The following is a 1,153,433-nucleotide window of genomic DNA, read 5'->3' as shown; positions in this document are numbered from 1 at the left end:
TCGAGGATTTGCGAATTCTCGGTAAATTCGCGGGAGTTCGCGGATCGCGAATTTACCGAAAATTCGCAAAATCTGCGAGTTGAACGGATTTTCCGCTCATACTTACCCGCCATTCACCCACTATGATGGACAGCTCACTCAAGAGACCCCTGCGCCCGTCGGGGCGATTGCATAGTAACACACACATGGTCGCTCGAACTAGTTGATGCTCAAATTCAGTGACTCATTCATTAGCCCAAAAACAATCGTGAGCGTCGTCGAGGCTGGACAGGTGTGCCTTCTTCCCAACTCTACCGTGGAAAATCAGCTGTGATGCTGGATAGAGGCCTCACAAGAGGCATGTGCACTCGCATGGAAGCCCCGCCCCCTCCCCAAATCCGCGGATCCGCAAATCCGCAAAATCCGCGGATTTTGCGGATCCACGATCCGCAAATCCACAAAATCCGCGGATCGTGGATCCGCAAAATCCGCCCATGCTTAGTCATATGTTGTTAGGAATTAGCATTTAAAAAACCATTTAAATTACTCCTATACAGCTATAAGAGACCCAGTTCTCGGCCTAACTCATGATACAAACGACATTAGGGATGCCTTTAGGAGATATTATGCAGAGCTTTATTCTGAAACAGATATTAAACAAGATAAAATCAATGAGTATCTAATTTAGGATATAAGGCCCTGCCTATCCAAAGCAGATGAGGGAATTCTCGCTGAAACTCCAGACTGGATAGAAATTTTACTATCCATACGCAGTCTTCCATCTGGCAAGGCATCAGGTCTAGACGGTATTCCCGTGGAATTTTATGTCAGATTTAGTAGCTCACTCAAAGACATCCTAACCCAGTTGTTTACCCAGGTCTTCATGAATGGAAATCCTCCGGCTTCTTGGGCATGTGCAAAAATTATAGTGTTCCCCAAAAAAAATAAAGATCCGACCGAACTAGGCACATACCGTCCTATTACCCTAATTAACAATGATTCTAAAATATATTCCAAACTGTTAGCAAGTAGATTGGCACCTTTAATTCCATACGGAGTCTTCCATCTGGCAAGGCATCAGGTCTAGACGGTATTCCCGTGGAATTTTATGTCAGATTTAGTAGCTCACTCAAAGACATCCTAACCCAGTTGTTTACCCAGGTCTTCATGAATGGAAATCCTCCGGCTTCTTGGGCATGTGCAAAAATTATAGTGTTCCCCAAAAAAAATAAATATCCGACCGAACTAGGCACATACCGTCCTATTACCCTAATTAACAATGATTCTAAAATATATTCCAAACTGTTAGCAAGTAGATTGGCACCTTTAATTCATAAAATTGTATCTGCTAGACAACATGGGTTCGTCCTTGGAAGATCAACCACAGATCAGATGCTGAAAAAGCATTCGACAGGGTCTCCTGGCAATATCTATGGTCGGTCATGGCAAAGAGTGGGATCGGGATCATTTTATTCAAGCAGTACAGAAAATGTATATTGCTCCTGAAGCGGTCGTTATGATCAATGGGGTCACATCGGACATCATCAAAGTGACTAGAGGTACAAGACAAGGGTGTCCCTGTTCTCCCCTACTCTTCGCCATTTACATTGATCCCTTTATCGCAAAGCTAGAAATGAATCCGTCCATACTACCCATTAAAACATCGAATGATGAAACTAAAACTCTAGCCTTCGCAGATGATATTGCGATTGTTACATCTGATCCAATTACAACAGCCATGATAATGGAGGAAGAAGCTAAAAAGTTCGGGGAGATTTCGGGATACAAATTAAATCACACTAAAACCCAGATTGTAATAAATAATAACATCAGTGTGGACGATGCAAGAGTTACTGATAATGCATTATATCTCGGCATTAAAATCACATCCAATCTGAATAAACTAGTGGCCCTGAACCTAGACCCTTTAGTGAAACAGACAAATAAAACCTTATTTAGACTTCACAACCTGCATTTAACAATAATCGGAAGATGCAATCTTATTAAAATGGTTTTTCTGCCCAAATTTTTGTACTTCTTCCGGGCAATCTGTCTTAACTTTGACCTATCACTCTTTAATGAAATAGACAATATGCGATCTTGCTTCGTTTGGGGCAATGGAAAAACACGAAGAGCCTATAAACATATCACACACTCAAGGGATAGAGGTGGCCTAGCCCTCCCTAATTTCAAATTCAATTGGTGGGCTACAACCATCAAATACAGTTGTTTACTGTTAATCCCCAAACGAGACTCAACGCCCATTTGTTCGACTCCAACTCCACAGGAACTAATTTTGGGTAATAACGCCAATAACCACCTTTGGAAACTACCCTACGAATGCCATCTAAAAAAAGAACGATTTAAAACACTCAAGGGTATCTATACAGTTTGGAACATGGTTCGGAAACATCTGGCGATAGGCAGGTTTTCATTTTATACTCCGATAGAAAACAATACCAATCTGCCTGAAATTTTTTGGGATTCCTGTATGCGGCGATGGGTCGCAACTTGGCTCATTTTACGATTCAACAGGTTTTTGTTCATTTGAATCGCTAAAAAATAAATATGGGCTGAATTCGCATGATTTTTTAAAGTTTTTACAATCAAGAGATTTTATTCTCAAAAAGGGGGGACCCAATGGTTGCTGTAAGAAAATCCCCACAATTAACACTGGTCAGTTCGGACAGGGTAAAAATTGGAGACATCTATAAAGACCTAATTGCCGTACTACCTGACGATGTTGATAAACATGTAAATATTTGGCAAAATAGGATCAATATCACAGAGGATCTAGCCCACAAAGCACTCGAACTATCCAGCTCTATTCTAATGTCCACCAAGCTACAAGCTCAGTTCTACAAAACTTTTTTGGACCTCTATTATACACCCGAAAAAATTTCAAAATGGGGGGAGGGGAAGGGGACCCCCTGCCCCAGATGCAATAGAACTAAAGCCTATCTGATACATATGTTGGCTACATGTCATACTTTAGATAATATTAAACGAGAAGTCTCTAACTTCCTATCTGAACTATTCGAAGTCAATATAGAGATCAGCACAGCAGAAATCATGTTAAGGGTAGATAAGGTTACCAGACCTATTGCCATGCAGGGACTCATCTACATTGCTATGGCAGTCTTAAGAATCTGTTTGACTTCCGCATGGCTGGATCAATATCCACCCACATTTCAACAGTGGCGGATGCACTTCTAAGCTACATATAATCTTGAAATTGCCATTAATAGCCGGAAAGGTTGCAGGAAAAAAATAAAGGGATTAAAAATTTGGGACCCAGTTAGATTATGGCTAGTGAGCCCAGCATAGATCAATTAGGCCGAGATGTATCGAGTGCTTTAGGAACGTAACAATGTATTTCTTTTTGTTTTTCGAAGCCTGTATTATCCTATTTTTCTTTATAATTTTTTATTCTTTTACTGCTAATTTTCAAATTTATAAATGTTACCTGTACCGGGAGGAGGGGTTTCGGGGGGGGGGGGGAGGGCGGGGTAACCGTGATGTAAAAAAAAAAGAGCTAAAAATCTCAATAAAGATTTGTTAAAAAAAATGGAATTACTCCTATACAGTTAGTTGTACTAACCATATTTCGCGCACCCGCAATCCACTGCTGATGATGTCACATATTACATCATTCATGACATGGTCAGTGACATCACTGATGACATCTCAAATAACATCACTGATGACATCACTGATGACATCATCCAGTGACTGTGTGTTTCTGTGAAGTTTTAATATGTTTTACATATTGAAGAATGAGTGAATGTATAAGTATCTGGATGAAAGATTTAGTAGGTACATGACTGAATGTATGAGTGGGTGATTAAATGTGTCTTACTGAATGCATGGGTTAGTGACTAAACTATCTTAATGTGTGCATCAGTATGTCTGTTGTTGTGTAAGCTACTGCATGTGTTGATCAGTAGCTATATGAGTGGCTATATGTGTTATTGATTGGTTGCCCAAGTATTTTGTATGGGAGACTGAGTGTGTGCGTGGGTAGCTGGCATATATAAATGACTATACATAAGAGCCACTGATTGTGCGAATGACTGTATGGATCATTGTGTACTTGTATCAGTAAATGTATAACAAAGTAAGTTTTTTGTTAGTATATGTTTGAATGAGTAAGGTTGTGTGTGTAACTGTATAGTTGAGGAAATGAAAGTGTGACTGGCTAGATGTGAGAGTAACTCCATGGATGAGTGGCAGAGTGTGAGTGTCTGTATAGGTGTTTCAGTGCAGATGATAGTGTTGTATTTATGAGTGACTGTATGTATGAGTGATTCTATGGGTAAATGATTGGATGTGTGTATAGACCTAGCAATCAGTGTGTGCGTATGTAGTAACTGCTATTGGTGTGTCAACAGTTTCAAGAATGGTACTCTGCGTATAACACTGGGTGTATCAAAGGATATATTAGAGTGTGAAGAGTTGCATTGTATTATTACATGAATGATATCATCAGTGATGTGATCAGTGATGTCAATTGAGATGTCATCAGTGATATCATCAGTGATGTCATTTGAGATGTCATCAGTGATGTCAGAGACCATGTCATGAATGATGTAATATGTGACATCATCAGCAGTGGATTGCGGGTGCGCGAAATATAAGTAGTACAACTAACTATATAGGAGCAATTTCAATGGTTTTTTTAAATGCTAATTCCCAACTATATATGACCTGAAACCTATGGTTTTTTCAGTGAATTTGCAAGGTTTTTTAAATGCTAATACCTAAATATATATGACCTGAAAAATATGTTTTTTTTAGTGAATTTGCAAGGTTTTTTTAAATAATAATACCTAACTATGTAAGGCTTGAAACCTATGTTTTTTTCAGTGAATATATATTTAATATATTATATATATAATTTTTATTTTCAAGTTTTTTTTTATATGATTACAGGGTCCGCGCACCGTGAATGCTCCGAGCTCTTACCCCAACACATTTTTTAAGTTTCTAAAACATAATATCTATGTTTTTAACGTAGATTTTAAAGGAAGACAATATCTGCTTTAATGTAGAAAATGTTTTTTTAAACTTTTAACAACAGTGTATTACTTTTTGAAGTAGTAAGAAATCTCGTGAGGGTACGTCGCACGTGCACGCACCGTAAAAGCTTCGAGCTCTTACCCCCAAAAGTTTTATAAACTTTAAATCGTTATATCTACGTATTCATTGCACAATGTAAAGGTACACATTATCTGGGATAATAAAGAACATGTTAATTTAAACTTTTAAAGACCATATATAACTTTATTTAAGCAATTATAAATCTCGCGAGGGTGCGTACTACGTAAACGCATTGTAAGATGACGTTAGCGCTCCGTAATTAGAGCGTAAATGCAACGTAAGCTTACGTAAGCGCTCCGTAAACGCAACGTAAGCGCTCTGCAAGCTTACGTCAACCATGTGACCTCAAAACAAAAGATTTAATTGGTTTATAATACTTCCTACTCCAATTGTTGAAAGACCCCTCCCATGTTCATCATTCTTCTTTGCCTTTCGAGGAAGAAACACCTTTTTTCATCAGCACTTTGTTCCTGAAAAATCTATTGAAATGTCTGAACAGCAGGAACCTGAGCATTCAGAACATGAGGAACCTTAGCATTCAGAACATGAGGAATCTGACCATTCTGAAGATGAGGAACCTGAGTTTGTTCCTGAAACCCCTAGATTACCTGAAGAGTCCATAGTTTGGACATTGTTTAAATTCCCAGAAGGACATAAAAAGGTAAATGCCCCTTTTGTCACATGCAAAATCTGTGACACTGTACTTTCCAGAGGGGATCCACAGAAGAAGTACAGCTTTGGAACTTTTAGCATGGAACGCCATGTCAAGAATATACACCCAAACAATTGGAGTAAAGCTGTAATGAAAAGATCATCAGAGGAGCAGGGCTCTACTCCCAGCACTTCTTCTCAACCAACAGCACCACCAATGCAAGCATCAATGGTTGCAAATATCCAACCAGAACTTAAGAATTTGATGATGCAATGCATTTGTTGCCAGAAAATGATAGCCTTTGGACAAGAGTCCATTCAAGTTATCCTGCAAAAAAACAGGAATCACGGGTGCACCCCATCATTTTTTTCTTTATTTTTCCTAGTTTGTTCTGGTTGAACAATTATCAGCCTCAAAAAATTTTTTTTTTTACATTGTTCTTCAAGCAAAACAAAAACAACAAAAAAACAGTTCTTTTTAGAACTACCTCTACTGGTTAAAAAAATAACTACATTTCTATGTTTGTATGTAAAAGTTTGCCATAGTGCATGTCAAAGTGCAAAACTATAAGGATGTGGTACAGCATAAACCTATAAGGTGTCTACCTATAGTATACTGTACTACTTCCAAAGTACTGAAATGTAACATATGTATATAAATATGTTACAACTCAATGGGCCAGATGTACATAATCTCGATTTACCTACTCATAAATACCGAGAGCCCAATGTAGGTAATCCCAGATTACCACTTCTTAAATACCGAATCATACCAATTCGGTATTTAAGAAATGGTAATGGGGATGTAAGTATTTTTACTAAGTTAATTACCGATTTGGTAAAATTCAGTAATTACAGATTCGGTAATTACCGAATCTGTATTTGCCATTGATTCCTATGGGACTTGAAGCCCATAGGAATCAATGGCAAATACCGATTAGGTCATTACAGAATCGGTAAATACCGAATCCTGCCAGGGGGAACAGGGTGTCACTTTGACACCCTGTAGCACCCCTGTTTTTGGCTTGTGTGCAATGTGACACACATACATGCCCTTAGGGCATGTATGTGTGCCACATGGCACAGGTGTACATGCACAGATGTGCATGTACACAGGAATTCCTTATTTACCACCCAATTGTATTGGGTGGTAAATAACGAATTTTTAGACGCCTCTAGCACTGTCAACAGTGCTACCTACATTAGAATTTACATATTTGATATTTTTACAGAGTCAAGAAAGATAGATGGCACATGCAGAGGGACACATGCCACAGGTAGAAAGTAAGATGGTGCAGGCAGAGTGAGATACAACAAGTAGTGGGTGAGATGGTGCAAGCAGAGGGTAATATGACACACGCACATGCATATATTGTGCAGACAGAGGGTAAGATGGCGAACACACAGAGAAACATGGAACAGGCAAAGGAAGACATAGCACAGTCAAAAGAGAGATGGCAAATGAGCTTGAGACAGGGGGAGTGAGGACACAGAGGGAGTGAAGGAAAGAGTGAGAGAAGGGGACTGAGTGAAGGAGCAAAGAAAGACAAGTGATGGAGTGTGGGTGAGTTAAAGAGAGTGAGTGTAAGGGAAGGGCAGTGAGACAGTGAAGGGACAGAGGAAGTAAGGCTAACAGAGAGATAGTGATGAAAGAGAATTGAGGATGTCAGAGTTCAAAGGGAGTGACAGAAGGAGTAAGTGAAGTGGAGTAAGGTGAGTGAGGGAAGGTTAATGAGTAAGGGAGCAAAAGAAGGAAAGAGAGGTGAAGGGGAGTAAATCAGATGAACTGAGAAAAGGTAAGTGAGGGAAACAAGAAAGGAGAAGGGGAGTGAAAGATAGGAATAAAGGGTACTGAGGGAAGCAGCATAACAGAACAAGGGTGACGTGAGTGAGAGAAGGACAGTGAAGTTGAAGAAAGACAAATGATAGAGGGTGGATAAAGTTGAGTGATCGTGAGACAATGGGAGCAAAAAAAGTCAGAGACAAAATGTGGATGAGTTAAAGGGAGTAAACATAAGAGAAAGGGAGTGAGAAACTGAGGGGATGAAAGCAGTGAGGTTAAGAGAGAGGCAGTAAGGGAAGGATAGAGAGAAACAGAAATAAAAATGTAATGAAAATGTATTTTTTTTTAGTCGAACTTACCTTATAAATGTAATATCTGTGGAAGAGAGTAAACAAATCAGTTATAATATATATTTCACAATACAAAATGCAAATTAACTTGTACAACATTTTATATGGTCTATTTTTGCTGTTCTCAGAATATATTGATTTTCACTAAAAACAGTGAGTTCAATACTATTCATCATATCACAGCGGGCAAAATTAAACACAATCAAAATGATTGTGTTTAAAAAACCCATAAAACTTAGAAAAAACATACCTTAAATGTTTTCTTCCAAACAGCAATCTCTAAGATACAGTATCTCATTATTATACTCTCAAACTAAAGTGATATAGAAACATATATTAACCACATTTACCCAAAATACGTATTCTTCATTTACATACCTTTCCACATGGCAAAATGGTATATAGAAAGTCCTTTTTTTGGAAATTACTTAATAGCAGTTTTAAACTTCCATTTACCCGACTTTCTGAATGAAAAGTCCAACATCTATTTCATCTATTTCATCATCAAACAATAATTAGATTTGCACCTCTGACTTACTCTTGATTAACATTTCTTATAATACTGATATCACTCACTATGTGATATACTTACACTACCTCTATGACAACTACCAGTTTACTAATTATCTTGATCACTTTCACTCACAAACTAATTTTGAACAACACACTTACTTTTATTAACTTCTCCAATCTTCATTGTCCAATTACTTTCACTAAAATTTCAGTTCTAAAAACACTAGGTAAGAACTAGTTAAATCAAAAGGCAAACATTGTTTGAAAAACCATTGAGTATCATTACAAACTTATATAAAAACATATATTATCAACATTTTCCCGAGAAACTCATTTTTCAATGATATACTTTCCCACATGGCCAAATAGTACGTAAAAATTCCTTGGTTTGGAAAATACTTAATAATACTCTTGACCTTCCATTTCCCAACCTTCTGCATGAAAAGCTCCAACGTCTTTCGTAACACCTAACAATATTTATATCTCCACCCAAGGATGTGTATCATGTCCATAAAACCTTAAACAACTAGTAAACAATCAGAATCTGAACATCATATAGTATCCTGATGACTAACTTTTATTAATTGCTCCAATCTTTCTAGGCCAATTACTTTTCCTAAAATTTAGGTTGTAAAAAAACTAGGTAAGAATTGTTTAAGTCAAAAGGCAAACGTTTTTGGCAAGTCAAAATAGTATCATTACAATGAGTCCAGCCTTTTAGACATTTTAAATAAGCTGTATAATGTCCAGATGTTGTTGAAGGACCATCATGGAAAATAATTGGTACTGTTACAAAGGTTCTTCCTGAAATTGATAATTGAGAAGCCACAACATTTATTATTAAAGTTGTTAATTTATTTCCATCAGGTCTACCACGTTGGAACATTAAAATTACGTACTGTCCATAACTTTGTATAAATAATGTTGATAGCATTGCAGAGTTACATTGGGTACAAACCATGTTTTGATCAGCTGCTCTAACTAGATTATTAAAAGACACTGATTTGCAGTCTGGTAAAGTCAAATATATAAATCTTTCACTATCTACTATTCTACTACCTGAAAAGGAACAGTTATCGCAGACATGTTCCCATCTATAAGAAAGGCCAAAAAGATTTTCAACATCTATACCTTCCTCTTGCAATACAACAAGCATGTACATTAGAAATTCCTGACAATCTTGCTGAATATCCTGAGAAAATTGAGTTATACCAGAACATATGTCTAAATCATTTCAAATATCAAAAACACTTTCTATATTTGTTCTATCACTGCTACATTTCTCAAACACAGTATTCAACAAACAACCAAAACTTTGATCCCGATTATCAACAATCTGTTCTTGCAAACATTGGAGAAAAAAAACAACAGTAACCACTACATTAGCATAGCAGTTGATACCAGAACTGTTCTCAAACTGAAATCCAACAATATCTTCAACAGAATCCTCTTTGTTTCTGCTCACAATTACTGGTTTATCTACTTTTCTTTTTTTTGCAACAGCCTTGCTACAATTTTTCTCATTTCTTCTTTTTCGGCCTACCAAACGCTTTTCAAATAGAGGATATTGAGGTAAATTTGGAGCATACTCTCTTCTTAACCTATTATATTCCTTTACACAATTTAGATCTGCACTAATCTTTGTCTCATCAAAATCAATCAAGTAAAATCCAGATAAAGTTCTGACTCGAGATAATGCAACATATGCCATACCCTCCTTGAAGACAGAACTTCCAATATTCATCAAAGCACTATCTACACTTAAACCTTGAGATTTATGAATAGTTACTGAATATGACAAAGAAACAGGAAACTGTTTTCGGTGGACATATAAATCTTTCATAAGCAAAAATCGAACAGAACAACGACTAAACTGTTGTACTTCTTCAATTCCATCAAATTTAATTTTCAAAAATTCAATTCCATCTCTATTTCGGTAATTCACAAAATCAACAACATGACCCATTGCTCCATTTACTAAACCTCTTTCCACATTTAAATTCCGTCATAAAATTATACGACAATTTAAACATACATATAGAGTCTTTTCAAAACCAGCAGTTTTAGAAATTGTCTTCTCTAAAGAATCCAACTTTGATTTCAACTTTTCTGACAAAACAATAGTAACTCCTTCGTGCTCTATTTTATCAACAGCTTCCAGTTTCACAATCTCTTGATTTTCTAACTCTAACATTTTGTTGTTGAAGACTGAACATTCTAGAAGAGTTGGCATCAAGCATATTACAGTTTTGTTTTCAGCAATTTTCTGATAAATAATCTCTGGGAGAATATTTTCCCTTGGAAACAAATTTGAAATTAATCGTGACTGTAAAGCTTCTTTGCCATGTTCAGTTACTTTTCCAATTCTTACATCTTGTAAAAAATATTTATAATCTTCATCCTTTGACTGTTGCATGTTTTGAAGCAGTTCTGCATATTTAAAATAAACCAGATATTCACATTTCCAATGCTTCCTAGGCACTTTCTTGTATCTTCATGCGTAAGCATCTTAAACACTGGTTGTCCTTTCACTGGAGTTAGCTGCAGTAGATCTCCAAAGACAATGATGTGTTTGCCTCCTAATAACACATCATACTCTGTTTTAAGAATTTGTTGCATTCTTAAATGCAGAAAAGCAAGCATCACATTTGAAACCATGCTTACCTCATCAATGATAAGAAGTTTCATTTTCTTCAGGACTCTACCAACTTCACAACAAGCTTTTCCAGATAGCTTGTGGTATTGAAATTTATTATCATGCTCTACTGGCAGCATCAATAAATTATGTAAAGTAATCCCTTTAATGTTATGTGCTGCCAACCCAGTTGGAGCAGTAACAACACAAGACAGTGATGACTCTGTTCTTTTCTGCAGATAAGTTGCAATTTATTTAATCAGAAAACTTTTCCCAGTTCCGGCTTCTCCACTCACATACAGTCGGACAGGTTCAAATGATGTACATGAGCACTCTTTTTTATCATGACGTAAACCATGCTCAATCTGTTCTGTGACTTCATCATATATTTTTTTCTGCTCCACGTTGATTTTCCAAATCTTCTAAATTAACTACATCCTCCTGAGCATGTCCCATGGCTCTTTCCACCTCTTCCATGGCAGTGGCAGCTTCATTTTGGATAATTGGTCCTGCTAGTGGATCCTGACTCAATGAAACAGAACTTTGATTGTCTTGAGAACTGTCTCTAGCAATCTCTGCTGCAATGGTAGCTTCTTGCTGTATTTCATCGTTGAACATTTGCAGATAATTTGAGAAAAAAGGACATTATATGGTATCCTTGGTTGCATTGAAAGAATCTTCAAAACTGAGAAAATCTCCAAGTAGTTCCTTTTCTGAATGCAATGGCTTACAGAGTTGCAAAAGAGCTAAATAGTAAAATTCCCTTTTATCAGGAGATTTGCAACTCAATTTACGATGATTAATCAAATGTCCTTTTCTTTGTTTCACCAGACATTCTTCACATCCAATTACAGCATATACTCCTTTATTTATATCTTCTGTCATATTTCTCTTAAAAGTATAGCTTTGCAGTACTTCATAGAGACAAACGTTCTCAAGTTGACTACTTCTATTTGGATAATATGTATCCAACATGTGTGTCTTCAAAATATCTGTACTGTTTGGTTGAAACTCTGCCAAATACTCAATTTCTTGTGCAGACTTCAAAACTCGGTTTCGTGTTGCAGCAAGACCTAGACTCACCCAAATGATGGATCTCGATTTGGCATACAGACTTGCTGATGATACCCGATCTGAACATTCCTATGCTCCAATTTCTTGATGCGACAACATCTTCAAACTGTAACCGTATAATTTGTTACTTAGGCTCTTTTCATGCGAAATATCCTCCCACATTTCCTTCAGTTCCGTCTTTTCTGATTTTGTGATGTAAGACGTTACATATAGAGCTTTAAATCTAAAGGCAAATAAACAACTCTTCCCTTTAATCCTCTCTGTAAATCTGAAGGAGGCAATTTCCCTGTCTTAGGCTCCATGCGAACAATAGCCTGAAAAGGATGCACACATTGAATCAAAATACACTCATAGGTATTTAAACACATCAATTCAAACGGAATCTTTACCAACTCAAGATTATTATGTACAGCTCTAGCATGCATTCTGTTTTCATTTAATTTATTATAACAATATTTACAAATACATAGATCAGAACCCAGATCAAAACAATTCTCAATCAACAAATAAGTTGCAAAATCCTTCCATTCATTATTCATTATTCATTATTCATTATTATTTTCCTTTTCACTTTTAACATATAAATCAACTAACCAAGTCTGATTCTTGTAATGAGTTCATTGACAACACACACAAGAAAAAATTGGCCTTTCACTTGAAATGACCTTAAACTTTGTAATTTCATGATCAAAATTTTGAGTACTTACAATCTGTACATTCTCTTCCACATTACTTTCTATTACTGTATCATTTTCTGTGGTGTCCTCTTTTTCACCAAAGTAACAAAACTCTATTTCTTCACAAATCTTCTTCACATCTAATTCAGATCCATGCAAAAGAGCACTGTTTAACTGTTTTAGCTTAAGTGCTGGACTTTTTGCATAAATCAACCTTCTCACTATTTTCCTCACTTTAGTTTGATGCACTCCTAACATCCTAAAATGTGTGAACTCGCATGGTAGCCCTGCCCGTTTGGCCCCGCCCACACACTCGCGGTTTGCACCGTCTTCCCGCCATTCACCCACTATGATGGACAGCTCACTCAAGGGACCCCTGCGCCCTTCGGGGCAATTGCATAGTAACACACACATGGTCGCTCGAACTAGTTGATGCTCAAGTTCAGTGACTCATTCATTAGCCCAAAAACAATCGTGAGCGTCGTCGAGGCAGGTGTGCCTTCTTCCAAGCTCTACCTATGAAAATCAGCTGTGATGCTGGATAGAGGCCTTTGCATCCTTGACTTTCACGAGCACAATACCCGTGCTGTTCTTGTGACCAGGGGTTTCTTTCTCTTCATCTGCTGAACTGATCTTTCTCAGACCTTTTATACACAGAAGAAGCATGTGTGAACTCGCATGGTAGCCCTGCCCGTTTGGCCCCGCCCACACACTCGCGATTTGCACCGTCTTCCCGCCATTAAGCATGGGCGGATTTTGCGGATCCACGATCCGCGGATTTTGCGGATTTGCGGATCGTGGATTTTGCGGATTTGCGGATCCGTGGATTTGGGGCGGGGCTTCCATGCGAGTGCACATGCTTCTTGTGTGTATAAAAGGTCAGAGAAAGATCAGTTCAGCAGATGAAGAGAAATACGCTCCTGGTCACAGAAACAGCACAGGTATTGCGCTCGTGAAAGTCAACGGATGCAAAAGCCTTTATCCAGCATCACAGCTGATTTTCCACTATAGAGTTGGGAAAAAGGCACACCTGTCCAGCCTCGACGACGCTCACGATTGTTTTTGGGCTAATGAATGAGTCACTGAATTTGAGCATCAACTAGTTCGAGCGACCATGTGTGTGTTACTATGCAATCGCCCCGAAGGACGCAGGGGTCCCTTGAGTGAGCTGTCCATCATAGTGGGTGAATTGCGGGAAGACGGTGCAAACCGCGAGTGTGTGGGCGGGGTCAAACGGGCAGGGCTACCATGCGAGTTCACACATGCTTCTAGTGTGTATAAAAGGTCAGAGAAAGATCAGTTCAGCAGATGAAGAGAAATAAGCTCCTGGTCACAGAAACAGCACGGGTATTGCGCTCGTGAAAGTCACGGATGCAAAAGTCTCTATCCAGCATCACAGCTGATTTTCCACGGTAGATTTGTGAAGAAGGCACACCTGCCTCGACGACGCTCACGATTGTTTTTGGGCTGATGAATGAGTCACAGGAAGGGCATGGTAAATATTTTAGGATGGCGCCGGCAAGCTGCCAGCGCCATCCTAAAATACTTACTAAATTAGCTTCAACAGGAAGCTCTAATAGATAAAATCGAGCACCTGCTTTATTTTATCTATTAGAGCTTCCTGTTGAAGCTAACTTAGTAACTATTTTAGGATGGCGCTGGCAGCTTGCCGGCGCCATCGTAAAATAGTTACAAGAGGCCAGGCTTCAACTTTTGCCCCCGGAAAAATCCGCCGCTCGAGGATTTGCGAATTCTCGGTAAATTCGCGGGAGTTCGCGGATCGCGAATTTACCGAAAATTCGCAAAATCTGCGAGTTGAACGGATTTTCCGCTCATACTTACCCGCCATTCACCCACTATGATGGACAGCTCACTCAAGAGACCCCTGCGCCCGTCGGGGCGATTGCATAGTAACACACACATGGTCGCTCGAACTAGTTGATGCTCAAATTCAGTGACTCATTCATTAGCCCAAAAACAATCGTGAGCGTCGTCGAGGCTGGACAGGTGTGCCTTCTTCCCAACTCTACCGTGGAAAATCAGCTGTGATGCTGGATAGAGGCCTCACAAGAGGCATGTGCACTCGCATGGAAGCCCCGCCCCCTCCCCAAATCCGCGGATCCGCAAATCCGCAAAATCCGCGGATTTTGCGGATCCACGATCCGCAAATCCACAAAATCCGCGGATCGTGGATCCGCAAAATCCGCCCATGCTTAGTCATATGTTGTTAGGAATTAGCATTTAAAAAACCATTTAAATTACTCCTATACAGCTATAAGAGACCCAGTTCTCGGCCTAACTCATGATACAAACGACATTAGGGATGCCTTTAGGAGATATTATGCAGAGCTTTATTCTGAAACAGATATTAAACAAGATAAAATCAATGAGTATCTAATTTAGGATATAAGGCCCTGCCTATCCAAAGCAGATGAGGGAATTCTCGCTGAAACTCCAGACTGGATAGAAATTTTACTATCCATACGCAGTCTTCCATCTGGCAAGGCATCAGGTCTAGACGGTATTCCCGTGGAATTTTATGTCAGATTTAGTAGCTCACTCAAAGACATCCTAACCCAGTTGTTTACCCAGGTCTTCATGAATGGAAATCCTCCGGCTTCTTGGGCATGTGCAAAAATTATAGTGTTCCCCAAAAAAAATAAAGATCCGACCGAACTAGGCACATACCGTCCTATTACCCTAATTAACAATGATTCTAAAATATATTCCAAACTGTTAGCAAGTAGATTGGCACCTTTAATTCCATACGGAGTCTTCCATCTGGCAAGGCATCAGGTCTAGACGGTATTCCCGTGGAATTTTATGTCAGATTTAGTAGCTCACTCAAAGACATCCTAACCCAGTTGTTTACCCAGGTCTTCATGAATGGAAATCCTCCGGCTTCTTGGGCATGTGCAAAAATTATAGTGTTCCCCAAAAAAAATAAAGATCCGACCGAACTAGGCACATACCGTCCTATTACCCTAATTAACAATGATTCTAAAATATATTCCAAACTGTTAGCAAGTAGATTGGCACCTTTAATTCATAAAATTGTATCTGCTAGACAACATGGGTTCGTCCTTGGAAGATCAACCACAGATCAGATGCTGAAAAAGCATTCGACAGGGTCTCCTGGCAATATCTATGGTCGGTCATGGCAAAGAGTGGGATCGGGATCATTTTATTCAAGCAGTACAGAAAATGTATATTGCTCCTGAAGCGGTCGTTATGATCAATGGGGTCACATCGGACATCATCAAAGTGACTAGAGGTACAAGACAAGGGTGTCCCTGTTCTCCCCTACTCTTCGCCATTTACATTGATCCCTTTATCGCAAAGCTAGAAATGAATCCGTCCATACTACCCATTAAAACATCGAATGATGAAACTAAAACTCTAGCCTTCGCAGATGATATTGCGATTGTTACATCTGATCCAATTACAACAGCCATGATAATGGAGGAAGAAGCTAAAACGTTCGGGGAGATTTCGGGATACAAATTAAATCACACTAAAACCCAGATTGTAATAAATAATAACATCAGTGTGGACGATGCAAGAGTTACTGATAATGCATTATATCTCGGCATTAAAATCACATCCAATCTGAATAAACTAGTGGCCCTGAACCTAGACCCTTTAGTGAAACAGACAAATAAAACCTTATTTAGACTTCACAACCTGCATTTAACAATAATCGGAAGATGCAATCTTATTAAAATGGTTTTTCTGCCCAAATTTTTGTACTTCTTCCGGGCAATCTGTCTTAACTTTGACCTATCACTCTTTAATGAAATAGACAATATGCGATCTTGCTTCGTTTGGGGCAATGGAAAAACACGAAGAGCCTATAAACATATCACACACTCAAGGGATAGAGGTGGCCTAGCCCTCCCTAATTTCAAATTCAATTGGTGGGCTACAACCATCAAATACAGTTGTTTACTGTTAATCCCCAAACGAGACTCAACGCCCATTTGTTCGACTCCAACTCCACAGGAACTAATTTTGGGTAATAACGCCAATAACCACCTTTGGAAACTACCCTACGAATGCCATCTAAAAAAAGAACGATTTAAAACACTCAAGGGTATCTATACAGTTTGGAACATGGTTCGGAAACATCTGGCGATAGGCAGGTTTTCATTTTATACTCCGATAGAAAACAATACCAATCTGCCTGAAATTTTTTGGGATTCCTGTATGCGCCGATGGGTCGCAACTTGGCTCATTTTACGATTCAACAGGTTTTTGTTCATTTGAATCGCTAAAAAATAAATATGGGCTGAATTCGCATGATTTTTTAAAGTTTTTACAATCAAGAGATTTTATTCTCAAAAAGGGGGGACCCAATGGTTGCTGTAAGAAAATCCCCACAATTAACACTGGTCAGTTCGGACAGGGTAAAAATTGGAGACATCTATAAAGACCTAATTACCGTACTACCTGACGATGTTGATAAACATGTAAATATTTGGCAAAATAGGATCAATATCACAGAAGATCTAGCCCACAAAGCACTCGAACTATCCAGCTCTATTCTAATGTCCACCAAGCTACAAGCTCAGTTCTACAAAACTTTTTTGGACCTCTATTATACACCCGAAAAAATTTCAAAATGGGGGGAGGGGAAGGGGACCCCCTGCCCCAGATGCAATAGAACTAAAGCCTATCTGATACATATGTTGGCTACATGTCATACTTTAGATAATATTAAACGAGAAGTCTCTAACTTCCTATCTGAAATATTCGAAGTCAATATAGAGATCAGCACAGAAGAAATCACGTTAAGGGTAGATAAGGTTACCAGACCTATTGCCATGCAGGGACTCATCTACATTGCTATGGCAATCTTAAGAATCTGTTTGACTTCCGCATGGCTGGATCAATATCCACCCACATTTCAACAGTGGCGGATGCACTTCTTAGCTACATATAATCTTGAAATTGCCATTTATAGCCGGAAAGGTTGCAGGAAAAAAATAAAGGGATTAAAAATTTGGGACCCAGTTAGATTATGGCTAGTGAGCCCAGCATAGATCAATTAGGCCGAGATGTATCGAGTGCTTTAGGAACGTAACAATGTATTTCTTTTTGTTTTTCGAAGCCTGTATTATCCTATTTTTCTTTATATTTTTTTATTCTTTTACTGCTAATTTTCAAATTGATAAATGTTACCTGTACCGGGAGGAGGGGTTTCGGGGAGGAGGAGGGGTTTTGGGGGGGGGGAGGGCAGGGTAACCGTGATGTAAAAAATAAGAGCTAAAAATCTCAATAAAGATTTGTTAAAAAAAAATGGAATTACTCCTATACAGTTAGTTGTACTAACCATATTTCGCGCACCCGCAATCCACTGCTGATGATGTCACATATTACATCAATCATGACATGGTCAGTGACATCACTGATGACATCTCAAATGACATCACTGATGACATCACTGATGACATCATCCAGTGACTGTGTGTTTCTGTGAAGTTTTAATATGTTTTACATATTGAAGAATGAGTGAATGTATAAGTATCTGGATGAAAGATTTAGTAGGTACATGACTGAATGTATGAGTGGGTGATTAAATGTGTCTTACTGAATGCATGGGTTAGTGACTAAACTATCTTAATGTGTGCATCAGTATGTCTGTTGTTGTGTAAGCTACTGCATGTGTTGATCAGTAGCTATATGAGAGGCTATATGTGTTATTGATTGGTTGCCCAAGTATTTTGTATGGGAGACTGAGTGTGTGCATGGGTAGCTGGCATATATAAATGACTATACATAAGAGCCACTGATTGTGTGAATGACTGTATGGATCATTGTGTACTTGTATCAGTAAATGTATAACAAAGTAAGTTTTTTGTTAGTATATGTTTGAATGAGTAAGGTTGTGTGTGTAACTGTATAGTTGAGGAAATGAAAGTGTGACTGGCTAGATGTGAGAGTAACTCCATGGATGAGTGGCAGAGTGTGAGTGTCTGTATAGGTGTTTCAGTGCAGATGATAGTGTTGTATTGATGAGTGACTGTATGTATGAGTGATTCTATGGGTAAATGATTGGATGTGTGTATATACCTAGCAATCAGTGTGTGCGTATGTAGTAACTGCTATTGGTGTGTCAACAGTTTCAAGAATGGTACTCTGCGTATAACACTGGGTGTATCAAAGGATATATTAGAGTGTGAAGAGTTGCATCGTATTATTACATGAATGATATCATCAGTGATGTGATCAGTGATGTCAATTGAGATGTCATCAGTGATATCATCAGTGATGTCATTTGAGATGTCATCAGTGATGTCAGAGACCATGTCATGAATGATGTAATATGTGACATCATCAGCAGTGGATTGCGGGTGCGCGAAATATAAGTAGTACAACTAACTATATAGGAGCAATTTCAATGGTTTTTTAAAATGCTAATTCCTAACTGTATATGACCTGAAACCTATGGATTTTTCAGTGAATTTGCAAGGTTTTTTAAATGCTAATACCTAAATATATATGACCTGAAAAATATGTTTTTTTTAGTGAATTTGCAAGGTTTTTTTTAAATAATAATACCTAACTATGTAAGGCTTGAAACCTATGGTTTTTTCAGTGAATATATATTTAATATATTATATATATAATTTTTATTTTCAAGTTTTTTTTTTATATGATTACAGGGTCCGCGCACCGTGAATGCTCTGAGCTCTTACCCCAACACATTTTTTAAGTTTCTAAAACATAATATCTATGTTTTTAACGTAGATTTTAAAGGAAGACAATATCTGCTTTAATGTAGTAAATGTTTTTTTAAACTTTTAACAACAGTGTATTACTTTTTGAAGTAGTAACAAATCTCGCGAGGGTACGTCGCACGTGCACGCACCGTAAAAGCTTCGAGCTCTTACCCCCGAAAGTTTTATAAACTTTAAATCGTTATATCTACGTATTCATTGCACAATGTAAAGGTACACATTATCTGGGATAATAAAGAACATGTTAATTTAAACTTTTAAAGACCATATATAACTTTATTTAAGCAATTATAAATCTCGCGAGGGTGCATACTACGTAAACGCATCGTAAGATGACGTTAGCGCTCCGTAATTAGAGCGTAAATGCAACGTAAGCTTACGTAAGCGCTCCGTAAACGCAACGTAAGCGCTCCGCAAGCTTACGTCCAACCATGTGACCTCAAAACAAAAGATTTAATTGGTTTATAATACTTCCTACTCCAATTGTTGAAAGACCCCTCCCATGTTCATCATTCTTCTTTGCCTTTCGAGGAAGAAACACCTTTTTTCATCAGCACTTTGTTCCTGAAAAATCTATTGAAATGTCTGAACAGCAGGAACCTGAGCATTCAGAACATGAGGAACCTTAGCATTCAGAACATGAGGAATCTGACCATTCTGAAGATGAGGAACCTGAGTTTGTTCCTGAAACCCCTAGATTACCTGAAGAGTCCATAGTTTGGACATTGTTTAAATTCCCAAAAGGACATAAAAAGGTAAATGCCCCTTTTGTCACATGCAAAATCTGTGACACTGTACTTTCCAGAGGGGATCCACAGAAGAAGTACAGCTTTGGAACTTTTAGCATGGAACGCCATGTCAAGAATATACACCCAAACAATTGGAGTAAAGCTGTAATGAAAAGATCATCAGAGGGGCAGGGCTCTACTCCCAGCACTTCTTCTCAACCAACAGCACCACCAATGCAAGCATCAATGGTTGCAAATATCCAACCAGAACTTAAGAAGTTGATGATGCAATGCATTTGTTGCCAGAAACTGATAGCCTTTGGACAAGAGTCCATTCAAGTTATCCTGCAAAAAAACAGGAATCACGGGTGCACCCCATCATTTTTTTCTTTATTTTTCATAGTTTGTTCTGGTTGAACAATTATCAGCCTTAAAAAGTTTTTTTTTTACATCGTTCTTCAAGCAAAACAAAAACAACAACTACCTCTATTGGTTAAAAAAAGAACTACATTTCTATGTTTGTATGTAAAAGTTTGCCATAGTGCATGTCAAAGTGCAAAACTATAAGGATGTGGTACAGCATAAACCTATAAGGTGTCTACCTATAGTATACTGTACTACTTCCAAAGTACTGAAATGTAACATATGTATATAAATATGTTACAACTCAATGGGCCAGATGTACATAATCTCGATTTACCTACTCATAAATACCGAGAGCCCAATGTAGGTAATCCCAGATTACCACTTCTTAAATACCGAATCATACCAATTCGGTATTTAAGAACTGGTAATGGGGATGTAAGTATTATTTTAAGTATTTTTACTGAATTAATTACCGATTTGGTAAAATTCGGTAATTACAGATTCGGTAATTACCGAATCTGTATTTGCCATTGATTCCTATGGGACTTGAAGCCCATAGGAATCAATGGCAAATACCGATTCGGTAATTACAGAATCGGTAAATACCGAATCCTGCCAGGGGGAACAGGGTGTCACTTTGACACCCTGTAGCACCCCTGTTTTTGGCTTGTGTGCAATGTGACACACATACATGCCCTTAGGGCATGTATGTGTGCCACATGGCACAGGTGTACATGCACAGATGTGCATGTACACAAGAATTCCTTATTTACCACCCAATTGTATTGGGTGGTAAATAACGAATTTTTAGACGCCTCTAGCACTGTCAACAGTGCTACCTACATTAGAATTTACAAATTTGATATTTTTACAGAGTCAAGAAAGATAGATGGCACATGCAGAGGGACACATGCCACAGGTAGAAAGTAAGATGGTGCAGGTAGAGTGAGATACAACAAGTAGTGGGTGAGATGGTGCAAGCAGAGGGTAATATGACACACGCACATGCATATATTGTGCAGACAGAGGGTAAGATGGCGAACACACAGAGAAACATGGAACAGGCAAAGGAAGACATAGCACAGTCAAAAGAGAGATGGCAAATGAGCTGGAGACAGGGGGAGTGAGGACACAGAGGGAGTGAAGAAAAGAGTGAGAGAAGGGGACTGAGTGAAGGAGCAAAGAAAGACAAGTGATGGAGTGTGGGTGAGTTAAAGAGAGTGGGTGTAAGGGAAGGCCAGTGAGACAGTGAAGGGACAGAGGAAGTAAGGCTAACAGAGAGACAGTGAAGAAAGAGAATTGAGGATGTCAGAGTTCAAAGGGAGTGACAGAAGGAGTAAGTGAAGTGGAGTAAGGTGAGTGAGGGAAGGTTAATGAGTAAGGGAGCAAAAGAAGGAAAGAGAGGTGAAGGGGAGTAAATCAGATGAACTGAGAAAAGGTAAGTGAGGGAAACAAGAAAGGAGAAGGGGAGTGAAAGATAGGAATAAAGGGTACTGAGGGAAGCAGCATAACAGAACAAGGGTGACGTGAGTGAGAGAAGGACAGTGAAGTTGAAGAAAGACAAATGATAGAGGGTGGATAAAGTTGAGTGATCGTGAGACAATGGGAGCAAAAAAAAGTCAGTGACAAAATGTGGATGAGTTAAAGGGAGTAAACATAAGAGAAAGGGAGTGAGAAACTGAAGGGATGAAAGCAGTGAGGTTAAGAGAGAGGCAGTAAGGGAAGGATAGAGAGAAACAGAAATAAAAATGTAATGAAAATGTATTTTTTTTTAGTCGAACTTACCTTATAAATGTAATATCTGTGGAAGAGAGTAAACAAATCAGTTATAATATATATTTCACAATACAAAATGCAAATTAACTTGTACAACATTTCATATGGTCTATTTTTGCTGTTCTCAGAATATATTGATTTTCACTAAAAACAGTGAGTTCAATACTATTCATCATATCACAGCGGGCAAAATTAAACACAATCAAAATGATTGTGTTTAAAAAACCCATAAAACTTAGAAAAAACATACCTTAAATGTTTTCTTCCAAACAGCAATCTCTAAGATACAGTATCTCATTATTATACTCTCAAACTAAAGTGATATAGAAACATATATTAACCACATTTACCCGAAATACGTATTCTTCATTTACATACCTTTCCACATGGCAAAATGGTATATAGACAGTCCTTTTTTTGGAAATTACTTAATAGCACTTTTAAACTTCCATTTACCCGACTTTCTGAATGAAAAGTCCAACATCTATTTCATCATCAAACAATAATTAGATTTGCACCTCTGACTTACTCTTGATTAACATTTCTTATAATACTGATATCACTCACTATGTGATATATTTACACTACCTCTATGACAACTACCAGTTTACTAATTATCTTGATCACTTTCACTCACAAACTAATTTTGAACAACACACTTACTTTTATTAACTTCTCCAATCTTCATTGTCCAATTACTTTCACTAAAATTTCAGTTCTAAAAACACTAGGTAAGAACTAGTTAAATCAAAAGGCAAACATTGTTTGAAATTCCATTGAGTATCATTACAAACTTAATTAAAACCATATATTATCAACATTTTCCCGAGAAACTCATTTTTCAATGATATATTTTCCCACATGGCCAAATAGTACGTAAAAATTCCTTGGTTTGGAAAATACTTAATAATACTCTTGACCTTCCATTTCCCAACCTTCTGCATGAAAAGCTCCAACGTCTTTCGTAACACCTAACAATATTTATATCTCCACCCAAGGATGTGTATCATGTCCATAAAACCTTAAACAACTAGTAAACAATCAGAATCTGAACATCATATAGTATCCTGATGACTAACTTTTATTAATTGCTCCAATCTTTCTAGGCCAATTACTTTTCCTAAAATTTAGGTTGTAAAAACACTAGGTAAGAATTTTTTAAGTCAAAAGGCAAACGTTTTTGGAAAGTCAAAATAGTATCATTACAATGAGTCCAGCCTTTTAGACATTTTAAATAAGCTGTATAATGTCCAGATGTTGTTGAAGGACCATCATGGAAAATAATTGGTACTGTTACAAAGGTTCTTCCTGAAATTGATAATTGAGAAGCCACAACATTTATTATTAAAGTTGTTAATTTAGTTCCATCAGGTCTACCACGTTGGAACATTAAAATTACGTACTGTCCATAACTTTGTATAAATAATGTTGATAGCATTGCAGAGTTACATTGGGTACAAACCATGTTTTGATCAGCTGCTCTAACTAGATTATTAAAAGACACTGATTTGCAGTCTGGTAAAGTCAAATATATAAATCTTTCACTATCTACTATTCTACTACCTGAAAAGGAACAGTTATCACAGACATGTTCCCATCTATAAGAAAGGCCAAAAAGATTTTCAACATCTATACCTTCCTCTTGCAATACAACAAGCATGTACATTAGAAATTCCTGACAATCTTGCTGAATATCCTGAGAAAATTGAGTTATACCAGAACATATGTCTAAATCATTTCAAATATCAAAAACACTTTCTATATTTGTTCTATCACTGCTACATTTCTCAAACACAGTATTCAACAAACAACCAAAACTTTGATCCCGATTATCAACAATCTGTTCTTGCAAACTTTGGAGAAAAAAAACAACAGTAACCACTACATTAGCATAGCAGTTGATACCAGAACTGTTCTCAAACTGAAATCCAACAATATCTTCAACAGAATCCTCTTTGTTTCTGCTTACAATTACTGGTTTATCTACTTTTCTTTTTTTTGCAACAGCCTTGCTACAATTTTTCTCATTTCTTCTTTTTCGGCCTACCAAACGCTTTTCAAATAGAGGATATTGAGGTAAATTTGGAGCATACTCTCTTCTTAACCTATTTTATTCCTTTACACAATTTAGATCTGCACTAATCTTTGTCTCATCAAAATCAATCAAGTGCAATCCAGATAAAGTTCTGACTCGAGATAATGCAACATATGCCATACCCTCCTTGAAGACAGAACTTCCAATATTCATCAAAGCACTATCTACACTTAAACCTTGAGATTTATGAATAGTTACTGAATATGACAAAGAAACAGGAAACTGTTTTCGGTGGACATATAAATATTTCATAAGCAAAAATCGAACAGAACAACGACTAAACTGTTGTACTTCTTCAATTCCATCAAATTTAATTTTCAAAAATTCAATTCCATCTCTATTTCGGTAATTCACAAAATCAACAACATAACCCATTGCTCCATTTACTAAACCTCTTTCCACATTTAAATTCCGTCATAAAATTATACGACAATTTAAACATACATATAGAGTCTTTTCAAAACCAGCAGTTTTAGAAATTGTCTTCTCTAAAGAATCCAACTTTGATTTCAACTTTTCTGACAAAACAATAGTAACTCCTTCGTGCTCTATTTTATCAACAGCTTCCAGTTTCACAATCTCTTGATTTTCTAACTCTAACATTTTGTTGTTGAAGACTGAACATTCTAGAAGAGTTGGCATCAAGCATATTACAGTTTTGTTTTCAGCAATTTTCTGATAAATAATCTCTGGGAGAATATTTTCCCTTGGAAACAAATTTGAAATTAATCGTGACTGTAAAGCTTCTTTGCCATATCAAGTTAATTTTCCAATTCTTACATCTTGTAAAAAATATTTATAATCTTCATCCTTTGACTAATGCATGTTTTGAAGCAGTTCTGCATATTTAAAATATAACCAGATATTCACATTTCCAATGCTTCCTAGGCACTTTCTTGTATCTTCATGCGTAAGCATCTTAAACACTGGTTGTCCTTTCACTGGAGTTAGCTGCAGTAGATCTCCAAAGACAATGATGTGTTTGCCTCCAAAAAACACATCATACTTTGTTTTAAGAATTTGTTGCATTCTTAAATGCAGAAAAGCAAGCATCACATTTGAAACCATGCTTACCTCATCAATGATAAGAAGTTTCATTTTCTTCAGGACTCTACCAACTTCACAACAAGCTTTTCCAGATAGCTTGTGGTATTGAAATTTATTATCATGCTCTACTGGCAGCATCAATAAATTATGTAAAGTAATCCCTTTAATGTTATGTGTTGCCAACCCAGTTGGAGCAGTAACAACACAAGACAGTGATGACTCTGTTATTTTCTGCAGATAAGTTGCAATTTATTTAATCAGAAAACTTTTCCCAGTTCCGGCTTCTCCACTCACATACAGTCGGACAGGTTCAAATGATGTACATGAGCACTCTTTTTTATCATGACGTAAACCATGCTCAATCTGTTCTGTGACTTCATCATATATTTTTTTCTGCTCCACGTTGATTTTCCAAATCTTCTAAATTAACTACATCCTCCTGAGCATGTTTCATGGCTCTTTCCACCTCTTCCATGGCAGTGGCAGCTTCATTTTGGATAATTGGTCCTGCTAGTGGATCCTGACTCAATGAAACAGAACTTTGATTGTCTTGAGAACTGTCTCTAGCAATCTCTGCTGCAATGGTAGCTTCTTGCTGTATTTCATCGTTGAACATTTGCAGATAATTTGAGAAAAAAGGACATTCTATGGTATCCTTGGTTGCATTGAAAGAATCTTCAAAACTGAGAAAATCTCCAAGTAGTTCCTTTTCTGAATGCAATGGCTTACAGAGTTGCAAAAGAGCTAAATAGTAAAATTCCCTTTTATCAGGAGATTTGCAACTCAATTTACGATGATTAATCAAATGTCCTTTTCTTTGTTTCACCAGACATTCTTCACATCCAATTACAGCATATACTCCTTTATTTATATCTTCTGTCATATTTCTCTTAAAAGTATAGCTTTGCAGTACTTCATAGAGACAAACGTTCTCAAGTTGACTACTTCTATTTGGATAATATGTATCCAACATGTGTGTCTTCAGAATATCTGTACTGTTTGGTTGAAACTCTGCCAAATACTCAATTTCTTGTGCAGACTTCAAAACACGGACCTAGACTCACCCAAATGATGGATCTTGATTTGGCATACAGACTTGCTGATGATACCCGATCTGAACATTCCTATGCTCCAATTTCTTGATGCGACAACATCTTCAAACTGTAACCGTATAATTTCTTACTTATGCTCTTTTCATTCAAAATATCCTCCCACATTTCCTTCAGTTCCGTCTTTTCTGATTTTGTGATGTAAGACGTTACAAATAGAGCTTTAAATCTAAAGGCAAATAAACAACTCTTCCCTTTAATCCTCTCTGTAAATCTGAAGGAGGCAATTTCCCTGTCTTAGGCTCCATGCGAACAATAGCCTGAAAAGGATGCACACATTGAATCAAAATACACTCATAGGTATTTAAACACATCAATTCAAACGGAATCTTTACCAACTCAAGATTATTATGTACAGCTCTAGCATGCATTCTGTTTTCATTTAATTTAGTATAACAATATTTACAAATACATAGATCAGAACCCAGATCAAAACAATTCTCAATCAACAAATAAGTTGCAAAATCCTTCCATTCATTATTCATTATTCATTATTATTTTCCTTTTCACTTTTAACATATAAATCAACTAACCAAGTCTGATTCTTGTAATGAGTTCATTGACAACACACACAAGAAAAAATTGGCCTTTCACTTGAAATGACCTTAAACTTTGTAATTTCATGATCAAAATTTTGAGTACTTACAATCTGTACATTCTCTTCCACATTACTTTCTATTACTGTATCATTTTCTGCGGTGTCCTCTTTTTCACCAAAGTAACAAAACTCTATTTCTTCACAAATCTTCTTCACATCTAATTCAGATCCATGCAAAAGATCACTGTTTAACTGTTTTAGCTTAAGTGCTGGACTTCTTGCATAATACAACCTTCTCACTATTTTCCTCACTTTAGTTTGATGCACTCCTAACATCCTAAAATGGTGAAAAGTACTCTGACATACTTTTCTAGTAAGACAAGCCAGTGAATGACCATGCAAACCTGTTTTTTCCCTCACTCTGCAAATATCTAAGTCTTGCAATATCTTAAACTTTTGTTTTAGACTTTTCTTACTATATGTACGTAAGAAATTGCAAAACAAATTAATAGAATCCTGTCGCAAACTACAAATACTACTACAATTCCAAGTATACACCGGAGCCTTAGAAAGTCTCCCTAAAACTTCATCAGCTAACACCTCATCTGCATTTCTAGGCACAATGTTTTCTTTTTCAACTGGACAACCATCCTTCACCTCATATGCTCGACCACTGGTGTCAACTGCATGCACCAAAACATTATCTTGAAAGTAACTCTCTTCATTAAAAAATGGCTCACAACTTGAACTATGCTTCCATTCTCCCGAAAAAACATCACAAAAATTAGTCCGATTAATTACTCTTTTCCACTTACATTTTGATTTCAAATCATTGATTTACTTATCTAGTGTACGAACTCTATTGGTTACTAAAATATACAGCTTTCTCTTCACTTTAAAAGCCTTATCAACAAACTTTTCTATTCTTTTCTTTTTCTTGTAAAAAGCTGTTTGCCTATTGTATTTCTTAAGATTTTTTAATAAATTCAAAACTACTCTGTTACGAAACATTCGTCTACGAATGTCAATAAACTGATTTGTCCTACGATTACCAGACACACTATGATCTCTTCGTACCGTTATACCTTTTTTCGATGACCTCTGCTTTTTCTTTGTATTTAGACTTTGGTTTTTTTCGAAAAAACTCTTTCTTGACTTTTTCTGCATTTTAACAATTTCCTTAAAAAATTCTTGGTTTGCTTACCAGGAGCATTTTTTCTTTTCTCTGAAGATTGTCCTTTGCATTAATCTTCTAATTGAGTCCTCTTGGTCGATAAAGCTTTTTTATAAACTCTTTTTTGGAGGTCTTTTGTAGGCATAATCTATTATGACTCTGTAGATATTTACAATCTGTTGAAAAGAAAAATTGGACATATTATAGACCACTACTAACATAGCACATAGCAATTACATTAACTAAACATTATACACACTAGTTCACATCTCTCTTTGTGTGTTTCACATCACTCTCTGCCTGCACCATCTCTCTCTTTGCATACCCCATCTCACTCTCTCCTTCCACCATCTCTCTGTTTGTATGTGTGTGTCATCTCAATCTCTGCCTACACCATCTGTCTGTTTGTGTGTATGTGTCATCTCACTCTCTGTGCCTAAAACGATTTACCATGCTAAATGTTTTTTTGCTGAAATGACTGGCTTTAAGATTTTTGACAAGCATCACACTGAGTGTGTATGTGAATGAAGGAATTATATTTTCATCTATTTCCATAATGTTAGCTGTGTGTCCTAATAGGGTAGACTTCTTTTTAAAGTGTTTCTCATGCTTGGATTCAATGCTGGTATAAAGATAGTGTTAATGGTTTCATTGGGCTTGTAAATATGCTCCTTTTTTACAAGCGCTTTGCGCTACCTTTAACATGGATGCAAGCAGTGAATGTATGGAGAGGGACAGGAATAGCAGATAGAAAACAATATGAAATGCTGTGAGAGATGCGTAAGGGATTTTACTAATGGCATCAATTGAGATACAATATACATAAAAGAGGGGCATATTTACAAGCCCCTTGCGCAATGTTTAACATGGATGCAAGTGGAAAATGCATGCAGAGTAATAAAATTGGCACACAGACAAGAATATGCATTGCACAAGGGGTTTGTAAATATGCCAATGAAACCATTACACTATCTCTATACCAGCATTAATGTTAAACATTGCATAAGGGTCTTGTAAATATGCCAATGAAACCATTACACTATCTCTATACCAGCATTAATGTCAAACATTGCGCAAGGGGCTTGTAAATATGCCTCTCTTTTTTGTATATTCTGTCTCAATTTATACCATTAGAAAAATCCTTTACACATCTCTCACAGCATTTCATTTTCTTATCAGTGTGACAATTTTATTACTCTGCATGCATTTTATGCTTGCACCCATGTCAAACATTGCGCAAGGGGCTGGTAAATATGCCTCTCTTTTTGTATATTCTATCTCAATTTATGCCATTAATAAAAACCTTTACGCATCTCTCATACCATTTCATATTCTTGTCTGTGTGCCAATGTTATCACTCTGCATGCATTTTCTGCTTGTACCCATGTTAAACATTGTGCAAGGGGCTTGTATATATGCCCCTCTTTATCTTATATTCTATCTCAATTTATGCCATTAGTAAAATTCTTTATGCATCTCTCAAGGCATTTCATATTCTTGTCCGTGTGCCAATTTTATTACTCTGCATGCATCTACTGCTTGTACCCATGTTAAACATTGTGCAAGGGGCTTGTAAATATGCCCCTCTTTATCTTATATTCTATCTCAATTTATGCCATTAGTAAAATCCTTTACGCATCTCTCAAGGAATTTCATATTCTTGTCTGTGTGCCAATTTTATCAGTCTGCATGCATTTACTGCTTGTACCCATGTCCAACATTGTGCAAGGGGCTTGTAAATATGTCTCTCTTTATCTTATATTCTATCTCAATGTATGCCATTAGTAAAATCCTTTACGCATCTCTCAAGGCATTTCATATTCTTGTCTGTGTGCCAATTTTATCACTCTGCATGCATTTACTGCTTGTACCCATGTCAATTGTGCAAGGGGCTTGTAAATATGCCCCTCTTTATCTTACATTCTATCTCAATTTATGCCATTAGTAAAATCCTTTACGCATCTCTCAAGGCATTTCATATTCTTGTCTGTGTGCCAATTTTATCACTCTGCGTGCATTTACTGCTTGTACCCATGTCAAACATTGTGCAAGGGGCTTGTAAATATGCCCCTCATTATCTTATATTCTTTCTCAATTTATGCCATTAGTAAAATCCTTTACGCATCTCTCAAGTCATTTCATATTCTTGTCTGCGTGCCAATTTTATTACTCTGCATGCATTTACTACTTGTACCCATGTCAAACATTGTGCAAGGGGCTTGTAAATATGCCCCTCTTTATCTTATATTCTATCTCAATTTATGCCATTAGTAAAATCCTTTAAGCATCTCTCAAGGCATTCATATTCTTGTCTGTGTGCCAATTTTATTAGCCTGCATGCATTTACTGCTTGTACCCATGTCAAACATTGTGCAAGGGGCTTGTAAATATATCCCTCTTTATCTTATATTCTATCTCAGTTTATGCCATTAGTAAAATCCTTTACGCATCTCTCACACCATTTCATATTCTTGTCTGTGTGCCAATTTCATTACTCAGCATGCATTTTCTGCTTGCACCCATGTCAAACATTGCGCAAGGGGCTTGTAAATATGCCCCTCTTTATCATATATTCCATCTCAATTGATGCCATTAGTGAAATCCTTTATGCATCTCCCACACCATTTCATATTGTTTTCTATCTGCTATTCCTATCCCTCTCCATACATTCACTGCTTGCACCCATGTTAAAGGTTGCGCAAGGCGCTTCTAAAAAAGGAGCATATTTACAAGTCCAAAGAAACCATTACACTATCTCTATACCAGCATTGAATCCAAGCATGAAAAACAATATAAAAAGTAGTCTACCCTATAAACGAAAAGATACAAACTGTAAGCACACAGAGCTAACATTATGGAAAAAGATGAAAATATAATTCCTTATTTCACATACACACACAGTGTGACCCTTGTGAAAAATAGTATAGCCACACATTTCAGCAAAAATAAATTAGCATGGTAAATCGATTTAGACACAGAACACAGCCCATTTTAATATGCACTACATTAAATTGCTGAAACCTAACTCATTTCAAAATGTCATTTCTAATATGCACCATTCAGTTAACCCCTTCAGCGCTGCGCGAATTCCGCGGTGGTGCTGAAGGTTCTAAAGAACCAATAGAACCATGACAGAACGGTTCCGTCATAAGCACAGGCCAACCGACGCTCATGACGGAACCGTTCTGTCATGAGCATGCAAAGGGTTAACATTATGGAAACAGGTGAACATATAATTCCTTAATTCACACAGACACTCACTGTGATCCTTGTCAAAAATCTTTAAGCCACACATTTTATCAAAAAAACATTTAGCATGGTAAATCATTTTACACACAGAGCACAACCCATTTAAATGAGCACTACACTACAATGCAGAAACCTGACTCATTTTCAAAATACAACAGTAATGAAGCCCAATATGCTTGTTATGCTTCCCAATACTGCAAACAGCACTCTCTCTTTATATTACTCACCTTTAAAATCGCTTAAGAAAATATAGAACAGAGTCAAACACACAGCAGATTTTCTTAGGCAGAATCTCTGAAATTCAGCTCAGACACTGGAACCAGAAATGGCACACTTTCCCACTCATTCTTCACACATATCTCAGGTCCTAACCAATGAATTGTCTTCCCACATTATTTCAAAACGAAACTAACATTTCAATTGGTTCTACATTCCCACACTATCAAACTCACAAAATATTCACCCACCCCCCTAGTGCTCATTCAACCTGTTACCATGGTAACTCCCACCTAAGAAGGACACAGGTAAAAAGTTCATCATACTATGTTGCAAATAAATCCAGCAAGATTCTTTGACCTTTCAATATAACAGCTAATCATGTGTAAAGTTCCTTTCAATGACCTTTTCTGAACCATTAGAATTACTTCTTTTAAAAAAACAAAACTATGCACCCTAATATGCTTTGCTGCATTTTCAAAAAGCACCAATCATTGCAGTGAAAGTCATCCTCTTTTTTTTCTAAACTGCAAGCTTTACAAATGCCATTTCATTTACAGCCCTCATCTGAGTACAACCAGATCTAGCTTAGTACTCCTTACAAATTAACAACTCACCTTCTAGAAAACTGTTGAGCAGTACATTCTGTGTCAATCTCACACCTCAGAAGTATACCTCAAACACTAGAATCTCAAAATGACTCTGTTTCCCTCTCATTTCTCATACATATTCACCTACCAAGCCAATCACATTTTATCACACACAAAATCAAAACCAAAGTAACATTTTAATTGGTTCAAATTATCAACACTTTCAAACTCACATAATGTTCAACCTACCCCCAATGATCTCTACCAATTACCATACTAACTCTCCACAAAACACTTACCTAAACCCAAAGGTAAAAGAGTCATCACTCAATATTGCACTCAACCAACATCTAAACTCTGAAAATTGTTATTTTAACGTATTTCTTTTTTGTCTTTTTTCCAGCCGAAGTCCGCGCATTGTGCGCTGACCCCGCAATTCTTTTAAACATTTTTTTCAACCTTCGGGGTCCTTTACAGACCCCATGACAAAACCTAGGGGGCTCAGGAATCTCTACCCTGGCTCCTTGTCAACTATTACACTTTTGTTTACAACCACTATCATCTGCCACAAAAACAAGATGGCAGTCACCACTTCCTCATTTTGACTGACTGGAATGTTGACAGACGTCCAACAGCCAATCAGAATTCCGCGCGCGCACGCTAAGGTCCGCGCACGTGCAAGGACAGTGCAGAGACGGAGCAAGCCTGTGCGCCCACCATGTCCCGCCCATAGATATATAATTTGAAAATAGTCAATTTTCTCAAACATTACTGAAGGGATTTTCAGCAAATATACAAAAGGCACCTCTGCATACCAGGCTCTACCATTTTGCCAAGTTTGGTGTAATTTCATTCAGCTGTTCGGGCTGTAGCTGTGTCTAAAGGTCCTATGGAAAATTGCATTGGCCTACATTTCACATTCAATTTTTTCAAGAACTACTGAAGGGATTTACACCAAACATACAAAAAGCAATGCTGCATACCAGTCCCTACCATTTTGCCAAATCTGGTGTAATTCCGTTCAACCGTTCGAGCTGTAGCCTTGTCAGAATGTCCCTATGGAAATTAACATGGGGAAAACACGTTTTGGGACCTCCCTTTTTTCTCGGCCCCCGCTTGACGAATCCCCACGAAACTTTCAGGGAAGGAGCGGAACGCAGCGAGGCAAAGTTAAGAAAAATTACAGGCAGATCCCTCGATTGGCGTCAAAGTTATTCCCAATATAATGTTCGGAATTTCCTATTGTAACTAGGTCCTAACTATATATACCTACTGGCGACCACCAGTAGGTAATATATATATATATATATATACACAAAGTGAACTCCTTCGCAAAAAAGAGTGTAGAAGCCACAACCGGGGAGTTTCCAGGAAGCGGCTTTTATTCACAAAGGGACATCTGGCAAATGCATTTTGGCCGTGAGGCCTTCTTCAGTGCCCAGTACCAATACAGTAGGCATGCCCCATCCCTGTTCTGCTGTGTATTTCCTGCTCAGTTCTTATAAGTCGAAACCCACTCCCTCCCACTCTCGTTAGAGTGGAATGCCCAACAAGGTGTCAGCGAAAGTTCAAAGTACTTCAAGCCCCAGAATGCAATGTTCCGGTGAAAGGGATCCATGGGGCAGGAAAAAAACAAAGATGAATATTTTCTGGCAGGTAAGACAGGGAAAGGAAAATGACGAAATTCCACTGTGTTTGTAGAACCAAAGCACTCCCTCGAGTCCCCAACACCGCATCAACCTCTTGTTCCAGGAATAATGTCAGCGAGGGCCTGAATAGCAGTGCACCAGACCCAGCGTGAGGCAGGATTACCTCAACATCGCGTATTCTCCTCCCGGAATGGCAAGGTGGGCTCCGGACATTTCCGCTGAATCAGAAACAAGGAACATATATATATATATTTGTTTTTGTCAAAGGGGAAGGTCCGTATGCCAATAAAATATGCATGGAGTGATCGGGATAAATGTATCAAAGAAATAGTGGATCTGGAGGACCTAATTGCAAAAGATAAACACACCAAGACAAGCGATGACCTAAGAAGTGCCATGGAAAAGAGAATAAAGGAATATGAACTGGGAATCAGCAAAAGAAAACAAACGAAGTTCCAAAAAGATGAGCAGGATATCAGGCAGAATATTAACTTTTGCTCGTAAATTCGATGCAACAAGGAAACAACTTGCCCAAGTCACTGTGGGGGCTAATGTCGTAGACACCAAAGAGTCGTAGGTGGAGGCGTCAGATGGAGAACAACCCACAGCTCCTATAACAAAAGGGAAGGCAACAGTTAAACCTTTTTTCGACGAATATCAGGTCATCAAGGAAACCCGCCAGCGACCACAACAAAGGAATCATCCCCACCAACCAAGCCAAAGAGGAGGACAAGGCGGGGGAAGAGGGCCAAGAGGAGGTACACAGCCAACCACCTCACCAATGATGACACAGAGTGCATCAAGCCGCAGGAGAAGATAAGCATGACGGAGGACAACAACATCATTAACCTGTCTAAAAGAACATTAACAGGGGATGAAATCAAGGACCTAAAGAAGGGATTAAGTTTCTGCCCTGCGAGTGAATTCGACCTGGTTCACACGAAAATAGATGTATTCAGATACATTTGTAAATTAAAGTTCAAGAAAATCTTTCTTCAGCATCCTAAAAATACGGCTGTGTGAACGTATTTGGAAAACGCCACGGAGGAATCTGTAGAAGAACATTCAAACACTCTTTTAAATTTGCTATTGACTCCAACACAAGAAATTCAGGAAAGGGGGTCCCAAATTGAAGAAAATGACACTGTATCTGAAACACAAGCACGAGATCCGAGCAATCTGAGAAATAAACCTAAAAAACTGCCTAATGCTTCTCACAATGCTATTGATGTTTTTAATGAAGCAGTACTTGCAGACTTGGAGAAATGGCAAAAGTTAAGATGGACATGAGAACCTCAAACATCACGAGAAGGGAATGGGATGCCATTAAGTCCCTTAAAAATTATAAAATGATTAAGATAAAGCCCTCGGAAAAGGGGGGAAATATTGTCATTTTCAGCAAGGAGAATTATGATCAGGAAGCACTAAGACAATTAAAAGACACGGAGTGTTACACTGTCATAAAGGGAGCCGAGTTTGTCAAGAGCACAACAGAATTCCAAACAATATTGATGAAATGGAAGGAAGAAGGCATGCTAAATATGGACACATTTTTATTTCTTCAGTGTGAATCACCAATATTGCCCACATTGTACCATTTGCCAAAATCCACAAAAATGACAACAGACCACCAGGGCGACCGATCGTGTCATCGATTGGCAGTCTTTTGGAAAATACATCCCGCTTCATTGACTCATATCTTGCCCCTATTGTGAAAGACTTACCCTCATATGTGAGGGACACACAAGATTTCCTCCGTATGATGGACAATATTTCTTGGGAACCAGACATGCTTTTAATAACGCTACATGTGGTTGATCTATATACCTGTATAGCCCATGAAAACGGCCTGACAGCTACTAAATGGTTCCTAGACAGGAAACCGGACAAATATCAGTCACACAATAGCATGTTATTAAGCATGATGCGATTCTGTTTATATAATAATATCTTCCTTTTCTCAGGCCAATTGTATAAACAAACCAGGGGTACCTCTATGGGCTCGTGCTTCTCCCCCAGCTACGCAAACTTGTTCGTAGGCTGGTGGGAGAAGCACGAGGCATTGGGAGGAACCAATGAGGTATGGAGTGACAAAATTTTAATGTGGACAAGGTATATAGATGACCTTTTTATTGTGTGGCGCGGCGATCAAACCTCGGCTGAGGATTACATTGCCGTCCTGAACAATAATGACTTGAACTGGAGATTCACCAGCACAATAAGTGCGACCAGCGTATGTTATTTAGATTTGGAGGTATTTGTATACAACAATACTCTCCAAAGGAGACTCTATAGAAAACCCACAGCGGGAAATGCTGTGTTGCACGTGGCAAGCTATCACCCGAAGAGTCTTATTAAGAATGAACCTTACGGAGAACTTCTACGCTTGAAGAGGAATTGTTCAGCAGATATAGATTTCCAACATGCTAAAGCTGATGCCAATAAGAGGTTCCAAAGTAGGGGCTACTCCACTAACATACTTAAACAAGCTGCTGAAAAAGTGTCAACAGGATCTCCTGGTGGTCAAAAACGTTCAAAAAGATGAGGATCAAGTAAGAATGATCACCAACTTTAACACTAAATCAGGTGATCTGGTCCAAAGCTTTAAGAAAAACTGGCACATCTTAAACACTAACAACGTCTTGAAAAAACATCTCCCAGATAGGCCTTTGATCACTTATCGGCGCTGTCAATCATTGTCGGACCACCTAGTCCAGAGTCATTTCTCCTCAAAAACTCAGCCCCCCAATTTAACTAACACAAAGGGGTTCTTTCCATGTCTTCGCTGTAAAGCGTGCAAACATAGCAAAAAAGTCTCTGAATACCCAGGTAGAACAGGAGAGGATAGACCAAACAGAAAAATAAAAAAACTCCTAACTGCAACTATGATTATACCATCTAAATCCTATCCAGTGGCTCGTAATTTTTCAGAATGTCACCAAAGCAATAGGGATCTCCTAAGTTTTTACTGTATAGATAAAGTGAACCGCCTAGAGCGAGGGGGAGATAGAGAAAAGGCACTCCGGATTCTTGAGTCCAGATACATCATTGACCTTAAAACTTTGACACCATGGGGTCTTAACAATGATGAAGAAATATGGGTACACCTGTAAACCAACACATGGGACTATGTGAAATATCAGCCCGTTCAACCTGATCACCAGCTGAGAGATAAATATTTAATATCAACTCTAATCTCCAAAAAACCCGTGGGTCTGACTTGAGACAACACAGCTCACTGAATTATAAAATAAGATCTCTGCCCATACAGGGCGACACGACCAACAAGAATGATGGATAGTGACCTAGTTCCTTGATAGAAATTATAAAAACTATACATGGGGGATACACCCCTTTACAGGCACATAAACTAGAATTTTGTGTTATCTTAATAATGCCATAAAGGATCCAGTCACGATTCCCCGTTAACTAAATTATTAGTATGTACTTAAATGATCAATTGTTTGTTGTTGCATTGTTTTTATTATTAAGCACTTGAGAACTTTATTATTCGCCAGGTTAAACAATTGTAATGTATGTGGATACATATATTTAAAGATGGCCACCGTTTTCATCATTTATACCATCTTCTATGTTGATGAACAGAGCAATGACTGGTGGGGTTTAAATGGCGATTGATTCTTAACACAACTGACACTGACGAAGCTTGTATAGCGAAACGTGTCTGTCTGGGGTGAGGGGGGTTTGCATTAAATAATTCATCAAATCGGATACCTGAGTGCTTGCCGTCCTTTCGACTTCATTAAGTTGAAACGTGTTGCAATATATATATATATATATATTTACATATTACCTACTGGAGTTCGCCAGTAGGTAGTTATAGTTAGGACCTAGTTTCTATAGGAAATCCGCAACATTCTATTGGGAATAACTTTGGTGCCCGTTGATGAATCTTCACAAATTTCTCAAAGAAGATGGCCCGCTCTGCTCCGCTTCTTTTCTGAAAGTTTTGGGGGGATTTGTCCAGTGGGGGCTGAGAAAAAGGGGGGTCCCAAAACGTGTATTCCCCATGTTATTTTCAATGGGACAATTAGACATGGCTACAGCCCGAACTGCTGAACGTAATTACAAGAAATTTGGCAAAATGGTAGAGTCTGATTCGCAGATCACGCTTTTGCTTAAATGGTGTAAATCCCTCCAGTAGTTCCTGAGAAAATCCAAATAAAAATATATATATATATCTAGGAGCATCGTGCGCGCACAGTGCGCGTATTGGGTGTGCGCGAGCAAAATTATGATTTGTAACCCTGGGCGTAGTTCGCGGAGTCGGACTCCGCGGAGCTACGCGAAGACGTAGTTGCACTCCGCGAACTACGCGTAGCTCCGCAACCATGCGGAGTTGCTTGCTGGGCCCGTTCGCGTGCCGTTTTTCGTCTTCGGGAGCGCGGTGCGCGTGTTCGGGGCGTTGCCTGCATGCTCGGGATGGCTAGCGCGCTAAATTACCCCAGAGGTTTGTCCCGCCTGCTTGCGTTCCCTTATTTCCTGTTCCGGGTCACAATTAACGTGGTCGCGTTGTGCAAGACATGTTCGGGAACTCATCTTCTCGTTCGCACTACAAAAGTGCGTGATCGCGCTAAATATCGCGCGAACCTACCCATGCGGTCGCGATGGGCGCAGCCATCTTGGATCACACACTCTGGCTATGGTTTTGGGCCTACTTTTGCATCCTGTTAAAATCTCTTTAATCCTTGTCTTTTTACCCACTTTTTCTAACTTTCTTTAGTTATTACCTATTTCTCTCTGTGCCTAGGTTTATATTTTTCATTTTATTTCTACTTTTACAACTTTTCTATTGCTTTTTACTTCCTTCTTGTTCTTTTACCTTGCTTCTTCTTTCCCCTACCTTTTTGTCTTGAACTTTTAGTTTTCTTCTACCCTCCACCCAGAACCATGGTCAAGGGCGCCAGCAGCAGCGGTGGCTCAAAGGGCAAGGCGCAAGTGCCCCAAAAAACTAGGCTGCCTTGCGGCAGAATGCGCCCCCTAGGGGTGAGGCCCCGCCAAATTTTTGGGGAGGAGGAGGTGGCTGCCCTGGTGTTTTTTATCCAGCGCTACCTCCCCTTGATGTTGGCAGCAGGTGGCAGGCCCGGCTCCGGCTACCAGCATATTAAGGAGCGTCTCCGGCGATGGGTGAAGGTGCGCCGGGCAGTCTTCCGCTGCTCCGGTATCCGGCGTACCCACCATCAGCTGACCCACCGTTGGGCAGACATTTTGGACCGGGAGCAGGACCTGTTGGACCTGCTTGGCGTCGAGGTCGTGGGTCTTGGTGAGTGGCTACCCAAAAAAAAAAGTGTGTGTATAATATATCTCTATAGTAGTATAAGTATTGTTATTGTATCTTTGTAAATCTTGGCTGAATAAGTAACGCGATGACTGGTGCTCCTAGTTACATTTCCGATGTATTCCGTTATTATATCTACTGTAATTGTATGACACTGGTCTATGCTGCGCTTCTTCATCTTCACTGACTCTTGCGTGTTCAATTTGGCGCTAGCTTTTGCTGTTTATTGGTGTGAGATTTTCTTTATTGTAGAGAACTGAAGTTAGTTAATGCTATTAATAGAGTCTTGTCCTTCCTTTGTCCGTCAGTGAAATAGCCGTTGATGGATAATTGTACGTGTTTGCAATGCATATTGTATCATTTTTTTTTCACGGCCTTCTCTTCTGCATGAATACTCCTCTGGCAATGAATGCAAAAGTTACTTTGTTCTTCTTACCTCAGCCAGGGCCGGATTTAGGCATGTTCAAGCTGTGCAACTGCACAGGGCCACCAAACGCCAGGGGCCACCCCACCAATATATATCCTTAATTTAATAATCCTCAGAGGATGGATACATATTTGCGTGGCGGCCCCTGGCAGGGATTTGGTGCCTCCGGCTCTGTTCCACTTCCAAACACCCTGACTCCCCCCTCTTCACTGGCCTCCGTGCTCCGCCCCGACCTCCTCTTCCGGGCCCCCCACCTACGCTCCCTGGCCAGGAGTCCAGGACCACCATGAGCCTAGAGCCGCCCCTGCCTCAGCCCTCCATAGAACTGATGTAGTTTGTTTATTGAGTGGGTAGGGCAGCAGTAGCATTCAGTCAGTAGCAAAACAAAATATGATGCCATGAACGTACAATTTCGTGTTAGTTAGTATGCACAAAGTTAAGCATGTCTCCTCCTTGTGATCTATGCATTTTGCTGGCAAAAAATGAAAAAGAAATGGCTACTTACAGATAATTGATTGATTACCCCATTCTTGAATCTGTGGTGTTGTTCAGGTCTTACTGCCTCTGTGTTACTTAGTAATCTGCAATCAGAATGTTTATGGAACATTTGATTTGTTTTCTCCAAGTACACTAGTCAGTGAATCATGCAAGGCAGTAGTCATTTGGTAGACCAATGTTTGTTTCTTTTAATGTTGTAGCAGTGGTTTTTGAAATGCTGTCTATGTTTCACAGCACTCAATGTTTTCCTCTTTCTTTATTATTATTTCTTACATGAACCACAGAACCCAGGGGCAAGCAGAAGACTGGGACCGAGTCGGCGGGTGAACGCGAAGAACCACAGGCACAGAGCTCCTCTACTGAGGATCCTGCTGCTGTTCCTAGTAAGTCCAACAGTGTTTTCTTTTGGAACAATGATATTTCCCTAACTTTCTAACGGAGCTTTTTTTCCAACCGATTAATGACATTTCACCTAACTAAATTTTGACAAATGCTTGTTTTTGTTTTATGTTTTCAAAATTTTGGGTATTACTATCTGTCCCTGCCTTTCTGTTCCTTGAAAGAGCCTCTCTTATGACTCTCTGTGCTACTACTAGACTGTCTGTAGGTAAGCTTGCCCTGTTGCCCACTCTTTAGTTAAGGTATCAATCTTTTCAAAAAATCTGTGATCGAATAGCGGAAGGCACAGGGTCCACTCCTGTCTTATGCTTTTTCCTCTGTAATGTCTCTTCTTTGCCAATTGACACCAACCAAGTATGCATCCAGATGTTGGTCTACTATTTTGTAAGCGTTACTAATGAATCCCACTACTACTCTTGCGGGTATTCTTCTATGCAGTCACATATATAACTATGTATGCACCCCAAAATTGGATGTTGTTGTTGATAGGCAGGTTGGACCTTACTTACTTACAGTCTTACACCTCAGTCACAGAACTCAGAGGAACCCACAATTCAATGAACGACAACCTATATGGGCTCAGTCATTGGTCAATTATTCAATTACCCCTTTCCTGAACCCCAATATGAAGATGCCAAATGCTTTTATTACACAATCCATAACCTAAGTAACCCCCTTTTGCTCACTCTCTCGTGTAAGTCTACAAGACAACAGACACTGAAAATATACTTCCGAGTCAATGTGGTACTTCAAAACCTTTATTTTGTTAGAAGTAACTAAGTAAGTAACATCAATGTTTTTAAGTTGTTCTGTGAAATACGTCAAGGGCAGGGCCACCAGAAAAAATCCAGAGTTAAAAAAGGCTGAATAAAAAGTAATCTACATTTGTACAGCTACCAGTGCACGATAGGTAAATGTGGGAAATGTCGGAGACCCCTCACCATTGAACGTATACTGGTTGCATATGCCTCTTTTTGGTAAGCTCTGGAAATCTTTGCTTCGTAGAAGGAAATCTTCTAATCTGCCGAAAGATAATGACAAAAGTGGTGCACGTTAGACAGTATGAAAACATTACATACATTTATTCAACTTTTTAGCTGTCATGCTAAAAAAAAGGTGTAACCTGAGGCTGTAAGGAAACTCGATTCCACAATCCACATTCAAAAAGTAAATACGGGCCTTTCTATTTTCCAAACTCTTCAGGTGTATGCTTTGAACTATCATGTGGCCTCAAAGGCGTCTTCTCGTACTGCGCAACAAGCTGTGAGGTAGCATGCGCAAAACTGTAGACATGTCATTGATGTACAAACTGGTTAGGTTACATGGTTCAGTCTAACTTTCCAAGGACTAGAGTAGCAGTATAGATGAGATGAGCTTGGGTACCATACCATACCAAATAAATGCTAATATGTGCACGGTGTTACTTACTCTGCTGTACTAGGCAATGTGGACTACTACTGATTACGTTGTACTTAACTGTTTTGCAGAACTCCGTTCTTGGTGAACAAGTACAATGGGGGCTGTGCATCCATCTAAAAAGGTGTACTTAATTACTTATTTTTATTTTTGCAGAACCGGTACCATCCACCAGTGCCGACGGGGGCAGCGGCGCTGCAACGGCGTCAGCAGAGGCGATCCCGGAGGGGAATGGAGGACCACCAGAGGCACCTACAGCAGCACCGGCAGCAGCGGGGAAGGAGACAACAACGGTGGGCGATGGTAAGTTACATTCAATAGTGATCCGCATTACTTGGTGGGTGGGGAAAACTTCCTCACTGTACTCTGATATTTATAATGAACTTGAAGTTCTACTGGACAATATATGACGCCACCGTTGTCATTACCAAGCTTAGCAAAAGCATTACCACGGGCGAGAATTGATAAAATAAGTTATACAGGCCTCTTCTATGTGACTACAACTCAGCTGTGAAAGGTTGGTGGCAGACTAAAAAAGTCTTATCCACAACATTACATGACCGCGATGGATTAACATGAGATTGATTTCAAGTATGATGAAAGGAGCAAGGAAAAAGCTCCAATCATATAATATAGAAGGATACTTTGGAATCAGCAATGCAGATGTTTGAGAGCAGTTGGATGCGTGGGTTGTTGTGGAAGCATAGAAAGGGGAAAACACAGCTGCCTGCGTCCGTGGGAGACACATCCAATATCGGTGGTTAGTGGATAGTGGATACTAGTGTTGGCAGCGGTGTTTTGGTTAAACCCAAAGGCAAGGGAAGGAGGGGACGACTGGATGCATTCCGGGTCGTTGCTGGCGAAACACAAACCACCTAACGTTTGTTGGCGATATAAAGAATGATAGTCTCTAGAGTAGACATTTACTAGTACTAGCTGGCCACTGTTAATTAATGTTAGTTTGAGACTGTCACTTTTCCCGGAAGCACAGAGTATATGATATAAAAAAACGAGATATGAAAAAGACAGGTGTTCGTATGTGACCGTTGAAGTACACCCATGCTATGTTACTAGGGCAGGCATAATGCCGTGCCAAAAAGTCAGACAAATGAAGTATATACGGCGTAGAATGTTCAAGATAGATAAAACAACATTTTAGGTACTCAACTTGCTTGCTATTGCTACTGTACTGTGCCGCCCACTATGTGTTGGATCCATTTTGTGTTCTTGATTTGCTGGGATTTTTGATTACAACAATTCTGTCTCTTTCTTTATAGTTACTCCTTCTAAACCAACGAGGAAGGAGCTGGCAGTCCGGGCCCGTCAGCGGAAACTGCAGGCCATCGTTGAGGCCTACCGCCGGCTGGTGGCTCAGGCCGAGGAGGAGGAGGAGGAGGCGGCGGCAGCAGCTGCTGCCTCTTCCAATGCCCCGGCCCCCAAGCCTGCAGGAGTACGTCGGCGTGGTCAGGCAGCCGCCCGCCGCCAGATTTTCCCCGCATCGTCCACCCCCCCACAACAACATGGCTGCCAATGTAGGTGCCGCCAGTTCCAGAGAAAAATTCTCCTCCGGGTAGCCAGGCTGGAGGCTCAAAGTAGTCAGACTAAAAGACAAATAGAGGAGCGTGTAAAGATCCTGGTGCATCAACACTTAAAAGCCCGCCGGCTATGAGATGGACCCTGTTTGCCCCTTTTTCAATCCTTTTGTTGGTGGGTGGGAATTGGGTGTTGGGTTTTTACTTTTTTTTTACATTACATTGAGCGTGGGAATTTGGTTGGGGTTAGGGGAGGCGGGTAGGGACAGCTGTGGTGTAGGATTTATATATATTTTATTTTTGTATCATCTTTAGTTATATATTACATTATGTTAAAAATAAACGAGACACAAAGTTATGTTCAAAAGAAAACATTTGAAGTTCATTTGCGTTTCTTGTGGGGTTGGAGGGGGGAGTGTTTCACCAAATAATGTACGTTGTGCAACCTCGCAAGGTTTAATTTGGCCATGCAGGTCGGCGGACAGTGCTTTTTAATAATAAAATATATTGCCCACATCTTTAACATGCAAACAGATAGATGCAGTAAACCCTCACCGAGTTATATTTGTAGTATTAGAAGAACGACCAGTCTGTCTTGCGTTATACCTCACTGCAAACTTATCTTACCTGTGATTGCTGATGAGATGATGATGATTTATCATGAAGTGTGGCACTGCAAGGGCTGCATTTGATTTCCAAGACAATGGCGAAGAATCTGTGGTTCAGAATCAGAACTTCGATGATAGTAGTAGACAGACCCTGCCAGTAGCATTTAGAGACAAAAAGAAAGAGGCAGTCATTTGCGTGACAGACAATGTGGGGGTAGTATAAGTAAGTACAGTACATTGCATGGGTGACCCAATATTGCAACTGCTAAACTGAAACAAAACAATGGTTTTGGGGACTGGAAACTAAGTGCAAGAGAAGATAAGAAGAAGTTCAACTTTACTTGTAGTACTCACGGCAACGTCAAACTTTTCTAAATCATAATGCTTTAAACTTTAAACCCAAAAAATTACGCCAATTCATTAGATGCATTCGTTGTTTGATGTTAATGGTAAATTATTTGGCGTTATACACAGAGCTTAAGTTGGGAAGCCGCAGAAGATCCTGGCCATGCCTTGTTGACATTTCTCTATTGTTGCTTTGACCACGTCTGCCCCAGCAAGCGCGTGATCAAATTGTTGGTGTATATTTAATGTAAGAAACATCACACCTCAATGTAACCACGCAGCCCGGGGGAAGAGGGTTAGGGTTTGTTTAATGGATGGGTACGGGGGTTTTGGGAAAGGTTTGAGATAGAAAAACAGTACGCATGGAGATTGGAGACAACAAAAGCAAAACAATGAAGACGATGATTTATGATGTTGATCCGCTAGCCAATGATTGTAAGCAATGGACGTAAGAAAAGGACACGCTGAATATCATTCTTGGTTTCCCGCAATCCAATTGCTTGATGATGAGGATTTGTGGTAAGGGTGAGAGTTGATGCTCATACTATAAAGCAGTGGGTGAAAGACGTCCAGCCTGAAAAAGAAAAGGCAAATACAAAAGAATGTGAATGACCTAAACAAATTGTAATACAGTGAAGATAAAAAAAACAATACAAGAGGAGTAGTCGTATGAGAGGACTTTCAGACTGAGGCGGCTTGGATACAATTTGTATAAGTCTACTAGTTGCATATCATTTTTAATCTAGAAGTACAAAAAAAGACAGGAGCCAGCACACAACAACAGGCCCACGACGACACAGGTTTGCCCGTTATACAAACTGCATTTCCCTAAAAATTTCAGAGCCACAGAAAGGTGAATGAAATTGAAAAAGCAACCTAGCATTTACAAAACTAATCAACAAAATCAATGCGTCATTCTCAGTCATCAATCATACCACTATTGTACTCTACCACAGCACAGTGCACAAACATGTAGTAGCCTGGGTCTACTGTGCTGTGCCTCTTATTTGTATTTATTTATTACCTTGTATTCCACTCCAAGAAACATCGTGCATCAATCAGCTCAGATCCAACTACCTGACAGCAAAGATATGGTGGTCACCATCATTATCATCAGCAACTCAGTCTGTAGTGAGTGACTACGATAAATTAAGTCCTGACTGCATCTGTAGTAGTAGGAACACAAGTGCGTAAATAATTTCTATTATTAGTAAATAACATGGAAAAATTGGCTATCACGTGAGTCTGAACTGAAGTTACTAGTATACTTCAACTCCATGCACATTAGCTCAGAGTCAGCAAAAAAATACATCCAATGCAATGCATGGCATCATTCATTTTTATACCTGTTTTGCTCTTCTCTTTCACTGTCAGAAGATTGATCACAGATGCTGCCGAGCCTTTGTAATGCGAGTCATCACAACATGTTGACTTCAGTTGTGGATGCCTGCTCAAGTTTCTTTTGACACAGAAGAGTCGTCTCTGAATGCCTGCAGACAGAGGTGGTAGCCTTAAGAGTAAGACTCAGCAAGGCAGTTATTATGAGTTGCAGATTTCAAATGAAATAGAGGATGGCTGTAGTCATGTACGGTTCACTTGTTATGGAGGGACTGTTAGAGGCTACATTATTGTTATTGTACTATACTCCATCTACAACATCAAATGTATGGCTGCCAAGATGGAATTGTATTGACTTGAGTGGGAGTCAAGAAGATGGAGCAAGACTCTGAGGAGTGCAGTCAACATGGAACATAAATGCACAGGCGTGCAACTCCAGGAGGTAACTAAAAAAGATACAGCGAAAATAAATGCACAGGTGTGCAACTCCAGTAGGTACATTAAAAGAATGAGTGGTGGGGATGGATTTGGTTGAGCTTTTTATTTTAAGATTAGCAGTTTTGCACCAGAAAGTCATTTTTAATAAGAAAATAAATAACACAAATAAAAGAAGGGAAAAAGTCACAATTTAACAGCCTATTGGTCAGGGAAGAGGTGCTCGTCCTCAAACTCTGTGGGTACGGACAGCAGTAGGTCATGTAACCCAGAAGTGATGAATTCTTCGGGCTCGCTTTCTTTATCCTGCTCTGATTCACGTACAGTATAGTCTGGTGGTATGAAGTGTTGATTCATTTTTATCATTGTCGGCCTCTCGACGCTTTTGGGGGAGAGACTGGTCCTTTTCGATGTCACAATGGCACCAGCAGCACTGAAAACCCGCTCAGAGGCGACACTGGCTACAGGACAAGCCAAATACTTTATCGCCAGCCTGCTCAGCACTGGCCACTGTCTCCTTCTTTCATACCAATAGACCAATGGGCTTTGCTCCATGAACACCTCTGTTGTGTCATCCAGATAGGCCTGAACCATCCGCTCAGTGTTCATTGGTGCTCGGCTTTGCTGCTCCTCTTTCCCCTTTGCAACAGCAATGGACTTACCCATCCCCTTCTGTAGAAAAAAAGCAGTTATGCTTTTGGTTGTGTCTGCTGAATCAGATCGTGTAGGTGCTGCTTTTGGTACTGTTGGTGCCTGCTGGGAAGCGGACGCACCGCTCTCATGCTCTGATGAACTTGCCTGAGTTGCCTCAGGAGGATGGCCTGGAGTACTTTGACTCTCCTGGGCTGGCACTGGCAGGCCTTTAAGTAACAGCCATTCAGTTTCGAAATCATTAGCTTCCACAGCTATGGAACTTTTGTAATTGGCCACATCCCCATCTGAAAAAGGAATGACTGCGCTACTGCTGACAAACAATTTGTACCGTGGATCCAAGATTGTTGCAGTTATGTAATTTGGATCTGACACAATCATTTTAAGCCTTGCATTTACAGATAAGCGGTTGCGTAAGGCCTTGGCCAAGGTACATGCATCAACGTTTTCTTCGTCACCTTCGTATGTTTCACAGACCTCCTTCAGCTGTTGCTCGAGCATGTACAACAATGGGATGGCTTGGCCCATAGTACAGTCCTCCCTGCTAACTGCACGTGTGAACACCTCAAAAGGTTGTAGCATCTCTGTCAAGCATTTAATGATGTCCCACTGCCACATCTCAACGGTCAGGCTTTTAAGATTAACAGTAGGATCCACTAATCTGCTTGACATTACATAAGCATTCAGTGGTATGTACTGCTCAAAGAGACGCTCAAGCATGAAATAAGTCGAGTTCCAACGTGTTGGGACCTCCTGGATCAGTGCTTTGACTGGCAAATTATGCTCCCGCTGAATGACGCGTAGCAGCTTCCGCGCTTTGAAAGAATAGTTAAAATGCGTGCATATTCTTCTGCAGATGGTCAGTATGGTGCTGACTTGGAGTTCATTTTTCAGAAAGTCTTGCACGACTAAGTTAATGCAGTGTGCCAAACAGGGTACCCTGAAATACTGTCCATCTTTCATTGCCCTCACTACATTACTGCCATTGTCGGTGGCAACAAAACCAATCTTAAGGCCTCTTGGTTTCAGCCATTCAAAGACCTTGCTGTTAAAGTCAGACAAAATGTTGTCAGCAGTATGATTTTTCTCCATACCAAACATGGCTACAGTTGCATGTTTGCGAGTGTCATTGAAAATCCCAGCAACGTCAAGAAGGCCTGAAGTTAACTTGTCTTTCACACCTGCAAAAGAGATCCAGTGTGCGGTGATGCACATGTAATCTGCTGTGGCTTCGCGACTGCTCCACATGTCGGTTGTCAGGTGGATACAATGGACAACACTCTGTTGTAAGGCTTTCCCAATCAATCCCAGCACGTCGTGGTGTAGTGCTGGAATAGCAACTCTTGCAAAATAGTAGCGACTGGGAACGTCCCATTTTGGGGCGAGTGTTGCCACTAATTGCCGAAATCCCACTGCCTCAACAAATGAAAATGGGAGAAGGTCGAGTGCCAACATTTTTGCAAGTTTCGCATTGTACAAACGTGCTGTTGGGTGGTTCCGCTCGTACTTTCCCTCCTGCCTAAACATGCCAGTAATGGTAAGCTGCTTGGTAATTCTTTCTGTTCTGCTAGACGGACCACCTTTCAACGCAGACTTTTCACTCCTTGTCCTTGGTGTCTCCGGCTGACTCTGGTGCCACTGAGAAGTTGCTGATGCTGAGGATTTGGACTGTGCCACTCCAGTGCTGGCGACAGGGCTCATTTGTGTAGCACTCCCAGATAGGTCATCGTCTCCCTCTTCTTCCATGAGTGGACCTTGTAGTACTGTATCCTCCCCACCAACACCAGTGCTTACATCTTTTAAGCTTGCAAGGTGGTTCTCCCATTGAATTGTGTGTGTTTTTTTCATATGGGTCGTTGGGTCTCCAGTACCATAGTTTGTACCAATCTTACCACGACTAACATTGGTATGACAAATGGAGCATATAGCAATGTTCTCCTGATGTGGGTGAACCGTAAAAAAATCCCAGACTGGGGAGCTAAACTTTTGTCTCCTGCCATAGGAAGAGGAGGACCCACTTCCAATGCCGGATGAACTGGAGCCTTTTTGTTGGATTTCCCTATGTGACAGTTCAGTACTAGTACTGCCACTACCTACTTCTGTTGAGGTGGCGCTTGCGCTGGATGTCGCACGCTGCCGGGCCTTCGCTGATGCAAAAATGGGAGCTGGTGTTACTTTGGGTGCTGAGTGTGTAGGAGTTACACGTGCTACCTGCTCATCACTAATCGCAGCCCTTCTGGATAGGGTGAAAATGCTGGTCTCTACATCCTCTGCACCAGGAATAACGCTTGTGATGATGACATTGTCAGTGTCAGACCCGTCTTTATCACCATCAGTATCCTGCTCACCTACATCGAACTCCGGAAGTTCAAGCCTTGACGGATCCTTCCTTTTTCCAAGCCTGGTCTTAGGATGTCTCTCCTTTGAATGCTCAGTTACTCGTGGTGGATGCCATTCGTTATCAAGGTCATCTGAAGGGATGCTATGCGAAGAACTCGATGCACTGCCACTAACCCTGCTTTCCTTTCGTAAATTTAAAGACAGTAGATCACCTCCAGAAGTGGCTTCCTCTTCTTCTTGCTCGGAATGAGGCTCTACTTCCTGAACTGCCCCGACATCGGGAGGAACAACTTCTACTATTGCGTGCGGAGACGGTGGTTGTTGTTCTTGAGGAAGTACTATGGCGTGCTGTGGTTCTTCAACAACTACTATTGTGGTATTTGGTTGTTGTAGTTGAACAACTATTGCGGGCGGTGGTTGTGGTTTTTCAACAACTATTGCGGGAAGTGGTTGTGGTTGTTGAACATCTACTGCTGGCGGCGGTTGTTTAGCACTTTCATCTTGCGTGGATTGTGTGCTACTTTGAGACAGCGATAAGTTAAGTTCAGGCTCAGTATCACTGCTTTGTAACACTAGGCTGGCTACCTCTTCGACCCTCATGTGCTTGGCCCTGGGTTGGTGGCTTGCCTCCGCTAATGCGGATGTGCTGGCCCCAGCTTGCACCACGGACACCGCTGCTGCAGGCGTACGTTTTGGGGGCCCAAAAAAGGTTTGGGGGTCCATACCAGCCTTAAGTGACACTTCCTTCTTCTGTACCTTCTTCTCAGCAACTTTCTTGGTGGTGGAGGACCTGGTACCTGCTCTCTTAGGGCCCATCTTCTTCTGATGTCAGCACACAGCAGCACTCAGTAGCACAAATTGCAGAGATGTGTGGTCAGATGAGTCACACACCACACGTGGCGTACAATTGAAGGACGTCCATCTGGCAGTTGAACGGGCGATGGATGAAAACAACCCGCACCTCCTCAGTCTTTTTCTGTGCACCTACAAGCAAAGAAGACAGAACACGTCAGTGAAACAAGCAGCAAGCCAGCACATGAACAATTGAAAGACACACAGGCCAATGTATAAAACACAAAAAAGAAGACTAATACTACCAGCACCACAGCTCCCAGCCACATGAAGTCCAGAAAGAACCAATATTAAAGTCAAGCAGGCCTATCATATACCAATATGGACAGAAAAAGGAGGATGCCTGCTACACATGAGTCATGACAGGTTAATGCAAGGAAAATCAAAATACCCCATGGCTAAGAGTTTGTAAAACTTCACTGCAAAAACACATACAAGCCATAAAATTATTACACACACAAAAAAGTTACCTACCCCCCTGCCCAGACAACAAACTTGGAAATGCAATGGCATACACACATGCCGTAATGATGGTAACTAAATAGACCAAATAGAAACAGCTACATAAAGCAGCCCCGCTAACTAGTAACTACCACCTCTGGGACTCTGGCCTACTATCAGATCAGACCAAAAGCAGGTAGGCCAATGATAAATGCACAAAGGAAGTACCTACAAAATGGCCGCCACCACATGGCCTGTCCAGGAAGACAAAACTACAACCAAATAACACATAAATGAGGACTTTTTTGTAGCACAGGGGACACATTAAACATTTTCGAGGAACTTTTATGCAACTCGGGACATATTGTTCGCGAGAATGCAAAATCGGCGTGTTCGGCAACGCGAATCGAGTGAAAAGTCGTTATCGCGTTCCCGAGCCAGTACATTGAGTGCGCGAACAAGACAAAAAAGGTAAGGTCGCGTTCTCACACGGTGCGACGTTACCAAAAGTACACGAGCAGTATTCCTAGGGTTACCCACTGGCAGGGAGTGCCATATTAGCTAAACACAAGCAACCAAAAGCTGAAAGTACCACCATTACAAAAAATGTGAAGCAATCCAAAGCCATACACGGTGTAATTAAAGTTACACCACAAAAATAGTTGATTAACTTGAATGCACCTATGGCTGTGAGTAGTAGTACCTACAAAAGCCTTGGATGGCTATGGCAAAAGAAGAGAACCAGGGAAGGACACAGAAAATGGCCGCCTCCATAGGGCCAGGAGGACAGGGACACCCAAAAACAACATGGAAAAAGGATGCACCCAAAATGGCCTCCACCACATGGCATGGCCACCAACAACATGGCAAAATCAGTCACAAAGGAAGCATACACAAAATGGCCGCCACCACATGGCCTGCCCACCAACAACAACATAGCAGAATCATCACAAAGGAAGTAAGTACACACAAAATGGCCCTCACCACTACATGAAAAGAAAGAGAAGACAGACAATAAATGCCTATGCCAAAGGGACAATGCTTAGTTTCACAAAATGGACACACCACCCCCCAAATTGGTCACCCCAACCATAAACAAGAAATCATTACATAGAGGACAGAAAGGAACTGGGAGTGGCCCATGCTCCAGGAAGACAAAACTACAACCAAATAACACATAAATGAGGACTTTTTGTAGCACAGGGGACACATTAAACATTTTCGAGGAACTTTTATGCAACTCGGGACATATTGTTCGCGAGAATGCAAAATCGGCGTGTTCGGCAACGCGAATCGAGGGAAAAGTCGTTATCGCGTTCCCGAGCCAGTACATTGAGCGCGCGAACAAGACAAAAAAGGTAAGGTCGCGTTCTCACACGGTGCGACGTTACCAAAAGTACGCGAGCAGTATTCCTAGGGTTACCTACTGGCAGGGAGTGCCATATTAGCTACACACAAGCAACCAAAAGCTGAAAGTACCACCATTACAAAAAATGTGAAGCAATCCAAAGCCATACACGGTGTAATTAAAGTTACACCACAAAAATAGTTGATTAACTTGAATGCACCTATGGCTGTGAGTAGTAGTACCTACAAAAGCCTTGGATGGCTATGGCAAAAGAAGAGAACCAGGGAAGGACACAGAAAATGGCCGCCTCCATAGGGCCAGGAGGACAGGGACACCCAAAAACAACATGGAAAAAGGATGCACCCAAAATGGCCTCCACCACATGGCATGGCCACCAACAACATGGCAAAATCAGTCACAAAGGAAGCATACACAAAATGGCCGCCAACACATGGCCTGCCCACCAACAACAACATAGCAGAATCATCACAAAGGAAGTAAGTACACACAAAATGGCCCTCACCACTACATGAAAAGAAAGAGAAGACAGACAATAAATGCCTATGCCAAAGGGACAATGCTTAGCTTCACAAAATGGACACACCACCCCCCAAATTGGTCACCCCAACCATAAACAAGAAATCATTACATAGAGGACAGAAAGGAACTGGGAGTGGCCCATGCTCCAGGAAGACAAAACTACAACCAAATAACACATAAATGAGGACTTTTTGTAGCACAGGGGACACATTAAACATTTTCGAGGAACTTTTATGCAACTCGGGACATATTGTTCGCGAGAATGCAAAATCGGCGTGTTCGGCAACGCGAATCGAGTGAAAAGTCGTTATCGCGTTCCCGAGCCAGTACATTGAGCGCGCGAACAAGACAAAAAAGGTAAGGTTGCGTTCTCACACGGTGCGACGTTACCAAAAGTACGCGAGCAGTATTCCTAGGGTTACCTACTGGCAGGGAGTGCCATATTAGCTACACACAAGCAACCAAAAGCTGAAAGTACCACCATTACAAAAAATGTGAAGCAATCCAAAGCCATACACGGTGTAATTAAAGTTACACCACAAAAATAGTTGATTAACTTGAATGCACCTATGGCTGTGAGTAGTAGTACCTACAAAAGCCTTGGATGGCTATGGCAAAAGAAGAGAACCAGGGAAGGACACAGAAAATGGCCGCCTCCATAGGGCCAGGAGGACAGGGACACCCAAAAACAACATGGAAAAAGGATGCACCCAAAATGGCCTCCACCACATGGCATGGCCACCAACAACATGGCAAAATCAGTCACAAAGGAAGCATACACAAAATGGCCGCCAACACATGGCCTGCCCACCAACAACAACATAGCAGAATCATCACAAAGGAAGTAAGTACACACAAAATGGCCCTCACCACTACATGAAAAGAAAGAGAAGACAGACAATAAATGCCTATGCCAAAGGGACAATGCTTAGCTTCACAAAATGGACACACCACCCCCCAAATTGGTCACCCCAACCATAAACAAGAAATCATTACATAGAGGACAGAAAGGAACTGGGAGTGGCCCATGCTCCAGGAAGACAAAACTACAACCAAATAACACATAAATGAGGACTTTTTGTAGCACAGGGGACACATTAAACATTTTCGAGGAACTTTTATGCAACTCGGGACATATTGTTCGCGAGAATGCAAAATCGGCGTGTTCGGCAACGCGAATCGAGTGAAAAGTCGTTATCGCGTTCCCGAGCCAGTACATTGAGCGCGCGAACAAGACAAAAAAGGTAAGGTCGCGTTCTCACACGGTGCGACGTTACCAAAAGTACGCGAGCAGTATTCCTAGGGTTACCTACTGGCAGGGAGTGCCATATTAGCTACACACAAGCAACCAAAAGCTGAAAGTACCACCATTACAAAAAATGTGAAGCAATCCAAAGCCATACACGGTGTAATTAAAGTTACACCACAAAAATAGTTGATTAACTTGAATGCACCTATGGCTGTGAGTAGTAGTACCTACAAAAGCCTTGGATGGCTATGGCAAAAGAAGAGAACCAGGGAAGGACACAGAAAATGGCTGCCTCCATAGGGCCAGGAGGACAGGGACACCCAAAAACAACATGGAAAAAGGATGCACCCAAAATGGCCTCCACCACATGGCATGGCCACCAACAACATGGCAAAATCAGTCACAAAGGAAGCATACACAAAATGGCCGCCAACACATGGCCTGCCCACCAACAACAACATAGCAGAATCATCACAAAGGAAGTAAGTACACACAAAATGGCCCTCACCACTACATGAAAAGAAAGAGAAGACAGACAATAAATGCCTATGCCAAAGGGACAATGCTTAGCTTCACAAAATGGACACACCACCCCCCAAATTGGTCACCCCAACCATAAACAAGAAATCATTACATAGAGGACAGAAAGGAACTGGGAGTGGCCCATGCTCCAGGAAGACACAACTACAACCAAATAACACATAAATGAGGACTTTTTGTAGCACAGGGGACACATTAAACATTTTCGAGGAACTTTTATGCAACTCGGGACATATTGTTCGCGAGAATGCAAAATCGGCGTGTTCGGCAACGCGAATCGAGTGAAAAGTCGTTATCGCGTTCCCGAGCCAGTACATTGAGCGCGCGAACAAGACAAAAAAGGTAAGGTCGCGTTCTCACACGGTGCGACGTTACCAAAACTACCCGAGCTGTATTCCTAGGGTTACCTAATGGCAGAAATTGACAGGCACCCAAAACCTGACATACCCCACACATAAACATAAGATTTTCTAAATCAAACCAGTCCATCCATTAATTTCTAATTAGAGGTACACCAGAAAAACAGTTGATTACCTTTCATGACCCTATGACTAGTACCTCTGGCCTACTGGCAGAGTAGGCCACAAGTTTGGAGGCCTATGGCAAGAGCAAAGTGGCTGGGAAACATAAAATGGCCGCCAACAACACATGGCCAGGCCAACCACAGAAACTTATTACAATGAACTCAAACATGCCTACACACTAACTACATGGAGTACTAGGGTCAGCTATTGGCTTAAAAAAATAAAAAACTTTTAAATTACACAAACAGAAATTCCACAGCAGACATTGCTATTGCATAATGATGACCATAATCCAATGCCAGCCATGATGTTTGTTTACAAACTTGAATAAAAATGTAAACACAGAATTTTGATTTTACCCATGGGTACCTCTCTATGTAGCCTGGATGAAATTTAAAAAGAAATACAAGTTGGGACCTCATAAAAGTATAGGCACCCATCAATAATTTAAATCAAGGAATGAATACTGTAGTTAAAAAATTTAAAATCAAACAAACACAAGTCTACAACATCATACTCACTCATACATTACTGAACTTACTTGAAAAAGAGAATTCAAAATCCAAAAGTCCTCAGTAAAATCCAAAAAAGCAGTAATGCAGCCAACACACACAGAAAGTGATCCTGCCAGCTCAAAATCCAAATGAAAGTGACCACCTCATGGACAAAGCACTGGGAGGAGCCTGGTGGACAGGAACAGGAAGTTGTAAACTCCAGAGCCCTTCCTCCTTAATATTCAAAAATAGAGTAGAAACAGAAAGAGGACTCCTTCCCCCCCAAAAATCCATCCAAAGGTACAACTTTGAGGGGTTTTTCACTTGTTTGCTAACCAAAATGGTAATTTATTATTATGGTTTAACTTTTTTACATGCTCGCGAGTTATTCTGTGCAAGATTGCAGGTTCTGTGTGTTCGGCAACTCGATCTTACCAACAAACATACTCGTGCGTCCTTATGGCTTTATCGCGCTTCCAATGACGTTATCGCGTTCGCACAGTCGCACGGGAGGGTTTACAAACATGGTGGCAGACGCGACCGGGAAAAAGCGAACGCAGAACCAAGGTAAGCCATTGCCGCGCACGCGATAATGTTATTTAGCGCGCGACAACTACGCTCCGCACCGGATAGCGGAGTTATCGGCAGCTACGCGAACTCCGCGGAACGCGGAGTTGCCAAAACTCCGCAAACTCCGCAAACGGAGCGTAGTTCTTCACCCAGGGTTAATGATTTGCTCTTAGACGTCTGTCAACATTCCAATCGGTCGAAACCAAGAAGTGTTGGCCGCCATTTTGTGTCTCAGAGGCAGAAGAGAGCCAAAAACAAAAGAGGAGAACGTGAAAAGGGGGCAGGGTAGAAACTCCCTGACCCCCGGAACCCCTAGGCCTTCTCAGGGGGTCCCTAAAAGACCCAAAGGCCCCAAAAAACTTTTTTTTTTAAAATAGCGGGGTACACGCACGGTGCGCATACGTCGGCAAAAAAAAGACAAACAAAATACATTTAAATAACAAGTTTGAGTGTTTAGATGTTAGTTGGATCTAAAAAGAGCCGTTGTGTTCATTGAGTGTTTTTTGTACCTACAAGTAAGTACTGATGCAGAGTCTAAAGTTCAAGAGGAAGACTCTGTTCACCTCATCTGTGAAATGTACACTGTCTCCTCTATATATGCCTTGCATGTTTTAACACAAGTTGTTGTGGTATATAGAACCCATACCATAGTCTCTGAGGAAAGCAGAAACATACTTATTCACATGTTTCCCTGCTTTCTCAATCTGCTGGCAATATTGTTGGACCAGTTCCATTTTTGCCTTTGGCATATATTAGAATATAAAAAGGCAGTTTGGGGAAAAAGTGACATCAATTGCCCAAAGGTGTCCTTTAAAAGCATTTCTAGACCTACCCCAGTCAGAGTGCCTAGGTCATTGCCACCACAGTGCACAATTATGAGGTCAGGGTGTGGGAGATGCAAAACAGATTTTACCAATGGCATCAATTGGTGACATCTCAATCCTCTATGGGCAATCCACATAATAATCAAATTAATGTGTTCTGAGCACACCGTATTTTTTCAAAAATTAAACGTACATCAACCAAATATTTTGATCTGTGTGCTGCACCTAATAGAGTATACCCAAATACTCATAAAATTAAACGTGAAAATGTGGCTGGTCAACACAACGGTTAACTCAGACTTAGCTGCGCACAACTAAAGTGATTTCTAATGATCTAACACTTTTTTACTTTCTACTAATGCAATTTATTAATGTTGATACACAATGAATACCATCAAAAACAATGTACTATGATTTTTCAGACATACTTTCATAAAAATCCGTTATTAGAACAATACAATACAACTTTTTTCATAAAGAAAACAATGAACTCTTTGTTTTTTGTTGTCATTCGCCCAATGCATTTCGGGACTACTGTGTCAGAGTGCGTAGGTCATTGCCACCACAGTGCACAATTATGAGGTCAGGGTGTGAGAGATGCAAAACAGATTTTACCAATGGCATCAATTGGTGACATCTCAATCCTCTATGGCCAATCCACATAATATCCACATTTGGTAAATCAAGGTTGAGAAAGCATCTATTTGCTGCATACCTTTCACTCCAGAAAATATAGCTGTGTCCCACAATCCACACTCTAAGCATCTTGAAGGGAGATCTGGTTGTACTCAGATGGGCTCTGGAAATGAAATGGTAGTTTGAAAAGAAGGAGTTTATAAAAAATGTGGATGAGATTCAGTGCACTTGAAAAAAAAGAAATGATTGGTGGTTTCTTAAAATTCAACATTGAAAACTAGGGTGCATGCTACTGTTTTTTAAAGGGAGTAATGCTAATGGTTGAGAAAAAGTCCTTCAAAGAAACATTGCACAGGATAAGTAGGTATATTGAGACGTCAAACACCCTTGCTGGTTTGGTTTGCAACATTGTGTGATGAACTTTTCACCTGTGTGTTCAGTTTGGTGTTCTATGGAGTGTTACCATGGTAACAGGCGGAGAGAGCACTGGGGGAAGGTTGAACATTATGTGAGTTTGAAAGTGTTGAAAGGTAGAACCAATAAAAATGTTACTTTGGTTTTGAATTCTTTTGGGAAGAAATTTAATTGGTTATCTACATGAATATGTGTGGAAAATGAGAGGAAAGCAATGCCATTCTATGGTTCCAGTGACTGGTGCACAATTCCGAGATTCTGCTTAAGAAAATCCGATGTGTGATTGACACTGTTCTAAATCTACAAAAGCATTTTTAAAGGTGAGTTCTTAATTTGTAAGGGGATCTATGTTGTGCACTTTAAGTTAATAAGAAAAATGTGTTCTAATGTGAAAGCAGGAGTTTATTTGTATAGAGTCTGATTCTGAATTCGACTGCTTTGGGAAAAACATTGTGATAGGAGCATTTGGTATGTTAATGTGTTTGAGGAGATATTTTTTGCAGTACAGTGCTGTTGTTAAAAATGTAGAGTGTGTACATGAAGTGGTCTAACCACTTACACACTTGTATATCAGGGTTAGAATTCTTAGATAGTCTCCTTGCAGTCTAGTAAACATTCAGGGTATGCTGCACAAATGCCATAAAAAATCTTTCAGTAAAAGATAGTAATAATATCAGTGGATTGCAAGGGATATTTTGATTTGTCTAGAATCACAATGTGAGTCAGTATTTATTTCAGAACATAGTAGCAGAATAATTTGCTTAGTTGATGCGTTTAAAAATATGGGAATACATGTACTCATGAAGTGAGTCGGGCTTTAGGACATGTAGTGCTAGAAAGTCCTATGCAGTATGTGTGTCAGGCCTCTTAATTCCCAAATAGTCCCCATGCTGTGTAAGAAAGATTCTGGGTGTGCTGTAGAAATGCCGTAGCAACTCTCTCTGTAGCATGTAGTAATCATTTCAGTGAATTGTAAGAGATATTTTTATTTGTCTAGAATCATAATGTGAGTCAGTGTGTATTTGGGAATATTTTGACATAATCACTTGCTCGATCCATGTGTTTGCAGACATGGGAATACATGTACTCATGGAGTGAGTTAGGCTTTAGGACATGGAGTGCTTTCTACTCTTAGCACCTGCATGATACCAAACACAACTGTATTGCTCTAAACTCAGAAATATCAGTCCCACCATGACCCCCTACACTGCCTGAACACCACTGCACTGTCCTAAACACCATCCCTAGCAAATCCTGCTGAACTCCTTAAACACTACTGCACTGCTCTAAACCCTGAAACACCATCCTCTACAAATACCCCGATAATGTTGAAACACCACTGCACTGCCCTAAACCCTGAAACAGCACTCCCTGCATGATCTCCTACACTGCCCGAACACTGCTGCTCTGCCTTAAACTTACTTATGGAGTGAACCACACTTTACAACATATAGTGCTTCTAATTGCTATGTAGTATGCTAGTAGTGGTCTATAATTGTAAAATAAAATTGTTAACATGTATTTTTTTCTTCACAACAGTTTTTAATTATCTACAGATAGAAAAACCATCATACCTTCAAAGAGTGAGAAAAGAAAAACATATAAACAAGCTTACTTTTCCAAGAAAAAACAAGTACAAGATTTATCTAAACAATAATGTGTGGAAAAAAAGAAGAAAGCTCCTGGTAAGACAACAAAGGATTTTATAAAGAAAATAACACAAACAAAAAAAAGTGTGGAGAATCTGGAAAATAAAATTATCTGTAACCACAAAGAAAAACCAGACAAACAAGAAAAATGATGGAAAACTATGTGGTAAAGAAATTGTGTATAGTAAAAGACGAAAATATCAGTTTGTTGAAATTGGCAAGCGAATGTTTTATAACAGAGTTGTTTTAAATTTATTAAAAAATAAGATTTTTTTTTTTTTAATTTTATTTATATATTCACAGCGAAAACACATATACAATACATAGAAATCCATTACAGTTCGCAACCTTAAAAAAGAATAAATCAGCACAGATCATCATGCTAACAAAAAAGAGAAAAGAAAAAAAAAGAAAATTCTTTCCATTGTTTCCCTGCACATTTCATCATTTTAACAATTATCATTCCTCATAATAATTGCGGAATGCGGCCCAAATTGTTAGGCCCAAGTGTCTCTTCCTAGAACCCCTAACCGAGAAAAGCCCCCATTCCAATTTGTATAGACTGTACATTTTAGCTCGCCATTGTTTAAATACAGGTGGGTTTTCCTGCAACCACTCTGTAGCTATACACAAACGTACTACCGTCATAGAGAAAAAAATAAAATGGCGATGTTGATATAATACTTCCGATGACCTATTTGTAGGAATTTTCCACAGTAGCATCATGGCAGGTGTGATGACTAAAGGCATTTTAATAACCAATGTCAACGCCTTTTCAATTCCTGAAATAAAGCTCTGAAGTTTAACACAACTAAAAAAAATATGAACACTATCTGCATCATCATCCCTACAACGAAAGCATTTGCCCTCATGCCCACTCCCCCATTTTGCCATTCGTACCGGAGTATATTATAGGTCAAACAAGGTCTTAAAAAATTGAGCTTTTAAATTTGCAGACATTGATGATTCTCTCGCCAACATAAGCATATGTTCTACTTCAATATCCGGATCCCCTAGAGCAGTAACCCACTTCAACCTGACTTTATCGAGGTCATCTGTTCTTCCGAAAAGTAACATTTGATATAAAACTCCTATTTTAACCTGTCTTCTAACCCCTTCAGCCTCCGTGTTTGTTTGCATATCCACCTTAAGGCGGGATAAAAAGTCACGTATTTGAAGAAATTTGAAGAAATAGGTTCTAGGAAAATCAAACTGGGCCATTACCTCATCAAATGATTCATAAATCCCATTTTCCATGTAAAAATCAACCACCCATCTCACACACTTCCTCTGCCACTTTTGTGACATATCATCTGAAAATATTCCTGGTAAAAGCCTATAGGCTTTGATGGGTGTGTAATAAGACATTTTCCCCATTGTAGTTATTTTAACAAGCCATTTCCACACTTTAAATGCGCTAAGCAGTAGTTTAATGCGCGTACGTTTATAGTAGCTACCATCTAGCTCAATAAATAAACATTGCTTCACAATTGGGCCTAATAGCATTTCAAAAATAGTAGGAGCAATAGCCATATTAGCAGCCATCTCCCCCGTGATCATTACCCTCGTTTTTAACAAAAAACAAGTGACATAATAAAAGAAAAAATCCGGCACCTCTAACCCCCCCTATCTAGGGGTAATGTCATAAATGTTGTTGCCTGTCTGGGTCTACCTGGGCTCCAAATAAATTTACCACACATTGATTGCAAGGCCTGTAATCTATTTTTAGATATTTCTAAAGGTATTGACCTGAACAAATAAAGAACCTTTGATAACACATTCATTTTAACAATATTAGACCGACCAATAATCGTAAAATATAATCGCTCCCACCTATCTAGCGAAGTCTTGATTTTAGCAATCAACGCATTCCAGTTAGCATCAACCAATTTAGTCATGTTTGCTCTAATCTGAATAAAGAGACTGTAACGCAACAATACATTTCTGGCCAAAACCCATTTGGCCCATAAGCCTCCACATATAGCCCCAATGAACCCGGTCGGACACTTTCTCAGCGTCGAGTAAGATAAGCGCGAGCTCGCTTTTCTTTACACCTGCAATATCAAATAAAGTAATTACTTTATTTACATGATCTACCGTGCTTCTTTTCAGTATAAAACCATGTTGATGTTGCAACACTAGAGACACAATAACTTTAGACTGTCGATTAGCCAGGATCTTGGAGTAAATTTTATTATCAGCATTTAATAAAGATATTGCCCGATAAGATCCGACTAAATCAGGAGCCTTGCCTTTCTTACAGAACACCGCGATCGTGGCATCCGACCAAGATCTAAGAGGATAACCCACCTGTGCCATCTGCATAACTCTCAACAGCTCGTCCTTGATGATATTAAAAAACTGCCTATAAATCTCACTGGGAATTCTATCAGGCCCTGCTGCCTTACCTAAGGAGGCAAGATGGCGTCCGTGATGAACGCGTGAGCAAGCTGCTCCTGCCGGACTTCGCGGGGCATTCTCTGTCGGAGTAAGCGGAGCAGAGAGGGGAAAGGTGGCTCATACTCACCTGCACTAGATTTGCTGAATTTTCCGAGGGCTGCACTGGTGTGCACAGATTACAGGAGTGAATGCTGCTGCTGCAGCTGGCAATTTCGGGAGCACGGTGCACACAGAGGAGCCGGTGGCGTTCCTGTTGAAGCGGCTCACCTGGCTCACCTGGGCGGCAGCTAGAAGCTCGGCGGAGGACTGCTCACAGCGAGGAGAACAGCGGGGAGAACAGCGGAGAGCGATGCCGCTGAAAAATCCTCGGGGGAGAGGTCGAGCGCAGGGGAATGCAGAGCTGCAGGATAGCGTGGAGGTGGCGAACAAGGTGAAAGGAGTCACGCAAATTGATACTCAAAGTAAGGCAATGGAGGCAGGGCCTGGGGCAGCTGCAACTCGGCTAAAGTGGCGGCGGCAGCAGCGAGCATAGGGAAGAAAATCCCAGAGTTGTTTCTTTCTGCAAAAAATAAGGAGCTGGATAGACAGCAGCAAAGGAGCAAAATCCAGGTGGAAGTTGCAGTGGATAGCCCTGGTGCCTTGGTTGAGGGGGGAGCAGCAGTGCTTGATCAGAATTCTGGCCAGAATGGTGAAGAGGCACAGGGGAGCTTGGCGGCTAATATCCAGGATGAAGTACAGGTGATTGAAATGATTGAGGAAATAACAGATGGAGCTGCTAGGGTAACTGTAGCCACTAATACTAGGAAAATGGTTGCAGAAGGAACTACCCCGGCCCCCTTGGTAAATGAGGAGAGCCATCTTAACTCTAGAGGAGGTATCCCAAGCAGTCAGGAGATGATATCACATGTTACTGAGTCCGATTCTGCTGATTTTTACTCCCTCTCAGAGCAGTCAATGTCCTCCTCAGAGGATCTTGTTCAACAGCATGCGACCCACATGAGTATGGAGGACGGAAGTATACATAGTAGTTTCGACCTTGAGGATCAGGCAGAGACTGACTCTCGAACAGTGAGGAAACTCCACTTGAGTGGGAATGGGAATGGGGAAGTGGATATGGGAAATGTTGCAGTGTAGGAAAATCAAATTGCTGTTGTCTCAGGGAGAGAGCTGGAAGAAATTTCACTTGGCCTGATTTATCAAACTATCATGCAGCATAGGGAAGAAAACCGAGAAGAGAGCTTGAGAGTGCAGAACTCTTGTCGAAAATTGCAGAACTCGGTCAGGAGGCTGGTTAAGTCAAATGCGGAATTTCTTTCAAGAGCAAATGAAGCGGAGGCACGTATATTGACCCTGGAGGATGAATTAGCGCAACAAAAGACCGTTATTGAGACACACTTGGCTACTAAGGAAGATATCAACTGGAATATAGCGGACATAGAAAATCGGTCCCGCAGAAATACCTTGAGGTTTTTGCAAATTCCTGAAGGGAAGGAGGGGTCGGATCCTCGAGGGTTTATAATTGAGCTATTAAATAAAGTGTTGCCAGAAGTCACAAAATGGGACTGGGATAGGGAGGTTGAGCGGGCACACCGATTCCCATTCTGTATCAGAAACAACCAGCGAGATCAGAAGCAGAGAGCCATCTTAGTGGCATTTAATAGCTTCCTTGCTCGTGAGGAGATATTTTTGAAAGCGCGAGCGGATAAGAAAAGAAATGGACTTGATTGTGAATTTTTTGTTCGCCCTGATTTATGTAAGCAGTCAGTTGAATTACGTTGGCAGTATCAACAGTTAATCCCGCAATTTCAAGTTAAAGGTTGCAAGACAATTTTAATGTTTCCTGCAAAAATGAAAGTAATTTACAAGGAGCAAACACGTTTCTTTACGACAGTTGTTTTTGCAAAAGAATTTCTGGGCTCAATGTAATATAGGCTGTATTTAATTAAGGGGCTTGAGCATACCGGGTAATGAAATTATTAGCTGAAGTTACTTAAGGATGGTTATCCTTCTTCTGCTTCTGCTCTTTTCTCTGATGGTATTTTCTTGATGGGCGGTTTGTTAGGTATTATGCTCCGCAGGCAAAGGCAGGGGGTTGTGGGCAAGCTCGCATCAAGAGGACCATAAGTCCTAAAGCCTTGTTAATGGGTGGGGGGCAGATAGAGGGGGGAGGGGTTCAGGGGGGGTAGGGGCACTGGGGACAGGGGGTGGTGGGCAGCACGTGGGGGGTTTAAAAAAGGGGAAAATATTTTTCACAGCGACTAACACTAGAATTAAATAACTCTTGCAAAAGTCAGTTCGTTTGTTGGTGCATTATAATCAGTGGATCTGAAAGGATAAGGGCCTCTGAGAATTGGTTCTTTGATTTAAAATGTCAATTAAAGGAATAAGAATTTGCTCAATGAATGTGTCTGGGCTGAATAATCCAATAAAGCGACAAAAAGTAGCAGTTGAACTGAGACATATTTGCCCAGACGTACAGTGTATTCAGGAAACTCACACCCCGTGGTCTAAAAGGGAGGTGTTAAAGGAATTGGGATATTCAATAATTGCTGCAACTGGCCAATCTATTATGATAAGGGGAATAGCCATCCTGGCTAAACAAAATTATCTTAAGGGTAATATAGGTTGGAAGTTAATGGATAAGAACGGGCGGTGGGTTATAGCAGAGTGTAATCTCGAAGGGCGAAAGGTAACGCTTTGTACGGTATATGGAGCTAATGTGGATGACGCAGGGGTCTTGAATGAAATAAATTCTGAATTGGCTACTTGGCCGCAACCTGTGGTGGTATGTGGAGATATCAATATAAATTTGACAAATAAAGCACTTCAGGGTGGCTTTGATAAATATAGTGGGCGGAAACCGAAAGTTTATAGGGCACTTTATAATTTAGTTAGGGATCAAGGGTTAGTGGACGTGTGGGGTAGTTTCAGGGGACAAGATAGTCGTTTTACATTCTACTCCTACCCCCACAAAAAGCTGGTTAGACGTGACTATTTTTTTGCCCCTGTTTCACTACTGGGTGGGACCACAATATGCGTTTATCCAAGGATTACATCAGATCATGCTCCTATTGTACTTGAACTACTGGGCTGCCTCAACAGACCTAAATGCCTAAACTTTACATATGACCGGAAATTAGGGTTAAATACGGAATTTAAGGAGCACATGGATAGATGGATGCAGATTTTTTTCCAGAATAATAAAGAGACGCCAAACTTAGTACAGTTTGGGACACTTTTAAAGCATGTTTTCTAGGTGAATGTATTAGCTTTACCTCTTAGCAGCAAAAGAAACGTAAAACAGAGTTGGCCACGCTTTATGAGCATTTAATTGAGGCCGAAACTTCATTAACTAAGGGGGTTGCCATTGGCCTGAATGATCTATCTGAATTGGAGAATGAGGTGGAAAAGGAGAAGGCTAACGTCTTGGGGTATTGGGGCGCAGAGAATGCTAGAAAGTTTTTAACATCTAGAATGCAAAGACATGAAACTGGTGAAACAATTGGAAAACGGCTTGCTGTACGATTACGGATGAAGGAGTCAGCTTCAAACATTCAGGCATTGAGAGATGTAAATGGGGTATCACACTCTGAACCTCAGCAGATTCTTAAGATCTTTCATTGTTCTACTCTGAATTATATACGCAGCAGTATGGGGGAGAGGTGGGAGCGGACTGGATAGAAATGCTGGAAGAGGGCTTGAAGGTACTTGATCCCACAAATTTACAGGAATTGGAATCCCAGATTACGATGCTGGAATTGGAAAGTGCAATAATCAATTGTTAAAGAAAAACAGCTTTTTATAAGAAAAATTAACATATTGAAAGTATTGTTGAGAAGGCTTTTGAATTAAAAAAGGAGTTGTTTATTTTAGTAATCGTAATAGAATTCGAACACTAGATAATCGTAATAGAATTCGAACACTAGATAAGCCAATTAATGTTATGAAGGTCAAAAGTAAGTGGAAAAGACTAAATAATAGAACTAATTTTTGTAATGTTTTTTCTGGAGAATAGAAACATAGTTCAAGTTGTGAGCTGTTTTTAATGAAGAAAGTTACCTTCAGAGTAATGATTTGTTGCATGCAGTTGACACCAGTGGTGGAGCTTGTGAGGTTAAGAATGGTTGTTCGATTGAAAAAGAGAAAATTGTCCCTAGAAATGTAGAAGAGGTGTTAGCTGATAAAGTTTTAGGGAGACGTCCTAAGGTTCCAGTGTTTCACTTGGAATTGTAGTAGTATACGACAGGATTCAATTGATTTTTTTCGCAATTTCTTACGTAAGTATACTAAGAAAAGTGTTAAACAAAAGATTAAGATGTTGCAAGAATTAGACCCTTGCAGAGTGAGAGAATAAACGGGTTTGCAAGGTGATTCTCTGGCTTGCCTTTCTAAAAAAAGTATTTCAGAGTGTTTTTCACCATTTCAGGGTGTTAGCAGTACATCATACTGAAAAGAGGAAATTAGTGTGAAGGTTGTATTATGCAAAAGTCCAGCACTAATGTTAAAAAAGTTAAACAGTGCCTGTCTGTATTAGATGTAATCAACATTTGTGAAGAAATTGAGGTTAGCTACTTTGGTCCTGAAGAAGACAGTGTAGAAACTGATACATTAATAGAAGGAAATGTGGAAGAAAATGTACAGAAGTTTAGTACAGAAAATGTTGAGCAAGAAATTACAAGGTTTAAGGTCATTTCAGGTGAAAGGCCAAACTTTTCTTGTATTTGTTGTAAACAAATTCATTATAAAAACCGGGCCAGGTTAGTTGATCTATATTTAAAAAGTGAAAAGGAGAATAATAGTCAGTGGAAGGAATTTGCAAATTATTTATTGGTAGAGAATTGTTTTGATTTGGGTTCTGATAAACATATTTGTAAATATTGTTATAATAAATTAAATGAAAACAAAATGCCTGCTAGAGCTGTACATAATAATCTTGAGTTGGTAAATATTCCTTCTGAACTGATGGATCAAAATACTTATCAGTCTATTCTTATTCAATGTGTGCGTCCATTTCAGGCTATTGCTCGTATGGAGCCTAAGACAGGGAAATTGCCTCCTTCAGATTTACAGAGAGGATTAAAGGGAAGAGTTGTATATTTGCGTCTAGATTTAAAGAAAAATATTGAAACAATTGGTGTAGAAAATGTGGAAGAGGAACCTTTAGTTATTCTATTTAATTGCGTTCCTACGAAGAGTAAGAAAATCTGGCAAGAATTAGTGAATGTTAGGAAAGTGAAAAAGGCAACGTTGTATTTGGTAAAAAATAATCAATACTATAAAAATTTATATGTAGGAGAAGAGGAAACAACTGTAGAAGAGGACAGTGATTTGTCAACTGGACAAATTGAAAAAGTGAATGTGTCCAGAACTGAACAAATGTATGAACATTATAGTGTGCATCCACTTCACTCTAAAGAAGTGATGGGGAATACTATTGAGTTATTCCGAATGAAAGAAGCAAAAGGAAGTCCCATTAGTGTATGGGAAGAAAGCTTGGAAGCTCGTTGTTTCCCTCAGTTATTTGCAACAGGCAAAGGTGGACGATATGATGAATGACCTGTGCAGATTCCTGCATCTGAATACCGGACATCAAGATTATATGCAGAAGATCCAAGGTTTTGCCAATGTATTCCATATTTGTTTAATCTTCTGTTTGAGAGTGACTTGTCTGGACTTTCTTTTGCAGTGAACTATATACTAAAAAATGGAGTACATCTGCAAAATGTTTCGGCAAAAGACTTTATGGATAAAGTCCAACAGAAATATACTGTTTTGGAATCTCAGCTAATTAATCTCATGGCTTGTCAGCGTGGTACTAATGAGTATTGGTACAGTCGTCATGGGGAACTGAAATGTATGCTAAGAAACTTAGGAACTCCTACATGGTTCCTTACTCTAAGCTGTGCTGAGTATGCTTGAGAAAATGTACTTCAATGTCTTAGAGAGTCAAATGCAAACATAGAAAATATAGAATACAAGACACCTGGAGAACTGTGCTCTTTTGATCCAGTTAATGTATGCAGGTATTTCAATCATAGATTTGAAGCTATGATGTCTTTTATCACAAACAAAAAAAATACTCCTCTTGGAGAGGCTCTGGATTTCTTTTGGAGAAAGGAGTATCAAGCAAGAGGTGCTCCTCACATACATATGCTGCTATGGATCAAAGATGCCCCCACATTTGGAACAGATTCAAATGATAAAGTGATGAGTTTTATTGAACAGTATTCTACATGTGCTGTACCAAAAAGTACAGAACAAAAGAATTTAAGACATCAAGTCTTACAGTTTCAAACCCATCGTTGTGGAAAATACTCTCGTCGAAAGTACAAATCTAAGGATAAGTTCTACACAAAATGCCATTTTGGATTTCAACGTCCAGTAATATCAAAAGGAAGAGTGAACAATTTTATGTCATCTTTGCAACATACTGTCACAAGAAAAATCACTGAGAAATACCTACAACTTAAGAAGAAATGAAGAGTCAAAATACATATATGACTATAACCCAGTCATTTTTCCATGTGGAATGCTAACATGGATATTCAATATGTTGCAGACAACTTCATTGCTGTGGCTCGATATGTAACGTCTTACATTACTAAATCTGAAAAGACGGAACTAAAGGAAATGTGGGAAGAAATTTCTCATGAAAAGAGCCTAAGTAAGAAATTGTACAGCTACAGTTTGAAGATGTGGTCTCACTGAGAAATCGGAGCATATGAATTTTCAGATTGCTTATCATCTGCAAGTCTATACTCCAAATCTAGAACAATCATTTGAGTGTGTTTAGGTCTTGCAAGAACAGGAAACCGAGTTTTGAAATCTGTACAAGAAATTGAGTATTTAGCAGAGAGAGAACCAGACAGTACAGATATTTTGAAGACAAATATGTTGGATACATACTATCCAAATAGAAGTAATAATCTTGAGAACGTTTGTCTCTATGAAGTACTGCAAAGCTATACTTTTAAGAGGAATATTACAGAAGATATCAATAAAGGAGTATATTGTGTGATTGGATCTGAAGGATGATTAGTGAAACAAAGAAAAGGACATTTGATTAATCACCGAAAACTAAGTTGCAAAACTCCTGACAAGAGGGAATTTTACTATTTAGCTCTTTTGCAACTCTTTAAGCCATGGTGTACAGAACTGGAACTGCTTGGAGATTTTTACAGTTATGAAGATTCATTCAACGCAACTAAAAATACTATAGAATGTCCTGTTTTTACAAATTATCTGAAAATGTTGAACGATGAAATACAGCAAGAAGCTACAATTGCAGCAGAGATTGCTAGAAACAGTTCTCAAGACAGTCAAAGTTCTGCGTCGTTGAGTCAGGATTCACTAGGAGAACCAATTATCCAAAATGAAGCAGCAACTGCCATGGATGAGGTGGAAAGAGCAATGCAACAAGCTCAAGAGGATGTAATAAACTTAGAAGAATTGGAAAAACAACTAAATGTTGAGCAAAAACAAATATATGATCAAGTGACAGAACAGATTGAGCATGGTTTATATCATGAGAAAAAAGAGTGCTCATGTACGTTATTTAAACCTGTCTGACTGTGCGTGAGTGGAGAAGCAGGAACTGGAAAAAGTTTTCTAATTAAAGGAATTGCAACTTATCTACAGAAAAGAACTGAGTCCTCACTCTCTTGTGTTGTTACTGCTCCAACTGGGTTTGCAGCGCATAACATTAAAGGGATTACTTTACATCGTTTATTGATGCTGCCAGTAGAGCATGAAAGAAAATTAGAATACCACAAGCTATCTGAAGAAGCTTGTTGTGAGGTTTCTAGAGTCTTGAAAAAATTAAACTTCTCATTATTGATGAGGTAAGCATGGTATCAAATGTAATGCTTGCCTTTGTGCATTTAAGAATGCAACAAATCCTTAAAACAGAGTATGATGTGTTATTTGGAGGCAAACACGTCATCGTTTTTGGCGATCTACTTCAACTAACTCCTGTGAAACGACAACCAGTATTTAAAACAGTTACACATGAAGACACCAGAAAGTGCCTGGGAAGCATTGGAAATGTTAATATTTGGTCATATTTCGAATATACAGAACTTTTTACAAATATGCGACAGGCAAAGGATGCTGATTATAAAAGTATTCCTGAAGATATAAGAATTGGAAAAGTGAGTGAACATGGCTAGGAAGCTTTACAGAACAATTGCCAATGCTGAGACTGACTACTCCTTTAATTGTTAAATAGTTTCATGAAACAAAGCATGACCTTCTGCTTTAAAGATTGCACCTTAGTCATAAACAAACTCTTCAATCTTCATTTATTTTTTTCAAAAGACAGCATAATTTGTTGTACATTTCAATACAAAACGAACATGAACACTACAATGAGACAAAATCAAAACAAACTGTGAATTATTTACAAAACTTTTTGACAATATGTATTCCATACACTTGGCCAATTTCACATTCATATCACATTCACACAAACATCCATCCTACAAACAAAAAGGTCCCTTTGCCACATTTAAATGTATATTTTGACACTTGAAGCAACACAAATCAAAGAATTTCAATTAATCAAGTATTTTCTAAAGGAAATAATTTTCCTATATATAATGTTAACTTCTGGGTGACCAGGGACCAGGTCGGTCGACGCGTTTCGAACCCCGATTGTTTAAGGGTTCTCCTCAGGACCAACAACTTTCTACAAAAAACAAACGACAAAAACAACATGTTTTAGACTGACTACACTTAAGCAAGACCTTTGGCCTTCGGTCTAAACTACAACCCTCATGACGCCTCCCTACCTTCAGTTCTCCAGAGCATGGTTGGGATCCATATATGCCACAATCCATACGTCACAAATAAAAATCACTGGAAAGGGAGAGTGGGTGACATTCAGATATAAACAAAAATATAACCATAACGAACTGATCCGATCTAGTTCTAACTAGAACGGATCAGTTCGTTATGGTTATATTTCTCCCTTTCCAGTGATTTGTATGTGTAGATAGTGCTTTGGTGAATATTGGAAATACTGTGTTGGACAGTATGTAATTTTAATGCTGCAAACATGCAGACCTGATGGAAGAAAACTGACAACTTTAATAAAAATGTTTTAGCTTCTCAACTATCAATATCAGGAAGAACTTTTGTTACTGTAGCAATTATTTTCCATGATGGTCCTTCTACAACATCAGGACATTACACAGCTTTTTAAAAATGTACAAAGGGCTGGACACATTGTAATGATACTCAATTGATTTTTAAACAATGTTTGCCTTATGACTTACCAAATTCTTACCTAGTGTTTTTTCAACCCAAATTTAAGTGAAAATAATTGGCCTGGGAAAATTACTGCTGTTAAGAAAGGGTAGTCTGGTGTTGAAAAGTACTTTGTGAGTAAGGTTGATCAGGTTCAAAATATTCTTGTAGTTGACGTAGAGGTAGTGTAAGTGTATCAGATAGTGGGTGATGTGGCTATCACAGGAGACGTTGATCAGTGAGGCAGAGGTGTTTTACATTTGTTGTAGTTGTTGTAGATGTTGGTGACATTTTTTAATCCCTTGAAGAGGTTTCTTTTAATGGTATACAGCTCCTTGCTAAGATAAAGGATGATCAGAGTGTCATCGGCATACCAGATGATGTTGAGATTCTGATAGCATGCTAGTTGTTTAAGGTTCTATGTACATGATAAATAGCATTCGTGGAGGTATAACCATTGTTAGATGGTGCAAAAGATGTTGGTGCTTTTGATTCAGAAGGTTGGGAAACGGACGCTTAAGAGTACTATTAAGTAATTTCCAAACTAAGGATTTCACACATACTATTTGGCCATGAGGAAAAGTATCTGAAACAAAAAAATGACTATTTCGGGTAAATGTTGTTAGCATATGTTTGTTACATAACTTTATTTAGAGTGTATAAAAAAGAAGTAATAATATTTTGTTACTTTGTGATTGTTGGAGATGTCCCATATTTACGTAAGAAATTGCTGTCTGAAAAAAAACATTTAAGACATGTTTTTTTTCTAATTTTTAGATTATTAATGAAAATGTTGAATGTTTTTTATTGATTGTCTTTTTTTTGCCCTTTGTTATATGATGACTACTATTGAACTCACTGTTTTCAGTGAAATTCAATATATTCTGAGAATAGAAAAATAAGATACATAACATATTGTACAAATTATTTTGTATTGTGAAATATATAATATAACTCAATTTTTTCTTCTCTTCCACAGACACTATGTTTATAAAAAATGTATTATTAACTTGTCATTACTTATAAGGTAAGTATGACAAACAAAAAATACTTTTTCATCACTCTCTTACTTCTCTTTCCCTTTCTTCACTCTCTCCCTTACTACCCTTCCTTTACTCATCTTACTCCCCTCCCCTCACTCTCCTTCATTCACCTTTACACTCCTTCTCTCACCATCAGTACCCTTCCCTTACCCCCACTCACCTTCTCCTGCTCCCTCTTTCCCCTCTCTGTCCCTCACTTCTCTTTCCTTTCTTCCCCCATCACTACCCTTGTCTTGCTCTATCCCTCACTCTCTTCTCACTCCTCCCTCACTCTCTTTCCTTCTCACCATCCCTCACTCACCTACACTCACTCCCCTTCTCTCACTCCCTCACTCCCTTTCGCTCACTCCCCTTCCTTTCTTTCCTCCCTCACTCCCCTTTCCTCCATCCGTCCCTAAGTCTCTTCCTCTGTCTCAGTCACTATAACTGCCTCACTCCCTCACAGTCCCTCACTCTCCCTCTCTTTCTCTCTCTCACTGTCTCCCTCTATCTCCACCACTCTTCCTTTTCTTTCCTCTCTCTTTCCATAAATCCTTTTCTCTCACTCACTCCTTGTTCCTCTCTCTTAATATGCTTCTTTTTCCCTCACTCCCCTTCCCTCACCCTAATATCCCTTCCATCACTGTCACTGCCCTTCACTCAATCTCACTCCTCTTCCCCCACTTCATGTTCTCCTCTCTGTGCCTCACTTCCATTCCCTTTCTCCTGCTCCCATTACCTCACTCCCCCTCACTCTCTTTCCCTCACTCCATCGGTCAGTCCCCTTCCCTCTCTCCCCTTTCCTCACTCCCTTTTGCTTACTCCCCTTCCTTTACTCCCTCACTCCCCTTCACTCCATTTCTCTCTCCCTCTGTCTCACTCAGACTAACTGCCTCATTCCCTCTCAGTTCCTCCAAAGTTCAATGGCGTGTCTGTGGACCGAGCGGGTGTTGAGCAGGATGCACTTCAGGTGGTTGTTGTCCGAGCTCTGTTTAGAGTTTGTGGATTTGGTGTGGGTCCTGATGCAGTCGAACTTGCAGGAGTGGCAGGTGAAGGGTCCATGGGTGTGTCCTGGGGCAGCTTGGTGGCAGTTTGTAGGTCGGCCGGGGTTAAGGGCTGTGAGGGTTGCGGCATCGTATGTTATGCGGGAGGAGTGGATTTTGCGGGGGCCAGGGGGTTTGGCGCTGGGCGCGGTCCAGGCGCGGACGGGCGTAGACGGGCTTACCTTTGGCGCACCTTCGGCGTGCATGGGCGCGCTCGCTGCGCGTGAACGCTGCGCCTCAGCTGTTCTGACATAAGTGGATAGTGGGGGGGCGGAGCGAGGGAGGGTCAGCTGGGAGGCGGGAGCGGAGTGGAGAGGCGGGCTGGGAGTCACAACAACAAAATGGCAGCAAAGCAAAAGTGAAACATGACGAGATAGGCACAAGCAGGGAATATCGCAAAGATGTGGGCAGAGGCACCGGCACAATCAGGCACAAATTGAATCAGCAGCAGGCAATTCGAACTTTGTAAATAGCGCAGCAGGCAATTCGAGCTTTGTAAATAGCGCTACAGGAATAAACAAGCACTCGCGCAATGTGGAATCAATGCAATATAGCGCTACGCTATTAATCAGGTGCTACAATAGTTACAGAGAATGAAATCAGAGCACAGGTAATGGCAGCAATTGGCAGTCAAGCGCTACGATACCCGGTGGCTAGGGAGTGTGGGGAGCGACCGCTTCTGCACGAGTCAGGACGGTCACAGCGTTGGTTCAGAAAGGTCAGGCCTTTACTTTCAGTGGGAGGGAGGGTCAGCTGGGAGGCGGGAGCGGGGTTGAGAGGCGGGCTGGGAGTCACAACAACAAAATGGCAGCAAAGCAAAAGTGAAACAGGACGAGATAGGCACAAGCAGGGAATATCGCAAAGATGTGGGCAGAGGCACCGGCACAATCAGGCACAAATTGAATCAGCAGCAGGCAATTCGAACTTTGTAAATAGCGCAGCAGGCAATTCGAGCTTTGTAAATAGCACTACAGGAATAAACAAGCACTCACGCAATGTGGAATCAATGCAATATAGCGCTACGCTATTAATCAGGCGCTACAATAGTTACAGTGAATGAAATCAGAGCACAGGTAATGGCAGCAATAGGCAGTCAAACGCCACGATACCCGGTGGCCAGGGAGCGTGGGGAGCGACCGCTTCTGCACGAGTCAGGACGGTCACAGCGTTGGCTCAGAAGGGTCAGGCCTTTACTTTCAGTGGGAGGGAGGGTCAGCTGGGAGGCGGGAGCGGGGTGGAGAGGCGGGCTGGGAGTCACAACAACAAAATGGCAGCAAAGCAAAAGTAAAACAGGACGAGATAGGCACAAGCAGGGAATATCGCAAAGATGTGGGCAGAGGCTCCGGCATAATCAGGCACAAATTGAATCAGCATCAGGCAATTCAAACTTTGTAAATAGCGCAGCAGGCAATTCGAGCTTTGTAAATAGCGCTACAGGAATAAACAAGCACTCGCGCAATGTGGAATCAATGCAATATAGCGCTACGCTATTAATCAGGCGCTACAATAGTTACAGAGAATGAAATCAGAGCACAGGTAATGGCAGCAATTGGCAGTCAAGCGCTACGATACCCGGTGGCCAGGGAGTGTGGGGAGCGACCGCTTCATTAAAAAGCATTGTAGTTAATAGAGGGTTTTAGTACTTTAGTTACATTATAAATCATTTGTTGATGGTACCATACTCATTTTAGGAATTGTGGTGTGTTCTAAGGTGATTTTACCATGTGAAAAAGACTTCTGCTGTGATATCATGAATCATGTTTGAAAGAAAACTAATATCTCATGATTTTCCCACAGTGGTTTGGAAGGGGATCTATAAGCTAAACTGAAAACATATTTTCTGTAAATTCACATTATCTTTCTCAGTCATGTGGGAATGAAGTCTGACATTCTCAGTAAAACATGTACATCCAACAAGGACAGAGACTGTCAGTTGATTCCTTTGTGCTCTACTGCAGCCTCCTAGAGTGTTCTAAAGAACAACTAGACTGCTAACAGTACTACTTAATACAAAGGTATAGCACACCTGAAGCCATCGTGATGGGAATAAAGTGGTAACTCTTCAAACATTTAATTTAAAAAGGAACAAAATGAGGGGGTATATTTTGCCATAGAAAGTATGATTAGTGCTCAGAATGAAAAATTAGGGCACATTTTGAGTGACTTCTCAAATCCTTTTCAATTTCATTAAAACAATTCTGACATGCAGACTGAAACGTGCACTTTGAATGGCAGCAGCAGACTTCCCTGGTGAGCAGTAGCTTTACTACAGTGATCTAACGAGCAACTAGAGTGCTAACATTCAGAATTTATGGCAAATGTGTGACACATCTGAATGCCTTCTTGATGGAACCAAAGTAAACAAGCATTGAAAATGCAATAGATCCCGCCCTCGTTTAAGTTAAAGCCATTCTGTTTGTAATGAGGTGGCTTTTTAGCTTTGCTTTTATTAGTGTTTTTTAAACTTTCATGTAAATAAAATGTATCTGAATGCATATATGTTTATGTATGCATGCATTTATATTTGTATTTATATAGATATACAGATTATATATGTTTATATATGTATCTATATATTTATATATATACATACACATACATATATATAAATGCATATGCATATATATGCATATATATATATGTGTATATGTGTGCGTGTAGAGAGAGGTAGAGAGGTAGAGGTGTAGAGGTAGAGAGGTAGAGGTAGAGAGGTAGCGGTAGAGACATGGAGACTAGTAGAGAGAGAAGTAGAGAGAGGTAGAGAGGTAGAGAGTAGAGAGTGAGTAATAGAGAGTAGAGAGTGAGTAGTAGAGAGTAGTAGAGAGCAGCAGAGAGAGTAGCGGAGAGTGAGTAGTAGAGAGTAGTAGAGTGTATAGTAGAGGGAGTAGTAGAGAGTAGTAGAGAGTGAGTAGTAGAGAGTGAATAGTAGAGAGTAGTAGAGAGTGAGTAGTAGAGTGAGTAGTAGAGACTAGTAGAGAGTGAGTAGTAGAGAGTAGTAAAGAGTGAGTAGTAGAGCATTAGTAGAGAGTAGTAGAGAGTGAGTAGTAGAGTGAGTAGTAGAAACTAGTAGAGAGAGAGTAGTAGAGAGTGAGTAGTAGAGTGAGCAGTAGAGTGAGTAGTAGAGAGTGAGTAGTAGAGAGAGAGTGGTAGAGAGTGAGTAGTAGAGAGTAGTAGAGAGTGAGAAGTAGAGAGTGAGTAGTAGAGAGTGAGTAGTAAAGAGTGAGTAGTAGAGAGAGAGTAGTAGAGAGTGAGTAGTAGATAGTGAGTAGTAGGGAGTGAGTAGTAGGGAGAGAGTAGTAGAGAGTAGTAGAGTAGTAGAGAATGAGTAGTAGAGAGTGAGTATTTGAGAGTAGTAGAGTAGGAGAGAGTAAGTAGTAGAGAGTAGTGGAGAATATTCCAAAGTTTGGCACAGCACCACATGCACAATAAGTTCAATCAAATCATATCACTTAGAGTCCTTAATGAAGCGCTGAATCTTGGTCTATATTCAAATGCTTTTATTTTCCTTAAGTTTAAGTACCACAGCCAGCCGAAACATTTTGTTCTGTACAACAGAACTTCTTCAGGGCGTTCTTATTTCCTTCAAGTTATGTCGTTATGCTGTTGTCATATAACTAGATATTTCTTCCAAATGTTAGACGAGACCTTAGTACATTCTTATTCAAAGTGACTAGGTATCAATTTTACCCACACAATTCGGGCACACTTGAGTAATTTATAGCATCCTCAAAGTCAGTCTTTCAAAAATTCCAAAGTATAGGACTTGATAATCCAAATCCGAATGTTTATCAAGAAAAGTCATTTTCAATCGTTCGGAATATCGGTGTTTGGGCATATATAACCCAGGGACCCCCAGTATGCAAGGGGAATTAGTCCCCCCTCTGCAAACGCGCCAGTGGCCTGCGTTGCAGAGAGGTGTAAAAAGGGACATAGCCTCATTACACCTTTGTGCAATGCAGCCCCCTGGCGCATACTGGAGGTTCCAGGTGGGCTAGTTGGCCCCCAGGGACCCCTAGTATGCAAGGGCGATTAGTTCCCCCTCTTCGAACATGCACGGGGGCTGTGTTGCAGAGAGGTGTAAAAAAGGGTGTGGCCTCATTACACCTCTCTGAAATGCAGCCCCCTGGCGCATACTGGAGGCTCCTGGTGGGCTAGTTGGACCCCAGGGGCCCCCAGTACCCAAGGGGAATTAGTTCCCCCTCTTCAAACATGCACAGGGGCTGCATTGCAGAGAGGTGTAAAAAGGGGCGTGGTTAATCAGTTTAATACTTTGCTCTCCATAGCAAATTGTCCTTCCACAACATTTGCAAATAATTTTGAATTCTCCAAACTGGGTTTGGATGTTTGGGACCATCTCACTTGTCTCTGGACCCGATGGAGTGGGTTGCTTACTTTGGGAGGTCCTGGGTGAAGATTGGGGATGGTTTCTGTCTCAGTTCTCGGACCTCTGCCGTAGCATAGTTGTTTGGGTGCCGGCGTTGCATGTGGCGAATCATGGTGTTGTTGCCAAAAGAATACTTTTTGGCAGAATTCCCCCTGGAAAGTACAGTGCCACAGATCAGACAAGTAACCTTTGGCGCATTAACTTTCTTGAGGACCCTTGGGATTTTAAAAAACTCCCAGACAATGTGCTCCTTTGGCTTATAGGTGGTAGTATCTTCAGGCAGGTACCGCCTCTCCTCCTCCTCCTCCTCCTCCTCCTCCTCCTCCTCCTCTTCTTCTTCTCCACCACTGTGGTGTTGTGGTGGTCCTTGTGGTGGTGGTGGTGGTTTTGAGATGCTCCTGCTGCTGCTGCTGCTGCTACTGTAGCCATTTCTCAGTACAAATAGGCACAAATAGGTCTGCAAACAGGTCTTCCTCAGTCAAAGTAAAAAGTGAGAATGAGGAAAAAAGGTGGGGGCTTTCATCTTTTGGAAAACAAAACTGTCCTGAACCAATGAAAAGTGTTATTTTCAGGTCACATGTTACTCGGCTTCATCATTTGGAAAACAAAACTGTCCTGAACCAATGAAAAGTGTTATTTTCAGGACACATGACCCGACGCGCTTACGCTATGTGCCCCGGGGCGCGCCCCAGTGCGCGCCCGGGGGCACTTACGTAGCGCAATCGTATGCGCTCGAGTGCTTCCGGGTGTGCTTAGGCCGTGTGTATCACGCGGACGCGGCTACGCGATTCGTCACGATGATGTTTTCATTGGCGGCAATAGCGCTAACGGGACGCTCACCGGTACGCGCACCGGGGTGCGCCGCATGACTGCGCTTACCGGTGCGCTCACCGGTACGTGCACCTGGAGCGCTCCAGGGCAAAAAAAAAATTAAAAATTGAAAGCCATGAACAATATACATAAAAAAAATAGTATTACATAAATATACAATATAGGATTCATTATAAAAAATATTACATTTCATAGCTATAGAAATTTGCTATTAAAAAACCTTTGAAATTCACTGAAAAAAACATAGGTTTGAGGCCCTATATATAGTTAGGAATTAGCATTTAAAAAACCTATGAAATTCACTGAAAAAAACATAGGTTTCACACCAGTTATAGTTAGGAATTAGCATTTAAAAAACCTATGAAATTCACTGAAAAAAACATAGGTTTCACACCAGTTATAGCTAGGAATTAGCATTTAAAAAACCTATTAAATTCACTGAAAACACCATAGGTTTGACACCAGTTATAGTTATCTGGAAATTTTACTGACATAAAACCATTGAAATTCCCAGGTTATAGTTAGTTGGACTCACTATAACTTGCGCACCTGCAATGCACTACTGATGACGTCACATATTACATCACTCATGACATCACTGATGACACCATCCTTGTGACAGAGTGACAGACCTCCTTTCAGTGTAATGTAACCCTTGAAACACCTATTCAAAAATAGAAACTAACATTTTCAAAAAAATGGAGATACCCATACCAGTTACAACAACCAATTCAGTAATTCCACCATCTATATACACATCCACTTATTCACCAACAGTTCTATATAGTCACTCATTTCTATTTAAAATTATTTATACAGCGCACGTACACCAGCGATTTCTTGGCGCTAAACTGACAGAGAACTGAGCAGAGGGGCAGGAGCTAAAATTGGAAAAGAAGATGAGCAACTAGTGTATTAATTAAAGAAAGTAGCAAAAAGATGTGCTTTGAGCTGTTTCCGAAACAGCAGGTATGAAGTTGAAGCTCTGAGCTCCAAGGGCAAAAAGTTCCAAAAGATCGGGGCGAGGGTCGCAAACTTCGAGCCTCCCCATTTCTTTCTCCCGAACCGAGGAACTGTAAGAAGAGATTGGGTAGACGAACGCAGCTCCGTGGAGGGAGCATAGGGGATAATCTCAGATGAGATGAAGGCCGGTGCCGTGCCCAGTCGTGCCTGAAAGGTGATAGTGGCAAGCTTGAACTGGACACGAGCACAGACAGGGAGCCAATGAAGGGACTGTAGGAGGGGAGTGGTGTGGTGGGACTTTGGGAGTTTGAACACCAGACGCGCCGCCTGGTTTTGTATGTGCTGCAAACGCCGAAGACTATAAGCAGGTATACCTGCATATAGGGCGTTGCCATAATCCAGGCGGGATACGACCATGGCAAGGGTAATCAGTTTTAGGGCATCAAATGAAAAAAAAACGGGACACCTTGCGGATGGTTCGGAGTGCCAGAAAAGAAGAAGAGACCACAGAGCTCACCTGGGAGTGAAGGGTGAGTTGGGAATTGAGCTTAATGCCTAGAGTTTTAACTGAGGTGGAGGGAGCAGGTGGGGGACCAAGGGAAGGGGGCCAAAAGATGGGGGACCACGGGCTGGATGAACCACCCGTCAACACCAGCTCAGTCTTGTCTGGGTTGAGTTTAAGATGGTTGTGGTTCATCCAGTCTCTGATGTGGATCATGATGGTTTGAAAATTAAGAGCAGAATCGGGAGAAGAGGAAAGATTGAAAACAAGCTGGAGGTCGTCCGCATAGTTAAATACGGCGACCTCCATTTGTTGCAGTGAAAAGATAAGAGGGGAGATATAGAGGTTGAATAAGAGGGGGGAGAGGGAGGAACCTTGGGGGACCCCGCACCGAACATCGCAGAAGTCCGCAGTAAAATCGCCCAGGCGAACTGTCTGGGTGCGGCCCCTCAGGAAGGAGGACAGCCAAACCAATGCAGTGCCTCTGATCCCCGCCGCCCTGACACGGGAAAGTAAGATGGAATGATCCACCGTGTCAAAAGCGGCTGAGAGATCGAGGAGGACCAAGGCCTGAGGTTGGTTGGTGTCCATTCCCTCCCTGAGGTTATCAAGGACCGAGAGCACTAAGGACTCCGTAGAGTGCCCGGGGCGGAACCCGGCCTGGCGGGGGGTGAGAGCCCCGTTCTTCTCCACGAAAGAGCTCAAGGCGCGGGTGACGTGGCGCTCGAGTACTTTCGCCAAGAACGGCAGGAGGGAGATGGGGCGGAAATTAGCAGGGACTGAGGGATCGGCGCCCGTTTTTTTCAGGATGGGGACGATGACAGCAGATTTAAGGGAGTTAGGTACCACGCCCTGAGAAAGAGAGCAGTTGAGAAGGTGAAGGTGGGGGTCTGGACAGCTAGAAAAAACATGGCGAAGAATATGGGCAGGGCAGGGGTCTAGCGGGGAACCAGATTTGACGAGTGGAATTATGGCAGTCAGAGCTTCCTTAGTTAGAGGTGGGAGGGCAGTAAGGTGTTCCTTGGGGGAGGACACTGGGGGTCCACAAAGGTAGGGAAAGGAGGTGGAATGTTAGCTTTAATAGTAACAATTTTTTGAATAAAAAAGTTATTGAGGGAGTGACAGAGTTCCTGGGAAGGAGTGGGTTTAAGGGAGGTTCTGTCCGAAAAAGCCAGGTTGTGTACGATTGAGAAGATTTCCTTGGATTTGTTTTTGGCTGCGAGGATTTTGGAGGAGAAATAGATGGTTTTTGCCTCCAGGATCTTTTTTTTATATAGATTCAGGATGTTAGTAAACTCCAAACGTGAGGAGGGGCAATAGTTTCTCCTCCAAGCCCGCTCCGCTCGGCGTACCGCCAGTTTAGTGTCTTTAAGATCTTGATTGAACCACTGATTGGCGTCCTTCTTTCGTTTGGTTGAGACCCTTTTCAGGGGGGCGATGGAGTCACAGCCTGAAGAGAGCCATTGTTCAATGGCCGTGACCTGGGAACGGGTAGTTAATCCTTGCAGGGAAGGAAGGGAAGTGGTAAGTAGGGAGGATAGACTGTCAGGGACTACTCGACCCCAAGCACGAACCCAGATGTTTTTGGGGAGTGGGGGCTTGACAGGGGGATAAATGGAAAGAGCAAAGCAAATCAGGTGGTGGTCAGACCAAGTACAGGGCGAGATAGAAGGGGACTCTACGGGGTAATTTAGGGACCAAATCTGGTCGAGGGTATGGCCCTTGATGTGAGTGGGAGAGTGAATGTGTGGTATGAAATTAAGAGAGTGAAGGGTGTCAGAGAATTCCTTAAAAGATGGGCATTCGGCTGGGTCCGAAGGCCAGAAATTAAAATCACCCAAAAGCAAAATGGAAGAGTTGTTAACGGAGATAGTGGCCAAGACTTCCAAAAAGTCCGGGAGAAACGAAGAGGGGGATTGAGGGGGACGATAGATGAGTATACAGGTGAGAGGGGGCGTGATGGAAGTAGTACGAATAGCTAAGTACTCCGAGGTAGCAATATCTGGCAGGGACAAGGTTTGAAAGGGAAGGTTGGTTCGGGCGATGACCGCCACCCCGCCCCCAGCTCTGCCATTAAGGCGGTCTACACGGATAGCGTAATATGGAGCTGGTAGTGTGGCCAATAAGGCGGGGAGAGAGTCATCGCAAAACCAGGTTTCCGTTAAGAAGAGGAGGTCGGGAGCGTGAAGGTCCAGTAGCACCGAAAGTTCATGAGCATGGGCTACTGCAGACCTGGTATTCAGATAAAATGCCGTGAGGGATCTGGGGGTAGCAGGGGAAACGCTACTTCTAGAGGGAAGAGGGGGGGCTGGTTGGGGAGGAGGAATTGTGAGAGGAGCAGGCGGAGATAGGCCAAGAGACGAGATACGAGAGCAAGTAGAGGCAGATAACGGCCATGGGCCCCGGAGGCAGCGTAATTGGGCGGGGGAATAGGTGGTAAGACGAGCAGAGTGACATGCCCCTTGCCCCGGACGGTCGCGGACGAGCGCAGACGAGCTTGTCTTAAGCGTGCCTTCGGCGCGCAATCGTCGCGCCCGCTGCGCTCGTCCGCTGCGCTTCCTGCCAAGGCACATAATTTATGTTGACTGATCGGGGCGTTGGAGGGGGTGTGGCCAACCGAGGTGGGCATGTCTCGTGGCGCACCTCGCCCTCGGGAATGGCGACCAGAATCTAAGATCGTTGCAGCGTAAGACCCGCTGTTCAGGAAGTGCAAGGAAGTGCAAGTATCTAGGTACTCACTCATCATATGTAGTGATACACCTATACATCCTGTTACACACCGACAGTCAACCAAAAGTTACTCACACACATACTCACACATGCAAATAAACTATTGAACATCCATTTATTTGCATATACAACTATACACACACTACCACTTTAATTCTAAGGAAACTTACACATACTTACTCTCTTAAACAATCACTTATAGAAACACATACAGGAACTCTTACAATCTCTCACTCTCACATATACTCACTTATATACATCAATACTCACATATACTAGAATAAAACATATGTCGTTACTGATAAAGACAATAGTGAGACAGTCATTCACTTACTAACACACACTTATACACACTCATCCACCCATACAGTCCTGCACATATTCTGTCTTCAAAACACATACAAACAGTGAGTTAGTCATTGATGCATCTATGTGCTTTGTAATACCCCCACCAAACCATACAGACACTCATACTGATACTGATACTAAAAAAACATCTAATAACCCATATACACACACATGTATCTACTCACCAACCCATGCAGCCACTTATATACAAAGTGAAACACTGATACATATATTTAAATATTTAAACATTACTCGCTAATATATGTATTCACTAAGATACACTTAATCAGCCAGTTAATCAAACATTTTTTTTTTTTAAAACATCCTTTTAGACACTTATTTAAACATTTATTCTGCCATCGACCTTTACATATACATACATAAAACATTTATTTTTCAGAAAGACACACATTCACTGGATGGTGTCATCAGTGATGTCATGAGTGATGTCACTGACCATGTCTTGAGTGATGTAATATGTGACGTCATCAGCAGTGCATTGCAGGCGCGCAAGTTATAGTGAGTCCAAATAACTATAACCTGGGAATTTCAATGGTTTTATGTCAGTAAAATTTCCAGCTAACTATAACTGGTGTCAAACCTATGTTTTTTTCAGTGAATTTAATAGGTTTTTTAAATGCTAATTCCTAACTATAACTGGTGTGAAACCTATGGTTTTTTCAGTGAATATATATACATATAGATTGACAAAGCCTGCTGTGCAGGTGAAATGCGTCTCTCGTGTCTCCGAGTTGAGGGTGACCTGATCCATTTAAGAAGCCATATTCTTACAGCCTCGTGTCCGTGCCTATTCTTCGTTGGTTGGTTCTGAGGAAGCAGGTCTGGTTGTTCATATTACCTACTGGCGATAGCCAGTAGGTATATATAGTTAGGATTTTTTCTCTATGGAACTTTTGAAAATTCTATGCCTAATAACTTTGGCGTTTGTGGACGGAATTGGCTGAAATTTTCAGGAAAATGGCATATTTTGTTTCTGAGCAGCTCCTTGAAATTTGGGGGGGTTCGTCAAGGGGGGGCCGAGAAAAAAGGGGGGTCCCAAAACGCGTTTTTCCCATGTTAATTTCCATAGGGCGGTTGGCCTCACTTTTAGCCCGAACGGCTGAATGGAATTCCACGAAACTTGGCAAAATTGTAGGGACTGTTAGCCCGATGTGCCTTTGCTAGGTCTCAATATATGTGCTTCAGTGAATTTTGAGAAATTAACATTTAAAACAAGATATATATCTGTAACAGCGCTCCGGGCAGCGCTCCGGTTCGCGAACTTTTCGCGTATCGGAACTTTGCGAAGCGAAGCTGATTGGCTCTCCGGTGTCTGTCAACATTCTAAACAGTCCGGAGCGGCCGCCATCTTGTCTCTCGGTAGGATCGAGAGACAAGAGGAGGCCAAAACAAAGGGGGAAATGAAGGAAAGGGGGCAAGGTAGACCCCTTCTGACCCCCTAGGATTGATGAGGGGGATATTATAGAGCCACGCCGGGCCCAAAAAAAAAAAAAAAAAATCCGATTTTTTCGCCGTAGAGACGCGTCTTGGTACGCGAACCGGGAGGCTAACCGGGCAGCTAACCGGGAAGCTAACCGGCAGTGTAACGGGAGTCTGAAGAGTAGCTGATTGGCTGACAACATTGTAAACAGTCCGGAGCGGCCGCCATCTTGTCTCTCGGTAGGATCGAGAGACAAGAGGAGGCCAAAACAAAGGGGAAAATGAAGGAAAGAGGGCAAGGTAGACCCCTTCTGACCCCCTAGGATTGATGAGGGGGATATTATAAAGCCACGCGGGGCCAAAAAAAAAAATAATCCGATTTTTTCGCCGTAGAGACGCGTCTTGGTACGCGAACCGGGAGGCTAACCGGGCAGCTAACCGGGAAGCTAACCGGCAGTGTAACGGGAGTCTGAAGAGTAGCTGATTGGCTGACAACATTGTAAACAGTCCAGAGCGGCCGCCATCTTGTCTCTCGGTAGGATCGAGAGACAAGAGGAGGCCAAAACAAAGGGGGAAATGAAGGAAAGAGGGCAAGGTAGACCCCTTCTGACCCCCTAGGATTGATGAGGGGGATATTATAAAGCCACGCGGGGCCCAAAAAAAAAAAATTCGATTTTTTTCGCCGTAGAGACGCGTCTTGGTACGCGAACCGGGCAGTTAACCGGGCAGATAACCGGGAAGCTAACCGGCAGTGTAACGGGAGTCTGAGGAGAAGCTGATTGGCTGTTATCATTGTAAACAGTCTGGAGCGGCCGCCATCTTGTCTCTCTGTGGGATCGAGAGACAAGAGGTGGAAAAAAAAAGGTGTAAATGCTTGAAAGGGGTAAGGCAGACCCCTCCTGAACCCCTAGGATTGATGAGGGGGCTATTAAAGTTCCCTGGGGGGTGAAAAAAAAATTGCGATTTTTCGCGGTAAAGGTGCTTCCTGGTACGTTAACCGGGCAGCTAACCGGCAGCGTAACGGGAGTCCGACATATTGTGTTTTTTGAACGTTTGTGATATGTGCACGTGTGGATTTTGTCTAATTAAGGTTAAAAAAATATATATATATCTTTAAGCGTGTTCTGGCGCGCTTACGTTTTGGGTTTGGTTTGCGCTGCAGAGACGATACGTCACGGTTATGTGATGCATCATGAGGCGTCTCACGGGCTACGTGATACGTCACTTAATAAAGAATATATTTTACAGCTATAGATATTAGCTTTTAAAAAACCAATGAAATTCACAGAAAAAACCATAGGTTATAGACCATATATAGTTAGGAATTTTCATTTACAAAACCTTGAAAATTCACTGAAAAAACCATAGGTTATAGACCATATATAGTTAGGGATTAGCATTTAAAAAACCTTATTTTATTTGCACAAAACCATTGAAATTCCATATATAGTTAGTTGCACTAACTATATATCGCGGACCCGCAATCCACTGCTAATGATGTCACATATTACATCATTCATGACATGGTCAGTGACATCACTGATGACATCACTTATGACATCTCAAATGACATCACTGATGACATCACTGATGACATCTCAAATGACATCACTGATGACATCACTGACATCTCATTTGACATTACTGATTACATCACTGATGATATCATTTATGTGATAATACATCTTCAGACTGTAATATAACCTTAGATACACTCAGTGTAAACAGGCACTCACAGACTGTCACACATCCTTGGAGTTACTCACACACCTAGTCAGTCATGCAAAGAATCAATCACATCTCCATTTCCTCAACTATACAGTTATACACACCTTACTTATTCAAACATATACTAACACATATTTACTCTCTTATACAATCCTTGAAACAAGTTCATAATGATTCATACAGCCACTCTCACATTCACTGGCTCTTATGTTCAGTTATTTATATATGTCAACTCTCACATGGAGTGTGTTTTACATATGTACTTACTTTGACATGTAGAACTGAGATATCCATTCACTCACCAATATACTCATGCACACAGTCAACTGTCCATACAGCTGTTTCTACATGCACTTTTCAACCCATACACCTAGGGAATCAACTGCTCACACATCTATGCACAGAGTTATACACCTCCCAGCCACCCACACACATACTCAGTCTCCCATACAAATACTTGGGCAACCATTCAATAACCCATATAGTTACTGATATAGCTACTGATTTAAACATGCAGCAGTTTACAGAAGAACATAAATAATGATTGCCAAATTAAGACACTTTAATCACTAACCCATGCACTCAGTGAGACACATTTAATCATTCTCTCATACAGTCAGTCATGCACCTACTAAATCCTTCATACAGACACTTATACATCCACTCATTCTTCAATATGTAAGACATATTTTAACTTTACAGAAACATACAGTCACTGGGTGTTGTCATCAGTGATGTCATCAGTGATGTCATTTGAGATGTCATCAGTGATGTCATCAGTGATGTCACTGACCATGTCATGAATGATGTAATATGTGACATCATTAGCAGTGGATTGCGGGTCCGCGATATATAGTTAGTGCAACTAACTATATATGGAATTTCAATGGTTTTGTGCAAATAAAATAAGGTTTTTTAAATGCTAATCCCTAACTATATATGGTCTATAACCTATGTTTTTTTCAGTGAATATATATATATATATATTCACTGAAAAAACCATAGGTTTTAGCCCATATAAAGTTAGGGATTAGCATTTACAAAACCTTAATTTACTCGCACAAAACCATAGAAATTCGCATATATAGTTAGATGCAATAACTATATATCGCGCACCCGCAACCCACTGCTGATGATGTCACATATTACATCATTCATGACATGGTCAGTGACATCACTGATGACATCACTGATGACATCTCAAATGACAACATCCAGTGACTGTATGTTTCTGTAAAGTTAAAATATGTCTTACATATTGAAGAATGAGTGGATGTATAAGTGTTTGGATGAAGGATTTAGTAGGTGCATGACTGACTGTATGAGAGAATGATTAAATGTGTCTCACTGAGTGCATAGGTTAGTGACTAAACTGTCTTAATTTGTGCATCATTATTACTGTAGTTCTGTAAACTGCTGCATGTGTTGATCAGTAGCTATATGAGTAACTATATGGGCTATTGATTGGTTGCCCAAATATTTGTATGGGAGACTGAGTGTGTGTGTGGGGGTGGCTGAGAGGTGTGTGACTCTGTGCATAGATGTGTGAGCAGTTGATTCAGTAGATGAATGGGTTCAAAAGTGCATGTGAAAACAGCTGTATGGGCGGTTGACTGTGTGCATGAGTGTATTGGTGAGTGAATGGATATCTCAGTGCTACATGTCAAAGTAACTACATATGTAAAACACAGTACATGTAAGAGTTGACATATATAAATAACTGTGCATAAGAGCCAGTGAATGTGTGAGTGGCTGTATGGATCATTGTGAACTTGTATCAGGGATTGTATAAGAGAGTAAGTATGTGTTAGTATATGTTTGATTAAGTAAGGTGTGTATAACTGTATAGTTGAGGAAATGGAGGTGTGATTGATTCTTTGCATGACTGACTAGGTGTGTGAGTAACTCCATGGATGAATGACAGTCTGTGAGAGTCTGTTTACACTGATTGTATCTAAGGTTATATTAGAGTCTGAAGAGGTTGATCGTATTATCACATGAATGATATAATCAGTGATGTGATCAGTAATGTCAAATGAAATGTTATCAGTGATTTTACAAGTGATGTCATTTGAAATATCATCAGTGATGTCATCAGTGATGTCACTGACCATGTCATGAATGATGTCATTTGAGATGTCATCAGTGATGTCATCAGTGATGTCACTGACCATGTCATGAATGATGTAATATGTGACATCATCAGCAGTGGGTTGCGGGTGCTCGATATATAGTTATTGCATCTAACTATATATGCGAATTTCTATGGTTTTGTGCGAGTAAATTAAGGTTTTGTAAATGCTAATCCCTAACTATATATGGGCTAAAACCTATGGTTTTTTCAGTGAATTTCAATGGTTTTTTAATAGCAAATATCAAAAGCTGTCAAATGTCAAGTACGTGATAGATAAAAACTTTTTCGTGTTTATGCACGCTGATGTGCTTTGAACACTGCCCCCCCTCTTTTCTCTTAGTAGTACTCTCTCTTTGCAGATAGTGAAGGGTAGTTAACGCAGGCCTTTGCCCCCGTTGTAATCTGTCGTGCCTGCTTGTCTCTCCATTTGATTGATTGTTATCCAAGCATTTACTGTTTTACAATTGATTCTCTTTGGTTCATTCTCTATTTACAAACAAGCACAAAGTCGCAATACTCTGTATAGTCTTTGCAGATAGTGAAAAATTGTGTAAAAAAACAAAAGTAATCGAGCAAAATCAGTAGGCCACTAATGGGATCTCTTTTTGACCTCGCTAAAATAGAAACATTAGGAACAACCCTTCACGAGAAATACGAAAATAGTGAGATGAACTGAGCTCCACACCATGAGGGCTGCAAGACAGCTCGGCTCCGCCACCCACCCCGCCCAAAATAACGATAAACTCTATGCAAATATTATAAATATATACAACACACCAGCAAAGTAACAGGGTAAAACATTTTATTAAATAACTATTTACATAACTATTTTATACTTTTTGTTGCCTGATCCGGCTAGCTCAATCGATCGAGTATGAAACTCATAAACTCTGATAGCAAGCGTTGCTGCTGATGCTATGCAGACAAAAACTGGTTTTCAGTTTGTACATTCATCAAGATTTTTCCATCCAAGGCTGGTTGAGAGTTTGTAGAACGATCGCTTCAGATTTTCAACATACGGTGTGGTGGCGCGGACTGGGAGGGGGCGCTTGGCTCCTGCCCCCTCCTCAAGTCGTGTTGCCCTAGCGTGGCCTAAGATCGCCCCCGAAATAGGCAGCCGGCTCCCGGGGTCCGGCGGAACTTTTTGCCTTTTGATGACTCTTCCATTCTGGACCTTGTCCCACAATCCGTTTGACCTGAAGACACGCTGTAGTGGGGCGCCCCTTTACCATTTCAGTTGCCATTCCGCCCGCTTTTGAAACACTGTGCCTCTTCCGCCATTCAGCTGTTTACCGCCCGCTCTTGCGACTACAGCGTCTCGCTCACCATGTAGTTGAGTTGCTCCCGCTCTTGCGATGCAGCGATAGGCGGCTGCCACAAGAGTCTCAAAATGGCGGCCGGCTCTTCAGATTTGGGGTGATCCACTAAAATGGCCCTGGGACACCTTGGAACTCGGACGCTTGTCTGCTAGGGCTTGGGCCCCATTCTCGAAAGCGTCCCCTGAGCCTTGAAGATTCTACAAAAGTCTTGGGGGCCCCCGACTCCCGCAGGCTTCTGGTGGGGAGCGGCTGCCATGATTGCTCGTGTAATGGCCACAACTGAGCTACGAGATGGTGGTGCTCTCATGCTGACGCCAGCTTCAGTCTGAAACATCCAGAAAGACTGTAGACTACCAATTCGATCAGTTTCGGTAGCGCCCCAACGTGACCCGGTAGGGAAGAACTTACCCTCCCCTCTTTGACTGATGGTTCTTGTTGCCTGTCCCTTCTGTTGTCATTTAACAGAACTTTTTAGACTACTGAAAGGGGTTGTGTTCCGACCGCTGGTTGGTGGAGACATTTTGACTATATTCTGGACCTACGTTGTCGCGTAATGCGTTATATGACACGCCGCGTTAGCGCACCCGGAAGTGCTCCGGTGCGCGAAGCGCAGCTTCCCGGAAGCGATCCGGGGCGCGGCGCGTAACGTAAGCATAACAGGTCATGTGACTTGTTTATAAAACTTTTCATTGGTTCATTTTACTTTTGTTATTCTAATGATGAAAGGCTTGGTCATATGACCTAAAAATTACGCTTTTTATTGCTTTTGAACATTATTTTTTCTTAAACATATATGTTATAATGTTCCAGGCTAATGTACTTTCCCGGAAAATTTACAACTGTCCTGCAAGTAAAATATATTCCTTTTCTAGCAAAAGGGCGTTTCTTCGTCCCATGACGGAGCCGTTGAGCAAAAGATGCTCGGCCTGCTGTCTTAGTCGCCGATACGCCTGAATATCAGATTCTTATCGATCACTTTATGTTGCAGGAGTAAAAAACACAACAGCCCTTGACCATTTATCTTAACTGCGTTCCTGCGTATTATACCTTTTATCCGTCATGTAATTGGACTGCTTTATTTCACTTGCCTTTTACTGATTCAAAAACAGTGACTAAAATTAAAAACTTTACCAATGTAATTACTACTACCATGTTTTGTTTTAAAAACCTTTATTGTGAAAATGTCAGTATACAAATACGGGCCTATAACCACGTGGGCCGGCCACGGAGCAAACTGGAATCGTATATGATGAGGAAACATTTACTCTGTAGAGGAACGTAACGAGCGGGCCATTAGGTTGCAAGAACTAAGGTGTCTAACAGTTGCGGAATCGGTGGACGTACATTTTGTAATTAAAATACGACAGGGCCACTTACAATAACATTTTCGAGATATACATTTGCGGGCAAGTACCATGGGTGACGTTAATTCGAACTTACAATAGTACAGTAATCAATAACACATCAGAACTTTATATCAATAAGGATGTCGAAATATTCAATCAATTCTCGTCCCCGCCCGCCATGTGCTTCAAAACTGCATACGTATCTCGTGATATCAAGGTTGTGCAACCAGTACACAACAAGGAGTTAAGAGTCCCATTTATACCGGCGCCATTTTGGGCGAGGCCGGGCAGGTCCAGGATATAGTCAAAATGTCTCCACCAACCAGCGGTCGGACCAGAACCCCTTTCGGCAGTCAAAAAAGGTTCAGTTAAATGACAACAGAAGAGATAGGCAACAAGAACCAACAGTCAAAAGAGGGGAGGGCAAGATCTAAAGCCATTGTTCTACAAACTCCCAACCAGCCTTGGATGGAAAAATCCTGAAGAATGTACAAACTGAAAACCATTTTTTGTCTGTATAGCATCACCAGCAACGCTTGAGTCAGCTTTGTGTGAAGCCGCCATTTTGATTCAATCAATAGCGTCCCCCTGCACACATTCAGGGACCTGGTCGTGTCTTCAGGTCAAACGGATTGTGGGACAAGATGCAGAAAGGAAAAGGAAAAAAGTTCCGCCAGACCCCGGGAGCCGGCCACCTATGTCATGGGCGATCTTTGGCACACCAGGGCAATAGTGAAGCTGCAGCAGGTGCAAATAAGTTTCAGACAGTGTTACAAGCACTGCTCAGAACTCTCAACTATGGCACCCAACATCCAGGACTTGCCATCCGGATCTTGGCGCCTTGTGCTGGTTCCGACCTATTCACACATCGGTCCGCTACTGACACCACCTCATAAGCTAACGGGGCACACCACGCCGACTTTCGGCGCAGCATTGTAGGATGGCCACACCAGTGCGGCAACTTGCTGGACACCACCTCGGTGCCATCCAGATCTCGGCGTGTTGTGCTGCCTTCGGCCTACTGTAGCCGCAAGTGCGGACGCAACTCAGCTGCATAGCGAGTGAAACACCAAGGGGCGCCCCACTGCAGCCGAGGAGCCTCCATCTTGGGGGCGACGAACAGCATCACATTGCTTTCTCAAACAGCCCCCACTGACTGACGCGACCTCACAGGCCAACGGGGCGCCCCACGCCGACTTTCGGCGCAGCATTGTAGGATGGCCACACCAGTGCGACAACTTGCTGAACACCACCTCGGTGCCATCCGGATCTTGGCGCGTTGTGCTGCCTTCGGCCTATTCGCACATCGGTCTGCTACTGACGCCGCCTCACGTGCCAACGGATTTTCTACGCTTTTTATACCAGCGCTTAATGTAAGCATAACAGGTCATGTGACTTGTTTATAAAACTTTTCATTGGTTCATTTTACTTTTGGTTTCCTAATGATAGAAGGCTTGATCATATGACCTAAAAATAACACTTTTCATTGGATTAAAACATATTTTTTTTCCCAAACGATGAAAGCCCCACCTTGTTTCTGGATGTTTCAGACTGAAGCTGGCGTCAGCATGAGAGCACCACCATCTCGTGGCTCCGTCGTGGTCATTCCGCGAGCAATCATGGCAGCCGCTCCCCACCGGAAGCCTGCAGGAGTCGGGGGCCCTCAAGACTTTTGTAAATTCTTCAAGGCTCAGGGGACATCCGAGTTCCAAGGTGTCCCAGGGCCATTTTACTGGACCAGGCCCAAATCCGAAGAGCCGTCCGCCATTTTAAGAGTCCTGTAGCAGCCGCCTATTGCTGCACCGCAGGAGTGGGCGCAACTCAACTACATGGTGAGCGAGACGCTGTAGCCGCAAGAGCGGGCGATAACCAGCTGAATGGAGGATGAGGCACAGTGTAGCAAAAGCGGGCGGAATGGCAACTGAAACGGTAAAGGGGCGCCCCAGTACAGCAGACGAGCCTCCACCTGGGGAGGCCCGTTCACGCCGCCCCCCCCCCCCCCCGGGGCGCCCCACGCCGTTTTTCAGAGCAGCATTGTAGGATGCCAAAACCAGTGCGGCAACTTACTGGATATCACCTGGTTGCCATCCACATCTCAGCGCGTTCTGCTGCCTTGGGACTATTCGCACAACAGACCGCTACTGACGAGGCTCCCCCCGCACCACCCGGGACGCCCCACGCCATTTTTCGGAGCTGCATTGTAGGATACCAAAAACCAGTGCGGCACCCAGGTAACATCACCTGGGTGCCGTCCAGAACCTTGGGACAATTCGCACAAAACAAAGCAACTGACCATTGTTGCTTCTTTTTAAAAAAAATGTTTAAATGTATTTACTGTTTTTGTTGCGTTGTATATATTTATAAGTTATTAAAATGTTATAATGCTACTACTTTGTTGGAGTGCTATATATTTTTAATGTGACACATAATTGTAAAAACTTTGATGTACAAAGAGGCATCCCTGGAATCTTCCGCTTCAGGCTCGGACCCACACACCCTCACAGTGAGAATCCCCTCCCCAAGCACAATACAGGATGGTTATCAGATAGTAGGAACGCGTGTGGTGTGACGGATCTCATAGGGTGGGGGCCTTGATCTACTGTAACTCCTTTGAAGAGGGGTGATTCTCTACAGCTGGGGCCATAAACTACACCTGCAAGACTAGGTGATAGCCTGGGACCGGCCTGGACAATCGGACACAGAGGAAGAGGAGTGTCAGAGGGTGCGGTAGTGAATAGGGTGAAAGGGAGGTGTCGGGCGGGCACAGGGTCTGATTCTCAGAGAAGAACAGCGCAGATGGGAGGAGGTTTCTGGCCCATGCATGAGAGAGAGAGCGGGGGTGACCAGTGCGTGGGGGAGATGCTTGCGAGGGTGGGAAGCCATGCTGAGGATCAGCGGCGTGCAGAGAGTGGGTCTGGTCAAGGCATCTAAAATGGCTGCCGTGCTCAACAAAAGTGTGGCATTGCAAAAAAGGCAAGATGGCGCAGACAATGTTTATCAATACGAATTAATTTATAACAATTATTTTTAACAAAATATTTAATCCCAGTGACAAAATGGCGGTCAACAGTTCCTGATTTCCATCGAATCGAACGTTAACAGACGTCACGCAGCAAAAAAAAAAAACGCTCACGAACAGCGCAGATGGGAGGAGGTTTCTGGCCCATGCATGAGAGAGAGAGCGGGGGTGCACGCAGCAAAAAAAAAAAAACGCTCACGAACAGCGCAGATGGGAGGAGGTTTCTGGCCCATGCATGAGAGAGAGCGGGGGTGACCAGTGCGTGGGGGAGATGCTTGCGAGGGTGGGGAGCCATGCTGAGGATCGGCGGCGTGCAGAGAGTAGGTCTGGTCAAGGCATCTAAAATGGCTGCCGTGCTCAACAAAATTGTGGCATTGCAAAAAAGGCAAGATGGCGCAGACAAGGTTTATCAATAAGGAATAATTTATAACAATTATTTTTAACAAAATATTTACTCGCAGTGACAAAATGGCGGTCAACACTTCCTGATTTCCTTCGAATCGAACGTTAACAGACGTCACGCAACAAAAAAAAAAAACGCTCACGCGCAGCGGCTGGAAGACATGTATCAACATATATGAGCATCCTCAGCCACCCTCAGAAAACATAGGGGGTCAGGATACGTCTCCCGTACCCCCTTATACCTAGTAATTTAATTAAATCGAAACACAAAATGGCGAATTCACGTTTCGCTACCAGTTTGCAACCCGGTTCGCAAACCGAGAAGCGCTTCTACCGCGAAAAATCTAATTTTTATTATTTGCCCCACGGGACCCTTTAATAACCCCAACATCATTCCTAGGGGGTCAAGAAGGATCTACCTTGCCCCCTTTCATTAAATTCCCCCTTCGTTTTTCTCCTCCTCTTGTCTCTCGATCCTACCGAGAGACAAGATGGCGGCCGCACCGGACTGTTTAGAATGTTGACAGACACCGGAGAGCCAATCAGCTTCGCTACGCAAAGCTCCGTTACACGAAAAGTACGCGATCTGGTGCGCTATCTGGGACGCTGTCACAGATATATCTGTTTTTTTAAACGTTAATTTCTCAAAATCCACTGGAGCACATATATTGGGACCCAGCAAAGGCACATCGGGCTAACAGTCCCTATAATTTTGCTAAGTTTCGTGTAAATCCATTCAGCCGTTCGAGCTAAAAGTGAGGCCAAAGGCCCTATGGAAAAATGAATAGGAAAAACGCGTTTTGGGGCCCCCCTTTTTTCTCGCCCCCCCCCCCTTGACGGAACCCCCCCAAATTTTCAGGGGCTGCTCAGAAACAAAATGTGCCATTTTCCTGAAAATTTCAGCCGATTCCGTCCACAAACGCCAAAGTTATTAGACATAGAATTTTCAAAAGTTCCATAGAGAACAACTCAAATGACATCACTGATGACATTATCCAATGACTGTATGTTTCTGTAAAGTTAAAATATGTCTTACATATTGAAGAATGAGTGGATGTATAAGTGTCTGGATGAAGAATTTAGTAGGTGCATGACTGACTGTATGAGAGAGTGATTAAATGTGTCTCACTGAGTGCATGGGTTAGTGACTTAACTGTCTAAATTTGTGCATCATTATGTCTGTTGTTCTGTAAACTGCTGAATGTGTTAATCAGTAGCTATATGAGTAACTATATGGGTTATTGATTGGTTGCCCAAGTATTTGTATGGGAGACTGAGTATGTGTGTGAGTGGCTGAGCGGTGTATGACTCTGTGCATAGATGTGTGAGCAGTTGATTCACTAGATGTATGGGTTCAAAAGTGCATGTGGAAACAGCTGCATGGGCAGTTGACTGTGTGCATGAGTGTATTGGTTAGTGACTAGATATCTCAGTGCTACATGTCAAAGTAAGTACATATGTAAAACACAGTACATGTGAGAGTTGACATATATAAATAACTGTGCATAAGAGCCAGTGAATGTGTGAGTGGCTGTATGGATCATTGTGAACTTATATCAGGGATTGTATAGGAGAGTAAATATGTGTTAGAATATGTTTGAATTAGTAAGGTGTGTATAACTGTATAGTTGAGGAAATGGAGGTGTGATTGATTCTTTGCATGACTGACTAGATGTATGAGTAACTCCATGGATGAGTGACAATCTGTGAGTGTCTGTTTACACTGATTGTATCTAAGGTTATATTAGAGTCTGAAGAGGTTCATCGTATTATCACATGAATGATATTATCAGTGATGTCATTTGAGTTGTCATCAGTGATGTCATAAGTGATGTCACTGACAATGTCATGAATAATGTAATAAGTGACATCATCAGCAGTGAATTGCGGGTGCGCAATATATAGTTAGTGCAACTAACTATATATGGAATTTCAATGGTTTTGTGTGAGTAAAATAAGGTTTTGTAAATGCTAATTCCTAACTATATATGGTCTATAACCCATGTTTTTTTCAGTGAATTTTCAAGGTTTTGTAAATGCTAATTCCTACCTTTATATGGTCTATAACCTATGGTTTTTTTAGTGAATTACAATGGTTTTTTAATAGCAAATATCAAAAGCTATAAAATGTCAAGTACGTGGTAGGTAAAAACATTTTCGTGTCTATGCACGCTGATGTGCTTTGAACGCTGCCCCCCCCCCTCTTTTCTTTTAGGAGCATTCTCTCTTTGCAGATAGTGAAGGGTAGGTAATGCAGGCCTTTGCCCCCTTTGTAATCCGTCGTGCCTGCTTCCCTCTCCATTTGATTGATTGTTATCCAAGCATTTACTGTTTGGGAATTGGTTCTCTTTTGGTTCATTCTCTATTTACAAACAAGCACAGAGTCGCAATACTATGTTTAGTCTTTACAGATAGTGAAAAATCGTTGGAAAAAACAAAAGGAATCAAGCAAAATCAATAGGCCACTAATGGGATCTCTTTTTGACCTCGCTTAAATAGAAACATTAGGAACAACCCCTCATGAGAAATATGAAACTAGTGAGAGGAACTGAGCTTGACGCCATGATGGCTGCAAGACAGCTCGGCTCCGCCGCCCACCCCGCCCAAAACAATGACAAACCCTATGCAAATATTATAAATATATACAACACACCAGCAAAGTAACAGGGTAAAACGTTTTATTAAATAACTATTTACATGGCAGCCTGCTGCAACATCGATCCAAATGCATGCCGCCGTTCCCGGGATTTCTCCCCGACTACTCTGCGGCCTACGAGATGGAGAGGCCGGGGCGTTGACTAGGCGGGGCCTCCGGCCGCAACCACAGCGCCAACGATCGCCGCTGACGGAGGGGAGCCTTGCCGGTGACAGCCACTGATCTGAAGAACCGATGCCTGCGGTGCCTCCCTGAGCCGCTTGACGGAGGCCCCCGAGGGGAGGTGTGCTGGCGCGGACTCGGAGGGGGCGCTTGACTCCTGCCCCCTCCCCAAGTCTTGTTGCCCTGGTGTGGCCTGAGATTGCCCCCGACATAGGCGGTCGGCTCCTGGGGTCAGGCAGAACTTGTTGCCTTTTGGTGACTCTTCCATTCTGGACCTTGTCCCACAATCCGTTTGACCTGAAGACACGTCCTGCGGTGCCCTGGTCCAAACATCACATATACCTGCGCCAGGAGACGGCGTGGGGTGCACTGGAAGGGAGAGGCGGCGCGAACGAGCCTCCCCTACCTCCCCAGGTGGAGGTTTCTCAGCTACACCCCAGCGCTTCACTCCGCCACCTGAGTTGCGCCCGCTCCTGTGGCACAGAGCCTCGCTCGGCCAGCTGAATTGCGCCTGCTCTTGTTATTACAGTGTCTCACCCGCCATCCGGATGAATTGCACCCACTCTTGCGGTACACCGACAGGCGGCTGCCACGGAGCTCAGGAAATGGTGGTCGGCTCCACAGACTTGGGCCTGGCCTGCAAGGATGGCTCTGGGCAACCCTGGAACTCGGACGCTTGACTGCTAGGGCATGGGCCCCATTCCCAAAAGCGTCCCCTCAGCCTTGAAGATTCTACAAGAGTCACCGGGGCCCCCGACTCCCGCAGACTTCCGGTGGGGAGCGACTGCCATGATTGCTCGCGGAATGGCCACGACGTAGCCACGGAATGCTCTCATGCTGACGCCAGCTTCAGTCTGAAACATCCAGAAACACTGTAGACTACCAATTCGATCAGTTCCGGTGGAGCCCCAACGTGACCCGGTAGAGAAGAACTTGCCCTCCCCTCTTTGACTGATGGTTCTTGTTGCCTGTCCCTTCTGTCATATGACGCGCCGCGTTAGCGCACCCGGAAGTGCTCCGGTGTGCGAGGCGCGAAGCGCAGCTTCCCGGAAGCAATCTGGGGCGCGGCGCGGAGCCTGTAACGTAAGCATAACAGGTCATGTAACTTGTTTATAAAACTTTTCATTGGTTCATTTCACTTTTGGGTTCCTAAGGATGTAAGACTAGGTCATGTGACCTAAAAATAACACTTTTCATTGGTTGAGAACTATTTTTTGTCCCAAATGATGAAAACCCCTCCTTGTTTCCTCACTCTGACTTTCATCTTTGTGAGAGGAAGACCTTTTTTCATCACTTAGCAATAGCAAGTGTTGTAGCTTCAGCTGGTGCATCCCCACCACCACCACCACCTCCTAGGAAGAGAGTACCACCTCCTCAGGTGGTGGTTGAGCAAGAGGCCCCCCCCCCACACCTTCTTGTTGCCTGATTCGGCCAGCTCAATCGATCGAGCATGAGACTCTGTTGTGATCTGAAGAACCGCTGCCTGCGGTGCCTCACTGAGCCGCTTGATGGAGGCCCCCGAGGGGCGGTGTGGTGGCGCGGACTAGGAGGGGGCGCTTGGCTCCTGCCTCCTCCCCAAGTCTCGCTCGGCCAGCTGAGTTGCGATTACTCTTGCGGCCTACGACATGGAGAGGCCGGGCGTTGACTAGGCGGGGCCTCCGGCCGCAACCACAGCGCCAACGATTGCTGCTGACGGAGGGGAGCCTTGCCGATGAGAGCCACTGATCTGAAGAACGGCTGCCTGCGGTGCCTCCCTGAACCGTTTGACGGAGGCCCCCCAGGGGCGGTGTGGTGGCCCAGACTGGGAGGGGGCGCTTAGCTCCTACCCCCTCCCCAAGTCTCGCTCGGCCAGCCGAGTTGCGCCCACTCTTGCGGCCTACAACATGGAGAGGCCGGGGCGTTGTCGGGGTCCAGCGGAACTTTTGCTCTTGCTATTACAGCGTCTCACCCACCATCCGGCTAAATTTCACCCACTCTTGCGATACAGCGACTCTTCCATTCTGGACCTTGTCCCACAATCCGTTTGACCTGAAGACACGTCCTGCGGTGCCCTCGCAATGCGGCCTGGTCCCTGAATGTGTGCAGGGGGACGGTATTTCTCGCTCGGCCAGCAGAGTTGCGCCCACTCTTGCGGCCTACGACATGGAGAGGCCGGGGCGTTGACTAGGCGGGGCCTCCAGCCGCAACCACAGTGCCAACGATCGCTGCTAACGGAGGGGAGCCTTGCCGGTGAGAGCCACTGATCTGAAGAACAGCTGCCTGCGGTGCCTCCCTGAACCACTTGATGGAGGCCCCCGAGGGGCGGTGTTGTAGCGCGGACTGGGAGGGGGCGCTTGGCTCCTGCCCCCTCCCCAAGTCTTGTTGCCCTGGTGTGGCCTGAGATCGCCCCCGACATAGGCGGCCGGCTCCCTGGGGCCGGCGGAACCTTTTGCCGACTCTTCCATTCTGGACCTTGTCCCACAATCCGTTTGATCTGAAGACACGTCCTGCGGCCTGGTCCCTGAATGTGTGCAAGGGGACGGTATTGATTGGATCAAGATGGCGGCTTCACACAAAGCTGACTCAAGTGTTGCTGCTGATGCTATGCAGACAAAAACTGGTTTTCAGTTTGTACATTCTTCAGGATTTTTCCATCCAAGGCTGGTTGAGAGTTTGTAGAACGATGTCTTCAGATTTTCAACATACTACTCTTCAACATTCTTCATAAATGTAATTCTGGTCCTGCTGCTACTTATTGGAGACATTGAACTATACTCTGAACCTGCCTGGCCTCGACCAAAATGGCGCCAGTATGGGAGCGACTTGCAACTCCTTATGACGTTCTAGTTACTTAGCCTTGACGTTATGGGGGATGTATGCAGTCTTTGTGCACTTGGCGGGCGGGGAAGGGTACTGACTGTGAATACGGACAACCCTATTGATGTCGATTTTTCATTATTGATTATTGTATTAATAAAGCTTCGAAGTAATGTAACCCATGATACTCGCCCATGGTGTGCGTATGGACGATTTTATTGTAACTGATCCTGTTATACTTTCAATTAAAAAATCAACCTTAACTGATCCTACAACCGTTTGTCACGTTTAGTTTTTTCAAATAAATGGCTCGCTTGTTACATACTCCTATACCCCTGGCTTTTGACCCTTTCCTACGCGCGGTCTGTACTACCGCGGGGCCCTTTTAAAGGCTGTACATCAAACCTAGGGGGTCAGGGAGGATCTACTATGCCCCCTTATGGTCATGTTGACAGACACCGGAGAGCCAATCAGCTTCGCTTCGCGAAGTTCCGTTACGCGTCAAGTACGCGAACCGGAGCGCTACCCGGAGCGCTGTCACAGATATATATATTTTTTTGAACGTTAATTTATAAAAATCCACTGGAGCACATATATTGAGACCTAGCAAAGGCACATCGGGCTAACAGTCCCTACAATTTTGACAAGTTTCATGCAAATCCATTCAGCCATTCGAGCTAAAAGTGAGGCCAACCGCCCTATGGAAATTAACATGGGAAAAACGCATTTTGGGACCCCCCTTTTTTCTCGGCCCCCCTTGACGAACCCCCCCCCCCCAAATTTTCAGGGGCTGCTCAGAAACAAAATGTGCCATTTTCCTGAAAATTTCAGCCAATTCCGTCCACAAACGCCAAAGTTATTAGACATAGAATTTTCAAAAATCCCATAGAGAAAAAATCCTAACTATATATACCTACTGGCGACCGCCAGTAGTTTATATATATATATATATATATATATATATATATATATATATATATATATATATATATATATATATATATCCAAACAAAGTTTACTGGAGGCCCCCTACTCTGCAGGGCGGGTTTTGTCTGCAGGAATGGAAATCCTGTCTAGTTAATAGCACACAAGTTCAAAGCCACTACGTCAACTTATTTGCAAAAGGTCTTTATTCGTCTCGAGACACAGCAAGAAAGTCCACTTTCATTCCTTACACGTTTCAGCGGTGTACCGCCTTGGTCACAGGTGAGTGAGATATATACCAAGTGGTCACAGGGTCATAGCTTACACTACGGGCCCCAGAATGCACGAGCACGGTCATTTCTTTAACGTGGCACCGTGATCAGTCCTTTATGCAACAATTGTGTTTCAGTACCAGTGTCACGCAGATGTAATAAAAACAGTGTCCCATTTTGTAGGGGCATGCTGTTTAAATCGTTAGCACGGGCTTTGTCTGCAGCAATGGAAATCCTGTTGAATTAATATCCCACAAGTTCAAAGCCACAACGTCAACTTATTTGCAAAATAACTTTATTAGTCTTGTGGCACAGCATATAATTACACTCTCATTCCTTACGTGTTTTGGTGGTGTACCGCCTTGGTCCCAGGTGAGTGAGATATATACCAAGTGGTCACATGGTCATAGCTTACACTACGGGCCCCAGAATGCACCGACACTGTCATTTATTTAACCTGACACCGTAATCTGTCCATTATGCCACAATTTTGTTTCAGTACCAGTGCCACGCAGATATAATAAAAACAGTGTCGCATTTTGTAGGTGCATGCTGCTTAAATTGTTAGCACAGTGCTGTTGCTTGTCACGCTTCAGTGTATGGTTTGCAATGCAGCATTCTCAGAGAGAGGAGAATCTCCCCTCTCATCTCCCTTTCTTAAACCAGCACTCAGTATCCATGGCAGTCCGGTAGCTGGTGCGTGGTTTCAGCGGGTCATGCCTCCTCAATTAACATCCAAACAAAGTTCCATTTTACCGGAGGCCCCCGACCCTGCCGGGTGGGCTTTGTCTGCCGGAATGGAATTCCTGTTGAGTTAATAGCTCACAGATTTCAAAGCCACAATGTCGACTTATTTGCAAAAGGACTTTACTCGTCACGTGACACAGCATGAAAGCCCACTCTCATTCCTTACGCCTTTCGGCTGTGTACCGCCTTGGTCACAGGTGAGTGTCACGAGACGAATAAAGTCCAATGAGAGTGGACTTTCATGCTGTGTCACAGGACAAATAAAGTCCTTTTGCAAATAAGTCAACAATGTGACTTTGAACTTTGTGTGCTGTAGAAATGACAAAAGACTTTGTCCTTTTCTGTCTTGGCGTGGATGACACTGTGCTAATCTTATTCTTAAAGACTTTGATAGAAAAGCAAACATTTGAAGTGAGCAGATCTAGAGTGTCACAGGTGTTGAGAGTGCTCTAACAGGAGTCGCTCTCCACCTAAACTTTACAACCACCCAGAGTTCTCTGCTTCTTCTTTTGCATAACGTATGCGTCACTCTATGCCTGAAAGGGTATTGTTTTGACTTATACTGGGTACTCCCTTGTGTCTGGACAAAGCTATACCTCTCTGAAGAGCTCTAATTAGAGCGAAAACCTGTGCCAGGGGTTGCTTTTACTCATTTCAGGTTGGCATTTTACCAATTCAAAGCTGTAATACTGTGCCTGGAGTGGTAAAGGGCTTCTGTCATTTTACAGCATGCAATGGACAGCTCTGTGCTAGTCCTATGCTGAAAGACTTTTCTGTAGAAATGGCAAAAGACTTTGTCCTTTTCTATCTCGGCATCGATGGCACTGTGATAATCCTATGCTTAAAGACTTTGATAGAGAAGCAGACATTTGAGGTGAGCAGATCTAGAGTGTTGCTGGTGTTGAGAGTGCTCAAACAGGAGCTGCTTTCCACCTAAACTTGAGAACTACCCAGAGTTCTCTGCTTCTTTTTTTACACACACATATACTTATATAAATATGGGATCACTGTATCTTCTTGTCACAGCCCGCTTTGAGATAAGAGCTTGGGGTTGAGGAGTTGGGGACTCAAGGCAGCCATGAACACCTTCATTACGGGATCCACTAAGCAAAGATTAGCCCCCTCCCTCCATTAATTGGCACATCAGTGCTCACAGAAGCACAACACGGCTCCGTAAATGACACTTACCGGAGAAATGCAAGCTGGCATTTAGAGTCCTTCAACATCAGACTGCAGCTGCAAGCAATAATGAACGGAGCCTGCTGCACTCCAATGGGAGTGCCTTGGAACATTCAATGGAGTGAGCGAATGTAACCCAGAGTAACTAGGCATCTCAAAAAGGCCCACACAGAAAATGCATCATGCCTGTTATGGTGAAAGAATGGTTGCCTAGAAATTCCCCGCTGTGTCCTCTGGTCTTTTCTATGGAAGGACTTTTCTGCATATATATATATTTATATATATATATATATCCAAACACAAGTTTGCCTGCAATGAGTGAACCCGCACAGGTAAGTTCCATCAGCCACAAATGTAATGGAGGAAGCAATAACAAACCAGCAGAGTTCCTATGCTCAAATTGAAAGTTCAGCCCAACGCGTTTCGTGCTATGAAGCACTTATTCATGGGCAACTGACTTCCTGGTGAATAAAACGCTCCGGCAGAAAGCACCCAATAAAGTTCTTAACACCCCGCCCATGTGGGCGTGGCCACCCCGTGGCCTCTTGGTAGTTGTAGTGCTTATAGTGTTACTCTTGTGAGTTGCCGTGCGATATCCCTGTCATCACAGTCTCATCCCAAGTGGGTTGCAAAGGAAACACATTGCCCCCTTGACATGCTCCTTCCTTCCCCCATCGGCATTACCTGTCCCCAAAGCTGCTCCGTCGTTTGGCGTCTCAGCAGGACTGTGAAGCAGCGGTGCTCAACTCGCGGCTCAGGCGGTGCCGCTTTAACATCCAAACATAAGTTTGCCTGCAATGAATGAACCCGCACAGGTAAGTTCCATCAGCTGCAAATGTAATGGAGGAAGCAATAACAAACCAGCAGAGTGCCTTGCTCGAATTGAAAGTTCAGCCCGACGCGTTTCGTGCTATGAAGCACTTCTTCATGGGCAACTGACTTCCTGGTGAATAAAACGCTCCGGCAGAAAGCACCCAATAAAGTTCTTAACACCCCGCCCATGTGGGCGTGGTCACCCCATGGCCTCTTGGTAGTTGTAGTGCTTATAGTGTTACTCTTGTGAGTTGCTGTGTGATATCCCCGTCATCACAGTCTCATCCCAAGTGGGTTGCAAAGGAAACATTTTGCCGCCTTGACATGCTCCTTCCTTCCCCCATCAGCATTACCTGTCCCCAAAGCTGCTAAAGAACGGTGATGGATTAAACCCAGATTTGTTGACTGGGTGTGAGTGTTTAATTGTTTCAGATGCTCCGTCCATCACCACCCCCTTTTGTACTGCTTTGTTCGCCATAAGTTGGCAATGTATGCTCAGACGTGAGTCCCTTGCTCACTATGCCACTGGATTCAAGAAAGCCTGGCTGAAGACGGCTGTAATGCCAGAAACCGGTCCTAGGAAGCTTGAATCCATTTCAGGGAAGGCATGGCTTGGCAGTTCCGGCTGGACTGTTCCCATGAGGCACAGGGTCAGACTGAATTGCATATATCCATGTCTGAACTGGGGTGGCAGAGTGGGCTAAAGAACGGTATTGGATTAAACCCACATCTGTTGACTGGGTGTGAGTGTTTGATTGGTTCAGATGCTCCGTCCATCACCACCCCCTTTTGTACCGCTTTGTTTGCCATATGTTGGCAGGGTATGCTCAGACGTGAGTCCCTTGCTCACTTTGCCACTGGATTCAAGCAAGCTGGGCTGAAGATGGCTGAAATGCCAGAAACCAGGCCTCGGTAGCTTGTGTCCGGTCCAGGGAAGGCATGGCTTGGCAGTTCGAGCTGGACTGTTCCCATGAGGCACAGGGTCAGACTGATTTGCATATGGCCGTGTCTGAACTGGGAAGGCAGAGTGGGCTAAAGAACGGTGATGGAATAAACCCAGATCAGTTGACTGGGGGTGAGTGCTTGTATTGTCAACGCTCCGTCCATCATTTCCTTTGGTTTTTCTTTGTTCGGTAAAGCTGACAGTGGCAGTGTATGCCGACCCCGCTTGATGCCAGGTAAAGTGGAAATATTCTGCTGATGCTGTGTTGCTGAAACGCTAAGCCCTATAGAAACATTTTAAAACGCTGATTTTAATAGCTGACAGAATTGTATAATTTTAATTGTGTTATAGTTGACCTATAATTATAATACATTCCTTTAGGGCTTAGACGCTCTCCCTAGGCGTTGCCAGGGGTTAAAACTTACGTGTACACACAGCGCTCTGTGTTACAGCCTGCCCGCCCTGGTCCGACTCGGTATCCAATACCGTTGAGCGGAGGGCGGGACAGGTACGAGCCTAAGTGACACACTTCCGCTTTCCCGCTGTAGCACTGAGCGGTTAGCGCTCTAGCCTTGCTGCAACTGGGGATATTTAGGCGGCGAGGAGGCGAGGCAAAGTGCGGTAAGGCTGACAGTGGCAGTGTCTGCCGACCCCGCTTGATGCCAGGTAAAGTGGAAATATTCTGCTGATGCTGTGTTGCTGAAACGCTAAGCCCTATAGAAACATTTTAAAACGCTGATTTTAATAGCTGACAGAATTGTATAATTTTAATTGTGTTATAGTTGACCTATAATTATAATACATTCCTTTAGGGCTTAGACGCTCTCCCTAGGCGTTGCCAGGGGTTAAAACTTACGTGTACACACAGCGCTCTATGTTACAGCCTGCCCGCCCTGGTCCGACTCGGTATCCAATACCGTTGAGCGGAGGGCGGGACAGGTACGAGCCTGAGTGACACACTTCCGCTTTCCCGCTGTAGCACTGAGCGGTTAGCGCTCTAGCCTTGCTGCAACTGGGGCTATTTAGGCGGCGAGGAGGCGAGGCAAAGTGCGGTAAGGCTGACAGTGGCAGTGTCTGCCGACCCCGCTTGATGCCAGGTAAAGTGGAAATATTCTGCTGATGCTGTGTTGCTGAAACGCTAAGCCCTATAGAAACATTTTAAAACGCTGATTTTAATAGCTGAAAGAATTGTATAATTTTAATTGTGTTATAGTTGACCTATAATTATAATACATTCCTTTAGGGCTTAGACGCTCTCCCTAGGCGTTGCCAGGGGTTAAAACTTACGTGTACACACAGCGCTCTGTGTTACAGCCTGCCCGCCCTGGTCCGACTCGGTATCCAATACCGTTGAGCGGAGGGCGGGACAGGTACGAGCCTGAGTGACACACTTCCGCTTTCCCGCTGTAGCACTGAGCGGTTAGCGCTCTAGCCTTGCTGCAACTGGGGCTATTTAGCCACTCGTCGGGAACAAGCGAGCAGCGATTGCGCGCAGGGAGGCAACTTGACGTGCCGAAGACAAGCCAAAGACCTGCCCGTCTGCGCCCATCCGTGCCAGGACGCGGCCAGGGGCCATGGCGGTCTCACCAACTCCCCTGCTTGTCCCGCTCCCTGCCAGGATTACCTATTCAGCTCAGGTAATAAGAGATCTACAGACAGTCGATTGTCATGGAGATTCTAATCTCGTAGTAGAAGGGCCTTTTACATGCCTATACTGCAAATCCCAGTTCACTACCCTGAAGGGAAAAAGTCCTGGAAATTGTGTGAAAACCCATACACACTCTTACAAAACATCCAAAATTGCTGGTCACAAAAACATCCTCTGCAATGTACGCTCTCTGCCTAAGCATACCTCTGAAATATGGGACCTGATCTCCACTAATGAGCCTGACTACTGTTTCATGACTGAAACGTGGCTTAAATCCTATTCCACACCCTCCATTACATTGGCTATTCCTTCGGGATATAAAATGATCAGATTAGACAGACCTAAGAAAATAGGTGGAGGAATTGCTATTGCTCATACAAATAATATCAACTGCTCTGTTTTGGCCGAACTCTGCACTCCAGACATTGAATTGCTGATTTTTAAAACTATTCATTCCATCAAACAAACCAGATTAGGTGCCCTGGTCTATCGTCCCCCTGGACCAAGCTCTAACTTTGTCAACATACTGCTGGAAAATCTTGCGCCTTATGTTCAAAAAGACAAAGAATTCCTGCTAATAGGTGACTTCAACCTCCACAGTGAACTCACAAATTGCAAAGAAGCACAAGCATTTCTCAATGATCTTTCTCTGCTAGGTCTCGAACCACACAATGTGGGCCCAACTCACGTGGCCGGACACACCCTAGACCTTATAATCACTAACTTCCCCAGTGTTACATGCCTTCCACCTACACAGGTCAGCTGGACTGACCATTTTATTCTTGAGTTCAATACTCCCTACCCAGTAACCACTATTCTCAAATCCACCAATATCCCTAAAGTACGGCGGCAATGGCACAAAGTTAATGAGACCTCCTTTGCAGAGAAATGTATTCAACCCTTCCATATGATTCCTGAAGATATCAACAAAGCTATTGATATATTCAGCAAAGTCACTAAAACTGTCATAGATGAGATAGCCCCTTTAAAACAATTTAGACCCCGACCAGCCAAAAAACAAGAGATCTGGTTCTCTGAAGAGCTTAGGAATCTAAAGAAAACAGCCAGGAAATTAGAAAAGATCTGGAGATCTACCCATCTTGTAACAGATAGGAGACATTACTGGGACGCTTTAAGTATATATCATAAAGCTATTAGAACGGCGCGAAAAACCCATATTACCACCCTTATTACGGCTGCAGATAACTCCCCCAGAGTATTATACCAGGTCCTGCACTCCTTTACTAATCCTACAGTATGTGAGAGTCCAGACACTTCTTCACAATTACTTTGTGATAATATATCTCAATTTTTCTCTAACAAAATAGATCTCATCTATGCGAAAATACTCAACTCCAACAACAAGTTGACTACCAATGCAGTCTCTATCTTTCAGGATTCAGAGCTTGACAGCGGCCCCCATACCTTAGACCTCTTCCCCCCTATTACTCCCAAAGAGGTGTCTCTGCTCACAATGCAGATTAAAAGTGGAAGTCCTGATGACATCATCCCGGCAAGACTCATGCCCACCATGCTCGGAATCTTATCTCCCACCATCGAGAAACTTGTCAACTTATCCCTCTGTACAGGCTCTGTCCCCAAACAGTGGAAACAGGCCTTAGTTAGGCCAATCAGGAAGAATACCACAACTCCGTGGACTGATCTATCAAATCTCAGACCTATCTCGTTGCTACCATTCCTGGGAAAGCTCACTGAGAAATATGTTAACCGTCATCTATCCTGCTACATTGAAAAAGCTGGCGGCCTAGACTACTCCCAATCTGGGTTTAGGCCGAAACACAGTACAGAGTCCACCCTCCTGTCTGTTATTGACGACCTGCATATGTTTCAGGACAAAGGCTACTCGGTAATTCTGGTGCTATTAGACCTGTCAGCAGCGTTCGACACCGTGTCACACAACATCCTTATTGACCGGTTGTCGAACGTAGGGATTAAGAACAAAGCCCTTGCTTGGCTAAGGAGTTTTCTTACTGATCGCACCCAGACTGTCACCATGGGTGAACATCGATCAACTGAGGTAGAGATCACGAAAGGGGTGCCACAGGGCTCCTGTTTGAGCCCAACACTCTTTAACATCTATGTGGCACCCCTGGCAAGAGTGATGCGCAAATTTGGTTTCATCCCCGTGTCATATGCGGATGACACGCAGCTCCTCTTTCCCTTTCAAAATCTCACCACAGAAATAAGAAACTCCTTCTCCGCTGGCATGGAAGCCGTCGCACAGTGGATGTCCACCAACTTCCTACAGTGCAATGTCAACAAGACGGAAGTATTGCTGTTTGGAGATGCCAAATTACTGTGGACCCCAGACTGGTGGCCATCTGATCTTGGTACTGTTCCGGAGCCCAAACAGATCGTCAAAAATCTGGGGATTCGCCTTGATCATGACCTTTCCCTCAAACAGCACAGTAACATGGTAGCCGGCTCATGCTTTCACACCATCAGCATGATGCGTAGAATGTTTCCCCTGTTACCGGATTCCTTCAGAAAAACCCTAGTGCAAGCCCTTATACTGAGTCGCATCGACTACTGTAACGGATTGCTCCTCTCTGCTAATGAAGGAGTTCTGGACAGACTCCAGGTGGTCCAGAATACGGCAGCTCGCCTTGTCCTAAACGCCCCCCCTAGAACAGCATCAAAACCTCTACTACAGAAACTACATTGGTTGAGCATTCGACAAAGGGCCAAGTTTAAGATATGTTGCATTATCCATAAATGCTTAAATAGACATGGCCCCACATACCTGGAGCAGAAATTCACCCCCTACACTCCCTCCAGATCCTTGAGATCTAGCGAAAATTTCTTGTTGACAGTACCTCGTGTAAAGAAAACCAGACACGGAGGGAAAGCTTTATCTGTTGCAGGGCCAACACTGTGGAACAAACTTCCTCTGGCCCTTAAGCTCTGCACTGATCACCTAAAATTCAGGAAACAACTAAAAACTCTGCTGTTCACTGACAAAATCTAGTCCCTGCCCCTTCATCTGCATAAATATTGAAATTCTATTTGGTATCACAGCGCAGAGATACTCCGATTGGAGTCGATTCCAGCGCTATAGAAACCCATAAATAAATAAATAAATAAATAAGTTGGCAGGGTATGCTCAGACGTGAATCCCTTTCTCACTTTGCCACTGGATTCAAGCAAGCCAGGCTGAAGACAGCTGAAATGCCAGAAACCGGTCCTCAGTAGCTTGTTTCCGGTCGAGGGAAGGAATGGCTTGGCAGTTCGGGCTGGACTGTTCCCATGAGGCACAGGGTCAGACTGATTTGCATATGGCCATGTCTGAACTGGGGTGGCAGAGTGGGCTAAAGAACAGTGATGGATTAAACCCAGATCAGTTGACTGGGGGTGAGTGCTTGTATTGTCAACGCTCCGGCCATCATTTCCTTTGCTTTTTCTTTGTTCGCCATTAGTCGGCAGGGTATGCTCAGACGTGAGTCCCTTGCTCACTTTGCCACTGGATTCAAGCAAGCCGGGCTGAAGACGGCTGAAATGCCAGAAACCGGTCCTCAGTAGCTTGTTTCCAGTCCAGGGAAGGCATGGCTTGACAGTTCGGGCTGGACTGTTCCCATAAGGCACAGGGTCAGACTGATTTTCATATGGCCATGTCTGAACTGGGGTGGCAGAGTGGGCTAAAGAACGTGATGGATTAAACCCAGATCAGTTGACTGGGGTGAGTGCTTGTATTGTCAACGCTCCGTCCATCATTTCCTTTGGTTTTTCTTTACTCACTTATATACACCAATACTCACATATAGTAGTTTAAAACATATGTACTTAGGCATAAAGACAGTATTGAGACATTCATTCACTCACTAACACACCTATACACACACTCATCCACCAATACAGTCCTGCACACATGCTGTTTTCAAAACACGTATAAACAGTAAGTCACTGATTAATGTATCTTTGTGTTAAGTAATATCCCCCACCAAACCATGTAAACACTCAGACACTCATACTGATACTCATAAAACCAACTAATAACCCATATAGACACTCATGTAGCTACTCATCAATCCATTCAGCCACTTATTCAAAAAATGTGTGAGACTGACACAGATATTTACATATTTAAGCATTACTCACTAACCCATGTATTCACTAACATACAATTAATCAGTCAGTTATACAATCAATTTTACAAAAATGTAATCCATGTAATCATGGTACGCGTACTACATGGTTTTTTGAAAAGAAAACAATTTGGGGGCCTTGGGGGGTCCTTGTGGGACCCCCTGAGCAGGCCTAGGGGGTCAGGGTGCTTCTACCCTGCCCCATTGTTGAGTTCTACATGTTTGTTTTTCAGCTTTCTTGTGCCTCAGTCTACCGAGGCACAAGATGGCTGCCAACAATTTCTGTTTTGGAGTGTTGACAAACAGCGGCAGCCAAATCAGCATGCAGCTCTCGCACGGGAAGGTACGCGTACCGTGCCCGTACCGTACGCATATAGGTACGTGCATGGTACGAGTACCGTGCGCGGATATATATATATATATTTTTCTTTCGATTTTCTCAGGAACTACTAGAGGGATTTAAACAATTTAAGCAAAAGCGTGATCTGCAAATCGGACTCTACCATTTTGCCAAATTTCTTGTAATTCCGTTCAGCCGTTCGGGCTGTAGCCATGTTTAATTGTCCCATAGAAAATAACATGGGGAAAACACGTTTTGGGACCCCCTTTTTTCTCAGCCCCACTTGACGAATCTTCCCAAAACTTTCAGGGAAGGAGCGGAGCGGGCCATCTTCTTTGAGAAATTCGCAAAGATTCATCAACCGGCGCCAAAGTTATTCCCAATAGAATGTTGCGGATTTCCTATGGAAACTAGGTCCTAACTATAACTATCTACTGGCGACCGCCAGAAGGTAATATATATATATGTTATATATGCGACAGCTAAAGGACACTGACTGTTACACCAAAATCAGTACAGAAGTATATAACATGAGTATCATCACGTATCATAAACTATTGGACAAATGGTCGTCCGAAGGCATGATTGACACAAATGAACTTAAATTTCTTACATGTCAGCAACCCACCACTCCGACATTCCACAACCTGCCTAAAATACACAAACATGCAACACTGCCTCCGGGGAGACCCATAATTTCATCTAAAGGCAGTTGAACACAAAAAATGTCACATTATCTTGATTTTTTCTTGGTGGAACATGTCAAAACTTTAGCATCATATATCAGAGACACTTTGGACTTCATACGCATCATTTCAGATATTGTCTGGGAACCTGATATTTTAATGATTGTGTTGGATGTAACAGGACTATATACCTGTATAGCGCATGACCATGGCATTCAAGCAGTCAAATATTTCTTAAAAACTCGGTCTTTACTGGTCATGAAGCATAACAGTATGTTAATCGAATTTTTACATTTTGGTTTACACAACAACATCTTTTTGTTCCAAAAGCAACATTACAGACAGAAGAGGGCGGCGATGGGCACCTGCTTCGCCCCCAGCTACGCGAACCTGTTCGTTGGCTGGTGGGAGAAGCAGGTGGCCTGGGCCGATGAGAACCTGAAATGGGTCGCGTCAGTAATCGGGTGGCACCAATATATTGACGACCTCTTTATCTTCTGGAAATGTCCTAAATCTGAGGCAGAACTATACATCAAATGTCTGAATAACAACAATGTGAATATGCATTTGAGTGGCACCATTAGCAATCAAGAGGTTGACTTCTTAGATTTAAAGCTGTTCATAAAAGAGGGTAAAATCTGTACCTCGCTCTTCCGGAAAGTCACGCAGGTATCTCCACCCTAGAAGCAAGAAGCTGCCATCCTAAACCTCTCAAAAGCAGTATCCCCTATGGGGAATTACTGCGTTTAAAAAGAAACTGTACACTAGAGACTGATTTTGAAAGAACTGCTCAAGAATCTATGATGAGGTTTAAAGCAAGACTGTACTCCGCTGACACTTTAAAGAAGGCATATGATAAAGTGCATCGAATTCAGAGAGAGAGCCTGTTCAGACAGCTAAAAGGAAATAGGAGCACTCATACTTATACCTCTCGTTTTATAACCACCTTTTCTAAGGATTCCCATCTGATCCATCAAATGATGGTCCGTCATTGGAATATCTTTAAGACAGATGGGGTAATAGGGAAAAATCTATCCAGTCACCTGAAAATTACTTATAGAAGAAACAGGTCTTTAAAGGATGTTCTGTTTCACAGTCACTTTGACTCTATACCAAGAACCCCAAGATTGGGAAACCTAACAGGGTTCTTCCCCAGTCAAAACTGTAAAGCATGTAAGTCTAGCTCTAAAGTGACAACAGATGAAATTCCAGGAACACACAGAGTCAGAAAAATCAATAAATTCCTAACCTGTACAAGCCCATTTGGATATATTGTTTAGAGTGTCCATGCAAATTATATTACATTGGCAGCTCGCTACACCCGGTCAAAAAGAGAATCTTCGAACATGCTAGAGCAATCCAACACAGTAACCCGAATTATCCATTTGCAAGACACTTTGCCTCAGTACACAATAGTGATCATAATCTTTTGAAATTTTTCTGCTTGGACCAAGTCCCCCTAAAAGATCAGGGAGGGGACAGAGAGATGCAGTTGCGGAGACTGGAGTCTAGGTTTATTTTAGATCTCCAAACTAAGTCTCCACGTGGGCTGAACACTGAAGAAGAATAAGCCAGTCATCTTGGTCAGTAATCTGACATCACAATGGATTTATCCTAAAGGGACTTATCTTTATCAATCATTATGATATTTCTCTCAATGAACTGTTATCTGTGGTCATTGTACATACTTCTGTTCATTTATATCCAGGTTTAAACAATGGATTGTATAGAATATCAACCTGAATGAATTACATGTATATATTTGCAAATGATTACAGCAATATGCTTGGCAAATCAATGCCCATCCAGGGCTTAATAACTTTTTATTTAATCAGGCGCTCATTGTAAAAAGTGTATGAAACTAACTAATGTGAAACACGTTATAAGATGGCCGCCGTTGCAACAAGAATGAATTGTTGTCCCTTTTCTATGTTAATTATTTGAGAGGACGTGACATCACTGTGCAACTTTATTTAAATGTGTGTGAAAATGACATTAGTAACAGTTGACAAAGGCGAGATGCCGAAACGCGTCCTGTTTCGTAACCTGACGATGAATTAAAATCGTGGATTTCAATTTATGAAAATACAACTGAGTTGCGTCCGTTCTTTACTGTGTAAGGGACTTACGAGCTTGGATATATATATGTCATCTACTGGCGTTCGCCTGTAGGTAGTTATAGTTAGGATCTATTTTCCATAGGAAATTCACAACATTCTATTTCCAATACCTTTGGGGTTGATTGACGAATCGTTGTGAAATTTTCAAACCTAGTGGGGAGCTCCGGTCTGCTCCTATCCTGAAAGTTTCGGGGTGATTTGGCAAGCGGGGATGATAAAAAAGGGGGTTCCAAAATGTGTTTTCCCCATGCAACTTGTCATAGGAAACTTTAGACACAGCTACAGCCCGAACTCTTCAACGGAATTACACCAAATTTGGCAAAGAGGTAGTTCTTGGTTCAGAAAGAACCCTTTTTGTTAAACAGTGTAAATCTATTCATTAGTTGCTGAGAAAATAAAAAGGAAAAACCTATATATATCTATGGCCTCGGAAGATCTGCGCACCCTACAGATTAGGATTTGCGCACCCTGCCGATCACGAGCTGCATTGTAATTGGTTGTGAACACTCTAACCCAGGAACTGTTGGCAGCCATCTTGTGCCTCTGTAGAGGTTAGGCACAATATGGCAGTAAAATTAAGGTGTTAAACAAGAAGAGGGGGCAGGGTTGAAAAACCCTGACCCCGTAGGTCTGCTTAGGGGGTCCTAGTAGGACTTCTAGGGCTAAAAAAAGCGTTTTCAAAAAAACACTGCAATACATGCAGGGGACGCGGATCCAGCCGTGAAAATGAAAAAAAGGAAACGCGGGCTACTGTGCTTCATTTAATTAAAGACCTCCGGTGGGCCAAGTCCCGGCAGCATGTGAAAAAAAACATGGGGGCCCTAATCCCCCCCACACTGCCCGGGGACCGCCACCCTCAGGGCAAAGTATGAATTTTGGCGTGGGGCACATGCCCCCCCACTGTCCCAGGGACCACCAACCCCTGGGCATGATAGTTTAAGTTCGGGGGGCCTCCAAGGCCCCCCCATGCCCAGGGGACCACCACCCCGGGGTTTAAAAAATTGACCTTTGTGGGGAGCTCGAGCCCCCCAAATGCCCCGTGGACCACCATCTCCCCGGGGCAATACATATTTAAAATAGGGGGTCCGTTATGGACCCCAAATCCCCGGGAACACCACCCCCGAGGCTTTGCATTAAGTGGGAGGGAGGCTACGTGGCCCCCCTCCAGGAGCCAATGATGGCCTTGGGGATCACAACACCCCAGGGCCGGCTCCTGCAGTGTCTCGGGGTGCCCACCCCTGGGACCCTGCTGTTTGCTAGGGCAGGGCAGTGAGCCTCGCGGCTCCTGCCCTACTGTAGCAAACTTGGTTTGGATTTTGGAAGAGAGAGCAGGGAAACCTGCTCTCTCTTCCAAAATGCAAACCAGATTGTTTTTCCACACGGGAGACTGCATGTTAGCAGCTCCCCATGTGGGAAATCAATGCTGGCTCCTGAAGGATGTGGGGAGTCGTTTGGGCATTAGGGCTTCCCCCACGGTCCCCAATATGTATATAGGCCCCGGGGGTGGGGTCCCCAGGGAGAGTATAAATAAGTGATAGGAGCTAAAAAAATGTTACTGTAAGATTTGGAGTTGCCACTCCAGCGCGGCGCTCAGAGCAGCCCCTAGTGTGAACGAGCTGGGTGCACGACTCCCAGCACAGCCCCCTGGTGTTAATGCGTTGGGGTTGGCGACTCCCAGCACGGCCCCTGGTATGAACACGTTGGGTGCGCGACTCCAAAACCCCCTTGATGCGTGACTCCAAACAAACAAAGTTATATTTTTTAAATATATATCAAGCTGTTGTGTTTAGATCTTGGGTGGCTCTAAAAAGAGTCCTTGTGTTTATTGGGAGATTTTGGCACTTACAAGTAAGTACCTATGCAGAATCTAAAGTTGATGAGAACGACTCTGCTACCATCATCTGTAAAATGTACACCATCTTTCCTATAGAAGCCATCCATATTAAAAAGCATATTGTTGTTGTAAATGGACCCCATCCTATAATCTCTGAGATAAGTAGAAACAGCTTTATTGACATCTCCTAGCTTTCTCAATCTGTGGACAAAATTGATTGGACAGTTCCATTTCTGTCCTTGGCATATGTTAGAATAGACAAAGGTAGTTTGGGGGGAAAGTGACATCAATTCTCCAAAGGTGTCCTTCATAAGAATTTCCAGACCTACCTCAGTCAAAGTGCATAGGTCATTGCTACCACAGTGCACAATTATGAGTTCAGAGTGTTGGAGATGCAAAAATGTGGTGCCAATTGGTGTCACTTTAATCCTCTTTGTCCAATCCATGTAATGTCTACATATGGCAAAGCAAAATCTTTGTCAATACCTCTGCTTTCAGCATACCTATTGCTCCGGAAAATATAGCTGTGTCCCACAATCCACAATCTAATCATCTTGAAGGGAGGTCTGGATGCACTCAGGAGATGTCTGTGTGTGAAATGGACAGTTTGAAAACTAAGATTTTTCTAAAATGGTGGATAAGATGCAGTTTTAAAAAAAGAAGAGAAATGATTGGCTGTTTGAGAACATTATAGACTGAGAAACAGACACGGAGGGAAAGCTTTATCTGTTGCAGGGCCAACACTGTGGAACAAACTTCCTCTGGCCCTTAAGCTCTGCACAGATCACCTAAAATTCAGGAAACAACTAAAAACTCTGCTGTTCACTGACAAAATCTAGTCCCTGCCCCTTCATCTGCATAAATATTGAAATTCTATTTGGTATCACAGCGCAGAGATACTCCGATTGGAGTCGATTCCAGCGCTATAGAAACCCATAAATAAATAAATAAATAAATAAGTTGGCAGGGTATGCTCAGACGTGAATCCCTTTCTCACTTTGCCACTGGATTCAAGCAAGCCAGGCTGAAGACAGCTGAAATGCCAGAAACCGGTCCTCAGTAGCTTGTTTCCGGTCGAGGGAAGGCATGGCTTGGCAGTTCGGGCTGGACTGTTCCCATGAGGCACAGGGTCAGACTGATTTGCATATGGCCATGTCTGAACTGGGGTGGCAGAGTGGGCTAAAGAACAGTGATGGATTAAACCCAGATCAGTTGACTGGGGGTGAGTGCTTGTATTGTCAACGCTCCGGCCATCATTTCCTTTGCTTTTTCTTTGTTCGCCATTAGTCGGCAGGGTATGCTCAGACGTGAGTCCCTTGCTCACTTTGCCACTGGATTCAAGCAAGCCGGGCTGAAGACGGCTGAAATGCCAGAAACCGGTCCTCAGTAGCTTGTTTCCAGTCCAGGGAAGGCATGGCTTGACAGTTCGGGCTGGACTGTTCCCATAAGGCACAGGGTCAGACTGATTTTCATATGGCCATGTCTGAACTGGGGTGGCAGAGTGGGCTAAAGAACGTGATGGATTAAACCCAGATCAGTTGACTGGGGTGAGTGCTTGTATTGTCAACGCTCCGTCCATCATTTCCTTTGGTTTTTCTTTACTCACTTATATACACCAATACTCACATATAGTAGTTTAAAACATATGTACTTAGGCATAAAGACAGTATTGAGACATTCATTCACTCACTAACACACCTATACACACACTCATCCACCAATACAGTCCTGCACACATGCTGTCTTCAAAACACGTATAAACAGTAAGTCACTGATTAATGTATCTTTGTGTTAAGTAATATCCCCCACCAAACCATGTAAACACTCAGACACTCATACTGATACTCATAAAACCAACTAATAACCCATATAGACACTCATGTAGCTACTCATCAATCCATTCAGCCACTTATTCAAAAAATGTGTGAGACTGACACAGATATTTACATATTTAAGCATTACTCACTAACCCATGTATTCACTAACATACAATTAATCAGTCAGTTATACAATCAATTTTACAAAAATGTAATCCATGTAATCATGGTACGCGTACTACATGGTTTTTTGAAAAGAAAACAATTGGGGGGCCTTGGGGGGTCCTTGTGGGACCCCCTGAGCAGGCCTAGGGGGTCAGGGTGCTTCTACCCTGCCCCATTGTTGAGTTCTACATGTTTGTTTTTCAGCTTTCTTGTGCCTCAGTCTACCGAGGCACAAGATGGCTGCCAACAATTTCTGTTTTGGAGTGTTGACAAACAGCGGCAGCCAAATCAGCATGCAGCTCTCGCACGGGAAGGTACGCGTACCGTGCCCGTACCGTACGCATATAGGTACGTGCATGGTACGAGTACCGTGCGCGGATATATATATATATATTTTTCTTTCGATTTTCTCAAGAACTACTAGAGGGATTTAAACAATTTAAGCAAAAGCGTGATCTGCAAATCGGACTCTACCATTTTGCCAAATTTCTTGTAATTCCGTTCAGCCGTTCGGGCTGTAGCCATGTTTAATTGTCCCATAGAAAATAACATGGGGAAAACACGTTTTGGGACCCCCTTTTTTCTCAGCCCCACTTGACGAATCTTCCCAAAACTTTCAGGGAAGGAGCGGAGCGGGCCATCTTCTTTGAGAAATTCGCAAAGATTCATCAACCGGCGCCAAAGTTATTCCCAATAGAATGTTGCGGATTTCCTATGGAAACTAGGTCCTAACTATAACTATCTACTGGCGACCGCCAGAAGGTAATATATATATATGTTATATATGCGACAGCTAAAGGACACTGACTGTTACACCAAAATCAGTACAGAAGTATATAACATGAGTATCATCACGTATCATAAACTATTGGACAAATGGTCGTCCGAAGGCATGATTGACACAAATGAACTTAAATTTCTTACATGTCAGCAACCCACCACTCCGACATTCCACAACCTGCCTAAAATACACAAACATGCAACACTGCCTCCGGGGAGACCCATAATTTCATCTAAAGGCAGTTGAACACAAAAATGTCACATTATCTTGATTTTTTCTTGGTGGAACATGTCAAAACTTTAGCATCATATATCAGAGACACTTTGGACTTCATACGCATCATTTCAGATATTGTCTGGGAACCTGATATTTTAATGATTGTGTTGGATGTAACAGGACTATATACCTGTATAGCGCATGACCATGGCATTCAAGCAGTCAAATATTTCTTAAAAACTCGGTCTTTACTGATCATGAAGCATAACAGTATGTTAATCGAATTTTTACATTTTGGTTTACACACAACATCTTTTTGTTCCAAAAGCAACATTACAGACAGAAGAGGGCGGCGATGGGCACCTGCTTCGCCCCCAGCTACGCGAACCTGTTCGTTGGCTGGTGGGAGAAGCAGGTGGCCTGGGCCGATGAGAACCTGAAATGGGTCGCGTCAGTAATCGGGTGGCACCAATATATTGACGACCTCTTTATCTTCTGGAAATGTCCTAAATCTGAGGCAGAACTATACATCAAATGTCTGAATAACAACAATGTGAATATGCATTTGAGTGGCACCATTAGCAATCAAGAGGTTGACTTCTTAGATTTAAAGCTGTTCATAAAAGAGGGTAAAATCTGTACCTCGCTCTTCCGGAAAGTCACGCAGGTATCTCCACCCTAGAAGCAAGCAGCTGCCATCCTAAACCTCTCAAAAGCAGTATCCCCTATGGGGAATTACTGCGTTTAAAAAGAAACTGTACACTAGAGACTGATTTTGAAAGAACTGCTCAAGAATCTATGATGAGGTTTAAAGCAAGACTGTACTCCGCTGACACTTTAAAGAAGGCATATGATAAAGTGCATCGAATTCAGAGAGAGCGCCTGTTCAGACAGCTAAAAGGAAATAGGAGCACTCATACTTATACCTCTCGTTTTATAACCACCTTTTCTAAGGATTCCCATCTGATCCATCAAATGATGGTCCGTCATTGGAATATCTTTAAGACAGATGGGGTAATAGGGAAAAATCTATCCAGTCACCTGAAAATTACTTATAGAAGAAACAGGTCTTTAAAGGATGTTCTGTTTCACAGTCACTTTGACTCTATACCAAGAACCCCAAGATTGGGAAACCTAACAGGGTTCTTCCCCAGTCAAAACTGTAAAGCATGTAAGTCTAGCTCTAAAGTGACAACAGATGAAATTCCAGGAACACACAGAGTCAGAAAAATCAATAAATTCCTAACCTGTACAAGCCCATTTGGATATATTGTTTAGAGTGTCCATGCAAATTATATTACATTGGCAGCTCGCTACACCCGGTCAAAAAGAGAATCTTCGAACATGCTAGAGCAATCCAACACAGTAACCCGAATTATCCATTTGCAAGACACTTTGCCTCAGTACACAATAGTGATCGTAATCTTTTGAAATTTTTCTGCTTGGACCAAGTCCCCCTAAAAGATCAGGGAGGGGACAGAGAGATGCAGTTGCGGAGACTGGAGTCTAGGTTTATTTTAGATCTCCAAACTAAGTCTCCACGTGGGCTGAACACTGAAGAAGAATAAGCCAGTCATCTTGGTCAGTAATCTGACATCACAATGGATTTATCCTAAAGGGACTTATCTTTATCAATCATTATGATATTTCTCTCAATGAACTGTTATCTGTAGTCATTGTACATACTTCTGTTCATTTATATCCAGGTTTAAACAATGGATTGTATAGAATATCAACCTGAATGAATTACATGTATATATTTGCAAATGATTACAGCAATATGCTTGGCAAATCAATGCCCATCCAGGGCTTAATAACTTTTTATTTAATCAGGCGCTCATTGTAAAAAGTGTATGAAACTAACTAATGTGAAACACGTTATAAGATGGCCGCCGTTGCAACAAGAATGAATTGTTGTCCCTTTTCTATGTTAATTATTTGAGAGGACGTGACATCACTGTGCAACTTTATTTAAATGTGTGTGAAAATGACATTAGTAACAGTTGACAAAGGCGAGATGCCGAAACGCGTCCTGTTTCGTAACCTGACGATGAATTAAAATCGTGGATTTCAATTTATGAAAATACAACTGAGTTGCGTCCGTTCTTTACTGTGTAAGGGACTTACGAGCTTGGATATATATATGTCATCTACTGGCGTTCGCCTGTAGGTAGTTATAGTTAGGATCTATTTTCCATAGGAAATTCACAACATTCTATTTCCAATACCTTTGGGGTTGATTGACGAATCGTTGTGAAATTTTCAAACCTAGTGGGGAGCTCCGGTCTGCTCCTATCCTGAAAGTTTCGGGGTGATTTGGCAAGCGGGGATGATAAAAAAGGGGGTTCCAAAATGTGTTTTCCCCATGCAACTTGTCATAGGAAACTTTAGACACAGCTACAGCCCGAACTCTTCACCGCAATTACACCAAATTTGGCAAAGAGGTAGTTCTTGGTTCAGAAAGAACCCTTTTTGTTAAACAGTGTAAATCTATTCATTAGTTGCTGAGAAAATAAAAAGGAAAAACCTATATATATCTATGGCCTCGGAAGATCTGCGCACCCTACAGATTAGGATCTGCGCACCCTGCCGATCACGAGCTGCATTGTAATTGGTTGTGAACACTCTAACCCAGGAACTGTTGGCAGCCATCTTGTGCCTCTGTAGAGGTTAGGCACAATATGGCAGTAAAATTAAGGTGTTAAACAAGAAGAGGGGGCAGGGTTGAAAAACCCTGACCCCGTAGGTCTGCTTAGGGGGTCCTAGTAGGACTTCTAGGCCTAAAAAAAGCGTTTTCAAAAAAACACTGCAATACATGCAGGGGACGCGGATCCAGCCGTGAAAATGAAAAAAAGGAAACGCGGGCTACTGTGCTTCATTTAATTAAAGACCTCCGGTGGGCCAAGTCCCGGCAGCATGTAAAAAAAAACATGGGGGCCCTAATCCCCCCCACACTGCCCGGGGACCGCCACCCTCAGGGCAAAGTATGAATTTTGCCGTGGGGCACATGCCCCCCCACTGTCCCAGGGACCACCAACCCTGGGCATGATAGTTTAAGTTCGGGGGGCCTCCAAGGCCCCCCCAAGCCCAGGGGACCACCACCCCGGGGTTTAAAAAATTGACCTTTGTGGGGAGCTCGAGCCCCCCAAATGCCCCGTGGACCACCATCTCCCCGGGGCAATACATATTTAAAATAGGGGGTCCGTTATGGACCCCAAATCCCCGGGAACACCACCCCGAGGCTTTGCATTAAGTGGGAGGGAGGCTGCGTGGCCCCCCTCCAGGAGCCAATGATGGCCTTGGGGATCACAACACCCCAGGGCCGGCTCCTGCAGTGTCTCGGGGTGCCCACCCCTGGGACCCTGCTGTTTGCTAGGGCAGGGCAGTGAGCCTCGCGGCTCCTGCCCTACTGTAGCAAACTTGGTTTGGATTTTGGAAGAGAGAGCAGGGAAACCTGCTCTCTCTTCCAAAATGCAAACCAGATTGTTTTTCCACACGGGAGACTGCATGTTAGCAGCTCCCCATGTGGGAAATCAATGCTGGCTCCTGAAGGATGTGGGGAGTCGTTTGGGCATTAGGGCTTCCCCCACGGTCCCCAATATGTATATAGGCCCCGGGGGTGGGGTCCCCAGGGAGAGTATAAATAAGTGATAGGAGCTAAAAAAATGTTACTGTAAGATTTGGAGTTGCCACTCCAGCGCGGCGCTCAGAGCGGCCCCTAGTGTGAACGAGCTGGGTGCACGACTCCCAGCACAGCCCCCTGGTGTTAATGCGTTGGGGTTGGCGACTCCCAGCACGGCCCCTGGTATGAACACGTTGGGTGCGCGACTCCAAAACCCCCTTGATGCGTGACTCCAAACAAACAAAGTTATATTTTTTAAATATATATCAAGCTGTTGTGTTTAGATCTTGGGTGGCTCTAAAAAGAGTCCTTGTGTTTATTGGGAGATTTTGGCACTTACAAGTAAGTACCTATGCAGAATCTAAAGTTGATGAGAACGACTCTGCTACCATCATCTGTAAAATGTACACCATCTTTCCTATAGAAGCCATCCATATTAAAAAGCATATTGTTGTTGTAAATGGACCCCATCCTATAATCTCTGAGATAAGTAGAAACAGCTTTATTGACATCTCCTAGCTTTCTCAATCTGTGGACAAAATTGATTGGACAGTTCCATTTCTGTCCTTGGCATATGTTAGAATAGACAAAGGTAGTTTGGGGGGAAAGTGACATCAATTCTCCAAAGGTGTCCTTCATAAGAATTTCCAGACCTACCTCAGTCAAAGTGCATAGGTCATTGCTACCACAGTGCACAATTATGAGTTCAGAGTGTTGGAGATGCAAAAATGTGGTGCCAATTGGTGCCACTTTAATCCTCTTTGTCCAATCCATGTAATGTCTACATATGGCAAAGCAAAATCTTTGTCAATACCTCTGCTTTCAGCATACCTTTTGCTCCGGAAAATATAGCTGTGTCCCACAATCCACAATCTAATCATCTTGAAGGGAGGTCTGGATGCACTCAGGAGATGTCTGTGTGTGAAATGGACAGTTTGAAAACTAAGATTTTTCTAAAATGGTGGATAAGATGCAGTTTTAAAAAAAGAAGAGAAATGATTGGCTGTTTGAGAACATTATAGACTGAGAAATAGGGTGCATGTTTCTGTTTTAAAAGCATATTTATTATTGGTTAGAAATAACTGTTTGTAAGGAACATTAGATAGGATAAGCTGATATTTTGAAAAGTCAAGCACACTTATTGTTTGGATTTGCAACATTGTGTGCTGAATTTGTGACCTGTGTGTTCAGTTGAGTGTTCCACGAACTGTTACTATGGTAACAGGCATTAAGCAGAATTGGGGTAGGGCTGAAAGTTATGTCAATTGGAAAGGGTTGAAATGTTTAACCAATAGAAATGTGAGCTAGCTTTTGAATTAATGTGGGAAGCAATCAGATGTGATATTTATGTGTATATGTGTGCAGAATGAGAGGGAAAGTTTGCCATTTTTTGGTTTTGCTGAGAGAAGTGCACTACAGACATGTTGGGCATAAGAAAATCTGGTGTCTGATTCAGATACTTCTTAATCTACAAAGCAATTTGAAAGGTGAGTTATTAATAGGTGAGGTATTGTATGGGGTGCCTTTGTTTTTAATTATACTACTGTGTTTCTCCTGCTAAAGTCCAAGGAATAGTCTTGCTTGTCTAGAATGACACTGTGAGTCTGTGTGCATTTGTGCAACCATTGAGACAGAAGCATGTGGTTACTTCATGTCTTTGCTGACACATGAGTGCTTGAAAACATATCCTGTTGTCAAGTTTCAGTTTTATTAGAACCCAGTCACGGCTTATAGATTCGCAGAATGATTCAGGCATTGACACTAGCAGTACTGTTGTGAAATGTGTAGAATGTATGCAGTCACCTAACCCTTTCCAGACAAGTGTGTCTCTTCTGCTAAAGTCCAGGGAATAGTCTTGCTTGTCTAGAATCACACTGTGAGTCTGTGTGCATTTGTGCAACCATTGTGACAGAAGCATGTGGTTACTTCATGACTTTGCTGACACATAAGTGCTTACAAACCTATCCTGTTGTCAAGTTTCAGTAGTATTAGAACCCAGTCACTCCTTATAGATTCACAGAATGATTCAGGCATTGACACTAGCAGTGCTGTTGTGAAATGTGTAGAATGTATGCAGTTACCTAGCCCCTTCCAGACTAGTGCGTATCTTGTGCTAAAGTCCAGGGAATAGTCTTGCTTGTCTAGAATCACACCGAGAGTCTGTGTCCACTTGTGCAACCATTGTGACTGAAGCATGTTGTTACTTCACCTCTTTCCTGTCATATAACTGCTTCAAAACCTATTCTGTTGTTAAATTTTAGTAGTATTAGAAGGCAGTCACTGTTTATGTATTCACAGAATGATTCAGGCATTGACACTAGCAGTGCTGTAGTGAAATGTATAGAATGTATGCAGTCAACACACCCCTTCCAGACTAGTGAGCCTCTTCTGCTAAAGTCGAGGAAATAGTCTTGCTTGTCTAGAATCACACTGTGAGTCTGTGTGTATTTGTGCAACCATTGTGATAGAAGCAAGTGGTTACTTCATGTCTTTGCTGACAGATAAGTGCCTAAAAACCTATTCTGTTGTCAGGTTTTAGTAGTATTAGAACCCAGTCATTGCTTATGGATTCACAGAATGATTCAGGCATTAACATTAGCAGTACTGTTGTGAAATATGTAGAATGTATGCAGTCACCTAACCCGTTTCAGACTAGTGCGTCTCTTTTGTTAAAACCCAGGGAATAGTCTTGCTTGTCTAGAATCACACTGTGAGTCTGTGTGCATCTGTGCAACCATTGTGACAGAAGCATGTGGTTACTTCATCTCTTTTCTGACACATGTACTAATCCATCACTGTGCCAAAACCCAACCACTTCTACATTCACCCAGGCACTCTCCTTGCAGTACTTTAATCATTCAACCAGTACCCAAGTACTCATGCAGTGACCCAGGCCTTAAAATGTGGACTACTACAAACCCCTCTCCACTATGCATGCAGTCCTTAAATCACCTTCATACTTGTCTTTCACACCTTCAATTCCCCAGTCAGTATCCATAGACTCCAGCAAACACCCTTTCATCCCCTTGCACTCCTCCAGTGACCCATTCAGCACCGTGTAGTAATCCATTCACTTCGCCAAAACCCAACCACTTATTAATTCCCCCAAGCACTCTCCTTGCAGTACTCTAATCATTCTTGCGGTACCCAAGTACTCACACAGTGAGCCAGCCCTTAACACATGCACTGCTACAAACTCCTGTCCACTACGCATGTAGTCCTCTAACCAGCTACATTTTTTGTTTAAATCTGATTTTATTATTTTCAAAGAGTTTACATGTGTAAAAAAGACAATATTCAACATATCATTACAACCACATTTAGAATCTTCAAACTACAACGCTCAGACCTCACGGAGGAGCTTGGAATGCCCACTGTGTGTATCTTGGTGACATTACAACTTCAGTTCCATATTGAACTACACCAGATGAGTCTTATCAGCAAAGATAAAGTCCATGATGCATTCGGAAGGTGATTCTGGTGGTACCATGTGCAAAGTGTTACAGGTCATACATCTCATGGGAGCACACAGATGTTATAAAGAAAACAAACAGTAACTCAAAACCAACTACAGCAGCTGACTCCAACTTCTGATTACATACTCTTCACTTAGTCCCCCTCATGCTCCCCTCCACTTTTTTTACTACTACTACTGTCCCCCCATCCCTCCCTGTCCCCCAGTTCCTGTCCGGCAGCTCTCCACAGAGCTGCAACGCCACCCACCGCACACAGCTGTATCTTTCCTAATTGATGGTCGGTGTAAATGTGCCTGCATGGTGGGATGAGGGTTCCCTTGACATGTTGCCCATCTCAGATTGTGGGAATGTTGCCCTCTTCATCCAGCAATTGCTCTAGGCTGTCCCCCTCCGAGCTCCTGAGGACTTGTAGCAGACCCTCCCATTGCGCTGCTATAGGTCCCGGATGATGGCAATTCACTCTGCTTTGGCCCATGCTAGGAAAGAATACTTCCATGCCCTTATGTGTGTTGGGGATTGCGCCTTCCATCTCTGTAAAAAAAAAAAAAATGTTTATTGGTATTTCAAAAACAAGAACAGCAGTTCAAGGCATCAGCATGTACATACATAGTGCAAAATCAAAGGCAGATGACTGTAATGACACATATCCATCAGTACATTGAAAGACTAAACCCCTGCATTGCGAATGCATCATACTAAATTAGTTAGTTTTGTGGTAGTGTCCCCCCCAGGCACCCCCCCACTCCACAGTCCGCGGGGCAATCCGTTCTAGAACCTATCCCTCTATGTCCCCGGTGCACTGTCTGACGGGCAGGTGTGTCAGTCAAGGGGATAGTGGCCCATAGTAGGGCATTTATATGGTAGCTTAGCTACAGAACAATCCCCCTCAGTCGTTGTGGCTGCAACCCCCACATCTGGCGTCTCGTGTGAGGACCTGCGAGTCAGAAAGAGGGACCAAAAGTTCTTAGGCCTGTTGCGTGGTGGCAGTAATTCACTATATAATTCTGTTTGAGTGCTACAATAGAGCATTCATTTAGTCTACTGCGCCAATGTCGGTGTTGGACCTTGCAGCCAGCAGAGGGCCACACATCTTCTGGATCCACCAGTCACCTAAGGTCATTGGGGAGAGGATTAGAATAGCCTAAAATAGCCAAGAGTAGGTCTGGAGTCAATGTTAGTTCAGTGATGAGGTTAACCTCTGCATATACCCCGCTCAAGAAGGTCGCAATCCCCGGACAGTCCCATGCCACATGGAGGAAATCAGCGACCATCACCCCACATCTCTCACATTGTGGGCTCTCTTGAAGACTGTATCTATGTAGTCGTTCAGGCATATAGTACACCCTAATCAGAAATATGAAATGGACTAACCTGTGGCGCCCGTTAAGTGATATTCGTTTAGTGCTCGAGCAACAGTACAGCCACTTGTCATCCATCATTTCCACCCCGTGGTCCCTCTGCCACTCCATTCGCGGTTTAGAGTATACTATGTCCCTCTCTGAAAGGGCTATGTGGTACAGTCTGGAAACCATTTTATAGGTTATAGGTCAAATTGCAACTGGGCACAATGCCCGCCTGTTCCGGAGCAACCAGGGTGGTGACCAAAGGGCTGAGACATTGGCTAGTAACTACAAGAAGATCTTCGCGTCGACATTCATGAGCGACAAAGGCCTGTAGGAAGCGCACTCTTCCGGCAATTTCCCAGGTTTGAGTATTGCAATCATTATCGCCTCACGCATTTTCAGTGGCATCACCCCAGAGGTACAAATATCCTTAAATAACACAAGTAACTGCGGGATCAAAAGTTCTGAGAACGCCTTGTAAAAGGCAACTGTAAGGCCTTCACTACCCGGCACGCTCCCAGCTTTCATCTCCGACAGTGCCCAAACTTTCTCCTTGCGCTCTAACGGCTGCATTCAAAACTCCCAGTGCAAGTTTGATAACCACGGTAATTCAATATGGCTTGGATAGTCCAGGATACGCTCCTCTGGAGCAGGCCCTCGAGAGGCATGCAAGGCTGCATAGTATTCTCGAAACCTCTCCGCCACCTGTGTCTAAGTAAGTGGCGGGTCCGTTGACAGAGCCCTCATATCTGGTATCGCAGTTCTATCTCTATGTTGTTTAGCAGTCTGTGCTAACACCGTCCCCGGGCGGTCCCCCTCACCGTAAGTTCTAGCAATGGCATACTTCCAGAGATGTTTTATTTCAGCATCAGCTTCCTCGTGATATTCACGTAGCTACTGCGCTAGTTCGCGGGTAAGCGCTTCACTTTGGTCGGTAATACGTTGCGCCTCCAACTCTTTCAGCTTTTTCTCCAAAGTCTCTAATCGGTCCCTGATCGATCTCAGTACCCCCGCGTATTTAGAGATAGTGATCCCCCAATATATGCCTTGAAGGCCTCCCACGCAGTCTGGAATGAATCAACCGATCGCACGTTAGCCTCGAAAAATATCTCAATGGACGTGGACAATTCTTCCCTAAAGACACTGTCAAGTAGAGAAAAGGGTGGAAAACGCCACATAAACGGGGGAATACGCTTACTGGGCAAGGCATGGTCAGTAGGAGTGGCGAGTGATCCAAATAAGTACGGGGAAATATCGTGCAAGCTCCGACATGTTGGATTAAATGTTTGGGGTGCCAGCCAGTAGTCAATACGAGTGTGTATTTTATGTGGCGCGGAGTACTGCGTGTAACTGCCATGGTGTGGGTGCCTGTGTCTCCGTACGTCACAGAGGTCAAGTCACAACATCGCCATCTCTAGTACTCTGGCAGAGGCTGAGGGGCATCTTCCAGGGCCGTCCGATCTGTCTTTATCAGGGTGTCTAATCAGATTGAAATCTCCTCCCCAGAGAACATAACCCTGTGAGTGTAACTGAGCCTTCGACATCAGACTGGCGTAAAAATCTGGGTGATCATAGTTGGGGCCATAAATGTACATTTTAAAAATCTCCAGTCCTTTCCTGCAGCATTTGGAAATAGTGAAGTGTCCCTCCCTATCCGTCTCTAGGGGCATCAATGTTATCGAGGGCTTTGGATTCACCCATGTTAGTACCCCCTACCGTTTGAGGTAAATCCTGCCGTGTGAACATTGCCCAGTAGGCCTTTAGTGTGCAGAACAGGGCTGTCCGGTTGGAGATGAGTCTCCTGAAGGAGGGCAATGTCGATGTTATGCCTGGTAAGGTAGTGCAGTACTTTCCGGGCTTTGCTGTGATCGCTAAGACCACGCACATTCCAAGTCAATAGGACAAGTGAGTCTAGGGGTCCTTCCGGTGAGGTCATTGAAGGGTCAGTCGCACGGAAATGAGTCATGGTGTGGTGTCAAGAGTATATCCCCTTCGATGCTCATGACGGAACGGTTCCGTCATGAGCATCAGTTGAGCTGTGCTGATGACGGAACCGTTCCGTCATTACCACACCCATTTTAAAGGATCCAGCACACCAGGAAAATCTCCGTAGCAGCGATGAGGTTAAGTATCCGTACCATGTAATGCCTTAGCCTTACCATACAGCAAACAATAACCAACAACATTAAACTTCGCCATCAAATGTTTCTCTCCTGAATGTATCATAGGAGCCGGGTGTGTGAGTGCGTCGCAGGACCGGAGTACCGGCGATCTAGCACATAAATACATCAATTGAAACCACAGGAGAATCATGGTTACATACTTCAAACCCCCCAGTACCCTCCCACGCCTGCCCAACCCCAACTTGGCTGCGATATTCATCCCTCCCTCTCAAACAGTGACCACCCCCCACCCCCCCCCCCCATATCCCTCAGCAACAAAAAAAAAATTCCACATGTGGTAGTCACGCTGGGGTGGATGTATCTCGCTAAAAACAAAAATGCTTTTGTGTTCAGTAACGATCATCCCCCTTGCTTCACTAAGGCTGGGTAGTGTGAGCTGCACAGTTATGCATGAGTATTCTTCAGTCTGTACCCACATCGCAACCCACCAGTGGGGCATCTTATTATGTAGGGCCCCCCTCTCCCCATCCACAACAACCTCGCAACTCTGAAGATCCAAAGGTAATAACCGTACTCCCCCAGGCCTCTCTCCGCAGAAGGCGCACATCAAAGCATTAATGGAACAAATGTACCAGGCAAAGGTTCAACAGCATTCGCATCCAATCCCCGTCCCCGACCACTCACCCGTCGAGTGATTCCATACGCGTCAAAGTATCCAAAGGGGATATACCCCCCAGGGACTATTAGGTCTCTCTCATTAACAGGTGCCAGTAACATCCCTCCAATCAACCAACATTCACAAAATAATACTCAGCCATTAGTGTTCATATGTGGTGTTCAGTCCTGTTCGTCTAGTGCTCCTCCAGCCACCTCGTCCAGGTGTGCCCTCTCAGGAGAGGACCGCTGCTCCTTCCGCCATTCTTTAAGGGCTTTCTGTAAAGCGTTAGGGTCAGTGAAGATCAAGGAACGCCCCTGTCGGTTGACATGCAGCTTTGCAGGGTACAGCAACGTGTAGTCGGCCCCCATTTCTCGTAATTGTCTTTTCATTGGTACAAACTGTTGTCTCACCTCCTGCACTTTGGCTGTGAAATCTGGGAATAGGGAAATCGTCGACCCTTTGAATTGTAGTGGCTGTTTCTCTCTTGGCAAGTCCGAGGGCGGTGTCCCAATCCCTGTAGTTTAACAATTTCGCAATTATAGGTCGGGGAGGCATACCCGGTTTCGGTTTGGGACCCAGGGAGCGATGCACCCTGTCGACAACAAACATTCTGGAAAAGACATGTCCCCTAACAAGGTCTTCAATAGATTTTCGATGAAGAGCTCCATATTTCCCGTGTGGGTAGTTTCCGGCAGTATGATAATGCGGAGAGTGCAGCACCGAGAGCGGGTCTCCAAGTCATCCGTCTTGTCCTGTATGACCTGAAGGACCTTCCCTAGCTGTTTGTGCTCTATGTCAAGAGCTGTGTGAGCCTCCTCCACCTCAGTCAACCTCCGCTCCAACATGTTGAGGCGTTCCGTGTGTTTATCCAGCCTCTCGGCCATGCGGTCCTTTTGGTAAGTGAGCGCATCCATCTTGGTCCCCTAGGAGACAATCCCGTCCGATAGGTTCTTCTCCATGGCTATCAGCAGACCACAAATGTCTTGCTGTTGTTCTTCTCCAGTCGGATCCTGGTCGCCGACCCCCTCTTCCAGGGTAAACTCATTGGACTTGGACCTCTTGGGGTCAAACGATAATTTTGTTTGTGTTCTGTCAACTCGCCCCATTGCGGTTCTGCAGGTTGTCCCTCTCCAAGGAGGAGACCGTTCAAACTGTGAGACGTCAGTGCGGGCAGGCTCCTCAAGATGAGGTAACTGGGCACAGGGTACACTATCAAGAGAGGTCGTGCCTGTCAGGGTAGCACTGCACCCCCACCGCGTGGTGCCTTCCCTGCCACAGCTCTACCGCACCTCAAGTCTGAGCAGGATTACCATTCCTGGGCGCAGCTGTGGGCCGCAACCCGCACTCTGAAATCACAGTGCGAGTCTCACACCCAAATCGCTGTGTGAAGCGTCCGCCCACTCACTTCCCTCTCCTCAGGGTCTCCAAAGTGCAGGCATCACTAGTGGGGGGAAAGAAACTCACTTCATGTGCGGGTAGGGGGGGCACAGAGCTACAGTATTTTCCAGTGTCTCAGGGTCAGCACTCAGCCGGCACATGTTTTAGGCAGAGATGCTTCAGGCCTTCCAAAGTATGACAGATCCTCAACTAGAATCCCCTCGGGACCCCAGACCCCGCTGCAGTCCCAGAAACAGAAGATAAAGAGTGCCCACTGCCAATTAAGCATTCAATCAGGCCTGCACAACTCACAGCCATTCGTAACCGCCATGAGGTGCTACCTGAATTGCTGCCAGCCGCATCTTTAAGGAGGGAGATGTGCCGCCTCGTGTAAGCCAAGCAGAGATAGGCTCACTGCAGGGTCTCAGCACGTCACTCACGGCAACGCCGAGGAGCCGCTCCAGTAGCGGTCAGCCCAGCGCCCTCTAAGCATTCCTTTCCTTGCGGGAGTAGCCCCCCTGGGCCTTGCCTCAGGTGTATGCCGCACTGCTCCACCCAGCCGAGATAGGCCCGCTTGCCACTGTTGCTTTCAGTCCCCCCACCTACCTCAATCATACCAGGCCAGGCGGACGCTCAGCGAGTTCCGAGGTGAGGGGGGCAGGTCTCTCCACTTACGCCCGTCATCGCGCCCTCCTCTGGAGTCCAGCTACGCCGTAGTCCAGCATCCGGAGCAGAGCCAGGGGGCCCTCTGGGCCGGGGCAGACCTCACATCCCTGCTGTCCCCTGCACTCGTAGCTGTCACAGCTCGGGCAGAAGATAGGGAGCAGGTAAGAAGCTCACATTTGTGGCGTTTTGTTCCACAACAGCCACAAAGTCCCACGGTGGTCACAGTAAAGGCTTCAGGGCTGCAGCTCACAGGATAATTGATGGACAGTTGCATGAAGCGGGGGAACTCTCGGCTCAAGCGGCCATCTTGGTCGCGAGCTAGCTCCACCCACTGCGCCTTCCATCTCTTTGTTAAGATGTGTTTGGCAACTACCAGCAGCTGGTCAAGAAAGTGAGAAGTGACTTTTGTGGCCATGGTCCTATGAAATTGTTGTAGTAAGTAAGTAGGCCATTCAAAAGGTATGTTGCGGCCCATGCACATGCTCAGTGTCTCGCTAATAGTCCGCCAATAGGTATGTAGTGTGTGGCAGCCCCATAGCATGTGCACTAGGCCAGCCTCCACCTCCGCACAACAGGGACAGGCCGCATCCACACAGTGAAAGTACCTATTGATCTTTTCTGGAGTGAGATATGCCCTGTGGACTATGAATAGTTGAATTTGACAGAACCACATGTTTCTGGGAATGCGTTTAGGGCTCTTCAATATCTTTTCCCACTCCTTATCCGCCAGCTGCCGCCCTAAGTCTTACTCCCACCTGCATCGGAGTGAGTTTAATTTATTGCCGCATGCGTTCGGAGGGATGTGGCAAACCATTAGATTAAGTGTTGGTCGCGTCCCATAACATGGAGGAACTGCATGGTGAGAACCTGACTTGGCTCTTCCCTCATGTCCCCCATCTAGAAGCTAGTGTAGTGATCATAGAACGGTGCCTTAAAAAGTGCCCCTGCGGGAGCCCCATTTCTTTGGTGAGGGACTCAAATGATAGAAGCGCGCCAACCCGATACAGATCTCCCAGGGTCTGTATGTTGGCTTCATGCCCCTCCAGAAGCTCAAGGGATGTGAGCACCCCAGGCCCGCTGTGGGAGCCCACTAGCTGTATGGCAGGCGGATAGGGAACTAGGTCCCTGGTGACATATAGGCAGCGGCGGAAGCATTTGTGAGCCACTGCTAAGAAGAGGGGAGCTGGTGCTGGTATCTTAGCAGCTGGGTGAAAGAGCCTAGTGATACAGTCCAAAGAGAGGGGGGTTCTCTGGTCGCTGTATCGTCTCTACCTCTGTCTGGGAGCCATCAGGCTATCCACTGCAGCTGCACAGCTAAATAGTAGTGTTCGAAGCAGGGTGCAGCTAGGCCCCCTGGTCCCTGGTCAAGTATAACTTTGCCAGCACTACCCTATGGTGCGCGTTACCCCAAAGGAAGTCTCTAAGGAGTGTAGCAAGTTTGTTAAAGAAGGCCACCGGGACATACAGTGGTAGGTTAGCAAAGTGATACAGGAGGCGCGGAAGAATCACCATCTTAGAAAATTCCACTCTTCCCTTGACTGTGAGTGAGAGCGTCTTCCAGAAATTAATTTGTGACTTAATGGCTGTCACCGCACGGCCCAAATTGCCACCGATAGGTCAGCTGATTGACGGTATATCTGGATTCCCAGATGGAGGAACGTGTCAGCCTTCCACTGCACCTGCATGCCAGCAAGACAATAGCCCGGGTCTCAAGTTTCCCCCCTGAACGTGCATAGACAGGATTTATTGGTGTTCACCCGAAGTCCAGAGAGAGCAGCAAAGTCATGCAAGATATGCTCTAGGTGAGTTGGAATAGCTCCATCTCTCATGAAGACTAGAATGTCGTCTGCGTACAACGAGACCTGGTGCATTGCATTCCCTAGGGGTATTCCATCTCCCAGTGTTGCTCGCAAAGCCGCTGCCAAAGGCTCGATTGCCAACGCGAACAGGAGGGGCGACAGCGGGCATCCATGCCTGATTCCCCTGCATATTGGGATGGCATCGGAGATGTATGGCCCTAGCCACACCCGGACTGTGGCATTTTTGTATAACTGGTCCACCATTTGTAGAAACTCCCAGCCCAGCTCGTAACGCAACAGCACTGCCACAAGATAGTTCCACTCTAAGCAATCGAAAGCTTTCTTGAGGTACAACACCAGGCACCCTGCTCTAGGCCATTCCCTCCGGCTTTCTGTCACCACTCGGAAGAACCTCCGCAAATTCAATGACGTACTGCGCTTGAATACAAATCCATTTTGGTTGGTATGGGCCAATTCGGGGACCACCGGCCCTAGGAGTTCTGCCAACAGCTTAGCAAATATTTTGTAATCAGCATTCAGGAGCGCCAAGGGTCTGTATGACCCTATGTTTTCAGGGTCCCTGTCTAGTTTGAGGAGGGACACCAGGTAGGCCTCTCGCATTGATGGTGGGAACGCATTGTCTGTCAGGGCTGTGGAGTAAAGAGTGTGTAGGCGCTGCATCGGAACTTCCTGATAAGCGTTGTAATACTCAGCAGGCAGGCCATCTGGACCCCGGCGTCTTCCCAGACGCCATGGACCCAATCGCCTCCCAGATTTCCTCCAGAGTAAGGGGACCATTAAGTGCCTCTTGATGTTCCCTGGAGGCTGTTGGTAGCTGAATAGATGCGAAAAATCTCTCTAGGTCGGGCTCAAAACAACGCTCCATGGATTGGTACAATTGTGTATAATGGTCCATCATCACTTTATGTATCTCTCTTTGTGTGTATACTAGAGAGCCCTCTGGTGTTCGTATTGCTCCGATTAGTGCATGCTTACTCTCTTGTTTCAACAGCCAGGCCAAAAGTCGGCCCACTCTGTCTGCTTTAGCGAGCTGTGTGGGCTGCATAATTATGGCATCACAGTCTCTCTATAAGGTCTGCATGTGGAGCCCTGAGGTCCTCCAATGGTCCTGACTGTACGCCCCACTCTCTCCTTCTTCTTCATGTTGCAGCAATTGCTTTTCTAGGCGAGTGAGCGCCAAGGACAGTTGTTTATGTAAATTCCACGTGGCCCAAGACAGTGCCCCTAATGGGTGTTTTGTGAGCGTCCCACTCTACTAGTGTGGAGCTCGCCGTCCCCTCATTATGCTCTAAATATTTCAGGACAGCTGACCCCAGGGTTTGCATGGAATTCAGGGTCCTCCAGTGCAGCAGGTTGGAGGTGCCAGGTGGGTATGGGGGGGCGGCCAGAGTCCCAATTCAGTCTGAGCCGTAAAGGATTATGGTCGGAGTGAGTCCTACCTAGGCATCCCACCACCTCGACCAGGGGGACCAGTGACTGTGAGCCCACTACCTGATCCAACCGCACATGTAAGCCATGAGCTGCAGAGTAATAGGAGTAATATTGGTCTTTGGGGTGCAAGACACGCCATATATCCAGTACTGCTGATTGTGAAAACCAGTCTGCAAGCGCCTGTGCATTGGAACCTGCCATCGTTGTCCGAAGTGGAGGGAAGGACCTGTCCATGTGTCCCAACAGCCGGGGTAGCCGAATGTAAGGGGACAGTGTTACGGACAATCGCGCCAGGAACGAGGATTGATCTGTGTTAAGGGCATATATGGAGCCTAAAAGTACCCGTTGAACATTAAGCGTCCCTTTCACTAAGGTGTATCTGCCATCGGGGTCTGTCACTGTGTCCTCGCAAATGAATGGGGTGCCTGCTCTTGCCCAGATCAACATGCCCTCGCATGTTGTGCCACATATGCGTCCTCTCCAGTGCCTACGCAGCCTGTAGAACCCCAGTGGAGTCATGTGTGTTACTTGTAACAGGGCAATTGCAGCTGATTATCACTGGAGATATGCAAAGATGGAATAATGGCGCACAAGTGTGTACATGCCGCGTATGTTCCATGTGATTATATCAGCTCGTGCCATTTCTGCTTGTGGTGATCAACAGGGGTACCAGGGGCGGGGTGTCTTGCGGGTCGTGGGTGCGTGGGGTCTATATAAGTGTGTCAGAATGCTGCATCATATACAACAACATAAAATGAACTATGAACATCTGAACATCTGGGGCGGTCATTTCACAATGGCCATCCAAACTTCTGTAACACTGAAAAATCCTGAACTAGGGCAATGTTTTGCCTATGGGGAGTGCATGCTAGTGATGTTATATTATAGCCTTCCCCTTTATTACCAGTGTGTTTAGTGTGCCAACTAACTAAGCTCCAGAAGTGTCCCACGGGGCCAGCTGCACATGAGCCCGTTAACCCAGATAGTCGTGTATGTACCCTTTAGTGGAGCCATATTTTGCCCGATGACGTGCATCCTACTAAGTCTCAATGTTAGTGTTGTGTGACGTGTAACCCAAGTGGGCCTCCACCCCCAAAGTATCAGCCAGTAAAATTATGCATTTATTTTATTTTATTTAACATTTGTATGGCGCATAGTATCATCCCCAGGGGATCTCACGGTGCCTAGGCATAACAACGGACAGAGACCTAAAGCAATGCAAACCCCTAAAACATCCAGGTTTTTAGGCTTATTTTTAAATGTCCCAGAGAGTTACCGCGACGTATCTCTTCTGGCAGCCTGTTCTAGTGGAAGGGGGCCAAATAGGAAAATGCACGGCCTCCCATTCTGGATTTATTCATTTTGCAAGGCACTAACAGGTTTTGATTACTTGACCTGAGGATACGACCAGGGACATAAGGCCTTGTCTTCTTCCTTAGGTATTCTGGCCCCAGATCTCGAATTGCATTACAGCTAACAGTGTTCTACTTGCGTGAGCTGCGCACATTAAAGTACATCATGGCATCACTTTGTCATATAATGCCATCAGCAGTTTGTGGGGTGATCACTGGCAGACTAAGTTCTTCCAAGATTTCTGTGGATGGTGATGAGGAGTTCTGGACTCAGCGGCGTGGGTAAGTCACAAGACACAACACAAGGCTACAAAGCCCAACATACATGGGAGTGAATGCCTGATGTGTTGACCGCCGGGTACTGTTAATGCCTGGATACTTAACACAATTAGGTAGGTCCAGCTCATTGCAGGTATATTGACACATTAGACACCCTTTTTATTTTGTTTTTGAAGAACCTTCTATATACAAACATATGTAATATATTTTTAGTGTAGATAGTTTCCTTCCTTATGGTCCTGAAGAATTGCGAGTTAATTGACACAAACGCGAGAAACATGTTGACCATTATCATTATTCTACACTAACTGACACACAAATAGGAGACATTACACTCCAATGAGTGCCAGTTATACTGCTTTTAATTAGGGTAGGAGACCCCTAGAATAAACTCAGTCTCAGGTACTCCCAGCCCCATTTTAAACTCACTACCACGTCTACACTTGTCTGTCCACAATACGGCTGTTGGATAAAAGATCTCCGATAAAGTGCCCCTCTTTGAGGAAAGCCTGTTGGGCATTGCACCGCCGACCCAGCGAGGAGCAGCCCATATGATGAAGCATAACACCTGAAAGGGTGTGTGAAGGCATTAAAATCCAACAAATGTATTTCCAAATGTAGCTCTCAGTGAGACCCAGTGATTTCCACCAGCCTTCGCGTGACTTCTATACATCCTACCTGAGGAACAGCACAACACTCCTTCTTTGACATGATGGTGACGAGGAGCCACTGGTCACCAGCATAGCTTGCATGTAGCAGTCTGACCGTTCATGGAGCTGTTGGGATCCAAGGTTCGCAACTGTTTTTAGCGCGTCTCGCCATTCCTTTCTCATTTTGTCAGGGGTTGGAGCCGAAGCCCCCGGGCTACCGGCCTTCAGGTGCCCCCTCCTTCACCATCACCTTGTTCTCCTGCTCGATATATTGTCTCTGTCCGGGCCTGAGGGCCGCACGCCTGTCCACATTCCGGACTCCTCTAGCCAGTCCCATACCTCCTCAGGAGAGTCAAAGAAGCGGGCCATATCCTTTGTGACATCTCAGCTAGCATCGAATCTATAGCAACCAGTGGCACAACAGCCGCGGCGTCCAAATGATGGAAGAGCGGGGCGTTACAACAGTCTCTCTCCATCAATGTATCTAGCATATGCCCATTTGGTTGTGCGCTGTCTGCTTATTTCCCAAACCCCAGTCGGGGGTCGTCATGGGGTCTTCGAGTACTACAGTTCCCGCCAGTACCAGCCAATAATCCCACCGGCTACCCACAGGGAGCACCGCCCGCACATATACTTCAACCTCCTCACTGGTGTGTCACAGCCGTCATTCTCTGGGGACTCCTGATCTCGCTGTCCATTCCCCGTATGTCACTGCAGGCCCCCCAGTAACAGTCTAGGCCATGGGAGTCTCAGCTACATCCATGGCCACACTGCCGCAGGGCTAGCAGCATTTCAGGTGTTCCCACCGGGACTGACCACTACGCCCGCCACACACCTCCACTCTCCAGCGCCCCTCAGAGGCCACAGCCTGGCCACCTATTCCTTCTCAAATTGTTTCCTCTGAGGCGGTCGCCACATCTTACAGTCTTCAGGGCCAAAGCTCCCATGTAGGGTTGTGTAGTACTGCTGGCCGAGCTCCTCCACACCTCATGGAGCCTCAGGAGTTTCCTGAACCTCACTCCCGGCAGCCGCCGCAGTTCTGGACTATTTATGTGCCACACAGTCCCCGGCCCCACGTAGTCCACAGTATCTGGGTCTACTGGCGGTTACTGTCCCGTGTGGCAGGTGGGCGTGAGCAAGGGTATCTAACAGACTCCACGGCGCCCGTACTCCTGGGTGCTCTGAGCTCTGACACAGAGGCCTTTTCCACTGCTGACATCCTCCAGCGCCCTCCAGTCACACGCCTTATCTTCCTTGTCTGTCCCAGCACACCATTGATAAACCCGGGGGACACCGCAGCTGGGCACCAGGTCTCTGATCACTGCAGGTCTCCAGTAACAGCCTGAGCCACGGGGGTCTCCACTTTGTCTCTTGCAGCACTCCTTCACACCTCACGGGGTCTCAGGAGATTCCTGATCCTTTCTCCCGGCGCAGCAGCTATAGTCAATTTCCGCACCACACAGCTACAGGCCCCGCACAGCCCACAGTACCTGGATTCACCGGCTGTACGCCCTCAGCACTTGTTGTCTCGTGTGGCAGGTGGGTGGGGGCGAGGGTATGCTGTAATCTCCACAGCGCCCGAACTTCTGGGCGCCCGAGATCTGACACCGGGGCCTGTCCACTGTGCTCAGCCTTTGCCGCTTCACGTGGGTGCCCTCAGTTAAACACCCTAGCCTCCTCGCCTGTCCCAGTAATCTTGAGGGACTCCGCAGCAGGGCACCTGTTCTCCAGATACAGGGGAGCGCTTCCACCGCCCAGGCCCTCAGACATTGCAATTACAGGGCAGACATTTCCTAGCAGGCGGCCATTTTCTTCCCCAAAACGTCTGCACGCGGCCCGACCGTTAGCAGGGCCGCGCGTCTGTCATCCGCAGCACCTCGCTCCCAATGGGCTGAACCGCTCAACACAGCTCCCCACAGGTGCAGCGCACCCTCCGACACCTAGACCTGGGCATCTGTGTCGCAGTTGGCACTTTCAGGAGAAATATCGCGGATAATAGGGGATCAATGGACGGAGCACTAAAGAGTTGCTGGCTGGCTGGCTATGCCCCCATCGTCTACCCACCTACATACTTGCGTTTCACATCTTCAATTACCCAGCCAGTACCGATACACTCCAGCAAACACCCTGTCATTCCCTATGCACTCCTCCAGTCAGCCATTCAGCACCATGTACTAATCCAAACACTGCGCCAAAACCCAATCACCTATAAATCCACCCAGGCACTCTCCTTGCAGTACTCTAATCATTCAGTCAGTACCTAAATACTCATACAATGTCCCAGGCCTTAATACGTGCACTGGTACAAACCCTTGTCCATTACACATGCAGTCCTCTAACCACCTACACACTTCTGTTTCCCATCTTCAATTACAATTTCAATTAGTGATTACAAAAGAAAGTGCTTAAATGGTTTTTATATACAATATGTTTGTTTAGTAAAAGAAAAGTATAATTTAAATATTTATTAAAATACATTTATATATATTTATTTTTTACAGATATTGTTTATCATCATTAAATGAAACTTATCATGCCTAAAAAATCAGCAAATCAGAAAAAGGACTATTATTTGAAGAAAATTCAACAACAAGTTTTGGATGACCAACATCATGTTGGGAGAAAGAATAAGTCTTCCAGTAAGAGAACAAAACAATTCCTCAACACACTTTCAAAGCCTACAAACAATGGGCACATTGATGAAAGTTCAAAGAATACTTCAACAACAAAAAAGTATAATAAGGAAAGAAACGTACATAAAAGGAAATCACATTCAAAATACACAAAAGGAGGAAAAGTCAATATGCAGAAGTTAGAAAAACATGTTTTACAATAGAGTTGTTTCTAATTTGTTGAAAGATGGGAAGAAATACAAAAAAGAACACTATTTTATAAAAAGAAGAAGGAAATAGAAATTATTGTATAGAAGACTTTTGAATTAAAAAGGAATTTTTTTGTTTTAGTTTTAAACAGAATTCGATCACTAGATAAACCAATCTATTTTATGAAGGCCAAAAGTAAGAAGAAAAGAGTAATTAACAGAACTAATTTTTGTGCAGTAGTATTTGTAGTATACAATAGGAATCTGTTGCTATTTTATGCAATTTCTTACGAGAATATAGTAAAAAAAGTGTTGAACAAAAGATTAAGATGTTGCAAGGACTAGATCCTTGCAGAGTGAAAAAAAAACTGGGTTGCAAGGTCATTCTCTGGCTTGTCTTTCTAGAAAAGTATGTCAAAGTGTTTGTCATCATTTAAGGATGTTAGCAGTACATCATTCTCAAATGCGGAAGAAAGTCAGAAGATTGTATTAGGCAAAAAGTCCAGCACTAATGTTAAATGAGTTGAACAGTGCTCTTTTGCGTGGGTCAGTATCAGAATTGAAGAAGGTTTGTGATGAAATTGAGTTTTGTTACTTTGCTCCTGGACAAAAGAGTGCAGAAACTGACACATTAATATAGGAAAATGTTGAGGAGAATGTGCAAGGTACCACTAAAAAAATTTGAAGAACAAATTAAAAAGTTTAAGGTGATTTCAGGTGAAAGGCCAAATTATTCTTGTATTTGTTGCAGGCGAACTCACTATAAAAATCAAAGTAGGACTGTTGATCTGTTTTTAAAAAGTAAAAGAGAAAATAATGATAAGTGGATGGAATTTACAACTTATTTGTTGGTAGAGAATTGTTTTGATTTGGGTTATGATCAGCGTATTTGTAAATATTGTTATAACAAATTAGATGAGAATAAAATGCCCACTAGAGCTGTCCATAATAATCTAGAGTTGGTAACTATTCCTCCAGAACTGATAGATTTAAATAAGTATGAGTCTATTCTGATTCAATGGGTGCACCCATTTCAAGCTATTGTTCATATGGCGACTAAAACATGTAAATTGCCTCCTACAGATTCACAGGGAGGAATAAAAGGAACAGTTGTATATTTACCTGTAGATTTAAAGAAAAATATTGAAACTATTGGTGTAGAGAATGTAGAAAGTTAGCCACTAGTTATTATAGTTATTATAGTTAATGGTGTTCCTACTAAGAGTAAGACAATCTGGCAAGAATTAGTGGATGTTATGAAAGTACAAAAGGCAACACTATCCGCCAGATTCATGAAAATCGGCATTTGCGATTCTGTAATAGCGAAAAAAGCGAATCGCTATTCAGAAATCGCAAATCCGAATTCATGAAGAATTGCGATAAAAAAAAGCGATTCGCACGCGATCGCAAAACCCGTTAGCGATGAACGATAATCGCAGAAAAATCGCTATTTTCGGCTAACCGCGCCGGGATTGCGACCTCGCAAATAGCGATATCGCTATTAGCGATATCGCTATTTGCGAGATCGCAAACTCGCGAGATCGGGAAAATGGGAAGTCGCATTTCGAGCCCAGTGATGACATCACAACCAGGAAGCTGCCGGTTCCCACCACCATTCTCCACAGTGAGGCTGACTGAGAGGGAGCAAGTTGGAGAGCTGCAGCTATTCAGGAGAGAACCACAGAACCACAACTCTGCTACAATGTCTGAGGAACCTGCACCTGGCACCAGCAGCTCGTCCGGGCGCAAAAGGAAATTAAAATTTTCGGAGCAGGAGCTAGAACACCTGATAGAGGGGGTGGTGGCAAACCATGAGAGACTGTTTGGGAAAGATTCCCGGAGGGTCCCTGAACAAGAGAAGCGCAGGATATGGCAGGGGATTGCCTCGACTGTGAACTCCGTGGGAGTGGCGGACAGGTCCCTCAAGGAGTTAAAGAAGCGCTGGTACGACCTCCGAGGCCGTGCCAAGGAGAAGGTGGCTTCTACAAAAAAGGGGGAAACCACACTACCAGTTTTTTCAAATAGTCTTATTCTATGAAAAGATAAACAAAACCTGATATGTTTATCACGGCAATTAATTGCGCCTTTTATTCATTTGTTTTTTAGAAAAAGAATACTATTTTTGACAAGAGAAGACAATGTTCTTCACATAGCCAAATGATCTTATTGTCCTAAATATACAAGAATATTCATCAAACATACATACAAAGTGGAAACAATCAATTTTTGCAAAAGTGAGTGAAAAAACAAATAACAACCTATTTCAAACATCAAAAACACATTATTATATGTTCAAAGATATATACATTTCTTGGAATATCATAAACGAATCTGAATACTCAGTGTAAGAATCAATATGAAAAGAGAGTTAATCTCCTTTGTTGAATAACACTTTCAAGGAATGGAATTTAATTCCCTTTGCCGACGCGTTTCGAGTTTGGGCGCGTTGTCCCCAGACTCTCATCAGGGCCAAGTTAATCCTTTTCTGTTTGTCCTCATGGGTGTAGAGGTGAAGGTCACTTTCTCAATCCTTGCATGTAACTGTGTGCACGCTTCTGTAGCTGGGTCCCAGCGAGACCGCGTTTGTAAGCTTTCAATTTAAAATTGCAGGAACACTCGTTTTTTTGGTGTATTTTGTGGGCTTCCTCACATTATTGACAGTATGCCGCACAGTCCGCTGTCCGATCACTGTAGAAGTGAATCGCTTTGTTTTGCTTGACCTCCTCTCACTGCATCTCTCAGTTGGTGATTCAGAAGGTGGCGGCGCGCCTTGGCGAGTCCTCGGGCACTTGAGGAGGAGGACCAACTGTCCCACCCAATACTGCCATGGAGGACCAGGTGGAGGACACCCTGGAGAAGGAGGCCTGTGTAGGATTTACACGACTGGACTCATCCCGCACCACCCAAGACACCCAAGGTAAGTGGCATGCGACTGCGACCCTGCCCCCTATGGATGTCCATGACCAAATAGGCTCCCCTAATGTCCCATAGGCATGCCATAGTTGCACATCAAGGAATGTCCTGAAGCATTGTGGGAGATGTAGTCTGGCCACAATGTTGTAGTACCACAATGCAGCCAGACAGGTCCCAAAGCACACAGAGCCACAGCCATTCAGGGAATGTCACCCAGCATGCATGTAGCAACTGCACGTCTGCCAGATACATGCAACTAATGATCCACCACTTATCCCCACAGGTGGCGAAAGCAGCGACAGCGAAAGGCTGCAAATCGAAGAGGAGGTCCAGGAGGAGGAGGTGTCACCACCAACCCAGGCACCAGCCCCTGCCGCTGCATCAACACCAGCAGCAAGATCCACCTGCAGTGTCCCCCCTGCGACTGGTGCAGCACCAACAGCCGCTGCCAGGCCAGCCACCATTGTGCCTCCTGCTACCGCTGCTCCACCTAGAGCCGCAGCCAGGGCAGTTACCATTGTGCCCCCTGCATCTTGTACACCAGCAACACCAGCAGTCACACCCCCTGCATCTGGCGCACCAGCAACACCTGCGGTCACAGCCCCAGCAGCTGTCGCCACAACATCCGGGGCTGCGACAGTTTCCACACAGCGGCCAGCCACAGACTCAGGCCAGCAGGGCAGGCGTGGCAGGTCACGCCAGCACTCCACTCCAGCAAGCAGGCGGGCCAATGAACAGGGACTGGCGCGGCTCAGCGTCGAAAGACGCATGCTGCAGATACACCAGCGCCAGGCACAACAGCAAGGAGCTATTCAGCTGCAGCTCCATATGATAGGGCGCAATGTGGCCACAGTTGCAGGCCACATAGACGGCATGAGGGCAGCCATGTCAGGTGTGGGGGAACGATTAGACAACATGACTGCAGCCATGGCAGGTGTGGGTGAGGGAATGGCCCGCATGGCTGCAGCCATGGAGGCCAACACCGCTGCCATGTCGACACAGTGCAGTGCAGCACGCCGCCGCCACCGCCAACTTATGAGCCGGCTGGCCTCTTACAGCAGGGCAAGTTATGTAGCAGCAAATGCTACTTCTCTGTTGGCGCGGCGCTCCCTGACCCAGCAGCACCAACTAATACAGTGCAGTGAGGACATGTTTAGGGTGCTGGAGCACCTCACCACGGCCGTCATTGCACTTCACCCTCCAGCAATACCATCCACTGTGGGGGGTGATGATGCTAGTGAGGGGGCGTCCAGCGTCAGCTCTCACTCTGCCTCACAGATCCCACCACATAGCCGCAGCACCAGGCCCACGCCAGGGCCTGAAGCCCCGGAGGAGGATGCCCCTCAGAGGCGCTTGGGCGCAACGCGCAGTAGGCGCACCTGAGAACTTCAGACTATCATTGGCACAGGCTGATGTTAAGCCTGCCATGTTGTGATACACAGCAGTATGCTGTAATACTGTTTGTTGTAGTTATTTGGACTGGAACCTTATTTTTATTTTTGTGAATTGAACAAATACATTTATTTTGCTACACACATTAGCGTTGTGTCATCATTACATTTTGCATGCATTGTTGATTTGTGGGGTGATGGAAGAGGTTGTACTAGAAACTGTTCACTGTGATGTGGTTGTGACGTCTGTGCCCTTCTGCTGGGTTCTCCCCATGTGCATGGCGCGCATGTGGAGGTGGCCGGTTGTCCCCCTCAGATTCACTGCCAGAGATGTCAACAGGTATCCGGCGCTTGGTTGCAATGTTATGTAGTATTGCGCAGACAGCCACAATGCGGCAGCACATTTCAGGACTGTAATACATGGCCCCACCTGTCTTGTGCAGTATGCGGAACCTGCTCTTGAGCAGGCCAAATGTCCTTTCTATGCAATTCCTTGTCCGTATGTGTGCAATATTGTAGCGCCGTTGCTGGGGTGTAGCAGGGTTGAGGTATGGGGTCAGGAGGTATTCACGGAGGGCGTAGCCACTGTCACCTGAATGAGAGGAGCAGATGGTGATTGCCTGTGCTGCCCTGTTACATCTTAGCAATGTGACATTTTCAACTAAGTGTACTTACCAAGTAGGTGTCCTTCCCCAAACTCTCCCCTGACCAGTCGTGTGTGGAGGCCGCTGTGCCGGAAAATGAAGGAGTCATGGGTACTCCCTGGGTACTGTGCGACAATGTCAGTGATGTATGTCTTAGCATTGCAGACCATCTGGATGTTGAGGGAGTGGTAGGACTTTCTATTGCGGAACATATACTCCATGGCAGCTGGTGGGCAGATGGCGACATGGGTACAGTCTATGCATCCAAGCACATGTGGAAAATGGGCTACATTGTAGAATTGTAGCTTGGTCATGTCCAATTCCTGTTGGGTTGCGGGGAATTTGATGTGACGGTGTAGCTGGGTGAGCATGGCGTCAACAAAAGTGTGGAGGCAGCGTGACATGGTGGGCTGGGATATCCCCCCAGCAGCCGCTACTATCCCCTGGAAACTCCCGGAGGCCAGGAGGTGCAGGCTACACAATACCTGCACATGTGTAGGCACCGCATTGGTACGGCTTGTTGGGTGCTGCATCAGGGGGTCAAGGTCCTGTATTAGCTGCATTATCATTTCCCCATTCAGCCTGTATTTAGCATATATCTGCTCTCTGGTTTGGCCCAGCAAGGTGACCCGCTGGCGGAATATCCTGTCCTGGATCCTGCGTCTCCTCCGTGCTAATCGCTCTAGCCTTCGACGCCTCACCACCATGTACATTCCTGGCATTGTGGGACTCCTAATGCTGCTGATGATGATGGTCCTTATGTGTGATTGGTCAGGCCAGAACCTGTTGGTGATAGGACAACAGTTTTTTGAAAGTTTTTTTTGCATGGTTTTTATGGTTACCACCTGCTTTGAGTTGTCCTTATTTTGCGCGGCGCAAATAGCGATTTTTGGGTTTTTCGCTAATAGCGATTTTTCTTGAATACCGATTGCGATTATATAGCGAATTCGCTATTATTTTCGCATAATCCGTGGTGTGTCGCAATTTCCGAATCGCTAATGCTCACCTGCCGGGATTCTGCGAATGTATTAGCGAATTCGCAATTCTGTGTTTGCGAATTCGCTATTTTGATGTTGAATGCCGATTACGGAAATTGCGCCCGCATTTGCATTTTCGCAGCGATTGCGGGCGCAATTTTACTTCATGAATCAGGCTGTATATCTGATAAAAAACAATCATTACTACAAAAATTTGTATGTGGAAGAAGAAGAAATACTTTTAGGAGATGATACTGAAATGTCAACTGGTCAAATTGAAAAAGTGGACATGTCCAAAAGTGAAGAAATCTATGAACATTATAGTGTACATCCACTTCATTCAAAAGAAGTGATGAGGAATACTATTGAATTATTCCAAATGAAAAAGCAAAGGGTACTCCCATGAGTGTATGAGAGAAAAGTTTGGAAGCTCATTGTTTTCCGCAGCTGATTCCAACTGGAAAAGGTCGAAGATATGATGAACGATCAGTGCAGATTCCTGCATCTGAATATCGAACAACAAGATTGTATGCAGAAGATCCAATATTTCGACAATGTATCCCATATATATTTCATCTTTTGTTTGAGAGTGACTTGTATGGACTTTCATATGCAGTCAACCACATATTGAAAACATGTGGTAAATCAGTTTTCAGTTTTTAACGTCTTTATTTCGAAGATTTCCTTCATAAAAGACAAGCATATAAAATACATTCACAAGACACATGACTAATATATACAAATTTATACAAACAGTTAGAAGTTTAAAAATCTTGCTTAAAAAACAATTAAATGACAAAGAAAGACGTTTATGACCATGTTAATACAAATAAAAAAGTCATTTCAGGAATGCTACCCTGCATTCAGCTATTGGCACTTAATGCAAGTAAAAACTTCACTACTCATACATTACAGTATTTATAAAATAAATCAAATCTGTGGTGGACTGGTAAGCTAATACCACCCCTTTCTAACAAATCTACTGTAGATCTCGGAAGAGGGAAGTGTGGGGTACATGGATAAAAATCATACAGATCCCAAATGGAAATGGGGCCGTCACCTTCGTGGGGCTGGAAGGATCGTAAAAAGGGGACAATGTTCCTATTCCTAAATTTAACAAGGACTAGGTCCCCGGGAATGTCCTTTGGTAGGGACCCAAGCCAGCCCACCCTTCTGACACTCAGAATACCTCCATCCTTGTTGGGTGGCAGGGGTCTATTTTTAGCTAACCAGAAGGTGACCTTGTGTAATAGGTCCTGGTAGCTCTCGGGTTTCCTACGTGATGGAGCTGGTACTCCTGAGAGAACCAGCACAAACGGGGCGGCTTCCGGGGGTAAGTCTATGCGTGCTGCTCTGTTTGGTTCTACTCTAGCAGCGGAGTGGTCCGTTACTAAGGAATTGGGGACAGTTTTGGTGACCAGTGGTGGTTGTCTCTTAGGAGGCTCTTTTGTAATCGTGACATTTTTTCTTATGTTATACAAAGGTTTGTGGGCAGTACTAGTATCTGTTGGAGGTAGCGTGCTGGGACGTTGTCTTTCAGCGGAAACAGTTTTAGTAATGTCCGTCAGCATAGGGCCTTCAGGTACATTTGGTGGCATGGAACAATTAGGTGTTGCCAGCTTTGTAACGGGAGAGGAGTTAGTTTTAATAGCCATCTCTATGCTTGTCAACCTATCCCCTAAAGAGGTAATTTGTTCTAGCAGGGGTGCTATAACAGAATTTAACAATTGTTCTAGTTGGGGTAGTAGTTGCAATTGAGGCAAAGATATATTATCATCCAAGTGTTCAGCGTCCCCACTGGATGTGATGGAGTTTATGGCAGGCGTTGGGGGATCGATACAATGTTTTTGTATCTTATGTTGGAGATCGTGATAATTTGTCCCGTCATGTCTCCTTTTCACACTCTGGCCCGGCAACCGCGCAGTGGCCTGCATGTTATCCTCATTGGGTGGTAGGGAAGGTTCACCAATTCTGTCAGAGGAAGTGTTAGTAATAAGGCCTTTTACGGGGGAGGGGGATGTTATTGGAATGAACTTGGTCCCGCACAGAGCATTTAGTTCCTCCCAGTAGGGCAGATTCAGCAAACTAATGGGGGTGTGAGACGGGGATAACAAATGGCAACGGTCATCAATAATAGGTGATGCATAGCTCTGAAGAAGATTTTCCATTCTCTGGCAGTAATATGGGAATTTGATATGCCCCCTTATGAGTCACTAACAATAAAGTATAATCCGTATAAGCAAAAAATGTCCGTGAATAGTCTTATCAATGGTATATATAACTATACCTTCTGTTGCTGTGGGGCCAAATAACGTGGCCCGTCCCGTCCTCCTCGTGCCTCTGAGGGCCACAGAGGGCCCGCCCTTTGCCCGGGCTTAGCCCCGGGCGCCGTCCCGCGCGCAGTCCCGCGACGCGGGAGGAGTCCCCTTCTCTTATGCGCCTCCGTGCGCTGTGGCCTGACGCTGCACCCGGCGTCCCCGGGAAGAAGCAGGGGACGCTGGGAAATGTGGTTTTTCAGCCACTCCTGCGGCGCTCAAAGCAGTAGTAAATACCGCGGGTCCCATGCCTCTGGACCTCCGCGATGGACAGCAGCAATCCCCGGCAGTGTGGTGAGACCCCCCGCTCCTCTGCAGGAGTCCCCTTCTCTTATGCGCCTCCGTGCGCTGTGGCCTGACGCTGCACCCGGCGTCCCCGGGAAGAAGCAGGGGACGCTGGGAAATGTGGTTTTTCAGCCGCTCCTGCGGCGCTCAAAGCAGTAGTAAATACCGCGGGTCCCGTGCCTCTGGACCTCCGCGATGGACAGCAGCAATCCCCGGCAGTGTGGTGAGACCCCCCGCTCCTCTGCAGGAGTCCCCTTCTCTTATGCGCCTCCGTGCGCTGTGGCCTGACGCTGCACCCGGCGCCCCCGGGAAGAAGCAGGGGACGCTGGGAAATGTGGTTTTTCAGCCGCTCCTGCGGCGCTCAAAGCAGTAGTAAATACCGCGGGTCCCGTGCCTCTGGACCTCCGCGGTGGACAGCAGCAATCCCCGGCAGTGTGGTGAGACCCCCCTGCCGGGTGAGAATTAGCGAATTCGCAATTCTGTGTTTGCGAATTTGCTATTTTGATGTTGAATGCCGATTACGGAAATTGCGCCCGCATTTGCATTTTCGCAGCGATTGCGGGCGCAATTTTACTTCATGAATCAGGCTGTATATCTGATAAAAAACAATCATTACTACAAAAATTTGTATGTGGAAGAAGAAGAAATACTTTTAGGAGATGATACTGAAATGTCAACTGGTCAAATTGAAAAAGTGGACATGTCCAAAAGTGAAGAAATCTATGAACATTATAGTGTACATCCACTTCATTCAAAAGAAGTGATGAGGAATACTATTGAATTATTCCAAATGAAAAAGCAAAGGGTACTCCCATGAGTGTATGAGAGAAAAGTTTGGAAGCTCATTGTTTTCCGCAGCTGATTCCAACTGGAAAAGGTCGAAGATATGATGAACGATCAGTGCAGATTCCTGCATCTGAATATCGAACAACAAGATTGTATGCAGAAGATCCAATATTTCGACAATGTATCCCATATATATTTCATCTTTTGTTTGAGAGTGACTTGTATGGACTTTCATATGCAGTCAACCACATATTGAAAACATGTGGTAAATCATCAAAATGTTTCAGCAAAGGATTTTATGGATAAAGTTAATCAGAGAGACGATCATTTAGAATCTCAGCTGATTAATTTGATGGTATGTCAGCGTGGTATTAATTAATATTGGTATCGTTGTCATGGAGAATTTAAACGTATGCTAAGGAACTTAGGAACTCCTACGTGGTTTCTTACTCTAAGCTGCGCTGAATATGCTTGGGATGATTTACTTGAATTTCTTTGAGAGGCAAATTCAAATCTAAAAAATATTGAATAGAAGATACCTGGAGAATTCTGCTCTTTGGATCCTGTTAATGTATGCAGATATTTCAATCATATGTTTGAAGCTATGATGTCTTTTATCTGCAAACAAAAGAATCCTTCTCTTTAAGAAGTTGTAGATTTTTTTGGGAGAAAGGAGTATCAAGCTAAAGGTGCTCCTCATATACATATGCTGTTATGGATTAAGCATGTACCTAAATTCGGAACTGATTCAGAACTGATTCGTCTAAAGAAAAGTTTTATACCAAATGCCGTTTTGGATCTCCACGTCCTGTAATATCCAAAGGAAAAGTAAACAGTTTTATGTCAGCAATGAGACATACCAACACTAGAATATCTCCCAAAAATACATACAATTTGAGAAGAAGTGAAGAATCAAAATATATCAATGATTATAATCCAGTTATTCTCTCAATGTGGAAAGCTAATATGGATATTCAGCATAGTGCGGATAATTCCATTGTTGTTGCCCGGTATGTAACATCTTATATAAGAAAATCTGAAAAGACGGAGTTAAAAGAAATGTGGGAGGAAATTTCTCATGAGAAGAGTCTTAGTAAGAAATTATACAGTTTCAGTTTGAAGATGTTATCCCATTGAGAAATTGTAGCGTATGAATGCTCAGATTGGTTATCATCTGCAAGTTTATACTCAAAATCTAGAACAATCATTTGGGTGAGTCTAGATCTTGCTGCGACGCGAAATCAAGTACTTAAATCTGTACAAGAAATCTAATATTTAGCAGAAACAAATCCAGAAAGTACAGATATTGTCAAAAAAAACATGGTGGACACATATTATGCAGATAGAAGTCATCATCCTGAGAACATATGTCTCTATGAAGTGCTGCAATACTACACTTTTGAACGGAATATACAGAAAACATAAATTATGGAAAATATGCAATGATTGTTTCCGAAAGATGTTTGGTGAAACAAAGGAAAGGAAATTTGATTAATCACTGAAAACTGAGTTGTGATACAAAAGACAAAAGGGAATTTTACTATTTAGCACTTTGGCTACTCTTCAAACTGTGGCGTACAGAATTGGATTACTTGGAGATTTTCAGAGCTATGAAGATTCCTTCAATGGTTGCAAAGATACCAATAAATATACAGTTTTTGCAAATTATCTAAAAATGTTGAACAATGAAATTGATCAAGAACTACTATTGCAGCTTAGATTGCTAGAAACAGTTCTCAAGAAAGTCAAAGTTCTGCTCCACTGAGTCAAGATCCACTAGGACAACCAGTTATTGAAAATGAAGCGGCAATCGCGATGAATGAAGTGGAAACAGCAATTTCTCAAGCTCAAGAAGATATTATGGACTTAGGAAAACTGGAAGAACAACTAAATGTTGAACAGAAAGAAATATAATAGCAAGCGAGACAACAGAATGACAATGGATTTCTTCATGAAAAGACAGAATGCACATGCACATCATTTCAACCTACCCGAATGTATGTCAGTGGTCAAGCTGGAATAGAAAAAGTTTCTTTAATTACAAAGATTTGGACAATATATAATTTTAATGATACAATGCTGAAGAGCAGATGGAAGAAAATTAAAACCTTTAATTATACAATTTGTAGCAAGTCAACCATCTATATCAAGAAGAACTTTTGTAGCAGTAGCAATTATTTTCCATGATGGTCCTTCTACAACATCTGGACATTACATTGTCTATTTAAAATGCAATAAAGGATGGACATATTGTAATGATGCTCAATTGGTTTTTAAACAATGTTTGCCTAGTGAATTACCAAATTCCTACCAAATATTTTTAAAGCCAAAGTTTTAAGAACATAATTCGACCTATTACGAATATGTTAAAAAGTATTAATGCAATTACTATTGGACAATTGCAGTATAAAGGATTTAAATTAAGGACTTTTTCTTGGACATTCTCACAGCATATGTTTTTAAAGAACATCTTTTAAAGTATATGGAAATGATAAAGAATTGTTCATTTGATTATTAATTCAGTTCTTTGAAATTGAAGTAAGAAAATGTTCTTAGAAGAAAGCATGTAATATATATGTGATTTGCATTATATGGCATGGTATTGAGGATGTTCTTTTTATGGAATGTTGAGAAATAGTTGAGTATATTGTAAATATTTTTTACACATATTTGTTTTTTTTAAACAATCTTATTGATTGTTTTTTTTACCGCTGTTATGTGATGAGTAACATTGAAATCCCTGTTTGTAGTGAAATTCAATATATTCTAAAATCAGCAAAAAAGGCCAACAAAATATTTTATATATATGTTCAAAATATATTATAACTGATTTTTTTTCTTTTCTTTCATGGATCCTAATTCTTAAATATGAAATTTTCAGAAATTTAAATTATAAAAAACAACTGAAAAAAAGTTTAGCATTTTTTCAAATCAACTACTCTCCAGGTAAGATTAACTAAGTATTAAAACACACAATGGGCTGTGTTTGCACACCGGTGAAGAAGGGGGGGAATGACTGAGTTGATATGTGTGCAAACATGCTCTGTGGGTGTTTTAAGTTAGGGGATAAGGTCCCCTTGAATCTTGAGGGTCCCTGGGGGCCAACTAACCCACCAGATATGGGCCAGAAGTGCCAGAGAGTTGCATTGCAGAGAGGTGTAAAATGGGGCATGGCCTCAAACCACCTCTCTGCAACGCAGCTCTGTGATGTTTAATGCAGGGACATGGTGGGCTAGTAGGACCCAGGGACTTTCACGATTAAAGGAGACTTAATTCCTCAACTTAAACCACACCACAGGGTGTGTTTGCACATGTCACATCAGGGCCCATCCCCTTCCTTCCCCACTGTGTAAACACCCCCTATAACCTTGTTATGTTGGGAGATTAAGTCACCTTGAATCCTAAGGGTTCTAAGAGTCCAATTAGCCCACTATGTATGTCCAGTAAGCACTACAGAACTGCGTTGCACAGAGATGTAAAAAGGGGCACCCTATGTAGCCTGTGTGGCTTTTCTTTCTCTTGTAAATACAACCTCCTCATACACACCACTTTGCATTGAAAGGGCGTTCGATAGGTGATGCTGGGGGTGTTTCCAAACAACACTCATAGAAGAAGATAAAATCTCCAGATTTATCAGAAATCATAAATCTGGAGATGTATGTGAATGCTACAGCATTCTCCAGTTGGTGTAGCACGGCACAACAAGGAAATTTGTTTTCATTTCTCCTCATTTTTACTCTTTCAATGTATGCTGCATTGCACAGCATATATTGAAAGAGGAAAATGCATTTATTGATTATTTTTGTGCAGGAAGGTGTCCCTTCCTGCAAAAAAAAATCTCTTCACGACACAGACATGCTTTCACCATGGTGCAAGGATGCCTGTGTCACTGTATGTCTGCAGTTTGTGCAACAGTGCAGAGGGTAGCATAGAGTTGCAACATATTTATGTACATATGTTGCATCCCTGTGCTTCCGAAGTACCACAGCACAGTGCAGCTAAAGTGCTTACATTGTCATGTTGCAGCACTTCCTTATAGTTTTGCACTTATACATTTATCAATCACTACTAATGCATTCTTTCAGTCAATTAAGCTGTACACATACATTCAACCAAACTTTCACACATTTTTTTCTTTTATTTTTTTTGTATTTTTCTGAACGATTTTGTTATTTTTTGGTGTTTTTTTAAAAAATTTAAAAAATAATGAAAAAAACAGGAAACTTCAGCAAGTAACTGGAATTCCCAAAAAAAGCAAACAAAAGTCTAGCAACGATTATTGCGTTGCGCAGCACACACTGCTTCCACAGACCACCGATACTGGCCTTTGTGGACGTGGAGCTTCTGGTAAAAATTCTTCCTCCGAAGAATGTTTTTACTCCTCCTGTGGCTGCTGTCCTGAAGCCATGGTGTTGTTTTTGTTTTCAAAAACACCTACAAAAAAATTATGGAAATAGGCTCTTCCAAGCACAGAGATGACTCTCCAAAGACTCTCCAAAGAAGCTCAAAGAAGAATGATTGAAATGGGTGAGGTTCTTCAACAGTTACAATGGGAAATGGTATGAACCAATCAAATCTTTTTTTTCAGGTCACATGGGATCCACGCACCGTGCACACATGCAGCACGCACCCTACGCGACTTCGCGAAATTACATTTAAAAGTAATATAAGTTTATTACAAGCAAAAATACATTATTTTTATGAATACCTTAGATAATGTCTTGCTGTAATATGTATATTAAAGACATATATATATCATTTTAAACATTAAAAAATTTAGGAGGAGTCGTGCACCCACCGTGCCCAACATGTATATGACGTCACGCGTAAGCGCGTAAGCATCGTGTACAGTAATGCGTATGTGTCTTGAATGCACGGGAGCTGGAGTCGCATACCAGTTGCATAGCAATCGTGCACATCTCAGAAAAAATACGCACCCGTCGCACACCATACATGGATCCTTCACAACATTTCTAAAATTGCGGCTAGAATCTGTGCACCAATCGTGAAAGGTACGCTTTGAGTGCACAACTCCCCCAAAAAATTGAAAAAAAATAACAAAGAAAATAATATAAATATATTAAAATAAAAATATAAAACCAAAAAAACAATATATCAATTTTAATATTTTTAAAAACATTTTTTGTCCATTATATTAAAAATATATAATGTCATTTAAATAATAAAATATGTAAAAATAAACAGTTAAAAAAACTGTAGAAAATCTGTGTCAAAAAGTACATATAACTATTATTACATTTAAAAATGATCATTTAAAAAACCTTTGAAATTCACTGAAAAAAACATAGATTTCAGGGCTGTTATAGTTAGCTGGACATTTCACTCGTACAAAACAATTGTAATTCCTCCGTTATAGTTAGTTCTGCTAACTATAACTCGCGCACCCGCAATACACTGCTGGTGATGTCACATATTACATCATTCATGACATGGTCAGTGATATCACTGATGATATCTTAAATGACATCACTGATGACGTCCCTGATAACATCATCCACTTGGCAATCTGATCCACCTCATCACACAGTAGAATAACTTTTGATCACTCACTATAAAATATAAACTACCATTTTTGAAACCATTGACACACCAATACAAATTTATAAAAACCCAACTCAGTGAATCCTAGATCTACACACACATCTAATAACTTACCTATATATTCACTCATACATGCTGTCAATGATCAATAGAACACTATCAAATGCACTTATTCACACATCCGACTCACTTATGCAGTCAACATACTCACTTATGCAAACAATTGATCATAATTACATTTATTCAGCTACACACTTATACAAACACCACTTCATTTATTCATACAGATATTGAGTCATACTTACTGTCTTATAAAATCACTATTACAAATATACAGTCATCCATACAGTCACTCATACAATCGCAGTCTTATGTATAGTCATTTACATACAACAACTATAACATACACTACCTTTTATTTTTCTAATTTGTTGGACTTGTAACACTGACAGATATATTTGCTTATCAACACACACATAAAGACACTCACTCACTCAAACAACTGTTTCCACATGCACTCTTAACCTCATATACCAACTGAATCAACTATTCACACATGTTTGCACAGTCACATAGCCCCCACCCAACCACACACACATCCACTCCCCATACAAATACTCATCTAACTAATCAATAACTAATATAGACTTTCATGTAGCTAGTAACCAAATGATGCAGCAGTTTACACAACAAGAGACAGAGTGATAAAGACATTCACACAGTTTAGTCACTTACCCATATATTTAGTGAGACACTTTAAATTAGTCACTTAAATAGTCAATCACACTGCTACTAAATCCTCCATCCAGACACTTATATATCCACTCATTCTTCAATGTAGATTACTATATATATAATGCATATTTAAATATCCAACCAAACCACATTAACTGGATGATGTCATCAGTGATGTAATTTGAGATGTCATCATTGATGTCATCAGGGATGTCATTTGAGATGTCATCAGTGATGTCACTGACCATGTTAGGAAAGATGTAATATGTGACATCATCAGCAGTGCATTGCGGGCGCGTGAGTTATAGTTAGCAGAACTAACTATAACGGAGGAATTTCAATGGTTTAGTGCGAGTGAAATGTCTAGCTAACGATAACAGCCCTGAAACCTATGTTTTTTCAGTGAATATAAATGTATATATATATATATATATATATATATATATATATATATATATATATATATATATATATATATATATATATATATATATATATATATATCCTTCTGGCAGTCGCCAGTAGGTATATATAGTTAGGATTTTTTCTCTATGGAACTTTTGAAAATTCTATGATGTCTAATAACTTTGGCGTTTGTGGACGGAATCGGCACATTTTGTTTTTGGGCAGACCCTGAAAATTTGGGGGGTTTTCGTCAAGGGGGGGCCGAGAAAAAAGGGGGTACCAAAACTCGTTTTTCCCATTCATTTTTCCATAGGGCGTTTGGCCTCACTTTTAGCTCGAACGGCTGAATGGATTTACACGAAACTTGGCAAAATTGTAGGGACTGTTAGCCCGATGTGCCTCTGCTGGGTCTCAATATATGTGCTCCAGTGGATTTTGAGAAATTAACGTTTTAAAAAACAGATATATCTGTGACAGCGTCCCGGATAGCGCTCCAGATCGCGTACTTTTCGCGGAACGAAGCTTTGCGAATCGAAGCTGATTGGCTCTCCGGTGTCTGTCAACATTCTAAACAGTCCGGTGCGGCCGCCATCTTGTCTCTCGGTAGGATCGAGACATAAGAGGAGGAGAAAAACGAAGGGGGAATTTAATGAAAGGGGGCAAGGTAGACCCCTCTTGACCCCCAGAAATGATGTTGGGGTTATTAAAGGGTTCCGTGGGGCAAATAAAAAAAAATTACTTTTTCGCGGTAGAAGCGCTTCCCGGTTCACAAATCGGGTCGCAAACTAGTAGCGAAACGGGAATTCGCCATTTTGTGTTTCGATTTAATTAAATTACAAGATGGAGGAAAAACAATGTGAGAAATGGGTATAAGGGGGTACGGGAGACGTATCCTGACCCCCTATGTTTTCTGAGGATGGTTGAGGAGGTTCATATATGTTGATACTTGTCTTCCACCGGCTGCGCATGAGCGTTTTTTTTCGAAGGAAATCAGGAAGTGTTGACCGCCATTTTGACACTTCGAGTAAATATATTGTTAAAAATAATTGTTATAAATTAATCCGTATTGATAAACATTGTCTGCGCCATCTTGCTTTTTTTCCAATGCCACACTTTTGTCGTGCACGGCAGCCATTTTAGATGCCTTGACCAGACCCACTCTCTGCACGCCGCCGATCCTCAGCATGGCTCCCCACCCTCGCAAGCATCTCCCCCATGCACTGGTCACCCACGCTCTCTCTCTCATGTATGGGTCATAAACCTCCTCCCATATGCGCTGCTCTTCCCTGAGAATCACACCCCGTGCTGAGGAAAATTCAGCCCAGATTACAACCAATGCCCAGGCTGCTGGCACAAGAGGCCACTTAGTTCCCATCTTGAACGGTTACCAAATAAAGAGACGGGCGCTGGAAGCAGGAACACAAGAACAGAGTTTTATTTCTCATGAGGAGAGCTTGTCATTTCACTCTACATATCATACAAGTACCACACAGCCCCCCGGCCCCCTAATCCTGAGGCAGAAGTGCCACTGCAACAAAGGACTTAAACTCCTGCAAAGAACACCATGTAACATTTAATATCATTTACCACCAATGTTTTCATATATCAGTGTTGCTGAACTCACTCAGTGAAATGTCGCTCATTTCATTAAATCACTTTTAAAGCATGCCTTATAACAATGCACCCAATCCTATGTGGAAGTGCTTATATTAAACATGACATTGCTTTAACCAGGATAGACAAAGAAATGACACAGTGATGTAAAAGTTTCTGAAAGAAATGGCAAGAACGTCCCATGTGAAAGTGAATTTTATCTGGCAATTTTTTTCTTTTCCTTCTCATGAAATGAAAGTTAATGCCATGTTCGTTACCTGCCTCATCTGCAAAAAAAAAAACTCTCGAGAGGGACCGAAAAAAAATATAGCTATGGTAATCATACCATGCATCGGCACATGGAGAGGTGGCACCCTCTTAATTATTCTAAAGCACAACTTCGAGATTTGGTGGATAACCCCCGACCGGCAAAAACATACACCAATGACTTAGCAATAAGTGAGTCAGAGGCAAGGAAACGGTCCCAAATCTGCAAAAGAACTTTGGGCAGATGAGATTGACTTGTGTAGCATGTGGAAATTAATTTCATGCGGAGAGATGAGTATTACTTTAATAAATACATCATATGAAAATCATCAATGTCCAAAACGTCCTAGAAAGTAATTTTTGTCATTTTTGAGGAAGAGAGATAACCTACAGTGGTACGGGGTCGTTTTCGTTCGTACTAGGGGGGCCAGGTGACATTCCTTCGGGGTGGCTTAGGGGCATTTAAAACAACTTCCCTGTTACAGGTAGCATATAAAGTAGAGGCTAAATACCAGGATCTTTATCGATTGCTTTATGCTGTACAAAAATGAAAAACACATACAACAAACCTGGACCATTCATATTTTCAATGTTTCTGCGTACTATACTTTTTAACCCTTAACTAATTGAGCTGCTTCATTTCACCTGCTTTTTTTTTTTTGTAAAAAATCGGAAACAGTGGCCATTTATTCGAAACTTACCAATCTACGCATTACAACTACGTTTGCTTTTTCAAAAACCTTTAATAAAAATGTTGGTGCCCAAATACGGGCCTACAACCCCGTGGGCCGGCCACGGAGCAGGCTGGAACTGTAAATGGGGGGGGGGTATTTATTTGTGGAAAACATAACAGAGTCAGTGGTCGTTGATTTTATAGTAAAAAGTGTGACAAGTGCAACAAAATCATATCGATAATTCATTGTGAGCAAGTACCAAAAGTGTCGACAATTCGTACCTTCAATAATAAATACAGTAATCAATGATGCATTAGAACTTAATATCAATTCATTGTTTGAACATGTAATCAGTACCCGTCCCATGTCAATTCCTTGTTCGAACATATAATCAATACCCATCCCGGATCAATTCATTGTCCGAACATATAATCAGTCTTATCCCATATCAATTCATGTGCTAAAAACTGCATACATATCTCATGATATCAAGGCTGAGCAATCGGGGCACAACAAGGAGTTGAGAGTTTCATTTGTACCGGCGCCATTTTGGGTGAGGTCAGGAAGGTCCAAGTATAGTCAAAATGTCTCCACCAACTCGTGGTTGGACCGGGACCTTTTTCGGCAGTCCAAAAGTTTTCGTTGAAGGGTAGCAGAGGGGACTGCCGACATGAACCATCAGTCAAAGTGGGGTGGAAGGCAACAATCTCTCCTACCGGGTCATACTGGTGTCCCACCGGAACTGATCAAGTTGATACTCTTGCAGGATTTTGGTCATTTCAAGACTGAGGCCGGCGCCGGCATGAGCGCGCCGACGTCCCGCGGCTACGTCGTGGTCGTTCCGTGGGTGATCATGGCAGTCATTCCCCATCGGGGGTGTCTGCGGGGGTCGGGGGCCCCCGTGGCTCTTATAGAATCTTCAAAGTTGAGGAGAACGTTTCTGGACGCAGGACTCATTTTCTAGTTGAACTCAGAAGCGCCGTTGCACCGCAACAGTGGACGAGACCCCCGCTGGGTGAGCGGAGCATCATTGCCTCGCAATAGTGGACAAGACCTTTTGTTGGGTGAGTGGAGCGTTGGGGGTGCAGCTGAGGGGCCCCCACCTGCGGGGGTGGGAGAGGCTCGTTCGCGCCGCCTCTCCCTCCCAGTGCACCCCACGCCGACACCTGGCGTTGATATCCGTGATGTCCGGACCAGGCGATAAGAGGGGGGGGTCGGAGGCAGAGGCAAGACATCCCCCCGTGGCCTGCAGGGCGCCGCTTCAGGACCGAACGGGGAGCTCATACCAAGCCGGGGCCAGACCAGGAGATACGAGGGGAGGGGGGGGTCGGTGGCATGTGCAAGACATCCCCCTCCAGTGTTGTCGCAGCCAAAGAAGATCCCGTCGGCCTCGGCTCCTCTCCTGGTGCACCTTACGCGACGACCCTTTTGTTGGGTGAGTGGAGCGTTGGGGGTGCAGCTGATGGGCCCCCACCTATGGGGTTGGGAGAGGCTCGTTCGCGCCACCTCTCCCTCCCAGCGCACCCCACGCCGACACCTGGCGTTGATATCCGTGATGTCCGGACCAGGCGATAAGAGGGGGGGGGTCGGAGGCAGAGGCAAGACATCCCCCCCGTGGCCTGCAAGGCGGCAGAAGAAGGGAATTGGAAGACCAGTACATTTCGGGCCATCCACCCCACGGCTGATGGCGGTTAGCCGAGCCCCGCCCTGCACGTGTCGAGGCCTCATCTTCCGGATGGGCGTAACTGTGGCCCTGTTGCATTTCAGGAGTTTCCGGAATGGGGGTAGGTATCTGCGGATTTGTATCTATTTCATGTTACCGTTAATGGGCGTGGCGGGCGGTGGGACAGACATGCTTGGAGCAGTGGGGGGGTGGCGGAGCCTTGCTACCTCGTGGCTGCCGTAAATCAAGTTGGTAGTCTTGCAGGATTTTGGTCATTTCAAGACTGAGGCCGGCGCCGGCATGAGCGCGCCGACGTCCCGCGGCTACGTCGTGGTCGTTCCGTGGGTGATCATGGCAGTCATTCCCCATCGGGGGTGTCTGCGGGGGTCGGGGGCCGCCGTGGCTCTTATAGAATCTTCAAAGTTGAGGAGAACGTTTCTGGACGCAGGACTCATTTTCTAGTTGAACTCAGAAGCGCCGTTGCACTGCAACAGTGGACGAGACCCCCGCTGGGTGAGCGGAGCATCATTGCCTCGCAATAGTGGACGAGACCTTTTGTTGGGTGAGTGGAGCGTTGGGGGTGCAGCTGATGGGCCCCCACCTATGGGGGTGGGAGAGGCTCGTTCGCGCCACCTCTCCCTCCCAGCGCACCCCACGCCGACACCTGGCGTTGATATCCGTGATGTCCGGACCAGGCGATAAGAGGGGGGGGGGCGGAGGCAGAGGCAAGACATCCCCCCCGTGGCCTGCAAGGCGGCAGAAGAAGGGAATTGGAAGACCAGTACATTTCGGGCCATCCACCCCACGGCTGATGGCGGTTAGCCGAGTCCCGCCCTGCACGTGTCGAGGCCTCATCTTCCGGATGGGCGTAACCGTGGCCCTGTTGCATTTCGGGAGTTTCCGGAATGGGGGTAGGTATCTGCTGATTTGTATCTATTTCATGTTACCGTTAATGGGCGTGGCGGGCGGTGGGACTGACATGCTTGGAGCAGTGGGGGGGTGGCGGAGCCTAGCTACCTCGTGGCTGCCGTAACGTCAAGCTGGGCTTCTCTCACCACTTTCATGTTTCTTATTTCTAGCGAAGTCAAAAACTCATCAGTGGCCTACTGATTTTGTTCGATTTCTTTCCCTTCCCTTTCAAGTGTGTTTCATGCTAAAGTTTCTGTTTAACAGGATACAGTGATTACTTCGTATTTTACACATGTCTTCTTTATTAGGGGTACTCTCCGGTTGAGCCAGATTATGTACCTCTAATAAATGGTCCGGGTGGAACTAGTTTCTCAATCAGTGGGGAGTAGATGGGCATGACAGATTACAACGGGGGACAAAGGTCCGCATTACCCACCCTTCACTACTTGCAAAGACTAGACAGAATATTTCTATTCCACGTTATTTGCAAACAGAGAATACCTCGAAAGAACTATTCCTTGAACAATAAATTTCCAGCCAATCAATCAATCAGTGGGGAGAAAAACAGGCATGACGGATTACAATGGGGGACAAAAGTCCGCATTACCTATCCTTCACTATCTGCAAAGGGAGACAGAATATTCCTATTCTTCTCTGTTTGTAGACAGGGAATATCTCAAAGAGCAATAATCGCTAAAAAATTAGTAGGATTATAACACTTTAATAACTTATAAATATATACATCGCAACAAAAACAGTAAACACCTTTAAACATTTTTTATTAAAACAGAAGCAACAATGACAACTAACAGTAGTGATATCCTGGGCGGGTGATGGAACTGGGATTGTTAATGGAAAAAGATCTACAGAGAAAGCTATTGGTGAATTATACTTCTCCAGAAATTTGAAACTCACAAATGTTTTATTTGTGTAATCGTTTCAGGTCAAACGGATTGTGGAAAAATGTTCGGAATGGAAGAGTCACCAAAAGGCAAAAAGTACACTCATGTATGAAAATCTTACTATTAATGCTTGACTGAGGCCAAGGAGATCAGAGTGCATGAGTCTCATGCTCGATCGATTGAGCTAGCCGGATCGGGCAACAAAAAGTATAAAATAGTTATGTAAATAGTTATTTAATAAAATGTTTTACCCTGTTACTTTGCTGGTGTGTTGTATATATTTATAATATTTGCATAGGGTTTGTCGTTATTTTGGGTGGGGTGGGTGGCGGAGCCGAGCTGTCTTGCAGCCATCATGGTGTGGAGCTCAGTTCATCTCACTAGTTTCGTATTTCTCATGAGGGGTTGTTCTTAATGTTTCTATTTTAGCGAGGTCAAAAAGAGATCCCATTAGTGGCCTACTGATTTTGCTCGATTCCTTTTGTTTTTTAAAAACAATTTTTCACTATCTGCCAAGACTAAACAGAGTATTGCGACTCTGTGTTTGTTTGTAAATAGAGAATGAACCAAAGAGAACCAATTCTAAAACAGTAAATGCTTGGATAACAATCAATCAAATAGAGAGAGAAGCAGGCACGACGGATTACAATGGGGGCAAAGGCCTGCGTTAACTACCCTTCACTATCTGCAAAGAGAGAGTACTCCTAAGAGAAAAGAGGGGAGGGGGGGCAGCATTCACAGCACATCAGCGTGCATAAACACGAAAATGTTTTTACCTATCACGTACTTGACATTTGACAGCTTTTGATATTTGCTATTAAAAAACCATTGAAATTCACTGAAAAAACCATAGGTTATAGACCATATATAGTTAGGAATTAGCATTTACAAAACCTTGAAAATTCACTGAAAAAACCATTGGTTATAGACCATATATAGTTAGGAATTAGCATTTACAAAACCTTAATTTACTCGTACAAAACCATAGAAATTCGCATATATAGTTAGTTGCAATAACTATATATCGCGCACCCGCAATCCACTGCTGATGATGTCAAATATTACATCATTCATGACATGGTCAGTGACATCACTGATGACATCATCCAGTGACTGTATGTTTCTGTAAAGTTAAAATATGTCTTACATATTGAAGAATGAGTGGATGTATAAGTGTCTGGATGAAGGATTTAGTAGGTGCATGACTGACTGTATGAGAGAGTGATTATATGTGTCTCACTGAGTGCATTGGTTAGTGACTAAACTGTCTGAATGTGTGCATCAGTATGTCTGTTGTTGTGTAAGATGCTGCACGTGTTAATCAGTACCTATATGAGTAACTATATGGGTTATTGATTGGTTGCCCAAGTATTTGTATGGGAGAACGAGTGTGTGTGTGTAGGTGTCTGGGAGGTGTGTGACTGTGCATAGATGTGTGAGCAGTTGATTCACTAGATGTATGGGTTCAAAACTGCATGTGGAAACAGCAGTCTGGGTGGTTGACTGTGTGCATGAGTGTATTGGTGAGTGAATGGATATCTCAGTGCTACATGTCAAAGTAAGTACATATGTAAAACACAGTACATGTGAGAGTTGACATATATAAATAACTGTATAAGAGCTAGTGAATGTGTCAGTGGCTGCATGGATCATTGAAAACTTGTATCAGTGATAGTATAAGAGAGTAAATATTTGTTAGAATATGTTTGAATAAGTAAGGTGTGTATAACTGTATAGTTGATGAAATGGAGGTGTGATTGATTCTTTGCATGACTGACTAGGTGTATGAGTAACTCCATGGATGAGTGACAATCTGTGAATGTCTGTTTACTATGAGTGTATCTAAGGTTATATTAGAGTCTGAAGAGGTTAATCGTATTATCACATGATTGATGTCATCAGTGATGTTGTCTGTGATGTCATTTGAGATATCACTGATGACATTTGAGATGTCAGTGATGTCATCAGTGATGTCACTGACCATGTCATGAATGATGTAATATGTGACATCATCAGCAGTGGATTGTGGGTGCGCGATATATAGTTATTGCAACTAACTATATATGCGAATTTCTATGGTTTTGTGCGAGTAAATTAAGGTTTTGTAAATGCTAATTCCTAACTATATATGGTCTATAACCAATAGGTTTTTCAGTGAATATATATATATATATGTATATATATATATATATATATATATATATATATATATATATATATATATATATATATATATATATATCAAAAAAAGCTCACGCGCTGCTTCTGCGACGCAAACCAAGCCACACCAGCAATTCTCTTCAAGATGCTTTTATTTAAAAACCTTCCAGGCATAACGCGTTTCGAGTCCCATGACTCTTTGTCAAATGCCAGTTGCTTCAGCATCAGAGGGTTCGTTAGAGATTTTAAAAAATGTAGCTTTTCAAACACTGAAGAGGGACCAAGTCCAAAATTACTCCAGATTAAAGGGACAGTTCAATCGCCACTCTTAGATGTTTCAAACATTTCATTACAGTTCGAAATGCAAAGATGAGTACTTGTAAGTGTTTTCATGGTTATTAGTAACCCACAAATTATACGTTTTCAGTGTTTTCTTTGCATTAATGTCTCGAGGTATTTCCTTTAAATGTAAAGGGACTTCAGTTCCCAGAGTGCTCTTTCTCTGTCCTCAATCCATATTCACTGGATTTCAGTGTCGATGATGGCAAAGCCCTACTTTTCACAGTGTGAGCCCAGTGCTATCAAGCATTAACACGGACATTTCCATACCTCGGCCACGATGTGTAGGTACAGCCTTACGACCGCTGATGCTGCTGTTATCTTTTCTGGGACATTGAGTATTGCCGTGCTTCAGACAATTCTTCCGCATACCCTGGCTGCTGCAAAATTCCATTCTCTTCATCGAGGTGGGCCACACACAGCGGCCTCTTCCATCAAGTTCACATCCTGTAATTTTCGCAGCCGGGGGGCACCCTTTAGATAAGCTCCACGCTTCTGTCACTCGATACTGACAAGAGAGCACCTCTCCCTCGTGGGTCGTGGGCCCGGTCCTGAAGTGTGTTAGACACTTCTGTAACACCAAAAAAAGCTCACGCGCTGCTTCTGCGACGCAAACCAAGCCACACCAGTAATTCTCTTCAAGATGCTTTTATTTAAAAAGATTCCAGGCATAACGCGTTTCGAGTCCCATGACTCTTTGTCAAATGCCAGTTGCTTCAGCATTAGAGGGTTCGTTAGAGATTTTAAAAAACGTAGCTTTTTAAACACTGAAGAGGGACCAAGTCCAAAATTACTCCAGATTAAAGGGACAGTTCAATCGCCACTCTTAGATGTTTCAAACATTTCATTACAGTTCGAAATGCAAAGATGAGTACTTGTAAGTGTTTTCATGGTTATTAGTAACCCACAAATTATACGTTTTCAGTGTTTTCTTTGCATTAATGTCTCGAGGTATTTCCTTTAAATGTAAAGGGACTTCAGTTCCCAGAGTGCTCTTTCTCTGTCCTCAATCCATATTCACTGGATTTCAGTGTCGATGATGGCAAAGCCCTACTTTTCACAGCGTGAGCCCAGTGCTATCAAGCATTAACACGGACATTTCCATACCTCGGCCACGATGTGTAGGTACAGCCTTATACATATATATATATTCACTGAAAAAAACCTAGGTTTAATACTCGTTATAGTTAGGAATTAGCATTTAAAAAACCTTTGAAATTCACTGAAAAAAACATAGGTTTCACACCAGTTATAGTTAGCTGAACATTTTACTCATACAAAACCATTGAAATTCCCACGTTATAGTTAGTTGGACTCACTATAACTCGGGCACACGCAATCCACTGCTGATGATGTCACATATTACATCATTCATGACATGGTCAGTGTCAGTCAGTCAGTCAAAAAACTTTATTCGGTTAATTAAAACCATAAAAGCAGTACATGATACAGAGGAAATTTTTTTTTTTTAAAAACAATTAAATAAGTAAAGAGAGTTGATTGCATTCCTACTTAAAACAAAGGAAAGGGGACATAATAAGAAGGGATTTGGTGGATACAGGGAACACCTAAGGATAACGGCATATAAATCTCACCAGAGTATATACTAACAATCAATTTTCATGAGTTAATAATGCGGCAGTTCTTACTTTTTTCTGTCTGGTGGCAGCTACTAAAAAACAGGCTACGCCATAAGCAACTGGCACTGAGTTCAACATCTGTAAATATAGTAATGCTGGCCGTACCTGAACGAAATTTAAAGGTTTTAAAATGGGCACAAGAAATTTTTTCCGCGGGGCCAGATAGTGCTCGCACAGCATAACCAGATGCAGAGTGTCCTGTGTTGAGAAACAGTCGCATGTACAAGGGGGAACATTTTCTGGGGTACCCCAATCTGTATGCGTACCAAGGATGAGATGGATCAAATTAAATCTAAACCTTATGAGCAGAAATCGATGGTAGGGCTTTGTAACATATTTTAAGTAGGGTTCCATCTCTGTAGTGGTGGAGAGTTGAAAAAGTAATCTGACTGTAGGTTTACTGATTTCAGCCGATTCTCTTTCGCATTCCAACAAAGATCGAAAATGTTGCTTCACCCACTTTGCATCCTCTTTTTTGAGATGTTGCGGAAGAGAGTACATTTCCGGACGCCCTAGCCTCGCACATGCTGCTCTAACATATGCCAGCCATGGGATAGTATGAGCTTTGTCAAGAGATATACAATCCTTAAGGATGCAGTGATTCAGGCTGATTTCTTCATTGGTCCAGGTTTTGATCCAGCAAAGTACTGGGGACATTTTTAGAAGATCAGTAACGTACCCCATACCTACTTCATTATGCGTTGAATGTGTAGGGGAAGATTTCGGGAGAGTCAACAGGGCCCGTATGAAGTTATTTTCGGCAATTTGTATTCCTGAGACTGGAACATAGCCCCAAATGTCTGCCCCGTAGGAAGCAATTGCCAAGCATTTGGCTCTATAAATCCTGGTCATTGCTTCCATAGGTTTCGAGCCCAATTTTTTTGAAAAGCTCAGGAGTGCTGTTGTTGATCTAATTACTCCATTTTCCTTGAGTTTCATTTGTGGCTTCCAGGTTCCTCTTTCGTCAAAAGTGACACCCAGATAGCAAAAGGAGGGCACCCTTGAAATTGGTGAATTGTTGGAGCTGAAAGATCTAATCTTCATATTTTTCTTTCGCGAGCCAACGACCATAACATGGGACTTGGCGGTATTAATTTTTAAGTCAAGCGCTTCCATGAACTGGTCGAAATGGTCCAAAAGTTTTTGAAGCCCTATGCCAGTCCGCGCTATGAGGACAGCGTCATCCGCGTATAGGAGGACCGGAATAGGTAGGCCCCCCATACGCGGAATATCCAAGGTGGCTGGGTTCAGAAATTTCCCCAAGGCGTTGATGTACAGTGTGAAGAGTAGAGGGGCCAGGATGCACCCTTGTCTGACCCCTCTCCCTGATCTAAACTTTGCTGTACACCTACCGTCCCTTGATGTCCTAACCGTCGCAAACAAATTAGAGTGAAGATCATGTAAAAAACTAACCAAAGTAGTGTCCAAACCTGAGTTGTGTAAGATGGTCCATAATTTTGAACGATTTACCAAATCAAACGCCGAGGATAAGTCCATAAATCCCAAATAAAGAAACCCCCCCTTCACCACAGTATATTTACTAATAATTAAATGAAGGTTCAGGCATTGGTCAATTGTCCCTCTGTGTGCCCTGAACCCGTACTGCAGGTCTGAAAGGATCCCGCTCTCCTCCAGCCAATCCTCCATTCTGTGCAAAATGACTCTGCCTAAGATCTTGACGGCAGAGTCCAGCAAGGAGATTGGTCTGTAGCAGGCCGGGTCCGCCCTGTTCCCTTTCTTAAATATAGGCACAATTATGGAGATAGACCAGGAGGATGGGAAGCCAGCTGTCGGGATAGCATTGAAAACGTTAGATAGAATTTTGGACCAGAATTGTGGGTACTGTAAATAGAGGTCTGCTGGTACCCCATCAGGGCCCGGGGCCTTATGTTTGTTGGTCTCTCTAATCGCCCTTTCAACTTCCATGGTGTTAAAGTCCATAACCAGATTGGTATGGTTGTTGGTTTTGTCAATTGAGGCAGGGGCTGTAGACTCATAGATTTTGCCAAAATGGGCTAGCCATCTGTTGTCTTCTATAACACAGTCTAAATCCGTTTGCCCATTGTCGGGAAAAAAAGGGCTGATTTACAATGGCCCAAAACTTTTTGCTGTCTCTCAGGACTTCCACAGATAGTAGGCTATTCCATGCTTCCTCCTTAATTTGACTTTTAGGATTTTGGGTTGTGGTTTTATAATCCCTCCTTAACTTGGCCACTAAGGACTTATCTCTGGGTTTTTGTTTAATGGCTTTCATCAGAGCACTATGGACCCTCGAACATTCCTTGTTGAACCATTTATGGGTCTTTGTATTCCCTTGCCCAACCAACCTTCATTCCAAGTTCTTACTAATCCTGGAGCAGATGTCTTCAAAGGCTATCAAGACCTTGGGGCCCTCTGCAGTTGGGTCCAAGCATACTGCCATGCTGTCCTCCGTCTCTTGAGCAATTGCTTGAAAGAAATCCTCTGGGACGATCATCTCCCATTTCAGGCGCCTTCCCTGCTCTTTAGATTTCAGATCCTTTATGGCTGCATGCTTGGCGAACCGCCAGTGCGAAAGCAATCTAAATCCAAGGACAAGAGAACAGGATGATGATCCGATGAGATAAAGTCAACTACGCTGTACTCATGTACCTTTGCCAAGACCCCATTTGAAACAAAAATATAGTCTATAACTGTATTGGCATCTCTTCCGACAAAAGTTGGGGCTCTCGGCTCGCTAATGCCCTGATCGAATTCGAAGAGATTTAGGTTCGCTAGAAGGAACTCTAGGTACTCGCCCTCTGCAGTGTGTTCAAAATGGGGAATGGCTTCGGGTGATATCCCCCCGTATCTATCATAAAAACAACCTCCCTCACAGGGGTGTATGTTAAAATCCCCCAGAATAACCAATTCCGAGGGGGTAGTGCAATCACTCCTATAGGCTGACAAGAAATTTAACAAAGCAATTAAATGTTCATTTACAGTGACGGACTCCTTTGAGTTATAAAAGTTAATCAACAGAACAATCTTTGAGTTAGGGAGAGTCCATTCTACCGCAAGAGCATTTGTTAAAGCGGTATCTATTTTTTTGAAAACCCCTACTAAATCCAGGGAACACAAGATGAGTAAACCACCCTTTGCTCTTCCTCTTATGCCTGGGACTGCCGGGGTGGAAAAGCTGCAAAAACCATCCAGGGAAAAAGTTTGTGTTGTGTCCCACGTTTCTTGAAGCCCTATAATATGATGTTGTTCAATAAAGCTTTGCCATATTGGGTCCAAAGCCTTCGCATTTAAACCTGCCACGTTCCAGGTAAGGACTTTACAAAGTGCTAAGTCTATTTTAGGGGCAATCGGTGTACCCGCACCCCGGCTCTCTCTCGTCGTCAGGCTAGTTCCGGGTATGGGGGATAAATTAGCTGTTATAGGTGCCACTATGGAGACATCCTTACAGTGACATCACTGATGACATCTCAAATGACATCACTGATGACATCATCCAGTGTCTGTGGGTTTCTGTAAAGTTTAAATATGTTTTACATATTGAAGAATGAGTGGATGTATAAGTGTCTGGATGAAGGATTTAAAAGGTGCGTGACTGACTGTATGAGTGAGTGATTAAATGTGTCTTACTGAATGCATGGGTTAGTGACTACACTGTCTGAATGTGTGCATCCTTATGTCTGTTGTTGTGTAAGCTGCTGCATGTGTTGATCAGTAGCTATATGAGTGGCTATATGGGTTATTGATTGGTTGCCCAAGTATTTGTATGTGAGGCTGAGTGTGTGTGTGGGTGCCTGGGAGGTGTGTGACTCTGTGCATAGATGTGTGAGTAATTGATTCACTTGGTGTATGAGTTCAAGAGTGCATGTGGAAACAGCTGTATGGGCGGTTGACCGTGTGCATGGGTGTGTTAATAAGTGAATGGATATCTCAGTGCTACATGTCCAAGTAAGTACATATGTAAAACATAGTGCTTAGGAGAGTTGGCATATGTAAATGACTATACATGGGAGTGTGTGATTGCGTAAGTGGCTGTATGGATCAATGTGTACTTGTATCAGTGATTGTAAAAGAGAGTAAGTATGTGTTAGTATATGTTTGTATAAGTAAGGTTTAGTGTGTATAACTGTGTAGATGAGGAAATAGAAGTGTGATTGATTCTTTGAATAACTGACTAGGTGTGTGAGTAACTCCGTGGATGAGTGGCAGTGTGTGAGTATCTGTATAGGTGTATGAGTGGATATGATAGTGTTGTATTGTAAGTGACTGTATGTATGAGTGATTGTATGGGTGAATGAGTGGATGTGTGTGTTGTCTTAGGAATCAGTGAGTGCGTATGTAGTAACTGATATTGGTGTGTCAGTGGTTTCAAGAATGGTAGTCTGCTGTCTTCAAAACACATACAAACAGTGAGTCAGTCATTGATGAATCTATGTGCTAAGTAATACCCCCACCAAACCATACAGACACTCATACTGATACTAAAAAAAATCTAAAAACCCATATACACGCACATGTAGCTACTCACCAACCCATGCAGCCACTTAAACACAAAGTGAAACACTGATACATATATTTAAATATATAAACATTACTCGCTAATATATGTATTCACTAAGATACACTTAATAAGCCAGTTAACCAATCAATTTTTTTTTTAAAACATCCTTTTAGACACTTATTTAAACATTTATTCTTCCATTGACCTTTACATATACATATATAAAACATATTTATTTTTCAGAAAGACACACATTCACTGGATGGTGTCATCAGTGATGTCATGAGTGATGTCACTGAACATATCATGAGTGATGTAATATGTGACGTCATCAGCAGTGCATTGCAGGCGCGCAAGTTATAGTGAGTCCAACTAACTATAACGTGGGAATTTCAATGGTTTTATGTTGTGATACGCACGTCGTCCGCGTGATACGCACGGCGTAAGCGCACCCGGACGCATTAGAGCGCATACGATCACGCTACGTAAGTGCCCCCTAGCACGCCCCCGGGCACACCCCGGGGCGCGCCCCAGGGCGTGCCCCAGGGCCCGTAGCGTAGTCGCGTCGGGTCATGTGACCTGAAAATAACACGTTTCATTGGTTCAGGACAGTTTTGATTTCCAAATGATAAAGCCAGTGTCATGTGACCTGAAAATAACACTTTTCATTTCTTTCAGGACAGTTTTGTTTTCCAAAAGATGAAAGCCCCCATCTTTTTTCCTCATTCTCACTTTTTACTTTGACAGAGGAAGACCTGTTTGCAGACCTATTTGTACCTATTTGTACTAAGAAATGGCTACAGTAGCAGCAGCAGCAGGAGCATCTCAACCACCACCACCACCACCACCACCACAAGGACCACCACAACACCACAGTCGAGGAGAAGAAGAAGAGGAGGAGGAGGAGGAGGAGGAGGAGAGGCGGTACTTGCCTGAAGATACTACCACCTATAAGCCAAAGGAGCACATTGTCTGGGAGTTTTTTAAAATCCCAAGGGGCCTCAAGAAAGTTAATGCGCCAAAGGTTACTTGTCTGATCTGTGGCACTGTACTTTCCAGGGGTAACCCTGCCAAAAAGTATTCTTTTGGCAACAACACCATGATTCGCCACATGCAACGCCGGCACCCAAACAACTATGCTGCGGCAGAGGTCAGAGAACTGACCAGAAACCCTCCCCAATCCTCACCCAGCACCTCCCAAAGTAAGCACCCCACTCCATCAGGTCCAGAGACAAGTGAGATGGTCCCAAACATCCAAACCCAGTTTGGAGATTTCAAAATTGTTCGCAAATTTTGTGGAAGGACAATTTGCTATGGAGAGCAAAGTATTAAACTGATTAACCACGCCCATTTTAACACCTCTCTGCAACGCAGCCCCCGTGCATGTTTAAAGAGGGGGAACTAATTCCCCTTGCATACTGGGGGGCCCTGGGGGCCACCTAGCCCACCTGGAGCCTCCAGTATGCACCAGGGGGCTGCATTGCAGAGAGGTGTAATGAGGCCACACCCTTTTTTACACCTCTCTGCAACGCAGCCCCCGTGCTTGTTTGAAGAGGGGGAACTAATTCCCCTTGCATACTAGGGGTCCTTGGGGGCCAACTAGCCCACCTGGAACCTCCAGTATGCACCAGGGGGCTGCATTGCACAAAGGTGTAATGAGGCTATGCCCCTTTTTACACCTCTCTGCAACGCAGGCCACTGGCGCGTTTGCAGAGGGGGGACTAATTCCCCTTGCATACTGGGGGTACCTGGGTCATATCTGCCCAAACACCGATATTCCGAACGATTGAAAATGACTTTTCTTGAGAAACATTCGGATTTGGATTATCAAGTCCTATACTTTGGAATTTTTGAAAGACTGACTTTGAGGATGCTATAAATTACTCAAGTGTGCCCGAATTGTGTGGGTAAAATTGATACCTAGTCACTTTGAATAAGAATGTACTTACGTCTCGTCTAACATTTGGAAGGAATATCTAGTTATATGACAACAGGATACCGACATAACTTGAAGGAAATAAGAACGCCCTGAAGAAGTTCTGTTGTACAGAATGAAAGGTTTCGGCTGGCTGAGGTACATAAACTTAAGGAAAATAAAAAGCATTTGAATATACACCAAGATTCAGCGCTTCAATAAGGACTCTAAGTGATATGATTTGATTGGACTTATTGTGCAAGTGGTGCTGTGCCAAACTTTGGAATATTCTCCACTACTCTCTACTACTTACTCTCTCCTACTCCGCTACTCTCAAATAATCACTCTCTACTACTCATTCTCTACTACTCTACTACTCTCTACTACTCTCTCTCTACTACTCACTCCCTACTACTCACTATCTACTACTCTCTACTACTCACTCTCTACTTCTCTCTCTCTACTACTCACTCTTTACTACTCACTCTGTACTACTCTCTACTTCTCACTCTCTACTACTCTCTACTACTCACTCTCTACTACTCTCTCTCTACTACCCACTCCCTACTACTCACTCTACAATTCACTCTCTACTACTCTCTCTCTCTCTACTAGTCTCTACTACTCACTCTACTACTCACTCTCTACTACTCTCTACTACTCACTCTCTACTATCTACTACTCACTCTTTACTACTCTCTACTACTCACTCTCTACTGCTCTCTACTACTCACTCTACTACTTACTCTCTACTACTCTCTACTACTCACTCTCTACTACTCACTCTCTACTACTCTCTACTACTCACTCTACTATTCAATCTACTACTCTCTACTACTCACTCTCTGCTACTCTCTCTACTGCTCTCTACTACTCTCTACTACTCACTCTCTACTCTCTATTACTCACTCTCTACTCTCTACCTCTCTACCTCTCTCTACTAGTCTCTGCCTCTCTACCGCGACCTCTCCACCGCTACCTCTCTACCTCTACACCTCTACCTCTATACCTCTCTCTACACGCACACATATACACATATATATATATATATATGCATATATATGCATATGCATTTATATATATGTATGTGTATGTATATATATATATACATACATATATAAACATATATAATCTGTATATCTATATAAATACAAATATAAATGCATGCATACATATACATATATGCATACAGATGCAAGTTATTTACATGAAAGTTTAAAAAACACTAATAAAAGCAAGGCAAAAAAGCCACCTCATTACAAACAGAATGGCTTTAATTTAAACGAGGGCGAGATTTATTGCATTTTCAATGCTTGTTTACTTTGGTTCCATCAAGAAGGCATTCAGATGTGTCACACATTTGCCATAAATTCTGAATGTTAGCACTCTATTTGCTCATTAGATCACTGTAGTAAAGCTACTGCTCACCAGGGAAGTCTGCTGCTGGTATTCAAAGTGCATGTTTCAGTCTGCATGTCAGAATTATTTTAATGAAATAGAAGAGGATTTGAGAAGTCACTCAAAATGATCCCTAATTTTTCTTTCTGAAGCACTAATCATACTTTCTATGGCAAAATGAACCCCCTCATTTTTTTCCTTTTTAAATTAAATGTTTTCAGACTTACCACTTCATTCCAATCAAGATGGCTTCTGGTGTGTCATACTTTTGTCATAAGTAAGACTGTTAGCGCTCTAGTTGTTCTTTAGAACACTCTGGGACATTCTGTCATTGGGCTATACTTGGGCTACATCTGGGTGATATTTGGGCTACATTTAGGCTCTTTTGTCTCTGGTGGCCATCTTGGGAGACTGCATGTCAGTTTTTTTTAATGAAATAGAAGAGGATTTGAGAAGTCACTCAAAATGTGCCCTAATTTTTCTTTCTGCAGCACTAATAATACTTTCTATGGCATAATATACCCCTCATTTTTTTCCTTTTTAAATTAAATGTTTTAAGAGTTACCACCTTATTCCCATCACGATGGCTTCAGGTGTGCTATACCTTTGTAATAAGTAGGACTGTTAGCGCTCATGTCATCACTCATGACATCACTGATGACACCATCCTTGTGACAGAGTGACAGACCTCCTTTCAGTGTAATGTAACCCTTGAAGCACATATTCAAAAATAGAAACTAACATTTTCAAAAAATGGAGATACCCATACCAGTTACAATAACCAATTCAGTAATTCCACCATCTATATACACATCCACTTATTCACCAACATTTCTATATTGTCACTCATACATATACTCACTCATCATATGTAGTGATACACCTATACATCCTGTTACACACCGACAGTCATCCAAAAGTTACTCACACACATACTCACACATGCAAATAAACTATTGAACATCCATTTATTTGCATATACAACTATACACACACTACCACCTTACTTCTAAGGAAACTTACACATACTTACTCTCTTAAACAATCACTTATAGAAACACATACTTATTTAAACAGGAACTCTTACAATCTCTCACTCTCACATATACTCACTTATATACATCAATACTCACATTTACTAGATTAAAACAAATGTCGTTACTGATAAAGACACTAGTGAGACAGTCATTCATTCACTAACACACACATATACACACTCATCCACCCATACAGTCCTGCACTTATGCTGTCTTCAAAACACATACAAACAGTGAGTCAGTCATTGATGCATCTATGTGCTTAGTAATACCCCCACCAAACCATACAGACACTCATGCTGATACTAAAAAAAATCTAATAACCCATATACACACACATGTAGCTACTCACCAACCCATGCAGCCACTTATACACAAAGTGAAACACTGATACATATATTTAAATATTTAAACATTACTCGCTAATATATGTATTCACTAAGATACACTTAATAAGCCAGTTAACCAATCAAATTTTTTTTTTAAAAACATCCTTTTAGACACTTATTTAAACATTTATTCTTCCATCGACCTTCACATATACATGCATAAAACATATTTATTTTTCAGAAAGACACACATTCACTGGATGGTGTCATCAGTGATGTCATGAGTGATGTCACTGACCATGTCATGAGTGATGTAATATGTGACGTCATCAGCAGTGCATTGCAGGCGCGCAAGTTATAGTGAGTCCAACTAACTATATTTAAATGGTTTTATGTCAGTAAAATTTCCAGCTAACTATAACTGGTGTCAAACCTATGGTTTTTTCAGTGAATTTAATAGGTTTTTTAAATGCTATTTCCTAACTATAACTGGTGTGAAACCTATGTTTTTTTCAGTGAATATATATATATACATATACATATATATATATATATATATATATATATATATATATATATATATATATATATATATATATATATATATATATATATATATATATATATATATCTCCCTGGCGCATACTGGAGGTTCTTGGTGGGCTAGTTGGCCCCCAGGTACCCCCAGTATTCAAGGGGAATTAGGTTCCCCTCTGCAAACGCACCAGGGGGCTGCTTTGCAGAGATGTGTAAAGAGGCCATGCCCCTTTTAACACCTCTCTGCAAGGCAGCCCTCTGGCACATACCGGAGGTTCCTGACCCCCTAGGCCTGCTCAGGGGGTCCCACAAGGACCCCCAAAGCCCACAAAAATGATTTTTATTTTAAAAATGGGAAAAGGGTAGGGTACGCATACCCTGTCGATCCCCCCAAAAAATTAAGGCACCACACTGGCGCGTTTGCAGAAGAGGAAATAATTCCCCTTGAATACTGGGGGTCCCTGGGGGCCGTGTAGCCCACCAGGAACCTCCAGTATGCTCCAGGGGCTGCCTTGTAGAGATGTATAAAGAGGCCACACCCCTTTTTACACCTCTCTGCAATGTAGCCCCTGGCGCATACTGAAGGTTCCTGGTGGGCTAGTTGGCCCCCAGGGACCCCCAGTATTCAAGAGGAATTAGTTCCCCCTCTGCAAACACGCCAGGGGGCTGTGTTTGAGAGTGGTACTGGATGATATCATCCAGTGAATGTGTGTCTTTCTGAAAAATAAATATTTTTTATATATGTATTCCTAAAGGTCGATGGAAGAATTAAAGGGTAAATAAGTGTCTAAATAGATTTTTTTTGTAAAATTGATTGTATAACTGACTTATTATGTGTATCTGAGTAAATACATGTATAAGCAAGTAATGTTTAAATATTTCAATATCTGTATCAGTGTCTCACTTTGTGCATAAGTGACTGCATGGGTTTGTGAGTAGCTACATGAGTGTGTACATGGGTTATTAGTTGGTTTTAAGACTATCAGTATGAGTGTCTGTATGGTTCGGTGTGGGATATTACTTAGCATATAGATGCATGAATGAGTGACTCACTGTTTGCATGTGTTTTGAAGACAGCATGTGTGCAGGACTGTATGGGTGGATGAGTGTGTGTATGGGTGTGTTAGTGAGTGAATGGCTGTCTCAATAGTGTCTTTATGAGTAAGTACATATGTTTTGAACTAGTATATGTGAGTATTGATGTATATAAGCGAGTATATATGAGAGTGAGAGATTTTAGGAGTTCCTGTATAAATAAGTATGTGTTTCAATAAGTGATTGTTTAAGAGAGTAAGTATGTGTGCGTTTCTGTAGAAGTAAGTGTAGTGGTGTGTGTATAGCTGTATATACAAGTAAATGGATGTTGGAAAGTTTATTTGCATGTGTGAGTAACTCTATGAATGAGTATAGGTGGGTAACAGGATGCATAGGTGTATGTGTACATATGAGTGAATACATGTATGAGTGACTATATTGAACTGTTGGTGAATGAGTGTATGTGTATGAGTGTATGTGTATGTAGATTTTGGAATTACTGAATAGGTTGTTCTAACTAGCATTGGTATCGCCATTGTTTTGAAAATTTTATTGTGCATCAAAGGTTATATTAAGGTGAGAGGAGGTCTGCCACTCTTTCACAAGGCTGATGTCATCAGTGATGTCATCAGTGATGTCATTTGAGATGTCATGAGTGATGTCACTGACCATGTCATGAGTGATGTAATATGTGACGTCATCAGCAGTGCATTGCGGGCGCGTGAATTATAGTTAGCTGAACTAACTATAACAGGGGAATTTCAATGGTTTTGTATGAGTGAAATGTCCAGCTAACTATTACATGTGTGAGACCTATGGTTTTTTCAATGAATTTCTAAGGTTTTTTAAATGCTAATTCCTAACTATAACATGTGTGAAACCTATGGTCTTTTCAGTGAATATATATATATATGTATATATATATATATATATATATATGTATATATATACTTCTCACCCCGCACAGCGGCTGCTGTGCGAATGCGCTTCCACTCCCGCCTCTTCACAAAATCCAACGAGGAAAGCGCGGGTGCTTGAATTCAATATATATTCATTTCGGTTCCAGCACGCTTGTTAAACGGAAATCATGGAGCAAAAAACCCAACGCGTTTCGGCGACCAAAACTCGCCTTGCTCACGGGTAACTCATGTAGCAGAAATGAAGTATTTAAATAAAGTTATATATATATCACCAGTAGGTAGTTATAGATAGGACCTACTTTCCATAGGAAATCCACAACATTCCATTTGGAATAACTTTGGTGCCGGTGGACGAATCTTCTTGAATTTTTCTAAGAAAATGGCCTGCTCAGTTCCGCTCCGTCCCTGAAAGTTTGGGGGTAATTCGTGAAGTGGGGGCCGAAAAAAAAGGGGGGTCTCAAAACGTGTTTTCCTATGCAATTTTCAATGGGGACCTTTAGCCAGGGCTACAGCCCGAACAGCTGAACAGAATTACACCAAATTTGGCAGAGAGGTAGCGTTCGGTTCGCAGATTGCGCTTTTTTTCCATGGTGTAAATCCGTTCAGTAGTTTCTGAGTAAGTTACAAGTAAAATCATAGCTATACATAGAGACAGTGCTCTACACGTGGACTGAGATCGGTTCAATTATGAGCGTGAGCAGCATGCTGATTGGCTGTCGTGTTTATGTCAACACTCGAAACCAGGAAGTGTTGGCGCCATCTCGTGCCTCGGTAAAACCGAGTCACAAGAAAACAGTAAGTCAAAGTTGAGAAATAAGGGGAGGGGCAGGCTAGAAACATTTTTGAAGAAAAATCGCGGCGTATGCGTACGGAAATCCGTACAATTACGAACATGAGCTGCATGGTGATTGGCTGTCAACACTCCAAACCAGGAAGTGTTGTCAACCATCTTATTTGTCGCGAGAACCGATTCACAAGAAAACAGTAAAACAAAGTTGAGAAATAAGGAAAGGGGGCAGGGTAGAAACATTCTGACCCTATTGGCTTGCTCAAGGGGTGGTACATGGATCTTTAGGCTCAATTTTTATGTTTTTTAAATAAAAAATCGCGGGGTACTCTTGAAGTACTCGTACGCAGTGGAAAAAGTGAAACATAACTAGAAGTCCGTATTATTCATTAGGTCCTGGGGGCGCAAATTACGGGGGCAATTTTTTTCCATAATGGGGGGCTTGTAAGGTGCCCCGAGCACTGGGGAACCCTACTCCTCTGATTTTATTTTGAAGTATGCAGGGGTTTACGGTTCTACTCCCCGCAGTCTCGGGAAGCAACACCCCTCTGGGCTTTAAAAAAATATATATGTTTTGAGCTCTCCCTCCCTATCTCCACGTCCATGCTGCGGGGAACACCACCTTTCTGGGGCAGTAATATGTAAAATGACTTTCCAGCTCCCGGTACCTGCACTGCCTGGAGTTTTTTATTACTGTTGGGAGGGCGTCACGCGGCCCCCTTACTGGAACCCTTGATGGTCCTGGGGAGCACCATTTCTCAGGGCAGGCTCTTGCAGTGTGTCGGGGTGCATACTCCCGGGACACTGCTGTTGGTATGGTAGGGCGGTACCGTCGCCGCTCCCACTTTACCACAGCAAACTGTTTTTCGATTTGAAAGAGAGAGCAAGTTAATCTGCTCTCTCTTTCAAGTAGGAAAGCATATTGGTAGGACGCGGGGAGCCGACTGGGATTGTGGCGGCATTGGGGCTAAAAGAAAAAACAAGAGTTCTTTTTGAGAACTAGGGGGCATATTATCAAGGACCGGTGATAAAATTATCGTAGTTGTATCGGCATGAAACTGCCGATAAAACGGCGATAATGGGCTTGATAATACCTCCTTGTTAATTCCCATAGAAGCCCGTGGTCTGGTATTAACAAGGGCTTCTATGGGAAATAACAAGGCCGTATTATCAAGCTCATTATCGCAGTTTTATCGGCAGTTTCCTGCCGATAAAACGGCGATAATTTTAACACCAATCCTTTGTATGATCGTATGTAAAACTTTCCATTTTTTTTGTGCAGCAGTTGTACTCTCTACGCATGTGCAGACTCGTTTTGAAGACCACATTTTTTTCTTTATCTTTAAGTTCAACAAGCAAACCTTTCTTTATTTCAGGTATTAAATTTGCCGCTTTCTTTTCTCGGGTCGTGTGTGTCATCCGCTGCTGTACTTTTGTAATATATTAAGAATCATATTTTATCTATATCTATGAAACGTAGTGCCGAGGCGCTAAACGTTGATTACGCACTCCGTCCACTGCTATTTTTGTAGTTTTTCACAGTTATTTTTATTATATCTGTTACTTTCATTTTACTGCCCTCCTATTTTCTCTGTGATCGATGTGATTTCCTGCCGCAGACACCACGGTGTTTGTCCTTGGCCTCTGATGTTATCAGACTTGGTCACACGTATACCTAAAAACTAATTTGAAGGACGTAAGCCACAGCCATTACAATGCGTGTTTATCAACACAAAGACATTATTAAGATTATGTGTTTATCATGCGTGGTAAATGCATACTAGTTGTAAAAGCATGAGTGGTTAAGGCATGCGTGGTAAAGCTAAATCCTTGCTAATGGCTTTGCGATGACGATCAATCGTGCTTATGACCGCATTGTAATGGCTGTTTCCCCCCCAGGACACTTCAGCAACCGGGTCTGGGCGTATTGGACTCCAGGGCAGTAGGCGGAGGGCATGCAGCTCCTCATACAATATATAAATCTTTGTGGGGTGATTGTTTCCATGGTTTGAGGGGCGTGATTGAGGTCCACACATTTAATTTTGTAGGGGGGTACGCTTGCACAGGAAAATGTTGCATGAGGTTTGTAAATGTGGTATACATTGTTTTGTATTATTTTGATTTCTTTTCTAAGTTGTAGTCTAACCAGAGGAAATATAACTCAGTAGTTTTCAATCCTAGTCTTGAACATCTTACTATAGTATTTCAACATTATTTTTATTGTGGACCGTCAAAACCCCCCCACAAAATAAAAGAAGTATGTCGTTTTTTTATGAACTTTTATTAAAACAATAACTGTAAACGAAACTTAATTATGACTATATTAGAAGCAACTAGAAAAATACCTTTAAAAAAGAACAATATTATAAACAAATTGTGAAACGGATTCCAAAAGATGTCCGATTGGTAATCTGCAAAACAAACAAAAAAATTAGAGTTTAGAATTATGTAGATGTGAGTAAATGAGCTGAAGCATTACAAGTCAAGGTAACTCTACGGTTTTATGTGTGCAGTGTGCCTGGTACATTTCAATTCTTTTATAGTGCCACGTTCAAGTGGTGTCTACATGAAAGTGTCTACTGCGTTACTGACACAAAAGTGGCACAACGGGATTGTAAATATGCGGACTCATTTCTAATGCATTGCTTTGAAGGATTTGTAGATCTAGGCCTCTGTGCTTACCGTTGTATAAACACTGCGGCCAAACACTTCAGACAGTGGAATTCACAACTTCAGTTGGGCTGTTCTTCTACACGTCCAAGTAGACAGCCGTGTCTATAAGTTTAAAAGAGAAAGAGAAATGATGTCACAGAGAGAGAGAGCGAGAAAGAGAGAGAAAAGAACATTACAACTGTCTCACAGAGTCTGGAGTTTAGATTTTTTCTTGAAAAGTCAGACGTAGATTTACAAGCTCCTTGGGTCACTTTCCCCATGTTAAAAGTGACAGAAAAGTTGCGTAATATGCTTATAAATCTGTTTTTCAGACTGTTGTAACCTATCTGTTGTGACTGCTCTGAGGTAATTATAAATTTTACGCAGTGAAGCTGCTGCACAGTACCCACTCTCTCCTTTCACAAATAAAGGTAACACTACAGTTTCACGTGTGCAGTGTGCCTAGTACATTTCAGTACTGTTATAGTCCTGCGTTCAAGTAGTATCTATATGGAAGTGCCTACTGCGTTATTGACACAACAGTGGCACAACGAGATTGTAAATATGCCAACTTATTTCTAATGCATTGCAATGAAGGCTTTGTATATCTAGGCCTCTGTGCTTACCGTTGTATAAACACTGCAGCCAAACACTTCGGGCCAGTGGAATTTACAACTTCTTTTGAGCAACTCTTCTACACGTCCAAGCAGACAGCAGCGTCTATAAGTTTAAGAGAGAAAGAGGAATGATGTCACAGAGAGTGAGAGAGAGAGAGAGAAAAGAACATTAAAACTGTCTCGCAGAGTCTGGAGTTGAGATTTTTTCTTGAAAAGTCAGACGTATATTTACAAGCTCCTTGTGTCACTTTACCCATTTTAAAAGTGACTCAAAAGTGGCGTAAAAAGCTTGTAGATCTGGTTGTCAGACTGTTGTAACCTATCTGTTGTCACTGCTCAGAGGTAATTATAGGTTTTACACAGAGAAGCTGCAGTACACTACGCGCTCTCTCCACTAGCAAATAAAGGTTACACTACAGTTTTACGAGTGCAGTGTGCCTGGTACATTTCACTTGTTATAGTGCCGCATTCAAGTGGTGTCCATATGGAAGTGCCTACTGCGTTACTGACACAAAAGTGGCACAACGGGATTATAAATATGCTGACTTATTTCTAATGCATTGCTATGAAGGCATTGTATATGTAGGCTGCTGTGCTTACCTTGTATAAACACTGCAGCCACTGGAGTTCACAACTTGACTTGAACTCTGCTTCTATACATCAAAGTATATTCAATACGTTGCAGAAAATTCCATTGCTGTTGCTCGATAGGCCGTGATTGCTTCTGAAGGATGTTTGGTGAAGGAAACAAAAGGACATTTTGATTAATCATCGTAAACTGAGTTGCAAAACTACTGTCAAAAGTGAATTTTAATGTGTGTTCTTATTATTCCATACTTAGACTGTTGCAGCCCATTGAGTCGCAGAGTTTGGAGATGAGAGTTTTTTTTTAAAAGTCTGACGCAGATTTACAAGCTCCTTGCGTCACTTTCCTCATGTTGAAAGTGACAGAAAAGTGGCTTAATAAGCTTGCAGATCTGTTTGTCAGACTGTTGTAACCTATCTGTTGTCACTGCTCACAGGTAATTATACATTTCTACACAGTGAAGCTGCTGCAGACTACCTAGTCTTTCCTTTCACAAATAATTTATTGTTGTTTCGGAAACAAAGGGCCATATTATCAAGCAATGGCGATACATTATTGCCGCTTTTATCGTCAGAAAACTGCTGATAAAGCGGCGATAATGGGCTTGGTAGTATGCCCTTGTGAATTTCCATAGCAGCCCAGGTTAACACAAGAACCTGGGGTGCTATGGGAATTCACAAGGGCATATTATCAAGCCCTTTATCGCCGCTTTATCAGCAGTTTCCTGTCGATAAAAGCGGCGATAATGTATCACCCTTGCTTGATATTATGGCCCTCAATTCTTTGTCACCTAGTGCCATCGGGGTGATTGAAAGATGGTGCTCTAGGTGTGGAAGAAGTATTCACTGTAATCAAGACAGTTAACTACTTCAATTCAGATAAGGTTGTATACAGTAGAGTAGAGATAGTAGCGTCCAAAAATTAAAAAAAGAAAGAGAAATGATGTGAGAGAGTAAGAAAGAGGCAGAGAAAAAAGGACATTAAAATGTGGGAGACACACACGACAGGGGGGGTGTCCGTGAAGCCAGAGGTGCAACCACTGTCAAAATTTTCAGGGGCGGGCTTAAGTTCAAGAAAAAAGAAGAGTGGAGCTGCAGGGGCTGTAAGCGGGGGGGACATCAAAGCCTCATTTACAAGCAAAATGTCTTTAAATGACCTGTGACGAACTCGGTGCGACTGTGTGTGGGCGCAGGAAGGTATGTCATCCTAGCTGAAGCCTCTTTAGCTTAATGTGTGTTTTGCGCACCTGCTGCATACTATAGATTCTCTCCTTTTACAGATAACTTGTTGTTTCAGAAACAAGCTTCTTTGCTCACCTTGTGCTATTGCCATCATCCTTGTTACATAATCCATCGTCAAGTTGTACATCTAAAAGAAATTAAACGAAAGATGTTATGATGGGTAATTGTTGCTATATTAATTTGGAGTTAGATAACATTGCGCTTTTATAGACGTTCATTGTCATATTTCTACGTACCAGGTGGCATATTATCAAGGACCGGTGATAAAATTATCACTGTTTTATCAGCAGAAAACTGCCGATAAAACGGCGATAATGGGCTTGATAATTCGCACTTGTTAATTCCCATAGAAGCCGATGTTCTGGTGTTAACATGGGCTTCTATGGGAAATAATAAGGCCGTATTATCAAGCACATTATCTCCGTTTTATCAGCAGTTTCCTGCCGATAAAACAGCGATAATTTTAACACCGGTCCTTGTTAATATGTCCCTGTTTGTATTGTGAATATATTCCGGACATTTCAGCAATTGTAAAAACGTTACTTCTATTGGGAAAAAAAATTAAACATGTAAATGAAAACATTATATAGGAGCGCGTTCGTCTAAAATATTACATCTCATTATTATCAGCTACAACCCTTTGACTCCTTCTGATGCGTACTCAAGTGTCACTGCTCACCTTTTGTGGAAACAACAGTTTCTTCATGATGTAGTCACGATCTCCAACAAAGAAGTCTCATATATGGTGTTGAGTCTTGATATCTCTATGACTAACAACATACTCGTGCTCCCATCATCATCATCTTCGCAGGTTCTTCACCCGCTCAGTGCTTCGGGCACCACTAACTCAGTGACCAAAGAGGCCACACATGTAGTAGTGGGCCCCTTGTTCGGTGCTTTGGGAACAACTCTAAAATGGCGTACAACACGTGCGCTCCGTCTTTTTTATAGATAGGGTCACATGTGTAGTGACGGATGGGCTGAATGGGTGTGGTGTGGGTGTATACCAGCCATGAGGGAGTGTGTGTGTCGATCTGACAACTAGACCTGCAACTAAGAAATCACTACAATGGAAGTTTGGGCCTTGTACTTTTGTTGTGTATTCCTAGTAGCTTAAGAGTTGCCTGCTTTTTTCTATGTGACAGTATAGGGTCAGCATGTATGTAGCCTATTTTGGAATGCATTTTATAGTACAATGCGTTTCAAAAACTAGTTGTGGTAGGGTGCTTTTAAATTAAACTGTGTACTCTGCTTACGCGTTTGTTGAGTGTAGAAGTATATATATATATATTTTTTCTATTTTGTATTCTATCATAATTGTGCTGACTTTTCTGCTTTAGCGTGCAGTACTATATTATTTTATAAAATGTATAATAAACTGTTGAAATCATGTTTGAAATTAGAATGTAAGAATGTAAGCTGCTCTCTGTGAGGAATAGCAATGCCGGCTCCTGCAGGAAGTGGGGAGGCTGCTGGCATCGTGGAGGCCGTAGGGCTGTTCCCAAGGTTCGCAATGTTAGTTTTGAGCCCCAGGGGATGGGGTCCTCAGGAATTATAGAAAATTTGTGATAAAGGCAATTTTTTTATGGTAGATTTATCGTACACGTACCAAGCATGTATGGACAACATACAGCTGGAATATTGGAAGTCGTCCCGTAAGCGTACCTAAGCAAGAAAGATAAAAATAATTTTAGATATTTATGAAGTGTATTTGTTTATGTGTTGTGTGGCTCTAAAAAGAGCCCTTGTGTTTATTGGGAGATTTTAGTACCTGCAAGTAAGTACCGATGCAGAGTCTTAAGTTTATGAGGTAGACTCTGTTCCCCTCATCTGTAAAATGTACACCATCTCTCCTATAGATGTCATGCATATTGAAACGCAGATTGTTGTGGTAGATGGACCCCATTTGATGGTCTCAGAGAAAGGCAGAAACAGATTTATTCACATGTTTCCTAGCTTTTTCAATCTGTTAACAATAGTGGTTGGACCTGATCCATTTCTGCCTTTGGCATATATTAGAATAGACAAAGGCAGTTTGGGGAAAAAGTGCCATCAATTCTCTAAAGGTGTCCTTCATAAGCATTTCCAGACCTACCCCAGTCAAAGTGCCTAGGTCATTGCCGCCAGAGTGCACAATTATGAGGTCAGGGTGTTGGAGATGTAAAAAGGATTTCACCAATGGCATCAATTGGTGCCACTTTAATCCTCTCTGTCTAATCCATTTAATGTCTACATTTGGTAAACCTAGGTCTTTGTGAATTCCTTTCTGTTATGCGTATCTTTGGCTCCAGAAAATATAGCTGTGCCCCACAATCCACACTGTAAGCATTTTGAAGAGAGGTCTGGATGCAATCTGATGGTCTCTGTAAATGAAATGGCAGTTTAAAAAGTAACATTTTTCTAAAATGGTGGACAACATGCAGTTTTGAAAAAAGAAAATAAATGAATAGTTGTTTGACAACATTTTACAGAAAACAAGGATGTATATTTCTGTTTTTTAAAAGCCTTATTTTTATTGGTTAAGGAAAACTGATAGAACAGAACGTTACATAAGATAAGCCGGTATATTCTCAAGTCAAGCATACTTGCTGTTTTAATTTGCAACAATGTATGATGAACTTTTCACCTGTGGGCTGAGTTAGGTGTTCCCTGAAGTGTTTCAATGGTAACTGGCAGATTGTGGAATGGGGAAGGGTTGAAAGTTTTGTCAGTTGGAAAGGGTGCAAAAGTTCAAGCAATCTAAAAGTGTATTTCATTTTGAATTTAATGTGGGAATAAATGGGATTTTTTGAGTGTTTAGATTGATCGGAAAAGTTTCCTATTTGCTATAGGATTTCCTGATCCCATAGAACTGCTTAGGGGGATTTACAATGATCCCCAAGGTCAAATCTATGATGACCTTTGTTGAGCCTTTGATGGCCCGGGGAGCACCATCTCCGAGGGTCGGCTCCTGTAGTGTTATAGGGTGCCTATTCCTGGGACTCTGCTGTTTGCTATGGTTGGGTGAAAGTTCTCTTTGAAGTAGGAAAGTAGATTGTTTTTCATCTGAGAGAGCAGTATGTAAGCTTGTTTCTCTGACCAAAAGCAATTCCGGCTGCCGAAGGACGCAGGGAGCCGGCTGGTAGCGTGGGGGATTTGGGGCTCTCCCCACGGTCATGAACGTTATATTTGAGCCCCGGTGGATGGGGTCTCCGCGGATTGTAAAAAATAAGTGATAGATGCTATTTATTTTATTTACGGTATATTTAGTGTGTGCCTACAGTGCGAATTCTGAAAGTTGTTCCATAAGCGTATGTAAGCAAGAAACATCAATTAAAAATAAATATTTTACAGATATCTATCAAGTTTATGTGTTTATATCTTGGTTGCTTTTAATGAGACCTTTTCGCTTTATTGGTACTTATAAGTAAGTGCTTATGCATAGTCTAAATTTGTTGAGGAGCAGTGTTTTATACAGTGCTTAATTTTTTTACCTCTGTTGACAGTTGACTTTTGCATGATTTGTTGGGGGTAGGGTTGAAAGTTATGTCCGTTGGAAAGGTTTGGAATGTTAAACCAATAGAAATGTGTGCTTTGTTTAGAATTAATGTGTATAGGATTTTTATTGGTTATTTTTATGTATGTATGTGTAGAATGAGAGGGAAAATGTTTCAGTTCACGGTTCTGCTGGAAACACTGAACTAGAGAGATTCTGCATAAGAATATTTACTGTGTGAGTGGTATTATTTTTAATATACAAATCAATTTGAAAGGTGAGTTGATAAGTTGTATGGGAATGTGTGCGGTGCATCTTTGTGTTATATGAAATATGGGGTATATCTAGACAGGCAATAATATTATCGGCGCTTTATGGATAGAAAACTGCAGCTAAAGCGGCGATAATATTGTCGACTGTCTTGATAATATGCCCCTATGTTCGTTCGTTGTTAAACCTTTTATAGTAGTAAATGTGTTTTGCTATAATGCATGCTGTTATTTTTTTTTTAATATCAGTTTGTGCGTCTGTGTACATTAAGGAATTATGGGCCATATTATCAATAAAGGGCGATACGTTATCGCCGCTTTTATCGGCAGGAAACTGCCGGTAAAGCGGTGACAATGGGCTTGATAATATGTCCTTGTGAATTCCCATAGAAGCCCAGGTTATGGTGTTAACCTAGGCTTCTATGGGAATTCACAAGGATATATTATCAAGATCATTATCGTCGCTTTAGTGGCAGTTTCCTGCCGATAAAAGCGGCGATAATGTATTGCCCTTTACTGATAATATGGCACTGCTGGGCATATTATCAAGGACCGGTGTTAAAATTATCGCTGTTTTATCAGCAGGAAACTGCTGATAAAACAGCGATAATGGGCTTGATAATACTCCATTGTTAATTTCCAATGAAGCCCATGTTCTGGGGTTAACATGGACTTCTATGGGAATTAACAAGGGCGTATTATCAAGCCCAGATGTGCCCGTGGAGGGAGTTGCGGTGGGACAGGCGGGGCAGGGCTGGGGCAGGGTGGGAGGTGATAAACAACATAATCTGGATGATTGCAGGTAAGTAAACAATTAAATTAATAAAACAAATTTTGTTCCATGCCCTGCATTGCATTTTGCGATGCAGGGCGTGCTACAAAAGTCATTTGGTGCCCTGCATTGCATTTTACAATGCAGGGCGCGCTACGAAATTAGTTTTATTAATTTAATTGTTTACTTACCAGTAATCATCCAGATTCTGTTGTTTATCATCCCCCACCCTGCCCCTCCCCCGCCCCACCTGCCTGCCCCACCGCAACTCCCTCCGCGGGCCGCGGCTTATCAAGCCCATTATCGCCGTTTTTTAAAGCTTTTTCCTGTTGATAAAACAGCAATAATTTTAACAGCGGTCCTTGATAATATGCCCCTAGGGGGCATATCATCAAGCCTGGGCGTTAAAATTATCGCCACTTTATCGACAGGAAACTGCAGATGAAGGTGCGATAATGGGCTTTATAATATGCTCTACGGAATTCCAATTGAAGCTCATGTTAGATGTTCTTCACATCTAACATGAGATTCGAAATATTGAAAGGAAGAGTGAATAGTTTTATGTCATCTTTGCGACATACTATCACAAGAAAGTCTCCAAAAAATACCTAGAACTTAAAAAAAAATGAAGAGTCAAAATACATAAATGACTATAACCCAATCATTTTGTCCATGTGGAATGCTAATATGGATATTCAATATGTTGCAGACAATTCCATTGCTGTTGCTCGATATGTGACATCGTACATGACAAAGTCAGAAAAGACGGAATTGAAGGAAATGTGGGAAGAGATTTCCCACGAGAAGAGTCTGTAAGAAATTATACAGTTATAGTTTGAAGATGTTATCTTATCGAGAAATTGGAGTGTATGAATGCTCGGATCGCTTATCATCTGCAAGTCTATACTCCAAATCTAGAAGAATCATTTGGGTTAGTCTAGGTCTTGCTGCAAAACGAAACTGAGTACTTAATTCTGTACAAGAAATTGAATATTAGCTGAAAAAGAGCCAGAAAGTACAGATATTGTGAAAACAAATGTGTTGGATACATATTATCCAAATAGAAGTCATCATCTTGAGAACATTTGTCTCCATGAAGTGCTGCAAAACTATATTTTTAAACGGAATATTACAGAAAACATCAATAATGGTATATATGCTGTGATTGGTTCTGAAAGATATCTGGTGAAAGAAAGAAAAGGACATTTGATTAATCACCATAAACTGAGTTGCGAAACACCTGACAAAGGGAATTTTACTATTTAGCTCTTTTGCAACTGTTCAAGCCATGCCGTTCAGAATTGGAATTACTTGGAGATTTTGAGAGCTATGAAGATTCCTTCAATGCAACTAAAGATACTATAGAATGTCCTGTTTTTGCTAATTATGTGTAAATGTTGAACGACGAAATTGAGCAAGAAGCTACAATTGCAGCTGAGATTGCTAGAGATAGTTCTCAAGACAGTCACACTTCTGCTCCGTTGAGTCAGGACCCACTAGGATAACCAATTGTTCAAAATGAAGCAGCAATTGCTATGGAAGAGGTGGAAACAGCAATGTATCAAGATCAAGAAGATGTAACAAACTTAGGAAACTTGAAGAACAACTAAATCTTGAGCAGAAAGAAATATATGAGCAAGTGAGAGAACAGATTCAGCATGGATTACTTCATGAGAAGAAAGAGTGCTCTTGCTCATCATTTGAACCTATCCGTATGTATACCAGCCTCAGTGCATGGACCCCATCAGCACTGAAGACATCACCCACGTCATGAACACCATCCACACCGGCTCCCCCTCCAACACATGCCTTCATCATATCTTCAACAAGCCGACACCATCATCGCACCCCACCTCCGGAACGTCATTAACAGCTCTTTCACGTCAGCCACCTTCCCTGAAAGCTGGAAACACACAGAAATCAACGCCCTTCTGAAGAAACCAACAGCGGACCCCAAAGACCTCAAGAACTTCCGCCCCATCTCTCTCCCCCCCTTCCCGGCTAAAGTTATTGAGAAGACCCTCAATAAACAGCTGACTGCATTCCTCGAAGAAAACAACTCGCTCGACCCATCCCAGTCCGGTTTTCGAGCCAACCACAGCACCGAGACCGCCCATATCACAGCCACCAATGACATCAGGACCCTGATGGACAACGGAGAGACGACCGCTCCTCTCATCCTCCTGGACCTCTCGGCAGCCTTTGATACCGTCTGCCATCGCACCCTAGAACCCGCCTCCACAACACTAGGATTCAAGGAAAGGCCGTTGGCTGGATCACATCGTTCCTCTCCGACTGAACCCAGAGAGTCCGCCTCCCTCCCTTCCTCTCCAAGGCCACAAAGATCATATGTGGCGTACCCCAGGGCTCCTCTCTCAGCCCAACCCTCTTCCATATCTACATGAGCCCCCTCGCCACCATCGCACGCAAACACAAAATCAACATCATCTCCTACGCCGACGACACCCAACTGATACTCTCCCTCACAAAAGACCCTCTCACCGCCAAAGCCAACTTCCAGGACGGAATGAAAGATGTCGCAGAATGGATGAAGCACAGCCGTCTGAAGCTCAACTCGGATAAGACGGAGGTCCTCATCCTAGGACAATCCGAATCCGCCTGGGCACCGCTCCGACACACACGGACCACGCACGCCACCTGGGATTCATCCTCGACTCCTCCCTCATGATGACCAAGCAAGTCAATTCAGTCCCGTCCTCATGTTTTAACACCCTGCGCATGCTCCGAAAGATCTTCCGGTGGATCCTCACCGAAACCAGAAAGACGGTCACCCAGGCCCTCGTCACCAGCCGACTGGACTACGGGAACGCCCTATATGCAGGTACTACACCCAAACTTCAGAAACGCCTCCAGCGCATAGAGAACGCTTCTGCACGACTCATCCTCGACATCCCTCGCCACAGCCACATATCCGCCCACCTGAGAAACCTGCACTGGCTCTCCGTCAGCAAGAGGATCACGTTCAGGCTGCTCACCCACACACACAAAGCACTCCACAACATGGGCCCCGAATACCTCAACAACCGCCTCTCGTTCTACACCCACACCTGCCAGCTCCGCTCCACCAGCCTCACCCTAGCCACCGTCCCAAGGATTCGCAGAACCACCACCGGAGGGAGATCGTTCTCCTACCTGGCAGTGAAGACATGGAACACCCTCCCCGCACACATACGACTGACCCAGGACCATCTCACCTCAGGAAACACCTCAAGACCTGGTTGTTCGAGCAGTAGCGGTACCCCCCTTCAGCGCCTTGAGACCCTCACGGGTGAGTAGCGCGCTATACAAATGTATTGATTGATTGATTGATTGATTGAGTGGACAAGCTGGAACAGGAAAAAGTTCTTTAATTAAAGTAATCACAAGTTTTCTACAGAAAAGAACTGAGTCGCATTTGTCTTGTGTTGTCACTGCTCCAACTGGATTAGCAGCCCACAATATTAAGGGAATTACTTTACATTGTTTATTAATGTTACCAGTAGAGCATGAAAACAAATTAGAATATCACAAGCTATCTGGAGAAGCTTCTTGTGAAGTTTCAAGAGTGTTGAGGAAAATGAAACTTCTCATCATTGATGAGGTAAGCATGGTATCAAACTTAATGCTTGCCTTTGTGCATTTAACAATGCTGCAAATTCTTAAACAAAGTATGACATATTATTCGGAGGAAAACACGTCATAGTTTTTGGAGATCTTCTACAACTTACTGCTGTAAAAGGACAACCAGTGTTTAAAACACTGGAGCATGAAGATACTAGAAAGTCTTTCGGGATCATTGGAAATGTAAACATTTGGTCATATTTTCAGTATAAGGAACTTATTACAAATATGCAACAGGCAAATGATGCTGATTATGGAACTATTCTTCAATATATATAAGAATTGGAAAAATGACCGAACAAGGCAAACAAGCTTTACAGAGACGATTACTTTCCGATTTGTTTCCAAATGAAAATATTGTCCCAGAGAAAATATACATGAGAATTGCAAAAAACAAATCTGTAATCTGCTTAATGCCAACACTGGGTGAATGTTCTATATTCAATGAAGAAATGTTAAAGTTGGAAAGTAAAGAAATGATAACATTGGAAGCAATTAATAAAATAGAACATGAAGGAATCACTATTATTTTGAGTGAAAAGTTGAAGAGGAAATTGGATTCTTTAGAGAAATCGATAAGTAAAACTGCTGGTTTAGAAAATAATTTGTATGCATGTGTAAACTGTAGGGTAATTTTACGATGTCATTTGAATGTGGAAAAAGGTTTAGTAAATGGAGCAATGGGTAAAATTGTTGATTTTGTTAATTATTTAAATAGAGATGGGATTGTATTTTTGAAAATCAAATTTGATGAAATTGCTGAATTACAACAACTTAGTCCTTGTCCAGCTCGATTTTTGCTTGTAAAAGATTTGGATGTCTGCAGAAACAGATTACTATTTCTTTGGCATATGCGGTGACCATTCATAAATCTCAAGGTTTAAGTGTAGATAGTGCTTTAGTAAATAATGGAAGTAACATGTTTAAAGTAGGTATGGCATATGTTGCTTTGTCTCGAGTCAGAACTTTATCTGGATTTTATTTGATTGATTTTGATGAGACAAAGGTTAGTGCAGATGCAAATTGTGTGAAAGAGTATAATAGGTTAAAAAAAGAATATGCACCCAATTTAGGTCAATATCCAGTATTTGAAGAGAATGTGGTATGTAGAAGAAGATTTGAGAATATCTGTAGTGAAACTGTAGAGAAAGAAAAAAAGCAAGATGAAGTTGCGCCTGCAAGCAAAAAGAGAAAGGACAGTGTTGAGGAGAAAGTTGGTTATCGGTTTGAAAATAGTTATGGTGTCAATTGCTGTGCTAATGTAGTTGTTAATGTTGTTTTTTTCTTGAAAGTTTGCAAAAGCAAATTGTAGAAAATCGGGACAAAAGATTCTGTTCATTGTTGACTTCTGTTGATGACAAATGTCGTAGTGATAAAAGTAAAATACAAAGTGTTCTGATATTCGGAATGTTTTGAACATATGTTCTGGTTCTACTCAATTTACGCAGAATATTCAGCAAGATTGTCAGGAATTTTTAATGTTTATGCTTGGTGTACTGGAAGATAAGGGTATAGATGTTGAAAACCTTTTTGGCCTTTCTTATAAATGGCAACATGACTGTCAAAATTGTTTGTTTACATGTAGCACTAACATATACACTGAAAGATTCATATATTTGACTTTACCTGACTGTGAATCAGTGTTTTTTAACAATCTAATTTGAGGAGCAAGTCAAAACATGGAGTGTAGCCAATGTAAATCAGAAATGTCATCAACATTACTTATACAAAGATATGGACAGTATGTTATTTTAATGCTGCAACGTTGTAGAGCTGATGGAAGAAAATTGGAAACTTTAATTAATATTTTTGTAGCTGGTCAATGTTCAATATCAGGAAGAACTTTTGTAGCTGTTGCAATTATTTTTCATGATGGACCTTCTACCACATCTGGACATTACATTGTTTATTTAAAATGTCTGAAAGGTTGGATACATTGTAATGATACTCAATTAGTTTTTAAGCAACGTTTGCCCAAAGAGTTACCAAATTCTTACCTAATATTTTTAAAGGCAAAACTTTAAGATTAAAATATGCCCTTTAGGTTTACTGCTGTTAAGGTAGATTAGTCTGGTGTTGTAGAGTATTTTGTAAGTGAGGTTGAGGAGCTTGAAGGTGATCCTTTTGTTGATATTGAGGCAGTGTAGGTGTATCAGGTGGTGGGTGATGTGGCTGCAGCAGGGGACATTGATGATAACTCAGATGGAGGTCTTTTGGATTTGTTGTAGTTTTTGTACGTGTTTGACTGGAATTCCTGTGTAGAGTGTTTTGCCACAGTGTAGTCTTCTGCTGATGAGGGCCTGTGTCACGGTTCTTCTTCTTTTGGTTAGGATCCACTTGTAAATGTTGCGGAGCATGTGGAGGGTATTATAGTAGTACGAGGAGATGGTGTAGACTTGGTTACTCATGGAGAGGGAGGAGTTGAGGTTGAATCCTAGGTTGTGGACATGGTTGGTAGGTGTTGGTACTGTTCACAGTGTAGTCAGGTAGCAGGAGTTGTCCGAGGCTAAGGGGGTGGGGCTGAGGATGAGTACCATCATCTTGTGCAAGTTTATGTTTAAAGTGCTTCTCTCTTTATGTAGTTGGTGACGTCCTTCATTGTGTTGTGGACATTGCTTTTGGTGGTATGTAGCTTCTTGGTGAGGAAGAGGATGAGCTGGGTGTTGTTTGTGTATGAGATGTTGTTGAAGTTGTGATGGTGGGCTACTTGTGTGAGGGGGTGGCCATGTAGATGTTGGACAGCGTCGGACTGATGGATGAGTCCTGGGGGACCCGTAGATAATGTCGGTGGTTTTGGATCAGAAGGCTGCGAGGCAGACTCTCAGGATTACTATTGAACAACTTCCAAACAAAGGATTTGATGCATACTATATTGCCATGAGGAAAAGTATGTGAAACCATTTAGGACTTTTTTGTGTATTTTGTCAGCATATATTTGTAAGTAATATGATTTACAGTGTATGAAAATTAATCATAATGTTTTGTTATTTTATGATTGTTTGAGATGTGTCATATTTACGTAAGAAATTGCTCTTAGAAAAAAATTTAAGATATGTTTAATTTCTATTTTTTAAATTGTTATTGAGAATGTTGAATGTTTTTTTTTAAGATAATCTTATTGATTGTCTAATTTTTCCCGCTGTTATGTGATGAGTACTATTGAACTCTGTGTTTCTAGTGAAATTTAATATATTCTGAGAACAGCAAAAAAGTCAAATGAAATGGTTTACAAAATATTTTGTGTTGTGAAATATATATTGAAACTGTATTTTTTGTGTCTTCCACAGGTGATAATTTTATAATATATAATGTTTTTATTATTTATTATGCTTAAGGTAAGTAGAAGTAACTGTCAGCCGCGGCCCGTGGAAGGAGTTGCAGTGAGGTAGGCAGGTGGGGCGGGGAAGAGGCAGGTGGTGGGTGATAAACAATGGAATCTGGATGATTGCAGGTAAGTAAACAATTAAATTAATAAGATGAATTGTGTAGCGCGCCCTGCATTGCAAAATGCGATGCAGGGCACAGATCGAAATTTGTTTAATTAATTTAATTCTTTTCTTACCTGCAATCATCCATATTTCGTTGTTTATCACCCACCACCCTGACCTTTCCCCCGCCCCGCCTGCCCGCCCCACCGCAACTCCCTCCACGGGCCATGGCTGAAAGACGCGGTAGCGATCTAGTCATTTACCACAGACTTGTGGGGAATCCTTGGTGAGGCGCGCACTCACTAACGAGTGCGCACTTCACCGAAGGCATTCTGGAGTTCAGACCCTCTTTAAATTGCTCCTTAGACATTCTTGAAGAGAAAGTACAAATATTTCTGAAAGAGTTAAAGAACGTTGTATGACAAGTTAGTGAGTTAGTAAACTTACCTGACATTATAGACAATATTGAATGTACTCAGTTGATGTTTTTTTCTCTAACTTAAAACAAGAAATATTAAAATTTGTGTTAAGCAAGATCTTAAGGGAAAAGAACACATTGAGTAAGGAATACTAGAAAGACTTTTGAATTAAGAAGGAACATTAGTGAAAAACACAAGATATTCAAGCATTGACAGAATAGATAACAAGCAACTACATAAAGAAAGGTTAGCAGAAGAACACAAGGAAATTACTAATATACAAATTAGACAATAAACTGAGAGGCCTTGGTTAATGAATGTTAGGTAATTATAGGTTATAAGCAGTGAGAAAAATAAAGAACCGCAAGCTACAAGGTTGCAGATAAATACTAGAGGAGAGGCTAGTTCGAAAGTCGAAGGGGTAGGTAATTAGTAGGGTTAGACTAAGTTATAGATGAGGAATTGAGACAGAGTAAACACATGAAGTATGCAAAAAGTAGTGTGATAATGATGTCTAAATATACACAGATACACAGTGTTATTCTGAACAATGAATAGTATATTTTGCATTTTAGTAAAACACATTTACTATTTTGGAATGGGTAAGGTGAATAGACATATTCTACATGTTTTAGTAATGTATTTTACTATAACAGCCTGAGTCTTTTCCTATAGTCATAAGGAGTGACTGGTTTCAAAGTTTAAGAAAAGCTAAGAACAGGATATCCTTATAAGTAAATATATTTATATAACTTTGCTAAGGACTAAAACTCCACTAATGGAATGTTATTAGATAATAGTATTTATATAGTATTTTTTGGAGGCCAAAATAGGTGAAAACTGTAGTTTTGGATTATCCATTACGAAAAGTGATAAAATTAACTATTTATATTTTTATACAAGGAGCAAGAACATAAAGGAAAAATTATGGAAAGAGAACAGCCTCATACTGAGGAGATTTTGGATATTACCTTGAGTATAATTTGGAGAAGTAATCATATCTGTCACAGGCAATGACAGTGAAAAAGGGAAAATTAGTGCTGCAGACGTGAGGTGTGATTTCGAAGACGAAAGCTTTGATGGAGATTTTCTGGAAGCATTAAATTAAGTTGAAAGTTTAGAACAAATTAATTCAGAAACTGCTAATGAGGTGATTGATCTGAATGACATATCTGATGAACTTCTTTTGGAATGTGTGTTAAATCATGAGATGTTAATAGAATACATTTATTGTTTAAAAATAATAAAGGTTTGAGCACTATCTACTAATGTATTTATTGTACTAAAAGTGAAGCACTTATAGATTCAGTTATATATTCTTTAAATATTTGTATTGATTTAAAATATGCAAAGTGGGTCTGAGGGTATGGATTGCTTAAAATCCGTATGGAGTATACATGCAGTCTTGTATGCACCTGCAAACTTGTGTTTTATGCCTTCAATTCCCCAGTCTGTATCCTTAGACTTCCACTGCAGTTTTAGTATTGTAGTGAGACAGTCAGCAGTGTGTTCTTTTCCATTGTACCATGGTAAAACTGAAGCTGTAATCAATTTAGTGAGGAACTTTCTTTGCAAAAAGGTAATGATCCAGTCAGTATCTAGATACTCATGGATTAAAAGAGGCCTTAGTCCTTAGGCTGTTTCAAACTTCTATACACTGTGCATGCACTGTTCTATGTACCAGCAAACTTATGTTTTATATGTTCAATTCCTCAATGTGTATCCTTATACTTCCAGCAAACATTCTCACACTACTGTTTCAATATTGTAGTGAGCCATTCAGCAGTATGTGTTTATCTGTATGCTGTGGTAAAACTGAGGCTGTTATACATTCAATCAGGTTCTTTCCTTGCAGAACTGTAATCATCCACTCACTACCTAAGTACTCATGCATTAAAATAGGCCTTTGGGCATAGCCTGCTTCAAACCCTATAGACGATGTATGCAGTCTTCTATGTACTTGCAAATTTGTCTTTTATACGTTCAATGTACCAGTTTGTATCATTACACTTCCACCAAACACTCTGTCACTGTTGTTTTAGTTTTGTAGTGACTGATTCATCGGTATGTAGTAATCCATTCACTACATTAAAACACTAATGGGCACATATACAATAACTGGCATATCCCCAGGAATATGTCAGTTATTGTGCTCCGTGACGCCACCACCATGGATGTGCTGTATTTACAATGCGGTGTACCATGGGACAAAAATGGCACATATATGTGATGTATCTGTGCTGTAAAGGTGGTGCATTGTTTGAGTTATGTTGCAAGTGCAACACATCTCCAGCAATGCTATGGTGGCCCTATGCTCAGACTGCTGTGTCAATCCATACACATGCTTTAAGGTAGTGCAAGGTTTGACACAGCATCAGCCAAAAAGTGACAAAGTGAAATCTTGTAGATTTCAGTCAGCCACTTTTAGGAGGTGTTCCTACGCCGGAACGCCCCCCTCCCCCCATGTAGGAAAGTCTCCTTCTGGTACAGGGATTTACAATATGACGCACCTCCCAGATACTTCACATTCTAAATACCACATACCATGGCGCACCTTTTGCATCACCGCTTCATCAGAAAAGTGAGGCAACGGCGGTGTAAAAGAGGCACAATGGTGTTGTAAATCTTCCTCTAACAAACACTTACAAATTCACCCAGGCAGTTTCACTAGCAGTGCATTCTTTTTGAATTTACTTTTGTTATTATTTCACATTACATATATGAAATATAAATTTAAAAATAAAATAAATATAAGTATTTATAATAAAAATGTAGGAAATTACTATAAAAAGAAAGAAATATAATAATTAGTACATTTTAAAATTATCATTTACAAAACCTTAGAAATTCACTGAAAAAACTATAGGTTTCAGGCATGTTATAGTTAGGAATTAGCATTTGAAAAGCCTTAGAAAATCACTGAAAAAACAGTAGGTTTCAGGCATTTTATAGTTAGGAATTAGCATTTAAAAAGCCTTAGAAATTCACTGAAAAAACCATAGGTTTCATACATGTTATAATTAACTAGACATTTCACTCATACAAAACCATCGAAATTCCCCCGCTATAGTTAGTTCAGCTAACTATAACTCACACGCCCGCAATGCTCTGCTGATGACGACACATATTACATCTTAATGTAAAATAATAACAAAACAATTTTTTAATAAATTTTTTTTCAATATTTCAATATGTTAAAATTAAATTCTAAATATATATATATATATTTTTTGGGGGGGTAATCGCACCGTACGCATACGGTAATCGCACCATACGTTGTACTGTAAATTATCCTCTGCACATATCAGCGTATACGTTACGCATACGCCTTTGCGCTTCCGTGTGACGTCATGTACGGCGTACCGTACTCATTCGCCACAAATGTTTCTAATTGTTATTATTATTATTATTAAGGGGCATTTATAGAGCGCCTGGTTACGCAGAATGCGTGTCCCCGCGCTGAACTGAAGCACTCTGAGAGAGAAGTAGTGGAGGAGCCCACTTATTTTGAAAAGAGGTAAGTTTTTAATTTCCTCCGGAAACTAGATTCGGAGGGGTCCAGACGGAGATTGAGAGGTAAATTATTCCAGCTTTTCGCCGCCAGGTATCGAAAGGACCTTCCTCCCATACGGGCCTTTTTCACCCTAGGGACCTTAAGTAAGCCTCCATGCGAGGAGCGCAATGCACGAGTTGGTGCGTACCTTGTAATAAGGTTCTGGAGTGGTGCTGGCGCCTTCTTGGCGAGGATACGGTGGCAGGTACAGAGGGACTTAAATTCAACTCTGCTCCTCACTGGCAGCCAATGGAGTGACTGGAGGGCGGCCTTGGAGTTCGATCTTTTTGGGAGGTTTAAGATGAGGCGAGCTGCAGCATTCTGTAACACCTGAAGTCGATTTATCGCTTTGCAGGTAGCTCCCAAATAGAGTAGGTTGCCAAAGTCCAAGCGTGAGGTGACTAGGGCGTGCACCAGCGTTCTGCGGGCGGCCGTAGGTAGGAGAATTAGGACTTTCCGCAGAGTTTTTAAAATGCTGAAGCAAATGCCCGTCACCCTGTTAATCTGTGGTCCGAAAGACAGGTCAGTATCTAGCCAGACCCCGAGATTTCTGACTTCTTTCCGAGGTGTGGGGGCCTCGCCTAGGCATGGTGGCCACCATGCCGACGTCCAGACAGATGGGCTGCCTCCCACCACGAGCACCTCGGTCTTGTTGCCATTTAATTTCAGGCAATTAGTGGACATCCAGGTTGCAAGATCTTGCATGCAAGCCCTGAAACTGTCCATAGCAAGACCGGGTGCACGCGAGAGGGAGACAACCAGCTGTGTGTCGTCGGCATAGGTAACAATTTGTAGTCCGTGTCCCACTACAATTGGAGCCACTGGGGAGACATAGAGATTGAAAAGAGTTGGGCTCAGGGACGATCCCTGAGGAACGCCCTGACCCAATTCTATGTCTCGGGAATAGTGGTCCCCTTGACGGACCTGGAAACTTCTCCCCGTTAGGAAGGATTGGATCCATTGGAGTGCGGCTCCAGTTATACCTCCATCATTCAGACACTGTAGCAAGGTGGAGTGAGCTACAGTGTCGAATGCCGCACTCAGGTCCAATAGGATAAGGGCCATAGTGTGACCTTCATCCACCCCCTGCCGTAGGGATTCCACAGCCGTCAGTAGTGCCGATTCCGTAGAATGGCGGGGGCGGAAGCCAAATTGGGTGTCATGGAGTAAGGCAGCTTTGTCTATGAAATCCATTAGTTGGAGATTGACCGTTTTTTCTGCTACCTTGGCCAGATATGGTAAAAGAGAGATGGGCCGCAAATTGTCTAATTTATCAAAGCTGATGGTAGGTTTTTTTCTGAGAGGAAGGACCACCGCTTTTTTCCATTCTTTAGGCACAGTCTTTGTCATAAAAGACACGTCCAATAGATGCCTAATGTAGGGCTCCAAGGCCCCCAGGCTGTCTTTTAGGCGTTTGGGAGTGGTAGGATCCCGTGGGGAACCTGATTTTACAGATCTGCAGATTTTTAGGAGAGTTTCTGTGGGTGGGGTGACAAAGTTGGTAAGGGTGGGTGAATTTCCCCTATCCCTAGGTTTTTCCACAAACTCTATCCCATTCGTGGGTTGAGTTGGGAAAGCCGAGTAAATTCTTGATATTTTCTCGGCAAAGAAATCTGCGATTCTGTCACAAGACTCAGGCGAACAGTCATCAGGGACAGTGACGGATTTTCCACTAGAGAGAGTTTTGTAAAGCAGAAATAACTCCTTCGTAGAGTTACCAGCTTCGTTGATCTTAGTCTCATAGTGTGTGGTTTTCGCCTTTCTAATCAGTCCGTGGTAGACTCGCCTCTCTGACAGGTAGACCTCTCTAGTGTCTTTAGAGAAAGCCCGACGCCATTGCCTTTCTGCTCTCTTCAATAAGGTTTTAGCATTTCGCAGTTCAGTACTGAACCAGGGTGCGGTTTTTTGAGCACGATCACTGGGTTTAGTTTTGGCTAGCGGGGCAGTAAGATCTAGTGCGTTGTTAATGCGTTTGCAGAGATTGGAGTTAGCCGTGTCTGCATCATCCCCCCCTGGATCGCCTCCTTTTGTTAGTTCCTCACAGAACTTAGACTGGGAGAAGGAGGCCCATTTTCGCCTTAGATGGTACAGTACAGTCGGATGACGGACTCTGCCTTCAGGAATTTGAATGGTAAACGGTACCAGGTGATGATCCGACCAGGGGATAGGGATGGGAGTCTTCGCTTCTACTTCCCCCCAGTTAACAAAAATGGGATCTAGTAAGTTCCCTAACTGGTGGGTGGGCCCGCTTACAATTTGAATTAATTGTAAAGCTTCTAATGCTTGGCAGAGGTTTTTGCTAGCGTTGTTGGACGGGTTATTGAAATGAAGGTTAAGGTCACCAAGTACCATGTAATTATTTTTGCATATCGAGGTCTCTATAATGCATTCAACCAGACTCTCCTCGAACCTAGCTGAGGGGCCGGGGGGTCTGTAGATTAACATTCCTTCCAGTTTATAGTTGTTATTCACTTTTATCGTGAAGCTCCCTGCCTCGCTGTCCAAGATAGGCACATGATTAAGCTGGCAGCGTAGACTTTCCTGTGCAACTATTGCAATGCCCCCTCCTCTGCCTATGGGTCTGTCCTGTCTGTATATTGTATATCCCTCTGGGAGTGCCTCTAGGGCGTCAGGCGTGGATTCCTCATCCAGCCATGTTTCGGTTAGAAATGCCAGGTCCCAATGTGTTTCAGTGAGTAGATCGTATAGATCTAACTTGTGTTTGCGCAAAGAGCGGACATTAATCAGCCCGCATTGTAAGGTATTGTCCGTAGTGACCATACTCCTACCAGGATCATAGGAGAAGTGACAATGTTCGCAGCCTATGTTATCCTCTACTTTTAGTTTGTGCTTGCACAGCTCTGTAATGCTAGGGCAAAGCGCTAGCAGTTCTAACTTACTCCACCGTGTATGGTTCACACGAGGGACATGGGGTATAGCCCTAGACCGCGTACGATCGCGGACGGGCGCAGACGGGCTTGCCTTAGGCGCGCCTTCGGCGCGCAAACGGCGCTCCCGCTGCGCTCGTCCGCTGCGCTCGTCCGCTGCGCTTGCGTGGGACACACATTTATGGAGAAAGAGGGTGGGCGTGGCCTATCGTGTGGGCGTGGCCTCGCGTTTCGTAGCGATGGCGTCCGTGTGCCGATTCCCTTCCCAACAGCGCTAAAATCCGCTGAAAGTGGGTGTCTGCTTGGCAGGGGAAATAGTTGGAGTGGCTGGGGGTAAGTGCACAAGTTTAAAACATACAAATAAGTCACAGTTTTCAATTTTAAAAAGCGAGCGTAGGGACACCTCCGGCTTCCGCCTCAGAGGTCAATCAATTCAATGACCGGCGCTTTTGCTCAGCGCTTACATAGAATGGGCGGTGGGCGTGGCCTATCGTGTGGCCTATCGTTGTTTAAAAACATATTTATGTATTTAATGTACATATTGAGTGAAGACATTGAGTAGGATAATAATGAAACAGTTTTTTTTTTAACTTTTAATAAGTGTATATTACTATTAAAAGCAAATATGCAAATTGCGGCGGTACATCGTACGTACTCGCACCATAAGAGCACCGGAAGCGCACTGTAAGCTTATGCAAAGCCATGTGACTTTAAAAGAAGACATTTGATTGGTTCATAATACTTTCTTTTCCAACTGTTGAAAGACCCTTAAATGCTTGCAAGATGGCTCCCGAACGCCGAGCCGTGTCGGACGTGTGAGCTCTGTACTCCACTGACTCACAGGTTTCCTTTATGTGAGCACCCAGTGAGATACCAGGAAAGAATTGCAAGCAGCGACAGGCAAAATGGGATAAAGCAAGTAATCAAATAAGCCTTAAGAAAACTGCGACCGGTATTTCTTTCTGTACCTGTTATTGTTGAAACGTTGAATGCTGAATGCTGAAAACTGGAAGTCAGAAGACTCTTAAAGATGCCGAAAATGCTGGGCGTTGAACGCTAAACGCTGATGCTGTAACTGATTACAGTGCTGATAGTCATGACGAGACTTCACCGAGCGTGTTGGGCGGTTTCCCACACAGGTGCCGTGAGTGCTGCGAGTCAGCTACGCTGCGAACGCTGCGAATATTGTGTCCTGAGAGTCAGGGAAGAGAAAGGAACTGCAAAAGGAGAACCGCTATGGCTCCCAAAGGAACATGCAAAAAACGAGATCCAGAGACCACCACAACTGTAAGTACGAGTGCTGTGGAGAAAGATGTGAGCGCGGCTGTACAGAAGAAAACGGGGGGAGTAGTACCGGTTGAAAATCCTAACGCAGCTAAACAAACGATTACTACTTTGTTCATGGCAGCTGAGGAAAAAAAACGGAAGGAAGTGCTGCGCAGCCCTCAGACAGCTTTACAAGTAGCTAATGATGTCAATGGAGAGCTTAATACACTCGCAATTGCAGGAGAAGGGATACAAGGTGAACATTCAACTAATGTGGTGCCTCAAATTGTTGTAACGCTAGCAACTGCTGTACCGGTAAATGAAGATCTAGCTATCACTCCCTCAGGAGGTGACTCCAGTTCCGGTCAACCGGGGGGGGCTATTGCAGATTCTGCGAAAGGGCTTAGTATGATAAATCTAAACCAGGATACAAAATCAATTAATGAGACATGGGGGGGCATTCCTTGACCGGCAGGCATCGCCGTGAGGGCAACGGCTCTGTACTTTACCCATTTGTTGACCAGCGAGCGCCGTGAGGGAAACGGCCGGTCCACCAGCAGTCCACTCCACCAGCAGACCACAGTTCCCAGGTGCCCCAGCGACAGAGGCGCACCCGGGACGTCAGAGGCGGCGCCCGGAGGCGCAAATAAAGACCGGAGCGCCGAGCGCTCTGTGGGGGGCATTCCTTGACCGGCAGGCATCGCCGTGAGGGCAACGGCTCTGTACTTTACCCATTTGTTGACCAGCGAGCGCCGTGAGGGAAACGGCCGGTCCACCAGCAGTCCACGCCACCAGCAGACCACAGTTCCCAGGTGCCCCAGCGACAGAGGCGCACCCAGGACGTCAGAGGCGGCGCCCGGAGGCGCAAATAATGACCGGAGCGCCGAGCGCTCTGTGGGGGGCATTCCTTGACCGGCAGGCATCGCCGTGAGGGCAACGGCTCTGTACTTTACCCATTTGTTGACCAGCGAGCGCCGTGAGGGAAACGGGCGGTCCACCAGCAGTCCACGCCACCAGCAGACCACAGTTCCCAGGTGCCCCAGCGACAGAGGCGCACCCAGGACGTCAGAGGCGGCGCCCGGAGGCGCAAATAAAGACTGGAGCGCCGAGCGCTCTGTGGGGGGCATTCCTTGACCGGCAGGCATCGCCGTGAGGGCAACGGCTCTGTACTTTACCCATTTGTTGACCAGCGAGCGCCATGAGGGAAACGGCCGGTCCACCAGCAGTCCACGCCACCAGCAGACCACAGTTCCCAGGTGCCCCAGCGACAGAGGCGCACCCGGGACGTCAGAGGCGGCGCCCGGAGGCGCAAATAAAGACCGGAGCGCCGAGCACTCTGTGGGGGGCATTCCTTGACCGGCAGGCATCGCCGTGAGGGCAACGGCTCTGTACTTTACCCATTTGTTGACCAGCGAGCGCCGTGAGGGAAACGGCCGGTCCACCAGCAGTCCACGCCACCAGCAGACCACAGTTCCCAGGTGCCCCAGCGACAGAGGCGCACCCGGGACGTCAGAGGCGGCGCCCGGAGGCGCAAATAAAGACCGGAACGCCTCCCGTCCCGCGGGACGCGCGCGGGCAGCGCCGGGCTAAGCTCGGGCTAAGCTCGGGACAAGGGCGGGGCCATCTGCGGCCATCAGAGGACCTGAGGAGGTCGGGGCGGGCCACCCCCCTTGGTTTTCACACCTGTTACTACATCACGAAGGTAAAGACCATTTCTCAGGCATCTGTTGGTAACCCCTTATTATCATGACTACTAAAGTGGATCACCCAGCTAGCGTAGCAGGATCTGGGCAAAAGTTTTCTTGGTTAGACGAGCTAAATCTCTTATGTCGAACCACCTATGCACCATCAGAAACCCCCCTTTCGCCCAAAAGCGACATCATACTATCAGTTAAGTCCACTCTATTGGAGCAGCCCCCATTACTCAACAAAACTTGTAGTCCACATATCGCACCGCCCCAGGTTTCATCGGTGAAAAGGACTCAAACACTGCCTCCAGGCCCACGCATTGCTAATTCTCCAACAATTCCATCGACTGCTGAGGCCAAAGATCCCTTAAGCCCTCTTATACACCCGCATATATTACCGCTCATTGAACAATTGCTTAGCTCTCTGATAGCCCCGTTGTTGGTAAAAATTAACATGTTAGGGGATAGGCTTACTGGATTAGAGTCAGCCATCAAGTCAAATTTGTCGGCCGACAAACACTGTGACACACTCAACCGTCCAAAGACACTTCCTACTCACGAAGGCTTTAAACGGGATAAAAGCTGCCAAATACAATTAACTGGCCCTAGTACAGTGGGGAAAAAAGTAACCAAACACTCTCCAAGTGTCTCCTTTCCCCAGTTGACCGCATCTAGAGCAGTTCATCATAAGACTAACTCAATCCATCTACCACCAGAAGCGGCCCCATTCGTGTGCATACTGGCTGGCGTCCTTCCTCTTCCACCCGAAAAAATTGAGAGCCAATATGACTTACTTAACAAAACCAAATTCTGGCTGTCAAAAAATAGGCCACTGCCTCGTCACCTATATGGAGCAATAAGGAGCGTCAGGAGGGTGGACTGGCTAGGTTCTCTTCATAAGGATCTTCCTGGGGACCTGGTACTCGTGAGATTCAGAGACACAAACATTGTCCCTTACTTGAAAACCTGGCCGCCACAAGAGACAGACGGCCCAATATCTATATGGGACTTATATGACTTTTATCCCTCAATCCCTGGTTTTCCCCCTTTTTTGAAATCATACCCTACATGATCGGTCTACATCATGATTCCTTGGGGAAATACTGGGAGTGGTAATAACTAATTCTAACCCCCATTTTTACCATCTCAACCCGGGGGTGGAAGGGAACTAATCAATCATGGAGTGATGTTGAACTTTGCAAGGTCTTACCTAAATTTACTCCTCTTCTTAGACTTTTTTTTAATCTTTTTAATCTTTTATTTAAGCTGACACTGGTTCCTTTTGATTTTTCCTTTCAAATGATGATCATCTTTTTCTTTCTTTCTTTCTTTACCTTTTATTGAAATGAAATTGGCTAAATGTACTGTATTATTATTTTTTCTGTTACTGCATGCTTATATGATATTCTTTGGTAATATCGAATAAAGCTTATTTGATTTGATTTGATTTGACAGAGTCACTGGACTTCTACTCAGTTTCTGAGAACTCTGCTTCTTCATGTGAGGATTTAGCCGCTCAGTACTCAAAACAAATGCGTTTGGAGGAAGGTGAGAGCGAAATTGATGACGAAGATGAAGCAGAGGATTATGTTGAAGACAGCCCTAATACAGTGAGAGGTGAGGTAGATGCCTCTATAACGGAGGGAGCTACAGGAGGTTGACAAGAAGATCTAATGAACAATATTACGTTAGCGACGATCTATCAGACAATCTTAAGCCATATGGAGAAAACGGAGCGAGACAGCCAAAAAATTCAAAATTCTTGTCGGAAGCTTCAAAGTTCTATACGCAGGCTGGCAAAGTCAAATTCGGACTTTGGGGAAAGATTCACTGAGGTTGAGACCAGAGTCTCCAATATTGAAGATGAATTAGTAAAACAAAAAACAGTTACTGAAAATTTAAATGCTAATAAAGAGGATCTACTTTGGAAAATGGCCGATTTTGAAAATCGCTCTCGACGTAATAATCTAAGGCTAATGCAAATTCCTGAGGGCAAAGAAGGACAAGACCCACGCAAGTTTATTGTTGAACTGTTTCAAAGGGCATTCCCTGATCTGAAGAGATGGGATTGGGAGCGAGAGGTTGAACGTGCCCATAGATACCCATTTAATATTCAACTAAGGCCTGGGGAAAACATCAGCAAACCCAGACCGATTTTGGTGGCCTTTAACAGTTTTCGGGCTAGAGAAGATGTAAATATGAATACCAGACCAAACAGTAAGAGCAGGGGTGAAGGGTTTACCTTCTTTGCAACACCGGACTAAAGTAAATATACGATGGACATCCGTTGGCAGCTAAGACAATTGGTGAACCAATTTTTAAAAAAAGGCACACAAGCTTAAATTATGAACCCGGCTAAGTTGAAAGTCATTTATAAAGAGAACACTCGATTTTTCACCAATGTGGCAGCAGCTAAAGGATACTTACATGATTTAAAAGACTCCTAGATTGTGGTTTTTAGGTCTCGCCTTTTCCATTCCGAAGGAATGGGAAATGACGAGAATTCAAGTGCTCAAAATACTCGTGAAACCACAGGTTTTTTCGTGCTGTTTTCTTCGAGTTCACATGGCCACAGGCACGCGCTTTTGGGCCATAAACTTTCACAGCCATCTGTTCCCCAGCTCCAGCACCTCCCCTCTCTCTCCCCACGCACAGCCTTACTTGGATTTCTCCTCCCCCTCCCCAGCCAGCTTCCCCCAGGCCGTGTTCCCTCCCACCTTTCCTCCGCTCTGTCCCTTCTTTCATTCACAACTTGTTTTTCTTCTTATTTCAGCACTGCATGGGAGACCATGTGTTTTCTTGCTCCCTCATTTGTATACCGCTTTCCACTCACAACCACCAGTATTGTATTTGATTTTTTTATTAACCATGCTTTCTTTGCATTTGTAGAAATCTCTACTTATAACCTTTCAAAAAAACTCCAATAATTATAGGGAGCCTTCTAGAAGCACATCACTGCTGATTTCACTGCGTGAGCCTGTGATCTTGTGCATGCTGTAGAATGCCAGTGTTCTCTTTTTTCATTATTAATTTCTGTATGGGGTGTTTTCCAAACAGCAGAGTAAATCATGGAAGAGCCCTGCTTATCTGGTGATTTCTCTCCTTTACTCCTTTGTGAGGTCTTTGAGGCCTTGCATCGTCTTCAAGGCGCTGTGTAAATTCACACTGCAGCTTCAAGAGGGTAGTGTTGTGCTATTACTAAACTCGTTATTTCGTTGTCCACTTTTGAGTAATGTATAACATTTACACAATAGTACACTGCACCGCGTTTCTTTGTCGTACACTATTTTTTTTAGTATATCCTGTTGTTGCTGAATTTATCACATAAAATCATGCATTTTCCCTATGTACAGGGGTTCCCAACAGGATGATTTTTAAACTTAACGAGTAACTGACCATCCGAACCTGTTGTACTCACTTGTAAGGAGAGTAGTGAAATTGCCCTGGTGCCTTAGATACATCTTGGAATCGAAGGAATGGCTGTGGAGAGCTGCAGGGGTTTGTGCAACAGGAAAGGGTCTTAAGGCTTAAAGCCCAATTGTGACTTGATTTCAGGGTGGCTTTGTTTTTTAAAAAAAAGGTAAAGTCATGGTGTAGCACCATTAATATTGCCAGGCTATCGGTCGGGGGTTGTGTACAATGATCAGTGCTGCAGCTACCCTGCACGCGTGTCCGTGTTCTGTCTCCGGCCGCATCTGTTTCACAGCTTAATATTGCCAGGCTATCGGTCGGGGTTGTGTACAATGATCAGTGCTGCAGCTACCCTGCACGCGTGTCCGTGTTCTGTCTCCGGCCGCATCTGTTTCACAGCTGGAATTTGGCAGGGCCGGGTGACTGTAACTGTAGAACGGTTTGTTTACTTTTTTTCTCTAATTTGAAGAGTAGCCCACCCTTTGAGCCTTTTTTTCTTTTGTAGCTTTTGAAACTATCTTAATGTGTAGCTGAATGAATAGAAAATATGACAGGTTAGTAGCCGTGCGAGTGCCTCGTTGGTGATGTTTGACACAAGGCGCTTAATAGATGGAAAGCTACCGTTTCTTTTTTTATTAGCAAAGACCGTAAAGTGCCATAGATTAAAAAATAAATAATTCAAATTACTGAGACTTCAAAGTCATATTCATGTTCATCAAACATATTTGCAATTCTCAAACCCTCCCCCTCCCGCCCCGCGGCTATCCAAGACACCCCATGTGTGAAACTTCTAGCCCACCTTCCAGCCCCACCCCCACGCCCTCGCCATCCCTTCCAAGGAAGGCAGGAACAAATGGCAGGGTTTAGAAAGAGAAGTATATGGCTTTACTGCCCTAGAAGGCACCTCTGGTCAAAGGTTCACCAGAGGCCAATGACAGCGAGGGGGGGTGGTGTGGAGAGGTTAGGGGGGTGCTGTGGAGTTCTTCCCGGGGTTTCATCTTCTGTAGATTCACACAAAAAAATCATAAAAACATGAACTCCGTACAGGCACTGGCAGAACTAAAACCCGACCCAAGACCAACGCTGCAGGTTTTTTTTGTGCCTGTCAGTGAAAAGGCACTGCCTGATTTAAAGGGAGACCTATTTTGGCTAAAATGCTTGTGTCTTTACACTGCTTTATGTCCTCCCTTCGTCCATATCACACGGTGATAAATGACGTCAAGGAATAAGTAGAGCACTCGGCGCTACTGATATATAAATTGTCCCTCCTAGAAGCTTCCACTTTGGGCATCTGGGAGCAGTACCGAATTTGCAATCCAGTTCAGCCTGCAAGCTGCTTAAACTTATTTGTTATTTCCCAGTGGAGTATTTAAGATACTACTTTCTACTGTAGGCGTGACCCCTGAGCCCTGATCTACACACATGCCTGCCTCATGTGGACTCAGCCATTCAGCTTTTTGAGGTTCATTTTCACATGAATGTCCCCCTTTGAAATGCATGGGGCGCCGGTGGCGAGCACACCTCTGCAGCTCTTTGTCCCCTTAATGAAGGGGCCCTGGTTATCATGCGCAGCGCTTTGAATCTTTAAGGCGCTTTGCCATGTGAATTGGTCGCATGCAGTTCAACTTGCATCAGGAAAGGAGGCTCTGTGGGCAAACAAAACATTCTTAAGCCCCATTGGTTACACCTAGGGACACAAAGGGACGCTGTGCAGGGAGGCTAGAGAGCCCCTCACTGCAGCTCCATTTTACCCTCACTTCACTTCTGCTCCTGCAAGAAGCAAAATGGACGGAGGGAGGATGTTGGGGGGCAGGGGCTGCCCACAGCACGAGCACTAATTAGCCAATAGCTGTGAATGGTCTCGTGACATCACACCCCCAGTCTCTCCTGGTTGTGCAGAGAGCAGCAATCTGAGTTTAAAGGTTTTAATTTACCTTTATAAGCATTGTGGAAAAAAAACTGCTAACCCCACACACAACCCCAAACACCCACACACACCCCCAAACACCCACACACACACAACCCCACACACAACCCCACCACCATACATGCATACAACCACTCACACATACAACCACTCACACATACAACCACTCACACATACAACCACCCACACATACAACCACTCACACATAAAACCACCCACACATACAACCACTCACACATACAACCACTCAAACAACTACACACACAACCACACACAACCGCACACACACAAACACACACATCTGTCGCCCTCACTCTAACCTATTGGCAACGCCAGTGCTTGTTTTTCTATTGGCTTAAGGATATAGTTTCTTTATATATGATTTAAAGGTACTTATGAAACTCAACAGATAGGAATACAGTTTAGTAGTATCCACTGGCATATGTCTAGAAAATAGGAAAGGTTGGATATAGTACTTATACAATGATGGATGAAATGCTAACCTGTGGGGCAAGTCAGGGGAGAGATAGAGCTCAGCACCATCACCAGGACCAGGAGTCCGAAAGCCTCGGTAATGGAGGGGGGGGGGCTACTGGGCAACGGGGTTGTTGGTGGAGGGGGGCACGGAGGTTAAAGGGGGAAAATGCCACGTAGAGGTCAAATGTTTGTTTTTAATCAATAAAAAAGAATAGATCCAGTATTAAGAGAGTTACAAAGAGTAAAATGGGATACTCTAACATTAAGTATGTAAATAGAGGTATGATCGGGAACGGTTGTAATGGCTAAGAACATTAAAATATGCTCTTTCAATGTTTCTGGCCTTAATAATATAAACAAAAGAAAGAGGATTGCATCAGAAATTCGATTTTTGAAACGAGAAAAGAGGTTTAGCATCTGACTTAGGATATACTTGCAACATCCCAACAAACAAGTATGAGTAGAGGGGTAATGATTTTGATCAGATCACGGTTAGGTATATTAGTAAATAGTTTAACTGATAAATGGGGCAGATGGGTGACTGTTACATTAAGTATAGGAGGCATGTATTTAACGATATGCTCAATCTATGGATCCAACTTGGATGAGGGGGAAATATTTGAATATTTAAATCTCGAACTGGCTAATTGTAGAAGCCCCCTAGTTTTATGTGGAGATCTTAATATCAACTTGAGAGTAGGCGAACTAGACGCCGGTATAGAGAACTATAAGGGGAGAAAGCCTCGAGTCTTTAAAGCATTATATAATCTAGTGAAGGACCATGCATTGGTCGATATTTGGTGTAAGAATCATCCTACTGCCCCAGGATATACATATTACTCCTTCCCGCATAAGAAACCAGTTCGTTTGGACTATTTCTTTACCCCAAGTAGCATACAATCTAATACAAAAATTTTGATATTTCCGAGAGTAACATCGGATCACTCCCCAATGATTATTGAGATTGCTCATATAGGAGAAATGAAACAGATTAGGAATTTTACGTTTGACCGTAAATTATGTCTGGATCCACAATATAGAGAGGCCATGGTTAAATGGATTATAGAATTTATACAGAACAATATGGGTTCAGCCAACATTGAGATGAAATGGGACACATGGAAAGCATGTTTTAGAGGGGAAACAACGAGCTTTGGTTTTCATCATCAAAACTTACAACGTGGAAAAATGCGAGATCTATATCACCAGCTTGCTAAAGCAGAAGAATTATTAACTATAGAAATTAAGAAGGGAGTTAACAACATAACTAAAATTCATGAGCTTGAGGGGTTAATTGCTAAACGTCGTGCGAACATTACAGGAATTTGGTCTGAGGAGATAGCACTGAAATATTTAATATACAGGAGGTATATGCATGAATATGGGGAAGCTATAGGTAGGGCTCTGGCCTTAAAATTGAAAATGAAAGAATCGACTCACCAAATTACTAGATTACAAGATAAAAACTGAGTAATATCTGATGACCCACAAAAAATTTTGGAAATACTTTAGCAATTCTACACAGAACTATATACTAAACAAGCTAACATAAATCCTGATATTTCTTTGCATGAAGCTACACTCAACAAACTAACAGAACTATAAAAAGAAGTGTTAGATCAACCCTTCTCAATGGAAGAACTGGAGAGCGCAGTAAAAAATATATCCAATGGGAAAGCAGCTGGCCCTGACCTTATCCCAGGGGAGGTGTACAAATGCTTTTTCAATCCTCTAAAGAACCTCATGCTGGAGACTTTTAGAAGGGCACAAATAGGGAAAGCCCCACAGTCTTGGGATGATGCCTCGATAGTAGTTTTTGCCAAAAAAGGGAAACCCCCAGAACAGCCTGCCTCATATAGACCTATATCCTTATTAAATTGCGATAGTAAGATTTACTAAAGATGTTAGCAAATCGCATTTCTAAGATTATAACACCTTTAGTATCATTAAATCAACATGTCTTTATCCCAAGAAGAAGAACTGTTTCCCATATTAATAAGGTGATCACTTTAATCGATATCGCAGAAACTGAGAAGAGAGATCTTGCGCTGATATTACTTGACGCTGAGAAAGCGTTTGATCGTGTAGAATGGGCTTATTTATGGGAAGCTATGGGTATGATAGGATTTGGTAAAAATTTCTTAACAGCCATTAAGGTACTATATCAATCGCCTAATGCGCGAATCGTAGCTATGGGGCAAAAATCTGACAGGATAATTATCACACGAGGTACTCGCCATGGATGCCCCTGTTCTCCACTCCTTTTTGCGTTATTTATTAATCCTTTTTTAATTAAATTACAGGAATCACCACATATTAAACCATTTTTTGTATCCAATATACCTTTTTCAATATTTGCATACGCGGATGATATAGCTATTATTACTACAGATCCCAGGCAGGCAATTATAGAGATTGAGCATTTAGCTGCTGACTTTGGATACAGTTCTGGCTACAAACCTAATGCTGCGAAAACGCAGGTATTATGTACAGATAGTCTTCAATTTCATGACAATAGGGTAATCTCAGAAGTGACATATCTAGGAATAACAATAAAATCTCATACACAAGACATAGTGGAAGCTAACTGGAGTAGGATAATACAACACATTCAACAATCTCTAGATAGGTGGGGAGACTTCAACTTTCTATAATTGGGAGAGGTAACAACACAAAATATTATATATATATATCGTAGCATTCCCTTAGTAATACCTCTAAATCATATACATAAACTTCAATTATTATGTACTACATTTTTTTGGGCACCCGGGAAAACCAGGCGAGCCATGAAATGGTTAACACTCCCGGAAGAGAGAGGAGGGCGGGGGATCCCGGATTTTTTGTTGTATTGTTATGTATGTTTTTTACAGAGATTGCGAATTCTCTTGACTGGAGAACAAATAGAGGCTCCGGCAGAGTCTCCCTCAATATTTTATTTATTACTGGGAGAACACTCAAAGGTATGCTTATTGAAAGAGCTGGAAGGGAATTACTATAAGCATACTCGATTTAAGGTGATTGATTCAGCATATAAAGTTTGGAGGAAAGTTAAAAATATAATGAAACTAGAGAAAATTATATTTCATACTCCGTTTTCAGCAGAGAAGATCCTCCCCTCAATTTTTTGGGATCATGTGGCTAAGGATTGGAGTAAAAAAGGGGTGGTAAGAATTGGAGACTTATATCAGATAGATGGAACTTTTAGAGCTTTTTCAGAAATGAATAGTAAATATCATATACCATACTCTAACTTTTTTAAGTATCTCCAACTTAGGGATTTCTGTTTAAAGAAACTAAGTAATCCTACATCCAACAGACTAATAGAGGCAATTCAAACAAAGAAAAAGATTGGCCTGATATACCGGCTATTGCTGGAGTATAAACCGGATGATTTGAACAAATATAATACGTATTGGCAGAATCCGTTGGAAGAAATCGATCTGAACATTGTAGATACTATTCTGGTGGCTAAAGATATATGTATGTCAGCCAACATGAAAGCACAAGTATATAAAACTCTATTTAGATTATATTATACACCCAAACGAATGTCTACATGGGGCCCACAATATGATGGAAAATGTTTTAGATGTGGAGGGGAGGAGGCAGATCTATTTCATATTTTTTATAATTTCTCTAAATTGATCCCTTTTATTTCAAGTATAGAAAAATTCATCTCCGAAGTCATTCACTTTCCTATAAAAATATTCCCAGCACTTATGCTAATGGGGTGGACCCAATCTATTAATGAAAATATGGAGTTGTGTAAATGTAAGTATTTTTTGTTTGTAGCAATGATTATAGCCCAGCTATGTATAGCTACTGAATGGCTACAACCTGAGGCACCTGCCTTCGAATTTTGGAGAAGAAAATTATTGAATGTATATGAACTAGAATGGAACTTATATGGTTTAAAAGGGATAAGGAGAAAAAAGATCGGTTTATTGACATGGGGGTTCTTCAGGAATATATAGAGGACTAGTTTTCTGATTTCGTATTTGTAATGAACTAATTTAATTTTTTAAGCTTGAATCAATCAATTACATGAAAAACTCTCTGGATGTATTTTATCGATGGACTTTATGACTGTACTTTGTTATTTTGACCCTATGTCGGCAATAAAAATAATTAAAAAAAAAAAAACAAGACCCTTCCCATTTTAATCATTCTTTCTTGACTTTCTCAGGAGAAGGATATCTGTTGTGAAGCTACAGTCAGAAGAACCTGCATCATGGCTGAATTTCTTGTTTCTTCTTCAGAGCATTCCTCAGGGGATGAATTTGTTCGAGAGGAGCCTCAACCAAGGAAAAAAGAGGCCATAATTTGGAAATTTTTCAGTTTCCCAGAAGGACAGAAAAAAGTCAACGCCCCTAAGGTCACATGCAAAATATGTGACAGTACTTTGTCCAGGGGTGATCCTAATAAAAAATATTCTTTTGGGACAGCGAGCATGGTCCACCATGTTAAAAATTTACATCCAAACAAGTGGGCAAGACAAGTAAGCAGAAGATTGGAGGAGGAGCAGGGCTCTGCTGTGCCAAGCACATCATGTGCACCACCACCATCACTACTACCAAACAGTATGATCCCTAATATTCAACCTAAATTTTGAGATCTTGCAATTCATTGTAAGATTTGTAACCAGCTAATAGCTTATGGAGAACAATCCATTGACCTAATTCTTTGGAAGAAGAGGAGCCACAACTGGTCATGTTAATTTCTTTTTTTTTTTAGTTGTTTGTTCCTGAACACAGTTTTTTTATTTAAAAAGTTCTCTTTTTCTGGTTAAAAAAAAAACTTCTTGAAAAAACTACAAAAAAATATAAACAAACAAAGGCAAAAAAACAGTTCTTTTTAGAACTACCTCTACTGGTCAAACAAAAGAACTATATTTCTATGTTAGTGAGTAAAGGTTTGTCAGAATGAATGTGTAGTTCATAAATGAAGGAATGAACACATTCGTAGTGTATGGTGAATGTGAAAGTGCAGAACTATAAGGAAGTGCAACAGCATATATCTATAAGGTGTTTACCTATAGTATACTGTAGTACAACCGAAGCACTTGAATGTAACATATGCATATAAATATGTTACAAGTCTATGCTTCAATTTGCACCATTGATGAAACTGCCTGGATGAATTTGTATGTATTAGGGGCGGTTTTACAACCCCCCTTGTGCCTCTTTTACACAACCGTTGCATCACATTTGTAATGCAGCAGTGGTGCAAAAGATGTACCATGATGTATAGTATTTACAATGTGACGTAATTGGAAGGTGTGCCACATTGTAAAGCCCTGCGCCCGAAGGAGGCTTTACTGCGCAGGTGGGGGGTGTTCTGGCGCAGGAGCGCTTCCTAAAAGTGACTAATTGAAATCTAAAAGATTTCATTCAGTCACTTTTGGGCTTATACTGGAACAAAACCCTGCACCTGTTTGAAGCAGGTGTAAGGATTGAAATAGCATTATGAACATAGAGCCCAAAGACCATTACTGGAGCTGCATTGCACTTCTAATGCAAGTCAAGCAAGGCACCATCTTCACAGCACAGATACATCACATATATGTGCCATTTTTTCCTCATAGTGCACCACGTTGTAAAAACAATGCATCCGTGGTGGTGTCACAATGTACAATACCTATCATATCTCTGGGGATATACCACTTATTGTACAACTACTAATTTCTGTTTTTAAAAAAGTGAATGCCTTAGTACACAGTGATCAATGAGTCACTAGAAAAGTATATCAACAGTTACAGAGTGTTTGGTGGAATTGAAAAGATAGAAACTACGAAATTCAACATAAATAAGGAAAATATGCAGGTGCATAGAATAATATATGCACAGTCTGTATAGGTTTGAAGCATTCTATGCCTTAAGGCCCAATTTGCACCATGAATACTTGACTACTGACATAGGTCTCATTTATGATATTTAGCCGTACAAAAGTGCAGCAGACCTTCCTCCTACGCCTCCCTATGGCAGAAGAAAAAGACAGGAATGCTCCATATCTATAAGATACAGAATATTCCTATCCTTTTCCTTTGCGCCCGCACACAATGCTCTGCCTGCACTAATGCAGCACCTTAGCACAATGGACCAATGGTGCCTGCGTTGCAAGGATGATTACTTTTGTACAGGTAGGGAAGCCTTTCTGTAGAAAAATATTCACAAGAGACGTTTCCTATTTCTACGTGTGCTGAAGAAAGCAGCACACATAGAAAAAGGAAAAACAAAGAGAAATAAAACTATTTTTCCCCATTGCACCATCCTTACGCCTATCCTGGGGAGGCATACATTTTTGGCAGTGCCTTAGATTTACAATTTCTTGTAAATGTGGGGCAGTGTCAAAAGGCCATGGGTGTTGCTGTAAACACCTCCAGCAACACCTATTGCACACCCCTTTGACGCAGAGCACTGCATAAAAGGGTCTGATATTTATCAGGCAACAGTCCTCCAAAAAAAGTGCCTTAGTGCTGCCTGATAAATATTATGCTGACAGCTGTGCTACAGAACATCACAAAAAGTGAAGTTCAAATGGCGCAAGAAGTCTCATAAATGAGGCCGTGAATGACTACAATTCTGCAAGGAGAGTGTCTAGGTGAACATACAGCAGCTTTACTTTTAGAACATTGTACAGATAAGCACATAGTACTGTATGGTTCACAGTAATAATTAGTTTGTGACAAATAAACAAACCCAGGCAAAACACAAAAACTGGCAAAGTTCAAATAAACAATAAAAAAGATTCTTTCAATACATATATGTGATGAACGAATTATATATATAAGAAGTGTTCCCAATGATGCAAAGAGGTGATGGCTTTTTTAATGAATGATTATGCCAATGAATATCTTCATGACATTTTTATCAAACTTATTAAATTAAATCCTTTATGCTATTCTAGTGCTTCATTTTTATCTTCATTTTTGTTTATTTGAACTTTGCCAGTTTTTGTGTTTTGCCTGGGTTGTTTATTTGTCACAAATTATTTGCCCTGACTCAGGAACCTTATCCTCTTCAGGGGGTCCTTGTTAAGTACACATTTACAATAATAATTAAACACTAGTGTGAGACTGGGGAATTGAAGGTGTGAAAGGGAAGTCATCCGGTGTATAGAATAAAGGATGTATAGTCTATAGGGATTTGTAGCAGTCCATGCCGTAAGGCCTACTTTGGTACATAAAAGACTGCATGCATAGTCTATAGGAGTTTTAAAGCACTCCATGGCCTAAGGCCTACTTTGCTCTATAATTACTTGGGTACTGACTGTATAATTACACAAGAGACTGCATGACTGAATTTATAAGAGCTTCATTTTTACCACAGTTCATACATAAGAACATTCCGATGAATACCTCAGTACAATACTAAATCAGCAATGACAGAGTATTTCCTGCAAGTGTAAGGAGAGAGACTGAGGAATTGAAGGTATGAAACACAAATTTGCCGGTACATAGAACAGTGCATGCATAGTCAAAAGGGGTGTGAAACAGTCCATATCCTAAGACCACTTTATCTCATAAGTACTTCGGTACTGGCTGAATGATTAGAAACCTGCAAGTAAACTGTCTGGTTAAATGTATAGCAGCTTCAATTTTAGAATATAGCCTTATAGCTCACCGTAGAGGGCTATACTGACTAATAAAGGCCCTCTCCAGCATTAAAGGCCTGAGTTGAAGGTGAGGGCCTTTAACAAGGGAGAGGGACTTTATTAGTCAGTATAGCCCAGCTACGAAGGGCTATAAGGCTATTAGAACATTCTGCCATTAGAGGCCAAAATGTTCTAGCAAAAAAGGACAAAACCCTCAGGGAGTGCGAGGGGATTGGAATCCCCTCAGGCTCCCTGAAGCCTTTATTCACAGCCAGAACAGTGAACAAAGTGATATTGGACTATTGGAGCCATTTTAACCCTTTCCGTGCGCATGACGAGCTCAGCTCATCATGAGGCACGGTGCTCATGTGCTCATGACAAGCTGAGCTCGTCATGACCACACCCATTTACATTATGGTCCAACACAGAAAAAGAATCTCCCAAGCAGCGATGGTGTTAATCCCAGAGCACTCCATTGTTATCAGTGGAGCTCCCAGCAATCCAATGTTCTAATAGTTTATAGATAAGCACATAGTGCTGTATGGCTCAATACAATTCTGAAACAATATAGTGACAGTGATTTCTGAAAGTTTAATAATACAGACTGGAGAATTCAATATAGAAAATACTAGTTTGTAGGTACATAGAAGACTGCAAGGATAGTCAATGCAGGTTTACAGCAGTCCACGGCCTAAGACGTACTGTCCTCCATGAATATTTGGGTACTAACTAGATAATTACAGTTCTGCAAGCAGAGTGCCTACTGAATTTTAAATAGCTTAATTTTTAGCACAGTGCATACATAAGGACATTCTGTTCAATAGCTCTGCACAATATGGAATCAGCAATCACAGAGACTTTGCTGGAAGTCAAAGGATATACACCTGGAAATAAAAACTATAAAACACAAGTTTGCTGGTGTATAGAAGAGTACATACATAATCTATAAACATTTGAAGCAGTCCATGCCCTAAGACCCAGTCTGTACCATGAGAACTTGGATACTAGCTGAATGATTACAATTCTGCAAGAAGAATCTCTCAAAACATTTTTAGTTTTTAATCATAAATGATTCTTGTAATATTTCATAATTTAATAGAACTTCCAACATCATTTCATCTGAAATTTCATTTTCTTTATTATGAATTTCAAAAATCACATCATGAAACTCGATCTCGTCTAATGCTTCAACAAAATCATCGTCCAAAGTTTCATCTAAAAATTTCAGGTAATATCTCCAGCACCAATACTTTCTTCTTCATTCTCGCTCCCCATGAAAGATATATTTAACTCTTCTATCAGAGTGTTACTAATTTCAAAACTCTCATCCACATTCTTCTGCTCTTCTTCCATAGTGAATTTTATTGTGTTGTTGTTCCTTGCAGAAAAACATAAACACTTAATTTTATCATTTTCCCTAATACATAATACAAAACTAGCTTTATGAACTATTGTGTCCTTTAAAAAATATTATGCAAACACCATTCTCAACTACTTTATATGATTATATCAATAACATTTGCTTTAAAAAAATGTTAGTTATACAATGTCCTTACATTTTCAAACCAGTCACTGTTTATCACTATTGAAAAAAACTAAGGCTATTATAATAAAATGCAGTACTAAAAAAAAAGTACAAAATATCTACTCAGCTTATCAGTTCCAAAGCAGTTGATGTGTTGTGGTAAACTACAAAGAATACAGGTACACTCAGTACATATATTTTTTAATTTCTTCTAATGTGTTTCATAGATACAAACCGTCTTTACAAACTTTTGTACACCATGGACATTCTGTTATTTCACCTCTGTAGAAGTACATCCCATCGATCATTTTTGACAGTTAGTTATACTTACCTTCAAAATAATAAATTAAAAAAAATAACAATTATTACAAATTTAGCATCTGTAGAAGACAAAAAAATACAGTTACAATTTATCTTTCACAACACAAAATCATTTGTAAAGTGTGTCATTTCCCTTTTTTACTATTCTCAGAACATATTGAATGTCACAAGAAACAGTGAGTTCAATAGTACTCATCACATAACAGCGGGCAAAAAAAATACAATCAACAAGATTATCTTAAAAAAAAAACTATCTCAATACCAATCTAAAAAACAGAAATAAAATATATGTTAAATGTTTTTTTCTAAGACCAATTTCTTACGTAACTATAAGGTACGTCAAACAATCCTGAAATAACAAAACACCATCATTAATTTTATTCCATTATAAATAATGTTACTTACAAATACATGCTGACACAATTTGGAACAAAAACGTATTAAAGGTTTCACATACTTCTCCTCATGGCCAAATAGCATGTTTGAAAATCTTTGTTTAAAAGTTTTTCAAAAGTAACTCTGAGCATCTGCTTTCCAGCCTTCTGATCCAAAACCACTGACATAATTTGCACCGTCCTCCACTGCTCAGCCCTCAGCCCAACGCTATTCAAAATCTCCGTGGCCACCCTCACACAACTGGCCCGCCATCTCAACCACAACATCAGCTCATCCTCTTCCTCACCAAGGATCCACATACCACAAAATACAACTTCCACAACACAATTAATGATGTCACCAAGTGGATAAAGAGCAGCTCTCTAAACATGAACTCGCACAACATAAAGATACTCATCCTCAGAGACACCACCTCAGCTTCAGCTAAGTCCAGCCGGTCAACTACACTGTGAACAGTACCAACACCTTTTGACCATGTACACAACCTATGATTCATATTCAACTCCTCCCTCTACAAGTGTAAACAAATCTACAGCATCTTCATCCTGCTGTAACACCCTCAACATGCTCCGCAACATTTACAAGTAGATCCTAACCAAAAGAAGAAAAACAGTAACACAGGCCCTCATCAGCAGCAAACTACACTATGGCAACACAATCTACACATGAATTCCAGCCAAACACTTACAACGACTACAACAAATCCAAAACACCTCCACTTGACTGATCTTCAATGTTCTCTGCTGCAGACTCATCACCCATGACCTGATAAAACTACACTGCCTTATAATCAACAACAGCATCATCAGTAAGCTCCTCAACCTCACTTACACCAAATTAATCTACCTTAACAGCAGTAATCCTAAAAAGCCAAATTTTGTTTTAAAAATGTTGGCTTTAAAAATATTAAGTAAGAATTTGGTAAGTCTTTAGTCAAACGTTGCCTAAAAAACAATTGACTATCATTACAATGTATCCAACCTTTCAGACATTTTAAATAAACAGTGTAATATTCAGATGTTGTAGAAGGTCCATCATGAAAAATAATTGCAACAGCTACAAAAGTTCTTCCTGATATTGATAGTTGAGTAGCTACAAACATTTTAATTAAAGTTTCCAATTTTCTACCATCAGCTCTACAACGTTGCAGCATTAAAATTACATACAGTCCATATCTTTGTATAAGTAATGTTGATGACATTTCTGATTTACATTGGCTACAGTCCATGTTTTGACTTGCTCCTCTAACTAGATAAGTAAAAGACACTGATTCACAGTCTGGTAAAGTCAAATATATCAATCTTTCAGTGTCTAAGTTAGTGCTATATGTAAACAAACAATTTCCACAGTCATGTTGCCATTTATAAGAAAGGCCAAAAAGGTTTTCAATATCTATACCTTCATCTTCCAATTCACCAAGCATAAACATTAAAAATTTGTGACAATCTTGCTGAATATTCCTCGTAAATTGAGTAGAACCAGAACATATGTCCAAAACATTTCGAATATCAGAAACACTATGTATTTTACTTTTATCACTACTACATTTGTCATAAACAGAATACAACAATGAACAGAATCTTTCATCACAATTTCAACAATTTGCTGTTGCAAACTTTCAAGAAAAAAAACAACATTAACAACTACATTAGCATAGCAGTTGACACCACAAGTATTTTTAAACCGATAACCAACATTTTCTTCAACACTGTCCTTTTTTTTTTTGCTTCCAGGTGCAACTTCATCTTGTTTTTTTTCCTTTCTCTACAGTTTCACTACAGATATGCTCAAATCTTCTTTTTCTTCCCACCACACGCTTTTCAAATACTGGATATTGACCTAAATTGGGTTCATATTTTCTTCTTAACCTATAATACTCTTTCTCACAATCTGCATCTTTGTCAATCAAGTACAATCCAGATAAAGTTCTGATTCGAGACAAAGCAACATATGCCATACCCTCTTTAAACACGGCACTTCCAGTATTAACTAAAGCACTATCTACACTTAAACCTTGAGATTTATGAATAGTCACCGCATACGCTAAACAAATAGGAAACTGTTTTCTGTGTACATATAAATCTTTTACAAGCAAAAACTGAGATGAACAATGACTAAATTGTTGTACTTCAGCAATTTCATCAAATTTGATTTTCAAAAATTCAATCCCATCTCTATTTACATAATTAACCAAATCAACAAGTTCACCCATTGCTCCATTTACTAAACCTTTTTCCACATTCAAATTACGTCATAAAATTACCCTACAGTTTAGACATGCATACAAATTCTTTTCTAAACCAGCAGTTTTACTTATAGATTTCTCTAAAGAATCCAATTTCCTCTTCAATTTTTCACTCGAAATAATAGTGATTCCTTCACATTCTATTTTATCAATAGCTCCAATTTTATAATTTCTTCATTTTCCAACTTTAACATTTCTTCATTAAATATAGAACATTTACGCAGAGTCGGCATTAAGCAGATTACAGATTTATTTTCTGCAATTCTCATATATATTTTCTCGGGAACAATATTTTCATTTGGAAACAAATTTGAAAGTAATCCTTTCTGTAAAGCTTGTTTACCATGTTCTGTCACTTTTCCAATTCTTATATCTTGAAGAATATTTCCATAATCTGCATCATTTGCCTGTCGCATATTTGTAATAAGTTCCTTATACTCAAAATATGACCAAATATTTATATTTCCAATGCTCCCCAAAGACTTTCCGGTATCTTCAAGCGCGAGTGTTTTAAACACTGGTTCTCCTTTTACAGGCGTAAGTTGTAGCAGATCTCCAAAAACTATGACATGTTTTCCTCCAAATAATATGTTGTACTCTGTTTTAAGAATTTGCTGCATTCTTAAATGCACAAAGGCAAGCATTAAGTTTGATACCATGCTAACCTCATCAATAATGAGAAGTTTAATTTTCTTCAAGACTCTTGACACTTCACAACAAGCTTCTCCAGATAGCTTTTGGTATTCCAATTTGTTTTCATGCTCTACTGGTAGCATTAATAAACGTTGTAAAGTAATTCCTTTAATATAGTGTGCCGCCAACCCCGTTGGAGCAGTGATAACACAAGACAAAAGCAACTCAGTTGTTTTGTGTAGATAAGTTGAAATTATTTTAATTAAAAAACGTTTTCATGTTTAAGCTTGTCCACTCACGTACATTCGGATAGGTTCAAACGATAAGAAACAGCACTCTTTCTTTTCATGAAGTAACCCATGGTTTATCTGTTCTTTCACTTGCTCATATATTTGTTTCTGCTCAACATTTAGTTGTTCTTCTACGTTTTCTAAGTTTGTAACATCTTCTTGAGCTTGATACATTTCTGTTTCCACCTCTTCCATAGCAGTTGCTGCTTCATTTTGAATAATTGGTTCTCCTAATGGATCCTGACTCAACGGAGCAGAAGTTTGACTGTCTTGAGAACTGTCTCTAGCAATCTCAGCTGCAATTGTAGCTTCTTGCTCAATTCCATCGTTCAACATTTTCACATAATTAGCAAAAACAGGACACTCTACAGTATCTTTACTTGCGTTAAAGGAATCTTCATAGCTCTCAAAAGCTCCAAGTAAATCCAATTCTGATCGCCAGGGCTTGAAAAGTTGCAAAAGAGGTAAATAGTAAAATTCCCTTTTGTCAGGTGTTTCACAACTCAGTTTACGATGATTAATCAAATGTCCTTTTCTTTGTTTGACCAAATATCCTTCAGAACCAATCACAGCATATATACGATTATTGATGTTTTCTGAAATATTCCGTTTAAAAAAATAGTTTTGCAGCACTTCATAGAGACAAATGTTCTCAAGATGATAACTTCTATTTGGACAATATGTGTCCAACATATTTGTTTTCAAAATATCTGTACATTCTGGCTCTTTTTCAGCTAAATATTCAATTTCTTGCACAGATTTAAGTACTCGGTTTCGTGTTGCAGCAAGACCTAGACTCACCCAAACGATTCTTCTAGATTTGGAGTATAGACTTGCAGATGATAAGCGATCCAAGCATTCATACGCTCCGATTTCTCGATGAGATAACATCTTCAAACTGTAAGTATACAAGTTCTTACTTAGACTCTTCTCATGGGAAATCTCTTCCCACATTTCCTTCAATACTGTCTTTTCTGATTTTGTTATGTATGATGTTACATATCGAGCAACAGCAATGGAATTGTCCGCAACGTATTGAATATCCATGTTAGCATTCCACATGGACAAAATGACTGGGTTGTAGTCATTTATATATTTTGACTCTTCATTTCTTCTTAAGTTGTACGTATTTTTTGGAGACTTTCTTGCAATCGTATATCGCAAAGATGACATAAAACTGCGGTGCTACACCACATGGGCTTCCCTAAAAGATTTGTCCAATGGGTGTCCCTACTTTACACTAACCCACGAGCCAAGGTGCGCATTAACGGGTACTTATCTGACAGCTTTGCTGTAGAACACGGTACCAGACAGGGATGCCCACTCTCCCCCCTGATATTCGCCCTGGCATTGGAACCTCTGGCCTGCATTGTCCGGTAGAACTATAAATCATCCGCCCTGCATTTTCCCGCCAGACCGCTCCACATATCATTGTACGTGGACGACATGGTGCTCTACGTGCGCGATCCAAATAAACACCTAAACCAGCTGCTGCGGGAATACATCAAATTCGGCGGACACTCGGGCCTAACAATAAACTGGTCAAAGTCCTTTATTATTCCCCTTACGGACACTACAACCCCCTTTGATATTGACTGCCCTCTGGAGTGGCAGACCGACCCAGTGCGATATTTGGGAGTGCTGTTCTATAGTGACCCTGACATCATACTCCGCGCAAATTATGGCGTAACAATAGCCAAACTGGAAGATAAAGTGAAGCACTGGATACAGCTACCGCTGTCTCTGGCAGACCGTATTGCAATAGTTAAAATGAATATATTGCCCAAACTGCTGTATTTATTCACTAACATCCCCATTGCTCCACCGGGAGAGGTATTTCGTCGCATCAAATTCTTGGTTTTACAGCTTATTTGGGCGGGTAAGCAGGCGAGGATCGATCTTCAGACATTGACGCTCCCCTATGCAAAAGGAGGATTTGGAGTGCCAGATTTTAAACTGTATTATCTATGCGCGCAGGCACAGTATGCAGCTTACTGGTTCCACAGGGTGCCGTATCCAACACACACAGCAATAGAAGAAGGCGATGCACATCCGGTTCCTCTCACCGCCATCCTCTCACACAAACGCCCACCATTACATGCCCATGACATAAATACAGTCGACACAACTGTCAAGGCGTGGCAAGAACTTGGAAGAATGGCGCACAAAACCCCGCTTTACGCACGACACATGCCGCTGCACGATCACTCAGCGCTATCCGTCACGCGCGAGAGGGTGGGAATGTTGCTATTGCAATAGGTGGGCATTACGCAGATGGGAGACTTATTTCACGAGGGCAGGTTTGTAGATATTGCGGAACTCCAGTACATACACAACAAATCACAGATGTTCCACTTCACACATTACAGACTAAAAAGGGCCATGATGGAACTCTACCCTACTTTTCCTGAAGAACCGGCCACCCTGGATACCTTACAACTCATCCTTGCAACACAAGACCTATCGCACCTCACATCACAATTATACTCTTCTGCACAAGCTGAACTCCCACAATCTACGGATAGGGTCAAGGCTAGATGGGACCTGGTATTAGATAGCCCATTGACAGAGAAAGAATGGGAACAGACATGCGCACTTACACAGATTCTGACCCCCAACGGTAATCTCAAACTCACACATTTCAAATATATACACCAGGCATACTACACCCCTGCGCGAATGTGTAGATACGGAATGCAGGATGACAACAGATGCAAGAGGTGCGGGGCAGAGGATGCTGATTTTGTCCACTTAGCCTGGTATTGCCCCAAAATTCAGGATTACTGGGGAGAGGTACTCACTAAACTGTCCACGATGGTGGGGGTTGAGGTGGGCTGTACAATTCGTTGCTGCTTGTTGGGAATTGTGCTGCATCTCAAGTCCTCTAAGCGTAAGTTCTGCGCGATCGCCTTGTTATTGGCCAAAAGACAGGTCTCGCGGTGCTGGCACTCTACTCAGGTACCCACCACCCTGAAATGGCTACAAGATATGTCCAGCTGTAGGGACAAACTACTGACCTACGAGGAGAGCCTACCACTGCGATCTAGACCGAAAGACTTTTGGCTGTATTTCACTGAATATTTGGCCATGGTGGACAGTGACACGGAGTGACGCTGGAGGTTGACAGTGCTATGAATCGAATGTAATGGCAGGGGTGAGTGGTGGGAGGCGAGGTGTTCAGGAAAGATGACATGATGTATCTGCAATTGTACTTCTGGCTGTGTACAGCTGACGGTGAAGGTCTCGTTGTTGGGGTTCATGGTTTGTTTTCTTTCTTTGAATTTTCCTTTTTGTGTATGTTTTAATACACCAACAAAATTTGTAAAAAACAAGGCCTAATTTATGTGCTTTACGCCGCCGGACAGATGTTGTCGGCTATATGGCTGTGTACTATCCGCATTGAAACGCTCATTCACAATAACGCAGCCGGCCTCAGGGTTGTAGGCTCCCGGCTGTGTATCCTCTTTCTTTGTTATGAATAAAGGTCTTACAAAAAAAAAAAAAGATGACATAAAACTGTTCACTATTCATTTTGATATTACAGCACGTGGAAATCCAAAACAGCATTTGGTGTAGAATTTATACTTAGATTTGTACTTTCGACGGCAGTGCTTTCCACAACGATGGCTTTGAAATCGTAAGACTTGTTGTCTTAAGTCCTTATCTTGCACACTTTTCGGTATATCACATGTAGCATATTCTTCAATGAAAGACAATACAGTATCGTCTGAGTCTGTTCCAAATTTGGCAGCATCTTTAATCTATATTAACATATGTATGTGAGGAGCACCTCTTGCTTGATACTCCTTTCACCAAAAAAAGTCCAAAACCTATCCAAGAGGAGTATTTTTTTATTAGTGAAAAAAGACATCATAGCTTCAAGTCTATGATTGAAATACCTGCATACATTAACAGGATCCAAAGAGCACAATTCTCCAGGAGTCTTATATTCAATATTTTGTATATTTGGATTTGCCTCATAAAGAAATTGAAGTAAATCATCCCAAGCATATTCTACACAGCTCAGAGTAAGGAACCACGTAGGAGTACCTAAGTTCCTTAGCATACATTTAAGCTCTCCATGACCACGGTACCAGTACTCATTAGTACCAGCTGACATGCCATGTGATTAATTAGCTGAGATTCCAAAACATTATCTTTCTGGTGCACTGTATCCATAAATTCCTTTGCTGAGACATTTTGCAAATGTACACCTGTTTTCAATATATGGTTTACAGCATAGGAAATCCAGAAAAATCACTCTCAAACAAAAGATGAAACAAATACGGAATAAATTGTCGAAATCTTGGATCCTCTGCATACAATCTTATTGTCCGGTATTCAGATGCAGGAATCTGCACAAGTCGGTCATCATATCGTCCTCCTTCTCCTGTAGGAAACAAATTAGGGAAACAACGAGCTTCCAAACTTTTTTCCCATGCACTAATGGGACTTCCCTTCGCTTCTTTCATTTGGAATACCTCTATAGTATTCCCCATCACTTCTTTACAATGAAGTGGATGAACACTGTAATGTTCATAGATTTCTTCAGTTCTGGACACATCCACTTTTTCAATTTGTCCAGATTGCGAATCACTATCTTCTTCTACACTTATTTCTTCTTCTGTCACAAACACATTTGTATACTATTCATTATTTTTCACCAGATACAATGTTGCTTTTTTCACTTCTCTAACATCCACTAATTCCTGTGACATTTTCTTACTCTTAGTAGGAATGCCATTAACAAGAATAACTAAAGGTTCATCTTCTACACATTCTACACCAATTGTATCAATATTTTTCTTTAAATCTAGAGGCAAATATACAACTCTTCCCTTTAATCCTCTCTGTAAATCTGAATTTCCCTGTCTTAGGCTCCATACAAAAAATAGCCTGAAAAGGATGCACACATTGAATAAGAATAGACTTATAAGTATTTAAATCCATCAGTTCAGGAGGAATATTTACCAACTCAAGATTATTATGCACAGCTCTAGCAGGCATTTTGTTCTCATCAAATTTTTTGTAACAATATTTACAAATACGCTGATCACAACCCAAATCAAAACAATTCTCTACCAACAAATAAGTTGCAAATTCCTTCCACTCATTATTATTTCCCTTTTCACTTTTTAAATACACATCAACAGTCCTGGTCTGATTTTTATAATGAGTACGTCGGCAACAAATACAAGATTAATTTGGTGTTTCACCTGAAATCACCTTGAACTTAGTAATTTCTTGCTCAAATTTTTCTGTACTACAATGTTGTACATTCTCTTCTATATTTCCTTCTTTTAGCGGATCTATTTCTACACTGTCTTCTTGAGGACCAAAATAACTAACCTGAATTTAAGCACAAACGTTCATTACATCTGATACAGATCCATGCAAAAGAGCACTGTTCAACTTTTTTAACATTAGTGCTGGACTTTTTACATAATACAACCTTCTCACTAATTTCCTCATTTCAGTATGAAGTACTGCTAACATCCTGAAATGGTGAAAAACACTTCAACAGACTTTTTTAGATAGACATGCCAGAGAATGACCTTACAAACCAGTATTTTCTCTCACTCTGCAAGGGTCTAATCCTTGCAACATCTTAATCTTTTGTTTAACACTTTTCTTAGTATAGTTACATAAAAAAATTGCGTAAAAAATCAATAGATTCCTGCTGTACACTACAAATACTACTGCAATTCCAAGTGTACACTGGAGCTTTTGGGACGTCTCCATAAAACATCATCAGCTAACACTTCCTCTACATTTCTAGGAACAATTTTCTCTTCCTCAATAGGACAACTCTTTTTAACCTCATAAGCACGACCAGTAGTGTCAACTGCATGCAACAAATCATTACTCTGAAAATAACTCTCTTCATTAAAAAAGGCCCAGAACTTGAACTATGTTTCCATTCACCCCAAAAAAATCTGAAAAGTTTGTTCTATTAATTAATCTTCTCCACTTACTTTTGTCCTTCATTAAAAAAATTGGCTTATCTACTAATCGAATTCTATTGTTTACTAAAACAAACAATTTTTTCTTTAATTCAAAAGCTTTTTCAACTACATTTTCAATATGTTTCTTCTTATAAAATGCTGTTTTTTTCTTACAATACTTGAATAACTTGGTCAAATTTGTAACGACTCTGTCACAGAACATTTGTTTTCGTATTTCTGTATAATGTTTTTTCCTCCTTTTACTATACACCATGTTTTCCCAAGATGATTTGCCATGGTTCTTCTCTTTTCTTTGAGCTGCAGATACACTAATACTATGTTATAGTTTATGCACACTACTCTTAGTGCTTAACAATCTTCGCAGAATTTTTTTAGTATTCTTACCAGGACTTTTTTTCTTTTTGTAAACACTTTCTTCTTGAGGTAAATTTTGTAGATTACTTCTCTTTAAATAAACTTTTTTCTTTCATTCTTTTTTTCTTTGCAGTTTTTGTATGCATGATGATTTATTTTCAGTGTGGAACAAAAGAATCTTTTATAAAAAAATATATAACTTTAGAAAAATAAATATAAGGAATACACTATTATCTTACTTATAAAAAGAGAGGGAATATTATGACAATAAATGTAGAGTATGAAAAGAGACAGTGACAAAAATAAGGAGAAAAGAAAAATATAACAGAACACTAAGGGCTCAATTCCGATTCGGTAAAATGCGCTCCGAATCATCGTACGGAGCAATTTTCCCCGTACGAATCGTACCCGTACACGTCCCCGTACGTACGACGAAGTACGATCCGTACCAGGAGCCAAAGACCGTACGAATTGTACAGGACTCCGTACGACTAAAATATCCATACGAGTCTCACTCGGAACCCGCTGTACGTGACATCGCTACGGTTCGCGGCTGGTTTTTACGACCCAGCAAGTACCATTCGTGTCGGGTACGCAACGTACAACCCTTTTTTTTACAGGAGCTGGAAACAGCCGTAAGCGCATAGTTCGCGCAGAAACAAGTACAGAATGCCCCCCCGGGGACACCGCGTACCCCCCATAATCACTGGGGTACGCGCCGTACCCATGCGATCATGTGGGGTACGCGGGGTACACCCAGCGTACATGGGGTAAGCACCGTACCCCATGTACGGTGGGTGTACGGTGCGCACCCCATGTACGCTGGGTGTATGCCGCGTACCCCACATTATCGCAGGGGTACGGCGCATACCCCGGCGATCATGGGGGGTACGCGGCGTACGGTGTGTATGTGATTGAGCGCTTTTCCGTACGGATCGCTCTTACCTGACGCGGACCGTACGAATAGCGTCCTGATCACCCGGTCCGGATCGTACTCGCCGGGTCGTACGGTGTGTTTACGAGTCGTACGGAAACAGCTACGAATACGAATCGTACGGGGGATTTTGTTTACCGGATCGGAATCGAGCCCTAAGTGTAAAAGAAGAGAGGGAATACCATGACACAAGACAAGAGAGAATATGAAGAATAGGGGTACTATGCAAAAAGAAAGGCAAGTATGAAGAGAAAACAAAAGTATAAGGAAAGAGGAGAATATAAGCAAAAGGAGTTAGTATAATCAAAAATGAAGGAGTAAGAGAATAGAAGAGGGAGTATGACAAGAGAGAGTGAAAAATATGGAAAAAGGAGCAAATATAATTCCTTAATGTACACAGAGACACAGTGTGATATTAGACAAACAAATATGACACCATGCATTTTATCAGAAAAAAAGGGACAGTATAACCAGAGAGAGGTATACTGTGAGGACAAACAGGAGAGAATATCGAAAAAGGGGCAAGTATAATTCCTTAAGGTACACAGACACTCAGTATGACTCTAGACAAAAAGTTTAAAAACCATAGATTTTACCAAAACACATTTACAACACTAAAACGTTTAAGTGACTGAAGACCTTCCATGTATATAACTACTACATTTCAGCGGACAGGCCTGACTCATTTTGCAAACACATTTCCAATTTGCTGCATTATTTTTTTGCCAAGATTACATCCAAAAATATAACACATTAGAACAAGAAAAAGGCCCAAGGTCCTTGTAAATCTGCCCAAGAGTGTATGCAGCAGTCTATGTATACTGACTAAACATTTTTAGATTTAGAATACAAGCAACTATTAAGTTTCTACAACTAAAAAAGTGACTGTACACACTGCACATTTTTTAATATTGCACTTTATTACACAAAAGCTGACTCGCTAAACATATTAACTTACCAAATGATTTTATCACAATAGTTATCTAAAAGCAGTCAAACTAAAAAAACTATTATACAAACTTTACAAGAATAAATACATTACTTTTACCAAAACTAAAATGTACCACATACATTCCCTTACATGTTATCAACTCACCTCTCAAACTGATTGGTAGATTAAGAAGAATGCCACTCACAAAGCAGATAGTCTTATACAGAATCTCTCTGCTTCAGTGCTTGCAACAGAACCAAGAAATGGCACATTTTCCCTCTCAATTTACACATATATACACATTAATAACAAATCAAATTCCTACACACAAAAATTCAAAATATTCACACATTTCTATTGGTTCAACATTTCAAACCTTTCGAACTGGCATAACTTTCCACCCTACCACCAACTAATCATGCAAAACTCAACTGTCAACAGAGGTCACAAGTTCAACACTCTATAAAACACTGCTCCTCACAACTTTAGACTATGCATAAGTACTTACTTATAAGTAGCAATAAAGAGAAAAGGTCTCATTAGAACCAAAGAACACATAAACACATAAACTTCAAAAATATCTGTTACAAATATTTTTTTTAAATTGATTTTTTTCTTGCTTAGGTACGCTTACGGGACGACTTACATACGTTGCACCGTACATCGTACGTACGAGCATGGTACGCATATGGTATATCTACCGTAAAAAAAATAGCCTCTATTACTGATTTTTAATAAACCCCGGGGACCCCATCCCCTGGGGCAAAAATATAACGTTGGGGACCGTAGGGGAATCCCCAAAGCCCCCACGGTCCCAGCTGGCTCCCCGTGTCCTTCGGGAGCCGGCATTGCTTTTCGTCAGAGAGAACAGCTAACATGCTGCTGTCTCTGATGAAAAGCAAAATGCTTTCAAATTTGAAAGAGAGAGCAGGAAACCTGCTCTCTCTTTCAAATAGAAAAGCAGTTTGCTATGGCAGGACGGGAGCCTCATGGCTCCCGTCCGACCATAGCAAACAGCAGTGTACCGGGGGTAGGCACCCTGGGACACTGCAGAAGCCGGCCCTGGGGGGTGGTGGTCCCTAGGGCCATCAAAGGCTCCAGGAGGGGATTGTCACGGCCCCCTCCTAATATTGAAAAGCCCCGGGGGTGATGGTCCCCAGGGCTGGGGGGTCCATCACAAACCCCCCTATATTCAACATTAGAGCCCCGGGGAGGTGGCGGTCCCCGGGGATTATTAAAAATCATTATTAGAGGCTATTTTTTTATGATAAATTTACAGTGCGCGTACCATGCTCATACATACGACGTACGGTACAAAGTCTGTAAGTCGTCCCGTGAGCGTACCTAACCAAGACATTTTTTTTTAATTAACATTGGGGATCATTATAAAACTCCCTAAACAACACTAATAGGCCAGGAAGTCCTATAACAATCAGCAATCATTTCCTCTCTACACAGTAAATCCACACACATATACTAATAAAAAACAAATCACATTTTTTCCCACATTAAATCAAAATGAAACACACTACTCTATTGCTTGAACTTTTGAACCCTTTCCAACTGAAAAACTTACAACCCTTCCCCATTCCGCCAGTTACCATAGAAACACTTCAGGGAACACCCAACTGAGAACACATCTGAAGCGTTCGTCATACATTGTTGCAAATCAAAACAGCAAGTGAGCTTGACTTGTCAATAGACCAGCTTAGCTTATCTACCACTTTTTCTTAACCAATAAATAACACGCTTCTAAAAAACTGAAAATTGCACCCTAGTTAATAACTTTTCAAACAACCAATCACTTCTTAGCTTTTTTCAAAAGTTCACTTATCCACCATTTTAGAAAAAAAATGTTTAACTGCCCTTTCATTTACAGAGACCATCTGAGTGCATCCAGACCTCTCTTCAACATGCTTAGATGTTTTGTGGGACAGAGCTATATTTTCTGGAGTGAAAGGTACGCAGAACAGAAAGGAATTCACAAAAACCTAAGTTTACCAAATGTAGACATTAAATGGAAAGGACAGAGAGGATTAAAGTTGCACCAATTGAAGCCATTGGATAAATCCTTTATGCATTTCCAACACCCTGACCTCATAATTGTGCACTGTGTTGGCAATGACCTAGGCACTTTGACTGGGGTAGGTCTGGAAATGCTTATGAAGGACACCTTTCAACAATTGATGTCACTTTTCCCCCAAACTGCCATAGTCTACTCTAACATATGCCAAAGGCAAAAATGGCACTGGTCCAATCAATTTTGTCCACAGATTGAGAAAGCTAGGAAGCATGTGAAAAAATCTGTTTCTGCATTTCTCGGAGAAATAGAATTGGGTCAATTTACCATAACAATCTGCGCTTCAATATACATGGCATCTATAGGAGAGATGGTGTACATTTTACAGTTGAGGGGAACAGAGTCTTCCTCTTGAACCTTAGACTCTGCATTGGTACTTACTTGTAGGTACTAAAATATCCCAATAAACACAAGGGCTCTTTTTAGAGCCACCCAAAATCTAAACACATGCACTTCATAAATATCTAAAAATATTTTAATTTTTCTTGCTTAGGTACGCTTACAGAACGACTTACAGATGTCGCACTGTAAGTGTACCACGTACGAGTAATGTTGGTGACCGTGGGATGAGCCCCAAAGCCCCCACGGTCCCAGCCGTCCTTCGCGAGCTGGAATTGCTTTTCGTCAGAGAGAGCAGCTAACATGCTGCTGTCTCTGACGAAAAGCAATACGCTTTCCTATTTGAAAGAGAGAGCAGGAAACCTGTTCTCTCTTTCAAATAGGAAAGTAGTTTGCTATGGTAGGATGGGAGCTGCGAGGCTCTCGCCCTACTATACCAAACAGCAGTGTCCCGAGGTAGACACCGTGGGACACTGCAGGAGACAGCCCTGGTGGGTGGCGGTCCACAGGGCCATCATAGGCTCTAGGAGGGGGGCCACACGGCCCCCTCCCAATATTGAAAAGCCCCAGGGGGTGGTGGTCCCCGGCCAGCGGGGGGTGGCCAAGAGTCCCCCCTGCATACAATTAAAAAAATCCCCGTAGGTGATGGTCCGCTGGGCCCCCAATTACAAAAATAAATGCCCCCGGGATTTGGCCCACCAGGGGGCTAATTAAGAGAAAAACAAATTGTGTATATTTTTCTCTTTTACACAGCGTATGCGTACCATACGCGCACCCCGCGATTAAAAAAAAAAAGCAGGCCTAAGGGGTCAGGGTGTGTCTACCCTGCCCCCTTTGAGTATTTTCCATGTTTGTTTTCAGCTTTCTTGTGCCTCAGTTCTACAGAGGCCCAAACTGGCTACCAACACCTCCTGGTTTAGAGTGTTGACAGACAGTTGACAGCCAATCAGCATGCAGCTTGTGCTCGTAATGGTGCGCTTTACCGTACGCTTACCGTACCCGTACGGTTAGCGCCTCAAGATATATCTATGATTTTACTTTTGATTTTCTCAGGAACTACTGAACGGATTTACACCATTTAACAAAAAGGGACATCTGCAAACAGAACTCTAGCTTTTTGCCAAATTTGGTGTAATTCCGTTCAGCCATTCGGGCTGTAGCCCTGGCTAAAGTATATATATTGTGGTGGAGGGAGGAGCAGCTGCTCAAAATGGAACATGTCATCTAATGGGGGGAAAAGGTTGTCATCTGAACAAGATTTATAGATGACTTATTTATCCTGTGGAAGGGTTCAAAAGATAAAACCAATAGGTTTATCTGAAGGCCAGCAATTATCAGAAACAGGCGAAACAGAGATCAGAAAATAACAGAATGAGGCAACATTGAAATCAGAAATGAGCAGAAAGAGGCAAAATAGAGTTCTGAAACAAGCAGAAAGTGGTCAAGTAAAGGTCAGAAATGAGGAGAAAGAGACAAAATAAAAGTCATCAATGGATAGAAAGAGGCAACATACAGGTCAGAAATAAGCAGAAAGAGACAAAATAAAGTTCATAAAAGAGCAGAAGAGATAAAGTAACGGTCCAATTACCAGAAAGAGGCAAAATAAAGGTAAGAAACAAGCAGAAAGAGGCAAAGGAAAGGTCCATAATGAGCCAAATGAGGTATAATAAAGGTCAAAAGTGAGCAGAAAAAGGCAGAAAATTAGCTGAGAAGGAGCAGAACCTCCCCAGGCAGTCATGCACCCACTCAGAGACCACGTTAGGCACTCTGACACCCACTCAAAGACCCAATCAGACACCACTGCAGCCCCTTAAAGAATCACTCATACTCTTTCACCCATGCATAGATTTATTCAGAGACACATCTCTGACTCACATACCCACTCACAGTCCTACTCAAAGTCTCTTGTACCAACTCACAGATCCATTCAAACTCTCATGAAGTCACTCACAAACTGACTGAGACACTTATGGAGATACTCGCAAACCCACTCATACACTCTTACACCTATGCACAGAGCAACTCAGACACTCACACACCTACTTATAGAACCACTCATAGACTCACTGACCCTCTCACAGACCCACTGAGATACTCTTGCTCCCACTCACTCGTCCAGTAAGACAATCACAGACCCATTTAGACACTCATGAACTCACAGATTGAATCATACACTCATGGAGGCTGTTGCAAATCCACTCAGACACTCTGACACTCACTCATGAACCCACTCAAATGGTCACTCAAAAACTCATGCACCCACTCAGACACTCATGCATCCACTGACAGATCTACTCAGATACTCATGCACCTACTTACACACCCAGTGAGACACCTATATAGCTACTCCCAGGCCTACTCATACACTCACACACCCATGTAGGCACATTAAGACACTCATACACTCATTCACACACCCAATAAGACACTCATGCTCTCAGTCACTCACTCAACCTAAAAGGTAACAGGTTACAGTTTAAAAATAAAAGTAAAAAACCTTAGAAATTTGTATAATAAAAACAAGTTACTGAGATGTGATAATTAGGAAATAGAATTTACAAAACCTTAGAAATTCACTTAAAACCAAAGTTTACTGGGACGTTATAGTTAGGAAATAGAACTTAGAAAACCTTAGTAATTCACCGAAAAACCCAAAGGTTGCAGGGACATTATAGTTAGAAAATAGAATTAAAAAACCTTAGAAATTGACTGAAACAAATCAAAGTTTACTGCATTGTTATAGTTAGACTCAGCAGTCATTTATACAAAAGGCAAACTTCTGCAGCTATAGTTACCTGGGCTATATATAACGTATGCACCTGCAATGCACTTCTTATGGCCTCAAATATTTAATCATTCATGACATGGTCAGTGACATCACTGATGACATCTCAAATGACATCACTGATAACATCATCTAGAAAATTACTAACTTACCTACTCACCACCCCACACCCCCATAGAATCTCTCACACACCCACTCCCACTGCCACACAAACCCCCCCACCCATTCAAAGACCCATACCAATACTAACACAACCAATCACTCATCTATAGACCCATTCACACATCCACTTACTCATACAGCCACTCACACATCCAGTCATACAGACAAATAGACACTTACACACTGACTCATATACCCTTACAGTCACTCACACATCTACTCAATCACTCATACAGAATCTTATTCAGCGACTCGCCCATACAGGTTTTCACACATCCACACACTCACCATAAAGTGAGTGAGTCACCAATACAGCTACTCCCACTCCCCCATATAGTCACAGCCACTCACTCACCTACATTATCACTCACATACCCACTCGCACACCCACAAAACCACTCACATACCTATTCAAACATCCATACAACCACTCACACAACCATTCACTCACTGTTACAGGCACTCACACAGATGTTCACTCTCCAATACAGCCACTCACACTTACTCACTTACCTATGCATACACTCAAATAGCTACTCACTCACCCATACAGCTAACCACACACCCACTCCCTCACCCATACAGCCAATCACTCAGTAACCCATACAACCACCCACACACACTGATGCAGCCACTCACACGCCCCCTCACTCTCCAATACAGTCCCTCACTTACCCATACAGTTACATACATACAGTGCTTAAGTAGGTACTCATTAGAGTGAGCTAGGGTGTGCTAGTGGGTGAGGTTAAAGGTGGGGCGAGATACGATGATACTGAGACATTCCAATTGAGTATTCATTTTGCCTGTGCATTTCCTTTGAAAGTAGTTTCAAACTTCCCATATATGCAGATTAACAGCTGCACATAATGATAAAGAGTGACGAACGTGAACATCAGCTGGGAGCTGGCCCTAAATAATAATAGAATTACTTTTTAAATGAATGCAGTCAAGCCATCAACAGCACTATTTAGGCTAATTATCAGTGTACCTCAGAAGAAAAGAGATTTTGAAATAGCATAATTAATGATGAGTAATACACTAGTTGCAGGACATACTAAGACATGTGAGAAAATTATCTATATAACCAAAACGTGCTAACTCATTACACAACATTTTTACTTCATTTAATGTAACGTTTGCTTTTGTATTTTGCTCACTTGTAATGTTCTCATGTATCAGTTATGTTCCTATTGTGAAGCACTCTGACACCTTCGGGTAAAGTCCGCGCTATATAAAAATGCATAAATAAATAAATAAATAAATATGTTAACCCCTACGCTGCTAGGCCTTTTCCCCCTCTGTGCTAAGCCTTTTTTGGGCCATTTCGGGTAGTTTGCGCTTAGGACCCTGTCTCTTTTTGAACACATAAGGTATCCACGCCAAATTTACGTGCTATTTTTCCAACATCATGGGGATTCTAAAAGTACCCAGGGTTTGTGGATTCCACTAAAGGGTACCCAGAAATTAGCCAAAATACAACTAAATTGTGCTTTTTGGGGAAGATAGGAAAAAAGTACTGCAAATGAAAGCGCCTGGTTTCTTCCCTGCAAATGGTATAAACAAAGGGTTTATGGGGCTGAAATAACCATTTTCCAAGCTTTCAGGGACTGACAGAATTTTGTCAGAAAACCAACATTTTTTACACAGTTTTGGCTTTTTACTGGCACATAGCGTTTTTTTTGCTATTTTTTGTGCTTTCAACCTTCTTCAAGTTATTGGTAGAAATGGGTATGAATGCAACCATGGATCATGAAAAGCTATACAATTTAGAAAAGTAGACTAAATTCTGGTTTCAGCAAGGGGTCATTTGTGTAGATTCTTCAAGGTTTCTTTATAAAAACTAACAGTTGAATATAGGAAAAATTTTGATTAGTTGAAAAAAACAGCCATTTGGGCAAACGTTTTCACCTGTAACTTCTTATAATTATGACACCTGTTTGAAAGCAATATACCTTTACATCTTTCTGGTTGTGGGGGTGTATAGGACTTGTATGTTTACCAAAAACCCGACTAACCCAGAGCCAATAACTGAGTAGCGTCTTGCAATGATGTTTTATTATGTAAGAGGCATATAGCATTTAATTTGGGAAAATATATACAGGGAAAAATGCTATTAAAGACACCTATGTATTTCTGAAATTAGAACAAAACATAGAGTTTAGAAACAGTAGCTATATGCAAATTTCCAAAATTGTGAGTACCCATACTAGCATCAGAATTATATGACATTTTTCAAAGTGATTTCTTTTTTACACATTGTCTTTCATTTAAAAGGCAGAAATGCATCAAAAGTCAATAGGTAATAACAGCTGCTCTACAATTCTGTGTTACCCTGAGTCTCCTGATACAAATGGCACCTCACTTGTGTGGGTAGGCCTAGTGCCCATGACAGGAAACAGCTCAAAACGCAACGTGGACACACTTTATTTTTACAGTGAAAATGACCTTTTTTTACAAAGTGCCTAGCTGTAGATTTTGAACCCTAGCTATATCGGCACCTAGGGAAACCTAGCAAACCTATACATTATTAAAAACTAGACACACAGGGAAATCTAGGATGGGGTGGCTTGACTGGCTCTTACCAGGTTCTGTCACCCAGAATTCCTTGCAAAAAACAAGTTTTCCTCACATTTCTGTGGTGGTAAGTTCTGGATTCTGCTTGGAGCCACAAAATTCCACCCGCACCGCATTCAGCAAAGACTTCGAGAATAATGGTACCTCACTTGTTCGGGTAGGCTTAGTGGCCTGGACAGGAAAAGGCCTTCAAATGCAACGTGAACACACCACATTTTCACAGTGAAAATGTACCTTTTTTTGCAAAGTGCCTAGCTGTAGATTTTGAACACTAGATATGCCGGCACGTAGGGAAACCAAGCAAACCTACACATTTTTGAAAAATAGACACCCTGGAAAAGACAGGATGGGGTGACGTGTCTGGCTCTCACCAGGTTCTATTACCCAGACTCCCTTGCAAACCTCAAACTTTGTCCAAAAAATAAATTTTCCCCATATTTCTGTTGGAGAAAGTTCTGAAATCTATGTGGATCCAAAAAAGTCCACCCAACCCACATTACCTAAAGTCTTTAGAGAAAAATTATACCTCACTTGTGTGGGTAGGCCTAGTGGTCACGACAGTAAATTTAGGCACTTTTTTGCAAAGTGCCTAGCTGTAGATTTTGAAGCCTAGCTGTGCTGGCACCTAGGGAAACCTAACGCACCTATACATTTTTAAAAGCTAAACACCAAGGGGAATCTAGGATGGGGTAATTTATCCGGCCCTCACCAGGTTCTGTTACCCAGAATCTCTTGCAAACCTCAAACTTTGTAAAAAAATCCAATTTTTGAGTGAGGAGTCACAAACTCTGTGAGCTCCTCCACTGCAAACCTTCCCGGGCCGTCTAGCATCACTTATCTCCCCCCCACAAAGCTGCAACGGGGGCAGGAGAGTAGGGAGACTTACCCCCATCGTTCCTGAGGCCGGTCTTGCTGACTTTGAGCCTGCAGAAGCTGGAGCGGACGGCCACCGGTAGAGGCGACGTGATCTAAGGTGCCATCCGGGAGGCCCCAGGACCGCGGCGACAGCAAATCACGGTGGGGTGCCGAGGCCCGCGACGGGCGCCGCGGACACCCAGAGAGCCGCGACTGCCCCCAGAAGTGCCACTGTGTGGAGAGACCCCGGAGATTCGACCCCACGGCCACAAGAGATCCGGTGAGTGGAGGTGCCACGCCTCGGTCGGGGGCGCGGCCTATGTTAGGGAGCAGTGCGGCCCTCCCACTAGGCCCTGACACATGGAGGAGCCCTGCCAGGTGCTCCCCCACCTGACGGGGGCCTGTTGAGAGACTCCACAGCATCCGCCAGCGCCCTTGACGGGAAGCGCAGAAATCGAGGCCGGGGATCCGGCCTATATCTGGAAGTCCAGAGGCCTACCCACTTGGGCCTATGCTGAGGCTAGCTAGCGTGGGTCACTGAACAGGAGCTGTAGTGCTCACGAAAGAGTGACAAAACTGCCTCCACCCACCACCAGCGCTGCAGAAGGCCCGCGGGAAATTGCTGGGCTGGGGGCCAGAAGCACGGCCTAAGACTCGCACACGAGCGCCGCTTCTGTAGCACCCACGGACGAACAGGGCCCCCACAAGATGGCCTGTCCCCCTTTCAGCTGAGAGGGGCCGTCGTGCTGAGCTGGTAACACCAGGAACCGGAAGAGGCACCAGGGGCCCAAAAGGCGAGTGGGGCGCGCCTCACCGGCTCAGCCGGAGCCAAGGGAGAGCCCTTGCGGCATACAATAGCAGGCACAAGAAAGAAGCATTGGGAGACTTCCCTACAGTGCAGCCAACCCCCACATCCACACCCGGAACAGGGGCGCAGTGCTTGGGGGGCTCCGAAGCAGGGGCTATATCAACACTAATTGGACCGAGCGAGCCGGCTGGAGAAGGGTTCCGTGTTGTGCTTTCCCCCCACCCCCCCAAGGGTTGGGACAGGCGGCCATAGTGAGGATCCCAGGGAGAGTTGCCCGGGTCGCGCCGAGAGGGTGTAGGTGCCCCACCCCCAAACTCGAGACACAGGATGGCGGGCCAAAGGGGGAAAAATGAGACCGCACCCTCCCTGAAATGTTGGGCAAAGGACAATTGAAAGTGGACAAGGGTCAGTTATCCCCGGGAGCATCTAAGCCTCAACCAGAGGCCGGCAACGGGGAGATGCCCATCACCAAATCCTTCCTGGAAACTCTTTTCAACTCGCTTCGACAGGACTTCCATACCTTGAAGCAGGAGGTCGCAGGGGAAGTCCGGGAGATCAGGAGAGCAGTTGACAGACTCAGCGAAGGGGTGTCCACTATCAAAGATGCGGGACGCGCAATCAATCAATCAATCAAAGCATTTGTATAGCGCACTACTCACCCGGAGGGTCTCAAGGTGCTAGGGGAGGGGGGGTCCAGGTCTTGAGCTGCTTCCTGAAGGCGAGGTGGTCCTGGGACTTAAACAACTTGTCACTACCCCCACCCACATCGCAGGTCAAACAATCGACCCTATCTTCACCTCCAGCAAACATGTCTCCTTCAGCCACACCACAGCTCTCCTCTGGACTGACCACAGCTGCGTTCACTTTACCTACAACAAGTCCACATTCAACAACCATCCCCAACCCACTCTGCGAAGAAACTGGAACAAAGTCACCATCGACCAGATCTCCTCATCGCTTCTTCAATACCCTCCCGCCCACTCCTCAAACCCCGACCAAGCAGCCACTAACTTCACCCAATGGTTATCCAACAGCGCCGACATCCTAGCACCACTGAAAAAACAACAAATCAAACTAGGCAGCAAGAAGGCCTCCTGGTTCAACGATGATCTTAAGAAATCCAAGAAACTCTGTCGCTCCCTTGAGAAGGCCTGGAAAAAAGACCCAATCACCAGCACCAAAGACGCCTTCAAAAACGCCACCCGCATACACCACCAACTGATCCGAAATGCCAAGAAAGCCGCTTTCAAGGACCGACTAGATAGCAACTCCCACAACAGCAAGGAATTATTCAACATCGTCAAAGAATTTACCAACCCCTCAGCCAACTCCAACGACATCACCCCCTCTCAAGCCCTCTGCGACTCCCTAGCCTCATTCTTCCACAACAAAATTGCAGACATCCACAACAGCTTCGACAACCGACCCGAAGACCAACCCACCCAACCCTCTGCAGGACTCCCACCCCCCTTGAACACCCTCAATGACTGGAACCCTATCTCCACTGAAGACACCATCCGTCTGATGAACTCTATCCACTCAGGATCCCTCACAGACCCATGCCCTCACCACATCTTTAACAAAGCAGACTCCATTATAGCACCACACCTCCGAGACGTCATCAATTGCTCCCTCAACTCCGCAACCTTCCCGGAAAGTTGGAAACACGCCGAACTCAGCGCCCTTCTGAAGAAACCCACAGCTGACCCCACAGAACTCAAAAACTACCGCCCTATCTCGCTCCTTCCATTCCCGGCCAAAGTCATCGAGAAAGCGGTCAACAACCAGCTCGCCGCCTTCCTCGAAACCAACAAATCCCTCGACTCCTCACAGTCCGGCTTCCAAGCCAAACACAGCACTGAAACCGCCCTCATCGCAGCAACAGACGACATTCGAACTCTACTAGACAATGGAGACACAGTCGCCCTCATCCTCCTCGACCTCTCCGCTGCCTTCGACACAGTCTGTCATAGCACCCTTCTACAGCGCCTCAAGAACGTCGGAATCCAAGGAAAAGCACTGGAATGGATCACCTCGTTCCTCACCGGAAGAACCCAAAGAGTCCGCCTTCCACCATTCAAGTCAGAGGCCTCTGAAGTCATCTGCGGCTTACCACAAGGATCCTCACTCAGCCCCACCCTCTTCAACGTATACATGAGCCCCCTCGCGACCATCGCACGCCAACACAACCTCAACATCATCTCCTACGCCGATGACACTCAACTGATCTTATCTCTCACCAGAGACCCTAACACTGCCAAAACCAACCTGCATGAAGGAATGAAAGAAGTAGCCGAATGGATGAAGCACAGCCGTCTGAAACTGAACTCAGACAAAACTGAAGTCCTCATCCTAGGCACCTCCCCCTCCGCCTGGGATGACTCTTGGTGGCCGGAGGCCCTTGGAAAAGCACCCATCCCGACGGACCACGCACGGAACCTGGGAGTCATCCTAGATTCCTCACTCTCGATGAACAGACAAGTCAACGCCGTTTCTTCATCTTGCTTCAACATTCTTCGCATGCTCAAAAAAACATTTCGTTGGATCCCCACCGAAACTAGAAAAACAGTCACCCACGCACTGGTCACGAGCCGCCTGGACTACGGAAACACCCTATACGCCGGTACCACCGCAAAACTCCAGAAAAAACTCCAACGCATCCAGAACGCTTCAGCCAGGCTCATATTGGACATCCCGCGTAAAGAACACATCTCTGGGCACCTGAAAAACCTCCACTGGCTCCCCATCAATAAGAGGATTACTTTCCGTCTCCTAACCCACGCACACAAAGCACTTTACGAAATTGGACCCGAATGCCTCAACACACGACTGTCCTTCTACACCCCCTCCCGCCAACTACAATCCTCAAACCAAGCCCTTGCCACTGTACCTCGCATCAACAAAGCCACCATGGGAGGGAGATCCTTCTCCTACCTGGCAGCTAAAACCTGGAACTCACTCCCCATTCACCTTCGCCTTACTCAGAACCACCTAGCATTCAGAAAGCAACTTAAAACGTGAATATTCGAGAAGTAATTCCCCACCCTTCTTCTAGCTCCTTGAGACCCTCTGGGTATGTAGCGCGCTATATAAATCTCTTGACTTGACTTGACTTGACTTTGTCAGGCGGAGGTGGGTCGGGAGGGAGTTCCAAGTCTTGGCGGCGAGGTAGGAGAAGGACCTTCCCCCTGTGGTGGCTCTTCGGATGCGGGGGACGGTGGCGAGGGCGTGGCCGGTCGATCGAAGCTGGTGTCTGGGAGCGTAGAAGTTGAGGCGGCTGTTGAGGTGTCCTGGGCCTTGGTTGTGTAGGGTTTTTTGTGCGTGGGTGAGGAGACGGAAGGTGATTCTCTTGTTGACCGGGAGCCAGTGCAGGTCTCTCAGGTGTCCGGAGATGTGGTTGTGACGGGGGATGTCCAGGATGAGTCGTGCTGAGGCGTTCAGGATCCGCTGGAGTCTCCTCTGGAGTTTGGCGGTGGTTCCGGCGTAGAGGGAGTTGCCGTAATCCAGTCGGCTGGTGACGAGGGCATGGGTGACCGTCTTCCTGGTCTCGGTGGGGATCCACCAGAAGATCTTGCGTAGCATGCGTAGGATGTTGAAGCACGACGAGGAGATGGCGTTGACTTGTCTGGTCATGGAGAGGGAGGAGTCCAGGATGAAGCCCAGGTTGCGTGCGTGGTCTGTTGGTTTGGGTGCGCTGCCTAGGGTGGGGGGCCACCAGGAGTCCTCCCAGGGCGAGGGTGAGGATCCTAGGATGAGGACTTCCGTCTTGTCCGAGTTCAGTTTCAGGCGGCTGTTCTTCATCCATTTGGCTACCTCTTTTAGCCCTTCGTGTAGGTTGGCTCTGGCGGTGGCGGGGTCGTTGGTGAGGGAGAGGATCAGCTGGGTGTCGTCGGTGTAGGAGATGAAGTTGAGGTTGTGCTGGCGTGCGATGGCTGCGAGGGGACTCATGTAGACGTTGAAGAGGGTCGGGCTGAGCGAGGAGCCTTGAGGAACGCCGCAGATGACTTCGGTGGCTTCTGATCTGAACGGGGAAGGCGGGGAAGGAGGTGATCCACTCCAGTGCCTTCTCCTGGATTCCGACGTTGCTGAGGCGCTGTACTAGGGTACGGTGGCAGACAGTGTCGAAGGCCGCGGAGAGGTCTAGGAGGATGAGGGTCACTGTTTCTCCGTTGTCGAGCAAGGCTCGGATGTCATCGGTTGCTGCGATCAGGGCAGTCTCGGTGCTGTGGTTGGCCCGGGAGCCAGACTGCGAGAGGTCGAGGGATCCGTTTGTCTCGAGGAAGGCGGCCAGCTGCTTGTTGACGGTCTTCTCGATGACTTTTGCGGGAAACGGGAGCAGCGAGATGGGTCGGTAGTTCTTGAGGTCGGTGGGGTCGGCTGATGGCTTCTTTAGTAGGGCGCTGAGTTCGGCGTGCTTCCAGCTCGCCGGGAAGGTAGCGGTGTTGAAGGAGGTTTTGATGATGTCCCGCAGGTGGGGTGCGATGACAGCATCGAGTTGAAGAAGTGGAACAGCTGCAGCAAGATGCAATATGCCTGAAGGAACAACAAGTAGACCTCCAGACCCACGCCGAGGATTTGGAAAATAGGTCTCGGCTGAACAACATCCGGGTTCGAGGGGTCCCATCTAACGAAGAAGGTACAGACATCACGGGATACCTACAGGCCCTGTTCCAAGATATTCTGGGGGAATCTATGGACTCTGCCGTCAGACTTAACAGGGCTCACAGAGTGGGGCTCAAGAGACGGCCATCAGCGCTGCCCCCGGACATCCTAGCCTTCCTACCAGACTACCCTCTCAAGGAGTGCATCCTCAGGGAAGCACGGCGACAGCAGCCCCTGCAGTTTCGGGGGCCACCCGGTGGCCTTATTCCAAGACTTGTCAGCGATCATGCTCCAAAAACGTAAGGCCATCAAGGTGGCGGCAGACTTTTTTGGAGCAAAGAGATCCCATACGCCTGGGGACACCGGTTTCGCCTTATCTTCAGGTGGAATGGTGCCCTGCACCAGCTCCGCTCCCTCCAAGAAACATGCACGCTTCTGGACATCACCCAGACCGAGGAGGGCGCATCACCGAAGCCACTTAGGCGGCCATCCAGGGATGGCTGGCAGCAAATTGGTTGTTGCCGGGAGCAAGTTCAAGACCCGACGCGCACACCATCAAGACGGAGATGGACAATGCCATCCAAGAGGTGGCCCAAGACACCACTACTGCAGACTGATTTGCCTCCGGGGGGAGTAACCACTAGCATCAGCCATTCCGCAGGTCCGGGGAGCGGGGCAGGGGAACCATGGGGAGCAATATGGCTGAACGTCCACACAGGTAATTCACCACAGGCCTGCAATGCAGGAAGGCAGGACTGGGACTTTGTTCGCTAGTTGGGGCACCACATGGGGGTTGTTAGGGGTGGGGGAGGGGTTTGGGGTTCTGGGGGAGAGGGGGTTGGGAAGGTTCAGGGCTTGGAGGGACAGTTGGGGTCAAGGAGGGGGGTCAGGATGGTGGGAGTTGGGGTTCGGGGGAGGAGAGGGCAGTGGAGGGGGCAGAGGGAGGGGCGGGCGCCGGTGTGTTCCATCCATCTGGGGCACAGGCGGGGCATCAGGGGACAATGACTATACAGGGCAAGGAGCGACACGATTTACAGACTTCCATGGCTGAGGAGACTGTCCAGGTTATTACCTTAAATGTAAAGGGGCTTAATAACCCCATCAAAAGAAGGGCGGGCCTATCCTACTTAGAGAACTCCGGAGCAGCCACATGCTTGTTACAAGAGACACATTTACTCTCCAAGGACTGGCACCGTATGAGGTCCAGGGCATTCCCACAGCAATACTTTTCCTCCACCAGCGAGAAAAAGGCCAGGGTCGCTTTGCTCTTTGCAAATCACTTCAAGGGCCGGGTGGGAGACAAGATCACAGAAACCAAGGGCAGACTCCTAGCATTCAATGTTCTAATGGGTGATCTCTCGATCACTATAGATCACTATAGGGTCTCTATACGCTCCCAATACCCCGTGAGAAAGGAAGCCTTTCTCACGGGGTCTCTGGCAGATGTTATAGCATCAAACACGAGGTACACGTTAGTGGGAGGCGATATCAATTTGGTAATGGACACGAGAAAGACAAGTCGGGACAACGTTTTGGCTTTACAGGGGCAATTTCCAAAGAGGGTGGACAATGGCTGACCAGCAGAGGGTTCCTAGATTTATGGAGGGGGCCCATTCCACAACACCAGGGTACACCTTTTACTGATATCGAGGTCGTCCCAGCAGCTCTTTCGGACCACGACGCGGTTCAGATTCAACTGGAGGTCCCTCGCGTGCAGACTCGAAAAGGCAATTGCCGCCTACGGGAAAACCTACTCCAGTATAAAGGGGTCGCACAACAGCTCACCAAAAGCATCACAGATTACCTGCGCATAAACGACAATGAAGAGGAAGCCTTGTCAGCGGTCTGGGGGGCACTCAAGGTGGTGGTACGAGGGGAACTGCTCGTGATAGCAGCAGCAGAAAACCGAGAACGTAAGGACAGACGCCAGGCGTTATCTGAACAAGTCCTGGAACTTGAACGGTCCACAGTCAGAGAGGGGCCCCCAGAATATGGTGTAAGCTCAAAACGGCCAGGGCCCAACTCGCGAGCCTTGACCTCGACCGCGCCGAACACGCGGCGCTGCGCCTCCGTCACACATATTATGTGGGCGGTTACAAGACTGGGCAATTGCTGGCTAGTAAACTGAAAGCCAAGGTCCTCCGCTTTAAGATCCCCGTTATCCGGGGGAGGGAGGTTAGGCGGTCCGGGAGGACGATCACATAGCAGAAGAATTTCAAGCATTTTACACCTCCTTATACGTGGCAGATTTGACCCTAGATGTAAGGGCCGGGGAAGCATACCTCGATGAGGCAGCGGTCAGAGCCCTCAACGAGACCAACGCACGGTCTTTAGATGCCCCGATACAATTGGAGGAAGTAATCTCAGAGATCGCACGCCTCAAACCGCTGAAGGCTCCAGGCCCCGACGGCTTCTCAGCGGAGTTCTACAAAACATTTTGCCCCCTCCTAGCTCCAATACTGGTTAGACTGTTCAATTCCTTTCAGGGACCAGGTTCCATTCCCCGAGACATGTTAGTAGTGGATGTTATCGTCCTGCCAAAACCAGGCAAGGACGTGACCCAATGCACAGCCTACCGACCGATTTCATTGCTCTATTTAGATCTCAAACTGTTTACCGGGATATTGGCCACGAGACTCGGCCCCTGCCTACCGGACATCATAGCACCTGACCAAGTAGGTTTCATACCTAATACACAATTTGCTGATAATACCAAACGCCTGATGCATGTCATTGACAAGGCCCACTTTCAAGACTCGGACGCGGCCCTTCTATTGGTCGATGCTGAAAAACCGGTGGACTGGAGGTACTAAGATGGGACGCTGGTGAGGTTCGGTATAGGGGAGCGGTTCCGCGCATGGATCGCTAGTTGTTATGCAGCACCCAGGGCAACCATCCTGGGCAACGGAGTAGGATCGCGACCCTTCGACTTCCAACGTGGCACCAGACAAGGGTGCCCTCTCTTGCCGTTTTTATTCACCCTGTACATAGAACCATTCGCACAACGCATAAGAGACAACCCGTCCATCACTGGCATACGCATCGGGGGGGAACGCCAGACCATAAGTCTATACGCGGACGACATCCTAGCGGCCGTGGAAAACCCAGCGCAGTCGATCCCTGCTTTCCTGGAAGAGATGGAGACATTTGGGAGAGTCTCTGGCCTTAAAATGAACGTCGGTAAGTCTGTGATTCTGCCCCTGGGGCGCAATGCACGTACAACCAACAGGGGCCTGCAGCAAACAGGGGGGCTCTCCTCCAGCATGTCGTTGCCCTACTTGGGAATTACACTGACACCCAATACTACCCAAACAGTTGAACAAAACTACACAAAGCTCCTTGCTCAGGTACAGGGGGACATACAGAGGTAGCGACAACAACCTATATACTGGCTAGGGGGCGCAACGGCAATAAAAATGTCCCCGTTACCTAAGGTGCTGTATCTCTTCCAAACTATCCCGGTTACACCACCTATAGGGATGGTTAGGAAACTACAGGATGCAGTCAGGCAGTTTGTTTGGGCCAGGAAATGCCCTCGACTCCGCCGGGACCTGGCCAGGTGGACATCCGCGGAAGGCGGTCTTGGCATTCCTGACCTACATAGATACTTCCAGGCAGCACAGCTTTGTTACTTCTTAGAATGGTCCCGCCCAGAATGCGAAAAACACTGGTTATTCCAGGACCAGGCAATGGCCCGCACATCGCTGTGGAAAGTCCCTTTCCTGAAACGGCCGGACATACCGGTGTACCTAAAAAAATCACCCATCACTCGCACGCTGCTTCAGGTGTGGGATGCGGTCTCTAGGAACCTCACTACCTTCCCGTCACCGATGACACCCCTGCTGGAAAACCCAGCCTGTCCGCCGGGGATGGCCCCTGGATCATTCCTTCAAAGGCAACAGTCAGACTGCAGGTCGGCCGGTCACCTATTTGACACAGAGGGCTTCATGCAAATAAACACCATACAGGACATGTACAGTGTGGAAAAACCACGGAGGTTCAAATACTTCCAGCTATATAAAATGCTAGGACCCCCCCACTTACCACACGATCTGCGGGTCAGAGACGTTGTGAACGGGAGCTAGGACATTCATTCACAGATAAGGACTGGCGGGATATTTATTACAGAGCCCACCACACAGCCAGGAATGTAGCCGGCATGGAATCGGCTGTTAAGATAGCAAACTACTGGCACTTAGCCCCGGCACAGCTCCACCAGAGTTATCCACGCTGCAATGCTACTTGCTGGAGGGGGTGCAGTAAAACAGGGACCATGACACACCTGTTATGGTAATGCGCAGAGGTACAAGAGTACTGGGATAGAGTGCTTCACGACATAGACCAACACTTTGAACCAGAGATCCCCCGCTTTCCCGCCTACACGTTACTGGGCCTCCCTAATAAACACATTCCCACTCAAATAATTACAAGGGAGGCAAATGGAGCTGGCAGTAGGGGCGGCAACGCAACACATTCTTTTGTTATGGAGCACCACAAGAAAGCCCACACATAAAGGATGGCTCCACAGACTTTGGTATATTATGGGCATGGAACGGATACAGGCCTCCCTTACGCAATCGACAGAATCCTTCATCGACACATGGCATCCACTGGTCTCTCTGCTGACCCAGGAGTTCAATGAGCTAACATGCCCGAAATACCTCCGGGTACTTCGCTTTGTTGATGACTTCCATAAGAAGCCAGATGCCACAAATTGAGGCCCTCGACACCACACCTGAACTACGACATGTAGAGGAAAGGAGGAACACACTGGGGGGAAGGGAGAGGGTGGGGGATGGGGGACTGGGAAGAGGTGGACCGGGGACAGTTGAGTTTTGGGGTTGTTAGCTGCATTGTTAAGAAACATAATGCCCACACCAGCTCGCATGGACACAGTAAACCATCCCTGGAATGAGGTGAAAGGAGGGAGGTCAGCCCGGGAGCTTGGAGCAAACTTAAGATATTGTAACTGTCCAATTGTATTATGTGTTATGCAGATGAAACTAATAAAACAAATTTGATCCCAAAAAAAATCTAATTTTCCTCACATTTCTGTGGTGAAAAGTTATAGAATTTGCATGGATGCACAAAATTCCACCCACTCTGCATTCCTCAAAGTCTTCCAAGAAAAAAGGTACCTCCCTTCTGTGGGTAGGCCTAGGGCCCGGAACAAGAAATGGCCCAAAACGCAACGTGGACACACCACATTTTCACCGTGAAAACTGACCTTTTTTTTGCAAAGTGCCTATCTATAGATTTTGAACGCTAGATCTGCTGGAACCTATTGAAACCTAGCAAAACTATACATTTTTTAAAACAGAAACCCAGGGGAATCGAGGATGGGGTAACTTGCCTGGCTCTGACCAGTTACCCAGAATGCCCTGCAAACATCAATTTTAGCTGAAAAAAGTCACTTTTTTCTCCACTTTCTGTGTGAGAAAGTTCTGGAAACTGGGTTGATCCACAAATTTCCTGCCACCCTGTGTCCCCCCAGGTCTCCTGATCAAAATAGTACCTCACTTGCATGGGTGGGCCAAGTTCCCGCGACAGGCAAGGGCCAAAAACATATTGAGGAGACATCAAAATGACCCATCTCAAAACAACCTGGTTTTGTAGGGGGAGCCACCTGGGTTTTTGGCCCCGGCCACGGCGGCCATCTTGGGAAATTACCAAACCCACACAGTTCCGAACACCAGACACCTGCATGTCCACATTGCGGTTTAGGCAGTTTCCTGTCGCTGGCACTACGCCTACCCAGATAAGGGAGGTATCATTTTTATTGGAAGACTTTGGGGAATGCGGGGTGGGTGAAAGTTTGTGGATCTAAGCAGATTCCAGAACTTTCCATCACATAAATGGGAGGAAAATGTGTTTTACATAGTTTGAGGTTTGCAAGGGATTCTTGTTAACAGAACCAAGTGAGAGGCACAAAGTCACCGCATCCTAGAATCCCCTGGGTGTCTAGTTCTCAAAAATGCATAGGTTTGCTAGTTTTGCTTGAGTGAAAGCTGCACTAGGACCCAAAATCCAGAGGTAGGCATATTCTACAAAAAAGTCTGTGCCTTGTAGGCTTTCTGCTGCCCTTGGGAGGGGGGAAATTGGGGGCTATTGCCACAATAAGTCCCCAAGGGGGGGCGGAAAGACTGGCTATTTTATTTGAGTGGGTGAGGATATTGGGATGCTCATTCTGTGCAGCCCCACCACTGCGTATAAAAAAAGCCAGCATAATCGCTGGCGCTTCGTGGGCTCTCTCCCCCCAGGGGGCAGATCAGGGGCTACTGCCCCATCTGCCTCCTGGGTAGGACAGAAAGACAGTGGCATCTTTTTTGGGGGGCTGGGGACATTGGCATTCCCATTGTGGGCAGCACCCACCCCGAATTTTGAAAAACATTTACCCCTGGTGCCTAGCGGGTTTTCTGTCCCCTCAATGGGGCTATTGCCCCCATCTGCCACCGGGGGCAGAAAGACTGTGGTACTTTTTTTGTTGGGTAGGGGCATTCACATGCCCATCCTGGGCAACCCCCAACCTTGCATATAAAAAAACAAATTCCTGTAGTCTAGTGGGCTTTCTGCCCCTGTGGGGGGCAGATCAGGGACTACTGCCTCGATCTGCCTCCTGGGGGGGGCAGAAAGACTGTGGATTTTTTTGGGGGTGGGCCATTGACATGCCCATTCTGGGCAACCCCTGCGCCGAACTTTAGAAAATAAAAATACTTGGTGCCTAGTGGCCTTTCTTCCCCCCAGGGGGGGCAGATAAGGGGCTATTGCCCCATCTGCCTCCAAAGAGGAGCAGAAAGTCTGTAGTATTTTTTAGGGTGGGGGTATTTGCATGACCTTTCTGGGCAGGCCCTACCCCTACGTACATGTAAAAAAAAATCCCTGGGGCCTAGTGGGCTTTCTGCCCCCCTCAGGGTAAGATCAGGGGATTTTGCTTCCATTTGCCTCCTGAGGGGGGCAGAAATTCGTATTCCTTATTTTGGGACAAGGGGGTGGCTTTGGCATGCCCTATCTGAACAAACCCCCACATCTGGCCTATAAAAGAAATCCCTGGAATCTAGGGTGCTTTCTGTCCCCCTGGGGGGCAGGTTGGGGTCTACTGCCCCCATCTGCCCTCTAGGGGTGACAGTAAGGCTGTCTGGAAAAATTAAATAGGGGGAGCAAAGGCCCTTTCCCAAGGGACTGCTCTACCCCCCTTGGTGGCTAGTGGGTGGATCCCTGCTTAGGGATCGCCCTCCTTGGTTAAAACATACATTGTTTATTCGCTCAGTATGTTTTTTCATGTATTGTACACATATTTTCACTCTCACTCCACCGTCACATTTAGCAACTTTCCATATATTGGACTCATCACCTTATTCATGCAATATACGGAATTATTAAATGGAAGAAGTCTAAAAAAGCATTTGTTGTGATAGTAGGGTTTTGAATAGGATAATCCCTCAAAAGTATTGAATGTTTTCTTAGTGACTGTTTTGGACCATTGTTGTATGTATGCCTCCCTTTGTGTCCAGTCACTGACCAAAAGCTTGATATCACCTAGCGGTGACTTGCTTTGAGTCACCCACTTACTCCCCACCAAGTAATGTGGTTTCATGTACAAAAATACTTGGCTGTCTCGTGCTTCTCCATGCCTGGCGATGACAGGATTCTGGCAATGATAGCCTAGTGGAATCTACCCAAAGTAATTTGGCAAGGCTTGCTGTCTGACTGTCCTGCTTGAGTACCACATGTTGTATGGGGCTTCTTGTTAGTTGGGCAGCTCCTGCACAAACAGGGTTATCCCAGAGATTTCCGTGGCTGTCACATTGGCAATGCCCATTATCACTGCCCCACTCTCCACGAAGACTAGCTCAGCCTCTCAAATGTTCTAAAACACCACATTCAAACAGGTATGATCAACCAATCAGATCACAGCACACTTCTCATATATGAACCACTGCCAAACAAATTTTAGATTAGCATTTTTGTGGTAGAAAGCCTCCAAGCATTTGGATTTCCTGATCCCAAGCAACAAACCTTTTCACTGCAATGCTCAAACTCACATACATCCATAAATAGATGTAAAGGTGTAGTCAATCCTTCCTTTGCCATAGTGCTCTTACTCACTACTAACAATATCAAAGAATAGTTTAACTGGCTCTGCAAATGAGGTGGGAGCTTGGCTGAACCATCACCATCTTTGTAAAAGTAGTAGCACACCTCGGGTCACCAGCTTGTGAAGTTAGAGATGTCCCTGTCCACAAATCTCCATCCATGGAAGAACATCTAAACAGAGTGGGTGAGACACCAGATTTGTGGATAGTTGACTAGTCATTTTTTGGCCAATTCTCAGTTGCAGCCCTCTTATAATTCCTTCCATAATTTCTTTTATGGAAATGTGCATGTCTATGCTAAGTCCCTCTTTGGATACATTTCTGTGGCAACTGTAACTATTATTCTGTGAATTGATTGCTCATTAAGGTTTATAAAACATCTTGGCCTAAATGTCATTTCTCAACAGTCTTTACTCATTCTTACCATTTATCAATTCCCCACCTTAACCATGTTGTTTGTTTAAATAGGATATTGCTATTTTATTGATTTCAAACCACTTAAGCACATTGGGACATCATCAATCTATGCCAATATATTTCTTTTTACATGTCAGGGCTCATTAGGCAGTTTATTGATAAATCAAAACTGAAACAGCATTTTACAAATTAAAAAAAGAGGAGAGAGAGGGTTAGAGTCCATCTATAAGAATGGATATTATATGAGCTACAGATATATTATTGAAATTAGGAGACCTAATACAGCATGCTTGGTCTACTTTTAAATATATGATATAGCAGACTATGTTATTTTATCCCCAAAATGGCATTATATGTCTTTCCAGTGATCCTGATTTCAATTTTCCTAAAGCCGGATGTTGTCAGAAGCTTTTTGTATTCTGCTGGAGTTCTCTCTGTGCCATTTGTCATCAGCAGCATTGACAACGACCACATCTGGGCATCCAATGGTCCATTTTTGTCCATGTTTAAAAGAGTTTCAACCAGGAGCACTCCGCCACCTGTATACAATCAATAAGACACCTGTCAGATTTCCTATTTATAGATTGTACAGCATAGAAGTTCAGGAATTGTAAACTGAGGTTGAAAAGTTTATTATGGAATTAACACATACAAAAAAAAACAAAAAGCATCCTAAAAGGTAATATGCATGGACATCATGTCATTACATAAATTAAAAAAACCTTCCCTGTAGTCTCATTGATGCAGCATTCTATGTTTTGCCAAACTACTGTGAACAGTCCAGTGGATTGTAAATATATATTTACTGCTACGTAAATGTCGCTTTGGTGCTAATTCAGATATATATTCACTAAAAAACAAAGATTGAAGAGATGTTATATTTAGATGAAAATTAAGTTTCAAACATTGTATAAATACCCGGTTAAGGGGGAACAAAAACCCGGTTAAGGGGGAACAAAAAAATGTGGTAAAACTTTAGTAAAAATGATTTAAAAAAAAAAAAATCAAACATTGTATAAATAAACTAAACTGCTAGAATTCACCAGTTATAAACATTGCAAGCAACTGGAACTCATGCCCTAAAGTAAATAGAACTTGCTCCCCCGCCATGCATAGTCTTTTGTCATCAATTATGTAATTTCAGATGTTGAAGTGATGTTCTGAATAAAATCATAGAACATGTCATGAATGATATAATATGTACGGGGATTAGCAGTGCATGGCGGGGACATAAGTTATAGTTATTTTAGGCTACATATTAAATAAATACCGCCATAGCAGATGGGGTCAAAGAGCCTCTTATATGCTTAGGGGAAGACCCTCCTCCTACTAACTCAATGCAGCCCCATGGGGTGGGTTTCCCAGGGCCCCTTTGAGGTTTGGGGGTTTGGGAGCTGTGCACCAAATAGCCCTCCAAACATTTTGATTACGCTGCTTCCTGGATGCAAGCCCCTCTAGGGAGTTTTATTTTTAAAAGCAGAAGGCCAATATGTTTTTTATCAGATCTTCGGCGGATCCATAAGGCTGAGAAAACACAATTGATATTTTTGGGATCCCCCATCAGGCTTAGGGAGAATGAGTATCTTGACTCTGTCCACCATATGATTTTTTTGTGACAAGGATATCATTCACTGAGTCCTAAAATCTCTGCCAAAACGTCTGAAATATAAATATTTTTTAAACTTAATTCCTCTAAGAAAACTAAACGGAATTACACAAAATGACATAAGCAAGATTGGTGAATCAAAATCTTGCTTTCTGCCTAGTTTCCATTCAGCTATTTTGACTACAGCTGTGACTAATTTTCCAATGAAAAATGTATTGAGGAAAATGTGTTTTGGGACACCTCTTTCTTCTCAGTCCCCACTTTACAGATTCCCCAAAACGTGTCTGGAAGGAGCCAAAGTGCATGAAACTTTTTTGGGGAAGTTTGTGAAGATTTGCCAAATAGTGCTATAGTTATTATTTTAGAAAATCAAAAAATGCTTTCCTGTGGAAATGTGATCCTAACTATATGTACTGAGTAAAGGTTCACTGAGTATATATATATATGGATAGCTGGTGCCCGTGGCGAGGATAGGACTAATCGACGCTGTAAATCTCCCAACAAAGTAAAGAATCACGGCAACACCTCGATAATTTTCAGCTCTTTTATTTAAGTCAGAGAGCTCTCCCCCTCCTACAGGTTTCGATCTTCACTACCGTGAACAAGATTGTGAAGATCGAAACGCGTAGGAGGAGGAGAGCTCTCTGACTTAAATAAAAGAGCTGAAAATGATTGAGGAGTGTGCCGTGATTCTGTTCTTTGTTGGGATATATATATATATATATATATATATATATATATATATATATATATATATATATATATATATATATATATATATATATATATATATATATATATATATATATACATACATATATATATATATATATATATATATATATATATATATATATATATATATATATATATATATATATATATATATAGATATATATATATATATATATATATATATATATATATATATATATATATATATATATATATATATATATATTACCTACTGGCGATAGCCAGTAGGTATATATAGTTAGGATTGTTTTCCATAGGAAATCCGCAACATTCTATTGGGAATAACTTTGGCTCTGGTTGATGAATCTTCGCAAATTTCTCAAAGAAGATGGCTCGCTCCGCTCCGCTCCTTCCCTGAAAATTTGGGCGGGATTCGTCAAGTGGGGGCTGAGAAAAAAGGGGGGTCCCAAAACGTGTTTTCCCTATGTTAATTTCCATAGGACCTTTAGACTCAGTAACAGCTTGAACCGCTGAAGGGAATTACACCAAACTTGTCAAAATGGTAGTGTCTGGTATGCAGATCACGCTTTTGGTAAAATAGTGTAAATCCCTCCAGTGGTTCCTGAGAAAATTAGAAGAGAAATCAATTATATATCTATAAGCGCGTACGGGTGCGCGCACCCCGCGATTTTTCGTGATTTGTTTGGGGGGGAGGGCTTGGGGGGGGCTTGGGGGGCTTCTCTCTTTCATTTTAATGTTGTTTTTAATTTCGAGGGTGCCCACCCCTCGTTTTGCACCCCGAGATCACCGCCGCCACCCGAGCTGCCTTAAGATGTCCGCCGCCTGGTTGTGGGTGGGGCCGGGAGGACGTGGTTTCCGCTTCCCCCTGCCTGGGGGAAGCCTTCAATGTCCGGACCGGTCTCCCGTGCCGAGGGGGAGACCGGGTGATGCTGGCCTGAGGAGAAGTGTGGGTTGGTACGGGGCTCCCGTGTGCAGAGGGAGCCCCGGGAGAAGAGGAGACGCTTTGGGCGAGCAGTGGCGTAGGTAGGTTGGTGCGGGGTGCGGAGTGCAGGGTGCGGGGTGCGGGGTATTGTAAAGAAAGGAGCGCGTGCATGTCTGCAGGGGACTGGCATGATGTTAGGGGCTGACACCGACCCACGCCATGCTGCCCCTGTGACGCCTGCTCTTCATGTACAAGAAGCACACAACTAGCCCAGGGCACACTGTGCCACATCCACAGTAGAGCATGTTTCCTCTATTAGCTCCTTTGTCGGTGGGCTTGCTGTTTCATTCATCTCTTATTGCACCTGTCGGTCTTTGTGCGGCTCTCTTTGTTTCGGTGTTCATCCTGCAGGTTCTTATGCAGATTACAAGCACCTATTGATTGACAATTCTGTCTGGTGTTGCCCTCCCTATACATATGTATGAGTGGACAACGAGCAGAGAATTGGCAGGCAGACTTTGTTTTTCCTTGTGTGACATCCCCGTCACATCGTTGTGGAATACATTCCCCTTCCTGTGCTTTTTTCTGAATTAATAAGTGTATCTTGTGGAATGGGTGCCTGCGTGACTCTTTACTACAATTGTAAACCTATGCTCATAGTGTCAAGATTCTGCAGGTTTGGCATTTCTCCAAAATTAACATCCCTCCAGCTGTCGTGTTATGTTATGCAGGGGCTATTTGAATAGTGTTTACTACAATTATGGGGAGCTGTGCGGATCCGGGAGGGCCGTCAGTTGGCTGCCTAGGTTGTATGGGGATCCGCGACATTTTTCGAGGTGGAGGGGAAGGCGTTAAATACTGGTAGAATAAAGTGTTGCGTCCCAGAGTTCATCAGTAGCCTTCTCAAGCAGGTGGTGTCTCCTCAAAATTACCACTGTGGCGCCATTGTTAGGTATTTGGAGCAGCACGCCCATTTACTCATCCTTTACAAACGGTAGGCATATTTGCAACCCAAAAAAGTTAAAATAAAAAAGTAAATTAAATCCTACTATTTTCTTTGTTCGTCTCTCGTTGTTATTTATCATTCTAGCCATTGCCACAGGATTTGAGTCCCGGAAGCAGTTTGTCTGAGCGTTTATCTATCTCTTATTAACCCAAACACTGTTAGGAATCCCAGTGCCAAGAGGCATAACACGTGTGGATTTTCTCAGCATCAGAAACAGCACAGCATCTGGGTTACATCACTGCTACACAGACAAAAACAACCGGAGACACTCCAGGTTAATAGAGATTGGTGCTCGATGCGCAACTCATGGCACCCTTCATTAATTACATGCTGACACGCGATGTTGCCGTGGGTAAGCATCCTTCCTCTATTGTGTCCATATAAGTAATTAGATAATGAAACAATCTCGTGTCTGCAGTTGAAAAGACTGCATTATCAGAGTTAAGCTGTACCCTGCAAGAAGAGTGTTTATGAAAATGAGTCAGACGATGGCATGTGAATCCGATTTTGCATCGTTATTTGTGTCTAGTTACCCGAGGTGTGAAGGGGCATACAATCTGGTATCTAGTAGGAAAATACCTCTTTCTTGTCCTAATCTTGGTAAGGCTTTAGACAAAATGCTAAGCTTCAGAATACTAGTCAATAGCGTTTGTTTTACAGAACGTTGTGTCTATCAGATACATGGGATTGGATTTATCAAATGGGTTGCTAGGTAAAATAACATGCATCGCTGATCATTAGTGAACATCACAGCAATCACATCCCTATTTGAAGGATAAACAGGCATATAAATGACTTCACCAAAAACTATAGGGAGGATAGTTTTTGGTGAAGTCATCGCAGCATACTACTATGGACTCACAAACCTGCTCACTACGAAGACCAAAATGCCATGTGCAGGGCACTCCCATAGGGTGGAACTATAACTGAGCGCTGCAAGTGCGGCGCAATAAATATATAAATAAATATTTATTTATATAAAATAGGCATTGCATAATATATAAGTCAAAATGCAAACAAGAATTAAAACCACAATTCTGGATAAAATGCATATTAAAAAGTTGATCTATAGTTAGGAGTTTTTGCACGTGTGGATTTTGTCTAATTAAGGTTAAAAAAATATATATATCTGTGAGCGTGCACCGGCGCGCTTACGTTACGGGTTTTGTTTGCGCTGCAGAGCTGATACGTCACGGTTATGCGACGCGTCATGAGGCGTCTCACGTGGCTACGTGATACGTCATATAATAAAGAATATATTTTACAGCTATAGATATTAGCATTTAAAAAACCAATGAAATTCACTGAAAAAAACATAGGTTATACACTATATATAGTTAGGAATTAGCCTTTAAAAAACCAATGAAATTCACTAAAAAAACCATAGGTTTTAGGCCTTATATAGTTAGGAATTAACATATAAAAAAACCATTGAAATTCCTCCTATATAGTTAGCTGGACATTTTATTGACATAAAACCCAATGAAATTCCATATATAGTTAGTTGCACTAACTATATATCGCGCACCTGCAATCCACTGCTGATGATGTCACATATTACATCATTCATGACATGGTCAGTGACATCACTGATGACATCTCAAATTACATCACTGATGACAACATCCAGTGACTGTATGTTTCTGTAAAGTTAAAATATGTCTTACATATTGAAGAATGAGTGTCTGGATGAAGGATTTAGTAGGTGCATGACTGACTGTATGAGAGAATGATTAAATGTGTCTCACTGAGTGCATGGGTTAGTGAATTTCTATGGTTTTGTGCGAGTAAATTAAGGTTTTGTAAATGCGAATCCCTAACTATATATGGTCTATAACCTATGGTTTTTTCAGTGAATTTCAATGGTTTTTTAATAGCAAATATCAAAAGCTGTAAAATATCAAGTACGTGGTAGGTAAAAACATTTTCGTATTTATGCACGCTGATGTGCTTTGAACGCTGCCCCCCCCTCCTCTTTTCTTTTAGGAGTATTCTCTCTTTGCAGATAGTGAAGGGTAGGTAACGTAAGCCTTTGCCCCTGTTGTAACCCGTTGTGCCTGCTTCCCTCTACATTTGATTGATTGTTATCCAAGCATTTAGTGTTTTTGAATTGGGTGCTCTCATGCTGACGCCAGCTTCAATCTGAAACATCCAGAAACACTGTAGACTACCAATTCGATCAGTTCCGGTGGAGCCCCAACGTGACCCGGTAGAGAAGAACTTGCCCTCCCCTCTTTGACTGATTGTTCTTGTTGCCTGTCCCTTCTCTTGTCATTTAACAGAACTTTTTGGACTGCTGAAAGGGGTTGTATTCCGACCGCTGGTTGGTGGAGACATTTTGACTATATTCTGGACCTGCGTTGTCGCGTAATGCGTCATATGACGCGCCGCGTTAGCGCACCCGGAAGTGCTCTGGTGCGCAAGGCGCAGCTTCCCGGAAACGGTCCAGAGCGCGGCGCGCAGCGCGTAACGTAAGCATAACAGGTCATGTGACTTGTTAATAAAACTTTTCATTGGATCATTTTACTTTTGTTATTCTAATGATAAAAGGCTTGGTCATATGACCTAAAAATAACGCTTTTCATTGCTTTCGAACATTTTTTTTTCCCAAATGATGAAAGCCCCACCTTTTTTTTCTCACTCTGACTTGTAAAGCAAAGGACCCAGATGCATTTACAGTTTATCACTAACAATGCTCCAGGCTAATGTATTTTCCCAGGAAATTTACAACTGTCCTGCAAGTAAAATATTCCTTTTTCGAGAAAAAGGGCGTTTCTTCATCCCATGAGGGAGCCGTTGAGCAAAAGAGGCTCGGCCTGCTGTCTTAGTCGCTGATAGGCATGAATATCAGATTCTTATCGATCACTTTATGTTGCAGGAGTAGAAAACACAACAGCCCTTGACCATTTTTCTTTACTGCGTTCCTGCGTATTATACCTTTTAACAGTCATGTAATTGGACTGCTTTATTTCACTTGCCTTTTACTGATTCGAAAACAGTGGCTATTATTTAAAACTTTACCAATGTAGGTACTACTACCATGTTTTTTAAAAAAAACCTTTATTGTGAAAATGTCAGTATACAAATACGGGCCTATAACCATGTGGGCCGGCCACGGAGCAAACTGGAATCGTATATAATGAGGGGACATTTACCCTGTAGAAGAACGTAACAGGCGACCCATTAGATTGCAAGAACTAAGGTGTCTAACATTTACGGAATCGGTGGACGTACATTTTATAACTAAAGTACAACAGGGCCAGTTACAATAAAATTATCTAGATATACATTTGCGGGCAAGTACCATGGGTGACGTTAATTCGAACTTTCAATAGTATAGTAATCAATAACACATCAGAACTTAATATCAATAGGGATGTCAAAATGTTCAATCAATTCTCGCCCCTGCCCGCCATGTGCTTCAAAACTGCATACGTGTCTCGTGATATCAAGGTTGGGCAACACGTACACAACAAGGAGTTACGAGTCCCATTTATACCGGCGCCATTTTGGGCGAGGCCGGGCAGGTCCAGGATATAGTCAAAATGTCTCCACCAACCAGCGGTCGGACCAGAACCATTTTCGGCAGTCCAAAAATGTTCCGTTAAATGACAACAGAAGAAATAGGCAACAAGAACAATCAGTCAAAAGAGGGGACGTTTTCGTGAATGTGGCCCATGCCCTAGCAGGCAAGCGTTCGAGTTCCAAGGTGTCCCAAAGCGATTTTAGTGGACCAGGCCCAAATCCAAAGAGCTGGCCGCCATTTTGAGAGTCTTGTTGCAGCCGGCTATAGCTGCACCACAAGAATATCCGCAATTCAGCTAGATGGCGGGTGAGTCACTGTACCGCAAAAGCGGGCGGAACTCAGCTGAAAGGCGAGTGAAACGCTAAGAGGCACCCCACTGCAGATGAGGTGCCTCCACCTGGGGAAGAGGGAGAGGCCGGTTTGCGCTGGTTCCCCCCCCCCTGGGCACCCCACGCCGTCTTTCGGTGCCATCCGGATCTCGTCGCGTTGTGCTGCCTTCGGCGTACTGTAGCAGCAAGAGTGACCGCAACTCAGCTGGACATGCCGTCTTTCGGCGCAGCATTGTAGGATGGCCACACCAGTGCGGCAACTTGCTGGACACCACCTCGGTGCCATCTGGATCTCGTCGCCTTCTTCTGCCATCGGCGTACTGTAGCAGCAAGAGTAACCGCAACTCAGCTGGACACGCCGTCTTTCGGTGCAGCATTGTAGGATGGCCATACCAGTGCGGCAACTTGCTGGACACCACCTCGGTGCCATCTGGATCTTGGCGCGTATGAGTCACTGTACCGGAAGAGCGGGAGAAACTCAGCTGGACACGCCGTCTTTCGGCGCAGCATTGTAGGATGGCCACACCAGTGCGGCAACTTGCTGAACACCACCTCGGTGCCATCCGGATCTCGGCGCGTTGTGCTGCCTTCGGCCTACTGTAGCAGCAAGTGCAGGCGCAACTCGGCTGGACGGCGTGTGAAACGCTAAGGGGCGCCGCACTGCAGAAGAGGTGCCTCCACCTGGGGAGGCGGAAGAAGGCCGTTCGCGCCGCCTCCCCCCGGGCACCCCACGCCGTCTTTCGGCGCAGCATTGTAGGAGGGCCACACCAGTGCAACTTGCTGGACACCACCTCGGTGCCATCCGGATCTCGGCGCGTTGTGCTGCCTTCGGCCTATTCGCACATCGGTCCGCTACTGACGCCACCTCATGGGCCAACGGGTTTTGTACACTTTTTATAACCCAAAGCCGCATAACAGGTTATGTGACTTGTTTATAAAACTTTTCATTGGTTCATTTACTTTTGGTTTCCTAATGATGGAAGGCTTGATCATATGACCTAAAAATAACACTTTTCATTGGATTAAAACATTTATTTTTTGGAGGGGAAGGCGTTAAATACTGGTAGAATAAAGTGTTGCGTCCCAGAGTTCATCAGTAGCCTTCTCAAGCAGGTGGTGTCTCCTCAAAATTACCACTGTGGCGCCATTGTTAGGTATTTGGAGCAGCACGCCCATTTACTCATCCTTTACAAACGGTAGGCATATTTGCAACCCAAAAAAGTTAAAATAAAAAAGTAAATTAAATCCTACTATTTTCTTTGTTCGTCTCTCGTTGTTATTTATCATTCTAGCCATTGCCACAGGATTTGAGTCCCGGAAGCAGTTTGTCTGAGCGTTTATCTATCTCTTATTAACCCAAACACTGTTAGGAATCCCAGTGCCAAGAGGCATAACACGTGTGGATTTTCTCAGCATCAGAAACAGCACAGCATCTGGGTTACATCACTGCTACACAGACAAAAACAACCGGAGACACTCCAGGTTAATAGAGATTGGTGCTCGATGCGCAACTCATGGCACCCTTCATTAATTACATGCTGACACGCGATGTTGCCGTGGGTAAGCATCCTTCCTCTATTGTGTCCATATAAGTAATTAGATAATGAAACAATCTCGTGTCTGCAGTTGTATGCAAGCAGGGAGCAGGGTCCCTTTGTTGAAAAGACTGCATTATCAGAGTTAAGCTGTACCCTGCAAGAAGAGTGTTTATGAAAATGAGTCAGACGATGGCATGTGAATCCGATTTTGCATCGTTATTTGTGTCTAGTTACCCGAGGTGTGAAGGGGCATACAATCTGGTATCTAGTAGGAAAATACCTCTTTCTTGTCCTAATCTTGGTAAGGCTTTAGACAAAATGCTAAGCTTCAGAATACTAGTCAATAGCGTTTGTTTTACAGAACGTTGTGTCTATCAGATACATGGGATTGGATTTATCAAATGGGTTGCTAGGTAAAAATAACATGCATCGCTGATCATTAGTGAACATCACAGCAATCACATCCCTATTTGAAGGATAAACAGGCATATAAATGACTTCACCAAAAATTATAGGGAGGATAGTTTTTGGTGAAGTCATCGCAGCATACTACTATGGACTCACAAACCTGCTCACTACGAAGACCAAAATGCCATTTGCAGGGCACTCCCATAGGGTGGAACTATAACTGAGCGCTGCAAGTGCGGCGCAATAAATATATAAATAAATATTTATTTATATAAAATAGGCATTGCATAATATATAAGTCAAAATGCAAACAAGAATTAAAACCACAATTCTGGATAAAATGCATATTAAAAAGTTGATCTATAGTTAGGAGTTTTTGCACGTGTGGATTTTGTCTAATTAAGGTTAAAAAAATATATATATCTGTGAGCGTGCACCGGCGCGCTTACGTTACGGGTTTTGTTTGCGCTGCAGAGCTGATACGTCACGGTTATGCGACGCGTCATGAGGCGTCTCACGTGGCTACGTGATACGTCATATAATAAAGAATATATTTTACAGCTATAGATATTAGCATTTAAAAAACCAATGAAATTCACTGAAAAAACCATAGATTATACACTATATATAGTTAGGAATTAGCCTTTAAAAAACCAATGAAATTCACTAAAAAAACCATAGGTTTTAGGCCTTATATAGTTAGGAAATAACATATAAAAAAAACATTGAAATTCCTCCTATATAGTTAGCTGGACATTTTATTGACATAAAACCCAATGAAATTCCATATATAGTTAGTTGCACTAACTATATATCGCGCACCTGCAATCCACTGCTGATGATGTCACATATTACATCATTCATGACATGGTCAGTGACATCACTGATGACATCTCAAATTACATCACTGATGACAACATCCAGTGACTGTATGTTTCTGTAAAGTTAAAATATGTCTTACATATTGAAGAATGAGTGTCTGGATGAAGGATTTAGTAGGTGCATGACTGACTGTATGAGAGAATGATTAAATGTGTCTCACTGAGTGCATGGGTTAGTGAATTTCTATGGTTTTGTGCGAGTAAATTAAGGTTTTGTAAATGCGAATCCCTAACTATATATGGTCTATAACCTATGGTTTTTTCAGTGAATTTCAATGGTTTTTTAATAGCAAATATCAAAAGCTGTAAAATGTCAAGTACGTGATAGGTAAAAACATTTTCGTATTTATGCACGCTGATGTGCTTTGAACGCTGCCCCCCCCTCCTCTTTTCTTTTAGGAGTATTCTCTCTTTGCAGATAGTGAAGGGTAGGTAACGTAAGCCTTTGCCCCTGTTGTAACCCGTCGTGCCTGCTTCCCTCGACATTTGATTGATTGTTATCCAAGCATTTATTGTTTTAGAATTGGGTGCTCTCATGCTGACGCCAGCTTCAATCTGAAACATCCAGAAACACTGTAGACTACCAATTCGATCAGTTCCGGTGGAGCCCCAACGTGACCCGGTAGAGAAGAACTTGCCCTCCCCTCTTTGACTGATTGTTCTTGTTGCCTGTCCCTTCTCTTGTCATTTAACAGAACTTTTTGGACTGCTGAAAGGGGTTGTATTCCGACCGCTGGTTGGTGGAGACATTTTGACTATATTCTGGACCTGCGTTGTCGCGTAATGCGTCATATGACGCGCCGCGTTAGCGCACCCGGAAGTGCTCTGGTGCGCAAGGCGCAGCTTCCCGGAAACGATCCAGAGCGCGGCGCGCAGCGCGTAACGTAAGCATAACAGGTCATGTGACTTGTTAATAAAACTTTTCATTGGATCATTTTACTTTTGTTATTCTAATGATAAAAGGCTTGGTCATATGACCTAAAAATAACGCTTTTCATTGCTTTCGAACATTTTTTTTTCCCAAATGATGAAAGCCCCACCTTTTTTTTCTCACTCTGACTTGTAAAGCAAAGGACCCAGATGCATTTACAGTTTATCACTAACAATGCTCCAGGCTAATGTATTTTCCCAGGAAATTTACAACTGTCCTGCAAGTAAAATATTCCTTTTTCGAGAAAAAGGGCGTTTCTTCATCCCATGAGGGAGCCGTTGAGCAAAAGAGGCTCGGCCTGCTGTCTTAGTCGCTGATAGGCATGAATATCAGATTCTTATCGATCACTTTATGTTGCAGGAGTAGAAAACACAACAGCCCTTGACCATTTTTCTTTACTGCGTTCCTGCGTATTATACCTTTTAACAGTCATGTAATTGGACTGCTTTATTTCACTTGCCTTTTACTGATTCGAAAACAGTGGCTATTATTTAAAACTTTACCAATGTAGGTACTACTACCATGTTTTTTAAAAAAAACCTTTATTGTGAAAATGTCAGTATACAAATACGGGCCTATAACCACGTGGGCCGGCCACGGAGCAAACTGGAATCGTATATAATGAGGGGACATTTACCCTGTAGAAGAACGTAACAGGCGACCCATTAGATTGCAAGAACTAAGGTGTCTAACATTTACGGAATCGGTGGACGTACATTTTATAACTAAAGTACAACAGGGCCAGTTACAATAAAATTATCTAGATATACATTTGCGGGCAAGTACCATGGGTGACGTTAATTCGAACTTTCAATAGTATAGTAATCAATAACACATCAGAACTTAATATCAATAGGGATGTCAAAATGTTCAATCAATTCTCGCCCCTGCCCGCCATGTGCTTCAAAACTGCATACGTGTCTCGTGATATCAAGGTTGGGCAACACGTACACAACAAGGAGTTACGAGTCCCATTTATACCGGCGCCATTTTGGGCGAGGCCGGGCAGGTCCAGGATATAGTCAAAATGTCTCCACCAACCAGCGGTCGGACCAGAACCATTTTCGGCAGTCCAAAAATGTTCCGTTAAATGACAACAGAAGAAATAGGCAACAAGAACAATCAGTCAAAAGAGGGGACGTTTTCGTGAATGTGGCCCATGCCCTAGCAGGCAAGCGTTCGAGTTCCAAGGTGTCCCAAAGCGATTTTAGTGGACCAGGCCCAAATCCAAAGAGCTGGCCGCCATTTTGAGAGTCTTGTTGCAGCCGGCTATAGCTGCACCACAAGAATATCCGCAATTCAGCTAGATAGCGGGTGAGTCACTGTACCGCAAAAGCGGGCGGAACTCAGCTGAAAGGCGAGTGAAACGCTAAGAGGCACCCCACTGCAGATGAGGTGCCTCCACCTGGGGAAGAGGGAGAGGCCGGTTTGCGCTGGTTCCCCCCCCCCTGGGCACCCCACGCCGTCTTTCGGTGCCATCCGGATCTCGTCGCGTTGTGCTGCCTTCGGCGTACTGTAGCAGCAAGAGTGACCGCAACTCAGCTGGACATGCCGTCTTTCGGCGCAGCATTGTAGGATGGCCACACCAGTGCGGCAACTTGCTGGACACCACCTCGGTGCCATCTGGATCTCGTCGCCTTCTTCTGCCATCGGCGTACTGTAGCAGCAAGAGTAACCGCAACTCAGCTGGACACGCCGTCTTTCGGTGCAGCATTGTAGGATGGCCATACCAGTGCGGCAACTTGCTGGACACCACCTCGGTGCCATCTGGATCTTGGCGCGTTTGAGTCACTGTACCGGAAGAGCGGGAGAAACTCAGCTGGACACGCCGTCTTTCGTCGCAGCATTGTAGGATGGCCACACCAGTGCGGCAACTTGCTGAACACCACCTCGGTGCCATCCGGATCTCGGCGCGTTGTGCTGCCTTCGGCCTACTGTAGCAGCAAGTGCAGGCGCAACTCGGCTGGACGGCGTGTGAAACGCTAAGGGGCGCCGCACTGCAGAAGAGGTGCCTCCACCTGGGGAGGCGGAAGAAGGCCGTTCGCGCCGCCTCCCCCCGGGCACCCCACGCCGTCTTTCGGCGCAGCATTGTAGGAGGGCCACACCAGTGCAACTTGCTGGACACCACCTCGGTGCCATCCGGATCTCGGCGCGTTGTGCTGCCTTCGGCCTATTCGCACATCGGTCCGCTACTGACGCCACCTCATGGGCCAACGGGTTTTGTACACTTTTTATAACCCAAAGCCGCATAACAGGTTATGTGACTTGTTTATAAAACTTTTCATTGGTTCATTTACTTTTGGTTTCCTAATGATGGAAGGCTTGATCATATGACCTAAAAATAACACTTTTCATTGGATTAAAACATTTATTTTTTGGAGGGGAAGGCGTTAAATACTGGTAGAATAAGGTGTTGCGTCCCAGAGTTCATCAGTAGCCTTCTCAAGCAGGTGGTGTCTCCTCAAAATTACCACTGTGGCGCCATTGTTAGGTATTTGGAGCAGCACGCCCATTTACTCATCCTTTACAAACGGTAGGCATATTTGCAACCCAAAAAAGTTAAAATAAAAAAGTAAATTAAATCCTACTATTTTCTTTGTTCGTCTCTCGTTGTTATTTATCATTCTAGCCATTGCCACAGGATTTGAGTCCCGGAAGCAGTTTGTCTGAGCGTTTATCTATCTCTTATTAACCCAAACACTGTTAGGAATCCCAGTGCCAAGAGGCATAACACGTGTGGATTTTCTCAGCATCAGAAACAGCACAGCATCTGGGTTACATCACTGCTACACAGACAAAAACAACCGGAGACACTCCAGGTTAATAGAGATTGGTGCTCGATGCGCAACTCATGGCACCCTTCATTAATTACATGCTGACACGCGATGTTGCCGTGGGTAAGCATCCTTCCTCTATTGTGTCCATATAAGTAATTAGATAATGAAACAATCTCGTGTCTGCAGTTGTATGCAAGCAGGGAGCAGGGTCCCTTTGTTGAAAAGACTGCATTATCAGAGTTAAGCTGTACCCTGCAAGAAGAGTGTTTATGAAAATGAGTCAGACGATGGCATGTGAATCCGATTTTGCATCGTTATTTGTGTCTAGTTACCCGAGGTGTGAAGGGGCATACAATCTGGTATCTAGTAGGAAAATACCTCTTTCTTGTCCTAATCTTGGTAAGGCTTTAGACAAAATGCTAAGCTTCAGAATACTAGTCAATAGCGTTTGTTTTACAGAACGTTGTGTCTATCAGATACATGGGATTGGATTTATCAAATGGGTTGCTAGGTAAAAATAACATGCATCGCTGATCATTAGTGAACATCACAGCAATCACATCCCTATTTGAAGGATAAACAGGCATATAAATGACTTCACCAAAAACTATAGGGAGGATAGTTTTTGGTGAAGTCATCGCAGCATACTACTATGGACTCACAAACCTGCTCACTACGAAGACCAAAATGCCATTTGCAGGGCACTCCCATAGGGTGGAACTATAACTGAGCGCTGCAAGTGCGGCGCAATAAATATATAAATAAATATTTATTTATATAAAATAGGCATTGCATAATATATAAGTCAAAATGCAAACAAGAATTAAAACCACAATTCTGGATAAAATGCATAATAAAAAGTTGATCTATAGTTAGGAGTTTTTGCACGTGTGGATTTTGTCTAATTAAGGTTAAAAAAATATATATATCTGTGAGCGTGCACCGGCGCGCTTACGTTACGGGTTTTGTTTGCGCTGCAGAGCTGATACGTCACGGTTATGCGACGCGTCATGAGGCGTCTCACGTGGCTACGTGATACGTCATATAATAAAGAATATATTTTACAGCTATAGATATTAGCATTTAAAAAACCAATGAAATTCACTGAAAAAACCATAGGTTATACACTATATATAGTTAGGAATTAGCCTTTAAAAAACCAATGAAATTCACTAAAAAAACCATAGGTTTTAGGCCTTATATAGTTAGGAATTAACATATAAAAAAAACATTGAAATTCCTCCTATATAGTTAGCTGGACATTTTATTGACATAAAACCCAATGAAATTCCATATATAGTTAGTTGCACTAACTATATATCGCGCACCTGCAATCCACTGCTGATGATGTCACATATTACATCATTCATGACATGGTCAGTGACATCACTGATGACATCTCAAATTACATCACTGATGACAACATCCAGTGACTGTATGTTTCTGTAAAGTTAAAATATGTCTTACATATTGAAGAATGAGTGTCTGGATGAAGGATTTAGTAGGTGCATGACTGACTGTATGAGAGAATGATTAAATGTGTCTCACTGAGTGCATGGGTTAGTGAATTTCTATGGTTTTGTGCGAGTAAATTAAGGTTTTGTAAATGCGAATCCCTAACTATATATGGTCTATAACCTATGGTTTTTTCAGTGAATTTCAATGGTTTTTTAATAGCAAATATCAAAAGCTGTAAAATGTCAAGTACGTGGTAGGTAAAAACATTTTCGTATTTATGCACGCTGATGTGCTTTGAACGCTGCCCCCCCCTCCTCTTTTCTTTTAGGAGTATTCTCTCTTTGCAGATAGTGAAGGGTAGGTAACGTAAGCCTTTGCCCCTGTTGTAACCCGTCGTGCCTGCTTCCCTCTACATTTGATTGATTGTTATCCAAGCATTTATTGTTTTAGAATTGGGTGCTCTCATGCTGACGCCAGCTTCAATCTGAAACATCCAGAAACACTGTAGACTACCAATTCGATCAGTTCCGGTGGAGCCCCAACGTGACCCGGTAGAGAAGAACTTGCCCTCCCCTCTTTGACTGATTGTTCTTGTTGCCTGTCCCTTCTCTTGTCATTTAACAGAACTTTTTGGACTGCTGAAAGGGGTTGTATTCCGACCGCTGGTTGGTGGAGACATTTTGACTATATTCTGGACCTGCGTTGTCGCGTAATGCGTCATATGACGCGCCGCGTTAGCGCACCCGGAAGTGCTCTGGTGCGCAAGGCGCAGCTTCCCGGAAACGATCCAGAGCGCGGCGCGCAGCGCGTAACGTAAGCATAACAGGTCATGTGACTTGTTAATAAAACTTTTCATTGGATCATTTTACTTTTGTTATTCTAATGATAAAAGGCTTGGTCATATGACCTAAAAATAACGCTTTTCATTGCTTTCGAACATTTTTTTTTCCCAAATGATGAAAGCCCCACCTTTTTTTTCTCACTCTGACTTGTAAAGCAAAGGACCCAGATGCATTTACAGTTTATCACTATCAATGCTCCAGGCTAATGTATTTTCCCAGGAAATTTACAACTGTCCTGCAAGTAAAATATTCCTTTTTCGAGAAAAAGGGCGTTTCTTCATCCCATGAGGGAGCCGTTGAGCAAAAGAGGCTCGGCCTGCTGTCTTAGTCGCTGATAGGCATGAATATCAGATTCTTATCGATCACTTTATGTTGCAGGAGTAGAAAACACAACAGCCCTTGACCATTTTTCTTTACTGCGTTCCTGCGTATTATACCTTTTAACAGTCATGTAATTGGACTGCTTTATTTCACTTGCCTTTTACTGATTCGAAAACAGTGGCTATTATTTAAAACTTTACCAATGTAGGTACTACTACCATGTTTTTTAAAAAAAACCTTTATTGTGAAAATGTCAGTATACAAATACGGGCCTATAACCACGTGGGCCGGCCACGGAGCAAACTGGAATCGTATATAATGAGGGGACATTTACCCTGTAGAAGAACGTAACAGGCGACCCATTAGATTGCAAGAACTAAGGTGTCTAACATTTACGGAATCGGTGGACGTACATTTTATAACTAAAGTACAACAGGGCCAGTTACAATAAAATTATCTAGATATACATTTGCGGGCAAGTACCATGGGTGACGTTAATTCGAACTTTCAATAGTATAGTAATCAATAACACATCAGAACTTAATATCAATAGGGATGTCAAAATGTTCCATCAATTCTCGCCCCTGCCCGCCATGTGCTTCAAAACTGCATACGTGTCTCGTGATATCAAGGTTGGGCAACACGTACACAACAAGGAGTTACGAGTCCCATTTATACCGGCGCCATTTTGGGCGAGGCCGGGCAGGTCCAGGATATAGTCAAAATGTCTCCACCAACCAGCGGTCGGACCAGAACCATTTTCGGCAGTCCAAAAATGTTCCGTTAAATGACAACAGAAGAAATAGGCAACAAGAACAATCAGTCAAAAGAGGGGACGCTTTCGTGAATGTGGCCCATGCCCTAGCAGGCAAGCGTTCGAGTTCCAAGGTGTCCCAAAGCGATTTTAGTGGACCAGGCCCAAATCCAAAGAGCTGGCCGCCATTTTGAGAGTCTTGTTGCAGCCGACTATAGCTGCACCACAAGAATATCCGCAATTCAGCTAGATGGCGGGTGAGTCACTGTACCGCAAAAGCGGGCGGAACTCAGCTGAAAGGCGAGTGAAACGCTAAGAGGCACCCCACTGCAGATGAGGTGCCTCCACCTGGGGAAGAGGGAGAGGCCGGTTTGCGCTGGTTCCCCCCCCCCTGGGCACCCCACGCCGTCTTTCGGTGCCATCCGGATCTCGTCGCGTTGTGCTGCCTTCGGCGTACTGTAGCAGCAAGAGTGACCGCAACTCAGCTGGACATGCCGTCTTTCGGCGCAGCATTGTAGGATGGCCACACCAGTGCGGCAACTTGCTGGACACCACCTCGGTGCCATCTGGATCTCGTCGCCTTGTTCTGCCATCGGCGTACTGTAGCAGCAAGAGTAACCGCAACTCAGCTGGATACGCCGTCTTTCGGTGCAGCATTGTAGGATGGCCATACCAGTGCGGCAACTTGCTGGACACCACCTCGGTGCCATCTGGATCTTGGCGCGTTCGAGTCACTGTACCGCAAGAGCGGGAGAAACTCAGCTGGACACGCCGTCTTTCGGCGCAGCATTGTAGGATGGCCACACCAGTGCGGCAACTTGCTGAACACCACCTCGGTGCCATCCGGATCTCGGCGCGTTGTGCTGCCTTCGGCCTACTGTAGCAGCAAGTGCAGGCGCAACTCGGCTGGACGGCGTGTGAAACGCTAAGGGGCGCTGCACTGCAGATGAGGTGCCTCCACCTGGGGAGGCGGAAGAAGGCCGTTCGCGCCGCCTCCCCCCGGGCACCCCACGCCGTCTTTCGGCGCAGCATTGTAGGAGGGCCACACCAGTGCAACTTGCTGGACACCACCTCGGTGCCATCCGGATCTCGGCGCGTTGTGCTGCTTTCGGCCTATTCGCACATCGGTCCGCTACTGACGCCACCTCATGGGCCAACGGGTTTTGTACACTTTTTATAACCCAAAGCCGCATAACAGGTTATGTGACTTGTTTATAAAACTTTTCATTGGTTCATTTTACTTTTGGTTTCCTAATGATGGAAGGCTTGATCATATGACCTAAAAATAACACTTTTCATTGGATTAAAACATTTTTTTTTCCCAAACGATGAAAACCCACCTTTTTTTTTCTCACTCGGCAATCAAAAAAGGTTCCGTTAGATGACAACAGAGGGGGCAGGCAACAAGAACCCTTACTCAAAAAAGGGGAGGGCAAGTTCTTCCCTACCGGGTCACGTTTGGGCTCCACCGGATTGATAGTCTACAGTGTTTCTGGATGTTTCAGACTGTAGCTGGCGTCAGCATGAGAGCACTACCATCTCGTAGCTCCATCGTGGCCATTCCGCAAGCAATCATGGCAGCTGCTCCCCACCGGAAGCCTGCGGGAGTCGGGGGCCCCCAAGACTTTTGTAGAATCTTCAAGGCTGAGGGGACGCTTTCGAGAATGGAGCCCAAGCCCTAGCAGACAAGCGTCCGAGTTCCAAGGTGTCCCAGGGCCATTTTAGTGGACCAGGCCCAAATCCGAAGAGCCGGCCGCCATTATAAGAGTACAGTGGCAGCCGCCTATCGCTGCACCGCAAGAGTGGGCACAACTCAACTACATGGTGAGCGAGACACTGTAGCCGCAAGAGCGGGCGGTAAACAGCTAAATGGCGGATGAGGCACAGTGTAGCAAAAGCGGGCGGAATGGCAACTGAAACAGTAAAGGGGTGCCCCACTACAGCCGCCTCCCCCCCCCGCCCCCCCCCCCGGGGCGCCCCACAACATTTTTCGGAGCAGCATTGTAGGATACCAAAACCAGTGCGGCAACTTACTGGACATCACCTGGGTGCTGTCCAGATCTCAGCGCGTTCTGCTGCCTTGGGACTATTCGCACAACAGACCGCTACTGACGAGGCACAGTGCAGCAAAAGTGGGCGGAAAGTGAAATGCTAAAGGGGCATCCCACTTCAACAGACGAGCCTCCACCTGGGGAGGCCCGTTCACACAGCCTCCCCCCCCCCTCACCCCCCCCGGGGCACCCCACGCCGTTTTTCGGAGCAGCATTGTAGGATACCAAAACCAGTGCGGCACCCAGGTGACATCACCTTGGTGCCGTCCAGAACTCAGCACGTTGTGCTGCCTTGGGACGATTCGCACAACAGACCACTACTGACCATTGTTGCTTCTGTTTTAATAAAAAAATGTTTAAGTTGTTTACTGTTTTTGTTGCGATGTATATATTTATAAGTTATTAAAGTGTTATAATCCTACTACTTTGTTGGAGTGCTATATATTTTTAATGTGACACATAATTGTGAAGACTTTGATGTACAAAAAGGCATCCCTGGAATCTTCCGCTTCAGGCTCGGTCCCACACACCCTCACAGTGAGAATCCCCTCCCCAATCATAATACAGGATGGTTATCAGATAGTAGGAACGAGTGTGGTGTGACGGATCTCATCGGGTGGGGGCCTTGATCTACTGTAACTCCTTTGAAGAGGGGTGATTCTTTACAGTTGAGGCCATAAACTACATCCGCAGGGCTAGGTGATAGCCTGGGACCGGCCTGGACAATCAGACACAAAGGAAGAGGAATGTCAGAGGGTGCGGTAGTGAATAGGGTGAAAGGGTGGTGTCGGGCGGGCACAGGGTGTGATTCTCAGGGAAGAACAGCGCAGATGGGGGAGGTTTATGGCCCATGCATAAGACAGAGAGCGGGGGTGACCAGTGCGTGGGGGAGATGCTTGCGAGGGTGGGGAGCCATGCTGAGGATCGGCGGCGTGCAGAGAGTGGGTCTGGTCAAGGTATCTAAAATGGCTGCCGTGCACGACAAAAGTGTGGCATTGGAAAAAAGCAAGATGGCGCAGACAATGTTTATCAATCCGAATTAATTTATAACAATTATTTTTAACAATATATTTACTCGCAGTGTCAAAATGGCGGTCAACACTTCCTGATTTCCTTCGAATCGAACGTTAACAGACGTCACGATCGGCGGCGTGCATAGAGTGGGTCTGGTCAAGGCATCTAAAATGGCTGCCGTGCACAACAAAAGTGTGGCATTGGAAAATAAGCAAGATGGCGCAGACAATGTTTATCAATACGGATTAATTGAAAAAATTATTTTTAACAATATATTTACTCGCAGTGTCAAAATGGCGGTCAACACTTCCTGATTTCCTTCGAATCGAACGTTAACAGATGTCACGCAGCAAAAAAAAAAAAAACGCTCATGCGCAGCCGCTGGAAAACAAGTATCAACATATATGAGCATCCTCAGCCACCCTCAGAAAACATAGGGGGTCAGGATACGTCTCCCGTACCCCCTTATACCCATTTCTCACATTGTTTTTCCTCCATCTTGTAATTTAATTAAAACGAAACACAAAATGGCAAATTCCCGTTTCGCGTCCCGATTCGCTACCCGGTTCGCGAACCGGAAAGCGCTTCTACCGCAAAAAAATCCATTTTTTTTTATTTGCCCCACGGGACCCTTTAATAACCCCAACATCATTCCTAGGGGGTCAAGAAGGGTCTACCTTGCCCCCTTTCATTAAATTCCCCCTTCGTTTTTCTCCTCTTCTTGTCTCTCGATCCTACCGAGAGACAAGATGGCGGCCGCTCCGGACTGTTTAGAATGTTGACAGACACCGGAGAGCCAATCAGCTTCGCTTCGCAAAGCTCCGTTACGGGAAAAGTTCGCGAACCAGAGCACTACCCGGGACGCTGTCACAGATATATCGGTTTTTTAAAACGTTAATTTCTCAAAATCCACTGGAGCACATATATTGAGACCCAGCAAAGGCACATCGGGCTAACAGTCCCTACAATTTTGCCAAGTTTCGTGCAAATCCATTCAGCCGTTCGAGCTAAAAGTGAGGCCAAACGCCCAATGGAAAAATGAATGGGAAAAACGCGTTTTGGGACCCCCTTTTTTCTCGCCCCCCCTTGACGAAACCCCCCCCAAATTTTTAGGGGCTGCTCAGAAACAAAATCTGCCATTTTCCTGAAAATTTCAGCCGATTCGGTCCACAAACGCCAAAGTTATTAGACATAGAATTTTCAAAAGTTCCATAGAGAAAAAATCCTAACTATATATACCTACTGGCGACCGCCAGTAGGTAATATATATATATATATATATATATATATATATATATATATATATATATATATATATATATATATATATATATACAGTTACTTCCTGTCTCTCCAAACGGCAAATACAGAAACCAAAGGACCACCAGGCAGTATGGATTCAGCAGGAAGGTTTATTATCCCTTCGTTCTCACATCCAGCTTGACGCGTTTCGGGCAACAAGTGCCCTTGTTCACATAGTGAGCCTGCAGTATGGTATTGGTTATTTATACATGTTTTTTTAAATTAAAATGCCACGTGACCATAAACAGGAAAAAAATACTACTGTGCAAAATCGTGTTATAGGGAACTTATTATTATCACGCTTTGTATATTACATTTCTTGACAAAAATCAATCTTACATTTCGATTGTTTACATTGTTATGTTATTTGAACATAGCAGCTTCAATGCCTGTTTATTTGTGCAAACCTCGCAGTTCTTATGTGCAAAAAATACACAAAAATAAATACATATTTTTTTTAAAACAGAGAGTCGTATTTCTAAAAAACACATATTGATAAATGCTTTGTGCAACATGCTCTATTTCCGGTTTTTGGACCATATTAGCGAACAAAAGTGCAAACTACTGCATAAATGCAGAAGCGTTTGTGTAAAATAAGTAAAGATTTAGATGGACATTACTTCATCCAAAACAAACCAATTATGTTGTGCAAAATATGCAATCTTTAACTTTTTATCATGTTGACAGATCACAGTGCAAATTGCTGCCTAAATGCAGTAGCGTTTGTGCAAAATATGCAAAAAATATAAATAAACACGTAGCTACCTATATTATTCATCGAAACAATCTAAAAAATGTATTATCAAGACTCCAATTGCATTTTACCAAAGGCTAGCCCCCAAATATGGCCAGTATTATATCTACTCCCGAATGATACGATTCCATGAAAAATACAAAAGTGCTAATTGGTGATCATATGTGCAAAGATAATATCAAAAATAGTTATAACCAATGAACCTAATTTAGGAACCAAAGCTATTTGGTGGGATAGAAGAATATAAATGTCCCATACCATGTGTAATATTTCATAAATATATATATAGTTTAGAAGGCCTCACCCATTACAAGCCTGTGTGGGTGAACACAAGGTAACATTTCTGAAAGGTTCTCCTAAAACTAGTCAAGTCAAGTCAGTCAAGTCAGAGAATTTATATAGCGCACTACATACCCAGAGGGTCTCAAGGCGCTTAGAAAGGGGTGGGGAATTACTTGTCAAAAATCCACGTTTTAAGTTGCTTTCTGAATGCTAGGTGGTTCTGGGTAAGGCGAAGGTAAGCGGGGAGTGAGTTCCATGTTTTAGCAGCCAGGTATGAGAAGGATCTGCCTCCCATGGTGGTCTTGTTGATGCGAGGTACAGTGGCGAGGGCTTGGTTGGAAGAACGTAGTTGGCGGGAGGGGGTGTAGAAGGACAGTCGAGAGTTGAGGCATTCTGGTCCGATGTCGTAGAGTGATTTGTGTGCGTGGGTTAGCAGTTGGAAAGTGATCCTCTTCTTGACGGGTAGCCAGTGGAGGTCTTTAAGGTGACCAGAGATGTGTTCGTTGCGTGGAATGTCTAGTATGATCCTGGCTGAGGCGTTTTGGATTCGTTGGAGTTTCTTCTGGAGTTTAGCGGTAGTGCCTGCGTAGAGGGTGTTTCCGTAGTCCAGTCGGCTCGTGACCAGAGCATGGGTGACTGTTTTCCTTGTTTCGGTGGGGATCCAGCGAAATGTTTTTCTGAGCATGCGAAGAATGTTGAAGCAGGAAGAGGATACGGCGCTGACTTGTCTGTTCATTGAGAGTGAAGAATCCAGGATGACGCCTAGGTTCCGTGCGTGGTCTGTCGGGATGGGTGCTTTTCCAAGGGCTTCCGGCCACCAGGAGTCGTCCCATGCAGAGGGGGATGTACCTAAGATGAGGACTTCTGTTTTGTCTGAGTTCAGTTTCAGACGGCTTTGTTTCATCCATTCGGCAACTTCTTTCATTCCTTCGTGTAGGTTAGTTTTGGCGGTGCTGGGGTCATTGGTGAGGGAAAGGATTAGTTGAGTGTCAGATCTCTTAAAATTCACAAACGATCAAATAAAGTAATAAATGCAAATGTAAGTGTGCTAGTCCTCCGTATTATTGAGACCATTTGGATATTTACTATCCAAATTTATAATGTATCTAGTTTCTAATTAACTCAATACCTTCTCTCTGTTACCCCCTCTTCGTGGCATGGGGACAGAGTCAATTACATAATAGGATTGACAGTTAATATCCTTATTATGGACAGCTTTAAAATGTCTTGCGACTGGATAAGTAGGATCGCAGTTCATAATTGCTCCAATTTGTTGAAGTATTCTCAAGTGCACCTAGAGCTTTGTACTTCCCACATACCTAAGCCCACAGGTGCACGTGAGAACATAAACTGCAAAATCCGTACGGCAGTTATACTTGCCCTTGATGTCAACCTCTTTATCTCTAAATGGAGTATCATATTTTGTTGTATTGACACCAAATTTTCATGCACGGTATGTGATGCATTTGAAGAAGCCTTTTTTAGTAGTTAACCATGTTTTTACGGGTGCTCCCTCAATCTTTTTTCCAGATAATTGAGTTGCCATTGATTGAGATTTTCTGAATGTTATTACAGGCTTGACAAGTAATTTTTCATTTAAAATATTATCTATCAGAACAATTGGCCAGTTTTTATTCATATATATACACATACACACACATATATATATTCACTGAAAAACCATAGGTTTCACACACGTTATAGTTAGGAATTAGCATTTTAAAAACCTTTGAAATTCACTGAAAAAAACATAGGTTTCACACCAGTTATAGTTAGCTGGTCATTTTACTCATACAAAACCTTTGAAATTCCCCCGTTACAGTTAGTTTAGCTAACTATAACTCGTGCCCCTGCAATGCACTGCTGATAACGTCACATATTACATCACTCATGACATGGTTAGTGACATCACTCATGACATCACTGATGACATCTCAAATGACATCACTTATGACATCATTCAGTGGATGTGTGTCTTTCTGAAAAATGTATGTTTTTTATATATGTATATCTAAAGGTCGATGGAGGAATACATGGGTAAGTAGTGTGTCTAAATGGATGACTTTTTTGTAAAATTGATTGTATAGCTGACTGATTAATTGTATCTTAGTGAATACATGGGTTAGTGAGTAATGTTTAAAGATGTAAATATCTGTATCAGTCTCACACAATTTTTTGAACACGTGGCTGCATGGGTTGGTGAGTAACTACATGAGTGTCTATGTAGGTTATATGTTGGGTTTTTGAGTATCAGTATGAGTGTCTGAGTGTTTATATGGTTTGGTGGGGGATATTACTTAGCACATAGATGCATTAATGAGTGACTCACTGTTTATATGTGTTTTAAAGACAGCATGTGTGCAGGACTGTATGAGTGGATGAGTGTGTGTATAGGTGTGTTAGTGAGTGAATGACTGTCTCAATACTATCTTTATGACTAAGTACATGTGTGTTAAACTACTATATGTGAGTATTGGTGTATATAAGTGAGTATATATGAGAGTTTGAGATTTGAAAAGTTCCTGTATAACTAAGTATGTGTCTCTATAAGTGATCGTTTAAGAGAGTCAGTATGTGTATGTTTGTGTGTATAGCTGTATATGCAAGTAAATGGATGTTTGATAGTTTACTTGCACCTGTGAGTATGTTTGTAAGTAACTCTATTGATGAGTATCGGTGTGTAACAGGATGTATAGGTGTATGAGTGCATATGATGATTGAGTACATGTATGAGTGACTATATAGTGGAGTGGTGTGGCTCACTGGTTAGAGGTGGCAGACCCAGAAGCAGAGGACGACCCGGGACCAGGGTTCAATTCCTGATGCGGCAGGGTCGTGAACCAGGGTCAGCGGACTCGATAATTCTCGCCTCGGTGCCTACTCTAACCAGGGATCACACTCGGCAACTCTGGGCATTAGCTTGCCTCATCTCCACAACGGCCCCCCACAAACACCGGGGATGCCTGGTTTCACCTTGGAGATACCCAGGAGGGAACATCTCACAGGGAAAGCCAGGACGGGTTCCCCAGCCGTCTATAGCGCCAGGACGCTTCCGGGTAGCAGTGCACTTTACAAGACACACATTTACATTTACATTTACATTTATATAGAACTGTTGGTGAATGAGTGGATGTGGAAGTAGATGTTGGAATAGGTTGTTGTAACTGGTATTGGTATCTCCATTTTCTTGAACATTTTTGTTTCTATTTTTGAATGTGTGTATCAAAGGTTATATTAGAGTGAGAGGAGGTCTGCCACTCTTTCACAAGGATGATGTCATCAGTGATGTCATTTGAGATGTCATCAGTGATGTCATGAGTGATGTCACTGACCATGTCATGAGTGATGTAATATGTGACGTCATCAGCAGTGCATTGCGGGCATGCAAGTTATAGTTAGCTGAACTAACTATAATGGGGGAATTTCAAAGGTTTTGTATGAGTAACTAACTATAACTGGTGTCAAACCTATGGTTTTTTCAGTGAATTTCAAAGGTTTTAAAATGCTAATTCCTAACTATAACGTGTGTGAAACCTATGGTTTTTCCAGGGAATTTGCAAGGTATTTTAAATGCTAATTCCTAACTATAACGTGGCTGAAACCTATGTTTTTTTCAGTGAATTTCAAAGTTTTTTTAAATGGTAATTCCTAACTGTAACGTGGCTGAAACCTATGGTTTTTTCAGTGAATTTCAATGGTTTTGTAAATGATCATTTTTAAATGTATAAATTGTTATAATTTTTATACTGATTTACTACATTATTTTAAATAATTTATTTTTAGATATTTTATTTTTTAAATTAGATTACATATTTTTAATATAAATTGAAAAAAAAATGTTTTCACACCTCTGCAACGCAGCCCCCTGGCATTTTTGCAGAGGGGAAACTAATTCCCCTTGCATACTGGGGGTCCCTGGGGGCCAACTAGCCCACCTATAACCTCCAGTATGCGCCAGGGGGCTGCATTGCAGAGAGGTGTAATGAGGCCACACCCTTTTTTACACCTCTCTGCAACGCAGCCCCCGGGCATGTTTGCAGAGGGGGAACTAATTCCCCTTGCATACTGGGGGTCCCTGGGGGCCAACTAGCCCACCTGGAACCTCCAGTATGCGCCAAGGGGCTGCATTGCAGAGAGGTGTAATGAGGCTATGCCCCTTTTTACACCTCTTTGCAACACAGCCCCCGGGCATGTTTGCAGAGGGGGAACTAATTCCCCTTGAATACTGGGGGTCCCTGGGGCCCAACTAGCCCACCAGGAGCCTCCAGTTTACACCAGGGGGCTGCGTTGCTTTGCCCCGGGGGGCGGCGGTCCCCGGGGCAGTGTGGGGGATTGGGGACCCCCCATTCTTCTTTATCACTATGCCCCCGCGATTTGGTCCCCCGGGGGGTAATTTAAAAAAAAAACAGACCGGGTTTAAAAAAAAAAATTGGGGCCTTGGGGGTCCATGTGGGACCACCTGGGGAGGCCTAGGGGGTCAGGGTGTGTCTACCCTGCTCCTTTTTGTGTTCTACACATTTGTTTTTCTGCTTTCCTGTGCCTCAGTCTACCGAGGCACAAGATGGCTGCCAACAATTTCTGTTTTGGAGTGTTGACAGACAGTCGCAGCCAATCAGCATGCAGCTCGTGCACGGGAAGGTACGCGTACCGTGCGTGTACCGTACGCGTACGGTGCACGCACGGTGCACACTTATTGATATATATATTTTTTTCCTTTCAATTTTCTCAGGAACTTTTGGAGGGATTTACACCATTTAAGCAAAAGCGTGATCTGCGAATCAGACTCTACCAGTTTGCCAAATTTCTTGTAATTCCGTTCAGCCGTTCGGGCTAGAGCGGTGTCTAATCGTCCTATGGAAAATAACATAAGGAAAACACGTTTTGGGACCCCCTTTTTTTCTCAGCCCACACTTGACGAATCCCCCAAAACTTTCAGGGAAGGAGCGGAGCTGCCCATCTTCTTTGAGAAATTTGCGAAGATTCATCAACCGGCGCCAAAGTTATTCCCAAGAGAATGTTGAGTATTTCCTATGGAAACTAGATACTAACTATAACTACCTACTGGCGACTGCCAGTAGGTAATATAGAGATATAGATATACACACACACACACGCACACCCCCCCCCCCACACACACACACACACCCCTTCAATGAAGAAACAAATTCCCTTCTTAGCCAGACTTACTGGCTTACAGGTGATTATTTATACTTAAAGTTATCTCTAATATAGGAAATGACACCTAATGACTTCACCAGTTGATTAATAAAAATATGAAAAATATACATTTCTTCCACAAATTTTCTGTTGTGCCTCCCTCGCAATTTTAAAACCATACATCCGATCATAGGTTATGAGAAAAAACTATCATACAAAATAATGTAAAATTTAACAGAAATCATGAAATAAAAAATATATATTTTCTTAATAAAACACGAAGTTTTGTTTCATGTATTTAAAAATCATATATATGGTATGAGCACTACTATATGTATATTTAGCACTATTCCCGGTGTGTGACTTTTCCCAGAAAGTAATTTCCCTGGCAGGGTATTATCCTAGTTTCAGGGGGGCCCTGTTGTGTTTTCTAAGCCAGTAACTTTGCTGTCTTGCAGGTCTTTATTGACTTGCATCATGAAAAAGATGTTGGAGATGGACCAATAGCTAACAAGGTTAACAAAGGTTTATTATAATATATCTGAGGATGGAAGTAACTTATCTTTCAGTGAGAACCGTTATTACAGCCGAGTCTGGTGGTTCAGTGGGCTAATGCATCTCCTACAGGAATTTGTATATGATGTCAAGGTCATTGATTTGAATCTCGGTAGGTCCATTCAGCATTTCATCCTTCTGAGGTCAATAAAAATACATTAGCACCCCTTTGCAGACTGTGCCAGAGTGCGACTTTACCAACTTTGCCAGTGAATCGATGAGCCACTTTAATTTTCTTGTAATTCTTTGAACAACATTTATTTCCACAGGTAGGGAAGTGCACCATTCCTGGAGGTACTACAATAACTGGTTAATGCATAGAATAGAACAAGTTTGATATGATCCTTAGGAGGTATTTTCCTTATTTTGAATTATAATATATGTACCGCAGCTCTTTGTGCGGGTATGTGGTTTTTTTAAACCATACTGCTTAAGTTTTGTCCGATAATGTGCTGCATCACTAAATGCTTATGAGGTCCTAATGGCGAGACCGATTGCATTGCAAATGCTTGTTTCAGTATTATTACAGTATGGAGACATTGATGCCCCTGGCCTGCCTTCTGCTATATTTTGGTTTTGTTGTAGGGACATGAGGAAGGCAGAGCTCAAATGATAATTTATATCTATAAGGGGAAGAAGGAAGCAGGGTATAACTTACAGGGAAAGACAGGAAGTCAAAAGGGACACTCTTGATTAAATAATATTTAAACAATTAACAATGAAAAAGAGCCCTGCTGCAGATCTTCTTGGCTCTGAGACTAGGCTACAACATTTTGCCTCCACCGACACATTTCTTCACTTTCCGAGTCAAGCTCCTATCAGGCTGTTGCTATATTGGTTCCTATCAGTTGATGTGACATTCCTTTAGACAGCATATATGATCAGATTTAAAACACATCGTACTCAGTATTATTTATCTTTGACAAAAAAAGGTGAAGTCGGTTTATTTTTTATAGCATCATGGGAACTCAATTGTCTGGCCTCGTAAACTACTTCAATGTTATTTCTGTCCACTTTGTTCACATAGGAAGTGATTATGTTGATCAATAGGTTGAATTGTATTGCAGTACAAGGAAATAATTAGTACCTGGTTTGCAGGAATTGTAAACTTTTGATAATATTTGTAGACATTCATCATCCTTCCAGTCATGGAGAACCCGAGCAAGGATGTATAAATCAGCTTCTGGAATTGGATCTGCTAAGAAGGCTCCTAAAATGGAAATGTAGACAGGAGCATATTTTTTATTGATGTGCCTGCTGAAACACGTCTTTAAAAATCAATTTCTCCTATTTTTAGATAGATGCATGACATTACATGTAAATCTTGTGATCACTATACAGTTCTAAAAATGACTTCATTATCAACCTGAGCATAAAACCAAATACGTTCAGTGTTCCAGAGGCATAGAGGGTGATGATGTAAAAGTATTAGATCTCCACCCTCCTTGCTGCATACCAAAGTCTCTAACTTTTCAAAAAATGTCCAAGCTCCACGTGCTGAGGTTTCACATACTTCGAAAGACATCCACACTTAGGGCCTGATTCATAAAGGTAATTTTATAGGTTTGTGAAATTTACTCCTTTTCAGTATTCACAATACTGCAATTCAATAGTAAGTTTACGAGTGTGAAGGCACAGCAGTCAGGCTGGAGCACTCTGCACGTAAAAAGATAGGCCTGTCCTATCTTTCTATGTGCAAAGGTGTCCGACCCGACTACGGATCTCTGCAGTCATAAACTTACAATGAATTTGCAATGTTGTGAATACTGAAAAAGAGTACATTTACACAACTGTGTAAGTTTACCTTTGTGAATCAGGCATTTGAAGAAAATACGTTTTAAAAGCAAACTTCGACTTAGAGACTACAGTAGAATTGCACTTTAAGAATGTGTTTAAACTGCTGCAGAAATGTTTTCACATAGAAAGTAACATGTTGAACATGTACTTGCCCAAACGTTTAAAAGGATCACTTTATAATGGATTTTACGTTTGGTAACAGAATGTTTTCACATAGAGAAAAACACGTAGGAAAAATGTGCTGTTTTAAATATGTATGAAAATAAAATGAAGAAAAACATTTTGGGGACTAGGCTATCATTCTTAAATGTGCCCATTCAGTTAGGCCCAAAAGACTTATCTTTCAGACTCTTGCTCACAGCTAAGTAGCCATTTATTTTTGACATTTTGCCTAGCACCAGCATCTTGATAGAGAATGTGCTGACTTCAAGCTTTTGTTTCCTTGGAGTCGTCACACCATATTAGATCACCCGTAAACAGTACGCCTTGCTGTAAGACATAATGAATCGACTTTTAGAATGAACTATAATTAAGGTGTATTTTATGTATGCTTAACTAGAACATCATTAAGATTTGTTTCCACACATTTAACTAGTCATTGTATTCACAATGGACCTTGAACAGAGCTTTTAGCTAAGGTAAGGAGGTTCCAATAAGAACTTTCCTCCATGTTGCAATATTCGAAACCGTGTTTTACTAACTTGCTGTAGTGAATATTTACCTTGGGAATGGGGACAAAAAGCAATAGATATTGACAACACCATCGGATGAGTGGGTTCCATTGGAGAAGAGGATCATCCCTAATCAACTTTTATTTATATTACTGTGAACCAGACATCTCTGAATAAATTTGAAAAAACCATACTAATCCTTTATGATAAAATAAATATTCTGAAAATGTATCCAACCTCTCATCATCGACTGAACATTAAAGGATATGCACAACTTTTTTTGTTCCAGCTTCACTCGAACCACAGTGGCAACGGTCCATTGACCTGTCAAGCGCCATCAGGATTTCAAATGATGAAATCTGTATGTTGGGGTGCTTAGTCTTAAATACCAATAAACACCATTTGACCAAATCCTTTAGGCACTAACATCCTTATTATCTAGCAGATTTTGTTCAGTTTCTTTCATATTCTTGATCAGTGTCAAGTTGTTAATATTTCTAACTTTGAATTGCTTACTTTCACTTTTCTGAATAAGCGTGTCTACCGGCCTGCCAGACTCATGGGGGTGCGATGGTGCCGCAATGGTGAAGTTTCAGCCACTGCTGCACCACCGGTCCACCTGTTGTGTGTAAGTTTGGAGGTCAGACTGTCATTTGACCACTGCAACCGGCAGGGAACCGCATTCCCTGGCGGAGCCATGGCAGTCCGGGGCTCAGAATATGCTGGCCATACTGCTGCGGTACAAAAGGGGGTGGTGATGGATCTGAACCAATCAAACAGTCACACCCAGTCAACAGATCTGGGTTTAATCCATCACCATTCTTTAGCCTACTCTGCCACCCCAGTTCAGATGTGGCCATATGCAAATCAATCTGACCCTGTGTCTCATGGGAACAGTCCAGCCCGAACTGCCAAGCCATGCCTTCCTTGGACCAGAAACAAGCTTCCTAGGACCGTTTTCTGTCATTTCAGCCGTATTCAGCCAGGCTTGCTTGAATCCAGTAGCAAAGTGAGCAAGGGACTCACGTCTGAGCATACCCTTCCAACTTATGGCAAACAAAGCGGTACAAAAGGGGGTGGTGATGGACGGAGCATCTGAACCAATCAAACACTCACACCCAGTCAACAGATGTGGGTTTAATCCATCACCATTCTTTAGCCCACTCTGCCGCCACAGTTCAGACATGGATATATGCAATTCAGTCTGACCCTGTGTCTCATGGGAACAGTCCAGCCGGAACTGCCACGCCATGCCTTCCCTGGAATGGATTCAAGCTTCCTAGGACCGGTTTCTGGCATTACAGCCATCTTCAGCCAGGCTTGCTTGAATCCAGTGGCATAGTGAGCAAGGGACTCACGACTGAGCATACCCTGCCAACTTATGGCGAACAAAGCGGTACAAAAGGGGCTGGTGATGGACGGAGCATCTGAACCAATTAAACGCTCTCACCCAGTCAACAAATCTGGGTTTAATCCATCACCGTTCTTTAGCCCACTCTGCCACCCCAGTTCAGACAAGGCCATATGCAAATCAGTCTGACACTGTGCCTCATGGGAACAGTCCAGCCCGAACTGCCAAGCCATGCCTTCCCTGGAACGGATTCAAGCTTCCTAGGACTGGTTTCTGGCAATACAGCCGTCTTCGGCCAGGCTTGCTTGAATCCAGTGGCAAAGTGAGCAAGGGACTCATGTCTGAGCATACCCTGCCAACTTATGGTGAACAAAGTAGTACAAAAGGGGGTGGTGATGGACGGAGCATCTGAACCAATCAAACACTTACACCCAGTCAACAGATCAGGGTTTAATCCATCACCGTTCTTTAGCCCACTCTGCCACCCCAGTTCAGACATGGCCATATGCAAATCAGTCTGACCCTGTGCCTCATGGGAACAGTCCAGCCTGAACTGCCAAGCCATGCCTTCCCTGGAACGGATTCAAGCTTCCTTGAATGGTTTCTGGCATTACAGCCTTCTTCAGCCAGGCATGCTTGAATCCAGTGGCAAAGTGAGCAAGAGACTCACGTCTGAGCATACCCTGCCAACTTATGGCAAACAAAGCAGTACAAAAGGGGGTGGTGATGGACGGAGCATCTGAACCAATCAAGCACTCACACCCAGTCAACAGATCTGGGTTTAATCCATCACCGTTCTTTAGCCCACTCTGCCACCCCAGTTCAGACATGGCCATATGCAAATCAGTCTGACCCTGTGCCTCATGGGAACAGTCCAACCGGAACTGCCAAGCCATGCCTTCCCGGGAACGGATTCAAGCTTCATAGGACCGGTTTCTGGCATTACAGCCGTCTTCAGCCAGGCTTGCTTAAATCCAGTGGCAAAGTGAGCAAGGGACTCACGTCTGAGCATACCCTGCCAACTTACGGCGAACACAGCGGTACGAAAGGGGGTGGTGATGGACGGAGCATCTGAACCAATCAAACACTCAAACCCAGTCAACAGATCTGGGTTTAATCCATCACCGTTCTTTAGCCCACTCTGCCAGCCCAGTTCAGATAAGGCTTTCTTGAATCCAGGGGCAAAGTGAGCAAGGGACTCACATCTGAGCATACCCTGCCAACTTATGGCAAACAAAGTGGTACAAAAGGTGGTGGTGATGGACGGAACATCTGAACCAATCAAGCACTCACACCCAGTCAACAGATCTGGGTTTAATCCATCACCGTTCTTTAGCCCACTCTGCCACCCCAGTTCAGACATGGCCTTATGCAAATCAGTCTGATCCTGTGCCTCATGGGAACAGTCCAGCCCGAACTGCCAAGCCATGCCTTCCCAGGAACGGATTCAAGCTTCCTTGGACGGTTTCTGGCATTACAGCCGTCTTCAGTCAGGCATGCTTGAATCCAGTGGCAAAGTGAGTAAGGGACTCACGTCTGAGCATACCCTGCCAACTTATGGCAAACAAAGCGGTACAAAAGGGGGTGGTGATGGATGGAGCATCTGAACCAATCAAGCACTCACACCCAGTCAACAGATCTGTGTTTAATCCAACACCGTTCTTTAGCCCACTCTGCCACCCCAGTTCAGACATGGCCATATGCAAATCAGTCTGACCCTGTGCCTCATGGGAACAGTCCAACCGGAACTGTCAAGCCATGCCTTCCCCGGAACGGATTCAAGCTTCCTAGGACCGGTTTCTGGCATTACAGCCGTCTTCAGCCAGGCTTGCTTAAATCCAGTGGCAAAGTGAGCAAGGTACTCACGTCTGAGCATACCCTGTCAACTTACGGCGAACACAGCGGTACGAAAGGGGGTGGTGATGGACGGAGTATCTGAACCAATCAACCACTCAAACCCAGTCAACAGATCTGGGTTTAATCCATCACCGTTCTTTAGCCCACTCTGCCAGCCCAGTTCAGATAAGGCTTGCTTGAATCCAGGGGCAAAGTGAGCAAGGGACTCACGTCTGGGCATACCCTGCCAACTTATGGCAAACAAAGCGGTACAAAAGGGGGTGGTGATGGACGGAGCATCTGAACCAATGAAGCACTCACACCCAGTCAACAGATCTGGGTTTAATCCATCACCGTTCTTTAGCCCTCTCTGCCACCCCAGTTCAGACATGGCCATATGCAAATCAGTCTGACCCTGTGCCTCATGAGAACAGTCCAGCCGGAACTGCCAAGCCATGCCTTCCCTGGAACAGATTCAAGCTTCCTAGGACCAGTTTCTGGCATAACAGTCTTTGTTTATAATTTGCGGTCAAGCTTCCCCGACCACCCAATCGGACACCTGGTCCACTGTGATACCACCTTTGTGTTCTTATGATACCACTTCTGTGTTCTCAGGGTTTTAGAAGCAGAACTGTAGGCTTGCGGTCAGGCACCTTTGTCAAGGTGATTTAACAGTTCTACATTGAACAGGTATATAAGAGCTCCACCCCAGTTTGAGCACAGAACTCTTCTGCAGTGCCATGCACAGTCTGGTAACCCGGCCTGCCGTATACCTGCTTTGGGTCTTCAAAGCCAACTCTCAGGTGGTAGATCCCAAACTAGATTAAAAAAAAATCTTTTTTGGGCTCTTCTCTTATTCTCAGTTTTTCATCCTCACCCAATTTATTGCATTTAATATATCTTGCAATTGTAATTCTTGCATGGTTAGCTTTCTCATTTTAGGTGTGCCTTCTAGGCACTTGCACGTTTATAAATACATATTTTGTGTTCCAATTGCTGCCTGATTGACATTGTGATTACATTGTTCGCTCTAAACTAATGAATTGATGAACACATATTTTTTGCTGTGTTAATGACTTGATGAATAAAAGTACCACTTCAACGTCAGACCTTCCTTTCACACCTGTGTTCATTATTTTTAGACAAACAGTGTTTAAGTGGCCTGTGACCACCAAAGAAAGGAAATAATTACCCTTCATCAGCTGGCGACCACAAAGCCCTCGTGCGGACTGTTCTTGCCTGTGGTGGACCTGGGACACTCTGGCATAGTGTCCCCCGAATGCACCTGTCTCTCTCCACCACCGACTGCTGGGTAAGTCAGGGACATTTTTTTTTACTCCCTTGAATTTACTCCGGCCTCTGGTGTGTGGTTGATAAAGGTTCGCCCTCGGGCGGTCTCTGCCTACTCCTCGGTGCCCTGTAGCGGTCTGTCTTGCCACGATTCTCGCCCTCTATGTCTGTGTGTGGTCTTGGTTCTCGCCTTTTGCTTCGGAGGGTACAGTACAGTGTCAGTGTTGTTTCTTGACTTAATGCGTCTTGTGGTTACATTTTTTTCTATGGACCTCTTTCTCCCTCCTACAATATATGCTAATCTCTCCTTTCCTAGCAAAGCTTCTCCTTTTTTACTATACCACTCCCTGCTCTTCTGAGCCCCAATCCCACCTCCGCCCTGCCCATCCTGTGGTCTCCCTCTCCTCTGTGCTCTCCCTCGTTTGGGTATCCCTCCTCTTGTTTTCTACTCTCAGGTTTTCTCATAGTGAGATCCAATATCTAGGCCCATGACCGTACACATGTTATGCATTTTTATTCTTCAGAATGCATCTTATTTATTGCCTTGTCATTTACTTTTCATTGATGTGTCCTGTTTAACGTTTATTGTCTTTTGTTTTTCATGTTTCATGTTTCACTGTCTTTGCTTTGTTGCCTGCCTGCTGGTCTTTTAATTACACAGTGACTAGCTGCTCTTTTCATACCCCAGCCCCCACCCCTCCTGTTGCCGCCTTGACACTTTTGCACGCCCCCTAGCTGAGTGTCAAGGCAGCCAGTTAAAAATGTGCCTGGTGCTGCCCTTGATACTTTCAGACCCCCTAGCCGAGTGTCGAGGCTGCTAGTTAGAAGTTGTCTGGGTTGAACTACCACGTCTCCCCTCGCCCTAGGCTGCAACTCCGCCAGGTAGCGCCTCCTCGCTCCAGCTCTTTTCACTTTGCCTCCTTTTCCCACATCGCTTCTCCTTCACTCACCACCCCCTTTTACATCCATTTTTTGTCTACCAATTCCTACTGCAACTGCTAGCCAAATGGGGGGTGGAAGTATTCCTCCTTCGCTCCTTGCCACCTTCGTCGCCCCCTCCCTGACCGTTATGTCCTACACCCCTCCATGTATCATCAATTTCACTCTCTATTTAGTACATTGCACTGCTGCAGCCGTTCATAACTCCGCTCTTAATGAAATATTTCACCTTACACAACATCAGAGTGACATCCTCTATGCCACTTGGGACATTCTGGGGGTCACCTTCCCCCCTCAACACCCAAGTCCACTTCTCTATACTATCCTTGACCGATCTCCTTGCCGCCCACGCACGCACATCTCTCTCGCCATCTCCAAACACCACTTGCCATGACCTGCTTTGGCCTGACCACGTATTTTATTCTTCCACCATATCCATCTCCCACTCCACACATGCTGTGGCTTTATCGGAAGCAGCCTCTCTCCCACATCTCGACGCCCCAGCCTTCCCCTACACTCTCTGCCTCTGCCTCTTGCATTTCATTGCACCACGCACACTCTCTAGACAAACGGTCGCCCCTCTTAAGGGCACTCCTGCAAGATTATTCACAAGACTCTGAGCCCCTGCCTGCCCTTGCAAGCCCACCCCCTTGCTCCAATTCAATATAAGGGAATGACCGACAACTCCCATGACAATACCCCACCTCAACTAACAATATACCTGATCAACAATCACGTTGTGGGTCTTTCAGACGGTCACCCTTTTGCTTTATCCTTGTGACACCCTTAACAAGTACTGTCCTTCTTACTATATTTCAAGCACTCGGTATTGACTACAGTCACACACAGTAGATCACGCTCTCTGTAGCACCGCCATTTGCTTCATTTGCTTACCCCATTACATCAAAAACATGCGCACAAAAGCGCAATAAAAGATAATATCTCCTGGTATACTCCTGCACCATCTACCCTCCATGGCCAAAGGTCCCATGAATCCAATAATCGAAAATTGAATATTGGGCACTTCTGTGCACAAAACACCGGATTACATTTATGTACGTATTCGCCTATTATCTCCAGACTTAGAAATACCGACCACATTGACCACTTCATTGCCACGTAACCCACTTCAAAGTAAAATTATTACCGCTCTTTCCCCCCCATAATTGCGAATTCCCTGATTTCTCCTCTTAGGGAATATACACCGGACAAGAGGAGCTGGATTTAAGACTGATAATATACCTTATCGTTATTGACGCCACAGGAGATGAACTTGTACAAGACCTACATCCCAGTAATTCCAATAACTTGTTTAGAAAGCATAAACAGGGTGCGCTTCCCCCTCCCCCACATTAACCACATTGCTCCTCTCAGGCTTATATCATTTAATTATCACACTAGTGTCCCTTTGAGTAGGATACTGAGTTCTACATTATATAAAACAACCACCGTCTTTCACATATATTTTATCTTAAGGATCCCAGGTTGGGAGGGCCCCACCATACTATCAAGCTTTTGGCTGAGACACCCAAAGCAGACTAAGATTGCTGACGCCTGCTTTTGTGGCCAGCTCCGCTTCCCGGGTTGCACCCCTGCACAGGAGTACATATTACAGGATAGTTTGTTCCGCTGTGTCCTTCAGGCTGAAGGAGAAGAACTTATACCAGATCTCAACACCAGCCACTGAGAAAGAAAAGCATAGATAGAGTGTGCTTCACAGCAACACTACACATCAAAATACGCCACTATGGCCACGCCTCTACAGCACGTGTTGAAAACTTTTGGTGGGCAGGAACAACGCATACTTAAACATTGAGAAAACTTCACAAACCCACAAAAAATATGAGCCATCCATGGCCTTCAGAAGGTAGTTTCGACAGAATTATAATAGATCATGCTAACAACTCCCTAGACAACAAGTACTCCGGCACCAAGCTACAGAAGAGGAAGGCTACCCTAGACCTCTGGTGTATTTTCAAAGACAATGTGCAGGAGTACCCTGCCTTGACGCACACATCTATGCCCACTGCTCCTCCAGCTCCTCCACCATATCATGTCAGCGGTATGTACACTGAACCCACCAACATTGAAAATCCAGATTGAAAGCCTAAAACCAATGACCTACCAGCTGCCATATCCCAACAACTCCCAGATGATACAGACTCCCCACCACACACTGCTGTATGTAGCACACCCCCACCTACACCACCTGTCACCAGTAATGGTCCAATGATACATTCCACAGTGCCAGGACTACCAGGGAAGATAGGCATGCAATTTACATTGAAACTCACTCCAATGTTAATGACTACACCACCAGCCGAGGGGAACAATGAAGATTCTGACATGACTCTCACGCATCATCTCACCATTCACGCAATAATGCCAACACCTTTCTTAATACAGACGTCATACAATTTCCTGAGCAGCACCCCGGTACCCAAGTCAAGCTGCCATTTGGCAACACAAATACTAACAACACACCGTTAACATTCTCAAGCGTCCACCAGCAGTAAAGGGACAGGGAACAGCAGCTCCCTCCGCCAGTTGACCAAGACCATTACAACAATTGGAGAACGTCCAAAGAAGTTAGCAAAAGTCTGTGGAGGATTCTAAATGAGGACCCCCACACGGACATATTCGATAGAGGTGCATCGCCCAGCCCCAATATCAGTGATCCACTTTACACACTCCGACGTGCATCATTTAAACTAGAACAATTACTTGACGCGTTCACTGACAGCTTCAGAAGGGCGAGCATTGTACCATCGGCTCACCAGACAGCAAAAAATACCCCATCTCGACAAACATTATAGACATGCCTAAATGCGGAGGGGAGTGAAGAATTGCGCAATAGTGAATGTCTCCATCGCTATGAGGCTGCTGCGTCAGGACAAATCCACACAGCTGCCTCAGCTGCGCAGGTCCACACCACGCAACAAGTGCCATCCTTAGGAATGACCACAACTGTGACAGACCACCCTGCCCACTACACGAGGAACTCCAAAGTGCAGATGTCCCAGGTGCGAGAAGAAAGACTAGGCCGACAGTGTCATGATATGGTTTCTGGAGCGCTTGCTGATTCAGTTTTGTTCTGAAGGAGAGATGAACTACAACTACCAGAATGCTTGGCAGGGGGAGGGGTCATCATCTATTTTGTTCCCTGCCTGCCGAGGTGCTGTGTATGTGATTTTGAATTTTGAATTCAGTGCTTTGAACCTGTAGTTCCCGCGTTTGGCAGTGAGCCGGCCAAAGCAGAGTTCTCTTCCGAGGACATACGGCATGCTGCTGCAGCCGTGTGCATTTGTGGTGCTTGCTTCCTGATTTCCCCCTCTCGTCCCGGCTGGATTGGAAGCAGCGTGTTGTGAACCTTCGGAGGGGTGAAGCGGCTGGAATTCCAGGTGGCCGCTTTTGGAAGCTTCAGTTCTCTCGGCTGAGAGATAGATAAGCGGGGAGCGGCTGCTTCTCGTTTACGCGTTCAGTGGCTGCTGAACGTGGTTCAAGCACCGGCTGGTGTTTGACGGAATCCAGAAGGAAAATAGAGGCTCGTTATTTTCCAGGCGAGAAAGGATTCTGAGATTCAGCTCATTTTGGAACTTGTGAGTACAGCGTCTTCGAGGAGGCGCGTTCCTGAGCATTATTGAAATATCATAGACCTTGTGAGAACCCTTTTTGATTACCCCAATCTCCGGACATTGTGAGTGCGAGACTGTGTTATTATCTTGGAATTTCCTTGAGTTCTAAAAACAATTACAGTTTAATATTTGGCACATATTCCTCTTCTTTTTGGTGCAAGAGATTTCATTCTAAGGGATTTATAGTTTGGTGCACAACCCAGGAAGGCTGGAAGGTATGTTTGGGTGAACGCAGTTGCAGAAGAGTGTTTGAGGTGTGGAATCGCATTAGTGAATGCTGACTCTGTTTTTTGTATAACAAAAGAGAGAGTTTTCCCTAACACACCCAGAAAGGACTGGGAAATATAGCAACAATCAAAAGGGAATGGGTTCCTTTCTGTGGTTCCTAAATTAAAGCGCCAAACGCTTTGAGGAGTAAGACACTAAAAACATTTCTGAACTCAATAATGTAAATCTTGACATGTTCCACAATTATCTCCAAAAAACATAATTTTCATTAAAATCAAATTTATTAAAAACTTAGTCAAAAAACAGCATCATATATGATCAACAGTTTTGCATGTAAAAACAGTCACAATACATTGACATTGCACACATATATATTCACAATAGTTAAAATAGCCAAGTTGGCTATTTTAACTATTGTGAATATATATGTGTGCAATGTCAATGTATTGTGACTGTTTTTACATGCAAAACTGTTGATCATATATGATGCTGTTTTTTGACTAAGTTTTTAATAAATTTGATTTTAATGAAAATTATGTTTTTTGGAGATAATTGTGGAACATGTCAAGATTTACATTATTGAGTTCAGAAATGTTTTTGGTGTCTTACTCCTCAAAGCGTTTGGCGCTTTAATTTAGGAACCACAGAAAGGAACCCATTCCCTTTTGTCTGTTTTTTGTATTACAGATTTGTGTGTTTTTAGGTGGAAGAAGTTCCTTCCACTACCTACCAAGAGGGAGAAGAAGAGATTTCAGTTAGTGCCTGTGGTAGGTGGTGTCCTAGCGAGAATTACCGAGAGTAGTTAGTAGGTTGTACATTTAACGATTGTTTGTCTTTCTCTGCTTTTCTCGTTTCAGCCTCCCTTCCCATTCCAGTCCCTTCCTGACCTTTCCCTCACCTGATTTCCTTATGCTCTGTGGTATTTGATATTCAGAGTGTAGGGCAGTCTGGAGGTGGACCCCTATATAGCATCGTCCTGATCCTGAGGATACGCAGTCGTGACAGAATCACATACCCAAGTATTGTTTTCCTCCTGGTCAGGGGGTGCTGTAGGGATGGCCACTCTAGATGATGTGCTGCATGCGCCGAGTGTGGTTCAACATGAACTTGAGGCGTCTAGAGCTGAAACTGCAGCGTTGAAAGAACGTTTTGATAGACAAACGCGCAATTCATTTGATGCTACTACTAGCGGATCACCTATACAGGTGACTGTGTCTCCCCCAGTACCATTGGCTAGTCCGGAAAGGTATTCTGGAGATCCGGCTACAATACTGACCTTCCTGACCCAGGTCACCTTACACTTCTCATGTAGACCAGCCTCATTCCCTTCCCATTTATCACGGGTAGCCTTTGCTATATCCTATTTAACGGGCGATGCTGCCAACTGGGCTGTGCCTCTAGTGAGAACAGATGATGCTCTTTTGTCCGATTGGGATGAGGGGATGAGTTCCGTGCGGAGTTCGAAAGATGAATCTTACTTTAAGGTTAGATCACCGTATGACAGACAGAGGTGGAGAACGTAAGAGGGGTGACAGATTTGGGGGTGGCCCGCCCCTGGGGGGACGTTCTAGTGTGAAGGAAGCGGGACCAGAACCCATGGAGTTGGGGGCAATTCGGCCACCTTTAACTAAAGCAGAGAGGGAGAGTAGAAGATCCATGGGTCTCTGCATGTATTGTGGAAAAAAAGGGCATTATGTCAGGGACTGCACCATGAGGCCAAAAAAGACTAATTAATTTTCTCCAGCTAAGCTGTTAGCAGTGACTAAGGCAGTGGCTAGTCATGTTGGTCTTCCTAATGCTGAGGTTACGTCTGTGGAACATAAGCTAACACCTGAGTGGAAAATACCGTCATTGGAGGTGTCAACATGTAAGAAGTCTGAATCCCATATTGTGTTATCCATGTTCCTGAACACTGACCACGGAAGTAATCCTGTAGTGTCCATGATTGATTCTGGTGCGACAGGCAATTTTATTGATCAAGGGTTGGTTGACAGACTGGGGTTGGTGAAGGTGCCTATTGGTAAACCAGAAATGGTGTTGGCTGTGGATGGCACGCAGTTGAAGTCTGGCCCTGTTACCGCCCGTACTGAGGATATGGAACTAGTTATGCCTGGGGAGGTAGGTAGCCACCGAGAAAGGATTGTGTTGAACATCATTGAGGCTCCTCAATATGAAGTAATTTTTGGGATGCCCTGGTTATGGCAACACAATCCTTCTATTGATTGGAGAGCGAGAACAATTGGATTTGAGTCTGAGGAGTGTGTGTTTTGTTGTTTGATGTCTCCGGTATCCCATGTGACCTCTTTGGCCCAGGGGTGTACTATAGCCACGGCAGTAGAAAAGGAGGTTGAGTTGCCATCGGCATATGCTTGCTTTCGGGATATTTTTAGTGAGGTGAAGGCGGAAATGCTGCCCCCGCATAGGGAGTATGATTGTCAAATCGATTTGGTGGAAGGGGCGGTGGTGCCTTCATGTAGGGTGTATGCCCTTTCAGTTTCGGAAACAGAGCATCTGAGGAAATACATAGATCATTTTTGTTCCCTTGGTTTTATTCGCCCCTCACGCTCCCCTGCCGCCTCGCCACTTTTTTTTAATTTCAAAGGCCAATAAAGAATTGAGGGCATGCATTGATTATAGAAAGCTGAATATTCTGACTGTGCGTAACAGGTATCCGCTTCCGCTCATCACCATCCTTTCGGATCAGGTCCGGGAGGCAGGTAATTATACGCGCCTGGACTTAAGAGGGGCTTATCATCTAGTCAGGTTAAGGGCTGGTGATGAGTGGAAGATGGCTTTTAAGACCTGTTTTGGTCTTTATGAATACCTGGTAATGCCGTTCGGGCTTTGTAATGCCCCGGCGGCATTCCAGTTCTTCATAAATGACATAATGAAGGAGTGCCTTGACAGGTTTGTTATCATCTATATCGATGATTTGTTGATCTATTCAGCGACGTCAGCCCAGCATGTGAGTCATGTGTTCCTGATATTGCAAAGGTTACTGGAACATCACTTATTCTGTAAATTGAGTAAGTGTGAGTTTGGAGTGGAAGAGGTGGAATTCCTGGGGGTGATCCTTAACCCTCGAGGGTTCAGAATGGCTGATAGAAAAGTGAAGGCGGTTCTGGAATGGCCGGTCCCTTTGAATGTGCGAGACATCCAATGCTTCCTGGGGTTCTCTAACTATTATAGGAGATTTATATCCCATTTTTCCCAGCTGGTCTCTCCTATAACTCGTTTTCTGCAAAAGGGAGTTCCTTTTTTGTGGACACTGGAAGCTACGGAAGCTTTTGAACAACTAAAGTCAGCATTTAGTTCTGCTCCTATTCTAATGCACCCCCAGATGGATGTACCGTTTGTTGTCGAAGCGGATGCCTCTGATGTAGCGATTGGGGCAGTGTTATCCCAGCGAGATCATGCGACAGGCCAGTTGCTCCCTGTAGCTTTTCTTTTGAAAAAACTTAAGCCGGCTGAGGTGAATTATACTATCGCCGAAAAAGAACTGCTGGCAGTGAAGAAAGCATTTCAAGAGTGGAGGCACTACCTGTGGGGAGGACACCACCCAGTGACGGTGTATTCTGATCACCGAAATCTGGTGTATTTGAAGACGGCTCGACATCTGTCCCAACGTCAGATGCGTTGGATGCTGTTTTTTGCGGAGTACGAGTTTACTATTACCTTCCGACCGGGAGCAGAGAATAAAAAAGCTGATTCTCTATCCAGGTGTTTGAATCCAGAAGGTAACGAGAGGATGGCTCCTAAATCTATACTCTCGCCTGAGGTGGTGTTGTGTGCAGTACAGGTGGAACATTTTCGGGAGGTAGTGGCTAAGCAGCGTACACCGCAGCAATGGAAAGAGTGGGCGGACGTGACAGTCCATCGGTCACTTAAACATGGATTACCGATGGTGCAGAACAGGTTGCTCCTTCCGACCCATGCACTTCGTTTAATGGCATTCAATTGGTGTCACAATGCCTTAATGGCCGGACATCAGGGACATCAAAAAACCGTGCATGAAATGCAAAGACATTTCTGGTGGGAAGGCTTGGTGAGGGATGTAAGGCTGTGGGTAAACCAGTGTGAAACCTGTGCAAGAGCTAAAAACATACATGCTAAGCCAGCAGGGTTGCTCATGCCATTGCCAACCCCATTGAGGCCATGGCAGGTTATCAGTTTGGATTTCGTGTTGGGTTTGCCCATGAATAAAGGGAATGATGCCATCTTGGTCGTGGTGGATAGTTTCACCAAAATGGGACATTTCATTCCTTGCAGAAACCTTCCCTCAGCTTCCCAAACAGCCCAGTTGTTACTATCTCCGGTGGTTTGGCTTCATGGGGTTCCGCAAGTTATCATCTCGGACAGGGATCTGCAGTTCATAGCCAGGTTCTGGCGTACCTGGTGTAAAGCTTTGAATATCTCTGCGGCCTTGTCGACCGATTTCCAACCGCAGTCTGATGGTCAGACAGAGAGACTGAATCAGACTTTGAAAAAATATCTTCGCTGCTATGCGGATGAGGCGGCAGATTCTTGGGTTTCTCTGCTATGGCTCGCGGAACAGTCGTATAACAATGCTTGCCACTGTTCCACTGGGGAGACACCATTTCGAGCAAATTCCAGATTTAATGCAAACATCCTACCTGTGACCATACCCTGCGATGTGGCCAATCATCCGACAGTGGCTGGCCAAGTGAAGGCGCTTTTGAAAATCCATCAGAAGGTGCAGGCCTCTTTGGATAAAGCAAAGGTTTCATACAAGAAATGGGAAGACAAGCATCGGAGGGAAGGGCCAGAGTATAAGGTGACAGAGTGTGGCTCTCAACAATAAATATCCGTTTCCGCTTCCGCAGTGTTTTCCATCCCCGTTACATTGGGCCTTATACTGTGGTGAGACGGGTGAATCCGGTAGCATACAAACTTAAGCTTCCAGCTTCATTACGGATTCATCCTGTCTTTCACTGCAGTTTATTGAAACCAGCCTTCGCGGCTCACAGGAAGGCGGTCCCTCCTGTTTTACGTGATGGGAATCTGGAATATGAGGTGCGCAGGATTGTGGATTCCCGTTTCAGGCAGAAGAAGTTGTGGTTTCCAGTGTCCTGGAAGGGGTATTCTGCCGAGGATGATTCATGGGAACCGAGTTCCGAGGTTCATGCTCCTATTGCTATTTGCCGCTTTTTTGCCAGTCATCCGGGTAGGCCTGGGGCAAGAAGGCACTGGTAAGGAGGGATATACTGTCATGATATGGTTTCTGGAGCACTTGCTGATTCAGTTTTGTTCTGAAGGAGAGATGAACTACAACTACCAGAATGCTTGGCAGGGGGGAGGCGTCATCATCTATTTAGTTCCCTGCCTGCCGAGGCGCTGTGTACGTGATTTTGAATTTTGAATTCAGTGCTTTGAACCAGTAGTTCCCGAGTTTGGCAGTGAGCCGGCCAAAGTGGAGTTCTCTTCCGAGGACATACGGCGTGCTGCTGCAGCCGTGTGCATTTGTGGTGCTTGTTTCCTGATTTCCCCCTCCCGTCCCGGCTGGATTGGAAGCAGCGTGTTGTGAACCTTCGGAGGGGTGAAGCGGCCGGAATTCCCAGTGGCCACTTTTGGAAGCTTCAGTTCTCTCGGCTGAGAGATAGATAAGCGGGGAGCGGCTGCTGCCCGTTTACGCGTTCAGCGGCTGCTGAACGCGGTTCAAGCACCGGCTGGTGTTTGATGGAATCCAGAAGGAAAATAGAGGCTCGTTATTTTCCTAGCGGGAAAGGATTCTGAGATTCAGCTAATTTTGGAACTTGTGAGTACAGCGTCTTCGAGGAGGTGCGTTCCTGAGCATTTTTTAAATATCATAGACCTTGTGAGAACCCTTTTTGATTACTCCAATCTCCGGACATTGTGAGTGCGAGACTGTGTTATTATCTTGGAATTTCCTCGAGTTCTAAAAACAATTACAGTTTAATATTTGGCACATATTCCTCTTCTTTTTGGTGCAAGAGATTTCATTCTAAGGGATTTATAGTTTGGTGCACAACCCAGGAAGGCTGGAAGGTTTGTTTGGGTGAATGCAGTTGCAGAAGAGTGTTTGAGGTGTGGAATCGCCTTAGTGAATGCTGACTCTGTTTTTTGTATTACAGATTTGTGTGTTTTAGGTGGAAGAAGTTCCTTCCACTACCTACCAAGAGGGAGAAGAAGAGATTTCAGTTAGTGCCTGTGGTAGGTGATGTCCTAGCGAGAATTACCGAGAGTAGTTAGTAGGTTGTACATTTAACGATTGTTTGTCTTTCTCTGCTTTTCTCGTTTCAGCCTCCCTTCCCATTCCAGTCCCTTCCTGACCTTTCCCTCACCTGATTTCCTTATGCTCTGTGGTATTTGATATTCAGAGTGTAGGGCAGTCTGGAGATGGACCCCTATATAGCATCGTCCTGATCCTGAGGATACGCGGTCGTGACAGAATCACATACCCAAGTATTGTTTTCCTCCTGGTCAGGGGGTGCTGTAGGGATGTCCACTCTAGATGATGTGCTGCATGCGCTGAGTGTGGTTCAACGTGAACTTGAGGCGTCTAGAGCTGAAACTGCAGCGTTGAAAGAACGTTTTGATAGACAAACGCGCAATTCATTTGATGCTTCTACAAGCGGATCACCTATACAGGTTACTGTGTCTGCCCCAGTACCATTGGCTAGTCCGGAAAGGTATTCTGGAGATCTGGCTACAATACTGACCTTCCTGACCCAGGTCACCTTACACTTCTCATGTAGACCAGCCTCATTCCCTTCCCATTTATCACGGGTAGCCTTTGCTATATCCTATTTAACGGGCGATGCTGCCAACTGGGCTGTGCCTCTAGTGAGAACAGATGATGCTCTTTTGTCCGATTGGGATGAGGGGATGAGTTCCGTGCGGAGTTCGAAAGATGAATCTTACTTTAAGGTTAGATCACCGTATGACAGACAGAGGTGGAGAACGTAAGAGGGGTGACAGATTTGGGGGTGGGCCGCCCCTGGTGGGACGTTCTAGTGTGAAGGAAGCGGGACCAGAACCCATGGAGTTGGGGGCAATTCGACCACCTTTAACTAAAGCAGAGAGGGAGAGTAGAAGATCCATGGGTCTCTGCATGTATTGTGAAAAAAAGGGCATTATGTCAGGGACTGCACCATGAGGCCAAAAAAGACTAATTAATTTTCTCCAGCTAAGCTGTTAGCAGTGACTAAGGCAGTGGCTAGTCATGTTGGTCTTCCTAATGCTGAGGTTATGTCTGTGGAACATAAGCTAACACCTGAGTGGAAAATACCGTCATTGGAGGTGTCCACATGTAAGAAGTCTGAGTCCCATATTGTGTTATCCATGTTCCTGAACACTGACCACGGAAGTCATCCTGTAGTGTCCATGATTGATTCTGGTGCGACAGGCAATTTTATTGATCAAGGGTTGGTTGACAGACTGGGGTTGGTGAAGGTGCCTATTGGTAAACCAGAAATGGTGTTGGCTGTGGATGGCACGCAGTTGAAGTCTGGCCCTGTTACCGCCCATACTGAGGATGTGGAACTAGTTATGCCTGGGGAGGTAGGTAGCCACCGAGAAAGGATTGTGTTGAACATCATTGAGGCTCCTCAATATGAAGTAATTCTTGGGATGCCCTGGTTATGGCAACACAATCCTTCTATTGATTGGAGAGCGAGAACGATTGGATTTGAGTCTGAGGAGTGTGTGTTTCATTGTTTGATGTCTCCGGTATCCCATGTGACCTCTTTGGCCCAGGGGTGTACTATAGCCACGGCAGTAGAAAAGGAGGTTGAGTTGCCATCGGCATATGCTTGCTTTCGGGATGGTTTTAGTGAGGTGAAGGCGGAAATGCTGCCCCCGCATAGGGAGTATGATTGTCAAATCGATTTGGTGGAAGGGGCGGTGGTGCCTTCATGTAGGGTGTATGCCCTTTCAGTTTCGGAAACAGAGCATCTGAGGAAGTACATAGATCATTTCTGTTCCCTTGGTTTTATTCGCCCCTCACGCTCCCCTGCCACCTCGCACTTTTTTTAATTTTAAAGGCCAATAAAGAATTGAGAGCATGCATTGATTATAGAAAGCTGAATAATGTGACTGTGCGTAACAGGTATCCGCTTCCGCTCATCACCGTCCTTTAGGAGCAGGTCCGGGAGGCAGTTAATTATACGCGCCTGGACTTAAGAGGGGCTTATCATCTAGTCAGGTTAAGGGCGGGTGATGAGTGGAAGACGGCTTTTAAGACCTGTTTTGGTCTTTATGAATACCTGGTAATGCCGTTCGGGCTTTGTAATGCCACGGCGGCATTCCAGTTCTTCACAAATGACATAATGAAGGAGTTCCTTGACAGGTTTGTTATCATCTATATCGATGATTTGTTGATCTATTCAGCGACGTCAGCCCAGCATGTGAGTCATGTGTTCCTGATATTGCAAAGGTTACTGGAACATCACTTATTCTGTAAATTGAGTAAGTGTGAGTTTGGAGTGGAAGAGGTGGAATTCCTGGGGGTGATCCTTAACACTCGAGGGTTCAGAATGGCTGATAGAAAAGTGAAGGCGGTTCTGGAATGGCCGGTCCCTTTGAATGTGCGAGACATTCAATGCTTCCTGGGGTTCTCTAACTCTTATAGGAGATTTATATCCCATTTTTCCCAGCTGGTCTCTCCTATAACTCGTTTGCTGCAAAAGGGAGTTCCTTTTTTGTGGACACTGGAAGCTACGGAAGCTTTTGAACAACTAAAGTCAGCATTTAGTTCTGCTCCTATTCTTATGCACCCCCAGATGGATATACCGTTTGTTGTCGAAGCGGATGCCTCTGATGTAGCGATTGGGGCAGTGTTATCCCAGCGAGATCATGCGACAGGCCAGTTGCACCCTGTAGCTTTTCTTTTGAAAAAACTTAATTCGGCTGAGGTGAATTATACTATCGCCGAAAAAGAACTGCTGGCAGTGAAGAAAGCATTTCAAGAGTGGAGGCACTACCTGTGGGAAGGACACCACCCAGTGACGGTGTATTCTGATCACCGTAATCTGGTGTGTTTGAAGACGGCTCGACATCTGTCCCAACGTCAGATGCGTTGGATGCTGTTTTTTGCGGAGTATGAGTTTACTATTACCTTCCGACCGGGAGCAGAGAATAAAAAAGCTGATTCTCTATCCAGGTGTTTGAATCCAGAAGGTAACGAGAGGATGGCTCCTAAATTTATACTCTCGCCTGAGGTGGTGTTGTGTGCAGTACAGGTGGAATATTTTCGGGATGTAGTGGCTAAGCAGCGTACACCGCAGCAATGGAAAGAGTGGGCGGACGTGACAGTCCATCTGTCACTTAAACATGGATTACCGATGGTGCAGAACAGGTTGTTCCTTCCGACCCATGCACTTCGTTTAATGGCATTCAATTGGTGTCACAATGCCTTAATGGCCGGACATCAGGGACATCAAAAAACCGTGCATGAAAAGCAAAGACATTTCTGGTGGGAAGACTTGGTGAGGGATGTAAGGCTGTGGGTAAACCAGTGTGAAACCTGTGCAGGAGCTAAGAACATACATGCTAAGCCAGCAGGGTTGCTCATGCCATTGCCAACCCCATTGAGGCCATGGCAGGTTATCAGTTTGGATTTCGTGTTGGGTTTGCCCATAAATAAAGGGAATGATGCCATCTTGGTCGTGGTGGATAGTTTCACCAAAATGGGACATTTCATTCCTTGCAGAAACCTTCCCTCAGCTTCCCAAACAGCCGAGTTGTTACTATCTCAGGTGGTTCGGCTTCATGGGGTTCCGCAAGTTATCATCTCGGACAGGGGTTCATAGCCAGGTTCTGGCGTACCTGGTGTAAAGCTTTGAATATCTCTGCGGCCTTGTCGACCAATTTCCAACCGCAGTCTGATGGTCAGACAGAGAGACTGAATCAGACTTTGAAAAAATATCTTTGCTGCTATGCAGATGAGGCGGCAGATTCTTGGGTTTCTCTGCTATGGCTCGCGGAACTGTCGTATAACAATGCTTGCCACTGTTCCACTGGGGAGACACCATTTCGAGGAAATTCCGGATTTAATGCAAACATCCTACCTGTGACCATACCCTGCGATGTGGCCAATCATCCGACGGTCGCTGGCCAAGTGAAGGCGCTTTTGAAAATCCATCGGAAGGTGCAGGCCTCTTTGGATAAAGCAAAGGTTTCATACAAGAAATGGGAAGACAAGCATCGGAGGGAAGGGCCAGAGTATAAGTTCGGGGACAGAGTGTGGCTCTCAACAAAAAATATCCGTTTCCGCTTCCGCAATGTTTTTCATCCCCGTTACATTGGGCCTTATACTGTGGTGAGACGGGTGAATCCCGTAGCATACAAACTTCATCCTGTCTTTCACTGCAGTTTATTGAAACCAGCCTTCGCGGCTCGCAGGAAGGCGGTCCCTCCTGTTTTACGTGATGGGAATCTGGAGTATGAGGTGCGCAGGATTGTGGATTCCCGTTTCAGGCAGAAGAAGTTGTGGTTTCCAGTGTCCTGGAAGGGGTATGCTGCCGAGGATGATTCATGGGAACCGAGTTCCGAGGTTCATGCTCCTATTGCTATTTGCCGCTTTTTTGCCAGTCATCCGGGTAAGCCTGGGGCAAGAAGGCGCTGGTAAGGAGGGATATACTGTCATGATATGGTTTCTGGAGCGCTTGCTGATTCAGTTTTGTTCTGAAGGAGAGATGAACTACAACTACCAGAATGCTTGGCAGGGAGGAGGCGTCATCATCTATTTAGTTCCCTGCCTGCCGAGGCGCTGTGTACGTGATTTTGAATTTTGAATTCAGGGCTTTGAACCTGTAGTTCTCGCGTTTGGCAGTGATCCGGCCAAAGTGGAGTTCTCTTCCGAGGACATACGGCGTGCTGCTGCAGCCGTGTGCATTTGTGGTGCTTGCTTCCTGATTTCCCCCTCCCGTCCCGGCTGGATTGGAAGCAGCGTGTTGTGAACCTTCGGAGGGGTGAAGCGGCTGGAATTCCAGGTGGCCGCTTTTGGAAGCTTCAGTTCGCTCGGCTGAGAGATAGATAAGCGGGGAGCGGCTGCTTCCCGTTTACGCGTTCAGCAGCTGCTGAACGCGGTTCAAGCACCGGCTGGTGTTTGACGGAATCCAGAAGGAAAATAGAGGCTCATTATTTTCCTAGCGGGAAAGGATTCTGAGATTCAGCTAATTTTGGAACTTGTGAGTACAGCGTCTTCGAGGAGGCGCGTTCCTGAGCATTATTGAAATATCATAGACCTTGTGAGAACCCTTTTTGATTACTCCAATCTCCGGACATTTTGAGTGCGAGACTGTGTTATTATCTTGGAATTTCCTCGAGTTCTAAAAACAATTACAGTTTAATTTTTGGCACATATTCCTCTTCTTTTTGGTGCAAGAGGTTTCATTCTAAGGGATTTATAGTTTGGTGCACAACCCAGGAAGGCTGGAAGGTATGTTTGGGTGAACGCAGTTGCAGAAGAGTGTTTGAGGTGTGGAATCGCCTTAGTGAATGCTGACTCTGTTTTTTGTATTACAGATTTGTGTGTTTTAGGTGGAAGAAGAATTACCGAGAGTAGTTAGTAGGTTGTACATTTAACGATTGTTTGTCTTTCTCTGCTTTTCTCGTTTCAGCCTCCCTTCCCGTTCAAGTCCCTTCCTGACCTTTCGCTCACCTGATTTCCTTATGCTCTGTGGTATATGATATTCAGAGTGTAGGGCAGTCTGGAGGTGGACCCCTATATAGCATCGCTCTGATCCTGAGGATACGCGATCGTGACAGACAGAGCTAGAGACCCTCAGAATATTAGGGTCACACTGGTACCGGGACAACCTAATATATGATGTCTCTGGCTCTGCCTCTTTGCGCACCACTAGACCGAGAACCTATCGCAACATGTGTCTCAGCGGAGCATGTACGCCGTGAAAAAATGGTCTAACCCCCAAGGAAATAGTGACACTAGATGAAGGCTCAGACTATGCTGTTAATCCTTTCTCTGAAGATTTGGCACGTTGGACAGAGGCCCTGGCAGCACAGATGCTCCAATAGCCAAGTGAGGGGTCCTGCGAACCACAGCATATGGCAACAGCAGTAAAATGCATCCTAGAAGGAGTGGAAGATGAGGATTGGGTCTATTATTATATGCTGACCAGTCTAAAGATCTGGTAGAAATACGCCAGACAACATGAAAACACGCAGCCAGAGGTAAAGAGAACAAGAGTGACACACCAGATGCCACTGTTGTATAAAAATGCCACTGACCCGCCCATATCTGTACCATGGTCTCAAATGGACAAGGAGAATCTCAAAAATCTTATCCCACCACTCACGGAGGGTGCTGGGAAATGGATTGCAGCTTTTGAAAAACAAACTGCAGGTAACAACATAGCTATAGGAGACATAAAAAGCCTGCTTCTCTCCCTTATTGGAGAGAATGCAGAAAACATTTTCATACGCGTTAATGCCCACATTACAAAAATTCAAAAACAACAATTGCACTCCATCCCACCCCAGTTCAGACATGGCCATGTGCAAATTAAGCATGGGCGTAAAATCCGTTCCGCTCGCGGATTTTGCGGATTTTCGGTAAATTCGCAATCCGCGAACGCTCGCGAATTTACCGAAAATCCGCAAATTTGCACGCAGCGGATTTTTTTTTCTTGGTGATACAATTTTGCGGCGTGCGGTGTAAGTTCGCAATTGCGAACATGTAGGTGCGGCGGGCAGCAACAATGTCGCACTCGCGAAATTACAAAAATTGCAATTCTGCACAAGAAATCTACTAGCAAGCAGCATAGACCTTCTGAAAATGATGATTTTTATCAGAATAACTCCTCAGGTTGACATTTGCCTGCACTTTTCTGGATTTGAGGCCTTTTGATTTTCTTTGGATAACTTTTGGATTAGAAATCAACTTTCTCATATAAGCTTGTTTTGGGCATTACAGTTGCTGTAATGCTGTTCTGCAGCAAAAGTGAAAGCAGGTTCAAAAGTTCAAACTCATCATTAGTAACCATTCCCTGTAGTGCTTCCTGACAAGGGCCCCTCCAGAGTTCAGTTGCTAGTTGCAACAATTGTATGACCCTGCTCTGACCCTCACAGCAGGCTCAAAGAATAGCTACAAGTAGGCCACAAAGGTCCTGGAAAAAAAAATTGCACTGCAACAGAAAGCAAATTACAGATAAGGAAGCAGGTGCCAGACTGGAATTTTAAAACAGTGACACATTAATAAATCAACTCCAAAATAATTCATGTCAGTTGAAGCAGGCAGGTGTGCTTGCTTTTCCCCCCCATAATCTACAGTGATGATGAACCAGAGGGTGGCATTGATGTACCAGAGGGTGGCATGGGTGAAACAGAGGGTGGCAGGGGTGAAACAGAGGGTGCTGGGAACCTGTGATGATGAGCCAGATGTAGAAACAACATAATCGTGACCGTTGCGAGCGGACATGTAAGTTCGCAATTGCGAACTGGTACAAAACCCTCGCAAACTGTCAGAAATCCTTGCGAACTGGCAGAAATCCTTGCGAACAAAAAAAAAAAAATTCGCGAGAATTTGCAGATTTTGCGGATTGCGAGTTTGCAAATTCGCAAAATTTGCGTACGCCAGATTCGCAAAATTCGCCCATGCTTAATGCAAATCAACCTTGACCCTGTGCCTCATGGGAACAGTCCAGCCCGAACTGCCAAGCCATGTCTTTCCTGGACCGGAATCAAGCATCCTAGGACCGGTTTCTGGCTATCAGCCGTCTTCAGCCAGGATAGCTTGACTCCAGTGGTGTGGAGAGCATGTGACTCACGTCTGAGCATACCCATCCCACTCGGGGTGACGAATGCAAAAACAACAATTGATGGACAGAATGCAGAACAATGTCATACATTCACCCAAGTACAGAGATCTGGGCCTAAATCCATAGTTTTTTTGTACTCCACACCACCCCAGTTCAGACATGGCCATACACCAATCAGCCTTGACCCTGTGCCTCATGGGAACAGTCCAGCCCGAACTGCCAAGCCATGGACCAGAATCAAACATCCTAGGACTGGTTTCTGGCTATCAGCTGTCTTCAGCCAGAATAGTTTGACTCCAGTGGTGTGGAGAGCATGGGACTCACGTCTGAGCATACCCATTCCACTCGCAGTGACAAATGCAAAAACAACAATTGATGGACAGAATGCAGAACAATGTAATACATTCACCCCAGTACAGAGATCTGGGCCTAAATTCATTGTTTTTTTGCACTCCACACCACCCCAGTTCAGACATGGCCATATGCAAATCAGCCTTGACCCTTTGCCTCATGGGAACAGTCCAGCTCGAACTGCCAAAAATTGACACAAAGCATGATGGCGTATCATTTAACAAAATACGAATGCAAGTCTGGACTGAGCTTTAGAGAAAATTCACAGATATCCCAGACATTGGGTCATTTATGTCACAGACACTACAACCAAATGAGGACCCTGCTAATTACATCTCAAAACTGAGGAAAAAATGGCACCAGGAGATAGGAGACAAATGGAAAGTGGTGGGAGGTAACAGTAGCATTTTCTTCCACATAGTAAAAAGAGGGTTCCTAACTGACATTCAGGACAAGCTGGATAGAATTGTAGCAATGGTAGCAAAACCATGGCCTGAGATACAAGATCACATTATCCATTTCTGCAAAAAGAAACAGGAAAAGGAAAAGGATCGACAGCTAGCTATAGAGAATGCAGCTGCAAAATTGGTGCAACAGAAACTTAATAAGAAAAAGGAAACACAAGACACAATCATGTTAGCTGCACCTGTCAGTCAAATGACGGCAGTCACCACATGTTTCCTGGCTGCCTTGAATGCACTTGCGGCAATACACAGCCTGCACCACAACAGGTGCAAACACAGCCTGCCGTACAATACGTACAGACCCAGCCACAGCCTGGCATGCAATATGTACAGACCCAGCCACAGCCTGCCATTCAATACGTGCAGCCACAGCCCCATACAATACTTGCCAGCACAACCTGCTTACAGCAATGACCAACAACATTATTACAACAACAGGAACAGTGCCAATATAAACACAGGCATGCAGGGAAGAGGTAGTGGAATGGGACAACAGAGGTTCCAACTACAGCCAGGACAGCACACCTGTTTCTATTGCCGCAAAATAGGCCACATGCAAAGAGATTGCTGTACTAGAATTTGAGATCAGAATCAACAATCCATGGGTCCCTCCCAACAAGCACCACCACGATTCCAGCATCATCAGATGCATCTACAGCCCCTCCAGCCCCAAATGCTACACGTCTACACCCAACCAGTCCAGCAGCAAAACATGCAGCAAGCGCAGCTCCAAGCATCCATGATAGCCCAAGCCTAGCCACAACTCCTGCAGATGCAAGTTCCATTGCAACAGCAGCAGCAGACACCTACATACCAGGTGATGCCCCAAACACAAAATACTGTGCCCCAAGGAGGCACAGCGATCCCCCCCAGCAATACGTTCACACAAGGCACCATCCAGCGCTACCAACCAGGAGGATACACTGGTTAGGATAGCCCACAGACTACTCTTGTCTGTCCAGTTTTATCATGCACTATGGTCGGTGAAGACGACCCCACCATCCTGGTCACGATAAACAAAAAAACCTATAGCTTTTTCATTGACACAGGAGCTACATACTCCTGTATTACAGGTGGACCACTGCTCATTTCAGATTGGATAGTGGACACACAAGGATTCTCTGGGGCAATAGCAAGGGTCCCTTTTACTAAGCCATCACTCATACAGATAGGAGGCCATGTGGTGGAACAACGACTGCTCAATTTACCACGGTCTTCAGTGAATCTCTAGGGATGTGACCTCATGGCAAAATTAAACATGACCATCCACTTCGATGACAGCGGAACAATGATCTGTTGAATACCAGGTACACCACTGGCTAGAATGATGGCAGTCACTGTAGAGTCATCCTTGCGCAGTGAGGTTAGAGCACGCCCAGTAGATGAGCACGCCTTTTCTGTGGCAGTCCACACAATAGTTGCCACCACTCCAGAACTGAAAGGTCGCACCGTTCAGCTACCAAAAGAGTTCCTTTTCAGGCCCCATGTGTCAGGCTTGTAAACATCTGACAAGCACCTGATCCTCGACATATGCTCCCTTGAAATAACACATACATACGGAGCATTTCAAGCATTTGATTATCATGCTCGCACTTGGGCCTGCGTCATCTTCATTGAGCCAGGAGGCTTAGTCAGGGATATTTCAGATGACCAACTCTTTGGACCCCCCCCGAACACTATTCAAAAAGTGAGATCATCTATCTAAATGAAGTGCCCCTCTCAGTGACTGTGGAAATGATAACACCCACTGCCATAACAAAATATGACTACGTACATGAAGCATATTCGGCTCAAATCTCGGAAAATCTGTGGACTACAGGCCCAAATGATGTAGGCCTTATCCACTCTGCCACACCATTCAAGATAACACTGAAACCAGGTGCCATCCTACCCAGAAATAGACAGTATCCGCTATCTAAGGAAGCAGAGAAGGGTATTGCCCCCACCATACAGGCCTTGCTGGATCAGGAAGTCATATATCCTAGCATATCCAATTGTAACACCTGTCTTTTCCCGGTATGCAAGGGGAAGACCAACCAATGAGGTCTAGTACATGATCTTCGCGCCATTAACAGCATAGTCGTACCAGAGATTCCCATCGTCCTAGGCCCATCTCTCATCCTCACAAATGTCCCCCCGGATGCACAGTACATTTCCATCATTGTCCTTAAAAATTTATTTTTTCAGAGTCTTTTTACACCCAGACAGACAGTACCTATTGGCTTTTACATAAAAAAAATTGCAAATGACGTACAGGTTAGCTCCAGGTTATTGTGAGTCTCCCAGCGTCTTTAACAGAGTTGTCAAACAATGTTTATCAAATTTACAATGTGACAGCACATGGCTGCAATATATTGATGACATCTTGCTCTGCATTCCACAGAACAAAAATGGAGGAAGGACACCATTTCTCTGCTTACTACCCTAGCAAAAAGAGGTTACAAAGTGGACAAAACCAAACGTCACTGCTGTCAAAAAGAGGTACACTATCTTGTCCAGTTACTGTCAGCATCAGAAAGATGAGTCACGCCGGACAGAGTAGAGGCAATAAAATGCACCTCTGAGCCACAGACAGTCAAGGACATGCAGAAGTTCCTAGGACTCGTGAATTATGTCAACCAATGGGTCTTTGATTTCTCAACAATAACAGCCCCTTTGTTGAAAGCAGTTGAACTGGCAAAACACAGACACAACAAAATAAACTGGACACCTTAGATGAGAGCATCCTTCACGCAGTTAAAAGCTGAAATAACAAACGCCCCAGTGTTAGGCTCACCTGGTTACCCAAATGAATTCTACCTGTTCACTCACTGCAGTGGCCAAGTCATGACTGCAGTGCCTGCGCAAAAGTATCCCATGTGCCACAAGCCCATTGCCTACTTCAGCGACATGTTGGACTCTGTCATGAGAGGTCATTACCCATGTGAGCAAGCTCTCGCCACAGCGGCATTCGTTGTAAAGAAAAGCACCCTCATTGTCATGGGATCCCCATTAACACTGTACACAGAACACGCCATCTTTGCAATAATTCAGAAAGCCGAGACAACATTAACAACACAAAGAGTGTCAGGTTATGAATTCATACTATCATTTTCTTCCCTGAAAATTGTCAAATGTCACACAGTCAATCCTGCCACGTTTTTTGGCTATCCCATTGCTGCCTTAGATGATGACACCCATGATCGTGCCACATATTCTCCAGATGAGTCAGGAGCAGCAAAAGAGTACCCCTTGCCGCATAGCACCATGTATTTTGTTGACGGGTCCTCCACCATTGACCAAGAAACAGAGGTCGGGTACACAGGAGCTGCAGTGGTTAGGGCCCAACAGCATGAGCCCTCTGATTCCCTGGACATTGTGCAGCAGATTGCATTACCTCCACATTAGTGGCACTTATTGCTTCTTTAAACTATGGGGCTGACGATCGCATCACCATTAATGCAGACTCTGCATATGTCACAACAACAACACAGTCCAGCATTTTGCGCTGGAAAAGGCATGGATTTCTTAAATCAGATGGGATGCCTGTGATTCATGAGCAGTTACTAGAAGAACTGAGGCCCTCACACTGCCAGCTGAGGTAGCTGTAGTCAAATGTGCAGCACACACCAATGGTCTGGACTTTGTCTCCAGAAGTAATGCCCTGGCGGACTGGGCAGCAAAAGCCGCAGCCAGAGGCCCCCCGCTTGTAGCTGCACCAGACGCTCAGAATGCCCCTATCCTACTTTCCCAAACAGTACTCCCAACAGAGCACGTAGACATGGATGAAGGAATACCTGACGCAAACACACCTTACACTATTGATAACATGCAACAATGTGATCACATTGCCCAACTACATCTCAGAGACATACAAGAAAGTGCACCACATCAAGAGAAAGAGTTATGGAAGACGAGGGGAGTGCAGCAGGACCCTGCTGATTTAATCTATAGACTGACCATGACAGGAAAGCCTGTCATGCTACAGGCTTAACTGCAGGTGGCACTGGATCAACTACACCTTCCCACACACATCTCCTGAGATAACATGTCCACAACAATGTCCGGAAGAACAAGACACCACCAACTTCTGCTCTTATTTAGAGGAACTGGCAGCCTGGATGGCAAATAACTGCCTCAAATTGAATGGAAATAAGACCGTGGTACTAATTGTGGGGAAGGCTCCCTCGGTATGGACCTCGGCCTGATGGCCTCCAGCGTTAGGGCCTCTACCCAATCCAAGCGAACAAGTAAGGAATCTGGGGGTATGGCTCGACACCAAAATATCGTTTGAGCACCACACCAAACGGGTGGCAGGATCCTGTTTTGGGATACTGAGGGTTCTCAGAAAGACTCTGAACCTACTGCCACTCTCAGCCAAGAAAACCATGGTCCAGGCCCTAATTACATCAAGGCTGGACTTTGGGAATGTCCTATATCTGGGAATAAACGTCAAGTGCACTCAGAGGCTGCAACGCATACAGAATGCATCTGCATGCCTGGTACTGAAGCTACCCAAGAGAACATCATCAAAACGAGCACTGAGATCACTGCACTGGCTCCCGACAAAGGAACGTGTAATGTTTAAAGCCCTATGTGTTGCCCATCGAATCTTACAGGGTAAAGGGCCCACCTACCTCCACAACCCGTTAACCCCATATCACCCATCCCGACAACTGAGATCCAGTGGTACGGGACAGGTTCCGGTTCCAAAATTTAGAAGAGTGAGAATCGTAAGACACTCCTTTCGGGTTTTAGCAGCCCAACAATGGAACAGACTCCCTATGAATCTCCGGTTAGAGATGTCAGAGCGGGCTTTCCGCAAAGAGTTGAAAACTCACCTGTTCCCCAAGGAGTAGGAAAGGACTAGGGTTGGGGGCTGAAGATAGCAACAGCAGCCGAGGTATCCCGGTTTTCACGCTGGCTTCTATAGTGCGGGGACACACCAGTAGGTGTAACCAGGTGCTTTACAAACTCAATTTACTTACTTACTAACTTACTTACAACTTTGCAAACAGACTGGTTCATTCACAATGCCCACAAGCAAATACAACTCTTTGTTAATAAATGCCTCATCTGTCAACAATACTCACCAAACCCAACACTCAAAACAGCCACCTCCACCATCCCTAAACCCGCTGGCCCCTTCAAAGAGCTCCACATCGACTATGTCGACATGATTGATCAATGCCAAAATTATCGATATCTCATTGTAGTAGTATGCCCATTCTCACGCTGGATCGAAACTGGACTATGTGTCCACTGTGATGCCAAAGCAACAGCCACATTCCTACTCCGTGAGGTCCATTCCCAGTGGGGCATGCCCAATGCCATGCGGACCGACAACGGAAGCCACTTCTCGAATGCTATTTTTTCCTCCCTGACAACAATGCTAGGCATCAGACACAAACCTTCATCAGCTTATCACCCACAAAGCAATGGCATTTGTGAATGCCTCAACGGCTTGCTCAAAAGTAATACAAGCAAAATAAGTGCCACAATTGGTAAAAAATGGCTTTACTGCCTCCCAATTGCCCTCTTTTCACTAAGAAATTCCCCAAGCTCGGATCACCATCTCACGCCACATCAGCTTGTCACTGGATGATCCATAAATGTAACTATCACTTCCACCAGGTCCAAAACAGATAGTGAGTCATCATCTGAGATTGTTAAAGAAGAGCTTTATGATTATTTGTGTACACTAACCAGCACTGCGCAGTTCCTTTCCACCTAGGTATCCAAGAGGAAGGAGAAGGGCCCCATTGATCCTGAGCTCCCACCAATGAGACATTGATATTTGTCCGGAAATACTTAAGGTGCTGGAAGGACCCAATGTTCTAGGATCCGTACGCTATGACAGATTTGTCACACACTGCCATCCGGATAGCTGAGAAAAAAGCATTGATCCATCGCCGCGATATCAGACTCGACCCTGCAGCTCAGTAGCACCAGACAATGGACTAAAAGAAGAAAATAACATGCCCTTGGTCCCGCTGAATGAGGACAGAGGCTTCCCTTCCACTGTCGATGAAGACGTGGACGACACTCACGTGCTGCTCCATGAGTACAGCAACCGCAATGCAACGATATGTATTGGTTCTATATTAATATTATGTCTCATTGTTGGAGTGGCACTAGCAACATTTCATTGGTATTTTTTTTTATCACTGTAAGGGGTTACTTTCCCCGAAATGCAGCAACCAACAATGCCATGGCATCCACAACACCACCCACTGTACCAGCGGTCACCCATAGCCAACACGATGCACAGAACAACACACTGGGTGCCACACACCCTGACAGTAACACTAGCAATGCACACACTAGTATGCATCTTGGACATCCAACCTCCATCCCAGACGGCAGAGATACTACATGCGATGATACCCTGGATCTAACAATAAGCCTCCTGCTCTCAGGCCATCAACGCAATACCCGCCGCCACAACTCCCGCAAACGTAGAATGGCCCTACACAGAAAAGTTGATTAGTTTTTGCAGTCCCCCGAGTCTATACACCAAAACGAGGCACACCTACAAGATCCAACCAGCCAGCAACAAGTTGGGCCACCGCACCTCAAAACACAGTTGTCTACATTGCTGACCAGCATCCCGTCTACATTGCCAACCAACATCCCATGACTTGCCATCCATTCCCCAAATCCTGACCAATCAACAAGTGACCATGGGGCCCATATCGCCTTGTTAGACAAATTGTGTTACAGGGATATGACCGCAGTAGGGAAGAAGGTCACACAGGATTCGTGTTACGTGTGTGCACACATCCCATATGCTGTAGGCACGGAAAAAAAATCCCCAAGAAATCCTACCACCGGCTGCCAAATGTCTCCTCCATTTATTTCTTTGGCGCATACACGGTCAGATCCAGCTTCTGTCGGCACAAATTGACACTATGAATGTGAACACCACAGAATGGGATTATGAGTATGTGACTTGTCAGAATACGAAAGAGAGATTTCAGTAATATGGGAATATGAGCATATTTTTGAGACAGTTGGGTAGGCAACCTTTTATTCCCCCCTACAGTATGCGAACAAGCTGCAGAATTACACAACCATACCCATTTGCTTTCAGAGGAGGGCATGCAGATTGGCCAATGCCCCTGTATGTAAAGAACTGTGCTACGTGTCCAGGCCACTGTCTATTTTAACAACAGATGGCACGCACCACACAATATGACATGTAAGGTAGCCTCATTAGGAAGACCCTTTGTAGTGACAGACTGGGAATGGGATACTGACTGGGATGTTGAGACTGAATACAAAGAGGTTTGGGCACAAGAAACTAGGAGGTATACCTTTGGTAAGGGCTCAACATACAAATGGAAAAAGGCATACAAGCTAAAATCTCCTCTCCTTTGCTTCCTAAACATTGGTTCAATTCCTGTGGGCCGCAACACTGGTTGCAATGACACCATCTTTAATTTGGACCTCCGAGACAGCACCTCCAGTCTCATAGACATCTATTGGCAATGCATAGAATGCTATCTCCAGTTACCTCCTCAATGGAACGGCCTATGCACCATGGTTACTGTGCACAAACTTCATCTGGTTGTCCCGGCATCCAACATTTTCCACTTACATAACCACCCATTGGTAAGTGATGTCACCTTGCTCCACCGGCACCAAAGGAATGCTCAATATTTTGCTAACGACGCCTTTAGCGAAGTTCCGCAGTAATTTCGACTTTTTAACGCTGCCCAGGAATTTTCCGGGGGCCTGTGGCCAATATGCAAACATCAGCTAATGCCTGGTGGCTGCAGGTAACCCGCTACAAGCTTCTGAAGCTCGCCAAAAACACCCGAGACGGATTCAACACCATAAAGGAAGAACTACAACCATTGAGGCTCATGGATCTAGAGCACCTCTATGTTCTAGATCAACTGACTGCTATGGACGGTGGAGTCTGTACTAAAATAGGAAAATCCTGCTGTACGCTCATACCATCTAACGATGCCGACAACGGAACACTCACCAAGGCTATTGAGGACTTGGACAATTTGGGGAAGAAGATGCGTGAGGAGGGATGTGCCGAAGCAGACGTCTTTAGTAATTGGTTCAACTTTGACTGGATGCCTTCATTGCTGTCTGCTCTCTTGGAAATGTTTCTACCTATTTGCTGCGTGTTGATGCTGGTGTGTTGCACTGTAAAGGTCATAATTTAGTGTGTCAAAAAGTGCAGCTCCAAGGTAGTAGGTATGAATTACGCAAGCACAGGGATTTACCAGAAAACACAGTACGAGGACATGGACCACGCTCCAGAGGAAGGGAATGGGACACCATTAGAAATGAGTGAGCTCAAAGCACCTGACACTCATTATGACATACCTACAGCTCCCCCACTTCCTCCAGGTAGATACATGGTGAGAGAGGGCCCTGCAGCTGTTTGATATGAATGTCTGGTTAACAGGTCAGATGGAGAATATGCCGAAATACTTAACAGGTCAGATGAAGAATGTGCTGATAAAAGGGAAAAACAACAAGGCAGATACAAGTGCGGCATTTATGACATGCCCTGGATGCCCCGGCTAGGAGAAGGGTTCACCAAGATACTCTGTGAGAAGTTTGTTCAAAAATGAACAAGAGAAGGGAAATGAAGGAGGGTCACATAAATTCCTAACATAACATTCTGCTCTACCCATGCAGCATGAAGGTCCCTGTATAGGCCCCACCAGCTAAAACTTGGAAAATGTACTATCTTGACCATTTTTACCTTACACAGTCATCAAGTGATAGACCAAACATCCCTTGATACATCTGCATATAAGCCCAAGCCCAAGCCCACTGCCTCAGTTTAATCTCTTCAATAATAAATATCTACCAGGCCCCAATATTCTTAAACATGCATTTCTCTTGTACCCAACAGTGCGAGGCAGCTTGGCCAACCACCAAAACTTTCCACAATTACAAGATCAGCCCATCTCACCCACACACAGGACCAGCTGGTACATTCTCGCAATTTCATAAGTATTGTTTGCTTCATTTTTTATATTATGAACTTTCCAAGCTTGCTCAAATGAAACCAAGACAGCAACTTGCCATGATAACACCCGTTTCAGGTTTCGCTTTCTCATACATTTTTCGAGAAACTTATGTTAAAAAATGTTCTTTGTTTATAATTTGTGGGCAAGCTTTGCCGACCACCCGATCAAACACCTGGTCCACTGTGATACCACTTCTGTGTTCTTATGATGCCACTTCTGTGTTCTCAGGCTTTTAGCAACAGAACTGTAGGCTTACAGTCAGGCACCTGCATCACTGTGGTTTAACAGTTCTACATTGAACAAGTATAAAAGACATGCACCCCAGTTTGAGCACAGAACCCTTCTGCAGTGCCATCTACAGCCTGGGTTCCTGGCCGGCCATAAATCTGCATTGGGTCTTCAAAGCCTACTCTCAGGTGGTAGATCCCAATCTAGATTAGCATTTTTTTTCTTTTTGGTCTCTTCTGTTATTCTCAGTTTTTCATCCTCACCCAATTCATTGCATTTAATATATCTTGAAATTGTAATTCTTGCATGGATAACTTTCTCATTTTAGGTCTGCCTTCTAGGCACTTGCACATTTATAAATACATATTTTGTGTTCCTATTTCGGCCTGATTGACATTGGGATTACATTGTTCTCTCTAAACTAAACTAATGAATTAATGAATACATATTGTTTTGCTGTGTTAATGACTTGATGAATAAAAGTGCCACTTCAACGTAAGACCTTCGTTTCACACCTGTATTCATTATTTTTAGACAAACAGTGTTTAAGTGGCCTGTGACCACCACAGAAGGGAAATATTTACCCTTCATTACACCTCCGTGTAAAAGCTGATGGTAGGGAAACAAAGGGGGCCCTAAAGGGTCCCCATTCTCTCATTCAGGTAGGTGCATGCAGGGGGGCACATGTTGTGCCCCCCTGTGTGCAAGCACCCCCCACAGTTCCAGCACGGCATGGACTTTTCAGACTGGAACTCGCTGTAGCGTTCACACGGGGAGGCAGTATTAAAGGCTCACTGAGCCTTTTATTGCTCTGCTGCAAGACTGCCATGCTGCCTGCCCACCAGACAACAACTTGTATTGTAATCTGGCAGGCGGAGAGGGTTCGGGTTTGGCAGCTGAGCGACGAAACTTGCAATTCACAGTTGACACACAACCCAATGGGTCCTCTGACTATGCTAATTAACGATAAACTTCTTAATTGGAAGCAACCTGGCTCTTTAAACAATGATGAATACCTCTACCTTAAAGTATCCAGACCATCCTTTCCCTGGTCATACACACTACCCAAGATACATAAAGATCTACCCTTCCCCCCTGGCAGACCTATAGTCTCGGGGATAGGAGGACCAACAGAAAGGTTAGCTGAATTTGTGGACCTTTTCTTGGGACCACTTGTGAGGAACCTGCCCTCCCATATACAAGACTCAAAGCATATACTTAGTATAATGACAGACATGGAGTGGAAACAGGGCACCACCTTGGTAACGATGCATGTGGTGTCCTTGTACACCAGCATCAACCCTAACCTTGGTATGGAAGCCATGAACAAGATTTTATCCAACAGACCAGCCTCACTATGGGCACACACGAATATGCTGCTATCAATGATGGACCTCATCCTCACCAATAATTTTTTCATGTTCAACCGGAAATGGTACCAACAGAAAAGAGGGGTGGCTATTGGTTCAAAATTTTCCCCATCCTTTGCCAACCTCTTCATGGGGGCATTGGAGACAGACTTGATCTGGGGAACTAAAGGATCCCAATATATCGACTCCATCATTTTTTGGGGTTGGTATATTGATGACTGTATATTACTGTGGTCTGGTTCTGAAGAATTACTACAAAACTTTTTTGAATACCTTAACACTAACTCTTGGGAGATCAGGTTCACAATGCAACACTGCAAAAGGAGCATAGAGTTTCTGGACTTGGAATTTTATGTAAATAAGAACACATTACACAGCAGACCCTACAGAAAACCTACCTCTTGCAATGCTATTCTACGTGCATCTAGTTCACATCCATTGCATCAAATACGTTCTATCCCTTATGGTGAATTTCTCCGAGCAAGACGCAATTGTAGTGATCCAACTGAATTCAACAATTGCATTGTAGACATGAGTGATAGGTTCTTAAGGAGAGGATATTCTGAGGAAACTGTGAATAGAGCCAAAAAGAAAATAAGAAAAATTAAGAGACCAGACAGTCTCAAGAAACGTACTGAGCCCAAGTCCTCCACTAACAGTGTGAGACCAATAACTGAATACAGCGCAGTACACAACACTCTGAGGAAAAGTTTTATCAAACACTGGAATCTTCTAAAAACAGACCCCACAGTGAAAGGATTGATTCAAGATAAGCCATCAATCACATACAGAAAAGGACAAACACTGAGAAACAGACTCAGTCCAACTGTCCCACGTAACATTCCGATCAATAATTGGATGACTAAACACAGCACTGGTTTCTTTAGGTGTGGTTTTTGTTCCATGTGCAGATGGGGCAAACATGGAACTAAAACATTCACGGGTTTTGATAAAGCTACCTACAACATCAAACATAACATCACCTTTATGACCAAATTTGTTGTCTACATTATAGAGTCTCAGTGTGGCAAATATTATGTGGGTAGCACCATCAGGGCTCTCAAAGATAGGATGGCGGAACATATGAGGGCCATACAGAAAAGAGACCTGAAATATCCGGTGGCACTACATATTGCGGACTGCCAGCCCATGGAGGATGAGGCCAAAGTGCGTTTCTATGGTATTGCTGTTATTCCACTAAATATTAGAGGTGGAAATCGTGAACTCCTTCTTAGACACAAGGAAGCAATGTGGATAATGCGTTTACATTGCATTGAACATGGGCTCAACTATGATCCAGCGCTTCAATTTTTCCTAGGTGATTAAAGCACCAATTGGCACAATATCAGGAGGGAGTAATATATAGAAAGGCTCAATGTTGACACATACTTAATAGAACCTTAAACTATCATCAACTAACGCTGATCGGAATTCATAAATAATCTGCTGTTTTATGTTTTCATTTAGGAAGTTGTGGTAAACTATAGGAATTATACGGAATTTCATCATGTTGTACAAAAGAATTGTTTTTCTATGAGTGTACAAATATCTCTATACTCTTTTTAACCACTATTGTATGGAATCACATGACACTGTATACTTTCAGAAGACTGTAATGAACCATGTGACACCCTATATCTCCTGAAGATTTGCAGAATGTATTGTATGTTTTACATGTTTTATTCTGATTCACACAGTCACTTGGAGTGGGGTGTCTTTAGCGTGTCTTCTATGACACATAGGTGCGGCCAAGTACTATCGTCCAACTCGCGACTCAGCGATAATATCAACAGCATTTAAACTCCTTCAGTTTTATCACCGCTGATATATTTTAAACTATCCCCCGAGATGACCAATCTCTGTAATAAGTGAAGACCTCTCACGCATAATTTTTTATCCAAGGCAGCCATGAGATTCCATCTCGGGCACCTTAAGAATACATTTATGGCCAGTATTATCATTCGGGTTCACGCTCTAGTCTTTCAGCGTTGGAAACTATATAATCCCACTCCATTTCCGGTCACGTGTCCGTACTTGGAAAACGGCGACCGGGAACCACAGGAGGAGGGATACTATGCCGACGGTGAGTTTCTTTCCTGATGAAACCTGGCAAGAATCAACTAGTAATTGTTTGCGTTCTAAACTACGTCTAGGAACGTTTTTTTTTTTATTTTAATGCCGCATTTTGGACTTTACTGTTACAGATTCTCCGGTTTCAAGTAGCACCCACTAGAACTGGAACCTGATTTAGCATCCCCTCCCGGTCAGAGGCTTGGTGTACACCAATATCAAGGTATCTTAATCGATTATTCTAGCTTTATTCTGTTGATCTACAAGCTTTTGAAACACTAAATACTGAAATACGCGGCCTTTTGAATACAATTTTTATATTTTTTTCTTGTCCTAGCACTACCGATAATACCAGTCTTAAATTTACTGCTCGCGAATACTGAATTGATGGGATACTCACCACGTTGAGATTATTACGATCTTACTTCGTTTACTACTCCCAGCTACGGTGAGTGGTGATTTATTGGGCTAACATGTGGTTTTTTTTTTTGGACAGAGTTTTGAGTACCGTGAACATTTTTTTTTTTTTTTATATTTTTATTTTCAATGGCAGAGGCATACAAAATACAAGGATGAAGACAGCATTTAGTCAATGACAATCATTCGCATGGTTGCTGATACATTAATAACTAAACTAAGTAAGAAATAAAGGAAAGGAAGAGAAGATAAAAAGATAAAACATGTAAAATGTAAGATATCTCTTTTACAGATGTGGTCATTATTGAATTAGATCCAATTGTCAATAAGAGACCATAATTTCCTAGCAAATATCTTCTTTCTCTGTCCTTTCAATTTGTACACTGCTTTATCCATTCTATAAACATTTAACAGCTTTCCCAACCATTGCTCGAATGATGGTGGATCAACATCTAACCATCTTGAGGTAATACAAAAACGGTAAATGGACATTCCAATAAAAAGAAAATGTTCTTGATCAGCAGATAAACTCTCGGATGGAAAATATATGCCAAAAATAATCACAGATGGACATAATTTGATATTAACATTAAGCAAATTGGTCAAAAACTTTTCTATCCTATTTATATATACAATTAGTTTAGAACAGCTAAAAACATATGACATGAGTCTGCTGCTAAGGTTCCACAACGGCTACAATTGATGCCTTTCGTAGCTTTCCATTTAACCAGTTTAGCCGGTGTATAGTAAAGATCTAAAGACGCCATGTAATGTTGACTTTTGAGAGAGCTGTTGATTAGTGTTTTGTTGCTAATCTCGAACGCCCTTGCCAAATCTATCCCTTCTATACACAGTTTCCTTTCCCATTTCTGGGCTTGTTGATCGAGATCGTCATGCAACCTGTTAACCATTAGTTGATAAATTGTGCCAATACGGCTATCCCTCCTACCACTCTCCAAGATATCATTAGTCTCCATTGCGTCACTGTATAAGAGATTTTTTTTTCCAGAAAACTACGAATTTGTAAGTATTTAAAAAATTTGTTTCTAGAAAGGCCAAATGTATCTTGAAGTTCGGAGAAGGACATTAGAACCCCATCTTGGTACAGTTGCCCAATTGAGTGAATCTGTCCCAGACGAAGTCGATGGGTGGGGATATCTTGAGAAATCCCAGATAATGAAATATTGCAACAGATAGGTGTATAAAAATTATATTTTGAAGTTATCCGTAAAGCTTTATTAATTTGTCTCCAAACCAAAAAAGCAGAAAGAAGAACCTTAAATTTTGTTTTTTTGTAATAACTCGGCTCCATAAATATCAATAAGCATTGGCGCACATGAGCACCCATAAGCATTTCGAAAATGGATGGTGCCATAAAGGTTTCATTAACATGGTCATGAAATAGTAAAACCTTAATTATTTTAAGAGTGATAGCCCAATAGTACATTCTGAAGTTCGGAAATCCCAACCCAGCACGCCCTTGCGGGAGGGTACACCACTTTAAAGATCTTCTTTAGCGGCGATACCCCCATAAAAATCTGGACAACATCCTATCTATTTTATTGAAAAGGGACATAGAGAAAAATAGGGGAATGGTGCGGAAAAAATAAAGAAATTTTGGAAAGATTAACATCTTAATGACATTAGTCCGTCCAAATAAAGATAAATGTAAATTATTTATCCTTTCTAGAGTTCTATTAGTGGATATAAGTAAAGGATCCAGATTTAGTCCAACAATGTCATCTATTTTAGATGATATAGTTACACCAAGGTATGTAGCAGTAGAGTTTAATGGAATATCAGTGGGTGTACCAGTTTTAGAATGTACAATTTGGGTTTTTGAAATATTTAGTTTGTATCCAGAGAATTTACCAAATTCACTAGCAACTTCAATTATTTTAGGTAAGGCGGTAGAAGAATCAGAGGTTACAATGGCCACATCGTCTGCGTATGCTAAGACTTTGTGGTCTACCTCATGAAGTCGGACAGGTGGGATGCCAGGTTCTGTGATTAATCTATTCAGATAGGGTTCTAAATAAAGTGCAAATAAAAGTGGAGAGCAGGGGCAACCTTGTCTGGTCCCCCTAGTGATTGAAAATGGTCTGGAGATATCCGTGCCTAGTCTTATTACACCCTTTGCGTTAGAATAAAGTGACTGTACAGCTTTAATAAATTGTGATGGAAAACCCTTCCATTTTAATACGGACCAAAGGAACCCCCAGTCTACTCTGTCAAACGCTTTTTCAGCATCGAGTAGGATCACTCCGACTGGGGATTCCTTTGCTTGAACCCAATCCAACAGTGCAATAAAACGTTTAACGTGATCTGTAGTGTCCCTGTGTTTAATAAACCCGTGTTGAGTGTGCGAAACCAAACCTGCCATAACATCATTTAGTCTATTTGCGAGAATTTTAGAATAAATCTTACTGTCTGCCGTAATAAGGGAAATGGGACGATACGAGCCTAATTCCTTTGGATCCTTGTTCTTTTTAACAAAAACAACTATAGTGGCAGTGGACCAAGAATCAGGGGATTTGTCTTGGAATGCTACATTAAAGATTTTTAGCAGCTCTGGCTTCAGCAAATGTCTAAATGTCCGATAAAATTCAAGGGGAATCTGATCGGGCCCCATGGCTTTGCCAGCTGCAAGACTCATAATAGCCTTTTCGATCTCTTCCCAGCTTATTGACCTAGCAAATAAATCTATATCATCTGTGCACAAAGAAAGTTGGTTAGTGTTTTGTAGATAATTTATGGGATTGAGAGTCTTATCAACTTCATTGTTATGATCGTTATACAGCATCTTGTAAAAACCATGAAATGCCTCTAATATTCCTTCCTTACTTTCGTGAGAGACCCCATTTATATCTTTAACACATTGTATTTCGTTAAAAGAAGATTTTTGCCGTAAACGCTGTGCTAAAATTTTTCCCGTACGTTCACTAAATTCGTAACGTTCAGTTTTGTATTGTTTAAATTTTGCAGCTACTTCATCAGCAATATGTGTACGAAGACCTGAACGTTCAATGGTTAATCGTATTTGTGCATCCTCTATATTAACATTGTTTTTACATGCAGTAGATAATTCCAGCTCGACCTGCCTGATCTTGTTTATCCTATCCTCAAAATCTGTTTGGTTTTTTTTCCTCTTATAATTTGCGAAGCTGATTGTCTCGCCCCGTACAATGGATTTGAAAGAATCCCAAACTACTTGTGGGGAGGCAGTATCATTGTTTATTAGAAAGTAATCTTTAATAATGTTAACCATAAATTGAAGATAATCTTCATCTAGTAATAAATTTCTCTGAAATGACCAGGATCTAGTGGGGTTTTGACAATCAGTAGAGAATTGCATCTCAGCAATTATGGGGTTATGATCTGAGATGACTTGTGGTAATATCTCAATACGGATTTTCTCCAAAAAAACTGAGGATACAAAAAAATAATCTAAACGGACAAATTTTCGATGAGGAATAGAGAAAAAAGTATATCCGGGGTCATTATAGTGGAATTTATTCCAGACATCAGTTAGCCCATTACTTAGTACCAGGTCTCTAAGTGCTTTATAAGTTTTGATCTTACGACCCGTATATCTTTTCCCTGATTTAATGTTCCAATCGGCTGACATATGTATATTTAGGTCTCCACAGACTATTATCGGTTGTGTCCAAATGGATAACTCTGTATTCATGGTATTAAACAGTTCGGCATCATCCAGATTGGGGCCGTAAATACAACATAAGGTAAATTTGCAGCTTCCATTTTTTAATTCAGCAAGCCCCCATCTGCCCCATTTATCAGATAATGTTTTTAACATTTTAATTGGAGATCTTTCTGACACACACAGGCCCCCCTTGTTTTTACTTCTTCTATAGGAAGGAACCACCACACCTGGAACATCCTTAGACAATGGAAGTATCCCTTCCTCTCTTCTCCTACAATACCCGTACCTGTCTATATTCAAGTAGGATCACCTATGCTTCCACGGTGAGAGGTTACCTTATACACATAGGTCGGCATAAAATGTCGGACATGTGGATTACTTTTAAACGGATCACAATGGGTAAACACTAATAGATGATTTCCCTGGTGCATCTTCTTCCGTCCTTGCCACCCCCACCCATTAATCCTTGCCCCCGTTTGTCTTTTTCTCTACTACAGTAATCAGACTGAATAGACACACTGATCGAGACCTATAGGATATTAGGTCGTGTCTTAAGGTATGTGAACCTCCGAACGTGCTAATAATTTCATCAATATTTTGTCATAAGTTGGGCTTGCATGCACGCACTTCACAGCACCTTGTCAATAATGACTCCCAAGGTGCATGTCACGTTGCAACACCAGGCTTTCTGTTGTGCTCCATTTTTCGTTCATGCAGCTAATTCTTTGTCTGCGGAAACTTATAATTCTTTAACACCACATAATGTTTTGTAACCAATAGGTTTGAAATGGAGAACTCGATGTGTAATTAAATTTTGTTGGATATTAATGTCTTCTGTTCTCCATACCACCACGTTTGTCACAGACTTTTGAGTTTGTTTAAAGGATGATCCAAGGGATTTTTCTATTCTGGCCTCTTTGCTCTGACAAATGCAAAAACCACAGTTGATGCAGAACAATGTCATACATTCACCCCAGTACAGAGATCTGGGCCTAAATCCATCGTTTTTTTCCACCCCACACCACCCCAGTTCAAACATGGCCATATGCAAATCAGTCTGACCCTGTGCCTCATGGGAACAGTCCAGCCCGAACTGTCAAGCCATGCCTTCCCTGGACCAGAAACAAGCTTCCGAGGACCGGTTTCTGGCATTACAGCCGTCTTCAGCCCGGCTTGCTTGAATCCAGTGGTGTGGAGTGCATGGGACTCACGTCTGAGCATACCCATCCCACTCTTTGCTCTGAGACTCTAATCACCATAAATACCGATCAGTGCACCTAGTGTTAAAGTATTAGAAATGCTTACAAATATGTAAATATGCACCTGCATAGTATAAGTGTTCCATACCCATACTATTGTGCTTCTTTCCCAGCCCTGAGGAGTCGCAGTGATCTGTTCCCACACGATGAAACACGTGTCGGCTGGTTGTGGAACCAATAAACCTACATATATTTCCCAAAGATACTGAACTGGATTGCAATTGTCTTAATTGAGCTCTACACTTAGAATGTTTTTGTAATTTTGCCTACTCTGTGGTTATACTGTGAATTGTGTGTGCGAGGGCATTGCAGTTATAACTTGAATTGTAATCTGGCAGGCGGAGAGGGTTCGGGTTTGGCAGTGCAGGAGCAGGGCGGGTGTGAACTGCTACTCTCCTCCAATTGTAAGCGCACTAATCACCCATGAGGGTCTCAAGGCGCTGAGGGGGAGGTCCACTGATCTGTTTAGCCAAAGAGCCAGGTCTTGAGGGTCTTCCCGTAGGTGCTTAGGTAGGGGGCGCGGCTGATGTTTGCCAGTAGTTAGTTCCAGGTCTTGGCTGCAATGTGAGAGAAGGATCTTCTGCCTACTCTGGCTCTGTGGATGCACAGGGTTTCGGCCAGTGCGAGGTTGGAAGATCGGAGGTTTCTTTTGGGTACGTGGAAGTTGATTCTGTTGTTGAGGTATTTGGGTCCGTTGTTGTGTAGGCATTTGTAGGCGTGAGTGAGGATTTTGAAAGTGAATCTTTTCTCATTGGGGAGCCAGTGGAGACTTCGTAGGTGTTGGCTGATGTGTTTGTGTCGGGGGATGCCACGGACGAGTCTGGCAGTGGTGGTCTGTATTGTCTGGAGTTTGCAGAGTAGGGACTTGTTGATGCCGGCGTAGAGTGCAAATGTCCAATATGATGTACATTTTTTAGCTGCTGAGGCACATGTGACAGTAAAGCATCTAGCTTAAAAAAATGTACATATAAAGCCATCTATAGTGAGTAATATGCCTTCTCTGCAGTTGAATGTTTGATATATGTAATCGAACTGCGATCTCTATATGTGTAAAATGATGATTTATAAAAGCATGTACTACATTCTGGTCAAAACCATTGTGATAGATTGGGCATATGCTTGGAACTCATGTTTCATAGTTTTGATATACTTTATTAGAATGCAATCTGACAAGTAATGTTGCACTGTCCACCAAACGATTTTGCAAGTTGATCAAAATACAACAGTTCATGTACAAGAAGTACAAAGATATTTACAACTGTAAATGGCTCCCTTAATACCTGACAGTTGACCACGAAAGGATTATAAATAGTTGCACTACTGTAGGTCATGTGCTGAGAAGAACATGTTACAACTGCAAATGTCCATAATACATCTTTTTATTTTATGTTCTTCAGTTGATATACTTGCGAAAATTCTTCTTCATTCTTTTCCAACATCAGACTTGATAAGGACTCTTCATTGACAATTTATAATGTATACAGCCAAGACAACACGTGTTTCGGGAAAAAAATTAGCTCCTTCAGGGCTTTATTCACCAATTCCAATAACACCATTTCAGCTGGTGTATTTGCCAAAAAACTGACAAAGGCTGTAACCACACAACAGTAAGAAGTCTTGATCACCCCATTGAATTTATAGTTGCACTACTGTGTTATTCTCCATCTCAACCGCATGAAATTAATTTATGGAAAATCCCATATAAAGTTGGGAAGCAGACAGATGAAGGTGTGGTTTGCCTTGTAAGATTTCAAACACCTTCAAACTTGTGAGTGTGTAGCCATTCTAACTTCCTATTCTTACTCTTTGCTATGCTGGAACCAGTTGGAATTTTATTCCAGGAAAAGGTTGGAGTAACTCCCTTTCCAGGGTGCGAAGGGAAATGGATTACAACCAAATTTGGTGGAGTAGTTGGAGAACAAGCTTCTCCATGATGATAAAAAATGTGCCTGGTCAAACGTACCGTAGGACCATTTATGTACTGAAGAAATACTTTTCAAAATAAGTATGACTGCCTCAATAGCGTGGGAAGCTGTGAATGGCGTACTATGGCTGAATATTGTGAATAAGGGAAAATCATAAATCTGCACCCCCTTGAAAGTACACTACCGATCAGATGTGCAATAACTTATAGGAATTGGGATCATGATGTATGAGATGAGCTGTACTTAAACCAAGTAACATATTTCTAAATTTTTCTCTGCAATACAATTCAAATACAAATCTGCATGGATGTAGAAATTATGCAGGTGCTGGGACTCAAACTCCCACCTGCACTCACCTGCACTGGTCTGTCGGCCAGTGTGGGAGCCCTTTCAGACCGGATCCACCCTATCCTGATGAGGCTTCCACCTCTAGTCTTTGCAAGCTGGCTCTGTTCTGCTATGCTTGACTACTGCTGTTACATTTTCTACTACTTTATGCTGATACTTTTCTGCTTGTGTGCCTGTGAAGTCTGCCTTTGTGCTTTTCTGCTATTGTGACTATGCTTTTCTGCTCCTATGCCCATGCATTTCTGCTTTTGTGACTGTGTTAACTGCTTTTGTGCATTTCTGCTCTTGTGCCTCTGCTTTTTTACTTTGTGCCTGTAATTTTTGCTTTTGTTCCTGGGCTTTTCTTTGTACTCTGTATCAGCTTTTACTTTCTCATGCTCTCATATTCTCTCTGGGTGTTTCCTCCCATGTCTTGCTCTCTAGGGCTTTCCCATCCCTTCACTCTCCTCTTTATTTATCCTCTCAGATCCTACTCTGAGATCTACCACTGCACTCCTTTCTACCGCTTCTAAGCCTCCTTTCCTGAGGCTTTTGTCCCCCTCAACTTACATGCTATGCCATCTGCTCCTCATTCATTAACAAGCCCATCGCGTCACCTATAGATTACTATTTTCCATGTTTAAAGTGGTGCACCAGTTGAGCAAAGGGTCTGTAAATTAGCCCCAGGCCATGGCAACACCCCTGAAGCCTATCAAGGTGCTGGAAGGAAAGAGTGCTCCTGGCTTACTCCCTGAAGTGATTTTTGACAATTGCTGGAAAACACCATGTCCAAAGAAGATGGAGACAAGGATTCTGCAGCAGGAAGAGGAAGGTCAAATATTCTGAGGAGTTTGAGTTTCTAATAGAAGAATGTGTGGCACACATGGACCAGCTCTTTGGAAAGGCATCATTTACTATTTCAGATTCTGAGCATCATTTACTATTTCAGATTCTGAGGAGCTCAAGATATGGAACAGCATCCTGTAGAACTTGAACTACCTTAGTGTGATCCAGAGGACCATACCTGAGATCCGAAAACACTGACATGATCTGAGATCCTGCACAAAAGAGAAGGTGGCCAGTAGGATGGATGAGGGTCATGGCACAGGCGGTGTACCCTTCAAACACCTCCCCTCCCACTCCCATGAAATCACTGATCGAGGAGACACTGGAACCAGTGAGTGTGTTGGGACTGTCAGACATTGACAGCTCTAATCCTGCAGGCACCAGGCAGGCCAAGACTACTCCCCATTCACTTTTCTAACCTAACAAAATGTTTGTAATCCCTTAAGTGAAACATCACAGCTAATGAAATTCCATTTTGATGTACATTGTACCTTGGTAATGCATCATCGGAGTTGTAGTACACCAAAGTGGTGTGCTGTACTATGTGCTGATGACTACACTACACATATCGGTACAGCTTAAATATGTCACAAACATGTGAAGCACACTTACAACAAAATTGTGAAGAAACATTACGCATTTAATAATGCGAACTACATGCATTTTTCTCCACAGATCACACCCAGGGCATGTCAGAAGCAATAGAGGCTGTAGAAGCTAATGACACAAACGTGGAAATGGAGGAAAGCACAATTACAACTCTTATGCCCATCATTCAAACTCCAATTTCCAGGAGAGCAAGCATTGCATCACTACCAAACTTTGTGGACAGTGATGAGGGACAATTCAAAAACAGGGACAATGCTGAATCTGTGGTCAGGACACACAGACACCGTAGAATCCTATCAGCAACAGTCCACACAGACAATGACATGGCAGACAGCTTTCATGTGTTTGGTAGCCTGGAAAAATCAGTCATCTCAGTATACCGCCTGCAAACCAAAAAATTAAGATTGTAAATAGGATTCTGCTTAGCATGTCTAAATTACTGGAGCTATTGTAGAAAGGGAAAGACCACTGGATTTCTACCATAGAGAAGGAGGACAGTCTGCAAAGACACCGGCACAGACAGTATATGACATTCATTGATGCCTTCACTCATTCAATCAATAGATTGGCCATAGCCACGACCATTTTTGCTGGGGGTACTCTCAAAAGTCAACATGAGATGGGCCACTGCTGTCAGGATGCTGCCCGTGGGCTAATACAAAGAACACAGCCCTTGAAAACTTTAAAACACATAACCTGTCTGTTCCCATTATACTGCTACCACCTAAGAGTAAAGAAAGCTCTAGCATCAGTGCCACATCTATGCAAAAGGGATGCTGTACCAGGCATATACGCAGAAGCAACTCTGGATCTGGCATGGCCCCTCTTGCAGAGGCCAGCTTTAGTAAAAGGCACCCAACCCCAGAGGATGAAAAAAGTGAAGTCACTGAACATTCAGACTCAATAATATAGTTTGTATAGTTTGTAAGAATAATGTTACATCCACAATGTTCATTGTTCATTAGGAGAGATACATAATTGTCACAACCTGAATAAAAGGTGGTATTTCAGCTATGCACCATGCATTCCCTTAATGTGTAATATCTATTGATTAGATGTAGTCATCAATCTTACCTCAGAAATCTTTGTTAGTGATTTCTGTGCATCATGCACGCCCTCTGCTGCACGTGTGCCTCCTGCTGCACCTGCATAGTGGTAATTCATCATCCATTTCTGATTCGGGTTCTATGGTGATGTTTGCATCCCCTTTCTGATGGCGATATTGTGGAGTATGGCAGGTGTGGCAATGATCTTAACTTCTCAGGTCTGTAAAGTAGTGCTCTGCCAGTTTTGTGGCTGCAGCTGAACCTGGACTTTGTTATGCCAAAGGTTCTTTTGCTGATGGACCATGTAGTTTTATGTGCCTGTTTGTACAGCCTTTTATGTTTGGTTGTTAAAGTCAAGTATGGTGTTAGTTACCAAAGATGCAAGGCCTATGCAGTGTCTCCTTAAATAGCATGAGAGGATAAACCATTAGGTAACTTAACACAAACAGTTCTAGCTACTGAATGCATTGAGCCCGCAAGTCTCTTACCAAGAATAAAGACATCGCCAAATTTGCCCAGAGACAGTCGGTTATGTAGTCCACTGTGGTGGAACAAGAAGCAGTCATGGGTGCTGCCTGGAAATCTAGCCACAATGTCTGTTATGATGCATAAGGTGTAGTGTAGTTCCTATTTTCCCTATAGGCCCTGCGCATTGGAATAACATAAACAGCAGTGTAGACGTAGAAGTGCGGTCTTCCAGGTCTCTACTGACTATGTTAGACTTAATTGGGTTTGTACCAACTAGCTCAGAGGTCACTGGAAACTTTCTTGACTGAATAGGAAGTGATCAGCTCCCCTGGCTCAGACAAGAAGGGATTCAGTTTTCCAACAACCGCATAAACATGACAACTTTGCTCCTTAGAATAAGAGGCAATCTCTAGAGTCGTGTGAAACAATAGACAGCTATTTCTCTCAGTCAGTTGTGCAAGAATTACTTTCACCAGGATGCAGAGAATAGAGAGACGGGCGTTTTCAATAAAAGGTATTATTTATTGAACAGTCTTTCTTCTCATGCAAGAGAAATGAATTGCCACAATTGCAAGACTTGTTATAAAAAGTGCGTACAGTAAAAGGAGGATTGCGAAATAATACTGTAAAAGCATTGATATGGTTTCTTAGCCATATGATAGTTAAAATGAATAAAATATATACATTCATATATACATTTAGCTAACGTCCTCAACTGGTGCTTCTAACTATGCCTACCCCAGTGTACCTGACCTAAGCCTAATACTTGGGAAGGGAGTAAGTAAGTAGCAGTTTAAGTTAAGTTGGTTTTGCCAAGGGTTTGCTTCAAGAATTCTCTCTAAGGGTTTAGTCAACACTGTACCTCTGGAATAGAATGTTGGAGGTCTGGTATCTCCCCTAAAGACTCGATATCCCAGTTACCCGCAAGGGTAGGCTGGAAACGCCGGAGCTGGATTTTCTCGGCAGGAGAAAAGACAGCGTCTTTCTCAGCACGTCAAGGAGGAGGAGGGGCAGCGTCCGTGGGCTTCTCGCATCTGCTGGGCTCTGCAGGGGACAGCTGTTCTGCTCCTGTATTCCCAACCACCACCGCTGTGTTTGCTTAAGGCAATGTTGGTATTATTTATACCTAAAAGGTGCCTTGTTTGACGTAAGTTTTTGGACATAAGACGTCAATAAAGATGTCACTAAGAACCAGTCGTTCTTACAGTGCTCATTAGAGTTCTATTACTAATCAAAACATAGCAAGCGGGGCTTTCCCAGGTTGCTGGGGGTTTTATCTGTTGAAAGAACTCGGTGTGTAATCTAGGAATCTGAGATAGTGGCTTCTGCTGTGTCATCTACTGTAATGAGCTGCAGAGGCGAGTTTCTGAAATATGGCTCCGATCGTTTATGCCATTATAGGGGTATGGATTGAGTATAGCTGTATAGTGGCATAAGGTCACAAATATTGATCGGGGTCCTAGATAAGAACAGGACAACCACTCCACGAATTTATGTCTATCAAATTACTAAAAACTAAGGCAATAAGATGCGTGTGTAATACTTCCCACCCCAAAATACATATTGCATTTAAAATGGCGTATTTAAAATACATAAACATAGGTACTGTACGTCTTTAAGCATAGAAATCATTCAAAAATTATAGCATATGTAATCAGTTGAACGATTTTGCAAATAAATTACACATGAAATGTCTCTGAATACAGAAAAAAAAGGCGAGACTATTTCATCACATATAAATGCATTTGCTGTAACATGTGCTAGAGGCTGAGGTAAAGTTATTACGTCTCTAGATCTACCTAAAAATAGAAGTTCTGTTCTTTATGAATAGTTTTACTTTAAGCAAAGGTTCTGTGCCAGAAAAAAGCTAAATATTTTGAAAAAGTTTTCAATTCTCCCCCAAAAAAATTTCATGGTGAACGGGGGAATAGAGTTCCAAACGCTTTTTAGTAGTTTTTGTTGATCAAAACTGAAGGCCAAATTCAGAGTTCATGGGAACGCTGTGCGCTGGAATGTTTTTCCAAAAATTCATTGTTGTTGTTAAGGGGAGAACATCATATCAGACAGGCTCTTAAAGAATAGGTCTACATATTCAGGTGACAGTTCGACCAGGTTCGATAATGCTGTAACTTGGCAGGTGTGAGAATGATTGCTATCATCGATGTTTGGATCAGCAATGCTCACAGAAGGCCGTACCTTGGTGATGTTGCTTTCATGTATCGCTTCACTGCCGCCACCTAGTCGTGGCACAGGAGTCTCAACGAATGCCGTCATCAGGATTGGTAGCCGCTAGGGACAACACGATGCATGAGCCGTTACAGGACTTAGCAAAGTATCGATATCCATTGGTACTGCTGATGGTAGTGCAAGACAGGTGTCTAACACGCATTCTTCTCCGCATAGCATACATCGAAGCACAGGTAAGATGCAGGTCTGTCATATAGATCTGAATGAAAGAAACCAGCTCATGTTCAGATCTCTCAGCCTGGCCAATCCAAGGACTCTAGTTATGCGGTCCCGGTAGCGCACTGCTAGGATCGTTTCTTCCATCCTTGCCGGAGTCATGTCTGTGTTTTGGCTTGCCATATCAGAGCAGGAGGGTCAAAAATAAAATGCCTGCTACAAGTCCCAAAGTCAGGGGTATGGCACCAAGGACTGAATGGACAAAATTAGGAATAATTCCTAGGATTGCTTTGAATGGTGTTAACAGTCCCGAAAAAATCGTCTTAAATACGCCTGAGATACCTACGGCATCTGACATATTTAGAATTTGGCTAAGCATTTCTGTGAAATGCACGGGGCAATTTGTTGATAAAAGGTCATGTATCTCTGATGTTGTCCTTGCAACTTGGAGATCATACGTCTCTTTAGATGACGTTATGGGCACTGTTGTCTGTAAAAGCACAGACTTCATTCTGCTTAAAGTATCAATTCGTATAGAAGAGACATTCAAAGGAGGCCAAATCGGCATCTCGGAATCTTCATGACCGTTTGGAAACAATGCTTGCATACAGCAAGTGACCATGGAAGTTACGCTTACGAAATATGCTTTCCCTGGCATCAAGCCACAACAGCTGTGATCCGTTATTAGAATGTAACTCCAGTTAGAAAGCTGTCTAAAGAAAGGCTCTATCTGCGTTGCAGGTGTGAAATGTTGGTGGCATGAAAGGTTGTTTGAAGTTCCTTCACAGGCCCCGTGTAAATTAATACCCTGGCACAAAAGTACACCGCTTAGTGAATGTTTGCAATTTTCACCACTAAGAAATACATTTCTGTTGCTGTCACTATAGCATGTGTGTGTATATGGTAATTTCCATGCCGACTTAATGTACCCTTTACCCAATCGTTCATACTGGCCAGTCGGTATATATTCAAGGCAATTTTTAAATTGGAAAGTTGTTATCGGAATTGTGATAATCCCGTGTATTATCCATTCAATGACAGGTCTTTCTGACATTGTCAATGGTAATCTCTCAAGTTTTTCGATGCTCAGGATTGTATAGTCTGCTCCTTTCTGTGCCAAGCTGATTTGTTTATCAGTAAGGTTAAAGATGGAAAACAATGGTGTTGTGTTGATTAAACGCCATGGCACATAGCCTGAACGAAGATTTTGCAGCGTCCAGCCTAACTGTACAATAGAACGCAATTGCGACTGGCCATGCTGTAACATTAGCAAGTCTTTATCTATTATATCCATGGCAGATGATACAATACTGTCCAGTGAATATATTCTGGAGGACAGAGTCATTAACCCATTGTCCACAACAGAAAGTGATTTTTCCAAATTAATACGATCAATTTCTCGTATTTTTTCAGCTGTTTCAATTTGAGTTACTTTCCAAGCCTGGTTGTATGCCGCATATATGCTGGCCGCTATGAAGCGTTTTTGACGCTGTTTGGGTGGTCCCAATTTGAAATTGCGCAAAGTCAGCACCATCTTTAAGTAAAGTTAAGTGTTGCTTAATTTCTGCCAGTGTGGATGATTCTAGCCATTCAAGGCACAGTTTCCCTACACTGTATGTTGTTACTATCCCTGGATGTTGTCTCTGGGAGTATCTAGGGTCTGGTCTGGTCATTGTTAACCCCTGTGTTTTGTTCAGCAATCTATCTTGACAGTTATTCGTGTCAGTAGGCCAGATTAACCACTTTTTCCAATCAGGGTGTGTTCTGTTTAGATGTAAAATTTTTGATACGTCTATTTAAACTTCTGTTGTTGCATTATCTGGTATTGGTTTTGGAATAGACGGTTTGTTAAGGTCTTTAATCTTAGCTAGGCCAAGACAGGTTGTTTGGTGAATTGTGTCATTTAAGAACATTATTTGTTCTGGGATCATGCAGGCTCGAAATAGTGCTTCTAGGCCTTGTACCTGCCAATTTTTCGTACCCCAGATTGTTTTTGTTTCAATGTTTCTTTTCCAGAAATCAAAACCAAATGTCATAATTTTTTCATAAAATGCTTCTGAATATATCAATTTAGTATTTGTCAGCATAGTTTTCAACCCTGTTTTATCCAACAGTTTATAATAAAACGTTTCTGCATCACTTATGTTAAACCCTGAGAAGTACTGGAATTTCTCATAGAATGTTTTCGAACTGCTTTTAGGTGGAGTAGCACAATGTTCCCATTGGTTATATTTAAAAACATTTCTAGGTTGTGCAGATTTATGTAAGTAATGGTCTCCGTAATGTGAGAAGTAGTACATCTGTTCATAATTAGACGAACATTGTAAATAATCATGTTCTGTAAATCTTGCTGACAACACTAAATCCAACATCATATTATTTATACTTTCAAAATCCCAATCATCAGAGAATGTACTCGGTTTTACAAAGTAACTTAATGAAACCTTGAACTGGTGAGGATATTTCAGGATTTCCACCGGGCCATATACTTCATAGTCAGTCTTGTCCAATACTACCCCGCCGGGTATTGGAATGGCTGTGACATTTACTGATGATAGTCCTCTTTTCTTGACGTGAGATGATTTGTGTGGTTTCAGGACTAAGTTGATGTTCTGACTTGCTGTGTCCATTGAACTGTATTTTCCCTCAATGAATTTTCCCAAACAAAGTATCATGATGAGCCAAAGCATGAAGAAAAATAAACCTAGCCCAAACCAAAACTCTAACCATGGAGAAATAAGGTAAGTTTCCTTGAGTTGATGAAAGAGTTCTGTTGCTTTTTCTTTGAAAGTCTTTGTTTCTGGTCTCACTTCAGGGTCGTTTTGATCTTCAGAAAAGGTATCGAAGTTGATGAAGTAGCCAGAGGCAGTTCTGTCAATTGTTGGAATTGTTTTCCCAGTTTGTCTTTCGGTAGCATATTCTGATGCCACATCATTGTAGACTGGTGTTTCATGACGAACTGTTTCAATCTGTGTTTCAAGAGGCACGAGTTCCATGGCATTATTGCATAGTCCCTCTCTGTGCACTGCAGGTTTATCAAATGTGATTAGTCTTTCAGTTTGAACCTCTTGGATTGTTGCAAATTTGGGTATTCTGTTATTTCTTGGGAGTCCACTTGGCCTACTGTTGATTATAGGCCACATGATTGTGGTTTCACCAGGTCGATTGATACAACTCGGTTCTCCTTTTTACCAGCAAGAGGCGGTAGTACTACTGATCTTGTTCCGTTGATTGCCAAGATAGGTACAGCTTTTCTGTAAGAAGGCCCAAATTCCTTCTTCACCGCTATTTTCTCTCTGACTAGATCCCCAATCTTTGGAATCCAGACAGGTCTTGCTGGGACAGGTGGTGTGTCTTCAGTGGTAGTTGGCTGTTGCTTTAACTTTATGTTGCTTAAGGATTTTCTTGTTTCATTCAAGTCCTGTAAAACAGCCAAACGATCTTTGATTTCAAAGTCTTTATTCTTATCTTTTACCACTGAAGCCTGACTATCGAGGTCCTGAACATGCATTCTAGTTCCGAACAATAGTTTGTACGGGCTGAAACCTTTTAGAGAATTTCTTGGCAAATTATTTAGACTAAGTTGGACACTTATTAAATGTTTGACCCACCCATCACCCGAACCTAATACCTTCGCTGTTATAGATTGCTTTATGTCTCGTTTTTTTCTTTCCACTACACTGTTCCCCACAGGGTGTGATGGTCAAGAGTATCGCAACCCAACACTCATACTGGCCATGGCCTCCTTATACGTTCGAGAGCTGAAAGCAGGACCCTGATCAGAATGGAACATGGCAATTGCGTATGTGCCGATAAAGACTCGCAGATCTTTTATAACAGTTTTGGCGTCAGCCGATCGCTGGGGCCACATTTTTTAAGTGAATTTTAGTCTTAAACAATTAATAGGACGCTGGTTTGCATATAGACAGCATTACGCTACCTACATACCAGGCCATGGCATTACTGCGCTTGACTCGCTGCTGCGATCTCTGTCGCAGTCCAGACAGTACTTTACATATTTATATTGGTGCAGGCTTATCTCCGGCCACCAGTACTCTGATTGTAGTTCAGTCAGAGATTCCTTCATCTGTTTGTGCCTTGGACCTTCACCCATGTGTGCGTCTGCTATTAATCATTTTCTCCGGTTCGTGTTTGGAATTACCCTATCCCCCACTCCAGGGATTCGAGCAAAAGGAACGGAGTTTGCATCTATTACGTATGCATAATTGAGTGGATAGTTCACGGGTAGTGCTGCACAGTCACTTTTTAAGGACGTTTTTACTGCCAGCATGGTTTCCCCGTCTATGTATTTTTCTGAACGCTTTTTTGTGGCTACGGAAGCCGGTTTAGTTGCTTTTGCTGTGGCTGTAATAGCCAATTAATTCCCTGCAACGTGAACGCCATCACGTTGATGACTCAGGGTGTGTATCATGTGAGTCTTTTGTAGTTCTTTCTGTAAAAGAACTACTTGTTTCCAAAGCATTTTATGTTTCATTGTGGCACCTGTGTCATCTTTGTAATCATTTCGAACCCAGCTCTGCAACCTATTATTGTAAGAGTTGACGCTAAAATGCAAATCGCACACGATTAGTGTCGAAAATTCACGTTCTGCATTTTCAAGTGCCATCTTTAAAGATCTGATTTCAGCTCGCTGAGCCGAACAATTTCTCAGTGATTCAGTTTTTGTTATTTTCGGTCTGAATTTACCGCAGAGCCAGCGACCTTTAATAATCGCGCAGGCTGCATCTTATGATTTATTTTCTACATTGTAGTGCTGTACAAATCTGTCTGTGCAGATTATACAGGAGTATTGTTGTAGAGGAAGAATTTCGATTGGCAGAGGATATTCTTGTTCATAAGTTAAATCATTCAGTTTTTTCATGTGCGGGGCGAAATAGTATTTCACGTCTTCCGCAACAAGAGAATTTACCCACTGTATCCATTTCGGATCCAGTGACACTGTAGGCAGGTTTACTGGGCTGAATTGCGCCTCGAAGGCGGATTCCGCTGTGAGGACATTGATCCTTTTGCCATGTGCTAGTTCTCGTTCTTTAGCTATAGCAGTTTGCACTGCTTTCAAAGTATTTTCTGTGAGACTGAATGTTTTTTCTGCTTGTGTGTACAAGTGAGATTTGTAAGCTATAGGTACCATTTCTCCCTCATTAGAGGTCAGGTACGTGAATCCGCATCTTCCTGGGATGACTCAGATTACAAGGTTGCGTGTATTGTCACGTGTATCTAATTTTGTTTTTGCTAACATGTCTGTTTGCAATGATCTCAAAATTTCTGTGTGTTTTTGAGTCCAGTTGATTGGTTTTAAATCAGGTTTAATAAGTTTGTAGAGAGGTTTAACCCTCTCCGCATAATTTAGAATGTAAGTTCTTCCAAAATTCAGGAAGCCTAGAATCAATTGTAAGTTCTTCAGCGTCTTTGGTGCTTGGAGTACAGCGCACTTCTCTAAGAAGTTGTCCGCTAGGCTTTTTCCTTCACTTGATAATTCGTATCCTAAAAATAAGACTGCCAGATGGGCAATTCGAGACTTTTTAAAGTTGAATTTGTAACCCTCTGCAGCAAACCCAAGTATTATGGTGTTCACCCTTTTAAAGTGTGTCTCCAAGTCATCGTCTGTGAGATAGATGTCATCGACGTAAGATAATGCCTCATCATCATATATTTGTAGTAACTCTGTTACTCTTGCTGAAAATAGTCCTGGGCTGTTCTTGAATCCCTGTGGGAGCCTACAGAAATTTTTCTGTGACCCCATTACTGAGAAAGCGGTCAAGTACCTGCTTTCTGGTGCAATATTTTGACAAAAGAAACCATTAGATATGTCTAATGTTGTTTTATATTTTTTCCGAACTATATTATTCATTAGTGCAGCACTATGCGAATTTTGTACTGCAAATGTTTTGCAACATGAGTTTAGGTGTCTGTAGTCCAATACTAGACGATATGAATCGTCCGGTTTGGAAACAGGAAAAAAAGGATTGTTCATTTGAGAGGTGCATGTTTCAATCACCCCCTGGTATTCAAGTTGATCTAAAATCTCCCTGACCTGTTTTTTAGCTTCTTGCTTAATTGGATACTGCCTTTGTGCAGTCAGTTGACTTTTTAACTGGATTTTGTGAGGAGGAGAGTCCTCATCCCATCCTACATGATTTTTATATAATGCTGGTACCTGGGTTACTGCCCATTTCCTTGCATATATATATTTAGTGTGAATCGGAATGTGATTCGAGAAGGCAGGCATAATCATTTCTTCGCCACGAGGGCACTCCCTGACAAACTCCGGGGGCCAATTATTTTCAGCTAACAGGATGTCATAGCCTTTTGAGAGTTTGTCCCAAAATAGACCCCTTATTTTCCTAGTCTTATCTCCCTCTATACGCAGTGTTATTTGGTATATCTTATGAGGTTCGCTAACTCTGGTGTCGGCAGTTTCTACTTGAATGTATTCATTCGTGTCCACTGTCTCCAGATGACTCATCAGGATCTTGCGAGCTATGGTGATTTCTGCTGCACTGTCTAGCATTGTCTGTGCCCACTCCCCGTTTTTCAGCTGTGTCCTCAGTATTCTCGGCATGTTCGATTACTCTAATACTGGCTACCTTCTATCTTGGAAATTGTGATTTTTTACTTCGAGCAGGTTCCTTGTCTTTGGACTTGGTGTGCTCTCCTGGGTCTGACCATCCTCTTCTTTCCGATTTCTGCGAAAAAGATCGAGAGGGACGTGTATCAATACTTTGATATCTATCAGGTATTTTCAAGTTATCCCTATTTCTAAGGTTATATCTTTTCTCAGAGGGCTCCCTCTGGGGAGATTAGTGTTCTCGAGTCGGAGTTCTTTCCCTCCGTTGAGAAGACCTTCCTCTGGACTGGAAAACTTTTTCCTTGGGAGTGGATTGTTTATTTCCATCCCAGTTCATTTTAGGAGTGTTTGAATTATTTTTAATAAATAATTTTTCAGGATTTTCGAGTAGTTGGGGTTTTACTGGTTTCCCACCCAAGCTGTCTCTACCTAATTCTTCATAACATTTTTCTCTAATTCTGGCAAGCTCAATTGGTTGATCTGTTATATCTGTTTCCTTCAATTTCTGGCGGATCGCCAAAGATGCTGCTTCTCCTTTTATGTTGGCTAGTAATATAGCCGAGACCTGCTTGAAGTCTTTCAGTAATTTCATACCAAGAGTTAAAGCAGGTTCTGGACCGTATTCATTCTGAATCTGTTTTAGCACATCTGGTATTACCGCCATTGACGGAACACCATGTGTTTTTGTGTAAATGGAAGCAAAGACTGTACCCCAAGTGTCACAGTCCTCCACGTGTGGTGCGACCCCCATTGGAAGGCAGATGGTCAGAATTCTGTGTTTCTCAATAGGGGTAGTATTCGGAAATACTGCCTCTATTTGAGTAATTTTCTGCGCTAACCAGAAAGAAATTTGTTCCCGTTTTATGGGTGTTTTTACCAAGACATGATTGTATGTTCTGTGGTGTAATTTTATTTGTGTTCCCCTGATGAGGGGCTAGCTGTGGAACATTAACAGCTGTTTGGACTGTTGCAGTCCGCATTACATATTGGACTAATTGTCTATGTATTTTAATTAATGTTTTTAGCTGTGCTAAAAGTTCTTCTCTAGACATTTTATCAATGTCCGAGTGTGGTGTAGCTGGCTAGAACCGGCCACGTTGCTCCTGGTCTACCTAGCGGACCGAGCCTGGCAATATGATCATTGTGTTTTAGGGCGCCTTTAAACAAGAGCAGATGCTCTTGGTATTTTAATGGGATTTCAATCTCCTCTAAAGGAGCGTACTCATCCGGTGGATCCTCTATTTTGTAATAGTGGAACTCGTGTGTTGCAGCGTTTGCCGCTGGAAATTTTATCCATGAATAGAATACCTCTGTCTGCCGATATTCGTGTGCCTCTATCACGAAGATGACTGTGCCACCTTGTGTGGTCAGTCCATTTTCTATAAGTTTTGATGTTATAGTTTTTCTTATGTTGACCGGGATGATAATCGCACCCGGTTCATTAACACCGGCGTCCCGTTGATTCGCATCTACTGCGGCTTCAGCGGTCCCGTTGTCTAGTACTGACATTGTACAAATGAAACTTTTTCAGAGCAGGTCTCCAAGGAGACAAAGATTAGGTGCACAATATTTTGGAACACTGCATCCTTCAACGTTGAATAAACCAGAAGCTTTACATAGGAATCTCTTCCTACTAAGTTCGGGCGTATTTTAAACTTTCACCCACTCCAGACGTCTATTGGAGTATTTACGGGAAAAAGGGTCTGTGTGAAAAAGCACGACTGAGTTACTCTAACGTCTTGCGTTAGTTTTATCGCCTTACCAAACGTTGGGCGCCATGTAGTGTAGTTCTTATTTTCCCTATAGGCTCTGCGCATTGGAATAACATAAACAGCAGTATAGACGTAGAAGTGCGGTCTTCCAGGTCTCTACTGACTATGTTAGACTTAATTGGGTTTGTACCAACTAGCTCAGAGGTCACTGGAAACTTTCTTGACTGAATAGGAAGTGATCAGCTCCCCTGGCTCAGACAAGAAGGGATTCAGTTTTCCAACAACCGCATAAACATGACAACTTTGCTCCTTAGAATAAGAGGCAATCTCTAGAGTTGTGTGAAACAATAGACAGCTATTTCACTCAGTCATTTGTGCAAGAATTACTTTCACCAGGATGCAGAGAATAGAGAGACAGGCGTTTTCAATAAAAGTTATTATTTATTGAACAGTCTTTCTTCTCATGCAAAAGAAATGAATTGCCACAATTGCAAGACTTGTTATTATAAAAAGTGCGTACAGTAAAAGGAGGATTGCGAAATAATACTGTAAAAGCATTGATATGGTTTCTTAGCCATATGATAGTTAAAATTAATAAAATATATACATTCATATATACATTTAGCTAATGTCCTCAACTGGTGCTTCTAACTATGCCTACCCCAGTGTACCTGACCTAAGCCTAATACTTGGGAGGGAGTAAGTAAGTAGCAGTTTAAGTTAAGTTGGTTTTGCCAAGGGTTTGCTTCAAGAATTCTCTCTAAGGGTTTAGTCAACACTGTACCTCTGGAATAGAATGTTGGAGGTCTGGTATCTCCCCTCAAGACTCAATATCCCAGTTACCCGCAAGGGTAGGCTGGAAACGCCGGAGCTGGATTTTCTCGGCAGGAGAAAAGACAGCGTCTTTCTCAGCGCGTCAAGGAGGAGGAGGGGCAGCGTCCGTGGGCTTCTCGCATCTGCCGGGCTCTGCAAGGGACAGCTGTTCTGCTCCTGTATTCACAACCACCACCGCTGTGTTTGCTTAAGGCAATGTTGGTATTATTTATACCTAAAAGGAGCCTTGTTTGACGTAAGTTTTTGGACATAAGACGTCAATAAAGATGTCACTACGAACCGGTCGTTCTTACAGTGCTCATTAGAGTTCTATTACTAATCAAAACATAGCAAGCGAGGCTTTCCCAGGTTGCTGGGGGTTTTATCTGTTAAAAGAACTTGGTGTGTAATCTAGGAATCTGAGATAGTGGCTTCTGCTGTGTCATCTACTGTAATGAGCTGCAGAGGCGAGTTTCTGAAATATGGCTCTGATCGTTTATGCCATTATAGGGGTATGGATTGAGTATAGCCGTATAGGGGCATAAGGTCACAAATATTGATCGGGGTCCTAGATAAGAACACGACAAAGGCATCACACACCACCTGTACATTGAGTGCATGTGTGCTTTTACTATTTCTGTAGATTAACTCATTTCTTGAGATGGTACATATGGCAGTAAGTGTGCAATCAACATAGCCAAGAACATTAGGGAATTGTCTAACTGGTAAAATATAAATTTTGTCTGTTGCAAATGCTGGCTGGTATTTGGAAAAGACATGTATTGGTTATGTTTGCTAACCATGATGTCCAGAAACTAGTGTAAGAACCTGGAAAAAGCACTTGGTGACACCCACCCTGCCACTGCTATGATCGCCTGGTAACTTCCAGAAGACAGTAGGTGTAGACAACACAATACCTGCACATGTGCTGGATTGCATTGCTTCTGAGTGTTGGGGTTTGCAGCTTACATGGTAACTATGGGAGGGCAAAGAATTCCTCTCTGCAAGGAGTTCATGGAGTTTTGCCCTGTCTGCGTGGACCGCGGAGTCCTGAAAAATTCAGTGTAGTGACACAAAGCAGAGTTTTTTCTCTCAAACTGCTTGCCAAAGTTAAGTTAGCAAGTGATTGTGAGAAAAAATCACAGGCTAGACCTTTTCCCGGCGAGATTTCTCAACGCGGTAGGTTGGTCATGTTCAGAAATCTGTGTTACTCGCATTGAGAATCTACTGCTTGAGTAGAATGTCTACTTTAGCGGCAAAAAGCAGCAGCACCCTGTGGCACAACGTGCAGTGCTGTTTGCTCTGATTTTACATCATGGGAGAAACTCCTGGCACAAAATATCAGTGAGAGAAGAGCGACTCAACAGACTCTGTTGCTGGCAGAACATACAGGGCCACCATTTTGCAATAGTCAGATTCATTTTGAGTGTCTTTTTATAGTTTGCACCTGGTTACCACCAGATCCAGGTTGATGGTAGTTGCATTTCCTAAATGGCCATTTTGCGACTATTCGCAATTAGGAATTCCTTTGCACATGCGATTTGCTATTTAGAAATCCCTGTTTGCGGCTTCCTATTCAGCAATTTCCAAAATGCAATTCCTACTGGATAGAAATCACAGTTTGGCCACCAAATCAGCCATTCGTACAATCCGATATGGCATTTTGCATTTCCTAATGGCTTGAAATTGTGAATGACGCAGTTACGAAATGCAAAATGCCTGCATATAAATGGCTGTCGGTGTGTTAAGAGCTCATAAAGTTCATTCCAATTTGGGTTATTTGTATACAAAACTATTGCTCTCATCAATTTGCCTGGTGGTGGGGGACGACGAGGTGGACAGGGCCAGAAGTCATTTTCCCTTCGTCATTATTGGCCCCATCTCTGCCAATTCCTGTGCTCATCTGCCATTTATTGAATCCAGTTTTCGGTTTGTCATGGTGGATTATTGTCACTAGTATGCCCATTTTGAAAGCTTTCTTTTGGGGGAGCTGAGTGTGTTAAGACCCATTTTGAGCCGGTAGATAGTTTTTACAGATTTTACAGATATGTTTCATCATTGCCAATCCATTTCTTTGTCTGTCAAGTTTTGAAACCTTTGTGTGAGTGTGTGTGTTTATGTGATCCATTTTCTTTTTGAGCTCCAAACCTCCTTTTTCTTGATCAAGCTATGTGATTGTACGGCATTAATGCAACCAGGATGTGTATTGTGTAATGGTTTACAGTATCGACTTTTAACATTTTTGAAAAGCTTCTGCAGGTGGAATTGGATGAAAAGGCTATGTTTTGTCTAAATTTATTTTCTGCTATGGTGCATGGGCTTGGTGGGCCACAGTTATTATTTGTAATTAATGTAATTCATTTTTGCCCTTCTTTTTGGATAACTAATGTGGGAACCATGGGCCCTGTACAGTACCACAGAAATTCGCATTGCTCATTTTTACTAAACCCTGGAGTACTTTTTTCATTCATAAGTGATGTATGTCATATGGCTGGCTGTGTGTGTTGTGTGTTCAAGAAAGGACATGAATTCTGTCAATGCTCACAATTTTTAGCCTGGTACTTGTACAAGACTGTCTCATCTATTTCTGTATGCCATAGACTTACAAATGAGCTTACAAAACGAATACACAATCACCCGTCTACCCAGCTTTGTGATTTGCCACTTGATTGAGGATCCATTCTGTAGCCCTCGCTTCTCTGTGCCCTGAGCAGCCCAGTGTGTTGGTTTTTCTTGAAGCTTTAAAACAGCTTTTTTGCTCTACCAGTGACTGTTTAAGTGTATCTCAAGTTATTCAGGTGGTTCTGTTGGCTCTGGTGGCTAGGTCTGTGGCTGTGTCTGAATGCTGCCCGCTGCTGTGCAGAGATTGGTGATTGATTATGCTACTGGCTCCTGGTTCTCTCCCTCAATACCCAGCAATGGCAAGCCTTGGGAAGAGCTTTAAGTAGGGTGACCAGATTCCCAAAAGAAAAAAAACCGGGACAGGTCATAAACATAGAAGTAGGACTACAGTTTACACTGGTGGTTGGCCCGATCTTGGTGGAGGTAGTGACCTTTGACTCCAGTGAGCAGGGTCACTCGGTTGCCCCCATGGATGGCATAATGACATTCTTGCTGCCTTGAAGAAAGAGAAGGGAAATCCCGAGAAAAAGTGTCTCTCTTTAAAGGATTTCCCTTCTCACAACAACCTCATCTGGAGTGACGTCACGCTGTTATATTTCGAGAAGTGAGCATGCGCACGTCTTTTTGATACCAGTGGTTACGCAGCCACTACGCAAAAACCGAGACATTTCTGTGCTCCTCCAGCCACTATTAAAAAACTGGTACATTTATTCTGTTTGGAGGAAAGTGTCGGGATACCGCGACACTTCGCGAAAAACGGGGACCGTCCAGGGAAAACCTGGACATCTGGTCACCCTAGGCCTTTAAGACATTCAAGAATCAGCTGGTGGCAAAGGCCTGCCTGCATTCTGTTGATCCCTTCCGGCCTCTGGGAATAATGTTTAAATTTTCACAAGCAGTAGGCATGTATTTATTAGCCAATACATCATGCTGTTTTAGTAGCACTAACCCCCCATACACCTAACCCCTGATTTATTGTCCAGTCAATGACTTAATTGCACATTGGATCCAATCTATTTTTGCTGTTTAAGGGACATGGTAGGTTTACTTTAGGGAATTGCATGGATTAGATGAGGAGAGTGTAAGGAAAGTCATCAAACATCATCGGACTGTAGTAACGTTTAAGGGTTGGGCCAAGTCAAAGATAGTGTTTAGGAAAATTAGGATAGGTTTAGCACGTTTTGCTTTATGGATACTGTGACTGGTTTAGCCTGATGGATTAAAGGATGAGCAGTGAAGTGTGGGAGAGTGTTGTCATGGGACATGGGAGGTAGTACGACATGTATTTCTTATTCCTTCACTGGCATGGACTCAGTCACAACAAATGGTGTAAGGGAAACATTTAAAGGTTGAGGTTAGGGAATTTGGCTCCAGGAAGGAATGACTGGAAGTAGTTGCTCTTTCCTCAGGCATTGAAGAAGATGATTTAACAGACCTTTGCAGCATTCAGTTCACGAGTACTCATCACAAATTTCACAATTTCTTGATTGGCTGGTTTGTGTGTGTATTAGAGTGCTTTAGTGAGTGAAAATTAAAATATATACAGTGAGTGTAAGGATGGATGAATGAGGAATTCATTATACAGATAATGAACAGATACATGAAGGTGAATATATGGATGGCTCAAAAGGTGAAGCCTTACAAAATGGCTGGGAAAAAATGAATGCGTGGATGGATATCTTGATGAATAAGTGAGTGCCTAGATTGAGATTGAGAGAGTTCACCTAATATATGTGCCAATCCATGGACAGAAATTGTAAGGTTAAGAAATTGGTAAGAATCACCAATATTTTGACGCTGTATGCATTAAAACAGATCCAGGCACCAGCGTACCAACAATGCCCACAAAATGTAAATAATGACCACCACTATGCCAGTGCACGCATTACTCAGGAGTAAGTGCCATTATGCAGTGGGTGTAACAGTATAGCAAAAAGTGCTGCTTGTACCTTGAGCCAGCACTGTTCGCATGGTGTTGTGCTGTGTTGTGTTATGTTATGTGTATTTATAAAGTGCACAACTCACTTGGGAGGTTATCTTCGGGCTGAAAATCAGGGCAGAGCTCGCTGTGTTTGGGGCCTAGGTGTATAGCTCTGTATTCAGATTCTCGTGGAACTCAAGTTCTGAGAAGATGGCTCTAATCAGGTTATTCCAGGCTTTGAGAGTGAGGTAGGAGAAGGCACAACTACTGGTTCTGGTGCTGCGTAGGTGGGAGATGTGTGTGAGGAGGAGTTCGGCAGAGTGGAGATGTCTCGCTGGTGTGTTGATACAGCTGTTGAGGTAGGTGGGGCCACAGTTGTGCAGGGCTTTGTATGTGTGAGTGAGTGAGGAGTTCTCAGAGTGCACATTTATGAGCAGGGAATCAGTAGAGGTCATTGAAGTGCAGGGTGATGTTAGTATGGGGAGGAAGCCTAAGTGTGAGTCTGGCCACTGTATTTTGTATGGTCTGAAGTTTTTTGGTCAGTTGGGCAGTGATGACAACATAGGGTGTGTTGCTGTAGTCCAGCTAGCTGGTGATGAAGACCCTGGTGAGGGTTCTGTGTGTCTTGACTGGGAGCCATTGAAGATTTTCTTGAGGCTTTGGAGATCGTGGACAAACGAGACATGTGTTGCCACAATATGTCAAGGATTACCTCTAATTTGGCAAGAACTGCCACCATTATCCTTGGCCAGCATTCTGCCAGAAGTGGGTATTATTATGTCACATGTGCCCACGGCATTCAGAGAACTACTACTAAAATGATGCTAGAGCTTGCATTATGTTATGGGTAGCCACTATCATGCCAATGATGTCACATTATGGTAATAAAAGTGATCTCATTAGCACTTTGATGGCACATTAAATTACAAATCCATGCAACAAATAATGTGTAGGCCTTCAAAAATACAGTGGATACAAATCATCATAATATTAACTTTTTATAGTAAACACATATTTAAACATTGCCAGCGTTTCTCCTTCTTAAAACCCCAAAAAAGAATTCCAACTCAGGGCACTACCTTTCAAGTTGAAGAGTGACCCATATATACAAAGCCTTTAAAAAAGTTTCAAGAACTCCCAGGTGACGTCTCAACACAGTTTAAAGAAAAATCCACCTAGACCTGCACCATACAACAGAATAACACAGTACAATGACAAACATATCAAAACAACACCACAAAAACAGAACCAAAATGCAATAAAAATACAAAACACAATAGAACCCAAATACACAACGCAGTTGTATCGTCATGTTATTTTGTTGTTCCCTTATGTTGTATTGTTCACTGTTTTGTGTTATTCTATTGTATGGCTCTATATTTTTATATGTGTTTTGTTTTTGTTCTATTTTGGAGTGCCGTCCTATTTTGCTGCTATGTTGTGTGGTTTTATTTTATTGTGTTAGTGTGTTGTATTTGTATGCTGTTGTATTATTGCTAAGCTGAGTTTCAGGAGACTGATAGAGTTAATATTTTTCTTGCTACTCCGATGTGTTGTTCTGTAGATATTTATTAATGTATTTTGTTCCCAACGACTTTTGTTGTGTGTTGTGATGTTTTGTGTTGATACTGCCTTTGTTGTGCTACTGCTTTTGCTAAATGGTGCTATTGTGGATTACAAATGTATTTTTTCGAAGTGTTGCATGCAATTATTGTGTTCCTTTGTTTTTTCATGGTTTGTTATGTTGAAATTGCAGATCGTTTTGTATTGCAATTATTGTGTCATTGAGTTGTTATTGTGCTGAGTGTTTAGATGTTATGTATATTTAGGTGGCATTGTAATATGAAATATTTAGCTTTTATTACTTGGCCATCTGCTGTGCTGTAGGTAGTGTTGTTTGGTGCTACGTTGATTGTATGTGTTGTATTGTTTTGATGTTCCATGGAACTGTGGTCATTATGGAATTATGGTTTTGCTATTATTGTGTGTTTTCATTTTGTTTTGCTGTGTTTCATGTGTAGTGTTGTTGTGTTCAAGTTGTTTTTGCATTTGTGTTGTCATGTTTTATTATTATTATGTTGTGGAATAGTAATATAGTTTTGTTGCTCTGATTTGCTGTTTCTGAACTTCAGTCCATCAGCCTTATCAGTTGTAGAGTAGTGTAGAAATGGTAATGTGGATTTACATTAAGCAGAGCTCCTTTAGGTTTAATTGTCACTATGGCTTGGTAACGCAGAGATGAAAGTTGGTACTGTGGTTATGTTGCATGCAATTTGTTAGCGGGAAGTTAAAAATGTGAGCTTTGTTATGTTATTTCCTTTTTGTTGTTAGTTGTGTAGTGAAGGACACTAGGAGCATCGGTTGGAAATATAATGATGGAGTAATAATATGGCTCATGGATGATAGTACCGCAGTGGAGTCACATTGCAGTGTGGTAGTATGATAGAGATGGGTGAACTCTTGGTGCCCTGAGGTGGTTTTAAAGTAGAGAGGTATTTGCATGGTAGGGTTGGTAGTATATTGATATAAGCTGGTTGTGTGGTGATATGGGGCAGTAGGGTTGTGAAGCGTAGTTATGTTGGGATTTTATAAACTGGTAGGGTAGTACTGTGATATTTGGTGGTGTTGCTGTGTGTCGTGGTAGTCCGGTGAAATGATCGATATAGTTGAGCTGGCGTGATGTATGGTGCTATGAGATGGTCATTATCATATGAAGTGTGATACTGTATGGTGGGAGGTGTTAGTGAGGTAGCTTCACACAGTAGTATAAGCATCTGGATGGTTGTACAGTAATTGTATGTGGCAGTGTGAGGGTTCTGGTGTTTTTGTATTGATGGAATATGGTAAAGCAGTCATTAGTGATTGGATGGTTCTATGGGGGCGAAAAAGGCTGAGAGGTGTGGGTGGGTTATCAGAAGGCCTTGTCGTAATTTTTATTACCTCAGAGTAATCTTGCATAATCTCAGGAATTTCATGTGGCAAAAGTTACATGTAATGCCTGAGATTACAGCATTAAGCCACCTCAGATGAATGAAATGTCTGATCAGTGGAAAATCCTCACACGGTATAATGGAACTCAGTAATCGCAAGTGACTCTGACATGAGCAGCATTTTTTTAATGCTGACATTGATAAAATGAAAGTCATTGTGCATTAACTTTTTTACCTGAGTAGATCATTCAGGTAAGTTTTGAGCGTGAAATGATTTTTTTTTTTAAACTAAAAAACATTTAGTTTTGGTTATGCAGGTGAAGTGCCACTGTGAGTGAGGATACTACAGAGACAATATCAGCTTACACTTTATGTCCTCAAGTCTCTTGCTTGTGATTCCTTCAGCTTTTGCTCATTTGGATTTGGGTTTTGAAGGAAAGGCATCACTCATCCTATGTCTGCAAAATGTGTTTCATCATTTATCCATGGATATTGGAATCTGTACTTTTTTTGAAACGTTGAATGCAATTCCTTGGAAAATGTTTGTGCTGGCACGCACCAATATTTATGTTCTTTTTGTGTGTGTTTTGTTCATTTTGTTTGCTTGTTGCTGATGGTCAGGAGTTTAAATTAAGGGGGGTGCAGGCATGCCTATGTGAGATTAAGAGGAAGTTACATTTCTGGATGGTGCAGACTTGCAGTTTATAACATTTTCTTATTTTTTTTGTATTTTTGTGAATATTTTTTCTTTCGTCTCACTAGTGTGGTGCATTTTACTGCTTGGTGCCTAGTCTGCTGTATACCTTGGGCGTATTTTGTAATGTATTTTTTCACATTCTCACTACTTGTATGCTGAAGATATTCTTTAATATTTAAGACGTTTGTAGGTGGTCTTGTATTAATGCCAAATTTCCCAATTTATGGGGTTGTTTTGGTCTTCTTATGCCTGTTCGTGGCTCGATTCAGGGTGGCTCCAGGATTCCAGGCTAATATAATCATTTTCCTTTTTTCTTCCTCATCTATGTATGTTTGTGTGGGTGTGTGTGTATGTTTGTGTGTCAGTCATAGGCACCTATTTTGTCTTTGTTCTCCATAACTTCTTCTTTGCTGGCTATGCAGCAACAGCCATTTTGTGGAGCCAGGATGGACGATTTATTAGTGATTGTTTTTTTCTTTATTTTTCATGTGTCCTTCGTTGCTGGCTGATGCCATTTGGTGAGCAGTCAACATTAGTGGATGCTTCTGATGTTTTTTTACCATTCTTCTATTCCATTTTGCAGGAGCATTGATATTTAGATGAATGTCGATTTTTTTGTCATTTTTTTCCTGCTATAATATTGCTGAAATATATTTAATTATGGTTATGGACAAATATGATATTCTGTAGTACACAAATCTTGTTTATGATTAAATTAATTTACTTTGCCCTGGAGGAGTCCCTGATATAATTTGTAATTACTGTAATACATTTTTGACTTCCTCCCATAAAGGCTCCATAGGCAGTATAGGGACACCAGGCATTTTGCATATTAATTGATTTATAGGTTGCCTCACTCCAAAAATGGGCCCCATTGGCTGGAGGAACAGCCAGTATTTTCATATTGTTTATTCCTGCTTCCCACAGAGACCTCATGGACCCCTTGAAAGCCCAGGGAGTTGTATTTTTGACTCAACCATTCCATAGTGAGCCCATTGGCCCTGGAGTGCCATCAGCTATTTCTATTTAAATGTTTTACATGTTTACCTGACTACCTTTCAGAGGGCCCATGGGGCCCCGAAACAACACCGGCTATTTAGGTAATTTTTTTCTAAATGGCCCCCGCTTACCAAAGGGGCCTCATGGGCCCTGGGGAGATATCAACTATTTATTATTTTATGCCCTCCACCTTCCATAGGGGTCCTAAATATTAATTATTTTAACTAATGTTTGCCTGTCTCTTTCTGCCTCTCATAGGGGCCCTAGGGGCACTAGAGGGACACTGGCATGTTCATATTAATTTTGTCTATTTTTGCCAAACCCACTCCCATCCAATCTAATTGTTTTTTTTCATAATATTGCTTTGATGATTATGATGAATATGACATGTATTGCATTGGTAAATGGAGCCCAGTCTCACTGTCTTTCTTCTTATTTTTCATTGCCAGCAGGTAAGTGAGAGAATATTTACTGATTGAGAAGGGAACAAAATGTGACTTTGCTGACTCAGGAGACCTCTCTGCTAAGTGCTTCTGCTCATGTTACAGACCCATACAAGCAATAAAGAAGATGCTCCGAAAGATGGAGGTTCCTGCCAAGAAACTGACCAGTGAGAAGAAGAAGTCTGCTGCCATTGGTACCAATGGCATCAAACCCTCATCTTGTTTCTGCAGTGTGGCACACTGGCTACACCCTCCACTGGACAATAGGAAACCTGGAGCAAGATCCTTGCTGTGTCAACAACCGATACACCACCACCACAAAAACCAAAGCAGACGGGGCATGGCCAACAACATGGCCGGATAAGACGTGTTCCTCACGGCTCCAGAGAGCTGATCCTAATCCGACGACTCAAACTGCCCCAAACGTCCCGTTTTTTGGACCTCTAGCATCGGAAGGACCTGCCACAAACTGGGGGCCGAAATCGGAGAGCCCTGTCTGGCAACAGAGGGTGAACAACGGCTAGACAGCAGCGGCCGGGTCTGCCCGCGACACAAGATGGTGGCTGAGGCTCCACTGCCGCGGGACGACCTGAAGCGGAGGTAGCCGGCGCGCCGCCCAAGCAGAGGGCACTTGGTAGAGGACGGCGAGCGCTAGAAGCTTGGCGGTGTCTGGATTTCAGAGGTGGGGTGCAGGTCAGGGGCCCCGGTGACCGAGCCCGAGGAGACGTTGCACAGCTCGGCGCTAGAAGGAGACGGCTTGAGGCTGCGGGGGTGAGCGGCCCCGGGAGGGCCCCGTGTCAGACGGGTGCGAGGAGCGGGTTTGGCATTGACACCAGGAGAGGTGGCGGCACACCCCCGGGGACCACGCAGTACTCGCCACTGATGCAGGATACCGGCATGTATAGCTAACGTCCCCGGCGCCTGCAAGAAACAACACAGCGGTGTGGCTGTCGGTGGGCCTGCCCCTTCCCCCTTCAACATTCCAGGGAGCGGACACCCCCGCAGCGGAGGGGGACAACCAACAGAGATCAAAAAGAACAGGCCTTGGAGGGACCTGCAGCAGGGCGCCGCGGAGGGCTCTCCCCCGTCCCACCTGCATGGTGGGGCAGCTAACCGTTAAGGAACGACGCTGAGGCCCGCACTCAGTGGGGATCGAGTTGCAGGCCCACAGGCCTGGAGGCTACGCACGTGGAGGCGACCCGGCCCAGGACACTAGGGCCATAGGACAGCGCGTACACCCTTCCTGAGGAACGGGATTGAGTGGTGCCTCTCTGGCCAATGGGGAGTGCCGTCCAACTATTTGCTCCCCCTCCCCCACTGCCCACACTGATGTGGACAGGAGGAGATTGCTGGGGGTACTGGACCCGGGAGCCAGGGCGCTAGGAGCACTCAGGATGGGCAAAAGGGACGACACCCCCAGACCGCCACGTCAGGGGACGATGGATCGTTATGCCACGGCGCAGGTTCCCACAGAGACTATCCCCCGGCCCCCCAGTTGGACACAGAGCGCCTGATGGGAGCTATACAAGCCTCCAGAGAGGACATACAGGCGTCACGGGCGGCCCTCGAAGTTAAGATTGGCGAGGTGGGCTCAGAGGTCTCATTACTGCACCAAGACTTTCGCAGCCTCACGGAGCGGGTGACCACGGCTGAGAAACGCGTGGAGGAGGCAGAGGACTCCATCACCACCCACAGGAGGGATGTGGCTGAACTTCAGGCTACCCATCGCCAGCTACAATGGAAAGTGGAAGATGCGGAAAATCGGGCCCGCCGCAACAACCTCCGCCTTGTGGGATTCAGAGAAGGAATTGAGGGGGCCAACATGGCGGCATTCCTGCAGTCTTGGATACAAAAAGTCGTCTCAACGGCAGAGTTCTCCAACTGTTTCCTGATAGAACGGGCACACAGGGCGCTGCTGGCTAAACCACCGGAGGGGGTGCGACCGCGGCCGGTTATTGCACGCTTCTTGAACTTTGCGGATCGAGGCGTGATCCTGAGGGAAGCCAGGAAACTGGGGGACATTAGAATGGAAAATGCCAACATAATGATATTCCTGGACTATATCCAGGAAGTGCAAAAACAGAGACGCTCCTTTGATTTGGTGAAAGCAAAACTCAGGGAATTACATATCCAATATATGTTGCTTTTCCCAGCGAAATTGAAAGTGCTCTACAAAGAAAAGACACATTTTTTTAACCACCCGGAGGATGCGTGGCAGTGGCTGGAGTTGCGCCCGCCCTTCCGGAGAGCGGTAGACAGACGGCGAGGAGAGGCACATTCGGAGTCCGGTGTGGGGTCGCAGTGGGAACTGCCGAAGACTCAGTAATGGAGGAGATCAAGGGGCGGACGGCAGGTCTAGACGACGCCATATCCTCAACACAATGCAACAGGCAGACAGAGGAGGAACTCGGCCTCCCCCGCCACAGGAGGCATGGCGGGGTCCAGATTTCGATGCTTGGAGAGGAAGGAGCGAACAGAAGGAGAGGATGACTGGGGGTCATTCCTCCGCAGACGACGAGCCGGACGCCCAGTCGCTACATCAGCTAGTAACAGCTATCCGCGAGATGGAGCAGGACACAGCTAAGCAGACGGAGGGCTCCCAGGTTGATACTCAGGACTCACACTCTTGACCTGGGACGTATTGGGACGAGGTGTTAACAGCTCATAACCGGACAGCACACAAGTTATATTCACCCCACTATTTACTGTGTTTCTATATTACCAAGTGACACTTGTATGTATTATTGGTGGGGCGGTTGTTCTCTATGCTTCATCTCTAGGTTGTTGAGGTGTTACCAGGGGAGGACGACAGACTTTCCTTCGCCAAAAAGTCCTAGAGTCGGTTTTGGTGGCTGATGGGACAGTAAGGGGAGGGCGGTGGGGTAGGGGAGAGTTGGGAAGTTGCTTACATTCTTGGGGGAGGGGCGGGGGGAGGCGGGGGAAGGTTTGTTTTAGCTTGTCATGATGAGCACACAAACGCATGTCCTGATGACTCCCATTACAGCACGCTGGATACTAATAGGTCTTATTCCACGGTAGGCTGATGGGCAGCCCTGAGAGGGAAAATGGGTCCCGAGGGGGTCTTAAGGTACTGACCTGGAACGTAAAAGGCCTGGGCTTTAAGATCAAACGAGGATTGGTCAACAACTATGTTAAGAGATCGGGGGCAGATGTAATACTCATCCAGGAAACACACCCACAGGGTACCAATTGTGCCTTCCTGACTAGGGGGCAGTATAGAGTCCTGGCGCATGCAGGGTTTACGTCAGGTTCCAGAGGGGTGGCAATCCAGATTAAAAAACATCCACCTATGAGAATAGCGCATACCTGGACAGACCCACAGGGGACATATGTGGGGTGTGGGGACAATGGAGAAGGAGGGAGTACACGATTGTCTCAGCTTATGCCCCACCCAAACTACAGGCAGGTACACCCCAGGGAGTCACTGATAATATCCTTAACACAGCAGACACGATTCAAATTCTAGGGGGTAACTTTAATGATGTGATGAACCCAGAGGTGGATAGGACGGGTGACCGTGACAGACTCCAGAGTATTACATCACTAGCCAAATCAATGACTACACTAGGCCTACTTGATGTCTGGAGATGGCTCCACCCAGGGACCAGGGCATACTCCTTCTTTTCGGGAGCACACAAAGTGTACTCTCGCTTGGACTATATATTTATGGCACGACAGACACTACAGGTCTCGGACACTGCGCACGAGGAATATCTGATCACTCACCGCTGTTGTTAGAAGTGGGAGGGGGGAAGAGGGAGGGGCCCAGGACACTTCTACTGTTGGCCTGGGACTTACAAAATGTGGAGATTCTGAGAGGCCTACGAGCTGACGTGAAGGTGTACCAGGCGGGAAATCTAGGATCGGTGGACTCCCGGGTGGTTCTGTGAGAGGCACTCAAAACGGTACTCCGAGATAGGGCACAATGTAGACTAGCGGAAGATAGGAGAAAAGTCCAGGCTGAGGTACAGGATATGGAAATTCAAATACTGGAGCTAGAGAGCGAGCACCAGACTAACAGAGACCCGGGGACGCTAAGACGTCTCTCCAATTTGCAAACCCAATACAAGCACCTGATAACAGGCGAAGCTAAGACGCAGGCCCTGGCGACTCTGCATCGCCTCTACGATGTGGGGGACAAATCCGGGAGGTTACTAGCGTGGTTGAGCCGGAAGGAGAGGGACAAAAGATGGGGGGAGAAGGTGAGGGATGACCAGGGGGGGTGGGCCCGCACAGATGTCAGAATTGCGGATACTTTCGCAGGGTTCTATGAAGCCTTTTATGACGCACGAGAGGTTCGGACGAGGGAGGATGCACTGCAATACATGGCACTCATCAACCTCCCGACGCTCGAGGAGATAGATCAACAGGACTTGGAGTCAGATATCATGGAGGATGAAATTAGGAAGGCACTGACAAGGCTCCGCACGGGGAAGGCCCCGGGCACTAATGGTTTTCCTTCGGAATTCTTCAAATAAATAGAGGATCTCTTGACCCGCCACCTACTGGGCCTCTTTGTGGATGCCGAAGCGGAGGAGCAGTTCCAACTGGACCTCCGACAGGCCACGATCATTCCAATTCACAAACAGGGGTAGCCACCTGATGACTGCTCGTCTTACCGACACATCTCCCTCCTAAATGTGGAGGCGAAGCTTTATGCAATGATTCTGGCTCTCCGCCTGTGACGGGTCATAACGGGACTGGTCCACCTCGACCAAACGGGGTTCCTCCCGGAAAGGGCGACCAGATACAACCTATGGCAGACCCATAACTGGTTAATGGAGGTATGTAACAGAACGGACCCCCATTGGTTCCTATCCTTGGACGCTGAAAAAGCGTTTGACGCTGTCCATTGGCCCTTTATGGAAGGTGTACTAAAGCGTCTTGGCTTTGGACCCAAATACAGACGTAAAATTAGCCTGCTCTATACTGACCCTAGAGCGAGAGTTTGGGTCAATGGGACACTATTGGGGGACTTCCCTATGGGACAGGGCACTAGACAGGGATGCCCCCTGTCTCCTCTGTTGTTTGCCCTTTCTATCAAAGTGATGGCATGCGCAGTCAGACAGAATGCAGGGATTACCGGCTTCTGGATTGGACAAGCGGATGACACTGACGAAAAACTGTCTCTGTACGCAGACGACGTTCTGCTCTATATCACACAGCCAGAAGTTACTATGCCGGCACTGTTTTCGGAGATGGACCGCTACGGGGCCAAGTCTGGATACCGGATAAATTGGCACAAGTCGACGCTCTATGACCCCTGAGGACGGGACGTGTGGCCCAAGTTGCCTGCGAGACTGCAGACAACTAGAGAGGGATTTACATACTTAGGGATATTTATAATGACCCATGGTACACTTTCCTATGAACGGAATATTAACCGCGTAATACGTAACTTTACCGAGGACGCAGCTAGATGGCAATCGCTCCCCCTGACGCTGCTGGGCTGGGCAGCAATGTTTAAAATGATCTCGCTCCCAAGATTCTTATATGCCTTTCAGAATGAATACTTCCCCATGGAACTGAGGTCTTTTCTATGACTCGGGAAAGGAGCCCAGGGTAGCGCTATCGACCCTGCAGAGACACCAATATGATGGGGGGATTTCCTTACCTGACCTAGAGGCCTACTACTGGGCAGGGCACCTGGCCCCTATTAATAAATGGATACATGCACCTGCCACACACTCCACCTATGCGCTGGAAAGGTACACCATGGGCACTCACACGTGTATATACTATCTGTATGGAGGCAGGAGGCAGGCCAGACTGCTGCTGGCTACTAAAATCATGTTGGGGGCATGGAAAATGGCGAATAAGACAATTGGGTCGGACCACAAACCAATGAAACAAACCCTGCTGTGGAAATGCGTCTGGCTGAAGGAACTTAGCAAGTTGAGAGGGTTCCAGTGCTGGGATGCCATCGGCATCTCTACTCTGGGAGATGTGATATAGAAAGGGGCACTGCAATCCTTCCCCTCATTGCAACAGGAGTATGGGCTCCATCGCTCCCAATATTTTAAATATATGCAATTGCGTCATGCATGGAGGGCAGAGGAGGCATTGACGGAGGCACTCCCCGAGTACGCTCCATTGGAAGGCCGCCTTTTGTAAGAAAGGATCCCTGGGAAGGCAGTGTCCCTGACGTATAAAACGATAATGAATAATAGACCAGATAAAGTTGGGGGCCTCAGGGCCACGTGGGAGCGGGAGGTGGGTGACATGGATGAAGTAGACTGCGGTGTGGTCTTGATGCATTCTAGGGAGGTAGTGATTAACCCCTTCGGTGCTCATGATGAGCTCAGCTCGTCATGAGGCACAGTGCTCCTGTGCTCATGACGAGCTGAGCTCGTCATGACCACACCCGTTTCTATTATGGTCCAGCACAGGAGATAAATACCTCAAGCAGCCAAGGTGTTAAATCACGCCTCAGATTGATCCAGTTTAGGATCCTCCATAGGACCTATTTTGATAGAGTGCGCCTGCATAAAATGGGGAGAGTGCCTGATCCCTGCTGTCTACGCTGTGGTCATGATAGGGGGGACTTCCTTCACACGAGCTGGTCCTGTCCGAACATTCAAACATATTGGGGGGGGGGGCTTTCAGAACTGGGAGAAGTATTGGAGACAGCCATTCCCTCAGACCCAAAGCTTGTACTCCTAGGAATGACGAATGATGTAGACTTGGTTCGCCCATTGCTGATTTTTCTGATGCTATCCCTGGTGGCAGCCAAGAGATACATGGCCCAGAAGTGGGGGGCGCCCGACGTACCACAGTTGGAGAAATGGAGGAGAGGTATGGATCTATAAAGGGTGGCCGAAAGGGTCACATACAAAGCGAGAGGGTTCCCAAAAAAGTTTGGTAGGGTGTGGGGCAAATGGCGTCGTTACCATGGATTCGATGGAGGGCTTTGATGGGACACAGAGGCCTGAGCATATTATCGACATTGATGGGATAGGGCCACAGGACCCAGAGCTACTAATGTAATGGACTTGGGCAATCATTCTGGATGAACTATTGGAAACAAGAAACTGTGTCCTAGAAGAAGGGATGGGAGGGGAGGGTGGGGGGTTGGGGATGTGGGAGTGTTGCTCGATACTGACATGCTTGTTGTTTGTTTTTATGCTGCAAAAAGCAGTTGTCTCTCAGCACTTCAGTCATGGTCAAGAGAAGTGGATATGAATTCAAATTGTCCCAGCTGCAAATGGAATCATCACAGGAAACTTAACAGCAATCACAGTCTGCTGCAACTAATCTTCCAGAGTTGGGAGCTGAACAGGAAGTTATTACTGCTGCTTAGCAAGATTTTGACTTGTCTGCTTATCCATTGGACATATCTGCTTAATGAACTCCTGCAAGAACAAGAAAGGGATCTCCCTATCTTGTCCAAGTCTTTCTTCAGATCTTGACATAGATTGGATCCAAACAGAGACTCACCACAAGAGACAAAGGGAAAAGTAATGTTCCAGAAAGTCTTGAAATGGAAAAATATGAAGAACCACTGATTGTGTGGAAAGTGTCACAGAGATCATTATTATTCGGCCTGCTTTGAGTTATGTAGTACAAACAACAACACCTGCTCCAATCATTTCTAGAGCCCGGATACCTGCAGTAACCATTACCACCCCTGCCAAATCCACAGCCTGACCTAGAGAAAAGCCAGCACAACTGCCTGGCTCAGCTCCAACAAGTTCTTCGGGGAGTGGCTCAATGCAAAATATGTCCTCTCAAGTCTGGGACTTCTTTACACTTAGGGCCCAATTACGAGTCTGGCAGTCCGAGGACCACCAGACCTGTGGTGGCATGGTGGTGGCGGATCCAGCCACAGCCGCACCAGCAGTTCAACTGCCTCATAACGAGTAGGGCAGTCGGACCGCCCTGAGTTGGGGTCTGTCAGGGAACTGCCGTTCCCTGGCATTGGAGCAGTAGTCAAAGGCTGCAATAAGCTTAGTGGGACAATCAACAGTCCCAACAAGCATATTCAGAGTTTCTTCTCCTCCAAGGTTTCGATGGAGGTTTTTCCTCCATGTAAACCCTAGATGCACATAGGTTTCTGCACAGAAAGGACTTTTGAGTCCATGCCATGCAGGAACCTTGTAGTGTGGTCCCAATGGGGTGCATTTTTTAATGGCACCACCGCCGTTATAAGAGGCACTGCCATGGGACCCCCACAATGCCGGCCTGCCAGACTACTTGGCAGTCATAATCTGGGGCAGATGGGGCGACCTTCAGTGGAGCAGCGGCGCTGCGGTTTTGGTTCGTAATCTGGGCATTGTGATGCAGTGCAGCAAGTTACCTTGCTGCACTGCACTGATTGACAGGGAAAGGACAGGAATGTATTGTATTTAAAATAATATGGTGCATTCCTGCCTTTTCCCCTGCGCTGGTGCCATCTTGGCTGCCTAGCGCCAATGCAGGCACCCTTGCACCATGGTGCAAGGAGTGCCTGTGTTGCATGTAGGATAATTTTTGTGCAGGAAGGGGCACCTTCCTGCACAAAAACCTTCCTTAGAGGAATATTCCTCTATGTGTGCTGCAAAATGCAGAACACATGGATAAAGTAAGTAACAAGGAGAAATAAAGATGAAATGAAATGGAGTTTTCTAAAGAGCATTACTTCCCGGAGGCCTCGTAGCGGTGTGGACGGGTGAAGGGGAGAGACCGCCAGACTAAGGATTATTGAAAGAGGAGAGTTTTCAAGTTTTTGTGGTATTTAAGGGGATAGGGTTCACTGTGCAAGGTGAGTGGCAGGGAGTTCCAATCAGAGGCCGATTTCCACAAAAAAGAGCAGCCTCCCCATCTAGCTTGTTTTATTTTCCTAGTTGTGGCCAGAAAGGTTGTGCTGGAACGTAAAGATCTCCGTGGGTGGTATGGAGAAATCAAGGAATGAATCATTGCGGGACTTTTTTGCCATATAGCTTTGTGCGTTATGCACATCGCCTTGAATTGTATTCTGGCCTGTATGGGCAGCCAGTGCAGTTTCCTCATGGCGGCAGTTCCCGAGTGTCCTCGAGGAAGTCAGAGGAGGAGACGCGCTGCCGCATTCTGGGTGACCTGGAGTTTTTTAATAGTACTAACAGGGGCGCCCAAATAAAGGGCGTTCCCGTAATCAAGGCGGGACAGGATAATAGCCTGTACCATTTTCCTTCGGGCCTGAAAGGGAAGGAGAGGCAGGTTTTTTCTCAGCATTCTCATCAGACCAAAGCATAAGGCAGAGAGTTTGGTGGCTTGCTGATTAAAACGTAAGTTGTTATACAACCATACTGCCAAACTTTTGATCTGATCTTTTGGTTATGGAGGGGCACCCATGCAAGCCGGCCAATCAATGGTGGTTCTGGGTACAATGGATTTTCCCAGAAACATCAGCTCCGTTTTTTCCCCATTCAGTTTTAAATGGGATAGGACCATCCATTTTGTTATTGCTTCTAGACAACTGCCCAGATTATTGAATGTGCCCCCAAGATGGTTTAGAGCCACCACGAATTGGGTATCGTCTGCAAAGGTTATAATTTCAAAACCATAAGGGTGCACAATCTCTGCCAGAGGCTCCATATATACATTAAAGAGGGTAGGGCTTAGGGAGGAGCCCTGGGGCACTCCACGATTGAGGGGCCAAGCTATAGATTGGGTGGCACCATCTGACACCTGAAACATCCGGTCTTCTAAGAAGGATCGCGGCCAGGTTAGGGCCTGACCTGCTACTCTGAGATGTTTTAAGTGAGAGACTAGGATGTTATGGTCCACGGTTTCAAAGGCGACACTCAGGTCTAGCAGCATAATTGCCGTAGTGCCGCCTTAATCCATGTGCTTCCGGGCCAGCTCTGTTACTGTCAGCAAGGCAACCTCCGTCCTGAGCCTTGGGCGGAAGCCTGCCTAAGAGTCATGGAGTAAGTTGTTAGACTCCAGATGGTCAACCAGGATGGAATTGATGTGCCTCTCGAGCAGCTTGTCACCCAAGGAAGAAGGGAGATTGGGCGATAGTTGGCCATGGTTGCTAGATCAAGATTAGGTTTTTTCAATATTGCCCTAACCTGAGCACACTTCCATGCCTTTGGTACAGTTCCTGTGGTGATGGAGGTGTTCAGGAAGTTTAGGATAATTGGTCTAATAGTATCAGCCACCTTCATCAGATGGCGCCGAGGAGCAGGATCAGTGGGGAGCCCGATGACACTTTTAACATCAATGCATTCAGGGAGTATTCATTAAGCAGTGGAATTTCCACTAGCTGGCAGTTGGGGTTTACAGAGACATTTTCCACGTCTGGAAGTTTCTGCTCGTTAGAGATAAAGTAGAGGGAAATGGATTGGATCTTTTGGAAAAAGTACTCTGCCTGCTTATCGCTGCGGTTTTGAGCTTCTTTTGGGTCAGGGGAGATAGATGGGATTTTAATCAGAGTTTTGGCAATCCGAAAGATTTCCCTTGGGGCATTGGCTACCATCCTTATCTTTTGTTCATAGAATACCGATTGTGCCAGTGTAATTTTGGCCTTGTAGTTCTCTTCGCTATGTCTCTCCTGGGAAGGCATATCTTTTTGGTGAAATTCCATGGTTGACCAGTCCTAATAAATCTGGGAAGACAATAAAAACCATGGAAGTTCCATGGGACTACACAAGCAATGCCATAGAACACCTCTGTAGTGCAGAGTAAGGCAATGCAGCAATTTGTGATGCATTGTTTTGCTTGAGATATATGAAGCCACTCAGGACCAAGCAAGGAGGCCTTGCAAGGCTTCATAGATCTCATTTCTGAGTTATGTCTCTCTTGCACTGCATTGCGTGATACAAGAACAATGCAATGGGGCTTGTAAATATGCCCCTTATACTGAATGAGGAGCACATTGCCGACTGCTCACTTTGCCGCAAACCAGTGCATTATGGTAAGCAAGCTGCACATTACTGTCCTGAGGGTCACCTGGTCCATATAGAAAAATCACCACACAATTGTCTAAAAAACACACCTCAAAAAGATAGCTGCTGGTGAAAGAGGAAAAGAGATTGATCACATAGAAGGAGGAGGTTATTGTGAGGAAGAAGACATTGTCATTGGAAGCAGACCTGTGACTGTCGCTCATAGCATGTAGTCATCAACCACAGCAACCAAGGCATGGTGCAAGTAAAAGAGTGTTAGTCATCCCAACAAATCCAAGCAGCTTACCTACCTGCTACCCAGATATCACTTGTGGATGTATCTCAAAGAAAGCAACCAACAATAGTCCACTCATCCTAGAAGAACAGTCCCACCATGGATCTTACTACTAGTTTTAGGAAATATGTGAGTTTTCTTAAAATAACCTTCACCCACCAAGATGTCCAATGGTAAGATCCACAGTGGGACCGTTCTTCTAGGACGAGTGGCCTTTTTTTAGTTGTTTACAGTAGATAGGAGGCTGACCTTTTTCTCCTCCAATTGTTTCTTTTCTCAAAGAAAGCTGTCTCAAAACCCAATATTTATTCTTAGTAAGGAGTTGATGTACCACTCAACTCATAATGATGTCCATTTATTAAATCGGAAGTTGACTAAAATGATGGCAATTTTATGTCTGCCTTTATTCAGCAAAGGACAAGGGTTTCAGGAATTTGCATATCTCCTCCAAACAAAGGTTTTCTCGAACTACCCCATTTTTTCAATGGGAGCATGTGTTGTCGGTCGGAACAAAGGCTCACATTGTCCGAACGGTGTTTCCTCCATAAAAAATGGAAGGTTCCAAGTCAAGTCTATTTTTCCACAGTTGCGGTGATAGCACTGCTCAATCAAGTGCTTAGATTTGTAGGCAAAGCAATAAAGGGCAGCTGTGTTTCATTGATCACTTTCAATGCAGATATGTGGACAAGTGGTCAAGACCCAGACTTCATGTGCATCACTTTACAATGGATCTTCTTCAAAGGAGTAAATAAAGGCTAGCCACTGGTCTCAACAATGAGGATGCTTCAAGGCATTTAGCGTCATAAAATAGTTACCATGCTGTCCATAAAGAAATCACTTACAGGTGCCACAATCATGGAAGAAGTTAACATTACTAAGAATAGTTTCAACCCAGTGGTCTCAGCATTGGATTTGTTGTTACTGACAATGGCAGTAATAATGTCAAAGTCATAGCTGACAGAGAATACTTCAGATTTCAATGTTTAGCACATTCCATCAGCCTACTTAGCAGGAATACCTCGGAAAAGAAGCAGTAGTCAACAACATACTGCGTACCTAACGCTGGCTTTGCATTCTCATCATTCATTATTTCAAAACCTGGAAGCAGTTGAGGATTATTCAGTTTGCTAATAAAGTGCCTGTAAAAGCTCTCATACAAGAGGTGACTACTAGCTGGAAATCCACTTTGTATATGCTTCAATGCCTGTTTGAGCAGTACAGGTCTACCAATTATTACATAAATACAAAGGAAAGGGAACACAGCTGCCATAGTCTGAGACACATGTTATGTCCTTTAAGGATTTTACCATGGGAAGTAAGCAAGAAAGGTAGTACCATGAGTCATGAGATCCTGTTGTTGCATATGCTGTAGGAAGATTTGTAAAATATGGAGCAAACCTTTGCCAGTGACGAAGCATTTGCCCTGAGCAACAGTGGAATCCTTCATCTGAACACAAATTAAAGACTGCAAAAAGAGATTGTGTTTCCGGAGAGTATATCTTTCCAACAACACTGGATCCATGCTACAAATAAAGTTCTGCACACTCAATTTACAAGAATGGAATTGTCAGGAAAGTGGGTGATTGAGAAGATAAACAATTGTAATTTCAAGGACATACCAGAGCATAAATGTTGCCTTCAACCTCCAGAGAGCATGGCGTTGGCAAAAAATGTAGATGCATGTTGCACTCCCATGTACCACAGCTACACCCACCTATGATAGCACGACCCCTGCGACTAAACTACAGCACCAACAGGTTCACTTCCAGAATCTTCAATAAGTTGGTTTATGTATACAGCAGGACTTAAAGGAAGTGCACAGGCAATGCAGAAACAACCACTGTCGAAAACAATAACTCTTGAGATGATGGTATAGGACTATTTGCATGACTCAATAGACCTGTATAAAGACCCATTGACTTATTGCCATTGTTAGAAACAATAGTCACCCAGAATTCAGCAGGCTAGCAATAAAATATCTGACATGTCCTGAAGCCAGTACATTACTTGAATGCATAGTCAGTGATGCTGGGGCAATCATACCTCCAAAAAACGTATGAAAAAACGGCTGATGATGATTAAAAGCAACTTTTCATCCCCAGCAAATAAAGGGCTCCATAAGACTCAACCACAGAAGAGGGAAATTTCTTAGCCATCACAAGTGTGGTGAGCGATCATCCGCCAGACAACCTTCCACAATTTGAGGATACACTTTAGTTTCTAGTTTAAAAAAATCAAAAACACAACTGAAAGTCTGCTTTGGAAAAAAAGAAAAAAAGAATACAAGTAAAAAAGCTATCGAAGTCAGCAATTGATGTCTTCACATCATTTCCGAAAAAATACAAGATACCTGCTTCCCATGCCTAACCCTGCATTCTCATGATCATCTGTAAGTGAAGATGGAAATAACTGCACTGCACAGCCTATGGATGTCACTTAAATGGGACGAAAGAGAAGCATAGATAGGGGGAGGGACAACACACTTAAAAAAAGTAACTTGCAACAATGAATGCCAAATGATGATCGATGTGATGGGCCTAGCCTTGGTAAACTTGGTATTCCATGCTTGGGTGATCATCTATTTTATTAGAAATTCTAGCAATGTTACATGGTTAGTATTCTCGTAATTTGCATGTCAGCATCTCTCGATTTTTCTGAAATTTCTATATTTACCTAGACTAAGACTATCATTCCATTTATCTTCTTGGTCAACAGGGATATCTCTATTTGGAAGATGAAATACAATCATTAAACCTCTTGACAACAACACACGGAGGAGGAACAAAGCCAATCTACTTCTGTGCGAAATGAGATTACTCAAAAAGGCCTATACCTGTGGACTGGAAATAGAAATGGGTGAGTTATTTTTAACAACAAAGATCAGAGGCTTGAGTGGCAAATCCTAAGTAGTTATCAACTTGTAGTAATCCAAATTATGATAGGCACAGATAAACCTTTTTTAATGTTTGGGCATTAAATCATTTAGCATACTTTCAGCTTGTTGTCTGGGATTTGTGGTAAAAGAGTGGCCCTTAATTAATTGTGTGTTAGCTTTTGCTTTGCACAATGACTCCTCCTTTTGCACCTAGTTTGAATCTCAAAAAAGTGGTGCCCCATGGCACTCCTGCTCAGGTGGTTGCCCCTGCTTCCAAGACATACAATTCCAGAATGAACCAAGTTGCTCCATTTGTATCAGTATAATTTCTTAGCCTTTAATAAAGATTTTTAAACTGTGTGTATCGTTGCCATTGTGTACTTCAGCTTAGTTAAATGTAAGTAACTTGGGAGTCTGTTGGCTGCTAAAGACTAAGGGGCCTATTCCAATGTCGGACGGACATGAGTCTGTCCGGCATCGGCCAGGAGCTGTAACCGACCGACCTGCTGTAGTCGGTTACAGCCCTGCTAGTACGATGGGACCAAACAGGGTTCTGTCACATTCGTAAACTTTACAATACAGGCATGCTTTCCGACCGGAATGCATGCCTGCTTTGCTGACAGCAGGGGTGCAGTTCATCCCTGCACCCTGTGGCCGGCACCCCAAGGTGCCTGCCACCAGGTGCAGGGATCAACGGAGGGGCACCATAGGTGTCCCCAGGCCGCCATCTGATGGCCTTACACTGATGGGGGCCCTGCTGGGGGCCCCCAGAGACATCTTCCGACTGCCTTTTCATGCCAGACAGATCGGCACGAAAAGGCAGTGAAAAGTTGCCATCGTACTCCCTCGGTCGGAAAGAGGCGACCGGGGGAGTACTGAGGGATTTCCGGACTGCAGACAGGCTCTCTGTCGTCCACAATCCGTAAATCCGAGTCGGATTCCTTTCCGACCGAGCTCATCGGAATGGCTCGGTCGGAAAGGAATCCGCCCGGCACTGACCGATTCGGTCGGAAGGGTTCTGAACATGGTTCGGAGCCGTTCCGGCCGAAATCGGAATCGGCCCCAAAGTTGGTTAACCTACATCACTACTACCTTCCAAGACAGATGTGCCGAGTTCATGGACTTGTAAAATGCCATGTTTGTCTCTCTAACGTTTTCTTTAATTTCCCTTATCGATCCTATGATTGACACTCTTACCCAAGTTGTGAGATATATATTATTATTAATTTCAATCAACAACAGGTCTTGTTCTTGTTGGACTTATGGTTACACACATCGTTAAACTGTTACATGGATAGGCTACAAACATTTGACTAGTTTGCCTGCTTGAGACACGATAAGATGAACCTTATATTTCCTGTGACTTCTTCTCTCTACATGCTAGGATCAACAGCAGTTAGTCCCTCTGGAAAAATAGAAAATCATGTAGCATCAGCAAATCTTAGGGGAGGTGGCAGACAATTCATTCCTGTTCAGGTAAGAAGAACTGGAAGGAGGAAGTTGTTGCGTTCAAGATTGGGCAAGACTTGCAAGTATGCATAATATATATGTAAACACATCTCCTGTATTGGATCGTTATTGTACTATTCCTCCTCAGTGGTGAGTGGTGGCTGGGTAGTACATAGATATTACTACTGCTGACTGACAGCAGGTGGGTGCTCTAAGGTAACATCAAGTCATAGTCATAGCAATAGTCATCTAGTCAGCAGAAGCATACTGCCAAGAATGTATGAGACTCCTTCATGATGATAGGAACGATGAGATACTGAGAGAAGACACAACAGAACAATACAAATACATATCACAAGCATGGTAGAAGAGTCACTTGCCTACAACTGGATCTCACAAAAAGAAGGAGAATTCTTAACAAACAAATCTCCAGTGACACCATATTTTTTATATGATACCATAGATTCACAAGAATCTCACCCGCCCACCAGGGTGACCAAGTTTATCAGGCATTGGGTCAATTCTGTAACCATTGTCAAAATGTGCGGATGACTTTTTGCGACCAATAATCCAGAAGACAGACACATACCTGAAGGACACCAATGATGTCCTCAGACTTCTACAAGACAGATCATTCGACCCTGAAACAGAATTTCTTATGGGTTTAGATATGGAAAGCTTATACACCAATCTCCCACATGAAAAAACATTAACCATCATTGAAGACATACTGTTTGAAATTGACTGGGAATATCAAACTCCACAGAACATCATGATGGAGTGCTTCAAGTGGGCATTAACTAAGACCTTTTTCCATTTCGAAAACACTCTCTATCTCCAGAAACATGGGACCAGCATTGGGAGCACTTTCGCTCCAAGAATTGCGGAACTATACATACATCACTTAGAAAAACACAAGATTCTTAATCCCGGCAACCCTTTTCTGTCCCATATTCGGTTATGGTAGCGTTACATTGATGACGTCCTGGTAATATGGAATGGCAATAAAGAGACAGCACACCATTTCATATCCTGGCTGAACTTACAAACCAATTATTTGAACGTCACTAACACCATATCAAACAAGGAACTAGATTTCCTAGATCTTAACATCCTCCCACAAGGAGGATAGCTGAAAATAACAATACACATTAAAGCATCCGCAAAGAACTGCCTATTGGTCTATGACAGTGTCCACCCTAGACATCTAAGCGACAATTTCCCGTTTGGTCAATTTCTGCAATTAAGGAGGAACTGCTTTGACCTTAAGGAATTCAAACAACAAGCTGAGGATTCATGTTACAAACTGATATAAAGAAATTACCCAGTTTGAGTCATAGGCAAAGCGATGAAGCGAGCCAAAAACAACAACAGGGGTGCCCTTGTGGAGGTCAGACCACCAAAACCACAAGAAGAAAGACTCATGTGTGTAACCACCTATAAAACAGCCTCTAACCAGGTGAGCAAGATAATCAACAGACTCTGGCGTATTTTGAACTGCAGCCTGTTAGATTTCCCAAAGCCTTTGTTCTCCCACAAATTAGGTAAAAGCTTAAGAGATATGATTATCCACACAAGACCACTTTAAATCAAGGTCAGGGACACATCACAGGTTTTTCTTTCCCCTCTTTGGTCACCACCCATGCGTAAACTGTAGTGTTTGCCATCTGACTGCTAAGAGCAAACGTATTACATTCAACAATGATACCAATTAGGAACAACAGCGTTTCATGAATTGTAACTCAAAAAATGTGATTTACATGATTACTTGCCCATGCCAACTTCATTACTTTGGTATGACGACACGCATTGACAGAATACACATCTGCGAGTATCGGAGAAATCTAAGATGTGACAGAGCTACAAAAAAAAAATGTCTGCACATTACATTGAAGAGGGGCACACAGTGTATGATCTGCAATGGACCATCTTAGAAAAAATCCCAAAGGAATACCAACTACTTGAAAAGGAACAACGTTGGGTTTTTCACCTGGGAACTCACATAAAGTGACTAAAGGATGGCATACCATGGAGCTATTATGCTTGAATCTAAGATGAGGCCCCGCAGATCTGGAGAACTTAAAAAAAGGGTTTTTACAAATAGACTGGAAACCACCAATGATATGTAGGATCGCTGTTTTTTTAGAACTAATTAAAAAATGTATTATACAACCACCCAGCAACTATGCTTTCGTTTCAATTCCTTTGGAAATTTGGAGCAATACGTGTCTCCCCTTTGACAGCCAGCCTGTCTGAGAAGTCTTTTAAAATGTGAAAATGTTCTTTTTTTCCATTTTTAAGCCTTTCAGTTTTCCATAGTTTTTAAATTGATCAACATATAGTCAACACCACCATGTCAAAACAAGAATGATAAACACTTTGCAATGATGTTTTCATCTATTTTTAATATACACCATTTACATTTCCATGAACTATTCACCTGGCCAAGAGACACAAACTGGCGCAGGAGTAGTACACTTCCTAACCAAGAAGTCATGCCGCCAACGGGCGGCCATCTTGGGTGGTCAGCTGTCTAGACACCACTGACATGAGGAAGCGAGCAATTGAAACGGCCTGATATTTAATAGAACGGTCCCTGCGTGCCAGTTGTCTTCAGAGCCACAGGCAGCCTAAGTATGTGGGTGAGGGTGCAGCTTTGATGAAGTGAGTACAGTATAGGCGACATCTCGATCGCAATTTTTATAAAAAAAAATTCTAGATCATTTTTACATATTTCCTTTAATTTTCAGTGTGTGACTACAAGCACCCCTACCTCCTGTGAAGAGCTCATGGGGCAAAAAGTAGATGCTAGTTATGCATGTTAAATGTAATGCATATATATAATCCTTTTTCAGAAGATTCAAAATTAAGTTAATTGAGTTGTGAAAAAGCGTAGACCTTTGGTGCATGCATTTAGGGAGCGTCTCCCTTCAGCAAAGGCAAAATACCATTTAGAGTGTGTGATTTATGTTACGTGTTTTGTATCATCTTGTTCATTTTCTCAAAACAAGGCCAGCACTACACAATCTAAATGTAAGTATTATCGTGCACTAGTGAAAAATATAGCACTACACTACAGGTTCCACAATTGGTGATGGGTTTTTTCCTCAATACAACTATATTGACAAAATTAACTATGTGATCAAATCCTATCTTTCCAGATCCTTTCGAAGGAATATAACAACCAAGTATTGTATTGGCATAATTAATTCAAAACATTACCAGCAGTATAATTGTAATGACCAATTTGGCTTTTTAGGAGTGGTAACGGGATCATTTAGTTTGGTCCTGAAGAAAAGCCTTAGGGGATAGGCTAGAATAATGTAGACCAGGCGACATTCAACCATTATAGTGTATTACTCACTCTTCCTCTTTTTTAACAATACCAGCTACATGATATAATAAATTTGAGGTTCTACGTAGCTAGGTATTTTTTAAATCACATTTGTTTTACCCTTCCATTCTCACATCACTATATAGCGCACACCCTACAAAGTGCTCCCACATCTTCGTCGGTCGTAGCACGCCCTGTCCTGCAGCGAGGTTAGATGAACCCTGATGAGGAAGCATGCCACCAAAGGACCTTTTGGTGGGTGAGGGTATTTTAAGAAAACTTATTGTTTTTCTAAGTAATACTTACTGGAATTATAGGTACTACAGGAGTACAGGTGGACTTTCCTTGGTTATTCAAAGGTATTCCATCATCAACTTTCTATCACTGATTGTAGAAGGGTGGAATGGAGGCAAGTGCTAGAACTAGCCTGGAGGTAAGTGAGATCAAGTAAGTAGAGACTTGAGAGAGTAGACTAGGGAGGACAGTAAGGGGGGACAATGGGACAACTTGTTTGTGATGGAGCAGATACATTAAAAATCAGAACTTTGGGTTTGCTTTGCTTTAATTTATAGCCACTTAGGCCAGTAAATTCCTCAATCATCTGAAAAGCCTCCTTTATATGCTCTTCGTCTGGTTGCGGAAAAAGAATAAAATCATCTCCAAAAAGCTTGGGCCTGGCCATCCCCTCAACTGGTGCCCTAATATTCCCCCTACATATCTTTTCTGCCAGAGGCTCTATAAAATATTTAAATAGTATTTAGGGAAGAGGGCACCCCTGTCTCATGCCTCTACTGATTAAAACAGTGACAGCCATTCTGAATTTATCATGGCTTTGGTCTGTGCACCATAATATAGGTTCACCTGCATCGAGGTGAATTGTGGGGGAACTCACATTTATGTATGCTCAAAAACAAGGCATCCCAGTTAACAAGATTGAATGCCTTTTTAGCGTCAGTCATCATTATTACTCCTTTCATTTGGGTAGTCAAGAAATAGTCTAGTACCTGCATTAAAAACTAGGTATTTGCGGCCATAAGACGATCAGCAACAAGCTCACTCTGACCCTTATGAATTAAAAGCTGGGCTGAGGGCATAATTCTATTAGTCCAAACTTTTATCAAGTGTTGATATTCGGTGTTAAGGAAGCTAATAGGTCCATTAGAATTCACATTTTTGGGTTGTTTTTCCTTCTTTAGAAAGGTTACTATAGTAGATTCCTTGAAAGAAGAAGAAACCCCCCATCCTATTTTATGTATTTAAAATGGTATGCAGAGCATTAAGATTGTCCACTAGCGTCATGAGTTGATATTTCTTTTTATTAGTTTCTTAAATATTCCCAGCACACGATTTAGCCATCACATGTTTCGTCTGTGTAGGAGAGTAGAATCTGCTTACTATGGTTACCCCCACTTTTTGCTGGTGTTTCACTGTTTTTCAACTGTAGTCTGGCTATGGCCCTGCTATCCAGGACCCCAGCCTTGCTTCTTCCTCCCTAAATTGATTGCATGTACTTTAGGTACACTTCAGTTTGGTTGCTGGGGTACCCTTGTGAGTCCCTAGTATATGGTGTACCAGGCACTCAGGGCATAGGTACCCCAGGAGGTCTCCCAGGGACTGCAGCATGTATTATGCCACCCCTGGGAAGCCTTCCAAAATCAATAAATCAATCAGACTACTTGTAAAGCGCGCTACTTACCCGTGAGGGTCTCATGGCTCTGAGGGGAGGGGGGTTCCGCTACTGCTCGAAGAGCCAGGTCTTGAGGAGTCTTCTGAAGGCGAGTAGGTCTTGGGTCTGCCGTAGGTGGGTAGGGAGGGTGTTCCAGGTCTTGGCAGCGAGGTAGGACAAGGATCTGTCACTGGAGGTCGTTCGTTGGATGCAGGGGGACAGTGGCAATGGCGAGGCTGGCAGAGCAGAGCTGGCGGGAGGGGGTGTAGAAGCTGAGTCTGCTGTTCAGGTAGGCTGGTCCGGCGTTGTGGAGTGCTTTGTGTGCGTGGGTGAGGAGCTTGAAGGTGATTCTCTTGTCGATGGGGAACCAGTGTAGGTCTCTCAGCTGGGGGGTGATGTGGCTGCGGCAGGAGACGTTGACGATCAGTCGGGCGGAGGCGTTTTGGATGCGTTGTAGTCGTCGTAGGTGTTTGGCTGGGATTCCTGCATAGAGTGCGTTGCCGTAGTCCAGTCTGATGCTGACAAGGGCCTGTGTCACCGTTTTCTTGTTTCGGTTGGGATCCACTTGTAGATCCTGCGGAGCGTGCGGAGGGTGTTGTAGCAAGAGCAGGAGATGGCGTTGACCTGCTTAGACATGGAGAGGGAAGAGTCGAGGATGAATCCTAGGTTGCTTGCATGGTCGGTGGGTGTCGGTGCTGTTCCCAGTGTGGTCGGCCACATGGAGTCGTTCCAGGCTGAGGAGGTGGGTCCGAGGATGAGGACCTCCGTCTTGTCCAAGTTTAGTTTCAGACGGCTGCTCCTCATCCAGTCGGCGACGGCTTTCATTCTCTCGTGGAGGTTGCTTTTCACGGTGTGTGGGTCCTTGGTGAGGGAGAGGATGAGCTGGGTGTTGTCGGCATAGGAAATGATGTTGAGGTCGTGATGGTGGGCCACTTGTGCGATGGGGCCATGTAGATGTTGAACAGCGTCGGGCTGAGGGATGAGCCTTGGGGGACGCCGCAGATGATGTCAGTAGCTTCGGATCGAAAGGATGGGAGGCGGACGCTCTGGGTTCTGGCGGAGAGGAAGGACGTGGTCCAGTCAAGGGCCTTCTCTTGGATACCGGCTTCTTGGAGGCGTGATTTTAGAGTGTGATGGCAGACCGTGTTGAAGGCGGCTGACAGGTCCAGGAGGAGGATGGCTGATGTTTCGCCGTTGTCTAGTTGGCGCCTGATGTCGTCTGTGGCGGCGATGAGGGCTGTCTCTGTGCTATGGTTTTGTCTGAATCCGGACTGGGACGGGTCCAAGATGTTGTTGTCTTCGAGGTGGCGGGCCAATTGCATGTTGGCGATTTTCTCAATGACCTTCACCGGGAACGGGAGCAGGGAGATGGGCCGGAAGTTCTTGAGGTCCTTGGGGTCCGCCTTGGGCTTCTTGAGGAGAGCGTTGATTTTGGCGTGCTTTCAGCTTTCCAGGAATGTCGCTGTTTCGAAGGAGATATTGATGACCTTCCATAGTTGGGGTGAGATGGCTGCGTCTGCTTTGTTGTATACGTGGTGTGGGCACGGGTTCTGAAGGAGATCCTGAGTGGATGGAGTTCATGACCTTGCGTGTCTCGTTGTCGTTGACGTGGGGAGGTCAGGCGGTTGGCGCTGGTAGTGCTCACAGGGGAGGTGGAGTCTGACGTAGCCAGGGTGGTTGTGGTGTTGAAGCTGTCGTGGATGTCAGCGATCTTGCGGTGGAAGAAGATGGCCAGTGAGTCGCACAGTTCTTGTGAGGGCGGGATGTCATTGGCGTTGGCGCTGGGGTTGGAGAGTTCTTTTACAATGCTGAAGAGCTCTTTGCTGTCGTGTGCGTTGTTATCCAGGTGGTCTTTGAAGGAGGATCTCTTGGCTATCCTGATGAGGTGGTAATGTCTGCGTGTGGCGTCCTTGTGGGCTGCGTGGTTGTCCGGTGTGCGTTCGTGGAGCCATTTCTTCTCCAGTTTCCGGCATGCGCGTTTGGAGCTCTGGAGCTCGTCGGTTAACCAGGTGGCTCCCTTGCTGGCATGGTTATTGGAGGGTTTCTTGAGTGGGGCGAGGGTGTTGGCGTAGTGGTCGATCCACTGTCTGGGGTTGCGGGCTGTGGCGTCTGGGTTAGTGGTGTTGGTGGGTGGGTACTGGGCGAGGGTGCTGATCAGCTGGTCTTCGGTGACTTTGCTCCAGCAGCAACGAGGCAGCTGTTGGGTGTGGTGGTGCGTGTTTGGTTTCTTGAAGGTGAAATGGATGCAGCGGTGGTCAGTCCAGTGGAGTTCGGTGGTCGAAGGCGATGTAGGTGCTTGTGGAGAAGATGGGTTGCAGCGTGTGGCCTGCGGCGTGGATGGGTGCGGTGATGAGTTGTCTGAGGCCGAGGTTGTCGATCAACGTGGCGGAGTTGGCATCATTGTTGTTCGGAGGTGGAAGTTCAGGTCCCCGAGGAGGATGTAGTCCATGGAGGCGAGTGGGTGGGTGCTGGCGAGGTCGGCGATGGAGTCGCTGAACTGAGCCCGGGGTCCGGGGGATCTGTAGACGAGTGTTCCTCTGAGGGTGGTGTTGGGGTCGGTGTGGATCCGGAAGTGCAGGTGTTCAGCAGTGTTGAGGTTGACGTCTGTGTGGGTGGCGACCTTGAGGGTGGACTTGTGGACAATGGCTATTCCTCCTCAGATTACGTTGGCGCGATCCCTGTATGTGATCTTGTAGCCGTCTGGGAGGGCTATTGCGATGTCGGGCGCCGAGTAGTCGTTCCACCAGGTCTCGGTTAGGAAGGCCACATCTTGGGCGGAGGTGTTGAACAGATCGCAGAGCTCGTTGGCATGTTTGCTTGTGGAGCGGGTGTTGAGGAGTATGCAACAGAGGTGGTTGGGTCCAGTCCTTGGAGGTTTGGTGGCTCTGTCGCAGGTGAAGCTGCAGGTGTGGCAAGGGAAGGTCCATGGATCCGTTTTCGGGGCGGCCTGGAAGCATGTATGGTTTTGGCCGGCGTTGAGTGCATGGAGGGTGCTGGTGTCATAGCCGAGTCTGGTGTTTTGGCGTTCGCAGGGTCCAGAGGTTCTGGCGCTGGGCGCCGTCCAGCCGCGCGGCCACACAGCGTGCGGCATATATGGGGAGGTTGGAGGGAGGAGCAGCTGAAAGGTGGGAGGCGGGAGCAGCGAGTGGGCAGGGGGCGGGGAAACAGTGGGACAGAAAGCGAAATGGGGCACAACAGAGGGGAAAAACGAGTGGCACAGAGAGCAAAAGCGGGTCACAAAGTAGGGGGAAAACAGTGGCACAGAGGGCAAAAACGGGGCACAACAGAGGGGAATAACGAGTGGCACAGAAGCAAAACGGGTCACAACAGAGGGGAAAACGAGTGGCAAAGAAGCAAAAATGAGGCACACAGAGGGGAAAAAACAAGTGGCACAGAAGCAAAATCAGGGGACACAGAGGGGGAAAACGAGTGGCACAGAAGCAAAAATGGGGCACACAGAGGGGGAAAAAACAGTGGCACAGAGGGCAAAACAGAGCAAACAACTGGGGGTAGAGCACACTTACCAGTGGGTACTCGGTAGCAGCAGCAAGGGCACATAGGCGGAGCTGCGAGGAGGGCGAGCGACCTACCAGGAGGGTCAGGAGTTGCTATCCTCACCGCGCAGCATCTGGCCTATATGGCGAGGTGGGAGGGAGGAGCAGCTGGGAGGTGGGAGGTGGGAGCAGCGAGTGGGCAGGGGGGCGGGGAAACAGTGGGACAGAAAGCAAAATGGGGTGCAACAGGGGAAAAACGAGTGGCACAGAGAGCAAAAGTGGGGCACAAAGTAGGGGGAAAACAGTGGCACAGAGGGCAAAAACGGGGCACAACAGAGGGGAAAAACGAGTGGCACAGAAGCAAAAATGGGGCACACCAGAGGGGAAAAACGAGTGGCACAGAGAGCAAAAGCGGGGCACAAAGTAAGGGGAAAACAGTGGCACAGAGGGCAAAAACGGGGCACAACAGAGGGGAAAAACGAGTGGCACAGAAGCAAAAACGAGGCACAACAGAGTGGAAAAACGAGTGGCACAGAGAGCAAAAGCGGGGCACAAGGTAGGGGGAAAACAGTGGCACAGAGGGCAAAAACGGGGCACAACAGAGGGAAAAAACAAGTGGCACAGAAGCAAAAACGGGGCACAGCAGAGGGGAAAAACGAGTGGCACTGAAGCAAAACCGGGGCACAACAGAGGGGAAAAATTAGTGGCACAGAAGCAAAAACAGGGCACACAGAGGGGGAAAAAAACGTGGCACAGAGGGCACAACGGGGCACAGAACCGGGGGTAGAGCACACTTACCAGCGGGTACTCTGCAGCGGCAGCAGGAGCACACATGCAGAGCTGCGTGGAGGGGGAGCAACCTACTAGGAGGGTCAGGGGTCGCTCACCTCACCGCGCAGCATCCGGCCTTTACGGGGAGGTGGGATGGAGGAGCAACTGGTATGCGGGAGGGGGAAGCAGCGAGTGGGCAGGGGGGCGGGGAAACAGTGGGACAGAAAGCAAAATGGGGTGCAACAGGGGAAAAACGAGTGGCACAGAGAGCAAAAGTGGGGCACAAAGTAGGGGGAAAACAGTGGCACAGAGGGCAAAAACGGGGCACAACAGAGGGGAAAAACGAGTGGCACAGAAGCAAAAATGGGGCACACCAGAGGGGAAAAACGAGTGACACAGAGAGCAAAAGCGGGGCACAAAGTAAGGGGAAAACAGTGGCACAGAGGGCAAAAACGGGGCACAACAGAGGGGAAAAACGAGTGGCACAGAAGGAAAAACGAGGCACAACAGAGGGGGAAAACGAGTGGCACAGAGAGCAAAAGCGGGGCACAAGGTACGGGGAAAACAGTGGCACAGAGGGCAAAAACGGGGCACAACAGAGGGGAAAAACAAGTGGCACAGAAGCAAAAACGGGGCACAGCAGAGGGGAAAAACGAGTGGCACTGAAGCAAAACCGGGGCACAACAGAGGGGAAAAATTAGTGGCACAGAAGCAAAAACAGGGCACACAGAGGGGGAAATAAACGTGGCACAGAGGGCACAACGGGGCACAGAACCGGGGGTAGAGCACACTTACCAGCGGGTACTCTGCAGCAGCAGCAGGAGCACACATGCAGAGCTGCGTGGAGGGGGAGCAACCTACTAGGAGGGTCAGGGGTCGCTCACCTCACCGCGCAGCATCCGGCCTTTACGGGGAGGTGGGATGGAGGAGCAACTGGTATGCGGGAGGGGGAAGCAGCGAGTGGGCAGGGGGGCGGGGAAACAGTGGGACAGAAAGCTAAATGGGGTGCCACAGAGGGGAAAAACGAGTGGCACAGAGAGCAAAAGTGGGGCACAAAGTAGGGAGGAAACAGTGGCACAGAGGGCAAAAACAGAGCACAACAGAGGGGAAAATCGAGTGGCACCGAAGCAAAAACAAGGCACACAGAGGGGGAAAAACAGTGGCACAGAAGGCACAACGGGGCACAAAACCGGGGGTAGAGCATACTTACCAGCGGGTACTCGGCAGCGGCAGCAGGGGCACACAGGCGGAGCTGCGTGGAGGGGGAGCAACCTACCAGGAGGGTCAGAAGTCGCTCCCAGTCAGGCCTTAGTGGACTGGGGCTGGGTGGGTGAACTCTGAAAGTGCTTTGGTGGCACATTTGGTGTCCCTGTGCATAGTCCAGTTCAAACTGATTGCAGGGGCTACCAGCCCCTGCTCTGGCATGAAACTGGACCAAGGAAATGGGTGTAGCCACCCCTCTTTCTAGACGCTCCCATAGGTGGGTCCCCAGAGTATGTCCAACCCCTTTCCTTAGTATAAGTAAGGAACCCCTGGCAATAGGACTTTAAATTACACCTGGATGAAACTCTGAAAATGAATCCTGGAACTGTGACGCTCTACTAAAGACTAGAGGATGGAAGAATCTCCCTTTAGGTCAAGGAGTGACTCCCCTGCTCAAGCAGGCACTAACAAAGCATTTGCTGGTCTGCATCTCCGAAGCTACCACTGGACTCCCAAGTACTTGCAACACAAGAAGAGCATTTCCAGACTTCTCAGAGGCTGACCCGAGTCACCAGCAAAGCTGAGACCCGAAGTCCTTGTGAGTGACGTGGAACCGGAAGTCCTGGACCCCATGTTTACATTTGCTAGTGCATTGACTTCTCGATGTCTCCTAAAGTTGTGCTTTAGAATACTTGTAGCCCAAGCCCCGAGCACCATCTGCACCAAAATATTGTGGACCTACACTCTACGAGTGTTCCGTGAGCTTGCTTCTTGCATTTCTGCTCGAAGCTCCTTCGCGATCCCTGGCCCATCAACTAGTGGGTCCCTGTAAAGACAACTCTGATTTTCCTTGGGCTTCCTTGATTGCTCCAGACCGGCCTTGACTCCCCAAGTGGTGAGTCTCTCAGACCTTGCTGGTCTGCACCAAAGCATTTCTTTGATTCCTGCGTGGGTTGCTGTTGCCAAGGCTTGTTGGGTCCAATCGGGGCACCGACACCCCAGCACTCAACCTCCTTTGTGGGACACCTTGAATTCATATCCTGTTCATCATCGACTCCTCCTGGTCCTCGGGGTTGAAGAGTCAAGGTTCACCTCTTTCACCTGAAATCACCCGACATCTAAGGGCATTCGACTATCGTGCCCCTGGTCACTGGCTAGTGATCAAGACTCTGTCCCCTATGCTTTCAGGTTCTTTGGATCTTTGATCCAGGCTTGGATCACACCGGACACTTTACACTTCTTTGGCAGCAGCACATTGAAGCAGATCGCCATTGAAAACGACGACGAAACCCGACACCAAAAGACACCTATGCACCCGGCTTCCATGGGTGAGGTAACTCGAGTACTCCGGTGCTCCCGCGGGTGTTGGCTCTAGAACCCCTTAAGTCTAAAGGGGTTTGCGCCAAGTTCTCTCCTAAGTGTCCTTTATCTTTAAATTTCCAACCGCGACTTTCCCCTTAGAAGTTAATGGTGATTTGTGGCTGTTTTCCCACACTGCACGCGTCCCAGTTTGTCCCCTGTGTCACCACCTTGGGTGGTTCCTGGTGGCCCAAGCAGTTCTAGAGGCTCTAGGCCTTGTGTCTATGCAAGTCATGGTTCTTATACCACTTTCTTAATATATTTTTTGGTACACCCCTAGGGCTCAACGTATATTGTGCTAGTTTACTGTGTGTTATTAAGTTTACTGAATGTACTTTTGCCTCTAGCCTCATAAAGAGACTAGGGGGATGTGTTTAGAATAAATACACATATATTATTTATATACCTGGTATGGTTCTCTTTTCATTTGGTCATTCATGAGATTATAGACTGGTAAAACAAGCTGCTTTACATTCCTCCAAGACTTAGCCTGAAGGCTGATCTCCACAGTTACCACTAGGATAGCTTTCTTTAAAGGTTGTCTTTAAACTACCATCAATAAGGGTCGTTTGGACTGGTGCAAGGTGCCCAATAGAATAGTAGATAGCATATGCCAGGCCAACTTCTCACATTGGTGTGCAGCGGGGGGATTCCAGCTTGCCATTATTTTACCAGATAATCTCAAGTGATTGACTAACTGAAAACCACTAAAGGTACCAGAGGTACATATAATACAAGCTAAAACTACAGTAAGTTCTACTGAACTCAGAGTTGTGTGTCAAGGGCTTAGCACACTCTTTCTACAACTCAAGAGAGTTTAGTAGGTGACACTAGAGCAGGTAGGTGCATACACCACACCTCACCAGTAATGTCTTCAAGGCCAAGAACTAGTGGGTCCCTGCCAGATGTCAGTATGTTATAGGCATCCAAGTATGACACATTCCCACTCTTAGCATTGAGGGCCTTGTGTACTATGAGGAAATTGAAGACAGGCAAAAGTGCCAATACGCCATGCTTCATGAGGTACTACTGTTAGATGATCTTAGAAAGGCTTCAGAGCCTGAATGGCCAGGCAGAGGGATAGGGCAGCCGATGAGGAAGGGCCCAAGGTCGAAGAGGACCAGGACCAGGACTCTGATGCTGCCCAGGAAGTTGACAATGATCTTGACCTGAACAATGCAGCTCCTCTTGGAAATGAGGATGAAGGCCAAGAAGGTCCTCTCTTTGTTTTCCCAGGAATTGTTGGAGGCACACCTAGAAGGCCCAGATCTCCTTCTGTGGAGTCTGACCATTCTCGTGTATCTATAGGGACCTCTGTCTCTTCCCATAGGAGGGAATCCTCCCAGGAGAAGAGAGAAAGGCAACTCACGATTGAGGAGGCCCAGCTGAGGATTAAAAGACAACAGGTAGCCTTTGAAAGGGAGTCCCTAGAGCTTGAAAAGGCTAGAAAAATTATGGATAGGCAAGTAGTCTAGCACATAGTCTAAGTTGCTTGCAAATGACAACCGTATAGGTTAAATAGAAAGCCCTCACTCACCAACCTGGTTGGTGACATGCTTCATCATCGGGCCCCACCAGGAGTGGCCGAGTGCCACCCTGGTGTGCTGCAACGCCTGGTTACTGCGAAGCTGGTTGTTGTGATTGTGAAGTGAGAAGTGCAACATTAAAATGTCACAATTGAGTCAAAAAAGGAATTTATTAGTTTTACCAATTGGAGAGGGATAAAAGAATGATAGTGAAGGATAAGGAACCAAAATTACAAGTCCAGTATTATCCAGGTGTGAGGTCAACATGTTTCAGCCTATGTGAAATGGTATATCAGGCATTCGTCAGGACCAGTGAATATAAAAAGTAAGTGTAGTGTAAGAACCCCGGTGGTATGGGCGCGCTAAGGCCCACCCTAGCCTGGGGTTACTAGTGTGAAAAATAGAAACATATATTCTATTAAGATTCCAGCGTGTTGGAGTGGAACCTAGTTTATTCTGTTAAGACAAAGACAATCACATATAACAGACAAAACAATGAAAAAGAAAAGAGAGAGAACATATATTCAGTTAGAAAATTAGGTGTTCGTTATTGTTCAGTACTGGACACACTTGCTCTGGTGCTTCTTTGGTGCAATTGTTCCCATATGCAAGGCATGAGTGAAATAAAAGGTGAACTTGTGCTCATAGGTGGTTAACAATAACCTTGTAGAGACACAGGGATGAGAATCCCTCCCTAAGTCTCATAGCGTGGCTATGTTATCGAGAAAAACAGGCAAAACTGTGTTATTATGCCCGTAGCACTAGGACTAATGAGTGACTTGATAATAGAAATCGGCAGCTGTTGAGTGGGTTTTGGGCAGTATAGTCACACGCATACAATGTTAAAAACAGTAATATTAAAAACAGAAACGCTCTTACAGGAGGCGCTAAATGTCAAAGCACCATAGGTCTCGGGAGGGGGGGTGGTAGCAAATTGGTACACCCTGTAAAAAAGGGAAAGAGAAAAGGAAGAGGCTTGTGTAAGTAAGAGAGCCTACACGTCCAATGAAGCACTTATCTTAATTCCGTGGAACTCACGCCCTGTAAGCTAGGCACCCATTTGGCACCTGCATCACCCTCGTATGCCAGACCCCAAAGTACTCAGAGCTTCTGCCGGACGGGGTAAATATAGTTGACATGTATTACAGAAAAGCGCAGATGACGCGAAAGTGTCCTCGGGCTATGCAGTTCCGCGATTCGTTGTTGTCCCGGTCATGTGACCCTGAGAAGGCCAATGAGGGACCGCCGGGGACTGAACCAATCTTGATCAGTCTAACAGAAAACCCTGTGAGTGTCAGCCTATCAGAGGCTAGATAGAAAACAAAACACTCATGGTGTTGTATTTTTTTTTCTTTTTCTTTTGCTGTTGCCATGACAATTTGTTCTGGCGAACTAGGTTCCTTCTATCTAGCCTCTGATAGGCTGACACTCACAGGGTTTTCTGTTAGACTGATCAAGATTGGTTCAGTCCCCAGCGGTCCCTCATTGGCCTTCTCAGGGTCACATGACCAGGACAACAACGAATGGCAGAACTGCATAGCCCGAGGACACTTTTGCGCCATCAGCGCTTTTCCGTACTACATGTCAACTATATTTACCCCGTCCGGCAAAAGCTCTGAGTACTTCGGGTCCGGCATACGAGGGTGATGCAGGTGCCAAGCGGGTGCCTAGCTTACAGGGCGTGAGTACCACAGAATTAAGATAAGTGCTTCATTGGACGTGTAGGCTCTCTTACTTACAGGAGCCTCTTCCTTTTCTCTTTCCCTTTTTTTACAGGGTGTGCCAATTTGGTACCACCCCCCTCCCGAGACCTATGGTGCTGTGATATTTAGCGCCTCCTGTAAGAGCGCTTCTGTTTTTAATATTACTGTTTTTAACATTGTATGCGTGTGACTATTATGGCTCAAAACCCACTCAACAGCTGCCGATTTCTATTATCAAGTCACTCGTTAATCCTAGTGCTGCGGGCATAATAACACTGTTTTGCCTGTTTTTCTCGATAACATAGCCACGCTATGAGACTTGGGAGGGATTCTCGTCCCTGTGTCTCTACAAGGTTATTGTTAACCACCTATGAGCTCGAGTTCACCTTTTATTTCACTCGTGACCCTGGCCCCCGCAAATGCCATCCCTCCCGCCGGACGTACGACGCTGCCACCCTCAGCGCACTCAACACCGGATGCCTCCCCGGATGCCACCAAGCCACCCCAGGACGCACCCATGGACTCTTCACCTGCCAAGCCTGCAAGTTCACCGGCATCCAGACCCACAACCCACCGCACCAGCCAAGCCGAGCACCTACAGCAACCACCTGAAGTGCATCCTGCTCAACACCCGCTCCGTTCACAGACACGCCGTGGAACTATGGAACCTGCTCGACACCACATCCCCGGACGTCGCCTTCCTCAAGGAGACCTGGATGAACACCTCCTCATTGCCCGACATCGCTATCGCCATCCCGGACGGCCACAAGATCATCCGGAGAGACCGCACCAACCAGACTGGAGGAGGAATCGCCATCGTCCACAAAAGCACCATCCGCATCTCGTCCAACTCCGAAGACACCCTCACAGCCGCCGAACATCTTGACTTCCAGATACACACCCACCCCAAGACCACACTCAGAGGCACCCTCATCTACAGACCCCCAGGACCCCACACACAATTCAGCGAAGACATCGCAGACTTCATCAGCCCACACGCCCTCCCCTCCGCTGACTACATCCTCCTTGGGGATATCAACTTCCACCTGGAGAACAACAACGACAACAACACCACCACCCTACTGGACAACCTCGATAACCTCAGACTCAAGCAACTGGTGAACACCCCCACCCACTACGCCGGACACACGCTTGACCCAGTCTTCACTTCCAGCAAGCATGTCTCCTTCAGCCACTCAACCGGACTTCACTGGACAGACCACAGCTGCGTCCACTTCAGCTTCAGAAAGAACACCACCCACCACCACCCGCAACAGGTTCCCCGCAGGAACTGAAACAACATCACCACCGACCACCTCACCGCATCACTGAACCAGAACCCCCCGCCAGATCAACGGACCCCAACCAAGCAGCCCTCAACCTCGCACAATGGATCAACAACTGCGCCGACGACCTCGCACCCCTGAAAACCCATCCCAGCAGGCCCAGAAGCAAGAAAGCCCCGTGGTTCAACGATGACCTCAAGAACTCCAAGAAGAACTGCTGCACCCTCGAGAAAACCTGGCGAAAGAACCCAACCACAGCCAACATGACCGCCCTCAAGCACGCCGTCCACAAGCACCACCAGCTGATCCACACCACCAATAAGACTGCATTCAAGGAACGACTAGACAACAACGCACACAACAGCAAGGAGCTCTTCAGCATCGTCAAAGAGCTCTCCAACCCCCGCGCCGGAAACAATGACATCACTCCCTCACAAGACCTCTGCGACTCACCGTCCACGTTCTTCCACAACAAGATCGCAGAAATACACAACAGCTTTAGCGAACAGACCACGCACCCAATCACAGAACCAACGCTCCCCACCACTACCCTCCACGACTGGACCCCAGTCAACACCGAAGACATCATCCGGACGATAAACACCATCCACTCCGGATCACCAACCGACCCATGCCCTCACCACGTCTTCAACAAGGAAGACTCTGTCATCGCACCCCAACTCCTGGACATCATCAACTGCTCCTTCAACACCGCCACCTTCCCGGAGAGCTGGAAGCACGCTGAACTCAGCGCCCTCCTGAAGAAACCATCAGCAGACCCCACCGACCTCAAGAACTACCGCCCCATCTCGCTGCTCCCGTTTCCCGCCAAAGTCATTGAGAAGACTGTCAACAAACAGCTGGCCGCCTTCCTCGAGACGAACGGATCCCTCGACCACTCACAGTCCAGCTTCTGAGCCAATCACAGCACCGAGACCGCCCTCATCACAGCCACTGACGACATCCGAACTCTGCTCGACAACGGGGAAACAGCAGCCCTCATCCTCCTGGACCTCTCCACAGTGTTCGATACTGTCTGCCACCGCACCCTAGTTCAACGCCTCAGCAACGTCGGAATTCAAGAGAAGGCACTGGAGTGGATCATCTCGTTCCTCGCCGGAAGAACCCAGAGAGTCCTCCTCCCCCCGTTCAGATCTGAGGCCACCGAAGTCATCTGCGGTGTACCACAAGGCTCATCACTCAGCCCCACCCTCTTCAATGTGTACATGAGCCCCCTCGCAACCATCGCATGCCAACACAGCCTCAACATCATCTCCTATGCCGACTACACCCAGCTGATCCTCTCCCTCACCAATGACCCCGCCACTGCAAGAACTAACCTACAAGAAGGTATGAAAGAAGTAGCAGAGTGGATGAAGAACAGCCGCCTGAAACTGAACTCAAACAAGATAGAAGTCCTCATCCTTGGATCAACACCTTCTGCCTGGGACGACTCCTGGTGGCCCCCGGCCCTAGGCAGCGCACCCAAACCAACGGACCACGCACGCAACCTGGGCTTCATCCTGGACTCTTCCTTGTCAATGACCAGACAAGTCAACGCCGTCTCGTCTTTATGCTTCAACATCCTACGCATGCTCCGAAAGATCTTCAGATGGATCACCACCGAAACCAGGAAGAGGGTCACCCAGGCTCTTGTCACCAGCCGACTAGACTACGGAAACACCCTCTACACCGGAACCACAGCCAAACTGCAGAAAAGACTCCAACGCATCCAGAACGCCTCCGCACGATCCTGGACATCCCCCGCCACAGCCACATCTCCAGACAGCTGAGAGACCTGCACTGGCTCCCCATCAGCAAAAGAATCACGTTCCGCCTCCTCACCCACGCACACAAAGCCCTCCACGACCTGGGCCCCAGGTTCCTCAACAGCCGCCTGATCTTCTACACTCCCACTCGCCAACTACGATCGACCAACCACGCCCTCGCCGCCATTCAACGCATCCGAAGAACCCCCATGGGAGGAAGATCCTTCTCCTACCTGGCAGCCAAGACCTGGAACTCCCTCCGCATCCACCTCCGCCTCACCCAAGACCACCTCTCCTTCAGGAAGCAACTGAAGACCTGGCTGTTCGAGCAGTAACGCCCCCCCCCCCCCCAGCACCTTGAGACCCTCCGGGTGAGTAGCGCGCTATACAAATTTCTTGATTGATTGATTGATTGATTGAATATGGCAACATTGCACTAAAGGAGCACCAGAGCAAGTGTGTCCCGTACTGAACAATAACGGACACCTAATTTTCTAACTGAATATATGTTCTCTCCCTTTTCTGTTTCATTGTTTTGTCTGTTATATGTGATTGTCTTTGTCCTAACAGAATAAACTCAGTTCCATTCCAACACTCTGGAATCTTAATAGAATATATGTTTCTATTTTTCACACTAGAAACCCCAGGCTAGGGTGGGCCTTAGCGCGCCCATACCACCGGGGTTCTGACACTACACTTACTTTTTATATTCACTTGTCCTGACGAATGCCTGATATACCATTTCATATAGGCTGAAACATGTTGACCTCACACTAGGATAATACTGGACTTGCAATTTTGGTCCCTTATCCTACACTATCATTCTTTTATCCCTGTCCAATTGGCAAAACTAATAAATTCCTTTTTTGACTCAATTGTGACACTTTAATATACCACTTCTCACTTCACATTCACAACAACCAGCTCCGCAGAACCCTGACGTCGCAGCACACCAGGGTGGCACTCGGTCACTCCTGGTGGGGCCCGATGATGAAGCATGTCACCAACCAGGTTGGTGAGTGAGGGCTTTCTATTTAACCTATAAAGGTTGTAATTTGCAAGCTACTTAGACTATGTGCTAGACTACTTGCCTATCCTGCTCTTTTACATTGCAGTCATTCTAATTGTGACGCTCCTCTGTTGATTTTTTGGCTTACCGCCCAAGGGGAATAGGAGCGCTCCTCATTTCCCTTTCTCTCTTGTTATTCAAAAGCATTCTTGTTTGTAGAACATTATTCTCTATGGACGTTTTTAATTTCTCTCCCACCATGGAAATCTCTTGAACTGGGATGTTCTTGCTGCTTTTTCAAGGGCTTATTAACAAACCCCTTGCGCCGCCGGTGTATTACTTTTAATATAGGAAAAATTGACGTACCATTAGCGGAAGGGGATTGTAATTAAGCCCCTCAGTTTCATACTGGAATACTGAGTGGCATATTTATAAGAGCATTGCCCCACTGCAACATCCCTTTTTCAGACGTTCCGGTGATTCAATGCCCTGTTTTATGTTTACAAAGCGGCGTTAAGTTACTTTGCTTGGCTTAACACCGCTTTGTAAATATCGTTCTCTTTCACGGAGGTCCCACAGCAACACCAGTTGCTTTTTGATGCTGTCCCAGATTTACAAGGATGTGTAAATCTAACGCCAGTGAATAGAAGGCATTAGATCTGCTCAATGAGGAGAAATACTTTTATTTTTCCTCATTTTTGCTATTTCTGTGTTTGATTCATCTGCAACACACATAGAAAGAGCAAATCGCCTTGAAAAATTGTTTATGTGCAGGAAGGTGTCCTGCACGTAAACAATCATCCCTTCAGCACAGGTACTCTTGCACTATGGCGCCAGGGTATCTGTGTTGGTGCTAGGCAGTTTTTTTAGCACTAGGGAAAACACAGGGGTGTCCTGTATTCTTGTAAATACAGCACATCCCAGCATTTTTTAACTGACATGGAGCTGCTAATTTGTGTGCAGCACCGCAACATGCCATTTCCTTGTGAATATCTCCATGAGTTTTAAATATCTTGCTACAAAAATATTGGAACAAAGGAACAAAAAAAATCAAGGTAAAATATCGACTGGGTAAATATCTATAAATAAGCATACTATATTTAACTTCACATATGTGTACCTTGATTAAAAATGTACATATATGGGGAGTTGATAACAGTATTCTATAGAAATCTATACTTTACAATATATAATTGGCTACAGAATATTTGGATGTCAATTATTTTTGCTTCAGCATTGTTGTAACACACTAATTATTTGATTTATAGGCTGACAAAAAATCACTTGTTACTATTGCAATTCGTCATTTATGCACAACACCTACATCCATATTACAATGCCTGCAGAGATGTGCCTTTCCATGGCGGCGTTGCTGCTATAGAAAGGCATATGGTCTTTGCCTGCGGGGGCCGGTAGCAGGTCCCCAGGATGTTGTGGGGGTGGGGGTGTGCATGGGGAAACCTGTGGTACCCCCCTGCATTTGCATGCTCAAGGTGGCAAGCACCGTGCGGTCCCTATCACGTTGTGCATGCCAATACATGATGTGCATTCCCAGCTTTGTGGCGGGCAGTGTTGTGCGTTCCACCCGCCAAAATGCTGGGAATAGGGTTCGCCATCGCCACGGTGGCATCCTAATGTCCGGTGCGGGACCGCCGCACCCCTTGCGGACAGTCCCGCATGCCGTTACGGTGTCTGCCCGCCATTGCAATAGGCCCCTAAGTTTGGGACTTTCATCCTCTGTGAATGATACAGCCACAGTGTGTTGGTGATGCTGAGAGGTTGTTGCATCTGAGAGGGCCCCCGCTGTGTTAGAGCATGTCTATTCTGGCTCCCGTTGCCCTGGTGGGCACTGCTGTGGCCGCCGGCAAAATGGCGGACCAGGACGCCCTCGGTGATATAAATTGAATGCGCACTACTGGACCCTGGGTTGAGTGTGACTGGTGCTAGGCGCCCCGGTGGCTCCTGGGGGCGTGTCTGTTCAGAGCGGCCCCAACAACTGAACGCGACCATTCAGACTATTGCTTGATCTGCATACTGTGGCACTGGATATCAGGCGATGTACTCCACAGTACCTATAGGACCAGGCTGCAATATATACCCATGACATTGTGGGAAACAGTAAATGTTGGGGCGTACCCGCATGGCAGCATAGTGGGACTGCTCAGTGCAGGACTCACAGGTATTTCTACGCCCCTGAAATGCACAGTCTCCTGAGTGCCAGGCGTACTGCGCCTGAAGACCCAACATGTTCATTATCACTCAGAATGAGATCCACCATGGGGAAAACGGATGGCAAGCAATCAAAGATGCCCTTTGAAGCCTGGAAAACTATCACTCGCTCCAGTACTGATGAACCGGACAATGTAGAGGCGGAAAGGCTGCAAGATCCTGAGACCTCCCGGGAAGATGATGTCAAACCCCTCCTTCTTGTAATGCAACAAAGCCTCACCTCTATAGAGTCCAAAAAGGATTCTATGAACACCCGAATAGACTCCATCGTCCACAAGCTGGACAAGCATGAAGAGAGAACAGTGGAGGCAGAGAAGAGCATTTCGGATAGTGAGGACAACGCAACCCAACTGCAAAAGCACGTCGCTCAAATGGATAAGGTCCTGAAGGTCATCGCCGCAAAAAATGAAGACTTGGAGGTGCGCAGTAGGCGTAATAATGTATGCATTTTAGGTTTGCCAGAAAGCACTAACACTGGCAGGATAGAGGACTTCATCAAACGCCTGCTGTGGGATACCTTTGGAGCCGAGGCCTTCTCGCAGCGCTTGACCATAGAACAAGCACACCACTCCTTGCGGCACAGGCCTTCTCCGGAGACTCAGCCACGTCCAATCATTGCTTGATTCCTTAATTATCAGGACCGCGATTTGGCCCTGAAGCTGGCCCGGGTGAAATGACACTTGAATTTTGAGGGAAATGACTTCACAATAGCAGTCAAGAGGCGCGGAGGAAGTTTGTCCCAGTCAAGTTGAAATTACGCAACCCACAAATTAACTTTGCCCTTCTATACCCTGCACGTTTGCGCATCACACATCAGGTCAAACAACACTTCTTCACTACTGTGCAACAGGTGGAAGATTTCCATAAACGTGTTAAGCGACAATCTTCTCCACGAATGTCACAAGATGCTCTGTCCAAATCTACTTTGTAGATTTTTTTTTAAACTTTGCGCACCGGACTGATTAAACTGCTATGGGGCTGTAAACAACCTAGATTGCAGTGGGATGTTCTTACTAAGCCCTAATCTCAGGGGGGATCTGATGTGCCAGATTTGAAACTTTATTATTTGTGTGTGCAGGCCCATTATGCCCACTACTGGTTTAATCCACCTAAGTACATGCCACAAGTGGCGGTGGAACAATGGCTGGCTTCTCCTATACCGCTAGAGAGGGCTATCCTAGATATGCCCCACCTTTGTGAGTCCGACCTTACGGCAGTTACATGCACACACAGTAAAAGCTTGGCAACGCAAAGCCAAGCACATGCACATTCCTATGTTATATTCTCCCAAACTTCCATTGGCGTATCATCCTCAAATGCCGTTGTTACAAGAGGGGATTTCTAATCAAGTGCAAATGCAAAGTAAATTTGACATAAATAAATGGGGCGACCTGTATTCGAAAGGGAAATGTTGTACCATGCAGCAGATGTTCGCTACATCTACTCCCTCCCCTATGGATATTTTCCTATAAGTTAGGCTACGCCAAGGCATTAGGAAATACACACCATCATACCCACAGGAACCGCACACATTCACTCCATTACACACGCTTGTGATGACCGAGGAGGCTTTGCATGTGGTATCTACACTCTACCATAATATTTATACCAGTCAAGGCCCGCTACACAGTGATACACAGGAGAAGTGAGGCGCGGAACTGGGTCATGCAATTACTGAAAGCAATGGCTCTACTGCTGTAAAAAAAATGGAACAGGTCTCAGATAGTTGCCGTCTATGTATTAATAATTACATAGTATCTATCTTACCCTTGTTAAAATGTGTAGATACAAGCTGAAAAACAACGATCACTGTGACAGGTGCGGGGAGGAAAAAGCAGACTTTTTGCATCTTGCTTGGATCTGCCCCAGCACCCTCGAATGTTGGCAGCAGGTGTTTGCAGTATTGCAACAAATTACATCTCCCTTGATCCAAGCTGCACCATTGACTGCACTATTCTTTTCTTTTTTTTCCTTTTGTCCTCATTGTGCAATAATGAATGAATGAATGAAAATATTTGTGGAGCGCACGATGGCCAAAACGGCTTCCTGGCGCTGAGAGCTCTAAAGAACAGAACAGACAGGGCCAGGAGGTTTAGCGGGGGTAGGCCAGGGCAAACAAAAAAGTTTTAAGCGCTTTACGGAAATGTGAAAAAATGGGGATAGAACGCAAAGAGAGAGGGAGGGAGTTCCAAAACCGGGGAGCAAGAACAGAAAATCTAGTTCCACCAGTGCGAGATTTGTGGAAACGGGGAACAGTGAGGAGGGCAGAAGAGGATGAACGGAGAGTGCGGGCAGGGGTGTGACGGGAAATCAGAGAATTGATGAAAGCCGGTGCAGAGTGATCAAGGGCCCGATAAACAAGGCACCCTAGCTTGAACAAAGATCTCTGCAGGATGGGTAACCAGTGGAGGGATTTGAGGACAGGAGTGATGTGATGGGTTTTGGGCAAGTGAAAGATGAGACGGGCAGCCTGATTTTGGATAGTTTGAAGGCGGCGGGTTTCATAGGCAGGAATGCCTGAGAACAAGCTATTGCCATAATCGAGGCGGGAAGTGATGAGGGCAGAAATAATGATTTTGAGAGAGTCAAAAGAAAAGAAGCGGGTGATTTTCCGGATCATCCGGAGGGAGAGGAAGCAAGAGGACACCACGGCACTGACTTGGCCGTGCATGGACAGGTCCTGACTGACCTTGATGCCCAATGTTTTGACGGAGGAAACCGGGGTGGGAGGGGGGCCAAGAATAGGGGGCCAGAAGGCAGGGGACCAAGGGCTGGATGAGCCGCCAGTCAAGACAAGCTCAGTCTTATCTGGATTGAGCTTGAGGTGGTTGGCGCTCATCCACCCAGAAATAAAGACCATAGTGGAATGAAAGAAAGAAAGGGAGTGAGAAGAAGAAGAAAGATCAAAGACGAGCTGGAGGTCATCTGCATAGTTAAACACAGAGACCCCCAGCTCAAGGAGGGAAGAGATAAGTGGGTGGATGTAAAGATTGAAAAGAAGGGGAGAAAGGGAGGAGCCTTGGGGAACCCAACAGGGCACCGGGAGGGGGGGAGCAGAAAAGCCGGGGAGGTGAACAGCTTGAGAACGTCCTGTCAAAAAGGACGTGATCCAAGAAAGGGCAAGGCCTTGTATGCCCGCTGCGCTGACACGGTCCAAAAGAATGTTATGGTCGACCGTGTCAAACGCAGCGGACAAGTCAAGGAGAATCAAAGCTTGGGGAGAGTTGACGTCGGCCTTGGCTTTAAGCTCGTCAAGGACGGCTAGCACCACGGTTTCGGTCGAATGACCCGAGCAAAAACCTGCTTAGTGAGAAGCAAGGAGTTGGTTCTGTTCGACATAAGCAGAGAGGCAAGAGGTGACGTAAGATTCCAGAATTTTAGCAAGATAGGGAAGAAGAGAGATAGGTCTGAAGTTGGAAGGGAGAGAAGAGTCAAGACCAGGTTTTTTAAGAATGGGGGAAACAATAGCAGATTTAAATGAAGAAGGGACCAATCCGGTGGAAAGAGAGGCGTTGAGGAGGGAAAGAGGGGTAGCAGGACAAGAAGAGAAGAGAGTTTTGAGAATACGGGCAGGGGCACAATCGGTCGGAGAGCCAGACTTGGTTTTGGTGAGCAGAGCTAAGAAAGAGTCCAAGGAGAGGGGCGGGAAAGAGGAAAAGGAAGATTTAGGCGCAGAGGGAACAGAGTGAATAGGAGTAAAAGGAGTAACAGAGATGTTAGATTTGATTTTAACAATCTTCTCGATAAAGAAGTTGTTTAACGAAGAACAGAGGGCCTGGGAGGGAGTGAAGTGAGGGCAAGCACGATCAGAGGTGGCTAAATTGTTGACCAAGGAGAAGATTTCTTTGGATTTGTTGGCCGAAAGAGTTACTTGTTCGGAGAAATACTTGGTCTTTGTGGCTAGAATGGACTTCTTGTACTCTTTAAGAAGAGATTTGTATTTGGCCTTGAGGTCGGGGCAGTAGCTACGGCGCCAAAGGCGCTACGAGCGTCTAAGTTCCAATTTGAGGATCTTGAGTTCCGAGTTGAACCAACGGTGGGCCTCATGAGGGCGAATGGACTTGACTAACTTAAGGGGGGCTACTAAATCGCATGCGGAAGATAGCCAGTTGCCAACTGCAGAGGCCTGTGAGTCAATGGAAGTGCCAGCAATAGTATTAGAAAGGAGTTGTCTGAGGCCCGTCTCACTTTGTCCTGATCCTTCACTACCCTTTTTTCGCGTACCTTGACTGGGCAGTCTCCGTTTGGGTTTGTTGTAGAGAGGGTCCCTTTGTTTCCATTACCATTTCAATAACTTTCTCCAAGGGGTATGAGCTAGCCAACCTGGCTACTCGAACAGGCATTTTGCCTGGACAATTATTGCCATTGCATTATCATTGGACCTTGAAACAGAGAGCAAATTTCGCCAGGAGGTTATTGTAATCAAATAGACTGAAAGTCTTCCCATATTTCCCAAAAGTTATATTTCTTACTAGGTTCCCCTTTCCTGTCCAGTTTATATATTCTTAAAATTGAGGCCAACCATTCTCCATGTGTGGGTGGAGCCGGGCTTACCCACTTGATACATATTTCTCTTCTTGCCAATAGAATTAATAGGAAGAGTAGATTCTCTTGTTTTTTAGTTAATTTTTCAGAGAAATCTAGACTAACAACCCCAAATATATCAAGATCTATACTTACATCTAATGGTCTTCTTAGAACTTCACTTAGTGTCTTACCCACTTCATTCCAGAAATTGTCAAGCTGGGCGCACTGCCAAAACATGTGCAGATCATTTGCTTTTTCCAATCCACACTTAGGACAGTTCTTCCCTCTGGCCCTGTTGAACTTGGAAAGCCTCTTTGGTGTCCAGTAGGCTCTGTGAGTGGTAAATAGGTGGTTTCTCTTTAAGGTGGCAGATTTTACAATGGACCAATATTTTTCCATAGATACTTGCCATGTTTTTTGTATATCCTGCGTTGGCAGATCTTGCCCCCAGGTTATTTCCGGAATCTGGAAGTCTTCCTCCCCTGCTAGTATAAGGACCCAGTACCAGTGGGGGATTTCTTTATGGAAGGGCGCTTTCTTCCTCATCTCAGTCTCTAGGGTAGTATTTCCCTTTTTGTTCTATTTCAATGATTTTGCCCAGCTGGCGAGTTGATAGAATTTAAATTTTGCAAGAGATGCATTTGTGATTATCTGGAGAGTTATGGGGCTCGATGCTCGCTATTTTGTTTCTGGATTGATCAGTTTTTGTTTTCCAGCATCTTGCCACATCATTCCCTGTATTCATAATTCGACAATTTGCTGGCTTCCCATTTCTCTCTCACTTTGTTCACTAAGATTTCTGCGAGATATTCCTTTTGTTTTAGTCTGTCCGCCTCCAATTTCTCTTTTTTGGAGGGTACTATTTCCGCTGCTATTTGTAAGTAGTCCAGAGATTTAATAGTACCTTCTAGTTGGTATAGCTCCTGTTTTGTCATCCTAGATTTGTGCACTGCAAGGCTTAGTATCTTACCCCTTATTACTGCCTTATATGCATCCCAAGTGATTTGTGTTGAGACGCCAGATTTATTATTCTCAAAGTAGAACTCTGTTTCTTGTTTAAGCTGCTCGTTAATCTGTGGGTCTGAAAGGATGGTGCGGTCGATTGTCCATCTTGGGGGGAATTATCACCATTAAGTTGTATTTTTAGTTGAACAGCTGAGTGGTCAGATGGGTGTGCTGGTATATGTTCCACTTTCTGCGTTCTTTCTACTAAACAACTATCCACTAAGAAGTAATCAATTCTGGATTGGAGCCTAAGTTTTTTGTTCTGGAATGTGAAGTTTTGTTTCTTGTCACCTTTCTCTTTCCAGATATCCACCAGGCCCAAATCCTGTATGTATAACCCCGACCATTCGCTCATTTTCGGCAGGTTTATTTTTCTTCTCCTAGGAAAACAATCCACCTTGGGATCTAGGATTATATTGAAATCACCCCCTACTATTATCGGGGAGGAAGCAGATAGCAATTGTGTTAATAGATTTTGTAAGGGAGCTGGATTGTCCATATTTGGGCCATAATAGCCCACAATGGTGTATAGATGGCTTTATATTCTTACTCTGGCAATTGCCCATCTACCTTTTTTATCCGCTTCCGCAGACTCTATTCTAGCTTAGAGGGATTTTTTTAAACAGGATAGCAATTCCCTTAATGAAACAGCATTGGTTTGTACAGACATATGCGTCCACCCAGCTCAGTTTCTTTATGATTTCCTCCCATTCCTTATTTAAGAGATGAGTTTCCTACAATATTATAATTTCATTGTCTATTGTCTTTAGGTACTCAAGTATCCTCCTTCTCCTACTTTTGGTTCTTAGACCATTAACATTCCATGAGATTATGTTCACAATCTTCGGGTCTTTCTTCATCTTCTCCGAGTTTTTGTCAGAGCCTCTTGGTCCAATCTGTAGGCCCCATGCTCCCCCCTTCTTATGTCATATTGAGGACATGATTTTTTGTTTTTTTTCCCCTAATTTGCTCCCAACCCCAGTGCTTGTATTTTGTTTTCTTTTTTTAATTGTGCAAGTTAAAACTTCCCTCCCTGGAGAAGCCTCCCTCTATTCTTCTTTGGGCTGTATTAGTAGCCCTCTTTGAGCTCCATGTTTGCCTTTTTAATGTTAAGCGTCATTTTATTGTTGATCACGATTTGGTCTTTCATTTGTTCCAGGAAATGCTCAACCTCTTTTGGATCCCTGATATTATGCATTTTATTCCTCCACATGATCCTGAAGGCATCTGGGAATTTCATCTGTACCGTAGCTCCGAGGGATCTTAGCTCCGGAATTTGTAGCCCCAACTCCCATTGTCTGTCTTCGGTTGCCTTCGCAATATCTGAGTGGATTCTAAATGACCAGTCATCTTTGTTATACGATCCCTTCTTCAAGGCCTCGCTCAGAATTGTCTCTTTGAGAGTGTAGGTTCTAAAATGTATTAGTATTTTCCTCATGGTCTTTCTTTATTTCTCCCAAAAGGGTTGTGGTGTACCCTCTGAATGTCTTCTTCTAGATCAGCTGCCTTAATCCAAGGGAAATACTCTCCGAGGAGTGAGACAGTAAACTTTTTAATGTCTGTTCCTTCTCGGCCCTTCGGTACATTCAAAATTCTAAGATTATTCCTTCTGGCCTGGTTTTCTAACAATTCGAGTTTTTCACTAATGCTTTTGTCATTTGCCCTCAAGGTTCTGATCTCTTTTTGGTTTGAGTCCACTTTTTTGCTTAGTGTACCTACTGCTGCTTCTACAGCTGTTTCTCTCTCCCCTAGTGCATTTAGCTTAGTGTCTAGCATTTCGCAGACTTCTTGTATCTTGTTTTGATGATCCTCTGAAACCGAACAAATGACCTCATTTTTTCCAACATTTTTTCTAAGAATTGTTCAGTTGAGCTCTGGCTAGGTTTAAGTGGCTGTAATTCTGTGTTATTTGAACTTTCATTGCCTGTGGGGTTTCCTGCTGTTGTTGGGATGCTTGATGATTTCGGGACTGTGGAAATCTCCATGCCTGCCTTGTCATCTTTGTCTTTGTCTTTATCCAGGTTGGAGCTTATGCTCGTGCTGTCAGAGCAAACTATTGAATTTCTAGTTGCTGGTGATAGTTGTGGTTGTGACTTGGATTGCTGCGCTTGCTGTTCTTGCACCTGTAGGTGCACTTTAAATAAAGACCTAAGGGAAGGGGTGATCCTAACTTTTGGTTCAGCTCCCCCACCAACTGCTATCTTCTCCCCTGCCTGTTTTTTCCTTGGTTTTGGTGTCGGTGTCTCTGTCTTCGCCTGCTTCCTAGCCTTTCTTTTAGTGCTGCGCGGGGCGACACTTTGTTTGGGTATTGATTTGGGGATTGATTGTTGGCTGAGTTTAAAGAATTGTCTGTTCCTCAGGCAATAGGATGTACACCTATCTTGATCTTTATTCTGCCCTCTCCCCTCCTCTGTTTTCTCGGGGGAGCCTGTGGTAATTATGGTATTTAGAGACCCTCCTCCCCCTTCTCTATGATTTTTGGGGGAAGCTCCTTCTGTGAATTGTTGCAGCCGGGGTATCCTGTCACAATCGTCACCCCGTGTCTGTCTGTCCCTTCAAACCCCTCTCCACCCTTGCCTCCCTCTGCTCCGCTCCCACCTCTTCCACTGCTTACCCTGCTCATGTACTGTGATTCTTTCGCGACCTCAGGAATGCCTCCTGGATGCACTAGTACTTCTGCGCGGTGTGTGTGGGATTCCATGGGCTGCGTTTCTCTAGGCCTGCAACTGTGAGGCTTGCCTCTGGCCGTCTTGATGTCTGCTCCACTTGCCCTCACGCTACTCTCTCTGCCCCAGAAGAAGTATGGGATCCTCCTGACTGCCCTCCGGCAGTTCCTCTGTGCGTCTGACGCCGCCTCCCACAGCCCGGCATATGCACGGAGCACGCCGTTCAGGGTTGATCTGGCTGCTCCTCTCTCCTCCAAGGGCTCGAACGCAGCGATGGACCTCTCCGATGAGTTCTTCGACCTCGTGTGTAATTTTGCCACCAGTTGTGGCATTTCCTGTTTTTCCTTGGGATTCCTTGCGATTCCGTGCTTTTCAAGGTTCCGCTGAGTTGTGCAGTTAATACCTCTGCCGATAGAAGAGATCTTAGAGATCAGTCGTTCCAGTGGGTATTTTAGTATTTTTAATGCATTTCAGAGTAGGTTTAGACAGTTCAGTTTAATATTGGAGTGTAACCAGCATTTCCTGAAGGTCCTGGCATCTCTTTTCCTCTCCTGGTCTTTCCTTTCCTGGTCCCTTTCCTCAAATCATGCGCATCTCGATACAGCAAACACAGCAAACACGGAGCTTCCAGCTGGACAGACTAGCCGGCCGCCATCTTCTCCCCGGTGATTGACTGCACTATTAAATTACACAGAGAATGTAGAGGCTGAATATAGGCGCTTCATTTCCCTAGGGGTACTACTGGCCAAACGAAAGGTGGCATGTCAATGGGGTAGGGGCAGAGGCCCTACATTTAAGGAATGGCACAAAGATATGCTATTCTGGCAAGCTCAAACACTCACATATTCAGAACTGCTGCCACAAAATTTGAGGCCCAGAGACATATGGGACCCCCTCAAATCGTATCTACTTGCACACCCGATTGATACTACCAATACTACATAGCTACGCTGATACACATTATGAGGGCATCGCTTCTGCACAAACCAAGAGGCAGAGTTGAACAAGATATTGTTTAACCCCTTCGACGCTAATGACAAAGCCAGCTCGTCATGGGCGTTACCTGCACTGCGCGGATGACGAGCTGGCTTTGTCACGTTACGCGGGATTTTTAAAAATGCCGCGCACAGTGGGAAAAGCCGCCGCAGTGATGCGGTTAAGTATCCCTGAAAGTACTCTCCCTGCTGCTAAAACTGACTAATGTGTTCAACTGGAGTATACTAGATCTCCTGCAACTTGATCGTAGGAAGGTGATCTGTAATGGTTTTCTCTCCACTGTTAATGCCTACAATTTATACGCACTAACTTGCCTGTGCAACTCATATGTCATGTACGTTCTTTGGTTTTAAAACTAATAAAAAGAGATTTAAAGGAAAAAGGAGAAAAAAACGCAGGCAAGCAATCAATAGTTTAATTCTCTTTGACGCATAAACTGACCCTATCTGTTGGCCTGTATCAACTTTCTGTTATTAACCTGCTGCCGTTTCAGTGTTTTTGGGAATAGATCAATATTTTTTTCGTTTAAAAATACGAAACATTGTTATGGCCCACAGTAGCACGTACAAGCAACCAACATACCTTCTTGGAACTTGATTTGACTTTCTTCTGGGGATATGAAGTGTTTCATAGCAATTTTTACCACTTTAGGCAAGTCATACACTGTCACCATAGACCGTGGGTATGCCAAAATAAACTCTCTTGCTAGAGCTCCTGTGCAACCTTTTGAAGAAAAATAAAATAGAGGAGAAATGTTAGCATATGTTTTAATATAATTCTTTGAAGAATGTTCTGTGTTTGTTGGGAAGAAATATAGACGTTTTTAATTTCCCCCAAACCTGCAAAAAACATCAACCAGATAGCTATTCCAAGCTTGCGCATTGTTCTTTAAACTCTAGACAGAGCATTAATGGATATTAATGCTCATCATTCTTGCACTCTACATTTATAGCACGGAGCAAATGACAAGCACGTTGCAAAACAATAACCAATGAAGAACAGCTGAATGTGTATTGTGTTTCTGAAGCACATATTTTGCTATAAAATGGCCTCTGGGAAACAATTATACCAAGATTCACAACAGTAAATCAAAGAGGAAGTGAATGGACTAGCAAGGTAAAGCCCTCAACGATAATGACAGCATGTTAGTGAAGCTGAAGGGAGACTTAAGTGTCTGTTCAAATGTTGTGGGCTTTAGGATGTATGCAACTGTTTTATGATATAAGAGAAGTCTTTCACTGTCCTAGCGTCTAGTTACCCTTTCCAAAAGTGGAGATGAGGAGTGAAACGTTCAGTATGTAGTTTCTGACAGAAACAATGACAATTCCCCCCAAAAACCCACAGTAAGTAAGAGCAGAAAAAATTGCATATTGTGGAAACTCTGCCAAAAGATGGTGTTGCCTATTTAACTAGAGCTGGAAAAGTGTGTATGTATGTAAGTATGTGGCCCTGTATATAGTCAGTCAATCAAAATACTTTTCGATCGCACAGATCAACAAAGTAAAAATAAATTAAAACTGTTTACAAGAAGCAAGACAGATAAAATACAGTCCAGCATTTCTGGTGTCACATTTACCACCCCTGAATATAAGTTTCTGTCCGACTGGGGTGAGTCCTCTTGGATCTCACTCAAATTGGCTTTTGAGCTGCTTCCCCCATTTTCTTCTTCCTGTGTAGAGTTACTGCTGTGTCCTGCCTGATTTTTTCAGGCTCTCGACACTTCATCAGTTCTAGAGACCTTAGCCGCAGTACGGGATTTCCCCACCGCACAGGGGCGGAACACAGGCCCCTGCAGCCCACGCGGTGCGGGGGGCCCCGTAGCTCCAAGGGGCCCCCTCAGCACTGAACTCTGGCCTGGATAGCTCCTGATTGAGCCCGGAGGGGGCCCCTCTAAGTACCGTGCAGGGAGGCCCCCTCACTTTTCGTTACGCCAGTGCCACCGCATCTTGCACCATATGGCCAAGGTTTGGGATCCCCTTTTTATACAAGAGCGCGATCTCCTCAAGGCTTTCTTTGCCCATACAAACTGTCATAAAAACAGGGTACAATGTCAAAACAGAGCAAAACATTAAATGGGCTAAACACATTTGCAATTTACAAGACAATTGACTGGTTTCTTCCCTGTTATAATTGCTCAGGTAATGCCTATGGCATTTTATTGGCACTTGGAGCGCCTTATCTGGACAGCCCTAAGAAATGTTGCCACACCAAAAACATGGGGCTTGTGTGTGTTAGTGCACAACATTCTAAAAGCCACCTGGTAACCCATGTTATCAAGATTCTTACAAAAAGAAGCACTTCCCTTTGCCTGTAGACTACTGTATTGGGGGCAAAAGACCAATCAGTGTTTTAATAATTCTTTCCCCCTACCACATTCAGGACATTAATTATCACCACCCTCACTCCCTGCAGACCAGTTGGAAGTAAAAGATTTGACAGGGAGGATACCTTATCTGAACTGCAGATATAGTTTACGTGCCAGAGAGGATTCGATTTCATCACTAGTGACCTCAAAAACTCATAAAGGTTTGAAAATCGATGAAAGACAGTGTAAGACTGCCTGTGCTCTTAGTCACTATATCCATGGCTGCAGCCTTCCAATACAGGTTTTTGATCTTTCTTCTGGATAGCTGACACAGTTGCTCTGGAAAGAAACAATAGACATCTAGGCTCAGCCTCTGCAAAAGAGTTTTAATAGCATGAAGCCAAGGAATTTTGGTTACACATTGGTGGGTCATCAGCTTTTCGCATAGCATGAACCTAGACAGTGGAAGGGTTTAAAGGGTAAAGGAATAAATACAGTCAATTAGTAACTGAAGGGGATTCTGGTTTCTGAGAATGGAGGTGGTCTGTTCCGTCATTGTTAAGGTGTGTTCTTTAAAAAAATCTTCCTGTAGCTCTACCCATATTTGGAGCAGTGTTGGGACAGTTTTGATTGAACCCTGCATATAGTCACAGTTCCTGGGTGCATAAAAGACAAAGGGACAGATCTATCAAAGGGTTTTACCCATTCTGTGTCTATGGGGAAATGTGTTCATACATATGGCCCAAAATCTATTGGCTCCTTTTTTCTCTTCTCCTCTACTTCATCTCCAGTCTGAGGGTGTCTTGGCCCCATGTGGGCAGACAGCCATCGGTTTCGGTGAAAATGACAAGCGGATAAGTGGGGCGGCGGTCATGATGGGTTGCAAATGAAGCAGCTACTTTTGACGGAGCTGCAAGCCTACATTAGGAGTCAATTGAGTTCCATCACTGTCAGGTTGATGCGGTCACTTATTTCAGTCTTTTGATAAGGCATGCTGTGCCATGTAGGATGTCCTTAAGAGGCAATTTGAGGTGCAGGAGGCTAAGGAGCTGGATGTTGCATCCTTTCAAATATAAGAGTATAAATGAGTTATTGGATGTTTTTCTGAACATATGCATTTTATCCAAGAACATTGCATGTAAAAAAAATCCAATGATTTTTACATATAATTTTATATGCATAAATCAGTATTATTTTATGTCTATTTCTATAATACTATACACATTGTTATTGGCTTTTTAAATGTGTTTATATATTTTATTTTACAGAAAAGATCTGAAACATTCAGATCCAGAGAACCTAGCTAGCTACTGGGACATTACACCATTGGGTCTCTCTTAGGAAAACAAAAACACATTAAGACAGGGAAAGAAATGTTTTTCTTTATAGTCCCCTCACTCACCGGAGTTTCCTCACGGTGACATGCTTCATCATAGGGGCTTCCCAACCCGCTGCGGGTTGAGGCGTGCTACAACTATCGATATTGCGTAGGAGCACTTTTTGTGAGAACTATGTGTGGTATGATGTGAAAAAGGGGGGAAGTGAAGTGGAGTGATAAGGGTTAAAAATATCCTACTAGTGAGCTAAACTAACTTTATTCAGGCTCCTAGCGGATACATTAAAAGTGGGGTGGTTTACTAGGTGAGCTGGTTCTATTATGAAACACAGTACCCTAGTAAAAAAGTCAACTAGTTTCGAGCTGTACCCCTCAGCTCTTCTTCAGGACTACACAGGGTCCCGCCCTGTGAGTACCACTCCAAAAACAAAAAGAATTGGAAAAGTATGCCTACATTAATTATTGGATATACATACTAATTTTCTGCAAATCGTTGGCATATCTGTAAAGAGAAAACACATTACCAATGTTATATGTTCAACAAACAGAATAATTGCTGGATTCTCAATGATTTTTCTTATCGTGACAAGGTAGTGTCTAAATGATGTTCACAGAAAAATTACTTAAACCTTCACCCGTTTTGTACACACACTCCAAAGACGAGTGATCCCAATGTGAAGGAACACCCTACGTGATTTGTCTATGACTCTATATACACATTGACTTTAGAAAACATAAATGCGGCGCTGTACTAGGTTCAACACAGGACATATATTTTATACCATTTGGTAAACTCATACACACACAGACACACCCAACACCCACTTACACACACTCAGACATGGACACCCAAAAGCACACACTCATATATATGCCAGCCCTACACACACAAAATAAAAAATCATAAACACTCATTAACACCATACATATACTTGGAAAATGGCACACTCATAGTCTAACATCCATACACACACTAATACAGATAAAACCACAGACACAGTCCCTTATCCTTCACTCATAAGCACACTCATGTACCCCCTTGTACACACCCACACGCAGAGACACATTCACAGGAAAACACACACTTTGAATCATACACCTCGACAGATGGACACATATTTACAGTCACTTACTTGCTCTTTTGAGGGGGAGATTGGTGTAAATTGGGTATGCAGTACCACCACACTATCAGTTAAATACCCATAAAACGTGGTTTTACCTAGTGAGGTACCTCAGAGGTAACCTGATACCAATAAAATAATATAAAAAAAATGTATTTGAAGTTATGTCCAGTTTTAGTGGTATAAGGTGGATCTGAGAAGAGCTGTTTTGTTAATAGTGTGTTGTGCACACTAATAAGTAGAACCAGATATATTTATTGATGTTGTTAGGCAAGATCCTGGTCCCTTCTGCTGTGAAATGGACAAAATCCGTTCAATACATTCCAGACATGCAGAAACAGATATTATTTGGAGCCCATATCATGGTCACAGAGAAATTCCAAAATTGCTTTTTGACATGATTCTGAGATTTTTCTATCTTTAGACAAAACAAACTTGACCACTGCCACTTCTGACTTTGACATATGTTGCAATATACAAAAGCAGTGTGAGGAAAGAGAGCCGTCAAATGTGCCAATGTTTTCTTCATTTGAATTTTGAGCACTACCGCTGTTATTGTGCTCAGATCATTGCCACCGAAGTGCACAATCATGAGGTCTGAGTGCTTGGAATCAGAAAATCTCTGAACTAGAGGTAACTGTTGATGTCATTGCACACCTCTGTGGCCAATACAGCTATTGTCCACTTGGGAGATTCAAGATCTGTGTCAGTGACAATTATTTTGGGCTAACCCTGTAGCTCAAACGACAAAGCTGTGGACCCCAATTCACACTTGAACCATTAAGGACAAGAATGAGAAATATTCAGGTAGGGCATGGAGTTTGAAGAGGATCCCCCCAAAAATACAATTACCAAGTAAAGTGTGTGACTGGCTGCTGTTAGTATGTTAAGGCAATAGATTAGGTGGACAGCAACTTTGATAAATATGTTTTGGGAAAAATGAGAGTGAAGTGTACTGTTGCCTGCTATTGATTTACCGTTTATAAAAGAAAATGCATACATACAATAGAAATGTTTGCAACTATTGTAGAGCATAATATGGCTATTGTACTTTTCAACTGCTGGTATATTTGAAAGAAGCCGCAATTTGGGTCTATAAGAACTTACAAAGAGCACTGGCTAATGAGGGAAAGGTGTTAGGCACAGCTTACAGTGTCACTTTTTAAGGGTTTTTGTGTCATAATATAGTGTTTTTGTATTGTAATTATATTTAAGGAGGTTGTATTAAATCGTATTTTACATTGACCCCACGGAATTCCGCTTTAAGCGCCACAAAGGTCTGGCATAATCATTGACACCTCACATGAAAAAGAAAAAGGAACTCCCTGGAAGGGGTACTGGTATTCTACATCTCTTTTCCATGGCTCTTACTTCTAGAATTTAGTTTTATACTATGCTAAGGCAATCACAGAAACTCATGCTACCACAGAATGCTCTGCTGTTGCTGGAACAGTGCAGAGGGGTCACATTAGGTTAAACTAATGGATGATGTTCCCACTATATATTTTTTTTAAACTTGAATCTGCCTGGGTGAAGGGTAGAATCATTGAAACAGATACACCACATGACTAGCTTTTTCCTATTTAGTTTATCTCTGGGTGGTGAGAGGTGCATGAGGCGAGCGCTGTTTTATTTCTGGTTACCAGAAGTGTTCTGGACTGAGGATTCCCAAAAGCCTTTCATTCATCTATAATTAAGAGAGAGCTTCATTCATAGGTAAAATAAATTTGTTTATGTTGTTCTCACTTTTAAAAATGTACAGTTTAATATATTGAAATAATAAATACCATACAGTATGGTTAGAAAATGTCTTAATACCTTCAATAATGCTGTACAATAGAGTTCATTTACAGGTTCATGAAGATAGGGATGTTTAAACTTTTGTTCTTTTTCTATGATTGGTTTTGAAGATGGCAGGCATGGGTTAGAATCACTCTTAACTGGAACGTTAATTTGTATTCTAGCCGTACTACTTGATATAAGTGTGAATCTATGGTAGATATCTTTTGGCCTCCTATCTGCTATTCATGCTTAAGCTTGGCATGGCAATATTTCATTATCTTGGTTTCATTCAATTTAAATTGTATTTTATGCACTTGTTTACATTGCTGGAGGTCATTTACGGCCCTTTGAAGACGTATTACAGTTTGCTACAGCATTGCCTTGTTATCTCCATACTGTAGAAGCAGCAAATGTCCCACCCTGAGTTTTGGGGGAAATGTTTTTAGGGTGGCCAGTGATTAGAATAGATCAGTAGTGTATAGATTAGAGCACTGGAGATCAATGATCCATGGCCCTACTTTGCTCTGATTCATATGTCAGTGTGCAAGAATTGGATGGTTTTGAAAGGTTGTCCCGGAATGCTTCAGGACTTCCGCTTTCTCCACAGTGTACCCCACTTGACTATATTGAAGGCTACACTGCAATCTAAAAATCACATACAGTTAAAAATTCTTCGCTATTGCCTTATCAGCCAACAAATTATTTGCTGTACTGTAACAGTCATATTGATCGGGCAGTTCTTCCTCAGTATGATAAGATTTAACCCTTTCGATGCTCATGACGAGCTCAGCTCGTCATGATGCACAGTTGAGTTGTGCTGATGACGAGCTGAGCTCATCATGACAACAGCAAAATGGCAATTTTCAGCACAGGAGGGGGAAAACGCCTAGCAGCCAAGGTGTTAAAAGTGGTAGAATAGCCAAGTAAAAGAAGTATCTTTCATCTGAAGTTTAGCAACTGAGTTTACGATGGTTGATAAGACTTGCTTAGTTGTGTCTCACTAAACAACCATTACAACCAGAGACAGCAAATCTGCCACTTTCAATGTTTTGTTCAACCTTGTTTCTGTATGTGTAGAACTGAACTTCTTCATACAGAGGTTTTCTAAATTAACACTAAGATTGGAGAAATAAGTGTCCACCATGCTGCTATTGTCTATCTCAATTCTATCAGAATCAGTGTGAGCAAGATGCTCAGGCCCTCATTTATGGGGATGTGGCATAGAGCAGTGAAGCAAGTCAGTTTGCCGTGCTGCCCTACGCCTAAATGGAAGGGCAGGAATGCATTGTATTCACCAGGCATCATCGAAAGGGGAAACATGGTGGTGGGCTGACACCGGTCACGGGAGCTCCTGGACCGAGGGGAGAGGAGAGGGGGCAGACAATCCCACAGTCGAATAAAATGAACAGTGGGAAATATAAAAGACATGAAGAGTGACAATATTGCGACTTGATTTAAAATATAAAATATAACTTTGTACGGTACCATGCTCCAGCTCCCATGTGTGGAGGGCCAGGTCAGGGCCTGTCACGTGGCTGCTGAGCTACGGACAACAGGGACACAGAGACAGGATGACTGGTTAGCCGGAAAGACCCCGAGCGGTCTTCTGCCTGGTTTATTTATAGCCCGGTGCGAGCCTGCCCCGGGGTATGCGTGGATGCGTGCTCAGATAGAAACAGTGTTTAGGAGAGCCCGTGTGGCTCTATACATCCCTCCTTCAACTTAGTCTGTTATTTCAAAGTCAATCTTCACCTTACGGAGATGTCCAAGCGAAGTCTCTCAACCGCCGGCTTGGTCTTCGATTAGATCGCAGGCTGTACCGCTGACTTCGGGCAAATGGAGATGCTACAACCCCAGCCGGGATTGTCTCTACACTCTCACCACTAGGGATCAGACTTGGTCGTCACTGAGGATGATTACTCCACTTAGCCCGGACAGCACTTCACGTATGGCGTTTTGAAATACTTCTGCAGCGGAAGACACGTCAAAGCTCAGCCGTCTGTAGCGGCGTAGTCCTCCATGGGTTGAGAAGGTAATTATGTACCGACTCACTGGTTCCAGTTTAGGTTGATGGTATCCCGAGTTTAGGTCCAGCTTCGAGAACCATTTGGCCCCATTCAGGTCGGCCACTATGTCGTTTATGGTAGGGGTGATGTGTCTCTCCCGTTTGACGGCCACGTTGGGCAACCTCATATCTACGCACAACCTGATCGCCCCAGGCTGTTTTGGCTTGGGCGCTACTACCAACGAGGACACCCAGGGTGTCGGGCCGACACTTTTTCTGCAACTCCAAGGTCTTCCAATTTCTGGAGCTCCTCTTCCACCTGTGGTCTCAGATTGAATGGCACCCGCCTGTGTTGGAGGGCTACTGGTCTTACAGAGGTGTCGATGTGGAGCTTGAATTTTCTCCCTTTCAGTTTTCCAAGGCCTTGGAACAATGCTGGGAATTCCTTCAAGAGGATGTGTGCATGTACCTGGTGTACCTGGTTTGCAAAAAACATGAGCCCAAGGTCCTCTGCTGTGTGGCAGCTCAGCAGGGTGCCTTTCTTCCCCTCTGTGATGTGAAAACGTGTTTCCATTGAGTATTCGCCATTTACGATGGTCGTCTGGATTACTCCTCTCAGCGGCAGCGGCTCGGTGCCACCGTATGTATAGATCCTGGTGTTAGAAGGTGCAAGAGGGGGCTTGGGAGACATCTTGTCGTACTGGTCTGAGTCCATGACATTTAATGAGGCCCCCGTGTCTATGAGAGCTCTTATCTCTGTGCCTTCTATGGAGACGGAGCACATGGGAGGCGGTCTCCTCTTGGTTGACGCTCTGCTGACGTATGAGATGACATACACCTCATCGTCCTCATCATCTTCATATCGGGGTTGTCTCCCTTGGGCTTGACCATCTGGAGGGGGGTAGTTCTTGGTCTAGCGACAACTGCCGAACGCGTTGCATCACGGTCCTGGGCCTCGGACCTGCAGGTCTGTACTTTCCTCCTCGGCACACTGCGGCAAAGTGGTTTAGTCGACCGCATTTCAAACACGTCTTTCCTTTCGCCCCACACGTCGCCGTTGCTGGGTGGTCTTCACCACAGTATCCGCACTGGCTCCCTCGGGAGGCGGTGGCGCGCGGGCGGACTGTCTGGGGTCTCCTCTGGATAGCGTTGACTTTCTCCTCCTTGATCAGCGTTGTTCTGATCATAGCCGGTGCGACCACCGGTGTTCGTAGCGCGACCTCCATCTCTTCCGCTCTCGCGTCCGAAAGCTCGTGTGACCTGGGCAGAACCAGTATCTCATCCAGCGATATGCCGGGCTGTCAGAGAATAAGCTTCCTCAATAATTTTGAATGACAACCCACTATGATCTGGTCTCGGATTTCTTCCCTCGGGTTGGTGAACGGGCAGGTTTTGGCCAGCAGGCACAGCTGGGTGTAGAACATGTCTACTGATTCAGATTCGGTCTGACACGCTCTTTTGAACTTTAATTTTTTGAAGTCGTTGTTGAGTTGGGGATCAAAATGAGCGTCAAGTGCAGCGACCACGGCGTCGTAGTCGTGCTCTGGTCCGGTGTTGGGGAGCGTCTCGAACAGGTCATGGTCTCTGGAACCCCATACAGGATGAGAAGCAACCTCTTGACTGTCCCATCTGTCTCCCAGGTGCCTTTGAAGTAAAGGTTTAGCCTTCCGACCCACGCCTTCCATCTCGGTGCTGCCGTTGCATGGCCCGCCGCCTCGCTAAATGGGGAATTGGCGCTGCGCCTGAGTGCATGTGGTTGTGGGGTATTGGTGCAATTGCCCCGGCCTGGTTCTGGCCTTGTGGCGGCGGTGCGACTACCATGGGTGGCGGGGCGACCATCACGGGTGGATTCTGTCCTGCCCCGGCTTGGCCTGCTCCCGGTGCTGTATTGGACATTATTCAGGCTATTCGCTGGTCCTCCGGTGCCTGCCTGAGTGGTCCTGGCGCGCTGTGCCCTCTTGCCAAGACTGTTGAACTGTCCAGTGCTTGTTTGTTTGGCAGAGGGGGTCAACTGCTGTCTGTGTTCTTCCCCCACATTCTGAGCTGAGCGCTGAACTGGGCTGCTGTGGGGATAGGGCCAGGACAGTCTGTGTGGGCCCTTGGATTTGCCAATGCTTGTTCCAGACATGGAAGAGGCCAGGAATGTCCGAGTAGGCCCTTGTGCTTGCCAATGTTTGTTGTAGCTGTGGGGGTATGAGGCTTTTCCCACACCTGCCGGTACTTTTGGCGGTTTCCGCGCTGTTGGGGGGGCGTTCCCAGGGCCTCCCTGCTTCAATGTGGCGCTCTGGTGCTTCTCGCCACGCGTCGCTCCTCCCCACCGGCCTAGAGTGAATTGCCGGCTCTCGCAGGCCTCCGCGCAGCAATCAATCAATCAATCAATCATGATACTTGTATAGCGCGCTACTCACCCAGAAGGGTCTCAAGGCGCTTGGGGGAAGGGGGCCGCTACTGCTCGAACAGCCAGGTCTTGAGTTGTCTCCTGAAGGCGAGGTGGTCCTGGGTCCGCCGAAGGTGGATGGGGAGGGAGTTCCATGTCTTGGCTGCCATGCAGGAGAAGGATCTGCCTCCGGCAGTGGCTCTTCGGATTCGTGGTACGGCGGCGAGGGTGAGGCTAGCGGACCGTAGCTGGCGGGTGGGCGTGTGGAAGGTCAGGCGGTCGTTGAGGTACTTGGGGCCCAGGTTGTGGTGAGACTTGTGTGCGTGGGTGAGGAGCCTGAACGTGATCCTCTTGTTGACAGGGAGCCAGTGCAGGTTCCTCAGGTGGCCGGAGATGTGGCTGCGTCGAGGGATGTCCAGGATGAGTCGGGCGGAGGCGTTCTGGATGCATTGCAGTCTTTTCTGTAGCTTGGCTGTGGTTCAGGCGTAGAGGGTGTTTCCGTAGTCCAGCCGGCTGGTGACGAGAGCCTGGGTGACCGTCTTCCTGGTTTCGATCGGGACCCATCGGCAGCAGGGTTCTCCGCGCCGCGGAGGGAGCACACAGGGCCAGGTAAGCTGTAAGAGGCTGCGCAGGCGGGGGAGGCGAAGGAGGTAGACTCACCCGCACTTGCAGGAGGCTGGACAGCTGCGAGAGGAACTCCCGGCAAGCCCCGCCAGCTGAAGGCGCTCCAGACGGGGAGACGCGTGGGCGGGCCTCAAAGCAGGAGCCAGGCACCGGAGTGAATGCGGGTGGGCTCCGCTGTTGAGAACAGAACGCTGTGGCTCGGCAGGCTGGGGGCGGCCAGGCACGCATGTGCAAAGACCGGCCTCGTTGCCAGTGTGGAGGGCCAGGTCAGGGCCTGACACGTGGCTGCTGGGCTACGAACAACAGGGACACAGACACAGGATGACTGGTTAGCCGGAAAGACCCGAGCGGTCTTCTGCCTTGTTTATTATTACCCCGGAGCGAGCCTGCCCCGGGGTATGCGTGGATGCGTGCTCAGATAGATAGATTGTTTAGAAGAGCCCGTGTGGCTCTCTACATCATGGGCTCATGATCTCTGTGGCAGAGAAAGGGTAAGGAGTCTGGCAACGGGCGGTAGCATTGCTGAGAAAGACTAGAGCGGCGATTTCTGAGTTAGGCTTCAGGGTCAACAGAGGAAGCGTAGCAGGTCTCTGACGAGAGGGGAAATATGCTGGGGTATTGGCATTGGTGGAGAACAGCGGAGGCATCAGCAGAGACAAAGCTAAGTGTATCCTAATATCTCAGTACACATAGAGCGCGCAAGTGATTTCTCAACGGTGGCAAGCTAATGGGAATAGGGGGAGAGGACAGAGACTATACAGAAACTGTGGGGGGTTTGAGTGTGCAGAGTTTGATGGAAGAGCATTCCACTTCTGTCTCAGAATTGGGCCAAGATCCTATCCGCAGGTGAAGAAGAATTGCGGTTTCTGTTGATACTCAAAAGAATACAGGAGTGGAAGTCAATTCTACTCCCCTTTAAGTGAGCAGGCGCAGGTGCAAGAGTTATGGGAGTGTGACACAGAAAGTGCTCCATTAGTACTGAAGGGTCAAGTGGGAAGCCGGTACCAGCTGAGATCACTCCCAGATGGGAGAAAGGAAGATAGAGGGGGTAAAGGAGAGGCAAAGGAAGCTACTGTTATTACTACAGTCTCCCCCCAAAAAAGAAAGCTTTAAAAGGCACAGTAAAACCCCGGTGGTGTGGTGGACAGAAGGAGGTGTGAACTCCAGTAAAACCACCCCCCTCCTTGAAGTCATATTTTAAAATCATGGAACATATTACACACGCACAAACTAAGGGGAGGAAAACTTTGATGCAAATGAACCCCGTTCCTCTCCCAGTAGAGAACAGTCCTGTTAAGTATCACGCATCAGTCGTGACACTAAAGCATTTCAGTGTGGTGCTCAGCATCACCGCATTGAAATGCATTGTCATGCAATATACGCATAGCGCTTCAGCTGTCAAACCATTAACCCTGCCTACTGCTAAAGCAAAGCTGGAGTGGTGGCAGGGCCCTCCCTTGCGTGCGCGCTCTGTTCACAGGCTTGAGGGCTCGGCTGACTGCTACAGTGTATTAATACAGAAGGAGATTTCCGGCGGTGGCGCCACTCTGACTGCGTCACGTCGAGGTAGAGGTTGCAGCAAATCATGGCAGTGCTCCGCCAACTCGGACCACCGCGTGACGCCCGTCTGTAGCAAATTAAAAATGACAACAATGGCCCCACTGTGAATTGCTGAGGGAGTTTCCTTCGCAGCTGGCAGGCCGTCCGCTCCCATGCTAAACTCGAATTGACGTGGCTCCCGGTTCGCGGCCTGAGGGCCGCTTCACAAGTAAGTGAGACTCACTGATAGTGCTTGCGCGCTCAGCTGCCCACTGTAGGTTGTGTTGCAGTAAACTGTAGCTCGAATCCTGCCCAGGCATAGCCGCAGGCTCCAGGCAGCTTGGGGGCTGAGTGTGACCAAGTGTGTGCCTGAGCTGCGGCCCGTGCCCTAAGTGCCCGGGAGTACGTGCTGCTGTCTGCGCCGGTTACAAGAGAAGCTGTACTTGGGATTTCAGAAGAGTCCACACGAGGTTCAGCGCATAGGAGAGGCCAAAAGCGTAAAGGAAATGTAATCATGCTCTGTGAAAAGAGGAGAGTATGAGGCGGACCAATCAAGCCTGTGCCGGTCGCCCCACCACACGGGATTCCAAGGAGGGGATGTTTTCTGGCAGAATAAGTAACGGAGTTGTGAATAGTGTATGGTTATTGCTGCTTATTCTCTTGACGTCATGTCAGGGAACCAGGCCCCACCGCTCCCGATCATCTCGAGTTTCGTCATTAATTATCCCAGGACCACAACCTGTTGCTAACTCCAGAGACCGAAGACGAAGCAATGCAATGAAACTGAACTGGCTGTATTTTCGATATCCTCCTCTGATTGTTTCTGTAAAATGAAGAGAGGCCAATCCGTGTATTCAGAGGATGAAGATGGAAGCACGGTTTTGTTTGGCCTCCTTTCATTGTACAGAACAATAAGAGCAGGAAACCGAAAATACAGCCAGGTCAGTTACGGACCCCATCCAGCCCTACTGGCTGCGTTGATACATAATTGAGACCCGCAAAGGTAGAACTCGAATGAAGCACAAGGTAGGTCTGCTGTTAGCACTCCACTGTTAACTGGTGGGTATCGAGTGTCATAAGCAGGAGGGGAATCGAAGCTGAGAGTTAGCTAATAAGCCCCAGGCCTCGAAACAAGGTAGACGCGGTAACCCACAGCTGTCTGCACAGTTTAATCCTATAGACAAGCTTCCCCTTGCACACTAAGCAGCCCTTTGCAAACATTCAGCATTGTTGATATTACGTTTCTGACTGCTGCCATGTGATGTTGGTGCCCTAAACGGATGTCTCATTGGTATCTGTATCTTAAGTTTCCATTTCAGGAATCTAGAGCAGTTCGAAGATGTTTTAGTGCTTTTATTTTGCTCACAAGAAAGTGTCACTCATAGTTGTTGAATGTCACTCATAATTACACTGAAATTATGGAAATGCCACACATAGCAATCTAAAACCTTGGCAGCTATGAGAGAATTGATTCCCTGCCTTAGCTGGATTACCTGAGAATGATGAGGGACAACAGTTTGAATATTATAATGCATTAGCTAGTGATAATGCTTAGCCAAACTCTGGCCCCGGAATATCCGGTATATCTTCTGATCCGAATAACAGCCCCAATGCCAGTTCTAATCTGGGAAATAGCCTCACCCCCCAGCAAAGCACATACAAGTTTAGAATCTCCCTATTGATGGACAGACTGTCCAAAACAAGGGGAGGATGAGGAGAAGTGCACATCCGACCGAAGAAATGGGGGTGAGGAAAATTCTATGGAAAAATTGTTTTTGAACTTAAAGCAAGACCTTTTCGATAAGTTTGAAATATCGGAGTCTAACCAAGGGAGGATTCGTGACAAATGTGAAGCTCTAGAAGAAAAATGTGATGACATTGTAAATCGCACTTGTATTTTGGAGGAGGAAGTAAAAACTCTATCAGTAGCTGTCTCGGAAAACTCAAAAGATATTGAATGGTTAAGGAAACAGAATAGAGAGTTACAAAATGATTTGGAAAGGCTTGAAACACAATCTTGTCGTTATAACTTGAGGTTCCTAAAAATTCAAGAGGGGACAGAGAAAGGAGATGTTAAATCCCTTATTTGTACTCTATTAAGAGAGATTATTGCTGATTGACCGGATTTAATGGGAACATTTGATACAGAGGGCACATCTGGATCCCTATAGGTTAAATCCAGGGAGGAAAACCTCAAGAAAAATGTTGATTAATTTCTTGAATTTTACTCTGAAAGAACTGATATTAGGAAAGGCACTAAAGGAGGGTTCCCTGAAGCATGAAGGTTTCACATATCAAATCAGATTGGACTTAAGCAAAAGGATAGCCCAGAGGCAGTGGGAGCTAGGTACAAGGATGACGGAGCTTCGAGAAAAGGGAGCACAGGTGCAACTAAAATTTCCAGCCATGTTGAAAATAATGTGGCGGAACAAAAATGCACAACATTAGTGACCAGATGAAGTCAACACATTCATACAACAGAAGGATAAATTAGCTATTGATTGCTTGGTATAACTACAAGGTGAAAGCAGAAGGAGTATAAGGAGTAGTGTGTAGTACAGTTTCGCTTTTTATGGTTTTGCTTTGGTGGGTTCCTGCTCCGACCCTGTCCTCTCAAGATGGGGTCTCACGAAGGGCAAATGTATTGCCCTAGTGGTAGAAAGGGGGTTTCCTGGGGGGAGAGTCACTTGGTGTGGGGTGCAGTGGGAGAAAAAAACAAAAAATACGTCCTCATTGATGTAGTTTTTAACTTTTTCTTATGGGAGGAATCAGATGGGACTGTTTACAGAGGGGATTCAGGACTTATTCTACACAGGAAGATGCGCACAGCAAAAATAATTAATTTTTAACCTGGAATGTAAACAGACTAAGATCTAGGAAAAAAGGGTCACGGGTTGCTGAATTCTGTAAAAATAGTGTGGCTCAAATATTACTACTACAAGAATCTCATTTAGAAAGAATTGAGTTTAAGCAGTGTTTTAGTATTCAATTCAAATCAACACCACTTTATTTGGTTACAACAATAACTATAAAAGCACATAAAAATATAATAAAATTATTCTAAAAAATTCCTAATGTTTACAGAAAAACAATGGACCGAGTACATAATCATTAATTTCATTTCTCATTTGTTCACATCATGATTGAATTCCTACAATTAAAAATATTTTTTAAAAAGGCAGTTACAGAAGCATTACAAATTCAGTTTCCAGCTGTTGTAGAACCACAAATCCTGGGCGACATTGCTTCATACCATATGCTTTTAAGACAGGAACAATCCATAATTTTCTCTGTTTAGAGTAAAATTTACAAAAAAAATACCACATGTTGATTTTACTGATATGCATTCAAAAAGGGCATTTATCTAGCTCTTGACCAGTTGTTTGTCTCTGGAAAACCTAATGATCTATGCAGAATACCCAGGCGAAGACGCATTAATAAAAATCTATCATAATCCCCTGTTATCAAACATAGATACGGCTGCATTCTAAATGTTGTCAGTGTGAGATTATGTGCTTGCACTGTAATTTTGTTAATTTCCACACATAATCTCTTTTCACTCAATAAATGTAGACAATGATTTTTAAGGTCTTTCCTGGATATCGTGCTCATAGTGCTAGGATCATCATAAAATTCTTGGTGGCCTAAACAATATAAAAAATATTTAACGTATGACACCCACCTAAATTGCTTCACCCCATCCAGGCCCTTGCAATCTGTATAAATCCAGCGATTAAACTGTGTCTCCTCTGTGGTCCATATCCTATGCCACAACAGAACAGGTTGAATTTTTATAATATCTTCTAGATATTTTAACCTTAGTTCTGTGTGTCATATGAAAGAGGAGATACTATTGGGGGCCATCAACAGGAATCGTAAAAACATATTTTCGGCTAACTTAATAGGGCCCACATCAGCGTGCCCCCAAATGCCAGCTTCATAGGAGGCAACACTTACGCATTTTGCTTTATAAATATTTAGCAGTTCAACCGTGGGGCGTCTGCCTAATTTCCTGCTAAAATTTGATAAAGCAGATAATGTCCTTATATAGAATAGTCTCCTAGTTTTGACTGCCTGTACCCATGACCCCGTACGGTCAAATAAAATTCCAAAGTAGGAAAATGTCTTAGTACTTTCGATCCGCTTGTTATCAATAAATATTGTTCTAGACTTAGTGCACCCTGTACCACAATTCATTATAAATGCTTTGATGAGTTAATAGTAGTGCCTGATCCAACATGAAATTTGTGAAACTGGTAACAACCTTTTGAAGTCCCAATGGCGTGCGAGCCATGATGACTGCATCATCTGCGTATAATAGTGCGGGAATGGGTCGTTTACCAGCTACCGGTAGGTCCTTACATTCCCGAACGAAAACTTTGTCAAGACTATTTATATACAATGTGAAGAGGAAAGGTGCAAGGACACAGCCTTGTCTCACTCCTCTACTCACCTAAAGTGTCTTGTGTATTACCCCCACCCTCGCCTTTGCCCCTGAATAAAGCTGCCTTAGGAAGGAAATTAAAACCGCATCTACACCCTTCTCCTCTAAAATCATCCACAATTTATTATGTATCACACAATCAAACACCACTGTTAAGTCGATGAATGGCAAGTATAGATAATCCTTTTTGCTTTAATATATTTATTCATTAAAATGTTGAGATTAGGGCCCAGCTCAATTGTACCTAACCTCTTGCGGAAGCCATGTTGTAGGTCACTTATTATTGACTGGTCCTCTGACCAGTACTGTAGTCTATATAATAGTACTCAGCCTACAATTTTCACGGTTGAGTCCAGCAAGAATATTGGCCGATAATATGCTGGATTGGCCCTATCTCCTTTTTAAAAAATTGGTACCAGAATAGATTCGTACCATGTAGATAAAGAACCAGCAGAGCTGCAAGTATTAAGAACTTGTGTTAGCAAAGGGCCCCATAACACAATATTAGATTTAAAGAGGTCCACAGGAACGCCGTCAGGCCCGGCGGCCTTTCCACCCAAACTTGTGGTAATAGCCATATTTACTTCACTAAGTTCAAAATAGGGATATTCTCCTTGATCCTTTTACAATGGTTCATGCTCAGTCCCACCATCTATGTTGTCTTGCAACCCTAAAAGTAGATCATTATACAAAGAGGAGAAATTCTCTATCCACTCTTGCTCAGTAATGGCTACCTCAATAGTGGCTGAATCGCTGTCTATCAGGAAGGGAGTGTTAACTGAGTTCCAGAATGCGCTGGGTCTCTATTAATAGAGGCTTCTCACAGAGCTAGCCAGGCTTACGCTTTTATCACATTTCTTCTATCTTTTAAGGCATGCTTGTACTCTTTCCGGGCCTCTCTAATCTTATCCTTATTTTTCTCTTCTAAATGCAGGGCGTACTTGAGCTTCCTATATGCCTTTGTGCATTTGCAGTCAAACCACCCTTCCTCCCCTGGGTTTTTTTTCTTATTATTAATATTTCGAGTGAGGGCCCTCTTACTATAGTCTGTGGTAACATCAAAACCATCAATGACTTCCTTGTATGTAGTCTTCTCATCCAAACTGGCCATTATCTTATCATTACAGTTCAATATAACATTTCTCATAAACTCATTTGATTCTATTCTATTCCAGCGTAGTACATATCCGTTTTTTCTAGACAGGGTTATATTTCCCACAATAGGTGTGGGTCTATTGACCCTGTCTGTCTCTTGGCTAAATAGGAGAATGCCCAAACTCTGCGGAAAATGATCGCTTAAGGAGATCTTATGAATACAAAAATCGATAATACTTGAACAGTGCCTGTTAAATACCAGAATGAAATCTATGGTGGAGAAGATTCCATGGCCATTAAAGGTAGGGCCAAAGGGAGCGGGGGGTACATAGAGTGTTAGGAAATCCTAGATCAAATTGAAACACAATTTTATTTAAGATGTCACCGTACCTTGAATGCAAAAAATGGGAAAAAATCATGTCATTATCGTAAATAATACCACAATTCCCAGTTTCTGCTTGTTGACAAATACAGAGTTAAACCCCCCCAAACTATGAACAAATCCTTATCTCCAGACTCCTGTAGATTTTGTAGATGACATCATATGGATTTCACAATCCCCTCAATTAAATCATGAGGAACGTTATTATAATAATTCACTATAATTACTGTACAAGATTTTTCCACAGGTAAACAGATAATCTGATAAAAGGAATTCTCTGCAATTACATTGATTCTCCCAAATTTGACTAGGTTGGAAACATAGGTACAAAGTGTAGGAGAGTAGGGTCTGCTATCCTATGGTCACCCCAAATTTTTGCTTTTTGCTTCACTGGTTTCTGACTTAATGTGGCTGTGGGCCTGCTAATCAGACCACCAGCCTGCTGTTCTCTCTCTAAATTACTGCCAATGCACTTTAGGTGCATTACGAATTGGAACTGGTTCACCTTATGAGCCCCTGTAGTAGTGTGCCCTAGGTACCCAGGGCATAGGTGTATCCAAGGCCTACCAGGGGCTGCAGCATGTATTGTGCCACCCCTGGCCTGGCCTTCATATTTGACACAACTGGCTGATCACTCAGCTGGGGTAAGTTGGTGTAATCACCTCTTACTTAGGTACAGTATGCCTGTGCCTAACCCTAAACTGGACACATATGTTCCTATCAGCCACTCCTATGGAAGGCCTCATCAATCCTGGAGGCAGAGTGCTTGGAAATATGTGAGATGGTGCTCTAGCATGAGCTGAGCCTGTCTGCAGCTGTCGGGAACCACTCCCTAAGCTGTTCCGGGATATTGCCATACCATATACTCTTAAGTGCATTATAATCCTCGCGGTTAAATGCTATCTTTGGTTTGGCTTTATCAAAACATGTCTAGTAAGGTGTCATACGAATTGGAATACTATCCCCTCGCCAGTTCTGGCGACGGGGATAGCATTCCACCCTTCTAGAGGGACAAGACATGTGCGTAGCCTTAACCCCGGTTAAAGTTAAACAGAGCCTCAGCATCACAAAATGGATGCTGCCACCACAGACACGAGTCTGGCCTCCTGCTGCTGACCGAAACTCGGCAGATGGTGGCCTGGACAAAGGGTTTCCTGCCTTGGGAGGTGCGAGCACCACCCCAGACAGGGTTTTGTGTATTGGGTAGGACAGGGCTGAATAGAATCAGACATGCCTGGGGCACACAAGGTGTCCCCGTGCATAGGCCAGTCCAAACCGGTCCTGGGACTTTCCAGACCCAGGCTTGGTGCGGAACTGGACAAAGGAAAGGGGGTGTAACCGCCCCCCTTCCTGGTTCCTCCCAGAGGAGGGACCTAGTAGGTGATCCACCCCTCAGATTGGGAATAAGAGTGGGAGCAGTGCCATTGCACAGCAGATCATCCTGAATCAACTTTACACGAAGAAGAAGACTGGACTTCGACATTCTGCTGCACAGAAGACTGAAGAGAATCTCCCTTGTGGCCTAGGAGTGGCCACCCTGTGAACACAGGTACCAACCAGCAACTCGACGTCTGCTTTGCCGCCGCCTCCCGCCGGAGCCCGAGCCCAGAGCCCAACAAGAACCAGACTCCCAGACCTCTCAGAGCCCGATCCACAGTCCCTGCAAAGAAGGGACCCGTGGAGGCACTGAGTGACGTGGGACCGGACCTCTTGGAAGACACTCGAAAAGCTGACTGCGCAGCTTCTGAGGCATTCTCGACGTTGTGCTTTGAGGACTAAGAACCCCCACCACCGAGCAGCCCTTGCACCGAAGATCAGCCCTCCAGCATCTCCACGATCTGCGTGGGGCCCTTTTGCATTGCGCCACTCGACGCGCCATCCCGGCCACTAGCCACGTGGTCAGCGGCCATCTTGGCAACGAAACCGACGATTTACACAGCAGGTCTGGTTGCTCCAGACCTACCCAAGCTCCTGTAAAAAGGAGCACCCGCTCTGACCTTGCTGGTTTGAGTGTTAAGCATCTTTCAACTTCTGCGTGGCTTGCATTTGCCAAGGCCTGTTTGCTCCGATCAGGTCGCCGACACCGCCAACAGCGAGAAGCCTGCGTGGGAGAGCTCGTGACCGACTCCTGGACGTCCTCGACCCTGGGTATCTACGTGGCTGCAGAAAGAAGCTACCTGACAATGCCTGTTTGCACCCGACGTCGCCTAGTTCCAATCTGGTTCCACGGTAGTCACTGGCTAGTGACTTTGAACACTGTCCCCTCTGCTTTCAGGTCTTCACATCTTCAGATCCACCCTTGGATCCACCGGAACTCTTCACATCGAGCCGCCTGCAACATCTTCAGCTCCAAGCACCATCGACCAGCGTGACGAAACCCGACACTACTTCGACCCTGTGCACCCGCTTCCTGTGGGTGAGGTAACTCAGCTCCGCCGGTACTCCTGCACTGGTACACATCTCAAGGGCCTGTGTCTTAAGTTTCAGCTCCGTAGGTCACTCGGAAGGTTCCTAACTTTCTAACTTTGTACTTTTTACGCACCATAGACTTTGCATTGGAAAGTGCGTGCACTTTGAACACTGCACCCGAGTCCCGCGGGCCTTTCCCGACTTAATAGCTGCTAGTCTCAAATAGCTCCAGCGATTCCCAAGGCCCTAGGCCTGTTCCCTTTCCTATTGGTATCTCTTATACCACTTTCTTAGTATATGGTTTAGGTGGCCCCTAGGGCTCATCCATATTGTGCAACTTTTGTGTATTTTAAACTGTCTTGTGATTTAACGCTTGTGCTTCTGTGCTCATAAAGAGTCCAGGGGATTTTTATAGTTAATAAATCAATATATATTTTCAATATATATCTGTGTGGTGTCCCTTTCATTTGGTATTCAAGGGGGTTGTGTATGGTATAACAGCTGGCTTCACATGCCTTTCAGAGTTTAGCCTAAGACTGCTTTGTCCACGTTACCACTAGGATAACTGGTCTACAAGGTTGAATTACAACCATCATCATAAGGGTTGCTTGGCATGGTACAAAGTGATCAATAAGAATTAGTGAGCATTATATACCAGGCCAACTTCTCACATTGGTGAGCAGCGGATTGGGATCTGAGCTTGCTGTTGTTTTACCATTACAATCTTTGAGATTATCATTTGAAAGATCATACAGGTACCTGCTAGGTACATATAAAACAAGACTAGTATACTTAAGTTCTACTGAACTTAGTTGTTGTAGAGCAAAGGGAGTAGCACACCCTAGCTACAACTACTAGATAGGTTTAGTAGGTAAACACCAGTGTAGGTAGATTGCAACACATCCACCCACACTAGAGCAATGTCTGGAGCAGAGGGTTCCACTGGGAACATCCCTGTTGAGAGTGACCCTCCAAGGACACCATCCAAATTTGCTATTTTTTCCTTTAAGGAATTAAGACAGCTTTGTGTCTTAAGGGGTCTGAAGACAGGGCCTTCCCCTACTACAGACCACCTAAGAGAGCTCTTAGACCAGTCTGAGACTCTAAAGCCCTCTAAAGCAAACCCCACAGGGAATGCTGAAGGAGGCCATCCTTCAGAGGATGACACTGTAGACACCCCTGCCCCTATCATCCTGGTAGATGAGGAAGCCTCCACCACTGGAGCTCCTCAAGTAGATGAGGAGGAAGAGGAAGAGGAGGAAGAGGAGGAGGTGGAAAGCAGTGAGTCAGATGATGACAGAAATAGTCAGGTGCTGGTCAGTAGGCTGAACCAGGCTAACTTAAGTGTGTTTGGGACTGAAGCAAGGCTGACCTTGCCCAGCCACCCAAATGGACTTAACCAGGGGCATAGGAGGAGGAGGAATCACTCAGGTGAATCCAATACCTCCAATATCTCTAGAGGCTCTCATGGTCACTCCAGGAAGGAGATGACTAGCCCTCAGAGAAGAGAACATGAGGCCAAGATGAGAGAGGCTGAGCTTAGGATTCAGAGGCAAGAACTAGAGGTTGCCCTGGCCCAAGAGAAACTTGCTAGAGCAAGACAGCCTAGAGAGAGTGGGGTAATAGAACCCACTGGTGGCAGCAATATCCACAAGGATAAATACAGGTCTTTTGATAACAGAAACCTGAGTAAGATTGTGCCCCCCTACAAAGCTGGGGATGACATCCATAAATGGATTACTGCAATGGAGAGAGCCTGCAGAGTACAGCAGATCCCTCAGGAGCAGTAGGCAGCAATCTTGTGGCTCTCCTTTGAAGGTAGAGGCCGAGACAGACTCCTCACAGTTAGTGATGGGGATTCTAGAAACTACCTGGTCCTGAAGAGTGCTCTGATTGATGGGTTAGGCTTAACCACTGAACAGTACAGGTTAATGTTCAGAGATACCCAGAAGACACAGACTCAGGACTGGTCTGAATTTGTTGAGTGTGCCACTAAGGCTCTGGAGGGATGGTTGCTGGGAAGCAAGGTTACAGACTATGAAGGATTGTATAATTTGCTGATGAGAGAACACATTTTAAATAATTGTCAGAACCAGCAGTTGCATCAACATTTGGTTGACTCAGATTTGACCTCTCCCCAAGAATTGGGAAAGAGGGCAGATAAATGGGTAAGAACCAGAGTTAAGCAAAAGAACCAGAACCAGAACCAGGGTGGTGACCAGAAGAAAACAAACCAGAAGGGTGGGGAGCAGAAATCTAAAGACCAGAAGTCTTCAACAGGGCCCCAAACTGAGACAGAGGGTGGGTCCCAAACTTCCAAGAAGAAGAAGAAAGAAGGTCAGAAGAAACCCTGGTGTAAAACTTGTAAGAACACCTCTCACTGGACAAGTGAGTGTAAAAAGGGTGGAGCCCCCAGCACTACTGCCCCTAAGGCACCTGCACCCACTAGTACAGCTAGCAGTGCTGGTCCACAAACCAAGGGGGTAGTGGAATCACTTTGGGAACTGAAGGAGATTCTGACCTAGTCAGAACCCTTACACAGGCTGTTCTGGTTTGTGAGGGGGACATGGATTTGTCCCCTGACATGAGTCCCAGTAATCTGGGCAAATACAGACAGACGCCTGTGATCAACAATAAAGTGGCTCAAGCTTACAGGGACACGTGTGCCAGTGTCACTATGGTGACACCTAACTTTGTGGACCCTGGACAATACATGCCAGGTGATAATTACCTGGTGACCAATGCCAGCAAAGTCACTACTACACATAGTGTGGCACTTGTTAACTTTTCCTGGGGAGGGGTAACTGGCCTAAAAAGAGTTGTGGTTAGTGCTGATCTCCCAGTAGAATGTTTGTTGGGCAATGACCTGGAGAACTCTCTATGGTCAGAAGTTGAGTACAGGACTCATGCAAAGATGTTAGGGATATCATCACATGTCCTTGCTGTGACCAGGTCACAGGCCAAAAAGTGCCTCTCTGAACCTCAGGTCTTTGATCCTGGAACAATGGACCAAGCACCTTCCAAGAAGAAGAACAGGAGGGTTAAGGCTGCGCCTTCCCAACTGCCTACAAGTTAGGATCAGGTTTCACAGGAAACTGATCTTGAGACCCCTGAAGGAACTGTCTCTGAAGAACTTGAACCTGATCAGGTTGAGTTTCTGGGGACAGGGGGACCTTCTAGGGCAGACTTGGGGCAGGCTCAGTTAACCTGTCCTTCTCTTGAACCCCTCAGACAGCAGGCTGCTGCTGAGGCTGCTGGGAATGCTGAAGGTACCCATAAAGTTTATTGGGATAAAGGACTCCTTTACACAGAGGGTAGAGACCCCAAGCCTGGTGCAACCAGGAGGTTGGTTATACCTCTGCAATTTAGGGGTTTCCTTCTCACCTTAGCCCATGATATTCCTCTAGCAGGACACTTAGGCCAGAACAAGACCTGGGACAGGCTTGTCCCTCACTTTCACTGGCCTCACATGTCTGAAGACACCAAGGAGTTTTGTCGCTCCTGTGAAACCTGCCAAGCCAGTGGTAAAGCAGGTGGAACAACAAAGGCCCCCGTGATACCACTACCTGTGGTGGGGGTTCCCTTTGAAAGAGTGGGGATTGATATTGTTGGTCCAATGGATCCCCCTACAGCATCTGGGCACAGATTCATACTGGTGGTAGTGGATCATGCCACCAGGTACCCAGAGGCAATTCCACTTAGGACCACAACAGCTCCTGTTGTGGCCAGGGCCTTACTTGGAGTTTTCTCCAGAGTGGGGTTTCCTAAGGAGGTAATATCTGATAGAGGTGCCAACTTCATGTCAGGATATTTGACAGCTATGTGGAAGGAATGTGGTGTCAACTACAAGTTCACCACTCCTTATCACCCACAATGCAATGGGCTTGTTGAGAGATTTAACAAGACCCTAAAGGGCATGATTAAAGGATTACCTGAAAAGCTCAGGCGAAGATGGGACATCCTACTGCCCTGCCTTTTGTTTGCTTACAGAGAGGTCCCTCAAAAGGGGGTTGGCTTCAGCCCCTTTGAATTGTTGTTTGGGCACCCTGTAAGAGGACCCCTATGTCTGGTGAAGGAAGGATGGGAGTTACCTCTCAAAAAGCCTAAGCAAGACATAGTGGACTATGTACTTGGTCTCCGCTCCAGGATGGCAGAGTACATGGAAAAGGCATCCAAAAACCTTGAGGCTAGCCAAGAATTACAGAAAGCTTGGCATGACCAAAAGGCTGTCCTTGTTGAATTTCAGCCTGGACAGAAGGTATGGGTGTTGGAGCCAGTGGCCCCAGCAGCACTCCAAGACAAGTGGTCTGGACCCCATACAATTCTGGAGAAGAAGGGAGAGGTTACCTACTTGGTGGACCTAGGAACTCCCAGGAGCCCCCACAGGGTTCTCCATGTAAACAGATTGAAGGCATATGTCAGCAGGGCAGACATGGGCTTGCTCATGGCTACAGATGAGGGACAGGAGGAAGAGAGTGACCCTCTCCCAGACCTGCTCACTCAGAACCCTGAGGATGGTTCAGTTGATGGTGTGGCCTTAGGTGGCAGCCTCACTGAGCATCAGCAACATGACTGCAGACAAGTTCTGCAGGCATACAGACATATGTTCTCCTTGACACCCAGTCAGACTAACTGGTGTACCCATGTGGTGGACACTGGTGACAGTCTTCCTGTAAAGAGCAAGATTTACAGGCAACCTGGCCACGGCAGGGACTGTATAAAGACTGAGGTGCAAAAGATGCTGGAATTAGGTGTTATTAAGCCTTCAGAGAGCCCCTGGGCTAGCCCAGTGGTTCTGGTCCCCAAACCTCACACCAAAGATGGCAAGAGAGAGATGAGGTTCTGTGTGGATTACAGAGGACTCAATGCTGTCACCAGGACAGATGCACACCCTATTCCAAGGGCAGATGAGCTCATTGACAAGTTGGCTTCTGCCAAATATTTGAGCACATTTGACTTGACAGCTGGCTACTGGCAAATCAGGTTAGCTGAGGAGTCTAAAGCCAAAACAGCATTTTCGACCCCTAGTGGGCATTATCAGTTTGTGGTGATGCCCTTTGGTTTGAAGAATGCACCTGCCACCTTCCAAAGGTTGGTGAATCAAGTCCTTACTGGGTTGGATGACTTTTGTGCAGCTTATCTGGATGATATTGCTGTCTTTAGCTCCACCTGGGAGGATCACCTGGTCCACCTGAAGGAAGTGCTTGAGGCTCTGCAAAAGGCAGGCCTCACTATCAAGGCAACAAAGTGCCAGATAGGGCAGAGTAAGGTTGTATACCTGGGCCACCTTGTAGGTGGAGGCCAAGTTCAACCACTGGAGAGTAAGATCCAGACCATCAAGGACTGGTCCCCTCCAACCACCCAGACTCAGGTCAGAGCTTTCTTGGGCCTGACTGGGTACTACAGGAAGTTTGTTAAGAACCATGGGTCCATTGTGACTCCTCTTAATGATCTGACATCCAAGAAGATGCCCAAAAAGGTTCAGTGGACAGAAATCTGTCAAAAGGCATTTGATGACCTGAAGAAGGCCATGTGCTCTGCACCTATCCTGAAGAGTCCTGACTACTCAAGAGAGTTCATTGTCCAAACAGATGCTTCTGAGTTGGGAGTGGGGGCAGTGCTTTCACAGCTTAATGTAGATGGCCAGGACCAGCCCATTGCTTTCATTAGCAGAAGGCTGACCCCCAGAGAGAAACGTTGGTCAGCTATAGAGAGGGAGGCCTTTGCTGTGGTGTGGGCCCTGAAGAAGTTGAGACCATACTTGTTTGGCACTCACTTCAAGATTCAGACCGACCATAAGCCCCTCCTATGGCTTAATCAGATGAAGGGTGAAAACCCCAAACTACTCAGGTGGTCCATTTCCCTACAGGGGATGGACTTTACAGTGGAGCACCGCCCAGGGACTGACCATGGCAACGCAGATGGTCTCTCCAGGTACTTCCACTTAGAACATGAAGACAAAACTGGTCAAGGTTAGTCTAATGTCCCTGCGTTTGGGGGGGGTTATGTAGGAGAGTAGGGTCTGCTATCCTATGGTCACCCCAAATTTTTGCTTTTTCCTTCACTGGTTTCTGACTTAATGTGGCTGTGGGCCTGCTAATCAGACCCACAGCCTGCTGTTCTCTCTCTAAATTACTGCCAATGCACTTTAGGTGCATTACGAATTGGAACTGGTTCACCTTATGAGCCCCTGTAGTAGTGTACCCTAGGTACCCAGGGCATAGGTGTATCCAAGGCCTACCAGGGGCTGCAGCATGTATTGTGCCACCCCTGGCCTGGCCTCCATATTTGACACAACTGGCTGATCACTCAGCTGGGGTAAGTTGGTGTAATCACCTCTTACTTAGGTACAGTATGCCTGTGCCTAACCCTAAACTGGACACATATGTTCCTATCAGCCACTCCTATGGAAGGCCTCATCAATCCTGGAGGCAGAGTGCTTGGAAATATGTGAGATGGTGCTCTAGCATGAGCTGAGCCTGTCTGCAGCTGTCGGGAACCACTCCCTAAGCTGTTCCGGGATATTGCCATACCATATACTCTTAAGTGCATTATAATCCTCGCGGTTAAATGCTATCTTTGGTTTGGCTTTATCAAAACATGTCGAGTAAGGTGTCATACGAATTGGAATACTATCCCCTCACCAGTTCTGGCGACGGGGATAGCATTCCACCCTTCTAGAGGGACACGACATGTGCGTAGCCTTAACCCCGGTTAAAGTTAAACAGAGCCTCAGCATCACAAAATGGATGCTGCCACCACAGACACGAGTCTGGCCTCCTGCTGCTGACCGAAACTCTGCAGATGGTGGCCTGGACAAAGGGTTTCCTGCCTTGGGAGGTGCGAGCACCACCCCAGACAGGGTTTTGTGTATTGGGTAGGACAGGGCTGAATAGAATCAGACATGCCCGGGGCACACAAGGTGTCCCCGTGCATAGGCCAGTCCAAACCGGTCCTGGGACTTTCCAGACCCAGGCTTGGCGCGGAACTGGACGAAGGAAAGGGGGTGTAACCGCCCCCCTTCCTGGTTCCTCTCAGAGGAGGGACCTAGTAGGTGATCCACCCCTCAGATTGGGAATAAGAGTGGGAGCAGTGCCATTGCACAGCAGATCATCCTGAATCAACTTTACACGAAGAAGAAGACTGGACTTCGACATTCTGCTGCACAGAAGACTGAAGAGGATCTCCCTTGTGGCCTAGGAGTGGCCACCCTGTGAACACAGGTACCAACCAGCAACTCGACGTCTGCTTTGCCACCGCCTCCCGCCGGAGCCCGAGCCCAGAGCCCGACAAGAACCAGACTCCCAGACCTCTCAGAGCCCGATCCACAGTCCCTGCAAAGAAGGGACCCGTGGAGGCACCGAGTGACGTGGGACCGGACCTCTTGGAAGACACTCGAAAAGCTGACTGCGCAGCTTCTGAGGCATCCTCGATGTTGTGCTTTGGGGACTGAGAACCCCCACCACCGAGCAGCCCTTGCACCGAAGATCAGCCCTCCAGCATCTCCACGATCTGCGTGGGGCCCTTTTGCATTGTGCCACTCGACGCGCCATCCCGGCCACTAGCCACGTGGTCAGCGGCCATCTTGGCAACAAAACCGATGATTTACACAGCAGGTCTGGTTGCTCCAGACCTACCCAAGCTCCTGTAAAAAGGAGCACCCGCTCTGACCTTGCTGGTTCGAGTGTTAAGCATCTTTCAACTTCTGCATGGCTTGCATTTGCCAAGGCCTGTTTGCTCCGATCAGGTCGCCGACACCGCCAACAGCGAGAAGCCTGCGTGGGACAGCTCGTGACTGACTCCTGGACGTCCTCGACCCCGGGTATCCACGTGGCTGCAGAAAGAAGCTACCCGACAACGCCTGTTTGCACCCGACATCGCCTGGTTCCAATCTGGTTCCACGGTAGTCACTGGCTAGTGACTTTGAACACTGTCCCCTCTGCTTTCGGGTCTTCACATCTTCAGATCCACCCTTGGATCCACTGGAACTCTTCACATCGAGCCGCCTGCAGCATCTTCAGCTCCAAGCACCATCGACCAGCGTGACGAAACCCGACACTACTTCGACCCTGTGCACCCGCTTCCTGTGGGTGAGGTAACTCAGCTCCGCCGGTGCTCCTGCACTGGTACACATCTCAAGGGCCTGTGTCTTAAGTTTCAGCTCCGTAGGTCACTCGGAAGGTTCCTAACTTTCTAACTTTGTACTTTTTACGCACCATAGACTTTGCATTGGAAAGTGCGTGCACTTTGAACACTGCACCCGAGTCCCGCGGGCCTTTCCCGACTTAATCACTGCTAGTCTCGAATAGCTCCAGCGATTCCCAAGGCCCTAGGCCTGTTCCCTTTCCTATTGGTATCTCTTATACCACTTTCTTAGTATATGGTTTAGGTGGCCCCTAGGGCTCATCCATATTGTGCAACTTTTGTGTATTTTAAACTGTCTTGTGATTTACCGCTTGTGCTTCTGTGCTCATAAAGAGTCCAGGGGATTTTATCTATACTACTATTATAAAGAGAGAACTGTGTCCTTTGAGCCAGGTAAACTCGAAAAGTACACCACCAATCAAAACACCCAAGACATCTTTGAAAACCCCAGGGCATGCAGAAGGACATAGGCTATATAAAAATATAAAAAATATACGTTCTTTAAAAAATTTAGGAATGAAAAAAAAATAGTCCCTTGCAAGTAGCGCCGGCCGCGACGTGCGTGATGACATCGGGAGCGCGGGGAGGAGCGGCGTTCAGGAGCAAGAGGAAGAGCGGCAGACATGAGCGCGGGGAGGAGCTGCGGACAGGCGGGGAGGTGCGGCAGACAAGCGGTGAGGAGCAGAGGAGGAGTGGAGCGGTAAACTCAGCAGCGCGGGGAGGAGCGGCAACTGAGGTAAGTGAAGCAGCCGTGGGTGCGCACCGAGGGATGGGCGGAGGGACAGGCGGGGGCCATGAGTGCTCGCAAGCCTTTTACTCAAAGTCGGGACGTCGGGGGAAACAGCAGACAAGAGCCGCGGGTGCGCACCGAGGGACGGGCGGGGGCCATGAGTGCTCGGAAGCCTTTTCCTCAAAGTCGGGACGTCGGGGGAAACAGCAGACACCAGCGTGGGCAGAAGCGACCAGGATCAACAAAACCGGAGCAAGGAAACACTGTAAGTACGCTCTGCTGCTCCCGGCCGCTCTGCGGCGCCTCTCCTGCTGCGATGCTGCCCCCAGCCCCCTTCTGCCCCGGGCAACGCCGGGGCGGGCTGCTAGTAGTTAATAAATCAATATATATTTTCAATATATATCTGTGTGGTGTCCCTTTCATTTGGTATTCAAGGGGGTTGTGTATGGTATAACAGCTGGCTTCACATGCCTTTCAGTTTAGCCTAAGACTGCTTTGTCCACGTTACCACTAGGATAACTGGTCTACAAGGTTGAATTACAACCATCATCATCAGGGTTGCTTGGCATGGTACAAAGTGATCACTAAGAATTAGTGAGCATTATATACCAGGCCAACTTCTCACACAAAGACCCCCCTTAGCTCTCCATGCGATGATGCTACCGCTGGTGAGTGTAGGGTTTTATAATCATTTATATGGATAGGCTCCACCGCCCATGTTTCCTGAAGGCTAATGGGATCAAATTTCCAGATGAAGTCATTCCATACTCTATTTGTCACCTTAGATTTCAAGCTGGCGACGTTCCAAAACACAAAGTTACACCTACCATCCCCAATGTTACCTACATTTGTGTCTCTACTTTCACCTCTACTAGATGTTAAATAATTAGCTTCTTATATGGGGGTAGTTTTGGGGCATCCGTTATAATAGATGAGCGGATAATGGTTCTCTTATTATAAAGGGTCGGAGCATCCATATCGCAAATAGTAGACACTAAATATGTGTCAAGTATGTCATATTTCACTACATTATCATATATAACGATTGATCATGTTCCTACTGTAAAATCATCATCCCTATAAGTCCCCAATACATTAGCCTGGGTACGTGTATCCGTGGCTAATATGTCAATTACATTCTCAGGCAAGGTGATCTTGTCCTTAGGTTTAGCTATACTGATAGCAGGTACATTCAGTCAGTCCACTTCTTCCAGGTTAGGGAGTAAATCAAAACGGTTATAGGTAGAAACACCATACATTGAGTTGTAAGTTACAAGTGGGACCTCCGTGCTTGGTTTGATGTAGTTAAAATAACTGGGTTTGTAAAAATATCCTAATGGTACAACATTAATGTATTGTGCTAAAATCAAGTGATTTCCCGCCCTGCTGAAAATCGACAGGATAAGTTGTGGAGTTTTAAAATGTAAAATAACACAGTCGCCAGCCATATCCTTTTGCCCCCTCCCTATCCAACTCACCCTTCTTGCCGTTTTCAAGTCTAAGAACAGTCTATCTGTTAAACTAGTCCTGGCACCAAGCCAGGATAACAACTTATTTCTCAGATTCTCCCATGTTTCAACCATCCCATGGCACAGTCTGGAGACATTCACTAGTACCACATTATAGGGTTTGCAGCCAGTGGTAGGTCTATATAAGTTGTCAGATTAGCAAGCTCGGGATCAACCATAGTTCTAGGCTCTTTACTCACTTTAGGACCATCAACTTTATCAGGTATGATCGCACTCAAAGTAGTTAGCTTATGCCGGGCCCCTATATCATTGTTGAGTGTTAGTGGATTTCACGCTATATCTTGAGTTTCTCTCGACACAATCGGCCACTTGTTACTGTGATTACTGGCAGTGTAGGTATTTAACCAAGTGCTATGATTTAGAATGACTGTGCAGGTACTCTGATTATTATTTGGATCAGGTAGAATGGGCTTGCATTTATCCTGACATTTTAACAAAGCATCTTCCATTGCCCGCAATCTTCTGTTTAGGTTATTTAAGGTCTCCCTAAGATAGTTATCAAGGGCATCCAATTTGTTTTTCAACTTCAGTACTTCATTCTGTGTACGGTAATTAAAACTGACTAATGCCTTCTTCCAACCTCACATCTAATTCTTTGCCAGTGTCCTATCTTTCTTTGGGGCTCTTTTTTGTGTTATACGAGGTGTTGCATTGTCCTTAATACTAATTTCCCTGTCTAGCTTGAGTGAGGTATCTGGGTTTCTAGGACGCCTAGAGGGTGGTTGAGAATCACTTTCAAGATCACTATCTATAATATGTTCTGAAATAGTCACGACACATCCATTTATTCTGTCTGTTTTACTGTGCCACTCAGTCAATGGATCAGTTAACCCTTTGTCTTCATCAGCTAAGACTGAACCATCAGCAATAATATTCTTATCTGGGTTCATAGCCTCTTCTACTGTTAAGATTTGCTGTTCTATAGCACCCACAGCTCCTTTCAAGTAATTTAATAGTGTTGAACAGGGTCCTTAACCCGTTTTGGCCTGTTTTTTCTTGTGTTGAGTAATAGGTATTTTTCTCTTCCCCATATTTACTCATCCTTGGAATTTAAAGATGACTATGAGTATAATTAAATATAACCACCTTAATTACAGATACTACAATCAATCTAATTATTCTGAAGAAACTTTTAATAAAACTTCAAAGAGGCCCACAAAACTACCAATAATCAAATAGTCAAATGGAAATAGTTTGTTGATTTCAAGGTGCCAAATACAGATATAAGTCAATGCCCTTGTGCTTTGTATGAGTGGAATCAGGAACAGAGTACCTTCGTAAGTGTGTATTTATAAGCGACGACCAAGAGCCATGGGCCAGCCCAGCCTCTTCCCAACGATGACGGGAGAAGACGGGCCCGTCTTGGCTTGGTCTTCGCCCGAGCCCGGGCACGCCATGCGTGCGTCCCGCGATGCGGGAGGTGCCGGCGAATTATATCATGCACCTGCACTGCCTCGCGATGCTTGGGCTCCACTGCTCCTCCCACACAGGTCCAGTCAGAGTCGGCAGGGAGCAGGAGTAAAGTGTCGAATGCTGTGTCCTGGTGCAGATCGCGAGAGAGCGGGAGTAAAATGCAGAGTGCTGAGTCCTGGTACAAGGTGCAGCGTTTCCAAGACTCGTCCCCCAATGTTTTAGTAAATTCAGATGGATACAGGAGGTAGTATGTTCGGACCAGAGTGGTAGTTCCAGGGGAGTCGCTATAATTGTTAAAACCAATCATCAAATAAGATTACTTGAATATGACTCAGATCAGTCGGGAAGGTGGTTGGTGGCAACTTTTCTAGTCTATGGTGAGCCCTTGGTATGTGCCATCTTTTATGGGCCAAATAATGATAACCCGGACTCGTTAGAAAAATTGGAATCTTGATTACTGGAGACAACAGCCCCTATTGTAATAGGAGGAGATTTCAAACTGGTTTTAAACAAAGGATTAGATAGGACATCTAAGTCAAATATATTAGCCCCCTGAAATCTTTTTCTAGACTAACAAGTATAATGAGAGAATTTAATCTAGTTGATATATGGTGAATAATAAAGAAGGATAAAAGAGAATTTACCTTTTACAGTAAAAAATACAGACATCACTCTTGTTTAGATTATCAGGAGCTATGTGGAGAGGTGATTAAGGTGACCCATATCCCGGCGATAATCTCAGATCATTCTGTGGTAGCACTATCTCTAAGGTATCATCAAACAGAGGAGTGCAGAAGGTGGACTCTGGATAGGCAATCCTCTTGGATGAGAGGGTAATTGAGGATTCAATAAAAAAGTCGGAGAGCTTTTTTAATATTAATAATGGCTCAGCAGAAGAGGATACAGTCTGGGATGCTTTTAAAGTATATCTAAGGGGAACTCCGAAATCTATTATGGTTGGGAAACATCAAGCGGAGAAACAAGACAAGGAGGGTGCAATCCAAGATATAAAGAATAAAGAGAGTGAGGTGGAAAGCGAGCACACTTCAACACTTTGCCTACAGTGAGAAGTGTGGATCGTTATTAGCCTGGAAACTAAAAGCGGACATTGCTAGAAATACAATAATTGAATTCATTAGACGTGAATCAGATGACCTTCTGAATATTAATTCGGATATGTGTAAGGAGGCCTGTAGATATATGAAGGACTTATATGAAGAAGATATAGCAAGTCAAGTAGATATAAAGGAGTGGCTTGGGTTAACAACCCTTCCCCGATTATCTTATATGCAATCAAAGACTCTAGAAGGTGAGATCAAGGAGGGTGGGATAAGGGCCCAGTGCAATAAAATGGTCAAGGGAAAGGCAGCTGGGCCGGATGGTCTCCCTGTGGAAGTTTTTCTTTGCCTCATAGATATTGTATCCCCTGTTCTATTAATCTTATTTATTAGGATATACGTGGGTGGGAAACAGGTCCCCAAATTCTGGTTAGAAGCTACAGTCATGATGATTCAGAAACCTAATAAGGATCCACGGAAGATAGACGCATACAGACCGATCTCGCTATTAAATACCGACTACAAGATTTTCTCTAGTATTATTGCATCTCGGGTGGGTAAAGCAATACACATGGTTATACATACTAATCATAAAGGTTTATTTCCGGGCGGCAACTGAATGATTTGACATTTCGGTTACTAGGGGCTATAGACTTGGCAGAGGCTCAGAAATTACTTGCACATTGAACATTCAATGATTGGAAGAACCAACTCAAGTACAGCGGAGTCAATGTCCAAACTTCCGCATCACACAGCATAGAACTCGGGCTCATAGCATGCACGATTGACCGTATTCTTTCAAGAGAGGCTCAATCCTACCCTAAGTGTAAGCCCGCTTAAATAACCTCCTACCTCTTCTTTTAAAATTCGTGGGATACGCAACCCTCAGTTTTTCACTCGAATGCCAAGTCGACACGTTCAAACAATTGTATACACCCAAATGTATGAACAACCATACAAACCCGCGCCCTTTCATTTGTCTCACTGCAGAACTGATCTCATATGACAGAAGCAATTGGTCACAACTTGGAAATTACCAACTGAACACTACATTACAACTTTCGCCAATGTGAGTACCACGATCTAAATAACGCACGCTTTATGATTCTTTTTAGAAACACGACCATTAATTATGAACCCCTTCTTAAAATTACAGCCAATTCATTCATACCCTCGAGAGACCGCCCACCAACCAGAGAAGTTCAGGTATGAACTGGGGGTGTGTGACTGATTGTTAAGTTGAGAGTTGCTGGATAGTATGACTGACAGATTGTTATTTATTTATTTTTCCAGATTGAGCCCACACGGTCCTGATGAGAATCCCACCAGTTTAGGGGATTCGAAACGCGTCGACCTCTTAGACCTTTTTTGAAGGAAATAGACCAATCATTAGATCATTGTACCTAAAATTTAACCTGTTGATGGTCTATTGCATTAAAACACACAATAGTAATTTTTCTATTGAGTAGAGGTATCTGCACCTGTTTTAAAAAAAAACTTTATCAATACAGGGCATTTACACCTGGTTTAAGTATGTTTCATTTCTCCCATTTTGTCACCGTCTAACAAAATTGTCAAGTCTTGTGTGTATATGTTCCCAAGTGCATTTTGTGTTGTCTATTTAATGTTACATGTCTTCACGAAAAGCTCTGAGTAAAAAATGTGATTATATTGTGTCTGAGCTGTGAAAAATTATGTGACCCAGTCAGAGTCATTTTGTATGTTATCACAAAAATTTCCCTAAGTTCCTCCCCTTGGAAAACAATCTTTGCTAAAATTGTACAACAAAATAATAAAATATGAAAAAAAGAACATAATAAAAATAAAAGAAGTATTGTGGATAAGTTAGACTGAAAGAGTGGTCTTTAGAATTGAGGATTTCGTACTCAATTCTTGTAAACCTTTATTCAACGCGCAGTACTGGCACCTTGTTTGTTGACTTTGTTATTGGCGCTGCCTTACTGCGCTTCAGCCAGAACCCCCATTGTTTTCTCCTATAATAGCGGGTTTCCACTCGCGAGGTTCTTACCACGCTTTTGAGCGTCAAAAATAGAAAATTGTATTTCCGGTTCACTATTGGATAATTCCCCTAGATTGAACCCTTTTCCTCACCCCTTTGACTGTAGATTGAGGTTTGATTATTATTTGTGTATCATTTGTTTATGTATGTATGAATTTGCGTGTCTGGGTCTGAAAAATAATACAAACACGACTGAAATAGACCTGATAATTACCAGACTGTCAGCCTAACATGTCAGAAGAACAAACATTCGCATACAGCGAAGATCATATTAAAAAACTTCTGAGCAACCCTCCTTCATTTGGTTCCGCTACCCTCAGTAGTACCGCACAAACAAATAACGAATCAGACAAACTTATTCGTTTAAAGAAAAAACAAATTCGGACAGATTTACATGGCCAATACTTGCTCCAACATCTTAGGTCAGGCACGATTCCAGCTGGTTTGATAGTCAAAAACATACCTGTCATCTTCACTGAAGACAACATCTATAAAAAGGGTTTTAGCTTCATCGAGACCAAATGCAGTAGAGACATTATGGTCTTAACTATTGAAACCGCACAAAGGCTATCCAAAGCCCAATTGGAAGAGATCGAAAAATTGGAAGCAGAAATTAAAACAAATCCCTTAATGCAAGATTCTAAAATTCTTCTTGAAAAGGTTGAAAAGGACATTTTGGAGTTTAAGGACTACACTGTGCAACAAAAGGAAAATAACTTTGACAGGGACAAACTGAATTTTTCTTTTGAGAAAGCTTATCCTTATTTACAACAGGACTTTTATTCTCGTCCAGAAGCGAGACGCTTCCTACCAGATAATCAAGGACGATCACAAACTAAATATCTGACCTTCTCAGACACATCATCGTCAGGAGGAAGTGACTCCGAACAAGGTACCTATAGACCTCAATTCAATCGACGTGGAGGATATCAACAGCAACAATACCAACAAAGTTTCCAACAAAATACGCAACAACAACAACAACAGCCTTTTTTAGCTCAAGGCCAACAAAAATCTCGCGGAAAAACGAGATACCAGCAACCATGGGAGATGTCCACGAGGAGGCAAAATTACAAAAGTTAGATAGGTCATCAATCATTAACCTTTCAAACAGAGTGCTCACCTCGTCGGAAATAAGCGTATTGGAAAAAGGACTCACCTTTGTCCCTGCAAAATCTACAGACTTTGTAAGAATGAAACTGGAATTTATCGAGTTTTGCAGGAAAATTTGTCTAATTTCATTCTTTTCAGACAAAGAGAAAATAGCCCAAACAGAAACCACGGGACTAAAGAAAAAATCAACTTTTTGTCCACCAGCTTTTAAAGTACCCAAGGAAGTGATCTACTTTGAAAAAACGGTTCTGTCCGCTATCGCATCACAAGAGCAAAAGAATAACTCCTTTGTCAAATCAAACCTGTCTAAAAAAGAAAAAGACGCGCTTTATTCTCTCAAAAATGATGAGAATATTATAGTCAAGCAAGCCGATAAAGGTGGCTCCATTGTCATCTGGGGCACCAATGAATACATAGCGGAAGCTAATCGGCAACTACTAGACATCGAATGCTATCGGAAAATACGAACAGATCCGACTACAGAATTCCAAAATGAACTAGGCCAAATCTTAAACAAAGGCTTCGAACAAGGTTTTCTAGGCAAACAAATATTTAACTACCTAGCCAACAAACATCCACGAACACCGTTGTTCTATGTACTCCCAAAGGTACATAAGAATGCCAAATCACCACCAGGCCGCCCCATTATCTCTGGGTGTGATTCACTTTTCGAGCCAGTTTCTAAATTCATTGACTTCTTCCTAAAACCCTTCACAGTAACTGTCAAATCCTTCCTGAGAGACACTACTGATTTTTGGAATAAATTACAGGAATTACCATTTCCCGAAGGCCAAGACTTCTTAGTCACCATGGATATAGTTTCACTATATACTCAAATCCCTCAGGATCAGGCTTTGGAAGTGGTAGAAATTTTCTTGGACAAAAGAGACCTTCCAGTCAGAATACCTACGGATTTCATTGTTGAACTGGCCAAGATGGCTTTGACCAAGGACTATTTTAAATTTCATGACGATTTCTTTCTCCAGATAAAAGGAGTAGCCATGGGCTGTCCTTTTGCCCCGGAGCTTGCCATCCTTTTCATGAGCGAATACGAGGACAGATATGTCCATAACAACAGCCCTTTCCTGCAATGGATAGGAGGCTGGGTTCGTTTTATCGACGACATCTTTTTCACTTGGTCTGGCACAAGCGAACAACTCTCTGATTTTCATGGATGGCTTAATAGTCGCACAAGAGACATCAAATTTAGTATTCAATCGTCTCACACAAGACTCTCTTTTCTAGATGTCGAAGTTTATTGCACCAATGGACAATTAGTCACCACTCTCTTTAGAAAAGAAACTGATCGCAACAAAGCTCTGCATTACTCAAGTAATCATCCACGAAGTTTGAAGGAAAATTTACCTATTGGTCAATTTCTACGTATAGGAAGAAATTGTTCATTCAAGGATGAGTACATGCACCATGCAAACTTGCTAATGGAGAGACTAATAGACCGCGGCTATCCATCTAAATTGGTCAAACTAGCGATTAAACGGGCGTGGTGGACACCACGTGATGAACTCCTAAAAAAGAAAGAAAAGAAAAATCTGGAGCGCACAGTGTGCGTCACCACTTTTTGTGCATCATCGAACTTTCTCAAAAAAGTCATTCACCAAAACTGGCATCTAATCAAGGATGTTGATATACAGCTGAAGGCTGCACCACTCTTTGCCTTCAAAAAGGATAAGAGCATAGCCAACCAAATCATACGAGCAGCAGTCCCCGGAAAAAAGGCTCCCACAATGCGTGATTATGTGAATTTGCCTCCAGTCACAGGACATAAAAAATGTGGGACATGCCTATGCTGCAACTCCACAATTGAAGGAAACGTATTCCAACATGACGGAATTTCATGGAAACATAACATCTTCACAAACTGCAAATCACGGAACTTGATCTACGCCATTCTTTGTCCATGTGCAAAATTGTACATAGGTAAAACCAACCAGGAAGTCAGACAGAGAATTTCTCAACATAAATCAAGACTAAAGAAAAAAATCGCTACAGCACCTCTAGTACAACACTGGATTGGTGAATCACATGGAGATCTTGATTTTAGATGGACTGTGATCTCGAAGGTAGAGCATGACCAGAGAGGTGGAGACCTAGAGGCCAAATTGAAGCAGCGAGAAGCAATGCTTATCCTGAAATTCAATTCTGCTACTCGAGGCTTAAATGAAATGTCCGAACTGTACAACTTATGAACATAGACCTGAGGTCTCTCAAGAGAGAGTTTCAATCTCAACCACTTAACAGTATATCTCCCCATTTCTTCGGTCTGTTTCTAAAATGTTTTTTCAAAATGTCGTTCAAAACTACTAAAGTTTATTTTTCTACATTACTAGTTACCCTCCACTCAATATTTGTAAATACAGTATGAGACTTTGAACTATATGTTTAATACTTTAGTCGTCTCAACCACGATCGTAATACGATGAATCGAACTCTACGAAACTACATTACCCACAACTTCGCCAACCAGGAACTAATCCATGCAAGAACCGGGTCAACCGGAACCATTGCAACGCGTCCGAACAGAGGATTCAGACGTCCGTGGAGGAGACTGGAGCAATTAACGCCGGTAAGACTTGCACATTGAACATTCAATGATTGGAAGAACCAACTCAAGTACAGCGGAGTCAATGTCCAAACTTCCGCATCACACAGCATAGAAATCGGGCTCATAGCATGCACGATTGACCGTATTCTTTCAAGAGATGCTCAATCCTACCCTAAGTGTAAGCCCGCTTAAATAACCTCCTACCTCTTCTTTTAAAATTTGTGGGATACGCAACCCTCAGTTTTTCACTCGAATGCCAAGTCGACACGTTCAAACAATTGTATACACCCAAATGTATGAACAACCATACAAACCCACGCCCTTTCATTTGTCTCACTGCAGAACTGATCTCATATGACAGAAGCAATTGGTCACAACTTGGAAATTACCAACTGAACACTACATTACAACTTTCGCCAATGTGAGTACCACGATCTAAATAACGCACGCTTTATGATTCTTTTTAGAAACACGACTATTAATTATGAACCCTTTCTTAAAATTACAGCCAATTCATTCATACCCTCGGGAGACCGCCCACCAACCAGAGAAGTTCAGGTATGAACTGGGGGTGTGTGACTGATTGTTAAGTTGAGAGTTGCTGGATAGTATGACTGACAGATTGTTATTTATTTATTTTTCCAGATTGAGCCCACACGGTCCTGATGAGAATCCCACCACTTTAGGGGATTCGAAACGCGTCGACCTCTTAGACCTTTTTTGAAGGAAATAGACCAATCATTAGATCATTGTACCTAAAATTTAACCTGTTGATGGTCTATTGCATTAAAACACACAATAGTAATTTTTCTATTGAGTAGAGGTATCTGCACCTGTTTTCAAAAAAACTTTATCAATACAGGGCATTTACACCTGGTTTAAGTATGTTTCATTTCTCCCATTTTGTCACCGTCTAACAAAATTGTCAAGTCTTGTGTGTATATGTTCCCAAGTGCATTTTGTGTTGTCTATTTAATGTTACATGTCTTCACTAAAAGCTCTGAGTAAAAAATGTGATTATATTGTGTCTGAGCTGTGAAAAATTATGTGACCCAGTCAGAGTCATTTTGTATGTTATCACAAAAATTTCCCTAAGTCCCTCCCCTTAGAAAACAATCTTTGCTAAAATTGTACAACAAAATATTAAAATATGAAAAAAAGAACATAATAAAAATAAAAGAAGTATTGTGGATAAGTTAGACTAAAAGAGTGGTCTTTAGAATTGAGGATTTCTTACTCAATTCTTGTAAACCTTTATTCAACGCGCAGTACTGGCATCCAAGATACTTGGCAGTAGCTATTAATAGCCATAACAGACTGTTAGTGCGTATAATACGCAAGGCAACAGTACTGCTAGTGGTTCCCAAATTCTTGCACATCGGTGTTAACCAAATACGCCGTGGATCAGAATAGGCTGTGCAAGAAAATAAAAAATGACCAGTTGTTTCTTTGGCGATACCACAAGCAGGACAAATGTCGCTCGCTCCCCCATCCCATTTTGCTGTCAGAACTCTAAGGGGAAGTGCACCTGCTCTTAATTGGAAAAGGAGCTTTCTATCACCGAGCCTTGTTATAATATCCCAATAGGGTTCTAGGCAGGGATAAAGTTTTGCTTCTAGGTATGTTTTGGCCATAGATCCTGTATTCGAACTATCCCAGCCCCTAGAGGCTACCTTCTCCCAGTAAATTTCTTTTAAGACTCTTTTAGTCAGAAAAGGAGTTCCCGCTGGGTCTTCCCAAAGTGAACCCAGACCAACCTCAGTCAAAATTGCACTGAGTGATTTGAGCCACTCAATTTTGTGAAAAACATCAGCCTTAATAATGTCCCGAAACCCCTCGGCATAATGGGAAAGCTCTGGAGTCGTCCAGAGCCTTGAATCGGTCGAAGCCTGACCAAGTCTGTAACAGCTTTTCTGCCCAGATCATACCTCAGGGGCAGCAAGGGAGTACTTTTAGGTACACCAGTTATTGCCCGGAGGAACTTATTTTCTGAGATTTGAAGTGCAGCTACCTTTTTAAACCCCCATAGCTCAGCACCATAAAGTGCTGAGCCGAGAGCCTTTGCTTCATATAACTGGAGAGCTGGCTTTACAGGTTTGGTCAGGGATTTTCTATGCTCTGAACTGATAGCACCTGACAGTTGTCTGTGTCTCAGTGTGGCAAGATCTATGTGCTGTCTCCATCTGTTCTTGCTCGATATATGAATCCCTAAATATGTGAAGGCATTCACCATCTCTAGGGGGCAGCCATTCATAGTAATTTTAGATTTAAAACTGCGGTGGGGGTTGAAAACCATAAGTTTTGTTTTGGCCACATTGACCTCCAGGCCATGCTCCTCATAGAATGAATCAAAGATGGACAAAGCGCTCTGGAGTCCGCTCTGAGTTTTTGATAGAATAAGCGTGTCGTCTGCGAACATTAAAATAGGCATTTTTATGCCAGATAATGAAGGAGCATCCACCTTCGCAGACAACATACAGCCTACAACGCCATTAACGAATAGTGTGAAGAGGGTGGGTGCCATTGAGCAGCCTTGCCAGACGCCCCGCTCGCCATGGAAATCCTCAGTCACCTTACCATGTCCCCCCCACTGAATCCTAGCAAAATTTGTTTCGTGGAGTCTTATTATTAATGACAGTAATTCTGGAGGAACACCCATAGTCTTAAGGACTGACCACAGCTTGGACCGTGGCACTAGGTCGAAGGCAGCCCGCAAATCGACAAAAGCTGCATATAGACTGCCCCCGCCCAGTACCACGGTCCTCCATTGCACCAAGGTAAAGCGGAAAACCTGGTCAACCGTACTTGTGGACCGACGGAATCCAGCTTGGAAAGGTGATAGAGCGCTGTTCTCCTCTGCCCAGTCAAGCAGCCTGTTCACACTTTTTACTCAGCTGATTAGATCTATTGGAGCAGGGGGAAATGCTCCTGACTTTTGGAATGTCACTCAGATTGTTTTCTTTCTAAAAAAGAATAAACCTCCAGAGGAATGTGGGTCATATAGACCCATATCACTCATAAATACCGATGCAAACATTTTTGCTAAAATTCTTGCGACTCGCCTTGCAGAAAGAAGTAACATAAGTGCAAAAAAGAGAGAAGAGGGGTACAAAAAGAGGCACAAGGGGTACATAAAGAAGCAAGAGATGTGCAGAAAGAAAAAAGTACAGAAAAAGGAAGAAGGTACAGGAAGAGGCAACACGGGTGCAAAAGGAGGCAACAGGGGTGCAGAAAGAGGGAAGAGGCTGGGAGAAAGAGTCAAGGGGGTGTAGAAAGAAGCAAGAGCGATATATTAAGAAACAAAAGTAGTACAGAAAGAAGGAACAGAGGCGCAGAGAGAGGCAAGAAAGGTGCAGAAAGAGGGAAATGGGATGCAGTAAGAGGCACTAGGGTTGCAGAAAGAAGCAAGAGAAGTACAGAAAGAAGCCACAGATGTACAGAAAGAGGGAAGAGGCGTGCAGAAAGGGACAAGAGAGGTGCAGAAAGAGGCACAATGGTGCAAAAAAGAATGCAGAAAGAAACAAAAGAAGTGCAGCAAGAAGGAACAGAGGTGCAAAATGAGGGAAGATGAGTGCAGAAAGAGGCAGGAAGGTTGTAGAAAGAAGCAAGAGATATGCAGAAACAAACAAAAGAATTGCAGAAAAAAGTACAGAGGTGCATAAAGAGGCAACAGAGGTGCAGAAAGAGGGAAGAGGGTTGGAAAAAGATGCAAAGGGTATAGAAAGAAGCAACAGAGCTGTACAAAGAAACAAAAGAAGTGCATAAAGAAGGAACAGATGTGCAAACAAAGGCAAGAAATGTATAAAAAGAGGGAAAAGGTGTGTAGAAAGAGGCTTGAGGGATGCAGAAAGAAGCAAGAGAGGTGCAGAAAGAAGCAACTGAGGTATAGAAAGATTGAAGAGGGGTGCAGAAAGGGGCAAGAGGGGTGCAGAAAGAGGCAACAGAGGTGCAGAAATGGGAAAGAGGGATGGAGAAAGAGGCACGAGGGGTGCAGAAAGAAGCAATACATTTGCAGAAAATAACAAAAGAAGTGTAGAAAGAAGGAACAGAAGTACAGAAAGAGGCACGAGGGGAGAAGAAAGAGGGAAGAAGGGTACGGAAAGAGGCACAAGAGTTGCAGAAAGAAGGGACAGAGGGGTAGAAAATGAGGAAAGAGAAGTGCAGAAAGAAGCAACAGAGATTCAAAAAGAACAGGGGTGGGAAAAGTGGCGAGAGGGGTACAGAAAGAAGCAAGAGAGGTGCAGACAGAAACCAAAGAAGAGCAGAAAGAAGGAAAATGTATAATCGTGTGAAAGTTGGTGCAGCCAAATATTCGCATAATTCCAGTGGTCCTGCTCATACCTCTCACGAGGTCCAGAAGTGCTCCTCAGTGATTCCTTCTTTTTTTTCTCCTTGAGTTCATAGTTAAGCTTCTATCGAAATGAGGAAGACTAAACCTGAGGTTACCACTCCACAACACAGTCTACCATATCACATAATTGCTCTCCATAACATATAATCCCACTCTAAATAATTCCTGTACACTAAATACCACATACTTTCTATCCACATAATTCCACCCACAACATACCACATAATTCCACTGCACACAACGTACATCCACTCCTCTCCACTCCAAACAAATTAGTAAAAAAGTTTACATTTACAATGCCAATAGCTCTAACTCTTGCAAGTGTGAGACCTAATAGATTACAAATGCTTCTTTAACTAGTAGTCATGTTTGCAGAGTGGTGGTGAAAGGTGGCTGAGCCTCTAACCAGTGCTCAGGAATTTCACTACGTAGGACTTACAGGAGGTACCAGGAGGTCTTCATGGCCCCCAAAGTCCCTCAGGAGTAAGGTAGACTCCATCCCCCAACCAGTACTGTACCAGGAAGCACATTTGCAGAGAAAGGAGGGTTGTGGCTTCCGAAAACCTCTTAGCAATCCCACTGTGAGGGACTTAGTGGAGGTAACAGGAGGGGTAGTTGGCCCCCAAGGACAACATTGGGGGCCAACTAACCCTCCTATTACCTCCAGTAAGTCCCACACAGCAGCATTGCTAAGTTCTCCTAGCAGGCCACGCTCCCTTTCCCGGCAACTCTGCAAACGTGCTCCTTGGTGTGCTCTTGGATGGGGATTAAAGTCCACTTCACTGCTGGGGGTCCTTAGGGGCCAACTAGCCTAGCGGATACCTCCAGTATGCCCCAGATAATGGGATTGCTGATAGGTTTATACAGGCTACACCCCCTTTGTCCACCACTCTGCAAACCTGTCTCCTGGTGTGCTCTTGGTTGGGGGAGGAAGTCCCCTTGCCTCCTGAGTTACCCTGGGTTCAACAAGCCCACCATGTACCGCCAGTAAGCCCCACACAGCTGGATTGCTGAGAGTGGTCCGAGGCCAAGCCCCCTTTTTACACCACTCCGCAAATGTGCCTCCTGGTGCACTGCTGCTTTGGGGATGAATCCCACTTGTGTCTTGAAGTCCTCAAGACACAAGAGGACCTCTTCGCCCCACCAGCAGCGCTCCAAGAGGTACACTTGCAGAGTGGTGTAAATGGGGGTGTGGTCTCGGACCACCTCTCAGCAATCACACTTTGCGGGGATTGCTGGAGGTACCAGGTGGTCTAGTTGGCCCCTAGGGACCCATAGGATTGAAGCAGACTTAATCCCCCAATTCAGAATGCACCAGGAGGCGTGTTTGTACAGTGGTGCAGAGAGGGGAAGTGGCCTCCAGCGAGATACAGGCTTTTCTTTTTTTTATATTTTGAGAAGGGGCTGGGGCCCCCCTACTTTTAGTATTTTTTGGGCCTGAGGACACTGTCCCCAGGACCTGAGCACTTTGTTCTTATTGTATAAAAAAAAAGGGAAGGGGGCCATGTGGCCCCTCTTCCCTGGGCCACTATTGACCCTGGGGACACCATCCCCCAGGGCCTGGCCTTGTTCTGATATCTTTTCTTTTCCTGGGACGTGGGTTGCTTGGTCCCCCTCCCCTGGGCCACTTCTAGCCCCGGGTACCCCATCCCCCAGGGCCTGTCCTGATTTTAAAAAAAATTCCGGGAGTGGGGACATGTGGGTCCCCTCCCCTGGGTCACTTCTGGCACCTGGGACCCCATCCCCTGGGCCTGGCCAGCCTGTTTTTTTGTGGAGGGGGCCACGTGGCCCCCTTCTGAGGTGAAATATGGCCCGGAACCCCATGCCTCAGGGTCCGGCCTTATTTAAAAAAAAAATACATCAAAAAGGAGGGGGCCGAGTGGCCCCCCTCCCAGTCCACTTCTGGCCCAAGGGACCCCAGGGCCGGCCCTTATGTTAGGGAGCGTAGGGGAGCCCCAATTCCTCCAGGGTCCCAGCAGGCTCCTTGCCTCGTGCGGGAGCCGGCATTGCTTTTGGGCAAGGGGAGCTGCTAACATGCAGCTCCCCTTGTCCAAAAGCAATTCTACTTTGCTTCTTGGAAGTGAGAGTAGGTTTCCTGATCTTGCTTCCAAGAAGCAAAGCAGGGTTTGCTATGGCAGGGCGGAAGCCATGCTTCCGCCCTGCAATAGCAAATGGAAATGTCCTGGGGAGGGCATCCCGGGACATTGCAGAGCTGGCCCTGGGGGTGGCAGCCCCCAGGGCCATCTAGGGCTCCAGAAGGGGGCCACACAGCCAACCTCCCAACTGATTAAAGCTCTGAGGAGGTGATGGGGCCTGGGGTCTGCAACAGACCCCAGCATTTTAATGAAGAGTGCCCCAGGGAGGTGGTAGTCCCTGGGGCATTATGGGGGGGCTTGAGCCCCCCACACTTTCTTTTTAAAAATATCCCCAGGGAGGTGGTGGTTCCCAGTGCTGTGAGGGGCTGCATGCTCCCCTGGATGTGGCTATCCCCAGGGCTTGGGGGGCCCAGGAGGCCCTCATCCCAAAAAATGTAAAGCCCTGGAAGGTGGCGGTCCTGGGGGCTTGGGGGTCCTGCAAGCCCCCCGCCTTAAAATGTAAATACCCCTGGGAGGTGGCAGTCTCTGGGGCAGAGTGGGGGGGGGGCAGGAGACTCCACACATTTTTTATAAATCCCTGAGGAGGCGGCAGTCCTTGGGGCTGCGGTGATCCCCATGGGCCCCACTTATTGATTAGACATTGCCCCCGGGACCTGGCCTACCTGGGGGCTTATAGAAAACAAAGTGCAGGAGCACACACTTCATTTTTTTGGTTGTTTCAGCCGGATTTGGGCAACCAGCGCAAATCGGATGATTTAAAAAAAAATGTTTGTTTTTACACAGGGGGTCCATGTGCCTAGCAGATCAGGGTGTTTCTACCCTACCCCCTTTTCTTGTTGCTTATCCTTTTTTAACTGATTTCTTGTGACTCAGTGTTCAGATATCAGTATTTTAATTTTTTTGATTTCTCAGGAACTACTGAATGTATTTACACCATTTAAAAAAGGGAGCTTTCTGAACCAAGACCTATCTTTTTCCAAATTTAGATTCATTCCGTTCAGCAGTTTGGGCTGTAGCTTTTTCTAAACTTCCTATGGAAATTAGCATGGGAAAAATGCGTTTTGGCACCCCCCTTTTTTCTCAGCCCCCATTTGATGAATCACCCCGAAACTGTCAAGACAGGAGCTGACCTGAACGAACCATTAGTTTTGAAAATTTCACAAAGATTTGTCAAAAGGCGCCAAAGATATTGGCAAAAGAAAATCACTTCTTGAATAGAAACAAGGTCCTAACTATAACTACCTACTGGCGACTGCCAGTAGGTAATATAAATATATAGTCAGTCAGTGCAGGGGGGGTCTGCACAATAAAGGGACAGGGTCCCGGAACGCGTGCGGCACGAATCGCAGAGAGTACGCGAAAAGGCCCTTTACCAGGTTGTCCATGTCAACCAATTAAGAGGCTAAAAGAAACACTGTGCGGGTCTCCTCAAGCGACGAGCAACTATCTTTTGGATATATATATACATATATATATATATATATATATATATATATATATATATATATATATATATATATATATATATATATATATATATATATATATATATATATATATATATATATATATATATATATATATTCACTGAAAAAAACATAGGTTATAGACCATATATAGTTAGGAATTAGCATTTACAAAACCATGAAAATTCAATGAAAAAACCATGGGTTATAGAACATATATAGTTAGGGATTAGCATTTAAAAAACCTTATTTTACTCACACAAAACCAATGAAATTACATATATAGTTAGTTGCACTAACTATATATCGCGCACCCGCAATCCACTGCTGATGATGTCACATATTACATCATTCATGACATGGTCAGTGACATCACTGATGACATCACTGATGACATCTCAAATGACATCACTGATGACATCACTGATGACATCACTGATGACATCACTGATGACATCTCAAATGACATCACTGATCACATCACTGATGATTTCATTCATGTGATTATACGATGAACCTCTTCAGACTCTAATATAACCTTAAATACAATCAGTATAAACAGACACTCACAGACTGTCACTCATCCATGGAGTTACTCACACACCTAGTCAGTCATGCAAAGAATCAATCACACCTCCTTTTCCTCAACTATACAGTTATACAAACTTTACTTATTCAAACATATACTAACACATATTTACTCGCTCATACAATCCCTGATACAAGTACACAATGATCCATACAGCCACTCACACATTCACTGGCTCTTATGCACAGTTATTTATATATGTCAACTCTCACATGTACTGTGTTTTACATATGTACTTACTTTGACATGTAGCAATGAGATATCCATTCACTCACCAATACACTCATGCACACAGTCAACCGCCCATACAGCTGTTTCCACATGCACTTTTGAAACCATACATCTAGTGAATCAACTGCTCACACATCTATGCACAGAGTCCTACACCTCCCAGCCACCCACACACACACTCAGTCTCCCATACAAATACTTTGGCAACCAATCAATAACCCATATAGTTACTCATATAGCTACTGATCAACACATTCAGCAGTTTACAGAACAACAGACATAATGATGCACAAATTAAGACAATTTAGTCACTAACCCATGCACTCAGTGAGACACATTTAATCACTCTCTTATACAGTCAGTCATGCACCTACTAAATCCTTCATCCAGACACTTATACATCCACTCATTCTTCAATATGTAAGACATATTTTAACTTTACAGAAACATACAGTCACTGGATGATGTCATCAGTGATGTCATCAGTGATGTCACTGACCATGTCATGAATGATGTAATATGTGACATCATCAGCAGTGGATTGCGGGTGCGCGATATATAGTTAGTGCAACTAACTATATATGGAATTTCATTGGTTTTGTGTGAGTAAAATAAGGTTTTTTAAATGCTAATCCCTAACTATATATGTTCTATAACCCATGGTTTTTTCATTGAATTTTCATGGTTTTGTAAATGCTAATTCCTAACTATATATGGTCTATAACCTATGGTTTTTTCAGTGAATTTCATTGGTTTTTTAAAAGCTAATATCTATAGCTGTAAAATGTATTGTTCTTTATATCTTAAAATATATTTTACATGTTTTTTATACAGCTTTTAAAAAAAAAAAATTTGTTTCGCTCCCAGTCCGCGAACCGGTTAGCTGCCCGTTAGCTCAATTTGGAGCTGCGACTCGGTCCGCGAACCGGTAAACGTTCCGTTTGCGTAACTGTTACGTTAGCATGACGTTTTGCGTTGTCGCGTAATACGTCATTGGACGCGCCAAGTTAGCGGACCCGGAAGCGGACCGGAAAGCGTAGCAAAGCGCAAAACGTAAACACAGCAGGTCATGTGACTCGGTAATAACACTTTTCATGGGTTCATTTCACTTTTGGTTTCCTAATGATGTAATACTAGGTCATGTGATCTAAAATTAACACTTTTCATTGGTTTAGAACTTTTGCTTTTCCCAAATGATGAAAACCCCTCCTTCTTCCCTCACTCTGACTTTCATCTTGGTGAGAGAAAGACCCTTTATCAACATTGAGATATGGCTTCATTAGTAGCTTCAGCTGGTTCTAACCCACCACCTCCACCAGATCCAAGGAAGAAAGGACCACCTGCTCAAGTAATTGTACAACAAGAAGAGGAAGAACAGGAAGAGGAGGAAGAGGAGGAAGAGCCACTGTATTTGCCAGAGGAGCCCAGGAGGTATAATAGGAAGGAGAACTACATTTGGCAATTTTTCAAATTTCCTAAAGGACAAAAAAAAGTAAATGCACGCTATGTGTTTTGCCGTATTTGCAACGATAGACTGTCCAGGGGGACTGATAAAAAATACAGTTACTGCAATTACACTATGCATCGGCATATGAGTAGGTGGCATCCAAACAACTATAGTGCTGCCCAGCTTCGTGATGAGCAACAAAATCCCCCTGCGATGGCCCGAAGGTCGGTTGTTCAAGAAGTGACGGGACCAGAGGCGAGGGAGATGATCCCCAACATACAAATGAAGTTTGGGGAAGTGAAGCAAGTGTGCGTGCGCTGTAATCAACTTATTTGCTACCGAGAAAGTAGCATTACTCTCATTATCAAAGCTATTGATAATCATGTTTGCCCGAAACGCCCCAAACAATAAATTCTTCTTTTTTTTGTTGCTCCTGTTGAGCCCTTTTCAATGAATCATTTTTGTTTCCCCCCTCCCCCCAAAAAAACAAAAAAATATCAAAATGTTCAGAAAATACAAAAAAAAAAAAAAACAATTCTGAAAAATAATAAAAAAAATTTAAAACAACAAAAACAAAAAAAAAAGTTATTTTCAGAACTACCTCCCCATTATAAAAAAATTGGTAGAAATTTTGGAACTCTGCCAACCTCTATTTCTTTTAGTTCGCTTCCCGGTTCGCACTCGAACCGGGAGCGAATCAAAATTTTTTTTTTTTTAAAAAGAACAGTAAGTATAAGGGAAGGAAACAGACAGTTATGTTAAAAGAAAGACAGCTATAGGGATATAGCAGTGGATTGCGAGTAACAGTATCTTTTGTTTACTTCCTATAGCTGTCTTTCTTGTAACATAACCGTCTCTTTCCTTCCCTTATACTTACTGTTCTTGTTTTAAAAAAATTTTTGTGATCAAAACCCATACTACTCAAGGTTGCATATCAAATTTATGCTTGTTGAAGAATACAGAGGAGATAATACATGTGAAGGCCTACCATTGAAGTAAAACATGTCCACTTCACTCTTAAACAACGGCCAGACCTCTTCTGTGTCCATAGACAGACCTAAACTTCATCTGCACAATGTCATTCATAAACTTAAAAAACACAAGTAATGTAATTGAAAAACGTGGAGTTTGTTTTGCTCATTTCAGAATCACATCACCTGTGTTGCCTTTGCTTAGGTATCTCATAGTGCAGATGTAGTCCAGCATAAAAAAACAGTACCCAGAAGTGCAGCAGTGTATGCATTAACTTTCATATTTACAGAAGCCTCAGTTTCTCCATGTCTACCTCACATTTCTAAATGTATATCATAAGTACAAAAAGTCGAACATTAATTATACATGTTAAATGGTTTATTTTTGCTGTTCTCAGAATGTATCAAATTTCACTTAAATCAGTGACTTGAATGTATTCATCATGTAACAGCGGGGAAAAAAAGACACAATCAAAATGATTGTGTTTAAAAAACCCATACAACTTTAGAAATTTGAATTCAAAACTCCTTAAAATTAACTTACTTTCCATAACGTCGAAGGATGTCCTATGAACAGCGAACACTCTGTTGTGCTATTAATATTTTCAGCCCGCCACTTTCTGAAAGAAAACCTCCATCGTTTTGAAAAATATGTTACATACATGTTTCCACATGGCCAAATCATGTTGCAGCAATTTCCAACTCTTGTAATTCTTGTAATCAAATCCCGTCATTTTCTATTTTCGCAACTTTCAAAAAGAAAACATTTAAGATTACTTTCACAATCCTGGACTACTAATTTCTTACCCTTCTTGCTCACTCATGTTCTATTTTTCCTATGACACTGATACTGCTTACTATGAAGCAGACTTACTTGCATCAGATTTATATAGTTGGATTTTTAAAATGACATTATAATTAAAAGTTTTGGACCAATAATCTAGACAGCATTGCAGACTTACATTCCCTCTACTTCATGAACCTTTTGCAATTCCTCAGAGCAAATCCCGAGATTCTTTCCTTAAAATTTTGGTTTTAAAAACACCAGGTAAGAATTTTTAAGGTCAAACGGCAATTTGTTTTTGAAAGTTACAACAGAATCGTTGCAGAATGACCAGCCGTTTCTAGACTTTAAATAAGCTGTGTAATGTCCTGATGTTGTTGAAGGACCATCGTGATAGATAATTGCTACAGTTACAAAAGTCCTTCCTGATATTGACAGCTGCGAAGCAACAACATTTTTTATTAAAGTTGACAATTTTGATCCATCAGGCCTACATCGTTGGATCATTAAAATGACATACTGGCCATTTCTTCGTATAAATAATGTGGACAGCATTGCAGACTTGCATTGGCTACACTCCATGTTGTGATCAGCTGCTTTCACTAGCTTATTAAAGGAGACTGATTTACTGTCTGGCAAAGTTAAATATATAAATCTTTCAGAGTCTACACTAGTAGTACTTGAAAATGTACAGTTCTCGCAGTCATGCTGCCATTGATAAGAAAGCCCAAACAGGTGATCTACATCTACACCCTCATCTTGCAATACATCAAGCATATACATTAAAAACTCCTGACAATCCTGCTGATTATTTTCAGAGAAGTCTGTTTGACCTGAACATTCATCTAACAGATAACGAACTTCAGACACACTTTCTACTTTTGTTCGATCAGTGGTACATTTCTCTAACACAGAATTCAACAAACAGCATAAACTTTGTTCCGAATTGAACACAATCTGTTCTTTTAAAGTCTCTAGTGAAAAGAGAACATTAACCACTACATTTCCATAGCAGTTGACACCAGAACTGTTTTCAAATTGAAAACCAACAACATCTTCAACAGAATCCGTTTTCTTTCTGCTTACAATTTTCGGTTCATCGACTTTTGGGCTTTTTGCTACAACCTCCCTACTATTACTGATATTTCTTCGTTTACGGCCTACCACACGTTTCTCAAACAAAGGATATTGAGGCAAATGTGGCGCATACTCTCTTCTTAACCTATTGTATTCCTTAACACAATCTTGATCCGCACAAATGTTTGTGACATCACAATCAATCAAGTACAATCCCGATAAAGTTCTAACTCGTGACAATGCCACATATGCCATACCCTCCTTGAACACAGAACTGCCAATATTCACCAATGCACTATCTACACTTAAACCTTGCGATTTATGGATTGTCACCGCATATGCCAAGCAAACAGGAAATTGTTTACGGCGAACACATAAGTCTTTAACAAGCAAAAACCTAGCAGAACAACGACCAATTAGCTGTACTTCCTCAATGCCATCAAATGTAATATTTAAAAATTCAATTCTATCTCTACTTTTGTATCTCTCAAAATCAACAACATTACCCATTGATCCATTTACCAGACCTCTTTCAACATGTAAATTCCTTCTCAAAATGATTCGGCAATTTAAACACACATTCAAAGTCTTTTCAAAACCCGCTGTTTTAGATATAGTCTTCTCTAATGAATCCAATTTTGATTTCAAATTCTCAGACAAAATATTTGTTGATCCCATATGCTCTATTCTGTCAATAGCTTCAAGTTTCACAATCTCTTGCTTTTCTAAATTCAACATTTTGTTGTTGAAAATGGCACATTCTGCAAGAGTTGGCATCAAACATATTCCGGATTTCTTCTCAGTAATTTTCTGAAAAATATTCTCAGGCACAACGTCTTGTTCTGGATATAAATTTTACAGTAATCGTGCATTTAAAGCTTCTTTCCCATGCTCGGTCACTTTTCCAATTCTAATATCTTGTAGAATATTCTTGTAATCTTCATCCTTTGCCTGACGCATATTTTCATGCAGTTCAGCATAATTGAAGTTTAACCATATATTGACGTTGCCAATGCTCCCTAGGCACTTCCTGGTATCTTCATGCGTGAGTATTTTGAACACAGGTTGTCCTTTTACTGGTGTCAACTGCAGAAGATCTCCGAAAACAATGATGTGTTTGCCACCAAATAACACATCATACTCAGTTTTAAGAACTTCTTGCATTCTCAAATGCACAAAGGCAAGCATGACATTGGAAACCATGTTTACTTCGTCAATGATAAGAAGTTTCATTTTCCTCAAGACTCTTGAAACTTCACAACAAGCATCCCCAGATAACTTGTGGTATTGTAATTTGTTGTCATGCTCCACTGGCAGCATCAGTAGACGATGCAAAGTAATACCTTTAATGTTATGTGCTGCCAGTCCAGTAGGAGCAGTAACAACACAAGACAGCGATGACTCAGTCCTTTCCTGCAAATAACAAGAAATTGCTTTAATAAAGAAACTTTTTCCAGTTCCTGCTTCTCCACTCACGTACAGTCGGACAGGCTTCAACGACGTACATGAGCACTCTTTCTTCTCATGACTTAATCCATGATCAATTTGCTTGGTAACTTCGTCATATATTTTCCTCTGCTTAACGTTGAGTTGTTTTTCCAAGTCTTCTAAGTTAACCGCATCCTCCTGAGCATGTGCCATGGCTCTTTCCACTTCATTCATAGCAGTGGCAGCTTCATTTTCGATAATAGGTCCTCCTAGTGGATCCTGACTCAATGAAACAGAACTCTGACTGTCCTGAGAACTGTCTCTGGCAATCTCGGCTGCAATCGTTGCTTCCTGCTCAATTTCCAAAGTCAACATTTCTTGATATTTGGGAAAAGCAGGACATTCTATGGTCTCCTTTGCGGCAGTGAAAGAGTCTTCGTAACAGAGGAAATCTCCAAGCAGTTCCTCTTCTGCACGCCAAGGCTTGAACAGTTGCAAAAGTGCTAAATAGAAAAACTCCTTTTTTTCTGGAGATTCGCCACTCAATTTTCGATGGTTTACTAATTGGCATTTTCTTTGCTTGACCAGACATCCCTCACTTCCAATTACAGCATACACTCCTTTCTCAATATCTTCTTTGATGTTCCTCTTGAATATGTAATTTTGTAGAACTTCATATAGACAAACATTCTCAAGGTGACTGCTTCGATTTGGATAATATGTATCCAACATGTTGGTCTTCAAAATGTCGGTACTGTTTGGCTCCTTTTCCGCCAAATACTCAATTTCCCGGACAGGTTTTAGAACTCGATTTCGCGTTGCAGCAAGACCAAGACTCGCCCAAATGATACTCCTAGATTTGGCATAGAGACTTGCTGAAGACAAGCGGTCAGAACATTCGTAAGCTCCAATTTCTCGATGCGACAACATCTTTAAACTGAAACTGTACAACTTCTTGCTGAGGATTTTTTCATGGGAAATATCCTCCCACATATCCTTCAATTCTGTCTTTTCTTTTTTGGTGATATGTCACATACCGAGCCACAGCCATACAGTTGTCAGCCACAAACTGTATATCCATGTTAGCATTCCACATGGACAAAATCACTGGGTTGTAGTCGTTGATGTACTTGGACTCTTCGTTCCTTTTCAAATTGTATGTATTTTTGGGTGATTTCCTTGTCACATTATGTCGCAGAGAAGACATCAAACTGTTCACTCTTCCTTTAGAAATCCCCGGTCGTGGAAAGTTGAAACGACATTTGGTGTAGAACTTGTCCTTGTTTCTGAATTTACGACGACAGTACTTTCCACAACGATGGGTTTGGAAACGTAGAACTTGTTCTCTTAGGCTTTTCTTCTCCGTTGCGTTTGGAACAGCACACGTAGAATACTGTTCTATGAAATTCATCACTAAGTCATCCGGATCTGTTCCAAATTTAGGTGCATCCTTGATCCACAGCAACATATTTATATGAGGAGCACCTCTTGCTTGGTACTCCTTTCTCCAGAAGAAATCCAACACCTCTCCAAGAGGTGGATTCTTCTTATTTGTGATGAAAGACATCATAGCTTCAAATCTATGATTGAAGTACCTGCATACATTCACTGGATCCAAAGAACACAGTTCTCCAGGTGTCTTGAATTCAATGTTTTCAATATTTCCATTTGCCTCTCGTAGAAATTCAAGTAAGTCTTCCCAACCATACTCGGCACAGCTCAGAGTGAGAAACCATGTTGGAGTTCCTAAGTTCCTCAGCATACATTTTAAATCACCATGACGACGGTACCAGTACTCATTAGTACCACGCTGACACGCCATGAGATTAATTAGGTGAGAATCCAAAATACTGTCTTGGACATTGACTTTATGCATAAAGTCACTTGCCGAGATGTTTCTCATCTGTATACCACTTTTCAAGATGTGGTTCACTGCATATGACAGTCCAGACAGATCGCTTTCAAATAGGAGATGAAACAAATAGGGAATGCATTGACGAAACCTAGGATCTTCTGCATACAATCGTAAAGTCCGGTATTCAGACGCAGGAATTTGATGAGGTCGCTCATCATATCTTCCTCCTTGACCTGTTGGAAATAGCTGTGGGAAACACCGACCTTCCAAACTTTCCTCCCAAACACTAATGGGACTCCCTTTGGCTTGTTTCATTTGAAACAACTCAATAGCATTCCCCATGACTTCCTTGGAATGCAAAGGATGAACACTATAATGTTCATATATTTCTTCACTTTTAGAGGCCTCTACTTTCTCAATTTGGCCAGCACACAAATCGCTATCCTCTTCATCACTTACTTCCTCTTCTGCAACATATACATTCTTATAGTACTTTTTATTTTTCTTCAAATACAATGTTGCCTTTTTGACTTTCCTAACATCCACTAAATCTTGCCATATTGTCTTATTCTTTGTCGGAACCCCATTAACTAAGATAACCAGAGGTTCCTCTTCCACTTTTTCTACTCCAATTGTGTTAATGTTTTTGTTCAAATCTAGAGGCAAATAAACAACTCTTCCCTTTAATCCTCTCTGTAAATCTGATGGAGGCAACTTCCCTGTCTTTGGCTCCATTCTTACAATAGCCTGAAAGGGATGGATACTTTGAATCAAAATAGATTCATAAGTATTTAAATCCTTCAATTCAGAAGGAATCTCAACCAATTCCAGATTATTATGAACCGCCCTAGCAGGCATCTGGTTTTGGTTTAATTTGTTACAACAATAAGTACACACACGTTGATCCGATCCCAAATCAAAATAATTTTCTACCATCAAGTATGTGGCAAAATTCTTCCATTCACTATTATTTTCCCTTTCACATTTTGCATATAAATCCACTAACTTAGTCTGATTCTTGTAATAAGTGCGTCGACAACACACACAAGTGAAATTAGGCCTCTCACTTGATTTCATCTGAAACGTGGCAATTTCCTTTTGAAATTTATCTGTACTGGAAACCTGTACATTATCTCCAACATTACCCTCTACTACTGGGTCAATTTCAACATTCTCATCTTTACTTCCAAAGTAACAAAACTCAATTTCTTCACAAATATTCTTGACATCTATTTCAGAACCATGCAAAAGAGCAGCACATAATTGTTTAAGCATAATTGCTGGACTCTTAGCATGATACAACATTCTCACTAATTTCCTCACTTTATTATGATGCACTGCTAGCATCCTGAAATGATGAAAAACACTCTGGCATACTCTCCTGGAAAGACAAGCCAGTGAATGACCACGCAAACCTGTCATTTATCTCACTCTGCAAGGATCTAATTCTTGCAACAACTTCATTTTCTGCTTCAAACTTTTCTTAGTAAATGTCCGTACAAAATCACAAAGCAAATTGATGGAATCCTGTCGCACACTGCAAATAGAACTACACTTCCAAATGTACACAGGACCTTTAGGACGTCTTTCTAAAACCTCATTACCTAACACCTCTTCTATCTCTGTTGTCACAAGTTGTTCTTTTTCAACTGGACAACCATCCTTCACTTCATAAGCTCGACCACTGGTGTCAACTGCAAACACCAAATCATTATCCTGAAAATAACTCTCCTCATTAAAAAATGCCTCACAACTTGAACTATGCATCCATTCTCTGGAAAAAACTTCACAAAAGTTACTACGATTAACTACTCTCTTCCATCTACTATTTGATTTGAAATCAGAAATTACCTTGTTTAGTGTCCTAATTCTATTGATTACCAAAATAAATAACTTTCACTTAATTTCAAAAGCATGATCAATAATTTTCTCTACATTTTTCTTTTTCTGATAAAATGCCACTTTCTGTTGGCCTTTCTTAATGTTTTTTAATAAATTAACTATTATCCTGTTGCGGAACATTCGTTTTCGAATGTCCCTAAACTGTTGTTTCCTTCTACTATCAAGCACAGAGTTATCTCTTGCTCTAGCAGTAACATTTTTGATTGGTCTTTCCTTTCCATTTAAATTGCTTCTCTTTTTCGGGACTGAAACATTTTTTGTTGAAATACTTTTTTTACTACAAATATTTCTAATGAATGATTTCGTGCTCTTACCCGGAGCTTTCTTGGTGATTTCACAAGTTTTTTGGTGAGAAGACTGCTGCAATAATAGATCATCCTGCTGTCTTTGACGTTTTCTAGCCTTTCTAATTCGATTCTTAGTTGGCATTTTTCAAATTTTGAAATGATCTGCAGTTGAATCTGTGGAAAAATATAATAAAAAATGTTATTAACCACTATTACCAAACAGTAAATGAATAACAGTCATCAAAAAGTTAACACCCTACTTATTATTTAACATAGCAAATCTTTTGCACCACCACTGCGTCACAAAAGTGACGCATAGTGATACAAAACAGGCATACACCTATCATAAATCTCTCCCTAACATTTTAAATGAATGATTCAGGATCACGATAAGGTGTGGCCTATCTAGAGGTTTGTTTGGGCCCAGATCTTTGGACTGGGGTGAATGGGTGACATTGATCCACATTCGGTCCATCACCTGTTTTGTTTGTTTGAGGTGAGGCCAACACACAGTTGCAGATGAGTTTTTCGCTTGTTGAAGAAAACAAAGGAGATAATACATGTGAAGGCCTACCAATGAAGTAAGTCATGTCCACTTCACTGTTGAACAAAGGGCAGACCTCTTTTGAATCTGTGGTCAGACCTAAACTTCATCTGCACAATGTCATTCATATACTTAGGAAACACTATTGATGTAATTGAAAAATGTGGAGTTTCTTTTCCTCATTTCAGAATTACATCACCTGTGTTTCCTCATTGACTTAAAATGTCCTTAATACACATGAAAGCGTTTTTTTGATTGCCCTTGCACCATTTTTGGGTCATTTTTAACATGGCAATGTAACTCCCATAATCAAAATCTAAATTTGCCAAGCACAGGTGGGACCATATTTACAAGAAACTTGCCCCATGCAGAAATCGCTTCAATTTAAATGGGAAAAATAACATCATAGACACTCAAATGCCTTTTAAATATGCTCCAAACAACCTATGAAGCTCTAGTAGTACATATGCAGAAATGTAATTGTTTTCAAAAAATCGTTTTTAAACACAACATATAAATCAATTGTATACCTACATTCAGTTGGAAATGACTGTAAATGTCCTTAAGACACATGAAAGCATTTTTTTGAATGCCCTTGCACCATTTTTGGGACATTTTTAACATGGCTATGTAACTCCCATAAACAACATCTAAATTTGCCAAGCACAGGTGGGAGCGTATTTACAAGAAACTTGCCCCATGAAGAACGCTTTCCATTTAAAAAGGGAAAAATAACATCAGAGACACTCAAATGCCTTATAAATATGCTCCAAACAACCTATGAAGCTCTAGCAGTACATATCCAGAAATGTAATTGATTTCAAAAAATCGTTTTTAAACACAATATATAAATCAATTGTATACCTACATTCAAGAGGAAATGACTAAAAATGTCCTTAAAACACATGAAAGCGTTTTTTTGAATGCCCTTGCACCATTTTTGGGACATTTTTAACATGGCTATGTAACTCCCATAATCAAAATCTAAATTTACCAAGCACAGGTGGGAGCGTATTTACAAGAAACTAGCCCCATGAAGAAAGCTCTTCAATTAAAATGGGAACAATAACATCAGAGACACTCAAATGCCTTATAAATAGACCCAAACAACCTATGAAGCTCTAGCAGTACATATCCAGAAATGTAATTGATTTCAAAAAATCGTTTTTAAACACAGCATATAAATCAATTGTATACCTACATTCAAGAGGAAATGACTAAAAATGTCCTTAAAACACATGAAAGCGTTTTTTTTGAATGCCCTTGCACCATTTTTGGGACATTTTTAACATGGCTATGTAACTCCCATAATCAAAATCTAAATTTTCCAAGCACAGGTGGGAGCGTATTTACAAGAAAATAGCCCCATGAAGAAAGCTCTTCAATTAAAATGGGAACAATAACATCAGAGACACTCAAATGCCTTATAAATATGGCCCAAACAACCTATGAAGCTCTAGCAGAACGTATCCAGAAATGTAATTGTTTTCAAAAATCGTTTTTAAAGACAACATATCTGTTTCAGCTTACATGAGAGACCATGGAATGGGCTCCATGTACAACAATAACTTGTGTTACTGCATGCCAGATTGCTACACAAAATATGCAATTAAAATTTCTCAAAGAAACAAAATCTATTTGTATATCACTTGAGACAAAGTCACATTTTAAAAACACAGCTTTCTTCATCATTTTCTCCTTAAATCATACTATTCTCTATCTAAATTAAATAAATCTTTTCTCACCTTAGCAAATACTTTTTGAGTTTCAAAACAGTCTCAAAAATACACCAAATTGTCTTCAGCAGAACAAAGAGGATGCACTCCAGAGGCTGCAGCTATGGAAAGCACAGAAATGCTGATATTCATTACACATATCTCTCATATTAGCCAATCAAAACTCTTCCCTCACTTTTTTCAAATCAAAACCCTTCCCCCTCTGCCCTCTCTGCCTTTTTTGCTTAGCAACCACCTCCTGAAAGACCTCTCATGTTTGCAGGTTCACACAACAATGTTTCAATTGAACTCTGAACTCTCAGTGCACCTGCATATCCAGTGCAATCTTTCATTAAATGTTTTTTCCTTGACCATTCAAATTACATCTTTCAAAGAACACATCCATGCACCCTAACTTTCTGTTTTCAGAAATGGAAATGCACCAATCACTGCTAATGAATCATTAGCACTGGAAATCCACAGTTTTTTTCTTTACAAACTCCTACTGTTTCAACTGCCCTTTCATTACCACACTTCATCTGACTGCAGCACAACCTTCTCCCACCATGTTTAATGTCTGGATTGTTGGACATAGTTACATCCACTGGGCTCAAAGGTATGCTGAGAACAGAAATTTACCTAACCTCAATTTACAAGATGTGGAAATTAAGTGGTTGGGCCAAAGAGGATTAAAATGTCACCAATTGATACCATTGGTGAAAACCCTTATGCATTTGCCAAAACCTGACCTGTTAATTGCGCACTGTGGAGGTAATGATTTGGGCACTTTCACTGGGGTAGGTCTGGAAATGCTTTTTAAGGACACCTTTGAGCAATTAATGGCACTTTTTCCTCAAACTGCCTTGGTATATTCCAATATATGCCAAAGACAGAAATGGAGGTGGTCCAACCAATTTTGTCCACAAATTGAGAAGTCGAGGAAGCATGTAAACAAATCTGTTTCAGCTTACATGAGAGACCATGGAATGGGCTCCATGTACAACAATAATTTGCGTTACTACATGCAAGATATCTACAGAGGAGATGGAGTTCACTTCTCAGATGAGGGCAACAGAATTTTCATTTTGAATTTAAGACTGTGCATAGGTACCTACTTATAAGTACCTAAATGTACCATAAACCCAAAAGCTCTTCTCAGAGCTACCCTACATCTGATCACTCACATTTATTATTTTTCTCTAACTTTTTTCTCTAATTTTAAACAAACTACGCTCCCCGGAGCGCTACCCGGAACGCGAACTGGAAGCTAACCGCGCAAAATTTAAAAAAAAATGTATTTTCCCCGCACATATGGTCCTCCTCAGCCACCCTCAGAAAACCTAGGGGGTCAAGATGCATCTACCGTGTCCCCTTCTACCCATTCTGAACATTATTTGCCCTCCATCTTGTATCTTGATTCGACCGAAACACAAAATGGTGGACTCCCGTTACGCTGCTGGTTCGCGGACCGGGACGCATACCGGGAAGCGGTCCAATAAAAAAGGTGGGAAAGTAATTCACAGAAAAACGACTGGAAACACTCTCACCAAATATAGATTAGCTCATACTACATACCAATCCCTTTCATTTTCACAAATTTGATTGAAATTCCATTTAGCCATTAAGCCTGTAGACCTCTCTAAATACCGTGAGGTAAATTACTTCACAAAACACATCTGAAGTGTTGGAATTGACAACCAATGAAAATGTTACTTTCATTTTCTACTTTTATTACCTGACATTTGATTGGTTATATACCTGAATATATATAAAGGAAGAGAAGAAAACACAGCCATTTTGACTGCTACTTCTTGTTGTACATTACATTTGAATTGTTACTAAACACTTCAACTTATTTGTGAAGGTAAGTTGTTATTTTTAAAAATGAAGTATATTGTGCACTATAACTTAATATGGTAAACTTTTTCTGATAGTTATATACTATCCCTCTGTAGTAGTTATAGATTTTGATAGACTTCTCTGTTATAGTTATGGATGGGGTTAGGCTTCTCTTGGTTAAATCACATACACTTTTTTATAGTCCTACTTCCACTCTGATACTATACACTGCCAAAAGATAAATTCACTGATAAAAACTGCCTATCTAAAATTAATCCCAACAGTGCCCTATCTCTACTAATATATATTTTTTAATCCAAATTTCAGGCAAAATGGAAGGCGAGCAGCAAGTTCAATTTAAATTGTACTGCAAGAGAGCAGCCAAGGAAACATTGATGAAAATCAAAATGAAATTATGGATGAAAGTAGGGACCAGGAACTACTACAATGTGTGGAAGCAGTGGATAACCTGCTTAAAAATGAGGACATTTTACACCCTCATAGACTACAAAATATATTCAATGACAATTATGACATTTCTGACAATGAAATGTTAGAAAGTTTAATAAATTATGAAACACAATCAAAATAAAAAAAAATGCTTAAAAAATAAAGAAAATAAAAAAAATCATCAAAAACAACAAACAATTAACATACAGTATTTGAAAAGTCTATCATTCTTTTTCCCTTATAGTACGCTGCCCAGAACGCTTTCCGGTTCGCGGACTGGGCGCTCACCACGCAAAAACCTCCACATAAAACCTAGGGGGTCAACGAGGATCTACTATGCCCCCTTATGGTAATTTCCCCCTTTGTTTGGGCCTCCTCTTGTCTCTCGATCCTACCGAGAGACAAGATGGCGGCCGCTCCGGACTGTTTAGAATGTTGACAGACACCGGAGAACCAATCAGCTTCGCATCGCAAAGCTCCGTTACGCGAAAAGTACGCGAACCGGAGCGCTACCCGGAGCGCTGTTACAGATATATATCTTATTTTGAACGTTAATTTCTCAAAATCCACTAAAGCACATATATTGAGACCTAGCAAAGGCACATCGGGCTAACAGTCCCTACAATTTTGCCAAGTTTCGTGCAAATCCATTCAGCCGTTCGGGCTAAAAGTGAGGCCAACCGCCCTATGGAAAAATGAATGGGAAAAATGCGTTTTGGGACCCCCCTTTTTTCTCGGCCCCCCCTTGACGAACCCCCCCCCAAATTTTCAGGGGCTGCTCAGAAACAAAATGTGCCATTTTCCTGAAAATTTCAGCCGATTCCGTCCACAAACGCCAAAGTTATTAGACATAGAATTTTCAAAAATCCCATAGGGAAAAAATCCTAACTATATATACCTACTGGCGACCGCCAGTAGGTAATATATATATATATATATATATATATATATATATTACCTACTGGCGATAGCCAGTAGGTATATATAGTTAGGATTTTTTCCCTATGGGATTTTTGAAAATTCTATGTCTAATAACTTTGGCGTTTGTGGACGGAATTGGCTGAAATTTTCAGGAAAATGGCACATTTTGTTTCTGAGCAGATCTTGGAAATTTGGGGGGGGTTTGTCAAGGGGGGGCCGAGAAAAAAGGGGGGCCCCAAAACGCGTTTTTCCCATGTTAATTTCCATAGGGCGGTTGGACTCACTTTTAGCCCGAACGGCTGAATGGATTTCCACGAAACTTGGCAAAATTGTAGGGACTGTTAGCCCGATGTGCCTTTGCTAGGTCTCAATATATGTGCTTCAGTGAATTTTGAGAAATTAACGTTTAAAACAAGATATATATCTGTAACAGCGCTCCGGGCAGCGCTCCGGTTCGCGTACTTTTCGCGTATCGGAACTTTGCGAAGCGAAGCTGATTGGCTCTCCGGTGCCTGTCAACATTCTAAACAGTCCGGAGCGGCCGCCATCTTGTCTCTCGGTAGGATCGAGAGACAAGAGGAGGCCAAAACAAAGGGGGAAATGAAGGAAAGGGGGCAAGGTAGACCCCTTCTGACCCCCTAGGATTGATGAGGGGATATAATAGAGCCACGCTGGGCCCAAAAAAAAAAAAAATCCGATTTTTTCGCCGTAGAGACGCGTCTTGGTACGCGAACCGGGCAGCTAACCGGGCAGCTAACCGGGAAGCTAACCGGCAGTGTAACGGGAGTCTGACGAGTAGCTGATTGGCTGTCAACATTGTAAACAGTCCGGAGCGGCCGCCATCTTGTCTCTCGGTAGGATCGAGAGACAAGAGGAGGCCAAAACAAAGGGGGAAATTAAGGAAAGAGGGCAAGGTAGACCCCTTTTGACCCCCTAGGATTGATGAGGGGATATTATAGAGCCACGCTGGGCCCAAAAAAAAGAAAAAAAAAAAATTCAGATTTTTTCACCGTAGAGACGCGTCTTAGTACGCGAACCGGGCAGCTAACCGGGCAGCTAACCGGGAAGCTAACCGGCAGTGTAACGGGAGTCTGAGGAGAAGCTGATTGGCTGTTATCATTGTAAACAGTCTGGAGCGGCCGCCATCTTGTCTCTCTGTGGGATCGAGAGACAAGAGGTGGAAAAAAAAAAAGGTGTAAATGAATGAAAGGGGTAAGGCAAACCCCTCCTGAACCCCTAGGATTGATGAGGGGGCTATTAAAGTTCCCTGGGGGGTGAAAAAAAAAATTGCGATTTTTCGCGGTAAAGGTGCTTCCTGGTACGTTAACCGGGCAGCCAACCGGCAGCGTAACGGGAGTCCGACATATTGTGTTTTTTGAACGTTTGTGATATGTGCACGTGTGGATTTTGTCTAATTAAGGTTAAAAAAATATATATATATATTTAAGCGTGTTCTGGCGCGCTTACGTTTTGGGTTTGGTTTGCGCTGCAGAGACGATACGTCACGGTTATGCGATGCATCATTAGGCGTCTCACGGGCAACGTGATACGTCACTTAATAAAGAATATATTGTACAGCTATAGATATTAGCTTTTAAAAAAACAATGAAATTCACAGAAAAAAACATAGGTTATAGACCATATATAGTTAGGAATTTGCATTTACAAAACCTTGAAAATTCACTGAAAAAACCATAGGTTATAGACCATATATAGTTAGGGATTAGCATTTAAAAAACCTTATTTTATTTGCACAAAACCATTGAAATTCCATATATAGTTAGTTGCACTAACTATATATCGCGGACCCGCAATCCACTGCTAATGATGTCACATATTACATCATTCATGACATGGTCAGTGACATCACTGATGACATCACTGATGACATCTCAAATGACATCACTGATGACATCACTGATGACATCTCAAATGACATCACTGATGACATCACTGACATCTCATTTGACATTACTGATTACATCACTGATGATATCATTTACGTGATAATACATCTTCAGACTCTAATATAACCTTAGATACACTCAGTGTAAACAGGCACTCACAGACTGTCACACATCCATGGAGTTACCCACACACCTAGTCAGTCATGCAAAGAATCAATCACACCTCCATTTCCTCAACTATACAGTTATACACACCTTACTTATTCAAACATATACTAACACATATTTACTCTCTTATACAATCCTTGATACAAGTTCACAATGATTCATACAGCCACTCACACATTCACTGGCTCTTATGTTCAGTTATTGATATATGTCAACTCTCACATGGAGTGTGTTTTACATATGTACTTACTTTGACATGTAGAACTGAGATATCCATTCACTCACCAATATACTCATGCACACAGTCAACTGTCCATACAGCTGTTTCTATATGCACCTTTGAACCCATACACCTAGGGAATCAACTGCTCACACATCTATGCACAGAGTTATACACCTCCCAGCCACCCACACACATACTCAGTCTCCCATACAAATACTTGGGCAACCATTCAATAACCCATATAGTTACTGATATAGCTACTGATTTAAACATGCAGCAGTTTACAGAAGAACATAAATAATGATTGCCAAATTAAGACACTTTAATCACTAACCCATGCACTCAGTGAGACACATTTAATCATTCTCTCATACAGTCAGTCATGCACCTACTAAATCCTTCATCCAGACACTTATACATCCACTCATTCTTCAATATGTAAGACATATTTTAACTTTACAGAAACATACAGTCACTGGGTGTTGTCATCAGTGATGTCATCAGTGATGTCATCAGTGATGTCATTTGAGATGTCATCAGTGATGTCATCAGTGATGTCACTGACCATGTCATGAATGATGTAATATGTGACATCATTAGCAGTGGATTGCGGGTCCGCGATATATAGTTAGTGCAACTAACTATATATGGAATTTCAATGGTTTTGTGCAAATAAAATAAGGTTTTTTAAATGCTAATCCCTAACTATATATGGTCTATAACCTATGGTTTTTTCAGTGAATTTTCAAGGTTTTGTAAATGCAAATTCCTAACTATATATGGTCTATAACCTATGGTTTTTTCTGTGAATATATATATATATATAATTAAAGTGATAACAAGTGGAGGAAAATATTGGTAAGTTTCTATATATGTTTTTAAAAAATGCATGGAGCACCACAGTACTGCTACCATGATTTACGTCCACTCCACTCCACACTACTCCAATATACGCTGTTCCACTGTATAAATCTCCACTCTACTACACTACAGTCTATGCTGTTGTACACTGTGCCACTTCACTATATGCCACTTCACTCTGTAGCACTGGACTGTACGCTTTTCCAGTGTATGCCACTTCACTATATGCCACTTGACTCTACTACAATCTACTGTACACTATTATACTTTGCATTACTCCATTCCATGTAATGTAATGTAATGGTGTCTTGTAAAGCGCATGAATCACCCCACTTGGGGTATCTCCGCGCTGTAAACCGCTGGGGAACCCATCCTGGTTTTCCCTGTGAGATGGTCCCTACTGGGTATCTCCAAGGTGAAACCAGGCATCCCCGGCGTATGTTGGGGGCCGTTGTGGAGATGAGGCAAGCTAATGCCCAGATTTGCCGAGTGTTATCCCTGGTTAGAGTAGGCACCGAGGCGAGAATTATCAGGTCCGCTGACCCTGGTCCACGACCCTGCCGCGTCGGGAATTGAACCCTGGTCCCGGGCCGTCCTCTGCTTTCGGGTCTGCCGCCTCTAACCAGTGAGCCACACCACTCCACTCAACTCCATGCCACTACACTCTACATCACTACACTTTAATCTACTACAAACTAAAATATTCTACTGTATGACACTCAACTATACGTCACTCTACTCTACACTATTCCACTATTAGCCACTCCACTTTCTGTTCCTACACTTTTCACCAGTAAACTCGACATTATTCCACTCTACACCAATCTACTCTAAACTACTCCACTCTATGCCATTTCACTATACACCACTACACTCTGTGCTATTCTACTGTACACCCCTCGGCTCTACAACATTCCACTCTATGCCACTCCACAGTACGGTATTACACTGTACGCCACTACCGTCTACCTGCCCCACTGTACAACACTCCGCTGAATGGTATTCCACTCTACAGCACTTCACTCTATGTCACTCCACTCTATGCCACTCTACTCTATGCTACTCGGGTATTCACCACACCACTGTACACTATTCCACTCAATGCCACTCCATCTATGCCACTCCAGTCGATCCCACTCCAGTGTAAGCTATTATGTATTCTACTACACTGTCTGCTACTCAACTCTTTGTTACTGCACTTTACTCTATTCCACTCTACGCCACTACATTGTCCCTCCTTCCACTGTACGCCAGTCCACGTTACACCACTGCACTCTACACCGCTCTCCTCTATGCCACTCCACTGTACACCAGTCCTCTCAACATTATTCCACTGTATGCCAGTCTATTCTACCACATTCCTCTCTAATGCCATTGAACTGTATGCTACTCCACTTTACATTATTCCATTGTATGCTGCTCCACTGTACAACACTCCAGTGTATGATGCTATACTGTATGACAATTCCCTATACAACATTCCAATGTATTCAACTTCACTGTATGACTCGCCACATTATTCAATCCCACTCTATGCCTCTCCGCTCTAGGCCACTCCACTGTACGTGACTTTACTATAGGTTATTCTTTTGTATGCCACTTCACTGTACACCACTCCACTCTATGCTACTCTCCTGTACCTCATCCCATTCTAAGCCACTCCACTCTATACCAGTCCACTCTTTGTCACTCCACTCTGTGACCTCAGGTTTACACCGCTCCACTGTATGCTACTTCACTGTACGCTACTTTATTCTATGCTATTCCACTGTACTCAACTCCACTCTCTCCACTCCACTCTACTCTACATCACTCCACCCTATGCCACTCCATTATATATCACTCCCCTAAATGTTATTCTACTCTATACCACTCCACTCCATGCCACTCCACTCAAAGAATCTCAAAGGGGAATGACTTCCCCCCAGAGAAAAGAGCATAGGGCCAGAACGAGGGCTGTCCAACTCCAGATAGAGAGGGAAGAGGTAGCCCTGGCTCAAGCTAAACTTGCTTTAGCAAGAGAACAACAGTTGTGTGGATTAGATTCCACTGGTGGCAGCAATATTCCTAGAGAGAAAGACAGGTCCTATGACAATAGAAACCTGACAAAGATTGTAGCCCCCTACAAGGAAGGGGATGACATCCACAAATGGATGACTGCTCTTGAGAGAGCCTGAATGGGACAGCAGGTTCCTCAAGAACAGTGGGCTGCAATTTTATGGTACTCCTTTTCTGAGAAAGGGAGGGATAGGCTCCTCACAGTTAGACCTGATGATTCCAAAAACTACTCTGTCCAGAAGAGTGCTCTTATTGAAGGGTTTGGCCAAACCACTGAGCAATACAGGTTGTTGTTCAGAGATACCCCAAAAGTTCAGACTCAGGACTGGACTGATTTTGTTGATTATGCCACTAAGGCTCTGGAGGGTTGGCTGCAGGGAAGTAAAGTCTCAGACTATACAGGATTGTACAATCTTATAATGAGAGAGCAGATCTTTAATAACTGTCAGAACCAGCTGTTGCATCAATACCTTATTGACTCAGATCTGACCTCTCCCCAAGAATTGGGAAATAAGGCAGACAAGTGGGTAAGAACAAGGAATAAGCAGAAACCCCAGAACCATGGAGGTGATCAGAAGAAAGCAGACCAGAAGGGTGGGGATAAGAAAGATAAAGAGAAAGACCAGAAGTCTTCTTCAGGCCCACAAAATTCTAATAAGGAGGGTGGTTCCCAGAATGGAAACAAGACGAAGAAGAATGATGGCCCAAAGAAATCTTGGTGCAATACCTGTAAGTCTATTTCCCATTGGGGAAGTGAATGCACCAAGAAAGATCCAGTCCCTACCACTGCAGCTCCTAAAGCACCTGCACCCCCTAGTACAGTTAGCAGTGGTAGTACACAGCCAAAGGGTTTAGTAGGGTTGACCCTGGGTACTGAGATGGAGTCTGGCCTAGTCAAAATCCCTACTCAGGCAGTTCTGCTCTATGATGTGGACATAGCCATGCCCACTACTGTGAGTCCCAGTAACTTGGGCAAGTATAGGCAGACGCCTTTGATTAATGAGAAACTGGCTCAGACCTACAGGGACACTTGTGCCAGTGTCACTATGGTGATACCTAACTTTGTGGACCCTGGACAAATTGTACTAGGTGAGAATTACCTAGTGACCAATGCAAGCAATGCCACTACTACACATAGTGTGGCTGTTGTTAACTTCTCCTTGGGAGGGGTACATGGCCTAAAGAAAGTTGTTGTGAGTGCAGACCTCCCAGTAGACTGTCTGTTAGGCAATGATCTGGAAAACTCAGTTTGGTCAGAAGTGGAGGACAGGACACATGCAGAAATGCTAGGGATTTCAGCACATGTCCTTGCTATAACCAGGACTCAGGCAAAGAAGTGCCTACCTGAACCTGTGGTGGATCTTGGAACAATAGACCAACCACAATCCAAGAAAAAGAGCAAGAGTGTTAAGGCTGTGCCTTCCCACTTGCCCCAGGTTTAGGATCAGACTTCACAGGAGGCTGATTCTGAGATCCAAGAGGAGACTGTCTCTGAATAACTTGAACCTGATCAGGTTGAGTTTCTAGGGACAGGGGGACCCTCAAGGGCAGACCTGGGGCAGGCCCAATTAGATTGCCTTTCTCTTGAACCCCTCAGACAGCAAGCTGCTGCTGAGGCTGCAGGGAATGCTCAAGGTACCCATAGAGTGTATTGGGATGATGGGCTCCTTTATTTAGAGGCTAGAGACCCCAAGCCTGGTGTTACCTGGAGGTTGGTCATACCTTTGCAATTCAGGGGGTTCCTTCTTACCTTGGCCCATGATATTCCCCTTGCAGGACACTTAGGCCAGAACAAGACTTGGGACAGGCTTGTCCCTCACTTTCACTGGCCTCATATGTCAGAAAATGTCAAGGAGTTTTGTCGCTCCTGTGTCACTTGCCAAGCCAGTGGTAAGTCAGGTGGCACAACAAAGGCCCCCCTGATACCACTACCTGTGGCGGGGGTACCCTTTGAAAGAGTTGGAATAGATATTATGGGTCCCATGGATTCTCAAACAGCATCTGGGCACAGATTTATACTGGTGGTAGTGGCTCATGCCACCATGTATCCAGAGGCAATTCCTCTGAGGACCACAACAGCACCTGTTGTGGCAAGGGCCCTCTTGCAGTTTTCTCAAGAGTGGGCTTTCCAAAGGAGGTTCTTTCAGACAGAGGTACCAACTTCATGTCTGAATACTCAAAAGCAATGCAGAAGGAGTGTGGAGTAAACTACAAGTTTACCACACCCTATCATCATCAGTGCAATGGGGTTGTTGAAAAGTTCAACAAGCCCCTCAAGGGAATGATAAAAGGTTTACCAGAAAAGCTTAGGCGAAGATTGTACATCCTTTTACCCTGCTTGCTCTTTGCTTACAGAGAGGTCCCACAGAAGGGGGTTGGCTACAGCCCTTTTGAACTTTTGTTTGGCCACCCTGTGGGGGGTCCATTGTGTCTGGTAAAAGAAGGATGGGAGTTACCTCTCAAAAAGCCTAAGCTTGATGTTGTGGACTATGTACTTGGTCTCCGCTCCAGGATGGCTGAGTACATGGAGAGAGCATCCGAAAACCTGGAGGCCAGTCAAGAATTACAGAAAGCTTGGCATGACCAAAAGGCTGTTCTGGTTGAGTTCCAGCCAGGTCAGAAGGTGAGGGTGCTGGGGCCAGTGGCCCCAGCAGCTCTCCAGGACAAATGGACTGGACCCTACCCTATTGTTGAGAAAAAGGGATAAGTCACCTATGTGGTTGACTTTGGAACCCCTAGGAGCCCCCACAGGGTGCTCCATGTGATCAGATTGAAAGCATTTGTTGACAGGGAGGACATGAGCTTGGTCATGGCAACAGATGGGGAACAGGAGGAAGAGAGTGACCCTCTCCCAGACTTGTTGTCCCAGAACCCTGATGATGGTTCAGTTGATGGAGTAGCCTTGGCAGGCAGCCTCACTGAGCAGCAACAGGTAGACTGCAGACAGGTGTTGCAGGCCCACAGACATATCTTTTCTCTCACACCCAGTCAAGATAACTGATGCACCCATGAGGTGGACACTGGTGACAGTCTGCCTGTGAATAATAAAATCTACAGGCAACCTGACCATGTCAGGGACTGTATAAAGGCTGAGGTGCAGAAAATGCTTGAACTTGGAGTGATTGAGGCATCAGAGAACCCATGGGCCAGCCCAGTAGTCCTTGTGCCAAAACCCCATACCAAAGATGGAAAGAGAGAAATGAGGTTTGTGTGGACTACAGAGGTCTCAATGCTGTCACTAGGCCAGATGCTCATCCCATTCCAAGGGCAGATGAGCTCATTGATAAGTTGGCTTCTGCCAAATTTCTGAGCAAATTTGACTTGACTGCTGGCTATTGGCAAATCAGGTAAGCTGAGGAGTCTAAAGCCAAAATAGCATTCTCTACCCCTAGTGGTCATTATCAGTTTGTGGTGATGCCCTTTTAGTTTGATGAATGCACCTGCCACCTTCCAAAGGTTGGTGAATCAATTCTTTGCTGGGTTGGATGACTTTTGCGCAGCATATCTAGATGATATTGCTGTCTTTAGCTCCACCTGGGAAGATCACCTGATCCACCTAAAGAAGGTTCTGGAGGCCCTGCAAAAGGCAGGCCTAACTATCAAGGCTACTAAGTGTCAGATAGGGCAGAGCAAGGTTGTGTGCCTGGGCCACCTAGTAGGTGGGGGTCAGGTTCAACCACTGGAGAGCAAGATCCAGACCATACAGGACTGGGCTCCTCCAACTACCCAGACACAAGTCAGAGCCTTCTTGGGCCTGACTGGGTATTCCAGAAAATTTGTAAAGAACTATGGGCCCATTGTGACACCATTAATGACTTGACAACCAAGAAGATGCCAGAAAAGGTTCAGTGGACAGTTAGCTGTCAAAAGGCATTTGAAGACCTGAAGAAGGCCATGTGCTCTGCACCTATCCTGAAGAGTCCTGACTACTCCAAACAGTTCATTGTTCAGACAGATGCTTCTGAGTTTGGGGTGGGAGCTGTGCTTTCACAACTTAATGTAGATGGTCAAGACCAGCCCATTGCTTTTATAAGCAGAAGGCTGACCCCCAGGGAGAAACATTGGTCAGCTATTGAGAGGGAGGCCTTTGCGGTGGTTTGGGCCCTGAAGAAGTTGAGGCCATACTTGTTTGGAACTCACTTCCTAATTCAGACAGACCATAAGCCCCTCTTGTGGCTAAATCAGATGAAGGGTGAAAATCCCAAACTGCTCAGGTGGTCCATTTCCCTACAGGGGATGGACTTTACTGTGGAACACCGCCCAGGGACTGACCATGGTAATACAGATGGTCTCTCCAGGTATTTCCACTTCGAACATGAAGACTTATCTGGTCAAGGTTAAGTTTAATGTCCCTGCATTTGGGGGGGGGGGGGGGTTGTGTAGGAGAGTAGGGTTTGCTATCCTATGGTCACCCCAAATTTTTGCTTTTTGCTTCACTGGTTTTCGACTTAATGTGGCTGTGGGCCTGCTAATCAGACCCACAGCCTGCTGTTCTCTCTCAAAATTCACATACATGTACTATAGGTACATAACCCAATTGGAACTGGACACCTTGTCGGCCCCTGTACCATGCACTATAGGTGTAGGTGCTCAGGGCATAGATGCCAACAAGGCCTTCCAGGGGCTGCAGCAAATCTTTTGCCACCCCTGGCTGGTACTTAAATCGACACAACTGGCTGATCACTAAGCTGGGGCAAGTTGGTGTAATCACCCCTTGCTTAGATATAGTATACCTATATCTAAACCTATATCTGGACACATATATACCTATAAGTCACTCCTATGGCAGGCCTTAACAATCCTGGAGGCAGAGTGCTTGGTTTTCTGTGAGATGGTGCTCTAGCATGAGCTGAGCCTGTCTGCAGCTGTCGGGGCCAATTCCCTAAGCTGTTCCGGGATAATGCCATACCATATACTCTTAAGTGCATTATAATCCATCACGGTTATGTACTAACTTTGGTTTGGCTTTATCAAAACATGTCGTGTTTGGTGTCATACGTTTTGGAATACTACCCCTTCGCCAGTCCTGGCAATGGGAGTAGCGTTCCACCCTTCTAGAGGGAGAAGACATGTTACTTTACTGAAACGTGGTTGATTTTTAAAAGAGCCTCAGCATCACAAAATGGATGCTTCTGCCACAGACACGAGTGTGACCTCCTGCTGCTGACCGAAACTTGGCAGAGGAGGCCTGGACAAAGGGTTTCCTGTCGCGGGGAGGTGTCACACCACCCCAGACAGGAGATAGTGGATTGTAGCAGGGAGGTTTGAAAGAAACCAGACAGTGCCTGGGGATCACAAGGCTTCCCCTTGCATAATCCGGTCAAACCGGTTCTGGGGCACACCAGCCCCAGTCCCAGCGTGACCCTGGAAAAAAGGGAAAGGGGTGTAACCACCCCCTTCCTGGGTCCCACCCATAAGAGGGACCTAGCAGGTAATCCAGCCCACCAGATTGGTATAAGAGTGGGAGCAGTGCTAAAGCATTCAGATATCCTGACTGAAACTTATGAAATGAAACTCTGGACCCTTCGACATTCTACTCAACGTAGAAGACTGAAGAATTTCCCTTGTGTCAAGGAGTGACCACCCTGTGCAAACAGGCACCATCCAGCACCTCAACGTTTGCTTTGTTGCAGTTCCTGCCGGAAATCGAGCAACAGAGTTTGACAAGACCCAGCTTCCTTCCTTCTAACAGCCCGATCCACAGTCCCTGCAGAGCTGAGACCCGTGGAGGTGACCTGAAGCGTGGGGCCGGCCATCTTGGAAAGACCATGAGGCGCTAACCGTGCAGCGTCCGAGGCTCCCTCGAAGCTGTGCATTGGGGTTTGAGAAGCCCCAGCCCTGAGCCACTCCTGCACTCCTGCACGGAAGCTCACCCCTCTACACTCACTGAGTGCTGCGTGGGGCCCTTCTGCCCTTTTTGGCTCAACGCATTGGTCCGGTCGCTTGCCCGTTGGCTTGAGGCCCCAGTACCAACGAACCTTTGAATTTGACCTGCCAGTCCGGGTGTTCTAGACTGGCCCTCGCTCCCCTGAAAAGGAGCACCCGCTCTGACCTTGCTGGTCCGAGTATTAAGCGATCTTCAAATCCTGCGTGGGTTGCACTTGCCAAGGGTTGTTTGCTCCAATCCGGAAGCCAACACCGCTGACCGCGAGAGCCTTTGTGGCACAGCTCGTGATCCACTCCTGGACATCTTCGGTGCCCCAGAGTCCACGTGGCAGTGGAGAGAAGCTTCCCAACAACCACCTGATTGTGCCCGACATTGCCTGGTTCCTTCCTGGTTCCACCCTGGTCACTCTGTCCCCTCTGCTTTCAGGTACTCTACATCTTCGATCCACCCTTGGATCACACCGGACACTTTTCTTCTCGACGCCTGCAGCATCTTCATCTTCAGGCACTATCGACCTGTGTGATGAAACCTGACACTACTTTGCACCTGTGCACCCGCTTCCTGTGGGTGAGGTAACTCAGTAACGCTGGTGCTCCTGCACTGGTACACACCTCTAGTGTATATGTCTAAAGTTTCGTCCTTCTAGGTCAGTCGGAAGGTTCCTTTAACAGTAACTTTGTAACTTTTACGCACCATTGACTTTGCATTGGTGCATGCGCGTGCTTTAAGCGCTGCACCCGAATCCCGCTGGCTTTTCCCGACTTCAGCATTGCTAGTCCCGACTGGTCCCAGCGATTCCCTAGGCTCTAGGCCTAACCACTGCTCGATTAGTGATACTTATACCACTATTTTAGTATATGGATTTTTGTCGCCCCCGGCTTCATCCATAATTGTGCAACTTTCAGAGGTTTTACTGCGCTTTTGTTTAAACGCTTGTACTTCTAGACTCGTAAAGAGTATAGAGGATTATTCTAGTAATAACTACATATATTTGTATAATATATAACTTGTGTGGTGTCCTTTCATTTGATATTACAGGACTGTAATTGGTAAAACAGCTCGCTTAACACGACCTCTTGAGTTAAGCCTTTAAGGCTGCTTAGTCCATGCTACCATTAGGATAGCTTGTCTAATAAGGTTGACTTACAACCAGACACCATAAGGGATTGTTTGGACTGATACAAGGTGCCCCCAGAATTGGAAACATCATATATCAGACCAACTTCTCACAACTGTACAACAAGCCACTCCACTCTACAACACCCCACTTGACTATACGACACACCACTATATAACACTTTACTCAACCATAAGCAAGGCCATTCCACTGTACTCCAATCCACTATATTCCACTCTACAACTCTAGCAATAACCTGTACAACACTGTCCATTACTATACTCTAAAAGACTGCACTTAACAACACTCAATTAAATGACACTCAGCCCTATGATTTGAAATATATGTTTATTAAACATAAAAAACATTTGCATTTAATGAAACAACAAAAGTTTAAAGCTAAGTCTTAGTTAGAAACACTTTATTTATTATTCTTTATATAGAAGCCTAACTTAAACTATACAAACAGAAGAAATAAACAGTTATAGGTATAACTTACATTTCTAATGTACACACCACTAGATAGAACTTACTTCTAGAATTTACACAGCACTTTCAATTTACTGTTCGTTTTGCATCTCAGTACACTTCCCCCCCTCATCAATTGACACATTATATTAACTATAACTCACCACTCTATCAAACACTATGTTATGAGAAAAGATGTTATTTCAGAAAGAAAAAACTATAGTTATAACTTACATTGCATCCTTGAATTAGAAGATACCTAAGGTAAATTGGCCCTCATTCGCTGCTACTTATCCCTAACTTCAATCTCACAGACTTAAGCTTGCTTGGCGTCTCCAGAATCATTACAAGTTTTTTTACCATCTCCTCAAGAAAAAGAATGACTCAGTCTTAAAATAACTTACATATTGAGGGTAACAGCGAGTTATTGGTTCATTATTATGAAAGTGTAGGTAGGCATATACAATCTGCCTAACTAACACCTATAAAGAAACCTCCTGGTACCCCATGAATAAATCATGCTCCTTAGCAAACATACGAGTATGAAAAGCCCTGGAGCCAGACCCTGAGACCCTGAAGAGGTGTCACTATCCTGTAGGCTGTACAAAGTAGCATTTAAAGGGAGGCAGAACGAGATTGATAGTGAGAATTGGGAAAATCTAGTTTTAGCAGTGGCAAATGAATACCACCAGGCCTTCTGGGCCATGGTTAATGCCATAAGGGCAAGTGGCAGCCACATCTTGTCGATCAGTTGTCATATTTCTAGTGAGTAATGCGTTATTCATTTCTCAAGTATTTACTCTTTTTTTTAAATGTTTTTATTGGTATTTACAGGCTACACATTACATATACTGACAGACGTTTTGATTGTTATTCGCCGCTGTTTGTGCAAAAAGAGACATACAAACATAAAACATAAACCATATAGTTGAGGCGGTTTGTTTGACAAGAACAAGGCCAGTTCCGGTCAGGGGTCGGTGGGCGTGTGGACGTATCCTGTGTTGGTGGAAGAGGTGTGGCTATGGTGGTTTGAATGTGTCCATGTGTTTGTCTAGTTTGGTCCACATCGCTCTAACTTGATGGAGTCCGTGTCTTTTTTAGTCGATTTTGCCAGATCATGGACTTCGGACAGTTTTTTGAGGATGCTGTCCAGTGTGGCGCTAATGTCTGATTTCTGTTTGAAAGGTGATTCTGGTGCGGTTTCTGCTTTCGGCTTCTTTTGTTGTTGGGTCACCTTGCCATCACTACCCGCCATATTGCGCAGCCCTCTTTTGGTATGTAGGATCGCGAATCTCTTTTCGCCACCCGCTGTTTCTTTTCTGTCTTGTTCCTTTGTTCTTGTAGGTTTTAGTGCAGGGACTGGTTTTATTTTTGCGCGATTGTCTTCTGTCGCGTGTCTGTTTTGTGCCTTTGGTGTACCCATTGTTGCTACTTTTGGAGCGCCATATTTGTGTGGACGTGCAGAGGCGCGCTGTCTATAGGTGCTCGTTTGTGGCGGTTGTCACCTCAGTCACCTCAGTCTGTGTTAGTTTCACTTTAGCTTTCGTTCGACTTGGCATTACCTAGATGGTCTTGGTAGTGGTTCCGGTCTGTGTGCCAGAGGTATAACCGCTTTAGACGCCTCCCCGTGCTACGATGTTGTTTGTGGCGTGTGGGCGGCCTTATTGTCTGTCTGTGCCAGCTTTTTGGCTGATATCAGCGGCCACTACAGTGCTGCTCTGTGGTTGTGCGGGTGGCAGAATCGCTGTTTTGATGTTTTTTTCCTCCCCTTTTTGATGCTGACTCGCGCTTTGTGCCTCAGTTCCTGCTCGAAGGGGTCACCGCGATTTCTGACCTCTATGCTGGCGCTGAAAATCTCACATTTCGTTTGATGGTGCCGCCCACTTAAAGATGGCCATCGCGTTGTTGTTCGCCAGTTTGTATGCACTCGTTTGCCCTCTCGTCTGTCTGATGCTGTTTTGGGGCGGGTGGGCGGTGTTCTTGTCACTGCCTGCTGTTAGCTTGGGTGTTCGGTAGCGCGCTCTGTCCTTGCTCAACGTGGCTGCCGCGGAGTCTGATCTGGCGCTGATGGCTTGCTTGGAGGTAGGTCCCACACCAAGATGGCCGCCGCATTGATAGTTGCCTGTTTGTATGCGCTCGAGTGTTCGCTCTCCTTGTTTGATGCTGGCTGAGTTGGATGGGCGGTACCTCTGTCACTGCCCGTTGATAGCTTGGGCGCTTGGCAGCGGCGTTCTGTTTTTTCTATTTTGCGGTGGTCTGGAGCAGCAGCATCTATGGGTATAGATTAAAGATGGCTGCCCCCTGTAGTTGTGTTGGTTTCATTTTTGTTTTTGCGGCCGTGGTCTGTGCCGCGTTACTTCCCCGATAATGGCTAGGGGAGGGGGGGGGGTGCGGTAGGGGCTGCTGCTTGCTTGCGGGTGCGCAGTACTAACCTTGAGATCTCTGTTGGTTTTCCCAACGGAGTGCGCACTGCTTTCGCTTTTCCTCCGCTATAGCGCTGCTCCTGCCATATTGTCCGCTTTCACTCTGCTCACTCGATCATTTCTTTCCTATTTTTCGGTTGACCGGTTGGTTGCTCGGCGCAGTTTTCACTGCTCCGTCATGCCTGGTGGGTTCCAGTTGTTGTATTTCTGCTTGGGTTCTTAAGCTGTGACCTTTTTGCACTGATTTTTCTTTTATTGGTCCCGGAATGCTGAGGAGCTCCGGACTTACTCGACTCCTCTCATTGCTGTCCAAGCCCCACCTTAAGTGAGGTACCTGAAGCATGGTCCAGAATGTAAAGCACCGCGACCAGATGGAATACCCATCAATTTGGTAAAATGCAACCCAAATGAATGGCTGCGATTATTCCCCAATGTTTTTATTAGCCCAGTATATTCACAACTGCCTAGATCATGGTCTTGCCTACATTTGTAAAACCCTTTCAGGGCTGTGACAATTATATCTCTTTGATAACCCTACTCTTGGCAAACGATAAAAAATCGATTACATTTAAATTCCTGTGCAACTCTGGAAACAAATAGTGCTAACCTGCACGAATCTAAAGAATTCTATTGGTTTAGAACATGGGTACTCACAAACTTTCTCTCGGGCCAAATTTACAGTATGGTTTGTGGCCGAGGGCTGCACCGGTGGGGGCGGGGTCAGTGGGGGAGGGGGCGGGGCTAGAGCAAAAAAAATGTTGATCATGAGGTTGAACACAGGCCACTGCAGCGAACGCCTTCGTCCACTGAGCCACCAGACCCAGCATACACACACCTCTCTCTCTCTCACATTTGAAATATCTAATGTGGTTTTATATTTTTTTGCGCACAATGTTATTCATCAGTGCCGCACTATGTGCATTTTGCACTGCAAATGTTTTGCAACAGGAGTTTAGATGTCTGTAATCCAAAACTAGATGATATGAATTGTCCGGTTTGGACACAGGAAACAAAGGATTGTTCATTGACGAGGTACATGTTTTAATCACCCCTTGGTATTAAAGTTGATTTAAAAACTCCCTTACTTGTTTTTTAGCTTCTTGCCTAACTGGGTACTGCCTTTGTGCAGTAGGTTGATTTTTTAACTGTATTTTATGGTGTGAGAATCCTCATCCCATCCTAGATGATTTTTATATAATGCTGGAGCTTGTGCCACTGCCCAATTTCTGGCATAAGTGTATTTTTTGTGAATTGGAATATGATTTGAGAAGGCCTGCATAATTATCTTTTCGCCATGTGGGCACTCCCTGACAAATTCAGGCGACCAGTCTTGTTCAGCTAGAAGAATTTCATAGCCCTTAGAGAGCTTCTCCCAAAAGAGTGCTCTTATTTTTCTAGTTATGTCCCCCTCCATCCGGAGTGTTACTTCATATAACTTGTGGGGTATACTAACCCTGGTATCTGCAATTTCAACTTGAATGGATTCATTCAAGTCCACTGTCTCCAGATTATCCTTCAGGATCCTGCGAACTATGGTGACTTCTGCTGAGCTGTATAGCATTGTTTGAGCCCACTCCCCGTTCTTGAGTTGTGTCCTCAAGATCCTTTGCATTTTTGATTTTTATGCTTGCTACCTTCTTTTTGGAAACTTGAGCTTTTTTACTTTGGTGAACGGGTTCTTTGTCTTTGGACTTGACGCGTTCTTCCTTGTGTTCTGACCGTCCTCTTCTTTCCGATTTCTGCGAGGAAGTTTGAAAAGATCGAGAGGGACGTGTATCATTATCTGGATATCTGTCAGGTTTTTTCAAATTAACCCTATTCCTAAGGTTATACCTTTTTTCTGAGGGCTCCAGTGGGGGAGACCTACCTCTGGACTGAGAATGTTTTTCTCTAGGAAGAGTCTGTTTAGTATTTTCACACTTCTTTTTAGGAGTCGTGAGATTATTTTTAATAAACACCTTTTCAGGATTTTCTGTTAATTCAGGTTTTACTGGTTTCCCACCCAAACTATCTCTTCTAATTCTTCATAAGATTTTTCAATAATTCTAGCAAGCTCATATGGTTGATCTGTTATATCTGTTTCTTTTAACTTTTGGCGGATTGCCCCTGATGCTGCTTCACCTTTAATGTTAGCTAATAATATAGCTGAGACCTGTTTGAAGTCTTTCAGTAGTTTCATACCTAGATTTAAGGCCGGTTCTGGACCATATTCATTTTGAATCTGCCTCAGAACGTCTGGTATTACCGCCATAGATGGTACACCATGTGTTTTTGTGTAGATCGAAGCAAAAACTGTACCCCAAGTGTCACAGTCGTCCACATGTGATGCTATCCCCATTGGTAAACAGATTGTCAGAATTCTGTGTTTCTCATGAGGTGTACTATCAGGGAATACTGCCTCTATTTGAGTAATTTTCTGGACTAACCAGAACAGAATTTGTTCCCTCTTTGCGGGCAATTTACCAATGACTGATTGTATAGTCTATGGTGTGATTTTGTTTGTATTCCCCCTGGTGAGGAGTGTGCTGTTGAATCCTTACAGCTGCTTGGACTGTTAATGTCCGCGTGACATATTGAACCAATTGTCTGTGTATTTTAATTAACTCTTTCAGCATGGCTAACAGTTCTGGACCTGTCATTTCGTTAATGTCAGGATGTGGTGTGTAGCTGGCTAGTACCGGCCATGTTGCTCCTGGTCTACCTATTGGACCGAGCCTGGTAATGTGATTTTGATGTTGTAGGGCGCCTTTAAACCAGAGCTGATGCTCCTGGTAAGTTAATGGAATTTCAACGTCCTCGAAAGGAACGTATTCCGCTGGAGGTTCCTCTACTTTGTAGTAGTGGAACTCGTGTGTTACTGCATTTGCTGCAGGAAACATAATCCATGAATAGAATACCTCTGTCTGCCGATTACTTTACCACCTCTTGATGATACCCCATTTTCTATAAGTTTTATAGTTATGTTTTTTTTACATTTACCGGGATGATTATTGCATCATCGTCTTCTTCATTAAACCCTGTAATGTCTGAACCCGGTTGGTTCGCATTTACTGCAGCTCCACCGGCTGCTTTGTTGTCGCCGTTAACCGACATTGTTTAATGAAAGTTTGCAGAATAAGTTTCAAGGAAACAAAGATTAGGTGCACAATATTTTGGACCACTGTATCCTTGAACGTTGAATAAACCAAAAACTAATACATAAGATTTTCGTCCTACTCAGTTTTTGCGGAAATTATCCTTCTACCCACTCCAGACGTCTATTTGAATATTTTAAGGGAAAAAGGGGTCTTTGTGAAAAGCACGACTGAGTTACTCTAGTATCTAGCGTTAAATTATCGCCTTGCCCAACGTTGGGCGCCATGTAGTGTAGTTCCTATATTCCCAATAGGCTCTGCGCATTGGAATAATATATACTGTAGTTTAGACATAGGACTGAGGTCGACTAGGTCTCTACCGAATATATTAAACTTAATAGTGAGTGCCAGCTAGCTCAGAGGTCACTAGAAACTTTCTCGAATTTACAAGAAGGGATTAGTTTCTGACAACCGCATAAACATGACAACTTTGTTTCCCAAGAATAAGAAATCAAATCTCTAGAGTCGCGGAAACAATAGATAACTATTTTACTCAGTCAATCGTTCATGCTTCATTTCACCAGAGGTGCTGAGAAATAGAGAGACGGGCGTTTTCAATAAGAGGTATTTATTGAACAGTCTTATTTCTTAAGCATTGGAAGTGAACTGCTACAATCGTAATACTGGTTATAAAGTACAAGGCATATAATACGAACAGTATTATAAAGTAGTACTGTAAAAGCATGATATGGTTTCTAAGCCATAAAGTGCAAAAAATGTATAAAATACATACAGTAGTAAATAATGACTAAAAGTAATCAACTGGTGCTTCTAAAATACGCCTACCCCGGTGTACCTAACCTAAGTCTAGTATGAGGGAAGAAGTAAATGAGGAGTAGCTTAAGTTTAGTAGTTCTCTGCCAGGAATCTATTCCAAGAATTCTCTAAGAGGTCTAATCAGCTCCGTACCTTGGATTTAGAATGAAGGAGGTCTTGTTTCTCTCTCTCAGGACTCGATTGCCCAGATACCCGCAAGGGTAAGCTGGAAACACTGGAGCTGGATTTCTCGGCAAGAGAAAAGACAGCGTCTCTCTCAGTGCGTTAGTTGGAGGGTCGGCTTCCTTTGGCACTTGCTGCTGCAGGGCGTCGGGCAAGTAGATAGTCGATCTGCTCCAAACCACTGTGTGTTTGACTGGGCAAACCTGGGCATATTTATACTTTGAAGGTGCCGAGTTTGACGCATGTTTGGACTTAATAACGTCACTCAAAGGCTAAATTCTTGGAAAACGCAAGGAGTTCTCGGAGAACTTAATATTCAAGCAGGGGGAAGTCCTTAGCTGCTGAAGGCAGGTTTTTCCAAGAAATTGTTGTGAATTCACGGAACTTAGTGGAAGTAGCCATGCCATATTTGGGCTGTATGGCTTGGGCCAAATATGGTAGTGATTTCTATGCCTATATAAGGATATGATAAAGTATACCTACATAAGGGCATGAATCGGGAAAATTGCACTAGGGTCCTAGATTCATTTACAACACTCTGTGTCCCTCCCTCTCTCTATCTCTCTCTCTCCCTCCCTCTCTCCCTCTCTCTCTCTCTGTCTCCCTCCTCCCTCTGTCTCACTCACTCTGTCTCCCTCCCTCTGTCTCCCTCCCTCTCTGTCTCCCTCTCGCTCTGCCTCCCTCTCTCTGTCTCCCTCTGTTTCCCTCTCTCTCTGTCTCCTTCCTTCTATCTGTCTCTGTCTGTCTCCCTCTGTTTCTCTCCTTCCCTCTGTCCCCCTCTATCTGTCTCCCTCCCTCTGTCTGCCTCCCTTCCTCTGTCGCCCGTCCCTCTGTCTGTCTCCCTCTGTCTGTCGTCCTCTGTCTCCCTCCCCCTGTCCCCCTCCCTCTCTCTCTCTCTCCCTCTGTCTCCCTCTCTCTCTGTCTCCCTCCCTCTTTCCCTCTCTCTCTGTATCCCTCTGTCTTTCTGTGTCTCCATACCTTTGTCTCCCTCCCTCTCTTTCCCTCCCTCTGTTTCCCTCCCTCTGTTTCCCTCCCTCTGTCTCCCTCCCTTTGTCTTCCTTCCTCTGTCTTCCTCCCTCTATCTCCTTTTGTCTGTCTCCCTCTCTCTGTCACCCTCTGTCTATCACCCGCTGTCACCTCACCCCAGCTTCCCGGGCACACACACGGCTGCACCTGAGTACTTCACAGGTCTTTAAAGACCATTGACTTGTTAATGAGGCTTTGTTGTGAATCGCCCGGCCCCCATAGAGCAGAGTGTCTCAGAGTCCGCGATGCTGTGGCAGTGTTTGCTGACTCTCTTTAATTATTATTTTTTAAAACACAGGTACAATGTCTACAAGGTCCGCGGCCCGCCAAGAAAGGCTTGCCGGGCCGCTGGCAGCCCGCAGGCGGTACTATGAGTACCCGTGGTTTAGAACATATTCTCTTTGCAACGCAAGGGAAATGGGAGAGATCCCTGATCCCTGCTGCTCTGTTTCAGGGCGAGAACAGTTATATTTTTACTGTTTTCCACTGCAGTATCATAAAGAAGTCTCAGCCAGTCCTTGTCAGTGTGATGGCAAGGCCTCACAGTCCTCACTGCACTGTTCCTTATCTTGCAATCTACACAACAGAGTTCTCAATCCCACTATAAAGGAAATACAAAATTCGACAGTGTAGAGCAGTACTAGGGTTTTTGCAACTACTACCCAATGCAGATACTCTTTGTCACATGGGATCCTTTCTGTAGTCAGCCGTGGGATCCAGAATCACCATGCTTCCTTATCTTTATTAGTTATTTTTTATTTTAAAACTGAGACTGCTTGATAGCTAATCATAAATGTTATTTAGCTTTTTATCTGTTGTATGTTTTTAAGCACTACGAGTTGATGGTACCCGTTTTATTGTTAAGCAGTACAACACTTGTTTTATGAATTATGTATTGATAACCTCAATGTACTACTATGTGGGTTTCAGCAGAAGAATAAAGTTCATTTGATGTTGGTGGTAATCCAGCAATCAAATTGTTCCTGCAGAACATTCTCTAGCCTTCCTTTGTAGCAATGTTCTCTTCCCATATGCATGATTAAGTCCCTACATGTAACAATGAGTGCTTAATGTGGTTTCATCACAATGCCAATGATAATGACCCCACAAAACTGATTTATGACCAGAAAAGTAAAGCGGAGATTATTGCTTCCCAGTGAATTATGCTGTTAGTTAAAATTAGCATAGTCTCATGCTATTTTATGTGTATTTCATGGGAGCACAATCACACATTGTTTCCATGTAGCCACTCCCCCTGGCAATGGGGTAATTTCTTAATTAAGTAAATGCGTGAACACTTAATTCTGCTTGCTTCGATCATCAAGCATATTTTTTGTCAGTACGACTGACTCACTAAGGGGCATAATATCAAGGACAGGCGATACATTATCGCCGCTTTTATCGGCAGGAAACTGCCGATAAAGCGGCGATAATGACCTTGATAATATGCTCTATGAATTCCACTCGAAGCCCATGTTAGATGTGTTCACATCGAACATGGGCTTCGATTGGAATTCATAGAGCATATTATCAAGGCCATTATCGCCGCTTTGTAAGCAGTTTCCTGCCAATAAAAGCGGCGATAATGTATCGCCTGTCCTTGATAATATGCCCCTGAATTCCTTCTCTCTTGTTTACAGGTCAGCAATAGGGTGCCAAAATAGGGATTATTTGGTCTACCACCAGCTTTGAGCTTCTATTCACTTGTTCATCACCCTCACTTCCCGGCCACCAACATCTAAATTGGGTTACATATATGACTATCTGATCCGCCCATGGTATGTCTGTGGAGGGGTGGGAGTGGGGGGTGATTATTTGGTAGGGATGATCCTGCTCCGATCAAATGTAAATTCAGACGATGTTAATGGTTGGTCTTGTTGACTTACGCTGGAATGGTTTAATCCACTTCTGTTCCATTTTCTGTTATACTTTGCATTTTAATGTTTTATGGTACCTAACGAATACACAATTCCTCTTTATGAACTTCATTTGGACTTAAAAGCCTTCATTCATTTAACCAGTTTTTTTATGTAAATTTATTTTTGGGCACATATGTGTTACTTACCACCTAAGTCGCACACCTTTAAGAACGGTGAAAGATCGAAGGCTGTTACCACATCTCTGTCATCTAGAATGCTCCTGGAATTCAAATACTGCATAAACTTTAACATGGATTCCTCAGTCCTGGAAAACAAATGTATACATTATGAAGGATATTTAAATGTAAGAATGGTCTGAGCAGTTTGAGAAGCTTCTGTATAAGTGCATATAATGATGGCTTATCTATTCTGCATAGTTAGAAATGGGACAATGATTATAAATTACTTTTTTTATCCATATTGTACAAAGTTCAACAGTTTTAGGCTCTTCCCAATGTTCTAAAGTTTTTTAAAGTTCTTTTATGAATTTTTCATTGATATATGTTATTAGTAGCCCTATCAAGCAGGGATTTTCTCACAAAGTGCACAGCCCTTCGCCTGTTTAATCAAACTGCAGGGCATAAAGTGTTTAATTAGCATAATATTTCTCTGAGTTAGTACTTTATTTTCAGATGACGCATCTCGAAAAAAGTAAGTAGGCAATGCTTGCCTGTTTCTGAGCTGTGCTGTCTAAAATGATGCACTAATTGGTAGAAATATCGAGCTAAATAAACTGACTTTTACGCCCTGGAAGCGCATAGAACAGGTGCGCGGCTCTGTGATGCACCAGAAAAGACCATCATGATACGGCCATGTTGCCTTAACAAAAGCCATTCAGAAACTGGGGTATCTAGTGGTGTTTAAAGCTGACTAGATATGAAACTGAGGCCAATTTCTTTCCTCCAACAGTCCTATTTGTAGAGATATGGGTCCCTTATAAAATATACATGGAATTGTATCTCTGTATTGTCTACTGACGTGGTGTGGTCTCATGCACCTGATTTGTAGGTCTGGCGCTACCTAAGACCTTTTGATTTTGCAAAAATTATCTGTATACATTGTTACTTAAAGGGGCTTTCCGCTAGTTCTCTTCATCCATTGGTCTGTTGGAGCATCATTCACATTTTGCTTTCCCCAACTACAAGCTAGAGTATCAGGCAACCGGTCAGACTACTTATGCCACTGGTTAACTTCATTTTCAGTGATTGCAGTGTGCTCTTTCACAATGAGCACAGCCACACTCAAGATTGTTAACTTCGGTACCAGTGTTTTTGTTTTTACCTGATACTTACTTTAGTGTTGCTTTCGTGTTTAGAGTCTGATCTGACAGCTGGATGCTTTTGAAGAAACAAAGGCACACTCAGCCTTGTCAGTTCCTGTCTCCTGCCAATATTATTGTAAATTGCTTTTAGAATGTCTTTTGTTTATCTGACTACTGCCATTTCACAGCATACTAGACTGTGTCCATTTAAAACTGTTATTTAATAAGTTATGCTTTCATTCTTTCTTTCTTTCTTTCTTTCTTTCTTTCTTTCTTTCTTTCTTTCTTTCTTTCTTTCTTTCTTTTCTTCATTATCAGCCAGTCAGTCATTAAGTCTTTATTTGGATTCTTCATCATAAAAGACAGTGTAAAATCAAATTAATATAAAATCCATCCAAGTTAAAATACACCATTTTCAAGATTCTAAAACATATTTCTGAATTCCATCAATGTCAGTTAATAAATAAATACATATAAATATACTGTTTAAAACCATTTCTAAAAAAGGATTAAATATGTAAACAAGCAAGAGACCTAATACATGTATTAAATATAAAAGAAACAAGGGTGAGTACTCTCCAATCATGGGATAATTGCCAACTCCAGCCCCTACTTTCGATGGCCGCAACTTGGATCTTTCATGCCTACCGTGCCCCCCCTTTTTTTATTACGAAGAACCCATTCCAAGCTCAAAAACTTTGCTACTCCAATTACAACAAAGTTGGAAGTATCGTTTTTCAGTATTCTACTTGCGACCATCGCTGATCTCGTTCCAATAAGCGAGCATACTGGTTTCAGCCAGATGCGCCTCGGTTGACGGTACACAGGGCATACAAATAAAAAATGATCTATGTTTTCAGTGAGATCTTGGCAAAACGCACTTATCACTACCAGCAGAGTTCCATCTACTGGATAACCATCGTAGGGGTAATGTGCCTACTCTAAACTGGTGGTAGAGTTTACGATCAGATTGCTTCGTAATAAGGTCCCAGTAGCCTTCCAGGAGGGGTTCATCCTTGGTGTCAAGGAAGACCCTTGTCAATGACCTGCTGATATGGGAGGAGAATCTCTTAAAGTTAATCATCTCCCAGTAAACAGCTCCGTAGTCTTTTTTTGGGGGAAACTCCGCTGTGTCTGGATGATCCCAGAGTTCCCTCATCCCCATATTAGTCAGCAGTGACTTAATTTCAGACAACCACAGGATCTTATATGAACGACTTAACCCCCTCACTTCCAACAGGGCTTTGGCATACAAGGAGAGCTCTGGAGTAATCCAAAGACGTCTCCAGAATGCCAAAGATCTAAAGTGTGCAACGTCCTCAAGAGCCGGGCAACCGAGGTGTAGAAGCAGGGGAATTCGCTGTGATGATTGGGGCAAGCCTACTGTCGATCTCATAAATTTGTTCTGGGCTGCAGTTAGTGGGGACAGGTTACTAAAGCCCCATATTTCAGCACCATATATAATAGCAGGCAAGATTTTGGTAGTATATATTTTAACAACGGGGGCAATGGGCTTGGTTAAGGACAACCTATGCTCTTTAATCAGGGCACCAGCTAACTGAGTATGCATCAATGCTAGCATTTCAATTTGGGGCTTCCAACACAGTTTGTCACTATATTTTACCCCCAGGTTGGTGAAAACATCTGTCTGCTCCAATACAGGACTCCAGAACATTTACTCCTCAACGTACAACCGCCACTCACCTATTGAAACAGCTTGAATACATTTGCAAGAAAGAAATCAACCAAGGCTTCATGCAACAATGTTAATTCATTACCACAAGAATCAAAGCATCCCGAGAGGGCTCAGAATAGCCTTAAAGCCAATGCTTTGCAAAAATAATAAAAAGTCCATAGAGAAATGGTACCAGATTTTAAATAAATGTTCATTGGACTTGATTCTCCTAATTGTAGAGGTACTCTCTAAAGGATTAGTTGAATTAGAAGATGAAATCAAAATATTGAAAATAGAAATAGATAAATAGATAGATTCCTGATTTACAGAAGACTTTAGAAGACATTGATGCTAAACTTGAAAGATGTGCCAAGGAAGTCAATGAACGAAAGGTACGCAAGTACCGCCGCAACACAATTGATTACAAACTTGAAGAAGTTTACACTTGGGCCGAAATTTACAACCAAAAAAAGTGGCAACCACAAACTCAATAAAAAAAAACAATGTTACATCATCACAAGAAAGTGTGTTATCTGATTCTGAGATTGTTCAATCAAGAGCTACGTAAAACCCGTTCAACAACAACCTGAAAGACCTACCACTCAACAACCGTCTTTTTTAGTGGCCAGTCCGACACCTCAAATAGAAAGACCAGAAGGGGTAAAAGAAACAGAAGAAGAGATAGCCAGAAGAACGCGGAGTCAGTTGGCGAAAGCAACTTAGTCATAAACATTTCCTCTACTACGCTTACAGAAACTCAAATGAAATTGTTGAATAAAGGCACTACTTTTGTTCCTACCTACCGTTCGAATTTGGGAGAGTCAGAAATTGCTTTGTTCAAATTTTTCAGGTTGCTGAAATTAAGATTTTTCTTCAAAGACACAGAAACCTCACAGATGACTGATGCATGGGACAATGAGTTTAAGCCCAAGAGCACTTTTTGTGCACCATTCTCTCATAAAATGATTGAGGCCTTTGAAAGGGTGGTGTTATCTGATGTTCAAAAGATTTCCTTTTCCAAACCTAAGAAAACAAACTTGACGAACAAAGAATGGAATACCCTAAAAAACTTGAGTAAAGAAAAAAACCTTATGTTCCAAAATGCTGATAAGGGAGGAGCCCTGACTGTCATGGATATGGAATATTATCTAAATAGTGTTCATCATCATGTGTCCAATGAAGATATTTATTTACCATTAGATCACGATCCCACCGATGAGTATCAAGCTACGCTACAAAAAATTCTCGATCATGCTGTAGATATGAACTGGATCAATGAGAAGACAAAAAACATTTTTGAAATGAAGTTTCCTAGAAGACCGAAACTTTATATGTTGCCAAAAATACACAAAGATCCTGTTAAGCATCCATTTAGACTAATTGTCTCAGCGTGTGGTTCAATCTCCGAACAAATCGGTAAATTTGTAGACAAATTTCTACAACCGATTGTTCAAAAAAGTGAAACATACATCAAGGATTCTACATCATTTTTTAATTTGTTACGTTCAATCGAACTGGAAGCAGGTGAAACATATTGGCTCTGCACCATTGACGTAATTTCTCTGTATACGTCCATACCTCACAACGAGGGCATTGAGGCCTTGGAATGGAGTTTGTTAAACAGTGGATTGGAAGAATCTCAACAATTGTTCATCTTGGAACTGATGCAATTTGCGTTATATCATAGCTACTTTGAATGGCAAAATAAATTTTTTAATCAATGCAATGGAACTTGAACGGGCTTTTGGGGGATCCCTCTTATGCCAACATTTTCATGCACAAATTTGAGTCAGACCATATCTTGAACAATCCTGTCTGGATCACCAATCTCATGATGTTTAAACGTTACATCAACGATATCTTTCTAATCTGGAAAGGTGAAAAAAGCACTCTAGAAGAGAACATTGTTTCATTGGATTCACAGAACGATCGGATAAAATTCACTTATGCTATAGAGAAATCCACTATTGCATTTCTAGATGTGCAAGTGTTGCTTCAAAATAATGTGCTTACTACTAAAGTTCACATCAAAAAGACTGACAGAAACTCAAGTCTTTTGTTCCACAGTTTCCACCCAGAGACTTTAAAAAAACACTTGCCGACATCACAATACACTAGACTTAAAAGGATCATCTCGATGCGGATCTGCATGAAGCATGGGAAACACTAACGAACAAATATCGCTTAAGAGGTTACCCAGAAGCAATTTTGAAAGTGGCCCTTGATAAAGTTCAAGCAAAACCAAGAGAAATGTTACTCAAAGAAAAGCTACCCCTTAAATCCAAGCAAACTGTTTGTGTGTTGAAATATTCCACAGAAGCGTTAAGAATCAAAAGCATCATCAATAAACATTGGAACTTATTACAAATGGAACCTGATCGCAAAGATCTCTATAATGAAAGGATTACTTTTGCATTTCAAAGATCCAGGAATCTAAAAGAAATACTGAACACACCTAATAAAGACAATTGCAGTTTTAAGGGCATGTCCAGATGTTAAAATTGTGTACATTGTAGTAATGTCTTCGTTGGGAATAGTATTGCTCACCCCACAAAAGGGTATCAAATTCAACTACATCACTGCAGTACATGTGACACTAAAAACATTTTTTACGCCATCAAATGCCCATGTGGCAAAGTTTATGTTGGGCAATCTAAGCGCAAATTGAAAGTGCGCATTACTGAACACAAAAGTAACATTAGACTCTTTAACACTAAATCTACGGTGGCCAACCACTGGAAAGAAGCGGGTCATCAAATTTCACAATTGCGCTGCACGATCTTGGAGGTTATTCCACAATGCAGAGACATGGATCCTGTTAAACAGAGACTACAAGCAGAGTATTTTTGGATCAAAAAACTTAATTCTCTCCAACCAGTAGGGATGAATGACAGGATTGAATATGCTTGTTTTCTCTAAACTACACTGGCGATTCGAACTGTTCTGAGTCCAATCATTTGGATCAAGTTGTTGACTTAATGAATTTGTTTATTTCATTCATGTCATTTGTTGTTCTAATTTTTAAATTGGTGTTTTTTTCTATTTTACCAACTTTCAGAAAGTTTTTGTGATTAGCTTTTTGCTTTATGCTTCCATCTACTTAGATTGTTTCCATTTATTTAATTTCATTCTCATCACTGGTCTGTTTCTATTTCTTCACTTTAACACTGCATTTGTTTACCCTCGTAGTTTTCGTGTCCTTTTTCAGTTTTAGTTATTTTTCACTTTCCCGATCACGTGACTGACGCTGCACGTCACACGCTAGAACCGCGGTCTCATTTGATTTAACTTCACCAAACGTCCCCGATGTTTTGTACGCTGACACAGAGACGATTCGCGTCCAGCTTTAATGTAAGTTTCCTGGTTTGCACCTGATTGCGTTACATCTTGGTGATGGGTCTATTTCTGTTGTTTAGACACGCAACAAATGGGCTCCCTTGTGAGGGTCTTTTTATATTCTTCTTATTTTCATTTTAGATTTCTAGCTCGTTTTTTCTTCCTGTTTCTGCACATTTTCGGGTTCGCTGCACGAGGTAGTTCATCTTTAAGCCTGTCATTTTTCAAACCATTCGGTTTCATGTTTAGCACGCTTTCGTTTTCAGCACAATTTTTCATAGGTTTGGTGCACGTAAATGTGTTGTCTCATGCTAGTTACAGGATGATATTACTGTTGAATATACTCCATTGAGTGAGTATTTATTTTGGTCCTGTATTATTCTTTTTCCACAGACCCCTGACGAAGGGTCCTTGCTATAGACCCGAAATGCATTGGGTATTTGAAAAAAACGTTAATTGATCAAGCCACGAATTGACCTTGATGCAATGTGAATTAAAACACTGGAATACATTTTGAAAATATTTCTGGATTATTATTGGATTACTGCACATGAACTTTGCGTTGAACTGTTAAGAAACCACATGGTTTTCAGTATATCTGAGCGCACACCCTTGTGAGAAGTTTCCCTTCCCACTCCACGTTTACCATTGTCGAAGGCACAGCTTGACTACGTGCGTCAGATGTGGCGCCTACCCTAAACTTTGTTCATAATCTGAATATTCGTTCTAACCATTGAGTGCACCAGGATACCACAGTTTGATTGCTCCAATGGATCACCATCCATATAAACATGTGCTCTAACAGACTTCGACCCATTGAGTACCATAAACTTAGTTTTCCCTACATTGACCACCAGCTCATGTTCGCAACAAAACACCTCAAAACGAGGCAGTGCCAGCTGTAATCCCTGTCTCATTTTGGATATAAGCGGGGTGTCATCCACGAACATGAGCAGGGGCACTTTCATGCCAGCTAATATTGGTGCGTCAGTTGGGTAATTTACAAAGTACTGGACCACCCCATTAATAAATAAAGAAAACAGGGTGGGGGCCAGCACGCACCCCTGTCTAACGCCCTTACACACCTCAAACCTGTCTGTGACCTCACCTGGTTTGCCCCAACGAACCTGCGCATAAGTATATTCATGGAGTTTGACCAAGATAGCAACCAACTCATTAGGCATCCCCAATTCCAATAATACTTTACACAATTTTGCCCTTGACACAAGATCGAAGGCGGATCTTGAATCCACAAAGGTCGCAAAAAGCATGCCCTCACCTATAAACACCTCCTTCCAGTACATTAGTACAAATCTGAAGGCCTGGTCCAGAGTCCCTATATGTGACCGAAACCCTGCCTGTAAAGGTGTTAAGATATCAGCTTTGGTCATCCATTCCTGAATCCTCCCTAGCACTAATCTTGCTATGATCTTCTGAACGGTACAAAAGGGGGTGGTGATGGTCTTCTGAACAGCATCAATTAGACTAATGGGTCTATAGTTGGCTGGAGCAGAGCGATCACCTTTCTTGTAGATCGGTATAATCTCAGCTCCAGACCAGGATGCTGGGACTGGGGCTCCACTAGCTATAGCGTTTTCTAGTAGGATTATGTATGGGACCCGTAGATCTTGGTCATGCTTAAACAGATCTGCAGTGATGCAGTCGGGCCCTGGTGCTCTGCCACTCAGGATTACTTTCAACTCAGACTTCACCTCTTTATGTGTGAACTTCAGTGGGTCATCAAAGCGGATGGACGGTACAGCTTCGATGTTACTATGTGCTGCTTAAATTGTGCTTCAAAGTATGACACCCATTGCTGAGGCTCACCATGATTGCGCGGGGTCTGTGATTGTGGGCAGTTCCCCCACTTTAATAGGTGCCAGAATTGGGTCATATTTCGTCTGTTGCAGGCCAGCAACAACTCCTTCCAACGATCTTCATCCCAAGCTTTCTTGGCTTGTCTCTGTGAGGCTTTGTAAATGACCCTACACTGCTTAATATTATCCTGAGACCTAGATTTAATAGCTTCGACCAAAGCTTTATGGGCCAGTGTACAGGTATTATTATACCACAAGCTTGGCCTCAGTGGTTTGGTCTTTTTGCGAGGGTTTTCTTTGATAAAATACTTTTTTAGACCCTTAAAAAGTTTGCTGTGGATACCTAATAGGTTAACATTAAGCACCGCATTTGACTCGCAACCGCAAAGCTTCGACAAGGAACTTGAAGCCATATCCCTAATATCTGCATGGGTCCTCTCATTATTAGCTACCCTAGGCCACCGTACCCTTCTCTGATCATTGGTAATAGTTATCATGCCCTGGTCGATAACACCTTCCCTCTGGATGAATCTACAAAAGCTACTATCATTAATTGTCAAGACCAGGGGGTTGTGGTCACTTTTTGACCTCCATGTCTAAAAAAGTAGACCACAGCTCCACATTAAATAGTATATAGTCAATGCAACTGCTAGATCTACCATTATCGAATGTCATTGCACCCTGCCTGTCGGACTGTGTCCTACCATTGACCGCCCTCAATACCTTTTCCAGGCACATGCCCTTCAATTGGAGCGCTGCCTCGGACCATTTCCTTATGGGTTGCAGGTCCAGGTGAGGGACACTCCACAATGCATCCACATCTTTACTGAGCCTACCATCATCAAAGTCTAAGGGTTCAAAACACGTATTCAAATCACCAGCAATGATCTGGTTACTAGTTTTTACCTCCTGATTCAGATGACTTTCCAGGATTGTAATAACTTTAGAACTCCTACCGCCCGGTTGGCCACTCGAGTATACGTTGTATATGGTCACATCGAGGCCCTTTGGCTGAACTAACCCGGATGGCCATAATGTCTGGGCTATCAATAAAAACCTCGTCCACCTTTATCCCCTCGATTTGCCGTACCCAACAAGGCCCACCAACTGGTCTTCCTCTCGGTCCCTTGGACGCTGCTTTAAAGAAGTTTAAATAACCCACCTGAAAAACTCCTTCTGCAGACCAGGTCTCTTGGAAAGCCCATACATACATGCTCTCTATGTAAATTGACCAATCTGTGGAAAGTAGTTTTGATTCTAAACCCGTTATGTTCCACGAAGATAAAGTTATGGATGGTCTCGTGGAACTAGGGCCTACATTAACAGTGCTGGCCATTCACACTGTTGTATTCACACTAGTTGTTACGGGCTCACCTAAACTACTGGTTCTCAAGGGTAGCTGTAGCTCAAAATCAGCAGGAATATCCCGCTGTTCAGAACCCCTACAGGATACCTGTACTGACAATCTGTTTAGCCAAAGGAGAAACATTCCGACTTCCCAGCTCCTTATAGGTACAAAGTGTATTCCTGTCAACCAGCTTTTGACCCCTTGCCCTGCGTCCCTCAGTAAGGTGTCAACCCCACTCAGTCAATCAATGTCTTCTAGTGTGGATAGTAACTCAAAGCGATTACTGGTCTGAATGGGGTAATCAACCGAATTGTGAGCCTTGTGGGGAACCCATACTTCCTTATATCTTGGCATCTTACGTGGGTTATAAAAGAACCCTAAAGTAAGTAATTTGATTTTGTCTGCTGGAGGGGGATAGTGGACAGCCGTCTCTAAAATATGTTGAACCAAAGAGGGTGACCTGAAGCTCAATACCACACCGCCCGTCATAGATTTATATGAGTGGCTGACCCAATTGATTCGCCACACCATTTTAAATTCATCAAATAATGCAATGCTAATGCTAATCTTTTTGCTAAAAAAATAGAGAGCTTTGTTTTTGAGCGTTGACCAGTGTTCACGAGTACCCGAGGGGAGTGGGGGCACATTAGCTAGGAGAACTGTTTAAAGTGTGGCTTCAGGGGGGAAATGGAGATTAGGGAGCATAGTGGAACCCCCTTCTAACCATTCTTCGTCCAGCCTCGTGTTACCTTCTACCTCGCTCTGCTGTACTAATGGAGCCGCATTGCCACTGTTTGATCTTAGCGGAGCAGGGCATGCAGGAATTAACACCTGTTGAACCCGATCTGTACATATTTGGGCATTTGGTATGTTACCAGAATGCACGTTGGTTATTACCCCTGAAATATTGTAATGGGCTCCCCATTGTCCTGTGAGATAGGTTGGGTGGGATTCCTTTGCTTAGTATAGGATAGGCATTGTTAAATTTTATTGAGTCTATCATCTACTGAATCTAGTCTTTTGAGAATGGGAGCGATGAGGGCGGCTAACTGATATTTTAGTAGTGTGCACAGATCTTCTTGATAGAACTGAATTTTAGTGCCAACAGTAGAATTAACTTCTGAAGTATTAACATCTGGGTTCTCAAAAACATATACCCCACTAGTTTCATTGATGGCTTCTGATTAATTTTGTTTAGCTGGGCAGCGACCTTTCCTTTTTTTCGTAGGTGGTTCTACCCCTAACCCCCCTGTTACTTTCTTCCACCTAGTCTTAACCATGGCTGGACTCTGTGTACTACACTGGGGTAACAAAGTACCCGAAGTAGGTGGCATAGACACCTCACATATCGAACTAGGTGGCGTTGTGTCACAAGAAGGTTCCGCTTCAGTACTCATCAGTGAAACGGGTATCTGAGCGCTGGACAAGGAGCCTCCCCTGGATGGAGCTGTTTCCAGCGAGAGCCTACGTTCAGTTGCCTGGATCTCGTGAATTAAAACTGATTCAGCTCAGTTTAAAAAGGCATCAAGTGTGCCCACCACCCTGTCCCCAGCCTTCCTTTTGCTCATGTTGGACTGAACACAAAGTTAAGGGGACACACAAATGTTGCACCCAGGCAAACGTACAAAATAAAAGTAAAACGGGTTATAATAACCCCCATAGAAGGGTTGCAAGCTTACAGTTCCCCACGGTAGATGTTAATGATATGGCCCAGCCCGGCCTCTTCTGGGCTCTGACGGACACAAACCCGCCTCCCCTTGGCCCGGGCGTGCCCGGGCAGCGCCCCGGCACGCCCGCGCGCGTGAGGACTCCAATGTTTTTGAGCATCTCCTGGCGCTCTTAATGACGCACTAGTCCTACGCCCAGGAGTGTTCTGGGAAGTTTAGTCCCGGTGGCAGCAAAAAGTCTTTCTCCTTTCATTCCTTCTGTCCTGCCTTCTTCCTATTTTTCTTTTTCTTGCCTTCTTTCTACTGTTTCTACTTTCTTGCCTCTTCTTGACCTCTATCTTTGTTTCTTTATTTGTTTCTTTCTTTCCTTCCTTCATTCATTAGTTCCTTATTCTTTATTCATGCTTCCCTTCCTTCTTTCTTCCTTTTCTACTTTCTGTCATACATTCTTGTATACTTGCTTTCCTTCTTACTTACTTTTTGCCATCATTCTTTCATGCCTTCTTTCTCTCTTTCTTACCTTCATCTTTCCTTTCCTTTCCTTTCCTTTCCTTTCCTTTCCTTTCCTTTCCTTTCCTTTCCTTTCCTTTCCTTTCCTTTCCTTTCCTTTCCTGTCCTTTCCTTTCCTTTCCTTTCCTGTCCTTTCCTTTCCTTTCCTCGCCTTCTTTATTTCCTCTTTTTTCTTTCTTTCCTATTTCTTGCATTCTGTTTTGCTTTGTTTCTTTGTTTCTTTCTTTTTTTCTTTCTTTCTTTCTGTCTGCCCTGCTTTCTTTCCTTTTTCCCTCATGCCGTCTTTTTCAAAGGCAAGAAGCTAACAGCCAATGGAACACTGATTGACTTTTTAGGTCTGTGATAGCCAGGACCTTTTGTTTTCACTAACATTGTGGGCCAGATGTAGGTAGCCCAATACCGGTCGGAAACGGACGAAAATACCGATTTTCGGCCGTTTCCGACCGGCATTGGGCTATGGAGATGTAGGGGCTTAAAAAACATACAGAGTCGGTAATTTTACCGAATCAGTAATTTTACTGAATCGGTAAAATTACAAAATCAGTAAATTTACCGATTCTGTCAATTTTACTGATTCGGTAAATTTACCAACCGGTAAAATTACCGATTCTGTATTTTCAGATGTAGGTAGCACTTTGAACAGTGCTACAGGCCTGTCAGGATTCGGTATTTACCATGTAATACAATTGCATATTAAATAACGAATCCCTATGTACATGCACATCTGTGCATGTACACCTGTGCCATGTGGCACACAGACATGCCCTAAGGGCATGTCTGAGTGCCACATGGCGCATAAGCCAGTTACAGGGGTGCAACAGGGTGTCAAAGTGACACCCTGTCCCCCTTTGCAATTCGGTATTTTTACCGATTCGGTAAATACCGAATCTGTATTTGCTATTGAAACATAAAAGGCTTCAAGGCCCATAGGATTCAATAGCAAATACCGATTCGGTATTTACCGAATCGGTAAATACCGAATCTTACCGATTCGTTAAAAAATACAGAATTTTTACCTACATCTCATTTACCGATTCATAAATACCGAATCGGTAAAATTCAGTATTTATGAATCGGTAAATGAGATTTACCTACATCTGGCCCTATGTGTATAACATAGTTATAGTGTTTTCAGCCAGACTTCATCCATTGGTCTGTGGTTGTGTCATTCACATTTGTCAAGGCTCATTGTGTCTGCTCACTTCAGTCACTAGCTAGCTGACTTCACTGCGCGCTACAGTATGCTCCCCTTTCTCAAGGGTAACATCAACTCAGGAAATAGTTTCCTTCAGTGCCAGGGAGTAGTATGCTAATGTGTGCTTTTATTAGACCTCAAAACATGTTTGCATTCAGCCAGTGTAACATTTTACCTTGATGAGGGCTCAGCAGCTTCCCAAATGATAACGTTTTGCAAAAACCCATGACAAAACAAAACAAAAATTGCCAGAATGCTGATTGCCAACACTTATCCTCTGCCATAGCCTGTTTGTAGATGTAACTTAATTTGTGTAAGTATATTCAGAGCAGAAATAGGCATGCTGTGCTGCTTGTGCTGGGTAAACCATCCTGGAGCAAATTCCATGCTGAAAAATCAGCACCACACAGCACACCAGAAGGAGCAGCTACTCAATTTGATTTTGCGGCCGTTCGAATAGATTTTCCACTCAAACGGCAGCCTTCTGACCGTGACCACCTGTGTTGGAAAAAAGCTCACTGGATTTCCTCCTAGCAACCGTGAGCTGCACTAAGGGATGCCAAATCTCACTTGTTTTTGCCAATTTACCATTCTGGTGCAGTGCATGAGAAAAAGTTACGCCACACAGTGATTGGCAGAATTTGGCCGGAACACAGCATTATAAGAATAACTTCCTCGGCCTAACAGAATATTTCACTCACCCCAATTGTTAGAGCACAATGAGAATTACATCCAAACAAATTGTGCCAGATTTATCATAGTGCTGCAGTGCCCTTGCATGTGGTGTCCCAAGGGCAACACAATACTAAAGTCAGATTTACCAAGCAATGCAAGGCCACCTTGCATAGATATGCAGTTAAGAGTAATACATCTATGCCTGACTATGTATACGTATCTTCTATATATAAAGTTAGCTGATATTACAGCCACAATATTTTGGCAACTCTTTATTTGGGCCCTCAATATTCTTTTACACAACTCCTATGAAACTTGAAAAGAAGAGAGAGATCAGGAATCATATTCTAACATTGCCATTAATTAGCTAAGACATTTGATTGAACCTAATTCGTACGTACAAGCTATCTGGATAGAAAATGCTACCTACCAGACCATCCTTTAGTCAGAGCACCTTTGTCCAAATGAATTGCAACAACAATGTTGTCCACATTAAAGAAAATGGAGATTATTTAAAAAAGGCTATAGTTACAAAATTACAAAATAACAAGAAAGAAGTAACAAAACATTTTGATCAAACCTACTCTCCTTTTTATTGTGAGTGGAAAAGACTGCCACCTTTGAAGTAGGTTTGTTTTAAAAAAAGGCAGACTAATTATGTTGAAATAAGCCCTGACAACTTACTCCTGTGAAGCACTGTGGAGTTTCTGTATACTTTTTCTGAAGTAACAAAAGTAATATTGTTGTTGATATATTATGTAATACGACTTTGGTTCTATTCTGTTGAACCTTCTAATACCCAACTTAATTGATCTGCTGTATTGCCTCAAAAGTGGCATGCACCACTGTAGTATTTGACTTTTAAAATAGGATTAAATCTTCAATGAAGAGATTATTAACTAGAATTCCCTTCATGAGAAGCACGATGAATTGAATTTTCCTGATATATGTTAACAAATACTCAATGCACATGGCAATCAATATAGAGGACATCTGACCCAGCTTTCGTGTGACTCCAATAACTTTTTTTGCCTCTGCTTTGTTATTTATTATAATCCTAGAATTGATTGCCAATGAAACAAGCATTTGCAATGCAATAGGTCTCGCATTAATAAAAGTTTTAGCTATTGGTGTGGCACATTATAATGCAATGCCAATACCTCAAGCTTTCAGTAATTTGAGACCTATTGCATTGCAAATGCTTGTTATCACTTGCAGTTTTGTAAAGTGAGCAGTGAACAGGCATCAAAGACTGCAAGTAAAATGCAAGCCATGGGTTGAAAAACGTATTTATGTCCCTCAATCTGTTATGATAAGGCTACTAAAAAGGTATCTTTGGGTAGTAATAAGAGATAACGCCAAGCACTATGCTACGTTTTAAATCCTGACTTTGTGTTTTCCCTTGCCATACAATCTTAGATCCTAATCCCAAACATTGAAGCTGATGTGTGACTTCTAACCCTGGAAACCCTTATCGTCTTTTGTAACACCCTGGTCATTGATTTACATGATTTATTGTCAATGTATAATGTATACGTGTGATGTAAAGTGCCCTGACACCTTACAGTGGGATGGTTAGCACTATAAAAATATGAAATACGACAAATTAGCGAGTGCCATTTAAATTGTTATTCGTATAAATACTCACACATACAGAGGCATGTGACACTCTTACAGAGCATGCATAGCTCTTTCACATGGGGTTGCACGAAGTCGAAAACCTGACTCCAAATGTATTAAGTTTCTCTTAAGTACTCGTGAGGTGATAGCAAGCTGTGTGGCTTTGTTTCACAGGGTGCATTGGCACCTATGTGTAAGGCTGCGGATAGCTCCCAGACAGGACTGCACTCCAACAAAAATAGGGTTTGAAGGCCCTTTAAATTGCCCTTTTTTATTTTTGGGCCCAAGACAGAAGAGGTAGTAAAAAAAACACCTTATTGCCAGGCAGAGAACGGGCGGAGGCAGCTGAATTGTGTCCACGTGTTGGCAAATTACACTGAGCCCATGTCGGCAAATTTTACTGGGGCCAAACCGATCCCCGATCTGGCTGACTAATCTCTGCTGGACCGGGGTTCTGTGGGTTCCACCTTCATTCCAGCTCTGATGAACCTCCATAGTTGTTTAGAGAACCCTCTTCCCACCTAAACATTCCCTCTGCAACTGAAGAGACCCCTCACACAAGCCCATTCTACACAGTTCTACCATATGTACATGGTCTTAGGCATCCATTACATGTATTTTATTTATTAATTTATTGTGAAAGTTTTATATATCGCTAGTTTGACCTGTGGTGTTCTTTCCTGTGAAGTTTGATGGTGCGCTAGTCTATGGAGTGTGTTTGGTGTTCTGGTCTGTGAATTACTATGACGTGCTATGTTTACGTCCCAATGATCATTGATATGTACTTTCCCGTCCATGTAGTGTGTTTGTGTGCTTTTGGGAGGGTGTTGATAAGCTGTCCGGTCTGCATACAGCTGTGGCGTGTTCATTCAAGCTGTAAAGCCCGCCACTCTGGCAGCCCGAGGTTTGTTTGTGGCTTCTCGTCCTATGCGTGTTCCCTTGTGTGGCTGCGAGTGTCCGGCATGGGCTGCTCAGCGCTAAATAGTGTTGCAGGGATTCCGGTCTCATACAGAACTGTGCATAGAGACTTGGCACCTCAGAGAATTAGTGTGTGCCAAAACTCACCTTAGTACCCAAAATCCCCTACCAGACTAGCTACAGTGTCTCATTGGTTATCACAAACTCCCAATGCTTAGACAAACCAGAACATGGACTTAGTACACCTCAGGTTACGTGGAACACATGAACACTGTTTCGTTATACAATCATTTCAATCCAGAACAAGGAGTAAATGAGGACGCGTGCATATTTGAAATGTTTATTCACTGATGCAGTGTTCTCAAACGCAGTATCTTAGCTAATACAAGCAAACATGTAATAGGAAACAAAGTAATCAGCATAGTCACTAGTCCATAGAATACAACAGGTGAAAGCATGTTAAAATGCTAAAACGAATAGGGTTCAGTAACACCTAATTCTCACCCTCCCTGGCTAGTATATTATATTATATCTAAGAAGGTCTCTTTGGGTTTTTAGCAGGGAGGCCCCATACCTCAAGATCCTAGTGGTAAGGGATCACATCATCTTCCACCAGCTCTCTGCGTGCGAAGCACCATCAAGTGTGTGTGTATGCTCTGTGCAAAGCCATATAAAACTCGCCTAAAGCCAGAATTTGGCCGCAGATGAATTGAATTGAATTGAAAGAAAATTTATAATGCGCAAAAACAATAACCCGCAGGTATCAAGGCGCCTAGCAAAAGATCCGAGAATGATCAGAAGAACATAAGACCCTAAACATATGCTTGCTGGAAAAAAAGGGTTTTTAAGGCAGTGCGGAAGTTCTGTAGGGACGGGAGAGATCCCAGATCCAGAGGGAGTTCGTTCCACCACTTAGGAGCAAGGGTGGAGAAGGCTCTGCCGCCCCACTTGGCTCTTCGTACATGGGGGGCTGCCAAAAGCAGTTTCCCAGAGGAGCGCAAGTTCCTTCGGGGGACATAGTGGGAGATGATGGATCCTATTCCGGTGTCGCTCTTTTTGGCGATGGCTCTGTAGGTCATACATAGGACCTTAAACCGGATACGATATTCTACCGGCAGCCAGTGCAGTGTTTTCCTGGCTGCAGTGGCCGAAGAGCCTCTGGGAATATCCAGGACAAATCTGGCTATGACGTTTTGGACTACCTGTAAGCGCTGCAGCTGTCCTTTGTTAAGTCCAGCATACAGCGCATTACAATAGTCCAGACGCGAGCCGATAAGAGCAACAGCTATTTGTTTTCTTGCCTGAAGGGAAAGATATTTCCAGACCCTACGTAGGGTGTGAATCAGGCCCCAACAGGTGGAAACAGTTCTGCTCACCTGGCTGCCTAAGTCAAGGGCGGGATCTATTAGCACCCCGAGATTTTTAGCAGAAGATGTGGGGGAAGGACATATTCCAAGAGAGTCAGGCCACCAATTGGCTGACCAGATGTTTTCTTTCCCCCCAAACACCATCACCTCCGTCTTCTCCCCATTCAGTTTCAGAGAGTTCTGGATCATCCATTTACCAACCGCCTCCATGCAAGATCTAAACTTGGAGGAGATTAGTTCATCTGAATGGGGAAGAGAGACGAGGATTTGAGTGTCGTCTGCGTACGAGACTACCTCCATCCCGAATGATCTTATTAATTTGGCTAGTGGGGTAACATAGATATTAAAGAGGGTCGGGCTAAGGGCTGACCCTTGAGGAACCCCACATAGCACAGGACGGGATGGAGATAGAAACTCCCCAAGCTTGACTCTTTGTTCCCTCCCCGTGAGGAAGGAGGTCAAGAGATCCAGAGCTGCGTTCTTCACCCCCACCTCCCTCAGCTGCATGTATGTTATGTCTAGGAACGTGGGAACATCAGACCTCACAACAACCACTGTGTTGAGATATCCTTGAAGGTTTCAGCACTCACTGTACAGGCACAGCTCACCAAGCAAGGCTGATATCAGAGTAACAACATATTATTCTTGCGTGAATCAAAACATTCTACTAGGCTCAAAGCTAAAGCAACAGATAAGTGTTGTGTGCAGAAGCAGTAGAAAGGTAAAATGGCTTTTAAAATCCTAATAAGCTCATGCTAACTTAACACAGCATATAGGCAAAGTATATCTATATGACACCCTCCCATGATACGAGCACGGATAGGATAAGATAAGATAAGATAAGATAAGATAAGATAAGATAAGATAAGATAAGATAAGATAAGATAAGATAAGATAAGATAAGATAAGATAACATAAGGGACTCAATTTTGAAATGCAGAGTTCAATGAAGTAGTCAGTTCAAATTTGAGCAGGTGAGGAAAAATATTTTTGGCAGCCAAAAAAACTAAATCTCACTAGCATGACAATTTAGTGTTCACTGTAATTAAAGTCAATAGGTCCAAGACTAAAAATGTCCATCATAATTAAAAAAAAAAACGAAAAAGTTCCATTATATCAAAGGCCTCGATAGGACTCAGCCTAATACTGAGTATGCAAAATAAGCAGCAACAGCTTCCAAAAGGAAGTGACTGTTATCATCCGAAAATAACTCAGCCATCCAATTTAATAATGAGAAAGAACATACATGCTCTTCAATTACCGGAGCCTCTAGTACCATCAGAGGACAACTCGGCGGGTTCTCAATAAAGCTGTGTGCCAAGAAATCATGCACCGCTGCGAATATATTCCAACGACCCAGTATTCCCTGCATCGCTGCAAAGGCCATAATCTCTCCGTCAGAACAAAGCAATTCATGAGCAACTAAGGGGCCCAGGAGATGATTAAAATCCACTTCAGGAGACACCATATTGCAGAGACACAAATCCAGGGCCCCGTCGAAATCGCAGCTCAGGCAATGAAAGACAGGCTGGACACATGTGAAACAGGAAAATCGAAATGATAATCCATATGCCGCACTTAAGGAGGCGAGCGGCAGCGTTCCATAGTATTCAAGCATCCTGTTGCGAAACAGTGCTAACCACGACTGCTCGTCTTGGAACACAGGACGTGCATCCATTTTTAATAAAACAAAATAGCACTAGAAAGCCTGCAGCCAGCGCCAGCAAAACAGGAAATCCACCAAATAGGCTGGAAAAGATCGAATGGAAGAAAGCAGGAATGACTCCTAATATCTTTTGGAAAGAAGTCGCAAGACCACTGCTCACTACTTTAAAAAAGTGCGCCAGCCCTGATGTGGAGGATGCATTAAAGATTGTATGAATCAGTTCACCAAAATGCAATGGTAGGTCTGCATTTAATAAAGCATGCACCTCTGTGCGGGTTTTAGCTATGTGAAGGAAGGGCTCTTATTCGGCTCATCTTATTGAACTCTGCTTTCAAGGTCGGAATCCTCAGCCAGATGGAAACATCCAAGTTCCCATGCTTGGGTGGATACAACACATTTTTACAGCAAACCACACGTTCACTGACTGTAACTACATAAGCTATGTCTTTTAATAGCCCACAGCAATCTTCATTATTTAAAAGTAAATAACTACCGTTTGCCAGTAAAGTGAATGTTGGGACAATAGCGGGCATGGGGGTACCTTTTAGAACACATGCTAGGTCGTTCCTGATTACAAGAGACATGCAATTGAATATGTCTACACATTAATGAGTGATCTGGTGTTTCGGTACACTCTTCACCTTTCAGATAAACCTCTTTTCCGTCCCTAAGGCATCTGTCAGTGAAAGGGAGCGACAAGGCTTCATGTAAATAGGAGCTACCAAGAGGCTCATACCTACCAATGGCAAAATATTTCATTCAATTTGTAAACTGGAAAAGTGCATACAGTAAAGTTATTAACCCGTGGATAAGCCACGTTGAAGTAGTGGCCTCTGCCACTGAGAAAGGCAAAGACTCAAATCATTCAATGTGTAACATGGAAAAAGATGCATCTCTCATTGAAAGCAAACGTTGCTTATCAGTCAAATTAAATGGGGCAAAAAGAGATGAGACATTCATGTAATTCCAAGGCACCTTCCCGACCTTCAGCGTCTGCAGGGTCCACGCAAACTGCATATTAGAACGCAGTTGATTTTGACCATTGTACAATACAGACACATCATCTTATACAATATCAACAACAGATGACAATATTATCCAATGTGTAGATGCGGGAGGAAAGCGTGTTAATGCTGTTATCCACTACTGCAAGCACTTTCTCTAAATTAGCTTGAGCAATAGTCCTAAGGCGGGTAGCCGCCTCAATCTGTGATGTTTTCCAGAGTTCATTATAAACGGCATATATCCATCTTCACCCATCCCCATCCCCAGACACTCTCAGGGGGAATCACCAGAGATCAGCCAAACGGTTTCCATTTGGCCGCAATTATTAAAGACAATGGAAAGCATAGGAGCCGCCATGTCCTATCACGTGGACAAACTGGATACTCAAGTCTACCTGCTCAACCTCCTGGCGTTCCCCGTCCAGGGGATTGAAGCAAACCTACAAGACTTAATACATTGATTACTAAGGTTCAACTAAATAAGGATCAGACTTTCTACACTTGCCACTGCTCCAACATAATAGATAAACTAGCCACAGTACCCAGTCTGATGACCCAGATACTGGGGGCTGTTAAGGATTCATCAAAAGACTCCCCAACGGAAACAACCACAACAACAAGTGAATCAACCGGCAAGCGGCACTCTAAAGAGAGCCCCGGCAGGCTGACAAGGCTGTCCAATGCTAGCAGGGGCGAAGAGAGCCTGGAATCTCAAGATCATCTACACTCCCCCGCAGTAAAAGAACACAGGTCACCAGCAAGCCTAGACAAACACAACTCGGTTAACCGCATAGAGGTAGCCGAGTTAACTCGCGCCAATCGCTAATCCCATCAAACAGGCTCCAACGCTCACAAAGAGAGAACGGAAGCGACTAAGAAAAGCCAGAAATGCAAAAGCACATAACCGATGGGTTCCACAAACCTCTTCGGAAAAATCCATAAATAACTCTGAGATCAAGGAAGCTAAACAGCACCCCAAGAGCGTCTTAGCACAAACCAGAACAACGCCAGAGCAAGGGTCCATGCCGACGGTTCACCTAACCACCAAGGCACACTCAATTCCAATTTCAAAAGAAGTGATAGGAGATACAACTACAAACCAGAACACATTAAAAGTGTTCAGCATTTTTAAACCCGCGGGACAAAAACCAGATTGTAAGGTACCACTTCAGGAGCCGGGAAAAAACATAAACATTAATCAAAGGAAGGAATCAAGCGATAATAACTCACCTAGACAGGCCCCAGGCATCAAAAGTCAAGCCAACTTAGATAATGCCGCAAATATCAAGGGAATCAATTCACGAGACACACAGGGCGGAGAACCTCATGTATCATCAGCTCCAGTCTCCAATGGACAAGATCTTGCCAACAGGGTTCAGATGGCAAACTCACACACAATAGAGCTAGAGGGGGACCAGTATAAGAATAGGCTTGGTAGTTTGGTCTGCCCTGTTCCCATGATGCACTGGGCCAGGGACAGACTACTTTGCATGTAGCCAGGTTCTGAGCTGGGATGGTGCAGTGAGCTAAAAAACGGTGATGGATCAAGCCCTGATCTGTTGACTGGGTAGGAGTGTTCTGCTTAATTCAGAGACTCTGTCCATCACCACCCCCCTTTTCTGAATTGTTTTGTCCACCATAAGCGTGGAAGGGTATGCTCAGATGTGAGTCCCTTGCTCACTGCACCATCAGGATTCAAGCAAGCCGGGCCGAAGACGCCTGTAATGCCAGAAACCGTTCCCCGGAAGCTTGTTTCCTTTCCAGTATAAGAATTGGCTTGGTAGTTTGGTCTGCCCTGTTCCCATGATGCACTGGGCCAGGGACAGACTAATTTGCATGTAGCCAGGGTCTGAGCTGGGATGGTGCAGTGAGCTAAAAACGGTGATGGATCAAGCCCTGATCTGTTGACTGGGTAGGAGTGTTCTGCTTAATTCAGAGACTCTGTCCATCACCACCCCCCTTTTCTGAATCGTTTTGTCCACCATAAGCGTGGAAGGGTATACTCAGATGTGAGTCCCTTGCTCACTGCACCATCAGGATTCAAGCAAGCCGGGCCGAAGACGGCTGTAATGCCAGAAACGGGTCCGCGGAAGCTTGTTTCCTTTCCAGTATAAGAATTGGCTTGGTAGTTTGGTCTGCCCTGTTCCCATGATGTACTGGGCCAGGGACAGACTAATTTGCATGTAGCCAGGTTCTGAGCTGGGATGGTGCAGTGAGCTAAAAAACGGTGATGGATCAAGCCCTGATCTGTTGACTGGGTAGGAGTGTTCTGCTTAATTCAGAGACTCTGTCCATCACCACCCCCCTTTTCTGAATCGTTTTGTCCACCATAAGCATGGAAGGGTATGCTCAGATGTGAGTCCCTTGCTCACTGCACCATCAGGATTCAAGCAAGTCGGGCCGAAGATGGCTGTAATGCCAGAAACCGGTCCCCGGAAGCTTGTTTCCTTTCCAGTATAAGAATTGGCTTAGTAGTTTGGTCTGCCCTCTTCCCATGATGCACTGGGCCAAGGACAGACTAATTTGCATGTAGCCAGGTTCTGAGCTAGGATGGTGCAGTGAGCTAAAAAACGGTGATGGATCAAGCCCTGATCTGTTGACTGGGTAGGAGTGTTTTGCTTAATTCAGAGACTCTGTCCACCACCACCCCCCTTTTCTGAATCGTTTTGTCCACCATAAGCGTGGAAGGGTATGCTCAGATGTGAGTCCCTTGATCACTGCACCATCAGGATTCAAGCAAGCCGGGCCGAAGACTGCTGTAATTCCAGAAACCAGTCCCCGGAAGCTTGTTTCCTTGCCAGTATAAGAATTGGCTTGGTAGTTTGGTCTGCCCTGTTCCCATGATGCACTGGGCCAGGAACAGACTAATTTGCATCTAGCCAGGTTCTGAGCTGGGATGGTGCAGTGAGCTAAAAAACGGTGATGGATCAAGCCCTGATCTGTTGACTGGGTAGTAGTGTTCTGCTTAATTCAGAGACTCTGTCCATCACCACCCCCCTTTTCTGAATCGTTTTGTCCACCATAAGCTTGGAAGGGTATGCTCAGATGTGAGTCCCTTGCTCACTGCACCATCAGGATTCAAGCAAGCCGGGCCGAAGATGGCTGTAATGCCAGTAACCGGTCCCCGGAAGCTTGTTTCCTTTCCAGTATAAGAATTGGCTTGGTAGTTTGATCTGCCCTGTTCCCATGATGCACTGGGCCAGGGACAGACTAATTTGCATGTAGCCAGGTTCTGAGATGGGATGGTGCAGTGAGCTAAAAAACAGTGATGGATCAAGCCCTGATCTGTTGACTGGGTAGGAGTGTTCTGCTTAATTCAGAGACTCTGTCCATCACCACCCCCCTTTTCTGAATCGTTTTGTCCACCATAAGCGTGGAAGGGTATGCTCAGATGTGAGTCCCTTGCTCACTGCACCATCAGGATTCAAGCAAGCCGGGCCGAAGACGGCTGTAATGCCAGAAACCGGTCCCCGGTATCTTGTTTCCTTTCCAGTATAAAAATTGGCTTGGTTGTTTGGTCTGCCCTGTTCCCATGATGCACTGGGCCAGGGACAGACTAATTTGCATGTAGCCAGGTTCTGAGCTGGGATGGTGCAGTGAGCTAAAAAACGGTGATGGATCAAGCCCTGCTCTGTTGACTGGGTAGGAGTGTTCTGCTTAATTCAGAGACTCTGTCCATCACCACCCCCCTTTTCTGAATCGTTTTGTCCACCATAAGCGTGGAAGGGTATGCTCAGATGTAAGTCCCTTGCTCACTGCACCATCAAGATTCAAGCATGCCGGGCCGAAGACGGCTGTAATGCCAGAAACCGGTCCCCGGAAGCTTGTTTCCTTTCCAGTATAAGAATTGGCTTGGTAGTTAGGTCTGCCCTGTTCCCATGATGCACTGGGCCAGGGACAGACTAATTTGCATGTAGCCAGGTTCTGAGCTGGGATGGTGCAGTGAGCTAAAAAAGGTGATGGATCAAGCCCTGATCTGTTGACTGGGTAGGAGTGTTTTGCTTAATTCAGAGACTCTGTCCATCACCACCCCCCTTTTTTTAATCGTTTTGCCCACCATAAGCGTGGAAGGGTATGCTCAGATGTGAGTCCCTTGCTCACTTCACCATCAGGATTCAAGCAAGCCGGGCCGAAGACAGCTGTAATGCCAGAAACCGGGCCCCGGAAGCTTGTTTCCTTTCCAGAATAAGAATTGGCTTGGTAGTTTGGTCTGCCCTGTTCCCATGATGCACTGGGCCAGGGACAGACTAATTTGCATGTAGCCAGGTTCCGAGCTGGGATGGTGCAGTGAGCTAAAAAACGGTGATGGATCAAGCCCTGATCTGTTGACTGGGTAGGAGTGTTCTGTTTAATTCAGAGACTCTGTCCATCACCACCCCCTTTTTCTGAATCATTTTGTCCACCATAAGCGTGGAAGGGTATGCTCAGATGTGAGTCCCTTGCTCACTGCACCATCAGGATTCAAGCAAGCCGGGCCAAAGACGGCTGTAATGCCAGAAACCGGTCCCCGGAAGCTTGTTTCCTTTCCAGTATAAGAATTGGCTTGGTAGTTTGGTCTGCCCTGTTCCCATGATGCACTGGGCCAGGGACAGACTAATTTGCATGTAGCCAGGTTCTGAGATGGGATGGTGCAGTGAGCTAAAAAACAGTGATGGATCAAGCCTGATCTGTTGACTGGGTAGGAGTGTTCTGCTTAATTCAGAGACTCTGTCCATCATCACCCCCCTTTTCTGAATCTTTTTGTTAACCATAAGCGTGGAAGGGTATGCTCAGATGTGAGTCCCTTGCTCACTGCACCATCAGGATTCAAGCAAGCCGGGCCGAAGACGGCTGTAATGCCAGAAACTGGTCCCCGGAAGCTTGTTTCCTTTCCAGTATAAGAATTGGCTTGGTTGTTTGGTCTGCCCTGTTCCCATGATGCACTGGGCCAGGGACAGACTAATTTGCATGTAGCCAGGTTCTGAGCTGGGATGGTGCAGTGAGCTAAAAAACGGTGATGGGTCAAGCCCTGCTCTGTTGACTGGGTAGGAGTGTTCTGCTTAATTCAGAGACTCTGTCCATCACCACCCCCCTTTTCTGAATCGTTTTGTCCACCATAAGCGTGGAAGGGTATGCTCAGATGTGAGTCCCTTGCTCACTGCACCATCAGGATTCAAGCAAGCCGGGCCGAAGACGGCTGTAATGCCAGAAACGGGTCCGCGGAAGCTTGTTTCCTTTCCAGTATAAGAATTGGCTTGGTAGTTTGGTCTGCCCTGTTCCCATGATGTACTGGGCAAGGGACAGACTAATTTGCATGTAGCCAGGTTCTGAGCTGGGATGGTGCATTGAGCTAAAAAACGGTGATGGACCAAGCCCTGATCTGTTGACTGGGTAGGAGTGTTCTGCTTAATTCAGAGACTCTGTCCATCACCACCCCCCTTTTCTGAATCGTTTTGTCCACCATAAGCGTGGAAGGGTATGCTCAGATGTGAGTCCCTTGCTCACTGCACCATCAGGATTCAAGCAAGTCGGGCCGAAGATGGCTGTAATGCCAGAAACCGGTCCCCGGAAGCTTGTTTCCTTTCCAGTATAAGAATTGGCTTGGTAGTTTGGTCTGCCCTCTTCCCATGATGCACTGGGCCAAGGACAGACTAATTTGCATGTAGCCAGGTTCTGAGCTAGGATGGTGCAGTGAGCTAAAAAACGGTGATGGATCAAGCCCTGATCTGTTGACTGGGTAGGAGTGTTCTGCTTAATTCAGAGACTCTGTCCACCACCACCCCCCTTTTCTGAATCGTTTTGTCCACCATAAGCGTGGAAGGGTATGCTCAGATGTGAGTCCCTTGATCACTGCACCATCAGGATTCAAGCAAGCCAGGCCGAAGACGGCTGTATATCCAGAAACCAGTCCCCGGAAGCTTGTTTCCTTGCCAGTATAAGAATTGGCTTGGTAGTTTGGTCTGCCCTGTTCCCATGATGCACTGGGCCGGGAACAGACTAATTTGCATCTAGCCAGGTTCTGAGCTGGGATGGTGCAGTGAGCTAAAAAACGGTGATGGATCAAGCCCTGATCTGTTGACTGGGTAGGAGTGTTCTGCCTAATTCAGAGACTCTGTCCATCACCACCCCCCCTTTTCTGAATAGTTTTGTCCACCATAAGCGTGGAAGGGTATGCTCAGATGTGAGTCCCTTGCTCACTGCACCATCAGGATTCAAGCAAGCCGGGCCGAAGATGGCTGTAATGCCAGTAACCGGTCCCCGCAAGCTTGTTTCCTTTCCAGTATAAGAATTGGCTTGGTAGTTTGGTCTGCCCTGTTCCCATGATGCACTGGGCCAGGGACAGACTAATTTGCATGTAGCCAGGTACTGAGCTGGGATGGTGCAGTGAGCTAAAAAACGGTGATGGATCAAGCCCTGATCTGTTGACTGGGTAGGAGTGTTCTACTTAATTCAGAGACTCTGTCCATCTCCACCCCCCTTTTCTGAATCGTTTTGTCCACCATAAGCGTGGAAGGGTATGCTCAGATGTGAGTCCCTTGCTCACTGAACCATCAGGATTCAAGCAAGCCGGGCCGAAGACGGCTGTACTGCCAGAAACCGGTCCCTGGAAGCTTGTTTCCTTTCCAGTATAAGAATTGGCTTGGCAGTTTGGTCTGCCCTGTTCCCATGATGCACTGGGCCAGGGACAGACTAATTTGCATATAGCCAGGTTCTGAGATGGGATGGTGCAGTGAGCTAAAAAACAGTGATGGATCAAGCCCTGATCTGTTGACTGGGTAGGAGTGTTCTGCTTAATTCAGAGACTCTGTCCATCACCACCCCCCTTTTCTGAATCGTTTTGTCCACCATAAGCGTGGAAGGGTATGCTCAGATGTGAGTCCCTTGCTCACTGCACCATCAGGATTCAAGCAAGCCGGGCCGAAGACGGCTGTAATGCCAGAAACCTGTCCCCGGAAGCTTGTTTCCTTTCCAGTATAAGAATTGGCTTGGTTGTTTGGTCTGCTCTGTTCCCATGATGCACTGGGCCAGGGACAGACTAATTTGCATGTAGCCAGGTTCTGAGCTGGGATGGTGCAGTGAGTCAAAAAACGGTGATGGATCAAGCCCTGCTCTGTTGACTGGGTAGGAGTGTTCTGCTTAATTCAGAGACTCTGTCCATCACCACCCCCCTTTTCTGAATCGTTTTGTCCACCATAAGCGTGGAAGGGTATGCTCAGATGTGAGTCCCTTGCTCACTGCACCATCAAGATTCAAGCAAGCCGGGCCGAAGACGGCTGTAATGCCAGAAACCGGTCCCCGGAAGCTTGTTTCCTTTCCATTATAAGAATTGGCTTGTTAGTTAGGTCTGCCCTGTTCCCATGATGCACTGGGCCAGGGACAGACTAATTTGCATGTAGCCAGGTTATTATTATTATTATTATTATTAAGGATTTGTAGAGCGCCTGGTGACCCGAAGGCATCCCCGCGCTGTGAACTGTAGGATGGCTCAGAAGGGGGAGGGTGGAGTTGGACTCACTAATTGGGGAATAGCAGCGTTTTAAATTGTTTGCGGAAGGCCAAATAGGAGGGTTCCATTCGCAATCTGCGGGGGAGCTGGTTCCACCGAGTGGCAGCTTTAACAGAGAAGCGACGGCCTCCGGTAAGTGATCTCCTAAACTTAGGGACGTTCGCCAGATGTTCGTTGTCCGACCTTAGGGATCTCAAAGCTTTATACGGGGTGACCATTTCTTTAAGAATGGCTGGGCCTTGTCCGTTCATGAGCTTATGGGCGATACACATAGCCTTGAACTCTATTCTCTCCCGCACTGGTAGCCAGTGGAGTGTTTTAAGGGCAGGCTTTGCAGAAGACCTAGAGGGGAGACCAAGCAGCAGTCGAGCGGCCGCGTTTTGAGTTCGTTGCAACTTTCCCAGGGTAGATTCCGGGGCTCCCAGGTAGAGAGCGTTACTATAGTCCAGGCGGGCCAAAACCAGTCCCTGGATCAGTAGCTTCCTGGAAAGGGGGGGAAGGAGGGGGAGAATCTTGCGGACCGACCGCATAAGTCTAAAACAGGTGCCGGCGGTTTTAGTGGCCTGTGTTTTCAAGGTGAGGTCTGGTTCAAGCCAGACCCCTAGGCTCTTGAGTTCCTTCTTTGGGGTGGGAACCTCGCCCAGGGAGTCGGGCCAGACAGATGGTGGAATGGATGTCCATTTTTTTCCCATCAGCATGACCTCTGTCTTGGACCCATTTAGCTTGAGCGAGGATTCGCACATCCAGTGATGGATCTTCTGGAGGCAGTGCAGAAGGCTGTCTGGATGTTGGTCTAGGTGAGATAAAGAGACGACCAGTTGCGTGTCGTCCGCGTAGCTAACGATCTTAAAATCAAAAGGGGCAACTACCTCTTCCAATGGAGCCATATAGGCATTAAAAAGGGTAGGGCTCAAGGAGGAGCCCTGAGGAACCCCGTTTACCAGAGGAAGGGGGTCAGATCGTGAACAGCCATCCCAGACCTGAAAGGAGCGGCCCGAAAGAAAAGACTCCAGCCAGGCCAGCGCTGTGCCCCCGAGTCCCGCCTCAGGCAGCCGATGGAGCAAGACACGGTGATCCACCGTGTCAAAGGCAGCACTGAGGTCCAGGAGGATCACTGCCACTGATCCTCCCGAATCCAAAATGCACCTTGCTTCCTCTATGACAGCGAGGAGGGCGGTGTCCGTGCCCTGGCCTGGGCGGAACCCCGTTTGGGACTGGCGGAGCAGATGGTTAGATTCTAGGAACTGGGATAGCTGCGCATTGACCAATTTCTCTGCAATTTTGCTAATGCCGGGAAGCAGCGAGATTGGTCTATAATTCGCTAGGTTTGATGGATCTAGTTGGGGTTTCTTTAACAGGGCTTTAACTACCGCTCCCTTCCAGCTAGGGGGAACTGTACCTTGGGCCAGTGAGGTATTGATCAGATCTGTGATAAGAGGAGCAATTACCGGGGCAACTTGTTTGAGGAATCTTATAGGAGCGGGATCGAGGGGGGAGCCACTTTTCATTTTGGCCAGAGTTGTTTCGACGTCATCCAGCGTGACTGCTCTAAAAGCCTTCAGAGACGGGCCAGGGGTATTTTCGGGGCCGATAGTAGACGGGACAGGGTCCCGACATGTTGGCTGACTCGACTGCGGAAGTGAGTCGAGGATAGTGGTAATTTTAGAGTCGAAGAATGTGGCGAGTTTTTTGCTCCTGTCCGGGGAGGTGTTGGACATTGAGGGGGACTGAGGGATCTTAAGGAGTTCTTTGACTATGAGGTGGGATTCTCTGGCGGAATTGGAGGCATTCTTTATTCTTTCGTCAAAGTGTAAGGCTTTAGCAGTTTTCAAAGCTGCTTTGTAGGTTCTAACATTCTTCCGATAAGCCTCTTTATCGGAGTGACGCCAGTCCTTCCTCCATAGTGGCTCGGCTTTTTTGCAGGATTTGCGGAGAACTCTCAGTTCTGTATTGTACCAAGGGGCTGACCCTAACTTTCCGCTTTTGTCTTCCCGGTTTTTCATAGGAATGATGGAGTCAAGAGAGTCCGAGATCCATTTTCTGAAGTTAATATCGGCTATGATCGGGTTCCTGGAGGGGTAGGGGGTTGATAATTCAAGAGCATTGGCCCAGTCCTTGATAGGGAGTCTGGACCAAGCCCTGTCTCGGGTGTAGGTGGTAGGTTTAAGAGGCTTCCTAAGTTCTCCTGATAAAACGAGCGGAACCAGGAAGTGGTCTGTCCAAGGAAGAGGGCATACACTTTTGGCCGAAAGGGTCTGAATATTGGAGAAGACTGGATCTAGTAGGTGGCCCTTAATATGGGTGGCACCGGTGTTAGCTAGTTGGAGACCATAAGCTGCTAGATCTTGCATCAGGTCGGCAGCCCCTGTGTCTAGGGGGGTCATCAAAATGTATATTGAGGTCCCCTAGCACAGTAAAGTTTGAGGCAGATGGGGCTAGGGCTGATATGGAGTCTAGGAGGGCACTAGCAAATGGGCCAAAATGGCCCGGGGGGCGATAAACCAGGATGCCTGTTAGTGAGGTAACTGGGGAAACACAGATGTAAAAATGGCAGCTCTCCTAGTCCTTGATGTAGGCATCGCTGATTCTGCATGATAGATGTTCCCGGTGCAGAATAGCCAAGCCACCTCCTCTGCCACGGGGCCGAGGTTGGGATTGGATGAGGAATCCCGGGGGTAAGGCTATAACTACATCTGAGTCAGAGTGCGGTGTCAGCCAAGTTTCTGTTAAGAACAGAATGTCCAGTTCCTGGTCCTCAAGAAGATGATTGATGAGCAGGGCATGCATGGGGAGAGACCTGCAGTTTAATACTGCTAGCTTCAGGCCGGAGTGAGTCCGGGGCCCTTGCGCCAGGTGTAATTTGTCCGGGGAGCAGATGACACAGCTCGTGAAGCTTCCACCTGAGTCATGAAGGTAGTTACATTGGGGGCTTTTGGTGGGTCTAAGGGACAAAAGGTCTCGACCAGAGTAGCTCACCCTCTTGGTGGGTCCGTCAGGCAGGGGGTATGGCCCTAGGCCCGTACGTGCGCGGACGGGCGCAGACGGGCTTGCCTTAAGCGCGCCTTCGGCGTGCATTCGTCGCGCCCGCTGCGCTCGTCCGCTGCGCGTCCTGGTCATGCACATAATTTATACTGCTTCCGGGGGGGGAGGGGTGTGGCCTGCAAGTGGGCGTGGCCTCGGTATCAGCGCGCTGGTGCTGGCGCCAAACAACGGTCCCTGGCGGTCTACCAGCAGCTCGAAATCAGCTGCTTTCAACCCCAGTATGTGGCAAGTGAGTGAGTCTTTTTTAAAACAACAAGTTAATGGGTGACACAAAAAAGTATTAAAATTGTCCCAGAGCTTCGCTCCCGGCTTCCGCCTCAGGAGCAGCAACACACAGTTACCTGGCGCCTTCAGGTGGCGTCTTAAAAAGGGAGTGTGCGGGGGGCGTGGCCTGCAAGTGGGCGTGGCCTCGGTATCAGCGCGCTGGTGCTGGCGCCAAACAACGGTCCCTGGCGGTCTACCAGCAGCTCGAAATCAGCTGCTTTCAACCCCAGTATGTGGCAAGTGAGTGAGTCTTTTTTAAAACAACAAGTTAATGGGTGACACAAAAAAGTATTAAAATTGGTTCTGAGCTGGGATGGTGCAGTGAGCTAAAAAACGGTGATGGATCAAGCCCTGATCTGTTGACTGGGTAGGAGTGTTCTGTTTAATTCAGAGACTCTGTCCATCACCACCCCCTTTTTCTGAATCATTTTGTCCACCATAAGCGTGGAAGGGTATGCTCAGATGTGAGTCCCTTGCTCACTGCACCATCAGGATTCAAGCAAGCCGGGCCAAAGACGGCTGTAATGCCAGAAACCGGTCCCCGGAAGCTTGTTTCCTTTCCAGTATAAGAATTGGCTTGGTAGTTTGGTCTGCCCTGTTCCCATGATGCACTGGGCCAGGGACAGACTAATTTGCATGTAGCCAGGTTCTGAGCTGGGATGGTGCAGTGAGCTAAAAAACGGTGATGGATCAAGCCCTGCTCTGTTGACTGGGTAGGAGTGTTCTGCTTAATTCAGAGACTCTGTCCATCACCACCCCCCTTTTCTGAATCGTTTTGCCCACCATAAGCGTGGAAGGGTATGCTCAGATGTGAGTCCCTTGCTCACTTCACCATCAGGATTCAAGCAAGCCTGGCCGAAGACAGCTGTAATGCCAGAAACCGGTCCCCGGAAGCTTGTTTCCTTTCCAGTATAAGAATTGGCTTGGTAGTTTGGTCTGCCCTGTTCCCATGATGCACTGGGCCAGGGACAGACTAATTTGCATGTAGCCAGGTTCCGAGCTGGGATGGTGCAGTGAGCTAAAAAACGGTGATGGATCAAGCCCTGATCTGTTGACTGGGTAGGAGTGTTCTGTTTAATTCAGAGACTCTGTCCATCACCACCCCCTTTTTCTGAATCATTTTGTCCACCATAAGCGTGGAAGGGTATGCTCAGTTGTGAGTCCCTTGCTCACTGCACCATCAGGATTCAAGCAAGCCGGGCCGAAAGCAGGCTGTAATGCCAGAAACCGGTCCCTGGAAGCTTGTTTCCTTTCCAGTATAAGAATTGGCTTGGTTGTTTGGTCTGTCCTGTTCCCATGATGCACTGGGCCAGGGACAGACTAATTTGCATGTAGCCAGGTTCTGAACTAGGATGGTGCAGTGAGCTAAAAAACGGTGATGGATCAAGCCCTGATCTGTTGACTGGGTAGGAGTGTTCTGCTTAATTCAGAGACTCTGTCCATCACCACCCCCCTTTTCTGAATCGTTTTGTCCACCATAAGCGTGGAAGGGTATGCTCAGATGTGAGTCCCTTGCTCACTGCACCATCAGGATTCAAGCAAGCTGGGCCAAAGACGGCTGTAATGCCAGAAACCGGTCCCCGGAAGTTTGTTTCCTTTCCAGTATAAGAATTGGCTTGGTAGTTTGGTCTGCCCTGTTCCCATGATGCACTGGGCCAGGGACAGACTAATTTGCATGTAGCCAGGTTCTGAGCTGGGATGGTGCAGAGGACTAAAAAACTGTGATGGATCAAGCCCTGATCTGTTGACTGGGTAGGAGTGTTCTGCTTAATTCAGAGACTCTGTCCATCACCACCCCCCTTTTCTGAATCGTTTTGTCCACCATAAGCGTGGAAGGGTATGCTCAGATGTGAGTCCCTTGCTCACTGCACCATCAGGATTCAAGCAAGCTGGGCCGAAGACGGCTGCAATGCCAGAAACCGGTCCCCGGAAGCTTGTTTCCTTTTCAGTATAAGAATTGGCTTGGTAGTTTGGTCTGCCCTGTTTTCATGATGCACTGGGCCAGGGACAGACTAATTTGCATGTTGCCAGGTTCTGAGCTGGGATGGTGCAGTGAGCTAAAAAGCGGTGATGGCTCAAGCCCTGATCTGTTGACTGGGTAGGAGTGTTCTGCTTAATTCAGAGACTCTGTCCATCACCACCCCCCTTTTCTGATTCGTTTTGTCCACCATAAGCGTGGAAGGGTATGCTCAGATGTGAGTCCCTTGCTCACTGCACAATCAGGATTCAAGCAAGCCGGGCCGAAGACGGCTGTAATGCCAGAAACCGGTCCCCGGAAGCTTGTTTCCTTTCCAGTATAAGAATTGGCTTGGTACTTTGGTCTGCCCTGTTCCCATGATGCACTGGGCCAGGGACAGCCTAATTTGCATGTAGCCAGGTTCAGAGCTGGGATGGTGCAGTGAGCTAAAAAACGGTGATGGATCAAGCCCTGATCTGTTGACTGGGTAAGAGTGTTCTGCTTAATTCAGAGACTCTGTCCATCACCACCCCCCTTTTCTGAATAGGATCGGCCTGCCCCTCCACCTAATGAAGAGAGCAGACGACCAAAATTCCCAAATCAAGTCAAGCAACAAAATCGAGTTTACTCCACAATATTGTTCAAGAGTGCCCTACAAACATCCTGAACAGAGGGGCCATTTTAAGACTTCTAGAAGAACTACCAGGTCTGCGACACCTAAAATCGAGCGACCTCGAATCAATAGAGTTCAAACCAAACCCTCTTCAATCAGGCTCCGACTCGACGATTACAACGTGGACCAATCATACCATCACAGACCAAGTCCTGTCTCATAGGGAGGCTTTCGCCGCATGGGGCATTGAATTAAAAAAAGTGGAGCCTGCACGATATCCCAGCCCGCTGTGGAAACAAAACCCTAAAATAAGCCTTTTAAAAAATGCCAAAGGGCCAGATTTAGGAAGCAGTATCGAAGTGGAAGCGCAGCGACTAAGGCAAATCACAATCACTTTCGCTCACCAAGAGGCAGATATGCCCGAAAGGTCCCAACACGTAACTCGGGCACAATCCCACAGGAATGCAGCTTGAACTGACAATAGACTAACGATGGGGGAAAATCAGGGCTGCACGATCTGCTCATGGAACATCAATGGTTTAAATGCAAAGCTGGAGGAAGACGACTCTATTGAGTTTATAACCCAATTCAAAATACTTTTGTTCCAAGAAACATGGCAGATCAAAAACTTGCCTCTAGTGGGATACAAAGAATTCTTTGTTCCAGCCCAGAAGGATGGACGCTCCGGCAGGGCCAAAGGGGGCCTATCCATTTTCACATCAACAGGGTTTACCTGGACACCAACTAGCATCGACTTAGACTCTACATGGATGCAATGTATCAAAGTGGAAATTTCCCCAAACCTGGGTCTCTTGATCGTGAATCTCTATCTGCACCCCAGCGGAAAACATAAAGGGAAAAGGATAAAACAACTAGTCACCACAATCAAGTCACTGAAATCAATCTACCCAAGTGAAAACATGATTATAACGGGAGATTTTAATCTGAACCTAATTTGTGGTCAGGAGGGAATCCTCCCCATTCACATCGAGCCACGGCAGGGCAATAAATGCAGACAAAATGCACTGGGAAGGAAATGCGCCTCAGAACTGGAAGCTCTTCATCTGCACACCCTAAATGGGAGAGGCCATCTGGACAGACCAGCCGCCCTAACGAGGGTCTCCAAGAACTCAGGCTCTATGTTAGATTATACCCTGGCTGACCCCGACTTATTTCATCATATTAGTGACTTCCAGATTCAGGAACGCGGAGAAAGCGACCATTTTCCACAGACCCTTATCCTGACCAACCAACCTACAAAGTCGGAGAAGGCCGTGCCTCTGTCCTTGAACACACAAATCTTTAACCTAAAACAGCTAAACTGGAACGAAGAAAATCTCTCTATCCTAATGGCGTCATGCCACGTATTGCTCCAACTATCTAAAACATCGAGAGACATAGTTAAAACTTGGGAAAACTTCGTAATAGAGATCAACAAGAAACACCAATCCAACAACAGACGACGCAAACCCATAAGAAAAAGAGGTGGGGAATGGTACACACCGAAACTGCGCCAGCTAAAAAGGCCATTAAACGCATTCCTTAGGGCCGAACGCAAAAAAGACCCTCAGCTATTACAACCTACGCTGAACACAATCGAATCTCTAAAAAAAGAACTAAAAAGAGAGATCAATCTGGTCAAGCGAATGTATAAGGAAAAACTAGCGTGCTCCATACTCCACGCAAGCAAATTGCAGAATTCACAAGATTTTTGGGCAAAAATAAACTTTATGCTAAATGGCAAACATCGCCAGTTTGACTCAGACATGACGGACCAGCTCTGGAGTAGTCACATCGACTTATTATATAATTCCTCTCACAATTCACTCACAGATAACAACGCCGAGCGTCCTGAGGAGCTTCCTCGCTCATGCCTGAGCACAAAGCTAGTTCCAAAAATCATTGGAAATTCACCGCCATCAAAGAATACGGGAGACATGGAATCATTCCCATAAAAGCAGGTCTCAAACACTATAAAATCATTGAGAGCAGATGGAGCGCCCCGACCTAACTGGCTTCCCAATGCCTTATTTAGGAAAGATCCAACGTTTTGGGCAAGCCAACTAACACCTTTATTTGGTCACAGCCTAAAGACCGGGAACATTCCCGAATCATGGAGAGGCAGCATTCTTCATCCAATCTACAAATCCGGGTCCTGCGCAGACCCTAACAACTATAAGCTGATAGCCTTAATAGATGTGGAGGCCAATATATATGCTTCCAACTTGTTGGTGGAACTGGAATCCTGGGTGAGCAGCACAGGGATAATTCCTCGGACACAAACAGGCTTTCGGCCAGGACTGGGCACCTTGACCAACTTATCCGCGTTAACCCTCCTTGTTAACAATGCAATCCACAACTCCACCCAGCTGTACACTTGTTTCCTGGACCTAAAAGCGGCCTTTGACAAAGTGCCCAGTTCCAATCTTTCAGCCAAAATGAAAGCCTGGGGCATGCCACCAAAGTTGTTGGGAGCAATAATTGAGCTTTACTCAGACACTTGGGTCCAAGTGAAAAAAGGAGATGGTTGACGCCTGACAAAGAAATTCCACACAACCAACGGTTTAAAGCAAGGCTGCGTACTGGCCCCCAGCCTCTTCAACATCTACACCACGGACCTAGAAAGTGACCTACGTACCATTCAGCGGGATCCACCAAAATTGGACCACTCATCTATAATAAGTCTTCTATATGCAGACGACATTGTGCTCCTCTCAAAAACCTCCATCGGTCTACAACGCTTGATCTCCAAACTGTCGCAGTACCTCTCGAATGCACAATTGATTATAAACCTAAAAAAAAACATCCTATGCTTCTGTGGCTCAAGAAAGAAAAAACAAAATTTCGTCTGGAAGATACATTCCACCTCTCTAACCCAGGTAGACCAATATAAATACCTGGGAATCTTATTGAACCACCGATTAAAGTTTAAACAGCACCTGGAACAGGGGAAATCCAAAGCCAAGCAGCTTCAATTTGCTTTTAAAACTGTCCAAAAGCAATTAAACGGACATTCCACTGGCCACATTCTTAAGATTGCAGCCGCTAAATTTCTGCCAACACTAACATATGGTTCTGGAATACTGGCATCCAGGGACTTTGCAGTGTTAAATCTCGCCCAATCCAGGCTGTTCAAAAACCTTTTCTCAATCCTGCGTCATATCTCTCAAGCCCAAATTCGTTTGGAGTTCGGTCTTACTAACCAGCTCCCGGTAAGACAAGGAGCACTCGTCAAATATTATTGGTGCATGAGGGATGCAGCAGACGAATCCCTGGTGCACCTTTGCTGGTCAGAAGTTGAAAAACAGGTCGGGCTTCCAGACTCAACATATAAGACCTTGAGGCAAGCTCTCAAAGCATGAAAACTGGAAGAATCCTGGCTTTTGCCCATGACTTATTCTGCTTTCAAGCTGATAACCAAGAAAGCAGTGAAACAAGCATCATTACTCATGGATAAAGCAGCAATGGCTGGCAAAAACCATGCCAGGATCGTTTTGCCGTCATATACCCACTTAAAACCTCAGGAATATTTGAAAGAATGCTTTAGGGACCACTACAAAAGAAAACTAACCCTGTTAAGGCTGGGCTGCTTTTCGTCCAAAGATCTCACTCCAAGATGGCTTCGGCTGTGGGAAACTCCCGACTGCCGCCTCTGTGGCAACGGCGCAGAGTCTTTACTGCACCTCATATGCATATGCCCGGCACTTCAGAATCTTAGAAAAACGCTTCTTCAATCACTTCTAAGAGAAGCCCAGGTGAGAACTTGTATGGTGGCGGTGAAAAGATGCCTAAGTGGAACTTGGATAGAACTCTCATGTAAAACCATAAAATTTTGAATCTCGCTGCTATAGAGCTGGAAAACAGGGCAGCAACCAAAGAGGTCTCCGGACAATAGGCCAGGCTTTGGCCGGCCACGGACTCTTACACTCTTTTCCCCTCCTCTCCAAACGGTCGCCTTTCTGCATTAAGAGTTTAAAATTAACGTGCCCCCTGTTTGAACTCCCATTATTCTCCCATACCTTTTCACCTCTCCCCCTCTTATTATGAGTTACAAATAATGTGCATCCAGAATGAACACACAAGATTCCTTTCATTCTTTTTCCTTTTAGACCTTTCCCCGCTAATTTTGCATATTTTATGATATCAGCTTTTAAGTTGATTTAAAGTTGATTTTGTGTTGTTTTTATGATGGAAATGTTGCTTGCATGGTGGTAAGTCCACCCTTTTATGATTTTTTTAAATCAAATAAAGTATTATTGTCTATCTATCCATCTTATAGATCTACCTCTTGCCGGGCCTTTTATGAAATCATTCAAATCAACATCGTTAGTCAGTTTAGACAAATGTAGTTTGACTGACGCCAATGTAGAATGTTTGAGCCATTTCTGACACAACTTGCTTACTAAATAAGTAGTAACAGAATTTTCACTCTCAAAACAGGGATCTACCCTGACCTGTGTAAAGCCATCAGCCAGACCCAAAAAACAATGCTGGCATGAATCAGCACTTATGTGCCATATCAACCAACCCTTGGGATCCAAACTGGATATTTTATTATATTTATTTATTTATTTTATAGCACTTATAAGGCGCACAGCTACCCACAAAGGGTTTCCCGGCGCCAAGATAACAGAGCCCAAAACACAACAGGAGAGGAGACAGTCAGCAGCCAACTATTTGTCAAACAGCCAAGTTTTAACACTTTTTCTAAATCTTAGATGATTTTCTTCTTTGCATATGTGGGGGGGGGGGGGGAGTGTGCTCCAGAGGGTGGACCCTAGGTAGGAAAAGAATCTCCCACCCATTCTGGCCAGTTTGTACCTGGGAACAGCAAAATTCGCTGCTGTACAAGAGCGAAGGTTGCGGTTCGGGAAATAGGGCTTGGCAAGCTCTTGTAAGTACCTGGGGGCAGTGCCAGCTTTGATTTTAAACAGATAGTTCAGGGCTTTGAATCGAATCCGATTTTCCACCCTTAGCCAGTGCAGATCCCTAAGATGTTTTGTGATCCTAGCAGATCTAGGGATTCTGCATAGCAGTCTAGCAGCAGAGTTTTGCACAAGCTGCAGGCGTCTTATCACTGCTTTGTTGGAGCCCAGGTAGAGGATGTTCCCGTAGTCAAGCCGAGATGTAACTAAGGCATTGACTACGGTCTTCTGGGTAATAGGCGGTAACATCCAGACAATTTTGCGTAGCCATCTAAGAATAGTGAAGCACATGCCTGCCACTTTGTTGGCTTGCTGCATCATAGATAGTCCATCATCTATGATAACCCCTAGGTTTCTAACCTGGGTGGCTGGTGGCGGGAGCCTACCCAACGACGTCGGCCAATGGGGATCACTCCAGAGATCCTTGCTTTTCCCTAAGAGGAGGATCTCCCCATTAAGTTTTAATTAGTTATCCGACATCCAGTTAAATACTTCGTGAAGGCCTGTTTTGAGTGCAGATGGGGCAGACGGATCAGATTTGGAAAGTGAGAAAAGGATTTGCGAGTCGTCTGCATAGGTCATTAAAGCAAGACCATAACTCTCTGCAAGGTCAGCAAGTGGACGGAGGTACAAGTTGAAAAATAGAGGACTCAAGATTGAGCCCTGTGGCACACTGTGGGGGGAGTAGAGCACATCAGAACATGCCAAGGAAGAGGAGATCTGAAAGGTACGAAGGGATAGGTAAGACCTGATCCAATTCAGTGCCGTGCCACCGACACCATTCTCCTCCAGCCTGACAAGCAGTCTGGAGTGAGAGATGGTGTCAAACGCCGCACTAAGGTCCAGCAGAACCAATGCGACCGTTTGGCCATCATCCATTAGCTCCCTGATCTTTTCTGTGACTCCAAGAAGGGCAGTTTCTGTGGAATATCCAGTCCTAAAACCGGACTGGGAAGAATGAAACAGATCATTATTTCCACGTAGATTGAGAGGGCACTATGGATGTGCTTCTCCAAAATTTTAGAGAAAGCGGGAAGTCACGATATTGGACGATAATTGGCCAGTATCTTGGGGTCGGCCGCCGGCTTTTTAAGCAGTGGACTAACCATAGCGTGTTTCCATAGCGCTGGAACTGTGGCCTGTTCTATGGAGGAGTTAAGAGTCTCAGCTATGATGGTCAAAGCAAAGTCCTCCAACTGGCAGATGATCCTAATAGGAATAGGGTCTCGTGGGGAACCCGACTTAATGGATTTTGACAATTCCTTCAGTTTATCCAGAGTAATGGGAGGCCAAGTTTCAAGGCGGTAATCTCCTCTGGGGGCTTGGGGGGTGTCGTCCTGCTTGTATGTATCGGTACAATTTTGGTTGATGTTGGAGATGATAGTCTCAATCTTTCCAACGAAAAAAGACTCCAGATCCTGGCACAGCTGAGTGTTAAGAGGGTTCACCTCAGCTCTCGATTTCTCCCCAGCCAGATCTTTTACGGTATTAAAAAGAGTCTAGGATTTATTTACAGCCGTGTTGATGGAGGTTGTAACATAACACGCTTTGGCTTTCATGCAGGCCGAGTGGTAAATGTTTCTGGCCCTGCGATAAACCTCTTTTTGGTTCAACTCATATTTCTTGCGCCACTGCCTCTCCAGAGCCTTGCATGTGGATTTTTCCTTCCTGAGGGCCTCAGTATACCAGGGGGCAGGGTTGCGGTGCACTTTCCCTTTACAACGAGAAAGAGGCAAGCAGGCATCAACTGCGTTTTTAAGCCATTTATGTGTAGCGTCCGCTATACTTTCCATATCCCCAACTAAGCATGGGGGATCGTTCCTCAGTACGTTATGTGGCTCCTCCCTGTTAAGGGTTTTCCAGTTCCTCCTGAAAGTTTCGGAGGGAGTCACGGAAGGCAGTGTAGAATGTTTAAGTGAAATGCCAAAACGTGTGAGGAAATGGTCCGACCAGCAGATGGGAATGGTATTCAACCATGTAAGTTCTCTCATATTAGAAATGATGGGATCTAACAAATGGCCAGCTTTATGGGTGGGGCCCTTGTTGCGCAGCGTCATGTCTAAGGCCTCGAAGTCATCAATGAGATTTATACAGGCAGTATTGTTATCGTCTTCTAAGTGAAGATTTAGGTCCCCTAGTACTGTGAAATTTTGGGCATTAAGATGGTATGGTAGAATGTAGTTAACCAAATTTTCTGACCATAAAGAATTGTTCCCTGGCGAGCGGTAGATCAATAGGCCAGAGAAAGTAAAATTGGGGCTAAGGGTAATCTTAAACGATGCCGCCTCACAGCTGGGAATATCTGCAGGTTCAAGGTTGCACACAAGATCTCTATTGTAAATAATTGCAATCCTCCCGCCTACTTGTCCTACTCGGTCCTTTCTTACAATAGCGTAACTCGAGGGGAGAGCAGTTGCAACATCTGGACCTGCACTATCGTGGAGCCGCGTCTCCGTCAGAAATACCGCACTAGGCTTTTCCTCCATTAGAAGATGGAAGATATCCAGTTTGTGTTGTGGTAATGATCTACAGTTTACCGTATAAAATGTAAAATCACAGGGGCCCTTTCGCAGGGAATAGGCTTTGTTAATAGAACCGTGTTTAGCTTCGGGATAGGGCTGATAGTTGGTCAGAGAGAGGGTGCAACGAGGGCATACTTGTGCTCCAGCAAGTAATGGATTCAAGGAAATACAGTTAATATCTCTCATGGGGCGAAGAGCCCTGAGTTGCTCACTTGTTGTCATCCCTGAAGTAGGTGGGGCAGACATCCGTGCCCCGTGTCCTGGCCTGGCCCGGACGGGCACAGACGGGCCGACTCAGGCTGGACTCTGGCGCTGACGAAGCGCGTACACAAAAGCGTCCGCTAGCGCGGAGAGGAACCGATTCCTTTTATGCCCGAGACTAGAGCGCTCTCACCGCTCTGTCCCGACCTAAGATGGCCGCCACTAAAGTCCCTGGTGCTCGGTGCCTTGCCCTAGATCGGCAGGTACCGGGCGAAAATGTGCTAGCAAATGAATGCGGGTCAGCTACAGGTATGCTGTCTGCAAATTCAGTGAATAAAATACATTTTTCATACAATTTTAAAATCGCTAAATTTCAGTTTCTAAAATAGTCCGGTCCGTCAAATAATGCTCGCCAACTCAGCTCCTAAGAATTATGTTAATGTGGATATGTTAAAGGACGAATTTTGCAATAGAGTTTGCAACTCTCTAATCGAAAATTTTGTTGAATTTTCCCAACCTGAATATTCTTCCAAATCAGGGAAGGAAGGATTATTAATTTTTTAGAAGTAGCCAATCCAAAGCATGTTGTCTGTGAGATGGTAGAATTCAAAAACAACATATGATTCGGGATCAGACATGCACGGTGCAAAGCCTCAGTGCCTTGTACCTGTCAACTTTTAGAACCCCAAACAGATTTAAGGTCAATGGTTTCCTTCCACAACTCGTAGCCTCCAACAGCTAGCTGGTCTAGAAAGGACTTTGAGTACAATAACATCGGGCCCAATTCACAGAACTAACTTAAGACAAAATCCTAAACTTACTACCATTTACTCATTTTGGTATTCACAGAAGGCACGTACTCATTGATGAGTAAGTGCCTTCTGTGAATTCCAAAATGAGTAAGTGCACTTACTCATTTTAGTATTCACCCAAGGCACTTACTTTTCAATGAGTAAGTGCCTTATGTGAATACCAAAATGAGTAAGTGTCTTCTGTGAATACCAAAATGAGTAAATGCCTTCTGTGAATACCAAAATGGTAGTAAGTTTAGGATTTTGTCTTAAGTTCGTTGTGTGAATCGGGCCCTTAGTATTGGTAAGTCTAACTTTGGATATTGATTTTTCTGTCATTCTAAAATAAAATGAAGTGGGATTGAACTCAATCAATCAATCAAGAGTATTTGTAAAGCGCGCTACTCACCCGCTAGAGTCTCAAGGCGCTGGGGGAGGGGGCTGCTACTGCTCTAAAAGCCAGGTCTTGAGTTGCTTCCTGAAGGAGAGATGGTCCTGGGTGAGTCGTAGGTGGGTGGGAAGGGTGTTGCAGGTCTTGGCCGCCAGGTAGGTGAAGGATCTTCCTCCGGTGGTGGTTCTGTGGATCCGTGGTATGGTGGCGAGGGCGAGGCTGGCGGAGCGGAGCTGGAGGGTTGGCATGTAGAACATGAGGTGGTTGTTGAGGTATTCGGGGCCCAAGTAGTGGAGAGCCTTGTGTGCGTGGGTGAGGAGTCTGAACATGATCCTTTTGCTGATGGGGAGCCAGTGCAGGTCCCTCAGGTGGGCGGAGATGTGGCTGTGTTGGGGGATGTCCAAGACGCGTCGGGCTGAGGCGTTCTGGATGCGCTGGATTGAAATCAGTAAAATAAGCGTACTTTTTCAAAAATGTACTTGAGCTGCCTCGCAAAGGAGCTGGGCAATGCTCCCACTGTGTATAATTTACAGTACTCCTCCTGGAATTAGTTTTATGTAGGTAGTGATTGCCAAAATTTTGGAAGCAAAACAAATCACCATAATTAGCAGATTCTAAATATAAATCTTCAGCATCAAAGGCAGCATAATATTTAAATCAGCAAAAAACGCCTCCACGGCCTGAACATCCCAATCATCAGAACGTATGTTTTGTTTAACCACATCCTCCATGTTAACTCTAATTACATTAGGGACATTTATAACTTCAGTGGGCCCATGGATTTGAAATTTAACAGCATCCCATACTATCCCATCCAAGACAGGCCAAGCGGTGATGTTAACAAAAGCCAAGTCTCTCTTCAATCTGTGGGCAGAATGTGACCAAGAATGGGGTGCCAATGTTCCATTCAGATGTCAAATGTAAAAAGCCCCAACCAAATTTAAGTCCAAGGGGGAATCAAAAAATGTTTTTTAAACAATGTTGCATAGACTCTAATCCTTGTGGGCTTCCCTGAAGTGCGTGAAACAGTGTCAAATGAAAATCTGGATTCTGTGGCCAAACAAGTTTGCAAATCAGGCATCGATAAGTCAGTCGGATATGTGTAGTCATTCTCATCAAGTTGAGTACCAGGTAAGGCACTCAATAAAGGACTAGAAACTGCAGGCATCTTGAGGGCCACCTCCGGCGCAGGATCCAAAGCTGTGTATAAGTATGGGTGAAATTTGCGAATTCGCGGTCCGTGAACTCTTGCAAAATGGCAAAAAAATCAGCAAAATGGCGAATTTGCCATTTGCACAGATATGTGACCACGTGTGCCTGTAACTTTGCCAGCACGCCAAAAGGCGCCGAGGTCCCTTGAGTGAGCTGGCCATTATAGTGGGGACGGGCGGGAAGAAGTTTCATACAGCTAGTGTGTGGTGGACGGGGCCAAACGGGTGGGGCTTCTATGCGAGTTCACATGCATCTTGTTTATAAAGGGTCAGAGACAGAGCAGAGCAGCAGATGAGGAGAAAGCAGCCTCCTGATCAAAGGAGCTACACAGGGATGGCGGTCGGGAAACTCATGGATGCAAAAATACGTTTGGCACAGGACCCCAGAATCCTTCAGATGTTGAAGGTAGCTCTGCTGCGCGTGTTGGTACAAAGCCATTCTGATCCTGCTCGTTGGGTTCAGGACATGCAGCTGCTGCTGCTGCTGGACAATGTCCCATCTCATACTAAACTGCCCCATACAGACATATGCTGGTGCTGGGCAGTAGGGTGCAGTGGCATGCAGGTGCTCCACGCCTGGTACATGCGCATGCCGGTCACAGGAGGACACATGTTTATTGGTGCTGTGTAGCAAGTTATGACATTACATTTTGACCGCACCAGATGGTGGTACCACCTACACGGATCAGGAGCATCCAGGCACCAGACTTCATGGTGCAAGAGCATAATGGTGCTGTGCGGTACGGGTATATATGTACTGGGGGCAGGGGGGCAATTAGCACAATGTGTGCTCATACCCCGAGGGCTTCCAAGAAATTGAACACAAATGATTTTCACACTGAGAGGGCTCCGGGGCAGTTCAGCAGCATGGGGGCTCACACCCACTGGGCCCCGGGGCAGTTCAGTAGTGCGTGGGCTCACAACCCCTGGAAACCTCAGCAGTGCGGGGGCTCACACCCACAAGGCTCCCAGGCAGTTTAGCAGCGCCACCCTCTGGTTCATCACTGCCACCCTCTGCTTCATCACTGCCACCATCTGGTTCACCACTGCCACCCTCTGGTTCATCACTGCCACCCCCTGGTTCACCACTGCCACCCTCTGGTTCACCTCTGTCACCCTCTGGTTTATCACTGCCACCCTCTGGTTCACCACTGCCAGCCTCTGGTTCATCACTGTCACCCTCTGGTTCTTCACTGCCACCCTCTGATTCATCAAAGCACCCTCTGGTTCACCACTGCCACCCTCTGGTTCACCACTGACACCCTCTCCTCTGGTTCATCACTGCCACCCTCTGATTCATCACTGCCACCCTCTGGTTCGCCACTGCCACCCTCTGGATCATCAATGCCACCCCCTGGATCATCACAGCCACCCTCTGGTTCGCCACTGCCACCCTCTGAATCATCACTGTCACCCTCTGGTTCTTCACTGTCACCCTCTGGTTCATCACAGCACCCTCTGGTTCACCAGTGCCACCCTCAGGTTCATCACTGCCACCCTCTAGTTCATCACTGCCACCCTTTGGTTCACCACTGCCACCCTCTGGTTGATCACTGCCATCCTCTGGTTCATCACAGCACCCTCTAGTTCACCACTGCCACCCTCTGGTTCATCACTGCCACCCTCTGGTTCATCACAGCTCCCTCTGGTTCACCACTGCCACCCTCTGGTTCAACCCTGCCACCCTCTGGTTCATTACAGCACCCTCTGGTTCACCACTGCCACCCTCTGGTTCATCACTGCCACCCTCTAGTTCATCACTGCCACCCACTGGTTCACCACTGCCACCCTCTAGTTCACCACTGCCACCCTCTGGTTCATCACTGACACCCTCTGGTTCATCACAGCTCCCTCTGGTTCACCACTGCCACCCTTTGGTTCATCGCTACCACCCTCTGGTTCATTACAGCACCCTCTGGTTCACCACTGCCACCCTCTGGTTCATCACTGCCACCCTCTAGTTCATCACTGCCACCCACTGGTTCACCACTGCCACACTCTGGTTTACCACTGACACCCTCTGGTTCACCCCTGCCACCATCTGGTTCATCACAGCACACTCTGGTTCACCACTGTCACCCTCTGGTTCACCACTGTCACCCTCTGGTCCATCACTGCCACCCTCTGGTTCATCACTGCCACCCTCTGGTTCACCACTGCCACTCTCTGGTTCACCACTGCCACCCTCTGGTTCACCCCTGCCACCCTCTGGTTCATATCTGCCACCCTCTGGTTCCTCACTGCCACCCTCTGGTTCACCACTGTCACCCTCTGGTTCACCACTGCCACCCACAGGTTCATCACAGCACCCTCTGGTTCACCACTGCCACCCAATGGTTTACCCCTGCCACCATCTGGTTCATCACTTACACACTCTGGTTCATCACTGCCACCCTCTGGTTCACCATTTCCACCCTCTGGTTCATCACTGCCACCCTCTGGTTCACCCCTGCCACCCTCTGGTTCACCACTGCCACCCTCTGGTTCATCACTGCCACCCTCTGGATCATCACTGCCACCCTCTGGTTCATCACTGCCACCCTCTGGTTTGCCACTGCCACCCTCTGGATCATCACTGTTACCCTCTGGTTCATCACTGTCACCCTCGGGTTCATCACAGCACCCTCTGGTTCACTAGTGCCACCCTCTGGTTCATCACTACCACCCTCTGGTTCATCACTGCCACCCTCTGGTTCACCACTGCTACCCTCTGGTTGGTCACTGCCATCCTCTGGTTCACCACTGCCACCCTCTGGTTCATCACTGCCACCCTCTGGTTCATCACAGCTCCCTCTGGTTCACCACTGCCACCCTCTGGTTCATCACAGCACCCTCTGGTTCACCACTGCTATCCTCTGGTTCATCACAACACCCTCTGGTTCACCACTGCCACCCTCTGTTTCACCACTGACACCCTCTGGTTCATCACTGCCACCCACTAGTTCACCACTGCCACACTCTGGTTTACCACTGACACCCTCTGGTATACCCCTGCCACCATCTGGTTCATCACAGCACACTCTGGTTCACCACTGTCACCCTCCGGTTCACCACTGTCACCCTCTGGTCCATCACTGCCACCCTCTGGTTCATCACTGCCACCCTCTGGTTCACCACTGCCACTCTCTGGTTCACCACTGCCACCCTCTGGTTCACCCCTGCCACCCTCTGGTTCATATCTGCCACCCTCTGGTTCCTCACTGCCACCCTCTGGTTCACCACTGTCACCCTCTGGTTCACCACTGCCACCCACAGGTTCATCACAGCACCCTCTGGTTCACCACTGCCACCCAATGGTTTACCCCTGCCACCATCTGGTTCATCACTTACACACTCTGGTTCATCACTGCCACCCTCTGATTCACCATTTCCACCCTCTGGTTCATCACTGCCACCCTCTGGTTCACCCCTGCCACCCTCTGGTTCACCACTGCCACCCTCTGGTTCACCACTGCCACCCTCCGGTTCATCACTGCCACCATCTGGATCATCACTGCCACCCTCTGGTTCATCACTGCCACCCTCTGGTTTGCCACTGCCACCCTCTGGATCATCACTGTTACCCTCTGGTTCATCACTGTCACCCTCGGGTTCATCACAGCACCCTCTGGTTCACTAGTGCCACCCTCTGGTTCATCACTACCACCCTCTGGTTCATCACTGCCACCCTCTGGTTCACCACTGCTACCCTCTGGTTGATCACTGCCATCCTCTGGTTCACCACTGCCACCCTCTGGTTCATCACTGCCACCCTCTGGTTCATCACAGCTCCCTCTGGTTCACCACTGCCACCCTCTGGTTCATCACAGCACCCTCTGGTTCACCACTGCTATCCTCTGGTTCATCACAACACCCTCTGGTTCACCACTGCCACCCTCTGTTTCACCACTGACACCCTCTGGTTCACCACTGCCACCCTCTGGTTCATCACCGCCACTCTCTGGTTCACCACTGCCACCCTCTGGTTCACCACTGCCACCCTCTGGTTCATTACAGCACCCTCTGGTTCACCACTGCCACCCTCTGGTTAATCACTGCCACCCTCTAGTTCATCACTGCCACCCACTGGTTCACCACTGCCACACTCTGGTTTACCACTGACACCCTCTGGTTCACCCCTGCCACCATCTGGTTCATCACAGCACACTCTGGTTCACCACTGTCACCCTCTGGTTCACCACTGTCACCCTCTGGTCCATCACTGCCACCCTCTGGTTCATCACTGCCACCCTCTGGTTCACCAGTGCCACTCTCTGGTTCACCACTGCCACCCTCTGGTTCACCCCTGCCACCCTCTCGTTCATATCTGCCACCCTCTGGTTCCTCACTGCCACCCTCTGGTTCACCACTGTCACCCTCTGGTTCACCACTGCCACCCACAGGTTCATCACAGCACCCTCTGGTTCACCACTGCCACCCAATGGTTTACCCCTGCCACCATCTGGTTCATCACTTACACACTCTGGTTCATCACTGCCACCCTCTGGTTCACCATTTCCACCCTCTGGTTCATCTATGCCACCCTCTGGTTCACCCCTGCCACCCTCTGGTTCACCACTGCCACCCTCTGGTTCATCACTGCCACCCTCTGGATCATCACTGCCACCCTCTGGTTCATCACTGCCACCCTCTGGTTTGCCACTGCCACCCTCTGGATCATCACTGTTACCCTCTGGTTCATCACTGTCACCCTCGGGTTCATCACAGCACCCTCTGGTTCACTAGTGCCACCCTCTGGTTCATCACTACCACCCTCTGGTTCATCACTGCCACCCTCTGGTTCACCACTGCTACCCTCTGGTTGATCACTGCCATCCTCTGGTTCACCACTGCCACCCTCTGGTTCATCACTGCCACCCTCTGGTTCATCACAGCTCCCTCTGGTTCACCACTGCCACCCTCTGGTTCATCACAGCACCCTCTGGTTCACCACTGCTATCCTCTGGTTCATCACAACACCCTCTGGTTCACCACTGCCACCCTCTGTTTCACCACTGACACCCTCTGGTTCACCACTGCCACCCTCTGGTTCATCACCGCCACTCTCTGGTTCACCACTGCCACCCTCTGGTTCACCACTGCCACCCTCTGGTTCATCATAGCACCCTCTGGTTCACAACTGCACCTTCTGGTTCATCACAGCACCCTCTGGTTCACCACTGTAGATTATGGGAAGAAAGCACACCTGCCCTGCCTCAACCGGGGGCTGGTTAATGTGTTACTGAATTTGAGCTTCAAGTCCGGCACCTGCTTCCTTATGTGTAAGTTCTTCCTGTTGTGGTTTAATTTTTGTGACAGCCTGGAGCATTGTGCCATACTTGTAACTATTCTCTGACCCTGCTTCGAGGGTCAGAGCAGGGTCAGAGAATAGTTGCAAGTAGGCAACAACTCTGGAGGCGCCGCTCAGGAAGCACTAACAGGGTTACAGCAGGTACCCAAGTTGAAGTTAATTTCTTTGTAACCATTTTGTAAATGGTTACAAAGAAACTACCTTCAGCTTGGGCACATGCTGTAACCCTGTAAGTGCTTTATGTACTTCAGTTTTTGAAAATTCGTCTCGCATGCGATTTCGCTGATTTTTCTGCAATTTCGCGAGATTTGCGGACCGCGAAATTGAAGAAAATCTGCAAATTGCGCCTACGGAACAGATTTTACGCCCATGCTTAGTGGCCAATACAGAATTTCTCACCATCGAAGGACATGAGACTGCCGGTGTCATACTAAGAAGAATCGGCCACTCTGTGTATCTTGACATTGTCAATGGAGACATACCTGTTTTCTTTACGACCTGGAAGTGGTGGTAAAATGACTGTTCTTGTGCCCTTCACACCAAGCACAGGAACTGGGGCACGGTATGAGGGACCAAATTCCTTCTTGGTATCGATCTTCTCCCGAACCAGTTCTCCAACTTCGGCTAGCCAGCCAACTACCGGGATCTACAACACATCATCCGAAGTGGAGGGCAAATGTTCCTTTGCAAGACTGTATCTTGTCTTTTGTAGAGTCTGTAAAACATTGCAATGTTCATCTCCGTCAAAGGAGGCAGCAACAGCCACCGAGTCTAGACCGTCAAGGTCCGGTACATACATCTTGATACCAAAGAGCATTTTGTATGGGGTCCGCCCACCCAGAGAACTTCTAGGGAGATTAATAAGAGCACGCTGCACACCCATACAAAGCGTGTGCATGAATCAACTGCTACTAGGATATACTTATACGCAGTATCAGAAGAAAAAGGACAGCAGTGATCTAAGTAAACACAACCTAATGGTTTATTAGAAATGAACAACAGTTGAAGGCTTAATCTGCTGGCAAATGTCACATTGAAGGACGTAGTCACATGTCTGTAGAGTCCCCGCCACCAAAAACGTTGTTGTAATTGAGACACAGTGGCTGAAACGCCCGCATGCGCAGACGCAAAACCTTCATGGGCCGCTGTGATCAATGTATGTCTGCGATCCGAGTTGGGAATCAATCTCTCCCCAACTTCAGGAATTTTCACATAAGGAACCTTATCGGGACTTAAGTGGTATGTGTACTTCGAAGGGAACCCCATAGGATATTTACCTCCCTTCTCAGTGGCAGCAACAGCCACCAAGATATCATCATCAATCTTACTTTTGGACCGTGTGACTGCTGCAACTAAATATGTCGATACTGCTGATTTCTCTGCTTCATCAGCAAGCGAGTTGCCAACAGCGTGGACTCCAACGCGCTGATGACCAAGAGCATGAATTACATATACGATTGGCAACTGCTCTTTAAGAAGGGGCCGAGGACAATGGCGGGGACCAAGACCACCGATGTACCAGCAGCCATTACAACAATACTCTAACCAACCGTTCAATTGGTCTGGTATGGGCTACCTTTCCACGGGACCTTTTCAAAATCCACACTTTCAAAACTCACAATTTGAGAATCCTCGCTTCCAGAATCCTCAATATCAGAACCCTCACTTTCAAAATTATCGGGGGCCTTTTTTAGGGAGAGGCCAGAGCAAGGGGCGTGGGAAACAGACAGGTCAACAACAAGTGACCGGGGAGGATCCGAATCAGGAGATCACACAACGAATCACCAGGAGCATGGCACAGAGCAGCCTCCCGAGCAGCATACCTCCTTAGTTGTGAATTTATCCTCCTACTCCTTATCACCAATACAGGAACAGGTGTTGAATAAGGGATTGGGTTTTGTTCCCACAAACCCTCCAGATTTATTCAAACTCCGCCAAGATTTGGCAGCCTTTTTTCGTAATCTGAGGCTTAAGGTTTACTTTCAAGATCAGGAACCTTTGGAGTTGGATAGAGGGGATACTTCCCTTCGACCAAAATCTCTATTCACTCCCCAACTATCTTTGTTACCCCCACAAATGGCAGCCTTTGAACAGGCTGTCATCCATGATCTGGAAAATTCCAATTTGGAACAATATCATAAGTTCTCTAATTTGTCCAACCTTGAAAAACAGGCTCTCAAGGAACTATCTGCAAACAAGGAAATTATCCTTTAGCCGGCGGACAAAGGTGGTGCCACAGTGATCCTTGACCTGGTCACCTACCAGAATGAGTGTAGTTGTTTATTTTCTGACTCCAGAACTTACCACAGACTCATGGCGGACCCTACTGATACTCTTACCAGGGAGATCACTGCGGTGGTTGAGGAGGCACGTACCAACGACTGGATTACGGGACAGAAGGCTGATTTCTTGATAAATAAACATCAAAAGATGCCTTATTTCTACATACTTCCTAAGATTCATAAAGCGGTTAAACCCCCTCCCGGGAGACCCATTGTCTCCGGGATGGGGTCACTGCTGGAACCTTTATCACAATTTTGTGATTTTTTCTTAAAACCCCTGGTACAGAAACTCCCTGCGTATTTGAGGGACACCCTTGATGTTCTGAACTTACTGAAAGACACCCCATTTGACCCTACAACTGAGTTTCTTATAGGCCTGGACATAGAGGCTTTATATACAAACATTCCTCAAAGAGAAACTCTTCGTATGTTGGAAACCATCTTATTCAAAGAGGATTGGCGATACCACACTCCCAGAGCCTTTATACTACACTTGGCAGAAATAGCATTAACATAAAACTTTTTTGAGTTTGAGGGCACGATGTATTTACAAACCCATGGTACTTCCATGGGAAGTGTCTTTGCCCCCAGTCTAGCTGGGTTGTATGTGGGAGCATTTGAACAACTTACCATCTTTGACACTACGAGCCCTTGGTATTCTCATTTGAGATTATGGCGTCGCTACATCGACGATGTCTTGGTGATTTGGATAAGAGATGAGACGTCGGTGGGTCTTTTTCTCGAATGGCTAAATGAGAGAAACCCATTCCTCCACTTCAACTCGACAGTCACGAAGATCAGTCTTCCCTTCTTGGATTTGTTACTAGAACCAGATGGGGGTGTCCTAAAAACAAAGGTTTTCCATAAACCTACAGATAAGAACGCTCTATTGGCAAATGAAAGTTTCTATCCGAAGTCCCTCCGGGAGAATTTACCCGTGGGGCAATTCTTTCATATTCGCTGAAACTGTTCAGATCGTGCTGACTTTGCCACGGAAGCCATGGCTCTTTCATTGAAATCACAACACAGGGGTTACCCAGCAAACACCATCATAAGAGCCAAAAAACGGGCATTGAATGCCAACAGGGACTCCCTTCTAGCCATAACCACCAGACCAAAAACTAACAAACCTGTATTTGTTTCGACCTTTAATACAGCATCCCAGAAGATTAGAAGATTAGTGCTGCGCAACTGGAGAATCCTCAACACAGGGGGTCTACAGATAGAAAAGCCCCTTTTCTCGTTTAGACGAAGCCAGAACCTGAAGGACATGTTGGTCCACACGAGACCGAGAGTGATGAATGTGAACAGGGATATTGTGTCAGTAACTGGTCTTCTCAAACTGATGGGTCATACAAGATGTGGGTCTTGCAGTGTATGCACTTTGACTTCTAACACAAAACAAATTGATCTGGGCCTTCGCACACCCTGGGAACAGAGATCTCACACCAATTGTAATTCCCAGGGTGTGATCTATCTCATTACATGCCCTTGCAATAAATTCTATGTGGGGATGACAAGTAGAAAAGTACGTACAAGAATCACTGAACATCGTAGTACGATACAATGTGGCAGAACAAACACTAAGCTGACAACACATTTTGCTGAAAAGGGACACCTAGCAGATGAATTAAGATGGACTGTCATAGAGAAATTAAACCTTGGTAGATCTATGACAGATGAACAACGCATCTTACTTCAAAGAGAACAAAAATGGGTGTACCGTTTGAGAAGCCACATCATAAGGCTTAATGATTATATACCCTGGCAATCACTGGGCAGGCACTAATATGTCAGCTATGGACGGGCATACACAACAGATATGATTCTCTCTTGAACCCACGTGCTTGTCCTGTATACGACTATTTGGCAGATGCCTTTTATAATGATTGCCTTGCTGTATGCAACCATTTGTAATTATGGTTCCTGTGTATGAAATACCTGTACGGGCCTCTGTAATTGAGTTAAGATGAATTCATTATTATGCCTCCCATCTATATGGCCAGTGTATACCTTCATATGATTTTCCCTTGATGATCTGTTCGAGTGGGAGAGTCTATGGACTGCCATTCCAATATGAAATTAGGCTCCTTTGACCATTTTTACCGACAGCATGGGTTTACAATGACTGTAGAGGCACACATACATATACATATCTATGAATATGAAACCATATCCTCATTTTCCATTTTTACTGACACAGTTTAAAATACCTTCTCTGTCTTCAGGGTTGATATTGTCCCTCCTCTTCACCCGATTGTGCATCCCTTTTTTATTCTTCTCGGCTGAAATTACTCACTCGTTGGTCGTTGTAAGAGCATTCCCAACAGAGGATGTATAACGTTACAACGCATACTTTTTCAACGCACACCATTACAACGCGTTTTTTACAACGCAGGATCCTTTACAACGAAAGCCTTTACAACGCATGACATTACATAGCAGATGCTATTACAACGCTTGCCATTACAACGTAAGTCTAGGTAAGTATATTATTTTTTTAACAAATGTAATTAATAAATATTTACTTAATTTTATTTATTAAATTAATTTTTTTTTAATATATTTGTAAATATATTTATATATTTTTTTAAAATAGTGTAGGTGTTTAAAAATAATATACAAAATCCAGTTAGTGTAAAACCCAAACCCAGCCCTGAACCCTAAAAATACCCCTGTACCCCATAACCCAAACCTAGCCCTGAACCCTAAAAATACCCCGTACCCCATAGCCCAAACCCAGCCCTGAACCCTAAAAATACCCCTGTGCCCCATAACCCAAACCTAGACTTGAACCCTAAAAATACCCCTGTACCCCATAACCCAAACCCAGCACTGAACCCTAAAAATACCCCTGTATCCCATAACCCAAACCCAGCCCTGAACCCTAAAAATACCCCTGTACCCCATAACCCAAACCCAGCCCTGAACCCTAAAAATACCCCTGTACCCCATGACCCAAACCTAGCCCTGAATCCTAAAAATACCCCTGTACCCCATAACCCAAACCCAGCCCTGAACCCTAAAAATACCCCTGTATCCCATAACCCAAACCTAGCCCTGAACCCTAAAAATACCCCTGTACCCCATAACCCAAACCCAGCCCTGAACCCTAAAAAAAACCTATATCCCATAACCCAAACCTAGCCCTGAACCCTAAAAATACCCCTGTACCCCATAACCCAAACCCAGCCCTGAACCCTAAAAATACCCCTGTACCCCATAACCCAAACCCAGCCCTGAACTCTAAAAATACCCCTGTACCCCATAACCCAAACCTAGCCCTGAACCCTAAAAATACCCCTGTACCCCATAACCCAAACCCAGCCCTGAACCCTAATAATACCCCTGTTCCCCATAACCCAAAACTATATATATAAAATTACTTAAATTAATGTATTTAATGTATTTTGTTTGAATAAAATGATATACTTACCTATACTTACGTTGTAATGGCATGCGTTGTAATAGCATCTGCTATGTAATGTCTTGCGTTGTAAAGGCATTTGTTGTAAAAGATCCTGCGTTGTAATATGTGCGTTGAAAAAGTATGCGTTGTAAAAGTTGCGTTGAAATGGTTGTATACCCCAACAGATGTATGCAGTACCCGCGATTGGGAACTCCATTTCCCATGATCCCGCGGTTTCCATATTGGACGCCTTGACGTCAGACGTCGCACGGAGTGAGGCGCGGAGGGCGTGAACTATCCAGAGAATGCCGTCTGGTATTTTAATGGACTCCGGCTAGCCGCTTTTTATCTACACGGCGATCCAGTAGCAGGCAACCGGACGAGGTCGTTCCTCGGAACAGTAGGGAATGACCAGGAGGTCTGATAAACATTCTATTTTTAGACGTAGGCTGCATCTAATGTCTTACCACGATTGTTGCCCGCGGTGCTGTTCAGACTTACACACCGCTTTCAATACCTATTTCATTTTATTTCACCTTTTGCCATGATGAAGTCCTTCACCTGACAGAGTCCGTTTGGGACATTACCTGTTTTTGCTTATTTCCTTCTCGTACATACAGGTTGTGTTCTTGGGAGACGGACCTGCAGGACGCCATGTCGAGTTTACATTAGTAATAAAGTCTGTGAGTTTTTTGAAATGGTATTATTCCTACACAACGACCGATGATTTTAAACGTGGGGCATATTACTTTGTAGATATTACCAACATGGCATATGTGGCCCTCATTCATGGGGAGATGTATTTAATTTGTTTTTGACTACACCATTGCGCATATATTTAATTTACTAATACTGTTGGGCGATGATCATGTTATGCCCAGAGTTGAGCTAATGGACCAATATTGGGGTTCTTTCTTAGAATCCTGGTGATGTTCCAATGGTATGTGCACATCCCCAATTACAACATATTTATTTTGGATTATTATATTCCAGCTTATGTTTCCCGTGTTGTCGGGATACCCTCCACTCATGCTGATTTGATAAGAATCCAGGGTGATCAGTAAGCATGGGGTGAAAATTCGTTCCAATCGCGGAATTTGCAGATTTTCCGTGATCCGCGAATCTCTCGAAATCGGGGTAAAATCTGCGAATCAGCGGGGACGAATTTTCAGCCAAGCACTTACAGGGTTACAGCAGCAGGTGCAAAAGTTGAAGCTTATTTTTTGTAACCTTTTACAAAAGGGTTACAAAGAAATTAACTTCAACTTGGGCACCTGCTGCTGTAAGCCTGTAAGTGCTTCCTGGCGCCTCGTTGCCTACTTGCAACTGTTCTCTGACCCTGCTCTGACCCTTGAAGCAGGGTCAGAGAATAGTTACAAGTAGGCAATGAGGCGCCTGTCACGAAAATTAAACCTCAACAGGAAGCACTGACAGATATAAAAACAAGCATTTGCAATGCAATAGGTCCCGCATTAGGAAAGTTTGAACTATTGGTCTTGTAAATGACAATTTTTTTTATTTATGTGTTGTTATGAAAATAGCTAAATTAATAGCTTTGTCATTTGCAATGCCAATAGTTATAACTTTCGCAAAGGTGACACCTATAGCATTTGTTCATCACTTACACACTCTGGTTCATCACTGCCACCCTCTGGTTCACCATTTCCACCCTCTGGTTCATCACTGCCACCCTCTGGTTCACCCCTGCCACCCTCTGGTTCACCACTGCCACCCTCTGGTTCATCACTGCCACCCTCTGGATCATCACTGCCACCCTCTGGTTCATCACTGCCACCCTCTGGTTTGCCACTGCCACCCTCTGGATCATCACTGTTACCCTCTGGTTCATCACTGTCACCCTCGGGTTCATCACAGCACCCTCTGGTTCACTAGTGCCACCCTCTGGTTCATCACTACCACCCTCTGGTTCATCACTGCCACCCTCTGGTTCACCACTGCTACCCTCTGGTTGATCACTGCCATCCTCTGGTTCACTACTGCCACCCTCTGGTTCATCACTGCCACCCTCTGGTTCATCACAGCTCCCTCTGGTTCACCACTGCCACCCTCTGGTTCATCACAGCACCCTCTGGTTCACCACTGCTATCCTCTGGTTCATCACAACACCCTCTGGTTCACCACTGCCACCCTCTGTTTCACCACTGACACCCTCTGGTTCACCACTGCCACCCTCTGGTTCATCACCGCCACTCTCTGGTTCACCACTGCCACCCTCTGGTTCACCACTGCCACCCTCTGGTTCATTACAGCACCCTCTGGTTCACCACTGCCACCCTCTGGTTCATCACTGCCACCCTCTAGTTCATCACTGCCACCCACTGGTTCACCACTGCCACACTCTGGTTTACCACTGACACCCTCTGGTTCACCCCTGCCACCATCTGGTTCATCACAGCACACTCTGGTTCACCACTGTCACCCTCTGGTTCACCACTGTCACCCTCTGGTCCATCACTGCCACCCTCTGGTTCATCACTGCCACCCTCTGGTTCACCACTGCCACTCTCTGGTTCACCACTGCCACCCTCTGGTTCACCCCTGCCACCCTCTGGTTCATATCTGCCACCCTCTGGTTCCTCACTGCCACCCTCTGATTCACCACTGTCACCCTCTGGTTCACCACTGCCACCCACAGGTTCATCACAGCACCCTCTGGTTCACCACTGCCACCCAATGGTTTACCCCTGCCACCATCTGGTTCATCACTTACACACTCTGGTTCATCACTGCCACCCTCTGGTTCACCATTTCCACCCTCTGGTTCATCACTGCCACCCTCTGGTTCACCCCTGCCACCCTCTGGTTCACCACTGCCACCCTCTGGTTCATCACTGCCACCCTCTGGATCATCACTGCCACCCTCTGGTTCATCACTGCCACCCTCTGGTTTGCCACTGCCACCCTCTGGATCATCACTGTTACCCTCTGGTTCATCACTGTCACCCTCGGGTTCATCACAGCACCCTCTGGTTCACTAGTGCCACCCTCTGGTTCATCACTACCACCCTCTGGTTCATCACTGCCACCCTCTGGTTCACCACTGCTACCCTCTGGTTGATCACTGCCATCCTCTGGTTCACCACTGCCACCCTCTGGTTCATCACTGCCACCCTCTGGTTCATCACAGCTCCCTCTGGTTCACCACTGCCACCCTCTGGTTCATCACAGCACCCTCTGGTTCACCACTGCTATCCTCTGGTTCATCACAACACCCTCTGGTTCACCACTGCCACCCTCTGTTTCACCACTGACACCCTCTGGTTCACCACTGCCACCCTCTGGTTCATCACCGCCACTCTCTGGTTCACCACTGCCACCCTCTGGTTCACCACTGCCACCCTCTGGTTCATCATAGCACCCTCTGGTTCACAACTGCACCTTCTGGTTCATCACAGCACCCTCTGGTTCACCACTGTAGATTATGGGAAGAAAGCACACCTGCCCTGCCTCAACCGGGGGCTGGTTAATGTGTTACTGAATTTGAGCTTCAAGTCCGGCACCTGCTTCCTTATGTGTAAGTTATTCCTGTTGTGGTTTAATTTTTGTGACAGCCTGGAGCATTGTGCCATACTTGTAACTATTCTCTGACCCTGCTTCGAGGGTCAGAGCAGGGTCAGAGAATAGTTGCAAGTAGGCAACAACTCTGGAGGCGCCGCTCAGGAAGCACTAACAGGGTTACAGCAGGTACCCAAGTTGAAGTTAATTTCTTTGTAACCATTTTGTAAATGGTTACAAAGAAACTACCTTCAGCTTGGGCACATGCTGTAACCCTGTAAGTGCTTTATGTACTTCAGTTTTTGAAAATTCGTCTCGCATGCGATTTCGCTGATTTTTCTGCAATTTCGCGAGATTTGCGGACCGCGAAATTGAAGAAAATCTGCAAATTGTGCGTACGGAACAGATTTTACGCCCATGCTTAGTGGCCAATACAGAATTTCTCACCATCGAAGGACATGAGACTGCCGGTGTCATACTAAGAAGAATCGGCCACTCTGTGTATCTTGACATTGTCAATGGAGACATACCTGTTTTCTTTACGACCTGGAAGTGGTGGTAAAATGACTGTTCTTGTGCCCTTCACACCAAGCACAGGAACTGGGGCACGGTATGAGGGACCAAATTCCTTCTTGGTATCGATCTTCTCCCGAACCAGTTCTCCAACTTCGGCTAGCCAGCCAACTACCGGGATCTACAACACATCATCCGAAGTGGAGGGCAAATGTTCCTTTGCAAGACTGTATCTTGTCTTTTGTAGAGTCTGTAAAACATTGCAATGTTCATCTCCGTCAAAGGAGGCAGCAACAGCCACCGAGTCTAGACCGTCAAGGTCCGGTACATACATCTTGATACCAAAGAGCATTTTGTATGGGGTCCGCCCACCCAGAGAACTTCTAGGGAGATTAATAAGAGCACGCTGCACACCCATACAAAGCGTGTGCATGAATCAACTGCTACTAGGATATACTTATACGCAGTATCAGAAGAAAAAGGACAGCAGTGATCTAAGTAAACACAACCTAATGGTTTATTAGAAATGAACAACAGTTGAAGGCTTAATCTGCTGGCAAATGTCACATTGAAGGACGTAGTCACATGTCTGTAGAGTCCCCGCCACCAAAAACGTTGTTGTAATTGAGACACAGTGACTGAAACGCCCGCATGCGCAGACGCAAAACCTTCATGGGCCGCTGTGATCAATGTATGTCTGCGATCCGAGTTGGGAATCAATCTCTCCCCAACTTCAGGAATTTTCACATAAGGAACCTTATCGGGACTTAAGTGGTATGTGTACTTCGAAGGGAACCCCATAGGATATTTACCTCCCTTCTCAGTGGCAGCAACAGCCACCAAGATATCATCATCAATCTTACTTTTGGACCGTGTGACTGCTGCAACTAAATATGTCGATACTGCTGATTTCTCTGCTTCATCAGCAAGCGAGTTGCCAACAGCGTGGACTCCAACGCGCTGATGACCAAGAGCATGAATTACATATACGAGTGGCAACTGCTCTTTAAGAAGGGGCCGAGGACAATGGCGGGGACCAAGACCACCGATGTACCAGCAGCCATTACAACAATACTCTAACCAACCGTTCAATTGGTCTGGTATGGGCTACCTTTCCACGGGACCTTTTCAAAATCCACACTTTCAAAACTCACAATTTGAGAATCCTTGCTTCCAGAATCCTCAATATCAGAACCCTCACTTTCAAAATTATCGGGGGCCTTTTTTAGGGAGAGGCCAGAGCAAGGGGCGTGGGAAACAGAGAGGTCAACAACAAGTGACCGGGGAGGATCCGAATCAGGAGATCACACAACGAATCACCAGGAGCATGGCACAGAGCAGCCTCCCGAGCAGCATACCTCCTTAGTTGTGAATTTATCCTCCTACTCCTTATCACCAATACAGGAACAGGTGTTGAATAAGGGATTGGGTTTTGTTCCCACAAACCCTCCAGATTTATTCAAACTCCGCCAAGATTTGGCAGCCTTTTTTCGTAATCTGAGGCTTAAGGTTTACTTTCAAGATCAGGAACCTTTGGAGTTGGATAGAGGGGATACTTCCCTTCGACCAAAATCTCTATTCACTCCCCAACTCTCTTTGTTACCCCCACAAATGGCAGCCTTTGAACAGGCTGTCATCCATGATCTGGAAAATTCCAATTTGGAACAATATCATAAGTTCTCTAATTTGTCCAACCTTGAAAAACAGGCTCTCAAGGAACTATCTGCAAACAAGGAAATTATCCTTTAGCCGGCGGACAAAGGTGGTGCCACAGTGATCCTTGACCTGGTCACCTACCAGAATGAGTGTAGTTGTTTATTTTCTGACTCCAGAACTTACCACAGACTCATGGCGGACGCTACTGATACTCTTACCAGGGAGATCACTGCGGTGGTTGAGGAGGCACGTACCAACGACTGGATTACGGGACAGAAGGCTGATTTCTTGATAAATAAACATCAAAAGATTCCTTATTTCTACATACTTCCTAAGATTCATAAAGCGGTTAAACCCCCTCCCGGGAGACCCATTGTCTCCGGGATGGGGTCACTGCTGGAACCTTTATCACAATTTTGTGATTTTTTCTTAAAACCCCTGGTACAGAAACTCCCTGCGTATTTGAGGGACACCCTTGATGTTCTGAACTTACTGAAAGACACCCCATTTGACCCTACAACTGAGTTTCTTATAGGCCTGGACATAGAGGCTTTATATACAAACATTCCTCAAAGAGAAACTCTTCGTATGTTGGAAACCATCTTATTCAAAGAGGATTGGCGATACCACACTCCCAGAGCCTTTATACTACACTTGGCAGAAATAGCATTAACAAAAAACTTTTTTGAGTTTGAGGGCACGATGTATTTACAAACCCATGGTACTTCCATGGGAAGTGTCTTTGCCCCCAGTCTAGCTGGGTTGTATGTGGGAGCATTTGAACAACTTACCATCTTTGACACTACGAGCCCTTGGTATTCTCATTTGAGATTATGGCGTCGCTACATCGACGATGTCTTGGTGATTTGGATAAGAGATGAGACGTCGGTGGGTCTTTTTCTCGAATGGCTAAATGAGAGAAACCCATTCCTCCACTTCAACTCGACAGTCACGAAGATCAGTCTTCCCTTCTTGGAGTTGTTACTAGAACCAGATGGGGGTGTCCTAAAAACAAAGGTTTTCCATAAACCTACAGATAAGAACTCTCTATTGGCAAATGAAAGTTTCTATCCGAAGTCCCTCCGGGAGAATTTACCCGTGGGGCAATTCTTTCATATTCGCCGAAACTGTTCAGATCGTGCTGACTTTGCCACGGAAGCCATGGCTCTTTCATTGAAATCACAACACAGGGGTTACCCAGCAAACACCATCATAAGAGCCAAAAAACGGGCATTGAATGCCAACAGGGACTCCCTTCTAGCCATAACCACCAGACCAAAAACTAACAAACCTGTATTTGTTTCGACCTTTAATACAGCATCCCAGAAGATTAGAAGATTAGTGCTGCGCAACTGGAGAATCCTCAACACAGGGGGTCTACAGATAGAAAAGCCCCTTTTCTCGTTTAGACGAAGCCAGAACCTGAAGGACATGTTGGTCCACACGAGACCGAGAGTGATGAATGTGAACAGGGATATTGTGTCAGTAACTGGTCTTCTCAAACTGATGGGTCATACAAGATGTGGGTCTTGCAGTGTATGCACTTTGACTTCTAACACAAAACAAATTGATCTGGGCCTTCGCACACCCTGGGAACAGAGATCTCACACCAATTGTAATTCCCAGGGTGTGATCTATCTCATTACATGCCCTTGCAATAAATTCTATGTGGGGATGACAAGTAGAAAAGTACGTACAAGAATCACTGAACATCGTAGTACGATACAATGTGGCAGAACAAACACTAAGCTGACAACACATTTTGCTGAAAAGGGACACCTAGCAGATGAATTAAGATGGACTGTCATAGAGAAATTAAACCTTGGTAGATCTATGACAGATGAACAACGCATCTTACTTCAAAGAGAACAAAAATGGGTGTACCGTTTGAGAAGCCACATCATAGGGCTTAATGATTATATACCCTGGCAATCACTGGGCAGGCACTAATATGTCAGCTATGGACGGGCATACACAACAGATATGATTCTCTCTTGAACCCACGTGCTTGTCCTGTATACGACTATTTGGCAGATGCCTTTTATAATGATTGCCTTGCTGTATGCAACCATTTGTAATTATGGTTCCTGTGTATGAAATACCTGTACGGGCCTCTGTAATTGAGTTAAGATGAATTCATTATTATGCCTCCCATCTATATGGCCAGTGTATACCTTCATATGATTTTCCCTTGATGATCTGTTCGAGTGGGAGAGTCTATGGACTGCCATTCCAATATGAAATTAGGCTCCTTTGACCATTTTTACCGACAGCATGGGTTTACAATGACTGTAGAGGCACACATACATATACATATCTATGAATATGAAACCATATCCTCATTTTCCATTTTTACTGACACAGTTTAAAATACCTTCTCTGTCTTCAGGGTTGATATTGTCCCTCCTCTTCACCGGATTGTGCATCCCTTTTTTATTCTTCTCGGCTGAAATTACTCACTCGTTGGTCGTTGTAAGAGCATTCCCAACAGAGGATGTATAACGTTACAACGCATACTTTTTCAACGCACACTATTACAACGCGTTTTTTACAACGCAGGATCCTTTACAACGAAAGCCTTTACAACGCATGACATTACATAGCAGATGCTATTACAACGCTTGCCATTACAACGTAAGTCTAGGTAAGTATATTATTTTTTTAACAAATGTAATTAATAAATATTTACTTAATTTTATTTATTAAATTAATTTTTTTTTATATATTTGTAAATATATTTATATATTTTTTTAAAATAGTGTAGGTGTTTAAAAATAATATACAAAATCCAGTTAGTGTAAAACCCAAACCCAGCCCTGAACCCTAAAAATACCCCTGTACCCCATAACCCAAACCTAGCCCTGAACCCTAAAAATACCCCGTACCCCATAGCCCAAACCCAGCCCTGAACCCTAAAAATACCCCTGTGCCCCATAACCCAAACCTAGACTTGAACCCTAAAAATACCCCTGTACCCCATAACCCAAACCCAGCACTGAACCCTAAAAATACCCCTGTATCCCATAACCCAAACCCAGCCCTGAACCCTAAAAATACCCCTGTACCCCATAACCCAAACCCAGCCCTGAACCCTAAAAATACCCCTGTACCCCATAACCCAAACCTAGCCCTGAATCCTAAAAATACCCCTGTACCCCATAACCCAAACCCAGCCCTGAACCCTAAAAATACCCCTGTATCCCATAACCCAAACCTAGCCCTGAACCCTAAAAATACCCCTGTACCCCATAACCCAAACCCAGCCCTGAACCCTAAAAAAAAACCTATATCCCATAACCCAAACCTAGCCCTGAACCCTAAAAATACCCCTGTACCCCATAACCCAAACCCAGCCCTGAACCCTAAAAATACCCCTGTACCCCATAACCCAAACCCAGCCCTGAACTCTAAAAATACCCCTGTACCCCATAACCCAAACCTAGCCCTGAACCCTAAAAATACCCATGTACCCCATAACCCAAACCCAGCCCTGAACCCTAATAATACCCCTGTTCCCCATAACCCAAAACTATATATATAAAATTACTTAAATTAATGTATTTAATGTATTTTGTTTGAATAAAATGATATACTTACCTATACTTACGTTGTAATGGCATGCGTTGTAATAGCATCTGCTATGTAATGTCTTGCGTTGTAAAGGCATTCGTTGTAAAAGATCCTGCGTTGTAATATGTGCGTTGAAAAAGTATGCGTTGTAAAAGTTGCGTTGAAACGGTTGTATACCCCAACAGATGTATGCAGTACCCGCGATTGGGAACTCCATTTCCCATGATCCCGCGGTTTCCATATTGGACGCTTTGACGTCAGACGTCGCAAGGAGTGACGCGCGGAGGGCGTGAACTATCCAGAGAATGCCGTCTGGTATTTTAATGGACTCCGGCTAGCCGCTTTTTATCTACACGGCGATCCAGTAGCAGGCAACCGGACGAGGTCGTTCCTCGGAACAGTAGGGAATGACCAGGAGGTCTGATAAACATTCTATTTTTAGACGTAGGCTGCATCTAATGTCTTACCACGATTGTTGCCCGCGGTGCTGTTCAGACTTACACACCGCTTTCAATACCTATTTCATTTTATTTCACCTTTTGCCATGATGAAGTCCTTCACCTGACAGAGTCCGTTTGGGACATTACCTGTTTTTGCTTATTTCCTTCTCGTACATACAGGTTGTGTTCTTGGGAGACGGACCTGCAGGACGCCATGTCGAGTTTACATTAGTAATAAAGTCTGTGAGTTTTTTGAAATGGTATTATTCCTACACAACGACCGATGATTTTAAACGTGGGGCATATTACTTTGTAGATATTACCAACATGGCATATGTGGCCCTCATTCATGGGGAGATGTATTTAATTTGTTTTTGACTACACCATTGCGCATATATTTAATTTACTAATACTGTTGGGCGATGATCATGTTATGCCCAGAGTTGAGCTAATGGACCAATATTGGGGTTCTTTCTTAGAATCCTGGTGATGTTCCAATGGTATGTGCACATCCCCAATTACAACATATTTATTTTGGATTATTATATTCCAGCTTATGTTTCCCGTGTTGTCGGGATACCCTCCACTCATGCTGATTTGATAAGAATCCAGGGTGATCAGTAAGCATGGGGTGAAAATTCGTTCCAATCGCGGAATTTGCAGATTTTCCGTGATCCGCGAATCTCTCGAAATCGGGGTAAAATCTGCGAATCAGCGGGGACGAATTTTCAGCCAAGCACTTACAGGGTTACAGCAGCAGGTGCAAAAGTTGAAGCTAATTTTTTGTAACCTTTTACAAAAGGGTTACAAAGAAATTAACTTCAACTTGGGCACCTGCTGCTGTAAGCCTGTAAGTGCTTCCTGGCGCCTCGTTGCCTACTTGCAACTGTTCTCTGACCCTGCTCTGACCCTTGAAGCAGGGTCAGAGAATAGTTACAAGTAGGCAATGAGGCGCCTGTCACGAAAATTAAACCTCAACAGGAAGCACTGACAGATATAAAAACAAGCATTTGCAATGCAATAGGTCCCGCATTAGGAAAGTTTGAACTATTGGTCTTGTAAATGACAATTTTTTTTATTTATGTGTTGTTATGAAAATAGCTAAATTAATAGCTTTGTCATTTGCAATGCCAATAGTTATAACTTTCGTAAAGGTGACACCTATAGCATTTGTAATGCAACATGTTTTGTATTTACATGACTTAGCTGTATTGATATTACAAATTACAATGGCTTTTCATTTTTTTAAATAATACTTAAATAAAAGTGATTTTAATTTATAATGGCAATAGCTTAAACTTTTGTAAATAACTTTTGTGAAGATTATTTTCAGTGTATTTTAGTATGACGAAAATCCAAGAACAGAAGTGAAATATTAACATCTTTTTGTGACATTTGAAATAAAGTTTGAAACATTGAGAGAACATATTTGAACCAGTTGTTGTTGAATGGTTGCACAGATCTATGCTGGGGTGGCGCTAAGTTGTGCTGTGGTGGTGCTGAGTGGTGCTGTAGTGGTGCTGAGTGGTGCTGTGGTGGTGCTGAGTGATGCTGTGTTGGTTCTGAGTTATGCTGTGGTGGTGCTGAGTGATACTGGGATGGTGCTGAGTGATTCTGGGGTGGTGCTGAGTGGTGCTGTGGTGGTGCTGAGTGATGCTGTGTTGGTGCTGAGTTATGCTGTAGTGGTGCTGAGTGGTGCTGTGGTGGTGCTGAGTGATAATGTGGTGGTGCTGAGTGATGCTGTGGTTCTGCTGAGTGATGCTGTGGTGGCGCTGAGTGGTGCTGTGGTGATGCTGATTGGTGCTGTGGTGCTGCTGAGTGATGCTGTGGTGGTGCTGAGTGGTGCTGTGCTGGTGCTGAGTGACAATGTTGTGGCACTGAGTGATGCTGTGGTGGCACTGAGTGATGCTGTGGTGGTGCTGAGTGATAATGTGGTGGTGCCGAGTGATAATGTGGTGGTGCTGAGTGATGCAGAGGGCAGAAAGGCACAAAAAGCAGTCTAACAAAGGTCATAACGGCAGAAAAAAAAGGGAAAAACAAGTCTAACAGAGGGCAGAAGGGCACAAAAAACCAGTCTAACAGAGGACAGAAGGGCAGAAAAACAAGGGAAAAACTAGTCTAACAGCGGGCAGAAGGGCACAAAAAACTAGTCTAACGGGGCAGAAAGGCACAAAAACGAGTCTAACAGAGGGAAGAAGGGCACAAAAAAGAGTCTAACAGAGGGCAGAAAGGCACAAAAACAAGGGAATAACAGAGGGTAGAAGGGCACAAAAAATAAGTCTAACAGAGGGCAGAAGGGCAGAAAAACAAGGGACAAATGAGTCTAACAAAGGGCAGAAGGGCAGAAAAAAGAATCTAACAGGGGGCAGAAGGGCAGAAAAACAAGGGAAAAACGAGTTTAACAGAGGGCAGAAGGGCAGAAAAACAAGGGAAAAATGAGTCTAACAGAGGGCAGAAGGGCACAAAAACGAGTCTAACAGGGGGCAGAATGAATCCCGCCCTGCGTGTTTGTCCACGAAGATGCCACCTTTTTGTGCAATACCTCTACTCAACTGGAGTACTTTCTGCTGTCTAATCAGTAAGTGCTCCCTCGTTGGCTAAATGTATAGGGGCAGATTTACAATAACTGGTGCATCCCCAGGGATATGCCAGTTATTGTGCGCCGCAGCTCTGCCACCCATGGTACGCCGCATTTACACTGCGGCGCACCATGTGGCAAAAACGGCACAGATGCATCACGCATCTGTGCCGTAAAAGCAGCGAATTGCTGGAGCTGCGTCGAGCTTGCGACGCAGCTCCAGCAAAGCTCTGGGGGGCCTTATCTCCCCAATGCTGCATCAAGCCTTGCACCTGCTTCAAGCAGGCGCAGGGTTTGACGCAGCATTGGCCTAAAAGTGACTGAGTGAATTCTTGTAGATTTCACTCAGCCACATTTAGGAGGCGTTCCTGCGCAGGAACGCCATCCCCTGCGCCGGAACGCCTCCTGATGACGCACGGTTTTTACAACGTGACACATCTCTCAGATGCGTCACGTTGTTAATACCCAGCACCATTGCGCATCTTTTGTGCTGCCGCTGCGTCACAAAAGGTCTCGGTAGAGGGTGGGAGTGGTGAACCAGAGGGTGGCAGTGATGAACCAGAGGGTAACACTGATGAAACAGAGGGTGGCAGGGGTGAACCAGAGGGTGACAGTGCTGAACCAGAGGGTGGCAGTGCTGAACCAGAGGGTGGAAGCGGTGAACCAGAGGGTGGCAGGTATGAACCAGATGGTGGCAGGGGTGAACCAGAGGGTGGCAGTGGTGAACCAGAGGGTGGCATGGGTGAACCAGAGGATGGCAGTGGTGAACCAGAGAGTCTCAGTGGTGAACCAGAGGGTGGCAATGCAGACCAGAGGGTGACAGTGGTTAACCAGAGGGTGGCAGTGGTGAACCAGAGGTGCTGTGATGAACCAGAGGGTGGCAGTTGTGAAGCAGAGGGTGGCAGTGGTGAACCAGAGGGTGACACTGATGAACCAGATGGTGGCAGGTGTGAACCAGAGGGTGACAGTGCTGAACCAGAGGGTGACAGTGGTTAACCAGAGGGTGGCAGTGGTGAACCAGAGGTGCTGTGATGAACCAGAGAGTGGCAGTCGTGAACCAGAGGGAGGCAGTGGTGAACCAGAGGGTGACAGTGCTGTACCAGAGGGTGGAAGGGGTGAACCAGAGGTGCAGTGGTGAACTAGAGGGTGGCAAGGGTGAACCTGAGAGCGGCAGTGGTGAACCAGAGGGTGGCATTTTAGAACCAGAGGGTGACAGTGGTTAACCAGAGGGTGGCAGTGGTGAACCAGAGGTGCTGTGATGAACCAGAGAGTGGCAGTCGTGAACCAGAGGGAGGCAGTGGTGAACCAGAGGGTGACAGTGCTGTACCAGAGGGTGGAAGGGGTGAACCAGAGGTGCTGTGATGAACCAGAGGGTGGCAGTTGTGAACCAGAGGGGTTGCAGTGGTGAACCAGAGGGTGAAAGTGCTGTACCAGAGGGTAGCAGGGGTGAACCAGAGGCTGCTGTGATGACCCAGAGGGTGGCAGTGGTGAACCAGAGGGTGGCAGGGGTGAACCAGAGGGTGGCAGTGGTGAACCAGAGGGTGGCAGTGCAGAACCAGAGGGTGACAGTGGTTAACCAGAGGGTGGCAGTGGTGAATCAGAGGTGCTGTGATGAACCAGAGAGTCTCAGTGGTGAACCAGAGGGTGGCAGTGGTGAACCAGAGGGTGACAGTGGTTACCCAGAGGGTGGCAGTGGTGAACCCGAGGTGCTATGATGAGCTAGAGGGTGGCAGTCGTGAACCAGAGGGTGGCAGTGGTGAACCAGAGGGTGACACTGATGAACCAGAGGGTGGCAGGTGTGAACCAGAGGGTGACAATGCTGAACCAGAGGGCGGCAGGGGTGAACCAGAGGGTGGCAGTGATGAACCAGATGGTGGCAGGTGTGAACCAGAGGGTGGAAGTGGTGAACCAGAGGGTGGCATGGGTGAACCGGAGGGTGGCATTGGTGAACCAGAGAGTCGCAGTGGTGAACCAGAGGGTGGCAGTGATGAACCAGAGGGTGGCAGTGGTCAACTAGAGGGTGGCAGGGGTGAACCAGGGGGTGGCAGTGGTGAACTAGAGGATGGCAAGGGTGAGGGTGAACCAGAGAGCGGCAGTGGTGAACGAGAGGGTGGCAGTGCGGAACCAGAGGGTGACTGTGGTTAACCAGAGGGTGGCAGTGGTGAACCAGAGGTGCTGTGATGAACCAGAGGGTGGCAGTCGTGAACCAGAGGGTGGCAGTGGTGAACCAGAGGGTGACACTGATGAACCAGAGGGTGGCAGGTGTGAACCTAAGGGTGACAGTGCTGAACCAGAGGGTGGCAGTGCTGAACCAGAGGGTGGCAGGGGTGAACCAGAGGGTGGCAGTGATGAAACAGATGGTGGCAGGGGTGAACCAGAGGGTGGCAGTGGTGAACCAGAGGGTGGCATGGGTGAACCAGAGGGTGGCATTGGTGAACCAGAGAGTCGCAGTGGTGAACCAGAGGGTGGCAGTGATGAACCAGAGGGTGACAGTGGTTAACCAGAGGGTGGCAGTGGTGAAACAGAGGTGCTGTGATGAACCAGAGGGTGGCAGTCATGAACCAGAGGGTGGAAGTGGTGAACCAGAGGGTGACAGTGCTGTACCAGAGGGTGGCAGGGGTGAACCAGAGGTGCTGTGATGAACCAGAGGGTGGCAGTCGTGAAATAGAGGGTGGCAGTGGTGAACCAGAAGGTGAAAGTGCTGTACCAGAGGGTAGCAGGGGTGAACCAGAGGCTGCTGTGATGAACCAGAGGGTGGCAGTGGTGGGCCAGAGGGTGGCAGGGGTGAACCAGAGGGTGGCAGTGGTGAACCAGAGGGTGGCAGTGCTGAACCAGAAGGTGACAGTGGTGAACCAGAGGGTGGCAGTGGTGAATCAGAGGTGCTGTGATGAACCAGAGGGTGGCAGGCATGAACCAGAGGGTGGCAGTGGTGAACCATAGGGTGACAGTGGTGAACCAGAGGGTGGCAGGGGTGAACCAGAGAGTGGCAGTGCTGAACCAGAGGGTGGCAGTGGTGAACCAGAGGGTGGCAGTGGTGAACCAGAGGGTGATGGGCCCATACACGACCGCATGGGTTACTTCGCCATGCAAGCGGCCCGCGAACACGCAAAAAGCCCCGCGAACACGCAAAAAACCTCACGAACACGCAAAAAACCCCGCAAACACGCAAAAAAACAAAAATCCACAAATTTGCACGAATTCGCAGATTTTGCAGATTGCGAATTCGATTTCACGTGAATTCCCGGAACGCAAATTCGGAAATTTAGCCCAAACTCAGTGATCAGTAGGAATTGGTACTTTGACCGAATTGCGGCTTGACCAATTGCAGGACTAATAGCAACACAGGTCCTGATGAAGGGTGACCCTCATGGCACAGTAAGTTGGTCGAAACATGTTGACAACAGCGGTATACGGAGGGTTGTTTTGAGAACTTGATTTTCTCTTGTAAACACTACCCATCCTTTCTTTTCTTTTAATCCTGGTTGCGGAACCTGTCAATAAATTTCCTGTTTGGTATCCTCAAACCAGTTTTAACACTTCCTGATTAACTGCACGTGTTGCACTTTAGTTCCAGTCACAGGGTGACACTCACTGATCACATAACCGTTCATGTATATATGTTGTGTTTTGTTATATTGTGTCCAGTGGTCTTTTATGTTCAAACCCCCTCCCTTATGCTCAGTCCAGAGTGTGGCTACACCTGGGCATATTGTAAGCAGACCTGATGATGAAGCATGTCACACACTTCGGTGTGTGAGTGAGGGCAGTATTATCAAAACAAACACTTTTTGTTTTGTTGAACGATGTGTTTGGGGTTTGATCTTGATTCTCTCCAACCCTCTATGTGTGTAAAAATTGGTCCTCAGAGTCCTAGAGTTGTATGTGGTTGACCCTCTCCCCTTCCCTTGTGTTTAATTAACTGCTCTTTAAGTTCAGCCACTCAGACCCAGATCATTTTATGTTTAATTGTGCTACCCTTAGAATCACGAAAATCATTCTGAATCCAAAAGAACAAGTTTTCATTGTAAGACTGGACACAGTAGTAAGAATCACTTACGATTAGTGTCGTCACACTAGGATCTGCGAACTCCAATGCAAGCATCAGAGCACGAAGCTCTGCCAATTGTGCGGTGCAGTCCCATAGAGTCTGCGTGTGCACGACTCTGGACTTGAACTCATCGTTCACAATGGCACCTACCACAATGGCGCATGCAGAAACGTAGGCTTGTTTAGAACCATGTGCAACCTGTGCCGAACCATCAGTGTATATGATGCAATGGAAATCCTCCAAAGGCCGCATAGCCAAAGGTGCAGGATGAACAAATTCATATTGCAAAAATTTCTGTGACTGTAAGGAGGCATAAAAAAAAACGTGACATCTGGATACGTCAATGATGCTGCCCATTGTATCCACCGAGGGTGCAAAGCTTTAGATTTAGGTACACTGGCTTTCATAACTGCTTCCAAAGCAGGACACGGGGTAACAACCAACATGCGTTTTCCCTGTGACAGAGCACATTCTTTAAGAATCGCCATCTGTACAGCAGTCAAAACTTTCTCCACAGTGGAAAATCGCATTTCAGCGAAGTGTACAGGTGTGACTTGTAGGCAATAGGTACTGTGTCTCCTTCGTTAACAGTAAGGTATGTGAAACCCACCGTCCCAGGGATGATTCTTATCACCAGGTTGGTGTGGTTGTCACGAGTCAACAAGTATTTTGAAGTGAGCAGATCAGCCTGCAATGATTGCAGTATCGCTGAGTGCTCCGGCAGCCAGTTTGATTTGGTAAAAGTTGGTTGTATCAAAGCATACAAAGGCTTGATACGCTGGGCATATTCAGGAATGAATGTTCTCCTGCAATTCAAAAATCCCAGTAAAGACTGTAATTTTTTCAGAGTTGTCAGAGAGCGCAGTTGTGCGCATTTCTCCAAGAAGTGAGGAGCTAATCCTCGACCTTCATTGTTGAGCTCGTAGCCCAGAAACAACACTGTGTACTCCGCAATGTGCGATTTTGCAAAGTTGAATTTGTATCCGAAGTCTGAAAAGCTACAAATCAAGCGGTCAACTCGACACAGATGCTCCCAAAGTTCGTCATCCGTAAGATAAATGTCATCCACATATGAACAAGCCTCTGGGTCAACTCTCTCCAAGAGAGAGGCTAAGCGGGCAGCAAACACCCCAGGACTATTCTTATAGCCCATCGGTAAACGTTTGAAATGTTTTTTGACACCGCCGCAAGCAAAGGAGGTCCATTGGAAACTCGGACCATCCAAAAGTGGGCATAAAAACTGTTGGAAATGTCAAGCGTGGTTTTAAACTGCTTACGCATAAGACTATCCACTAAGGCAGAGCCGTGAGTATTCTGTACTGCACAGGTACGGCAATGCAAGTCTAAATGCCGGTAATCCACTACCAAACGATATGATCCGTCAGGCTTGGTCACAGTAAAAAGAGGGTTATTCATTGGTGACACACAAGTTTCAATTACTCCTTGATATTCCAATTGCTCAAGGATTTCCACAATGGAAGCCTTAGCTTCGCGTCCTATGGGATATTGAGGTTGAGGTAGACTGCAAAGGAATCTCGTTGTGTGGGGAAAATTTATCCCACCACAGTGTGTACGGTACTGAGCCAGCGCGAGGGCTTTAGCCCACTTTTCTGCAAAATTCAGCGCTTGCTCCTTCAAGACAGTGTGCACGAAACTCGGGAGGATTACCTCCTCCCGTCTAGGAGCCGCGAGCACAAAAGGTGGGGGCCAGTCGGCCTCCGCGTACAAAATGTCATAGGTAGTGGTAAGATTCTCCCAAAATACCCCTTTTATGGTATGTTGAATGTCACCTACAATGAACAGGACTATTTCATAAAGTCTGTCAGGGGGAGCTACTCTAGTGTCAGCTGTCTCCACAACAACATAACGGTCAGTCGCTGTCACCTTCAGTAGTGGACGCAGGGCCTCTCGCACTATGGTAATCTCCGCCGCGCTGTCCAGCAAGGTCAGAGCCCATGTCTGATTCCGAAGCTGCGTTCTAACTATCTGTGGCATATCTCGCTGTTAAAGCGGTGACTTTCTTTTTCTGAAACTGGGGTCTCTTCGGTGTAGAATCGTCTTGTTTGCCTTTACCGTCTTTCAGGCGGGGATGGTCGCATCCTTACTGGCCACCCGACCCCTGCCGCCTCCTCCACCACCGGTCGAAAAGGCCAATGACTCCTGAAAAGAACGAGGAGAGCGTAGATCAGAAACCTGAAATCGATCAGGTGATTTTATCACTGCGCGATCGTGCAAGTCATAAACACGTTCTGTGGGCGCAGGTAATGGAGACGCAGGACGAGACTCCTGTTTCTGTTGTTGTTTTCCCTGTTTTTGTTTTTTTGGCCAATTTTGTTTTTTGGTCTTGGGCTGTTCGTCAGTTTCTGACTTCTGCCCTTGGGGCTGTTTTTTCTCTTTAGTAGAAAAAGGCTTGATACCCCTACTATTGCGGCCCACGGTTTTACAAGCCGCCACAATAATCCTCGCCAACTATCGGAGTTTTTCGTCATCTGGAATTGCCTGCAAAGCATTGGCAACCTGAAAGTTCACCGCATCCCCCTTGACATTAGCAAGTATGAGATCAGAAACCACATCAAGGAGCCACAGAGGCGCATACCCAATTCAACAGCAGCCTCAGGTCTGTGCTCATCCTGAACACGTTTAAGGACCGGACAGTCATAGACGGAGTGCTGTAACACCTTGTATAGACTGCCACACATGTTTCACCCCAGGTCTCACAGTCACCGATTTTAGGGGTCAAGTCTTTCGGTAAGCTAATTGTCAGAATCCTATGTTTTTCACCAGGAGTCGTGTTAGGAAATACTGCTTCCAGCTGGTCAAACTTTTCGGCAAGCCAGAAAGGAAAATCATCATTTTTTGGGGGCGCTTACCCATCACAGCGTTGACCATAACAGGACTGAGTTTCATACCGCCCTGTCCGGCAGGAAGCGCCGCACCACCAGGGGCCCCGCCCGGGAGATTACAGGTAATGTATTGCACTAACGACCTAATCACGCTAATTGCAACTACATGTAGTTGTCTTAACTCAACAACGTTACATGCTCTGTATTGAAGATGAGGTGTAAATCCAGCCAAAACAGGCCAATTTGCACCTGGGATGGACAAAGGACCTAACCTCGGAGCTGCCAAAGAATGGGGTAGGACGCCATCAAACCAAACGCGATGCTGCCAAGTATCTATAGGAATTTTCGGTGCCCTATATGGTGCATATTCCTGTGGCACAGCCGTGGGAGTGTACGTGTCGAACACATTAGTATTCGCGTTCATAGCTGGGAAGGTCACCCACGAGTAAAAAATTTTGTAAGGGTAAGCCGCCTCTGCACTCACCACCATTATCACAGCCATGCCATCCACGGGAACATTATAAGTCTGCGAATGATTGCACATCGCAATGTGACTATTGCGGAATGTTCACCGCGGCCATAGTGACACGAAAAGGAAAAGGTACAACTCAAACTTTGTAGCACAACTGGGTAGTAATTCAAGGAAACCGTTTCGAAAGATTCAAGCTTGAAAAGACCAATGTAAATATAGTTAGGTTTGTCCGACACCACCGTTAACCGGAAACAATAGCGAAGGTGTTAAGGACTGAACATTGTACTACTCAGGTGCCATGTTATAAGGCCACCAATGTTGGGCGCCATGTCGCAGGGATTCCATTCTCATACAGAACTGTGCATAGAGATTTGGAACCTCAGTGAATTAGGGTGTGCCAAAACTCACCTTAGTACCCAAAATCCCCTAACAGACTAGCTACAGTGTCTCATTTGTTATCACCAACTCCCAATGCTAAGACAAACCAGAACATGGACTTAGTGCACCTAAGGTAACGTGGAACACATGAAGACACTTTCGTTATACAATCATTTCAATCCAGAACAAGGAGTAAATGAGGATGCGTGCATATTTGAAATGTTTATTCACTAATGCAGTGTTCTCAATCACAGTATCTTAGCTAATACAAGCAAACATATTATAAGAAACAAAGTAATCAGCATAGTCACTAGTCCATAGAATACAAAAGGTGAAAGCATGGTAAAATGCTAAAACGAATAGGGTTCAGTAACACCTAATTCTCACCTCCCTAGCTAGTATATTATATTATATCTAAGAAGGTCTCTTTGGATTTTTAGCAGGGCGGCCACATACCTCAAGATCCTAGTGGTAAGGGATCACATCATCTTCCACCAGCTCTCTGCATGCGAAGCACCATCAAGTGTGTGTGCGTGTGTATGCTCTGTGCAAAGCCATATAAAACTCTCCTAAAGCCAGAATTTGGCCGCAGCTGCATGTATGTTATGTCTAGGAACGTACGAAGATCAGACCTCACAACAACCACTGTATTGAGATATCCTTGAAGGTTTCAGCACTCACTGTACAGACACAGCTCACCAAGCAAGGCTGCTATCAGAGTAACAACATATTATTCTCGCGTGAATTAAAACATTCTATTAGGCTCAAAGCTAAAGCAACAGATGTGTGCAGAAAGGTAAAATGGCGTTTAAACTCCTAATAGGCTCATGCTAACTTAACACAGCATATAGGCAAAGTATATCTATATGACAATAGAGCCTGATAGATGAGAAGTGTGCCTCGGAGTGCACGAAGAACGCAGCAGCTAGCAAGTCCTACCCACACCACACAGTCGCCGTTGACGTGCACGTCTTTGGTGCAATGCAAATTATCCCTAGTCATTGAGTCAGTGATGACAGGAAGAATAGAACCACATAGGTTCCCCACCATGTCATAACAACCGGGCTCGGTGGCACGGTGAGCGTGAGCCAGAGATACCGGGCGAACAGGGGGCCTCATTTATGAGAAACGACGCATCGCTGCGTGAAAGCAGCGATACGTCACTTCTCAGTGCGCACTCCTTGCGACATGATGGATGCGTCATATTTAATGTATGACCCATCATGTCGCAAAGAGTTACAGATACATCAGTATTTCTGACGTATCTGTAAGCGCAAAAGTGACACATTGCTGGAGTGTGTCACAAAAGTGACGCAACTCCAGCAATGCGTCCTTTCACATGGGGCAAGCCCCATGTGAAAGGGCCTGCGTCAGTCTTACGCCTGCTGTGAGGCAGGCACAAGATTTTGATGGAACGGCGTCCTAAAAGTGAAGCAGTGAAATCTCATAGATTTCGCTGCGTCACTTCTACGACCCTTCCTTGCGTCAATACGCTCCCCTTGCATACATTATACCTGGCGCAGGTATAATGTGGCGCAGGGGTTTACAAAGTGACGCATCTACCTAGATGCGTCACTTTGTAAATATGGCGCAACAAGGTGCATTTTTTACGCCACTGGTGCGTTACAAAAATTGACGCACCAGTGGCGTAAAAGTGACGCTCAGCCTCATAAATGAGGCCCAGGGAGAGCAGCTCCTGGCACAAGAACACACGCAGTCCTACCTCAGCGTGCTCATTGCCTCTTGCACAGGGAAAAAGGACAAAGTTTAAAGGAACAGTTGCATGGGGAAAGGCTTGTAGTGGTGCAAGTACATGCATAGTGGTGCTTACTAAACAAGGAATGGCAAGTAGTTTACTAATAGTGACAGATCCCATTTTGCACGCCAGCCCCCCCACATCATGAAGAATAGCCTTATGCACAGAGCCCGACTGTCCCCATTTATTTGCCGCCTTGCTCGGACACGTAGAATCCCCAGTGTGCATTGTGCCATGATAGGATCCCAACATGGAAGTTACACTTGGAAGTGGTACATGATTTACCCGTCTGTGAATCCATAGTCATGAGCATCTCACAGTATTTCACGGAGAATAAGGGCTTGGCCCAGTTAAGATCAACAGAATCAGAGGAAATCAAAGTTGCAATGTAAGGCTACTGCATTGCTACAAAATGGGAACAAAACAGTCCCTCCTTAAGATATTTTAGATATTGAGAAGGATATGTACCAAGTCGAATCTGACACACCCTCGTAACCTGAGAAAGCTTCACAACTCCTTGCACTGAGGCAAAAACACATATAACTACCAAGCAGTATGGGGACACTTGACTACAGAAAATACACAACCCAACAACTTGGCGAGGGAGATAAAGCAGGGAGGCTACAGGAGCAGATTCTGAAAAGTGACATAGCACATATCTCCACAGGGACAATGGAGATCAGGAGGAAGGGGTAAGGGTGAATCTACCAGCACCAAGATCACTTCCAATACAGTCTCCAATGCAGCACTGGGTATTCCAACAGGCGAGATGGTTATCATGCAAGTAAACATAAGTTCAGCATTTGTTGAGTATCATACCACCCTCTACACAGAAGGCTCTATAACGACCGATGACTGGCTACTTATGTATATATGTCCAAGAAATACTTGTACCCAGAATTAACCCACTGCAATTCAGTATATTGGATGAGACGCCACAGCTAGAGGGAATATCTACAGCCATTGCCCAAATATTGTGGAACATAACTCTGGGGAAAGATGGCCTTCACCTTGAATTCTACTCTGCTTACAGCACTCATGTGACACTAATCTAAAGTTACTCCTAGTGTACAAAAAACAATGGCAGCAGAAATGCTCCCGGATTCCCTAAGGGAAGCATTGATACCAGGATTACCTGAACCAGGTGAGATCCCTCAGATGCCTGATTGTACACATTCCTTTCTCTGCTTAACCTCGACTATGAGATACTCGAGAAATATTTGTGAATAGATTGTTATCAATTGTGGGCACCCTGCTTTATTTAGAGCAGAAAGGATTTATAGTGGATAGGAATACTTTTCTCTATGTTCGTCGACTGCTGTTCATTATGGGTGAGCACATGTCTGCAAATGTAAACTGACTGGCATTACCCCTAGACACAGAAAAGGCATCCGATACCCTCAGTTGGACTTATGTCCTCAAGAGAATAAGATTGAGCTCAATATTGCTCAGCTGAATATACATTCGGGCTAGAGTCAGGACGGGTCGAATTATCTCACATCGCTTTGATACAGCCAGAGGAACACAACAGAGGTTCCCGCCTTCCACACTGATTTTTGCATTGGCTTTAGAACTATTGGCATGTCTACTACAGACACAAACTTCAGATTAGGGGGTATATACAACTGGAATGGCATGATATCTCTGTACGTGGGTGAAACCCTAATCTATCTCCGAAATGCACATAAGACCCTGCCAAGTCTTGTAGGACTTGTGGAAAAATTCTGGGAAGTTTCTGGCCTTAAAATCAAGTGGAGTGCATCCTTGCTCTTACCCCTGGGATGGACCCCTGGAATCATAAAGATGCAATTCCTCAAACTAGACTAGCATGGCTATTCAACACTTTTACATACCTAGAAGTGCATATACATCACACAACTAATGACCTCATTGAGGGCATCCTCATCAGGGTGCATGCATCAGTCCAAAGATCTTTATCATTCTGGACCTCCCTCCTGCTTTATCCAATGGGCCAGGTGCGATAACCAAAATGCTAATGCTACCATGGCTACTATACTTCTACAAAGCCCTACCGGTCTTCCTCCCTCAATTCTTCTTCAGGCCGCTTCACAGTCTCCTATCTGATCGCATCTGGGGAAATTACAGAAAAGGAGTTACCCTAAAGATGCTACAGCACCTATCATTAGATGCCCCCAAGTACAAATTATATTATGATGTGACACAATTGCAGTAGCCAATACGGTGGCTAAGGGAGGGTCCCTGCGCAGAGAGAACCAAGGTATTGCTAATCCTTGGTAGCAAATCTATTCTGAACTGGATTTTGAACCCCTCCAGGTAACTGCCTGATAAAGGTGAGGAGAGCATGCTGGCACAGAAACAGCCTCATACATGGCTGTCCACTCTGTAAGCCCACAGCAATTACTATAGACACAGCCAGAGAGGCAGGATGTTGCACAGAGACATGATACACATCACTGGAAAGATGCTGGTGTGACACTAGTGGGAAATGTATTCACTGATGGTATATTGCACACATTCCAGGATATGAGAGACACTTATGACATAGCAGCTGGACATCTCCTAACACACAATGCAATCCAACATGCCACACTCATAAGATGGGGCGAGGGTCAACCAGACCCCCTAGTACATCTTCCTATTTATTAACAGCAAGGTGTCCGCAAAAGGGGACTAACCCAAAAAAATAACCAATGGAAAAGGAACCTTGGAAATAGCAACACTGAAGAGCTAGAAACCTGTTGTACAAAGGCCTTGACTTCCCAAACAGACATGAATGATGTTCATGTCCTCACAGATTTCTATAATTCCTCCATCACTGGTATCATGGACGCTATAGCCCCTTCACAACAAAAAAATGCCTCCTCCAAAATCTCTAATCCTTGGTTCAATGACAACCTAAACTCGGAGCGCCGTAACCTAAGGGCAGCAGAACGATCATGGAGATCCATACCATCTACCAAACATCTAAACCACCATAGAGCGGTCAAGAATTCTTTCAACAAAAAATTAGCCGACTTTTTCAGATCCCAACTTAATGCAGCTCAAAACTGCCTGAAGAAACAATTTGAAATTGTTAAACAACAATCGGTCAAGGCACCCAACCGCCCTGATCTCGGCGACGGCTCTACAACATGTGGTGAATTCGCCACCTTCTTTGCTAAGAAAACTAAAAGCATCACTATTGACCTAGAATCAAAGAGGGCTCTTCTTCCAATTTCTGGGTTCACTGCTTCACCTGCCCACCAGGAGTGGTTCCTTCCCCCTAGTGTTAGCCCCAAGAACAATGCCTCTTGGCACACCTTTACTCCCCTCAGTGAAAGGGACATCAACAACACTCTTCCTGCGATCAACCCTTCTAACCACTTAAGAAACCCTCTACCACCTCCCATAATCAAAGAAATAAAGACTGCCAACCTACCCATATGGGCAAAGATTTTAAATGCCTCACTATTGCAAGGCACAATCCCAGACTGCCTAAAAACAGCACAAGTATCTCCCATTCTAAAAAACATAACACAGACAGTTCTGACTGCAATAACTTCTGTCTTATCTCCAACATTCCCACACTGGCGAAACTTCTAGAAAAGTGCTTGCAATCACAACTCTGCTCACATATTGAGAAATTCCAACTGTTGGATCAACAATAATTTGGCTTTCAGAGAGGTCACAGCACAAAATCTGCACTCACTCACATCATTTTGAAGTTGCTAGACCAAAATAAAACATGCCTCCTGATTCTCCTTGAGCAATCTTCTGCCTTCGACACTGTTAACCAAATCAAACTACTATCCTCTCTAGAACACAGGATGGGCCTATCAAGGTCGGTATTGCAATAGTTTACTTCTTTCCTCCACAACAGATCCCAAGGAGTCAATATTAATCAATCCCTATCTCAGCTTTCTACAGTAACTATGGGGGTTCCACAAGGGTCCCTTTTTCACCTATACTCTTCAATTTATTCTTGGAACCATTAGCAAATGCTTTGAACTCTGAAAACATTATTTTTCATATGTATGCGGATGACACACAACTTTATCTGAAAGTCACCTCCCATGAAGACTTCATCTCACTCAACTCCATCCTGATGACCACTCAAAACTGGTTCACTGATAACTACCTCATTCTCAACACCTCCAACACAGACTTCCTTCTCATTGCTCCCCCTAATCACACTTCCAAGATTGACCTCTGGATAAAACATCTTACCACCTTCAACTGCTCCCCCCAAAATTTTGAGTCAGCTAAATCCCTCAGAATCATACTAGAAATGCACTTGAACATGCAGAATCATATCAGCAATGCAACAAAGGGACCTACACACTAGATGAGTATACAAAGGAATCCCAAGCAATTCCTTCCACAGAAAGGCTTCAAATTGACAGTACAAGCTCTAGTATTATGTTACAAACCCACAAGCAAATAATGATACCAGACCACCCTACTTCTTTATCACCTAAGGAATAGTTGATAAAGCAGAAAGCAGTAATCGAGTCTCACACGGGTAGTCTGGGTGGAACGAGGATGGGCCATCCCTGACCCACACTGCGTTGGATCAAACATATGAGGACATACACAAACTTTATAAGTGAAATTACACTAAAGGTCAGTTTTCTGTGGAGATGGATACCTTAGAAGGGCCTTGGGCATATTTGCTGTCAAGATGTACATTGCTCACTTTGTAATCTTTGTGTATAAACAAATAAAGAAATTTGAAAAAATAAGCTAATTATGATGTTGAAGTCTCTAGATCATGCAATCCAATTATTCTGTTTATCTCAGATGACAAAATCAATCAGATTTGTGGGTGTAAACTAAAGAATTATACACCTGAATCTACCATAAAGGGTGATTATTAGCATCAAATAGGCATTACCAACAGGAAATGATGGCTTATCTGGAAGAAATTAAAGAACCTACATGCAGGAATTTGAATGAAGAGAAAGCTCTAAGGGCAACATTCTATTCTAAAATATAGAACCAAAGGCCAATTTTGCATTTGTATAACCATGCACAGTTTCTTTTAGATTTTTATGGTTTGGAAACAACTGTAGGAATAGCTGTCAAGCACAGTACATGTTTCTATGAACAGTATGAATGATTCTATCTTGCATTCTTGGTCCAACAATTATTTTAGTGGATGATGTTTCCAGTTGTTATCCAACATCATAGATCTTTGACAAACATCCTGTAAATTATCCTCAATAGGCCAGTTCTTGCAGGATTAGATAAGATTGCACACCAACACATTAAGATATTGAGTTAGAATGTCTTTATGTAAAGAGTCTTTTAGTTTGATTAAATGAGTTGTGTTTTAGTCAACAAGTCATCTTTGTTCCCATAAAGCTATTACATATAGATATTCTGAAGCTGTCATGACTCTGGATATTAAGAATGTAATACTCCTATGATTTTGGTTCCATGATCTTTTTGGTGGGCAAATGCTCATTATGATGGCCAGGAATAAATTTGTGCTTGCTCTCTTTGTGCCTAACATACATCCTTGCAATTTAATCCATTTGGATATCTCCAGCCTTTCCATGTGGCTTCTGGCATATGTTGTCTTCAAATTTCAAACCAGACCATTCACCCTCAAAAGTGCACTGTATGATAAAGGTTATTGTCACACTTTCAAAGATAGCTCATTTTCCTCCTCTGTTTAAATTACCAATTGCTTCAGAAATAGTTCAGCACCTTCTGTCTTATGTTTTTGGTCTTTTTGGATTACATCGGTTTATCATCTCTGACAGAGGCACGCAAAAATCTATTTAGTTTTTGGAAAGCTTGGTGTAAGGCAATGTGAGTTGAACACATCCCAATTGATCATCCACTCAGGTCTAATGGTCAAACCTTAGAAAACTAATCTGAGTTTGGAACCATTGTTATGATGCTACTACAATGCGACCTAAGACCTAATAACTATGTGATTCCCTGAGAGTTATAGGTTTGCTTCAATTTTGTTTTTTAATCCATTGGAAGATATATCCCATTTCTGAGTGTTCTTCAGAAGATATTTCTTCTATTCTTGCCACTGTTCTATTCCACTACTTCTTTCAATGGCATCACAATACACCCAGAGCTTCAGGATGGGCATATTGTTAAATGTGCACTGGATCCCTACAGAGGACAGTAACAAGAGCTCATCTGTGAAGCTGCCTCTGTTTAGAAGAAGAAAAAACATTATGTGTACTCTTTAGCACATTGCCAGACATCACCCTCAGACCACTGTTTGACATCCTTGCCATCTGAGTCATTTCAGCACTTCTTCAATCATAGTGACCCTAAGGGTTTTTCCAAAAGTCCTGTAAAATGCATTGCACAAAGGGTGGTTCTCAAGAATTCTGTACAGTCTGTAGGATATCAAGCCTAGGATTTTTCTTCATAATTGAATAAATGCCATGGGTTCCATGAAAGGGGCAGAAAAAAGCCTCATAAATATTCCTTTCAAATATGGTCATCTATCCATTGGAGACTGTCTAAGTCACCTCACCCAAGATAATGCTGAGTCTTTTTCTGTGATGTCAGGGCCTATTTGAAGGCCTATATAAAAAAAGTCCTTAAGAGAGAAAGCGGCTTTGCAGCACATTTTGTTCCCCAGTTATTCCTCAAGATCTTCACCACTTGCTACTATGTATTGTCCCTGATTTTGTTTGTTTTAAGGACGTTGGATCCTTTTGCAACTGTGTAGAAAAGTAGGATCTGCTTCTATGGTTATCCCCTCTATATGCCTGGTGCTAAGCTCTTACTGACTAGTCTGACTGGGGCCCTGCTGATCAGGACCCCAGCCTATCTGCTTTCTATCTTAAATTGTTATGTTCAGTACTCATGTACATCACAGATTGGATACAAGGGTACCCTTATCAGTCCCCAGTATATGGTACAAAGGTACCTAGGGCATAGGTATCACAGAGGTCTCCCTTGGGCTGAAGCATGTATTATTCCACCCATGAAAGACCATTAAAAAATGGAACTACGGGCCTGCCATTGCAGCCAGTGTAAGTTGGTGCTAGCACCACTTACTAAAGATATAGGATTCCTATTTCTTGGGTCACTGCACTTAAAACCTATAAGTTATCCCTATAGCAGGCCTTAGCAATCCTGAAGGCAGGGTGCTTGGTTCTAAGTGAGAGGGTGCATCTGCAAGAGCAGGACACCCCTACAGCCTACGGAGTCCATTCTCCCGGGTTGTCAGTGAAGCAGCAATATACCATACAGAGGGGACCGCATAATTACGCTCTGAGCATCTCGAAACTGGCTGCAACCTATCATGTTTGGTAACAAACATGTTGGAGTGATATCCACACACGATAAATGGTGTGGGAGGTATGATTCCAAGCACTGGAAGAGCCCTCCAATAAGCTCTCAGTGTTGCCGGTACCAACCTTCTAGACCAGGACAGCACAAAATTATTGCTGCCAACCAGAGACACCTCCCACACAGAATTTAGTGTATTTGTACTGGGTTGGTGTGCTTGGAAGCGACACTAAGTCTGCCTGAGGGCACATTGGGAGGACTCCTGAATTGTCCCAACCCTTTCCTTAAGGTACGTAAGGGCTGACCTGTGGGTGGGTCCCAATATTATTGGTGGAACCAGATTCAGATCAGACACCACTTCTTCTTCTTAAGTATGGGCGAATTTTGTGGATCTGCGGTCCGCGAATTCGCGTGAAATCGCAAAAAAATCTGCGGATTTTCCAGCGAAATCGCGGGTGTTTTTGCGATTTGCACTCTACTCAACTGGAGTACTTTCTACTGGCTAATCAGAAAGTGCTACGTCGTTGGGTAAATGTATAGTGCTTTTCCTACACTGCAGCTGGCAAAAGGCAAAAGGCGCCGAGGTCCCTTGAGTGAGCTGTCCATCATAGTTGGGAAAGGGCGGGAAGATGTTTGATACCGCTACTGTGTGGTGCGGGGCCAAACGAGCGGGGCTTCTATGCGTGTCAACATGCCTCTTGTGTATAAAGGGTCAGAGAGCGAGCAGGGCAGCAGGTGAGGAGAAAGCAGCCTCCTGGACACAGGAACTACATGGGGGTTGCGCTCGAGAAACTCAGGGATTCAAAGACCTCCCTCGAGTATTACAGCTAACTTTCGACTGCAGATATGGGGTTAAAGCACACTTGCCCAGTCTCGACCGTGCTCACTAATGTTTTGGGCTGATTAAAATGTTACTGAATTTGAGCTTCAACTCGGGCACCTGCAATATCTTTAAGTGCTTCCTGTTGAGGTTCAATTTTTGTGACAGGAGCATCGTGCCAGAATGAATCCTGCCCTACATAAGTTATCCACGAAGATGCCACCATTTTGTGCAATACCTCTACTCAACTTGAGTACTTTCTACTGGCTAATCCAGTAAGTGCTACCTAGTTGGGTAAATGTAAGGGTGGGCGTAAAATCTGTTTCGCGGGCGAATTTGCGGATTTTCCGCAATTTCGCGATCCTCGAATCTCGCGAAATCGCTGTAAAATCCGCGAATCAGCGGGGACGAATTTTCAGCCAAGCAAGGGTTACAGCAGCAGGTGCAAAAGTTGAACCTAATTTCTTTGTAACCTTTTACAAAAGGGTTAAAAGCAAATTAACTTCAACTTGGACACCTGCTGCTAATTGCTTCCTGGCGCCTCGTTGCCTACTTGCAACTATTCTCTGACCCTGTTCTGACCCTTGAAGCAGGGTCTGAGAATAGTTACAAGTAGGCAACGAGGCACCTGTCCAAGGAATTAAGGCTCATCAGGAAGCACTTACAGATATAAAAAACAGGAAGAAGGGAGAGGATGGCAAATACACCCATTTTGAGTTGTCAGGAGGGGTTAAACTAAAAGAGACCTTTACAGCACAATTTTCATATGCATTTTGCTAAAAACAAAAAGCTGTATGTTCTGTAGGGGCAACTCAGGAATCTGGCCCTTCAGAGATCCGGCCTCTCTATCTTTCTCTCGTCCTCTCTTTCCCTCTCTCTTTCCCTCTCTTTCTCTCTCTTTCTATCTATCTATCTATCTATCTATCTATCTATCTATCTATCTATCTATCTATCTATCTATCTATCTATCTATCTCTCTCTCCCTCTCCCATAAACGACTGCATGGGTAACTTCGCTATGCAACCGGCTTGCGAAGACGCAAAAATCCCCGCAAACATGCAAAAAACACAGCGAACACGCAAAAAACCCAGTTAACACGCAAAAAAACAAAAATCCGCAAATTCGCACAAATTCGCGAATTTTGCGAATTCGCAATCCGCGAATTTGTGGATTTGCAAATTCGCGGATTGCAAATTCGCAAAATTCGCCCATGCTTAGGTAAATGTACAGTGCTTTTCCTGCACTGCAGCTGCGTAAAGGGCCAGAAGATTTGTCTCCTTTGACCATGTGTGCCTGTAACTTTGCCATTGCGCCACACGGCGCTGAGGTCCCTTGAGTGAGCTGTCCATCAGAAAGGGCAGGAAGATGTTTGATACTGCTAGTGTGTGATGCGGGGCCAAATGGGCGGGGCTTCTATGTGTGTTCACATGCCTCATGTGTATAAAGGGTCAGAGAGCCAGCAGGGCAGCAGGTGAGGAGAAAGCAGCCTACTGGTCACAGGAACTACACTGGGTTGCACTCGAGAAACTCATGGATGCAAAGACCTCCCTCGAGTATTACAGCTAATTTTCGACAGAAGATATGGGTTTAAAGCACACTTGTCCAGCCTCGACTGTGCTCTCTAATGTTTTGGGCTGATTAAAACGTTACTGAATTTGAGCTTCAACTCGGACACCTGCTTTATTTATATGAAGTGCTTCTTGTTGAAGTTTAATTTTTGTGACAGGAGCCTCGTGCCAGAATGAATCCTGCCCTGCATAGTTATCCACGAAGATGCCACCGTTTTGTGCAATAACTCTACTCAACTGGACTGGAGTACTTTTACTGGCTAATCAGTAGTGCTACCTCGTTGGGTAAATGTACAGTGCTTTTCCTACATTGCAGCTGCGTAAAGGGCAAGAAGATTTGTCTCCACTGACCATGTGTGCCTGTAACTTTGCCACCGCCCCAAAAGGCACCAAGGTCCCTTGAGTGAGTTGTCCATCAGAAAGGGCGGAAAGACGTTTGATACCGCTAGTGTGTGGTGCAGGGCCAAACGGGCGGGGCTTCCGTTTGTGTTCACATGCCTCTTGTGTATAAAGGATTCAGAAAAGGGGGTGGTGATGAACAGAGTGTCTGAATTAAGCAGACCACTCTTACCCAGTCCAAAGATCAGGGCTTGATCCATCACCGTTATTTATCTCACTGCACCATCCCAGCTCAGAACCTGGCTATATGCAAATCAGTCTGTCCCTGGCCCGGTGCATCATGGGAACAGGGCAGAATAAACTACCAAGCCAATTCTTCACCAGAAAGGAGACAAGCTACCGGGGACCGGTTTCTGGCATTTAAGCCGTCTTCGGCCCGGCTTGCTTGAATCCTGATGGTGCAGTGAGAAAGGGACTCATGTCTGAGTATACCCTGCCACACCTATAGTGGCCAAAAACGATTCAGAAAAGGGGGTGGTGATGAACAGAGTGTCTGAATTAAGCAGACCACTCTTACCCAGTCCAAAGATCAGGGCTTGATCCATCACCGTTATTTATCTCACTGCACATCCCAGCTCAGAACCTGGCTATATGCAAATCAGTCTGTCCCTGGCCCAGTGCATCATGGGAACAGGGCAGACTAAACTACCAAGCCAATTCTTCACCAGAAAGGAGACAAGCTACCGGGGACCGGTTTCTGGCATTTCAGCCGTCTTCGGCCCGGCTTGCTTGAATCCTGATGGTGCAGTGAGAAAGGGACTCATGTCTGAGTATACCATGCCACACCTATAGTGGCCAAAAACGATTCAGAAAAGGGGGTGGTGATGAACAGAGTGTCTGAATTAAGCAGACCACTCTTACCCAGTCCAAAGATCAGGGCTTGATCCATCACCGTTATTTATCTTACTGCACCATCCCAGCTCACATCCTGGCTATATGCAAATCAGTCTGTCCCTGGCCCAGTGCATCATGGGAACAGGGCAGACTAAACTACCAAGCCAATTCTTCACCAGAAAGGAGACAAGCTACCGGGGACCGGTTTCTGGCATTTCAGCCGTCTTCGGCCCGGCTTGCTTGAATCCTGATGGTGCAGTGAGAAAGGGACTCATGTCTGAGTATACCCTGCCACACCTATAGTGGCCAAAAACGATTCAGAAAAGGGGGTGGTGATGAACAGAGTGTCTGAATTAAGCAGACCACTCTTACCCAGTCCAAAGATCAGGGCTTGATCCATCACCGTTATTTATCTCACTGCACCATCCCAGCTCAGAACCTGGCTATATGCAAATCAGTCTGTCCCTGGCCCAGTGCATCATGGGAACAGGGCAGACTAAACTACCAAGCCAATTCTCCACCAGAAAGGAGACAAGCTACCGGGGACCGGTTTCTGGCATTTCAGCCGTCTTCGGCCCGGCTTGCTTGAATCCTGATGGTGCAGTGAGAAAGGGACTCATGTCTGAGTATACCCTGCCACACCTATAGTGGCCAAAAACGATTCAGAAAAAGGGGTGGTGATGAACAGAGTGTCTGAATTAAGCAGACCACTCTTACCCAGTCCAAAGATCAGGGCTTGATCCATCACCGTTATTTATCTCACTGCACCATCCCAGCTCAGAACCTGGCTATATGCAAATCAGTCTGTCCCTGGCCCAGTGCATCATGGGAACAGGGCAGACTAAACTACCAAGCCAATTCTTCACCAGAAAGGAGACAAGCTACCGGGAACCGGTTTCTGGCATTTCAGCCGTCTTCAGCCCGGCTTGCTTGAATCCTGATGGTGCAGTGAGAAAGGGAGTCATGTCTGAGTATACCCTGCCACACCTATAGTGGCCAAAAACGATTCAGAAAAGGGGGTGGTGATGAACAGAGTGTCTGAATTAAGCAGACCACTCTTACCCAGTCCAAAGATCAGGGCTTGATCCATCACCGTTATTTATCTCACTGCACCATCCCAGCTCAGAACCTAGCTATATGCAAATCAGTCTGTCCCTGGCCCAGTGCATCATGGGAACAAGGCAGACTAAACTACCAAGCCAATTCTTCACCAGAAAGGAGACAAGCTACCGGGGAACCGGTTTCTGGCATTTCAGCCGTCTTCGGCCCGGCTTGCTTGAATCCTGATGGTGCAGTGAGAAAGGGACTCATGTCTGAGTATACCCTGCCACACCTATAGTGGCCAAAAACGATTCAGAAAAGGGGGTGGTGATGAACAGGGTGTCTGAATTAAGCAGACCACTCTTACCCAGTCCATAGATCAGGGCTTGATCCATCACCGTCATTTATATCACTGCACCATCCCAGCTCAGAACCTGGCTATATGCAAATCAGTCTGTCTCTGGCCCAGTGCATCATGGGAACAGGGCAGACTAAACTACCAAGCCAATTCTTCACCAGAAAGGAGACAAGCTACCGGGGACCGGTTTCTGGCATTTCAGCCATCTTCGGCCCGGCTTGCTTGAATCCTGATGGTGCAGTGAGAAAGGGACTCATGTCGGAGTATACCCTGCCACACCTATAGTGGCCAAAAACGATTCAGAAAAGGGGGTGGTGATGAACAGAGTGTCTGAATTAAGCAGACCACTCTTACCCAGTCCAAAGATCAGGGCTTGATCCATCACCGTTATTTATCTCACTGCACCATCCCAGCTCAGAACCTGTCTATATGCAAATCAGTCTGTCCCTCACCCAGTGCATCATGGGAACAGGGCAGACTAAACTACCAAGCCAATTCTTCACCAGAAAGGAGACAAGCTACCGGGGACCGGTTTCTGGCATTTCAGCCGTCTTCGGCCCGGCTTGCTTGAAACCTGATGGTGCAGTGAGAAAGGGACTTATGTCTGAGTATACCCTGCCACACCTATAGTGGCCAAAAATGCATGATGTGCATGATGCACTGGGCCAGGGTCAGACTAATTTGCATATAGCCAAGTTCTGAGCTGGGATGGTGCAGTGAGCTGAAAAACGGTGATGGATCAAGCCCTGATCTTTGGACTGGGTAAGAGTGGTCTGCTTAATTCAGACACTCTTTTCATCACCACCCCCTTTTCTGAATCATTTTTGTCCACCATAAGCGTGGAAGGGTATACTCAGATGTGAGTCCCTAGCTCATTGCACCATCAGGATTCAAGCAAGCCGGGCCGAAGACGGCTGAAATGCCAGAAACCGGTCCCCGGTAGCTTGTTTCCTTCCCAGTATAAGAATTGGCTTGGTAGTTTGGTCTGCCCTGTTCCCATGATGCACTGGGCCAGGGTCAGACTAATTTGCATATAGCCAAGTTCTGAGCTGGGATGGTGCAGTGAGCTGAAAAACGGTGATGGATCAAGCCCTGATCTTTGGACTGGGTAAGAGTGGTCTGCTTAATTCAGACACTCTGTTCATCACCACCCCCTTTTCTGAATCATTTTTGTCCACCATAAGCGTGGAAGGGTATACTCAGATGTGAGTCCCTAGCTCATTGCACCATCAGGATTCAAGCAAGCCGGGCCGAAGACGGCTGAAATGCCAGAAACCGGTCCCCGGTAGCTTGTTTCCTTCCCAGTATAAGAATTGGCTTGGTAGTTTGGTCTGTCCTGTTCCCATGATGCACTGGGCCAGGGTCAGACTAATTTGCATATAGCCAAGTTCTGAGCTGGGATGGTGCAGTGAGCTGAAAAACGGTGATGGATCAAGCCCTGATCTTTGGACTGGGTAAGAGTTGTCTGCCTAATTCAGACACTCTGTTCATCACCACCCCCTTTTCTGAATATCTCTTGTGTATAAAGGGTCAGAGAGCGAGCAGGGCAGCAGGTGAGGAGAAAGCAGCCTCCTGGTCACAGGAACTACACAGGGGTTGCGCTCGAGAAACTTATGGATGCAAAGACCTCCCTCGAGTATTACAGCTAATTTTCTACGGTATATATGGGGTTAAACCACATTTGCCCAGCCTCGAACGTGCTCACTAATGTTTTGGGCTGATTAAAATGTTACTGAATTTGAGCTTCAACTCGGGCACCTGCTTTATTTATATCTGTAAGTGCTTCCTGTTGAGGTTTAATTTTTGGCCCACAGGAAGCACTTACAGAGTTAATTAAGGCAGGTGCCCGAGATGAAGCTAACTTTGCAACCATTTTAGAATGGCGCCGGCAAGCTGCCAGATCTGCTTACTTGCAAGTTGCAACTCTGGAAGCTTGCCGGCGCCATTCTAAAATGGTTAGAAAGTTAGCTTTCTTAAACTCGAGCACCTGCCTTAACTGAAATCCGCCCGCAAGCGGATTTGCGGAGTTTTCGGCAATTTCGCGAGATTCGCGGATCGCGAAATTGCCGAAAATCCGCAAATTCCGCGAGCGAAACAGATTTTCCGCCTATAGTTACTTCTTCTACCGTCTGGGAACTCTGAATTTTGCTGGACTTTGTTTGGGCCTGACTTCCAGTCTGCTGCATCATCGGTGCCTGTGCATCATACAGGCACCTTACAAGGCCTGTGAAGCATCAAAGGCACCTGCAGGAATCTCCCTTGAAATGAAGGAGTCACATCCCTGCATTTTTCAGGAACTGCAACAAAGTCGACCAGTCTGCTGATCCTTAGCTCCTCTGGAATCCATAAGAATCTGCAAACCAGGTGGTGGATTTCCACAGCCCCCAAGGCCTGTCCTACCCTCTCACCAAATTTGAGGCCAGTATCCCTTATTAGGGTTGCAATAACAGAACCCCTGTGCAACGCGTCAAATTACAGCTTTGAAGGCTTGTTGGTTTCCCTCCAAGAAGATATTCAGGCTCCAATTAGCCCCAACCTGAAGCACTTCCATTGACCAAAGTCTTTGTCTACATCTCATTGTGTGCACCGTGGCCTGCATCTTTTGATGAGCTTCTTGAGGTCCTCTCTCCACTTCAGTGCCTCTGGCCCGTGGGTCCTGTTGAGGGCCACCTTTGTTTCTCTTGGGCTCCTCTGATTGCTTAGGGCCTGCATTGAATCTGTTGCTTGTGGTGAGTCCCCTGAACCTTGCTGGTCCAGATGGTGCTCCTTTTTTCATACCTGCATTGGTTGCATTTGTCAAGGATTGTTGGTGCTCCTACCCGACCCTGACCACTCAATACTCTACATCCTTCGTGCGACGGCTCTTGCATGGCTCCTGGTCCTCCTCAACATTGCTTGGTCCTCACAGCTGCAGAGTCAAGGTCATCGTCAATTCTCCTGCAACACCCGACATCAGAGGGCCTTCCTGAGTGACATAGACTCTGTCCCCTCTGCTTGCAGGTACCTCTCATCTAGAATCTACCTTCAGATTCCAAGGGACACTTTCTCCTTCACCAGCAGTGGCACTTTTCTGAAGTCCTCCATTGGATTTAACAGCGGTTTCCAATACCACTTCACACGTATGCACCCGGCTTCCCTGGTCTAGGTAGCGTGGGTACTAGGATATCCATGCGTGAGGTGACAATCCAACCTTCTGTCTTCCAGGGAGTTTCTTCAGGGTCCAATGGGTAGGGTCCTTAATCTTTAAAAATTCAGCCGTGACTTACATGTACGCTTTTACAGGGAACGTGGGCATGCCCCACACTGCACACACCCTCCATGGGGCTCCTAGTCTCCCACCTTGGGTGGTTCCTTTGGGCGAACAAAGTAAACACAAGGAGATGATGGACAGAGAGTTGAAACTTTTCAGACACTCACCCCGAGTTACAGATCTGTGTTGAATCTATCATCATTCTTTAGCTCACTTCGCCTCCTCAGTTCAGACCTAGCTATATGAAAATCAGTCTTGGCCCTGTGCCTCATGGGAATAGCCCAGCCCGAACTGCCAAGCCAGGTCTTCCCTGAACTGCAAACAAGCATCCTGGAACCGGTGTCTGGGTAACACCCTTCAGCAGCCAGGCTTGCTTGAAGCCTGTGGTAAAGTGAGCAGGGGACTCACGTCTGGGCATACCCTGCCAACTTAGGGCCAACAAAGCAAACACAAGGAGATGATGGACGGAGTGCTGAAACTTTTCAGACACTCACCCCAGTCACAGATTTGGTTGAATCATCATCATTCTTTAGCTCACTTTGCCACCTCAGTTCAGACCCAGCTATATGGAAATCAGTCTTGACCCTGTGCCTCATGGGAACAGTCCAGCCCAAACTGCAAAGCCGGGTCTTCCCTGCACCGGAAACAAGTATCCTGGGACCGGTTTCTGGGTAACACCCTTCATCAGCCAGGCTAGCTTCAACCCAGTGGTAAAGTGAGCAAGGGACCCAAGTCTGGGCATACCCTGCCAATTTAGGGCGAACAAAGCAAACACAAGGAGATGATGGATGGAGTGCTGAAACTTTTCAGACACTCACCCCAGTCACAGATTTGGGTTGAATCATCATCATTCTTTAGCTCAATTCGCCACCTCAATTCAGACCTAGCTATATGCAAATCGGTCAAGAGGGAGCTAAAGAATGATGATGTATTTAACTCAGATCTGTAACTGGGGGTGAGTGTCCTAAATGATTCAGTGCTCCATCCATGGTCTCCTTGTGGTTGCTTGGTTACTTTGGTCCCTAGCACTTCTTCGCCCTCTCGACATTGTCTTGACTCGAGTCGTGGTTATGCCACTTTCTTAACATATAGTTTGCCCCCCCCCCCGGTGATGTAACAGTGACCTCTGCGGCTGCAACACGCTTCTCCTGTGATGTGACACAGTTTTTCGATGATGCGCCGGTGAACAGCTGCAGCAACTGCATGTTTCTACTGCGATGCGATAGCAACTGCTGCGGCTGCAACACGCTTCTCCTCATTGCGTAGCACTTCTAGCTCCCGGCTACTCGCAGTCTTCTTAGAAGGCCCAATCAAAAGTAGGCACCTCTCTGCAGGCAGAATTCGTCAGCAAGGGAATTCAGGGGAGCTGATGGTGAAGTCTTATATCCCTGAGACTTCAGGCAGGAGGCAAGCACAGTTCGAACCTTTGGGGATTCTTCTTCAAGATTGCCAAAGTACACACAAAGTTCCTTTTCTCCTTTCCTTCGCAAATAAAGCAACCACTGTAGGCCAACCCCTACAGCACAGTACAGGGGCAGTCTCCTCCTTTAGCTTCATTGGTTCTTCTCCTTGGCAAAGGGCCGTCTTGATTCCCAGAAGTGATCTGAAAGGACTGGGGTCTGGGTCCCCCTTTTTATACACAAAAATCCTTTGTCTCTGAAGGCAGAGAGCGTCTGTACCTAGTCCAAACCAGTTCTGGGTGGATTCAGCCAGTGCACAACATCTTGCTTTGTCAGTGTGGGCCAGGGTCATCAGACACACCACAGGAGGTGAAGCCAGCAATGTGGAAGTCAGGTACAGCCCTATTCAGGCCCAGGTGCCACTCTTCCCATCACTCCTCATGCAGATAGGTCTATTCAGCCTTGTGCTGACTTACCCTGTCTCCAGGAGCCACCCCAGTCCCTGTCACTCACAAACCAGACATGGAATATACAACCTAGCAGAGGCCGGCTTGGATAGTTGGGCAAGAAAAATACCTACTTTCTAAAAGTGGTATTTTCAAACACAGAATGTTAAAACCAACTTCCCTAAAAAATGTATTTTATCATTCTGAGTTCAGGCACACTAAAATCAAATTTCTACCTAGTTCCCTGAGTCAGTTAGGATTATAAGATGTTATAATTCTGCCCTATAAGAACAGGTAGCCTTGTAATAGTGAACAGTGAAATTGGCTGTAATTCACTATCCGGACATGCCACACGCACCATTGCGTGTCCTTCCTTTTAGATATTATTCACTCTGCCCTTGGGCCTACCTTAGGGGTGACTAACATGTAGAACAGGGAAGGTTTAGGGACTGGCAAGTGGGTGCCCTTGCCAAGTCGTCATGGCAGCCCCAGGCTGCACACAGGCTCTGCAATGGCAGGCCTGAATTACATTTTACAAGCTTCTTCTGTGGGTGGCACAACCAGTGCTGCATGCCCACCAGCAGCATTTGATTTACAGGCCCTGGGCACACATGGTGAACTTTACTAGGGTCTGACAAGTAAATCAAATAAGCCAATCATGGAGTCACTAATCAAATATTTTACAATAGGGAGCACTTGCACTTTGGCACTGAATAGCAGCGGCATAGTGCCCAAAGTATCTAGCCCAGAAAAACACATAGCAAAAATACAGGAGGCAACAGCAAAAAAATGGAAGGTAGACCCACGCCAATGGTACCAGGTCTAACACTGACTTTAGGACTTTGAGACACATCATCAGAAATGTGATCTCCAAACAAATGATTTACTCCTAATAGATTTAATGCTAGCCCTGGGTACCAAGACAATTCTATTACTGTGGAAGTCTACCATGGAAATACCCTTCAACAAGTGGTTGACTTTCCTGTGCTCCACCAGAAGCACTGACAACATACTGTGTAATAAACTACACATTACAGCAGACATACACTCTCTGTTGAATGCACTTGAATTCTTCCTACGAAAAGTGGATCCTCCATAGCATTCTTGCTTCGATTTCTTCTGCAACCTCATTTACCCGAAGGGCCATCCATTTGCCATTGGTATACGCCTAGTAGATGGGCCCTCACAGCAGTGTCTGCTGATGCTCCGCTCTCCCCTTCCCCTACTCCTTACCCACTCTTTTCTATTCTTTTCCCCCTCCTTTGCTTTCGAATCTTGCGCTCTATTTCTGCCTCTTTGTTTCTACCAAATATCATGATCGCACTCAGGGACCTTAGTTATCGTCTTAAACAGAGAACTTTTGTTCAAATTCCTATCCCATTAGAGTATATGTTTCCAAAGTAATTTACTATGCCGATCATCCACCAAGCATGCCAGTTGACATACCAACTGATATTACATTATCACAGTGTACTCCTTACTTCTTTACTTTGTGTGTGGTACAACTTAGCCGATGTCTTTGTTTCATAAGTTGATCTAAAATAGGGGTCTCCAAACTTTTCAGTACGAGGGCCACATCATATATTATACAAATATTCACAGGCCCAAAAAATGGCACATTTACAATTTTTGATTTTTATTCAACCAATCAATCAATCATCCTTATTCGATCATATTAAAAAGATCAAAAAAGCATATATAAATAATTCACATTAAAATTATTTCAAAATTCTGACTTTAAGATTACAAATATTTCATCACAATTTCAGAATAAAGATGAAAATACATAAAAATGTTAGAAAAGAGCAATTTCATATGCTCAATCTAGATACTTGTATAATTGTTATACAGACTCCGTAATCTACGCACTGTCCCTTTCCTCTTCCTCAAGCAAGCCCATCGGAATGACCCAACTGAAAAACATACCAAAGGGTCGGGGAGTGTTTTTAAAAAGTATAGTGCTACCCGACACTGTTTAAAATTCATTTTCCTTAAAATTGTTTTAAGATGGGCATTCCTTTCCGCCTCATATAGACGACAAAATAAAAGTATGTGTAATTCCGATAGGTTGTCACATGGGCACGGACTTAGATCTGTGGAAATATATGTTTTTTCAGGGTACCTTAACATGAGGGGAATTAGGTTAGTGCATAATATAAATCTCTGTTGCATCCTATTTACATTTGCTAGGTAAGAAAAACCTCCTTCAGTTATTGATGGGGTGAGGCCATATGCCAGGACTGCATGTTTCTCTTTACAGTGCTCCTTGCGCTTGAACTCGGCCATCAGTATGAACATGTTGCTAACCCTCTTTTTGAGACCTTTCTACAGGCTAGAGGGTCTTTGAAGAGTTCTTGGAGGCCGATCTCCCTTAAAGCTGACTCCACATAGCTAAGCCACCTAGACCTCTTCCACTTGTCCATCTCCAGGCAGCTCCTTAATATTTGTTCATTCAGTGGAATTGTATCTCTCCTCCAGATTGAGTGCCAGAGGAGAAGTGGGGCTAGTTGTGTGTAGTCTAAAATGTAAGGCAGGTCCAGTTCCGAGTGTAAAACACCATTTGTAAAAGAGGGAGGTAATCCTACTACAGAGTTGAAAAATATATTCTCAATGAGTTGTAGTGGTGTTGACGCAACCATACCCCACAACCCAGCTCCATAAGTCGCTCCATAAGTCGCTGCTGCCTTAACTCTGGCCTGGTAAATATTTTTTATCTGTAATAAGTATTTAGCACCCAATTTTCTACCAAAGGATTGTATGGCAACAATACCCCTTTCCATCACCATCTTTCTTCCCTCCCTAAGCTTTGACCACGACAGGTCTTTATCGAAAAGTATGCCCAAGTAGGGGAAAGATTCCACTACCTCAATGTTTTCCATTTGTACACAAGTTCGGCACCTTTTCTATTTCTAAAGCCCCTGTTATTAATTCAAACAATTTAGGGCCTGTTCTGCGTTAAAGGGGCGTGCAATGGGTGTGGCTGGGGGCGTTCCCAGTAGCATCCATTGCCTTTTGACACTGTCCCAGATTTACGAGAAATCGCAAATCTAAGGCAGTGCCAAAAGCTTACCGCAGCACACATAGAAAGAAGAAAAACCTCTTGTGATTATTTTTATACAAAGAGGTTTCCCTTCCTGATCAAAAATAATCATCCCCGCCAGGCCGGCACCCTTGAACCATTGTGCAAACGTGCCTGTGCTGGCGCAGGCAGTCCTTTGTGAGGCGGTGCAGGGGAAAAGTCCAGGAATGCGCCGTATCTTATAGATACAACGCATTCCTGCCCTTTTCTTTTGCCGTATAGAAGCGCAGCAGGAAGGCCTGCTGCGCTTCCCTACGGCAAAGCCTCATAAATGAGGCCCCTAGTTTGGTTCACTTTTAACTGAAGCGAATCCATAAAAGAGACATAATCAGTTATCAGCCTTTACAGCCCAATCACTGTCCTTGAGATTAAAACCGCGTCATCTGCATAAGCCAATTTTTCATCTGCCTTTCCTATTATCTATTTTTTCCTTTTTTTCCATTCTCCATTCATTTCTTCTATTCATCATTCTTTCCTCCTGCCCATTCTTTTCATTTGTGCTTCTTTCTAGCTCAAGCTTTCTGTCCTTATTTATGTCCCTGTTTAATGTTATTCTCTATTTTCCATCTTCACTCCTTCTCATTCTTCTTGTCATATTCCCATCCTCTCCCTGCCCCTTCTTTACATATTTCCTTGTATTATTCTTCCATTCATTAATCTTCCTTTCTCTTCTTTCCTTCCATCACCCTTCCATCCGTTTTTGATTTCATCTTTCCATTATTAAATTCTACTTTTCTGCTTTCCTTATTTCTCTATTCTTTTTTATTTCTTCTTTTGTGCTTGCTACCCTTCTTTCCAGACTTATTTTTTTAATTCCTTATTTCTCGAACCTCTCGAGCCTGGTTCTACAGCTTGACTAGTGTTCCTCTCAGGTCACAGTACTTTCCTCTGTCGTCCTTCTTTTTTCCTCCTTGGCTTCCAGCAATAGAAAAAAATTAACTCTTACTTTTGCAGTGTAAAAGTAAGAGTCTGTTTTATTTTTCCGTTGCAGGACGTTTTTTTAGGTCTGTCCTATGGACATTTCTACTATCTTTCCGAAAATAAAAGATGGAAAAATAGAAAAGTGCCTAGAATAATACATTTTTTGTTTGTCCTTAATTCTATAGTCTATAGTTCTCTGTTTCCATCTTTATCCTATTCTGGCATCTTGTGGTTAAAACTGGTAAAACATCCAGCTATTTCCACTGCTCTTACAGTTAAGAATAAATAAAGGCCCAATTCACAGAGGTAAAATGAAACTAAAGTCTAACTTTACACCCCTTCCTCTTACTGTGACAGTGGATGGGGGAACACCCAATCATACGTACAGACTCGGTTGCGATGCACTCAACATGGTACACATTGTTCAGTAACAATCTACAACAAAAAAGTAACAAATGACAGAAGTGTTCGAACAAAAACTCTCATGAGGGGTAAGTCTTGGAGTCTTTTTAATGCAGTATGCAGCCAGCCGACACGTGTTTCGTCGCATTCGCGACTCCTCAGGGCTGAAATGAACAGAAAGTTGACAATGGAGCATGTATATCTTATGAGTATGAATACAAAAAAGACCTGGTTCTCTGGTCTTTACATACTTAGTTCGTGCTTCTACTTTAGTGAGTGTACAACAATACATTTTATAATTCCTGAGTGCCACCCCAACATATCCGTGTCGCAAGTGTGAGAATTAGCATTCTTAACACTAATCGTGTGGGTGAATAGTGAAGATTGTGTTGACACACCAATATAACTTGGATAATTCTCAAAAGAGACAGAGTCTCTGACTAAAGAGTGGTCTATCTGTGTGCGGCCCAATCATACAACATGCTGAGTGATGTGAAGCTCTGACTCTCAGCGTAGAAACAAAACATACCTAGATGGCAGTGTCCAGGTCAAATAAGGTCTAATTAATCACCAAGGAGAAATAACAAAACGAAAACAGAAAAGATCTCATCACTAACGGTCAAACTTCATGTATAAAGGCAGAAAAATTACTGTGATGGGGATGTGAGAAAAAACGAGAGATTGTAGCTCACCGCTCAGCTGGTGATAATTCCGACCCAGCCGGGCCCTTGACCGTGAAGATACTCGGTATGAGTATGTATGCAGATAAATACGATTCTGTAACCAGATTAAGTAATCCGAGTTATTACAGGCCCCTAGGCATTTCATGGTCTCATGAATACAGCCATATCAGAGAGCTAGTCCTTCTATTTAGCGTCAAAAACATGCGACTCGAAATATCTATATACAAACAGCGCACTTGAACCTATCACATGGTCGACATAGTTATCATGTGGATGATCCTTACTATTCTCCCTCCTAAATCAGTATAGCATTAATCATATCCATCTCCAGTATGGTTCTACCTGGAGCAAAAAGAATTCAATATAAACTTACATTGGTAGATCTGGGCTTCTTATCATCAATCTCGGAGGTCAGAGTCATTTTAATTATGGAGTTGATTGCCGCCCACGTCGAACAGGGTATTGTTCTGCAAAATTGGGGGCCATAATAAATCATTTATCCCATTCAAATATTGATATATATCAAGGTTTATATTGGTGCCATAGTATGTGTGCTTACCTATATGGCGGGAAATGGCTCGTGTGTGTCGTTTAAGGTTGTAGCGACAATATGCGCCCCAAGCTGAAAAGTGAACAAAAATAGAATTGGAGTCATGCTCCGCGTGTTTAAAAGCTCAGAATCCAATAACGCGTGTTTTTGCAGTGATATCTGGCCTGCTTACCTGTATAAAGCAGAGGAGCGGCGTGTAGCGTGTCTGGACCCCCGAGCCGTGTTCCTGTTTGGACACGTGATCGGGTCCTAGGAGACGTTAAATGCATCTCCCTGTAACGTAATCGAAAGACTAGAACGATTGTAGTCTACGGAAAGCCTCCATGTTGGAATCCCAATCGATCCCCGGAGTTTGTTAGTTATGACATTAGCCCATATTGAGCGTTTGAAAAAGTAGGAGTATACTGGTCCTACGATCAGGTAACGGTATGCACCAGTAATAAGAGGGGAGGATAGAAATATAACAGTGGCACAGCGTATATATAAATGCCGATTTAGTGATCGGTCAGACGCTGATTGTGATAGTGCGGAAAACAGCGGATTCAACTGAGATATCATAGGTCGACGCAAAATTGGCGGCGTAAGGAAAGGGGGAAATGACTAAATCGATCCCCCAGGTGAGCTATGTCGTGAGCACCGTGAATGAACATAAGCATACTACAGGTGCTTGTCCCAGTCACACGTGAATGTATACATTACGATACAATTATGCATCATCGTGTTAAAATTCTCTTTTGTACATACATGAGTAGAACATAGGTAACCACGTGTGAAACAATCCAAAAACACATATTAATGTCAAACAAAGTACAGGAGAGTTTTTCTAACATGATGGAATGGTAACAGTATGTTGACAATATCACACTTCATACACTACTCAAGGTACTACTGATTTTCATCAATTGTCATGTGTCACGGTACCATATCAACGTTGGATATCATGTAGTTCAATTCCCCAGGAAATATTGCATCTCCTGATCATAATTAAGACCCCGTTCTACAGATTTGAGACGCATAATCCAGGTTGCCTCTGTGCGTCTAAGTCTCAATTCGCGGTTGCCACCTCTGACGTCTTGAGGAACTGTGTCTATGCCAAAGAATTTGGCCACTTTATTGGTCCTATCTCTTTGGCAGGAGGCTATATGCAAGGCCACCAGATATTTCGGATCACAGTTCACTATTGCCCTTATATGTTCCATCATTCTCTCTTTCAGTGGCCTGATGGTGCTTCCTACGTAAATTTTTCCACATTCCCATTCTATGACATAAATTACAAATTTAGTAGTACAATTGATGTTACTCTTAATGACGAAGGAAACACCATCTGGACCCATGAAACCAGTTATGCCATGTTTAGCCCATTTACACATGCTGCAAAATCCGCATTTATAAAATCCTAGGCTATGTTGTGCCATCCATGTTGTTAGTTTGGTATCGGTAGGTACCGTGGGACTCAATTTATTTCTTAGTGTATTGCCTCTTCTGAATGAGATTTGAGGTCTATCTGTAATACAATTAGTGAGGGCTCTTTCTGATCTTAATAAACCCCAATGTTTGGTCAAACTTTTCCGTAAGGCGTCGTGGAGTGAGTTGAAGTCAGTTACCATTCTGATTTGTTCCCTTCCGGAAGTGATAGATTTATGTGTACTGGTAAGGGTATGTATTCTCTTAACTTTTTTAGCTCTTTTTTCAGCTTTCAAAATAGTTCTTTCGCTATAACCCCTGTTGTAGAATCTTTCCTTCATGCTAGTCAAACACCTCCCGAACTCACAGTCCTCACTACAGTTCCTTTTTGCCCTGAGAAACTCGCCATAGGGTATGGCGTTTATTTGATGTGAGGGATGAGAGCTAGAGGCATGCAAGACTGCATTGCATGCAGTGGATTTCCTGAAGAGTCTACTATGCAGACAGTTGGACGATACATAGAACTCTATGTCCAAAAATTCAATATTAGTTCTGCTCCAATTCATCGTGAATTGGATTTTCCAAGTATTATCATTCAGATGTCTGAAGAAGTCATTCAGTAGCTCCTCAGAGCCAGACCAGATTAGGATGCAATCATCAATATATCGACCCCAAAAAATTATGGAGTCGATATATTGAGCACCCTTTTTGCTCCAAATAAGATCGGATTCAAGTGCGCCCATGAATAGGTTGGCAAACGAGGGTGATATTTTTGAGCCCATGGCCACTCCCTTCTTCTGACAGTACCAGTTTCTGTCAAACATAAAAAAGTTGTTTTTGAGTATTAGTTCAATCATTGTAGATAACATTACCGTATGTTGCCACAGTGTGGCCGGTGGGTTGTGAAGAAATTTGTTCACTGCCTGTATGCCTAGATCTAAATCTATACTGGTATACAGTGAGACTACACCTAAAGTGACAAGTAGAGATCCCTCTTGCCATTGGATGTCTGCTAAGGTGCTCAAAATATGTTTACTGTCCTGTATGTAAGAAGGCAGGTTTCTGACAAGGGGACCCAGAAAAAGATCCACATATTCCGCTATCCTTTCGGTAGGACCCCCAATGCCAGAAACAATCGGTCTCCCTGGTGGAAAAGGGAGTTTCTTGTGAACTTTGGGAAGAGTATATAGCCATGGATAGGTTGGTCTAAACACTTTTAGATACAGAAACTCTTCCTCGTTTAGTAACCCAGACTGTTTCCATTTTAAGAGTTGTGAATTAATTTCTATTGTTAGGGGACCCATGGGGTTGAACGTGAGGCGTTCGTAGCAGGATTCATCTTGTAGTTGTTGTGAGATTTCATGTTGATAATCTACACGATCCATTATCACTACGTTGCCCCCTTTGTCCGCCTCCCTGATTGTGATGGTATTGTCATTCATCAGTGTAGTGAGTGCATGTCTTTCCCCATAGGTAAGGTTATCTTTGTATTTGAACATCCTGTCCTTTCGATGACAATTCAGGTTATCCAGATCCTCTAGCACACGTTTATGGAAGTTGTCTATTGCATTGCCACCAGGTAGTGTGGGAATCCACTTGGATTTAGATTTTAACCCACTGACAATGCTGTAATCGGATTCTATATTCAATTCCTCCAATAACCGATCCATATCAAGAGGAGAATCCTCCATATCAGTTAATGACAACAGAAGGTGGGTTGTATGCACATCTTTTATTGACAAGGAATCAGAAGTACTTGGTACAGGTGTAATTCTCATTTCTCTCTCCCTTTTCTCTGTTCCAAAGAAATGTTTCTTTAATTTTAGGTTCCGAATAAACTTAAAAAGATCAATCTTAAGCTTACAAATATCTCCAGTGGCATATGGGTTGAAGTTAAGTCCCTTACTCAAGAGAGAGATCATATCAGGAGTAAGATGTAGTTTCGAGAGATTGATGACCTGTACACCCTGATTCTCTACATTTACTGATTTTTGTTGGCTCCCGATCTCAATTTCCTGCGATAGTCTTCTGAGCTTGCTGCCCCTCCCTCTCCTTGTTTTGGCTCTAGCTGGTTTCTTGGGGGCACGTATCTGTTGCCCTTTCGTATGCATAAAACCTCCTGAAAAAAAGCTGGCATGTTCCGACTATCTTGATTATCTGAGTCCCCTCCCGTAGTGTTAACGGAATTAAGAGAGGTATTGCTAGAAGACAAGGAGGCAGGTTCTGAATTAGTTGTATTCCTATTATCAGTTCTAGAGCTACTTGGGATCATGGAGTCATACTTTTTATCCAACGTAAAAATTCTGCCACATGTGTAGTCCAACTCGTCCCTTCTTAGTTGCCTGGCTTTTCTATTTTTAATATCCGATTGGTGTTTTAAGAGGATTTCATCCAAAATGGTATAATTCTTAACTGTTGGTTCGGGCAAATTCAGATCTTTAATCTCTTGTTCTAGAGTAGCTATCTCTGCTTGCAGTTTGGTAACCTTGCGCTCAGAGCTAACAATCAAAATTTCCATAAGAGTAATGGAGTTGTTAGTGAGAGATTCCTCCCATTTCACCATAAGATCCGCATCTAGGTCGTCGTAGGTGGGGAATATCTGGCCTCGTAACCCTCTAGGAATATGTTTTAATCTCAGATATTGATTTAGAGTTACCCGATCACACCATTTGGAATTTTCCAATTTCTTAAGTCTCTCCAACTTAAGGAATTTATCTTTAAGACCCTCTGTACGAGGGGGATTAGTGCTGGTAGAAGCAGATTGAGTGGACATCCCTTTAGCTAAGTTGTCAAATAACTCTTCTGCCACTTTTGTACAATCCATATTCAGGATAACTATGCTACTAGATCTAGAGGTATTCTAGATTGTGCAGAATAACTTGTGCGTGGCGGCTACCTTTAACTGATAATCTGCTATGGATTCTGAAGGTTTTTGGATCAGTTGCGCTCCAGGTGCACTGCCCGTATGTACGCACACAATACAGATTCACTATTCTTCAGGTGCAAAATCGGCGAGTGGAGAACCCTAAAACCACTCAATTAGAGTAGAGGAAACTACCCCTTATTCAAACAGACTCGGTTGCCGATGCACTCAACATGGTACACATTGTTCAGTAACAATCTACAACAAAAAAGTAACAAATGACAGAAGTGTTCGAACAAAAACTCTCATGAGGGGTAAGTCTTGGAGTCTTTTTTTATGCAGTATGCAGCCAGCCGACACGTGTTTCGTCGCATTCGCGACTCCTCAGGGCTGAAATGAACAGAAAGTTGACAATGGAGCATGTATATCTTATGAGTATGAATACAAAAAAGACCTGGTTCTCTGGTCTTTACATACTTAGTTTGTGCTTCTACTTTAGTGAGTGTACAACGATACATTTTATAATTCCTGAGTGCCACCCCAACACATCCGTGTCGCAAGTGTGAGAATTAGCATTCTTAACACTAATCGTGTGGGTGAATAGTGAAGGTTGTTTTGACACACCAATATAATTTGGATAATTCTCAAAAGAGACAGAGTCTCTGACTAAAGAGAGGTCTATCTGTGTGCGGCCCAATCATACAACATGCTGAGTGATGTGAAGCTCTGACTCTCAGCGTAGAAACAAAACATACCTAGATGGCTGTGTCCAGGTCAAATAAGGTCTAATTAATCACCAAGGAGAAATAACAAAACGAAAACAGAAAAGATCTCATCACTAACGGTCAAACTTCATGTATAAAGGCAGAAAAATTACTGTGATGGGGATGTGAGAAAAAACGAGAGATTGTAGCTCACCGCTCAGCTGGTGATAATTCCGACCCAGCCGGGCCCTTGACCGTGAAGATACTCGGTATGAGTATGTATGCAGATAAATACGATTCTGTAACTAGATTAAGTAATCCGAGTTATTACAGGCCCCTAGGCATTTCATGGTCTCATGAATACAGCCATATCAGAGAGCTAGTCCTTCTATTTAGCGTCAAAAACATGCGACTCGAAATATCTATATACAAACAGCGCACTTGAACCTATCACATGGTCGACATAGTTATCATGTGGATGTTCCTTACTATTCTCCCTCCTAAATCAGTATAGCATTAATCATATCCATCTCCAGTATGGTTCTACCTGGAGCAAAAAGAATTCAATATAAACTTACATTGGTAGATCTGGGCTTCTTATCATCAATCTCGGAGGTCAGAGTAATTTTAATTATGGAGTTGATTGCCGCCCACGTCGAACAGGGTATTGTTCTGCAAAATTGGGGGCCATAATAAATCATTTATCCCATTCAAATATTGATATATATCAAGGTTTCTATTGGTGCCATAGTATGTGTGCTTACCTATATGGCGGGAAATGGCTCGTGTGTGTCGTTTAAGGTTGTAGCGACAATATGCGCCCCAAGCTGAAAAGTTAACAAAAATAGAATTGGAGTCATGCTCCACGCGTTTAAAAGCTCGGAATCCAATAACGCGTGTTTTTGCAGTGATATCTGGCCTGCTTACCTGTATAAAGCAGAGGAGCGGTGTGTAGCGTGTCTAGACCCCTGAGCCGTGTTCCTGTTTGGACACGTGATCGGGTCCTAGGAGACGTTAAATGCGTCTCCCCGTAACGTAATCAAAAGACTAGAACGATTGTAGTCTACGGAAAGCCTCCATGTTGGAATCCCAATCGATCCCGGGAGTTTGTTAGTTATGACATTAGCCCATATTGAGCGATTGAAAAAGTAGGAGTATACTGGTCCTACGATCAGGTAACGGTATGCACCAGTAATAAGAGGGGAGGATAGAAATATAACAGTGGCACAGCGTATATATAAATGCCGATTTAGTGATCGGTCAGACGCTGATTGTGATAGTGCGGAAAACAGCGGATTCAACTGAGATATCATAGGTCGACGCAAAATTGGCGGCGTAAGGAAAGGGGGAAATGACTAAATCGATCCCCCAGGTGAGCTATGTCGTGAGCACCGTGAATGAACATAAGCATACTACAGGTGCTTGTCCCAGTCACACGTGAATGTATACATTACGATACAATTATGCATCATCGTGTTAAAATTCTCTTTTGTACATACATGAGTAGAACACAGGTAACCACGTGTGAAACAATCCAAAAACACATATTAATGTCAAACAAAGTACAGGAGAGTTTTTCTAACATGATGGAATGGTAACAGTATGTTGACAATATCACACTTCATACACTACTCAAGGTACTACTGATTTTCATCAATTGTCATGTGTCACGGTACCATATCAACGTTGGATATCATGTAGTTCAATTCCCCAGGAAATATTGCATCTCCTGATCATAATTAAGACCCCGTTCTACAAATTTGAGACGCATAATCCAGGTTGCCTCTGTGCGTCTAAGTCTCAATTCGCGGTTGCCACCTCTGACGTCTTGAGGAACTGTGTCTATGCCAAAGAATTTGGCCACTTTATTGGTCCTATCTCTTTGGCAGGAGGCTATATGCAAGGCCACCGGATATTTCGGATCACAGTTCACTATTGCCCTTATATGTTCCATCATTCTCTCTTTCAGTGGCCTGATGGTGCTTCCTACGTAAATTTTTCCACATTCACATTCTATGACATAAATTACAAATTTAGTAGTACAATTGATGTTACTCTTAATGACGAAGGAAACACCATCTGGACCCATGAAACCAGTTATGCCATGTTTAGCCCATTTACACATGCTGCAAAATCCGCATTTATAAAATCCTAGGCTATGTTGTGTCATCCATGTTGTTAGTTTGGTATCTCTAGGTACCGTGGGACTCAATTTATTTCTTAGTGTATTGCCTCTTCTGAATGAGATTTGAGGTCTATCTGTAATACAATTAGTGAGGGCTCTTTCTGATCTTAATAAACCCCAATGTTTGGTCAAACTTTTCCGTAAGGCGTCGTGGAGTGAGTTGAAGTCAGTTACCATTCTGATTTGTTCCCTTCCGGAAGTGATAGATTTATGTGTACTGGTAAGGGTATGTATTCTCTTAACTTTTTTAGCTCTTTTTTCAGCTTTCAAAATAGTTCTTTCGCTATAACCCCTGTTGTAGAATCTTTCCTTCATGCTAGTCAAACACCTCCCGAACTCACAGTCCTCACTACAGTTCCTTTTTGCCCTGAGAAACTCGCCATAGGGTATGGCGTTTATTTGATGTGAGGGATGAGAGCTAGAGGCATGCAAGACTGCATTGCATGCAGTGGATTTCCTGAAGAGTCTACTATGCAGACAGTTGGACGATACATAAAACTCTATGTCCAAAAATTCAATATTAGTTCTGCTCCAATTCATCGTGAATTGGATTTTCCAAGTATTATCATTCAGATGTCTGAAGAAGTCATTCAATAGCTCCTCAGAGCCAGACCAGATTAGGATGCAATCATCAATATATCGACCCCAAAAAATTATGGAGTCGATATATTGAGCACCCTTTTTGCTCCAAATAAGATCGGATTCAAGTGCGCCCATGAATAGATTGGCAAACGAGGGTAATATTTTTGAGCCCATGGCCACTCCCTTCTTCTGACAGTACCAGTTTCTGTCAATCATAAAACAGTTGTTTTTGAGTATTAGTTCAATCATTGTTATGTTATGTTATGTTATGTTATGTGGTTTTTATTTGGCGCACAGATGCTCCAGCTAAGGAGCGTCCTGGCGGTGTAGATAACATTACCGTATGTTGCCACAGTGTGGCCGGTCGGTTGTGAAGAAATTTGTTCACTGCCTGTATGCCTAGATCTAAATCTATACTGGTATACAGTGAGACTACATCTAAAGTGACAAGTAGAGATCCCTCTTGCCATTGGATGTCTGCTAAGGTGCTCAAAATATGTTTACTGTCCTGTATGTAAGAAGGCAGGTTTCTGACAAGGGGACCCAGAAAAAGATCCACATATTCCGCTATCCTTTCCGTAGGACCCCCAATGCCAGAAACAATCGGTCTCCCTGGTGGAAAAGGGAGTTTCTTGTGAACTTTGGGAAGAGTATATAGCCATGGATAGGTTGGTCTAAACACTTTTAGATACAGAAACTCTTCCTCGTTTAGTAACCCAGACTGTTTCCATTTTAAGAGTTGTGAATTAATTTCTATTGTTAGGGGACCCATGGGGTTGAACGTGAGGCGTTCGTAGCAGGATTCATCTTGTAGTTGTTCTGAGATTTCATGTTGATAATCTACACGATCCATTATCACTACGTTGCCCCCTTTGTCCGCCTCCCTGATTGTGATGGTATTGTCATTCATCAGTGTAGTGAGTGCATGTCTTTCCCCATAGGTAAGGTTATCTTTGTATTTGAACATCCTGTCCTTTCGATGACAATTCAGGTTATCCGGATCCTCTACCACACGTTTATGGAAGTTGTCTATTGCATTGCCACCAGGTAGTGTGGGAATCCACTTGGATTTAGATTTTAACCCACTGACAATGCTGTAATCGGATTCTATATTCAATTCCTCCAATAACCGATCCATATCAAGAGGAGAATCCTCCATATCAGTTAATGACAACAGAAGGTGGGTTGTATGCACATCTTTTATTGACAAGGAATCAGAAGTACTTGGTACAGGTGTAATTCTCATTTCTCTCTCCCTTTTCTCTGTTCCAAAGAAATGTTTCTTTAATTTTAGGTTCCGAATAAACTTAAAAAGATCAATCTTAAGCTTACAAATATCTCCAGTGGCATATGGGTTGAAGTTAAGTCCCTTACTCAAGAGCGAGATCATATCAGGAGTAAGATGTAGTTTCGAGAGATTGATGACCTGTAAACCCTGATTCTCTACATTTACTGATTTTTGTTGGCTCCCGATCTCAATTTCCTGCGATAGTCTTCTGAGCTTGCTGCCCCTCCCTCTCCTTGTTTTGGCTCTAGCTGGTTTCTTGGGGGCACGTATCTGTTGCCCTTTCGTATGCGTAAAACCTCCTGAAAAAAAGCTGGCATGTTCCGACTATCTTGATTATCTGAGTCCCCTCCCGTAGTGTTAACGGAATTAAGAGAGGTATTGCTAGAAGACAAGGAGGCAGGTTCTGAATTAGTTGTATTCCTATTATCAGTTCTAGAGCTACTTGGGATCATGGAGTCATACTTTTTATCCAACGTAAAAATTCTGCCACATGTGTAGTCCAACTCGTCCCTTCTTAGTTGCCTGGCTTTTCTATTTTTAATATCCGATTGGTGTTTTAAGAGGATTTCATCCAAAATGGTATAATTCTTAACTGTTGGTTCGGGCAAATTCAGATCTTTAATCTCTTGTTCTAGAGTAGCTATCTCTGCTTGCAGTTTGGTAACCTTGCGCTCAGAGCTAACAATCAAAATTTCCATAAGAGTAATGGAGTTGTTAGTGAGAGATTCCTCCCATTTCACCATAAGATCCGCATCTAGGTCATCGTAGGTGGGGAATATCTGGCCTCGTAACCCTCTAGGAATACGTTTTAATCTCTGATATTGCTTTAGAGTTACCCCATCCCACCATTTGGAATTTTCCAATTTCTTAAGTCTCTCCAACTTAAGGAATTTATCTTTATGACCCTCTGTACGAGGGGGATTAGTGCTGGTAGAAGCAGATTGAGTGGACATCCCTTTAGCTAAATTGTCAAATAACTCTTCTGCCACTTTTGTACGATCCATTTTCAGGATAACTATGCTACTAGATCTAGAGGTATTCTAGATTGTGCAGAATAACTTGTGCGTGGCGGCTACCTTTAACTGATAATCTGCTATGGATTCTGAAGGTTTTTGGATCAGTTGCGCTCCAGGTGCACTGCCCGTAAGTACGCACACAATACAGATTCACTATTCTTCAGGTGCAAAATCGGCGAGTGGAGAACCCTAAAACCACTCAATTAGAGTAGAGGAAACTACCCCTTATTCAAACAGACTCGGTTGCCGATGCACTCAACATGGTACACATTGTTCAGTAACAATCTACAACAAAAAAGTAACAAATGACAGAAGTGTTCGAACAAAAACTCTCATGAGGGGTAAGTCTTGGAGTCTTTTTAATGCAGTATGCAGCCAGCCGACACGTGTTTCGTCGCATTCGCGACTCCTCAGGGCTGAAATGAACAGAAAGTTGACAATGGAGCATGTATATCTTATGAGTATGAATACAAAAAAGACCTGGTTCTCTGGTCTTTACATACTTAGTTTGTGCTTCTACTTTAGTGAGTGTACAACGATACATTTTATAATTCCTGAGTGCCACCCCAACACATCCGTGTCGCAAGTGTGAGAATTATCATTCTTAACACTAATCGTGTGGGTGAATAGTGAAGATTGTGTTGACACACCAATATAACTTGGATAATTCTCAAAAGAGACAGAGTCTCTGACTAAAGAGTGGTCTATCTGTGTGCGGCCCAATCATAAAACATGCTGAGTGATGTGAAGCTCTGACTCTCAGCGTAGAAACAAAACATACCTAGATGGCTGTGTCCAACTCAAATAAGGTCTAATTAATCACCAAGGAGAAATAACAAAACGAAAACAGAAAAAATCTCATCACTAACGGTCAAACTTCATGTATAAAGGCAGAAAAATTACTGTGATGGGGATGTGAGAAAAAACGAGAGATTGTAGCTCACCGCTCAGCTGGTGATAATTCCGACCCAGCCGGGCCCTTGACCGTGAAGATACTCGGTATGAGTATGTATGCAGATAAATACGATTCTGTAACCAGATTAAGTAATCCGAGTTATTACAGGCCCCTAGGCATTTCATGGTCTCATGAATACAGCCATATCAGAGAGCTAGTCCTTCTATTTAGCGTCAAAAACATGCGACTCGAAATATCTATATACAAACAGCGCACTTGAACCTATCACAAGGTCGACATAGTTATCATGTGGATGATCCTTACTATTCTCCCTCCTAAATCAGTATAGCATTAATCATATCCATCTCCAGCATGGTTCTACCTGGAGCAAAAAGAATTCAATATAAACTTACATTGGTAGATCTGGGCTTCTTATCATCAATCTCGGAGGTCAGAGTAATTTTAATTATGAAGTTGATTGCCGCCCACGTCGAACAGGGTATTGTTCTGCAAAATTGGGGGCCATAATAAATCATTTATCCCATTCAAATATTGATATATATCAAGGTTTCTATTGGTGCCATAGTATGTGTGCTTACCTATATGGCGGGAAATGGCTCGTGTGTGTCGTTTAAGGTTGTAGCGACAATATGCGCCGCAAGCTGAAAAGTGAACAAAAATAGAATTGGAGTCATGCTCCGCGTGTTTAAAAGCTCGGAAACCAATAACGCATGTTTTTGCAGTGATATCTGGCCTGCTTACCTGTATAAAGCAGAGGAGCGGCGTGTAGCGTGTCTGGACCCCCGAGCCGTGTTCCTGTTTGGACACGTGATCGGGTCCTAGGAGACGTTAAATGCGTCTCCCCGTAATGTAATCGAAAGACTAGAATGATTGTAGTCTACGGAAAGCCTCCATGTTGGAATCCCAATCGATCCCCGGAGTTTGTTAGTTATGACATTAGCCCATATTGAGCGATTGAAAAAGTAGGAGTATACTGGTCCTACGATCAGGTAACGGTATGCACCAGTAATAAGAGGGGAGGATAGAAATATAACAGTGGCACAGCGTATATATAAATGCCGATTTAGTGATCGGTCAGACGCTGATTGTGATAGTGCGGAAAACAGCGGATTCAACTGAGATATCATAGGTCGACGCAAAATTGGCGGCGTAAGGAAAGGGGGAAATGACTTAATCGATCCCCCAGGTGAGCTATGTCGTGAGCACAGTGAATGAACATAAGCATACTACAGGTGCTTGTCCAAGTCACACGTGAATGTATATATTACGATACAATTATGCATCATCGTGTTAAAATTCTCTTTTGTACATACATGAGTAGAACACAGGTAACAACGTGTGAAACAATCCAAAAACACATATTAATGTCAAACAAAGTACAGGAGAGTTTTTCTAACATGATGGAATGGTAACAGTATGTTGACAATATCACACTTCATACACTACTCAAGGTACTACTGATTTTTATCAATTGTCATGTGTCACGGTACCATATCAACGTTGGATATCATGTAGTTCAATTCCCCAGGAAATATTGCATCTCCTGATCATAATTAAGACCCCGTTCTACAGATTTGAGACGCATAATCCAGGTTGCCTCTGTGCGTCTAAGTCTCAATTCGCGGTTGCCACCTCTGACGTCTTGAGGAACTGTGTCTACGCCAAAGAATTTGGCCACTTTATTGGTCCTATCTCTTTGGCAGGAGGCTATATGCAAGGCCACCGGATATTTCGGATCACAGTTCACTATTGCCCTTATATGTTCCATCATTCTCTCTTTCAGTGGCCTGATGGTGCTTCCTACGTAAAATTTTCCACATTCACATCCTATGACATAAATTACAAATTTAGTAGTACAATTGATGTTACTCTTAATGACGAAGGAAACACCATCTGGACCCATGAAACCAGTTATGCCATGTTCAGCCCATTTACACATGCTGCAAAATCCGCATTTATAAAATCCTAGGCTATGTTGTGTCATCCATGTTGTTAGTTTGGTATCTCTAGGTACCGTGGGACTCAATTTATTTCTTAGTGTATTGCCTCTTCTGAATGAGATTCGAGGTCTATCTGTAATACAATTAGTGAGGGCTCTTTCTGATCTTAATAAACCCCAATGTTTGGTCAAACTTTTCCGTAAGGCGTCGTGGAGTGAGTTGAAGTCAGTTACCATTCTGATTTGTTCCCTTCCGGAAGTGATAGATTTATGTGTACTGGTAAGGGTATGTATTCTCTTAACTTTTTTAGCTCTTTTTTCAGCTTTCAAAATAGTTCTTTCGCTATAACCCCTGTTGTAGAATCTTTCCTTCATGCTAGTCAAACACCTCCCGAATTCACAGTCCTCACTACAGTTCCTTTTTGCCCTGAGAAACTCGCCATAGGGTATGGCGTTTATTTGATGTGAGGGATGAGAGCTAGAGGCATGCAAGACTGCATTGCATGCAGTGGATTTCCTGAAGAGTCTACTATGCAGACAGTTGGACGATACATAGAACTCTATGTCCAAAAATTCAATATTAGTTCTGCTCCAATTCACCGTGAATTGGATTTTACAAGTATTATCATTCAGATGTCTGAAGAAGTCATTCAGTAGCTCCTCAGAGCCAGACCAGATTAGGATGCAATCATCAATATATCGACCCCAAAAAATTATGGAGTCGATATATTGAGCACCCTTTTTGCTCCAAATAAGATCGGATTCAAGTGCGCTCATGAATAGGTTGGCAAACGTAAACCTGAACAGTACCACAACCAACACGGCCAGTTTGGGCTGCTACCCGGCAACAACAAAGCGAGGCTGAACACATGTTATGTGTTATATGTTGTAAGAAAAAAATTCAATAAATATATACTTAAAAAACAAACAAACAATTTTTGGCATTCACAAAGGGCATTTCCTACTTGTAAATACCCTTTTTGAAAACTGAAAGTCGTAAAGTTCAACTTTTGGGGTCCCATTCACAAACGTAAAGTGAGACAAAAGTCTAAGGGGCATACTCTCAAGGATTTATCGTCAATTTATCAGTACTTTAGTATGCAAAAATAGCGATAGATTTATTGCCCTATTCTCAAGCTGGTGCAAACTGCTGATGTTGCCAGTTGCACAGTGATAATTGCTGCAAAAAACATTGCCACGGGTGAGAGGGACAACTAACGCTAATGATATGCAGAGTAGGCATTCCCGTGCAAAAACACACAAAAACACCACTTCACGATATTCTCAACAATCATCCAGATCGGCGATGCGATCCAAAACAGGTGAAAAGGCGTGTTAAGACCTGTCTTCTACTGGTGTTAAGCAGGCCATCAACCTGCAGTATAAAAGGGAGCCGAGGGCAGAGTCACATCTGAAGACCAACATATGTCATGGAGCTACTGATCATGTAGCTCGGAGACCCAAGAGGGACACAACACCCAACACCACCACCCAAGGCCCACCACCCCCGGACCACTCCCCCAGACAACCACAGAGGCAGCGCAGAACAAGACACCAGACCTTCCGAAAACGCACCAGTCTTACAGACTTAACGCCAAAGGATGTCAGGGTCAAAAGGACAACAATCCTCTGCATCCTGACCAACATTGCCCACAGGCTGACGGTACCAACAAAGCGGAGAGCCAACATCCCTCCACAGACAAAGCTGCTGGCTGTGCTGCACCTGTTGGCCTCTAGTACCTTCCAACCAACAACAGCCAGAGTTGGAGGAGTCTTACAGGCAGCCCTATCAAAAATCCTCACACCTGTCCTGGATGCCATCATCAGCTTGGTACCCCAGCACCTTCACTTCCCTACACTGCACAGGAACAGCTGGAGACCAAGCAAGTCTTCTACGCCATAGCTGGCTTCCTGCATGTGTTGAGGGCAATTGTCTGCACACATTTCATACTTGTGCCCCCTGCCGACACAGCACACATATACCGCAACAGAAAGAACATGCATTCCATCAATGTGCAGGCAATAGTGGACCATCTGGGACTCTTCACCAACGTCGTCACCAACCACCCAGGCACTGTGCATGATTCCCACATCTTCCGACAATCCATCATCAACCAGCGCTTCCAGGATAGCATCTATGGAAATACACTGCTCGTTGATAAGTACCAAATGAACACACCACACACTTCAACTCCACAATCATGCAACTCACAACTGTGTGAATGCACAAGCTACAAAATCACATACAACATGCCAAACAACATGCCCACCTACCAGACACGACAACACAAATAACTATGGTAACTGTTGCCAGTCATGTAGACAAACCATCCATGTCATGCACCTCTGCCACACAATTGCTGAATGTGGGGAGAGGTGGGTACCAAGTAAGTGCAAAAGAGGCACGTGATCCATGAATAAGAATGTACACAATGCCAAGTGTGGCAGTGATGTGCTGGACAGGCTTCAATATGCAGAGCACAGACATGTCCATGTGGACATATACTGCTGGTGTTTGTAGTGTTGTGGACAGTGGACACAACCATGTTACCTCAGGCAGTGGGGAAAACCAAAGACATGTAGCTATGTCAAGAATTATATTACAAAAAAAGTAACTGTGGGTCTACAAAAGCGAAGTGTCTATGTGTGTCTTGATGGCTCTATGTGTGCCTTAAACGTGAGGCATACAACCGGATATTTGCACAGTGTGAAAGAATATCGTTCAGTTACTTTTCCTGTACCGCCCATTTCATCATCTGGACCACTTCACAGAGTGGGGAGTCCATGTTGTAACCACCTCAAAAGATATTATAATGAAATGGTTAACTACAATGGTGTTAGGACCCAAGTGATCAGTGGCTGTTGTGTATATGTAACTGAAAGCAGTGCATAGAAAGATTTGTGAAAAAGAAAAGTGCTCTTGTTAAAATTGGAGAGTGAACGCAATATTCACTTTACTCTGGAGCCGTCCACTTCCAAAGAAATAAAAACATATGAGTGCAAATAGGTCAGTAGGTTAAACAAATGACTACTAACTAGATTTACTGGTTGACATGTTTCTGCAGAAATTAAAGATCCAAAAAGGTATCTACCTCTTCTTCAGGACCCATTAAGTATTTGCTCCTGCTCAAAAGAATAAACATACAGTGAACGCAAAAAATAATAATAGTATCACCTGTTCACTCCTGGTAAACCTCCTGATTAGATAGAAGATATCCAGATGTTGAAGTCACCAAGACACACACACATAGACAAGGACAAGGCAAATCAGGATAACAAAACCAACATTAGTATAAGTTATCACAAGCTACAACATTTTTTCAGGTTATTGCTCTTTTTACATATGGGTTCAACTGAACCTGATTATGAAGAGAGTTTGACCTCAGGCTTACCTCAGATACGAGAGGAACGTGCTTCTCCTCATGCAGCTCAGGATAATGGGGCACCGCTCTGTAATGTCGAAAAATATTTAGTCATGATTGTCTTTGCGACCACTGAACAGATAGAGACTCTGTAAGTAAAATTGGTTAAAAGAAATGACAGAGAACTCATCTCTTCCATTAGGTTGTCTGTGCACAAAACCTTGTATTACCCTGTCTAGGGAGCTTGTTGATGTTGAAATTAAAAACCCTCATCATGTAGGATCGTATATACCTTCCGTTATAGAGGACTAAAGATGCGAATCAGAACGTGTATATTTGTGGTATATATGTTGACATATCGCCCTGTTGCATCAATACGGTGCAGATGACGTCCTCCATTCTTTGACAATAAAGCCAAGACTCTACTAGAAGTCGCAAAGATAAGCGCCATCTTTCAGTAGTATCGTACTCCTAATACACAACTGCTCTTGACTCAGCTTTATAGGTAAGATATGATTAGCATGGAATTTTAATAGTCAATTTCTGTGCCTAACAGCACTGTCATAGTGCACAAAACAGATGAGCTCACTAACGGTAATGTCATACTCTCGAAACAGAACCGCTATTAGAAGTCGCTTGATGCCTAAAGCGCTTTATGGCTGTAATAATTAAAGGCATAACTGGGTTGAAATGAAAAGAGACTCTGGTGGGCAGCGATAATCCTACCCTGGTCTTAAAAAGTCTCTCAAGAGTCCAAGTGTTCTACTGGGCTCAAAGGCACTACAATCAGTGGGCGGAGCAGGAGAAAGTCGCACTAAGCTGCGTGCAATTTGCCGCGAGGTTGAAAAAAGAGCTACGTCGTCTGCAAGAGAACTCTATTATCTGAGCTGTACTGACCTGTCCGTCAGTACTCCTGGCAGCCACTGGGCTGTACGGGGAGGCATCGGGACAGAGTCTGGCATCATCTTTGTTTACTTCTGCCGTCATTTGATTGGGTAAGGATGACGTCATTGTTGCACGACATAGATATGGATATAGCCATGTCTGAACTGGGGTGGCAAAGTGGGCTAAAGAACGGTGATGGATTAAACCCAGATCTTTTGACTGGGTGGGAGTGTTTGATTGATTTAGATTCTCCGTCCATCACCACCCCCTTTTGTACCGCTTTTGGCCGCCATAATTGTGGCAGGGTATGCTCAGACGTGAGTCCCTTGCTCACTTTGCAACTGGATTCAAGTAAGCCGGGCTGAAGACGGCTGGAATGCCAGAAACCGGTCCTCGGAAGCTTGTTTCCGGTCCAGGGAAGACATGGCTTGGTAGTTCGGGCTGGACTGTTCCCATGAGGCACAGGGTCAGACTGATTTGCATATAGCCATGTCTGAACTGGGGTGGCAGAGTGGGCTAAAGAACGGTGATGGATTAAACCCAGATCTTTTGACTGGGTGGGAGTGTTTGATTGATTCAGATGCTCCGTCCATCACCACCCCCATTTGTACCGCTTTTGGCCGCCATAAGTGTGGCAGGGTATGCTCAGACGTGAGTCCCTTGCTCACTTTGCCACTGGATTCAAGCAAGCCGGGCTGAAGATGGCTGGAATACCAGAAACCGGTCCTCGGAAGCTTGTTTCCGGTCCAGGGAAGACATGGCTTGGCAGTACGGGCTAGACTATTCCCATGAGGCACAGGGTCGGACTGATTTGCATATAGCCATGTTTGAACTGGGGTGGCAGAGAGGGCTAAAGAGCGGTGAATGATTAAACCCAGATCTTTTGACTGGGTGGGAGTGTTTGATTGATTTAGATGCTCCGTCCATCACCACCTCCTTTTGTACCGCTTTTGGCTGCCATAAGTGTGGCAGGTTATGCTCAGACGTGAGTCCCTTGCTCACTTTGCCACTGGATTCAAGCAATCCGGGCTGAAGATGGCTGGAATGCCAGAAACCGGTCCTCGGAAGCTTGTTTCCGGTCCAGGGAAGACATGGCTTGGCAGTTCGGGCTGGACTGTTCCCATGAGGCACAGGGTCAGACTGATTTGCATATAGCCATGTCTGAACTGGGGTGGCAGAGTGGGCTAAAGAACGGTGATGGATTAAACCCAGATCTTTTTACTGGGTGGGAGTGTTTGATTGATTCAGATGCTCCGTCCATCACCACCCCCTTTTGTACCGCTTTTGGCCACCATATGAGTGGCAGGGTATGCTCAGACGTGAGTCCCTTGCCCACTTTACCACTGGATTCAAGCAAGCCGGGCTGAAGACGGCTGGAATGCCGGAAACCAGTCCTCGGAAGCTTGTTTCCGGTCCAGGGAAGACATGGCTTGGCAGTTCGGGCTGGACTGTTCCCATGAGGCACATGGTCAGACTGATTTGCTTATAGCCATGTCTGAACTGGGGTGGCAGAGTGGGCTAAAGAACGTGATGGATTAAACCCAGATCTTTTGACTGGGTGGGAGTGTTTGATTGATTCAGATGCTCCGTCCATCACCAGCCCCTTTTGTACCACTTTTGGCCGCCATAAGTGTGGCAGGGTATGCTCAGACGTGAGTCCCTTGCTCACTTTGCCACTGGATTCAAGCAAGCCGGGCTGAAGACGGCTGGAATGCCAGAAAACGGTCCTCAGAAGCTTGTTTCTGGTCCAGGGAAGACATAGCTTGGCAGTTCGGGCTGGACTGTTCCCATGAGGCACAGGGTCAGACTGATTTGCATAAAGCCATGTCTGAACTGGGGTGGCAGAGTGGGCTAAAGAACGGTGATGGATTAAACCCAGATCTTTTGACTGGGTGGGAGTGTTTGATTGATTCAGATGCTCCGTCCATCACCACCCCCTTTTGTACCGCTTTTGGCCACCATAAGTGTGGCAGGGTATGCTCAGACGTGAGTCCCTTGCTCACTTTGCCACTGGATTCAAGCAAGCCTGGCTGAAGACGGCTGGAATGCCAGAAACCGGTCCTCGGAAGTGTGTTTCCGGTCCAGGGAAGAAATGGCTTGGCAGTTCGGGCTGGACTGTTCCCATGAGGCACAGGGTCAGACTGATTTGCATATAGCCATGTCTGAACTGGGGTGGTAGAGTGGGCTAAAGAACGGTGATGGATTAAACCCAGATCTTTTGACTGGGTGGGAGTGTTTGATTGATTCAGATGCTCCGTCCATCACCATCCCCTTTTTTCACCACCCCCTTTAGGACTGCTTCTAGTAGAATCTTGGCTTTATAGTCAAAGAATGGAGGACGTCATCTGCACCGTATAGATGCAACAGGGCGATATGTAAACATATATACCACAAATATACGCGTTCTTATTCGCGCCTTTAGTCCTCTATTACGGAAAGTATATACGATCCTCCATGATGAGGGTTTTTAATTTCAACATCAACAAGCTCCCTAGACAGGGTAATACAAGGTTTTGTGCACAGAGAACCCAATGGAAGAGATGGGTTCTCTGTCATTTCTTTTATCCAATTTTACTTACAGAGTCTCTATCTGTTCAGTGGTCGCAAAGACAATCATGACAAAATATTTTTTGACATTACAGAGGGTTGCCCCATTATCCTGAGCTGCATGCCAGGTAAAGAGAAGCACGTTCCTCTCATATCTGAGATGAGCCTGAGGTCAAACTCTCTTCATAATCAGGTTCAGTTGAACCCATATGTAAAAAGAGCAATAACCTGGAAAAATGTTGTAGCTTGTGATAACTTATACTAATGTTGGTTTTGTTATCCTGATTTGCCTTGTCCTTGTCTATGTGTGTGTGTCTTGGTGACTTCAACATCTGGATAGCTTCTATCTAATCAGGAGGATTACCAGGAGTGAACAGGTGATACTATTATCATTTTTTGCTTTCACTGTATGTTTATTCTTTTGAGCAGTATCAAATACTTAATGGGTCCTGAAGAAGAGGTAGATACCTTTTTGGATCTTTAATTTCCGCAGAAACATGTCGACCAGTAAATCTAGTCAGTAGTCATTTGTTTAACCTACTGACCTATTTGCACTCATATGTTTTTATTTTTTTGGAAGTGGACGGCTCCAGAATAAAGTGATTATTGCTTTCACTCTCCAATTTTAACAAGAGCACTTTTCTTTTTCACAAATCTTTCCATGCACTGCTTTCAGTTACATATACACAACAGCCACTGATCACTTGGGTCCTAACACCATTGTAGTAAACCATTTCATTATAATATCTTTTGAGGTGGTTACAACATGGACTCCCCACTCTGTGAAGTGGTCCAGATGATGAAATGGGCGCTACAGGAAAAGTAACTGATGGATATTCTTTCACACTGTGTAAATATCCGGTTGTATGCCTCACGTTTAAGGCACACATAGAGCCATCAAGACACACATAGACACTTCTCTTTTCTAGACCCACAGTTACTTTTTTTGTAATATAATTCTTGATAAGGGGGCTGTAACTGTGCTGAGGTCGTTAAATATTCCCTTGGATCCTCAACCCATTCTTTTGTTTTTGATCATGTAGCTATGTCACCTTCCCCTGCAAGCGTAAGCAGAGTGGGCTGGGTTGGCGTATGCCAGTCTAGAGTAGGAGTGAGAATAAATAGCCTGGGGCTCTGGGAGTGGATCACTTACAGGATGGCCACCAAAGTAAATACTGTGTGTGTCTCTGTGTCCGCCATATCCTGACCATAGGCCTACACACACGTAGCCGACCACCTTCCACTGCCAATATCACAGTGTCGTTGTCAGGCTTGTGGACATCCGCAGACAGTCATGACAATGGTGTGTCTCAGGAGTGCAAGTGATGCAACCCTGCAACGCACACAAGTAAATAGGCTCGGGGGAGGAGGAACAGCTGTGAGGCAACGTAATACACATGGATGCCGCTCATTTGCCACAAGCAATACATGTCAAACATGAATCTCAAAATCGCACACATCACACACCACTAAACTAATAAGCCTGCCAACACAGAATTCAGAACCACCGATTGACACATATCTCTCTCTCCCCTGTCACAGGTGATGCACTCTGCCCGTGGATGATGACATCCCCCTGAGACACGAACACCCAGGCCCAGAGGCAGTACAATGCTGCCCTCAAACGCACCAGGGGCATTGTGAAGCACCCATTTGGCTTGTTAAAGTTATGTTTCAGGTGGCTGGCCATCACAGGTGGAAGACTCCTGTACAGCCCGGAAATAGTGTGCAAGATGATCATTGCATGTTGTGTGTTGCACAACATATGTGTACGCACTAATGCCCCATGGATCCAAGTGACAGATGCACCAGACGCTGATGATGAAGGTGAGGCAGGTGGACGAGTGCAGCTACAGCAGGAATAGCCTGAAGGAACACAATCATTAACAATTTCTTCACATAGGTATGTCACATTGAGACTGTCCTCAGCAATCTTGGGACAGGACAAAATGACCACCGCACAGCATGTGAAAATAAATTCATTTCAATACACATTCCCTGTGTGCATGTCACTCCTCTTCATAATCACATCACTCTGACAAGTGTAAGTGCAATATTTAGTGCTCACAATCTCATAAATGGCAATTAGATGGTTGGTGTGTCACCTCTGTACAGAGAGGCTGTTTAGGTTGTCACGTATTTAAAATGCCATTTCAGGTTGTCAAAGATAGTACGTAATCCCACTTGACAGCGTATCACATGTGTCCAAATTCATGACATAAAAGCCTCCTTTTGTGACCAAGAAAAGACAACAGGGACTCTTTTGGGCTCAAATATGTGCCACCATGATGCAGAGATTTGCACCCTGTGACTAAGTCCCACAACATTAGCAACATGGACGTGAGGGGGAATGACAGCCCCTACATTCATCCATACTTTCATACTTGATGGATCATAGACATGACACATCTGTGTGAATTAGAATGTTTTATTCACATTCAGTGGAGTTTTGAAGCTGGAGCAGTACAGGGCCATGTAAACCCCACTTTACATTGTTGCCCCGTGGAGGGCCAGCCAGAGTCCTTTAGGGATTGACAAGTTCATCGGTAGAGGAAGAGTTCAGTCCACAGTCTGATTGCTGTGTCATTGGAAACAGAATATGGCAGTAAATGTTGAGGTCCAAGGTGAGTGTCACAGAGTGTATCTGGGGACAGTGTAAGGTGATGATGCGAAGGGCAGAACCAAGCAGAAACAGGCCCTATGGTGGAGATGAATGCTACCACTTCCTTCTTACGACTAAGGCAGAATCATCCGCATCTTCGTCCTCTGATGTTTCATGTGCCTCACATGTGGGTGGTGTTGTTTTGTCTGCATCACTGTGTGACAGTAACATATCAGTGGCCAGAGGTGGATTGTCCTCAGCACTGTGTCACTGACATTTTAGGGGGCGGAGATTTGGATGGAGTAGTAGCAGCAGCATTCATCCACGCCAGGTCTTGTGGCAACAATGCCATGATGAGGGTCTGCATGGCATGGAAGAACATGCTACTTCTCGCTGGTGTGCAGCCACGGCACACATTCTTTCCAACTGTGTCTGCTCCATGATCCTCCGCATGTGTCCAAACTCCCTCGTGACAATGCTGGAGCCACTCTGACTAGACAGTTGTACTTGTCTTAGAGTCAGGACTCCAGCGATGTCAGCGATGAATCATTAGAGAGCATGGAGCGGACTGTGGGTGTCCGTTAGGGACTGTAATTGGTCCCTGAAGGGACTTAGACACCCACTTATGGCATCTAGTTTGGCTGCCATGAGGTCGAACCCCACCCACACCTGTCCAGCCATCTTCTCCTGGTATCCCAACACATGGCGTTGGAAGGTCATGTGTTGTTTGGGGGCATCCTGGGAGACAGCCATGGTGGTGGGTGAATCCTGCTGTGTGATCTGTGCAGGGGGTGGGGTCTCCTCGATGCAGCTGGGCTGCCCTGCCCCTGGATGTGAGGTGCTAAAGCTATCCATGAGCTCTTGGAGGGCGAAGGTGTTGAAGGTATGGAGGTCCTCCTCATCATCAGTGAATAGAAGTTCGGTTTTCTCTACACACAAGCGGCCCCAGTTGTGTCCTCTTTTCTGTTGTGAACATGTTGCAGTTTGTACCACTTTGTTGTCAATGTTGATGTGCTCTGAATGTTATGTGTGTGTGCCTCATTTTGGGAAAGTTGCCCCAGCAGCTCTGATTTTGCTGCCCCTTATCCCTTTTAGGTGGTGTGCCTTTGACCTCTGTGCTTATATAGTGCTGGGATGTTACATACTTGGGTAAATTGGGCTCTTGGTGAGAGTTGGGACTCTGGGGCATGGTTTCTCCTCAATTGTGTTGTTGGCGTCAGGGGTTATTTATGCATGTGGATGTGTCAGAGTATGACCTGCTCATTTACAAATGTGGTCTACACTCAGCCACCTCAGTGTCGTGGCGTGCAACATGTCATGATATATTGACTGCAGCCATGCTATTTGTCATGTTGTGTCACTTGCATTGTCAGTGTGGCTCACGTACACACCACTTTACTGGGATTGGCACATGTGCATGGGTTGATTGTGAGATTGGTGATATGTGGGAAGAGCCCCCTCTGGGTACATAGCCAACGGGGGCCTACTTGCTGTTTCTAGGTGTGCTGCAGTGTCCAAGGAGATCAGGGACATGATCCAGAGTCATTGTGGGAGTGCATTGTGCTATACTTAATTGTGCATGTGTGCCATTGTGCCCATCTCCCCTCTTCCCTCCAGTCCCTAGTCGTTACTCACCCAGTTGCTATTGTGTCGGGTCATGTTGAGCAGTGTCCGGTCCCCCAACTCCTTCCCCCGTCTCCACACTGATGACTGTCGACAGCTTTTCCTCTATCTCATCCAGCTCTTCCTGTGACGCTGGACTCCCACATTTGGTTATTGCAGAGTTTCTGCTTGGTTTTGCGCTTCACATCATTCCAGCACCTCTTGACCTCATCCATTGCACTCCGACTGCATTCACCTTGTCCACGATGGACTGACATATTCCACTTTTTGTTGCCAATGACAAAGTGGAGGTGAAAAACAGCAGTTGATAGTGTTCTATCACCTCCGTTATCAGGATCCTGTTTTCCTGCGGACTGACCCGCGTATTCCTCTTCTTCTTCTCCTTGCCCTACCCTGACCCTGAGTCCCAGGCTGGTCCTCTGTGGGACTTGTGGGGTTCTGGTTGTCCCCTGTACTTGCTCCGCTACCGCCATTGTGCTTCGCAGTTGTTTTGGTTTTGTTGTGATTTTTTTTCTGCTTTTATAGTGTTTTTTCCCACCTGACGTGTGTGAATTGCAGGCCTAGCGCAGCTTATCGCTGATTTTTTTATCGCGGTTGGGCCCACCAAGTCTTTTTTCCCTTTCGCCTTTAGGTTTTTATCGACGTCCCAGTAATTTTATTGCGGACATTTGACACGTTATCAGGAAACTATTGCATGTTACTGCCGTGTTGTGAATGCGACGTTAACACAGCGTTATTTTCCCTTGATAGACGGCAATATGAAAAATTGCGTTGACCTATTTTGGCGATGATTATCGCATGTTCTTTAGAATATCCTCCTAACTTTACTACTTTTGGTATTCACAAAGGGAATTTAGTACTCTTAAATGCCCTTTGTGAATACTGAAAGTAGTAAGTTTGACTGTCGGTATTCACAAGGGCATTTACAAATAGTAAATGCCCTTTGTGAACACCAAAAGTCATAAAGTTAAACTTTTGTCTTATGGTACCTTTGTCAATCGGGCCCTTGTTTTTTACAAAGGGCGTTTATGAGTAGAAAATGCCCTTTGTGAATACCTAAAGTCATAAAGTTAGACTTTCATCTCAGTTTACCTTTGTGAATCGGGCCCAACGTTTTAAAATAAACAAATTTGTATAAAGCTAAACAATTAGTATGAAGCCGAGGGGAAAGCAGCATATTACAGCCATGCTGGCTCTGTGGGCCCCATAAAGTCTTGCGGTAATTCATATTTGGCCTGTGAGCAGTAGTTTGGAGACCCCTGATCTACTATGTACCATATAGTGTGTATTCACTATCTAAACTGCAGTTGCTTACATTTTAAAGAAATCTGGTTGAATTAACAAAAAAATGAATGAATAAGAAATGATACAGTATAATGGGTGGAAAAGAAGAGGCCACCATTCTGCAAAGAGCTTTCCAGAAGGACTTAAACATCAAACATTTATTAGGTTTTCTTTTAAGAGTCAAACTTGTTCACAAATAAATGATTTTGAAAATAATACTGATTTCAGGCTGCTCTATTTTTTTTGTATCAGGTTAACTGTACTTTCCTTCTTAAGAAGGTACTTCCCCTGAAATGCAGTAGAATATTTCAGTGGAATTTGAGGTTTATTTTGGGTTGGACTGTTCCTATTGGATCAGGTTCAATAATGATTTGCTTTTGGCTGTATCCAAACTGTGATGGCATAGTGGACAAAAGAACAAAGGGTTAGAATTCTACCCTGAGTGATTGCTAGTGGTTAGACACACTTCAAGCATTCCTCCCATCACCTTTTGTGTGTTTGATGTAGCCCCTAAGTGGCAAGGGTATGCCCAGCAGGCATGGGTCTCATGCTCACTGTGACACTGGAATAAAGCTACACCTGACAGATGAGTCTTAATCAGGGAAAAGCTGGTCTTGCCTTGCTTGTGTTCCAGTTCAGGGAGCATCTGGCCAGGCAGTTCAGGCTATTGGAGCAGGGCCAAGACTGATTTGCAAATCAATGGGTTCAAACTAAGATGGCAAAGTGGATGTTGGGCTTAGCCCTCTCTTGTTGTCCTTGGGACGTTGCACTTTACCACTGTTAACCAGTGCTCCAGTGCTTGTGCTCTCCCCTTTAAACATGGCAACATTGGTTCACACCTGATTAGCATATTAATTTTACTGATAAGTCCCTAGTAATATGGTATATACCCAGGACCTGTAAATTAAATGCTACTAGTGGGCATGCAGCCCTCCTTGTGCCACCCACTTGCATAACCCCATAAAACATGCCCCAAGCCTTTCATTACAGCCTGAATGCAGTTTTACCTCCCATCTCAACTTGGCAAGACAAACCCCTTGCAAAGCCTTAAACTCCCCTTTGGTGCTTATAAGTTACCCCTAAGGTAGGCCTCAGGTAGCCCATAGGGCAGGGTGCATTGTAATTAAAAGTTGAAAATGTATTTTTAAATGTTGTATGTTCTGGTAGTGAAAACATCCTAACTTCATTATTCACTACTGTGAGGCCTAAATCTTCCATGAGATAACATTGAGTTGTCTTATTACATTGAATAAGTGTTAACTTGGATTGGAAGCAGGAAAGTATTTCAAGTTTGGTGTCTGAAGATTTGTAATTTAAAACCCTCTTTAATGGTAAATTTGTATTTTCAATTGCAACCTGAAAAAGCTACTTTTATAAAGCTAATACTTTCCTGCCCTAACCATTAGGTGTCTGCAGCCTGTTTCTGGGTCACATGACTGGGTGCAGTTGGCAGTTGCACTTTGTTTATTCCTTCCAGACAGCCACCCAATAGAGGGATTAGGTATGCTTGGAAGGTACATTGCTGGCAGGATGCTGGGGTGGAGCAGGGAACAGCCCCATTTGCAACTTAATAGGCTGTGCAATGCCTTCACACAGAGAACTTGTCACCCCTGCATTTTTCCTTCACCAAGATTAATGTCAGGGCAGGGGAGGAAAGAAACTTAAAGCACCTCAAAGAGAATTCTCTAGAAACCTTCCTACTTCAAAGAAGGTATCAACATACAAATTGGGTGTGGGTGGTAAACCCCATTCCCCCGGCAGAGTTCACAGACTTTAACTCATTCTGCTTCTGCACTCCACTTGGAGAGTGAAGTTTCACAAAAACTCTGCCACCTGTTGTATTGCAGAGATTCTTCTTGAACACAACTTGTCAATGGTGAATTGGCAAGAGAAAAAATCAAGCACAAGACCGCCTCCAAGTGAAATTTTATTCAGCATGGGTGGTTGCAGCAGCTTGCTACTGCTTGCCCTGAGAATGCTGACACTGCGAGAAAGCTGCTGCTCAAGTAGGAAACCTACTAAAGCAGCAGAAAGAAGCAGCACACTCTGGTGCATGTTATGGAACGAGGTGTACCATAGAGCTCACCACACATCAGACAACATCTTTAGTACTGAGTATTCTACTAAGATCATCACCTATTGGTATCCCTACACCCATCGCTTACATAAGGATAACCCTGCTTGCAGCGCAGACTGTTGGCAGCAATGTGGGTCACCTGGGACTTTACCCCACATACTCAAGGAATGCCCTAAGCTTGCACAACTCTGGGATGTGGTTCTGAATGACATAGATACACATTTAAATCCACAATTACCTCGATTTCCCATCTACACAATTCTGGGACTTCCCAATGTGCTTACCTTCCCACTTTAAACCTGTAAAGGTATTCTCATTAGCCTGGTGCTAGGAGCAGTCCACTAGCCTCTTCTTGCTCTTTGGGGTACAGCCACACTCTGGACACAACAAGGTTGGCTCCACCACCTATGGCATGTGCTGGGCATGGAGAAGCTCACCCTAGTCTTAAAGTCCCAGGGCGATTCCTACAGTGAATTTTGGCAACCATATATTACTCTCCTGTGCAACGAGTTCCAAGATTGACGTGTCCCAAGTACCTGCGTTTCCTACGCTTAACCGATATGGCTCCTACTACGCAAATGGAGAGGGCCAGCAGGACAGACCCCACATCTGATGATTAGTGCCTTTCTTACAAATGCATAGGCAGTGAGTACTCCTGAGAGAGGTAAGGAAAAAGGAGGAGAGGGAAGTGGTCGACTATTAAAACTTTGTTGCACTGTACTTGTTTACTATTTTCATAAGCACTTCTAAACTTGTTATTGTTGTTGGCTTGTTATTAATATTGCCCTGCAACAGTAAAAATACAATTGAACTATAAAAGTAAATATATATATATATATATTGTTTTTACTGATTGGATTTTTCTCATTTTGGTGTCAAATAATTAATTGAAATGTACTCTATTTTTCTACGTTCATGTGGGATTTTCGATGTGTTGTGTTTTCACTTTATTACTATTTGTGTGCTGCATAAATACTTTACTCATTGCCTAGAAGTTAAGCCTAACTGTTTGTGTGCCAATCTATCAGAATGTTAAGCACAGGTTAATTTTCTGACTTTTGTTGTTCATCCTGACAGGAATTGTTGCTGATGCTTGAGCAGGGTTAAAACGCCCAGTCAACCAACAACCCAATTTCTAACCTTAGCGATCAGTGGTGGAGTTTAGTCTGTGAATGTGTGCAGTCCCATTCAATGATTTGTTGAACAGAAAAAAAACATTAAAGTTTGACAAAAGAGTTGACTTCTTTTTAAATTCTTCATAGTTTTCTAGTGGCTGTTTTTTCCTTTTCCTAAATTTAAGTGCCCCACTTTTCTTCTTTTATACCATGAAGATGGAGCTGCTCAACTTCTACACCCTCACTAGGGCTGAACTGCAGAGGCGCTGCAAAGACAGGGGGCCGAAAGAAAGCAAGAAGGCTACCAAGTTGGATCTCCTTGCAGCACTCAGAACCTATGAGGAAGTACAGAGGTGGCAGAAATGCACAGAGGATGACCCTGAGGAGGAGGGAGAACAATTGAATGATGGTAAGGAAGAGCACCAAAACCTAAACCCTAAGCTACTGGATGAGCACAACTCACCCCCAGAGGATTCCCAGGACAGGACCGCTAGCAGTGTACCCACCACAAGCCTGTCCCTAGAGGAGTTGATTGACAGAAAGGCAGAGAGGGATCTCAGGTTGCAGCTGGCCAAGACGAAGCTGTAAGCAGAGGAGAGGAAGACTAAAGAAAGATTTAGCCAGAGAAAAAGTTATTGCAGAAGGGGAAAGGGCTGATGCAAAGAGAGCCTTGGCTGAGAAGAAACATCTGCTGGCACATTAATCGGGGTTGAAAGAGCTGGTGCACAAAGTCAAGCAAATTTCAGAGTTCAGTAGCAATGGTGGCAGCATTATCGCAGTGCCCACCGGAGAAAGGATGGCCCACATTCGAAAGGATCTGGTGCCTAACATTGTTGTGGGAGATGACATAGACAACTGGTCTGGGGCCTATGAGGTTGCCCTAGAGATGCATATGGTCCCTGAGGAAGACAGGGCGGCAGCCTCTGGATGCACATTTCTAATAAAGGGAGGGAGGTCCAGTTAGCCCCAGGAAAAGGGAACAGGCTAAAGTATCCCCTCATGAAGGAGGTCCTGACCAGGAAATATGGGGTCATGCTAGAGAGATAAAGGCAGACCTTTAGTGATAGACAGAAGCTGCCCCAGCAGGCCTGGGTGGATTGTCTGGATACTTTTTCAAGGCCATGGATGGTTGGGTGAAGGGCAGTGAAGTTAATGATTACAAGGAGTTGTATAGCTTGATTGATAGAGAACACATATTCAGTCTCTTTTTACAGAGCTGCACCAACACCTTGTGAATAGTAAGTTCTCTGGTGGTGGCAAAGAAGGTGGACAACGTGATCAGCACCAGGGTCCACAAGAAGGCACCTGGGAGTGACCCCTAAGAAGTGTAGTGGTCAAGGGAGGCACAGACAAGTCCTAGAATAAGGTGTGAAGAAATGGTTCCCGTGCCCCTTCTGAAAAACAGGGAGGAGATTCTGTTTGGCAGTGGCACTGGGAACCCCATTTCCAACCCCATCGCTTTTATTGTTCTCAGGTAGGATATAAGCAAGGGGACTCTGTCAGTCCCAAGAAACCACCCAGTGGTGGGACTTCTACAAGGCTGGCCAATATGACCTTAGGGAAAAGTTCATAGGGGCAGGATGTGGACCATTGCTTAATCTCCCTTAGTTGGGAGGTAGACTCAGCGGTTAGAGTTGTGATCCCTGAGGGTGGGAGTCGTCACTTTCAACAGGTCACAGTGAATGGGGTTCCTGTCATTTCTCTGAGGGACACAGGGGCCAGACAGACTATGGTATTCGAAAGGCTGGTTCCTCCAGAGCAGCACACCGGCCAGGTGTGTAGGGTGACTCAGGCACTGGAGGGGAGAACCTAAGGACAGAATACTCCAATGCACACCTTATACTTGTAAGCAATTTTCAGTTCAGTACAGAAAACTTTATTTCGGCCAATGTGACCATAAATGTATGTGTATGATACAATAGATTTCATTTGTTTCAGAGTTAAAATAGTAAAAGGAAATCCATTCATCTTGCAGGAGTGCATGTTCATCACATAAATATGACATGGAATCTAAATGTGTTTTGGCCAGCAAAAACTCCAAAACGTCATTAAAGTGCATGTGCACTTTATGTGCAATATAGAAAGCGAGCACAAGTAAACACACAGTAACCCTTGTTAGAACGAACTCGAGACCACCTGCCCTCCATTACAGTAGCTTTTTTTTTAAACTGCTTGTGCCTATCAACTTTAACTCCATGGCTGCTATGCGTTTTCCCCTCCTGTGCTGGAGATTGCTCTATTTCATTGTTTTATGACGAGCTGGGCTCGTCATCAGTGTTTGAGGAGGCTACACCATGACGAGCCCAGCTCGTCATGAGTGTGGAAGGGGTTAAACTGCTAACATGGTCATTTGCCCGGTCCCAAAAACCAGCATTCAGCTTGTTAGCAACGTGTACACTATTCATAAAACCAAATCTACATCACTAATATAGTTAAATAGCTCATCATTAAAAAAACATAAATATTGCATACAGATAAAAGGACATTCAAAGTCCAGTAAGGTTTTTATAAAATAAACAGCCAAAATCTAAGGGGGTCAACTTCAAGAGAGCTCTGAGAGTGCACCACATAGAGAATAAAAAGCCTGCTACCGAAATTTCAACAGGAAGATGCGTATAATATTTCAATATCCTATAAGCCTCTATGCAGTGCCTGGTTCCCAGGTTTCTACATAACTGGATCAGCCATCATTTTCTCACGTTCTTCCTTCCTGGGCAGGGAAAGAGTACATGATATTCTTTCTCTTCTTTCTCTTCTGCGTTATTACAGGCTGGGTAACCCAAAATGTCGGAGCCCCCCCCCAATTTGTTTGTGAAAGAACACAGCTGGAGAACCCCATGCCTAAACTGTAAATATAACTTCCTGGCAGCAGCCGGTTTAATGTCATCCAATATGGGCTCTAATCTGTACTGTTCTTTAATTTATAAAAACACTGTGGTGAGCTTGCCTACTGTAGAACTCCCCTGGAGGCGGGCCAGTGTATTCTACTAGTAGCTCCCTTTCAAATTCTTCTTTGATACTATAGGACAAGTTACTTCTGGGTTGTACTACAAATTGCCCCTTCCCATAGCCATAAAAGTATTTTGAATAAAAGCTAGCCACTGTAGTTTCCCCACCCCTTGTATACTCAACAACTCTTTCAGTTTTTCCCTGTACTCAATCAATTGTGGGGTGGCCCACAGACGCCACTAGAATAGAATAGGTCTAATGGCGGCTTAGTCTGCGATTGATCTGACCCCAAGGTCTAGATGAAGGTGTGTGAGGGGGGAGCTAGGAGGTAGGCCAAATAGTTGCCTGCCAAAGGTGTTCTTGACTTTTACTATGTTGGCAGGTGAAATTAAACCTACTCTGAAACAACAATCACAAATAATGGAAAGAGAGGGCGGTGAATATTAGAGCAAGTGACTGCTCAGGATCAATGGCAGGGAAAATGTGTTGTATACCTGCCACACACTCTAGAAGCCCTGACAATGTGATGCATCAATGGTAGAGTAGTCAGATAACCTTGTGGCATGCACTCACAGCTCCACTTTTAGCACTACTTGTGGTCTTCTATAGAACATTTTCATAACATAGATGGCTTTCAGATATTTCTGAAAATCTCAAGTGATCATGTGTCAATTCTTTGGAAAATCAAAATTCCCTTTGATAGGTATTAGGCAACAAGAATGATTGGCCATCAAGAAGACTCTGTCCCATTAAGAAGAATAAACTAATTGGATGGGGGATCAGTGCTAAATAAACAAAACACAACAAAGCATGGGCCCAACAGGAAGGGATCTAAAAAAAAAAGGATACCAAAGTAATGACTGGCTGGGCCACTCTGATCTCATCACTGGATGATAATCCAGCAGAGGTACCCAAAAAAAGATCAGGGATGGAATAAAGTAGACTGGGGTTCTCTGAGGGCTATAGAACATGAAGTGTAAGAAGACAGCTAATTGGCTCCCTCCGCTGTCTCAGGAAAAAAACTGTGATGTAAAGGGAATTGAAGAAAGAGTGGAAACACTAAGGCAAGCATATACGGAACAGCTATGGGCAGACAAACGAAAAGTTAAAGACAAAGGATTCAAGAAAAGTTTGGGGGCTATTCAATAAGCTCATTCAAAATTAAAACCTAAAGGTCTGCAATATCTCTCTGAAACAATGTACTGACCACATAAAGCAACTCCACAGCAAAACAGCAGTTACAAACAGCAGGTACAACAAGCATGACAAATGGGCGATAGAACATGACATTTAATTGATTGAGCTCAGCATGATGCTCCAAACGTAGATGCTAATCTCGGATATATCAGACACGATGGATGGCCCAATGGGTCTGAAGGAAATGAGCACAACACAGATGCCTTCCAATATCATCCTCGGCCATGTTTAAGAAAGGTAGGATTAGCCTTCAGGAAAATAAGAACAGCTGGGGCACTCGACCCAAACAACTTTTCAGCGGCTCTACTCAAAACAGATTTGAGCCTTTGAATGTCCATCTTAACCCCCCTTTTCACAGTCTGTTATGGCCACAGTCCCCTATAGCTGGAGGGGCTCAATCATGGTAACTATACATACAAAGGGAAGTGGAGCCTCACCCGCTAACTCAGAATAATAGTATTATTGGATGTGGAAGGAAAGTGCTATGTAAGGTTACTGTATGAAGAGGTGGAAACTTAGGCAAAAGAGAAGAAACTGTATTGATGGTTTCAGACTGCCTTTCAAAGGCATAATAGCATTGAGGACAATCTCCAGACCTTAACCTACCCAATCGATAAGGTAAGCTCCACAAGTCCAGACCTCTTAATGCAGTGTTTATCAATTTTATAACCATTTCGATAATATCTCAAGAGGCCGGCTCTGGGCAAAGCTATGGAAGTGGGAAATACTATTGCACATCCTGAAGGCCATTGAACCGCTAAAGAATAGCGCATGGGTGAAAGGTAAACTATTGGCTAATTGGACTACCTCAGGGAAAATCTATGATGTTTAACTTGTATATGGCAGACATGGAAAGTCCCAAAGATCTGCCTCTCCTGTTTGATGAAGCAACAAATACAAATCTTATAATATGCAAATTACATCCTGGTACTTGATTACACCCAAATTGGCCTCTAGAGGTCGCTTGATGTGGTTGCACAATACTGCTCAGCTAATGACTTTACCATCAATCTAAAGAAGACAAAAACACTGATCTTCCGTAGAAACCTGATAAACAATCTCTTGGCATTGCTGTGGCAGGGGCGGGGCAGGAGCGCATTCCTTTGATGTCTGATGGGGCGAGCTAAATGAATTTGGCTCATCTTCTACATGTATCCATCTTCATAAACCCTGTGACTTCAATTACGTAACATCGAAGGCAGCGCTCAAGTCTGAAAATTATTCCAGCACCACTGAAATCAAGGTGGTAAAACTTTATTCTGTTTAAGGACCAACAACTATAGAACACAATGCAAGACTGGACATGCCTTCAAGGTCAACTCGCAACATCCCTTCACAGTACATCAGAGAATACTTTTAGGACAAGGTTTTCTTCTAATAAAAATTTTGATTTTAACATTTGGTTTGTTTTTTTACCTCTGGTGAAACAATAGTCATTCATAAGAGGCAAAATGTAATCCGGTTTTTATTAATTTCCAAAATAAACAAGAATAGCAAAATCTACATGCTTTTACATTAAATGGAAATCGTTTCTAGCTTGGCCAGTGACGCTTTGTAAAAGGTGTCGAATGAAATACAAATACTGTTGCTGCCACTGTCTAAGAAGGCTTCCAGTTAAGCTGCTTGTGCTGTGGTACTTACATGAGCGAATCGTTAGGGGGCAAAAACTGGAGTTGCAAAATAAACCAGGAAGGTGTGACGTGGAGAATTCAAAGTCGTGGTGAATCAATCTTAACACCTCGAAGCACAGTGCTAAATATATTGTTCAGAACCTCAGCACAAAAACACGTGGGAAAACGCACGCAGAGAATTAGCGGATGGGAAGGGGCACCCTTCCGTGTATGATGACACATGAAGGTTGACTAAAATGTCACGGGCGCACAAGCGAACGCATACACCAATACTGCAATGTGTTCAACTGCTAAACCCCGAGGATCTCAGAGCATCACGCAGACCGTGGCAGGCTGTTAGAAGCCTGCTTTCCGGAAAACGCCTGCAGTCAAAGCCGAGTCGAAAATACAGGAATGCGCACCACTGGTACATTACATAACACTCAGCAAGGAACAGGCGTTCCCCTTCTCTGGCGCAGCAAACCGTCATCGGAACAATAAAGTAAGGGTATACCGTAACAACATCTTTAGTATGACCAAAGAGAAATCATGCAGCTTTCACATAGGACATGCAAAAGAATTTTCAATGGCAACGGGCACCGACTAGCAGGAAATGCAGTAGGAGGTGGTGCGGCACGGACGTCGAGTCAACAACAAAAAAGTCTTCGGAGTCTCATTGCACAGAGGGGGGTGGGAGAGACCATTCCTCTGAAATCTGAAGCTCTCGGCATTGCTGTGGCGGGTCTGATGCGAATATGTGAGGCGGCTCGAGGAGCAAATGGAAAGCGCTGTGCGAAATCCGCCTGCCAAAGTCCCTTGATCACCTTTCGTGATCCAACTCTATATGTCTTGAGCTGCAATGCGCTTGCGCATTGGCAGGTCGAGACCTAAAAAGGATGCTTGGTTTGTTGGAGGCTCTGGATGAGAAATAGTAATAAGCTTTATATCTCTGTGTTATGCTCAATAAATGAGGAGGCAGGAAAGCTCAGTTAGGCTGCCTGAAATTGATGGCGAACACCTGATATGCAGGATGGGCCAACTCAAGAGAAGTCTTGCATGCCAAAATAAAAATTCACTACTGACATTGCTGGCATCAAAGATGATACCCGCAATAAATTATGATGTAATTGGTTTAAGGATCAACTCCATGAGTGGCTAGTTAAATAACAATGCATCTACTATCGCAGACTATTTGCACTTTGCACTCCCAGTCTGACTATTCAACCCCAAATAAGACTGGAATTTAAATTAACAAAGCAGGATTTGGTTTTGCAGGCCAAATTTCTTTCATACTGTCAAAAATTTGAAAATGGCACCAATTGGCTCAATCAAACACATTCTCTAGGAGAAATTCCAGGAGTCTTGCTCTGCGTGGGGCCTGCACTTGGCAACCTCTATTAAGGCCTTGAGCATGAAAGATCGAATACATAACACCTTTCTGCAGAGAATGACAGGTAAGCTATTAATGAAAATAGCTAAAATAATTTCATGGGATCAGGACATCAGGGAATAAAGAGCCAAATTTCGTAGCAGCTGGCTGTGAATCTATCTCGCCACTCCAGGTACCCTACCCGAATATCTGAATCTGCCTCTCCAAAACCATGATACACTTATGAGAATTAGTTCTGCCCTTATTACTCTAAGGTGCTGTTGGTTTGGTCGCAAGTATGGTGAAGGTGGTATGCGATGCTTATGGTGCGGACAAACAGAAGAGTCCTTCTTACACTTCCTCTGCATCTGCAAAGCCTTAAATCCAATGAGATACCATTGGCTTTAGTTGATATTTCAAACTCTCAATGTAAGGACATATTTGGCGTCTATCCTAACTTGCTTAAAAGGACAATCATGCCATTTCTCTGGGCGTTTTCTTAAATTTATGAAAGCAGTGGGTGATAATGTAAAATGGTTGCTTTTACTTTAGTAGCCTTTTTCACATAGAGCACATCGATCTGTGGAGCTGCACCCTACTGCCTCGGAGCACTTTTTACCAGGGGGTGTCAAACTGATGAATCAGGATAAGGATAATGTCCTAATTGCGGACCAGCCCTAACCTGTTTAAAAAGAAAATCATGCCAGCTGTAAAATTTATGTAAGCCGCATTTAATAATTTTAAAATGCTTATGATTGTTTTTATATTGGTTGTTGTTTATTTCCACAGAGCACTTTGACTCCTGGAGTCACACTGGGTGTATTTCCATGGAACTTTTTAACTCCTGAGAGCGTATCCAATCTAGCATGGAGCACTTTTAATTAGTGGCCCCAGAATAATGTTCTGTGGAGGTGAAGGTCAAAGGGCTATGTCAAACCTTTTTGGATGGAGCATTTGCTGCTTCTAAGGGGGACTTCAAATTTGATACCTTTTTCCTTCTCTTCTCAAATTAGTGTTTTACCCATGTTTTTGGTAATGATTTTAATTATTGCATCAAGATGTAATAATTTGAAATTAATTGAACATTAATAAACTTCAACATTTCCTGGGGCAGGACTTTTTCCACCCCATGGATCTGGTATTCCTTGATTTGGGTGGGACGGTGACTCAAAGGAGGGTCATTGTTAGTCCCCAGATGCCCATTGACTGAATTCTGGGGAATGAGTTGCCAACGGGGATGGAAGAGCTAGGATGTGTGGCTGCCCAAGACACCATGAGAACTCATATTTCTTGGGGTACCAGTCCCAAATGAAAGTTCAAAGCCCCAGATGGAGGGGCAGGGGAGGAAGGACTTAACCATGACTCCAATTCAGCCTCAGTATACAAACCCTGGGCTAGATACTCCTTTCTCAGGCTAGCACCTCTTGACAGGTAGGGAGGAAAGTAGTGGTAGGGTGCCTAACACCAGGGGCTGTTGACTACCACTCAGAGAAACCTCAGAGGTAAAAGAACCCTGGATGGCCTGGGGATAGCTCTTGACATTGACAGCTGTCAGGGGCCTCTGTTGGTTGCTGTTCTTATGGGTAGAGTTTTCCTTGAATTGGGAACGGAAGCCTGATCAAAGGGATGGATTAGGCTATGTCACTTTGTTGGCAACTATGGTACTTTCTGCCTACTCGGATGCACCTGTGAACAAAGTTAAGGTAAGGTGCTGTACATTTTCCCCTACCCCTCCTACTTTTGCTACTTTTGATTTAGTTGGCTTGAGGACTGTGCATGTTATCACTGTTAACAAGTGCTAAAGGGCTTGTGTGCTCCCCCTTAAACCTGGTAAAATTAGCTTACACCTGATTGGCATATTTAATTTACTGATAAGTCGTTAGTAAAGGTGTATACCTTTTACCCAGGGCCTGTAAACTAAATGCTACTAGTGGACCTGCAACACTCATTGTGCCAGCCACTTAAGAAGCCCCTTAAAACATGTGCCAAGTCTGTCACTGAAGCCTGAAAGTAGGTTTACACTGCCAATTCAACTTGGCAAGATAACCACATTGACAACCCTTAAACCCTGTCTTTTATTGCATGTAAGTCACCACTAAGGTAGGCCCTTGGTAGCCCACAGGGCAGGGCTCCTTGAAAGTAAAAAATAAATGGGCATGTACTTTAAAGTTTTACATGTCTTGGTAGTGAAAAACACGTATATTTGTTTTTCACCACTGTGAGGCCTACCTCTCTAATAGGATAACATTGGGTAACCTTATTGCATTTACTAAGTGATACCTTTAGATTGGGAACAGGTAAACATTTCATGTTTGGTTTATGAGAAATTGCATTTCAAAACCCTCTTTGATAGTAACATAGTATTTTAAGTTATAATTCTGAAAATGCAACTTTTAGTCAGTTGGCATTTTCTTTCTCTAACCATTTGGTACCCAGCAATCTGTTCCTGGTTCCCCAGACTGGGTGCTGTTGGCAGCTGGACTTAGTTTATTCTTCCCATAACACCTCACAATGGAGGGATTAGGTATTCCTTGAAGGGGAATCACTGGCAGGATAGAGGAGGAGATGGGCACAGCCACACTTGCCACTAAATATGCACTGCCTTGCTTTCACACATAAGAGTTGTCTCCCCTGCATTGTTCAAGCAGCCAGCTTGGAGCCAAGGCAGGGGAGGCAGAAATCTTCGAACATGTCAAAGGTAATTCCTTAGAAACAATCCTTCTTCAAAAAAGGAACCACGTACAACAATAGTATCCTCATACCCACTCTTCAGTTTATTTTCTGGACCTGCAAGGGTACTTTCAGAGGACTGCCTTTTGCTGTGGACAGCTGTGGGCTTCACAAGTCTGCTTTGCTGTACCTAGAACAACTGCTTTCTCCTAAAAGATTCCTTGGTTTCCTCCTTTAACATCTCTATCGTCTCAGACTCACATAAAATCATGCGATCCAGCCTAAATCTTGAGTTAACCGTACCCTCCCCTACTCTCACACCTAGCAAGGTTGCTGAATGATCTAAAAAATGTATCCCAATATGTTCCACCTCTACAACATCATCCTTATTCGCGCTATCCACACAAAAAATTGTCTATTCTAGACTTGTGCTTATATTTTTTATTATAATACGTAAAACCCTTTTTTGAGCCAACCTTACATCTCTATATATCACACAAACCCAACTGCCTCATTATTAAACACACTCTATCCGACATCTTGGGGTTAACTGCTGCTCTGCTGTTTAAAGATCTATTGAGATTATGGTCCAACACTGTATTGAAATCTCATGCCATAATAATTTGGCCAGTAAAACCCAACAATTAATTCTCAAGCTCCTCCATAGGACCAGTGTCATCCTGGTTAGGACAATAATACCCAACCAATATAATACTGTGCCCATGAATCTTTACCTTAACAATTAACCATCTTCCTGAAGTACTTGAGGCATTCCCTTCTATTGAAATACTCGTGCTATGCTTTACTAATACTGATACACCCTTAGAGACTGCTGTCTGTCTTGCATACATTACATGTGCAACCCACCTCTATGCCTTAAAAATCACCCTACTCTCCTCTTCCGTCAAGGGTGTCTCTTGTAAAATAAATATTTGTGCTGAACAATCCTTCAAATACTGCATTACTCTCTCCCTTCTACTCCTAACTCAAAGCCCATTCACATTCCACGACAGAATTTTAAACTCTTTGGTACTATTCCCTGTCATCCTCTAAACTCCCCCACACTACACCCCTACCCAGTAAAACAAACCTGTGTAAAAAGGCATCTGAGGTCTTTTATTTCCCCCTAAACCCCCTCCCTAAACTTACCCCTCACCACCCACCCATGGAAAACCTTAACCATTCTCCCATTGCTATAAAGCCCAATCAGTACCACCCTTGGCGTGTGGCTAAGAAATAAATCCCTAACTTAAACCTATTATCCATACCCACTTGTTTTTTTTATTTTTTTTATTTTAGTATGTGAAAGCAGAGACATTTACCATCTCTCTCCTCCTATAAACGTACTCTTCCCCAACTGTCTGCTCTATAAACTTATCCACTTCCTCAACAGAACAAAAAGAATGCATCTTATTATTTAACATACCTTTGAGAAGAGCTGGAAACTTTAATTGGACCGAAGCACCTAAATTCCTTAGTGGCTCCATTCTTTTGCCTAGCTCCCATTGCCTATTAGACGTTGCCACAGACAAGCCAGATCTCACTTCAATCCTTACTCCGTCTACTTCAAGAACTTTTTTCTTCAGAGCCTTGGCCAAGATTTTTTCTTTCAAAGTATAGGTAAGAAAGTTTACTAAAATCCTCATGGGTTTGGTTCTATTCGTATTTAACCTAAAGGGGTCCCTATGTATCCTCTGAATGGCTTGTGCCAATTCATCCTCTGTTTCTTCCAGCTAGAGTTCTCTTCTTAGCAACTGGATCACAAATCCTTTAATATCTCCTCCCTCCTTGCCCTCAGGAAGTTTTAAGAGTTTCAAGTTATTTCTCCTTTGGTAATTCTCTAACCTTTCAACTCTGTCACCCTGCTCTCTTTCCCTAGCTCGCAGCCCTTCAATTTCTTTCCTGTTAATCTGCACTTCATTTCTATGATCTTTAACTTCTGCTTCAAGTGCAAATGTTCTCCTACTTAGGTCATCGATCTTTTTCTCAACCACTTCACATGCGGATTGAATATCCTTCTGATTCACCTCTGATATTTCATACCTATCTCGCATTTCTCGAGTTAGGGTAGTGGGGGCCGAAATCAGCCTACCTATTGAGGAGGGCCCACATTCAGTATTTACCCCCGGATCTAATTGTATTTCAGTTTGCGCCTTAGTCTGCTCCTCTTCAGTATTCAAAGAGTTCTCCCCCTCGTCATGATCTTCCCCCATACATTGCCCTCCTGGTTATCTGGGGAAACCACCTACGGCGTGATTACCTCAACCTCCCCCATCTCTGTGGCTAAAACTTGAAAGCAATTGGGACTCAAATGCACTGACCAGTCCCCCAAGTTGCCTCTACCTACATTGTGCCCACCCTCCATTTGGCTGTTCTGTTGGGACTCTACTGCCGCTATCATAGCGTTATTGCTTAGTACAAGGGTTTTAGGTAGCACCTTGAAATAGGACCTAAGAGACAGGGTCACCTTCACTTTACGGTCCAAATAATCCCCCTTTAGCAGTTTATTTTGAATGGCAGAATCTTTACTAGATGAACTACTGTTTGCCTTTACCACCTTCCTTTTCACCCCACGTACCTTTTCGCACTTAGGTAAAAATTCCCACAGTTTGGGACACCTCGCTGCTCCCCCTCTCACCTCACTCCTCAGCGTGTATCTAGAGACACCACTACGTCTTCCCCTATTATTCTTGGGAGCACTAGAGTTTCCTCCCTTCTCCCTTCTCCCTTTTCTCCTCTAAAACGTGCTTTTCTATGCCTGCTCCCCGTCCCTGAGCAGGTCGTAATGGAGACTTGGAAGTCCCTGTGAAAGTCCCTCTGTTACCTCAGACTTCCCAATCTGGTCCTCCGGACTCCTGGAGGTTTCCTCATTCCCAACCTCGCTCCCCCTCATTCCTCTCCATCCACTCCCCCACCGGCTTCCTTGGAACAGGAGCCTGGCAGCAGCTCAACGACATGACGTTACTCCAGTGCCACTCTGACCCACAGCTGCTCTCCCGATACAGCCACTCCTTTTTGTGTACTTGACTGTGTCAAAGGCAAAGGAAATATCAAGAAAAATATGTGGAGAGATCACCCTTTATCAAGAATGGAGGGAGTGGCATCTATCATATTAAGAATGGCAGTTCTGAACTGCACCCAGCTCTAACCACTGAATGGAATTTGCCTAGAAAATCAAAGTCTACAATGTGCTGACTGAGTTGAGATAATAAACAGTATTTTTGTACTTTATTCAGGAAAGGTAGGTTGGCCACCAGGTGGAAGTTATTCAAGTCTTTTGATTCATTTCCTTTTTTAGGTCGTCTGGCACTGGCATTTCAGGCAGTCTGGCACTGCACATTGTGGCAGATGGTAGTTGATTATTGAAGTCCAGTGGTAGGAGATGAGGAGCCTGATTTCTTTGATTAGGGAAGAAGGGATTGGATCAGGGAAGTAGGCGGTGGGCTTCATACTAGAGATGATTTTGGTGAGTTTGGCTGCACTAACCTACCTAAATTTGTTCAAAGTCACATTTTGAGGGAGGAGAGTCCACTGGTTTGCCACTGTAGTTCTCGATAGAGTCATATACTAGTGTGGAAACTGGGAGATTGTCTGTACATTTATTTGTCAGAGACTGTTCTATCTTCTTGATCTTGTCAGTGAGAAAATGAGAGAACTCCTCACCTCTCTCAGGTGAGTAGTCTATAACACTTTGAGTGAAAAGATGTGTTATTTGTATGGTGATGTTTGATTGTACAGCTTATTGCCTTGTCTACTTGGAAGGCAAAAAGACTAAGGAATGAAGGATTTTGCTTTGAAAATTCATTTTTTGTACTTGTGTCTCATTTTGCAGGAGGGATAAATGGAATATTGTAGGTTAAGTCTCCAATCTTTTTTCCAGCATTCAAAGCAGTCTTTTCTCATTGAGATTCTTGTTGACACTTGGGCAGAAGGGTTTATTTCAATGCCTCTTTAGTTTCAGTAGTGCAATCTCTTGGAATATATCAGGCATGGCAGTGTTGTAGAAGGTGAATAAGTCTACTGTATAAAGATCATTTGGAAATTGGTTCTGAGACAAGACTTTCAATTATAGTTTCTTAGTTCTGGTTTGTTTAGTGTCTCTGACCCAGCATGTAAGCCTATTCCTTTTTCCTTTGATCATTGTTTTTATCAAAGTTAAGAGTGAAAAGAAAGACATGGTGGTCTGACCAGTCCACCAGTAGTATCAGTTCCATGAGTATGGAATTTCAATTGTCTATGAGGAGGTCAACTGTAGAGCCTTTTGTGTAAGCTGATCCTGCACAGAATTGTGTCACATTATTGTCATTCAAGAAGCGTTTGAGAACCACAGTCTGAGAGTTTGCACAGATTGTTGAAGTGGAGGTTAAAATTACAGCAGAATAAATTATTGGTGGGTACGAGGTATTGTAGAGTGATAAGATCCATTATCTTCTATGTGAAAAGTAAGTTATCACCCAATGAGAGGCATATGACATGGATTTTGGTTGGCTTTAGATTTGCAGTGAATAGATCCACTCCTGGGCATTCAAAGGTGAAGTAACTCTCCACATTAAGGGCCCGATGTAGGTAGGGCTTTACCGATCGGTATCGGCCGAAAATACCGATTTTTGGCCCTTACCGATCGGTAAACAGCCATCGAGATGTAGGGAACCAAAAACAGAACGAATCGGATAGAAAACCGATTCGGAATGTGTACCGAACGTGAAAGAATCCGATACGTACATACCGAAAATCGGATATGTAACGAATCGGAAAAACACCGATTCGGTTACAAAGACCGATTCGGTCCATGTACCGATTCGTTAGTGACACCGAATCGGAAAATCACTGATTCGGTCCCACTACCGATTCGTTAGTGACACCGAATCGGAAAATCACCGATTCGGTCCCACTACCGATTCGTTAGTGACACCGAATCGGAAAATCACCGATTCGGTCCCACTACCGATTCGTTAGTGACACCGAATCGGGAAATCACCGATTCGGTCCATGTACCGAATCGGTAAAAATACCGATTCGGACATGATCCGAATCGGAAAACATGCCGATTCGTATGAATCTCCGATCGGGAAATTCCCCGATTCCGACAGTTGGGGAGATGTAGGGAGGCACAGAAACACCGAAATCGGCTCAAAATCGGTAGAATTCACTCGGTATTTACCATGGATTGCAATCAGGTGGTAACCAACTCCAACCCATATAAACAGTCCCAAAATGCATTGCAACTTGCAGGATGGCAGCTTTCTATGTCATTGCGAGGCGGCTACGGCTACAGCAGGAAGGACAGAGGGAATGGCTAAGAAATGAACAGGTCTACAGACAGAGGATAACCCTGTTCATGCTCACTGAGGCTGAGATCCTACAGAGATACAGGCTGGACTCTGACACCATACTTGAGCTCATCAGGGACCTTAAGCCATACTTGGACCACCACACCCCAAGGGCACACGCCATCCCTGCGCACGTCCAGGTGCTATGCAGCCTACACCTGGTAGCGTCTGGCAGCTATCAAAGTGGAGTAGCAGCAGCAGGAGGGGTGAGCCAGAGCAGCCTGTCAAGGTTCTTCCACATATTCCTTGACGCCATGATAGACAGGATGGACCAATACATCTCATTCCCTGCAACCCACGCAGAACTGCTACAAACCAAAGCGGACTTCTACCAGATGGCACACTTTCCCCAAGTCATCGGTTGCATAGATGGCACGCATATTCCGATTTGCCCACCAGCGGACACCGAATACATATACCGCAATCGGAAATCGACACACACCATCAACGTGCAGGTGATCTGCAATGCCAAGTGCACCATCACAGACCTGGTAGCAAAATTTCCAGGGAGTACCCATGACTCCTATATATTCCAACAGAGCGGCATATATGCACGGCTGATGGCTGGCGATTTTGGAGAAGGATACCTCCTAGGTGAGCCACATCATCAGACCCCCATAACACATCGTAGGTAGGTGTAATACATGTATGCATGTGTCTAATGTGACCCCTTTCTCTTCCAGGCGACAGTGCATATGCCCTCCGCTCATTCATACTCACCCCCTACCTCAACCCCTCCACACCCAGCCAAAGGAGGTATAACCGGGCCCACATACGCACCAGGAATGTTGTTGAACGGACCTTTGGCATCTGGAAAAGTAGATTCAGATGCCTGCACAAGAGTGGAGGTGCAAGGCAGTATACCCCCATCACCTGCTGCAAGATCATAGCTGTATGTGCAATGTTACACAACCTTGCGGTCAAGAAGGGCACTGAGGTGGAGTTGTCTGACTACGAGGACTATGACGACGACGAAGCTGTGCCACTGACACAGCCAGCTGGGGTGTGTACGCCATGTGATGGCAGATACAGACGTGAGGAGATCACTGAGAACTATTTCTGACTGAGTACAGATGCAAAGACAGCTAAATGTTGCTTGGAAAATAAAATTTTTAATAGTGATGCACCACAGTTACATCACTGAAGTGCATCAAAAAATGGAGTCTGTCAAAACAAATAAAGTCCAGGGTCCTGGTATGATCATCCCCCCTTGCCAGCCTATTTTTTGGCCCGCTTTCCAGACCCACTGGGGTGTCCCCCGGCCCCCTCCGAATGGCCTGCAGCATCAGCGGATCGCCTGGTGCTCCTCCTTGGCTCTGATGCAGCGCTGGCCGGGCTGCTGCGGCTGCTGCTGTCTCCAGCATCACCCAGGTCCAGGGCAGGATTGGAGGCGGCGTTTGAAATTAACATGGCCTCCATGGCCGTGGTGATCCTGGCCATCCCCCTGGTCAGCTCAGCCGTTTGCTGACTCTGCACCGACTCCTGATTTGCGCTTCGAATGCACAGCTGGGCGGTCGCCGCTGCAAGGCGGGCCATGGCCCGGTTGAGCACCCGGGCATCCCTCCTGCGCGCAACCTCATGCTCCTCCTGCCTGGCAGAGGAGTGGGTGATGGCAGTGGTCAGCCTGCCCAACCCTGCTGCCACCTCCTTGTTGCTGTCCACAACAGCCTGGAACCCCTTCACCAACTCCCCCATCTGCAGGTTGTGCTGCAGGAGCTGGCGTTGGCAGGCCATGGTGGATCTGGCCTGTTGGCGCTGGATTTTGACCATCTGGCCCTCCAGGCCCAGGAACACACTGCCCTCCCGTGCTGGTGCAGCAGTGGTGGTGGTGGTGGTGGTGGTGGTGGCACGGCGTCTGGCACTGCTGCCTCCGGCCTGCTGAGTGGGCTGGGGTGCCACTGGTGGTGGTGTGGTGCTGGCCGGTCCCGGAGCCCCTGCTCCCAGGACAGGTAGGACGGGTGGCAAGGCCACGGTTGTGGCAGGAGCTGTTGTCGGCGGAATGGTCTGCCTTGTTGGGGAGTTGTATGGTGAAAATTGCAAGGGGGGTGAGCTGGGCAGTACTGGGGAGTGCACTGCCTGGAAATCAATCACCAGGACTCCCTCCATTCCAAGCCCTGGGGTGTCTCCTTCCTCATCCTCTTCCTCCTCCTCCTGGCCAGGCTGGCTGGTGCTCGGCCCTGCCACTGCAGTATGTGATGTCGACGCTCCCTCTGCTGCCACAGTGGTGCCGCCTGATGGTGCCCCTAGGTACAAAGAAGCATTTGTAAACTGAGTGCCGATGTATTACAGTCAGTACAATTATGGCATTCCACATGTCCTTGCATCTCCTTACACCGTGTCACACTGTTTCCTGTCTTGTGATTCTGCACTGACATATTTGGCTAACTTCTGCTGACTACATGTACCATGATGCTTGTCTCTTGTATGTTGGTGACAGTACAGTGCTGGTGTTTGCCTATGCATTGTGTCTAATGGGGAGGTGTCTGGTAGGGTGTGTCATGATGCGCATGCTTCTTACCTGTAGCTGTGGCCATCGCAGTGCTGTCCAGGGTCCCGATCCCTACAATGCTCTCCCTCTCGATGGTGCTGGAGACAATTTCCTCCAGCTCGGTGAGGGGTGGCGCCGGGTTCTTGCCTCCTCCGGTGAGTCCAGCCTGCCTTTGGAGGTCGGCCAGCTTCCTCTTGGTGAGGCTGCGGAGGTCATAGAACCTTTTCTTAAGTTCCTCAATGGACCTGGGGGTGACTCCAGCAGCATTGACCTTCTGGGCGATGTCTGCCCACAATCGCCTCTTGGTGCTGTCTGGCACGTTGAGGGACAGCTTGCCAAAGAGCTGCCGGTGCACCCTCACCACCTCCTCAACCAGCACCTGTAGTTCTGTGGTGGTGAATTTGGGCTTCCTCTTTTGGGAGGACTTCTGGCTTCCTGCCTGATCTGCCATATTCTCTTGCTCCTGCTCAGTCTGCAACCTCCTTCTCCCACTGCTGCTAACTGTGTGTTGGGCTCAGGCAGGCTTTCCAGAAACTTCTAGAAACTTCTTAATTGGCTGCACCTGCCAGGGTTGCCACTCCCTGTTTGGGTGGGGGAGGGGGAGCCACCTCATTGGCTGAATCGCCTATTGCCGAGTCTGCTTTTACCGAATCGGTAAAATCCGATTCGGTAAAATCCGAATCGGTATTATCCGAATCGGTAAAAGCCGAATCGGGTCATGCAATGCATTCCTATGGGCTTTTTCGCCATGGGTCTATGATTGCCGAATCGGTTTTTACCGAATCGGCTTTTACCGATTCGGTATTCGCCGAATCGGAAATATCCGATTCGGTGGTAGCCGATTCGGTATTTTCCGATTCGTTGTTGGCCGATTCGGTAATTTCCGATTCGGACCGAGCTGAATCGGAACGTACCGAATCTCATTACCGATGCCGACCGAATCGGTTTTCAGTCGGTATTTTTTTCCTACATCTCGTTTTCCGATTTCAGAATACCGATTCGGCCCGCCTCGGTATTTTGAAATCGGAAAATCCCGTTTACCTACATCGGGCCCTTAATCAGTTAAGTTGTAGGTGTTAAGGATGACTGCAACACCCCTCCTCACTTGTCCTACCTCGGCCTAGACATTTAGAAGAGAAGCTTAGAGGAACCAGAAGGTTGATCAGGGAGAAGGAAAGGTTATTCAACCAGGTTTCAGTGAGGGGAAGGATGTCTAATTCATCTGCCAGGATCAATTCAGGAAATTCAGTGCTATGTTTGGCACTGATCTGCAGGTTTTGTTCATGCTTTTTAGGGTGGCTTTTGTAAATGTTGATGTTTCCTCTGAAATGATAATAACATTAATGTTGTAGCTGAGGTTTAATCTCCTACCCCTACCACCTGGATCATTGCTGTTAGAGTCCATGATCAACAGTATGTTAAAATCACTTCTATGGAAGTTTGGAGTTTGATGGCTCGTAGCACAAGAGGAGGAGGTCAATTCCATCTTGAGAAAAATTATTGGCAGACATTTTTGGTTTTAGGCTTGTATTGATGAGGGGGTAGCAAGCCCCATATGTCTGGTAGAGTTAGGTATAGGGTTAGAGTACAATAGTGTCTGAAGTATTGTGCTTAGTTTGTGGATAGTGTGCTTATTAGATTCCAGAATGACTGAGATAATTTTGCTGTCTTGGCTAGGTTCTCTAATTTATTTTATAAGGTAAGGTGAACCAGTAGCAATTTAGATTTGTCGATGTGTTCAGAGAATGTGGATTCTTTTATGCCATTAGTGAGTGGGTGATAATAGCATGGGTCTATGGAGTGGAGTTTATCCCTGCTGGCCGAAGGCGATAATGTAACAACATAATAAGTGATAAGTCAAGTTTTTTGGGGGTGGGGCAGAATAGGAGCAGCTTGTGTGACTTGTGCTAGTAGACCAGCCAAGGAATCTGTGTTTGGGTATATGGTTAGTAGAGGGGGGATTAATGGTTTCTTAAATTAGTGTTTTTGAATAGAACAGGAGTAACTTGTCAAACTTGAGCTACAGGACTATCCAAGATAGTTTGCATTTGAGCGTAGAGTGTGTTGAGGTAGCATGATGGATGAAGGACACAAGGATGTGTTTAGGAAGGGTCAGCCTTAGGAACTGCTGAGCAGTTTGGGATGTCAGTCATTGAGTTTGAGACGACAATGAGGTGGTCACCTGAGCCGGTAGCCTATCAGAGGTCCTAACCTGAGCTAATGGTCTACCAGAGTCAGGTGGTGATGCTTGGAGTGCTATTGATTAGTGTAAGGAGCTGTAATTTGGGGGAAGGATGTGTAATCCGGCTGCTCCCGACTCCAGTGCCGGTCACTGGAGTCGGGAGCTGCCGGATTACACTCCGAGCGTATTCACTCGTTTAACTGCGGTCTGCCCCCCTGTTTTTGAACCATTGGGGATAACCTTTTCACAATTAAGGCTCACCTGAACTTAACTTATTTCTCTCGCCCTTGACTACTGGTACAATGTCCACCGTGCTACCGGACTAGGCACGATTGAATTCAAGTGCCCATCATTGTTGTACCAACTGTTTCTCGACTGAACCATTAGACTGAGCAGACCTCCTCAGTTAGAGGTGTATCGCCCAACTGATCTGGACTTGCGACACCTATTCTATTTCTTTTGAAGACCCGCAGCAGAGGTCCTGACTTTCCCTTATTGCGCCAGGGTCGAAACGTCGACGATCCCCCCCAATTGTTTCTTATAAGCCTACACCTGCCCACCTCCCTTTGTCCCCCTGTATAATATTGTATATAGACTGTGAATGGGTAGGCTATACATGTGCAATGTAAAAATAACTTCTCTGTTGCACTGAATCACTCTAAGACCTATACTTACACCTTCCTTCACTTGAGCACCAACCTTTCTTTTCCTTTTTCTCTCTTTGCTGAAATTTTATGAAATTGTAAATAAACTGCAGTAGAATTTGTTGTGATATTGTTGTGTTGGGTTTTTTCGCATTAATTGCATTTTTTTGTTGCATTTTTTGGCTGAATTAAGCTAATAATACATCTCCATGTATTTGCAGGTTCAGATTAAGTCTGATTCTTTGTTGACTGTGAAGAAGTAATACTCACATCGCTAGTGGACCTACAGCACTCATTGCGCCACCCACACAAGCAGCCTTTCTGCACACAGTTGTTACTGCCATGTTAACTTGGCAAGTACACCCACTTGCCAAGCCCTGTCCTTCCCTTTTATTAGATGCAAGTCACACCTAAGGTAGGCCCCAGGTATACCCATGGGCAAAGTGCAGTGTTTTTGAAAGGGAGGACATGTACTGGTGGGTGTGACATGTCCCGATGGTGAAATACAGTATATTTTGTTATTTGTTATTGAAAGGCTAGAATGAGAGGTACTGAGTAACCTTTTATGAGCACATCTTCCCATTGGGACAAGATAGAGAAATGGAGTATAGTATGCCTGAACTCAGAATGTAGAAATGCATCTTTTAGTAAAGATAATTCTTATGTTCTGTGCTTTAAAATACCACTTTTAGAAATTAGGTATTTTTTTGCAGAACCATCATGTGTGCCTCTGCTGGGTTGTGGATTGACTGTCTGGATTTGGCGTGACAGTGGTTGGAGATATGTATTCTCTTTAGACAGCCACTGGGGGGTTGAAGCGTGTCCTGCCTTTCCTGGATGAGTCAGGGCTGAGCTGAATAGCCCTGGGCTGCTTTTAAACTAGCGGAAGGAGATTTCCTTGCACCTGAATGGGACTGATCTGCCTTGGACAATGCTGTTTCCACCTTCTGCCAGGAAGCAGGGCCAGAGATGAAAATAGTTTGACCCAGACATTCTCCGCCCAAGGGAACAAAGAGAAACTAAATATAAATATTGTGGCCCAGACCCCAGGGGCCTTATTTATGAAAAGTGACGCATCGCTGCGTGAAAACAGCGATGCGTCACTTTTCACTGCGCACTGCTTGCGACACCAATGATGCGTCATATTTAATGTATGACGCATCATGTCACAAGGAGTTACAGATACGTCAGTATTTCTGACGTATCTGCAAGCGCAAAAGTGATGCATTGCTGGAGTGTGTCACAAAAGTGACGCAACTCCAGCAATGCGTCCTTTCACATGGGGAAAGCCCCATGTGAAAGGGCTTGCGTCAGTCTTACGCCTGCTATGAGGCAGGCGCAAGATTTTGACGCAACAGCATCCTAAAAGTGACGCAGTGAAATCTCATAGATTTCACTGCGTCACTATTACGAGGCTTTTTGCGGGGGAACGCCCCCTCTGCATACATTATACCTGACGCAGGTATAATGTGGCGCAGGGGTTTACAAAGTGACGCATCTACCTAGATACGTCACTTTTAAATATGGTGCAACAAGGCGCATTTTTTACGCCACTGGTGCGTCACAAAAAGTGACGCACCGGCGGCGTAAAAGTGACGCACAGCCTCATAAATGAGGCCCCAGAACTTTAGAACCTGCTTGGAACTAGGGACCTGCCTAGAAGAAGAGGTAGAAGAACCACCAGGAGGAATACTGCCCCTTTGCTGTGTTGCTGCTTTGCTGGGTTGGCCTTCAGAAGCGGCTTCTACCTTGGACAGTGAATGGACTGGACTGAACTTTCTTCACTTGTCGCTAAGTATCTCCAGGGGCTGAAAAAGAACTTGACTCCTGTTCACAAAGTCTCAGGGACAGAAAAGAATTCACTTACCTCTGGTCACCACCTCTGGAACCGTAAGTTTCAGTTGCCTCAAAGAAGGAAAGCAGCCAACACAATTACCAATAGCTCTGCTTTCTGAAGGCACCGCCGGACTTCCCACCATAACCCTGGTCTCACTGACAATGATGACCACCTGCGGCACTGAGCCTCTGCTTGTCTTCCTTCCTGTGGGTATGGTACTCCACACCCCCTTGATTCACTCCTTCACCCTGGACTCACAGATAACGTTGCTGCATGCTGACCTTGACACCTGTGAGTGCACAGTGGTCTGGGGGCAATGCTTGTATGTCACACAATGCACCTCCCGGTCCCACACTGCAGTCTGAGCCGACCAATGCCATCTCTCATCAAACCAGCACTGCCGATTATACCATGACCTGTCAGTACTGCAATGAACACTGCCCCACTTTGCACTGCAGCCTTGGTCTCTCCAACACCGCTGGACAACCATTACCAAGCTGCTGCCTGCACTGCGACCTGAGGGCAATGCAGGCCACTTCACATCGCAAACGCGATGGTCGCCACAACCTGCCCGTACCAGCACTATTGGCTGCACCCTCTTATGAGTCTGCTGACGCTGACACTGGAGCTGGTCCGCTCCGACACGGTCGGCTACAATTGTTGGATTCTGTTGTCAGCACCGTGGTAGCCCCAGACAGAGCTACCGACTTCAAGGACTGCATTTTAAAGTCGTTCTTGCAAAGTGCACACTGTTGATTACTGTATGTTGGTCTTTTATCATTTTGGTCTTGTTTGTTCAGATAAATATTGGTTATTTTTCTAAAGCTGTGTGGTGTCCTTTTGTAGTGTTTTCACTGTATTACTGTGTGTTATGTTCAAATACTTTACAAATTGCCTCTGAGATACGCTTGCCTGCTTGTGCCAAGCTACCAAGGGGGTTAACAGGGGTTATTTTAGAAGTGCATCCCCCTATCCTGACTAGAAAGATGGGTCTCTATTTGGACAACAAAGGTGCAAACCATTGCGAACTAGAGACCCTCATTTCTTACAGCGGGTGATACAATGACTCTAAAACTCAGACTTAGCTGTGTCAGAAGTGACCATCTAGCTAGATGTCATGTTTGAGACATTAGTGTGAAGCAGGAAGCACTTTCATATGCCTTAATTGTAGTGTTGTTGTTATTGTGAAATACTCAGAGTTCCAACATTTGATAGAAATAGCGCTGGTTCACTAGAGTATGTAGAGATTCAAATAGAGAGGCATACAAGAATGAAGCAAGGGGATCGCAGACAATAAAGAGATAATTAACATTTTGAATTGTAGGATCATATCATCCATCACATATAATCTGTATTCCATCAAGAGGTGGGTGGAAGCATGATTACAATGTACTAGAGGGAAGGCACTTGGGGGGGGGCATGGTTTATTCGAGCCAAGATGTGAGCAGCACTAGCTGATGAAGTGAGTGCCCTGGCAACACTGTCTTTGTGCTAGACATACACAAGACTATAGGAACGAAACACTTCAAGGAGGACCAGTCAATGGGATTGGGCTGTCTCAGGAGATAGACAGTCACAGGTGTGATGGTTGGGGGGAGTCTTGGCTGCAGAGCCTGTCAGCACTGTCTTGGTGCCAGGAGGATAAAAGAGTGTAGTCAGAGGAATACATTAGTGGACTCAAAGTGGCCCTAAAATGCATGGAGCACAAGGACTGCCAGGGGTCCAAGGCCTCTTTTAGGGGGTATTGTGAGTTTCAAAAGCAGGGTCAGATTTGATTCCTCTAACACTGATAAGTATGTCTTTATTGGGAGGCTAAAGAATCTACTACAATTACAGTGGCATGCTGAAGTCCCCCAAGTGACTGTGGTGCACGTTCCCTGATGGCTTTGCTAAAGACACCCAAGGTCTGCTGTAGAGCAAAGATATCAGCCACATCCAGGAGACTGATAGGCCAAAATGTGCATTGGCAAAGTGGCAAGACCACACCACAGAGAGTAAGAATGCAAATCACCAGTCACAGACTCTAAAGCCCCCTCTCCGCAGCAGGTCCATGCAAGAGTGCAGGAAGATGGCAGGCTTGTGAGACCTCCCCCTCCCACTCTGGGCTGATCGTCAGGATTAGGAGCATGGCGGCCCAAAGGGAGCAAAACTCAGTTGAGATATTTACTGCAAGATGCACCGTGTAGAGAATGTTACCATTTACTGCCCATAATCAGGAGCATACATTGAGCTAGACCAAACAAGTCCAACTCAACATTACATCCTTCAAAAATTTAGTAAATTGAGTACCAGTATTTCAATCCATTTTTCAATTTTCAAAACCTAGGAAAACTCAGTGCCAGGTATGAGTAAGAGTAGCATTTGCTATTTGCAGTGCTTAGAAGCATGATAAGAAATGGCTCAGCATTGCATTCTTCCAAATAGGTGAACTGAGAAGCAATTTTCCAATATTCTAGACTTAGATTAATTGAGAACAAGGTGAGAGTAAGAGTAAAATCTGTTTTATGAAGTTTTTAGACATGTCAGAAGAGTGAAATAGAGCTCTATATTAACAGAACATCATGTGAAATTATGTAGCAGTCGCATGAGATAGAACCCTCATCGCATTTTTGTAGTCTTCGTTACTGGGGAGGAAGAACAAGCAGGCAACATAGGCAGAGGAAGTTGGTGGCCATCATGACACACAGGAAGATGGAGGCCTCTGAATGCCCATAGTGCCAATATTGGCAACTCACCCCAACATGGATACATAGCATGCACAGCAATAAATAACCACATGAGACCTGTTTGTGGGAAAAACATTTTGCTTCAGGTTTATTTCATACAAGAATTATGCCAATGTTGTGGGTTAACTTACGGGCGATCCAAAGGCAGACAGTGGTAATCAACCTAAGCTGCCCTGCCCGCCTGATGAGCCAACTGGACCGTGGCCAACCCAATCGGTGCTACGATTTTTTTGTGGGGTTTATCCCCCTTAAATACAGAGGACCACAAGTCCATCCCTTTACTCACACCTTTTTAGGGGCGGAGCATGTTCAGGCAAGCCCCAAATTGCTCAAGCTAACACCTGCCTGAAGGACTAGTGGGCATTATCGCTTTCCTCCATGGTCCTACCTTAAAGACGCCTGGGGTTGTTTGGCTTCTGCATCCCTATTGTGCCCCTGAAGAGGGTACCCCTGTGTACCATTCAGCCTCCGGATCGCCCTGTAACTCTGCCAAGCCCCGGATGTGGCCACTGTCATTTCCGGGGCAACCCCACCATGGCAGGCTCTATAATCCCTGCAACCTGTAGATACTAGTCCTTCCAGCTGTACCAATTCCCTACCAACCTCTGACAGGTGTGCCCTGTCTCTATTGGGCCCCTGGTGTGTTTGCCCTAATGAGGCCATGCCTAATTTACCACTCCTTTCTTATTCAATTTGATTTTGAATTTTGGTTGAACCAAGCCCACATGCTTGGCGGGCTCATACTTAACTTAATTTACCCATTTATAGTAGAGTTTGATGGCCTCCTTGGAAGTTGGAAACACTGTTTAACTCTTTAACCAGTTCCAAAATATGTCCTTCTGTGGTACTGGGCCTTCTGATTAGGAGTAGTCCAGGCTCTGTATTTACCCCTCAATGACCAGGCACCAGATTCGGGATTCAGTGGTAGGCATGGGGTTCTGCTTTCAAGGTCACAAGTATGTTTGTTTAAACAAATTAATGTTGTGGCCAACACTATACACCCATCTTTAACCACTGACCTCCCTAGGGGTAGGCGGACAGCACTGTCCAGGAATAGGGCACCTTGGTGGTGGAGAGCGCCTTGAAATGCGCTAGTAACAACAATAGGGACACCCTACTTGAACACACACCACTGAAAGTCAAAGAAGGTAGACCAATCTGCATAATAACTTTCAATTACTCTTCCAATCAAGTAAACAAAATCATAAACAGAAAATGGCACACTCTCAACTCTGGACACCTGAACTTCCTCAAACCTATGTACTCACACAGTAAAGGAAAAAGTGTGCGGGACTTAGTGGTATATACAAGACCACATAAATTGACAGAGAGTGCAGAGTCATAGACTCTTCTTCCGCCACTAAAAGGTCACCATCTCTGTGGTCAATGTAGCGTATGCCTTCTAACCAGAATAAGTATGAACATTAAGTATGGGTGTAAAATCCGTTTCGCAGGTGAATTTGCTGATTTTTGGCAATTTCGCGATGCGCGAATCGCACGAATTTGCCCAAAAATCTTCAAATTCGCAAGCTACGAATTATTTTGCTTGGTCGCGCTTAAAAAATACAATATCACGCGCGCGGCGTTGACTTAAAGTGATTCTGAGTCCGCCGAGTTGTTTTTGCGTGTGCTGCGCCATTTTCGATCTTACTGCGTGATCGCTCAAGAGTTTTTCGAACGCAATTACGTTATCGCGGCTTGCCATCTTGCACAGCGAGAATTTGACAACAAGTATACGTCATAAAGGCCCGCGATCACGCATTGCAGTAAATTCTGAACACGTAGATGCAGCACGCAGCTGACTTCCGGCAGGAGATTTAAACAGCTCGCGTTCCGGAAATTGCAAAAATTTAAATTCTGCACAACAAATCCACCGCAGGAAGCATAAACCTTGTGAAAATGATGATTTTGATCAGAATAACTCCTCAGATTGACATTTGGCTGCACTTTTTGGTGCAGGAGTCAATTTTTTGGGGTGGGGTGGGAGGAAGGAAGTGCCCCAGAGTCTCCAACTTCCTGTTCCTGTCTAGCAGGCTCCTCCCAGTGCTTTGTCCATGTCCTGGTCACTTTTGTTTTGGATCTAGAGCCGGAAGGATTACTTTTTGTGGCTGCTGCTGGATATTTGTATTTGAGGACTTTTTGGACTTTGGAGTTTTGATCACTTTTGGACTTGAGAATTTACAAGTAACACTGCATCATAGAAACGGCAGCGGGGACAGAAACAGAAGCACTCGAGCGCGAGCAGCGAAAGCTGCCAACTGACAACCGACACTCCGGTTACAACCTGTGGAACATATCATCTCGAGCAAAAGTCCCCTAACGGAACCCCTTTGAGGGTTGGAAGTATCGCCTCAACGAAAAAAAAGAGACAATTCGGAGAATAGCCTTGAAAAAGTCGAGGGTTACATTTCCTAGCGACGAAACACGTGTTGGCTGTGACGTCTCCTGAAATAAACAACACCTATCGACAACCCTGAATAGCAAGGATCTCAATTATTAGTGATTGCATGACTGATGTATGGTGGAAACACATATGTACAACTTGTAACGCGATACAAAAACGTGTGCTAAGGAGTTTCAAGTATCTAGTGGCTATTGCCTAATCTAGAAGAGGAAGTGTGGTTCTCTTCTCCTTGTAGCACCGCCAATAATAGTAAGCTATAAATTAGAAAGGTGTATATTCCCTTGAAGTGCCAAAACCTAGTATAATACCACCAACCTAGTCCAAGAATTTACAAGTAAGTTGGTGTTGTTTGTTTGGGGCATTGCAGTTGAGTCAACTACAGTTCTAAAACTTTTTTCACAACTTTAACAAAATATATATTGTGGGGAGCCATAGTATCCAGTAGGCCCAGGGTTAGTCATAGGTGCATGATACAAATGTTTCTGTGATTTTTTTTTACTTAATTCTCATTTATGTCATGGAATTTTAGTTCACTGTTATATGTAGATTTGTAAAAAATTTTTGGGGTGCCTGTAAAGCCTCACTAGCCAGTAGGCCAAGGGGTAGTGAGTGGTGCATGGACCAAGTCTTTCTGTGGGGTGTCTTGAATGTAAACATCATTGAGGGCATTGGATTGAGGTGAATTTTTAATGTTTTTTTACTTTTTGGGGCTTTGTTGGGGCCTGGCCATGTGGGTGGGGGCCATTTTGAGGCCTGGGACAGGCAGGGCCTGGCCATGTGGTGGGGGTCAAGGGGCCATTTTGAAGCCAGGCAGTGTGCTCAGGCCTGCACCCAGTTTGCCTTGCTTTGAACCATTATGCCCAGGGGTAGTCAGTGGTGCATGGGCCTAGTCTTTCTGTGGGGTGTCTTGAAATTAAACATCATTGAGGGCATGAATGGCATTGGATTGTGGTGATTTTTGTGCGTTTTCTGACTTTTTGCGGTGTTGTTGGGGCCTGGCCATGTGGGTGGAGGCCATTTTGAGGCCTGGGACAGGCAGGGCCTGGCCATGTGGTGGGGGTCAAGGGGCCATTTTGAAGCCAGGCAGTGTGCTCAGGCCTGCACCCAGTTTGCCTTGCTTTGAACAATTATGCCCAGGGGTACTCAGTGGTGAATGGGCCTAGTCTTTCTGTGGCGTGTCTTGAATTTAAACATCATTGAGGGCATGGATGGCATTGGATTATGGTGATTTTTGAGTGTTTTTCAACTTTTTGGGGCGTTGTTGGGGCCTGGCCATGTGGGTGGGGGCCATTTTGAGGCCTGGGGCAGGCAGGGCCTGGCCATGTGGTGGGGGTCAAGGGGCCATTTGGAAGCCAGGCAGTGTGCTCAGTCCTGCACCCATTGTGCCTTGCTTTCAACCATTATGCCCAGGGGTAATCAGTGGTGCAAGGGTCTAGTCTTTCAGTGGGGTGTCTTGAATTTAAACATCATTGAGGGCATGGATGGCATTGGATTGTGGTGATTTTTGAGTGGTTTTAGATTTTTTGGGGCGTTGTTGGTGCCTGGCCATGTGGGTGGGGGGCATTTTAAGGCCTTGGACAGGCAGGGCCTAGCCATGTGGTGGGGGTCAATGGGCGATTTTGAAGCCAGGCAGTGTGCTCAGGCCTGCACCCAGTTTGCCTTACTTTGAACCATTATGCTCGGGGGTACTCAGTGGTGCATGGGCCTAGTCTTTCTGTGGGGTGCCTGAATTTAAACATCATCGAGGGCATGGATGGCATTGGATTGTGGTGATTTTTGAGTGTTTTTTTTACTTTTTGGGGTGTATAGCTGATGTTCCTCTGTCTTCCATTGCTTTTAGGTGCACAAGAGAACCACCAGTGCCAGGAAGAAGTCCTGCAGCGGTGTGTGCAGCACAATGTCACGTGACATCACGTGTGGCCACAGACAAGACAACTCAGCAACTCATGCAACTGCGGTCGGCTGTTCGGACATCTCAAGGAGATGGCCCCAAAGAAAGTTGGCCGTAGCGCCTCAGCGAAAAAAGTTGCCAGTGCCACTGCCCGTAAGAAGGAACAGAAGAAGCAAGTGGCACCACCTACCAAGGAGACTGGTGTGCCCACCGACACCTTTTTTGGGAAAAAAACTACGCCTGCAGCAGCAGCGGTGTCCGCCGGGGACCGAGCTGGAAGCAGCACCTCCGCTTCATTGGGCTCAGTGCCACCAGGCAAAGTTAGGTTGAAGAACATGAGCGCTGCTGCGGCAGCCACTTTGGTTGTTCAATCACCATCGACCAGTGATCTTGGCTCATCACAAGAAAGTACCATCCAATCAACGCCGTGTGTAAGTCAGCTGACGAGTGTTCAACCACAGCCGCAACCACAAACACAGGTGCAACTAGTACAAACGCAAGTACATGGGCAAGGAGAGGCACAAGGAGAGGCGCAAGGAGAGGCGCAAGTAAGGTGCAAGGAGAGGCACATGGAGAGGTGCATGGAGAGGTGCAACTAGAGGTTCATGGAGCGGCACAACTGCCTACAATGCTTGTTCCTCCGGAAGTAGGGGCACATCAGGAAATTGAAATTCAAGAGGAGATATCATCCGAGGAAGCCACTCCTCCTGATGATGATCCATTGTCTTCCAGATCCCCAGCAAGAAAGAATAAGGTCAAGGAGGGATACTACTACTACTACAAGTTCTTCTTCAAGCCCCCTTCATTCTGATGACCTTGATTGTGATTGGAACCCAGCAATGCAGTCTGAGAGTGAGTCACGCCATGAGCCGACAAAGGTAGCTAAGCCTAAAAAGAAGGCTCCCGCAACGCTTACTGAATGGGTTTGTGGACGTTTGTCATAGTCGTGGCCTTGAAATAAATGCCAATAAAACAAAATTTATGATGTTTAACCCCCCGGCATCCACCCGTTAGAGTACAACCCTGGGTAGTGTGAGGTTGGAAAGAGTTGCGACCTTTCAATATCTTGGGGTCACTCTACATGAAAAACTTTCTTGGGGAACCGCAACAGGTCAAATCCTAATTGAAATTGGCACTGCTGGCAGGGTATTCTCAAGGTCTCAAATACATCCACATATAAGCCAGTAAGCCCAGCCTTGGAGATGTACAAGACCCATGCAAGGGCTGCTGCTCTCTATGGTGGGGAGTTGTGGGGGCATTTATGTGGGTCTGCTAATGCCAAAACAGAAACAAAATTTTTAAGGCAGTTGCTGACACTCCCTCAGAGTACCCTGCTCCTCCCACTTTGGTTAGATTTAGGACTTGGCCCAATCGAAGATGAGCTAGCACTAAAGCCCCCTAGGTTCTGGTGCAGGCTATGGTCAACAACAGATTTGTTACACTATAGGCAAGAGCTTAAGCAGATATTAAGTTATAATAGCTCTGCAAAATTTCCCTGGTTGGCATTTATAAAACATGAATTTTCAAGACTAGGCCTACTCGCCCTGTGGGATATCCCGGAAAGTGGCTGTCGTGAAGTTTCGCGCAAGTCACTAACTCGGATTTTTATGGAAAAAAAACTCAATTCTGTTATCTGTGCCTCTAATGTTGGTACTCTGACTAAATCTTTTTTTGCTTTCAAAAATTCTTACTCATTCGAGAATTTTATGGATGTTGGCAACATAGGAGGGGAAAGACCAATGTGTTTCCCCTCCTCTGTTGCCAACATTCCACAGTGCCCTCCAGAGAGCTGCTGGAACCTGTGGTGGTGAGAAGACGATTAAAGAAGAATTTCTCTCTTGCCTGTTTCTGGGCTTCTTTATAACACTGCTGACGATTCACCGGGTGGGGACGGTTCACCACCACCCCCAAATGCTTATTCGGGTTCAGCTGTCCTGCTATGATTTACGTTGAGTGAGTACTTCCTTGTTTCTGCGTGGTGCCTCTTCTCTCTTCAAATTGATGAAATCTGCCCTGCTCATCTACGTATTGTGAATACTTCGCTGTCTCCTGCGTGGTATCCCCACCAATTTCAGCCTTTTGAACTGTGAAGGTTTTGCCATCTATGGGAAGAACTTCAGTTACTCTACTGCTGGCATGTGGCTTTCAGCTTGCTTTGTGTGAAGAAAATTACCTTGGCCTGACTTCTTAAGTGACTCTTCCCTCAGCCTCCGTGTGTCTATGGAGCCTTATGGACTTCCAGCGTCCTCCTCTGCCTACACGCGTCCTCACATGACCCCTGTTTCTTTGTGTGCTATCAGCGCTTTGGGTTTCTGAAGGTAGCATGTGTGGCCGTTTACTGAGGCTCTGCCAGCGGTGATGCACCCTTTCATTGCTGCTTCTGAGGTAGCGTGCGTGCGTAGCCTTTGACTTAAATTTGGGCGTATCTGCTCACTTTTGGCACAATGAAGTATTGAAGCGGTGGTGATTGTTCCTATATCCCGCTAATTTGGCTGCTAATATTTCACTAATTATTTTGAGAAATCCAGTGCGTCCGTGTGGAACTCTGACGCACTCTCTCAGCTGTTACCGGCGCTGCTGACAGAATCTTCAGCTGAGGTGATTTGTGGGGTGTTTTCGCTCTTTCCCCACCAGATGGCAGTGTGGCTTTACTGTTCTTCTCTGCCTTGTAAATGTAAATGTAAATGTGCTTCGATTTATATAGCGCGCTTTAACCCAGGGGTCTCAAGGCGCTTGCTTAGGGAACCCGTCCTGGTATTCCCCTGTGAGATACCCCGGCCGGGTATCCACAAGGTGAAAGCCAGGCATCCCGCCGCGAGGGGCCGTAGTGGAGATTAAGCAAGCTATTGCCCAGAGTCGCAGAGTGTGACCCCGTGAGTCGAGTAGGCACCGGAGCGAGAATTGTCGACTCCGTGGAATTTTGAGCCCGAGACCCGGCGAGGCGGGGAAACGAACCCTGGTCCACGGCCGATCTCAGCTTCCGGGTCTGCCGCCTCTAACCACTGAGCCACGCTTCTCCACTTCTCCACTCCCTTCCGAATTTTAACATACTGAGGAGAGCGGTTTTCTAATCAGCACCTCTCCTTCCTCAAGGAAGCTAAGCGTTGCTCAGTGACACATAACTCTACGAAGGAAAAGCTGCTTCCAATCTTGCCTGGCAGGTTTATTCGCTTTATTAACACTGATGAGCACAACTAATTAAAGTGTTTTTCATGCAGAAGGAGCCTCATCATTTCTTTTTCATCTTTACCATTTCGCTGATGGGCACAGCTTTTGCCCACACTGTACTGCTTGTTATTTCACGCTGACAGGCACAGCTTTACATGGTTAACTTTACACTGTTGGGCACAGTTATTTTCACCTTGGTCTTGCCTGTCTTTTCATGCTGACAGGCTCAGCTCTTCACTATTTTGCTGTATGAGGTTAAAGTAACAATGATGGGCACAGTTATTTTCACCATTGTCTTGCCTGTCTTTTCACGCTGACAGGCTCAGCCCTTCACTATTTCGCCGTTCTATCAGTACAGCTCATCCACATTTGCAGCGTGCACAGTGTTGTTTTGTGCTTTGTGGGTTTGTCATGTAATTTTGAGTTATTACCTTATACATACTGGCACATTTTCAAGTGTTTATTAATTCTAGTCTTGAATTACATTCTCTGTGTGCTGCATATCATACAATTGTACGTTTTAACCTTTTTATAAATAGTTTTTAACTGTTATAGCATGGTAGCTGCTAACATGTCGCAACCCCCACCCTTCCTTAATGAGGGAGTAGAACCTGTTCTGCCTTGGAAGCAATGGTTTGGTTTACTAGAGTCCTACCTAATTGCTATCAGTGGGGACAAAGTTTCTCATTTACCTAAACTACACACCCTATTACACAACTTGGGCTTTGAGGGACATAAAGTTTACAATGATATTTCCGCTAATGCAGAGGGAGAAAGTGATAGTGATGATGATAAGAATGTGTACTTGGTGGCTGTAAACAAATTAGAAAAACACTTCAGCAAGAAAATTAATGTAGTGTTAGAGAGGCATAAGTTATTTTCAAGGACACAGGGGAAAAGTGAGAAGGTCACACCATTCATTGCTGCATTAAAGGGTCTAGCTAACACATGTGAGTGTGAGTCTCTTCAAGATTTGCTAATTAAGGACCAGTTGGTTAGATGCACCAACAATACCAAGATACAGGAGAGGCTTCTTGTGGCCGACCCTGACCTCAAGGAAGCCATTTACATAGCGGTGGGGATTGAACATACAGCAGATTGTAGGGTTGCAATGAAAGGAGAAGGGGGGAAATCCACGGAGGTCAATGCCATAAGCAAACCGGATACAGGCAAAGATAGCAAAAATAAGCTGGCTAACATGTTACCCCCGGGAACTAAACTCAAGAGTTATATGTGTGGGAGTCCAACCCACCTTGCCAACAACCCCGTATGTCAAGCACATTCTGTCATCTGCCACAAATGTGGGAAAAAAGGACATGTGTCCAGGTTTTGTCATGATCAACGCTACAAATATGTGTTGTTAATCGAACCAGAATCGTCCCCTGATCCTAAGTTGATCTTCCAACTTAAAGATACAAATGATATGGACAAATATCCTTCTTGCAACATCACCCTAGACAACAAAACCGTAACTGTCTTTGCTGATTCATGTTCCCATTACACCCTTGTTGATGCCAAGGTATTCTACCAACTTTTTCCCTCATGGCAAGAAACTGTGCAGCCCCCTGACATCCAACCGGGAGGCTACAATGGGGACCCCATACCCTTATTGGGCATGACCACTAAGGAGAATGGGTTTAAAGATAGGAATACTGTATGCAATATTTACATCACCCAGAAGGGATCTAATCTGTTGGGGTGGAAACACTAAAGGGAACTCGGGATCAAGTAATATCCCAATAGTCCAGACCAGGTTCTCTTTGTAGATCCCTCAGTTGGGGGGATGGAGGTTTGCAATGATTTTCCGAATGAATTTTCAGATGAACTAGGCTTACTAAAGGATTACCAACACTCCATAAAATTAAAATCCAATGCCAAGCCGGTAGCACACAAGGCTAGACCCATACCACATTTAATGCATGCTCACCTTCGCATGGAATTAGACAGATTATTGTCTTTGGGGGTGATTGAACCCATTGAGTGTTCTCAATGATTGGCCCCCATTGTTCTTACCAAAAAAACATCCAGTAAGGACATCAGGCTATGTGTAGACCTCAGGGACCTTAACGGGAACATCTGGGTAGACAGACACCCCCCTTCCACGCATTCACGAGATCCTTACCCTTATAAAAGGTGCGAGTTGTTTCAGCATTCTCGACCTGTCCTCAGCCTATCACCAGGTAGAGCTTCACCCAAACTCACGCTATCTCACCTTGTATGTGACACCTCTGGAGCCATTCCGATTCCTTGGCTAGCCCTTAGGGTTGGCATCCACTGCGGCTGCCTTCCAGAGGATTAGGCAGCATGTTTTGAAATACCTTCCCAGAACTCTGTTTTCAATATGATATACTAATCTATGGGAAGGATCTGTAGGAACACAATACCATCCTCAGAATGGTGTTGACCAACTTGGAAAAAGCTGGGCTCACTCTAAAATAAGAGAAATGTCATATTGGAGTGGGATTGGTTGAGTATCTCTCTGGCACACCATCTCTGAAGATGGTATCAAACCCAAATTGGACCTGGTGGAAGCGATTCGCGACACTGCGGCTCCTAAATGCATCCAAGATCTCAAATAATTTTTGGGTCTATCCAAATATTATTCCAAATTTGTAAGAAATTATGCCTCCATAGTTGAACCCTTACTCAATTTGCTCAAATCCAGAACTTCTTTTGTGTGGTCCGATGACTGTCAGATGCCTTTGAATCTGTCAAAGTAAGCATCATTTCTGCCCCATCACTGGGTAAGTTTGACCCCAGCAAACCCACAATCCTTTGCACAAATGCAAGCAATAAGGAATTGGGAGCCAGTCTCACCCAAATGGGGGATGGGAAAGAGCAGATTGTTGCATTTGCCTCTCGAGCTCTAAAGGGTGCCGAATTCAACTACTCCGTGGTAGAGAAAGAGGCACTTGCTTGCTTTTGGGCAATCAAACACTTTCGTTTTTTTTCTGGAGGGCATTCAATTTACTGTAAAGACTGACCACAAACCACTAATGTTTGCATTCACTACCAAAGGAGCAAATAAAACCACCCCCAGAATTGCTAGGTGGATTTTTGGACTTGAGAGCTACAATTTTACTTTAAAGTACATGCCAAGTTCTCAAAACACGGTTGCAGACCTTTTATCACGTTCTCCATCAGAAGGGGAAGCTGTCCTATTAGTTGTGAATGTGACGATGTGATACTGCAACTTACCTGCTTGAATAAGGAGGAATGGAACTATAGTATGCAAGCAGATGCAGAAATGTGTTCTATCAAAGAGTTCATCAAAAATGGTTGGCCTGAAAATAAAAGTGACATTCCAACAACCTTATGTAAATTCTGGGATGTGAGACTTGAATTAAATAGTCAAGGAAACTTGGTTTGCAGAGGGTAAAAAGTGATTCCTCCAGAGAACTTGAGACAGAAGATTATGGGACTAGCACACGTAGGACATTTAGGGTGCAGTCTAACCAAGAATAAATTCAGATTGGAATACTGGTGGCCAAGCATGGATGCCATGACTGAAAATGTAGTGAAAAATTGTTTGGACTGTAGCCGCAGTGACAAAACTCACCAAACCCGCATGCCCACCCTTTCTCCTATCGAAGTGCCTGATCGACATGGTCAAAGTTAGCCTTGGACATTATAGGTCCACTCAACCTGAAAACATTGAATGAACGCTTCATTTTGGTACTAGTGGACTATCACACACATTGGGTGGTCTACAAATGTGTCCATCAAATCGACAAAAGAGTTCTCATATAGTTCTTAGAAAACGGATTCTTTGAGGAGGGATTACCTGACACCCTCATAACAGACAATGGAGTGCAGTTCACTTAGGACATTATTATTATTATTATTATTATTAGTGTGTTTTGTAAAGCGCGCAGCGGCCCCAACGGGGCATCCCGGCGCTGGGAGACTCTGAGAACTAGAGGGACAGGTCAGAGGTACCAAACTAGGAAGAAAAAAGAAGGGTTTTAAGGGATTTACGAAATGCTGGTTCTGTCTGGCATGTGCGAAGAGCTAACGGAAGCTTATTCCAGTGCTTGGAGGCACAGACCTCAAAAGTTTTTCCACCAGCACGGGAACGCTTAAATCGGGGAGTTTCTAGGAAAAATAAGGAGTTGGAGCGTAGTGCCCTAGATTTAACATAAGGGCGAAGAGTATTTTTAAGATGGGCCGAGCCATTGCCTTTAGATGCACGGAAAGCCAACGTCATTGCTTTAAAGACGCATCTTTTCGCAATGGGTAGCCAGTGGAGTTTACGGAGGTGAGGGGAGATATGATGTCTGGCAGGAATTCTCTCCACCAGCCGGGCGGCGGCGTTTTGAACCGTCTGCAATTTGTAACATAGGCCTGCTGTGATACCGAGATAAAGGGCATGAAAGTATGAAAGAGTTTCTCTCTCACAGGGGCATCACTCACCACAAATCTGTAATATATTGTCCGTTTGTTCAAAGAGTGTCTGCAGAGGGCAGAAATAATGGGGACACCAGCAAGTTCAGCTTTAATGGACACTGTTTGGGCCTATCGCACCTCTCCCAATTGTGTTACTGCGTATTCCCTGTTCACCTCTCTCAAAGGGAGGATCCTGAAAACAAAACTCACACCACCTGTATTAACAAGAAATGACGCATGTGCGGTAAATCGAAACGAAATCTCTAGAAGAGAAAGAGAACATCAAGTCAAATACAAGGTCAGATATGACCAGACCAAACATGTAAAAAACCAAATGTTTAAAGAAGGAGAATGGGTCCGTGTGGACTTACCCAAAGCACACAGGAAAGAAGAGTCCAGATTTTCGGATCCGTGCAGAATATCAAGGGTAGGGAAGAATGTAGTTCATCTTGATAACGGCCAAACATGGAGCATGGACAGAATCATCCCTCATGAACATGGTGGGGATCTCAGCAACGGTAGTAATCCAGAGAGAGGGTCAAAGGCTCTCCGTCCCAGGAGATCTCTGAGAACACGTAGCTCACCTGCCTGGACCAGAGGCTATTGTGTTATATGAGATACACTGTCATTTGTTTTTCTGCTTCCCCTTGCAGGCCTTGTTTATCTATTTGCATTGTTATTGTATTTAATGCTTTTCACCTCATCCCTGCTTTCATGTTCCTGCTCTTCCCCACTTTGCTTCCTTCTCTCCTCTTTCTCCTCTCCTCTTCCTCTCTGCCACCCTTTCTTTCTTCGCCCTATGCAGGGAGGTCTGTTGTAATCTGTACCACTTGGTACGCTATGTTCTCCCCTCCCTTGCACCTCCCATTGGTCTTTCCCCTCCTCTGTTGCCAACATTCCACAGTGCCCTCCAGAGAGCTGCTGGAACCTGTGGTGGTGAGAAGATGATTAAAGAAGAGTTCCTCTCTTAACTGTTTCTGGTCTTCTTTATAACAATACCACTTGTGGATTGTGAAGTGCAAGTGCTCTGGTAGGCATATTGGCGCTGAATAAGAGATATTCATTACCCCGTTCACTGATACTCATTTTAGCAACCTCAGCAGGATGAAATGTTGATTGAACTCAACAGGGTAGGGTCCAAGACCATGAGGTCGAATCCCCCCACCAGACCCAATGGTAAATCGTTCCAAGTTTTATTTGACAATGCCATGACCCCTTCTGTGCCCTTTGAACTCACCCTATAGCCCGCAAGTGGCCATTTGGCTGACCCCCCCAGCTGAACCAGGCAGTCATCTATAACCTTCCTATCCTTACAGCACAGCAACACTCACCGCTGCAGGTGCCATGGTGCAAGAGCCTCCGCTAGTCGCATAGTTAATACAATGATTTTTTAACTTAATTCAATACAGTGTATATGAATCAAGCTATGCACAGGCAATTGAGAATTTCACACATTCTGTAAATGTGAAACATTAGAGACTAAGTTGTCAAAATTAAGTTAGTTGCATTAGATTAATTTGTGTGAGCAGAACAAGAGCATCAACGAGAACCAAATATGGACGATGAGTGACCCCAATTGAACTATGGAAGCTAGTGCAGATGGGCAATCCAAAAGTTGCCTGGCTGTGGTGGAGTTGCCCTCTCATGTGCAGCAACTAGTGTACAATCTGCTTACACTCCCAGGCTGTATACATATTAATGGTGTGAGAGACCAATGCCATCAATGTCGGAATCTAAGATTCCCAGTTTATGTTCTAATGCAGCCCACCTTACTGTGGGTCCTGCAATGACCCCTTTGCCTCACTATGAATACCCAAGATACTTTTCACTTAACGCACTTGCATGTCACTCAAGTAAGACACCTAGCAACAATGGTAAAAGTGTAATAGTATGGTGGCGGAAGCCCCCAACACCATTGTGCCCCGTCAAGTAAGCAAGGATTTGAACCCAAAAGAACTTCTTACTGAACTCAGTAAGTCATGGAGACTGCATCATTTACAATGAGAACTCTTCTGACCTAAGCACGCCGCAGTATTTTTGTGTTTTTGCCAGTATGAAACCAGAATTGTTAACTTCGGCGCTCTACAAAATCACTCAACAATGATGCTACTTGGACCTAAAATGAGGGTCTGGAAAACCAGTCCTTTCACTTATCCTGATCACAAATCATAACCCTGGCTGCGAGAAAGCTAAATCCCTTCTCGCCGGGCACTCCTGCTCACAGAAATTAACGTTTTGCTCCATTTGTACAGTGGCAGCATTCCTACCATCTAGTGAATAAAGACTAGGTGTGATCACCAATGTTGGCACAAGCATCGAAGAATCCGGTCAACAAAAAAAAATTAAACCACACTCGTGCTCTTTGGCATGCAGCCTGAAGAGTGGCTGGGACAGAGAAGAGCATTACAGCATAACTATGTCTCTCCTCCCTGAATGCAGCGTTCCTAAATTACACATATAGGCGACCAAATAACCCTGCTCAAATACCAAACGGAACAAGGTACTACCTCAATTATCTCAGCCACCTCCCACAACCAATACTTCCAAGCATACAACACTGCTATATGAACCATTACAAATACAGACACTTGATGTAATACAATTGAAAGAAAAGTAACTCATTCACAAGTTACATGTTGCTCAGTTTGGAGTTGCAAGTGAATTAGAACAATTATGGTGCATTTCCTATTCCATTAGAAACTAAATGCAATTAACATTACCAATATAGCGCCTCAAATGTTTCTTTAAATGATTTTCCAATTACTCTGTGGTGCTGACTTCTCCCTTCCCTGCAATAAATAAAATAAGGAGAGCTTTACATAGGCATTTTCATCAAGATTTCAGCATTTCTTCCTAATCACATTTCCAACTATAGGCAAGTAATGAAGGGCCATATTTATGAAGTAGGCGACGCAGGGCAGCACAGCAAGTCGCCTTGCGGCGCTGCCCTGCATCACAGGGAACGGGCAAGAATGCACTGTATTTAATGCATACAGCACATTCCTGTCCTTTCCTCCTGTGCTGGGGAACAATCAGGCACCTAACTCCAACGCAGGTACCCTTGCACCAAGGTGCCAGTGTGCCTGTGTTGTCTCCAGGATTGGTTTTGTGCAGGAAGGTGCATCTTACTTCACAAAAACAATCTTGAGAGGCTTTTTCCTCTTTCTGTATGTCCTACAGAATGCAGAACACATAAGAAGAGTAAACAAAGAGGAAAATATTTCTCCTCATTACGCTTCTCCTGGGAAGGAGTATTTTTGAGCGCATTCCCAGATTTATCAGGTTTGGTAAATTTGAGAATTCCTCCCTTGAGCAGAGTAATGCAGTGCTGTGATTTGCACTGTGTTGCATTACTCCATATTTTTGAAGCCACTCAAAGCCCTACAAAGTGGTTTTGTGTGATTCCAAAAACATTTCTTAGAGGTTTGCATCATGCATGTGCCATGTGGCATGGTGCAAGCATGATGCACAGCACTCATATAAATATGTCCCTAATTATTTGGGGGCATATTTATGAAAGGGGTTGTGTTATGCTTACACCACACAACATGGTGCAAGTGCTACGCGAGCCCAAAATGTGATTTATGAAGTCGAGCAAGGCCACCTTGCAAATTGCTGAGTTGCATTATCCTGCCTGGGAAAGGCGTTCCATGAGCATTGCGTGGGGGTTCCAATGCACCTCCTATGGTGTTTGATGCATTCCAAGATTTACCAAAAGTGGTAGATTTGGGAATGTGCCAAAAAGATACGCTTTCTCAGGGGAAGCGTAAGGAGCAGAAATATCTTGTTTTCTCCTCATTACTTCCTCTTCTATGTGTTCTGCATTCTGAAAGAGAAATATGCCTCTCAGGGTTGTTTTTTTGCAGAAAGGTGGTCTTTACTGCATAAAAACAATCCTGTGTGCAACACTGGCACTCTTGCACAATGGTGCAAGAGTGCCAGCATTGGTGCCAGCATTGGTGCAATGGTGCAGGAGGGCCAGCATTGGTGCAAGAGTGCCAGCATTGGTGCCAGCATTGGTGCTAGACAGCCAAAACATCACCAGCGCAGGGACAAAGGCAGAAATGCACCATATTATTTTAAATACGGCACATTCCTGCCCTTTCTCTGTCACGCAGAGCGGGGCAGCAAGGTGACTTGCTGCACTGTCACCTTGCTGCACTGCTTGGCTTTTTTATAAATATAAATATGCCCCTTAATGTACAAATGAACAAAAATCATAACAATTAAAATCATAACAATTTGAAAGCATTTTCAAATCAATTAAAATCTAACCTGAGTCCATTAATCAAGAGAGTTCCTTTATAATTTGGTTAAATTGGCACTAATTTTCAAAAGAAAAATCACATTTAGTCGCACCTGAAATTGCCACAATCCGAATGTGTGTTCTACTCAGAAACCATTTGCGAATAAACACACAGAAACCCACCAGATATGTTATAAGCTTTTTACAATGTCAATCAAAACGTGATCGATGTCTCAAGCATTTTCCTATAGCATAACTCCAGTGGTCGTGTAAACAATTATATTAATAAAACAAACTTTTGGGAAGGAAAGATTCTCATTTGATCATTAACCGTTAAGAAGCTATGGTCCGATTTTAGAATCTGTTTTTGAGTTTGTGGACAGGGTACTCCATCATGTTTGTCTCCAGCGATTTTTCAGTCCGCTACCGAACCATCAGATTATTTTTTATTTCAAGAAATTTTATTGGATATTACAGTACAACAGCTTAAGACATGAAAACATTCCATATGTAGGTGAGAGCACACCTGAACTGAATTAGTATCAACGTGTGAGAGCATGACAATCAGAAAGGCATTAGAGAAGTGAATCATGGGTACATTGTACATTCAGGTGTGTCCGGGCATTTGTCTAGTAACACAGTTATCCCAAGAGGCCTTGCTGATACTGAGGTCAGAAAGAAAAGAAAAGAGAAGGGAAGGAAAGAAGAGCGTGAAGACAGGTAAGAGAAAGAGAGCAAAGAGAAAAAGAAGAAGAAAAAAGTGCGCCACTATGCAGCAGAAACGGTACCGCCTTTTACAGCATACCTCGTGTTGATATACCATGTGTGTTTGTCCGAAAGTATAGGGACTTCGGGGGATTACATGAATTGGAGGTTTCACGGAGGTCTGTGGGAGTTAAAGTAGATGTCCAATGAGTTCCAAATTTTCCTTCTGGAGGGTCGCCAGGGTGTGTTTTGGAGAGTAATGTTGTCTGCCCCTCGGAGGTTAATCACCCAGTTAAACCAACAGGCATAACTAGCCTTTTTGGTGTCTTTTCAATTATTTAGGACGATTTTAACTGCCGTCATGAGTAGGAAGTCTAACAGGGCTCTGTCCGATTCAGAGAGTTGTGTTACCTTAGCAAATCCAAAGACTAGATAGGGGAGTTCTTTGGGAGGCGTAATATTAACAGTTTGTGGATGAAGTCGAGAACTCTGTCCCAATAGGATGAGACGCAGTCACATTGGAGGACAAGGTGTTCTAAATTACCTTCTGCATGTCTGCAGTTCCAGCAGAATGCATCAGGGCTAATTTTGTGTGCATATAGACGAGCCGGCGTCCAGAAGACCCTGTGCATGAGCCAGAACTTTGTTTGTGATAAAGTAGGGCTTATTTTATGACTCATACAGGACTTCCATGCCTTGGAGCACTCTTGTTCAGAGATTGGAAAGGAAGCGGTGGAGGACCAGAATTGTGTAGTTTTTTCGTTAATTCTAGAGGATTGTGGGCTTAACAGTTTTGTATATCCTTGAGACCTGGTGTCCTAGTCTATTGAGGCTGGATAAAAATGTAAGAAGGGTTGGGGGTGTAGCAGACAAACTCGCTTTTGTAATGGCTGTTTTTATGTTCAGGAAGGTATAAACATCAGAGGACTTGATCTCGAATTTTGATTGGATTTCTGAAAAGGGCAGAGGGTAGGCACCATCATATAATTGGTGGGGTAAGAGAACGCCACTCCGTATCCAAGAACGGATGTACAGTAGTTTCCCCTTATATGTGATGATCGGGTTATTCCAAATCGATTCCCATCTAGATTTCCTTATTGTCGAGTCCATCAGCTTGTCAATTTTAAGTAGGGCTACCTTGGTGGTAGTGAAGACGGATTTTGAGCAAGGGATTTGATTCGCCCTCATTGACAGGATTGAGATGGGGCGGATATCTCCCAGGAGAGCTTTTTCTATATCTAACCACACAGGCGAATAGTCCAGAGGTGGGGACAGCCAATAAGAGCCTTGTTTAGCTAAGAGGGCTATTTGATATCTTTTGAAATCAGGGAGATTGACTTCGCCAGCTGACTTATCTAGTCTAAGTTTTTGAAGGCCTATACGTGCTTTTTTTTTCTTTCCATAGAAAGTTAGACAGAGCTTAGTCTAATTTCTGGTGGAAATCTTGGGATAACATTAGAGGGAGCATGGAGATTAGGTGGTTTACCAGCGGTGAGATCATCATCTTGATGGTCTCAATTCTGCCCCACCAAGTGATGAAGCGTGGTGACCACCCATTTAATTGGTTTTAAATCTTTTTGAGTGTCAGGGTTTCGTTGTGCCGTAGAGCATCCAAGTTAAATCTCCAGATATTTGATGTAGCTGTTTTGCCAAACGAGTCCCGATGTGCCCAACATTTCTTTGTAGGTGTAGATGTTAAGAGGTTTAACTTCTGATTTATCTCGGTTGAGCTTATAACCGGAGTGTGTGGAGTATGAGTCAAAAGATTCCATTAGTGCTGTGATAGAGACATCTTGCTGTTCAGTGACTACCAAGATGTCGTCTGCATAAGATTTTTTAAGGTGGAGACTCTTCTGGCATCGCTAGTGGAAATCTTAGATGAATAGCCTATGGACAAAGGGCTGGTTGGCATTCTAACTTATTTTTTTTTGCGGGGGGATTGCCAAGTAAAGGCTTGCACTCCTAAAAAGGAGAAAACACACACACTGGAAGAAAACCTCGAGGGTGGCAGGGTCATTAAAAAAAAATATTTTGCAAACCCCCATTGCTGAGTGGACACACTAAGCATGGAAACCGCACTACAAGTAAAAGCTATGTGGCCTTCAGAAAGGCTGGCGTGGTAGAAGCTGCTCTGAAGACACAGGCAGATAGAGATCCGGGCCAGCCCCACCCCCCCTTTTTCATATACTAGTATTGTTTGGTTTGGTGTATATTCTCCAATTAACTTTTGCATTTTAATGTGGCTCCATGTTGGACTCATGTTACTGTATGTTCTGTTGTATTCTTGGCAATAAAAACATTGCTGTAATAAAAAAGAGACCAAGGCCAGTAAGTTAGGGATCTCTAAATATGATGGGCTTTCATCCGAAAGGTTAGTCAAAGTTATAATTTCTGCCATCCCAGTGGGACATTGGAGCATCCCTCAATCCGTATATAAAGTGTTAGATTTAGAATTTGACTGGCAAGGTACTCTATTGTAAATGCACAGTTCCCTGTCCATCAAACTCACAGTCCATCTTCCTCATTTAGAGATTAGTGGACTATCATTGATGGAAAGCAACCTTCAATGGCCCAAAAGTGTAGGGACTGTCAGAGTAAAGCCATCATACAAGCTCTATATTTAGATTAAATGGTATGATGTCTTTCTGATCTTTACCACCAGGAAAATCTTACCTTCGGGCAAGCCGTTGAGAAACCATTTCATTTCCCCTTTTTAGACGCTCTGTGATTTAATATTCACAAAGGTTACAAAAAGATGTAAACTGACTCGGGAGATATTCTCTCTCAGACGTGAGACTGCCGGATTCAGATTCAAGGTACAAGTTCTTTTCTCGCACTGAATACGTTTTTCCACTCCCTAGTTGAGCCTATGTGCGGCCCCCCTGAATCATTGTGTTTTCGACGCTTTGGGATTTACTCCAACAGAAGTTTTCAATTATACTGATCCTGCACTGCTTTTGTTGTAGAATTCATCCTGTGAATGTATTATTTTCGCAGGCATTTTTAGTATAATTAATCCTAGGCCCAGTATACTAAGAAAGATTATGTCTATCCTTCCCAGACCCACGAAACTCATGAATGGGACTGGACTGTAGTTACCTGCCTCTCTGACATAGGAGCCTACGGGCCGATTGTTGTATCTCAATTCCACTTATTGCTATGGTGGATATAAGGTGAACATTCATTTCCTCGTGTTAATTCATTCATTCAGCATATTCATCAATCATCCATAATAATTTGGTTATTCCTTTAACTTTGTATATATTCGTAGGTGTCTCCCTATATCCTAATGAAGACCCTTGGGTAAGGACTCAATGCACCTCCGTTTGTCTATGGGGTCGAAACGTTGACTGTGATTTTGTACCTGTACTGATTATAATTCACAGCATTGGTAACAACAATTGTGTTACTGTATCTCATATATGACTGTTTTACAAATTGATATCAGCTGATCAGGCAATCAGACAGGTCTTCTTTTAAGACACATTGTAAATCTTGTATAAACACCCCCATTTCACATTTTCAAACCCTCACTAGAGCACCTCCTTGAGCACAATCCCTTTGAAGCACCTCACCTGTACATATTTATATATATATTATTTAATAAGAGACATGTATTTTACATTGTAGTTATAATGCAAGTGTTTCTACTATGTTTATGGTCATGTGACCAAGCAGATCTGACCACTCAGGGGGTGTGTTCACTATTGCACAGCATATAAAAAACTGAATAGTATGTAACCACTTTGCATGTGATCAAGGGCCTACGGGCCCGAAACGCGTCATTGCTGCTGTTGCCTACCTGCACCATTAAATGCATCTAAGGCCAGATCCTGTGGTCCATCTCCTTTGTTTGCTTCGCCGATCGATTGGATTGAAGGTGGCTTGGGGAGTTCTTTTGTGCATATTACTTCGGAAGTGTGGTTTACTTCCGGTAACGGACCCCCTCTCCAGAATGCCGGGCCCCGGGGAAAGCAGAGTCGCAGACTAGTCTTTCCCCGGGGTCTTTCGCGCAGGGGATAGTCTAGGCAGGGGAAGGGGAGGAGTTAGGGGGTGGGTACTTAAGCGCGGGGGAGGAAGGGATCTTCCTCTTTTCTGCGCCTGGCACCATCGGGAGGGAGCTCGAAAGGAGTTGTAGTTAGTGTGTAGTTGAGGCCTAGTGCTACTTTTGGATTTTGTACTCGGAGCTGTTTTGCGGCAGCTGGGGGCTAGTCTTGCTTTCCTGTTCTTGTTGCGGTTTCGGGTAGGATGTCTGGTGTGTCTGCGGAACAGGTCCGTGAGGCCTTGTTACTGCTCGCTAGGGCCGGCCGCGAGGACCTGATTAGGCCCGGGGTCATGGACCAGGCCTGGGTGGGGGCCTCGAGAGGCACGAGGGTTGCCTCGGCCGGGGTGCAGGCGGCGGTTTTCGCCTGCTTGGAGGACGACCAGGTTCAGGAGGGTGGCTCGGGGGTCAGGAGGGGGGGGGGTGTCCCTAAGGATACTGCGCGGGGCGGGAAGCGCAGGACGACTTCCGCGCGCCCCTTTCCCCAGTTGGAGTTTTTGCCTGGGGCTTCGGGGGCGGCCGTGCGGGCCGTGCCCGAGGAACTTCCGCTCCATGGTCCTCTGTTGGCGCCGGACGGTGCTGCGCGGGGGGTGGAGCTAGGTGACGCACAGGCCGGGCCCGCGCTGGGCCTGTCCGGGTCGGGGGGTGGCGGCGGGGCCCCTGGGCCCTTGGTCTGCCTGGAGGAGGCCTCTGTTAGTGGGGATGGTCCTGGGTTGGACTTGAGGGTGTCTGGTGGGGGCCCGATTGACTTGTCCCGGGGCTCTAGGGTGGGTACCCCGGCCGCGGTTCGGCCGCTGGTGCCTGGGTTTGCGGTGGGCAGGAGTGCTTCCCCCACCCTGGTTCCCAATGGCGGCCCGGGTTGGGTTCAAGGTTTCCATCAGGTGGGTTTCTTCCCCCGGGGGGGCGAATTTTTTGGCCACGGTCAACCGCTCCCCCCACCGATTTGGGGTTCTGTCTCCTGGGAGGAGAGGTCCAGAGGGGAACGTATCTTGGAGAAGATTCAGGAGGTCAGGTGGGCTGAGGAGACGAGGGCCCGAGTAGGTTCAGTCTGGGGCCCCGACATTGAGGGGCCTCCCACCCCCACCTCGGAGGAGGAGAGAGAAGCGGAGAGGCAGGAGGAGGAGATTCGGCAGGCGAGATTGAGGAAGTCAGGCCCGGCCGCCCACCTTACGGGGGGTGCGGCCGGGGTAGGGACGGCCAGCACGGCTTTGAGGCCCGATGGAGCCGGGGCCCTGCCAGGTTCGAGCGACCTGGGGGGCGGGAGGGGATCCAAGTCGGCGGTTGTCGGCAGAGCCAAGGGGGGCCTTGCGGGGCGCATCACGGCTCCGAGACGCAGGCCGGAAGTAGTAGGGCAGTCCGCGGCGGCTGTCCCTCCCCCGCGGGATCAGGCAACGGCTACTGGTGGCGCCACCGTATCGCGTGGCCGCGAGTGTGCGCCCAAGGGAGTGAAACGTGCTGTGAAGTGTGTCTCGAGTGCGGGTGTGGATCAGGAACCGGTGCTTGAACTGGATTACAGTGATGAGAGTGAGGAGTTGGAGGAGGGGGAGGTGCGGGATGACCTGGAAGGCGTAGGCCGCGCAGCGGGGGGTGACGACCTTGGTGTGTTGCAGGTCGACCCCGGATCACGGAAGAAGACTGGACCTGGGAAGGCCCGTGGAAAGGAGTCCAGAGGACGGCCCCGGGAGCGGACGGAGGCACTAACAGGTGAGAGTGCCTGGTGGGCGGTTTGGGATGACGCACCCCGGGGTGGGGAGGGGCGGAAGCGGGCCTGCAGGTCGGTGGGAGTGGGAGATGGGTCGGTGAGGGTGGGGGGGGCGCCTTCGGGCGGTCCACCTGTGGATGGTAAGAAGGTGGATGGTAAGTCGGTAACTTTGGGAGTACAGACTGACAAAAGTGATGGGAAAGATGAAAAGGGGGTGAAGGTCCCGAAGAAAATGCCTTACATGGGGCTGGCAATGCCGTTGGGGTCACATTTGTCCGAGAAGATGAGGGAGAAGATTTGGAAGCACGAGTTTGTGGACGTTTTTAAGTTGTTGCACCGGGAGGTTCAGGCGAAGGAGGGTTCCAAGGAGGAGGAGTGGGAGTTGACGAGGCGGCCTAGGGTGCCTATCACCATGGAAAATTGGACTTCGGCCTTTTTGATCTATGCTAGCGTCTATTGTCTGAAATATCTTGACCGGGCGATTGCGTTGTTCAAGTACATGGACATCATCCGTAAGGCCCAGATGCAGTTTGGTGGTTTTGCATGGTTAAGCTATGATGAGGAGTTTCGGGCCTGGGTCAGCGCCGATCCAGAAAAGAGCTGGGGGGAGGTGGATCAGGAGCTTTGGATGCAGTGGATGGCGTCGTCGCACTCGTCGGCCTCTACGCATACGGCCAGCGGTTTACCGGTGTTGTGTCGGTCTTTTCCGACGCGTCCCGCCCAGGGCGGGGCGGGGGGCGGAACTGTGCCCAGCACCATTGTGTCCGGGCAGCAGCCCAAACCGGGAGGGGCCACCACGGGGGTGTGTTGGAGCTACAGTCGGGGTTTCTGCTCAAGGTACCCGTGTAAGTTCAAGCATGAGTGTTCTAAGTGCGGGGGAAGCACCCCATCACTCAGTGCCTCTCGCTCGCCACCCTTTCTGAACAGTGGCGGAACGCCAGGGGGCGGGGCCAGCCTGGCCCGAAGGGCGCCTACTCCGGTTAGGGTGGAGGCGATGGCCCTGTGGCTCGCGTGCTACCCTGACCGCGAGGCCGCGGCGCGGCTCTTTTGGGGTTTCACCGAAGGCTTTCGGGTGGGTTATCAGGGCCCCAAGGAGCGGCGGTGGGCCGAGAATTTGAGGTCGGCGAGGGAGTTGCCGGGTGTGGTAGCTGCGAAGTTGCAGAAGGAGGTGTCGGAGGGGAGAGTTGCGGGGCCGTTTGTTGACTGGCCGCTGCTGGACCTGATCGTTTCGCCGCTGGGGGTGGTGCCGAAGAAGGAGGAGGGGGAGTTCAGGATGATTCACCACTTGTCCTGGCCGGAGGGGAGGTCGGTGAATGACTTCATTGCGGAGGAGGACTCGAGGGTGCTGTATGCGTCGGTGGACGATGCGGTCCGGATGGTGCGTTCTTGTGGTCCCGGGGCTGAGCTGGCGAAGTGTGACATCAAGTCGGCCTTCCGGCTCTTGCCGATTCACCTAGCGGATTTTGGGCTCTTGGGCATGCAGTTCGGGGGTGCCATCTATGTCGACAAAGTCCTTCCCATGGGTTGTGCCATCTCCTGTGCTTTATTTGAACTGTTTAGCACGTTTCTGCAGTGGGTCATGGTGCGGGTGAGCGGGTGCCGCGAGGTCGCTCACTACCTGGACGACTTTCTTTTTCTGGGCAAGGCAGGGTCGGGGGATTGTGGCAGGGCTCTGTCGCATTTCCAGGCCTTAGCTGTGCAATTTGGAGTACCTCTCGCGCCTGAGAAACGGCTGGTCCCAGCTGCCGCCTCACGTTCTTGGGGATCGAATTGGACTCGGTGGATTGGTTGGCGCGCCTTCCTGCGACTAAGGTGAAGGAGATTTTGGAGTGTCTGGAGTGGGCTGTGGGGGAACGGCGGATTCCTTTGCGGGCGGTTCAGAGGCTGCTGGGTTTCCTTAACTTCGCGTGCCGGGTAGTGCGGGCGGGGCGCTCGTTCTGTCGGCGGCTCGGCATGGCCATGTCGGGGGCAGTGCTTCCGCATCACCGGGTGAGGGTCTCGCTGGGGGTGCGGACGGATTTGAGGACTTGGATCACTTTTCTGCGGGATTTCCATGGGGTGCCTTTGGAGTTTGATGAGGAGAGGGTGGTGTGGCAATGCCAGATCTTTTCTGACGCGGCTGGGTCAGCGGGGTTTGGAGTCTTTTGGGATGGGCGGTGGTGTGCGGAGAGCTGGCCGGCCTCCTGGATAAAGCAGGGCAGGAGCATTGCCTTTCTCGAGTTCTTCCCTTTGCTGGTGGCTCTGGTGGTCTGGGGGGATGACTTTCGGGACAGGACAGTGCTTTTCCACGTTGACAACATGACGGTGGTGGACCTTGTGAATAACCAAAGGGCGAGGGACCTGCGAGCGCTGCGGCTGTTGCGGAGGTTCATGTTGGCTTGTCTGCAGTTGAATGTGGTGTTTCGGGCCAAGCATGTCCCTGGGGCGAATAATGACATTGCGGATGCTTTGTCTCGTTCGCAGTGGCAGCGGTTCCGACATCTGGCGCCGGGTGCGGACGCCTGCAAGACCGAGCTGCCGGCCGGCATCTGGTACTTGGGGGAGTGAGGATGATTGGTCTGGTGGAAGGTTCGTTGGCCCCGTCCACGAGGAGGACATATCGGCTGGCATGGTCTGAATTTAGTTCTTTTATGGGCTGGACGGTGGATGGTGTGGTGGGTGGGGAGTCAGAAGTGCTGGGAGGGGTGAGGGGCTATATGCTTTCCTGTATGGACCGTGGCCTGACTGCTGCTACGATTTCTGGAAAATTGGCTGGCGTTTCCTTTTATTGCGTTTTGTTTCTGGGTTTCGACCCCACCAAGGATGTGGTGCTGGCTCGCATGTTGCGGGGGTGGGGCCGGGAGAGGGGCGCCGGGAGGGGGCGCCTGCGGGAGGCTGTGACGTTTGACCTGTTGGTCCGGCTGGTTGGGGTGTTGCCGGAGTGTTGCTATGACAGGGCCGAGGTGGGCCTGTTTCGCCTGTGCATGGTGTGGATGTTTTTTGGGGCGTTTCGGGTGTCTGAATTGCTGGGCACGCGGCGGGGGGCCGGACGTTTGTTTGAGGATGTACGGGTGGATGTGGGGCGCTTGGGGATATGGCTGGGCCGCTCGAAGACTGATCAAGTGGGACGTGGTACGTGGGTGTGGCTGAATGAATCTGGTGGGGCGGTTTGCCCGGTGCGAGAATGGCGCTCCTTCTGCGGGGCGGGGGGCCCGCGGGGGGGCGAGATTTTCCTTCATGCTTCTGGTGCGAGAGTGTCGGCCGGCCAGTTGCTGGCGGTGTTGCGAATGGCTTTGGGACGGCTGGGGATGGATGGAGCTGGTTTCGGTACTCATTCTTTCCGTATTGGGGCTGCGACTGCGGCTGCCCGGTTGGGTTGGTCCTGGGACCGGATCAGGAGTATTGGTCGTTGGAAGTCGCGCTGTTGCGAGCGGTATGTGAGGAAGTAGTTGGGGTCCCAGGCAGGTTGTTGGTTTTGCACTGTTTTTGTTTTCCTGTTCTAACATCTTTTTTCTTCATAGGTTGTGTGGGTGGCCCGGGTGGTAAGACGGTGACGTGGATCGTTGGGCACTCCTTTGTGCACTGGGCATCCAAGTACGCTGACCAGCAGGTTTACGGCCGTAACCTGGGACTGAAAGGACAATTGCACGAGGTGAAATGGTGGGGAAAGAGCGGAATGCAATGGGGGGCACTACTGCCCTGGCTCGCGTAGATGGTCCCACAGAGGGGATGCCCGGATTTGTTGATCATTCATTTGGGCGAGAACGACCTGGTGCAATTGTCTGGACTGGCTCTGTTGCAACTCATGCAGAGGGACTTGGATGTGCTAAAATCAAGGATGGCGGGGGCCTGCATTGCCTGGACGGAGCTGGTCCCCCGGAGAGTTTGGAGGGGGGCCATGAGACACGGGGCTATTGAGAAGGCCCGGAGGAAACTGAATCGGGCGATGAGGTTGTACTGTGTGGACAGGGGGGTGAAAGTCATTTCGCATCCTGGAATTCGCCTGGAGGAGCCTTTAGCCTTTAGGGAGGACGGTGTGCATCTGTCTCGACTGGGGAATGCGTGGTATATGATGGAACTGCGGGATGTGGTGAGCAAGTTGTGGAACGAGTCGATCTGGTGCCGGAGGGAGTGACTTTGCAGTGACGGACGGACGGCCCCTTGGTGGGGGGGTGGGGCAGTGTACCGCCCTACAGGGGGTCCACTGGGTGGCAGGTTTCGAAGGGATAGGGGGTCAAGAGCGGGCATACCCATCCCTTGGGGGGGAGACTTGGCGCAGGACGGATCGAAGTTTGTTTGAAGTTGGCAATGACTGGGGGCTGGAAGGGTGATTGACGGCAAGTGGAGGGTGTTTGGAGCCGCTAGGGCTCAGTATTGACATAAATGATTGAAACGAATGGGGGGGATGTATGATTGGGGAGTTTGCTGTTATTGTTTACTGTTCTATTGTTATGCGCAGTTCTGGTCTAATAAATGGCCTTTTACGCCTATAACTGCGTGGTCTGTTTATTGCGCGATGCCGGGCCCCGGGGAAAGCAGAGTCGCAGACTAGTCTTTCCCCGGGGTCTTTCGCGCAGGGGATAGTCCAGGCAGGGGAAGGGGAGGAGTTAGGGGGTGGGTACTTAAGCGCGGGGGAGGAAGGGATCTTCCTCTTTTCTGCGCCTGGCACCATCGGGAGGGAGCTCGAAAGGCCGCCCACCCACCCGGCAGTTGGAGGTGGTACTTGGGCCGGTCATTTGCGTGGCCAGTTTAGGCCAGAGCTGCGGTAGGCAGGTTTTGAAGGGATAGGGGGTCAAGAGCGGGCATACCCATCCCTTGGGGGGGGAGACTTGGCGCAGGACGGATCGAAGTTTGTTTGAAGTTGGCAATGACTGGGGGCTGGAAGGTTGATTGACGGCAAGTGGAGGGTGTTTAGAGCCGCTAGGGCTCAGTATTGACATGAATTATTGAAACGAATGGGGGGGATGTATGATTGGGGAGTTTGCTGTTATTGTTTACTGTTCTATTGTTATGCGCAGTTCTGGTCTAATAAATGGCCTTTTACGCCTATAACTGCGCCGTTCTCCAAACAAACCACTCCACTGCTGAATCCGGTTCAGAACTGCGTAGAACGCCCCCTCACACAGCCGAGAAACTCCGCTCACGTGTGGACGAGGAAACGCGCTACACCTGGGTCGGCTGACTCATAGTTTGTTCAGAGTACCCGTCACGCGGTGAGTTCTGAGGCACAGTGGAGGTGGGGAGGTCATTGTGATTGGCGAGAACGAAGAGAAAGCTGCCAGTAAAGAATCGGCGCTATAAACTAAAGTGCGCAGGCTAGCAGAGGCATGCCAGCAGAAGCTGTGCGTGCTCGTGAAGCAGAGGCAGCGGAGCTTTTTGGGAATATTACGGCTGGCACGGCCAATGTCCCCTCAGAAATTAAGCGCGTGAAGATACCAACATGAAGGGGATTACAAAGAATTTGAAAAAAACAAAAGACTCGAAGTCACCAAATGGTGGGAACATTAGTCTTTATCAAAATATGCAGAGGTGGGGAGAGTGCCGAGAGGCTTGAGGATCATGCTGGCACCAAGTTTCGAAAAACCGAATACCTTGATGTTAAACGAATGGGGACAGAGTCACCTGGCAGCCTCCATGAACTTGGTTCATATTTTGATCAAATATTCAGCCATTGATAGGGTGGAGGTGCTAAAGGAAATCTACAGGTTACATACAGAAATCGAAAAATTAGGGGTCACTGAGGTCTCTAAGAAATTACATGATTCGATGGCGGAAAGACTCAAGAAACATGAGGATAAGATCAAGACTAGTAAAGTGCACAAATTTGCGCGGGACTAGTCGGATTATGATCAAGGTCACATTTTTACATTCGCACGCAAATTCAGTACAGTCAAACGCCAACAATATAACAGCAAAGGAACCACAGTCACCAACATTTCAACTGTGTCAGCGCCAACCAACAATGCTGAAGAAGACTCCTCTAGCCTAGATAGCATCTCCCTCACCAGTGATTCAAGAAAAGATTCAGACTCGATGACACATCCAGCAATTATTTTAAATTTGGAAGAGGAATTGGATTTTTTGGTAAAAGAGAGACTGGAAACATTGCGACCTTGATTAAAAAATCCAACAAGAATCATAGAAACTAAAAAAGATGAGAGAGAAGTAAAAGACGTGCCAAAAAAACAACAGCAAAAAAAGAAGAATCAAAGCACGTGGCAGAGGAAACGCAAGTAAATGATTGATCTGTCATTCATCTATCTGAGACTACATTGAACAAAGCAGAGGAGCAATTGTTATCGCTGGGTCTAAATTTCTGCCCCAAACAATCTTTTAAATATGCGGCAACCCGGATCGACGTCTTTCGTTTCATCAGAAAATTAAAACTTAAAACATTCTTCTCTATACAAAAACTTAAAGCAAATGCTGAATCTGATGTGAATCCTCCTGATGCGATACTAGAGGACGGTGGAATTACGGCAGGTGATGTTCCCACTTTTCTCGCATTGCATGAATTACAAACTGCGACAGACTCTCAGCCATGTGGTCCTCACGTGAATTTCAGCACACAAGCGAGATTAAATAAAATTAACAGACTGCAAAAGGGAGCTGGACTTTCCCCGTTTAAAGGTAAATCGAGTTTTGTGCCACTGGCAATTAAAGACGCTATTGATACATTTCATGACTGTGTATCTAATGAGATAAAACAATAGTACAAATCTATTAATAATGGTGCCAGGCACAAGGACATGCAACAACAAATAGACTACTCCACCCTTATGAACAAATTAAGTAAGAACACTGATCTAGTAATCAAAAGATCGGTGGCAATGTTGTCCTTTGGCCTAAAAAGGACTATATCAGTGAGGCTTGTAGACAACTGCAGGATGAGAATTGCTACAAAAAAACTTTTTACAAAGAATATGACAAGGCAACAGAGACTCTCCTTAAGCTGTTGAGTAAGTGGTGCAGAGAAGGCTTGATTTCTTCAGAGGAATTCAAATTTATGCACAATGAATTCCCTGTCCTTCCTGTGTTTTTTTCTAATCCCCAAAGTGCATAAATGTGTGAGTCCCACGCCGGGAAGGCTGATCATCTCGGCAATAGGAAGTGCAGGCGAAAAAGTGGGCCAGTAGATCGATTTCTTTTTGCAGGATATGGTGAAAGGTTTACCATGTTTTGTAAAAGACACTTGTGATTTCCTGCAGAAGGTTGGGGCATTAGAATGGAATGATGACATGCTTTTGATTACTTTGGATGAAGAGTCTCTTTACACAAGTCTTGCACACAGCAGTGGCCTTCATGCTATACAACATTTTCTTAGCAAACGTCCTGTAAAGTACTATGAGCACAACAAGGTTATTATCAGCCTCATTGATTGGTGCCTTAACAGTAATTTCTTTCTTTACGGAGAAGATGTTTGGAGACAATTACAGGGTGTAGCCATGGGGGCCTGTTTTTCCCCCAGCTACACGTTGGCTGGTGGGAGGAACAGGTCCTCAACACACAACATCATGTATGGGTCAGTGAGAAAATTGTCAAGTATCTACGTTACACTGATGACATTTTTATTTTGTGGCAGGGAGATGAGGAGGAAGCTTTGTTGTTTGTGGAAGAACTCAATAATAATTCCCTCAATCTCAATTTCACGTCCTGTGTAAGTAAACAAGAAATAGAATTTCTTGATGTGAAATTATATGTAAAAAAATGGTAGACTTGAGATTATATTGTTTAGAAAGCTGACGGCTGGGAACACTACCCTTCATGCCAACAGCCTCCATCCCAAACATACTATCAGTAGTATTCCGTATGGCGAGATCTTACGTTTGAAACGGATTTGTAGCACGCCAGGTGACTTTGATAAATGTTTACATGAAATGAATATCAGGTTCAGAGCACGTGGCTATTCTGATGCCATGTTACATAAAGCACTATTGAAGGAAGAAACACTTCCTAGAGACAGTTTGTTTCAAATGATTCTTGTCAGTAATGTGGCAGCAGAAGATAATGCAATGCCTGCCACTGAAGCAAATGACTGCCCTAGATTGATTACAGCTTTTAGCAATGAGGAGAGCAAGATCAGAACCATTGTTAAAAGAAACTGGCTTAACCTATTAACTGCTTCTATATTAGGTTTACAGTTACCAGAAAAGCTGTTGATCATTGTTAGTAGGGCTAGGAATATGGGGTCTGTGTTGGATACAAGTAGCCCAGAAACTATACAAAAAGGCACGTGGTTAAAATCTGCGGCGGGGTTTCGCAAATATTCCACCTGCCGAGCGTCCAAATTTGGCAGTAACAAAACACACTACCAAACGCCGTTTTGTAAGAAAGACATTCCAATTGTAGGCAACTTCAACTGTTAAACAGATTTTGCAGTGTATGTCCTGACATGCACCTGTGGCCTTAATTATATGGGCAGTACTAAGTTACAGGTGCATGTCAGGATATTACAACATCTTAGAGCCATCCTTCATAGTGACCCCACTTACCCAGTAGCGCGTCATTTCAAGAGCAAACACAACAATGACGTAGCTTGCCATTCCTACTATGTCGTGGGATCCATTTCTAAACTTGGAAGGGGTGGCAATAGAGAACAGAGATTAAGGCAGTTGGAGACTACTATGATTTTAGAATCCGACAGCAAATGGCCGAATTGTCTGAACAATTCAGAGGACATGTACACCTTCCTCTAAAACCATCCCTTTTGGCTGTGATTCTCCACACCTTTCTATTCTCGTGCCTCTGGGTCTTTCTGTATTTACTCTGCTCTTTAATGTTTTTGGGCCTATTCCATTAGCCATTTCATAGGAAGTCAGGTTCCTTGTTACCCAGTACACTTTGTATTCATTTTGATGTTCTTATGAATTTTTCCATCAGATTGTTGACATTTTTCCCGGAGGTAGTCAGGTTCCCTGTTACCTCCCTCAATAGCTCAATTTCTGTGTAAATATCATGAAATGTTGTCCTCTCTTTTTTCTCACTTTATCTTTTTATAGTGTGTACACGTTTTATTATATATGATGTTGCAAGATATTTTAAGACTTGTGTAACTTATGTGATTTTAGCAATGAATCTAGGCAATGATGGTCTTTTTTATTGTTATACATATTTTTACACATGTTCCTTATCCGCACATCATGCACGTGGCACTTTAATGAGAAATAACTTGTTTTTTGCACGTGTATTTTGCACAGCGTTTTTTGCACAGGAGACACGAGTGTTACGGGTTTAAAAAAAATAATTTATATAAATATATTGATGTTTGAAATGTTTTATGCACTTTTTATCGTGTTCAAATTCTCCCTGACCAGTATATTTATGTCCTTTTGGATGAGTGTATAATGCTTTTTTATGGATTGAATTATCAAGGATTTATCCTGATAGACAAGGGTGTGCAATTTGATTTGGATTCGCTAGATGGCTTTTCCTATTATGATTGCTTCAAGCATTTATGCTTAAATTGAACTATTTTACAATATGTTTTTACCTTGATTGTTATTTTGCATCTTGGATAATAATAATAGCATTTATGCACTTTATTTAATAAGAGACATGTATTTTACATTGTAGTTATAATGCAAGTGTTTCTACTATGTTTATGGTCATGTGAGCAAGCAGATCTGACCAATCAGGGGGTGTGTTCACTATTGCACAGCATATAAAAAACGGAATAGTATGAAACCACTTTGCATGTGATCAAGGGCCTACGGGCCCGAAACGCGTCATTGCTGCCGTTGCCTACCTGCACCATTAAATACATATAAGGACAGATCCTGTGGTCCGTCTCCTTTGTTTACCTCGCCAATCTATTGGCTTGGGGAGTTCTTTTGTGCATATATATATATATATCAGAGGTGCTGCTCAAGCATATCCTGCCCGCTCCAGAACGAAAGTTGCGTCGTCGTGGGAGGACTCCTTGGGCCAAGTCCTATATATTAAATAAAGAATTACGACGCTTGTGGGATTATAAAAGTTTCTTTAATCCGCCTGGCGGCGGCGGATTAAAGAAACTTTTAAAATCCCACAAGCGTTGTAATTCTTTATTTAATATTTATATAATATATATATATATATATATATATATATATATATATATATATATATATATATGTATATATGTATATATGTATATATATATACACAGCAAATCCTTAAACCTCCAGGCCGACAGCGTGGCGAAAGAAGGAAACGGACCCCACAACTTCAGGCAGGATATTAAGTTTTATTTAAGACCTTTCAGACGGCGCGTTTCGAGCACCATGTACTCTTGTTTACACACCGGATAATTAGTCAGCCTGTTATTTTTAAATGCTCAGTTTCCCTGACCCCTCCTATGGGCAACACTTCCTGACGTGCATCACATGACAGTGAACATAGGCATAGAAACAGGTGCTAACTTACAAATGGGAAAGACAGAAGACTTTTCATATTATAATTACTGGTCAAAACACAGCATGAAAAACAATACAATATATGAAACAAATCAATTTCGTTTTCGTAATTTATACTTCGTCTTAACATTTAATAATGTATAGAATAACATTAATAAAAGTTTTCTTTTTCTCCAATAAAACATTGCACGGATCTCATAGACGTCCTGAACAAATATCATAACTGCTTAAATCCAGATACCAAAAAAGGCTGAAAAAGTGACTAGTGTTGTATCTTTACTGCATGAATGCATATACCATGAGGTATATATAATGACTAGTGCTAGTTAATGTAGACTAACCATCAGATTGAAAAATAGTTCCGGCCCTAATCCACTGAATCATGTGACTTAAACATTTATGTGATGACTTACCACCCTGATACCCACGAGCTAATGTCTAAAATATTTATTATTTAAAATTCAAATTTCTTGAATTATATATATCATAAATATTAAGACCTATATACAATTTATGTTACAGAGAAACCAAAATATTTGTGCTCTTCTGTACATGAGCATGCTAGTGAGTGAAAAAACGGAAAAATATATTGTGAAAAAAATATAAAGCTGATAAAGAAATATGTATTGTTACGAACTATATACAATATTAAAAGAGAGATATAGAAAATCCATGTACACATATAGTATTGAAGGTGTAATCAGATGTATTCAATTTAATATACACCTACCGTGTGTACTGAGATTTTGCTCACGTAGGCTGGTGGGAGGAGATCCTGCTCCTCCCACCAGCCTACGTGTAAACACGCATGGCTGGGGGAGAAGCAGGATCCCATCGCAACACCTCTAATCTGTTTCCATATGTCTTTGCCGTACATAAAAAAGTTATTGTTAAGGCACCAATTTACCAGGTCACACAACATTTGATTATGCCCATAGTATTCACAAGACTTTTGTACCAAATAATGTCTGATGGCTTCAATACCCTTACAATGTTCAATACAAGTATATAATGATTCAATATCTAGTGTAATCATACACCAGTTTGTTTGCCATTGTATTGTGCCAAGCTTGGACAAAAAGTCCCCGGTGTCCTTGATGTAACGGGCAAGACTTTGGACATGATTTTGCAAGAAGTAATCAATGTAACGGGAAACATTCTCACCCATACTTTTTATTGCAGAGATGATCGGTCTGCCGGGAGTCGGGTGTCGAATTTTATGCACCTTTGGGATTAAATGTAGGTGAGGCATCACCGGATTGTCTACATGTAAAAATGCGCACTCCTCAGATAAAATTAGGTTTTCCCATTTGTAGGACATTAACATTCGCTTCAAGGTGTCCCGGGCCCGTTTGTATTCCAAGCCACTGCTCATCACATAACAGTGGCTGTCGCCCAATTTTCTTAATGCTTCTGTCACATATTGTTTCTTTTGCCAAAGGACAATATTTCCTCCTTTATCGGATGAGTTGATTACTATATCATGATTCTTGCAGAGTTTTTCCATCAGTTTGTTGTATTGGACTGACTGAAATTTTTTTGGGGTGACATGTTTCTGTCTTTGTGTTAGTTTATTTAGTGTTTTTAAATCTTCCACCACGCACTCGTGAAAAATATCTACCGCGTCTTTTGGCATGACGGGGACAAACTTGCTCTTCACTTTAAAGGGACTTTCCCCCTGCTCCCCTTTGTGTAACATCGATAGCGCGAAGCTGATTTTGGGTATTAGGTACATCATTGCCTTCATTAGTACTGGAGATAGAAGATCCAGTGCCCAGATCACATAGGGTTAATAGTGTTCTAGCATCACTTGCTGCTGCCAAAGGAGAATCGCTGGTAGTAACATTTAATTCCCTGCAATTGGTTTCTTTGGAATTTGACTTGATAGCGAAGAATTTTTTAAGTTTCAGTTTCCTGATAAAAAGAAACACATCCGCTCTTGTCCCAGTATAGTTAAATGAGATTTCCCGGCAATAGTTTAAGCCCAAGGTCAACAATTGTTGCTCAGCTGTTGTTAAGGTGAGGTTGGATAGATTGGTGATGGTGCTGGCCATGCTTACTGTTTTTTGTTGTTCTTCTTGTTGTACAATGGCCTCCTTTTGTTTTGCGGCGGATTTGACGCGTTTTCTCCTTGCTTTGCGTCTTGTGTTGTGCCGCTTCCTGCACCATTGTTGCGTGTTCTGGGTCGGAGAGTCTTAAGGCGGTCCTCGACTAAAAAATTGATTTCCTCACCTAGTGAAATGTCCAGCTAACTCTAACACCCCTAAAACTTATAGTTCTTTGAGTGAATTTTAAAGTTTTTTAAATGCTAATTCTTAACTATATAAGGCCTGAAACCTATGGTTTTTTCAGTGAATTTCAAAGGTTTTTTAAAAGCTAATTCCTAACTATATAAGGCCTGAAACCTATGGTTTTTTCACTGATTTTGCAAGGTTTTTTAAAAGCGAATTCCTAACTATATAAGGCCTGAAACCTATGTTTTTTTCAGTGAATTTCAAAGGTTTTTTTAATGCTAATTCCAAACTATATAAGAAATGAAAACCCACCAGGAATCTCCAGTATGCGTCAGGGGACTGCATTGCAGAGAGGTGTAATGAAGCCACGCCCCTTTTTACACCTCTCTGCAACGCAGCCCCCTGGAAGTTGTTTGAAGAGGGGGAACTAATTCCCCTTGCATACTGGGGGCCCTTGGGGGCCAACTAGCCCACCTGGAACCTCCAGTATGCGCCAGGGGGCTCCATTGCAGAGGTGTAATGTGGCTATGCCCCTTGTTACACCTCTCTGCAACGCAGCCCCGTGGTGCGTTTGCAGAGGGGGAACTAATTCCCCTTGCATACTAGGGGTCCCTGGGGGCCAACTAGCCCACCAGGAGCCTCCAGTATGCACCAGTGGGGTGCATTGCAGAGAGGTGTAATGAGGCCACACCCTTTTTACACCTCTCTGCAACGCAGCCCCCGTGCATGTTTGAAGAGGGGGAACTAATTCCCCTTGCATACTAGGAGTCCCTGGGGGCCAACTAGCCCACCTGGAACCTCCAGTATGCGCCAGGGGCTGCATTGCACAGAGGTGTAATGAGGCTATGCCTCTTTTTACACCTCTCTGCAACGCAGGCCACTGTTGCGTTTGCAGAGGGGGACTAATTCCCCTTGCATACTGGGGGGCCCTGGGTCATATCTGCCCAAACGCCGATATTCCGAACGATTGAAAATGACTTTTCTTGAGAAACATTTGGATTTGGATTATCATGTCCTATACTTTGGAATTTTTGCAAGACTGACTTTGAGGATGCTATAAATTAATCAAGTCTGCCCAAATTGTGTGGGTAAAATTGAAACCTAGTCACTTTGAATAAGAATGTACTTTCATCTCGTCTAACATTTGGAAGAAATATCTAGTTGTATGACAACAGGATACCAACATAACTTGAAGGAAATAAGAACGCCCTGATGATGTTCTGTTGTACAGAACGAAACGCGTCGGCTGGCTGTGGTACACAAACTTAAGGAAAATAAAAGCATTTGAATATACACCAAGATTTAGCACTTCAATAAGGACTCTAAGTGATATGATTTGATTGGACTTATTGTGCAAGTGGTGCTGTGCCAACCTTTGGAGTATTCTCCACTACTCTCTACTACTTACTCTCTACAACTCCACTACTCTCTAATACTCACTCTCTACTACTCATTCTCTACTACTCTACTACTCTCTACTACTCCCTCTCTACTACTCACTCCCTACTACTCACTATCTACTACTCTCTACTACTCACTATCTACTACTGTCTACTCTCTACTACTCACTCTTTACTACTCACTCTCTACTACTCTCTACTACTCACTCTCTACTACTCACTCTACTATTCACTCTCTACTACTCACTACTACTCACTCTCTACTACTCTCTCTCTACTACTCTTTACTACTCACTCTCTACTACGCTCTACTATTCTCTCTCTCTGCTACTCACTCTCTACTACTCTCTACTACTTACTCTCTACTACTCACTCTCTACTACTCTCTACTACTCACTCTTTACTACTCTCTACTATTCACTCTATACTGCTCTCTACTACTCACTCTACTACCTACTCTCTACTACTCTCTACTACTCACTCTCTACTACTTACTCTCTACTACTCTCTACTACTCACTCTACTATTCACTCTACTACTCTCTACTACTCACTCTCTGCTACTCTCTCTACTGCTCTCTACTACTCTCTACTATTCACTCTCAACTCTCTATTACTCACTCTCTACCTCTCTCTACTTTTCTATCTACTTGTATCTACCTCTCTACCTCTACCTCTCTACCTCTACCTCTCTACCTCTACCTCTCTACCTCTCTACCTCTCTCTACATGCACACATATACACATATATTTATGCATATATATGCATATGCATTTATATATATGTATGTGTATTTATATATACGCATACATATGTAAACATATATAATCTGCATATCTATATAAATACAAATATAAATGCATGCATACATATACATATATGCATACATATGCATGTTATTTACATGAAAGTTTTAAAAACACTAATAAAAGCAAAGCTAAAAAGCCACCTCATTACAAAACGAATGGCTTTAACTTATACGAGGGCGAGATCTATTGCATTTTCAATGCTTGTTTACTTTGGTTCCATCAAGAAGGCATTCAGATGTGTCACACATTTGCCATAAATTCTTACTGTTAGCACTCTAGTTGCTCATTAGATCACTGTAGTAAAGCTACTGCTCACCAGGGAAGTCTGCTGCTGGTATTCAAAGTGCATGTTTCAGTCTGCATGTCAGAATTGTTTTAATGAAATAGAAGAGGATTTGGGAAGTCACTCAAAATGTGCCCTAATTTTTCTTTCTGAAGCACTAATCATACTTTCTATTTCAAAATGAACCCCCTCATTTTGTTCCGTTTTTAAATTAAATGTTTTCAGACTTACCACTTCATTCCAATCAAGATGGCTTCTGGTGTGCCATACTTTTGTCATAAGTAAGACTATTAGCGCTCTAGTTGTTCTTTAGAACACTCTGGGACATTCTGTCATTGGGCTATACTTGGGCTACATCTAGGTGATATTTGGGCTCTTTTGATCTGGTGGCCATCTTGGGAGACTGCATGTCAGAATTTTTTAATGAAATAGAGGAGGATTTGAGAAGTCACTCAAAATGTGCCCTAATTTTTCTTTCTGAAGCACTAATCATACTTTCTATGGCAAAATGATGAACCCCTTCATGTTGTTCCTTTTTAAATTAAATCTTTTCAGACTTACCACTTCATTCCAATCAAGATGGCTTCTGGTGTGCCATACTTTTGTCATAAGTAAGACTGTTAGCGCTCTAGTTGTTCTTTAGAACACTCTGGGACATTCTGTCATTGGGCTATACTTGGGCTACATTTGGGTGATATTTGGGCTACATTTGGGCTCTTTTGTCTGTGGTGGCCATTGTGGGAGACTGCATGTCAGAATTTTGTAATGAAATAGAGGAGGATTTGAGAAGTCACTCAAAATGTGCCCTATTTTTTCTTTCTGCAGCACTAATCATACTTTCTATGGCAAATTATACCCCCTCATTTTGTTCCTTTTTAAATTAAATGTTTTAAGAGTTACCACTTTATTCCAATCAAGATGGCTTCAGGTGTGCCATAACTTTGTAATAAGTAGGACTGTTAGCGCTCTAGTTGTTCTTTAGAACACTCTAGGAGGCTGCAGTAGAACACAAAGGAATCAACTGACAGTCTCTGCCCTTGTTGGATGTACATGTTTTACTGAGAATGTCAGACTTCATTCTCACATGACTGAGAAAGATAATGTGAATTTGCAGAAAATATGCTTTCAGTTTAGCTTATAGATCCCCTTCCAAACCATTGTGGGAAAAGCAATAATAGTTTTCTTTCAAACATGATTCATGATATCCCAGCAGAAGGCTTTTTCACATGGTAAAATCACCTTAGAACACACCACAATTCCTAAAATGAGTATGGTACCATCAACAAATGATTTATAATGTAACTAAAGTCCTAAAACCCTCTATTAACTGCACTGCTTTTTAATGAGGTGCTATCTGTAGAAATCCACGGGAGGCAAGATTGTAGATCAGAGTTGGTTTATTAAGGAAGCAGTACAGGTACAATCATCTAGTCAAGTCGTGGTCCAGGTCAGAGTGCTCCCTATGTGGAATGCACTCATAGAACACAACAGCATTCTGAGAATCCATAGTAACAGAACTCAATGAATAAACATAAGTAGAAATACAATAACAATGCATGAAATACATAGAATATTACACTATCATGTATATTGGTCCCAAAATGGCTTCCAACACTTCTTGGATGAAGTGCTGACAGCCAATCAGATCTCACGATGAGATGTGTGGTTAGGCTCCGCTCAGATTTATATGTGTTTTTAAGGTTAATTTTCATAAAACCCACTGGAGCAATTTTCACCAAATATAGCAAAGGCACTTCTGCGTACCAGTTCCTACAATTTTGCCAAGTTTGGTGTAATTCCGTTCAGCGGTTCGGGCTGTAGACTTGTCAGAATGTCCTATGGAAATTAACAATGAGGAAAACACGTTTTGGGACCTCTAATTTTTCTCAGCCCCCACTTCACGAATCCCCCCGAAACTTTCAGGGAAGGAGCGCAGCGGAGCTGGCCAACATTTTGGAAAATTACACGCACATTCCTCCACCGGCGCCAAACTTATTCCCAATAGAATGTTGCGGATTTCCTATGGTAGCTAGATCCTAACTATATATACCTACTGGCTATCGCCAGTAGGTAATATATATATATTCACTGAAAAAAAACATAGGTTTAAGGCCTTATATAGTTAGGAATTCGCTTTTAAAAAACTATAGGTTTCAGGGGTGTTATAGTTAGCTGGACATTTCACTCATACAAAACCATTGAAATTGCTCCTATATAGTTAGTTGTACTAACTATATTTCGCGCACCCGAAATCCACTGCTGATGATGTCACATATTACATTATTCATGACATGGTCAGTGACATCACTGATGACATCTCAAATGACATCAATAATGACATTACTGATGACATCATCCAGTGAATGTGGTTTGCCTTGTTATTTAAATATACATTATATATATATATATCAATTTGCATTGAAGTATGAGTGGATATATAAAAATAAATATTTGGATGGAGGACTTTAACAGTGTATAGTGTTTCACTAAATATAGTGGATAGTGACTAAACTGTGTGAATATCTGTATCACTTTGTCAGTTGTTGTGTAAACTGGTTCTCCAGTTGGTTACTAGCTATGTGAAAGTCTATATTAATTATTGATTAGTTAATTGAGTATTTGTATGGGAGAGGGAATGTGTGTGTGGTTCGGTGGAGGGTGTGTGACTGCCCAAAGATGTGTGAATAGTTGATTCAGAAGATATATGAAGTTAAAACTACATGCTCTAACAGTTGTTTGGGTGAGTGAATATCTTTATGGGTGTGGTGATGAGCAAATATATTTCTCAATGGTACATGTCAAACAAACTAGAAAAATAAAAGGCAGTGTATGTTTCAGTTGTTTTATATATATAAGTATACATAAGACTCAATGATTGTGTGAGTGACTGTATGGATAACTGTATACTTGTAATAATGATTTTATAATATTCTAAAAATGATTTACTATCTAAATGAATAGATGAAGTGGTGTTTGTATAAGTGTGTAGCTAAGTAAGTATGTAAGTATGATCCATTGTTTGCATAAGTGAGTAGGATAACTTAATATGTGAATAGGTTATGTGCTGGTGTGTAATGTCGATATAGGTGTATACATATTTTTGATAGTGTTTTATTGTTCATTGACAGCATGTATGAGTGAATCTACAGGTAAGTGATTAGATGTGTGTATACCTCAAGGATTCAATAAGTGGGTTTTTAGATACTTGTATTGCTGTGTCAATGGATTCAAATATGATACTCTGTATTTTACAAAGAGCGATGAAAGATTTTACTAGTGTATGAAAAGGTGTATGTGATTGTCACGTGGATGATGTCATCAGTGATGTCATCATTGATGTCATTTGAGATGTCATCAGTGATGTTACTGACCATGTCATGAATGATGTAATATGTGACATCATCAGCAGTGGATTGCTGTGTCCTTTTCTGTCCTTGGGGCTTGTAAATATGCTCCTCTTTTTGATAAAGGTGGCGTAAGGGGTTTGTAAATCTTCTCCTTTTTTTGTTTAAGGTGACGCAAGGGGCTTGTAAATATGCTCCTGTTTTTGTTAAAGGTGACGCAAGGGGCTTGTAAATATGCTCCTATTTTTGTTAAAGGTGACGCAAGGGGCTTGTAAATATGCTCCTCTTTTTGGTAAAGGTGGGGCATGGGTCTTGTAAATATGCTCCTTTTTTTGTTAAAGGTGACGCAAGGGGCTTGTAAATATGCTCCTGTTTTTGTTAAAGGTGACGCAAGGGGCTTGTAAATATGCTCCTATTTTTGTTAAAGATGATGCAAGGGGATTGTAAATATGCTCCTCTTTTTGTTAACAGTGACACAAGGGGTTTTGTAAGTATGTCATCTTACCCTCTGCTTGCACCATCTCACCCTCTCCTTGTTCTATCTCACTCTCTGCCTGCACCATCTTACCCTCTACCTGTGGCATCTGTCCCTCTGCGTGTGCCATCGAACTTTCCCGTCTCTTAATCTTCTTCCTTCTTTCTTGTATTGTGAAATATACATTGTATGCATTACAATTTATTTTTTTCTTGTGTTTTTACAGATATTATATTTAAAAAAAAATTTTTCCTTAACTTTTTTATATCTTAGAAGGTAAGTATAACAAATAAAAAACTTTTTTCGCAACAGTGTCCAAGTTTTTATTATTTATATGGTAGGTATGAGAAACACAAATAAGTTTGGTATCACTCTGTTATAGTGACAGAATAACTGCCTCACTCTTTCTCAGTCCCTTGCTCTCTCTCTCTCTCTCTCTACATCTTTCTCCCTGACACTTAATCTTGTTTGTTTTCTCTTTCTACCACTCCTCCTCTTTAGCTCAGTCAGTTTCCCTCTTTCTTTATTTTTTGTGTTTGATCTTATTTTCCTTCCTTCACTTTGTTATCCATTTCTTACCTGTTAGTAAGCCTTCATTTATTGGCACTCCACTTCCCCCAGTGCACTTCCTTCTGTCTGTTTCTCACACCTCTTCCCTTTTGTGTTCACTTTTGTTTACACCTCTTTGTTTTGTTTCGCAAACCAGTGCAGGATTTTTACGTAGTATAAATCCAAGAGTGACTGAGTGAAACATTATACATTTTACTTATTCATTTTTAGGTGGTATTCCTGCATTTGTATATTCCCTATGTATGCAGGAACGCCATTGAAGCATAGAGGCAGATGTAGGACACCAAGTACCAGTTGGTAACTGCTGTTTTCAGCCGTTACCGACTGGTATTTGGTGTTTAATATGTAGGAGCCTTAGATTGCATAGAATCGGTAAACTTACTGTTTCAGTAATTTTGCCAATTTGGTAAAATACCGAATCAGTAAATTTACCAAATTGGTAAATCTAGATGTAGGTGGCACTGAAAACTGTGCCACAGGCCCTTAAGTATTCATTAGTTACCACCAAATACTATTCGGTGGTAAATAAAGAATTCCTGTGTACATGCACATCTGTGCATGTACATTTGAGCCATGTGGCACACATACAAGCCGTAAGAGCATGTATGTGTGTGACATGGCACACAAGTTAGAATCAGGGGTGCAACAGGGTGTCAAAGTGACAACCTGTCCCCCTTGACAATTCGGTTATTTTACCAAATCGGTATTTACTGGTTCGGTAATTGCCATTGATTCCTATGGGCCTCAAGGCCCATAGGAATCAATGGCAAATACCGATTCGTTAAAATGACTGAATTATACAGATTTGGTAATTTCACAAGAGAAATTAACTACATCCCATTTACCTACTCTTAAATGTTGAACAGGTATGATTTGGTATTTAAGAGTAGGTAAATGGAGATTACATACATCTGGCCCATTGAGTTGTAACATATTTATATTTATATGTTACATTTCAGTGCTTTGGAAGTACTACAGTATACTATAGGTAAACACCTTATAGGTTTATGCTGAACCACATCCTTATAATTTTGCACTTTGACATTCACTATGACAAACTTTTACATACAAACATAGAAATGTTGTTCTTTTTTTAACCAGTAGAGGTAGTTCTAAAAAGAACAGTTTTTTGTTTGTTTTTGTTTTGCTAGAGAAACGATGTAAAAAAAAGAAATTTTTTAAACTAAACAACTGTTCAACTGGAACAAACTATGAGAAAAAAAAATAGAAAAAACTTATGGGGTGCACCTGTGGTTCCTGTTCTTCTGTAGGATTACTTGAATTGACCCTTGGCCAAAGGCTATCAGTTTACTGCAATGTATACACTGCATCATTAGATTTTTCTGCTCTTGCTGAATGTTTGCCACTATTGAGGCTGGCATTGGTGGTACTCCAGATGCTGAAGCAGAAGTACTAGGAAGAGAGCCCTCCTTCTGTAATCTTTGCGCCTTAGCCTTTAACCAATTGTTTAGGTGTAGGTTTTTAACATGCCGCTCCATGCTGTGGGTACCAAATGAATATTTTTTAGTTGGATCTCCCCTTGACAGCACTGACTGACAGATCTTGCAGGTGATGAATTGCGCATTTACTTTTTTCCTATCCTCCGGAAAGGTGAAAAATTTCCAAACTATTGATTCTTTTTGTTTAGTTGTACGAGGTTCCTCTGCAACAAATTCTTCAGATGAAGAATGGTCTGAGTCAGGTTGTTCAGCCATTTAAAAAAAAGTTCAAAAGGGAGATGTCTGGAGACTGGAAAACAGGTGTTACTTCTCTGAAAGCCAAAGAAGAATGATGAACATGGGAGGGGTCTTTCAACAATTGGAGTAGGAAGTAATATAAACCAATGAAATCTTTTGTTTTAAGGTCACATGGTTGGTCGTAAGCTTACGGAGCGCTCACGGAGCATTTACGGAGTGCTTACGTAAGCTTATGGTGCGTATACGTCTTATTTATAGAGCGCTTACATAAGTTTACGGTGCGCTCAGGATTGATTTACGGTGCGGTCACGTATTACGCTCCCTCGCGAGATTTGTAATTGCTTAATAAAGTAATATACGGGCTTTAAAAGTTTTAAATAAACTTGTTCTTTATTAGCCCAGATAATGTGTTTCTTTACATTGTACAATAAATACGTACATATAAAGTTTTTAAGCTTATAACATTTTTGGGGGTAAGCGCTCGAAGAGTTTACGGTGCGAGACAGAGAACTCACGCTGTGTGCACGTGCGACGTAAACTCGCGAGATTTGTTAGTACTTCAAAAAGTAATATAATGTTTTTTAAAGTTTTAAAAAAACATTTTCTATAGTAAAGCAGATATTGTCTACCTTTAAAATGTACAATAAATACCTAGATATTACGTTTTTAGAATTCAAAATACTTTGGGAGGTAAGCGCTCGCAGAGTTTACGGAGCGCGGACAGAGCTCTCAGGTTACGTTCACGTGCAACGTGCCCTCGCTTTTTTAGTAATTACTTTAAAAAATAATATACGGTCTTTAAAAGTTTTAAAAAAACATTTTCTTCATTAATGCAGATATTGTCTACTTATAAAATTTACAATTTCTTTCCTGAAATTTTGCTGCAGAGGCCTGAGTCTCCTTCCTCGCCAGGCGCTTGCTGGAAGGGGTCGGGGTAACCTTTGGATTTAAATACGTTGTTAGTATATTTTTGAAATTTAAAAAAATTATCGGCGTAAGCGCACAGAAAGTTAAGGTGTGCCTACGGAGCTTTGACGGTGCATGGACCTTGTAAGAAAGGAAAAAAATATGTAAATATGATTTATTATAAAAAACTGAAATTATTAAAAAAAGAAAGAAATGTATTACTTAGTATATTTAAAAATTATCTTTAACAAAATATTTGAAATTTACTAAAAAAGAATATAAGTTTTAGGCTTGATATAGTTTGGAATTAGCATTTAAAAAACTTTTGAATTTCACTGAAAAAACTATAGGTTACAAGCCTTAAATAGTTAGAAATTAGCATTTAAAAAACCTTGCAAATTCACAGAAAAAACCATAGGTTTCAGGTCATATATAGTTAGGAATTAGTATTTAAAAAACCTTGCAAATTCACTGAAAAATCATAGGTTTCAGGTCATATATAGTTAGGAAATAGCATTTAAAAAACCTTGCAAATTCACTTAAAAAACCATAGGTTTCAGGTCATATATAGTTAGGAATTAGCATTTAAAAAAACCTTCAAAATTCATTTAAAAAAAACATAGGTTTCAGGTCATATATAGTTAGGAATTAGCATTTAAAAAAAACCTTTGAAATTGCACCTATATAGTTAGTTGGACTAACTATATTTCGCGCACCTGCAATCCACTGCTGATGATGTCACATATTACATTATTCATGACATGGTCAGTGACATCACTGATGACATCTCAAATTATATCACTGATGACATCACTGATGACATCATCCAGTGACTGTGTTTTTCTGTAAAGTTTAAAAATGTTTTACATATTGAAGAATGAGTTGATGTATAAGTGTCTGGATGAAGGATTTAGTAGGTACGTGACTGACTGTATGAGTGAGTGATTAAATGTGTCTTACTGAATGAATAGGTTAGTGACTAAACTGTCTGAATGTGTGCATCAGTATGTCTGTTGTTGTGTAAGCTGCTGCTTGTGTTAATCAGTAGCTATATGAGTGGCTATATGGGTTATTGATTGGTTGCCCAAGTATTTGTATGGGAGACTGAGTGTGTGTGTGTGGGTGGCTGGGAGGTGTGTGACTCTGTGCATAGATGTGTGAGCAGTTGATTTACTAGGTGTATGGGTTCAAGAGTGCATGTGGAAACAGCTGTATGGGCGGTTGACTGTGTGCATGTGAGTGTTGGTGAGTGAATGGATATCGCAGTGCTACATGTCCAGGTAAGTACATATGTAAAACACAGTGCATGTGAGAGTTGGCATATATAAATGACTATACATGAGAGCCAGTGATTGTGCGAGTGGCTGTATGGATCATTGTGTACCTGTATCAGTGATTGCATAAAAGAGTAAGTATGTGTTAGTATATGTTTGAATAATTAAGGTGTTGTGTGTATAACTGTATAGTTGAGAAAATGGAAGTGTGATTGATTCTTTGCATGACTGACTAGGTGTGTGAGTCACTCCATGGATGAGTGGCAGTGTGTGAGTGTCTGTATAGGGGTATGAGTACATATGTTAGTGTTGTATTGATGAGTGACTGTATGTATGAGTGGTTCTATGGGTGAATAAGTGGATGTGTGTGTAAACCTAGCAATCAGTGAGTGCGTATGTAGTGACTGGTATTGGTGTGTTAATGGTTTCAAGAATTGTAGTCTGGATTTAACACTGGGTGTATCAAAGGCTATATTAGAGTGTAAGGAGGTGCATCATATTGATGTATTGGTTTTAGCCATATTTTCTAACAGTCAAAATTATTAATGGGCATAATAGAATTTAAAAAAGTGCCTGCAAAAATTAATCGAGATGGTGGCGTTTGAGAATGACAAATCCATCAAATTCATAGTTACAAATGCAAAAACATGCAAATCATTCAGCTCCGCTGAGCCATTCTTAGTTTGTCAGTAATTCAAAACTGCCACCCAAAGGCCAGGATGTCCTGGGGTGCCAACCCCGGGACATTGCTGTTTGCTAAGGCAGGGTGGGAGTATCGTGGCTCCCGTCCTGTCATAGCAAACTTGGTTTCGATTTTGAAAGAGAGAGCAGGGAAACCTGCTCTCTCTTTCAAAATGCAAACCAGATTGCTTTTCCACACAGGGAGCTGCATGTTAGCAGCTCCCCAGCTCCCCATGTGGAAAAGCAATACCGGCTCCTGAAGAATGCGGGGAGCCGGTGGGACCGTGGGGGCATTTGGGCTCCCCCCACGGTCCCCAACGTTGTATATAGGCCCCGGGGGATGGGGTCCACGGGGACATTATAAATTAGTGACAGGGACATCTTTTTTTTCGGTAAAATTAGGAGTCGCGCACCCAGCGGGGTGCTCAGTGTGGCCCCCTGGTGTGCACACGCTGGATGCGCGACTCCCAGCGCCGCCCTCCGGTGTGAACGAGTTGGGTGCACGACTCCTAACGCGTTGGGTGCGCGACTCCAAGCAAAAAAAATATTTTTCAGATATGTATCAAGCTTATGTGTTTTGATCTTGGGTGGCTCTAACAAGAGTTGTTGTGTTTAATAGGAGATTTTGGTACCTATAAGTAAGTATCAATGCAGAGTCTAAAGTTGTTGAGGAACACTCTGTTACCCTCATCTGTAAAATATACACCATTTCTCCTGTAGATGCCGTCCATATTAAAACGCAGATTGTTGTTGTAAATGGACACAATTCTATATTCTCTGAGATAAGCAGAAGCAGCTTTATTGACATGTTTCCTAGCTTTCGCAATCTGTGGACAAAATTGATTGGACCAGTTCAATTTCTGCCTTTGGCATATGTTAGAAAAGACAACGGCAGTTGGGGGAAGAGTGACATCAGTTCTCCAAAGGTGTCCTCCATAAGCATTTCCAGGCCTACCCGAGTCAAAGTGCCTAGGTCATTGCCACCACAGTGCACAATTATGAGGTCAGGGTGTTGGAGATGCAAAAACGATTTAACCATTTGCATCAATTGGTGCCACTTTAATCCTCAGTCCAATCCATTTAATATCTACATTTGGCAAAGCTAGATCTGTGTCAATACCTCTGTTTTCTGCATAACTTTGGCTCAAGAAAATATAGCTGTATCCCACAATCCACACTCTAAACATCTTGAAGGGAGGTCGGGATGCACTCAGACGGTGTCTGTATGTTAAATGGGCAGTTTTAAAACTAAGATTTTTCTAAAATAGTGGAAAAGATGCAGTTTTGAGGAAAGAAGAGAAATGATTGGCTGTTTGAGAACATTATAAACTTAAAAATAGGTTGTTTCTGTTTTTTAAAAGCATGTTTCTTATTGGTTAACAAAAACTGTTTGAAAAGAACATTACATAGGATAAGCTGATATTTTGAAAAGTCAAGCACACTTTCTGTTTCGTTTTGCAACTTTGTGTGCTGAACGTGTGACCTGTGTGTTCAGTTGAGTGTTCCATGAACTGTTACTATAGTAATAGACAGTAAGCAGATTGGGGGTAGGGTTCAAAGTGATGTCAATTGGAAAGAGTTGAAATGTGTAACCAATAGAAATGTGTGTTAGCTTTTCAATTCATGTGGGAAGCAATGTGATTTGATATTTACATGTATATGTATGCAGAATGAGAGGGAAAGTTTGCCATTTTTTCATTTTGCTAAGAGCAGTGCAGTACGGACATTCTGTATAAGAAAATGTGGTGTGTGACTGACATTCTTATTAATTTACAAATCAATGTGAAAGGTGAGTTATTGATTTGTGAGGGGTTGTATGTGGTGCCTTTGTTTTTAATAAGACTAATGTGCTTTTCCTGCTAGAGTCCAGGGAATAGTCTTGCTTGTCTAGAATCACATTGTGACTCTGTGTGCATTTGAGCAACTATTGTGAGAGAAATATTTGGTTACTTCATGCCTTTGCTGCCACATAACTGTTTAAAGCCCTATTCTGTTGTCAAGTGTTAGTAGTATTAAAAAACAGTCATTGCTTATGCATTGGCAGAATAAGTCAGGCATTTACACTAGAGTGCAGTAGTGAAATATGTAGAATGTGTGCAGTCACCTTACCCCTCCAGACTAGAGGGTCTGTTTTGCTAAAGTGCAAGGAATAGTGTAGCTTGTCTGGAATCACACTGTGAGTCTGTGTGCATTTGGGCAACCATTGTGATAGAAGTATTTGGTTACTACATGTATTTGCTGATACACAACTGCTTAAAAACCTATACTGTTCTTAAGTTGTAGTAGTATTAGAAGCCAGTCATTGCTTATGCATTGGCAGAATAAGTCAGGCATTTACACTAGAGTGCAGTAGTGAAATATGTATAATGTGTGCAGTCACTTTACCCTTTCCAGACTAGTGAGTCTGTTTGGCTAAAGTCCAAGGGATAGTGTTGCTTGTCTAAAATAACACTGTGAGTCTGTCTGCATTTGGGCAACCAATGTGAGAGAAGCATTTGGTAGCTTCATGTCTTTGCTGACACATAACTGCTTAACAACCTATCCTGTTCTCAAGTTTTAGTAATAATAAAAGCCAATCATTGCTTATGCATTTGCAGAATGATTCAGGCCTTTACACTAGAGTGCAGTAGTAAAATATGTAGAATGTGTGCAGTCACTTTACCCCTTCCAGACTAGTGAGTCCGTTTGGCTAAAGTCCAAAGAATAGTGTTGCTTGTCTAGATTCACACTGTGAGTCTATGTGCATTTGGGCAACCATTTTGAGAGAAGTATTTGTTGACACATAACTGCTTAAAAACCTATCCTGTCGTCAAGTTTTAGTAATATTAGAAGCCAGTCATTGCTTATGCATTTGCAGAATGAGTCAGACATTTACACTAGAGTGCAGAAGCGAAATTTGTATAATGTGTGCAATCACCTTACTTCTTCCAGACTAGTGATTCTGTTTTGCTACATGCCAAGGAATAGTGTTGCTTGTCTAGAATCAAACTGTGAGTCTCTGTGCATTTGGGCAACCATTGTGAGAGAAGTATTTGGTTACTACTAGGCCTGGGCGTCAAATTCCGTTCCGGCTGCGGAAATTGCGATAAATTTATATTTTTGCGTTCTGCGTAGAGCGCAAAAATGTCAAAATTTCCGCAATCCGCATCTTACCGGAAATTTTTGTCTTGCTCGCGCTGTAAAAAAATACATTCTCGCCCGCGAGCGATCGCCTTACCTGAATCCCCGCGTTCGGCGACAAGTTTTCCCGATCCAGTCACGTTCTCCACTAGATGTTGGATTGTGGTAGCCATTTTGCACTATCTCTCAAGAGTTTGTGCCCGCGTTAACGTAATTCGTTGTGCGATCACGTCATTCATCGCGCGATCACATCTTTCTTCTTGCGATCATGCACCGCGAGAGTATGAGATGATTGAGTTCTCGAACACGTCATTCTCAACCGCGAGCGAGAGCGTGAGGATGCGGATACGTCATTTCAAATGCGACAAGGAGCGAGAGCACCCGAAAACGTCATAACTAAGTATGGGCGAATTTTGAAGATCTGCGGTCCACAAATTTGCAAAAAAATACACAAATTTGCGGATTTTCCCGTGAACTCGCAGATTTTTTTGTGATTTGCACTGGAGTACTTTCTACTGGCTAATCCAGTAAGTGCTACCTTGTTGGGTAAATGTATAGGGCTTTTCCTAAACTGTTGAGGTTTAATTTTTGTGACAGGAGCCTCGTGCGAGAATGAATCCTGCCCTACATAGTTATCCACAAAGATGCCACCGTTTTGTGCAGTACCTCTACTCAACTGGAGTACTTTCTACTGGCTAATCCAGTAAGTGCTACCTGGTTGGGTAAATGTATAGTGCTTTTCCTACACTGCAGCTGCATAAAGGGCCAGATGATTTGCCTCCAGTGACAGTATGTGCCTGTAACTTTAGTCCCTTGAGTGAGCTGGCAATAAAAAAAAAAAATCCGCCCGCAAGCGAATTTGCGGCAATTTCGCGAGATTCGCGGATCACGAAATTTGCTGAAAATCCGCAAATTACACGAGCGGAACGGATTTTTGGCCCATGCTTAGTCATATCCAACGCGGCAGGGAGCAAGAGAACGCGAGGCCCATAGGAATCAATGGCCTCAAGGCCCATTGAATCAATGGCAATTACCGAATCGGTAAATACCGATTCGGTAAAATGACTGAATTATACAGATTTGGTAATTTCACAAGAGAAATTAACTACATCCCGTTTACCTACTCTTAAATGTTGAACAGGTATGATTTGGTATTTAAGAGTAGGTAAATGGAGATTACATACATCTGGCCCATTGCGTTGTAACATATTTATATTTATATGTTACATTTCAGTGCTTTGGAAGTACTACAGTATACTATAGGTAAACACCTTATAGGTTTATGCTGTACCACATCCTTATAATTTTGCACTTTGACATTCACTATGACAAACTTTTACATACAAACATAGAAATTTAGTTCTTTTTTTAACCAGTAGAGGTAGTTCTAAAAAGAACAGTTTTTTGTTTGTTTTTGTTTTGCTAGAGAAACGATGTAAAAAAAAAGAAATTTTTTAAACTAAACAACTGTTCAACTGGAACAAACTATGAGAAAAAAAAATAGAAAAAACTTATGGGGTGCACCTGTGGTTCCTGTTCTTCTGTAGGATTACTTGAATTGACCCTTGGCCAAAGGCTATCAGTTTACTGCAATGTATACACTGCATCATTAGATTTTTCTGCTCTTGCTGAATGTTTGCCACTATTGAGGCTGGCATTGGTGGTACTCCAGATGCTGAAGCAGAAGTACTAGGAAGAGAGCCCTCCTTCTGTAATCTTTGCGCCTTAGCCTTTAACCAATTGTTTAGGTGTAGGTTTTTAACATGCCGCTCCATGCTGTGGGTACCAAATGAATATTTTTTAGTTGGATCTCCCCTTGACAGCACTGACTGACAGATCTTGCAGGTGATGAATTTGCGCATTTACTTTTTTCCTATCCTCCGGAAAGGTGAAAAATTTCCAAACTATTGATTCTTTTTGTTTAGTTGTACGAGGTTCCTCTGCAACAAATTCTTCAGATGAAGAATGGTCTGAGTCAGGTTGTTCAGCCATTTAAAAAAAAAGTTCAAAAGGGAGATGTCTGGAGACTGGAAAACAGGTGTTACTTCTCTGAAAGCCAAAGAAGAATGATGAACATGGGAGGGGTCTTTCAACAATTGGAGTAGGAAGTAATATAAACCAATGAAATCTTTTTTTTTAAGGTCACATGGTTGGACGTAAGCTTACGGAGCGCTCACGGAAGCATTTACGGAGTGCTTACGTAAGCTTATGGTGCGTATACGTCTTATTTATAGAGCGTTTACATAAGTTTACGGTGCGCTCAGGATTGATTTACGGTGCGGTCACGTATTACGCTCCCTCGCGAGATTTGTAATTGCTTAATAAAGTAATATACGGGCTTTAAAGTTTTAAATAAACTTGTTCTTTATTAGCCCAGATAATGTGTTTCTTTACATTGTACAATAAATACGTACATATAAAGTTTTTAAGCTTATAACATTTTTGGGGGTAAGCGCTCGAAGAGTTTATGGTGCGCGACAGAGAACTCACGCTGTGTGCACGTGCGACGTAACCTCGCGAGATTTGTTAGTACTTCAAAAAGTAATATAATGTTTTTTAAAGTTTAAAAAAAACATTTTCTATAGTAAAGCAGATATTGTCAACCTTAAAATGTACAATAAATACCTAGATATTACGTTTTTAGAATTCAAAATACTTTGGGAGGTAAGCGCTCGCAGAGTTTACGGAGCGCGGACAGAGCTCTCAGGTTACGTTCACGTGCAACGTGCCCTCGCTTTTTTAGTAATTACTTTAAAAAATAATATACGGTCTTTAAAAGTTTTAAAAAAACATTTTCTTCATTAATGCAGATATTGTCTACTTATAAAATTTACAATTTCTTTCCTGAAATTTTGCTGCAGAGGCCTGAGTCTCCTTCCTCGCCAGGCGCTTGCTGGAAGGGGTCGGGGTAACCTTTGGATTTAAATACGTTGTTAGTATATTTTTGAAATTTAAAAAAATTATCGGCGTAAGCGCACAGAAAGTTAAGGTGTGCCTACGGAGCTTTGACGGTGCATGGACCTTGTAATCATATAATAAAAAGAAAAGAACTTTAAAAAAGAATTACAAAAATTACTTTGGAACTTAGATTTATAATTATTGTAGTATAAAATGTGAAATATAAAGAAAGGAAAAAAATATGTAAATATGATTTATTATAAAAAACTGAAATTATTAAAAAAAGAAAGAAATGTATTAATTAGTATATTTAAAAATTATCTTTAACAAAATATTTGAAATTTACTAAAAAAGAATATAAGTTTTAGGCTTGATATAGTTTGGAATTAGCATTTAAAAAACTTTTGAATTTCACTGAAAAAACTATAGGTTACAAGCCTTAAATAGTTAGAAATTAGCATTTAAAAAACCTTGCAAATTCACAGAAAAAACCATAGGTTTCAGGTCATATATAGTTAGGAATTAGTATTTAAAAAACCTTGCAAATTCACTGAAAAATCATAGGTTTCAGGTCATATATAGTTAGGAAATAGCATTTAAAAAACCTTGCAAATTCACTTAAAAAACCATAGGTTTCAGGTCATATATAGTTAGGAATTAGCATTTAAAAAACCTTGCAAATTCATTTTAAAAAAACATAGGTTTCAGGTCATATATAGTTAGGAATTAGCATTTAAAAAAAACCTTTGAAATTGCACCTATATAGTTAGTTGGACTAACTATATTTCGCGCACCTGCAATCCACTGCTGATGATGTCACATATTACATTATTCATGACATGGTCAGTGACATCACTGATGACATCTCAAATTATATCACTGATGACATCACTGATGACATCATCCAGTGACTGTGTTTTTCTGTAAAGTTTAAATATGTTTTACATATTGAAGAATGAGTTGATGTATAAGTGTCTGGATGAAGGATTTAGTAGGTACGTGACTGACTGTATGAGTGAGTGATTAAATGTGTCTTACTGAATGAATAGGTTAGTGACTAAACTGTCTGAATGTGTGCATCAGTATGTCTGTTGTTGTGTAAGCTGCTGCATGTGTTGATCAGTAGCTATATGAGTGGCTATATGGGTTATTGATTGGTTGCCCAAGTATTTGTATGGGAGACTGAGTGTGTGTGTGGGTGGCTGGGAGGTGTGTGACTCTGTGCATAGATGTGTGAGCAGTTGATTTACTCGGTGTATGGGTTCAAGAGTGCATGTGGAAACAGCTGTATGGGCGGTTGACTGTGTGCATGTGTGTGTTGGTGAGTGAATGGATATCGCAGTGCTACATGTCCAGGTAAGTACATATGTAAAACACAGTGCATGTGAGAGTTGGCATATATAAATGACTATACATGAGAGCCAGTGATTGTGCGAGTGGCTGTATGGATCATTGTGTACCTGTATCAGTGATTGCATAAAAGAGTAAGTATGTGTTAGTATATGTTTGAATAATTAAGGTGTTGTGTGTATAACTGTATAGTTGAGAAAATGGAAGTGTGATTGATTCTTTGCATGACTGACTAGGTGTGTGAGTCACTCCATGGATGAGTGGCAGTGTGTGAGTGTCTGTATAGGGGTATGAGTACATATGTTAGTGTTGTATTGATGAGTGACTGTATGTATGAGTGGTTCTATGGGTGAATAAGTGGATGTGTGTGTAAACCTAGCAATCAGTGAGTGCGTATGTAGTGACTGGTATTGGTGTGTTAATGGTTTCAAGAATTGTAGTCTGGATTTAACACTGGGTGTATCAAAGGCTATATTAGAGTGTAAGGAGGTGCATCATATTGATGTATTGGTTTTAGCCATATTTTCTAACAGTCAAAATTATTAATGGGCATAATAGAATTTAAAAAAGTGCCTGCAAAAATTAATCGAGACGGTGGCGTTTGAGAATGACAAATCCATCAAATTCATAGTTACAAATGCAAAAACATGCAAATCATTCAGCTCCGCTGAGCCATTCTTAGTTTGTCAGTAATTCAAAACTGCCACCCAAAGGCCAGGATGTCCTGGGGTGCCAACCCCGGGACATTGCTGTTTGCTAAGGCAGGGTGGGAGTATCGTGGCTCCCGTCCTGTCATAGCAAACTTGGTTTCGATTTTGAAAGAGAGAGCAGGGAAACCTGCTCTCTCTTTCAAAATGCAAACCAGATTGCTTTTCCACACAGGGAGCTGCATGTTAGCAGCTCCCCAGCTCCCCATGTGGAAAAGCAATACCGGCTCCTGAAGAATGCGGGGAGCCGGTGGGACCGTGGGGGCATTTGGGCTCCCCCCACGGTCCCCAACGTTGTATATAGGCCCCGGGGGATGGGGTCCACGGGGACATTATAAATTAGTGACAGGGACATCTTTTTTTTCGGTAAAATTAGGAGTCGCGCACCCAGCGGGGTGCTCAGTGTGGCCCCCTGGTGTGCACACGCTGGATGCGCGACTCCCAGCGCCGCCCTCCGGTGTGAACGAGTTGGGTGCACGACTCCTAACGCGTTGGGTGCGCGACTCCAAGCAAAAAAAATATTTTTCAGATATGTATCAAGCTTATGTGTTTTGATCTTGGGTGGCTCTAACAAGAGCTGTTGTGTTTAATAGGAGATTTTGGTACCTATAAGTAAGTATCAATGCAGAGTCTAAAGTTGTTGAGGAACACTCTGTTACCCTCAGCTGTAAAATATACACCATTTCTCCTGTAGATGCCGTCCATATTAAAACGCAGATTGTTGTTGTAAATGGACACAATTCTATATTCTCTGAGATAAGCAGAAGCAGCTTTATTGACATGTTTCCTAGCTTTCGCAATCTGTGGACAAAATTGATTGGACCAGTTCAATTTCTGCCTTTGGCATATGTTAGAAAAGACAACGGCAGTTGGGGGAAGAGTGACATCAGTTCTCCAAAGGTGTCCTCCATAAGCATTTCCAGGCCTACCCGAGTCAAAGTGCCTAGGTCATTGCCACCACAGTGCACAATTATGAGGTCAGGGTGTTGGAGATGCAAAAACGATTTAACCATTTGCATCAATTGGTGCCACTTTAATCCTCAGTCCAATCCATTTAATATCTACATTTGGCAAAGCTAGATCTGTGTCAATACCTCTGTTTTCTGCATAACTTTGGCTCAAGAAAATATAGCTGTATCCCACAATCCACACTCTAAACATCTTGAAGGGAGGTCGGGATGCACTCAGACGGTGTCTGTATGTTAAATGGGCAGTTTGAAAACTAAGATTTTTCTAAAATAGTGGAAAAGATGCAGTTTTGAGGAAAGAAGAGAAATGATTGGCTGTTTGAGAACATTATAAACTTAAAAATAGGTTGTTTCTGTTTTTTAAAAGCATGTTTCTTATTGGTTAACAAAAACTGTTTGAAAAGAACATTACATAGGATAAGCTGATATTTTGAAAAGTCAAGCACACTTTCTGTTTCGTTTTGCAACTTTGTGTGCTGAACGTGTGACCTGTGTGTTCAGTTGAGTGTTCCATGAACTGTTACTATAGTAATAGACAGTAAGCAGATTGGGGGTAGGGTTCAAAGTGATGTCAATTGGAAAGAGTTGAAATGTGTAACCAATAGAAATGTGTGTTAGCTTTTCAATTCATGTGGGAAGCAATGTGATTTGATATTTACATGTATATGTATGCAGAATGAGAGGGAAAGTTTGCCATTTTTTCATTTTGCTAAGAGCAGTGCAGTACGGACATTCTGTATAAGAAAATGTGGTGTGTGACTGACATTCTTATTAATTTACAAATCAATGTGAAAGGTGAGTTATTGATTTGTGAGGGGTTGTATGTGGTGCCTTTGTTTTTAATAAGACTAATGCGCTTTTCCTGCTAGAGTCCAGGGAATAGTCTTGCTTGTCTAGAATCACATTGTGACTCTGTGTGCATTTGAGCAACTATTGTGAGAGAAATATTTGGTTACTTCATGCCTTTGCTGCCACATAACTGTTTAAAGCCCTATTCTGTTGTCAAGTGTTAGTAGTATTAAAAAACAGTCATTGCTTATGCATTGGCAGAATAAGTCAGGCATTTACACTAGAGTGCAGTAGTGAAATATGTAGAATGTGTGCAGTCACCTTACCCCTCCAGACTAGAGGGTCTGTTTTGCTAAAGTGCAAGGAATAGTGTAGCTTGTCTGGAATCACACTGTGAGTCTGTGTGCATTTGGGCAACCATTGTGATAGAAGTATTTGGTTACTACATGTATTTGCTGATACACAACTGCTTAAAAACCTATACTGTTCTTAAGTTGTAGTAGTATTAGAAGCCAGTCATTGCTTATGCATTGGCAGAATAAGTCAGGCATTTACACTAGAGTGCAGTAGTGAAATATGTAGAATGTGTGCAGTCACTTTACCCTTTCCAGACTAGTGAGTCTGTTTGGCTAAAGTCCAAGGGATAGTGTTGCTTGTCTAAAATAACACTGTGAGTCTGTCTGCATTTGGGCAACCAATGTGAGAGAAGCATTTGGTAGCTTCATGTCTTTGCTGACACATAACTGCTTAACAACCTATCCTGTTCTCAAGTTTTAGTAATAATAAAAGCCAATCATTGCTTATGCATTTGCAGAATGATTCAGGCCTTTACACTAGAGTGCAGTAGTAAAATATGTAGAATGTGTGCAGTCACTTTACCCCTTCCAGACTAGTGAGTCCGTTTGGCTAAAGTCCAAAGAATAGTGTTGCTTGTCTAGATTCACACTGTGAGTCTATGTGCATTTGGGCAACCATTTTGAGAGAAGTATTTGTTGACACATAACTGCTTAAAAACCTATCCTGTCGTCAAGTTTTAGTAATATTAGAAGCCAGTCATTGCTTATGCATTTGCAGAATGAGTCAGACATTTACACTAGAGTGCAGAAGCGAAATTTGTATAATGTGTGCAATCACCTTACTTCTTCCAGACTAGTGATTCTGTTTTGCTACATGCCAAGGAATAGTGTTGCTTGTCTAGAATCAAACTGTGAGTCTCTGTGCATTTGGGCAACCATTGTGAGAGAAGTATTTGGTTACTACTAGGCCTGGGCGTCAAATTCCGTTCCGGCTGCGGAAATTGCGATAAATTTACATTTTTGCGTTCTGCGTAGAGCGCAAAAATGTCAAAATTTCCGCAATCCGCATCTTACCGGAAATTTTTGTCTTGCTCGCGCTGTAAAAAAATACATTCTCGCCCGCGAGCGATCGCCTTACCTGAATCCCCGCGTTCGGCGACAAGTTTTCCCGATCCAGTCGCGTTCTCCACTAGATGTTGGATTGTGGTAGCCATTTTGCACTATCTCTCAAGAGTTTGTGCCCGCGTTAACGTAATTCGTTGTGCGATCACGTCATTCATCGCGCGATCACATCTTTCTTCTTGCGATCATGCACCGCGAGAGTATGAGATGATTGAGTTCTCGAACACGTCATTCTCAACCGCGAGCGAGAGCGTGAGGATGCGGATACGTCATTTCAAATGCGACAAGGAGCGAGAGCACCCGAAAACGTCATAACTAAGTATGGGCGAATTTTGAAGATCTGCGGTCCAGAAATTTGCAAAAAAATACACAAATTTGCGGATTTTCCCGTGAACTCGCAGATTTTTTTGTGATTTGCACTGGAGTACTTTCTACTGGCTAATCCAGTATGTGCTACCTTGTTGGGTAAATGTATAGGGCTTTTCCTAAACTGTTGAGGTTTAATTTTTGTGACAGGAGCCTCGTGCGAGAATGAATCCTGCCCTACATAGTTATCCACAAAGATGCCACCGTTTTGTGCAGTACCTCTACTCAACTGGAGTACTTTCTACTGGCTAATCCAGTAAGTGCTACCTGGTTGGGTAAATGTATAGTGCTTTTCCTACACTGCAGCTGCATAAAGGGCCAGATGATTTGCCTCCAGTGACAGTATGTGCCTGTAACTTTAGTCCCTTGAGTGAGCTGGCAATAAAAAAAAAAAATCCGCCCGCAAGCGAATTTGCGGCAATTTCGCGAGATTCGCGGATCACGAAATTGCTGAAAATCCGCAAATTACACGAGCGGAACGGATTTTTGGCCCATGCTTAGTCATATCCAACGCGGCAGGGAGCAAGAGAACGCGAGGCCCATAGGAATCAATGGCCTCAAGGCCCATTGGAATCAATGGCAATTACCGAATCGGTAAATACCGATTCGGTAAAATGACTGAATTATACAGATTTGGTAATTTCACAAGAGAAATTAACTACATCCCGTTTACCTACTCTTAAATGTTGAACAGGTATGATTTGGTATTTAAGAGTAGGTAAATGGAGATTACATACATCTGGCCCATTGAGTTGTAACATATTTATATTTATATGTTACATTTCAGTGCTTTGGAAGTACTACAGTATACTATAGGTAAACACCTTATAGGTTTATGCTGTACCACATCCTTATAATTTTGCACTTTGACATTCACTATGACAAACTTTTACATACAAACATAGAAATTTAGTTCTTTTTTTAACCAGTAGAGGTAGTTCTAAAAAGAACAGTTTTTTGTTTGTTTTTGTTTTGCTAGAGAAACGATGTAAAAAAAAGAAATTTTTTAAACTAAACAACTGTTCAACTGGAACAAACTATGAGAAAAAAAAATAGAAAAAACTTATGGGGTGCACCTGTGGTTCCTGTTCTTCTGTAGGATTACTTGAATTGACCCTTGGCCAAAGGCTATCAGTTTACTGCAATGTATACACTGCATCATTAGATTTTTCTGCTCTTGCTGAATGTTTGCCACTATTGAGGCTGGCATTGGTGGTACTCCAGATGCTGAAGCAGAAGTACTAGGAAGAGAGCCCTCCTTCTGTAATCTTTGCGCCTTAGCCTTTAACCAATTGTTTAGGTATAGGTTTTTAACATGCCGCTCCATGCTGTGGGTACCAAATGAATATTTTTTAGTTGGATCTCCCCTTGACAGCACTGACTGACAGATCTTGCAGGTGATGAATTGCGCATTTACTTTTTTCCTATCCTCCGGAAAGGTGAAAAATTTCCAAACTATTGATTCTTTTTGTTTAGTTGTACGAGGTTCCTCTGCAACAAATTCTTCAGATGAAGAATGGTCTGAGTCAGGTTGTTCAGCCATTTAAAAAAAAAGTTCAAAAGGGAGATGTCTGGAGACTGGAAAACAGGTGTTACTTCTCTGAAAGCCAAAGAAGAATGATGAACATGGGAGGGGTCTTTCAACAATTGGAGTAGGAAGTAATATAAACCAATGAAATCTTTTGTTTTAAGGTCACATGGTTGGACGTAAGCTTACGGAGCGCTCACGGAGCATTTACGGAGTGCTTAGGTAAGCTTATGGTGCGTATACGTCTTATTTATAGAGCGTTTACATAAGTTTACGGTGCGCTCAGGATTGATTTACGGTGCGGTCACGTATTACGCTCCCTCGCGAGATTTGTAATTGCTTAATAAAGTAATATACGGGCTTTAAAAGTTTTAAATAAACTTGTTCTTTATTAGCCCAGATAATGTGTTTCTTTACATTGTACAATAAATACGTACATATAAAGTTTTTAAGCTTATAACATTTTTGGGGGTAAGCGCTCGAAGAGTTTATGGTGCGCGACAGAGAACTCACGCTGTGTGCACGTGCGACGTAAACTCGCGAGATTTGTTAGTACTTCAAAAAGTAATATAATGTTTTTTAAAGTTTTAAAAAAACATTTTCTATAGTAAAGCAGATATTGTCTACCTTTAAAATGTACAATAAATACCTAGATATTACGTTTTTAGAATTCAAAATACTTTGGGAGGTAAGCGCTCGCAGAGTTTACGGAGCGCGGACAGAGCTCTCAGGTTACGTTCACGTGCAACGTGCCCTCGCTTTTTTAGTAATTACTTTAAAAAATAATATACGGTCTTTAAAAGTTTTAAAAAAACATTTTCTTCATTAATGCAGATATTGTCTACTTATAAAATTTACAATTTCTTTCCTGAAATTTTGCTGCAGAGGCCTGAGTCTCCTTCCTCGCCAGGCGCTTGCTGGAAGGGGTCGGGGTAACCTTTGGATTTAAATACGTTGTTAGTATATTTTTGAAATTTAAAAAAATTATCGGCGTAAGCGCACAGAAAGTTAAGGTGTGCCTACGGAGCTTTGACGGTGCATGGACCTTGTAATCATATAATAAAAAGAAAAGAACTTTAAAAAAGAATTACAAAAATTACTTTGGAACTTAGATTTATAATTATTGTAGTATAAAATGTGAAATATAAAGAAAGGAAAAAAATATGTAAATATGATTTATTATAAAAAACTGAAATTATTAAAAAAAGAAAGAAATGTATTAATTAGTATATTTAAAAATTATCTTTAACAAAATATTTGAAATTTACTAAAAAAGAATATAAGTTTTAGGCTTGATATAGTTTGGAATTAGCATTTAAAAAACTTTTGAATTTCACTGAAAAAACTATAGGTTACAAGCCTTAAATAGTTAGAAATTAGCATTTAAAAAACCTTGCAAATTCACAGAAAAAACCATAGGTTTCAGGTCATATATAGTTAGGAATTAGTATTTAAAAAACCTTGCAAATTCACTGAAAAATCATAGGTTTCAGGTCATATATAGTTAGGAAATAGCATTTAAAAAACCTTGCAAATTCACTTAAAAAACCATAGGTTTCAGGTCATATATAGTTAGGAATTAGCATTTAAAAAACATTGCAAATTCATTTTAAAAAAACATAGGTTTCAGGTCGTATATAGTTAGGAATTAGCATTTAAAAAAAACCTTTGAAATTGCACCTATATAGTTAGTTGGACTAACTATATTTCGCGCACCTGCAATCCACTGCTGATGATGTCACATATAACATTATTCATGACATGGTCAGTGACATCACTGATGACATCTCAAATTATATCACTGATGACATCACTGATGACATCATCCAGTGACTGTGTTTTTCTGTAAAGTTTAAATATGTTTTACATATTGAAGAATGAGTTGATGTATAAGTGTCTGGATGAAGGATTTAGTAGGTACGTGACTGACTGTATGAGTGAGTGATTAAATGTGTCTTACTGAATGAATAGGTTAGTGACTAAACTGTCTGAATGTGTGCATCAGTATGTCTGTTGTTGTGTAAGCTGCTGCATGTGTTGATCAGTAGCTATATGAGTGGCTATATGGGTTATTGATTGGTTGCCCAAGTATTTGTATGGGAGACTGAGTGTGTGTGTGGGTGGCTGGGAGGTGTGTGACTCTGTGCATAGATGTGTGAGCAGTTGATTTACTAGGTGTATGGGTTCAAGAGTGCATGTGGAAACAGCTGTATGGGCGGTTGACTGTGTGCATGTGTGTGTTGGTGAGTGAATGGATATCGCAGTGCTACATGTCCAGGTAAGTACATATGTAAAACACAGTGCATGTGAGAGTTGGCATATATAAATGACTATACATGAGAGCCAGTGATTGTGCGAGTGGCTGTATGGATCATTGTGTACCTGTATCAGTGATTGCATAAAAGAGTAAGTATGTGTTAGTATATGTTTGAATAATTAAGGTGTTGTGTGTATAACTGTATAGTTGAGAAAATGGAAGTGTGATTGATTCTTTGCATGACTGACTAGGTGTGTGAGTCACTCCATGGATGAGTGGCAGTGTGTGAGTGTCTGTATAGGGGTATGAGTACATATGTTAGTGTTGTATTGATGAGTGACTGTATGTATGAGTGGTTCTATGGGTGAATAAGTGGATGTGTGTGTAAACCTAGCAATCAGTGAGTGCGTATGTAGTGACTGGTATTGGTGTGTTAATGGTTTCAAGAATTGTAGTCTGGATTTAACACTGGGTGTATCAAAGGCTATATTAGAGTGTAAGGAGGTGCATCATATTGATGTATTGGTTTTAGCCATATTTTCTAACAGTCAAAATTATTAATGGGCATAATAGAATTTAAAAAAGTGCCTGCAAAAATTAATCGAGATGGTGGCGTTTGAGAATGACAAATCCATCAAATTCATAGTTACAAATGCAAAAACATGCAAATCATTCAGCTCCGCTGAGCCATTCTTAGTTTGTCAGTAATTCAAAACTGCCACCCAAAGGCCAGGATGTCCTGGGGTGCCAACCCCGGGACATTGCTGTTTGCTAAGGCAGGGTGGGAGTATCGTGGCTCCCGTCCTGTCATAGCAAACTTGGTTTCGATTTTGAAAGAGAGAGCAGGGAAACCTGCTCTCTCTTTCAAAATGCAAACCAGATTGCTTTTCCACACAGGGAGCTGCATGTTAGCAGCTCCCCAGCTCCCCATGTGGAAAAGCAATACCGGCTCCTGAAGAATGCGGGGAGCCGGTGGGACCGTGGGGGCATTTGGGCTCCCCCCACGGTCCCCAACGTTGTATATAGGCCCCGGGGGATGGGGTCCACGGGGACATTATAAATTAGTGACAGGGACATCTTTTTTTTCGGTAAAATTAGGAGTCGCGCACCCAGCGGGGTGCTCAGTGTGGCCCCCTTGTGTGCACACGCTGGATGCGCGACTCCCAGCGCCGCCCTCCGGTGTGAACGAGTTGGGTGCACGACTCCTAACGCGTTGGGTGCGCGACTCCAAGCAAAAAAAATATTTTTCAGATATGTATCAAGCTTATGTGTTTTGATCTTGGGTGGCTCTAACAAGAGCTGTTGTGTTTAATAGGAGATTTTGGTACCTATAAGTAAGTATCAATGCAGAGTCTAAAGTTGTTGAGGAACACTCTGTTACCCTCATCTGTAAAATATACACCATTTCTCCTGTAGATGCCGTCCATATTAAAACGCAGATTGTTGTTGTAAATGGACACAATTCTATATTCTCTGAGATAAGCAGAAGCAGCTTTATTGACATGTTTCCTAGCTTTCGCAATCTGTGGACAAAATTGATTGGACCAGTTCAATTTCTGCCTTTGGCATATGTTAGAAAAGACAACGGCAGTTGGGGGAAGCGTGACATCAGTTCTCCAAAGGTGTCCTCCATAAGCATTTCCAGGCCTACCCGAGTCAAAGTGCCTAGGTCATTGCCACCACAGTGCACAATTATGAGGTCAGGGTGTTGGAGATGCAAAAACGATTTAACCATTTGCATCAATTGGTGCCACTTTAATCCTCAGTCCAATCCATTTAATATCTACATTTGGCAAAGCTAGATCTGTGTCAATACCTCTGTTTTCTGCATAACTTTGGCTCAAGAAAATATAGCTGTATCCCACAATCCACACTCTAAACATCTTGAAGGGAGGTCGGGATGCACTCAGACGGTGTCTGTATGTTAAATGGGCAGTTTGAAAACTAAGATTTTTCTAAAATAGTGGAAAAGATGCAGTTTTGAGGAAAGAAGAGAAATGATTGGCTGTTTGAGAACATTATAAACTTAAAAATAGGTTGTTTCTGTTTTTTAAAAGCATGTTTCTTATTGGTTAACAAAAACTGTTTGAAAAGAACATTACATAGGATAAGCTGATATTTTGAAAAGTCAAGCACACTTTCTGTTTCGTTTTGCAACTTTGTGTGCTGAACGTGTGACCTGTGTGTTCAGTTGAGTGTTCCATGAACTGTTACTATAGTAATAGACAGTAAGCAGATTGGGGGTAGGGTTCAAAGTGATGTCAATTGGAAAGAGTTGAAATGTGTAACCAATAGAAATGTGTGTTAGCTTTTCAATTCATGTGGGAAGCAATGTGATTTGATATTTACATGTATATGTATGCAGAATGAGAGGGAAAGTTTGCCATTTTTTCATTTTGCTAAGAGCAGTGCAGTACGGACATTCTGTATAAGAAAATGTGGTGTGTGACTGACATTCTTATTAATTTACAAATCAATGTGAAAGGTGAGTTATTGATTTGTGAGGGGTTGTATGTGGTGCCTTTGTTTTTAATAAGACTAATGCGCTTTTCCTGCTAGAGTCCAGGGAATAGTCTTGCTTGTCTAGAATCACATTGTGACTCTGTGTGCATTTGAGCAACTATTGTGAGAGAAATATTTGGTTACTTCATGCCTTTGCTGCCACATAACTGTTTAAAGCCCTATTCTGTTGTCAAGTGTTAGTAGTATTAAAAAACAGTCATTGCTTATGCATTGGCAGAATAAGTCAGGCATTTACACTAGAGTGCAGTAGTGAAATATGTAGAATGTGTGCAGTCACCTTACCCCTCCAGACTAGAGGGTCTGTTTTGCTAAAGTGCAAGGAATAGTGTAGCTTGTCTGGAATCACACTGTGAGTCTGTGTGCATTTGGGCAACCATTGTGATAGAAGTATTTGGTTACTACATGTATTTGCTGATACACAACTGCTTAAAAACCTATACTGTTCTTAAGTTGTAGTAGTATTAGAAGCCAGTCATTGCTTATGCATTGGCAGAATAAGTCAGGCATTTACACTAGAGTGCAGTAGTGAAATATGTAGAATGTGTGCAGTCACTTTACCCTTTCCAGACTAGTGAGTCTGTTTGGCTAAAGTCCAAGGGATAGTGTTGCTTGTCTAAAATAACACTGTGAGTCTGTCTGCATTTGGGCAACCAATGTGAGAGAAGCATTTGGTAGCTTCATGTCTTTGCTGACACATAACTGCTTAACAACCTATCCTGTTCTCAAGTTTTAGTAATAATAAAAGCCAATCATTGCTTATGCATTTGCAGAATGATTCAGGCCTTTACACTAGAGTGCAGTAGTAAAATATGTAGAATGTGTGCAGTCACTTTACCCCTTCCAGACTAGTGAGTCCGTTTGGCTAAAGTCCAAAGAATAGTGTTGCTTGTCTAGATTCACACTGTGAGTCTATGTGCATTTGGGCAACCATTTTGAGAGAAGTATTTGTTGACACATAACTGCTTAAAAACCTATCCTGTCGTCAAGTTTTAGTAATATTAGAAGCCAGTCATTGCTTATGCATTTGCAGAATGAGTCAGACATTTACACTAGAGTGCAGAAGCGAAATTTGTATAATGTGTGCAATCACCTTACTTCTTCCAGACTAGTGATTCTGTTTTGCTACATGCCAAGGAATAGTGTTGCTTGTCTAGAATCAAACTGTGAGTCTCTGTGCATTTGGGCAACCATTGTGAGAGAAGTATTTGGTTACTACTAGGCCTGGGCGTCAAATTCCGTTCCGGCTGCGGAAATTGCGATAAATTTACATTTTTGCGTTCTGCGTAGAGCGCAAAAATGTCAAAATTTCCGCAATCCGCATCTTACCGGAAATTTTTGTCTTGCTCGCGCTGTAAAAAAATACATTCTCGCCCGCGAGCGATCGCCTTACCTGAATCCCCGCGTTCGGCGACAAGTTTTCCCGATCCAGTCGCGTTCTCCACTAGATGTTGGATTGTGGTAGCCATTTTGCACTATCTCTCAAGAGTTTGTGCCCGCGTTAACGTAATTCGTTGTGCGATCACGTCATTCATCGCGCGATCACATCTTTCTTCTTGCGATCATGCACCGCGAGAGTATGAGATGATTGAGTTCTCGAACACGTCATTCTCAACCGCGAGCGAGAGCGTGAGGATGCGGATACGTCATTTCAAATGCGACAAGGAGCGAGAGCACCCGAAAACGTCATAACTAAGTATGGGCGAATTTTGAAGATCTGCGGTCCACAAATTTGCAAAAAAATACACAAATTTGCGGATTTTCCCGTGAACTCGCAGATTTTTTTGTGATTTGCACTGGAGTACTTTCTACTGGCTAATCCAGTACGTGCTACCTTGTTGGGTAAATGTATAGGGCTTTTCCTAAACTGTTGAGGTTTAATTTTTGTGACAGGAGCCTCGTGCGAGAATGAATCCTGCCCTACATAGTTATCCACAAAGATGCCACCGTTTTTTGCAGTACCTCTACTCAACTGGAGTACTTTCTACTGGCTAATCCAGTAAGTGCTACCTGGTTGGGTAAATGTATAGTGCTTTTCCTACACTGCAGCTGCATAAAGGGCCAGATGATTTGCCTCCAGTGACAGTATGCGCCTGTAACTTTAGTCCCTTGAGTGAGCTGGCAATAAAAAAAAAAAATCCGCCCGCAAGCGAATTTGCGGCAATTTCGCGAGATTCGCGGATCACGAAATTGCTGAAAATCCGCAAATTACACGAGCGGAACGGATTTTTGGCCCATGCTTAGTCATATCCAACGCGGCAGGGAGCAAGAGAACGCGAGGCCCATAGGAATCAATGGCCTCAAGGCCCATTGGAATCAATGGCAATTACCGAATCGGTAAATACCGATTCGGTAAAATGACTGAATTATACAGATTTGGTAATTTCACAAGAGAAATTAACTACATCCCGTTTACCTACTCTTAAATGTTGAACAGGTATGATTTGGTATTTAAGAGTAGGTAAATGGAGATTACATACATCTGGCCCATTGAGTTGTAACATATTTATATTTATATGTTACATTTCAGTGCTTTGGAAGTACTACAGTATACTATAGGTAAACACCTTATAGGTTTATGCTGTACCACATCCTTATAATTTTACACTTTGACATTCACTATGACAAACTTTTACATACAAACATAGAAATTTAGTTCTTTTTTTAACCAGTAGAGGTAGTTCTAAAAAGAACAGTTTTTTGTTTGTTTTTGTTTTGCTAGAGAAACGATGTAAAAAAAAGAAATTTTTTAAACTAAACAACTGTTCAACTGGAACAAACTATGAGAAAAAAAAATAGAAAAAACTTATGGGGTGCACCTGTGGTTCCTGTTCTTCTGTAGGATTACTTGAATTGACCCTTGGCCAAAGGCTATCAGTTTACTGCAATGTATACACTGCATCATTAGATTTTTCTGCTCTTGCTGAATGTTTGCCACTATTGAGGCTGGCATTGGTGGTACTCCAGATGCTGAAGCAGAAGTACTAGGAAGAGAGCCCTCCTTCTGTAATCTTTGCGCCTTAGCCTTTAACCAATTGTTTAGGTATAGGTTTTTAACATGCCGCTCCATGCTGTGGGTACCAAATGAATATTTTTTAGTTGGATCTCCCCTTGACAGCACTGACTGACAGATCTTGCAGGTGATGAATTGCGCATTTACTTTTTTCCTATCCTCCGGAAAGGTGAAAAATTTCCAAACTATTGATTCTTTTTGTTTAGTTGTACGAGGTTCCTCTGCAACAAATTCTTCAGATGAAGAATGGTCTGAGTCAGGTTGTTCAGCCATTTAAAAAAAAAGTTCAAAAGGGAGATGTCTGGAGACTGGAAAACAGGTGTTACTTCTCTGAAAGCCAAAGAAGAATGATGAACATGGGAGGGGTCTTTCAACAATTGGAGTAGGAAGTAATATAAACCAATGAAATCTTTTGTTTTAAGGTCACATGGTTGGACGTAAGCTTACGGAGCGCTCACGGAGCATTTACGGAGTGCTTAGGTAAGCTTATGGTGCGTATACGTCTTATTTATAGAGCGTTTACATAAGTTTACGGTGCGCTCAGGATTGATTTACGGTGCGGTCACGTATTACGCTCCCTCGCGAGATTTGTAATTGCTTAATAAAGTAATATACGGGCTTTAAAAGTTTTAAATAAACTTGTTCTTTATTAGCCCAGATAATGTGTTTCTTTACATTGTACAATAAATACGTACATATAAAGTTTTTAAGCTTATAACATTTTTGGGGGTAAGCGCTCGAAGAGTTTATGGTGCGCGACAGAGAACTCACGCTGTGTGCACGTGCGACGTAAACTCGCGAGATTTGTTAGTACTTCAAAAAGTAATATAATGTTTTTTAAAGTTTTAAAAAAACATTTTCTATAGTAAAGCAGATATTGTCTACCTTTAAAATGTACAATAAATACCTAGATATTACGTTTTTAGAATTCAAAATACTTTGGGAGGTAAGCGCTCGCAGAGTTTACGGAGCGCGGACAGAGCTCTCAGGTTACGTTCACGTGCAACGTGCCCTCGCTTTTTTAGTAATTACTTTAAAAAATAATATACGGTCTTTAAAAGTTTTAAAAAAACATTTTCTTCATTAATGCAGATATTGTCTACTTATAAAATTTACAATTTCTTTCCTGAAATTTTGCTGCAGAGGCCTGAGTCTCCTTCCTCGCCAGGCGCTTGCTGGAAGGGGTCGGGGTAACCTTTGGATTTAAATACGTTGTTAGTATATTTTTGAAATTTAAAAAAATTATCGGCGTAAGCGCACAGAAAGTTAAGGTGTGCCTACGGAGCTTTGACGGTGCATGGACCTTGTAATCATATAATAAAAAGAAAAGAACTTTAAAAAAGAATTACAAAAATTACTTTGGAACTTAGATTTATAATTATTGTAGTATAAAATGTGAAATATAAAGAAAGGAAAAAAATATGTAAATATGATTTATTATAAAAAACTGAAATTATTAAAAAAAGAAAGAAATGTATTAATTAGTATATTTAAAAATTATCTTTAACAAAATATTTGAAATTTACTAAAAAAGAATATAAGTTTTAGGCTTGATATAGTTTGGAATTAGCATTTAAAAAACTTTTGAATTTCACTGAAAAAACTATAGGTTACAAGCCTTAAATAGTTAGAAATTAGCATTTAAAAAACCTTGCAAATTCACAGAAAAAACCATAGGTTTCAGGTCATATATAGTTAGGAATTAGTATTTAAAAAACCTTGCAAATTCACTGAAAAATCATAGGTTTCAGGTCATATATAGTTAGGAAATAGCATTTAAAAAACCTTGCAAATTCACTTAAAAAACCATAGGTTTCAGGTCATATATAGTTAGGAATTAGCATTTAAAAAACCTTGCAAATTCATTTTAAAAAAACATAGGTTTCAGGTCGTATATAGTTAGGAATTAGCATTTAAAAAAAACCTTTGAAATTGCACCTATATAGTTAGTTGGACTAACTATATTTCGCGCACCTGCAATCCACTGCTGATGATGTCACATATAACATTATTCATGACATGGTCAGTGACATCACTGATGACATCTCAAATTATATCACTGATGACATCACTGATGACATCATCCAGTGACTGTGTTTTTCTGTAAAGTTTAAATATGTTTTACATATTGAAGAATGAGTTGATGTATAAGTGTCTGGATGAAGGATTTAGTAGGTACGTGACTGACTGTATGAGTGAGTGATTAAATGTGTCTTACTGAATGAATAGGTTAGTGACTAAACTGTCTGAATGTGTGCATCAGTATGTCTGTTGTTGTGTAAGCTGCTGCATGTGTTGATCAGTAGCTATATGAGTGGCTATATGGGTTATTGATTGGTTGCCCAAGTATTTGTATGGGAGACTGAGTGTGTGTGTGGGTGGCTGGGAGGTGTGTGACTCTGTGCATAGATGTGTGAGCAGTTGATTTACTAGGTGTATGGGTTCAAGAGTGCATGTGGAAACAGCTGTATGGGCGGTTGACTGTGTGCATGTGTGTGTTGGTGAGTGAATGGATATCGCAGTGCTACATGTCCAGGTAAGTACATATGTAAAACACAGTGCATGTGAGAGTTGGCATATATAAATGACTATACATGAGAGCCAGTGATTGTGCGAGTGGCTGTATGGATCATTGTGTACCTGTATCAGTGATTGCATAAAAGAGTAAGTATGTGTTAGTATATGTTTGAATAATTAAGGTGTTGTGTGTATAACTGTATAGTTGAGAAAATGGAAGTGTGATTGATTCTTTGCATGACTGACTAGGTGTGTGAGTCACTCCATGGATGAGTGGCAGTGTGTGAGTGTCTGTATAGGGGTATGAGTACATATGTTAGTGTTGTATTGATGAGTGACTGTATGTATGAGTGGTTCTATGGGTGAATAAGTGGATGTGTGTGTAAACCTAGCAATCAGTGAGTGCGTATGTAGTGACTGGTATTGGTGTGTTAATGGTTTCAAGAATTGTAGTCTGGATTTAACACTGGGTGTATCAAAGGCTATATTAGAGTGTAAGGAGGTGCATCATATTGATGTATTGGTTTTAGCCATATTTTCTAACAGTCAAAATTATTAATGGGCATAATAGAATTTAAAAAAGTGCCTGCAAAAATTAATCGAGATGGTGGCGTTTGAGAATGACAAATCCATCAAATTCATAGTTACAAATGCAAAAACATGCAAATCATTCAGCTCCGCTGAGCCATTCTTAGTTTGTCAGTAATTCAAAACTGCCACCCAAAGGCCAGGATGTCCTGGGGTGCCAACCCCGGGACATTGCTGTTTGCTAAGGCAGGGTGGGAGTATCGTGGCTCCCGTCCTGTCATAGCAAACTTGGTTTCGATTTTGAAAGAGAGAGCAGGGAAACCTGCTCTCTCTTTCAAAATGCAAACCAGATTGCTTTTCCACACAGGGAGCTGCATGTTAGCAGCTCCCCAGCTCCCCATGTGGAAAAGCAATACCGGCTCCTGAAGAATGCGGGGAGCCGGTGGGACCGTGGGGGCATTTGGGCTCCCCCCACGGTCCCCAACGTTGTATATAGGCCCCGGGGGATGGGGTCCACGGGGACATTATAAATTAGTGACAGGGACATCTTTTTTTTCGGTAAAATTAGGAGTCGCGCACCCAGCGGGGTGCTCAGTGTGGCCCCCTGGTGTGCACACGCTGGATGCGCGACTCCCAGCGCCGCCCTCCGGTGTGAACGAGTTGGGTGCACGACTCCTAACGCGTTGGGTGCGCGACTCCAAGCAAAAAAAATATTTTTCAGATATGTATCAAGCTTATGTGTTTTGATCTTGGGTGGCTCTAACAAGAGCTGTTGTGTTTAATAGGAGATTTTGGTACCTATAAGTAAGTATCAATGCAGAGTCTAAAGTTGTTGAGGAACACTCTGTTACCCTCATCTGTAAAATATACACTATTTCTCCTGTAGATGCCGTCCATATTAAAACGCAGATTGTTGTTGTAAATGGACACAATTCTATATTCTCTGAGATAAGCAGAAGCAGCTTTATTGACATGTTTCCTAGCTTTCGCAATCTGTGGACAAAATTGATTGGACCAGTTCAATTTCTGCCTTTGGCATATGTTAGAAAAGACAATGGCAGTTGGGGGAAGAGTGACATCAGTTCTCCAAAGGTGTCCTCCATAAGCATTTCCAGGCCTACCCGAGTCAAAGTGCCTAGGTCATTGCCACCACAGTGCACAATTATGAGGTCAGGGTGTTGGAGATGCAAAAACGATTTAACCATTTGCATCAATTGGTGCCACTTTAATCCTCAGTCCAATCCATTTAATATCTACATTTGGCAAAGCTAGATCTGTGTCAATACCTCTGTTTTCTGCATAACTTTGGCTCAAGAAAATATAGCTGTATCCCACAATCCACACTCTAAACATCTTGAAGGGAGGTCGGGATGCACTCAGACGGTGTCTGTATGTTAAATGGGCAGTTTGAAAACTAAGATTTTTCTAAAATAGTGGAAAAGATGCAGTTTTGAGGAAAGAAGAGAAATGATTGGCTGTTTGAGAACATTATAAACTTAAAAATAGGTTGTTTCTGTTTTTTAAAAGCATGTTTCTTATTGGTTAACAAAAACTGTTTGAAAAGAACATTACATAGGATAAGCTGATATTTTGAAAAGTCAAGCACACTTTCTGTTTCGTTTTGCAACTTTGTGTGCTGAACGTGTGACCTGTGTGTTCAGTTGAGTGTTCCATGAACTGTTACTATAGTAATAGACAGTAAGCAGATTGGGGGTAGGGTTCAAAGTGATGTCAATTGGAAAGAGTTGAAATGTGTAACCAATAGAAATGTGTGTTAGCTTTTCAATTCATGTGGGAAGCAATGTGATTTGATATTTACATGTATATGTATGCAGAATGAGAGGGAAAGTTTGCCATTTTTTCATTTTGCTAAGAGCAGTGCAGTACGGACATTCTGTATAAGAAAATGTGGTGTGTGACTGACATTCTTATTAATTTACAAATCAATGTGAAAGGTGAGTTATTGATTTGTGAGGGGTTGTATGTGGTGCCTTTGTTTTTAATAAGACTAATGTGCTTTTCCTGCTAGAGTCCAGGGAATAGTCTTGCTTGTCTAGAATCACATTGTGACTCTGTGTGCATTTGAGCAACTATTGTGAGAGAAATATTTGGTTACTTCATGCCTTTGCTGCCACATAACTGTTTAAAGCCCTATTCTGTTGTCAAGTGTTAGTAGTATTAAAAAACAGTCATTGCTTATGCATTGGCAGATTAAGTCAGGCATTTACACTAGAGTGCAGTAGTGAAATATGTAGAATGTGTGCAGTCACCTTACCCCTCCAGACTAGAGGGTCTGTTTTGCTAAAGTGCAAGGAATAGTGTAGCTTGTCTGGAATCACACTGTGAGTCTGTGTGCATTTGGGCAACCATTGTGATAGAAGTATTTGGTTACTACATGTATTTGCTGATACACAACTGCTTAAAAACCTATACTGTTCTTAAGTTGTAGTAGTATTAGAAGCCAGTCATTGCTTATGCATTGGCAGAATAAGTCAGGCATTTACACTAGAGTGCAGTAGTGAAATATGTAGAATGTGTGCAGTCACTTTACCCTTTCCAGACTAGTGAGTCTGTTTGGCTAAAGTCCAAGGGATAGTGTTGCTTGTCTAAAATAACACTGTGAGTCTGTCTGCATTTGGGCAACCAATGTGAGAGAAGCATTTGGTAGCTTCATGTCTTTGCTGACACATAACTGCTTAACAACCTATCCTGTTCTCAAGTTTTAGTAATAATAAAAGCCAATCATTGCTTATGCATTTGCAGAATGATTCAGGCCCTTACACTAGAGTGCAGTAGTAAAATATGTAGAATGTGTGCAGTCACTTTACCCCTTCCAGACTAGTGAGTCCGTTTGGCTAAAGTCCAAAGAATAGTGTTGCTTGTCTAGATTCACACTGTGAGTCTATGTGCATTTGGGCAACCATTTTGAGAGAAGTATTTGTTGACACATAACTGCTTAAAAACCTATCCTGTCGTCAAGTTTTAGTAATATTAGAAGCCAGTCATTGCTTATGCATTTGCAGAATGAGTCAGACATTTACACTAGAGTGCAGAAGCGAAATTTGTATAATGTGTGCAATCACCTTACTTCTTCCAGACTAGTGATTCTGTTTTGCTACATGCCAAGGAATAGTGTTGCTTGTCTAGAATCAAACTGTGAGTCTCTGTGCATTTGGGCAACCATTGTGAGAGAAGTATTTGGTTACTACTAGGCCTGGGCGTCAAATTCCGTTCCGGCTGCGGAAATTGCGATAAATTTACATTTTTGCGTTCTGCGTAGAGCGCAAAATTGTCAAAATTTCCGCAATCCGCATCTTACCGGAAATTTTTGTCTTGCTCGCGCTGTAAAAAAATACATTCTCGCCCGCGAGCGATCGCCTTACCTGAATCCCCGCGTTCGGCGACAAGTTTTCCCGATCCAGTCGCGTTCTCCACTAGATGTTGGATTGTGGTAGCCATTTTGCACTATCTCTCAAGAGTTTGTGCCCGCGTTAACGTAATTCGTTGTGCGATCATGTCATTCATCGCGCGATCACATCTTTCTTCTTCCGATCATGCACCGCGAGAGTATGAGATGATTGAGTTCTCGAACACGTCATTCTCAACCGCGAGCGAGAGCGTGAGGATGCGGATACGTCATTTCAAATGCGACAAGGAGCGAGAGCACCCGAAAACGTCATAACTAAGTATGGGCGAATTTTGAAGATCTGCGGTCCACAAATTTGCAAAAAAATACACAAATTTGCGGATTTTCCCGTGAACTCGCAGATTTTTTTGTGATTTGCACTGGAGTACTTTCTACTGGCTAATCCAGTACGTGCTACCTTGTTGGGTAAATGTATAGGGCTTTTCCTAAACTGTTGAGGTTTAATTTTTGTGACAGGAGCCTCGTGCGAGAATGAATCCTGCCCTACATAGTTATCCACAAAGATGCCACCGTTTTGTGCAGTACCTCTACTCAACTGGAGTACTTTCTACTGGCTAATCCAGTAAGTGCTACCTGGTTGGGTAAATGTATAGTGCTTTTCCTACACTGCAGCTGCATAAAGGGCCAGATGATTTGCCTCCAGTGACAGTATGTGCCTGTAACTTTAGTCCCTTGAGTGAGCTGGCAATAAAAAAAAAAAATCCGCCCGCAAGCGAATTTGCGGCAATTTCGCGAGATTCGCGGATCACGAAATTGCTGAAAATCCGCAAATTACACGAGCGGAACGGATTTTTGGCCCATGCTTAGTCATATCCAACGCGGCAGGGAGCAAGAGAACGCGAGGCCCATAGGAATCAATGGCCTCAAGGCCCATTGGAATCAATGGCAATTACCGAATCGGTAAATACCGATTCGGTAAAATGACTGAATTATACAGATTTGGTAATTTCACAAGAGAAATTAACTACATCCTGTTTACCTACTCTTAAATGTTGAACAGGTATGATTTGGTATTTAAGAGTAGGTAAATGGAGATTACATACATCTGGCCCATTGAGTTGTAACATATTTATATTTATATGTTACATTTCAGTGCTTTGGAAGTACTACAGTATACTATAGGTAAACACCTTATAGGTTTATGCTGTACCACATCCTTATAATTTTGCACTTTGACATTCACTATGACAAACTTTTACATACAAACATAGAAATTTAGTTCTTTTTTTAACCAGTAGAGGTAGTTCTAAAAAGAACAGTTTTTTGTTTGTTTTTGTTTTGCTAGAGAAACGATGTAAAAAAAAGAAATTTTTTAAACTAAACAACTGTTCAACTGGAACAAACTATGAGAAAAAAAAATAGAAAAAACTTATGGGGTGCACCTGTGGTTCCTGTTCTTCTGTAGGATTACTTGAATTGACCCTTGGCCAAAGGCTATCAGTTTACTGCAATGTATACACTGCATCATTAGATTTTTCTGCTCTTGCTGAATGTTTGCCACTATTGAGGCTGGCATTGGTGGTACTCCAGATGCTGAAGCAGAAGTACTAGGAAGAGAGCCCTCCTTCTGTAATCTTTGCGCCTTAGCCTTTAACCAATTGTTTAGGTGTAGGTTTTTAACATGCCGCTCCATGCTGTGGGTACCAAATGAATATTTTTTAGTTGGATCTCCCCTTGACAGCACTGACTGACAGATCTTGCAGGTGATGAATTGCGCATTTACTTTTTTCCTATCCTCCGGAAAGGTGAAAAATTTCCAAACTATTGATTCTTTTTGTTTAGTTGTACGAGGTTCCTCTGCAACAAATTCTTCAGATGAAGAATGGTCTGAGTCAGGTTGTTCAGCCATTTAAAAAAAAAGTTCAAAAGGGAGATGTCTGGAGACTGGAAAACAGGTGTTACTTCTCTGAAAGCCAAAGAAGAATGATGAACATGGGAGGGGTCTTTCAACAATTGGAGTAGGAAGTAATATAAACCAATGAAATCTTTTGTTTTAAGGTGACATGGTTGGACGTAAGCTTACGGAGCGCTCACGGAGCATTTACGGAGTGCTTACGTAAGCTTATGGTGCGTATACGTCTTATTTATAGAGCGTTTACATAAGTTTACGGTGCGCTCAGGATTGATTTACGGTGCGGTCACGTATTACGCTCCCTCGCGAGATTTGTAATTGCTTAATAAAGTAATATACGGGCTTTAAAAGTTTTAAATAAACTTGTTCTTTATTAGCCCAGATAATGTGTTTCTTTACATTGTACAATAAATACGTACATATAAAGTTTTTAAGCTTATAACATTTTTGGGGGTAAGCGCTCGAAGAGTTTATGGTGCGCGACAGAGAACTCACGCTGTGTGCACGTGCGACGTAAACTCGCGAGATTTGTTAGTACTTCAAAAAGTAATATAATGTTTTTTAAAGTTTTAAAAAAACATTTTCTATAGTAAAGCAGATATTGTCTACCTTTAAAATGTACAATAAATACCTAGATATTACGTTTTTAGAATTCAAAATACTTTGGGAGGTAAGCTCTCGCAGAGTTTACGGAGCGCGGACAGAGCTCTCAGGTTACGTTCACGTGCAACGTGCCCTCGCTTTTTTAGTAATTACTTTAAAAAATAATATACGGTCTTTAAAAGTTTTAAAAAAACATTTTCTTCATTAATGCAGATATTGTCTACTTATAAAATTTACAATTTCTTTACTGAAATTTTGCTGCAGAGGCCTGAGTCTCCTTCCTCGCCAGGCGCTTGCTGGAAGGGGTCGGGGTAACCTTTGGATTTAAATACGTTGTTAGTATATTTTTGAAATTTAAAAAAATTATCGGCGTAAGCGCACAGAAAGTTAAGGTGTGCCTACGGAGCTTTGACGGTGCATGGACCTTGTAATCATATAATAAAAAGAAAAGAACTTTAAAAAAGAATTACAAAAATTACTTTGGAACTTAGATTTATAATTATTGTAGTATAAAATGTGAAATATAAATAAAGGAAAAAAATATGTAAATATGATTTATTATAAAAAACTGAAATTATTAAAAAAAGAAAGAAATGTATTAATTAGTATATTTAAAAATTATCTTTAACAAAATATTTGAAATTTACTAAAAAAGAATATAAGTTTTAGGCTTGATATAGTTTGGAATTAGCATTTAAAAAACTTTTGAATTTCACTGAAAAAACTATAGGTTACAAGCCTTAAATAGTTAGAAATTAGCATTTAAAAAACCTTGCAAATTCACAGAAAAAAACATAGGTTTCAGGTCATATATAGTTAGGAATTAGTATTTAAAAAACCTTGCAAATTCACTGAAAAATCATAGGTTTCAGGTCATATATAGTTAGGAAATAGCATTTAAAAAACCTTGCAAATTCACTTAAAAAACCATAGGTTTCAGGTCATATATAGTTAGGAATTAGCATTTAAAAAACCTTGCAAATTCATTTTAAAAAAACATAGGTTTCAGGTCATATATAGTTAGGAATTAGCATTTTAAAAAAACCTTTGAAATTGCACCTATATAGTTAGTTGGACTAACTATATTTCGCGCACCTGCAATCCACTGCTGATGATGTCACATATTACATTATTCATGACATGGTCAGTGACATCACTGATGACATCTCAAATTATATCACTGATGACATCACTGATGACATCATCCAGTGACTGTGTTTTTCTGTAAAGTTTAAATATGTTTTACATATTGAAGAATGAGTTGATGTATAAGTGTCTGGATGAAGGATTTAGTAGGTACGTGACTGACTGTATGAGTGAGTGATTAAATGTGTCTTACTGAATGAATAGGTTAGTGACTAAACTGTCTGAATGTGTGCATCAGTATGTCTGTTGTTGTGTAAGCTGCTGCATGTGTTGATCAGTAGCTATATGAGTGGCTATATGGGTTATTGATTGGTTGCCCAAGTATTTGTATGGGAGACTGAGTGTGTGTGTGGGTGGCTGGGAGGTGTGTGACTCTGTGCATAGATGTGTGAGCAGTTGATTTACTAGGTGTATGGGTTCAAGAGTGCATGTGGAAACAGCTGTATGGGCGGTTGACTGTGTGCATGTGTGTGTTGGTGAGTGAATGGATATCGCAGTGCTACATGTCCAGGTAAGTACGTATGTAAAACACAGTGCATGTGAGAGTTGGCATATATAAATGACTATACATGAGAGCCAGTGATTGTGCGAGTGGCTGTATGGATCATTGTGTACCTGTATCAGTGATTGTATAAAAGAGTAAGTATGTGTTAGTATATGTTTGAATAATTAAGGTGTTGTGTGTATAACTGTATAGTTGAGAAAATGGAAGTGTGATTGATTCTTTGCATGACTGACTAGGTGTGTGAGTCACTCCATGGATGAGTGGCAGTGTGTGAGTGTCTGTATAGGGGTATGAGTACATATGTTAGTGTTGTATTGATGAGTGACTGTATGTATGAGTGGTTCTATGGGTGAATAAGTGGATGTGTGTGTAAACCTAGCAATCAGTGAGTGCGTATGTAGTGACTGGTATTGGTGTGTTAATGGTTTCAAGAATTGTAGTCTGGATTTAACACTGGGTGTATCAAAGGCTATATTAGAGTGTAAGGAGGTGCATCATATTGATGTATTGGTTTTAGCCATAATTTCTAACAGTCAAAATTATTAATGGGCATAATAGAATTTAAAAAAGTGCCTGCAAAAATTAATCGAGATGGTGGCGTTTGAGAATGACAAATCCATCAAATTCATAGTTACAAATGCAAAAACATGCAAATCATTCAGCTCCGCTGAGCCATTCTTAGTTTGTCAGTAATTCAAAACTGCCACCCAAAGGCCAGGATGTCCTGGGGTGCCAAACCTGGGACATTGCTGTTTGCTAAGGCAGGGTGGGAGTATCGTGGCTCCCGTCCTGTCATAGCAAACTTGGTTTCGATTTTGAAAGAGAGAGCAGGGAAACCTGCTCTCTCTTTCAAAATGCAAACCAGATTGCTTTTCCACACAGGGAGCTGCACGTTAGCAGCTCCCCAGCTCTCCATGTGGAAAAGCAATACCGGCTCCTGAAGAATGCGTGGAGCCGGTGGGACCGTGGGGGCATTTTGGCTCCCCCCACGGTCCCCAACGTTGTATATAGGCCCCGGGGGATGGGGTCCACGGGGACATTATAAATTAGTGACAGGGACATCTTTTTTTCGGTAAAATTAGGAGTCGCGCACCCAGCGGGGTGCTCAGTGTGGCCCCCTGGTGTGCACATGCTGGATGCGCGACTCCCAGCGCCGCCCTCCGGTGTGAACGAGTTGGGTGCACGACTCCTAACGCGTTGGGTGCGCGACTCCAAGCAAAAAAAATATTTTTCAGATATGTATCAAGCTTATGTGTTTTGATCTTGGGTGGCTCTAACAAGAGCTGTTGTATTTAATAGGAGATTTTGGTACCTATAAGTAAGTATCAATGCAGAGTCTAAAGTTGTTGAGGAACACTCTGTTACCCTCATCTGTAAAATATACACCATTTCTCCTGTAGATGCCGTCCATATTAAAACGCAGATTGTTGTTGTAAATGGACACAATTCTATATTCTCTGAGATAAGCAGAAGCAGCTTTATTGACATGTTTCCTAGCTTTCGCAATCTGTGGACAAAATTGATTGGACCAGTTCAATTTCTGCCTTTGGCATATGTTAGAAAAGACAACGGCAGTTGGGGGAAAAGTGACATCAGTTCTCCAAAGGTGTCCTCCATAAGCATTTCCAGGCCTACCCGAGTCAAAGTGCCTAGGTCATTGCCACCACAGTGCACAATTATGAGGTCAGGGTGTTGGAGATGCAAAAACGATTTAACCATTTGCATCAATTGGTGCCACTTTAATCCTCTGTCCAATCCATTTAATATCTACATTTGGCAAAGCTAGATCTGTGTCAATACCTCTGTTTTCTGCATAACTTTGGCTCAAGAAAATATATCTGTATCCCACAATCCACACTCTAAGCATCTTGAAGGGAGGTCGGGATGCACTCAGACGGTGTCTGTATGTTAAATGGGCAGTTTGAAAACTAAGATTTTCTAAAATAGTGGAAAAGATGCAGTTTTGAGGAAAGAAGAGAAATGATTGGCTGTTTGAGAACATTATAAACTTAAAAATAGGGTGTTTCTGTTTTTTAAAAGCATGTTTCTTATTGGTTAACAAAAACTGTTTGAAAAGAACATTACATAAGATAAGCTGATATTTTGAAAAGTCAAGCACACTTTCTGTTTCGTTTTGCAACTTTGTGTGCTGAACGTGTGACCTGTGTGTTCAGTTGAGTGTTCCATGAACTGTTACTATAGTAATAGACAGTAAGCAGATTGGGGGTAGGGTTCAAAGTGATGTCAATTGGAAAGAGTTGAAATGTGTAACCAATAGAAATGTGTGTTAGCTTTTCAATTCATGTGGGAAGCAATGTGATTTGATATTTACATGTATATGTATGCAGAATGAGAGGGAAAGTTTGCCATTTTTTCATTTTGCTAAGAGCAGTGCAGTACAGACATTCTGTATAAGAAAATGTGGTGTGTGACTGACATTCTTATTAATTTACAAATCAATGTGAAAGGTGAGTTATTGATTTGTGAGGGGTTGTATGTGGTGCCTTTGTTTTTAATAAGACTAATGTGCTTGTCCAGGGAATAGTCTTGCTTGTCTAGAATCACATTGTGACTCTGTGTGCATTTGAGCAACTATTGTGAGAGAAATATTTGGTTACTTCATGCCTTTGCTGCCACATAACTGTTTAAAACCCTATTCTGTTGTCAAGTGTTAGTAGTATTAAAAAACAGTCATTGCTTATGCATTGGCAGAATAAGTCAGGCATTTACACTAGAGTGCAGTAGTGAAATATGTAGAATGTGTGCAGTCACCTTACCTCTCCAGACTAGAGGGTCTGTTTTGCTAAAGTGCAAGGAATAGTGTAGCTTGTCTGGAATCACACTGTGAGTCTGTGTGCATTTGGGCAACCATTGTGATAGAAGTATTTGGTTACTACATGTATTTGCTGATACACAACTGCTTAAAAACCTATACTGTTCTTAAGTTGTAGTAGTATTAGAAGCCAGTCATTGCTTATGCATTGGCAGAATAAGTCAGGCATTTACACTAGAGTGCAGTAGTGAAATATGTAGAATGTGTGCAGTCACTTTACCCTTTCCAGACTAGTGAGTCTGTTTGGCTAAAGTCCAAGGGATAGTGTTGCTTGTCTAAAATAACACTGTGAGTCTGTCTGCATTTGGGCAACCATTGTGAGAGAAGCATTTGGTAGCTTCGTGTCTTTGCTGACACATAACTGCTTAACAACCTATCCTGTTCTCAAGTTTTAGTAATAATAAAAGCCAATCATTGCTTATGCATTTGCAGAATGATTCAGGCCTTTACACTAGAGTGCAGTAGTAAAATATGTAGAATGTGTGCAGTCACTTTACCCCTTCCAGACTAGTGAGTCCGTTTGGCTAAAGTCCAAAGAATAGTGTTGCTTGTCTAGAATCACACTGTGAGTCTATGTGCATTTGGGCAACCATTTTGAGAGAAGTATTTGTTGACACATAACTGCTTAAAAACCTATCCTGTCGTCAAGTTTTAGTAATATTAGAAGCCAGTCATTGCTTATGCATTTGCAGAATGAGTCAGACATTTACACTAGAGTGCAGAAGCGAAATTTGTATAATGTGTGCAATCACCTTACTTCTTCCAGACTAGTGATTCTGTTTTGCTACATGCCAAGGAATAGTGTTGCTTGTCTAGAATCAAACTGTGAGTCTCTGTGCATTTGGGCAACCATTGTGAGAGAAGTATTTGGTTACTACTAGGCCTGGGCGTCAAATTCCGTTCCGGCTGCGGAAATTGCGATAAATTTACATTTTTGCGTTCTGCGTAGAGCGCAAAAATGTCAAAATTTCCGCAATCCGCATCTTACCGGAAATTTTTGTCTTGCTCGCGCTGTAAAAAAATACATTCTCGCCCGCGAGCGATCGCCTTACCTGAATCCCCGCGTTCGGCGACAAGTTTTCCCGATCCAGTCGCGTTCTCCACTAGATGTTGGATTGTGGTAGCCATTTTGCACTATCTCTCAAGAGTTTGTGCCCGCGTTAACGTAATTCGTTGTGCGATCACGTCATTCATCGCGCGATCACATCTTTCTTCTTGCGATCATGCACCGCGAGAGTATGAGATGATTGAGTTCTCGAACACGTCATTCTCAACCGCGAGCGAGAGCGTGAGGATGTGGATACGTCATTTCAAATGCGACAAGGAGCGAGAGCACCCGAAAACGTCATAACTAAGTATGGGCGAATTTTGAAGATCTGCGGTCCACAAATTTGCAAAAAAATACACAAATTTGCGGATTTTCCCGTGAACTCGCAGATTTTTTTGTGATTTGCACTGGAGTACTTTCTACTGGCTAATCCAGTAAGTGCTACCTTGTTGGGTAAATGTATAGGGCTTTTCCTAAACTGTTGAGGTTTAATTTTTGTGACAGGAGCCTCGTGCGAGAATGAATCCTGCCCTACATAGTTATCCACAAAGATGCCACCGTTTTGTGCAGTACCTCTACTCAACTGGAGTACTTTCTACTGGCTAATCCAGTAAGTGCTACCTGGTTGGGTAAATGTATAGTGCTTTTCCTACACTGCAGCTGCATAAAGGACCAGATGATTTGCCTCCAGTGACAGTATGTGCCAGTAACTTTAGTCCCTTGAGTGAGCTGGCCATAAAAAAAAAAAATCCGCCCGCAAGCGAATTTGCGGCAATTTCGCGAGATTCGCGGATCACGAAATTGCTGAAAATCCGCAAATTACACGAGCGGAACGGATTTTTGGCCCATGCTTAGTCATATCCAACGCGGCAGGGAGCAAGAGAACGCGATTAAGTCATTTTGGACGCGCCGGCGGAAGTAATGTGAAGCTCGAGAACTCGAACTTGTGAAATTTTCAATTTGGAGAAGAATATCAGCTCTAGCAGCATGAAACCTTCTGCAAATGATGATTTGGATAAAAAAAATTCTCAGATTGACATTTGGCTGTTCTTTTTTGTGCAAGGAGTCCTTTTTAAAAAGGTGGGGAGAGGGAGGAAGTGCCACAGAATCTCCAACTTCCTGTTCTTGTCCAGCAGAGCCTCCCAGTGCTTTGTCCATCTCCTGGTCATTCTGTCTTTGGATTTTGAGCTGGAAAGATACATTTTTTGTCTGCTGCATCATTGCAATTGGATTTGAGGAATTTTGAATTGAATAAGTAAGTGACTGTTGTGTCTGTTTGATTGGGGACATTGCAGTTGTTGCAACTACAATTTAATTTTGGTAACTATCATTCCTTTTTTTTAAAATGTTGTGGTTAGTAGTAGTCAGTAGTAGGCCAGAGCTAGTCATGGCCTCATGGGTGTGTGCATAATGAAGATACTGTTCCTTTGGTGTTTTTTTATGTATTTCATTTTCAAGCATGATTTAGGGCCTGGATGGCTTTGGATTGAGTTGGGGAATGTGTTTTTTTGGGGTGGACTTTCTGTTGTTGGGACTGGCCTTGTGGCTGGTGGCCATTTAGAAGTCTAGGCCTGCAAGCTTGTCTGGCCTTGTATGCCAACAGGCCTGCTTTCATCCAGTAGGCTCAGAGCAGGTAGCCACAACTTTACTAATCACGTGTTTCTGTGTGGTCTGTTGAATTTAGACATCATTTAGGGCACGGATGCATTGGATTGAGTTGGGAAGTGTGTTTTTTGGGTGGGCTTTCTGATGTTGTTGGGCCTGGCCATGTGGCTGGTGGCCATTTTGAAGCCTAGGCCTGCAAGCATGTCTGGCCTTGTCTGCCAACTGGCCTGCTTTCATCCAGTACTGGCTCAGAGCAGGTAGCCACAGCTTTATTAATCAAGTGCTTCTGTGTGGTCTGTTGAATTTAGACAACATTTAGGGCATGGATGCCACTGGATTGAGTTGGGAAGGTTGTTATTTTTGGGGTGGACTTTCTAATGTTGTTGGGCCTGGCCATGTGGCTGGTGGCCATTTTGAAGCCTAGGCCTGCAAGCTTGTCTGTCCTTGGCTGCCAACAGGCCTGCTTTTATCCAGAAGGCTCAGAGAAGGTAGCCACAGCTTTATTAATCAAGTGTTTCTGTGTGTGGTCTGTTGAAAGTAGACATCATTTAGGGCATGGATGCCACTGGATTGAGTTGGAAAGTGGTTTTTTTGGGGTGGGCTTTCTGATGTTGTTGGGCCTGGCCATGTTGCTGGTGGCCTTTCTTTGTGTTGGGAGTTAGTAGTGTCCTGCTTTTGGCATATAGGCCTGCATGGTTTTCCTATTGGCTTACTGCTTCCGTTCATCCACGCCCTTTGCCAGCAGCAGCTCCATGAATGATGTGATGCTCTAATAATTTAATGGCAAATAGGGTCCACCCCACTTCCATTACACTTTTATTTTGGTGGTTCTTAATCTCTTTCCTATCCTTCCTGAGAGTGTAGTGTGTGTATACACAGTAGTATAACATAGCCCTTGTTGACAAAGTCTCAGAAATGGCTAGACTATATCTTTTGTTGTACAATAGTAAGTAACTGAACCACAACAACAAATGCAACATTTCACTGATGTTCTTCTCCTGGGTTTTTTGCTTTTAGGTGCACAAAAAGCCAGAGGAGGAGGTGTCATCATCATTTGTCACTCGTTGTACTGCCAGCCAGACCGAAGTCCTGCTGCGCATCATGTAAACGTTTGACCATAACTTGTTGTGCATCTGTGTCCTGCCTGACATCTGAAGAAGATGGCCACAAAAAAAAAGGTACCAGGTCCATTACCAAGAAAGTTGCAGGTGAGAAGAAGAAACAGAAAAAGGAAGTGCCATTAACCACGACTGGTGTGCCAGCCAAGGTTTTTTTTGGGTAAAAAAAAGAGGTACACCTGCAGCAGCGTTGTCCGGGAACCAAGCTGGGAGCAGCACCTCCGCACTAGTGGGCCAACCCCAATAACCTAGGCCCAAGCCCTTGAGTGTCACAGAGGTAGCCAGTCTACTAACGAGAGCAATGTTGAAATGTCATTATCGCAAAGTAGTACTCAATCAACGCAGGCGGAAACTCAGCAGATAAGTGTGCAGCCACAACAAGAACAGCAGCAGCCGTTCCAAGAACAGCAGCAGCAGCAGCCGCAAGAAAAGCAGCAGCCGCAAGAACAGCAGCAGCCGCAAGAACAGCAGCAGCCGCAAGAGGAACAGCAGCAGCCGCAAGAGGGTCAGCAGCAGCTGCAAGAGGAACAGCAGCAGCCGCAAGAAGAACAGCAGCAGCCGCAAGTACAGCCCACAATAATAGTTGTTGCTCCTCCTGATGTAGGGGCATTTCAGGAAATCGAGCTTCCTGCAGACAAAGTGGATCAAACCACTGTTTTGGAAGATCTATTGTCTTCCAGACCACCATCAAAGAAAAGGAGGCTTGTTGGTACATCATCTTCTTCTTCAAGCCCTGTTTCTGATGATCGTGATGCCATTTGGCAGCCACCAGCTCAGTCTGAGAGTGATGCACGCCAGAAGACAAAGCTTCTGAAAAGGAAAGTTCCAGAAAAACTTAGAGTTATGGATGTAGATGTAGAAGAGGGGCATGATGTTGATGAAGACGAGCTAATCATCAGCCACATAACTCCCGCCCCAAAAGGGATGGAGATCAACATTCTAATTCTATCCATAAAGGCTGCTACTGAACGGGATGTAGCACGGATATCACCAACACAGGTTACACCACCATGACCTCCGGCTGCCATATTTTCCAAGGCCCGGCAAGGACCTTCATCCAGCTCAACCATCTCAGTGGGTAGTGGTAGTAAAAGTCACAGTGTAGCTGCACTAAGTCGCATTCGAAGCACACCCTCAAGTTCATCTGGTATTGAAAGTGGCACATCCAGCAGTGCCAGAAAGTTCTCCTCCCCATTTTGGGACTTCTTTTCTGTTAGCACCAAGGAGGAGAAAATTGATATATGCTCAATTTGTCAACAAGGTGTTCGGTGGGGTAAGCTTGGTACAAACTATGGTACCGGAGGCCAAGCAAGTCATTTCAGAATACACCACACTATTGTGTGGGAGAATCACCTACTTCATTTAAAAGAAAGTAGATAAAGTCAAGCCATAGAAGTTGGTCGTGAAGAATCAGGGGACGATGTCATTGCGGTGGAAGGTGAAGAAGGGGGGAGGCATTTCTAGCCCTGTCCCCAGTACTGTAGTGGTACTTCCCACATCCTCCTCAGTAGCATCTGAGTGGCACCGCAGTAAGAGCTATACTCAGAGTCAGGCTGAGACACCAAAGTGAGCGAGTACTGCAATGAGACAAACTGCGTCGTTGAGCCTAAGTGGGTTAATGAAAACAACAGCACCACAAAGGAAAGTAATCCAGCCTACCATTGAGAGCATGCTTCGGTTGGAGGGGCAGTTCCAACGCAACCCCCCAATGGCACGGTTGTACAATGCGAAGCTTGCTAAAATGTTTGCACTGGACCTTCTCCCTTTTTAATTTGTGGAAGGGGTGGGTTTCCTTGAATTTGTGTCAGCCATCTGCCCTAAATGGAAGGTTCCCAGCATTCCTATTTCGCAAGAATTGCTGTTCCTGCACTACATCATGATGTGCTGGAATTGGTTGGACAAGCTTTGAAGCAGAGTGCTGTTCACAATATCCACCTTACAAAAGACATGTAGACCAGTTGCCAAGCCACAGATTACATGTGCATCACTGCATACTGGGTCTCCTTTGTGGGAGTTGGAGATAAGCTATCTGAACGAGGTGCTGTTGACACAGCTGAGATTTTTAAAGCTACTCAGAAACAAGCAACTTTAGCCATATTCGCCATGGAGAAATCTCATACTGCTGTAAACATTTTGCAAGACTTTCACACCAAGGTTTTTGAATGGCTGCGCCCCAGAGGGCTTGGTATTGGTTTTGTTGCCATAGATAATAGCAGTAATGTACTTAAGGCCATGGAGCTTTCTTCCTATTTCAGAGTTCCGTGTTTGGCGCTCTACATAAACATTATAGTTCAAGACTTTCTAAAAAAAATAACCCATGGTCAGCAACTTACTGACCATCTGCCGAAAAATATGCACTCATTTCAGCCATTCTTTTAAAGCTCGGAAGCAGCTATGGCATGCAAAGAGGGGATGCTACTGTGAAAGGCTTGACCCTTCAGATGGAGCAATGGGGCCTAGTTAAATGCCTGACTGAGATGCTTCGTCCTTTTGAGGTCTTCACAAGTGAAGTCAGCAAGGAGGAATGATAATGGGCCAAGCTATCCCATTATTGCAAATGCTAGAGCATCAGCTCAAGAAGGTGAAAGAATCATACAAAGGTGTAGAGGACAAAAAGGACAGCCTATGACTTGGTGGAGAGCTTAGCCCGTCGCTTAGCTGAAAATACAAGGATAGAAAATAACATTTTGTCACAAGAACATTACATTTGTGCCACAATTCTGGATCCACGGTTAAAATTGGAACTAAGGACATTCTTTCCTTTTCCAGACATTGATGTTGCCCGCTACAAAAATTGGATAGCTGAGGCAGCGAGTAAGTTGGAAAATGAACGGCTGCTAATTAAAAGCCTGCAAGATCAACCCACAAGAAGTACTGCAGCAGGGCATGCAGCATCAAGTGCAACTTCAGAGGTTGAGGGCAGTGCTTTTGGATCACAACACTCACTATCACTATCGACAACAGCAACAATAACTGGATCATTAGGTCCAGTAGAATCGTTAAATGATTACTATCTACAGTTAGGCATTAATAAGCAGTGCTGATGTACAGAGAAAGGAGCCTGAAAGCTTAGCAGCAGCACCCCTGAACATTGAGCAGATGGTCCAGGCCTATCTGGATGACCCAACAGAGGTGTACATTGATCAAAACCCATTGCATTATTGGTATTGGAAAAGGGCCGAATGGCCACAGCTCAGCAGGCTTGCGATAAGCTATCTGGCTTGCCCTGTCGCAAGTGCCTCTTACGAACGTGTTTTCAGTGCTGCTAGTTCCATTGTAACAGTGAGTTAGAAGGACCAGTCTCTCGCCCAAAAACGTGGAGAGGTTACCAATGATCAAAATGAATCAGCACTTCATACCACCGAATTACACAATACATGAAGCAAGGGAGGAAGATGAGGAGGACAGCGGAAGTAGTGTGTCACAGCATTACTTACTACTGGCTGAACCCCCAGAGTTTCAGGACGAGCTATACTTCCCTGACAATTAGGCTTGCACTTACTGTCTTCCTCCCTTTTTTCCTTTATTTGTGTGTCTATCATTCCAGTTACAAACTTGTGAATCACAACAAATCCATTCCTTTACCACCGTCTTCTACTCTTCTTATTTCAATATACAACTTTCAGGTGTCTGCATTTGACATTACAGTCCTCCGAATCCAGCTCCTCCTCTCCATCCTCCTGAATCTCCCTAAATCCATTGCCTTCAAGACAGATGATGATTGGATGAAGCAAAATAGAAGAAATAATCAAATCTTTTCTAGTCCCGCCAAAAGAAGTTGAACATGATGTTGATGACTACTGTAGCTATCCTCCTTTCAGAGCTGAGAGAGACTGCCCATTAACTGAAAATGCGATGGAAAAGGTAAGGATTGATGCCATGCATTGGAAGCAGAGTCTTAGACTGATTGATTTTGTTGTTGTTTGTTGTGCATGAAGTTATGTCATTGTGCACTATTCATCTTTCTACAGTACTCACTAAACTTAACTCCAGGTGAATATTTCCCTTCTTGCAAATAGGAAATTTGTACTTCTAATGCAGCTTGATATATTGCTTTTGATTGAATACAGGAAGGGGACTCAATCTGCGCATGACAACAACAGCACCGTCCATGATGATGATGGTGAAAAAGACGGCCCGTTAACCTAAAATGAGAAGGAAGAGGTAAAGTAAATGAATGGCATGCATTGGACACCTGAGATGAGCGATTGGTGTTTGTGTTTTTGTTGTTTGTTTGTTGTGCACGAAGTGAAGGCAAAGTGTACTAGTAATCTTACTGTGCACACTAAAGAGTGACTCAAGTCAATAATAGGTCTACTCTTGTTGTGTAATAAAAAAATGTAATTTACTTCTACTGCATTCCGACCTTCACAGTCAGTCAGTACCAGTATCGGAGATGAATGATGGAATAAACAAGTCAGGAGGACGTTTCATTAGTGGCATAAAACCCTAAAGGTAAACAACCACAGCAGACCCAAATGTCTGTGTAGAAGTGGAGTTGAGTGTAGCGGTGGGATGACTGCAGTGCTTTTCATTAACTACCTTAAATTGTAAAATGCTATATTTGGAATGGATATGTGCTTGGCCTTTGTCCAACTCTTTAAAAGAAATATCCTCTAAACGGAGGATGTGCTAAGCAACGTGCCCTCAGGCCTGTCACTGTGGCCTGCTCTGTCCTGTTGTTGTTGCAGGTCAATGCTGGAATTAAATAGACTACTGTAGAAATGATGCATACATGCCGCCTCGGAAAGTGTTCTTGTGTTGCACTACACCATAACTTGTGCATTTGTTTCAACTTTGTTTCTCAATGTCCCCTTTGTGTTTCCTTCTACAATTACAGTCCAGGCCTTGCCCTATACTTGGGAAAACATTACAATGCCCACTTACCTTACAAATAAATCAAATTTTTTTTCCAGGTGGGCAGTGGTGAATGGTGACACTTAAGATTTTTTTTTTTGTCCTCATGTCAGAATGGCATCTTACAAGTCAAGGACCATATCCTGGCACCCTTTTTATCGTATGGACCCATGCCTCTTCTCAGCCAGACCCTTGATGGAGGTTCTTTTATCACAGAGGATAGACACCTTCCAACTTTAGTGCTGTAATCATAGTGTGGTAAATATTTAATTACCGTCCTAATTTCTATGCAGGTAAGTACTTAAAATAAAATAACTCAATCGGAAAGAAAGACGCAGAGTCCGTGGTGTTAGAGTTCTTAGGGGTTTTATTCCTTAAAAAGGAATGGTTCTTGAACCGGATATCGGATTCCTGACACCACTGGGGTTCAGGAAGGGATAGAGCATACTTTATTGACAATACATAACTTTTATACTTAATGCACATAATGAAAACCAATGCAGAAGGCATAACAGCTGAGAGAAACAAGATAAGAACACACACGTGTTAGCAATACGTAATCAGAAGGCGTGAACTAGGGCGTGTACAGAGGTGTGTGCTAGAAAACGTCATATGAAAGTGTCACAAGTGGGTGGGTACATGGCAGAATCTTGCAATGTCAGCAGAAATCTGAGGTCTGGATGCGCGCGCAGCTGCATGACGTGTGATTGGCGTGAAGCTGGAGGGTGCAGGGGACTTGACATTTACACTAGAGGAAAGAGACAGAAGTCTGGCATGTCAGATCAACTCGTTCCTATATCATATCTGATATCTGATGTTTGGGAACCATATTATCTAGAAGGAAAGGTCTCTTGGGCAGAGGCTATCCTATACTGACTATGAATGCGTGCATATGTGCCTACGTGTCTGTGTGTAAAGCAAGGGGGCCATGGGCCTGCCATGGTAACGGGAGCTATGAATTACTTGCATGGAGACAGAGAGGCCGGGCCCTTTGCTCTGCAGCCGGGGATTGTTTATCTATTCTGCTGGACTGGAATGTGTTTTCGGGAAGCTGAGCTTGGCTATACTGATAACGTGAAGGTAAAATACTGTCTTTGGTAGGCAGGCAGGCCGAGCCAGGCTCCGCTCGCCTCGCAGGGAGTAGGACAGAGTTCACGGGTGGGGGCATCCCACGTTGCAGTTTCAGGAGGCAGAGATGACTTTGGAAAGAGGCTCGATGACAGAAAGCAGGGCCTAACTCGCACAGAGCCAGGAATACGTGAAAGTGCACCATACAAAGACGGTGGCAAGGCATATTTAGGAACGGAATATCCGACCCATTCAGGGTGGATCTGAAAGAGGACATGTTAACATTGGACGCAAATGTATTTGCGTCTTCATAGCTGGCACAGGAGGGAAGTTACATGCACTTTAAGCTCGTACATGGAGACGGTGGGGTACACGTTAGGGAACATTTCTCGACCATAAAATCTATATTTCCTCATTCCCTCCTTGTTCCCTACGGACCCTTCATGATACATCAATCTTCATTAATCCATTTATCTGTGTAGTGAGCATCATCTGCTCATCCTTTTTCACATGGGTTTTAGAACGTTGACTTGAATGGGGAGTGCAGGATGTGGCGCACAAGCCGCAAATCGCTGGCCCACATTGTAAACATAGACAGCAACTGAACACTATGAGTAGTATTGTTCCAAGGAGTGACAGTATTTTCCATCCCCAGGCTGAAATAGTAGTCCAGAGCCAACCGGACCAAGTCCAAGTGCCTGGATTCTGATGTATCTGACTAGCTATCTTATGGAGACGTGTAATAGCCTTATATACGGACGGAGCATTATCTGGGATGAAAACACAGCAAGCTGACCCGAGGACCTTACAGGCTCCTCCTCGATCGGCTAATATGACGTCAATAACAAGACGATTTTGAAGAACGACAAGTCTCATAGCAGACTGTTCCTCAGTCAAGTTACCTAGGGCGGAAGTAGTCTCTTTTACTACTGCTTCAAGGGTTCTGGTCAAGTGACGGATAGACTTACTATTAAAAATAGCTCCTAAATAGGGAAAGAAACCTTTATTGAAATCTGTATACTGTTCCCATGCTGTCTCAGTATAGTCGACAATTGGGAGATCTCTTTTGGGTCTGTGAACTAGGCGGGAATTTCTGTGATAATCAGGTGGAGCTAGGAAAACAGGTGGCAGTAAGAATCCAATGTAACAGGTCCCATCCCAATCTAGAGGCAAACGTACGTATGCTGTCTGACCACAAATGAAATAGGAATGACGTGTAGCTTTGAATGTGGACTTGCCCTTATCGCTAAATTCGACCACAGTAGTACATTTACTATGACCCAGGTGTACGGAACCATTCTTTCTGACACATAATTCACCTTTAACTGGTAGTACTGACATAGTGGGCAAGTCTGGCTCGGTTTCGGATTCAACATTCAGAATCATGAGATTAAGTGTAAACTTCCCTAATCCATATACTTCATTTTCTAGATCAGTCCCTGTCCTTCTGGGAAGCCCCTCTTTGTCAGGATAACACATTTTATGCAGAACTGTGTTCTGGTTTCCCCATACCCAGTTACCCTGATAAACTACAGAATTTGAATCTAAGGCATTAATCAAACTAAACCAGGCTCCACATGAACCATTGTGTGTGAACGGGTACGGGAAGAGGGGCAGAACTCCCCTGTATTTCTGGTAGGGAGGGAGTCGGCCACATATCCAACAATTAGTAGCGTTGCTGGTCTGATGAGAGTGATGTAACATACTAATGAATGTATTGTTGCGCAGCGCAAGTCGGTAAGACAACTCGTGAGGGGGTAACTCACAAAAAGAATGCTCGGCAGTATTATTAGAATGTGCACGTGTAGCAATAGGAAAATAGATATGTAAAATTATACTTGTGACAATAATAGTAAGACTTAAAGAAAACATAATCCATAAGGTAAAAATACAGTAACTTTTGAGAGATTTGCAATATCGTTGCTTCTTGATCTGTTTCTCTCTATCTCTCTCTCTATTGGGGTCTAGGGGATACATGTCAGAAACTATTTAACCGATTCACCTAGGGGAGGACTTAAACAATTAAACTGTCTGACTTGCTAGACCGCAATTTTAATTTATACTCCTCTTGCGGAGTTTTCTCTACCATGGGGAGTTTAAAGTCACTAGAATCTGGGCAGTCCTTTGAGGGGGTGGAAGAGTCAGTCTCTGGCAATAGTTCATTACATTTTTTAATATGACTCGTATGGATCCACCCCTTGCGGCCCTCGACCTTGATTGCAGTCCTCGTGGTCTGGTCAGAAGGACGAGCTTCGGCTCCTGCCAACGGGGCTCGAGCGGACTCCTCCTGTCGAAATTACATATCAGTACAGTATCTCCGGGACGGACATCGTGTGGCTTCACGTCAGTGTTGTCGGGAAAAGCTGCGGCAACCTGTGAACGACATGATTGGAGTGCAGACATCAAGGAGGCAAGGTAATCTGTCAGCATATTACAGTCGACATCGGTTATTTTCTTAGGCATGGGCGTCCCCCACATATTTGGTGGCCGGCCAAAGACCACCTCATACGGGGATAGCCCTGATCTCGAATGTGGGACCATTCTCATATAGAACAGTGCAACTGGCAGGGCGACTATCCAGTCAACCCCTTTCTCTTTACATATTTTTGCAAGACGGGTTTTCAGTGTCTGGTTGTGCCTCTCTACAAGGCCAGCGGCCTCGGGATGTCGGACGCAATGGAATTTCCACTGATATCCTAGCAGGAGTGAAACCTGCTTCATGAGCTCGGATGAGAATGGCTGTCCGTTATCTGAGTATACGATACAAGGCAAGCCGTACCGTGGGAAGAATTCCCGAACCAGCTGCTTGGCAGTGGTCGGGGCAGTGTAATCTGGGACTGGATATGCTTCGGTCCAACGGGAAAGTGCACAAACAACTACGAGGACGTACTTGAATCCTCGACAACGTTCCATCTGGATATAATCCATCTGAAGGACTTCAAAAGGGTGATCGGGAGGATGAAATCCACCTTGCTCTACAGGGACGCTTTTACCTGGATTGAACTGACAACAGATCATGCAAGTACGCACTTTCTGTTTTGCTGCTGCTCGTAAATGTTTGTTGAACCAGGGATTCTGTAAACTGTCTAACATAGCTTTTTCTCCCAGGTGTGCTGGGCTATGTGCTGTATTTATTATGACTTGAACCATAGAGTCGGGGAGAAACCATGTAGATTTTCCCTTCGTCATCCATCCCTGATCTGTCTGGACCCCTCCTAGTTCAGTCCATTTCTTGATTTCGTCTGGAGTAGCATGTGTCTGAATATCGATTACATCTAGTGTGGGATCCCTAACTGTCATACAATGTGTCGGTACTATTGTCTTTGTCACATCAGTTGTCTGGGTGTGAGTCAATGCGGTATGTTTTGCTGTTTGGTCTGCCAGGTCGTTACCCTGGGAAATAGAGTCTGTAACTTTAGTATGTGCTTTACACTTCATGATGGATATGCCTGAAGGCAGATGTATTGCTTCTAACAGTGCTTGAATGAGGGGACCGTGTTGGATCTTGGCACCGTGAGAGGTCAAGAAACCTCGTTCTTGCCATAACATTCCGAAGTCGTGTACAACTCCGAAAGCATAACGTGAATCTGTGTATATGTTGACATTTCTGTTCTTGGCTAGTATACAGGCTCGGGTCAGAGCGATAAGCTCTGCTGCTTGAGCGGACAGTATATCAATACGGTGTGCTTCTTTGACTTCAGTTTCGGTGGTCACTGCATATGCGGCCACTAGTTCTCCTGTGCTTGTTCTCATACATGAACCGTCCACGTAAAGTGTCAGGTCTGGGTTGGTCAGTGCAACATCTGTTAAGTCTCGTCGGGGCTTTGTTACTGCATTAATGATCTCTATACAATCATGCGGGGCTGACTCTGTCATAACCGAGGGTAACAACGTGGCAGGATTTAGAATGTTACAGCGTCTGATTTCTATGTGTGGCTGGAATAGTGTCAATTCATAACCTGCCAGTCGTGCTATAGTCAGGTGTTGAGTCTGTGTTCGGTTTAGAAGGACTTCTACAGAATGTGGAACTTGTACTGTTAACTGATGTCCTAATACTATTGAATCGCTTTGTCTGATTGCTAAGGCTGTCGCTGCAACTGATTTTAGGCACGCAGGCAGAGCCTGGGCCACTGGATCCAATGTACTTGAAAAATAAGCGCAAGGCTTATGTGAACCTGCTTGATCTTGTGTGAGGACAGACAACGCTGTACCATCACGTTCTGTAACAAAAAGTGTAAAAGGTTTGCTGTAACATGGTGTCGCTAGAACTGGTGCTTGACATAAAGCTTTCTTTAATTCCTCAAAAGCCTGTGTATGTTCCTGAGTCCAAGGGAGGACAGTCGAAGTTGCTGCCTCCTGTGTTGTCAACTGTATCAGTGGTTTAGCTAGAAATGCATACTGAGGAATCCATTGTCTGCAGTACGAGGTGAGGCCTATAAAGGCCCGCACTTCCTTTTGTGTCTTGGGTTGTTGTAACTGTGCGATTAACTGAACTCGATCAGGTGTGAGCTGTCTTCCCCACTTGGACAGCAAGTGCCCAAGGTACACCACTTGCTGAACACAGAATTGCAGCTTCGAAGGAGACACCTTGTGTCCCTTGTCGGCCAGAAAATGTAAAACTGTCAGTGATGCTTGTTCACATTCGGGTTCGCTTCGTGCGGTGATCAGCAGATCATCGACGTACTGGAGTAAGGCAGTGTTAACTGGCATATGGATACAGTCAAGTTGTCTTTTTAGCGCTTGGCTATAGATGCTGGGGCTTTCTGTGAATCCTTGAGGTGCGCGTGAAAATTTGAAGCTTCGGCCATTTAAACTGAATCCGAAGAGATATTGGCTCTCTGGATCAATGGGTACACTGAAGAAGGCGTTCTTGAGGTCAATTACAGTAAAGAACGTCGCTTCTGAATCAATAGCAGTAAATAAGGATGAGATGTCGGGGACCACAGGATACTGTGGTACAATGCATTTGTTCAGTTCTCGTAAATCAATCACCAGCCGATATACTGGCGGTGCATTGGGATCAGTACGTTTAAGAATCGGAATGATAGGGGAATTACAGATATTGGAGTCGGTCTCGACGACCACTCCTTGGGCAATGAGCTCTTCAATGATTTCCAGTAAAGCCACTACAGCATCAGGTGGTAACTTGTATTGTCTGATTCTGGGTAAAACAACTCCTTGTTTGAGTGTAACACGGTATGGTGTAATGTGCATACAACCTACATCGGTTGGGCCTTGTGCCCACAGGTGTTTCGGTACATTTTTCAATCTGACATCAAACTCTCGTAATACATAGTGACCCTTAAAGTCACGTAGAAAAAGTCTAACTCCTTCTGGAGAACAACATATCACTGCTCCTAGAGCCTTCAGTGTCTTGATACCTAACAAGTTTTCTGGACATGATTTTGTGAGTAACAGGTCTGTAACACGTGATAATGGACCTACTGCTAGGGGGACAGGTTCTGATACTTCATTTACAATTGGCTGTCCTGAAAAACCAAAGGGAAACATTCTGTGAGCCTGAGAGGGGTGCCCCTGGAACTTCGTCGTGACTGATCGTGGTGCGACTTGCCCCTGTGTCAATTAGAAACTTTCTGTCTTTTCCTAATACTTGACTATGCACATAAGGACCCTCTTGATCTACAGGAATCTCAATAAGAGGCAAGCCAACCTCCCTCTCTAGGCTATTTCATGTGTATCGCTGATAATCGGGATAATCAGATTGGGCATACTGGTACATCTGCTGCGAAACTTGCTGGGTCGCGGCAATGGGCTGTGGCTGTGATACCGCTACGGTCTGCGCTGTATGTGGGGAAGCATGCATAGGCTGTATATTCTGTGAAGTCTGTTGCTGGACCTGGTCTTGTCTAGGCTGACGCGGTCTTTCTTTAGTTTTACCTGTTGATATATTGTGTTTCAGGACTGGACATTCGTTTACGTAGTGACCTGGTTGTTTGCAATAGTTGCATGTCCCTTTAACAGGAGCTGCGGAATTACTTGTCTGGGTCACACCCTTTTTCTGACCGTCGGCTGAAACCGACTGGGCCACTAACATTTTCATTTTCATGTCTTTCATACGTCTCTGTTCGTGATCTTGTTCTTCTCTAATTCTGTTCTGGTGATATTGTAACATCTGGGATGGCGTATTTGCTTGCCATGTACTTTCCACTTTATATACACGGTTCTTAACTTGTGTCAGGGAATTCTCGACTAATTTCGTTACAAAAAGGTGCGGGTATGACTCGCTACCTGGTTTCAGGCCACTATTAATAATGAAACATTTCTCGAATCTTGAATAGAAGTCACTAGTATCTTCATCGTGTTTCTGTTTACAAGCTGAGATTGCGTCCCAATCTTCCTTTTTAGTTGTCAGTAATCTTGGCAGAACCTGTACTATTAAACCTGGTAATGCTTTAGCTTTGTCTCCAAGGCCTAGCCCTGGAGTACGACCTTTTTCCTCGTCTTCTATTTCCGTCCATATAATCTTTTTGTCTCCCACCTCCCATTCTTTTTCCTTGAGTTTCTCATAAATACCCGTGGGCAGCAGTACTTTTAACAATTTCATAATATCCGTATACGTGTAATCTCCCATGAGTAACATGTCCTTAAGTTCTCGGTGAAAACCTGCAGGGTCTTTATTGTGACAGGGCACTAGTTTCTTCATTTCTAACAATTCCAACTTTGTTAAAGGTGTGTACACAAACACACGTCGTAGGGTATTATCAGCATTCATAACTGGGTGTACTTCTCGTAAAGGATTTTGCCTGTCAAAATGAAACATTTTCCTTTCTGGGGGCGGGGCTGGAACATATTGTGGGCCTAAGAAAGCGTTATATCTGTGCCGTTGTTCTAGAATTATTTGAATTAACCTGGTACTTAGGCCTCTCCATCTATTCATAAGTAGTGCTTCTAATGTATCAGGTAAAGGACCTGGATCAGACTGTTGATGTCTGTATAACGTGATGAGATGCTGAATCATGTATATACCAGCTAATTTCTGCTCGTCTGGGGAAAGGTTAAAAAATGTCTGTGCTACTGTATCATCATTATATGTGCTAGGATTGTCAGCCCATAGTACTGCTGACCGGGCTAGTTCTTGTTCATCCATAGAATTGAGTACATGGTACCCCATTCGTTCTTGAAGAATTTTATCGGTAACCTGAAACAGATATTCAGGAGAACTCGTTTTTGAGATGCCAGAGAGAAAAACTCTCTTGCTTTCTGGACGAATGCCTTTCTTAAGGTAATTTCCCTTACCTACATATGCTATTATTTCTTTAGCAGAGTCTTGTTCCTCTGGTTCGTCCTCCTCGGAGGAGTTATTCCTGTCGCTATCTCCATCCTTTTCTTGTTCCTTTCTTTCGTGCATTTCTATTACTTCTTTCCTGATTCTTTTATACATACTTGCTATACAACTCTGTTTATCGTGTTTTCCATCGGCTATATTCTGACCCCACTTGTTTAGTGCATCCATCTCGTCCTTGTCTACTCCAGGCCTGTCTCGTTCTCTTATTAAACATTTTATGAAGAAGCGTAATATACAACCTTGAGTGTCAACTTTCTGGTGAGCCAGGGCCTCTTTAATACTTTCAGGATCTTCCCCAGTCTGGATAAAATGATATATTCTATCTAGGTATTCAGTCATTCCTGGGAATAACACTAAATAATCTGTAACTTTTCGTAAGCGTAGAGATGCTAACAACATCCTATCGTCTTTACCGGGTACTGGATCGTATCTGCAAATTGGAAGGGGTTCTTTAAGCATGTCGTAACTTGGTGTTCGGGGTGTACGTTGCTTTAATATGTCCCTAAGGTTTAACCTATGTGTTTGTGGCGGGGTCTGGTGACCTCCTGTCGCACCTCCTGAGGCGGAGGCTTGAGCATGACTTGTCTGTGGAGTCTGTGTAAGTAACTGAACTGGTGTTTTACCAGGATCAGGCCCAAACGGATTCAGTGTATTCATCTTAGGTGTAGGAAGTGGTGGAGGAACAGGTGGAACAGGATTTCGGGCAGGTGAACTCTGTTGCGGTACGGGCTGGGCATTGTCTCGGGGTGGGTTGCCACCACCGTCACCGTCAGTAGGCGGTACGTTAGTACGTGAATTGGTGTAAGCGGGAGCTACATCGTCTAGATAGGAGGCAAGGAATATGTCTTTGGTGGTCCTGTGTCTTACTTTAGTCGGAACCAATGGTGGCGGCAGATCTTTCGGTATTTCTGGAGTGGCCTTAGGCGAACCCTCGGTCACTAAATACATGCCATTGGCAAGAGTGTTTCACATACGGTCTACTTGTTCTGCTTTTACTCGGATACCTTCAATAACTAATTCATTTTCTCGGACTTCATCCGAATCTTCTCTATGTTGCTCAGCTTTTCGGAGTGCTTTTTCTGTACGCTTATGCGATTCTTTACGCCACAATTCTATGGCATCTTTCTGGGACTGTCTGGCTTTCTTTTTCCATAGCGCTTCCTCTACTCTCATGATGCACTCGGCATCCCATGTTCCTGTAGCAGGCCACCTGTGTCTCTCTTCTAGGTGCTTGGTATAATCGGCTCATAAATCTAGATACAGTATGGCATCTAAGCCATGCTTATGGTACATAAAATTTCCAGGAGTGTCCCTAGGGGGGACAGGAATTTCTTCCTCTAGTATCCCTTTCCTAGTTCCTATCTGTCTTAATTTATTGAAAAATGGCATCTTGTTACGTAGTGCTGGTCACTCGCTACTTGTTACTTACTCTGAACACAGCTAGTTACACAAAAACACAGTAATGTACATCAAACAGTCACTCATACCACGACATTTATCACATGAAACATTTTGAACACATATGAACTACCCTTGGATTCCAGAAAACGAGAACAAAAATCGAAACCTTGAATACTTTATATACTGCTAAACAGTACAGATACACTGCCAAGAACAGTGCAAGAACTTGAATGCCTGATGTACTGCTAAACAGCACAGATACACTGTCTAAAACAGTGCAGACCGTGTTTGTGTACCCAAACCCGTCTTTACCGGATACATAATAATGCACCCGTCTAGATGCGTCCCCAGCAACGGTACTCACCGGGAAGCACGGGACAGAAGGCCTCAGAAAACTCGACTGGACTGGACCGGACTGGACTCGACTCGATACGTGAATACTTCGGAACTGGTGGGCCTCTTGACACCTCGGACCTTGCTTCTTTTGGCTAGGCTCTGGTCGGGATCCTCCGCACTCCTCACCTCCTCGTCTGGGTGCTGATCGCAGTCTCCGTCACCTCCGTAGGCCTGAGGGAGATACAGGAAATCCTGCGGGTACGCGTAGTTGTCCGTCTCGACTGTGGCAGGGGGCACAGGCTGCAACGCACCAACCGGCGCGTGGGGTGGGGGAGGGGTCCCTATTCGGGCGCCAAATTAATGTGGTAAATATTTAATTACCGTCCTAATTTCTATGCAGGTAAGTACTTAAAATAAAATAACTCAATCGGAAAGAAAGACGCAGAGTCCGTGGTGTTAGAGTTCTTAGGGGTTTTATTCCTTAAAAAGGAATGGTTCTTGAACCGGATATCGGATTCCTGACACCACTGGGGTTCAGGAAGGGATAGAGCATACTTTATTGACAATACATAACTTTTATACTTAATGCACATAATGAAAACCAATGCAGAAGGCGTAACAGCTGACAGAAACAAGATAAGAACACACATGTGTTAGCAAAACGTAATCAGAAGGCGTGAACTAGGGCGTGTACAGAGGTGTGTGCTAGAAAACGTCATATGAAAGTGTCACAAGTGGGTGGGTACATGGCAGAATCTTGCAATGTCAGCAGAAATCTGAGGTCTGGATGCGCGCGCAGCTGCATGACGTGTGATTGGCGTGAAGCTGGAGGGTGCAGGGGACTTGACATTTACACTAGAGGAAAGAGACAGAAGTCTGGCATGTCAGATCAACTCGTTCCTATATCATATCTGATATCTGATGTTTGGGAACCATATTATCTAGAAGGAAAGGTCTCTTGGGCAGAGGCTAGCCTATACTGACTATGAATGCATGCATATGTGCCTACGTGTCTGTGTGTAAAGCAAGGGGGCCATGGGCCTACCATGGTAACGGGAGCTATGAATTACTTGCATGGAGACAGAGAGGCCGGGCCCTTTGCTCTGCAGCCGGGGATTGTTTATCTATTCTGCTGGACTGGAATGTGTTTTCGGGAAGCTGAGCTTGGCTATACTGATAACGTGAAGGTAAAATACTGTCTTTGGTAGGCAGGCAGGCCGAGCCAGGCTCCGCTCGCCTCGCAGGGAGTAGGACAGAGTTCACGGGTGGAGGCATCCCACGTTGCAGTTTCAGGAGGCAGAGATGACTTTGGAAAGAGGCTCGATGACAGAAAACAGGGCCTAACTCGCACAGAGCCAGGAATACGTGAAAGTGCACCATACAAAGACGGTGGCAAGGCATATTTAGGAACGGAATATCCGACCCATTCAGGGTGGATCTGAAAGAGGACATGTTAACATTGGACGCAAATGTATTTGCGTCTTCATAGCTGGCACAGGAGGGAAGTTACATGCACTTTAAGCTCGTACATGGAGACGGTGGGGTACACGTTAGGGAACATTTCTCGACCATAAAATGTATATTTCCTCAATAGGACACAAGAAAAAAAAGGCAAGAAGAAAAGAGGCAAAGAGACATCCATCTCGTCTGACCATTCAGCAAAGGTTTTCCACACTTCCCTTATTCACGGTAGAATGCCATTTATTGTTGTTTTACATATCCACCTGGCCGCTGCCAGCCAACCACTAGGGTGAGGAGGTACAATATCTTTCCAATGTTTGCATATGTCTTGTTGAGCCAACAACATCAAATAAAAAAGCAATTCTTTTGAAGTCTTATCAAGCGTTGTATCCAAATCACAGTGTACCCCAAAAAGCACAAGCGTTGCTGACAATGTTAGTGGTGTCCTCAAGATGTCAAAGAGGGTGGATTCTACCACTTTCCAATACCGTTCTATATCAGGGCATGTAAAGAAAATATGTATTTCATTGGCTTTTGGTGATTTACATATATTGGAGCTGGCAATTGGATAAAGTGCAAAATTGTCTAATTTATACGGTGTCCAACATAATCTATTTATTGTAAAGGCATGATGCCTTTTGAGATTTGCTGGTGTGACCAGAGAATATAGCATTTTTAAAGAGCTCTTCCAGGTTATCGAGATGTCTTCTTCCTGAAGTAAGTCTTGCCAAATAGTGTATGGGGGGGTCTAGTTTCCCATCTTACGCTTCCGCCAAATGCTTATACCACTAAGGGCGACACCCAAGATTGATGGAGGAGAGGACCAAGAGGTTGGAATGCCGAGATGTAAATCCAGTCCACATTTTTGACCAGGATAACACAGTAACAGTATCAACTTTCACCTTCTTTTAAATAATTTGATTCATTTTTTTGGCTACAAACTTTACAACAGTGTGTTCTTCTTGTTGTTGTTATTATCATTAGGTTTGCTCTGTTTATGATTCATCCCGACCAATATTTAAAAATTCTATTTGCTATCTGTAAACGTATTAAGCCTGGAACAAAAGAACAAGAAGTGTATGTAATCGGGGTCTCCTTATCAATCATCATCATGCATGCATTTCCTTTTTCTCCCTTAACATATTGGAAATGGTAGTCTTCAAAGATTGTAGTTTATTTTTCCATGCGTACTGTTTTTAACTGTCAAACCTTTCCCCAAACCCGCTTTCCATCCATTCAACAAACCCTAACACTCTTCCCCCAGGCTGTGTGACTTATTGAGGTGTGACTAAATTAAATTTACACAAATAATTAATCCCATGCTTGCTGGGGCGGATGTGGCGAAAGCAACAGTACTTCAATTTCAAGGCAGAGCGATGATCTTCTTCTGCTTGCCCACCCATGATCAGTATATTTAGAGGTGATTTTTATTTAAGAAAGGAACATATACCTCAGCATTAATTGCCGGCATTGATTTGATTTGTTGTCACTCCTCATACACAGCACTAACTGTTACGCTGTAGGCCTTGTCAAGTGACTCAACACAACTATAGTTTGTAACTCTGTCTAGTAGGCTATCCCCCACCACCATTATGTTTTATTGTAAAATATTTTAGCATATTTTTGTTGTTTGTGAAGTTCTGTACTGTACTTCATTCTACTAATCCTCAAACAGTCTCGAAAAGGCAACTGACTCTCTCATTTTCTTTTTTTGCAAATGCTGCTGCCCTGCCACTGTCTACTACTACTACTATACTACTACCAGCACCACCCCAATCATAGCATGGTACCTAAAGGAAACCATCTTCACCATGCAGCCATCGTTGTGCCTAAGTTAAACATCAAGCAAAGGTAAGAGAAGTTTGGGGGTGGCATAATTAATAATGGACATGTTTTCAATGAATTCACACACCCCTTTGAGGACAGATAAAGAATGCATAGACTAGAATAGAGAGACAAAGTACTGGTAGGACAACTCAATCAGTGCGGGGTGTCGCATCTATCTGTTTGTGTCTTACACAGTCAGCCAATTATTTAAATCAAATACTAGCTATGGGCGGTCCGGCACCAGCAAGGAAACAGTGTGCTGTAAAACAGTAACCCCGCCTACAAAACATTAAAAACATTGCATGTATAGTATAAATATAGATTTAATTTACCCTAACAAAAATAAACGGAAACCCACAAAGGCTGACCCACCCCCCTCTCTAAACCCAACCAATGTACGGAAGTCCAAATGTCCAAAAATCCCAGACGCAAAATTCCCACCCAAACCAACAAGAATTAAAAAAGGGGCCGAACTAAGACAGGGTCCAGGAATCTTAGAGGAGTGGCGGAATTGGAGGACGACACGCATTTGCTCCTCTAAACGTGCGACACGGCGCTTGAGAATGCGGCAGCAAGAGCAACTGTGGTGGGGGCACCAGAGATGGTGTTGCTGCTAGGGTGGTGCCGTACCGCTGGAGGGCGGTGGCTGGGACCCGGGGCACTGGAGTAGGCTTCTAATGCTGCAGCAGTCTCCTCCTCCTCCTCTGCCAAGACCACCAGCTACTGGTATTCTCGTTGTATTGCCTCCAGTTTCCAGCGCCGTGCCTTGGCGGCCAACTCCTTCTGATCAACCTTGGAAGGAGTAGCTGTATATCAAAAAGAAACAAGACAATTGTAAAATATACTTTTAGAAAAACAGTAAGACAAGTTAATTATACACATAGTGGCAGGGTAGCACTATAAAGCACAGTACATAACATTTATTAAATCTCACCCGTCCGTCTTCCTTCCACCCGTCTTTCACTTTTTAGTTGAACACCAGGTGATCTGATCTGACTTTTAGTCTTCTCCATGAAATTTTCAAAGCGGAGTTGAAATCACAGCTAGATGAGGTCATTGGTTACTCAATACTCCCGCCCCTTTGCCAATTAAAGGGTGTCTTCTTCTTCTTCACTCTTCAAACGTTCGCAACAACTCTTACTTACTTAGGACATCCGATGGCGGGCGGACAATGTCAGCCTGCCATCCTCACAAAAAAAAGGGACCACTCGCCATAAGGGCAGGGATCCCGTGGGGACAATTAGGATGCGCCGGCCACAGTGGCGGGCGCATCCCGTATTTTTAACATTGTGGTGGTATGCGTTGCCCAAAGCACCGCCCGCCGCAATGCTAAAAACACATGTTGTGCTTTTCCGCCCGCCATCCTAATTGGGCCCTAAGTCTCAAGAGTACAGTATACATACAGTACACCCTTGCAGTGAGTGAAATGTCAACAATAGTTAAGGATTATGAATCTAACTTACCACCGCCCGCCACTGGTGCTGGCACTCCCCCTACCGCTCCAATGGTACCCCTGGCAACTGCTGCATCCTCTCCCTCTTTGTCGCCTTGGCTGGCCCCGGCAATGGTGGTCGTGGGTAGTGCGCCTAGAAAACATTACACATTTTTTAGGCGTCATATACACCTCCCCGTATTGGTCAGTAGCAAGATTGAAAAATGAGGTAATAGTATATAACATACATCACTAGTACAAATCAGGTAGTAGTCAAGTAGACACTAGTAGTTATATATGGTCCCTCGGGTCATTCTAGACTTTGCTAAGTTAGCCCGGGCCATGCAACCACTTTACCTTTGTGACTTTTATTTTTGCACATGTGACGTTACCTTGACGTTACCTTGCAGCTTGTTGTATAAGACACCTTTGAGCCCACATGACCTCACACTGCTTTTGTCTAAGCGCTGCATACAAGCGGTCAACCAAAACATTAACAAGCCACTTTTTTATTGAAGTTCTGGTGTACTGTTAGTCCATATTGCTTATCTATAAATGCTACACTTTTTGGCACGACTGAGAAATGCTTGCAATATACTAATGCACACCATTTCATTTTTCGCATTACAGACGGAAGATTCCCTTCTACGAACCAGAGCTTTGCAGAGGTTATGATGATGCAACAACTACCAGTACTAGGTTCTTCTAAGGTAAGAGGTCCCTTCACTCAGAGATCTTCAGTTATAACTTATATAAACTAAATTCCTACCTAGGGGATGGTGGTGCTTCCACCACTGTTCAATAATCATGATTTTATTAACAACTGTAAGTAAGTGTAATGATGTTTATGTTAATGTACAGAGCTTGTCAATAAACATTTTGAGCTTACATAGACTTGGCGGTATACTATTTGATGTGGACATACATGAGTGAGCAAATTAAAGGAAGTAAGTATGGGTGAAATTTGCGAATTTGCGGTCTGCGAATTTGGCGAAAGCGAATTTGCGGTCCGCAAAATCCGCGAATTTGTGCGAACTTGCATTTTTTTTTACTTTGGCGTGTTCGCGGGGTTTTTTTCAACACGGCTACCGCAAACTTTCATATGCGGTGGTTTTTGGGCGCAGCCATCTTGTTCGCGGGAGGAAATCAACTCGGAAAACTCAAAATCAAGGTAAGTCAACGCAGCGTGCTCGAGATTGTATTTTTGAAGCAAAAAAAATTTGCGAACTTGCAAATTGCAGATTGTTAGGCAATTTTGCGCAATTTGCGAATCGCGAAATTTTCAAAAATCCGCAAATTTTGCTAGCGGAACAAATTTTCAGCCCATGCTTAAAAGGAAGCATGTGCATTGCTTCCACGACTGAGAGATTGGGTGTGTTATGTTCTGGGTTGTCTACTTGTTGGGTATCTTGGGGAGAGGGTTCGGAGAGCTAATAGTTATGACAAGACACTACTATAACTAGTCGGGCAGGGGATTGTGGTGGGTTCTGAACTTCTGATTGAGGTGTGTGAGGAAGGTCCAACCTACCATCACCAACATCCTATTTTCTTGTGCAAAGGTCTGTATGTGCAAAATCCCTACAACAGTAGTAGTATGTCCTATCATATCAAAATAGTAATAAATTTGCTTGGCCATTTGTTGGTGTGAATTGTAAAGGCCTCAAGATTAACAAAGACTCAAGATCAATAAGACTAGAAGTAGTACAAGAGGACGATCCAAAGGACTGGACTCAATGGCTAGAGCTACAGGTAAATCTGAGTTTTATTTACAACCTTTTAAATAAAGAGTGGCCAACTGGGTAAGCTTAGCTACTACAGTGCGGACAGACTAATAGTAGTAGTAGTAGTACAGAGAGTCATCATAGCAGAGGCAGGGATTGCAAAATTTTCGAAACAGTACAGATCGAAGGATAATTGTTGGTAAAAAATAGCATTAGGAAACTGAAACAATAGTTCGGGAAAAATATGGTGCTGTATAAGAATTATTAAAAACAAGAAGACTTACTAGGGCCAGAAGAGGAGCATTTGTTGGTGTGGTCCTGGTATTGTGGTTCTCCTGCCGACTGAGTCCCATTCCCTGTCTGCCTGCCCCTGGGTGTTGATTGAACAGGAAAGATTTAGGAAAGAGACAAACATTGATGGATGGTGTCAAACACATAAAATATTTTTAAAGAACGGTCAAAAAACACTTATGTAAACAACAATTGCAATAACTAAATTGACCGATCTCATCTGGTCAACAAATAGTATATCTGGGGATTCGCGGATCAACTACTTCCTATTTATCGAAACTAATCCAATCTTCTATTCTGATTCCAGAATACTAACTAAGCATAAGTACGACGGACCACCCGACCTAGCCCACCTATTCCAGGTATGCCAATTGTACATTAAGTATGCATTTCAACTTCTTTTAGTCCTCAACAATGCATATGGTCAAATGGAGGACACATGACTACATTTTTTGTATACACCAAATTTTGGGTTGGAGCACCTGTTATAACAATCACAGAAGGCTTTTAAACCTAATTAACCTGGAATGTAAGCAGCAACATTCTAGCTGGTTGGAAGAAAAAAAGATATTCACAATATATAACACAGAGCAGAAGAACAGACACAAAGTAGTAATAATTAAATAGTTACTCACCAAGACCAGGGACCTTCACTCCTAGCAGGTCCAGCAGGTCCTGCTCACAGTCCAGGATGTTGGACCACCGGTGCGTCAACAGTGCCGGGGTACGCCGGACCCCAGAGCAGCGGAACACTGCCAGGAGCACCTTCCCCCAGCGGTGTCGATGCTCCCGGAGCCCGTACCCGGACCTAGGCCTGCCAATTGCTGAAAGGGTTGAGGGAAGGTGGCGCTGCACAAAGAAAATGAGTGCAGCCAACTCTACCTCCCCAAATAAGTCCTGTGCCTGCACCCCTTGTGGGCACTGCCTTCCGCAAGGAAGGCGGTCGAGGTTCTGACTGCAACAAGCCCTATTCTTTGGCATGGTTCTGGGGAGAGAGAGACGGGGCGGGAAAGAAAAGGTAAAAAAAAATTAAAAAGTAAGTAAAGGGAATAGTAGGGAATAGAAAAAAAGTAGCTAAAAAACTCAAAAAAAAGTAGATTAAAACCAAAAATATAGAAGCAGGAAAATAGTTAGAGAGAAAATAAATAAAAAAGATTTTTAAAAAGTGGCTGGAAACAAAGGATTGCAAAGATACAGGGTGGATTTCAAATCAGGCCCCAGAACCATGCAATAGAATGAAAAACAAGATGGCCATGCCCATTGCGACCACGTGCGCAAGTTCGCCCAATATTTTCTCCCCGAGCACGCAAAAAGCGACGCGAACAAGTAAAAGCTTTCCCGAACAGGAAATACGTACCACGAATAGACGAGAGCATGCATTACGCGACCCGGAACAGGAAGTAAGCATCGCGGGTGGCTGGGACAATTGAAAACAAGTTGGCCGCACCCGTGAGCAACCGCATTGGTAAGTTAGCGAGCTGCGATCACGCAGAAAATATCGCAAACGGACGAGAAAAAAACTTCAGTGTCTTCATGATATTTCCGCGTGATCGCAGAGATTTCTGACATTTTCGTGATAGTTTGCAAAAGCGAACTTCGCAAATTCCTCCCACCCCTATTTACTACATGTATTTGCTGACACTTACGGCTTAAAAACCTATCCTGTGGTCAAGTTTTAGTAGTATTAGAAGCCAGTCCTTGCTTATGCTTTGGCAGACTGAGTCAGGCATTTACACTAGAGTGCAGTAGTTAAATATGTAGAATGTGTGCAGTCACTTTACCCATTCCAGACTATTGAGTCTGTTTTGCTACAGTCCAAGGAATAATGTTGCTTGTCAAGAATCACACTGTGAGTCTGTGTGCATTTGGACAACCATTGTGAGAGAAGCATTTAGTTACTTCATGTATTTACTGAGACCTAACTGTAGGAAGGTGGATATCTGACTATATGGTTACCCCAACTTTTTGCCCAGTGTTTTGCTGGTTTTTGACTTAGTTGGCCTGGGATCCTGCTATTCAGGGCCCCTGGGTATCTGCTCTCACTATAAAATGGACTCCATGTACTTTAGGTACATACCAGATTGGTTACTGGGTCACCCTTGTGAGTCCCTGTATAGGGTACCATAGGTACCAAGGGCATAGGTGCAACCAAGGCCTACCAGGGGCTGCAACATATATTATGCCACCCCTGTTGGGCCTCCAAACTGACACCACAGGTCTGTTCACACAGCCTGGGTAAGGTGGTGTAATCACCCCTTACTGGGATATAGTATACCTATATCCACCTTTATATAGACATATAGTAACCTATAAGTCACCCCTATGGCAGGCCTTATCAATCCTGGAGGCAGAGTGCTTGGTTTTATGTGAGAGGGTGCCGTAGCATGAGCTGAGACCCTCTGCAGCTTTCGGAACCATCTCCTTATAGCTGTTCTATGATATAGCCATACAATATGCTCTTAAGTGCATTGTAATTAGGGCGCCCGGTTTTATGGTATTTTTTTTGCCATTTCCGTCTGTATTTATCCATATTTATTTTTTGGGCATTTTTTCTGGATTTTATTCACATTTATGTTTTTCACAAGCAAAAGACGACGCTTTGGCTAGTTTTTTTCCACATTTATTTAAATTGACAATGCACACATGCGCTCAATTGTTATTGGTCAATTCGCCAGGCTAGATGAAGATTTTCTTACTGCTCTGGCTGTAACTGAAGAAGTTCCCAGCGTGGGAGTGGACTGTAAACTAGCTGGTTTAATATATCGCACCAGCCCTTTTTTTTCGAAATTGCATTTATTGTTAAATGAGCAGCAGGATTTAACAGCAAGTCGCCCGGTCATTACAGCAGGTCGCAGCCAGTGTTGGTCCCAGTGCCGGCTCTCACCAGATGTGCAACTGGACTGTTGCAATGTTACCAATCTGAACAAAGCTGTCAGCGGTCAGCGCTGCTCACCGCTTAGGGCTGGCGCAGCTGCGCACTACTAGCAAGCTCTGGATACATTCACCTGTAGCGTTGTAAATCACGTGCACAGGTCAGGAGAGTCAATGCAGTGATTTGCCCAATGGCTGGGCAACTGAGACTGGGTACTTACAGGCGGGCCAGGTTGTCGGTAATAACTATGTGCCGTTTGAGATAGCCGCAACTTAGCACTGCCGCTCTAGTGCTCAAACCGTTTGTGTTGAATGTGCTGCAGTGCCAGTAAAATAAATAAGTCAATTGATTATGCCGCCGCCCGAGCGAGAGTAACCAGGTGAACCGTGACTGCCGTGGGAGCATTCGTCATGTCTCAGTTCTGGCCCGTACAGTGTGCTTTGTCACGTAAAATTAGTGCGAAGGTATTTACCTCATTTGACACACTAATGATTTGAATCTCAATGCCCTTCCCGCCCGGCCCCCAAAAGTTAATTGCCCCCGTGCCGAGTTAAATAATTAAAGGAGGAAGCCGGTGCTCGGCCTGTCACCTCCTGACCTGACACTTGCTGCCTGCCTGCTCAGCCCCTGTTGTGCAGGTCCCCCCCGTAATTCTTTCAGGTCAGCGTGAGTCTTAGAGCAGGTGCTGAATGTCTTTAAAAGGCACAAGCAGAGCTCTCAAGACAGCGGTGCCACTTTGCAGCTTATCTCACCGCTGTCGCCATGTAAAATGTATCCCGATTCTCAGCAGCTGTGTGCAGCCAAGGGGCTTGACTGGACAGACTCAAAGAGACTACAAGGACCCATGGCCAGCAGTCTGTATAACCTTAGCTGCAGCACTGTCACTCACAGACTTGGTAAGTAAAAAAATTGAAAGCCTCTGACATAAATTATTTTCCTGCTAAGGTCCGAGTTGTAGTTTTAATCTCATGATTGAAGTTTTAAAATCAGGGTTAGATATTTGTTTTACAATAGGATCAGGTTACAAGGGCACTAGGTTAGTGCCCTTCCGTTTCGTGTGCTTTAAAGCAGTTTCAAATCTTCTTAGAGTATCTCGTTGTTCAAATGCGTAAAAATTTCTGATATATATGTTTCCCATATCTTCATTGTTTGATTTTGGGCGGCCGTGAGAAAGTGTCACTCATAGTTTTTTAAATGCCACTCATTATTACACAAACATTTTGGAGATGTCACACGTAGCAATTTGACAACTTAACAGCTATGTGCCGGTATAATCCTCTTTGCAAACCGGGCACTCCAACACAGAATCTGCTCAATTAAAACCCAGTCTGTGAGGAAAAGATGGGTGCTGGGAGCAATTGGCATAGTGAAGAGGCGGGGGATGAGGGAGTAGCATTGGGGCAGCCCTGTTGGAAATTACGTTCCAGATTCAGGTTGCATAGAGGGAAAAGGCTTGCTAACTTGTTTTTTCTTTCATTTCTACGGTTCTTGGTCTAAATTTGATGGTGCCCTGGCTTGGAGGGAGTGTACTGAGAATCACCAGAAATGAAGAGGTTGTCTGCAAGATAAGAGCAGGTGCTGATTATAGTGACCTTGCAAATTATGCTGCTGGTTGTCAAGATGGTACATGCTGGCAAAAGGATCTAAAGGAGTTCCATTAGGATTAGATCACATGGTAATATTTCTTCAGGCCCCGAATGAGATGTGCTGTGGCATGAAGAATGTCCTTATGTAGTTCCAGTAGGGAGTCTAGTAGACCATGGATCAGCGCATTATCACTATACTGATGAAAGAGTACAAGGGCTTGACATAGTTCTTAAAGTCACTCCCATTTGCCAATTTGACTCTCATTATCTGGTAGTATGATTTTCAGGTATTACATAAGAAGGAGTGGTGGACATTATTTCAAAAATGAAAATTCGACTTACAGACCATGTAAGAATTGTACCTTAGACTTCTTTTAAACTGCCGCAGAAAGAATGACACATAGAAAATAGTGCCTGCTTTATAAAATGAGAGAATCCTTATTAATGCTGCAAATAATATAATTGCTCATATATAGAGAAAAGTGTGTTTATTAAAGTGTATACAAAATGATGTAGAAAAGTTTTGTACCAGGCTATCATTCTAAAATGTGCCTCTTGAGTCTCTTTTGACCCTTACTCATAGCTTAATCGAAGTTTATCTAGAACATTTTGCCTAGCACCAGCAACTTGCTTAGGAATGTGCTTACTTCAAGCTTATGTTTCCTGAAGTCTTATCACACCATGTTAGATCATCTACCTTAATACAATGAACTTTGCCTGGACTGCTTGAATAAATAATGATTTAGATACATTTTAGGAATGCTTCACATAATATGATTGCTAGTTTGCCCCATCATATCCAACTTGCTTTATGTTCACAATGGAAATAGAGAACATTGTTAAGCTTAGATAAGAAGGTTCTCATGAGAATTTTCCTCTATGTAACAAAGTCCGGAAACACTGTTTTTCTGCATATCGGCTTGTATGTTTACCGTGGGAATCGGGAGAAGAAGCATTGGAAGCTGATGACACCATCGGATGAACGGTTTCCATTGGATGAAAGGAGCTAATATCTAATAAGTTTCAATACATTATTTTGTGATTTCATATTATTGAGTGTTTCTAGCTAGTTAGCGAGACTCTCTCAGACTCAGATCTCTCTTCTCTGCCTTGCGACTTTTCTACCAGAGAGTTTGTCATTTGCTATTGTTGCCTATAGCTACTGTTAAAGGTGACTTTATTCTTTCTTTATTCAGAAGACACTTTCCTGATCAGTGCTACTGCAAAGATCACTCTATTATTGATGGCTGCTACGGCAGCTGTAGGAAACTAGGCTGAATTTCCAAAGTGACTCTTTATGGGTAGTTCTTCTAGCATTCTAAATCTTGCTCTTTTCCGAAAAGAACTCTTCATGGGTTCTATTTGGGGTAAGTTAGGCAATTTAGCTAGCTTAAGTGACAAAATGTTCATTTATGGAACACTTTGTATTGATATATGATTTCACTAATCAATCTTTTTATTGATGCTTCTGTAAAAAACGGACTAATCTGAATAAAAATGACAAAACAATACTAATCATTTAAGATAAATAAAGGTGTTTAAAAAACTTCATCAACATCTCATCATTGACTGAACATTAATAATCTGACCGTTGATGATGTCTTTGGTATAGCTCCATTCTAAAATGATGTCAAAAGTCCATTGAACTTTCAAGAGCCGTCAGGATTTCCCAAAGGACAAAATGTGCAAGCTGGGTGTTTAGTTTTAAATATCATTCTTGGCAAATCCTCAGTCTCCCGCAGCATCTGGTAGCAGAGGAATGATTCATACCCTGAGTGGAGAATTACAAATAATACTTAAGCTATATTAATATAATTGTGGTAGCGCTCTAGTTGTTCCGCAGCCGGAACAGGAAGGGGAGCGGGAGGAAGCGGAAGGCGGCCATCTTGGTTAGAGGCGCCGACCGCTAGGAGAGAGGTCGTTATTCCCGGCGCTCCGGCAAATAAAGAAGTTTCCTGAACAAACATGAAGTTTGGTGCTTAAATATGAACCCTACAATGGCGACGAGGATGGGATCAAGGGATATGTAATCCACGGGTGGCCAGAAAAGAGGCACCTCAGGGAGGATCTCAGGAGATTCTGGGAAGTAAGGGAGGAACTATTGTTGGCTGAGAACCCGATATTCCTATTGCGAGGCGACAAAGTGGTTCCACCCCGAGGCATCCTTAATCATCTGATGGCCTTAATGCATGAAGGACACCAGGGCATCACAAAGACTAAGGCCCTTGCTAGACAAGTGTACTGGTGGCCGGCCATCGATGCTCAATTGGAACGATATGTGCGACAGTGTGAATCTTGTGCCAAGGCGGACAAATCACAGAGCATGCTGCGGCCACCCTTGGGAAGGTTCCCAGTCCCGGATGGTCCTTGGGAAATGTTGTCGGTGGACATTATGGGCCCCATCCTCAATAGTGCAGGTACACAGAATATGTGGTAGCGCTCTAGTTGTTCCGCAGCCGGAACAGGAAGGGGAGCGGGAGGAAGCGGAAGGCCGCCATCTTGGTTAGAGGCGCCGACCGCTAGGAGAGAGGTTGTTATTCCCGGCGCTCCGGCAAATAAAGAAGTTTCCTGAACAAACACGAAGTCTTGGTGCTTAAATATAAACCCTACAATAATCCCAATTCAAATTTTGAGTTTCCAGATCCACACAAAGTGGCAAAGCAGCTGTGGTTTCGCGGTTTCAGTTTTGAAGGTGTGAATATCAGTAGGGTGCATATATTTTGCAGTTGTGAGTGCAGTGCTTGAATGTCTCTTTGTTTTCTTTTTCAGGTTGAATCAGTGAGTAATAAGAAATATTAACAAGTTGTTGAAGAGAAGACATTCATTTTGAGGCTCCTTGAAGTTGAAAAATCCTGGGATAATGACAAATGTTCTAAACGTGTTTGCAGGAGAAGGTGATGTGGAGTGTGATGTACCATCACTTCCATCTGTTAATGCTAGTCGAACCTTAGTGTGAGACGGGTGAAACTGCATTAATTTGTGTGAATTTTCACTGGTCGAGAAGTCACTTGTGTGTGGAGACGATTCTTGAGTGGCTGTCATACCTAATTTTACTTAGAAAAGCAAACAAGAAGTTATTTAAGAGGTTATTTGAAAGTGTGTGTGAATGCAAAGAAAATTGTAAAAGAAGGGTGAGCTGCTGCGAGTAGTGAGTTATACATCATAGAGTTTCGTGCCGGGATTAGATGGTTGGTGTACTTTCGCACTGTCATTGTCTAGTAAGTTTTCTGTGCAGAGCTATGATTAGACATTGTTCATTTGAGGTCTTTCTTTGGATTTGGTAAAGAATTGCATGAAATGTAAAGCTGTAATTTATTGGTGAACGAATTTTGACATATACGGAACAGAATAAAAATATTTGGCTTCAGGTGAAAATGTGGAAACCTTGACTTTCATTAAGAAATGCTTTAAGAATTGCAAATAATTTGTTAGGGGAGAGGCCATTATTATTGTTGTATGAAAATGTCAAGAAGCACCTTCAGAGGGTACTCTGGCATACATTATGGCTACCGAGCATAGATTAAATTCATGTCCAAGGCTTTATGTGTTCCAAGGTATGGGACATTTAACACCAGACTCCTACACCATTTGAAGGAAAAATTGTACAAGATGAAGCCACTACCTCGACCCATGCAATATGAGGTTTTTAATGCTTAGGTAAAAGGTGCCGGGGAAAAAGAGAAGGAGAAGTATCAAAGAAGGACAAGAAGAGTGATGCAAAATTATGCAAATGCTCGATGGGACGAAGAGCACCGCAGGTGGAGGAAGGCTATTATTGAAGGAACCAAATTATATCTGTTTCTTACATCAGAAAGTACAAAAACGGGTAATGATACTATTAATGGAGAAGAGAGTGAATCAGATACTATTTCAGGAGATGAAATACTAGAACAGATGTTGTCCTCATGACCAACACCTCTCAATCACTAGTACAAGTCAAACCATAGCTATAGCTCCAGCGGAATTAGATCCACTCCCTATTAGCTGCCCTTACCGATTTTGGAAATTGCCCCAATAGCCATGGTTCCTGTTGATACACCTCAAGTGGTTTCTACTGCACCACCCCAAATTGAGAGACTGCCAGAGGTCTTAAAGACACCAGTTGTTGTCAATGTAATGACAACTCAAAATACACAGTTAGTTCTGTTGAGACCCCCCACAAAATTTGCAGGATATAGTATATGGAGGAAGAACGCTAGTATTTACGACTCGCTACGCTTCAAATAACTTAATTGGCAATGAAGTTGGAGGTTTGCCAGCATGATTTGTAGAAATTACAAGGGAGAAAATGGCAGAAGTCACAGAGTTCCCAAAAGAATCAGAGGGAATAAAAGACAAATTATAGGATATTCCTAGTTTTGAAAATGGATTTAGAAGAGCTGATCAAGGGTTGCCTGGAGATTTATAATCTAGGTCAGTACCAAAGAAGACATGAGTTAACTTACCTGTGTAACAAGAGTACTTAGAGCGCTGTTATGGTACATGAGAGATTGTCAAGGATAGCAAAGAAGCACAATGTGGACCTTTCTAATAACGTAAATCTGTATCAAAGCTATCGAGTCAAGTTGGATGATCAAGCAATAGAAAGCATGAGGATTACAGGAATGTGTTTGCGAATTACTGAATGAGTCAAATACATATGCAGATAGATGGATGTGGAAAACCTTGCCAGTGCGCCCGGAGGCGCTTAAAGTATCTTTGCGGCTCCTGCAGCGCAGGAAGCTGCTTCTGCAGTTTTCAGTTTTGCCTGGGCAGGGACTTCAAGCCCCAGACTCCCTGGCCCGCATAACCTTGCCAGTGCGCCCAGAGGCACTTAAAGCATCTTTGCAGCTCCCACAGCATGGGAAGCTGCTTCTGCAGTTTTCAGTTTTGTCTGGGCAGGGACTTTTAGCCCCAGATTCCACGGCTCGGGTGACCTTGTCAGTGCGCCAGGAGGTACTTAAAGCATATTTGTGGCTCACGCATTTCAGGACACGCACAGGCAGGGCCCAGGCAAATCCCAGGCCAAGGGCGGGCCCATCCTGCAACCATCATTGCCTGGAAGACGCTGAGCTGGGCCACCTCCATGTCATTTGCCTTCGGAGGATCCACTTCTGGTAAACTGGGGACTGGAGCAGGACTTATAAGCTATAGCATTTTTGCTTTGTGTAATTATCTGCTGTAATAAGTAAAGTAGGACAATTAGCTACTAGGCTTCTGGTTGGCCCTAACCCTTGGAGAGGCACTGTTGAGGGCTGTTGACTTGCAATCTAGATTTATTCTAATTTTGAGACTATTCTTTAACCTGCAACAATGAGGAAATAGGGAAATAGTCTTGCATCCCAAAAAAACAACCTCTGCCCCAGTAGCTTGCTTCCTCACTGCCTTCCGCCTCCGACCTCAATTGACAAGATGTTACAGAGGACCATCAGTGTTGTGGCCACAGAAATCAAACTCACTGAGAGACGACTGTCTTTAACCCCTGACCTTCATTTTCCCATATCTGGTTCGGTCTCACCTCAAACTATCCCTGCCCCAGAACCTAGTCCCTAACCCTCACAGTACATCGACAATGCAACAGTGAGAGAAACAGCAGTAGCCCGTCCACGCAAAGGGGCAACTGACTCTGGACCTGCTAAAACTTGGGAACTCAAACAACCAAGCGAATGAAGTGTAAAAAGAAAGAAGCTCAATGATGGGACACCGAATGTGAGTGGAAACCTGGACATCCTGGATATCAATTTGGGCACCTTTGACAACTCAGAAGTGTCTCTGGATCATCCATTATGGTTTAGGAACTTGGTGGTGTACTTACAGGATCAATGTAGATCTATTGTAAAAGAAGAGCTCAGTTCCCTAGTTACACAAGTAGATAAACTGGCAGAATCACTTGAATCCTTTGTGGGAAAGTAAGTTTCAACTACAACAAAAAGAACAGATGTTAGTTGCCAGGTTGATGGTGATGCCCAAATATCTGCCCTAGCACCCAGGCCCCAGGCCAGAACCTCCACAGGCCCACAATCTAAATCCCTCATCTGACCCCAGTAGCACCATACGTGAGTCCTAGAGCAGAGACAGGGTTCATCCTGATTTGGCAATCAATCAAAAATATGTACACCAGCCTGGGTCCAGGCACAGAGGGGAGCAGGACAGTGCAGAGCCCAGAATGGGGCTAGGGAAAAGAGTAGTGACTTGCTTTTCAGTAAACTACCCCCCTCATCCCCATATGCTATCATTTTAGTAGGTGTACCTGAGCTTAAATTCATTCTGAATTGATGAATAAGTGTAGGTTTTTGTAGGGAAGGCCGAGGCAACTCTCTATTAGAACACTGGAGAGACTTTTATGACAAACAGGGTCAGGCGAGTGGGGAATATACCAAAAGATGTGCAAGAGGATTGCATAGTGAATAATTTAAAAAAGCCAATGATTGTTCAAAGCCTTTTATGTTTAAATTATTAGAGTCAAGATGAGGTACTTCTATTTCTCACACCAAGCACCCGCAACTAGTGTGCACATGTGTCACAGTCAGGGGTTGTGGCAGCAGAACCATCAGTATATAAGACCATGGCACCAACCCCCCAGACTCCTCCTATATAATATACTCACAGCAAACAGATTTGGGGTCCTAGAAGAGTTTGACTGACTCAGAGTAATCCAGTGCCCTACACAGGGAACCACTTGCCAGAAGGAAATTAAGGAGAGTGCCATTGTAAACAGAGAATCACACCATCCGAGCACCACGTTTGGGCTAGGTCTCCCCATCATACCCCTTCCAAGCAGGGATTGGCAGGCAAATTGTGCAGGCCCAACTGAGGTGGGTCAGTCACTTAATAACATTTTTTTACGCCTAACCCCTAGCTTTGTAACAAACCATGTTAAGGGTGACAGCGCTTGCACCCTCACTAGCGCCCACACCTATAGTACTCATAGCTGATAGCATTGATGCCCCAATAGAACCATGACGAGTAAAATAAGTGGCCAACCAAGTGAAACCAGGCCCCTTAATGTTAATCCCAGGTTACCCATGTCTGCTAACTACATAGACCAAACTAAGCTAAAGATTTTATTCTGCAACGTTGCGGGCCTTAGAAATAAATTGGATAATTTATACTTGGGGTATTTGTGGACCAACACAACATTTGTATGTTCTAGGAAAGCTGGGATAGGGAGAAGGCACAGCGGTGGGATTTGCATCTTTTAGAATAGCCACAACCACCAGGGGCAAGGTCAGGTCCTCGGGTGGTCTTTGTATATGGGTGGGACACATTTAAGCTGTTTAGTTATCCAGCTGGAGTTTTTATATAGTAATGTCCTGTGCATTCTCCTAACCTTTACACTGAAGGTCAGAATTGCTCTGGTCAATGTCTACTCCAAACCTGTTAGTAACAGCCTTGAATCAGAGATCATTGACCATCTTTCCGGTTCTATATCTATTATCCCGAAGCCCCATTGGACAATTATCAACAGAGATTTTAATTGCCAGTTTGAGCCCCTGAATGATCCTAATGGAGGAACTCTCAGTTAAGATGAGCTAAACTGGGCTATTCCAGAGGTAAACATCCCGCAAACCAGGGCCTGGACTCCTTTGGTGCTACAGATTAAATCCTTCACCCTGAATCATTCTCTAAAGGCATGTAACAGTGAACCAAATTGGATACGCCAGGGAAACATACTTTTAATCGCCCAGGTCGACCTTCCATTATAGACTACATCCTCGTTGACATCAGGATGCAGCAGTGGGTAGTGGACTTTGATGTCTCCACTCAGCATGATAGTGATCATAACACTGTGATTATGGAGATAGAACTACCAATGAGTGTAGAAGTTTCTGGTTTAAACACACCACCAGATGGTAGGCTAGTTCTGACAAATGACAAAAGAAAGGTCTGGTGATCAGCCTTTCAGCAATCATGTGCCAATATGGCTTCTCTGTGTGATTCAGCCATCCTATGTTTGGTGGCAGCAGAACAGTTCATTTCTAGCGATGGTTTTATTGCTCACCCAAATTGCAAAGACCTACGAGGTGATGACATCTACTTTAGCTGGTATCTTTTTTCCCCCATCACATCCTAGTGGCTCCAAAAAGGCTAAACATCCATGGTTTAAGGATAGTTGTCACAGGGCTAGGTTAGCCTGGATTGAGGAAAATACATCCAAAGAGAGATCACTAATCAGAGAAAAAAGGGCACTCTATAAAGCTAGTATCACCAAAACCAAAAAAGCATGGAAGCTGGATAAATGGGAGTCCCTGAAGCAACCCTATCCGCCCCTGATATGAAGGCCTTTTGGTGTATAGTTAACCCAAGCAGTAGGGAAGGGAAGCAGGCTATTGAACCAAACATTGCAGGCGATAAATGAGAAGAACACCTCAAAGCCCTGTACCGAGGGCTTGAGGTAGATGGCAGCAACACAGCTAAGGATATCGCTCCACTGCAGAATACATGTTTTGAGGCCCTGGAGATACCTCTTATAGAGAAAAACAGTGCCATATGCAAAATTGTCCCTTCTAAAGCACCACTCCTTAACAAGATCTCAGGGGACCTCTTTCACACTGAGCCAACCATATCTGTGGATCCTGTTTAATGCCATGCTACAGGGAATGGCTTTACCAGCAACGCTGGCTGGCACAGACATTTTTCCAGTCATAAAAAGGGTTCACCGCTTCTCCCCTCTAACTACAGGTCCATAAGCCTAATCGATGTTAGTCAGAAAATATTTTACATGGTATTGTTTGTCCGTCTTTAAAACTGGTGGGACAAATTTAAAATATTGAGCCCCCTTCAAGCTGGTTTTAGGGAGAACACGTTCCCCATTGACCAAATATTTATACTCCAACTCTTGCACTGAAAAACAGTGACCATAGAGAGAGGCAGCCTCGATCTTATCTTTGAGGATTTAAAATCGGCTTTCAATCTAGTACCTAGAGACAAACTGTGGGCTGTTCTTAGTGAGCTGGGGGTACCATTTTATATTTTAACATGCTTAGGTGCTTGCACAAAGGCAATTATGCCTAAATCAGGTTTGGAAAGTGTAGTGAACTCACCTCACCTATATCACAAGATAGAGGGTTAGGACAGGGTTGTGTGCTCGCGCCCACCCATTTGTGCCTCTTTTTTTAAATGCACTTGTAGACACATTGAATGCAGGGAAGGATAACAACGCACCCAAGCTAGCACGTAGGAAAATACCAGCAATGATGTTTTTTGACGATACTCTGTTGCTCTCAAAGTCACCAATGGGCATAGAGAGGACCCTTGACAACTTCAAGGCCTTCTATGACAGTAAGGATCTCGAGATTAACTTTTTAAAGACAAAGTATATGGTGTTTAACCCAAGTAGTTCTACTCGCCCCAATCCCAGCCTGCATGGCATACCATTGGAGAGGGGATCTGTTATTGAATATCTTGGGGTCACCTTAACCGAACAAATGGATGAGGGGCCCAAATCAATTAAACCAGTCTGAGACAAGCACAGAACACAGGAGGATTGATCAAGCTATTCAGAAACCCATTGGGCATATAGTGGAAATCTCGAAACTACAAACAAGGGGGTCAGATATGTACATAGCTGAACTTTGGGGGGATAGTTGTCTGAGAAATATCATCAGGACTGAGAAATCTTTCCTTTGGCAGCTCTCTGGTCTTCCCATCAGTTCTCTCCTTACACCGCTATGTTTGGATCTGAGGGAAAGGCCAATTGCAGATGAAATTGGTCTAAGACCCCGAATCTTTTGGCATAGATTATGGATAACCACAGAACTGGCTGTGTATAGGGACGAGCTAAAGGAGATCTTGGGCTTGTATGGTGCAGGGAAACTACTGTTGTTAGCCTATGTTACAGACACACTTTTGAACATGGGCAGGGCATGTCTATGGCATCATCCTGAGCTGAGGTAGCCTGTGCTGTAGTTTCCAGAAGGGAACTTGTCTATAGTTACGGGGGCCCAACTCGCCCGCATACAGTGGTACTCAGCAACAGGTTCATTAACAGCTGCGTTTCTGAGAATAAAAGATCAGTGCAGCCTAGAGTCTTCCCTGGATGAGCTACAACTAGCGCTAGCAAGGAAACTGTACATCTAATTCAGGCACAGTGTACTTCAACTTTGCAACTTCTCCAATAAATGGGCAGGCACACTTTCCATAGGCTGTTCAGCCTGTACCAACGCGGAGCAGTCAGAGTAGCACGTTTTTTACTTCTGCCCCGGCTATAGAAAATCAAGAGGCCGCTGGCTGTTCCAATTGTGTAGAAATATGGAGTCTCAACATTGTGTGGAGGTATTTACATTACTAAAATATAAACACTGCATTCCCAATCGTATTTGCAGTGTCACACTTTCTACTCTCCATGTGGAGTGTGCGCTGGTCAGTTTTGAAAAACTCTATATAGGGCAAAGCCGACACAAGTTTCTTCACTTTTTAGCCGGACTGGTTCCACTCGTTTAAATTGTTTTTAAATTTGATTTTAAGTAGTTGTTTTAAGAATTTTAATCCTATGACATGTATTAGTGCCACCTCTACCCAATAATTGTACACTTTCTTTTCTTAATTGGTTTTCTGTATGTGCTGTTTTGTATCTGGTCTATATATCAGAGCATGGGATATTAGCAATAACTTATAATTGTAACCTCAGATTCCGGGGTTTTATGATCTTGTTTTTGAGATTGCTTTTATTTACTGTTAGTTATTGCACTTGCGCTTTTAAGGTCTATTGACCGCAATAAAGTATTTTTGAATTGAATTGTATTGAATTGAAAAGTTGGAACTTAGAAGGGCAAATAAGCAGCCATAGAAAGAGAGAGACTTGTAGGTGTGAAAAAGAGAGAAGCAGAGGGAAAACAGGACAAGTTGGATGAGGCAGCAGCACATCCAATGAGGTACGTAGTTGGAGGTACCTATGTACTTGTTCCAAGGAATAGAGGTGATTTGCCAGTATTTACGAACAAAATTGATAGACAAGCCAGTGCTTAGGTATGCACAACTGGAAAGGCTTATAAAGATTTCAAAGGTGTTGTTGAGAGGCTGAAACATTTCTTGACATTGTGGTACCAGCCGATTTATGGGCAGAATGTGAGGTAGCAATGCAGTGGTTAAAAGCAGAGCCACAGAGAGATAGGAACTGGTGCACCATCACCATTGGTGATAGAAAAATATGATACAGTATTGACTTTTTTTTTAACAGACAAATACATCCCAGGGAGAATACTGGTTAAAGATTAAAAGAAATACTCAGGAGTCGAAGGAGACAGTTCATGAATATTATGAAAAGTTATTGCATGTGTTTAAACAGGACAGTAGATGTGAATATTCTGAAGAAAAAGATATGGGGATTGTTGTGTCACAGTTTGTTCTAGGATTGAAACCCGAAATCCGTGTTAACTGCTGGCAGACAAAGACACTAGATGATGTCTTGCATTATGCAAAGCATTACAGTGGTGAACTGGATATGAAGCAGAGGAAAATAGATGAGAAATTCATATTGGCTCAGACAAGATTGGCTCAGAAAGGTTTTCAGAACTCTTTTTTTTGCAGAAAATCAGGGAATAATGCAAAGAGCGGCTGCTCCACAGGCTGGATTTGCAGGAAATCAGAATGGAATGGAAATGCCCTATGGCATAGGTAGAGCTGTTCCCACAGGTGTGGGATCTGTGACAGACATCACTGCTATGAAAAAAGATGACTGCTTGTCATGTTTGTAATCGGGTTAGACATTGGAAATGAGAATGTCATTTAATCCTAAAAATGCTGGAGGATTAATGCAATATTCACAAGGTATGATAGGTCAGTGGATACCCGCACAGCAAATGCAGACTCCAAGGCAAAATTAGGCCCAAATGATGCCCATTGCTCCTAAACAAATGGGGAATCCCAAATTGAATTTAAATCAGATGACATCATTTAATGCAAATCAATTCCAGAACGCAATGCCACAATCCCAGAACCAGAATCAAGACATTGAAGGTCCTTTATTTGAGATAAATGAGTTCCCCTCTGATAATTCCCAAAGACCGTGCCTGAGAGAGGAAGAAGCCTGTCTACTTGGTGCTTAGAGGTAGATCAAAGTGGCCCATATGTAGACACAAACGTTAATTCTCACAATGCGTTTTTCCTGAAAAACACAGGAGCTACCTGTTCCACACTTAGAACGGTGGAAGTACCAGACTTACCTCTCTCAAGGAAAATGATCCAAGTAGTTGGAATTACAATTAAACAAATTTTAAATCCTATTTTGGAAGAAGTTCCAGTAAAAGTAGGAACTTTTTAAGAGAAGCATCAATTTGTGGTTTGCAATATTAGCCCATTAAAACTGTTAGGAAGAGATTTGTTGTGTAAGTTAAATTGCACAATATACTGCATACTGGACGGTGTTGTATTTCAGACCAATAATGAAGATGTTGATTTTAAAATGATAATACAAAATGCTGAAGTAGAAGTATTTCCTCTACTGACTATTTCAGAATTGCATGAAGATCTCCAAGATACTATAAATGACGAAGTTTGGGATTTCACAAGGTAAGACTTGGACTTATAAAATGAGTAGAACCAGTCCAAGTCAAACTAAAACCGAATGCTATTTTTCCCAGAACACCATCTTATCATTTGTTGCCAGAGACTATTGCAGGAATGTAACCAGTTATTGAGGACATGCTTCAGGAAGGAATATTAAGAAAGTTAAATGGAAGCCCATGTAATTCACCTATAATGGGTTTATAAAAGCCTGATGGCGAGTATAGAATTGTCGAAGGCCAAGGCGGATCAATTAAACATTGTTGTCTCGTAGTTCCAAAGCCTGATACTGTACTTTTTCAAATTCTCTGTATTGCAGGATGGTTTACAGTAATTGGTGTGTGCCAGGCTTTTTTTCAGTGCCTTTGCAGGAAGATAGGCAGTACGTAATCGTGTTTGCCTTCCAGAAAAAGACAATCAAGTGGTGTTGCATTCCTCATTAGTAAACATAGTGTCCCTCTGTTTTTAATCCGATCTTAAGGAATATTCTTGACTCCCAGCAGATGCCTTGTGAGTCTACCCTTGTAGAGTATATAGATGACTTATTGATAACATCAGATACACGTGATGCTTGTAAAACCAACACCATTGCACTTTTGAATCACCTGGCAGAGAAGGGTTACGAAAGGCATCATTATGAGTTTGGCCGTCCAACCACCGTAGGATGGTATCCTCCCCCACCAGCAGCCCACGGTGCTGGTGGTCCAAGAGCACCGTCCTATGAGTCGACCACTTGGGTGGAGGTGGGGATCTTGCAGTAGTGATGAGTATTATTAACTCCTTACGTGCTGGTGACGGAACCCCCTCTATCACCAGCCACGGACGCGCTCCACTGTGCTGGCGGTCCAAGAGCGCCGTCCTATGAGTCGACCACTCGGGTGGAGGTGGGGATCTTGCAGTACTGGTGAGTATTATTAACTCCTTGCCTGCTGGTGACGGAACCACTCCATCACCAGCCACGGACGCGCTGTGCTGGTGATGGAGTGGTTCCGTCACGGCCCGGCCGCCGCTCCTGCGCTGCAGTGATTTCGTGCCTGCCCGGCGTGTTCTATTGAGCGGGCGGGGCCGTGACGGAACCACTCCATCACAAGAACAGCGCTCCCGAGACTCGTGACAGAGTGGATCCGTCACAAGCATGGTGGCGCCACGCGACCACCTTAGCGCTGCGGCGGGATTACCGCTGCAGCCAAGGGGTTAAAACATATATTGATGCCTGTGCATGCATTTTGACTGCATATGTGTGGGCGGTATGCACACATATGTATTATATAGCTGGAACTACGCCATATACCCATTACCTGGGTTCGACCCAGGTGTGGGCAGACTGTCAAAAAGAAGTTTAATATCTGGGACAAATCATCCTAAAAAAATCAGAAAGGTGTCACCAGAAATGATGGAAGCCATCCTGCAGATGTATTCATCTTGAACAAAGAATGAGATCAGGGTGTTCCTAGAAGTGGTCAGCTACCTTAGACAGTGAATACCAAATGTTTCCTTGATGGCAAAACCCCTACTGAGGCTAATACATTGAGTGGAACACTTAGTGCAATTACTATTGACGAAAACTAAAACACAGTACTCAACCCACAGTAGACTCACCAGATACGAGCTCACTTCTGACAATGTTACAATCAAGCATTGTAATGTATTTAATGTTTTTACTTTGATGCCTATAACTGAACAAATTCATAAATGTGAAGAGTTTGATCATGATTGCCTAAGTGTCACTGAACTAGGCGCAAAGCCAAAAACCAACATTAAGGATGAACCACTAAATGAGCCTGATCACGTCCTATTTGTTAATGGTTCATGTCTAGGAGGAAATGAAAACACACTAAGAGCAGCAGGTATTCCATAAATGATATGATCAAAATGTACTGGCTTAAATTTTTTTCTGCGCACAAGTTGCCAAATTAATTCCTCTCACACAAGCCTGCAGTTTAAATGCCCAAATGAGAGTCACGATTGTTACAGATAGCCAGTATGGTTTTGACACAGTTCATGATTTTGGGCAATTATGGTCACAACATGGTTTTTTTACATCTACAGGAACACCTATTCAAACCAGTCAGCATGTGAAAGATTTGCTTGAGGCTCTACAGTTACCTAGTGAAATTGTTGTTGTGAAATACCTAGGACATCAAACGGGAAGAGGGTATGTTGCCATGGGCCACAGATGCGCTGATTGCATAGCCAGGAACTGTGTATTGCTAGCCTGCATATTTATTGGAGGTTTCACATGGGAATATAAGGAAGAAATTGATTTTGCAATGATGAAGGAAATAACTGATACTTAGAGGAACTGAAAAGGGCACAGGAAAATGTGTCTGAAGCAGAACAAAATGGGTGGATCGGGGCAGGTTTTGCAAAGAATGCAAATTACATTTGTATTTCAGCCGTTGGAAGGTCAGTGCTGCCTGATAGCTTGTTGTTTTCAATGACTCGTTATTATCACAGGTAAACACATTCAGGGTGAGATGCCATGGTGAGGCTATTCCAGCAAAGCTGGTTTAATCCTAGGTTCCAAATGATTGTAGATGAAAATTACAGTCTCACCGTAGCTAAACTATTATTACGGGAGATCACACAGAGACTGGTGATGCCAGTCCTTCTTGAGTCAAATAGAGAAACACACTTCAATAATGAAGTGTTGAACATGCTATCTCTTGCTCTACAGATTGAACAGAAGCTGCATTGCAGTTATAGACCAGAAATGTCAGGCATAGTTGAGCAGATGACCGGAACATTAAAGTCCAATTTGGTAAAGGTTTGCGTTTCCACTTAACTGAAATGGCCAGATGTATTCAGACAGGAAGACAAGATTATCTCCACAAGAGATTCTAATGAGAAGGGCAATGAGCCTACCAGCTGTGCCCATGATTGCCCTTGTCAAAATTAAAGATGATTTTGGACTACTGAAAGACACTCGCTGATATGGTTTGCTCTGTCTCACATCAAGTATCAGCTGCTACATGAGACCCTCATCAAGAACAGTGCCACAACCTCAATTATGGTGATTGGGTTGTGTTTAAGAAGCACCTTTGGAAGACTCATCCTGAACCCAGATGGATGGCCCCTTCCAAGTCAGACAGACTACTCTCTCTGCTGTTAAATGTGCTGGAATTCTGAACCAGATATATGTCTGGCACACCAAGAGAGTGAGTAATCCACATAAAATGGCATTGTGATCTCAGATGGAGGTGAAGCAGAGACTAAACCTCATGGTGAAAGCATATATGAACTCGAACAAAGAGATGAGCAAGATCCCAGTGAAGGAACAAGCTCTGGGCCAAAAAGAATACACCATGAAGCAGAGTTCCCAAGGAGTTTTGGAAAAGAAAGACTGAGAAATATTTCAATAGCATGAAATCTAGAACCAGTCCCTGAAGAAGGTGAGACAGACGACGAAGGCTGTCTTAATCGAAATCATCAAGTTTTGAGGAGGTGTAGAAGAACTTGAGTACCTTCCCAAAGATATTCTACACATGAATGGTCTGACTACGTAAATGCATCACTGAATGTTACTCTGGAAGATATGTGCAAGGTGAACCCTAAACTGTTACAACCACCTTGAAATTTTAGAGACACTGTTATTTGGAAAAATCAATTGAAAAGCAACAAAATGAACCTCAATGCAAAAGGAAGAAAAACTGCGAACTTCCTATTAAACGTTTATTATTTAATTATTTGTTTTGCATAAGACTAACCTATGTTGGAGAAAAAAGTTACAGAAGAAAAGGGATAATCCTTTAGAAGAGCACAGCGTAGGGTTAAGGATTGTCTATTAGGGAACTGCACTAAAAAGAAAAACCTGAGAAAGAAGATCTAAGAAAAAAAGCAATTCTTTGCAGCTTTAAAGAACATTGTCTGCTAATTATCTACCAACAATTAAACTAGTAAATTACTCAGAACAATGTGTTGTATAGGAAATATGTGTAAATGTATCATGTGTGTAGTTTTAGTAATACCATTTATAATGATCACAATAGTACTAGTAGAATTTTACCTAACCCCTGATTTAGAGCCTCCTGGTATCAATGTTACTAATACACATACACAACATTTAAGGGATTGTATTTTTACGTAAACATTTATGGATTATAAGAAAGATGATTACTCTTCTAATGTGTACTTTAGATTAGTACAAGAATACACTAATGCCATGAATGTTAAGGTTTGCGATGTTTATGTACTCTTGACGACTTCTGTTTCTGAGGAAGTCACATATTATCACATTTCTATGTCTTATTCAGTCTCTTGCAGTATTCTGCTTTCACTAGTTTATAGGCGAGGACACTTTGAATATTTCTACTCAAACTATGACCCAGTGCTATTAGGAGCGCCTTTAACAGAGAGCATGAATTTACAGCCATAACCAAGGACAATGGATACAGCTTGGAATTATTTCTTTCCACATTTACCTGTAGATATGGTGAAGGCTTATAAATTCAATTTAACTTAATGTAGCCCACAGAGAAGGCTTATATTATGGCGGTAGAGGAAAGGTACATGAATATGACTAAAGCAACAGACATAAAGGGAGATGTTTTAGAGAATGCATAGAAGAAAGAAGAAAATGAATTTAGAAAGAATATAGTTTATCCAAAACTCAAACTAGACAAGCCAATGCAAAGAAAATATGAGCTGTTTATAAAAGAAGAAAGCTAAATAGAAGCAGGTATGTAGGGATCAGTAGTTGCGAACACACATATGAACTAATGGTATGATCATGGCATTTACAGGGAGACAAAAATGCAATTCCAGGGTTTACTACATTTGCGGACAGAATGTTTACGCCTTATTACCTGCTGATTAGGAAAGAACCTGTTGTTTGGGCATACTAATACCAAAGATGTACCATGTTACAAGCATAGAAGCATTAATTTTAGCATCATCACACACCAAATAATGGAACTCAGAGACAAAAAATCTGCCTTGATAGAAGACATGTTTGTAGCAGTGATACCACCAGTAGGGTTTATACTAAATGACGAGAAGATCAGAAAGCTAACCACCATAGTTGATAAAATGGCTATGACCACTTCTGGAGCTTTACAATTATTAATATGGAATACATTGCTAAAAGGTTATGGGCTTGCAGGACCACAGTGCTTTAGACACATTACTTGCTGAAAATGGAGGCATCTGTTACAAACTGAAATCAACTCACCTCTGTGCATTCATACGGTATGGGAGTAAGCAGATGGAAAGCTTTAGGGGAAACATGTCAGGTTTAGAACCTGGATAACACTAATTGGAAACACTAAGTTTGTAGGAAAATTTTGGGAAAGGATTGACCACAATTAGGAATTGTTTTGCAACAGCTGGGAAGGATATATTAAAAGCAAATCTAATACCATAATGATAATAGGACTCCGCTTATTATTTCTTTACATCTTATTTCTAAGCTGTAAAAACGTCATGTGCAAAATATAGGAAAGATTTCAAAGGAAAATATACAAGAGGGACGTGGGGATAGATGAATAATGAATTACAACTACATGAAATCCCTCAGATACAACAGGGGAATTAAAAGAAAAAGACGAGACCCAGCTGAAGTCGAAAGTGCTTTCCAGATTCAAATTAAAATGTGAAACCATATTTATATGATGATTAAAATCATCAAAAGGGAGGGAACTGGGGGAAATTATTCAGAAAATGAATATACGACTTACAGAGCATATTAGAATTTCACCTTAGAAAGAGTTTAAACTGCAGCATAAACAATGACACATAGAAAATTGTGCCTGCTTTATAACATGAGAGAATCTTTTATAATGCTGCAAATAATATAATAATTACTCATATATAGGGGAACGTGTGTTTGTTAAAGTGTATTCAATATTATGTAGAAATGTTTTGTACCAGGCTACCAATCTTATATGTGCATCTTTAGTTAGGCCCAAAAGCCTTTACTTTTGACTCTTGCTCATAGTTTAACCCCTTCGCCGCGGCGGCTATTCCGCCGCAGCGCTAAGGGGGTAGGGCGGCTGTGCGGCGGTCACGTGCTTGTGATGGAACCACTCCGTCACGGCACGCGGGTGAGCTGTGCTTGTGACGGAACGGTTCCGTCACGAACGCGCCCGCTCAATGGAACGCGCCGCGCAGGCGCGAAATCAGCGCCGCGCTGGCGCGCCGAGCGTTCCGTGACGGAACCGTTCCGTCCAAGCACAGCTCACCGTTGCTTGTGACGGAGCGGTTCCGTCACAAGCATACAAGGTGTTAATAGACGTTTATTTATAACATTTTGCCAAGCACCTGCAACTTGCTTAAGAATGTGCTTACTTCAAGCTTATGTTGCTTAAGCCTCATCACACCATGTTAGATCATCTACCTTAATACAATTGGATTTGCTGTGATTGCATGAATAAATAATGATTTCGTTATATTTTATGAATGCTTTATAGAATATTATTGCTAGTTGGCCCCATCATATCCCACTTGCTCCATATTCACAATAGACATAGAGCGCATCTTTTAGCTTAGGTAAGAGAGAACTTTCCTCCATGTAACAAAGTCCTGGAACAATATATTACACTACATTGGCATGAATGTTTACTGTGGGAATCAGAAGAAGAAGCATTAGAAGTTAACAACACCACCAGAAGAGCAATTTCCATTGGATGAAAGCCTCTAACGTCTAATAAGTTTCTATACATTATTGTGCAATTTTATATTAATGAGTATTCCTAGCTAGTTAGGGAGACTCTCTCAGACTCCGATTTCTTTTCCCAGCCTTGCAAATTTTCTACTGGAAAGTTAGTCATCTGGGTTTGTTGCCAATAGCTACTGCTAAAGGTGGCTTTATTGTTTCTTTATCCAGAAGACCATTTCCTGATCAATGCTACTGTAATGGTAATTTTATTATTGATGGTTGCTACTGCACCTTAATGGAACTCGGCTGAGTATCCAGAGCGACTCTTATGGGTAGTTTCTTTTATATTATAAATCTTGCCATTTTGCCAAAATTAACTCTTCATGGGTTCTATTTAGGGAAGGTTAGGCACTTTAGCTAGTTTAAGTTACAATTTTCCTTTATGGAACACTTTGTATTGATTTATGCTGTCACTAATCAATCTTTTTATTGATATTTATGTAAACCGACTAATCTGAACAAAGATGACAAAACAATACTAATTCTTTAAGATAAAGAAATGTGTTGAAAAACTTAATCAGCCTCTCATCATTGACTGAGCACTAATAATCTGACGGTTGATGATATATGCATAATTTAAGTCTCCGTTCTAGCTCCATTCTAAAATAGTAGCAATGGTCCATTAAACTTTCACGAGCCATTGGGATTTCCCAAAGGAGGACATGTGCAAGTTCGGTGTTTAGTCTTTAATATCAATCTTGGCTAATTCTCAGTCTCTCACAGGAGTAACTGAGGTTTGTAGAATGATACCAGGAGGGAGCAGTTATAGAAAACAAAGTGCAGGTACGTGTATGCCTGTGTGTAACTTAGTGGCAGCAGCTTTTTGTGGGGAGGTGTGGAATTGTTTTGCAGTGCCACAAATCCTCAAGCTCATGCATTGCCTTCCTTAAACTATGTTTGTTTTTCTTTTGCTTCTGTGTCACCATGTTATCAGTCTCTGCATGCAAACAATGTTAAGTCCCTTCTGGCGAGATAACTTGACTTGTGGCTAGCTGATCTTCCAGCAATAGATGGTGGACTCTAGACTGCACAGCTTTTTCATCTTCTTTTCCAATTTGTCTAAACATTTGTGTGCCCCATTGTCAGTGGCTGGTTTGGTCTTCCAGAAGGTATTTGACCAACTCCTCACATGTCCTGCACACTGAATGCCAAATGAACGTCTTGATATACTTTCATTGTTTTAAATCATATTGCTTCATAGTTACCATGGGAAGAACCGATGCATGGTACAGATCGTTTTTCTCTTTTTAATTTCCATTGGCATTCATTATTTCTGCCCTGGCCACAATGGTGGCCTCTGTTTGCAAATGAATTGAGGCTTAGTCCGGCAAGCATAAAATTGTGGACGTCTCCTTTGCATCTCATATCTTTCATGCACGCCTTATGCTTGCAAACCCTTCAAGAGTCCCCAGGAATGAGTGGTATTTCTACATTTTTTACTTCTATATTATTCCATAGCATTTATCTATAAATGTTCGAAGAGTTTGAAGGTTGTTGTGAGGAACATATCCTGCAGAATCTTAACCTTTTCTGCTTCATTTGAAGTGTTCATCAGTGGCTTTGCATCTGGGGTGAGTTATTGCTTTATTCTCAGCAGATTTGGATCAAATAGTTTTTAATTGCAGTTCCATTTGGAGACAAATTCAAGACCGATCTTCGAGCCATTGCCTTAGTATCATAGGTCATCAATTTCTATTTCCCATCTTTTATAGTGTGTGAAGAGTCTAGTCGCACTGGGTTTTTTCTTTGTTTCTGGCAACATGTTTTCATCTACAATTTCTGGTCACCAACCCTCAATCTTTTTGACATCTGTATGTATTGGGTAGTCCCACAGAGGTGAGGTAATCTGCTTGCTGCAACTTCTGTGTAGCTGCTATCTTTAAAGGTTTGGTTGGTGTTCGGCTGTATCTGTGTCTTCCGTGGATGATGTGTTGACTTTCCATGGATTACTCTTCCTATTTTAGCTAGATCACTTGACAAAAAAAGTAGAGCAAGCACTAGAAGAGATCATACCCCTTTTGGAGACTTAGGGGCATATAAGCAACAACCAGCGATAATTATCGCAAAGCGCACTTAGCGCTTGGATAATTATCGCCGGCTATTGCTGGATTCTATCGCGGAGATAGCGTGCTATCAGCAACACTTATCCCCAAAGCCAAAGAAATCCAAGCGTTAGCTACGAAACTGCGATTATCTCTGGAAATCCAATGATAATCGCACTGCCACAGACAATACCTTGCTGATCCTGCAGGGTGGACTTAGCCATAAGATCCACCTCCCATTGGATATTATGGCTAAGTCAGCTTTGAAGCAGAAGTAATGAAACCTGCGTTAAGCATGGTTAGCGCTACTTTTAACATCGCTAAGCAGGTTAGCGATATCCTTGTTGATTGGAGTGATGTCGGTTAGCAACATTCTTCATGGAAGTTTGGCAAGGTACGCTCACTTTGCATCTCATTAGAGATGCAAAGCTGGGCGTTGGTGGAAAGGGTGCTAAGGCAAGGATTCACGCGATAGAGTGATCTTGCTGATAAGGCAATATCATTATCAAGGCTTTTCGCCCGAAAACGGACGCAAAAGCGGCGATAATTGTTTTATGCCGCCTTGATGATATGCCCCTTGGAGACTTGGAGACAGAGTTATTTCTAGCCAGTCGGCCCGTTGTTCCACCACCCTGATGGAGTAAATTTCTCCAAAATGGCAGTCATTTATAACGCATTGCCAGGAACCACCGTCATGGTGGTTCATGTAAATGTATTTTGCTGTTTGGCACATGACTCCATCAATATGATGGGGCCCTGTACAAACAGTTTTCTTTTTTTCTTTTTGAAAAGAAAATGCTGAAACTGGATTTTCTTTTTTAAAATAAAAAATACAATGTACCCCTTACCATACTAGCTCTCTCCCATGGTGAGGGGAATAGTTTACAGTTTTCACATCCCCTGATGGGCCTTTGCTATTGTGATGGAGTATGCCTACCCCCAAGATATAAATCAGACCCTTAATTCTGTGACAAATTGGTTCCAAGCAGGGAAAAACAATATGCGGGTTTAAGCATTTGCACCATGTGAAAATGATGTGAATTCCACCTATTTCACTGATTATCTGTCTAAGCTTTTTTCAAAGGCATCAAACCAGTTATTGAAAATAAGAATGAATGCAGTGAACTTTCAGGTGTCTCTCAAGTTTCCTGATAATGTCACAGTATTCTAAGTGAAACATTTTTAAAGTAAGAGAATAACCCACATGAATCTGTCCCATATATGGGAACATTTTGCAAGTAAATGCATTAGTACAAGAGCAGAGTTAGCAAGCTGCGCATGAGGAACGTGGTGAACACAATAGGGCCAGGCATGATTTCTTTACCTCACTCCATCTGCCAAATAGTTCCAATACTTGTATATTGAATCAGAGAAGAATATCATCATGGGATGCAGGGACCTTTGGGTGGACTTTGTCAGGTACATGGAAGAAAGGTCTGTATTCTTGTAAAGTACTAAAAAGAGAGAATGAAAATAAATCAGCAAATGAAAGGCATATCAATTTTTGCTACGTTATGACAAATAAAATAGGAAGCCGAATGTCAAAGTATTGTGTTGCGTTGCATTGATATCGAGAGAAATAAAGATTAATATGTGCTAATGATATAAGGCAACCGCACTGATGAGTATTCATTTGAGGCACTCGTACAGAAAAGACTGACAATTTAACTTTCTCGGTATTCAAAACTGGTTTTCCTATGTAAATTCCTGATAAAATTTGTAAACTGATTTCGCCAAACAAACCGAAAGCACACCTCTTCCTAAATTCTAGTTTCATGCCAGGTTCGGTGTAATTCAGCGGTTTTGCTATACAGGCTATGGATGAACAAATTACGCATCACAATTATCTAAACTATGTGGCAAGGTAACGCAAATTCTATGGCATCATGCAACATATTCTGAGGTAGTATTATGTTGATCCATTACAGCAACTGGCGTTTTTTTGTTGAAATCTTTTATGTGGCAAATTAGGGGGCAAGTGCTCTAAGTCTATAATTATGTAGTGAATGCCAAAGCCACAGTATCGCATAACTACACTGATCCTGAACATTGTTCGTCATGTTTTTAACCAATCTAATAATTAAATTTATAGACAAACAAAACATTTTAATTTCTATCACTTTGTTAGCTGCTTTGAACAGCCTCAACAATCTCTTTCCTTTACAGGCCGATCATGTTTGTCCAGGCCCTGTGCCTGCCCCAGAGGAAGCGGACAGCCCTTGCTGCATTTTGCCTTTGAACAGGCATATAAAACGTTGGACAAAAAAACATGCAGCCGTTTAATCTCAGGTGGCCAACCTCCAATCCGCACAGCCTCACAGTGGAGACTGGTTCGCAGGAAATGGCCGTCAGTCATGCCCTGCACCTAAAATGCCAAACGCAAAATTTCAGCCATACAGTCCCTGAGAGTGTATATAGACACAAGCTCTTTGATATATGTTTGTTGGAGGTTCTCAAAGAGCATTCATTTTTTTGTGTGTTTTATTTTTGTTTTGAGTTTATCGGTGTTTGTTCTGTTTTTATAATTATGTGATAAACAGCCACTTATGCACTTTTTTCACTGATGGTATTTTTCATAAGGCTTTGCTCTCAGAACCATACATTGATTTTCCACTCCATGTTGTGTAGAGTGAAGAATTAGAAGTGCAGATTATTTTCTTTCTCTCCTGCGCTTCGGCACCTCCAGAGGATCTCTTGGAAGAGATTTACCCTCCTCTACTTCAGAAGCTACGCTCTCCTGTTGGCACCTCAAGTATTTACTATTGTGCTTTGATTTGATGTATCTTATGGCCCTATTTATCAAGGGGTTGCATTGTTGTGTAGCGTTTTAGGACCCTAGTGTAATTTTCCTGATTTATGCTCATTTATAGGTATAAATCACTCAACCCTATATAGGCATAGAAATCATAACCGTATTTAGACTTAGTCCAAATACGGCATGGCTACTTCCACTAGTTCTGAAAATCCACAACGATTTCTTTGAAAAACCCGCCTTCAGCAGTCAGGGACTTCCCGTTGCTTGAATATTGATTTATCCAAGAACTCATGGAGTTTTCAAAGAACTGAATCTTTGATGACGTTATTATGTCCAACCTTACATCAAACTTGGCACCTTCAAGGTATAAATATATCCACACTTGCCCAGGCAAAGACACGGTGGTTTGGAGCAGTTCGACTATCTACCTACACAACACAGCTCGCTGCAGCAAGTGCCGAAGGATGCCAACTCTCCAGCAGACGCACTGAGAGAGACGCTGTCTTTTCTCTTGCCGAGAAATCCAGCTCCAGTGTTTTCAAGCTACCCCTGCGGGTTGCTGGGAAATCGAGTCCTTAGAGAGAGATACCAGACCTCCTACATTCTAAACCAAGGTACAGAGCTGATTAGACCTTTAGAGAATTGATGGATAGATTCCTGGCAAAGAATACTAAAACTAAGCTGCACCTCACTTACTTCTTCCCTTGTACTAGACCTAGGTTAGGTACACCGGAGTAGGCGTATTTTAAAAGCACCAGTTGAGTACTTTTAGTCTTTATTTATTAATGTATGTATTCTATGTATTTTATGGCTAAGAAACCATAACATGCTTTTACAGTATTATTTTATAATACTCTTCGTACTGAACGCATTGTACTTTGCAACCAGTACTACAATTGTAGCAGTTCATTTCTTCTGCATGAGAAAGAAGACTGTTCAATAAATACTTTTATTGAAAACACCCGTCTCGCTATGTCTCTGTACCTCTGGTGAAACGAAGCATGCACGATTGACTGAGTGAAATATCTATCGATTGTTTCTGCGACTCTGAAGATACATTTTTATCTCGGGAAACAAAGTTGTCATGTTTTAACCGATTGTCAGAAACTAATCCCTTCCTGTTTATTCGAGAAAGTTTCTAGTGACCTCTGAGCTAGCTGGCACTCACCATTAAGTTTAATATATTCGATAGAGACCTAGTCGCCTCAGTACTACGTCTAAACTATAGTATATATTATTCCAATGCGCAGAGCCTATTGGGAATATAGGAACTACGCTACATGGCACCCAACGTTTGGTAAGGAGATAATTTATCGCTAGGTAGTAGAGTAAATCAGTTGTGCATTTCACAAAGATCCCTTTTTCCCATAAAATACTCCAATAGACGTCTGGAGTGGGTAAAAGGATATATTATACGCCAAACTGAGTAGGACAAAAAATCCTATGTATTAGTTTTTGGTTTGTTCAACGTTGAAGGATACAGTGTTCCAAAAATATTGTGCACCTTATCTTTGTTTCCTTGAAACTTGCTCCTCAAACTTTCGATCAACAAAATGACGGATAGTGACGACGAAAGGGAAAGAGCTGCAGCAGCAGCTTAGGCAGTTTTAGAGACTAGAACACTCCAACAAAATGACCCGGATGTTATATCCATCCTGGTAAATGTAAGAAAAACAATCACTTTTAAACTCAAAAATAATGGAGTATCATCGAGAGGTAGTAAAGTAATATTTGTTATAGAGGCACATGAATATCGGCAGACAGAGGTATTCTAGTCATGGATTATGTTTCCAGCAGCTAATGCAGTAACAAATGCGTTCCACTACTACAAAGTGGAGGAACCTCCAGCGGAATACGTTCCTTTCGAGGACGTTGAAATTCCACTACCTTACCAAGAGCATCAGCTCTGGTTTAAAGGCACCCTACAACATCAAAATCACATTACCGGGCTTGGTCCACTAGGTAGACCAGGAGCTACATGGCCGGTACTAGCCAGCTATACACCACATCCGGACATTAAAGAAATGACAGGTCCAAAACTATTAGCTCAGCTAAAATAGTTAATAAAAATACACAATTGGTTCAATATGTGTTGCGGACTTTAACAGACCAAACAACTTTAAGGATTCCGCAGCACACTCCTCACCAGGGGAACACAAACAAAATCACACCACAGACTATACAATCAGTCATTGGTAAATTTCCGCTAAAAAGGAACACATTCCGTTCTGGTTAGCTCAAAAAATTACTCAGATAGAGGCAGTATTTCCTGATAGTACACCTCATGAGAAACACAGAATTCTGACAATCTGCTTACCAATGGGGATTGCACCACACGTGGAGGACTGTGACACAGGGGGTACGGTCTTTGCTTCAATCTACACAAAAACACATGGTGTTCCATCTATGGCGGTAATGCCAGACGTCCTAAGACAGAATCTAAATGAATACGGACCAGAACCTGCTTTGAATCTTGGTATGAAGTTCCTAAAGAGAAGCGTTCTCAGTCCAGAGGAAGGTCTACTCAACAGGAGCCCTCTAAAAGAGTTATAACCTCAGGAATAGGGATAATTTGAGAAAACCTGATAGATATCAAGATACTGATACACGTTCCTCTTGTACTTTTGAGACTCCCTCGCAGAAATCTGAAAGAAGAGGACGATCAGACCAAAAGGAAGAATGTGTGAAGTCCAAAGACGAACCGCACGTTCCAAAAAATAAGAAAACTCAATTCACCAAGAAAAAGGTAGCATGTATAAAGATCAGATATTCCGAGGATCTTGAGGACACAACTCAAGAATGGGGAGTGGGCCCAGACAATGCTACACAGCGCAGCAGAAGTTACCATAGCTCGCAAGATCCTGAAGGATCATCTGAAGACAGTGGACTTGAATGAATGCATTCAAGTTGAAACTGCTGACACCAGGGTTAGTGTACCCCAAAAGTTATATGAGGTAACACTCCGGATGGAGGGGATATAACTAGGAAAATAAAAGCACTCTTTTAGGAGAAGCTATCTAAGGGCTATGACATTCTTCTTGCTGAACAAGAATGGCCACCTGAATTTGTCATGGAGTGCCCACATGCCAAAGAGATAATTATGCCAACCTTCTCTAATCACATTCCAATTCACAAAAAAATACACCTATGCCAGAAAATGGGCCATAGCCCAATCTCCAGCATTACACAAAAATCACGTAGGATGGGATGAAGATTTTCCTCACCATCAAATCCAATTAAAAACTCAACCAACAATGCAATATCCTGTTAAACAGGAAGCTAAAAGACAGCTCAGGGAGATTCTAAATCAACTTGAATAGCAAGGGGTGATTGAAAAATGCACCTCATCTATGAACAATCCTTTGCTTCCTGTCTCCAAGCCAGACAATACATATTGTCTAGTTTTGGACTACAGACACTTAAACTCTTGTTGCAAAACTTTTGCAGTACAAAATGCACACAGTGCAGCACTAATGAATAACATTGTGCGGACAAAATATAAAACCACATTCAATATTTCTAATGGTTTCTTCCGTCAAAACATTGCACAAGAAAACAGGCATTTGACTGCTTTCTCAATTATGGGGACACAGGGACAATTTTGCCGTCTCCCCCAGGGATTCAAGAATAGTTCAGGGTTATTTTCAGCCAGAGTAACAGAGTTACTACAAATGTACGATGATGAGGCATTATCTTATGTCGATGACATCTATCTTACAGACGATGATTTGGACGTACACTTGAAAAGAGTGAACAATATAATACTTGGGTTGGCTTCAGAAGGGTACAAATTAAATTTTAAGAAATCACGAATTGCCCACCACAACGTCCTATTCTTAGGATATGAACTTTCAAGTGAAGGCAAAAGCCTGGCATCGAACTTTCTAGAGAAATGTGCGCTGCTCCAACCTCCAAAAACACTGAAGAACTTGCAGCCAATTCTAGGTTTCCTGAATTTTGGAAGAACTTATGTTCTAAATTACGCAGAAAGGGTTAAACCTCTCTACGAACTAATAAAACCTGATTTCAAATCAACTAATTGGACTAAAAACACACAGAAATTTTGCGTTCAGTGCAAACAGACATGTTAGCAAAAACACAGTTACAGACACGCGACAACGTGCGGAATGTTGTGATCCGAATCATCCCAGGGAGATGCGGATTCACGTACCTTACTTTTAATGAAGGTGAAAATGTACCAATAGCTTACAAATCACACTTGTACATACAAGCTGAAATGAAATTCACTTCAACAGAAAAGATTCTGACAGCGGTTCAAACTGCTTTAGCAAAAGAGAGAGCTCTCGCACCGGGAAAACGCATAATGATCGTTACACCTTTACCTGCTCTAGAGGCAGTGAGGAAAACGAGCATTCCAAGTGCTAAGGCCTTACATCTGAGATGGATACAAATGGTTAACTCTCTTGCTGCAACAGACGTTGAATATATTTTTGACCCCTACTTGAAGACACAACAATTTCTACAATATGAACGCGAATGCCCTCTGACAACCGAGATTTTGCCTCTAGAACATTAAGGATGTATAATTTTTACAGACGGATCAGCACAGCCCGCAATTCGGGGTAAACAAGCATATAGTGCTGCATGCGCAATTTTTAAAGGTCGCTGGCACAAAGGTAAATTCAGACCTATGGTCACTAAAACTTAATCACTCGGAGACTGTACAGCTCAGCGAGCTGAACTACAGGCTTTCAAAATGGTGCTTGAAAATACCGATCACGAATTCCCCACACTCATAGTGTGCGATTCGTATTTCTGCATTGAATCTTACAACGAACACTTGCAGAGCTGGGTTGAAAGCGGGTTCAAAAATGCAAAAGGTGGCACAATTAAGCATAAAATGCTTTGGGAACAAATAGTTCTATTACAGAAAGAACTACAAAGGACTCACGTGATTCATACACTGAGTCATCAACGTGATGGCCTTCAAGTTGCAGGGAATTCGACATGCCTTTTTGACAAAAGGAGTCTTTGTGATATTTTGTATTTGATTTAATTTAATGGATTTACACAATCTTTGAACTGAGGTTCTGAATTTATTAGAACAGATTGTGGGAATACACAACTTCCTCTTGTGTGTATAACCTGATCTTATAGGGGACACCTCTTTGATTTTGTATATCTTATTGGGTGAAAATAAGAAAACAAAATGTATTAGTTTGTTATTCAATTTGAGTTTCCTTTGTTTGTATTTCATTATAAAATAATTATGTGTATATATACATGTATTGGTATGATTATTAACATCATATAAAAAAAAAGATAGTACTTTGGAGTACAGATTGCCAAAAATAAAATTGGTGATCGTGATGACTACATGGCATTTGATCATTGTGTTCAAAGTTAAAAACTAAGATTGAGAATTAGGTTTTCAGTGTAAAGGGAATTTACTCACTCACAGTAAAATCCAAGATGGATCTCTTCCTACCACTCTTTGTATTTTGCAGCAGGGAATTCATTGGCTGATGAAGCCGCGAAGGCAGCTGTGCAAACGGCTTCCATAGCTACAACCAATGATTCAAAAACAGAAATAGACGGTGAAACATTGCTAACCGCCAGGGCATCAATGAGAGGAAGCTATGCAGCGTTACCTCTAAACTATCCACTCGAGTATACATACATAATTGAAACAAACTGCATTCCTTTTGTTCGAATCCCTGGAGTGGGGGACAGGAAATGCAGAGGTGCTTTGATACAAGAAGCACATATGGGAGAGGGTCTGACACATCAAGGGATCTCAAAATCCATAATAGAACTGAAAGAGATGTACTGGTGGCCAGGGATGAAAGCCCACATTTACGAATTCGGTATTGACTGCGATACCTGTTACAGAAATCATAGCTTTGAAAGCCACTAGATACCTGACTATAGTGTAGCCAACCCAGTCCAGAAACCCCTGTTAGTCAGCATTAGACTTTCTTCATGCAGACGTCACAATGGACAAATGCGGTCCCACAACTATTAGGACAGATTCATTTGGATGTGGCCTCAGCGCTCGGCTGACGCCCGAACTGTTATAAAAGACTTGCGAGTGTTTATCAGCACATACGCAATCGGCACGCTACATTTTGACCAAGGTCCTGCGTTTAGCTCTTGAGCTTACAAGGAGGCCATGGCTAGCTTGGTCGTTGCATTGCAGTACTCAAGTCTATTCCATCCTGAGGGAAATGCGGTAGTGGGAAGAAAAAAACGTGACATAAAGCAATCTATACCAGCAAGGGTTTTAGGCTCGGGTGACGGGTAGGTCAAACATCTGATAAGTGTCCAACATAGTCTTAACAATCTGCCAAAAAATTATCTGGGTTCAATCACTCCACATGAATTACTGTTTGGTACTAGAATGATCATCCAGGATCTCGATTGTCAAACTTCAGTGGTAGAACAAAACCCCTTTGATATCAAAGACTGTTTGGCTGTTTTGCAGAACTTAAATGAAACAAGAAGAAGTCTGAGCAACACAATACAGAAGCAAACGACCACTGGAGAAAAACCACCTGTCCCAGCAAACCCTGTCCGGATTCCAAAAGATTAGGGATCTAGTCAGGGAAAAGTTTGCGGGGGAGAAGGAATTTGGGCCTTCTTACAGAAAAGCAGTACCTGTGTTAGCAATCCACGAAACAAGATCAGTTTTACTACCGCCCCTTGTTGGAAAAAGGGAGAACAGAGTCGTGTCCATCAACCTGGTCAAACCACATCATGTGGCCAATAATAAGCAGTAGGCCCAGTGGATTCCCAAGATGTAGCAGGCAACCAAATCTTGCTACAATCCAAGAGGTTCAAACTGAAAGACTTATTACCGATAAACCGACAGTGAGAAAAGAAGGACTATGCAACAAAGCCATGGAACTTGTACCTCTTGAAACACAAATAACAGTTCGTCAAGAAACACCTGTCTACAATGATATAGCCTCTGACTATACTGATATGACAAAGGAAGAAAAAGCTCTAACGATTCCAAACAATCTTGATGCAATTCCAACAATTGACAGAACTGCCTCTGGCTTGTTTATAAACTTTGATACATTTTCTGAGGATCCCAGTGAGCCCTAAACAACGCCAGTAAATAAAACTTTCAAAGAAAAAATAACAGAACTCTTTCATCAACTTGAAAATACATATCTTATTTCACCACGGGTTGAAGTTTGGATTGTGTTAGGTGTACTTTTTCTCCTACTTTGGCTCATTCTTGTTTTAAGTTTGGGAAAAATGATAGATGGAAAATACAGTACAATGGACACAGCAAGTATGAACATCAACTTGCTCCTGAAACCTCACAAATCATCTCATCGTGAGCGAAGAGACCTGTCATCAGTGAACATCACAGCTGTTCCTATACCTGGTGGTATAGCTTGGGACACAACTGATTATGACATTTATGGCCTGGTGAAACTGGTGAAGATTCCATACCAGTTTAAGGTTTCTTTTAGTGACTTTGTCTCACCCAGCACATTTTCTGATTATTGGGACTTTGAAACTGTTAATATTATGATGACAGATTTAGAAATGTCAGCTAAATTCGAAAAATATGAATACTTAGAAGGTTCATCGGATTATGAACACATTTATTGTTTTAACCATTATGGTCACCATTATTTGCACAAATCTGCAAACCCTAGAAATGTTTTTAACTATAATCAATGGGAACATTGTCCAACACCGCCAAAAGGCAGCTCGAAAACATATTTTGAAAGTTTTCATACTTCTCAGGGTTTAATATCACACATCCAGAAATGTTTTATTTAAAAAAATGTGAATGAGACAGGAATGAAAAACATGTTGGCTAATACTAAACAAATGTATTCTGCTAACTTTTATGCTCAGCTGTCTACATTAGGTTTTAACTTTTGAAAAGACAACGTTGAGACAAAAACTGTCTGGGGCACAAAAGACTGGCAGGTGCAAGGTTTAGAAGTCTTGTTCTGAGCCTGCATTATCCCAGAACAAATAATGTTTTTAAATGACACTGTTCAAAAAACATCTTGTCTTGGCATGGCTAAGATAAAAGATATAAATAAACCGTCCATACCTAAGCCCAAACCTAACAGTAATAACACTGCGGATGAGGAGGTAGATGTATCCCATATTTTAAAACAGAACAGAACTAATCCTGATTGGAAAAAAATGGTTAATCTGGCCCACAGACACGAATAACTGTCAATATAGATTCCTGAACAAAACACAAGGGTTCACAGTGAATAGGCCAGATCAAAGATATTCCCAGAGACAACATCCAGGGATAGTTACAACATACAGTGTAGGAAAACTATGCCTTGAATGGCTACAGGAATCCACACATCCAGAAATTAAACAACACTTAACTTTAATTAAAGAAGGCATTGATTTACGAGACTTCTTACTTGGACCTGGTAAACCACGTCAAAAACGTTTCATAGACGCTGGTGTATACGCTGCTTACAATGAAGCATGGAAAGTCATTCAAACTGCAGAAAGAATACAAGAATTTGATTGTATTAATTTAGAGAAAGCTCTGTCTGTAGTGGACAATGGGTTAACAACTCTGTCCTCCAGAATTTATTCTTTGGACAGCATTGTATCCTTTGCCATTGACATAATAGAACAGGATTTGCTAATGTTACAACATGGCCAGTCTCCATTACGTTCTATAATTCTGCTAGGCTGGACGTTACAAAATCTCCGTTCAGGCTACGTGCCATGGCGTCTAATGAACACCACGTCATTGTTTACTGTGTTTAACCTTACAGATAAACAAATCTCTTTGGCACAAAGAGAAGCAGACTATACGGGGCTAAGTATAGAAAAACTGGAAAGATTACCATTAACTGTTTCTGAGAAGCTAATCGTGGAATGGATAATACATGGCACCATTACAATACCAGTGACGATTTTCCAGTTTCAGTATTGCTTAAGACACATACCAGCAGGCCTGTATGAAAGGTTGAGTAAAGAGTACATTAAGTCAACCTGGAATTTACCATACACACACAAATGTTGGAGTGGGGGAAAGATGGTATTTCTTAGTGGAAGAAATTGTTAGAACTCACTAAGCGGTACAATTTTGTGTCAAGGTATTAATTTACATGGAGCTGCGAGGGTTCTTCGAATAACCTTTCTTGCAACCTGCACGGATCTCCTGCAGCAGTGATAGTTCCAGTTTTTAGTTAAAGAGAAAACAATGGTCCTTGACTATCAATCAGGAAAAACCTTACATGAAAAACATTTCTGATTCGGAGAATGCAATTAAATCTGCATGCTTTGACTCAAGCTTTATAAGGGAGATATAAGTCTTTTCTCAAATGGCTCTATATACATTGAATGTAAATAAAAGAATACCCTGTTATATCAGCAACATAAATGAATTATAACCACACTCTGGAAATTTGTACTACCGAGACTTTACATATTTATTTACAATTTTTATAAAACAGTAATGATCATAAACGGCGCAAGGACTATTGAGTATAGTCAGTGAGAAAGTAAAGGGTGCTCCAGTGTTTAAGAGAAGAAAGAAAAGCAATTAATATACAGTTTTGGTATTTACAAAAGGACAAAGCAGGCAACCTTCCGCTATTTGTATGGGCCTGTCCACACGGTTTTTGGGGGTAGGGGGGGGTGGGACGTTATAGGTACAGGCACGTAAGTAGTAAAAGCTTTTACTACTTACGTGCTTTTCTTTCTTCTCTTAAAGACTTGAGGCTGTTTGCTTCCCGCCCTTGACTGGTGGAGCCCTCCTCTTTTTTACTTCACAGACACGATTTTTCACTTTCAAGGCCTACGGTTGGATGGGCCTTAGCGTGCCCAGACCGCCGGGGTTTACACTCTAGGTCCTGACGAATGCCAGGTTAATATACCATACCAGCTGAAACATGTTGACCAACTGCACTTTCACTTAATGTTATTGGTACAAGACCATCCAATTAGTTGGCCTTGTCTACCATCACATTTTTTAACTTTGTCCTTGATGATCACATATTAAATAATTTTTGATACATACGAGGCAATTTTAAACCACCACTCTTCACACTTTTCACTTTACCTATCACATAGCCCCTCCATCCTCACAAGACCAGCTCCGCAGTAATTCTGGCGTCGCAGCACACCGGGGTGACATTCGGTCACACCCGGTGGGGACCGATGATGAAGCAAGTCACCGACCAGGTCGGTGAGTGAGGGCTTTAAAAACAAACCAAATGGGCTTTGTTGACTCCTTGTGCTCCGTGCATACCTCCATCCTATCTGTAAAGGAACACTCTTTTGTTGTTATTTTCTGCTTATAATATCAGCCTTGCTTGGTAAGCTATGTCTGTACAGTGAGTGCCAAGGCCTTCAAGGTTATTTCAACACAGCGCTTGTTGTTCAGTTTGATCAGCGTACTGGCTAGACATAATATATATGCAGTTGTGGCCAACTTTGGCTTTTAGGCGCGATTAATAATGCACTGCTCAGAGCATGAGTTACACACTTGATGAATATTCGCATGCAGAGAGTTAGTGCAGGAGATGATGTGATCCATTTCTGCTGAGACTTGAGGTATGGGCCCGCCCTTCTAAACCCAAAGAGACCTTCTGTAGATATAATATAATATACTAGCAAGGGAGGTAAACTGAGGTTCTAGTTAGACCTTTTTGCTTTAGCATTTTAACTTGCTTTCTCCCTTTGTATTTTATGGAATAGTAACTATGCTGCTGACCTTGTTCCTTATAATATGTTTGCTTGTATTAGCCAAGATACGGCGCTTGAGAACACTGCTTTAAAAATAATCATTTCAAACTTGCACGTGTCCTCATTTACTCCTCGTTCTGGATTGGTATGTTAGTATAATGAAAGAGTGTTCATGTGTTCCACGTTACCTGAGGTGTTCTAAGTCCATGTTCTGGGTTGTCTAATCATTGGGGGTTACTAAGAACCAATGAGACACTGATTGCTAGTCTGGTAGTGGATTTTGAAAACTAAGGTGAATTTTGGCACAACCTAATTCACTGAGGTTCCAAGTCTCTATGCACAGTTCTGTATAGGAGCAGAATCCCTGCTACATGGCGCCCGATCGTTGGTGGTATTATTACATGACACTTAAGTATTACTTATATCAATCCCTAACACCCTTCACTGTTGATTCCGGAAAACAGTGGTGTCGGACAAACCTAACTATACTTACATAGGTCTTTTCAAGCTTGATTCTTTCAAAACAGTTTCCTTGAATTACTATCCAGTTGTGCTATAAAGTTTTCATTTGATCTTTTCCTTTCTGTGTCACTTCGGTGGACATTCCACAACATAGTCGCATTGCGGTGCGCAATCACTTGCAGACTTATAATGTCCCCAGTGGATGGCATGGCTGTGATCATGGTGGTGAGTGCGGAAGTGGCTTACCCATATGAAATTTTTTATTCGTGGGTGACCTTCCCGGCTGTGAACGCAAATACTACTATTTTCGACACGTACACTCCCACAGCTATGCCACAGGAATGTGCTCCATATGGGACACAGGAAATTCCGATTAACGCTTGGTAGCACCAAGTTTGGTTTGATGGCGCCCTTCCCCACTCTTTGTTGATACCTAGGTTAGGTCCTTTGTCCATTCCAGGCACAACTTGGCCTGTTTTGGCTGGATTTACACCTCATCCTCTGCATGGGGCGTGTCCCATTGCAGATTTAAGACGACTACGTGTAGTCGCAATTAATGTAATTAGGTCGTTAGTGCAATACATTACCTGCAATCTCCTGGGCGGGGCCCCAGGTGGTGCAGCGCTTCCAGCGAGACAGGGCGGAATGAAACTTAGTCCTGTGATGGTCAATGCTGTGATGGGCAAGCGCCCCTAGAATAAGGATATCTTTCCTTCCTGGCTTGCCGAGAAGTTTGACCAGTCGGAAGCGGTATTTCCTAACACAACTCCTGGTGAGAAACACAGGATTCTGACAATTAGCATGCCTAAAGACTTGATCCCAGAAGCTGGTGACTGTGAGTCATGGGGTAAGATCTTTGCGGCAGTGTATACGAGGTGCTTCGGCACACTGTCAATGACTGTCTTCTGACGGTCGCTAAGCGTGTTCAAGATGAGCACGGACCGGAGGCAGCGGTTGAATTGGATATGCGCCTCTGTGGCAGTTTTGACGTAGTTTCCGATCTCGTTCTTGGGAATGTCAAGGGAGATGCTGTGAGCTTTCAGGTATTTAATGCTTTGCAGGCTGTACCCGATGCCGACAAACCCAGACAGTTACCAAGAATTATTTTGGCGGCTTATAAGACTGTGGGCGGCAGTAGTTTGGGAGTCAAGCCATTTTCCACTAAAGAGAAAAAACAACCGCAAGGGCAGAAGTCAGAGACTGATGAACAGCCCAAGGATAAAAAGCAAAATTGGCCCAAAAAACAAAAATAGGGTAAACAACAACAGCAGAAACAGGAGTCTCGTCCTGAATCTCCAGTGCCTGCGCCTACAGAATATATTTATGACTTGCGCGATCGCGCAATGATAAAATCACCTGATCGTTTTCAGGTTTCTGAACAACGCTCTCCTCGTTCTTTTCAGGACTCATCGGCTCCATCGACCGGTGGTGGAGGAGGCGGCAGAGGTCGGGGTCGCCAGCAGGGACTCGACCAGCCCCGCCCGAAGGACAGTAAAGACAAGCAGGACGATTCAACACTGAAAAGACCCCAGTTTCAGAAAAAGATAGTTGCTGCTTTAACAGCGAGATATGCCACAGATAGTGAGAACGGAGCTTCGCAATCAGACATGGGCTCTGACCTTGCTGGACAGCATGGCGGAGATTACCATAGTGCGAGAGGCCCTGTGTCCGCCACTGAAGGTAACAGCGACTGATCAATATGTTGTTGTGGAGACAGTTGATACTAGAGTAGCTCCCCCTGATAGACTTTTTAACATTGTCCTTTTAATTGAAGGTGACATCAAACGTACCATAAAAGGGGTATTTGGGAGAATCTTACGACTACCTATGATATTTTGTTAGTGGAGGCTGAACGGCCCCCACCTTTTGTTCTCACAGCTCCGAGAGGGGAGGAGGTAATCCTCCGTAGTTTCGCGCACAAGGTCTCAAAAGAGCATGCGCTGAATTTTGCAGAAGAGTGTGCTAAGGCCCTTGCGCTGGCTCTGTACCGTACACATTGTGGATGGGATATTTTTTCCCTACACCACGAAATACCCTTACAGTCTATGCCACAGACTCAACCTCAATATCTCATCCGGCGTGAAGCTAAGGCTTCCGTTGCTGAAATCCTTGACCAATTGGAATATCAAGTTGTTATTGAAATGAGTGTGTCGCCGATGAATAACCCTCTTTTTACTGTGACCAAGCCGGTCGGCTCATATCGTTTTTTATTGGATTACTGGCATTTGAACTCGCATTGCCGTACCTGTGCAGTACAGAATACGCACAGCTCTGCTTTACTTGATGGTCTCGTGCGGAAACTATTTAAAACCACACTTGACATTTCCAACATTTTTTTGGCACACAATTTGGATGGGCTGAGTTACCAATGGACCAGTTTTACCTGTGGCGGCAAATAACGCCAGTATAACAATCACCTATGGGCTATAAGAATATTCCAGGCGTATTTGCTGCCCGTATTATCTCTCTATTAGAGAGGATATGTACAGATGCGTGTTCGTATGTGGATGACATTTATCTCCCAGACGACGAGCTTTAGGCGCATCTGTGTCGAGTTGACAGTATAATTTGTAACTTTGCGGACATCGGTAACAAATTCAACTTTGCTAAGTCACACATTGCAGAGTACACATTGTTGTTCCTGGGGTATGAGCTCAACAATAAAGGTAGAGGATTGGCTCCTCACTTCTTGGAGAAATGCGCACAACAGTGTGCTCCTACAACTCTGAAAAAATTACAGTCCTTACTGGGATTTTTGAATTTCGGGCGTACATATATTCCCAAATATGCCCAGCGTATCAAGCCTTTTTATGCTTTGATACAATCAACTTTTACCAAATCTTGCTGGCTACCAGAACATTGAGCTATTTTGCAATCTTTACAGGCTGATCTTCTAGAATCTAAATTCTTACTGACTCATGACAACCACACCAACCTGGTGATTAGAATCATCCCTGGGGCGGTGGGTTTCACTCACCTTAATTTTAACAAAGGGGATACAGTACCTATTGCTTACAAGTCACACTTGTACACTTCGGCTGAAATGCGGGTTTTCCTCTGTGGAAAAAGTTTTGACAGCAGTGCAAATGGCGATTCTTAAGGAATGTGCACTGTGGCAGGGAAAACGCATGTTGGTTGTTACCCCGTTTCCTGCATTAGAGGCAGTGACGAAAGCCAGTGTACCAAATTCTAGAGCTTTGCACCCACAGTAGATAGAATGGGCAGCATCATTGACGTCTCCGGATGTCACGTTTATTTTTGATGCCTCCTTACAGTCGTAGGAGTTTTTGCAGTATGAGTTTGTTCATCCTGCGCCTTTGGAGGATTTCCATTGCATCATATACACTGATGGTTCACCGCAGATTGCGCATGGGTCTAAGCATGCATACTTTTCCACTTGCGCTATTGTGGTAGGTGCCATGGTGAATGATGAGTTCAAGTCCAGGGTCGTGCACACACAGACTCTAGGGGACTGCACCACAAAATTGGCAGAGCTTCGTGCTCTGATGCTTGCATTGGAGTACACTGTTCCTAGTGTGTCAACTCGTATTGTGGGTGATTCTTACTACTGTGTCCAGTCTTACATTGAAAACCTGTTGTTTTGGATTCAGAATGATTTTCGTGATTCCAAAGGTAGCACAATAAAACATAAAATGATCTGGGTCCGAGTGGCTGAGCTTAAGGAGAAGAATCAACGTATCTGGATGTATTTTCCAGGTTGCTATTCCTGGAGGAGACTATTGGCCTTCCCGGGGGATTAAGGGGATCTTTGTGCAGTTTAGGGAGTAAGTAAAGTGCTGGTATTTTGGGGAATTTACACTTTAAAAAATTAAACTTGTTTGTCTCTATAAGTCCCTGATTCCTCCATTTATTCAATTTCTGATGTCAAACAGTTTTCTGTTACTCTTTTCATATTTGGCAGTGTCATTCAATTGAATCATACCCTCATTTATATACATTTCTTTATACATTACCACAATATTGCCCCCCTTGTCAGATTTTTTTCTGACAATGGGAGAGTATGAAAACTCAGCACAGTCAAAGACAGAAAGTATGTGGCGGTTGGTTCAAGTAACAGAAAACACGCGAAAATGTTGTGACATGAGCGATGATGCCTGGTATGATTCAAATCCTATTTAATATGAAAAGAATCAAGCATTTGCCCACTGGGGCTAGACTACCATGAAAGAGTAAAACGTTGCATGATTACTCAACCAAGGAAGAACACTGTCTGAATTGACATTGAAATATCATGTTTGACCTGAATGAAGGTCGCGTTTATACGAATCTGAGATATGGCACGAACAATGTTGCAAGATATGAATGTTACATGATTTGATTGAGTAAGTCAAATGAATTAATTTCAGAAAGTGTCGAGAATTGGCACGGTAAGCCAGCCTGCTCAGACGATTTAGACAGAAGCCGCGAAGCAAGCATGGCAAACGAGCAGCACAATAGCGCAACTAACTAGACCTGGAACAAGGTCGCGTGTATACAAAATTGTTGTGAGTTCGAGACCGGAAAGCAACGTTGTTACTGTAAAGTGTAATGCCATTTAGTTTTGCAAATGATGTAATTTGTATTAACCTGAAAGCACACGAACGCAACTGATTAGACCTTAAGAAAGGTCACGTGCATGCAGATGAATTGTGAGTTCGCTACCAGGAACAAATGTTTTGTTGAAAACGTGATGGCATTTATGTAATTTCACAAATGATGTAATTTGTATCCTTTTAAATGTCTTCAAGAAACCACCCAATTTATGAATTCTGGTCTGCCACCTTATGCCACATACTGCTGACTTAGTATTACGAATCTGTTTTCTTAGCTCCAGACAAATAATGAATAGGTAGTCTGTTGACTATGTTTATGTTACCTACGATCACGTGATTTCATTAAATGCTGGATGTAAACAGACACTTGTACTCGTGAGCAAGGGAAGTTGTTCCCAAAACGCGTCGAGTAGGGTTGTGATTAAAAATCCAGTTTGAACTAAATTGCTGGCCTGGACATCGTTCTTTGGAAGTCGAACGTGTGCGGTGGAATATATATATATATATATATATGAATATATATATTACCTACTGGCGGTCGCCAGTAGGTATATATAGTTAGGATTTTTTCCCTATGGGATTTCTGAAAATTCTATGCCTAATAACTTTTGCGTTTGTGGACGGAATTGGCTGAAATTTTCAGGAAAATGGCACATTTTGTTTCTGAGCAGCCCTTGAAAATTTGGGCGGGTTTTGTGGAGGGGGGGCCGAGAAAAAAGGGGGGTCCCAAAACGCCTTTTTCCCATGTTAATTTCCATAGGGCGGTTGGACTCACTTTTAGCCCGAACGGCTGAATGGATTTTCACGAAACTTGGCAAAATTGTAGGGACTGTTAGCCCGATGTGCCTTTGCTAGGTCTCAATATATGTGCTTCAGTGGATTTTGAGAAATTAACGTTTAAATCAAGATATATATCTGTAACAGCGCTCCGGGCAGCGATCCGGTTCGCGAACCTTTCGCGTATCGGAACTTTGCGATGCGAAGCTGATTGGCCCTCCGGTGTCTGTCAACATTCTAAACAGTCCGGAGCGGCCGCCATCTTGTCTCTCGGTAGGATCGAGAGACAAGAGGAGGCCAAAACAAAGGGGGAAATTGCCATAAGGGGGCTTAGTAGATCCTCGTTGACCCCCTAGGTTTTATGTGGAGGTTTTAAAAGGGCCTAGGAGGGTCCAAAAAAAAAAAATTTAAAATTTTTTTTTTGCGTGGTAAGCGCCAAGTTCGCGAACCGGAAAGCGTTCTGGGCAGCGAACTTTATGGATAAAAGAATGAAAGACTTTTCTAATACTGTATGTTAATTATTTGTTGGTTTTGTTGATTTTTTTTTAATATTTTTATTTTTTCAGCAATTTTTTATTGTTGTGATTGTGTTTAAAAATTTAATAACATTTCTAACATTTAACTACTTTATGAATTACATATAAAAATGATTAAAGACTCAAACAATTTTTTAATATTACATATAATTTTATTTTTCGGATTGTTTTTCGAAATTTACTAGAACGTCTAGCATTTCACTGTCTGATATGTGTTCTTGTTCAGTGAACATAAGTTCAAACATTTGACCGTCATCATAATGAAGTAAATGATCCACTGATTCCACACATTGAACTAATTCATGGTCCCGTGATTGATCCATGAAATCAGAGTCATCATTGTCCTCAATTTCTTTTTCTGTGTTGGTCTCCAGAACAATTTCGAAGGAAACATTCTGCTCACCTTCCATTTTATTGCTGTAATTTGCATAAAAAAATAAATATATCAGTAGAGATAGGGCACTGTTGGGTTTAAGTTCAGACAGGCATTTGTGAGTTTATACCAGAGAAGTAATCTATGGGCACTGTATGGTTTCAGGCGTGAATTAGTACTATTAAAAAGTGCCTGTGAAGAAGCCTAAGTAAATTTATAATTATACCACAGAAACCTAAATCAGTCCATAATTATAATAAAGAAGCCTTTCTCAATGTCTAACTCTTACAGAGGGATAGTATATAACTATCTGAAAAAGTTTACCATATTTACTTATAGTGCATAATATACTTCAGTTTTAAAAATAACAACTTACCTTTAGAAACAAGTTGATGTTATTAGTGGTATTCTAAATGATATAAACAACAACAAGTAGTAGTCAAAATGGCTGTGTTTCCTTCTCTTCCTTTATATATATTCAGGTATATAACCAATCAAATGTCAGGTAATAAAAGTAGAAAATGTAAGTAACATTTTCATTGGTTGTCAATTCCAACACTTCAGATGTGTTTTGTGAAGTAATTTACCTCATGGTACTTGGAGAGGTCTACAGGCTAAATGGCTAAATGAAATTTCAATGAAATTTGTGAGAATGGAAGGGATTGTTATGTAGTATGAGCTAATCTATATTTGGTGAGAGTGTCTCTAGTCGTTTTTCTGTAAATTACTTTCCCACCTTTTTTTTGGACCGCTTTCCGGGAAGCGGCCCGGTTCGCGAACCTTAAGCGTCACGGGAGTCCACCATTTTGTGTTTCGGTCGCATTAAGATACAAGATGGAGGGCAAATAATGTTTAGAATGGGTAGAAGGGGTCATGGTAGACTTATCTTGACCCTCTAGGTTTTCTGAGGGTGGCTGAGGAGGCTTATATGTGCGGAAAAAAACATTTTTTTAAAAAATTCCGCGAGGTTAGCTTTCGGTTCGCGAACCGGGTAGCGCTCCGGGGAGCGAATTTTGAGGAAAATTAGTGAAAAAAGTTAGAGAAAAATAATAATTGTGAGTGATCAGATGTAGGGTAGCTCTGAGAAGAGCTTTTGGGTTTATGGTACATTTAGGTACTTATAAGTAGGTACCAATGCACAGTCTTAAATTCAGAATGAAAATTCTGTTGCCCTCATCTGAGAAGTGAACTCCATCTCCTCTGTAGATATCTTGCATGTAGTAACGCAAGTTATTGTTGTAAAGAGAGCCCATTCCATGGTCTCTCATGTAAGCTGAAACAGATTTGTTTACATGCTTCCTCGCTTTCTCAATTTGTGGACAAAATTGGTTGGACCACCTCCATTTCTGTCTTTGGCATATATTGGAATATACCAAGGCAGTTTGAGGAAAAAGTGCCATTAATTGCTCAAAGGTGTCCTTTAAAAGCATTTCCAGACCTACCCCTGTCAAAGTGCCCAAATCATTACCTCCACAGTGCACTATTAACAGGTCTGGTTTTGGCAAATGCATAAAGGTTTTCACCAATGGTATCAATTGGTGACATTTTAATCCTCTTTGGCCCAACCAGTTAATTTCCACATCTTGTAAATTGAGGTTGTGTAAATTTCTGCTCTCAGCATACCTTTGAGCCCAGTGGATGTAACTGTGTCCAACAATCCAGACGTTAAACATGGTGGAAGAAGGTTGTTCTGCAGTCAGATGAAGTGTGGTAATGAAAGGGCAGTTGAAACAGTAGGAGTTTCTAAAGAAAAAAAACTGTGGATTTACAATGCTAATGATTCATTAGCAGTGATTGGTGCATTTTCATTTCTGAAAACAGAAAGTTAGGGTGCATGGATGTGTTCTTTGAAAGATGTAATTTGAATGGTCAAGGAAGAAACATTTAATGAAAGATTGCACTGGATACGCAGGTGCACTGAGAGTTCAGAGTTCAATTGAAACATTGTTGTGTGAATTTGCAAACATGAGAGGTCTTCCAGGAGGTGGTTGCTATGGAAACAAGGCAGACAGGGCAGAGGGGGGAAGGGTTTTGATTTGAAAAAAGTGAGGGAAGAGGTATGATTGGCTAATATGAGAGATATGTGAAAAGAATATCTGTATTTCTGTGCTTTCAATAGCTGCAGCCTTTGGAGTGCATCCTTTTTCTTCTGCTGAAGACAATTTGGTGTATTTCTGAGACTGTTTTCAAAACTCAAAAAATATTTGCTAAGGTGAGAAAAGATTTATTTAATTTAGATAGAGAATAGTATGATTTAAGGAGAAAATGATGAAGAAAGCTGTGTTTTTAAAATGTGGTTTTGTCTGTAGTGATATAGTAATAGAATTAGTTTCATAGAGAAATTATAATTGCATATTTGGTGTAACATTCTGGCATGCTGTAACACAAGATATTGTAATACATGGAGGCCATTTCATGGTCTGTTATGTAAGCTGAAACAGATATGTTGCTTTTAAAAACGATTTAAGAAATGAATTACATTTCTGGATATTTACTGCTAGAGCTTCATAGGTTGTTTTGGGCCATATTTAGAAGGTATTTGAGTGTCTAAGATGTTATGTTCGCCTTTTAAAATGTAAAGTGTTCCTCATGGGGCAAGTGTCTTGTAAATACGCTCCCACTTGTGCTTGGCAAATTTAGATTTTGATTATGGGAGTTACCTAGCTATGTTAATAGTGTCCCAAAAATGGTGCAAGGGCATTCCAGAAAACACTTTCATGTGTCTCAAGGACATTTTTAGTTATTTCTTCATGAATGCAGATATACAATTGATTTATATGCTGTGTTTAAAAACGAATTTTGAAATGAATTAAATTTCAGGATATGTACTGTTAGAGCTTCATAGGTTGTTTGGGGTCATATTTAGAAGGCATTTTAGTGTCTTTGATGTTATTTTTCCCTTTTTAAATGGAAAGCGTTCCTCATGGGGCCCTGAGCAGTTCTTAGCCATGTTATTTCATAGGAAGTGGATAACATGGCTAAGAGCATTTGCTGGGAAATGCATGAATATCGCTGATTTTTCTGCTATATTCATGGATTGTGGCCGTTTTTTTTCACATTGCTTCATAGGTTGTTTGGGTTCATATTTGGAAGGCATTTTAGTGTCTTTGATGTTATTTTTCCCTTTTTAAATGGAAAGCGTTCCTCATGGGGCCCTGAGCAGTTCTTAGCCATGTTATTTAATAGGAAGTGGATAACATGGCTAAGAGCATTTGCTGGAAAATGCATGAATATCGCTGACTTTTCTGCGATGTTATTTTTCCCTTTTTAAATGGAAAGTGTTCCTCATGGGGCAAGTGTCTTGTAAATACGCTCCCACTTGTGCTTGGCAAATTAAGATTTTGATTATGGGAGTTACGTAGCCATGTTAATAGTGTCCCAAAAATGGTGCTAGGGCATTCCAGAAAACACTTTCATGTGTCTCAAGGACATTTTTAGTCATTTCTTCATGAATGCAGGTATACAATTGATTTATATGCTGTGTTTAAAAACGATTTTTGAAATGAATTAAATTTCAGGATATGTACTGTTAGAGCTTCATAGGTTGTTTGGGGTCATATTTAGAAGGCATTTTAGTGTCTTTGATGTTATTTTTCCCTTTTTAAATGGAAAGCGTTCCTCATGGGGCCCTGAGCAGTTCTTAGCCATGTTATTTCATAGGAAGTGGATAACATGGCTAAGAGCATTTGCTGGAAAATGCATGAATATCGCTGATTTTTCTGCTATATTCATGGATTGTGGCCGTTTTTTTTCACATTGCTTCATAGGTTGTTTGGGTTCATATTTAGAAGGCATTTTAGTGTCTTTGATGTTATTTTTCCCTTTTTAAATGGAAAGCGTTCCTCATGGGGCCCTGAGCAGTTCTTAGCCATGTTATTTAATAGGAAGTGGATAATATGGCTAAGAGCATTTGCTGGAAAATGCATGAATATCGCTGACTTTTCTGCGATGTTATGTTCGCCTTTTAAAATGTAAAGTGTTCCTCATGGGGCAAGTGTCTTGTAAATACGCTCCCACTTGTGCTTGGCAAATTTAGATTTTGATTATGGGAGTTACGTAGCCATGTTAATAGTGTCCCAAAAATGGTGCTAGGGCATTCCAGAAAACACAATCATGTGTCTCAAGGAAATTTTTAGTCATTTCTTCATGAATGCAGGTATACAATTGATTTATATGCTGTGTTTAAAAACGAATTTTGAAATGAATTAAATTTCAGGATATGTACTGTTAGAGCTTCATAGGTTGTTTGGGGTCATATTTAGAAGGCATTTTAGTGTCTTTGATGTTATTTTTCCCTTTTTAAATGGTAAGCGTTCCTCATGGTGCCCTGAGCAGTTCTTAGCCATGTTATTTAATAGGAAGTGGATAACATGGCTAAGAGCATTTGCTGGAAAATGCATGAATATCGCTGATTTTTCTGCGATATTCATGCATTGCAGGCCTTTTTTTATCACATTTGCAAGCACTTCTTAGCCATGTTATCCAATGGGAGGTGGATAACATGGCTAAGAGCATTTGCTACAAAGGTTGTTTGGGGTTATACACCATTTTTGGGAAATTATTAACATGCCTATCTAACTCCCATAATCAAAATCTAAATTTGCCAACCGCAGGTGGGAGCGTATTTACAATAAATTTGCACCATGAAGAATGTAAAATAGCATACTAGATACTCAAATAACTTATAAATATGACCCAAAACATCTTATGAAGCACTAGTAGTGCATATTTCCAGAAATGTATTGGTTTTCATTTAATGATTTACTTCATTGGTAGGCCTTCACATGTTTTTTTACCTTGGTTTTTTTTCAGTGAAAATCTTATCTGCAACCATGTGTTGGCCTCACCTCAAATAAACAAAACAGGTGATGGAGTGAATGTGGATCAATGACACACATTCACCCCAGTCAAAAGATCTGGGCCTAAACAAACCTTTAGATAGGCTACATGTTATCGTCATCCTGAATTAATGATTTTAAATATTAGGGAGTGATTTATGAGTGTTGTATGCCTGTTTTGTACCATTGAGTGTCATTTTTGTGATGCAGTGCTGGTGGAAAATATTTGCTATGTTAAATAATTAGTACGGCATTAAGTTTTAGATGACTGTTATTTATTTACTGTTTGGTAATAGTGGTTAATAACATTTTATATTATATTTTTTCACAGATTCAACTGCAGATTCTTTCATAGTTTGGAAAATGCCTTCCAGAAGTCGAATACGAAAGGCTAGAAAACGTCAAAGACAGCAGGATGATGTTTCATTGCAGCAGTCCTCTTCCCCAAATACTTATCAAAACACCAAGAAAGGTCCGGGTAAGAGCACGAAATCATTCTTAAGAAATATTTGTAGTAAAAAAAATTTTGCTCAAAAAAATGTGTCTGTTTACAAAAAAAATAGTAATTTAAATGGAAAGGAGAGACCCATCACAAATGTTACTGGTAGAGGAAGAGATAACTCTGTGCATGATAGTAGAAGGAAACAACAGTTTAGGGACATTCGACAACGAATGTTCCGTAATAGGATATTAGTTAATTTATTGAAAAATATTAAAAAGAAAGGCCAACAGAAAGCGGCATTTTATAGGAAGAAGAAAAATGTAGAGAAAATTATTGATCATGCTTTTGAAATCAAGCGAAAGTTGTTTATTTTGGTAATCAATAGAATTAGGAAACTAAGCAAGGTAATTTCTGATTTCAAAACAAAAAGTAGATGGAAGAGAGTAGTAAATCGTACTAACTTTTGTGAAGTTTTTTCTGGAGAATGGATGCATAGTTCAAGTTCTGAGGCATTTTTTAATGAGGAGACTTATTTTCAGGATAATGATTTGGTGCATGCAGTTGACATCAGTGGTCGAGCTTATGAAGTGAAGGATGGTTGTCCAGTTGAAAAAGAACAACTTGTGACAACAGAGACAGAAGAGGCGCTAAGTGATGAGGTTTTAGGAAGACGTCCTAAGGGTCCTGTGTACATTTGGAAGTGTAGTTCTATTTGCAGTGTGCGACAGGTTTCCATCAATTTGTTTTGTGATTTTATACGGACATTTAATAAGAAAAGTTTGAAGCAGAAAATGAAGTTGTTGCAAGATTTAGATCCTTGCAGAGTGAGACAAATGACAGGTTTGCGTGGTCATTCACTGGCTTGTCTTTCCAGGAGAGTATGCCAGAGTGTTTTTCATCATTTCAGGATGCTAGCAGTGCATCATAATAAAGTGAGAAAATTAGTGAGAATGTTGTATTATGCTAAGAGTCCAGCAATTATGCTTAAACAGTTATGTGCTGCTCTTTTGCATGGTTCTGAAATAGATGTGAAGAATATTTGTGAAGAAATTGAGTTTTGTTACTTTGGTAGTAAAGATGAGAATGTTCAAATTGACCCTGAAGTAGAGGGTAATGTGGAAGATAATGTACAGGTTTCCAGTACAGATAATTTTCAGAAGGAAATTGCCACGTTTCAGATGAAATCAAGTGAGAGGCCTAATTTCACTTGTGTATGTTGTCGACGCACTTATTATAAGAATCAGACTAAGGTAGCGGATTTATATGCAAAAAGTGAAAGGGAAAATAATAGTGAATGGAAGGATTTAGCCACATACTTGATGGTAGAAAATTATTTTGATTTGGGATCGGATCAACGTGTGTGTACTTATTGTTGTAATAAATTAAACCAAAACCAGATGCCTGCTAGGGCAGTTCATAATAATCTGGAATTGGTTGAGATTCCTTCTGAATTGAAGGATTTAAATACTTATGAATCTATTTTGATTCAAAGTATCCATCCCTTTCAGGCTATTGTAAGAATGGAGCCAAAGACAGGGAAGTTGCCTCCAGCAGATTTACAGAGAGGATTAAAGGGAAGAGTTGTTTATTTGCCTCTAGATTTGAACAAAAACATTAATACAATTGGAATAGAAAAAGTGGAAGAGGAACCTCTGGTTATCTTGGTTAATGGGGTTCCGACAAAGAATAAGAAAATATGGCAAGATTTAGTGGATGTTAGGAAAGTCAAAAAGGCAACAGTGTATTTGAAGAAAAATAATAAGTACTATAAGAATGTATATGTTGCAGAAGAGGAAGTAAGTGATGAAGAGGATAGCGATTTGTGTGCAGGCCAAATTGAGAAAGTAGAGGCCTCTAAAAGTGAAGAAATATATGAACATTATAGTGTTCATCCTTTGCATTCCAAGGAAGTCATGGGGAATGCTATTGAGTTGTTTCAAATGAAACAAGCCAAAGGGAGTCCCATTAGTGTTTGGGAGGAAAGTTTGGAAGCTCGGTGTTTCCCACAGCTATTTCCTACAGGTCGAGGAGGAAGATATGATGAGCGACCTCATCAAATTCCTGCGTCTGAATACCGGACTTTACGATTGTATGCAGAAGATCCTAGGTTTCGGCAATGCATTCCCTATTTGTTTCATCTCTTGTTTGAAAGCGATCTGTCTGGACTGTCATATGCAGTGAACCACATCTTAAAAAGTGGTATACAGATGCGAAACATCTCGGCGAGTGACTTTATGCATAAAGTCAATGTCCAAGACAGTATTTTGGATTCTCACTTAATTAATCTCATGGCGTGTCAGCGTGGTACTAATGAGTACTGGTACCGTCGTCATGGTGATTTAAAATGTATGCTGAGGAACTTAGGAACTCCGACATGGTTCCTCACTCTGAGCTGTGCTGAGTATGGCTGGGATGACTTACTTGAATTTCTACGAGAGGCAAATGGAAATATTGAAAACATTGAATTCAAGACACCTGGAGAACTGTGTTCTTTGGATCCTGTGAATGTATGCAGGTACTTCAATCATAGATTTGAAGCTATGATGTCTTTCATCACAAATAAAAAGAATCCACCTCTTGGAGAGGTGTTGGATTTCTTCTGGAGAAAGGAGTATCAAGCAAGAGGTGCCCCTCATATACATATGTTGCTGTGGATCAAGGATGCACCTAAATTTGGAACAGATCCGGATGACTTAGTGATGAATTTCATCGAACAGTATTCTACGTGTGCTGTTCCAAACGCAACGGAGAAGAAAAGTCTAAGAGAACAAGTTCTACGTTTCCAAAGCCATCGTTGTGGAAAGTACTGTCGTCGTAAATTCAGAAACAAGGACAAGTTCTACACCAAATGTCGTTTCAACTTTCCACGACCGGTGATTTCTAAAGGAAGAGTGAACAGTTTGATGTCTTCGCTGCGACATAATGTGACGAGGAAATCACCCAAGAATACATACAATTTGAAAAGGAATGAAGAGTCCAAGTACATCAATGACTACAACCCAGTGATTTTGTCCATGTGGAATGCCAACATGGATATACAGTTTGTGGCTGACAACTGTATGGCTGTGGCTCGGTATGTGACATCTTACATCACCAAAAAAGAAAAGACCGAACTGAAGGATATGTGGGAGGACATTTCCCATGAAAAGAGCCTCAGCAAGAAGTTGTACAGTTTCAGTCTGAAGATGTTGTCGCATCGAGAAATCGGAGCTTACGAATGTTCTGATCGATTGTCTTCAGCAAGTCTCTATGCCAAATCCAGGAGTCTCGTTTGGGCGAGTCTTGGTCTTGCTGCAACGCGAAATCGAGTTCTAAAACCTGTTCGGGAAATTGAGTATTTGGCAGAAAAGGAACCAAACAGTACCGACATTTTGAAGACCAACATGTTGGATACATATTATCCAAATCGAAGCAGTCACCTTGAGAATGTTTGTCTATATGAGGTTCTCCAAAATTATATATTCAAGAGGAACATCAAAGAAGATATTGAGAAAGGAGTGTATGCTGTAATTGGAAGTGAAGGATGCCTGGTCAAGCAAAGAAAATGCCAATTAGTAAACCATCGAAAATTAAGTGGCGAATCTCCAGAAAAAAAGGAGTTTTTCTATTTAGCACTTTTGCAACTTTTCAAGCCTTGGCGTGCAGAAGAGGAACTGCTTGGAGATTTCCTCTGTTACGAAGACTCTTTCAATGCAGCCAAGGAGTCCATAGAATGTCCTGCTTTTTCTAAATATCAAGAAATGCTAACTTTGGAAATTGAGCAGGAAGCAACGATTGCAGCCGAGATTGCCAGAGACAGTTCTCAGGACAGTCAGAGTTCTGTTTCATTGAGTCAAGATCCACTTGGAGGACCTATTATCGAAAATGAAGCTGCCACTGCTATGAATGAAGTAGAAAGAGCCATGGCACATGCTCAGGAGGATTCAGTTAACTTACAAGACTTGGAAAAACAACTCAACGTTGAGCAGAGGAAAATATATGATGAAGTTACCAAGGAAATTGAGCACGGATTAAGTCATGAGAAGAAAGAGTGCTCGTGTACGTCGTTGAAGCCTGTCCGACTGTACGTGAGTGGAGAAGCGGGAACTGGAAAAAGTTTCCTCATTAAAGCAATCTCTTGTTATTTGCAGGAAAGGACTGAGTCATCGCTGTCTTGTGTTGTGACCGCTCCTACTGGACTGGCAGCACATAATATTAAAGGTATTACTTTGCATCGTCTATTGATGCTGCCGGTGGAGCATGACAACAAATTACAATACAACAAGTTATCTGGAGATGCTTGCTGTGAAGTTTCAAGAGTCTTGAGGAAAATGAAACTACTTATCATTGACGAAGTAAGCATGGTTTCCAATGTCATGCTTGCCTTTGTGCATTTGAGAATGCAAGAAGTACTTAAAACTGAATATGATGTCTTATTTGGTGGGAAACACATTATTGTTTTCGGAGATCTTCTACAGCTGACACCAGTAAAAGGTCAACCTGTGTTCAAAATACTCACGCATGAAGATACCAGGAAGTGCCTAGGGAGCATTGGTAACGTCAATATATGGTTAAACTTCAATTATGCAGAACTGCATCAAAATATGCGTCAGGCAAAGGATGAAGATTACAAGAATATTCTACAAGATATTAGAATTGGAAAAGTGACCGAGCATGGGAAAGAAGCTTTAAATGCACGGTTACTGTCAAATTTGTATCCCAAACAAGAGATTGTGCCTGAGAATATTTTTCAGAAAATTACTGAGAAGAAATCCGGGATATGTCTCATGCCAACTCTTGCAGAATGTGCCATCTTCAACAACAAAATGTTGAATTTAGAAAAGCAAGACATTGTGAAACTGGAAGCTATCGACAAATTAGAGCATATGGGATCAACAATTATTTTGTCAGATAATTTGAAATCAAAATTGGATTCATTAGAGAAGACTATATCTAAGACAGCGGGTTTTGAAAAGACTCTGAATGTGTGTTTAAATTGCCGAATCATTTTGAGACGGAATTTACATGTAGAAAGAGGTCTGGTAAATGGATCAATGGGTAATGTTGTTGATTTTGAGAAATACAGAAATAGAGATGGAATAGAATTTTTAAGAATTAAATTTGATGGCATTGAGGAAGTACAGCAAATTGGTCGTTGTTCTGCTAGGTTTTTGCTTGTTAAAGACTTATATGTTCGCCGTAAACAGTTTCCTGTTTGCTTAGCATATGCGGTGACAATCCATAAATCGCAAGGTTTAAGTGTAGACTGTGCATTGGTGAATATTGGCAGTTCAGTGTTCAAGGAGGGTATGGCATATGTGGCATTGTCACGAGTTAGAACTTTATCGGGATTGTACTTGATTGACTGTGATGTCACAAACATTTGTGCGGATCTAGATTGTGTTAAGGAATACAATAGGTTAAGAAGAGAGTATGCGCCACATTTGCCTCAATATCCTTTGTTTGAGAAACGTGTGGTAGGCCGGAAACGTAGAAATAGCAGTAATAGTAGGGAGGTTGTTGCAAAAAGACTAAAAGTCAATGAACCGAAAGTTGTTAGCAGAAAGAAAGTGGATACTGTTGAAGAGATTGTTGGTTTTCAATTTGAAAACAGTTCTGGTGTCAACTGCTATGCAAATGTCGTTGTTAATGTTCTCTTTTCACTAGAGAGTTTAAAAGAACAGATTGTGTTCAATTCAGAACAAAGTTTATGCTGCTTGTTGAATTCTGTGTTAGAGAAATGTAGCACTGATCGAACAAAAGTAGAAAGTGTGTCTGAAGTTCGTTATCTGTTAGATGAATGTTCAGGTCAAACAGACTTCTCTGAAAATAATCAGCAGGATTGTCAGGAGTTTTTAATGTATATGCTTGATATATTGCAAGATGAGGGTGTAGATGTAGATCACCTGTTTGGGCTTTCTTATCAATGGCAGCATGACTGCGAGAACTGTATGGTATCAAGTACTACTAGTGTAGACTCAGAAAGATTTATATATTTAACTTTGCCAGACAGTAAATCAGTGTCCTTTAATAAGCTAGTAAATGCAGCGGATCACAACATGGAGTGTAGCCAATGTAAATGTGATATGATGTCAACATTATTTATACGTAGATATGGCCAGTATGTCATTTTAATGATGCAACGATGTAGGCCTGATGGATCAAAATTGTCAACTTTAATAAAAAATTTTGTGGCTTCTCAGCTGTCAATATCAGGGAGGACTTTTGTTACTGTAGCAATTATCTATCACGATGGTCCATCAACAACATCAGGACATTATACAGCTTACTTAAAGTCTGGAAACGGCTGGTCATTCTGTAATGATTCTGTTGTAACTTTCAAAAAAAAATTGCCGTTTGACCTTAAAAATTCTTACCTGGTGTTTTTAAAACCAAAATTTTAAGTAGAGGGAATGTAAGTCTGCAATGCTGTCTCGATTAAAAATCCAACTATATAAACCTGATGGAAGTAAGTCTGCTTCATAGTAAGCAGTATCAGTGTCATAGGAAAAGGAGAACATGAGTGACAAAGAAGAGTACGATATTAGTAGTCCAGGATTGTGAAAATAATCTCAAATATTTTATTTTTGAAAGTTGCGAAAATAGAAAATGTCGGGATTTGATTGGAAGAATTACAAGACTTGCGAATCGCGGCAACATGATTTGGCCTAGTGGAAACATGTGATATAATGAGAGAAGTTTTTTTTCTATGTAACATATTTCACGTATCGATGGAGGTTTTCTTTCAGAAAGTGGCGGGCTGAAAATATTTAAAGCACAACAGAGTGGATGCTGTTTATAGGAGATCGTTTGACGTCATTGAAAGTAAGTTAATTTTAAGAAGTTTTGAAATCAGATTTCTTAGGTTGTATGGGTTTTTTAAACACAGTCATTTTGATTGTGTTTTTTTTTCCCCGCTGTTACATGATGAATACCTTCAAGTCACTGATTTAAGTGAAATTTGATACATTCTGAGAACAGCAAAAATAAACCATTTAACATGTATAATTAATGTTATGCTTTTTGTCCTTATGATATACATTTAGAAATGTGTGGTACATATGGGTAAGCTGAGTTCTGTAAATATCAATTTTAATGCTTAGAGTGCTGTACTTCTGGGTAGTGTTTTTTTTTTATAAAAAAAAGAGGCCTCACCTCAAAGAAAGCTCTTGAAAGCACACATCTTATTTGCATCCTAAAACAATCATTTACAATGTTAGACACAATTTTATTATGGCTTTACTTCTTTTTGCGCTGCTATTGCATCACTATTGTGAGACATTAGCAGTGCAAGAAAAACATCATGTTCCAAAATAGGCCTCAGTTCAGCAACATCAAGATACAGTTTCTTTTGAATATATATGTTTAGGATTGTGTAGGTGACGTAGAGAAGCAGAGACTTCTGTAAATGTCAAAGTTGTTGAAAAACTGTTTGTTTTTGAACCTTTTCCCTTGTCTTTTCTAATTTTTAAATACATGTTTTAATATTTTTTGAAATGTTTGTTCTTTGTTTTACAGATTGAAAGTATGAAAAAATATTTAAAAAAGGTAACAAGAATTATAAGGTAAATGTTTTCCACTCTTTTTACCCGCAATGCACTGCTGATGATGTCACTGACACTATCTCTCATTTACTCTCTCTAGCTGTCTTTCTTTTTACATTATTCTCTGATTACTTCCCTTATACTAACTCTTCTTTTTTTTAAAAAAATATTTTTTTAGTTCGCTTAAAGTTCGCGAACCGGTCAGCGAACTTGAAGCGAACCAAAAGAAATAGAGCTTGCCAGAGTGATAAACATTCTAGCAATTTTGTTTGAAAGGGGGGGTAGTTCTGAAAAGAACTGTTTTTTTTTGTTTTTGTTTTTTTATATTTTTTTTTTATTTTTTGAACATTTTTTGATTTTTTTGTATTTTTAGAACTGTTTTATGTTTTTTTTGTTTTTTTCAAGGAGGGGAGACAACAAAAAACAGGCTTTCAAAACGGCTCAACTGGAGCAAAAAAAAGAAAATTACTTTTTGGGTGCATTAGGGCATTTATGATTTTCGTATGCAATGTTCATGAGCTTGATGCTCATGTTGCCATAGGACAGCATTTCACCACAGTAAACACAGGTTAACTTTATGTGCTGAAAGTTAGGTTGGATGTTTGGCACAGTCTCTTGTGCCTCTCTTCCCGTCAGTGACAATGTGGATGTAGATCTTGCCACAGGAGTTGCCGTCGGATTGTCTACAAGATCCCTTAATTCAGCCCGGCTGTAGTTATTGGGATGCCACCTGCTCATGTGACGGTGCATTGTATAGTTCCCCATACTGTACTTCTTGTCTGTGCCTCTCGACAATCTGTAGTCACAGATGAGGCAGGTGGCATATTTTGCATTGACTTTCTTTGTTCCAGGAGGGATGGTGAAAAACTGCCAGATAAAACTGGATTTTCGTTTAGAAACCCGGGGCAACTCATCAAGAAATTGTTGTTCCTCTCTTTCCTCTTCTTCTTGTTGCTCATCTTCCTCCTCTCTGTTAGTCAGAATTTGACTAGGTGGTCCTCTCTTCTTATGAGGAGGTGGAGGTGGTGGTGGGGGTGCACCAGCTGCAGCAACAATGGAAGCCATTGTGGATCTTGAGATAAATGGTCTTTCTCTCACCAAGATGAAAGTCAGAGTGAGGAAATAAGGAGGGGTTTACATGATTTGGGGAAAACAAAAGTTCTGAGCCAATGAAAAGTGTTATTTTTAGGTCACATGACCTAGTCATACATCATTTGGAAACCAAAAGTGAAATGAACCAATGAGAAGTTTGATAAACAAGTCACATGACCTGTTCCGCTTACGTTACGCGGCGCGCGCCGCGTCCCAGATCGCTTCCGGTTCGCGGTCCGGAGCACTTCCGGGAGCGCTAACGCGACGCGTCATTAGACGCATTACGCGATAACGTGATACGTCGCGCTTCCGCGACGCGTCACTGTTCCGCTAACGTAACGTTGACCGGTTCGCGGACTAGATCACGGCATCAAGATGAGCTAACGGAAAGCTTCCCGGTTCGCGAACTAGAAGCGAAGAAAAAAATATTTAAAAAAAATTATCAATAAATATCTATATATATTTTGGGATTTAAAGAATAATACATTTTACAGCTACAGATGTTAGCTTTTAAAAAACCAATGAAATTCACTGAAAAAACCATAGGTTATAGACCATATATAGTTAGAAATTTGCATTTAAAAAACCATTGAAATTCAATGAAAAAACCATAGGTTATAGACCATATATAGTTAGGAATTAGCATTTACAAAACCTTATTTTACTCGCACAAAACCATTGAAATTCCATATATAGTTAGTTGCACTAACTATATATCGCGCACCCGCAATCCACTGCTGATGATGTCACATATTACATCATTCATGACATGGTCAGTGACATCACTGATGACATCACTGATGACATCTCAAATGACATCACTGATGACATCTCAAATGACATCACTGATGACATCACTGATGACATCTCATTTGACATTACTGATCACATCACTGATGATATCGTTCATGTGATAATACGATGAACCTCTTCAGACTCTAATATAACCTTAGATACAATCAGTGTAAACAGACACTCACAGACTGTCACTCATCCATGGAGTTACTTGCACACCTAGTCAGTCATGCAAAAAATCAATCACACCTCCATTTCCTCAACTATACAGTTATACAAACTTTACTTATTGAAACATATACTAACACATATTTACTCTCTTATACAATCCCTGATACAAGTTCACAATGATCCATACAGCCACTCACACATTCACTGGCTCTTATGCACAGTTATTTATATATGTCAACTCTCACATGTACTGTGTTTTACATATGTACTTACTTTGACATGTAGCACTGAGATATCCATTCACTCACCAATACACTCATGCACACAGTCAACCGCCCATACAGCTGTTTCCACATGCACTTTTGAAACCATACATCTAGTGAATCAACTGCTCACACATCTATGCACAGAGTCATACACCTCCCAGCCACCCACACACACACTCAGTCTCCCATACAAATACTTGGGCAACCAATCAATAACCCATATAGTTACTCATATAGCTACTTATCAACACATGCAACAGTGTACAGAACAACAGACATAATGATGCACAAATTAAGACAGTTTAGTCACTAACCCATGCACTCAGTGAGACACATTTAATCACTCACTCATACAGTCAGTCATGCACCTACTAAATCCTTCATCCAGACACTTATACATCCACTCATTCTTCAATATGTAAGACATATTTTAACTTTACAGAAACATACAGTCACTGGATGTTGTCATCAGTGATGTCATCAGTGATGTCATTTGAGATGTCAGCAGTGATGTCATCAGTGATGTCACTGACCATGTCATGAATGATGTAATATGTGACATCATCAGCAGTGGATTGCGGGTGCGCGATATATAGTTAGTGCAACTAACTATATATGGAATTTCAATGGTTTTGTGCGAGTAAAATAAGGTTTTGTAAATGCTAATTCCTAACTATATATGGTCTATAACCTATGGTTTTTTCATTGAATATATATATATATATATACATATATATATATATATATATATATATACACTGAAAAAAACATGGCTTTGACACACGTTATAGTTTGGAATTAGCATTTAAAAAACCTTGCAAATTCATTGAAAAAACCATAGGTTTCACACATGTTATAGTTAGCTGGACATTTCACTCATACAAAACCTTTGAAATTCCCCGTTATAGTTAGTTCAGCTAACTATAACTGCTGATGATGTCACATATTATTATTAAAACCTATGGTTTTATCAGTGAATTTGCAAGGTTTTTACAATGCTAATTCCTAACTATAACGTGTGTGAAACCTATGTTTTTTCAGTGAATATATATATATATTTATATATATATATATATTACCTACTGGCGATAGCCAGTAGGTATATATAGTTAGGATTTTTTTCCTATGGGATTTTTGAAAATTCTATGTCGAATAACTTTGGCTTATGAGGACAGAATTGGCTGAAATTTTCAGGAAAATGGAACATTTTCTTTCTGAGCAGCCCCTGAAAATTTGGGGGGGTTTCGTCAAGGGGGGGCCGAGTAAAAAGGGGGGTCCCAAAACGTGTTTTTCCCATGCAATTTTCCATAGGGCGGTTGGCCTCACTTTTAGCCTGAACGGCTGAATGGATTTACACCAAACTTGGCAAAATTGTAGGGACTGGTAGCCCGATGTGCCTTTGCTATGTCTCAAGATATAGGCTCCAGTGGTTTTTACGAAAATTAACTTTGAAAAATATATATTGGGCTACATTGGGCTATATATATGTTGGAGCCCAAATGTAGCCCAATGTAGCCCAATGTAGCCCAATGTAGCCCAAAGATGGCCACCAGAGACAAAAAAAAACAAATGTAGCCCAAATATCAGCCAGATGTAGCCCAACTATAGCCCAATGACAGATTGTCCCAGAGTGTTCTAAAGAACAACTAGAGTGCTAACAGTCCTACTTATTACAAAGGTATGGCACACCTGAAGCCATCTTGATTGGAATAAAGTGGTAACTCTTAAAACATTTAATTTAAAAAGGAACAAAATGAGGGGGTTCATTTTGCCATAGAAAGTATGATTAGCGAATATATGACGAAATCCCGCATACCATCAGTCCGCAAAAAAAATCCCGCATGTACTATTAGGCCGCAAATTAAAATAACGAAAACTTTTAGAACGAATATGCCTTTAGCATACACTAAACAACTAAACTACCCTAAACCCTAAAACACTACCCCCAGCATGACCCTACACTACACAAACAGTACAACACTACCCTAAACCCTAAAACACTACCCCCAGCATGACCCTACACTACACAAACACTACAACACTACCCTAAACCCTAAAACACTACCCCCAGCATGACCCTACACTACACAAACACTACAACACTACCCTAAACCCTAAAACACTACCCCCAGCATGACCTTACACTACACAAACACTACAACACTACCCTAAACCCTAAAACACTACCCCTAGCATGACCCTACACTACACAAACACTACAACACTACCCAAAACCCTAAAACACTACACCCCAGCATGACCCTACACTACGCAAACACTACAACACTACCCTAAACCCTAAAACACTACCCCCAGCATGACCCTACACTACGCAAACACTACAACACAACCCTAAACCCTAAAACACTACCCCCAGCATGACCCTACACTACGCAAACACTACAACACTAACCTAAATCCTAAAACAATACCCCCAGCATGACCCTACACTACGCAAACACTACAACACTACCCAAAACCCTAAAACACTACACCCCAGCATGACCCTACACTACGCAAACACTACAACACTACCCTAAACCCTAAAACACTACCCCCAGCATGACCCTACACTACGCAAACACGACAACACTACCCAAAACCCTAAAACACTACACCCCAGCATGACCCTACACTACGCAAACACTACAACACTACCCTAAACCCTAAAACACTACCCCCAGCATGACCCTACACTACGCAAACACTACAACACTACCCTAAACCCTAAAACACTACCCCCAGCATGACCCTACACTACGCAAACACTACAACACTACCCAAAACCCTAAAACACTACCCCCAGCATGACCCTACACTACGCAAACACTACAACACTACCCAAAACCCTAAAACACTACCCCCAGCATGACCCTACAATACGCAAACACTACAACACTACCCTAAATCCTAAAACACTACCCCCAGCATGACCCTACACTACGCAAACACTACAACACTACCCAAAACCCTAAAACACTACACCCCAGCATGACTCTACACTACGCAAACACTACAACACTACCCAAAACCCTAAAACACTACACCCAGCATGACCCTACACTACGCAAACACTACAACACTACCCAAAACCCTAAAACACTACACCCCAGCATGACCCTACACTACGCAAACACTACAACACTACCCTAAACCCTAAAACACTACCCCCAGCATGACCCTACACTACGCAAACACTACAACACTACCCTAAACCCTAAAACACTACCCCCAGCATGACCCTACACTACGCAAACACTACAACACTACCCTAAACCCTAAAACACTACCCCCAGCATGACCCTACACTACGCAAACACTACAACACTACCCTAAACCCTAAAACACTACCCCCAGCATGACCCTACACTACGCAAACACTACAACACTACCCAAAACCCTAAAACACTACCCTCAGCATGACCCTACACTACGCAAACACTACAACACTACCCAAAACCCTAAAACACTACCCCCAGCATGACCCTACACTACGCAAACACTACAACACTACCCAAAACCCTAAAACACTACACCCCAGCATGACCCTACACTACGCAAACACTACAACACTACCCAAAACCCTAAAACACTACTGCAAACACTACAACACTACCCAAAACCCTAAAACACTACCCCCAGCATGACCCTACACTACGCAAACACTACAACACTACCCAAAACCCTAAAACACTACCCCCAGCATGACCCTACACTACGCAAACACTACAACACTACCCTAAACCCTAAAATACTACACCCCAGCATGACCCTACACTACGCAAACACTACAACACTACCCAAAACCCTAAAACACTACCCCCAGCATGACCCTACACTACGCAAACACTACAACACTATCCTAAACCCTAAAACACTACGCCCAGCATGACCCTACACTACGCAAACACTACAACACTACCCTAAACCCTAAAACACTAGCCCCAGCATGACCCTACACTACGGAAACACTACAACACAACCCTAAACCCTAAAACACTACCCCCAGCATGACCCTACACTACGCAAACATTACAACACTACCCTGAACCCTAAAACACTACCCCCAGCATGACCCTACACTACGCAAACACTACAACACAACCCTAAACCCTAAAACACTACCCCCAGCATGACCCTACACTAAACAACCACCACAACTCTACACTACACTAACACAACACTACACTACACAACACTACACTACACTACACAATCACTAACCCACGAAAAAATTAACACAAACCCACTTACCTCTCTCGTCATCGTGGTTTTCACAACGCAAATGCATTTACCATACATGCCTTTAAAACGTAATTCTTTGTAAAGGCATGCGCGATAAATGCACATGCGTTTTGAAAAAATGCGGGATAATGGTATGCGAGCTCAATGACCTTGCGGGATAATGGTATGCGGACTGAAAGTCTGCGGGATAAAAAATGCGGGAAAATGGCTGCAAACCATGATTAGCAGCAGACTTCCCTGGTGAGCACTAGCTTTACTACAGTGATCTAATGAGCAACTAGAGTGCTAACATTCAGAATTCATGGCAAATGTGTGACACATCTGAATGCCTTCTTGATAGAACCAAAGTAAACAAGCATTGAAAATGCAATAGATCTCGCCCTCGTTTAAGTTAAAGCCATTCTGTTTGTAATGAGGTGGCTTTTTAGCTTTGCTTTTATTAGTGTTTTTAAAACTTTCATGTAAATAACATGCATATGTATGCATATATGTATATGTATGCATGCATTTATATTTATATAGATATGCAGATTACATATGTTTATATATGTATATTACCTACTGGCGATAGCCAGTGGGTATATATAGTTAGGATTTTTTCTCTATGGGATTTCTGAAAATTCTATGTCTAATAACTTTGGCGTTTGTGCACGGAATTGGCTGAAATTTTCAGGAAAATGGCACATTTTATTTCTGAGCAGCCCCCGAAAATTGGGTGAGGTTTCGTCAAGGGGGGGCCGAGAACAAAGGGGGGTCCCAAAACGCGTTTTTCCCATTCATTTTTCCATAGGGCGGTTGGACTCACTTTTAGCTCGAACGGCTGAAAAGATTTATATGAAACTTGGCAAAACTGTAGATATGGTTTGCCCGACGTGCCTTTGCTATGTCTCAATATATGTGCTCCAGTGGATTTTGAGAAATTAACGTTTAAAAAAATATATATATCTGTGACAGCGCTCCGGTTAGCGCCCCGGTTCGCGTACCTGACGCGTAACGGAACTTCGCGAAGCGAATCTGATTGGCTCTCCGGTGTCTGTCAACATTCTAAACAAACCGGAGCGGCCGCCATCTTGTCTCTCGGTACGATCGAGAGACAAGATGTGGTGAAAAACGAAGGGGGAAATGAAGGAAAGGGGGCAAGGTAGACCACTCCTGACCCCCTAGGATTGATGAGGGGGATATTAAAGTGCCCCGCGGGGCAAAAAATTTTGCGATTTTACGCCGTAGAGGCGCGTCCCGGTACGCAAACCGGGCAGCTCACCGGGCAGCTAACCGGGCAGCTAACCGGCAGCGTAGCTGTCAACATTGTAAACAGTCCGGAGCGGCCGCCATCTTGTCTCTCGGTAGGTTCGAGAGACAAGATGTGGTGAAAAAAGAAGGGGGAAATGAAGGAAAGGGGGCAAGGTAAACCCCTCCTGACCCCCTAGGATTGATGAGAGGGATATTAAAGTCCCCCGCGATTTTTCGCGGTAGAGGCGCTTCCCGGTACGCGAACCGGGCAGCTAACCGGCAGCGTAACGGGAGTCCGCCATCTTGTGTTTTTGGAGCGTCCGGTTCACGTACCGGGTAGCGTCCCGGTAAGCGTAACAAGGGGAAAACCAAGAGAAACAGTAAAAAAAAAATTAAGGGAATAGATTTCCAGCAAACTTGGCAAAATTGTAGGGACTGTTTGTTTGATGTGCCTTTGCAAGGCCTCAAGATATGTGCACGTGTGGATTTTGTCTAATTAAGGTTAAAAAAAATATATATATCTGTAAGCGTGCTCCGGCACGCTTACGTTACGGGTTTTGTTTGCGCTGCAGAACCGATACGTCACGGTTATGCGACGCGTCAAGAGGCGTCTCACGTGGCTACGTGATACGTCACGTAATAAAGAATATATTTTACAGCTATAGATATTAGCTTTTAAAAAAACCAATGAAATTCACTGAAAAAACCATAGGTTATAGACCATATATAGTTAGGAATTTGCATTTACAAAACCTTGAAAATTCACTGAAAAAACCATAGGTTAGAGACCATATATAGTTAGCTGGACATTTTATTGACATAAAACCAATGAAATTCCATATATAGTTAGTTGCACTAACTATATATCGCGCACCCGCAATCCACTGCTGATGATGTCACATATTACATCATTCATGACATGGTCAGTGACATCACTGATGACATCACTGATGACATCTCAAATGACATCACTGATGACATCACTGATGACATCTCAAATGACATCAGTGATGACATCATGACAAACCAATACCAGTTACTACATACGCACTCACTGATTCCTACGTCTACACACACATTCACTCATTCACCCATACAATCACTCATACATACAGTCACTCATTATTACAACACTATCATATGCACTCATACACCTATGCAGACACTCACACACTGCCACTCATCCATGGAGTTACTCACACACCTAGTCAGTCCTGTAAAGAATCAATCACACTTCCATTTCCTCATCTATACAGTTAAACACAGAACACCATACTTCAGTGACATCACTGATGACATCACTGATGACATCTCAAATGACATCACTGATGACATCTCAAATGACATCACTGATGACATCATGACACACCAATATCAGTTACTACATACGCACTCACTGACTCCTACGTCTACACACACATTCACTCATTCACCCATACAATCACTCATACATACAGTCACTCATTATTACAACACTATCATATGCACTCATACACCTAGTCAGTCCTGTGAAGAATCAATCACACTTCGATTTCCTCATCTATACAGTTAAACACAGAACACCATACTTTTCACACATATACTAACACATACTTACTCTCTTATACAATCACTGATACAAGTACACATTGATATGCACAGAGTCACACACCTCCCAGCCAGCCACACACACACTCAGTCTTCCATACATCCACTCATTCTTCAATATGTAAAACATATTTAAACTTTACAAAAACACACAGACACTAGATGATGTCATCAGTGATGTCATTTGAGATGTCATCAGTGATGTCATCAGTGATGTCATTTGAGATGTCATCAGTGATGTCATCAGTGATGTTACTGACCATGTCATGAATGATGTAATATGTGACATCATCAGCAGTGGATTGCGGGTGCGCGATATATAGTTAGTGCAACTAACTATATATGGAATTTCATTGGTTTTATGTCAATAAAATGTCCAGCTAACTATATATGGTCTCTAATCTATGGTTTTTTCAGTGAATTTTCAAGGTTTTGTAAATGCAAATTCCTAACTATATATGGTCTATAACCTATGGTTTTTTCAGTGAATATATATATATATATATATATATTATATATATATATATGTATATATATATATATATATATTACCTACTGGCAATAGCCAGTAGGTATATATAGTTAGGATTAATTCCCTATGGGATTTCTGAAAATTCTATGTCTAATAACTTTGGCGTTTGAGGACGGAATCGGCTGAAATTTTCAGGAAAATGGCACATTTTGTTTCTGAGCAGCCCCTGAAAATTTGGTAGAGTTTCGTCAAGGGGGGGCTGAGAAAAAAGGGGGGTCCCAAAACGCGTTTTTCCCATTCATTTTTCCATAGGGCGGTTGGACTCACTTTTAGCTCGAACGGCTGAATGGATTTGCACGAAACTTGGCAAAATTGTAGGGACTGTTAGCCCGATGTGCCTTTGCTAGGTCTCAATATATGTGCTCCAGTAGTTTTTGAGAAATTAACGTTCAAACCAAGATATATATCTGTAACAGCGCTCTGGGCAGCGATCCGGTTCGCTTACTTTTCGCGAAACGGAACTTTGCGCGCAGAAAGCTGATTGGCTCTCCGGTGTCTGTCAACATTCTAAACAGTCCGGAGCGGCCGCCATCTTATCTCTCGGTAGGATCGAGAGAGAAGAGGTGAAAAACGAAGGGGGAATTTATTGAAAGGGTGCAAGGTATACCCCTCTTGACCCCCTAGGATTGTTGTTGGGGTTATTAAAGGGTCCCGTGGGGAAAATAAAAAAAAAAAGATTTTTCACGGTAGAAGCGTTTCCCGGGCCGCGAACTGGGCCGCAAACTGGTAGCGAAACGGGAATTCGCCATTTTGTACTTCGTTTTAATTGTTTAGAGACAAAAATTATCGCCGCACATCGGCCACAATGCATGAATATCGTTGAAAAGTCAGCGATATTCATGCATTATCCAGCAAATGCTCTTAGCCATGTTATCCACCTTCCATTGGATAACAGAAAGCTGATTGGCTCTCCGGTGTCTGTCAACATTCTAAATAGTCCGGAGCGGCCGCCATCTTATCTCTCGGTAGGATCGAGAGAGAAGAAGAGGTGAAAAACGAAGGGGGAATTTATTGAAAGGGGGCAAGGTATACCCCTCTTGACCCCCTAGGAATGTTGTTGGGGTTATTAAAGGGTCCCGTGGGGAAAATAAAAAAAAATATTTTTCACGGTAGAAGCGCTTCACGGGCCGCGAACTGGGCCGCAAACTGGTAGCGAAACGGGAATTCGCCATTTTGTGCTTCGTTTTAATTGTTTAGAGACAAAAATTATCGCCGCACATCGGCCACAATGCATGAATATCGCTGAAAAGTCAGCGATATTCATGCATTATCCAGCAAATGCTCTTAGCCATGTTATCCACCTTCCATTGGATAACAGAAAGCTGATTGGCTCTCCGGTGTCTGTCAACATTCTAAATAGTCCGGAGCGGCCGCCATCTTATCTCTCGGTAGGATCGAGAGAGAAGAAGAGGTGAAAAACGAAGGGGGAATTTATTGAAAGGGGGCAAGGTATACCCCTCTTGACCCCTAGGAATGTTGTTGGGGTTATTAAAGGGTCCCGTGGGGAAAATAAAAAAAAATTTATTTTTCACGGTAGAAGCGCTTCACGGGCCGCGAACTGGGCCGCAAACTGGTAGCGAAACGGGAATTCGCCATTTTGTGCTTCGTTTTAATTGTTTAGAGACAAAAATTATCGCCGCACATCGGCCACAATGCATGAATATCGCTGAAAAGTCAGCGATATTCATGCATTATCCAGCAAATGCTCTTAGCCATGTTATCCACCTTCCATTGGATAACAGAAAGCTGATTGGCTCTCCGGTGTCTGTCAACATTCTAAATAGTCCGGAGCGGCCGCCATCTTATCTCTCGGTAGGATCGAGAGAGAAGAAGAGGTGAAAAACGAAGGGGGAATTTATTGAAAGGGGGCAAGGTATACCCCTCTTGACCCCTAGGAATGTTGTTGGGGTTATTAAAGGGTCCCGTGGGGAAAATAAAAAAAAATTTATTTTTCACGGTAGAAGCGCTTCACGGGCCGCGAACTGGGCCGCAAACTGGTAGCGAAACGGGAATTCGCCATTTTGTGCTTCGTTTTAATTGTTTAGAGACAAAAATTATCGCCGCACATCGGCCACAATGCATGAATATCGCTGAAAAGTCAGCGATATTCATGCATTATCCAGCAAATGCTCTTAGCCATGTTATCCACCTTCCATTGGATAACATGGCTAAAAACCGCTCTGTGCGTGAGCTTTTTTTTTTTTTGCTGCGTGACGTTTGTTAACGTTCGATTCGATGGAAATCAGGAAGTGTTGAACACCATTTTGTCACTGCGAGTAAATATTTTGTTATAAATGAATCCTTATTGATAAACATTGTCTGCGCCATCTTGCGTTTTTGTCCAATGCCACAATTTTGTCGTGCACAGCAGCCATTTTAGATGCCTTGACCAGGGCCACTCTCTGCACGCCGTCGATTCTCAGCATGGCTCCCCACCCTCGCACGCATCTCCCCCACGCAATGGTCACCCCCGCTCTCTGTCTCATGCATGGGCCATATACTTCCCCCATCTGCGCTGCTCTTCTCTGAGAATCACACCCTGTGCCCGTTCGACACCTCCCTTTCACCCTATTCACTACCGCACCCTCTGACACTTCTCTTCCTCTGTGTCCGATTGTCCAGGCCGGACCTAGGCTATCACCTAGCCCTGCGGATGTAGTGTATGGCTCCAGCTGTAGAGTATCCAGACATGCCAACCCTCCCGATTCAGGTGTGAGACTACTGATTTCAGTGCTAGTCTTTCGTTTCCCGATTCCTGCAAGGAAAAACCCGGGGGCATATTTCCAACAACTAGCGGTAATTTTTGTCTCTAACTTGTTTAGAGACAATAATTATCGCCGCACTTCGGCGAATTTTATCGCACATAAACCTTGCTATTAGCAAGGTTTATCGCAAATGCGATAAAAAACGGCCGCAATGCATGAATATCGCTGAAAAGTCAGCGATATTCATGCATTAGTCAGCAAATGCTCTTAGCCATGTTATCCACTTCCCATTGAACAAGCGCATGGTCTTTTAAAGATTTGTGAAGTACTCGGGGCGGCGGTGTGTGTGTGTCCTCTTTCAGGAGCGGGCGGGGGGGCACTGGCAGCAATTTGCAGGCCAGGCAGTGTTCAACACGTGCATCACCCTTTCTCTGCCTGCTATTGCGCTCCATGCTTCGGAAAGGTAAGAAAAAGAACGTGCATTTGAGTTTGAAATGTCCGATCTTGTAGCAGTACACTTGCAAAGCCCACACATGACAATAACCCGATTCAAGGCCCCATTCACCCGATTTTTTAAAAAAATATAGTACTCCAAGACAGTTACATTTTAAAACTTTATTAATATTTAAATATAACGAACGCAACAAAAACTGTAAATATATTTAACCATTTTTTGAAATTAACCAGAACTATAACGATAACAACAACAACAACAATAATATAACTTTTATGCCTAAATTACGCAAACATTTAGCTAATCTGCTAAAGGGGGGAGTCGCCATTTCTTTACAATAATCAATAATGAAAAATCCACATCAATAGGGTTGCCCGTTTTGTCGATGCAGCACTATAGTGCAATATACACAGCACCTGGGGTGTCAAGAGTGAACAGGTGTTTCTTTGTTCCTTAAGATGTTATCTCCGAGAATGCTGATGCATTGGTGTCTGTACACTTCTTTGTCAATTCTGTCAAGATGATAACTGCTTTATAAACAGACGATATCTTTGTTTCATCATTAGTGTTAAGTGTGTCTGAAACTACAGTGCCCTTCTGTTTTTTTTTCTTCAGGCTCTACAGAGTTTTGTGTGTTGTTCTTTTGAGCGACAATTATTCCAGAGGTTTCAGGTTCACTTGTTTTGTTCTGCAGTGAGTTAACAGCTTTAGAGAGTTCATGTTTATTTGCTATGTCCTGCTGTTCGTGAACTGCTTCAGAGACGTCAGCCTCATTTTTTATGTTTCAGTAGATCCTGGACCTGCCCGGCCGCGCCCAAAATGGCGCCGGTGTAAATGGGACTCGTAACTGCTTGTTCTGTACTGGTTGCCCAACTTTGATATCACGAGATACATATGCAGTTTTGAAGCACATGGCGGAGGCTTGTCTGCTGTAGTGGGGCGCCCCTTTATCGTTTCAGTCGCCATTCCGCCCGCTTTTGCTACACTGTGCCTCATCCGCCATTCAGCTGTTTACCGCCCGCTCTTACGGCTACAGCGTCTCGCTCACCATGTAGTTGAGTTGCTCCCACTCTTGCGGTGCAGCGGTAGGCGGCTTCCACAGGACTCTTAAAATGGCGGCCGGCTCTTCGGATTTGGGCCTGGTCCAGTAAAATGGCCCTGGGACACCTTGGAACTCGGACGCTTGTCTGCCAGGGCTTGGGTTCCATTCTCGAAAGCGTCCCCTCAGCCTTGAAGATTGTACAAAAGTCTTGGGCGCCCTCGACTCCCGCAGGCTTCCGGTGGGGAGCGGCTGCCATGATTGCTTGCGGAATGGCCACGACGGAGCTACGAGATGGTGGTGCTCTCATGGTGACGCCAGCTTCAGTCTGAAACATCCAGAAACAAGGTGGGGCTTTCATCGTTTGGGAAAAAAAAAGTTTTAATCCAATGAAAAGTGTTATTTTTAGGTCACATGACCTAGTCTTACATAATTAGGAAAAGAAAAGTAAAATGAACCAATGAAAAGTTTTATTAACAAGTCACATGACCTGTTATGCTTACGTTACGCGCTGCGCGGCGCGCTCTGGATCGTTTCCGGGAAGCTGCGCCTTGCGCACCGGAGCACATCCGGGTGCGCTAACGCGTCGCGTCATATGACGCATTACGCGACAATGCAGGTGCAGAATATAGTCAAAATGTCTCCACCAACCAGCGGTCGGAATTCCACCGCTTTCAGCAGTCCAAAAAGTTCGGTCAAATCTTAAGAGCGGGAGCAACTCAACTACATGGTGAGCGAGACGTTGTAGTCGCAAGAGCGAGCGGTAAACAGCTGAATGGCGGAAGAGGCACAGAGTACCAAAAGCGGGCGGAATGGCAACTAAAACGGTAAAGGGGCGCCCTACGACAGCGTGTCTTCAGGTGAAACGGATTGTGGGACAAGGTCCAGAATGAAAGATTCTTCAAAAGGGAAAAAATTCCGCCGGACCCCGGGAGCCGGTCACCTATGCCGGGGGCGATCTCAGGCCTCACCAGGGCAACACGACTTGGGGAGGGGGCAGGAGCCAAGCGCCCCCTCTCAGTCCGCGCCATCTCACCGCTCCTCGGGAGCCTCCGTCAAGCGGTTTAGGGAGGCACCGTATCACATTGTTTTCCAATGCAGTCAGGTCCACAAATGGACCCCACTACTTTGAATAGTGAAGCTGCAGCAGGTGCAAATAAGGTTTAAACAGTGTTACAAGAACTGCTTAGAACTCTGAAGTATGGCACTCAATAACCAGGACTTATGCCATTTATGTAAGGCAGTGACATGGAAGCAACTCAGGGACAAAAAGCATGAACGAACATTCACGTATGAAAATCTTATTTGGAGAAGGGGTAGAATCCAAACGCCCCCTGCCAGTTCGCGCCACTACACTGTATGTGGAAAATCTGAAGCCATCATTCTACAAACTCTCAACGCTTGTTATCAGTGCATGACTTTCATGCTCGATCGATTGAGCTAGCCGGATCGGGCAATAAAAAGTATAAAATAGTTATGTAAATAGTTATTTAATAAAATGTTTTATTCTGTTTCTTTGGTGGTGTGTTGTGTATATTTATAATATTTGCATAGGGTTTGCCGTTATTTTGGGCGGTGTGGGTGGCGGAGTCGAGCTGTTTTGCAGCCCTCATGGTGTGGAGCTCAATTCATTTCACTATTTTCGTATTTCTCATGAAGGGTTATTCCTAATGTTTGTATTTTACCGAGGTTAAAAAGAGATCGAATTAGTGGTCTACTGATTTTGCTCGATTACTTTTATTTTTTTTGCACGATTTTTCACTATCTGCAAAGACTAAACAGAGTATTGCGACTTTGTGCTTGTTTGTAAATAGAGAATGATCCAAAGAGAACCAATTGTAAAACAGTAAATGCTTGGATAATAATCAATCAAATGGAGAGACAAGCAGGTACGACGGATTACAACAGGGGTAAAGGTCTGCGTTAACTACCCTTCACTATCTGCAAGGAGAGAGTACTACTAAGAGAAAAGAGGGGAGGGGGGGGGCAGCGTTCAAAGCACATCAGCGTGCATAAACACGAAAACGTTTTTACCTATCACGTACTTGACATTTGACAGCTTTTGATGTTTGCTATTAAAAAACCATTGAAATTCACAGAAAAAACCATAGGTTATACTCCATATATAGTTAGGAATTTGCATTTACAAAACCTTGAAAATTCAATGAAAAAACCATTGGTTTTAGGCCATATATAGTTAGGGATTTGCATTTACAAAACCTTATTTTACTCACACAAAACCATTGAAATTCCATATATAGTTATAAGCGCTAACTATATATCGCGCACCCGCAATCCACTGCTGATGATGTCACATATTACATCATTCATGACATGGTTAGTGACATCACTGATGACATCACTGATGACATCTCAAATGACATCACTGATGACATCACTGATAACATCTCATTTGACATGACTGATCACATCACTGATGATATCATTCATGGGATAATACCATGAACCTCTTCAGACTCTAATATAACCTTAGATACAATCAGTGTAAACAGACAGTCACTCATCCATGGAGTTACTCACACACCTAGTCAGTTATGCCAAAAATCAATCACACCTCCATTTTCTCAACTATACAGTTATACACACCTTACTTATTCAAACATATACTAACACATATTTACTTTACTCTCTTATACAATCTCTGATACATGTTCACAATGATCCATACAGCCACTCACACATTCACTAGCTCTTATGCACAGTTATTTATAGATGTCAACTCTCACATGTATTGTGTTTTACATATGTACTTAATATGACATGTAGCACTGAGATATCCATTCATTCACTAATACACTCATGCACAGTCAACCGCCCATACAGCTGTTTCCACATGCAGTTTTGAATCTATACATATAGCGAATCAACTACTCACACATCTATGTACAGAGTCACACACCTCCTAGCCACCCATACACACACACTCAGTTTCCCATACAAATACTTGGACAACCAATCAATAACCCATACAGTTACTCATATAGCTACTGATCAACATATGCAGCAGTTTGTAGAACAACAGATATAATGATGCACAAATTAAAACAGTTTAGTCACTAACCCATGCACTCAGTGAGACACATTTAATCACTCACTCATACAGTCAGTCTTGCACCTACTAAATCCTTCATCCAGACACTTATACATCCACTCATTCTTCAATATGTAAGACATGTTTTAACTTTACAGAAACATACAGTCACTGGATGTTGTCATCAGTGATGTCATCAGTGATGTCACTAACCATGTCATGAATGATGTAATATGTGACATCATCAGCAGTGGATTGCGGGTGCGCGATATATAGTTAGCGCTTATAACTATATATGGAATTTCAATGGTTTTGTGTGAGTAAAATAAGGTTTTGTAAATGCAAATCCCTAACTATATATGGCCTAAAACCAATGGTTTTTTCATTGAATTTTCAAGGTTTTGTAAATGCAAATTCCTAACTATATATGGAGTATAACCTATGGTTTTTTCTGTGAATATATATATATATATATATATATATATATATATATATATATATATATATATATATATATATATATATATATATGTGTGTATGTATGCACTGGAAAACTAAACACCCTCTTCCCTTACAAAAAAGTGGAAAGTTTGCATGTCTTCAGTCTTTCTTATTTTTCACCTTATTCATCTTCCACACAATCAACACATCATCCACACATACATACACCTACTTGCTGCCTTTCTTGGCTGGGGTTATCAATTATTCTTCTTTAATTAAAATTCAAAGTGCAGGCCCTTTACACAGCCTTCTTGGTAACTACTACCCGTGAATGGCAGTGGGTAATTTGCACACTTGTGTCCTTTCTTGCACCCTTTCTACCGCACACTGTGTGTACTTTGTGCACTTGCTTGCTTCCTTAGATGTGATACTCGTTTCTCTTGCTCCCACTGTGGAATCCAACACCCTATCTGTGCAATGAGCTGGAAATCCGAAGATCCACTTCACTGACAAGGCCGTGGGTAGTTTGCGTGTCTCCAGCTTTTCTTATTTTTCCCCTTTTTCATCTTCCACTCAATCAACACATCATCCACACATAGACACAACTACTTGCTGCATTCCTCAGCTGTTATTATCAACTATTCTTCTATTTCATATTCCTATTCAAAGTGCAGGCCTTTATCGAGCCTTTTTATTGTAATAACTACCCCGTCCGAAGGCACTGTGAAATTTGCACACTTACTCCCTTTCTTGGCAGGGGTTATCAATTATTCTTCACTTTCATATTCTGATTCAAACTCAAAGCCCTTTATCAAGCCTTTTTGTTGTAACTACTGTTGCAGGGATTTTGCTCCTACAAAGAACTGTGCATAAAGACGTAGGACCTCAGTGAAATACTGTGTTCCAAAACCCACATTAGTACCCAAACTCCCTAACAAACTAGCAATCAGTGACTCATTGGATCTTCGTCTTATAGCAAAAACACCAATGACTAATCAACCCAGAACATGCGACTTAGATTACCTCAAGTAAGGTGGATAACAAGAGCACTCTTTCGTTATAGTCTTACACCTGTCCAAAACAAGGAGTAAATAAAGACGCGTGCAACTTTGAAATGTTTATTTCTAACGCCGTCATCTCATGCGCAGTACCTTAGATAATACAAGCAAACATATTATCAGAAACAAGGTTGTCAGCATTGTTACTATTCCATAAAATACAAATGAAGAAAGCATCTTATAATGCTAAAGGTACACAGATTTAAAATATACCTATATTTCACTCTCCCTACCTAGCAGGTTAGTTTATAACTACAGAATGTCTCATAGGATTACATGGAATGGAATGAGGATTTGTAGAGCGCGTTGGCTACCCAGGGGCGTCCCAGCGCTGTAGAGAGCTTGAACTGGTTCAGAGAGGTGGGAGGGGAGAGGCGGAGTGAGGTTTTAAGCCGAAGTTTTGCTGAATAGCCAGGTTTTGAGAGTTTTCCGGAAAGTGAGGAGGTTAGGTTCGGATCTGATGTGGAGAGGGAGGGAGTTCCAGATCCTGGCTAGATTGTAGGAGAGCGCTCGACCACCACATCTGGCCTTCCTGATGCGTGGTACTGAGGCGAGGTGGGAGGTCGCAGATCTGAGAGAGCGGGTGGGCTGATAGGCTTTCACCAGGGGGGAATTGATGAGGGGGCCTGTTCCCCAGTAAGAGCGACCCATACCACTGGTATACCGCAGTAGTGTATCACATTGAGTTCTGCACAAACTGTCAGGATACAAATGTTCTCCAACTGTGTGTAATCATGCCTGCACAGTGCATTATTAAACGCGCCAGTATCAGAGGTGGCCACAGCTGCATATGTGTTACGGCTCGAACGTGCGAGAAGCATTCCGAATAACAGACACAGTGTCCAAGATAACCTTGGTGTTCCATGCTCTCACAATACACACTAAACTAGTGAGGCAGTCTACAAATGTAGCATAACAAATTATTCTCATGTGAAGCAAAATACTAAGCCTTCTCTAAACAATATAGCAAGTGCATGCCATGTGCAAAGCAGAGCAGGAAAGCAAAAATGGCAATTAAGCTTCTAATAAACCCATGCTAACTTGACACGGTGTGAGTGCAAGGCTCAGCCCCACGACACCCTCCCTTGATCGAAGGACGTGATATAAATGTGGGCAAATTACGAACGCAGAGTCCAAGCCAGAAAAGCAGAGTCAAGTTCAAATTATTCGCTGTTTGATAGAAAGCAGTAACTGAATAATAAAGAATAGGTAGAAAAATCAAAGAGTCTTATTCCAACAGCGTATAAACACAGTATGTAGCAACAGCCTCCAAGAGGAAGTCATTGTTCTCATCTGAAAACATTTCAGCCATCAAATTCAATAGTGGAAATAAACATACATGTTCCTCAACGATGGGAGCCTCTATCACCATCGGAGGAAAACTCAGGTCATCTTCAATGTAACTGCGTGCCAAGAAGGCATGCGCCGCAGCAAAAGCATTCCTACGTCCCATTATTCCATGTATCGCTGCTAATGCCATATTCCCACCACCAGAACAGACCAAGTCATGAACCACTAAGGGGCTTATCAGCTGGTCATAATCCATGTTGGGAGACACCGTACTGCAGATACACAAATCCAGGGCCCAGTCGAAATCGCAGCTCAGGCAATGGAAGACAGGTTGAACACATGTGAAAAAGGAAAATAGAAACGATAATCCATAAACTGCACTCAATGTAGCCAGAGGCAGCGCTCCGTAATAACTAAGCATTCGGTTGCGGAGCAGCAACAGCTGAAAAATATTGTCGTGTGCTGCAGGATGTGCATCCTTATTTAAGTAAACAAATTAATAGAAGCACGCCGGCAACTAATGCGAGTATTAAGGGAAATCCACCATAGATGCTGGAAAAAATTGAATAAAAAAATGCAGAGAAGACACCAAATATAGTTTGAAAAGAAGTCACAAGGCCACTGCTTATAACTTTTAAAAAGTAAGGTAACCCCGTAGTCGAGGACGCATTAAAGATAGTCTGAATTAACTCCCCAAAATTAATTGGCACGTCTGTATTTAATAAAGCATGCACTTCTGTGCAGGTATTTCCTATATGAAGGACAAATGTTTCTCTAGCAGATTTAAAAGCAACCTCTTTTTGAGACAATAGCACTCTTATACGGCTCATTTGGTTGACTCTGCTTTCAAGGTCGGAATCGATGGCCAGATGAAAACATCCAGCTTCCCTTGCAGAGGAGAAAACACAACTTTTCTATAGCAAACCACACACTGTTACCGTAATCATGTAAATGATGCCTGCTAACATCGCACAACAATCTGTATTATTTCAAAGTAAATAAATCCTGTTTGCCAGTAAACTGAACGTTGGTATGATAGCAGGTGTCGGAGTGCCTTTCAAAACTCAGGCCAAATTAGGGGCATCTTGATTACAAGAGTCATGCAATTGTATGTGTCTACAAATTAAGTAATGATCTGGTGCTATTGTGCAATCCTCGCAACTCAGATAAACCTCTTTACCTCCCTCAGGCACCTATATGTAAATGGTAATAACAAGCTTCATGGAGATTAGCGCTGCCTAAACATCCATATCTGCCTATAGCATAGTATTTCAAGCAAACCTCAAACTTAAACAGGCTAAAAGGTATTTGGTATGATACCGTGGATAAGCCACACAGCTGAATCGGATCTCCAATGAGTGACCACTTGTAACCATTCTCATAGTGTGCCCTGTGCTCTGATTTGACAGTGAGAGAGTGATCGCACCATAGTTTGTACTGCTAATCATTCTCAACATATGCTGCGAATAAGCTTTCACGTTAAGCGTTGCATCAAAGCTTCCGTGTGATGTCATGTACGGCACCCCGTACGCGCAAGACACAAATGTATTTAATTGTTTAAAAACATGTATTTAATGAACATACTAACAGAATACATTATGTAGGGTAGTTATGAAAATAGTTTTTTAAAACTTTGAACAATCGTATATTACTTTTAAATGCAATTACACAAATCGCGGTGGAACGTCATGCGTACTCGCATCGTAAGAGCAGCGTACGCACAGCGTAAGCATACGCAAAGAAATGTGATTTTAAAAGAAGAGATTTGATTGGTTCATAACACTTCCTATTCCAACTGTTGAAAGTTCCGTCCCATTTTAATCATTCTACTTTGACTTTCCAAGTAGAAGCATCTCTTCTGAGAATCTTGTGAAATAGAAGGAAGAGTACCATAATAACAGCAATGGACTCATCTTCCAGCCATTCGTCAAAGGAATATTTCATTCCTGAAGAACCTCCAAAAAAGAGGATAGAAGCTCTAATTTGGCAGTTTTTTACTTTTCCAGAAGGGCAAAAAAAGGTTAATGCTCCAAAAGTAACATATAAAATTTGCCAAACAATTCTTTCAAGGGGTGATCTATTTAAAAAATACTACTTTGGCACAGTAAATATGGAGCAACACGTGAAGAACTTGCACCCCAACAACTTTGCTCGAGCTGCAGGGATTCAGTGCTCATACAGAACTGTGCATATAGAGACTTGGAACCTCGGTGAATTAGGGTGTGCCAAAACTCACCTTAGTACCCAAAATCCCCTACAAGACTAGCTACAGGGTCTCATTGGTTATCACAAAACTCCCAATGCTTAGACAAACCAGAACATGGACTTAGTACACCTCAGGTAACGTGGAACACATGAACACTCTTTCGTTATACAATCATTTCAATCCAGAACAAGGAGTAAAAGGGGACACGTGCATATTTGAAATGATATCTGGTATTATCCAGTAACAGCGCAAATAATAATTGGTTGCAGTTTTTTAACAGGATAAAAGAACCGGTTGCACAGAGTTTTATGACCTTTTATTAGACCTATGGACGAATAGACCTGTAGACTTTTTTATCTACAATTTTAGCTGCCTGGACACAAGGGGAGATCTGATCGACCCCCTGGTTGTGACAGATAAACGAAAGTCTTGATAAAGGTGGTAATTATCACTAGAACCCACCAAAACGCGTCTACGCCATTCCTGGTATAATTCAAGACTCTGACATTGATGTTGACGCACAGATGCTGTAGTAGCAAAATATTGATGGAATTATAATGGAGTCCGAATATACAAATTTTATTCAACAATTTTCATGTTTTACTTTTTCTGTCTCCAGTTTCAATTGTGCAGGCCATAATTGCTTGTCTTGTGTTGTTTTATGTATTTTAGATTAGGGCACTAGATTAGTTAGCCCAAAAATATTGTTTTTATTTCAATGTATTAAAAATAAATGATTTTTTAAACTTTCAATTGTTGCTGTTATATATAATTGTACTTTTTGCACTGGGAGGTATGTTTTGTATACTTGTTTCTAATCTGTCTCAAGGGAACCTTTGAAATTTTCGTGTGCAGAAGCAGCAGAAAGGTAAAATGGCGTTTAAACTCCTAATAGGCTCATGCTAACTTAACACAGCATACAGGCAATATATATCTATATGAAAGGAGGTTGCAGGACAACCCACCTGCTGCTGCACCAAGCACATCAACTGCTGCACCAGCATTTTCAGCAAGCAGTCCGCACCCACAAATTGATCCTGATTTTGCTAAAGTTAAAATTCCAAGCATTTATTGCAATAAACTTTTGTGTTATAGGGAACAGTCCATTGACCTGATAAAATGCAGGAAGCAGGAGCATCACTGTCCTCGACATACATTTTTTCTTTTCATACTTTTGTTCCTGTTGGACACTTTATGAGTTCCAGGTCCATTTTTGGGATGCTAAAAAAAAACTTGTTCACAAAACACAAAAAAATAGAAAACTAAAAACACAAAAAAAACAGAATTATAACGATCTGGTCCTAATAACCACATGGACATGGAATTAAGAATGTGAGGATTTCTTGTCCCAAGTGCCGGGAACGCTACTTGCCTATTGCTAGACTAGCGGCAACACCCGTGGCCACCTACGTTCCTAGAATGCACTGGGCGCACGCTCTGGTAAATTAGAGCGCGTCGCCACACAAATGTTTAAGGAGCTGCAAAGGGACCCCATCCCCAGGACTCAAAGAATAACATTTGGGACCATGTGGGGAACCCCAATACCCCCACGGTCCCAGCCAGTTCCCCGCGTCGTTCGAGAGCCGCCATTGCTTTGTCAGAGAGAGCCGACATTGCTTTGTCAGAGAGAGCCGTTTATATGCTCCTCTCTCTAAGAGAAAACAATCTGCTTTCCTACTTAAAAAGGACAGCATATTAACTTGCTCTCTCTTTTAAATAGGAAAGCTGTTTGCAGTGCTAAAGTGGAAGCCGAAACGCTTCTGCCCTACCATAGAAAACAGCAGTGTCCTGGGGGTAGGCCTCCCGTGACACTGCAGGAGCCGGCCCTGGGAGGTGTCGAACCCCAGGGCCATCAAGAGCTCTAGGAGGGAAGCCGCGCGACCCCCTCCCAACATTAAAAAGCCCTGAGAGGTGGTGGTCCCTGGGGGTCGGGGTGGCGTTCCCGGGGGCACCTTACAGGCCCCCCATTATAGAAAAAAATTGCCTCTGGGATTTGTCCCCCCCGCGGAGCTAAGTAAGAACAAAACGGACTTCTATTTTTTTTTCCTTTTCCACCATGTAGGAATACCATACGCATACCCTGCTTTTTTTTTATTTAAAAAAATAAAATAATTTTGGGCCTAAAGATCCATGTGGGACCCCCTGAACAGGCCTAGAGGGTCAACATGTTTCTACCCTGCCCCCTTTGATTATTTTTCAACTTTCTATTACAGTTTTCCTGTGACTTGGTGCAACCGAGGCACAAGATGGCTGCCAATACTTCCTGGTTTGCAGTGTTGACAGACATTTGACATCCAATCAGCATGCAGCTCGTGCTCGTAATTGTACCGATTTCCGTACGTGTGCCGTACTTCGTCTCTAGAAATCACTATGATTTTACTTTTGATTTTCTCAAGAACTACTGAACGGATTTGCACCATGTAACAAAAAGTACAATCTGCAAACTGAACTCTACCTCTCTGCCAAATTTGGTGTAATTCCGTTCCGCCGTTGGGCTGTAGCCCTGGCTAACGGTCCCAATGGAAAATTGCATGGGGGAAACATGTTTTGGGACCCCCTTTTTTCTTGACCCCCACTTGACGAATCACCCCTAAACTTTCAGGGAAGGAGCGGAAAGGAGCAGGCCATTTTCTTGGAGAAATATGGGAAGATTAATCCACCAGTGCCAAAGTTGTTCCAAATAGAATGTTGTGGATTTCCCATTGAAAGTAGGTCCTAACTATAACTACCTACTGGCGACCGCCAGTAGGTAATACACACACACACATATATATATATATATATATATATATATATATATATTACCTACTGGCGGTCGCCAGTAGGTAGTTATAGTTAGGACCTAGTTTCCATAGGAAATCCTCAACATTCTATTTGGAATAACTTTGGCCCTGGTTGAAGAATCTTAGCGAATTTCTCAAAGAAGATGGCTCAGTCCGCTGCGCTCCTTCCCTAAAAGTTTGGGGGGGATTGGTCAAGTGGGGGCTGAGATAAAAGGGGGGTCCCAAAACGTGTTTTCTCCATGTTATTTTCCATAGGACCTTTAGACTCGGCTACAGGTCGAACGGGTGAATGGATTTATAAGAAATTTGGCAAAACTGTACAGTCCGGCTCGCAGATTACGCTTTTTTTAGAATGGTGTAAATCCGTTCAGTAGTTGTTGAGAAAATTAAAGTTAAAGTCAATTATATATCTATAGGCGCGCAAGCGTGCGCGCACTCAAGCGGCTGCGCGCGAGCGGAATTTTGTCCGCCAGTTTGTCACTGCGAGTAAATATATTGTTCATTTCAAAGCGTTGAAACATGGAAAGGGGAGAAGGTAGAGATTGTCTTCCTGCGTAGGTTTTCTCAGGGTGTGCAGTAAGGCCCTTAAACGCAAAAAGATATAATTTTTCCCCGAAAAAAAAATACGGGGTGCGCCCACCCGGTCGCGCACACCTATTTACAAGAGTGTGAAAATGGAGGTAAATCAGAAGTTTGAGTGCTTAGATATAAGGTGGCTCTGAAAAGAGCCCTTGTGTTAATTGAGTGTTTTCTGTTTTCTGCATTTATAAGTAAGTACCGATGCAGAGCCTGATGTTGCAGAGGAAGATTCTGTTTCCCTCATTCGTGAAATGAACACCGTCTCTCCTATAGACGTCTTGCATGTGGTAGCGCAAGTTGTTGTGGTAAATAGAACCCATGCTATAATCTCTGAGGAACGCAGAAACAGATTTATTTACATGTCTCCTTGCTTTCTCAAATTGTGCACAATGGTGATTGGACCAATTCCATTTCTGTCTTTGGCATATATTGGAATATACCAAGGCAGATCGAGGAAAAAGTGTCATCAATTTCCAGACCTGCCCCAGTGATTGTGCCTAGATCGTTCCCACCACAGTGCACAATTATAAGGTCTGGTTCTGGGAGATGCATAAAAGTTTTCACCAATGGAATCAATTGGTGACATTTCAATCCTCTTTTGGAAATCCATGTTATGTGTACATTTGGTAAGCTGAGGTTGCAAATTCGTCTGCTTACTGCATATTTTTCACTCCAGTGAATATAACTGTGTCCTATTAGCCAGACCTTCATTTTCAAGAGATTTGTAGTCGTCCTCCGATCGGTTCTGGAAGTGGAATGGTAGTTAGAAGTTGAAATTCTAAATAAAGAAAAAGGAAGAGGCTGGGTGTGGTTTAAAAAATAAAAATGATTGGTTGATTGTAAGAAGTGGAGATTGAACAGTACGTTGCATGTTAATGTTTATGTTAAACGAAAAGTACTATTGGGTGTGAAAAAACAAGACATGTAACAGAGTTGTGGATTGGCAGGTGTTTCTGGAGGGAAAATAGTGTTATTAGTTAGCTGTAGAACGTTGAGACATGAACTTTTGACCTCTGCCTTCAGCAAGGTGCAGAATGAGGTGTTACCATGGAAACAGCCGGAGATGGCAGTTGGTGATGGGTTCACTCTTTGGTGCCTCTGCATCTGAGTCTGTTCTCTGGTGGCTGGAGGACAACTGTTTGTTATTGTGGAGATGAAAGGGTGATAAGGAGAGAAATACGACATAGCATCTGGCCTGTAGAAGCGTGGGAGCAGTGATTAACTCGGAGTAAAGCGGAACTGTGTCGGTGCTTAGTAACAGTAAAAAAAAAAATGTTAACAGTGGTATAACTGTGTTTACAGTGCGCGACCTACTAAGAAAGAGTTCACGGGCCGTAATTGGCTTGCAGGTTCTAGTATCAGTTAGTGAGGTTGAGAAAAGAAAACATTCAGGACTTTATTTATGAAGGCGTTGCGCCACCGGTGCGTTACTTTTTCCCATTTTAAAAAATGAGGCCCCGGCGGCGGAAGGTCTTCATAAATAAGGTCCTCAGTGTCTACAGTTAAGGTTATGTGGAACCCATGAATAGTTTTTCAATATGAAATCATTTCAGTTGAGATTATGGATTAAAAGAGAAACCGTGAATATTTGAAATGTTTATTTAGAAATGTACTATTTTAAAGGCAAATCATTATGTAATCTGAGTACAGAAATTGCAAAAAACACAGTAATTGGTATTGTCAGTAGTACATGGAATACAAACGCTATAGTTGGAGAAAAATGAATATAGTTGGAAAAAAACATTGTACAGTCTTATAAGGAAGTATATTATATTTTAATAAATGGAAGAAGGTTTGTGGCCTTTCAGTTTAGGAACGATATATGAAAATGCAAGTGGTTATACATCATTACTTTATGAATCAGCTGTCAAACAACACGAAATCATAATGTCCATTGTTAGTAAAGCAAATAGGTCTGTTCTTCAAAAGAAAATATGGAAAATAACGTGAAGAATATAGAAAACCAAAAGGAAATGAGGACGTCAATGGGTTGTTTGAGAGTTATTGAAGCATTGTTTAGGCAAAATAGGTAGTTTCTGCTTGTAACAGGAAATCAGTTTTATCATTTGAAATTATGTCAGCTATCCAATGGAAAAGAGTAAAGCAGTACTGATAATCTCTTATAATCGGAGCCTCTTTTACCATCAGAGTGCAGGTCGGTGGGTTTTCGATGTAGCTCGCCGTTAGGAAATAGTTAATTGTCCATTGTGTAGGCAAAGTATGCAGCAAGTGCCTCTAACATGAAATCACTGTTATCATCTGAAAACATGTCAGCCATCCAATTGAGAAGATCAAAGGAGCATTCATGATCTGTCATTATTGGAGCGTCTTTTACCATCATTGGGCAGCTCGGTGGGTTTTCGATGTAGCTCTCTGTTAGGAAATCTTGCGCCGCTGCGAATATATTCCAATGACCCGGAACTCCTTGTATCGCTGCAAAGGCCATAAACCCTCCGTTGTAACAAAGCTGTTCATGATCAAGTAACGGATTCATGAGGTGATTGTAATTCGGTTCAGGAGGTACCAAATTGCAGAGACATAAATCCAGGGCCCACGTGAAATCACAGCTCAGGCAATGAAATACAGGCTGCACACAGGTGAAATACGAATATCGAAATGATAATCGATATGATGCATTCAAAGTCGAGAGTGGTAAGATGCCGTAGTAGTCAAGCATCCTCTGGCGAAATAGTTCTAAGTGGCCCGGCTCGTTTGCGAAGGCAGGAGGGACATCCATTTTGAATTTCCCAAGATGGTAAAGGAAACGGCGCAGCACCGCTGGTTGTATAGCAACTCCACAGAATTAGGTCGCCGGCTATGCAGTGGAGAGAAGCAGAATGACTTGATACATTTTCTAAGAGTTTAGTCACTTATATATTGCTTAGTGGTTATTAAAAAAGTAGCTTTTTTTGAACTGGAGGATGCGTTAAAAAATAAGGGAGTGATTTGAGGGAGTTGTAAAGCAAGGTCAATTTTTTTTTACATCAATGCTGTTTTCTGTGAATGTTAGCTTAGTGAAAGATATGTGTGTGAGCAGATGCAACGTTCAGTTTTAAATGTGACAATGGCGGTCTTGTTCATGTCTTCCGATTCAAGGTCGGTATTCGCTGCCAAATACAAAGATTAAGAAACGCATGCGTGGGGTACATAGTGTGCATTCTTAAAGGAAAGCAAATGAAGGGTTATTTTTACCGTGTTAGCATTGTCGTTTAAAAAGTTACAGTGATTTCTATTATATGTGAAGAAAGTGTCACTGATGAAGACTGAAAATAAATCCTTATAAATGATACGGACTGGTGTATTTTAGAAAAGGTTTGTAACATTACATGAATTGTGTAAAAAAAATAATGTAATTGAAAGTGTATGGTTTGAAAATGAAAAGTAGAGGTTTATAGTTCATGTTTTGAAAGCAGTTCTAGAGGGTCAGAAGAAAGTGTATGGTTTGAAAATGAAAAGTAGAGGTTTATAGTTCACGTTTTGAAAGCAGTTCTAGAGGGTCAGATGCATGATAGATTTATTAAAAATAGAACATGTTTTTAAATAGTATTTTGGAAAAAATATGTGCCTTTATGTACTATTTACATTATGTGCCTGTTGCGTATTCTTTGAGTTTTAGTAATCCTGTGTCTTATAAGTTTTCTAGGGGCGGTTTGAGGTTCATGGTGGGTTTGGGCAGGGAGGGTAGGTTGGGGGTTTGTAATAGGGGGTTCGGCTGGGGTGGAGTGCGGAGTTTAGTGAAAAGTGAGGGGGGCGGGGAGTTACGGTGTTTGGTAATGGAGCAGAGTCAGAGGACGCCACATTTGTGTTATGGACTGCCACGGAAATATGTATTTATTCTCAGAGGTTTATTATATTAAGCATATATATTAGCATGGTGGCTCTTGTCGTTTTGTGGTTCTGTGTATGTTTATAATGCTGGCTCTGTAGTTTTTGTTTATGGACCTTATTGCGACACACAGGGGACCTACGTTGCACAGTTGGAGATCAGAGACTTAGGAAATGAAACTTTATAATTGTAAGGGCTGTAAGCGATAGAAATCGCCGTTCTCGGTGTAAAAAATATCACCGCTATTGGTGGTATTTTCTACGGTGTTAGTACTCGAAGGAGACTAGTAACATATATGTGAAAAAAAATTATGTAATAGGCTCAACATTTTACATTATCTTGGAAAACAAAAGTTGCTTTTACATAGCAATACGTCTCTTATAATTAAGGGACGGAGTGTATATAGTGCTATTTAGTACTCTGCTATGTGATTGATGTTGAATATTTCATAAGAGGAGGCTTTAAAAGTTTTATGATAAACTGGTTTTCTAGGGAAGTGGGTGGAGTGTTCCGTGTAAATTGCAGAATAGAAACTAGTAAGAACCAATTGGAAGTGTTGTTTTCAAGTCACATGACTGCAAATGCGCGTCTCAACGCGATAGGTGGGTGCGCGCACCCGGTCGCGCACTATAAGAAAGCGGCGAGAAAATGTCAGCTACTATGCTCTTCAAGCTTGTTTTGGTACAAAGAGTTAGTTCTGAAAAGAACTTTTTTCTTTTTTTTTTTTTTTTTGGAAACAAGTGTTATGATGCTTTTGATTTCTTAAAGTTGCGACGACATTTTTCAGTATGTCATACTATCCAAATAAAGTGAAGAAATTTAACTTTTCTTGGAGCATTTATGACTCTCAATTATTTGTTTAATTAGAGTAAAGCTTTGCTCTCCGTATACAAGAAGTTCTCCACAGTTCGTGCATTTCATGTGCACGTTCGCCAGATATGGTCTCAAGTCCATCTCAGCACTCGATGGAGATACAGGTCGTCCACCGGAAGATGTGTTGATTACTTCTGATGGTAATAGCGTGGCCTCCGTTTTTCTTGTCAAAGGTGGTCTCTCATTTTCATCAGATTCGGAAGATGAATGCGGAACGGTAGCCATTGTACCGAAGTCTTCGGGAAGATGTTCGACGTTGTTGTCTCTTGAGAGTAGAAAAGAAAGTGATGGTAGTGGGTGGAGTGCTGCGTGTAAATTGCAGAATAGAAACTACCAAGAACCAATTAGAAGTGTTGTTTAGAAGTCACAGAGGTCCTGTACGCGATAGAAGGGTGCGTGCACCCGGTCTCGCACTAAAATAAAGCGGCAAAAAATCATTTTATAATATGCTCTTCGAGCATGTTTTGGTGGAAAGAGTTAGTTCTGAAAATAACTTTTTTTTTTTTTTTTTTGGGGAAAGAAGTGTTATAATGCTTTCGATTTCTTAAAGTTGCTACTACATTTTTCAGTATGTAATAGTTTGAAAATGAAGTGAAGAAATTTATCTTTTCTTGGGGCATTTGTGACTTTCAATTTTCAGTTTAATAAGAACGAGGCTCTGCTCTCCATACAAAAGAATTTCTCCACACTCGTTGCATTTCATATGCACCTTCGCAAGATATGGTCTCAAGTCCATCTCAGCACTCGATGGAGATACAGGTCGTCCACCAGAAGATGTGCTGGCCACCTCTGATGGTAATAGCGTGGCCAGGGCTCTTGTCGATGCTTTTGCATAATGCTCAGGATGCCTTTGTTTAACATGCCGCTGCATGGTGTGTGCAGAAAAGGAATATTTTTTATTTGGATTTCCCCTTGAGAGCTCCGAATTGCATATCGTGCAGGTTACTTTTGGCGCATTCACTTTCTTTTGATCTTCAGGATAAGTGAAAAATTGCCAAATGAAAGATTCTTTTTTTCTTCTTAACGGTGGTCGCTCATTTTCTTCAGATTCGGATGATGAATCTGGTAGGGCAGCCATTTCAGCAAAGTCTTCCGGAAGATGCTCAACGTTGTTGTCTCTTGAGAGTAGAAAAGATTGTGAGGAAAGTGGGTGGAGTGCTGCGTGTAAATTCCAGAACAGAAACTACTAAGAACCAATTGGAAGTCTTGTTTTCAAGTCACATGACTTTACATGCGCTTCTCAGGACGTGTAGGCGGTGATACTATCTAGTTACGAACGTGATTACATACTTAGGAACTAGCATTCAAAAAAACTATAAAATTCACTGAAAAAACCATAGGTTTTACACACGTTAAAGTTAGGAAGTAGCATTTGAAAAACCTATGAAATTCACTGAAAAAACCATAGGTTTGACACCAGTTATAGTTAGCTGGAAATTTTACTGACATAAAACCAATGAAATTCCACGTTATAGTTAGTTGGACTCACTATAACTTGCGCGTGTAATGCACTGCTGATGACATTACATATTACATCACTCATGACATCACTGATGACACCATCTTTGTGACAGAGTGACAGACCTCCTTTCAGTGTAAGGTAACCCTTAAAACACATATTGGAAAATAGAAATTAACATTTTCAAAAAAATGGAGATACCCATACCAGTTACAACAACCAATTCAGTAATTCCACCATCCATATACACATTCTCTCATTTACCAACAGTTCTATATAGTCACTCATACATATACTCACTCATCATATGTAGTGATACACCTATACATCCTGTAACACACCGACAATCATCCAAAAGTAACTCACACACATACTCACACATGCAAATAAACTATTGAACATCCATTTATTTGCATATAAAACTATACACACTCAACCACCCATACAGTCCTGCACATATGGTGTCTTCAAAACACATACAAAAAGAGAGTTAGTCATTCATGCATCTATGTGATTAGTAATACCCCCATAAAACCATAGAAACACTCATACTGATACTAAAAAAAATCTAAGAACCCAAATACCTACACATGTAGGTACTCATCAATCCATGCAACCAGTTATTCACAAAGTGAAACACTGATACATATAATCAAATATTTAAACATTACTCGCTAATATATGTATTCACTAAGATACACTTAATAAGCCAGTTATCCAATCCTTTCTTTTTGAAAAAAACATTCATTAAGACAATAATTTAAACATTTATTCTTCCCTCGACCTTTACATTTACATATATAAAACATATTTATTTTTTAGAAAGACACATATTCACTGGATGGTGTCATAAGTGATGTCACTGACCATGTCATGAGTGATGTAATATGTAATGTCATCAGCAGTGCATTACACGCGCAAGTTATAGTGAGTCCAACTAACTATAACGTGGAATTTCATTGGTTTTGTGTCAGTAAAATTTCCAGCTAACTATAACTGGTGTCAAACCTATGGTTTTTTCAGTGAATTTCATAGGTTTTGCAAATGCTACTTCCTAACTATAACGTGTGTAAAACCTATGGTTTTTTCAGTGAATATATATATATATATATATATATATATAAATATATATATATATATATATATATATATATATTCACTGAAAAAACCATAGGTTATAAACCATATATAGTTAGGAATTAGCATTTACAAAACCTAGAAAATTCACTGAAAAAAACCATAGGTTATAGACCATATATAGTTAAGAATTAGCATTTACAAAACCTTAATTTACTCGCACAAAACCATAGAAATTCGAATATATAGTTAGTTGCAATAACTATATATCGCGCACCCGCAATCCACTGCTGATGATGTCACATATTACATCATTCATGACCTGGTCAGTGACATCACTGATGACATCACTGATGACATCATCCAGTGACTGTATGTTTCTGTAAAGTTAAAATATGTCTTACATATTGAAGAATGAGTGGATGTATAAGTGTTTGGAGGAAGGATTTAGTAGGTGCATGACTGCCTGTATGAGAGAATGATTAAATGAGTCTCACTGAGTGCATGGGTTAGTGACTAAACTGTCTTAATTTGTGCATCATTATATCTGTTGTTCTGTAAACTGCTGCATGTGTTGATCAGTAGCTATATGAGTAACTATATGGGTTATTGATTGTTTGCCCAAATATTTGTATGGGAGAGTGAGTGTGTGTGTGGGGGTGGCTGGGAGGTATGTGACTCTGTACATAGATGTGTGAGCAGTTGATTTAGTAGACGTATGGGTTCAAAAGTGCATGTATAAACAGCTGTATGGGCGGATGACTGTCTGCATGAGTGTATTGGTGAGTGATTGGATTTCTCAGTGCTACATGTCAAAGTAAGTACATATGTAAAACACAGTACATGTAAGAGTTGACATATATAAATAACTGCGCATAAGAGCCAGTGAATGTGTGAGTGGCTGTATGGATCATTGTGAACTTGTATCAGTGATTGTATAAGAGAGTAAATATGTGTTAGCATATGTTTGATTAAGTAAGGTGTGTATAACTGTATAGTTGAGGAAATGGAGGTGTGATTGATTCTTTGCATGACTGACTAGGTGTGTGAGTAACTCCATGGATGAGTGACAGTTTGTGAGTGTCTGTTTACACTGATTGTATCTAAGGTTATATTAGAGTCTGAAGAGGTTCATCGTATTATCACATGAATGATATCATCAGTGATGTGATCAGTAATGTCAAATGAGATGTTATCAGTGATATCATCAGTGATGTCATTTGAGATGTCATCAGCGATGTCATCAGTGATGTCATTTGAGATGTCATCAGTGATGTCATTTGAGATGTCATCAGTGATGTCATTTGAGATGTCATCAGTGATGTCATCAGTGATGTCACTGACCATGTCATGAATGAGGTAATATGTGGCATCATCAGCAGTGGATTGCGGGTGTGCGATATATAGTTATTGCAACTAACTATATATTCGAATTTCTATGGTTTTGTGCGAGTAAATTAAGGTTTTGTAAATGCTAATTCCTAACTATATATGGTCTATAACCTATCGTTTTTTCAGTGAATTTTCTAGGTTTTGTAAATGCTAATTCCTAACTATATATGGTCTATAACCTATGGTTTTTTCAGTGAATTTCAATGGTTTTTTAATAGCAAATATCAAAAGCTGCCAAATGTCAAGTACGTGAAAGGTAAAAACATTTTCGTGTTTATGCACGCTGATGTGCTTTGAACGCTGCCCCCCCTCCCCCCCCGCTTTTCTTTTAGGAGTACTCTCTCTTTGCAGATAGTGAAGGGTAGTTAACGCAGGCCTTTGCCACCGTTGTAATCCGTCGTGCCTGCTTCTCTCTCCATTTGATTGATTGTTATCCAAGAATTTACTGTTTTAGAATTGGTTCTGTTTGGTTCATTCTCTATTTACAAACAAGCACAGAGTCGCAATACTCTGTTTAGTCTTTGCAGATAGTGAAAAATCGTTTAAAAAAACAAAAGGAATCGAGCAAAATCAGTAGGCCACTAATGGGATCTCTTTTTGACCTCGCTAAAATAGAAACATTAAGAACAACCCCTCATGAGAAATACGAAACTAGTGAGATGAACTGAGCTCCACACGATGATGGCTGCAAGACAGCTCGGCTCCGCCACCCACCCCACCCAAAATAACGACAAACCCTATGCAAATATTATAAATATATACAACACACCAGCAAAGTAACAGGGTAAAACATTTTATTAAATAACTATTTACATAACTATTTTATACTTTTAGTTGCCCGATCCGGCTAGCTCAATCGATCGATCATGAGACTCATGCACTCTGATCTCCTTGGCCTCAGTCAAGCATCTGAACATTGTCCCACAATCCGTTTGACCTGAAACGATTACACAAATAAAACATTTGTGAGTTTTAAATTTCCGGAGAAGTATAATTCACCAATACCTTTCTCTGTAGATCTTTTTCCATTAACAATCCCAGTTCCATCACCCGCCCAGGATATCACTACTGTTAGTTGTCATTGTTGTTTCTGTTTTCTGATAGTGAAGGATAGGTAATGCGGACTTTTGTCCCCCGTTGTAATCTGTCATGCCCATCTACTCCCCACTGATTGAGAAACTAGTTCCACCCGGACCATTTATTAGAGGTACATCATCTGTCTCCACCAGAGAGTACCCCTAATAAAGAAGACATATGTAAAATATGAAGAAATCACTGTATCCTGTTAAACAGAAACTTTAGCATGAAACACACTTGAAAAGGAAGGGAAAGAAATCGAACAAAATCAGTAGGCCACTGATGAGTTTTTGACTTCGCTAGAAATAAGAAACATGAAAGTGGTGAGAGAAGCCAAGCTTAACGTTACGGCAGCCACAAGGTAGCTAACCTCCGCCACCCCCCCACTGCTCCAAGCATGTCTGTCCCACCGCCCACCACGCCCAATAACGGTAACATGAAATAGATACAAATCAGCAGATACCTACCCCCATTCCGGAAACTCCCGAAATGCAACAGGTCCACGGTTACGCCCGCCCGGAAGACGAGGCCTTGACACATGCAGGGCGGGGCCCAACTAGCCGCCATCAGCCGGAGAAGTCGTGGGATGGTCGGCCCAGAATGTACTGGTCCTCCCATTCCCTTCTGGCGCCCTGCAGGCCACGGGGGGATGTCTTGCCTCTGCCTCCCACCCCCCCCCTCTTATCACCTGGTCCGGACATCACGGATATCAACGCCAGGTGTCGGCGTGGGGTGCGCTGTGAGGTAGAGGCGGTGCGAACGCGCCTCTCCCACCCCCCCAGGTGGGGGCCCCTCAGCTGCACCCCCAACGCTCCACTCACCCATCAAAAGGGTCGTCGCGTAAGGTGCACCAGGAGAGGAGCCGAGGCCGACGGGATCTTCTTTGGCTGCGACAACACTGGAGAGGAATGTCTTGCACATGCCACCGACCCCCCCCCCTCCCCTCGTATCTCCTGGTCTGGCCCCGGCTTGGTATGAGCTCCCCGTTCGGTCCTGAAGCGGCGCCCTGCAGGCCACGGGGGGATGTCTTGCCTCTGCCTCCGACCCCCCCCTCTTATCGCCTGGTCCGGACATCACGGATATCAACGCCAGGTGTCGGCGTGGGGTGCGCTGGGAGGGAGAGACGGCGCGAACGAGCCTCTCCCACCCCCCCTATGTGGGGGCCCCTCAGCTGCACACCCAATGCTCCACTCACCCGACAAGGGATCCTCGACTCTTGCGATGCAGCGGCGCTCCACTGACCCGACAAAAGGTCTCGTCCACAATTGCGAGGCAATGATGCTCCGCTCACCCAGCGGGGGTCTCGTTTACTTTTGCGGTACAACAATGCTTTTGAGTTCAGCTAGAAAATGAGTCCTGCGTCCAGAAACGTTCTCCTCAACTTTGAAGATTCTGTAAGAGCCACGGGGGCCCCCGACCCCCGATGGGGAATGACTGCCATGATCACCCATGGAACGACCACGACGTAGCCGAGGGACATCGGCGCGCTCATGCCGGCGCCGGCCTCAGTCTTGAAATGATCAAAATCCTGCAAGACTACCAACTTGATCAATTCCGGTGGGACACCAGTATGACCCGGTAGGAGAGATTGTTGCCTCCCACCCCACTTTGACTGATGGTTCATGTCACCAGTCCCCTCTGCTACCCTTCAACGAAAACTTTTGGACTGCCGAAAGAGGTCCCGGTCCAACCACGAGTTGGTGGAGAAATTTTGACTATACTTGGACCTTCCTGACCTCACCCAAAATAGCGCCGGTACAAATGAAACTCTCAACTCCTTGTTGTGCCCCGATTGCTCAGCCTTGATATCATGAGATATGTATGCAGTTTTTAGCACATGAATTGATATGGAATAAGACTGATTATATGTTCGGACAATGAATTGATCCAGGATGGGTATTGATTATACGTTCGAACAATGAATTGACATGGGACGGGTACTGATTACACGTTTGAACAATGAATTGATATTAAGTTCTAATGCATCATTGATTACTGTATTTATTATTGAAGGTTCGAATTGTCGACACTTTTGGTACTTGCTCACAATGAATTATCGATATGATTTTGTTGCACTTGTCGCACTTTTTACTATGAAATCAACGACCACTGACTCTCTGTTATGTTTTCCACAAATAAATACCCCCCCCCACCCATTTACAGTTCCAGCCTGCTCCGTGGCCGGCCCACGGGGTTGTAGGCCCGTATTTGGGCACCAACATTTTTATTAAAGGTGTTTGAAAAAGCAAACGTAGTTGTAACGCGTAGATTGGTAAGTTTCGAATAAATGGCCACTGTTTCCGATTTTTTTTTTTTTTTAAAAAGCAGGTGAAATGAAGCAGCTCAATTAGTTAAGGGTTAAAAAGTATAGTACGCAGAAACATTAAAAATATGAATGGTCCAGGTTTGTTGTATGTGTTTTTCATTTTTGTACAGCATAAAGCAATCGATAAAGATCCTGGTATTTAGCCTCTACTTTATATGCTACCTGTATCAGGGAAGTTGTTTTAAATGCCCAAAGCCACCCCGAACGAATGTCACCTGGCCCCCCTAGTACGAACGAAAACGACCCCGTACCACTGTAGGTTATCTCTCTTCCTCAAAAATGACAAAAATTACTTTCTAGGACGTTTTGGACATTGATGATTTTCATATGATCTATTTATTAAAGTAATACTCATCTCTCCTCATGAAATTAATTTTCCACATGCTACACAAGTCAATCTCATCTGCCTAAAGTTCTTTTACAGATTTGGGACCGTTTCCCTTGCCTCTGACTCACTTATTGTTAAGTCATTGGTGGATGTTTTTGCCGGTCGGGGATTATCCACCAAATCTCGAAGTTGTGCTTTAGAATAATTAAGAGGGTGCCACCTCTCCATGTGCCGATGCATGGTATGATTACCATAGCTATATTTTTTTCGGTCCCTCTCGAGAGTTTTTTTTTTTGCAGATGAGGCAGGTAACGAACCTGGCATTAACTTTCTTTTCATGAGAAGGAAAAGAAAAAAATTGCCAGATAAAATTCACTTTCACATGGGACGTTCTTGGCATTTCTTTCAGAAACTTTTACATCACTGTGTCATTTCTTTGTCTATCTTGGTTAAAGCAATGTCATTGAAATAGTTCTTTAAAAAGTTTTTTTTAACGTGTTTACTTTGTTGGAGCGTTGTATATATTTATAAGTTATTAAAGTGTTATAATACTACTACTTTGTTGGAGTGCTATATATTTTTAATGTGACACATAATTGTGAAGACTTTGATGTACAAAAAGGCATCCCTGGAATCTTCCGCTTCAGGCTCGGTCCCACACACCCTTACAGTGAGAATCCCCTCTCCAATCACAATACAGGATTGTTAACATAGTAGGAACGCGTGTGGTGTGACGGATCTCATGAGGTGGGGGCCTTGATCTACTGTAACTCCTTTGAACAGGGGTGATTCTTTACAGTTGGGGCCATAAACTACATCCGCAGGGCTAGGTGATAGCCTGGGACCGGCCTGGACAATCGGACACAAAGGATGAGGAGTGTCAGAGGGTGCGATAGTGAATAGGGTGAAAGGGTGGTGTCGGGCGGGCACAGGGTGTGATTCTCAGGGAAGTGCAGCGCAGATGGGGGGAGGTTTATGGCCCATGCATAAGACAGAGGGGGTGACCAGTGTGTGGGGGAGATGCTTGCGAGGGTGGGGAGCCATGCTGAGGATCGGCGGCGTGCAGAGAGTGGGTCTGGTCAAGGCATCTAAAATGGCTGCCGTGCACGACAAAAGTGTGGCATTGGAAAAAAAGCAAGATGGCGCAGACAATGTTTATCAATACGAATTAATTTATAACAATTATTTTTAACAATATATTTACTCGCAGTGTCAAAATGGCGGTCAACACTTCCTGATTTCCTTCGAATCGAACGTTAACAGAAGTCAAGCGGCAAATAAAAAAAAAAAGAAAACGCTCACCCGCAACCGCCGGAACATATATGAGCCTCCTCAACCACCCTCAGAAAACATAGGGGGTCAGGATACGTCTCCCATACCCCCTTATACCCAATACTCACATTGCTTTTCCTCCATCTTGTAATTTAATTAAATCGAAACACAAAATGACAAAATTCCCGTTTCGCTACCAGTTTGCGACCCGGTTCGCGAACCGAGAAGCGCTTCTACCGCGAAAAAACAATTTTTTTTTATTTGCCCCACGGGACCCTTTAATAACCCCAACATCATTCCTAGGGGGTCAAGAGGAGTCTACCTTGCCCCCTTTCATTAAATTCCCCCTTTGTTTTTCTTCTCCTCTTGTCTCTCGATCCTACCGAGAGACAAGATGGCGGCCGCACCGGACTGTTTAGAATGTTGACAGACACCGGAGAGCCAATCAGCTTCGCTTCGCAAAGCTCCGTTTTGCGAAAAGTACGCGATCTGGAGCGCTATCCGGGATGCTGTCACAGATATATCTGTTTTTTTAAACGTTAATTTCTCAAAATCCACTGGAGCACATATATTGAGACCCAGCAAAGGCACATCGGGCTAACAGTCCCTACAATTTTGCCAAGTTTCGTGTAAATCCATTCAGCCGTTCGAGCTAAAAGTGAGGCCAAACGCCCTATGGAAAAATGAATGGGAAAAACACGTTTGGGACCCCCCTTTTTTCTCGGCCCCCCTTGACGAAACCCCCCCAAATTTCAGGGGCTGCTCAGAAACAAAATGTGCCATTTTCCTGAAAATTTCAGCCGATTCCGTCCACAAACGCCAAAGTTATTAGACATAGAATTTTAAAAAGTTCCATAGAGAAAAAATCCTGACTATATATACCTACTGGCGACCGCCAGTAGGTTATATATATATATATATATATATATATATATATATATATATATATATATATTGAAGCTCTGTCTCGCCTCGTATTTCAGAAGAAAAGAGAAAGCACTCTCAGGAGCGGGTTCAAAGTTTATTGTAAAACCCACAGCGACCAGACGCGTTTCGGCGTTTTGCCTTCTTCGATGGTAAAGTGCGCGTCTGAGGCAGCCATTTTTATTTACATCAACACATTGTAATGTACGACATAGAGAGAGGACAGGGTAACAAAGGTATGGGCGCCATCTTAACCTAGTCACCTATATCTATGAACCGGCTGCTTACATTTGCGTTATTGTTGCAAAACGAAACTTTTCGGTTCATTTATCATCATTGATAAACATTATTTAAAGTCCATTATAATGTTACAATATATTACAATAAGGCCCTGAATGGGCTTGCACTAAGTATGGGCGGAAAATCCGTTCCGCTCGCGGATTTTGCAGATTTTCGGTAAATTCACGAGATTCGGGAATTTCCCGCAAAATCCGCAAATCCGCGAGCAGCGGATTTTATGGCTTGCTCGCACTGTTCGCGTGAGTTTGCGGCTTCCTAGTTCAACTTCGCGCCCCGCGAATAAGCGCTAAATTGCAGAAATACGATCTTAGCAAAACTGAAACTACTTACCAGGTTCAAAAGTTCAAGCTCATCATTAGTAGCATTTCCTGTAGTGCTTCCTGAGGGGCCCCTCCAGAGTTCAGTTGCCTACTTGCAACTATTATGTGACCCTGCTCTGACCCTCAGAATAGTTACACATATGCCACAAAGGTCCTGAATTACAGCTAAGGGAGACAAGCAGGAGCCAGGCTGGAAGTTCAAATCCAGTGACACATTAATCAGTTGGGGCAGGGCAGGTGTTGTAACTAATTTTGCAACAATGAAAGCACTTAGCAAGTGCAAAAGATCACTAATCAGGAAGCACTAAGGAAGCAGGTGCCAGCTAAAAAAATATTCTGTGACACATTAATCAGCCCCAAATTAATTCAGGTCACTTAAGGCAGGGAAGGTGTGCTTTGCTTTGCCACAATACTGTACACTGGACAACCAGAGGGTGCTGTGATGAAACAGAGGGGGGCATGGGTGAGCCAGAGGGTGGCATGTGGTGACAGAGGGTGGCAGTGATGAAGAAGAGTGTCCCAAACAGGCTGGACACGTAGAAACAACAAGTTCGCAAAACTTGCGACCCGACAGGTAAGTTCGCGTTTGCGAAATTGTACAAAAACCCTCGCGACCTGGCAGAAACCCGCGCGAACACAAAAAAAAAATCTGCAAATTTGCGAGAATTCGCGGGTTTTGCGGATTGCGAGTTCGCGAATCCGCAAAATTCGCAAACGCGAGATTCGCAAAATTCGCCCATGCTTAGCTTGCACCCCTTTGCATTCTCTCTTATATCCGTCGTTCAATCTCGCCCTGGATGGGCAAAGTCCGTACATAATTCATACACTTCTATTCTAATCACATCAAACATATGCCCGCATATAAATAGTCTTTACATTTTCTTTAAAGCATATACATTCTTTACACATTTTATCTTTTCCATTTTAATTTTCTCTTACACTGATCATCATGTGGCCATAATTCGTTTAACATCTTATGAACCTCTTATTTTCCTAGATGTACTGCTAGTTCTTCATGGGTATTCAAACCTTCAGGGTACCTCGTTTGTAAGTCAATGATGTATCGAGACTCTAGTCTTCGCAGCATCATTAATCTGTCACTCCCCCTAGGGTGTGCTAGGACATGATCTAGTACGAAAAATCTGAGCAGATCCCTGTCACTTTTATGTTTCAGCTGAAAGTGCCGGGCTACTGAATAATTCATATCACAGTTTTTTATAGCCCCCCTGGTATGTTCTAGGACTCTCTTTTTTGTCTCGTGGATGGTACTCCCAATATATTGGAGTTCACAGGGACAGACCAGACAGTACACCGTGTATGGTGTGCTGCATGTCAAGAATTTTTTTATCTTTTTCGGTTTGTCAATCCCTGGTACCCTATATGAAGAGACTTTTCTGCTGCTCGAGCACGCCTTGCATTTGCCGCAAGGAAAAAATCCTTGCAAGTTAGTAGACAACTGTGTAGATGGCTTTTTACCCTGGTAAGTACTCGTGAGTGTATCCCTCAGCGGTCTTGCTTTTCTAAAGGTGAGTAGCGGTTGGGATGGAATATCCAATCCTATTACTGGGTCTAACTTTAAGAGATTCCAATTTTTCTTAAAGATTTTCTTCAAGTCGTCTGCCTCTTCAGAAAAGGTTGTGATCATTCTGAATTTACCATTGTCAGTTCTCTTATTTCTTCCTTCAAATAATTTCTCTCTGGGTGTATTGTTAACCCTACTGAAAGCTTCTTGCAAGGTACGTTCTTCATAGCCTCGTGCTCTGAATCTATCCATGCATTCTTGTGCGTGTTTCAGGTAGTCTACCTCACTAGTATCATTCCTTTTTATCCACAGGAGCTCCCCAAATGGAATACTTCCTATTAGTCTGGGTGGATGACTACTCTGCGCGTGCAATATTGAATTGCCCGCTGTAGGCTTTCAATACAGTTTGGTGTGGATATTCCCGTCTGTTATGCATACCTCCAAGTCCAGGAAATGTACTGAGGAGGCACTGATCTCAGCAGTGAATTGTAGATTCACCAAGTTGTGGTTTAGTCTATCTATGTATTCCAAGGCTGTTTCTATGGATCCTCTCCAGATCACAAAGAGATCGTCTATATAACGATGCCAGGTGACTATATTTTTGGTCCAGTTGTGATTGATCTCCGCCCAGGCCACCTGCTCCTCCCACCAGCCAACGAATAAATTTGCATAGCTGGGGGCAAAGCAGGTGCCCATCGCGGTCCCCGAGACCTGGCGTTAGTATTGCCCTTGGTACAAAAAGATATTCTTATTTAGACTAAATTCCAAAAATTGCAGGACCATTTCGTTATGAGTTGTACATTTTACTGGTCTATTCTGCAAAAAGTCCTCACTGCTTCAATTCCATCTGTATGCGCAATGCGTGTATAGAGACCGGCAATATCCATTACAATCATTACATTGCCCTCTCGCCAATGCATGGAATCAATAGTTTTGACAAAGTCCCTTGTATCCTTCACATATGACTTCAGTGACATTACAAACTCAGAAAGAAAGTGATCAATGTAAATGGAAATATGTTCTAAAAGACTCGACTGTTAGGAAACAATCGGCCTCCCTGGTGGTTCTAGTGCATTTTTGTGCACTTTTGGTAAATGATAAAAATATGGAACAATGGGGTTCAAAATCCTCAGAAACAAATACTCCTCAGTTACTATCATGCCTTTTTCGTACCAGTTCTTAAGAAATGCATGACAATTGTTAATGTTTGTAAGGTATACACTTTTATTTGTTTTCTCATAGAATGACTTGTCTGATAATTGTCTTTGGGCTTCCTTGTTGTATGCCTCGTAGGTTTGAATTACTACATTCCCGCCCTTATCTGAGGGCTTATATACAATAGTGTTATCATTTTTCAGCCCTTCCAGTGCCTGAATCTGTTCATAGGTTATATTGCGCCTTTTAGGTCTTCCCCGTTTTTTGTGTCTCATTGCCATAAGTTCTTTCCTGACAACATCAGTGAAAGTGTCAATAATGTCTGTTGGCATCTGTGGTTGAAAGGTGGATGCAGGTTCAAATGTGGTTAAAGCACTTTGTTGTTCCACCCCAGCTATTCCCACAGTCGCGTGTTGTTCTGTATCTAATTCACTCTAATTTCTCAGATCTTCCAAAGTTTGCATGCCTGTTATGTCACGGCCCACTAGTAAATCTGTTGCTAAGATGGATTCCTTATGGGTCTTATCCCTTTTGGGCTTCATTTTAAAGAACTTGTGGAGTTTCAGCTTTCTTATGAACTTGAATAGATCAATGCAAGTCTGTGTGTATTCTAGGTTTTTCTGAGGAACAAAGGAAAACCCCAGCTTCAAAACTCTCTCTTCTACCGGGGATAATGTTCGTGAGGTCAGATTAATAATGGTTAGGTTCTCACCTTCATTGCGTTCTTCACCATTCACCTGCGTTTGTAGAGCTTTTTCTTGCTTCTGGTTACCGGTCGGCCTTTTGCGCTAGTAGCCACCCCTCCCCGCTGGCCTGCGTTTCTTTGGTCTGGCGGTTTGCCCCTGGTTTTTTGGAATGACTGTCGCATCACGCGGAACTCGTCCTGAAAAGGGAAACTCTTGTTTGCAATGCGCTGGCTATCCGTATTTTCATCCTCGGATGCCTCTGGGGTCGTTACTTCCGATTCCGATGTTTCAGGTTGCACTGTTGTTTGCTGTTTAGCTTTCTCTTGTAGCGCTTTCCGTGGGGCATCGTATCTCTTGGCAAAAGTGATTATCCTTCCTTGCGCGTAATCGCGCTCGTCACGCTCAAATTTCTCCTGTTTTCTCTGTCTGATTTTGCCTTCATAGCTCTTCAAACGTTTGATCATTTGTTCCCGTAGTTCTTGTTGCCTTGTTTTATTATCATCCTTGGCGATTTCCGTCTCCAAGTCGTCAATGTCTTTTTTCGTTTGCTCGTGATCGCTCCACGCAAACTTAATCAAAATTAGCAGCATCCCTTTACATTAGTGGGCTGTAAATTCCGCCCATTCCTCAAGTAATTTGGGGTCCGGATTCTCGTAGGCTGGGATGGTATAAATGCGGAGGCCTCTCCGCACTCTGTTGACCTCTACATAATTTTGCAGGGAAGTGCCTTCCCACCATTTTCGAGTTGCTAGCGTGGTCACATTCCGGTCCTCCTTTTGTGGATTTAGCATACTCGTAGTTGGTCTTTTTTTAAAACTTCTGACGCCACCTCACAGTGCTCCGAGTTACTGCACATGGTAACTCTGTAGTTCTTCCCATAGATACGCTGGAAATCCGGATTCCCTCCGAATTTCGGCTCCTTTCGTTCAGCCGCTCCACTTTTTATTTTTCACATCGTCATCGTGATTTTCCGGGCGGCGGTGCGCGAGGTCATTTATCAAAGCTACCTCGGTTTACACCCACTTCTCGCACTCGAAGGACGGGTGCTTTCGCGGGCGGTGTCTGCCGCAGTAAATCGAAGCTCTGTCTCGCCTTGTATTTCGGAAGAAAAAAGAAAGCACTCTGAGGAGCGGGTTCAAAGTTTATTGTAAAACCCAGAGCGACCAGACGCGTTTCGGCGTTTTGCCTTCTTCGACCTTCACTTTAAAGCCTAATATCACATATGCATCACCACATTGACTCCAAGTTTCATAATGCTGGATATGACGATGGATGAAAACACACGCCTACCTTGGGGCTTGTCTCAATAAAATGTCAAGAAATCACGTGGTGCATTATCAAGTGTCTGATCAAAGCAGCCCCTGAGGAGGGGGGGAGGTTCCCCCAGAAACGCGTCGGGCATCAAGAACTTTGCAGTGTGAGGACGTATGCTGGAAACTAAAAGCCCGGAGGGCAGAGCCCAGCAGTGTACCCCTTAAATGCTCAGGCATTTTGCTCAAACACAATCTTACATGGCAGCCAGGCCGTGGAGGGAGCACCATCGCCTGCTAATCTGAAAAATTTGAGCAGCAGGATGAAGCTCGGGTTTCCGAACTAATTGGAAGCATTATGAGTGCAGGACTCTTTATCCAAGATACAGCGCACTGAAACACACAGGCAGCCTACTGAATGCTTTAATCGCATGCAAGATGAATCCCAGACCCTCAACTTTACTTTAAAGCCTACAATCACATATGCATCACCACAGTGACTCCAAGTCCCATAATGCTGGATATGACGTTGGATGAAAACACACGCCTACCTTGGGGCTTGTCTCAATAAAATGTCAAGAAATCACGTGGTGCATTATTGAGTGTCTGATGGAAGCAGCCCCTGAGGAGGAGGGGAGGTTCCCCCAGAAATGCGTGGGGCATCAAGAACTTTGCAGTGTGAGGACGTATGCTGGAAACTAAAAGCCCCGAGGGCAGAGCCCCGCAGTGTGCCCCTTAAATGCTCAGACATTTTGCTCAAACACATTCTTACACGGCAGCCTGGCCGTGGAGGGAGCACCATCGCCTGCTAATCTGAAAAATTTGAGCAGCAGGATGAAGCTCGGGTTTCCGAACTAATTGGAAGCATTATGAGTGCAGGACTGTTTATCCAAGATACAGTGCACTGAAACACACACGCAGCCTACTGAAGGTTTTAATCGCATGCAAGATGGATCCCAGACCCTCGACTTTACTTTAAAGCCTACAATCACATATGCATCACCACTGTGACTCCAAGTCCCATAATGCTGGATATGATGTTGGATGAAAACACACGCCTACCTTGGGGCTTGTCTCAATAAAATGTAAGAAATCACATGGTGCATTATCGAGTGTCTGATGGAAGCAGCCCCTGAGGAGGGTGGAAGGTTGCCCCAGAAACGTGTCGGGCATCAAGAACTTTGCAGTGTGAGGACGTATGCTGGAAACTAAAAGCCGGGAGGGTAGAGCCCCGCAGTGTGCCCCTTAAATGCTCAGGTATTTTGCTCAAACACATTCTTACACGGCAGCCTGGCCGTGGAGGGAGCACCATCGCCTGCTAATCTGAAAAATTCGAGCAGCAGGATGAAGCTCGGGTTTCCGAACTAATTGGAAGCAGTATGAGTGCAGGACTCTTTATCCAAGATACAGTGTACTGAAACATACACGCAGCCTACTGAAGGTTTTAATCGCATGCAAGATGGATCCCAGACCCTCGACTTTACTTTAAAGCCTACAATCACATATGCATCACCGCAGTGACTCCAAGTCCCATAATTCTGGATATGACGTTGGATGAAAACACACGCCTACCTTGGGGCTTGTCTCAATAAAATGTCAAGCAATCACGTGGTGCATTATCGAGTGTCTGATGGAAGCAGCCCCTGAGGAGGGGGGGAGGTTCCCCCAGAAACGCGTCAGGCATCAAGAACTTTGCAGTGTGAGGACGTATGCTGGAAACTAAAAGCCCGGAGGGCAGAGCCCCGCAGTGTGCCCCTTAAATGCTCAGGCATTTTGCTCAAACATATCATAAGTACATCTATAATGTTGATCTATGAAATGGATCTGATGAAATTAATAGCCCATTCAGGGCTTGATTGAGGGTAAAAATACCAATTTACAAGTATGATATAATACTCTGTATCAATAATAGTTGCATATGTGCGAAAAACACTGTGATTTATACTTTCAGAATACATGAATGCTGATATACATAGACATTGCAAGATGGCTGCCACATAACAATAAATGAAAGTGATATGCCATTTTTTTATGTTGTTGTTTTTAATCATGTGACATGATGTCAAGGTGAAACTTTATTTAAACAAAAAAATGTCTCAGTCAGTCAACACTGACGAAGGCGGCAACGCCGAAACACGTTTGTTGACTTGACATGTGTGTGAAGAACGCTTTTGAATAAATGTGGCTATGGGACTACAAAGAACGACCTGAGTGTCCTTAATTGAGGAGCGGTTCTAAAGAATTTGAACTGTGTGTTTTCAATAATATACGCATCTCACCATGCGTTAAGGAGGCACCCGAGGATAAGAGGAGCGGCAGTTGGTGAAATGGAGTTTGGAATTTAAGTCACTGCCTGCCCCGCCGATAACGAGCGAGCCGTTGAAAACTGACTCGCGCACAATTGTGAATCATCGAGCCGAACCACTCCCCGTGAAAATGCGGTCCTGGACGGAGGGGAAATCCAAAGATCGGGAGAAACGTGAAACGATGAGTGAACGGCGTTATCATTCTTTATCGGCTAACCTCGTAAGGTCTGGAAAAGGAAGTCCTTGCCTATCTAACATAACAGCGCTCTCACAATAGAGAACGTTTACTGACACGGAGAGAGAGGAAGCTGCAGGAACCCTGTTTGTTTTGAAAACAAGCGGCAAAAGCAAAGAGAAAGCACAAGAAAAAAAACAATACCGGGAACCCTTGGTAATTTGTTTTCCACCTTGGAGAAAACCTACAAAAAAGAAATCTGTAAATGGTGGGAGGCAACAAGTCTTCAAAAATATTTAAAAGTTGGGCGGGTCCCGAGAGGACTTAGAATATTTATCGTTCCTTCCTATGAAAGCCCGAATAGGGAACTCCTTCAAGAATGGTCGGAGTTTATGACGGGGACAACACACCAAATGTTAAAGATACTCATCAAGCACGCCTGGAGAGATAGGGAAAAATTGCAAGAGGAAATTAAAGAAATTGAGATCAAAATCAGTGAAGACAAGGATACGAAAAAAGGTGAAGATTTGCGGAAATCTATGAAACAATGCCTTATTGATTACGAAAACGTAATTAAAACAAAGAAACAAGCAAAATTCTTTAGGGACGAAAAGGATTATGCAAACGGATGCATACTAACATTTGCAAAAAGGTATGATGCCCCGCGTAAAAACCAGCAATCGATGAGAACGAAACAATCTGCGGTCTCCCAGCACAGCACAGAAGAATCCTAAGTATCGGAAGACGAACGGACGGATCAAAACAGACAAGCCGGTGCGGCAGCAACAGGCGGAGAAAAAAACGACGCCGAAGGAGAACAGCCATTTACATCCTCTAATTTTTTCAAGGAGTACGAACTAATAAGGGGCCTGAGACAAAGACCGGCCGCACGAACCCACCCCCCAGAAGCCACAAAAGGAAAACAAGGAGGGGCAGGAAAAGCTGCAAGGGGTTGTTCCACCCCACTTTTGACTCGCAGCAGACGCGGGGGAAGGTGGAACTAACTGGAATGGGAATGACCAACGACAGTAAAGAAAAAACTATAATCAATCTGTCGGATAGAATACTATCAGAGAAAGAGCAGAATATTTTACAGCTGGGACTGACTTTTTGCCCCACTCTGGCCTTCAATTACACACAAACACGGATTGATATTTTTAAATTCGTAAGGAAGGTCAAGCTAATGAAAATTCATGAACTTCACCCTAAAGACAATACCTTTGCAATAAGAGAAGAAGAGACACGTGTGGGTATCTTAACAGGAGGAGACATGGAGGCTATATCGATAGCACGTGGACTATTGGAGGAATCGGATTCCCGGATGGACCCATCAGTATCACCGACACAAATCTTGGAACAAGGTGGAATTACACAGCAAGGCTGTAAGAGTAATATGACTATCAAATCTAAATATATTCCGAAAAGCAGTCATGATGCAATAGATACCTTCCAAGAGGTTGTGATTGGAGAAATTAAAAATCTACAGAAAAAGAAAATAAATGGTGCAAAAAGAAACTTTATTAAAGAGAAATGGTATATCATCAAAAGCCTGAGAGAGGATGAGGACATAGTAATCAAGCCGAGTGATAAAGGGGGGAATGTAGTAATTCTGAAAAAACAACAATATGAAGACGAGGCACTCTTGCAGTTGAAAAAACTTGATCACTACACCCCCATTAAAAGAGAAAAATATCTGGAGAGCATCATGAAGTTCCATACCCTAATCTGTGTATGAAAAGATAAGGGTATAATGGATGTAAAGGATTGGGCGAATTTGAAGTGTGAACATCCTCAAATAGCGACATTCTATCACCTGCCCAAAGTCCATAAGAGTAAGATCTGGCCTACAGGGCGTCCCATCGTGTCAGCTAAGGACAGTATTTTGGAAAAAACCTTGATTTATATAGACAACTTTATTGCACCATTGGTGAAAGATCTAAGCTCTTACCTAAGGGACACAAAAGACTTTTTACGAACAATACAAGGAGTGATTTGGGAAGAGGACTTAATATTGATAACATTGGACATTGCAATCCTCTATACCTCTATAAGACATGAAGACGGCCTGAAGGCCATGAGATTCTTCCTGGACAGAAGGGCTCTAAAATACAGGACACACAACCAAATGTTAATTGGCCTTACTGATTTTTGTTTAAAAAATAACATTTGGGGGCGTGGCCAAGATGGCGGTGTGAGCAGACGTGCCTCGTCGAGCTCCCGCCGTTGGCCACAGTTTCATCGCTACTACTGCATCTCTTCTGGCCCCAGGTGATCCCCGGGAGACCCGGACCCTCCGTCAATGCACCGGCATCCTTGAGAGGCACTGCGGCGGCTCAGAGACACCTAGATCCTGCCACTTTGGGTCAGGCTAGTCGCGGCCTGTGCAAGCAAGGAGAGCGACAACGAGGCCGCAAGGGGCGGAGTCAGGCAGCCGACGCTGCGGAGACCCCGGCGGGCAGGGCAGATCCGACCCGCGCGGCTGTGCGCGAGGCCTCCCACGGCTCCTTGGCGGGGGCTTCTGCGGACCTGCCGATTCAGCCTGGTGGTGAGGCCGGACTTCCTGGACGGCGGAGGAGCCGCTGGGGAGCGGTGGCCAGGTAAGGAGAGGAGGGCGGACGGCCCCTTGCGCTGCACCAGCAATAGACTGTGGCCCCGGGTTGCCATCTCGTGGGATTGGAGGTGTACGGCGGAGCTGCTGCGCACATGGTGGGTAGCAGCGGGTCAGCGGGGGCATTGAGAGGACCCAACAACAGGGCCCCCTAAGCACGTGGCGCCGTCCCTGGCAGTTAGGGTGGCCGGCGGCCTCGTGATCATCGGAAGCTGGTGAGCTAGGCGCCGCCATTTTGTGAACCGGCCCGGTTCTGCGCCCTACCTCATTGTTGGAACTGGACACTGATTACCGCTTCTTGGGGTGGGTGGACGCCCACGTGGCCTGCCCCAGAGTGCTGGTGGTCCCCGGGGATCTCTGGCAGCATGAGCAGGAGGTTTGAGTGGACACTGCGGGGCCCTGCAAGGAGTGGTCACCATGCTGCCGCTGTACGGGGCCTAGAGTTGAGAGCTGCAACGCATTATCGACCCGGCCTACTCTGCTCCATCCTGCTCTGACACCGGGCCCGAGGGGCATGGCCGCTGGGAGGGTGCCCAAAGACAGGACTATTAAGGATTTGCTGACTCCCGCCATTATGGGGAAGAAAACCGATCTTCAAAACGCTGGAGCCCAAGCGACGCCCACTAAGCAGGTGGCTGGTTCGCCGGGCAAGCCTTCAGAAAGCACGGATGAGACTGTCACCAGGTCCTTCTTGGAGTCTCTGTTTTGCGGATTGAGAGAGGACCTCCAACTCCTTAAAGCGGAACTGAAGGATAAAATTTGTGAATTACGGCGGGACACGGACGCCTTTGGGGAGCGTGTAGCCGACCTCGAGACGAAGGGCGACAACCGTGATGTCGAGCTGGAGGCTCTCCAGCAAGAAATTATCCGCATTCACGATCAGCAGGTTGACTTACAAACACATGTTGAAGATTTAGAGAATAGTTCTCGGAGGCATAATATTCGTATCCGAGGTGTGAAGCATACTCCGGACAAAGCGGACCTCTTTCAGTTCACGACAGGCCTCTTCAACCACATCTTGGGCCGACCGGCAGACTCTGCTATGGTTCTGGACAGGGCACATAGGACGGGCCCGCCCAGGGTCTCTGGCGCCCTGCCAGCAGATATTTTGGTGTGTGTCCAGGACTTTCGCACCAAAGAGGAGATTCTGACCAAGGTGCGCCAGCTTGATCCCATCAAATATGGCGACCATTCGCCGTCGCTCTTTCAGGACCTCGCAGCCATCACCCTTGAAAAACGCAGATCGTTCAGGCCGGTCACTGCTGAACTGAGGCGCCTAGGCATCGCCTACAGTTGGGGGCACCCGTTCCGCTTAGTGTTCAAGTTGGACAATAAACTACATCAGCTGCGGTCCCTCACTGACGCTGTAGGTTGTTGGGCATTGAGGAACCGGACCCGGAGGGCGGCACGCAGTCCCGGAATGTCCCGGAAAATGGCTCCTCTACCTGTTGGCGACAGCAGAAACGGCGACGCAGGCCGCGTCATCCACCCCAGGAAGAGATTAATAAAGGCCAGAGGGCGGCAGTTGAGACGGCAGCAGCAGAACTGACGGCAACGGATAACGGCTGATGGTCGGGAGCCGGGGGCCCGGGATCCCTCGGGCTGGTTATGGATCGCATCGGCGGACTCCCAATGGAGGCAGACACATTCCCCCGCTTTTTCCACTCATCTGTGAGAGATGAGGGACAGTATTGTACTTTGGTGGCTCGTTGTTTTGGGGTTTTCATTTTGGGGTAGTTGGGGGTGGTGGGGGGAGGGTTGGGGGTAGTGCAAGGGTAGTTCCAGTTGCGGGTGGGCGAGGGGGGGTTCCAGGTCCAGGGGGTCTCGCAATGCAAGGCAGTTGAGCATTCCAGGTCGTATGGGGCTGGCTCTCGCTGGGCTCATCCTAGCCAGGTTCCAGAGCGAGGCGGAGAGGTCTGATGGGCATGGGGGTCCTCGTGGGTGATCAATAGAGAAGGGTACGGATGATGCTTCATGGCTTCCACTGAGGTATGCATCCTCTCACTAAACGTGAGAGGTCTCAACAACCCTATCAAACGCAAGGCGGTACTCTCGTGCCTCGAGCACTCACAGGCTGACATTTGTCTCCTCCAAGAGACGCACTTACTGCAGAAGGATTGCATACGTATGAAATCACACATCTTTCCACAGCACTTTTTTTCGTCCACACCACACAAAAAACCTGGGGTTGCTATATTAGTGGCGAGAAGGTTCCGGGGGCGGGTCCTGAGACAGGGAGTGGAGATCAAGGGGAGACTCTTATCGTGCCATTTCTCACTGGGGGGATCTGATTTTACAGTCTGTTCGGCCTACACCCCTAATGAGGGACAGGAGAAATTCTTCCACGACGCGCTTAACATGCTGGCAGCCTCGGATGATAGACACATTTTGCTGGGAGGGGACCTAAACCTAGTGTTCGACACTGCCCTAGATAGGTCAGCGCAGCGCTCTACACAGGTCGGGTCCTTGTCGGAGGGTGGGTTGGCACGTCTGCAAGAACTAGGCATGGTAGATCTTTGGCGCAGTTTCCATCTTGGCACCAGGGCTTACTCATACTTTTCAAGCGCACACCGCACCTACGCCAGGCTCCACTCCTTCCTGGCCTCTACTTCCTTCCATACATTGACCTCCGCAGTGGAGATTGGGGTTGCATCCCTTTCGGACCATGCTCCCCTGTTAGCCACTTTCCTCCTCCCGCCGGTGCAGCGGCCGCCTCGGTGATGGCGCCTGCGGAACACACTGTTTCATCGCAAGGAGGTGCCGGGGAAGATAATAGGGGCCATCCACGATTACCTGCTACACAACAACACGGCAGACACCTCTCCGACCACGCACTGGGCGACCCTAAAGACAGTCCTCAGGGGGGAATTCATAGCCTTAGCTGCGGCAGAGAACAAAGCACGCGCAGAGAAAAGGGAAGAACTAACACAGAAAGTCAGTGAGTTGGAGGGCATGCATCAGAGGACGTGCGCACCGAGGATATGGAGACAGTTAACCCTGGCCAGGAAGCAGCTGAGTGCGCTCGACCAGGATAGGGCGGAATGCGCGGCACTGAGGGTACGCCATATGTACTATACAGGGGGGGATAGGTGCGGGCGCCTTCTGGGTCAGGCTCTCAGGGAGAAACGGCAGCACCAGACAGTGCAGGAAATCAGGACGACCGGGGGTGGTCTGGCCACGGAAGCCAGAGACATCGCAGCCGCATTTGGTGTATTCTACACCTCGTTGTACTCAGGGGATACGTTAGACTTGGAAGCGAGTGCTCCCTTTTTGGACTCTGCCCAACTACCAGCGCTTACCGCTGAGGAGGCGTCAGCCCTAGATAGCGACATACGGCCTGAGGGGGTAATCTCGGCCATTTCCCGGCTCCGGCTGGGGAAAGCTCTGGGGCCGGATGGCTTCACAGCTCTCTTTTATAAGAAATTCTGCATCCAGGTGGTGCCGCTACTTACCAACCTATTCAATCATTTCTCGGAATCCGGGGCTATCACAGGGGACTTGTTAGACGCCACCATCTCCGTGATCCCTAAACCAGGGAAAGACAAAACGAGTTGCGCAGCATACAGGCCTTTCTCGCTTCTCAATATCGACCTGAAGCTTTATACAGGTATCCTTGCTGCGAGGCTTGGCCCACTGATGCCGAGACTGATCGACCCGGACCAGACTGGGTTCATTTCGGAACGCCAAACTATCGACAACACCAAACGGGCACTACACCTCATAGAGAAAGCCACGCGTACGGAGGGGGAATATATGCTGCTGTCCATCGATGCGGAGAAGGCCTTTGACCGCGTCCATTGGCCGTACTTGGAGCAGGTCCTGATGCGGGCCGGATTAGGCGAGTGTTTTCGTGCCTTGGTGCTCAACTGCTACTCTAACCCTCAGCGACAGTTCGGGTCAACGGGTACTCCTCGCCCCGCTTCCCTATAGAACGGGGCACACGGCAAGGTTGTCCCCTCTCCCCCTTATTATTTGCCCTCTATATGGAACCCTTGGTGCAGGTGATACGACTTAACCCGGGGATTCGCGGCATCAAGATGGGGGCCTTTACACACCCCATCAGCCTGTATGCGGATGATGTCTTGCTGTCCCTCTCCTCCCCTCGAGAGTCCCTTCCTGCCTGTGTAGCTGTCCTTGACACCTTTGCAGGGGTAGCTGGTTTTAAGGTTAACCTTAGCAAATCCATGGCACTTGACCTCTCCCTAGAGGAGTCCACAAAGACGTTCCTAAAGGGCCTCTTCCCCTTCCCATGGGCATCAGAAGCGATCCCGTATTTGGGCATACAACTGGCACCGACTTTATTTGGTACGGTCCGCCTGAATTATGCAAAATTAAGGAGCAAGATCCGGTCGGAGTTGGGTAGATGGAAACACCTTCCCCTGTTGTGGCTAGGCAAAGTAGCGGCGATAAAAATGACAATTCTGCCACAAGTATTGTATTTAATCTGAGCGGTCCCTATGCGGCCGCCGGAGGGGTGGATCCACCAAACGCAGGCGGAACTGGCCAACTTCATTTGGAATGGACGGCGTCCACGCATGAAGCTGCGCCTGGCAATGCTGCCTCCTGAACAAGGAGGGCTCGGCCTCCCAGATTTGCTCCTCTACTTCCAAGCAGCACAGCTGCGAACACTAGTGGAGTGGAGCAAATGGGAATCGGAGAAGCACTGGCTCTTCCAGGACCAGGCAGTGGCAGGTCGCACATTGCAGGAAGTACCCTTCATGCGGCGGCACCACCAACCTCCGAATGTCTATGCCTCCTTCATTACAAGGACACCCCTAGAAGTCTGGGATCAGGTGAGCATACCACATGACCTAACGTCCTTCCCGTCCCCGCTGACACCTCTAGTGTCCAACCCGGACTTTGGTCCCGGCATGGATACAGGGGCTTTTGCCAAGTGGGGTCCTGCGGGTTGCAAAGTATTGTCCCACATCTATGCTGACAATGGAGCAATCCCCTTTGATGCCTTCCGCAGGGAATATGGTCTTCCGGAGGGGGAATGCCTCCGCTATTTCCCGGTGAGACACTGGGCGCTCCAGCCCTCTGTTAGATCGGGGGCTGACCGCAGACTCAGCGACTATGAATACTGGTTGCTTTCTAGGAAGAATGACAAGGGTCTAATATCAGATCTTTACCGTATGCTCATGGGCAGGTACGCACACGTTCACAACGCAGGACGGGCGAGGTGGGAACGGGATTTGGAGCGCGCGCTGAGTAATAAAGAATGGGAAGGCATTTGGAGTGGTGTGGCTCACTGGTTAGGGGCGGCAGACCCGGAAGCAGAGGTTGGCCTGGGACCAGGGTTCGATTCCTGACGCAGCAGGGTCTTGGGCCAAGGTCAGCAGACTCGATAATTCTTGCTTCGGTGCCTACTCCAACCATGGGTCCCACTCAGCAACTCTGGGCAATAGCTTGCTTAATCTCTACTAACGGCTCCATCAGCGCCGGGGATGCTTGTCTTCACCTTGGAGATGCCCAGGAGGGACCATCTCACAGGGAAAGCCAGGATGGGTTCCCCAGCGGTATACAGCGCCGGGACGCCCCTTTGCTGGGGCAGCTGTGCGCTTTACAAGTATACAACATTTAACATTTGTTATAGGGCCCGTCATTCTGCACACCACCTGGAACTGACAGACACTCTCACTAAACTGGTCACATATTGGTACTACACCCCAGAAAAATTGCACGAGATGGACCACACAAGGGATGCGCTCTGCTGGCGGGACTGCGGGGAAAGAGGTACACTGGTACACCTATTGTGGGACTGCTCTCACCTACAGGCTTACTGGAAGCAGGTGCTAGATGAGGTAGATTTACACTTGGACTCCACCATCCCGAGATTCCCCGCTTACGTGTTGTTGGGCTCCCCCAACCCCATCACTTATCCCCTACGCTCCCACAGAGGAAGACTGATAGCTATAGCCCTGGGATCGGCGACACAGAATATCCTCGCCTACTGGCGCACCACACATATCCCCACCTTTCAGGGCTGGTTGCATCGTCTCTGGTATGTCCTGGGGATGGAGAAACTGTCCCTTGTTGCTAAGGGGGAGGGCGACAAATATCCGGAGCTGTGGCAACCCTTCTTGACGCTTTTGGCTTCCGAATTTAGAGAAGTGACCTGCCCTAGATACCTACGCCTGTTACGGCTGTCTCAGCCGGTTGCTATGACCACTGAGGCCTGAGAAAACATTATTGCGAGTTTGGAACACGGACCTGGAACCGGGGTGGGGGGTGGGTAGGCAGGGGGGTGGCGGGGACGGGGACGGGGAAGTTTCGTTGAATTTTGGTTCCTTTTACTCTATTTTGACACTATTAAGCTTTTTGGACATGGACTCGATTGCAGATACCGCTACCTGGAAACGATGCCCTACCATTCATTTTCACCGTCACAGGTGCTTTCCAGACACTCTAAGGACACCTGGGCATCGGGGCAGGGATCACAACGCGCACACGTCCAAGCTCTCCTTTTTCCCTTTTCCCTGTTTTAATTCTTTCTTAAAAGCTGTATTGACGCTGGCCTTGCTGAATGTTGATGCCACGCCAGCCTGTGAAGCACTTTGGTATGATGTATTGATTTTACAGCACAATAAACAAAGTTTATACATAAAAAATAACATTTTCCTGTTTTCAGGTCAACTGTATCTACAACTCCAGGGGACCACGATGGGCACGTGCTTTGCCCCCAGCTACGCAAATTTATTTGTGGGCTGGTGGGAGGAGCATGTGGCCTGGGTGGAGCCTAATGAGAACTGGTTGGAGAAGATAGTACTCTGGACCCGCTATATAGATGATCTTTTCATCGTATGGCGTGGGACACAGATTGAAGCTGAGGAATATATTGGGTTCCTCAATGAGAATCAACAAAATCTAAAATTTACCAGCCATATCAGCAAGGAAGAGGTTTTCTATCTTGATCTCAGAGTGTACATACAGGATAACAAAATTCAGACAGCTCTCTATAGAAAACCAACGGCTGGAAACACTATCCTGCATGCAGGGAGCTGTCATCCACGCAATGGGGTCAACAACATTCCATGTGGAGAGTTTCTACGGATTAAGAGGAACTGCTCCACAGAAGAGGAATACTTTAGAGCAAGGACAGAATCCAGAAAGAGGTTTGAAGAGAGGGGCTATTGCAAAGGTGTTCAAAATGAAGCTGAGCACAGAAGTGATGCCAGATCTAGAGATGACTTGCTCATTGATAAAGCCAAAAACAAAGAAACAAAAGTAAGAGTAATTACTAATTTCAATGAAAAATCACACCAAATGTTTCAAATCCTGAAGAGGAATTGGAACATAATAAAATCAGATGGTGTAGTAGGAAGCTTGCTATCCGAGTATCCAATAATTACCGATCAGAAAAGCAATTCTCTGGGAGATCACCTAGTAAATAGCAATCACGAATCAAAGAGGAGAAAAAAGACGCCTGCTGTGGGATTTTATCCTTGCATGAAATGCAAGGCATGTAAAAACTCACAGATAGTGAAGGAATATGAGGTACCAGGGAAATCACATAAGATGACAATTTCGAAACTGCTAAACTGCAATTCGGAATTTACTGTACACTACCTGCTGTGCCCGTGCGTCAAAAAAAACGTGGGCAGCACCACCAAGCAAACTAAACTCAGAATTCTTGAACACATGACAGCCATAAATACAAAAGATCAGAGTTATCCGGTGGCTCGTCATTATGAAAAAATGCACAAAAGCAATAGTAATCTGTTGAGCTTTTTTGTGTTGGACCAGTTTGGTAAAACAGAAAGAAGAGGTGATTGGGTCAAGAAATTGAGAACCCTAGAGTCCAAATATATCATAATGCTCCAAACAAAGAATCCTGTAGGACTAAATAACGAAGAAGAGATGTGGGTGCACATTGGAAGAATGAGATGTTTTCTCAATAATTTAATATGGCAGTAGGGAACTATCAGTCGCCGTATGTTTTGTGAAAGAAAGGAATTTTTCCCCCTACCCTTCCTTCCCTCCCTTCCCTCCTTTTCCCCAAAAATTTGAAACTTGGTTTGAAACTGACCTGCAGCAAAACCAAATCTCCGGTCTAGAGATGTCACGTAATGTATGGAAAACGAAACAGCCCATCCAGGGCAGTATCATTTAAATATACGTGACGAACCAGGCATATATATAGGCCGATCATAAGTACATCTATAATGTTGATCTATGAAATGGATCTGATGAAATTAATAGCCCATTCAGGGCTTGATTGAGGGTAGAAATACCGATTTACAAGTATGATATAATACTCTGTATCAATAATAGTTGCATATGTGCGAAAAACACTGTGATTTATACTTTCAGAATACATGAATGCTGATGTACATAGACATTGCAAGATGGCCGCCTCATAACAATGAATGAAATTGATATGCCTTCTTTTATGTTGTTGTTTTTAATCATGTGACATGATGTCATGGTAAAGCTTTATTTAAACAAAAAAATGTCTCAGTCAGTCAACACTGACAAAGGCGGCAACGCTGAAACGCGTTTGTTGACTTGACATGTGTGTGAAGAGCGCTTTTGAATAAATGTGGCTATGGGACTACAAAGAACGACCTGAGTGTCCTTAATTGAGGAGCGGTTCTAAAGAATTTGAACTGTGTGTTTTCGATAATATACTCATCTCACCGTGCGTTAAGGATTCACCCGAGGATAAGAGGAGCGGCAGTTGGTGAAATGGAGTTTGGAATATATATATATATATATATCTATATATATATATATATATATATATATATATAGATATATATATATATATATATTCACTGAAAAAACCATAGGTTATAGACCATATATAGTTAGGGATTAGCATTTACAAAACCTTAATTTACTCGCACAAAACCATTGAAATTCGCATATATAGTTAGTTACACTAACTGTATATCGCGCACCCGCAATTCACTGCGGATGATGTCACATATTACATCATTCATCACATGGTCAGTGACATCACTGATGACATCACTGATGACATCTCAAATGACATCACTGATGACATCTCAAATGACATCACTGATGACATCACTGATGACATCTCAAATGACATCACTGATGACATCTCAAATGACATCACTGATGACATCTCAAATGACATCACTGATGACATCACTGATGACATCTCAAATGATATCACTGATGACATCACTGATGACATCTCATTTGACATTACTGATCACATCACTGATGATATCATTCATGTGATAATACAGTGAATTTTCAAGGTTTTGTAAATGCTAATTCCTAACTATATATGGTCTATAACCTATGGTTTTTTCAGTGAATTTCAATGGTTTTTTAATTGCAAATATCAAAAGCTGTAAAATGTATTCTTCTTTTAAAGGAAAAATATATTTTATATGTATTTAATGTAATTTTTTTATGTATATAAATCTTTTTTTTTTTTTCGCTACCGGTCCGCGCACCGGGTAGCTTCCCGTTAGCTCAATTTGGTGCTGCGACCCGATCCGCGCACCTGGAAACGTTCCGTTAGTGCAACTGCCGCGTTCGAAAAGAACATCGTGACGCATCACGTAAGTGCGACGTTTCGCGTTGCAGCGTAATGCGTCTTATGACGCGCCGCGTAAGCCCACTCAGAAGTGCTCCGGAGCGCGACGTGAGGCGCGAAGCGCAGCTCCCCGGAAGTGCTCCGGGCGCGGTGCGGGACGCGTAACGTAAGCGTAACAGGTCATGTGACCTGAAAATAACACTTTTCATTGGTTTAGAACTTTTTTTCCCCAAATGATGAAAGCCCCCACCTTTTTTCCTCACTCTGACTTTCATCTTTGTGAGAGGAAGACCTGTTTCTGCTTACATATTAGAACATACAAAATATCTACAGAGGAGACGGTGTACATTGAATTTTAGACTCTTCATTGGTACCTACATGTTGGTACTTACATCACCCACACAACACAACAGCTCTATTCAGGGCTACCCTACCTCAAAGCACTCTAAAATATTATTTTACTGTTTCCCTTGGATTTCCCCTTGTTACGCTTACCGGAAGGCTACCCGGTGCGCGGACCGGGTGCTAACCGTTTTTTTTTTTTTACATATATGGGCCTCCTCAGCCACCCTCAGAAAACCTAGGGGGTCAGGATATGTCTCCCGTGCCCCCTTATACCCATTCCCAACATTGTTTATCCTCCATCTTGTGACTAAATTCGTCCGAAACACAAGATGGCGGACTCCCGTTACGCTACCGGTGAGCTACCCGGTTCGCGTACCGGGTAGCGCTTCCACCGCGAAAAATCGATTTTTATTTTTTTTATTTTTTTGCCTCGCGGGGCCCTTCAATAGCCCCCACTTCAATCCTAGGGGGTCAGGAGGGGTCTACCTTGCCCCCTTTCATTCATTTCCCCCTTTGTTTATTTCCACCTCTTGTCTCTCGATCCTACCGAGAGACAAGATGGCGGCCGCTCCGGACTGTTTAGAATGTTGACAGTCACCGGAGAGCCAATCCGCTTCTCCTCGCGAAGTTCCGTTACGCGTCTGGTACGCGAACCGGGGCGCTAACCGGGACGCTGTCACAGATATATATATTTTTTTGAACGTTAATTTCTCAAAATCCACTGGAGCACATATCTTGGGACCTAGCAAAGGCACATCGGGCAAACAGTCTCTACAATTTTGCCAAGTTTTATAGAAATCCATTCAGCCATTCGAGCTAAAAGTGAGTCCAACCGCCCTATGTAAAACTCAATGTTAAAAACACATTTGGGACCCCCCTTTTTTTCGGCCCCCGCTTGATGAAACCCCCCCACTATTTCAGGGGACGCTCAGAAACAAAATTTGCCATTTTCCTGAAAATTTCAGCCAATTCCGTCCATCAACGCCAAAGTTATTCAACATAGAATTTTCAGAAATCCCTATTAAAAAAAATCCTAACTATATATACCTACTGCCGACCGCCAGTAGGTAATATATATATATATATATATATATATATATATATATATATATATATATATATATATATATATATATATATATATATATATATATATATATATATATATATATACCCACACACACATATATATATTACCTACTAATAATTTTTTTTAAACATCGCTGGGGTCCGAATATGGTACGCGAACTCCGTGGGAAAAAAAAAAACCCTGGTCTGCTTTTTTATAAATTACCCCCCAGGGGACCAAATCCTGGGGGCAAAATGTTTTAAAAAGTGGGGGAGTCCCAATCCGCCCACACTGCCCCGGGGACCGCCACCTCCCCAGGGCACCCCCGCTTAATATTTTTATTTAAAAAAAATTATATATTGTGGGGGGCTCAACCCCTTCACACGCCCCGGGGACCGCCACCTCCCCGGGGCACCTATATGTAAAATAGGGGGTCTGTGATGGACCCCCAGGGACCACCACCCCGGGGCTTTGTTGATGTTGGGAGGGGGCCACACGGCCCCCCTCCTGGAGCCCTTGATGGCCCTGGGGACTGCCACCCCCCAGCTCCTAAAGGACGTGGGGAGCCGGCCGGGACCATGGGGGCATTTCGGCTCCCCCCACGGTCCCAAACCTTTCTTATTAGCCCTGGGAGATGGGGTCCCCGGGGATTATAAAAAATGTGTAATTGACGCTATTTTTTTTACGATAGATTTACCGTGCGCGTACAGTGCAAATTACTTACGACCTACGGTGCAAAGTCCGTAAGTTGTCCTGTAAGCTTACCTATTGAAGAAAAAGTAAAATATGTTTAGATATTTATGAAGTGTATGTTTTTAGATGTTTGGTGGCTCTAAAAAGAGCCCTTGTGTTTATTTGGATATTTTAGTACCTACAAGTAAGTACCTATGCAGAGTCTAAGGTTCAAGAGGAAGACTCTGTTCCCTTCATCTGTAAAATGTACACCATCTCTCCTATAGATGCCATGCATATTGAAGCGCAGATTGTTATGGTAAATGGCCCCATTCTGTAGTCTCTTAGAAACGCAGAAACAGATTTATTCACATGCTTCCTAGCTTTCTCAATTTGTGGACAAAATTGATTGGACCAATTCCATTTCTGCCTTTTTCATATATTAGAATAGACAAAGGCAGTTTGAGGGAAAAGTGACATCAGTTCTGTAAAGGTGTCCTTCATAACAATTTCCAGTCCTACCCCAGTCAAAGTGCCTAGGTCATTGCCACCACAGTGCACAATTATGAGGTCAGGGTTTTGGAGATGCATAAAGTATTTTACCAATGGTATCAATTGATGCCACTTTAAACCTCTTTGTCCAATCCATTTAATGTCCACATTTGGTAAATCTAAGTCTTTGTGAATTTATTTCTGTTGTGCATACCTTTCACTCCAGAAAATATAGCTGTGTCCCACAATCCACAATGTAAGAATCTTGAAGAGAGGTCTTGATGCACTTAGATGGAGTCTGTAAATGAAAGGGCAGTTTGAAGTTTTTTTTTCTAAAATGGTGGATAAGTGGAGCTTTGAAAAAAAGCAAAGAAGTGATTGGTTGTTTGGAATGTTACTAGCTACAGAAGTAGGGTTCAATTTTCCGTTTTTTAAAATCCTGGTATTTATTGGTTAAGAAACAGTGATAGAAAAGAACATTAGTTTGGATAAGCTGGTATATAGACAAGTCAAGCATACTTGCTGTTTTGTTTTCCAACAATGTATGATGAACTTTGCACCTGTGTTGTCACTTAGGTGTTCCCTGAAGTTTTTCTATGGTAACTGGCAGAATGTGGAATGGGGAAGGGTTGAAAGTGTTGTCAGTTGGAAAGGGTTCAAGCAATTTAAAAGTGTCTTTCATTTTAATTTAATGTGTAAATAAATGTGATTTGTAATTTATTTGTATATGTGTGTGGATTGAATGTGTATATTGACAGGAAATGTTTGCTGTTTGCTATAGGAGTTCCTGACTCCCTTGGGTTAGTTAGGGGGTTTTACAATGATTCCCAATGTTCAGGTTTTTAAAAGAAATTTAGTTTTGTACGCTTCCGGGACGACTTTCGGAATTCACACTGTACGCGTACGGTAAATCTATCGTAGAAAAATAGCTTCTATTACTAATTTTTTATAACCCCCGGGGACCCCATCCCCCGGGGCTTATTGTATATGTTTGTGGTGGTGTTTGCCCCCACCGCAGCCCCTGGTACCACCACCACCCGGGGCTTTGTTGTTGTTGGGAGGGGGGGCCGCGTGGCCCCCCTCCTGTAGCCCTCGATGACCCTGGGGACCACCACCCCTCAAGGCCATCTCCTGCAGTGTCCCGGGATGCCCAATCCCAGAGCACTGCTGTTTGCTGTGGTAGGGCAGAGTCTTGCGGCTCCCACCCTACCACACTAAACTGCTTTTCGTCAGAGAGACCAGCATGTTACCTGGCCTCTCTGACGAAGGGCAATGCCGGCTCCCAAAGGACGTGGGGAGTCGTCTGGGACCGTGGGGGCATGTGGAGCTTCCCCCACAGTCCCCAACGTTTTGTATTAGCCCCGGGGGGATTATAAAAAAATTGTAATAGACGCTATCTTTTTTTTACAATAGATTTACCATGCGCGTACGGTGCAAATTACGTACGACGTACGGTACAAAGTCTGTAAGTCCTCCCGTAAGCTTACCCTAGCATGAAAAAAATTATTTGAAAAAATATTTTTTAGAGATATGTTTGTAGTTTATGTATTTATGTGTTGGTTGGTTCTAACTAGAGCTTTTCTTTTTATTGGTACTTATAAGTAAGTACTTATGTATAGTCTAAATATGTTCAGAAGCAGCGTTTTATAGAGTGGTGAACTTTTGACCTCTGGTGACAGTTTACAGTTGGGGGAAGGGTGGAAAGTTATGTCAGTTATTAAGGTTTGCATTATTGAACCAATAGAAATATGTCTTTGGTTTTCAATTATTGTGTGAAGGAATTTAATTTGTTAGTAATGTGTATAAAGGTGTAAATTGAGAAATTAAATGTGCCATTTCTTTAGTTTTGCTGCAAGGACTGGAGCAGAGGGGTTCTGTATAAGCGATCTGCTGTGTGAGTGGCATTCTACTTAATCTACCAATCACTTTGAGAGGTGAGTTTAAAAGTTGTAAGGGAATGTATGTGGTGCATTTTATTTTTAGTAAAAGTGATGTGTTTAATCTTGAACAGTTTGTAGAATTGTATTTTGAGTTTGACTGCATTTGAATAAGTATTGTGAACAAAGCATTTGGTAAATTAATGAGGTTAGTGAGTCAGGTTTTTGCAATAAAGTGCAGTACTAAATGTAGAATGTGTGCAGTCAGTTAAATGTTTTAGTTTGGTAAATGTATTTTGATAAAATATATGGTTTTAAATAATTTGACTAGAATCACACTGAGCATATGTGTAAATTAAGGATTTATAGTTGCACCTTTTTCCATAATCTCCGGCATTTTTCCAGACGGTCTACCTCTCTTTGTTTATACTGTCAGTTCTCTTGTGATATTTTCTCTCTTTATTTTTGCTTGTCTTTTCTTATAGTGCTGCTTGTTGTCATAGTTCTTTCTGTACTCTTAGTGTCTCTTTGTCCTTAATTTCTCATTTGTTTCTTAATAGTCTCCATTCTTTTTATATTGGCTTCTCTGACTTTTTAATGCGCCGTCTCTCATCATACCTCCCTGTTAAGAATTCCTCAGCCAGAATACATAGATTGCTGCATACAGTGTTAGGTAGATTTATAATCCCCTTGGGCCTGTTTCTTGTTTTATTGTGTCTCACTTTTGCTTGTAATGTTGGCGAAATATAATGCAGTAAATTTGAAATGTATTTGAAAAATAAGTCAGGATTGTCTACTGAAATGTAGTGTTCATATACATGTAATGTGTTGAGTCACTTAAACGTTTTAGTGTGGGAAATGTGTTTTGTTGAAATGTATGATTTTAAATAATTTGTCTAGAATGACACTGAGCATCTGTGTAAATTAAGGATTTATAGTTGCACCTTTTTTCATAATCTCCGCCGTTTTTCCTGTCAGTCTACCTCTCTCTGCTTATATTGTCTGTTCTCTTGTGATATTGTCTCTTTTTCTTTATTTTTACTTGTCTTTCCTTATACTGTTGCTTGTTCTGACAGTCTTTTCTGTACGCTTAGTGTCTCTCTATCCCTATTGGATTTATAGTTGCACCTTTTTCCATAATCTTCACAGTTTCTGCATGCACCATTTCCTCTCTTACTGCATCATCTCTCCTTTTGTCCACACTATCTCCCCTCTGCATGCACCATCTCTTCTTATGCCTGCACCATATCTCCCTCTGCCTGTAATATGACTGTGTGTCTGCATTATCTCTCCCTCCGCGTGCACCATCTCTCTCTCTCTCTCTCTGTCTGCACCATCTCTCTCTGTGCCTGTATCATCTCCCCCTCGGTCTGCACCCTCTCCCCCTCAACCTGCACCATCACACCCTCTGCCTGCACCATCTCTCTCTCTGCCTGCACCATTTCATCCTCTGCCTGCACCATCTCTCTCTCTGCCTGCATCATATCCCCCTCTGTCTGCACCATCTCCTCTCCTCCTGTAACATCACTACCTCTGTCTGCATCATCTTCGCTGTGTGTATGTGAATTCTGAGAGATACCACAGGTACCTCTCATGTACACTCCCAATTACACTTTTACTCGGGGGCGTGCAAGGGGCCCACATAGTAAAGACTGCATACCTTTCTGTGGCGGTATTGCTGCTACTAAAAGGCATCTGTAGAGGCCTATTATGATATGGCTAGTGGTGTGTATTAGACACCACTACCATGTTAAACCCTTTCCCTCTCTGCCTGTAGCATCTCACCCTCTGCCTGTACCATCTCCCTCTCTGTCTGCACTATCTCCCCTTCTGTGGCTCCATCTCCCCTCTGCATGCAACATTTCTCCCTCTGTTTGCACCATTTCCTCTCTGCTGCACCATCTCACCCCCTGTGTGCATCATGTCTCTCTCTGCCTGCACCATCTGTCTCTCTGCCTGAACCATCTCTGCTCAATCTCCTCTCTGCCTGCACCATATCTCCTTCTGCCTGCAGCCCTGCAGCATCTATCCTCTGCCTGCACCATCCTGCTCTCTGCCTGCACCATCTCCCTCTCTGTCTGCACCATCTGTCCCCCTCCACCTGCACCCCCCTCTTCCGCCTGCTGCTATTTTACCTGTTTTCTCATCACATTGTCCCCCCTCCTACCCCATGGTTTGTTCCTTACAGTTCTTGCCTTTTTTGTAAAGTCACTGAAATAAATGTATGAAATGTGCTTTAAATTCATGCGTGTGCTGTTGAAAAAAGCTTAAATAGACACAAAGCAAAAGCGAGGCTGCAGAGCTGTGTTACATACATAGCGTAAGCAGATGGTGTCACCCCATGTGAGGGTATCACCTGGTGCGGTCAGTACCCTCTGCACCCCTTTAGTGACGCCACTGACAAGCCCTTTGGGCCTGCTTCTTCTACTATTGTGCCTCACCTTTGGGTGTAATGCTAGTAAAAAAACTAATGCAGTAAATTTGAAATGTATTTGAAAATTGAGTCTGGATTGTCCACTGAAATAAAGTGGTCATATACATGTAATGTGTTTAGTCACTTAAAGGTTTTAGTGTGGGAAATGTGTTTTGCTAAAATGTATGGTTTTAAATAATTTGTCTAGAATCACACTGAGCATCTGTGTAAATTGAGGAATTATAGTTGCAGCTTTTTCCATAATCTTCACAGTTTCTGCTGACAGTCTACCTCTCTCTGCTTATACTGTCTCCTCTCTTGTGATATTTTCCCTTTCTTTATTTTCACTTGTCTTTCATTATAGTGCTGCTTGTTCTCACAGTCTCTTCTGTACTCTTAGTGTGTTCCTGTGCTCATTGTCTCCTTTGTCTCTTAATAGTCCCCCTTTTTTTAATAATCCATTGTCTGATCTTTTAATCCTCTCTCTCATTATACCTCCCTCTGCCTTCACGTTCTCCTCCGTCTGCACTATCTCTCTCTTTGTCCACACCATCTCCCTTCCGCCTGCATCATCTCTCTCTCTGCCTGCACCATCTCCCCTTGTGTCTGCGCCATCTCCCCTCTGCCTGCACCATCTCCCCCTCAACCTGCACCATCTCGCCCTCTGCCTGCACCATCTCTCTCTTTGCCTGTACCATTTCACCCTCTGCCTGCACCATCTCTCTCTCTGCCTGCATCATCTCCCCCTCTGTCTGCACCAGCTCCTCTCCTCCTGTAACATCACTACATCTGTCTGCATCATCTCCGCTTTGTGTATGTGAATTCTGGGAGATACCACATGTACCTGTCATGTGCACTCCCAATTACACGTTTACTCTGGGGGCGTGCAAGGGGCCCACATACTAAAGACCGCATACCTTTCTGTGGCGGTATTACTGCTGCTGAAAGGCATCTGTAGAGGCCTGTTATGATATGGCTGGTGGTGAGTATTAGACACCGCTACCATGTTGAATCCTTTCCCTCTCTGCCTGTAGCATCTCACCCTCTGCCTGTACCATTTCCCTCTCTGTCTGCACTATCTCCCCTCTGTGTGCTCTATCTCCCCTCTGCATGTAACATTTCTCCCTCTCTTTGCACCATTTCCTCTCTGCTGCACCATCTCACCCCCTGTGTGCATCATCTTTCTCTTTGCCTGCACCATCTGTCTCTCTGCCTGAAACATTCCACGCTGTCTCTGCTTACTCTCCTCTCTGCCTGCACCATCTCTCCTTCTGCCTACAGTCCTGCACCATCTATCCTCTGCCTGCACCATCTTGCTCTCTGCTTATCCCATCTCCCTCTTTATCATCACATTGTCCCCCCCTCCTACCCCATGGTTTGTTCCTAAAAGTTCTTGCCTTTTTTTAAAGTCACTGAAATAAACATATGAAATGTACTTTGAATTTGTGCGTGTGCTGTTGAAATAAGTTCAAATAGACCCAGAGCAGAGGCGAGGCTGCAGAGCTGTGTTATATACAAAGCGTAAGCAGATGGTGTCACCCCATGTGAGGGTATCACCCGGTGCGGTCTGCACCCTCTGCACCCCTCTAGTAACGCCACTGACAAGTCTCTTGGGCCTGTTTATTGAACTATTGTGTCTCACTTTTGGGTGTAGTGCTGGCAAAAAAATAATGTAGTAAATTTGAAATGCATTTGAAAATTGAGTCAGGATTATCCATTGAAATGTAGTGGTCATATACATGTAATGTGTTTAGTCATCACTTAAATGTTTTAGTGTGGGAAATGTGTTTTGCTAAACTCTATAGTTTTAAATAATTTGTGAAGAATCACACTGAGCATCTGTGTAAGTTAAAGAATTATAGTTGCAGCCTTTTCAATAATCTTCACAGTTTCTGCTGACAGTCTACTTCTCTCTGCTTATACTGTCTCCTCTCTTGTGATATTTTCCCTCTTTCTTTATTTTCACTTGTATTTCGTTATAGTGCTGTTTGTTCTTACAGTCTCTTCTGTACTCTTAGTGTGTTCCTGTTCTCATTGTCTCCTCTGTCTCTTAATAGTACCCCTTCTTTATATAGGCTGTTTTCTGATATTTTAATCCTCTCTCTCTCATTATACCTCCCTCTCCCTGCACATTCTCTCCCCTGTCTGCACTATCTCTCTCTTCGTCCACACCATGCCTTTCCACCTGCATCATCTCTCTCTGACTGCACCATCTCTCCTTGTGCCTGTCCATCTTCCCTCTGCCTGCACCATCTCCCCCTCAACCTGCTCCACCTCCCCCTCTGCCTGTACCATGTCCCTCTCTGCCTGCCCTATCCCACTCCCTGCCTGCACCATCTCTCTCTCTTCCTGCCTCATCTCCCCCTCTGTCTGCACCATCTTCCCTCTCCTGTAACATTACTACCTCTGTCTGCATCATGTCCATTTTGTGTATGTGAATGCTGGGAGATACCATAGGTTCCTCTCATGTGCACTGTCAATTACACTTTTAGTCTGGGGGCGTACAATGGGCTCACACAGAAAAGACCGCATGCGTTTCCGTGACGGTATTGCTGCAACGGAAAGGCATCTGCAGAGGCCCATTATGATATGGCTGGCACTGTTTTAGACACCACTACCATGTTAAACCCTTTCCACCCTGGTCGTAAGGTGACCGGAGCAGGAAAGCGGTGGATGCTCTTTGCTACTGCTGTGGAGCTGTCAGCCATGGCGGGGGGTTCAGTCTGGTAGAGATTGCAGGTGGATTGCCCTCACCAGGCTGGCGGTGGGTATTGTAGCCTGGCTGGGGCAATCTGCCCGCCATCGTAATGGGCCCGTTAGTGTCTCTCTGTCCTCATTGTATCATCTGTCTCCTAATACTCACTTTTTTATACTCCCTTGTCTAACCTTTTTTTACACTGTCCCCCTGTCTTCTCATACTCTGTATCTTTCATCTCATAGTCTCCCTTCTCTCCTCATACTTCTACCTTTCTCCTCATAATCCTCATTATCTCTTCATATTTTCCAGTCTTTTTTATACTCTATTTATCCCCTTATACTGCATTGTCTGCTTATATTCTCTTTTCTATTTATATTTCATATTGTCTTGTAGTCTTCTTTCTCTTGTTGTAAGTCCTTCTATTTTCATATTCTTATGTTTGTTGTCATATTCTCTCCTGTTTTCTAATAAAATAGTGTATTTGATATAAATTATTTTTCTAAAGTGATATATATTTTTTATAATAGATTCTTTTGTTCACTACTGAAAAAAAATCATCATGCCTTCTAAAACTGAGAAGAAGAAAGGACGAAAGAAAGCAGTTTATTTAAAGAGGACTCATCTACAACATTTACCTGAAGATCAATGTGGTAACAAAAAGAAAACAAGTCCTGGTAAGAAAACTAAGACTTTTCTGCAAAGATTGACAACTGCTAACAGTAGTGTGTGCAAAGTAAACAATACTGTGACTGTTTCTGCAACTAAGAGAATAAAAATGTATGTAGTAAAAGAAGGATCAATCAATTTAACGACATAAGAAGGAAGATGTTTTACAATAGAATTTTGTTCAATTTAACTAAGTTAATAAAGAATTGTAAGAAGAAAAACACATTTTATAAGAAGAGGAAATGTATTGAAAATGTTGTTGAGAAAGCTTTTGAATTAAAAAAAACCTTTTTGTTTTAGTAATCAGTAGAATTGGATCACTAGATAAGCCAATCTATTTAATGAAGAGCAAAAGTAAGTGGAGAAGAATAATTAACAGAACTAATGTTTCTGATGCTTTTTGGGGTGAATGGAAACATAGTTCAAGTCTCGAGCCTTTTTTTAATGAGGAAAGTTATCTTCAGAGTAATGACTTGTTGCATGCAGTTGACACTACAGGTCGTACTTATGAGGTTAAAATGGTTGTCCTATTGAGAAAGAGACAATTGTTGAAAGAAATGCAGAAGAGGTGTTAGCTGATGAGGTATTAGGGAGAATGCCTAAAGCTCCAGTGTACACTTTGAATTGCAGTAGTATTTGTACTGTACGGCAGAAATCTATTGATTTTTTACGCAATTTCTTACATACCTATACTAAAAAAAGTGTTAAACAAAAGATTAAGATGTTGCAAGGATTAGACCCTTGCAGAGTGAGAGAAAATACTGGTTTGCAAGGACATCATTCTTTGGCTTGTCATTCTAAAAAAGTTTGTAAAAGTGTTTTTCACCATTTCAGGATGTTGGCAGTACATCATCCTGAAATGAGGAAATTAGTCAGTACGTTGTATTATGCCAAAAGTCTGGCTCTAACGTTAAAGAAGTTGAACAGTGCTCTTTTGCATGGATCTGTGTCAGATGTAAAGAACGTTTGTGATGAAATTCAGGTTAGTAACTTTGATGCAGAAGAAGATAGTGCAGAAATTCATACGTTAGTAGAAGGAAATGTAGAAGAAAATGTACAACATTGCAGTACAGAAAAATTTGAGCAAGAAATTACAGATTTCAAGGTGGTTTCAGGTGAAACACCCAATTATTCCTGTATTTTTTGTCGACATACTCATTATAAAAATAAGACTAGGACTGTTGATCTGTATTTAAAATGTGTAAAGGAAAATAATAAGGAGTGGATGGAATTTGTAACTTATTTGTTGGTCAAGAATACTTTTGATTTGGGTTGTGATCAGCGTATTTGTAAATATTGTTATAACAAATTAGACGAGAATAAAATGCCTGCTAGAGCTGTTCATAATAGTTTTGAGTTGGTAAATATTCCTTCTGAACAGGTGGATTTAAATACTTATGAGTCTATTCTTATTCAATGTGTGCATCCTTTTCAGGCTATAGTTCGTATGGAGCCTAAGACAAGGAAATTGCCTCCTTAAGATTTACAGAGAGGATTAAAGGGAAGATTTGTGTATTTGCCATTATACTTAAAGAAAAATATTGTAAAAGTTGGTGTAGAAAATATAGAAGATGAACCTTTAGTTATTATTGTTAATGGTGTTCCTACTAAGAGAAAGTTTGGTAGGAATTAGTGGATGTTAGGAAAGTGAAAAAGGCAACGTTGTATCGGATAAAAAATAATCAATATTATAAAGATGTGTTTATGAGTGAAGAAGAATGTTGAAGAAGATAATAACTTACCATCTGGGAAAATTGAAAAAGTGGATGTGTCCAGAACAGAAGAAATCTACGAACATTATAGTGTTCATCCACTGCATTCCAAAGAAGTGATGGGGAATACTATGGAGTTATTCCAAATGAAAGAAGCAAAGGGAAGTCCTGTTAGTGTATGGGAAAAAAGCTTGGAAGCTCATTGTTTCCCTCATTTGTTTCCCACAGGAAAAGGAGGACGATATGATGACCGACCTGTGCAGATTCCTGCATCTGAATACCGGACATTAAGATTGTATACAGAAGATCTAAGATTTCGACAATGTATTCCGTATTTGTTTCATTTTTTGTTTGAAAGTGATTTTTCTGTACTTTCTTATGCAGTAAACCATATATTGAAAACAGGTGTACATCTGCAAAATGTTTTCGGCAAAGGAATTTATGGATAAAGTACACCAGAAAGATAATGTTTTGGAATCTCACCTAATTATTCTCATGGCATGTCAGCCAGCGTGGTACTAATGAGTACTGGTACCATCGTCATGGAGAACTTAAATGTATGCTAAGGAATTTCGGATCTCCTACATGGTTCCTTACTCTAAGCTGTGCTGAATATGCTTGGAATGATTTACTTCAATTTCTTCGAGAGGCAAATCCAAATATACTAAATATTGAAAACAAGACACCTGGAGAATTGTGCTCTTTGGTTCCAGTTAATGTTTGCAGATATTTGAATCAGAGATTTGAAGCTATGATGTCTTTTATCACCAATAAAAAAATCCTCCTCTTGGAGAGGTTGTGGACTTCTTTTGGAGAAAGGAGTATCAAGCAAGAGGTGCTGATCACATACACATGCAACGCTTGACCCTGCCACCAGGTAGGTCGCCCCCCTAGCCACCGCGTGGTCCTCCTCGTGCTGTGTGCTGCCACCGCTGTTTCTCTGGATTGCTTTCACTGTATTTTTCGTTCTTTGTTCCTGTACTTGCTGTTTTTTCCTCGCTCCCCTTTTTGCCTCTGTATTCTGCTTTGTTTTGCTCCCCTCGGTCCCCTTTTGCCTCTGTATTCTGCTGATCCCCTCGTTCCCCTTCTGCCTCTGTATCCTGTTTTTTGTTCCCCTTGCTCCCCCTTGCCTTCCGTGCCCTCCCGCTTCCTGCCTTGCCCTCCGCTTTCCCGCCACAGCTACCTGTGACCTGCCCCCCCGCTGCTACCATTCGCCACCCCACTCCGGCCTCCCAGCTGCTCCTCCCTCCCAGAGGCTCTCATATGGAGGACGCACGGCATATGCGCAGCGGACGCGTGCAGCGGACGCGCATTGCGGGCACGCCGATTGTGCACCAAAGGCAAGCCTGTCTGCGCCCGTTCGCGCCTGGCCCGTGCCCAGTGCCAGGAGCCCTGGCCCCCGCTGATGCAACAATCAAACACTGGGAGGGGACCTGCCCGCAGTAATTTTAGTAAATGGCCTTGGAGAGGTCCTTTGTATTATAAAAATTGCCCTGAACCCAAGCAAGTCATATAACAAATTGGATTTTATCAAAATTTATTTTTTTATTTTTATGAATTCATTTTCATTGTATATGGATATAAATAGTTTAGCATCAAAATAAATAAGCATCTTAACAACAATTAAATAGTGGTTCTGACTCCATACTAGCATACCATTAACACTCATACAAAAAACATTCACACCTCATACATCATACAACACTAGGCAGAGATGATATTAGATGACAAGGGGACCGATGATCAGATGTCCGGGTTGGTTCAGTGGGTTCCGGAACCCACTGAACCAACCCGGACATCTGATCATCGGTCCCCTTGTCATCTAAAATCATCTCTGCCTAGTGTTGTATGATGTATGAGGTGTGAATGTTTTTTGTATGAGTGTTAATGGTATGCTAGTATGGAGTCAGAACCACTATTTAATTGTTGTTAAGATGCTTATTTATTTTGATGCTAAACTATTTATATCCATATACAATGAAAATGAATTCATAAAAATAAAAAAATAAATTTTGATAAAATCCAATTTGTTATATGACTTGCTTGGGTTCAGGGCAATTTTTATAATACAAAGGACCTCTCCAAGGCCATTTACTAAAATTACTGCGGGCAGGTCCCCTCCCAGTGTTTGATTGTTGCTTTCCCCATCGACCTGCCTAAATTGATGTGGGGTCCCCCTCCGATTTGAAAAAACCCCGCTGATGCAAGACCACCCCCAGACCTACGACGCCACCACCCTCAAAGCAGCTCAATGCCGACCGGAACCCCGCCTGCTACCGAGCCACCCCGAAACGCACCCAGGGACCCTTCACCTGCAAAGCCTGCCGGTACACCTGCCTGCGAACATGCACTGCACCCACCGAGCCGAGCACCAGCAACAACCACCTCAAGTGCATCCTGCTCATTACCCGCTCTGTCCACAGACACGCCGTGGAACTCTGGAACCTCCTCGACACAACTTCCTCAGAACTCGCCTTCCTCACGGAAACCTGGATGAGCGCCTCCTCAGCCCCCGACATCGCCATCACCATCCCGGACGGGTACAAGATCACCAGGAGGGACTGCACCAACCAGACCGGAGGAGGCATCACCATCGTACACAAGAACACCATCTGCATCACAACCAACTCCGACTACACCCTCTCCGCCGCCGAACACCTCCACTTCCAGATACACACCGATCCTAAGACCACCCTCAGAGGCACCCTCATCTACAGAACCCCGGGACCATGCACACAATTCAGTGAAGACATCGCAGACTTCATCAGCCCGCACGCCCTCCCCTCGGCTGACTACATCCTCCTAAGGAACTTCAACTTCCACTTGGAGAACAACAACAACACCAACACCAACACCATGCTGGACAACCTCGCCAACCTCGGACTCAAGCAACTGGTGAACACCCCCACCCACTATGCCGGCCACACGCTTGACCCCGTCTTCTCCTCCAGCAAGCACATCTCCTTCAGCCACTCCACCGGACTTTATTGGACGGACCACAGCTGCGTCCACTTCAGCTTCAGAAGAACCACGACCCACCACCACTCGCAACAGGCCCCTCGCAGGAGCTGGAAAAAGATCACCGCTGACCAGATCACCACCTCCCTCAGCCAGAACCCTCCCACCAGCACAACGGACCCCAATGAAGCAGCCAGCAACCTCACACAGTGGATCACCAACTGCGCAGATATCCTCGCACCACTGAAGACCCCCCCAGCAGACCCAGCAGCAAGAAAGCCTCCTGGTTCACCAACGAACTCAAGAACTCCAAGAAGACCTGCTGTACCCTTGAAAAAGCCTTGAGCAACAACCAGACCACAGACAACATGACTGCCCTCAAGCACGCCACCCGCAAACACCACCAGCTTATCCGCACCACCATGAAGACAGCATTCAAGGAACGACTGGACAGCAACGCCAACAACAACAAGGAACTCTTCAGCATCGTCAAAGAGCTCTCCAACCCCACCGCCGGAAACAACGACATCACTCCCTCGCAAGACCTCAGCGACTCTCTCGCCTCGTTCTTTCACAGCAAGATCGCCGACATACACAACAGCTTCGGCGCACAGACCACGCACCCAACCACCGAGCCAACGCCCCCCACAACCACCCTCCGCGCCTGGAAACCGATCAGCACCGAAGACAACACCTACGTGATGAACACCATCCACTCCGGATCAGCAACCGACCCCTGCCCCCACCACGTCTTCAACAAAGCCGACTCTATCATCGCACCCCAACTCCGGGACATCATCAACACCTCCTTCAACACCGCCACCTTCCCGGAAAGCTGGAAGCACACCGAGATCAGCGCCCTCCTGAAGAAACCAACAGCGGACCCCTCCGACCTCAAGAACTACCATCCCATCTCGCTCCTCCCTTTTCCTGCCAAGGTCATCGAGAAGACCGTTAACAGACAGCTTGCTGCCTTCCTCGAGACAAACGGATCCCTCGACCACTCGCAGTCTAGCTTCCAAACCAACCACAGCACCGAGACCGCCCTCATCGCAGCCACAGACGACATCAGATCCCTGCTCGACAACGGGGGAAACAGCGGCCTGCATCCTCCTGGACTCCTCCGCAGCGTTCGATACGGTCTGCCACCGCACCCTAGTCCAGCGCCTCAACAACATCGGAATCCAGAAAAAGGCACTGGATTGGATCATCTTGTTCCTCACCGGAAGAACCCAGAGGGTCCGCCTACCCCCGTTCAGATCCGAGGCCACCGAAGTCATCTGCGGCCTACCACAAGGATCATCACTCAGCCCAACCCTCTTCAAGGTCTACATGAGCCCCCTCGCAGCCATCGCAGGCCAACACAACCTCGAAATCATCTCCTACGCCGATGACACCCAGCTGATCCTCTCCCTCACAAACGACCCAGCCACCGCCAGAACCAGCCTACATGAAGGGATGAAAGACGTCGCCGAATGGATGAAGAACAGCCACCTGAAACTGAACTCAGACAAGACGGAAATCCTCATCCTGGGATCATCGCCCTCTGCCTGGGACGACTCCTGGTGGCCCCCTGCCCTGGGCACCGCTCCCAAGCCAACGGACCACGCACGGAACCTGGGCTTCATCCTGGACTCCTCCCTCTCAATGACCAGACAAGTCAACGCCGTCTCGTCGTCGTGCTTCAACACCCTCCGTATGCTTCAAAAGATCTTCCGATTGATCCCCACCGAAACCAGGAAGACGGTCAACCAGGCACTCGTCACCAGCCGACTGGCTACGTAAACACCCTCTAAGCCGGAACCACAGCCAAACTTCAGAAAAGACTCCAACGCATCCAGAACGCCTCCGCACAACTCATCCTGAACATCCTCCGACGCAGCCACATCTCCGGACACCAGAGAGACCTGCACTGGCTCCCCATCTGCAAGAGGATCACGTTCAGACTCCTCACCCGCGCACCCAAGGCTCTCAACACCCTGGGCCCCAGGTACCTCAACAACCGCCTGACCTTCTACACTCCCACCCGCCAGCTGCGATCCCCCAGCCTTGCTCTCACCGCCATTCCACGCATTCGCAGAGCTACCACCGGAGGAAGATCCTTCTCCTACCTGGCAGCCAAGACATGGAACTCCCTCCCCATCTACCTCCGGCCGACCCAGGACCACCTATTCCTCAGGACCTGGCTCTTCGAGCAGTAGCAGGCCCCCACCCCCCCTGCACCTTGAGACCCCTCCGGGTGAGTAGCGCGCTATACAAATGCTATGATTGATTGAATGATTGATGCTAATATGGATCAAAGACGCTCCCAAATTTGGAAAAGATTCAGATGTTACTGTGGTGTCTTTTATTGAAGAATACGCTACATGTGATATACCGAAAAGTACACAGGATAAGGACTTAAGACAACAAGTCTTACGATTCCAAAGCCATCGTTGTGGGAAATACTGTCGTCGAAAGTACAAATCTAAGGACAAATTCTACACCAAATGTTGTTTTGGATTTCCACGTCCAGTAATATCGAAAGGAAGAGTGAACAGTTTGATGTCATCTTTGCGACATACTATCACAAGAAAGTCTCCTAAAAATACCTACAATTTAAGAAGAAATGAAGATTCAAAATACATAAATGACTATAACCCAGTCATTTTGTCCATGTGGAATGCTAACATGGATATTCAATATGTTGCAGACAATTCCATTGCTGTTGCTCGATATGTAACATTATACATAACGAAATCAGAAAAGGCAGAATTGAAGGAAATGTGGGAAGAGATTTCCCACGAGAAGATGCTAAGTAGGAAATTATATACTTACAGTTTAAAGATGTTATCTCATCGAGAAATTGGAGTGTATGAATGCTCGGATTGATTATCATCTGCAAGTCTATACTTCAAATGTAGAAGAATCATTTGGGTGAGTCTAGGTCTTGCTGCAACACAAAACCGAGTACTTAAACCTGTACAAGAAATTGAATATTTAGTTGAAAAGGAGCCAAAAAGTACAGATATTGTGAAAACAAATATGTTCGATACATATTATCCAAATGGAAGTCATCATCTTGAGAACAATTGATGTGCTGCAAAACTATATTTTTAAACAAAATATTACAGAAAACATCAATAATGGTATATATGCCGTGTTTGGTTCTGAAGGATGTCTGGTGAAAAAAAGAAGAGGACATTTGATTAATCACCATAAACTGAGTTGTGAAACACCTGACAAAAGGGAATTCTACTATTAAGATCTTTTGCAACTTTTCCAGCCTCGGCTTTCAGAATTAAAATTACTTGGAGATTTTGAGAGCTATGAAGATTCCTTCAATGCAACTAAAGATACTATAGAATGTCATGTTTTTGCTAATTATGTGAAAATGTTGAACAACGAAATTGAGCAAGAAGCTACAATTGCAGCTGAGATTGCTAGAGATAGTTCTCAAGACAGTCAAAATTGTGCTCCGTTGAGTCAAGACCCACTAGAAGAACCAATTGTTCAAAATGAAGCAGCAACTGCTATGGAAGAGGTGGAAACAGCAATGTATCAAGCTCAAGAAGATGTAAGAAACTTAGGAAACTTAGAAGAACAATTAAATGTTGAGCAGAAACAAATGTATGAGCAAATGAAAGACCAGGATAACCATGGATTACTTCATGAAAAGAAAGAGTGCTCTTGCTCATCGTTTCAACCTATCTGATTGTACGTGAGTGGAGAAGCTGGGACAGAAAAAAGTTTTTTAATTAAAGTAATTTCAACTTATCTACAGAAAACAACAGAGGCGTTTTTGTCTTGTGTTGTCACTGCTCCAACTGGGTTGGCAGCACACAATGTTAAAGGAATACCTTTACATCGTTTATTAATGCTACTCAATATTGATGAGGTAAGCATGGTATCAAACTTAATGCTTGCCTTTGTGCATTTGAGAATGCAGCAAATTCTTAAAACAGAGTATGACATATTATTTGGAGGAAAACACATCATAGTTTTTGGAGATCTACTACAACTTACTCCTGTGAAAGGACAACCAGTGTTTAGAACACTGGCACATGAAGATACCAGAAAGTCTTTGGGAAGTATTGGAAATGTTTACATTTGGTCATTCTTTCAATATAAGGAACTTATTAGAAATATGAAACAGGCAAATGATGCTGATTATGGAACTATTCTTCAAGATATAAGAATAGGAAAAGTGACAGAACATGGCAAACATGCTTTAAAGAGACAATTACTTTCCAATTTGTTTCCAAATGAAAATATTGTTCCAGAGAAAATATATAAGAAAATTGCAGAAAACAAGTCTGTAATTTGTTTAATGCCAACTCTGTGTGAATGGTCTGTGTATAATGAGAAATGTTAAAGATAGGAAATGAAGAAATTATAGCATTGGAAGCTATTGACAAAATTGAACATGAAGGAATCACTATTATTTTGACTGAAAAGTTGAAGAAGAAATTGGATTCTTTAGAGAAGTCGATAAGTGAAACTGCTGGTTTAGAAAAGAATTTGTATGCATGTGTAAACTGTAGAGTAATTTTACGCCGTAATTTGAATGTGGAAAAAGGTTTAGTAAATGGAGCAATGGGGAAAATTGTTGATTTTGTTAATTATGTAAATAGAGATGGGATTGCATTCTTGAAGATCAAATTTGATGAAATTGCAGAAATGCAACAATTTATTTGTTGCTTCTCTCAGTTCTTGCTTGTAAAACATTTGTATGTACGCAGAAAACAGTTTCCTATTTGTTCGGCATAAGCAGTGACTATTCATAAATCTCAAGGTTTAAGTGTAGATAGTTCTTTAGTAAATATTGGAAGTACTGTGTTTAAAGAGGGTATGGCATATGTTGCTTTGTCCCGAGTCAGAACTTTATCTGGATCGTACTTGATTGATTTTGATGAGACAAAGGTTAGTGCAGATGCAAACTGTGTCAACGATTAAGAAGAGAATATGCTCCCAATTTAGGTCAATATCCAGTATTTGAAAAGCATGTGGTAGGTAGAAAAATAAGATTTGAGAATATCTGTAGTGAAAGTGTAGAGAAAGAAAAAAAACATGATGAAGCTGTGTCTGCAAGCAAAAAGAAAAGGACAGTGTTGAAGAGAATGTTGGTTATCGGTTTGAAAATAGTTGTGGTGTCAACTGCTATGCTAATGTAGTTTTTAATGTTGTCTTATTTCTTGAAAGTTTACAACAGCAAATTGTTAAAAATCGGGACAAAAGATTCTGTTTGTTGTTGTATTCTGTTTATGATAAATGTAGTAGTGATAAAAGTAAAATACAAAGTATTTCTGATATTTGAAATGTTTTTGACATATGTTCTGGTTCTACTCAATTTACACAGAGTATTCAGCAAGATTGTCAGGAATTTTTAATGTTTATGCTTAATGTACTGGAAGATGAAGGTGTAGATATATAACATATTTTTGGCCTTTCTTATAAATGGCAACATGACTGTCAAAATTGTTTGTTTACATGTAGCACAAATATAGACACTGAAAGATTCATATATTTGACTTTACCAGACTGTGAATCAGTGTCTTTCAACAATCTAGTTAGAGGAGCTAGTCGAAACATGGAGCGTAGCCAATGTAAATCAGAAATGTCATCAACATTATTTATACAAAGATATGGACAGTATGTTATTTTAATGCTGCATCGTTTTTGAGCTGATTGAAGAAAATTGGAAACTTTAATTAAAAATGTTGCAGCTGGTCAAGTTTCAATATCAGGAAGAACTTTTGTAGCTGTTGCAATTATTTTTCATGATGGACCTTATACAACATCTGGACATCACACTGTTTATTTAAAATGTCTGAAAGGTTGGATACATTGTAATGATAGTCAATTCGTTTTTAAGCAACATCTGCCTAAAGAGTTACCAAGTTCTTACCTAATATTTTTAAAGTCAAAATTTTAAGATCAAAATTTGGCCTTTCAGGATTACTGCTGTAAAGTTAGATTAGTCTGGTGTTGTAGAGTATTTTGTAACTGGGGGTGAGGAGCTTGAAGGAAATTCTCTTGTTGATGTTGAGGCAGTGTAGCTGTATCATGTTGTGGGTGATGTGGCTGTAGCAGGGGACTTTGAAGATCAGTCAGGTGGAGGTAGTTTGGATTGGTTGTAGTCGTTGTTTGGCAGGAATTCTTGTGTAGAGTGCGTTGCCACCGAGTAGTCTATTTCTTCTTGTTTTCTTTAGGATGAATTTGTAAATGACGTGCAGAATGTGGAGGGTGTTATAGCAATATGATGAAATGCTGTAGACTTGTTTACACGTGTACAAGGAGGAGTTGAGGATGAATTGTAGGTTGTGTATATGGACAGTAGGTGTTGGTCCTGTTTACAATGTAGTTGGCCAGCAGTAGTCATCTGAAACTGAGGGGGTGGGTCTGAGGATGAGTATCTTCATGTTGTGTGAGTTCAGATTAAGAGAGCTGCTCTTTATCCACTTGGTGATGTCCTTAATTACGTTGTGGAGGTTGTTGTTTATGGTATTTGACTTCTTGGTGAGCAAGAGGATGTGCTGGGTGTCGTCGAGAGGGTGGCAGTTGTGACATTTGTAATAAAGTTTGAAACATTGAGAGAACATATTGGAACCCGTTGTTGTTGAATGGTTGCGCAGATTGATGCTGGGGTGGCACTGAGTGGTGCTGTGGTGGTGCTGGGTGGTGCTGTGGTGATGCTGAGTGGTGCTCTGGTGGTGCTAAGTGATACTGGGATGGTGCTGAGTGATGCTGGGGTGGTGCTGAGTGGTGCTGTGGTGGTGCTGAGTGATGTTGTGGTGGTGCTGAGTGATGCTGTGGTGGTGCTGAGTGGTGCTGTGGTGGTTCTGAGTTATAATGTGGTGGTGCTGAGTGATAATGTGGTGGTGCTGAGTGATGCTGGGGTAGCGTTGAGTGATGATGTGGTGATGCAGAGGGCAGAAAGGCACAAAAAGCAGTCTAACAAAGGGCAGAAGGGCATAAAAACAAGGGAAAAACGAGTCTGACAGAGGGCGGAAGGGCACAAAAAAACTGTCTAACAGAGGACAGAAGGGCAGAAAAACAAGGGAAAAACGGGTCTAACAGAGGGCAGAAGGGCACAAAAAACTAGTCTAATGGGGCAGAAAGGCACAAAAACGAGTCTAACAGAGGGCAGAAGGGCACAAAAAACGATTCTAACAGAGGGCAAAAGGGCACAAAAGCAAGGGAATAACAGAGGGCAGAAGGGGACAAAAAACGAGTCTAACAGAGGGCAGAAGGGCAGAAAAACAAGGGAAAAATGAGTCTAACAGAGCGCAGAAGGGCACAAAAAAACGAGTCTAACAGGGGGCAGAAGAGCAGAAAAACAAGGGAAAAAACGAGTCTAACAGAGGGCAGAAGGGCAGAAAAAGAAGGGAAAAATGAGTCTAACAGAGGGAAGAAGGTCACAAAAAACGAGTCTAACGGGGGGCAGAATGAATCCCGCCCTGCGTGTTTGTCCACGAAGATGCCACCTTTTTGTGCAATACCTCTACTCAACTGGAGTACTTTCTACTGTCTAATCAGTAAGTGCTCCCTCGTTGGCTAAATGTTAGAGGGGCAGATTTACAATAACTGGCACATCCCCAGGGATGCGCCAGTTATTGTGCGCCGCAGCTCCATTTACAATGCGGTGCACCATGTGGCAAAAACGCACAGATGCGTCACGCATCTGTGCCGTAAAAGCAGCGCATTGCTGGAGCTGCGTCGACCTTGCGACGCAGCTCCAGCAATGCTCTGGGGGGCCCTATCTCCCCAATGCTGCATCAAGCCTTGCGCCTGCTTCAAGCAGGCGCAGGGTTTTGACCCAGCATTGGCCTAAAAGTGACTAAGTGAATTCTTGTAGATTTCACTCAGCCACTTTTAGGAGGCGTTCCTGCGCAGGAACGCCCTGCCCTGCGCCGGAACGCCTCCTGATGGCGCAGGGCTTTACAACGTGACGCATCTCTCAGATACGACACATTGTTAATACCCAGCACCATGGCGCATCTTTTTTGCTGCCGCTGCGTCCCAAAAGGTCTCGGTAGAGGGTGGGAGTGGTGAACCAGAGGGTGGCAGTGATGAACCAGAGGGTGACAGTGATGAACCAGAGGGTGGAAGGGGTGAACCAGAGGGTGAAAGTCCTGAACCAGAGGGTGGCAGTGCTGAACCAGAGGGTGGCAGGAGTGATCCAGAGGGTGGCATGGGTGAACCGGAGGGTGGCAATGGTGAACCAGGGAGTCGCAGTGATGAAACAGAGGGTGGCAGTGCTGAACCAGAGGGTGACTGTGGTTAACCAGAGGGTGGCAGTGGTGAACCAGAGGTGCTCTGATGAACCAGATGGTGGCAGTCGTGAACCAGAGGGTGGCAGTGGTAAACCAGAGGGTGACAGTGCTGTACCAGAGGGTGGCAGGGGTGAACCAGAGGGTGCTGTGATGAACCAAAGGGTGGCAGTGGTGAGCCAGAGGGTGGCAGGGGTGAACCAGAGGGTGGCAGATGTGAACCAGAGGGTGGTAGTGCTGAACCAGAGGGTGACAGTGGTTAACCAGAGGGTGGCAGTGGTGAACCAGAGGTGCTGTGATGAACCAGAGGGTAGCAGTCGTGTACCAGAGGGTGGCAGTGGTGAATCAGAGGGTGACAGTGCTGTACCAGAGGGTGGCAGGGGTGAACCAGAGGTGCTGTGATGAACCGGAGGGTGGCAGTCGTGAACCAGAGGGTGGCAGTGGTGAACCAGAGGGTGACTGTGCTGTACCAGAGGGTGGCAGGGGTGAAGCAGAGGGTGCTGTAATGAACCAAAGGGTGGCAGTGGTGAACCAGAGGGTGGCAGGGGTGAACCAGAGGGTGGCAGTGGTGAACCAGAGGGTGGCAGTGCTGAACCAGAGGGTGACAGTGGTTAACCAGAGGGTGGCAGTGGTGAACCAGAGGGTGCTGTGTGGAACCAGAGGGTGGCAGTCGTGAACCAGAGGTTGGCAGGGGTGAACCTGAGGGTGGCACTGGTAAACCAGAGGGTGGCAGTGCTGAACCAGAGGGTGACAGTGGTTAACCAGAGGGTGGCAGTGGTGAACCAGAGGTGCTGTGATGAACCAGAGGGTGGCAGTGGTGAACCATAGGGTGGCAGTGGTGAACCAGGGGGTGACAGTGCTGTACCAGAGGGCAGCAGGGGTGAACCAGAGGTGCTGTGATGAACCAGAGGGTGGCAGTCGTGAACCAGAGGGTGGTAGTGGTGAACCAGAGGGTGACAGTGCTGTACCAGAGGGTGGCAGGGGTGAACCAGAGGGTGCTGTGAGGAACCAGAGGGTGGCAGTCGTGAACCAGAGGTTGGCAGGGGTGAACCTGAGGGTGGCAGTGGTAAACCAGTGGGTGGCAGTGCTGAACCAGAGGGTGACAGTGGTTAACCAGAGGGTGGCAGTGGTGAAACAGAGGTGCTGTGATGAACCAGAGGGTGGCAGTGGTGAACCATAGGGTGGCAGTGGTGAACCAGAGGGTGACAGTGCTGTACCAGAGGGCAGAAGGGGTGAACCAGAGGTGCTGTGATGAACCAGAGGGTGGCAGTCGTGAACCAGAGGGTGGCAGTGGTAAACCAGAGGGTGATAGTGCTGTACCAGAGGGTGGCGGGGTGAACCAGAGGGTGCTGTGATGAACCAAAGGGTGGCAGTGGTGAACCAGAGGGTGGCAGTGGTGAACCAGAGGGTGGCAGTGGTGAATGAGAGGTGCTGTGATGAACCAGAGGGTGGCAGTCGTGAACCAGAGGGTGGCAGTGGTGAACCAGAGGGTGACAGTGCTGAACAAGAAGGTGGCAGGGGTGAACCAGAGAGTGGCAGTGCTGAACCAGAGGGTGGCATTGGTGAACCAAAGGCTGGCAGGGGTGAACCAGAGGGTGGCAGGGGTGAGCCAGAGAGTGGCAGTGGTGAACCAGACGGTGACAGTGATGAACCAAAGGGTGGCAGTGGTGAACCAGAGGGTGCTGTGCCCATACACGACCTCATGGGTAACTTCGCCATGCAAGCGGCCCACGAACATGCAAAAAGCCCAGCGAACACGCAAAAAACCCAGCGAACACGCAAAAAAACCCACAAACACGCAAAAAAACTAAAATCCGCAAATTCGCCCTAATTCGCGGATTTTGCGGTTTGCGAATTCGATTTCGCGCAAATTCGCGGAACGCGAATTTGCAAATTTAGCCCATACTTAGTCATGAAGATGTGAAATAGCGTTGGGCTGAGAGATTAGCACTGGGGGACGGTGCAAATAATATCAGTGGATTTGGATTAGAAAGCTGGAAGACAGATGTTCAGACTTAGTATTGAACAACTTTCAAACTAAGAATTTCACACATGCTGTTTGGCCATGCGGAAAAGTATGTGTAACCTTTAATAACTTTTTGTTCCAAATTTTGTTAGCATATATTTGTAAGTAACATTATTTATAATGGAATAAAATTAATGATGGTGTTTTGTTATTTCAGGATTGTTTGACATGCCTCATAGTTACGTAAGAAATTGGTCTTAGAAAAAACATTTAAGATTGTTATTGAGATTGCTGTTTGTTTTTTTTAAGATAATCTTCTTGATTGTCTTTTTTTTGCCTGCTGTTATGTGATGAGTACTATTGAACTCACTGTTTGTAGTGAAATTTAATATAAGGTGCTCCTTGTTGCTGTTTTTAAAACGGACCTTTTCGCTGGCATTTACCTGGGTCCTCTCGACTGCCGCTATAATCCCGCCAGTGTCTCCGTGGGGGCTGCGAGGTGCAGAGGGGAGCGACCAAACATCAAGCAGCCTCCAGCAGGTCTCCCCCGCCGCCGCTGCACTCTGTCATCCATGCGTGGCTTCAGAGGGGCGAGACCATAGTCCCCAGCGCTCCCTGTGGCTGACCTGACCAGGCCCACCTAAGGATGGTGTGCCAGGCAGCGCTTCAAATGGCGGAGAGAGGTGCTGTGGAGCGGGTGCTCCTTGTTGCTGTTTTTTAAAACTGACCTTTTTTCTGGCATTTACCTGGGTCCCCTTGACTGCCGCTAATTCCCGCCAGTGTCTCCATGGGGGCTGCGAGGTGCAGAGGGGTGCCATCAAGCAGCCTCCAGCAGGTCTCCCCCGCCGCCACTGCACTCTGTCATCCGTGCGCGGCCGCCGAGGGGGGAGACCACAATCCCCAGCACTCCCTGCGGCTGACCTGACCCGGCCCACCTAAGGATTTCATGCCAGGCGGTGCTTCAAAAGGCGGAGAGAGGTCCCGCATTGCGCGACGCGTGCGAGCTAAGCCCGGGCAAAGGGCGGGCCATCTGTGGCCGTCCGGGGCCAGAGGAGGTCGGGCTGGGCCCCCCTCTTACACCTTGGAGAAGCCTGCTGGAAACATCTAAAAGTGAGGTGCAAGAATTTGTTTGACCTATTCGTACTATTTGTTTGATTGATGGGTCTATCTAGCGATATTAAGATGCATTGCTGGGATATGGCTAAAGCAAATGCTAAAGTGTGCCCGGGGGCAGGGGGGTTGGGAACTCTAGACGCTTTTCTGAAACGGGCAGAATCGGTTGTGGCCAAGGAAATAGAACTTGTGGAAAGGAGGCTATCGTTGGATCCATCTTCCCAAACCCTTCTCGCAATACAAACTACTGAGGTGCCGGTTTGTCCCGTCACCCTCTCTGATTCCATCAATCCCTCCTTGCCTCCAAATGGGTGCTTTCTTGATGTCAGCTTGTCAATCTCTTCATGCACTGTGCCTAGTCTCCCTCCCTCACCCCTAGCGACACGCACTAGGCAGTTACGGGCTATGTCTGCTGCTAGTAGCAGAACTCTATTAGGGAAAAGAAAGGCTAGTAATGCCCATAAAGGGAGTAGACAACAAGCTACACAGCCTAGGATGAAAAATTCCGCATCTGGGTTGGGCAAGCAGGATGAAAGAGTTACTAACTTGGTCCCAGAGAGTAGGGTAGAAGGTGGAAAAGGCCATAAGGTACAGGTTATAACAAACACAATGGGGGACTCAATGTGTGAGTTTATGAAGCTTATTTATGAAAGGCTTAAGGCTTTTATTTCTCCAGTAATCGACAATCTCGGGCAAATTGACTGTAGGCTTAGTGCTATTGAAAAACAAATGTTACTTCACTCAGTTCCAGCTGGTGGGACTACCCCACAGGTAGTGCAGTCACTGAGTACACTCACAACTACAGTTACAGATCTGGTGGACTCTATGATGCCTCCAGTACCTCTAGCTGTAGCACCCTCAAATCCCCCTATAGTCACTGGAGCAAATCAAGTAGCTAATCCTGGTCCCAGGGGTCCTACGGGGAGATTAAGTTCCCTAGTACAGGCATCTGCAAGGGAGTCATTGTTGCATCTCCCCTCCGAGGCATGCCCGTACTGTATAATTTTGGCCAACGTCCCCAAAACAGAGGATGGTAGAGAGGAACATTGGACCACACTCAAAAATAAGGCCCTCCACTTTCTATCTAACAAAACAGTGTTAGGTGAACACCTGTTCAATAATTTTAAAATGGTGAGAAGGGTTCCGTTGGTGGGTGATAGTAGGAAGATCATGAAGGGTGACTGTGTTGGTGTCAGTTTTGGCTGCCTGAAGCTGGTTGATCACATTCTGAGGCAGGCAGGATCAGCCAGGATCCATCATGACTATGTTAATGTACTCCCATTGGGGTTTTTCTATCCCCTCGCAACAGCGGAGTTAATGGTAATGGTAAGAGAAAGCATTGGACCCAGATCGTCCCTTCCATCACTTATGTTGCTTTGAGCAACAGACAAGAGGCCCTAAGCTCACTCGATGTTAATGATTGACTTAGTGCTGGAATTGCCCAGGATCAGGGAATTGCCCATTCCGTGGACGATCATAGAGCGTGCTCGCCTACTGTTTTTGGGTTACAGAACTCCAATCTTTCTACATTTATAGCCAGCGCGTCATTTACTGGTCTAGGAGATATTAACATTGTACCTAAAGAAGCGGGCCAGTTAAGAAGCAGAGAAGATGGGATCCCCGTGGTAGGGGGAGCCTCAGACCTCTAAATGAGAGCCTTAGACCATATTTTGACTTCATTGTTCCCATGGAACGTGGCAGGCTTCATGAATAAGGCGACCTCTACAGATTGGCTGTCATTCTTTGATGGGAGGGATTTTGTGCTCCTCCAAGAAACCTGGTTGCTTGCCCCAGAGTACAGCCCGGGCTTACTTAGCTTCAGTGTATCCGCGATTCCAAGTAATCACGGTTGAGCAAAAGGGGGTTTACTGACGTGGGTCAGGCAAGACAGCAGATATAATGTCAGTCAATTGGATTCCAAAAGTAGTGATATCCTATTAATCTAAATTTGATGCCCCGACTGTAGTGACCTTTTTGTTTTTAATGTATATTCGAGAGGCATGAAGGGGGAAAACCATCCAAAACTGTGGAAAAATTGGAAACCCTTCTGGATATGTATTCCAATAAAGGGAATATTATTGTAGCAGGAGATTTTAATTGCTGTTTTGAACCGCTGGATGTTAATGATGTCGACCTTACCTTGGAAGAGATAGCATATGGAATATTCCTCCGCTGGAACTTTTGGCAATTAAAAAATGGACAGAGGCTGCTTTACAGTTCAAGGTCTTGTGTGTTGGATTTTGGGCTGAGAGCAGTCAATGGCAGATCAGCTTCGGACAAACATGGGGCTTTTACTTTTAATAATGGTTTGCGTAAAAGCCGCATTGACTACGTGGTCAGCAATAAAGAGAATTGGTCCAACTTAAACGACATGGTGGTAGTAGAAAGGGTCGAAAGCGATCATGACCCACTCTGCCTTACCCTTAATCTATGCAAGTCTCCAAGGGAGGCAATTCCCTGCGACAGGATTGAGATCGCTGTAACAAACGATGCTAGGCGCATCAGATGGGCAAATTGCTAACAGAGCGAGTCAAATCTAGCACAAATGAGGGAACTGACTATAAAGGCAACAAGTGACTTACAAAATTGTATAGATCGGGAGGGGGTTGGCGCTGATCTTAATCCGATCCACATTAACTTTTTTAATGAACTTAGGGCCTTCTTTATAAATGATGGTCCTCGTAAGCATACTGGGTCTGTGAAGAAGGAAGATCAGTGGTATGGGAAGTCGTGCAGGTCCGCATATAAAGCTCTGGCAATAGCGATAAAATCAAAAAATAGAGTTAGCATTGAAAGTGCTTGTGCACTCTATTAAAAAGCTAAATACAATGCCAAACGTGCTTGGGATGAGGATTATTGGAGGGAGCTCTTCTGGGCAAGTTGGGAACGCACAATGTGTACATTTTGGGATATGGTTAAGTTGGGCAGGGGGGTACAAAGGGGTGAACCAAGTAATCATGTTTCGCCCAACCTCTGGGTTTCCCACTATGCCACCCAATTTTCATCCCAAAAAACGACCACCAATGATACTGAGGGGCTTGTGCTCCCAAACTTGGGCACAGTTTCCCTACATTTTGAGAGGATAGAGATAAGAAAGGTACTGAACTGCATCCCAAAGGGCAGAGCACCCAGACTGGACTGCATCGCAGCCGATCTTTTTATGCACGACAGAGAGCTTTGGGAACCATACATTCAACTGTTAGTAAACGGTATTGCCGATGGCTCGCCCATACCACCTACCTGGAAGCGTGTGGAGATCATACCGATTTGCAAAAAGGGGGAGCACTCTGATCCAGGAAATTACAGACCCATTAGTCTGATAGATTGTATTCAGAAGGTCGTTGCAAGGCTTGTTCTGCAGAGAATTCAAGGCTGGATTGAGGAGGAAGAAGTTCTGTCACCTCTCCAGGCTGGTTTTTGCAGTCATACAAGCACCATAGATCAGGTGTTTAGATTTCTTTTAATTTACTGGCGAGTGGTAGTCCTTGGGGGTGGTACGCACTTTGCGGCGTTTGTCGACCTTAAATCGGCATTTGATTTGGTGCCTCGAGAAAAAATGTGGGCGGCTTTTATAGAGCAGGGCATGCCGTTTGGCATCCTGAACTTTCTTAAGAAACTACACGAGGACAATTTTGCCCAAATTAGATGGAACCAGCAGGGTAACGTTACAGATAGATTCCCCATAGCGAGGGGAGTAGGCCAAGGGTGCGTACTAGCTCCGACCCTAATCTCCCCATACATCAACAGGGTGATTGGCTATTTTACAAAACAACCTACTGATGTCCCGAAGTTGGACGGTAAGCTGATCCCCCTGTTCATCTTTGCAGATGACACCCTTCTGGTATCGAAAACGCAGCAGGGCCTTCAACAGGCTATTAAGGTGTTTGAGGCTTTTTGTGAGGACCATGGACTTGTGGTAAATGTAAGCAAGACGAAGTTTATGGTCCTCCATAAGTCCAAACATGTTAGAGTCAATGTGGTTATGAGTGGGGTTAGACTTGAACAGAGCCAGGTTTTTTCCTACCTGGGTATTACCCTTGCATCTAAATTAGACTGGAAACCACACGTAACTCAGTTAGGTACCAAGCAAGCCCAGCTGACAGGTGCTCTACCCAGGGAATTATTCCTCTCCCACACAAGGCCAATATCACCCGCGTTGAAAATCTATAACGCTAAGATAGCCACAGCAGTTCTTTATGGGGAGGAACTCTGGTGTTTCAGTAATCTTGATTCTCTGACTAGGGCCCAAAATAAGTTCCTATGAGAGGTTATAGGCCTGTTTCGACTCCGCTGATACCCCTTTTTTATGACCTGGGTATTCAGCGACTGGAGGATAAGGCCCGCTACAGGTTGGTAGCATACTGGAGGAGATTATGGGTAACCCCTGAACTCTCCCAGTACGCCAAGGCTTTTTCCGACGTTAGGAACACTGATAAGGCCCACAAAATTAAATGGTTCCTAGAAGTCAAACTTATTTATTCCGCCATGGGCCCGATCAGCCTATGGGAGGACCCTACAGCCAACTCTTTTCCCCGGAAGAAGGCCCTCAGAGATCTTAATTGGAATCTGGTTATTATGAAGAGATATGGCTCTGCCCTTTAACCATCAATGTCTGCAGATTTTTTGAAACTCAAACACTCACTAGGGTATGAGGGCTATTGGGATTATATCACCGTCCCTGAGGCTAGAAAGAGATACCACCAATTCAGGGTGGGAACCCTACCAAATAATACCTTCGTTTCCAAATGAAGGGAAGGCTTTGCTCCCACCTGTCCTTTCTGCCCCACCCAAAAGGAGTCCTCTGGGCACATCTTGTTTATGTGCCCGAGTATAAAGTCCCTAGACGGATCTGGTTGATACCGATCTGCATCCAGCTTAATTTCCATACTGGCTGTGAGGCCTTGAGGATCCTTAAAACTGATACTACCCAGCCTGTGGTCATTGCAGTGGCAACATTTTTACTTTGGTCATGGAGAATCCGTTCTAGAAAAATACACTTAAATTGATTATTTTAGCCATCTGATGTATATACAATCTATCGATTAACTTTTTATTGGGAAATATTTACTTTTTCTTAAACTTTTTAACCTTTATATGTACGATATCAGTGAATGTATGATGACTTGTATGTAATTGTATTTAAATTACATTTTTAACTATGCAGGATGGACAGTGGTTCACCCCAAAACCCTCCTGATATCTCTTCCTAAGTTGGAGTTGTAACTAAATTACTGTATAAGTCTGATTCTGTTCCCTATATTTTAATCATGTTTGTATTGTTTTTATTGCTGTCTTTTATGACTAATAATCGAAATAAAGACTTTTTGATTGAGTGAGAACAGCAAAAAAGGCAAATTAAATGCTTTAGAAATGATTTTGTGTTGTAAAAGATAAATTGTAACTCTATTTTTTTTGTCTTCTACAGATGCTGAATTTGTAATTTTTTTTAATTTGTTATTTTGAAGGAAAGTATAACTAACTGTCAAAAATAATCGATGGAATGTACTTCTACAGAGGTGAAGTAACAGAACGTCCATGGTGTACAAATGGTTGTAAAGACGGTTTGTATCTTTGAAACACATTTGAAGAAATTAAAAAATATATATACGGAGTGTATTTTACTACGACACATCAACTGCTTTGGAACTGGTAAGCTGAATAGATATTTTTTACTTTTTTTAGTACTGCTTTTTATTATATAGCCTTAGTTTTTTTATACTGATAAAGAGTGACTGGTTTGAAAATGTAACGACATTTTATAACTAAATATTTATATAAGCAAATTTAATAGATATAATCATATAAAGTAGTTGAGAATGGTTTTCGCATAATATTTTTTAAAGAGCAAAATAGTTGATAAAGCTAATTCTGTATTAGGTAGTAGGTAAAATGATAAAATTAAGTGTTTATGTTTTTCTGCAAGGAACAACAACATAATAAAATTCACTATGGAAGAGGACCAGAAGAATATGGAACAGAGTTTTGAAATTACTAACTCTCTGATGGAAGAGTTAAATATACCTTTCATGGAGACTGAGAATGAAGAGGAAAGTATTGGTGCAGGAGATATTACCTGCGATTTTGTAGATGAAACTTTAGACAATAACTTTCTTAAAGCATTAAACGACATTGAGTTTCATGATATGACTTTTGAAATTCATGATGAAGAAAACGAAATTTCTGACGAAATCATGCTGGAAGTTCTATTAAATTATGAAATGTTACAAAAATAAATTTATGATTAAAAGATAAAAATGGTTTGAGAGACTTTTCTTGCAGAACTGTAATCATTCAGCTTGTATTAAGTTCTCATGGTACAAACTGGGTGTTAGGGCGTGGACTGCTTCAGACCTTTACAGATTATGTATGTACTGTTCTATGCGCCAGCAAACTTGTGTTTTATAATTTTTATTTACAGGTGTATATCCTTTGACTTACAGCAAAGTCTCTGTGATTGGTGATTCCATATTGTACAGAGCTCTTCAACAGAATATTCTTCAGTATGCACTGTGCTAAAAATGAAGTTATTTAAAATTCAGTAGGCAGTCTGCTTGCAGAACTGTAATCATCTAGTCAGTATCCAAATATTCGTGGAGGACAGTACGTCTTAGGCTGTGGACTGCTTTAAAACTCCATAGACTATCCTTACAGTCTTTTATGTACCTACAAACTAGTGTTTTCCATATTGAATTCTCCAGTCTGTATTATTACACTTTCATCAATCAATCTCACTCTACTGTTTCAGTATTGTATTGAGCCATACAGCACTATGTGCTTATCTATAAACTATAAGAACATTGGAATGTTGGGAGCTCCACTGATAACAATGGAGTGCTCTTGGCTTATAATGCCTGATATAAGCCTGGAGCTCCAACATTCCAATGTTAAATTGTTCACTGCTCTGGCTGTGAATAAAGGCTTCAGGGAGCCTGAGGGGATTTCAATCCTCTCGCACTCCCTGAAGGCTTTGTTCTTTTTTGTTAGAACATTCTGTCTTCTAATGGTAGAATGTTCTAATACTCTTATAGCCCTTTGTAGCTGGGCTATACTGGCTATTAAAGTTCCTCTCCCTTGTTAACGGCCCTCACCTTCAACTCTGGACTTTAATGCTGGAGAGAGTCTTTAATAGCCGGTATAGCCCTTTATGGTGAGCTATAAAGCTATATTGTAAAAGTGAAGATGCTATATATTCAACCAGACAGTTGACATTCCAACAGCATGCAGCTTGTGCTCGGGAAGGTATGCATAGTGTACGCATACTGCACAGAGTACAGTATAGAGTACGGGAAGCTTCTATAGATATGGTTATGATTTTACTTATGATTTTCTGAGTAAAGTTTCTAGTCACGTTTTGTGATGTTCTGTGGCATAACTGTCAGCGTAATATTTATCAGGCAGCAATAATGCACTTTTTTTGGTGTACTGTTGCTTGATAAACATCAGACCTTTTAATGTAGTATTCTGTGCTAAAGAGATGTGCAATGGGTGTTGCTGGGGGTGTTTTCAGCAACATCCATGGTCTTTTGACACTGCTCTACATTTACAAGAAATTGTAAATCTGAGGCACTGCGAAAAACGTATGCCTTCCCAGGAGAGGCATAAAGAAGGTGCAAAGGGGAAAAATAGTTTTATTTCTCCCCGTTTTTTTCTTTTCTCTATGTGTGTTGTTTTCTGCAACATACGTAGAAAAAGGAAAAGTATCTTGAGACTTTTTTCGTAGAGAAAGGTTTGCCTATCTCTACAAAAATAATCATCCTTGCAACACAGACACCTTTGCTCCATTGTGCAAAGGTTTGTTCATTGGTGCAGTTAGATCATTGTGAACAAGCGCAAGGGAAAAAGATAGAAATATGCTACATCTTATAGATATGGCACATTCCTGTCTTTTTCTTTTGCCAAAGGGAAGCGTAGCAGGAAGGCCTGCTGCTCTTTTCTAAGGCAAAATCTCATAAATGAGGCCTATGTGAGTAGTCAATTACTCATGGTGCAAAGTGGGCCCAAGGGCATAGAGTGCTTCAAACCCCTACAGACTGTGCATACATTGTTGTATGCACCTGCAAATTTGCTTTTTTTATGTTGAAATTTTGAAATTTCAACATAAACACTCAGTTCTCTTGGTATACTTTTCTAGTGACTCATTGAAGAGTGGGTAATAAGGCATTCACTACATTAAAAAAGTAATTAGTAGATGTAGAATAACTGGTAGATCCCCAGAGATATGACAGTTATTGTACACTGTGACATCACCACCATGGATGCACCATATTTACAATGTGGTGCACTATGAGGGAAAAGTGGCGCAGCTATGTGATGTATCTGTGCTGTGAAGATGGCGCATTGCTTCTTTGCATTGCAAGCAAAATGCAGCTGCAGCAATGCTGTTTGGGCCCTATGCGCTTAATGCTGTATCAATCCTTGCACCTGCTTCAAACAGGTGCAGGGTTTTGACACAGTATAAACCCAAAAGTGACTGAATGAAATCTTATAAATTTCATGTAGTCACTTTTAGGAGGCGGACCTGCACCAGAACATCCCCCATCTATGCAGGAAAACTTCCTTTTGGCGCACGGATTTACAATGGGACGCACCTTCAAATTACGTCAGATTGTAAATAGCATACATCAGGGTACATCTTTTGCACCACCGCTGCATCACAAATGTGATGCAATGGTTGTGTAAAAGTGGCACAAGGGGGTTGTAAATCCACCCTTAAAACATACAAATTCATTCACGCAGTTTCACCAATAGTGCAAATTGAAGCATAGTTTTGTAACATATTTATATACATATGTTACATTCAAGCGCTTCAGAGGTACTACAGTATACTATAGGTAAACACCCTATAGATTTATGCTGTAGCGCATCCTTATAGTTTTGCACTTTCATATTCATTCATTCATTTATGAAGCACACATTCTTTCTGACAAACTTTTACAGACAAACATAGAAATATAGTTCTTTGTTTTGATCAGTAGAGGTAGTTCTAAAAAGAACTGTTTTTTTCTTTATTTTGTATTTTTTTTGTAGTATGTTGAACAATTTTTTAATTTTATTTTTTAAACAAAAACTAGAAAAATTGAACTTTTTCAAACAAAAAACTGTGGACCTGTATAAAAAAATGAAAAAAAAATCACTTTTTGGGGCATTGGTGGTGCTCCTTCCTCCTTACAATCAGGTCCTTCGACTGTTCCCCATAGCATAGCAGTTCATTGCAGTGTTTGCATAGGAACTTTTTTCTGCAAACTGGGGAACAACAACATGCGTAGGAGTGCTTCCAGAAGGTGATGCAGTGGAGGTGCTCACTACTGCAGGTGGTACAACATCCTGTCGGCTGCGTGTGGCCTCTCTTGCGTAGTTGTTGGGATGCAAGTTTTTTACATGCCGGTCCATGCTTGCAGTCCCAAATGAATATTTTTTGGTTGGGTTACCGCGAGACAATGTCACTTGGCAGATGTTACAAGTGACCTTTGGAGCATTCACTTTAATCTCTCCTAGTGGAAAAGTAAAACATTTCCAAATGAAAGCCTCCTTCTTCTTCTGAGGAGGAGGCTCAGGAAGATAAGTATTTTCATCAGAAGAGTGGTCCGATGGTGATGGAGACTGAGCAGCCATATGAATAAAGTACCGTTGCACAAAACTTCACCTTGATGGAAAAGATCCTGCTTGTCTGAAAGTCTAAGTAGAATGAACAAAATGGGAGGAGTCTTTCAACAATTGGAGTAGGATGTATTATGAACCAATGAAATCTCTTCTTTTAATGTCACATGACTGTACGTACTCTTACGGTATGCTTACGGAGCTCTTACGTTCCGCTTACGATGCTCTTACGGTGCGTGCACGCTGGACGTACCATCGCGATATTCGTAAATTAAAAAGTAATATACGGTTCTTAAAAGTAAAAAAATAAAATATTTCTAGATTATCCCAGATAATGTCTACCTTAAAAAATTATGAAAAAAATACATAAATATATTGTTTTTTACATTATAAAACTTTCGGAGGTGCGCGTACGAAGGTTGTACAAACGTAGATGACGTCACACGGAAGCGCAGATGCGCCGCATAACGTCAAAACGTACTTGTGACGTGTGCGTGCGCACTGAGTACAATTTACAGTACAAATGTTGGTTCGTTCACTGTACTCTTACGGTGTGACTATCTAAAAAAAAAGGAATAATATAAAATTCAATTTTTATATTTGAAAAAAAAATTAATTAATAAAAAAATGTGAGTTTAGTTTTGTTAATATTTTATATTTATGTTGACCATGGTCTCCTGTGGTCAACCCTACTGGATATGGACGCCCCACGGGAAATCATTTACTTCTTGGCCCAATTGTATAGGAACTTGTCGGCTAAGATACTTTATGGGTAATTAGGAGAGTGTTCCCCTAATATTCTGGTAGGCTCTGGTATCAGGCAGGGATGTGTCCTTGCCCCCCTTCTTTTCTCCCTTTTTATTAATGCAATTGAGTCTGAACTACGTGCCGTCAGTGCTGACGCACCGACCGCCGACGGCATACACATTCCGGTATTGCTTTACGCTGATGACGCGGTTCTACTTTCGGGAACCCCTCTTGGGCTGCAGAAACTCATGGACAAATTTGTGGATTTTATCAATGGGAGAAAATTAAAAATTAACAATTCAAAAACTTTTATTATGGCCTGCGGTAAGAAAGTCAAAAATCTAAGACCTTTTACAGTTATGGATCAAACAATACAAGTGGTTGACAAATTTTGCTATTTAGGTATCACTTTTAATAGTGGGGGGATATGGGCGTCTGAAATGATCAATGTAAGAGCTAAAATGGCCAAGTGTTCCTTTGGCATATTTAAGTTTGCATCTAAGCTAGGTTCTAGGCGGATTCCCGACATGTTGTACTTTTATCGCCATAAATGTGTTGCCCTGGCCCTCTATGCCTCAGGTGTATGGGGCCATTGTAATCATAATATGCTCCAGGTGGAGGAAAGCAAATTTGTTAAAAAGCTTTTGTGTTTACCATCTTCTGCTTCAACCAAACTGATCCACCAGGAGGTTGGTCTGGAACATCTTTCTGATTTGATCAGTCTAAGACCACTTTTAGTATGGAGATCTATCTGGATTAAGGAGCAGACGGGGTTCACAAAAAAGATCATTCTAGATTGTCTCCACATGGATAAATGTTCCCGTACCCCTGGCTCAACTATATTATCCGTGTATTTAAAGATGTCTTCAATCTTTTTGTGTGTGATAACCCACTCTGTGTTACAGACATCCCCAAGAAAGAGCTTAAACATGTATTTTTGAGGGCTAGTATTGTAAAGCGTAATGCTGTTACCTCTCAGTATTCTACACATGTTTTTTACGATAGGTATAACATGATAGAACCGGGATTCGCAGGATACCTTAAAATGGTTACCATTCGTTCCCACCAATATGTATTGACAAGATTGCGGATGGGGACTGTTCATTTGCTTGTTGCGTATCCACATATTAAGACTTACACTATTGCCCCCTGTTCATGTGATGGGATTACAAAGCAAAGCTCGGAGCACTTTTTATTGTTATGCCCTTTTTATCTTCATCTCCGTAAAACCTATCTGAAACCACTTTTAAAAAAATACAATGTATCCACTATTGAATCTGCCATGAGGCTCTTATTTGGACTTGATTCGCAGGACATTTGCTTTTTTACTGCTGTATTTATTTTGAAGTCGGTACACCTGAGGAATAATATGTCCCTTGATACATGATTATTCCTAAATTAGCTGTATTTATATGTATTTTATTGATTTATGTATGTATGTACTTTTATGATTATTATCAACAAATGATCGAATAAAGTTTTTGAATTGAATTGAATATTTTATATTATAATATGAAATATAAATAAAACAAAATAATATGTAAATATTTATTATAAAAATGAGGAAAGTTAATAAAAACAGTTTTTTTAAAATAATTAATACATTTAAGAATGATCATTTACAAAACCTTTCAAATTCACTGAAAAACACCATAGGTTTCTCCTACGTTGCAATTAAAAATTAGCAATTAAAAAACCTTAGAAATTCACTGAAAAAACCATAGGTTTCTCACATGTTATAGTTAAAAATTAGCATTTAAAAATCCTTCAAAATTCACTGAAAAAACCATAGGTTTCAGGGGTGTTATAGTTAAAAATTAGCATTTAAAGAACCATAAAAATTCACTGAAACAAACATAGGTTTCAGGGGTTTTATAGTTAAAAATTAGCATTTAAAAAACCTTTAAAATTCACTGAAAAACCATAGGTTTCACAAATGTTATAGTTAGCTGGACATTTCACTCATACAAAACCATTGAAATTTCCCCGTTATAGTTAACTATAACTTGCACGCCTGTAATGCACTGCTGATGACGTCACATATTACATCGCTCATGACATGGTCAGTGACATCACTGATGACATCACTGATGACATCTCAAATGACATCACTGATGACATCACTGATGACATCATCCTTGTGAAAGAGTGGCAGACCTCCTCTCAGCGTAATATAACCCTTGATACACACATTCAAAAATAGAAACTAAAATGTTCAAAAAATATTTTTTTCAGTGAATATATATATATATATGTATGTGTGTGCATTTTATTTTTCAAAACACTTTATCCTCGAGAGAAGATGCACCCATTTACAGGTTCCAATACATTGTATTGCACCAGACTCAGTGGGATGAAATGGAAAAGTTCTCCTCAGGCCTGACGCGTTTCGGGCTACTAGTTCTAGGGGGACATTGATAGCATCATTAAATGCCATATCTTCCCGAAGTGGGCTTCTAATGAGTTATGATGCATTCTGGTAAAGAAAGTCCTGCTGCACATTGTGAATACCCAAGTGAGTTTGCTGCCACAACACAACTTCATGCCAAAGTTCATACACATCAGTTGGCTTTCTGATGCCGTCTTACCAGGTAAGCTGACAATAATTCATAACCCGCCATTCCGTCCGTGACCATGATTCCTGATCACTACAGACCTGCTTGAGACTTACACAGTGGTGCAGTTTTCACAGCTGGACCAGCCGTTTTCATTTTCAAAACACTTTATCCTCGAGAGAGGATGCACCCATCTGCGTATGTCTCTAGCAGATCTGTAGTGACAGGGAATCGCGGTCACAGACGGAACGACGGGTCATGAATTATTTTGCAGCTTACCTAGTGAGATATGAATATTTGAAGCCAATTTGAAGCCAATGATATTGCAGATTTTCCTTCCTCAATGTAGCGGCGGGTTCACAGCGAGGTTGCGTACCTCAATTATCCATCAATCAGTTGTTCAGTGAAGAAAAACAGTGTTGAAGCCCAACTCCTTACATCCATACAGCGAAAACACCTGAGGCATTTTGGAGCAGAAGCTCCTTGCTCACGGGTCAGTGTATGTTTGTCATACCCATAAACATATAGTGCACATAAATAAAAGTAGGACTACCAGATTGCCATCAATACATAGTAAAAAACGTCATCCATCTTATAATGGTCATTTTCTCATTCGAATACAGCATTAATAAAATTAATAAATACTGTTTATCATCATGATATGTCTGCGATTTTTATTCCTTAAGCGAACTTATAAATCAAAATATTAATTTCTTCATGAGATAAAAAAAACTCAATTTAACTCATATTTTAGTGAATACATTAATTATATATGTTCAAAGTGCCCAGTGTCTTATGTGTCCTTAATGCAATTCTGCCCTTCAAATCCTGTACACAATATTACTTATAGCCTCTCACAAATATAAAGTTATATTATGCAGAGCCGGAGCACGTTAAGACTGTGAATGTGTATTTATATGAGAATGTATATGTATATATACGTGTGTGTGTGTATATATATATATATATATATATATATATATATATATATATATATATATATATATATATATATATATATATATATATATGTATAACTCTTAACCGTTCTTCGCAACTTCCCTTCCCCAGGAAAGGACGAAAACAAACCCAATTCTTGTGCTTTCAAATATTTATCACCATAATCGCCTTGACCCGTTTCGGCCTGACACAGCCTTGATCACATAAAATATATAAAGAAATAGTGGAGGCAGCACCAAGCGTAAAGTAAAACAGGACCACGTTGTATCAAAAAGATATATATTTTCCTTTATTTTTTCAATTTTTCAGACAGCCAACGCGTTTCGCTCCCCAACCATGGGAGCTTCGTCAGGGCAAAAATGTTAGTAGATCTTGATGCGACGCAATAACGTGGACAAGACAACTGGCCAATGAAGTAGTACAGATGCCAATATCGAGATTCTGATATCAGGATAAAGATGTAAACACGCGTCACGGGCCTTTGGGTAAATAGCCTCAATAGCCAAGAGGAAAATATTTCATTTGCATAACAGTATTGTTGACTTTGTGGAAAGTGATGAGCATGTGTGCAGGCCTTGGTAAGCTGCTACCACAAGTGCTCCATGGTTCGTTTTCCGATAATGGCCCGTGACGGATTGACTCAAGTCTTCATCTGGATTTCCAGTGGGACCAAACCGCAGCAGGTCCTGGAGGTTGTCAGCACAACAAAAACTGACTAATCAGAGGGACATTGGAAAATAGAGGTGCTGGTGGCTTGATCCGCTGCGGAACTTTCTTCTTTGCACATAACATATATATATATTTTTTTCAAAACACTTTATCCTTGAGAGAAGACGCACCCATCAACAGGTTCCAATTAATTTTATTGCAGCCACAGGCCACCGTCTTTTTATGTTCCGGCTCTGCATATGATAACTATATTTTACTGCAGACATGGGAATGTCTCACACACAATGAATTCTGATAACAAAGTAACCACACTACTTGAGGAAAGACTAAACAGATGTTTATACTTGGAGCTGATACTAACTAATAGAGCTATAGAGCTCCATTAGCTAGTATAGCTAATAGCGGTATAGCCCCAGTCCAGGGAGGACCTAGCTTGGCAGTTCAGGCTGGACTGTTCCTACTGGGTGCAGGGTCGACACGGATTTGCATATGGCTGGGTCCAAACTGGAATGACATGGTGAGCAGAAAAACGATGCATTTAGGCCCAGATCTCTGTACTGGGGTGAATATATGACATTGTTCTGCATTCAGTCCATCAATTGTTCTTTTTGCATCTATCGTCACACTCAGCAACAATCCCAACCAGTAGGAGAAGGCACAAAGAAGTGGTAAGTTGGTCCATGAGCTGAAAGTATTTTATTATATTGGGAGGAAAAAAGAGGCCTCTGCAGATAACGCATTGCTCATCAGTGGGATGAAATTCAATTTACATTTACAACCTTTGTTAATTGTTTCAGTAAAGAACCACATGATAACAATAAAGGAAGGCCACTTCTCATCAGACATGTAAGAGTAACAACGCCACCCTTGAAGGTGATCACAGAAGAATGTCAATTCTGACACAGGATTGGCAGGCGGGCTATGGTTGCAGAAGGGTACAGTCAATGAGGATCCAATCCTGTGTAGTACGGGAAAGATTGATCCATATGAAGTCACTAACAATAAGTAGTGCAATTGTTAATAGTTTCAATAAGATAAGAACAGTGTAAGGGGGAAAGGGTAGGGGAAGGGAAGAGCAGGCAATGGTGAGTGATAAGTTAGGACAAGGAAGCATGGTTGACAAGGTAAAGATTAAAAGATATTCATTACAATCTTATAATAAGCAGTGATTGTGTCGTAAACCTGCAGCGTAATGTGGATCCACAAAGTACAACTGTACGGGTAGATTATTATTACTGGTAACCTCATAGTCATGAACAATAAACATAGAACAAGTAAGAACCCTGTCACATGGGCCAATACCCAGTTGCTTGGTGGACCCCATCACCTAGGGGGACTCGGCACTACATTAATAGAGTTTGGGGCTTATTCTGGATTATCAACTTTCTCAAGAAAGGCTGCCCATACCCTTTCAAAAGACTCTAGTCTGTTGTTAAGCCTATATGGAAAACTTTTGTGTAGGACAAAATATGGAGCTCTATAATCCATTCTGTGAGAAAGAGGCAGGTAAACAGATGCCTGTGGTGGAGGATCCATATCTTTGCCGATGCTGTGGCGAGCCATCGGTGTCTATGGATGTCATCACAGGGGCATCCGCTACATCAGGGGGGGCAGCTAAGTGGGCCAAGGATGCATAAATAGGGGGTAGATTGTACATTTGCCCAAACTGATTACCAGTGGGTTTGAATCCTCTGGCAGCTTCACAGTATGTGCAATAAGTCATAATCATCCTCTAAACATCTTCAACATCTACTATGGGGCCACCGACTCTCCCGGTGCTGTCTTTTTGGGGACCAGTACCACACATGCTATATCTTTAAGTACATGAATTTGAGGATGCATCAATGAGGACTCTGTTATGGGAGTGAAGCAGGTTAGCCCCATCCACCAGGGTGTAAGTCTGCCACATGCTTTAGGTCAAGGCCAAGGTGGGGTTCGAGTTGGCATCCCTGATGAGTTCTCTCTATAGACCAGAGAAAAGTCTCCTGTATCCAACCTAGAGCCTGAAGTACTGTAGAATAGGTGAGACTGGGAATTGTATTTGGAGGGGGACCTATACCTGAACATAGGAAGTGAAAAAGCTGGAGATGCTTCCGGGAGTCAGACTGGGTGAGAGTGAACTCACCTCAAAGTGCTGGAACTGGTTTAAGAGTGCCTTTACCAAGGAGGTGATTCATGAAATTCACTCTTCCCATTTTCCAAAGTGCACAGTAGAGCGGTTTGCAGGAAATGCAGAGGGCCATGTTATGCCACAATGGTGCTGTACTATGAAGCAAGGGATTATAGTCCAGCGGTTTATGGCCCCCCATCCATGCAGTGGCTTTGGCTGCTAGGACTGGGTTACCTCGCCATAGGAGATACAACGGCAGCAGGTTGAATATAAGAGACATAGATGTGGAACCCGTGAGGTGGCATTCAATGCCAACCCAGGTTGGTGTCTTTTCAGGTTAGTGCAGCTGGGGGACTAACCTGGAGTGTTGAAAAGCCAAGCTGTAGGATAAAATGTGCGCGATACAGATGCCTCTACCTGATACAGACACCTCCACCTGACGTGTCAGCCCAAGGTCTGGGTGCCATTAGTCTAGGGAATTTGCTGCCCCAGATGTACAACCGGATGTCCACTTCTATTCAAGGAGAAGTGCACAGTGTACTCTCAATGGTAGAATATTTAAGATGTATTTGTATCTGGGTGCTATTGTCATCTTCACAGTTTGCCTGAGGTACCGGTTCACTTGGATGACTAAGTATAGGAAGCCGTGGGACACCCATCATATGTCTCTAATGTGAAGACATGCCCTGGTGGTCCCGCTTGATAACAGCAAAGCCTTTATTTATTTATTTTGCACTTATAATGCGCGCAGATACCCACAAAGGGTTTCCCGGAGCCAGGACTGGGAGGCCGAAAACACAGAAAGCAACCTGGTCAAAGACCGCAATTATTTATTAAAGAGCCAAGTTTTAACGCCTTTCTTAAAACTGGCGAAATTTTCTTCCTTACGCAAAGCTAAGGGAAGGGAGTTCCAAAGGACTGGTCCCAGATGGGAAAAGGACTTTCCCCCCACACGGGCCAGTTTAAATCTAGGAACCACAAAGTTTGCTCCATTTAGAGAACGGAGGTTGCGTGCAGGAACATAGGGCCTAACCAGTTTTTGCAGGTACTTTGGTGCGGTCCCTGCCTTGATCTTAAACATGTAGGTCAACGCTTTGAACCGAACCCGGTTCTCAACTCTAAGCCAGTGCAGGTCCTTAAGGTGCTTCGAGATCCTTGCTGTCCTAGGGATCTTACATAGCAGCCTGGCTGCGGAGTTCTGGACAAGTTGAAGCCGCCTAATCACAGCTAAATTGAAACCCAGATATAAGATGTTACCGTAGTCAAGCCTAGATGTAATCAGTGCATTGACCACGGTCTTCTGGGTATCCACAGGCAGCATCCAGATGATCTTCTGCAGCCATTTGAGGATAGTGAAGCACGTACCAGCTACTTTATTGACCTGCTGTTTCATCGATAAAGAATCATCGATGCATACCCCTAAGTTTCTAACCTGGGTAGCCGGGCTGGGAAAAGCACCCAAGGATGGCGGCCAGTGGGTATCCTGCCACAGATCTCTCTTTTTACCTAGGAGGAGAATCTCCGTCTTCTCCCCGTTAAGCTTCAGCTGGTTCGTTGACATCCAGCTGAAGACTTCGTGAAGACCTAATTTCAGCGCAGAGGGAGATGAAGGCTTTGAGTTGGTAAGAGAAAAAATAATCTGCGAATCATCCGCGTATGTCATAAGTTCTAGACCTACTCGCTCTGCTTAATCGGCGAGAGGGCGGAGATACAGATTAAAAAATAGCGGACTCAAAATTGAGCCCTGAGGCATGCCATGGGGTGAGAAAAAGGTGTCTGACTGAGCTTGCGAGGACGAGATCTGAAACGTCCGGTTGCTCAAGTAGGACGCGATCCAGTCCAGCGCTTTCCCTCCGACACCATCACCACTCAGCCTAGTAAGCAGTCTGTTGTGTGAGATGGTGTCGAAGGCTGCGCTTAGGTCAAGTAAGACAAGAGCAACCGTTTGCCCCTCGTACAAGAGTCCCCTGATCTTCTCGGTGACTCCCAGGAGGGCGGACTCGGCGGAATGGCCCGCCCTAAGGCCTGACTGGGAAAAATGGAGTAAGTTATTATTCTCCGTATATGTTGAGAGTACACCGTGAATATGCTTCTCTAAGATCTTTGAGAAAGCGGGCAACAGGGATATCAGGCGGTAGTTGGCCAGCACCTCGGGGTCAGCAGCCGGCTTTTTCAATAGAGGGCTGACCATGGCATGCTTCCAAGCCGCTGGGACGGTTGCCAGATGAATAGAGGCATTTAGTGTTTCAGCAATAGTCCCCAGGGCTGAGTCATCCAGTTGGCTCAGAATACTAATAGGGAGAGGGTCACAGGGAGAGCCTGATTTAATAGAAGCAGCTAAGGATTTCAGGGTGTCCAAGGAGATGGGTGGCCAAGAGTCAAGCCGTTGTCCTGTTGGATTTGCAGAAGATGGAACTTCCCTGTAATCCCTCACCAGGGGATTAATATTGGCAATAATGTTCTCGATCTTTTCCACAAAGTATGTGGCAAGATTTTGACATTTCTGAGGGGTAGGGGGGGGTGCGGCCGCCATAGAATTAGCTCCGGTTAGTTCTTTGACTGTATTAAAAAGAGTCCGTGCTTTATTGGCGGCAGTGTTGATGGTCTCTGTTGCATAGCGTGCTTTGGCTCTGGTGCAGGCCATATGGTAGAGGTTTCTGGCCTTACGATATATTTCCATTTTTAGAGGATCATAATGTTTGCGCCATTTCCGCTCGAGTGCCTTACACTTGTTTTTTTCTAGCTTCAAATCTTCATTGTACCAGGGAGCTGGGGGACGATGAACATTCCCTCTGCACTTGGTAACGGGCAAACAAGTGTCAACTGCTCTCTCCAGCCAGGTGTGGGCTTCCCACGCAATTGTTTCCATGTCAGCACCCAGAACAGGGGTGTGTGTTTTTAGTGCATTCTGCAACTCGGTCAAGTCCAACCTTTTCCAATTTCTCATGAAAATTGGAGGCCGAGCAGAGTATGGCAGCTTAGATTCAGTAGGAGTAATACTAAAAAGAGTTAAAAAATGGTCTGACCAACAAATAGGGTCAGTTTTCAACCATTTTAACTCCTGTATGTTGGATATAATAGGGTCCAACAAATGCCCAGCTTTATGAGTAGGGCCCTCATTTCGCAGTGTCATGTTCAAAGTAATAAAATCTTCCAGAAGATTGACAACTATGCTATTAGATTTGTCGTCCAAATGGAGATTTAAATCCCCCAATATAGTCAGGTTTTGGGCATTCAAAAAGTAAGGTGAAATCAAATTAGCCAAATTTGCAGCCCAGACATTGCTGCCTCCAGGAGGGCGATAAATTAAAAAACCAGAAAATATAAAGTTTGGGTTCAGTGAAATTTTTAAAAATCCTGCTTCGCATCCGGGAATGTTGACCATTTCAAGATCGCATTTAAACTCCCTATTAAAGATCACAGCAATACCCCCTCCTACCTGTCTTTCTCTATCTACTCTAACAATAGCATAATTAGAGGGCAATGCGGCCGCTACATCGGGACCTGCACCGTCATGCAACCAGGTCTCCGTTAAAAATACCGCACATGGTTTTTCCTCTGCTAACAGGTGGTAAATGTCTGCTTTATGTTGGGGCAGTGATCTACAATTAACAGTGTAGAAAGTGAAAGAGCAGGTATTTTGAGCAGAGGTTTGAATAGGTGTCTTAAGAATGTTTGATCCCTCTGGGTGGGGCTGAATATTGGATAAGGTAAAAGCACAATGAGGACATGCTTGTGAGCCTGCTAAGGAAGGGTTTAAAATGGAACATTTACTATTGTTACTAGGGCGCATAGCTCTTAGCTGACCCGCAGTAAACATACCTATAGCAGCGTTTCCTGCCCCGTGACCCGGCCTGGCCCGGACGGGCACAGACGGGCTGGTCTTAGGCTCGTCTTTGGCGCAGTCAGAGGCGCCTACCCTGCGCGCCATCGCTGCGCGCTAGGGCCGACGAGTGGCTAAATACCCTCCAGGAAGCGGAGGTCTAGAGCGCTAACCGCTCGACGCTCCGTGAGGTGCCGCCCCTGTCCCGCCCTCAACAACCGCGATTGGCTGGAGTGCCGGTTGCCTTTGAACTAGGCAGAAAACAGTCCTCGGGACACAAGGATCACTGGTGAGTGCTAGAAAGTGCTCTTATTTGTCAGAGTGCAATTTAAAACATCCTACAATCATTACATCAGTTAAAACTGGCTTTTAAAATTAGAGCTTCAGCTCAAGTGTACAGCGCGAAGTGCGTTTAAAATAATTCACAGCCTCTGAACACGGGCTGCATTCAAGTGATTCAGTGCTTAGCGCCCAGCGGGGAGTAGCTGCCACCAACTCTTACCGCGTGTAACGTCTGCCTCCTCGCAACCTAAATACCCTCCAGGAAGTGGAGGTCTAGAGCGCTAACCGCTCGACGCTCCGTGAGGTGCCGCCCCTGTCCCGCCCTCGACAACCGCAAGCCTTCTTTGTTGTACAGTTAAATGTATAGCCCAAGAAGCAGGAGAAGTGGTATATAATGGACATGACGGATGTCAGTGAGGGATTGGATGTGAGAGGAGAAGGAGAATGACGTCCGTGTAAAGGAGAGGTTTCACCACAGCATCTAAGATGGATATTCTCCTCACTTCCTCCAAGAGGCATATGGCTGTGGATAGGGGCTCTAGTGTTAGGAGAAATAGCAGGGGGAAAGTGGGCAGCCGTGTTGTGTGCCCCTGTGGATCGGGAAGGTGTCAGACAGGAACCCCCAACATTTGACCTCTGTCATGGTGGAGCTCAAAGAGGAATTGAACCTTGGAAAAAAGATCATCCGGAGGCACATCTTCGACATAACCATAAAGAGATAGGGCCACTCTAGCCAGTCGCATGATTTTTGGGCATCGAGGGAGAGCACCAGTCTCTCCTCTGGGTCATCTTTGACATGCCATAGGAGATTCAGGAAACTCAGCATGCAAGTGTATCTTGTGAACTGGATACATGAATAAACATGAAAGCAGCTAACTCAAAAGACAGCAAGATGTTTAGTTGAAATCAAACTCAAGTACAGTATTGTGGAATCATTATATCTATTTCCACTCCTGGCTTATGCCAAATGATGATGCAGTCCAAAACAATTGCCATATTGATTTATGACTCAAAAATTATGCTAAATAGTAGGTCTTCATCAGGACAGATATATATGAACCAATTGTAATGCAAGTACAGAGATGGAACCATAGTCAGTACCATACATAAACATATATACCTGAATGTCTTAGTACAAGATCTCAAAAAACCTTACCTAAACCAATGTGATAGTGGCCATGGATTCAACAAAAAGATATGACACATGTACAACAAAGTTGTCAAGCACAACAAATCTATTTATGGATGAATTTGACACTCATAGAAAGTGGAAACAATCATAAGCTTAGGCAAAATTGTGAATCAGAAATGGTAATTCAAGGGAAATTACTGATATATTCTTCATCAACAACTGCGAAGTAAGTATTTGGCAGTACTACATGTTCTGCGAAGTGAGTATGTGGCAGTAGTAAATGCTATCCGGCACTCAGAGTGATTTATGAATGCAGAGGAATGCGGCTTAAATATAGTCAAGTTCGACGCTCTGCATGATAGGAGAAAAGCTAAGCACAAGTGTTGAAAAATCATTGTGATGGACTGTGGAGCAATCAAGAAGTGCCCCGTAAGAACATTTACAATAAAATGAAGCAGTGTAACAACCAAATGAGATGCTATATAAAATAAAAGAGTTCCAAAGTGTCGGCCACAGCCAGAGTGGACTCGATATCAGAACTCATGGAAGTGGTATGGAAAAAAATATTAAAATGATTATAGCAGACCAAGTGAAAAGTAATCTAAAATAGATAGTAATTGCCTTAGAGAGAATACATTGAAAAATGGAGGTAAGAACAATATTCTTCTGACAATATATAAGTATTCCACTTATTAAAAAGTGAAAGCATGCTCCACAAACCAGTAGTGGAATTAATGGGAATGTAAAAATAATGAAAACATGTTTAATGTTTCAACGGTTAGTAGACATGCGTTACAATAACCTTAGTTGAAGTACTGTAATATCTGTAGTAAACCCCACTGTAAACTCAAAGTGAATGCATTGAGTTTGAGTAAAATTGATATGACCACTATATCTCCATTATTGCCACAGATAAAAACAGATATTGGTTTCTGTGTCTACTCAATTATATAATAGAATAGATTCCAGTGTTTTGTATGATTTCCTTTATCAGGTGACCACAAGATTTATGTGCTCTCAAAACCTTATTGGTCAGTCCTACTTTGTTTAGACCCGCATGTAATAAATGTTACCAAAGAAAGAAGCAAACTGAGGGGCATATTACCAATGATTAGCGATATTTATTGCTAACTAGGCTTAGCAACGATTTTTTTTATCGCTAAGCATCGCTGGGAATTATCGCTGAGATAATGTGCTATTAGCTACATTTATCTCCAAAGCGATAATTTTTCCGGCAATAGCGTGAATATCTCTGAGAATACAGCTATATTCACGCATTAGCAGCTAAATGTTCTTAGCCATGTTATCCACCTCCCATTGGATAACATGGCTAAGAACTGGTCTGGGCAGATGTTAGTTTTTGGCGATATTCGCGCTTAGCGTGAATATTGCCGTCGCTAAGCCTGCCTTGCTAATAGGCGTTAGCAACGTTAGCGACTGCATTCAGTCGCTAACGTGTTGGGAATGCCCACTTTGCATGTCATTAGCGATAATTATCGCTAACATGCAAAGCGGGCCCCAAACCGCTCGCTATCGCCTACAAGCTGTCGCTAACTGCTGTTAGCGACAGCTTGCTAATAGAGCGATAGAATTTTCGCCTCTTAGCGGCTGAAAACAGCCGCTAAAGCGGCAAAAATTGCCTATCGCCCCCCCCTTGATAATATGTCCTATAGTTTCTTGACTATTTTAGTGACAAGGATAACCCTCGCTAGAGAGTCTGGAGGCCAAGGTTTATGATTCATGGAAAATATATGTTGTTTGCTTACAATTCCTAATAGACACAAGAATTGACTGACGGATAAATTATCAAGAAGGCAATGAGGATGGTGGATCATATCCTTAAGTAGTATATTGTGATCCAATGCCTTCTGAAACAAGGTCAACTTAAGATTGTCCTGTATAGCATTGATTGTAAGGTCTAGAATTTAAATTTCTTGCAAGCTATGTGGCACGGGTAATTGGAAGTCATTAGAAAATGATTAGGAAAGAAACAGCATCACCTATCCAAATTAGGAAAGAATCATCGAGGTAAAGTTTGCAAAGTGAAAAGTTATGTCATTAAGGATTAGTGATTGAACAGATGCGGTTTTTTCACAAAGTCAACCGTTAATAAGGTTGACAGATTTGGGGCAACCTGCACAACTATAGCTCCTCCTTTGACTTGGTAGTAAAAGGCGGTCTAAAATTTGAAATAGGTCCTTTTGATGGCTTTTGTTCAAACTCTTCTCCTTGCCCCTGCCCCTCCTGCCTATGCATAGAAAATGTTGGGGGCATATTTACGAGAATATATCGGACTGTGGAGCTGCACCAAATTTGGCAGCGCCGCACTCTGACATTTTCAAAACTCAGGGATGCTCCAGATTCACAAGAATGTGGTGCACCCCTGTGTTTTCACTAGCGATGGTGCTAAATTTAGAAGGCTACCACCAATGCAGGCACCCTTGAGCCACAGTGCAAGGGTGGCTGAATTGCAGGGAATGATAAACAATAACTAATGACGATGGGCCCGATTCCCAAATGTAAACTGAGAGGAAAGTCCAACATTACGAATTTAGGTATTCACAAAGGGCATTTAAAAGTAGTAAAGTCACACTTTTGTCTCAGTTAGACTTAAGGTTTGGTCTTGAGGTGTACTGAGCCCAAAACTGAGACAAAATTCTAACTTTACTACTCATAAGTCTCCTTTGTGAAAACCAAAAGTCATAAAGTTAGACTTTCGTCTCAGTTTACCTTTGTGAATCGGGCCGGATTGTTTTACTATGTTTGCTGTAGAATCATTATTCAATGATTGTTTGTGTGCAGGAAGGGACACCTTCTATGCCTGCTGTAGAATCGTTATTCAATTATTGTTTATGTGCAAGGGACACCTTCCTGCACATAAACAATCAATAATGGCATTTTGCTCTTTCTATGTGGCTGCAGAATGATACAGAACACATAGCAAAAGTAAAAACGAAAAATTTTAAATATTTCTTCTTGTTTTGTCATGCTTTTGCATGGTGTTAGTTTTTAGCGCTGCCTCAGATTTACTCCTCCTTGCAAATCTGGGGCAGTGTCAAAAGCAATGGGTGTTGTAATGGAATGCTCATGCAATACCCAGTGCACATTCCTTTCACGCTAAGTGATGCATATAAAGGGGCATTATTTACAAGGTGACTTTAAGCCACAAAAAGTGGCTTAATTTAATTTAATTTAATTTAAAGGAGCTTGTAAAGCGCCTGGTGACGCCTCCCGGCGTGTCCCCGCGCTGTGGAGAGAATGTGAGAAAGGTGTAGAGAAGAAACCCATCACTGAGTAAAGAGGCATGTTTTCAATTTCTTCCTAAACAGGACTTCATTATTCTCCATCCTGATATCCAAGGGAAGAAGGTTCCATTTCCTAGCAGCTAAAGTTCGGAAGGATCTGCCTCCCATTCTGGCTTTTTTGGGGCGCGTGGTTCTCAGCAGACTCATACCTTTAGATCTGAGCGACCTGCTAGGTTCATAGACAGAAGCCAAGTCCGCCATGTAGGCCGGTGCTCTGTGATGGATTATTTTATGGCACCAGAGCATAGCTTTGAAATCAATCCTCTTCCTGATAGGCAGCCAGTGAAGGGCTGCGAGGGAGGGGCGTGATGGAGCTCGGCGAGGGAGCCTTAGGACCAGGCGAGCTGCCGAATTCTGCAACACCTGTAGCTTTTTAATATTTTTCTCAGATGTGCCCATGAGCAGCACGTTGCCGTAATCAATACGGGATGTTATCAGTGCTTGCGCCATGGTACGCCTGGAATTGATGGGTAGCAGGTCTAGGGTGCGATTCAAAGTTTTCATCACCCCAAAGCATTTGCCCACAGTTTTTCTTATGTGGCTATCAAAGGACAGTTTTAATGCCGCATTGTACATTGAGAGAAGGGCGTATCGCTACCAGAACGTCTCTAAAAGTGACATTCTGGTGGCGATATCCCCTTGTGAATATGCACCTGGATTGTGTTGTTCAGGGCTTATGTTGGCTGGACCACGAAGCAGCAAATAGGTTCTGTTGCCCGGTTGGGGGAATATGGTCAAGGTTAGAGCTATTTGATGCATGCAATTCAGGAAAAAGCAACAAAGAGACATTTGTAATTGAGGTCTCTGTTGGTAAGATATCAATGACTAAGCTCTTTTTTTTATTCTTAATGTGCTTAGGTTGTATAACTTGTATATATCTATGTAGGTACTTGGTATTTGCCAAATAGCAGTGGAGCGCTGTACAGGTTTGAAGGTAAGTAGACAATCAACAAATGATAGGAGTGATAGCTGATTAGTATATCACTCAATCAATCAACCAATAGATTTGTAGAGCATTATTTGTCACTGGTAAGGGTATCCAGGCACTGGCAGGGTCCAGTTGATCAGCCAAATATCCAGGTCTTCAGGGACTTTTGGAACTCTGGAAGAGATGAGAAGGGCCACAGATTGAAAGGTAGCTTGTTCCATGTCTTCTTTGCTAGATAAGAGAAGGAGTGACCTCTGCATCTGCTATGTCAGTGCAGCATTTAAGGGTTAGAGAAAGGGGACCGGAGCAGAGGTGTCTCATGGGCTGCTGGAAGTTCAGGTGATGGTTCAAGTAGGCAGGTCTGCAGTTGTGTAGAGCCTTGTATATATGGGTCAGGGGCTTGAACTGGCATCTTTTCTTTACAAGGAACCAGTTGAGTTCCCTGAGGTAGGGGATGATGTGGGTTTGTCTAGGGAGACCCAGGACAAGTCTGGCTGTGACATTATCTATGGTATGTATCATCAGAGGAGATGAGTTGCAATCCTTGCATTGAGAAAATTGCCATAGTCCAGTTGGCTGGAGATGAGGGCCTTGGCGATGGTGCGTCTTGAGTTTTGGGGTAGCCATTTGAATATATCATGAAGTATGCGGAGGATGAAGTAGCGGGAGAAGGAGATGGAGTTGAACTGAGTTATCATGGTTAGCTTGTTGTCTGGAATGATGCCTAGGTTTCTGGTGTAGTCAGTGGGGGTAGGAGTAGGTATGAATTCAAAGGGTCACCAAGATGCATCCAATGGAAAGCTTTTGTTTCTGAAAATCAGTGCCTCTGTCTTGTCCGTTTTGAGCTTCAGGCAGTTGTCCTTCATCCAGTTGTCAACATCTTTCATGCAGTTGTAGAAGTTGGTCTTGGTGTTTTTGGTGCCTTCAGAGAGGGAGAGGATGAGTTGTGTGTTGTCGGTGTAGGATATCATGTTGAGTCTCTGGGGTGTGGTGGTGCTGGCCAGAGTTGTCTTAGAAGTGTTGAAGATGGTGAGGCTGAGAGAGGATTGTTGGGGTACTCCACAGCTGATTTCCTTGGATTCGGAGGTGAAGGGGGGAAGGCATATTTTTTGCTTTCTTCCGATCAGGAAATAGACAATCCATCAGAGAGTGGCTCCTTGGATGCCTATTTTGTGTAATCTTGTGATGAGTGTGTGGTGGGAAACCATATCAAAGGCTGCCAAGAGATCTGGGAGGATTAGATCCGCAGTCTCTCCTCAGCCAAGTTGGAATTGGATGCCATTGGTAGCTGCAATGAGGGCTTGCTCAGTGCTGTGGTTGCTGTGGTTGCTGTGGTTGCTGTGGTTGCTGCAGAATCTGGTTTGCGTGGAGTTGAGTAGGAGTATCCGTTCAAGATCTGAAGAGAGTTGTTGGCTGATGGCTTTTTCTAATACTTTTGCTGGGGATGGGAGCAGGCGGTCCAGTCGGTTTTGTGGAGTTCACTGGGGTCTGCCGATGGTTTCATTAGTAGGGCGTTGACTTCTGCATGTTTACAGTCCTCAGGGAAGTGGGCCACTGGCAACTGATGTGTTGAACAAAGTGGTGAGTGCGTGGCTGATGCTGGCTCCACCTAGGTTGAAGATGTGGTGAGGGCATGGGTCAGTTGGGACCCCTGAGTTGACCTGAGGTGGTGTCCTCTGGTGGTAGTGGGGTTGTCGGTGTTGCCCAAAGAAGTCGGTTGCCTAGGGCTGGGGTATGAAGTTTCTGTAAACATTAGTGATCATGTTATGGAAGAAAAACTGGGGTTACAACACAGTAATCTATCTGCTAAACATAGGGAAGCTTTACAGGCCCTAAAACAGGATAACACAATAACTATTAAACCGGCAAATAAAGGCAGGGTTGTGGTTGTATTTGATAAAGATGATTATGAAGATAGGGTATTGGACCTTCTCTCTGTGAAAGAACATTATCTGAGGACCTCCAATGCCAGTCTTATGGGCGTAGAAAGGGAATTTAGAGAACTTTTGAAAGAAGCCAAGAATAATGATTGGATTTTTGTAGACAAATATTGATTTATGATGAACAGGGACCCCATTATTCAAGAAATCTATGGATTACCTAAAATTCATAAAATATTCAGAATCTCCTGCTGAGAGCAATAGTGTCTTGTTTGGGCTCAGTTCTTGAGCCATTAAGTAAATATGCTGATTGTTTCCTTAAGCCTCTAGTAGGCAAGCAACAATCGTATATCAAGGAGTCTGGCCAAATTATTTCAATAGTAGAAGTGGTACAATTCAACAAAGACACACATTTGCTGTTGAAGCTTGATATAGAAGTGTTATATATAAATATTCCGCAAAATGACACAATAGAAGTTATAATAGAGATCCTACACAACTCTGAGATATCAAATGTGAATAATGATTTCATCCTTAAATGTGTGTTGATGGTCTCAAAAATAACTTTTGTTCAAGAATGAGGTGTGTTTCCAACGGAAGAGGATGATAATGGGAGACACCTGTGCGCTAAGTCTGGGGTGCCTTTATGTGGGGCAATTTGAGAGTAAACATACCTACAAAGAGATGGCCTCATTATATGAAAATTATAAATGTTGGTATTGTTCTATCTACGTCTAGAAAATATCGAGGTGCACATCGGAGCACCATTAGGTGCAATAAATCCATGACCAGACTCACTGAACATTACCTCACACAGAACCATACTCCAAATGACATGAGATGGACTGTCATTGAGCCAAACCACTCAGGAGTCGGACTTCAACAACAGCTTTTTGAAAAAGAACAGCAATGGATTTATAGACTGTCCACGCACAAAACTGGTCTAAATGATAATATACCGTGGAATTCTGTTCTCCCCAAATATCCCGGCATATACTATCTGAGGTCCTGAAAAGGAAGAACAGTCTTGAATCTGTAAACGATTTTGTACTATCCCTAATGTAGTACATATGATTGTCAACCTGCTTGGGGGATTCAGGCGATCCTTTGACAAAATGGTTGTTCATCAATCTCTATTTTGCAACACTCTATCTTTTCATGTGATCCCCCTCCTTAAGAGGAAGAATTTTTGTGAATCTGTGTACGATTGAGCACCATCTCAGGTGGAATACATGTATTACTGAGCTTGCCTGTGTGAATGAGGTGATTTTGTGACTAAATGGTTTAGGCTTGAGTTCGATTTTTCATATTTTTTGTTTTTTATCACTAGCGGTGCGAAGTAGCTTTATTAAAACCTTCCATGTAATCATCTATCATTAAGTAAAGTATAGCTTTACTGATACCTTCAAGAGGTGACACGACGGCAATGCCTTGACTGCATTGGCCGTAACCACGCCCCAGGCAAACGAGGAAGTGCGGCTTCCTTTTAAAACTTCGCCGGAGCCCTCAGTCTTTATCCACGGGGCTCCGAGGAGGCTGCTCGTTAGGCTAATCTGCCTTCAAGAGTTTCTTCACAAGTAAGTTAAAGTCCTGTTAATTTCATGACAACGGTCCCTCCGACGATCATCGGAATGGCGGTCTTACCCCCCTTTTTTCCCTACCTCTGTCCCAGATTGTGGCAGGAATTTATTGCAGCAACCAGGACACCCATAAGGCTTGCTTACTACGCGCTTTGAGTAAGCGCTTAACTTTCCTCACCTTTTGTATAAGGCTGGTAGCACGTTGGTTGCTATGTGTCTGTCAGAATACCGCTTTTGTGAAATTTTAATCACGTATGTTTGCTAGTTGGCAAACTTACGCTTCGCTCACTTTTTCTGTGAGCACCTGACACCCACTAATAACATCTCTGAGTGAATTTGGGATTGTTCCCCACTTATTGCACCTCATTTTCTCTCGCGTTCAAAATCCTAGGAGTGGGCTATGAGTGCAGAAATACATTATATCCAGTGGGTTGTAAAATATATTTACATGCTCGTTCTAAAGCCTAACAGTGCCATCTTTTTGGCACTTTGATATGACTTATGAAGGAGTCATTCAATAACATCCACTATACTTTCAGCATTTGGTTGGATGTCACGCATGAGGAGCACCTCAAGCACACTTTGTGTTTAATGTTTATGTATTGTTGTTTGTCCGCCCACTTCTTTGTCTTCGCAGGTTTTTTTCTAGGAACTCTGGATAAGAACAGCGACTTTTTAACCACCACAAATTTGTGATGTTTTTCATGTAGTCAAGGGCAGGGTACACCTTAGCGCGTGTACACCCCCCGGGCTACCATCACTGGTACTGACGAAAACCTTACATTTGCATAAACGGTTGAAACATGTAGACCAATTTTTAATTCACAACACAACTCTTGACACCAATAGCCTACCTAACCAGGCAAAGGTGTCCCATTTTTTATTTTTAACTGTTGCCCAATCACTTCAGAATAAAGTTCTACTAGTGAGTAGTTTATTGGACAATTTTTAATATTCAATTCCAATCTTTCACTTTCACATATAAAAATTAAAAAAATCAAAACCCACTCCACTGTAGTCTGGTGTCGCAGCAAACCCGGATGGCACTCGGCTGTCCGGGTGGGACCCCGATGATGAAGCATGTCACCAACTAGGTTGGTGAGTGAGGGGTCTTCTAACAAAGGACAAACTCTGTTCTTTTTTTTGGTATTGTGCGCACCTCTATATTTTCTAGACGGAGGCACTGAGAATCCTCCTTGGGGTACTCCTCCATTTGTTGTTTAACACTGATCAAGGGGACAAGGAATATCTACCCTACATAAAGATAAATACCCTTTCTCTCCTATTTTGTTTCTCACATTGTTTTATAAACTACATTTTTGTTGTGTGGGAGGGTTCCAGATAGACTTTCTGAACCTTGGGGATGCCAACCTGAAATTGACAACTGGCATTTGTGACACCAAGGTGGATTTTATGGATATTTACATCAAGGTGGTTATTGAGCATTTAGAGGTTGAACTCTATACCAAGTGCACAGATAAAATGCATTATTGCTCTCCTCAAGTTTCTATCCTAAATCCCAGAGGGATAATATCCAGTTTGGACAATTTCTCCTATCTCCAGAGAGAGGGGGTACCCTAAAAAGCTGATCCTGAAAGCCTGTTTGATAAACCGGAGAGAAGGAGGAACATAGAAAGGATTGTCTTTGTGAGTCATTTTTCTCACTTAAGCAGTTGCTTAGGAAAGTCATCCATTGGAACTGGAACATCCTCAAAAAGAATGAGGAGGTGAAATTAAATAAACTCCTCTTTGCCTTTAAGAGCAATCAACATTTGAAGAATTCCATAGTGCAAACATATAGAAAGGAATCACCACAATCCCAAATGATGTTGGGGATGAACACAACCACGGGAATTACAAATGCGGCAGTTGCAGCTTTTGTGATCAATGCATGGAGACAAAACCATTGAACATCAAGAGATTAGATTTACAACAGCTCGTTCAACAATTGCTGAAGCAGCAATGTAATTTATCTACTGGTATGCACTTGCAACCTAGGATATGTAGGTGAGACTGGCAGAGAGATGAGGCTACGGGTATGTGAACACTGATCTGCAGTTAGAGCGTAAAAAATGAATGCACCATGAGTTGATAATTTTCTGGAAAAAGTGCAAGCATGTACTGACATTAGGTGGTTTATCCTTGAAAAAGTACTGAAAAAAAGAATAGGGCGAAGCTAGATGAGAAGAGAAAGATCAAGGAACAAGGGTTCATCTCGAAATTAAACACTAGAAGGTTAGGTTTAAATAATAAGGAGGATTGGGATTATTGCATATCCTGAAGGGAGTCCCTATTATTCTTACCAATAAACATCGATAAACATTGATCAAGCACTTTATATTCAAATTCTCTTAGTATCATTACAGCTGTGATAGATTTTCTGAAATGATTATAGAATTAGTTTAATGCTTGTACATCTACTTGAGTACATACATTCCCCTTCTCGTATATGTATTGTATTGTTTTTGTAAGGATTCGAATAACAATTTGGCCTACATCCACTCCTTCAAAGAGAGTGCTCAGTCTATAGTACAATGTCAAGGCCAATAACATAGTAGGTACATGAAGACGTGTAGGGTTTGTGACTAAAATACATTATTTATGGGGGGTACCCTAGGTAATGACTCATAGACTCAGTGTAATGCCCATTGATCTATCTGGGCATATGAACTTGAACCATCCAGTAAGGTTTGGAATGACAATGTGATTACACTACCTCATTCTAAGATGGCTCCCGCTTTGTGGGAAGTCACCCAGGAGTTGAAGGCAAGGCGTGTGATTGGGCATAACACAAGCATAATTGACACGCAGCCAGGACACGTATTGTTGGGTGGAACTTAAAACCGGGGGGCCTTCTCAAGCAAAAATGTGGTCTAATGTATGCATGCATGAAACCCTAAGGAGGTAAGGTGAGCGAGAACTTGATTAAATACTTTTAAAACATTTAGTTAGAATTTAGCCGTAACAGACCCACCTAGCTCTGCATAGGTAATGTCAAGAAACATGGTGCTGTGAGCATTGATTACATCACTGGGAACGGGTAATATTCCTATGGACACAAGAGGCTCCCACAGGGATTGTCATGCTCATTGACATCAGAAGTAAGGGGGCGAATAGTAACTGCATCAGCCTCAAACACCAGGAACATGCACACTATTAGAACCAAGCTAAAATTAATATAGATCGGTAGACTTAAGGGCTTTATTTAAACACCACATACTGGTGCGGTAGCCAACACTGTCAATTGCATGGTAAACTATTGAACCACCATATGGGTAGTGAGGGTTCAATTCCCCTTCCCTGATAAAAATTTGATCTTTGCTTATAGGTTTAAAATGTTTAGCTTAGGCAGAAGCTAAACCATCGAAACTGTTCTGCAACTGACACAAGAAATCTGTACCCCTGGTCTTATCCAGGACTTTGCTTTGGAGCGCTGACATTTCCTGCCCCTTAAGGGTAAGAACAAGTGTTTTACAGAATGTTAAGTTAACTATGAGAAAGTATTAGTTAAGTGAGAGGGGTGTGGAATAATATGTGCTCCCTTGTGCCATAGAATATATTTACATGACGAGGGCGAACCCCCAACAGTGTTAAGTTTCTGGAGGACCTTGGGTGAAGGGCCGTGGCTTATTTGAATTTTTATTATTTCTCAAGGCAAACCTGTATTTGAAATACATATAAACGAGATAAGGAATAGGCCCTTAAGAAGGGCCAAGAGTATAATAGAGGTTATGGCTCAATGTTTGTCTTTTTGCAGATCTCTGGATCAAATTGAGGGTGGGCCCCTTTTACTCTAAAGATTTTCAAGGGTTTCTGGATACCCACATTTGGGTCCGTGATTGAAGCCTCTGGGTGACCTAGTTTTTAATTGTATGTGATGAAAGGGTTCACAAAAGAAGCAGAGAGGATGAGATTGAGTGGTGAAGCTTGATTGGGAGATGTATGGAATATGGATCGCATGTCCCAACCTGACTACATGAGAGCAGACTAAAATTGTTGAAATCCAGGTACCACCACAATATGGTAGGCAAGTTCTATAGCTGGCTGGTGGGATGTAACATCATATACACACTGTAAATGACATGATATGAGCTCAGATAAATTGATGATAATGTTTTTGTTTTGTGATATTTATATTACATTTTTTCACAGTTTTTGTTTCACACATTGTGGGAGAATTGTTTCTGTAAGTCCTGAGAACGGTGGGGACCTATAAGTCCAGTCCTCTGAAATGCATCAACATACTTTTAATACTGAATCATTGAAGACTGGGGATTTAGTAAATGGTTATGTGGATACCATATGAAGTATAGGATACCCCAGATTGAATGGATCAGTTTTTAAATTTAGACAATTGTGTTTGTCTTGTGTGTCTCTCCCGTGTTTACATCATTGTTATGTTTATATGCACAGATGCTTTTTTCTCATAAATATTGTGTTGCATTATGCAGTGAAGACTGTATAAGTGTTTTTAACCTATCAAAGAATTTTTTTAATTTGTATTTCAATTGCTATTATGAAGATAATTCAAAATGTGGTTATACATATATTTGGGTGTATATTTACAAAGAAACAGCATTAAATCAATTCCTGTTATAGTGTTGTGGTACGGGATTTTGCCTTTGGAACAATTGATGGGTGATTGGACAGTGGATATGTGATTGTATTGCTTGTGAAAGGGGAAACCGAATTTTGGTCCTTGCTAGGAAGATCAGAGCAGTAGTCTCTCCCCAGTCAAGTAGCACTCAGATGTCATTGGTAGCCGCAATGAGGACTTTCTCTGTGATGTCGATACTGTGGAATTTGGATTGGGAGAAGTTGAATAGGAGGATCCATTCCAGATGTGAGGAGAGTTGTTGACTGATGGCTTTTTCTAATGCTTTGGCTGGGAACTGGAGCAGGGAGATCGGTCAGCAGTTGTTGAGTTTGCTGGGCTCTGCCAATGATTTTTTTACTAGGGCATTGACTTTTGCATGTTTACAGTCCTCGGATAAGTGAGCCTGGCAATTGAGGGGTTAAAAAAGTGGTGAGTGTGTGACTGATTATGGATTCACCTAGGTTGAAGATGTGGTGAGGGCATAGGTTGTTTGGGGCACTGAGTGGACCGAGTTCAGGATGGAGCCAGTGTTCTGTGGGGCAAGCTGTCTCTATTCGGTTAGTCGGATGTCTGTTGAGGTAGTGGGGTTTTGTATTGCTCAAAGAAGATGATTGCCTTGGGAAGGGGTTTGAAGTTTCTGTAAATGTTGATGATCTTTTCATGGAAGTAGTTTGCATGATTGTCACGGAGTTCCTGCAAGGGGGTAATGTTGTTTCTTGTAGAAAAGGGCTTGGAGAACTCTCACAATGTTGAAGAATTCTTTGCTGTTGTTGGAGCTTGGTTTGATGCTTGAGGCTAAGACTTTTATCTTTGATTCTCTCAAATTTCTGTGGCAGAGGTTTAGGGCTGTCTTGAAGGCAGTCTTGTTGGTTGTGTCCTTGCTGGTGCACCACCCCCTTTTCAGTTGTTTCCAGTGTTGTTTAGCGGTTCATGGGTCTTCAATATGAAAGCTAGCCTGCTTGGTGGACCTTCTGTGCATTTTTTTGCTGATGGATGCTGCACTGTCAGCACAGTTGGTGATCCAGTTATTAAAGTTTCTGAAGTTCTGGGCTGGGTGGTGTAGTGGGTGTTGATCCGTGTCGTCTTTGAGACGGCGAAGGGCATTGGATTGACTGGGTGTGGAGTTCCGTGAGCTAGTGATGTTGAAGTGGATGCTGAAGTAGTCTGTCCAGGTGAGTTCTGTGGTGTGACTGTACCTGATGTTGTTGCTGGAGGTGGAGATGGTATCCATCATGTTGCTTACGCTGTGCGTGGGGGCATGGACAAGTTTGATGAATTCAATGTTGTTCATCTTGTCGAGGAGGTTGGTAGTGTTGATGTCATTGTGGTCACCAAGATGGAAGTTGATTTGGCCAAGGAAAATTTAGCTGGACCTTAGTTAGTTAGTCAGTTAGTTCAAATTGTATTGTTTAATTGAATAAAACCATAACAATAAAACTTAAAATTATTAAAACAATCAACATGATATACTAAATTTTCAAGAACTTAATTACAATAAAATCAACGATTGTCCATTATTCAGGTAACCTATGCAATATGCCTTGTTAAAGTGCCAAGTGCCTCAGTCAAACCCAATGTAAATGAGTGATTTCCTTCATGAAAGTAGTATGTATTCCCATAGCCACTAACATTCATATTCGATATAAAAGGTCCCTAATACAGAGTTGGCAATATATACACAGATCTGATTTATAATTATGGTGAGCCAAATTACAATAGTGCCTAAAACCTTTCCATGGGGACCGGTGGAACAGTTCAATCTAGGAGGATAAAATGATTGTTGCACTCTAGTCTTATCATACTTAGCGACTCCAATATACCATTTACAGCTTAATGCCTCCTAGGTTTATTCCTCCTATTGCCTCTGCCCTACCCTCCTGGTATCACCCTTCCAGCATGGAATGCCCAAATACAAGGAAACCCCCCCCCCTCCGGATGCCCTACCACATCTTCTTTTAGGAGCCTTAAAATGCCTAGTGTTCCTTCTAAAAAGGATTAGACCTTGCTAACAGGCTAAGTTGGTCGCTATACTCTAAATCCGCTCTTACTTACACCCCAAATCTTGAGCAGGAAACTCGTACTGATTGTAAAGGGAGCAATTGTTAACTGGCGTTGTTCCAGAAGAAAATCTATTGCCTGTGTATTCGACAATCATTGATTTAAAATGTTCACAAATTTAGCACATCTCCCCAGCCCCCCCGGGTGATCTACTGGTAAAGCAGAAGGATGATGCCTGTACACAAGAACTAACTCCCTCTGCCAAAAAGATAGGTTTTAGCAGTAGTCTCCTTTGTTGATATAGGGCAGGGCAGCAGCATAACAGATGAAACCGGATAATTGTAACATAGCCTACACTTGAAGTCACCCCCTAAACCAGCCTTGCGCGGGTTAAAGGCTCTTATTGGTAGTGCAAGCACTCTAATTTAAAGGATTTGATCCCGAGTATTTGCATTAATAAGATCCGAAAAATATTTTTGTGGCTTCCCCACATGGTAGGAATCCGTTAGGGACTGTGCCAATCCTTCACACTCAACGGTCCGTAAGTCCTGTTGCCAGGAAGACTCTTTCATTTGCTTATTAATAGCTGTCTTCCATGCCCGAAATGGGATGACACCGTCCCCAAAGCATACCCCTTATTCTTAAGTTGCAGGATCACCTTGTTAAATTGACTAGACCATGGGTTGCCAGGTATTTCATAAATCAATGTCAAAAGATTTTTTAATGAATTCTTGTGAGCCGCCCTGCACTTGATGTAATGTTTTTAACATGGAGGCCTTACACTCTATTGATTGAATTACTAACCCTAGCTCAAGTCTGAGCTACCTGCCAGCGCTCTGAGACCTTCGGGTGATTTATGTGCGATACAAATGAAATAAAATTAAAATGAGCTAGTCTCAACCTGGAGCGTTGGATGTGTTGCGGTTGGTAGAATATTTTTTGGTGTGCTCTAATGTGACATGACTCCAACGCATCATCCAGTGCGCCAGAATAGGCAAAACACCCCTACTGCATGGCTGGGGTTAATGTTGCTTTTATTACTCTTAAAATAGGGGAACCAGAAGCATTACTTAATACATGATTCAATTAAACAATTCCAAAAGTAATAGGACCAACGGGGCTCAAAGGCTATATTGAGCTGTTTTGGGTCAGTTTTCCCCATGATGAGAGACCTAGCAGTTAGGAAGAAGGTCAACGGGAGGCGGAGATGCAGAAAATTGAGTAAGAAGCACACTGACCACCAGCAGCTGCTAGTACGAGGTGAGAGGCAGTCCAGCAGAGCAACCGCAGTGGAGGTAGCCGTGATCCAGAGGATAAACTCCTGGAGTGATAAGAGAGGCCAGGGGCTGCCAAGCCAGTGGGTCTATTAGGTAAACAGTGAAACTATATCCACAGCATCCCGCAGAGACAATTGGCAGTTGAGGAAGGCCAGCAGTCTGAAGGGCTGCCCCAGGCACACCAGCAAGTCACCAAGGACACGGAGAGCAAGGTTGGGGGAGGAACTGCTAGGAAGGCAAGCAACACACCACTAATCTGAACCTGTCCGGCCAAACAACACACCCCAGGCAGCCAGACCAGGCTGCAATACTTTGAGAACCTGAAGAAGTGTAGGTAATCTAGAGGCTTCAGGGGGCAAGACTAAATGAGAGGAGCGCAGCCAAGTGGTGGATGGGGAGGCAAAAGAGTCCAGTGGCCTGCGCAGCTCCAGGAGTACTAAGAACCAAAATACCCGCCTGGAGTAGAATGGAAGTACTCCGAGCGGGAGCAGATGCGTGCAGGCCTCAGGAGAAAGGAGAAGGGGCTGGTGCAGGGCTGGGTCCGCTCCAGCGGCACCCCCCTCAGCAAGAAGGCAGTCAGGCAGGAGGCACAGCGGGGACGCAGATAGTCCGGAGTACCATCTCCGCTTCAACACCTGCAGGGGGAGATCCAGGGCAGTGGGAGGAAGGCTGGCAGATGAGACCAGCGCCGGGAGGTATGTCATCAGCGGCATACAGCACCCACTTGTCAGATCATGAGGACGGCTGGTGCAGTACAGGGTGGTGCACGCCGAGCTGAGGCCACGCCAGCAGGGAGACGCGGGGGTCTGCCGCCCACATCACCCGGCCCGGGTGCCCGCGGCAGCAACAGGGAGCAGCCAGGGAGGACAAGATGGCGCAATCACCAATGCCGCAGTGCCCCGGGCCAGGTGGAATGGCCCGCGGGCCCCCAACCCTGCCAACAGAGCCACAGAGGCAGCGCCACTCACCCTGTGGTGTAGATCGCTGTCCTTTGGTACCGCACCGGCCGTGCGCGGCACTAGGAGCCCTACGCGACCCAACACAGGAACAGGCCAACCCACGCGGGATCAGGGACAAAGGCCCAGCATCGTCCACAGATGGCGGAACTCGGCTGCAGGACCCAGCCGGTAGCAGGCATAGCAACGATTTGGCACCTCACAAGCAGCAGCGTTCAGTGTTGGCGTTGAAGTGCAGGTAAGGTGCGGATGCCTGAAGGATTATGGCGATGTTTAAGCTTGGCCGGCAGAGCCCACTCAGAGTGCGGCCATCTTGCAGCTGCCCAAGCCACGCCCCCCTTTTTCATGTTGAATACTTGGTTCAAATACTACCAATCTTTCTTAAAAGGATAAAGTTGGGGTGGAGGGCATTCCAGTCTATATTAGAATGTCAGTCTGTTCCATCTACAGGTCAGCGCTATGGTGCACCCAAGCTGCCTCTGTAACCCCATTGTCCCTATCCATATTGCAATTTTTAATTCTTTTTATGAGGGCCCAAAAACGTGCTTGATTAGAATCCTTTAATAGCTGAAAGATTATGACCCATTCTTTGTCCTTTCTAACCTTCTGTAGCTCCCAGACAATTTTTTATATGACCTTCTAGCCAGTTTTTCTGCTACAGCTGTGTTTTTAGAATTATTGCTCTGGTGAGCATGCTGCACTTTGTGAAGTGTTCATTTGGAAGCTATGATTGCATTACCAAATTACCTAACCTTACTGGTTTGTGCTCCTGATTCAATAAGTACTTTCATAGGTTCTTCATAGGCCTTCCCCACACCTGTAGGGCACCTTCTAAATGATTTTTAGTTATAATTGCCTTGAGGTTCTGTAAATTACGAATTCGTTCGTGCTCAGCCTCCATTTTGTGATCTCCGCCATTTTATGTTGCCCTCACTCAGGCAGCTCGGCGAACGCGATGTTTTTGTCGTTTCTGCCTTTGCTTCTCAGGTGGCTTCTTTGCTTATGTTTACTAACGAGTGTCAGGGTCTGGCCGAGTACACTAATTCCTGTCTAAGCTGATTAATCCCTGTCCGAACTACATATTGGTTCACACCATTGTTTCCTTTAAGTTATCTTATCTGCTGTCCTTCGCTACATGTCTCATGCATTCTCCTGTTTCACGACTGTCCTTCTACAACACCCAGCTGTGTTTTCTCTACTTGTAAATCGAATTGTGTGGATTCATTTGTAATTTACTTAAGGGGTCGAGTGCCAAACGGAACCGGGAACTTGAATTGCTTTGGTCTTAAAACATTGTCTACAACATTTGCCTATAGCTCATGCTCTTGTGTGATTGCATTTTGCATTGTATTGTATCGTATATAAAACTGTGCGCCACGGAGTTAAGTGGCAGTCTCTAATGAACCTCGTTGTACCGACGACTTCTAAGACCACTGTACTAGCTGCAGCTAATAAATACCATCTTCTACGCCAGACGAAGAGTCCGTGTCTCTGTTTTTGACAAGGCAGGTGAATCCCAGGGATTTCAGGCGTACCCTGCGCTGCCGGGCCTTAAGGCTGCGGTTCTCCAGCCTACAGCTCTTTTAACCAATTTTTCTAACTAACTTCACTGACTCCTTCCATGTTGAATTACCCACATTGATGGATTTATCAGCTGGTTTCAAAGCAAGACTCAGCGTGGTCCTTATTGGGTTATGGTCACTTTGTGCTCTAATTGAAATATCAAAGTGATGTAGTCGTGCAGCCAAACCTGTAGATAAAAAGGTATAATCAATGGTCGATAAATTTTTGCAGGATGATGGAAATATCAGCTCCTTATTTCTGAGCTCAAATTCCAATTGTGTGGACACTAAATTGTGAGTTTTCATTAAACTATTGATTCCATAGACAACCTTTACAACTCCATTAATGTTCCCTCCCAGCCCCCTGCTGTTAAAATCCCCATGAATTATGAAGTCCCAAATCAGATAATCTAAACGGAGGTCTTCAAGGCTTTAAAAAAAATGCTTTCCAAGTCTGTCCATGTTTTCCTGGAAGCATTCAAATTACAATTGACCACAATCAAACCATTTGTTTAGTGTTTGTTTTCAAACCTTGTGTACAAACCGCTTGGGCTGCAGAGCAGTTATTGCCAAGAACCGTCGCTGTTAAATTGGCAGTATGGTTGATGGAAATTGATAGCCCCCCTGAGGGACGACCAAAAGGGCTTAAACGAGTAGCATCAGAAAAAATGGCATAGAAACCTAGTTGAGCAGTGGGGGCCAGTGCCCATGTTTCTTGAAGACAGAGGATGTCATCGCTACCATGATACAGACACCTTTCTTCTTTTCCCATAAGTTTTTAAAGTCCTGCAACATTCCATGAGATTATTGTGATATCAGAATGTGAAATACAAACCAAATTCTTTGGGCTTCAGGTGTTTATTAGAGCCCTTGACTTCAGATCCCAATTAATTTACGTATACTCCCATCTGGGCTGAGGCATACGGCCCAATGATCTATGTGTGGTCTTTGCTAGTTGCCCTGCCTCCTGCCCAATAGTTTTTTAAGGCTAAATATCCCCTCTCTCTGATTACACAAGTATACAATCATTAGTACGATTTGGACTTCATATTGCTGCTGCGCAGGGGTTTTAACTCTACAACCCACGTTAGAAACTGCTTTCCCCAAAGACAAGTTGGTAAACAGATAAACATGTGTATTTATTTCATTATCACCTTACCAGCTTACCAAGACTTTTGGTAATGCCAGCTGATCCTTTGCCATTTTTATCTGCTCAAATATTGGATATATATTAGTAGGGTTTATTGAGGATGATTTAAGGATTCATCTTCTTCATAAATGTTGTTTTTTTATTTGCTTCAGTAGCTTATTTTTTGCCCTCCTTGAGAGACTATCCCCTGCTGTATTCTCTGTGAAGCTGCTTCCATGGTGGCTAAAAACTGATTTGAAAGATTGCCTTGCTCTTGAACTGGGGCAAGTCCATTTCCAACCATTGCTGGGATAAAGGATGGAGAGCTAATGGCGGTGTTTACCCAAAAATTAGTTTCTGAAGGGGCTTTTAATTTTATGGAGGAATATGAGCCTTGATCACTCCCAACTCTAACTTCTGGGATTTTATTATTTGTTGTTACGGCCAATTGAGTACTAGGTTCGTTATTGCTGATCTTGAGAGCCGGGGTCAATGAGGTGGGTGCTTGATCCATTTTTCCCCGTTGTGAAGTAGACTGGAGACCATGGAAGGGTTCAAGGTGTTCTGCACCATTTGGTGGAAGCTTAGACTGTCTCCTATTGAAACTCCATCTAATAGATTTGGACATAATTGCGGACACTGATTATGAATGCCTGCTGCCAAAGGTGAGATGTAACTGGTGCTGTGTAAGTTAGTCCCCAAGTATGAAGAGGGGTGGGGGGCGCTAGAGGGCGCACTGCGGAATGGCTGGCTGCTAAGTCGGCTCCGCCGGACGGGCGCGTTTCCTCGGACCCCTTGGCCCCCAACCTGCCCCAATTCCCACACAAGTTGGCTGAATGGACGTCTGACAGTCTCGACTCCGTAATGTGGAGGTGTCAGCCAGAAGGTGAACGGCACGCCGGAGAAATCAGCAAATAACCTCGCGGCACTGCGAGGCTGACCAAAATGGCGGCGCGCGGTCGTGGCGACCACAGCTGAAAACGAGCGATGTCGCCCCCGGACGCTCACAGGGCTGTCCTCATCCCGACGCGCTAGCAGCGGGGACCAAGAGCCAGCGAAAATCAGGTCTGATATGCCTGTTCTGCAAGTGGATCTTACAGCGGATTGTGTGCGTTCCAAGACGGCCAAAATGGCGGCGGCGGTGAAACGCACAATCGGCGACCCTGCTCCAGACGCTGGCAGCTCCCCGCTTAAATGAACCAGCGTGAGACCAGGTAAAGAAACGCTACACTACGCGGCTGCAGAGGTGGAAAAGGGAGCGAGGCGGCTGGGGGCGCACCGGGGAGTGTGCAGAGGTGTGGGGCTCCTCAACGCTGCTACATGCTGCATCTGAAGGCGCGAACCAGACCCGCCATCTATCACGGGACCGTTTCAAACAGACAGGGGGATACCCAGGCGATGTCAAGATCCCACAACGCATGCAATATCACGGGGCACGCCTGTGAAGCGCACTGAGCTGAACTGTACAAGTATGTGGCTAAGTGGACCATCTGATGCGTAGATCCACAACGCAGGGGGCGGTTGGTGCACAGTTACGGCGCACTCGGACGACGACCAAGCCAGTAGCCCCAACAAGCCCGCAAGTTGCTAGTCCAGCTATATCCCCGGGTGAGATGGGGAAGCCTGACAAGCAGCAATCGAAACTGCCCTTCAAGGCAAGAAAGCAAACGGCGAAAACAGGAGCTGCTCAGGAAGCGGACGGAGACCAGGTTCTGGGGGACGGCGCCGGCATGGAGGCAGTACTACGGGCTATCCAGCAGAGTCTGCAAGATATGAATAGCAAAATGGACAGTGTCGTGGCACGGGTGGACTCTCTGTCAACCAAGCTGGAAAACCACGAGGAGAGACTGGTGGAGGCGGAACAAAGGATCTCCTCGGTGGAAGGCCACTCCAGAGACCTCGCGAAAACACACAGCGCCATCGAGAAGACCCTGGAAACCCTGAAGGCGAAGGTGGAAGACCAGGAAGCGAGGTCCCGCCGCAACAACGTGCGCATCTCGGGCCTGCCGGAATCCACCAACACAGGCAGGATGGAGACGTACGTGGAGAACATGCTGAAGGATATATTCGGGGCTGGAAGCTTCTCCGAAGTCTTCCTGGTCGAACGCGCGCATCGTTCCCTGGCCCCCACTCCGAAACCAGGGGCTCCACCTCGAATAATCATTGCCCGAGTGCTCAACTACAGAGACAGGGATACTATACTTCGACTGGCGAGGGAAAAAGGCGCCATTACCCACCAGGGCAACTCGCTGGAGTTTTATCCAGACCACACCATGGGGGTGCAGCAGGCTAGAAAGGAGTTTGCTCCAGTGAAGAAGAAACTTCGTGAGCTGGAAATTGGATACGCGATGCTGTACCCAGCAAAACTTAAAATCCTAACGGATGGCAGGCCGGTGGTTCTCACGACGGTGCAAGCCGCGCAGGATTACGTCAAGACCCTCACCAAACGTCGGAAAGATCGGGAGAATGCGGGCAGAATGAGCGACAACGACTGACAACGCGATGGCTGACATGTGCGTAACATTGGATTGCTTCTTCGAAGATGGCAGCAGGCGACGGACGCTACAATTGGAGCAAGTCTACACGTTGCGCTCCACGAAGATGAGGTCGTTGCTGCTGACGAACTTTGGAAGGGGGCCGTGCATGGCAGTAACGCAGTGAGTACACTTGGGGAGCGTTGATGTAGAACCCGCACACGAGATCTGTGTGTCAACTGACTAAAGACATGCGGCCGGCAGGCTGTACTAAATGCACTATTACTGTGAAACCCCGAGACACTGACTATGAGGGTGTACGGTACTGCCTATATATGTTCTGAAACCACGAAGGGAGACTGGGGAGGTAACGACTGTCATAAATACATGAGGGGGATGGGTAGGGGAGAGGGGGGAGGGGAAAATTTTGACGATATCATTATGTAAAATCGCGCTCGTCCACATCCACTATGTGGATGGAGATGTGTGCTTCGGGCGACACCCCCAGGAGGGGGTACCCCACAACAAGTTCAATCACAGTTCTGAAGTTCGGGGGGGAATGGCTTTGGCAAAGTTTGGGCGCTAAAGTGGGTGGTGGGGGGTTGGGGGAGCTGAGTATAGTTCATATGTTTGCACTGTGTCTGAGAAACATTGCGACCTCTTTTGTTGCCTGTACTGATTATGTTAAAGATGTGCTGTTTCACAGGTGGCCACACAGCTCACGCGGCGCACGATTTCACCTGACCACGTGTTAATGGCACGCTTTGACACACTCAACTTTCTCACATGGAATGTCAGGGGGCTGGGGAACCCGAAAAAGAAAAGGCAGATGTTTGCGTACCTTGACAGACTTAAGGTGGATGTGGCATTTCTGCAAGAAACACACATGGCACCCACTTCCACATCCAGGCTGGGGAACAAATGGGCAGAATCCGCCACTGGCTCATACTACTCGACGTACTCCCGAGGCGTCAGTATTTTGATCAAGAAAGGGACTCACTTCCAAATCAAAGACACGTACACTGACACAGGGGGACGATATGCTATAGTGGTGGGCGAGGTGAGACAACAAAAACTAGCTCTAGTGAATGTATATGGCCCGAATGTGGATGATGCAGGGTTTTTCGAAAGGTTATGGCACACGATAGCGGATATACAAGCGGACAATGTAATCTGGGGGGGGGACTTTAACGTAACACTCAGCGACGGGCTCGACAGGGCTACACACACACTTGAGCAACATACCAAGGCGAGGGAAATGCTGCTGGACGCAATGTCTAATTTGCATGTAAGCGACCTGTGGAGGATACTGCACCCAGGGGAACAGGTGGCCACGCACGTTAATGCTGCAAATAGGAGCTGGTCCAGGTTAGACTTCTGGTTAGCCACACAGGACGTCCTTACATGAGTAGAGCAGATAACACATCTCCCGAGAACACTGTCAGTTCACGGTCCTGTACTCCTAAGGTTACGAATCCCTCACTATGTCCCACCGCCCTACACCTGGCGATTAAACGCGCAGGCCTTGCGTGATCCACTATATGTTGATATAGTCCTGAAAGCAATTACCGACTACTTTGAGCTGAATGCCCCCACCACGGAGGACCCGTGCCTCCTGTGGGAAGCATTTAAAGCAACAATACGGGGCGTGTGCATTAACACGTCTGCAGGTATATTAAAAGATATCCGTCACCAGCTTAAAAGGAGGGAGGAGATGCTCCGAGACCTGGAACAGCGATACACAAACACTGGGGACACGGCACTACTGAGTGACATTCATGTTAGAATACAACACATTTGCTGATGATGAACTTAAATACATCTTCAAGAGGACAACGGCTAGGAGATATGGGGAAGGGGGTAGGCCGGGCAGGGCCCTAGCGGAAAAGATTTGCTCAGGTAGGGCACCACAACATATAGCGACTATACGCACCAAAAACGGCACACGTGCACACGACATACCGACCATTATGGGTGAATTCAGAGAAACCTATGGGGCGCTGTACGAGGCCAGGGCTCAAATACCACGGGAGGAGTTATTGGAATACATGGCTGACGTAGAGATCACCTGGCTGGCGGACGGACACAGGGAATATTTAGCAAGGCCTCTCACGACACAAGAAGTCATAGATACTATCAAAAGACTCCCTAATGGCAAAGCACCGGGCCCGGATGGCTTCGTCATAGAATTTTACAAAGCATATGCAGACACGTTAGCGCCACATCTGGTGAATCTGTACGAAACCGCGCATGAAGCCCAAACACTGCCACCATCCATGAGAGAGGCGTTGATCATCGCTCTTCTGAAACCGGGCAAAGACGAAGAACACTGTGACTCATACCGCCCCCTCTCATTAATCAACGTAGACACTAAGATATTAGCTAGCATTCTAGCGGACCGACTGAAGCCGCTCATGCCGTTGTTAATAAGACCGGACCAGGCAGGTTTCATTCCGGATCGGTCGACCACGCACAACACTCGCACCCTTTTTGCTCTGGCACACTACTTGGCCCGAATATAAAAGCGGTTGCTGTCTTACAAGATGCGGCCAAGGCATTCGATACGATTGACTGGCCATTCTTACACGCAGTCCTAATCCGGATGGGGTTCCCCCCATTGTTCATCGGCTGGATCACAATGCTGTACTCGGGCCTGTCAGCTCGCATACGGGTGAACAAACACCTATCGTCCCCAATAGACATCGGGCGAGGCACTAGACAGGGGTGCCCTCTATCGCCAATGCTGTTTGCCCTTATACTGGAGCCCTTAGCGTGTAAAATAAGACAGCACCACCACTATTCAGCTATTCAGTTACCAACGCGGCCCATACACATAGCCTTGTATGCAGATGACATGGTCCTCTACGTAAAAAACCCGGAGACGAATCTCAACCCACTACTGCGGGAATACATTAAATTTGGCCAATACTCGGGTCTCCACATCAATTGGAGCAAATCCCTCATACTCCCGCTGACAGACGGTACCCAGCCCACAGCGCTGGACTATCCCCTGGAATGGCAGGAGGAACCGACTAAATACTTAGGCATTTGGTTCCACAGAGACCCGGAACTAGTCATCCGCACCAACTACGGGAGAACCGTCTCCACACTGGAGGATAAGGTCAAGAGATGGATTGGACTACCGCTCTCACTGGCAGATAGACTCGCCATAGTAAAAATGGTACTCCTGCCTAAATTCTTATATCTTTTCAATAATATACCTATCAAGCCCCCGGCGGAGGTGTTTCGTAACATAAAATCTCTCATGCTCTCCTTGATCTGGGCGGGGAAGCAGGCTAGATTGGACCTGCAGACTCTGACACTGCCGTACGCTAAAGGGGGTTTCAAGGTGCCAGACATTTATCTATACTATCAGTGTGCACAGGCACAATTCGCGCATTATTGGTTTCACGAGATTCCATTTCTAACGCACGTTGCTGTAGAGCAAGGAGATGCTGATCCCATCCCACTGACGAGTATATTAACGCACAAACGTCCCAGATTACACGATCATGACATTAACCCAGTGAACACCACAACTGAAGCATGGAGGACACTGAGTAAGATGGCACGTTGCACACCACTCTACGCACCAACACTCCCCTTGGCTCACCATCCGGCACTGTCTGTCACACAAGAACAGGTGGGGATGGACCTTCTTAAACGTGCTGGCATAGATACCCTAGGAGATTTATATAGAGACGGGCACTTTGTAACGCTAGACCAACTGACATACATCCAAAATCCAACTCTGTTGTTTAGTTTCAACTACTACAGATTACAGAGGGCGGTGAAAGAACATTTTGAGACATTCCCAGCAGAACCACAAGCACTTGCACCACTGACACTCGTGCTCAACACCCCCTCAGCATCACACTTGGTGTCTCGACTGTACCGCAGCGCGCAATCTAGCAATGGGGGTAACACTACAAGAGCCAGGGAGAAGTGGAACGCAGCACTGGGGGATGTCCTCACGGAAGAGGAATGGGAGGCCTCCTGCATGCTAACGGGGATGCTGACACCAAACGGAAATCTTAGACTGATTCATTATAAATATTTGCACCACATGTATCACACGCCTGAAAGGCTGCATAGATATGGTCTGAGGGACAACTCCAACTGTACTAGGTGCGGACAGGAACACGCAGATTTCATACACTTGGCGTGGCACTGCGATGCGGTGGCGCAATACTGGGATCAGGTGGTGCGGACACTCAACACTATATTGGGGGCAACATTGCCGTGTACTGCTAAAGTCTGTCTCCTGGGGTTGGTGCCGCACTTGAGAGCGAGACGACGTAAACTATGTGTGATTGCACTACTGATGGCGAAGAGGAGAATATCCCTGCATTGGAACAGTAAGCGGAAACCAAAGGTGAAAAACTGGCTAGAGGATTTGACCTATTGCAGAGATACTTTAGTCACATATGAGGAGGAGTTACCTATGGGGTCCCGCCCCAGAGACTTTTGGGAACCTTTCAGACAATATCTGGTGTCAGTGGCCTCTGATGACGACACGTGCTGAGCGCTCAATTGCTACAGGTCGCTTGCTACGCTGTGCAACACTTGGTGGGGCAATGAGGGGGGGAGAATGTTGTGACACAGTGCCTTGAGTTTTAAAGGGGGTTATTGCTTTGTTGTTGTATCATCCCCCTAAGGTTACGGGGGTTTTGGCTGAAAATACTGAAAATGTGAGACTGACCAGGCATATACACCATACTGATGCATTGTCGAATAACAAGTCTACACTGACACCGAGCACGCGCCGCCGGACCTATGGTTGTCGGCTGATGGGCTGTGTATGGATGAGTCTCTGATTTACTTTTATGTACCATGAACAGCCGGCCTTCTCAGGTTGTAGGCGATATTGACTGTACTATTTCTATGACAATGTGCAATAAATGTCTTACCCAAAAACAAAAAAAAAAAGTATGAAGAGGGGTCTAAGCTAGTCAAAACCGGGACCAGGGCACCATTGACTGGTGACAAATCCAAAGGCACACTGGAAGCCCGAAATCAGTTCCTGTTTAACCATTTTGTAGAGCGGGTCCCCCATCCCGTTGTGTCATTACAGAGCACATACTGGGCCTCCCCTTCCCTTTGGGGCAAGTTCTCCAATGTCGGTGATTTTATTTTTATAGTAGGCTTCATGAGATTGCGGCTCCCCATTTTAGAAATAAACAAGTACTTTAGTATACTTTGATTATAGTCTGAGCTTTTACCTACAGGTCCAAATTGGTAGACCCCCTACCAGCCTGCCTGCCTCCCTGGGTCCTCTGAGAAGGGTTTCCATTCCTACTTCTCCTAGATCTCCTCAGCCGCAGCTCCCACTCCACTCCACACTGCTCCACGACAGCACCACAGCCACTAGCGTGGATCCCGGATCTGGATCAGCCAAATTTTAATAAAAAACTGGGAGTAGGCAGGGACTGGAGCATGGACAGAGTGCATATGGACAACAACAAACCGGAAGCTTACTTCTCCTCCCCCTTCTCTGTGTTTGAGCCGCACCGCCTGTCTTCCGGCTGTCCTACCTCACCTGCACTTACAGGAGTAGTGATCAGTGCAGTGTGGTATGGTGCATGCGATTCAGGTGGCACACAATCCAATGCCAACCCAACCCGATCCTCTGCAGTTCCTCTGTGGTTCTCGTGATCTCTCTGGTTGCACTCCTGCCCGGACACAAGAGATGATCAATGGACCAACAATTAGATGGGTAAGTGGGATCACAGTGCTTCTCACAATGGCGCTCGCATCTCAGCATTACAAGCTTCACCTCTGACTTCAGCCGTCACTTCCTCTAACTGGGGGTCATGTGTTGGGGACGTGGTCCTGGAGGATGGTAAGTGAGGGTGCCCCTGAAGGTGGTTTTGCTGTCTGTTTGGAGTCAGTAGTTGAGGGGTTCCATGACTGGGGTGATGTCATCATTTGTGGGGGTGCATTGGATGGAATTCTGGTGTATGATGGCAATCCCTCCGCCAGGCTTGTGGATGCGGTTGCTGTGAGTGAACTTGTATCCTTCAGGTATTGTGGTGGGGATGCTGGGCAAGGAGGAGGGGTTGAGCCTGGTCTCAGTGAAGATGTGGCCTCAGGTGTGAGGCTGAAGATGAGGTCCCAAATTTTGATGGTTTGCTTTCATAGTGAGCATATGTTGAGAGGTCTACAATGATGCTCCAGTACACTTAGTGTACAAGAAATGTAGCAATAGTTTATCTGTTGAATCTGTGGGTCCCTGTCATTGCGCCGTGTCCAAAGGCATTGAATGAACAATGCGAACAAGAGTGTTGAACACTTGGGATTACTTTAAATCCAATCAAATATTTATCATACACATCTTTATGTAACCCAATGCATTGGGTTACATAAAGTTGTTTATGATAAATACAACTGCTGCAAAGGAATCATTGGATTAATGGCATTTGTGTAACTGAATAAATCACAAGAAAATGAAGATGTAATTTTGGATTAAGCATCTATATTTGATTGAATTTAAAGGATTCCCAAGTGTTCATTTTGGATGAAAAAACTACTCAGTTTTCGTTAATAAGTGGTTCTGTCAGCTAGGCAGGGATTATTCCCTCCTAGCACTCTTGTTTGCATATGTCGAGAAGGGCATATGCAAACTGGTTTTGTTGTTCAGGTGGTGTCTGTGGTGTGGTTGGGATGGGTCTGGTCTGTGGGCTGATGTGTGTGCTGGTCAGTAGGTGCAGGTGTGGGTGAATGGTCCTACCTTGCATTGTGGGTTGGCACAGTGGCATATTTTGTTGTGGAGTGTAGGGTTGAGGGTGTGGAGCTCAGTGATGGTGTATCATGAGGGGCAGGAGGAGCAGAGGTCCTGGTGCTGGGGATGGTCCAGGTTTAGATGGGTGCAGATGGACTTGCCTTTGGCATGTCTTTGACACAGCACACCCTCTGCACAAAAAGCGCAGCCTGCTGTAGATCCGGTGTTGTGCAGAGCTTCCGTTAGTTGGAACAATGGAGAAAGAAAGGTGAGCACGAAAACCCAGATACAAAAACCCTGGGCATCAGCGGTGTCACTGGATCAGACTGGAATAAGCAGGAACTGGAGGCCACAGGCAAGTGACGGGCTGGGTGTCCAGTGGATTGTTAATGCATTGTGTTCTCCAACATTTTCCTAAACTGAAGCAGTGCATGTTGTTCTGGCTCACGAAAGCACAGATGGGAAAGGCCTATCACCTTGTTGTTTCTATTTTTGCACTTCATAGCCTTCATCCTGATAGGGGCTTTGCTACTGGTTTGTCATGAGACTGAAGAGATGGATAACGTTTCTGCAAGATAATTAGGGGTGCTTGTCATGCTAGCTTTTAAATAATGCTACTGTTTTGAAAATGCTATGCCCAGCAAGGAAAGCCATTGGAGTTCCCCTTGCTGGGCATAGCAGGGGGATCCAATGGAGTTCCATCAGAAGCTGGGTAACGTGATCACATTTCATCTGTCCATAGATTAGATTAAAGTGTGTAAATATGGAGTTTGGAAACCCTTCATGCAGGGCATTTTCGCTATCAAGGTGCAATGGTCGGAAGACTTGAAAAGCAGTTCAGAAGACTCTTTCTGGAAGAAACAGTTTCACTTTCATCAGAATAGAGAGCTATTACCATGCTGTCATTGTGTTTTTAAAAATAAGTTCCATTAGGGTGAGGATGCTGTTCAAGTTGAATCCAGATGACTTGGCATTCTGTGAAAGGGGGGGAACGAAGCTTTCATCATTCAAGTTACTGAGCAAGTGTTGAATTATGTATGTCTTGCTTGACATTCCTGGCAAATAACAGGAATTCTATCTTAGTTGGGTTGAGTTTCAGGTATATGCCGTACAATTGAGACAGTATATATTAGAAGCAGAGGACACTTTCATGTATAGTTGTGTATAGTGTATAGCTCTCTCTCACTTTACTTTATCTATTACTCTGTGTCTGAATCTGTTGAAATATGTTAAATTAAAAAAAAACTGTGAAACGCATATGTGAAACATTCTTAAGACAATTATTGATATTACTGATTGGTGCTATTACCAATTAGTATGAGTAAGTGTCCTTGCAAAAGCACTTTATAATGTTCCTAGTCCCCACTCTGCCATCATTTCTCACCTCATCAGTGCACAAGTAGGTTGGAATAGGAGGGGCAACTAGCGCTCTCCCAGCCTATTTCCTTGCACTCGGCATGCGGACGTGCTGCTCGCATGCCGAAGGTGTACCAAAGGCAAGCCCATCTACGTCTGTCTCCATCCGAAGCGTGGCCAGTACCAGCCATGCTGCCCTTTCCCCCCTACCATACTCCAGAAACTTTACTTTGTAAGGATACCTTCTTGGCCCTCCACCCTGAATTCTGTGGCACCCTGCTTTTTGACACCCAGCAGACCAGGCACTCATCCTATTGCCCCATCTGTAAGTCTTATTGGCCCTCTCACTGTGGAGCCCCACTGGACAAGTTGTGCCCGTGTGGTTCATCCACGGGCAAGGATTGCAAGAGGTCCTCCCCCTCTTCCCAAACAAAATTTGTATTGGGCTAATCAGCATACAATCCCTCCCTAAACATAAAACTCACATCTGGGACTTGCTAAATGACATTCAGTCTGACATTGCCCTGGCCAGTGCAAAAGGCTACTTGATCACTCACATTGATCGGGCTGCTGCCAGAATGGGTGGTGGGATCATCATCATACACCGCTCCTCTTTTAGTTGCACATTCACAAAGATCGATGGCATAGACATCATTAAGGGTCTGGTTTTGTCCCTCCAGATCTCTGCCAACTTCTTCCTTTCTGGAGCCTTAGTTTACTGCCCTGCTAAAGACCCTGCCTCAGCCCGTGACACACTTGTCATAATGCTCACCCGTTTCCATCTCCAACTTTGTAGTCCTTGGAAACTTCAATATTCACATGGACGACCCTGACTTCAGACGCACAGAGCAATTTAGAGAAGCTCTGTATGACCTTAACCTTACCCAATTGGTAATGGGGGCCACTCACAGTGCCAGAAACAGACTGGATATGATATTCTCTAACTTTCCCCTCCTTATAGTTGGTTCCCCCTTCCATTATTCTGGACAGCTCATTTTCTTGTGCCCCTTCATTTATCATTTTATTTAGCCCAACCGGGTCCTACTAAGCCCAAGAAGATTTTTAGACCCTGGCAGAATATCTCAGAGTAGATCGCAAATAGAGGTGATCACCCCTGAAGGAATGGAGGTCAAAATCAACTCCTTCAACAACTCCCTAGCACACGGTTTTGGTATTTTAGCACCCCAAAACCTCCTCCAGAAAGTTAACTATTCGGGCGAACTTATTCACACCCAGTCTTCAGGAAGATCAACTCATTTACAAACAACTGGAGTGAGAGTGGCATAGGAACTATGACATTGAAGACAAGAGGACTTAAAGCACTGCCTTCAAACAGTTTCGGAGAAATATAAAAAAAGCCAAAATTGCTTTACTCACTTCACTGATTGCATCTGCTGGTAGCGCTCCTAGAATGGTTTTTAAAATTGTCAAATCTTGCTTGAAGCCTGTGGCCTGCAAAGAAAATGTTCCCTCATCTCAGTCTCTGGTAGAAAAGCTCTCCTTATTTTTCCACTGAAAAGTAGAAAAAATCTATGCTCAGTTTAGCAAGTTGTCCGCCCCTCATACCCTTAACTGACTTTGCCACCACATCCCTGCAGTGACTCGGCTTGATTTGTTTGAGGCAATCTAACTAGTGGGCACGGAGCAAATAATCTATAAAATCAAATCCAACTTGTTGCTAGATTCTTGCCTCTCCATTATGCTCACCAAGGCTGTCCCTTGCCATTAAATCACATATCAATGCTCTATTCAATCTCACTCTAGAATGCAGAATGGTGCCTTTAAATTGGCAAAAGGCACTGGTGATCCCACTGCTAAAGTGAGCAAATGCCAACCTGTGCACCCTGAGCAACCATAGGCTCATCTCCCGTACCTCGGCAAGATGTTATAGTACCTGGTGAATTGTCAGATCACCTGCTATGTGGAAAAGAATAAGATTCTACACTCATCCCAGTCGGGTTTCTGTGCGGCTTCAGCAGAGAACTAGATCTTCTTGGAATCAATGAATACAAAAGTGGCATCCTTGACTCAGGGCTGATAGTGGTGTTCATCTCTACAGGACCTCTCTGCCACCTTCGATACTGTGTTTTACAAAGGCTGGAGGAGGTGGGCATCAGGGGTGTTGCAAAGTCATCCTGTGCCCTGGGCACCCCCCAAATTTTTGCTGAATTATACTTGTGGCAACTGACTTTGACTGACGCCTGGGCTCTGCCTAACCAGGCCCAGGGCCACTGCTATGGTGAACTAGACATATTAGAATACAGTTAAAACACCTACATGCACTAGGGTACACAATGGTATTGTGGGGTACCCCTGTGATTGGCATGACTTCCCCTATAGGCCCCTAGTGTATAATAGGGCAGAGGGATTGAAACACCTATAAGTCCTTAGTACCCTGGGGCAAGGCAGTTTAGAGGCCAGCAGCCTTTTTTTGCACTTGCATGTGTGCACTGCTGAAGCCTGAGGTCAGTTTATAAACAGCCGTGGGTGGCAGGATTGTTTTTAAAAAGTAAATTGTGGCCAAACTTGACTTTGGTGTTTGGGGCACTTAAAAATGGATATCCTGCAATGTTGTAGCATATTAGGGACCCCCAGGGTCTCCCCTAGGTATGCAGAACAATAAGGAGCCAAGAGGGAAGTACGAGTACTGTAGGGATAGCCCTCCACTCAATAAACAACAATACAAAAAGATCCCAGTACCCTGGACATGGATTAGTGTTCATCTAATGGGGCATATTTGTGTGCTGGGAGACATTTAATTGAGTCCCTAGTCACTATCCTACTCAATATTGAGTTAGGTATTTGTCTTCAACAATGCCTATTCGTCCAAAACAAATTATTATTTTAACCTTAAAAAATGGTGGAAGGGAGTTTCCAAATAAACTTTCAACTCGACATAACCACCTAAGAAAGTAAGTGATCACACACTCATAGCAAAATAACAAAAAATGTGTGGTGAAGAGGAAGGCACCTCACAGGAGAACACCCTCGGGGCCCTTGGCAGATGTTTACCAGTTTCTTGCCCCTTTCTCATCATCGGTCGCCATTCCTCTTCCAAAATAGAGTGTCCAAATGCAAAGAAGTCAGGTGCAAGACAAACCATCCAAGAAAGCACTCCTCGGTATGGAACAGAAAAAGTGATTAAAATAAGCAGTCACACCAAAATTACAAATTTATTATTAGTTATGGTGTGTACTGATGAATTAAAAAGGCTGGTAGCTTAACATTGCATACCAATACCCACAGCCAACATGTTTCACTGACTTACACACTTATTGGCACTTATTGGCAGATTCATCAGGGCTTCACCACTTGGTCACTGCACCCGGGTTGGACATCCTCATAATGGAAACCTCATTCAGCTATGTTCTCTTGAAGATACTTGATCTGGACGTCGATTGTCTCATCAATCGTACGTATTGACCACAGGGTGGTAAATCATCCCAGGAACCCAATTAAATGTCTCCCAGCACACAAATATGCCCCATTAGATGAACACTAATCCATGTCCAGGGTACTGGGATCTTTTTGTATTGTTCTCCCCTAGGTATCCCAGGAATGGGGGGTCAGGTATTTATAAGGTACGCCCTTATAAAATGAGTTTTTATATGCCTGGGTAAAGTGAAATTTCACATTTCAATCCCCACCTTGTAGTAAAGTGCTGCTCAAATTTAACTTTGATGCTGGGAGCACTGATGAGGGAGAATCTGCAATATTTCTACAGATTCATAACTAGGCCTGGGCGGTAAATTCGGTTCCGCTCGTGGAATTTGGGTAATTTCGCGTTCCGCGATGAAAGCAAAATTGCCCAAAATTCAGTGTTCCGCGACTTCGTGAAATGTTTTGCTTGTTCGCATTCTCAAAATGCGTGTTCGGAAGATATTTCCCTCCCGAACACGCAAAGAGCGATTGTGAACAGTAAAAAAGCATTGCGAAAAAGCAATTCCGCGTGTTTGCGGAATTTCTGCTTGTTAGAGGAGATTTTTTACAATTTCGCAGAGATTTGTGTAATGCGATTACGCAAATTCCGCCCACCCCTATTCATAACCCCTAATGTCTCCTCTAGTTGCACATGGGGTGGGGTATCTGTAGATATAAGACAAGTACTTATAAAATATGTTTTTGTAAGTCCTGGTGCTGGAAAAATGGCCCAAGTAATTTTTCCCATTGCAAATTCCCTGTTACATAGGTTAACATGGTAGGAAGTTATTGATTATTAACTATGAATAGGAGAGGGCTAGAAATGCCATTCAAAGACTTCCCAGAATGGTATTATTAAAGCCAACAATATCATATTGTTGAATTTCTCCTAAAGTGTACATACAAGAAGTTATAAGACTTTCCTATTTGTAAATCCAAATTCAGCCTTCTGGTGGTCTGTCATGATTGGTTAGAGTTAAGTGGATTAACCAGGCTGCCTTGTAGACCCCTGGGGTTGACCATCTCTGCTGAAAGGGCAGTGTGCTGGTCAATAGGAATACCAGGCCAGGGGGAGGAGTCGTAAACCATGGTCTTCAAAGAGGAGAGCAGAGGCCAGTGTCATTACAGCTCTGAACTTACTACCTCAGGCAGATGGTAGGATTAAGGAAGGTGTGAGCAGATGCAGGGGGAAAGTTTCAGTGAATTAGCCATCCTAGGGTTTGTGTTTAGCCAGCTCTTACCTCAGCCATTATGAATTTTGAACTCTGGGACAAAATAATGCCACACTCTACAGGATGTGGTCATATATTGGAGGAATTACCCTGCTCCCATTGGTCAGAATTGACCCCCTACATGACCCAGAGAACGAGGAATAATTATCTGATAGGGGCGGAGCCCTCCAGATCTGCTGCTTGAAACTTACTGAAGCAAGAAGTGCCCTGTTGAGAAGATTTCTAAGGCCTGACCTTTGAAGACTGCACCATCTGAAAATTCCAGTCCTGTGGATTATATTGCTGAAAAAGAACTAAAGAGTGGACTCAGTGAAAGCTACAGGTCAAAAGCGCTCATCTGGAACATCACCAACTAAATCTACACCTTGGAGAACCATCAGTGAATTTGTAAGGGTTTTGTACCAGTGGATTTTGGGAACTGAGGTCCTCAACTTTCAAGGACCATCTTGGACCTTCCAGACCGTTGGAGTAAGTTTGAGACACTTTGGGACCCCTTGAGGAACTTCAGGAAGAAGTTCAAGAAGTTTGGAGAACTGTGGACCAACTTTGAAAAAAAGCTCCACAGAGGGACCGACTCAACCTGGACAGCCAGGTCACCTGCCTTCAACTGCGACCCGGCGAAGCCAACCAGGTTCGACCCGCTAAAAGCTCCATCGCTCCAACTTCCTGAGATTGACCGGGACTAGAGAAAATTTGAAGCTGATGAACCCTCACCGGATCCCGCAACATGAGGAGCATCGAGAGACCCCGCAAGAAAAAGCTCCAGAAAAGTTTCTAAGTCCGCTCGTAGAAAAGGTGACTGGGAGCAATCGCGAGAGCCAAGCTGCCTGCCTTCCATCGCGTGCCTGCCTGAATTCCTGGATTGCCCCGCTGAAGTGATCTTGAAAATTTTGTAAGTCCGCTCCAAGGAAGTTGACCGGGACCTCGTCACAAGTCAAGCCGGAGAACCCTCACCAAATCTGGACTGGCTGGGAGCTTCGAGGGGCCTCGAGGAGAAAAGCTCCAGAAATTATTCTAATGCCCACATGCATCAACGTCAATTGCATTCGCAAATGGTGCGAATCGCAATTTTTCTGCCGTTTGCAAATGCAATTGACTAATTTGGAATGCATCATGCATTTCGCAATTTTAGGAATCGCAACCATGTTGCGATTTCTAAAATTGCAATTGCATTTAAGAAATCGCAATTTCAGATTTCTTAAATGCAATGCATGATAATTTTTCATTCGCGAATTCGCAATTTGGAAGTGGTAAATTAGCATGAAGTTGAAATTCATGCTAATTTACCGAAATCTTTCAAATATGCACAAATTGCATTTTTTGAAAGTTTTAATTTACACACACACATGCCCTTGGGGCATGTGTGTGTGTAAATTGCAATCAAAGTTACATTTCAGGGGTGCAGGGAGGGGTTCTTTGGACTCCCCCCTGCACCCTTGAAATTGCATTCACATTTTGCGAATCGCAATTTGAAATTCGCAAAATGTGAATGCCTTCCCATTCATTCCTATGGGCCTTTTGGCCAATAGGAATCAATGGGAAGGGTTTTCCTTAATTGCGATTCGCAAATTGTGAATCGCAATTAAGGAAAAATACCGAATTGCAAAAATAAATGCGATTTGTTCATGCATTGCCGTTTGCGATTTCTAAATTGCAATTCCTTAATTTTCGCAATTTAGGAATCGCAAACGGATGCAATGATGCATGTGGGCCTTAGTGTGAAGGTAGAAACTGAGACTGGGACCTGCCACGAGCTGTAGCTACTCAGGGCTCCATTGCGCCCAGCCTCAAACTTTAACTTTGACCCGGTCTATCGCAAGCAGGTATCACAATATGGTCCTATAATCTTCTAAGTGCTATATTTTATTAAATCTTTGAAAATTCATGCCTCCGGTTCCCTACATTAGATTTTTGTCGTTTTGATGTCATTCTAAAGATAAAAATATTTCCTATTTTTATAAACTCGTGTTGGATTTTTATTGTGTGTTGTGTCTTAATTATGTACTGAAATAGTGTTTTTAAATGCTTTACATAGTTATGTTATGTTATGTTATGTTATCCCGGGGTTTTATATAGCGTACGGCTACTCAAAAGAGTGTCCCGACGCTTTGAATTGCACACAATCTCATAACACAACAAGGAGAGAAAATGAAACAGAGAGAAGGAAACCTAATAGGGCCAGGAACTAAGAGGTAAAAAGCCAAGTTTTAAGCCCCTTCCTAAATGCTAACAGGTTGGGGGAGCTGCGCAGGGACACAGGCAGTTTATTCCACAACTGAGGCGCTAGTAGTTTAAAAGAGCGACCTCCGATGCGGGCTCTCTTGACACGAGGAACCGTAGCAAGAAACAAGGCTCCTGACCTGAGCGGCCTAGCAGGGTGGTAAAATGTTAGCCTTTTCTGAAGGTATTTTGCTCCGGAGGAATGCAAGGCTTTGTATGCCAGAGTAAGAGTCTTAAAAATTATCCGCTTCCGGACAGGAAGCCAGTGAAGAGCCTCCAGGAGACCCGAGGCTCTAGCACGGCGAGAAAGTCCATAAATGGCACGTGCTGCCGAGTTCTGGACAACCTGTAACCGTTGGAGCAAGTATTCTGGCAGGCCGAGATAGAGGACGTTGGAATAGTCAATTCCCGAACCTATAAGCGCCTGAACCGTGATCTTCCTGTGTTCCTCCGATAACAGGGGAGGAAACTTGCGTAGCATCCGGAGCAGTCCAAAGCAGGTGCCAGTGAGACCGATTACCTGTGAGCGTAGTGTGAGGCCATTGTCGATCTTGATCCCAAGGTTTTTTGCCACCTGGGACGAACTTGCTGGTGGAAACATGTTCTCAGGCCACCACACTTTCCAGTCCGGGTCCGAACTGCACCCAAAAAAGAGGACCTCAGATTTATCCGAGTTGCACTTGAGGCTGTTATGTTGGAACCACTGAAACACAGCCTCAAGGCAACCCTGGATCCTACCTCCATCGAAGTCTGCACCTTCTCACAGGTGAAGAGGAGCTGGGTGTCATCGGCATAGGAAACGATCTGAGCCCCGAAAGACTCCGCCAGTGCCGCATAGCTATCTTTGAAGTTAAGCCTGTCTGCTCGCAGCCACGTTACCAAGGGTTGAGCATAGGAATAATTTTCGTAGACCTATGCTGAGTCCTATCATGTGTTAGTGGCCTTATTGCCAATGGCATACCTACATTTGCCCCTACCAATAACCCACTTTCCAACAAGGGGCCATGCTCTTAAATGACACCACTCATTCCTAGCAGATAGGCAACAAGAAGTGTCCCTCTCAGCCTTCACCTCCCAATCTAGAGCCATAAACTGTGGTGTCCCCCAGGGTTAATTTCTAAGCCCAACTATTTTTAATGTCAATCTGGCCCTGCTTGCTCAAGTTGTGCAAAGTTAGGGTATGAACATCGTCTCGTACACAGCTGCCTCATGTCCATTGCCCAATGGGTGCATAACAGATGTCTACAACATAATCTGATAAAACTGATACTTTAATGTTTGAGTATTCATCCCCCCTGTCACTTTGCGCCTGTGGCCTCCTGATCTAGGACCGGACCCCACCCCTTTTGCAGTTATTATGGACCTGAGGCTCATAATGAACACCACCCTCTCCTTCAAACCTCACATTAAAGCTATGCAGCCACCTGCTTCGGCCTATTAAACTCCCTGAGATACCCCTAGATACCCGGAAGGGGATTGTACACGCACTTGTCACCACTAAGCTAGAATATGCCAACATACTCTACTTAGGGGCCCCCAGTTTTTGTTGTTCAGTATGCAATGTGTGCAAAATGCTGCAGCAATGCTTATTCTGAATATTCTCAAATGTCAGCCTATCAGACTAGGGCTCAAAGAACTACGCTGGCTACCAATCAATTTCAGAATAAAGTTCAAAGCACTTGTGATCACTCAGAGAGCTCTCCACTAAAGGGGTCCTAGGTGCTTCTACCACATGCTTCATCACTACTCTGCTGCAAGGGTTCCTCGTTGATCTAATCTCAATCTCCGGTGCATACACTGATATTGCAGAGCAGGAGGCGGGTCTTTTTCACTTCTGGAATGGTCTCCCTTTGTTCTATACATTCTGAAAACCTGTTCAAGGCCCAGTTGAAAACCATGCTGTTCGGTGAGCTGTAACCCCCACGCTCCTACCTGTCTCTCGCTTGCACCAGGATGTTTCTTCTTAAGCAACAGTTGCGCTCCATAAATATCTTCTCAGTCATTCATTCATTTATAGTTGTGTATCATTAGCATAATGGTTAGTTGTTATGCTGCAATCTGTCAGTAGAGCCTGAAGGGGCTCCATGCAGAGGCTGAAGCTGTGGGGAGACCATATAGAACTGTGATGGACACTGCTAGTGATGGGAGTGTTGTTGGAGCAAGGTGCTGCCCATGTAAAAAAACTGCAGTGACAGAAAGGTAGAAGGAGAACCAGTGAAGATCATTGTTGGTAAACACCATTCTAGACTCAGGGTACAAATGAGAATTGCCTGGTTGACTGTTTTGAAGGTGGCTGAGAAGTCCAGAAATGTAAGGAGGAAGGGGTAATCTTCATTTGCAGCCAGGAAGGTGTTTTGTACAACTTGTAAGGTAGATGATTTCATTCTTCAGCCTGAGCTGAAACCAGATTGGTAATCATGCAGAAGATGGTTAGCACTGATATGATTTACGTGTTTAGTGTACACTGCATTTTTACTGCTCTTGCCGAGCATGGATAGTTGAGTGATAGGTTGATAGTTGGCAACGTCATCAGGGTTGAGTATATGTTTTGGTCAAAGTGGGAAGATATGGCATGTCTTAAAAGCTTCTGCGAAGATGCCTTGACTTGGGGAGTCGTTGACAATGGTGAGCAAGCTTCTATAGACAGATCGTTATGAAGTACAAGAGTAAGACATCATCTTCTTAGGAAGTTGCTTTGAGAGAGTTGGGTATGTAGGGTTTGAAGGATGACCATTGTCATTGTATGAGAAAAAGTGGGCATAATAGGAGAAGAAGACTTACTTCTGTCAATGTTTTCAAGAATCTTTTTAAATGTGAAGAGGAGGTGGATGACACTGCACTTGCCTGTGGAATTTTAGATAGATAGGTCAGGCATGGGATTGAAAAAAGTATGTGGTTGTCTGGAAAAGTGTTATTATGTTTGTGTCTTTGTTGATTGTGTTGGGATACTACTTTTCCTTAGATGATAGGATGTACTGTCAGTGTAATTTGCTGGGGGACTTAGCGGAGGTGTTTGGTTCATTGCAGGAATATAGGTGGTTTGCAGTCAACAGTTGATTATATTGATCGGCTGGATGTGGCCTGTAGAGTGTGTTTGCTGGGTGATATGCAGTATCATGTTGAGTGTGTTGATGAAGTTCCAAAAGGTGTCTCTTGTTTTTTTAAGTTAGTTTGTGTTGTATGGGAACTTTAAGTCATCCAAGAATCCAAGAGGGTGGTGTGGGCATGCTGGGTGGTTGAGGTGGTGAAGAGATTCAAGAGGTCCTCAATAAACTACTAGTTGTGACCTGGACATTAGTAGATCTGAAGGTAGATGGATGTCTGTGTTGCGGAGTCTGAAATGACATGCCAGTGGTTCATTGGACAAATATGAAAGGAGTGGCCTCTGATGCTAGATTAAGAACCATATTTATAGGAGCTGGAAACTGCAACCTACAAGTTTATAATAAAAGAAAGTGGGACAAGGAGAGGGGCGCTAGGTGGCGCGCTGGTGGAATGGCCGCAGATCTGTGAGGCTCCCGCAGTCCAGAACGATAACCTCAAGTTATCCTGTGTTCTCATCCTCAACAACAACTTATATCCACGGTCGCTGATTGCTGAAGTGCTACTGAAGTGGTTGGTGCAGCGATCTCCCCGCTCCTGCTACTGCCGGGCTCCGATTGACTGCTGCCCAACACCTGCGGGGAAAGCTGTTCTGTGGCTTGGAGCTTGGGGGGGGATAGGGCTCCCACGAGGGGACAAGGCCGTGCTGCCGCCCTGACCGGCGCTACTAGAGACCGGGTTGCGGTGAGTGCGTTGGTGCTGCCAGGGAGTCACCTGCTGCTGTGTCTGCAGTGTGGGTAGACGGCAGGAGGAAATACCGTCTGCTCGCGATCTGCCGGGTGTGTGGTGAATATCTTTGAAAGCCCTGACCTTCCAGGCAAAATGGCAGCGGCCATTTTGCGACATTGACTTTCTCGGTCCAAGGAGGTGCCTGGTGCTGCCTGTGATCTGTCTGCATGCGCTACCCCTCAGGGCCCTGAGGGGGCTAGAGACTTTGGGTGTTATTCCCTTCTACGGATATTGGACGCTGGTGATATTTGCTCCCAGGGGTTGCCACTTGCGTCATCTACTACCCTTTCCTCGGGCTGGCGCTGCTGCGGAGTGAAGCGACATACAACCGCACAGCCTGTGCGTGATCTGTATTTTTTGTTTTTGGTGTCTGGAGATTCGTGTGGGACACATTACCAACCTGCTGCAGCGGGAGACCTGGAGGGCGCCTGGTTGTAGCAAGCTATTATTAGTGCCATTGCCCTGACTGCCTCGTTGCTGTCTGTGCCTGTGAATCCAGGTGTTCTGCCTTCATCACGCGGGAAGCCTACCGGGGCAACTGTGGAAGTGTTGTGGCCATTGGTGGGTTGCTGTTACTGCCCTATTTGCACCGGGTGGTGCAGTGTGATACGACATGGGCAAGTTGGATGCCCATCAGCGGCGGCTCACATTCGAGTCAAAGAGGGGAGCTAAACAAGGGCCTGCGACGCCGGAGGGCGGAGTGCAGGAGATGGCGGGGAGCAGTGCCTGTAATTCAACAACAGATATGCAAACTATCCTTACCAAGATGCGGCAGGGTTTTGCCAAGGTGGTTGACAAGGTGGGTACCCTCTCCAGCCGCATAGACACTATGGCCTGTAGGCTTGACACACATGACACCCGCATTAAAGAGGCAGAGCAAAGTATTTCTGACACAGAAGATGTTACGGTACAACTACGAAATGCTGTTCCACAGATGGATAAGCTTATGCGCGTTATTGATGCTAAAAATGAGGACATTGAAACCCGAAGCAGGCGCAACAATGTGCGCATACTGGGAGTGCCGGAGAGTACCAATACTGTATATGTCGAGCGGATGCTGATGACGATCACGGCTGAGGGAATGCTTTCCCCCCAATTTAAAGTGGAGAGGGCCCATTGGTCATTAGGTCCCATACCGCCACCCGGTGCCACGCCCAGGCCTATTATTGCCCGTCTCCTCAACTATCGAGATAGGGATGTGGTTTTGAAGGTGGCCAGGGAGAAAAAGCAACTTGCCTTTGAGGGCATCACGTTCACCATCTTCCCAGCCTTTACCGCGCGGGTGCAAGAAGAGAGAAGGAAGTTCAACGGCGTCAAACAAAAACTACGCAAGGCTCAGGTGGATTATGCACTACTCTATCCTGTGCGGCTCCGAGTGACGCATCAGGGAAAACAGATCATACACACCTCCCCACAATCCATTGAAAAGTTTCTGAAGACGCTACGGTGGCGAAATGTACAGGATAAGGAGCGGGAAGAAGATGGTGCGGCGCCCCTTTCCGATGTGGAATGATCTGCGATGGCACGATGCATCATGAGCAGTTTGAGCGGGGGATCCTGCTTGACTGGTGGCCATCAGGTTGTATCCTTCTTTTATAGTGCTTACCTGCATGGCTGCCTCTGTTCGGACTCTCCTGGATTGGTCTACAGGTTTTATTGTTTCCCTATTTCATACTTGCAATGAGATTTTGAGTAACACATAACAGACCTATTCCCGACTTCCCTGTCGCTTGCTGGAGGCTGGCTACATGGTTGGTCTTCAGCTTGGGGATTGGATTCCAGTGTGCCACCTGGGAGTCTGTGTCCCAATGGGAATACCCCTATTGCAATTTATAATGTTTGTCTGTTGGTGGGGAGGGGGTTGGGATGGTATTATGCTGGCATGTTTGGGATGCTTTCGTGGGAGGGGGCAGGGGAACAGGGGGGGTGCAGTGTGCAAGGCATATCTGGATGATCGTTGTGCGATGGGTGTGAGTGTGGTCTTGACGGCTGCGATGATCAAACGTTATTGTGATGTTGTAGTATTACACAGGTTTCCAACGTGATTATGGCAAAAACAAGATCTGAATCGACGATTCGTATATTGTCTTGGAATATCAGAGGACTTAGGGACGCTAGGAAATGTAGACAGATATTGGCATATGTAGATAGACATCATATTCAGATTTTACTATTGCAAGAGACGCATTAACACCCGCACGCTTGTAGCGCTTTTGCTAGCAGATGTGCCTCTGTCCGATTGTTTTCCTCCTTTTCATCCTATGCTGGGGTAACAGCGATACTGATGAAAAAAGATGTACCTTTTACCCCTCTTGGATAGCTGTTAGACCCATCTGGGTGTTATACTCTTCTGTGAGGTAGACTGGGTCATGTGACTGTAACCTATGTCAACTGTTATGGACCAAATGTGGATCTGCCTGAGTTCTATACTTTACTGTGGGGTAAGATTGTGGATATCGGAGCCTCGCACATTATTTGGGGAGGGGATTTCAATGTGACGCTTAACCCTGTCCTGGATGGGGCGGATGGTGGTGCCCAATATAATAGGAAAGCGCAAGAGGCGTTGCAGGACATTATGGAGGAGGGAGAACTCATGGACAGCTGGAGATACCTACACCCTGAGCAGTGGGAGGGTACTCATTATGCATCTTACTCGGTACCTGGGCGCAGCTGGATTACTGCCTATTGTCTTAGGGGTTGGTTCCTGGGCTAGTTGGGGTGACACATTTGGCTAGAAACTACTCTGATCATTGTCCCGTGATGGTCACTTTGCAGATACCTGGGTATGATAGGCCTCGGCAGCCGTGGCGTTTACAGCCCACTGCTCTCTTGGATGCTGTCTTTCGGGAAGAGCTAGGACAGGAGATCAAGAATTTCTTCCCGCGCAGTAAAGGTTCAGTGGACAGTGTAGAGGTTATCTGGGAGGCCTTTAAGGTCACGGTTCATGGTTACTGTATAGCCAAAAGTGGTCGGGTGTTACGAGATATACAGAGGACACTACGTAATTTGGAGAATGACCTACGGCAATTGGAACGGAGTATGCAAGGTGGCACTGTGGGGCGGGCACAGAGTGACTTCAGGGTCAAGTTATCGGAGTATGAGGAAGAAGCTGCGCGAAACCAAATTCCGGGGTCGTTATTGGATGGCTCGCAAATATGGCGAAGGCGAGAGACCAGGGAAGGCTCTTTCTGGGGTTACATGTCATCAGCGAGGCAGTACAAACATATTGGAAATCACTGGCCCAGGGGGGGAGGTATGCCAGGATAATGCTAGGATCCTAGATGTTTTTACTTTACATTACACACATCTCTACACCACGTGCAGTCCAGGTGTCGTAGACTTAGATGACTTTATGGGAGAGCTTGCTCTGTGCAGGCTAACTGATGTTCACAGATCCTTTCTAAACGCTCCCCTAGAGCTGGACGAGATACGCAAAGCAATAATGTTCTTCAAGAAAGGTAAGGCGCCGGGGCTAGATTGGTTGCCAGCAGAATTTTATAAATGTTATATAGACATTATGGCCCTGGTTTTGCGCGAGGTCTTTGAAGAATCACTTGAGGCATGCATGCTTCCTCCATCCATGCGCGAAGTAGTGATTTCTTCACTGTTGAAACCGGACAAAAAAACAGAAATCTGTGACTCATACCGTCCCTTGTCCTTGATGAATTCTGATGTAAAGATTTTGACTAAAGTGCTGGCGAACAGGCTGTCATTACTAATGACCAAAATAATTCTCCCAGATCAATCGGGCTTTGTTCCAGGTAGGGCCAAACCTCACAATTTGCAAACTCTTTTTTCCCTTATCCAAACAGTAGCTCCGAAGTTAGCGGTGGCTGCTGTGTTTCTCGATGCCTCCAAGGCATTCGATTCTGTGGAATGGAGATTCCTCTTTACTGTACTGCAAAAAATGGGGTTTCCGGGTGTTTACCTTGCTTGGCTGAAATTGTTGTACACTCAGCCTACCACTAAAGTATTAATCAATGGTTGTCTTTCCTCATCGGTGTCTATAACGAGGGGCACTCGTCAGGGGTGTTCTCTATCCCCCCCTCCTTTTTGTGATTGTGATAGAGCCGTTGGCCGGTAGGCTCCGCCAGATCCAACGTGAGAGTGCCTTTCAGTGCTTTCAGCACCAAATTTCTGTTTCGCTATATGCTGATGACGTAACTTTATATGTTAAAGACCCTCAGTGCAACCTAAACACCTTGTTACAGGAATTCTTAGTTTTTGGGAGAATTCTGGGATTACAATTAATTTGGGTAAGTCCCAATTCTTTGAAATTATGCGGAGATTCACTCCTTTTAGTAAATGGATTAGTTTTAATTTGTAGTTTTTGAATATAAATATTAACTTTTTAAACAGCGTGCTGCAGAGGTAGCACGGTTGCCTTTCCCGTGCCTCTAAAATGAACCTTCCTATCTCGAGTCCAGAGGACTCGACCTCTACGCACAATAGCTTTTAATGATTCAACCCAAATAAACACATTTTAACCTTTATTGAATTTTGAATTGTCATATTCATTTTGATTTAATTCGACACCAAAATGCAAACTTTTGTTGAGATCTTCATCAAAATTCATCAACATACATCATTTACTTGTGAACAAAAAATGAAAAAATGTTCACAATATATAAACATAATAAGTTTTTTTTAACAAATAATTCTGTGCTTCTTCTTTGGCTCAATGCATTTCGGGCCATGCTTGGCCCTTTATCAGGAGCATGCTAATCTATAACAACAATGTACACATAGTCATCAGTAACTTATTTCAGCTGAAGGATGACTTACTTAATTCAAGATTTCGAGAAAATTGTTCATTGAATATCTTATTTCAGGATAAATACGTGTGTATGAATTACACCACCGGCACCCCACCCACGTGTGCATCGTGAAGCGAAAAAAAGAAAAAACAAAGTAAAACATGCTTACATGTTCGAGCTTCAAGCAGGACAATATACACCTAAAATTATAACCTTGATTATTATCATGTCTACACTCTTCCACAAATGCTACTGCATGCTCAAAACCAACTGGTATGAAATCCACTCTTACCAGGAAATCACAATCTAATGGGTCACGGAAATTGCTCTGCTTGTTCGGTAAAAATCCTTGACTCCTGAATACTGTAGACAAATGAATTACATAAGGAAAGAGCTTTCGTGCTGTTTCGAATCAACAATCTCAATCTCCCATATTATATCCTCACCTATTGAAACCTTGGTGAGCGCGTCCTCAATCTCCTCGGACAATTCAAAATTCAATACTTGTTAAAATGTGTTTATTTGGGTTGAATCATTAAAAGCTATTGTGTGTAGAGGTCGAGTCCTCTGGACTCGAGATAGGTAAGTCCCAATTCTTCCCACTTACCCCTGCTGTTACGGAATTTTCTCTGGACTTTCCTTTGGAGTGGTGCCAGTCGAACTTGCGGTACTTGGGTATTCAGGTGTCCAAAGACCGAGAGGAAACATTACGGTTGAATTATGGCACTGCTATTACGAAGCTGACGTCCACGGTGTTCCGTTTAATATCCTTGCCACTTTCAATGGCCGGAAGGGCCTCACTCATAAAAATGGTGACATTGCCCCGTTTTTGTATCTTTTTCTTAATATCCCGTATTACCCGGGTGCTTTTTTTTTCAAAACGTTGTGATCAGAGTTTATCCGTTTGATCTGGGGCTGGAGGCAACCAAGGTTAAAATGGGAGGTCGTGGCCCAGTGCTGTAATAAAGGGGGCTTCGATATTCCTGACTTTGAGGTTTATTATATGAGTGCTCAGGCGCACTACGCATACCACTGGATGGCGTCTACACCGTTTATGCCACAACTAGCTGTAGAGGACTGGATCGCTCAACCTTATCCCCTGAGCGGTATCTTACGTGGCCCTGCTAAAATACTTGAGACACCACCTACGATGGTATCGTGTACGATTGATGCCTGGCGGCGTATTGCTCGCACCTTACAAGCTCCAATGTTGTATGCCCCACGCCTGCCACTTACTTACCACCTGAACCTGGAGCTCCTACAGAAAGTTGGTTTCCAAAATATGTGCAAACGGGTGCAAGTTGGTACATGGGGGGATCTGTTTTTGGACGGAGTGTTTCGCTCCAAGGATCTGTTCTGTAAGGCCACTACACCCACACCGCTGGAGGTTTTTAATTATGTGCGATTGCGTCAAGGCATGCAAGCCATTCTGCCGGAGTTCCCTCGGGAGCCTGACGGCCTGGCTCCGTTGGTTGCTCTTCTACACTCCATGGAAGGCACGCATTTAGTGTCTGGTTTGTACAACAGTATCAGGACCCAGCTTCAAGGGATAGATAGTTCGGCCAGGTTGCATTGGAGCGCAGACTTGGGTATGGATATAAGAGACGAGCAATGGCAGTACTGCTGTGAATTAACGAATACTAACTTAGCTAGTTGCAGATTTAAAGTTATTCACTATAAATTTTTACAGCAGGTCTATTATACTCCTGCAAGGAAGTTTAGGTTCCTGCTCTCCGATAAGGATTGGTGCGAGAGATGTCGGAGTCCTGGCACTGGTTTTTACCACTTGGCCTGGGAATGCTCTGCTGTGGTGCAATACTGGTTGCAGATCCATGTGGCCATGGAGGCTATGCTAGGTATTTCATTCGATAGAGCCCCCTTACTCATGTTATTTGGTCATACTGCGTTTATTCCTAAAGGCTATATGAAATTCTTTAACATTTCTTGCTATTAGCAAAACGGAGGCTGGCATGTCGCTGGGGGAGGGGGAGATCCCCTAAATTTAAGGAATGGCTGCAGGACATTATATATTGTCAGGAACAGGCTGCCATCTATGCAGAGACACAGCCTTATCTCCTATGCTTGGCGGCTGACAGCCCCGAGCCAGAGGCTACGAGAACCGCCCGAACACGGCTGTAGGGAGATGCCTGCCTGATGAGAGAGGGGAGGAACTTCTCTCATAGTTTAAAGTTATGGGGAACGGGGGTTACCTGAACTGCATGATAATGTACCTAGCGAAGACATGGATAACTGCTTATGTTTAATCTATACTCCTATACTCCTCCAATGACATTTAACCTGTGACTGTCTCATTACTACATGTATTACTTGCTACTGAATTGATCACTGCTACTTGTAACTTTCTCCTGAACTGCTCGCACACTGTATGTTGTGTTTGGTTTTTATGCAATTCGAAAACCATAAAAAATAAAATGATTTAAAAAAAAGAAAGTGGGACAAGGAGTAGAAGAGAAACACACACTTGAAATGGTTCAGTCCACATACAAAAGGTTTTGTGCAAAAATGTGTACATTTGTAAATCAAAAACTGAGCAATGATTTTGCATTTGTTGTTGGTATTTACAGAAAGAAAACCTATTGGCTTAAGTAGGTTTTAAAGAGTTAACAGAATGAAAAGAATCTGCTAACAGTTATTTCATTAAATGCTTACAGACTTTCTTGACCCGTTGCTCTGCTTAAACATTCAACTCCAGCAAAACCCTGAGGAAGGTAACATATTTCTCCAAAACATGCTGCATTGGTGTTGGGCCTAAATTACAGTACATTGCACTATATGAACTTTGATTCTTGTACTTTTGTCTCAATAAATGACTTTATATTTCAAGTATTTTTAGTGTCAAGTTAATAATTTGCAGCAACAGTAAAAATAAGCACTTGCAAGGCAACTTATGTCTGCCACCAGGCTGCTAAAATTACCCAGGATGCAATCCTTCTGTTACTCTGATTGACTGTCCTTTTGTGTTTGATAACCACATTCTCTATTACTCTAACATGGGTTCCCTTCTGTGTATATGCAAAGTTCCTTTATATAGAAGGACAGACCCTTGCCTGATCTCACCATAACTCATTGGACTCCAAGGAGTTGAGTGTCACTTGCTTGACTAGGTTGCTGGACCAGGATTACTTGTGGATGGCAGTGAGCCCTCCTCTTTACTTATATGTGCAGACCAAATGATGGATACTGTAGTGTTAAATAATGTGTTAGGATGTGGGTGTGAACCATGAATTTGTAATGAAGAGAGAGTGGCTTATGCCAGGTCTAGTGCATGAAGTACAGCATCACAAGCATTCTTGAGGTTCAGTTGGAATGTGTGTTTCATAGCTTCAGGGTGTGTGGTAACTAATTGGATGTGCAAAAGGTTTAGGGTATGTGTTGTGAGGATGCTTTGGGAATGTTTGTGTTGCCTCTGTCTGTGTGATTTTCGGGATTTGTAGTATGCGCTACTGGGTAAAGCACCTGACCAAAACTTACCATGTAGTTCTAGCCCAAGGACGTTTTAGCTCCTAACAGTTCAAAACAGGCAACACCCTTGTGTGTATCTGTCATTTGCTTGGATATCCAGGGTACTGGGAGAACCTAAAGATTTAACTGAAGTAAGGATTAGGCTAGAAGCAATGTCACTTCCTGTACATATGGATGATGGAGGGCCAATGCCAAGAAAAGCGGTAAAGCCTGCAGAGTTTGGTGCTGGTCTTATAAATATTACAACTACATGGTACACTTCATTTGCAGTAAGATACCTTGTAAACACTTAAGACTGAGGTAATAGTATGTACCAGCTACAGTAAACAACTCTCACAGAGTTTCACGTAATTCCTATTTAGGGCCTGATTATGGGTATGGTGGTCTAACCACTCGAGCGCCACATCGGCGGTGTCTAGACCGCAGCGCCGGCTGTGTTCACCCCACCGTATTACGAGTTGACAGCTGAGCCAGCAGGGGTCTTCCTGGAGGCAGTCAATGTTTTCCACATTTATTGTGTGAATATTCTGACTACACACATTTAGAATGTACACATATGCATGATACGGATGTATGACGTTAAAACGCATACTTTTACGTCACATACCATTAAAACGCGATTTTTACAACGCAGGATCCATTACAACTCATGCCTTTACAACGCATGTCATTACATAGCAGATGCTATTACAACGCATGCTATTACAACGTAAGTATAGGTAAGTATATCTTTTTTTTAAATTATAAGTAATAAATATTTCATTAATTAAATTTATTTAAAGTAGTTTTTTTTACACTAAACCCTTAAAATACCCCTGTACCCAATAACCCAAACCTAGCCCTGAACCCTAAAAATACCCTAGCCCTGAAACCTAAAAGCACCCCTGTACCCCAAAACCCAAACCTAGCCCTGAAACCTAAAAATACCCCTGTACCCCAAAACCCATACCTAGCCCTGAAACCTAAAAATACCCCTGTACCCCATACCCAAACCTAGCCCTGAAACCTAAAAATACCCCTGTACCCCAAAACCCATACCTAGCCCTGAAACCAAAAAATACCCCTGTACCCCAAACGCCAAACCTAGCCCTGAAACCTAAAATATCCCTGTACCCCAAAATCCAAACCTAGTCCTGAAACCTAAAAATACCCCTGTACTCCAAAACCCATACCTTGCCCTGAAACCTAAAAATACACCTGTACCCCAAAACCCAAACCTAGCCCTGAAACCTAAAAATACCCCTGTACCCCAAAACCCAAACCTAGCCCTGAACCCTAAAAACACCCCTGTACCCCATAACCCATACCTAGACCTGAAACCTAAACATACCCTTGTACCCCAAAACCCTTACCTAGCCCTGAAACCTAAAAATACCCCTGTACCCCAAAACCCAAACCTGGCCCTGAACCCTAAAAATACCCTGTACCCCATAACCCAAATTAAATAAATGTTTAAAAAAAGATAAACTTACCTATACTTACATTGTAATGGCATGCGTTGTAATAGCATCTGCTATGTAATGTCATGCGTTGTAAAGGCATGCGTTGTAAAGGATCCTGCGTTGTAGTAGTTGCGTTGTAAAAGTAGTTCGTTGTAACAGTTGCGTTGTAACTGTTGTTTCCCGCATGATACATGTGGAAAAAAATACCACCTACCCTTTGCCGGAGTTTGGTCCATACATGGGCAGTCCAGTCTATGGGTATATGGTACATAATGGACTTACCTGTATATCACCGTAAACAGGGTCATATTCTTTGGGGTGAAGATGCTGCGGTGAAGGGGGACCTAGAGAAAGGGATCCCCATCATACTCTGATGGCAAAAAACAGGAAAGGGGTAGGTATGTGCCCCAAATCCTTCAATTAGGCCGACTTGATGCTTGGGGGCCCACCAACGCAGTCGGCTCGTCAGAAAGCCAACTGGTAATACTGACAGCGGTGAACTTCTCTGTACCAACCTATGGCAGCTGGCTTTCCCTGACCGCAGCCACAGTGATCTACGGTGGCCTTCAGATGGCTGGCGGTGTGAGCGGTTTGCAAGCAGTCTTTGCAAAAGCAATACAGCAGTCTCATAATATGGCAGTCAGACTGCCGAGGTCACAGTGGTTGGACCGAACCATGGGTACACTGGTTCTCAGAAAGTCAAACTGGTAATCAGGCCCTTAATGTACAAAGTATTTTCTGTGGGTGTATGCTGGCTTTTTATGTGCGTTTTCTTTACATGTTTATTTGTGTATTCCTTTATAAGTTACTTTGTGTGCATTTGGTACCTGAATGTCTGCTGGTCTGTGTGTTGTTTATGGGTGCATGGGTGTAAACTGTCTGTATACATGTTTTTATATCCAATGTTTGTATGGATGTAACTTTAATTGAGACTGTAAATGCTTAAATAGTAAACGTTTTTACTGGATTTCCAGATCCAATAAATGTTTGTGGGATAATTTTAGGTCTATATTCTGGACCAGCTGATCAGATTATCTGGGACGGCTCAATATATTTTCAACATCATAGTCTCACTCCTTTCCATAATGAATTCAAAAGCACAAAGCAGGAATCTGTAAAAAATCCCACTGGCTTAAATTAGCAATTGTAGCTCTGTAGCCTTTGCCACTTCAGCATTTACTGACATCGGTGTGTAAATGATTTAACACAAAAAAGAGTGAGCATACACAACATTTTACATGAACAACTGTAGTAAACTTTCAAATAATTACTTTTATTAGGAGGCCAATTCCCTAAGGTAAATCTCTGGGCAGAAATGTCTACATACTTAGATTTACCCCTACACACAGGCATTAGCCTGCAGTTCAGCAAATCTGAGCAGAAATGTACACTTAGCAGGAGGAGTATTTGTTCCCACTCATTTCGATAAGGAAAGTATGTATATCTTAAAATATAACTATAAAGTTACTGCAAATTACTTTTTGGATCTATTTTAGGTGTAAATCTGCAAAATATTGTTAATCGTCCTGTATGCTATGGAGAACTACGAAGTGAAAAGCATAGGAAAACAAATATCACCTTTGGAAAATAATACACACCTGACAAACATCAAAGCAGAAGTAAATAAAAAAGTAAATGATATTGCATCAACTTTTTTCCATAAAATGTTGAACTGGTGGAAAAAGTTATTACCACCGCAAATACTATTATGAAGTTATCTGGAAGGCTAGGACAATACCAGCACATGGGCAATGAATGCAAACTATTTCACAAAAATGTATGGCAACACTAAATGATATCTTCTTCCAGGGTTGGTTAAAAAAGAGTGAGGATTCATAAAGTTTATTGAGAGCACCAAAATAAGGACCGCACCCTGGACATTACCCTCTTCCCTTGTGCTTTGGAGATAAAGTGTGATATCAAGTGTCTGGTTATGTTCACAGTAGTGCTAGATGTGAGATGAGTCTTTTTTTCAAATTCATTAACAATGTGCATGTTTTCACATTTTTTGGGCATGCACATCTTTTATGTTTATTGTTTTATAGTATAGGTGTCTTCATTGTTGGCAGTTAAAAGACTATTACTTTATTTTATCCTATTTTTTGGATTTTCTTTTTTTCTTTTTTAATATTGTTTTAATATTTTTTCTTTTTTTTTAAATTGAAAAAGACCAAGTATTGACATAAATAAATACATTTCATCGAATCATATATCTTTGCTAAAAATCCATCCAGATTGAATAGTCCAAAGAGAAATAGTATTTTACAGAGGAGAGGAATTAAAACAGCAATTAAAACAAAAACAGAGGTCAAACAGCAGATTCATTACTCCCACTAGACTATATATCACCATCCCCTCGCTTGATCATGTCAGAATGATAACACATAGATTAACATAACATTGAGATTAAATAAGAGGAGTGACCCAGCCAGTAATTGGTTTCCAGATAGCCTGACCCCATTCCCTCATCATTCTACCCCTGCGTGAATAGAGAGCGGATTCGATATTATAGATCCCCAAAAGCCTTGCCAGCCACATCTGATAGGATGGGGGTACTGCATCTTTCCACCGGCAGCTAACAAAATCCAGAGAACAGCTACTTATATAAATATGAGAGTTTTGTTCTCCTTATTGAGGCCCAGGTTGCTGTCAGTTCCTATTATCATTAGGGTAGGGGATAGGTAGATCTTAAAACCTAGCAGCCCCTCCCCAAATATTTCAATCTCTCCCTTGATTGCAGTCAACTTGTCACAGTAATAAAACATATGTAGAAGATTAGCTGGAGCCTCATGGCATCTTGGGCATTTGTCATCTTGTCTTTTACCCCAATCATACAGTTTGGCAGGGGTAAAATGCAAATTAATAGTGTCTTGTAATGTTGGGCTTTCAAATTTGAAGACCGAAATACTCTATCGGCCAAGTGTAGAGATTTATATAGATCCACATCCGGATCAGCTAGTTTAGTTGCCCAGGTCATTTTGTTTTTTTCCAGGTCGTCATGTAGATTAGACACTAAATTACCATAGATCACTTTAATTTTACATCCACCTCTTAACAGGTAGTCGATCATGCTGATCTGACCTCCTGTAATAATCCGGGGCCTGATGTTTTTCAGCAGGCCAAAAATTTGGAGAAACTTAAAACCCTGACTTGATGGAATTCCAAATCTCTGCTGTATCTCTAAGAAGCTCAAGAGATTATCTCCTACATAGACGTCTCCTATTCTTTTGACCTCCTGTTGTTCCCATAATGTCCCCATCCTGTAGTTACTGATTTGTTGGAAGATGCTAGAATTCCATAAAGGTGTATAATAATTAATTTGAGGGATTACTAGCGTCTTTCAGATTCTTTTCCAGATTTCCCACAAACTATCAGAGACCTTGAAGCGCATCTTCTTATAATACCGCCTATTATTTTTACATAGCAGTAGTCCCAGAGCCTCTCTGCCCAGTAACATTTCATATATAGATGGTATTTCTTGATTATCATATCGAGTATAAGATATTTTCATCGCAGGCTTGAATAATATCGCCATCTGGCTCAGCAAGCAGGCCCACTGATAAAATCTAATATTAGGGAGTGCCAGACCACCCCTTTGTTGTGGGAGTGTTATAAATTTTAATGATCGTCTGACTTTACCGTACTGCCAGACAAAATTTATAAAAACTGTCTCGATTGTTTTTAACTTGGCTTCATTGATCAGATAGGGGATTGAGCGGAAGAGATACAATATCTTAGGCAGCATGGTCATTTTAAGTACATTTACTCTTCCTATTATGGAGATGTGCAGGGCATCTATCCTCTTGAGATCTGTATTTATTACTTTTATCAATGGATTAAAATTAGTTTTAACGATATTCGTTATTACGGAGATGATCCTGACTCCCAGATAAACTGCTGAGTCTTGATACCTCTGATCGAACCGTAGAATGTTTTCTGTACATATTATCTGGGTTTTACTTTCGTTTAATACCCTGAGCTACGACCAAACTCCTTAGCTATACCCGCTATCGCTACCATGGCTTTATCAGGTTCTGGGGTGGTGATAGCCAGGTCATCCGCATACGCTAGCAGCTTGGTTGCGTAACCATCACAAACCATTGGTTTGATTTCCAAGCAATCTAATAGATAACGTACCAGCGGATCTATATACATTGCAAAAATAATGGATGAACAGGGACACCCCTGGCGCATCCCCCTAGAGATACAGAATGGTTCAGAAGAGCCTCCATTTAATAGAATCCTAGCTTTCGGCTCGGAATACATCTCCTTGATTGCTCACGTAATTTTAGGTCCAAAGCCCCTTCGATCCAATATCCCCGACAGATATTTCCATGCAACACGGTCAAAGGCCTTTTCAGCATCGAGGAGGATCATGGCCATCCGTCCCCCAGTGGCAGCCTTAACATCAAACAATGAGATAGCACGTCTTATATGGTCCGTGGCCCCATGGCCTCGGATGAACCCATGCTGCCACGGCGAAACTAGACAACCAAGGACTCCCCCCAGCCTCTTGGCCAATACCTTTGCATACATCTTTGTGTCCGAGGTAATGAGGAATATTGGACGATAAGAGCCAGGTTTCTCCTTAGGTTTGCCCTTTTTATAGAATACAACAATGTTTGTTTCTTTCCATGAGTGCGGTATCTCCCCAGAAAGAATAATACCAATAAAAAGATCCAAAAATATGGGGGTGATCTCATTCTGCAAACTTTTGTACACTTCAAGGGGGATTCTATCTGGTCCTGAGGCCTTCCCTGGTGCCAACTCCTGCAATGCCTCGATCACCTCTATTATCCTCGTCAAGCCCCATTTTATCTACCGCTGCCAGCTGAGGACCATCATCTCTAAATTCTGAATCAGGGCAATTGAGTTGCATCTCTTTCGTATATAGCTTTTAATAGAAATTTCTAAACAATTCATAATATCTTCTGGCTCTGTATATTTCTGGGTTCCCTCTTCTATGTCAGTTATCACATTCCTAGTAAAACTCAGTCTTATTCTTAACGCTGAGAGTTTCCCTGCCTGTTCTCCTGTCTCATAGAGCCTAGCCTTGTGAGTCTGATAATCGTCTGCCTGTGTTATCCCCTTACATAACTCTGCTTTTATGGCCAAGATCTGCTGCCCACTCTCAGTAGCGTGATTGCCACAAATAATGTCCTTTATATGTCGTTCTTCACATTCAGCCAGTTGGGCAGTTAATTTCTCCTTATCCTGACGTTCTTTTTTTCTGAGTCAAGCAGCAAAACTTATAGTTTCTCCTCTAAGGGCAGCTTTGAATGCATCCCAGACACTATTTCTACTAGCACTATATTGGTTCAAATCATAATATTCTATTGACCATTTCCTTAAGTGCTCTACAAATAATGGATTGGCTAGCAGTTTTTTCTTGAAGGTCCAGCTAGAATGATTCCTAGCCGGGGTGCCAATATCATACAACAGGATTAGTGGGCTATGATCAGAGATGATTTTGGGTAGCTTTTTAATCCCAACCCTGTTCAATTCCGTAGATGTTATTAGAAAATAGTCCAATGTAGTATATCTTTTATAGGGACATGAAAAATAGGTGTACCCATCCCTATTAGGCTCCTTACTCCCCCAGACATCCACCAGCCCATGTGATTTCATTAACGAACTCAAGGCCCGAAACACCTTGGATTTGCGGCCGTCATAGACCGTGTTATTCATCAGATCAGCAGAGATATTTAAATCTCCACATAAGATGATCGGCTTTGGCCAGTTTGTTAATTCTAGCTCCAAAAAATTAAATACATCCGGGTCAACTTCGTTAGAGCCATAGATTGTACGAATTGTACATCCCATTTCAAGTTCTACCAGGGCCCATCTCCCTAATCCATCAGTCAGCTGGCACCTAGCCTTAACCCCGATAGATGTAGCCAGTATTGCCACACCTCTGATTGTAGATGTCTGCGAAGAGCAGGCCAAGAGATCATAGCCCCTCAAACCCAATAGATGTTTTTTTGACCATGGGAGATGGGTCTCTTGCAGACATATCATATCGATCTGATTTGACCTGACAAAATACCCCAGGCTTTGCCTCTTCCTCCAGTCATTCAGACCCCCTATATTTATTGTACACATTTTAATCATCTTTGTATTCTAATTCATTTCCTACTGATTCACCAAACCATCTCTGGGTTAAATCCAAACAGTGGACAAAAACAGCAGCGTCACTATGGACAAAAACAAAGGCATTACTATGTGTAAAGCATACCAGGAATTTTTCTTTTTCTTCTTTTTTACATTCCCTCCCAACCCCGTCAGTCCTCCCCCCTCCCCATCTCCTCACCCCCCACTCCCATCCCCTTACATCCCTTACTCTACTGAGGCGCTCAGACCTTGGTCTGGGCATATGGTGCACGCAGCAGCAGCAAGCTGGGAGCAAATAAATTCCTACTCTTAAATTCTCAAACCCCTAAAATCCCATTATGACCATTACTTCATGGTAAACGAGTCACCCAACTACTGTACCCTCCTACTCCCACCTCCTCCCTTGTCCCTTCCTCCATCGAAACGCTAAAATCCTGATGCGAGAAAGAAAACAAAAGAGAAATGGAAGATGGAGAAACAAGAAAAAATCACAACAAAACAGTGAGGCCCTTATTCCCAATACCCACTGGATCTCATTACTCCTTCAGCATGTCTCTCGTCACAATAGACTTATCTTACTTCTATACAGTGTCCAAATAGTCTTTAGCTTTAATCTCCGAAGAGAAATATCCGGTCTGTCCCTCATGAATTACTTTGAGTTGCGCCGGATTAATGAGGTAGACTTGGATATTCTTACTCTGGAATGGTTTTATCAGCTGCCTCAATCTCCAGCATCTCTCCACTGGCAGAAATCGGGACGGACGAAGAAAGAGATCCCCTCACTTGACCTCTTTGCTTCCGGCCTGGCTTTCTCGGCTATAGCCTGTCATAACAGGAAATTGCCCAGAAATATTAAAATTGCCCAGGGTTTGTCTCCTTCTTTAGCTTGAACTTGAGGTTTAAACGGAATGCGGCGGCCCTTTGGACCTCCGTCGCCCAGTTCCATTCACTCAGCTCAGGGAAGGCAGACTTAAAAAGATTAATTATGTATGATCTTGTGTCTTGCCCTTCAACCCCTTCAGGGATACCCAAGACCCTGAGGTTGTTCCTCCTCTGCCTGTTCTCGGATTCTCCCAACTTCCATTGGATGTCGCTAATTTGCGAGGTGTGCGAGTCGGCCTGGGCAAACGAGTTGGAAGCTTCTGCTTCCGTTGTAACAATTCTTTCCTCCAGGTTTAACACTCACTCCCCTACATTTACACATGCCTTGGAGAGTTTCCTGACTGTCCCTTGTATCTTCCTCATCGCTGCCTGAGCACTTTGGCTATCCTGACGCGTCTCCTCCCTATGAGAGAGGATAGCCTGATGTATCACTTCAAGGGTCGGTGGAGAACCATTGGTTTGGGGTTGGGGGATATCCGAACCTGGAGCTGACAATGGAGTACCAGAAGAATAATCCCATTTAAGGTCCTTCCCTCCATGTCTTTAGCCAGCAAATAATTTATGTTTTTTTTAGCCGTTATGGGGAGGTCCCCTTAATTTTCTTCTTCAAATTTAGAGTCTAAATTACTGGTAGCAGGAGAGGAGCTCTGATCTGACCATTCCCCCCATCTGAGAGTGAGAAAAAACAATCTCTAGGGTCTTTATCACCTTCATGCGCTTCTTTATCAGCGTGTCTTAGCTCTGTAGCCAGAGTTGCACTGTTCATACTGTTCCCTTCTTTTTCTATAACAAGCTGCTGCATTTCCTCATTATATATTGCTTCATTTTCCCCCAGCATCTAATTGGGTCTATCTTTATCTGCAGTCCCGGCACCATGTTGAGCACCAAATAGGGGGGCCGTTTTTTCCTTTGTGATATCATCACCATCACAGTTATCACCATTATTGCCATTCGCTACTAACTGCCCATGATCCCCATCTATGTCCAGGGCGTCTGTTCCCAGAGCTGTTGAAACTGATAGAGGCATCCCGGGAGAGTCAGGCATATTCGCGCACCCGCTCACCTCATGATCCTTTCCTTTCGGTGTTCCTTTCCCCGTCTGGGTCTGTGCTCGTGGCTCTTTGCCCCGAGTTAACATCTCCGCTATGGACGCAGGCTGTATTCGGGTCTTTGAAGTAGTGCTGCCTGTTGCGCATCTCGCCAAGCTGGGCGAGGGAGCCTGCCCGGGATCAGTCATCGTCCGCTCTTGTTGCTCTGTGGCTGAGGCAGCCAATGCTTCGCAACGATTCCTGTGAGCCGCGGCGGCACCCTTCACTTCAGCTGGGTTTGCCGCGTTCTTCTGTGCCATTCTTTCTCTGCACTGCGAGCTCCCGGCAGCCAGGTGAGTCAGCCACCTAAGGTAACGCAGAACTGCCCGCTCAATCAGCTGATGTCCGATACTCCACCGGATCAGCCAGGGCATGTTACAAGCACTTCATAACACCAGCCTAAGGAGGGGGGGAGATTTTAGTCCGCCTCAGCTCAGCTCACGGATGACTCGCGTATTTAGAAGTTAGGAGTTTCTCACAGCAATTTGCCCCATATCTCGCTGCTGCCGCTAGCAACCTCTACATGGTCGCCATCTTGCCTCTGTCCCGCCCATAGGGTCAATTCAAGTGAGACTACACAGTTGTTTTAACATTTTTTCAATGTAATGTATATGGGTTAATGCAACGTTCTACGTAAAATAACAATATTTCTTATATGTATCTTTCATTTTTGTAATTGCAGTATTTGGCCTGGCAGTGTTATTTTCTGTCTTTGTTGTTTTATAGTGATTCCCTTGCAATATCTCTGGGTGGGTCAGTATGCTGTGTAACTTTCTCCAACACTTGGCTGGAATAGATCGAATCCTATCTGTGCACTAGTACAGTTGTGTTTTGCAATTGCACACCCCTTCCTATGTCCCTTCCTAATGTATCCTTTCCTTCTCCCAATTTGTTGTAGATATTCCCATTTGTTGACCCTTGCACTTTTCCAGTCACACAGGGAGAATGAGCTATGTGAAGCTCTATGCCCTCTCAGAGGACAACCCCACACAGAATAGACAGGATTAGATATATTTACATACCTTAGTGAAGTGCATTTATGAATAGGTGAAATAGTGCCACAAAGTGGCAGCTGCTTGCAATCTGGAGTGGTGAGGCAGTGGGCGTGAAACAAAAATAAAGAACCACAGACAAAAAAAGAAATTAAAAAGTATAAAGCATTAATTACCTATAGCTGCAACCTGTTAACTTGCCCCTCCCCCGGTCCTCGACTCGGGCTGTTGCACATTGCGCAGGCTCCCAGATGCCAATTCTGACGCTGGTCTCATGCTGGGAATACCATTACTCAGCATGAAAGAAGCACTGGGATTGGTGTGAGTGGGATGGTTTGGCACCCAAACAGGGCCTGGGAGCCTGTGCCTTTTCTCCACCCGGCTGTGCAACACAGCTTGGATTAGAGAAGTGCTAAATGCTCATGCTAGTTTGGCTGCCCTAAGATGGCTGGCAAACCTGACTTGCACACCTAGCAGTGCCCATGACTCGCCGTCCATACTGTTTTCATCAGATTGTATGGCCCTGCCGCCTGATGATGGCTCACTGGCAGCCTGCAGGTCGGGTAGAAAATATAATGATAATACAATTGTTTGATTATCATTTCATTTTTCATGTGTTTAAACCAGCTGCCACACAACAGTGGGACGATGCTCCTCCACCATAACAGAGGATTCGACCCTGTAAGACTACTACTTCAGGTGATAATAAATTCACTTTTGTGAAGTGCTTCTATATTTTTAATTCAGTTGTACTGCAAAGCCTGATTTGGTAAAGTCTTGGATCTTAATGGTTTTACCTTCCACATTACTCATCTCAGTTTCTAGGAGCTTTAATCCCACACATGTGCAGAGTAACCTTTCCATCCCATCGGCACTGGCATGCAGACCCTCAGCAATTGCGGCAGAGGACAGGGGAGCACCAGACTCCTGCAGCAGGTCAAACACACCCAGTTCACAGGCAGTGAACATTGCCTAAGGGTAAAAAAGCAATAGATTAAAATTGTCAAGTAGCAAACATTAATACAATTCATGTGAATTGACTTGTTAACAAGCACAGACCTTGCACACTGCAAATTACTGTTATGCGTAATGGGATTGCTAAAGTGAATAATTCAGGTTATTTCCAAAGCTGAATTTTGCAAACCTGAAATAAAAGTAAAATAGTAATATGCCAACTCAGAAACACTTGTCCATTCCATCTTCCTGAGTACTCTGGGTGTACTAAATGGTGACACACCATGCTCTATAAAGCTACCTAATATAATAAATAAAAAATATAAATGTTGCCTCATCACATCTGAAGTTTTTACCATAAGACACAATCACTTGAAGGTTTAGTTATGAATAGAAATTATATTTAATTAAGTAGAATGAAATGAATTTCAGTCATGAAGTGCATTTGTTGATGAATGTATACTATGATGATTCTGGCAGCAATAGTTTATTTTCATTACTCTTTGTTCATCACTGTATTAATGCATCTTTCCAGATCTAATGGTGTGCCAGCAGCAAGAACTAATATTAGGTCATTCAGGAGTGAGCTTTAGATTTGTCTCTATATTATTTCATCCAAATATAGCACAAAGGGAGAATTTCTGTGACAAATGGATTGCCATTTCCTTTTATTTTCAGTTAGTCTTAGGTTGAAAAATGCTTTTGTTAGGCTCACTGCTGACATACAGACTATAGTCAACAGCAAACCACTTCCTCTCAAGTTACAGATCCTTAAAGAAACATTACTGCCTTAGCAAAGGTTTGAACAGGTATTACTGTATTATATTGGAAAATACTTAAATATCACACTGCTCTAGTTAATGCCACAGTAAATTGCATTGTAGAGACTAGTGAAAAATCCTTTCGACTGACCATAGTGAATGTAACTATCAATGCAGGGCATATTCACTAACCTCTGCTGTGCACCTTAGCCCTACATTTATTTATTGGACCTGCATGACAGGTTACATGTGAATTCTCCCAGCAGATCAGATTAAGAGATTATTTACAAGCCCCTTGTGCATCCAGTGCATCACTTTTAATATTTTAATATGGGAAAAAAGTGATGCACCGGTGCTGCAAGGGGCTTGTAAATAATATGAGTGCGTGTATATATGTGTGTGTATATATATATATATATATATATATATATATATATATATATATATATATATATATATATATATATTCAAAGAACTCCGTTTCCTTTCTGAAGTTTTGCAGAAAAACGAACACAGACCCAATGCGGGTAATTTGTAGAATCTTTAATGTGCTCTACACAATCTCTGCCATGACGCGTTTCGGGCCCTGTGAGCCCTTGATCACATAACGTTGTTTTACAAGCCCCACCCCTTAAAAAGTGCAAATACAGGTCATCTGATCATAGGGCCTACGGACATAAACAACAGACTTCCGCCTAATTCCAGCATAACTTTTCAGAAAGGTTTATATTAATTGCAGTTTAAAATACTTTAAATAAGATCCCATCTTTATAATCACCATTTCAATCTATTCACGAATACCACCGAGTTAATTTAAGCTATACCATCTTGTAATATGTGCAACATTCCGCAGATTAATAAATAAATAAATACATAAATAAGTAAATTAATCTGTATAAAGAGGCATCTATGTACACATCATTATAAATCCAAATATACCAATTTATAAATTTAAATTATTCATGATTCTGTGCAAATCTGCTTGTCAATGTGCAAAATAATGCTAATGTGGTGCAAAATCCGCAAAATTACAGGTATCTTTGATCTGAAGCAATTGGCTATCTGACCTACATACTCCCGATCATCCACTGCACATGGTCTGTCACCATTTTATTATTTCCTATTTTTGCCGCCCTCCAAGTACAGTGATTTAAATATATTTTCTTGAATGAATTATTGGTGACAAGATCCTGCCCCAGTGGGCTCCATTCATATTTCTGGAATCACTGCGTCCCAACTGCCCCTCTAATTTGATCTCTTAATACTGTGCAGCCCTCTAAGTGAAAGAAAAAGAAGACAAAAAATCAATGTGTGGGTCATGTAAATAATATTTAAATGTCCAAATCCTTCTTTTATATGCAATTTTACATTTTAATGATTCATTCCCTTAGATTAGGCACATCCTATAGCAATCTCGTATTCTTAATGTCACAGTGACGTATGGTGTGCCCAGACCCCTAGAGACACCTGTACATATCTTCGCTCGCATTTAACCCATTGGGTGTCTTGGAGTCTCGCTCGAGTATATACTGTGTTTCTAACAACCTCAACTGCACCTCCAGGTCACCCCCTCTATGCAACTGCGGGACCATGTCTACAGGAAAACAGCGAAGACAGTGCAAATCATTACTATGGCAAGAATTGATGTGCCTGGCCACCGGGATGGCTCGCATGTGCTGGAGTATGCGTTTGTGGACGTGCAACTTGGTACTGCCCACATATTGCAGGCCACATGCACACTCCAGCACATATACAACAAAGTCAGATTTACAAGTACATTTTTTACAGATGGGCACTGGCTCATCACTAAAGGGGGTGGTGTAAAACGTTCTATTCTTCCCCAGTTTACAAGCCTTACACGTGGCACATTTGATAAAACCTTTAGTGGTTTGTAACCAGGAGTTATTGCTGGACACTTCCGGACTGCTCTTTACGAGCATGTCACTCATTGAACGTGCTCGGCTGAATGTTATTGCCGGAGCTTTGGAAAGGGTCCTGCCAATGATCGGGTCTCCCTGAACAATCACCTAGTTCTTGCGAATAATGGCACGTAATTGTTTATGCTGCCAACTATATGAGGTGATGAGTCTTGGTTGATCTAAAACCGATTTGGCAATGGTCGGTCTTATCGGTATGTCTTCCCTCTGGGTCAAATGATCTTAGTTTTGATTAGCTTTGGCTATAGCTTTGTCTACCACTGCCCCTGAATACCCTCTAGTTAGAAATCTCTCTCTACTTCTCATTTCGGCCTGTCTGCACTCTTTATTCATACTGCAGATTCGTCTGATTCTTAGCATCTCCCCGTAGGGGATGCTGCGGGCCAGATGACCCAGTTGGTGACTCGTGGCATGCAATATTTCAGTTTTAATTTTTTTTTCAAAAAACGTTTTTGCAGTTTTCAGAAAAATATATAATGTTATTTGAGTAAAATATTCATAAATAAACACTTAAAAAACAATTATTACACTTAAAAATTAGCATTTAAAAAAACCTTTGAAATTCACTGAAAAAACCATAGGTTTCAGAGACAATATAGTTAGAAATTAGCATTTAAAAAGCTTTGAAATTCACTGAAAAAAATCATAGGTTTCAGAGATGTTATAGTTAAAAATTAGCATTTAAAAAACCTTAGAAATTCACAGAAAAATCATAGGTTTCAGGGGTGTTATAGTTAGCTGGACATTTCACTCGTACAAAACCATCGAAATTCCTCCGTTACAGTTAGTTCTGCTAACTACAACTCGCGCACCCACAATGCACTGCTGATGTCATATATTACATCATTCATGAAATGGTCAGTGACATCACTGATGACATCACTGATGGCATCTCAAATGACATCACTGATGACATCATCCATGTGACAATCTGATACACCTCATCATACACTAGTATAAACTTTCATTACTCACTGTAAAATACGGATTGCCATATTTGAAACCATGACACACCAATACCAGTTACTACGTACCCACTCACTGATTCCTAAGTCTACACACACAACTACCCATTCAACAACAGAATCACTTATACATGCAGTCACTAATTAACCAGACACTATCAAATGCACGTATACACACATATAGATACTGACACATCATCAGTCACCTTAGTCTGTTATGCAGTCATCCTACTCACTCATGAAAAAAAATAATCACACTTACATTTACTCACTTACACAATTACACACACAACACCTCATTTATTCAAACACATAGTAACTCATAGTTAATATGTTAAAAAAATATCCATTACAATCATACACTCATTCTAATAGTTACTCGCTATTTTTTCTTTCTGCTGCACTAATCATAATTTCTATGGCAAAATGAAGCCCCTCATTTTGTTCCTTTGCAAAATAAATATTTTAATTGTTACCACTTTATTCCCATAAAGATTGTTTCAGATGTTCCATACTTTAGTCCTAAGTAAGACTGTTAGCGCTCTAGTTATTCTTTAGAACACGCTGGGACATTCTGTCATTGGGCTATATTTGGGCTACATCTGGGTGATATTTGTGCTACATTTGGCCTCTTTTGTCTCTGGTGGCCATCTTGGTAGACTTATTTGTTATGAAGTTTTTTAATTTCCTCATTTACTGCAGTCTCCTCAGTAGGAAATACTTTCATTGTTTTACTTTGGTTCCATCAATACGGTACGCGTACGGGTAAGCTCATATAGATATATATGTGTTTTTGAAGTTAATTTTCATACAAACCACTGGAGTAATTTTCACCAAATCTAGCAAAGGCACTTCTGCGTACCAGTTCCTACAATTTTGCTAAGTTTGGTGTAATTCCGTTCAGCGGTTCGGGCTGTAGCCTTGTCAGAACGTCCTATGGAAATTAACATGGGAAAAACACATTTTGGGACCCCCCTTTTTTCTCAGCCCCCACTTCAGGAATCCCCCCGAAACTTTCAGGGAAGGAGCGTAGCGGAGCTGGCCAAAATTTTTGAAAATTACACGCAAATTTCTCAACCGACGCCAAAGTTATTCCCAATAGAATGTTGCCGATTTCCTATGGTAGCTAGGTCCTAACTATATATACCTACTGGCTATCGCCAGTAGGTAATATATATAAATACACATACATATATATAAATGCATGTGAAGAAGGAGTAATTTTACTCCGAAACGCGTAGGACGTTGTGTTCTGATTAAACTGCACCGAAAACCGAGGCCAAGGCTCCAGTGTTGTTTCTTTCCGTTTACCAACGGAGGGATCACGTTGGTGAGACTGTGTTTATATACTTATATATATATATATATATATATATATATATATATATATATATATATATATACATACATAACGCTCCAATTCCTCCTTCGTATCCAAAAGAAGACACCAGCACTCGAGGGGTACTTTCTAGCGTGCAGGTTTATTCTTCACAGGCACTCTCCACAGACGCGTTTCGGCGTGTTGCCTTCGTCAGTGTGGTAACAGTGATTTACATTTTTAGGTGGATTAAATATGACATTTTCGCTTTCTTCCTCTATACATAGAGATAGACAGAGGACAACCCCACTATAGTCGCTCTGGGCGCCATCTTGGAATGTCAATATGTACAACCTAGGAATGATCACAGATTGTGCAATAGAGCCCATGAATGGGCGAATCCATACATACAGTGGGTATAAACATAAATCATATGTTTCTGGTGTAAACAAATAAAATAAAATAAAGCCGTGGATCGGCTAGGGTCCTCTATCTAATGTGGTCACATAATAGTCCACCAATATCTGCAGGCATTCAACTTCTCATGTTACCGTATAGGTCGCAAAACAGTACAACTCACATTGCTGAATATCCGTTCATCAACATTGTTATATAAGTGAGAGTTCCAAAATCCTTAGGACACAACATTATTCAATTCTTTTACATGTGTTGGTTCTAAGCCAAGGAGGAAACTCTAGGGGAATGATCAAGGTCCATTCTACATGATGTTGGGCCACGATTTAGTGAGTATGCAGATTATGCGACGATGGTAAACAAAAAATATATGTTCGATAAACAGTTATAAATACCTTTGCAGAACAAACAAACAAGTACTCCAGTGAACATCAAATTCTACATCACATTACAGCTATATTGGAAATCATATACAGGCTATCTGGTCACCCAAAGTTCTTGCTACTATGCTTCCCTGCTGATTCTTACAGATGGGGAAGTAACTTGGACGCTACCTGGCCTTAACGGTACTATGTAATCCTATTTTCCCAGGTGAAAAGCCATCTCCTCCCCCGCATTCAAGCCCCTGGGATACTTTGTAGAGAGATCTATGATGAACCTTGATTCAAGTCTACGGAGTCGTCTAAGGCGATCTCCGCCCCTCACGTTGGGTAGTATGGTATCAAGACCGTAATATTGTAACAGTTTCCGGTCTCGTTCATGGACCTCCGCGAAGTGGCGGGCCACTGGGTAGCTGGGGTCTGCTTTGTCAATGGCTCTCAAGTGCTCCATAACCCTTAGTTTCAGTTCTTTAATGGTGCTGCCTATGTAGCGGAGGCCACACGGGCAGTGTAAACAGTAAACAGCGTATTGTGTACTGCAAGTGATGAATTTTCTAATTGGCATGCTCCTTCCTGTATCTGGGATAGTGTACGAGAGAACCCTCTTACTACTCGCACAGGCTTTACACCTCCCACAAGGGAAAAACCCTTTCTGGTCTTTTAAGGTATTTACCCTGGGGGGGGGTTCCAGATGGCTACTGACAAGCATCCAAAACACATACAGTAAAGGGGACCCATGGGCAGTTTAATGACCAGCTCCGAATACAAGCCCAACTAACAGTATTCACAACAGAGTATCCGAGGGTCAGTAGTGAGACAGGCTAGTTGTAAAAGACAGAACAGGTGTAGCGCTCCCACTGGCCATATGACTACGGGGCAAATGCTATAAAATATGCCAGATCAAGATCAGTATCTGGTCTCTGGCTCCCATCAGTCACCACTCGGAACCGCCCTTCATCATTTGGGGCCCGAGGACCAACACTGTACCAGATCTTGGTATATTAACAGAAAGAAGTGATCTTCCTGTTTATCTGTAAGTGTTGGTGTTATGGTTGAAACCATATGTGTTGGTGAAGTAACTGATAGGGTTGGAGAGAAGTCTAATGTGCAGTGCAAGAAAAAACCAGAAAAAGAATGAGGGTGAATAAAATTGGTTTAAGGAGCAGAAATTAATTTAATGAGGTATAACTCCTAGCACCAATATTAAAAAATAGCTCAGACAGGGTGAATTTATAACCTGTCTAGTGGTGTGACGTGGTCGACATGTTTCAGCAAACACGGCTATTAGCCTTGCTTTCTTCAGGACCTATTAATTACAGCTACTGCAAACAAAGAAACCCAACGTGATAAATAAGTAAAAGGTAAAATGTAGTGTAGGAACGACACAGAAAAGTCACCTGAACCTCCAGGTTGTGTCTGTTCCAGACCTCTTCATACACTCAGCGGTGGGCTGAAATAAAAAGCATGGCGTGAGCTAATCCCCCCATACCTGTCTTCAACAAACCTGTCTAATATACCTCGTGCAATTTATCCACATAGGTGTAGTCCATAACTTGGACTCTGAACAGGCACACTGACCAAGTTTTAGTAAAAACGTGAAAATTGAAGCATTTCAAGTCTCACAGGGTACCCCTTACCTGATTAGTAAGAAGTATACACCTCACCTCGCCTGGCTGCGGCTCAGGACTGGTGAAGCACCGCTCTAAAAAAGGGGTGAATAAATTCAAAAATCATTCACCGTGTCGTGCCTGGAATTGATCAATGTGAGCACTAGTCATAGCTAAATGTTAGCAAGTAATGTGTAGTGGTAGAGATGTCATAACCGTTTTTACATAGAATGTATCCAATGTTGCATATTATCTGTAGTTGCAAGACCCAATTACCAAGTGTGCTATGCCAGGTAGTAGGGTTGGAATGACAGCTTGAACACAGAGTGTATTAATTGTTATCCTAGGTATTAAGACTCAATTGCCAAATGCGCTTATGTCAGGACGTGGGACCCTCAGAAGTCCATAATTCTACGAGCAACACTGCGTGCCCCGTGGACAAAATGACTGTAGAGGCGTGGGAAAACGAGGACCCAAAGAACCCGTTAGTAATGGCATGCCTTTTTACAAAACTGCGTGCTGAGGCTCTAAAAATGCACGCTGTTGCCCAGGAAGCGTTCCGCGCACTCACCTGTCCGTCGGTACTTCCTAGCGGCATCTGTGCCGTCTGGGGAGGTACCGGCGGTGTGTTTACAAAGTGATTATATAGCGTGTGCCCTCATTGGTCCATTGCGCTCACGTGACGCGCCAAACAGAGCGTCACGCGTCCGTGATGAAACGGAGCACCTGATAGGGGCAGCGTCCCGGCTAGGTAACCAATAGCGAACCTAGTCGAGGACAACAATAACATTGAGCTTAATCCCTCGGTACTGGAAGTAAGTTAAATAGCTCAAAACGGAGCGCAGCATTTAACATAACTAGATTACAAGGATATCCACAGTAGCGAGGACCTTGATCTAAATTGGATTATAAAGAGGATCATGACAATATCAGAGTTCGCACCATAAACGGCATAGCAGGCAAAAGGAGAAGTTTAAAAATTGTGGCGCAGTCACCCCGGGGTTATATCTGTGGGATGAGACAGGTATCATATTAGCCTCAAATAAATGGTCCACTGGCCTAGAGTTGTATATACTGACAAGCATGTCACCCACAGACATTGCTTTACTGAATGTAACTAATGGATTAGGGGGAAGGTCATCCTTTAATACAATGTCTGTTTGCAGAATATGCCAGTTTTTTTAAGCATTCTTTTCAGGTCATTTGCTCCGGTGGAATAAGGGGTGATCATCCTAAATTTATTGATGTTAGTGGTTCTGTTTTTATCACGGCCTGATCCATCTGGTCTGGCAGTGAGTAAACTTCCTCTTGGTATCTTTTTTACCCTTCTCAATGTGTCATACAGTAGGTCTTCGCCATAGCCCCTTACCTTGAAGCAGGATACACATTCATAGGCAGCCGCCTCGAAATCCTAATCTTTGGAACAATTCCTACGAATTCTCAATAGCTCTCCGTAGGGAATGCTATTGATAAGTTGTGGTGGGTGACTGCTGCTGGCAAAGAGTGTTGAATTGCCAGCAGTCTCTTTCCTGAATAGGCTCGTGTGTAGGTGCCCATCTTCAACAAACACCTTCAGGTCTAAGTACTCCGCTGCCACCGGACTAATAGATCCTGAAAAGTGTAAGTTGAGGTTGTTGTTATTGAGCAACTTGATGTACTTGTTAGCTGTTGCAACGCTGCCGTTCCACACGATGAAAAGATCATCGATGTAACTATGCCAACATACGGTAGCGCCTACCTCCTGCCCAACCTTGCAGCTCCTGGGTACCTGCTCCTCCCACCAGCCCACGAAAAGGTTTGCGTAGCTGGGAGCGAAGCAGGTACCCATCGCCGTCCCTGACTTCTGTAGGTACAGTTGTTCTTCAAACAGGAATACATTATGGGTTAAGCAGAATTCAACAAATTACAATATCATCAGATTATGTCTGGCGAAGCGCACCTGGCGCTGTTCTAGAGCATGTCTCATTGCTTTCAAACCCTTTTGGTGTTCAATGACTGTATATAGGCTTGTGATGTCAAGCACCACAAGCAAATATCCTGGATTCCACTTCAAGTCTTTGATTTTCATCAGGAAATCCTTTGTGTCCCTGACGTGCGATTTCAGGTTTAGCACCAAAGGGAAAAGGATATTGTCTACAAAGCGCGACATGTTCTCTGTCAAGCTGCCGATTGAAGACATAATGGGGCGTCCAGGTGGACTCTCTTTGCTCTTGTGCAGCTTAGGGAGATGGTAAAAGGTGGGAATCATGGACAGTTATTGCGTAGGAATAAATGTTCATCTTTACCCAGCATCTGTAGATCGTACCATTTTTTGATAAGAGTATCATACTCTTTGATGCTCTGTTGGTACGTGTTCATGGTACACTTGGTGTAAAAGTTATCATCGGAAAGCTGTCTCAATGCCTCGGTCTTGTAATAGTCCCTACTCATTAAAACAACATTCCCACCTTTATCAGAAGGTTTTACCATGATGTTATTGTCTTTCTTTAGGTTCATTAATGCCTCATATTGCTGTTCAGTGATGTTGAAGTTGTGACTGGTATGGTTAGACTTGCGGTATCTCATGAGGTCATTTATCATAGCTTCGCTAAACGCATCCACAGCATCCCACGGAGACTGAGGAACAAATACGGAAGGAGATTTGAAATTGCTCTCCTCCCTCTCTTGGTCGATCCCTCGCATCTCTGCCCTTTGAGCAGTATCCAAGTGTTGTACATCTAGTGTCTCTTCTCCGTTTTACTTTGGTTCCATCAATACGGTACGCGTACGGGTAAGCTCATATAGATATATATGTGTTTTTGAAGTTAATTTTCATACAAACCACTGGAGTAATTTTCACCAAATATAGCAAAGGCACTTCTGCGTACCAGTTCCTACAATTTTGCTAAGTTTGGTGTAATTCCGTTCAGCGGTTCGGGCTGTAGCCTTGTCAGAACGTCCTATGGAAATTAACATGGGAAAAACACATTTTGGGACCCCCCTTTTTTCTCAGACCCCACTTCAGGAATCCCCCCGAAACTTTCAGGGAAGGAGCGCAGCGGAGCTGGCCAAAAATTTTTGAAAATTACACGCAAATTCCTCAACCGACGCCAAAGTTATTCCCAATAGAATGTTGCGGATTTCCTATGGTAGCTAGGTCCTAACTATATATACCTACTGGCTATCGCCAGTAGGTAATATATATAAATACACATACATATATATAAATGCATGTGAAGACGGAGTAATTTTACTCCGAAACGCGAAGGACGTTGTGTTCTGATTAAACTGCACCGAAAACCGAGGCCAAGGTTCCAGTGTTGTTTCTTTCCGTTTACCAACGGAGGGATCACATTGGTGAGACTGTGTTAATATACTTATATATATATATACATATATATATATATATATATATATATATATATATATATATACATATATATATATTTATTACCTACTGGCTATCGCCAGTAGGTATATATAGTTAGAATTTTCAGAAATCCCATAGGGAATTAATCCTATGTCTAATAACTTTGGCGTTTGTAGACGGAATCGGCTGAAATTTTCAGGAAAATGGCACATTTTGTTTCTGAGCAGCCCCTGAAAATTTGGTGGGGTTTCGTCAAGGGGGGGCTGAGAAAAAAGGGGGGTCCCAAAACGCGTTTTTTACATTGAGTTTTCCATAGGGCGGTTGGACTCACTTTTAGCTCGAACGGCTGAATGGATTTGCACGAAACTTGGCAAAATTGTAGGGACTGTTAGCCTGATGTGCCTTTGCTAGGTCTCAATATATGTGCTTCAGTGGATTTTGAGAAATTAACGTTTAAATCAAGATATATATCTGTAACAGCGCTCCGGGCAGCGATCCGGTTCGCTTACTTTTCGCGTTTCGGAACTTTGCGCGCAGAAAGCTGATTGGCTCTCCGGTGTCTGTCAACATTCTAAACAGTCCGGAGCGGCCGCCATCTTGTCTCTCGGTAGGATCGAGAGAGCAGAAGAGGTGAAAAACGAAAGGGGAATTTAATGAAAGGGGGCAAGGTATCCCCCTCTTGACCCCCTAGGAATGTTGTTGGGGTTATTAAAGGGTCCCGTGGGGAAAAGAAAAAAAAAATTTTCACGGTAGAAGCGCTTCACGGGCCGCGAACTGGGCCGCAAACTGGTAGCGAAACGGGAATTCGCCATTTTGTGCTTCGTTAAATAAATTATTAGGTATAAGGGGGTGGGGGAGACGTATCCTAATCCCCTATGTTTCCTGAGGGTGGCTGAGGAGGCTGATATATGTTGATACATCTCTTCCAGCGGCTGTGCGTGAGCTTTTTTTTTTTTTTTGCTGCGTGACAGTCCGGAGCGGCCGCCATCTTGTCTCTCGGTAGGATCGAGAGAGAAGAAGAGGTGAAAAACGAAAGGGGAATTTAATGAAAGGGGGCAAGGTATCCCCCTCTTGACCCCCTAGGAATGTTGTTGGGGTTATTAAAGGGTCCCGTGGGGAAAAGAAAAAAAAAATGATTTTTCACGGTAGAAGCGCTTCACGGGCCGCGAACTGGGCCGCAAACTGGTAGCGAAACGGGAATTCGCCATTTTGTGCTTCGTTTTAATTGTTTAGAGACAAAAATTATCGCCGCACATCGGCCACAATGCATGAATATCGTTGAAAAGTCAGCGATATTCATGCATTATCCAGCAAATGCTCTTAGCCGTGTTATCCACCTTCCATTGGATAACATGGTTAAAAACTGCTCTGTGCGTGAGCTTTTTTTTTTTTTTTTTTTTTTTTTTTTTGCTGCGTGACGTTTGTTAACGTTCGATTCGATGGAAATCAGGAAGTGTTGACCACCATTTTGTCACTGCGAGTAAATATTTTGTTATAAATGAATCCTTATTGAAAAACATTGTCTGCGCCATCTTGCCTTTTTGTCCAATGCCACAATTTTGTCGTGCACGGCAGCCATTTTAGATGCCTTGACCAGGCCCACTCTCTGCACGCCGCCGATCCTCAGCATGGCTCCCCACCCTCGCAAGCATCTCCCCCACGCACTGGTCATCCCCGCTCTCTCTTTCATGCATGGGCCATATACTTCCCCCCCATCTGCGCTGCTCTTCTCTGAGAATCACACCCTGTGCCCTCCCGACACCTCTCTTTCACCCTATTCACTACCGCACCCTCTGACACTCCTCTTCCTCTGTGTCCGATTGTCCAGGCCGGACCTAGGCTATCACCTACCCCTGCGGATGTAGTTTATGGCCCCAGCTGTAGAGAATTCAGACATGCCAACCCTCCCGATTCAGGCGTGTGACTACTGATTTCAGTGCTAGTCTCCCGCCTCCCGATTTCTGCAAGCAAAAACCCGGGGGCATATTACGAACAACTAGCGATAATTTTTGTCTCTAACTTGTTTAGAGACAAAAATTATCGCCGCACATCGGCGATTTTTATCGCAGATAAACCTTGCTATTATCGCAGAAAAGTCAGCGATATTCATGTATTATCGAGCAAATGCTCTTAGCCATGTTATCCACCTCCCATTGGATAACATGGCTAAGAACTGCTCAGGGCAGGTGTTAGATTTTGGAGATATTCAAGCGCGAATATCTCCAAAAGTTGGTAATAGAAGATAGCGATGTTAGGGACTGTTTCCAGTCGCTAACATCTTGGCACGCCACTTTGCATGTCATTAGTGATAAGTATCACTGACATGCAAAGCGGGGCCCAAGATGGTCGCTATCTCCTTTTAGCTGTCACTAACTGGTGTTAGCGACAGCTTGGTAATAGGGAGATATTTTTATCTCCGCTTTCTTGGCTTTTAAAGCCAAAAAAGCGGAGATAAACCCCCTTGATAATATGCCCCACGATTCCTTGGGGGTTTCAGCTGACAGGGCTTGGTATTGTGTTACATGGTAATTTTTCCAGGAAACGTCAGAGGGTCGATGCAGGGGTTCTAGAAGAGGTGATAAACCATTTAAGCCTCATGAACAAGCGCATGGTCTTTTAAAGATTTGTGAAGTATTCGGGGCGGCGGTGTGTGTGTGTCCTCTTTCAGGAGCGGGCGGGGGGGGGGGGCACTGCCAGCAACTTGCCAGGTCAGGTAGTGTTCAACACGTGCATCACCCTTTCTCTGCCTGCTATTGCGCTCCATGCTTCGGAAAGGTAAGAAAAAGAACGTGCATTTGAGTTTGAAATGTCCGATCCTGCAGCAGCACACTTCCAAAGCCCACACATGACAATAACCCGATTCAAGGCCCCATTCACCCGTTTTAAAAAAAATAGATAACACTCCAACAAAGTAAGATTATAAAACTTTATTAACTATTAACTATAACGAACGGAACAAAAACTAAAAACATTTAAACATTTTTCAACACAAAAAGCAACAATGGTTAGAAGCTGTCTTTTGTGCAAATAGTCCCAAGGCAGCACAACGTGCAGAGTTCTGGACGGCACCCAGGTGATGTCGCCTTGGTGCCGCACTGGTTTTGGGATCCTACAATGCAGCACAGAAAAACAGCGTGGGGCGTCCCGGGTGGTGCGGGGGGAGGCCTCGTCAGTAGCGGTCTGTTGGGCGAATAGTCCCAAGGCAGCAGAACGCGTTGAGATGTTGATGGGACTGTGTCCAGTGTCACATGGCTGACACAACATGTACGACAGGCACCCAGGTGATGTCCAGTAAACTGCCGCCCTGGTTTTGGTATCCTACAATGCTGCTCCGAAAATTGGCGTGCGGCGGCCCGGGGGTGGGGGAGGCGGCGTGAACGGGCCTCCCCAGGTGGCGGCCATCTAGCTGAGTTGCGCTCGCTCTTGCGGCTACAGCGTCTCGCTCACCATGTTGTTGAGTTGCTTCCACTCTTGCAGTGCAGCGATAGGCGGCTGCCACATGGCTCTTAAAATGGCGGACGGCTCCTCGGTTTTGGGCCTGGTCCACTGAAATGGCCCTGGGACACCTTGGAACTCGGACGCTTGCCTGCTAGGGCTTGGGCTCCATTCTCGAAAAGCGTCCCCTCAGCCGTGAAGATTCTACAAAAGTCTTGGGGGCCCCCGACTCCCGCAGGCTTCCGGTGGGGAGTGGCTGCCATGATTGCTCATGGAATGACCACGACGGAGCCACGAGATGGTGGTGCTCTCATGCTGACGCCAGCTTCAGTCTGAATGATCCAGAAACAAGGTGGGGCTTTCATCGTTTGGGAAAAAAAAATGTTCTAAACCAATGAAAAGTGTTATTTTTAGGTCATATGACCAAGCCTTCCATCTTTAGGAAACCAAAAGTAAAATGAACCAATGAAAAGTTTTATAAACAAGTCACATGACCTGTTATGCGGCATAGGGCTACAAAAAGCGTAGAAAATCCGTTGGCACGTGAGGCGGCGTCAGTAGCGGACCGATGTGCGAATAGGCCGAAGGCAGCACAACGCGCCGAGATCCGGATGGCACCGAGGTGGTGTCCAGCAAATTGCCGCACTGGTGTGGCCATCCTACAATGCTGCGCCGAAAGACGGCGTGTCCAGCTGAGTTGCGGTCACTGTTGCGGTACAGTGACTCGAACGCGCCGAGATCCGGATGGCACCGAGGTGGTGTCCAGCAAATTGCCGCACTGGTGTGGCCATCCTACAATGCTGCGCCGAAAGACGGCGTGTCCAGCTGAATTGCGGTCACTGTTGCGGTACAGTGACTCGAACGCGCGAGATCCGGATGGCACCGAGGTGGTGTCCAGCAAATTGCCGCACTGGTGTGGCCATCCTACAATGCTGCGCCGAAAGACGGCGTGTCCAGCTGAGTTGCGGTCACTGTTGCGGTACAGTGAGTCGAACGCGCCGAGATCTGGATGGCCCCGATGTTGTGTCCAGCAAGTTGCCGCACGGGTGTGGCCATCCTACAATGCTGCGCCGAAAGTCGGCGTGGGGTGCCCCGTTGGCTTATGAGGTGATGTCAGTAGTGGACCGATGTGTGAATAGGTCGGAACCAGCACAAGGCGCCAAGATCCGAATGGCAAGTCCTGGATGTTAAGTGCCTCAGTTGAGAGTTCTGAGCAGTGCTTGTAAGACTATCTGAAGTTTATTATAAGAATCAGAGTAAGTTGAAGACTGTCTGAAGCTTATTTGCACCTTTTGCAGCTTCACTATTGCCCAAGGTGGTGTCCAGCGGAACTTTTTTCCTTTTCCTTTCTGCTTCTTTTCCTACAATCCGTTTCATCTGAAGACACGACCAGGTCCCTGAATGTGTGTAGGGGGACGCTATTGAGTGAATGAAAATGGCGGCTTGACACAAAGCTGACTCAAGCGTTACTGTTGATGCTATACAGACAAAAATTGGTTTTCAGTTTGTACATTCTTCAGGTTTTTTTTTTCCATCCAAGTCTGATTGAGAGTTTGTAGAAAAATGGCTTCAGATTTTCCACATACTACTCTTCAACATTCTTCCTAAATGTAACAATGTGAAACTCACTAGGAGAACGGCTGTTTCTGTTTCCTTTCAAAATGCTGCCAACAATATTTTCTGAATGGAAGACACCATCTTGTAGCATAAAGGGCCGAAAGGGGTTCTGGTCTGGCCGATGGTTGGTGGAGACATTTTGACTATATCTTGGACCTGCCCGGCCTCGCCCAAAATGGCGCCGGTATAAATGGGACTCGTAACTCCTTGCCCGCAAATGTATATCTAGAAAATGTTATTGTAAGTGGCCCTGTCCTATATTAATTACAAAATGTATGTCCACCGATTCCGCAACTGTTAGACACCTTAGTTCTTGCAACCTAATGGCCCACTCGTTACGTTCCTCTACAGTGTAAATGTCTCCTCATCATATACGATTGCAGTTTGCTCCGTGGCCGGCCCACGTGGTTATAGGCCCGTATTTGTATACTGACATTTTCACAATAAAGGTTTTTAAAACAAAACACAGTAGTAGTATTTACATTGGTAAAGTTTTTACTTTTAGTCACTGTTTTCGAATCAGTAAAAGGCAAGTGAAATAAAGCAGTCCAATTACATGACGGATAAAAGGTATAATATGTAGGAACGCAGTAAAGATAAATGGTCAAGGGCAGTTGTGTTTTTCATGTCTGCAACATAAAGTGATCGATAAGAATCTGATAATCAGGCGTATCGGCGACTAAGACAGCAGGCCGAATCTCTTTTACTCAACGGTTCCGTCATGGAAGGAAGAAACGCCCTTTTTCTCGAAAAAGGAATATATTTTACTTGCAAGACAGTTGTAAATTTTCCGGGAAAGTACATTAGCCTGGAATATTATAACATATGTTTGAAAAAAAAATATTGTTCGAAAACAATAAAAAGCGTAATTTTTAGGTCATATGACCAAGCTTTTCATCATTAAATTAACAAAAGTAAAATGAACCAATGAAAAGTTTTATTAACAAGTCACATGACCTGTTATGCTTACGTTACGCGCTGCGCGCCGCGCCTCGGATCACTTCCGGGTGCGCTAACGCGGCGTGTCATATAACGCATTACGCGACAACGTAGGTCAAGAATATAGTCAAAATGTCTCCACCAACCAGCGTTCAGAACACAACCCCTTTCAGCAGTCCAAAAAGTTCTGTTAAATGACAACAGAGGGGACAGGCAACAAGAACCATCAGTCAAAGAGGGGAGGGCAAGTTCTTCTCTTCCGGGTCATCTTGGGGCGCTACCGGAACTGATCGAATTGGTAGTCTACAGTGTTTCTGGATGTTTCAGACTAAAGCTGGCGTCAGCATGAGACCACTACCATCTCGTAGCTCCGTCGTGGCCATTCCACGAGCAATCATGGCAGCCGCTCCCCACCAGAAGCCTACGGGAGTCGGAGGCCCCCAAGACTTTTGTAGAATCTTCACGGCTGAGGGGACGCTTTTCGAGAATGGGACCCAAGCCCTATCAGGGAAGCGTCCGAGTTCCAAGGTGTCCCAGGGCCATTTTAGTGGACCAGGCCCAAAACCGAAGAGCCGGCCGCCATTTTGAGAGTCCTGTGGCAGCCGCCTATCGCTGCACCGCAAGAGCGGGAGCAACTCAACTACATGATGAGCGAGACGCTGTAGTCGCAAGAGCGGGCGGTAAACAGCTGAATGGCGGAAGAGGCACAGTGTAGCAAAAGCGGGCGGAATGGCAACTAAAACGGTAAAGGGGCGCCCCACTACAGCTTGTCTTCAGGTCAAACGGATTGTGGGACAAGGTCCAGAATTGAAGAGTCATCAAAAGGCAAAAAGTTCCGCCGGACCCCGGGAGCCGGCCGCCTATGTCGGGGGCGATCTCAGGCTACACCAGTGCTATAAGACTTGGGGAGGGTGTCTGAGCCAAGCGTCTTCTCCGAGTCCATGGCCATCACACCGCCCCTCAGGGGCCTCCGTCAAGCTGTTTAGGAAGGTAACATATCACATTGTTTTCTAATGCAGTCAGGTCCACAAACGACACTCACTTACTTTGAGAATAGTGAAGCTGCAGTAGGTGGAAATAAGCTTCAGACAGTATAACAAGCACTGCTCAGAACTCTTAACTATGGCACCCAACATCCAGAACTTATGCTATTTGAGAATGGCAGTGACATCGAAGCATCTCAGGGACCAAAACCATTAACGTACTTTCACGTATGAAAATCTTACTTGGGGAGGGGGCAGGAGCAAAGCGCCCCCTCCCAGTCAGCGCCACCACACCGTATGTTGAAAATTTGAAGCCATCGTTCTACAAAGTCAACCAAACTTGGATTGAAAAATCTAGAAAAATGTACAAACTGAAAACCAGTTTTGGTCTGCATAGCATCAGTAGCAACGCTTGAGTCAGCTTTGTGTCAAGCCGCCATTTTGATTCAACAAAGCACAGGCATTGAAAGGCTCAAATTCAGAACTCTAAACTATGGCACCCAACATCCAGGAGCTTGACATCCGGATCTTGGAGCCTTGTGCTGCTTTTGATCTATTCACACATCGGTCCACTACTGATATCATCTTATAAACCAACGTTATGTAAATAGTTTTTTAATAAAATGTTTTACCCTGTTTCTTTGCTGGTGTGTTGTCTATATTTTTAATATTTGCATAGGGTTTGTCGTTATTTTGTGCGGGATGGGTGATGGAGCCGAGCTGTCTTGCAGCCCTCATGGTGTGGAGCTCAGTTCATCTCACTATTTTCGTATTTCTCATGAAGGGTTGTTCCTAATATTTCTATTTTAGCGAAGTCAAAAAGAGATCCAATTAGTGGCCTACTGATTTTGCTCGATTACTTTTATTTTTTTTACACGATTTTTCACTATCTGCAAAGACTAAACAGAGTATTGCGACTTTGTGCTTGTTTGTAAATAGAGAATGATCCAAAGAGAACCAATTCTAAAACAGTAAATGCTTGGACAACAATCAATCAAATGGAGAGACAAGCAGGCACGACGGATTACAACGGGTGCAAAGGCTTGCGTTAACTACCGTTCACTATCTGCAAAGAGAGAGTACTACTAAGACAAAAGAGGGGAGGGGGGGTGCAGCGTTCAAAGCACACCAGCGTGCATAAATACGAAAATGTTTTTATCTATCACGTACTTGACATTTTAAAGCTTTTCATATTTGCTATTAAAAACCAATGAAATTCACAGAAAAAACCATAGGTTATAGTGGATATATAGTTAGGAATTTGCATTTACAAAACCTTGAAAATTCAATGAAAAAACCATTGGTTTTAGGCCATATATAGTTAGGGATTTGCATTTACAAAACCTTATTTTACTCGCATAAAACCATTGAAATTCCATATATAGTTATAAGCGCTAACTATATATCGCGCACCCGCAATCCACTGCTGATGATGTCACATATTACATCATTCATGACATGGTTAGTGACATCACTGATGACATCACTGATGACATCTCAAATGACATCACTGATGACATCACTGAAAACATCTCATTTGACATGACTGATAACATCACTGATGATATCATTCATGTGATAATACGATGAACCTCTTTAGACTCTAATATAACCTTAGATACAATCAGTGTAAACAGACACTCACAGACTGTCACTCATCCATGGAGTTACTCACACACCTAGTCAGTCATGCAAAGAATCAATCACACCTCCATTTCCTCAACTATACAGTTATACAAAATTTACTTATTCAAACATATACTAACACATATTTACTCTATTATACAATCCCTGATACAAGTTCACAATGATCCATACAGCCACTCACACATTCACTGGCTCTTATGCACAGTTATTTATATATGTCAACTCTCACATGTACTGTGTTTTACATATGTACTTACTTTGACATGTAGCACTGAGATATCCATTCACTCTCCAATGCACTCATGCACACAGTCAACCGCCCATACAGCTGTTTCCACATGCACTTTTGAAACCATACATCTAGTGAATCAACTGCTCACACATCTATGCACAGAGTCATACACCTCCCAGCCACCTACACACACACTCAGTATCCCATACAAATACTTGGGCAACCAATCAATAACCCATATAGTTACTCATATAGCTACTTATCAACACATGCAACAGTTTACAGAACAACAGACATAATGATGCACAAATTAAGACAGTTTAGTCACTAACCCATGCACTCAGTGAGACACATTTAATCACTCACTCATACAGTCAGTCATGCACCTACTAAATCCTTCATCCAGACACTTATATATCCACTCATTCTTCAATATGTAAGAGATATTTTAACTTTACAGAAACATACAGTCACTGCATGTTGTCATCAGTGATGTCATCAGTGATGTCATTTGAGATGTCATCAGTGATGTCATCAGTGATGTCACTAACCATGTCATGAATGATGTAATATGTGACATCATCAGCAGTGGATTGCGGGTGCGCGATATATAGTTAGCGCTTATAACTATATATGGAATTTCAATGGTTTTATGCGAGTAAAATAAGGTTTTGTAAATGCAAATCCCTAACTATATATGGCCTAAAACCAATGGTTTTTTCATTGAATTTTCAAGGTTTTGTAAATGCAAATTCCTAACTATATATCCACTATAACCTATGGTTTTTTCTGTGAATATATATATATATATATATATATATATATATATGTGTGTGTGTAGAGAGGCTAGAGGTGTAGAGGTCGAGGTGTCGAGGCAGAGAGGTAGCGGTAGAGAGGTAGAGGTAGAGAGCTAGAGAGGTAGAGAGTAGTAGAGAGAGAGATAGAGAATATAGAGAGTAGCGAGTAGAGAGTGAGAAGTAGAGAGTAGTAGAGAGAGTAGCGGAGAGTGAGTAGTAGAAAGTAGAAGAGTGAGTAGTAGAGAGTGAGAAGTAGAGAGTATTAGAGAGTAAGTAGTAGAGAGTGAGTAGTAGAGAGTGAGCAGTAGAGAGTAGTAGCAAGTGAGTAGTAAAGAGTAGTACAGAGTGAATAGTAGAGTGTGAGTAGCAGAGAGAGAGTAGTAGAGCGTAGTAGAGAGTGAGTAGTAGAGAGTGAGTAGTAGGGAGAGAGTAGTAGAGAGTGAGTAGTAGAGAGTAGTAGAGAGTTAGTGGAGTGAGTAGTAGAGTGAGTAGTAAAGAGTGAGTAAAAGAGATTAGTAGAGAGCAGTAGAGAGAGTAGTAGAGAGTGATTAGTAGAGAGTATTAGAGAGTGAGTAGTAGATAGTGAGTAGTGGAGAGAGAGAGAGTAGTAGAGTGATTAGTAGAGAGTAAGTAGTAGAGAGTGACTAGTAGAGAGTGAGAAGTAGAGAGAGAGAGTACTAGAGAGCAGTAGAGTAGTAGAGAGTGAGTAGTAGAGAGTGGGTAGTAGAGAGTAGTGGAGTAGTAGGGAGTGAGTAGTAGAGATTGAGTAGTAGAGTGAGTAGTAGAGAGTAGTAGACAGTGAGTAGTAGAGTGAGTAGTAAAGAGTAGTGGAGAGCGAGTAGTAGAGAGCAAGTAGTAGTGTATAGTAGAGAGGGAGTAGTAGATAGAGTCGTAGAGAGAGTATTATAGAGTAGTAGAGAGTGAGTAGTAGAGAAAGTTGTAGAGAGTAGTAGAGAGTGAGTAGTAGAGAGTGAGTAGTAGAGAGTGAGTAGTAGAGAGTGAGTAGTGGAGAGTGAGTAGTGGAGAGTGAGTAGTAGAGAGGAGTAGAGAGTGAGTAGTAGAGAATAAATAGTAGAGAGTGAGTGGTAGATAGTAGTAGAGAGTAGTAGAGTGAGTAGTAGAGAGTAGTAGAGAGTGAGTAGTAGAGAGTAGTAGAAAGAGAGTAGTAGAGAGTAGTAGAGAGTGAGTAGTAGATTATGAGTAGTAGAGAGTGAGTAGTAGAGAGTGAATAGTAGAGAGTGAGTAGTAGAGCGAAATTAGTAGTGAGTGAGGTGTAGAGAGTAGTAGAGTGAGTAGTAGAGAGTGAATAGTAGAGAGAGAGTAGTAGAGAGTAGTAGAAAGTGAGTAGTAGAGTAGTAGAGAGTGAGTGGTAGAGAGTAGTAGAGAGTAGTAGAGTGAGTAGTAGAGAGTGAGTAGTAGAGAGTGAGTAGTAGAGAGTGAGTAGTAGAGAGTGAGCAGTAGAGAGTGAGCAGTAGAGAGTAGTAGAGAGTGAGTAGTAGATAGTGAGTAGTGGAGAGTAGTAGCAAGTGAGTAGTAGAGAGTGAGTAGTAGAGAGTGAGTAGTAGAGAGAGAGTAGTAGAGTGTGAGTAGTAGAAAGTGAATAGTAGAGAGTAGTAGAGACTGAGTAGTCAAGAGTAGTAGAGAGTGAGTAGTAGAGTAGTAGAGAGTAAGAAGTAGAGAGTGAGTAGTAGAGAGTAGTTAGTCAGTCAGTGTTAGACAGTCAGTGTCAGTCACTGTCAGTGTCAGTCAGTCAGTCAGTGTCAGGCAATCAGTGTCAGTAAGTGTCAAACAGTCGGTCAATCAGTGTCAGTCAGTCAGTGTCAGTCAGTCAGTGTCAGTCAGTCAGTGTCAGTCAATCAGTGTCAGTCAATCAGTGTCAGTCAGTCAGTGTCAGTCAGTCAGTGCCAGTCAGTGAGTGTCAGGTAGAGCAGCTCTGCTGACCTGGTTTTCTGGCTTTAAAGCAGCTCTGGTGACCTGGTTCTCTCCATCTAAAGCAGCTCTGCTGACCTTGTTTCTCTGGCTCTACAGAAAGGTCTGCTGACTTGGGTCTCTGGCTCTAGAGCAGCTGTACTGACCTAGTTCTTAGGCTAGAGAGCAGCTCTGCTGATCTGGTTCTCTGGTTCTACAACAGCTCCGCTGACCTGGTTCTCTGACTCTAAAGCAGTTCTGCTGACCTGGTTCTATGGCAGTTTGGGCTGGACTGTTCCCATGAGGCACAGAGTCAGACTGATTTGCATATAGCCATGTCTGAACTGGGGTGGCAGAGTGGGCTAAAGAACGGTGATGGATTAAACCCAGATCTGTTGACTGGGTGTGAGTGTTTGATTGGTTCAGATGCTCCGTCCATTACGCCCCCCCCCCCTTTTGTACCGACCTGGTTCTATGGCTGTAAAGCAGTTCTGCTGACATGGTTCTCTGGCCTCTTCTCTGGTTCTCTGGCTCCAAAGCAGCTCTGCTAACCCAATTCTATGGCTCTAAAGCAGCTCTGCTGACATGGTTCTCTGGCTCTAGAGCACCTTTGCTGACCTGGCTCCCTTCCTCTAGAGCAGCTCTGCTGACCTGGTTCTTAGGCTCTAGAGCAGCTCTGTTGACCTGGTTTCTCTGGCTCTACAGCAGCTCTGCTGACCTGGTTCTCTGGCTCTAGAGCATCTCTGCTGACCTAGTTCTTAGGCTCTAGAGCAGCTCTGCTGACCTGGTTCTCTGGCTCTACAACAGCTCTGCTGACCTGGTTCTATGACTCTAGAGCAGCTCTGCTGACCTGGTCCCTTGGCTCTGAAGCAGCTCTGCTGACCTGGTTCTCTCCCCCTAAAGCAGCTCTGCTGACCTGGTTCTCTCACTCTAAAGCAGCTCTACTGTCCTGGTTTCTCTGGCTCTACAGCAGCCCTGCTGCTGACCTGGTTCTCTGGCTCTAGAGCAGCTCTGCTGACCCGGTTCTTAGTCTCTAGAGAAGCTCTGCTGACCTGGTTCTCTGGCTCTATAGCAGCTCTGCTGACCAGGGTCTATGGCTTAAAGCATCTCGGCTGACCTGGTTCCTTGGTTCTAGAGCAGCTCTGCTGACCTGGTTCTCTGGCTCTAAAGCAGCTCTGCTGGCCTGGTTCTCTCCCTCTAAATCATGTCTGCTGACCTGGTTCTCTGCCTTTAGTTCAGCTCTGCTGACCTGGTTCTATGGCTCTAAAGCAGCTCTGCTGACCTGGTTCTCTAGCTCTAGAGCAGCTCAGCTGACCTGGTACTCTGGCTCTAAAGCAGCTTTGCTGACCTGGTGCTCTCTCTCTAAATCAGCGCTGCTGACCTGGTTTCTCTGGCTCATAAACTTTGAATAATTAAAAAGATCTTACCATATCTCCCTCTTACTGCAGGAAGGACCTTGGTCGGTGCACTGGTGATGTCATCCTTGGATTACTGTAATGGACTCTTCTCCAATGCAAAGAAAAGGGTTATTCAAAAACTGCAATCTGTGCAGAATGCAGCAGCTGGGATGCTGTCAGGAACCCCGAAATTCAAGTACATCTCACATGTAATCAAAGGATACCACTGGCTCCCGGTGAGGAATCAAATTAAATTCAAGGCATTGTGTATTGCCTATAAAGCCTCTCGAAATCTAGGTCCCCAGTTTCTAAGAAAATGCTTAGCCATTCATATTCCTAACAGGCCACTCCGATCCTCCGATGCATTCTCCTATCAGTGACAGGTACCAAAACTGTCTCATGGGGTGATAGACGTTTTGTTGTCACTGTCGCAAAACTATGGAACTCTCTCCCGCTAGAGATTAGATCCTTTCAAACTTTGCTGGCCTTTAGAAGAAAAATAAAGGCCTGGCTGTTTCACCAATAGTCTACTTATTACTCTGACACTGTCCGCAGCGCCGAGATGCCTCAGGGATTTTGCGTGCTTTATAAGCCTCAAAAATAAATAAATAAATACAGCAGCTCTGCTGACCTGGTTCTTTGGCTCTACAACGGCTCTGATGACCTGGTGCTCTGGCTCTAAAACTGCTCTGCTCACCTGTTCTATTGCTCTAAAGCAGCTATGTCCACTCCTACAATCATCCTGACAGAAGCATGTCCGTATCTAATCACTCTGCTGAAATATAAGTGCTCATAAACGTATCCTGCTGTCAACTATTAGCACTCTAGGAACCCAGTCACTGTCTAGGCACTTGCAGATTGACTCAGGCATTGAGACAAGCAGTGGTACAGTCAAATGTGCACAGTGTATGCGGTGCCTTAACCCCTTGCAGACTACTGAGTCAGTCCTGCAAAAGTCCAGGTAATAGTTAAGCTTGTCTGGAATCACACTGTGAGTCTGCGTCCACTCCTCTAATCATCCCAACAGAAGCATGTTCTTATCTAATCACTCTCCGGAAACATAAGTACTTATAAACTTATTGTGCTGTCAACTACTAGCACTCTAGGAAACCAGTCACTGTCTATGCTCTTGTAGAATGACTCAGGCATTGAGAAAAGCAGTGGTATGTTGAAATGTGCACAATGTATGTGGTCCCTTAACCCCTTGTAGACTACTGAGTCAGTCCTGCAAAAGTCCAGGTAATAGTCATGCTTGTCTGGAATCACACTGTGAGCTTGTGTCCACTCCTACAATCATCCTGACGGAAGCATGTCCTTATCTAATCTCTCTGCTGAAACATAAGTCTTTATAAACTTATCTTGCTGTCAACTACTAGCACTCTAGGAACCCAGGTACTCTCTATGCAGTTTCAGAATGTCTAAGGCATTGAGACAAGCTGTGGTACAGTCAAATGTGCACAATATATGCGGTCTCTTAACTCCTTGCAGATTACTGAGTCAGTCCTGCAGAAGTCCAGATAATAGTCATGCTTGTCTGAAATCAAACTGTGAATCTGTGTTCACTCCTACAATCATCCTGACAGAAGCATGTCCTTATCTAATCACTCTGCTGAAACATAAGTGCTTATGAACTTATCCTGCTGTCAACTACTAGCACTCTAGGAACCCAGTCACTGTCTAGGCACTTGCAGAATGACTCAGGCATTGAGACAAGCAGTGGTACAGTCAAATGTGCACAATATATGCAGTCTCTTAACTCCTTGCAGATTACTGAGTCAGTCCTGCAGAAGTCCAGGTAATAGTCATGCTTGTCTGGAATCGCACCGTGAGTCTGGGTCCACACCTACAATCATCCTGACAGAAGCATGACCTTATATAATCACTCTGCTGAAACATAAGTGCTTATAAACTTAACCTGCTGTCAACTACAAGCACTCTAGGAACCCAGTCACTGCCTATGGACTTTCAGAATGACTGAGACATTGAGACAATACCTATGAACTTATAAATTAAGTGAGCACTCTGTTTACAGCACTGTCATCATTCTAGTTACTAGTGATGTTCTTATAGAATAACCGAAACACCAACACAAGACACATACACTATTCTGTGCACAATCCCTACAAACCTCTAAGCAGATACATATGATTGGTACACTTCACTAAAAACTGAAGTAGTACACATCCAGCCTAGGATACCTCCTGTCAGTCTTATGCAGTTCGTCAATCACCCATCGAGCACTATGTTCTTATTGTATCACTCTACCAATACCTAAGCACTTATGGGGCAGATTTTCAAGCCCCCTGCGCCACCAGTACGTCACTTTTTGTAACGTAGTGATGGCGCTGGGGACTCCTCCATATTTATAAGGAGAGGAAAAGCCACCCTGCGTGGCTTTTCCTCTCCTTGAAAATACGACCCATTCAAACGCAGCACTTTGCGATGAAGGGGCATTCCATGGGTGTTGCTGTGTCTGTTCCCACACAACACCCATGGAGTAACACATCTCAAGATTTACGAGAAAGGGTAAATCTGTAGATACGTGTGAATGGTGCACCACCCTTGAGGTGGTGAAGCGAGGCACAATAAGGAGAAATGATTTCATTTCTCTTCGTTTTTTCCTCTTTCATGCATGCTGCATTCCACAGCACACATTGAAGGAGGAAAATGCCTTTAGTGATTGTTTTTGTGCAGTAGGTAGTCCCTTCCTGCACAAGAAAAATCTCCCAACGACACAGATATCCTTGCACCATGGTGCAATGGGTGGTGCAAGGGTGCCTGTGTCACTGCATGGCTGCAGTTTGTGTGCTACTGCAAAGGGAGCACAGAATTGCGAGATATTCATGTAAATGTCACATCCCTAAGCTTCAGAAGTGCCGTAGTGCGGTGCAGCTAAAGGGCTTGCAGTGTCACACTGCAGCACTTCCTCATAGATCTGCCCCTATAAATTCACCATACAGTATTAATTCATTATTTCAGTCAATCATGCTCTACACATACATTCAACCAAACTTTCAAACATTACCATGCAATTATAGTTTTTTTTTAACCAGATAAGGTAGTTCTGAACTTTTTTTTTCTTCTGGTTTTTTTTCAATATTTTTTTTAGTTTTTTTAACAATTTTGTACTTTTTTGGGTGTTTTTTAAAAATTTAACAAAAAAGGAACTAACTAAACAGTTAACTTTTGGAATTCAACTTCATTCCCCCCCAAAAAATAATTTTTAAAAATTGCATTTGTGGTTTAGTTGAGCTGCACAAATAGTTTCCACTGACTGTTCACCATAACAGATGATGGTTTTGCACTTAGTGCAGTGATGTTGCAGAAAAGCATATTCTAGGCAAATGTCTACTGGTGGTGCTGAAGTGGACGTTCCGGAGGTGCTAGCAATGTCAGGTGGTGGATTTTTTGCTGCACGCCTCATTTCTTCTCGCGCAAGATAATTCTGGTGAATGGTCTGCAGATGTTTATACATACTTGCTGTTCCACAGGAGTATTTCTTGTCACTGCCTCGTGACAGGACCCTGTCACACAGAAAGCATGTGACTTTTCTTGCGTTGACCTCTTTTTTCTCCGGCAGGAAAGGTGAAAAATGTCCATACCTTCAGGCCTCTGCTTGGGTGGATCTTCCTCCAAGATATCTTCATCTGAAGAATGATGAGGAGCAATTTCTCCAATGCAATTTTTTAAAAACACAAAAAAAATCCCAAAACCAGTTCTGGAAGAAGAAGAGATGTCTCTCATCAACTGCTCCAGACAGAATAATTAAAATGGGTGGGGTCCTTCAATAGTTAGTGGGAAATGTTATGAACCAATCATTTTTTTTTAGGTCACATGAAATCTGCACAACGTGCACTCTCGAAGCATGCACCTTAAATATAATATACGTTTATTACAAGTAGAAATATATTATTTTTATGAATACCTTAGATAATCCTTTGCCCTAATGTGTACATTAAAGACATGAACATATCATTTTAGAACATAAAAATTTTCCAGGGAGTAGTACACCCAGCGCGCCCCAGAATTTATATGACGTCACGAGGGGTCCCGCCACCAGGAAAGCGTTGCGTACCGTAATACGCATGTGTCGCGAATGCGTGGGAGCAGGAGTCGCGGACCGGTCGGATACCGGTCCCACATACCACGTAACATTGTACATATATGACATAACTGAAAAAAACACGCACTCGTCTTTCACCCTACGTGGATCCTTCACGACTTTTTCAAAATGGCAGCTAGAATACGCGGACCCGCTGCGGTACGTACCTCTTGATTGCGCGACTCCCCCCAAAAATTGGGAAAAAATTAAAAAAGAAATGTATATAAATATAAATAAAATACAAAAAAACTAAATAATTACAAATATTTCAGTTGAAATTTTTTGTTGTTGCAATTTTCAGAAAAATATATAATTCTGTTTAATAAATAAAACATTTATAAATAAACAGTTAAAAAACTGTAGAAATTCAGTACAAAATAATAGGTATAACTACTATTGCACTTAAAAATTAGCATTTAAAAAACCTTTGAAATTCACTGAAATAACCATAGGTTTCATTTATTTATTTATTTATTTACGCAACTTTTATAGCGCAACAAATACCCGAAGGTGTCTCGGCGCTGTGGAGCAACAAGGTTCATCATCCTACCGTCTTCTCACTGGTTAAACAACCATGTTTTCAGAAGTCTACGGAAGCTAATCAGATTCGGAGCAGCTTTGATGGCAGTTGGCAGAAGGTTCCAAAGTTTTGGAGTGGCCACAAGAAAGCGCCTATCACCCCAGGTGACTGATCTTGTACGTGGCACCGGCAGAAGACTGGTATTGGCCGATCTAAGGTGCCTTCTGGGGGTATAGAGCTGAAAAGCTTCGATCAAGAATCTGGGTCCTGTGCCATGTATGGCCTTATAGGCAATACAGAGGGCCTTAAATTTGACACGGCTCTCAACTCTCAGCCAGTGAAGCTGGCGAATACCAGAGGTGGTGGATTTGCGGCGAGGGATGTTAAGAAGAATCCTAGCAGCCGCGTTCTGAATAGATTGCAGCTTCATGATGACACGCTTCTGAGTGTGGAGAAAGAGAGCATTCCCGTAGTCTATTTTTGAGAAGACTAAGGTAGAGACCAAAGTCTTCCCGGCTGACGGAGGGAGATAAGGTAGCAGCTTCTTGATCTTTTTCAAGATGTAAAAAGAAGATGACACAACCTTATTAACATGGAGGTCAAAGACCAGCTTGTTGTCGAAAATCACTCCCAGGTTTCTGGCTTTTTCCACTGGGACAGGTGGATGGCCAAGCTTATCTGGCCACCAACCGAGAGACCATTCAGGGGAGAGTTTTCCGAAGGTCATGATCTCGGTCTTGTCCGAGTTAAGCCTGAGACAGTTCAAGGCCATCCAGGTACTGACCTCGAGCATAGCTTTCTGGAAGTTGGCTGCTACAGTAAGGCCATCCTTATGGATTTCAGAGACGTTATAGTTAGAAATTAGCATTTAAAAAACCATTGAAATTCACTGAAAAAAACATGTTTTGGAGACATTATAGTTAGGAATTAGCATGTAAAAAACCTTGGAAATTCACTGAGAAAAACATAGGTTTCATGAGTTTTAGAGTTAGCTGGGCATTTCACTCATATAAACCATAGAAATTCCTCTGTTATAGTTAGTTGTGACATCTCAAAACAGAAAGGAGATACTTTAGCTCTTCAACATTCTTCATATACATCCTCTGAAAGTCTTTACCTAAAAAATAAAAAAAACAAAAAAACAAGTGTTCAAACTGTGAAAAACAGAGTTTTTTGTTTAATTTGGAATTCATGTTTCAACTCTGGTTTTCACAGTATGAACACTTGTTTTTTTGTTTTTTTGTATTTGTTAGGTAAAGACTTTAAGATTATGTATATGAAAAATGTTGAAGAGCTAAAGTATTTCCTTTCCGTTAGCCCACTGGGGCAGAGCTGCTATGCGTGTTTAGCTTCAATAGCCCACTCGGGCTGCATCGAGTGTTTGCGAGCATGGTTTAAATATGATTGATAAAGTTTATTGAAAGGCTTTGCACTGGAGACGAGTGTTCCCAGAATCGCTGATTTGCTTCTAATAGCAGAAAGCGTGAGTGAAATGGCATAAGTTATGCATCTTTCCATTATTTTAAAGGATGTTAAGTTCCTTGTTATGCAATACAGTGTGTTTTGTTAAATAACAGAACAGGACGTGCATTATCAAATATGTTAAAAATATTCTATCAATGTACGTGACCTAACGGCATTTAACATGCAATTGTTGATACATTATAGTTCATTTAATTTGTGAATATGTCTTCAACGGAAGTCTTTTTTCACTATTATTCACGTTGTGAAGTCACATATTTATTTAAAAAGGATGTTTACATGGATTCCGGCACTTGTGAGAAAGGGAGAGAGTCCCGAAACGCGTAGAGTGTTGCCAGAAATGCCGATCTGTATTTAAAGCAATAAATTTGACTGCTACAAAGTCCTTCTCGTGTCCACAGCTGCTGTGTTCGTGGAGATGTCAAACAGCGATTTGGATTGATTTAATGAGGCTTGCCTGCTTCGCTGCGGACTGCCGTCGCAAGTGGCAAGTGAAAGGCGTTACCAGTGTGTGAATACCGGCTTTTGTTTTGTATATATACGTGAGCTGACTCCTTTTCAGGAGGAATACGAAGTCCTCAAGAGCACATGGCTAAGGGGCGGAAAGAACAAACCGCCAGACGTGGAAACAAGCACGGATGCAAGTGCCAGTACCAGTGCCAATGCCAGTGCGGCAACATCATCAAATGGAGGAGGAGGACGAGGAGGGCAGGGGGCGGGAAAAACAGGCAGAGGAAGCGCCAGAACATCCCGTTGGACGAGCCGCCAAACAGCCAAGAAATAGGAACTATGAAATCAACAACTGGTACCGATCAAATCAATCAAACCAACCTAACTGTAGTAAATCTGACCAACAAACGATTGACGGAGGCGGAATTGGAAGTTCTGAGTTTGGGTCTCACGTTTTGTCCCTCCAATGACCTCGAGTACACACAGACTAGGATTGATTTATTTCGCTTCACTAGGAAGTTGAAGTTACATAAATACTTCAAAATGCGTCCGCACTTGAGAAGCACCAAGAGAGGCCCAAAAGTCAATGAAATGGACATCTTAAGTGCTAAAGATCTACCAGCTATCGAGGCACTGGAGGACCTACGATTGGAGCAGGATTTGCAACAAGAACAAACGAACCTGACTATTGCCCAACGGGCAGTTCTTCAAGGGGTCGAACAGGAAAGAGAAGAGAGCACCTTCAAACCTGCTTCGACCTTCGTGCCACAAACACCCTGGGACGCTATTGACGTCTTCACAGAGGCAATGAAAAGAGACCTGACCGCCTACAGAAAATCCAAACCGTCAATACCTACCAACAACATCACTGAGGATCAACGCCAAGCCTTGAAGGGGCTGATGAATGAAGAATCTATTGTCATCAAGCCCTCTGACAAAGGGGGCAATGTGGTTCTTATGAGTCGGGAAATGTACCGAGCTGAAGCTTTAAGGCAACTTGCAGACAACACCTACTACAGGGAATGCACGAATGCGGCATATCAAACCAGCATAATGAGATACGATGCCTTAGTACAGAAATGGTACAACCAGAACATGCTCGGGAAGGATGAAAATCTCTTTCTCAGGAACCACACCCCCATGCTACCAACCTTTTATCATCTCCCGAAACTCCACAAAGACATGGAAAAACCTCCGGGACGACCAATAATTTCATCCATTGGGAGCTTGACCGAGAACATGTCACGCTTCGTGGATAACATTCTGTTTCCCTTAGTAACCAAATTGGAATCGTATATAAGGGACACGAAAGACTTCCTGACCAAGATCCAGGAAATGACATGGAACACTGGATACCTGCTAATGGTGTTAGATATAACTAGCCTCTACACCCGTATAGACCATAGGCAGGGTCTGGAAGCCATAAAACATGCTCTAGGCCAGCGTCCAATGAAATATGCATGCCACAACCAAATGATTTTGGAATTCATTGAGTTCTGCCTTACAAACAACATTTTCCTCTTCGAGGATCAGATGTATATTTAAACATCTGGGACAGCGATGGGTACCTGCTTTGCCCCCAGCTTTGCGAACCTCTTCGTGGGCTGGTGGGAGGAGCAGGTACCCAGGAGCTGCACGGCAGGGACGGAGACAGGGCAGGTGATAAGTTGGTATCGATATATCGACGACCTGTTCATTGTGTGGGATGGAGGGGTGGACTCAGCAGAGGAATTTATCAAGATCCTTAACAACAACGATCTCAATCTGCACTTCTCAGGCTCGGTAAGTCCGGTGAGAGCGGAGTACCTAGACCTGAGAGTGTACATTGAAAACAATCAGATGCATACCACCCTGCATAGAAAGGACACTGCTGGCAATTCGACACTCTTTGCCAGCAGCAGTCATCCCACCCCACTCAAGAACAGCATTCCCTACGGAGAACTTCTGAGGATCCGTAGGAACTGCTCCAAGGATTCCGATTTCGAGGCGGCCGCCTCGGAATGCATAGAAAGATTTTCCATGAGGGGGTATGGTACCACCTTACTTTCTAAAACTCTCAAAAAAGTAAGGAGGATGCAGAGATCGCAACTGTTGGCTACGGAAAGTCCTATAGTTGGTAGGAACAGAAACTCCAAAAAAAAGTGAAGGCAAATTCAGACTCATCACTCCTTATTCCAAAGGGGCGAGGGATCTGAAAGCTATGTTAGCTAAGAATTGGAACATTTTGAAAACTGACAGTGTCCTTGCAGATGACCTACCAGCCTACCCCTTAATTACATTCAGCAGGGCTAGGTCGCTCAGTGACATGCTTGTCTCAAGCCATTTTAGGAAACCATCACCTAAAGGTAATTCCTTGAAGCGGATGGCAGGCTTCTTTCCTTGCGGCCACTGCAAGGCTTGCAGTGGCAGCAAACGGGTGCTATCATTTGAAATACCAGATACCGGGATGAAAGTGCCTATAAAGCACTTCATCACGTGTAGTTCCCAGTTTGTGGTCTATTGCTTGATCTGCCCGTGTGGCTTACGCTACATCGGCAGTACGATCAAGGAGCTCAAACTGAGGATCCTGGAGCACCAACGGGCGATCGAGAAAGTTGACACCTCATATCCGGTCGCCCGGCACTTTGCAGATGAGCATAGCAAAGATCGTAAACTACTCCGATTCTTTGGCTTGGACATGGTTCCACCAAACGTAAGAGGAGGTGATAGGCTGAGACGACTCCGCAGACTAGAGTCCAGGTATATTGTAGATCTCTCTACGATACAACCTGGTGGGCTCAACAGCGGGGAGGAACTAGCATATCACTTGGGCAAGTAACGATATGGGATGATCAGAGCGTTTGTCCCTATAGGTAGCCATATACACTGTGATGAAAATCCATCTGAAAGAGGTTTGCGCCATGGGACAACCTCTACCTTCACATATATGGACTCTGCAAGATCAGTAACATCTCTCCCACTTTGTTTGGATGACAGTCTTCAAATCATAAGATCTGTGAACCGGACTTATGAGTTTCTGTACAATCTATATATCTGTATATATGCCCTCTGAATTACTATGTAGAATTTGCAACATTTATACATCTTTGCCCCCTGATGAAACCGAGCATGGACTACCATGGACGTGTGTATATACCCAGAGATACTTCATCCCAAATGATATATACAGACACTATATACGTTAAGTGTGTGATTCCGCTTGTAGATGTACTTGTATATAACTGGGTGATGGGTACAACTTTGGGAGTATAGGTGTGTCTGTGACTTTGGTATTTCCATCTTGACAGACAACTATGCACTCAATGTCCAATTTCATTTTCACTACGATACACACATAGAAATGGTTTAGTCCGACTCTATCCATGTAAATAGTGTAAATAGACAATCCCTTTGCAAGCTTTAGGAATTCAAAAGAGTTTTTTCCTGTTATATATCCTGTAAACAGCATTATTTATGAACCGTGACGAATTATCACAGAATGTTTGGGTTTATTGACTGTTATAGGACAGGTACTATTTCTAATTTAATTTTGATTCTCCTTTTGATTCCTCTTATCCTCTACTTTTTGCTTTCATGTGCTTGAGAATTTATATGACTTCTTACATGTTTTCTTTGCACTGATGTGACCATATTAGCATTGTAAATACATGCCATAGGACACTTGCCGATCCACGGCTTTATTCTTTAACCATGATCACTTCATGTTAAAATAAGTACTTGACCCTTGGAGAGAACACCATTCCAAGATGGCGCCCACAGTGGCATAAGGGTTGTAGTCCTATGTCCATGACAATGCCTATGGTTTGTGTGTATGTTTATAACATGGACTGTTAGATGTGGACGAGTGACACACTGACGAAGGCTTATGCCGAAACGCGTCTGTGCTTTTTCCTTTTTCCCTCTAATTAAAACCCTGGTCTGACTTTGCTCCGCGAGTGCTGCCTCTTTCTTTTTGACTTTTGGGAGAGTCGAGCGTAATATATATATATATATATATATATATATTTTTTTTTTTATAGTCACTGAAAAAACATAGGTTTTAGGCAGGTTATAGTTATGAATTATCATTTTAAAAAACCTTAGAAATTTACTGAAAAAAACATAGATTTCAGGGGTGTTATAGTGAGACACTTTAAATTTGCCACTTAGACAGTCAATCACATTTGTACTAAATCCTCCATTCAGACACTTATACATCCACTCACTCTTCAATGGAGATTGCTATACATAATATCAAACCAAAGCACATTCACTGGATGATGTCATCAGTGATGTCATCAGTGATGTCACTGACCATGTCATGAATGATGTAATATGTGACATCATCAACAGTGGATTTCGGGCGCGCGAGTTATAGTTAGTACAACTAACTATAACGGGGTAATTTCAATGGTTTTACATGAGTGAAATGTCCAGCTAACTATAACACCACTGAAACCTATGGTTTTTTCAGTGAGTTTCTAAGGTTTTTTAAATGATAATTCCTAACTATAACCTGCCTGAAACCTATGTTTTTTTTAGTGAATTTCAAAGGTTTTTTTAAAATGTTAATTGTTAAATATATTTATTGTTTTGTTGTATATTTTCTAACTACATGTTCTCAATCTTTTTATTTTTATGTTATTTTTTAAATTACATGACACTTTTTTTCTTAAAAAATGTTTAAATTTTTTTCTCATTATTGTATATTGTTCATAATATACTTAAATTATTTTTACGTTTTTTTTATTTTTGGGGGGAGGTACCCACCCTACGAACACCCTGCTCGTTTGCTGCACGAAATTGTCCGCCATTTTAGGGTCGCTGTCTAGGATCCGTGTAGGGTGTGCGACGGATACAACTTTTCCAACGCAGTTGCTCTGCGACTTGTGCGCAACTCTTAGCGCATCCGCGAGATGTACATATAACGCGACGAGACGGACGCCGGGTAGCGCGTGACGTTATATGCATATCGGACGCGGTGGGTGTGCGACCTCCACAATTTCTTTAATTTTGGAAAACGTATTTATATATATTTAATATCAATATTAAGGCAAGAGATTAACTGAGGTTATTATAAAAAATAATATTCTTTAACTTTCTTAAAAAGTACATCACTTTTTAAAGCAATTTTACGAAGTCGCGCTGGACGCAAGCATGATGCAATCAGGCTGCATGCTGAGTGTGCGCATCCTACGTGCACCCCATGTGATTTCAGAAACTGAGATTTGATTGGTTCATTATACTTCCTATTGAAACTATTGAAGGACCCCACCCATTTTAATCACTCTTATTAAAACTTTTCTTGGGGGAAAGACCTCCTGAGAAGATCTACTGCTCCATCATTATTGGAGAAGAGATTCACTTGAATACACCATGGCTGCAAATCCACCACCTTCCTCTGATTCAGATAATTCATCAAAGCAAGAATTTGTTCCTGAACCTCCACACACATGTAATGATCTACATTTGTAAAGCGCGAACAATCACCCGTAAAGGTCTCTAGGCGCTGGGGGCCATCGGGAAGATCAAGCAAGCTAATGCCCAGAGTCACATGGTGCTGGGCTAATCTGCCGCCGGCGCCGGAGATCAAACTGTGATCTCCAGCATCGGGAGTCAGTCGCCCTGGCCGCGACGCCACACCTCTTCTTTTTCACTATACCTCCTGGCTTTAAAAAGATGAATGCAACAAAAGTCACTTGCCGCATTTGCAAGGCAGTGCTTTCAAGGGGAGACCCTACAAAAAAGTACTCCTGCGATACTGCAAGTATGCAGAAGCAATTGCAAACCAAGCATCCGATCAACGTTGCCAGGGAGGAGGTAAGAAGATTGAGAAAGGCTCCTCCTGCTTCATCAGAAGGCCCAAGTACGAGTGGAGCAACACCATCAACCTCTACTGGACACCTTGATGTTCGTCCCCAATTAGGGAAACTCAGAATGACCTGTGTAAAATGTGGAAGGCGTATGGAGAGCAGTCGGTGGATCTGGTGTGTCGAGCTTTTGACCACCACCATTGTTAGATTTCTTTTCTCCTCTCCTCCCAGTTTTAGTTCTCTTTTCCAAGTTCTCATTTTTTCCCCTGTTTAAAAAAAACAAAAAAAATACAAAATCGTTCAAAAAAACTAAACTTTTCCTTGAGGCCAAATTGTATTTTTGCAGTAATTTTTATATACATTGCCCAATGATAATACTATGAAATGATAACAATAAATTCCTCCTAGGCTGAATTATCTTCCTAAAACTTTGGCTTTAAAAATATTAGGTAGGAATTTGGTAATTCGAAAGGCAAACGTTGTTTGAAAACCAACTCCGCATCTTTCGCTCTCCTTACTATCAAGGCATTTCTGTTCCTGCCCTGTGGTTTCTTTGCCTCGCTTCACGCCGACGGGCACGCTTGCAGCTTCTGGCACTTGTCTCCCCCGCCGCCGCAGCCTTCACCATCCCGGCGTGGCCGCTGAGAGGGGGAGACTTCAACACCCAGGGTGCTTTGCGGCAGGAGCCGCCTCACCTGATTGCGCGCCTGGAGGCGCTTTAAAAACAAGGACAGCCCCTGGGGAGCGGGTTCATTCTCCTTACTATCAAGGCATTTCTGTTCCTGCCCTGTGGTTTCGTTGCCCCGCTCCATGGCGAAGGGCACGCTTGCAACCTCTGGCACTTGTCTCCCCCCGCCGCCGCAGCCTTCACCATCCCGGCGCGGCCGCTGAGAGGGCAAGACTTCAACACCCAGGGTGCTTTGCAGCAGGAGCCGCCTCACCTGATTGCGCGCCTGTAGGAGCTTTAAAAACAAGGACAGCCCCGGGGAGCCGGTTCGCTCTCCTTACTATCAAGGCATTTCTGTTCCTGCCGTGTGGTTTCTTTGCCTCGCTCCACGCCGACGGGCACGCTTGCAGCTTCTGGCACTTGTCTCCCCCTGCCTCCGCAGCCTTCACCATCCCGGCACGGCCGCTGAGAGGGGGAGACTTCAACACCCAGGGTGCTTTGCGGCAGGAGCCGCCTCACCTGATTGCGCGCCTGAAGGTGCTTTAAAAACAAGGACAGCCCTAGCGTCGCGGGACATGTGCGGGTGAAGCCGGGCTAAGCCCGGGCAAAAGGAGGGCCGTCTGTGGCGGTCAGAGGCCTGAGAAGGCCGGGCCGGGCAACCCCTCTAAGGTTTAAGAACTCTGCTGCGACCATAATCCCAGGTGAACAATGCAATTTGCAATTTGTGTGTACCCCTAGAGGATTGATGTGATATTGGCTTAAGACAACTGTTATTTGTTAATTTTCTACATAAGTGGCCGACCGTTCATCATGCCATTGCGACAAGACAAAGGGGGGAATTCAACAACAAAATTAGACTGTGGAAGTATATCCGGAACCATAGACAAATTTATTACTAGGGCAGCCGTTGCCCTTGAACGAGAGATAATAAACACCGAAAAACTGCTCTCCCTAGAAGTCTTTAGTTCTAAACGATCGTCACTGGGCCCTATCGAGAACAGCACAACTCCTGAAAATCATCTAAGCCAGCGTCTTGTTGATTTGGGACTGCCTGAGATCAGCATTGGGTCAGATACACTAAGAATTGTTACAGCGGGGAACAGCACAAAAGATAGCATTATCATCCAGGAGGAAAATGGGCACCGTAACACTGATCCTTCGAAGACCCACGAATATCCCGCCGTAAAGGCTACACCCACAAGTGCGAATCTAACAGGGAAAATAAAGCGGGGTGGGGCGGACAGAAAGGTAAACAGGCCAAGATTCCAAAACTAGGGGCAAAAATAGCTACATCAAAGGGTACAAACAATCTCATCCACATTTTAGACGCCGCCCCTGCCCAGAATAAGAGTGCCCACTTTACAACCAATAATGACCAACAGCAGACACTGAAAAGATTGCTAGTAACAGGATCAGGAGAGGGTGGGTTGAACGGGCAAGTGGAACATATTGTAAAGTCCCTAATGCTTCCCATCTTTGGAAGACTAAAAATAATTAATGAAAACTTAGGCAAATTCCAACAGGCCACAGCAGACAACACTCAAATGTTAAATTCTGTACTAGATAGCAGGAGGTCGGGGGGAAAGTTATGCATGCTGACAACTTGATCAACACTGAGCAACCTAAAGTGGCTAATGTCGGTCAGCATGTAATGTTGACAGAGAGAGGGACGGGGGAAATCAGTCTGGCTGGTCCCAGGGAGAGAGCACAGGGAACAGAGGGTAGTGGCAGTAGAACGAGGATACCTATGATACTCCAAGAAGGGGGCAAACAGCCAGGCTCGAAACAGACTGACCAGCCAGCCATGGGTGCGGGCGACTGAACCATCTTAGATCTACCCCCTCAGAGTACCCCGCTAGTGATAGTCCTGGGAAACATTCCCCCATTACGTCAAGGAGAGAGAGAGGATTTTTATCAGATTAAAAATAAGGTAACACATTGGTTACACCAAAACACAAGTGAAGGATTTAGAGTAGGACATAACATAATCATGGCCCACCGAGTAGCGTGGCTGGGATGGTCAAGAAAAATCACAGACGTAGACTGTATAGTGATCAACTTTAACAGTCCGGTACCAGTGGAAAGGATACTTAGGGAAGCAGAGGGAGGTATATCACAGGGAAGACAGAGTATAGAAATACTGCCCCTAGGGTTTTTTTATAGGCCAGGGTCGTATGACATCTTTAAACACAGGAACACGATATACACATACAAGCCGCCACACCCTAGAAGACTAGATGGGTGGGATATTATACCCTTAAGGTTTAACAGAGCCAAGATGAGGGGTGCATCAGGTCAACTCACACCCTTGGAGGTCACAAACAGATTCAATGCCCTTTCGGGCCTCAATGACTGCGATTGACGGCGGAGTGACTTGTCCAGTTACTCCCCTCCCAATGAACTGTGTACCTCGCCCATACATCCCACTCCCCTGGTAAGATCGGTGATAGCCCCTACGAACCCAGGTATCACCCTTGATGCAACGACACCGTCTATACAAGACGGCCCCTGTGAGGACAACCGTACCGTAATGGATCAATCTGATCCACCACCCCCCTTGCCTGTCTCTGTGCCCATAAAGGGGCAATCCAGAATATGATGTCCTTTCGTGGAACATTGCAGGGCTGTTAGGAAAAATCTTAGACCCTCTATGGGTGCAGTTCGTAAGTCAATATTCCATCATCTGCTTCCAAGAAACATGGGCTACCGACAGTAACATCTCACTTGAGGGTTATAAATCATTTTATGTCCCAGCATCAAGCTCAAATAGTGGCTACTAAGATGTAGCATAAGGGCTATCACCCTAGGTAACAGGCACATTCAGGCCATCATCGTGAGTAAAGATGATAGTAGCCTGTGTATTATAAACTTTTATAATGCAAATAATCAGGGTGAGGGATGCAGGATCACTGAATTGCATAATCTTATCACCAAGTGTCGAGGTCCATCAAGAAGGAACCTGTTACTTGCAGGGGACTTTAATGTACACTTTTGCGGAGATCCTATGTTAAATACACTAGCGACCATGGGCTGTCCGTCGTCATTGGGATTACATTTTGAACACTCTAAACAGGGAATTGCGCTGAATCACCTGCTAGACGACTATGACCTGTTGTTCACCATGAGTATTGCAGCACCATCATCCATACAACAGGAACCCACCTTTAAGGGCAGAAGTAATTGGACCTTTATAGACTTTATCCTAGTTTCTAGAACCATTATAAATCTCCTCCTGGGCTTTTGTATAACACCAAGTGCATACAGCGACCACAATCCAGTCTGTTTGCAGCTAGGAGGGAATCTTATGAAAATGAAGGATAAAGTCGTAGGAGGAAACGCGCTGCAAGCTACAAATGGTGGACGGCGAATTAAATGGAATCAGGTTATCCAGTCTGTCTATTTAGTTAGACTTAAGAAAGATTGCGGTCCTGAATTTTTAACCTGTCTCAGTACCGAACTACAGGGTGAAGGTATTCTAAATGCCTTCGAAAGGATTTCCCTCAATGTAGGAAAGATGTTACATGCCCCGAGGGGAAAAATCCATCCGGAGATCCTAAATGGTTCTCCCATGCATGCTCTAAAGCAGTCAGAAACCTGAAGAAGGCTCTTAACCTATTTCCCTGGGATAAACTCCTGATTCGCAAACTTCGTTTAACTTACAAAAAAGTTCTGGATAACAGGAAAAAAGAGTTAAAGAGCGCGCTCTAGAAGGAGCTCTTAGATCCGCTGACCCTAGGAAGGAGCTCAAGATTTTGGTCCACAATCAATCGCTCTCCATTGATAATGATGGGGACTAAAGAAGTGGGGTCCAATATCATGGAGGACGACTGGGTGTCACACTTCTCTTCGAGTTTTAAGGATACAGTCATACCCGCAGTACACCCCAGTGAAACGAAGGGGAAGGACTCTATGGTGTTCTCTGTAATGGAAATGATGGAGGGGATCACCATCCTCACAAATAAGAAAGCACCAGGCCCAGATGGCATCCCCCAGATTTATTTAAATCCAGTCCCCCATTCTGGGCCCCAATCCTGGCAGCGGTGGGAAATGCTGCAGCAGAAACGGGTTGCCCAAACTCATGGGGACTATCAACTATAGTACCCATGTTCAAGAAAGGAGATGGAAATCTAACTATAAACTATAGGCCTATCTCCCTAATTGATTCCATCATAAAGGTTTAAGGGGGTGTAATACTTTAGAGGTTGACTAACTGGGCAGACGAGAAAGAGATCATCTCCGACATTCAACACGGATTTCGCCCAGGGCTTTCAACCATGGCTCAATGCCTTAACCTGTATCTGATTTTGGGGAAGTACACCATCTCACGTCCGGGGACCATCTACATGGCCTTCATGGACCTCTCGTCAGCCTTTGATTGTGTCAATCGGGGAAGGCTATGGCAGTCCATCGAGGCCATGGGGGTAGAGCAATACCTGGTGAACTTCCTAAAAGATCTACACAGAGACACTCAGGCTAATGTTAGATATACTATGGATCTCAAGGTCACAAGAAATTTTAGCACCAGCCGGGGGGTCAGACAAGGGTGTATCCTGGCCCCCTTTCTGTTCAATTTATATATAAATGACCTTGAAGCCCTTTTGATTGAGACAGGGGCTGCTAATTCCTACGTGGGACGGTGGGGACTGCCAGTTCTGCTCTACGCGGACGACGCCGTTCTGCTAGCACGCACCCCAAAAGAGCTACAAACACTACTGAATGCCTTCCACAAGTTTATGGCTAGCCGAGACCTCTCCATAAATAACACTAAATCTTTCGAGATGCAGGTGGGGAAAGGATCCAAAAAGCAGCATCCATTTTGGGTAAACGGTATCAGGGTACCAAGCTGTATGACTTTCTCATACCTGGGTGTCCTTTTAGATTACCAGCTCAATTGGGCCCCCCTATTGAATAAGAAAAGGGGAGAATTTACAAGGGCAAATACAGCGCTCTTTGACTTCGCCGCGAGAATGGGTAACAGACCAGTGGCAGCCATGCTGAAGGTCTACTGAGCAAAGAGCATCTCGATAGCCAGTTACGGAAGTGATCTCTGGGGTTATTGTAACCTAGAGGGTTTGCAGGTGGTGGAAAAACAATTTTTAAAACAACTCTTGTGTGTACCTCAGGGGAATCCAAATATGTCTGTACATGAAGAGACCGGCTTGCCCTTCATTAGTGATATCCTGCCCCTGCGACCCCTTATTTTTAGGCTACAATGCTGGCTTAACAAACATTTGGGCTTAACTCATAGCCTTTTAAGAGAGATATTGAGCCTAGATTGTATGTCCATAATCCCATGGATGAAATATCTTAAAACTACCTTTAATAAGGAGGGTCGCCTGGATCTGTTTTTAAACCCGGCACTAGGAAGGACATAGCGTTTATCAAACAGTCATTCATTGCACGGAGAGTAATGGAAAGGGAGGAAAAGGACCTGTTGAAACCCAACGTGCCACTACATTTGATGCTCAAAACAATGCCTGGTGTGGAACCTTATTTATCATGGCCACTACCAGCCTATGAGCGTTTTTATTAACTAGGTTCAGGTTTAACATGTTCCATCTTTTATTAGCAGTCCCAAGGGTTGGCAATAAAGGGTCAGTGTTAGCATCCTGTGGTTGCGACAATCTGTCTCCAGAGGATTTGCTGCACTTTATGTTTTTCTGTAAATATTATGATTTCCCCAGGACTCTTTACCTTAAACCTATTTTTTAAAAATTGAATTTTGTACAAGCATGTCCCTCATTACTTTATTTAGAACTGTTAAACTATGATTGTACACCACATGTGGCAGCCTTTTTAAAAAGTGTAGTGAAGCTTAGAAAAAGTCTGGATAATTAGAACAGTAGCATGCTCCCTGTAACATGTAACAGCTTTATGGAAAATTGTTATTTTAAACCGTGTATTGTGTATTATGTAATTTAACTGAAAGTTTTTACTGTATTTTATGTATTTGAACTTTTATGGTTTTGTACAAAAAAACAAACCGAATAAAGTATTTTAAATGAACTCAACATCATACAAAGACTCCAGCCTTTCTCACTTTTGAGTTATGCAGTGTAATGTCCAGATGTTATTGAAGGACCATTGTGGAAAATTATTGCTACTGCTACAAACGTCTTTCCGGATATTGATAGTTTTGTAGCTACAAAATGTTTTATTAAAGTGTCAATTTTCTTCCGTCAGCTCTACAACGTTGCATCATTTAAAATTATATATTTTCCATATGTTTCGATAAATAATGTTGTTACCATTTCTGATTTGCATTGCCTACACTCCATGTTTTGGTTTGCAGCTTTAACTAATTTACTGAAAGACGCTGATTTACAGTCCGGTAATGTCAAATATAAAAATCTTTCACTGTCTACATTAGTGCTACATGTATACATACAATTTTCACATTGATGTTCCCATTTATAACAAAGGCCAAAAATATTCTCTATGTCTACACCTTCATTTTCCGATTCTGCAAGCATATACATTAGAAACTCCTGAGCATCTTGTTGGATATTTTGTGTGAATTGTGTAGAAACAGAACATACATCCAAAAGATTATGAACATCTGAAACGCTTTGCATTTTACTTTTATTTGTTCTCAATTTTTCATAAAGAGAATGTACCAAGGAACAAAATCTTTTTTCACGATGCTCCATAATTTGCTGTTGCAAACCTACAAGAAAATAAACAACATTGACCACTACATTAGCATAGCAGTTGACACCAGAACTATTTTCAAACTGAAAACCAACAATCTCTTCAACCGTGTCCTTTTTCATTTTGGTTGTAATCACAACATTATCTTATTATTTCCCTTCTCTACACCTTCAGTACAGATATTCTCATACCTTCTTATTTGACCAACCACACGCTTTTCAAATACAGGATATTGACCTAAATTAGGAGTATATGTTCTTCTTAACCTATTGCACACTTTCACACAGTTGGCATTTGCAGTAATCTTAGTATCATCAAAATCAATCAAAAACAAACCAGATAATGTTCTGACTCGGGAAAAAGCAACATATGCCATACCCTCTTTAAACACAGTATTTCCAATGTTCACCAAAGCACTGTCAACACTTAAACCTTGAGATTTATGAATAGTTATTGCATATGCCAGAAAAAATGGAAACTGTTTTCTACGGACATATAAATCTTTAACAAGCAAAAAACGAACAGAACAACAATCAATTTGTTTCACTTCTTCAATCTTATCAAATTTAATATTTAAGAATTCAATACCTGATAATTAACGAAATCCACAACTTTGCACATTGCTCCATTAACTAAATCTTTTTCAACATCCAAATTAGGCCTTAAAATTATCCAACAGTTTCTACATGCATATAGATTTTTTCTAAACCAGCAGTTTTAGATATTGATTTTTCTTAAGAATCCAATTTTGTCTTCAATTTTTTTGTTAAAATATTAGTGGTCCCTTCATGCTCTATTTTATTGATAGCTTCTATTTTTATTATTTCTTCATTTTCTAGTTTCAAAAGTTGTTCATTGAATATAGAACACTCACACAGTGTTGGCATTTCGCAGATTACAGATTTGTTTTCTGCAATTTCCATGTACATTTTCTCAGGAACTACGTTTTCATTTTGAAAGAAAGTAGAAAGTAATTGAGTCTGGAAAGCTTGTTTGCCATGTTTAGTCAGTAGTCCTATTCTTATATCTTAGAGAATAGTTCCATAATCAACATCATTTGCCTGTCGCATATTTTTAATGAGTTCTTTGTATTCAAAATATGACCAAATGTTTTCATTTTCAACACTACCCAGAGACTTTCTGGAGTCTTCATGGGCAAGTGTTTTAAATACTGGTTGTCCTTTTACAGGACTCAGTTGCAGTAGATCTCCAAAAACTATGACGTGTTTTCCTCCAAATAACACGTTGTACTCTGTTTTAAGAATTTGATGCCTTCCTAAATGCACAAAGGCAAGCATTATGTTTGATTCCACTATTACCTCGTCAATAATGAGAAGTTTCATTTTTTTCAAGACTCTTGAAACTTCACAACAAGCTTCTCCAGATAGTTTGTGGTATTCCACTTTGTTTTCATGCTCTACTGGTAGCATTAATAAACGATGTAAGGTAATTCCTTTAATGTTGTGTGCTACGAACCCAGTTAGAGCAGTGACAACACAAGACAAATGTGACTCAGTTGTTTTCTATAGATAAGTTGTAATTACTTTATTAAAAAACGTTTTCCTGTTCCAGCTTGTCCACTCATGTACATTCGGATAGGTTGAAATGACGTGCATGAACACTCTTTCTTTTCATGATCAATCTGTTCTCTCATTTGCTCATATATTTGTTTTTGCTCAACATTGAGTTGTTCTTCCAAGTTTCCTAAGATTGTTACGTCTTCTTGAGCTTGATACATTGCTGTTTCCACCTCATTCATGGCAATTGCTGCTTAGTTTTCAACAATTGGTTGTCCTAGTGGATATTGACTCAGCGCAGTAGAACTTTGACTGTCTTGAGAACTGTCTCTAGCAATCCCATCTGCAATTGTAGCTTCTTGATCAATTTCATTGTTCAACATTTTCACATAATTTGCAAAAGCACTGCATTGTATGCTATTTTTACAAGCATTAAAGGAATCTTTATAGCTCTGGAAATCTCCAAGTAATTCCAGTTCTGAACGCCATGGTTTGAATAGTTGTAAAAGAGCTAAATAGTTAAATTCCCTTTTATCAGCAGTGTCTCAACTCAGCTTCCTGTGATTAATCAAATTTCCTTTTCTTTTTTTCACCAAACATCCTTCTGAACCAATGACTCCATATTTTCCATCATTGATGTTCTCTGTAGTATTCCATTTAAAAGTAGTTTTGCAGCACTTCATAGAGACACATGTTCTCAAGATGATGACTTCTGTTTGGGTAATATGTGTCCAACATATTCGTTTTCAAAATATTTGTACTTTCTAGATCTTTTGCTGCTAAATAATAAATTTCTTGTACAGATTTCAGTACTCGATTTCGCATTGCTGCAAGACCTAGACTCACATAAATGATTCCTGTAGATTTGGAGTATAGACTTGCAGATGAAAACCGATCTGAGCATGCATACGCTCCGATTTCTCGATGCAATAACATCTTCAAACTGAAACTGTATAATTTCTTACTTAGACTCTTCTCGTGAGAAATCTCTTCCCACATTTCTTTTAATTCTGTATTTTCTGATTTTGTAATATAAGATGTTACATATCGAGCAACCGCAATAGAATTGTCCGCAACATATTGAATATCGATGTTAGCATTCCACATGGACAAAATGACTGGGTTGTAGACGTTTATGTATTTTGACTCTTCATTTCTTCTTAAGTTGTAGGTATTTTTGGGAGACTTTCTTGTGATAGTATGTCGCAAAGATGACATAAAACTGTTCACTCTTCCTTTCGATATTACAGGACATGGAAATCAAAAACTACATTTGGTGTAGAGCTTGTCCTTAGATTTGCACTTTCGTCGACAGTATTTTCCACATCGGTGGCTTTGGAATCGTAAGACTTGTGCTCTTAAGTTGTTTTCTTCTGTGCTTTTGGGTACAGCACATGTTGCATATTGTTCAATAAAACTCAAAACAGTATCATCCGCATCTGTTCCAAATGTGGGAGCATCCTTAATCCATAACAGCATATGAATATGAGGAGTAACTCTTGCTTGATACTCCTTTCTCCAAAAGAAATCCACAACTTTTCCAAGAGGAGGATTTTTTTATTGCAGATAAAAGACATCATTGCCTCAAATCTATGATTGAAATACCTGCATACATTAACAGGATCCAAAGAGCATAATTCTCCAGGTGTCTTGTATTCAATGTTTTTTATATTCGAATTTGCCTCTCGAAGGAAATCTAGTAAACTATCCCAAGCGTACTCAGCACAGCTCAGGGTAAAGAACCATTTTGGAGTTCCTAAGTTCCGTAGCATACATTTCAGTTCTCCATGACGACGGTACCAATATTCATTAGTCCCACGCTGACATGCCATCAAATGAATGAGCTGAGTTTCTAGATGATAATCTCTCTGGTGCACTTTATCCATACCATCTTTTGCAGATACATTTTGCAGATGTATTCCAGATTTTAGAATATGGTTGACTGCATATGAAAGTCCAGACAAGTCACTTTCAAACAAAAGATGAAATATATAAGGATACATTGTCGAAATCTTGGATCTTCTGCATATACTCTTGTTGTCCGATATTCAGATGCAGGAATCTGCAGAAGACGTTCATCATATCTTTCTCCTTTTCCAGTTGGGAACAACTGTGGAAAACAATGAGCTCTATGTCAAACAAAAGATTCCCCTTGGGTTGTTCAAATGAGAAGACAACAATTCTTACAGGCTACCACACAAATATCAATCATACATCAAAATTCAAAAATTGGAGCAATGTGAAATAGAACAAAACAATTCTGTCAAGATTAATAAAATTAGTGTGCACAATTTATTCAAATATATAAAAACAAGCAAATGTTAAAAAAGCAATTTAAAATAAATTTTGGGAGCACAGACAATAAATGGAACAAATCAAATACAACATATAGACCTAAACAGTTCCTAATGTAAAGCAGGGAGGTGCAAAATAAAGGTAAAGATTCCACCACAGTTGGAATAGTCCTTTGTAGATATATATATTGCACTCCTCCCTTTTACTCTCAACGCGTTTCGACGGACAATAGCGATATAACCGCCTTCATCAGGAATATTTTATATCTGTAATCCCAAAATAAGTATCAGGAGGATCGTCCTTGTAGGTGAAAATGAATATCAGCTACAAATATGTAGTCCGCACAAGTCGCAATAGGATAGGTTCTCAAACTTTCAGTGAGACCGTTTATCTTTTAGTAACAACAGCCGCCATAAGAGGTCAGCCTTGAATCAAATAATGAAGGGATGTCTTAGTCCCCTTTGCTCAGAAGACGATGTCACCAGAGAAGTCAGTTTTTGATACTTGACAATGCTTAAAGGCCTATTTTTAAAAAGCCACGTTTTTAAAGAAGATATTTCGGCACGCGGTAAATATCGAAGCCGCCTTTCATACAGTTTAGAGAAACGTGCTTCTTTAGAAGGACATCTACTACCGGTTCCCCGTATCGGTATAGTTTTTTGTTTCAATGCCACCGCCTCTTATAGTTCGAGGCTTCAAACGTCCCGTGTGCCACTCCAATATTATTATACTTCGAATAATATTGGAGTGGCACGCAGGACGTTTGAAGCCTCGAACTATAAGAGGCGGTGGCATTGAAACAAAAAACTATACCGATACGGGGAACCGGTAGTAGATGTCCTTCTAAAGAAGCACGTTTCTCTAAACTGTATGAAAGGCGGCTTCGATATTTACCGCGTGCCGAAATATCTTCTTTAAAAACATGGCTTTTTTAAAATAGGCCTTTATGCATTGTCAAGTATCAAAAACTGAGTTCTCTGGTGACATCGTCTTCTGAGCAAAGGGGACTAAGACATCCCTTCATTATTTGATTCAAGGCTGACCTCTTATGGCTGCTGTTGTTACTAAAAGATAAAGGTCTCACTGAAAGTTTGAGAACCTATCCTATTGCTACTTGTGCGGACTACATATTTGTAGCTGATATTCATTTTTACCTACAAGAACGATCCTCCTGATACTTATTTTGGGATTACAGATATAAAATATTCCTGATGAAGGCGGTTATATTGCTATTGTCCGTCGAAACGCGTTGAGAGTAAAAGGGAGGAGTGCAATATATATATCTACAAAGGACTATTCCAACTGTGGTGGAATCTTTACCTTTATTTTGCACCTCCCTGTTTTACATTAGGAACTGTTTAGGTCTATATGTTGTATTTGATTTGTTCCATTTATTTTCTGTGTTCCCAAAATTTATTTTAAATTGCTTTTTTAACATTCGCTTGTTTTTATATATTTGAATAAATTGTGCACACTAATTTTATTAATCTTGACAGAATTGTTTTGTTCTATTTCACATTGCTCCAATTTTTGAATTTTGATGTATGATTGATATTTGTGTGGTAGCCTGTAAGAATTGTTGTCTTCTCATTTGAACAACCCAAGGGGAATCTTTTGTTTGACATAGAGTCATTTCGGTACCCTATCCCTTTGGTGCTGGGGTCCCTCTCTCTTTTATTAGAGAAAACAATGAGCTTCCAAGCTCTCTCCCCATACACTCATGGGACTTCCTTTACCTTTTTTCATTTGGAACAAATCAATAGTGTTTCCCTTCACTTATTTTGAATGAAGTGAATGCACACTGTAATGTCCATAGATTTCTTCACATCTTAACATGCCCACTTTTTAAATTTGTCCACTTGACGTTTCAGTATCTTCTGCTGAAACTATTTATTCTTCTCCTATATTAACATTATCATAGTATGTATTGTTTTTTTTATCAAATATAATGTTGCCTTTTGCACTTTCCTAACATCCACTAACTCCTGCCAGATTTTTTTATTCTTAGTCAGCACACCATTAACAAGAATAACTAGTAGTTCACTTTCAATAGTTTCAATATTTTTCTTTAAACATAACGGTAAATACACAACTCTTCCTTTTAATCCTCTTTGTAAATCTGAAGGAGGCAATTTACCTGTTTTAGGCTCCATACGAACAATTGCCTGAAATGGATGCACACATTGAATGAGAATAGACTCATATGTATTCAGATCTGTCAGTTCTGGAGGAATAGCAACTAACTCTAAATTATTATACACAGCTCTAGCAGGCATTCTATTCTCATCTAATTCGATATAACAATATTTACAAATACGCTGATCAGAACCCAAATCAAAACATTTCTCTACCAACAAATGAGTTGCAAATTCCTTCAACATATCATTATTTTCTTTTTCACTTTTTAAGTACAGATCAACACTCCTAGTCTGATTTTTGTAGTAAGTTCGGCGACAACAAATACAGTAAAAATTTGACCTTTCACCTAAAATCACCCTAAACCTTGTAATTTCATCAGCAAACTTTTTTGTACAACTATGTTCAGCATTGTCTACAACATTGTCTTCTATTAATCTCTGAGTTTCTTCACTCTTTTCTTCAGGACCAAAGTAACAAAACTCAATATCATCACAAACCGTTTTCACATCTGATACAGACCCTCGCAAAAGAGCACTGTTCAACTCTTTTAACTTTAGTGCTGGACTTTTTGCATAATACAATCTTCTCACTTACTTCGGCATTTGAGTATGATGTACTGCCAACATCCTGAAACGGTGAAAAACACTTTGGCATACTTTCCTAGAAGGCAAGCCAGAGAATGACCTTGAAAAACAGTATGTTCTCACTCCACAAGGGTCTAGTCCTTTAGTCCTTGCAACAGCTTAATCTTTTGTTTAACACTTTTTTTTAAAATATGCTTGTAAGAAATTGCGTAATTTATCAATAGATTCTTTTTGTACACTACAAATACTACTACAATCCCAAGTGTACACTGGGGCTTCAGGACGTCTGCCTAGAACTTCATCAGCTATCACTTCTTCCGCATTTCTAGGAACTATTTGCTCTTTCTCAATTGCACAACCATCTCTAACCTCATAAGCTCGACCACTGGTATCAATTGCATGCAACAAATTATTGCTCTGTAAATAACTCTCTTCATTAAAAAAGGCTCTGAACTTAAACTATGTTTCCATTGCCCTAAAAAAAATCACAAAAATGTGTTTTGTTAATTACTCTTTTCCTCTTAGTTTTGGCCTTCATTAAATGGATTGGTTTATCTAGTGATCGAATTCTCTTCAATACTAAAAATGAAGAGTTTCCTCTTTACTTCAAAAGTCTTTTCAATAATGGATTCGATATGCTTCTTCTTTTTATAAAATTGTGTTCCATTTCTATATTTCTTTGTGTCTTTCAGTAAGTTATGGGCAACTCTGTTGTAAAATAAATTTGGGTGGATTTCCTTATATTGATTTTCTCTTCTTTTACTAAAAGTTGTATCCTTTGTTTTTACATTGCCTTTTTTGCCTTTCCTATTCTTTGCACTTTTTTGTGCTTGGAACATTTTTACTGCTTTGCACATTTCCATTTTTTTCCTGAATCCACTAATATTTTTTTATAAAGTCTTTAGTTGTCTTACCAGAAATTGGTCTCTTTTTAGTCACATTACGTTGGTCTTCCAACACCTGTGGTTGAGTTTTTTTCAAATAAATATTTTTTTTTCTGACTTTCTCTTCTTCTTTCTTTCTGAGGCATGATAACTTTATTTTAAAGATGATAAACAGTAGCTGTAAAAATTTATTAAAAACGTTTAAAAATTATATATTTTTATTACTATACAAACACATTTCATAAAGATTCTGACTAAAAAACTGTAGCCTGAAGCACAACTGTGAAGGTGAGAAGAATACTACATACATAAACTATAGCAGTTTGAAGCATTTCATAACACTAGAACCTGAAGCACTGTATGACTATATGCATATTAACTAAATGATCACAATACTATAAGGAAAGACACTGAGTGAATTCATAATTGGTTTACTTTTACTTTAGTAAATAGATTACTACATGGTACATAAACAGTCACTATGGTTTTGCAACAGTACAAATTTAAAATTTACAGTAGTGCAGTGTTGTTTCTCTAGTGTAGGGAGTCCTGCTGAGGTACTCTTATAGGATAGTGCAGTGGTGTTTATGTGGTGTATAGGGTCATAATAAAGATAGTGTTTTAGAATTGAAAGTAGTGTAGTGGTGTTTGTGTAGTGAATGGAGTTGTGCTGGAGTAGTGTTTTACAATAGTGCAGTAGTGTTTTGGTAGTGTCCTGGGTATGCTGGAGTAGTGTTCTTGGATAGTGCAGTGGTGTTTGGGTAGTGTAGGAAATCATACTGGTGGAAGTGTCCCTGCAAGACTACATGTACTTATTTCTCTGCAAAAATATCAAGCATGCATTTCATATATTTCGGAACTGCATTTTACTATTAATACTAAACTCATTTTGGAAACACAGAAGCAATGACTATTTTCTTATTCTACGAAAATGTGAGAACACCATATGTTTTTAACCAATTACAGGTCGAGAAACACATGAACTATCAAAACGCTTCTCTCAGATTGATTCCAAAATGCACAGACTCACTGTGTGATTCTAGACAAAAATATTTCTTATAAATACAGTAGTAGGATGCTATAGTGGTGTTTGGGTAGTGAAAGTGGTCCTGCTGTTATAGATTTAAGCTTTGGAGTAGTGAAATGGTGATTGGGTAGTATAAAGAGTCATACTGGGGTAGTGTTCCACCATAGTGCAGCGGTGTTTATATACCATAGGAGATCATGCTAGGGATAGTGTTTTAGGCTTTAGGCTTTAAGGTTGTGCAGTGGTGTTTGTGTAGTGTAGGGGGTCGTGGTAGGGTAGAGTTCTAGGAAGTAAACTGGTGTTTGGGTAGTTAAGGAGGTTCTGCTGGGGTAGATTTAAGATTTAGGGTAATAAAGTGGTGAATAGGTACTGTAGGTACGGAGGTGTGATGCTACAATGCATACTTTTACAACACATACCTTTACAACACATTTTTTACAACGCAACATCCATTACAACGCATGCCATAACAACGCATGCCATAACAACTAATTTATAAAAACTACCATAACAACACATTCCATTAAAATGCATACTACCTTTACAACGCATACCATTACAATGCATAACAATACATTGCATGTATGGTAAGTATTGGATAGTGTAGGGGTAAAAATTACTATTCTAACTCCAGGGCGGTGCAATAGTAGGGTAAGTGTTGGATAGTGTAGGAGTGAAAATTACTATTCTAATTCCATGGGGGTGCAACAGTATTTGATTTGATTTGATTTGATTTAAATATTTGTAAAGCGCAACGAATGCCCGGAGGCGTCTTGCCACCGGCACTAAAGAAATCAATGTCAGAGAGAATGCATGTGTTTAAATGTCTGTTTGAAAAAGCCAGGTTTTCAAAGTTTTCCTATGCATAGTGAGGTTCGAGCTACTTTTGATCAAGATGGGTAGACTGTTCCAGAGCTTGGTCGCTCTTACCAAAAAACATCTGCCACCCCATCGAACTTGCCTGAATCTAGGTGCTTTCAACAACTTGTGACTAGCAGATCTAAGATTCCTCGTGGGGGCATAGTATTTTACTCTGGAAGTCAGATAGAGTGGACCTCTGCCATGAAGTGCATTAAATGTAATGCATAATGCCTTAAAAGCTATTCTTTTTCTAACAGGCAGCAAGCGCAGTGCCACCAGTCGCTGAGCAACTGATTTGTGTCTGGGAATGTCCAAAATTAATCTCGCTGCCGCATTCTGCAAGCATTGAAGCTTGCTTAGATATTGCTTTTGGAGTCTAAGGTATAGTGTGTTGTCATAATCCAATCTGGATATTGCAAGGGCAATTACCACTGTTTTCAGTGACTCTGGAGGGATAAAAGCTCGGATCTTTCTGATCAGCTTGAGGGTAGCCCAGAACCTTGCTGTGAGGACATTGATCTGACACTTGAATGTAAGTGTTGGATAGTGTAGGGGTAAAAATTACTATTACAACTCCAGGGGGTGCAACAGTAGGGTAAGTAATGGATAGTGTAAAGGTTCTATGCGTTGTAATGTCATGCGTTGTAATAGTTGCATTGTATTGGCATGCAATGTAATGGATGTTGTATTGTAAAAGTTTTGTTGTGATGGTAGTGCGTTGTAAAAGTTGTGTTGTAAAGATTGTTTCCCGTAGGTACTCATGCTGGAGGTAGATTAAGGGTTTACAGTAGTGCAGTGGTGTTTGGGTAGTGTAGATATCTCCATCTTCAAATCCGGAAACATTCTCATCCAAGCGTCAGAAAATAACCTCGATATCTTTGAACAACACTTTAGCTCTATTTCCGAATCCCTCACACAATCCTTGGGCCCTTACCTCTCACCGCCTCAACCCCATGGCTCATCTCCCTTCAACATATCCCCTGCACCCTCTTTTCGTCCCTCTGAATCACCCCAAATTTTATCACCTTCTTCTCCCTTCATTTTTCCTACCCTCCTTTCACCTCTTCCAAATATACCCTTCCCCTTTCCTCCCTCCAACCCCACTACCCCCTCCTACCCACAATTGACCTCCCCAGCCCACATCACTTGTACTAGTATGGAATCCCCTCACCCCCTCCCGCTTTATCCCCTCTCATGATCTCCCCCTCCCCCTCCACAACTAATCCTACTGATTATACCCAATCTCTACTTACCTCCCTCGCGCTCTACATTATAACATGTTACGACTCCTTTATCTCCCAGCCTCGTGCCACCCCTCCTTCAGTCCACACCAACGACTCCCCCTCCCTAATCATGAATCCTCTTGCTTCCCCCATTCCTGAACTCTCTATACTCCGCCACTCACTCCTCTCCTTTCGATATCCTCTTCAACATTCCCCCACCGTCCTCCATACTACTCAATTCCTCAATGTTATCTCCTGCCCACTTCACTCTCCCCCTTATCACCCCTGATTCGAACAATGCACTATCTTCTACGTCCTTCCCTTCCCTTGACGCCCACCTCACCTCTCCCTCTACCACTTACCCCCTGTTCTCCCCCTTCTAAGTACACCCTCTCCTCTATGCTCCCCCCGCCCCTTGGCTCCCACGTCCCTTAGCCCTCTACCACTTACCCCCTGGTAACCCCCCTTTCCAATATTACACTCTCTGTAATGCACCTCCCTTCCTTTGACTACAATACCCCCTCTCCTCCGATCTCTCCTCGTCCCCTCACCCCACACTCATGCATCCCCCAAACTTCTTTAACTGCCCCCACACCTCCTCAAACACTACCCCACTCTCACACCCCCTTGCTATCCTCAAGAACCCACAATCTCCCGTCTACGCCAATTCCTACTGCCCCACGCCACTTCCACTTAACTGCTTGCCCAAAAGTAATCCCTCTCCTACATCCACCTCCTATACACTCCCACTCTCCAATAAAGATCTTTCCCCACATTACAACTCCACCCCCTCCCACCTCCTGGTTTTCCTCCCTTTACTCCTCACTTTATCCCCCCCGAAACAACCCTGACCCTTACAACTACCCAACAAATACTGTTCAGCCGCATTCAATCCACACATCGTCACCCCTTTACATTAAACCTCTCCTTTCATCCCTCATTTCAGAACTCTCCTTACTCAGAAGCGTTATCTCTCTCTTACTAAAGCCATTGCCTCTACTTATACCCATTCTCCTACCCCCTCACAATACACCATATCTCCGCACATTAACACCAATCCCAACCCATCAACTCACTACCCCCAAATGAGATTACCAACATCAACACTACTCCACTCACTAATAGCTCTCCAACCAGTTCTACACCCTCTCAACCTTCCTCAATCGTCCCACTCCACATTGCCATCACGCCCCCGTCCACAACTTGAGACTTGCCCAACAACCTCAGAAATGAATACTTCAACGAACTTACCTTTCGCTCCCTGTTCATCCTCATCCACTACCCCACATATTCATCAATATACTTCCATTAAGCACCCTACTCATCAGTCTACTATCCCAGTTCTCCAAGGAACAAGCAGACTACCCCTTCTTCCAACACCCCCTAGACCTCCCCAACAATTGAGCCCTATCCCCCCCTGTCCCCCCTGTCCCTCAACCCAGCAACCTGACCCCTCTCCCCTCTATTGCATGTTGATCAACTGCCGATCCGCCTCCTGCCATGCCACTGAAATTGCTGAAACCATTCTCAGTGAAAACATCGACATAACATTCTTAACTGAAACCTGGCTCTCCGCCCACTCCACTCCGATCCTCGACTTGCTTATTCCCCCAGGTTACTCTATCATCAAGAAAGATAGAATCGAGAAAACAGGAGGAGGCCTTGCACTAATTTTTAAAGCTGAACTTAAAATCTCGCTTGTCGAGTCACAAGACCCTTCATCCTTTGAATACCTTTGTGCAGATCTCTTTATTCATGACTCCCCCACCACTCGGCTGCACACCATCTACCACCCCCCTGGAAATGGTATCTCTTTTACTGAAGAGATGTCAGGCCTTATTATCCAAGCATCTCTCTCACACTATAAAAATATCTTCCTTGGTGACTACAACGTCCACTGGAACAAAAATTATGACCCTGCTGTCATCACATTTAAGAATACCTTGGACATCACCAACATGAGCCAGCTCTGCCATTCCCCCACTCACAGCAAAGGTTCTACCCTAGATGCTATCATAACTAGCAACGATCTGGCCTCCCTCTCTAGTATACTTCCTGTTGGATGGTCTGATCACTACCTCATCCTCTTCAACGTGAACAGACCCAATAATCGCTCCGCCCCCATCAATACCCTACCTAAGAAACCTACACGCAACCTTCACCTTATTCCTCCTGGTGAGCTGGAATCCACAATTAAAACCCCCTTACTTCTCCCCCTCTCTCTGACAGCACCAATGACCTAACTAACCATTATAATAACTCTATTCTCGAAGCCCTTGATCTAATTGCTCCAATTAAACTCAAACAACAAAAAAACAACCCTCCCAAGTCCTGGTTCAATTCTGAACTCAATAATGAAAGACGGTCCCTAAGACAATCTGAACGTGTTTGGAGAAATCATCCCACCGCTGACAATCTGGCTCTCCTCAGAACTGCTAGAACCCAATACAAAAAACACTTCTACAACGAAAAAGCCTCCTGTCTCCGGTCACAACTTGACCAGGCTAGAAACCGACCTAGAGAACTCTTTAACATTATTAAAAAACAAACCTCTACTGGCCCTTCTAAAATATCAGCCTCTATTGACAAATGCGAAGAAATTGCCAGCTTCTTTATTAACAAAGTCAATAAGATCGAATTATCCTTTTCTTCCCTCCCCCTCTCACTCCAACCCCCCCTACATATAACACACCCTCCCTAACACTCCTAAGTCACTTTCGTCCACTCTTCCCACTCTTCTCGACCCATCTCTAACCCTCCCTGCTCTCAGTCAACAAGTCCGCTCCCCTAACGGACTCATAGCAAAAACAATGCCTCATGGAGTGAATTTAGTCCAGTTTCAGAGTCATCGATTTTTAACACCATTACCAAACTCAAACCTTCCTCCCTCTCCAAAAATCCTCTTCCCGCCCACTTGGTCCAAGACCTCAAATCTACCATTGCCCCTATCCAGAGCAATATCATCAACTCCTCCCTTTCCACTGGTTGCGTCCAGGCCTCCCTTCAGCTTGGTCAAATCTCTCCCATCCTGAAAAAACCCTCTGCCGACCCAAACGACCTTAACAACTTACGCCCTATCTCTAACCTACCTTTCCTCTCTAAAGCCCTGGAAAAATGTGTCCTATCACAACTAGACAACCAAATCCTCGCCTTCATTGTGGTGGTCTCTGTTATGGACACACTTAGAGAGGGGCTAGACGTCAATCTCCCACAGGCACTGGTCCTCCTTGACCTGTTTGTCGCTTTCGACACGGTGGATCATACCATCCTTGAATCCCGTGTCGAGGCGGCAGGCTTTAAAGGCTCTGATCTGGCTTGGCTTAGCTCATTCCTGAGGGACCGCACACAGGCTGTTTACGTGGCGGATTTCTCCGCCCCTGCACACAAAGTGCAATGTGGCGTCCCCCAAGGATCTTCTCTCTCTCCTCTTCTTTTTAATTTATATATCTTCCCACTTATTTTTGCTTTGCAGAAGATGTAGGTCACGGTGTTTAACTATGCCGATGACCTCCAGCTCATTTTCAATCTCTCTGATTCTCCTCACTCTATTCACAATTTCCAGTCGGTGATGGTTTTTATCAGGGATTGGATGAATTTCAACCATCTTAAACTCAACCCTGACAAAACCGAGCTTGCCTCACTGGTGGTAAACTTAATCCCTGGTCTCTTACCTTTTGGCCCCCTTCTTTTGGCCTTCCTCCCTCCCCTTCCTCCTCTGTTAAAACATTAGGGATTACTCTCAATCAACACCTCACTCTACACTCTCAGATCAGCATGGTGGTTTCTTCTTGTTTTTTTATTTTGAGTACCATCCGAAAGATGTCACGTTTTTTCTCTTTTTGAGCTCTTAAGTTGATTCTTATGGCTATGGTTCTTTCCCGTTTAGACTACGGTAACGTACTGTACAATGGTGTCTCTGCCTACGTTCTTCGGCGGTTCCAACTTGTGCAGAACCAAGCCGCCCGCTTGGTCTACGGCTTACCCAAATCACATCACGTCACTCCTCTCCTCAGATCCCTCCACTGGCTCCCTATCAGAGAAAGAGCCCTTTTTAAGATGGGCTGCATGACGGTTCAGGCTCTTGCTGGGACAGCCCTGGCTTTTATTAAGTCTAAAATGGAACCCTATATCCCCAGTAGACAACTGCGCTCCTCCTCTCTGTTCTCGCCCCTCTGTTCTGGAACTCTCTACCTCTCTCCATTAGGATGGCAGTATCTTACTTGGAGTTTCGCAGTACATTGAAAACATTCTTGTTCTCACAGGCTTTTACCATCTAAACCACTTTTGCCACCTGACTTAGGATCTTACCCCCATAGCGCAATGAAACCGCTAGGTATACGAGCACTTAACAAATACCTTTAAATTCAAATTCAAATTCTTCAATCTCCTTGATGCTTTTCAATCTGGATTTAGAAAAGGCTGTAGTACAGAAACTGCAATGTTAAATATCACAGATGACATTCATCGCTCCCTTGACAAAGGTGAATCCTCACTACTAATCCCCCTTGACCTCTCACCGGCATTTGATACTGTACATCATTCCACCCTTCTCAACACTCTCAAAGACCGATTTGGCTTGGAAGGCACTGTACACAAATGGTTCTGCTCATTCCTTTAAAACAGATCACAGCAGATCAAACTTAGCCTCTTCCTTTCAAAACCTCAACCTGTCTCCCTCTGTGTCCTTCAATGATCCATCCTATCCCCAACCCTTTTCAATCTTTTCATGGAACCACGCACCCTCGTTCTCAAACAAGCTAAAATAAGTTACCACCTCTACGCCGATGATACCCAATTATACTACAAGATCAAATCCCACAAAGACATCCTTCACCTCAATGACACCCTGACTAGAGTACAAGCCTGGTTCCATCTCAACCACCTCAAACCGAACCCCAAAAAAACTGAAATCATCCTTTTCACCCCAAAAAATAATACCCTTCCCATCCAAATCTGGGTAGATGATATCAAAGCTCTCAATTGCTTCCTCTCCCCCTCTAATTCTGTTGAATCCCTAGGCATCAGCATCGACCAGAATCTCAATCTCATCCCCCACATTAAAAATGCAGCCAAAAGTGCTCTTTTCACCCTTCTCCACCTCAAGAAAATCAAACCTTTCATTCGAGCTGATGATTTCAAAATCATTGTCCAATCGCTTGTCCTTTCCAGGATTGACTATGGTAACGCCTCTCTTGCCGGCACCCCTAAAACCCATCTTGCACCGATTAAATCTGTCCTCAATCTAACTGCCCGACTTATCTCTGACTGTAAAAGATTTGACCACATATACCCCGTCCTCAAAAATCTTAATTGGCTCCCAATTGAAAGAAGATCCACTTACAAGATTGCCTTTATCACCCACAAAGCTCTTCACCAAAACACCCCCTCCTACCTTGCAATCAAACTAAAAAAAACAGGTTGCTCCAGGTCCCTGAGAAGCACCAACTCCCTTCTCTTGATCCCACCCAGACTAAAATGTCAAAAGACCCAATCCCGTGCATTCTCTGGTTATGCTCCCACCATTTGGAACTCTCTCCCCAAAGACCTTCGCTGCAACTCCTCTTACTCCCTTTTCAAAAAAGAACTCAAAGTACTTCTCCGCAACAAATATTGGAGTATCTAATATTACTGTCACTGAGCATGTCCACTCTTTTCTCCTCTCTTATCCCCCCACCTCGTCTGAATGCAACATTATATCCTGTGTGAACTGCTTCCCCTATTTGTAATTGTTATCTTCCTTTTGTTCCCCCCCTGTAAAATACATATTGCAATACTGTATCCCATTGCTTATTCTGCACATATTGTTATTCTATCTTATTTTGTCTACCTCTCTTGTAAAGCGCTCTGATACTCCTGGGTCCAGCAGCGCTATATAAAACCCTTGAAATAAATGAAATAAATACTGGTGGAAGTGTCCCTGCAAGAATACATGTACTTATTTCTCTGCAAAAATATCAAGCATGCATTCCATATATTTCAGAACTGCATTTTACTATTAATACTAAACTCATTTTGGAAACACATAAGCAATGACTATTTTCCAATTCTACCAAAATGTGAGAACACAATACTTTTTTAACCAATTAGATGTCGGGAAACACATGCACTATCAAAATGCTTCTCTCAGAGTGATTCCTAAATGCACAGACTAACTTTGTGATTATAGAGAAATAACAATATTGCTTATAAATACAGTAGTAGGATATTATAGTGGTGTTTGGGGGGTGTAAGGGGTCCTGCTGTGATAGATTTAGGCTTTAGAGTAGTGAAATGGTGATTAGGTAGTATAAAGAGTCATACGGGGGTAGTGTTCCACCATAGTGCAGTGGTGTTTTATATACCATAGGAGATAATGCTAGGGATAGCATTTTAGGCTTTAAGGTAGTGCAGTGGTGTTTGTGTAGTGTAGGGGGTCGTGATAGGGTAGAGTTCTAGGGAATAAAGTGGTGTTTGGGTAGTGTAGGAGGTTGTGCTGGGGTAGATTTAAGATTTAGGGTAATAAAGTGGTGAATAGGTACTCTAGGTACTCATGCTAGAGGTAGATTAAGGGTTTACAGTAGTACAGTGGTGTTTGAGTAGTGTAGGAAATCATACTGGTGACAATGTCCCTGCAAGGCTACATGTAATTATTTCTCTGCAAAAATATCAAGCATGCATTCCATATATTTCAGAACAGCATTTTACTATTAATACTAAACTCATTTTGTAAACACATAAGCAATGACTATTTTCTAATTCTACCAAAATGTGAGAACACAATACATTTTTAACCAATTACATGTCGGGAAACACATGAACTATCAAAATGCTTCTCTCAGAGTGATTCCTAAATGCACAGACTCACTGTGTGATTCTAGACAAATAACTATGGGCTAGATGTAGGTAAATAGGTTTTACCGATTCTAAAATGCCGAATTTTACCGATTCAGTATTTTAGAATCGGTAAATCCTATCTAGGTAATTATTTGGTAAAAATTACTGAATTGTTAAGATTCGGTAATTACCGAATCGGTATTTACAGATTCGGTAATTGCCATTCATTCCTATGGGCCTGGAGGCCCATAGTTATGAATGTCAATTACAGAATCGGTAATTACCGATTCGGTAAAATAGGGAAATAGTCAAGGGTGGGAGGGTGTCACTTTGACACCCTGTTGCACCCTGAATAGTGCTGGTGTGCATATGTGGCATACATACATGCCCTAAGGGCATGTATGTTTGTCACATGGCACAGGTGTAAATGCACATATTTGCATTTACCTAGGAATTCCTTATTTACCACCAACTGATAGTTGGCTTGTAAATAACAAATCCTTTCAGCCCAGAAGCACTGTTTCAAGTGCTTCCTACATTTCATTTACCGATTCGGTAAATACTGAATCGGTAAATGATGATTCCGTAAATACCGAATCGGTACATAACGATTCGTTATTTACTGAATCGGTAAATGTGCCCCCTACAAAGGAAAAGTCTATTACCGGTCGGTAACGGACGATTTCGGCCGTTACCGACCGGTAATAGCCTACCTACATATAGTCCCTATATGTCTTAAAAATGCAGTAGTAGGATACTATAGTGGTGTTTGGGTAGTGAAAGGGGTCCTGCTGTGATAGATTTAAGCTTTAGAGTAGTGAAATGGTGATTAGGTAGTATAAGGAGTCATACTGGGGTAGTGTTAAACTATAGTGCAGTGGTGTTTATATACCATAATAGATCATGGTAGGGATAGCGTTGTAGGTTTTAAGGTAGTGCAGTGGTGTTTGTGTAGTGTAGGGAGTCGTGGTAGGGTAGATTTCTAGGAAATAAACTGGTGTTTGGGTAGTATAGGAGGTTCTGCTTGGGTAGATTTAAGATTTAGGGTAATAAAGTGCTGAATAGGAGGTGGGGGTCGTGGTAGGGTAGAGTTCTAGGAAATAAACTGGTGTTTGGGTAGCGTAGGAATTTCTGCTGGGGTATATTTAAGATTTAGGGTATTAAAGTAGTGAATTGGTAGTGTAGGTGGGCAGTTTTCTACCGCTAACACAGCAATCATTTTTAACATCCTGCTTGATAATATGCCCTGAAGTACCAAAATGCTTCACTCAGAATGATTCCTAAATGCACAGAAGATTCACTGTGTGATTCTAGACAAACAACTCTATCACTTCTATTTCACTAAAACACATTTCATAGTGTAGGATAAGTACTGCATTTTAATGTAGACACTTCACTCATTTTGCAAATACATAAAAAATAACTGGTGTCCAATTCTACTAAAACATTAGGACAGCATATTTATCTGTGTGCAAACACATAAAATAAACAAATGCTTATCTCAGAATACTTTCTAAATGCACACACTTACAATAAAATGTTAGAGATAAAAAATTATTCCCTGCACTTTACCAGGGCAAACACATTACTCTGAATAAAAACAAAATGCACCATACACATTCCCTCACAAATTAATAACTCACCTTTCCAATTGTTTTGTAGAATAAGAAGTATGTCAGATTTTCTTATTCAGAATCTCTGTTTTCAACACCTCTCATCAGAACCATAGAATGGCAGAGTTTCCCTCTCAATTTCAACACATATACACCTGAACATCAAATCACATGGCGTCCCACATTAACACAAAACACACATTACTATTGGTTAGACATTTCAATCCTTTCCAAACGACATACATTTGAAACCTACACCCATTCTGACTTCTGCCTGTTACCATAGAAACACTTCATGGAACACTTAACTGAGCACACAGAAAAAAGTTCATCACACAATGTTGCTAATCAAAACAGCAAGTGTGCTTGACTTTTCAACATATCAGCTTATCTTATGTAACATTCCTTTCAATCAGTTTTTGTGAACCAATAAGAATCATGCTTTTAAGAAACAGAAACATACACTCTACTTTTCAGTGTAGAATGTTGTGAAACAGCCAATCATTTCTATTCTTTTTTCAAAACTACATCTTATCCACCATTTTAGAAAAATCTTACTTTTCAAACTGCCATTTCATTTACAGAGACCATCTGAGTGCATCCAGACCTCCCTTCAAGATTCTTAGAGTGTGGATTGTGGGACACAGCTATATTTTCTGGAGCCAAAGATATGCAGAACAGAAAGTAATACACAAAGACCTAGGTTTACCAAACGTAGACAATACATGGATTGGACAGAGAGGGTTATAGTGGCACCAATTGATGCCATTGGTGAAATCCTTTTTACATCTCAAAAACCCTGACCTCATAATTGTGCACTGTGGTGGCAATGAACTAGGCACTTTGACTAGGGTAGGTCTGGAATGCTTATGAAGGACACCTTTGCAGAACTGATGTCACTTTTCCCCCAAACTGCCTTTCTCTATTCTAACGTATGCCAAAGGCAGAAATGGACCTGGTCCAATCAACTTTGTCCAGAGATTGAGAAAGCTAGGAAACATGTTTATAAATCTGTTTCTGCATTTCCCCGAGACAATAGAATGGGGTCCAGATACCACAACAATCTGCATTTCAATATGGATGGCATCTATAGGAGAGATGGTGTACATTTTACAGATGGGGGAAACAGAGTCTTCCTCTTGAACTTTAGACTTTGCATAGGTACTTACTTGTAGGTACTAAAATCTCTCAATAAACGCAAGGCTCTTTTTAGAGCCACCCAACATCTAAGCACATAAGCTTGATGTATATCTCCAAAAAACATGGTTTGTGTTTTTTCGGCGACGAAATATGCGGATCCTACGATCATCCCGCGACTTAAAAAAAAAAGTTATTATCTTGTTTTTTTGCCCTACAGGTCCTTATGGGACCCCCTGAGCAGGCCTAAGGAGTCAGTGTGTGTCTACCCTGCCCCTTTTGCGTGGTTTGCACACATACATATTTCACAGACTTCTTCACCCTCGCTTCTACCGAGGCACAAAATGGCTGCCAACAGTTCCTGGTTTCAAACGTTTACAACCGCTTGACAGCCAATTAGAATAGAGCGTGTGATCGGAACGGTGCGCTTATGCTACGATGCCAACCCTCGCACAATCCACAGATCCCTTGTGCCCATAGATATATAAATGACTTTAACCGTAATTTTCTCAAAAACTACAGAACAAATTGACAACAGATAAGCGAAAGGCACAAGTTTGAACTGAGGACTCCCTCTCTTCCAAATTTGGTGTAATTCCGTTCAGCTGTTCGGGCTGTAGCAGTGTCTAAAGGTCCTATGGGAAATTGCATGGGGAAAACACGTTTTGGGACCCCCCCTTTTTTCTCGGCCCCTGCTTCACCAATCACCCCAGACTTTCAGGGAAGGAACGGAACTGAACTGGCCCAATGTTTGGAAAATTTCGAGAAGATTCATCAATAGGTGCCACAGTTATTGGCAATAGAATGTTGTGGTTTTCCTATGGATAATAGGTCCTATCTATATATATATATATATATATATATATATATATAATCTTCATCCAAAGTGATCCATCAGCCATGCGAGCGCGCTCAGCAGTGTGTGCTCTGCCTAGGGGTCGAATCCTGACCTAGGCAATTTTTCAAAACAAAAATTTATTTCAAGACTTCACCCCACCAACGCGTTTCGGCCTCACCCGGCCTTGCTCACGGTCATGAAGAAGAGAGCACGGAGGAGCAGGGAGGCCGTATATTTAACAAAAGATATCCTCTTCTACCTATCAAGAAAAGAATTGGATCATCAAACCAATATACTAAAAGATTCACCTTATATCAAAGCAGGTCTAAAGACCCAAAGAAGCTACTCCTTTAATCAACGGTGGCCCCTCCGTGCGCACAGAATATCTTACTTTTGACATTTAAGCTCAAGAAATACTAAAAACCTGAGAAGTTCACAATACATTGGAAAGCAATTGAAACGCTCTTCCCCCCTGAAATACAGATACGGAGTCAAATGTTGTAAATGTCCTGAAGAAGGTGTCAAGATTGAAAAAGCACCGAAACGCTGCGTCGACTGTTTTTACTTTGACTGTACATATATTCATTGTATTACCACTGTTGGTGGTTTTTTTAAATTGTTTTTATTATGTTTTAGATTGTAACCCAGTTGGGAGGTAAAGAATAAATTTCATGATTATTTTTAATTGACAAAAACTGTTTGCCTGGTATATTTACTAGTGATTCCAGTTTTAGTTGTCCACTCTGCCTTGCCTGTGTTACTAAATTGTATTGTTAAGGTGATATGGAGAATTATCCTACTTCCCAAGCTAGACCCCTTCTATGAGTAATGATTCAGCAATCCTAGTCTGCTACGTTCAAGACAGGGACTCTAAATCTTTTTCTAAGTTAATATCCCCCTCCCTGCTATAAATTACAGGGGCACCTCCTATTTTCTTTTACAAATCTCAGCCAAATGATCCAGCAAAACATTAATCATGGGTACACATTACATATCTCCTACAAGTCTCGCCTGTCTAAGCATCTCCATTTCAACAGTAGGTGACACACAGATATCTCCCAAATGTTTATTCCACTGTGGCCATTTCCTATCCCATTTCTTGGGGCATCTATGATCCCTGTAGACCTCTGTCTCTGCAGGCATACATCTATCCATTTCTGTGACCCATAGGGTGACACAAGTCGGGTTTATGCACCCCCAAACTTAAGCCAATTCTCTCGTTGCCAGAGGTGACGACTCCCGTATGTCTTTAGGAGACGGAAACGCTGCCTGCAGCGCATGTCTGATTTGCAAGTATCTGTACAGTTCTCCCTGTGTCAACTGATATTGCTTCTGGAGCTCACTAAAGGTCAGTATGGCTCCCTTCTTAACCAAATCCCTCACTGTTGACACCCAAAGAAGGTCCCATTTATCGAATACAGGCTGATAGCCCAGCATTCCCAGATTTTGAGTAAACCATAATGGTGTGGCCAGCGAGAGAGTGCCTGTCCAACCTAGCCAAGAGGTAACCATACGCCAAACCTCCAGTGTGTGTTTGGGTGGTCCAAAGAACTTCCCCCTATTTTTCCTATCAGTGGTGTTCAAAGCCCCCAGATATCCAGAACGATGAGTTTGGTATCTATCGAGAGCATCCGCTAGGTCATCTGGAGGGCGATATATCCAGTGATTGATGGTCACCAGTTGGGCCGCCCAGTAGTATTGCTGTAGATCAGGGGGAGAGATGCCCCCATCATACCAGATTTTTGTCAGTTTCTGCCTTGCAATTCTAGGGGCCCTACCATCCCACAGAAGCGTGCAAACCTCTCCCTCAACAGATCTGAAGTACGAGTCTGGGACTTTGTGAGGACAGTTGTGTAGCTCGTAGAGAAAGCGAGGAAGGGCCAGCATCTTGAAGAATGCTGCCCTCCACACCAGTGTTAGGGGCAGAGTCCTCCAATGCTTTACATCTGCTCGCAGTCTGGCCAAAGGTGGGGCCAGATTAGAGCTATAGAAACCGGTTGGGTCTGAAGTAATACAAATCCCCAAGTAGCGCAAACCTTTCGTAGCAACCGTTATTGCACATTCTGTCGGGAGGCGAGGCACATCGCCTCTCAGCATAAACAACACAGACTTGTGCCAATTAATTGCATATCCTGAATATTTACCAAAATTCATGGATATATCCAACACCACACTGATCGATCTATACGGGGATGCTAGAAAGAGCAGAATGTTGTCTGCATAAAGAGATATGCGGTCTTCAACTCCGATTCCCCAGCGCATTCCACAAAGTTTTCCATTTTTGGTTCAGCTGCTGGTTTGAAGGTTTTGGGGTGATCCATCAAGCAGGGGCCTAGAAAAACATGTTTTCCCCATGTTATATCAATTTTGATTTTTCATTTTTTGAAAATGACTACAGTCCGAATCGTTGAACAGAACTACACAACATTTGGCAGAAAAGTAGGTGATGGCCCAGAAAGCATACTTTTTGTAACTTGGAGTAAATCCATTCAGTAGTTTTTGAGATATTTAAGTTAAAAAGTATACATATCTAGGAGCCCAAAACCCTACTGAAATACTACAAAATTTTGATTGGCTGCCAACACTTCAATTAGGGAATGTTGGCAGCCATCTTGGCACTTGGCTTAAGGCGGAGTACCACAATAAATGTAAAACAAAAGGAAAAGGGGGCAGGGTAGAAATACCCAGACCTCCTAGGTCTCTGGGGAGGGTCCTAAAGGGACCCCCTAGGTAAATAAAAGCATTTTTGTAAATGTTAAGAAAACAACATGTGGACTCATGTGTTTCATTTCCAATTAACCCTGGGGTGGGCCAGGTCCCAGGAGCATTTTAATAAAGGAGGGGGACACACAGCCCTCCACACATGGGGCTCACGGATGCCCTGGGAACCACCACCTCCCCGAAGCTTATACAAAAAATGTATGGGGAGGCCCATATGGCCTCCCCCGCTGCCCCAGGGACTGGCACCTCCCGAGGGCTTTCATTTAAAAAAAATACAGGGGACTGTGAGGGCCTCACCATAGCCCATTGACTGCCATCCCCCCAGGGCAAATATAACAAAAGAATGAAGGGGATATGTTTCAGACCCTGGCCCAGGGGAACACCACCTCCCAGGAGCTAAAGTAAACATTAGAGGTGGGCCTCACGGCCTCCTTCCTGGAGCCACACATAGGTCTGGGGACCGCACAAACCACAGCCAGCTTCTGCAATGTCCTGGCGTGCCCACTCCTGGGATATTGCAGTTTTCTGTGGCTTGGCGGGTGCTTCCTGCTAAGCCACTGCAAATGCTCCCAGATGTTCTCATTTGTTGAAAGCGGAGCATTTGTCTTTTGTCCTGTGAGCAGGAAAACGGAGAAATTGTTTTGAAATCCAGGGAGCTGCTTGTTTAGCAGCTCCCAGGGTCTCAAAGCAATGCTGGCTATTAAAGGAGGCGGGAAGCCATCAGGGACCATGTGGGCCTTTAGGCTCCCCACATGGTCCCCAGTTGAGAGACAAGGCCCTGGGTAATGATTCCCTGGGTCCAAAATAGCCCCAGGGAGTGGGCCATGTATCCCCTCCCCTTTTCTAAATATAAAGATTAAGTCCAGGCCCTTTGGGATGGCGTCCCCTGGGACTAAATCATCCTGGGACAGGGGACCAGCATCCCACTTACTTTTAAAAAAATGCTTCAATGGCTGGGCTCTGGCGGATGAGGTCCACTGGGATGAAATCGGTTTAGGGATTGGGGAGGCTCCATCCCACCTAGCCTGGTGGGATGGAGTCTCCAGGGCCCAATCTGGCCCATCCTAATGAAATAATTTTAAAAAGGACTCCCTTTTTACACCACTCTGCAAACATGCCTCCTAGTGCAATTGTTACAGGGGATGAAGATTTTTTGGCCCTTCCTGATTGCTCCAGCCATGCATCCTTTCTCCACCACTCTGCAAACACACTTCCTGGTGCACTGCTTGTTGTGGATGATATCCCCTAGGCTCCAGAGGGTCCTTCGTGGGGCCAACAAACCCTCCTGTTATCTCCAGTAAGTCTCACAGTGCAGGATTGCTGAAAGGTCTTCAGAGGCCATGGCCCCTTTCTCCAGCACTCTGGAAGCGCACCTCTTGGTGGACTGCTGGTTGAGAGATGAAGTCCCCTTGAATGCTGAGGGTCCTTGGTCACCAACAAGCCCTCCGGTTACCTCCATGAAGTCCCACAGACTGCAATTGCTAAGAGGACTTCAGACACCACGCTCCCTTTTTCTATCACTTGCCAAATGCACCACCTTCTTTGTCCAGTTGCTTGCCTGAGGTCGGAGGTCGTCACGGAAGTGTTTCGTGTGAGGGCCGCGTGGAGCCTCAGCTCTGCGGCTGTTCGACCTATTGGCAGGACAGTGTCACCTGCACCGTGTTTTACAGCAGCATTCCAGCTGGTCAGTGTGAGCGGGAGCGGGAGGAGGAAGGAAGAGTATGCCAGCAACCCGCAGCCCTACCCCACAGACTTCGGAGGCTTTGCTGACTTCCAAAAAACAGACGAACAGCGGGACCTACCAAGGCGTGGTAGGCACGGTGGACAGGCAGGCTGGTGGGCGGGAGGCGCTGGCTTGCCGGTTTACCGTCACTCCCGAGACACGGAACCATCGAAGTCTCTGTGCCTTCTCCCGCTTGCTATGTCAGCCTGAAGCCCGAAGCTTCACTTGCTGCACAGCACCTGCTATCAGCGAGGTGAAAACTGCAGAAAATAAGGCGGAGGCACCAGGACCGTGGGCTGCGGGCAGTGTGCGGTGCTGACCCCCTCCGGCTTCAACTGGCTTCAACTGCACCCGCCCGTGGTATTCGGCAGGGGGCGCGGTGGGATAGCCTAAAGCTGCACGGAGCACGGAGTGGCTGCTCAAGTAACGGGAGGCAACGGAGGATACCCCCAGATCCTGCCCTACACTGCCCTTCACTTGCCGGAGCTGAACTCTCCCAGTGTCTGCAGTGCCTGCAATCGGTAGGCTGCCATCGCGCTCCTGCCATCTCCTGCACCCAGGTATTGCCACTAGAGGGGAAAAAAACAACCTGAGAACTGAGAACTGAGATCTCCCTAAGCACCCCCTGCCCTTCCAACTCATCCACACCTCTCCGCCACGCAGTGACACAGGACTGAGAGGCTCGGTACTCGAGTCGAGTCAGGAGCTGCTTAAGGAAAAAAGAAAAAACCTAGAGTGGCTGAGGGGCCAAAATAAAAGGGGTGAAACTGCTGCACCGGCGGTGACAGCACACGCTGCAGCTGCAGCAGGGGGCCACCAACCTTCGCCAACTAACCCTCTCGAACTCTTGGGGAACCTCTCCTAAAACCCCTGTCAACCCCCATTAACACCTCTTTACTAATCCGAAAGCAGCCAAGAGTGGAGAGGAAAAGAGAGGCAAAAGGAGACATAAGAAGATAACACAAGGAGACCTAAGGCATAAGGAGAGAAGGAGAGAAGGACACGAAATAGACAAAGGACAAAGGACCAGGGATAAAGAGAAGAGAAGAGAAAAAACGCGAAATGAGGTCTGGGAAGCCAAGGAACAACGTGGCACCTACAAATCCCCCAAAAAGATTAAGAAAAGCTAAGAAGAATCTTAAGAGGGATCTAATGGATATGTGTAATGAAGGTACTGGAAATGGAAATGGAAAGGACAAGGGAACGAACGAATGTGAGGAAGGAGCATCCTCCCTGATATCCCCCCTGCTCACCAGCCCCGGAGGCTCTAAAGCCGGTGACCACACACATAACCCTACCAGCAAAAAACTGAGTTTTCAACCCAAAATTTATACAAAATTCACATTCATTAAAGATCCCAATTCAGTTCTCTACTTAAATAACGCCAGCACTAGCGACTTACCAACACCACTCCAACCAATCACAACAAACAGGTCAAATCCTGTAGAGCAGGGGCTAGAACAAGCGGCGAAGGAGGAAATGAACCTAGTGGATCCCAAAAAGAGGACACACACCTTTGACGAGGGCGCATCCGCAATCAGCGGAGAAATGAACAATGGGTCTCTGGGGGTCCTATCATCACAGGCATATGGCGAAAGACAGGAGTGGGTTGATTTAAATGCAGAAAAAACAGCAAAAGGCACAGCGCAAGACCAATCAAAAGAAATTATAACAGCATACCTAAGGGTGAACCCATCCCCCAACCTCCCACCAAACCTCCCATCAAAAGCAAGCCGGGAGATGTGCCCCATATCCCCCATAAGCATTATGAGACAAAATGCAACACAGAATGGCACTGAGGGGGCATACCATGAATGCCCAGCTCCAGCACCACAGTGGAGAACGCAAGGCATACCAAGAACCCCTGTGGGCTACGGTGGACCAGACAGGTCAACAAACCGGGGGCTCTGGGATCTCCCCTTGAAGGATGACACGCAGATGAGTGAAATCACGCAGAACACAGACCAAACAACACAAAAAGAAACATCAACCGGCAAATATGCAGTGACAATGCCAGCGGACACACAAGTAATGTCACCATCCGGGGATACGAGAGATTCAACAACAATGGCAGACTCTGTCGCAGTAGGGCAATCAACCACCACACTAACACAGGAAACAAGAGATCAGTGCCAGAGCTCATTCCAAGTTAATGACCAATCACACGAGGCTCTCAACAAACTTGAGCTGCAAAATGGCGGCACTGAGCATGGCCATGCTCCAATATCTACTGGAATAAAAATCCTGAGTCAATTAACTGCCCCCAACACACAACCCAGCACAGGATTTACAATACCCAGGTCAAACGACCATGAAACCTCGTACCTCACCCCGGAGGAGTGGGAAGAACTGGTAGCATCCTACCCCGTGGAATCGAAGCAGGAACTGGCAGGTGAGTCCATCTGCGAAAATCCAGAGATGGTAAGACCAAACGCCAAGGAAGACATCTGGGCATCCCTCCTACACACAATGCAACTAACAGCAAACGCCATCCAATATCAGTCTGATAAGATGGACTTACAACTCTCTGTCCTTACTTCCCTGTCAATATTTGTTGCTAATATTGACGGTAAGTTAGCAGAGCTGAACGGCATGATAAAAAGGGCGCAAGGTGAGACACAATTAATAGGGCCGAACTGCTCTTGCATTGCAATAGTGGACAAATTGGTAACACTTCCAACAGCGCTGTACAATCTCCTCTCTGACATCAAGGTCGCAGTTAAAAACAACTATCCATGTAAGCACGTCGGGAGCAGACAAGAACCTGCCCTGTCTTCGCAAGCAGAACCACAATCTCTAAACCAGGAGAACCTAAAGATAACCTTAGACCCACCCCCGCCTAGGAGAAAATTAAATGATAACACCACATCGGCCAATAACAAACAACAACCTGAAGGAGCTGAAACTCCCCCCACAGAGAGCATAGCGCACTCTGAAAAAACCCGCCAAAAAGATGGAGCATCAACCCCTCCCCAACAAGGAAAAGTGGGAAGAAAACAGAAAAGGAAGGGAAGAAATCAAAAGAAAACAACAGGGGTTATAGCATGGTGCAAGGGCACCTCCAATGAGAATCCAGCGGCAAACCCAATACAACCCAGCCCGATAGGAACTAGAGACACACAAGATAATGAGTGTACCAACACAGAAAACAAAAAGGGAACAGGGAAAAAAGTTGATACATACCCGTCAGTAGAGACAAGGCCTACCAATAGCCCCCCTACCGAAAGCGAGACAGCTACACCAAACTTGCCACAAGCATTGAAGAAGATCGGCAAAGAAGATACGCAAAAGGGGCCCAATCCACAAGTAGCCACTGACCCAACTGACAGGGAAAACTCAGATAGAACCCAACTGTGCGAGCAAAGGCATACCAAAAATTCCCCTCAGATAATGGAAGTTAAACAATATCGAACAAGCAACCAGTGGGCCAAGACAACCAGGGTAATTACCACTAGACAAGAACTGAAGAAAAGCAGCAAAATGATAGACAAAAGCAATGCGGCAGGAACTGAGGAACCTCTGAACCGAGGGGAAGCCACAATCAATAACACCGGCAATATCCAGACATGCGATCGGGGGCAAGTCGGTACAACCATAGTACTGTTTCACCCAGAATATCGATCAAGAGGCCCAATGGATATCCTAAACAGGGGGAACATACTACGGCTACCGAAAACCATAGATAGCCTAAACACCATATCAACAACTGACTTGGAATCAGTAGAATTTTTGGAACCCCTGGAGTACCCCGGAGCAGAATCAACAAAAACTACATGGGTCACTACAGAATTCCCGGAGAGACTTTTAAAAGAAAAAGCAAAGTTCGACTCCTGGGGAATAAAACTACAGCCTTTTTACCAAACAAGATACCCAGATCCTCTCCTGTGTGATAGCCAACAAAGGGACAAGACAAAAGAACTGTACGACATTCAACAAAGGGAAAAAATAAAAGAACCATCCACCAAAAAAACAGTCCTAAGAGGAGCTCGAAGCAAAACCCCAGAGAACCTAGTGCTCAGAGACCAGCACGACAACAGAACAACGGTTAACGACAGTCTGCCCTCGCCTAACTGGAGCTGGCTCTCTAGGACCCTAAATGTGAAAGAGTCAAACCATTGACAAAGCAACACAAAACCAACAAACACAATCAGTACCCTAAGCTTATGCTCATGGAACATTAACGGCTTAGGAGATAAATTCTCAGATATGGGCCTAAACACCTACCTGAAAAAGTACACAATTATCTCTTTGCAAGAAACCTGGTCTGACTCTTCCCCCAGCGCTGCCGGGATTCAATTTGAATTTCCTACTGTCATCCCAGAGCTCATTGTTTGGCCATAAGAAAGGTGGTCTGGCCACCTACAGCGCGCTATCAACGATAACAAAAGTAGTCCCATTAGTTTACAACTTAGCCGCCCCAAACGCAATACAAGCATTACGCTTGTCGCTCCGTGAGCAAGAAACAAAAGAGGATATCATTTTAATAAACCTCTATTTGCATCCCAGGGAGAAAAGGAAGGGAGCACAACAGCTGAAGGAAGAACTAGTAAAACTGCTCAAAATCGAGAACACGCACAACATAATTGTCACAGGGGATTTCAACCTAAATATGCTCAGCCTATCGGCCCAGGAAAACACCGATAAGGAGGATCCGTTTGCCTGGGAGCAAAACCGTCAAGACTGTACTTCGGGAGGTAGAAGCACAAAAACAGCGAGGAGCCTGCTGGCCAAATTTGAAGAGCTGGGCCTCAGGGCACTTAACGGCAGATTCCCAGGTGACAGACCACAATCCGCAACATTCCACAGTACACTGGCAAGCTCTACAATTGATTTTACATTCCTCTCCCGCAGTTTGTACCACAGGGTAAAAGACTTTCAAATTTGCCCGATGGACTACAGCGACCATCTGCCCCAGGAAACAAAGATAGAAACATCGGAAATACCAAGTCCACCATGCGCCAGCAAACTGGGCTTGGACTTCACAATAAACGAAAGACGGGTAAAGTGCAAAACTAGCGACCCACAAAACCTCTTAGCGCAAGCTAAACAAGCTCTGGCGAAGGCACAATCCATATCTCCAAACCTAATTATACGCTGGGAGGTATTTACAAAAAAAATGAGAGACATAGCTGAAAGAAGTGGGCACACAAAGTCCGATGGCCAGGGCAGCACCGTGACACATAAGAGTCATTATGATTTCAGAAAGGACAGCAGGCTAAAAAGGCTGAAGACTCAGATCAACCACACACTGCGAAGAGTAAAAACAGACCCCACCGCCTGCCAAGCGCTGAGAAAGTTAAAAGGCAACCGCAGGAAAATAATATGGCAACTAAAAAAGGACGCAGATGAGTCCCTTTGGGGAAAACTCCTACATGATGCGAAAACCAACAACAGCGCACAGTTTTGGCAAACGATTAATAGTGTGATTAATGAGCAAAGCCAGGGGATTGACTCCAATGTGACGGAAGAGGCCTGGATAACTTATATCAGCACACACTTTAGTGACACCCAAGAACTGCCAAAAGAAAATAAAGAACACATGCTCCCACACAAAGAAACCCCCAGAAGTAACAGGGATTTACCAATCACAAAGCTACAAATAACCAACAGAATCTCGAAAGGGAGAACAGAGGGAGCCCCTGGCCCAAATGGCATACCACCGATCATATTTAAGCTAGAACCAGAATACTGGGCTATTGCCTTCAAACCTATGTTTGAAAAAATATGGCAGACCTCAATAATTCCACAATCATGGAGGGGGGCAATAATTTCACCAATATTTAAAAAAGGTGACAGAAGAGACCCTAGAAGTTACCGGTTAATAGCCTTACTGGACAACGAGGCAAAGTACTATGCAGGCCTCTTACTTCAGGAGCTGACATCGTGGGCGGAAGAAACATCAGCAATCCCATTCAACCAAACCGGCTTTAGGAAAAACATGGGAACGTTTACAAATATTCTAGCCTTGTCACTTCTGATTGACTCAGCGCTAGAGGGAAAACAGCCCCTATACCTGTGCTACATCGATTATAGCTCGGCCTTTGATCGCGTAAATAGAAATCTGCTGTGGCAAAAACTAGAGAGAATGAAAATCCCTTCAACTCTGCTGAATCAACTAATCCTCCTACACAGTGACACGTGGGTCCAAGTCAAACTAGGAAATGGCGACTTTTTAACTAAGAAAATTCCAACCAGCACTGGAGTAAAGCAAGGATGCGTGCTAGCGCCAACTTTATTTAACCTTTTCATGGCCGAACTGTCAACTGTACTAAATGAAAACAACTCACACGCACCAAAATTAGGGGGCACTCAGCTGTCTAATCTATTTTATGCAGATGATCTGGTGCTAATCAGCCGGACCCCGATTGGCTTACAGCGGCTCCTTGACATTACCTCGCAATACTCCAAAACAAACAAACTCAGCATCAACTACAACAAAACAAAAGTCATGTGCCTTAACTCCCACAAAAAGACATCAACATTCAGCTGGTATTGGGACGCAATGAAATTGGAAGTTACAAACAAGTACCGTTACCGGGGAGTGATTATAGATCATAGGGGGAGCTTCACACCACAGCGAGAGGCGATAAAAAAGAGAGGCCTAATGACAGCTGTTTCTCTAAGGAATCTGAAAAACAAGATCACTGGTCCAAACTTCACCCCACTACTAAAACTGATCCAAGCAAAACTGATACCATCCATTACATACGGAAGTGAAGCAATGAGAGGCAGGGATGCTGGAACATTAGAAGGAGTAATAACAAGAGCGTTGCGGATGTTGTTTGGCCTCCCGAAGTACACTTCCCCGGCGCAGATCCGACTCGAGTTTGGGTTGGTAAAGGAAGAGCTTGCACGCAAGGGAGCATACCTCAAAAGCTGGTATAAAATCAGTAGGGGAGAGGCAAACACCCTCAACGCACTCCTATGGAGAGACCTACAAAGAAAAGACCACAGCCCAGCAAGGCTTTTTCTGGAGGAGGCAATAACACAACTGGGGGCGCAACAACTGTGGGATCTGCAAGGGAATCTGGCAAGCTTCAAAAAAGCAGTAAATAACACTGTCAGGAAAGAATCTCTCCTAAAAGACAAAGCTTCACTAACGGAGCGAGCACACGGCTGGTTAACTATACAAACGTACAAAAAACTCACACCACAGACATACCTTTTGACCAGTTTTACCCAAAAAATAAAAGAGTCATTCCTAAAACACCGGCTAGGAGTATTGCCCTCAGCAGACCACATGGCCCCTTGGCTACGCCCACCAAAGCCAGCAAAATGCCGCCTGTGCGGGAACCACGAGGAAAATATTGTACACCTCATCACAATCTGTAAAGATCTGCAGCAAGACCGCAGGAACCTGTTGAGACCCCTATTCAATAAAAAAGGAATCAGGTCATGTAGACAGGCATCCCTGGCTTGCTTCTCGGGTGATGATGTCCAATTGGCCTGCCGACTGGTAAAATACTTCAAAGCCGTAGAAACCAGAATTAATACAAGGAAAGAACAAACGGACAAAGACAGTGCCCCCTCCACACTCCTAGAAACAAAACATTAAGACTGCATAGAGTCATAACCGGCTAACAAAACTAAACAACTGCGGATCACTAGAAGTTACGAGCACACAGGGAAAAGGATGGGCTTACTTCCATAAGGAATGCGGACCTCAAATAGGCCCTTGAACGGGAAAGGAGGCAAGGACTGACAAAAGGAACCTTCTCCGAGGAAACGCAGAAGTTCCCAGTGGCAGACAAACACTTCCTTTTCTTGTGTTTTCAACAAATTTTAATCCAATTTTTACTATTATCAAAAATGAAGCTCTTGTCTCAAAAATGTTCTTAACTTTTTATTTCTGTCGGTTTTTGTAATGGTTTTTATTAACTGTACAATAAAGTTAAACTCAAACTCAAACGCACCTCCTGGAGCACTGCTGGTTGGAGGATGAAGTCCCATTGGGTCTACAGTGCCCTTGGGGGCCAACAAGCTCTTTTGTTGCTTCCAGTAAATCCCACACAGTTGGATTGCTGAGAGGTCCTTGAAGAGCATGCTCCCTTTCTCCACCGCTCTACAAACGCGCTTCTTGGTACACTGTTGGTTGAGGGATTAAGTCCTCTTGGATGCTGAGTGTGCTTGGGGGTCAAGAAGCCCTCTGTTACCTCCAGTAAGTCTGCTGAGTGTGCTTGGGGGTCAAGAAGCCCTCTGTTACCTCCAGTAAGTCTGACACAGCAGGATTCCTGAAAGCTAGTCGGAGGCTCCACCCACTTTCTCTACAACTCTGCAAACATGACTACTAGCTAAAAAACCATTAAAATTCACTTTAAACCAAAGGTTACAGGGATGTTATAGTTAGGAAATTGAATTTGAAAAACCTCAGAAATTCACTTAAAAAACAAAGGTTATAGAGTCATTATAGTTAGGAAGTTCATAAGAACTTACATCAATGTACATAATTTTTAAAACAAATAAATACATTTGTTAGGAAAGGGCATCTAAGCACACACACAATTACTGTGTGTACAGATCTGGGAGCATATCTGATTAAGGTATAAAAGATACTTATAATTGAGATGATGCATGTAGGTGGATCAGTTGCTAGAAGGATTTGAACATCAGGTCTAATGGCATAATGGTATGCAAGGTTCTACAGATTTAACTCAGCAAACAATATTTTGAGATAAACTGTGGAAAAGTGAAATAAATCTTAGCACTTAATGAATATTACATTGTGCTAAATTACAGACACTTGCAAGTGTACTGATTTGGGGATTAATGGAAGGGCTCAGTAAAATCACAAGCATATGATAGATTCTCTGACCCATCCCAAAACAAGCATAACTCAGGGGGGACAGGAATCTACTGAGAATTACCCCAATAACTTAGGGGACCTTGACAACTTCCTTTAAAAAAATGAGTCCACTGGCTGTTGATAATGACTATCCTCAGTGTACATTCTCTCCAGCTACTCTATGTCCAAAAACCTGGGTCACACTTGATGTGATCACTTAATGTTAAGAGGATGACACTCCTACACAAATGGTGTAAGCATAAGGCCCCATAAAACCTATATATCCATAAACTTGCTATAAAATGTCTTTGTATCTCATCAGAGCTAGATAACCATATCATACCATCACTGTTGCCTCATCCCCAAAGCCTCATGCACAATGTTAATCATTCAATCCACCCATGATGGGAAGGGGGGACAGACAACGGATAGAACATTTAAAACAAAATAGGAGAAAAATAACGTACCTGACACTCTTCAGCTCCTTGTCCTTGCTGCAGCTCAGGCTCCCACTGTCCCCTGCGGCCAATCCTGAAGATGCTCTCATGCTTGAAAGCAGCACCAGGGCAGGCCAACATGCTGGGAATGTGTGCTCCTAGGGAGACTGGGATCCTGTGCTTTGCTTTCTCCAACCCAGCAATGCCGCTGGGTTTGAGGCAGCTCAGTGCGTATATTGGTTTATCAGACAGCCAGCCAAACCGACATGTGCATTGAGTGCAGTGGCCACCACTCCTCTCATAAGCTCAGGCCAACCGCTATGGAGCATGGGTCAACTACATAGTCCCAGTTAGACCCACTGAACAGAAGTAGCTTGGTACCTGGTTTATTTTTATTTTATTTTAGGAGTTTTCTGTAGCGCTGTCAAGACCCGAAGGTATCCGAGTGCTTTACAGTGGGAGAAAAGTAAATAACCAACAAAAACAAGACAAGTGAGTGATAGACAATGAACAAGTGACATAGTACAGAGCGGCATAATTGTCAAGTTTTACAGAGTTCCCTGAGCACAAAAGTATAAGAATATATCTGTTAAATTTACAGATGATGTCAATTCAAACAATGAAAGTCCATATCCATGTATCCAAGTTTGCAAAAAAAGTCCTTATTTTATTTCTCTTCCAGATGTTCACGAAGACTTGTCGATACAGCAGTACAGTCCTGATATTTTATACAACAGCCAGGAATCGTTAACACGCCGTCCTAACTATACAGTCCACACTTGGGAGCTCGAGACATACCTGATGGTCCCAAGATATACAGGCTAATTCCGCCTAGCGTTTTTTACAAAGAGACTGATAGACCTTTAAAGACACTAGTGAGGAATAAAATTACGTTTCCACCCTAAGGTGGATTGCTCTATAGAAACTCCTGATACTCAACCGCTCTTACATCTGCAAGTGATATCATTGTTTGCCCTGAGGAAGTCATTGGGTGATGCCCCTTGACGAAACACGTGTTGGCGTTTGGCTGTTGTATAAAATATCAGGACTGTACTGCTGTATCGACAAGTCTTCGTGAACATCTGGAAGAGAAATAAAATAAGGACTTTTTTTGCAAACTTGGATACATGGATATGGACTTTCATTGTTTGAATTGACATCATCTGTAAATTTAACAGATATATTCTTATACTTTTGTGCTCAGGGAACTCTGTAAAACTTGTTATTGTGACAATAATTACGGTTGTAAATTACTGTCTCTTGACAGCGGTGGGTGGTAGCTGTCTGTGGTTCCCTTGATGCCCCATTTTGAGATAACAAGCTGTAAACGTTTTGCTACATAGGCTATGCGCTGTTAAAACCTCACTACCCATTATCCGAAGTGTGGCATAATTGTCATGTAGAGCGTCTTTGATTTCAAGGTTCTTAGGGGTCACATAGTTCTATGGTTGCTGTCTGTCCCGTGTTGTCCACCACCAAGGGAACGGGTAAGGAATAGGGATTTGAGTTGACTTTTGAATTCCACAAAGGAGGGTATAGTTCTGATGTGCGGAGGGATGGAATTCTAAATTTTGGGGGAGTTTCCAGTGAAAGAGCAGTCCGCTGTTCTTTTCCTTCTGGTTTTAGGAGGGATGAGTAGGAGGGAGTTAGAGCTTCTCAGATTTCTGGCTTGACCTACCTTTTTGAGTTTTTTTGCCAGGTAATCGGGTTTGCCTGTATGTAGGTATTTGTGGGTTAGGCAGGCCATTCTGAAGTTACTTCACATTTCTACAGGAAGCCATTTGAGTTCTTTAAGTGCAGGTGAGATATGATCATATTTTTTTATGCCGGTGATCATTCTGGCTGCCGCATTTAATGTTGTTTTTATCGGTGCTAGATGCGATTTAGGAATTCCTGTTAGGACTGCGTTCCCATAGTCCAGTCTTGACAGTACAAGAGATTGTGTGGCCAGTCTGAGATCCTTTTTTTGGAATATAAGGTTTGAGTTTGTTCAGAAGTCTAAGGTTATGGAATGCACTTTTGGCCGAGTTCTTAATGTGTTTCATCATGTTCAGTTTTGGGTCTAAGGTAATGCCTAGAGATTTGACAGAGTTTGCTAGAGTAAGATTCCCTTTGAGCGCATCGATAGCCTTTAACCAATCAGCAAGTTGTGGGTTATCCTCCTTGTTCTAGATGAGGAGTTTCTCGGTCTTGTCTGGATTTAGCTTTAGGTGATTGTTAGTCAGCCATTATTGAACATCTTTCAAGACATCGTTTAATCTTTGGATGTCTTTGAGAGAGGTAGTTTCCAAATAGATCTGCGTATCATCCGCGTAGAGGTGAAAGCGGATGTTGGCTTGTCTTAGTAGTTTGGAAAGTGGTTCCATGTAGATGTTAATGAGTTGTGGAGAGAGCACTGATCCTTGGGGGACGCCCTTGTTGACTTTCTGCGTTTCGGAGGTGAAGTTCTTGATTTTGATTTTTTGTGTGTGATTGTGTATAAAGGAGGAAAACCACTTGAGAACTACCTCGCCGAGACCAGCTCTTTCTTGATGAGCCCCGATGAGGAGATTGTGGTCCACCGTATCAAAAGCTGCCGAGAGGTCAAGGAGAATGAGGAGGCCGCATTTGTCAGAGTCTAGTGATCTAAGGATATCATCCATGGTGTTCAGAATCACAGTTTCTGTGCTGCAACCTTTTCTAAAACCAGACTGGTGGGGGTCCAATAGGTTGATGTTGTCCAGGTGCTGTGTTAGTTGATGAAGAACGCATCGTTCGAGTGTTTTTGAGAGCAGGGGGAGGTTTGATACAGGTCTGAAATTGTTCAAATCTGTCGCATCAAGACCGGGTTTTTTCAGCAAGGGGGTGACTTGCCCCATTTTTAGGCAATCGGGAACCACTCCATTTTTTAAGGAGCTGTTTATGATTTTGCCCCAAAGCGGTGCAAAAGCGTGTTTCATTTTTTTGATTAGAAGAGGAGGAATGGACTCAGAGATATGCGCTGATGGTTTGGCGGTGGTGATCAATGAGATTATCTCTGTTTCTTGAACAGGGCGAAAGCTAAGCCAGGGGATGGGCGAAGAGCCAGGAGAGAGAGCATGAGGACAGCCATAATATTCTTTGTGGGGTGTGAATTGTTGAAGGCTAATGATAGTTAGATTTTTGTGATCTTGTCGTTGAAGAAGTGGGCGAAGTTCTTTGGAGGCCTGTACGGATGAGGCCACTGGCTTGGAGGTTTGTTGTCTGATGATGCTATAGAGCTCTTTCGGTCTATTTTTGGCACTGTCCAGTGCCTCGCGGAAGAAGCTGGATTTCTTGTTTTTGATGTGTTTATTGTACTTCCTACAGGCTGATTTCATTTGATCACGAAGGATGGCGGTCGGGTTGTTTCTCCATTTTCTTTCTTTGCCCCTTAAGTTTCGACTTTTTGAGTTGAGGTCAGAGTTGAACCATGTTCTGGATGGAGTGTTTCTGCTCCTCTTGAGCTTAAGTGGAGCTACTTTGTCAAGTAAGGATACTAGTTCGGAATTGTACCGGTCAGTGAGGTCACTGGTGGAGAGGTGGGCTATGTTGACCAGAAGAAGTGAGATTAACTGATCTTCCAGGATATCCATAGGCACTTGAGAAAGGTTTCTCATCCATTTGTGAGGGTCTTGTGGGTGTTGTTGGGAGAGGGTTGGGTGATTGATATGAAATAATATCATGTGGTGATCCGACCAATCGACGGGAAGTATGTGGTTGACCGTGATTGAGTTCCTTTGTGCAATGATGGCATCTAGTGTGGCTCCTTTGTAATGTGTCTCCTCTGTACAGAATTGTGTAAGATTGTTACACATTGGAGACTGGGAAGCGATTGGATTAGAAGATTGTTTGTCTCGTTCCATCGTAGATTCAGATCACCGATAATTAAGTTATTGGAATCACTGAGTGCCCCTTGCGCTATCATGTCGGATAATTGATCTTCAAATGTGCCGTTTCTACCTGGGGGGTGATAGAGCAAGTGACACAGTAGGGAGCCACTATCTTTAGTCTTGATGATGGAGGAGAGGCATTCAAATGAATTGCAATCAAAAGAGGTGGTTTCCGAGATGACCAAACTAACTTTGTGGATAATGGCAACCCCTCCTCCTCGCTGATCTATCCTGTCTTTGGTGATCAGGGAGAAACCAGGAGGTACCAACATATCTAGGCACAGGAGAGATGTCTTAATCAACCAGGTCTCCGTGAGGAGCGCAATTTCGATGTCATGTGAGAGGATAGCCTCAGCTAGTTCCATTGCATGAAGTGAAGCCGATCTGCAGTTGATCAGTAAGCAGTTGGTGAAAAGCTCTTGATTGCTGGTGGTTCCTTCTTTGGTTGCCCTAGGTATGGCGGTGAGGACAGACCGTCTCAGGGGTTTTGTGCAGGGAATGTCTTTCCGGAGGCCTGTGATCACTTGGATTTTCGATTTAGGAGAGTCCGAGGAGGGAGTCATATGAGGAGGCTAGGATGGCTGCTTCATTATCTGACATAGGAGCTACGGTTCTAATGGGCCTTGAGGTCAGGTGATTTATATCGGACAATGCACTGATCTTGGTCCTAGGGGAGGGGACTCAAGTTTTTGAGGCTTCTTGTGGGTATGATTTCAGGGCCCTGGTGGGGGAGCTTTGCTGCTGGATATCAGGGGTTCTTTGGGCCCGGGAGGGCTGTTTGCATAGGAGGTGTGGGGAGTCTCGAGAGGGGATTTCAGGGGTCTGCGGGATTTAACTAGGTGAGAGAGGATTTCGGTTAAACCCAGGGAGATTACGTTAATCTGGCTTTCAAGAGCCGCGAGACGTTGCGCCAAGGAGTCGTGGGAAGAGTTGGGGGTATTAGGGGCATCATCTTGCCTGGTGTAGATCAGGTTGAGGGGTTGAGGTCTCTTGTTGGTGGAGCATGGCAGATTGGCTTTTTTTGACATCGAGGGAGAGGTCGGATCGAGGGGAAGGGGATGGACAGGGGAGGGCTTTGAGTGTCTGAGCGCTGGGATGCAGCTAGTGGGTAGAGTGGTCTCTATCGGCGAGTGACGTCTGGGAGTTTGCTGAGGAGGGATCCAGTAAGGGGGCGAGGAAGCGCTTTCTGTGAGGAGCTGGGGGATAAGCTTGGTAGGAGAAGTGTGATGGGGAGGGGGCAGGGACGGTGTGACTGGTGTTTCCTGTTTTTGCTGGTTGGCTGTAGGCATGAATTGGGAAATGGCGAGGTCCGGCCTGTAAAGGGGAACATAGCAGGCCGGAGCGGTACCGGGTGGGTGGAAGAGAGAAACTTAGGCTTCGGCATTAGCTGTATTTATAGGTGGGTTAGGGATTGAGGCGTGGTGGGGTAGAGATGGGAGGGTAGACCTTAGTGCTGGAAATAGGTAGTGGAAAGCTTAAAAGTTTACATTGTTTGCCTGAATAAGGACCATGCCATTTGTGTAGATGGTCACGGATGTGGTCCCTCTTCTGGCCGTACGGCTAGGGAGTATGGAGGTAAGTTTGCAACTGTGGGAAGTGGAAGTGGTTTTGGCGATACACAGTTGCATTCTAATCATGGAGATCCAGTCTTCCGGTCTCTCAGTGTGGCATATGAGGTCCATCTTAGTAGGACCTTTGGAGGCTGAGTGGTAGATGTCTGTGAATAGTGTTTCTATGTGTTGACGGATAAGTTTATGTTTGAAAATGCGTCTCATTTTTGTAGAGAGGAGGGGGGAAGATGATGGTGATGGTTCCGGCTGTGGGGTTTAATGCAGAGAGTGGCGAGGGTCCTTGTCCAGAGTGCATTGCACAGTAGAAGCGATGTGCCAGTTTTGAGGTGATGCGGAGCAGTGATGCAAGATCCTGCATCCTTCTTGAGAAATCTGTTGACAAGGGCTAGCAATGTGAAGTTTGGCATTGAGGATGCATTGTGCAGTGGAGGCGATGCGTCAGTTTGGAGGAGCTGTGAAGCTGTGGTGCAAGAACCTGCAACGTAGTCGAAGCTGCCATCAACAAAACATGCACAGACCTGCATCAGGAAAGCTTTGCACAGGCAGTGGTTGCAGTGCAGCTGCGGAGTCAATGCAGAGTTCTTTGCATCCGAAACACCCTCATAGCAGGGGCGATGCATCTGTTCCAAAGGTGATGCATCAGGAAGTAAAGACAATGTACTGTTTTTGCTGGTGATCCACCATGCCATGGAGGAGAGACATTGGTTGTTCTGGATCCACAGATGCGCTGGCAGAGCACCTTCAGACCTACTTCCAAGGGTCCATGGCTGGGGTGGCACCACTTGTCAGAGTAGGACTCACCGATAAAAGAGTCCAGTTGCTGGGTTCAAAGTTTCTGGAGCCTTCTATCCCGAGAGTAGTTACTTTGGGGTCCTGGATTCAACAGATGCAGGTCCAGTCCTTCTCAACCAGGCAAGAGTCAGCAGGTCAGCACAGCAGGACAGCAGTTCCTTCAGAGCAGCAGTTCAGTAGAGTGGCAGTCCTTTCAGGAGCACAGCGGTCCTTCTTCCTGGTAGAGTATCCATGGGTGCTAAAGTATACTGAAGAGGTGGTGTCTGAGGTCCAATATTTATACCTGGTGCCCTACTTCTAGAAGGTGGCATAACCTTTAAAATGTTTCCTGTTGAGGTCTGCAGGCATCCTGCCTTCCCTGTCCTAGCTCCGGACTGACTACAGGGGGTATGCAGCCCTTTGAGCAGAGGCAGGACATAGCCTGTTAAAGAGAAAGTAGGATTGTGCCCAGCTCCGCCCTCCCATCTTGCCAGTGACGGCCTATCCAGACATGCCAAAGCTCACTATTGAGTGTGGCTGTCTAGGAGCATTAAACAAAGCCCAACTGTCAGCTGCACCCTGTCATGTGGCCCAGGAAAAGGAAAGAAGCACTAATTGGCTAAGGCAGGAGGATGGAAATTTTAAATTTGACTGTAACATAAGAGGGTTTTTTCATTACAATTCCAAATACATCAACATGAACTGGTTACCTGCTCCCATCTAGAAATGACAGCTTATTAAATTTAATTAGGTAATTCAAATGATATCTTAATTGGAGAGGTATGTCTTGCAGTAGTGAAAAACAAATGTAAAAGTATTTTTCACTGCAAGGTCATGTAAAACTTAAAATGATATGTCCTATTTTTCAAATACACTTAGCCCTGCCCTCTGGGTTGTCCAGGGCCTAACCAGGGGTGACTCATATGTATTAAAAAGAAAGGTTGGATACTGCCAAAAGGATTATTTTCATACACACAAAAAAGGCCTCAGGAGGTTTAACGACCAGCAGGGGGTGACTCCCCTCGCCTCAAATATTGAAGCACAAGAAGGCCACTCTGGGTCAAAACAAATGACAGCGGAGAATAGGGGAATCCCTTTAATAGGACTAATTCCTTTACCCACCCATAGGTGTAAAGCTTCAGCATCGGGAAACTCCTTGCACTGTGAATCTGGTCGCAGGTTGGGCTACAACCCCCTCACTGTGAGGGAAGAGCTCAGGGATGTTTTAATTGTGATTTTCGAGAGGTATACTAAAACCTTCATATGAGCCGGGTGTGGAGGGAATGTGTAAGGTAGTGAGAGTGAGGTTTAAACTAACTACCTGATATGTTAAAAATTAATTTTAATGGAACATCCAGGGGTTAGGAGTAAAAGAAGTGTGTGAGCAATGGCAGGAAAATTCTACCTTGCATGGTTCCAACATGGTCAGAAGGTCAACATGTTTCAGCCTAGTGCCCTCCGCAGAGGTGCTGTGGCTTTCTTAAGGACCAAGTGAGCAAGTGAAGGGATATGAGTGGATCTTGCCACCGTACCAAATCTGGTAGGTGGAAAAAGGATACAGCCAACTGATGGGTTAATACATCAGTTGGAGGAGACTGATGATCGGCAACATCCCTATAAACAAGAAACATGTTAGTGACAGGGATATTGTAAACATTTCCTTAACCACATCTTTAATGCCGTGTCACAGATACATAATGTTAGAAAATATTAATGTGGCTACGAAAGTTGTGAGAAATATTCTCCTTCAATGCTTACCCGTCTAGTCAGGAAAGCTTATGGCAACATGCACTCGAGGTGGCCCTCAAAATCTAAAATAGGAAAGAGGCAAGGAAAAGGGGCAAGTATGACTGTAACATCCAGTCATGAGTGCAAAGATCATGCAATTGACTCCAAGTGTTCAGTGTAGAAAACAAATGTATATGATGCATACAATTGACCAGCCATGCATATAGAGAAGATATTGGGTAATAATGTTGTAGCGCATAAGAGCTAGTAGCAGAAAGGAAAAGCGTACATATGGTAGGGTATGTGAGAGCCATTCCCCATTTCTGCATCAAACGGGAGTGCATTTTAGGACCCTAGTGTAATTTTCACAATTCATGCCGTTATATAAGTATAAATCACCTTGTCCTTATATAGGCATAGAATTCATAACCATATTTAGACTTATCCCATGCAGTCCAAATACAGCATGGCTACTTCCACTAGTTCTGAAAATCCACAACGGTTTCTTGGAAAAACTCGCCTTCAGCAGTCAGGGACTTCCCCTTGCTTGCATATTGATTTGTCCAAGAACTCATGGAGTTTTCAAAGTACTGTGAGTCTTTGATTACGTTATTATGTCCAACCTTACGTCAAACTCGGCACCTTCAAGGTAGAAATATGCCCACACTTGCCATAGCAAACACACGGTGGTTTGGAGCAGTTCGCTATCTACTTGCCCGACACAACTCGCTGCAGTGAGTGCCGAAGGAACCCGACTCTCCAGCAGACGCACTGAGAGAGACTCTGTCTTTTCTCTTGCAGAAAAATCCAACTCCAGTGTTTCCAAGCTCCCCTTGCGGGATGTTGGGAAGTTGAGTCCTGAGAGAGAGATACCAGACCTCCTTCATTCTAAACCAAGGTATGGAGCTGATTAGACCCTAAGAGAAATCTTGGATAGATTCTTGGCAAAAGAATACTAAACCTATGCTACACCTCACTTACTTCTTCTCTCGTACTAGACTTAGGTACATTGGGGAAGGCATATTTTAGAAGCACCAGTTTAGTACTTTTAGTATTTATTATTTATATATTTATTCTATGGCTTAGAAACCATATCATGCTTTTACAGTATTATTTTATAATACTATTCTTGCTGTACGCATTATACTTTACAGCCAGTATTACGATTGTAGCAGTTCATGTAATTGTAATTGTAATTGTAAAAGTACTTGTAAAGCGCGTTTGCTGCCCGAAAGCGTCCAAGCGCTGAGTAGAAGCAGGGAGTACCTGGAGGGGAGTACCTGGAGGGGATCTAGGGGGAGGCGGATTTGGCGAACAGTAGGGTCTTTAGACTTTTACGGAATGAAAGGAGGTCTGGGTTGGACCGAAGTGAGATGGGGAGGGCATTCCAGAGCTTAGCGGTGTTCAAGGAGAACATCCTGCCCCCAGACCTGGCTCGCTTCACTCTGGGAACAACCGCGAGGTACGCCTCTGTCGAACGGAGGTTCCTGTTAGGTTGGTAAGGAATAATGAGGTCAGTGTTGATGGCTGGGGCTGTTTTCCAGAAGGCGCGGTGCGCCAAGCACAGCGCCTTGAAGGTCACTCTCTGCCTCACTGGCAACCAGTGGAGAGTTTTCAGAGCGGGTCTGGCTGATTGAGTGCGCGAGAGTTCCAGCAAGGTGCGGGCTGCACAGTTTTGGACGACCTGTAGTTTCCGGAGGGTCATTTCTGGTGCTCCTAGATACAAGGCATTGTTAGAATCCAGGCGTGACTGGATAAGGCCTTGTACCGCCACCTTTTTGGCCTCTAGGGGGAGTAGCGGGAGGACTTTCCTCAAGATTCTAAGCAGGCCAAAACAGGTGGAAGACAGTTTCTTGGCCTGAGTAGCAAAGGAGAGCTTGTTGTCAAGCCATATCCCCAGACTTTTAACGCTGTCCTTAGGGGTGGGAGGAGGGCCCAAGGCATTGGGCCACAGTGAAGTGAATGGTACGGGAGAGGTGGGGCCTAGGAGCATAAGCTCCGTCTTATCACCGTTTAGTTTTAGGGAGGAGTTGGTCATCCATCCCTTGACATCCACTAGCCAGTTTAGGAGGTCGGCTGTGGAATGCCTACTGTTCTTCGTGGCCAACGAGACCACAAGCTGGGTGTCGTCGGCATATGACACAATTTTAATGCCATATGGTTCGACAACACCCGCCAGCGGCTTCATGTATACGTTGAACAGTACAGGGCTCAGAGAGGAGCCCTGTGGTACTCCGCAGCTCAGGGGTTTACTCGAGGACACCATCTCTCCATCAAAGATCTGGAACGACCTCCCAGACAGGAAGGACTCGAACCACCTTAAGGCGTCACCTGAGACTCCGATGTTATGGAGACGGTCCAGCAAGGTGGTGTAGCTGACCGTATCGAAGGCAGCACTTAGATCAAGGAGGATCACTGCCACTGATCCCCCCTGATCCAGTATCCTTCGAGTCTCTTCGGTGACGGCTAGCAAGGCGGTTTCAGTGCCATGCTTTGGTCTGAAGCCCGTCTGGGATGTGTGTAGTAGAGAGTGGTCCTCCAGGAACTGGACCAGCTGCATGTTTATGTGCTTCTCTAACACCTTGCTGGCCCAAGGAAGAAGAGAGATGGGACGGTAGCTGGAGTAGTCGTCTGGGTCCAGGCTGGGCTTCTTCAGCAGCGCCCTTACCATGGCCTGTTTCCAGGCTGTGGGGACTGAGCATGCGGATATAGATGTATTTAGAAGATCCCGGATGACAGGCAAAGTGGCTGTACTTGCCTGCATTAGGACTTCTGGAGGAGCAGGATCGCGGGGGGAGCCGGATTTTACTTGTCGTGCCACTTTACTTAAGGTGTCAAGGTCCAACGGAAGAAAGTGCTCAAGGGCAGGCTGATCTGGGTGCCGAGGTGGTTTAGGGGGGGGGGAGAGTGAGATACATCCAGAGTAGTGTCTGAGGTGGGGAAGGTGGAGTAAATTTTTGTGACTTTATTATAGAAGAAATCCGCAAGCTCGTTGCATTGATCCTTGGTTTTGTTAGGTGGAGGTGCCGTATTGGCGGTGGAGCAATGCTTTATTATCTGGAAAATTTCTTTAGGTTTTGATTTTGCTTCTAATATTTTCTCAGAATAATAGGTTGCCTGGGCTGTTTTGATCCCTTCTTTATAGACTTTAATCGCCTCTTTATCATTTCTTCTGAATGAGAAAGAAGACTGTTCAATAAATGCTTTTATTAAAAACACCCATCTCTCTATTTCTCTGCACCTCTGATGAAACTAAGCATGCACGATTGACTGGGTGAAATATCTTTCTATTATTTCCATGACTGTGAAGATATGTTCTTATTCTTGGGGAAACAAAGTTGTCATGTTCATGCGGTTGTCAGAAATTAATCCCTTCTTGTTTATTTGAGAACGTTTCTAGTGACCTCTGAGCTAGCTGGCACTCACAATTAAGTTTAATATATTCAATAGAGACCTAGTCGACCTAAGTCCTACGTCAATTCTATAGTATATATTATTATTGGGAATATAGGAACTACACTACTTGGTACCCAACGTTTGGTAAGGCACTAATTTAATGCTAGATACTAGAGTAACTCAGTTGTGCTTTTCACAGAGAGCCCTTTTTCCCGTAAAATTCTCCAATAGATGTCTGGAGTGGGTGAAAGGATAAAATATCCGCCATAACTGAGTAGGACAACAATCCTATGTATAGTTCAACGTTTAAGGATACAGTGTTCCAAAATATTGTGCACCTTATCTTTGTTTTGTTGAAACTTGCTTTGCAAACTTTCATTTAACAATGTCGCTTAACGGCAACAACAATGCAACCGGTGGAGCTGCAGCAGCAGACCAACCAGGTTTAGACGTTTCAGGTTTTAACGAAACAGACCCGGATGCCATAATCACCCCGGTAAATGTAGGAAAACCATCACTATAAAGCTTATAACAAATGGCGTATCATCGAGAGGTAGTACGGTAATATTTGTCACAGAGGCACACGAATATCGGCAGACAGAGGTATTCTATTCATGGATTGTCTTCCCGCAAGCAAATGCAGTAACACATGAGTTCCACTACTACAAAGTAGAGGAACCTCCAGTGGAATACACTCCTTTCGAGGACATTGAAATTCCACTAACTTACTAAGAGCATCAGCTCTGGTTTAAAGGCGCCCTACAACATCAAAATCACATTATCAGACTTGGTCCACTAGGTAGACCAGGAGCAACATGGCCGGTATTAGCCAGCTATACACCACATCCTGTCATTGAAGAAATGGCAGGTCCAGAACTATTAGTTCAGCTAAAACAGTTAATCAAAATACATAGACAATTGGTTAAATATGTCATGCGGACTTTAACAGTCCAACCTGCTATAAGGATTCCACAGCACACCCCTCACCAGGGAACACAAACACAATTACACCACAGACTATACAATCAGTCATTGGTAAATTACCCGCAAAAAGGGAACAAATTCCATTCTGATTAGCTCAAAAAAATTCCTCAAATAGAGGCAGCATTTCCCGATAGTACACCTCATGACAAACACAGGATTCTAACAATCTGTTTTTACCAATGAGGATCGCACCACACCTGGAGGACTGTGACACTTGGGATACAGTCTTTGCTGCAATCTACACAAAAACACATGGTGTCCCATCTATGGCGGTGATACCAGACGTCCTGAAACAGATTCAAAATGAATACGGACCAGAACCTGCCTTAAATCTTGGTATGAAATTACAAAAAGATTTCAAACAGGTCTCGGCTATATTATTAGCTAATAATAATGGTGAAGCAGCATCCGTGGCAATCCGCCAAAAATTAAAAGAACTTGATGTAACTGAGCAACCATATGAACTGGCCAGAATTATTGAAAAAACCTATGAAGAATTAGGCAGAGACAGTTTGGGTGATAAACCAATAAAACCTGAACTGACTAAAAGTACTGAAAAAGTCTTTATTAAAAACACTCTCACTACTCCTAAAAAGAAGTGGGAAAACACGAAACAGACACTTCCTAAAGAGAAGGGTTCTCAGTCCAGGGGTAGGTCTCCTCAAAAGGAGCCCTCTGAAAAGAGGTATAACCTCAGGAATAGGGATAATTTGAGAAAACCTTATAGATATCAAGATACTGATACACGTTCCTCTCGGACCTTTCAGACTTCCTCACAGAAATCTGAAAGAAGACGACGATCAGAATAAAAGGAAGAACGCGTGAAGTTCAAAGACGATCAACACGTTCTGAAAAATAAGAAAACTCAATTCACCAGAAAGAAGGTAGTGGGTCTGAAAATCAGACATGCCGACGATCTTGAGGACACAACTCAAGAACGGGGAGTGGGCTCAAACAATGCTAGACAGCGCAACAGAAGTCCCCATAGCTTGCAAGATCCTGAAGGATCATCTGGAGACAGTGGACTTGAATGAATGCATTCAGGTGGAAACTGATGATACCAGAGTTAGTGTACCCCATAAGTTATATGAAGTAACACTCCGCATGAAGAGGGACATACCAAGAAAAATACGAGCTCTCTAAGGGTTATGACATTCTTCTAGCTGAAAAAGACTGGCCACCTGAATTTGTCAGGGAGTGCCCACATGGTGAAGAGATCATTATGCCAGCTTTCTCAAATCACATTCCAATTCCTAAAAAAGCATACTTATGCCAGAAAATGGGCAGTAGCCCAAGCACCAGCATTATATAAAAATCATGTGCGATGGGATGAGGATTCTCCCTACCATAAGAACCAGTTAAAAACTCAATCAACTGCTCAGAGGCAGTATCCAGATAAGCAAGAAGCTAAAAAACAGGTCAGGGAGATATTAGATCAACTTGAATACCAGGGGCTGATTGAAACATGCACCTCATCTATGAACAATCCTTTGTTTCCCGTCTCCAAACCAGACAATACATATCATCTAGTTTTGGACTACAGACATTTAAACTCTTGTTGCAAAACCTTTGCAGTACAAAATGCACACAGCGAGCACTGATAAATAACATTGTGTGTAAGAAATATAAAACCACATTAGATATTTAGAACAGTTTCTTCTGTCAAAATATTGCACAAGAAAGCAGGTACTTGACCGCTTTCTCAATCATGGGGACACAGTGTCACTTCCGTCTTCTCCCCCAGGGATTCAAGAATAGTCCAGGGTTAATTTCAGCTAGAGTTACTACAAACGCATGATGATGAGGCATTGTCTTATGTCGATAACATTTATCTTACAGACTATGATTTGGATAGGCACTTGAACAGAATGAACACCATTATACTTGGGTTCGCCTTTGAAGGGTACAAATTCAATTTTAAGAAATCACAAATTGCCCACCTAAACGTCCTGTTCTTAGGATACGAACTTTCAAGTGAAGGCAAAAGCCTAGCAGGAAACTTTTTAGAAAAGTGTGCACTGCTCCAACCTCCAAAAACGCTGAAGAACTTACAGTCAATTCTAGGTTTCCTGAATTTCAGATCAACTTACATTCTAAATTATGCAGAAAGGGTTAAACCTCTCTACGAACTAATCAAACCTGATTTCAAACCCACTTGTTAGACTCAAAAACACATAGAAATTTTGCGTTCAGTGCAAACAGACATGTTAGCAACAACACATTTACAGACACGCGTAAACGTCGCAACCTTGTAATCCGAATCTTCCCAGGGAGATGTGGATTCACAAACCTAACCTTTAATTAAGGTCAAAAGGTAACAATAGCTTATAAATCACACTTGTACACACAAGCTGAAATGAAATTCACTTCTACAGAAAAAATTCTGACAGCGGTTCAAACTGCAGTAGCAAAAGAGAGAGCCCTCGCACAGGGAAAACGCATAATGGTCATTATGCCTGTACCTGCCCTAGAAGCAGTAACAAAAGTGAGCATTCCAAATGCAAAGGCTTTACATCCAAGACGGATGCAATGGGTTATCTCTCTTGCTGCAACATACGTTGAATACGTTTTTTATCCTTATCTGAAGACACAAGAATTTCTGCAATATGAACAAGAATGTTCACTGCCCATTGAGATTCTGCCTCTAGAACAGTACGAATGTATAATTTATACAGACGGATCAGCACAACCCGCAATTGAGGGTAAACAAGCTTATAGTGTGCGATTGTTAAAGGTCGCTGGCGCGATGGTAAATTCCAACTTATGGTCACAAAAACACAATCTCTCGGACATTGTACAGCTCAGCGAGCTGAACTCCAAGCATTCAAGATGGCGCTTGAAAATACTGATTGCGAATTCCCCACACATAGTGTGCGATTCGTATTACTGCGTCCAATCTTACAATGAATACTTGCAGAACTGGGTTCAAAACGGTTTCAAAGATGCAAAAGGTGGCACAATGAAGCATAAATTGCTTTGGGAACAAGTAGTTTAATTACAGAAAGTACAACAAAAGACTCACGTGATTCATACACTGAGTCATCAATGTGATGGCGTTCACGTTGCAGGGAATTCATTGGCTGATGAAGCCGCGAAGGCAGCTGTGCAAACGGCTTTCGTAGCTGCAATCAGTCGTTCAAAAAAGAAATTATACGGCGAAGCGATGCTAACTATCAATGCTACAAGCAAAGGCAGCGGTGCAATGTTACCTCTAAACTATCCACTTGAATATTCATACACAATTGATGCAAACTCCATTCCTTTTGCTCGAATCCCTGGAGTGGGGGATAGGGTAATTCCAAACAGGAAACATAGGGGTGCTTTAATACAAGAAGCACATATGGGAGAGGGTCTGACACATCAAGGGATATCTCAATCTATACTAGAATTAAAAGAGACGTACTGGTGGCCAGGGATGAATGCCCACATTCACGAATTTGCAATTAATTGCCATGACTCCAACAGAGATCGCAGCAGAGAACGCCACCAGATACCTGACTACAGTGTAGCCAACCCAGTACAGACACCATTGTTAGACAGCATTGGACTTTCTACACACAGACGTCACTATGGACAAATGTGGTCCCACAACTATTAGGACAACATTCATTTGGTTGTGGCCCCAGCGCTCGGCTGACCCCAGAACTGTTATAAAAGATTTGCGAGTCTTTATTGGCATATACGCAATCGGTACGCTACATTATGACCAGGGTCCTGCGTTTATCTCTCGAGCTGAAAACGACCCCATGGCCAGTTTGGGCATTGGAATTATGGTATTCCAGTCGATTCCATCCTGAGGGTAATGCGGTTGTCAAAAGAAAAAAACGGCACATAAAGCAATCTTTAACAGCTAGGGTATTAGGCTTGGGTGACGGGTGGGTCAAACAACTAATAAGTGTCTGACGTAGTTTAAACAATCTGCCAAGAAATTCTCTGGGTGGAATCACTCCATATGAAATCCTTTTTGGTACTAGAATGCTTGTCCAGGACCTTGATCATCACACTTCAGTGGTAGAACAAAAACCCTTTGATATCAAAGACTGTTTGGCTGTTTTTCAGGACTTGAATGAAACAAGAAAAAGTCTAAGCAACACATTACAGAAGCCAGCGACCACTGACTGAAGAAAAACCACCTGTCACAGCAAGGCCTGTCTGGATTCCAAAGATTAAGGATCTAGTCAGAGAAAATATCGCGGACAAGAAGGAATGTAGGCCTTCTTACAGAAAACCAGTACCTGTCATAGCAATTCACGGATCAAGAACAGTACTACTGCCATCCCTTGCTGGAAGAAAGAAGAACTAGGCCGTGTCAATCGACCTGGTAAAACCACATCATGTGGCCAATAATAAGTAGTAGGCCAAGTGGACTCGAAAGAAGTAGCAGACAACCAAATCTTGCTACTATCCAAGAGGTTCAAACTGAGAGACTCATCACCTTTGAAGAATCTGCAGTGCGAAAAGAAGGACTATGCAATAAAGCCATGGAACTTATGCCTCTTGAGACCCAAATAACAATTCGTCAAGACACTCCTGTCTACAATGATATAGCCTCAGACTATACAAATATGACAAGGGATCAAGAAGCTCCAGTGATTTCAAGAAATCCGGATGCTATACCAACAACTGACAGAACAGCCTCTGGCTATTTCATCAACTTTGATACGTTTCCTGAGGATCCCAGTGAGCCAGAAACAACGTCAGTGAATAAAACATTCAAGGGAAAACTAAGAGCACTCTTCCATCAACTTGAAAATACATATCTGGTTTCACCATGGGTTGAATTTTGGATTGTGTTAGGTGTATTTTTCCTCCTGCTTTGGCTGACTCTTGTACTAACTTTTGGAATGCTAATAAATGAAAAATATAGTAAAATGGACACAGCAAGTAAGAACATCAACTTGCTCCTCAAACCACACAAATCTTCTCATCATGAACAAAGAGACCTGTCATCAATGAACATCACAGCCGTTACTATACCTGGTGGTATAGCATGGAACAGAACTGATTATGACATCTATGGTCTTGTAGAGCTGTTGAAGATTCCACATCAATTTAAGGTTTCTTTGAGTGACTTTGTTTCATCCAGTACATTTTCTCATGATTGGGACTTTGAGACTGTTAATAATATGATGGCAGACTAAGAAATGTCAGAAAAATATACAAAACATGAATACTTACTAGGTTCATCAGATTATGAACGGATGTATTGTTTTAATCATTATGGTCATCATTATTTGCATAAATCTGCAAACCCTAGAAATGTTTATACTTATAATCAATGGGAACATTGTCCAACGACGCCAAAGGGCAGCTCAAAAACATTCTATGAAAAATTTCCATACTTCTCAGGTTTTAATGTCACAAATCCAGACACGTTTTACTTTAAAAATGTTAATAAGACAAGAATTAAAATTATGTTGACTAATACTAAGCAAATATATTCTGCGGCCTTTTATGCTCAGCTTTCTACATTAGGATTTGACTTTTGGAAAGACAACATAGAGACAAAATTTGTCTGTGGCACAAAAGACTGTCAGGTGCAAGGTTTAGAAGCCGTATTCAGAGCCTACATCATCCCAGAACAAATAATGTTTTTAAATGACACTGTTCAACAAACATCTTGTCTTGGCTTAGCTAAGATAAAAGATTTAAACAAACCGTCCATACCTAAACCCACACCTGATAGTAACAGCACTACAGATGAGGAGGTAGACGTAAAATATATTTTAGAACAAAACAGAATTAATCCTGAATGGAAAAAATTGTTAATCTGGCCCATAGACATGAATAACTGTCAAGATAGATTCCTGAAAAAGACACAAGGATTTACAGTAACCAGGCCAGATCCGAGATATGTCCAAAGACAACATCCAGGAATAATAACAACTTACAGTGTAGGAAAACTATGCCTTGAGTGACTACAGAAATCCACACTTCCAGATATAAAACAAAACTTAACTTTACTTATAGATGGCGCTGATCTGAGAGACTTCTTATTAGGACCTCGTAAACCACATCATAAACGTTTCATATACGCAGGTATATACGCTGCTTATAATGAAGCATGGAAAATCACGCAAATAGAAATTGCTGAACGAATACAAGAAATTGATCGTATTAATTTAGAGAAAGCACTCTCTGTAGTAGACAATCGGTTAACGACTCTGTCATCCAGAATTTATTCTTTGGACAGTATTGTATCCTCAGCTATAGACAAAATGGAACAAGACTTGCTCATGTTGCAACATGGCCAGTCTCAATTACGTTCTATAATGCTGCTAGGCTGGACGTTACAAAACCTTCGTTCAGGCTGCATGCCTTGGCGTCTAATCAACACCACGTAAATGTTTACTGGATTTAACCTTACAGATAAACAAATCTCTTAGGCACCAACTTTATGATTCACCATATATTATTCGCACACACTGAACATAATTCATTCTATTTTATAGGTGCTCCACACCAACTTTTGTCCTGATGAAGAATCCATAATGAGGAACTAACAACCCTGCATTTCTCGGGTTCGAAACGTAGACTTTCCTGTACCCTCATACCATGGGAACAGAAGAAATTGATTTATCGTGACCTATGTGCTTTGATTATAGGGAACTTTTGACCGAATTTAGGCTGTAAAGGTTCAACTGTATATAACATGAGAATGTGTTCATGTCACACCACCTTTACCCAGTCCCCCACCTACCCAATCACCCCCATTTTTCTATAAACTTTCCTTTTTTCCTCTTTTCACTGAGAGCACTGTAAATATCAAAAGGTATTGAAAGTAAGCATGGGCGGAAAATTTGTTCCGCTCGCGGATTTTGCGGCTTTTCGGTAAATTCGCAATCCGCGAGATTCGCGAATTTCCCGCAAAATCCGTGAGCGGAACGGATTGGGTCAAAAGTTCAAGCTGACTTTTGTAACTCTTTTAGAATGGCGCCGGCAAGCTGCCAGAGCCATTCTAAAACAGTTACAAAAGTCAGCTTCAACAGGAAGCTCTAATAGATAAAGTAAAGCAGGTGCTGCTCAAATTCAGTTACACAATCATTAATTGCCCCAAACTTGGGGTGATTAATGATTGTGTAACTTAATTGGACCTTCAACTGGAGCACCTGCTTTACTTTATCTATTAGTGCTTCCTGTTGAAGCTATTTCTAGCTATTTTAGAATGGCGCTGGCAGCTTGCCGGCGCCATTCTAACTGGGGCTGAGGGCAGAAGGGCACAAAAGTGGGACAGAGGGCAGAAGGGGACAAAAGGTGAGTGGGGCAGAGGGCAGAAGGGCACAGAAACTAGTGGTACAGAGGGCAGTTGGGCATAAAAAACGAAATGGTGGCAGTGATTAACCAGGCAAAAAAAAAACCCACGAAAACGCAAAGCGCCTCGCGAACACCCGCGAACACGCAAGGCGCCTCGCGAACACCCGCGAGCACCCGCGAACACGCAAAAATTAAAAAATCCGCAAATTTGCACGAATTCGTGAATTTTGCGGATTGCGAATTCGCAAATCCGCAAATTCGCGGATTGCAAATTCGCGAAATTCACCGATGCTTAATTGAAAGTAGACCTGTATTAATGCTTTGATTAACAAAAGTATAGATCGTATTTTTTATTTAGAATAACGCAATGAGGCTTTGAAAGGTGATATATGATCATAATGGATTCTCTGAATTGCAAGAACATTGTGTAACATTTTTTCTATATTTGGTAATTAAAAATGTTGAATGGATTAGTTCAAAAAGAACTTTTCGTTGGTGAATCATTAATGTAAATTGAATATATGAGGGACTACCTTGACCATTTATCTCGTAACTGTGTCAGCTAGGGTCACTAGTTGTATGCAAGTATTGTTTCCTAAAAGTAAGTCAGACGGGGAGTCGCCTCTATGACCTTCACTGAACATCTCTTCTATACGAATTGATACTTTAAGCAGAATAAAAGCCATTCTTTTACAAAAAACTGTGCCACTGACCTCGTCCAAAAAGACGTATGATCTGCAAGTTGCAAGGTCCTCTGCAGAGATACATGCCCAATTATCAACAAACTGCCCCATACATTTCTCAGAAATGTTAGGTCGTATCTTAAACATGTCTGATACCAGTGGTATTATACATGTATTTAAGACGATTTTTTTGGAACTGTTAGCACCATTTGAAGCAGTCCTAGCCATTTTTCCAAACTTTGTGCAATCTGTGTTCGGGGGCCTGCCTCTCATTTTGGGACTCGTAGCAGGAATTCTATTTTTTTTCCTTCTGCTCTGATATGGCAAGTCCAGTCACCAGCGATACCCAGGTTACCATGGAAAATGTGTTCCTGGCAATGCAGTATCATGACCGAATTACACAGATTCTTGGCTTGGCTCATTTGAGAGATCTGAATACCACATGGTTCCTTTCGTTCAGACCAATCTGGCAAGATTGCATCTTACTTGTTTTACGATGTCTGCTTTATGGAGAGGAATGCGTGTTAGATGTCTGTCTAACACTTCCATCAGCACTGCCAACGGGTGTTGACGCTTTGCTTGGTTTGGTAACGGCTCATACATTGTGTTGTCCCCAACGGCTACCAATCCTGATGACAGCATTCATTGAGATCTCACCAGCAATTCCAGCTGAGGGTGGGATACGTGGACCAACAGGCACACAGGTACCATCTACTTCGAGCATTGCTAACGCGGCTGACGCTGATGGGGATGCATCTCATCTGTGTACAATTGATATACTTAATGAAGTGGTCCAACTTTCACCTACTGTGGTAGACGATTTCTTTGCCAGCTTAGAAGATTTAATTTTTTCTCCTGACAACGAGAATAACTTTTGAAATTAGCACACAGCATTCTCTGAACTCTGAATTCGACCTTCGCTTTTCAAAACAAAACTTCTAACTTTGGAAATCTATTTTTTTCTCTCCGATGTCATTTTTCCCAAAAATTTACTTTTTTTTCAGTGGGCACAAAGTAATCTGCTTAAAGTAGAACTATTCTTAGAGAACAAGAATTCTTTGAATTGCTTCCAAGAGACAATATTTTGCCTTGTCCTTAAATCAAAACAGTTTATATATTCTGCTATGAAATAGTCTCGACCTTTCCTTCTGTATTTAAGAGCCATTTTCCTGAAATGTCATTTAATGATTCATTCAGTAGCATTGCCAATGTCAAACTATATGCTTTAAAAGTGACCATTGCCTTTACATATGCGTACAGTACAAATGCTCATTTTCGTGTGCAACCATTTTAGGTGCATTTTATGTATTTTGGGTGGGGTTGTAAACACATGCTTTAGATATGTTTTAAATGCTTATAATTTAGTAATGTTGAACATGTTAAAGTGGAGTGGGTGTTGTATAGCATTTTAGGACCCTAGTGTAATTTTCACGATTCATGCCCTTATAAAGGTATAAATCACCTTGTCCTTATATAGACATAGAAATCATAACCATATTTAGACTTAGCCCATGCAGTCCAAATACGGCATGGCTACTTCCACTGGTTACGAAAATCCACAATGATTTCTTGGAAAAACTCGCCTTCAGCAGTCAGGAACTTCCCCTTGCTTGCATATCGATTTGTCCAAGAACTCATGGAGTTTTCAAAGAACTGCGAGTCTTTGATGACATTATTATGTCCAACCTTACGTCAAACTCGGCACCTTCAAGGTATAAATATGCCCACAATTGCCCTAGCAAACACAAGGTGGATTGGAAAAGTTCGACTATCTACTTGCCCGACACAACTCGGTGCAGCAATTGCCGAGGGAAGCCGACCCTCCAGCAGACGCACTAAGAGAGACGCTGTCTTTTCTCTTGAAATCCAGCTCCAGTATCTCCAAGCTCCCCTTGCGGGGTGTTGGGAAATCGAGTCCTGAGAGAGAGATACCAGACCTCCTTCATTTTAAACCAAGGTACGGAGCTGATTAGACCCTAAGAGAAATCTTGGCTAGATTCTTGGCAAAAGAATACTAAACATATGCTACACCTCATACTAGACTTAGGTTAGGTACATTGGGATAGGTGTATTTTAGAAGCAGCAGTTGAGTACTTTTAGTATTTATTATTTATGTATATTCAATAGAGACCTAGTCGACCTAAGCCCGATGTCAATTCTATAGTATATATTATTCCAATGTGCAGAGCCTATTGGGAATATAGGAACTACACTACAGGAGGGCCCTGCTCACAGTATGTCATGAGTGCTGGGCACAAGTGAAATTATTAGCATAAGAAAACTAACAGGTGTCGCACACACAATATTATCACTGGTTGCACAAAGGCAGTACAATAAACTTCTACGAGATACAGAACACCAAAATGGTGGGGAAAATCTCTAAGTGCAGGATCAAGAAATAGGGTATGACTCCGCCTATTGTGGGATGAAAATGGCCGCAGTAGTAGTAATATTGACTTGCTGGATGAAAACACGCACAAAATGGCATGTAATCCTGGTAAGGAAACAACTATTTTGTAGGACCTGATGATGTGTACTCCAAAATTTGGGTCAAACACAGGGGAGCATCCCAGTAGTGGAGCTGGTGAAGCAATAAAAAGGTAGGCAACCCCATACAAACGACCGAGGGGAGAAACTTAACCCTCGCCTTCGGGTGAAAATGTGCACACGTGAGGGCATGAAAAACACATGAGGAAAGCCCAAGATGTGACAAAGAACCTAAAAATGGACGGACAGGTCTGTGACAGGAATGTCTATGCAGACCGCCGAGCCGGACACCTCATGTTGCTCTGGGGGAAGGGCGCTGGTCGGTAAGGTTTATTTTTGCCAGGTTGAAATGGCAGTTTAAACTGCACACATAGGCTCAAATGGCCAGCCCTAGATATGTTTAAAGGGGCTACTTGAGTGGGTGGCCCAACCAGTGCTGCAGGCCAAGGAGTATCAATTAATTTACAGGCTCTGGGTACATGTTGTACCACTTTACTAGGGACTTATCAGTAATTTAAATATATCAACTGGGGATAAGCCAATGTCACCATGTTTTGGGAATGAGCACATTTACTTTACCACTGGTCAGCAGTGTAAAAGTGCATAGAGTCTTAATGCAGCAAAAGTGAGATCCACAAAACAAATGGAGGAGGAAAGAAAAAGGTTTGCGGGAAGGTCATCCTTAGAGTGACAGGTCTAACATACCACTGCACACTTTGCTCTTGAACTCATGACCTTCCCTTTCTCTGCATAAATCTAACTTTCAAAATTTTAAGGAACTTAAAAGGTGAATTAATAAATGTTAATTCTAGAAAAGGAGAGGGGGTCATTGATCTCGTACACCTCTGCATAACCTACTTCAAGCTTGAATGTTAATATGCCTTTACAAAGGCTGCTAGAGTACAGTTGTGCCCTCACATAAGCAGCCAGACTACTAGTATATATTTACATGTTCTAGTGTAGAATTCTGCCCTTAGAAAAGTTCAATAATGATGTGCCTTTACTCGGGCTGCTCGATTACTATTGTGGCTCCAAGTGAGCTGCTGGAGCATTGTTTTGCCCTCAAATTGGCAATTTGAGTACCTTGTACTTTAGCAGGGACTGCTAGAGCACAGTGTGCTTTGGTGCGTGCTGTTGAATTTCTGCTTAAACTCAAGTGGATCTGTTTTAGTACTACTGTGTCTTCATGCAGGGGGCTAGAATTGCATTGCACATGTACCTGGAGTCCTAGAGTACTGTAGAGTACTGCTGCATCCTCATACATGTTATTAGAGCATCATTGGATGGCAAATAATTTGCGCATGTTCATGGTATTTGCTGTTGCTATATCATTGTACTAGAAAGAAACAGGCCCTACTTTGAAGCCACTGGCACAAGTTTACATTCTTTAACAACACATATTACTAGATTCCTGGCTATGTTAACACTTCTGGCTTTCAATAATTCAACATTTTCTAGAGCAGAATACAAAGATTGCTGTTTTTGGATTGGATGCAAGAGTCTAGATGTGTTTTTTGTATCTGTGTTAACGTACTATATCAGAGCTAGGCCAAGGGTGATGGGGCAGTCATCATGCTGGTTTAAAATTGTATGGAAATACATCTGCATTCATGTAGTCATTCATAGCTCTGAAAGATCTCAGCAGCACTTTTTCAGGCAGTTATCATGATACTTTGTGGTGTCGTTTGATGAAACAGTTTGAGTTTCTGGTATGACTTATCTGGGGGAAGTGTTTTATTTTCATGTGTGTAGACTAAAGTAGTGCTTCTATTTCTATGGGATATCTGCTCATAGCTTGTAGTGAAGCAAAAGGAGTGGAAGAATTTTTATAAAGTGCTAATCCTTGGATGCGAGAGAAAGTGGATTCTATGTGACCTAGGAGGGAATTGGTTGTTTGTATCATGTTGCTATGATTGTGTAGTCACACATCCTTGAGTGAAGTGAATGAGAGATGCATCTACTATGTGCTATGGAACCAAACAAAAATTAAGCATGCTCAATAATGGTAAACCTGCTTGGAATCAATGAATCAATAATGCAGATAGTCACACTAACTACCATGAACATGAGAAATAAAAGCCCACTGAAACATGTCCAAAGTCAATATAAACATCACCCGTAAAGTACCTACCTATAATACAAAGAGTCACACCAAAGGACTGTAAGAAGCAACCAAAGCCCATATATTATGCCCATCTGGGCATGCCTTAAAGAGGAATGTTTGCCTGGAATTAGTGAGTCAGTTATCACCAAGTGACTGGAAAATTGTAAATAAATAATGGATACTTGTTTTAAGATGCAGATTTGGATTACTGGACTTGTTGAAGCTTCATAGAGAAAAGTAGTAGTCCTTTGACTCCGCAGGCATGTCATTTTGTTCCTTTTAGGATGGAGATGGGCAGCCCAGCTGAGGAAAAAAATAGTTTGCTAACTCCTACTTCTACTCTGTGCAGACATGAAAGACTGTGGCATCTGCCCTTGTTTACCCAGGGCTCTAAGGGCTGAATCAACATTCATACAGGTGAGATGTAGATGTGGAAAAGAACTGGAAGTTGACTGCTCCAGTGTATGACCTTGTGTTCCTGGTGCATTTTTATCCACACTTTGCAAATTCCTGTTTCACTGAACAGGAATGTGACCTTTGTTTTGCATTTAGTTAATCATAGGAAATGTATTCATTTGGAGCTTCACAAAAATACTATACACACACTGCATCAGTAGAACAGGATTGCCCAAGTACAAAAGAACATCAAGGTTAATTATTCACTTAAAAAATAAGGTTTCAGCATTTGTTTTCAATTGATCACTCTTTTGAAGAGACAACCATGGGCACTGTCCACTCAATTATTTACAGAAAACGGCCATATGTACTAAGGATTTTAATGGTCACAAGTGCTTCAATTTGGTGTTTGTGTTAGTTAAAATTCTTTTTTCACATTTACTAATCTCATTTTAGAAGTTAAAAAACTTCCCTCCTCGTTTTACCACTCCTGCAGGTCCTCCTGGTCCTTATTAGCCGTGTTCTTCTGGTGTTCATGGTGTTCCTGGTACTCCTGGACTTCCTAATGTAGGAGAGCTGCTTACTATGGTTACCCCCACTTTTTGCTGGTGTTTCACTGTTTTTCAACTTTAGTCTGGTTGGGGCCCTGCTAACCAGGACCCCAGCCTAGCTGCTTTCTCTCTAAAATGATTGCATGTACTTTAGATACACTCCAGTTCGGTTACTGGGGTACCCTTGTGAGTCCCTAGTATATGGTACCACAGGTACTAAGGGCATAGGTACCCCGGAGGCCTACCAGGGGCAGAAGCATGTATTATGCCACCCCGTGGAAGCCTTCCAAAATTACACCACGGGACTGCTACTGCAGCCTGGATAAGGTGGTGCATTCACCCCTTACTAAGATATAGGTTACCTATATCTACCTTTAATCACTGACACATATAAGCCTATCAGTCACTTTGGCAGGCCTTACCAATCCTGAAGGCAGAGTACTTGGTTTTGTGTGAGAGGGTGCCCATGCATGAGCTGGACCCCTCTGCTGCTTTCAAATCTATTCTCTGAGGCTGTTCTGTGTTGCAGGCAGACCATATATTCTTAAGTGCATCATAACCTTGCGGTAAATGCTAACTTTGAATGATTGCATGGAAACATGTTGTGTTTGGTGTCAAACACCTTGGAATCCTATACGCCCCACCAGTCCTGGCATTGGGGGTAGAATTCCATCCTTCTAGAGGGAGAGGCATGCACACACTGGTCTAAACGGTAATAGTTTAAAAGAGCCCTGGCATCACAAAATGGATGCTGCAGCCACAGACACAAGTCTGGCCTCTTGCTAATGACCGAAACTCTGGCAGGGGAGGCCTGGACAATAGGTTTCCTGTCACAGGGAGGAGTAACCACCTCCCAGACAGGCTTTAGTGTATTAGGGCTGGGTGGGTGCACTCCATGAGTGCTTTGAAAGTCTGCACTGGGGGCACATTTGGTGTCCCTGTGCATAGCCCAGTTCAAACAGGTTGCAGGGGCTACCAGCCCCTGCTCTGGCATGAAACTGGACAAGGAAATGGGTGTAACCACCCCTCTTTCCAGACCCTCCCATAGGTGGGTCCCGAGAGTATGTCCAATCCCATTTCTTAGTATAATTAAGTGACCCCTAGCAACAGGGCTTTAGATTACACCTGGAACGAAACTCTGAAACTGAATCCTGGAACTTCGACGCTCTACTAAAGACTAGAGGACGGAAGAATCTCCCTTGGGGTCAAGGAGGGACTCCCCTCCTCAAGCAGGCACCAACAAAGCATTTGCTGGTCTGCATCTCCGAAGCTCCCGCTGGACTCTGAAGTATTTGCAGTCCAGGAAGAAGACTTCCAGACTTCCAAAGGTCGACCCGAGTCCCCAGCAAAACTGAGACCCGCAGCCCTCACGAGTGATGTGGAACCCAAACACCTGGACACTGTGCACATTTGCTAGTGCATTGACTTCTCGATCTTTCCTGAAGTTATGCTTTGGGTTACTTGTAGCCCAAGCCGGGAGCACCAGCTGCACTGAAGATTGTGTGTTCTGTGAGCCCACTTCTTGCATTTCAGCTTGTGGCTCATTTGCGATCACCGGTCCGTCAACTGGTGGGTCACCACAAAGCCATTTTCATTTTCCTTGGGCTTTTCTAGTTGCTACAGATGTGACCTGACTTCCTACCAAGTGGTGAGACCCTCGGACCTTGCTGGTCCACATCGAAGCATTTCTTTGATTCCTGTGTGGGTTGCTGTTGCCAAGGCTTATTGGGTCCAATCTGGAAACCAACACCACAGCAGTCAACATCCTTTGTGGGACAGTTCCATTCCAGATCCTGGATGTCATCAACACCTCCTGGTCCTCTTGGCTGAAGAGTCAAGCTTCACCTGCCTCATAAAGGGACTAGAGGGATGTGTTTAGAATAAATACATATATTTTATATATATACCTGGTGTGGTTCTCCTTTCATTTGGTCATTCTTGAGATTATAGACTGATAAAACAAGCTGCTTTACATTCCTCCAAGACTTACTTTGAAGGCTGCTCTCCACAGCTACCACTAGGATAGCTTTCTATTACGGTTGTCTTTAACCTACCATCAATAAGGGTGGTTTGGACTAGTGCAAGGTGCCCACTAGAATAGTGGACAGCATATGCCAGGCCAACTTCTCACACCTAATACTACTTTTGATGATGTTCATAGTCTTACTGGTGATGCTGTCCTCCTGAAGGTAAACGTATTGGCAATCGTGGTCCATTCTTTTCTTCCTCCTGGTCTTCCTGGCCTTCTTTGCCTGGCCTTACGCCCTGTGGTTCTTTTCCTCCTCTCCAATTGTTCTACACCTCTGAACTTCACCTTGTTTGTTCTCCTTCTCACATTCCTACCTTCCAGCTCTATTTTGACAGTTAGTGGTTCTAAGGAGGGGACTGCACATTGTGTTTTTAGCCTTTCTCCAAGTCTGCCTTTTTAATACCACTTTGGTGGTTCACCCCAAAGTCTACCAATTTCTCATTTCCCTGCACTCTTTTCCACAGTGTGCCATTTTAACAGTTTTTTACTGGTTTGCCCATTCTTCAGCAAGTCTGACCACTTTACCTCCTCCTGCCACTTCTCCCAGTCCCAACATTTGTCCCGAGTCTACCTGCTGTGTAACTAGTTTATCCATCCTCCCCGAGTCTATCGGCTTTATCCTCAGCCTGTCTGTTTCTCTTCATCTGCTCATTCTCCCCCGAGTCTGCCCACTTTGTTTTTAGCCTGTCAGCTTTCTCTCACTGTCTACTTTCCCACAAAAAGTCAATTCTCCAACAAGACAGCCAAAGGTGTTGTTAGAAATGTCAGAGTGGGGGTGCTGCCATTAATGTTATATCACTGAAGTCATAGGGATTGTGGAAAATACAAGCATCACACAAAAAAACTAAAGTATTGCAAATATGCCATGCCCAATTCGGAGCATGGTAAGGTTATGGTTTATAGCCTGTGGTGCATTTTGGATCACTGGTGAGGTAGCACACTGTCATTTACAACACCACATTTTGTGTTGAAATGGCCGTCAAATGTGCATCTTTATGGTAAGTACAGTGGTTCAGGGTGGCCTAAGTAGGTCCAGTGACACAAGGTAAAGTGTTATTTAGTCAATTGAACAAATCAGTTCTGGGAGCAAGATTCAAAAGGCAACAGATAAATATTTATTCATAGTATGCATATTCATAGTTACAGGTGCTCACATAAGTGACAAGGGTGCGTAATGTGACTATACACGATATATCACACAAAACAGACATCGAAATCCAGGGCAGTATGTACAAGTGGAAGGATTTTCAACAGGGGGTCAACAGCGTTTCGATATTGAAATATGCGAATAGTTAATTGACAGACATTTAAATATTGTTCTGATTTGGAAAATAAAACGGACATCCTACAGTTGTACCTTTCACTTCCTGTGCCCCAGAAAGATTGTCAACCAGGTCACATTTACATAATCATCTAGTTTTGCAGTCAGAGAAATATGAGTAAACATCAGTTTCCAAATAAGCAGGTATTTGTCAGAAGACTTAGCCTTACCCCCTTCCATGCGGCCGCGATTCCCCTGGTGTGCTGTAAACAACACGAACAGGGGCGGGCCGTGACGAACCCCAGCCGTCATCAGCACACGAGCATCGTAGTGCATGACGGCTGGGGTTCGTCATCAGCATGGAAGGGGTTAATGAACACCTTTTGTCCTTGAACTCGCAGCAAATGGAGTAACAACAAAATCTAAAGGCATCTTTATTGCTCATTCACTTTCTGACCTCCTACATGGCTATTTCGAGGTTGCAGCAGCACAACGTGCAACCCTACCACCAGTGACTATGAAGACAGCACACTTTCCCAACTGCCTGTCCACTTTTGCTCTGTCTATCTATCCTGCCCCAAAGTGCCCTTAAGATACTGCACAGCAGTTCTTTCCTTGCAGAGGCCGTTTGGACTCTACAGTCTGCCATGGAACAAATAACAAAATAAAACAATAACCAGGGAATAATCAAAGAACAGATGTGCGGCCTGTGGGTGTGAAGAGAAGCAAACAGTGAGATCACCAGGATTGTCATTAAATGGATGGGACTTTACAAATGTCTATTTCCTGTAGATACCTTCAAATGCTCAACTTACTAGCCTCCTAATGACCTTGACATATGGGATATATTTAAGAACTTCACTGGCATTGCTTTCTAGGGTCATATGTACAAGAGATGCCAGAGTGCGGAGCTGCGAGCAAATTGGCAGCTCTGAACTCTGACATTTCCAAAATGCAAGGATGCACAGTATTTATAAAGATACAGAGCACACCTGTGTTTCCCCTCAACTGGTGTTAACTTAGTTGCCTAGCACCAACACAGGCACCTGCAGGGAACAATTGTTTATTGTCAGGAAGGTGTCCCTTCCTGGATATAAACAATCCATAATGGCGATTTGTTATTTTCAAGTGTGCTGTAGAAAGCAGCACCTACAGAAGTAGCAAATTGACATTGTTTAATGACTGTTCATGTGCAGGCAGGGACATCTTACTGCACTAAAACAATCTTTAATGGATTTTTGCTCTTTCTATGAGGAGAAGTTAAAGCATTTCTTCTTTAGTGTCGTTCTAATGCCTGTTCTTGTATGACGTTAGTTTTTGGAGCTGCCACAGATTTACACCTACTTCACAGCAACACACACTGCATGCCCCTTTCATGCTAAGTGATGCATGTAAAGGGGCCTTATATACAAAGTGACACAAAGCCACAAAAAGTGGCTTAACGCCACTTTGTAAATATGGAGAAGGGCATAACGCCACCAGAACATCACTAAAAGTGATGTTCTGGTGGCGATATCCCCTTGTAAATATGCCCCCCTGGAGTCCAGCAGTAGTACTGAGTATAAAGCAGTAATTTTGAATTGCAACTGTGGACTTTTAGGTTACTGGTCTATTTTAATATAAAATGATATGTTCGCATTTACTATAATACCTTATGCCCTGTGGTGTTCATTAAAAGGTTGGAGCTTGTGCTCACTTTAAACGTATATAGGCACATTCAGTTCACGTATATATTATGGGGCATATTTATAATTGGTTGTTGCCACCATAATGTCACTTTTATTGACGTTCTGGTGGCGTTATGCCCTTATCCATATTTATAAAACAATGTTAAACCACTTTTTGTTGCTTAACACTGCCTTGTAAATAAGGCTCCTTTACACACATGACTTAGCGAAAAAGGGACATGCAATGAGTGTTTCTGTGAGCTTCCACCGCAACACCCATTCCTTTTTTGTGCCGCCCTAGATTTACAAGGAGGTGGAAATCTGTGGCAGTGCCAAAAACTAACGCCATGCAAGAACAGGCGCTAGAATGGCGCATGAGGAGAAAGGCTTTTATTTTTCCATGGTTTTGCTTTTGCTTTTTATATGTGTGCTGCATTCGGCAGCCCACAGAGAGTGAGCAAAAAGCCATCAATGGTTGTTTATGTGCAGGAAGTTGTCCCTTTCTGCACATAAACAATTATTAAATAATGACGATTTGCTACTTCTATGTGTGCTGCATCCTGCAGCGCACATAGAAGTAACACATCACCATCATTGATTGTTTATGCACAAAAAGAGACACTTTCCTGCACATAAACAATCATTCCCTGCAATGCAAGCACCCTTACACTTTGGTGCAAGAGTGCCTGCTGTGGCACTGGGCAGCTAATTTTAGTACCAGCGCTTGTGAAAACACAGGGGTGCGCCGTATTGTTAGAAATATGGCGCATCTCTGCGTTTGGGAAATATCGGGCGCTTCCAAATGTGGTGCAGCTCCGCGTTCCTACATTTCTTTGTACATATGCCCCAGGTTTCTACTGTTTCCCTGCAAATGTTAGCATACTTGACCTTAAGGCTGAAATCCCTCTGCGGAAAACCTTCAATGTTACAGTCTCTTAAGTTTGTCATAAAACAAGGGGGCATATTACCAAGGAATAATGATATTTATCGCAAAATGCGCTCAGCGCATTTTTTTTATTGCTGCCTATCGCTGGATATGTTAGCGGAGAAAACATGCTATTAGCAACGTTTTTCTACATTGTGCTAAAATATCCAGCGATAGCGGTGAAATGCGTGAATATCGCTGAGAATACAGTGATATTCACGCATTAGCGACAAAATGCTCTTAGCCATGTTATCCACATCCCATTGGATAACATGGCTAAGAACTGGTCTGAGCAGGTGTTAGTATTTGGAGATATTCACGCTTAGCGCGAATATTTCCATCGCTACGCCTGCCTTGCTAATAGGCGATAGCGATATTAGCGACTGCTTTCATTCGCTAGCTGGTTCGGTACGCCCACTTTGCATGTCATTAGCGATAAACATCACTGACAGGCAAAGGGGGCCCCAGACCGCTCGCTATCGCCTAAAAGCTGTCGCTAACATCAGTTAGCGACAGCTTGCTAATAGGGCAATAGAATTATCGCCCCTTAGCGTCCGAAAACGGCTGCTAAAGCGGCGATAATTGCCTATTGCCCTGCTTGATAATATGCTCCTCGGTTCTTATGGTAAAAATAGAAGTTCAAAACCAAAACACAACCAATCGTGTGTCTACATCATAAATGGATTCGGTTTGGGTAAACAGTGAGCAGACTCAGGAGAAAACAAACTATCTCTTGGGAAAATAGGGAGACTGAGAGGACGTGATTTGGCCCATCGGAAAGGGGGCATACCCAGGGTGGAGAAATGCTGTTATTCAGAAACGGGAAGGGCGAATAAGCTTCACTTGTTACTTTTGCTTTATAATCTACATATGCCCATCCTAAAAGATGTATCCCCTTTCGCTGTTTTGTCAATAGTTCTCCTTTCTGACAATATTGATTCGAAATCATTTATAAAGTAAATAGCTATGTTGGATTTACTTCGGCAGAAACGAAAGCTTCGTACCTTAGAGGCAAGGAATCCATCTCTGTATTGGAGCAGCAGCCTGGGATACTGCAGGTCCTCGGAAGAGCTCATGATGTCCGTGACACGCTCGCACGTGTCTGATCGTTCTATGTATCGAGTAAATCTTTAATAACTCATGGGCGAGGTCTTCGGGCAGAAAGCTCACGTTACACCTTTAATACTCGGTGATTGGACCACGCCCTTTCGTTTTATTTGAACTAACAGAGCGAGTTTGTTCAATAAATGATATTGAACATTCTTACACAACTTAGAACTCAAACTATAATTATTCTAACTGATGCTCATTGAGCCGTTTACGAAATTGTAAAAATGTAATCCCAGGCACGATCGTAATATGCAACACGCGCATCACTCAGTCAACACAGCCTACTGACCCGTTCTGACAGGACGGTGCAGCTCGCTCACAGCTCATTGTGTAATTTGCCCTTCAGCACAGAGTACGACTAGTAAAAGCGTGAGCCACTGTGTGGTTTTATCACGGAATGGCCTTTACATGCCTGTGTGTCTAGATAGTTCATTTCAGGACAAAAATCTAACTCATAACAAACTGCACAATGTACATATTCTAAGTAGATTAGGTAAAGTACAGCCATAACAAAAGTCAATTTTTTTCTTGAATTAAGTGTTGCTTATTACTGCTTATTACTAAGGCCTCTACAAAAAAGCCTACATCGAATAATAGTGCAACTTGAGTCATTAATTAATTTACTTTCTCCTTGATTCAGTGCCCATTTAAACGCAAGGAGGTGGATTTGATAATTAGCCTGTTGTCGTGTCAGAATACCTCTGATTGAAGGAGTTATGAATGTTAGAACTGGGGATCTCTGGTTGGCTAAGGCTTGCGTCAAAGCCAGGCAGAGACCACCACTCCAGTCAGGGAAAGGGAGTTACACCCCAAAGATAACCCTTGCTCACCCCCTTGGTAGCTTGGCACGAGCAGTTAGGCTTATCTCGGTGGCGATGTGTAAAGCATTTGCACAACACACACAGTAACAACACACTAGGCACACCACAAAAAGAATACCACACAAGGTTATATATAAAAATAGCCTTTGTATTATAATAAAACACATCAGCTAGTAATCACACAATATACATTGTGCTAACTGGCACGGGCAATATTTACAGGGGATTATTTACACATGACAGGGCCACCTGGGCCACTGTCAAAATTAGAACTTGGTAAAAAATAGTAAAAGTAAGAATATATATGAACTTAGAACACAGCCAGTTTTCACTGGCAGACACTATACTCAGCGTCAACTGAAACATAAATCATAACATGTACAGTATCACATAGGAAGAGAACTCCATTCTGCTCCAACCTTATAAGTCTAAATATAGTAGACCACAACTTCTAAACATAACTTGCATTAGGAAATAAACTTATTAGCACAAACTGCAGTAGGGAATAAATCAAACCTAGACCAAGTAGAAAAAAATAAAACATAAGACAATAGGTAAAACCTAATAATCATAAACACACATCTAGAAGTATAAATGAAGGTGCATAAAACATACTATAAACATTACATTTCCTAGCACCTATAAAAATGACATTAGGAACTTGCGCCCTACAAACCCAATAGTCCCCAGGGCTAACTGGCCATCTCTAAGGTGCTCAAATGCCCTCTGTCCAAAGTCAGGGCGTGCTGCCAATGCAGCGACAGTCACGGGGAGGCACTTGGTGATCAAACATGCCCGTAGAAGAGCATTGAACACACCTCGGGAAGCACTTTTGAAGCATAATAACAAACCTAAACAGATATGCCTACCCGCGGTCACGTCTTATGATCCCCTATCTGCCAAGATAAGACAAGTCATCAGGAGAAATTGGTCTATTTTGGACACTCCTACCAACAAGATGCCAGCCCCGTGCTTTGCGTTTAAGAGGGCAACGAACCTCCGTGACAAACTGGTCCATACTCGCGGTTTAAGCAGTACCACACAGGTTAGCACCATCCCTGCAGGACACTATCCCTGTGGGAATTGTTCAGTGTGTCGATTGACCGAGGCAACAAAAGAAATCAGGTTGCGCAATGGCAGAATTTGGTACCTCAACAAATTCAGCAATTGCAACACGACGCACTTGATTTATAGGCTAACATGTAGTTGTGGGTTGCACTACATTGGGCTTACAACCCGCAAGGTTAAGGTCCGTATTCAGGAACACCTAAGCACAGTCAGAGCCAAAAAATTGACAACAAGACTGGTACAACACTTTATCGAGAAGGGGCATGATCAGGGAGACCTGAAGTGGACAGTTCTTGAGAAGGTGGTAGGAGAGACAGACAATCTGGAAATGATTCTGGCCAGGAAGGGAGCGAAGTGGATCTATTCTGAGAAGGCGGACCAAGAGGGCCTCAATGAAAATATTGAGTGGAACAAAATCAGTAAGCGCTGATTGGTCATAGGTGTAATTTATCAATGAGGTAGAAACACCAATCCTCTTGTAAACCTGTTGTATGCCAAGTGTGCCGCTACAATATACACTCTAGCCTGTAGATCTTCTGTATTTACAATGATGACTGTAGTCAACTCCGAAAAACATCATAGAAAGTATCACACCATCTTGTAAAATGGGGCGCCTCGATGGGATATCATCTCTGCATTGTTTAACACCTCCTAGATGCTGTCTCTAATCTGATTAAACACAAGTTAGGGGGTGCAGACCAATACTAAGCACAATCATATGTGAGCAAACGTTACGGACAGCATTATATCTGTCAGTTGCATCTTGTGGGTTACTGGCCACTAATACTACTACTTAGCCACAGGGTGCGCCGGAATAAAAGATCTTGTCCGCAATATATAAACATCCTTCCAGCACCTTTTACGGGTTGTTCCCACTATGATTATAAATAACTCCGAAAATTGTGAATTACAAAACTTTTGGGAGCATACGTCCTTGGTAACATTGGACAGTTTAGGTGCACTGACTGTGCTTTTGGCCACCACCACTCTAAGATGGCCGCCGTACGTTACGTGGGGGGCATGGCCTCCCGCTGAACGCTATGTCCGGTCCTTGCTACCGGCACAATCCGAGGATTGTCGGAAGCGCCGGAGGGACGCGGCTTGAGTAAGGATAATGGGGGAAGTTATGGGAGCATTGTGGCTTTTAAATACGCATTGAGATAGTGTGTGTGATACCAGGGCATCGCAATTTTAGCAGAACGTGTGAACGTAATTAAAAAGGGCATCAGTTACTGTCCACTACGGGCTTTTAATCCGGAAGGCATGGCTGAGTTGTGAAGTGTGTGAAACTCTGTAACCATGCACTTAACAATTTTACAGGTGCCCGCTCGTGACAACATCGGGCACCTGTTCTGATGGGCATTAATGCCAGAACGCTAAGCTTCAGAGTGTGGGAGGCATGACAGTGGTGCGCAGAGCACGAATTTCAAAGGGGATTCCTTGTAACATCATGTACTGATTTTTTACATAGATTGGCTCGAGATTGGTCGAGACGGTTGCGGACACGTGATCATTTGACACGAAGTCCAGACGCCTGCTGGTATGCAAAGACTTGGCAGGCTCAAGGTAATACATGTTTGTGTGCCATTTGAGTGTCTGCTAATTGGGCGCCCACAATGCCCTATGTGATTGGTACTACTCAACATCTGGTGCGCTCCACTTTTATTCATTGTTTGCACAGGTGCTTCAACTAAGTGAAGGCTGAGAATAGTGACCCCATATTTCACCCTGACGAAATTGCTCACACAGGAGCAATGAAACATGTCGGTCCATTTCCAAATCGTGTATAATGATAACATTTAACCATTTTTAATGAGAAGTTTTGCAGCACGGAATAAAGTTCACACAGCCAGCACAACTTCTCTGATTTTATATAATTTTATTTTTCATTTTTTGGTGGGGGTTTTTTGGTGTATGTTTATACACTAATATACACAGGAGTACTTATTTATGTACACTGTTTGTTTTGGTTTTTCTATTCTCACTTATTACACTGTCATGCTTTGCTGTGTTTTGTTCTTCACATACAGAGAGAGTTGCCTATGATGAAAAGTGGGTATAGCGGCAATCACTAGTCGGGAACCCCCTCGAGTGTTACGTCCGTGAGGTACTCTCTCTGTTTTCTCACACTTTCATTTGTGCACTATGTGGGGGTGACCTGTGCAACCTTTCTTTGGTTTAAACATTGTGACCTTGGGATAGAATGTGCAAATTGCAGTAAGGGTATTAATAAAGTTTAATAGAACCCTGATGTCCCATATAGTCAACCTATTGATGTTGGAGGACTAGGTGGGGCTTTTTTGTAACAGAGTATTGAGTGGGGGGCTGCCCTATCGTCCTATTCCCCCTATACCCCTTGAGAGTGATGTCAAAAGAACTGCACCAGTGTGCCGCTTGTGGAGGCCCGCTGCATTTCCAACGTTTAGTAATTATTCTTTTTGCCGTGATTAGCCCAAGTTCACAAAACCTATAGGGAACCCTTGTCTGTGTTGTCCTTTTGTAGAGGCCCAAGATGCACGCTTCCCATGTGTGTTGTAGCTCCCCACCTACACTGTCCACTAGGGAGGCTGTCACTGCACGCCAATAGGTTCGCAGAAAGGGGCATGACCAGAGCATGTGCAAAAGATCTGCAGCTGCAAGCGCACATTTCGGGCATGCAGACGTCATGATTTTGAAATATCGATTAATCTTGTTGGGGGACAAATATGCACGGTGTATAATATAAAACTGGATGTGTCTGAAGCGGGAGTTGCACGGGATGGTCGTGGCGCCAGCCAGCACCACTGCCCACTCCTTGTCCGTAAACTCCCGTCCCCTGTCCTCCGTCCACTTGTCTCATAAAGGCTGGGAAGAAAACTGTGTATGGGTAAGAAGTGCCTGCGCAAGCCAGTGTATCACATGGGAGCCAATCCCCATTACGTGCAAATATTGCACCAGCAAATGAGTCGGCAGCTCTCCGGAGAGGTCTCCCCAAGCCTGTGTCAGAGTGCGTATGAGTGCTGCATGTAGGAGAAACTGTCCTGCTGGGAGGCCTGGGTCAGCAACAAGGGTCTCAAAGGGGACCAGCACCCCCTCCGCATACAAATCTCCCACAGTATCCACCAGTCGAAGCTATTACCTATGCCGATGACACCCAGATCATCCTTACCCTTGATAAAAACTCTTCATCATCCGAAGAACTGCTTGACGGCTGTCATGAATTGGATGAATCTTAACCATCTAAAATGTAACAGCCAAAAGACTGAAATCATGAGTTTTGGGAAAAGAAACCTCTTTGCTCCTAGTTTGTGGTGGCCTGAAAACATGGTTCCACCGCCGAATACTGCAGACACTGCACGTAACTTAGGGATCAAGTTCGATCATTCCCTATCATTTCACAGCCAATCGCTAACAGTGGCTGGCATGTGCTTCCATGCAATACAAATCTTGAGGAAGTTTTTGGACCTATTACCCTTAAATGCAAGAAAAACAGTTGCCGTGGCCTTAATTCTTTCTAGATTAGACTACTGCAACAGCCTGTATGCAGGAGCAAATAAACTGATGGTAAAAAGACTACAGGTAGTACAGAACACAGCGGCCAGGCTGGTACTTAGGTTACCAAGAGGATCTTCCGCTACAAAAGCACTCCAAAGATTACACTGGCTACCGATTCATAAAAGAATTCTGTTTAAAGTATTAACAATCATTTACAAAGCAGCAAAATCCCAGCCGTTCCCAGCTACAGACTGAAAACAAAAGGAGGCAAAACTTTAGCGGTTCTAGTAACAAGAGCCTGGAACAGTCTACCATCACAGCTGAGACTAGCAAAATCTGAACACCTCTTCAGGAAGCTCCTAAAAACTTGTATGTTCGCTGTCCCAGACAGTACCCTGTTCTCGCTTATGTGACACTAGATAGGAACTCTCGGTCAATCTCTTCATTTTGTCCACTTTCATTCCTGTTTCTGTTTTCGATACTTTGTTTTACAGCGCCAAGATGCTCCTTGGAGTGAACGTAGCGCTTTATAAATAAATGTATTCATTCAGTATTTTCTGGTGATATTCATCACTGGATTAGTTTTCAGTTTTTCAAAATGATCTTTGTTCCCTACTTGTCTATTGGCTTCTTTTATGCAGCTCTCACAATTTTGAATAACAATGTTTCCACCTTTAACTGAGGCTTTTATTATTATATCTTGGTCTTCGCTTAGATCTTTTAACGCTCTATGTTCCCCTGATGTTAAATTTCCTGATTTCTTTTTAGTTTTGTTTTTCTTTTTATTGGTGTAGCCAGAATTGGTGATTGACATTTTATTGATTTCCTCCGCCATAATCTCATGAAATAGATCGATCTTATTGCCTGGTGGGAGTTGTGGGCAAAAGGTTGATTGTTTTTTAAGCCACTGTTGCCACTTTTATTTCTTTCGAACCCCATCGTTTGGCAAAATTCCTGATCAGTATCTTGAGGGGATTGTTTTTTTTCTGCTGCTGTTTCTTTCCTGGTTTGTAAGAATGCTGCAGCCCTCAGAGTGGGAATATCATTTAAGCTAAAGGATGATGTTTCCTGACTCAAATTTGTTGGATGTCTGATTGTAACTAAAATATTTCTTCGAAATATTTTTTGTGTTTTACTTTCCGACAAAATATATATAGATATTTTGCTGGAACACGAATGCGGGCATGCTGCCAAAGCACCAGTGTTGCCATAAACCGGCAGTAACACAAGCTCCCATGGAGAAAAGCTAAATTGTGTTAATCCCTGCTCCCCTTGGCAGGCACCTCAATGTGCAGGGATAAACTGGGGGAAACAATAGCTGTCCCCTTGGCCTCCAACCGAAGGCTGCAAGGTGAACGGGGTCCTGCTAGGGGCCCCCAAACTCACTTTCTGACAGGCTTTCCATGTCAAAAATCCAGACAGGGAAAGCCTATGGAAACAGAGCATCGTAAACCCGACGGAAACACCTTTCTATGGGATTACGGGCCTGTATCCAACTGGCCGATGGGCTCTTGGAGCCCATCAGAATCCAGCTGAAATGACTGTCCGGTTTCAATTCAGACCACCTGTACTGTAATCAGTGGTTTGTAATTGAGACGACGATCTCAGTCGCAAAACCTCCGACGTAAGGTCGGAAGCTTTACTACCGTGATCGTAATTGGCCCCATAGTGTCACATGATGTGAAAGATAAAAACAAACATAGGAACAACGGGAATCAGCACATTCTGTTTTAGCCAACATATTTAGCATCATCTGAGCACTAAATGTAGGTTTTCATTGTATACCTGTCACCTGTGTATTAGGACTAGTGCTTCAAATGGTCCAAGTGTTAAGATTTTGACAGTTCCTGGGCCTTAACACTTGTTAGGTAAAGGGCTTCTGTTGATGTGTGGCCCTTGGGTTTTGATTTGTTCCTGGTCTTAGGGTTTCTAGGACTAGGGTTTCTCTGTATCTGCAAGCCAATTGAACATTAAAAGCAATAAATTGAAAATTAAACATTAACTGTGACTGTGTCATCTGTGATAGCAATTTACCACAAACACATTTGATCAACTGAACACATGGACTGTTGTTCGTGGTGCATTTTGTTTTTTGCACTATTCAATTCTCAACTATCACTCAACTTATGTCTGAAAAATGCATTTATTGCTAAACTAAAGAGCTAAATTACAATCAATCAATCAATCAATCAATCAATCAATCACGGCATTTATAAAGCGCGCTACTCACCCGGCAGGGTCTTAAGGCGCTGGGGGAAAGGGGTGTGTTACTGCTCGAAAAGCCAGGTCTTGAGTTGCTTCCTGAAGGAGAGATGGTCTTGGGTACGTCGAAGGTGAGTGGGGAGGGAGTTCCAGATCTTGGCTGCCAGGTAGGAGAAGGATCTTCCTCCGGCGGTGGTCCTGCGGATGCAAGGTACGGTGGTGAGTGCGTGGCTGGTAGATTGTAGCTGGCGCGGGGCCCTGTAGAAGGTCATTCGGTGGTTGAGGTACTTGGGTCCCAGGTCGTGTAGGGCCTTGTCTGCGTGGGTGAGGAGTCTGAACGTAATTCTCTTGCTGACGGGGAGCCAGTGCAGTTCTCTCAGGTGTCCGGTGATGTGGCTGTGTCGGGGGATGTCCAGGATGAGTCGTGCGGAGGCGTTCTGGATTCGTTGGAGTCTTCTCTGGAGTTTGGCTGTAGTTCCGGCGTAGAGGGCGTTCCCGTAGTCCAGTCAGCTGGTGACGAGTGCCTGGGTGACGGTCTTCCTGGTTTCAGTGGAGATCCATCTGAAGATCTTACGGAGCATGCGCAGGGTGTTGAAGCACGAGGAAGAAACGGCGTTGACTTGTCTGGTCATTGACAGGGAGGAGTCCAGGATGAAGCCCAGGTTGGGTGCGCGGTCTGTAGGTTTGGGGGCGGTGCCCAGGCCGGGGGCCACCAGGAGTCATCCCAGGCGGAGGGTGATGATCCCAGGATGAGGACTTCCGTCTTGTCTGAGTTCAGTTTAAGACGGCTGTTTGTCATCCAGTCGGCGACGTCTTTCATCCCTTCGTGTAGGTTGGCTCTGGCGGTGGTGGGATCATTGGTGAGGGAGAGGATCAGCTGGGTGTCGTCGGCATAGGAGATGATGTTGAGGTTGTGTTGGCGTGCGATGGCTGAGAGGGGGCTCATGTAGACGTTGAAGAGGGTCGGGCTGAGAGAAGATCCTTGTGGTACGCCGCAGATGACTTCAGTGGCCTCGGATCTGAACGGAGGGAGGCGGACTCTCTGGGTTCTTCCGGTGAGGAACGAGATGATCAATCCCAAGGCTTTCTCTCGGATTCCGATGTTGCTGAGGCGCTTCACTAGGGTTCGGTGGCAGACTGTGTCGAACGCTGCGGAGAGGTCCAGGAGGATGAGGGCCGCTGTTTCCCCGTTGTCGATCAGGGTTCTGATGTCGTCAGTGGCTGCTATCAGGTCGGTCTTGGTGCTGTGGTTGGCCCGAAATCCGGACTGCGAGTGGTCGAGGGATCCATTCGTCTCGAGGAAGGCGGCAAGCTGTATGTTGACGGTCTTCTCAATGACTTTGGCCGGGAAAGGAAGGAGCAAGATGGGACGGTAGTTCTTGAGGTCGGTGGGGTCCGCTGTTGGTTTCTTCAGGAGGGCGGTCAGCATTTTGTGTAATTATGTCTAAATTTGCATAATTTACTGACATTTTGCCTAATAATGTGAAAGCAAATTAAATGACTTTCTCACACCCTGAGTTCTAGAGTTTAGTGCCTGGGTTTCTTAGGTTCCTATGACTAGGTTTTCTATAGGTGCAAGCATTTATTGATAGTGTTTATATTGGTTTTTCTAGGGTTTCTATTGTCTGAAGGACTAGTTGAGGCCAAAAAGATCATTTGGGATCTCATTTCTATTTAAAGAGAGCCTTTGTGGCAACCAGCCCAGGCATATATAATGATGACTTATACTGTATTCACTAGAATCAAAAAGTCATAATGTTTTCCTTGTTGTTTTTTATTTCAGGAAGGCGGTCTAAACTGAGATCAAGAGAAGTCTGTCAATCAACTGATACCAGAGTCCAGAGACATCCCCCAATTACTGGCTGAACTTGCTACATCTTCGCCTTCTCCCCTGCATGCATCGTACCCCTACCCAGTTATTCTCCTTGGGCCTTTCTGAAGATGAGTGGTGCTGCAGTTGCGGAACAGACAACACCTCCTTTCTTCACCTGCCATGGGACTGCCCCACAGTGTCCCATTTTTGGACCACTGTCTATGGCATCATCACTACCATCACTGACTACCTCCCTTCGTGGTGGCCCTGTTAGGCTAAGTGAAGGAGGTCCCATTTGGTGCCAAACGTCTTACCACAATGCTGTTGCTTTTGGCGAAACACAGCGTTGTGTTGCATTGGAGATTCCACCCAACCCCTATGCTCAATATTTGGCTGCATGATACAGCATGTTGCCATTAACAACTAACCCTCTATTGGGAGTTAATGCTACTATGATATGCTACTGTTCCGAAGCCTCAAGGACAAAACAGCTTTCCAACAACTATTCAAATGCACCAAGACTATGCCATCCATGAGCCTACCCTGACAAGGTTTGTCCACCCCAGTCCTGGACACGTGGAAGTGGGCCAAGAGTGCTTACCAGCAAAACTAATGCATCTCCTCTGCGGAGCAGCGCAGCCTTTAGCCAAATTGACATATCCTCAAACTGAACCGATACATCGCAACTGCTGCGTGGATTGGACCTGGCACAGAAAGCCCACATTAATGTTGCATCTTCTGAACCAACGCTTCACTGACAGCATGGTCCATTTCTGACCCAAGTCCATGCATCTATTGTCAATGACAGTTTGATGATGACACCATCTTGCAGCTACTCAGAACCGATGCATTACCTCAGCTAAACGTAGCATCCTCGATGCTGGGACTCCGCATTGAAAGTCCTGTCGACTGGATCCTCGACCACGATGCACAGGACCTCACACCATAGTCTTGCCATATCTGGGAACTGATACATTGCTTTTACTGTGCAACGCTTCTGGTCTTGGATCCACACAACGCTACACAACCAGGAATTAAGGTACTGTATTCATTGAGCCTAACCTGGTATCTGCAGCTGGCCAGCACCCCATTGTGTTTGGCCTGAACTTGTAACTTTGCCCCTCTCTGGCATGAGCAGATATCTCTTGTTGGCGCTTGGTGCTTTTTGGTGCTATTTTAACCAAAAACATTGAAATTCAATATCTCCTGTTTCCCTAATTAGATTTTTTGGCATTTTCTTCTTGTTTTTTTTATTAAAATCGACTTTATTTTTTTAAACCCGTGTGGGATATTTTTGTTTGGTGTTTTCACTGTCTTTACTATTTGAAGTGTTGCACAAATACTTTACTGATTTCCTTAAAGTTAAGCCTAACTGCTCTGTGCTGTGCTACTAGAGGGTGAGCACCGGGTAATTTGGGCTTTATTTGTGCCTTACCCTGACTAGGATTGTGTTTACTGCTTGACCAGGATTCACACTCAAGTCAACCAGAAACCCAATTTCTAACACTGATCAAGCATTTCTAGGATTAATAAATCCTTTCTCTGCTTATCAACACAAGACACTAATGGCTCCTACAGAGAGGGATACTGAGATACCCAAATGAAGTATTATACTGCCAGGCTGCCCAACAGAGTCTTTTAAATGTTGACTTCCTTAGATTCATAGAACTACTGACTGATTATGGATTACCTCTTAATGATTATGGAGATTTCTCCACTCTATAGGCACACAAACTAATATATTTGAATATAAATGTTATGACAGCAACCTACTTCAAGTTGTGGCACAGACTGGTGAAGACAACTACGACCTTCCTTTCAATAAGAACTCTGTCCTTACTCCAGTCCTAAGTTTCAGGAAAAAGAGAGAACTTTGTGCCTGGTGATGAAATGCAGGTGTGATAATGAACTCATCAAATCTTTTATTTCAGCGATTTAAACTTTTGGAGGGGAACAGTTGCACTTTTACCAATATGGTCCCAGTATGGTCACAGCAAGTAGACCCACTAATCAAAGCTGCGTCAATGAATTAATTCACCATTTTGAGAGGGTATTGTGAAACCTCTCTGACACATAGGGCCTGATCTTGCTACTCTGGCATCACTGCACAGACCAACCTTACTAATCCATGACCAACCTGGTATAGGAAAACATTCACAAAACATTTTTCCTTAATAGCACTTGAGTCCGGCTGAGGAAGGTATATCGTATACAGATGTGTTTACACTCCCAGTTATATGAAGAGGACTGACCAAAATATGATAGAAATATGGTGGCAGAAGCGTAAGAAGAATGATCTACTTCATATACCACAGGAATGTCAGAAAGTGTACCTGTTCTGAAGTGGTGTGCAATGCATCATTTGTCAAATTGTGGGCCTAAGAATGATGATCCATGCAATATTCTACTTGAATAATGTGAAGAAGACAATGCGTTCTCCCACATATTTGGGGGTATCCTTTGCAGTCAAGTACGGATGGCAGCTGAAATGATTACAATGAGCTTATTGGTTAAAGAATTAATCATGATAGAATTGATGAAGGTAGGGAAGGAGTGGTCTGTTTTACAGATCGCATATGCTCTGAGCAGAAATCTGAGAAGGTCTTCTCATAATTGTGTTCTTCTCTTGAATATATGAAAAAAGACAATTGCAGACTGATGTGCTTTATCATAATCCATATGATCTACGCGCTTTTTAAATAACACTCTTGATACACTACTCCAACTGTTGATGGGCTGTACTCTCTAAGTATACTTTTTGCTGCTTCACTTATTAAAAGTCAATGCTATCCTGATCAATTTGCATTATTACTAGCAGTTGAAGAGAGTATGGTATTAACAAAATCCATTTGTATGTATGTGTCTATGTATGCGGTATTTGTTCACTGCAAACCCAACCAAAAAGGCAGCATAGTGTTTATTGTATGTGTTGAAAAGTCAAGCATTCAGGCAACAAGTGGAGGGAGAGGTAGCTGATTATTGGATTGTTACTGCATGGCTATAACTGATATGTATTTCCTTGTATGTTCTAAACATTCAATAAAACTCTAAATATTTAAGGAATTTTTGTGTGTGGTTGCAATGTTAGGGATCATGAGTTTAGCCATTTTTAGGATGGATGGAGGATTGAAGGGGAGAATAGTTGAGTGAACATTCAAGCTCAGTAAAAGTTTGCTTCATTGCTGTTTTAAAATATACAAGATAGTAGAGCTCTTAGATGGTTGAAGATGATTAATTAATGTTAGAACTGGGGGTCTCTAATTGGCAGAGGTAAGTACCTTAGACCAAGTAGGGACACTTGCTTCTAGTCAGGGTGAAGGAATACACACAGTAGATAACCTCCGCTCTCCCTCTAGGTAGCTTGGCGCGAGCAGGCAGGCTTATCCCCAAGGCAATGTGTATAATAATTGCACTCAACACAACAATAATCCCCAATCCACCACAAACTGAGACCACACAGGTAAGTATATTTTATAAAAATATATAACTTTATCTAGTTTCAGCAAGGTAAATCAAGCAGTTGCACGATAATCACTTCATTATAATAATGTTGCACTTAATTCTTAATGGTTGCAGTTAAATTGTTAGGAAGTTCTTATTAAAAGGAAAATAGTCTCTAGTCTCTTTAATCAGAAGCTAACAATAATGCCACTGATTTATCTTCAATTGGCTCTCAAAACGAGCAAACCAAGCAATGCCAGCATGTAGTATACTTGTTACAATCAGCCACTTCCTCTATTTGGCTCACCACAAGCTTTAGTTGCACCGTGCCGGTGAATTCCGTTGTGCCCCCAGCTCCAGGCGCTCTCAGCGCGCCCCACGGTGAATCTGGCGCCTTTGCACTAGCAAGGTAGGCTCCCCTTGGTCCCGGCCGGTCCCGGCAGCCCTCCGCCCGCTCTCTGGTCTTCGGGGAGCGGCGGGGAGCTGACACGGCACTTCAGCGCTGGGACTCTGGCCCGGGACAGAGCGCGGCTCACCAGGAATCTCTCGGCGAGGTCCGGTTACTCTTCCCCGGTCCCGGCGGTGATTGCACGGCACTTCGGAGATTCCCTCGGCGAGGACGGGGTCGAACTGCTGACTCGGCTTCCGGCTCCTCGCTGGAGTGGCTTCAGGCCGAACTCCTCGGTGGCTTCACGGCTGCGGGCCAATCCGGTCACGGCGTTTGGTCGAGCCTCCAGCAGCACCCGGGAGTCAGCCAATGGCAGTGCGGCTCCCGGGACAGGCCAGCAATGACGCTCCACTCCTTCAGCCAATGAAGGCACAGTAACACAGATGACGCTGTGCCGCACGGGCCTATCCCGTCGCGGCGTTGGTGAGGGGGCTTGGCTCCTCCAACCAATGGGAGCGCTGTGGCTTCGTTCTTCGGCCCCGCAGCTCCGATCAGGACGGCACTTTGGAAAGAGGTTTTCTGGCCCCGGGCAGCGGCGGTGATGAGGCGGCAGATGATTTTCGAGGGCGTGGGTCACTGAAACACTGCCCTCTTGGCCTCACAACCGTTCTTGAGCAGATTCCACAAGGGGAGGCACCACAGACCTCCGACCCTCGCCAGAATGTGCCGATGAGCACACTGATCCCTTCTTCCACTCAGCAGTTGAGCACCACATGCTCCAGGTCCAAAACAGCACGATCTTGCAGCAATTCTTGGCAAAGCTTTAGGAACCTTTAACCCTGGGTTCCCAACAGGAGGCCAGCTCTTCTCAGGCCCTTGAAGATTTAGTGGAGACACAGCACACAGCAAAGTCTCTGTAGTTTCAAGCAGGCAGGGTCACAGCACACAGCAAAGTCCCTTTCCTCTCTTCAGCTGTCAGATGAGACAGCAGAACAGGTCAGCCCTTACAGCACACAGCAAGGCAATCTTCCTTCAGTTCTCCAGCAGTCCTTCTTCCAGCAGAGGTTTCTTCTTGATTGTAGAATCTGATTTTCTGTTGTCAGGGGTCCTACTCTTATACCCCAAAAAGTCTTTGAAGTCCTTTGAAGTATTTTGAAGTCTTTGTGCAAAGGGGGCCCTGAGCCCGGTCCAAACCAGTTTTGGGTGTTGCTGGGGCTCTGGGGGTTTCCTGGCTTCCTTCTTCCTCTCAGTATCAGGGACAGAGGTGACAGTCACCCAGCAGGAGGTGGAGCCAGCTTGGTGGTCAGGCAGGCACAGCCCTTCACTATCAGATGCTATCTCCTCCCACTTCCCTGGCAGCAGATGCTGCCTTTCATCCACGGGCTGGCTCAGATAACCCCCTGGGGGCTCTGCAGACCCTGTCATCCTCAACCCAGACAGTCAATCCACAAACAGTCCCAGGCACACAGAAAGGTTAGACAAGAGAACAGACACTTTCTAAAAGTACCATTCTCAAACACAGAATTTAAAAACCACCTTTCCTAAAAGATGTGTTATTAAATTCTGAGTTCAGGGATATCACTCATTATGTCCCATCTTGTTCATATGGGAAGATAGGCTGGTATCCATTGGGACCAGCCTCCCCCATGTTAATCTATGGAGCAAGATAACCTTGCAGCAGTGAGCACACAAAATGGCTGCTGCTCACTACCAGAGCATGTTACCTGCATTAGTACATGCTCTACCTTACCCATGCACTGCACCCTGCCCAGGGGGTACCTTGAACCTTCCATAGGGGTTACTGATGTGCACAGACAGGGATGGGTTAGGCCCATCCAGTGGGGACACTGGCCATGCAGACATGGCAGTCCACTGACTGCACACAGGCCCTGCGCTGGCAGGCCTGAGACACCATTTTAGGGCTACTTGTGTGGGTGGCGCAATCTGTGCTGCAGGCCCACTAGTAGCATCTGTCATCACCAGCCCTGGCACACACAGTGCTCTTTACTAGGGACTTCATGGTGATACATATATGCCAATCAGGTATACCCAATCAATATGACAATTTACAGAGGGAGCACTTACACTCTGACACTGATCAGCAGTGGCAGAGTGTCCAAAGCATCTAAACCAGCAAAAACGAAATCCAGCACAGCATCAAAAATACATGAGTCAGAGGCAAAAAGATGGGGGAAAAACCACGCCAAGGGTGTCAGGTCTAACAATTATTAATGGGCCAAGCATCAATAGGGATCTGAAATCCATTGGGATACAAGGAATGCAGTTACTACTGATAAGGTACAGGCTCTAGTGTTTACAGTGGCAGCTTGCAATCAAATAATCTCTGATGGCATACTATAGGCCTTGGCAAACAGTAGATCTTTGCTTTAGGATCAGGTGGAATTGTTAACAGAAAAAGGACTACCAGGAATCTTATGCATATTTACCTATAAGAGAAAAGGGAATTTCAACCCATGTCATATTATTCATTTAGGAGACTTATTTGAAGAGCTGACTCCAAAAGCAGATTTTTATAGTAGTTCCCATATCATCCATGAGAGGAAAGACGAAAAGTGCCTAGAATTGCTATCCAAAGTTTATGATCCCTGCAAATTTTGTACTGTATATTTCCTTTCAATTATGTGGATTGGTACCCATGAGCAATTACAATGAAACAAAAAGCGTGAACCATAACCTCAATACTAAAAGTATAACCTTAAATGGATGGTAAATTAGGTCATTGTGAGAAATAGGGTTGTTGGTTGACTCTGTGTGAGCCCTGGTCAAGCCCACCTACAAACTGAATTGACCGGACAAGCTTTTCGCCCGATATTATGAGAAATTTCAGGACACTATCTACACAGACGGTTCTACTCCATCATTTTTATTACAATACTCCAAGGAAGCCCCAGGCCAGATGGCCGGGTAAAGGGGTAAAACACGTGCAGGCTGTCAGTTTATTTGCTTTTTCACTCACTCTCACGGATAGAGTGACAACACCTTATAAACAACCCACAAAATGAATGGAATTGTTTCCTGAAGGAGTACGAAACCAGTCTTGCCATGACAACCACTTTGAACCTGGTCAAGCAGCAACTGCAATCCTTGTTAGGCTAAAGCACAAGCAAACCAAAAATTAACCTGTGCTCAAACCCCTGGCAGCTTGGCACAGAGCAGTCGGGCTTAACTAAGAAGCAATGTGTAAAATATGGCCTGGGAAGCTCTGCCCTGTCCCTAGGTTCCTATTCCACCTGGAGGTGGGGCTACCATTTGGTACACAGGCTGTCCAGCAGGGGTGACAAATATGGATGATGGATTGGGAGGTCATAGAAGCTGGACATCACCCTTAAAAGTGACCCCAAATCTTTCAGGTACTAGAGTACCGATGAGGGTGGGAGAGCCCACAATTTTATGCCCGGTCTGCGGGCGAGACAATTATGCAACGATAGGTACCACCAGCATTGGGCTGGTAGGAGGCCTAACTCTGCTTGCAGTGCCTTGAAGGGTTTGATGGTGCACTGGGTGCGTACCTGTTAGAGGGCAAGTATTCCCTATGTACACCATACACCCCAGTTGAGCAATGTACCCCTGATGCGAACACCGGCATTACCCTACAAAGACACTTGTTTGTGGAGGAAGGCATTCACTGAGAGTAGGCGTTGGGCACATGACCAGGATTTTACAGTGGTCTGCATAATTGGATTTCTAGAGCCAGGAGCGAAGACCTCATTGTGGTAAATGGGTTGCAGCCCTGGAGGGCAAACCAAGAGGTTACGCTCAATCAAGACCCATATCGGAAGGTCCAGTGTCTGTGGAAACATGTAGGGAAGTTGTGTCAGATGCAAGGCCAAGGTATAATGTTTCTTCAAGGGCAGACCTAGGCAGCCCCACTCAATCCTATCGAACACCTTCTCAGAATCCAAGGAGAGGGGGAGAGCCTCATCAGGAATGGGTGGTTATAGATGGCCAGTAAGATATCTGCCTGGGTGATCTCTCCCTTGAGCAGGGCCTTGCCTGAAGCATAGAGGCATGGGAGGCCCTTGTCAAAGAAGGTACCTAGCCTCGCTCGGTCTGCCACAATCTCCGGGGTGGATAAGTCTCAGTAGTATTTCACAAATTTGTCTGCAATGTCTTGGGGCCGGGTAAGGGTCTTGTTCGTGGCAGACCGAAGTGCCAGAAAGACCATCCAGCCTCCTGGTGCTGTAGTTGTGCAACCAACAGCCTCCCCACTTTCCTCCCTTGCTTGTAGTGGTGGCCCTCCAGGCACTTCAGTACATACCACCCTAGAGGTGTACAGTGTTTTTAGGTCCCTGCAGGCTCCCTCCAGGCAGTGACGGATCCAGATCAGAACCAAAGGGGTCTCTGTATAGAGGCGGGCGAGAGAGGCAATGTCAGCTTACAGGGCCTTCTTTCCGTCAGCACTCTGTTGGCAAGGGCTGCATCCCTCATCAGCAGTCCACATATGGCCACCTTAGCAGCCACCCACACAGTACTCGATGAGGAAACAGACCCCTGGTTATGCTCCAGGAAACTAGTAACTTGAGATTGAAGCTGCTTTGCTTGAGGGGATTGGTTTCAGGAGATATTCAGGTGACATGGCTTACAACCCAAACAGGTCTGCTATAGTTCCAGGGAGAGAAGTAAACAGTAGTGGTCAGAGAAAGTGCCATCAAGGGTCCTGGCACCTGGTAGAGGGCGACCACCGGTTATGACACCAAGAATTAGTCGAAGCTGTACTGCGTGCAATGTGCTGGTGAGTGGAAGGTGCTCTCCCGGTCTGTAAGGTGGGAAAGATGCCAGATGTTCACAAGACCTTGATTCACTGTGATGCCAGATGTTCACAAGACCGTGATTCAGTGGGCCCATGCAGTCCAAAACTGCATTGCGGGCCAAATGTCAGTTCCTGCCAACAATCCAGTGGGTGGCATCAATTTCCGTAAGTAGATGGTTGATCTAAAAGAAGAACTGACACTTGAGTTCCATTAGTGCATAAACTGACAGAGCTTCACAAAGGCGTACTGACCCTTCATGTCAGTCCATGTCTTAAGCACAATGAGGTGCAATGATTTCCACAGGAGAATCACCACACTCCATTTACAAGTTTGCACAGCCAAATCGGGCAGTCAGGGCTGGCGGGTAATGTGGATCACCCTTTCTACCCTGTCACACCAGAACTTCTCCGCCTCTGCTGAAGAGAGGTGGGCCTCCTGGAGAAGGGCCCCATCCACATGCTAGGACAGGAGAGATGCCAACATTTTTTTAGGCTTTATGAAGTGTGTGAAGCCAATCACGTTCCAGAAGATTGTGTAGAAGGGCTACAACATGCGCATTATGGCCATCAACAGTGCAGAGTGGACAAGAGGTGCAAGGCGCCAAGAAGGGCTAAGAAGGGGGAAGATGGGAGAGGACAGAGAGCGTGAAGAGGACAAAGAAGAAGAAAAAGGCCCCCTTGCTTGGGAGAGGGAGAGGGGTAGAGAAGGTTGGCGAGGAGAAGTGATAGGGTGGGGTGAAAGGAGAAGGCCAACCCTGTGGCTAGGCAAAGAGTGGTTGGGGGAATGGGAGAATCAAGGACCAGCCAGTGGAGAAGTCCTTGACTTGAGCCTCAAAGGGAGGTCCAGACCTAGAAGTCCGCATGGTTTAGGAGGCCCTGAGCTAGTGGGAGAACAGAACAAGGACTGACAGATGAGTCGCAGGGTGAAACCATTGAGGAGAGGGAAATTAAAGGCTTTTGAGAAAGGAAAAGTGAAAAAGTTTGGAAAACTGTGTGGGTGCAGCAGCGCTCACAGTCAGGTGGGATGCTCAGGCTGGACAGGCTAGTTAGGGCTAAAGACAGGGAAAGGAAGAACAAGCAGTACCTTGCATCAACAAAATGAGAGGACAGAAGCAGGGGCACACCTTAGAACCAACATTCAACTTTAGAACCGATAGGCAACCATGTAAGGATGCAAAAAGCAGGTAGCATACAACCATGAAATACTCTACCAACATTCAGTCTGGGTGGGAACCAAGGGACCATGCAGTGGGTGCGGAGCAAGTGGACTCCTCGATCCCTAGGTGTCCCAGGCTTCAGTGGGGAGCAAGATCTGTCACAACCTCGATCCTGGATGAGCTCTGCCACCACTCAATCGCTTTGTCCTTGCCACTCTGGAACCTGTGTGATCGGCCACGATGTCTCTCCATGGGGTGGCTCCTCAAGGGGCTGTGGTTCTCAGATTCCAAGAGGGGAGACTCCTTCGGTTGAGCGACTTTCAGCAATTCCATAGGGGTTGTGTCCATCCCTTGTTACTGAAGACCCTCCAGGAAGGAGTGCAGCTCCCACAGTCGTCCTTGGATCTGCAATTCCTTGTGAGCCACATCTGCGCAGGCTCAAAGATGCTGAATCTGATGTCCAATTTGAGAAGCCGAGGGCAAAGGGCGAAGAAGGGCCTCCACTTGTCATGGATCTCACAGGCGTAGTCGCCACAATGTAGATCTTGTGTCCCTCAAAGTTGAACTGGTTATGGGCGCAGGCCACGGCCAGGAGCTTTCAGAACTGTTTGTGCCAAAAGAAGCAGGCTATCATAGATCATGTCTTTTCTGACTCCTCACAGTGGACCTAGGCGGTGGACCTGCTGGATTTCCAGAGGTCAGTCCCATGAGCGTAGGGAGTACATCTCTGAGGAAGGCATGGGATTCCAGGAACTCCATGTGTTTCAGGGAGCCAAAGAAGCTTAGGTTGTCCCATCAACTCTGGTCCTCCAGGCCAGTAAGCTTGTTGCAGAGGTGCCAAAATTCAATGTCTTGGTCCTGAACATGGTTGTCCTTCTCCTCCACTGTCAACAGGTGATGTTCCATACCCTCCACCCTGTCGTTGACTATGTACACCCTTCTGTAGGTTGATTCCTCCATAAGGTCATACATTTTGGCATCCATGCCCTTGAGGCAGTGATCCACTGCTGTAATTTCTTTTAGGACCCTGTCCATCTTAGGATCCAGGTGTGAAGGGGGGCTGTGGCTGCTGGGGTAGCAGAGGCAGCAGGCACATGCACAGGATGGGGCAGTGTGGCGACCTCTGTGAAGACCAACTGGTGGGTCAATTTGCCAGAGAGCATCTCTGGCAGATCAGGTGCAAGAGGAGCACACAGCCCACCAACACAGCTGAGGAGATCTACAAATGGATGGGGTGGGCGTGGGAGTATTAGCAATTACATTTGTCTGCCCCTGTCTTTTGAGTGTCTCAGCTAATATATTTCATACTAGACTGACCAATACATAATTATTGAAACCATTCCAAATGTCATTCTACGTATTCTGAGAAAAGCAAGCACAAGTGACTGAGCGAAAAATACCGTATTGTTTCCATGATTCCTGAGGAATCAGGGTTGTCCAAAACCAGATAGCACTAAAGGAATTATGTTTGCTACATTGGCCCAACTCTCTAGATTGTATAAAATAGTCATGGCAAACATATTCACAACTTAATCTATCAATGCAGTTTAAAGATAGTTCCCTGGATCTTGCTTACTTCCTTTCTTCTGAAGAGGGACAACAACACTCTAATTACTAATATAGATTTTGTTGTAAATGAAACTATAGAGAACAGAAAGACCTTAAATGAATAATCATGAATAATAACATTTAATTCCAGGAAAATGTGTGGTCCTATTTAGAGCAAAGTCCACTGCATCAAAAATGCACCTGTCTCCACCTAACTGTTGATTGTCTATTTCTTTCCGTTTTGCTCACTTTTCATAGGTGCATTACTACACACTTCTATCGTATCAATCTATGCTACATCATGACTTTTAGCAAAATTAATACAAAATGCATTCAAGTGCAAATCAGTGAATTGTGTGCTGTACATAAATAGATACTTTTAGTATAAGTACTATTGCCTTCTACTATAGGAGGAGCCCAGATACTGAGAGCCCGATTCACAGAACTGGCTTAAGACAAAATCCTAAACTTACTACTTTTGGTATTCACAGTAGGAATTTAGTGGTAGTAAAGTTATGGATTTTGTCTTAAGTCTGTCTTAAGTCTGTCTTAAGTCTGCCCTAAGTTTGTCTTAAGTTTGTCTTAAGTCTGTCCTACGTTTGTCTTAAGTCTGTCTTAAGTCTGTCTTAAGTCTGTCCTACTACCTTTAGGTTAGTCCCATCATGTACATATCAATTACATACATTGTGTCCCATACACATGACATAACGGTCTTACATAGGTGACCTTTTACCTAGTAGCTTACTTCTGTCTCTAGAATCAGGCTCTTGGTACCATATCTTAATCCTTGTACCTGATATACACAAACATATCCCCAGGCACAGTAGATTTATTCTGTACATGGGTCACCACTTTTTTTCATTCTTGGTCAACAGCCAGTTGTACATGATCATGTTTGTTTAAAAAAGGATTAGCAGGCGATTAGCGATTGTTTTCAAAACATATTGATTCTAGAAAAACCCCAGAGTGACCACTTTAGTATAAAAGACTTTCACTCCCCCTTACCAGCCATAGGAGAAATCCTTATAAGCTCAGGCGAGGATCTGCCAGCTGATCCTTTGACAAGCAGAGATTTGACATTCTTTGTGGGGTTCCATCCTCGATGCGGAGACGAGTTCTTTCATTTAGAACCATCAGGTGAGGGTTAGCACTTCCCAGGGGAATTCTTGGCTCCATTAGGTTCCATTAGTTTATATCCTAGCACTTACACATATATGCTTCCCCCACACCTCTAGGCTAGGCACGGTTAGGTAGGCTACACATAGTAGGAGTACGCCAATGCTATTGTTTTATGTAATATGCTTTTATTCATCTTATTAGCACTATAGTAGAAATGTATCTACTTTTTACAATATTGGTATTAGCAATTACATTTGTCTGCCCCTGTATTTTGAGTGTCGCAGCTAATATATTGCATACTAGACTGACCAATAAATAATTATTGAAACCATTCCAAATGTCATTCTACGTATTCTGAGAAAAGCAAGCACGAGTGACTGAGCGAAAAATACCGTATTGTTTCCATGATTCCTGAGGAATCAGGGTTGTCATGTTTAGTGGACTAGCAGTGGAAGTTCGGAAGGAGAACAATTTGCTAACACACTTAACATTTCGGAAAACTGCTGACAGGCAGTAACTCTGTAATTGTTAGAACATGGATTACCTGCAACATGTGGCCATGTTACCTTTGTGATTGAGGCACACAAGGTGTTTGGAAAGAGGTATTCTATTCCTGGGTGGAATTCCCACCTGCAGATCCACAGAAACACATATTCCATGAATACATTGAAGTGGATCCACCGGAAGAATACATACCATACGAGGACCTTGAAGTTCCGCTAACTTAACAATAACATAAAAATTGGTTTAAAGGAACCCTAAAACACACAAATTCAGTAATAAGACTTTATCTGCTTAGCATAGGTGGAGCAACGTGGCCGGTCTTAGCGGCTTACACTCCACATACTGAGATAGACACACACCCAGTAGGACAAGTGCGTATACTTTACAAAGAAGTAGTCAGGCTATATAGACATATTGTCCAGTTCGTCAACCTGCGAGAGCTGCTCCACCTGGACTAGTCCAGACCCAGCCCACACCAATAATTAGTCCACAAACACTAAAAGCAATAATGGGTGCATTCCTAACAAGAAGGGATCAAGTACTATTCTGGATTGCTAAAAAAATAGCACAGCTGGAAATAGTATTTTCCCATGCGGGTCTGCAGGAAAGCCAAGGAATGATAACAATTTGCTTGTCAATGGGATATGGTTCTCTCAATTGAGGATTGTACCACCGGGGGAACAACCTTTGCTGCAGTATACATTAGAATACACAGTACCCCAACCCTATATGTTATTCCTTAAGTATTGAAACAGTTGCAGAATGAGTACAGGGCAGAACCTGCCATGGACTTAGGGATGAAATTAAAAGATCAAGTCTTGGCAATTATGCTGAGCAACATTAAGGGGAAGCAGCAACAGTGACTATATGCCAACACCTAAGGGAAACAAGAATTATCGAAGACACCTATGCATCACTAGGCAGAGATAATTTGGGTGCCAAACTCGGGAAACCACTGGTGGTAACTAGCTCTAAAAAAGAGAACTCAAAGCAAGCACCCACTTCTTCTAAAAAGAACTGGGATAGTAGTCACCCTAAAAATAATAATAACAGAAACACTTCATGATCAAGGGGCGAGTCTTACCAGAGAGCGTCCTCCGAGAAGAGGTACAACCTTAGGAATTGTGATAACATTAGGAAACCTGACAGGTCTCAGGATACTGATACATGGTTCTTTAGTTCCTTTCAGGGTTCATCTAAATGATCGGAGAGGCAAGGACGGTCAGAAAGAAAAAATTGAAGATCGACCAAAGGGAAAAAGGGAGACACATTCAGATTTCATTATAAAACAGGAAGAGCAACCTAAAGCAAAGACTCAGTTCAAAACGAAGAAAGTAGCTGGCTTTAAAGTTAGAAATACCCAGGTTACTGAGGACTCAGCTTCTGAACGGGAAATAGGTTCTGATCATGCTAGACAGTGCGGCAAAAGTAGCAATAGCTTACCAGAACCTGAAGGAATTTTTGGTGACAGCACTATTGAATTACTACATCACAGTGGAAATACCTAATACAAGAGTGAGTTTCCCACACTGTCTGCATGAAATCTCCAAATAGAGGGGGACATCTCAAGAAAAATTAAAGGTCTCTTTTGGAAAAATTTGACATTTGAGTATGACATCCTTTTGGCAGAAAAAGATTGCCCGCCTGAATTTATAATGGAATCCCCAAAAGGTGAAAGCGTCATTTTGCCTGCTTTTTCCGACCTTGTTTCTGTTTCCTTAAAACACTCATACGCACGGGAGTGGGCGCATGCAATAGCTCCGACATTATACTGCAATCATGTAGGGTGGGACGTGGAGTCTAAACACCAAGAAATACCATTCAAAAATACTCCACAAAGACAGTATCCTATTGTAAATAAAGTGAAGAAACAGGTCAAAGAAATCTTAGACCAACTTGAATGCCAAGGTGTATTGAAACTTGCACCTTGTTGATGAACAACCCTTTGTTTCCTGTAATGAAACCTGGCAAAACATGTCATTTGGTTTTAGATTACAGACACTTGAACACATGCACAAAAACATTTACAGTTCAGAACTCACACAGCTCTGCATAGATGAATAACATCATGCAGAAGAAATACAAAACAACACTAGATAGCTCAAATGGATTCTTCGGCCAAAATATAGCTAATAAAAAAGCCAATATTTTATGGGATTTTCTAACCTCGGCACTCAGGGTCAGTTTTGTCGCCTGCCCCAAGGCTATAAGAATAGCCCTGGGTTATTCTTGGCAAAAGTGGCAGAGCTATTACAAACTTACAATGATGAGGTAGTGTCCTATGTTACAAGATATTTACCTGACGGACGACGAATTACCTGCTCATTTATGCAGGGTGAACAACATAATTGTTGTTTTTGTCAATTTGGGCTACAAATGTAACAAAAAAAAATAAAAAATTGCCCATCATAGTGTCTGGTTTTTGAGATATGAGCTGTAAAGTGAAGGCAAAGGCCTTGCTGCAAACTTTCTAGAAGAGAGCGCACAAATCCAGCTTCCTAAAACTCTGAAAGGTTTACAATAGATATCAGGATTTCTACATTTCAGCAGAACATACATTCCAGACCACGCAGAAAGAGTCAAATCTTTCCATGACCTAATCAAACCTGATTTCTGGGCAAACAAGTGGACTCAAACACATACAGGCCCTCTACGCTCAGTTCAAGCTGACATGATAGCTTCAAAACACTTACAGACATGAGTAAACATCTGCAACCTTTTAATATGGGTCGTTCCTGGGTTATCTAGGGGACACTTACATCACTTTCAATGAGGGTGAGACAGTCCCAATCGCATACAAATCTCTGCTAAAAAATAGATTTGTAGCAATGGAAAAATTTTTGACAGATGCACTGACTGCTGCATTGATAGAAAGAGCACTAGCACAGGGCAAACACATCATTGTTGTTACTCCAATACCGACTTTAGAAGCGTTAACTAAAGCAAGCTTTCCAACTGCAAAAGCACTACATCCAAGATGGATACAATGGGTTAATTCTCTCACTGCAACAGATGTAGAATACAGATAGGATCCAAGACTTAGAACACAAGCATTTGTGCAATACGAACAAAAATACCCTCGTACTGAATGAAATCTTGCCTCTAGATCAGTACGAATACATCATTTATACTGACAGTTCTGCGCTACCTGCAATAGGAAGTAAACAGCAGTATATCGATGCATGCGCTATCGTGAAAGGTCGATGCAGGATGGTAAGTTCCACCCCAACAATACGACTACACAATCTCTAAGAGATTGTACCTCGCAAGTGGCAGAACTAAAAGTCCTAATACTAATACTAATAATAATAATACAGCCATTTATAGAGCGCAAAACAGCTACCTCCTAAAGGAGGTGTCCCAGTGCTATTACAACAAGTGACAGCAAATTAAATGGTCAGACACCAGCCATCCATTGGAATTAATCCAAGTTAACCCCTTCGATGCTGATGACGAGCTCAGCTCGTCATCACCCATGGGTGGCGTGTGCTGATGACGAGCTGAGCTCGTCATGTATCGCGGTAATTTCAAAAATGCCGCACAGCGCAAAAATCGCCGCAGCAGCGATGCGGTTAAAAAGCCAAGTCTAAACTGCCTTCCTGAATAGGCATTCTGATTCAATTTGCCGCAAGGCAGGCAGCAAAGAATTCCACAGCTTAGCCACTCTCACCTCAAAGGATCTGCCACCCCATCGCTCCTTCCTAACTCGTGGGGTGACAAGCAGATTCTGATTATTGGACCGCAATATGTGAGTCTGTTTGTAAGCACATAATCATTGTTTCAAATATCTTGGATAGCGACCATGGAATGACCAAAAAACTAAGGTTAAGGTCTTAAATGTAATTCTGCTGGCCACCGGTAGTATGTGAAGTTCCTTAATATGTGGAGAGATATTTTGACGCATAGGTATGCTTCTAATCAATCTTACAGATGCATTTTTAACCATTTGTAGTCTCTTAACCATGTAAGCAGGTAGGCCCAGATAGAGGCCATTCGCATAGTCCAGTCTGGGCTTCACAAATGCATGAAATACGGTTCACCAGCAGTTTTCTGGGAGCAAATGTAAAAATGTCCTTACGTACCTCAATTTTCCAAAACAGGAGGATGTTACTTGCTGGATTTGAGAGGAAAAAGATAGATTTGCCTCCCATTGTACTCCTAGATTTTTTACAATGCCTGTTGGGGTGGGTGGTGTCCCCATTTCCTGCGGCCACCACAGGTCCGAGTCTGGAAGCTTGTTGGTCCCAAAAAACATCACTTCTGTCTTTTGAGCATTTCATTTTAATTTATTATTATTCATCCAAACTGCAACATCTTTGAGGCAACTAGCACTGCAGTATACGGATTGGGAATTCCCCACACTGATTGTGTGCGACTCGTTTTACTGCTTGTAATCTTGCAATTAATATCTTTACTACTGGGGCCAGAATGGGTTTAGAGACGCCAAGGGTGGCATGATAAAACACAAATTGTTATGGGAACAAGTGGCAAAGCTGAAAGCATGCCTGCCACAGGCTCAAGTTATGCACACCTTGAGTCATCAGCTTGTTGGCATACACATTGAAGGGAATTCACTGTTTGATGAAGCCGCCAAGGCAACAGTGCAAACTTCTGCCATTGCCACAATCACTCTTTTCCACACGAGAATAGATGGAGATATAATAGTAGCTATCAATGCCTCAAAGAAGGGTTCACCTTCCAAAATGATTTCCCCTCAAGTATTCCTACAAGTTAGATGCTCATAACACACCGTATGCTCAAATTCCCGGAGTGAAGGGATAGACTAATACCAAACAAAGATCGCCTATAAGGTTTAATACTAGCTGCACATGAGGGTCTGGCTCAGCACACGCAGGAGTCACTGCTACAATTTCACCATTGAAGCAGTGTTACTGGTGGTCAGGGCTGAAAAAATAAACAAAGGACTATGTCCTGACATGTGATATTTGCCAGCAGAAGAAAGGTTCCACCAGTCACAAGCCACAACAAACGGCATTACTAATTTCAGACAGACCCCTGACATGTGTCTATTTGGACCACTGCGTCCCCTTAAATTCTGACGGGGCTTGCAAGTACATCTTGGAGGCCGTACACCTTATAAAATCCACTGTGGGACAAGAATGTGGGTGCCTGATCTTGATTGTGCCAGCACAGCGGCAAACGCAAACCATTTGAACTGCATGACCGTTTGGCTGTTTCACAGGAACTCAATGAATTTTGAGAGTTACAAAGCAATGTTGCAGTCAAATGCACCGCCACTGGGGAAATGAAACCAGTTCCGTCAAGACCTGCCTGGGTCCCGAAGATAGGGGACTTGGTCAGGTAAATGATTGTGGACAAAAGAGAGTTTGGGCCATCTTACAGAACAGTTGTATCTGTCCTAGCGGTAGTGGGAACAAGAACAGTACTTCTTCCGCCTCTTACCGGCAAAAAAGAAAAAAGATTTGTCTCCATTGATCTGATCAAACTGCATCATGTGTCCAATTCTCAATAATAGACATTGTAGGGTCTTGAGTAGCTGCAGATCTCCTCTTTCTACTAAACACAAAGTTCAGATGGAAAGGCTGGTAACCTTTCAAGACTCCGCAACACAGAGTGATGGAGCTATGAAGAATGGAGTACAAATCACACCAGTTGAAATTGAAAAACATCAAGAAGAAACAACAATACAAGTTGCAATTAGGCCCAACAATGATGTCTACATTAATGTGCCCTCAAAGGACACATCTGCCAGTTCTACAAAATCTGCTGAACTACCAAAGATAGATCGAACCGCATCTGGCTATTTCATCATCTTTGATAATTTCTCTTCAGATCCAAGTGAACCTGATCAAATGCCATCCACTTAAAAAAAAAAGACAGAATTCCCCAATTCAATCTTTTGCTCAAAAAGACTTACTTAGTGCCATATTGGTTGCATATTTGGTTCGCAATAGGGGTAGTATATCTGTTAATTTAGATTGGCACAATGACTGGATTTTTTCTGCTTCTGAATGGGCATAATCTCCCAGAACGCTTTGCAGTACAATCCGTGAACTTGGTCAAAAAACAACATACGTCATCACACCGTAAACAAAGAGACTTGTCTCTTGTGAACATCACAGCAATTCCAATACCAGGTGATATAGTTAGGGATAAAGTTTCATATGATGTATATGGCCCCACTGAACATTTGAAAATACCGCATTTGTTTAAAATCTCTTCAAATTAATTCATTACCCCCAGTACACTATCTGATGATTTGGACATTGAGACTGTGAATATGATGAATTCATATTTTGAACCGTCTGCTGCATTCTCTTATAGGGAATTATATGAAGGTACAACTGACTACAATACTATGTTTTGTTACAAGCATTATGTTCATCATTTTCTGCATAGGGCAAGTTTACCACGCACTGCTAATGTGTACCATCAATGGGACCATTGCCCAACACCACCAAAAGGTAGTTCTGCTACATTTGCACAGAAGATTGCATACTTTTCAGGGTTCAACACATCAGATCTAGCATCATTTTACTACAAACTTGCACAGACTAATGCAACTGCAAAGAAAATTATGCTAATAAACACAAAGCTGATATACTCAGCACCGTTTAACTTCCAACTTTCTATACAGGGCTACAGGGTTTCGACTACTGGAAAGACACTATAGACACAAAATCGATCTGGGGGACAAGAGAGTGCCAGGTACAGGGTACTGAGGCATTATTTAGAGCTTGCCAAATACCATTACAGATGATTTTCCTGAACAGATCTGTGCAACAGACAACCTGTTATGGGTTTACAAAGAACAAAAACCTGAAAACACCAAGCATCTCTTCACCCACACCTATAAAGGCTTTCACGAATCACACACTAACAAGTGAAGGTACAAATACATACAATTTTTCATCTCATGATTGAAAGGGTTGATTGGTTTGGCCAGTAGATACGAATAGGTCTCACACAAGATTCAGGGGTACAACTGAAGGGTTTAGTATCCATAGGCCCGACTACCCTATGCACACATAGACGACCCAGGGGTAGTAACTTCCTATTGTGTAGGGAAGTTGTGCCAAGATTGGAAAAAGACCTCAACACTATTACAGGTGAAACAACACTTGACCCTTTTGTCAGGCAACATGGATCTTAGGGATTTCTTGTTAGGTCCCATGAAACCATGTGCAAAAAGCTTTGTGTATACTATCTACAATGAACTTTGGAAATCTCCCAACAGGAAGCTGCTGAGAGACTTCCTGAAATCAATAGAATTAACATAGAAAAGGCCTTAGCTGTGGTAGACAATGGCATGACCGCACTCTCATTTCGCATTTATTCACTGGGCAACAATGTGTCCTCAGCTATCAATATAATGGAACAAGATTTGTCTATCTTACTACATGGGCAATCACAGCTACGCGCTATTATGCTTCTTAGCTGGACTCTTCAATCATTGCGTTCTGGCCACATTCCATGGCAATACATTAAAATTGTTTTTGGCTTACAATCATACGGACAGACAATTACCTATGGCATGCAGAGATGCGAAGTACAGCATGCTGCTCAATGAAAAACTAGAGAACTTACCGTTTACTTTAGCAGAGTCACCATCTACAGAATGGTTAATCCATGGCTGTATCACACTGCCAATCACTACATTCCAGTTCCAATACTACCTGAAATATTACCCAGTAGGCAGGAATCAGGCGTTGGGCGAAGGGTACATATGAGAAACCTAGGAGTTACTGTACACATATAGGTGCAGGAATAAAGACAAGGACGTTTTTCTGAGTGGTTCAAACTGTGAAAAGACCTTGAGTGGGTCTTTAGTGTGTAAGGAAATATTGCAGCATAGAGCATGTAATGCGTCACTAGCAAACTTGTCCTGCTACCTGAAGGGTTCCCTAGCTGCTGTAATTCATCTGTTTTTTGAGTTACTTTCAAATGGGAGTTACTTGATGCTGAATGACCATGGCTGCTATGGTATGATGTCCAGCATTGTTTTTCTAGTGACCATTAAATCCAGGTTTGTTTGTTGTAAGCAGGTATTGTTTCCTCCAACTCGCGCACTTAGGGAGGCACCACTGTGGCCTTCACCGAATGTATCCAACATAGGGTTTGATTCTCTGAGCAGACTGAAAGCTGTGCTGTTTCAGCATAACGTGGCCTTAACTTCAGCCCGAGACTTTTAATCTCCAAGAGGCTAGGGCTTCTCAGAGATACAGGTGTTGGTCGTACGAACTTTCCTCTCCATTTCGGGTAAACGGTCCATCCCATCTTTAACATGTCTGATACGAGTGGTATCGTACCCTTATTTAAGAGCTTTGGATCAGGTCTCTTAACCACTGGGCAGGGATCCAGAGCACACTATGGGCCCGATGTAGGTAATTCTAATTTACCACTTCTTAAATACCGAATCATCCCGATTCGGTATTTAAGAAGTGGTAAATTAGGGGGGGAAATGTAGGTAATTCAGAATCGGTAAATACCGAATCGGTAAGATTCGGTATTTACCGATTCTGTAAATACCGAATCGGTATCCCCCATTGATTCCTATGGGCCTTGAAGCCCATAGGAATCAATGTTGAATACCAAATCGGTATTTACCGATTCGGTGAATTCCGATAGTTGCAAGGGTGCAGGGGATGTCACTTTGACACCCTCTGGCACCCCAATTCCGGACTTGTGTGCCATGTGGCACACAGACATGCCCTAAGGGCATGTCTGTGTGTCACATTGCACAGGTGTGCATGCACAGATGTGCATGCATACCTGTATTCGGTATTTTACAACCCAATTGTATTGGGTGGTAAAATACCGATTCTTAAAGCCCTGTGGCACTCTGACATGTGCCAGCTACATCTGCATTTACAGAATCGGTATTTTACCGAGTCTGTATTTACCGATTCGGTAATTTTACCGAATCGGTAAATACAGAATCTGTAAATGCATGCCCTACATCTGAAAACCGTAATACCGGTCGGAAACGGCCGAATTCGGCGGTTTCCGACCGGTATTAGGGCACCTACATCGGGCCCTATATGTATCTGTATGATATTTCCATGTTATTGTATTCATTCATTCGGGATAGATCAAACCAGATGTAAGTTTCAAAAAGTTTTTTTATTATTAGTCAACAGTGTTCACCTCTTGGGAATCACTGTACCTGTCACTCAAGCCTACACGTGTTTCATCACAGCATGTGGCTGTGACTCTTCAGGGCTGATCTTAATGATCAAGGCGCGTGGTCGGGGAACCGGTGATAATTCCAACCCGTCCTTATCGGGTGGTTTGTACTTTTTAGATCACGGCACCAGTCGGTTGCTCCGGTTGCCATCAACAATTAGTAATGTGATGTACACAAGAAAGGTTTTAGGAGCGGTAAGGCCGTGTTCAGCCAGTGATTGTGCCTCGTAAAGCTTCGGTCTCCCGCACTTGGAGACCGAAGCTTTACGAGGCACATCACATTCTCCCGCACATGGAGACCGAAGCTTTACGAGGCTCATCACATTGTGTACATCACATTACTAATTGTTGACGGCAACCGGAGCAACCGACTGGTGCCGTGATCTAAAAAGTACAAACCACCCGATAAGGAACGGGTTGGAATTATCACCGGTTCCCCGACCACTCGCCTTGATCATTAAGATCAGCCCTGAAGAGTCACAGCCACATGCTGTGATGAAACACGTGTAGGCTTGAGTGACAGGTACAGTGATTCCCAAGAGGTGAACACTGTTGACTAATAATAAAAAAACTTTTTGAAACTTACATCTGGTTTGATCTATCCCGAATGAATGAATACAATAACATGGAAATATCATACAGATACATATAGTGTGCTCTGGATCCCTGCCCAGTCAAAACAAAAGGAAGGTTTCTGTACCCCCCTTTTTTCACAGAGGTTAAGGTTTTCCTCTGACCAAGAAGCACCTACCTACTACCACTACAAACTAATACCTTACCGTGAGAAGTTGAGCGCCAACATTTCTGAATACCAAAAAACCCAATCGTAGACTATTCAGGTCTCTTAACCACCTTTCAAGCCATTTTGGGAGTGACCACTGCGCCTCCCGGCCTGGTCACCCACACGCTCCTGAGCCTTCCGCCACCCGAGCCACCGTGGGCCGCCGAGCCCCCTGTCTCCCGCCACCCCAGCCACCAAGGGCCGCCGAGCCCCCTGCCTCCCGCCACCCCAGCCACCAAGGGCCGCCGAGCCCCCTGCCTCCCGCCACCCCAGCCACCAAGGGCCGCCGAGCCCCCTGCCTCCCGCCACCCCAGCCGCCAAGGGCCGCCAAGCCCCCTGCCTCCCGCCACCCCAGACACCCGAGAACCACGCCAGATTTTCCCGCCGCCCCAGCCCGAGGCCCCGCCATCCTGCCAGCCGATTGGCTCCCGCTCCCGCCCCACCCCGCAGACCCTCCCTCCCAGCTCCCTCTTATGACGTCCCTAGAGCAACCACGCAGCGGACGCGCGCAGCGGGAGCACCGACTGAGCGCCGAAGGTGCACCAAAGGTAAGCCCGTCTGCGCCCGTCCACCCCTGGACCGCGCCCAGCGCCAGGACGCCTGGCCCCCGCAGACCCCAGCCCACCCGCCGAACGTACGACGCTGCCACCCTCAACGCACTCAACGCCGGCCGAGTCCCGGGCTGCTACCGAGCCACCCCGAGACGCACCCACGGACCCTTCTGCTGCAACTCCTGCAAGTTCACCTGCACCCGGACCTGTACTACAACTACACCAACCAAGACGAGCAATAGCAGCAGCCACCTGAAATGCATCCTGCTCAACACCCGCTCCATTCACAGCACGCCATCGAGGTCTGGAACCTGCTCGACACCACAGCCCCAGATGTCGCCTTCTTCACGGAAACCTGGATGAACGCCTCCTCAGCGCCTGACATCGCCATCGCCATCCCAGATGGCTACAAGATCATCCGAAGGGACCGCATCAACCACACCGGAGGAGGCATCGCCATCGTCCACAGGAACACCATCCGCATCACGACCAACACTGATGACACCCTCGCAACCGCCTTGCACCTGCACTTCCAAGTCCACATCAACCCCAAGACCACCCTCAGAGGCACCCTCATCTAGATACCCCCTGGACAACGCACACAATTCAGCGAAGACATCGCCGACTTCATCAGCCCACACGCCCTCTGCTCCGCTGACTACATCCTCCTAGGGGACCTCAACTTCCACCTGGAGAACAACAACGACCGCAACACCACCACCCTGCTGGAAACCTCGCCAACCTGGGACTCAAGCAACTGGTGACCACCCCCACCCACTACGCCAGACACACACTCGACCCCGTCTTCTCATCCAGCAAGGACATCGCCTTCAGCCACGCCACCGGACTCCACTGGACGGACCACAGCTGCGTCCACTTCAGCTTCGCAAGGACCACGATCCACCACCACCAGCAACAGGCTGCACGCAGGAACTGGAACAAGATCACAGCCGACCAGCTCGCGTCCTCCCTGAGCATGAACCCTCCCACCAGCACAACGAACCCTAGCCAGGCGGCCACCAACCTCACGAAGTGGATCAGCGACTGCGCAGACGAGCTCACCCCCCTGAGGACCCCGCCCAGCAGACCCGGCAGCAAGAAAGCCCCATGGTTCACCGACGAACTCAAGAGCTCCAAGAAGAACTGCCGAGCCCTCGAGAGAACCTGGCGCAGAGACCCAACACCGGACAACATGACTGCCCTCAAGCTCGCCACCCGAAAACACCACCAACTCATCCGCGCCACCAAGAAAACTGCATTCAAGGAACGACTGGACAACAACGCACACAACAGCAAAGAACTCTTCAACATCGTCAAAGAGCTCTCCAACCCCTACGTCGGAAACAACGACATCACCCCTTTGCAAGACCTCTGAAACTCCCTCGCCTCCTACTTCCACAACAAGATCGCGGACATACACAACAGCTTCAGCACTCAACCGACGAACACCACGACCGAACCACCGCCCCCCACCACCACCCTCCGCGCCTGGACTCCGATCAGCACCAAAGACACCGTCCGCACGACGAACTCCATTCACTCCGGATCTCCGACCGACCCCTGCCCTCACCACGTCTTCAACAAGGCCGACGCTGTCATCGCACCCCACCTGCGGGACATCATCAACACCTCCTTCAACACCGCTACCTTTCCGGAGAGCTGGAAGCACGCCGAACTCAGCGCTCTACTCAAGAAGCCATCGGCTGACCCCACCAACCTCAAAAACTACCGCCCCATCTCGCTGCTCCCGTTTCCTGCTAAAGTCATCGAGAAGACCGTCAACAAGCAGCTGGCCGCCTTCCTCGAGACGAACGGATCCCTCGACCCCTCTCAGTCTGGCTTCCGGGCCAACCACAGCACCGAGACCGCCCTGATCGCAGTCACCGATGACATCCGAGCGCTGCTCGACAACGGAGAAACAGCGGCCCTCATCCTCCTCGACCTCTCCGCGGCCTTCGACACTGTCTGCCATCGTACCCTAGTACAACGCCTCAGCAACGTCGGAGTCCAGGAGAAGGCACTGGAGTGGATCATCTCCTTCCTCGCCGGAAGGACACAGAGGGTCCGCCTCCCTCCGTTCAGATCTGAAGCCAACGAAGTCATCTGCGGCGTCCCTCGCTCAGTCCAACCCTCTTCAACATCTACATGAGCCCCCTCGCAGACATCGCACGCCAGCACCACCTCAACATCATCTCCTATGCCGACGACACCCAGCTGATCCTCTCCCTTACCAACGACCCCGCCACCGCCAGAGCCAACCTTCATGAAGGGATGAAAGAGGTAGCCGAATGGATGAAGAACAGCCGCCTGAAACTGAACTCAGATAAGATGGAAGTCCTCATCCTGGGATCCTCACCCGCCGCTTGCGACGACTCCTGGTGGCCCCCCGCCCTAGGCAGCGCACCCAAACCAACAGACCACGAACGCAACCTGGGCTTCATCCTGGACTCCTCCCTCTCCATGACCAGACAAGTCAACGCGGTCTCCTCGTCGTGCTTCAACATCCTGCGCATGCTACGTAAGATCTTCCGGTGGATCCCCACCGAGACCAGGAAGACGGTCACCCAGGCCCTTGTCACCAGCCGTCTGGACTACGGCAACACCCTCTACGCAGGAACCACCGCCAAACTCCAAAAGAGACTCCAGCGGATCCAGAACGCCTCAGCACGACTCATCCTGGACATCCCCCGTCGCAGCCACATCTCCGGACACCTGAGGGATCTGCATTGGCTCCCGGTCAACAAGAGAATCACCTTCCGTCTCCTCACCCACGCACACAAAGCCCTACACAGCCAAGGCCCAGGATACCTCAACAGCCGCCTCAACTTCTACGCTCCCAAACGCCAGCTTCGATCGACCATCCACGCCCTCGCCACCGTCCTCCGCATCCGAATAGCCACCACAGGAGGACGGTCCTTCTCCTACCTGGCCGCCAAGACTTGGAACTCCCTCCCGACCCACCTCCGCCTGACCCAGGACCACCTCGCCTTCAGGAAGCAACTCAAGACCTGGTTGTTTGAGCAGTAGCAGATCCTCCCCCCCAGCGCCTTGAGACCCTCTGGGTAAGTAGTGCGCTATATAAATGCAATGATTGATTGATTGATTGATTCCAAAATGTATACACTCTGTACTTGGAAGCGGTTTTGGAGGGCTTCCTTTGGTCCTTCTTTCAGAAACGGGCATTCTGATTTTTCTTCGATTGCTTCACAATGGACGCCAGCATCACTCAAGACAAGGAGCGAGTACTAATGGAGCAACTTTTTCTAGAGCGATTGGCTTTCTTAATGGGGTTACTGCAGCTTCAAGAGCTGAGTGAGCATTGGTTCCTGTCTTTCAGACTGGCCCAGCTTGACTGCATTCTACCAGTATTCCGCTGCCTCTTTTGCAGCTTCGGACTCGTTTTGGACCTCTGTCTGACACTTCCATCGCTTGCGCCGCCTGACATGGACATGCTCCTGGTGCCTTTACCAGTCCATGTGCTCAGTTGACCACAGCATATTTCCATGTTGATATTGGCGTTCCTAAAGCCTCCATGAGATGCTTCAGGTCCTGTTGGACCATGGAACTGCTTTGCAACGTATGTGTAAGCATCAGTCTCACGCACACAGGCATCTACTTCTCCCCTTATGGCTGCCATGGGAAAGAACAATGGCCACCTCTGCTCACTTTTTTTTTTAACAGAGTTTTATATAGTGCGAACTTGATCTGAACTGGGTATCAGAGCGCTTTACATAGCACCAGTTTCATTACATGAGGACACATTCATTTTTGTTAGTCAGGGGGATGTTAAATGATTTGCCCATAATCACACAATGTTCATCATCATTGCTGAGACTCAAACCCAGTTCCCCAGATTTAGGGTTGACTGCCCTAGCCTTTAGGCCAACTCCTCTACTCACTTGATATGATACTAGGTATTGGAGGAACTGCCTCCTGTGGATGTCATGTACAGGGATGTTGAGTCTACAGTGCTGGATTCTTAAACAATCTGGCCTTCCCTGTGCTGGGAACTGTTTGGCAACTTTTTAAACATGTACCAAATTGAAGGTCGAACAGACTTTGTTTTTCTTCTCTGCTCTTTATGAACATAGTGGTTTTCAAGGTGCTCAGAAAAACAATTACATTATATTCAAAATATAGAGGACCTTTTATGAACACTTTTTAGGGAAGATTGCTTTCACTATAGTTCTTGCTTTTGAGGGCCATGTTGAAGTGCTTTTTAGTATGCTTTTAATATAAAGGATTTTCTATGCTTTTTTAGTATACTATCATTACCTAGGTTACCTTGCTGCCCTTTTTATGAGGAGTGCGAAGGAAGTGGCACGATGAAGGTCACCCGGGGTACTCACGACCACCTCTCAGCCTTCTATACATACCAAATAAAGAGTTGGCCAGGGAGTAGAGAATACAAATCAGTAATTATTTATTCAAAGTACAAATTACACTCAGAGCAGAGTCCTGTCTGCCCAATCACTAGGAGTGCTGCAGAGGGACTAAAGTCCACAAGCATAGAGATACATTTTAGTACATTTGGTAACTGGGCTAGAACACGCCCATGGTGGAATTATTCAGGCAGGTGCTGCGAAGCAATACAAACGAGAGAGAAAATAAAAAAAAACAATCTCAGTACTCATATCATATCTTAAAAAGTTACAGAGTCCAAGGCAACTGCATCTTCAGACTAATGGGAGAAGGCCCATATCTTATGAGAAAGGTATGTGCTAATAAGAAGAGTACATTCATTAGTGTAGCAAAACTCAGCACCGAAGAAGCATAACTAAGAGAAGGTAATTTCTCGAAAGTGGCAAAGGATTGGTTTTGATCATAATACAAAATGACGCCCATACACAAAATTGCATTTAGAATGGTAACTTTCACAAAGCAATGCGAAAACATGATTTTTAGTTCAACAGACCCTCTTTTTAGCATGAGCTAAGTAATTGTGTGTAATAAGGAAAATGTCACATAAATCAACAAATCATGAATACATATCCAAGAGCACTCCTATTTTCATCTTCGGGAAGAGAAATAGTAAGGGGGAAGAAGTCTTGATGATACCCTCATCAATCTGCATGAGGTCTTTGATTTCCTTTTGAGTCATAATTGTTGCAAGGTATCATGAATTGACATTCTCTTAGGAGCAAAATAGTGCACACACCACCACTCTTAGCTAAAATGAAATCAACACCATATCTGGTCTGTTCGGAATATATCTGCACACTTTCCAATTGGGTGGTGATATCAGGGTAGGCTGCTACTGTGGAGTTAGACAATATCTGTAGCTTACATCCAAAATATTCTCTGGCTCTTTCACCTCGGCCAATGCAGTACCACCAAAGGTAATAATGGAAGAAATAATATACCCAAAAGTGATGCCATTGTTATAATTATTGATTTCTAAATCTGACATTCCATCGCAAAATTCTGCTGTCAATGTTCTTTTTACCCATCTTATACTACGCTTACTCTACTTACAGGGTACACCTAGAGAAAGCGCCATTCCTAAGGCAACATCATCTGTATCATTATGAACATTCGAGTACGTACCTTTAGACAAAAAATAAAATCCTGGATGTGCATATATTGGGCCTTGACAAATCTATTTTTCATTCTGGAGGTATTTGGATCCTTATTTTTCACTAAAGACATTGTATTCTTAAACATTATTACTCTAGAAAAGTTAACATACAAAAATGTGTCAGTGCTATTAATTATCGGGCAACATGTAGGGTAATATCCAGCCAATTGAGTAACCATCAAATCTTGGTAATGCCAGCCCACCAGAGTGATATTCTGTTCTTCCATATACATGTTATCACAATAAGTGGTAATGTCACACCCAAAGTACCCTGCACCTCGTGGCTTTTGGTAATACAGACAAGAGCCAAAATATCCCATACCAAAGTCGCCCCTTACATCTATGAAGTGGCCTTGGCGAGTATATGTGTAATTAACACGTGACAATGGGTATGCAGTCCATAAACTTGTAACGGATTCAATAGGATAACAAGCTATACCTGTCCCAAAAATCATTTGTGCATGTCCAAAAATACATCACTCTGGGTTGTCCTTTTTGAGCGAATTGGAGCAATTACCTTATTCTCAACATTTGATGGGGCAATATGATATTGTTCAAGAACCCAGGAAACCCCAACTAAAATTAATAGCAGTAAAATCACAAAAAGAGTACACAGCTTTATTCGTTAAGCTGACCAAAATACCTGTGTATTAACAGGGGAAATCACTGGCTGCTATTCACCAGCAACCATTCTGCCAAAAGAATGCATAATGAGTGATAAAACAAAGGGGCAGAATACCAGCAAAAGGAATACACAACTCCCACAGTTTCCGTCAGACCCTCACTGGTACAGGCTCCTATTGTTCATCAAAACGTTGGCACTCTTGAGCACTGGCATTGGAGCTTGCTCTATCCTAAGCTCGGGTTCCCACGTCAATCAGGATGAGGCACCCCTAAAGAGATACCATTCATATATCCTGTCCAATGTTTAAACAGTGCACAAGTCTGCCTTCAACCTAAACCAGCTCGGTTGGTACTATAGCAAAGTACATCCTAACATACACAGTCCATTCCTACCTAATCTGACTTCTCCTTTGGTGCACTGTTTCTCTGCAGAGGCCGCAAGTTGTACCTAGTGACTCCACGCACAGTTGGATCAACAAAAAGAGGCTCCTGGATCACCCGTATTTCCGGAGCAACTGCTGCATTCAGCACTTCATCATTTTTCTCATCTGTTTCTGTCAAGGTCAGCCTTCCATCACTGAAGGGGATAAATTGAGGCACCGTCTCACATTCGGAGTCCGCTACTTCATACTTCGCCCATTGGTCATACGGTAGAGGAAGTTGGAACCTGCGACAATGAGTTGTGTGGACCCAGTTCTTATGGCCAGCGACCTTGACTGCAGTACCTGTTGATAAGAGGACCTGTTCTGGTCCCTTCCTCGCAACTCCAAACTCTTCTTTTGCTGAAAATTCCTCACCAACACAAAATTGCAAGGCTGAATATCATGTACGGGCCCTCTCTAGTGTAGCGGGTAGGGACTGTCGGACCTGTTAGTGAACAGAACGCACATTTTCAGTTAACCGGCAAAAGTAATTCATCAACAATGGAAACTCAATATCAGAGAACCGCCCAGGGTGCGGGACACCCCCGACATTTACGGGGCGTCCAAACACGACCTCTTTTGGTGACAATCCTGTCCTAGAATGTGCTGTTGTTCTTGTTGACAAGAGAGCTACTGGTAAAACATCTGACCACTGCAACCCTGAAGTCTCCTGACTATCTTTCTAAATTCACTTGGAGAGTACCATTGTCCTTCTCAAACAAACTTGCTGACTGTGGATTATGGCAGTAGGAAACTTTTGCCTAATACTCAAGACATCACAAATTACCTGGATTACCTTGGCATTGAAAGGACTTCCGTTGTCACTCCAGATCAAACAGGGCAAGCCAAAACGAGGAAAGAACGCCTTCAGGAATACCTTTGCAGTTGTTACCACTGTATTGTCTTTAGTGAGATAAGCCTCAACCCATTTACTAAAGGCACAAATGACCACCAAGACATACTTCAAATTATTATATGTATATAACTTGATGTAGTCCATCTGGGGGACCTCAAAAGAGAAAGTGGGTGATGCAAAATTACTGGGTGGTGTAGAGGTACCGATTCCAGGATTGTGCATCATGCACACCATGCAATAATTCACTAGATATGCATCTGTCTATGAAATGTTATCATTCTGCCATACAGGGTCTAACAACTTGCAAACGCCCTTAGCACTGATATGAGCTGGACCATGGGCCATGGTGACTACAGGAAGAACATATGCAGCTGGGAAAAATTCATCTCTGCTTTCCTTACTTATTAATCCAACACCCCTCATCGTTCAATTGTGCTATGCTTTCTTGCCAGATTGTTAATTCCTCTATTGTGGCCTAACTTTGTATTTCTTTCACATTTTCAAGTGTATTCTCAAACATGGTAACTTCAGGCACCCAGCTAGTGGGACCTGCTACAAATATTCTTTTCATTTTAATTTGGGCTGTTTCCTTAGCTGTCTGATCGGCAAAAGCATTTCCCCTACTGCATCATCAGAGACTTTCCGAGGGGCACTAAAATTTACTATAGCCAATCTCCTAGGGAACGTCAAAGCAGACAAAAGCCCCAATATGATTTGCGTATGTTGTATCTTGGTGCCATGTGGAGTAAAGAACCCTCTCTCTGCCCGAGTTGCCCAAAATTATGTGCTACTCCCAAGGCGTACTGGCTGTCAGTATAGATATTGACAACCAGTCCCTCACTCAATTCGCAAGCTCGTATTGAGGCAACAAGTTCAGCAGTTTGGTTTGATTGATAGGAAACTTGTGATGTCTCAACTAATGTATGCAGCATGGTCAAAGCATTTGCAGCAGTTGTAGTGCCATCTGGTAATTTAAAGCAAGAGCCATTGACATATAGTTCCCCTTGCATGTCAGATAAGGGAACATCAGTCAAGCCTACCCGCCCTTCCATCTCTTCTTCCTTCTGGAAGATACAATCATGTTTATCAATTTCATCATTCTCGGAAGGGAGGGGCAGTAACGTGGCTGGATTCAGAGTGGTACATCTTTTAATCGTGATGTGTTATGCAAACAATGGTAATTCATAGCCAGTCAGACGTGCCCTGGTGAGGTGCTGTGTCTTTGTTTTGTTCAAAAGGGAGTCCACAGCATAGGGTACTATGACTATGAGATCAGTATCAAGTAGAAGTCCAACTGATTGTCTTATTGAAATGGCCACAGCTGTGACCGCTCTTAGACGACTCAGGAGGGCTCATGCGATATGGTCAAGAACAGCAGAAAAATAAGCACACAGCTGTTGCTTATCCCCAAATTTTTGTGTTATAACAGAAAGCAAGCGCACAACCAGCCATCTCATAGATGTACAACACAAACGGTTTACTGTAATCTGGGGTGCCGAGTACTGAAGCTGACCAAAGCGCAGTTTTCAATTGCTCAAAAGACTGCTGACATTTAGGCATCCAAGGCAGGGGCTCATGCACGTCTTTAGTAGTTAGTGCAAGCAAGGGTTTAATTAGTAAGGAGTAATTAGGTATCCATTGTCAACAGTAGGAAGTGATACCTATGAAAGCACACACATTTTTCTGAGTCAGTGGCATGGGCATTTTAACAATGGTACTGATACGCTCAGGGTTCAATCTCCTACCCGCCTTTGATAGCAGGTGATGTCAGTAGGTGACCTCCTGTCAACAATAGTAACATTTAGAAAGGGATACCTTATGTCCATGTTGAGTCAAATGCAATAACAATCTAACAGTACTATCTTTACAACCCTGCTCAGTATCAGAAGCGATAAGGTGGTCATCAACATACTGCACCAATACATTACCTGCGGGAAGCAAAAGGGAATCCAATTGACATTTCAGGGCCTGACTATAAATGCTCAGACTTTCTGTATAGCCCTGAGGAGCTTGACAGAACCTAAAGCTCCTACCCACTAGGGTGAACCCAAACTGATATTTGCTATCTGGATGAATATGAATACTAAAGAACACATTTTTCAAATCAATAACAGAAAAGGCGGTAGGGGAAGAAGGAATCATAGTAAAACGAGTGGTAATGTCAAGGACCACTGGAAACTGGGAAACTACTATTTTATTATCTTCGCACAAAATAATCACAAAATGATAAACATCTTCATGCTCATCAAGAGAACCTGAGGGCATCCATTTAAGAATAGGAAGAATGGGGCTATTAAGAATATTAGCTGGTGTCTCCTCAACCACTCTTTTCTTAATCAAATCCTGTAGAATTTGCAATAAAGCTTGCTCACCTGCCTGGGGTATTTTATACTGGGGAATACGAGGAAAAATAGTGCCGTCCTTAACCTGTATTGAAACTGGTGGAATCTGCAACAGTCCCACATCTGTATCATCTGTCACCCACAAAGTGGGTGGCACATCCTTAAATTCAACAGGAAGGGGCGCATCTTTGAACAAACACTGTTTAACACATGCTACATCTGGACCCATAGTCATATAGACACCTGACGGGGAACAATAAATTGTAGCATGCAATTTCTTCAATAAATCCAAACCCATCAAATTTTTACCACAATTAGATGTCAACAGAAATGGTGAATCCACAGTAAAAGCACCAATGGTCAACGCAAGAGACCTTTAAATAGGGATTACAACCGGTATACCAGAAAAACTTTCCGAAACATTATTATGGCCAGAGAGAGCCACCCCAGGGACCATATTTTGAGAAACAAAACCTTTTGTTGCACCTGTGTCCACCAAGGCTTGTCACCTGGCTTTCTTTCCCAGTCCCATGATCCCAAATCCACAACATGATCTTGTATGTGTACTTGCCTCCAAATATCAACCGGAACTAGTAAACCAAAGAGCATTTCAATATCAGCAAGGTCATTACAGTGGAAAAAGCAGCTTCGGTCAATTCTTTTTAATATGCAGTAGGATTTTTCTTAGGGTTAGGTAATTGAGTCTTAAGAGACAATACTTCCCTTCTTTTCCAGAGTGTAAACTTATTGCTCCTGAAATCTGGCCACCACTGCCACTGGAGTAACATTGCTGCAGCCATCCATTAATTCTGGTATCTCAAGGTGATATATCGGATGAACCTCTCACATTGTACACTGAGACGCTGACCTGGGACTTTTCTCATGTAATATTCCCCTATAAGCTATTATTGTCGCAACATTAGAAAAAACCTGTCCTGGACCCAATTCACTAATATACACCCAATCTCTGATATAAAATAAAATTTGAGGTGCTTCCGCTTCAAAACACTGCTGCCAAAGACCCATTAAAGTTGGACACATATGTTTAAGGGCATGCTGTTGTATGAAGGGCTCAAAATCTCTCATTGTCACCCAGACATCCTCTACACTATAAATGGGATTACGAGCCCATTTGGCAGCCTGATTGACTATTACCTGTTTTTCATCGTCTCCCACATCAGATTGCACTAACGGTCCAATGCGCTCCTTAAATTTCGTCCAATCCTTATCCTCAAATCCGTGTACCGGCGTCCCGCTGCTTACTAATGTCGGAGGATGAAAAACCACAGTAGGAGAAGCAATAGATGTAACAGCCACTAACGCTGCTGATGATTGTATCACAGGAGAAAGAGCTGGCAAGATGGACAATAAAGCAATAGGTGTGGCAGGGGTACTAACAGTCACAGTTTCCACAGACGGCAAAGAAAAAGCAGGAAGAGGAGGAGGAGGAGCCGAAGGCACAGCCCTTGAAACAGCAGTAGATACAGGGACAGAGGCAGTAGACTCAACTGTAACGGACAGCTGTGTGAGCACCGGAACAATAGGGTATATTCGTTGTGGAGCATATTGAGGCGGGGTCGGGTGTCTAACAAAAGTGTCATCTTCTTCCTGAACTGCATACGGTTTATCAATGTGTAATGGAAACCTCCTATCTTCATATTCAATACCCTTTTCCTGTTTTTCCCTGTCATATGCCACAGTCTTCTGAGTCAAAGTCTGCATTCTACCTTTCTGGGCTTCTTTTTCTGCCTTTAAACGCCTCTGCCTAGCTGTCTTTTGCCATGTTCTGAGGGAATCAAACATAGATCGCCAACTTCATTTCTTAAACAACTGTTCTTGTAAATACTCAATCTTTTGTTAATCAAAAGTACCTGTCAACACCCCCTGTAACTCAGCACTGTCCCTCGTATATTTGTGCCATAATGTACTAAACATAATAGGGCCCAGAGCATGGTTCACTACATGTCAAAAATCAGAGTGCCTTCTGAAGGCGCCAGCTGACTTTCTTCCAATTGAGCATCAGTAGAAAAGAACGACAACACAAAGAATACAGCTTACGTATACTAGGCATTTTGAAAGAAAACAAGTTCACTATTTTATGATTAGCAAAAGAATAGCAACTGTTTTTGTCCCACCGACCATCGTTAGACACCACCAAATGCAAACCAGAATGGTACCACAAAGAACCAAGACAATCTCACCTGATATATGCAGGTCAAACAAAGGTATTCTTCACTGCCGACTCTTCAGACCAAACGGTCAGATCCAAGGGTTTTGCCGTTCAGGACTCCAGTGGGGATGACCACTGAGCGAGGCACCATCCAGCGAGACAGAAGGGACAGCTGCGAGTATCAGAAACCTCAACCTGCTCCCGTCCAACGAAGGGGTTGAGTCACTCACCCAAATGAGTCCCTGTTCTGACGCCAACTGAAGGAAGTGGCCTGATTAGGATCAATCGGGTCACTCACAACCACCTCTCAGCCTTTCATACCAAATGAAGAGTCGGCCAGGCACTAGAGAATGCAACCAGTAACTGTTTATTCAAAGTACAAAGTACACTCAGAGCGGAGCCCTGTCTGCCCAATTACTAGGAGTACTTCAGAGGGACTAAAGTCCACAGGCATAGAGATACATTTAGTACATTTTGTAACTGGGCTGTAACATGCCCATGGTGGAATTTACCAGGCAGGTGCTGCAAACCAATACAAATGAGAGACAAAAGAAAAAAACAATCTCAGTACTCATATTTTACAAAGTTACAGGGTCCAAAGCGACTGCAGGCGGGCCCGTTTTCAGACTACTGGGAGATGGCTCATTTCTTATGAGAAAGTTATGGGCTAATAAGAACAGTTCATTCATTAGTATACCAAAACTCAACTCCGAAAAAACATAACTCAGAGAAGGTCGTTTCTCAGAAGTGGTAAAGGATAGGTTTCAATCATAATACAAAATTGAGCCCATGCACAAAATGGTGCCACGAATGCTAACTTAGACAAAGCAATGTGAAAACATGATTTTTAGTTCAACAAGTGGGTATCATGTTGTTTAGGTTAGTCCCATCATGTACCTAGCAATTACATACATTGTGTCCCATCCACACGACATAGCGGTCTTACGTAGGTGACCTTTTACCTTGTTGCTTACTTCTGTCTCTGTGAAATCAGGCTCTTGGTACATTATCTTAATCCTTGTACCTGATGTACACAAAATTGTCCCACAGGCATGGTAGTTTATTCTGTACAAGGGCAATCACTTTTTTCATTCATGGCCAACAGCGAGCTGTGTATGATCATGTTTGTTTAGAAAAGGATTAGCAGGGGATTAGCGAATGTTTTCAAAACATATTGATTCTAGAAAAACCTTGGATTGACCACTTTAGTATAAAAGACTCTTACTCCCCTTTACCAGACAGAAGAGAATTCCTTCCAAGCTTAGACAAGGCTGATGCTTCGACAAGCAGAGATCTATCATCTCTTGCGGGGTGCCATCCTTGACGCAAAGACTGGGTCCTTCATTCAGAAGCATCAGGTGAGGGGTTAGCACTTCTCCAGGGAATTCTTGGCTCCAATAGGTTCTATTGGAATATATTCTAGCACTTAGACACACAGACTTCAACTACACCTCTAGGCTAGGCATGGTCATAAATATGCCCCTGGATGCATTACCTATGACAACATTTTATCTAACAACTGTATGTGAATTCGTATTTGTCCATATGAAGTGCTGCATAGTATGTAAAATGTGTTATAAAATACTTAAAAAATATGACACCTGACTGATAATTCTTATCTCCAGATGGAGGAGTGCTGCAGGTGGAATCCCTTTTAAAAGAAGACAAAATTGGACCTCTGACAGCCCACTTGTTTTACTTGGGTCATTCAGCTACAAACTGAAGGCAAAGCTAGAACGCCATCAGAGTACAGGAGTTTCCCGTTTGTATTGGTTTGCAGCACCTGCCTGGAAAATTCCACCATGGGCATGTTCTAGCCCAGTTACAAATATGGAATATACAGATATGGAATAAGACAAAGCAGAGCAAGTCACTGCCTTCATCACTCTTCTTGAAGGAGGCATTTCATGGGTGTTGCGGTGGGTATGCCCCAGATTTACTTGATCTGTTTATTTATATATTTATTTTTACTCGCTTTTTCCTCTTTACATGTGTGCTGCATTCTGCAGCGCGCATAGAACGAGGAAAAAGGTATCCCTTCCTGCACAAAAAATCCTGCCAGCAATGGAGGGGGTGCAAGGGTGCCTACTTTGGCGCAAGGCAGTAAATTGTGCGCCAATGCAGGGATAAAGGTCAGGAATTAATGGTATTTCGTAAATACAGTGCATTCCTGCCCTCTCACATTGATGTAGGGAGTGCTGCAAGAAGACTTGCGGCTCTGCCCTACGCCATTTCCCCATATATTAGGTCCTATGTTCTAAATGGGGAATTGATGCATGGTGTGTTAGGATGATTTCAAAATTGAATGTCTAACTGAAATGATTAATAAGCTTTTATTGAAGCATAATCCATATAGTAAACAACAAGTAACGGTCAGCACATTCATTCATCTGTGAATGAATGAAGCATAACTATGCACATCAGCAAGTAAAAGGTATCTGGACCTGTTTCAGAGGAGGAAAGTAACACTGAATCTGCCAAATAGTGCCAGATCCACTGTCCAAGTTTGTAGGGGCTTTGCTGCTTGATTTCAGGGTTAATTTCAGTAGTGGGGAAATTACCATCTGTGCGATGAGGGCAGCCCAGAGCTGGTCTAACTTCACAATAAATGTTGCATTTCAGCCGAATCATCTACAGTGGTAAATATACCACTATGTCTGGTGATATTATGTTGGACTTGGCCCTTTCAGCAGGTTCACCCCGAAACTTTTTGCGTTCTCCTAACCTGTTTCTTTAACCTGGTGTTGGTGATTTTAGGCCTCTGCGCACTTTTTCACTGTGGTCCAGTGTAAAGTGCGTGCACTCTCTGGGTATGTGTGGTGAGAGTGGCCTGCCCTCCCATAGGAATGCATGGGGATATGTGTCCATGGTAGTTCCAGATATGTGGGGAGTGCAGGGGCGAGTTTGGTATGTGCGAACTTGGGAGGATAAATGATGCGCAATGGTGTGTGCAGATTAATTGTGGCACTTTTAAAAGTTGGCATTTCTGTGTGCAGTGAATGTGAATTGACTATCTGGCTTGTGATTGACAGGAGCTGGCTGGTGTGCTTGGCTCCAGGAGTCAGGATGGGTCTGCCCGGTGGTGAATGGAGAGATCTGCATGAAGATGGGAGGGAGGAGTTGCACCTAGGACATGAATAGGGCTGTGCCTTCCCTCCACAATGCTATCTCCACCCCCTGTGGTGCATCTGATGTCCCTAGCCTGTCCAGTGAAAGGGAGAGAGGGGCTGAGCAAAACAAAGTCCTCAGGAGTTCCCCTGAACCAGTTTTAGCTGGTTTTCCCATTGCCTGCACCCTTTTAAACAAAGTGATTCGTGCATAAAAGAGGGGCTGTGACCCCATGAATTTGTTCTTGTCTTGCTACTTGAAACAACCAGGGGCGTGCTGCTGCTGGGGCCCAGGGGAAGGCTTGCCTCCCTGGGCCCTGCCCTGCCCCTGGATGCCTGGAGGACTTCTTGGGCCCTGCTTTGCCCCTTGATGCTGCCAGGTCTTTTCCTTTTATGCTTCAGGGCCTGTTTCCTGGCCTAGCACCCTGGGCGCACTTATTTGTACCTTTGGCCAGGAAAAGGAGCGTGTCTGCTCAGCAGCGCTCAGCTGCCATCCGGGAAAGAGGGAATCCCTGTGGTAGGGATTCCCCCAGTGCTTCAGGATCGAGCCGGTGCCCACCCCGTTTATTTAGTCAGCATCCTTGCAGGAGCCACCCTGCTTTGTATGTTAAAAATGACGGGAGCCTACCCCGTATTACCGCCAAACCACGGAGATCGCCGCCACCGCCAGCAGCCCGCCTGGTTGTGGGCGGGCCGCTGGACAGAAGCGGAAGTGCAGTCGGACGCGAGGAAGAGGTTGGAGCCTGCCTGCAGGGTTCCTGTAGGCCAGGTGGAGCTGTGTCATGCACGGGAGCAGGAGAAGTGCAGCCGCCGCAGCAAGGCTCTCCAGATTGAGAGAGAGCCCCGCCCGCTGGACCGTAAAAGCGCTCGATGCAGGAGAAGGGCTCCTGTGAGTGGTTGGGAGCCCTGGCAAAGTGCAGATGGAGGCGTCCTGCCCCAGAGCGAGTCCCGGTGATTGGGGGCTCTTTGGGGGTCAGTGCCAGTGCGAGGCACAGTATGGTGATGGCATTTAGAGTGGCCCCGGAAGGCAGATGGCTGTTTCAGCGCAACGGGGGCATGTTTACTAGTTCAGAGCCTATGTGGCTCCAACGACATAGGAATTGTGTCTAGAGCCTATGTGGCTCCACCGAGGGGGCAAGATGATTCAAAAGCCCTGTCGGGGCCCAGAGGGGCCATGTTTTCAGAGCCTACTGAGGTTCCGTGACGATTTGAACCCGTGTTTTCAATATTGTCGGAAATACATAATATTAGTATCAGCGAACCGCAAATGATCCATTTAGCATATCCTGGTGTTTTCGCTACGATACGAGCAAGAGCACTCCTGTTATGAACACATTTCTGATCTACCCACAGCATCCATCTTAGATCATGGCCGCCATTTTGTGTTTCTTGCCCTCACATACGCAATAACCTCTGATCACTTCATTTCGATTAAGGACACGTAGCCTTAGCCGGAGATTCACCTCTTTCATGACACGTGCACCTTAAACCAGATCACGCTGTAGCTGCATGACTCAACAAAGGCTGCCTCCTCTGCCCGAGGCCAACCCACCTGAACTGGTTCTCGTGTCCATTGTCCCGATCATGATTAGGCGGCCGAAGCCGGTAGCCTTGCCCATTTACAACCCACAAACATCTCTTATCCCGCTTTCCTATCTTCTGCACCTGGCTCTGCTCCTTTCCTTCTGGGCCTTTATTAGGGGGAGGTAACGAAATTTACGATGAGGCGGTCCGGCTCTTGAATGCAATATTGACAAGGGATTGTGATGGACTAGTGGGAACCCCTCTTCGTGATGTTTGGCATCAGATATTATCGACAGTTCCTGTGTAACGCCAAATATTTATTGTTTAAGACACAAAGGTTTGGGAATGTACTAACATGCGAAATATTTGCCTAGAGCACAATTTTTAGTATATAAGGAGCAACCCTCTATGTACAAATCGAACAGGCTCCTAGACACTGCCCATGCGTAGTTTCTGTGACTTCTGTGTCCCTGCAGTAATAAACCTTTGGTCTTTGACGCCACCATCGAGAAGCCCGTGTTTCTGTTCATTTGCGCACCAAGGCAGGTGGAACTCCGGGGTCTTTGGGTGTTGTTCCCTGACACCTCTGGACGGAACCAAAAAGTCCAGAACTCCAATTGGCGCCCAACGTGGGGCGACGTCGTTCGGTACCGGTCCAAAAGCCTGAAGAGTTCGAGAAGCTTCGTGTGAAGATTCCTGAGGGAGGCGCCCCACTTCATCGATCCCGGCATATCGCAAAAGTGGCCCGAAGTTCTCTTCCACGAGGGTTCCCGTTCAGGACGGCTGCAGTGGGCCGTTGCCTTGACCGTCGCCCTGTCTTGGACCCGAGGTGCAGCCCTTAGTACAGCGAAACGTGACGGGTTTCTCCTTGGTGACGTCTTCAGTGCCTCAGTTAAGTATTTAGTGATAGCTAGCTGGTTACTTTGTGAGGATTGTTAAAATCCTTGATCGGTTCTTGGTTTGGTTTGGTTTTGTAGGATTATCACTAGTTGTTCTAGTTACGATAATCTATTTTGGTTCAGTTTGGGTATCGATACATTAGTTTCGTTTTGGTAGGCCTAAGTTCTTGGTTCGAGTGCACATATTTGTTCCGTGTTTTGTTTGTTTTGTGTTCCGGATTGAAAATGGTAAGTCGGGAAATGTTGTCTTGTTTTGGTTGCAACCGTGACTCACGATTGGAGGATTCCTGTCTGGTTCCTCCGATTGGGACTCTCCTTTATGACTTATATTGTAAACATGGTGTGGGTCCTATATCCTATAATGAGGTGTGGGTCCGCTATACTAAGAAGGATGGTGTCCTTAGTTGGCCACTGCATGGTAGTTTTGAACCCGAGATTCTTGATAATTTAGAAGCGAAATTGTTTAGTAAGAAAGCCCGGCCGGCAATGTTTGATTCTTTCCGTTACTGGCGAAAAGAATCCAAACAGAGAGAAATGAAGAAATTTAAGAAAGAACAGAAAGAGAAAGAAGAGTTAACTCTAGAGCAAGCAACTAAACAGCTGCAAGATAATGAGTGCGAAAAGGCCATAGATGTAGCAATTAGAGAGCATAATTTAGCGATTGACAAGTGCTACCCTGCCTTGCCATCGAAAACAGCTAAGATACTGGAGGACCCCGAAAACGATCCTCTGTTGTCTTATCTGTTACGGGCTCCTCCACCGTATGCACAAGGTGCTACGGCTCCACTTGTACCGAATGTTCAATTGCCGGTTGCTGGACAACCTGGTGTTCCTGCCCCTCAGAATCAAGTTCCTGTACCTCCTGTGGTTAATGTGAATATTCCTACGGCTCCTCCTCTTCCTGGGTTGCCGACTTCTATACCTGTATCTGTCTCGCTTACACCTACTACGTCACAAACTTTTTCTCGATACTCCTACTGCCTCGCTATCTGTTCCTACCTCTACTGTGTTCTCTACGTCTGCAAGTGTGTTAACTCCACTTTCTGTACGTCGAAGGATCACTGATTCTGTGTCTAATATACTGTCTCCTTTATATAAATCTTTAATTAAGACTCCTACTCCTGATTCAGTTCAGAGACGTAGTCAGCTACCAAGTACTGAAGAACGGGGAATTTTAGATTCCACGGCTCTCAGATGGATTTCGAAAGGTAGAAGATATAGTACGAGAGATGTACTAGATACGTTTATGCAGTGGAAGGAACCAACGCAACGGTACGTCTTTGATGAGATGTGCTCGTTGTTACGTGAGGAAATAGAGGAAGATGATGTTGAATCAGACTTGGAAGATTTAATTAAAATTCAAAAAGAGTTTGCTGCAGGAATGATAGTGGGTGATAATATAAAAGAAGCGATGGAACTTATTTTAAGTTTTAGGAATGATCCATCTCTTCGTTTGCCGAGAGATTTAGAGAAAGGTAAAATGAAGCTAAGTCGCCAATATCCTATGAGGGAGGTTCCTCCAATCTGGCGCGAAGCAATACAACGTGATGATAATGCGGGTATTGCAGCTGCTCCAGCACAGTTCCAACGAGTGTGGATACACATTCCGTGGAAGCGAGCTGAAGTGCTAGCAGTGAAACAGGCCTTGCCAGATCCGCGTAAAAATCCTGCTGGATATTACAAGGAATTAACACAGACAGTTGAGGCTTGTATAATGAACTTAGCGGACATCGACATGTTATTTGGCAATGTAGTTCCACAACCAGTATGGGCTAAAATTCGTAGGGAGGATCATCAAGTAGCCTTAGGTGGTGATTGGGCAGCTATCACTGCAGCGGATGGTCAGCAAGTAGGTGGTGCAAAACCCGAACCCCTAATTGCTAATCTTCCAGGTAGAATAATTGACTTAATGAAGACTCTGATGCCTGCGTTGCGTGTTAATTGGGATAAATTATCCGCATGCAAGCAAAAGAAAGATGAAAGTGTCTCCGACTTCTTCACGAGGTTCGAAGAGACTTTTGTAGATCATAGTGGTCAGGATATGAGCACAGAAGGAGGACAGAGACTGTTTGTCGATAAATTTGTGCATAATTTGTTACCTGAGTTATGCAATAAATTAAAGGATTCAGAAAGTGCGTGGGCTGTTTCTACAACTGCGCAAATACTTGCGACTGCACAGTACTACGAAAATAGGGATAAAGAGGAAAAGGAGAAATCAGAGAAGAAAACGAAAGATTTAAAGACTAAGGTTCTTTTGCAGCAGGCGTATCCGCCTCGCACGAATCAGACTAATATGCAACAGAATTCGTACCAAAGGACAGATTATAGTTCAACCAGGCCTCAATACCAGTGGAATCAGTGTGCGTACTGTAAGAAAGAGGGTCACTACAAAAATGAATGTCCGATCTTAGCGCAAAATAATGCAGCAGCAGCTCAGAGAGGTCGTGGTGGTTTTGTGCAGAATTCTAGAGGTCGAGGGCGAGGTGCTATGCCTCCGCAAATGAATGATCGTCCCTCCAATCACTTTGATCAACGAAATGGACAGTCAGCTCAACAAAATAGATCTCAGCAATATCTTGTTGAAGACTATTGTGAAGTGGATGAGGGATTTCAGCAAAATGGGTACTAGGACAGCCATGGACAGAGAGAGGGAGTAGTATCAGTTCCAGTGGATCAGAGTGGGCCTTATGTCGCAGTAGCAACATCAGGTGTAGTCGAACCGTTTCTGTTGGATACTGGTGCCGCAAAAAGTTCTATCATTCATGCGAAACTCCCTGGCGCACCTTTGTCTGGCTCAACAAATGTTTCCGTAGGTTTTTCAGGCGCCCCTGTTTACAACCCGATATCTGGTCCTTTGTCTATTTCTGTTGGACCGTGTCAATTGAAAGCACCCCTGATTTTGACGACGGGTTGTAATGAAAACCTGCTTGGTTTAGACTTGTTAAAACAACTATATGCGACATTGTACTGTTCTCCGGAAGGGGTACAGCTTACTTTGGGTAAAAGAATCACTTCTCCGATATACTTGTCAATGGATGCACTCCCGCCAGAGCTGCGCTCACTCCCTGATTCTCTTTGGGCGACTGGTCCTAATGATGTAGGCCTTTTAGAAATACCACCATATGTAGTCACTTTGAAAGCAAATGTAAAATTTCCAAGAATTCCCCAATATAAAATATCTAGTGAAGGAGAACGTGCACTTTTATTGATTGTGCAAGATTTGATTAAGAAAGGTGTGGTTGAAGAAACTAGAGGAAATGTTTGTAATAGTCCTGTATTGCCGATTCTGAAACGAACTGATCCTACGAAACCTCCAGTGTACAGGTTTGTCATTGACCTTAGAGAAGTTAATAAGATTGTGGTTCCGCAGTTTCCTGTGGTTCCAGACATTACTGCCTTGTTAACATTGATTCCTGCTACAGCCACTTGGTTCTCAGTCATCGACTTGAAGAATGCCTTTTTCAGCATTCCGATAGCCGAGGAAAGCAGAGATATTTTTGGCTTCTGTCTAGGAGGTCGAAGTTTCAGATTTAAACGCGCTCCACAGGGCTACTGTGAAAGTCCGTCTATCTATAGTCAAGCATTAAAAAGCCAGTTAGATTCTTTTGTCCTTCCTCCAAGTTCTGCCCTAGTACAGTACGTAGACGATCTTTTAGTGGCTGCCGATGACAAGGAAACTTGCAAAGCAGCTACAATTTCCTTATTGCATCACTTGTCTAATTTGAATCACAAGGTGTCACCTTCCAAGATGCAATACTGCTGCCAAGAAGTGACCTACCTAGGTCATCTCTTGTCAAAGGAGGGAAGGAAGTTGACCCCAGAAAGAATAAAAGCAATTACGCAAATGAGTGTTCCACGCACACAGAGAGAAGTACGTGCCTTTTTAGGTATTACCTCTTACTGTAGGCAGTGGATTCCGAATTTTTCTCTTTTAGCGAAACCATTGGTAGCTTTGACTGGGAAAAATGTTCCGAGTCCGGTGCCATGGTCTGATGAATGTCAAGAGAGTTTTACTGAATTACGAAAAGCATTGTGTTCAGCTCCTGTATTGGGTACACCTGATTACAGTAAGCCATTCACGCTCTACGTTCACGAGAGAGAAGGTTGCGCGTTGAGTGTCCTGACACAGAAATTTGGTGATAAACAACGCCCTTGTGCATATTTTTCATCAACATTGGATCCGGTAGCTAGAGCGTTACCTAGTTGTTTGAGGGCTACAGCGGCAGCTGCGGCTTCCATTCGACAATCTGCTGGTTTGGTGATGAACAACATGCTAGTGGTCATGGTTCCTCATGCAGTGGACACACTCATGAACCGAACTAAGACACAACACCTTACTAGTGCAAGATTATCTGGTTACGAGCTGACATTACTAGCGAGTCATATTCAGATCAAAAGATGTAATGTATTGAATCCAGTGACACTGTTGCCGGCTAATCAAGAGTCGAGTGATTCCGAGCCACATGATTGCTGTTTCAAAAGGGAGGAAGAGACAAAAGGACGCATTGACTTGAGGGATACTCCATTATCAGATCCAGATGGCACGTTGTATGTGGACGGGTCATGTTTTAAATTGGAGAATGGTGATGTGACTGCTGCTTACGCAGTAACGACTTTGAAGACGATTGTGGAGACTGCAAGAGTGAGTCAGAATTCTGCCCAGGCTGCAGAATTAATAGCCTTAACCAGAGCGTGTGTTTTAGCTAAGGGCAAGAGAGTGAATGTCTTTACAGATAGTCAGTACGCATTTGGCGTGGCCCATAGTTTTGGCCGTTTGTGGAGAGAAAGAGGTTTCATTACGTCCCATGGGACTAAGATTCAACATGGTCAGCTAGTTAATGACTTGTTGGAATCTCTAACCTTGCCGACTGAAGTTGCGATTGTAAAGTGCAGTGCTCATAAAGCAATCACGGATGATGTTGGTCGTGGGAATGCTTTTTCTGATGAAATTGCTAAACAGACAGCTAGAGACATGATGAGTAGAATGTATGTTGCTACGTCTGCAAGATGGATTGCTGAATCTGGAATGTGTGAGGATACAATGGAAAGTGTGAAGGAGATTCAGAAAGAAGCAACTGAGGAAGAGAAACGTGTATGGAGAGAGAGTACGGGCAAGTTGGACTCGAATGGATGTTGGATTGATTTGACAGAACAGCAGCGTTGGATGTTGCCCGATGCGTATGTGCTTGCAGTGGTGACGATGGCGCATGGAGTAGCACACATAAGTTCTAAAGGGATATGTAAGATGTTGGCTCCAGTCTGGAAAAATGAGGGAATCAGTAAGTGTGCAGAAAGAGTGGTGAAAAACTGTATGGTATGCCTGATGCATAATCCTGGCAAGGGAACTCCAACTCCTGCTGGTCATTTCGCTCCTCCTTCCTGCCCTTTCGAAGTGATTCAGTTAGACTTCATTCACATGGACCGCTGTAATAATTTAAAATATGTCCTAGTGGTGGTTTGTGCTTTTTCCAGGTGGATAGAAGCATATCCACTGAAGGACAATACTGCCTTATCGACTGCCAAAATTCTTCTCAAAGAATATTTCCCTAGATTTGGAATGCCACGGATTGTATGGTCGGATAACGGAAGTGAGTTTATAGGGAAAGTTATGCAGAGTGTATGTGCAGGCCTAGGTTTGAAACAGAAATTCCACAGTGCGAACCATCCCCAGTCAGCTGGTTTAGTGGAGGGTTACAATGGTACCCTCAAGCTGAAGATAGCTAAAATACAGGCATCCACGGGTTTAGCCTGGCCAGACGCACTTCCTTTGGCTTTGTTATCAACGAGAGCAACTGTACATTCTAGAGTAGGGCTTAGCCCATATGAAATAGTCTTTGGCCGCCCAGCAAATATCTGGGGTGTGCCAAGGCCTAAGGAATTTAATTCTCTAGAATATCCTATGTTGATAGACTACCTTTACGACTTGACTGCTAAATTGAGTCTTATTCATCAACAGGTTTTCGATGCTTTGCCAAAGCCTCCGGAGAGTCCAGGGCATCAGCTGAAACCGGGAGAATTTGTCGTCATCAGGAATTTTGCGAGGACAAAGAATCTTCAGCCCCGCTACGTCGGTCCTTTCCAGGTCCTACTTTCAACGAGGACAGCAGTTCGTGTGGCTGGACGCAAGCACTGGGTACACGCGTCCCATGTTAAGCGTGTCCCTTTGCCGCTTCCTTACGACGACTGGGTGAAGAAGGGAATTGGTTCATCCGAATTTGAAAACACTCCGAAGTTGATCCCTTTCAGCGATGCCGAATTAATAACTGACACTCCAAGCTCTGACTCTCCTTCAGAAAAGACTCCTTTGAACACTGAACGTTTGTCACCTGCATCAGAAGGAACTCTGTCATCTGCGAACCTGAACATTGCAACAACTACCAGTGAAACGCTATTTGCCGATCAGACAGTACCCGCAAAGCAGAGATATAACTTGAGAAAACATAACATGGACAAATAAAGCAGGCAACTGCATATTGTGATTTTGAGATATTGAACATTTGCCTTCAGCCAGGAAGTTTGCTATTGTTTTATTATTTTTAAATTGCCTTGCCGTCTGGGTAGCCGTAGGGTCGTGGCTGTGTGCCTAGTTGAATTTGCAGGGGTCTGACACAAGGTCGATCTTTCTGTTGGTTCTGGGAACTCCCAGGGCTGATAGAGGCATTTTCATCTACGTACACATCATCAGTGGTCGCGAGCGGATTGTAGAAGATGGAGGTTCCTGCGCTGCAACGAGAAAATGTGATCTATGTTCGCAGAAACAGAATTAATAGAATTCTTCGTAGCAAATGCTTTTTGATGCAATGTGCCATTACATTTTTGATTATTTTAGCAACATTGGTGGGTGGAATCGTCTTTAGTATAAATCTGATTTTTGTGCCAGTTACTACAGTACCTCCCCTTGATCCTGCCACTTCTACTGTTTCTTCTATACACTCTTTTCACTCGTTTCCTGAACATGAGCAAGCCCGACGCTCAGAATTCATTAACAACACTTTTGTACAGCTCTTGCACCAACACCAACTAGTGGTTAACACTACAGACTGCTGGGTGTGTGGCTTGATACCCCACACTATGGATAAAGGTATTCCCTATCTGGTTTTGCCTTTCAGCTACAATGGATCATTTCAGGCCCTTCAAACCATCTTTGCTTATGCCCTTGAGACCTATCCTCCACGTCCACCACGTTCCACTAGATATAACTCTGCCAACAAAGCTTTAGTCCAGGGAATTATTGACATGATCAAGGATGTCAATAATACTCCATCATACCCTAGAGACGAACTGCGAGTGTATTTAAGTTGGAATACTTCAGAGTATCGCCTTAGTTTAGGAGAAAGCAAGCGTAAAAGCTCAACTCCAATCTGGGTCGTACCTCACCGAGGTCAGGTCTGTTTGCAAGGTAACGGGAGAAATCCGAGAGCTCAGCTGGGGAGGAGTGAGTGCATTGAGACTTATGTGTTTCCGGCTAACTCTTCCCCTGCCTTCCTTACTGCTAGGGGTACCTACTTCATTTGTCGAGACCGGGCATATACATGGTTACCTGCTGACTTTTCAGGTTCATGCTATATTGCTCGATTGTTGCCTCCGACATACACTGCTTCATCTGATTACCACAGAACCAGAATAGCGAGAGGTGTCTTCAGCAAGGAAGATACTGCTGGTCAGGAAGCTGGAGACTTCTTCAAAGGCTTCCTTCCGTTCTGGGGGCCTATGGCCAATAGTAGAAACATACGTCAGCTAACACGGGTAGTTGAATCTACTATTACCGAAACTGCTGGTGCCCTTAGTAGTTTGACAGCTGAGCTTCAGGCGGATAGACTCATGACGTTGCAGAACCGTATGGTTCTAGATGTTATACTTGCAGATCGAGGTGGGGTATGCAGAATGATCCAATCGAGCTGCTGTGTCTTTATTCCTAATAATGCTCCAACAGTCTATGAGGCGATCTCTAAGCTACACAAGATTTCCGACTCTATACATGTAGACAAGGGAAACTGGTCCTTTATGGAGTGGTTTTGGACTCTGATCTCAGCGTGGGGGTGGAAGGTTCTAATGATCATCGGTGTCATCTTAGTATTCCTATTCTCATGTTGCTTGATTATCCAGTGTGGTCCCGCTTTGTGTAGTCTTTGTGCTGCAACCTGTTTTAGGAAACCACCTGCAATTGGAGAAAAGGCACGAGAAAGGATGATGATACAACAACATGTCACTGACCTGATGAGTATAGAACTAGACTCTGATATAGACTGAGTAATTGCCTATGTAAGGGCAAAAGGAGGGTCTGAGGTTCCGTGACGATTTGAACCCGTGTTTTCAATATTGTCGGAAATACATAATATTAGTATCAGCGAACCGCAAATGATCCATTTAGCATATCCTGGTGTTTTCGCTACGATACGAGCAAGAGCACTCCTGTTATGAACACATTTCTGATCTACCCACGGCATCCATCTTAGATCATGGCCGCCATTTTGTGTTTCTTGCCCTCACATACGCAATAACCTCTGATCACTTCATTTCGATTAAGGACACGTAGCCTTAGCCGGAGATTCACCTCTTTCATGACACGTGCACCTTAAACCAGATCACGCTGTAGCTGCATGACTCAACAAAGGCTGCCTCCTCTGCCCGAGGCCAACCCACCTGAACTGGTTCTCGTGTCCATTGTCCCGATCATGATTAGGCGGCCAAAGCCGGTAGCCTTGCCCATTTACAACCCACAAACATCTCTTATCCCGCTTTCCTATCTTCTGCACCTGGCTCTGCTCCTTTCCTTCTGGGCCTTTATTAGGGGGAGGTAACGAAATTCACGATGAGGCGGTCCGGCTCTTGAATGCAATATTGACAAGAAATTGTGATGGACTAGTGGGAACCCCTCTTCGTGATGTTTGGCATCAGATATTATCGATAGTTCCTGTGTAACGCCAAATATTTATTGTTTAAGACACAAAGGTTTGGGAATGTACTAACATGTGAAATATTTGCCTAGAGCACAATTTTTAGTATATAAGGAGCAACCCTCTATGTACAAATCGAACAGGCTCCTAGACACTGCCCATGCGTAGTTTCTGTGACTTCTGTGTCCCTGCAGTAATAAACCTTTGGTCTTTGACGCCACCATCGAGAAGCCCGTGTTTCTGTTCATTTGCGCACCAAGGCAGGTGGAACTCCGGGGTCTTTGGGTGTTGTTCCCTGACACCTCTGGACGGAACCAAAAAGTCCAGAACTCCACTACGTGGCTCCACCGAGCGGCCAGTGCGCTTCAACGTTTGGGGGCATCTTTGATTATTTGAGGAGCCAGTGGGTTCCTGGGGCACAGTTGATTTCAGTACCAGAGGGCTCCAACGCTCCATAGTTTGGCCCTACTATTCAAGAGCCAGATGGCTCCACCATGAGGCGCAATTCATGAGAGAGCCCCGGAGAGGGCCAGAGATGGCACAGAGGTGCCAGGCCTACCACGGCTGCGCAGCCCTTAGTGCCAGCTGCATCGTTTAGGCCCCTGTTATGGTTCTCAGCTGCCCATCAATTGGTGAGTAGCTGCAATGTTTAGGTTTGCACAGATGGCGCACCCCTGAGTCGCGCTGCCTTGGCAGCGCGCCCTGATATTCTGGACACAGGGCATTGGAGCCAACTTTGGAGAAGGCCAGTTGGCCAGGGGGACTAGTAGATGTATAGGGCGCAAGGCCCTAATGTGATTGATGTGATCATGCAATATGGTGCTAGGAAATGTAATGCATTTAGTATATTTTACGCACCCTGTTTGATACCTCTAAATATGGTTTATGATTATGAGGTTGCTTTGCATTTCATGTGGTTATGCTAGTGTTGTTTTACGCTCCTAATGTGAGTTATGCTTAGGAGGTAGGGTCTAATGTGTTTAGACTAGTGAGGAGATTGCATAATGTGTTTATGCTGGTGAGGTTGGCGCAGAATGTAATTCACGCCTGATGTGACTGTGAATAATGTAGTTTATGTTACAGGCTGATGTTGGGTACAGTGATTACCAGTGTTTACTGGTTCTACGTTTAAGATCTATTTTACTTTAATCAAGTTCGCTTTGTGATGGTTCTGACAGTGGTCCATGTGGCCCTGTCATGTGTATATAACCTCTTGTGAATATTGCCTGTGTCAGTTGGCACAGTGTATGTTATGTGTTTACTATTCTAATGTGTTCTGAGAATACAAAGGCTAGTTTTATGTAACCTTGTGTGGAGTTCCTTTTGTAGTGTGCCTGGAATGTTGTTGCTGTGTGGGTGCGCAAATGCTTTACACATTGCCAAGGGGGTGAGCAGGGGTCATTTTTGGCGTGTAACTTCCTTGCCCTGACTAGAGTGGTGTTTTCTGCCTGGCTTAGGTGCAAGCCTTAGCCAACCAGAAATCTCATTTCTAACATATTAGTACTGCATAAATCACCTTGGAGATGATGGTGAACAGTCATGATAAAGTATTCACCGTTATTAGTAGGATCACTGTCAAAGTAACCTAATTTTGAGGGAAAATGTTTGATGTCCACAAGAGCTGGCAGAATTTCAATTTTTTGGGGCATTCATGGACTTTCCATTAAGATTCCCCCTTCAAAAATTCTCCTCTAAACATAAAAGGCCACTTAGGTTGTGAAATCTCAACCGCCATGGTGGAAGGTAGCATATTTTGGCAGAGAACCTAGATCCGCTACACAGGCTGATAAAACGTCTGCTAGAAAAAAAAAAAAATTAGACCCTTTGATGCTTATTATTAGTCATGAAAGTAACTTTCTTCCCCTCTCTTTCCAGTATTCAAACTCTTCTACGTTTTCATAGCACTCAACTTACTGCCAACGTTCCACCACAACCTATTACCAAAATAAATAGTGATTCAACAAGTCTTTTTAAGATATATCGTAACTGCATATTATATAGCTAAATCTCTTTTTCATTCTCCTTGCATGTAATTAGCATAGAGTTTCCACAGAACCTCTGCAATTTGTGATTGGCTTTATGATATCAATTCCATACACTCCATACATTTCAGAATACTTTTTTTTTCAATACAAAGCTCATATCGCCTTATGGATTTGCAAGACATAAAAAAACTTTTTCTGTACAGTAACATTACTCTATGAACTAGCTTCTGCTCGGTTCTGTAAATTATGTCACATCTTTAAGGTAAAGTGAGAAACATACTTCAATCATTGTGCATAGCTTGTTAGTAATCACTCTCCAAAAATCTTCAGCACCCTGTACATATCTATGTGTACCTCCTTGAGCACCAACGCTACAATAAGCAAGACTTTCTGTGCTGTTGGTGTGAGAGGTACATTGTTTGAGTTTTTATCCTGTTACAAAAACAGAAAGATACATTCTTAATCATAACACAGTAAGCAATGATATACATTTGATCAATTTGCACATTAATGCCCTGTGTACACAATCAGTGTTAGGTTGGGTGCCTGGTAATAGGGGGTACATAGTTAATAAATAGTTAATGACTCATAGTATGGTCTTAACCTAGGAGATGATTCATAATTTCAACTTCTCTCTTCCCCTCCCCTGTAATTACGAGATCTGCCTAAAACTGTCATATCGGAATTTTTAAAAAGGCAAGCCCTGTGCTAGTTACATTTGTACCAGGATTCCACTGCCAATCCACTGTGGTAGAAGTAAAGAGAAAAAGATGTTCAGTTATATAAACTTCTCCTCTGACTACCATTACAATCTTGTACATGGACAATCGTAGTGGTATCATATCTAATTTTATGTCAAATGTGTGTTGCATTTTCAACCAACATCTGAGCAGTTGACTCATCACTACATCTTTTTTTATTAACACAGCAAAAATATACATAACATGAGCAAAAAGTATCTGCTATCAATTATAGAGACAAATGTATGTTGTAGGGATTCTGCACATATACAGTACTATGCACAGGAAAACAGGACCTCAGTGAATAGGTGGTGTACCGACCTACCATATCTGTACCCAAACTCCCAAATCGACTAGCAATAGTGTCTCATTCGTACTTCGTCTACAACGGACAACCAATGATTAGACAACTCAGAACACGCACTCTATGAATCGCTGGAGCTAGACACTCATACCTGTCCACAATGCGAGTAATCAGAGACGCTGTATAGTTTAAAATATTTATTTCAACTAACGCGCTCTATGGTGCAGTACACAAGCCAATACTAGCAGCAAAATGCATAAACACATTGCCCAGGAATTCAAAATTGCACTTACGAAACACATTGAGGAGTTAAAAACGGACTATGTAATACTTTGGGGGGGGGGGGTGATTTTAACTGCAAATTGTGTTCATTGTCTAAACCCGAGGCTTGCCATTATCTAACGGGGGATATGGTGGGCGGTTACCACTTTAAGCACACTCCTTGTGGGAACACTTTCAATTTTTTATTGTCAACATTTTCTTTACCTTAGATTTCATTGAGCCTTTAAACTCCGATGTGGTAACATATGTTGGAAGAGGTCAGGGAACGCTGATTGATTTTATTATTTTGTCGGATCATTTTAAGTTGCAAACTATGGTTTTTACCATATCCAAAAATCATTTTAGTGACCATTACCCACTAACACTACCACTATCGATTCTACTAGATCCGCTCACCACATCAGTCAAGGTGGGGTTAACTCGGAAGTGGTCCACTGTCAAACCTGATATCATTCTGGAAGAGATTGTAAAGAGTAATCCAGCGCAAGTACTGGACTGTCTAGATGAAAATGTAAGTGTTACATCCATGATCTGATCGTATACTGCAATAACTGAGATGACAAAGGCACTCTTAACTAAAAATCATTTAAATAGCTCACAGAAATATAAAAGGTGGTTTGACAGGGAATGCTCCCACCTACATAGTAAACTAATCAAGATTTTGAAAATCGAAACACGAGATAGGTTGGAAGTGAGACAGGCACGCACGGATTATGAATGTGCACTGGAGAAACGTAAGAGGGAAATCAGGCAAGAGGCATGGGGCAACTTATATGTGGCATTCCAGAGTAAAGATTCCAAACTTTTTGGGAAAACTGTTAATGATGAGTACTTTGGTCATACAAAAATGGCCATATTGATGCAACAATTATGCTCGAACTGTGGGTAAAACACTTTTCCGGCCTCTATAGTAACAGCACTGAGAGATATTGCGCTGTCCACTTCCAACATGAGGTATGTCCTTTGGAACCCCAAAATCTAGATGAGGTAATTAGGGCACTTTCCCAGACTGTAAAGAATAAGGCCACTGGGCCGGACGGCATACCTGCCGATCTATTTTTAGCAAATATCCCCCTGTGGCTCCCACTGTTAACACATATTTTATGACGTTATGCAGCTCAGGGCCCACCAGAGTCCTGGAGATCAGTCACAATAGTTCCCATATTCAAAAAGGGTGACAGATCTGACCCAAAATGCTATCGACCAATTTCTTTAACCGACGGCACCTGCAAGATTATGAGACGAGTAATACTGGAGAGACTCTAGACTTGGGTTACAGACATTGGGAAGTTCTCCACTGTTCAGTATGGATTCAGGAAAAGCCTGGGCACTGTAGAACAGTGCCTTAACCTGCACCTGGTCATCAGTAAATACACCATGGCAAAGTCAGGGTCCCTATACTTTGGATTTAAGGACCTGACATCCACCTTTGACTGGGTGCAGTGGACGAAACTGTGGGAAAAATGCTCCCCATGGGCATTAACCCTTCAATCGTCCACTTTTTAGCTGCAATGCATCAGGGTGTCACAGGGAGAGTACGCTATGGAGCAACTGGCGAGCTTACTGGACCCATAAAGATGGACTGTGGGGTCCAACACGGATGCTTACTCGCTTCCTTCCTAATCTGCTCATATATAAATGATCTTGAAATTCACATCAGAATTGAAAATGTCGACGCCCCCACAATAGGCCACAGGATTTTACCAGCCCTGCTATATGTGGATGATTGTGTCCAATTGTCGAGACATGAGCTGTGTTTACATAGCTTTAAACCAGTTTTAGTGAATTTATGGGTGATCTTGGGCTAAAAACAAATGTTGGTAAGTCACATGTCTTGGTAGCAGGAAAGGTTCCCTTAGGATGATAACCTTTTACATAAAGAATGAAATATTATGTCAGGTGCCAACTTTTTCTTATTTGGGTATCCTCTTCAATGAAAAAAATACATGGTCTCACCTAGTCTATGCCAAGGGGTTTTAAGAAAAATATGAGGCAATTTTTTGGTTTACAAAAAAATTAGGCTCTCGCCCCAAAAAAGTAATTGTTGACATTCATAAGGCACGAACCTGCGCCGTCACACTATATGGCGCTGGAGTTTGGGGCTGTTCAATCATATCGAGCCTCTAAAGAGTAGAGAACTTAACACTAAAACGTGTGCTGATATTACCCAAAAACACCCCTGCTACTATGTGTCATAATGAATTAGGCATCACTCCAATATCTTTTCGCATACAATTAGCCCCATTCATACTTTGGCGCAGCATTTGAGTAAAATAAGAACCAGCCGTGAAGCGGGACATAATTTTAGATTGCTTGAAATTGGACCATGCTAAAGAAAATCCCATGGCTCTCTCACCTGCAAGATCAATTGGAGAAGCTGGGATTGCAGAATTGTTTTAAACGCCAGGAAAACATATTGGTAATTCCTAAGGCTAAGCTTAAAAGTGATTTTCTTTTACTTTTGAAGCACGAAAGAGACAGTCTAGAGTTGGTAAAAAAAGAGTTGTAGAGCATTCATAGTTAATTAGCTCCCCATGAATTGAATCCTATCTTTCTTTCTGTTTTAAACAAGCAAAGATGTTTTATCTGATCAGGTTCTGGATGGGTATCGTTCATTTATTGGTCTCATACCCATGCGATGTATATTGTGACGCCAAATTGGACCTGTGCCCATGTAACTCAACTTCTGCACAAAGCACCTTGCACTTCATGTTTTTTTGTAAATTGTATTTTAACCCCAGACATATCTTTTTAAAACCATTATTAAGATTTTTAAATATTAGAAAGTGTTGAGCTGCATTATGTCATTTACTTCTTTTAAACAATAAATTCACTTGCCTCATGGTTTATAAGTATATCTCTGTTGCAGTTCGACTTCGTAATAATGTTGGAAAATGAATTCCTGGGTAACATCTGAGTAAAATGTTATTATGTGTATTACTGTTAAAATCTTATCTGTTCTTTTATGGCTGCCATTTAGCCGAATGGAAAGGGGCGACCACTCGGTCCCCCCGAACGTATGGTAGGGTGCCCTGACCCCCCCGGGAAACCATTTTGGGCGGGAGGCGTGTCTCGGCTGGTATGCCCGAAGCGGCGTAGCCGGGGCGCGCATTTTTCTCGCCCAAGAGGGGTTGTCCTGGACACCTACACCGTTGGCCACGCCCTGTAGGCGGATCGGAGGAGGGTACATGCCCTTCCGAGGAAGAATAAAAGGAGCAACAATCCAAAGAAGCATCCTCCTGTTCCTGTGCTTGGAAGCTGCACCTCCTCGTTGCACGTGAGCCCTCGACGGAACAAGGAGCCAATTTTGAGAACTTGTAATTTTGTGCTTCTCTTTTCAGTGATTCCGAATCTTTGGATCCAGGACCTCGTCGAGCAGCAAGTTTCGAATATCCGATAACGATGCCTGGCAAGAAGGTCGGAAAGAAGGTTGGAACCGAACAGATGCTTCGCATGCTGGTGAAAGACATGGCGAACATGAAAAAGCAGATGGCGGCAATGAATAATACGGGCAGCCCGAAGAAAGTCATCGGACCAGCATTGCTGGGAGTAGTCCCTGCTGGGAGAGGTAAAAGGGCCAGGAATAGGGCGGCAGGGGGGGAGGCACCAGTTCCCGAGTCACCGCCGGCGAGCCCGGTCAGTCCAGTGGAGGCCCCAGTTCCGATCCCAGACGCGGGACAACCGATCCCTGTTGTGGTTACACCCGTTAACGAGGAGGATATGCCTCCGGAGTTGGCCGCCCAGTTAGCCGCATGGCTAGACAAAAATACCGAGGGTGCTACGGCGCCAGGAGACACGGCCGAAGAGGCCAGGTTACTAAAGAAGCAGTTACGGCAGTGGAGAGATGCTGCGAAGGCGCCTCTTCCTCTTGTTTCCCCTCAGGTTCCCTCGGAACGACCGGCGTCTGGCGTTGGAACAACAGCAGGACCAGCTACCGATTCGGGTAAGCAGCCGTTGCCAATGGCAAGGGAGGGATCGTTACCCTCAAGAAGGGAAAGGGTGGTCCAACATATCCCGATGGCCACGAAAGAATTGATCTGGGCTGATAAATATGTGAACATGTTTTCTCTCTTGACCGACCACCACGAGGTAGAGCACGTTAAAAGTCAGAAGGATTTGTTGCATTCAAGTGTATGGCATGCTAAAATGGCGGGATTCAGGGTGGATGAGACGATCGCTAATTGGGCCAGGGCGTTTGCAATGTTCACTGCGATCATGGGGGAACGTAGGCCCGAGGTATTGACTGAACTGGCTTGCTACCAGACACGTATAATGGATTTCTATGAAACGTATGAAGGCAATCAATGGCTGGGTTATGATAATAAGTTTCGTAAGGCCAAGGAGCACGACTCATCTCTGACGTGGGATTGTTTCGACTCCATCTCTTGGCAGAAGCAGCTCATGCCGAGCACGACGAAGTCGTCTTCGCTTGGCGGGAATGGGGCTGAACCCTCCCGCCATTATTCGGCGGCGCCCTTTCGAGCGGGCGCCAACAGTGATCAACACCCAAGGAGTAGTGGGAACGCGGGTAGAAAAGGGGTCTGTTGGAGCTTTAACAGAGGCAAGTGCACGAGGCCACAAGGGACATGTAAGTTCAAGCATGAGTGTGCGGGGTGCGGACAATCTTCACACCCTGAGAGTTCGTGCAGAGCCAAGAATGGTGATACAGGGGGGAGAGGAGGGGCCAAACAGGTCTAATGTCGACCGAGGGGCACCGCTACCTACCCCCATAGACATCATGGCAATGATCCCTTGGCTGAACGAATACCCTGATCATGTCTCCGCTGGGGTGTTGCGAGACGGTTTCTCATATGGTTTTCGCATCCCGGCGGGGGATTTTCGTGGGGAATCACAGTGTAAGAACCAACTGTCGGTTCAGCAGAATACGGCGGTAGTGCAAGATAAGATTGCAAAGGAGGTGGCCCGTGGTCGGGTTGCTGGACCATATGGGCATCCGCCAGTTACTAACTTCATTTGTTCACCGTTGGGTGTAGTCCCCAAGAAGGACCCAGGTGAGTTTAGGTTAATCCACAACTTGTCGGCTCCTAGAGGGTCTTTCGGTGAACGATGCGATTGACCCCGGAGTTTGTTCGGTGCGGTACGCATCCTTCGATGAGGCCGTCGCCATGTTGAATCGCCTGGGGCCCGGAGCGCTGATGGCAAAATCAGAGATTGAATCGGCGTTCCGGTTGCTCCCGGTACACCCGCAGGATCAGCGTTTGTTAGGTTTTGTGTTTCAAGGACGCTACTACATGGATAAATGTATGCCAATGGGTTGCTCCATCTCTTGTGCTTATTTTGAGAAATTCAGTTGTTTTTTGCAATGGACGTTCACCAGAGCTACGGGCTATACGCAGGTTATGCATTACCTTGATGATTTTTTGTTCCTGGGGGCAGCCGGTGACACAGAATGTGCACAGGCTTTACTGGAATTTTGCAATCTCATGAAACGATTTGGCGTGCCACTGGCACCAGGGAAGACAGTGGGGCCATCTACTTCACTCGAGTTTCTTGGAATTGAGCTCGACTCTGTGGAGGGATGCTCCCGTTTACCCAAGGAGAAGGTAATGAAATTTAGGGCCTCTCTCGAATTGTGCATCAGCGAGAAAAAGGTGACTCTCCATCAGTTGCAACAAGCAGTGGGCCAGCTTAACTTTGCCCTTAGAGTGATACCGATGGCTCGCCCCTTTTCCCGCTCTATTGCACAAGCCATGGTTGGCCTCAAGGAAGGGCACCACCACACAAGACTGTCTGCAGAGGTTCGCCAGGATATGCGCATATGGTTGGCATTTCTGGCAGATTTCAACGGTCGCGTCGTGTGGAACAAGCCACCAGCTTCCTCCGAGGAGCTGGGGTTATGGACCGACTCGGCGGGGAGTGTGGGATTTGGCGCCATCTTCGGTAATCGATGGTCGGCGCGAACATGGCCGACGTGGTGGCACGACAGTGGGCTCACAGGTAACATTGGGTTTCTTGAGCTGTTCCCCATTTTTGTGGCCTTGAAGACATGGCCGGATGGGTTTCGTGATCGCACAGTGGTGTTTTGGTCTGATAACATGACCGTGGTTGAATGTATCAATAATCAGGCAGCACGCTGCAAGTGGATTTTGAGATTGCTGAAAGAAATTGTTCTACTGTGTATGAGACTAAACGTCCAGTTTAGGGCAAGACACGTGCCGGGTGTACTGAACCAGGCGGCTGATGCACTCTCTCGTTCCCACATGCAGGCCTTCAGGGGTTATCTACCCTCTGCGGACTTGGTGGCGGCACCATTTCCCGAAGCTCTCTGGTCACTCGGTGCCCCGGACTACAAGACCTCGTGGGAGCAAGTCTAGCACCCAGGACAAGGAAGACATACGAAGGAGCGTTCCGTTCCTATTGGTAATTTTTGGGTCCAGATAGGGGGGAGCATTGGGGGCAGGAGGAGTATGTCCTGAAGTTTCTGGTATCACTGCATCAGGCAGGCCGATCAGCGGCAACGGCCAATAGGCACCGGGCTGCCATTGCCTTCATGGCGCAGGCTCATGGCATCCAGGACCTCACATTGTCCTTTCTGGTAAAGAAGGCACTGCGTGGGTGGCAACGCCTTGAGGGTCGTAGAGTGGACGAGAGGCGCCCGATTGGGCTAGAAAGGTTGTCCCTGTTAATGTCCGTACTCCCTGCGACATGTTCATCCCAGTCAGAGACAGTGCTGTTCTGGGCCGCTTTTGCATTAGCATTCCATGGGGCTATGCGGGTAAGCGAGCTGGTAGCGAGGAACAAGCAGGATACGGGGGGAGGTCTGTGTCGAGAACACATTCAGATCAAGGGTGATGCAATGGTAGTCACAATAGCCAGGTCCAAAACCGATCAGGGAGCGATCGGGGACAGTGTTGTTGTCCAGCGCATTCTAGGGTCCCCCATGTGCCCGGTGAAATGCATGGAGGAATATTTAGCGCAAAGGGCGGCATCATGGGGGGGTAGCTTGCTGAGACACACCGACGCCACCCCACTGACTAGGTTTCAGTTTCAGAGGGTGCTCACAATGGCAATCGCGGCAGCGGGCTTGAACCCGAGCGATTTTGGGACCCATTCCTTCTGGATAGGGGCTGCTACAGAGGCTACGGCCAGGGGTCTGAGTGTTGAAAAGGTGAAACAATTGGGATGTTGGTCCTCGAACTGTTATAAAAGGTATGTGCGGTTGCACATGTTGTGAAGCCGATGTCATGCACTCACGCTTCTTGTTTTCTGTTTGGTTGACAGTTTCGCGAGCAGGCTTTGCGGGCGGACTGTGCAGTTGACCCGACACCTGGGGACCAGCGGTCAAAGATTACCGGCTGAGGGAAGAGTGGTGTGGGTCGTTGGCCACTCATACGTGAGGCGTGCCGCGGACGTATTCAAAGCAGGTGACATGATTCACGTGGCTGGGGAATACGGGTACAGGGTGACCTTCCACGGAAGGGGCGGGCTCTGTATTGACCATTTTCAAAGTTTTATTGAGGGACTGTTAGGGCGGACGAGGTCACCGCCGTCTGTAATCATAGTACACCTCGGAGGCAATGATTTGGCGACCATTGGTCGACGAGTACTTCTCGAGCTAATTTTATCCACTGTTAGTTGGTTGGCGAGAAGGG

General features: G+C 43.6%; 1 protein-coding gene across 2 annotated transcripts; it reads right to left on the bottom strand.

Moving 5' to 3' along the window:
• Window positions 1–254,857: 254,857 nt before the first annotated feature.
• Window positions 254,858–1,083,326, bottom strand: LOC147698087 (acetylserotonin O-methyltransferase-like). 2 transcript variants are annotated; one of them, XM_086934762.1, is made up of 8 exons: window positions 1,083,179–1,083,326; window positions 972,377–972,551; window positions 772,736–772,865; window positions 653,938–654,006; window positions 486,924–487,042; window positions 401,287–401,427; window positions 285,101–285,223; window positions 254,858–255,421 (listed from the first exon to the last, which is right to left on the bottom strand). In XM_086934762.1, the coding sequence occupies exons 1-8, from the start codon at window positions 1,083,248–1,083,250 to the stop codon at window positions 255,210–255,212; spliced, it is 1,041 nt and encodes a 346-aa protein (XP_086790888.1). In that variant the 5' UTR covers window positions 1,083,251–1,083,326; the 3' UTR covers window positions 254,858–255,209. The 2 variants fall into 2 exon arrangements, with proteins under 2 accessions (XP_086790888.1, XP_086790889.1); XM_086934763.1 differs by lacking the exon at window positions 653,938–654,006 and having other exon boundaries at window positions 254,924–255,421; window positions 1,083,179–1,083,277.
• Between the last annotated feature and the right edge of the window lie 70,107 nt (window positions 1,083,327–1,153,433).

The sequence above is a fragment of the Lissotriton vulgaris genome, chromosome 8 (genome assembly GCF_964263255.1).
Source record: "Lissotriton vulgaris chromosome 8, aLisVul1.2, whole genome shotgun sequence".
Taxonomy (NCBI): Eukaryota; Metazoa; Chordata; class Amphibia; order Caudata; family Salamandridae; genus Lissotriton; species Lissotriton vulgaris.
The sequence above is the reverse complement of the archived record's forward strand: the minus strand, read 5'-3'. Positions and strand labels throughout refer to the sequence as shown.

Excerpts from the sequence above, each read along its gene's own strand:
- LOC147698087 (XM_086934762.1), bottom strand. The coding sequence starts at position 1,083,250 with ATGAGCTCTTCCGAGGACCTGCAGTATCCCAGGCTGCTGCTCCAATAC. Across the intron at positions 772,866-972,376 it reads TGAGATGAGTAATGTGGAAG|TACTTTACAAGAATACAGAC; the intron begins GTAAAACCATTA and ends CTCTCTTTTTAG. Across the intron at positions 285,224-401,286 it reads TCAAATCAAGTTCCAAGAAG|GAGCCTTCTTAGCAGATCCA; the intron begins GTATGTTGGTTG and ends TTTCCATTTTAG.